This window comes from Lepidochelys olivacea, assembly GCF_965140295.1.
Source record: "Lepidochelys olivacea isolate rLepOli2 genome assembly, chromosome: 2".
Classification (NCBI taxonomy): domain Eukaryota; kingdom Metazoa; phylum Chordata; order Testudines; family Cheloniidae; genus Lepidochelys; species Lepidochelys olivacea.
The window spans coordinates 140,813,733-141,908,362 of record NC_140412.1 but is presented as its reverse complement, the minus strand read 5'-3'; the positions used below and the strand labels follow the sequence as shown (position 1 = coordinate 141,908,362).

The following is a 1,094,630-nucleotide window of genomic DNA, read 5'->3' as shown; positions in this document are numbered from 1 at the left end:
GACACTCGGATACTATGGGGATGTTCATTGCATAAAACCTAGAAACAAAAGTGGAATACTTTTAAAAAAAAAAAATCAGTATTTTCCAGCTGCTAATCAGGATTAAAAAAAAATGTAGTCCCACTTCTGAGGCCATCAAGACCTATACATCTTTGGAGTCTGTGGGCCAGCAGCCACAAAGGCTGTTTTTATGCTGGATGTAGATCTAGGGAAACAGTTTATGACAGAGAAACTCACAGCAATGAGTGAAAGGGCCTGTACTCTCCATGCTCCACTTTCAAGTAACTGCAGTGCATTCACAGGTCTTCCCTTGCTTATCTTTATTGTGCTAAGGTAATGACTAGAAGATGTAATTTGGATCACTGCTGTTTGTTCATTTCTAGGGGTCCTGACGATGTGATTGGTTAAGCTCTTGCAGAGCTGTTTCTAGGGTCAGGAATATAATTTCATTTGATTGCTGGATTTGCTACAGGTGGCCACATTTAGTCCTAATTCAACTCTACAGGGAGCCCAGATATGTTTGATTTTGTCTTCAGAGTTAGAATGAGAGCCCATTGGGGCATAGAGTATAAAACTGGGAGTGTTAGCAGTTACTAGATTGAATCATAATTTAATTATAGGAGCAAGTTAGATTTTACCTTACTGTTATATTAGGTTTCCTTTGATTTTTTCTCTGAAAGTCAGAAAACAGGCCTGTGACACTACGTTATAACAGCACAAGAATTTCTTGATGTAGAAACACTATGGCCTTATATTATCGCTGTTATAGCTTCACAATGGTTAATACTTCTTGACTTTTATCAAACATAAGAAGCAATTTCTCAGTGATAGATCATCTCCAAGTAGTGAATCAAGTTCACTAGAAGGCTGGCAAGTGAACAGACATTCTGTATAGCTTTTTTTTTGTACTATGAAAAAATGGAAATACAAGAACACTAAAAATTGAAATGAGAATGTAGGTTTCAGAGTAACAGCCGTGTTACTCTGTATTCACAAAAAGAAAAGGAGTACTTGTGGCACCTTAAAGACTAACCAATTTATTTGAGCATGAGCTTTCGTGAGCTACAGCTCACTTCATCGGATGCATACCGTGGATACTGCAGCAGACTTTATATATACACAGAGATCATGAGACAATACCTCCTTCCACCCCACTGTCCTGCTGGTAATAGCTTATCTAAAGTGATCATCAACTTAAAGTCACCATTAAAGTCTTTACAAATGCTTTGGCCACTGCGTCTGAGGTAAAAAATACTGTGTTTAGATAAGAAGCTAATAATAACAGACCATATGCTTCCAGAGGTTGGTTGCTAAGAAGTGTAACTATGCATTTACATAATCTGCATCCAATTCAATGCAAAAGCTGAAACCTTCAATTTGGTATGCTGCTGAACTAATTTACAATACAAAAAACACTCCCACATGAAAGAACAACATAGTAGTAGGAGGAGCCCTTCCTCATGAAGTAGGGGCTCAGCAACCTCTTCAGCACTGTCCCCTTTTCTCCTGGATCCCATAGAAGTATCAGTGCTGCTACAGGTTTTTACAGGAATGGGGACTGATGGGCAGCATGGCCTAGTGGTGGAATACTAGACTGGGATGCAAGAGACCCAAGTTATATTTTCAGCTTACTCACTGATCTGCTATGTGACCTTGAGTCATCTCACCTCTCTGTTGCTCTGTTTCCCCTCTTACTCTGAGTCTTACTAGACAGGAAAGTTCTCCAGGGCAGGGACTGCATCTTAAGCAGTGCCTCACTCAAAGGTATTGATTTTGGTTGGTGCCTCTAGGCTGTACTGTAACAAATAAAAAACAGGACGGAGTGGTCAGGGATGGAGCCATGGGAATGCACATCATACATTGCCCCCAAGCCCACTCACCCAGAAGAGCTTATTAAGGGAAAATAACAGTCTAGGCTGCATTGTATTTTCTGAAGATACCGCCTCTGTGGCAGGGGATTCCCCTTTAAGCACAGAGCTGCAACGGAGTAATAGGAACTCTACACTGATGAATCCCACAATGGCCATGAGGCTTGAGGTGGGTTCTGCAGCCTATTCTGCTGGAGGACAAGCCCACTCCACCCAATGGAATGATGTGATGGAATCTTCATGAGGCGCTCACAAACACTTCCTGCGCTTAAGTCCCCTTCTGCAGGCTTTTCCTAGGGGAGCAGTCTGGCCTACAAATACTAACTTGGCATCACAAACTCACACAGAATTGTGTATATTCCTATGGTCTAAGCACACATGAACATCTGCAAATGGTGGTAGAGGTGGAGTGAGTTTCAGATCAAACTGCAAGAGGCTTAGAGAAGTTTTCTGCAAACTTTAAGGTGCACTTGTCTCTCACTACAGTTTCTGTAAATGTATGGTATTGCAATGCTTTTTGTCTTTTCCCAGGAAAGTATCCATCCCTCAGTAGGTGCTTTTAGACAAATGTATTGCTTATTATAGTGAAAACAGTGCCAAGACATCAATCTTGAAACTTGCCATCTCGTAACAAACCAGAGGTGCTGAACTGGTGCCCTCAAAGATTTGTACCTTGACAGAAAACTAGATGTGGTGATAGTAACTGACATCAGCTCAGAAAGCTATAGTTGCTGAGTCAGTAATTCTCAGAGGCTTGTGCCTTCCCATCAACCCAGCCTGCTGAAGTATGAATGAGTGACTTGACATTATCTCAGCAAGCCAGACATGCTGAGACAATGATATCAGACCAGCAAACTAGAGGTCCTGAATCAGAAATTCCACAAAGGCTCAGCCGTAGCATCCAAAGGCTGCTAAGTTAATGACCTCACAGTGGCCTGTCCCTTTTAACATCAGACCTGCAAGCTAGAGGTGCTGAGCATGTGATGTCACAAAGCTCTTTGCCTTGACATTATCTCAGCAAGCTAGTGATCCTGAGCCAAAGACTTCATAAGGGTCTAAGACAAAAGGTCGAGTTGGGGAGGAGGAGAAATCTAAGAATATGGGCAAGTGAGTAAATTTGTGAGGAGCCAGAGACTATATGAAACAGATTTTGGGTGTGGAAGTTTGAGGAGAGAGAGGGAGGGAGATAATGTATGATTTTCAGTGAAAGGCAAGAGAGAACATTGATATGAAAAGAGTGCAGCTATCAGCAATAAGGAAGGGTAATTATATTTTCTTTAAATTCCATTTTAACTGACAACTTACTACATCCAAGCTCACTAGATTTTGCATAACGGTATAATTTATGTATTTAATGCCTTCCATTTTAGAAGGATCATCCATTTGAACTAGCATTCACTTGTACTTTTTTGTGGTTGTGATGGAGTTGAGACCACTCTGCACCTTGCAGGTTCAAATAATGAGTTCAGATCTGTTGTATTAAGTTACATGGAATAAATGTGCTAAAGGTGTTAATATAACCCAGTCACTGTCCAACATTAAACAGTGTTTCAGGTTGGTATACAGAGTCCTCAGCTTGTTTATTACTTTAGCAAAATCATTAAAAATTCAGTTGAGCTTTTATTAAAGATACAGCAAAGGAAAAAACAGTTAAAACTTTTGCAATATAAACCATTAAATAATTGCTTTTGTTTTTATCAATATCCTTTGTTCCTTTTCCCTCTAACTGAAGAGGGTTTTAGAAGGAACTATCTACCCCTTATTTGACAGACTTAGTATTAAAGATGGTAATAACTGTCCTGTTGGGAAAAGAAGTTAGCTGAGATGGGCTGATGTTGTTAAAGTCAGTTTTAGAAGGAAAAGCCCCCTTGTTTGAGAGATGGTATCAGAGATAACTGTCATCCCAGGTGCTATTTGGGGTTCAGCTGGAACCAGTAGAGGTGGTGATGTCATCTGGGCCCCTCTTGCTTGCCCGGTTGTTACCTGGGGTTTTGCTCAACCCAAAGCTCTTGGTAACTTTACTCTTTGCAAGGCAGTGTCAGGAAATAAATAAATCAAGACACAGCCCATCCAGCTGATAGATAGTTAACCCTTCTGCCATGTGGAGCTGGCAGAAATCAGGGCCAGGTTAAATATCTAGGGTTTCCTTTTCAACAATACAACATAGAACCTGCTCAAGTCCCCACCCAGTAACCTGGGAAAATTACACACAACCCCATGGGTGCCTCTGAGAGGCAATACTTCCCCTCTCTCTAGCACAGCGTATGAGTGTAGAAAAGAAACTTTTAATGAAAGGACGGAAGTCACTCGATATTAAGTAGGGAAAATGCCACAAGCAGGAGTCATAAATATAAAACTGTGAACATGACACCCACTCCACTTCTGCCTCATGTTCTTGAGTTCTACAACCCAAAGTTCCTTTACTGTGCCCCCCTCTGCTTCCTCACCATACCCCACCCACAGTGGTTGTCCTTGGTCAGTGAGGACCCAGGTTTCAGAAATGCATCTATGTGAGTTCACCACCAACCTGGGGAAGAAGACACCTGGCTTGCTCTGCCATCTGAGCACTTGCTCTGGCAGGCTGCCTCACCAGCCGCTGTTCCTCTCTGCTGGCTGCCCTGCCAGCCGCTGCTCCTCACTGCCTGGCCTCCCTGCCAGCCGCTGCTCCTCACTGCCTCCCGACTGCTCACCTCTTTCATCAGGTGACTGCTTGCCGCTTTCACCGGTTGCTCCTGCCATCTGCCTGTCAGTCACCTCCTGCTGCCATCTGCCTCTCTGCTGTGACTTCTGTAGGTCAGCCTCTTAGTGAATTTTAGCTCTGAGCAGACTGGGCAGAAACACTGCCCCACCACAAATGAGTTCAGCTCTCATTGAGTATTTAACATAACAAAAAGGCCCCTAATGAAGCCGGTTTAGCTCTATCTTTGAACAGTGGGGAGGAACAGGCTAAACCAGACCAGGAACTCTTAGAGAGAGTCCACACCTCCTAGCTTGGACATCTGTCCCCACCCCTCTTACTTTCACAAGGGTCTGGAATTTGAGCCCCTGGCTTAACAAGGTCCTTTCAGCTGAAGGTGACCCCATCATTTGGGACAGGTTAAGCACAATTCTGCTCCCCTTTATTCCTACAATAAAGACAACAACAGCATTTCACTACCCCTGCATTCAGTACTAAAGACTAACAGATTTATCTGGGCATAAGCTTTCGTAGGTAAAAAACCTACTTCTTCAGATGCATCTGAAGAAGCTTATGCCAAAATAAATCGGTTAGTTTTTAAGGGCCACTGGACTCCTCATTGTTTTTGTGGATACAAACTAACACGGCTACCTCTCTGATATGCAGTACTAAAGTGATTTTAACCCAACACCAGTCAAAGTTGATCACTTTAAGCAACACCGCTCTATCTGCTGGACATCTAAGCAGAGCAGATATGTTCATGTAAATACAGTTTGCTCCTGACATCTCTCCCTCCCCCCCCCAGCTAGCGATCAGGGACGAGTTCATTCAGACCCTGCTTACAGATAATTGATGCAAACAGGCAAACACAAGTGCTTTCACTAAAAGCTTCTACTTGATTTAGTCTCTAGGACTTACACATCTCCACAACAGGTTAGTAGAGCACCCCAAATTAACCCCAGATTAATATTTACCCAAGGTCTTGAGGGAGTCTCAAGTGGATATCTATAGACTTCCAATAACCAGCCTTCCATCTGTAAGGGAACTTGAGAGGTGTCCAGAAATGTCTGAAGTGTCCCAAGGGTTCAAATGTCCATCAAGCTCAGACTTCTTCTCCTTTTTATACCCAATCTGTTAGCATTACATGGCTTGTTCATAAAAACAAAAAACAAAGAAACCCCAAAACCAGCTGAGCAGAAGCTAAGCATGGATTTTTCCAGCCTGTTAGGGAATTTTCCATCAGTTAGCCAAATGTATGTCACATAGCAACAGTTAAAGTATTGCCAGAATTGCCATTTTGCAAAACTCTTGTTGAAGTCAACAGTAGTCTTGTCAACCTCAGCAGGTTTAGGGGCCTTCTGTTCTTTCAGAGAGAGAACTCTTCTTTGCTTCAAAGGGAGTTTTGCCTGTTAAAAAAAACCTGGTCTGCTGGTGTAGCTCATTGAAAATATCCGTTTAAAACCAATGGGTCTGACTTTCAGAAATGCTAAGCACCTGCAGCTCCCATTGATTTTAACTGATGTTGAGATTCATATGCCATAGAGTTGGGTGCAGTAATTTGTCTGAAAAATTATGCACAAGTAGTCTTTTCTAAAAATATATGGATGAAGCTGGTGTTGAACTTTTCCCAAGTCCAACACCTTTCCCTGTTTTATCCACCTTAGATGTAGTCCGCAGTGTACTAAAAAGTACTTTCTGCTGGGTAAGCCTTAGCACTTCAGGGCTCTGGTAAATGATTTAAGATGTTTGTTAACTTTATTCCATACTTTATCAATCACAAAGTTCAGATCTTTGCTCTATGCATTATTTATTTATTTGTCCAAAGAACATTATGTAGTAGACAGCAATAAATTATATATTTTGGAAGCCTTACATTTAGTCCCAGCAGAAGCTTTGTCTAGCATAATCTCATATTTTTTGAAGTTCAGAACTTGTTTCAGCATGTAGCTCAGTGGCAAATATTGCTGGTATTTTTCCTCTTTTTTACAATGCTGTTTTACTTTAGAAAGAGAAATAACTGCTGTAAAGAGAAAATTCCTTTTTAATCCACTTCTGAACGCCAGATTTCCTAGTATAATTGTTTTTCTATTAGTAAGTAGTGAAGTCCAGTTTCTTCTAGTGTTATCCTTGTTTTTCCCCTGAATGCTTTGTTAGAAGCTGAAGATACTTAGAAGAGGATAGTGGATTGAGGAGCTGGGATCCATTTTTCAAAAAAAAAAAAAAAAATTTCTCACCAAAAAATGCAGTTTTGGACAACCTGAAACTATTCATGAATTTGCCAATATTTTTTTCTGGCTAAAACTAAGGGGACTTTGGGATGCCATTCATAAAAGGCAGAGGAGGAGACAACCCCTGTCTCACAACTTGTAGCCCAGGTATCCCACATAATCTGGGGGAATTGAACCTAGCTCTCCCTTCTGCTGATACGGAACAGGGGTTTGAATTTGGGTTTCCCACTTTTCAGAAGAAAACCCTAACCTATGGGGTATTTTGGTGTAGGTTCTCCGTCTCTCCTGCTGAATCTGTTCCACTGTGTCTAAATAATTAATGTTCATGAGATCAGGGATATGAACTTGGATCTCATGTGAGTGCCCTAACCTCCAAGCTATAGACACATTCTCATTCTTTCCTTTGGACCCAATGACTATTCAAATATTTTATAAACAATGTAACTAATTCAACAGGAAAGCCTGAGAGAACTCTACCCTTGCACTATTCTATAGATCAGTGGTTAGGGCATGCTCCTGCAACATGGGATAGCCAAGTGCAAATCATTGCTCCACATCAAGAATAGCAATTGAACTTGTCACCCCATCGGCCAGGTAAGTGCCCTACCCACTGGCCTAAAGGTTATGAGGGAGCACCACCACCACTTCTTTCCTCTTTCCCCATGCCATTTGTGAACCTAGCCCTTCATTTCCTTTGATTTTATTTTAAAAAGTGCCCAGAAAGAAAATGACACATTCCATTTGACCCAAAACAAAAGCCTTTTTTTAGAACATAAAACCAGCCATACTGGGTCAGACCAAAGGTCCACCTAGCCCAGTATCCTGTCTTCTGACAGTGGCCAATTCCAGGTGCCCCAGAGGGAATGAACAGAACAGGTAAACATCAAGTGATCCATCCCCTATCACCCATTCCCAGCTTCTGGCAAACAGAGGCTAGGGACACCATCCCTCCACATCTTGGCTAATAGCCATTGCTGGACCTATGAACTTATCTAGTTCATGAACCTCCATGAACTTATCTAGTTCTTTTTGAACCCTGTTATAGTCTTGGCCTTCACAACATCCTCTGGCATCCTTTTGATTTGCCAAAACATTTTGGAAGTTTTAGTTTGGGTCAAATCTTTTAATTAATTGTTGATATTTATTCATTTGGAACTGCCAGCAAAACAAAATCATTTATTCACGCAGCTCTAATACAGTTGTTTAGAATTTCATGAAAGCTGAATACGGGATAGGGCTAACACATTCTTCTCTGTGAATTCACACCTCTCTCTATTCATATTTCTCCTCTAATGGTGGTTGTAACATGAAGGAATCTTGATCCTTTTTAAGGTCTGGAAATCAATAAGCTCTCTGTAGGGAAATACAGCTTCCCGAAAGGGGTGGAAGGGTTTGGTCTATTTACAGTTATTCATTTGCTTTGCAGTATCATGTCAGTTTTGAAACTATGGTTTCTGAAGGAGCTAAAATATATATATATTGTAATGCTGAAAGAGTGTTCATCTTTATTATATTTATTTTCTTCTAGAGAAAGATTGGATTCTGTTCCTGTGCACCAAAATCCAGTTTGTTTATTTTGACTGAACCAGGTTCATTTGAAAATCTTTTAGATTAGTTTTTATTTTAATTCTAGTAATACAATTCTTATATCCTCTTTACTGAAGCTTATTTGTATAATCCTGATCAAGTTTTCTATTCTTTAACATTTACCGCAATGTACTGAGGGTTCTTGTTAGGGGGCTTATTCCTTCACCCACTTACTTCCCTGGTCCTTCTCGCATGAAGAGAGAGCAACAATACCCGAAGTCCAAAGGTGCAAACAATTCGATGTTTATTGGGGTGAACTTCCAGCAAGCATGATTCCAGTTTCCTTCCTTAGTGTCCTCCTTCCCAGCTCCGACACCACAGAGCCTTACACCTGTGTCCCTGTTCCCATTCCTGCCCTTAGCAAAACATGATTCCAATTTCCCCACTCCCATTCCCTGTTCCCATTTCCCCCTTTAGCAAAACATGATTCCAATTTTCTTACCCCCATTCCCATTTCCCCTCCCCACACACCCCCCACTTCCTGATTGACTGCAGACTACATAATAAAACTTCAGTTCCGCTTAGCTATACCTTAACCAATCATTTTCCTGAAATTTAATTAACCAATCCTAACATATTGTAACATGACTATGTAACCAATTATATCCCACCACCTTAATTAGTTTACCCCCAGGAAAATTAATTTTACAGCAGACAGAAACAATCACAGAACCAGACAGAGATTATACAGACAAACAATGGCAAAGTGACAGGTTTCAGAGTAGCAGCTGTGTAGTCTGTATTCGCAAAAAGAAAAGTGGGAACTATAATGACAAAACAGTACAGAAGTGAGGATTTCACATCCCAGCTATTGATAAGTGAGTTCTTGCCAGACAGGATGCTATCAAACTAAGTTTCCTTTTACATTTTCTAGGCACTTCCCTTTCTCTGGGGGCGATAGGAATACAGGACAGGATTGTATTCCTAACAGCCCAATAGCACCTTATTTCAATGTGACTAGTTTGGAATGTGAGGATGTGACCATTCACTTCCCAGTTTATGGCTGCCTCTGTTGCTTAGCTAAAGGCCTTAGCCAAAGAACAGGGCCTCAGACTGCCACAGTAAGAGAACGCCCTTACACTGGCAGACAGTGGTTTTGATTCTTTTACATCTCTATAACTAGCCAAGTGATAAGAATACACCTAAATTCTTGAAATACAGGCCTTTGCAGACAGGCCTGAATATCTATATCCTAACAGTTCTCTTTACCTCTAGCTTTTTTACTTGTAATTTTTTTTTAAAAAATTCTTTATTCTTATCCTCTCATTTTAGTGCCCTGTAACAGAGCTTCTAATCAGGCTGTCCTCTTTATATTGTTTGCCTTAATATCTCTTCAACTACTCAGTCTTACTGATTTCCTTCCAACTCTCTATGTTCAGAATATTTTAATATTGTGAGACCAAAGAGATGTTGGTTGTTAATACTATTTTTAAAATAGGGTGTTTTTTGTGGAAGGAGGGTACCCTGAGCCAAATAAGGCAACATTTTGCTTTCAGTTAAACCTGAATAAGCCTTTTAGGATGAGATTACATGGTTACTTTTGGCGCACTTGCCTAAGGTACCTCAAAGAGATGATAGAGGCATAAGTTAAAGTAGCCTCTGTTCACATTACTCCTTTGACACAGGAAGTGGCAGCTATCTTTAGTGACAAAAGTTGTGGATATTTGATCTTATGCTAAGAAAAAAACCTCAGAATGCCTTAGAATCATAGACTATCAGGGTTGGAAGGGACCTCAGGAGGTCATTAGTCCAACCCCCTGCTCAAAGCAGGACCAATCCCCAATTTTTGCCCCAGATCCCTAAATGGCCCCCTCAAGGATTGAACTCACAACCCTGGGTTTAGTAGGCCAATGCTCAAACCACTGAGCTATCCCTACCCCCTTCAAAAAGAAAATATTCAATAGTCTTATTTAAGCCAATTTAAAAACTGATGTAAATTTCTATGTAGCACCAGCACAGTGAATATAGCTTGGAATCTATCTAGAAAAGCTATATACATATTTATAGCATTCATAACAAGAGCAAAAATGGCCAACATTTTCATTTCATACCTGGAACCATTATTCAGTTTCTGTATTATTCAGTTTCTCATTTCACACTTTTTTCCCCATTCAGAATCCTCCATAATGTAGACCACTGTCACTGACTAGTGGGGAACACCACATAATTACATTGGTTCCTCATTTAACTAGTAAAATAAAAGGAAATGTTATTTTTTGTCTATGGCTGCAATGGTGTGTTCCACAATATATTCTGACTATAGTGGACCAGATTCTGCCAACAGGGTATTAGTGGACTACTAGTAATAATGCCTAGCTTTCATATAGCTGTTTTAATCCATTGATTTTAAAGCACTTCGCATTATTCTCATTTTACAGGTGGGAATATTGTGGCACAGAGAGATGGAGTGATTTTCCCAATGTCATCCAGCGGCACAGCTGAGAATACAGTCTAGGTGTTCTAAGAGTCCAGTGGCCCACCTGCTGGGCCATACTGTCTCTCAACTTGAGATAGAGTAGTAGAATTTGGCCCAATTTTATACATATTCCTCTTCATGGAAGAACCTTTATGTATTGGTCTCTATCCTTCATACAAGCTCAATTGTATTTTTAATGTGAATTTTATATGTATCCACCCTTAATTTGGTAGGTCTTTAATGAATGTTAGCTATAAGATACCCTGGTACATTTATTTTAAATACACTATTGTTCAAAATTGCACAAAAACAGAATTTAAAAGATATCACAATGATTAAAAAAGGCATGCAACATTGAGAGAGACTGGACCTGTATCAGTGTGTCTTAGGCTGTCTGAAGTACCATCTTATTTGACCTCATGCAGGGGAATGTATTTTCAATTGTCCTCACTGGGATAGTTTGGATTGAAGTCTCTATTGAATGTATAAAGCCAGGGCAATCAGCTATTGAACATAGTGACAATGAGCACTCCCAGTGCAGAGGAATGCCTAATTAGATTAGCTTTACTAATCAGATTTCAAAGGTAAAGAGATACAATAAGTGAATATTCATATATTAAAGGAAAAGAGCCAAAGAATAGCAGTACACCCGAGATGATGTATGTTGAAATATCAAGTGGGAACAGGTATGGCTAGGCCAAGGTATCAACACACACACCAAGGTATACGCCTCTGAAAATTGGTGTTTACACATGTTTAATACAGACTTGTTAGAATTCAGTACAGAGGTGAAAGTAAGGCATTACTGGTACGCCCTACGGCCCGGTACAGATTGGCTGCCTCTACCAGCCCCTACTGCTGACGCGGCAGCGCTTTAAGGTCACTGCTCCTTTTGCGCCCCCCCGTTGGCGGCCCTGTGAGTCCCTACTGGCAGGGCCGCCAACAGGGGTGTGTGCAAAAAGGGGCAGCGATGTTAAAGTGCTGCCGTGGCAGAAAGACCCTGCTTAAAGCGCTGCCACGGCAGCGCTTTAACGTCCCTGCCCTTTTTGCACCCCCCACCCCAGCTGCCAAGAGGGTGGGGGAGGGGCAAAAGGAGCAGCTACCAGCCGGAGCCCCGGGACCTTTAAATTGCTGCTGGAGCCCTGGGTGGTGCGGGCGGGCTGGCTGAGGGATGCTACCCCCAACCCCGCCTCTTCTGCCTGAGGCCCCACTCCTTCTGGGGGGGAAGCTGCCCCCCCATACTGGTAAGAGACACATTTTACTTTCACCCCTGATTCAGTAGCAAACTTCTTTGAAGATTCCATCTTCACTGAGCTTGTTGCTGCCCAGAGTATAAAGGCTGAGCAAGACTTTCTGTGCTGTTCCTCCTTTGACCTGCTGGGGCTGCTATGGTGCTGGGCATGAGAACAGAAAGCAAGGTGCCTCTTCTCTGCAATCAGTGCTTTGCCTTCTGATGCCCAGACCTCATGGAGAAGCAGGAGGAAATAGCCAGACTAAGGCAAAGGGATTAGAAGGAGACAAGGGGATGACACCTGAAGCAATAAGAGCACAAGTGTGTCTCACATGGCTAGTCTCAGAGTATTACAGCCTACTATTATTGCTACCGCTTACTCCAACATGAGCTAATGGAGTATATGCACGTATTTAAAGGTTACAACCCTGCCAGTGTCCTACACAGGGATATGATTCCACATGATGGAATTTGCTTATTCAGTGTGCTTTAAAAATAAACAGTTCATTGTAATGCATTTTTCTATGTTACAAAAATTAAGTTGCAAAGTCAAGCACTTAGAAGTGAAACCTCCTGTCTCATGATGCAAGAGCTGGAAGGTATATAGTGAATGAGGCAGGAGAATGCAGGAACAGAAAGGACAATCTCATGATTAAGGCAGGTGAGTGTTGAATGAAGAATGTCTGCCAAAGAGTTCCTATATGAGGCTAGTCAAGTCAATAAAGCCAAACTTTTTACAGATGGTCATAAATTGGGTGTTCCTCATTTTCTGGGTGCCTGACTTGAAGCCCTGGGTTAGATTTGCAGAAGTGCTGAGCTCTCATAGCTGCATCTGAAGTCAGTGTGAGCTGTGCTTGCACAGTGTTAAGTGCCATATAATGCTAAAGTATTCTGGAAATCAGGTCCAGTTGAGTACCCGAAATTAGTACAGACTGTGCCTCAGTTCCCCATCTGTAACGTGGAGATAAAACCCCTGTAAGATGGGTGGGATATTATGAAAATAAATTATATTTGTGAATCACTCAGGCACTCTAGTGATGACCACCACAGAAGAGTCCATGAGGAAATTCATAATTTGAGTAGAGCAGGGTTTGAATGGAGTGCTTGAGCTTGCTTCTGTTAATAAGGTTTGTTATATATAGTCATTTGTCGGGTTCCATTGTTTAAGCTAATCATGGTGTCCAGAAAGTTGATGCTGGTGTGGGAGTGTTCTAGAGACCCCTAGTGGTCACCTGCCACCCCACATTGGAACCACACAGGGGATCAAACAATTACAATCCATGTTTGATGGAGACCACATCCTGAAAGAAATCTCTCCAGAACCCCCTCTTCTGGCCTTCAAATAACCCCCGACCTCACTAAGCTCATCATCAGAAGCAAGCTCCCCACAGACCAGGCCCTACGAACTCAAAGCGGCACCAGATCCTGCCAGAACAGCAGATATGAACGTGCAGACGTATCACTAATGCTACAGTGATAAACAGGCCCCACAACAACTTTTCAAGATCCATGGGTCCTATACATGCCTATGACAACATGTGGCATACTTCATCCAGTGCACTAAATGCCCCGCAAACTATGTAGGTAAAACCAGACAATCACTGCTCTCTCAAATGAAATCACCACAGAACAATGATAAAAGACAAACACCTGTCACACACGGATGAACACTTTTCATAAATCAGTCACTCCATAGCTGATCTTTCAATATTTGTCAAGGTAAACCTGCACAAAATCTTCAAAAGACGAGCCTAGGACTTGAAATTCATAACTCTGCTAGACACCAAAAGCCAGGGACTTAAAAGGAACTGGTGTTATAGTTCATTAGTACAATTTGTAACACACTACGCTGCCTGCTACATTTAATTGCCCTCTTCAAACCCTTTATGTATAACAATCTAACCCCCAGGTGCCCACTTCATTTTAAATGACTGTCTCCAAGATGTGTTATCCCTTCTGCTAAAACAATCTATCCCCACTTGAATGTAGCTCAGACACTGTTTCCTTCCCCAGACCTGAAGAAGAGCTCAGTGTAGCTCTTCAGCTTTTACTTTCCACAAACAGAAGTTGGTCAGATAAAACACCAACCTTATCCTTTATATCCTGGGACCAACAGAGCTACAACAACACTGCAAACATGTAATTAAAGACTGCCATAATATACACACTGAAGGGAGCAGAATTAAGGTTGCACAAGCAACTTTAATTATGGCATTTCCTAATTTTTGAGTGCTTGATTTTGCCACCTTAATGTTCTTTCAACATAGTTTTTGTGTGTTTTATATATAAACAATAAACATAGCATGTTGTATTGAGATCCTGGTACTAAATTGCATTTATCATTCACCATTGACTACCTCAACAGCCTTTTATCATTAATTCATGTTGATATGTCCACTCTAAACTCTTGAGCAGTTTGAAATAGTTGCCATATTTTTTCAAAGAAAACCTACCAGAGAAATGTTTCTTTCTCCCCTATATATGGAGTTTAACACAGAGGTACACAAGCCAGAGGCCTTGACCAGGAAATACAGTCCTGGACCAGTGATAGATTAAAGGTCTATAGGTCTGCAAATGGGAACATTACACCATTAGGAGGCTAGGAAACTTCTTTTCTAATTGGCACTGATTTTCCAGCCCTGACATATCATAAGGTATCAGATCTTTAAAATTATTACGAGTCATTTTTACTGGCTCTTGCCTCTGTCCTGTATCAATTGTTTAAATTGTTCACTTATTAGGACTTTATTTCCTTGACTCTATGTTTAATGTGATCATCTGTTTCAAAGGGAATTTAACTGGTTTTTACTATTTAGTCCTATAAAAATTGGAATAACTAGTGGGTCCTAATTTACACGGATTTTCTTCATACTAAATCCAGGGTAACTTAACTGAAGTGATTTAAAGTTACACCACTAGAAAATTAGTGGGAGGAAAATCATGGCAGCTGTAAATTGGGAGCTGTCTAATTACCAGCAGTCTATCTGACAGCAGTATAAAAGAACAAGTACTTTGGTGAACTAAGTGTTTCTTGGAGAACTTCTTAAAACTAATAGAAGTTTGATTTTTGTAAAAAAAAAAATTTTTTTTAACTAAGCTACTTCCATGGTCTTCCATACCAGGCGTTCTCAATCTTTTTCCTTCTGAGCCCTCCCACCCCACTCCCAACACATGCTATAAAAACTCCTCGGCCCACCTGTGTCACAATAATGGGTTTTCTGCATAGCAAAGCCAGGGCCAGTGTTAGGGGGTAGCAACAGGGCAATTGCCTGGGGCCTTATGCCACAGGGGCCCCCACAAAGCTACATTGCTCAGGCTTTGGCTTCAGACTCGGGTGGTGGGGCTCAAGGCGTGGATTTCAACACCATGGGGCAGGGCTTCGGCTTTCTACCCTGGGCCCCAGTGAGTCTAATGCTGGCCCTGCTTGGCAGCCCCCCTGAAACCTGCTTCCAGCCCCCGGGGGCCTCTGACCCCTGGTTGAGAACTACTGTTCTATGTGAGAAAGTCGCACCAGTTTAACTAAAGGTATAGTTTAAAATCAATTTAGATAAGACAGTAAAAGGCAGGTAAACTGCTAAGCTAACCATTGTGTGGATATTTATTTTGTCTGAGAATATATTTATTTCAGTTTAGCACAAGTCAAGCAACAACGTGTTTAAAGTAAACAAAAATAAACCACTCAAACTGAAATAAGACTGTTCACACTGGGTTTTACACCAGTTTAAGTAAATTGGTTTAAAAATAAGGCCCTACTTAACTTGCGATATTGCGGATTCCTCAATATTAGGCTTCCACTGCAGTTTCAACGGTGGGAGCCCCCACTCTCAGCCACGGGCAGCTGCTGTCAGCCCCTGGCTCCTGCTCTCAGTCCTGGCCTGCCAACAGCAGGAGCCCCTGCTCTCAGCCCCGGGCCCCCACTCTCAGCCTGAGGCAGCTGACAGTGGAAAATCGCGGGAAAGTAATAATGGACTTTATTACCACAAATAAGGTCCATTATAACTTTTCCACAATTTTCCTGGCATGTTAAGTTGCACATGTTAAGTTAAAACAGTGCAACTTTCTCATGTAAACAAGACCTTAATCAGGCATACACTGTCCACTTGAGACAAATATATCATACATCACCAGTGTATCATGTAACAGTGATTCAGTCTCAGGGTGATGAAATCTTCAAGGATTCATCATTTTAAAAGGTATCTCCAAAGTGTTTAAAGAAAGCATTTGAAGGGAGAAGATGAGAGGACATTCCATGTGAAGGGGAAACATGGAACATTGGCACAAACAGATAGTGAAAGGAGGCTTGAGGGGTGTATATCCAGCAGGTGAGAGCACTGATGTCAGCAGGGGCATAGTGGTTCAGGACTCTGAAGCTGTATTCAAAAAGCCTGAATTTTGTGAGGAAACCAATAGAGCAATTCTGAGCAGGAACGATGTGGTCATTGTTAATGTGGTGGAAGAGAAAGATAAAAATAGGCAGCTGACACAGAAGTTATAGACTGAAGTGGAAGGAAGAGGAAATGCGGTGCTTGAATGTCACAGGCAGAGAGGAGCACCTATCACACGAATGATCATCCCCATTCCACTCAGTGTTGATAAGGAGAATTGCCAGGACCTGAAGAAAAATAGCGGAGCTGCCCCCAACCCCAGTGTCAGGAAGGATAGAGAAAAAATATATTAGGAGAGTGAAAGACAATAAAACTTGTTTTCTAACAAGGATGGAGCTTTCCCCTTTAGGCAAGTATCTTTGCAGTATCCTGGCAACCAGCATAAAAGATTCTGAGTTGTAGGTTGAGGTGGTAAAATAATTTAAACTTTGATTTATTTTTTTAAGGAATAATGGACAATATTTTTTGGGAAAAAATCCTGGAAAATGTCCCATTTTTCAACCAGCTCCAGTCATGGGGACCATGAGCAAAATTACCAAAAAAAAAAGGTAAGGCATATAAGATCATTTGATCCTTTTACCAACATATGCTGGAAGAGGGAAGGGGGAAGACAAATCTGGTAATAAATAGAAGTCAGGAAAAGGAAAAAGGCATAAATGAGAAATAAGAGAATCTAGGGTCTAAGATTACCTTAGCGGTAGCTGTAGGAGACCATTACTTGGCTGACTGCAGACTAATTGCATTTCTTCAGTCATTGTGAAAATGGATACAGATGGGATGCGAGAGTTACGAAATATCCTGCTGTTAAAGAGTGAAATAAAGCAAATGTTATGTGATACACTATTACCTATGTTGAGGTTGAAGAGAAGTCTGAGATCACATGCACAAAATATTCTTTTCAGCTTAAGTAGCTCTTCTAATTAGTTTTTACTGATGTTTTATTTTCCCATCAGAACAAAAATGTGGGGTAGGTCATTGTGGAGGAAGGAGAGCTCCGCCAGTCATCTAGATTTTGTGTGTGTGTGTAAGTTTCTGCTTCTGGGATTTAGTTGAAGTGACTTAACACTTCCTAACCTGAAAAAGAAATTAGTTATTTGAAAGTTTGTTAAAGCTTTTAACTTCAGTGGTTTGGTAAGTGTTTTGCATTTAATTTCTCTGCTGTTGTGTCAGAAGTTCTCATTGTGACACCTTAGAATGCACAGTGCACATTTTACAGGATCAATTAGAAATGGAACTAGGTGAGAAAGAATCATTGGCTAGTTTCAAAGTCAGCAAATGCAAATGGTCTGAATGCATTCCCTGAGGAAAAAGTCCAAAGTGACTCTTGGCTGTCCTAGTCTCATAGTGACAGTGTATCTGGTTGTTACAGAAGAGACTGGGAATCAGAGCTTCTGAATTTTATTCCTGACTCCCACAGTTCCATTATGTGGTTCTAGTCAAGTCATGTAGGGCCCAGTCCAGTCTTGTTCAGTGCAATGGGAGAAAATATGATGCAGAAAGTCTCTTTCCACATTGTAGAAACACAGCAGGATCTCTACTGAGTGCTCAGGATAGGACAAGATAGCTCAAATCTGCCAGAGAACTATTTGCATGCCAGCTGTTTCTTCGTCACCTCCCATCAGGGATTGTGGATTACCATTTAGAGGTTGTGGCCAGAGTTCCAACTGGGTAGTATATAGGTTGCTGATTGCAGTATGTACTACCAAAGGGGGGGGCGCATGTTTCTTCTTTTCAGAGTAAGATGCACCTAGCAGTGCATTCCTCCCAGCACGATGAGTTGTATACCTGAGGTGATCCTGTCAGAACATGATTTCTAATTTAACCCCTCTGTACCTCAGTTTAACTATATTTAGCATGGGTGCATTCATATTTACCTACCTCTCAGGAATATTGAGAGAGAAAACTAGTTAATGTTTATTAAATGGTTTGATATCCTGGGATTTAAAAAAAAAAGATAAATGTTCTTAGACTTTTCTATAACAGCTCCATGTAATTCTGAAGACCCACATTCTCTTGTATTGGGAGTTAAATTTAGCAATATTGAGATTTGAGATATTCCTTAAAGCTGGACTGGTTACTTGCAATAAAATACCAAGGAGCATATTTCTGAGCCTATGAACTGAAGTCATTCAACCCCTCTTTTCATTCCTTTTATCTTTCTGGTTCTAAACTACTGCAAGCCACACTAATTGGATAAGTCATAGGGCAATACCCCTCATCAGAGAATGGAGAATCTTAAAAAGAGTAGAGACCTTTGAAGAAATGTATTGATGAAAAGAATCCTGAGAAACATTGAAATGAGACAAGGAGAATCAGGTAATTGAAAGCTGTTAGAAACACATCCTGGAAACAAAGGAGCAGGAGGGAAAGGAAGACAGAAATCAGCAATACTAGCATCAAGACCATCTAAGAGAAAGGAGAGGCAAGTTAGAAGAAGAGGCAAGAGTCAACAGTCTGTGTGGTTATGAATCAACAGTGTGCCCTTGTTGCCAAGAAGGCTAATGGCATTTTGAGCTGTATAAGTAGGAGCATTGCCAGCAGATCGAGGGACATGATCATTCCACTCTATTCAGCATTGGTGAGGCCTCATCTGGAGTACTGCATCCAGTTTTGGGCCCCACACTACAAGAAGGATGTGGAAAAATTGGAAAGCATCCAGTGGAGGGCAACAAAAATTATTAGGGGGCTGGAGCACATGATTTATGAGGAGAGGCTGAGGGAACTGGGATTATTTAGTCTGCAGAAGAGAAGAATGATAGCTGCTTTCAAAGATCTGAAAGGGGGTTCCAAAGAGGATGGATCTAGGCTGTTCTCAGTGGTAGCAGATGAGAGAACAAGGAGTAATGGTCTCAAGTTACAATGGGGGAGGTTTAGGTTGGATATTAGGAAAAAAATTTTCACTAGGAGGGTGGTGAAGCACTGCAAAGGGTTACCTAGGGAGGTGGTGGAATCTCCTTCCTTAGAGGTTTTTAAGGTCAGGCTTGACAAAGCCCTGGCTGGGATGATTTAGTTGGGGATTGGTCCTGCTTTGAGCAGGGGGTTGGACTAGATGATCTCCTGAGGTCCCTTCCAACCCTGATATTCTGTGGTTCTAAGAGTTATGCCTGAAATTTCAGAAATCTGAAAAAGAAGCTGACGTACTGAACTGATAACAACCCATCTCTCTCTGATTTATAGACACCAAGACTTTTCAAAAGGGGAGACTTTTGAAGGCTTTCCTATAGATCTATATCTACTAGGAAAGTCTGGAAATCAATTAGTTCTGTGAAAGACAGCTATTAAAAAAAACACCTTATTTAATTCAAGTACTTGTAAAGACTCGGGAGGATTTTGCACACAGATGTCCTGGAATGGGGACCCAAGAAGCAATTACTTGATGTCACACCCAAGAGGATGGTCATCCACATCTATGAAGCAAGTACTTGAGCAGATGTGACAGACAAAACTGATGCTGAGATGACCTGACCACCTGCTGACAAAAGGAGATCACAGCCTAAGTGGATGATCAGTGGAATCCTTAGTGCTCAGGATGCCATGAGAGATAAGACCTATCAATGACCTCCCAGCTGAGCCTAAAGCAAACCAAGAATAGAAGCCTAACACCTTAAGTAGACTAAATAAAAATATTCCCTCACAATCCCACTAAAAAAAAAAAGTGTGTCAGATGAGGAGAATAAAAAGGAGTAGTCTTTTAGTGAGGAAAATTTATAACCAGTGTAGCTGAAATTTGACAATCCTTTTATAGAGCGAAGAGAAGTGCTTTATAGAATTTGAGACAGTGAATGCAGAATGAGAGAGAGATGTAGCCTTATTACTTAGTAATTTGTCATTTATTTTAATGGTGTTTGCTATCTTAGTCTACGTGTCGTACAATTTACCTTTCACCATGTTAAATTGCCTATATTATTTTATTGTAACTTTGCTGCACTCACTGCAACAATGTTGTGCTGTATTGATATACATGTTCAGCTTCTGTGTTCTTAGTTAACTGTGCTTTTCAGTTCAGACATCCACTTTAGCCCTTACTTTCCACACAGACCAACAAGTTAGTGACTAGATGCTCTGGATTAGTGAGGGGTTTCCCTGAAAGAGTGCCAGGGACTCCTCACCTCTCATGACCGGTCTTTGAGTCTGGCAGTCCTACTGATCACTTCTCTGACTTTGAGTCCTCTGACTGGCAGGAAGAAGCTGTCTCTCCGTTTAGGCTGACCTGGGAAAGGAGCAAAGGGCCATTCAGACCTTCCTCTTGCTGCAGCAGGGTTTTCCTTCCATAGCCTGGAAGCTAGGGGTTAGGGCAACCACTTGGTCTTTTTTCTCACAATATGTTCGCATTTAATTGCTGTTGCTTTGTTGTTCTTTTGGTAAGCCTGACTTCAGTATTGGGAAAACAGATTGAAACTATAATAAAGAACAAAACTGTCAGACACATAGGTGAACATAATTTGTTGGGGGAAGAATCAACATGGTTTATATAAAGACAAATCATGCCTCACCAATCTACTAGAATTCTTTGAGGGGGGTCAAGCATGTGGACAAGGGGGATCCAATGGATATAGTGTACTTAGATTTTCAGAAAGCCTTTGACAAGGTCCCTTACCAAAGGCTCTTAAGCAAAGTAAGCTGTCATGGGATAAGAGGGAAGGTCCTCTCATGGATCAGTAACGGATTAAAAGATAGAAAACAAAGGGTAAGAATTAATGGTTAGTTTTCAGAATGGAGAGAGGTAAATAGTGGTGTCCCCCAGGGTCTGTACAGGGACCAGTCCTATTCAACATATTCATAAATTATCTGGAAAAAGGGGTAAACAGTGAGGTGGCAAAATTTGCAGATGATACAAAAGTATTCAAGATAGTTAAGTCCCAAGCTGACTGTGAAGAGTTACAAAGAGATCTCACAAAACTGGGTGACTGAGCAACCAAATGGCAGATGAAATTCAATGTTATAAATGCAAAGTAATGCACATTGGAAAACAGTCCCAACTATACATATAAAATGATGGGGTCTAAATTAGCTGTTACCACTCAAGAAAGAATTTGGAGTCTTTGTAGATAGTTCTCTGAAAACATACACTCCAAGTGCAGCGGCAGTCAAAAAAGTGAACAGAATGCTGGGAATCATTAAGAAAGGGATAGATAATAAGACAGAAAATTTCATATTGCCTCTATATAAATCCATGGTATGTCCACATCTTGACTACTGCATGCAGATGTGGTCGCCCCATCTCAAAAAAGATATATTGGACTTAGAAAAGGTTCAGAAAATGGCAACAAAAATGATTAGAGGTATGGAACTGCTGCCTATGAGGAGAGATTAATAAGACTGGGACTTTTCAGCTTGGAAAAAAAGACAACTAGGGGATATGATAGAGGTCTATAAAATCATGACTCATGTGGAGAAAGTAAATAAGGAAGTGTTATTTACTCCTTCTCATAACACAAGAACCAGGGGTCACCCAATGAAATTAATAGGCAGCAGGTTTAAAACAAACAAAAGGAAGTATTTTTTCACATAATGTACAGTCAACCTGTGGAACTTGTTGCCAGATGTTGTGAAGGCCAAAACTATACCAGAGTTCAAAAAAGAACTAGATAAATTCATGGAGGATAGGTCCATCAATGGCTATTAGCCAGGATTGTCAGGGATGGTTTCTCTAGCCTCTGTGTGCCAGAAACTGGGACTGGGTGATAGGGGATGGATCACTTGATGATTACATGTTCTAGTCGCTTCCTCTGGGACACCTGGCACTGGCCACTGTCAGAAGACAGGATACTGGGCTTCATGGACCTTTGGTCTGACCCAGTATGGCCATTCTTATGTTCATTTGGGTCAAGCCAGAATTGCATTTAGGTTTTCAGTATGTGTCAGTAAGTGAAAATTGCAATGTTGGGGACTGATTTAGTCTTTGCAGAGAGTTAAATTTATGTGGCTATTTGGGCTGGGACAAATAAGGGGGTGCATATACCTCCCATAACTGTGGGATTCAATGTGTAGCTGAGATTGAGAGACTCACTGGCAGAGAGACTACTTGCAAGTTTATCGGAGTGACAGCTCTATTCCTCTTTACAGCAGCTAGGGGTGTGAGGCTTGTGGACCAAGGCCTGTTTCCAAGCCTGCCTGGGCTTAACAGTTTCTGGTTGGGTAGCCATTTTACCTTCATGTCTGCTGCTCAAGACAAAGGGTAAGGTCAGGCTAAGCAGCTACAGCCACCCTTTGCTGCCATTCAGCCCCTACTTTTGTTTGATTGTATTTAATACAGTTACAGCCTTTGTGCTATCAATTAGTCCTAGCTTGTATGGTGTCTTTTTAGGGGATCCCCTTGACAGTTGATTATTTAGGGTTTATTATTATTATTTAGATGTTTGATTTTCTTCTCTAAAGTCCACAGTGATTACACAGAATCATAACACGCATGGGACTTCAGAAAGAACATAGGCCATTTGACTTTTTATACACAGTATAACAGTATTCTGAGGTTTAATTAAATCCATGTTTAACTTTTGTGTGAAAATTTAAATGGATCTGTTGTGCTTGAATTGCTTTGCTAGATAATAAACAATTTGTATAACACATTTCATTTCAGAAGATTCTAGACAGCAGTCACATCACCTGCTTAATAGATGCTTGAATATTCCATCCTTGTCTTTGCACCTCTCAAGATGTTTGATTTTCTTGCTTTCATGACATTTGCTGGCTTCTCTCACAAAGTAAATTCTGAACCTGTTCTTTTTCCAGTAGTAGGAAAAAGCCAACACAGCTAATGGGACATGTCATAGTTCAGGGCAACTGCACCTGTATTTCCCCTCAGTGGCCCAGCAAGGGCACCCACTCTCAGACTTCCAGCGCTCTAGCTGCTGCCTCTCCTCTGTGGAGATGCATGTCTCTCTCCCTTGTGACAGGGGAATTTTCCAGGCTGCACAGTTTTCTGCCTTCACTAGGTTATCTCCAGCAGAGACAGGCTGCCAGCAGAGCCTGCTTGCTTTCTCTTTAGAGGCAGACAGCTAACAGGTGTAATTTCTACAGTTATAAGATACCACACAGCACTTCCTAGACAAGCCTACTTTATTAAGGTAAAGGGCATTAGAGACAACATATTAAAACAGTAACAGAACTGTAAGGCGGTCATGGCTCTCTCTCTGTCCATCAGGGTGGGAGACCACACCCCTTCACTACAATACTTCCCACGAGCTTCAGTTCAGGGGAAAATCAGCTCACAGTTAGTGTCCCAGGTCTGCAGTCAGGCCGAGCAGCAATAACTTTATAGGTCCAGGGCCCTCATCAGGGTGGGGCGACACACAGTTAATGGCTCTAGCCAGTGGTCTGGGGGAGCTTCAACGAGTCTCTCTTCCCCGGGCCCTCAATCAGGGCGGTGCAGTAATCCAGTAGGGGCTCTGACCTACAGTCAGTTAGCAATGTTCCCTCTAAATTTTAACAGGCCATGTGCACAGCTTAGAGGAAACAGTGTCAGTTAGGTAGTGCAGTAGAGTCTATTCACCCAGTCCCTCAATCAGGGCAGGGCAGTAATCAGTTCAAGTATGGGGCTCTGGCCAGTGATGAGCTGCCAAAATCTGAAGAACCGGTTCCTTCACTTGCTCCGGTTCTTCGGCGGCAATGAGGGACCTGCCGCTGAAGTGCTGCCGAAGACCCGGAGCGAGTGAAGGGCCCGATGCCGAAGTGCGGAGCCTCCCCAGCTGGGAGCTCAGGCGGGCCGGACAGGAAGGGCCTGCGGGCCAGATGTGGCCCGTGGGCTGGAGTTTGCCTAACCCTTTAACAACCAGTTCTAAACCGGCTTCTAAATTTAACAACTGGTTCACACAAACTGGTGCGAACTGGCTCCAGCTCACCACTGGCTCTGACCTGCCGTCAGGCAGAGCAACAGTGCAGTCTAGGGGAGATTAGCTCTCTCATGAGAGAATCAGCAAACCATCTGGTGCCCTAGTTCTGATCACAAAGTGGGGAGGCTGCCACCCCTGATGGTGTGGAGGCAGGAGTAGGGGGACGCAGGCTCTCCTGCTCCACTGCATCCCAGCCCACGGCCCTAACAGTGGCGGAGTGGTCCACCACTAGGTCAGTGGGGAAATCCGACTGCAACACACTGGCTGGCCTACAATCAGTCACACAGTCAAACTCTATTCAGCTTCCCTGGGCTCCTTCCTACCCTCCCAGTCTCAGGATACCTGGGTTCCAGGGTTGTCGTCGGTCTCGCTCAGGTAAATGGCAAGTGGCAGCCCCAACCGCTCCTCTGTGTCTGGAAGCTCTGACAGTCCTTCTGGGTCTCTGGCATGAGAGCAGCCTCCATCAGGTCCAGGCTCCAGCAGCATGGGAGAGACATCCCGCTCTTCTGGCAGCTCTGCCCCAGCTGAGCTAGAGGGCTGGCCTTTTATAGTTCCTGTTCCTGTACTGGCCCCGCCCCCCTGCTTCTGATGGGGTAGCCGTGGGTATCCCAGTTCTGCCCATCAGGGGGTGGTCATGGCTCGCTCCCCATCCGTCAGGGCGGGAGACCACACCCCCTCAGTACAAGAACCTACACACAGGCTAATAAACTTAACAGAATTAATCCCAACCCCAACATGGATTCTGTCAAGAGCAGTAGAATCCCAAGGGGGATTCCTCATGAGTTACAAGTCATCACAGCTTCAGCTCAGAACAAACACCCAGTCTTATGACATCTCAGTAGGCCAAGTCCTTCCAATCCTTTCCAAAGGATTGGGGGCTCTGTGGACCAGGGGTTTGCTGGATCAGGAAGAAGGCCATTAGCCAGTTTAAAACCAGGATATTTATCCAGAAATGCTTTCTTTGTCTGTTGGTCCCTGGAGAATCCAGTTTGACCTGATATATGCATAGCTATTCAGGAGGCTGGCTTCCAAGGCCTGGTAAAAGAGGAAGTACATTGAGATCCCTCTCCCTACTACAGAAGGTACATACAATGCCACAATAACACATAGACAGTTCCATTTTTAATACTATGAAGTGCAAAGATATTAACCCTAATTCAATACAGTTTAATTCTGTAAGATTCATTCAGGATAGTATAGAATATTGTCATTCTGTCACAGTTACATTAGATATAATAAAAATGAATAATGGATATAAAGCCATCATGCTTCAAGGCATTAGCGCCAGGACTGGAAAGCCACTTCTCTTTTCCATTCTGGTACTTTCAAAACTATGTCCTCCAGGTGATGACCAGCCTTTAGAGAACAAAAAGGTGACTGGTAACATTGATCCTGAAGGAACCAAAACCCATCCCAACTGGCCCTGTAAACATAACAAACTGTAAACATTACAAAATGTTAATGGAAGTAATGCAGGTATTTTACCATTTTTAGCCTCAGCTCCTTCCTTATGAACTGCAAAAGTAGCCTGAAGGAAGGAGGCTATAGTAGCTGCATTCCTGGGATGCTAAAAAGTATCAGTATTGTGGCTTTTGGCAGCACAGGTTTGTTATGTACAAATACAGTGCTACCCCCGTCTTTGATTGTAGGACATTCTGATGCTGAGAGCAACCCCATTCTGCTGGGAGGGCAGGAGCGGCACCCCAGAGATAGAAATGGAAGACATCAAAAGACTTTGGAGGACCTCCTTGTTGGCATAGACAGAAGGAGTCGGAAGCAGTTGCACTTTCTTAGGGCAAGGGAGGATCAGGCTAGGGTAGATCAGGATGGGGGATTCCTGCAAAGGAAGAAAGAGCACAGGCAATGGCAGTGTTCCCATAGGGAACAGGAAAATGCATATAGGGAACAGGATCATGCACTCATGCAGTACCTAGTCCACCTGGTGGTGGAACACTTTCACAGCTTGCTGCTGTGGCTGCTGCTCCTCTCCATGAACAGGTACCACCCCCTTGTCCTCCTCCAGCTGCTACCAATGCTGCTGCTGAGGCAGTGAATCCCAGCTCCCCTACTGCCAGAGAGGAGCAGACTTGACACCTGACACCATATCCATCATAGTCAGCTGCAAGCCCTCTCAGGGGAACCCTCTCAGAACATTCAGGAGGGGAATGATGAGCTCAATCCATTCCTTGTACCCCAGCCTGTATTCATCCCTAAAACTCCACGCAGGATATGGCCATGTTTGTCCCCCCGTACAATATTCTGTGGCTGTTCCCCTTTGAGAGGAAGGGGAAGGGTGAGGAGACATGCCTACAGAAAGTAACATTTGCCCACTTCTGAGGGAATTTAGCCTTTTTTGGTTTGTTTGTTCCTGTTACAAAGCATTTTAGCTCTATGTTTGATGTATGTATGTAAATACACGTTCCTGTCCACTTCACTTGTGTGTGCATCTTGTTTTCCAAGTATTATCAATATAATGTTTCACAGAGATATGGGATGAGGTACCAAGATTCACAACCCATGACTTTGAGTGGGTCAACAAACATGTTGACAAAGGTGGTCCAATGTATATAGTGTAGTTTCAGAAAGCCATTGATAAGGTCCCTCACCAAAGGCTCTTAAGCAAAGTAAGCTGTCATGGGATAAGAGGGAAGGTCTTCTCAATGATCAGTAACTTGTTAAAAGATAGGAAACAAAGGGGAGAAAAAATGTTCAGTTTTCAAAACGGAGATAGGTAAATAGAGGTGTCCCAGGGATCTGTACTGGGACTACTTATGTTCAACTTATTCATAAATTATCTGGAAAAAGGGGTAAATGGTGAGGTGGCAAAATTTGCAGATGATAAAAAAATTACTCAAGATGGTTAAGTACAAAGCTGACTGTGAAGAGTTACAAAGAGATCTCACAAAACTGGGTGACTGGGCAACAAAATGACAGATGAAATTCAATGCTGATAAATGCAAAGGAATGCGCATTGGAAAACATAATCCCAACTATACATATAAAATGATGGGGTCTAAATTAGCTGTTGCTACTCAAGAAAGAGACCTTGGAGTCATTGTGGATAGTTCTCTGAAAACATCCACTATATGTGCAACAGTCAAAACAGCTAATAGAATATTAGGAACTGTCAAGGTTCCTTCCCCACTCTGAACTCTAGAGTACAGATGTGGGGACCTGCATGAAAGACCCCCTAACCTTATTCTTACCAGCTTACGTTAAAAACTTCCCCAAGGTACAAACTTTGCCTTGTCCTTGAACAGTATGCTGCAACCACCAAGCTTTTAAAACAAAGAACAGAGAAAGAGACCACTTGGAGATGTCTTCCCCCAAAATATCCCCCCCCAAGCCCTACACCCCCTTTCCTGGGGAAGGCTTGATAAAAATCCTCACCAATTTGTACAGGTGAACACAGACCCAAACCCTTGAAACTTAAGAACAATGAAAAATCAATCAGGTTCTTAAAAGAAGAATTTTAATTAAAGAAAAGGTAAAAGAATCACCTCTGTAAAATCAGGATGGTAAATACCTTACAGGGTAATCAGATTCAAAACATAGAGAATCCCTCTAGCCAAAACCTTAAGTTACAAAAAGACACAAAAACAGGAATATGCATTCCCTCCAGCACAGCTTATTTTACAAGCCATTAAACAAAAGAAAATATAACACATTTTCTAGCTAGATTACTTACTAACTTTACAGGAGTTGTAAGGCTTGCGTTCCTGATCTGATCTTGGCAAAAGCATCACACAGACAGACAGACCCGTTTGTTCCCCCACCCCCTCCAGATTTGAAAGTATCTTGTCCCCTCATTGGTCATTTTGGGTCAGGTGCCAGTGAGGTTACCTTAGCTTCTTAACCCTTTACAGGTGAAAGGGTTTTGCCTCTGGCCAGGAGAGATTTTATAGCACTGTATACAGAAAGGTGGTTACCCTTCCCTTTATATTTATGACGGGAACTATTAGGAAAAGGATAGATAATAAAACAGAAAATATCATAATGCCACTATATAAATCCATGGTACACTCATATCTTGAATATTGCATGCATTTCTTGTTGCCCCATCTCAGAAAAGATATATTAGCAGCATTGGAAAAGGTACAGAGAAGGGCAACAAAAATTAAGAGTGTGGAACAGCTTCCATATGAGAAGAGATTTAAAAGACTGCGATTTTTCATCTTGAAAAGAGATGACTAAGGATGGAACACGATAGTAGTCTATACAATCATAACTGGTGTGGAGAAAGTGAATAAGGACATTTTATTTACTCCTTCACATAATTTGAGAACTAGGGGTCACCCTATGAAATTCATAGGCAGCAGGTTTAAAGGAAACAAAAGGAAGTATTTCTTCACACAACGCACAGTCAACCTGTGGAACTCATTGCCAAAGGATGTTGTGAAAGCCAAAACTTTAACAGGGTTTAAAAAAGAAATAGATAAGCTCATGGAGGATAGGTGCATCAATGGCTATTAGCTAAGATGGTCAGGGATGCAACCCCATGCTCTGAGTGTCTCTAAACCTCCAACTGCCAGAAGCTGGGAATGGATGACAGGAGATTGGTCACTTGATGACTGCCTTTTTTGTTCATTCCCTCTGAAGCACCTGGCATTGGCCACTGTCAGAAGAGAGGATACAAGGCTAGATGGACCATTGGTCTGCCCCTGGATGGCCATTCTTATGTTATGATTTCTCTGAAAGTTCAGTGCCATGAAAATGCAAACAATTCCATCACTCCTTTAACCCCTTTCCCCCACCTGTGAGAAAGTGCTAAAAGCCTAGAGTTGACCTAGTAATCTGGTCACTGAGGTGCTAGCTCTTACCACCACTGGAGTGGACTTACTTGGGAGATGGGTGCTTAATGGCTTAATTAGGCAGGAGACTGACAAGCTAAGAAGAGCAATCAATCCATCAGCTGGGACCAGTTAAAGGAGAGGAAGGAAGTGCAAGGGAGGAAGGGTTCTGGCAGGGGTCAGGAGATATAGGATCTCAGGATGAGATCTTTCCCTCTTGCTCCCTGGAGAGTGGGCTAAGGGGGAAATTTATGTCCACTTGTACGTTGCTGTACAAGGCTGTACAGGTGGAGGGGATCTCATAAACAGCACACTGGTGCTTATAAACCTGGAATGCATCCAGCCTGTTTGCATTGGTCCAAAGGGCAGAGAAAGTAGTCTTGTCACACTTCTCCCCACCATGAATTTGCTAATTTTTTTTAAAAGTAGGGGCATTCTTGACAATGAAGTAAACTATTGCTGTCCAAAGCACCACAGTGAAAAACAGAGGAGAATTTAACTGACATGTCTTTATATCTTTACTAGAAATAAGTGAAAATACAGACAAATAGAACAAAAATGAAAGAATATTAAAGGTATCTGACACTGAGCAGTGCTTTTATGACCCCCACTCCTTCATCCCACCCAACCACTACCACTGGCAAGCATGGGAACGCTCATGCCATGAGAATGATCATGCAGAGCACTGGATAAATGCTGTGAGCAATGCTGCCAGAAAACATTGGGAGGAAGGAATGTGTGAATTCCCTCAGAAAACCTTACAGAACTTTTTTTAAAAGTTACTTTAATGAACTGCTTAGGTGCTCCCTATAAACCAACCCAAAACTGTGCAGGTAACATAAAAAGAACATTACAGTGTGTTATCACTGGCCTAAGCACAAAACCACGGCCAAATGCATTAACCTTGAGGATCCTCCCCCCATCTAATGCCCTCAGTTAGCACATTAATGTCAGGTGCAGGAGATCAGAACCCATGGAGGAATCTCACAACAGAACTGTGTGGCAATGCTCCAGTGAGCTTTTCAAGCAGCACCATAGTATCACTTGGCACAGTTGCAAGTCATATTCTGGCTGCCTGCTGTTCTACAATGTCTGAGCAAACAGCATCATGAATTTCCTTGGTCCTAGAGGAACCAGGAGCAGTGTGCACATGGGTTGGGTCAGGCTGCCCATAGAGATCGCTGATCTGTCCTGAGTCCATTTGCTGTGGAAGTATTCCCCTTTGGCCTCACATACATTGTGCAAGTCACAGCACTCCATGATAATCTGATTTGCATTGGCCTCACTGGCATCCACATGTTTCCAGGGGCACTGCCAATGGTCTTTCAACTGGCCCAAAGCAAACTCCATTCTGCAGCTACTCAGTTTGTAATTGAATTCCTTTTTTCTTGGGTCAGGAATGTCAGGGTATGGCTTCATGAGTCATGGAAGAAGCAGGTAATCAGGGTCCCCCACAATAAATGTCATCATTGAAACTGTTGTTTCACCACACTGTTTCTGGGGAATAAAGTCCCTTCCTCCCTCTTGCAGTACAACCCTGATCTCCTGAGCATCCTGGTGTCATAGAACTTTCCAGTGTGTCCAACATTTGTGTTCCTGAACCGACACGTGTGGTCCACTAAACCATGGCAAACCAGTGAATATTAACCTGTGCAATTCACATATTCACTGGCCATTTTTGGTGGGTAATAAACAGAGATGTGTGTGCTATCAATGGCCTCCAGACAATTTGGAAACCTCATCCCTTGAAATACCACTATAATTTCAGGGATTTGGGTAATGGCAGCCACCCATGGGTAGATCACAGTATCGGTAAGCTTGGCAAACCTGTAGAACCATCACCCCGAGAGTTGACTTTCAGGCTCTTAGGCAGGATGAGGCATTCCAGCAAATGGAAAGATCGGTAGCTTTCAGGCGTTGCCACTTTCCAAAGGGTGATAGCTACGGTCTTCTGTACTGGTATGGATTCTTGAAAACAAGTGGTCTGGCACTAGAAGGTTGGTGCAAGCTGCTCATACAACTGGATGAAGGTCTGCTTCCATAGTCTGAAGTTGTGCAGCCACTGGTTGTCGTCCCAGATTTTCCACCACACCACGCTGGTTCTCTGGGACCAGAACTGTCAGTCCACTCATGGGCATACTGTTGCAATCTGGCATTCAACAGATCTGTTCCATGGGACCCAAGTAGATTTTCATTCCCCACCCCCCAGGGTCAGCTGTTTTAGCTATCTGAAATCTGTCTGGACCAATTCAGTCCAATATCCAGCACTACACCATATGAACAGATGTCCTGTGAGCAATAGCAGGAACAGAGTGACATCATCATTAACTTGCTAAATTGCAGAAGGAAGAGATGACAGGGAGCTGCCATTGTCAAATGCATATAGTTCCAGCAACGTACAGCAAGACAGTTCCGAGAGTGTCTTCTGTGATGCACAACACTTTGGGACACCACCCCTGAAATATTGGTGCTAATGTCATGTATTGAAAATGGGTAGAGTGGAGGAGGGTATACGGCTGTGCACAGCATATACCCATGCACAGCACATCATATGTGGGGTATGGGGTACATGCTCCAGCAGTACATGGACATGGAACTGTGTATACTCGTGTACTGGTCTACTGTGTAGATATAACCTTTAGAGGTATTGTGTACTGAAGCACTGAACAGATATAATAATTACAGTGGGAAACCCCTCTTCAAATCCTTTCCCTCAGGCAGAGAGGGGAATTGAAGCAGGGGCCTCCCACACCCTCGGTGAGGGTGGGTTAAAGGTCACAAGGGAGGCCTTCTTCCCCCAAGATATTTTGTGTGGAGCTGCGCATGTTCAAAGTACACCTACCAGATCAGGCTCCACTGGTAAGATAGGTGTCGCTCTACCTGTCTTCACCTGGTTTAAGGATTGCATTGGGGCTTAGGAGTGAAATGGTATCCCGACACTGGCCTGAGGCAGCACTGCGCATGTCCAGAGGCAGAAGCATAGGCAACAAGGGAATTTTTATAGCAAAAATGTAGACATCAAGTGAGATTAGGCGGCAGTCAAGCAGAAGTTTTGTGGATTGCAGTGGTGCTTAATACTGGGACTTAGGTGCCTAAATAGGGTTTAGGCACCTATGTCCCTTTGTACCTCAGTTCCCAATCTGTGAAATTAAGGTACTTCCCTACCTTCCAGGGTGTTGTGAGGATAAATACATTAATGTCATAAGGCACTCATACCACAATAACAAGGGCCATGTAAATATCTAAGATAGACTAGTAGACCAATATTGTAAATTAACTACAATGTTTGCAATATTGCATGTTAGCTTTAATACTTTAAATTGCATTTAACTTCCAGCCATTGTTGGTAAATGTCAGGTTGCCCAGGTGGCAACTTGGAGAGCTACTCAAGCTATAATGTGCCTCAACCCTGTGCTGGAAAAACCAAAGGATGACAGGGAGTAAGTGTAGTTTATGTACCCATTCAGCTCTTGGCTTCTCTGTTGAGACTGTTAACGAGGATGTCAATTAATGGTAATTGGGGGTTTTCTCCATCCATACATCTTTAAAAGATTACTTCCAAAGGGTGTATTGAGTTATATGACATCACATATATAGGTAGGGTGACCAGATGTCCCAATTTTATAGGGACAGTCCCGATTTTTGGGTCTTTTTCTTATATAGGCGCCTATGACCCCCCACCCCCTGTCCCAATTTTTCACATTTGTTGTCTGGTCACCCTATATATCTCACCTTCATGCATAAACAAGGCCAGAGATTCAGTGCTGTTAAACTCTGGCAGGAATTCCAATAAGTTTTCCCCCTTCCACAGACCATGGAACTGTTTTAAATGCCATACAGTGTGTTGCTTTTGGAGTGCTCTAAATCTTCTGAGATTTGTAGCATCCCTTCCTTCAGGCTTTGGTGCAGCTTATATAATATATTAGAGCTTCCAGCCACCATTTTCTTTGAAGGACAAACAGGAGAAGAAATTGATCTTTTGCCCTACAAGGTAGCTATTAAAATTATAGATTAGAGCCAAAAGGCCCAGTCCTGCACCCATTACAGTAATTGGGAGTTTTTTCATTGACTTTAATGGGATAAGGAGAAGGCTAATAGACTCAGTTTTTGAACTATAATGCATGAAATATGTTATAGGGAAACAGGATCATTGTTTTTTAGGAGGTTCTGGTCATGCTGGTTGCTTATATCACACCTGAAGTCCTAATCCTATATTTGTAAAAATCACATTTGGTTGCTGAGGCAATGAATGCAATGTCATGAACAAAGGATTAGGACTTAAAGTGAGAGCTAAGCAGCAGGTGCAGAAAAACTCTGAGAAACAAGATGCCAATTTCACACAAATATCCTTGGTATAGGAGAATGAAAGAATAGCACAAACAAAAACCCAACATTGTTTCTAAGCTGAATGTTTGTCTCAAGGATCTGCATTACCATAGCTGCATCAAAGTTAGGTACCTAAAAACAATTTAACCTTAAAATAACAGTCATCCTGTAGGTCTTCCGCTTTTTCACAATATTGCAGTAGTTTGTAACTATTGCAATAAGAAAAAGTGAGGAGCTCTAAATAAAAGCTATGCATTTGCCTATGTTATTACAAAATATACAGAAAAATCCTATATTGCACATACAGAACACACAGAGCTGGTAAGTGATCAAGTATCAGAGGGGCAAGTGTGTTAGCCTGTATCCCCAAAAACAACGAGGAGTCCAGTGGCACCTTAAAGACTAACAGATTTATTTGGGCACAAGCTTTCATGGGTAAAAAACCCACTACTTCAGATGCATGGAGTGAAAATTGCAGTTACAAGCATAAATATACTAACACATGAAGAGAAGGGAGTTACCTTACAAGTAGAGAACCAGTGTTGACAAGGCCAATTCAATCAGGGTGGATGTGGTCCACTTCCAATAATTGAGGAGGAGGTGTCAATACCCAGAGAGGGAAAATTGCTTTTGTAGTGAGCCAGCCACTCCCAGTCCCTGTTCAAGCCCAAATTAATGGTGTTAAATTTGCAAATGAATTGTAGCTCTGCAGTTTCTCTTTGAAGTCTGTTTTTTAAGTTTTTTTGTTGCAGGATGGCTGCTTTTAAATCTGTTATTGAATGTCCAGAGAGATTGATGTGTTCTCTTATTGGCTTTTGTATGTTACCATTCCTGATGTCTGATTTGTGTCCATTTATTCTTTTACGTAGAAACTGTCCAGTCTGGCCAATGTACATGGCAGAGGGGCATTGCTGGCACATGATGGCATATATCACATCAGTAGATGTGCAGGTGAACGAGCCCCTGATGGTGTGGCTGATGTGGTTGGGTCCTATGATGGTGTTGCTGGAGTAGATATGGGGACAGAGTTTAAGCAACGGGGTTTGTTATAGGGATTGGTTCCTCAGTTAGTGTTTCTGTGGTGTGGTGTGTAGTTGCTGGTGAATATTTGCTTCAGGTTGGGAGGCTGTCTGTAAGCGAGGACTGGCCTGCCTCCCAAGGTCTGTGAGAGTGAGGGATTGTTTTCAAGGATAGGTTGTAGATCGTTGATGATGTGCTGGAGAGGTTTTAGCTGGAGGCTGTACGCGATGGCCAGTGGTGTTCTGTTATTTTCCTTGTTGGGCCTGTCCTGTAGTAGGTGACTTCTGGGTACCTGTCTCACTCTGCCAATCCGTTTCCTCACTTCCCCAGGTGGGTATTGTAGTTTTAAGAATGCTTCATAAAGATCTTGTCGGTGTTTGTCTTTGTCTGAGGGATTGGAGTAAATATGGTTGTATTTTAGGGGCTTGGCTGTAGACAATGGATCATGTGATGTGTCCTGGATGGAAGCTGGAGGCATGTAGGTAAAAATAGTGGTCAGTAGGTTCTGGTATAGGGTGGTGTTTATGTGACCATCACTTATTTGCACTGTAGTGTCCAGGAAGTGGATCTCTTGTGTGGACTGCTCCAGGCTGAGGTTAGTGGTGGGGTGGAAACACTATCCTGGCCACCATGGATGTAGAAGCTCTTTACCCCAATATTCCACATGGGGATGGACTACAAGCTGTCAGGAACAGTATCCCTGATGAGACCACGGCACACCTGGTGGCTGAGCTTTGTGACTTTGTCCTGACCCACAACCATTTCAGATTTGTTGACAACTTATACCTTCAAGTCAGTGGCACTGCTATGGGTACCCGCATGGCCTCACAGTATGCCAACATTTTTATAGCTGACTTAGAACAACGCTTCCTCAGCTCTTGTCCCCAAGCGCCCCTCCTCTACTTGTGCTACATTGATGACATTTTCATCATATGGACCCATGGGAAGGAGGCCCTTGAAGAATTCCACCTGGATTTCAACAATTTCTACCCCACCATCAACCTCAGCCTGGACCAGTCCACACAAAAGATCCACTTCCTGAACACTACAGTGCAAATAAGTGATGGTCACTTAAACACCACCCTATACCGGAAACCTACTGACCGTTATTCTTACTACATGCCTCCAGATTCCATCCAGGACACATCACATGATCCATTGTCTACAGCCAAGGACAGGCCCAACAAGGAAAATAACAGAACACCACTGGCCATCACGTACAGCCCCCAGCTAAAACCTCTCCAGCACATCATCAACGATCTACAACCTATCCTGGAAAACAATTCCTCACTCTCACAGAAGTTGGGAGGCAGGCCAGCCCTTGCTTACAGACAGCCCCCCTTCAACCTGAAGCAAATACTCACCAGCAACTACACATCACACCACAGAAACACAAATCAGTGTAATACCTGACTGCCGTTCTGATGGACAGCATAAATGCTCAGACGTGCAGCCCTTTTTATAGGCTCAGTGGCACGAACCAAGTGGTCTGAGCTGGTTCTAACTGTCTCCTAAGAGTCCGTTGCTCTTTTCCCACCACTAGTAGAGTCCGAGTTGTCATTATGGCACAACACCATCTTGAATCATGGACTCCATTGATTTCTGTTCCATAATTAACTCATTTTATACTAGTCATTACAGCAAACACATTAATTCAAACAAAAACACTAACATTAACATCATTAAATATACACTTAGGGGAAAACTTCCCAAACAGCAAGACCCAACTAGCAGCAGCTATTTGTATTAATTAACTAACAAACATCAAGACCTATTGGAGAGCTGCAGTAGTCTGGACTAGCCTCCAGAAATGCATGCTGGGAAGAATGTTCCTGGCAACCCTGGATTGGCAGTTAATAGGGTTCTAGTAATGTACGTTGTTCAGTGGTATGGTAGCTGGTGTGGCATGTTTCTTTGAAATTATTGTTGCTCTAATATGGAGATGTGGATGGTAAACTGGTAAGTAGCTGAGTTGATAGCTCTCTGATATCTTTCACTTTGCTCCATTTGCAAGACCTGGCCACTGTGATACTCCCCAGGGTTGTGAGGCACCTCCCCACCATCTGCCCTTAGTGTGAAATAGTCTTGTCTGTGCCTGCTGTGGATCAGCTCCCTGAAACCAACAGCCCCTGGTAGTCCAACAACTGTCTTCCAGGCCTCCACAGACCTTGCTCTCACTGTACAGATTAGTGATAGGCACACACTGATCCCTGAATCCTTGGAGTATTCTCTTCAATGCTCACTGAACACTCATAGAATTTCCAGGCTCTCCATTCCCAAAGGAACAGTATACACCAGCTTGTAAGAGTGAACTCAGGACCAGCACTTTGCTTCATACCACAGCACTGAGATATACTTATAGGGAGAACAAGAATAAGTTTATTATCAAAGAACAGAGATTCAAGTGACAGTGAGTAAGAATATTGGAAACAAATGGTTACACATAAAACAAAATAATAAGATGCTTCCTAGAGACTAAACTCATATGTTCATCTCCTGTCTAAAGAAGTTTATCACACCCAAAATTCTCTTCAGTGTTTTCAACCAAGCTTGGCTGAGATCCCTTTTTCATGAAGCAAAATCGCTTTCCTTTTACTTCCTCAGTGAAAGATGCCCTGGTGTCTTCTCTGTCCCCCCAAACATGCTCAAGCAAACTTTTGACCTGTACCATCAGATCTTGTCTGACAGGAAACCTGTTTTTCACATTTGGTGGTGGCCAGCCCTCCCCCCAAGACGCAGACTTTAAGAACATATTTTCTATATATATAAATAACTCTTTACACAGTATCTGTACAGACATTTCATAATAATACTGATGACCAGCACGACACTGACTTTCATGTGAGACCTCATGTGTCATCTTTGTTGAACTAGAATGTATGTGTCAGACACAAGAGATCCCTGTAAGCTCTCTGCATCCCCTTTCCAGTTGGCATTAAGAGGTCTTTAGGTCATAGCCACTCTTCACAGATTCGATATCCTCAGTGATAATAGGATTTATAGTGTGCTTAATACACTGAGGCACAAACTCCAGGTGTATTTCTAGTGGTGTGGACTAGCTTGTCACGGATGGATTACCAGAAATGGTGCATTTGTTTTCACTGTGGCCTAAATCCATGACTAACTTGAAGTTTTTGAAATAAGCCATGTTTGACTTATCTGAGAGTGGAAAAACAATGTAAAAGTATTCTTCAAACATAAAACAACCTTTTGCATACTTAAATAACTCAAAACTGCCAAAGAGAATTTTATGAAACTTCTACTCCCTTACCACACACAAAACCTCTCTTCAGGATAAGAGAGCTGAAAAAATTCAGCCCAGGGATTTTTTTTCAGAGTTATAAACACATTACCATGGGGAATTAGAATGAAAATGCTTCCACAATCATTACAATATTGTTTTTACTTTGCTACTATTATTTTAGGCATTTTGGTTATTAGAGTTCAATGTTAATTTGGTATAACAGGAAAAAAAATCTTTAGAAACAAATTACTTTGCAATTATAAATAATTGCCAAACATATTAATGTGAATTACAAAATTTTAATTAGTGAAATCTGGTGCAGTTCAAATGTTGTTTACATATGTTGTAAACTACTGTTCCAGGCACATGAAGAAATCCAGATAAAATATAGACAAACATCTTTTTATTTTATTTTTGTTGCTGGATGTTACACCCAGTATGTGGATCGCCCTAACTTATTCATGTTAAAATGATCTCATTTTAGAATTGCCAACAGCCGTTTCAGATGTACCTTTTCAAGATTTGAAAAAGTGGATTTCAGGCTTTTTTTGGAGGTAGAGGAAGCTGAAAGTTAAACATAAGACACTAACTTAAGCTCATTCAACAGTGATGTTAGCCTTGCCAAAAGCAAAAACCTGTTATATTGCTGTGAGATTACATGTTGGAATCTCTAAATTATTCCTAGTAACAATAAATGGTGAGAGAGAGAGAGAGAGAGGGTTAATTCAATGACTTGCTGTAAACATGTAGCACTGAGACATATTGTGGAATTATAGCGATGATAAATTTCAGAGTAGCAGCCGTGTTAGTCTGTATTCGCAAAAAGAAAAGGAGTACTTGTGGCACCTAAGAGACTAACCAATTTATATGAGCATAAGTTTTCGTGAGCTACAGCTCACTTCATTGGATGCATCCGATGAAGTGAGCTGTAGCTCACGAAAGCTTATGCACAAATAAATTAGTTAGTCTCTAAGGTGCCACAAGTCCTCCTTTTCTTTTAGAGATGATAAAGACTACTACTCTGTTTTCTTTAACTTCGATATAATATATACTGTTCACTTCCTATTTTTAGTCTGCTTGGAGGTACTGGGCTTTTCAAGCTTCTAACAGAATAGTCTAGCTGTAGGCAATTTATTAAATGGTGATACTATTAACTATGCAAGGGTGATGTGGTAATTCATTGGTTCAGTGATTTGAAAATGGAAAGTGCTATCTAAGCAGTGGTGGAAGTATTAATTTAAAAGCCAAACTATTAACTGTCTTACATTTTAGGGTTACTTTCTGCATACTGTAGGTCTATATACCGTAATGTGACAGTAAAGTGATGGGATTCCTCTTATGAGTAAAGGCTACATACCTTGTTGCATGTTTAGCAATGTTTGTCAGACTTGTAACTCTTGCTTTTGTTTTCTCCAGATAACATTATCAGGTTGTTTCTGCTTCTGCCGTTCTCTACAAGATGAGCTTAAGCTTTACATTTATACGTGTTTTCATATATGATGGACATGGGGGACAGAACTTCAGTTTGTGTAAACTGTCAAAGCTCCATTGAAGATAATGGAGCTACAATAATTTATACCAGCTGAAAATGTTGCCACAGTTACTGGGCTAGCTATTCTGCTGTTCCTTCTCAGGGTCTCTTTGAGTGCACCCCCACAGGTGTGAGGCCTTGGCCTTTACCTCTCCTTGGGTGAAATTCTGCAATTCATCCATTCTCAGACCAGAACCTAGGTTATAGCCTCCTGGCTCCCAACTGTGACTGAGTCAACAGGTCCAACCCCTGCCAGGTTTCTCTTTGGGAGCCTGTGACAGCATACATTTGCAGTGAGACAGAAACAGCATGTTTTATTTTGCCCAGAAGATATAAGGTGCTTAGAGAAGTAGATTTAAAACAAGAAGAGACCTATACCTATATTCCCTTACCTAAACTTAGCCTCTCTGTCCATAGATCACATGTGTTCGGCTTATTCTACTCTCTACATGGCTAGCAGCCTGGTCTCTTTGTCTCAGTCAGACTGTCAGTTTTTTCCTGACATCCTTGCCAGCCTCTCTTAGCTCACTCAACCCCCCTGTCCTTTTCTAGGGTCTTTTATGTTTTTCACCTCCTTTTATCCCAGACTTAGCCTTTGGGAAGTTATCCCATTCTAGCCTGGATGGAATCAGCGATTGTTATCTTAACTTCTCTGAAGTTGGGTGTGTGAGGTTGACATATCTCTGTTACTGTTTTACCTTTCCTGCTAGGTTCTGAACAGCCCTTTTACAGCCTCCTTTGATTTAACCCTATGTATTCATTCAGGCCACAGTACAAAATTGAAGAGCAAACCAGAATCACATGATATTAATAAAAGATAAGAAAGACTGTGATGGGGTGTATTCCCCACACTGATTCTGAGAGGGTAAATTAGGCCAGATAGGTCTAATTAACTAATTAAGCAGCAAGTAGGGGAGAGAAGTAGGCTACAAGGTGTTACCTATCAGCTCTGTGTTCTCAGGGAACCAGGGCGCAGTACCCAGCCTAACTGACTCACAAAAGACCTTCCCCTTCCGCCCCAGCCTCTGCTTGAACCAAAGCCGATCAGAAGAAAGACTTACAAAGAGAAATGAAAAGGCAGTGGAAGACACATCTAAACCCCTCCAGACAGGGCTGACCAGTTTAAGGAAAATTCCCTAGCCTCATTTGCACCAAAGATAGGACAGGGAGACAACCCCATTAGCATACAGAATGGAGAACAGAGATTCCAAAGCAAGAACTGCACAGAACTCTGGGACCAGGAAAGCACTGCATGATGGGGGATCTCTGCTCCAGATGTTAATGGATCCACACCTGCACAAACCCAGTTCAGTATTTATTAGACCAATTCTAGTAATAAATCCTTTATTGGTATCCAAAATACTGAAGCTGCCTAATTCCATTATGAGCTCCCTCTAAGGAACACCACCCATAGCCAGAAATGATCAGTTCCTATTGTCTAGCCTGAACAAAAAAAAACCTATAGTATACTCCCTTGAGTCATCAGTTAACCCATAAACAAATCTAGTGTTCTCCCTTGAACCATTGTTCTTTCCCTACAAAAACCCCGACCAATGCTTAAGAAAGCGTAATGATGCCTGGATCCAACATCTGCACCAGTTCCATTGGGACTTCATCTTCTCCTAACTGATCATGCTGGGGGCTTTGCCTGTCTCAAGCACTCCAGACCGTCAGCTCCCACCACCACCACCTGGGAGCCCTGATCGATTCAAGCTTCACAGAGTGGTGAGAACCCATCTCTTTCGGTATAGCCTTCTGACCCTGACTTGTGTGATCAGTTATAGTTTTCTAAACCTGACTTTTAAAATCAAATTTAAGTTAGATTTAATATTATAACTGTTTTGTTTGTTCGGTTCCCCTATGGTTATTACCTGGCAACAAATAACTTTCATGGTTAAGCTGGTTGCTTCTCTCTCTCTCTCTCTCTCTCTCTCCCTCCCCCTTGTGCGTGTTTTTGGCTTCCTCATTTGCTCTGCAGCAACGCTCCTCGTACCTAAGCTAAAGACCCCTGAAGTGCCCAAAAATCCTGTGGGGTTTGCTCATCAAGTGGGTTACTACCAGAACAATTATAATGTGAAAGTGGGGATAGGGACATGCTGAACCTGAAGCATATGAGGGTGACAGCTTGGAAATGCTGCTCAACCCAGCCTGCTGAGTCCAGGGACATATAAGGGATCAGCTTCAGAGCACTAATTAACCTGGTCCTTTCAGATGCGCGCTATTAATGTGTGTCTGTGTGTCCTTGCCTGATTCTAGGGCTGGAAGAACCCAACCCAGGGGAACCTAGGTTCTGCAGGACAGCTCCATTGGGAGGGAACTTGTAGAAGTAGAGCTCTATATGAGAACACAAGTGACACAAGCAATACATTGATAGAATTACAGAACACGTCCCTCTCCTCAGAAGAGTAACCCTAATAAATGAGCATACCCCAAAGTAATAGGCAAATCTGCTAGCAAAAGGAAGCAACTAATCAGAAGCAGCTGGGCAGGATCAGGAGGGGCCTATATAAAGCCCAGAAGCCATGAACAGCAAAAAGGGAGTTGTTGTCCTTCTTCTTCTGTAGGAAGAAGCTCAGGGAAATAGCAGCAAGGACTAAGATGGTACAGGCCTTGGCTATATGTTATAGGGTCTTGGGGCTGGAACCAAGTGGAGAAGAAAGGTCTGGGTTCCCCTACCAGCCATTGGGTAGTGGCACAGGGTGTTGGAGATATCAGCTGGACTGCTAGTTTGGAAGGGCTGTGATTTCCCTGGATTGGGAGGAACTGAGTGACCTGGCTGGAGGGCTAAGCCACAAACCAGAAGCTGTTGCTCTGGGAGTGAGAGAGGCTGAAGACTGAGAGAAGAAGATGGGTAGAGAGACTGTTGAGGAGGATGCAGAGCCTGGCAGAGCATATCCCCAGGAGGAGGTACCATGAGTGATGTTGGAAGCCTGTCACACAGACACTTTTGCGGTTTGTCACAGATGTGCCACAGGGTTTCTATCTAAACTTTAAAGAGTATTGTGATCAAGACACTTTCATTTTTTCACATATATTCATTTTGTTCCCTGAAAGGTCACCCCCATCTTTACCTAATGTAACACCAAATAAACAATTTAACTTATTTTTATATCCAAATTTGTCACAGTTTGGGGTGTGCATGGACACCACTTGCAGTTTTACCTCAATCTCTTCCTTTTGCCATGACACTACATCAGTATTTTAATGTTTGGCAGTGTCAGTAGTTTATTTCCTCATTTATATGTTTGAGATAACCTCAGTTCCAGATTTCGGGCCTGCAGCAAATACATTTATGTGAAGTTAGATTATAGAGACACAGTAGAGCTCTTTATTGAGGCTGGATTCAGTTTTTTTTTTTTAAGTAAGGATTTAATCTCTTTCCTTTGTAGGAAGAATTCAGGATATCTACTGAAGTAGCAAACTCATAAACCTCCTGTAAAGACCAGCCACTTCAACGGTAAAAATTCTCTCTCCCAGTGTGGATTACATACTTTAATTCAGGCAGTAGGGGTTTATGCTTTTCAGTCCAGAGGTCAGGTGTTCAATCATTATAGAAAGCAACTCTTCCAGGAGCATGAAGGCAGTAGACTCAAAACATCCTTTGTACACCAGTCTCAAGAAGGAAGCTATCTAATAGTGTGGATTTTATATCTTTTGGATCCCAAGAACCTTGTCCTGGATGTTTGAGTCCAGAATTAAAACACCCCATTTTTATAACCATCAGCTCCACTTAGTCATCAGCATGGTTTGAACCTGAAAGCATGAACTTCTATTGCATGAGCAAATCTGAATGAAAGTTAAGTGTCTAGACACATTTGAAAACCCCACCAGGCACTTTAAGTGCCTAATCCTTTAAAAATTTGGACCTAAATCTTCTAGCTACACTCAGGCCATGTCTATGCAGAGAGTTAGTGGCAAACTGGATGTAAATCTGCAGCACTCTTGCCTGCTGCCCAGTAGATGTCCATGTGGACAGGCTACCAGGCACTAAAAGTTTCACAGTGCAATGTATCAAGCAACAGTAGGTTAAAGCACACAATAGAATTCTTAGTGTATGTTAGCAGGGTCCACATGGACAGTTAGTATGTGGTATGCGAAAGAGATGTGTGTTTGTACACCCAGCTTGCCACCCACTAACATTCCATATAGAGAAGCCCTCAGTAGCAGACTCATAAACTTTTTATATCAACAAGCCACTAGAGGGGGACAACTAACCACATTCTCCTAGTGTGGGTTACACAAGCACATAGATTAAGCATATTCACCCACCAAGGCACTGTCTGTCTAAAGCTGATGCCTCCTACAGTAGGGACCTGGGTTCTATTTCCAGTCCTAAGTAGAAGTAGAAGGGAGATCCGGAAGCATAATTATGTAGTGAGGAAAAAAATTGGTGACTATAAATTCTGCACCCATCTATTGCCCTGACATGGCATCCTGGGAGATATGCTGCCTGCCAGGGGCCTGTATTTGAGACATTATGGAGGGATTGTTGAGGATCATCCAGCCCTCTGACTACTACCTCATCCAGCCCTCATACTATACTCATCCATGTGGGCACTAATGATACTGCAAAGTATGACCCTCAGCAGATCAGAAGTGACTAAAGGGCTCTGGGAGTAAGGGTGAAGGAGTTGGGAGTGCAGGTGGTGGTCTCTTTGATCTTTCTGGTCAAGGGTAGGGGCCCAGGCAGAGACAGATGCTTCCTGGAGGTGAATACCTGGCTGCAAAGATGGTGTCACATTTTGGGTGGAGGGGAGCATGGGCTGTTATAGCAGGGTTAAGGGAGAGACAAGACAGAACTGGGGAGGGGAAATCAAATCAGTATCTTTGATGTCTGTATACTAATGCGAGAAGTGTGGGGAACAAGCAGGAAGAACTCAGAATGCTAGTAAATAAACACAACTATGACATAGTTGGTTGGCATCACAGAGACCTGGTGGGATAATACACACGAATGGAATATTGGTATAGAAGGGTACAGCTTGCTCAGGAAGGACAGGCGGGAAAAAGGGAGGCGGTGTTGCCTTATATATTAAAAATGTATACACTTGGACTGAGGTTGAGATGGAAATAGGAGACAGACTTGTTGAAAGTCTCTGGGTAAGAATAAAAGGGGTAAAAACCAAGGATGATGGCTACTGCAGACCACCTAACCAGGAAGAAAAGGTGGCCGAGTCTTTTTTTAAACAACTAACAAAACCATCCAAAGCACAGGACTTGGTGGTGATGGGGGACTTCAACTACTCAGACATCTGTTGGGAAAATAACACAGCAGGGCACAGATTATCCAATAAATTCTTGGAATGTATTGGAGATAATTATTTATTTCAGAAGGTGAAGAAAGCTACTAGGGGAGAGGCTGTTCTAGATTTGGTTTTGACAAATAGGGAGGAGCTGGTTGAGAGTTTGAAAGTGGAAGGCAGCTTGCGTGAAAGTGGTCATGAAATGGTGGAGTTCGTGATTCTAAGGAATGGTAGGAGGAAGAAGAGCAAAATAAAGACAATGGATTTCAAGAATGCAGATTTTACAAACTCAGGAAGTTGGAAGGTAAGATCCCTTAGATGAAGGACTACTGCTGAAGATTCTCTGAGGGTGGGCCTTTTGCTTGTTGGTTCATTATTGCTGATCCTTCCACCCCCAAATTAATGCTATGTTCCCTCTCCCCTTAATAAAAGTTTTCTTTGTGTTGGACACAGACTCGGTGCTTGCAAGTAGTGAAATATAAGAATGGTCTAACCCAAATGGCCAACGGTCCGTCTGGCCCAGTATCCTGTTGTGATGGGTTCCCTGGGGTACAATCTGGAACTGGCATACCGCTGAGCCCTCTGGCTTACCAACCTGGACTCTCTCTCACACTGTAATTTTGTGACAAGCTGCACACCCCTTCAGGTACTGCATTTACACAGACATCCACAGGCAGGGACACACCCAGCATGAATGCTTCTCATGAATCAACAGAGAGGCTCCAGCCAATTTCCCCCAGGTCCTCAGCCTAGGACCCTAGAGCTCTACTGTCTTGCCCTGGTCCTGAAGCCTGACCAGCGTAAGTTTATTACCCAGTCTGCCCCTCCCTCAATGTGGAGAAGACATGCACCAGCTTTTGCATACGTAGCCAAGATTTCCCCAGCACTTCAAGCAAAACACACTGTTTTAGGTAAAATATAAAACAGATTTATTAACTACAGAAAGATAGATTTTAAGTGGTTATAAGTGGTAGGCATAAAAGGACAGAGATGGTCACCAAAGAAAATAAAAATAAGCACCCAATCTATATTCTATAAACTAAACAGGATTTGAATCAAGCACCATTCGCACCCCACTGGATGTTACAGTCCTTAATGCAAAGATTTCCCTCCTAAAGTCTGGGCCAGTCTCCTCAGATGATCTTCGTCTTCTTGGCATCCTAGTTGTTTCCAGCCTAGGTGGAGGAGGAGAAAGGTCTCCCTCATACTGCAACTGTTCCTTATTTTATACCTTGGCCCATGTGCCTGGAAGACGCCCAGGCATGTCCTGATGGGCTTTGCTGAGTCACAGTGAATGATCAGTTCCCATTGTGTGGTGCTTGCACAGTTGAATCACACAGTTGATTAATGGGTGGTCAGCACCCACCTGGATAGGGATCCTTTTGCATGCCACTAGCAAATTTTCAGAATATTTCAGCAACAACCATACAGCACAATCTCATAACTTTATACACACTAATGATATACATATTTGGACAGAACAAAGAGTTTCAGCGGATCATGACCTTTCATATGATACCTTACATAGCATGCTTTGTATGAAATATCACAATCATATATGAATGATGAATGGGGGTTATAGGGTGTCATTGTGAGGTACAGTGTGTCTTCCGACACTGGGCAATGCCAGGAGCTTCAGAGGGAATGAACAGAGTAGGCAATCATCGAGTGATCCATACCCTGTCATCCATTCCCAGCTTCTGGCAAACAGAGGCTAGGGACACACACGGGTTGCATCCCTGAACATCCTGGCTAATAGTCATTGATGAACCTATTCTCCTTGAAATTATCTAGTTCTTTTTTGAACCCCATTGTAGTTTTGGCCTTCACAACATCCCCTGGAAATGAGTTCCACAGGTTGACTGTGCATAGTATGAAGAAGTACTTCCTTTTGTTTGTTGTAAACCTGCTGCCTATCAATTTCATTAGGTGACCCCTAGTTCTTGTGTTATTTACGTCTTCACATAACATTTCTTTATTCATTTTCTCCACTGCAGTCATGATTTTATAGACCTCTATCGTATTCCCTCTTAGTCATCTCTTTTCCAAGCTGAAACCTACCAGACTTTTTAATCTCTCCACAGAGGGAAGCTGTTCCACACCCTAATATTTTTTGTTGCCCTCCTCTGTAACTTTTCCAGTTGCAATATATCTTTTTTGAGATGGGGCGACCTGATTTGCACACGCTATTCAAGATGTGGATTTACCATGGATTTATATAGTGGCATTATAATATCTTCTATCATATTATCTATCCCTTTTGTAATGGTTTCTAACAGTCTGGTAGCATTTTTTTCACTGCTGCTGCACACTGATCAGATGTTTTCAGAGAACTAACCACAATCCAGCCAAGATCTTTCTTGAGTGGTAACAGTTAATTTAGACCTCATCATTTTGTATGTATAGTTGAGATTATGTTTTCCAAAGTTTATTACTTTGCATTTATCAGCGTTGAATTTTATCTGCCATTTTGTTGCCCAGTCACCCAGTTTTGTGAGATCCCTTTGTAATTCTTTGCAGTCTGATTTGGCCTTCACTATCTTGAATAATTTTGTATCATCTGCAAACTTTGCTACCTCAGTATTTACCCCTTTTTCCAGATCACTTATGCATGTGTTGAACAGCACTGGTCCCAGTACGGATCTCTGGGAGACACCACTATTTATCTCTCTCCATTCCTGTTATCAGGGGAGATATTTAATTTTCTCAACTTTCTGGGTGGGAGCTCAAGATGGAAAAAGGAAGCCCCAGATATTGAACCCAACCCTTGTTGCAGACAACAACACCTGGCAGAAGATCATACTCGTCTATGCTAGTACATGCCAGTATTTACAGAGATGAGGAAATGAAGGTTGGCTTCAGTTTTTCACTTAAAGCAGGGATTCAACCTTAGTGTTTTGCATGCAAAGCAATAATCTTCTCCAAACTTAAAGCACATAATCATGGTTAAAAACAAAATTTCTATGGATTTTCCACTAAATCTGTTATAGATTCTGCATTAAAATTCATTTTAAAACGGGACCTTTGTGATATTCTAGGGTGCAATCCAGACCGGTGAAGAGTTGTCGCCTGATACCCTGTAACTCTTACATGCCTTAAAAACTTTGCTACTCTAGATCTCTGCCTGGGATGCTCGCAGTCAGCAACAGGCATGCGCTCTATGTATTGAGCAGCCCTAGTCCAACACTTTGGATAATGGAGCTGCCTGCAATACCACAAACTTTCACTTGTCTCCACCAGCCTTGCGGTGGTGAGGTGACTCTGAACTCTTCCCATCCCTGAAAACATTTGATCCGAAATGTCTAGCCCTGTTCTGCAACTGTCCTGGAACATTAAGGTTTGTTGCTCCTTTGAAGAGTCAATATCCAACAGTTTATTATTTTTCCTGGTTTAGATTAAAAATAAAACAAGTTTATTTAATTCTAAAGAGAGAGGTTTTAAGTGACTGCAAGTAGAAGGATTAAAGTCAGTAATGGTTATAAGAGAAATAAAGATAAAATGACTGAAACTTGGTTCAAAGTAAAACCTTCACCCCCATGTTTCCATCAAGATGGCTGACTGAACTCGGGTCAGGATCTAGCCCCCAAAGTTAAGGGCTGATACCTTTGTCATCTTAGGTGAAAGTTAGATAACTTTGGATTCTGTACTCCTCTCTTTTATAGTCCATTGAATCGTTGAAATGGATTCTTCTGAGGGATAACTCCAGATAAAAGTCTGTTAGCTGCTGTGAGGTAGGCAACATGGAGTCTGTCTTGAAGGAAGTATCCTGCTGCTACTTCTCCCACTGGGGTTGTCTGCTAAAATGCAAATTGTTTAGTCCCTGCCCCCTTTGGTGTAACTGAGTGAACATTAAATATGTGATTGTCAATCTCCACCCCGCCATGATAGCATGAGGTTTGCCTCCACCCTTGTTAGCATGATGGGTCTGTTAATATGATCCGTAAGTAGGTTCTCATTGTCTTTCAAAGTACTTTGGAAGTAACTCCCAGGTGGAGAGTGGGGTAACTCCTGCTTGGCTGGCAAACACATTTTAAGAATTATGGACATAAATTGAAATCATAATGTGGCATCAGCTACATGCACCTACCTTACACAATGATAGTAATAACCAGTGAGTTGAGCTTTTCATTGATGCGTTGCATGACACTAATCAGATACATTTCATGACCTTAAAGAATTGGGGTTCACTAGAACTGGTTAACTCAGCTGTAAATCATTACCAGATAACAGGATGCCCCTTGCACTCTGACCTTGGCTGTTCTTAATGTCACAATGTCTTAATGTCACTTTTAAGAAATGTTTCTGTCTAACCTTTTCTCATAACCCTTTAGTAACAAAACATCCTTTTTAAAAATCAGTCTCACTTTCCATACAGTGAAAAGTCATTGCCAGCATTCCTTGAATGTATATTTAAAGAAATGTGGTCGTAATTTAAGCAAAGTTATTAAATATTGTTTTTCTGATCATAGTGCTGTCATCTCTCAGAGTTTCTTTTTCCAAGTCATGTGAGTTTGGCCGGGACTGCAGCCAGTCTTGCAATGATGCAAAAAGACCCAGCTCTCATGTGAATTTTAGATCTACCTGGGGGAAAACACCCTGTGATTGGCTGCCTGCCTGACTACGCCACCTTGTGGGAAGAGCAACCAATCAGAGCTTCTGCAGGAAATAGGCAGAGTTCATTCTCTCTCCTCTCAGGAGATCAAGCCATTCTCATAGGAAGGAGGAGAGACCAGCAAGACCAGCTGCTCAGAATGGCTCCCTATCCTCCTCTCCGCTCAACCCTTCCTGTGAGGAATGAAGACAGGACATCCCCTCTCCTTCCATGCAATTCTCTGCCTTGGAAAGGGATGAAGAGCCACTGGAACTGTGGGAGGAGCTGAGATAAAGCTGGGGTGGCAGGGGACGAACTGATGGGGGTGCAAAATTAATTGCTGGGCAGATGTGGGGGGTCCAGCAATGGGGCAAAATCAACTCAGTAAAATTCTCTCTCTCACACACACACACAGAGTGGGGGGTTGGTGTGGAGGGAGGAGTTCATATACCAAAAAGTCCTAAAGGACAATATAATCCTTTTTTGAAAAAAGCGTGTGATTTGGGGGCCAATCTCATGATCTTGGGGGGCCTGATTCATGGTTTTTTTGAACCTTTGGGGTTGGCAATAATGCTATCACATTCACAATTTTGCCACCATTTCCCATACCTTACAAAAGGACTAAAAGTACCCAATGGTATGGAAGCCATGTATGTTCTTGATAAAGATAAGGTAATAGCTTCCTCAAGGGGAATGTACCCTAGTAAAGATGGCTGCTGCTTCCAATATTTCAAAAGTGACTGAAGTACAGGTTTTCCTCAGGAAAGATGGCTCCAGTTTCACTGTTTTGCTGTCAATTCTCTCAACAACAAAACCTGCCAATAAGCAATATTTGCCATCACAATTTTAATAAATCACCAAAATGTGAAACAAGTGTGTTTTGTTGTGCGTTGCACCATAACTGATTGACTGTAATGGTTCTTCACAATACAGACACCCAAATATGTAAACCAGCACTGTGGTGCCATGCATATGACAAATCCAAGTACTCAGGGACACTGAGGAACATATTTTTAAATTGTCTCTATTTTAATGCAAGGAACCTAGGTAATAAACAAGAGGAATTGGAGATGCTTATGTACAAGAAGAAATATGATATGGTCAGTAGTAATGGAACTTGGTGTGATGGATCTAGTGACTGAAACATTAAAATTGATGGTTACAACTTGTTCCATCGGGATAGAATGGAAAGAAGCGGAGGTACTTTATACAAGACACCATAAAGGATATAGAATCAGGACCTCAGATTAAACTTCTAATTAGTAAAACTAAAGATGGGGTATTGGTGGACATCTGTTACAGCTAAATCTCAATAGACAACAGGATAAACTGCTGTTTAAGCATAAGCCTATAATGTACAGGAAGAAAAACTGTTATCATGGATGACTTCAACCTGGGGGACATTTACTGGACATCTCATGCAGCAAATAACTTTACTTCCTTATAGTTGCTAACCATAACAGATGATGATTTCTTAACACAAAGTCCAGCACCCAAGATTTACCATATGCAAATAGAATATGGCACTAACCAGTAATAACTAATATTTGAAATTTTGAAAGGGCCAATTGGCTAAAGCTTAAAGCAATTATTGGCATAATTGGGAACATAAATTTAAAGTGGGAATTGTTCAAGGGTACCCTACTGGATGTCTAAAAACCCCATGATTCCACAGACACAAAAAAAGTTATGCTGGACAAAGCACCATTCTGGTTAAAAAGTGTGCTCTCTCTCTCACACACAGAGGATGGAAACATGGGGAAGTAAATGGCCATAAATATGAGTTACAAATTAAGAAATGTAGATGACTGATAAAGGTAGCCACAAGAATCAATGAAATATCAATGGCCAGTAGGGTTAAAGACAACAAGGCATTTTAAAAACATTCAGAACAAGAAAAACCCTACGTCAGGTATAGATAGGTATGTTGTTAGATGCAGATGGTAAAACTGTAAATAGTGATATAGAAAAGGCAAAAAGGTTTGATATTTCTGTTTTGTATTTGGAATGAAGCAGGAGGATGTATCCATCCCCTACGATGTTGTGGATGGTACAGAAAGTCTACCATCTGTAAAAAAAGGAGGATGTGAGGCAGCATCTGCTAAACTCAGACATTGTCAAACAACCCCAGATAATGTACACCCAAAAGTTATAAAGGAATTAGCTGAGGAGCTCTCTGACCTACTCATGTTCATCTCTGACAAATCTTGGAAAACTGGGGAAATTCCAAAGGATTAGAGGACTGACAATGTAATTCCAATATTGTATTAAATACTCCATTGGTTCCTTCTAAATTTTTTTGGGTGTGGTTGTCCCTGTGCTTCTGGCTGCTCGTCCCTCCCTCCCCCCTGCAAAGTGCCCTTTGTGGGGTGTAGGAGAAAGAGGGAATGCTGCTGCTAAAATAACTGTCCTCTTGCATATGCAAAGGGGAGAAACATGTGAAATGCTCAGGGAAATTAGAGAGGCTATTAAAATAAAAAACTCAATAATAATGGGGGATTTCAACTATCCCCATATTGACTGGGTACATATCATGTCAGGAAGGGATGCAGAGATAAAGTTTCTTGACACCTTAAATGACTGCTTCTTGGAGCAGCTAGTCCTGGAACCCACCAGAGGAGAGGCAGTTCTTGATTTAGTCCTAAATGGACCACTTGGTAATAGTGACCATAATATAATGAAATTTAACATCCCTGTGGTGGGGAAAACGCCACAGCAGCCCAACACTGTAGCATTTAATTTCCGAAAGGGGAACTACACAAAAACGAGGAAGTTAGTTAAACAGAAATTAAAAGGTACAGCACCAAAAGTAAAATCCCTGCAAGCTGCATGGAAACTTTTAAAAGACACCCTACTAGAGGCTCAACTCAAATGTATAGTTTAAAAAGATCTCTCTGTTCCTCCACTGTCTCCTTGTTCCCAGGTGACAGCACTTTTAAAATGTGTTTTAAACAAAATGTTGCTATTACTACGGGACAGCTTAGGGTGAAATAGCGAGGTTTGCGTTTGGACACAAACAGGACAGGTACGATCGATATTATCCTGCATACATTAGTGCAGTGGGTTGGGCAATATGTTTGACGTGTTGTGGGACTGTAGTGTGGGGCACATTGGAGTCAGCAAAATCAACAGATGCCTCGGGGCCTTAGGCTCCAATGGACTTAGGCAGCAGCTGAGTGGTATGTCCTCAGGTGAGAATGTCAGTGGCACCTAAGTTCTACGCTTAGGCACCTAAAGAGGCAGTTAGGCACCGAACTATCTTTGTCAATCTGGTCCTTAGTCTCTCTGTGCTTCAGTTTCCCAGGTGTCAGATGGGAATAATAGTGCTTTCTTACCTCACAGGGGTGTTGTAAGGATAAATACCTTAAAGACTGTGAGGTGCTCAGACACTATGGTAATGGTGGCTGTATGTGTACCAAAGGCAGCTAGAGCCTATGTCTGAAAATTAAGACTTATAAGCTTTGAATGAAAAGGAGATGTCTTCAAAATCTGTTCCTGAGTACATAGCTGGCCGAACTCTATATCCAGCCTGGTGCATTTTCAGGTGTGTTAAGACACTCATTTAGCATTCAGTCAGCACCACGTTAGGGTTCAAGTTGTCCTGGCACATCTAAAAGATGAGCAGGGAAATAAAAATCTGATAGAGCTTGCAGAAGTGAATGCTGTAGCAGGAGTGATTCATCTTTGTTCTCAGTAACATTTCCGTAATCATGTTCATAGATTTTGTATTCTTTTTAAACTTGCCCTGCCAAGGCTCAGTTCCTATGAATGTTTAATGACTCCTTAGAAAAAAAAGAGGAGCATCATTCAGTAATTTTTAATATCAAAATGTGTGTGTATCAAAATGTGTATCTTACAAATACTTTACATTATTGGATGTTTCTAATGTAATCTGAAAGTCTCATTGTATTAGTGTTTTCCTATTATGCCATATTAGCATCGTTCCCAGTTAATATACGCATCTCTAATGCATTGCCAGATTCCCTGTGCAGCAGTGCCTTTTATTTCACACTAATGAATTTCCTTTTGCATAATACAGTAAGAAAGACTACTTATGCAAAATGCTTCAAGAAATGAATATCAGAGCTGTTACTAGAGTGGTTTTTTTTTAACGTAGGCAAATTTCTTTCCTCAGGCATCTATAGTAATATTAAAGCTAAAGGTGCAAACACTGTGTCACTCCACGCATCCACCCCTTCATTACCATTATCGTTCTTTTTAATTGTATTTTACTAGAAGTTTTAAAATATTAAATGTAAAATATTCTTTACTGCATTTGTTTAAATATTTGACTTGAACAATTGAGGTTTGTTTTAGGGTCCCCTGTGTCTCAATATTTCTAGTCTATACACTCAAGTGTTAGGAGATTATAACTTTATGTATTTCAAAAAATGTCTTGTGTTAAGATCAACAGGAGTTGACTGTTATGAAAACCTGAAACACTCTTTGATGGTTACCTAACAGAGAGACTGTTATGAGCATTTTTCTCATCTTTTGTTTTGATTTGCAATTAAGTCATGGTGGTTACTGTGACAAGTTCGGTCACAGAGACCCCCTTGGGACTAAAAAGAAAAGGAGTACTTGTGGCACCTTTTCTTTTTGTGAATACAGACTAACACGGCTGTTACTCTGAAACCCCTTGGGACTGTCACCTGATGTGCTGAGACTACCTCTGAGCCCATTTTCTCTGCCAGTTTGGGCCTCCAGAACCCTGCCTTGTTGAGCCAGACATGCAAGCCCTGCTGCAACACAGACACAGGGTCTGAACCATGCCCCCAAGGCTGCAGACTTAACTGAAAACAGCTTAAGAAGTGTTCCTGTCTCCAGCACCCAGACACCCAGCTCCCAATGGGATCCAAACCCCAAATAAATCCATTTTACTCTGTATAAAGCTTATACAGGGCAAACTCATAAATTGTCCGCCCTCTATAATACTGATATAGAAATATGCACAGCTGTTTGCTCCCCCAGATATTAATCACTTACTCTGTCTAAACAAAAGTGATTTTATTAAGTATAAAAAGTAGGATTTAAGTGGTTTCACGTAATAACAGACAGAACAAAGTAAATTACCAAGCAAAATAAAACAAAACACCCAAGTCTAAGCCTAATACATTGAGAAACTGAATACAGGTAAATCTCACCCTCAGAGATGTTCCAATAAGCTTCTTTCACAGACTAGATTGTTTCCTAGTCTGGGCCTGATCCTCTCCCCTGGTACAGACCTTGTTAGTTCCAGCAGGCATCTTAGGTGAAAAGCAGGGGATTCCACATGACTGGGACCCTCTTTGTTCTGTTCCACCCCCTTTAATAGCTTTGGCACAAGGCGGGAATCCTTTGTCTCTCTCTGGGTTCCCACCCCTCCTTCTAAATGGAAAAGCACCAGGTTAAAGATGGATCCCAGTTCAGGTGATATGATCATATGTCCTGTGAGACTTCATTACCCACTCGCTGGCACACAGGAAGTCTTACAAGAAAACAGAGCCATTTACAACCAATTGTCCTGGGTAATGGGAGCCATCAAGATTCCAAACCACCATTAAAGGCCCAATATTTGCTTAATTACAGTAGGACCTCAGAGTTATATTTTATATTCCTAGTTTCAGATACAAGAATGATACATTCATACAAATAGGATGACCACTCTCAGTAGATTATAAGCTTTGTAATGATACCTTACAAGAGACCTTTCGCATAAAGCATATTCCAGTTGCATCATATCCACACTTTAAAACTTATTTTTATAAAAATATGCAGTGCAATGTCACAGTTACTTTGAATCAAAATTAGAACAAAGACTCTACTGGGCAATCTAGATTATAGTCATGACAGTACCAAGCACTGAAATGTTTTTCTTTATGTTACTGCAGAGATCTAATTATTAGGTGCAATATGTACTCTTTCTTTAAAAAGAATAGGAGTACTTGTGGCACCTTAGAGATGAACAAATTTATTTGAGCATAAGCTTTTGTGAGCTACAGCTCACTTCATCGGATGCATTCATTTTTTGTGAATACAGACTAACACAGCTGCTACTCTGAAATCTTTCTTTAAAACTGCTTTCAGAAGCCAGACAGGAGGGGCTGGAGAATTTCTCGACTAAAGCTCTACAGTGAAGCATAGGGAGAAACAGAGCAGGTTTAAGGATAATACTGTTTTCCTTATGATGAGGAAGCTCCTTGTTCAGTCTGACAGGAAAGGAACTCCATCTGTGACTTTCCCATTGACACATTCAAACATCACATACAAAAATAATGTTAATAGATGGCCTATTTATGGAAACATTTGTCGCCAAAGTATCTCCAGTTTGTTGAAGAAGCAAAACTTGTATTCATTTAAATTTAAGTTACATGAAAATGCATATGCACTATATAAGTATTGTGTAACTGCTGGATAGCACACTTTGGAGCCAGTAATTGAGCTCACTAACCCTTATATTCAAGTATTTATTCATTTTCCTCCCTTCCACATCATCATGTTTCTGTTGCACAGGAACCCAGAAGTTGCCACATTATATGAAAAATATGTCACTTCAAGTCTGAAATCCTGCCTCTGGCTGTGGCCATGACCTGCTTTATTAGAGGAAGACAGAAAAAAAATCCTGTAATGCTTTTAGCCAATTATGAAATGCTCTATCTGGGAGGAAAATCCAGCCTGACCCTTGCACAGATCAGTTTATACCCTGAAGCATGACATATACCCATTCATCTAACAGGAGATCCCAGCTGGGCCAAAACAACATCTTAGAGTCCCATTACTGGTAAAGGAAACCTCCAGTGTAATATATGCGAGAACTTTAGGACAGCTGCAGTGTAACATATTCACTAATTAAGTAATGTTAATTAACCAGTTAACCATATCATATTTCTAATTCTTCATAATTTTTTATCTATTTATAGATTTTAATGATAAAAATAAAGTGTATAGATAAGAAATTAAAGTTTGCTTTTTGTTTGGAAAGGAATCCTCTTCTGGGATCCCTGCTTTGACACCCGTAGCTGTGGCGCCTTGACAAGACTTCCCCAGGGGTTGAGAACGGCCATGGGAAACTTTCCACAGCTCTCTGTCTTCCCTTCTGCTCATGCTGCACAGCTTCTTTGCGAAGTCCTCTTTGAAAAATTGCTCCACGTTCATTAGGCCTTTTCAGAACATCCTTGAACAGCAGCGCCAAGCCATCCACTCTCTCACTGCAGCTGAGGGTTGGGAAAAGACATTTAACGCTTTGACTGAAGCGCAGTACTCCCCGAATAGCTAGTTACGAGGTTCTTATCAGCAGCTTTGGGGTGGGGTTCGGTAGGAACTTGGTATATGCAGAAGAATCCATTCTCCCTTACCAATTACAGCACCTATTTTGTACGGTGTCAGTAAGTGCTTCCTTTAAAGCCCATTGTTCTTGAGTCTTGAGGGGTTCAAACAAATCCACATTTCCTGCAATCTTAACACCTACAGCCAAATTCTAAACTAGTATAAGTGGCTCAATCCAACAGAGTTCAATAGAGCTGCACAAGTTTGCTTCAGCAGAGAATTTGACTCTTACACTTACACGGGGCCAGAATGAGTCTCCTTGTCCTACCAAAGAGAGAAGTGCACATGGAGATGTCCATTCGTTGAATGCCCCCTATAACAGTCAGGCAGAATGGCAGCCTCTGCTCCTTCCATACTTCCCTGAAGGCCTGCATGCCTCAAAGGAGACAAGGATGGCTCAGGAAGAAAGGCATTGCCATAGCTCTAATTCCCTTATGTACTGGCCAGTGCATGGAGGTGTGTATGGTGAGCTCCACCCCATAAGGGCTGTATCACAGTAAAGGGCACACAATCTGCACCCAAAAATTATGGGAGAAGTCACTTTTCGTCCCTAAAGCAGAATGACATAGTGCTTTCCCTGTGGCAGTGTATCACCACATCACCCCTGCTGTGATCACTAATGCTATTTAACTGGGTAGATTACTAGAGGTGTTGCAATGCCTGGCTTTTAGGTGCCCCATTGGAATCCTCAGTCCCAAGTTAAGTGCCTAGGTTCCCTATGCCATGCATGAGGAGAGTTAGGCACCTAAGAATGGGATTCACTAAAGCCAGTAAGATCTCTTCCTATCCCACTGTCAGTTGTCTCCCAGAGTGGTGAGAACATTCCCTTTATGGCACACACATACTTAGACATAATGGGCAAGCAAATGCCAGAAGGAAGATTCAGCCCTTAAACAGGACACAACTCTGCTGTAGTTAGTGAAGTTGTGCCCACAGACACCAGTGCTGAAAACAGCTCAGAATTTAACCCTTAACATTGAAATTCCCTGCTTTTAACTGGACAGTTCCACAGCTCTACAGATTTTTAAGCATAGAGGGGCATTTCAAGTGGTCTGTATTCTAATTTCAAATTCCGTGGTAAATGACAATTGTGATCTATAGCTCCCAGCTGGTTACTTTTGAACAGAAGTATAGTGCTAAGTAAAGCAAATCTTTCATTCACAATTTTGAAGTGGGAAGACGAAAAGTCTCTCTGCATGTTTTGAAATGATAAATGAAACTGCATTTCTCCTGACTGATCTTTCATATCTGCTGAAGGCTATGTATCTTTTCCCCTGATTTTCTTCAAAAACCATTTTAAGAAGTGCCAGTAATAGGTGGTTTGTTTAGATAAATCTTAACACCCAAAGTCTATATAAATGTACTCCTTATGCCCAACTGATCTGAATAAAAACTTGTTTATAGCAAGCCAACTCAAGAGCTTTTTTGCATGTTCACCAAGGCAACAGGCAATCACTAATGCTGGTCACTCTGCTAGGTAACTGAAGAAAATGCATACTTTTGACAAGTAGGAAAGCACAAGATTTTTTCTCCTTTTGAAGTTATTATTAATAAAAATGTGTATCACAATAGCATCCAGAAGCTCAAGTGCGGATTGAGTCTCCATTGTGCTAGACACTGTAGTAAGCAGAACAGCCTCTTCCGTAGAGGGCAAATCTGAGACCCCACTCAGGCAAAGATTTATGCATGTGTTAACCTCAAGCACATTCATAGGTATTTGCAGGATTGGGCCTAACATAGGGCAGGAAGCAACGGTGGGTATGACAATCAGTAGGAAGGCGTGGAGGAGGGGAGAACAAGGGAAACAGCAATAGGAGCATATGTTAACATGAACCAGCCATGTACAAGGGGGTGAGGTTCTTTAAATGGAAAAATATAAGATATGAGATCTAAATGGATACTAAAAGCTGTATTAATGCTATGAGTTCTTGCAGGCATCTTTAGAAAAGCCTGCCCTACACGTCAATGTAATTCATGTTTACTTTTACTGGGATCCTGTCAGCTATCTTAAGTTAAGAAGAGGTTTGTTGAACATTGCTCATTTAGGAGACCTCTAAGGCCTGGTCTACACTTAAAATTTAGGCTGACATGGCTACTGTGCTCAGGGTTGTGAAAAATCCACACCCCTGAGTGACGTAACTCTACCAACCTAACTCCTGGTGTAGACACAGCATGCTTTTGTCAACCTAGCTACCATCACTGTAGGCTGTGTCTACACTATGGGGTTATGTAGGTATAGCTCTAGCACTGAAGCTATGCTGCTATAGTCCCTGTTGTGTAGTGTGACAAAGTTCCTCCTCCACCTTGGTGGGTCTTGCACTTATTGGCGGATTTGCTCGCCTTGAGCTTCACAGCAGCCCTCAGTTTGGCCGTTTTCGTGAACCCACAGTCCAGGCCAACTCCTCCTGTGTCTGACCAGGAGTTGGGAGGATTTTGGGGGACCCCGGGCCCACCCTCTACTCCGGGTTCCAGCCCAGGGCCCTGTGGAATGCAGCTGGCCAGAGTGTCTCCTGGAACAGCTGTGCGACAGCTACAACTCCCTGGGCTACTTCCCCATGGCCTCCTCCCAACACCTTCTTTATCCGCACCACAGGACCTTCCTCCTGGTGTCTGATAATGCTTGTACTCCTCAGTCCTCCAACAGTCCGCGTTCTCACTCTCAGCTCCTAGCGCCCCTTGCTCCCAGATCCTTACACGCGCACCACAAACTGAAGTGAGCTCCTTTTTAACCCAGGTGCCCTGATTAGCCTGCCTTAATTGATTCTAGCAGCTTCTTGATTGGCTGCAGGTGTTCTAATCAGCCTGTCTTAATTGTCTCCAGAAGGTTCCTAATTGTTCTGGAACCTTCCCTGTTGGGAAACGGAACGTCTTTTGCTTGCTCCTCAGCTATCTGCTTTCTATTCTTTCCTAAAGCCCCCGGCCCGGATTTTTTTTACTTTTTGCACCTGCCTTAGTCCCCCCCGACCGGGCCAAACGCTTTTTTTGTTTTTTTTTATTCTTTGTGTTTTTTTTTCCCGTCTACGTGCTTCGGCCCTTAGTTTGCCAGCACCCGCCCCCCCCCCACGCCTGCTTTCGGGCGCAGCTATTTGCCTCAGCTGAGCCCCCGGAGGAGGGGGGGGGAAGATTGCCGATTTTGCTGTCCGGAGGGGGGAGTAGAAACCCCCAGACCCAGCCGTTTTGAAAGCAGCTCGGACTTTACAACATTCTTAGCATGCCAGAAGCCTTGGAACACAGCCAACACAGCCGGAGAAGAAGATTTCAGAAGACAGGAGAAATAATCCAGGAGAGCTATAAATCTTCGTGAAGGGGGCCGTAAAACTGAGTAATTTTCTGAATTATACTCTCGTGGGGGGGAGTTTGACTGTGGTTTACTTGCGTTTGTGGCGGCACAGGGGGTGTGGTGTGGAGACCCCCCCCCCCGATCCATCGGTGCCGCTAACTCCCCACCCTTACTACAACTGTCATGGCCCCCCCGCCGTCCGTCCCTGCTGGCAATCTGCCATCTCCCTTCGGATCCAGCTGTTTGCTTTGAACTTTGCCTTCCGGACCGGACATAACAACTGACCACCCAAGACTCTTTGGACAAATGTGTGTGGGTCTGCACCCCCCCCCCCGGATTGCTTATCCCACAGCTTGCCCCTATTACTGGACCCCGATTTTGTTTTCCCCCCCCTCCCAGTCCAACCCCCTCGGCATCCCCCCCCTCCCCGCCTGTAGCCTAGCGGGGAGGAGTGGTTTTTTTCCTGTCCCCCTCCCCCCTTCTCCTTCCGGTGTCTCCCTGTCTCTCCCTGCTCACAATGGCGGGGAATGAGAGGGGTGAGGCCGCTTCAACAAAATTAGTTGTCCCTCCCCCACCACCACCCCGCCCGACCCCCAAGTTCCCCCCCCACCACTATTGTCAAGATACTTGCTACCCCCCCCGCTGGGGCACCGGCAGCAGGAGGCACTGGGGTGATCGCTGCTGCACCCACCACCCCCCCAGATTCTAGGAAACCCCCCCCCCCCCGGTTGGCCGGAAGGGCCAGGGTGGGATGAAAGGAAAAGGCCCCGCTAAAACCACTGAGCCCTCCATGGCAGGGGCTGCCCCCACCGCTGTGGCCTCGTCATCAACCGTGGCGCCCCTCCCTGCATTTCCCTCCACCAGCTCTGTGATTGTTCCTCCCCCGGCCCCCAGGACGTATGCCCGGGTGGTGACGGGCTCCCCCCTGCCTGCCGCCTCGTCATCTCGCCCCCCCCCGCCTCCGCCACCATCACCAGCGGCCGGGGCCCTTTCCCCACCTTGACCAGGAGGCACAGCGTCCGTTGCCTCCTGGTACCCACCTCGCCCCACGTGGAGACATACGTGCAGGCATTGGCGAAGGTGGTAGGACCCACGGCTATTGTGGTGGCCTCCAAGATGTATGGGAAGGTTGTTTTTTTCTTAGCTTCGGAGGCTGCCGCCCAGGAGGCGGTGGAGAAGGGCCTGACGGTGGGGGGGTGTTTGTCCCCCTAGAACCGTTAGAAGACCTGGGCGTTCGCCTCGGCCTCACCTCTGTTCCTCCCTTCTTACCCAATGCTGCCCTGTTACCCGCTCTCTCCACCCTGGGGAAACTTGTCTCTGTCATCAGCCCTCTCCCGTTGGGCTGCAAGGACCCCACCCTCCGTCACGTTTTTTCGTTCCGCCGGCAAGTGCAGCTTCTACCGCCAGCAGGGGCGCGTGACGAAGAGGCTAAGACCACCATGGAGCCAGTGCCTAGCATTATTGGGAGCCCCCTCCCTTACCCCTTAACCCTTGACTCTGCTCAGGAGGCACTTTCCTTTAGCTGCTTGCCTCCTGAACCCCAGAGCCTTACCCCTGCCCCTGCCCCCACCCCGTCCCTGCCCAAGTCCCCTCCTCCTGCAATGCTAATGCCGCCCCTGGGGTTATTTCCTTCCCGCCTTTCGCAGATTCCCCCCAGGGAGCAGTCTTTGCACTTTCTAGTCGCGACCCATTAGGAGTTGCAATTTTTTCCCTGCCATCCCCCTCCACTCCAAGGCGTGAAATGAATTTAATAACCCCAGCCTGTCAGACGCCCCGTTGGTGGTCCGCACCCTGTCTACCCGCCTTAGCGGACCACGAGGCTGTATTAAGAGCCCCACCAGGGAATACCCTGGAAATTGTAACCCCACCCCTCCATGAGCTGCAGCATGCACTACGGAAGTTCCTAGAACACACCCGTGGCGCCCGCAATAGGGTACAGCTGGCTCTTCAGCTATGGAGGGACTTTGACCAAATCCTCCAGGCCACAAGGGCCCTTATACAGGAGGGCAGGGGGCAAGGAAGGTGTGGTGCTGCGGCCTACGAGCGAGCCCGTGGCTTCCGACACGATCTACTCATCCACGGGATGGGTCACGGGTTGCTGTGCAACCCGCCGGGGGCCCTGAACACCCCTGCCAACAAGAAACCCCGCCCCCCAGCCCTCTGCATGACGCCTCTTATTATTGCGACCCTGAATACCAGGGGCTGTAGGATGGCTCTCCGCAGGTCCCAGGTGCTCTCTTACCTTCGGGAAGGGGGGTACTCTGTAGTTTTCCTGCAGGAGACCCATACGGACCCGACCGCCAAGGACAGGTGGCGGCTGGAGTGGGGGGACGGGGCATACTTTAGCCACTTCACGACTTGGCAAGCTGGAGTGGCGACCCTGTTCTCCCCCAATCTACGGCCTGAGGTGCTAGGGGTCACTAAGGCCGTGCCGGGCCACCTGCTGCACCTTCGAGTCCGTATGGAGGGGCTCGTGGTCAATCTTGTTAACATCTATGCCCCGCAAATCAGCTCAAGGTGGCCACAATTCTATCAGCGGGTGTCCGACTTTCTCAGCACCCTAGATTTGCACGAGTGCCTGGTCCTGGGAGGGGACTTTAACACCACCCTCGAGGAACGGGACCGCTCAGGGGCCGAGCCGAACCAGGCCGCCATGAATATTCTCTGAGGGATAGTTGAACATCACTCCCTAGTGGACGTCTGGCGTGACCATCACCCAGATGACACTTCCACGTTCACTTTTGTCCGGGTGGAGGCCCATCGGTCACACCACTCTCGGTTGGACCATATTTACTTATCCCGTTTCCATCTTTCACAGGCCCACTCCTCCGCCATTCAGCCGGCCCCATTCTCCGACCATCACTTAGTCACCGTAACTGTCTCCCTCCATTCAGAGAGACCGGGGCCGGCCTATTGGCACTTTAACAACAGCCTGTTGGAGGACGAGAGCTTCGTGATGTCCTTCCGGGAGTTTTGGCTGGCCTGGAGAGAGCAGTGGCATGCCTTTCCCTCGGTGCGGCCATGGTGGGATCTCGGGAAGGTGCGCGCCAAGCTCTTCTGCCGTGACTACACTCGGGGCACCAGCCGACGGCGAAATGCGGCGATAGAGCAGTTGGAACGGGAGGTCTTAGAAATGGAGAGGCACCTGGCCACCAACCCCGAGGACCTGTCCCTCTGCGGAGCGTGCCGGGAGAAGCGGGAGGAGCTCCGGGCCCTCGAGGACCACCGGGCCCGAGGTGCCTTCGTTCGGTCCCGCATCTGCCTCCTTCGGGAGATGGACCGCAGCTCCCGCTTCTTCTATGCCCTGGAGAAAACGAGGGGGGCCAAGAAACACGTCACCTGCCTTCTTGCGGAAGACGGCACCCCCCTCACGGATCCGGAGGAGATGTGTGGGAGGGCCCGTGACTTCTACACAAGCCTTTTCTCCCCGGATCCGACCGATCCTGGCGCTTGCAGGGTGCTCTGGGAGGAACTCCCCACAGTCAGCGTGGGCGACCGAGACCAACTAGAGTTGCCTCTCACCCTGGCCGAGTTCTCGGAAGCCCTCCGTCGCATGCCCACCAATAAATCTCCGGGCATGGACGGGCTGACCGTGGAGTTTTACCGCGCGTTCTGGGACATCCTCGGCCCAGACCTAGTGACCGTCTGGACTGAATCCTTGCAGAGCGGGGTCCTCCCTCTGTCGTGCAGGCGAGTGGTGCTCGCCTTGCTGCCGAAGAAGGGGGACCTCCGCGATTTACGAAACTGGCGTCCCGTCTCACTCCTTAGCACGGATTACAAAATCGTAGAGAAAGCAATCTTGCTGCGGCTAGGGTCTGTGATGGCGGACGTGATCCACCCAGACCAGACCTATACTGTCCCGGGTCGCAGCATTTTTGACAACCTATTTCTAGTCCGAGACCTTTTGGAACTCGGGCGGAGAGATGGTCTGTCGTTCGCCCTCCTGTCTCTTGATCAGGAGAAGGCGTTCGATAGAGTAGACCATGGGTACCTCCTGAGCACTCTGCAGGCGTTTGGATTCGGACCTCAGTTTGTGAGTTTTCTCCGGGTGCTGTATGCCTCCGCGGAGTGTTTGGTTAGGCTCAACTGGACCCTGACTGAACCGGTCAGCTTCGGACGAGGAGTGCGGCAGGGGTGCCCCCTCTCGGGCCAGTTGTATGCTCTGGTGATCGAGCCTTTCCTCTGTCTCCTCCGCAGGAGGATGACAGGGTTGGTGCTGCGGGAGCCGGAGCTGCGGCTGGTCCTGTTGGCGTACGCTGATGACGTACACCTCGTGGTCCAGGACATGGGCGACTTGGCGCGAGCGGAGGCATGCCAGGCCATCTATTCGGCAGCCTCCTCTGCCTGAGTCAACTGGGTCAAGAGCTCTGGCTTGGTGGTGAGGAACTGGCGGCAGGTAAGCTCCCTCCCATCCACACTTCAGACCATCCGGTGGAGTGCGGGTCCACTGCTCTATCTCGGCGTTTACCTTTCCGCCACGCACCCTTCCCCACCGGAGAACTGGCAAAATTTAGAGGGAGGGGTGATAGAGCGGATCCGGAGATGGACGAGGCTACTCCGATGTCTCTCCCTCCGAGGGAGAGCACTGGTGCTTAACCAACTTGTCCTGTCCACGCTCTGGTACCGGCTCAACACCCTGGCCCCGGCCCCGGGTTTCCTGACCCACCTCCGGAGATTGATTCTAGAGTTCTTCTGGTCAGGAATGCACTGGGCTCCTGTTGGAGTTCTTCATCTACCCCTGAAGGAAGGAGGGCAGGGCCTGAAGTGTCTGTACACTCAAGTCCGCGTTTTCCGCCTCCAGGCCCTGCAGAGGCTCTTTTATAGTGCAGGCAGTTCGGCGTGGAGCATACTGGTGCACACCTTCCTGCGCCGCTTCCAAGGGCTCCGATACGACCGGCAGCTCTTTTATCTTTGTCCGAGGGGTTTTCCATGAGACCTCTCCGGGCTGCCGATCTTCTACCAGGACCTCCTCCGGACCTGGAAACTGTTTCTAATGACCAGGTCCATGGCGGCCACCGTGGGAGCAGATCTCCTCACGGAGCCCCTGCTACACAACCCCCAGCTCCGTGTGCAGGTGGTGGAGTCCCGCTCGGTGCGCCAGAGGTTGGTCCTGGCGGAAGCCACGAGGGTCGGAGACCTCCTGGACTATGACCGGAGAGACTGGCTGGATCCCCTGACGCTCGCTCGACGCATGGGGCTCTCCAGCCCCCGTACCCCCCGGCGCGTACTTCAGGAGGTGAAGGCCGCCTTAACCCCCGCTGCTCGGGCTTATGTCAAGCGAGCCTTGCGCAAGGGCGCACCCCGCCCATCCTCTACCCCAGGCCCGCCGGACCTTTCCATTGGGCCCCTACCCCGTAGATCCCAACAAACCCCTCATCCTTTCACTGCAAGCCGGCTGCATGAACTGCAGCCGGTCAGTTTTCAAATTGCACCACGGAAATATTTATACACACTCACGCTTCACACCCTTCACGCCCACACCCTGGTGTCCCGCCCTGATACAAAGTGGCGGGACCTCCTGCCACCTTTGGAGGGTGAGCAACCTCGATGGGCCAGCCTGTATTCCACCTTGGTCCCGAGGCCTGTCGGGGACATCAGTTGGCAGCTCCTTCATGGAGCTGTGAGCACGGGCGTGTTTCTGACAGTTTACCCCCATCCCGAATACTTGCCCTTTTTGTAATGTGAGGGAAACCCTGGTGCACGTATATTTAGAGTGTGCCAGATTGCAGCCCCTTTTCCGGCTCCTCACAAATATTCTATTGCACTTCTGGGTTCATTTCTCCCCTCACCTTTTTATCTATACACTTCCCATCCGTGGCCCCACAAAGTCACGGGATCTTCTGGTCAACCTCCTCCTAGCCTTGGCTAAAACAGCCATTTATAAAACCAGAGAGAGGAGGTTGGCCCATGAAACGTCCTGCGATTGTAGGGCCTTTTTCCGATCCTCAGTACATTCACGTATCCGGGCAGAGTTCCTCTGGGCGGCATCCACCAACTCCCTTGATGCCTTCGAGGAGCGGTGGGCGCTGTCTGGGGTTCTCTGCTCGGTGATCCCGTCTGGTTCCCTCCGTCTGACCCTTTGATTGAGGGGAAGAGCTAGAGACGCCAGCCCCAGCCGTTGCCGCTGTGGATACCATCATTACTGTCATCCAGGAGGGGTCCTATAATACATGGGTGTTTACCCCCCCCATCCCTAAACCGCCCACCCCGCAGCCGTGCCCATCTTGCCGGGCACTCTCAGGAGAGGGATAATCGGTGACACTGGGCGCGGCCCTAGGTAACTTGAGGGGGTGGAATACCACGAGTGTCGAGGAAGTCCCCCCGCTCTGGGCCCAGGCTAGCCTGAATACTTCTCCCTCCTGAAAGCTGCTGTGTTATACCTTCTGTTTGCGTTGTTTTGTTGCATAGTTGTTTTGTTTCCTTTGGTAATTTTTGTATGTGTTACCAATAAACTTCTTTTCTGTTTCAAAAAAAAAAAAAAAAAACCTTCCCTGTTACCTTACCCAGGGAAAAGGGACCTACTTAACCTGGGGCTAATATATCTGCCTTCTATTACTCTCCTGTAGCCATCTGGCCCAACCCTGTCACAGTAGACATGGTCTAGGTTTCCCCTCTAAGTCAGCAGTGAAGCAGAGTGCCTCAGCAAGGTGCTGGGGGCTCTGTACTGCAAGAGGGGCCATCATTCATATGATAGCTGGTTGACAAATTTCAAATTTGAGATTCTGAAGAAACTTTTCATTAAAATTTCAACTACAAATGTGGAACTACATTGTCCAGTTCAGATACAATGTAAAAGCAAGGTCTTGATTACTTGTCATCGAAAACCCCAGAGCTCTGTTTGCAAAACCAGGTATGTATAGTTATGATATGCTGGTGAAATTGCATTTGGCCTAATTATATTCCACTGGTACTTACATTGAATACAATAATAGTCTTAATTTCCTTACCTAAATTTTTGTTGTGCTGTGATGCATTTTAAAAAGTGTCTGCATTCCACCTCCTAGGTGACTGCATTCACTGATGAGTGAAGTGGTCTCTGTATCTAGCTCATACATTAGTTCGCAAAATGCTTTGTAACAAGAAGTCCTCTATAAGTGGTAGTAATTGTAGTGCTGATTACTGCTATTTATTATTTGAAGTAGTGAAGCTCATCATAACAGCACATCTCTCTGATATATATATATTTATTTATTTATAAATAAAAAACACATTCTAAAATAAAACATTTAATGAACACATTTCTTCCCCTGTGGAGAGGATAAGACAACAAACACATGACAGATTTAGTCATGTTGCTTAGTACATTACTTAGAAGGCATTCAGATACTATGTTGATGAGTGCAGCATAAGAACCTATGTAGAATCAAAACATCATTCGATGCTGACTTTGGTAATATTTTTTTCCAAGAAATTAAGTCTTTGGGCAGCTGGGTGCTGTTGCTTAATGAATACCAGGAATGTGATAGAGTAAGGTTTCCTTATCCGAATACTGTGAATAAGCCTTGCTGACGGTACAAATAAAACCCCATCAGAGGCTACCATATTAAACAGGGGGTTTCATCCTTCCTGTAGTTTACACCTTCTGTACTTCTGTTCCTAACTCTGCATATATTTCTTTACACTTTTGTGTATCAGAGCTCAGATGACTGGAGGCCAAAATCTGGTATGGTCTTCTCCATCTTTTCATGATAAATCTTTCATTGTTCCATCAAAACAGGCTTATTACTCTGGAAAGCAAATACCAGAATAGCTTACAGGAGCTTACACTAGTTTAGCCTTGATACTATTCTTTCTTGTGTTCTGCTTTCCAAAACACAAAGCAAAGTTATAAAAAATTGAAATGTAGAACCTTTATGGAATCTCAGCCAGTATTGTGCTGACTTTATTTCCAGTTTCTACTGCCTACTGTAGTTCCTGAAGGCATTTAATCAGAGTGTGGGATTTGGTGGAAGAAGCAGGAGATGGGAGATGCTTAGGTTACCAAAGTCAAAACATCTTTCAAAAAACCTCAAAATACAGAAGAAAGTACTCTTGCTCCCTCACCCCACTTAAAAAAACAAAAAACCCCAATCCCCGCACCTATCTTCCTGTAGTGCTGTAATCTTAAAATAAACTGAACATTAGACTTAGTTGGCTGACAAGATCGGACAACTAAAAAGATCATCAGTTGTAGAACATACTTTAAAATCTATGTGCAAAATCAATATAATTATTGCTGCATGATCAGTGCCACAGATTATTCCAAACCAAGAGGGTTAGGTTTTATTCTAAATATAATGTTTAGACTTCACTGGATGTCTTTGTTTTATGGTCCCATTTGTAAACATGCAATCAACATATTTATCAGGATACGTTAAACCTAACACCTGCATAATTCATGTGACATAACCTCTTTTGAGATACTACCACTGATTTCATCCAGACTATATTCAGAGATGGGCAGTTCTAGTATGGCTGGAGTTGATGAGTGGCTTATTTTATCTCCCTCTGTTTAGAAGTTCACTGAAAAAGTGTTGATGAATAGCAGAGCTGCAGGCAAGAGCCATAAAGAATGTGCTACATAAAAGGACAAAGCAGAAGCAGTTTTATGAAATGTGAAGTTTGCAGGCTGGCATTGGCAACTACATATAATTTTCAAAAATGGTTTTTACCATCTGATATTGCACAACTTGAATTGCTGGCTGAAACTTGGGATTTCTCATTAAACAAACCTGAACTGTTCTCACAAGACATTTTGGCTTTGAAGAACTGGCATTTGCTGATGAAATCCTATTTCATCTGAACATTTCCAACCAGCTCTACTTGCATTTTCCCTTCGTAACAAAACTATTCTTAGAAAAACTAGGATTTTTCAGTTTGATCCTCAAAGACATGCCCATACTTCTGAAGAGGGAATCTGTTTTCATCAGCTGTGCAATTTAAATGGATTATTTGTGTATATTCCTCTTTAGCTGAAAATCTACACCATCTGAGTGTATTACATGAAGGACTCTCTAAACTAGAACTCTGAGACTTTTCTGTGGTTTCAAGGTAGAGGGGGACACCTTTCACCTACTTGTGTTACAGGTAAGCATTTTAAATAGGCATTTAGGTAGGCATTTTTATCTCGGCAGTGTCTGCCATGAAGATGAACATGGTATAGATACCTAGACAAAGAGACCCCCTTCCAAGTAGTATTTTTATGAGAAGGTGCAGTAGCCTATTGATTATCTCAGCAGGGAAAGATGCATGTGGGCCCCCAACAAACTTCAAAGATCAGTTTGTGGGAGAAATGACAGCTCCCTCTGAATCCATCCCATCTTCTGTATTTGGTTCTACTCAGCTATATAATCCCCAGTCAAAGCTGCAAAATTCTATCTTTATATTTAGAAATGTAGCCTGCCTTTTTCTCAAGACAAGTATAGACTGCCAATAGCATAGCTTGATTTCCCCTGACATGCAAAGGCTAACACTTTAAACTACATTCAGCTTATATGTTGAAGACAAGAAGTGAATTATTCTCTTTTGCAGCCATATTTCCCCCTCAACCCCTGCCCTTTTTTACTTTGTTTGAAGTTTCAGAACAGTTTTACATCTCCACATTTGCACTGGGGACCCTAACCACATGGCCATTCTTATCTAGAAAAGAACAGATGAAAACCGACTGGATGGAGTGTATTTCAGTGATTTGGAAATTTCTGTTTTTCTGCTTCATGATTGACAGTGTCTTCCCCCTTAGATTTTCAATCAGTTGGTAGAGCAGGTATTGTGGTGGTATTCTGAGTTTTGATCTTTTTTTTAAAATGGAAACTGCTGTTAGTGAAATCAATATAATCAAATTTTAATGCCTTTTGAAAATGGAAAAATAGCCCTGTATCATCTTTTCCTTTGGGCACTGAACTTTAGTCTGAGGCAACTGAATTTGTTTTTTGCACCTTCAGTCTCTGTCTGCTTACAAAGATGAGATACTGAAAATCAGTATGCCAGATCCTCAGCAGATGTAAACTGGTATGTCTCCATCCAAGTCACTGGAGCTGCACCAGTGTACCCCAGCTGAGAATCTGATCCAATGAATTTGATAGGTTCAGTCTTGAAATTCTTAAAATTAATTATAGTTAATTTGTTTAGATTTTTGGGGCCATTTTTAAATTCAGCGAAGCCATTATGACTGTTAATTGGTCCAAGTAATCGTTTTAAAGTTTGAACTTATATAAAAAGAAATATAAAAGAGGTACGGTGAACTGAATGATTCAGGAGTAATGAGATATGAAGCTTTCATCATTAGGAAACTAGTTCATAGGTAGCTGGTAAGGAATAGAAATAATTTTAGTCCAATGACTCTGGCCTACAAAATATAAAATGGTGATCTCAATACAATTCCTAATGCATTGGTGCTGACATCACAATTGATACTACTTGGCATCTTTATTAGCGCTCTGAGTTGAGGGGCTGAGCACTGAGTGGGTCTGGAATCTAATAAACAATTCTCTTTCTGCTAGAAATAGGCCTTCCAGCGCAGGCCTGAGGTATGATAGCTGGTAGTGTATGGAATAAACAAAGAATTCAGTCTCGGTTTACCCAACTGGAAACTGGGAGTAGTAACTTAGATATGGGCTTTCCACAGTGGATTTAATTTAGAAACTGAAGAGGTAAGAGTTAACTCAGTATATGCAGAAGGGCTGCACTGGAGGACACTCATTTTCTTGGGTTTTATAGACTAGCCTGCCTAGGATTAGACACAAGATATATCATTGCAAATAAATAAACATGGGCGCTACTACAACACTAATGAATGTGAAGAAAGAGATGTGGCTTCCTTGGAAGAGCAGCTTGAGAGTGATTGCCAAAGCATTTTGGTTCCTGAAGCTAGTTGACTCCTGTTTCAATTTCTATCATTCTTTGAAAGCCTTTATTATTGTTGTTTAAAGAAAGTATTAAACCATTTGTTAGGAAAAATGCACATGGATGCCTTATAATTCTTTACTATGGAAAAGTAATGACAATACTTAACTCACAGGGTATTGTGAGCTTTCTCTATTTAATGCTTTAAGATTTGAGGCAAAGAGTTCTGTATGCGTGATATAGGGCCAATTAACTATCCTGAGTTTCCAGTAGCTTCCACATGAACTAAATTCATTTACAAGAAAAGACTGAATTGCTCCTCCAGCTAACAGCAGGTATGACTTTATAGTGAGAAACTCTTAGATCCTGAAAGAGCTTTTTGTGTGAATAGTTTGATACTCCTAGGACTAGATTCAAAACAGGGACTTAGGTCGCTTAAATCCAACATTTAGGTGACACTGGCATTCACAAAATCACTGCTCAGCTGCCACCTAATCATCCAGGTGCTTAACATTCTACTGGTAAAGTCCCTAGGTATCTAAATTTCTGTCTCTGGGCATGTACACAACTACCTCAGTCCTGACAATGCAGAGCTATTTGCTGCTTAACTCATGCCTAAATTCCAGCAAGGTTAACAAACTAGGCATTTATCCACTTATCTTTTCCTGTGGAGCCCAGACCTGAAGATGTGTTCAGAGGCTGCGTAAGAGCAGGGCCAGATTAAGAATTCTTGGGGCTCTCTAAAGCCACCCCCCAACCATCCTGTCCCGGTTAAAACAAATATTTTTCCTGATGTGATTAAAAACATGCCCTGTAAAGAATTAACAGAATAAGGGAACAACACACATGCCATAGCCAATGATTAAGAATTGTGTTTAGCTAGCAATTAGTATTCACAACTAATGGGTTTCCACAGAAGGACTGCCTGCTTGATGCTGCATGTAAATTTAGACACTAGATACCTTAGCAATGCCATGCAAGCACCAATAGAGAGAGAGAGAGGAAAAAAAAAAACACAAGTTCGCTAGAGAGGAGCGGAAACAGAGTAATTTGGTTTTGAGTACAGATTGCTGCTGAAGCCAAGTGTAGTGGAATAGATATAACTGTATTCACTTTTGTGGAACTAATAATCACCTAAAATGACTACCCAACTTTGCTCAGACTTCCTCTTCCCAGTTCTTCTCCAAAACAATGTACAGAAAAACAAAAATAGCCATTGGTATCCAAAGAGTTACCCCTGGAAGCCTGATATACACTATTCTGTTCTCTGATATTTCATATAAATATAATATTTCATACCAACGCTTTGTTCTCAACAGTCCAAGTTATAATTAGGCTTATTCTTCAGATTAATTACTACAATATTAATTTTTGATACACCTAACAGGAAAAAAGTAGTTGTAGAGATAAAGCAATTTATTCTAAACACAGCTACAAAATACAGTAACAAATCTACACTATAGTTAATGTATAATCGCCATATTTGGGGTCGGGAAGGAATTTTCCTCCAGGGCAGATTGGCAGAGGCCCTGGGGGTTTTTCGCCTTCCTCTGTAGCGTGGGGCATGGGTCACTTGCTGGAGGATTCTCTGCACCTTAAAGGCTTTAAACCATCAGTAACTCAGACATAGGTAAGAGGTTTATTGCAGGAGTCGGTGGGTGAGACTCTGTGGCCTGCATTGTGCAGGAGGTCAGACTAGATGACCATAATGGTCCCTTCTGACCTTAATAGCTATGAATCTATGAGTAATGTGTCTGTTAGATGAAAAAAACATATCTTTGCTTTAGGCATTTTTCTGAATTTAAAAGCAATACAAAAAATGTATACCTATTTTATGCAGCTGTTTCCCCCCTAGCTTTAAGGAAACTAAAATCAGTGATCAGGTCATAAAAGTTCATTTCTTGGGCCAACTGATTCTACTGCTATGAGGAACAAAGCATTTAAGGGGCTTTGCTGCACTATGAATCTCAGTTCATTTTTTTATCCTAGCCAGCTTTGAAAATAACCACTCTCCTTCACAGTTAGTCATTGGTGGTGTGAGAAAAATTAATACAGCAATATCAACATGAGAAAATGTGGACTGGAAACAACTTTGCCATAGCATCTGAAGCAGGCCATATGGTGACTTACTGGCCTCATTTTGTGCAAATAACCTGAAACTGGAAGAGTTTGTGAGGAAAGTCTTGAGTGTAAATTCTGTTGCACATCTGTGAACTTCATTAACATGATAGAATATCAGGGTTGGAAAGGACCTCAGGAGGTCATTTAGTCCAACCCCCTGCTCAAAGCAGGGCCAATCCACAATTTCTGCCCCAGATCCCTAAATGGACCCCTCAAGGATTGAACTCACAACCCTGGGTTTAGCAGGCTAATGCTCAAACCACTGAGCTATCCCTGCCTTGCTGGCCAGTGTACCCCCTTTTTAAACAGGACTCCAGGTGTTCAAACAACACATTGTAACCATCCAGTCGGTGATATAGGCAAGCTGTAAGCTTGTCAGTTATGACAAAAAATGTTTCAATACAAAATTGATGGCTTCCTACAGAGTACTTACCTTGTCAGACATCCTCAAACTGTTTTCTTTTATGAGGACGAAAACTCATGTTGATAGCATTGAGAAATAGTGCTGCACATTTTCTTTCCACTGAATTAAAAATCCTCAAATTGGTCATGCATCACCACAACAAAAGTTTCCAGTGAGCTCATTTAATTAACAACAGTACTTAGCTCTATGTCCATTTTCTGTAGCTGGAGACTGGTCAATTTGAACTGCTGAAGCTCAATGTTCCAAAAATATGCCATCAAAGCTGTCTCTAATTGTTCCATTTTCTTCTGAAGAGAAGCTACATTTAAGTGTCAGAATCCTGATGTGTAACTTTTGACATACCTTCCCAAGCTTGTCGAATACTGCTATAGTTTTGATACAATGCCTTTGTAGAATTGGCAGAACTACATCATTGCGTATCTGACAGATTTTTGAGAGTCAGTCTCTGGTTAGTGTCAGTATTTACTTTGTGGAAAATAGTTTTCCACTGATATGCTGATGCAGAACAGAAAGACTAGCGTGACTGCATAAACCTCCCAAAATTGCACCTGAGCAACTGTCAACATTGCTGACTCCAACTAAATTTAGGGAATGTACAGCACAGGGCACATACTATATTAGTGGGAATTTCTGTGAAGAGATGGGGCTGCAGACCATTGTAATGACCAGCCATATAACTAATATCACACAATTGTCCCCTGGAGTTTGACACATCCAAACCTAGGTTATTTAACATAGCCAGCACAGCTTTAGCCATTTTTGCACGTGTCTGGTTCTCAAGTGTCTGAAACCAAATGAAATTCTCAGGTATTTGCCCCTCTGAACTGAGAAATCAGAAGATTATGAGCTGGTCTACATGTGCTACATCAGGCATTGAAACAATTATAGAGAAATACGTAGCTTGCTGTAATTCTCCTATTACAGTATTTTAATTTTTTTCACATTCATTTAATGAATACATCACATATAGGTGAATACAGGTAGCGGGCTTACCTTTCACTTCTATCTGAACTTAGCCAGGTGGTCAGCCAGAAATGGATCAAACTGTGATATTAACCCCAAAATCTCCAAATAATTTCCATTGCTTTCAGATGCTAATACTTCATCCTAGCCATGGATGCCAAGCCCAAGAGCACTTAAAAAAAACTTTACAACTGCCCCCATATGCTGAAGAACTTCTCTCCAGTACTCACATTCTGAATTAAATGGGTGTGCCAGATCTGAGTAAGCCCTACCAGATGATATTTTTGTATGCATTATCCAAACCAGCATGCAATTTCATAATTCTGTACTCTTCTCATGCTCAGGGGGCACTCAGGATGTTTCTAATCTCTGTGTGCTTCTGTAAAAGCATTCAGTCCAGTGGAGAAAAGCTAACTAGCAAACCGAAATGGAACCACATTGCTGGGAAGTAAAATTAAAAAGGTTGTAGAGGAGTTTTTAAACTAAATGCTGGGGGAAAGCGACAGGTGTGGAGGAGCACATGGTTTAGACAAAGACATCCCTTAGGGGATGATTTATTAACAGGGATTTTCTATATCCTAGTATCTTGATAAAGAACAGGTAGAAATTGAAGAGCAACAGTCAAATGAAAGAGTCCCATTCAATGACATCACATAATGTCAGACAGCTGAAAAGTGAAAAATTTTATAAGTGCTTGTATATAAATGCTAGAAGTCTAAATACCAAGATGGGTGAACTTGAGGGCCTGGTATTAAATGAGGCTATTCATAGACTCATAGGACAGGAAGGGACCTCAAGAGGGTCATCTAGTCCAGTCCTCTGCACTCCTGGCAGGATTAAGTACTATCTAGACCATTCTTGACAGGCGTTTATCTAACCTGCTCTTAATCTCCAATGATAGAGATTCCACAACCTCCTTAGGCAATTTATTCCAGTGCTTAACCACCCTTACAGTTAGAAAATTTTTCCTAATGTCCAACCTAAACAGCCCTTGCTGCAATTAAAGCTCATTACTTCTTGTTAAGAACAATTTTTCTCCCTCCTCCTTGTAACAACCTTTTATGTACTTGAAAACTGTGATCATGTCCCTTTTCAGTCTTCTGTTTTTCAGATGAAACAAACCCACTTTTTCAATATTCCCTCATTAGTCATGTTTTCTAGACTTTTAATCATTTTTGTTCCTCTTCTCTGGACTCTGTCCAATTTCTCCACATCCTTCCTGAAATGTGGTGCCAGAACTGGACACTATACTCCAGTTGAGGCCTAATCAGTGTGGAGTTGAGCGGAAGAACTACTTCTTTCTCATGTCTTGCTTACAATACTCCTGCTAATACATCCCAGAATGATGTTTTTTTGCTTTTTTTGCAACAGCGTTACACTGTTGACTCATATTTAGCTTGTGATCCACTATGACCCCCAGATCCCTTTCCGCAGTACTCCTTCCCAGGCAGTCATTTCCCATTTTGTACGTGTGCAACTGATTGTTCCTTTCTAAATGGACTACTTTGCATTTGTCCTTATTGAATTTCATCCTATTTACTTCAGACCATTTCTCCAGTTTGTCCAGATCATTTTGAATTCTAATCCTATCCTCCAATGCACTTCAACCCCACCCAGGTATCATCTGCAAACTTTATAAGTGTACTCTGTATGCCATTATCTAAATCATTGATGAAGATATTGAGCAGAACAGAACCCAAAATTGATCCCTGCAGGACTCCACTCATTATACCATTCCAGTATGACTCTGAACCACTGATAACTACTCTCTGGGAATGGTTTTCCACCCTGTTCTGCACCCATCATCTGGTTTGCATTTCCCTAGTTTGTTTATGAGAAGGTCATGCAAGAAAGTATCAAAAGCTTTACTAAAGTCAAGATATACCACGTCTACCGCTTCCCCCCTATCCACAGGACTTGTTACCCTGTCAAAGAAAGCTATCAGGTTGGTTTGGCACAATTTGTTCTTGACAAATCCACGCTGACTGTTACTTATCACCTTATTATCTTCTAGACATTTGCAAATTGATTGCTTAATTATTGGCACCATTGTCTTTCTGGGTACAGAAGCTAAGCTGACTAGTTTGTAATTCACTGGGTTGTCCTTATATCCCTTTTTATAGAATGGCACTATATTTGTCCTTTCCCAGTCTTATGGAATCTCTCCCATCTTCCATGACTTTTCAAAGATAATCGCTAATGGCTCAGATATCTCCTCAGTGAGCTCCTTGAGTATTCTAGGATGCATTTCATCAGGTCCTGATGACTTGAAGACATCTAACTTGTCTAAGTAATTTTTAACTTGTTCTTTTCCTATTTTGGCCTCTGATCCTACCTCATTTTCACTGACATTCAATATGTGACACATTCAATCACCACCAAACTTCTTGGTGAAAACTGAAACAAATATCATTAAGCACCTCTGCCATTTCCACATTTTCTGTTATTATTCCCCCCTCCCCCCGCATTGAGTAACTGGCCTACCCTGTACTTGGTCTTCCTCTTGCTTCTAATGTATTTGTAAAATGTTTTCTTGTTACCCTGTATGTCTCTAGCTAGTTTGCTCTCATTTTGTGCCTTGGCCTTTCTAATTTTATCCCTACATACTTGTGTTATTTGTTTACTTTCATATTGGTATTATAGGCATCACAGAAACTTGGTGGAATGATGATAATCAATGGGAGATGGTAATACCACAATACAAAATATATAGGAATGACAAAGTAGGTCAGTCTGGTGGGAAAGTGCCACTATACGTGAAAGAAAGCATAGAGTCAAATATAGTAAAAATCTTAAATGAATGAAACTGTACCATAGAATCTCTATGGATAGTAATTCCATGCATGAATAAGAATATAGCAGTAGGAACATACTACTGACCATGTGTCCATGATGGTAATGAGATTCTGAAATGCTCAGGGAGATTAGAGAGGCTATAAAAATAGGAAACTGAATAATAATGGGGGATTTCAACTATCCCCTTATTGACTGGGTACATGTCACCACAGGACAGGATGCAGAGATAAAGTGTCTTGACACCATAAATGACTGCTTCTTGGAGCAGCTTGTCCTGGAACCCACAAGGGGAGAGGCAATTCTTGAGTTAGTCCTAAATGGAGCACAGGATCTGGTCCAAGAGGTTATAGCAGAATTGCTTCGTAATAGAGACCATAATATAAATTAAATTTTTACATTCTTGTGTGGGGGAAAACCACCAAAGAAGTCCACCACAGTAGCATTTAACTTCGGAAAGGGCAACTAAACAAAAATAAGAGTGCTAGTTAAACAGAAATTAAAAGGATGAGTCACAAAAGTGAAATACCTGCAAGCTGCGTGGAAACTTTTTAATAACATGATAATAGAGGCTCAAACTAAATGTATACCCCCAAATTAAAAAACATATTAAGAGGACAAAAAAAGTGTTATCGTGGCGAAACAACAAAGTAAAAAGTGGTTAGAGGCAAAAAGGCTTCCTTTAAAAACTGGAAGTTAAATCTTAATGAGGAAAATAGAAAGGAGCATAAACTCTGGCAAGTCAAGTGTAAAAGTATAATTAGGCAGGCTAAAAACAAATTTGAAGAGCAACTAGCCAAAGACTCAAAAACTAACAGTAATTTTTTTAAAGTACATCAGAAGCAGGAAGCCTGCCACACAATCAGTGTGGCCACTGGACAATCGAGATGCTAAAGGAGCACTCAAGGACAGAGAATTCATTGCAGAGAAGCTAAATGAATTATTTGCATCAGTCTTCACTGCGGAGGATGTGAGGGAGTTTCCCACACCTGAGCCATTCTTTTTAGGTGACAAATCTGAGGAACTTCCAGATTGAGATCTCAATAGAGAAAGTTTTGGAACAAAGTAATAAATCACTATGACAGATGCTATTCACCCAAGAGTTCTCAAGGTGAAATTGCAGAACTACTAACTATGTAACCTATCATTTAAATAAGCTTCTGTACCAGATGGCTGGAGGATAGCTAATGTGACATCAATTTTTAAAAGGTTCCAGAGGCGATCCTGGCAATTACAGGTCAGTAAGCCTAATTTCAGTACCAGGCTAACTGGTGGAAACTATAGTAAAGAACAGAATTATCAAACACAGATGAACATGATTTTCATGGCGTTTGTAAAGGGAAATCATGCCTCACCAATCTACTAGAATACTTTGAGAGGGGTCAACAAACGTGGACAAGAGTGATCAAGTGGATATAGTGTACTTGGACTTTCAGAAAACCTTTGACAAGGTCCTTCACCAAAGACTCTTAAGCAAAGTAAGCAGTCATGGGATAAGAGGGAAGGTCTTCTCATGGATCAGTAATTGGTTAAACACAAAACAAAGGGTAGGAATAAATGGTTAGATTTCAGAATGGAGAGAGGTAATAGTTGTGTTCCCCAGGGATCTGTACTAGGACCAGTGCTGTTCAACATATTGAGGAATGATTGGGAAAAAGGGGTAAACACTGATGTAACAAAATTTGCTAATCATATAAAATTACTCAAGATAGTTAAGTCCAAAGTTGATTTCAAAGAGTTACAATAGGATCTCACAAAATTGGATGACTCATCTGCTACTTTGTTCCCCAAATTCAATGTTGATAAATGCACATTGGAAAACATAATCCCAACTGCACATACAAAATGCAAGGGTCTAAATTAGCTGTTACCACTCAAGAAAGATCTTGGAGTCATGGATAGTTCTCTAAAAACATCTCCATGTGCAGTATCAGTCAAAAAAGCTAACAATGTTAGGAACCATTAGGAAAGGGATACATAAGACAGAAAAAAACAATGTTTCTATAGAAATCCATGGTAAGACCACACCTTGAATATTGTGTGCAGTTCTGGTCACCCCATCTCAAATATATTAGAATTGGAGAAGGCACAGAGAAGGGCAACAGAAATGATTAAGGGTATGGAACAACTTCTGTATGAAGAGAGATTAAAAAGACTGGGACTTTTCATCTTGAAAAAGAGACGACTAAAGAGGGGATACATTAGAGGTCTATAAAATCTTGACTGCTGTGGAGAAAGAGAATTAGGAAATGTTATTTACTCCTTCACATAACACAAGAACTAAGGGTCACCTAGTAGCTCCTTCTAGGTTGTATTTCCCTAGTTTGTTTATGAGAAGGTCATGCAAGACAGTATCAAAAGCCTTACTAAAATCAAGATATACCACATCTACCGCTTCCCCCCATCTAAACCATGAGGTTTAGTTTATTGCCCGTGACCTGGCCATGACTTTGACTAAAAATACCCGTGACTAAATCTTAGCCTTAGTGATTATCGTCAAAAAATCATGGAAAACAAGAGAGATTACAGAGGACTGGAAAATGGCAAATATGCCAATCTATGAAAAGGGAAATAAGGACAACCTGCGGAATTACAGACCAGTCATCTTATTTCAGTACCTGGAAAGTTAATGGAGCAAATAATTGAGCAATCAATTTGGAAACACCTAGAAGATAATAAGGTGATAAGTAACAGCCAGCATGGATTTATCAATAACAAATCATGTCAAACCAATCTAATAGCTTTCTTTGATTCGGTAACAAGACTTGTAGATATGGGGGAAGTGGTAGATGTACTATATCTGGATTTTAGTAAGGCTTCTGATATTGTCTTGCATGACCTTCCCATAAACAAACTAGGAAAATACAACCTAGATGGAGCTACTAGAAGGTGGGTGCATAATTGGTTGGAAAACTGTTCCTGCAGAGTAGTTATTAGTGGTTCACAATCAAGCTGGAAGGACATAATGAATGGAGTCTCCCAGGGATTAGTTCTGGGTCTGATTCAGTTCAATATGTTCATTGATGATTTAGATCAGAGGTTCTCAAACTGTGGTCCATGGACCACCAGTGGTCTGCGAGCTCCATTCAGGTGGTCTGCGGATAGTTCCCTCTAAGATGTGCACCTGGGCGGCCGCACACAAGAGAATGAAGGGACACCCACCTAATTAGTGGAGCCACACAGGCATGGCTCCACTAATTAGGTGCCTGGACCCCAAAGAAGACTCACATGTAAGGTGAGGTGGTGGCCTTGTGGGGAATAGGGGCTAGTGGGAGGGGGCAGTGGAATGAGAAGAGGGGGTGATGGGAATTTGACACATGCAGGGCTGCAGTGGCCAGAGAAAGAGGCGACTTTCCCCAGCTCCAGGGCTGCGGCTGCCGGGGAGAGATGGCCCTTCTTCCCAGCCTAAGCTCGGGGGCTGCTGTGGTGGGGGAGAGAGGGCACATCCATCGCATTAGAAAGGTAAGACTACTGATATTAAAATATGAGTTGTGGGCTTTTATTTGTAGAACAAAAAAAGTTAATTATTATTAAGGTTTTTTTATATAGTGCTTTTATCCAAAGCACTTTATAATAGTTAGCTAATGGCACAAACAACATTTGGAAAGATCATTAAGTGGTCCGCTGAGAACCTCATCAATTTTCAAGTGGTTTTGAGAACCACTGATTCAGATAATGGCATAGAGAGTACACTTACAAAGTTCATGGAAGATACCAAGCTGGGCGGGGTTGCAAGTGCTGTGCAGGATAGGATTAAAATTTAAAATGATCTAGAAATCATGACCTATGAAGAAAGACTGAAAAAATTGGGTTTGTTTAGTCTGGAAAAGAGAAGACTGAGGGGGACATAACAGTTTTCAAGTACATAAAAGTTGTTACAAGGAGGCGGGAGAAAAATTGTTCTTCTTTACCTCTGAGGATAGGACAAGAAGCAATGGGCTTAAATTGCAGTCTCCTAACTGTCAGGGTGGTTAAGCACTGGGTAAATTGCCTAGGGAGGGTGTGGAATCTCCATCACTGGAGACTTTTAAGAGCCGGTTAGATGAACACCTGTCAGGGATGGTCTAGATAATACTTAGTCCTGCCATGAATGTAGGGGACTGGACTAGAAGACCTCTCAAGGTCCCTTCCAGTCCTACAATTATATGATTCTATTCTGGGGTTGGTGTCTCTGCTGTTGAAGCTGTTCCATCTGTATTAAACACTGTACTATTCACTGGGACAGAGAGTGAGAATGATTCTGTAGCAAAGTGGTTAGCACACTCATTTGGAAGATGCACGTTTCCATGCTTGTTCCAGTGACTATTTTATACAAAGTAGAACAGCTTCAACAAAAGAGATGGAGAATAACCTACCCTGGAATATTTCATAGCCAAGTAATTAGGGCACTTAGTTAGGAGATGGGAGACCTAGGTTCAAATCCCTGCTATGAATCAGACAAAAGAGGGATTTGAACCCAGGTCTTTGCATCCTGGGTGGGTGCCCTAACTATTGGGCTCAATATTGTAAGGGGCTTTGGCACTACCTCCTCCTCCCAGACCCATAAATAGACATTTTAGCGTCCAGAGTGAGCAAGTATATTTGCTCCCCCTACCAGAGGTGATGCACGGGGTGGGGGGACATTCTGGGTCATGTGTCCCCCGCAGACTTTTTGGCTGCACCCTCCCAGCCCAGACAGGCTTGGTGGCCCACTGAGGTGAGTCAGGGGGTGGAGGCACTCCCTCCTTGAACCCCACCATGTGGGACTGGCCCCACTGAGCCCCGCCGCATGGGGCTGGCCCAAGCCACGTGCTGTTGCTGGCCTGCATCACCCCTATGGCTTTGCACCCTGGACAGCTGCCCCACTCTCCCTGCCCTGGTTATGGAACTGTTGTTCTTGAGAAAGGGCTGACCTGGCTTAGGTGCCTAAATCCAGGAGAGGGCTCCAGGTTATGAATCCCAAGTGAAGATAGTCACCTCCCTCCAGTCCAGAGTTAGGCACCTAAATCCCTTGGAGGGGCAGGGCTTAGGCCATTTCTTACAGCCATTTCCTTATGTGGCTCCACGCTCAGAATGCTGGCTTCTGTGGATCCCTTTTCTAGGTGCCTAACTCTCCCCACAACTCTGGGTTGTTGTGAATACCACTAGGCATCAGGGCACCTAAAAGTTAAGTGCTGCAATGCTCAACATTGCAATGCCTAAGTCCCCTTTGTGAATCTAGCACCCATTGTAGAGGATAACAGACAGAATCAATGGTTTAAGATTTATCTACAGCACTTACTGCTTTCAGACTCCAGCAGTCAGCACAGCTGCTCTGATTCCCTTGCTTAAGATGAGACAAGGTTATTGGCACCCTACCGAGCCTGTCTGCACTGTAAAGGATAAAATGTTAGTTGGCTGGAGTAGCTCCTGGCAGCTACAGGTTTTGCAATTGACAAAAGGACCATTGCTGCCAAAAAGATTGCTTTCTATATTCTGGCCAATGCCTGGGAGTATATATAGACATTCTTGCCTTTTGTGCTGTACGTAAAAATGGTGACTTTAATAACCTGGAGAAAATCACAAACAACCTTGATTTAGGGAGATCTTGTTTTAAACTAATTACATTTCAAAATGACTCAAACGGTCTGTTTCCTTTTTACCCCCAGCTGCCCTGCCTTTGATATAGAATTTAAAGGTTCTTAGTATCTGCTGCTGCTGGTGGCAGGATAAAGCATTCTGCCCTATAGCAAAATCCTATAATGAGAATCTAGTGGCTTGCTGGGCTTTCTGCTTAGAGGGATATTTTCTATGTTTCTTCTTCAAAGAATTAAACCCTTCTCCCATTTGAAGTGTTGAGATTGGTATAACTCACTAATCATCCCAGCTGTAAAGGATTGTGACAAATGGACTCAAGTCACCAGTCTTAAAAAACATTATGTTCAAGGACTTCAGGTAAGAGGGCTTTGAAAACGTAATTTTACAAAGGGAGACGTTCATATTCAGTTTTGTAGGCCTATCTACTCCTGTACTTTCAAGAGATTTCAATATGAAAATTCCTTTCAAAAAAGTGAATCCTCCCTACAGAGTAAATACCCCCGTGGCTCTAATTAAGTGCTTAATTCCTGATCCCACAAGTTATAATGTGTGGGCAGTGTCTGCATGGCACAGATGCCCCCTGTTATAACTTGCAGGATTGACACTTTCTTGAGCTTCCTCTTGGGAGAAAGTTCTGATCACATGCACAGGGTCAAATTGACTGGCAGATCTGGGGTTGGGAAGGAATCTTCCCTTGGGTCAGATTAGAAGGGACTTCGGGTCGGTTTTTTGTTTATTTGTTTTTGCCTTCCTCTCCAGCAGGGGCATAGATCATCTCCTGGGATCATCTGGGCATGTCTCACTGAATCAATTTCCTGCCATTTCAGGGGCCTCAGACACTGGTGGCATCTTGGACTCTCCTGTTCTCTGCGTGTGGCACATTTTTGTCTGGAGAGCTGAAATGCATTAGTGTAACTAAAGTCATTGGGCTCAGTATAGGGGTACCTGGGTGAAACGCACTCGCCTGCACTATGCAGGAGGTCAGAGTAGATGATCCAGTGGTTCCTTCTGGCCTTGAACTCTATGAAATCTATGAAACCCCTAGTACATAACTGCCTGCTCATAACCAGTACATAGCTACCTGCTCAGTTTTGCTGAGTCATTACAGCATTTAGGTGGCAGTTATGGACCAGATTCTGACACCCTTATTCATTCTACCTTATTCTATGAACACTGCCCTAGAAATCAATGGGAGTAACTCCTGGAGTAAGATACTGCTCAGTGGGAGTAAGGATGTCAGAATCTGGCCATAATTTACTAGCAGCTACATTGATGACAACAGTTTTATTTATCAAGCATTCATACCTAAAGATCTCAGAGTATCTAAAATGTAATAAAAATGAGCCCAAGACTTAAAAAAAGAAACGTGTCAAAATAACCAGACCAGATCCTAGAGCATTAAAAAAAATCCCCTCAACCCACCAGTCCTCAAACACCCTTCATCATAACTGCCCTGTATACAAAGCATGGCTTGCCTAGGGAGTTTGCTTGCTAATGTCTTCTCTTTCCCCAACCCCTTCTCCCAGACCTTCAGCTGTATAAGGGATGTAGAGGGGAGGTATCTGGCATTCTCATTCCTGACACATGAAACTCTTAGCTCCTTTACAGAACTAGCTCCTGGGTATGACAAAACTGTCCCATGGTTCACCACAGGGCAGAGGTGAAAGTAAGCCGGTACGGTCCAGTATGGCATACCGGCAAGAGCCAGTGTGCCGTGCCGGACCGGACCAGCTTCCCCAGGCTGGCGCTTTAAAGGGCTCCAGGCTCCCACCCGAGGCCGGAGCCCCGGGCCCTTTAAAGCGTTGCCTGAGCCCCACTGCTGGAGCCCCTTGGGTAGCGGCAGCAGGGCTCCATCCACACTTTAAAGGGCCCGGGGCTCCGGCCGTGGCGGGGAGCCCCGGGCCCTTTAAAGCGCCACTTGTGCCCCGCTACTGGAGCCCTGGGGTAGCGGCAGCAGGGCTCCGGTGGTGATTTAAAGGGCTCGGAGCTCCGCTTTGGTAGCAGCGGCCAGAGCCCGGGGCCCTTTAAATCGCCCCTGAGCCCCAGGGCTCCCAGCTGCCTCTGTAGCTGGTAGCTCTGGGGTGATTTAAAGGCAGCCGGAGCCCTGGGGCCTTTAAATCTTGATTTAAAGGGCCTTGGTATTTAAAGGCCCCACCTCTTCCAGTTGAGGCCACGCCCCCTGCGCAGGAGTACCGGTAAGTCCTTTAAGTTACTTTCACCCCTGCCACAGGAAGAGCTCCTTTGTGATGCACCATAGGTAGCTCATTAGCTCAAATCTGTCACTGTATGAGGCTTGGGGCGAAGAGGATTTGTAGCTGGGTGTGACATCTAATACTCAAACAAAACAAAAAAACCCAAACCACATAGGAAATAAATTCACAAAACACTGTTGTGATACAGTTAAAACTGCTACACATGTAACAAGACTGACACAAGCACAAAAGACAAAGTGTTAAACCACCTATTATTTCATTACCCTGTACTCCTGCACCCCAAAAGCACACATTTTCCTATGCCCACCCAAACTATATCCCATGCACAACCACCTTAATTCTGGCCCTCTGGGGATGCCAGTCTTCCAGCACACCTTTATAGAATCATAGAATATCAGAGTTGGAAGGGACCTCAGGAGGTCATCTTGTCCAACCCCCTGCTCAAAACAGGACCAATCCTCAATTTTTGCCCCAGATCCCTAAATGGCCTCCTCAAGGATTGAACTCACAACCCTGGGTTTAGCAAGCTAATGCACAAACCACTGAGCTATTCCTCCCATAAATTACCTTTACCGAATTACCTCCTCCCAACCCTCCAAACTACTACAGCAAACATCTATACTGAACCGCGTTATGAGGTAGAAGGGTGATGAAGGAGGTCTGAAGAAGGGAAGGGCTTGGGAAGGAGAAGGGGTTGTCCACTGTGTCTGGAGGGAGTAGATTGGTAAAGGGATAATGGAAAGCTGACTACAGGGGTAGAGTTAAGAGTGTGGTGTGCAGTCGATGGTGTCTGATAGCTTTGGTAATGGTAACATGAGATTTAGGGGTAGAGGAGTGGAGGTTATGCCCTGTTCAGTGACTTAACTTTTCTTTACTTTTGTGGGAGATGTATTGTGTGAAGCAATACTAACTGCTTCATACAGATTTTTTTTGTGTATTTTAGACAATACAGATAGCAACACCTATAGTTAAAGTTGCCAAACACTTTCCACTATAAGACCGTGGTTTCAGTTGCTTATAACTTTGCCAAACGTTGTTAATTTGGGCAGAATATTTTTCATGCTGGGTATCAACGTCAGACTGAATTTGTCTGGGAAAGTTTCAGAAAAAAATGCTGCAGCTTTTTCTGAGATCAAATACATTGCTTCATCCATACTAATGGATTGGTTGTTCAATTTCTTTTAACAGCTTGAAGCACCCCCATGCTTTGGACCAAGCATTTTAAATTTGGCAAGGATCCCTGGTGTCAGGGATGTGCCTGTTGCTGTTCTGAGGGGAAACTGTCCAAATTTGGCCAAGTTATGAGCCTTTAAAATATCTCTGTTCACACATGCTCAGCAGATGCTTGTTAGGGTTTAGCTGCTGAATTCTCCAAAGATTTTGTCGGTTCTGAGCATGTTCCATCCACTCACAGCTCCAATGTGCTTACTGGACTGCACATGCACCATTCCCATTGAGCAAATGAGCACACATCATGCTGGATTTGAGCTGGACTTTCCCTGTAATTGCTGCTCAGCCTCCGGGCACTGCAGTTCCAGGCTCCAGAACTGAGAGCAGGCAGACTTTCTCCTGTGCTCTCCATGGTCCCTCTGCTGGTGTTCAGGAGTGAGGAAACTGGAAAAAGAGGAAGCAGAATGATTTAGAATGCAGAGGACTGTGGGAAGAGTGGGTTGCAGGAGCAAGAGGGGAGAATGAGGACAGTAGCTTCAAGTGAGGGATGGGGGAGCAGTGGGAGACAGGAATTGGGTGTTAGAGGCGGGGGAAGGAAAGAGGAGCAGTCTGGGGAGAGGATAAGTGCAGATGGGAGCAAGGAAAGATAGGAGCAGAGTGTGATCTCTCACTGATGAGCAGAGCTGTGTCAAGATAAATCCTTTTTATGAACAGAAACTATGTACAGAAATGAGGTAAACTTCCTACTGCTCTGTGTAGCTGCAGCCTGTGACTACCCTGTCCTGCTTTGTTTCTGTCCCTGCAGGAAGTGTGTCCCAGGAACCCAAAGTCTGCATGAAGAGTGTACAAGACAATTGGCATCTCTACACTTCCTGGAAGGTTTACTCTCTAGCACACAGATGGGGAAGGGGCAGGAACTGGGTAGTTGGAAAGAAGAGTAGGATGGAGTGAGGCTTGTTGGGTAGGAAAAAACACAGTCAGAAGGGCCTCTCTCTGCTAGAGAATACTCCTCTCCAGAACCTGGAGTTGAACCCAGAGTCATAAGTCTCTACATTCCTCTACTGCCAGCAAATAGCTGTGGAACCCACAGGCAACATATTCCCTTCTATTGCCAGCTTCACAGTCAGTCTACTATTGCTACCAGGTAGTGTGCACAAGTGGTAGAAGTGCTGCTTATGGCCCAGGCTGGAATCAGTATAGTTCCATATAATGCAATTTCAATTGTTTCAGTTTTTTTTTTAAAATAGTACTTACATGAAAAATCCTACATTAAGTTTGCAAAGTCAAGCACACAAAAGTTAGGAAATACCAGAATTAAGGTTTTATGTGCAGCCTGAACTCATCCCCCTTGTGTGTATGCATTATGCTACAATCTTTAATTAAATTACAGTATATGATTGCACAGGCAACCTTAATTCTGGAATTTCCTAAGTTTGGAATTCTTGATTTTGCAACCATAATATTTTTTTAATGTAGGGTGGTTTGGGGCTTGATCCTGCTCCCATTGGAATTAATAGCACAGCACCATTAACATCAAAGGATCAGGCCAAAAAACCCTGTGTGATGCTATGTAACTGCATGTCTTCCATATCTTACATAAGATTGGCCATACTGGTCAGTCTAATGCTCCATCTAGCCCAGTATCCTGTTTTCTGACGGATGCTTCAGAGGGAATGAACAGAAATGAGCAATTAGTGAGCGATCCAACCCCTGTCATCAAGTCTCAGCTTGTGGCAGTCAGAGGTTTAGGGACATATGGAGCATGGGGTTGCATCCCTGACCATCTTGTCTAATAGCCATTGATGGACCTATACTCCATTAATTTATCTAATTCTTGGGCTTCATGACATCCCCTGGCAATGAGGTTCCGCAGGTTGACTGTATGTTGTCAGAAGAAGGATTTCCTATTGTTTGTTTTAAACCTGCTACTTATTTTCCCTTCTCCATTGTTCACTACTCACTCTTATAGACTACAGTTGAAGTGTAAGCTGTCTGAGGCAATGACCATCTCTATGGTATTTGCTTGCAGGGTGACTAGCATACTTCAGGCACTGTATAAGTGACAAGAGCCAAGACTTTGTGCATGAGCATGATACCTAGCACAATGGGGATCCACTCCTGAATTGGGGTGTTTGAGTACTACTGTAATATAAATATTAAATAATGATCTTAAAGTTACAAGTGATCTTATGCTTTCATAGAAGTGAAGGTACCAGATATAAATAGTTAAGAGACATATGGTTGCCAATGTCCCTTTTGAGCAGGCAATCACGTCCTTTGTTATTTGTGATTCTTTGGGGAAGAGGAAAAGACTGCAAGTCTCCAACTCTGACAATTCTTTTCTGCAGTGCAAGTGAATAAAGGGGCACAGAGGAAGAGAATAAACAAACAGCAAGGAAAAGGGAAAATCTGGGCAACTTCTTTTGCTGTGGTATGGTACCTAGTGCTGCATCTTTGGATTCTCCAGATATTTTTAACTTCCAGGATACCTCTGAGGAAAAATCACAGCCAGCTATTTAGAGTTTGTTGCAAAAAAGCAAGTTCTTCTCATTAGAAATATGCTTTCAGCAGTCCATCTATTGTTCATTTATTAGTTAATTCCATTCAGATGCAGTGTTGGGGAAATGTTTTGTTTAAAGTACACCTTTCCCCCCTCTCAGCAATGCTGTTTAATGTGCTCAACAAAGGTATCATAGAGCTCCAATAATTTCCCCTCAAGGTGTAATGCAAAACTGTGGGGACACCTTTTGTAGCTGGAAAGAGTTCCTTAGGAAACCCTTTCACAATAAACAGAACAAAGCTCTGCGATACAATGGACAGGGCTAGTGTGGCCATGATATCAACTGACAGAACAGCTAGCCCAAGCTGGCTAAATCTGGCCCAGAGGGAGATTTAACCAACATTTTTTTTTTACCAGTTTTGGAAAACTTGATAAATTAAAAATGTTTAAGATTTCATTTTTTATGAAGACTCATTTTTGAATGTCTCTCATATTTGTTGGGTTTACTGCACACTTCTGCCTACCGGATGATATGTTGATAATGTAAGAGTTATGTACCTTTTCCCAAGGCTATTTGAGCCAGTGGGACAACTCAGCAGCAAAAAAAATACAGTACAGGGAGTCCTTGGACTTACGACACAATTCGTTCCTCAGAATTGTGTTGTAAGTTGAAACTTCTTTTCCCATAGGAATCAATGGTATGAAGGGGAGATTGGTTCCTGAACCAAGGCTTGATACACAATTTTCACCACAATAACACAGATTTTTGTACTAAATGTATTTACTGTACACTGTATTTTGTAAACAGCATTCAAACAAACATATAAACTCACATATGCTGCTCAGAATGCTGACAACACAGGCTCAGAAAGCCAGGGCAAATGGCACATACTGTTCAAGCTTTCCGATTGGCTGAGCCCAGGGCTGGGAGCCAATCAAAACCAAGTGGCAAGAAGCTACCCTTCTGCCCTATCCGGCAACAAGCTACCCTGCTGCTTCAAAGCCAATCAGAAGCGACCCCTTCCAGCTCCATACCAGTGTAACACAACCAGGAAGGGATTTCAAGAAAACTTTATGCAAGTTGAGCATCATAAGGACGAAACAAGCATTGTAGGGGCAAAACGGGCAGTCAATAGAAAAGCGTCATAAGTGGTGTCCGACGTAAGTCGGGTGTCGTAAATCCGAGGACTCCCTGTACAGACAGTAAGGTCTCGTCAACTGGAGAAAATCTTTAAATCTTTATCAACACAAAACAAACAAAGGAAAAAAGAATAACACCTAAAGACTTCTCCAAACCAGTTGCAGTCCTCAGAGAGTCAAGACTAAGTATAAAGCCATACTTCACACCTACCATTGTCCTCATTCTGACTCTCCAGCATGCAGTCTTTCTTGTAGCCAGCCCTTCCCCATACCACCTTTACAGTGGCAGGAGAAAGGAAAACTGGAGTTAGCTCCTTATGTACCAAAGAGCAAGTAGTGCCCCGTCACTAGCTAACAGAAGGGAACATTCCTAGTGTGCAAAGAAAATGTCCTCATTATTTTGTCCACTAATTACGCCTAGCTCTCAACATATCAATTTTGGTTCACTAATTTCTGGCCAATATTTTCTTGTTTACCAGCCATGATCTTAACACAGTTCTTGAGTCATATCAGTAGACCTTTTTGTTTGAACGAATTCAGTCTTTTTGTCTCTGTTTCATACCTTTTCCCATCAACATTTATTATATGTTTTTGTAACATTTTATAAACTTTCACAAACTTTTTACAGATGAGTTATTACAACACACCTTACATGAGGGATCTCTTCCAATTAGTCTGGTTTAACATCCTCCTTGTGAGAGTGTAAGTGGTATATGGTTCTGTAATATTTACACACTGCAATGGAGCTTCCCTCAAAACAAAGCACAAATAAAACTTAGGTTATTGCCTTGCTTGGAGACTTCCATTGACTACAGAACATTACTTGCCCTTGGGCTTTCTTACTGAAAGAGTAACAATAAATGCTGTTTACACTTGGAAGAAAATGGGATGAATTTGGGCCGCTGAATTTTAGGTGAGTGCAAGACATACAGTAGGAAATCTCTCACATACAATAAAAAATAAAAAGTGGGGAGGGATATCTGACTGAAAGTGAGAGTTCAGGGATGGAGAGTATCCTGCTGTCTGGAGTGGCTCATGACTATGAGTTCCAACCCCAAGACAGACTGTTAAAAAGCAGGGCAGACACCCCAAACTGGTGGTATGTTCTATAATTAGATTTCACCAACCCGGTAACAAGTGTGAACTCCCAAAGCACTATATCAATCTTACCATGAAGTCACAGACAGTCATCTCGCACATTCCAGTCTACCTTGCCACCCAGGCAAGATGGATTATGTGATAGTTGGTCACTTACAGTTGGGCCAAAAGAAATCTGATGAGGTTCAACAAGGACAGGTGCAGAGTTCTGCACTTAGGATGGAAGAATCCAATGCACCACTACAGACTAGGGACCGAATGGCTCGGCAGCAGTTCTGCAGAAAAGGACCTAGGGCTTACAATGGACGAAAAGTTAGATATGAGTCAACAGTGTACCCTTGTTGCCAAGAAGGCCAATGGCATTTTGGGATGTATACGTAGGGGCATTGCCAGCAGATCGAGGGACGTGATCGTTCCCCTCTATTCGACATTTGTGAGGCCTCATCTGGAGTACTGTGTCCAGTTTTGGGCCCCACACTACAAGAAGGATGTGGAAAAATTGGAAAGAGTCCAGCGGAGGGCAACAAAAATGATTAGGGGACTGGAACACATGACTTATGAGGAGAGGCTGAGGGAACTGGGGATGTTTAGTCTTCAGAAGAGAAGAATGAGGGGGGGGGGATTTGATAGCTGCTTTCAACTACCTGAAAGGGCATTCCAAAGAGGATGGCTCTAGACTGTTCTCAATGGTAGCAGATGACAGAACAAGGAGTAAGTCTCAAGTTGCAGTGGCGGAGATTTAGGTTGGATATTAGGAAAAACTTTTTCACTAGGAGGGTGGTGAAACACGGGAATGCGTTACCTAGGGAGGTGGTGGAATCTCCTTCCCTAGAAGTTTTTAAGGTCGGGCTTGACAAAGCCCTGGCTGGGATGATTTAGTCGGGGACTAGTCCTGATTTGAGCAGGAGGTTGGACTAGATGACCTCCTGAGGTCCCTTCCAACCCTGATATTCTATGATTCTATGATTCTGCAGCAAAAGTCACACCAAAATTCAGGTTACTCCCAGTCTAGAGGGACCAGTCACTTACCCCAGGTTAATTAGTACCTTAGATCTCACACCAAAGATAATGCCGGTAGCCAATCCTATAGTAAACAAGGGTTTATTAACTAGGGAAAAGAAATGAGAGAGTTATTTACAGGTTAAAGAAGGCAAACAGATTTACACAAACGAGTTCAGTCTATGGTTCCAAAAGGTGACAGAGTTGTAGTAATCTGCCATCATTGAATGTCTTTTAGGGCTAACCCAGGTTGATCCTGGGGATTTCTGTTTCTTAGCTCTGGCCCTATGAAAGTTTTAACAACAAAAGAGGGATGAAAAATGTTCTTGTCAGCTATATTTACTTCCTTCTTCCAGAATTCAAGCTAATGAGATGAGCCCTTTTGCACATAGCCTCTTCATGGGTGTACAGGGCAATTAGCAAAATCTTTGTATTGTGGTGTCCCACAATGCCCCATTTAGTTTTCATAATAGTTTAGTCCTTCCTAATGGACAAGAGGTAATTCCTTTCATAGCTATTTAGGATTTTGCACTAGGTAAATAGTGTAAACATTTAAGTATTATCTTATAGCAGTGGTTCCCAAATTTGTTCCGCCGCTTGTGCAGGGAAAACCCCTGGCGGGCTAGGCCGGTTTGTTTACCTGCCACGTCCGCAGGTTTGGCTGATTGCAGCTCCCAGTGGCCATGGTCTGCTGCTCCAAGCCAATGGGAGCTGCTGGAAGCGGTGGCCAATACGTCCCTTGGCCCGCGCTGCGTCCAGCAGCTTCCATTGGCCTGGAGCAGCGAACCACAGCCACTGGGAGCAGTGATTGGCTGAACCTGCCGACGCAGCAGGTAAACAAACCGACCTGGCCTGTTAGGGGCTTTCCCTGTAAAATGGCGGAACAACTTTGGGAACCACTGCCTTATAGTATGGGATACCGACATTATAAGTAGAATTAATACTAGTGGGGTCCCGCAGTGATCGGTTCTGGGTCCGGTTCTGTTCAATATCTTTATCAATGATTTAGATAATGGCATAGAGAGTACACTTATAAAGTTTGCGGATGATACCAAGCTGGGCGGGGTTGTAAGTGCTGTGCAGGATAGGATTAAAATTCAAAATGATCTGGACAAACCGGAGAAATGTCTGAAGTAAATAGGATGAAATTCAATAAGGACAAATGCAAAGTACTCCACTTAGGAAGGAACAATCAGTTGCACACATACAAAATGGGAAATGACTGGCTAGGAAGGAGTACTACAGAAAGGGATCTGGGGGTCATAGTGGATCACAAGCTAAATATGAGTCAACAGTGTAACGCTGTTTGAAAAAAAGCAAACATCATTCTGGGATGTATTACCAGGAGTGTTGTAAGCAAGACATGAGAAGTAGTTCTTCTGCTCTACTCCATGCTGATTAGGCCTCAGCTGGAGTATAGTGTCGAGTTCTGGGTGCCACATTTCAGGAAAGATGTGGAGAAATTGGAGAGAGTCCAGAGAAGAGCAACAAAAATGATTAAAGGTCTGGAAAACGTGACCCATGAGGTAAGATTGAAAAAAATGGGTTTGTTTAGTCTGGAGAAGAGAAGCCTGAGAGGGGACTTGATAACGGTTTTCAAGTACATAATAGGTTGTTACAAGGAGGAGGGAGAAAAATTGTGCTTCTTAACCTCTGAGGATAGGCCAAGAAGCAATGGGCTTAAATTTCAGCTTAGGTTGGACATTAGGAAAAACTTTCTAACTGTCAGAATGGTTAAGCACTGGAATAAATTGCCTAGGGAGGTTGTGGAATCTCCATCATTGGGGATTTTTAAGAGCAGGTTGGACAAACACCTGTCAGGGATGGTCTAGATCAGTGGTTCCCAAAGTTGTTCCGCCGCTTGTGCAGGGAAAACCCCTGGTGGGCCGGGCCGGTTTGTTTACCTGCTGTGTCCACAGGTTTGGCCGATCGCAGCTCCCAGTGGCTGCGGTTCGCTGCTCCAAGCCAATGGGAGCTGCTGGAAGCGGCGCGGGCTGAGGGACATACTGGCTGCCGCTTCCAGCAGCTCACATTGGCCTGGAGCAGCGAACCAGGGCCACTGGGAGCCGCGATCGGCCGAACCTGTGGACGCGACAGGCAAACAAACAGGCCCGGCCCGCCAGGAGCTTTCCCTGCACAAGCAGCAGAACAAGTTTGGGAAACACTGCTCTAGATAATATTTAGTCCTGCCTTGAGTGCAGGGGACTGGACTAGATGACCTCTAGAGGTCCCTTCCAGTTCTATGATTCTATGTAGCAATGTACAAGCATTTCATAAAGTCTAAACACATTGTTATAAGTCCAATACCCATTTTAGCCATACTAACACACAAGTGACCTGGACTTGTTTAAAGTAATGATTTTTTCAGTGCTCGACTGAGGCCTGAAGTCTTGGCAAGAGGTGGAACCTGGACTGCCAGTGTCACAGAGAGGTAGATTTAGGAATACAGGTGATAACTGAACACATGGAAATGGCTGAGATCTCCCAGAAATAGAGGCCAGAGGAAGAAGAGAAAAAGATTTCAGGACAGTCTCACCCAAACCTTTACAAATATTCACCAGTATGCAATGCAAACTCTGAGTCTTTGATCCAGCAAGTAGACAACAAAGCTGTGTGCATGCATGTATGGAGACACAATACTGTATGCTCAGTGCAATTATTTCACTTTCATTCATCTGAATTACTCCATCAATCACAGTCAACAGTTCCTTGTCAATTTTAGGCTCTGATTCAGGAAAGCACTTAGTCACATTCTGATCTGAGTAGGGGCGCGTTCCTGAAAAGGGGCCTTAGATTACAGTGTACCTCCCTTTCACAAGTGAAATATTTAGGTAATTTCATACAACACTACCTGCAAAGCATGTTCAGTAAAAAAAGCATTCAATATTATTGTTTATCATTTTACAATAGCAGCTAGCAGCCCCAACCAAGATCAGGGCCACACTATGCAAGGCACTACCCATAGTCGGAGACAATCCCTACCCTGAAAAGTTTGCAACCTAAGTAGACAAGGTAGACAAAGGGTGGAAGAAAGGAAGTATTATCCCCATTTTACAGGTGGGGAACCAAGAAAGCTGTGGTAGAGCTAAGAATTGAAATGCCATTCTCCTGTGTCCTAGGCTATGTCTACATTTAAGACACTACACTACAGCTGCACTGCTGTAGCACTTCAGTGTAGACATTAACTGCAGTGACAAGAGAGGTTCTTCCATTGCTGTAGTTAATCCACTTCCCTGAGAGGCAGTAGCTAGGTCGATGGAGGAATTCGTCTACCAGCCTAGCACTCTCTACACTGGGGGTTAGGTCGGCATAGCTCTGGCTCTCAGGGACGTGGATTTTTCACACCCTGAGGGATGTAGCTATGCCAATGTAAGTTTTAGTGTAGACCAGCCCCTAGCTCAGTGCCTTAAACACAGGACTGTCTTTTCTCTATTTTGTAAGGTTTTTTTTCTTTGTGCTTTGGAATTTTCAGAAAGTCAAACTCTTCAGCCTTCAAGAGAAATCAGAGAGATTCATAATGCTGTAGATGAAATGTCCTTGGACTCTACCCCTTGCTGCTCAACAAGCAGAGCAGCTCCCACAGATTATTTCAGAAACAATTGCAGACAAGTTATGGTGACAGTTGTATTTTATTTCCTGCCTTTATGAGTGTCTATATATTGCATGAAGCAGGGGCGCAACTCAGTGGCATATTACTAAAACCATAATTCATGATAGGACTTTATAACTGCAGTGCTTGATTTGTTTATAAGGAAAAACCCCATATCCTCAACTAACAAATAAGAAATCAGTGGATCCAAAGCTCTGGCTTACACTATATGAACAAAAGAAGAAACATCATTAGCTCCTGAGACAGGTTATTTTGGGGGGGGGGGTCAAGCTTATATGAAAAGTTATATAGTGTTGTTCAGAGTTTTTCGAGGAAAGTGGGTGAATATTGATGTCATCCATGAAATGACATACATTGTTTAGTCATATGGGAATTCTGGTAATTAAGGTCCCTACTTCAGCACACCAGGCTGAATCACGCTCCATCACAATCCAAAATGTGACCAGAAGGTTGCCATTGACGGGTAGTTTATAAAAAACAAAAATTGTACCACTCCACACAGCTAAAGAACAGCATCAATGGAGATCCTGATATGTAAAGTAACATTAAAAATAGGACCTTACTCTAACTGTCTATAGAACTGTATCATCACACATATATTTAAATGTTACAGAAGCCTCTACGTAGTTTAGGGTGGGAATATGAGTGTTTCTTCTTTCAAATGGTATAAGTCAGGGGAGTCAAACATATGGCTTACAGGCCATATCAGACCATTTGGTGTATTTATGCGGCATCCCTTGGACACATGCAGAATGGGCAGAATCTAAGCTTCCATTTAAAAGCAAAAAAGTGCCTAGCTCTCTTGATTGGAAAGAAAATCTTCCTATTTAATTGCCAATCTTTTTAGCAAATGGAACAGAAAAGGGGGTATCCCATCGGGGGGTGGGAATTGCTGCAGGAAAATGAATACAAGGAGAAAGGAAGATGGGAACGGAACGAAACTGAAGGGCAGAAAGAGTAGGTGAGCTGAAGTTGAGCATGTTTTCTCAGTAGGGTGACCATATTTACCACAGTAAAATCAGGACACCGTGTGGGGCTGGCCTGAGGTGCCTGGCATCACCGCTCACCTGAGGCCCCCCAACTTCCATGAGGCTGTCCCAAGCCACCTGGCATTGTGCGCACCTGAGCCCCGCACCACCTAGGACTGGGTTTGACTGCCCAAGCCCCATGCTGCATAGAACTGGGGCTGGAGCTGTCCACCTGAGCCTCATGTTGCCCTGGGCTAACTGTCCAAGCCCCATGCTGCCCAGGACATGGCTTGGGCCTGACAGCCTGAGCCCTGAACCACCCAAGGCCTGCACTGCCCAGGGCTCACAGCCTGAGCCTCGTCACCCAGCACCTCATGTCACCACTGGCCCCCCCAAATGTTCCTCTGCACCCCACTAAGGGAGCGCAACTCACTTTTTTGGCAAAAACTGGATATTTGTTCCATTTGCTCTTGCCAATTGATCAAATCAACTTGCAACTGGCAAGAGCAAACGGGACAAATGCCCATTTTTGCCAAAAAAGTCAGCACAGCCAGAACAGGGCTTAAAAAAGGGGACTGTCCTGGGCAAAATGGGTTGTATAGTCACCCTATTTATCAGTGAATGATAATGAAACTATTGAACAAATAATAATGTAAAGTTTAGCTACTCAGAAAGGCCATATTCTACTCTTGTTCTTTATTCAGATGTTCCCTTGACACCAGAGGGAGATCCCCTGTGGACTGTGGGGAAGAATGGAGTCCTAAATTCATATGCTGACCCACTCACCATAGTTAAAACTAGAATGCAGTACTCTCAGCTAGCTGGGGCTGACTCTGCAGTACACAGTTCCCACTTCTAGTTCTGGAGGGGACAAAGATATTGGTTCTTAAGCCTGCAATTTAAAGACTTACTAAATAATATACGTACCATAAGGAAATGAAAATATACAACTAGAAAAGTAGATTGCACCATATGACTACATTATTTGATTTTGTCTTCTAAGACAGACTTTTTGGGTTTCAGAATTAATATTTAACATCCAGCTCCCCTCCGAATTTGTACACTGAAGGACATACCTCATTAGGATTATTTATAGGAAAGGTAGAACTGGTTGTACTGTATGTTTAACTGACACATTTCAGACTGAGATATCTGTTATGATCCTCCTGGCTGGGACACCAAATTCCTTTATCATTCCTATGCACTTTTTATTATTGTTGTTGTTACAATGCCTGACAGTAGCAGGACTTTACAATCAGAAATGTTTTATTTGCATTATATGGGCTGCCCTGCTCTTAATACAACAAGAAAGTTGTAATAATTTCCCGTTACAAACACAGCCATAAGAATGGCCATACTGGGTCAGACCAAAGATCTATCTAGCCCAGTATCCTGTCTTCCAACAGTGGCCAATGCCAGGTGCCCCAGAGGGAATGAACAGTGCAGGTAACCATCAAGTGATCTATTCCCTGTTGCTCATTACTAGCTTCTGGCAAAACCAAGGCTAGGGACACCGTCCCTGCCACCCTAGCTAATAGCTATTGATGATCCTATCCTCTATGAACTTATCTAGTTCTTTTTTGAACACTGTTATACTTTTGGTCTTCACAACGTCCTCTAGCAAGGAGTTCCACAGGTTGATACTGCATCATGTGAAAAAATACTTCTTCTTTGAGTGCTTACTCATATCGATTCCAATTAGGTGTGCACGTGCCACATGCATGGCCGTCAGAAAGTTTTACTTTATCATCAACCGGCAGGTTGGCTGTGGAGCCCCTTTGAGTGGCGCCTTCATGGTGCTTGATATATACCCCAGCCAACCCGGCGCCTCCTCAGTTCCTTCTTACTGCCCGTGACAGGCCATTGGAACTGTGGAGTCTTGCTTTGCTTGCTCTCCGTTCTCCCTAGCATTATAGTTAATAGTTAATTGTTGTTAGTTATAGTTTGGTTTTTACTTAGTTTTTGTTGGGTTGGGGGGCTTTCCCCTCTTCCCCGATTCTTCTTCTCAGGCTCATGCCCAAAGCTCCGGGATTCAAGCCCTGCAGTTCCTACTCTAAGCCCATGCCAATGGCTGACCTCCATGACTCTTGCCTGAAGTGTCTGTGGGAAGCTCATCAAGCTGAGAAGTGCGAGATCTGTAAAGGGTTTCGACCTCGGACTAAAAAGGAGCGGGGCTTTTGTTTAAAGCAGCTCCTCATGGAGGTGGCGCTTAGCTCTCAGCCTCCTGCATTGCGCCAAGATCTGGCACCAAGCGCCTCGGTGTGCAGCGCCGCGACATTTACACCCACGGCACCAATTTACTTATTTACACCCACGACACCAATGCTCCCCGGCACTGCAACCAGCGACATCGGCCTGGCATCGCTCCCATTCTCCTGGGCAGAAGCGGCACCGGAAGCCAGAAAAGGGCGGCTTGCCTTTCCGGAGACCGGCTTCCCTGGAGCTGCCTGTGGAGACGTGTCCCGGAGGGGAGCATCCAGGGGTAAAGGCTACAGCCCTGGCACCGTTGAATCTGGCCCCGAGAGGGGAGCTGTTGAGTCCAGTACTGCTGGACTCCCCAACCCGCAGTGTGGTAGAAGTCCAGCTATTGTCTATGCTGGACACCTTTGCAGGTGTGAGGGACCTTATTGTCATGACGCCATCAACATCCCCTCAGCGGCACGCCTCTGCGCATGGCACCATCTCAGGGCAAGCCGGCCCTGATTCACCCATCTGCACCGTCAGCACTGTCGGTTGAGCTATAGCACTGATCCCAGTCTCGGCACTGTTCCCGCTCCCACTGCCACTCGGAGTCCCGCCGCCACCCGGAATCCCGGCATCACTCTCCTTCACGGCACTCGTCGTACTCGCGGCACTGGTCGTACTCGTGGCTCCACTCTGGCTCCCATCACCGATCCTGATCGTGGCACCGCTCTGTCCACCGGTCATTGTCGCGGAGCAGATCCTGGACTCAATGCTGTTCTTGATGCTGTTCAGTGTCTCTGCCCCGCTCCAGGTCCAGACGCCATTCCAGTTCCCAGTACCAGTCCAGGTCCTGACGCCACTCCCCAGCTTTGTGGCACCATTCCTTGTCACCTCGACATGAACTGGCGCAGATCTGCTTGGCACCGCCATGGCCCTCATGCTCCGTTTCTCGCTTTTCTGGATCGGAAGCGGGGTCATGATTTTCAGACCGTCGCCATTCGGACCATAGCCACCTGGCATCAGGGACAGGGTCTTCTCAGGGGCAGGGACCCACTCATTGGCCATTTGGATGCCATGGGCATACCACCAGGCCCAAGGTGCTCCGTCTAGGGCTTCCCCATCAGAGCCACGAGTGCCAGAGGCTACTGCCAGTCAACCTGCCCCAGGGGACATGGAGTCGGTGGTGGCTACTCTCCCCACTACAGGATCTCCTCTGACCCAGATTCCTGGACCATGGAAGCCCCATCAAGGGTGGCCCTGACTCTTATTAGGACCATCCAAAATAATGCCACGACAATCTGGCAGACCCTGTGTCCATTTCCCTCATGGCCAAGGGAGTGGAGTGGAAATACTTTGTCCTCTTGGAGGGGTATGATTATCTGTTCACCCACCCTGTTTGCCCAGTTCGCTCGTGGTTGCAGCCATGAATGAAAAGGAACGGCATGGCCAGCAGGCCCCAGTGCCCAAGTCAAAGGATGCCAAGAACCTTGATTTGTTTGGACACAAAGTATATTCTACAGGGGGGCTTCAACTCAGGATTGCTAATCAGCAAGCGCTCCTGAGTCGTTACAATTTTAACTCCTGGAACTCCATGCTGAAGTTTAAGGAGCTGGTACCTCCTGAGTCCAGGGAGGAGTTTGGGGCTTTGGTTAATGAGGGCAAAACAGTGACACAGACCTCTTTGCAGGCCTTGCTGGACGCTGCGGACTTGGCTGCACGTAGTTTGTCCTCAGGGATTGCGATGAGGCATACCTCCTGGCTGCAAGCCTCCGGCCTGCCCCTGGAGCTTCAGCAGGCACTGCAGGACCTCCCTTTCAACGGAGAGGGCCTGTTTTTGGAAAAGACTGACTCAAGGCTGCACAGCCTTAAAGACTAGAGGGCAACAATGAAGTCCCTGGGGATGCACACACCAGCTACCCAGCAGAAGCCATTCAAGTCTCAGCAGCCACAGCAGTGCTCGTATTCTCCTCGGCTGAGGCAGGATTTCTGTAGGCGGTGGGGGCATAGTGGCAGGAGGAAGCCCTCCAACCCCCAGTCAGGATGAGGCCAGGGCCCAACCAAGCCATCGTTGGGCTCAAAACGGGCCTTTTGAAGGGACGCCCGAGGACAGTGTACTAGACCTCATTCAGAATCCTACCCCACCTTCCTTGAATTGTTTATCCCATTTCCACCATGCTTGGTCTCAGATAACCACGGACTGCTGGGTCCCCTGCATGGTGGAAGCAGGATACTCTCTCCAATTTTCTTCCTCCCCACCCTCTCACCCTCCTTCCCCGTCCCTTTTCAGGGACCCTTCTCATGAGCAACTCCTTATTCAGAAGGTTCAGGCACTCCTCACTGTGGGGACAACTGAGGAGGTTCTGAGGGAATTAAGGGGCACGGGGTTTTACTCCTGATATTTCCTAATCCCTAAGGCAAACGGGGGGGATTCGGCCCATTCTGGACCTGTGCAGACTCAGCAAGTTCATGGTAAAGTTGAAGTTCCACATGGTCTCCTTGGGCACCATTATACCTTCCCTGGATCCTGGAGACTGGTATGCCGCCCTCGACATGAAGGACACATATTTCCACATAGCAATTCATCCAGCTCACAGACGCTTCCTCCATTTTGCGGTCAACCGTGAACACTACCAGTTCATGGCCCTTCCCTTTGGACTTTCCATGGCCCCCAGGGTGTTCACCAAATGTATGTCGGTCCTGGTGGCCTTCCTTCGTCGACGACAGGTGCAAGTATACCCTTACCTTGACGACTGGCTAATCCAGGGTTGCACCAGAGAACAGGTGCAGTCCCACCTCCGCCTAGTCAGGGACACATTTCTTCAGCTGAGCCTCCTCCTCAACGTAGAAAAATTGACCCTAGAATCGACCCAGAGAATAGAATTCTTCAGGGTGGTTCTGGACTCCATTAAGGCATGAGCCCTCCTGCTGGATGCTCATTTCCAAGCTATCGTGGGCCTCATCTGGAGCCTACAGAACTTCCCAACCTCATCGGCAAGAAGTTGCCTGAGTCTTCTCAGCCACATGGCTTCCTGTACATATGGGACCAGGCACACCAGGCTCTGACTCCGCCTGTTCCAAGCCTGGGTCGCTTCGGTCTATTGCACCAGTCGCAACAGTCTGAACTTGGTGGTCACCATCCTGGAGTGGGTCTTTGTCTCCCTCCAGTGGTGGCTAGATCCCGGGTGGTGTGTGAAGGAGTCCCTTTTCACAGTCCGCAGCCCTCCTTGTCCCTGGTCATGGATGTGTCAGCCCTGGGATGGGGTGCCCACCTCGGAGACCTGTGGCCTCCATCCACACTCTCCCTTCATATCAATGACCAGGAGCTGATGGCAGTGTGCCTTGCCTGTCAGGTCTTCCAGGAATGGCTACAGGGTCATTGTGTGGTGGTCCTCATGGACAACACCATGGCCATGTTCTACATCAACAAGCGGGGGGGGGTGGGGGGAGGCTCCTCTCCCCTCTGTCAGGAGGCTGTTTGACTGTGGGAATTCTGAATAGCCCACTCCATTCACTCAGTGGCATCCTTTCTCCCCGGGGTCCAGAACATGCTGGCAGACCCTCAGCAGGTCCTTCCGCTCCCATGAGTGGTCTCTCCGACCGGATGTCATCCACCCCATCTTCCAAAAGTGGGGGTTTCCCCCAGTCCACCTGTTTGCCTCCCACTGCAACCAGAAATGCCCGGCATTCTGCTCCTTCCAAGATCGCTGCCCGGGCTTCCTCGCAGATGGGTTTCTGCTTCCATGGATGGGTCACCTGTTTTACGCTTTCCCTCCGTTTCCCCTTGTGCACAAGGTCCTGCTCAAGATACACAGGGACAGGGCATGGGTGATTCTGGTGGGTCCGGCGTGGCCCAGGCAGCATTGGTACACCATGCTGTTGGAACTGTCTGTGGACACTCCAGTCCCGTTGCCTCTTCTTCCCAACCTGCTCACTCAGGATCAAGGTCCCCTCTGCCATCCCAACCTGCAGTCTCTCCACCTCACGGCATGGATGCTGCATGGCTGAACCCTTCAGAGCTTTTGTATTCGGAATCCGTACAACAAGTACTGATGGGAAGCAGGAAGCCCTCCACTCAAGCCATGTATCTGGCGAAATGGAAGCGGTTTTCATGTTGGTGCGACAGGTGCCACACACCCCCTCTCCAGACACTCTCATTTTGGAGTACCTCCTGGACCTGAAGCAGCATGGCCTGGCAACGTCCTCTGTGAGGGTTCACCTCGCAGCCATCTCAGCCTTTCACCTGGGTGTGTCTGGCCGCTCTGTCTTCTCCAATCCGATGGTTGGTCGGTTTCTCAAGGGCTTAGACTGCCTCTACCCTCAAGTCCAGCAGCCAATCCCCACATGGGACCTTAACCTGATCCTTTCAAGACTCATGGGGCCCCCGTTCGAGTCACTGGCCACATGCTCCCTCCTTTCTCTCTCTCGTGGAAGACAGCTTTCCTTGTCACTATCATGTCGGCGAGGCGTGTCTCCAAGCTAAGGGCCCTTACCTCAGAACTGCCTTATACGGTCTTCCATAAGGATAAGATGCAACTTCGACCTCACCCAGCCTTTCTTCCAAAGGTGGTGTCAGCCTTTCATACCAGCCAGGACATTTTCCTGCCAGTTTTTTATCCAAAACTGCACGCCGGTCCTTGGGAACAGCGGCTGCACTCCCTTGATGTCTGTAGGGCCCTTGCTTTCTACATTGAGGACACAAAGCTATTTAGGAAGTCGACCCAGCTTTTTGTTGCAGTGGCAGCCCGGATGAAAGGCCTCCTGGTCTGCTCTCAGCGGATCTCTTCATGGATCACATCCTCCATCCGCGTTTGCTATGAGCTGGCCTGTGTACTGACCCCGGCCCTTACCGCTCACTCCACGAGGGCCCAGGCCTCATCTGCGGCATTTCTGGCCCAGGTGCCGATCCAGGAGATCTGTAGAGCAGTGACTTGGTCCTCAGTGCATACTTTCGCCCGCACTACACCATCGTCCAGCACACCAGAGATGACGCGGCATTTGGTATAGTGGTACTGCAGTCCATGTTACTTCACTCTGACCCCACCACCTAGGTAAAGCTTGGGAGTCACCTAATTGGAATCAATATGAGCAAGCACTTGAAGAAAAAATGGTTACTCACCTTTTTAACTGTTGTTCTTTGAAATGTGTTGCTCATATCCATTCCAAACCCGCCCCCCATTTCCCCTTTGTTGGAGTAGCTGGCAAGAAGGAACTGAGGAGGCACCGGGTTGGCTGGGGTATATATCGAGTGCCATGAGGGTGCCACTCCAGGGGGCTCCACAGCCGACCTGACGGGTGTTGCTAGGGTAAAACTTTCCGATGGCCGTGCACGCGGTGCACCCACACCTATTTGGAATGGATATGAGCAACACTTCTTGAAGAACAACAGTTACAAAGCTGAGTAACCGTTTTTTCCTTTTGTGTGTTTTAAACCTGCTGCCTATTAATTTCATTTGGTGACCCTTAGTTCCTGTGTTATAAGAGTAAATAATATTTCCTTATTTACTTTCTCCATACCAATCATGATTTTATGTACCTCTATCATATCCCCCCTTAGTTGTCTCTTTTCCAAGCTGAAAAGTCCCAGTATTATTAATCTCCCCTCATACTGAAGCCGTGCCATACCCTTAATTATTTTTGTTGCCCTTTTCTGAACCTTTTCCAATTCCAATATATCTTTTTTGAGATGGAGCAACCACATCTGCATGCAGTATTCAAGATGTGGGTGTACCATGGATTTATACAGGGGCAATATAATATTTTCTGTCTTATTATCTATCCCTTTCCTAAAGATTCCCAACATTCTGTGCGCTTTTTTGACTGCCACTGCACGTTGAGCGGATGTTTTCAGCAAACTATCCACAATGACTCCAAGATCTCTTTCTTGAGTGGTAACAGCTAATTTAGACCCCATCATGCAGGTATTATGATACTGCCAAGTGATTGCTTACGTGTGGCTGTGTGGTATCAGTTCTTTCCACCACAGAGATTAACTTTCATTGGCACAGAGTATTTTTTCCTATTCTGCAACTCATTCACACTTTTATGGCCAAATCCATAGTTCATGTAAATCAGCATAGCTCCACTGAAGTCAGAGCTATGCTCATTTACACCAGCTGAGGTTCTGGCCCCTACTGTCCTTTATGATAAACACATGTGTTTCTTGTAAATTGCATTGTTACAAACTGTTAGCAGACTCCTACCACACTGTAATATAATTTTCTTCCATTCCAGACTTCTTGAGAAGACTTTTCTTTTTTTCCCACCCTTCTGTCTAATCTAGTCTATCTGGCTATTCACGTTACACCCATCAAGATGGCTTCATGGCTTCTCCTTTCCTTAAGTTTCACTGTGAGTGTTAGCTTTGAATAAACCCCAAATCTCAAAATGAAACTCTGCCAAAACTAAAATTTCACCTGGTGTGGTGTCTACACCACATGCATACAGAAAACGTCTAATGATTTTGATTCAAAACCATAAATTGACCCAGTCTCTCTCAACATTGTGTTCAGGTTCTCCTGGAAGGTTTGTGAGACCTTACTGAATCTTTCAATGAATGTATGCCGAGTTTCAAGTTTGTAACACAACCCAAATCACACAAGTTTCCTATGGTTCCTGGTTTCCTTGGGAACAACTGTAATTTAAATACATGGGCATCATGTCACCCACACAGAACACATCCTTCTTTCTCACATTGTTTATGCAAGTGATTGCTGATAGTACTATCTAAGCCAAACATGACTGGAGGAGGATCTGAAATTTCTCCTTGACCATTACAAAATTGGTTGTTGTTTTGTTTTCTAAGTTTAACTAATGCTAGAACAGTTTTGAGGAACTGATGTAACCTAGTGCTAGAAGAACATGGTTGAGGATTAGAAAGTGAAATATGATCAGGAGAATTCTTGGATGGTAAGTGCAATTGGAAGATTAAAGGCCTAATTTTCAAAACTCTGCACTTGTACTTCCATGCAGAAAAATGAACATCTAATTTGCATGTGCAATTGTAGTATCTATCAATGTATTTATACAACTACGTGAACATGAGAGTTAGTGAGAAAACTATATACACTTTTTTGCTTGGAATTAGGTATATGGACTTTTGAAAATCAGATCCACAGTGTTGGTCAAGGTACATGTGTAGCCTTTCAGTTTTTTAAAAAGTATTTCTTTGTATTCAAGAAAATGATAAAAGCACTTTTCAGCTGTAGTAGGAAGAGAGCCTGAGACATAAGCCCTTATATCAGAGACCTGGTATGAGGCAGGACCTACTTACAGAATTTAGCAAGAACAGGGCTGATACTGCAGAAATACACATTCCTAAGAAATGCTAGTCACAGAGTACTCACACAAACACATCCCAATATCAAGTGGTACCAGAACATCCTGATAACAAGGATGGTACAAAAACATTCCCCAAGGATAAGAGGAACACACTGAACCCTCCTAAAAGATAAGGTCAAGATGACAGTATGTAATAGAGATGTTTTGACTGAATCAACATGTATAAGATGATGCGTGATAACTAGTGACTTCGGGGAGCAGTAACTATTTCAGAGGGGCAGTACTAACTTGTTTGTATCGGGGTATAAAGATGTATCTAGGAGGAAATATCTTTGTCTGGCCTAGGGAGGAACAGAAAATCCCACTGTTCACTGAGCTGGTCCATTGTTACAGGCATATATGTACTAGTGGTCTGGTAGAGTCTGCAGGATATTAGTACTGTGCTTCATTGATAATAAACCTGGCTGGGTGCCTTCATCCCTTAATTGATCTTGTAGTCATTGGGTGGTTCGCTTGAGGTCTGCCATGCCAGCTGTCTCCGCAGGGCTGGGGCAGCACACAGAGGGAACACACACACACAGCCAAACATCTATCAACATCTAACCACAGGCAAGAACAGCAAAAACCTTAGATGTGAAACCCAAATTATCTAGAGCTCTTTTACTAATTTATGAACCCCACCAATAGCAATTAAGTTAGGCAATTGATGAAAAGGGGCACAGTGTAATATATCTGCATTTAAATACCGTGTGCTGCCTTCATAAAGATATTGATCTAACCAATCTGCTACAGGCTGCCACACAAGCCTATCAATGTAAACAGTTACTTCACCTCTGCCATTAAATTACTTTCTAATTGAGTTATGCCCGATTACACCATTTTGAGACAAAATTACATTAAACAGAGAGTTTAAAAAATTATTCATTTTAACTTGATGACCAAAATACCACATATTGCATGTTTATATTGAAGATGAGCAAGGATTATGTACATCAGCAAATTGATATTAAACATACAAATTTAGGGCCTGATCATACAATGTGATGAGTAGCACTGAGGAATCTATCCAGCAAAACACTTAAGCATATGCTTCACTTTAAGTAGCCTCTTTGACTTCAGTTCCTCTGACTACTCAATTTACATTCCTTTTTTTTACTGATACTATATATTGGATACTTCTGTTCCCAACCTTTATTTTCCTTTGTAATTGTGATCCTGCCTTGAACTTCTCCATATTTTCCAACATAAAACAAGTATACATTCCTTCTTGTATGTCTTCTGGGTTAAACCCCCCTATCTTTTGTCTTATGTATGTGAGCAGTCCAGACATGGAATACACTGTCACCTACATAGCAGTGGGAAGTCCATACAGCCTAATCAGCATCATGGTTTTTTCTACAGCAGAAGCCTCATCTGAGACAAAACACTCAATGGCAAGAGATAACAGACCCAGGTTATTAACCTAGGAACCAAAAGAACAAGACTATATCATCACTGTGTAGGCTTGGGAGGTAGTGTGGAAATTCACAATATATAACTGACATGTTAAAGTATCAACCACCACATTATCTCATTTATCAGCTTTATTTCCTCTTACTTACACTGAAATAAATCAGGAATAATTCCACTGAACTCAGTGAAGTTACAGTGTCATAGAATCATAGAAGATTAGGTTGGAAGAGACCTCAGGAGGTCATTTAGTCCAACCCCCTGCTCAAAGCAGGACCAACCCCAACTAAATCATCCCAGCCAGGGCTTTGTCAAGCCGGGCCTTAAAAACCTCTAAGGCTAGAGATTCCACCACCTCCCTAGGTAACCCATTCCAGTGCTTCACCACCCTCCTAGAGAAACAGCTTTTCCTAATATCCAGCTAGACCTCCCGCACTGCAACTTGAAACCGTTGCTTCTTGTACTGTCATCTGCCACCACTGAGAACAGCCAAGCTCCATCCTCTTTGGAATCCCCCTTCAGGTAGTTGAAGGCTGCTATCAAAGTCCCTCTCACTCTTCTCTTCTGCAGATTAAATAACCCCAGTCCCCTCAGCCTCTCCTCATAAATCATGTGCCCCAACCCCCTAATAATTTTCGTTGCCCTCTGCTGGACTCTCTCCAATTTGTCCACGTCCTTCCTGTGGTGGGGGGCCCAAAACTGGACTCAGTACTCCAGATGTGGCCTCATCAGTACTGAATAGAGGGGAATAATCACTTCCCTCAATCTGCTGGCAACACTCCTACTAATGCAGACCAATATGCTGTTAGCCTTCTTGGCAACAAGGGCACGCTATTGACTCATATCCAACTTCTCCTCCACTGTAATCCCCAGGTCCTTTTCTGTAGAACTGCTGCTTAGCCAGTTGGTCCCCAGCCTGTAGCAGTGCATGGGATTCTACCGTCCTAAGTGCAGACTTTGTACTTGCCCTTGCTGAACCTCATCAGATTTCTTTTAGCCCAATCCTCCAATTTGTCTGGACCCTATCCCTACCCTCCTGAGTATCTACCTCTCCCCACATCTTAGTGTCATCGCGAACTTGCTGAGGGTGCAATCCATCCCATCATCCAGATCATTAAAGAAGATATTGAACAAAACCGGCCCCAGGACAGACTCCTGGGGCTCTCTGCTTGATAACGGCTGCCAACTAGACATAAAGCCATTGATCACTACCCTTTGAGCCCTTGTAAATACTTGTAAATGAGGAGAGAACAGAGGCCCACTCACTTACGCTGAGGTAAAAATAATGTAAACTGCAGTGGAATTACTCTTGATTCACAGCAATAAGAGGAAGATCATACCTTGGTGTTTAATGTGAAAATAAGAACTCCTTAGTTTTTTAAGGGGCAAAACAATTCAGTGTTGCCAACTGACATGGTTTTATTGTGGCTCTCATGATATTTGGGTTTTTGTTGTGGTTTAAGTCTCAGCTTCGAAGTCATGATTTAATGAAAATCAGCTTTCATTGAAAAAAGTTTTTAAAATCTCATGATTTTTGAATACTGACAGTTGACAACACTGTATTCCTTTTCTGCTTGATTTCCTGTGGAGTTAATAGCAGAAATGGTTAATCATGTAAATATACCATCTTGAAATCTAAAGAAGCAGGAAAGGAAAGTCAACTTGTGCTTTTACTTCCAAACTTCTCCTAACAGATTGAACTCCTTCATATTTGCTACATTTTACATAGAGAGCTGTTTCTAACTTTCCATTCTATTTTTATGTGAATTTCACAACTCGTGTTCTAAATGTCTGCCCTAATATAAACTTTCCCCCTAAGATGTTTTTTTAACAAGCAACTACACAGTGTGGAATGTTAGGTCATGACCAGGGACTATGTTTCTCCTCTGGATATCACTACGCATAAATCATCCTGTGGCTGCAAATGTACAATAATGGGAAAGGATTCATTCACTACAGGTTGAGTGTCACTGTGCTGGATAGTAACTTAATGAGGAATGCTTGCAAATTCATCACTGAACCTACCCCAGGACTGCAACAACAGGTCATTGAATTGCCATTTATAGTGCAGCTTACTGTCATTTATTCTACTCAGGCTGATGAGTGACCTTGGAATTTTTGCTCATCAGACCCTTGAAATCACATTAATTGCTTAGTCTCTGGCACGGAGAGAGGTCCAGCTACATGCTCTGCCTGTTAATACCCAAAGTTGCATTATCATTGGCTATGGTGAGCATGACGTACGTTCTAATTTTCTAGGAATGTCCCAGTTTGTCAGGGACAGGCTCTGGACAGCTTTGTTGAGTCCCACTTTCAGTGGGAGAACTCTTGATCCAATGGGTTTCAATCTTTGTGGTGGGGAGGCTTATGGGCACCCCATTTGGAGTGCAAATGATTGGCAGCCCATACTTCAGCACTCTTGCTGCTCTATATCCTTTCTTCTGTCCCCTTTCCCTCCCTTTTGGTCTGTTCTCCCTTTTTTCTTCTTGCTTTTTCTTCTGTGTTTTTTCTCTCTCTACATTTAAAATTGTCGGTTGCTCTTATTTCCTGGTGAGTCCATTCTTTCCTCCATTTTCCTGGCAATTCCTGTAGTATCTTTTGTGATGGGGAAGGGACAGGACTTTGGATTCCTTATTGAAGCCAACTGGCAACCACAGATATTAGTTCTCCCTGAATTTCTACTTTGCAGACTGAGGAACAGAGCATGTGCTATTCAGCAGCAGCACACAGACTGGATGAAGCAATTGTAAAACAGATTGTTCAGTGAGGACTACATTACAGCTTCATCAGTCCATTTCCCCACCAGTAAGGTCTACAACCACCCCAAATTTATGGCACCAAGCTGCACAGTATGGTCAGTAGGAATTTCATGGTGAGAATGGTGGTGGAACTCAGAACCTCCAACTCCAAAAGGAGAGGGACCTACCACTGGGCTAAAAGAGAATTATCTGTGGCAGTTAGCATTATAGACCTATAAGAACAGTTGTGTACAAACACCATTTGCATGCAGTGCATTGCATATCATTCTAGTTAGGCAAAGCTTGTCCTCAAGCATCTTGTGTTCACCTCACACTTCTGATACCAAAGTAATAGTCTGTGGTCACCCACAACTTCAGCTACTTAGAACTTCACCACAACAGCTGGGATAAACCCAAATCCTCTGTCTCCAATAGCACAAGCTTCTGCCATTTGAGCATAAGGAGAATAACCTTTAGATCAATGGCGGTAGAAATCTTACTGCCTGTCACAGAGCCATTCTGATTCTATCCAATAGAGGGCAGCAATGCACATTCATCCTAGACAGTTCATCAATGCATTTTTAATTCCATGCAGATATTCCTTTTCTTCTAGACAAGGGTATATGTATATTTGCTTCTTTTCTTCATATATGTAAAATAGTATCTATATGTATTTTTGAATTTTAAAAGTATTGATTCCCCCAGATACCAGTGGGAAAATCATTAAGAAAGGAACATTGGAGATTGGAATAGTATTGTTGTAAATTCATGTTTGTCCTTAGAGCAAATATTTTACCTCAAGTTAGTAAAAAATGTAGGAATTACCACCACCAGCAGCACTCATTTGTAATGTTACTTTTTGGGTTTAGCGGTACAGTAAATGATCTTAACAGCTGGATATTTACCACCTGATATATGGTCCTAATATTGTATTTTAGCCACAATTCAAGTACTAATAAGAGGAAAAGAACATGATCAACAGCCACATTAGCTATATCTTCGCATCTTGGAAATAATATATTGCTAAAGCATGTTCTAGTGAATGGCTTCCTGAGTAATATATCTGCAGTGCATTGGCCACATACTGTTAGTATTGCAGAAAGCATTTAGGCTTTCCTAATCCAGTTTGTTTTTCTGGGATCACAGAAAAATCACTCCTCACTAGCAAACAGACCAGAAATCACAGGCCACTTTTTTAACAGCAAATATGCAGATTGTCATCCAGGACAGCTGCTTAACGACAATGTCATTAACTTATTGTCAGGCTGAAAGAAATTTCCCCATACACAATCTGTTTTGGGATCACAGAACAGTGACACCTTACTAGAAAACAGACCTGACACTGTATTCCTTTTTCAACAGCAAATATGTTGATCATCATCCAGGAAGACTGCTTAATGATAATGTCAATAACTTACAGCCTGACTAAATAGTTTCTTTATCCAGCAATCTGTTGCTCCATATGTCCAAATCTTCCAGCACTGAGGAGTCTCGAGGGAAAGGGATATTTTTTGTGCTATCACTTGCTCTCCACACCTGGAGCTATGACTCTTCATACCAGGATTCTTGAACAGATGCCCTAAAACTCAGTTCCCCATAGACAACATCAGAATAAAGCTGTATAGCAGGATTATTCATCTACTCTATCTGACAGTGGAATTGTATTAATATGAAGTCTTCCAAATTTCAAAAGTGTCCCCTCATGCCACTTCATATCCAGATAAATATGGTCTGTTTGCAGTCCACAGCTAGCCATGACAAAAACTACTTGAAAATTTCTAAAGATAAAGCTGTTGCAACAGTGTCAATAAATGCAAGATGTAGCGTCCTGGTTTATCCTATGACAGTGAGTTCTTTGCCATCAAATCCAGTTAAATCTCTGACAAAGATAGAGTGAAAGGCATTTAGACACAACAGTTGTTAGAATGCTACCAGATCATTTGTCTTTGTCAAAAGACTGCATGAGATTCTAGTCATGCAACTGCTAGTCAAGTCAATGGGACATGGATAGTTAAAGTCTTACATGCTGTTACGAAGTTGAAGAGTTTATTGTTAACCCAGATGTCTGGTTATTTGGTAAGAGGTCTAAACTTGGCCAATTAAACTAGAGCAAAACAGCCATACCTAACAAAAATGCATAAATCAACAAACCTGACATTTCCTATTCTTCCAGGAAAACACACTTTATCCTAAACTACATCCAAGACCTATATTAGCTTAATCTGGCACATGGGCCACTGATCATGTACTCCTGACTAGAGCTGCTCTCCAGTCCTGTAAGATGCATAGTACAGCTAGACCCCGATGCTCATGCATTGTCCCTTTGCAGTCAAAGGGGCTGTATGTGGGCCCAGGGGTCTGCCTGTATGGAACATTTTGCAGGGGCTGGGGCTTATATCAGAAACATTAATGAAAAGGAAATTATAAAGCTTTCATAAAGTGAGAACAGTAAAAGAAAACACCTTATAAAAGTCAGCCAAAGATATTTCAGGTCAATTTTTTTTTAAACTTTTCAGTGAAAACTGCATTATTTAAACTTCACTGTAGACCACAACTTCTGACACTTAAATGACTTCATATATCTCTCCCTTGCCCTTGGCAAATATACTCTTTGATTTTTTGATTCCCTTTATTATTTTTCCTCTCTTCTCTTGTGGAAGATGAAGAAAACAAAAAGGCAGAAAGTGCTACTCTTAGCCTGCAACATTTACAAAAGGATTTCAACTATTTAGAATGAAAAGATTTTAAAAAAATGTCAAAAGACACCTTTGTCCAAAAGAAAAAAACTAGATTAAAGGAGTATAAATGTTGAGATTCCCTCCGAGACCTTTCCCACTTGGCTTATCCAGAACACCTTGTCCAGTTCCAGGAGAACACTTTATCCAGTTCTCTAGAATACAAAATACTCAGTTCAACTCTGGATTTCATCACCCAGGTTCCTTTATTTGGCATACAGCAAAGCTACTCTGAGTTGATCAGACTCAAGTGTAGGATGTGGGTATATGGTGTACCAGACATCCAGAGTTACACAGACAACCTCTTCCTTTATATACATTTACACATTACCTTGCATTTGCTATGCATTAAGTCACATTTTGGGATTGGCTTGGTTACGTTGCAGGAACCAGTCCCTGTACAGCATACTCTGCCCATGTGCTGTTCACGTGGAGCCTGATCTTTACCTTCTAGGTTTATTTTGTCCATAGTCCCTAGCCTCAGGGAGTTGCTGCTTATTTTAGTGAACACAGACATCCTGACTCCACCATACTATTTGTCAGTCCCCTATTTACAACTTAACCTTCCCAATTATGCCCACCAAGAAATGAGGCAAGTTACTTATGTCAAGCCAAGCATATCATAAGCTACTTGTGTGGTGGTCTGATCACTCAGTGCTTAAGATGCTTGCAAGATCTGTGCTTTCTTCTGTTTGTGTCTGGTTCCAATTGACTGTGCATAAACAAAAGCTTCACCGTGCCCTGCCCAGACTCTTTGTCTGGAAATCTCAGCCTGTAAAGGCACAGTCCCCAATTCTGCACCTTCCCTTCTAAACAATAACCCTTAAAACACCAACCTTAATAATACACAATTACAAACACTTATAACCACTCTAATAACTAAACTACCTAATGATGTCCCATTGGTCTTTGAAGTACACTGTGCTGTTGTTTGGACCTGTCAGGAGGCGGCGCAACCACTTGTTCCGGTTGCCCATGGGATTGGGCCTGGCTCACTGCTCTGGGCTTTGCAACCTGGTGCACAAGTTGCAGCACAACTCAGGTTTGGCTCGGCTACCCCTCTGTCACTGTGATGGCGGGGGGCTGGGTCAAATTTGAGTGAGTGGTGCTGTGACTTGGTGCACGGGTCATCATGATGGAGGGGTGGCTGGGCCAAACCTGTGAGCGGTGTTGCCAGCCTGAGCACCAGATCGCAACACCTGAAGTGGGGAGCTCAGCCCTATCGGATGGGAGCCACTGCAGAGGGATGATTGCAGGGTGAGCTCACTCTGCAACCTCGCTGTACCTTCCACACCCCCAGAGCAGAACCTGACAGCCCTCCCAGGGCCTCCCATCTCCTGAGGGCAGTACCTGACAGCCCCCACATTGATTAAATGGATAGGATGAAATAACACAACATTCTTGAAAAATAAAACAGAAAATTATAAAAAATAAAAAGAATTTCATGTTGCTCTAACAATAAGGGCTGGGAATATGTGGTCCCAGACACCCTGTGCCAATAGCCTTATTCCTTTTTGCAGGGTCTCATACTGAGCTTTAGCTCTGGCAATCACAGTCCACATTTCATCTGAGCCTGGACAGTTTTTTAAGACAAAACTAACTGATGTGTACAATATCTAGCTCCAGACTTTGTTCCACTGCACTTTTGTGAAATGCTCTAGCGAGTGTGTCTGCAACCACCAAATCTCTCCCTGTCTCTGTAAACAAGGGTTTTTTTTCTTGTAGCTGAAAAAATAATCTCTGTATTCTGGGTGTGGTCAGGGCATCAAAACAGTGTGGGTGAGTGTTACATGTCTTCAAACTTGTGCTCTGTTTTTCTGGAACCTGCCAGAACTCTGCTGATGCATCCAGTGTAGAAAAATATCTGGCATCTCTTAAAAAAATGTCTCCCCTCGAAAGTAATGGAAAAATGTTCCATGTTTGCATATTTAAGATTTTGGATTTATTCGTAAGTGAACAGTTCCATCTTTTTTTTTCCTACAGTGACCAGTGTAACCATGCACATTCCTGAAGAAAAGTGTAGATCAAAGAAGAGTGTGGTGGAGGCACAAGAAACAGCTCCTGCTGAGTTTAGTTCCTTAAGTCTAGATGCTCCAGGACTGTGGACCCACTTGAGCAGTAGCCTGAGGGACTTCCTTGTACTGCATGGGCCACAGCAAGTCAAAAAACTTCATGTTCCCCAAACACAATGAAAATAGAAGTTTCCATCCAACACATTACTGGGGTGAAATCCCCGATGGTGACAAAGTGGAGAGGCCATGGCTTATGTACTCAAAAACCCAGAATGCTGCATACTGTTTTTGTTGCAAACTCTTCCAGTCTAATGTTCCAGCCACATTCTATAGGAACAAAGGACTGGAAAAATCTGGCTAGAAATCTGGCATGCCATGAGAAGGCAGCAAATCACCAGAGAGCATTCCATAGGTGGAAAGAGCTTGAAATGAGACTAAGGTTAAAGGCCACCATAGATGATCAGCATCAAGAGAAGATTGCATCAGAGTCTCTTTACTGGCAAACTGTTCTGAAAAGGCTCATTGCCACTGTGAGAATGTTTGCTACCCAAAACCTAGCACTGCGTGGCACTTCAGATCAGCTGTATGTGCCAAACAATGGAAACTTCCTTAAAATTGTGGAGCTGATGGCTGAGTTTGATGCTGTACTCCAGGAGAATCTAAGAAGAGTCACCACCCAAGAAATGTACACATACCACTACCTTGCAAAAAACAATTCCAAATGAGATCATACAGATACTGGCAACAAAAGTCAAACAGAAGATTGTGGCAGATCTGAAGTCAGCAAGATATTACTCTGTTATTCGGGACTGCACTCTTGACATCAGCCATACAGAACAAATGACTTTAATGGTGCATTTTGTAACAACAACAGAACCTAGTGAAAATGTCCCTGCAATGGTGACTGTCAGAGAGCATTTTCTAGAATTTACTGACATTGATGATACTACAGGAGCTGGTATGACAAATGTGCTTCTTAAAAAGCTGGAAGATACGGGAATTGCAATAGCTGACATGAGAGGTCAGGGTTACGATATTAGTGCCAACATGAGAGAAAAGAACAGAGTGCAGACACGGATCCGAGAGTTAAACCCTTGAGCTTTTTTTGTCCTATGCAATTCTCATTCATTGAACTTGATGGTCAGTGATGCAGCATCAGCTTCTAGTAAGGCTGCTGAATTTTTAAATGTAATTCAAAGCATCTATGTATTTTTCTCTGCATCAACTATTCAATGGCAAATTTTGGAGCAACATCTGGGAACATCCTCTCTGACACTGAAACCCCTGAGTGCCACATGATGGGAAAGTCGAGTGGAGGTGATAAAGCCTATCAAACACCAAAATGGGAAGATAGATGATGCCATAGTTGCCAAGGTGGAGGATAAGGCTATGACAGGAACTGTTCATGGGAGAACAGTGGCAGAAGGAAATGGAATCAGACACATACATAACTTCAGATTTCTGTGTGGCTTAGTGTTATGGCATGACATATTGTTTGAAATAAATGTTGTACGCAAGAGACTCCAAGGTGTTGACCTTGATATACCTGGAGCAATGGAACAACTGGACAAAGCAAAGTCTTACTGGTCAGATGAGGGATTTCAAAACATTCTGAAGAATGCACAGAAGTTGGCAGAGGAACTTCACACTGAAGCTATTTTCCCACCCATTCAAGAATACAAGAGTCACCGAAGACGACATTTTGATTATGAGGCACAGTGATTGCGAGTGATTTAGGTGATGAACTGAAAGCCCTTTCAAGATACATTTCAGCTGGATCAACTCCAAAGGCTGTTCTGGAATATATGTGCACAAATAAGATGACCACCCTCTTTCCCAGTGCTTTTGTTGCTATGCACATACTTCTAACACTTTCTGTAACAGTTGCCAGTGGAGAATGCAGCTTCTCCAAGATGAAGTTAATAAAAACACATCTATGCTCCACAATGACACAGGAGAAGCTGGTCGGCCTTCCAACCATCTCAATAGAGCATGAGCTGGCCCAGACTGTGGACCTTCAGCACAAGCAGTACAAATCCTTGCAACCAAGAAGGCACGGAAAGCACCACTTTGATTATTTAAACAGATAAAAATGCCAGTGTTTACTATGCAGACAAGAAAAGTTACATTTGCTGTTCAGGCATTTGAAAGTTAAGTGTTACTTAAAATTTTTGAACAAGGCATTTTAAGGTGTTAGTTCTCCTTTATTGGGGTAGGTAGCAGAGCAGTACCAAGAGAGGAGTAGAACGGGAAGAAGGCAGAATTGAGACCTTTCAAAGTTTTGGCCCAAGGAAGGGGGCATGGGGGCATCATTTGACCTCCCCGCCTCAGGTGCCAAAATGTTGTGGGCCGGCACTGCTCTCTGGCCTCGTCTGGTGAGAACATCTCTCAGGTTCAGGATGAAGAGGGTCCCAGGAGACCATGGGGTGAAGCTTTCTCCAATAGCCTCTGTCTGTTCTTCTTCATTTTCATACCAATGACCTTTTTGTTAAGGGCCCAAGAAGGGAGTGATGGGAGGAATAGTACATCCCGTTATTATTTTGTCCAGCAATTAGACCTAGTTTTTGACACACCACTTATAGTTTACTAATTTCTGGACTTACATTTTTTGTTTATGAAACATGATTTTAACACAGTCTTTGAGTTGTATTGTTAAGTCTTTTTGTTTAGACAAATTTAGGGGGTTTTGGTTTGCTTTTTTTGCACCTGTTTGTAACTTTTTAAAATTAAAAATAAGTTCTTATTTTTTATGGTTAATTATTAATCGGGCAAAAAGTTATAGATCCAATTGTTACAACAGAGCACCCTCTTCATGAGAGCAAAGGTTTGATGTCCTTTTAACCCAATAATGGGTATTCTTTTCCCAGGTGCTATTACAAATTGTATCTTTTCCAATTTGTTATTCAGTCATATATTTAGTTCACATATGACTTTATTTGGGATAATCACTACTGTAAGCCTTGAGTTTTACTCGTTTACTCTCCAATATCTGTGGCTTTTTTTTTTTTTTTTAGTGCTAATAACAGTATTTCTGGCAATACAATGGCTCATGCACCAATGTCCAACTTAAAATCAATGAATTTCCCATTTGCTTTCAGATTGATAGTCCAATCATCTGCTGCAATGTTGTCCATTGTTCCTAGGAAGAAAGGTAAAGTCACCATCTTTCTCTATGCTGTGCATAGAGCATAATTGAGTACATCACTTTGCAAGAGGTTCCAAGCTCCAACAGCTTAGAGAAAGCATATTTTGTGTCAATTATCCTCCACAAATGCAACAGCCTCTTGACACTTTCCCTCACTGAAACTCATCTACAAACTACAGAAGTCTCATAATGTTGCATTCCTCTTTGAGGTGAATGCTCCCAGAGTAAATCTTATTTCTTTGAAAAGATACAGCAGCTGGAGGAGATGTGCTGTCAGATGTGGGGTCCTTGCCTTAGGGGGGAAAAAATCAGTGACTGACAATATCTTTTCCAGTCCTACTGGTGAAGTGACTTCACTTCTTAAAAAATAAAACTTTGACACAGTGATTTATCTATCCTGATAGTGTTGCATGTCTTCAGGTAGTCAGGGATTCTGTGAGCAATTCGAATTCATCTTTCCTCCCCCCCTTACCCCTGTTTCTGACCTTTGGAAAAGATTTTCTTATTCTGACACATGAATGCAACCAGTTTGTGACTGTGCATTGTTGTTTATGTATCCACGTATACTTACAACTTTGCATCAAGATGGGAAACCCCAGACTTTGATGTCTGAGTTAACATAAGTGATAAGGATTATTGCTATTTTCTCTTTAATTCTAGCCATAGATTCCAAGGCCAAGAAGGGACTGTTGTGATCCTGTAATCATTCTTGTGGCGCTCCTCTTTACCCTCTCCAATTTATCAAGTTGCTTCATGAATTGTGGACACCAGAACTGGACACCAATAGTTATATCAGTGCCAAATACAGAGATGAAATAACCTCTTTACTCCTACTCAAGATTCCCCTGTTAATGCATCCAAATATTGGATTTGCCATTTTGGCCAAAGTGTTGCATTAGGAGCTCAACTTCAGCCGATTATCCACCATGATATCCAAATCTTTTTCAGAGTGACTGCTTCCCAGGATAAAGTCCCTCACCCTGTAAGTATGGCTACATTCATTGTTCCTAGAGGTATACATTTATATTATGACATATTAAAACATATATTCTTTGCTTGCACTCAGTTTACCAAGCGATCCAGATTGCTCTCTATCAGTGACCTATCCTCTTCATTATTTACCACTCCCCCAAGTTTTGCATCATCTGCAAGCTTGTAAACAGTGATGATTTGGTTTTTCCCCAGGTCATTGGTAAAAAATATTAAATAGCACAGGGCCAAGGACTGATGCCTGTGGGACTCCATTAGAAACTCACCCATTCAATGATAATTCCCCATTTACAGTTATATTTTGAGACCTAGCAGTTAACCAGCTTTTAATCTGTTTATTGTGTGTCTGGTTCATTTTTTATCATTCTAGTTTTTTAATCAAAATGTCATGCAGTACCAAGTCAAACACCTTCCTGAAGTCTAAGTATATAACAACAACACTATTACCTTCAGTGGCCAAACCAGGTTGCATAGTCTCTAGTAGTTAGTATATTTCTAAGATAAGTGCCTCTCCTCTCCTCTTGAAGGAGATTTTTTTGAAAACCTTCAGATCCTGCTTTAAGAGAGCCTTGAAGAAGATTTAAACATGTTTTGCTTCTCTTTTCCCCCTCCTCTCCATTGCTCTATCACCTAACACAGATTCTGTAGCATTGCCAGGAGCTATTCCTGGCACTGAAACTGTAATTTAAAAGGATATGAGTGAAAACTCACCTACCATATTACTGCCACAGGAGGTCACAGCTCGAAGAAGTGTTTTGCTGCAACTTCAGTTTAAGGGAGACTTTAATTGTTACTGACATTTCTGGGAGACCCGTACTTCCACTGCTCCCTGCCCTTGACATATTGATACCAGTATTGTTTCCATCAAGCTTTTGCACAGAATTAGAGACAGAAGCTTCAGAAAGGCGTTTATTCTGCCAGGGAGTTACAGGTGTAGCAAACACATCCATAGAAGCACAATACTTGTAACACTTCAGGTATTTTATATTATAAGCCCTTATTCCCTCACCAGCCGGCATCCAGGAATCCTCAACAATCTGAAGCACTTTTATATAAGTTTATAACTGTGTCTAGCTAGAGCAGAAAGCCACCCCACAGATCTTCATAGCCTTATGTAATGCACCTCTCTTAGGTTTAGATAAAGTGTTGAACGCAGAGGTGGGATCAAGTGCCCCCACCCCCGATTAGCCCGCAGGGAGGAGGGAGAAGGGCTCTGTCCTCCAGCTGCGCCCACCCCCCGGCACATTCAGCCCCTGTCCCTGGCAGCTGGGACTCTGATGGGGAGTTTCTCATGGCGGCAGCTCTGGGTGGCTGCTCTGTGCAGCACAGCAGCTGCCTCGAGAGCCTGGTTGGGGCTGCAGCGGTGGCCCCCTCCCTGACCCAGCTGCTGGAGACAGTGGCCAAGAGAGCCAAAGCCCCCTTTCTCCATCCCCTTGGCATGTTTCCAGCTTGCTCAGCCCCTCTCCCCGGCAGCTGGGTAGAGGAGACACGTGTCCTCTCCATTAGATTGTGCCCCCCCAGTATGCGGAGACATGAATCTTCTATGGTTGCATGTGTAACACCCCTACTTTGGGTCATCTAAGGAGAGGGCACTCGGGTGCCTCAGCAAGAAAAGCACCGTTTTCTCCCATTTAAAGTAAAACAACAATAACCCCTTTAACTGGTAGCTGTATCTGCTGTATAAATATATAAGTGGCCCAGCTCCTGGAGAGGGAAGCAGCACTTATCTAATGTGTAATATTCTTCTTTGATAGGGTAACAAGCCTTGTGGATAGGGAAGAAGCAGTAGATATGATATAGCTCAATTTTAGTAAGGCTTTTGGTACTGTCTCATGTGACCTTCTCATAAGCAAACTGGAGAAATATAGCTTAGATGAACCTAGTATAAGGTGGGAAAACCATACTCAGAGAATAGTTATTAGTGGCTCAAAGTCAAACAGGAAGAGCTTGTCAAGTGGCGTCCTGCGGGGATCTTGTTCTAGTCAATATCTTCAAAAATGATTTGGATAATGGCATAGAGAATACACTTATAAAGTTTGCAGATGATACCAAGCTGGGACAGGTTGCAAGAGCTTTGAAGGATTAGAATTCAAAATGATCTTGAGAAACTGGAGAAATGGTCTGAAATGAATAGGATGAAATTCAATAAGGACAAATGCAAAATACTACACTTAGGAAGGAATAATCAGTTGCACAAATACAAAATGGGAAATCACTGCCTTGGAAGAAGTACTGCAGAGAAGGCTCTGGGGGTCATAGTGGATCACAAATGAAATATGAGTCAACAATATAATACTGTTGCAAAAAAAATGAACATCATTGTGGGATGTATTAGCAGGAGTGTTGTAAGCAGGAAACGAGAAGTAATTCTTCCACTCTACTCAGCACTTATAAGGCCTCACCTGGAGTATTGTGTCCAGTTCTGGACATTGCACTTTGGGAAAGATATGGACAAACTGGAGAAAGTCCAGAAGAGAGCAACAAAAATTATTAAAAGTCTAGAAAACATGATTTACAGTATGAGGAAAGACTGAAAAAACTGGGTTTGCTTAGTTTGGAGAAGAGAAGGCTGAGTGGGGACATGATAACTGTCTTCAAGTACATAAAAGGTTCTTATAAGAGGAGGATGATAAATTGTTCTCCTTAATCACTGAGGACAGGACAAGAAGTATTGGGCTGAAGTTGCTGCAAAGGAATTGAAGTTAGACATTAGGTAACACTTCCAAACTGTAAGGCTAGTTAAGCATTACAGCAAATTACCTAGGGAAGTTGTGGAATCTCTGTCACTGGAAGATTTTAAGACCAGATTTGACAAACACCTGTCGGGGTGGTGCCGGCTGCCGGTCTGCGCGCACATTGGAAAAAAAATTGCCGGTCCCCCACATCAGATAGTATTATCTAGACCAGTGCTTCTCAAGCTAAGTCCTGCTTCAGTGCAGGGGTCTGGACCCGATGATCTATCCAGGTACCTTCTAGTCCTACACTTCTACGATTCTGTGGGGGCATCCTGAAGACAATGCAGCAATTGTCCTGGAGAAAAATAGCCATTTAAAAAAGAAACAGACACATCCTTAAGGTGTGCAGGCACGGAGCGCCTCTGCTGGCTCTTGTGCACACCTTGGGTAGCTTGCTTGCCCACAGAGAAGCGGGGCAACAATTGCAGCGTGGCCACTCACAGGGAAAGGCACTGGAGTGGCCTGAAGTGCCAGCCCAACTCCAGCCACTGTCTCTCAGTCTCGTATTCTACCCCCTGTTGTTGCTGCACCTACTGCAGCCTCCTCTTCACGCTTAGCCCAGTTTTCTACATTGTATGTTTTGAACGTGGGGCAGCGGACAAGGGACAGCCAATGAGGGGCTGAAAGTGCCTGATTAGAACTTAAAACAGAGGCTGGAGACTGGCTGAGTTTCATGGAAACAGAGTTGATCAGGAAACTGCTGATGCAGGAGAGACAATCTAAAACAATCAACACTCCCATCAGGAAAGCAGCTCAAGCTTTCTTCACCACACGCTCAAAGCTTTTCCACCTCCTGCAGCTTTATGTTTAAAGCTTTGAGCAGCAGAGAGGGGAATTTGGGGGCATCATCAAAAGCTTTCCCCAGAAAGCATGCCAAGTGTTAAATGGAGGAGAGCTGAGGTAGACCTGCCAAATGTCACATGCTGTGTGACACTCCCAAATTCCCCTTTAATGTCTTCCACAGATAGCTGAGGGGGGAGTGAAACATCAAAGGGGAATTGAGCGGGCCTTTTACATTGAAGAGCTGGGAGAGGGAGATAGCTGCTTCTCCCCACACTGCTCATAGGCAGGATATGCCTCCTCCTTTATTGCCCAGAAGGGAGCCCAAGCCCCCGCTTGAAAGCCTCACACCCAGCTGGTGAGGGAGCCCCAAAGTGCCCTGACCCCTTACTGCCCTGGAATCCCCCATTGCTCATGACCCCACTCACCAGGCCCAGGATTTATCCTTACCTGGGGGTTGATGGCCTTTCCCTTTCCAACTTCTCTTTCGGGAGGACATCAAGGGGGCTACTGCTTCCCATTCCAAAGGAGGGGAGTCTTTGAGGGAACTGCCTCTGCCCTTCTCCCTCCTACTGGGCTGGCCCAGGGCTCCCGCACTGTGCTGTTTGACCTCTGGGCCTGGCCTTTTTTAGGGTTGCGAACTTTCTTCTTGCTCAAAAGCAAACACCCTTGCCCCGCACCCTCCAAAGCCCCTCTTCTGAGGCCCCACCAATGCCCCACTCCTTCTCTGAGGCCCCAGCCCTGCTCACTCCATCCCCCACCACCACTCACTCTCCCTCACTCATTCATTTTCACAGGGCTGACTCAGGGGGCTGGGGTGCAGGAGGGGATGAAGGGGCTGGCTGGGCTTGCAGGCTCATTCATGAATATCTGTGATATATGTGTTGTATCTGTAATTTTGGATTCATCTATTATTGGAGCTCTAAAGAGGGCTTTTTCAATACATCACTTCTGCAAACACGCTCACAAATATTTGTTTGAGCTAGTTTTTGTGGTGCTGTGTCTTTCTGTGAGAGTTCATGCCACAGTCATCCACACCATTATCACCTCCAGGCTAGGCTATGACAATATGCTCTATTTAGGAAGTCTGTCTGGTAGCTGCAGGTGGTATAGAAGTTAATTATCCTGTGGTAAATGCGTGAATCTGTTGTACTTCGTGGGAATTGCCCATTTTATACAATACATCTGACGCTCAGTTTATCTCAGGTAGATTACCACAAAATAAATTTAACACTAACCTAAGGCCTTGTATATGACCTTAGACTCCAGGATTTCAGTTAACTGCTAAAGATATATTTGTACTATTTGTGTAATCACTTTTATAGCAAAAGTAATCTGTTTTACATTATTTAGGTATTTCTTTTTCCTGTTAATCATCTTGCAATGCTGTTATGTTGCATTAACATTTCATCTGTATACACAAAACATTTTATAGACTAACCAATTTATTTGAGCATAAGCTTTCGTGAGCTACAGCTCACTTCATCGCATGCATACTGTGGAAAATACAGAAGATGTATAAGAACATCTTCTGTATTTTCCCACGGAGTATGCAGCCGATGAAGTGAGCTGTAGCTCACGAAAGCTTATGCTCAAATAAATGGGTTAGTCTCTCAGGTGCCACAAGTACTCCTTTTCTTTTTGCGAATACAGACTAACATGGCTGTTACTCTGAAAAAAACATTTTATGGGGCCAGTAAACCTGGATGTAAGAGCTGGATACACATTTACTCAAAGGTCCAGGCTGCTAACTAAAGCCTCATAAAAGAGAAACAGTTAATAAAGGACTCCTGTAAAATGGCACAACAAAGGAGGTAATGGGTTCTCAGCATGTGTTAAAGTGTTGGTGATTTCAATTTCAGAGTAACAGCTGTGTTAATCTGTATTCGCAAAAAGAAAAGGAGTACTTGTGGCACCTTAGAGACTAACCAATTTATTTGAGCATATAAATTGGTTAGTCTCTAAGGTGCCACCAGTACTCCTTTTCTTTTTGGTGATTTCAATAAAATTCTTCAACTGTATGACTGGAAAATTCAAAACAAAACACATTGCTTTGAATCGACCTTCTTGAAACTAAATGAAATTTTTCATTTCAACATAAAATATCATTTCATTTAGGTTTTTGGAAACCAAAACCTTTTGTTTCCACCCCCTCTTTACGGTAAAAAAGATGGGGGAAACTAAGGTAGTGTGTGGAAAAACCCATTTGTAGCACCTTTTCAAACTGTTTTGCCAATTTTTACCAGTGACTCCTAAGCCCACACAGAACCGTCACGATGGCTGTGGGAATACTTTTGGTGCAAAGTTGAATGAGTATTCGTATGCCAATGCATGGTTCCCTTTTCAAGAACATTTTCCATCTGAACAAAAAGAACAGGAGGACTTGTGGCACCTTAGAGACTAACAAATGTATTTGAGCATAAGCTTTCGTGAGCTACAGTTCACTTCATTGGAGTGCTGATGAAAAGACCATAAAAGGGGGTCATAGATACCACAGAAGTGAATTCACAATTTTTATTACAAACAAATGTTCACAAATGCTTTTCTGCAGTATTCACCCAGCTCTTCTGCTGAGCAGTGCAAGAGGTTTTAGATGTAGTTGGCATCCTCAGACAGGCTGACAGAGCCATTTCTGTTTCTCTGGCTGAGTCACAGGTTTGGAAAATATTCTACAAGCACAATGGGAGATTCTAGCCTTGACTCAATCTATGGAGTTATTTTTAAAATGAGTGGCTTCCAAAATTGTTTCAGGGTAGAATAAAAATGAAGGCTATAATAGAACTAATGACATTGGTGGATTCCTGTGCCTTGCATTATTTTTGCTGTTTGCAGGATTCAGAAAATTAGTTCACATTTGTGTTGCAATTTGCAAGCGTGAATTAGTTTTTAAAAAGGGAAGATACTGGAAATAAAAAAACCAACAAAATGAAATAAATTGGCAATTGGAATTCAGCTGTGGTTGAATCGGTCTAGTTGTTGGGACTTCCATTTAAACTGTCAGTAATATCAGGAACATTAAGATTTATGATCAGATTAATCTCTGTGCTCTTGGAATACAGAGGATATGTAAAAAAGTGGCATAACTGTCTGGTTATGATTACTTGGATTGATGGAGCATATTGGTGAATCTGGCCCTTAAAATGTAGCAGGTATTATTTATACCCAGTGGCAGCTGGTACCCAAAATATGCAGTTGGAGGTGAGAGGGCTAGTAATTAGACACCCACCCAACACACACATTCATTCATTGGGAGTGAGGGATAGCTCAGTGGTTTGAGCATTGACCTGCTAAATCCAGGGTTCTGAGCTCAATCCTTGAGGGGGCCATTTAGGGATCTGAGGCAAAAATTGGGGATTGGGCCTGCTTTGAGCAGGGGGTTGGACCTCCTGAGGTCCCTTCCAACCCTGGTATTCTATGATTCTTGATCTGGTAAATAAAATCAACACATCACTCTGCGGTTCTCCCTCCAGTCAACACATTCTGCCTCCCAACAGCTCCTCTGCTGTCACTCCCAGCACTGCTCCCCAGCTCTCCAGAAACGATCAAGCAACCCTTATCTGCACTGCTTCCTGCTATCCCTCCTACAACCTTGGTCACAGATTCTCCCCCCAGTCTTCCTATTACCCTATCCCTTGCCACATCATGGGCACACCCATATTGACACCTTTCTTTCCAGCTCACCAGCCCTACCAACTGCCTCCTTGAAATCAGACAGACTACATTCTTGCTCCCTCTGCCTGGGCTTTCTTTTGTGTGGGCACCTCATTCAGAGGTAGGGGTAGTGCTCTGCTTTGAAACTGCACCTGTGCTTGCTATGACCCTCTGGCTTCTCTGACGGAGCCCTGCAGAGGACTGGAAAAGCAGTTTGGGGTGCCTGGATTTCAGCTTCTCACAGTTAAATTTGTGTTATTGCTTTTATGTTAGATTAACATGTCATCTGCACACGCAGTGCATTTTATGGAGTTAATAAAGCTTAGTGCAGTTAATACTCCACCACAGGACAAATAAAGAGTCCTAAAGTAGCATCACAGAGGCACTATATTATCATGTACAGTAGCAAGGAACATTGTTTTCTGGTAAATTAGTTTGTTAGAAACCCTATAATTGTTCCCTCTTCTCTCTCCCATTTATCACAATTTCAGTCTTTGATGTAGTTTTGAATATAATTAGTAGTGGATATTCAGGCAGTAAATTACGTGTGTGTGTGTAAAATCTGTATTGCATTGATAATTATTTCAAAATCTGAGTAATATAAGCCTGGGGTCTGATCCCTTCTTCATTTGCCCATGTGACTCCAATAGACTTCAGTGTCCAACACTATGATTGGACCCAGGCACTTACCTCATGCAGGGGCCTAACCCTATGGCTTCATTACCTTTTCTAAAGAGCCCCCTCCACTATGAAACACTCCTGCAGGGTAGTGACAGCTGGGGGGAGCCCTAGTGACATTGCTTCCACAGCGTCACACTATTCGGGCGTTGGGCGGGGCCCTGAAGGTTGATTGGCTGCGCAGGGTTTTTGCATTGTGCAAAAGGCCCTGACTGTGGCAGATCTCTAGGGCGGGGGTGGAATTGTGAGTTGTGGTAGATCCAATGCTCTGCTTGTCCTGGGGAGGAGAGCAAGCCTGTGAGATGATCTAGGGAAATGCAGTGAAGGTGACCACAGAGGTTTCACTCCACCTGCTTCTACCATTGCAGGTAGAAACTGGCCCCTAGCTCAGAAAGGCTTTTTAAAAAGAATTGGGGAGAAAAGTGCTCTCATTGACACGTATTGTGTGTACAGTAGTTGAGTTAATTCTAAGGCGAAGGGGCATCTAGCGAGTGAAAGCTATTCCTGTGGAACTGATAAAAGAACTGTGAAGAAGGCTAAACAAAATTTCATGCATAACCCAAAGCAAAGGGCCATCCTCCACTTTCAGCTACACTGGTTTAAATCCAGAGTAACGCCACTGACTGCACTACAGTCCAGGAGCATGTGGAGGGTTTGGAGTGAAGCCCTACATGGGATAATGTAACTAGACTGAACTTAATATCTTGCCAGTTCAGGATTTTTAATTAAAAATGTTGTAAATGAGCAAGTGAAACTGAAGTTATGTCTACACTTGCACACATACTGGGGTAGCTGACCACGCACATGCTTGCACATGTATCCCATACCTGTGCCAAGCACCCACATATGCTGTGCCGGACATGGGTATATGCTTGTACACAAGTCTACCTGCAGCCACTCTGCCCCTTTTTGGTACGCAACATTAGCACTACGATTTTGGGCGTGGGGAGGGTATCCCAGGAGACACTCAAGAACCCGCCTTGCTGTGTGGTGTTGGTGCTGGCCACCATCTCCATACGTTTGCTGATGGCAGTTCCCACTCACCTCTCCCTTCTGTCAAACCGGGTGGAAGACATGGGAAAAGTGAATGATGATCTAGTTCTGCTACTGCTCCCTCTTGTGGGATGAATGCTTATGCAATGCCGTAGGCAATCAATGAGATACTGAAGGGAATCAGGGCAGAACTTTCTGACATGCTGAAGGCAGCTGACTGAGAAGGTAACTACAGTTCACTCTGGTCACATGGGACACAGATGGTGATGGCCAGTATTGCCATGGTATGCCACTGCTGGTCCAGGAAAACCAGCGCAGTGTGGAGGGATCACATCACTTTGGAAACCTAGGATGATGAGCAGTGGCTTCAGAACTTCCAAATGAGGAAACAGACCTTCATGGAGCTGTGCAAGGAGCTTGCACCAATCCTCCAGCTCCAGAGCACTCAATTTAGCAAATCCATACCAGTGCAGAGTGGGTTGCTATTGCCCTGTGGAAGCTGGGAACACCTGTGTAGTGGGTTAGCAGCAGTCCCTCCCCCTCTGGGTCAGTGGGAGGCCACTCTGCCTCACTACATCGCTGGGCCTTGCCCACAGTCAGGGAATTAGCAGGGCATGGCACAGACGAAGGCTCTACCTGTAATCTAAGCAGAGTTGCAAATAGAGTCACTGGGCCCAGGCCCTCAACTGGGATGGGGCAACAAATAGTTTAAAGCCCTGGCCTATAGTCAGGGCAGGGCTGCCACAGTCCATGGCCCGGGCAGGGCTGCAAACAGTTTCAAGGCTCTGGCCTACAGGCGGGGCAGAGCAGCCCAGAGGTCGGGTGACCTAGCTCCAGTGGATGGCTGACAAACATAGGCCTCTTGACCTGGAGATGGAATCCAGCCGCAACACCAGGGCCGGTGTAACCACTCGGTGAACTAGGCGGCCGCCTAGGGTGCCAAGATTTGGGGGCACCAAAAAGAGGTGCCCCCCAATTTTTTTTTTGCACTATTGCTTAGGGGCAGGTACCTGTCAGTCTCCAGCGCTCGGGCTGCACCAGGGCCAGCAGCCGCTTTACCTCAGAGTCTCCCTCGCTTGCCCGGGGGCCACTCCTCCTCTCAGGCTCCCCGGCCACTGCCACCACGGCCGCCTGGGAGGACGTGGGCGGGGGCGCCGCTGCGGAGGAGACGATGCAAGGAGCTGAGCTCGGCTGGGGCCCCGCACCTGCTGGCTGAGAGCAGCAGGAACTGGGCACCGCTCAGGGGGAGCCGGGCGGCCCGAGCTCAGGGCACCTATGCTCCCCGCCTGCCCCTGCTGCTGCGGAGGCTGCTGCTGCCCTGGGCTTGGGCCACCCAGCGCCCCCCGCCCGAGTCCTCCTGGGTGGCCGCGGCAGCAGCAGCCAGGGACCCTGAGAGGAGGAGTGGCCCCCGGGCAAGCGGGGGAGACTCCAAGGGAAGAGGCTGCTGGCCCTGGCGTGGCCCGAGCTCTGGACACTGACAGGTACCTGCCCCATCCCGGCACCGCCTGCCCCCCAAGCCAGTGAGTGTTACCTGCCCCACCAGCTTCAGTGCCCTGCCCCATACTGTCAGCCACCCCAAGCTCACTGTGACACCAGCACCCCTTAGCAAAGGGCCCCCTGATCTTCAAGTTGCAGTGGGGGAGGTTTAGATTGGACATTAGGAAAAACTTTCACTAAGAGGGTGGTGAAACACTGGAATGCGTTACCTAGGGAGGTGGTAGAATCTCCTTCCTTAGAGGTTTTTTAAGGTCAGGCTTGACAAAGCCCTGGCTGGGATGATTTAACTGGGAATTGGTCCTGCTTTGAGCAGGGGGTTGGACTAGATGCCCTTCTGGGGTCCCTTCCAACCCTGATATTCTATGATTCTATGATTCACAAACAGCTGTCACCGCAGGCCTGACAAACTCACTGCACCCCACAGGTGTCTTACAGGGCACTTACCTACAAAGAGGAATGTGGAAGGGATCTACACTAGGCTGGTAACTTGTCAAGAGTGAGAATCTTTGTGAGATGTGTGCATGGGTAATATTGATGGAATAATGTATTTACCTTAATAGTCTGCTTTTCAGACTTGGAGTAGAAATTAGTCACCGGGGATAATGGCCCTTTGGGGCAAAGGAGATTTGCCACCCTGTCTAACCTGGCTGGTGATGCAATGCCAGGCTCAATTGTTTAGCTTTGCACAATAGTAAGACTTTGAATGGGACACCATCAGAGGCAATGACAAACAGTTGAAACGCCTTAAAGGTAAAAAAGAAACATTTACAACAGCTGTTACCCGTTCTGACAGGCTGTTTATAATGCTAAGTTTACTAGTTTTCAGAGGTTGTCAAGGGGAGGGAAGGGGGAGGGGGGATGCAAGGTGGAAGTTTTGCCTAGGGCGCAAAATATCATTGCACCGGCCCTGTGTAACACACTGACTGGGTCACCAGCAGCAATGCAGCCAGACTAGGGTTGATTGCCCTTGGGCCACTTCCTACCTTCCCCTCAGGGCGTACCTGGATCTGTGGGGGGGTCCTCTGGTTCGTCAGGGTAGAAGGCCAGCGGCAGTCACAGCAACTCCTCCGTGGCTTGGTCAGTGGGTGGCTCCAGCAGCTCAGGCCAGTCCTTAGCTCCGCAGCGGTCCACAGCAGTCTGCCATCATGGGAGCAGGCAGGAGGCATCTGTCTCCTTCGGCACCTGCTGCTCAAGTGAGGTCCATGGCCTGCCCTTTATACTTCCTGTTCCTCCCCGTGACTTCTGGTTGGAGGGGCAAGCATGGCCTGGCCCTGCCCAGTTGGGTTCAGAGAGTGGCCCCTCCCCCTCTGGCCATGCTGCCTCACTACAACCTGAAACTGTCTGTTATTGCAAACCACTTCAGGATTCGGAAGTCTGCTGTGGGTGTGGTGGCTATTCAGGTTTACGAGGCAATTAATCCTGTCATCTACCTACAGGTGGTTGCCATAAGCAAAATACCAGAAATTATAGCTGGATTTCAGAGGATCTGTTTTCCACTGTGCTGCAGCCATTGATGGCACCCACACTCCAAAACTTTGCCCCCCAAAAGGAGTGAGTGAGTATGTGAACCGAAAAGATTAGTCTTCACTTGTTCTTCCAGGCTTAGTGGACCACAGAGGCATGTTCATGAACACCAGCGTTGGGACCATAGCCTGACACCAGTGACCCAGGAGAAAAGGGAATCATTTACAAACTGAATAGCTGCAGAATGGCCGCATAGTGCTCACTTGGGTGGCTGAAGGCTCGTTAGCACTGCTAGCCCATGTGGCCAATGTTGTTTGTATAATCATTGGCTCCTTGCCCTCCACAATGTTTGTGAGGATAGGGGAGTACTTTGGTACAGAGTGGGCACAGGACAGGACTGGGACAGTACAGACAGCTGGATCCACCCATACGCACACTGGTCCTGGTTCCCACATCCTCGAATAGCAAGGAGGCAGAGGGTTACATCTGCCCTTGCTGTGGGACACCTGCACACCCTGTGCAGCTGCAGGAGAAGCACAAAAGAGAACATTGGCACATGCTTGTGTGCCAGCATAACTTTGTGAGGGTTGTGTTCCCCTGTAGCCAAAGCTCATTAGCCATTCATTTCTATAACTATTGCCACATTTCTGAAAATTGTGGTAGGGCACCTTCACTGGGTTAACACTTTTTATTGCCATCATTGTGCAATGCTTTTGTGTGAAAATTGACACCTGTTTACAAGACTGTACTATGGTGAGCACTCAATCAGTTTAAAAGGTCTTCTCTTTTCACTGTTGACTGACAGTGGTGATAACAGCACTTATTGGCTATTATGCATGACTATACCCAAGGCTGAAACTGATAAAGGTTTGGTGGGGGTAAAGGAGGAGGGGAACATTTAATCACTGTTCCGTGTCTGTTGCCTTTCCTGTTCTGTAATTTTTGTTTCCTTGTTCTGTATATGAACCAAGCCATAAGGACGAATATTTACCCATTTTCTGTGTTGTGACTTCTGCTGCTATTAAAACTACCAGTGTTTTCTGAGTGCATTCCATTTTCACCACCTGTCTGGTGTATTCTTTTGAATTTGGGTATTTAGGGATCATGTGGGGGTTGGAAGTGGGTGTGGGAGGGACAGAGAAATCTTTGCAGTGTGATGGCACTAGAGAGTTACATAATTCAAAGTCATGTGCTCCAAACAGCTGAAAAAAACTGAAAAAAATGTTCCATTCATCATAATCAGGACAGATGGTGTGATGCTGTATGGAATATGTGGAATACATTGTGATATTATTAATACCAATATTATAAAATAGCAATGAATCGTGCTAGATATGCCGTGTGAGGTATCAGCGAAAATGTTATAATTTTCCAATTATGTTAATCTTGTTTGTATCACCTTTGTATTGTGAGTTATAGCTCTGTAGGGTATATCTGCATTTCCAGACTTGTGCTGTGTTTCTGGGTGATACCCCCAGACAGACAGGCATCAGCACTGCCTAGCCTGTTCGATGGCCCATCTAGGGTCAGCACCTGTACAATGAACCCATTGAAAGGAGCCAGGAGATACACCTTATGAGTCAGCAAGGCATATAGGGGGCATGCCAGTGGACAGAGAACTCTAAGGCTTTTCCATGCCATGTGCTGTGAAGCTTCTGTTTGGGACACAGGAAGTACAAGCCACATGGCAAAAGGAATGTAAAGGGCAGCTGCATCATCTCCATTTTGTCTTCAATCCTGCTTCCTACCTCTGCAGTAACTTCTCTACAATCTGAAGCACCAAACAAAGGACTGAATGACCCTTCCACACTGTGGATGTGTTCCAGAGTGACTTTCAACCCAGCAAACTCACCAATGCTGCTAAGAATCTGATATATGGACTTTGGAGTCTTATGTATGTATCTGAGTGCTTTACCATTTAACAACTCTCTTTTTGTTCTTTTCCTCTCTTTTATAATAAACCTTTAGTTTTAGACACTAAAGGATTGGCTGGCAACATGGTATTTTGGGTAAGAGCCAAACTAATATTGATCTGGTAACATGGCTGGCCTTTGGGGTCAGAAGAACATTTTATATAGTGCGCAGAGTTTTTAAGAAGAAAAGGAGTACTTGTGGCACCTTAGAGACTAACCAATTAGCAGTTTCTCGCTGGAGTCTGGATTTGAAGTTTGAAGATTTGAAGTAACTTCTTACTTTACTGGACCTATGTGCTGATTGGCAGCCAGAGAACTGCAATAAAGGGGGCTCTGTGGTTTCTTTTTTCAGCTTCTTGATAACCAGTGTGAGGGACCAGGAGCACAGTTTGTGACTGGTTGGTGAGTCTAACTTCAGTGTGAGCCACCATTTGTGGAAGAATCTGCTCTCCTTTTTGCAGCCTTCCCTGACCTTGGCATTTTCAGTGAGGGCTACCCCAGGCACCCCACATCACAGACGGTCCATACACAAAGCCCAGGAAACTATAACATTTATTAAAAGTGGTACACTGAACATAGAAGTAAATTTTCTTAAAAGGAAGTGCATATGAAAAGACGAGTCTGACTCCTTAAGCAGCATGCAAACCTCATTGTCTCTGAACCCATCTCCTTGCCCTTCCTCTCCCCCTGACAAGGGAGGAACGGCTGGGGAAAATTGTTTTGGGGGGACAGCTGGGAATGTCTCCTGCACAGGGTTTGGTAGGTAGACACATACTGGACTTCAGGGACAGCCTTGGGCTCATCACACCTCTCCTGCATGCTCAAGAGAGTTTCCCTGCAACGGCTTTCGGGTGCTGGTGCAGGGCGTCCCAGGAGACCTACCAGCCCCTCCCAGTCACTCAAAGGCATTGGGTTCTCCACCTCAGCAGCACCTGGGTAGCAGCTGAAGGAGGAGGAGGAGCAGAAAGTGGGGGTGGTGCCAGTTCCCAAAAAGGAGCAGCAGCCATATCAAAAGGTGGGCCCTGAATTTGTTCAGTTGTGTGAATCACTGCATCAGTGATGCTTCCATTCCCTGTGTTGTGCATCCTGGTCCAGAAACCGGTTCATCCATGCCTGCTCCTTAGGATGAGCCCAGTGCTCCCAGACCCTCAGGAACTCAAACTGCTCCTGGTTCCTCCTGTCCATGCCAATGAACAGTTCCTCCAGAGTCCTTCTTCATCTGCCTCTGTTGGGGTGCTGCTCCTGCCCCACTGGCAGAATGATTTCCCTCTTAGGAGCCAAAGGCCCTGCCAGTTCAAACACAAGGGTCCGTTAAAAGAAGTTAAGAAATCCCGCACCCCACAGCATAACTTTGCTGAGGAAGGCCACAATTGTGATACTTTTTAGCATTCCAGAAATGTGACTGTTGGACAATCCTTGGTTCTCAGACAACTTTTGCAGCTCCTGGAGAAGGAGCAGAGGCTACTAATGGCAAGATACTTGTTGTAATTTTTTTTATAAATTATAAAGCTTCCAGTATCTCCAGGGGGCAGAAGGGTGGGTTCCATATTTTCCAGGAGCTATGTTACCAGTTTTCAATTTCTTCTTTAAAGGCTGTCCACCATTTGGAGAACATAGTGATTTTCAAGGTACCAGAATGGAAAAAAGAAGTGGCTTTCCGGTTCTGTGGAGGAGATCCAGCAAGTTGTGCCAGAAAGATGTTTCTGCTAATGGTCACCTCTCTACGTATTGCTGAACGGAGGGATTTGGTCAGCTATGAAGGTGGGCCAAGGACATTTGTGCTGCAGTTGAACCTCAAGAACCTGCTGTGATTTGTACTACACCATCAGAAATTTAGTGAAATATGCTTACAAGACTGGGAGGGAATTTGACTGGAAATTGACTATATTCTAAGACAGCAGATGGGTTTGTTTGGAAGGCAAGAAGCCACCCCTCAGTCCCTCTGGCATCGCCAGATAATCCGGACCCATTGTCCAGGGAACAGCGGTGAAAGGGATGGGATGGGGAAAGAAAGCCACACTGCAACTTTATTTTGTTCCCTGAAGTTTCTTATCAACACCCCAACCCCTCACCTCTCCACTGCAAAGGGACACTGTGTTGTATTTGCACACCTACTGGAATGAATCTTTCACCCATCCCTGCTTTGGCAGCATGGCTCAATGCGAGGAAAGGCCAGACACCAGGGACTGGAGATTTTTTAATCTTCCAAGGGAGAAGGGACTGCTGTGAAGTTCCTTGGACAATCAAAGGGTTCCCTTTCCCTTCCCAGAGCTAAGTGACCCTGCCTCTAACATCCCCAGCTATTCCACATGGCTCTCATTTTACAGGGACAGTAAGACCAGGGTTGGGTGGGGGGAAAGCACAGACACTGTGTAATCTTCCAAGGAACAAGAGAACTGTAAATTTAGACAAGCTGTCTACAACTGTTCTATACCCAAGCAGGCCCTTTCCAAAGCCACTCCCACTCTCTTCCCTGGTCGGCATGCTCTGGGACTATCGCTGGCAGTGTGCTGGCTGAAAAATGCACAGATACAGGTGCCTGATAGTTCATCAATAGTCTCTTTTGTAGCTTTTGCCAAATGCGTATTTGAGGTTCATGGGAATGCAATAAAATCACTGATTTACAGCTGTATTTTGCTTGGGGATCATTTCAGGGCAGAGTGAAGTGGGGGCTGGACTTAAAATCAGGCATGTAATGCTGAAGCAACAGGGAATATTGGCAGGGAGGGTGGAGGTCCATTCAAATTTACCAGACTCTGGTTCCTGCTGTGGCTCTGGTCGGCCTTGGTTTTATCGGGGGTCTTGCTCAATGAGGTCCGCTGGGCAGAGGTGAAAAATGACATACTCCTTGTCCTCTGGGTCTTCCGGGGCTTCCTCTCGGGTCCCTGTTGCCTCCTTGCCTTGGCCCTCAATGGCATCCTGTCGGACAATCAGGCCAGCGGGGTGGAGGAGAAGGTCGCATGCCACTTCAGGCTCCATACTGGTATCACTTGGAGTGCATCTGGTCCAGCTCATCATGAAATGGGTGTGTATGAGGGGCCCTCCCAGAGCCACTGGTTGAGTCTTTTGCCCTCTGTTTCAGGAGCCTTTGGTGCTTCATCTGTTCTCAGCACTGGGCCGGAGTCCAATGAATGCCCACTTGCTCCAGCCTCCGTGAAATTTCCCAATATGGGTGAGTGTTCCTGCTGCTCTTGGAGAAGCCGTGGAGGACCGTGTACTCTCACCACATGTTAATCAGCACCCACATGTGGTTGGCAGGCCAGCCCGCTGCTCTCGGAACAGGATCTGTGTTCATATGTACTGATCAAAAATTTTCTGATATGGTCAGTGCAGCTCGCTATTGCCCATGACGACAGGGGGACAAGGATCTCTATAGATTTGGGTAAGGCAGGAAAGGGTTCAATGAATTGTGAGAATGGGGCTGGAAAATTGCTGAACCTCAGGACCTGGTACATGCTCCTTGGCCCTCTCCACACAGCACACTGGACAGGTACAAGGCTATACCACACCCGAGGTGTATACTTGCCCACGCTCCTCAGGTGTGCTAGCCTACACACTCTATATTTGCTGTCTGACATGTACTTCCAGGGGTTAGATGTGGGCGGGGGGAGGGAGGGAGGAGATGGTTATGGCATAACCATGCACATAGACACCTGCAGAGGTGCTAGTGTAGATACACCCTGAGAGATCTTACTGTCAGATACGAATTCAGAGCTGTGACTTCTGACAGCCCATCTGGCTGCCTTGATCTTTAGAAATTCTAGAGGAATCATGCCAATTACTATCTGGGAGCAGAACTAATGCGTTTCATCACTTAAAGCCTGATCCTGTAATTTTGCTCACGAGAGCGAGCGTTTGCAGGATCAGCTTCTATGTCCTGTCTCAGTCCCTTTAGAATCCTAATGATGTAGGTTAAACAAGGAATTTCCTCTAAAACTTGTACATAAAATCTTTGCCTCTCAGGTTCCATACAGAAAACAGGAATAATAACACTCATTTTCTGATCCAAAGCATTTTCAAATCGAAGGAAATAGTTGAGTTTAATCTTTGCAAATTTATAGAATTCTAGGAAGTCATTTGGTTCCCTGAATAGTGGAGATCATTAATACCCCAGGATGGTCTTAGTTTCAATTTGTGACTTCATTAACAAACCTATAGATAAAATTACAGTTATAAGGGTATACACATGACCTTCAATTACTAATGTCCTAAATGGAGCTCAAAGCTGACTTTGAAGTTCACTCCCAATGTATTATACAGATGATAATGCAAGATCATTCAATGGTCTAGTGCCCTAAGAAAGACCCATGTCATCTATTTTAGTTACACAAAGTCAGCTCAGTTAAAGGTGGAGTTTTAGCCTTAGCTCTGAATTTTTTGCTCTTCTCATTTCAAAACCAAATCTTTAGTGTTAGGGGGCTTATTCCTTCACCCACTTACTTCCCTGGTCCTTCTCGCATGAACAGAGAGCAACAATACCCGAAGTCCAAAGGTGCAAACAATTCAATGTTTATTGGGGTGAACTTCCAGCAAGCATGATTCCAGTTTCCTTCCTTAGTGTCCCCCTTCCCAGCTCTGACACCACAGAGCCTTACACCTGTGTCCCCGTTCCCATTCCTGCTCTTAGCCAAACATGATTCCAATTTCCTTACCCCTATTCCCTGTTCCCATTTCCCCCTTTAGCCAAACATGATTCCAATTTCTTTACCCCAATTCTCTGTTCCCATTTCCCCCACCCACCCACACACCCACCCACTCACTTCCTGATTGACTGCAGACTATATAGTAAAACTTGAGTTCTGCTTACTATACCTTAACCCATCATTTTCCTGAAATTTAACTAACCAAGCCTAACATATTGTAACACGATTATGTAACCAATTATATCCCACCACCTTAATTAGTTTACACCCAGCAAAATGAATTATACAGCAGACAGGAACAATCACAGAACCAGACAGAGATTAAACAGACAAACAATAGCAAAGTGGGAACTATAATGACAAAACAATACAGAAGTGAGGATTTCACATCCCAGTATTGATAAGTGAGTTCTTGCCAGACAGGATGCTATCAAACTAAGTTTCCTTTTAAATTTTCTAGGCACTTCCCTTTCTCTGGAGGCGATAGGCACTATCAGGACAGGATTGTATTCCTAACAGCCCAATAGCACCTTCTTTCAATGTAACTAGGTTGGAATGTAAGGATGTGACCGGTCGCTTCCCAGCTTATAGCTGCCTCTGCTGCTTAGCCAGAGGCCTTAGCCTAAGAACAGGGCCTCCGACTGTCACAGTAAGAGAAGGACCTTACACCGGCAGACAGTGATTTTGATTCTTTCTTTTATACCTCTATAACTAGCCAAGTGATAAGAATACACCTAAATTCTTCGAGTACAAGCCTTTACCGACTGAATATCTATATCCTAAAACTTAGGGTTATTTCAACCCAGTTTCTTCCTTCATTTAAAAAATAAAAAAAGCTGATTTTCACCAAGAGAGACAGATGAATGTTTAGCAGTTCGAAACCAGCTGCTGTACTGAGGCATGAGGGTGAGGTGCTATAAAATCCCAATGAAATTTTTATTGAAAATAATTAGTGCAGCCAAGAAGAACCTGCGATACAAAACTAGATGCTTTACAGATTTGGGTTTTTTCTGTTGTTGTCACCAACAATAAACAAAGTTCCAGGTCCAAATTTTAGCCCTGATCTTTCAGAAGCTTATACATAGGCTAAAGATTTAGTTCAGTGAGACTACTCACATTACATTTGAGCTGTAAAATGCTGGTATTAAAGAAAGCTGATTTTCAGCCAGAATGTGAAAATAAATAGCTGAAAAATATTAAGTTTTAAATTTTATTTTACTTTTTAATATGGCCAAGGTGTTTTATAGCCAGAAATAATAGCCAATGTGTATCAGTGTCTCTGTTTATATATATATATATATAGCTCCCTATATAATAAAATCCTTCCTTCCTGAGGTAAACTGTCATTTGCCACATTTCAGACAAGAGCGACATTTTATGGCTGAATTATAAATCCCTGAAATAGGGAATTATAATGGAAAAGCTGACAGACCCTTAACTGTAGCTGAGTGAATGGCACTGCAATAATATAGAGAGAGAGTGAGAACGCCTCATGGGCCAAACTAGGTAAGATGGCACCATATCAAATAATACACGGTGCGTTACTGAAGCAAAATCTAGTCTTTTCAAAGTGAAAGTAACTTTCCAGCCTGTGGTCAGAAGATCAAGATTTCCAGAATTTCTGGTGGGAATTGATTGCACCGGAAGCATATTTGCTATTGTCAGTACAATATACTTCAGTTGTCAAAGAAAGTATTATTTGGTTATTCTGAAAGCTATAAAAGTGTCAATAGAGAAATGATAAGCTGCGTTACTGGCCAATCTTTATATTAGAAATAAACAAACAAAAAATCATCTCCCCTTTCCCCTCTGGCTGAGGCATGTCATATTTAGGGCCCTACCAAATTCATGGTCCATTTTGATCTATTTCACAGCCAGAGGGTTTTAAAATTGGACAATTTCACGTTTTCAGATGTTTACATCTGAAATTTCAGTGTTATAACCCCGAAGGGACCCTGGAGGTCCCGACCCAAAAGGTACCTGGAGGTGGTCTGATCCCCTTCTTCCCAAGAATTTCCATGCTAGAGAAGGACAAGTCCTGTCCCTCCTCAGCCCAGCAGAGAGTTGAAGCTAGGAGCCCCCCAGCTGGGGAGCTTCCAACAGGAGGATGAGATCAGACTTCATGGGGAAAGGCTTATTTCACAATCTGTGACATGTTTTTCATGGCCGTGAAATTGGTGGGACCAAGTCATATTGGTCAATTCTGGATTGAATTTTGTGAGCACTGTCATCTCTCACAGAAGTCAATAAGAGTTGTGAGCATGCTCTGCAGCCCTCAGGATTGGATCCTAAACCCGGAGTGTCAGACAGTAGCGTTGAGAGTTTAGAGGCTAAAATCAGAGGCATTATTTGGATTCTGGGGAGTGGATGGTGCTGGAATATGCTGGAACAACTTTTCAGAAAGAAAAGATTTAATGGACTGGTCCATTAATAATACTCAGTGATATTTGGACGAAAAAGAACTGTAAAGTAAAAGGTGCTTTCTTTACCTTAAGATAGGGAAGTGTTATCCATATTTTACAGCTGGAGAAACGGATGCAGAGAGAGATTAGGATTCCTGGTCATACAAGCAGTTATGCACATGAGTAGCTTTATGCATGTGAGTAGTCTCATTGAGTTCTGGTGCTACTCACGTGTGGTCAAGTTACTCATGCATAAGGAATCTGCAGAATCAAATCTAAATGTTTTGGCTAAGGTCACAGAGCAAATCAATGGCAGGCTTCTAGCTTCCCAGCCCTCCCTGTAAGCACCAGGTGGCAGATAGAAGTTCAGCAAGGCTGATATGCTAGTTACATAGTAATTTGTATCCTCAATCATTGTGTAATATTTTTGAAGCCCATGAAAAGTAAAAATAGATTGGAAGAATAGTTCTTTTAAAAATACAACTATTTTTTGTAATCTCAGCCTCTCCTTAGCCAGGTAATTCGATCTTTGCTTATTTTGCCACTATCCCTTTGGGGACTAAATAGATTTCCCTGCCTTTGAAACACTTTGAAAATTAAAATTTGCTTGTTAGAACTAGGAACTGTTAACCTTGATATTGGCCCTTTAAAAATTAAGCTGTAGTGGGCTTTTTAAAATTGGAATATCTTAAGTGAGCATCCAAAATCTCCTAAAAGTGAAATTAACTACTGCTCTAAGAACTTCCATGTCAATTTTTAGCCTCATGGAAATGAAATAGTTTTAGCTAGGATTTCCTCTCAAAATGGAAAGGCAGAAAGGACATTGCTGTAGTGTGGTAATTCAGAGTCTGTGTATATCTATCAAGTTTCCTACCATCATCTGTCAACTAATTAAAATAATGTTGTCAAAGCATTGCTGTAGAATTAAATTAACACTCAAGTGAAATGACACAGCATTTTAGATTCCCTATTTACAGATTATCCTGCTCCTCTCTTGCTGGCCTCAGATGACTATTGTAATATGCCTTCTGCTGCCCCATTGAAATTATTATCTGTTAAGACACCTTTGAGGTTTAAGAGAGGATTAATTTTTTCCCACTTCTCTGCTTAGCCACCTCTCTCTCTCTGGTTCCTTGTCAGGTAAAATTTATTTTATTCCGTGCTCAAAATAAGGGGCACACTGTTAACAATGAAGGTAATTAACCACTGGAACAAAGTGCCTGGGAACATAGTGGATTCTCCTCCAAGTGCAGTTTTTAAATCAAGACTGGATATGCAATAGCTCAAACAGAAGTTGTGGGCTTGACACAGAAATTGCTGGGGTGAGGTATAGAACCCCTATGGCCTGTGTTGTGCAGGAGGTCAGACATAATGCGCACCTTCTGGCTATAAAAATCTAGGAATACATAGGCTTTGCCTTTTCAAAGTGACATACAACCATTAGCTAATTAATCCTCACACCAGCCCTGCGCCATAGGTGGTATTATTCACATTTTACAGGGAAACCAAGAAAGAAAGGTTAAGAGGCCACAGAACATACCAGTGGCAGAATTAGAACCCAGGACTGTCTGGTACCAAGTCCCAAGCTCGTGACATTAAATCCATGGTAGCACTATTTTGGGATTAAAGGACAAGGATCTCAGGGCTTTGGGTTCAGTTTCTGGCTCCACTACACTCTTTCCTTTATGACCATCAACAAGTTGCTAAGAGCCAGATTTCTGAAAAAGATCAGTGTCCCAATTTTCAAGTGAAGCTGTTGCATTTTTGGCTGATGAACTCATCTGAAGACCTGACCATGAGAGCCACAATGGGAGCTGTTGTGCACATCGGAAAATCTGGCCCTAATTACCAGTTTTGAACACTTGAAAACTCTGACCCTACGCTTCACTGTGCTTCAGTCAGATAGAACCTCTTCTGTTGAGAGAGGATTGCCAAAGGAATGCTGATCAGCATTCTTAGCTTGACCTGGCTATTAAATCTGGGCTTACTGTTGGCCAGATTAGGGTGGTCCATGTTCTTCTTTGGACAACCCTCAGGTATTCTTGGGCTCCCCTCCCCTTCAGATATCTGCTGTTACTCACCAAATATATTACAGTTTGGGAGTGCAGAACATGAGGACAGTTTTGGCAATATTATGTAGTTCCTCAGGTCTATACAAGTTACATCAGCCAGGAGGTGCAGAAGTTCAGTCATCCACAGAAAGAGCCTGAGCATTGTGTATGCAAATTAGCCTGCAGATGGTAGAATGCTTTCTTACTTCTCCAACTTCACCTCTAGTAGGAACCAAAGAGCTTTTGTTCCCAGGCCTTTCTAGGCTCGCGGTTTACATCTACATCAATCAGATGTAAATCAATAAACCGTAGGGCATGCTCCTGAAAGGTGCCACATTGTTTTTGAACAGTTTAGTGAGCAAGCTGTAGCCTTTTGGTACAGCTCAGAAGAAGAAAAGAAGCAGAATCAGTTATTTTCATGCATGATTTATTTTCACAGGCAGTTGTTAGAGGACAAAAATACTAAAAAACATGGAGTTCTCAACAAGAGATGCATTGCTATGGGCAGCAAGGCCTTATTATTTCTCAAGTTAAAAATATATATTGAGTTCAGATTAATTATTTTCGCTGACTTTCTCGTAACGCGTGTCTGGCATCAAAAGCTGCTCTGCTGCACTCACATCTCTTTTCAACAAGAGGAAACAGGTCTTTAATATGCAAATCTAGGCGGCAAAGTTGGGATGACTTTACTTTGCATGTCCTCGAAAGAATCAAAGGCTTTTATGAGAAATTCAAGGTTACCCACTTAAGTTCCTAAAGATCAAAAATAGGCTACTTAACCCCTTACCAGAGATAACTGGAAGGATTGTTTCCTTCCATAAGATACCTTCTCTTTCAAACATTCTAAGGGCAATGAACAGTCGCCAAACTGGAGAGGCTGTATGTGTAGGTCTGAGCCAAAATTACAATAAATGACATAGCATCACCGACAGTCTCCCCTTTTATCTAGGCTATAGCCTGAATAATTAATTCAAATACCAATTCACTTCCAATCCCTGATCTGGTTTAAAGTGTGGATTGTAACCTGTCAAGCCTGACTTGGGTCCTTGAGTCCTGCTTACCGCCGAATCTACTTCTCTCTTTCTGAGCTAGTTCAGTGTCAGCTGTGTGTGAACAGGTCCTTGGTGTGCGAGCGATTAGTCCCCTGGTTTAATGTTCTCAGCCAGGGGACCTCAGCTGAGGATTGCAGTTTATGCTTTCCTTTGACCTTCAGAACATGCTGAAAGACTCCTTTGTTCTCCTGTGCTTTTCCCAGGAGCAAGGGATGAGCAAGTGCATCGAGTGGTGAAAGAGTTTTGTTTCAGGAGGGATCTGGAAGGGCTTAGTTTATGGGATGCAAGTCCTAAATTACTTTCATATTTTATAGTAACTATTCATATGACCAGCCTTGTAGATGGGTTAACTTTTACAAATGGATATAACTACGTGAAAGTATTGAACAGAGATGTTGCTGTGAGTGTTCCATACCCCACTGGGTTTAGTTGTATACTTTTAAATGACTAATGCACACCCAGCCACTGGATTCCTCCCCCACCCCCAAGGGTTGGAACAGCTAACATGTAATTTAACAACTAACATTTTATTTTTAGATGTCCATCTGTAATAAATTGACAGAGAGATAGACAACCAGTTCCCCAACCCTAAGGTCTTCTTGGCAGCTTTTAAGGCCGGTGGAGCTTCTTTTATAATGTAACATTGGTGATCCAACCCGCATAAAGATTTTTCACCCTATCCAGTAGTCCTCAGGAAACTTCTTCTATGTCATTGTGTGGGGTCTCCTTCTAATGTCAAACTCATTTTTATTTATAAGTGTATCCATCATCAAAGTCTCTTCCACACGTAGTGTAAGAGATGCCTTTTTAGATCAAAAGTCAAATTAAGAACAACGCTCCCCTAATCCAATATACTACCCAGCCAGGCTCCCTAGCCCTCAGAAAAATCCTATGCAAAGAGATGGGTCTTGCCTGGTGCTAGAAAGGTTCCACTAACTCAGGCTTTGATGGATCAGGACAGGGAGTGAATTCCAGAACCAAGGTTTCCCCAGTAAAAATGGCCTCACTCTGGCTCCTTAACATTTACATCTGAGCACTGCTGGTGTCAATACCTCCGTTGACTTCATGGTGAACTCGGGTGTCTGTGTGTCTGTGTATGTGAGAGAGTCTCTTAAGTAACTAAGACCCAAGGTGTGTTGAGCTTTATAGAGGAGACTTACTGCCTTGATCTTTTTTTTCCCTGGAAGCAATAGGAAGCCAGTGTACACAGTACCTGATTATTGTTGTAATGCATAAATGTCTCCAAAGAATTAATAGAAATTACAATTAAATATTTACTGCAATTAACACAGTCCATATTTTACTATTATTTCCCGTCAACATTAAGGAAATTAAATAAGCAAATGACACAAATAAATTACAAACTACATTAATGAACCATCTTAGTTTCTATGGAGAATGGCACATATATCAGTCTAAACATGAAACTTAGAAGAAAGACAGTGATTGAACTAAAAAATTATTACAGTCCCCATTACAAAAACATCAGTTGGTCCAATCAGTGACAACTCTGGTGGGACCCTTTAATAACTAGCCTTTTCATCTTTATGTTTAGAAAACTGATGCCAAGTAGAAGGGACATATTAATATAGGTGACGAACCCAGTATAAATCACAATTGGGTTACATACAAGGATTTCACTTCCTCCCGGAGATCCCATTAGCTGAAATGGGATAGTAAATCACTCTTCATGACCAGGGCCTCTCCGTTATGCCCCACTGTGTCCACCACCCTCATTACAGAATGGACGTGTGCCATGCTTTGCCTTTGTCTTTGCTCTGCTTATGAACATCTTCAAGGTCCCTTTTGTCTGAATCAGAGGATGTGTTGTAAATATTTTTGTCTTCCAGCAACAGAAGCATAAAGTGAAGTTGAGAGACTTTGTCACACTGCCACAGTTGTGAATGAGGCAACACTCTATCATTCAAATAGTGGTAACCTTCAAGTCACTTACAAGTTCACCGCAGATATGGTATGGAGTAATGGTTAGCTTCTCTCCTTCTGGACAGTCTCCAATACTTCACTCTGTATCTAGGTATATGGGTTATGTTCTCCATGTTTCTTTGCTGAGAGTCCAGGCTGGAGTAATCACCAGTGCTGTAGTGTGCTCCTGCCATAAACAGTAAGACCAATGGCTCCAATACATGCAGCAGACCCCCCGGCACTGCGTCCAAAAACTGATGGCATGAGATTCTCACAGACCTGTGCGAGCGGGCTTTAAATAACCTTTCCATCCTTCTGATTCAGGGCTGCAGTGGATTCCCTTACCCCCACCCCCCCCTGTAATGTAGACAGCCCCGGGGGTCTAAGTTACAGCATCGTCCACATGCTGCCCGATGGGCTACATACAGCATTGCCTGCAATCTCTGCAGCACACCATGCTACAAACTGTCCCTGACACACACCCCATCCCAGAAACACCCCTGGCTTGCCCCAGGGCTTCTGATTTCAGCTTTTTGGTTGTCTGTGGCAGCCATACACTGGGGGAATGAGTCCCTGTTGGGAACTGCAGCTTTTAGAAGCCCTATGTAACACTCCAGCCCTTTTAAGGTGTAAAAGGTCTGGAGCAGGTTTGAGGATCTCCCCCATGGTGTGCTGCAACACCTGCCACCCCTGCAGGGTGTACATCTCCATGTGCCACACCCTCACACCCATACCCTGTGTGCCCAGACTCCCAAACTCTACCACTTCTGTTGCCACGAGATTCCCCGCACCAATGGAAGTGGTGATGGCCTTGGCCCTTAATGTGAGACTGACGTGGAGCTTCAGTAGTGTAGAGGGTCTTGTCTGGTCCTTCTGAACTCAGGTGCATTTCACCAGCAGAACACTTGGCTGGATCCCATGAAGGATTGCGTTTCTGCATCCCCTCTCTTTCTGGGGTGACTTCATTCCTGGACAGAGTATATGAAACCTAACATGGCATTATGAAACTAAAGCCCCAAATTTGATCAACCTGACTAGCTTTATAATCTAGTGACATATATCATTTAGGCATTAAATTCCCCTCAAATTCACTGCTTTCTGACTAATTTCCCCAGCTTCTCAAGCTCACCAGACACTACAGATGTACACTTTGTAGTGTTAGTGTCAGCCTGTTAAGTGATACTGGAACAAAATTAAGGAACTAATGCCCCTAACAAACTCATCTGTTGTATGCTGGCATGACAATAATAAACACATGGTGGCTGAATTGGGGGTGGGGAGGTGGAGAAATAATCTGCAGTGGTTGGTTACCTTTAACAGCCAGATTTTGCTGGTGGTTAACATACAGTGGTATCTGACATACGAGTTTCCTTCTATTACGTTGGTCTTTCACATACCACTCATTGTGTGGTGACTGCTGGGTACATTTTTGCTTTTCATGGCAAACCCTGCAGCAGTAGAATGATGCTATAGTACCGTGTGTTCTGAGGTGTCTTCATTTACTTAGGTGCCCCCGGTGAGCGAAAAATTTTGTTTGCCAATTGAGATGAAACTACCAATGAAACAATGGACATTAGCTGGAAGGGGGTTTTTATTAAGTAAAAGGTGCTTGCCATGGGCCCCTTAGGGCCTTATACAATAGAAGGCCTTCTCAGTGCTTCAGTATCAACTGCTGTCAGATGACAGTGATTTATTTCTGGGGTGTGTAGAGATCAGCAGCTTGGGTAATCTTCTGCCTGCTCTGTCTTGGAAGTGACGTGGTCAGTGTTTGAGGTTTCATGTTTCATGTGTGTCTCCAAAACCTCTCCCAAGCTGTCTGGGAATGAACGTTCTTATTAAAATAATTCCTTTAATTGGTTTTTATGAATTACAGCGGACCAGTGAACCATTACTTACACGGCTTTGTTAGAACTGTTATAGTTCTTCGCATAATTGCCTATCTGGCAACAAAAGGAAGTTCACAGCCGGAAACCTCTCATCTGACTATAACGATTAGCTGGCTGCAAATACTCTTACATCTAAGCGAAGTCCTTAAGTAGTGAGATAAAGTTACAGAAAGGTTGGAGCTACGTGGTGGTTGTGAAAGTAATCTAGTCATGGAGGTGGAGACATGATGAAGATATTAGTCTTTTTGCGTTAGTGACTGGAGCTAATAGATTCTTTTAGGCTCTGCCATCCAGGACTGAAGGAAAGTGAGACCTCTTGAAGTCCAGCTAATGTAGCCAGTTGGAGCTGTTTCTGATGATCTATATATACTATAAATATCACACACTGTAAAGCTTGAGTTTGGTTTATCAAAGCTGTATTGGGGTTTGAGGCTTTGTCCTACACCACAACCAACTGAGGGCATTTCAGCAGTTACAAAATATTTTTTACATCCCCAAAGCTGTAAGGTAAGGTTATATAGTTTGGGTTGTGGCCATACACATTATTACTCTCTGACTACTGTACCCTTTAAGAACATAAAAACACCTTTCAGAGGATTTTTTTAGCCCGAAGATGCCCCCAAAATATCTATTGCAATATTGAACCTGAGTTTTTTAAACTCCAAATTTAATCCAGGCCCCAAAAATCAGTCAGTCGGTATATATTTAGAATTGTGCACTATCCAGCTCTATAACATTTGTAGCACGATAGTGATAATAAGCCTAACTGCGCTGCTTCATTATGAGGCAATAATTATAAGGGACAAACTGCTTGGCCCTTTGCCACTTTATTACTTTAAGAAATGCTTATTGCCATCTAAAACAGCTCAGTTGTTTCATGGGTACAGATCCCAGGACTAAGCAAGTTTGATACTAAGAAGCATTATTAATTATTATTATTATTATTATTACTATTTTTTGCTTCGACAGCTAGAGAAAAGTACACTTTCCTTGTGTCAGAGAGTAGGCTCTTGATGACTTCAGTATACAGCAAGCATTCTTTGTCTATATTAATTCCTGATCCACAGTCTGTTGCAGTCAATAGTCCTCTTTCTGCTGACTTCAGTGGGCTTTGCATCACACGTTAGATGAAGGCTATGTATTTTGCAAGTGGCTATTGTATGAATTCTCCTGGGAGAGGGCCTCTCTCTCCTTCTAGTATCTTTGGCTCAAAGGAGAAGAAAACCATTTGAGATTATGTTCAATACAATAAGATTCCATTGGAATCACATTGTAAAATAACTCTTAATCATGATATTTTGCTAGATTATTTTGCATATAAGTGAAGGCAATTACTTATTGGATCACAGCTTGGATCATCTGGCTTGGGAGATTTAAGCATTGTTGTGGTAGTCAGATCTTTCAAATGATGGTGATCAAGGACTAAGGCCCTGGACTGACAATTTGCCTTTGTTAGAGCTGTAGCCATGTGCTGACCTGGTACAGAGGCTCCATTGTTCAGGTTGTTGACTTGAAGGGCTGAATGTGGAAGTTCTGACTGATGAGGTGGGTACTCCATTGTAAATGCAAGTTTTCTTCCCCCTGTCATACCTGAATCAGTGTCTGGCACTTTAGCTTAAAGGTTTGTTCCCATCATATTCCTCCAATTAAATATTCAGTGAAGTGACATGCTAGCAATACTTGATGTTTGAACTGAGCAAAATGGTCCCACTGAATATTTTCCTTCTGTGGTAATTATGCACCACATCTCTGCTTACACTGCTAATTTAGGTATTAGAGGCTTTGTAGTTCTGTTCTGTTTTTTTTTTTAACTTTCTTTTTGTTTTTCTTTTCTGCACAGTTAACAGCCCTCTCTTTCCTCCCCACACAATACAAGGACTAGCAGAATAATGAAGACCTCTTTCTCCCAAGACCAGCAACTGTGGACTGAGTAACTGGCAGAGAGCAGGAGCAGTGTCTCAAATGCAAGTATAGCAGTCTGCAGCAGATAGAGCACGTACAGTCTATAATTTACCAACGTATCTAAGAAGTTGGCTTCTGTTGTTTAGCTTAACTGACTCCACTTTCAGGGTAAATGATAAAGTATCTTCAAAAGATTGACACAACCAGTTCTAAGGAGATTATTAGTCATTAGCTGGCGTATGTGTTCGACAGCTGCAGACTCCATGGCTCAACATTGTTAAAACAAAGTTTCCCCTTTAGTTACCTGGGTTTGGTCTACAAAAAAGACGGGGGGCAAGTCATGCAGTTTATGCTTATTTTTTTTAGTACCCAGTGGCTCTATACATGATTCCTCCAGCTCGTCAACTATAGCTGCAGATGAATGAATGAACCCTTTCCAAGTTGGCTGCTGATAAGCACTGGGAACCATAACCAGTGGTGAAATGAGCACTGATGACACAGCTTCCAAAATAGGCCCCATCCTCCCAGATATGCTGTTTTCACACACTCTGCTAGCATCCCTACCAATAAACCTTAGGGTGGGATATGAAAACTGTCATGGCTGAAAACAACCAAAACTTGCCTTTCCGTTGTTTTTGAGCTTAGAGGTGAAAAGGCATTGATGTGTAACAGCTGAAAATGAATAAAGCCTAGGGTCATGTAAGTGGGGCAAACTAGAAAGCAACTTAATTAATCATAATTTTTCACTTTTGCATTTAAACACACTGCACTATGAACAGCAGTTCTCCACCATACAGTAGGATTTATTAATAGAAAATATGTCAATACGAGTTAGTCTTTGTACATGTTAGCAACATGTACAGTGAAACACATTTTTGGTCAATCTATAATTTTATATTTCTTTCATATTATTTGACACCAGTGTTTATTTTATCTTTTGGGCTTAAATACATTATTTGTTGAAATGTATTTCTGTGTTAATATAGTATTTTAAATCATAGTTCATCCTTTAAATATTGAATCCATATTCAATTTCTTCCCCCCCCCCAAATCAGTATTGCTCATGGTAGTGCTATTTTGTTAGTATTGAGATAGGTTAACCATTCCTTCCAGACCATAAACAACATTTTAATAAAACATTTAGATTTATATAGATCTACACAGCTAATCAAGATTCTAATAAGAAGCTTGTTTAAAAAAGTCCAACATTTTACAGTACATCAAATGCAGTTTATACATTTTTGGAACATTTCTCGCTCTCTGTGTTTTGTGGTCTGTTACAAGGCTGAAGGGAGCAGCAGTAGGTGGTCATATTTTCCCCAATATTAAAAAGAGAAAATTTTACATCTCCTGCCTGGCCTGGGAGATGGCACTGGATTGCCAGGGCTGGAAAGAAGCCAGGAAATTCGGCACCTTCCCAAGACTCAATACAGCAAGAAAGAAAGTCACTATTCTGAGTACTTGCCACTGGAGAAGAATGGAATAAAGGGGGTGAGGGGAGGAACATAGACAGAAAGAGTTTCATGCCACTTTGTGCCTTTAATCCAATATCTCTCACTTGACAAATGGTCAGCATTTCGATTAGCCTCATGGTTAAGAGATCCTAGAGGAGACAACATGGGCATTTTACTAGCTCAAAGAATCTGTATAAACAAAACTTACAACTTTCTGCATTATGCAGACTCCAAGCTCCCTTAGGCCTATGTGCATGCCTGTAACAGGAGAAATGCATGAATCTGATGGGCATAGTCAATCAGGGTGAACTTCAAGTTGTGAGTGATGTTGCTTTTTTTTTTTTAATTTTCTTTATACTGAAAATGTGCTTTGTTCAGAAGAGTGCTGCAAATGTCACTTATCTTTTTAACATCCACTTAATAAAGAAAATATAAACAGCCTGTGTCCAAAATTATGAATCATATTTGTAGCTACCTCAATATACATTTGGCCTACGGTGCCCCTCCCTCCTTTTTTTTCCATGCAATTTTTCCTGTTTACTACAAAGAAGAGCTAAGGTTGCTTATCATACACTGGGAAGATTTGTCAGAAAGATTCAACTACAGTACTAGATTACTGATAAACCATGTCTACATCACAACACTTGCCCCAGTGACCTGTACTATTTTTGCTCTGTAATACAGATAAGGATTTGAGAAAGTTTTTCCTGCCTCTGGGGTATAATTCAGGCAATGCTGAGACTATTACAATGAGTAATCACAGAAATGTTTGTATCCCTAAACCAAACTATGTGCTGAAGCTTCACTAATTTACAAACGTTTCATTTGTATTGGATCTAGTTGTGTCAAGACTGTGCATTGCAGTTAGTTGAATGATATGAATACTGTATATTGTGGATTCAAATTTTTTTTACTTCCAAGCTGTAGATGAATGAAGATAAAAGTATCTCCGTTCATTGCTCCACATTTTGGGGGAAAAAAATAATAAAAAAAGCTCATTCTAGCTCTTATCAATTCCATTTTTTATCTGAGTTTTTAAATGTACAGAAATGGTCAATGTTTTTTATATCTAATGAATATTTTTGCTATGATTAAAAGAAAAATGTCTGTGCCAGTATCTCAGTGCTGGGTCCTTGTCCAGATTTAAGAACCAACCGTGCTAGCCTGTTGTGCTTTGATGTTCTCTCTCCCTCAGGAGCATGAAGAGATTACACTGCTTCTGCCTGTAGCACTTGCTAGTGGGTGGTCCTAGGATGGCAATACAGACTAGGCTGAGATTTTTCTTCATGGTAACAATATTGAGGGATGGGCTCTTGAAGGGAATGGCATCTAAGAATGAAGGAATGGGTTAAAACCCTATAACTCCACTTGGAACTGTCCTAATATTTTGACTCACTATCAATAGTGGATGAGGAAAAATACATACTGGAGTTTCCACTGTAAAAAAATTTAAGCTTGAACAAGGAGAACAGCAGATGAAAATAACTCTTATACCACACACGCACACAGAATATTATGCATACATGGACACACACAAGCAAGAATGTGTATTTTTATGATAGGTGCTTGGAAATAGACATTCTTAGCAAATATGGATGACAGATCAATTGTAATTTATTTTCTTTTAACACTGTATCATCATAAAGAAAACTGGTATAAATGAAAAATCTATTTCAAATATCTACATCTAAAATTTTAGGCAGTGAAAAAGCACTTTGTTGACAAGGAGAGTGGAATGATGAATGTTAATTGTCAGAAACTGCTGAATGCCTTTTTTTTTTAGTTGCCACAAACAAATTCACATATCAGAACGAACAATACTGCTAAATATTCCTTTTTGTTGTTGTTGTTAAAACGCACTGGGGAAAAGAAAACAAAAAAACTGGAAATTCATACATCTTTCAAAATTTTGAAATTGAAGCAATATTTAGAACCATAGATGAAGAAACACTGTGGCATTGGTGTAATATACACAATGCACTTGGTTTTTTTTTGTCTGTAATGTACATCAAATACTTTACAACAATGCATTAACAAAAGGCAAGAAACATCTTGCTGTACAGAGGAAACCCCAAATGCAACTTGAAGCCTAGATTCACAATGAATAAGGAGATCAAACAAAGTGTGAGAAGCTGTTCCCCATAAAGTATGTAAACTGCTTAGTGTCTTGTGCTTAACTCTTGACCCACATCCACTGTCATATTCACCCTCCTTCCTTCAGCCACATTCAGTGTACAGCACCATTGTTTTAGACTCTATAGGCCAACAGTAAAGTTGTCCCACACTGTAATATATATATATATATATATATCTTTATCATTCTAATGACTTCCATGTTTAACTTTCATTTCTTTTAGCCTTCTAAAATATCTTAAATTTCCCACACTGGTTATCAGGGCCTTCCTATGGAACAGGCTTTAACAAACTAAATTTGCAGGGAAAAAAATGTCTTGTGGTATGCATGCACATGCACAGTTCCTGGAGCATTTGTGTCTTGCCCAAGCCTCAAACCCAGGAATCTGGAGAAGCTGGGTAGTGGCTTGTTTCATAGTTAAGTTCACTATAGGGACGAGCAGCTGAATAGAAGTCGACGTAGTTGCCAGTGGATTTTAGTCCCAGATGCATGTTGTATTCGCTTGCAGGTGGGCGATGATGCACTTGATCCTCAAAGAAGGACTCATCATAGTTTCTTGTCGAATTCTGAAACGGCTGATACGGTTCATAATCTTTTCTACTGGGCTCCTGTGGAACTGGCTGTGTTGAAACCTAGAAAGATGATAACACCCACAGCTTGTTAGGTGTGAGTAACACTGGAAAACAAGCGAGCACAAGGGGTGCACATCCAACAGTTCCAGCTCATTGCAACTTGTCAGGCTGGAGTAAGAGTGCTGCCAGTAATGCTTTATACTCATAATTATTACTGCTGCTAACAGATGCTGCTTTGCTTAAAAAGAGGTAGTTAAACAGCAAAGGGGATAAAATTTAGGATTAGGCTGCGTGAACTAGTGGTAGGTTTGAGCCATAATCCTGGAAGATTGGCGCCAAACAATGTAGCTTGCAGCCACGTCTACTACAAACCCTGATGTGTTCAGTCCCTTCCCGTATCTTACTCAGATGTCCGTATACTTGGACATCATCACAGGACTCAAATGTCTAATAAAGACATCGAATTAAACAAAGTTTTCTTTGGGGAAACCTTTGGCCCATGCATTTTTTAAGACAGAAGTAAGATGACTCAGACCAAAATTTCTAAACCTGGGTGACTAAAGGTTAGTATCAAGGCACCTAAATAATAAAAGTGGTTGGATTTTCACAGATGCTGACACTCAGCAGTTCCCACTGGGGGCTTGGCTACACTTGCACGTTATACCGCAATAAAGCCTCCCAGAGCGCTCTACCTTACTCCCCGTCCACACTGGCAAGGCACTTAGAGCGCTCTAACTCCCTGGCTGGAGTGCTCCACCTCCAGGAGAGGATTAACGGCTGTTGTGTATTGGGTGAGACGCTGCAGCTCCAGAGTAAACGAGGAGTTATGTTACAGCGCTCTGATTGACCTCTGGAAACGTCCCATAATCCCATTAACTGAAATGGCCTCTCTTGTCTTTGTTGTGAACTCGGGAGGAATACGGAAGTGGCCCTTTCAAAGCTTAGTTTCAGAGCGCCAGCTGCTTATCTGGTCTGAGAAAAAACCAAACAGCTAATGTTTGCTTTGAGTGAGTGAGAGAGAGGCGGGGGAAGGAGGGGGGTCTGAACTTACAAGACAGCGTGCTGACACACTCTCAGCACTCTCTCTCCCCCCACAAACACACAACACACTCCACCCCACCCTCTCCCCATTTGAAAAGCATGTTGCAGCCACTTGAATGCTGGGATAGCTGCCCATAATGCACCGCTCCCAGTGCAGCTGCAAGTGCTGCAAATGTGGCCATGCCAGTGTGCTTTCAGCTCTCAGTGTGGACAGACTGGAGCGCTTTCCCTAGTGTGCTCTCCGAAGGCTGGTTTAACCCAAAGCGCTCTACAGCTGCAAGTGTAGCCAAGCCCTGAGTTTAGTGGGATTTATGGGTGCTCTGCACTCTTACAAATTGCTTTACTTAAATTCCTAAATATGGATTGAGGACCCTAATTTGAGGCACGCATATGTGAAAGTTTTGGGCTTAATGCCTTAAAATATATCCCTTTCCTATCTTTAAATTGAGCTATTCCCTAATCTCTTTATTCCCTAACATTTAAATATTACGTCAGTCTTGCATTGCTGTTATAGTTCTTTGATAGCCTTGTATCTTGTGCATCTATGACGGGACACATTTCCCATCATAGATACACAAGATCCAAGGCTCTCAAAGAACGCTCTTCCTAATCAATCACATAGACTAAGTCAAACTATTTCAATTATTTGTTTTTGCACAGCCAAGCCTCAAAGTTTCGATAGGGGAAATTTAAAACAGAAGATGAATTTTATAAACCGGTGCCAAGTATCTTCATGATCAGATGTTTTTCTAAAAAAATATGCTCTAGTTCAAGCACAGCCACTGGAGTCGAAGCAGGAATTCATTCAGGGAAGTTATATTTCCAGTGTTAGTTAGCTCAGACCAGATGATCACAATAGTCCCTTCTGGCCTTAGAGTCTATGAATCTGAACTCCCTTCTTTTTGCTTTGCAGCCTCTATGTAACTACAACCAACTTTCCACCACTGCATCCCTTTAAACATCTGTCCCTTTCCAAACGCTAGAGACCACAGCTCACTTTCTGATGAGGGACATGTGTAGCTTAAGCTTGTGTTAGTGCTGTTCCCAGGCCTGCCAGCACCTTTCTTTCCTCTAAGGAGTCCCTTGATTGGCTCCAGTAAACGAGAGAGAGAGAGAGAAGCAAAAAATCCCCTATTAATCTAGATCCCCCACAGTGCTGCACCTGATCCTAGGTTGTGAATATTTTTGGAAATTTTAAACACCATTTAAAAAACCAAGAACCTTTAAATCTTATTGAATGTACTCTCATCCCACAGGAGACATTCTGGTATGTTTTTAACATGCTGTATGTACAGTAGAGGCTAATTTATGATGTGTGGGTACACTGGGGAGGAGGGAAAAGACACAGTCATGCTTTCCCCTGTGCAGCTGGACAGAAGGCAGCTGTAATTTGGTGACTAGTGCTCTGGGACAGCTGGCAGGGAAACTGGCCAGTGCTGACTGCAGTGTTCTCAGTCCCAGCATTGGCGTGGCATGTGGCCAGGGCCTCACGAGGCCATGGCTGCACCGCAGTCCTGACAGAAGTACAGGATACATCTGCAGAAGAAGTGTAGTAACTGCCTCCCCTAACCATGCTCCCTCGCTTGCTCTCCCACTGCACAGGCATAATGCCTCTGGAGACTCTTCCTCATCTAGAGCCTCCCACGGCAGCTCTAGCTCACAGAGCCATCACAGAACTCCACATGTAAATCCTGCTTTCTCCCTTCGCTCTAGCCGAGCCCACTACACGCCACCTAGTATGACCTGACCTCACATGCTGCTGCATGGGGAGATCTGCACGGCTATTGTGTCAGCAGCATGGCCAACACCATGTCCCTGGATGTCTCGCTATTTAAAAGCAGGGGAAGCAGTGCAGCCGCACGTGGACCCCTGCGCAGAGTGCCGGTGTCACCCATCAGCTACCACTGAAGTTAATGTGAGAGGAGCATGCTCAGCACGTTACAGGAGGTGCTCAGCACCTCACAGGATTGGGCTCAGTATTATTACAACAGCCATGGTTTCAGTACACCTGGATTCCAGGGGGTTGGACACATTGTTTCTGCCCAAATGTTCAAACCTGGGATGCCTTGGAGTAGAGATTTGGATACACAGCTATCCCAACCCAATGGAATACAATCGCTAAAAAAGCAGCTACAGACCTGAGACGATGTCTTATTCACCAAAAGACACATTTTTTGGGGGGAATATACTGGCCTCACATAGGCTAATTGTAATGGGCATCATAAATGCTGACTGCTGTTGGAAACGAAACTCCTTGGGTGCTACATGAGCTCACGTATTTTGGAAATGCCCCGTATCAAGAATTTCTAATCTGAGGTGAGTCAAAGGACCAATTTGATAGTGGATGCTAATAGGAGCCCTCCCCCTGATGTTTCGATCTTGGATATATTCCTGATGCCTGGAGATTACCTGATAACAAGGCGGCATGGTTTCAGTGTGCAGCTTTGGGTGTTAAAAAATGAATCCTGCAAACATGGAAAAGTTGATTCCCGCCAAACACTGATGCCTGGCTCACTGATATGGCTGATCACACAGCTAACAAATGACTAACAGTTGTGTGTTCTCTGCACCTCTGAGAGTAGGCCTATTTAGATGTCTAAATATTAGGGCTGGTCACAAAATGTTCATCAAAATCACATTTTGACAGAAAATTGGGTTTTGAATTAAACATTTTTTTTCTGCAAAAAGTGCTGCTTTCCCCAGAAAATTTACATTTACACTTTTCATCAAGATACCAAACACCTGGAAACTGAAAAGCTTTTGGTTTTCAAACTACAATTCCCACTAGAAATTGTGGGGGCACTTCTGAATCACAATGTTAGGTTCTCAGCCAAAATTTTCTGCAGAAAAGACTAAATATGGATTTATGAACCTGACAAGTTTGCACCAAGTTCAAAATTTTTTGCCTTAAACTTGCTGTCTCATTTCCCATTCTGGAAAATGGATATAACACTTACATACTTCATAGGGCTATTGCAAAAATTAACTAGTGCTTGAGCACTTTGAGATCTCGGAATGAAAGGTGCTATTTAAGTGCAACATAGCCTTGTATATAATACAATTGACAAACAAACAATTCCACAATAATCTGAAAGCACTCTATTGATGGGGGTTCAGGAAATGCTCTTTTGTATCATTCCCCCAACTCCATATACATCCATATTCTGGAAGTTCATTTTTATTTTAAAAAAGGATATTAACTTGCCAATTATGGTACCAGTTAAATACAGACTGCTCTACTTTTTCATGAGCTGTTAAATGCACACTGTGGTTTCAATGGACAGACTGTTTTAAAGGATTTCTACTTAGGGTGTGGGTCTATGCTTGTGTATGTGTACCATTATCTTCTGGATGGAATGCCAGACTTTGCATGTATGTGTACACACATGCACAAATTCCCTCTTTCAAAAAAACATTGTGGGAATTGATGTTTGTGGAAAATGTCCAACTGACAAACATGGAAGCTAGTGGCCTCTATTAACACAGGTATAACACAAACAGCTCACACTAAGGATGAAAGGGTAGATCAGTCTCTAGGCCCATTCAGTACTTGGCATCTCTGCTGAAACTTTTAAACAAGGAGAGCCAGGTACAGTAACTCCTTGCTTAATGTTGTAGTTATGTTCCTGAAAAATGCTACTTTAAGCAAAATGATGTTAAGTGAATCCAATTTCCCCATAAGAATTAATGTAAATAGGGGTGGGTTAGGTTCCAGGAAAATATATATATATATATACACACACACAGTATAAGTTTTAAACAAACAGTTTAACACTGTACGCAGCAATGATGATTGTGAAGCTTGGTAAAGTCAGAGGGTGGAAGAGGGTGGGATATTTCCCAGGCGATGCCTTGCTGCTAAATGATGAACTAGCACTCGGCTGAGCCCTCCAGGGTTAACATGTTGTTGTTAATGTAGCCTCACACTCTACAAGGCAGCACGAATGGAGGGAGGAGACACAGCATGGCAGAGAGAGACAGATACACACACTGTGTGTGTGTGAGAGAGAGAGAGAGACGCACATTGCCCCTTTAAGTACGCTGACCCCACTCTAAGTACACTGCCTTTTTAAGTAGATTAGCAAGTTGAGACAGCAGCTGCTGCCAGCAAGCTCCCTGACCCCTGTCGTGGTTCAGAAGGGGGGAGGAGGACACCCTGACATCAGCACCCCTTTCCCCCCTCCCTCCCCCGCACAGCAAGCAGGAGGCTCCCAGGAGCAGCTCCAAGGCAGAGGGCAGGAGCAGCACATGGCAGTGGGGGGAGGGACAGCTGAACTGCCCGGCAATTGATAACCTGCTGGGCGGCTGCCGCACAGGGAACTTAGGGGAGCAGGGAGCTGATGGGGGACTGCCGGCCCACCCTGGTTCCAAGCCCCCACCAGCTGGCTCCAAGAGGCTGCTCTTCCGGCAAGCAGTGGACAAAGCAGGCGGCTGCCAAACAACGTTATAAGGCAGCATTGCGCAACTTTAAATGAGCATGTTCCCTAATAGATCAGCAACGTAACAATGAAACAACATTAACCAGGATGACGTTTAGTAAGGAGTTACTGTAGTGTCAATGACAGCGCTGTTTTTTGGGGTGCAGATATCTGACCGCTTGGAAGTGGATGCACACCACCAAATTCATGGAACATAAGATATCAAAAAAAACATGAGGTTCCCACTACTGGATGAGCTAGTGGAATTACTTAGGCAGAATCCTGTGTTTTTGTAGTCTGTGCCAGTGATTCTCAAAGCCGGTCCGCTGCTTGTTCAGGGAAAGCCCCTGCCGGGCCGGGCTGGTTTGTTTACTTGCCGCTTCTGCAGGTTCGGCCGATCGCGGCTCCCACTGGCTGCGGTTTGCTGCTCCAGGCCCATGGGGGTTGCGGGAAGTGGCGCGGGCCAAGGGATGTGCTGGCCGCCCTTCCCGCAGCCCCCATTGGCCTGGAGCGGTGAAGCACGGACAGTGGAAGCCACGATCGGCCGAACCTGCGGACGTGGCAGGTAAACAAACCGGCCTGGCCCTCCAGGGGCTTTCCCTGCACAAGCGGCGAACCGGCTTTGAGAAGCGCTGGTCTATGCTACATATACACATGTAGTGTGGTCTCTGTACTGTATGCCATTATAAACTGCTCCACATTTTGGAAACTTGGGTCCAAATTCCCTGCTGGTGCAGAAGAGCACAGCACTTTTGAAGTCAATGGAATTGCTACCACTTGCGAAAGCACAGAATGTAGCTCTCCCTGTCCGCACTTCACTATTATTTTAATGGTTTTGATTGTTCTAACAGGCAAAACAGTGAATACATTTTCACTTTTTGTATAGAAACTAGTGTTTTACTGTACTCACATACCTGGTTGTGTTTGATATCTTCAGCAGGTGCACCGTAAGAATTCCTGTACAAAGTTGAGATTCCAGCATTTTGAGCTAAAGACAGAAGCAAAGGAGAAAAATATTACCAGACATGTCTCTCTGCAGGATTCTTCCATCAACACTTTATTTTTTGCAGTGATTTTGCTGTTATTACACTACATATATTAACATAATACTGGTTAAGATTTGTCCCAAGTAAAAAACATTCATTCTGGAATGAATATATATGTACATAAGAACTAAGAATTGGCATCTTTTAAAGGCATATTGAGAGAATGATAGCTTTTTGTTTTTTAATTAAGAGGGACTATTTAATTTAATTTTTAATTTTTAATTAATTTGGGACTATTTCCTTCTCTCTGCTGGTTAGATTAACTGTGCTGATTAAAAGTAACAAAGAAGGCAACTGAATTGTATCTTTGAAAGCACCAGCATGTACCTAATCTTTATGAAGTGTGGCTGTTATATGAATAAAGCTTTCAATTGCGAATTATCACATAAATGCCAGACTTTCCTTTTCTTCCCTTACCACCAAATAATCTAATTCTTCACTTTGCTGTGTACATATAAATCACTTATTAATGTTAGTGGGTGGAAGTCATACTGAAATTGTGGATTTCACACATAAGTCAATAAGAAAATAATTTGGTAAGCAAATAGCAATAAACCATAAACCTCAGGCTAAATACATTGTGTTATATCATTTATACATTTAACAGATGCATCTATAAATACTGGGACTAAAAAACCCAGCACTTTTGTTCCTTGGATCAGGCACTTAGGATGATGATGGACAAATGCACGAATTAGCTGCACTGCAATGCTGCTTTTGTTATAAGGTGAAACCATTTTGGGGGAAAGAGATTTAAATAGCTCAAAAAATGAACTGCCAAAAGGCCGATACCTGGTGAAAATGAAACGATCTGGATGATCAGGCCTCAGCCTGTGAACTAATATGACTCTTCCCCCAGATGTCTCATGGTTAAGCTCTTTGAGTGAACTGAGTTATGAGCCTGAAAGTGTTGAGATGAAGCAGTAATTCTAGGGACAAGGAAAATATCACATCTGGCCTTTAGAGGTGCTTTAGGAGGGATATCAGTTTTTCTTCCTTTCCAATAACGTTTCGAGCCATGGGTGTCTCAAATGGGGCTGATTCTGCCCCTGCATTTTCCCTTGCCACCTATCTGAGATACATAGTGCAGATGTGCTTGGAAAAAACTTGCGCACTTTGGATATTTGCAAGAATGCAAAGTAAACGATTTGTGCAGTTGCTGCAGGTCACTCATAGAGAGCATGAATATAGAACAGTTACTTACCCTACAGTAACTGTGGTGCGTCAAGATGTTGTACAGCTTACAAGAACATAAGACCGGCCATACTGGGTAAGACCAAAGGTCCATCTAGCCCAGAATCCTGTCTTCCAACAGTAGCCAATGACAGATGTCCCAGAGGGAATGAACAGAACAGGTAATCATCAACCATCCCCTGTCGCCCATTCCCACCTTCTGGCAAACAGAGGCTAGGGACACTATCCCTGTTGTAATCAGTGTGGTTCCTTCTGTAGGTGCACATGTACCTAATGCACACAAGACTATAGTTTTTCTGAATAGCGGAACATGTGCCTCTGTCTCCTTATGCTCCTGTACAAGGGCAGAGTGTGAGTGGCTGCAACCCTCCTTCAGTTCCCTTGCAATTCAAAGCCCAGGTTAGCTGAGGAGTCTGAAGAGCAGGGATGGAGGGCAGGTCATGGGATCCACTGACTATAACATCTCAAAGAACCAGAATTTCTGCAGGGTGAGTAACCGTTCTCTTTCTTTGAGCATGTGTCAGTGTGGATCTGGTGACTGGCAAGCAGTATCCCCTCTGGACAGGTGAATGAGGCAGGCCAGTCAATCAGTCAAATAATGAGTAAAGCACTGCTTTCCTGATCTTGGCCTAAGACCTGGCTGCCACGGCCAGGGTGCAATGTTTGACAAAAGTCAGTAGGTTGCTTTGCAAGTCTCAGGTCCTGTCACATTCCTGAGTCAGGCTGGAGATGCTGCTTGTGCCCTGGTGTAGTGTGTGGAGCACATGGGTTGTACACCGGCTACCTGGGCACAGGTGGAGCAACACCGTGTGATCCGCTGGTGAGAAAGTTTGGCCTTTCGATGAGCCGAGTATAATCACAAAGAGGCGAAGCAATGGTCTAAAGGGTTTCGTCTTGTCCAGGCAATAGAGCAAGGCTCTGGAAACATCCAAGAAACCTAGCTGCTTCTTCCCTGGTGTTGAGTATGGCCAATAGGTTGACCAGTAAGGCCTGGCAACTTTCCACTCTGAGTTGTAAAGAGCAGTAATAGTAAGATTTTTCTCCCAGACACATTGAGCCTTTTTGGGTCACTGTCCTCACTTCCCCACCCCCTTAGAGGTACACTTGTTTGATTCAGACTTTTACTGCACTGCTCAAACATCTAAGTAGTCTGGGTTGTGGTGAGCATGGAAGTACTCAAATCCAGATTGAGAGACCTGGTATCTTTTCTCTACCTGTTTTGCAGTTGTAGTTATAATGGCTGGTGTCTGCCACCAGGCTCTAGCCCAGTGGTGGGCAACCTGCAGCTTGAGACACTTTGTTTACATTGACTATCCACAGGCATCCACAGCTCCCAGCTGCTGCGGTTCACCATTCTGGACTGACAATTGTGAGAATGTCGAACTTATGGAATTCCTCTGATGTGACCGAAGTCTTTAGCTCCAGAGTTTCAGCTATTCTCATAAGCAGCTCTTAGACTTGAAGACATCCAGGCTGGTATGGGTGACAAGGAGATCACCTTGTCAGGTGACAAAGATGACAGGTCCTTTGGTGGTGTTTTTGCTCTGCTTCTACTGTCTGGGCACAAGAGCAGATGTGAAGACCGACCTATTCCTTTTCCTCAAATGTGGTGGAGAGTAGATTCTAAAGGCCTGTAAGGACGGACTCCCAATAAGCTCAATAGGGCCACAGAGGCATGCCTTTAGGGTGTTTGGTATTGACCAGAGCAATGCCATTTCTGCTGAACAGATCTTTCAGTAACAGATCTCAGAGGAGCAGGTTCTCTGTTTGAAGGTGTTGAGAATGTATGTCCCAGTGACATGTGTGGATGATGCTGAAGTATATGATGCTTTCAGTACTAAGGTTTGCACTGGTACGGGTAGGTGTCTCGGTACTGATGATGGTCCCCAGAGTGTTGTCATTGTCTGTAGATATCGACACCGAGGGATGTGTCACCAGAGAAGGCTTCCTCTGTGCCACAGGCTGCTCCTTATTACCAGAACTCAAAGCCACGTGGGTCTCGGTGGCTGTATCCCTGAGGCTTTATCTGGTCTGTCTTTATGGGAGGACACTGAGCTCCACCTGGAGTCTCTGCCTTTGAGATCAGAGCAGCCCCTCTTGGTGCTGAGCTTTGGTACTGTAGGTGTTAGCAATGGCTTTGCTGCCAATAGTCCCTGAGGAACCAGTGCTGTGCAAATGCCAGGTCTTTCCTCATGGACATCTTCTCTGCTCTGGTCTTTGGAGTCACTTGCCTGCTAGACAGTGAGCTGAAGGAAGCTGACTTGTCCATTACCCAGATCCAGATGCCTGTTTTCTCAGGATCTCAAGAGACCTTCACAGATTGCTCCAGAGGAAGCTTTAACTGCGTGTGTCACAATTTACATTTTATAATGGAGAATGAAAGGCACACTGAACATTTACTTGGTATGTAGGGCTCTCCTAAATAGAAGAGGCACCTGCTGTGTTCATCCATCAATGGAATTGTCCATCACAGGACAGACACAGCTTGAAGCCCACAGATTTCAAATCCACCAAATTGAGAAGTCTTGTACAGGAGGAGTGTCTGGAGGACCTGTGCACAGGGTCTGATATAAATACTCAGCCCAGATAGATTGGTATCATTCATGGTGATTGTTTGTCACAGAATCAGAAAAGTTATGACGATTTTACGAAGAGTTTGAAGAAATTTAGCCAAAGCTAAACTAGTGGGTCAGAAGTTTGCCAGGTTCCATTTCACTGCAGGAGTGGTAAAATAGAACAGAGGGTCATGGTTTTAATGCCCTCATACAGCAGCATGAGGAGCTAGATAATGCATACACGGCCTCAACGGACACTGCTGTTCGCTAACAAACAAACATCATGTGCTTGAGGTACATGGAAACCACCCAGACACATAGCAGAAGAATTCAAAGCCACGTGGGTCTCGGTGGCTGTATCCCTGAGCCTTTATCTGGTCTGTCTTTATGGGAGGACACTGAGCTCCACCTGGAGTCTCTGCCTTTGAGATCAGAGCAGCCCTTCTTGGTGCTGAGCTTTGGAATTTGTATAAACATTATTATGCAAATCACAAATTCACATTGTAAAATATAAGCAAAACATAAACTGTACAGAGTCCTTTATTTAACCTATTAAAGGAAAAATGGCATACAAAGAGTTTGGGAATGCCAAGAGTTCCCAAAGCAGAAACCTGGGCTAGTTTAGGGGAGAAGATGAGAGAACTTAATCTCTTGAATCAATTAAGAAGTTCACTATTCGTGGATGAACAGTTGACTATTGATGTCAAAAGCTAAAGAGGATGAGGACAAGTGAAAAGGAGAGAGAGGGATGAATCAATCCACATTTTGTGGTTAGGGCCCATCCCTTGCTGAGAGATTGTATACATATTAAGACATGTAAAATTATCAGGGGGCGGGAGAGGGAGGATGAAGAAGGAAGTGATTTTAAGAAATGGGGGAAGAGGAAGGATAGAAAGAAGCATGGTGGTCAGACAGAGTGAGGCAGCAAATGTGACTATGGGAATTGGAGCTGCCACATTACACCCCAGAGGTGGCTGCATTTAGGTGATGGATGAATTAATATTTCAGCGTGTATTTTCTGTAGTAACAATAGGTAAGTACAAGTGACGATTGCAGATGCTGATGTTACCATATCCATTTATATAAAGTAAAACTGGGAAGTTTTTAAGGGCCACTATGATACAGTTTGTGAAGAACTCTGTGGTCCCCTGGTGTGAAGGATGCTATATAAATCTAAACTACCTGTATTATTTTATAAGATGCCAAGGATTATATTGGTGAAAAGTTAGCAGACAAATAATTCTCCTCAGCAGCATTCTGTGAAGAACACACTGATAACCTTAAGACCAGCTTTGAAAAGGATATAGCTAGATATTTATGTGATAAAGATATCACTGACCTAAGTCTTCCCATATATCTTAGTTCACTTACTTGATTCATGGTTTAAGATTAACATTCAAGTTTCATGTTCCAAAAACTGCTGACTCTGGACACATTTATAGTACTTTGAAACAAGAAGTCACTAACCCAATGCTCTCATAAACATAGTCTGATAGTCAGCAAGAAAGGGAAGGATAAATCAGTTATAGCCAGTCATCTGCCCCTTGTACTGCATGTTCTGCTTCTTCCGTTACATTCAGCAGAGCTCCTCTTTTAAAACATAGTTCAGAGCAGTAAAGTTGAAGATTTGCATGTTATACAAATACCAGCCGGGGGGCGGGGATGGTCTCCTGCCTTCTTATCACTCCCAGCTTCCTGCATGATGGAAGACGTGACACTGGCGTATGGTATGTACATACCTTTGTATGATGGTTTCTTTAAGAAAAGCAAGGGGTAAAAGTTCCTTTAGCAATGGCTGGAGAAAGATATTTCAGATGCACTCCCTCCTGTTTGTGTTCAGAATGCATTTTCAGGGCACCTGGAATGTGTGCAGGCCATTAGATGAGTAAGCCTGAACACTGGCATCGAAGGGAAATGGACATTCTTTAAAGTAAACCTGGAAAATGTTGATCCAAAAGATGCTTCTGCTCCTGGAGTGGTTGATATAGGACACAGACGGTGATGCTTAATGTCAGTTCAACAGGAGAAGCCACGAAGTACAAGAAAAATGATTTTCAGAGCACAAATCCCATGAAAGCATATCAAAACCTTGTTTTCCCTGATCAGGAGGGGAATGGCTGAGAGTCAAGCTATGGCATTTATTTATGGTAGTCACACATTTTTAAAGATCATAATAGGTTTGTTTCCTTTTTAAGTTGTTTCTTATTATTTTTACAGTCCTCAAAAATAGGCTAGTTGTGTGATGATCTGTAAATGTAGCAAGGTGTTATAAAAGCAGAGAGAGCAAAGGAGAATGGTCATACGGTTCCTCCTTTTCTCTTAGTTGGCCTCAGGAAATCAATGGTATTTCAGAGCTGCTTAATTCATTAATAAGGATCTTAACACTTTTTACTCAGTTGTTTATTTCATAGCTTTTTCACTCTTTTCTGCAGGCTTCACAGACTTCCCCACATATTCCCTTAATGACAGGAGGCCAACAGTACTATTTAAAAAAAACCCAAACCCTATCAGGTAGCAACCAACAGTTCACAAGACATTGTCTGGGACTGTAACCTGGGAATGGCTTTGTAAAATCTGGGACAGTTGTGGATAAATGGGCATATGGATATATTGGTAGATATGCATGCTACATAAGACAGTGGGAAAATTGCCTACATATCTTGCACTGAGCATTTTTCATTGTGCCACAGAATAAGAGGAAATCTATGCATCACAACTCCAACTTGGAAAAATATTTCTCTAAACCCCACATGCTCCTTTACAACCCATCCATGTACTGACTACAGTTCAGTGATGGATATGCAAAGTATGTACTGCAGGCAGTGAGGGAATCCTTACCCCTTGTTACAGGATGTAAACCCAGGCAAATAGGAGAACAGCCCAGTACAACAGAATATCTCACAACAAAAAACAAAAAGATTGATTTTATTTTTATTGAAATATTCTTATCCAGTTCACCTGGTTTCCTTTACATGGTTGTTGTCGCTTCTTATTTCTCTATCACAACTGACAAATACTTTGTAAAGGTGATCTGTACATTTGTTACAGTCAACACATACTAGTAGAGTTATTGACTCTATTTAATTATTTATAGGCTTTGCCTTCCTCAAATCGCTCTTCATTTGATGTCAGACCAACTGTAAAGGGTTGAGATTTGGCAACCTGAAAGAGAGAATGTGATTCATGAACTCCTGTTTCAAATACACAATGCATGTACAGTACTAGGAACTACAGTAGATCTTTTAAATTTGACGTTGTTACTCATCTCTCACAAAGGGGTGAGTAGCTGGATAGTAGGCTCGGTGGCTTGAAGTTTGATGCAAACACTTTATTACACAGAACCCCATGAAAAAGCAGTTACAATGGGTGAGGGAGACATGGGGACTTAGGCACAACAGGGAGTGTAACTCAAAATGGAACAAAGGGGTTGGGGCAGTGCCAATCTCCATTCCTTAAAAAACAGCAAACAAGGGGGAATGAGTGAAGTAAAGAAAGAAAAAGAGAGGCCAGAGATACTGCAGTAAAGAGAAAAAAGAGAGAAGGGTGGGGAGATGAAATGGAAGAGAAATGAACATGGATTTTAAAAAGAGGCAAAAAGAAACAAGGTAAAAGATGTGTCATAAACTGTCAGAAAATGCCCTCCCCTGTGATCATTCTTACTTACTATGCTTGCCTGAACTTTCAGATACCTTAAAAAGGAAATGGTATCCTTTGCCCTTCCCTACTGCCAAACTGGATCCTGACAAGCCCTCTTCATGGATGTACCCAAGGTCCTGACAAAGTGTAACAATAGCTGAACACAGACCTGTCCTCCACAATCATGTCAGTAATGACCTTTACAATGACACTGTTTGGGTGACAGGAAAAAGTGAATGGCAGCAATGTCACGTCAGGGTAGGGTAGACCAACTCTATTCAGTGTGATTACAAGTCATTCGCAAACATCCCGAATACCGAAAACTAATGTCAAATACAGTACCTTAGATGAATGAATGGCTTTCTCTTTGCTGCTTCCCCATGCAATGGCCTGCTGAATTGTCTCCTAAGGCCAGAGGCAGACGTTAGGACTCCCAGGCTCTCAATAGTGTGCAAAATCTATTTGGTTGTTGTCCCATTTCTTATATCACTTCTTAGATTTCATGTTAATTCATCTTCTTGCATGTTGCTCCTCCATGTAAACTCAGATGATAATCTGCAGGGTTTTGGGTACCAAGTATTGTACAGCACAGGAAACTGATCTTGAATGCAAACTTCTGGATACAGATTGTAGCATGGGAAGTTTGGTATTGAATCAGCATGCTGATGGTGTCCCAAGCAACATTAAGAACCTGGCAGAGAATCCGGTCTTGGAATCCTCCAAGATCTTTACAGATGTAATAGTGGGGGAAAATATCCAGGCATCATGACATCGCTACAGGTCCATGTTGTAATAGGATTAGATGTTACAAAGTACAGGGCCACTCCTGATTGTTATAAGGAGTTGTACTAATAAGATTCCTTTTACTTTCAATCTTATATCTATGAGGTACTCAGACATCACAGAAGTTGATCTCTTTCACTATTACAGTAAACTCAGCCAAGCCTAGAAAATGTGTCTACTACAGTCAATTTATATATGTGATGTGTAAGCACCATCTCACCTGTCATGGTGTCTTTCCTGGAAGTGTGTTCTCCTTTATTACCATGGTAAGCGACATTTGTTCCAGTTGATTCGTAGTCTGTTTTCCTTTCTTTTAGACTGATCATTTCCCGAGGTGAGGCAGGGGCACTTGCTAGATAGTAAAAACAAATAATTTTTCTCCCCTCAGACCACTGCAAGCACATCTGGGGTAAACAATTTAGTAATATTTACATTTGTTAATATATAGGAATTAAACTGTGTGAAGTGTGTAGGCAGAATTGGATTTGGAAAGGGGTTAGAGGTGCTGCTATTTCAAATATATGACAAATGTATTAAAGGCAATTATTAAAAACTGCATTTCTGTCTGAGCATTTTGTTCCTTCTCCATTTACATGTAACAACTAAGATGATCACAATGGAATGACATAAGCAGCAATTTTATTTTTCTTCATCCTTTCCATTTCTTTAATTTGTACATTTGACAACAATTTTGCATCGTCAGGTTCACTTCCCCAGGTATCATCAGTTTCTCCTTTGTGGAAAAGACTTTTATAATGATTAACAGGGAGCAGAAAAACCCTTATAAGAGGGACTCTTTGTTTCATTACTTGAAAATAAACAGGAACCATGTAACTGTTATGAGGAAAAAAAAGGCATTAGTACGGAAAATGTAACTTTAACTAAAAAAACAAGATATGTACAAATCTTCAGATAAGTGCTCAATGCTTGAAAGTAACTCCAATAATTCTGACTCTAGTATTATGGGTGTGATTATCTCTATATACAGCAATGATCATTAAAAAGTGAGCCTCTACCAAAAGTACTGTACCAAATAATCATCATAATTAATTCCTATTCCAGGTGATGGAAAAACAATGGGATTTCGTATAGCAATTCTTTTTAATTCTTATAGTCTGTCTTTCTGACTATACTGGAATAACATAATTTAGTTATCTAAAGTATCTAAACTAGCAAATGTTGAGGGTGGACAATGTATTTAACTGCATTGCTGGCTGCACCTATCTAAAGCACTACTCACTGTAGTATTTAGATGACAAATACGTTAGTAAAGGTTTATGATAAAGTGTTCATAAAATAGAGATATGTTGGATATTAGGGCAACAATTAGGACTTATTAATGTATTTCTTAAACTTTTATTTCCCCCAAACCAGTTTAAGAATAGAGGGGGTTTTTTTTCTTCCATTGAGACCCCTATTACCAATTCTGGGGTCTTTCTCCCAAAGATAAGAAAAGTTTGATTAAATATTTCTGGGGGATAATGTATTTTCTCAGCCTTTGACAAAAGTTAACCCAATAACAAATGAACGCCTCGACACAGTCTCCTAAGGTACTCTGGGTGCTGCAGGGCTCTGCAATTCCCAGTACTTTATAGATTCCCCAAGTCTGTCTATCTGTCAAAGTTTTCTTGCACGAAGAATAATTTTTGGTGGGGTTTTCCAATTGTTATTAGGCATTTACATTTCTACATGCAACCAAATCCAACGGGTTCTGAGGATTTTTAGTTTCATTTATTCAAAAGCACTAAGAATCTTTTAAGAGGAGGGAACACAAATAAAGAGGGATTCCCAGCCACGGAGCAATGGTAAGAGGAGGGTTTTCTTTTAATAGCTTGGGTAATGGCAAGTTTGTTTTAATGACTGTTTAAAAATCAGGCCCTTTTTAGGGAAAAATAATGTCACATAGTTCTTTCTCTTTCACTCTCTGTCTGGAAATCCAAAAGAATATCCCTCCAGGAAAAATAAAACTGCCCCATGTTTGGAAATGGTGTCACAAATGTATTTCATCTTGGAGAGCTCCACTTTTATGTGTGATCAAATCTAACCAGAAATCAAGGGTTTCTTGGCCAGCAAGGGACGTGCAAGGTTAAATCTTTATTAAAAAGGATGTCAGCAATATTATCCCTAGATGCTACCAGCAAGAAAGCTTTTGTATTATCACGGTGGACTTGGCAAGGTCTCTAGTGGTAAATCTGTTTTTGATTGCTGGTAAACTCATGGCAAAACGATTGCTACTGCAGTCTATGTTTACTCCAGCTGGGAGCGAATGACCATCACACACAAGGAAGGCTGGGGGGAGGTGAATAGTGTCCTGCTGTTATACCTGTTAACATGATTTTCCTGAGGCCCTTCTCGCTGTTTCACAATTTTAAACACAGCAAAACCCACAGGTTGCATTAACCAATTCCCCAAACAGAAAAAAGAAGCCTCTAACTCGAGGTGCTGTGCTAACAACTACAGTGCAACTCCTTACTGAATACTTTCTGCATTATGCCAACATCTTCCCTTTTCACTCTGTATTTTACCCCAAGTATCATGGGAATCTCACTGAATATTGCTTGGGAGACCAGAATTTTGACCCAAGCTGTGTAAAGTCAATAAAATAAGTGTGAGGGTCTCCTTGAGAAATTCCAACACACGTTAAACATCCTGTTTTGTGGGGGAGGGCCAGAGAGACAGGGACAGAATTAAGCTCTGGTTCCAAATTTTAATGAATCAAGGGATTTTATACCTACATATTTCAAATCTGGGAACAAGGGTGATGGAGGATCATTGTCCATGTTGATACTAAACTTCCCATTAAGCTCTGTCAAGGTTCCTCCCCCACTCTGAACTCTAGGGTACAGATGTGGGGACCTGCATGAAAAACCTCCTAAGCTTATCTTTACCAGCTTAGGTCAAAACTTCCCCAAGGTACAAAATATTACACCCGTTATCCTTGGACTGGCCGCTACCACCACCAAACTAATACTGGTTACTGGGGAAGAGCTGTTTGGACGCGTCCTTCCCCCCAAAATACTTCCCAAAACCTTGCACCCCACTTCCTGGACAAGGTTTGGTAAAAAGCCTCACCAATTTGCCTAGGTGACTACAGACCCAGACCCTTGGATCTTAAGAACAATGAACAATCCTCCCAACACTTGCACCCCCCCTTTCCTGGGAAATGTTGGATAAAAAGCCTCACCAATTTGCATAGGTGACCACAGACCCAAACCCTTGGATCTGAGAACAATGAAAAAGCATTCAGTGTTTTACAAGAAGACTTTTAATAAAAAATAGAAGTAAATAGAAATAAAGAAATCCCCCCTGTAAAATCAGGATGGTAGATACCTTACAGGGTAATTAGATTCAAAAACATAGAGAACCCCTCTAGGCAAAACCTTAAGTTACAAAAAAGATACACAGACAGAAATAGTTATTCTATTCAGCACAATTCTTTTCTCAGCCATTTAAAGAAATCATAATCTAACACATACCTAGCTAGATTACTTACTAAAAGTTCTAAGGCTCCATTCCTGGTCTATCCCTGGCAGAAACCAGCATACAGACAGACACAGACCCTTTGTTTCTCTCCCTCCTCCCAGCTTTTGAAAGTATCTTGTCTCCTCATTGGTCATATTGGTCAGGTGCCAGCGAGGTTACCTTTAGCTTCTTAACCCTTTACAGGTGAGAGGAGCTTTCCCCTGGCCAGGAGGGATTTCAAAGGGGTTTACCCTTCCCTTTATATTTATGACACGCCCCCCAAATCTCAGCTAGGGTGAAACACTGGCTGGGATTTCTTCCTGGAGCTCTAGGAAAACAGAGTTAATAAGACACATGCATCTCTAAATATACTACCAAGTACATAAAGACTAACAATATTTTCCACATCTCAAGGACGATTTTAACCAGTTGATTCTGGGAAACTTTCACAGGAGAGTGCATCAGCCACTTTGTTAGAAGCTCCTGAGATGTGTTGGATGTCGAAATCAAAATCTTGGAGAGCTAAACTCCACCGAAGAAGTTTTTTGTTAGTTTCTTTGACGGTGTGAAGCCACTTTAGTGCAGCATGGTCGGTTTGCAGGTGGAAACGCCGTCCCCAAACATATGGGCGTAGCTTTTCCAGAGCGTAGACAATGGCATAACATTCTTTTTCAGTGACTGACCAGTTGCTTTCCCTCTCAGACAGTTTTTTTGCTGAGAAACACTACAGGGTGGAATTCTTGATCAGGTCCTTTCTGCATTAAAACTGCTCCCACACCACGCTCGGATGCATCTGTGGTTACTAGGAACGGTTTGTCAAAGTCTGGGGCCCTTAGTACAGGGTCAGACATGAGTGTCGCTTTAAGCTTGTTAAAGGTCTTCTGACACTTTCCGGTCCACTGAACAGCATTTGGCTGTTTCTTTTTGGTTAGGTCTGTCAGTGGGGCAGCGATTTGGCTGTAGTGCGGTACAAATCGTCTGTAATAACCGGCCAAGCCTAAGAAGGATTGAACCTGTTTCTTTGACTTTGGGACAGGCCACTTTTGGATAGCATCCACTTTGGCCTGTAGGGGGCTGATAGTTCCTTGACCCACCTGGTGTCCAAGGTAAGTCACTCTGTTTAGGCCTATTTGACACTTCTTAGCCTTAACAGTTAGTCCTGCCCCCCTTATGCGCTCAAGGACTTTTTGTAGATGTTCCAGATGGTCTGCCCAGGAATCCGAAAATATGGCCACATCGTCAAGGTAGGTGACTGCATATTCTCCTAATCCCGCTAGGAGACCATCTACAAGTCTTTGGAAAGTGGCGGGTGCATTTCGCAGCCCGAAAGGGAGTACATTAAATTCATACAGCCCGAGATATGTGATGAAGGCTGACCTTTCCTTGGCAGATTCATCTAGCGGTACCTGCCAGTACCCCTTGGTTAAGTCCAAGGTGGAGATGAACTGGGCCCGTCCCAGTTTCTCTAATAGTTCATCTGTGCGTGGCATTGGATAGTTGTCTGGGCGAGTTACAGCATTTAGCTTACGGTAGTCCACGCAAAAACGTATTTCCCCATCTGGTTTGGGAACTAGAACCACTGGAGATGCCCATGCACTTTCAGAGGGGCGGATTACACCCATCTGTAACATATCCTGGATCTCCCGTTCTATAGCAGTTTTAGCTTGAGGAGACACCCGGTAAGGGTGGACCCTAATTGGGTGAGCATTACCTGTGTCAATGGAGTGGTATGCCCGTTCAGTCAGTCCTGGGGTGGCTGAGAACGTTGGCGCGTAGCTAGTGCACAGCTCCTGGATCTGCTGTCGCTGCATACGCCCAAGGGTCATGGAGAGGTTCACCTCTTCCACACCACCAGCACATTTCCCTTCGTAGTAGACACCTTTGGGCCACTCAGCGTCGTCTCCTCCCTGGGCTGTAAACTGACAAACCTTTAATTCTCTGGAATAAAAGGGCTTTAGAGAATTAATATGGTACACCTTAGGCTTTCGGTTGGAGGTGGGGAATGCTATGAGATAATTAACAGCTCCCAGGCGCTCCTGGACCATGAATGGCCCTTCCCACGATGCTTCCATTTTATGGGCCTGGAGCGCCTTTAAGACCATGACCTGGTCCCCTACTTTGAAGGAACGCTCTCTGGCATGTTTATCATACCAGGCTTTTTGCTCTTTTTGAGCATCCTGTAAGTTTTCTTTAGCAAGGGCTAAAGAGGTTCGGAGGGTGTTTTGTAGGTTGGTTACAAAGTCCAGAATATTAGTTCCTGGAGAAGGTGTAAATCCCTCCCATTGCTGCTTCACCAACTGCAATGGCCCCTTAACCTCACGGCCATATACAAGTTCAAATGGGGAAAACCCTAAACTGTAGGCAAAGAGCAACTGCTGCAATACTAGGTCCCAATCATTGGAGTGCTCATTTACGAATTTACGTATCATGGCCCCCAAAGTTCCATTAAACTTCTCCACCATGCCATTTGTTTGATGATGGTAAGGAGTGGCAACCAAGTGATTTACCCCATGAGCTTCCCAAAGGTTTTTCATAGTTCCTGCCAGGAAATTAGTCCCTGCATCTGTGAGGATGTCGGAGGGCCAACCTACCCTGGCAAAAATGTCTGCTAGTGCCTGGCACACACTTTTAGCCCTGGTGTTGCTTAGAGCTACTGCTTCCGGCCATTGGGTGGCAAAATCCACGAAAGTCAGTATGTACTGCTTTCCTCTGGGTGTCTTTTTCGGAAAAGGACCCAGAATATCCACAGCTACTCGCTGAAATGGAACTTCAATGATGGGGAGTGGCTGGAGAGGGGCTTTGACCTGGTCTTGGGGTTTTCCCACTCTTTGGCACACCTCACAAGACTGGACATAGGTAGAAACATCCTTGCCCATTCCCTCCCAGTGGAATGATCCCCCCAAACGGTCTTTGGTCCTGTTCACCCCAGCATGGCCACTAGGGTGATCATGGGCTAAGCTCAAGAGCTTGGCCCGGTATTTAGTTGGAACTACCAACTGTCTCTGAGGATGCCAGTCTTCCTGGTGTCCACCAGAAAGAGTTTCCTTGTATAAAAGTCCTCTTTCTACAACAAACCTGGATCGATTAGAAGAGCTGAGAGGTGGTGGGTTGCTCCGTGCCGCCGTCCAAGCTCTCTGGAGGCTTTCATCTGCTTCCTGTTCGGTCTGGAACTGTTCCCTTGATGCTGGGGACATCAGTTCCTCATTGGATTGTGGACCTAGGCTTGGTCCCTCTGGAAGCGATATAGGGGATGGAGCTGTTTCTGTTGACTGTGAACCGCTCTCCGCTGGTGCACTATGTTGGGATTCAGGCTCCGGCTGAGCCTCTTGTGTAGGGTTATCGGCTGCTGCCAGTTCAGGTTCGGTGGGGCCCTCTGGTGTTGAGGTTGCAAGTACTGGATTCAATGCTGGCACGGGGTCTGGTGTTGGTTGTTTGGCTGGTTCCGGTTCTGGGACTGGTTCCGTCTGGGTCTCTGGGACTGGATCCACTACTGCTGTTGTAGACATTGGCCTGGGGTCCGGGTCCATCACCTCTGACTGGATCCTGATAGAAGTTTCCGGAACAGAGCTAGGCCTCACGGCTTGTTTAGCCTGGCTGCGGGTGACCATTCCCACCCTCTTGGCCTGCTTCACATGATTGGCCAAGTCTTCCCACAACAGCATGGGGATGGGATAATCATCATAGACTGCAAAAGTCCACATTCCTGACCAGCCCTTGTACTGGACAGGCAACTTGGCTGTAGGCAAATTGAAAGAGTTGGACTTGAAGGGTTGAATCGTCACTTGGATCTCTGGGTTGATTAAATTGGGGTCCACTAAGGAAGCATGGATAGCTGACACTTGTGCTCCGGTGTCCCTCCACGCGGTGACCTTCTTCACGCCCACACTCACAGTTTCCCTCCGCTCCAAGGGTATCTGGGAGGTATCTGGGCCTGTGGACCTCTGGTGTGATTCCGGTGCAATGAACTGTAATCTGTTGGGGTTCTTGGGGCAGTTGGCCTTTACATGCCCCAGCTCGTTACACTTAAAACATCGTCCAGCTGACGGGTCACTGGGGTGAGGAGGGTTGCTGGAGAACGGGGTGGTGGGACGATAAGGGGTCTGGAGGGTTCTTTGGGAGGTAGGTGGGGCTTTGGGCGGCCCCCGGTAATAGGATGTGGTCTGGGGTGGTCCCTTCTGGTCTCCGCTCCAACTGCGACTAGTTTTCTTCTTCTCTGCCACCTCCACCCATCTGGCTCCAATCTCTCCTGCCTCAATTACAGTTTTGGGTTTCCCATCTAGGATGTATCTTTCTATTTCCTCAGGAACACCCTCTAAGAATTGTTCCATTTGCATTAGGAAGGGCAAATTTACTGGAGATTCAACACTTGCTCCTGATATCCAGGCATCCCAATGTTTCACAATGTGGTAGGCATGTCGGGTAAATGACATGTCTGGTTTCCACCTTAGGGCTCTGAACCTCCGACGAGACTGCTCGGGTGTTATCCCCATTCTGACTCTCGCCTTGGATTTAAACAGTTCATACTTGTTCATGTGTTCTTTAGGCATTTCAGCTGCCACCTCAGCTAAGGGTCCACTGAGCTGCGGCCTCAGCTCTACCATGTATTGGTCAGTAGAGATGTTGTACCCAAGGCAGGCCCTTTCGAAGTTTTCGAGGAAGGCCTCAGTATCATCGCCTGCCTTGTAGGTGGGGAACTTTCTGGGATGGGAAGTGGTACTTGGAGAAGGATTACTAGGGTTTGTTGGGATATTCTGCTGAGCCTTTATCTTCTCCATCTCCTCCACATACTTCCTCTCTTTTTCCTTCTCCTCCAGTTCTTTGTCCCTCGCTTCCATAGCTCTCCTGTGAGCAGCCGCTTGGTGTTGTTCTGCCTCCCTTTCTTGTTCCTTCTTCAGCCGCATGAGTTCTATCTGTCTTTCATGTTCCCTTTGTCTTTCCTCAGCCTGAAATTTGGCTAATTCGAGCTGTAGTCGAGCCGCGGATTTTGCCATTCTAACCTCTCTGTTTTTACTAACTTTACACCCGAAGTTTAGAAATAAACAAACAAAACCTGGCTGTAAAATTTTGCTGTGCTGGAATAGAATACCTATTCTCTGATAGTGATTGTCAGCCTACAGAAAAAGACAATTCCCTTGTCTCTGCTCTGGGCCCAAATTAAAGTAAAAAACCTCCAACTACTTGGAAACCTGCTTACCCAGCCCAAAGAAAAAAAAATTCCTTTTCAAACCTGTGCTCCTTGTAAAACAAAAAAAATCAAAATCCTAAAAAAAAAAACCCTGCCACTTTTGTCTCCAGGCAAATGGGTAGAGCACACCCCCCCTATTTACTTTTAGGAAGAAAAGAAAAAAAAAACTCTGGGTTGGAAGACTGTGAATTTCCCTGCAGGAGTTAAGTACCCTGCCTCCAGGCAAAGAAAACCTGCAATTCACAAGATAATCCCCTTTTGTCTCTGCTTGGCCACAAAGCAGAGAAAAAACAATCTGCTTTCAGTTTCAACTGCTTTCTGGACTTCCTTTCCAAAGGGGGGGGAAAAATTCTTTTTAAAATCAGTATTTCTAGTTCAAAAAATCTCAACTGGATCTCAAAATGATTTCAGGTTAATCCCACCACTGTGCCACCATGTCAAGGTTCCTCCCCCACTCTGAACTCTAGGGTACAGATGTGGGGACCTGCATGAAAAAACCTCCTAAGCTTATCTTTACCAGCTTAGGTCAAAACTTCCCCAAGGTACAAAATATTACACCCGTTATCCTTGGACTGGCCGCTACCACCACCAAACTAATACTGGTTACTGGGGAAGAGCTGTTTGGACGCGTCCTTCCCCCCAAAATACTTCCCAAAACCTTGCACCCCACTTCCTGGACAAGGTTTGGTAAAAAGCCTCACCAATTTGCCTAGGTGACTACAGACCCAGACCCTTGGATCTTAAGAACAATGAACAATCCTCCCAACACTTGCACCCCCCCTTTCCTGGGAAATGTTGGATAAAAAGCCTCACCAATTTGCATAGGTGACCACAGACCCGAACCCTTGGATCTGAGAACAATGAAAAAGCATTCAGTGTTTTACAAGAAGACTTTTAATAAAAAATAGAAGTAAATAGAAATAAAGAAATCCCCCCTGTAAAATCAGGATGGTAGATATCTTACAGGGTAATTAGATTCAAAAACATAGAGAACCCCTCTAGGCAAAACCTTAAGTTACAAAAAAGATACACAGACAGAAATAGTTATTCTATTCAGCACAATTCTTTTCTCAGCCATTTAAAGAAATCATAATCTAACACATACCTAGCTAGATTACTTACTAAAAGTTCTAAGGCTCCATTCCTGGTCTATCCCTGGCAGAAACCAGCATACAGACAGACACAGACCCTTTGTTTCTCTCCCTCCTCCCAGCTTTTGAAAGTATCTTGTCTCCTCATTGGTCATATTGGTCAGGTGCCAGCGAGGTTACCTTTAGCTTCTTAACCCTTTACAGGTGAGAGGAGCTTTCCCCTGGCCAGGAGGGTTTTCAAAGGGGTTTACCCTTCCCTTTATATTTATGACAAGCTCTAATGTTACAACAAACAAACACCCCATTTTAAAGTCTTATAGTTAAATTTTCAAAAAGCTCATTTAAGCATCAAAAGAACTGAGGAGATTTTCAAAAGCTCAGTCCCTTGAATGATGAGTTCTTTTGAAAACTGTCCAGAAGTGTCACAAAGGGACATGAACTCTTGAAAATCAAGCTGTTATATGGGTGCTTACATGGGACCTGAGTGCATCTGAAAAAATGACCCCCAAAGTGCACGCGGAACAATTCAATAATTGCCCCGATTTGTTATGTAATTTGGGGCCCCAAAAACTATTTTTTCCCCAGGCATACACATATGCAAGTTCCACGGAAATAAATGGAGGTTCTGTGTGTGTATATTTCAGGCAGAATGGCTCAGTAATGATCTACTCTAGATTAGTAAACATGGGCAAAACATTGGAGAGAGAGCAAAATGCGAGGATAGCGTTTGAGCAGTGAATGCCTAGTGAATGCACTCACTTATAAAAACAATTTTCTCCAAGTATTGGTATTTATTTTTTCCATTTTGTATCAGTATCAGAGGAGGTACTAGCGTGTCTTCTCATGACACAAACTTGAATAGATGGACAGAAAGGCAAAAGCTTTGGCTCTCAAAAAATCAATACACACCAGAGAGAACCCTGGCTTCTGTTTCTCAGCATATGGGATGAGACTTGGAAGTGGTGTCTGCCTAGAGTTTAGTTGGAAAGTTTCAAAATAGTGATGACAAAAATTAATGGGAAATGTCAATGAAAAATGGAAATACGGGCTTCACTGAAGTAAATGACAAAGTTCCCATTGATTTGAATAGGGCCAGGATTTCATTTCAAGAGTTTATCAGAAAATATTATAGATTTAGACTGAAAATAATTGGACCAATTCAAGTGCGCTACCCCAGCTCTTATCAAAGAAATGAAGTAAAGAAAGACTAATGAGAGATAAAGTATTATATAACATTGGGGTATTGGCTGGACCCCTTAATGTTCACTTAGAGACTTCCCAGCACTAAAAGTTTTCTACTGCTTAGGAAACAAAGTGGATACTTACGGCTGTTAACGTGACAATGCTAAAACAAGAATTAAGATTAAAAGTGAGTTTCAGTTAAGATTTTTATGTAGGGCACAAGTATAACCTTTACATTTGTTGTTTAGTATGTTATTTGAACTTCACTCCTTTAAACATCTGGTTTAATGAAGGCAAAGCACATCAAATAAATTTCCTTTCCTCATATTTAGAAAAGGTGGTTGGTATATTTTTAGTGTGGTATTGTAATAACAATGAATAATAGCACTTTCATGTCCTCCTTACCACGACAAAAAGTGGACATTTATAATTATTGCGTGCTTTATTTTTGAAACTGTTCTGTTCATTACTTAAATCACAAGGACAGAAATTTGTTCTCTGGTCTCATATCTGTTCTTTTCCTGTTAAGCGGGTATTGTTTTACTCGAGTTTAACCTTTAAAGGATATGTTAATACATAGTAATTTTTTAGAAAGAACACTGATGTTTGATAATGGTTCATCTTATTACACTGTAATATTTCTATAGTTTACAAAAAGTTCTGTAAAAACTCATGCATAAACCTTAATCTTTGGTCATTTCCTCCAGGAGTCCTAATTTACACTGCATTTTTCTTGTTAGGATTAAGGTAACAATTTTGCATCAATTTGGAATTTTGATTAAATTTTCTCCCCCGATTGGGACCCCTGGATTTAAGAACTAATGTTAAGCAGTTGGCTGTGCTTATGTATCCATTAAAACTGAGGATTGCTCTTAAAGCGATTGTCAGCTAACTATCTAGCATGGTTTTAGGACTCTGACACCACCAAAAAGACCCAATCAGAATCAGAATATGGTTTTGGACAACATGTGTCCTCGGCCAGAATCTAAGAGGACAACATACAAAACATAGCTCCAAAGGGGTGCTAAGACATTGCTAAGACATCAAAACACTAATGGTCATGTTAAGCATGCAGCTTTTTGTACACTGTCCAAATGATAAAACATAACTGTCTGTCCATTCCCTAGAGGAACTATATCTATTCACCCTGTGTGAGCAACAGCTCTCCACCATCAAATCCACAAGTGGACTCCTGCAGAGTTTTTACTGGAAGCATTCATGAAATTGTCTGTTGACGATGGACTGACTTTATGGTACTGACTTTTGGTGGGGGTGGAGGGATGGGGCAAGGTAGAGTCCTATATATTAGACAAAGTTAGATTCCCTCCTTGAACTGAACAAACAACAGAAAGCAGGAGATACTTGGAGTCAGATGTTCACTGAAGCTCAGGGCCAGATTTTTCAAGCACTCAGCACTCACAATGACGGTCAGATTTTCAAAAGGGCACCCATCTAGGTGCCTGTATGAAGAGCAGATTTTTGAAAGTGCTTAGTACTCAGCCACGACTATGGGGATACTTGTGGCCAGACTTTCAAAATAGCTCAGCACGTTGCCCTTGTAGATTAAGACTGGACTCTTAGATAATTAACAAACATAAAAAAACCAATCACTTTTGCACTAGGGTGTAAGTAGTTTAGCCAGACACATCTTACTGCTGATATCCCAGTAACTGTGGAACAACTTGTATATGAGGAGTGATTAATAAGATTGGGACTGTTCATCTGAGCAAAGAGATGACTAAGGTAGGGACATGATAGAGGCCTATAAAATCATGAATGCTATGGAGAAAATGAATAAGGAAATGTTATTTACCCCTTCACATAACACAGGGTCACCCAATGAAATTAATAGGCAGCAGGTTTAAAATAAAGATAAGGAAGTACTTCTTCACACAATGCACAATCAACCTGTGGAACTCATTGCCAGGGGATGTTGTGAAGGCCAAAAGTATAACTGGGCTCAGAAAAGAATTAGATAACTTGATCAGGGGCTATATGCAACCCCACACTCTGGGTGTTCCTAAACCTCTGACTGCCAGAAGCTGGGACTTGACAAATTGCCAAAGCCCCACTTGACAAATTGCCCTGCTCTGTTCATTCCCTTTGAAGCATCTGACACCAGCCACTGTTGGAAAAACAGGTTACTGGGCTAGATGGACCATTGTTCTGACTCAGTATGGCCATTCTTATGCTCTTAATGACAGAGCTTTAACAGAGCAAGCAGTAAAATGCAAAGTGAGAGGCTGATAGGATTTTACTATGTTTATTTTAAAAGACTTTATTTTTATTGAGGATTACTTTCATTTAAAGTAATTAAATATTTTAACTTGGAATAAGTGGAGGAAAAAGAAGCCTGAATTCTCCATGTGAAAACTGAATCGATTCCTCTATGTAAGACAGAAATAATTCTACAGTGGATGAAATAGCAGTTAATTACAGTTTATATGTTCATGGCATTGATATTAGATGTAGAGTTGCAGTCAATCCTTCTGCAAATACATCCATAATGAGATGCCCAGCTGACGAACATTGGTGTAGATTCATTGACTGGAGTGGAGTTCTGAGGATTTACACGAAGCTGAAGTTCTGGCTAACAGTATAAAACATACATAACAAATGAATTTGTGGTTTCTATGACTAGTAAAGAAAATTACTTGGAAGCATCTGAGATGGGGAACTTCCCAATGCTAACAGTAGGCACAATGGCCCTGGGAATTTTCACTTTCCCAATCAGATAATCTTAACTGGCCAGTGGACAAGGAAAATAGTGAATGGACATTCACAGTAAAAGGCTACACTGGATAGTCTGTCTGCTTTACATTTCTACAAGGCATTCACACACATAAAAAATATTCCTGTATACAAAGATACACTGATCAGAATGAAAAAATGTTTCCCACATGCTCCCATCACGGTTAATAATGCATCTAGATGCTACTGACTGGCACTTAACAATGGAAAGATGACATTACTAGATTACTTCTCTGTTTACTTCAGCCCTGGAAGCATGGTCTTACCTGAGCGATTATTAGGAGACATGCGCACTGGAGAGATGGAGGGCGTGCGTGATGAAGAGTATGGTCTTTGCCGATCCCTCTCTATTGTTGAAGATGAGGCTACAAAGTGATACTGTGACCATCCATCCTGCATGAGGACAACATCAAACATTGGGACAGGATTCAGTGAAAAAGATGCATATGTACAATACTTTATTTTATGTAAACAATACTTTTATTTTATTTAATCACTAATTATGATGAATACTCAGTTACAGTAATTACATATCAACTCACAATGGTCACTCTTGTTCTCCAGTGCTAGGCTGCTTTACTCTGCCCATTTACAGCATGCCAAGTATGCTCAACACTGCAAAATTTGAGATGGTGCTCAGGGTCTGTCTACACAACGGGGTAATGTTCTCTATGGGGGCAAGGGGAAGTGTGATTTCTAAAGTGCTCTGATGTGTTGCACATTAATTGGTCTGTGGAGACCCTGCTGGTGCACTCTAAAAGTTCCCTAACATAATGTTGTTAAATCACACTAGGGAATTATTAGTTTGCACCAATTAATGCACAACTTGTTAGTGCATTTTATAATTTGCACCCTCTATAGTGCACATTATCCCACTGTACTGCATGTATTCCAGACAACCCCCCAGATACTACAATGTATCCCACAAAATACCTACAACAGGCACAAAGACACAATCCCTTTTAGGGCTGTGCAAAAATTATGCAGAATTTGAATACAGTTTTAGGCATTTTCATTCTGCCCTTTTCCACACCACTACTTTTCCTGAAATGTCATAAAAATGATAAGCCAGCTGTGAAAATATGCAAAATAATGATATTTTGTCTGATTTACAGTGCAAATATTTTTTCCTTGAAAACAATGCTGTTACAAAGGAACGTTTTAATGTTGCAAGCAAATGTTAAATGGATAGATGATGAGAATTCAAGCCTTTTGAATTTTGTTATAAATATTTCACACACCCTCTAGTCTAGTTAATACACTGAGACTGCTCAGCTGTTTGTTCATAACTGGGAAACTAAAGTAGGTTCTTTACAGTGTTTTATTATAATATAATGCCCATTTCCCCCAGCACTGTTTTCTCCAGAGTGCACAGAAAAAGTTGCCCTCTGTATTTGAAATTGAAATGTATAATGATATGAACATTTCTAAGTTAGCTGCTGCTCAAGTTCATATTACTGAAATTGACTTTATTTGTGCAGGAATCAAACACTGGAGAGCCTAAAGCTGTTTTATGGTCTAACATAACATAACATAACATAACATAACATAAATACTAAATAGTAACATTTTTTCTTAAGTAATTAAACTAGCATGAAAGCATAATGAGAGCTAAAATGGCTATTAGTAGCTCTTGTATTGGACTCCACTATATTATTTCAGATGCCACAAAATATTTACTGATGAAATATGTTTATCATCTGTAAAGCTTGTGCCAAAACTGTAATGTAATTTTACGAACTTGGGCACAAAATCTACTTGCCACTCTTATGATAACACTTTACTTAGCACTTAAAAAATGCTTTCCAGGGACCTGATCCAATGCCCATTGACCTCAATGAATATTGGGTAAAGTCCCAAGTGAGGAGGCAAAAAGAATTTTGCAAGGCAGATATAAGTGTGATTAAAATATATATAGTATAAAACATTGTTAAAAATTGGCTCCAGTTTCCCTCTTAGTTTGGCTATTTTGCTATATGAAAAGTAATTGCCATCACCAGTACTTTCAGAACACTCTGCTGAGGAAAAGTGGTGCTGCTTTTCTTTTTTAAACAGCAAAAGCACAGAAGACGCTTGCTTATTAGATTTCTATCTATACATAATATTGATAACTTGAAATAGACACACTCAACGTACAATTAAAAACACTGAATGCACATCTCTTCCCTCTATGTTGTTTGCATAGTGCATTGGTAGGTGGCTGTGTGTCAACTGTGAAGTTACGACACACATTTAAAAGGAAAATTAAAAGAGTGAAATTTGGGACATAGCTTTTGAAGATGGGTTCATTATTTTCTTTGGAGTGGCTAGCTACAGAGCATTTGTCCATATAGGAAAGTGATGTTTGTGCTTCTTCACAGGATCTATATGACCCCAGGCAGTGAAGGGTCATATAGAAAATGTCAGGAGAAAAACGGACAGTCAATAAAGAATCGTAAGAATTACTAGGAAATGCCAGTTAATCCTTATTACCAATGATAAGGAAGCATTTTCTAAATCCAATCAATCATCTCCAGCAAGCAGGTGACTTAGAAGCTTTTATAAATCTATGGTACGCCCACATCTTGAATACTGTGTCCAGTTGTGGCCGCCCAATCTCAAAGCAGATATATTGGAAAAGGTTCAGAAAAGGGCAATAAAAATGATTAGGGGTATGGAACAGCTGCCATCTGAGGAGAGATTAATAAGACTGGGACTTTTCAGCTTGGAAAAGAGACAATTAAGGGGGGATATGCTAGAGGTCTATAAAATCATGGCTGGTGTGGAGAAAGTAAATAAGGAAGTGTTATTTAATCCTTCTCATAACACAAGCACTAGGGGTCACCAAATGAAATTAATAGGCGGCTGGTTTAAAACAAACAAAAGGAAGTATTTTTTCACATAACTCACAGTCAACCTCTGGAACTCCTTCCAAAACTATAACAGGTTCAAAAAAAGAACTAGATAAATTCATGGAGGATAGATCCATTAATGGCTATTAGCCAGGATGGACAGAAGCTGTGAATGGGCGACAGGGGATGGATCACTTGATGATTACCTGTTCTGTTCATTCCCTGTGGAGCACCTGGCATTGGCCATTGTTGGAAGACAGGATACTGGGTTAGATGGACCTGTGGTCTGACCCAGTTTGGCCGTTCTTATGTTCTTGTAAGATGTGCCCTTAAGCTCTAGAGCAATGATGATGTTAAAGACCGATATTATTTTCAAGTGCACAACTACTGTTTTTTCTTAATGTTAAACCAAATTGGAAACGATCAGAGACTGCTTAAAGCACATGGAGACATAAAACAAGAGCTAAGAGTTCAAAGTCTTTGAAATGTCATAATGAATAGTTTAATTCCCTTTATCTTACCTATTTATCCCCACCCACAGTTCAGGATCTTACACAGTAGCCTTAGAAAACATTATAAATAAAGTTTTACCATGTACACATCTTCGATAATATTAACTTACATAACTTACATAACTGCTATGAGAATAACACACTTATCACTTGGAAATCTTTCATCCCAGTGAGAAGCACTGATCCCCTCTTCCCTCTTTCCATCCTCTTGAGATTAGCAGTTCTCATGGGAATGGCAGCAGAGATGTCACTTTTCTAATTATTTTATTTTAAAGTGACAGATCTGCTAGCCCAAGCAGAGGAGACATGCAGGCAGAAGGAGGGAGCAGGCCACCCTCTGGGGAGATCTGATGTCAAAGGAGGGAAATGACCATCCAGCATTCTCCACCTATACAACGAGGTGACATTGACACTACAGTTGACTTGCAGGGGGACCTGCAAGTCAACCACGTCATGAACCGCCTCATGAAGAGCAAAGAGGAGCATCAAAGGGATGAGGCAAGCTTTCAAGATTTTCAGCCTTCCCTACAGTTAGAGTGAGCACACAAATGGCGGTGCATGCAGTCCTTGTTGGGACCTCCTTATCTCCATCTCAACGAGGGATATGGTGGAAGGATCCTTAATCAAACTATGCACAGCTTCAAAAAGTTGGTGCTCCATAAGACAGGTTTTATGATAAGGAGTGTTCCCCTCCCCCCCCAGGTTTTACTAGGATGGGTGTTTTTTTTTTTAGTTTTTTAAATCCCTGTCCACACTGGACATTGAAACTGTGCCAGAACCATGCTGGCTACAAGCCTGCTGGAAAATGACTAGTAAATACAGTTCTAATCCTTGTGGAGATGAACTTTCAAATACCAACAGCAGGAGGGTGTTTTTGTTTTTTGGTTTTTTTTAGCTCAGGGAAATTCTACACGACCATGGCTTTTAACCTTCTCTTTTCGCTCTCACATTCACCAACATAGACAGAGAAGAGCATTATTTTCACTATAAAATGGAGACAATGAATATTAAAAAAAATGAAGATATTAATAGTTCTTCAAACCTTTTAAAATCCATTTAATCCCATTTAAAAATCAATTAATGACACTAGAGGCTTTAGGATCTTAAATGTTCTGTGCCAGCTAAAAATGGCACGTTTTGTTTCATGTTCATCCTGTATCATGGTATCTCTCTTAAGTATCTACAGCTAGGGTTGAAGTTGCTCTCAGCTGAGCAGGGAAAAAGGGCAGCTTTCTGCTTGCCTACTGCATTACATACCTGAATCCTTCTAGCATTCTAATGGAAAGTGAACGTTAGCTCCCTCCTGTACAGCACCACAAACTCCATAGCAGTGACATCTGGTGCCAGTTGGGTGAAGTTCCTTTGGCACTTCAGAGAACACCAAAAGTTTCTTCACCACAGGCATTACAGTGGTTCTCAGCAGAGAAGAGGTTACATCTAGTTGTAGTTGGACTGCCAGTAGATATGAAGCTTGGTTGTATAGGATTTATTCCCCTCGATCCCCCATTTAATGTTTTTCTCTCTGCTGAGAGCAGCTTCACCTACAGGTGCTTCAGAGAGTAGAATTTGAGACTCACAGTACAATTTCAGCTGACAGTGGAACTTTTAGAATCTCCAGAATTGCAAGGCCCCAAATGCTTTTAATTCCAATTTGATTAATATAAATGTACAGATAGACAGAAGTGAAAAATCTTAGAGCTCTGGGGAGACTGATGTGATTGATAGGGGGAAGACTGGTCTCGGGGCTAACGCAAATAAATGGGAGTCAAGAGATCCCACTCTAGGCTCTGCCATGGACTCTGGGCAACCTTGGACAAGTCACCCTCTGTGCACCTCTCAGTTAAAGACACTGGGCTCAGTTCTCTCACTTAAACTGGTTTACACAGTGCAAATCCATTGCTCAATGGAGCTACTGTTGATTTACAGGTTTCAGAGTAACAGCCGTGTTAGTCTGTATTCGCAAAAAGAAAAGGAGTACTTGTGGCACCTTAGAGACTAACCAATTTATTTGAGCATGAGCTTTCGTGAGCTACAGCTCACTTCATCGGATGCATCCGATGAAGTGAGCTGTAGCTCACGAAAGCTCATGCTCAAATAAATTGGTTAGTCTCTAAGGTGCCACAAGTACTCCTTTTCTTTTTGTTGATTTACACTGAGGTGAGTGAGAACAGAATGAGGGACTAGAACACCTTCTGTCACAAAGGGTGTTGTTAATCATAATTCATGCATGTTTGTAAAGCACATTAAAATCTTCAGCTATAAAGGTGCTAAAAGTATGTGCAAAGATTTAACAGAGTATGGGCTAGATACTCATCCAGTGTAAAATAGCACAACTCTACTGAATGACTGCAGTGGAGCTATGAGGATTTATACCAAATGAGGATCTATCCTATGTGACTGTTGTCCTATATCTACATACGTTAGAGCCTTTGTTAACAAAACTGGTCCATTCTTTAGTCCATCTGAAAATGAAAATAAAAGTTTTGCCATTTCAATATCAGAGCAAAAAGATAATAAGGAGCCTCTTATACCAGCCTGCCTCCCCCATCCTCCCAACTCCTTTATTCAAAACCAAGCTACTATCACACTTGGTTTTATTGGAGTGCTTAAATTTTTGGCACAGTGAAACAAAAAAGTTATCCCAATCATTAATATAAGTATAAATATTATTATGAGCTCAGATTGCTTTTGATTAGCCAGATTCCGGTAGATTCCACTGTCACTGGATGGTAATTTTCAAACAGTGCTTTCTGACAGATTTTTTGCATGTGTCTGACAGGCTGCCATAATACCTCAAAAGCTGAATACTTTTAATAAAATCAATCCTTAGCTTTCATCTGCTCCAACAAAAGAAATTTCTTTCCATTTTTAAGGTGAACACTTTCTAACAAATTCATTAAAACTATTCCCATCAACAATTCCAGAAGTTATTAGTGTTAAATATTTCAACTAATTTTTAAGAGCCAAAAGGGAATAAATTGAATTTAATGCAGAAATAAATACCACCTGACATGCTGGTTGCTTTCATTATTTTGTTTCAGCTCTAGTGCCTATAATGACATTTAATTAAATTGATTCGGATACTTAAAGGTACAGTATATAGGGATCTCCTAAAGAGAACAAGTACTATCTTCAAAAGCAAAGTCTGTGTGCAAGTGCATTTCAGAAACCAATCTGCCATCAGCCTGATCTACTAAAGGAAAAATAGGACAAAAGATTTGACAAACTGGAAAGAAAATCAGTATAATACTGTTATAGAGGGGAATGCCATTGTTAACTGCCAACCGTTAGTTAACAGGTAGCAACTGTACACCTAAAGAAATCACAAATAACCAAAGTAGGGTAATGTCATATTAGCCCTCAGCAGCTCTTCAGAGGTTTCACATTTTGCATTATATTTTGATTATGCCTATAATGACTATCTATTTTTCCTAAGTAATATGAAGGCAGTAGAAGAAGGCATGTATTTGTTGCAGCTAGATCAACATTGGCATATATCCAGTTATATGTTGTCAGGAATCCGGCAGTGAGTAACTTTTAAGTGGAGAGCTATGCATAACAGTTGTGGAGAAAAAGAGAACAAGACTTTAGAACTAATCATTTTTCATAGGCTTCATACTTGTGCCAGTATGTCATGTCCCTGCTCAGCTCTGAGTCATTATGAGATTCAATCATTCTCCTCTGATCCACAGCAAGTTATTATTTTGTCTGGTGGTAGGTGGATTCATGTTCTATGAGTAACATTAAAAGACCTGTTGCAACTTCTTTAGTTCTTGTTACCTTTCAAAGATATGTCTTGGTCAGGGAGAGGGTATATAAACCCTGCTACTTCAGCCTGAGCTGGGCCCCCTCCCACACCTGACTCGATCCTGATTGTAGTATGCACTGTACAAACATAGTGAAAGATAGTCCCTGCCTGCCCGAAGAGCTTACAATCTAAATCAACAAGACAAAGTGAAAGAAGGGAGAGAGAGAAAATGATTTTCCCAAGGAAAAAGAGCAGACCAGTGGTGGAGCTGAATAGAACCTGTAGGCCTTGCTGGAGTCCTAGGCATAACTAACAGTATGAACCGAAGGCTGTCAGCAAGAGTGGGCCTGTTCTTGGCAATATGGCAACACACTAGGTATTAGCCAACCAAGTCAGCATATTCCTGACCTGAGGGGATGGCACAGAAGCACCCACATCTCTCAAGTAACTACATAAACAAATACCCCAAGAGAAGGTACAAGAACACACTGACCTCTCAGAAGATAAGGATAGAATGACAAGATAATGGATGAGGTTGTTTTGTTTGAACTAGCAGGTAGGAGATATAAGGATGGTAACTAACAACATATGGAATGTAAAACGTAACTTGTTTGTATCAATGTATAAAAGGAGAAGTCATAGGAGGGGCAGCTTTGTACTGGCTGAGAGGACAGCGTCATGTTATGTTGATCAAGCTGGTACCGTGTCGTGGGCACACATGTGTTAGTGTACCTGTAACTCCTATGGGGCAAAAGTACCATGCTTAGTCAACAGTGAACCTGACTAAACCTTTCACCACAGAACGGAGCCTGTGGTCTTTCTGTGTGAGTAACATCAAGCTCTGCTGAATCAACACGCCGTGCTCTCTGCTAGTGCCGCTACCATCGCCGCTCCAAGAACAGGGGCACCAGCAGCATTAACGACACTACAGCCCTAGCAACACTTAGCAACATTAACAACAGCCCCAAGTTCAGTCCGTAGCCCAACCTACTAGACCACACTGCTGCTATTGGAATCAGTGAGCAGCAAAATCTGAACAACATGGTTTTAGAACTCAGTTTAGTTTGTTTGTACAGAAGTTAAAGATCCTGCTCGAGTTCAGTCTCAAGTACTGTCTCTTAACCTTCCCTGTTGTGATTTCAATGTCAAATTGCCGTTCACCTCCCAAAGCAAAGTATCATTATAAAACTACTATCCTCTAACAACATCCTCCCACAAATGACATCACACCACTGGGCAAAGCTGACTGGCTTTTGTTTTGAGAATATTCTTATAATACTTCTGTAAAATTTACACATGGAAACATACCTCTGAGAATCCCATAATGTCTCAGCAAACTCTATTCTAAGTGACTTAGTCAAAATAAAACTGAAGTGTAGTTATTTCAGCTGATCAGAAGGCAGAGATGCTGCATATTTACTGGCAGAAAACTACCATTTTTGCAAGTTGTGCCATTCCCTGGCTCTGATTAGTTTTAAGCTTCATACTAGTATAATCACTTCATAGTTGTTTCTTAATAACCCTGCAGTGTAAAAATCCCTGCCCTATGACTAGTTGATAATCATTAGCCAATCAGGTGACAGTGATTTGCATAAAAGTGTAGGGTTTTCAATAACTGCTATGAATATGCAGATCCTCAACTCTTATTGAGGCCTGTACTCTGATTACTGCCTTCAGAATTACCAAAGTGTTTGTCAGAAAGAAAGACACCAACTCCTGTGGTGTCCCGGTACAGAAGAGAAGAAGTAATGACAAAAAACATCATACTATGAAATTACTGAGAGAGAAACTATTTACAAAATATATATTTTAAAACTTTCTAACTTTCTATTTCCTCCTTCAGGCCCAGTACTGTTCTGCCTGGAGTCAACAGGAGTTTTTCCATTCAACAAAGCAGGATTGGAACCTTCTTCTCGTTCCTCTTCCTTGCCTACGAGCCAGCATTTTGCTATTGTCATCTTATTAATTGTAAATATGACGTTTCCTGTAATGATATAATATGGTAAAATACCAGGGTAACCATCGATGAGAGAACTACACCCAGCAAGCTGATGTTAGAAATAGAAAGTGATCGGCTATATGATACCGTAACAAAGAAAGGTACTAGCAAGTGCATTGTGTTGACTGAGCTGACTTGGGAACTCAGTAGGAAATTGCTCTCAGTTGTTGGTGTTGCATCTTTTTCATGCTGAAGCTTTGCTGTCAGGCTAAGTGGAACTTTCCTGACTGGTGTGCGCTAGTGTGACATTGTCTAAATTAAAGGATAAAGCTGATGTGAATGAAGTCAAGTCTCATCAGACTGATACAATTCTGGGCATCGTTTCACTTGCAGTTTGTTGACCTGACACTAATAAGACCCAACAGATATTAGAACTGAATCAGATTATCTACATATATTCACATATGAAAGCGAAGCATTCAACATGACGGTAGCATAAACTGCCTACAACACTGTGGTGAGAAACGTGCACATGTATCTAGCAGAGTTTCTGACTGGGATCTTAGAAGTAATATAGTCTAAAATATTTAGCAATAACGACATTTATCATTAGGATCTAATATCTAGAAACATTAAATGTAGTAAGTGCATTCCTCAGTGGTTCTCAACACTGATGGTCCACAAAGCATTTATGGGCAGTACAGTGCTCAGTCTGATTCTCCTCCTTGTTTCCAGCTGCCAAATTGATTCACAGAAGCAAAAAAAAATATATTGAAATACTTTCCTCTTATGATTTTTCCATGTAAACACTTGAGGTAGTGGACGCATGGATGTTATATACTAATGAATGGGAGGGGAGATGCCAAGAGGCAACCTTCCTATTATACTGTGGTTCAGTGGAATTGTGTAAAAGTTTGAGACACCCATGCTATCTGTTATAAACACAGGTAGTAGTAAACATCATGCAGAAAAATATCAATTTATCAGAACCTGTCACATGTATGTTTACATATATTGCAGACAATGCAGTTTGTGTAAAGATAATGTCCTCAGCATAATGCAACATGTCAGATGGAAATTGTGATTCCCTGCATACCTTAGTTAAAGAATGTACCATTTTAAAAATGAAAATTTGTGCATATATAAATATGTACCATAGATAGATAGATTTATACATACAAAAAGCAAAAATGCATAGGCCCTGCTAGAGTACTTGCAGTTATTTTGGATTGAACCTTTGGGATTTTTGCTTTGAGAGATCAATTTAATTTAATTAATAATTAATTTGATTAATTTCCTAAATTCAGCCCTTTCCAAAACATCCCTTATTTAAAAAAAAAAAAGAAAAAGAAAACCCCAAATCATTTTTGATAAGCTGGTCATATTAAAACAATGAAGCCATTCTTAAACATCTTACATTTAGAAGGCAAAGTCCTAGGGTCCAGGAAGGATGGACATTTATTGATCTGTTTGTATTGTCTCAACAGAAACACAGAATTAGTAGAGCATCCTTAAGCTCCTTATATTGACCTGTTATATGACATACTCCGAAGAAAGCTACTTTAATGATTAACAGATAAATGGCTTTGTACTTTCAAATGTTTGGGGCTAAATGAGAGACAATTATAAAAGATACATAGAGGACTTTTATTCCCAGGATTTTGTCTTTTAATATCAAAATGAGAACTCAAGATTTGTTATTGAAAAGAGCAGTAGAAAGCATCCAGAAAGATTTGGAATGCTCCCAATTTGGACACTTGCAGTTCATTTTTTGGGTTAACTACCTTGGGCCAGATACTGCATTACGTTCTGTCAGTATAAAACTGGAGAAACTGACTTCAGAGCACAGAGGGGAATACCTGCAGCACTGCCAACCCCAAGTGTCCAAAAATCATGTCACTCCCGCAAAATAATCAGATTTAAAAATGAATACATGTGGATTTTTTTTCTTTGCCTTCTTGTTTTTGAGACTTTAGGATTCATGTTCTCCAGCTTTTCTTTGCAATCATGAGGGCTGGAAACATACTTTTTAAAAAAATGAAAGCTGAGATTTCCACTTAATATCATCATTACTCCAGGAACTGGGGTTTCAGAAAAACACTAAATATATCAAAATGTGTTCATTCATTGCAAGAATTTTTAACACTGTATGTGTAAGAGCATGATTGTAGTAGTCAGAGCAAAAAGAAAAGAATGTATTTCCTGTTACTTACAACAAAAATGTTCTGGGCCACACCTGTGACAGCCCCAGACAGATTATGCCAGCGTGGGATAGAAGTGCAAAAACTTTCCACCCGTCCTCCTTTCACACACCTGTAACTGGGGAGCACAGACACTGCCCCCCCCCAGCATGCCTACCCAAAGCGTTGGGATGACGGTGGTGTGCTCTCTTAATCTCCCACAGTGTACCAATCAGCATAGCTGGCAGAGTTGTGGGGAGTGAGCAGTGCACTCTGTCAATGGGTGGCTGAGCCTGCTGCTGCATTTCTGCATTTCTCTAAAGCCCGATAAGGAGTTCTCTATAAGTCAGTCAGAATTCTGCCCGGGCTCCCACTTCGATGGTGCCATCTCTCTGACCTTGAGGGCTATGTTTTAAAGGTACAATCTAACTCAAACATGCCTGAAAAGGAATGTATACACTATGTACAAAAATATTTTCATTCTACACTCTGACTATACACAACTGACTCCATCTTGTGGTTGTTATTCGGCCAAACATTCCCACTGTGAAGTTAAAGAAACAAATAACGTTTATAAATGTGCGGTTTCTACACATCAAATTTCAGTCTCTTTAAGAATCTGGTAATGCAAATTTATATTAAGGAAGGAAGGGAGAAAAAGATTCCTAGGTCATACAATCATTTACTATAGCAAAACTGGCACTGAATAAGGATTAATAAGCACTAGGAAGCCTATTTCTCTGATAAAGTGACATCTTCAAAATCAGTAGTTTATTTCTTTCATTTCTCATATAGGATTTAGTGCTCCCAGCCTCTATCTTCAATACTCTGAAAGCAAGGTCCATTAATTCTCAGAATATCAACATGCCATACCTAAAGAATTGTTAATGCATTTTCTGTGTCTCACTTTTGACATTATTATTGCAAAGCCTCAGATTCTACGCCCTGTTGAGATAGTTAGCCAAGTTTTTTCTTTCAATGTACCTCAAATGATTTTGGCCAGTTTTCTTTCTTTCAAACACTCTTTTACCAATGTCATCAGTCATATGAAACAGAAGTAACCACTGTGGGCATTATTTTAAATATGAGCTCCCAAGGTCACTTGTGAAGGACACACAACCAGTCTCTGATGTATCAATAAATCCATCTAAGTGAAAAACTGCTCGATAACTGTGCTCAACTGCCTTATATGCTGTGGCAGAGGAAGGTTTCAGGAAGTCAGTCAGGCATCACTTTACCTATCCGTAATTAATTATTGGTTTCCTGTTGTGTGAGTGTGATGATGACAAGACCTAATCTAATGAATAAAACAGTTGTAAGAAAAGGCAACAATGTGTGATGCAAAGCATGAAGGACAAAACGTCAGACATAATAGGGTCCATTATTCATTTTGCTGATGTTATATACAGCTAAATAATAAACCTTTCAAAACACTGCAATAAAATAATATATGCATTTTTCAAAGTACTGTAGTACTGTTTCATATGCCTCTCATAAAGGAACAATGGCTATAATCTACTGTTCTAAAAGGCATGGCAGTATTTGGCCCTTGGGCTAGCATCTTTGCCTTCCAGGTTTTTTCCTGCATAAAATGTGTTAGCTAGAATTTAAATGTTTAATGAGCAGAGATTATTTTGACTAACATCTAATGCAGACAATAGGCACTTATATGCAAAAAACTCCATCGACAAAGTTATTTGATTTTTAGTGACATTTTTATTCCAGATACAAAACTTAAATATCTTTTAACATGGATATGCAATAGTCAAAGTGGGAAATGTAATCCCTAACTCTTGGCTACAGAAGTCAGGTGTGGAACATGTGTTGTTCTACTCCAAACTCCAGGTGAGTAGATTAACTCAACCCTAAGGTACTTGCTCAGCTCAGAACCCAAGGAACACCTCTCTCATTTTACCTGCAACGCCAACAGTCTTCTACTCCATCTCTGGACATAAAAGGTGATAAAATCAAAAACATGACAAATATTATTTAATTGAGGAGCTGAAAAAACAAACCAACCCCAATCTTCTGCCATCACCTATTCCCCAATGGTGAGGAACACATTAGGAATGGTTACAGTGACTGTGATCAAAAACCATTAGGGTTTTGTGCTGCTTGGAGAATAGTGTTCCAGTTGAAAAATATAATGATATGTTAATTTATATGTAGAGGCACCAAAGAATCCTGTGATCCAAACAAGCCTTCTTAAAAATTAGTATGTATGCTCACGCTACACTAGGTTTCGGTTCCAATAAAATTTTGCAAGAATATAGACTCTTTCCGTTTAGAAAGCTGAAGGACTGTTATTAAATTATGTGCCCATAAACACGCACACCTCTGAACACATACTTTAGCACACACACGAACATTATTAGAGAACACTCTAAATGAAGAGCAAGATATAGTCTGTTAATAAAATATCTTTGTGAGTTTCCAAGTCATCCAACAAAATGTCCACCCTGTTAACTCACACTTACAGAAACTGTTGTATAAAATCTTCAGAACTTGTTTATAGAGGAGGTACAACTACTTTCTTTAAAAATACCTGGACTATCAATAAAAGGACTGAAATGTACACAGAATGTAGAGACTTGGGTATGATCATTTTTCCTCATTTTTAGCTGGAAAAGGGAGAAAAATACAGACCAAGGAAAAGCTGAGTGTTTTCACTCACATTTCCCACAGTCAGGTGCAGTGGCAAAATCCATTCCTCTGAATGTGAACCATATCATCTGATAGATGAACTAGGAAAAACAGACCTGAGTGCAGCTGCTAGTTCTCTTTCCCAGTGTCCTCCCATGACAGCCATCTTTAAACTACATCTGTATTCTGGTACCAGTCCCTAAATCTCTATTTCAATATGGTGAACATGGTAACTAATAAAAAGTACTTCCACAACAATTTCTCCATCAGCAGTTATTAGATCATGCTGGACACCAAAGAGTTGAAACTAGGTTATCAACATACAAGCTTAACATTTAGTCAATCAGACTGCTTGGGTTGAATTTACATTTTCTAGTTGCATGAAGCAAGCATTTTTTTCCCCTAAAGGGCAGAGATGAACTAGATATTACTGCAGCAACATACAGAAACATCAACAAAGAACGCCCAAGATAATACATGGCAACAGTACAGCAATACTTCTTAATTTTCTTCTAGAAAGAGAACAAGGTTTTAGTGCCAAATTGATAGCTATAATTTGATATATCCATCTTCTCTGTGTCATTTAAATGTTACATCACCCAAAAAGTCCTGTCGACTTTGTTTAATTTCAAAGATAGCAGTAGGGACCACAGAAAACAGTTTAAGATTACTGTAAAGTCATGAGTTTCTACTGTCATCCTAACTGATTCAACTTCCTTACTGGGATCCCCAAGAATCTCCTTGTCACAGATGTGCTTTCCCCTTTGCCTACATTATAGGATGCAAGCATCAAGACTAAACTGTAATTAAGAATGAGCTCTAGTTCTGTACTTTAAAGATTATATACCTTTAACAAATGATTATTATTAGAGATATATGAACTGATCTGAATAAAATAGCAACCAACACTAAGAACTGCCCACACTTAAATAAAATTTAACTATTTTCCATCTTGAAATTAGTCAGGTTAACAGTTTTTAGAAGGTATTTTTCATTCAATGACAGCATTTCCTGGATTTGGTTATTTTAATCTTTACTGTAAAATAGTGATGTGCCTATCTTTACATCAGTGTTTACCTTAGCACTGGTAAACAGACTTTTGGATGCTTTTCTGGATCATCTGGATTTTTTGAGGTTTGTTTGTTTGTGATTTATTTTTGTTGGAGACACTTCCAGAACTCAGATTACATTTAAAAGGAGTAAAAAAAATTAGGAAGACCAAAAAGACATCTGTATTTAATTTTTGAAGTTGCACACACTACATTCAAGGATTAAAACTTTATCTGACTCCCAGGAACTTTATATCTGAATAAAAAAGTACTGCAGTCATGACCGTACATATATATGGAAGCCCTTCAGATTCAAGACACCTGTCTGCATCTTTAGTCTTGAGCGAACTTCGGAACTTATAATTAAATAACTCACTTCAAAAGGAAGGCTGTCAGTCAAAGATACTGCCTCGGGGAGGAGGGAGCATATTTAAAATTTAACTTGTCAATCTTCAGTGAGAGTGCAAAAGACCCTACTGTGTGCAAAAATGAAGCATTTAATGGAAAAGTTTTTTCAAAATTATGAGCTAAAAGTTAGACTCCTACTTCTATAGTTAGCATCTAAGGAAGAGACCTGGATTTCAAAAGTGATCCCCCAACATTTTGCATAAAAGACAACTGGAGCTTGCTTCTACAGTTACTGTTTTATCATATGACTATGATGACAACAACACATAAATTAAATATGGCTGCTAGACAACTGTACAGAGAATTTAATGGAAAAGTAAACTCCTGAAATGTGGTTTGTTGTTGACTCCACAGTTATCTCTTGAGTTTAGCAGTTTCTGGATGGGAACTACCTCACCTTCTACAAATTCTTTCCTCTGTATCTCTGATAAATAATGTAGAGATTCTTCTTCTCAACCAGCAGGCTGGTTACAATACCAAATATTAAAGGAATGTACTAGTACCTTTAAGCCCCTGGTGCTAAAAGCAATGGTCATAGCTACAGTTCTGGAGGCTTACTGCAACTCAAGCTCAAACCTCTGGAGGTTTACTCATTAATACAAACACATACATTTAAGGCTGAAAGTTATATTTTGAATAGAAATTTAAATAAAAACTATATATATATATAGAGAGAGAGAGAGAGTCAAACTGAACCATCACAACTGCATTTTATGGCTACAGCTAAGTTAACAGGAAACAAAACATGATGACACTGAGGGTCAGATTCTGAGCTGAACCTATCTAACTTCACTGAAATTATTCCAGGGCTACACCAATGTAAATTAGACCATAATCTGGGATTGACTCTTGACTTCAACACAGAATTAATTTTAGAACATTACAAAATATTTAGAAGACAGCTATAAGACTCAAATTGCTTTCAAATGGAACATACACATTTTCAAAAAAAATAAGAATGACTAAAATAATGGTAGGGGACACTATACATTTAATGGCCTCTAAAACGAATGGCATCAATGGAATTAAATGACATCAAATGCAAAATGATACAAATAAACTGAAATTTTTATCACATACAGCCTGTTATGAGACTACTTAGAAACAACAACCTTTCAGAAACATATCTCCAGCAAATCTACATGGAAACACAGGGTCAGAGTCTCCCATTCCATCATTTGTTGTCAGTGCTATCATTTTGGTTTGGCAGGGTTTTATATCCTCTTTGAACAGATATAAATGATGACATAGGTGCAAGGCAGTGGAGTATTGGGGCAATATATGATACCTTTTTGTAATTCATCTAGTGCTCGGTTTTAGCCCATCATGAGAACTATTTATTTATATTCTAGGAATTGTACAGTATTTAATAGATTGTTTCAACCTGGTAATAGTTACTTTAAGCCATGTTAAATGACAAAAAAAGTGATAATAAAATAATGGCAGTCCTTTCTCTTTCTAATATTGTTAGTAAAAGTAAAAGGGATTAAGAAGGACTGGTAGGAACGTTATTTGAAATGACAGACAATAGGAATTGTTAAAAGCAGAGCCTATAAGTTTATTCCATTGATTGCATGACTGAAATGAAATTCTTTTGTATTAAAAAAAGCAAAACTGCTATGTCCTGTGTGACTAACAAACACATCTGTAAGTGCTTGCTGTGTCTATACCACAACACTTGTTCACAGGTTTGCTTGTGTGATGTCTACTGAAGATGTAGCAGTTATTGTTTTCTCTTGCAATAACTCCACACAGTAACATTTTAGCAGGGAAAGGAACGATGTCAGGGTAAATCAAAAGAAAGGAGCAGTTAAGGGAATGGAATTTTGATATCTAAATCTGAATAGTGTCCTTATAAGAAAATGATTAGTTATGCTACATCAGACTGAGTCTCATTGCTGTTAATTATGTCTGTATGAAATCTACTTGTCCTGTTCCTGTTAACACAGGATATTTACATATTATCAAGAACTTTGTTGATACTTTGAACACACTCATTTTATCGACAGAATAGATTAACTTGATTCATTTTGTTCCCATAATGAAATGTAATGATTTTTTTTTTTTAAAAAGTGTGCTTGGATCACAAAAGAAGTGCTTGACAAAAAGTATTTCATTTGCTAACTGAAATACAATATTTAGCAATAAGTGCATTTCCGATCGAAAGGTGTAAATAATCAACAGAAACGTATATGAATGATGGATAGCTTTAAAGGGAGCTAACTGGACCGAGCTTATTTCTCCCTCTCTCCAATGTGCAATGTTCATACAGGACTTTGGTCATATGACAGTGCCACTGAAATTCATGGGACTACTTGCGTAAGTAAAGTGAGCAGGATTTGGCCTACAGTTCATAAGGTACAATAAATTAAAATGTATCATACATATTTTTTTAATTCTGTAATAGTAATGTATTATAGATTTAAATGTGTTCTCCATAGCTCTTCTGGGAGCAAATCTTAGTATGCATTAAACATCACAATTCAAGACTGGTCAGATGACAGCCAGAATACCTGGGTTTGGGAATAGATTCTGGTTTCTTGGCTCTGCGAGAGAGTACGCTGAGCGTGCCATGACCCAGAATGATGGGTAGGTGAAAATCCTCTGTCCTCAGCCACTCTGAAGCCTGGGGCCGCCCGCTGCCATAAATCAATCAATCAATTATTTAATCAGGTAGCTGCATTTTCACAGTGATATAGAAATGGGCTCTAGATAATGTCTTCTCTATAAAGTTATTGCAGTTTTAATTAAATTATAGACAGATATAGGTTACCTTATACCAGTTCATTTTAAAAGCCTGACATTCACCTCAGTGAAAATGCTTTCCCCCAGCCCACTGATGCTCCAGCTATAGGCCCGATCCAGCAAAATGCATGTATATGCTCATGAATAATTTTAAGCATCTATGTAGTCCTATCAAACAGTACTTTTGATGGGAATATTTATGTGCTGGTTGGGGCTTAAGTCTTTAATGTGGTGCTTAAGTGATACAAAGGCCCTGGCACTGGAGAGAATTTCATCTAAAGAGAATACATCTCTCAAGGACATAGGCGTTATCATTTGGATTTTCTTCCAATTAGGCCATAGCCAATGTTCCAGTGTACATCACGGCGTAATGCATTTAATATGTCAAAAGGGCAATAGATTTATTTTACTTGGAAAAGAACGTCAGATTTTAAAACCAGTTGCCAGGAATTTTGCAGCATATCTCTGGCAATATTCAAAGAACTTTTAGCAGTTTACAGCTGCATTATTCTGAAAGTCACATGAAAAGAGACTCCTCTTTTAGATCCTGCCTGGCTTAACTGTTTGATTAGGCTTCAGGCAATTTTTTAAGTCTTGTTCAGCCAATGACAGACAAGGCCAATCTTCAGAGTGTCTATTTAGGCTTCATTAAATGTCTGTCACAATATTCTCCCTATTGTGTGATAGCACAGTATGTGGTGAAGGACAACTGCCTTCAAGTAACCTCTTTGCTTTCAAATGGATATGATGTCTGTAATTTTATTGTTAAATTGAGTGATAGGGACAAACATTGGTATTATCCTGTGCAACACAGAAATCCACAATAATGAATGAAAAACTGTAATTTCTAAGACTTTATTGTGATTTCCCACTTATATCCTGAAAGACATATTACATATGAATAAAAAAGATACAGTGTAAAGACACTGTGCTGGAGCCTAAATGATTGGGTAAAATGATGCAATTCATAGAAAATATTCTCTTCATGACAGTTTCTCCAGTTCTTTAGTATCATAAACACTTAATGCAACTTGAAGCTTGTTTTTAGCAAGTAAATTATGGTTCAGGTTGGATTATTTAGTTTCTTTCTACATGTACTTTTTGTCTAAAGATTTGAGATAATTTTTATTTGCTAACTTCATGAAAATTCTCAAGCTGCTCTTATTTAAGAGTAGTTGGTTATTTGCTTGAAAACTGAAGATGAAGAAAAAAATCTGAGCCGCAACAAATGAGAATTTGCTCCTTCCCGGATGTAGCTATATTTTCAAAGGTATCCCCTAATTTTTCGATGCCCACCTTGACACACTTAATGCCTTGGTTTTCAGAAGTGCCAAGCAACTGTGTCCAGTAATTTCAATCAACTGAAGTTGTGAGCACTCAGCACTTCTAAAAATCAGGCCTTAGGTGACTCAGGTGGAGCACCGAAAAATGGAAGCAACCAAAATTAGTAGCCATTTTTGAAAATGTAGGCCTTACTACATAGAACAGAGAACAATGGAAATGCCTAAACTTCTGAGTCATTTTTGGAGACATGTTTTCTTCACTGATGGTCAACTACAGTGAGAATTTAATTAATCTTTAATTAATAAAAATGTGATCCCTGAAAACATCTTTTCTATGGGATTAACTAGTGCTGTCCTCATCTTTAAATATACTTTTCAGTCTGGGGTTCAATCTGAGTCACTCACTCCGCTGGGTTACTGAGGCTTTGTTTCCTTTCCCATGGCACACTGTCTTGGTGCAAGTTCTTTTTCAGGTGGTTTTCCCAAGGAGGAAATGAAAGGGTTATGGGTGGGAGGATCAGAAGAGAATTAATCTTTCTGGTAGAAACTGGAGTCCTACAGAAAGTTCTTTAGGAAAGAGAGCACAATTTAAATCTTTCTGCATCACACCCCCTTTCCCTTGTTGTGCTGACAGTTGATGGCTTGCTCTGCCCCCTATTTTCTAAGAAAGTATCAAATTCAGAGACAACAGGAGAAGCTGAGAATCAGGCAACCGGAGCAAAACAGCCCAGTAGTAGCTTTTTGTAGAACAGTAGCAGTTGCCCGTTGATGTTAGGGAGAATAGAACTCTCACACAGGGCATCGAGGAAGGGAACCCTTTCACCCCAAGACTAAGATCATCATTTCATCTTGGTTTTGATGGCTTTCTCTTTTTTGAATTGTAACAGCTGGAGAGAATTTTGGATAAAATGTTCTTGTCAGGCTTCGTTAAGATAGTGCTGGAGAGTGAAGTCCTACAAGTGTATCAGGGGAGGCAACAGTGGATCCCAACCATGTGTCTGAACTCTGACTTGAAATTGACTCTTCGTATCCTTTCCATTCTGGGCTGTCCTGGTAAGCCTGCTAACCATTCTGCTGTGTCCCTTTAAAGTTACCATACAGCTGCTGTTGAGCGGAGAAGCCAGCACAGTGGTTAGAATCAGTCAGTGTAGTGCACAAACTGTTACAGACTCTGCTAGTGCTGTGCACAAGCTAGTGTACGGTGTGCGCACCTGGTTTTATTTCCCACAGCACGATACCCCATCCACAGAGATGCCAAATAGTGACAGTCGTGTATGCAAGAGGTTTTTTTAGCCTGAGACCACTAATTAACTTCCCACAGAAAATCAAACCACTGCCAGGTAGTGACAAGTTTGAAATCTAGCCCAGGTCAACAGAGAACCATCTCCCATCTTGAACTGAGAGGCTCAATTTCTCTCTACCCACCCTCTGAGCCAACCAGGTTTGCTATCTTAGCATTCTGTTTAAACAACCAAAGGCTATTTGAGAAGAAAATCCAGACAATTCCATGCAAGGTGAAGCTCTTCCTATATTAGCACTAATAAGTACGTATTATGGGCCTGATCCAACAAAAGACATTCCCAGCTTTCCAGATATTAAATGCCCTTCAAAAATCCTCAGATGCCAGCTCCGCTACAGACTGGCCTAATCCACAGTAAAGGCCAGAAAGAAAAAATCCTGCCTTGAGGCCTGATCCAATGGCGCATTAAACTCAATATATGTTTTCCATTGATGTCAATGTGCGCTGAATCAGGCCCTTGTGAAGAAGCTCATGGGAAGGAGAGCTCATACAAACAAGGTGCTAGCTGTCTGAGCTCCATTGCACTCACTGGGGATACACAGTCCATGGGCTAGATCAGTGGTTCTCAAAGCCGGTCCACCGCTTGTTCAGGGAAAGCCCCTGGTGGGCTGGGCCGGTTTGTTTACCTGCTGTGTCCGCAGGTTCACTGGCCGCGGTTCGCCACTCCAGGCCCATGGGGGCTGCAGGAAGGGCGGCCAGCACATCCCTCGGCCCGCACCGTTTGCCGCAGTCCCATTGGCCTGGAGTGGTGAATCGCAGCCATTGGGAGCCGTGATCGGCCGAACCTGCAGACGCGGCAGGTAAACAAACTGTCCCGGCCCACCAGGGGCTTTCCCTGAACAAGCGGCGGACCGGCTTTGAGAACCACTGGGCTAGATTACCTTTTCTGCAAAGCCCCAAGAAATGACATGAACAGGTTAAAGTCTGGGTCTGTGTATGCATGAACGTCCTTGCCTTCTCTCACAGAAGTGCTCTTTCCCCCTGTCTCCGTTGTGGCTTATTTTACCCCTAAATAATTTTCTTTGTCCCATCCATTCCTTCTCATGGAATGTTTTTACTTCTGTACCTATTAGTACTATAGCCTTGGTTAAAACCAAAGTGCTTGCTTCAGCCCTGTTGGAGGCTGCAGTCTACATCCCCACACATATGTTAGAAGAAGATGTGCTACGGAGGAGGCAAGTGACAATATCAGGCTTCCACTAGCTGGAAGGAGCTTCAGTTTACAGCCAGGAGTCTAGAAGCCTCACTGGTAGAGGCTGCCTGAGAGAGACACTGGATCAGTACATCTCCTGCATGCCCTTGCTGTGCACCTTCCTGAGCCAGCCCTACACACTTCTTGGGTAGCACTGGCTGGCTCCTGGCCCCCCAACAGAGTGGAAGTTATGGGCAGCTTGTAACATTATGCTCCCCACTGCTGGCTGGACTTTCTGTCACTGGGCACTTGCAGTTTGGGTTCTGCCACAGGTAGTGAATAAAGCCCATCGTGCTAAGCAGAACTACAAAAATGTAATAAGCTTTCACGTTTTTTCCCAACATGAACAAATCTGTGGGCCAAATATATTGGCTACTTTTATACCAACAACAGTGACAAATCAATATTCTGGTTACTTCAGTAATGCAAATGATAATACATCTATTCATGTTATTCTTTCCCCTGTTTAGTATAGTGTCAACAAGTGCTGCTCTAAAACTATATCAAACTTTGGACGTACTGTCCCTCAAGCAGCAAGACAAATACTGCTGCAGTTCCTTAAAGTTAATGTTAGGCTTGTAACTGGCCCAAGTCATAAAACAGAATCATGCTTCTATTCCAGCCTCTCTTATATGCTAGTGATTACTTGAGCATAATGAGATAGATATTTTTAGGGCATACTAATGAATTTCAGACACCTGCACAATTGGATTTAGCTGCAGTGTGGGAAAAATTCCTGCCAGTGTGTGAAAGCACAAAGTGCTGACCATATTGCACAGCCAGCTGAAGCTGTATTCATTCATTACTGCCAATACAGATGCTTTAGTGGGAGAAAGTAATTGCATTGACTATTTAAACCCATATTGCATGACAAATATTATTGCTTATGTAATAGAGATCTTAGGAACGCTCTTGTTTTATATAACTTTTTTTTTAAATATTGTGAAAGAACGGAAGTGCCATAGGCAGCAAGCCCAAGATTCAGCTAAGTATTCAATGTACTAATGTGAAGGAAGCAAAGGAAGTAGCTCCTTTCGCAAAGTGTTTTTCTTGATTCATTCTATATAAAAATCATTCCTTATATTGTGTACTAACTTTATAAACATTAAAAAATACATCCCCATCTGTTTATGTACAGTAACATTTTTAGTTAAGTTAATGCTTAGAAGCATTTGGTTAAAAGAAATGATATTTGCTGTACTAAATTATTATACAATGTTTGGTAGCAGGTTGTAGAGACATAAGAAGACTAAAGAGTTATTTTGTTCAATTAGCTCAGTGCTTGGGAAAGGTATTAGATTAACTGCCTGGGAGACTGACCTCCATTTTACTCTGCCAGGGTTAGCTCATGAAGGGATTAACAAAATGAATCCTGCAAAATAGTTCAAAGGTTAAGAAACTAGCCAGCCCCTGCAAGCACGACAAACTTTACCCCCAAAGGGGCATCTCTCCACACCATGCAGAGAATCGCTTCATTCCCAGCACATCCCAGATGTGCTGTTTTCTCAGAGGAACCCTACCCTCGCTGCTGTTCACTCCCACCTCTCAAACTAGGCCTATTTGCCAACCTTCCTCAAACAGGAGCTCAGGTGTACAAAACAATAAAATTTCAAACCCAAGACTCAACGTGAGCAGACTGAGGCAAAGATTTCACACTACTCGACTCTTTTCAGCTACACAATACAGCACAAGCAATGGCACTGTGAGCATCTTCAGAGTCCACCATTAATATGCCTCACCCTTGACTGGGAGTGGAATTAAATGCTTGGTCTCTTTGCTTAGACTACAAAGAAAGGTGCCAATTAGAGGCAACCGCGGTGGTAATTTTTGGGATGTGAAATTGTGAGTACTAGGAAGCGGTCTGAGATTGCCACTGAATATACGTGTACACACATACACACACCACATTTACACGCACACTTGAATGTGTGTCCATTCACAAGCATTGTGTGATAGGAGCTTGCTGTACCATCACCTATCATTTATACATGTAAGAAGTTTATTTTTAAATAGTTAATTTTAAACGTGTTGTTCATAGTAATAGTACTATAATTTACACAAAAGAGGAGGCTGGCAGCCTTATGAGAATGATAATGGGAGCCACTGCTTTCACCTCTAGATTGCCTCTGAATCAAGCTCGTGTTGCTAGTGCATGAAAGCTGCCAATTTGATGGACGTGAAATAAACAGGTCTCTATCCAGTTCCAGGGGTACCAATGTCCATATCATAAAAGCATCACTACTGAAGGAACCGGCATTGGTGGGCTCAGCAGAGAGGCCAGGAATTGAATGAGGTGGGACTCTCACACTCACCCCGATGGTTGTCTCTCCAGGATAGGATTGAGATGCACTGATAGGAAAGGCTGAGGAGAGGCAGCTTGCACCACTGCTGACCATGCTGTACAGGTTCTGTGAACAGAGGACTTCACTCTCCAGGACTGTCAACTCCAGCACTTTTAATAAGAACTAAAATTTATTTTTAAAAAAAACTCCCCCAAACAATAACAACCAAAAAAATACGTGCTTTATGGGCCATTTCTATTTAAGGAGTTAAAATTAGACACGGGAACTTCAAAAAACAGCAGATCTGAACCTCCTAAACTTTGGGCGGTTGGGATTCAGACTTCAAAGTTTGAGCCCATTAACAGATCAAATAAAGTATTTTGGTCCCAGGTTCCTTCAGCCCCCAAAGTGGGTAACTGTACTGAAGATCTAAAATCTGAAGAAAATCTTACCTTCTTGTAGAGACTTCTCAGGTCTCTGTACTGCCACATGCTATTTAGGACCTGAGATGCTGCTTTCACCACTTTTGGTGAGTGCCTATTACATTAAAAAAAAGAGAGAGAGAGAGAGAGAGACTGTTAAATCCCAGGCTCAATTAATGATGATTTGTGAGTCAATTACAAAGGATTGAAACTCTCAAGTGGAATTCTGCTATTCACCAGTTTTATCTGTATACTCTAAGAGCTTTACATTCAAGTAGTTTGGATAGTAACATTTTATTGACTGACAAACACACTCTTCATGTCCATATTACTAAGTGTCAGAAGAGGAACAAAACCAATATACACTTGTGCTGTACAGTGAATGAGAAGCAAGGGTTCACATTGGGAACATGAGAACAAGAGAATTCTGTCAAGATGGAGAGTAACTGCTGAACTGGCTAACTGATAGTGTGGGCAGTGGGGAAGGTAGAGAGAGAGAAAGCTGCAGAGGGCAAAACTTGGACAAATTGTTTCTAGAGAGATGGCTTGGCTGCAGCCCTGTGGGCAGTGTCATGAAAGACAAGAGTACAGGGCTTTGGTTTCTTTCTCCTGGGCTGGTAGACTTTAAGCACTTCAAGGAACAGATGAGTGAGTACTTACTGCACCAGTGCCTTCTACTAGATGGTCAGAGGAAACAGAGGAACTAGCCAGGTGATGAGCACTGTTTTAAGATGGGAGGGGGTTGGGGGCAGGACACAGAAATATAATAGATCATAAATACACAGAATGATCAATGCTTTGTGACTAAATAAAATTCATCTGGAACCCAAATTTGAACTTATGTTCTGAAACACTGACAACAGTAACCTATTAATGACTGCACTCTAAACCTATATAAAAAGACAAAAATAACTTCACATGGACTCCTCCTTCTGGAGTCTTTCCCCAGGAGATCTGAATAATTATTTCAGAGAATTAGAGCCAAATGTTCCCTTTTGTTTAGGCAGTACAAGAGAGAGCAGATGTCTTAAACCCAATGAGATGGGCCAGGGAGGACAACATAGGATAAATATGTGACTATGCAGAAAGTCCACATCTTGTGACTAACCTCATCCCCTCAGCAAACATAAAGCAGCAGAGCTCCAAGAGAAAATTACAAGGGATTAGAGCCTGCCTGAAGAAGTTGGGGAACAGTCACACTTGTGCTTGGTGTTTCCCTGTGAAAAGGGCACAACTGGTGGCAAAAAAGAAGCACATGGTGCTGGTGTTCATAGAATCATAGAATATCAGGGTTGGAAGGGACCGCAGGAGGTCATCTAGTCCAACCCCCTGCTCAAAGCAGGACCAATCTCCAATTAAATCATCCCAGCCAGGGCTTTGTCAAGCCTGACCTTAAAAATTTCTAAGGAAGGAGAGTCTACCACCTCCCTAGGTAACGCATTCCAGTGTTTCACCACTCTCCTAGTGAAAAAGTTTTTCCTAATATCCAACCTAAACCTCCCCCACTGCAACTTGAGACCATTACTCCTTGTTCTGTCTTCTGCTACCACTGAGAACAGCCTAGAGCCATCCTCTTTGGAACCCCCTTTCAGGTAGTTGAAAGCAGCTATCAAATCCCCCCTCATTCTTCTCTTCTGCAGACTAAACAATCCCAGTTCCCTCAGCTTCTCCTCATAAGTCATGTGTTCCAGTCCCCTAACCACTTTTATTGCCCTCCACTGGATGCTTTCCAATTTTTCCACATCCTTCTTGTAGTGTGGGGCCCAAAACTGGACACAGTACTCCAGATGAGGCCTCACCAATGTCGAATAGAGGGGAACGATCACATCCCTCGATCTGCTGGCAATACCCCTACTTATACAGCCCAAAATGCCATTGGCCTTCTTGGCAACAAGGGCACACTGCTGACTCATATCCAGCTCGTCCACTGTAACCCCTAGGTCCTTTTCCGCAGAACTGCTGCCTAGCCATTCGGTCCCTAGTCTGTAGCTGTGCATTGGGTTCTTCCGTCCTAAGTGCAGGACCCTGCACTTATCCTTATTGAACCTCATCAGATTTCTTTTGGCCCAATCCTCCAATTTGTCTAGGTCCCTCTGTATCCTATCCCTGCCCTCCAGCATATCTACCACTCCTCCCAGTTTAGTGTCATCCGCAAATTTGCTGAGAGTGCAATCCACACCATCCTCCAGATCATTTATGAAGATATTGAACAAAACCGTCCCCAGGACCGACCCCTGGGGCACTCCACTTGACAGCATGTATTACTCCACTTGTTGGCAGCATGTATTACTCATCTGGTTCCAGTGTGGGTAGTGGTAACTGAGAAGGGTCACAATTGCATTGCCAGCAGAGCTGGTAAGATAATGTTAATCACATAATTTATTCAGTTGTTTTCCACAATATTTTCCTAGTAAATTATTTGTTGATTCTGCCCATCTCTATTATTCATCCTGCAAATAGAACTGGGTGATTAGTTCATGAGTTGATAGGGATTTGATGAACACTTTCACACATCATTGTTTTCATTATTTACCCATCTTTAGCTGCTAGTGGGGTACGGGGAGTAGGGAATGACCAGTGTGGTAACAGTGCCAATCATGCTGTTAATACCAAGGGGAGGCCAAGAGCAGTGAGATCCACTGAATTTGGCCAATCTGATCCCATGGATGCCAATTCTGCTACACAACTGTAGAGAAGAGAGGACTAGGGCTGTGGGCTCTTTACAGAGATTAGAGCAGATAGTCCTTGTACTACTGTGATTGTGTCCTACCCCTGTGCAGGAAGCATGGGATGAGAGGAAAAGGGAAGGACCTTCATGTCCTCTTCTTCAGTTGTGGACCCACAAAGGAGCCAGGTGCACTCTGGCTCCATATTTGGAGGACCACATGCTGCATACAATGTAAGATGCATTAATATTTAAGTTCTGTATTGAAGTACACTGACTATGGCAAAAATTCCCCATCAGTCCAGTATAGTGCAATTTTGTGGGTTCCAGTTCTTTGAAGAGCATCTGGATGAAGGGAATAGAATAGTGTAACAGATGACAAATTGAAATCTATCCATTAAAATCTCTATAAATCCTATTATAGGTAGTGTTGTTTTAGTTGTGTTGGCCCCAGGATATTGAAGAGACAAGGTGGATGAGATATCTTTTATTGGACCAAGTACTGTCTCCAGACCTGAAGAAAAGCTCTGTGTAAGTCTGAAAGCTTGTCTCTCTCACCAGCAGAAGTTGGTCCAATAAAATATATTACCTCATCTACCATGTCTCTATAAATTCTATTGTAACAACTTTTAGGGTTAAAGAGTTTTTGACTTGCCTTCTCATGAAACAGAGTTTTTGATCCACTGGATTAAAGCTTTAGTGACTTCTGTTGGAAGCAGACACAGTGCATATTGATTTTTTTAATATGACGGTGATTATACTAGAAGCAACAATAAATGGTTCTTCTGAGGCTAGTAACAGTTGGTCTTGTTAACAGATTTCATACTTTATAATTTAACACAATGTTGCATTCTGTTAAACTGTGCAACTTCACTAATTTAAGTAACAGGTTGGCAAGATAGTCTTTCTACAATTATTATTTGAAATAATGGAACCTCCATGAAAAAAATGAAAAAGATAGAAGGAATGGGAAAAAAGTCTCATGTCTCTGAAAGATGAGTATAAACTCCTGTTTTAGGTGAGGAGCTGGTATCATGTGCTGATAGATTTTCTTGTTCTACCACTACAAAATCAATAAAAATAATCATATCTAGCTCTTATACAATGCTTTTCATCAGTAGGTCTAAAAACACTTTATAGAGGGCACTGCAATTATTATTTGGGCATTCTGAAAACATATATTAGCAGACATGTCCTAGACTATTAGAAATATATGGCTTTCAAAAGGTTAGGTTCACTGGATTTGCAGTTAGGGGTTATATTTGGCTCACCATATGCTGTAAGGCTGACATTTTCAAGACCCTAACAGGAGACCCAAATCCCATTTAAATCAATGGGAGTTGGGTGGCTAATTCTCTTAGGCTCTTTTGAAAACTCCAGCCCCAATGTCACTAGATAATAATGATCTCTGTTGGAGGAGTATACAGGTGGACAAATACACAGTTTCTGTAGATTTTCTTAAGTTTTATTAATGTAGAAGGATAAACTTGGAGTCAAATTCCCCGGTGGTGTCAGTGGGCACATTCTACTGAAGAAAAATGGAGATGCACCTGCTTATGCCAGCAGTTAATTTGATCTAGTAACAACAATTAATTTGGTTTAATATGTAATTTATTTATAATCAAAATTGTAATATGTTTTATTCTTAAGGTGAGTCAGCAGTACAAGGGCAGTTCCCACAACTGGAATCACCACAATTGGTAATGCTGCTACTCTTCTCAATTCCTGACAGAGTTATAATAATGAAAGTGTACTGGGTGAGAAGCATGAAAGGAGAGAGAATAATAATAGAAGAAAAGGGAATAAGATTGAATTGTGTCAGCTATGCATTAATTGCCTAGCCCAGCACACTGCTCCAGTACCAGGTTGAGTGGGTGGATTCCTCTTTCAGGCTGAAGATTGGCTGTGAGGAGCCACATTAGAGCCACGAGGCTGCAGCTGCCTCTGTGCTGATAACATATCCCCCTTCTGAAAGAAGGATCTATGCATTAGAGTGAAATCTTCCATTTTTCAAACTGACATGGTCCCACAGAAGGCAAAGCAACCATACCTCTGGAAGTTTGATGTATATTGTTTGTAACCAAGCTATTCTAGGCAACCACTCCCAGCAAAAGGAGAGAATCCAATGATCGCTTTGTCAACAGTGTGCACTGACTCAGAAAAAAAAAGATGCATTCATAGCTGTTGCTAAGAGCATCATAGTTAGGTGTGAGTCTTCTCCTACATGTATCGGTGCCATTTAATGTAGCAGACAGAAGGCCTGATACTTCTTAACAAACTAGGGAGTGGGAACAGGGGTGAGGAAGTGGAAAGAGCTGTGGCCCCATCCCCCACTTGCCAGCCAAAATAACTGTTGTATGGTGGGGAGTAAGCTGCAGCATGCACAGTGGTGAAGTTACTTACTTCTGGCATTCCCAAAGCAAGTGGGAGTAGGAGAAGAATAGTACTTTTGTGAGGCATAAATCCTTTCACAGTGTCCTCCTGGTTATTCCCATGGCACATCGCCCATTACACAGGGGCCTAATGTCTCAGGCTATCGCCTGATGGTGATAAAATGTTTCATGCCAGTCATTATTATAAATAATTATTATTCATGATGCTGCACATTGCCAGTGAAAGCAGGCCAAAAAATGAGCCCTGGCAGGGACTTTGATACTGGGTTACTTGTTTCCTGTCTCCCTTCCAACATCTGACACGGTTACTAACACAAGTGATTTATGATTAAACTTAATAATGAAGCTAATGATTTCACCAGACAAGACAAACCTATTTAGTACTAATTACACCTATTAAAGATGTTACAAAAGGTGTGAGGTGATTTGCAAAACATACTTGTCTCCTTTACTCTTGGAAATGCCAACCAGCTTCTCAATGCCTCCTGCATCCCGTAAGGCCTTGGCATTCTCCATGTTTTTAGTGATGACTTCATGCAGAGTGCAGCAAATGGCAGTAACAGTGTCATCCGACATGGCCTTGCTTGCTGAGCTGTTGCTGTTGTTACCTCCTGGAAGTCGGTGGACCAGGTCCCGCATGGCATACTTGCCTTTTTGGAAAGAAAATGAAGGGAGATTGTTGAGGAACTTTAAAGGAAGAATGATGGGGGAGATTCAGGGAAAATACACAAGGCAGTGTTAGTGCCATTTTCATAATTTCAGGTCTATAATTTGCTGTCAGTATCATCTTGTCATTAGCCGTATTTATACAAACATATGTTTAAGCAGCATTTTGCCCATTAGGACCTCTACTAATAGTCCCTGGTAATATCAGTGAGAGCTTCAGGGTGTGAGTTATATCCTGTCTTTGTGCAAAGGAGACAGGTACAGTAAAGCTAAGTACGTATGAAAGTGTAAATCAAAGATTTGAGAGCCCAGCAGAAGCTGGCCAGACCATATCTTCCTTACCCCATTATAGCAACACCATTTAAGTGAGCCCAAGGCAAACTGGCTGGGATGATGCATCACTACTAATAAAATCATCACTGTATAGCAGTTGATAGGGATAGTATAAAGGTACTGAAGCCATCCAAATTGGCGTTCTTTGTGAATGAGTAGCAGGCTTCACTATACATTAACTGGGTGTAATGATGTTATTGTACTTTATAATATGCTTTAAAAAGCTATTGTTATTTCTATGTAGTTTGAGTTGTATGAATATTAGTGCTTCGGAGGTGAGGTTTCTCTGCACTGTGTTGCAGTCTGATCTAGCAAAGGATTATCTTACTCAACATTTATAACTTAAATCTTCTATCAAACTGAGCAGTGCATTTTTGTAGAGGAGTTTGTATGTTAGACACAAGGAAGACATAGTCATTGTGATTCTCCATTATAATTTTTTTCTTATTTAAATACATATAGAAATCTTTTAAAAGTTGCTTGTATGAATGTAGTGAGTGGGAAAGATACCACGCCAGCAGTCCTGGAGAAGGACATTTTACATCTAACTACTGGACAAGTACAACACAGGCAGCAGAACTTCCCCACACTGCCACATCAAACCGCCTTAGCCCTGTTCTGGAGGGATCACTAGTGTGGGTGCAAGTTTAATATAGCCGCTCGTCTAAGATGAAGACAGGCTGAACAGTGAAGAGACTAGGGCCCACATACAACTCTCAGTGAAGTCAGTGAACACATTCCCATCAACTTCAGTGGCGCTGGATCAGGATCTTGGGTGAAATAATCAGCTCAACACCATCACTCACTCTCAAGATGGGAATGACCTGATTGTCAGGACAAGTAACTGGAAGTAATCCATATTACTTTCTGGCCTGAAATGTAATGAGAGATCTTCTCAATCAGATATTACAAGCCCTGATAAGATGGCATATAGTAAGTGCTTGTTAAAAAGCTTACTCCTGAAGTTACAAACAAAACTCTTGGTGTCTGAATCTGAAAGGCAAAAGAAGCAGAAGACTAGCCCTTTTGAGTGTCCTTATGTCAGATTTTCCATCATAAATTGTTATTTTTTTACAATGCTATCTGCAATGGTGAATATCTATCCAATCATTTGGAACAATGCATTAATAATACAATACACACCAAAATGCATGTACTGTCACAGTAAAATCATTGTATACCAAATTAATTTTGTGACAATGTCAGATCCAGAAACTGACACAACAAAGTTCCTTGTAATGGAAGCATAACACACTAAAATGTGTGCAATTGTTTTATTATCAATGTGTTGCAATTTAGAATTTAACATTTGACTTCAAATGTTTTTGTTTCTAATATTTCATCATTGTAATACGCATTATATTTTTCATTTAAATGTCAGATGCAGTACATAAGTGGTCATATGAATTCTGTGCAATTCTTTTTCCCATATATTCCTATAATAGTATCTGCCAAAGAAAAGCCATATAGAGGCAAATATTAATATGTAGTTCTAGCCAGTAATAAGTGTTTCAATAACAAAAACATTTATTAATTCATTTATGCCTTTTAACACAAGCCAATTAATAGTTGCATATCTGCTATAGTCACTTGAATATTACAGTCATAGAATATGGTAGATCATGCTTGCCTGTCAAAGTAGATTTGTAAAAGGCTGTTTATTTATGCCATTTGTTTCAGTCGTCACTCCTCTAATACTACCATTGATCAGGATCATAGAATCACAAAAATGGATGAATTAGATTAGGTAGAGGTTCTCTCTCTTCCTTTCCCTGTACCAACCACCCAGGGCATGACAAAGCTCCTTTTTTTACCTATAGCAACTGCTCAACCTAAACAAGAGAGGGATATTTATGCTCCCCTTTCTTTCAGATCATGGATTTCAGCTCCTTTTTGGCACTGTGTGTTAAAGCTGCCCTCTCTTTGGCAGCTAGTGACCACAGTCCTTAATTCTGAGTATGAAAATATACCGTGACTGCTCCTGAGCAAGTTTTTCTATGGAATTGGCCAGGAATACAAGGATCACTGCACCACAAGAGAACATAAATGTATGTATATATAGGTTTCGTTGGATGCCTGCATATCAGAATGGTACCATGGTTACGCAGCAGAAAACAAATATAAATACAATCAAGTTGATACTACGACTTATAATTAATCATGAACATTTCAGATATGAGACTGGATCCAGAACAATATCCAGTTCACTAGTTAGCAGTTCTGGTACTTCTATTCTGCACATAGTTGATAAAATAAGCAAGAGAGGTTCAAATCAGTATCAGACATACAGAATCGATCAGTGAGCGGAAAATTACAGAACTGGGAGGTGAGGAACAGTATAGAGTTATACATCAGATGTGGTACAGCATCCCTGCCTTCTGACTGGCTGAGATAGTTCATTTTCAGTATAATTATGCATAATTCAGGAAATATTTAATTCACGTCCAACTCTTGAGTTTGCGTGGCTTCATAGCACAATGATACCATGGATCAAATTCAGCCCTTGAATATGTGTATGCAGTTTCCATCAGCATCAATGGGAATTGCATGCATTTTAATGTAGAATTTGGCTCTGTTTCATTTCACTTTTTAAATAAGGCTATTTCAGTCAGCTATATGAATAAAATAATTTTTACATGCTAGTTGGACAGGCCAAACCTGGTTTAAATATTAAAGAATTGATTCATTTTGTAAAGTAACATTATTTTGAACCAGCAACTCACGTCGGAAGAACAACAGTCCAGATTTCGTAAAACAGAAAATTATTGAATTCCTCGTTTGAGAGGTCCTAGTGTTAACAAGCATGGCTGTTACAAGTCATACTGTAACACAATGTTCCCTACATTTTTATTGTTCAGATAATTTATTAGCTATTTTAAAAGAAGATACGGGAGAAGAACAAATATATCTATGTATAAAAATTACTAGTGTGAATTAATCCAAATTAATTAATTTAGATCACATGAGCTGGTTGTGAAAAAACTGTAATGAAGAGGCAACAATCCTGTACATGTCTCTGAGATACAAAATGGGTCAGGGAACACCTCTCATCTACAATAACCAGCTTACATTTATATTACATTTGTATCTCCACGGCTTCTAAAGTGCTTTACAAACAAAATGGTTTTGCACCGAATCTCTCCCCAACACTACTGCAATATTAAGACTTCAATATTAAGACAGTAAAAAAGGAGGTAAATTATATTATGCAAAAGTGAAGCTCCTTATTGCCACAGTCACTGGATTGCGATGCACACATTTAGTGTTTTCTATTTTTGTTTTTCTTGTTAATGAATATGTTACTATGGTTTATAGACTGAATTCTCCTTCAGTTACACCAGTTTTACCTCCAATGACTTCAATTATGCTACTGATGATTTACAGTGATGTAAGTGAGAGGAGAATCAGATTCTTTATCACTGGATATATTTTTAATTCTGCTTTTATTTACACTGACACAAATCTCAAATAATGCCACTGATGCTTATGATGTTACTCCAGATTTACACTGTAATAAATGACAGCAAATTTTGATCCTTAACTTTTGCAGTTCTTGACTTTTGAATTTTAATTGTGGAACATTTGCACTGACATTTTTTTTTCCAATATTGTGAGTCTTTCCTGAAAGCAGATAGAAATGTATCATGAAACACCTGACTTCAGGTGTCAGCAATGTTTTATCTAGCACTACCAGCAGGAAGACTGGGGAAGTGGCAGATACAATATGTAACTCTGGGGAAGTCTCACTGAGCTTAAGCAGGGCGAGGAGAAGAGGGCACTGAGGATATGATCATTTGTGTGAGAAAGATACTAAAAATAAATATCATTGTTAATTCCAGCAGGGTTTGTACAGAACCACTTTGATCTACAAATAAATTGATTTTTTTCTAACATTAAATGTTGTAAGACCCACAACTGATTTGATACATTTTAAGAGGATTTACATAATTTGATTGAATATGGCAGTCAGCATGACAACAAAAAAACCCTTTTTTATTTGCCAAAGTTTATTCATAAAGGAAAAGAGGGAGAAATTAAATAGACATAACTTTGGGGCAGAATCATAACAAAGCAGCTGTTTCTAGGGCAGGATTTTCCTGGCACTACAAATTATGAAGTTACTCTTCCAAGGTAAGATTTCCATCACCAAAGTGATTTCATTTTATGTCTAAGGTAGGTTCAGTCTAGCATTTGTACAATGCAGTTCTGTCTTTGCAATAATAAAACTTGCTGTATTTTCCAGTAAAAGTTACAAAAAGACAGCTACATTCCAGATTAGGATTTACAGTACTTTCCAAGACAGGGTCTCTCTAATGCTTTAGCCTTCTGCCTTCTCTAAATCAGGATTCCCCCCCCCCAAAGGTGACACTAATTTATAGTTATCCTGAGACAGAACTTGCCTTCAGAGTAAAATAATACTGCAGAGAAAATCTATTCCTCCAGTAGATTTAATATGAAGAAAATGATCACAAATTAGCTTTTACCTACGGAAATATTGCCCTACAGCTTCCAAGAGACAATTTCTCTGCTGTTATAACTCCACTGACCTTAATTTGGTCCAGAGCTACTTGTTTGTGAGGCATGGAAGACCCATCTCTGAAAAATGACCCTGCCACAATGGTATTGCTATCAAATGTCAGTGGTGGGATTCCTGCTTTGGGGCAACAAGGAGGGCAAAATTAACTCACTGAAAATATCGGAGTCCTCAAAGAGATATCTATTTTACTCTAGGTATAAGGCTAAGTAATTAGAAAACTACGAATCCTGCCTAGGAGGTAGATCTTACTCTGATGGAAGCAATATATTAGCATTATGTCTCTCAAAGCTATGCGGGCATCCTTGTCCTGCAGGGAGATAATAATATTGGTGGCAAAGCTGCTTCGGTATATTATTGCGATGCTAAAAGAAAATCCTACCCTGGAGCCAGTATATATTCTGGTATTAGAAATATGTGAATTTTTCCCTCTAGGCTGCTTCTACCTCTTGGTCCTACACTGGGGATATTTGTATGTATTTCTCATTATCCCTGCCAGTAAGATCATTCCACAGCAACATTTCACAGCCTGCCTGGGAAGAATACTGTTGGGAGAGTTTTTATTATTATTTTTAATAATAATTTAGGAAATATGCTAAAACAATCTATTTAATTCAAAGAAGTGACTTTTGATCTCAAATGTCAGCATAATAAACGGATGGTCTCGTAAACTGTAATTTTTACCCTCACAGTTTTTCCATTATAGTATAATTGTCACAGAATTACCACAGAAAACATTTGGTAAGTAGGTCATTATATTTAATTTCTGTTTCTGGATATTATTTTTATTTATTATTTGTATCGCTATAGTGGTGCCAATCAGGCCTTCATTGTGCTAGGTACTGTAGACACATGCAAAAACAGACCCTATTCCCAAGAGTTAACAATCTCAACATACAATGAGAGAAAACAGTTGGATGCAACAAACTGATCAGGGAGGAAAAGGAAACAGGGAAATGATTATGTTTAGTGTAGCAAACAGCAGTCTCTGTTCACAAACTGCTTAGCTAATATTTTGTAGGCATCACAGCAGAGGTGAGTCCCGTGTGATTTAAAAGAGAATAATAGTGGCTTTGCAAATTTTTTTAAGGACATCTTCACATGCAAAGAGGGCACTATGGAAGTAAGCACCAAACATTTCTAAAGGAAAACTGAATTTATAGGTGAGATCATTTGGCAGAGCAGATCTTAAAGGAAGAATGCAAAATGTAGTATGCCATATAGATTAATGAATGGACTTAAGGGGGCAAGACTGTATTTCTCAAAGGACGAATGAAAAAGGCTGCAGTAATGAAGAAGGGCACGTATGCGTGAATTTTAATAGTTAATGGTGAATGGCTTTTAATAGTTGATAACTATATTATATTATAAGGCTAAATTATTAACATGCCTTTTCAAACTTAATGACAATTTAACAATGGTTTTGGTCTCTCAGTTATAATAAAGGGTAGTGTAGATGGCTTGTGTCTAGGCAGCATCATGACTGACTTTCATTTTGTTAATTGCAAACCTGCACCAAGCCCCTTAAAGATATTATAAGAAAGTGTAAAAGCATTACCAGCATGTCTCTAGCTGCTCATTAAAAGAAATGTAGCTGACTATAAAACCATTTCTAATTCACATAGTATATTGTCCTTGCATATGCTATAAGTATCTTGTGCACAAATATTTGTTTGATCCCTAGCATCTTAGAGCACATGCAAATTAAACACACTTCTCTATCCAACATTAGCAAAATACAGCATTACAGTTGTCCCTGACAAAGTAATGAGCACAGTTTAATAATTTCCCAGAGAGATTGTTTAAGTGAATCCATTCAAACTGAGTGATGGGTGAACTTCAGAAAGGTCAGTCACTCAGTTTGGTTTGAGTAAGTTCCCCAAAGTTTGTGGGTCAGAATCAATGATGTGCCCTGGCTGCTTCATTCCAGCTGAACCTGCCAATTAAAATGGCTTTGCAGTTGCTTTGAGCCAGGAGTACTGCAGAATATGGCTCTGCTGTATGTTTATCTGAAGCTTATTTGAAACTTTTTGAACTAAGGAGGTTAATGGGAAGACAGAAAGACAGACACAAGCTTTTTGCACTTAAAAAACAGAAGCGCCATCTTTAATGTGTCAGAAATTTATGAGACTCAATAAAGAGCCAGGGAGAGGTCTGGGTTTCTCTTTTTCCCTCAGAAGTTAGATGAGCAGGATCACTTGCCTTTAAAGATGCTTTTCCAGCACTTACTTCTGATGGCAATCAGAAAGGGTTTCAAGATATGAGAATGGTATTCAGCATGATCCATAGGAGAGAAGGAACAATGCTTTCACTGATACTATTGTACATTATGTACCATTCACTGATTTGTACCTTTTGATCATAATAAATGCAGTCGTATGTGGTACAGTCGGTAGAGCCACCTAGGGAGTACAAACAGACATCTTTGCTAGTTTCGGGAAAATGTGTCTCAAGCTTTCACAGAGTGATTAAAGTGGGTGAAAAGTTCATATCTGTGCAAGGAATATCAATTGAGAGTTGTTTGTCAGGGAATTGAGGGTATAATGGAGTAGCCAACCTACAGGCTTTTAATTTTTCTAAAAAAAGATTAAAGACACTAGTTATACAGGTGTATTGTACTGAAAGGAGATGTGGCATGAGGGCAGCATTAAGAACTGCAAAGGGAACAACCGTAACAAAGAGAACAGGGCTTAATAGGAGTTGATATGATGGGACCACGTAGAAGGGGGTCAAAGACAGATGAGCAAAAAGCATTTTAATGGTTGCACCCCAACATGCCATGTAAGGGTATCTATGTAAACAAAGACTTTGAGCAAACTGCCATTACCCTCTGATCCTACTGAGAGTTACCAAAAGAAACTACAGCATTTGCTCAAGAAACTCCCTGAAAAAGCACAAGATCAAATCCGCACAGACACACCCCTGGAACTCCGACCTGGGATATTCTATCTACTACCCAAGATTCATAAACCTGGAAATCCTGGGCGCCCCATCATCTCAGGCATTGGCACTCTGACAGCAGGATTGTCTGGCTATGTAGACTCCCTCCTCAGGCCCTACGCTACCAGCACTCCCAGCTACCTTTGAGACACCACTGACTTCCTGAGGAAACTACAATCCATCGGTGATCTTCCTGATAACACCATCCTGGCCACTATGGATGTAGAAGCCCTCTACACAAACATTCCACACAAAGATGGACTGCAAGCCGTCAGGAACAGTATCCCCGATAATGTCACGGCTAACCTGGTGGCTGAACTTTGTGACTTTGTCCTTACCCATAACTATTTTACATTTGGGGACAATGTATACCTTCAGATCAGTGGCACTGCTATGGGTACCTGCATGGCCCCACAGTATGCCAACATTTTTATGGCTGACTTAGAACAACGCTTCTCAGCTCTCGTCCCCTAACACCGCTACTTTACTTGCGCTATATTGATGACATCTTCATCATCTGGACCCATGGAAAAGAAGCCCTTGAGGAATTCCACCATGATTTCAACAATTTCCATCCCACCATTAACCTCAGCCTGGTCCAGTCCACACAAGAGATCCACTTCCTGGACACTACAGTGCTAATAAACGATGGTCACATAAACACCACCCTATACCGGAAACCTACTGACCGCTATTCCTACCTACATGCCTCCAGCTTTCACCCTGACCACACCACACGATCCATCGTCTACAGCCAAGCTCTGCGATACAACCGCATTTGCTCCAACCCCTCAGACAGAGACAAACACCTACAAGATCTCTATCAAGCATTCTTACAACTACAATACCCACCTGCGGAAGTGAAGAAACAGATTGATAGAGCCAGAAGAGTTCCCAGAAGTCACCTACTACAGGACAGGCCTAACAAAGAAAATAACAGAATGCCACTAGCCGTCACCTTCAGCCCTCAACTAAAACCCCTCCAACGCATTATTAAGGATCTACAACCTATCCTGAAGGATGACCCAACACTCTCACAAATCTTGGGAGACAGGCCACTCCTTGCCTACAGACAGCCCCCCAACCTGAAGCAAATACTCACCAGCAACCACATACCACACAACAGAACCACTAACCCAGGAACCTATCCTTGCAACAAAGCCCGTTGCCAACTGTGCCCACATATCTATTCAGGGGACACCATCACAGGGCCTAATAACATCAGCCACACTATCAGAGGCTCGTTCACCTGAACATCCACCAATGTGATATATGCCATCATGTGCCAGCAATGCCCCTCTGCCATGTACCTTGGTCAAACTGGACAGTCTCTACGTAAAAGAATAAATGGACACAAATCAGATGTCAAGAATTATAACATTCATAAACCAGTTGGAGAACACTTCAATCTCTCTGGTCACGCGATTACAGACATGAAAGTTGCTATATTACAACAAAAAAACTTCAAATCCAGACTCCAGCAAGAAACTGTTGAATTGGAATTCATTTGCAAATTGGATACAATTAACTTAGGCTTGAATAGAGACTGGGAGTGGCTAAGTCATTATGCAAGGTGACCTATTTCCCCTCGTTTTTTCCTACCCCCCCCCCGACATTCTTGTTAAACCCTGGATTTGTGCTGGAAATGGCCCACCTTGATTATCATACACATTGTAAGGAGAGTGTTCACTTTAGATAAGCTATTACCAGCAGGAGAGTGGGTTTGTGTGTGTGTGGGGTGGTGGTGAGAAAACCTGGATTTGTGCTAGAAATGGCCCAACTTGATTATCATACACATTGTAAGGAGAGTGATCACTTTAGATAAGCTATTACCAGCAGGAGAGTGGGGTGGGAGGAGGTATTTTTTCATGCTTTGTGTGTATATAAAAAGATCTTCTACACTTTCCACAGTATGCATCCAATGAAGTGAGCTGTAGCTCACAAAAGCTTATGCTCAAATAAATTGGTTAGTCTCTAAGGTACCACAAGTACTCCTTTTCTTTTTGTGAATACAGACTAACACGGCTGTTACTCTGAAACCTGCTTCCTCATAGGGTCCATAATCCTCTATATCTGCTTTACTCTGTTGCATATCTCCCCACCACCTGCCTTTTACAGCTCCCCTACTCCCAACTAAAGTCCTCCTATTCAAGTTTCCTGCCTACCTCCAGCCAATCATTCACCCTCCTCCTCACTCACCCTGTGATGTTACTCCCTTGGCCATCTCCATTAACTGACTGATGTCTGTCCTCCAACTCTCTCTCTCTCTTTCTCCCTTGCTTCTCAGCTAATGAGTTTTCATGTTCCCTTGCACTCTCCTGTTTACCTGATGTCTGCATGGACTTCCCTATAACCTGTCTCCTACTCTCTCCTCACACTTACTTGACCTATGTTCAGCCTACCTCTCAGTTGACCTGAAATCCCCTTCTTACCTCATTCACGTCTGTCCAGTCCCTCCACATCCACCTGTCTGTTAGCACGTGTACTGTGATAATCCCTAGTCCAGTACTGAATTCAAGGAGAGTTTTGCCTAAGTAAGGACTGCAGACCCTAGAACTGAAATTTCTTAAACATTTGTTTTCCTAAAATGTATTGCCCTTGTACTGCAGTATTCTCTTGCTTTGTATCTCTAACGTCCATTCTAGGAGTTTACATCATCCATTTTTAATGCCAACAGCCATAGCAGGATTGCAACGTTTAGGCTACTTATTGGTGAGTGGCTGACAGTAGCAGTCCAAAGAGCCTTCAGGGCGGGCTATCTGGGAATGGAGATGGTCTTTCCACCCCACAATGGTTGGGGGAATGGTAAATATGCTAATTCCTACCAGAGAAGGATAACCTAGCTGTCATGATCTGATGAACGCCGGTCCATGAGGAGTTCCGGTCTTTCTCAGAGCAAGAGCGGGTAGAATAACCAGCGCAGGTAGCTTGTGGCAACACAGCTGGTCTCAGTAGGCATGTGAACTTTGTTCATTCAACAAGTGCTACCAATAGAAGGAAATGGGGAGCTGCAAGGCAAACTCAGAGGTGTTCTCCTTCACAGCTATTGAGACTTCTTAACCATGGAAATATGTTGATTTCATAGGACTATTCAGTATAGTTACAGCCTTTTCTGCCATTTTGAACAAAATCATGTCATAATTTGAACGTATCCCTGATGATGCGGTCTTTCATCATGCTTTCATATAAACTAACAGCAGTATAAGCTACAAAAAGGGGTACTTTCCTGGGCCAGTGGTTGGTAGTTGTAGACCTTTGCAATGATACCTCATAATGCATATGTACCATGAATTAATGACCTATGAATGCACAAACTGCTGTGTCTCATTGCTCAAATGAGGAGTCATGTGTAAATATATTTTTGCATATGATTAAGCCCAGGCAGTTTAATGCAGCAGCATGAAACACATGATATGTAAATAATATCCATTTTATAGCTATCACTGAAATAGAGATAAAACACATAAACTGACAATTAAGATTTGCTGTTTCATTTACTCTGCTATGTTTGCATTTATAGTGTAGGCCAGTGCCAGTCCTCAAATCCTCCCAGTGGGTCAATAATGTCACTGAAGACGATGTTCAGAAAAGAAAACTTTTCTATTGTATTTTTTATTTCAAATTTCTTAGAAATAATAAAACTGTCATACAACTTTATACAATTCTTCGCCTGTTAGAGAGTTTTTAGTGTTTGCCAGACACCTGGCAACACTTCAGTTCTGTCAGTTTGTTGATGTTTGGTCTCAGTTGAAACCGTCAGGATTGCAACAATGTGGGCATCAGATAGTCTTGTTCGGTCTTTTGACTTATTTATTTTCATTGTGGAAAAACGTGACACCGCCTCCATGGCTGACTCTGCCTGGCAACTAATGATGCTGCTTCCATGGCTGACTCTGCCCAGCAACTAGTGATGGTATCTCTGTCCCTCTCCCGCAGCCAATGGGAGCTGCGGGGGGCCGTGCCTGCAGCCGACATTGCCAGTGGCCTGTCTGCCTGCGTCTCTCCTCCGCGGGCTGCAGTGGGGAGGTTCTCCGGCTGCAGATGGCCCGCGGGCCTGGACTTTGAGACCCCTGGTGTAGGCAATACACTGAATTGACTGCATCAAGACAGCTCCAGGAAATGGGAACCAAGGCACAGAGACAGAAACCCAGCTGTAGATTTTACTTTTAGTATCTCAGAGTTGGTAGATGTCTGTTATGAAGTCCTGCCATTCCTTTGGTATGATGTTAGCTAGAGAATGACACTTGAAAAAGGAAGGACCAACACCAAGGGAGTCAACTGCTCTAGACTTTGTTTAAACTAGACCTTATTGAGGTTTAATTGTGTGTGGTTTTACAGGGTTCTTTGAAAATAGTTCCCCTAATAATGAGAGAATGGGAACTCCTTTTTCCTTAACCCTGTCAGTTTAAATATATATTTTCCATTCTCCTTACAAACATGGATTGAAAAACTTAAGGGAAGGAGTTGTTAGCTAACCTTTTTATTTATGTAAATAGTGTGTATGTACATGCAATTACTTAGCTCTTTCCTGGCTCGCCAACACATTTCTTCCTTTCTTTCAAGTTGTATGGTTATCTTTCTTTGCATCTTCCTATTAGCCCAGGGTAAAAGGTTTTTGCACAGGGAAGTGATTCTTCAGTTTAATCACTGCAGGCTCAACAGTGTGTACTTTTATTTTTTGCAGGTTAAATTTTGGGAATCTTATGCATTTAATTATTTTTGTGATTAATTTATTAATATTTGTAAAGTGCTTTGATAATGAAAAGAACTATAAACGCTAAGTATTATTTTAGGGTTTTTTTTCTTTTTTTGCACCCTTTAAAACGAGATAGGAAACTGTCTGTTGAAGACAGTTCAAAAATAGACCATAATGAAGCAATAAAAATGTTATTTATTAGTGGGAGAACTGCCATAGGCTTAGAGATATATTGATTTCAGTGGGTAGGACCCATAAAGACCTAGTTTTTCTGCTACACTTTGCTTTGGAACTGTAGTCCAATAAATGCAAGATTCCGGCAGGAGAGTGGGTGTAGCTGTGTTGCTTTCCAAACAGACATCAGTTTGCATCTGATGTATTGACGGTCTGTGAAGCTGTCAGTATTTTCTTATTTGTACTTTATATTTATCCTTTTCTTCTTCATTTGTGCTTCGACATTATATAGCACACTACTACTAGTTTCAGAGTAACAGCCGTGTTAGTCTGTATTCACAAAAAGAAAAGGAGTACTTGTGGCACCTTAGAGACTAACCAATTTATTTGAGCATGAGCTTTCGTGAGCTACAGCTCACTTCATCGGATGCATCCGATGAAGTGAGCTGTAGCTCACGAAAGCTCATGCTCAAATAAATTGCTGGTCTCTAAGGTGCCACAAGTACTCCTTTTCTTTTTACTACTAGTTTATGAACTGAGTGGGTCAAATTCCGAATCTAGTGTAAGCAGTAAACACTGCTACAGTCAATGAAGTTGCACTGGCTTTCACCAGGTTTGAATTTGGCCCCATATTGTGGTCTGAGAGACTGATTATTTTGAATGCACCTGCACCCATCCAGTGTAACGTAATGATAAGAGATAAAGCAATTCTTCTGCTGTTTAGAAATATACACAAAAATGCTTCCAATCTGAAGATTAAAAAAATATCAAAATGCAAGTCTCATGATCAATTTCCTTAATAAAAACTGATTTAAAAATCACTGTGAATAGATGAAAATGAGTTAGCTGATAAAAGCAAATTCCATTACAGGAATAGTGTGTTCTAAAACCAATCCTCCTAAGAATGATAAAACTCTTAACGGCCATGTTACAGTGATCATACATTTCTTAATTAGTCACAATGGAAATTGTGCATGGAGCAGTTAGCATGATTAATCTATCTATGGTAGCAAAATAACAGTGCACAGAGTACATATCCCAGTTTTATATTGTTTTACTGTGATATATAAATTAAAATAATTTACATTTTAATATGAAGAATCCCTGGGTTAGGTTATGAGGCCCAGGGAAAACCTGAAGTAACAATTTTAAGTTTGGGAGAAGGAGAGAATAGAGAAAATAGGGACGAAAGAATAGAAGAAAAACACAAAAGAAAAAAATGTCAACTCATCTTAGTGATTTCTTATCTTTACGCATGATCTGACAATTGACAGATATTTATAAAGCAAATGTTTCTGTTCTTCCTTTTTTCTTCAACTTAGAAACCAAAAGTTAGCAAAGATTCTTAAATACACATACCCCTCTGCTCAACTGCTCTCCACTACCATGCCTGAAATAAGGGCATGGGAAGGTCAGAGTGCCATTTTACGTTTATTAGAAAAGGGGCCTCTCACACTGACAGCTTGGGAGATTGAGAGGTATGTACATATCCTCTATTCTACAGATTCATCCTCTAGTCTCTCAGCTACTTTTTAAGGTGCCTATCAATGTGGCCCCTAATCGCCATGAAGTATGGGTATTAGTACCCCACCCTGCAGAGGTTGTTGTGTGGCTTAATTCATTAATGTTTGTAAAGGGTTTTGAGATCCTTGGATGGAAAGTGGTAGGAGAAGGACAAATTATCACTACAGCTGTCCCTGTCAGCGAATCTGACCCCAACTTCAACACACTTACCCTATCCCTTATCCACTGCAGTTTGTGGGGCCTTGGGGCTGATAATTTCCAGGTACCTATGTTAAAAGGCAAATCAGTAGCTGTATCTTGAGAGGACATTGTATGGTGTTGAAATGGACACTGTGCTCCTACTGGTAGGGCAGAAAACTGTGTGATGAAGTTACGGATATTTAAATGGTTTAAATACCTGTATGGTCTATGGCCTGAGAGGATCCTCACCCTGGTGTATGAAGGGCAGCTTCCGCTCTCCTAAGTGGTTTCTCAGTTCAGTGGTGGCTGATGATGGGGGAGAACCCATGAGAGACAGACCCCAGGACCTTATATTGGAACATGGAGCTATTTATGGCAGTTCTACTGCAGTCTCCTCAGGGGACTGGAGTCCAAGAGATCAAAAAGTCCTACTGGTTTATAAGCTGTGACACAACCTGCCTTTTCAGAGTACCATCTCTGCACCTTCAGGCTGGCAGGTGGCCACGTCTTCGCTTTGATAGCCCCAAGAGAAACACTTCCTCTGAGCATCTGTCTAAGCCCATTCCCTCACAATCTATAGTAAGTTATTGCTCTTTTAAACTGAGGGTTTGATGCTTTCCTACTTGGGAGTAGCCTTCATAGGGATTGAATTTCCATGAGTAGGGACTCACAGAATTCACTTTGAGTACTTCTGTGGGAATGGCGTTGGCCCCCATGGAAGAGAACAGTAATTCCACCCCCTAAATCTGTGGATCCTCTGAGATCAACATGGCTCTAGGAAATCTCCAGAGGCAGGCATCCACATGTAGGTCCCCTGCTGGCTAAACCCCCAAATTCTTATCTCCTCTAATCTATGGCTTCTCCTGGATTACCCTCTCCAGAGGTGCACCATAATATGTAGGAGAAAGTAGCAAAAAATTGCAGGAACCAGCTTTAGCTTCCCTCATAGGTTTTTGGGGAAAGAATCTGGCAGAAACCAGCCAGCCTGCTTGTTCCCAAAGGCCTAATCAAAATAACCAAAGTCCCCAGAGATTAACTTCTGTGGAGTCAGTCAGCAAACATAATACGGAGTCAGCAGCTCACCCCCGCCCCCAGATGTTTGCCCCAAACCCAGATGGCTGAGTGTAAACCCCGTTCTGTGCACATGTGCAGAGAGTAACATGGGGGCTCAGAACTGAAGAGCTAAAAAACTATTTCTTATGAAGAGCTTAAATAACAGAAAATAGAAAAATACAGCAGAGAAAATAAATGCTTACAATGAAATGGAGCAGGCAGGAGGTCTGCTACAACACAGACCTCCTAACCACAGGAGATTTGCAGGACGACATACCCCCAGGTAAGTGATTTTCCTGACAGACTGCTCCATTGCAAGTGATAAATTAAATTTGTAGAAAAAAACATTTCCTCTGTGAGAGCAGTTCTTTAGCAGTGTCACCTTCAAAGACGTGTATACTGAATACACGGATATGAATTTACTCACTCATGCTAACCAAATATGTTTGCTTCTTGCTAATTAAAGTTAGTACCCTGATTATTTGCTAGAATAACCCTGAGTTATTGAAATAATCATAAAGCCTATAAAACATGCCATTTTTACAATATCCTTTAAAAATCCTTTAAAAATTAGGGGGTTATATAGTTTTCTTCCTAAATTAAGAAGACCCTGTGCTTAAGGTAATTTCCTTTCTTTATTCAGAATATTAGATCTACCAAATGTGCATGTGGGCTCTGTCATACTGCATACTATATTTCTAATACCATGAACTATGGTTCATGGAGCTGGATTGTTGCCTTCTGCTGTAAAACTTGCAGCAGCGGACTAAGAAAGAAGAAAAGCTCCCTGAGGACTGCCTTGTGGACTTTCCATTGGAGGTGAGAACTCAGGGTTTGTCCCTCAGTAAATAAACCACAAGGACCATTACACAATTGGAGGTGTCTCCCAGAATCCAGATCTATCCATGCTAGTGGAAGTATGATACCAATGGCATTGTGCTGCCAAGGACAACCCCTGACTGTAGCTGCTCCTAGGACCTCTTTTAGAGTGGGACCATTGCTAAGCAAGGGGTAGGTAAACAGATAAGACAGGCCCAGGCTGTATTATCTTTTTCATGTAAGCTCTGTGGGGTCAAATGGGGGACTCTTTTTTAACAAGGGGGCTGCCTGTACCCTGTGTGCCCAGTTTCTGGCTTTTCCCGGGACAAGGATCCTAAATCTGTGGAGTGCTCTCTGCTGGGTCCTGGAGTAGGAGGCATGCTGCTGTTGAGGGGAAGGAGATCCATGAGGGAGAGAGAGTCTTTCACACAGGCTGCAGGGGGAACAATCTGGCTCATGGCTATTTAGTGCTTCCAGCAGCAAAAACAAAATTAAAAACTCAGAACAAAATGCCACGAAGTAATTTGAATATGGAAACCAAGAATGTAGAATCTTGTCAAATAAGTATACTAACTAGAATGTCAGATATTTAAAACATCCAACAAACGTCAGGTCTGATCCTGATCTCATCGAGTTCAAATGGAGGAGAAGCAGGCCCAAAGGCTGCTCATTAATTACTATCTCTGCAAGCATTAGTCTCCTTTGCATGGGGGTAGTTAAAGATTCGGCTCCTTTAGTTGAGATGTTTCTGTTGCAAGAGTTAGTTTCCTGCAGATTTAACACAATTCCAAAATATCAATCCTTCCCTAGATAGGAAAAAAAATCATAAGCCTGATTCAAGGCAAAGCAGCTGGAGTGCATTGGTGAATTAAGCCCAATATGCTACCCCATGACAGTGATCTTGCATTTGATGATGATGTGAATACTGCACTTATATGGTGTTTTTAATCCTAATGGAACTCAAAACACTTTACAAGCTTTATTGAGGGTTTAATCCTGCAAGGTTTTTGAGTCCCCTCTGTTCCCTTTCATTTCATCAGCAGTGAGTGGGCTCAACAGTTCACAGGAGGTACTCAGTACCATGCTGGCTTTTGTTGTACAAACTAAGCACCTGATTCTGCTAAATGTTGAAACCCCTCAACTACCTTTGAAATCACTGTGCATCTTGCAGAAGACACCAAACTTCTCACAGGACAGGGTCCTATAGACTTTGGTCCTGACTCTTCACCCTACTACCTCAGTTTTACACCAATGTAACACAAATGATCTCAAATTTGACATAAAATTGGTGCTGGGGAGAGATGAATCAGACACATCATCCTGAAGTCGTTACTCCATGCACTGATTTCAATGGAGGTTTTGCCTAAGGAAAGACTGCAGGATCATGCCTTAGAGGTCATATTCTATCTCTGCTCCATTCAAAAATTTCCTATTCATGCAAAGATTGGCAGTAGAATGTGGAGTTGGAAAAATACTGGATATTGCTTTACTCATCACAGAAGCATTGCCAATTTTGATTTGAAATGTAGCGATTGTCTGACAGTGCATGGCAACACTATGCAGCCTTTGAAATTAACTTGTTGTCTAATATCCATACGATAAGGACAAAATTAATGTATAGTTATGTTGCAAAATAGGAAGTAATCCTTCTGCTATACTTGGCACTTGTGAGCTTTCAGCTGGATTATTGGGTCCAGTTTTGGGCATCACATTTCAGGAAAGATGTGAACAAACTGGGGAGAGTCCAGAGGAGACAAACAGAAATGATAGAAAACATGATTTATGAGGAAATATTGAAAGATTGAAAGAAGTGGGCATGTTTAGTCTATAGAAAAGAAGGCAACGGGGAAATGGTAACAGTCTTCAAATATGTAAAAGGTTGTCATAAAGAGGATGATGCTCAATCGTTCTCCATGTCCACTGAGGGTAGGACAAGAATAGGCTTAGTTTACAGCAATGGAGATTTAGGTTGGATATGAGGAAAAACTTTCTAACTATATGCATAGTTAAGTACTGGAACAGGTTACCTAGGGAGGTTGTGAAATCCCCATCACTGGAGGTTTTTAAGAATATATTAGATAAACGCGAGTTGGAGATGGTGTAGGTAGACTTAGTCCTGTGTTGGTGTGAGGGGATGGGCAGGATGACCCTGTGAGGTCCCTTTTAGCCCTACATTTCTGTGATTCAATACTGGACAAACTACACTGAGCAGGTTCCTTTTTCAACCATTATTAATACAAAGCACACAACTATTAATTATAGTTGGGGCTAAGCTGATGTTTCTCATTGTCACCAGACTTATTGGAATCTACACACTTATTTTTTAAAATGTTTGAAGCAAAATATCCTGCATACATATTTATTTCAAATATTCCTCTTGGAATCCGTCCTACTTTTGAGCTATGAAATCGTCTTCTGAAAACAAATTAATGTAAATGTGTCATTTATGTAATCTAGTCCTCTTTGTCCTGAAAATATTTTTTTCTCTCTCTGAGAGATTATGAGCGAAATTCTGCTCTCCTTATGACTTTTGGAAGAATTAGGCACTATATTTGTGAATGCACTGAAAATTTATATTTTAATCAATTTCAAAGTAAATTCTACAATGACATCTAATAAAAAATAACATAGCGTAAAGTTACATATAAATATGTGTGGACTGAATAAAATATAATACATAGTATATATCACAAGTATTCCCTATTTCACCTACTTCCCTACTGTCAAAAAGGGCTATTACTGTTATACAAATATAGATTTACATATCTTTTTGTGTGTGTGCTTATTAACATCAAGATGTAATTTTAAGAGCTCAATCCTCCTTCTTACACAGGCAAAATTCCCATTGATTCAGGAGCAGGTACCTTGATTTCAGTGGCAGTTTTGCCTGTGTAAAGACTGCTGAGTTAACCTCTTAGTAATGTGAATATCTGAAGAACCACCTTTTCTGGTGTTACATGTTTGCATGTAAGGATTAACATATAAACAAGCACAGAACAGATCTGCAAAAAGAAAAGGAGGACTTGTGGCACCTTTGAGACTAACCAATTTATCTGAGCATGAGCTTTCGTGAGCTGTAGCTGTAGCTCACGAAAGCTCATGCTCAAATAAATTGGTTAGTCTCTAAGGTGCCACAAGTCCTCCTTTTCTTTTTGCGAATACAGACTAACACGGCTGTTACTCTGAGAACAGATCTGTTTATTTTTGCATCTCAAATTTGTTGATGCAACTTGACTATAAAGCTGTAGGCCTCTTTAAAAACCTACATTTCTCCTTAAAAGCATCTGCTAATTTAGGAATTAAAATTAACCAAAGCTATTAGCTGTCACTTAGGCCTACACTTAAATTTATTTTCTTTACCATGGACTTCACACTATTTTTAGATCACTTTTGTAAATTGGGAAACAACCATGCCTGTTGGGGTGGGCTCAGGAGCAAACACACTACCAGAGTGGCTCCAATGATTCTATGAATTTCATTCTATGAATTTCTATGAGTGGCTCCAGTGATTTCCTATCATGGTGTGATCATATGTTCTTACAGCTGTGCAACTTGCAAATCTGAACCCCTGGAGAGCAGTCCATATGGAACCAACATGTAATGAGCTTAAGACCACAGATCATAAAATCTGAATGTCAGTAGGGTTCCCTTATTTGGTTTTAGGAGCTCTTACTTTGTTACCTATTGGCAGATTCTCACTCTATGTATGTTGAAGTGTGACAATGAACTACAGTAAAATAAACATGGAATGTTTGCATAGACTCCAGTTAAGGGATGATAGCATCCTGATAGGAGGCCAGGAATTCCTAGCCAACAATTGGCTAGGTGTCTTTGACCAAATCACCTCTGCACCTCAGTTTCTCCATTTGTAAAATGGGAACAATCATTACAGCTTACCTGTACTTCACAGGGATAATATAAGAATCAAACAGTTACTGCTTGTATAGCACTCTGAACACATAAACTGCTACATAAATGTAATTTATTATTTTATTTCATATCCCAGAACTTTCCTGTCTCTTTTCAGTGTTTGTAATGCCACATATCTTTCCATTTTCCAAAGTCTAATATAATAAAGTAGTATAGTTTTTTGTCCAAGGACAAATATATGTAGTTATGCTACTCCTCTTGATATCTCAGTGATGCTGTCATCTAATAATAAACTGCAAAGTTCATCTGAGTCACACAGCTGGAAGATGACACAAATGGGCAAACTAGAAAAGGCACCTTTCTGTTGCCTGATTGACCAAATTTGTTGTTGTATTCACTGATGTCAGAAGACTATTGACATTATATGCACAGAAATACCATTCACTAACATTAGCCTCTAAGTAAAGAAGTTCACTGAAAACCAAAGCTGTCTATAAATAAGAACCAAGTACCATATAAACAACAACAGTCAAACAATTAACCATTTCTTCCTTTATGTAAAGTCACTTGCTGTGCTCAGGCAAACTTTTTAAAGAATCTGTACTTTTACCAAAACATGATTAAATTGTCATGTACATTTTCGGTATTGCTTTTGCTATCAATTCATAGACAGATGTGTGCCCCTAACCTTTTTAGGGTCAAGAGTTTTTCCCTTAGTGATTCAGTGCTGCTACAGTCTATGGTTGGGAAGACTACACAATTTTATAAAAACTTTTATAAACACAATTTTATCAAACTAGTTTTGGTGTCACTTGTATAGTAGTAATTTGTAATTAATATTATAGGGGTGGGAAGGAGGGGTATGCAATTAGTCAGTTCACCTGAACTTTAAAATGAGGGTTACCAACTAACCCACCAGACTGGATTAGTTTTTAAAGAAAAACAAGGGATGCAGTGTTGTCTAGTAAGGCATGAGACTGGGAATCGGGATTCCTGTACTTTGCTTTTGACTCTGCCATTGATTTGCTGTATGACCTTGAGTAAGTAAGTCACCTACCTGCTCTAGACTTTCCTTACCTGACTGTACAATGGATATAATACAATTCACCTCACACTGGTGTTGTGCACGTAACCCAGGGGTGGGCAAACTTTTTGGCCCAAGGGCCACATCTGAGAATAGAAATTGTATGGCGGGCCATGAATACTCACCCAATTGGGGTGGGGATGTGGGAGGGGGTGAGGGCTCTGATTGGGGATGTGGGCTCCGGAGTTGGGCCAGAAATGAGGAGTTCAAGGTGCGGGAGGGGGCTCCGGGCTGGGCTGCAGGGCCAGGGGTGTGGACTCATGGTGTAGAAGGGTGTTCTGGGCTGGGACTGAGGGGCTCAAAGGGCAGGAGGGGGATCAGGGCTGGGGCAGGGGGTTGGGGCACGGAGGGAGGCTCAGGGGTAAAGGCTCTGGGCGGCACTTACCTCAAGTGGCTCCCAGAAGCAGTGGCATATCCCTTCTCTGTCTCCTACGTGGAGGAGTGGCCAGGTGGCTCTGCACATTGCCCTGTCTGCAGGCACTGCCCCTGCAGCTCCCACTGGCCATAGTTCCCAGCCAATGGGAGCTGTAGGGGTGGCGCTTGGGGTGGGGGCAGTGTGCAAAGCAGAGCCCCCTGGCTGCCCCTATGCATAGGAGCTGGAGAGGGGACATGCCGCTGCTTCCGGGAGCCACCTGGAGCGGCCCCTGACTGGAGCACCGGAGGTGGGCCATGCTGCAGCTTCCAGGAGCTGTGCGGAGTGGCTCCCGACCCTGCGCCCCAACTGGAGCACCGGAGCAGGGCAAGCCCCAGATCCCGCTCCCCAGCGAGAGCTTGAAGGCCGGATTAAAACAGCCAGTGGGTAGGATCCCGTCCACGGGCCATAGTTTGCCCTCCCCTGACTTAACCTCTTCATCCCTGATTGTATTTCTGAATAGTCAGGGGTGTGTGTGTGTGTGTGTGAAATGAGTGACAGCCTGGAAAGTTTCTTTTGGGGGGTGGAGGCCATTAAATGGATAGGACCAGCTGTTGGAAGGTCTCCAGACAGTTGGCAAGGAATGAAAGTGCTGCAGTATTGCCAACCTCAAAGATTCAAAAGTCATGAGACTGACTGAAAACTCACAATATTTAAAAAAATGCTGGGGAGTTTTTATTTTCCTTCTGGAAAGCCTTTAGGGTTCCTTGCTTCACATTTGCATGCTTTTCTCTGCAACCATGAGAGCTAGAATAGTACTTTTTATTAAATGAAAGCCAAGATTCTCATACAGTCTCCTGCTTTCAGCAGCTGAGGCTTACAGAAAAACACCAACTACTGCGAGACTTGTGATAAAATCGTGAGAACTGACATTAGGTCTCAGATGTGTGCAGGGAAGGAGAAGCAGCAGGAAGGAAGTGAAAAAGCAGGTGAGTAGAGGAACCAAAGGAGAAGGAGGAGTGAGGCAGAGGTGGAGGAAGGAGGGGGAAAAATGGAGCCAGATATGGGGGTTGGTGGGAGGGGCATCAGAGCAGTAGGGGACAGGCAGGGAAAGCTGTGGGCAGAAACTGAGTGGCAGCTGGGACAACATAACCCATTCCTCTCCTGTAACTGTGGAGGACAAGGAACTCTATAACCACTCCATAGTTGGAAGACCATTTAAGAGCCGCAGCTGCGCTGGCTGGAGGATTAATTATATCTTGGACAACACACAGGAGGAATTGGACCATACAAGCCAGCAAGATTTGGGAGAAGGGACTGAGGGTAATGGGGAAAGAGGAGGAGGAGGAAATGTGAACATGGAGGCAGGTTCTGTAGAGTTAGTAACATAACAGTCACCAGACCCAGTTATATCACTCTCCTCCTTCCCCTTCCCTACCTCTGACATCTACACCCCAGCATTAATCATTCATGCCCTTTTCACCCATCTTTCTCTTCCCTCCCACTAATTCACTTTTCCTCAGCACTCCTATCCACTCCTTCACAGGCTTCTGAGGCAGTAGGGTGGGATGGCCAAACACAATGAGGCTTTTGCCCTTGGGAATTGGGGCGGTGGCTGATGGCCTCTCCTTTCAGGCATACGGAAAGAGGAGTTGAAAGTGCAAGCATCTTATCCCTCCCACTCCACAAGAAGAGGAATGCTCTTCCTCATTTGTCACTGTCCCCAGGAGAGAGGGCTGGTGATTCAGAGAGACAACCTAGGCTGCCAAGTATGCTACAGGTATCCCATCACCAGCAGCAATATGTGTCTGTTAGTTAATGGGTCCTTCTCCCACCAGCCTCACTACAGGAGTGCACAGAAGATACATGGAGGAGCCAGTGCTGGCAGCTGCGGCTCCTATGATGGCATCATTTCATAAGAGGCTCACTCAGGATGCTTTCTCCTTCCTCCCTCTCCCTCATCAAATCTAAGCCAGGGATTTACCTATCCTGACCGGGACAGAGGCCAGGATAAATTATGTAATATTGTGAAGTTATGTGAGCCAGTGCCATGAAACGTTATGCTGATCAGATGTTATTATCAAGGAAATTGAGGATGCAGCAGAAGAATGGGAAGGCAGTTAAAGGAATCTGGGAGAATCTTTTGCTGAGTGCAGAAGCAAAGTTTTAGGCTCCTCTAATGACTGGAGTGGACCAAAGGTCTGAGTACCTAGTTTAAAGAGCCATCTCAGCTGTCCTTCCTTCCCAATGAGTGAACGGCAGGCTAAACGAGATGACTGACTGCATAAACCACAGAAGGACAGAGGGTGGGATATTCAATTCTTCAACCATCTGCCCGGAGTAAGATAAGAGTTAAGATCTTGGATAATGAAGCGGCTGATGAATGGTTATAACTCAACCACTAGATCAAAGCACATTAACAAACCGTTAATGCACGTCAGCATGGTTAATAACACCAAGTGGACAGTTAGTCCGCAGCAGGCTAGTGCAGGGTAGATTCACACACCATTACTGAGAACTAATTGTTCATGTAGACAAACCATTCATTTTCTTATTCCTGTATTTTTACTAAAGATTTTCTTCTTTCAAGATTTGTATTGAGTGTTTCTCATGTCTACATCAATTTGCCTCTGTATTTTTGTTTCTTTGCAATATAGCCCAGCAATCTTGCCTGACATCATGAATAGATTAGATTTTTTTTATCCATTTTCCACACCTAGTAATGTTGTTTGTTATCTTATCTTGCCTAGATTAAAACCAGAATAGTATTCAAATGTTTATATATCTTTCTAGCTTACTTATACAGTGTCAACAAAATTACCCAATTTAAAAACAGACAGGAATAGATCACATGTATCCACATTATAACTGGTATAGCAAGAATGATCATGTTATCCAAGCTTTTACCATTTTAATAAGTACTACCACTAATGCCTTGCATTCTATAGCAGTGGTTCTGAAAGCCAGTCCGCCGCTTGTTCAGGGAAAGCCCCTGGCGTGCCAGACCAGTTTGTTTACCTGCTGCTTCCGCAGGTTCGGCCAATCGGGGCTCCCACTAGCCGCGGTTTGCCGCTCCAGGCCAATGGGGGCTGTGGGAAGCGCGCGGGCCAAAGGATGTGCTGGCCACCCTTCCCGCAGCCCCCATTGGCCTTGAGCGGCGAACCGCGGCCAGTTGGAGCCACGATCGGCCGAACCTGCGGATGCAGCAGGTAAACAAACCAGTCCGGTGTGCCAGAGGCTTTCCCTGAACAAGCAGCAGATCGGTTTTGAGAACCACTGTTCTATAGCACCTTTCAGCTGATGATCTCAAGGTACTTGCCATACAACAGTTAATTAAACCCTACAACATTGTGGGTGAGTATGATTATCCATATTTTACAGCTGAGGAAACTGAGGCCCGAGAGGTGAAGTGGCTTCCTCAAAACCACACACTGAAGATGAGCCAGGAAAAAAACTTGGGAGGAATTAAGGAAACCTGGGTGAGCAAATTAACCTTTTGAATTTCTCACATTACAAATGTCTTTTATGGCTCTTTTGAGTTAAACAAAGTATTTCTTTGCCTTTTTCATGGTTTATTTTGTCTTCTTTCTCATACATTTATCCTTTGTGAATGACTGTTCTTTCTTTACTAACAAGTAAAAAAGCAAATCTCTCTTTCTAGAATGCTTATCTTATTGATATAACCTGGTTAATAGTTACTGATTCCTTGAGTTGTAAAATAAATTTTAGAAGAGGCAATTCTTGATTTGCTCTAAGAATGTGGAAAGGGCTACAACTAAGTTAATCTCCAGTTCCTAATCAATTTTGTCTCCACTGAAGTTTGAACTAAGGCACTGTTCTTTTCTCTTTCTTTTTTTTTAATATTTTTTTCTTGGCTTTGAAGTTTCTGTAAGATGAGGATAGCTTATCGGAGTAGTCCCAGAGAATGAAGGATGCTTAAATAGGGCTACAAGTGAATGAGAGGAATTTCAATCTCCCTAGGAAGAGTCTGAGCTCTTCACTATAAGGCAAATGCATATTCAGTCCCAAAGCACAAGAATGGATTTAACTACACTGGGTAATGCACTAAAATCCATCCATGGAACACTCATCTCAAAGGCTTTGCTCAGGGCTTTGTATCTTGGATTGTTAGTGGCTCGCAAAAGAGAGCAAGAGATGCCCTTTTTTCTGGTGCCTGATTTAGACATTGCAGTATAATACTGCATAATAGATGATAACACCTTTAACTTCTGAAGATTTAATACCTATGGAGGACTTACACACATTGACTTGCAAACCTATTTGATCTCATTATGCTGGGACTGTGACTTTTGAACATTCGTAACTTAAAACAGTTGTGCTTGTCTAAAAAGTGTAGCCTCTGTTTTGTTGCTCTACTTTTGTATCATAAAAATTATATAACAACCTGCATAGTCATTATCGGGACTAGGGGTTTTTGCAGCATTGCAAGTAATGGTTTACACTGTCACAGTGCATCTACGCTAGGTTTTGCCCTACTTGAGTTATAACGATGTAAAAAAACGATGTAAGGTTTGTGCCTGGTGCAGAAGCAGCAACACAGCCTTGAAGTCCTGTCGACATAGTGCTGTCTACACAGTGCATTTTTCACATCCCTGAGCAACACAGTTATACCGACATAGATCTGTAGTGTACACCTGGCCTTATGCTTAGATGCTTTGATAATATGCTTCGTTGAAGGCGGCCCCATTGTGGTACTGTGGCAGGGCAGGGTATAAACCCCTTGGCTGCAAAGGGGTGGCTCCTCCCCTGTTTCCCGGCAGAGCAGCTGGGTGCAGGGGCTCAGACACTCAGCAAGGAGCTCAGCTGCAGACCCTAACGAGAGCAGGCTCAGGGGAATCAGCTGAACCAAGTGGAGCCAGCTGGGCTGGTGCCTGGGCAGAGACATAAGCCCAGGGAAAGGCTCACTGAGGAGGCTTGCTGGGGAGAAGACAGGGGCCTGCAGCTCTGTCTCTACTGACTGCAGGAAGCCTCAGGGGCCAGAAGACTCAGGGAAGAGTCAGTGTAGGGATTGGTGTTGCGGGAATTGGGGCTGCACTAAGCACTGTAACTAAAGAGACAAGGGTTAAACACCTGGAAGAGGTGTTGGGACCCTTTCTTTGACCAGCCTAAGCACAGGGATGAGAGGGCGGGAACCTCTGCGGACCCGCTGACAGGCACAAACGCATTTCAAGACAGAAGGACTCTGAAGGGGCATTGCAGAAACAGCTCATCTCATCTCCTCCAGCATGCTATCAATCTGGCAGAAGTATTTCTCTCTTTATTAACAATAAAATGACAATGTCAACTTGACACTGGCAATTTCCGCTCCCACTGAAATAAACACATAATTCCCCTCAACTTAAATGGGAGTAGAATCTGGCTCTTATAAAGTAACATTATCCAAAAAGACTTTAAAAAATGCAAGATGCCAGGTATCTCCTATACAGTACTGAGTATCTTCAACTTCTGACTTCACTTGACAGCTTCAGATGCGTTGTAGTTTCTGAATTTCAACCATCCGCCCTTAACTTCTAGACATATCCAGGTGTCTACTGTACTATCTTTGCTCTTATAATGTGTCCATCCTCAGAATACCTAAGTTAAGTGCCACTTTAAACTATTAAACTAATATTCTTTTTGTTTTTAATTGCTAAATTGGTAGTTCTATATTGCTCTTAATCCCATAAACTCTCTCTTAAGGATTTTATCAGCTCACTTGATGGTGTGTTTGAGACTGAGAATAGAAAATTCTATCAATTTCTAAAAATGTTTAATGAATATAACAGTTGAAGAATTTGTTCCCATTTAACATGCACAAAGAATTAGAAGTAACATTTGAAAAGCACCTAAATGTCTTAGGCCACTTGTTCTCACACTTTTGTACTGGTGACCCCTTTCACATAGTAAGCCTCTGAGTGCAACCCCCCTTATGAATTAAAAAACACATTTTTATTATAAATGCCAGATGCAAAGCGGGGTTTAGGGTGGAGGCTGACAGCTTGTGACACCCCATGTAATAACCTTGCGACCCCCTGAGGGGTCCCGACCCCCAGTTTGAAAACCCCTGTCTTAGGCACTTTGTAGTCTCCTAGGTACCTAAGTCATTTTTGAAAATGGGAATTCAGCTCCTAAATCACCTACGTACGTTTGAAAATGTTATTGTTGTGAGGCAGAGAGGCCTACCTCTGAGGCTGACTGGGAGGAACCACTCCCCACTGTGCTGTTACACTCCATATTCTTTATGGAAATATGCTTATGATATGGATATGGCATAACTGAGATATATTTTGAGCAAGATGGTTCACGTAAGAGATCATTGGAAAGGTTATGATTTAATGAATGTGATTTGTGTGCCTGTATCATTTCTGTATCTGAAGTTAGGAATACTGGCCATGTATCTGTATTTCAAATGTGCTTCTTTGGGTGTCACCACCAACTAGCCCTTCAGATACTACAATGAAAAGCCAGATGGTGCTGATGGCCCATCAGCAAAGACAATGGACTGTGAAGGAGCTTAGTCTTCCTGTGGATGCATCAGACAGCCTGCGAGTAATAGCTGTTACAACCCAGCAGAGACATGGGTCTGAGGGCTAGTCTACACTGACAATGCTAACACGCTGCCACAGCAGTGTTTTAATGTGCCTTGTGTGGTCGTGGCATGGTGCACTCTAAAAAAATCACCTCAACGAGGGGCACTGTTTACACTGGTGCGTTACAGCGCTGCAACTTGCTGCACTCAGGGGTGTGTTTTTTCACACCCCTGAGCGAGAAAGTTGCAGTGCAGTAAATTGCCAGTGTAGACATGTCCTGAGTCACCTGGTACTGGACCCCATGCCTTGGAATGCCACTGTTTTTCCACTGGAAGACAAAGGGTTCCCGCCATACACAAAATCTATATAAGGCAGGGGAGTGACATCATCGTGGTTCTCCTCTGCCTCTCCGTCCAAAGAGAAACTGGGAAACACATGAGAAGAACTGAACCTAGGGCAGAAGAGTTGAGCCCAGACTGGAAGGGCGTCTAGCCTGTGAGTAATAGTACCTGAAGTTTCAGACTGCAGGCCAATGCAGATGGCTTTGCAGAATCTCTGTAATCTGCCTGAAACAACTTTTAAGGTGAGAAATTACTATTTGTAGCCATTCTTTAGTGAATCAAGCTTAGTTTGCGTGTTTTGTTTTATTTGCTTAGTAATCTGCTTTGTTCTGTTTGCTATCCCTTTACCACTTAAAATCTGCCTTTTATAGTTAATAAATTTGTTTTGTTTATTTTTAAACTCAGTTTGTGCAATTTCTAATGGGGGGAGGGGCAAGGAGGCATGCATATCTCTCTTCACATTGAGGAAGAGGGCAAATTTTTGAGTTTGCATTGTGCAGAGCTTTCTATACCGTGCAAGACAGTATTTTGGGTTTATTCCCCAAAAGGGGTGTGCACATGAGTGCTGGGTGAATGCTCTCACACAGAGCTGACTTCAGTCTGTGTCTACAACTGGGTGTGGCCCTATCTATGTGTGTATGTGCTGCAAGAGGCCGGAAAGCCTAATTCGGCAAAACAGGGAGGGGAATCCAGGCAGGTGGAGCAAGAGGAGCTCAGTGAAACCCCAGCATACCAGGTGGCATCCCAAAAGGAGGGTCCAACCCATCACACTAACCTCCTGGTGAGTGGAGCCAGGCCAGCTCCACCCTCTACGCTGGAAGCAGAGGGGAGGGACGGAAAGTATAATAGGCAGGGCCTCCAGCTCAGTTGGGTGGATGCCAGAGAAAGAGGCAGATGCCCCTCCCTTTCTGCTGAACCTTGGACCAGGGACCAAGCTGTGCAGCACCCAACCCGTGGGGCAGACCAACGCTAGAGAGGAGCCACTGGGATTGCTGTCCGCAGGCACAGAGTATCCTGAGGGACAGAGGAGCCATTAACAATGGAGATCTATGACCACGCTGGGGTAGAAAGTGGCTCAGGGAAACTAGACATTAGTCCAGTTGTATAACTAATGGTTGAGTCAGCCTGTTGCAGTGGGTTCCCCACTGACCAACTGGCAGGGTCACTTGCTACTGCTAGGGCTCTGGGCTGGTGGAGTAGAGTGGTCCCAGGTCCCCCTATCTCTTGCTGCTGACCCCACCCCTGGGAGGGGGAGGCAGCCTACCCACCTGAGGCCAGAAGGCCTATGTTTGTTTACTGTCTGCACAAGCCAGGAAGCTGGGTTGAAGGCTGCTAACTGCTCTGCCTGCTCAGAGGGCTAGAGCCGGACTGTGGTTGCTGTGTGCCCAAGCGAGAGAGCTTGCGTGACAGACTGCTCATTACCTGATCCTGTCCCCGGGGGACATGGCCCTAGATCATTAACTGATACTATACCTTGCTAACCCCCTCCCAATTGACTATGGATAACTAGCTGGCATAGGGAGGCAGAGTGGCCTCCCTCCAAGGCTGACAAGGAGAAACCACTCAAAACCAATACAGTTACCGTACATCTTTAAGTGGTAGAAACAAACTGTATTTCCCCTTTTCCTTTACTCATGCTTGCCCCAGTGGTTCAAAGTAGAGCTCTTCTTAATGTTTTAACTTGTGTATCCAAGAGAAACTGTTGCTAGGATTGACATCTGTATTTGAGACCTGACCCTTGTACCCTAATAATGTTGCTTAATCATTGTGAGCAAAACTTCCATTATGTTCCATGTGAGCAGTATTAATCACACAATTACCAGTTTTTCCTTTACTGTGAGTAATGATGCGGCATTCCATGTACTTTTAAAATTAATGAGGTTTTCTGCATTGATATATACTTTTGGGGAGGGATAGCTCAGTGGTTTGAGCATTGGCCTGCTAAACCCAGGGTTGATGAGTTCAATCCTTGAGGGGGCCACTTAGGGGTCTGGGGTAAAAACTGGGGATTGGTCCTGCTTTGAGCAGGGGGTTGGACTAGATGACCTCCTGAGGTCCCTTCCAACCCTGAGATTCTATGATTTATCTATTCCTCAGAAACAACAAAAATTGGGTAGATTTATACAGGTTAAATTTGGAAAACTGCTCATCAATTTAATACTGGAGCATTTTTGCAATTTGGAGAAATGTATGGTGCACAGAGTACCAATTTAAAGAACAACTACAATAAAGGAGAAAAAGTGAAGGAAAATGCCTTCATGCATGAGGCACCTTATACATATTTATTATTATTTATTATTATATACCCCTACTGTGAAGCAATCATCTTCTTGGCGAATAGTCTCAGTTGTTTCTTTTTCTTGTGTATTTCTGTTTACAGAACTGAATGATACATCTTATCAGAGTAATAAGCTATTATTCTAGCCATGCTCATTGATATTAATTTAATATTAGGTACACCTATTACAACAAAGGAAGCTGAAATTAATACTGACGGTTTAAAAAGAGTCCCTAAGGTGAAGGAAAGCTGATTGTTTGAAAAGCAGACATTCCAGAACATCTCTTCCTTTAAATATTGCAAGTACAATGACTGTTACTAAAAAGCCAGTAGTTACCAGATAGTACCTGAGATACTGGCATTATATCCTGCTCTGCTACTAGAAACAGGTGGGTAATTGTTGAATTTTTAATGGCAACCACATGGAGGCCTTGATTCTGCAAGAGGAACCATCTGAGTGAACCCCTGAACTCTTACACATCCCCAGTGAAGTCACAGGGCCTGAAAGCACATTGAAACCTGTCCTAAAATAACATAATATATGGGATCAAATTCTGTTCTCTGTTACAAATGCATATTGAGGCCTTCTCTACAGACACAGAAACTACACTGGTGCAATTAAAATTGGTGTAGAAACAAATTTAATTGTGCTGCTGCAAACCCGTTTGCACACACTTATCTCAGTTTAAATTTACCAATGCAAAGTACACTGACATAAACCTGATTTAAATTGGTCTGTGTCCACACAGCATTTTGAATTGGTTTAACTAAATCAGTGTAAAACACACACTTTTAGTTAAACCTGTGGCACTTTGTGTATACACCAAGCACAGTGCAGTTGAGAGCAAAACTTTGCCCATTATTTTGTTACTCTGTGACTACACCTAGCACCTACACAGAAGCAGCTGGAAGGGACAATGGCTTTCCGCTTCAGGCAGCCCCGTTACTGACAGCTTCTTCATAATTAGGATTCACTGCTGAAGTAAGTAATTATTAAGCTTTACTGAGTATGTCTACACTTTATGCCAGTAAGTGTCTACAATAAAGGGGGAGATCCTGCTTCTCTTTATTTCCAGAGAGTGAGGCCCCAAATACCTGTTCCAGTATGTACAGAATCCTCAAAATGGAACCTTTGCTGGTGGTCTTGTGTTCAGTTTGTCTAAAATTCAGGTTTGGAATATGGAAGGGATCTCCCCCAAAACATTGGAGGCTTTTAAGACCAGCTTAGACAAATATCTATTGGGGATGATCTACGTTTACTTAATTTCTCTTCAGCACAGAGGGGATGGGCTAAATGACTGCCTGAGGTCCTTTCCAGCCCTACATTTCTATTATTCTATGGTTAGCTTCCTTTATTTCTTTTACAGAAAGAGTCAGTCTTCAGTGAATAAGTCCAAAATGTATTGTATTCTTGTGGCCAAACTGATCTTTAAGATTACACTATGTATATGTTATTTCTACAAAGAGAGTATGAATTTCAAAAGTACTGCATACAAATACTTCCTTAGATTGCATGGATACATGTCTGAATTTAGAGAAATTATTATTAAAATAACACTATATAGTCAATATATTTAAGATTGTAAGCTCTGTGGGTCAGGGACTGTGACTTCTTTTATTTTTTTACAGCATCTAACATTTTGTGGCCACTACTATAAGCAAATACATAATAAAATAATAGTAATATAATAATAATAATTAATAACAAATAAATAGTACTCTAAAGCCATATCAGTGACTTCAGATTATTATAGTTTAATAGGGACTGTGGGAAGCTTTCAGGTTGATTCTGAGGCTTCTGTGTTTTTCCACAGGAGGAAAGCCAGATTTCTTTATTTTTGTTTAATTGAGCCCATAGAGATGTTAAGTGTTAAAATCATTATCTTACGTATAACACTCTATATGCAGATATGATAACATGGTCCATGGTAAAACTGATTGTTTCCTTAGTGAGCTCAGATCATTATTTCAGTCCTGTAGTTTGACATTTTGTATCTTTACATACTCCAAAAGTTTGACCATATGAAAAATCCAGGGATTTTTTTTAAAACTGAGAAATAACAAATGTGTAGTATGTTAAAAAAAGATTTGTAAAACAGAGGAATGAGCTTTTCTATTGTGACAGCCTATTCAGATTAGCATACAAAAGGTTGATTTTACTGGACTGACACAGTCAGAAGGCAAATTTTGCAGGAAAAAATAAAAAGCTAAGCGTCATGTCAGGGAGTGGTGCAGCTGGTTGGGGGGGCAGGAGCGGGAGGAAGGCCTCATGCACATCTTTGTAACACCTCTACCCTGATTTTAATTCTGTCCTCTCTTCTGTTGAGGGCATGTGGCACTACAAGAGTCACTAAATCCCTGTGGTGGTAACAACTCGACTCTTTACATCACTTCAGCTGGAGGAAGAACAGGTTCTGAGGCACTTTTTATGGGGGGGAAGTAGTGGGGAGGATGGGCTAAAAATCTTGATTTGGGGCTCTTCCAATTTCAGTTATTGGGAACTGTGGTTGGGGATTGGGGGCTTTATGCCCTCATTGACAGTGGAAGCCTAAAACCATTGCATTAATGTTGTGTGTCAAGGTCTTGCCCCATTGAAGATGGGCTAATTCCGCTCTCAAAATTGTTGTTGAGTGGGGGAGAAATCAATGGCCCCAAAAGTTTCACCTCCCCTTCTTTGTTGAACTCAATACTGAAGCTATTCACCCAGGGTGAATTCAGTTTGTAGATTTATAGTCCCTTCAATTCCTCCCGCCTCCTCCGCAGGGCTGACTAATAGAGTCCCCCATTACATTAAGATATTAGAGGTTGTACTAAACATGATCAATGCCTCTCCTGACATCTTTGGCATGTGACATTAAACATCTGTATTTGAGGTGGAAATACCATCTCCGAATTGGCAGCAGCTCCTGCAACCACGGAAACAATTTGGGTACAGCCCTGAAATATATATCAATTTTAAATATTGCCTTGTTGAGAATGCTAGCGAAATCTATTTGTCCATCACCAAAGTGTCTGAGTACCAAGAAAGTCTCACCGACTGGATTTTGCAGGTGAGACTGCTTGGATTGATATCCAACAGAACTTTCCCTAATTAAGAACAAAAAGCTAAAACATAACTTCATGTTTCTAATCAGTCCAGGAATAAGGTTTGGAGAGCTCCTGTACACCTGATCTAAATCTATGTTGTGCGCGCCTAAGTGTAAGAAGAAAATGTGTAAACTCTCCATCCACATTCTATTATTCTTTCTTTCTGGCCCAACACAGATAGCTCAGTAAAATTTTAACTGGTGTGTTTTGACACTTGCAGTTGAAAGGGTATTTGAGGCATTAGTGACTTTCCAGGTAACAACAGCTTGTAACACTAAAAATAATTATAAATTATAGAAAATTATGTTCTCCCTAGGAAGGGTCTGAATTAACTTTTGCAAGTAAGCAGTTCAAATTACTTCCTGAAGAAGGTTTTCCCCCACCCTCTATAATAATGATACAATGTCTCTGCTCCCCACAATGAATGTGGCTGATATGAGCTCAGATCTCTCCAAAACTATGACCTACTGCAAGGTCAGTAACAGTCTGCCCAAATACATTACCATGTTTAGCCAGGCTAAAAGAAGAAATTTGCTGTTTTTAAAAAAATTGTTTGGGGAGACTTTTTTGCAGCACTGGAAGGATGATGCTTTGCACTTCTATAGCACCTTTCATTCAAGGTTCTCAACAGTAAGTCTAAACTTAACAGGATCCCTATAATGTAGGTAAAGAGTATACAGAACAGAATTAATTTGATCCAACTTAGAAATAAACCCACTTCTTTGATGGAATTTGGCAGCTGTTAACAGTTTACATAATCCTCTGTAACAGTCCGGGCCAGGAAGATAAATAAATGAGTAGGAATTTACTCAGGACACTAAATCCCTCTTACAAAAAATCTCAAGTGTGGTATTGGTGCTCATGATGCACTTTTCTGTGAAAACTCTCTGCTCTTTGCCAAATTCAGCTACGCCGTTCAAACTTCATTATGCTTGGAAAATAGGGTCTTTTGTGATCGAAAACATTTATCTGATGATCCATGAGATTCTTCCATAACGTAATTACTAATGTACTTTACTCCAGAACCTCATATGTAGGGTCACATCCTACTATTATATGGGATTCCTGTCCAGAGGCTTGGAAATGTGAGTTTCCACCCACCTAGTTTCCTCCCAATTTTCCCGTTTGTGGGAGATGTGAAAGGGTGTTTCACATCCCTCCACCCCAAAACAGCTGAAAACTGGCAGAGAGTGCTGGGGCAATGGCTATTTTGAATTGGAATCCTGAAGGTGTCCCAAGAAATGCATTACCTCAACTCACCAGAGGTGGAAGGTGCCTCTGCACAATTTCCTTGACCCCCAGCACCCACGTGATGACCTGATTCAAGTGGTGGCAGAGGTGAAAGTAAGCCGGTACAGTCCGGTACGGCATACCGGCAAGAGCCAGTATGCCATGTTGGCCTGGACCAGCTTCCCCAGGCTGGCGCTTTAAAGGGACCCGGGCTCTCTGCAGCAGCCGGAGCCCTGGGCCCTTTAAAGCGCCACCCAAGTCCCGCTGCCGGAGCCCCTCGGGTAGCGAGCCCCTGCGTGCAGAACTTATAGTACATATCTGATGTACAGAGTATAGCATTTTAGATGATTATTGTCTGGATAATCTGTCATAGAATCATTTCAGATGATCCACAGGGACTCTGTATTTCTAGCAGAAACAGACATATGCTTCAGACAAGATTATATCACTGTCAGGAATACCATCATTACAGTGTCAGGGAATTTCTGATTGGGAAGCAGGATCTATAGTGAGTAAAATGAGACATCTTGATCTAACAAATATATTTAACTGTTAGCTTACATATATTTCTTAGACTATGACTCTACTCTAAAAGGAAGCAATGAAAGTAGCACTCTGTTACTCCACAGATCTGTATGTGTATTCAATCATCTCTGCTGACTTGAATGACAACAATATTGTTTTTACCACTTTTTACTCTTGTTGTCCTGCAGAGACTATAGGACTAAGTGTGTATGAGCCGGCTTTTGCTCTTTCTTGTGTATTTTCAATAGAATAATTGAATAAGTTCCACACTTTGCAGTGGATTAGTACAAGAATAAAAGATGGCCTAATTTGGCATGGAAAACTTTTACAATTGGTGATGAGGCATAAGAAGCAAAGAACTCAGCTTGACCTTCATGGCCCAGATGGATGTGCCATGCCTGCAGTTCCAAAAATCCCAATCCTTTTACTTGCAAACTGGGCATATACTGTAGGATAAAGAAACAGCTGAGATAGTAAATGTTGAACCTTATTGTAACATTTTTATAGTGTTACTTTTCACAGAAGAGATGCACTTAGGGTGTAGATTTTTAAGCTCTGTACAACAACTAGGTCTGCACATCAGAAATGTGTTTGAGATAGGTCGGACAGAATTAAGTAAAAGCTGAACTGCCATCAACAAAATGAATGATGAAACCTTATGAGTTAAGAGCTAGAAGCTTCCTGACAGCATTTTCACCCACTGACATTTGGCCATACTGTAGGTCTAGATTTAACAGTTCCCCTTTAAATAATTTCCTTGGCAATTATTTAACATTTCAACTTGTATGATTTATTTGATCTTTTCTCAATTCTTGTCTTATATCAATAAGTCATCATTTGAATCTAGGCACTTCTGACTTTGATATAAAAGTATCATAAATCTCTATAAAACATAATTTTGTGTTTACCCTCTAAATATTGTTGAATTAGTATCTTTCTCTTTCTCAATATTATCAATATTGATGAGATCACAGAAAATAAGGGAAAAGTACTTATTTTCATCCATGATTCTTTCATGCCTCTTTAAATCAGTTTTTTTTTGTCTTTTATATCAGCCTTCTTGTCTTTTCCAGGCTTCTCTGCACTGTGCTATTTATTTTGTGCACCTCAATTATTAAACATAGTAAATGAAACGCAATAAGAATTGATTTAAACAGTAAGCTGCAGTGTATAATCTATCCTCAACTTTCTACAAATACCCACAGATGAGGAGAATGACTAACGTTTTCTGGCATGTGCACTGTGAATTTATATCAATTTAACATTCCAGAGATTGAGCTACTTACAAGCTATTCATTACATTCTGTAGAATGTAAACTTTCATTGAAAAAAAGAAATTTCTATTCCTTATGGCTGCAAAGGGAACCTTCCAACTGTGAATCAGTGTAGCACTGTGAAACAACAACTCTTCAGAGTTGTTAACTGCCCATATTTATCTCAACGCAACGTTAAGTCTCAGTTTCAAACCCAATGATGAAACTTAAAGGTCTGAATTGAAAATAATTTAGGTACACAACTGCACATACTTTGTGCATGACTCAGAAATATGCGTGCAACCTGGTGACAAGTTTTAAAAAGTGTAGAAATAGCAAGTCATAAAAATGCCCACCATCATTTCCCCCCACTTAGTGATGCTGAATGGAAAAGTAACATCAGTGACTAAAAGTTTAGTTACAGAAGGGTGATAAATGACCCTTGGTGTTTGTACATATCTCCTATTGACATAAGTGGGAAATGAGCAGTGGACAAGAGTAATGCAATACATGGCCGTGATTTTATAGCTTCAGGTCAGGAATAATAATCAAAATTTGGCCCTCTCCACACAGTGGGTTTGATCATCCTGCTTCAGGACTAGATACAAAGCCCACTGAAGTCAATGAGAGTCTTTCTGTTAATGTCAACATCTTTGAATATGCCCTTTAGTGTTTCTGTGTCTCATTTGCTTCAACATCAATAGTACTGTATCTGTTATTACGGACTAAGTGCTTGGTATTAGAGTCTAGTCCTACCCCAACCTCTGGTTTCACTTTACAACTGATGTCACTAGATCACAGCACTTACTTGATTAATTAAATATTCTATGGGGGTGCATGTGTGTCATAGCCTAGGAATATGATATTAGGAAAAACTTTCCAGCTTTAAGGGTAGTTAAGCTCTGGAATAGACTTCCAAGGGAGGTTGTGGAATCCCCATCGCTGGAGGTTTTAAGAACATGTTAGACAAACATCTGTCAGGGATGGTCTAGCTTTACTTGGTTCTGCCTCCTGGATTTGGTGACTTGTCAAAGTCCCTTCCAGCCCTACATTTCTATGATTCTTTATTATGAATAATTCATCAATATTTCACAGGTGTTTACACTACCATACTATTACAATGGCTCTAAGCTGTTACAGTACCAGTGATGTTTTAAATTGCAAGAGGAGACTGAATTATGCTAATTATAAAACATTTCTATTAGAAATTGTGGATAAAGTAAATTTCTCTTTTTTTTCCTCTTAGGATACAGTTAAACCTATACATTATAGCATCACAAGATTTCTTTCTGAAAATGAATGAGATTTGAATGTGATTTTATATTTAACTCCTCTAGTAAAGAACTGTTCCATGTAAAACTAGCCAATTTAGAATAATACCAAAAAAACCAGCCAATTTGTAAGACTAGTCCCCATTTACACTCTGAATTCAACAAATATCTTTTCTGGTGCCACTAACCACTGTCACAAACTCTTACAACTTCTCTGGCATCAGCTAATAGGCCACAACTTTACTAATTAACAGATATAAACATTAACTTGCATCAAAATGTATAGCCAGAGACTTCACTGCATTGCATCTTGTGTCCAGTTGGGCCCATCTCACTTTAAAATGATCTAGGAAAGAATTACTCAGGACAATATTTGTGCAAACACAGCAATCATTTTCTTAAATTCAAATGAGGTAGAATTCCAAGTATATATTACTAAAAGACCAGTTTTCCTACAAGAACTGTTCACAGTGCACAACTATTGAAACAAGTTGAAAAAAGTATTTTTCCTATAAATGAAATGTTACAGCTTGACAATAACATTGATCCTTTAAAAAACCTGTTTCATTGATAAATTTCAACAAAGTAGGTTGGATAATTAAAAGAATTATACATATGACCAAGATATGAATCGTTGCAGGTAAGGCCCTTGCCCTGCAAACGTTTATATCACATGTATAGTCCCATCATTGGGACCACTGCATGAATAAGGGTTTGCTGGATCACATTTTGGTTTGGGTCTTTAGTTCCTTTTCTTTTTTGTCAAGATGACATTGTATTGTAGATGTTTAATTTTATGCAGGAAACATAGTGCTTCTGCGTAACAAATATTTTTAAATAACTGATGCTGAAAGGAGGAAGGTAAGCAGAAGCCAACAAGGCATGCAGGCTTCAAAACTAAACAATATTACAACAACAACAATCATAAAAGGATGTATTCCTTCAAACAGCCTGTGTAGTCAGCCTGTGCAGTGGAACAAGATGTCACAGAGTTAAATATTTGGGCTGGATTTAAAAAGAAGCTGAATAACATTATCACCAATAACAACATTTTTATTGTTATTCATGCTAAAGAAGGATAATTGTCTGTCATGGTTCTGGGTAAGCTAATCTCTGCTGCTATAAAAATATATTTTTAACGTAAATGTATATATGATTTAAACCTGTCTATATCTCTATGTACTTTTTCTTATGGAAAGCACCTATGACATTATGGGAAATATTGAAATACGATTATTATTAATAATAATAATAATAAATAATTATAGGCAGGGAGGCCTTTTCCCCTACACATACAGCATTGCTCAATTGTCTAGAGCAATTTTTATTTTTGCCTTCCTCTGAAGTAATAGGTTTCCAGACTAGATGATGGACAGTTGCTGTGATTTTCATAAGGCAAATCCTATGTTCTTATACACAGTTACATTTTAACAAAAACAAGAAGGAAAATTAGATCTCTTAGTAGCCAGCTTCTCTGCTCGGTGGTGACAGGCTTTAGTTTTAGAATGTCTTTTTAGTCTAATAGAAATAAAGATAGGTATACATATAGTTTTGCCACTAAAAAGTCAACATCTATCAAGATCTACCAACCACAATGTGGTACTTGAGATATTGTATTTATCTGCTGTTCTAAAAGCAAAAATGAGAAGTACCAGATTATATAAAAATGCTGATATTAAGTCATAGCAAGCATATATTAGAGAGAGACAGATCTTAAATAAAATGTTTAAAGGCTCAATCATTCTCTGAAAATTTAAAAACCACCATCATTCTTCCATGTTATGCATGGTATTCACCCTTTTGTACACAGAGTTGCTGGGATATTTGAATTGACAAATAGATGTTTTTGCAGAATAGTAAAGGTGACTTTTCAAAGTGACTTATCAGCTTAGATGCAGAATCTGTATTACCACAGTGGTACACGGTACATACAACACAGTACTGTGTACTTTATGTAAAATTTGAAATTCTTGTTTATATTACATTTTATATTTTTCAGAGTTGAGCCTAAGCCACAAGCTTCAGATCTAGACTTTGAATCTCCAGCCCCAAAATCTGAAGGCTGTCAATCCAGGGTTTTGTTTCAGTCCAGTATAGAGATAAGGGGCATCTTTATCTCGGTATTACACTGTAACACCATTCTGGGTCAGTACTGACTCACTGAGACTGAGGAATAAATACATGCTACTACTTTTTGCCGACACAGGAATGCATCAGCACCACTTCATGAAGCACTTGGGGGGAGGCATAGCTCAGTGGTTTGAGCATTGGCCTGCTAAACCCAGGGTTGTGAGTTCAATCCTTGAGGGGGGGCCATTTGGGATCTGGGGCATAAATTGGGTATTGGTCCTGCTTTGAGCAGGGGGTTGAACTGGATGACCTCCTGAGGTCCCTTCCAACCCTGATATTCTGTGATTTCCTAGGAAGTTGCCTATCAAAGTACTAAACTGACCATGTCCAAACAGCATACTTTATGAGAAAGAGGAAAGATGGTCTTAGAGTTAAGGCACTACACTAGGACTCAGAAGATCCAAGTTTTGGTCCCAGCGATGCTGCAGACATCGTATGTGACCTTGACCAAGAAACTTGGACCAAACATTTTCAAAAATGGCCCTATATTTTGTGTCCCCAACGCAACATACATTGGGCCTCATATTCAAAACTGCTGAGCACCCAAACATGAGCTGACTTCATTTGGAACTGCGGATGTTCAGTGTCTCTGAAAATCAGAACAAAGATGTCATAGTTGGTATTCAGAAACTGATGCACACAAAATAGCAACCACTTTTGAAAATATGGACCTTTATCTTTCTGTCCCTCAAGTCCACATCTGTAAAATGGAGTTAATTCCACGCCTGTACTTAGCAAAGGTGCTGAAAGGATAACTTCATTAAGCTTTATGCTTAAGCTTTCAGATTGTATGATGATGAGCAGCACCAAAAAACCCAATCAACAAACAAACAAATAAATAAATAAATAACAAATACAAGATGTATAGATCACAGCCAAAAGTGCTACAGGCATTATCTTAATAACTTTCCTGTCATATTGGCAAATTTACATTTCTCAAGTAGTGTAATATTCCTACCATGCCTCTAGGAAAAATATGATTCAACTCACTAACTAACTAATTGCAATTTCCCAGAATCACTCTGATTTTCCATAAATATCTTAACTTCAAGCATCCATCCTGTTTGGTTTATAAAATCCTTTCCTTAGGTAATAATTTTCAATTGCCTTTTTTTCTTTTGTATACAGAGTTTCATTTGTTTGTGCAAGATTTTGCTCCAAGAATTCTGGAAACCATTCAAACGCGAAGCTGATGCAAGTAGTGTCTTATTAGCCATATTTTATAAATATGTTTGCATTTGGAATTTCTCATTTAAAAACAACACCATTTACACATACGAAATGTTATTGTTTTAAGTGGAGTTTTCAGATTTGGAAAAGAAACAAACATTTAAATTAAAAATGAAAAAATAGAAAATGCAACAAGAGAAGTGGGCTAGCAAATGAACCGATGTTAACTGCTGTTAAGGAGGGAGGCCACTCCTTCCTAAAATTATATGTAAAGGCATGGTTTTTTTGTGATGACAGTCATCTATGGAGAAGAACAGAAAGAACTGCCCAGAATATTGTAGGGAACAATTCTACACTAATGGACTACAGCAGTGGTTGCCAATGGACTGTGAATTAACAGGGCTCTACAAAACTCTTTGTGGTGGTCCATGGAGTAAAGTAGTTTGACAATCCAGTCTTTAAAGAGATATTAGTGATTATGAGGTGGGTCCATGGGAGAAAGATCTCTCTATTACAAAATGGTCTGCTAGCTGCTCAGATTAGATGGACTAATACATTTTTCCAGCTCTAATTTCTTTTTTTAGAAAATTATTGGAAGTCAATAAACAGTGAATAAACAAGAAAGAGTAGTCAGTAACTTACATGCTGCAAGCAGAGGACCCAATGAATTATCCAAAGCCAACTTTCACATCAATTTGTTCAAGAACAACATAAGGGTGAAACTACACCAGCAGCGTGGTCTAGTAGAGCGGGCAGTAAGCTGAATGTCAGGAGATTTGGGTTGTATCCCTGACTCTGCCGTAAACTAGCTGTGACAATGGGCAAGTCATTTCAGTGCTATTTTCCCTCCCACCCTTTGTTGTGTTTAGACTGTAAGCTCTTTCGGGGCAGAGACTTTCTCATACCATATGCCTGTATAGCACCTAGTGTGATGAGGCCACAGTCTTGGTTAGTGCCTCATAGTATTGTAATACAAGTAATAGAAGGGACATAGGTCAAAGCATCTCTTGTATGATTATGTGATTAAAAGTGGAGGGGAGGTAAGGAGAAGCAGCCTATACGCTCCAATATTTGGGGGAGTGTAATTAAGAATTAATGAATCAGCAAAAATAAATAAAAAATAACTCTTAATCTACACAGGAAGTAAGAGAATTGTGATAATTTAGTTCCAGTATGGATATTTCGACCGCTATTCTGTTGTGCATAGATGGAACATCTAGATAAAAATGTCATGTCTTGTAAGGTCTAAATGTACAATGTTCGGGTGAATTTAAGTTAAAAACAAAAATTTGACTGTCACCCAATTGGAGATTTAAGACCATATTTTAGGTGAGTGAGTTACCCTCCTTAGCTGCACATGAACTCATGAATTAAGGCACGTTTGAAAGTACCCCTCTGTCCAATGAATTCCTGGAACTCTCCATGAATTCCTTGTGTTGAGGCTTCTGTATTGTAATCCCCTGTATAAGGTGTACTAAATAATCATGGGATCTGAAGTAGTAGCCCTTGCCTGGATCCTCCATCTGGAAGATGGAAGTGCTACAGTGATAACTGCTACGAATGGTACTTAGCATAGGGATGATGGAAAATTAATGTTACTTTGATTTTATTCACTCACTGTGGCAGTTCCTAAGTGTTTGTGATACAAATGACATTGCTTTCAGCCTAAAAAAAATTACAGTGCAATTGAATCACTAAACAATATTTTGGTAATGTGTTGTCAGATGAATTAAAAAACGATTCGTACAATATAGCACTGAGCTATCACACACAAATTTGAATATGATACGTTAAAAGAAAGAGGTCAAGAAATTCTGTTCAAAACACAAGGAGAGCATTGTTTTCACCTTCTTCATCCAGCTATAAAATGTAAAAAACATAAAGAAAATATGTAGATTGTTTAGAAAGAACATACCTATTAGCTCCTTATTTCTGACATCTAAGGCCATGTTTCGTAAAGCTGTAGCAACTGCACATACCACCCGATCATTGTCTATTCGAAGTAGCTCCACCAGGATCGGCAGGCCTTTTTCTTTGCGGACGGCAGCACGGATATACACTGACCACTGTAAAGAGATATTGGATGAGGGAGATTGAAAAAGAGATTGGGGAATGCTGTCAAGAAAAGGAGGGGTGTGTGGTTATGAAGATTGCTATCTTGAGGAGTAAAGGAAGAGAGCTAGGAGTAATGGCTGTAGAATCTAAAGACAAGAAGAAATTATTATATCTATGATGCTAGACAACCACTTGACCTGGAAACCCATATTTATTTTTTACTGGTGACAGAAAAATTTAATGATTTAAACTTTAAATTTAATGATTTAAACTTTTAATCCTTGTACACTTGGTTACCGCTTTACTGTCTGAGTTGCAGGCCATTTGCTTGGCATCAGTATCCCCTGGCCAAACTTGAACAAGGATTGTTTGTTCCTAATGCCATTTAATGATACAAAATTTGTTTAGGAAGTTAGCATGCTTCCTGGCTGTCAACTTGACGAATGTTAGACCCAAACCCAAGAAGGAACTTCATTATTTCGTTCAAGACAGGCAATTTGCTCAGGAGAGGAAGTGAGGAGGGAGTTATACTACTGCTTTTACTGTTAAAACACATCGGCCCAATCCTGCAGTGCCTGTGTGTGCAAAATTCCCACTGATTTCAATGTGTTGAGTTATGTACATGTAGGGACCACAGGATCAGGCTTGTTATTAGAAATATGACTCAACCATGAAGGATCTAAGATTTTGGTCTGAGCCCATCTAGTTCACAAGATGCTGAAAGTTACATTATTTTACCCGACTTATAGTATCAATGAGCCAATTAATTCGATTTTATGAGCACCAGACATAGTCTCGGAAGGTGAACAGTTTTATAAAAAGCTTGACATGCCCAGGCCCCTAGCAACAAAACAGAATGTGATGACAGAGTGCATGAAGCAGAATGATATCAGTGAGAGACAATCTCAGGAAAAAGCTATTTGGCTTTGACGGAACAAGTCACATTTTTCTATGTGAACTGGTTGTGTAGGATATTTGAGGGGTGTGAATCTGCTGTCTGCCAACATGCAGTGCTTTAAGTCCTAATGGCTCTCTGACTGTGTGCCTAATTCTAGAGTGATAAAAACTGCATTTAAGATATATACTGATGAAATAAGTGAGATCAGACGCTTTCCCTTACATATATTTGGTTACATGATTGTTAAAGTTCTTAATCCAAGTGTTGAGAACACCTGCTGAGCAGTCACAACTACTACTGAAATCATCTGAATCCAGTGGAGGCTGCAGATGCTTAGAACCTCTCAGGTTTTAGCTTTTTTAGTTTAACAGTGAGAGGTAATTCTGGGGTTTGTTCTTTGAGGACACTGTTCTACTCCATATCAATTTAGTTATCCATGAAAATAATGCACTTTATGCAAATATCAATGTGTGACTTCAGGGTGCAAGTCACACAGGCAGCAGTGTATGGTGAAAAAGTTAAGAACTGGAGTGCACTGTGAGAAGGAATTCAAGATGAAAAAGCTCACAGAGATTTTTTTTTTCTGTTTTATAAATAGCTTCCAAATTTCCTTAGTCCTTTCCATGCTGCTCCTTCTGGTTATCCATTATAGTGTCACTGCTCCATTAATCAATCAAATCAATGGAAAGTTAGGGTATAGTGTAACAAGTAGTAGTTGAAGATAAAGCAGTAATAGAAATATTAAGGAATACAAATTAGGCAAAAATGCAATCCAATGCTTTTGCTTGGGTTTTGGAATAACAAACCTGTTCTACAGATGGCAGTATATATACTGTAGCTAATGTACAGTATAGAGGGTTGCTCACGGGTGGCGGGTGAACCGCTGGCTCTGGGAAGCTAGCCTTCAGCCTCACCCCTTCCACACCTCCCTCCCACCTAGAGCCCCCCTACTGTGCCGCTGGCTTCTGCCCCAGGCTAGAGCCCCAGCCTCCCTCCTCCAGCCCCAAAGTGCTGGGAGGCCAGGCAGCGTGGCCCCAGCCCTGGAGCACCAGGAGGCAGGGAAACGTGGCCTCAGGCCTCCTTCCCCTGGCCCGGAGCACCAGGAGGCTGGGCAGCGCTGCTCCAGCCTTCCCAGCCCCGGAGTGCCGAGAGGCCTGGCAGCACAGCCCCATGACCCCCGGCCCCAGAGCGCTGGGAGGTCAAGCAGTGCAGATCCAGTGACAGCCCGAGCTGGGATCATGGCACAGGGGAAGAGCTGCCCACAGAGTGGGAATCAGGAGTGTGACTGTGGGCAGAATGTGGGCGGGGCCACACCTGGCTGTTTGGGGAGGCTCAGCCTCCCCCAGTATATGATACCCGCTGCCCATGGGGTTGCTGAATACTTCTGTCCCTTTGACAGAATAAAAAAAAGTTGTATCTCTGTCTTTCTCCTGAATCACACCAGTTGCCTCTAGTGCATATTGTGGGGTAAACATATGTGCTTGATTTCACAGTGCATTGACTTCATTGGAGTTGCAGAGATGTAACCAAAGGCAAAAGCTGATGTATTTGTTTAATATGCTTTGAGTAGCCCCAAATCCTCCATGTTTGGCTAACCAGGAGATTGTGATTTTTCCCTTTGAGATGAGGAACTAGCTACTCTTATCCACAATTTCCTTGCCTATAAGCTAGACTACTGCAGCACACTTGACCTATGGCTGCCTTTATAAACTATGCGACAGCTTCATCAGGCACAACACACAGCTGCCCACTTTCCAGGCAAGAAAAATTGCAAAGCACATTGCATCTGTATTCTGTGCTCTCCATTGACTCTCCATTCAGTTTCACATTCACTTCAAGGTCCTGGTCCTAATATTTAAAGCAATTAATGGGCTAGGGTCTATCTAAATGATTATCTCTATCTCCTCTTCCCACTGAAACATCTAGGCTCTATATGGATGTTGTTGCTGCAAGAGCCCGGGGGGAACTCCTGGGAGGTGGGGGCAGGGCTTCTTGATGGAAAGCCCTCAGCTATGGAACTCTTTATACCAGTGGAGATTAGAATGCACCCCAGTGTTGCCATTTTCAGGTCACGCTACAAGCCATACCTTTTTGCACACACCAATAACAATTGTGGTGGAATTGCTCAAAAATGTTTGTCATGAAACCACAGCTAAATAAAGGGAAGACAAATTCCATTAAATAAAAGTGGTTTAAACAGAAGAGGGCTTGATAGGAGTGTCCTTCGTGGATGGATTCATGATTGGTTTAAAGTCTGCATATGGCACCTAGATATTACAGTGCCAGGCACATTTTACATGCCGTCATCTTATGTGACACAGACATAATTAAAGTATTAATAGATAGGTAAGTATATAAACATTCAAGGATTTCACTGTTACAATTTTCTGAACCCACATTTATTCTAGAGTCTGTCATATGGGGGGAAACAGGGGAAAGGGAAAGAAAACACCATATACAGAATGTTAGTCTATGACTTGCCTTCCTAATAACTCTATAACCTCATCCCCCATGAACCCAGCCCAGGGACTTGCCACATGCTTCCCAAGATACACATACAAGGGAACCATCATATCTGGCCATGGCATTCTTACTGAAGGACTATCAGGATTCATAGAAACTATTCTCAAACCACTTACCACACAGAGGGCCTGCTTCCTCCAGGACACAACTGACTTCCTCCACAAATGCATCAACATTAACAACCTCCCTCAGAACACCATTTTTGCCACCAGGAATGTCACCACCCTATACACCAACATCCCTCACAATGACAGCATCCCTAACTGCCTTAAATATCTATAAGACAATGGACAACCCTCAAATCTCCACCCCAAACACATCACCAAACTCATCATTTCATTCTCACTCATAACAAATTTACGTTCAACAACAAATACTTTATCCAAGCCATGGGAACAGACATGGGTATTAGGATGGTTCCCCAATATGCCAACCACCTTGAAGAAAAAATTCTGGAAAATTGCACCACAAAACCAGTGATATATCTGAGATACATCAATGATACTGTCATCCTCTGAACATACGACTTAAACTCCCACAAAGTTTTCCACCACAACTTCCACATCCCCAACCTGTCCATTAAACTCTCTCTGGAACACTCCCACACTAGCATCAACTTCCTGGACACCACAACCAGCTTCAACAGTGGAACCCTTCAGACAACTATATATAAGAAACCCATGGATCACCACACCTACCTTCATAACTTCAATAACCGCCACAAGAAATCTGTTATCTATAGCCACACACTCAGATACCACAGAACATGCTGCAAGGATATACACCTTAACACTCACAAAACTGCCTTTGTCAAACAAGGACACTTCACCAGAGAAGTAGATTGCATCATGGAACTGGCCACCCAAATACCCCAAGAGAATTGCTTCAATACAGAAATAAAACCTCTTCTGCCTGCACACCCACAGTTGTCATCTCCCATCCCGCACTGGGACCCATATGAGGAATCATCAAACTACTACAAACCATTTTCTATGCGGACCCTGTCCTGAAAGAAATCTTTCATGAACCCCACCTCTTCGAGCCTTCAAACAATCCCCCAACCTCTCCAAGCTCATCATCAGAAGTAAGCTCCCCACAGACCAGGGCACACCAACTCAAAGCAGCACCAGACTATGCCAGAATAACAGATGCAAAGCCTGCAGACATATCTCCACTGCTACAATGATCAACACCCTCCACAACACACCTGTAAAGACCCATGGGTCCTACATATACCTATCACAACGTGTGGTGTTCCTCATCCAGTGCACTAAATGCCCCATTAGCCCCTATGTGGGTGAAACCAGACAATCACTATGCTCTCAAATGAACTCACACATGAAAATGATAAAAAAACCAAAACACCCTATCACCTCTGGGTGAACACTTTTCATAAAGCTATCACTCTATATCTGACCTATCAGTCCTCATCCTTATAAGAAAGCTGCACAACACCATTAAAAGATGAGGCTGGGAGCTTAAATTCATAACTTTGTTAGACACTAAAAATCATGGTTTTAATAAAGACCCTGGATTTATGGCTTATTACAACAATCTGTAATCCACTAACCCCCGCCTCCCCGCTTTTTGTCCTATGACTACAGGGGTGTTAATGGGCAACTTCAACTTGAATGATCCCTTTAGAATATGTGCTAATCACTTTTGCTAAACTATTTGTTCGATCCTGTGTTTACCCGTAACACTCTCAATACTTTTCCAACACCTGAAGAAAAGTTCAGTGTAGCTTGAAAGCTTGTCTCTCTCCCCAACAGAAATTGGCCCAATAAAACCTATTACGTCACCCACCTTGTCTAATGAATAACAACATTCAGTTAAGCTGGGCAAAGGCTTCAGACTTAGTTGCAGCCAAAGCAATAATGGTTAAAATATCTTTTTTAGTCAGGCAGATGGAATAAGGGGTTCTGGTCATCACTGAACACTGCAATGTAATGTATCTGAAATGCAAATTTACCAGGCCAGTGTGGCTTTTCTGCAATGAAGCAATGTTGGCTCTCAGATAAGAGAAAATAAACAAGGGCTGGTAGGATTCGAGCTATATCTTATTTTATTCGTTCCTTCCTCTGTTCTGGTCTCTAGAACCACGTTGGGGGATAATACTTAATGAACATCCATATGAACTGAGAAATCAAAACTCAATCTCAAGGATCAGTAACTTTCAATTAAAAATATGTCCTAGAAAAATAACCTCTTTCCTAAAATCAGAGCAACATTTTGTTTTAAAAGAGTATTAAATATGAGATATTGTGAATACCCCAAATTCACACTTCTAAATTTACTTCTTTAATAGCCAGGTATTTACCTGTCAAATTAGTGCACTGTCAGTTGCAGCTGTAAGAAGAAAAAATGATAGCTCCTTGCCGCTTACAAAACTCCCAGCTCTGTGTTTCCTATGCATCTCCCAGGGGATGTATCCAATGTGTCTGCTACTATTAAGAGGTGACTGTCAGAGTGAGAGTGCAAGTTAGCAGGGAGACTATTTTGAGACTGTGGTGAGACTGTTTGGTTGAGGTGAAAACAGAGGCTGCTCAAAACAGTCTGCCACCCTAGGCAAAACTGCAGTGTGCCACCCCCCTCCAGACCCCTTCGGCGCTCACAGCAGACCCCCAGCGCCTCCCCTGCTGCTTCCGCCGCCACCACCCCACCCCTAACCCTTGTGCAGCCAGGTCAAAAGCTGATGGGTCAGACCCCAGCCTGGGGCTGCAGAGGCCATTGCGTCCCGATGAGAGACCCCACAGGATGAGAACGGACACCTAGAAAGGATGAGTTGGGCCAGGCCAGGAGGAAAGTTCCTCCAGCCTCTGTCCTAGGCTGTGCAAGTGGCCAAGACCAGCTCCCTGGGCAGGTGATCCCCCAGCAGGGGTCCCCTTTCCCAATGGCCCTTTCCGGGTAGGTTGGGACTCACAAGGGGAGTGAGACCCAGCTCAGCACCCCTGGACTACAGCGGCTCTTTCTCCGGGAGTCACAGCCACTCAGCTCAACCACAGTGGGACCCAGGCACCAGCAGGTGGCAGCTCTCAGCCCACTGGGCCCCAGTTATTGGGAAGCGAAGACTCTGATTTACACAAAACCACCCAGACTGGGAGTGCTGATGCCCCAGCAAAGGGACCAACAGGCACCATCCCACTAGATAGAGAGGGGGTCTCCACAACTCAGCCCTGAAACCCTGGCCCCAGCCAGCCCCCCAGCACGTGGTGGCAGTGTCTCCAAAGCCTGGATGTGGCAGAGTTGGAATTGGTGGTTGCAGCAGGAGCCGGGCATGCAGCAGCAGGTCTGGGGTGGGTGTTTACTTGGAGTTGGTGGGTTGCTGCGTTTGTGGCCCAAACCCCAGCAGTGCTCACGGTGCTGCCAGGAGCAGTCCCGAGCCGCTCTGCGCCTGAACCACAGCTGCGATCTTACTGTGCCAGGGTGGGGAGCCGTGGGGGTGCTTCCCCAGCAGGGGGCTTCCTCCTGCTCCTCAGAACCCTGGCTGGTGGCTAACCCCTGACCCCGGCAGCACCGCCAGCCTCTTCCCCCTCTGCAGCCACCCATAGATGGAACTGGAGTAAATCTAAACTCCCAGAAATCTGCCTCGGCTGCCTATAACTGGAGCAGCCTGTGGGTAAGAGTTCACGCCAGCACATTGCACATCCAGGGACACTGCTTGCCTCAGTAAGGACACTGTGCTCGGGTCTCTTACTTTGAATAAGGATTACCTCATTTTTTTACAAAAAAGTGTATGTTAAGTAATGACAGTGGGGATGTACAATCATGGTATCAATTACCCATTGTATTGTGAACACCTCTACAAAACGTACCATACTATAGTGATTGTAAACAAAAGTGGTTCTCAGCATTTCCAAGTGTCTTTGGAAATTGTCAGCATTTCTTTTAGGAGACCTAAAGTTGCACTAGCTTCTTGCTTATCATTTAGAAGAAATAGGGACATTTGAGAAACAAATTGGAGACACACTTTTTAACTCCACTGAAAGCAAAGACATTGAACTAGGAGCTTGCTGGAGCAACAGAGTATGAAAAATAACATTTCCCTCCTCAACAGGGCTGTTTGGCATGTATGTCTTTTCTGCAGCTAAGGCACCCATTAATTAGCATAGCATAAATAATCCAGGTAAAACACTTTTTTTAAAGCAACAGTTTTGCTCTATGTTCATTTTTCCTGAGTTAACTACCTCTGCAGCACTGCAGGATAACTCGTCCTGCTTTAGGGAAGTTGACAGACTTATTTTTGTGATGTAGCCACTATCATTACATCCATGTTTATAAATCATATGCCTTAGGGTGGAAACCTGGGGTTGTCTATTAATTGTATGAGCAATCTCTGGAGACCTAAACATGAAGCTGCATTTTGAAAGCAGTGAAAAATATATGTCTCTCTTTACTTAAACTGCCAATTAGGATATAGTGTCTGCAAGCAATGATGATGTGGTGTGTATATTTCAGGAATAGTGAAATTGAGATGCTCCAAACTGCTTTTTTATTCTCTCCCAGACTTGAGAAATTGAATCACTCTTGCATGTACTGACAATTCTTTTAGTTTGCCTAAAGCCATTACGAAACATGCCTGCATTTCCACATTGCTGGTCAATAGCTAGTATGAGTGTAAAGAAGTATAGAAGATATGAACAGAAAAATATGGAAGGAGACAAATGGTTTATTGTCTCTTTGTAAATGAGAAGCTCTGCCAAAATACTTAATCATCCAATTACTTTATAAATCAGTTGTAATATCAATGATCAAATAATTGCTCAGCTTGTAAAGAGAAAGGACTCCTGTGGGAACAGTATAAGCTTTGGGGAGAGCTAGAATAAAAAAATCCATTTCTGTTGCATCAGATGGCAGCTAAATTTTCAAAGACATGCATGGGAGTCACAATTTGTGCAGCAATACTCTTACAGATAATGGAATTTGTGGGGCATGACTACTATACATCACTCCAAAGATGTGCAGTACATCTCTACTTCCACTTTTATTCATAGTTTCCATTTTTATTTTAGTCACATAACTAAGATGAAAAATACAGAAATTTGGAAAATAATTCCTTAGTTTGGCACAGTCATTGCTATTTCCAGTGCTTTACGCCTCATGGAATTAAGATCAAATTAGGCAGAAACTCAGTGTAAAAGTGATACCCTAAGATGAAAATTATTTCTTTTTAAAAAATTTAGAAAGATTAAATTACTGTCCTCCTTTTAACATTTTTGGTGTTTTTCTATATTCTTCTGGTAAGCACAAAGTAAGGAAGATTTTTCCCCCCACAATGAAATTATGCATTCAGCACAAAATGGAAAATTTTGGAATGCCAAAGACTAAACAAAGCTGATGTTTTTAATGGATACCTCCCTACCCCCCAACCTATATCAGGGTTCTCTGGTACACACCCACACACCCACACACACAGACACAACTAAATTCGTATACTCATCAATTTCAATTGGAGTTTGTATCCTAAGTATAATGTATATTTCATCCCCCAAAGGATCTGTGAACTCTCTGAAGAGTAAGGGGAAGATCTGAGATGTAAGCTACCACAGAGGTAATCAAAGCCACATTGGGGCAGGGAGTGAAACTGTAGGCTGTGGGACTAGTAATCCACACTGCTCCATAGGGAACATCATTTAAAAGGTAATGCGAACAATCCAAAAGTAGAAAAAGAAAGGGTTTTATTCACTACAAATAAAGAGAATAGTCTGTTCTTAAAATCTCAGGTCTGTTTTTTAACCCATGTATCTCCATTGGTGCACCCGTGCAATCACTTTGATTGACCTAAATCAGGGTTCGCCAAACTTTTCAATCTACTGAACACTTCATAAGAGAGACAGTGAGCCTCTCATGGACACTCCACTCCTTAGCATTTAACCCTATCTCCCCAGTCCTTAGCTCTCACACTATTTCATTTTGTGGGCAACTAGAAAAGGTTCCACATGCCAGTAGTGGGTCTGTGGACTACAGTATGAGACCAACTGCTCTAGAGAAAATTCTTTACTGGTTGCTTTCCCCTTATCCCATGACCTCCATTAGGTTTAAATAGAAGGTAGTAATCTGACAAGGTGAAGTAAAAAAGAAATTTTCTTAAATATTTGAGAAAACTATACTGTCTGTGCTGAAGGAACTGAATTTGGAAGCCTGGTGCCCATTTTTCTTTGCTACTGTCACTCCTACAGCACAAACACATTGTTTGGATTCACAACCTAATTTCTTTCCTTGAGAGATACCTTAATCCCCACCAAATACTGGATCTTTTAAGACCTACAAGGTTTTGAGGATAAGCCTTCAAATCTTATGAGAAGCAAACATACTGTGTGTAATAAAGAGTCAGTCTGTAAATGGGTTCATCTCAGACTACTGTTCTCCCACTCCTCAGGATGATGCCCATGATGCCTTTATGGGATGGCAGTGCTATGTACTAGTTGTGACAGTGGAAGACATCCTCCTTCCTTGAATAATATTGACTACTCTCCCACAAAGCTCATAATTTTCTATATTTATTAGTGTATATATCTGCCTGGGACAAATTTCCATCCCGTTAAGAATTCCTGACAGATCTTGACTTGACTGTTTATAGAGCTTTTGATTCTTTAAAAGTGTGGGGGTTTTATCAGTTTGGGTTGGCACTGATTTAAATAGTTGATATATTATAAAATGTCTTCTCATTTGTATAGTATGTGGCTTTATCACATGAATGTTTTGGAGACTTAGGCAGACAGACAGACTTTCTACTTGAACTAATAACTTTCCTGTTGGAATAAAAAGTCTGATGTAACTTCAAAGGGTGTGTGTGTGTGTGTGTGTGTGTGTGTGTAAACAATCAGACACACTTGAAAGCTTGTCTCTTTCACCAATAGATGTTGGTCCAATAAATTATATGACTTCACCTACCTTGTCTTTCTATACAATTGGAGTAATCAGAAAAGTTTGGCAGGGAACCTTCAATGTCTCCTGGCCTAATAATGGTAGAAGATTGATAATCCAGATGAATGATGCTTTAGACAAGAAGTATTCAATAATAATGAATAATTTTGATTGTGTGTTTGGACAGGAGGGTTCTGGAAACATTTTGGCCTGCTATCCTTAGAGATAACTGCTCTGACCTCTTGACTGAACTTATCTCTTTTATGTCTTCAATTTCTTTGTCAAATGATTTGCTTAATAGGTCTCTCACTCCTATAAAGAGATTTCTTCAGAATGGGATTAGAAGAAGAAAGGCAGATATTTGCCTAAGGAATAAAGCCAGATATCTCATGCTGGCTATCTCAAGAGATCAGACTGTGACCTGGAAAACTAATTCTATTTGTACAGTACCTGCTAGTTATCAGAGGCAGGTACCTACTTATAAACACTGACTTGTGTAATCAAGAGAACACTATGCTACCCATCTATGCTGAGTGATCAAGCAGGGGAAATGGAAAGAGAGGGCTTGAGAAGAACTGGCGGAGGAATGATAGCTTCCTACCCTAAGAGGCTTGTAAAGAACTAAGACAAAAGCAGAGTGACACTGGGTGAAATGAAAGAGGATATAAAAACAATGGAGACCCAAGAGAAAGATTCTAAAGGCAGCCACAGGAAGCAGTACACAGGAAAGGGGCATAATTCCATGTGCAGATTATCTGCATGAGGCACATACATTTAATTTCTAAAATGCAACTGATTTTAAGGGACATTTTTGAAGCATGAACAGAAAGTATTTTAGCTTTAAGATGCTTCAAGCTATACAGGCAGTCAAGAGAGAATTGTTGGGACACAAAGGGAAATGAAAGAGGATTGAAGTAGCTATGGCAGCTATTTTGCTACAGATAATTATGTTATCAAAGGAAATGTCCTATATAAGGTGTATCACTGTTCAAAAACAAAACAAAGAAATATAAATTAAGAAAAAAAGTGGTTTCTTTAAGGGCCTAACAAAAGCAAGGAAATCCCTAGCCAAAGATACCACACTTCATCTTTAACTCTGTAACACAGAGAAGATTACAGCTGAGGTGGTCCTTTATTTGGAGACTTCAGAAATGCCACCCACCAGTTTAATGGATGGGAGACTTGGATTGGATCCACAAGGTGCTAGAGAGCTTTAGAATGAAATGTGGAGTGTAGGCGGGGTACTCTGCTGCCTGTTGGCCAGCCAGAGAGAGAGGAGCTGACTGGCTCCTTGCTCCTCACAATAATTAATTTAAACCCTTTCCTGCGGTTTCTTGTACCTCTTGCCCCATTTTAGTTGAGCCCACCCTCTCTCCTCATAGTTATATAGTATAGGAACTGTGTTTTTAGGATGCTATAGGTCTGATCAATCACCTGTTTTTGGCGTCAAGAAGGAATTTTTCCCATTGGGGCCAAATTGGCTAAGGCCTGGTAGGTTTTTTTACCTTCTGCACAGTGTCACAGAGACACAGTTAGGTTAAACAGGTATAGGCTACAGAAATTAAATATTAGGAATTGTGTGAATGTTTACTTCATCATAACTTGCAGTCAGTGTCCAGTGCAGATAAAAGGCCAAAGTGCCAGAAATAAGAGACCTGGGATTTCACTGTGGACCTCAGGCCTACGGGGAAAAGGGAAACCTGAAGTCTTTGCAGACCAAGGTCCCTCTTTGGTACAGTAACTCCTCACTTAACATCATCCTGGTTTGTCCATCATCCATAATTATTGCATAATATGCAAACTAGATACCATTAACTTGGGTTTGAATAGAGACTGGGAGTGGCTGGGTCATTACACATATTGAATCTATTTCCCCATGTTAAGTATCCTCACACCTCCTGTCAACTGTCTAAATGGGCCATCTTGATTATCACTACAAAAGTTTTTTTTTCCTGCTGATAATAGCTCATCTTAATTAATTAACCTCTCACTCCGCCTTTTCATGTTCTCTGTATGTATATATATATCTTCTTACTGTATGTTCCATTGTATGCATCCGATGAAGTGGGCTGTAGCCCATGAAAGCTTATGCTCAAATAAATGTGTTAGTCTCTAAGGTGCCACAAGTACTCCTGTTATTTTTACTTAGAGTGCGGTCAGCATACTTAAAAGGGCAATGCGCATCTCTCTCTCTCTCTCTCTCTGTCTCACACACACACACTGTGAGTGTCTCTGTCTCTCTCTCACACACACACGGTGTGTGTCTCTGTCTCACACACACACATGCACCCTCCCACCTCTGGCCAGGCACTTTGGAAAATGGAGGGAGTGGTGCACTCCAGTGGGATAGCATGGGTTCATCATCACGTTCATTTTCCACAGGGAATGTTTGCAGCCACTGCCATGTGTCTATTGTGTCTCCTCCCTCCATTCGTGCTGCCTTGTAGAGTGTGAGGCTACATTAACAACGTGTTAACATTTGAGGGCTCAGCCGAGTGCTAGTTCATCATTTAGCAGTAAGGCATCCCCTGGGAAATATTCCACCCTCTGACTCCACCACCTCAACCAAGCTTCACAATCATCATTGCTGTGTACAGTATTAAACTGTTTGTTTAAAACTTATACTCTGTGTGTGTGTGTGTGTGTGTGTATATATATATATATATATATATATATGTATATGTGTGTGTATTTTTTATATATATATATATAAAAATGTCTTTTGTCTGGCTAAAAAAAATTCCCTGGAACCTAACCCCCGCATTTACATTAATTCTTAGGGGGAGATTGGATTCACTTAACATCGTTTCACTTAAAGTAGCATTTTTCAGGAACACAACTACAATGTTAAGTGAGGAGTTATTATACCTTCTGTCCCCTTCACAGTGGGGAGGATGAGAGGATTCAGCAGAGCAAGCAGAATCCTAGGGATAGGCAGTGGAGAGTTTACTCTGAGTGATGGGCTATATGATAAGAGCCATGTAAACCCTGCACTGGATCCACTTAAATGCCTGGTATGGGGAGATGGGGCAGGTAGCACTTATCTTCAATGTTAAGTTTCATAAAACTGCAGCCTGCTGCTTAAAATCCATCCCTGTGTTGCAACAGGTAAAATTACTGACAAGACCTTTTAATGATTTACAAACATGAGCAGAAAGTCCCCTGAACACCCTGGTTTAGAAAAGGTAAGAACACGCTGACATTATGGTCATGTTGTTCCCCAAAACAGTCCTATTCAAATTAAAAAATAAAGGTCATGTTAACTAATAATTTAGGATGATTCACGCATTCCAAACTATAGTATTAAAATGTGAAGAAAATTGGTAAAAAATAAGGATTATGTTTTGCTAGTGTAATGTTGATGAAATGTTTCATGATTTACAGTAACAGAATAGAAAATGTAAAACAATTTATGAACGTTTGAGTAAAAGTATAACTGGATATGCATCATAACACTGATTGGCAGAAAGCTAATGAATATGTAATATGGAAAGGTATAAACAAACAAGTGAACAAGGGCCCAGGTTGGAGAATATCAGACTAGAGACTGAGAGGAGAGCTTCCCAGTACCCTGGAACTCAGTAATTTGGGCTCCGACCTGTTCTGTCTATCTGTTTATTCTGTCATAAATACAGACTCAGAAATTATAAGTGATCATGATTCTGTCTGAAAAATTATAAGTAAAGACAAAGATTGATTAAGCCTAAACTAGGTGAACTCATGACTCAGTTTCCCACTTCACAGTTGAATCATTAAAAAGTCTTGTCGGTAATTTTGCCTTTTGCATTTTGAAGTGGTTTATGCAGTTTAGCGCCTAGGTATTTAGTTGTTTCCCAACACCTGTTTCTGTTGTGATTCACTTGCATGTCCTGATCAAGTTAACATCTGCAATATGATTCTTAGGTATCAAGTTGATTCTTAGGTGCCAAAATATCTTACATAGAATAGACAGATACACAATGGCCCAAATTCAGCTGTCAGAAACATGTATACAAATTCACAGTCAAGTCACCTATGTACCTGAGGGCCAGAATTTGGCTTCCAATGGACTTAGATTAGACTTTGGTAAATGTGGGAGTTTTAAACATTATTTTTTATTACACTTTGATTAGATCATAAGAACATAAGAACAGCCACACTGGGTCAGACCAAAGGTCCATCTAGCCCAGAATCCTGTCTTCCGACAGTGGACAATCCCAGGTGCCCCAGAGGGAATGAACAGGTAATCATCAAGTGATCCATTCCCTGTTGCTCATTCCCAGCTTCCTGAGAAAAAAATCCTATATATAAAGCCAGCTGATGCTGGCCAAGACCATAAGGAACCTGACATTTTATTATTTTTACCAGGAAGAAAAAGATGCTGCCATCAGACTCACAGAAAAATCCTGTATAAAAACATGATATAATTATAAAAAGAACTGGGACTGGGGGTTTCCTTTTACAGGACTCAGCCTTCAGGGTATAAAAAAATATTAGGGGCAGGGCTGTGGAATGCACTTTAGGCTAATGCATATACCAGAGTGATGTAGAAACAAGAGATTATTATTAAGCAGGAAAAATCTGAGTTCTAAGAATTCAATTTGAAATGTGAAAACACCTCATATACACACCTTCTTGCTTCTTGCATAGGAAAATGAATACCTGTGCCCTTACAATCTTGGTAAAGACCAAACAATAATGAGTGCCCAAAGGAAACTCGAATAAATCCTGAACTTGGTTGTCATGCCAAGATGATGTTATTTCCACATTCTTTGTAAAGGACCCACGGAAGACACTGAGATGCCAATCCAGTGGAGAACCTCTGTGCGAGAGCTGAAGGAATTGGTGAGTATAGAACCCAAATAGCAAAAGCTGCATGACTGCTTTGACAGTTTCATTATTCAAAGAGATTGGAGTCATGGTGGACCCAATCCTACATTTTTCAGCTTTGTCTTTGACCACAAAACATGGAGGCCAACCTTAGCAGACATATATGCACATATGAAAGGGAAAATATATGCCCTAGAATGGAAGACTATTGCCCTATGTATTTCAAAATAGATTTCAGCTTGGCTATAATCACCAGAGCTATAGAGCGAGTCTCATACTTTGTATTTGAGATTTTCAAAGGAGACTAGGGGATTTGGGCACATATCAGCCATTAATATCAATGGAAGATAAGTATCTAAATCCCCCCCGACAGTTTTATCTTTTAAAAATTATTCTAGGTTTTCTCTTATCTCTCCACTCTCCCTTCATGGGATTTTGGAACATCTGGCCTGTTTTAAAGGCCTTACCTTCTCTGTCACAGTACAGGATTAGACAATTGCACAAATGGAGAAAGGAAAAGAGTGAATCAGTTCTTGAAAAATAATGCATGTGTATGAATTAGACTATAAACTTTCATATGTGTTTGTACAATTGAGACCCTGATGCTCTCTGAGGACCTTTGGGCACCATTATAATACAAATGGCAATAACAGTGACAGCAGCATTTGGTTTTAGCGCAGCTGACTTTCCTCTTTTTTGTTTCTTTCAATTTACTTTAGACTAACTCTGACCAACAAATCTCATGATAAGATCATTTCCCACTCCATCCCTCCTTGTGCCTAATTACAATTTCTCATAGGAAATTGCACAAAAAATGGGAACCTTCCATAGGAAGAACCTCTTCTTTTAAGAGTTTGGTTCCTGTTATGTCAGTAGTTTTATCTTCAGAGAACTTCAGCAGCAGAAAAGAAAGGTCAAGAGGCAGAAACTTCAGTGCTGATGTAATCCCCAAGGAGTGTTATTCCCCTCACAGGTATGACTAGTATGAGATGCCAAATTAAATATACTCATTTTGCCTTCTATGTGTCATTCATAATGGAATAAGTGAATCTGTAGAAAAGTGGAGCAGTAAGAGAGCAAGCAAGTTCTCCCTGAGATCTCAGCTGGTATAATGGTGAAGTTCAAAACAGTTCTTCCAAGATACCATTTTCAATGGAACTCACCAAGTCCTCTCTTTTTATTGCACACACCCACTCCCTAAGTACTAGATGAATAAAACCAAATGTATGTTACCTCTGTGTCAGCCCCATATAGGCTGATGTGGAAGGCCATAATGAGGACTGGTCATCAGGTCCAGTGCCACAGCTCTTCCAACTAGTATGGTAGGTCTGTGGCTATGTAGCAGCCCCGTCACCAGCTTTAGGTTGGAGGAGTGGATTTTATTTCCTGTATCCATTGGCAGTTCACCTCATTATTGTCACTCTATGGGTGCAGTGGATGACCATTCAGGATCAGGTCAAAGGGCAGACATTTTGTTACACATTTCACTAGATAGCTGAGTGTGATGGTCAATGGCATGTTATAAGGCTGGTGGAACAGAGCAATTAAAAGCCATATACCTCTGCAGAGCTATGGGGTGTTCTAATTCAACTCCCAGCACAGTTCTGTTCAGCAAAAAGCTGTTTTTGGTGCCAGGACTCAATTCTCAAAGTGGGTGCATAAATTAGATTGGCACTTACACACCTAAAATAGGCATTTGAGCACCTAAATACTGAACTGGGTATCCTCAAAGCACCCAAGTTTGAATATTGTGCTCCCCAACTTCTGTGTGCAACCTGAGAGGTCTTAATTAATATAAGGGCAGGGTTGTACTAATGGAGCAATGTGAGGTGGTCCAGACTCTCATCCCATCAGATCAAGTTATCACCAAGAAAATGCATGCCACAGAAATTGGTAAAAAATTCAGGCCAGGATGCCATCACAAATGTTTATCCATTTATTTAAAATTTAAATATATGTTCCAGATCTGGTGGTAAAATTATTAATCAGATTATTCCAAATATTTAGAGACCAAAAAATTTGATGTTTTGGTTAGACATACCCAAAAGTGGAGGCACAAATAATATGTTCGCATTGGTAAGATAGTCTGAATTCAGAATTTCCTTGCCTTGTTTTTACTCTTAACCATAATGTTATTTTAATGTTTTGTGTCTTTATTGATTTTTTAAGGGAAAAAAATGGATGCTAGGGTTCTTGTCTTTGTGTCACTTCATTATATCTTGCTATGTTCTCTCAGTTTCTCATAACCAGAGTGCAGTCAACCAGTTTCTGCTCTGACATTGCAAAGTGGTCTCAATCAGTTGTCACCGGTGAGATTTTTTATTCATTTTCCATGACATTAACTGTATAGATTTGTGGTGTCGCTGCTTTTATTCTTTTGGATATTGGGTTTTCAGTAGTAATTTTTCATATTTAACTAGATTAATGTCTAATGAATCAATTATAAATGCTATGTGCTGGGATTTCTTAGGAAATAGGATTATTGACAAGAAATAAAACAAACATGAAATTCTGCAGTTTAAATTTGACTCCTTTTTCCAGATAGTTTTCTGAAATGTGTGGCTTTTCTCCCCGCCTCAGAGTTGCACTTATATCTATAATACCTTTGTTGTTATCCATGTGAGCTTCTTAGAGTTTAAAAAGTTTAGTAGTCCATACCTTCCAGCTTCCTGCAGCCAAGTTCTGCAGTGCACCTGCTGCTCCTTCCAGTGTGTCTGGATTTGAGCACTCAGAGAGAAGTGTGAGGTAGGGTTTGACTATTGAAGGGTGCCACAGCATCTGGATTCCTTTTGGTGGTTCTGCACAGTCTGGAAGAGGTCCTACTCCATCCCACTGTTGGAAAGCAGAAACCAAATGTCACAAAGGATGCCAATATCAAAGACAACAATACTCAACATTTTTTATATAGGCCCATGGCCAAAAACCACCACCATCACCTTTAACATACTGTTTGAGATCCTTGATGGAGGCAAATTCCCCTCCCAGTACTCTTTATAAAATAGCTTTTTGATTGTATTTGACCTCACCATTAGTGAAAATCTAAGAGTGTTCTACCTAACTAGCATAATGAGAGCAATTAGCTTTCAATGCATAATTTAATTTTTTCAGGGGAGTGCATATCTATTGGGACATACATGTATCAACAGATCTTAATAGGTACCTTAACAATTTGCATTTTCTTTTTATATTTGACTTGTTCCTTTGTGCTCTTTCTTTCCAGTGGGAATCACACTCAAAAAATAAATTACATGGGGGCATATGCTCGCCACCATTTATAGGCCAGGAGGGTAAGGTGGCTACGGAATAGCTTTCACACAGCTACCACACAGCTACTTCTAGCCTCTTTGTGGCACTTAAGCTGCTACTCAGCTCTGAGGGCAGCTACTCTGAGGGCTTCAAACAGCTCCCGATTTCTTTTATAAATCTACCCATCACAAAAACTTTCTTCACCAATGTAGAATTCTGCCTCCAAAATTACCGCATCCTGATGCCCAGTGTGGGCAGCATACAGTATCTGATCTAAGAACAGATCTCACAAGCCAAAATGGGAGCCTTAGTCCAATGGAAAGAGGAGATCTCCTCTTTCCGGTCTGACTTACAGGATTCACACCTAGAAGGTCCTAAGATATGTGAATTAAAAGTCAAAACACTTTTATGTACAGAAATGCTATTTTAGGTAATTTTAAAAGAATTTTGAAATGCAATACTTATATGTTTCTCTCAATGTGCATTGTACAGGCAGAGGAGTACAAAAAAGAGAATCTCAATAACACTTTAAAACATTTTCTAAAACATTTATAATACATTTTTTTCTGAAACATATGTGGCATATACAGAATGCATGTGTCTGGATGTGTGAGTGATGATTTGTTTAAGCTGAAACAAAGAGAAACGAGCCACTGGCAGGCAGAAACAACCCTCCTTCATCATCACTGCCTCTGGTGGATACAGAGAATCAGTCTGCCCTGATCCCACTCATCCAATGGTAGCAGAAAGCAATTGGAACAGGCTCTGACCTCACACCCTGATCAACCCATTTCCTCCCCTGGGGGGAAAGAAGGAGAGGAAAGCAGCAGCAGCTCTAGATCCCTCTTACCCATAGGGGCATGGCATGCATGGCTCCATCACTCAGTGGCCCAGCAATTACACATCCTGGTTAGCAGGTGAACATTGGTCCAGATCCTCAGCTGATGTAAATTGATATGGATCTATTGACTTAAATGGAGCTATGCCAATTTACACCCGCTGACCATTATGTTTTGCAAATGAAAAAAGAACAAACACAAATGCAAAGTTAGCTGGTCTTTCAATAATGCACATAAAGAGTTATGTGAGAGCAGCTGCTAGGATATATAACTCAAAGCATCGGACAAAAAAAGACAACATATAATCAATGGAAAAGCCGTCTCTACTGGAGGCACTATCAAATGCCCAGAAACAGTAGCAAAATCACCTTAAAGGGGTTGAAGCTAAACCCTGCTGAATGCAGCCACTATGAAAGGGAGCACGATGTGCTTGTGACATCAGCTTGTTAAAATTCTGCTTTCAAACTGAAGAAAAGGTTGGTTGACTTCCCTGCTGGTGAGAGAATTCAATCCCCCTCTTTGGACACAATAATCAGCCCTTCCAGGGATTGCTTCATGAAGGCTCATAAAAATTCTTATAAAAATCTACTTTTTTCCCCTCTGGGAATGCAATAAACTGCCTGAAGTCTCAGGTATTTTGAAAGAAAAAAGGGTAGGAAATTCCTCTTATGAGGGGCCCAATTCTGTCCTCGCACTAGTTTTTACACTGGTGTAAATACATTTGCTTTAATGGAGTTACTCCTGATTTACTGTGGTACAAATATAATCCAAATTCAGGTTAAGGTCTTCACCCCTTCCCTCCCAATCCTATTTCAAATTACACACATTGAACACTGTGCTATCGAATTTATATACTGGGTTTTTATTATATTTCTCAGCAACAAAATATAATGTAGCAAATATGTTAGCTTTGGTGTACACACGGTTTTTGTACTGGTATAAATGTTGATCATGGATACCATTTTTTACTGAAATAGGATATCTGTGCAATTCCTAGCGTGGACCCAGTTATATCACCATAGAGATGCTTATATCAGTATAATTTATTCCCCCATAGTTATAAACAGGTATATGCATGTTTATACGGTATGACTGTGTCCACACTAGGAAGGTTGTACCTCTTTAACTGCATTGGTATAGTTTTCTGCGGACAAATCCTTCCTTAATACAGTCTTGCCAAATGGCGATTCCTCCTTGTTTGGTGATGGTTATGAGAATGCATTCTTTTTTTTTGTAAAGGAAAACCAAATGAATAGATCTCCTGATTTTTCACCCCTGCTCTCTGCTAGCACACGGCACATACTTTATCATTCACTAAGAGGGGAAATGAGTGTGGGAGACCTTTATTACAATATCATGAGAACTTCACTAAAGGAGAGGTGGGTAAATGAAGAGTTTTACATTCCTAATTTACCACTGGTGAGCTTATGAGTTAAAATTCTTTAGGAGAATTGTTTGAGCTCACCAGCAACATACTACTAAAACCACAGCAGGCCAGATTCTTATGACTTGTCTACATGGTCAGATAATGTGCTGTACATAGGGTGTGATTTCTAAAATGCACTGATGTGGATGCACATTAATGGATCCGTGTAGTCCCTACTTGTGGGCTTTCACATAGTGCAGTTTGTTGTCTGGCTTTCAAGATATTCCAGCTAGAATGTTTATTATTAAGTATCATGGGATGAATTATTCTTATTTTATACACTAGATGGCATTTAATATTTGTAAAGGTTTTTATTTAAGCTTTCCCTTGCTCTATTACCACATTTAGCGAAGGATGGTTCTCCTCCCCCCACTCTTTTTCTTATATTTAGAATTACAAAAAGTGCCCATACACCGTCTCTGAGCAACCTGCCAGTTCTTAAAAATTACAAACAAAATACATTGTTCAATCATCTCACCCCATCTACTAAAGAGCAGCTTATTCTCAAACAGGAATTAATTCACGGCAGTCCTATAGCCTGTTATACAGGAGGTCAGACTAGATAATCATGGTGGTACTTTCTAGCATTATAATCTATGAATCAAAAGCTAACACCCTTGCACATCAGCCTATACCTCAATATCTCAACTCTTCATAGGTAGGTGAAACAAATGGCCCCTGCACCATCCTCTGAAAGTCAAAAAATCTGGACTATTTCAAACACTTCTGTAGTTCTGATTGATTGATATGACTTTTGTTGGCCAGCTGCTTGTAGGGTCTTGAGCTTCATGAGTTTAAGAGAGATTTCCTTTAAGTTAAGCAAGAATTTTGTGCATTGTTGCTTTTCCTTCCATCTCAGAAGTAACTCAAAGGCCTGCTAAGATTAGGACATTCATGACTAACGAACAGCAGGCACAATGCCCTCTGCTGAGGTAAGGAGAGTCACAAACGAATATTAATATCCTTAATGGCAGATCTTTAAGGTAATGCATCCGTTTATTTGAATCTTTCATACTGAGCTCAGACTAATGACTCAACCCAGTAATAGTCTGCATGTATTTATCTACCTGTGTATATACCTGGGACTCATCACCATAGCATCTGACTGCTGTCAGCAACATTACACACTGGCAGGACCACATGAATGGGCACAGCCCTCTCTGATAAGTTGGACTGCTGATGCATCATCATACAGAGAACTTGACAGTGCTGGCCCATTCCACAAGTCCTCCAAATATTTTTTCCTTTGGGAAACCCTATCCACACTGTCTTAGGAATGCTGTTTAAATATGGTTTTATTGGCTTCCTTAGCCAGCAAAGATGAAGCGTTTGTTTTCTTGAAGTAGTAGCTAACCTCCCTAGAGTAGTGGAATTTACAACCTATCCACCTAGCATGTGAAAGCATGAAGTGTCAGGCTATTGGTAATGGTATTTAACTTGAAATGCTGTTGTTATAGCTCAAGGCTCCTGACAGAGGGTAAAATAGAAGGTCAGTCTCATTTCAAAAGTGCCACTTGTAATCAAAATAAAGATTCCGGGACAGATTCTGATGTCATACTGGTAATCATAAATAATCGTGAAACAGGAGTAAGAAAAGTTTAAAACCAGTGTAAATGAGATCAAAATCTGGTACATCTTTCCTTAGTAAGGAACGGAAAAGATAAATGAAGCCGTGCCAAATTCTCGTGTGTGTGATTGGTGGTATAACAAGTGTAAGTAGAGTATAATGTGTATTATTAGCAGCTATCTTGTTTTTACCATTATTTTTCTTAATCACTTCTTGTCATATTTATTTTGTTCCCTCTAGACCTGGAAGAATGAATAGGGTGGCTATAGAGATCATGCTACTGTAAGTGGCATAATTATCACAATCAGGGATATTTGGTTCCATCTGAAAAGTGACAAGATGTGATGTGGAGAAGTTAATGGCTACAGTGCAGTGGTCTGATGTTGAAGTCTCTATGGTTCTGTAGTTTGATGGGTGTTAACTGAGTAGCAGGTGACCATAAATAAGGACCACAGAGGGGAATGTAAGAAAGAATTGTGGAGGAAAGAATAATAGCAATGCTTGGTGATGCAAGCAGAAGTTAATCTCACTTATCTTTATTGCAGTTTTTATTAAATTAAAGTTTTGTTTTTAATTTTTCAAAAAATGATACCAAGAGTTTGGCTGGCTGTGTTGTTGTGAATCTTCAGCAGATTTGATTTTGCTGGGTATTGGGATTCTGCGGCAGACTGTAAACTGGATCTTACTCCAGCTTTGGTAAAGTTTTGGTAAAGATTTAAGGGAAATTAGGACTGAGCCCAGTGCTGGTTCTTTTTATCAAAGTAGAGGTAGTGATTCTGAATTAAGCTGACAGCTGTTTGCAGAAACTTCTGTAAGTAAGAAGTTGAACTGAAATGTGTCTTTGTTTTGCTCATTTTTTAAAAAAAGATAAAGCAACTCTAATTTTGTATGATCTCTAGGTTGAGAATAAGCTGCAACTGGTATAAACAACTGATGGTATTAATGAATAACAATACCCAATCAGTTTTTAAAAGCACCATAAAAAGAAAGGCATATTTTATGTTATAGTTTTCAAAGCTGTTCTTTTCCTTACGAAGTTTTACATACTCCTACTGAGATCAAATATATCTACTAAATTAGTCAAAATTGTTTTTAATCACAAGAGAGGAAAAGTAAATGCCCCAAAATTATCCATGTCTTTAATTTTTTAAAAACACATAAAGCTATGAATTCAGCCTCATCCATAATTGAAACTGATTTTTTTGGACTATTGCCAATTTCCAGTATTTCTGTTATCAACTGTGAATTTTAGCACTGTTTGAACATAGCAGTTATTTTTATAAAATTGCCTTTAGCTTTTATCCTTCCTCAACAAGTATATATTTAAATGTGAATCACAATCATGCGGAAAAGAGGGAAAGGAAACCATCATGTTAGTGGAGAATTAAATCACTAAGGCCTTTTATAAGATCCAAGTAATTAATTGGAGCCTGAAGAGACATAATGTGGGTTTGGATTCAAGAATTTTTCAGAAAGGAATGAACATTCTCATGTGAACAGTCCATTAGAAACAATCTACCGTTCATGCCAACTCTGTCTGATGAGAAGATAAGGTTGCTGAGTAATTACTATATTTATATTGTGCTCTATTGTTTGATGCTATTTTCTTTCAGGTTTCACAGGTTATAAAATACTGTGGATTCAAGGGATTAGGGCCTGAATGCACAAAAGGAGTTATGGGGTATAATGCTCAGAATCACAATTCCCAACTTTTAGACACCTAGAAAATCACTGGGATTCACAAGAATGAGTTAGGCACCCAAGTTCCTGTACAATGAGTGGGGAGAGACAGGCAGCTTAGACCATGATTCATAAATGCCAGCATACTGGGCAAGGAGCCATCAATGAGAGGAGTGTGTGTTGTCTCTCCCTTAAAGAGTAATTTGGACTGAGAGAGCAAGAGTGCACAAGTATGCGAATAAGTCTATAGCCTGGCGGTTATAAACTCACATCCCACATGGGATATGGGAAACCCAGGATCCAAACCCACTGCACCAATTAATCTTTAATTATTTATCCAGAGTGTAACAGCTTTAACAGGACAGATTGAGGGAGCCCCACATATGAATATCCCTTAGTCCCAATGGTTAGAGCACTCACTCACTCAAAAGTTATGAGGGAGATTGTCCTCCTTCTCCTTTGCTCCCTCCCCAAGCTGTTCTGTGTAAACTTGCCTGAGTACATCAACAGCTAGGATTATCTACAGAACCCCATATTATAAAATAGTTAGGAGCTTAAAAGCTTTATTGATACATTCAGAGAGACGAAGTAGCTCAGAACAGGAACACCTGGGAAGTACATGTTCTAGTATAAAGGACAGAGCATTACTGTAGTTGGAGGCTGGATTATTGCAATTGAAAACAGATGAAAAAAGGCATAGTAAAAAAAAAATCAAACCATGCAGAAAAAAGTTTAAACAGATTATTGTAATTGAATTATATATATAAAAATGGAACTATTGTGTATGCTGGGTGAGGGTGTAGGGCTGAGGGGACAAATTAGAGAATTCTTCTGTGGCACTGTGGAGAATGTGCATAAAGTAGGATATGAATGAGGCTGGGCACATCCAGAAGTCTAAGTTTCACCTCACTTCAAAACTACTTGCTTACAAAATCAGACATAAAAAATACACTATTACTGAAAAATCGCTTACTCTCTCATTTTTACCATCTTTTTATAAAATAAACCAATTGGATGTAAATATTATAGTTACATTTCAGTGTATAGTATATAGAGCAGTATAAAGAAGTCATTGTCTGTATGAAATTTTAGTTTGAACTGACTTCGTTAGTGCTTTTTATGTAGCCTGTTGTAAACCTAGGCAACTATCTAGATGAGTTGATGTACCCCCTGGAAAACCTCAGATGGTTAGTGTAGGAGGGTGTATGGAAGGAAATTTACCAGGCTGATTAACACTCTTGTTTATAGTTCTCTATCACATCTGCTGTCATCCACTAACATTCTATTTAAATCAATGACATGTTAAGACATGTTTGGTACAGTCAACAGCGGTCAAGGGGATTATGGAATGGTATTAATGAGTGCTGAATGAGGCTCACTCTGTCCTCCCTACTCTTGCTTTGCCAGAAGGATGGAACGACACATGAGATTCTGAGAATAGGTATTTAATGCCAGGGTAAGGAGTGTTGTCAAGGTTAAAAGCAGAAAAAAGTTGTGACACATTATTAGAAATATTAAATACCAATCTATCTAAGGTATTTCAGGGTGCCTATCGCCTAAGTGTCTATCTAAGTGCTGAAGCAAGTATAATCTATTCTCTCACTGTATAACAGTCTAGTGAGTATAATTTTATTTTTATAAAAAGGATATTAAACACTTCAGTTTGATGGACAAGAGCAGTTCTGCAGAGGCCTTCGCCCTGCTGTGTGTTGATAATGAATGATTATAGAAATAGAAAAAGTATATCTGAGGGCAAGCAGAATAATATAGGTATTAAGGGATCCAGCCAAAAGAGTTAGATTAACTCTATGCGCCTGAAGAAAAAAAGAAGATTTAGAGGGAACAGCTATGGTATAAAGAATTCTGAAAAGAATGTAATGGTAATCAATGCTGCAACATTGTTTGTGCTAGTGTGAAATGCAGGAACAAGATGATACAATCTTAACATAGGAGAAAATGTTCATAGAATTTTATTTATTGTTTAGAGATTCATCAATAAATGGAATAGGCAAAGATAGCAACACAAATAAACAGGTTTACAAATTAGGTACACTGTGAGACACACATACCCAAACACTATTATTGTGCTCTAATATTATCCTTTCCAAGACATATCTGTCACCATATTTAAATTCACTAAAGGGTTAGGAGGGTAAAGGTAAGTATCAAAGGTCTTGTTCTACACACTAAATGAAACATTCATCAATTCATGTGAGGAGATCATTAGTTCACCCATAGGCTTCTCTAAAGCTTTGCTCAAGTGTTGAAGAATTCTATTATCATGAAATTTACAAATCACTCTTCCCCGGGATGGAAAAAAAGGTTGCCCAGGACATCACATGGGAATCAATTTGTAAAAACTGACGTAAAGCCATGGTTGCGATTTAGCAGGAGGCACTCTCCTTTTTGACTCAGTAATGACCAATATCCCAGCATGGTGACAGTGACCAGTGTCAGTGGAACTATGATTCAGAAAAAGTGATACAATATAAAACTGCGGTCCTGACTGCTTAGTATTTTCACAAGAATAGCAGTGTTAGACCTTCTATCCCATCCATATTCTAATCCATGTAATTTATTTTCCTAAACCTTTCTGCATACTGTTGAAGGTACAAAATGGAGTCTACATCTCAACAGAGGATGATACGAATGCTGTATTTATATTTATACAGCAGGCCAAAACCTCAGCTATTCTAAATTGGCAGATCTTCACGGCAATCAATGTTTTCTAAATGCATTAAAATCAACGTAGCTTCACCAATTTACAACACCCGAGGATCTGTTTCTGTCTGTAAAGTATTTGAGATTGGTGTGGATTGCACTCTCAGCAAATTTGTGGATGATACTAAACTGGGAGGAGTGGTAGATACACTGGAGGGGAGGGATAGGATACAGAAGGACCTAGACAAATTGGAGGATTGGGCCAAAAGAAATCTGATGAGGTTCAATAAGGATAAGTGCAGGGTCCTGCACTTAGGACGGAAGAACCCAATGCACAGCTACAGACTAGGGACCGAATGGCTAGGCAGCAGTTCTGCGGAAAAGGACCTAGGGGTGACAGTGGACGAGAAGCTGGATATGAGTCAGCAGTGTGCCCTTGTTGCCAAGAAGGCCAATGGCATTTTGGGATGTATAAGTAGGGGCATAGCGAGCAGATCGAGGGACGTGATCGTTCCCCTCTATTCGACATTGGTGAGGCCTCATTTGGAGTACTGTGTCCAGTTTTGGGCCCCACACTTCAAGAAGGATGTGGATAAATTGGAGAGAGTCCAGCGAAGGGCAACAAAAATGATTAGGGGTCTGGAACACATGAGTTATGAGGAGAGGCTGAGGGAACTGGGATTGTTTAGCCTGCAGAAGAGAAGAATGAGGGGGGATTTGATAGCTGCTTTCAACTACCTGAAAGGGGGTTCCAAAGAGGATGGCTCTAGACTGTTCTCAATGGTAGCAGATGACAGAACGAGGAGTAATGGTCTCAAGTTGCAGTGGGGGAGGTTTAGATTGGATATTAGGAAAAACTTTTTCACTAAGAGGGTGGTGAAACACTGGAATGCGTTACCTAGGGAGGTGGTAGAATCTCCTTCCTTAGAGGTTTTTAAGGTCAGGCTTGACAAAGCCCTGGCTGGGATGATTTAACTGGGAATTGGTCCTGCTTTGAGCAGGGGGTTGGACTAGATGACCTTCTGGGGTCCCTTCCAACCCTGATATTCTATGATTCTATGATTCTATATATGATAAATACAGAAAAAAAATAATAGACTTCTGGGGGGTCTGTATGAATGAAGGGTCAGTCACGAATTCCTAGTTTAGGAGTTGAACGTTGCATTCTAATTCAATATATATGTAACTTCTCCCTAGCTTGCAGTCAGTTCTTTGATCTGACTTATAATGTTGCCTTGATATAACCTAGTCTGTCGTGAAAACTATGTAGGCTACGGGGTGCTGTGAATTAGGTAGGATGTGTCATGAAAAAAAAATCAAAACACATAGTTGCAGTTTACAGTTATTCCTTTATTTCTTAACTTAAAAATGACACTGATTAGAAATGCACTTTTATAGAACATGTGTCAAATTCACTGGTGACGTGAGTGGGCACAAGTACATTGAGGTTGATGGGGTTGTACCCCTCTGTGATCCCATTAATTCAGGAAGTACATAGGTGTTACAAATCTGTATGACATATGTATAACAAAAGTCCTACTGAAAAAACACTGACATGCTTTCTAATGAACGTATGTACAAAAGAGATAGTGAATCACACTGTGTGTGGGATTTCCAAAATTGCTAAGGTGATTTAGGAATACAAATCCTATACATTTTCACTCAGACTTGTGTTCCTAAGTCACTTAGGTGGTTTTGAAATTCCCACCACATATCTTCTGAGATATGCAATCTCCTAATGACATATTTAATCATATCCCAAATAGTAATCAATGCAGCAGACTATAATATTTCTTTAGGAGCTGCTCCAGGCTATTGTGTCAATGATTCACAAGGCATGGGTCAGTTGAAGTTTTTTGAACCATGCCTTTTAATGCAGGTCATGCACAGAACGTCTTTGGGCCTCTAAGCATTTTTAATGTGTTCTGAAGTATCCTTAAAGAACCTTGTGTCTTGTGAGTTTTCTAGTGAGATCTCTGCAGATCTAGTGTTCAAGCTGAACCACATGGAGTCCCTTGAAATTAAAATTAATAAAATTTCAGTTAGGGTCTGTGACAGGGTGCACCTTCAGCTACCAAGAAGCACTGCCTAACCTGTTTTTGTGGTGTCTCAGGCACAAACACACATAGTCTGTTTCTTTCCCACCAAATGTACCTTTAATCCTCTGTTTTCAATAAGGAAAAGACAGAGGAAAGGTACCCAGCAGGAGGTTCTTCACACAGATTTTCTCCTTCACCCAGTTCACTCTGAGTGCCCTCTTTACTTCCTGTTCCTCCCAATTATATATCCTCCCTGTTATGTAGCCAGCTGTCTCATTAGCCCAACTATTGCCACCTAATGTCAGTAATCCTCACCAGCAACAGGTTGATTTATTCCAATTACGCCTGCAGCCTTCTCTGTGCCGCAGCAACCTCACATACCTCCACCCTTATTTCAATTGAGACCTTTCCTTGCCTCCATGGGAGGTCCTCTTCAGCCTCCAAGTCCTATCCTTTTTATGGATTTGGGGTACTACTAGAGCTTCCTGGCCCCTTTCAGACTGGCCTTCCATGGGCTATCAGTGAGGGTCTCCTGCCTTCTATTCACAAACGTACACTCAGAGGGTGGGAATTTCTCCCACAGTTCCATCTCAGCCCACAGGTCATCACAGCAATCACATTCCATGGCCCTCTCCTCTAGCTTCTTTTGCTCCTGGCTTGTATCTACTTGAGTAAGTTGTCCTTTCAGAGCCTCAATATCGTGATACCTCTCATCCCCTGACTTCTCTTGCCATAGGCTTGAGACTATTTGGGTTCACCCGCCAAGGTCTCATTATCAGGACTCTTGTCTCACTCCTCAGTAGGTCTTTCTTCCAAGCTTTGCCCATGGCTTTCTCCTCCGGTGAGTCAGAGGACCTTCTGCCCTCCTTCTCCACTAGATGTTTTTGATCTATCACTCCTGGATCTGTTGCCTCCTTCTCAAGTATTTCTTCCTCACTCCAAGATCTCGATTCTCTCTGCAGTTGTTGTGATATGTCTAGGGTTATTAAACAGTGCCCCTGGAGAGTTACCCGGAGAACCTTCCATCAAGATTTCTTTACGTGGACCTCATCATTGGGGTCTCTCTCTGTGTCCTCTGCTCTTTTTACATAAGGGAAATAAGAGTCTAATCAGTTCCTATTATCACTGCATAGGGCAACGACTTTACCACATCCACTCTCTGACACTTAAACTTTCCTTCTATTTCCAACTGCCACAGAGTAAGTCTTCTTTTCCCCATGTACACAGTGGATTGCTATCATCACCCCCTTCTGTTGCCACTGCAATCTAACCGATGTACTCTGTATGAGGCAGCATGCGGCTGTCAAATCTACCATGCCCTTTGTGGTTCTCCAGCCTACTTTGATGGGAAATGTCTTTATCCCAGGCCCACATTTTACACCAGTGCACCCACAGAACTCCACAAACCCATAGTCCATGTATGGTCAGTCTTCGTTTTTGTATATCCTTTGCAGCCACATTGGTAACAAACCACTGAGTTAGTGCTAGGGGCACTCTTGTTTGCTTCTTGTATTTCCTTTCCGGGCTTCGATTAATGGTATTCCTCAACAGTCTTTCCCCCCCTCCCTTGATGTAGGGGGATGGAGCTCTTTTCATGGAAGAGCTGCTTCCACATACTCCTCTGTTAATTTTACAGTGTCCTCTAGCAATTCTGGCTGATGGCTTTGAACCCAAACTCTTGCAGCCTTGGGGAGGCTTTGTGTAAACTGCTCAAGAATAATTGAGTATTATGGTCCCTGTGTCCTGCTTATCTGGCTTCAACCACAGATTGGCCCAGCCCAGATAATTTTTGCACAAAATCATAGGGATGATCCTGCAGTTCCATCTGGCAGCTCTAAATTTGTGACACTATTTCTTCATTGACAGGCCCATCCTGTCCAGAATAGCAGCCTTCAGCATGGCATAGTCTTTGGCGTGGTACTCATAAGCCACCTGAGCCTCGCCGGTCAGGTAAGGGGCAAGTCATAGTGCCGAAGTACCCGTGTCCCATCCAGCACGGATAGCTACCCACTCAGAAGTTAACAAAAAGGCACCAGGATCATCCCTGGGGCCTTCTTACATAGCCTCAGGCCCACTGTCCAATTTCCAGTTCCCTCATAGGAACTCACCAACCAGTGCAGTGCAGGAGCTGCTGCTGTAACTGAGACTGCTCTTGGATAAAGCCCTGCAATGCTCATTCCTGCTCTACCTGCCAACCCAGAAGCATTTGCCTCTCTGCCTGCTGGGTCGTCTCTATCTCTTTTTGTTGTTCCGCTACCAGTGCAGCATCTCCTCCGTTATGTCTGGATCTTCCAGCTCTCACACAGGTCACCTCTCAAGCCACCGTCTCTCGACTGAGAGAGTTACAATCCCAGGGCATGTCACAGGGCACCTCTTCAGTTACCCAGTGAGCAGCAATGCCTAGCCTGTTTTTGTGGTCTCTCAGTCACACCTTTAATCCTGTTTCTAAACAGGACAGGACATAGCACAGGTGCACAGAAGGAGGCCATTCACACAGCTTCGCTATTCCAGTCAGCTCCCCCTTGGAGCTCCCCCTTTACTTCCTGTTCCTCCCAATTATATATCCTCCCCGTTATCGACTCAATTGCCTCAGTAGCTCAACAATTGCCAACCAGTGTCAGTAACCCCCACCAGCAACAGGATGATTGATTCCAATTAAACCTACGGTCTTCTCTGTGCTGCAGCAAACTCAGTGATCAGGGAGCTACTGCCAGCACTGTGTCACAGGATCTGACAAGGATTCAGAGTTTTTCTTCTTTTAAAATAATGAAAATTAAAGGAAACTAAATGCGCGAACCCTTGTTAAAATGATAAAGGGTTTGTGTAAACCTTCTAGAGCCAGAAACTTCAGAATTAAGGCTTTTCATTTCATCCTTAATTACCGTGTTTAGATAGTTCAGGAATCTTAGCAGTGCAAGTGCAATAAGACTTCACCTACTATAACGACACTGTCAAAGATTAGGAACAAGGATGATGGGTTCATTCTAGGTGGAATCTGAGGCAGCTATAAAACGTATATGACATAAGGCAACTATTTTGCCTTCGTCATTTTGTAACGCTTTCTTTCATTATATTGTAGCATATAAAATCCCTGACAAAAGTCAATACAAAATAAAAGCTGTTTGACTATTGGAATATTTAATTACATCAGCATGGGTGAAATTAGAATCTTACCAGTAGTTTAACTTTGTTTTTAATATGTTTTTCAAGGCTTGTATTTTACTCCAAACTTGACTCATTAAACAACAGCAATTTAGACTGTTAATATCCCTGTGTTATTTCCCATTAATACAATTTACCTTTATATTCGCAAGTATATTTTCTATACCTCTAGATCATTTACTTGTATAACCTCAGGTATAGTCAATGGTGTACTGTTCTACAAAGATCCTTTTGAAACATAAATAAATGGTTGTACGGGAAAACAATTCTGAAGAGAAGTGGAAAAAGTTCCCTTCTGCCATCACTAAAAACTTAACATTCCACTACCCAATAGTAACACTAAGCAATAGTAATATTACAAAGGCCTTCATGGTGTTCTGCCATCCCTTCTCAGACTTAGGCTATCAGGGTTGGAAGGGACCTCAGGAGATCATCTAGTCCAACCCCCTGCTCAAAGCAGGACCAATCCCTAATTTTTGCCCCAGATCCCTAAGGGGCAATCCCCTCAAGGATTGAACTCACAACCCTGGGTTTAGCAAGCTAATGCTCAAACCTTGAGTTGTAATCTACTTCTCAGTGAAATACAGTAAAGAACAAAAGTAGGAGATAACAAATACATTTAAAATGTAACTTAGCTAAAAAATAAAATGGAGCAACTTAAATATTTGGGCAAGTTGAATTACTTGAGTTAAATTTCACAGTCTACAGATGTTTGCTAGCTACACTGAAATATGATCTGGAGAATCTTTTCCATTTGTTCCCCTTCTTAGTCACAATACTTTTTGGTTTTCTCTCAACATCTAGAGGTAATCTTTCAGCAGACAGTGCAAGTATGTCAATGCTCAACTACTTCCAATAGCTAAATCTTCATTGTGACATATTTGGAACTGACCTGTGGTAATTTATGAATATACTGAATTAACTCAACAGGAGTTTGTCTCGAAAAAACAGGCAGGAAGGAAACAAACAGCTCAAGATAAGCCTCCGCTGAGCAAACACATGAGAGTTGCTAAGCTACAATGCCAGAACCATTGTCTCTGCAGACTCTGGTTCCATCTTCCTCTGAGCCTGAAGGATGGGTTTTGATCAGAAGAGAGAAAGCCTGGGAACACAGCAGAACAAGGGAACTATAGCATGGTTTAAAAGGGACTCTCTTTCTACAGAGGGGTGGTAGTTGTTGTGGGGAACCAGACTGAGACTCAGCACCTCCCTGAAGGTATCTGAAGAAGTTAGCAATGCCCAGGTTACCACCTGAAGATGGTATGTCTTTAGATAAGATAGACATGTGTGTATGCTGTTTGTTGTTTTAAAATCCCTTTTCTCTAAAAGCTTTGTCTTTACAAATAAAATACACACGACTTTTGTATTAAGAAGGCTGTGTGATCACTGTACATAATTGGTCACAGACTCCTGAAGGGAAGAACTACAGGTGCCCAAACTTGGTTGGACCTGCAGGATAAGAACAGTTGATACATGGTGTACTGTGGCCAGGCGCTGGGCTAGGAGTGGGAGAATTGTATGATTCCATCCCAGGATAGGTGAAGGGAAAAGACTTGACACCTGGTGGGGAGCACTCAGAGAGTCCATAAAGTGGACAGAAAGGCAGTTACCCTTGTAATCGTGACACTTATGGACAATGCTGACCATTTATTCCTGAATCATAACTCATTTTAGCTCACATAAATACAGATGGAATACTATAATCAAATGGACAAATTCTCTCTTAAGAAAAGCCTTGTACACTCAGAGACAATACTATAAACTTATGGAGTCAATCCTCGCCCTCAGCTAAACGTTTTAGGGTTGGGAATGGCAGAAAACGATGTGTTCTGCCTGCCTCTCCAGTCCCTGCTGTCCGCTTCAGCAACTCTTTCAACATCCCACTATGTGAAAACAGAAGCAATTATACAATCATTGGAAGCTGTTTGGTAGTACTATGACAGGTACTGTACTGTTTTATTTAGCCAATTCCGTTTAGCCAAACGCAGCTAGATCTTGGAGGAACTGTTTTGTGATAGTTGTGCTGCAGTCCTTTGTGGGATAAATGAATGTCTCTGACTAGAATGTTTTCTTCAGTGCAGAACTACAGCCAACCGGACATCCAAGCAAATAAACACATATGGGCCTGATTTTAATTGGCACTGTGGCCCCTTTACACAAGCAATGCAAAGGGGCCATAAAGTGAGCATAAATTATGTTTGTATTTTAGGAGTTTTCACCCTTAATTATAAATGGCTTACCATTAATTACCAAGCAATTTATAATTATTAAGGTGATCCTGCTACACATTTTTTATCACATGCTCACAAACACGATATATTAACTCTGCCTATCTCACTGATAGGCACTTACTCTCATTGCTGAAAGTAACTTCCATTACCTGATCTTGGGATTTCTTTTTCTTCTTCTTCTTGCCCCAACAACCTGAACTCTCTGTATCTTTGCCATTAGCATCACCACACAGTAACCCATCGAGTTCATCTGTTCCCATCTGCTGTCCCTGAGACGTTTCTGCAGCGAGCCTGTATGAGAGGTTCCTCAAAATGCATACACAGTTTTCAACGGTCTAAAAAGGAGGAGAAAAAGAGAAAAAGGCTAAAAAACCTCTCCTTTTTTAGGTGTGTATATTGAATGGAGGAACGTAATCCATCTTTGCACATATATTTGTACAAAGATATTCTTTTCTGTTTGTTTCTAAGCACTCCCTAGACAATCACTGTTTGAAAGGTTTAGAAAACTTGGCAGGATCATAAAGCCTCTTTTTAGTGAGGAATAGAGCTCTGGATAATGTTTTTAAACGACTTTGTTACTGTGGTTCTGAATTTCATGCTGAATTCAACACGAGAGAGTAGCAGAGGCAAAAATATGGCAAACAAGATCCACACAAGCACAGAACGCACACTGATTACAGCCCCACCTAGTAAAAAGAAAAATGATGCTATTATTTCTCACAGCATTTATTTCTTGTGTCAATTCTATACGAAGCAGGAGTGAGAAAACCTTAAGTGGTTCTGAGTTTTTGTTTGCAAGAGTACCCATAATTTAATATGCTCATAAATGATCTACCCCACTGGAAGTGTGCAAAGTTTTTCCTGCTTCCATTCAAGTTGAAAATACCTTAGGAATAGCCCCCCTCTCTTGGTATTTTGGCCTTTCTGTGTATGATCCTAGTTGGAACCTGGAAGTGGAGTGGGGCCCATTATAGAAAAAAATGATGGGGAAAATTTAACAGAACTTCAAATCTCAAAAACGAATTTGATTTGGACTTTGGTTGAAGGCTAGTTCTTATTTTCTCTAATTTGGTTTGCCAATGTCTAGTCAGAAAAATATGTCCTTCATTTCTTGGGGGACTGAAAACATGGTTAACCTGCTTACCTTTCAAAGGAAAACTGAAATGCTCTTTAAATAAATCAGTACATACAAAATCCTAAATCTTGGCTCCACCTCCGTGGAGGTGTACATGGGGGGTGGTATAAACAGTGTAAGTAGGGATACAATTAGTACTACTAGCAGCTACTTTGTGCCATTATTGAACGGCAGACTATAACCAGTACTTTTCTTAATCAGTTCTTTGCAGAGGATGCATACCAATTGAGTAGCATGGGGCCCAGTTCCATGGGGGTTTGTTACGCACTGTCATACATGGAGGTTTGGGGGCAGGAGTGGGGCTGAAGTTATGCAGTCCCCTGGACCTTCCTTTACTAAGAGGTAGGCTCTAGAACTGCAGAATTTACTGTCATCCTTTGGCTGGTAATATAGGATTCAGAATGGCTCTACTACTGCTTAGTGGCCTTTGGAAGGAAGGACTCCACTTCAATTGCTCTGGTGGATATATTATTTATTATTAAAACGGCACTATACAGGTACTGCACAGCTGCTGGTTTTCTCGATGCTAGTGGATGGGCTTCTTCACTAATCACTTCCATAAAAACGTTTACTAATGGTAAATTGATTGTAGATTACCACAAGCATGCATACAAGATAGCATGGAGCATAGATTCTTTCACAGATTCCATATTTCTCTACTGAATCTATAGGAAAAGTCCACGCACTTTGCTCAGATTAGCAATCTGAAAATCCAAAAGGTACACCTACAAGCACTTCACAGCATGCAGGAACTGTGAAATGTACTTGAAACTAATGTTAGATACAACTGGCATTTCTGTGTTAGTGCTTGCAACCACTGTCTTGAAATGTGAAATAATCAATAACATGTCACAGAATTTAAAACACTTCCCTTCCCCGTAATACTGATTTCACAATCACAAATTTTTTAATTGGCAATTATTTGGAGTTCTTTTAATTATTAAGTAGAACTATTAAGTAGTACCTTTCATCTCTGAAGAATTGTATTAATCTCCTAGTTACTGTGCATATATATAGGGCTGTCAAGCAATTAAAAAATTAATCGTGATTAATCATGCTGTTAAACAATAATACAATACCATTTATTTAAATACTTTTGGATGTTTTCTACATTTTCAAATATATTGATTTAAGTTACAACACAGAAGACAAAGTGTACAGTGCTCACTTTATATTGATTTTTGATTACAAATATTTGCACTGTAAAAAACAAAAAATAGTATTTTTCAGTTCCCCCATTATAAGTACTGTAGTGCAATCTCTTTATCATGAAAGTTGAACTTACAAATGTAGAATTATGTACAAAAAACCCTGCATTCAGAAATAAAACAATGTAAACTTTGGAGCCTAGAAGTCCACTCAGTCCTACTTCTTGTTCAGCCGATCGCTCAGACAAACAAATTTGTTTACATTTGCAGGAGATAATGCTGCCCACTTCTTGTTTACAGTGTCACCTGAAAATGAGAAGAGGTGTTCACACGGCACTGTTGTAGCCAGCATCGCAAGATATTTACATGCCAGATGCGCTAAAGATTCCTATGTCCCTCCATGCTTCAACCACCATTCCAGAGGATATGTATCCATGCTGATGATGGATTCTGCTCAATAACAATCCAAAGCAGTGTGGATCAATACAAGTTCATTTTCATCATCTGCATCAGATGCTACCAGCAGAAGGCTGACTTTCTTTTTTGGTGGTTCAGGTTCTGTTGTTTCTGAATCAGAGCGTTGCTCTTTTAAGACTTCTGAAAGCATTCTCCATACCTCATACCTCTCAGATTTTGGAAGGAAGATTCTTAAACCTTGGGTCAAGTGCTGTATCTATCTTTAGAAATTTCACATTGGTACCTTCTTTGCCTTTTGTCAAATCTGCAGTGAAAGTGTTCTTAAAATGAACAACATGTGCTGGGTCATCAACTGAGATTGCTATAATATGAAATATATGGCAGAATGGGGGTAAAACAGAGCAGGAGATGTACAATTCTCCCACAATGAATTCAGTAACAAATTTAATTAACGCATTATTTTTCTAATGAGCGTCGTTAGCATGGAAGCATGTCCTCTGGAATGGTGGCTGAAGCATGAAGGGGCGTATGAATGTTTAGCATATCTGGCATGTAAATACCTTGCAATACTGGCTACAAAAGTGTCATGCAAAAGCCTGTTCTCACTTTCAGGTAACATTGTAATTAAGAAGCGGGCAGCATTATCTCCTATAAATGTAAACAAACTTGTTTGTCTGAGCAATTGGCTGAGCAAGAAGTAGGACTGAGCAGACTTGTAGGCTCTAAAGTTTTACACTGTTTTGTTTTTGAGTGCAGTTATATAACAAAAACAAAAACTACATTTGTAAGTTGCACTTTCATGATAAAGAGATTATAGTACAGTACTTGTATGAGGTGAATTGAAAATACTATTTCTTTTGTTCATCATTTTTACAGTGCAAACATTTGTAATAAAAATAGTAATATAATGTGAGCACTATACACTTTGTATTCTGTGTTGTAATTGAAATCAATATATTTGAAAATGTAGAAAAATATCCAAAAATATTTAATAAATTGCAATTGGTATTCTATTGTTTAACAAAAAAAGAACAGGAGTACTTGTGGCACCTTAGAGACTAACCAATTTATTTGAGCATAAGCTTTCGTGAGCTACAGCTCACTTCATCGGATGCATTGTTTAACGGTGAGATTAAAACTGTGATTAATCACAATTAATTTTTTTGATTTAATTGCTTGAGTTAACTGCAATTAATCGACAGCCCTAGTATTTTGGTGCCAGCCTACAGTGGCTGGTATTAAAAAAAAATACCATTCACAAATATTTATCACATAGGTGTATCCACAGTTCCACTTTCTATTTAGAATATGAAGTAAAATTGGTAACTGTGTAGTATCTGTTTGCAAATGTTGATTTGTAATGGCAACCACTGTACTTCCTCACAGTCCACCTCATAAAAACCACTGCATAGCTGTTAGGGTAGCTCATAAACAGATGGCACAGCACCTCAGAGATAAATTTGCAGAGCTGCGTGTGGAAGTTTTCACAGAGCTTCATGCATTGGTGCCTTTCTCAAGCCAAAGTTTCATTTATTTTTTCCTAATAATTTAAAAAAAGAGGAGAAAGAGAGAGAGAGAGAGAGAGAGAGAAAGAGAACACACTATACAGTACATATACAAATATAATTCCAGAGCAGTCATATACAGTATATGGAAACACTGCTCAATAGAAAGAAAGTCAAAGAGATTAAGGGCCAAATTCTGCCCGGCTCATGTACCCAGTGCAATCCCCATATATATTTTTAAATCTCCTTTTTTATTCCTTGCTTTTCCACTTCTACAAAGACAAAGATGACAAACCTTGCTATCAATTTCACTGCTCCCAAGAGCAGACTGAATCACGTATAACAATGCATCAGTAAGTCCATCACACTCCCTCATTCTTCTGCGGGCCTCCTCTCCAGCAGAGCTGACATTCCTACAAGACAACAGTAAGGAGAGTCAATGTTTTCCCAACTTTGTCATTCGATTTCTGTAGCAAAATATTCTCATCATTAACACTCATTTAAAAGAGGTTTTTTTCCTCTTGTACTTCCTATATCATTGTTTCAGATGAGCAAGTAATGAGAATGGTTGTGAACGAGGTAAGGAAACATAACATAGAGGGGAACAAATTAGAAACAGTTGGTCATCTTAGATGATTTTAGAGCTGGAAGGATGCCAATCTTAGGTACATTCTGGACCATTCCTGGACTGAAAGAATCTAAGGCTACTAGAATTTGTGGAGGGATTGTTCCTTTCTCTTAGGAGTGAGATTTTATTTTATTTTTTTCAGGAAAACGTTTTCAACCTCCTCCTCAACCCTACACCCTTTTTTTCAAACTTTGAAAAGTGTAGAGGGTTTTCAAAAGTGTAAAGAAATCTGTTGGGGTTGGAAAGAGCATCTTCAATAGTGTGGGCTCTTCACCCTCCTGAATAGTGTAACCTAGAATAAAAATATTATCAAAGCGCAATGTGAAACAGTTGGTATTCCTCAGAAATGGTAATCTGTTGCTTTCATCCACTCATTTTATTTTTCATTTTGCACAAGTGTTTGCTTCTCTCTGTCTCTCATTTTCAGAGAACAATACTGCATCAATCTTGTTCACTAAAAATTGTTCTACATAGAGATATTTAAAACCAACTCATTATAATATTTTTTTGTTTATTTTGTGCTTTTGCCTGAAGGCTTCTGAACCCATTTTACACAAAGATAACTAAAACTACTCAATGGCACTATGGCTTAATACTCAAACAAATATTATTATTAATATATGTGTGTGTATACAAAATACATACTTGACAACATCAGCTGACAAAAATCACATTCAGATTTCCACAAATGTGTGTAAGCGATCACAGAATAATAGAAATACACGGCTGTAAGGGACCTTGACAGTTCACCTCATCCATCCCCCCACATTGAGGCAGGAGCAAGTAAACCTAGACCATCCCGACAAATATTTTGTCTAGCCTGTTCTTAAAAAACTCCAGCGACGGATATTCTACAACATCCCTAGGTAAGCTATTCCAGTACTTAACTACCCTTATAGTTAGGAAGTTTTTCCTAATATCTAACCTAAAACTCCCTTGCTAAAGATTAGGCCAGTACTTCTTGTGCTACCTTCAGTGGACATGGAGAACAGTTGATCACTGTCCTCTTTATAATAGCCCTTAACATATTTGAAAACTTATTAGGTTCCTACTCAGTCTTCTTTTCTCAAGGCTAAATATGGCCACTTTTTTTAACCTTTCCTCATAGGTCAGGTTTTCTAAACCTTTTATAATTTTTGTTGCTTTCCTCTGGGCTGTCTCCAATTTGTCCACATTTTTCTAATGCGTGATGCGCAAAACTTGACACAGTACTCCACCTGAGGCCTCACCAGTGCCAAGTAGAGTGGAACAATTACCTCCTGTGTCTCACAGTTGACACTTCTGTTTAATGCACCCAGAATGGGATTTTCTTTTTTTTTTTTAACTGCATCATATTGCGATGGTGCAGAGCCTTTCAGCTCTTCTTGCTTGGTGTGGGCAAGGGTCCCAATGTTGTGGTGGTTTATGACAACTCCTTTTTCACTACTCCCCATAACCACTGCCTGCACCAAGGGAGAGGAGATGGAAAATCCTACACGATCCCTATGTACTTTCATTCTGTATTAGAAATGGAGAGCGAGTTGCTTGCTCTTCTCCTTGTGTAAAGCTGTAAAGTGCTCTCTCCCTCCAAACCCTTTTCAATCCACTTTATCTTCCATCCTATTATAAAACAGGGGAAGAGGAGACAAAACTTCCAGAGAGGAGAGAATGGATTTAAATAGGAGAGATTGAGAGGATGGGAGAGACTGAGGAATAGATCCCCGTTATCATCTTTCCCAGCTTTGCCCATTCTTTCATCCTCTCTCTCTTCTGAAAGTCAGTTCGGCCCTCCTACAGCACCAATTCATTCTCTCATTGAAACATTAAATCTGTACCCATTGATAATCCCTCCAAAACAGCCTTGTAATTAATTGTGCTCCCCAACAAGCATAACTTCCCATTTATATGCACCCCATACAGTCCCAATCGATTCTGCTGTCACAGTGACAAGAAGCCACATTTAACTTGATAGCATACATAGCTCCTCCCCATTTAATACATTCATGATGCCAATGAATAGTCACTGGGCCAGGGAAAGAGTGAAAGAATGACTCAAAAGGCTGGGGAAGACCCAAATTCAAGTGTGCTCCAATGACTATTTAATCTATAAAGAATGGAACAGCTTCAACAGTAAAGACTGAGAGAGCCTATGCTACCATATCACAATGGCTAAGACACCCTACTAATATGAGAGACCCGTGTTAAAATCCCTTCTCTACATCAGGAAGAAGGTAGAATTGAACCTGTGTCTCCTACACCCCAGGAGAACACCCTCGCCAGTGGGTTATAAGGGAGGCCCTTATTTGCCCCATTTTTGTGACTCTATTTCTTTGCTTTTCTAAAAATCACTGAACTCAAAATTAAATTTCAGGTCAGTTCAAAACAAAACTTTTTGTTTCGATCCAACACAAACGTGTATTTTTTACTTTTTTTGATTTGCTAAAATATTTTGAAAAATTGAATGTTCAGTATGACCTGAATTTTTTTTCCTGACTTTTTGGAATCGCCAGTGAACCCAAAAATCCATTAATTGCCCTACTCTGTCCATAATCCCCTAACATCTCTGTGACAGCTTTAGTAATGGCATACGTGTATAATGGGTAAGAGGGTTCTGACCTAATATTAGGTGTAACACCATTACATGCCTTCTTTCTCCTGCGCCTTAATACATCCACGAACAGTTGCAAACAGTATTTGGAATGTTTTTGTATAACTTCTTAAACAAGGCTATTGGGCAGCAAACCCCACTTTGTTGCTGCTACATATAGTTCAATGCAAGGTTTCCAGCAAAAACATACATTTGTGTACTTCAGTACACACAATCAAACACATTGCCCTCTGATCTTCTCATAGAGATGATTTCTAATTCTCTCTAGTGTGGCCTCAGAATACAGGCATGTCATGTGGACTCTCCAGAGCCTGAGGAGAATGGGGCAGCCCCTCAGTTCCCTTCCAAACACTCCAGAAGCTCCTCAGCAAAACAACAGTTGGAAGACCGTTACAGTCAACAGCAATTCTAGTCCCTAAGCTAAGAGCTGACTGCCTCCTTGGTTTCTAACAAGATAGGGAATCTGTAGCCTGTATCCAGTGTTATAGGTATTGGACTGCAGCCCGTGCAGCAGATGTATCTCTTGGCCCTTCATGGAATGGCTGCTGAGCCTACAGAGTTATCTCAATCTCCTGTTATTTATCACCTTTCCTCCCTAAGCTCCAATTGGCTCAGCAATCAGATGGGGAATGTGTGGAACCTGCAATACTGCTTGCCCTCATTGGAAACCCTCTGCCAGATTCAGAAACAGCTACTGAACATGTCCAGTAACTACCACACCCTTCCTCTAGATATCTCTGGGCCCCTCTATCTAAGTTGTCCTTCCTTACTCTCTGCGGAGGGGCAGACACAAAAAGAATTCAACTAAAATACATCCTCCTCACGGTTTCTTCCCCTTTCTTGGGCTCAAAAAAGATAAATAATTGCTGCAGTATCAGCAGGTCAGTTACACTAGGAAAAGTGACAGTAGGAAAATATTTATATATTTTAATGTTTCATTTTTTAAATTTATTTAGATTTAAACTAATTAAAAAGATGCCTATCCAAGCCTAGCACATCAATAATAATGCAGTAAAATCCCAGCAGCATTAAAGTAATCATCTTAATAGGAACTCAGTCAGCCACCTAAAAAGCCTCATTTTTCACTCCTTTATTTTTGTGGGAAGCATGTCAGCCATCTCCAAAAACCCTACTCAGACAGATGTCTTTTGTAACATGCCTGGAACATCACCAAACTTGGACCATTTTGGACCAAATGGGGCAAAATAACAAGCAGTTTCTTCACGCCAGGAAGTGCTTAGACCAGCTACTGAGCTGAAACAGTTTCAATTTACCAGACCAGGGCGGCTCCATCAGTCCAGGCAAATGAGGCACAGCCTAACCAAAGAATTCAGAAGCTAATTCTCAATCCCCAAAGCCACATTTTATATATGTGGAAGTATGCATATATATATTATTAGGATAGTTAAGCATATATATATTAAAAAGTTAACATAACTAAGAACACAAGAAGAGCTTGTAATCTGTCAGGTTATTCACTCTCTCCTCTCCATAAGTGTAAACATAATGCCAGAATGTAATGCTGCTGGAGGTGAGGCTCAAACTGGGGTCTACGTAATGGAGCCTCATGAAGCTATCTTGTTACCATGGCAATTCACCACAACCAGGAGCCACTTTATGAGGGCCATGGAAACCATGGCTTGGTGAGGCTGCTGCAGCAGTTAAGGATGGCTCTGACAATGGAGCTGCAGGGGCCTTTCTCCCACCACTGATACAGTGAAGTTGGAGGGGGCTCCCTGCACAGCCAAGCAGCCCAAGAAGACAAAGGGCACTAGGTGTGTTGAACGCTGCAGTTGTTGTGGCCTGGTGCATACAGACTCCTGGCCAGGACTGCAATGAGGAGGACAAGCCCTGGCCACGGGGGAGACCATCCCGTTGCTGAACAGTTCTTGCCTGGAGACGGCTCCCATATTGCTGGCTGGCGACAGTGAGTGAGGGAGTGGGGTCATGATAGTGGAGCAGTGTCCTGCATGGCCAGTGACACTGGATCCCTGCAGGCACAAGATGTGGGGAAGGCTGCAGTCTTGGAGGGGCAGAGCAGAAACCCCCATCCAGGACGGCAAGTAAGAGGATATCCACTTTGTAAATGATCCCTAATGCCTCTGCCTAGGGCTGGGGAATTTGCAAATGCTCCCTCCCTGCCTTATGCTTGGGAGGAATCACTCTGTGGGTCCCAGCATGCTAGTACCCTCCCCTGGCAGGGGTAGCCAGTGGCAGTGAGTGAGGACTCAGTTACTGGGTTCAGGATGAGCTGGGAGAGCAGGAGCAAAGGGTGCTGGAGCTGGCAAGTCAGGTGAGTGCAGAGTGGGCCCAGGGGTAGTGGGGAGAAATCCCCCAAAATGTCCTGGGGAATGGGACCCCAGACTGATCCCCCACTCTGGGAGCAGGGGAGGCTCAGCCCAATCCAGTCCCCAGTGTGCCCTAGGGAAGTGCCCACTTGATCTCACCATTAAAAATGTATGACTTATTTTCAGTCTGAGTTTGTCTAGCTTCAACTTCCAGCCACTGGATCGTGTTATGCCTTTCACTGGGGGACTGAAAAGCCCATTGTTAAATATTTGTTCCCCATGTAAGTACTTAAAGACTGTAATCAAGTCATCACTTAACTTTTTTTTTGTTAAGCTAAATTAATTAAGCTCCTTGAGTCTGTCACTATTTTTTCTAATCCTTTAATTATTTTTGTGGCTCTTCTCTGAACGCTCTCCAATTTATCAATACCCTCCATTTAATTTTTGACTCCAGAACTGGATACAAGATTCCAGCACAAGTGCCAAAACAGAGGTCAAATAATCTCTCTAATCCTACTCATGATTCCCCTGTTTATGCACCCCAGGATTGCATTTGCTCTTTTGGTCACAGAGTCACAATGGGAGCTCATGTTCAGCTAATTAACCACCCCACACCATGAAATCTTTTTTCAGAGGCACTGCTCCCCCATTCTGTAAGTGTGGCCTATACTCTTTATTCCCAGATGTATACATTTACATTTAGCCGTATTAAAACACATATTGTTTGCTTGTGCTCAGTTTACCAAGTAATCTAGATCACTCTGAATCAGTGAACTATCCTCTTCATTATTTACCACTTCCCCAATTTTTTGGTCACTTGCAAACTTTACCAGTGATGATTTTATGTCTTCTTCCATGTCACTGATAAATTTGTTAAACAGCATAGGGCAAAGAACCAGGGCCTGCTGAAACCCATTGTAAACAGACCCACTCCATGACAATTCCCCATTTATGTAAGGTTATTTGAGGACCACCAACCAGGCCCAGAGGTTACCTCACAAGCCTAGCAAAGCAAACAATCATTGCTTGTTGTAGCAGAGAAAAACCACTTCTAACTTCAAGTTCAAATACAAGGAACAGGTCTATGTCAGCATAGGTACAGAATGCCACACTAACCCCAGAGATCTGTTGAGGATAAAATAGGCCAATGAATTGGCTACATGCACACAAACAAAGGCAAAGACTTAAGTCTCAGTACACTCTTTTTATAGCCAAGATGACACCCTATCTTTTATCAACACCTCCTTCTCTGATTCGTTATTTGATAAAAATTAATAATAATAATAATTACCATATATGAAATTCCACATTACACACTAGATTATGTGCCTTGTGAGAGATCAATTAAAAATTAATAACTCACTGGTCAACAATATCATGATGAAATGTTGTGGCAGAATACACCCCTGTATTCACACCCTACACGCTATTGTAATAATCTTTGTACAACGTATGCCTTGTAAGGTATCATTTGAAAACTTATAATTTGCTGGTCAGTATTGTCCTGATAAAATATGTGTGGCAACATTGTACGTGAAGTTATAAGTTTTCCCTGTAGGATGTCGTTAAACCTCACAGCCCTGCCAAGGCAAAAGTCAGGTCTGTCCTAAACAAAGCAAGGAATGTGTGATTGCCTTAATTTTTATTTAAGCAGTAAAGTGAGTCATCAAGTAGGGAGGAAAAACAAAGAAAGTTCAAACAGGTGAAAAAAAGCAGCAGGGAATATCCTTCCATATAGACTCTGGCTCCTGGGTGTCAGCTGGAAATGTTTTTCAAGACAGGGACTGAAACTATAAAAAGGAGGGACAAACATCCTAAGGTATGCTTTTCCTGCCCACCTCATTCTCTGCACCTGAGAAGACAAAACGAAATTGCCATTGGACTTTTGGGGAGGGGTCCTCACCTGATTGTTCGGTCACTAATCTGCTGGAGCTTATGGTAGGAAACTTTGCTTTGCAAATAAGGCAGTTTTTAAGTAAATGCTAGCAAGTGTTTTATCTTTATTTTACTTGTAACCATTTCTGACTTTTAATTCACACTCACTTAAAACTGTTTATTAACTACAAAGAGATAGATGTTATCAAATCTACTGTATTTAAATTGAAGTGTTTGGGTAACTACTTAAAGTAATAAGCTGATTGGTATATTATTCCCTTAAAGGAATAATGAACTTTGTACTGTCCAGGAGAGGGCTGGGAAGTATAGGACATGTAGTTCTGTGGGAAGATCCAGGGCCGAAGTTGTGTTTGGGTCACCCTGCAGTATAACCAAGGCTGATGGGAGCCAGGATGTAGGTGGCAGGCTGCAGTTACACACAGACACGCAGGATGTGGCTTGCATACTGAGCGGCCCAGGTGGGAGCTACCGTAGCAAGGCATCATGAAGCATCCAACGTTGAAGGGCAGGGGTGACACAGCCCCCCTCCCACTAGTCTGGATTGTGCCCCAGTATGTCACAAATGTATGTAGCAACATTATATGTAAAGTCACAAAATCCCCCTGTATGATGTTATGAGCACATGTTCAAAACCACACAGCCCTGACTAGACAAAAGTTATTAAACAGATCTATCGTAAACAAAGGAATGTGTGTTAAACTCAATTTACATATAAGTAGTAAACAGGGTCCTCAAGACAGCAGCAAGAAGAGCTGACAGGCAATAAAGGAAATTTTCATTTCAGCAAACCCAGATTAGAAGAAAGGATATGGAGCTCCTTCACTGCCATACTCTGTGTAGCCTTCTTTACTGCTTGAGTAAACTTTGCTTTGAGGGGTAACTCTCAGATGAATCCACTTCAAAGGTTAACTGGACTACAAAAGAAAGGAACAGAAAACCCCAAGTGTGCTCTCTCTCTCTCTCTCTTGTTTACCGAAGACAACAAACGAACCAGCCCTTTGACTTAAGAATTTGGTCAGCCCTGTTGCTGGGAATAGGTGGTAAGGATTTTATCTTGAACGAAGTGTAGCTTGTTAAGTTTTAGCTACTAGGAAGTACCCATGTCTGACTTGAATATTTTATATTTCTAGTATCAGAGGGGTAGCCGTGTTAGTCTGGATCTGTAAAAGCAGCAAAGAGTCCTGTGGCACCTTATAGACTAACAGACATATTGTAGCATAAGCTTTCGTAGGTGAACACCCACTTTGTGGGATGCATCTGACGAAGTGGGTGTTCACCCACTAAAGCTTATGCTCCAATATGTCTGTTAGTCTATAAGGTGCCACAGGACTCTTTGCCGCTTTTATATTTCTAGTCACTTAAAATCTATCTCTTTGTAGTTAAATATACTATTTTTACTCTAAACTAATCCAGTGTTGTGTTTAAACTGAACTGTTTGGTAACTCCACTTAAATTAGCAAACTATTGAATATTGACCTTTTATGGGGCAATGGATCTTTAATAACTGAACTAATGAGGAGAGGGCTGGGCAGTGCAGAACTCTCATTTTTGGGGAAATTTGCGACTGTGAGTGTGGGAACTACAGGTTGGGAACTACAACAGCAAAGCATGGTGAGGAACTAGGACCAGCCTTAGGGGTCAGCGAGGGAGGCTACTGCCCAGGGCGCTGCACTTGGTGGGGAGGCGCCGCGTGCAGCTCAGAGTTGTGCTGTGTGGTATCTCTCACCTATCCTGCTGAGAGCCAGCTGGGCTTCTGGAGGCAGCCAGGCAGGTGAGCGGCAGAGTTTGGAGAGGGTGGACTGATGATCTGAGCTTCAGAGGGGGCAGCTGAAAGACTAGCCAGATAACTCTCTGGAACAGGGGTTTCCCCCTCACTCCTGCCCCCTCTCTCCTGCCGTGGAGCCGCTCCTGGCCAAACTGCTCAGGACTGGGAGCCTGCCTCCTGTCTACTGCGCAAAGAGTGGGGGGCTGATGTCAGGGTGTCCCTCTGCCTATGTACCCGTCTCCACTAAATGGGGTAGGGAGACAGGGAGGAGCCTGTCTGTGCTGCTGCCTCTGGGTAAGGAGTGGGTGCTGCAGGTGGCTGTTGCTGTCTGAACAAGTGTTGAAACTGGTGAGTGCTCTGCTTAAAGAGACAACACACTGAGACACACAGGCACACACACACTCCCCCAAAACACACACACAAACCTCCCAACACACTCTCTCTCTCTCTTTCTCTCTCCCTCTTCTCACACACACTTGGATTCATAGAATCATAGAAAATCAGGGTTGGAAGGGACCTCAGCAGGTCATCTAGTCCAACCCCTTGCTCAAAGCAGGAACAATCCCCAATTAAATCATCCCAGCCAGGGCTTTGTCAAGCCTGACCTTAAAAACTTCTAAGGGAGGAGATTCCACCACCTCCCTAGGTAACGCATTCCAGTGTTTCACCATCCTCCTACTGAAAAAGTTTTTCCTAAGAGCCAACCTAAATCTCCCCCACTGCAACTTGAGACCATTACTCCTTGTTCTGTCATCTGCTACCACCGAGAACAGTCTAGAGCCATCCTCTTTGGATGTTGATGTTCAGGTAGTTGAAAGCAGCTATCAAATCCCCCCTCACTCTTCTCTTCCGTAGACTAAACATTCCCAGTTCCCTCAGCCTCTCCTCATAAGTCGTGTGTTCCAGTCCCCTAATCATTTTTGTTGCCCTCCGCTGAACTCTTTCCAATTTTTCCACATCCTCCTTGTAGTGTGGGGCCCAAAACTGGACACAATACTCCAGATGAGGCCTCACCAGTGTCGAATAGAGGGGAACGATCACGTCCCTCGATCTGCTGGCAATGCCCCTACTTATACATCCCAAAATGCTATTGGCCTTCTTGGCATTCTTGTTTTACTTCTTAGTACTTCTTGTCAAATGCGCAATGCACATATATCTCTGTAATTTTATTCTTTCAAAGTTCATTACTGATTACAATGCTGTTTTTTTAGTTTTTTGACTGGTCTATGCATTTCATAATTTTATTTCTCTTACACTTAAATTTAATTATTTAAATAGTGAATTCTAAAATACCTAACCTGCCCTGGCTGGAGTAATTATCATTGTTACTTTTATTACCATATTTTTCTTTGTCGTTCATTATTTAAATTGGCACAATCAAATAATAGTACCTTTCTCAAAAGTAAATTTAGCTTGTACTCACCTTAGCAGTGCCAGTTTAAAACAAACTAAGCTACAGACATAATATTAGACACTATGCACATGAAAGTTGCTTATTTTCAAATTGCATATTTAGTTATATCTGTAAAATAACTTAAAATTAATATAAAAATAAATGTGGCTTCAAGTCAGATACTAATAGTAATGGTGGAGTCAAATGTTAGTGAGTTACATCCATGATTGTGATCGGAAAACGTAAATGCCAAAATAATTAGAAAAATAAATTCTTGTTCTTAATAAAAGAGAGAGAACCCCTTAATTGCATATGTTAAAATTAAATAAATATGTTTTGGTGGAGTGAAAAACAATTGACTAAAATAAAGTAGATAATGGCAGTAACACACAGTGTGTCTGTTAGAGAAAGTAAGCAGATTTTATATATTTTCAGTTATCTCTACCAAACTTGTGTTTCTGATATCTGTGTTAAAGCTCCAGAACTGATACCAGAAGGCTTGGGATTGGGAATATCTTGCTGTATTGCCTCCTGATTGTTCTAAGTTTACTTATACTTAAAATATGGCTTTAATAGGTGTCTGTATATATTTTTCTTTCTTTATATAGAATTAGATACAGTGCTCCTGGCAGCTAATTTCTAAGTTGTTGTTTGCAAAAAATACCCTTGAGTTTTCAGATGTCTAAGTAGCCCCTGGAATCACAGTTAAAGTTGCTCTTCCCTCCCCCCAAATTTGAAATGGCACTCCTGGTGAGCCAGGAGTGGCCAGAGGTCTACAGTATGGCTGGGGGCTCCAGCAACAGCCCCTGTGCGACAGCGTGGAACCCACCTTGAGCCACAGGCAGAGCACCAGGCATGGACAAACTGCAGCAACAGCACAGAAGTAAGGGTGGCACAGTATATGGTGTATTGCCACCCCTACTTCTGCACTGCTGCTGGCAGTGGTGTTGCCTTCAGAGCTGGGCACCCAGCACCCAGCCAGCAGCCACAAATCTCCGGCCACCCAACCAGTGCTTAATTTGTGCTGGGGCTGAACCTTGGCACCTCCTTCCATAGAAATTAAGCAATGGGGGGAGGTATCAGGGCCTAGAGGTCATGGGGGGGCAGGGTAGGGCAATGGGTGGCTGTGGGGGTCAGGGGCACAAAATACAAGTTCACCCAGGGTGTCATTTCCCCTAAGGCCAGCCCTGTGAGGAACCCAAGGATATGGGGCAGGAGGTGACATAACCTCTCACTGGTCTGGATTGCATCCCAGGAATGTGAAATCTGGACCTGATGATTTAAAAAATGTCCGATTTTAGTGGCTTCTGTTTAACAGCCTCCATAGATACAAGTGGAATGGAAAGAAAATCATCATCACCATATGATGAGACTGCATTATCTGTTTTTTCCCGAAATATAGAAAAGAAATATTTATTGAACATCTCTGCCTTTTCTGCATTATTATCGATAATTCTACCTTTCTAATAATGGACCAATACAGTGGCCAGGATTTTTTGTTCCGAATATATTTTAAAAGCTCCATCTTATTGTCCTTCACTGTGCTGGACATAGATTTCTCCTTGCATCCCTTGGCTTCCTTATCAATTATCTACAATTCCTAACTTCTGATTTATACTCACTACTATCAAATTCCCCTTTCTTTTATCTGTTATATATATATTTACAGCTGCCTTCACTTTCCCTCTAAACCAGGCTGTTTTTTAACTAGTTCAACCTTCTTCCTCAGCTGTGGGATTGTGGCTTTTTGGACATCTAGTAAGGTGTTCTTAAATGATTCCCAATTATCATTCACATTTTTCTGATTAAATACTTCCTCCCAGCTGATTTGACTTATAATTGTTTTCAGCTTTGTGAAATTGGCTCTATTAAAGCACCAAGTATATATTCTACTGGTCTGAACTTTAATCTATTTGCACATTATAAATGTGAACATGTCATGGTCACTTGCACCCAAGATACCATACAGTTTTAGTTCTGTGATCTGTTCCTCTTTATTTGTTAGGAAAAGGTCTATTATAGCTGCAACACTTTTAAAGTTAGAAATTGTCATCTATAAAGTTTAGAAATTCCAAGAATATTTTAGTACTAGTAGCATGAGACTGCCAGCCTATGTCACTCAAATTGAAGTCCCCCCGATCATGCAGGATTTTCTCCCTACTACTATTGTGGGTACTTGTGTAAGGAAGCAGTGTTCCTATTCTGTAGTGTGATCTGGAGGTCTATATAGCTAACACCAGCTAGTAACCCTTCTTTTGCTTTATCTGTCAGGACATTGATCCATAATCATACAAGATCATTTTCCTCTGAGTTATCAGTGACTCAGAAACAGGTAATGCCGTTTTTGATGTAGAATGCCACTCCCTCTCCCCTTTTGACCACTCAAACTTTCCTAAATACGTTATAACCATTGAGTTTTAACATTCTAAAGAACAGCATAATCCTCTATAGCAGTGTTTCCCAAACTTGGGACGTTGCTTCTTCAGGGAAAGCCCCTGGTGGGCCGGGCTGGTTTGTTTACCTGCCGCGTCCACAGGTTTGGCCGATCGCGGCTCCCACTGGCCATGGTTCACCGCTGCAGGCCAATGGGGGCTGCGGGAAGCGGCGCAGGCCGAGGGACATACTGGCCACTGCTTCCCACAGCTCCCATTGGCATGGAGCGGCGAACCACGGCCAGTGGGAGCCGCGATCGGCGGAACCTGCGGATGCGGCAGGTAAACAAACCAGCCCGGCCCACCAGGGGCTTTCCCTGAACAAGCGGCATCCCAAGTTTAGGAAACACTGCTCTATAGTAATGCTGTAAGCAAAGAAGAACAGCAGTTTCACGCGCATAGCCAGCAAGCACTCTGAGGACCATCAGTGGACCAACAGTTGATGACAGTGTGACAGCTATTGATTTAAGGTGTTTGTATAATACCCTTGAATTCGACATTGAGTTCCAATTGCTTAACTCTAGGTAGCCAGTGCAGCCTGTATATATACAGTAAACAGGGTACATGTAGCTTTCATTACTAAATATTTTAGAGCAATACAATAATATATTCTGGTCATTATCTATATACTTTTTGGTTCATTTGAGGTTTCCATGGCAGTGACGCCTAAGACAACTGATAAAAATAAAAGTTCTGCAACACCCTACAAACTTAAATAATACAAACAAAAGGTGTGTGTGGTGGAGAGACATAACACAGAGACTCAACTTCACTACTAGTTAGTAATGAAAGAAACATATTTATCTAAAACAATACTATTTATGACTTCTCATTGTTAGATTTTAGTGCCTATAAAATCAGTCTGTTTTAGTAACACCAGTTAATAAAATGAAACCTAATTATCTCAAATACGTGTAGTACCTCACATAATTCTTGGCTGCAATTTTGAGTGAGTAGAGTGATAGCTGAATGCTTTCTTGGTCACTTTAAGTTGATAGGAAAATGCAACATATTGTATGACTGCACTAAATTCACTAAAAGAAGGAGTTTTACAAAAAAGAAGCCTTCCTATTATGCGTTCACAGTATCAAGGACATCATCATTCCCTTTTGTTATTTTTTCTTCTCAGTTTTTCAGGCTAGTAATAGTCTGCCAAATATTGCTGATGTTTCTAGCAATCACTACTAAGGATATCAACATATTTAATCAGAGCCTTTGGGCCAAATTGTCTGCTGGTGTAAACTGGCTATTGAAATCAATGGATGAAGGCCAATTTACATCACCAGCAAATTTGGTCCCATAGCTTTAGTACTTAACCATTAATCTTACTTTCAATGCATATTGTAATTAAATAAACGCCACCCAGTTAAATATGGCTAAAGTTCTTGGATCTTGATCTTTCCATCAAATGCCCTCACAACGTAATTTGGTTTTTATTATTCAGCCATACTTTTCATTGTCAAAGCAATTAACCTACCAAGTCAAGCACTCAACAGGTGGTTTTTATTACAGTGCTTCTCCATGTCCAATCTTTAGGCTAAATAAGCTACTCTTAATGACTGGGCTGTGTGATCTGCAAGTCAATTGAATGCCAACCTTCCACCTACTTCCTGACCCATTTAAACAGGCCTTGAAGGGAGAATTGGTGGACAGAACCGAACACCCACTACTGTATGTAATTAATCCCATACAAGAAATCTTTCCCGTCTTTAAAACAAAACATATCTTTGTGGCAATAAACGCTTTCTGCAGAAAGTATATTGTATCTGAAAGAAAAAATGCTTCTGAAAAGGCAACACATACTATCTTCCCATTTCAAAGGAAAACCTTTCTCTTCTTAATACACAGAACTAAAAACAGCATGTTCACGAGCACCATTTTATACTGTGGTGGCAGCAGTGGTGTTTTTTTGTTTTGTTTTTTTAAAAACACTTCCCTATCAAACCCCTGGCTTGACACTTCGTTCTCTGGCATGTAATGTCTTGCTGTATCAAAGTCACCTCACTTATGAATGTAATGCCATGCTCAGTAGTTGCTCTGCACATCTCTGAGAGCACATTACCTTTAACCCAGTGCCTGCAGGAAGTGAGTTCACTTGTCTACAGTGCTCATTAATGGTGTTAACAAGGGCCATCCCTAGCTATTCTGGGGCTCTACGCAGCCCCCTCACAGGAGTGTGTGTGTGGGGCCCCAGACCTCCACAGTGGCAGGGGGGGGGGAGAGGCTGGCTTGGGGAGCAGGGGAGAACCTCCCCCCAGCACGCATTGGCGGCACGGCTGAGGCCTGTTTGCTGCTTCCCGTCGCTGGTGAGTGCAGGCCTGGTCCCGCTTCAGTCCTCAGGGGAGTGGGGGTGGGGCTGGGGCGGAGCAGGGGCAGGAAGGGGCAGAGGCTTTGGGGAAGGGGTGGAGTGGGGGCGGGGTTGGGGAGGAGCAGGGGCAGGGGCCATGAGGAAGAGGTGGGACAGGGGCTGGAGCAGCACACAGCTGGGCAGGTCACAAGGAAATTTGGTGCCCCAAATTTCCTGGTGCCCTACCCAGCTGTGTACTTTGCATACGGATAGGGACGGCCCTGGTGTTAACAGTGGGAGATGAGTTAACATGTCACCTCTCGTACCAAGGGAGAAGTTCCTGGGGATCAGATCAGGAAGGTTGGGAGTTAGGGTTGCCAACTTTCTATTGCACAAAACCGAGCACCCTTGCCCCCCCCTGCACCATGTTTTGTCCAAGGCCCTGCCCTCTGCTCACTCCATCTCCCCCTCCCTCTATTGCTCACTCTCCTTCCCACCATCACTCTCTCGCTCATTTTTACCAGGCTTGGGCACAAGAGGGGGTGCTGTCTCTGAATGGGGGTGCAGGCTGCAGGGTGGGCCCAGAAATGAGGCGTTTAGGGTGCAGGAGGGGGCTCTGGGCTCAGGCAAGAGGTTGGGGTACAGGCCCTGAGGTATGGCTGGGGAGGAGGGGTGTGCGTTGTAGGAGGGGGCTCTGGGCTGGCAGATGGTACCAAGGGTTTCAGAGTGTGGGAAGGGGCTCTGGGCTGAGGCAGGGGATTGCAGTGTGGGAGGGGGTACAGGCTGTGGACTGGGGTGCCGGTTCTGGGGTGGGGCCAGAAATGAGGGGTACAGGGTGTGGGAGCGGGCTCCGGGCTGGGGTGCGGCAGAGGGTGCGGGCTCTGGGAGGGAGTTTGGGTGTGGGAGGGGGCTCCAGAATGGGGCAGGGGCTTGGGGTGCAGGCTCTGGGTGGTGCTTACCACGGCGGCTCCCTGGAAACAGTGACATGTCCCTTGGCTCCTACACATAGGGATGGCCAGACGGTTCTGCGCGGTGTGCGTTGCCTCTGTGTGCAGGTGCCGCCCCCGCAGTTCCCATTCCCTGCAGTTTCTGGCCAATAGGGCTGCAGAGCTGGTGCATGGGGTGGGGGTAGCGTGTCGAGCCACCCTGGCTGCCCCTACACCTAGGAGCTGGAGGGACATGTTGTCGCTTATGGGAGCCATACACAGCCAAGTAGGGAGCCCACCAGTCCACCACCTGGACTTTTAACAGCCTAGTCAGCAGTGCTGACTGGAGCCACCAGGGTCCCTTTTCAACTGGACATTCCGGCCAAAAACTGGACACCTGGCAACCCTATTGGGAGTGGAATGCTTTTGGGATTCAAGGAAAGAAGGCGGGGGGAGAGTTGGAAAGATGAACAGATTAAAGAGGAGGGAGAGAAGTGCACTCAGAGAGAAAAGCATAAGACAGACTGTAAAGAGAATAGGAAATGGGAAAGAAAGGAGGAACAGGAGGTTCAGGAGACTGACTCCATCCCTAAGAGAAAGGAACACAACATAGGAGGGAAAGGAGTAGGGCTGAGGGAAATATTAAATAATCCATTTTTCCTGTGACTAGTTGGAGTCAAAAATATATTTTCAGAAGTATTTATGAGTGGAACCATTTGCTGTTTTCCTCGGTGAACACAGCTTTTCTTAGCCAAACTAGTAAAACTCTACACTTTCAGTAAGGCCAATCCCATGTGTTCAAAAGTCATGAGTCCCTAAAAATCAGGAGAGTGGCTTAAAAAGCCAGGAGATTTTAAATAAAAATAAATAATGGTTCTCTTTATTTGTCTACTCGTCTTTAAATGCACTTGGGTCACATCTTCATGCTTTTCTCTAGCCATAAGTGATAGAAGCTTTCATTTAAAAAAACAAAGTAAGCTTAGATTCTCACAAAATCAGTGTGCTTCACCAGCTGGAACTTTGAGAAAAACACCAAATATTGAAAGACTCACAATAAAATGGCAGGAGAGCTGGCAACACTGCATTTCTGAATTCCTATGATTTTTCCCCCCAGTTGGAAATGGGAAAAAAGCACATTTTGAGAGTATATTTTAAACATAAGGCTAGAAACACACACACACACACACTTTTGTCATAAATATAAAGGGAAGGGTAAACATCTTTAAAATCCCTCCTGGCCAGAGGAAAAAATCCTCTCACCTGTAAAGGGTTAAGAAGCTAGGATAACCTCGCTGGCACCTGACCAAAATGACCAATGAGGAGACAAGATACTTTCAAAAACTGGGAGGAGGGAAAAACAAAGGGTCTGTCTGTGTGATGCTTTTGCTGGGGACAGAACAGAAATGGAGTCTTAGAATTTAGTAAGTAATCTAGCTAGATATGCGTTAGATTATGATTTCTTTAAATGGCTGAGAAATTAAACTGTGCTGAATAGAATGGATATTCCTGTCTGTGTGTCTTTTTGTAACTTAAGGTTTTGCCTAGAGGGATTCTCTATGTTTGGAATCTGATTACCCTGTAAAGTATTTACCATCCTGATTTTACAGAGGTGATTCTTTTTTACTTTTTACTTCTGTTAAAATTCTTCTTTTCAAGAACTGAATGCTTTTTTTCATTGTTCTTAAGATCCAAGGGGTCTTGGTCTGGGTCTGTGGTCACCTATGCAAATTGATGAGGACTTTTATCAAACCTTCCCCAGGAAGTGGGGTGCAAGGGTTGGGAGGATTTTGGGGGGAAAGACGTTTCCAAACAACGCTTTCCTAATAAATAAACCCAGATAAACGTTTGGTGGTGGCAGTGGAAGTCCAAGGGCAAAGGGTAAAATAGTTTGTACCTTTGGGAAGTTTTAACCTAAGCTGGTAAAAGTAAGCTTAGGAGGTTTTCATGCAGGTCCCCACATCTGTACCGTAGAGTTCAGAGTGGGGAAGGAACCTTGACAACACTTCATCCAGTTTTATCAGAGTTCCCTAATGCGTCATTAAGTACACGCATTGTGGTAGAATTTCTTTTATTATTCTGAACTATTCCTAAAAGATTGGTGTCACGCTCAGGACTGAATATCATCAGTGATGATAATTCCACAACTCTTGGCAGTTTGTCCCATTATTTAACTCTTTTTTAGCTAGAAATTTTCCTAATATTTAATTTAATGTTCCCAGAATGAATTTCCTTTGACATCCCTGCTCCTAATCTGTCCCTACATATTTCCTGTGTCTCTACAGTACTTAGAGTAGTTCTGCCACAGCCAGAATTCCTGGTTTCCAATATGAGAATCTTCTTTGAAAATGTGTCACAGGCCTTTGCTGAAATACTCTGTCTGCTGTTTTCCCCAGTTGGTTGATCATGCATAATTTGTTTTTGATTAATCCCAGGCTACCTAATATTTACTCGATTATTTTCTTCTAGATGCTTACAAATAGGTTCGATTAGATGCTCTTAATTGCCTTCCTCTACTGTTGGTGCTTGATTAATTGTTCTAGCAGTTTCTCAGGTATTAAAATTCAGTTTATACTTGTTCATAATTTCCAGGGTCTCCTTTTCTTCCCTACTTTAAAGATGAATCCTATATTTCCCACTAGCCAGTCCCATGGGAATTCATCTGTCTTCCATGATTTCCACCAACATAAACTATTCAGAAGGAAGAAAAATAATTCCCTTTTCATTTTTCATGGCTGGTACATGTCTCCTTTAGAAGAGGTTTGTACTTCACCTGCATTTATAGGAATGATAGAAAAGGAACTGGCAGAATGCTTTAATTTGTTCAGGGATAAATTGAGAAGAAAGGGACACTATTCTATTTGACAGAGAATATAATTCAGTAGACATGTAAAATATTGTGAAAATGGATAGGGACTTCTATGCAGCTGAGACCTTACTGAGCAATAAACTGAACTTCACCTTTGAATTTCATTTCCCAACAGTGCCAAATAATTTTCAGTTTTGTAAGAAAACAAATGTCTCTGCTTGGGCCAAAATTTTAGAAACTACAATAGGTGAGAAAAAATAATCTTCTCCTTCCTCGCCTGAAACTATTGAATAGGAATTTTGTTCTCTTCACTTTATGCATGAAAATTTTGCAGCACTCACTGATGTACTTGACCTTGTTTTAGCTTATGAGCAAATAGTACTAACAAATGACAATAAAAAGTCTTGGTTTTGACAGCTCTCTCCCCTTGGCTTACTCCTAACGTGGTTCATGTAAATTTCAAGAATACACTTACGCTTCTCTCTACACTGTCAGAAATATTTGGAATGCCTGGTTTGATTACAATAAAAGCAGGACTCCAGAACTTAACATTGGATCAAAACTCATTTTCATCCAGGGTCCAACTTTTACCCTGAACTGTGTAATGCTAGCAGACATGTCCTAGCTACAGAAGATACATTTGTCTCTAGACTAATATGAAATGACCAGCGCATCAACTAAAATTAACAGTTAAAAATAAATATCTGACACGGTACATTTTCTGAAAAAAAAAAGCACTGTTCATTTATTTGAAAATAAAAACCTACTCTTGTCACTGAAAAATCCTTCCTTAGTTGGGCCCTTTTTTCCTTTGCCCAATCTTCGGACCCTCTTTGAGTTAGAAAAGATTTCAGAAAAACAAAATTGTGGCTCACACTTTGTTCAATGATGTATTTTGTTTTCTCATAGGGCTAGTTTGTGACCCCCTTACTCACTCTGCAAAGCATTTACTCTCCCAAATAGTTCTATTAGCATCACTGGGATGACTCCAGAGAGTCACTGCTCACCAATTTAATAAGGGGTTCACAATCTGGCCCCCAGGGGGCTCTTGGAAGTTTCCTCTGGAAGAATGCTGCTTTGATAACTGCTGTGTAAACCTCCAGAGGCAGAAAACTAAATTATCTTAAGGTCATGTTTGTCTGGATCTGTAATTTGTCTGCCACTAGTGGGTTTTGGATCCCAATATATCTGACTTGTCTAGGTGATGTCTTAATTGCTACTTAAAAACAGAAAATACTAAAGAAAACAGAATAAATATAAATGTTGATATTGAAATAAGTATTTTTAAAACTATATTTTCCGGTTAATTTTTAAGCATGTACCTTTCTAGCACGGCAGTATCTGATTATACCTACAGGTCATTTGGATTAAGAGCTACCCATACTTTCGCAAAGCACGATTCAGGGTTTTAGTCACACAAATTTAGTTGAAGACAATGGGAGTCATGCAATTCAAAATACTGTGCCATGCTCTGGCCATTCTTTCTTTAGGCCTGCATTTTCATAGAATCATAGAATATCAGGGTTGGAAGGGACCTCAGGAGGTCATCTAGTCCAACCCCCTGCTCAAAGCAGGACCAATCCCCGACTAAATCATCCCAGCCAGGGCTTTGTCAAGCCTGACCTTAAAAACTTCTGGGGAAGGAGATTCCACCACCTCCCTAGGTAACACATTCCAGTGTTTCACCACCCCCATAGTGAAAAAGTTTTTCCTAATATCCAACCTAAATCTCCCCCACTGCAACTTGAGACCATTACTCCTTGTTCTGTCATCTGCTACCACTGAGAACAGTCTAGAGCCATCCTCTTTGGAACCCCCTTTCAGGTAGTTGAAAGCAGCTATCAAATCCCCCCTCATTCTTCTCTTCTGAAGACTAAACATCCCCAGTTCCCTCAGCCTCTCCTCATAAGTCATGTGTTCCAGTCCCCTAATCATTTTTGTTGCCCTCTGCTGGACTCTTTCCAATTTTTCCACATTCTTCTTGTAGTGTGGGGTTTTTCTTACTTCAGAAGCAGAGAGAGGCAGTTTGGATTTTTGGCATTGAGAAGGCAGCTTTTGGGCATGAAGGAGGGGACACGTTGACTTTTCCCTCACCCTAGTGGACAAATGTGGAGGCAGCTTGACTTTTGAGGGGGAGGAAGATTTGAACTACTGGATACCACCATGATATATATGACAGCAAAAAGCTTCTCCTACTATCATCAGTCCTAATAGCTGGCATTGCATCCAATAGTGATCTAATAAACACATTAGTTAAATGGTTCTGCTGAAATAGTTGATAATGTTGACATTTGAATGCTTATCACTAGGTTGGAGAGACTGCACCCCCCACAAAATTACTACTGAGACAGGTTGCTTCCATAATCATTAAAACACCACTGTATTAGTTTATGTTTAGTTTTCGGACCAGAAACAAAATACAAAATCATTTTTGTGAAATGAAAACTTTAATGATAGCACATAGTTCTGCAGAGGTAAACGCTGCTGTTGCCAGCTCATAGAAAACACAGGGCCCCCATTAGGCTTCACAATAACTTTGCGTTCTCCACATAATCAAGCACTTAATCAGGCACTTAAACTCAGTCAATCTATCTGCATGTGTCTCAAAGTAAGACATAGTTAAAAGCATTATTATTAATGCTTTTCTCTTCATTCCTTACAAATCAAATCACTGAGCAATAGATATTTGATTTTCAACACACAGTGACAAGGTTTATTGCATTAATTTTACATTAAAATTTAAAGGCAACCACCAAAAACTGTGTGGGAGTGTACACACACACACATAGAGCTGCCAGGTGTTTGGTTTTCAACCGGAACACACGGTAGAAAAGGGACCCTGGTGACTCCAGTCAGCACTATTGACTGACCCATTAAAAGTCTGGTTGGCGGTGCAGTGGAGCTAAGGCAGGCTCCCTGCCTGCTGTGGCTCCGCATGCTGCTTGGCTCATGGAAGCAGTGGCATGTCCCCTCTCCGGCTCTTAAGCGTAGGGGCAGCCAGGGAGCTCTGCGCACTGCCCCTACCCCAAGCACTGGCTCTGCAGCTCCCACTGGCAAGGAACAACAGCCAATGGAGGCTGCAGGGGCAGCGCCTCCAGACAGGACAGTGTCAAGAGTCGCCTGTCCATGGCTCCACGTAGAAGTCAGAAGGGGGACACGCTGCTGCTTCCGGGAGCTGCTTGAGGTAAGAGCTACTGGGACCCTGCACCCCTGACCCCCCCTTCCACTCCCCAACCCCTGCCCCAGCCCTGATCCCCCTCCTGCACTCCAAACCCCTCGGTTCCAGCCTGGAGCATCCTCCTGCATCCCAAACCCCTCATCCCCAGCCCCACCCCAGAGCCCACACCCCCAGCCAGAGCCATTATCCCCCGCACCTCAACCCCCTGCTCCAGCCCAGAGCCCCCTCCTTCACCCTGAACCCCCCATTTCTGGCCCCACCCAGGAACCCGCACGCCCACCCTGAGCCCGTACCCCCCATCCAGACCCCAACCCCCTGACTCAGCCTGGAGCCTTCTTCCATACTCTGAATCCCTTGGATCCACCCCCCAGCCCGGATCCCCCTCCTGCACCCCAAACCCCTCATCCTTGGCCCCATCCCAGAGCCCGCACCTGCAGCTGGAACCCTCACCTACTCCCGCACCCCAACCCCCTGTCCCAGCCCAGTGAAAATGAGTGAGTGAGTGAGGGTGGGGAGAGCAAGCACCAGAGGAAGGGGGGATGGAGTGAGCAGAGGGCAGGTCCTCAGAGAAGGGGCGGGGTAGGAGTGGGGCCTCGGAGGAGGGGTGGGGTAGGGGCGTTCAGTTTTGTGCGAGTAGAAAGTTGGCAACCCTAAAAACACACTGCATACACTCACACACAGTTTAAAACCATATGAAACAGATAAAGTCCCAACAAACAAATGCGCCTTTATCCACAACAAAACCGTTCAAAAATCCTTATTCAAAGAACTAATGCATTCTTACTCTTTCAGAACCTCTAACTAAAAATATGGGACCTATGGTGTCTTTTAAATCTAGAGCTGTCCTGGTGGGATAAAGTGGGGGAGAAGCAGGGGAAAGAGCTGAGTACATGTGTTATCACTCAAGTGGCAGTCACAGGCCTTATGCCTGACCAATACTGAAGGAGCAGAAGAATGCTTTCAGGGGTATGTAGTGTGCGTGCACACTTCGGAGTGGTTCCTATTACTCTTTTTTGGAGATATTACACACTCTCCCAGTTCTAGGCTTGGACCACCAGTTATTATGCATGCAGGGTGTGACTTTTATCCCTGCCCTCTTTAATATGTGCAGTGTCTGAAGGCATACTATTACTTTCCCATAACTTGCTCTCAAAGAGCTTAAGCAATGGGATCCTCGCTTTCCCCTGTGCAGGTGCACAAAGAGGAGGCAGGTGTAAAGACTCCCTTGCCTCCTTCTTCCATTAATGGCACACCTGTGCTGGGGCAGCCATAATCAAACCTGGCCCCAATTTCACAGTCAAAGCAGAAGTTTTGCTTATATAAATACAGCAAAGGCCCTTGAACAGTTGGGCTAACGTGCTGTGATCTATAGATCTTTGGGGGGTGGGAGGGTAGAAACAACCGACAAATATACCACATGACAGCAAATCCAGTCTACATGTCTGCATGTGATGAAGACAATGATCATTGAGGAAAAGTCTATTATTGGAGGAAAAAAGATTATTACTTCCAAGAATTCAGCTATCCTTGACCACCGCTGAAACATGTCAAAAATGATTCCAAGTTGTGGATCCTATCAGCCTGTGAGGGACAGACAGGACTTTGCCTGATTCTCAAGATGCTTTACCTGACTTAGAAAGCCATTCCTCTCTCGTATCTGAGCTTCAACCATCGGCCGTACAACCACTCTGCAGTCTCAGCCACACAAGAAAGCAGTGTCAACATGGAGTCCTGCTCCAAAGAGATAGTAAAACAGCAACGGAAATCCTACCTCAGATTACATCACCTTGTCAGTTCTCAAAATGGCTTCATATGCGTATTGCAAGATGGTGAGGTAATCCATATGGGAATGTTCTTCAGGCCAATAAGTAATTGGTCATCATCACTTCTTGAAACCAGCCAATAAGAAGTGAATGGAACATCTCTAGAGCAACCTTGTCTACCCCACCTTGCCCACACTACTGGATCAATAATTCGTTGTGATCAAAGCTGCTGGCAGTGTAATGTTGCTGACCAAAAAAACCCCTGTAACATTTTGGCTTCAGTTGCATTTAAGATAGACCTTTACTCACTACCACATTTCTTTTGGGTTAAAAGGGTTATCAGCATGATACTGAAAAGAGCTTGCTGAAGCCATATTCAAAGTGCAAGAGACAGCAGAAGGAAGATGTGTCTTAATGATCCAGAACCAATGTGATCAGTGTGCAATGGAGACCACACAAAATTTTCCCTGAATTTTGCAGTATGTCATCTCCTCCTGCATGGGTCACTACCATCTCATGCTCAATATCCAATAACTGGTTGTCAGCCCTTACTCCCAAGCGTTCTCTATTACCTCCATAACACAAGTCAGCTGATAGCACCACCCATTCTCTTTGCTCCCTAGCTCTGTAACCCAGGAGTGATATTTAACTTCGCCCCTCCTTTTCTTCTCTCACAATGAGATCATGGCTTTCCCCACCGACAGCACAAAAATCTGTACCTTCCTGTCTATTCCAATGCCTAAGCAATGCTCAAAACCATATTTCTTTATCATTTTGACCACATAACACACAAAATGGTTCTCCATTAAAAAACACATCAAATTCAAACATCTCATCCTTGCCTTTAAGACCCTACATCATGCAGACCCTGCCTGCATAGCAGACTTTGCCTCCTTTCCGTTCCCCATGCCCTTTCCACTATATCTATTATGCCTGCCTTCTCTTGGTAGCCCTTTCCCTTCCATCCCACAAAAATACCTTTTGCCATGCAAAAACACTTGCCTCAGTCAAATCTCCAATAAAAACTCACTCCTGCTGCTTCACCTTCATTACCACCTTCACGTGGTAAAGGAGGACAGGTTACAAAAAAATAAAAGTTAATGTGTAACTGAGTAATCTTTCTGAGTAATCATATTGTCTTGTTATTGTCATCCTTTTTCTTTCTAGCCCTTTCCCATCTTTGGCTGTTTATCATCCTCAGTTGCAGTACTATGTAGCATTTAGATGCCCTTTGGGGCAAGGTCCACATCATACTTGTTGTGAGACACATAGTACATTTTTGGATAATCAAAAAACAACAAAGAACAACCACCATCACCCTACCCCCAAAACAAACAAAGAAAACCTATTAACTATAAAAGGTAAAGAGAAGAGGAATTTAGGATCTCAAATGCTAAGATAAAGCTGAGAACTAGTGGTGGTAGTTTTATTTTGCTTACTGAATAGGTGGATCTTATAAAGCGACACTCCATCAAAATGACAGCTGCATAAATTGAGTACCTCATGTTCCAGTCCTTGTGCTTGAAGTATCCTTTTATTCAGAAAGGAGTGGCCCCAGAAGGCTAACGTGATCATAACTAATAAAGTATCTGTCTGGTTTGTGTTGGCTTATGTTTATGGGACTTGCCCTGCAAAAGGTGGCATTAGTCTATAGATTATTAAGGATGATTAAAATCGGCCATATTGCCTCCACTTTATTTAATTTAATCAATCACATTTTTAACATGTCTGTTATGTTGGCTCTATTTACTAGCTTCCAGAAAAAGGTGACCACAGTACAGTAAATGAGAAACATTCTTTGAATCTACTTAGAAAAAGAAGCCCTAGCCTTTCTCTAGCACCATTTTATAAAATGACTGATGGATTTAAAACATGGGAGCACTTTTGTATTTCTGTGCAAGCTATTTCGGAGACAGTCCATTATACCAAGGATATATGGCTTCATGGTATTTTACCATGCCAAGATTCAGAGGCCTATTAACACTAAATCTCTTGCCATGCTAATCATTGACTTCATTACAGCTCTGCTGTAATTAAACAGTGCTTTCTGTGTAAAGGTTGAGTATTCTAAGTGTTCTAAAACCCACATGCTTACTTGGATTGTGGGTTTGCGATAGGATTAGTGATACAAATTTTGGGTCATTTGAGGAATGAAATCAGAAGATAGAACGCTCTACCCCTGCCTGCAAAAGAGCATTTCAAAAAATCAACTGGTTCTTCTGTTTTTTTGCACACATCTGATGCTCACACTGGGGCCCCCAACTGTTCTCAGTCATTCAACCCTGATCCCAGCTAGTGCATGGCACCTCTGTCCCTTTGGGGAAGCAAGATTGAAAAAAAAATTGTTGATCTTAGAGTTTAGATCTCTAGAACAGCCAAAACACAGAAACCAAAGAAATTGAAATGTGCATGTGCAACAAGACAAGAGCAAAAGGGATTCCAGGTAGCTTATTGTCACAGTAGCTGGGTGGTTCATGGGGACATGCTGTGGTCACTGAACCTGACTAGGGCACTATGGAGTTTGTACCCTACCCTTGGCAGAAAACTGAGAATGAGCTGTAGGCATGTTTCTACTACCTGCCTCTGTTAAGAGAATTTTATACTTTTGGGAAATGTGCCCTGCTAATTTGTAAAGCTAATTTAGAAGGGGTTATAACTATTCTTTGGAAGAGAGTAAATTACACATGCTCTGCACAGATATGTGAGAATGATTTCTGGATATTATGCTTTTTTTCCACCTGGGGGATTATAAAAGAAGAGCATTAGCATTGATTAATCAGTTAGTAATGATTAACTACAGGGAAGATGAGAAAGACAAGGTAGGTTTGGTAATATATTTTATTGGATCAACTTCTGTTGGTGGAAAGGACAAACTTTTGAACTTCACAGAGCTCTTCCTCAGGTCTGGAGAGAGTAACCAGAGTACCCCAGCTAAATATAAGGCAGGACAGATCATTAAGCATAAGGGGTACATATGTTGTAGGAGACCACTTAAAATTAAATGGGAACTTAAAGGCAGGTTGCACTGTGTGTTACAAATTGTTCTAATGAGTCATAAAACCAGTTAAGTGCATGGTTTTTAGGTTCCATCAGAATTATGAATTTAAGTTCCTAGGCTAGTCTTTTGACAGTGTTTGTGCAGGCTTCCTTTCAGGATGAGTACTGAGAGGTCAGATATGGAATGATCACTTTGTGAAAAATGTCCACACATGGCTTATATGGTGTTTTTGACTTCTATCATTTTTCTGAGTGAGTTTATTTGAGAAAGTAGTGATTGTCTGGTTTCACCCATGTAGTTATTGCTGGGACATTTGATGCAGTGGATGAGGTCACCACATGTTGTGATAGGCACGTGTAGGATCCATGGATCTACAAGGGTGTGTTGTGGAGGATGTTGATGATTGTATTAGTGGAGACATGTCTGCAGGTTTTGCATCAGTTGTTTTGGAAGGGAGTTGGTGTGGGGAGCTTACTTCTGATGATGATTTTGGTGAGGTTGAGGGTTGTCTGAAGGCCAGAACTAGGGGGTCATGAAAGATTTCTTGTAGGATGTGGTTTCCCATCAAATATGGGTTGTAATTGTTTAATGATACTCTGTATGGGTTCTAGTGTGTGTGTGTGTGTGGGGGGGGGGATTAGATGACAACAAGGGGTGTGAAGTCAGTGGGTTTTTTTTTTCTGTATTGAAGCATGTTTTCCAGAGTATTTGGGTGGCCCATTCCATGAGGTGATCTACTTCTCTCATTGAGTGTCCTTATTTAGTGAAGGTGTCTTTAAGTGTGTTTAGGTGTGCAGCCCAGACTTTTTCTTCAGAGGAAATTCTGTGGTATTTGAGTGCCTTGCTGTGGGTAACAGATTTCTTGGTGTGCCTGGAGTGGCTCCTGGATCTGTGGAGGTAAATGTGGTGATCTGTGGCTTTCTTGGGCATACTTGTCTGAGGGTTCCAATGCTGAATCTGATCAAGGTGTCCAGGAAGTTGATGCTGATGTAGGGGTGTTCTAGAGAGAGTTTGATGGATTGGGTGGTGGTTGTTGAAGTTGTGGAAATTTGTGAGAAAGTTTAGTTCATCTGTCCAGAGGATGAAAATAACATTGATGTGTCTCAGGTACATTATTGGTTTTATGGTGCATTTTTCCAGAATTTTTCCAAGTGGCCCACAAAGAGACTGGTATATTGGTGTGCCACGTGTAGCCAGACATGGCCCCCCACTATTTACTTTTTCAAGTGCAGTCTGTACTGTTTCCTGTTATGCTGTTACAAAACAACAAACAGTGATGGAAGCTCCCCATGATGTTAAATGCTTGCTTAAAGCTGCATTGCTCTATATTACCAATTGTATTCTTGCTTATGAATATGTAATCAATTAATGTAAGAAATGAGTGAGATCGTGTGAGTGACAGCCAATGGCAAACAAAGAAGCAAACATTGCCTTTTATGGAACCATGTTATTATCTTGGTGGAGATATAAAACTCGAGATGGGAGGCCAGGACGGTTACCAACAAGGAAATGTAACAGCACTCTAAACTCGGGACTGGATCAGAAGCAGTAGAGCCCTCCCGCAGAGCTGAAGGGACTCCAGGGACTCTCGTTGTCCCGCGTTCGATCTCTGGGCAGCTGTCACCCGGCCAGCCTCAGCCACCAAAATTGAAACTAACATCCGCGCCTGCAGACTGCCAGCATGAATGTGCTGTGTGTGTGACTATAATTGCGCAAATAAGGGAAACAATAAATCAACTCTCAGTACTGCTCTAGTTCACCCTTTGTTTGTGGTTATTTCTTGGTTGGTTCCAAGAACGGGTAACACCACACTACTATATGTCTGATCCCAAAGTTTGGACAAATTATTGTTAAATGTAAAGTTGATGTAGGTGAGGATGAAATGGATGAGTTTGGTAATGTGTTTGGGGTGGATTTCCAAGTGTTAGTCATTATCTTATAGGCATGTGAGGCACACAGGCAGCAATAATGTCATGGCAAACCTGGTGGCTGAACTTTGTGACTTTGTCCTCACCCATAACTATTTCACATTTGGGGACAATGTATACCTTCAAATCAGCGGCACTGCTATGGGTACCCACATGGTCCCACAGTATGCCAACATTTTTATGGCTGACTTAGAACAACGCTTTCTCAGCTCTCGTCCCCTAATGCCCCTTCTCTTCTTGCGCTATATTGATGACATCTTCATCATCTGGACCCATGGAAAAGAAGCCCTTGAGGAATTCCACCATGATTTCAACAATTTCCATCCCACCATCAACCTCAGTCTGGACCAGTCCACACAAGAGATCCACTTCCTGGACACTACGGTGCTAATAAGCAATGGTCACATAAACACCACCCTATACCGGAAACCTACTCACTGCTATTCCTACCTACACGCCTCCAGCTTTCACCCAGACCACACCACATGATCCATTGTCTACAGCCAACCTCTACGATACAACCGCATTTGCTCCAACCCCTCAGACAGAGACAAACACCTACAGGATCTCTATCAAGCATTCTTACAACTACAATACCCACCTGCTGAAGTGAAGAAACAGATTGAAAGAGCCAGAAGAGTACCTAGAAGTCACCTACTATAGGACAGGACCAACAAAGAAAGTAACAGAACGCCACAAGCCGTCACATTCAGCCCTCAACTAAAACCTCACCAACACATTATCAAGGATCTACAACCTATCCTGAAGGACGACCCATCACTCTCACAAATCTTGGGAGACAGGCCACTCCTTGCCTACAGACAGCCCCCCAACCTGAAGCAAATACTCACCAGCAACCACATACCACACAACAGAACCACCAACCCAGGAACCTATCCTTGCAACAAAACCCGTTGCCAACTGTGCCCACATATCTATTCAGGGGACACCATCACAGGGCCTAATAACATCAGCCACACTATCAGAGGCTCGTTCACATGCACATCTACCAATGTGATATATGCCATCATGTGCCAGCAATGCCCCTCTGCCATGTACATTGGGCAAACTGGACAGTCTCTACGTAAAAGAATAAATGGACACAAATCAGATGTCAAGAATTATAACATTCATAAACTGGTCGGAGAACACTTCAATCTCTCTGGTCCCTCGATTTCTGATCTAAAAGTGGCAATTCTTCAACAAAAAAACTTCAAAAACAGACTCCAATGAGAGACTGCTGAATTGGAATTAATTTGAAAATTGGGTACAATTAACTTAGGCTTGAATAGAGACTGGGAGTGGTTGAGTCATATACAAAGTAAAACTATTTCCCCTTGTTTATTTCCACCCCACCCCCCGCACTGTTCCTCAGATGATCTTGTTAAGTCCTGGAAATGTGCTGGAAATTGCCCACCTTGATTATCACTTCAAAAGCTTTTCTCCCCCCACCCCACTCTCCTGCTGGTAATAGCTCATCTTAAGTGATCACTCTCCTTACAATGTGTATGGTAAACATCCATTTTTGCATGGTCTGTGTGTATATAAATCTCCTCACTGTATTTTCCACTTTATGCATCCGATGAAGTGAGCTGTAGCTCATGAAAGCTTATGCTCAGATAAATTGGTTAGTCTCTAAGGTGCCACAAGTACTCCTTTTCTTTTTGCGAATCCTGTCATGGTGAGGCATATTGGTGTACAGGGAAATGACATCCAAAGTGGCGGGGATGGGTGTTCTGGGAGATGTTGCTAAAGTCACAGAGTTTCTGGAGGAAGTCAGCAGCATCTTGGAGGAAACTGGCCCTTTGTGTGGAGAGTGGTTTGAGGATGGTTTCTATGAGACCCAATATTCCTTCAGTAAGAGTACTGTGGCCAGATATCATGGGTCTACCTGGATTCTCTTGTTTGTGTATTTTGGGAAGCATGTAAAAGGTCCATGTGGTGGGTGCATGGAGGGTGAGATTGTAGAAATTTTCTTGTATTTATTGGGGGAAGGATTTGATGATGGTATTCTTAAATTCCTGTGTGGTGTGGGGTTTTCTTTGAGTTCTTTATAGTAGGTGGTGTCAGAGAGTTGTTGATTAGCCTCCTTGACGTAGTCATCTCAACTAAGGACTACTATGGTGACCTCTTTGTCTACTGGTTTGATCCTCATCTAGTGGCTGGATTTCGGAGGCTGCATAACTATCCTCTTAGCAATGGAGAGATTGTGGTAGATGTAATGTTTGCTGAGGTTTCACAGTCAACCTTCTTCTGAAGCAATCGATGTGTGGTTTCATCCATTGGGGGGTGTCCAGTCAGAGGATTCTTCTTTTTCATGACTGTTAGTGGGGATGTGGTAGTTGGAGAAGGTGTCATCTTTGTTGTGAAAGAATTCCTCAAGGTGGAGTTGGTGGAAGGTACTTGTGCTTTCCCACATGTTAGTTTGATATTAGGTTCTGTGGTAGGGCAGATGTTCAGACCCTTGTAAAATACAGATACTTCAGTTCTGTTGATGGTTAGTCTTAATAGGTTGATCAAGTTGAGGTGTCATTTAGTGTTCACATGATTGGGTCTTGGTATTATGGTTTTCCCAGCAGGAAAGATGAAAAACATTTAGGATAATGTAATCATATTTCCTAAACAATGGAACTCAGGCTGCTTAAAGTCAGGGATTTCATGATACCCAGCCCCCTAACATGAGGTGATCATATATTTTAGATTGTTATAACCTTTTTGGTGCAGAGATAGGGAATATGGGAGGTGGAGAGTGTCAGAGCAGTGAGTGGGAAAGTGGTGTGTGTGAGAGCAGTGCTGGGGTATAGGAGTTAGAGAGTTTGGGGAGGGGAATTACAGAGTGGAGGGGTTTGAGGGAAGGGGGAATTTGGGGCACCAGGATAAATGGGGATAGGTGGTAGGGGAGGAGAGATGTGTTGAGGGGCTCAGTCCAGGAAAGCTGCACCAGAGGAATCATTTCAGAAAAATTCAGCGGGGGAAAGTTGTGTCAGCATTCCAGCCTTCACCCTCCTGCTGAGGTCATGGCTGCTCATGGGGGCCAGTCCCATCCTGGAGGAGGGTTGGGAGATAGTGGGCTGGTCCTATCTCAGGGAGCAGGGGGGCAGAGGGGTGTCGACCAACAGCCAACCTAGGGGGCAAAAGCTAAGAGGTCTAGGGAGCTGCAGCTGCTACCTGTGCAACTGCTGGGGAGAAGGGATGGTGCTGGCAATGCTGTGCTGACAAACCCTTGGTCCAGCTTGCCTCACACCAGCCCCCACAGATCTAGGGGAGACAGTACAGCACCATCAGGCAAGCAGCTATGAAAAGATGGAGGGGGACAGCAAACCAGGTGGGGGGCAACTGCTCTCTCTGCCCCATAGCAAATGATGCCCCTGGGGTGGGGATTGGGGGAGTGGGAGGGGAGGGATGGGAAATGGTAATGGGACACATGGGGATGGGTGGCAGGGGGAGAGAAGGGCAGTTAGGGGTGAGGAGCTGTCAACTCCACATTCTCCTTCCCTATGTGTTCACCAGCATTGGGGAGGGAAGCTGCCCCTCTAAGGTATTGAACTGTGTTAGGATTGGGGAGCCCTGCCCCTTTAGGTGGCTCCATTGACAGTCCCCATGACAAAATGATAGCCTTGTGCTCCTCTCCAGAAATAAGTTAGTGCTGAAACTAAGCATACTTGATCTCTCAAGGTACACATGCAACTCTTGTAATTTCACAGTAAGCTCTGAAAATTGTTCAAGCTAAGCCCTCCACCAGCCAATACAGTTTCACCTAACAGAGAGACTAGTGCATGCAGATAAACACTGAAATTTAAATCTGTGGAGCATGACACAAACAACAGCACATTCTCTTACAACCTCCTCATTTCTACTCATTATGGCACCGTCCTTACTGAACCCCTCCCAGGGGCTATTGCCAGCTCCAGGGGGCAGAGTTTTGTATTTCCTGGTTTTCAGAGGTTTAAGTTTAGCTACTCTCCACATTCTGGACGGCCACTTGACACCAATGGGTAACCTTAACTCTGTGTAAATTAAGTTTTTGGGCATTTAAGAGGAATTAATATTAGAAATCCATTAAATAACCTCTAGGGTGAAAAACAACACGTCCATATGTACTGCACAATATATTGGATATATTTCTTTAATTGAAATTTCTGATATTTATATCCCGGTATAGACATATAGTGAAATCCTAGCCCTAGTGAAGTCAATGGGCGTTTTGCCATTGACTTCAGCAGAGCCAGGACTTCACCCATAATATCAGCCCAGAAAAAGGATGGCATACCATACACAAAAGCATTGTTTTGTATTGAATTATTCCATGCCTGATAAAATATTCTTTGATTACAGCATAACCATAATATGCACAGGTTATAAATGCAGTAAGATAATATATGTATTTTTGTTAACTGAGTTCCAAGTAGTTATAATCTTCACATTTAAGTAAGCACATTTTATTTAGAGACTATAATAAGAGAGACATCAATAAGAAAGCAGTTGAGGATAATGAAAAGCTAATGTCTTTTTATATAACAAGGTTGCTGGATTCTTGTCAAGAATATTTAGTTGTTTAATGTTTATAAACCAGGAGCATCTTGTGTACTTGTATTTGCTATTTGCAGTAGATTCTTACAGTAAACTTGCAATAAGATTCACTATGCAAAGAGTAGAAAGTGCTTAAAAACCCACAGAAACAAGTATTTTCAGGTTTCATAATTATAATCCAAAAATTAATTTAAACAGCAATGCTGAGATGGGGCAACAGTTCATTTAAACAGCATAAGTGATTGATGTCCCAGATGATTCATGCAGCTTGTCATACTTTAACCTTGTTTTGGAAATCTACCCGGTTGACTGAAAGATGGATGACACAGCTGAAAGAAATTGCAGTGCTGGAGATGTTCACTGCTACTATCAATAATAAGAGAGAACAATCTGACCATAACTAGAATACATTTTGGAGCTACTTTAAGTATGTGATTCTAAACTCTATCATTTAGTCCACTGGAGATGAGCTGTCACCTTTACACTGAAATATGTAGCGAATAGATTTAGAAAAAAAATTATTACTCAGGGTTTTTGTTTACTATGTGTCAAAACATATGGTAATGTTCCATGTGTTCCTCCCATTGCCTGCAGGTAACAGTGTTACAAAATAATTAATTACAAATCCACTAAATTTTAGGGCTTTTCCTACCTTCACCAACCTCCAACGCTTCAAAGACCAAAGAAATTTTACACCTCTTAGAAGGCATTTTGCAATTTGATTTTAGTTGTTTTGAGGATTGGGTGGGGTGAATTACCTTAAATAAACTATTCTTCTTTATAAAACCATGGGAATATGGTGAGGCTGGATAAGGGAAAGTTCTGCAGCACAGTGTTTGCAGGGAATGGTAGGCATGTCCAGTGAGTGAGGGAATTAGGAGAATGCACTAGTCACAAGTGTTGCTGGGTGTGGGTCTCAGCAGATCACAGCTGCTTTTTAAAGTCTGGCACTCCAACTCCAAACTGGATGGAAGTGGTGACAAGAGAGGAAGATGATTCTAGGTTCATTTACAAGGACTTTGCACCAGGGATCCTGGTAATGAAAAGCAGTTACTTTCAGTTTGTGATGGTCAGTAACTTTTTCCAATTTTACTCAGACTTTATATAGATAGATAATCTTGATGCCAACAGTTACAAACAACAGCCATTGAGTATAACTTTAAGATTACTTTCTGTACCACCATCATAAACACATATTTGAAAAAATGTTATCTAACTGAAGGAAAGAAGTTCTCCAATTTCCATAATGTTGTTTCTTCTATGTCTTTCTGATCTATTCTTTTAATCCTTTAGTAATTTTGCATTTTACACTATGCTGTATCATTCACATTCATCATAAATCAGTTAGCTGTGAATTGACTAAATGTACATGGACAATACTGCCTGTGAATTTTACATGCAATCAAAACACACGTGTTGCTCGTAAGATGGACAGAAAGGATAGCATATATATTTCACACAATTTATTATGCCCCACCATAAACAAACTGAAAGCTTATGTTACAGATTTGGAATCTATATATATAGAAAATCAGTCAGTAGACTTTTCCAAAGAATAGCCACCACTATTGGGTACTATATTTAAAGGACTGCTTAACACTTTTTTGTCCCTGCTGAAGACCTGAGGATCCTGTATTAAACCCTCCTCAAGGCCTCACATCATTACACTGTCCTTTTGGCAAGAAAGGATAGAAATGGATTCCATTTGGAGCTTGTCAACCATACTCCTTAATCAGCTAGAGATCTCTGCTGGGTGACACAAGGCAACCCCTTCCCTTCCAAGGGGCTGAGCACAATGGAACATGTAATTAGTGAAGGAATTTAATTTAAGCAGAAGATAGCTTTGGTGTGCCTAGTAACTAAAGAATAATGGACCGTCAGCACACTTAGGTGTACCTTTCTAAAGCATTTTGAGTTGATCCACTGTGACAGTACTATTAAGATCAATAGGAGCCACAGGACTAAAACCCAATGCATCTTTTTGATAAACGTTTCTCTTAGCAGTCAACCAGCAAAGGATTTATGTGAAAAGAAATGAGTAGATCTCTGTGTGATACTATGTCTAAAAGGCATTTATAATCTGATAATTAAATAACATTTCAATACTATGTGTTCAGATTGTCTGGCAAGAGTTCCAAGCCATGGTGATTATTTAATGCACTGGAGTGCGGTGTGAAGTCTATTTAAGTACCTTTTCTAAGGAGATGTCATATGTCCAAACTAAGAGCAGTGCATTCTGATTTAAAATCTCACCACTTTAAAACATCATTTACAAGTTTTCTTCACATACTTTTTTCATCATTTAAAATTAACCTCTACAAAAATTAAGATACCAAATGTACTTCATTAACCTACTCTATTGTAATTAAAAGACATGTTCAAAATACCAATGTTTCTCTATTTTGCTGACTTTTTGAAAGCAATTATATTTACAACCGCCAATCAATCATTACCCAATATTGTATTTACTATTCTTTAGGGGCCTCCAACTACTTTGTAATAGGCCATTCAAAACTAAGATACTATTATGCTCACCTTTATGTGGAGGAGAATGGGACTTCAGACTCAACAGAAAAATATTGTTTGTTTGTTTTTTTCCTTTCACTATACTGTCCTATGACATCAGAACTACTGACATTGGCCAAATGTTCATCTTAGGGCTCTTAGTTCCACCCTCAGCCTTGAACATAGTCATTCATAATGGGATGCAGACACAAGCACACGGATGTCAATGCAGTCACATTAAGCTGGCTTTGCTCTTCTCTGTTGGAAAGGGGGAGATGGGAAGCTCCTCTTCTTAACCAAAAGTGGTCAAGCGCAGGATTCTGCTAGAGTCAGTTTTATTGCCTTGCTTATTCAACATTTACATGAGGCTCCTGGGAGAGACTGTAAAACACTTTGGACTACCATGACTCCAATACACTCCTGGCCACCTTTTTTGCCACATAAGGGAATAATTCACATCCTTCTGTAGGACATGAACTTTACAGAGTACTTGGTACACAGGCAGTCCATCAGCAAAGGGTGTTCTTTTGATAAGTGGGAAATGAGTGGTGAATGGCTCAACACACACTGTGCCTTTCAGGTGTGTCATCCCAAAAGCTGCTGTCTGCATATACAAGGACAAACTCTGGATGTTCAAATGTCAGCATGAGAATAATCAGTCTCCATCACCTAAAAAATTTGCAAGTATTATCACTTGCCCCATAACCTCAGCCATGCGGAACGCAATGCCATCCACAGCCTCAGAAACAACTCTGACATCATAATCAAAAAGGCTGACAAAGGAGGTGCTGTTGTCGTCATGAATAGGTCGGAATATGAACAAGAGGCTGCTCGGCAGCTCTCCAACACGAGTTTCTACAAGCCATTACCCTCTGATCCCACTGAGAGTTACCAAAAGCAACTACAGCATTTGCTCAAGAAACTTCCTGAAAAAGCACAAGATCAAATCCGCACAGACACACCCCTGGAACCCCGACCTGGGATATTCTATGTACTACCCAAGATCCATAAACCTGGAAATCCTGGGCGCCCCATCATCTCAGGCATTGGCACCCTGACAGCAGGATTGTCTGGCTATGTAGACTCCCTCCTCAGGCCCTACGCTACCAGCACTCCCAGCTACCTTCGAGACACCACTGACTTCCTGAGGAAACTACAATCCATCGGTGATCTTCCTGATAACACCATCCTGGCCACTATGGATGTAGAAGCCCTCTACACCAACATTCCACACAAAGATGGACTACAAGCCGTCAAGAACACTATCCCCGATAATGTCACGGCTAACCTGGTGGCTGAACTTTGTGACTTTGTCCTTACCCATAACTACTTCACATTTGGGGACAATGTATACCTTCAGATCAGCGGCACTGCTATGAGTACCCGCATGGCCCCACAGTATGCCAACATTTTTATGGCTGATTTAGAACAACGCTTCCTCAGCTCTCGTCCCCTAAAGCCCCTACTCTACTTGCGCTATATTGATGACATCTTCATCATCTGGACCCATGGAAAAGAAGCCCTTGAGGAATTCCACCATGATTTCAACAATTTCCATCCCACCACCAACCTCAGCCTGGTCCAGTCCACACAAGAGATCCACTTCCTGGACACTACAGTGCTAATAAACAATGGTCACATAAACACCACCCTATACCGGAAACCTACTGACCGCTATTCCTACCTGCATGCCTCCAGCTTTCACCCTGACCACACCACACGATCCATCGTCTACAGCCAAGCTCTGCGATACAACCACATTTGCTCCAACCCCTCAGACAGAGACAAACACCTACAAGATCTCTGTCAAGCTTTCTTACAACTACAATACCCACCTGCAGAAGTAAAGAAACAGATTGATAGAGCCAGAAGAGTTCCCAGAAGTTACCTACTACAGGACAGGCCTAACAAAGAAAATAACAGAACGCCACTAGCCGTCACCTTCAGCCCCCAACTAAAACCCCTCCAACGCATTATTAAGGATCTACAACCTATCCTAAAGGATGACCCAACACTCTCACAAATCTTGGGAGACAGGCCAGTCCTTGCCTACAGACAGCCCCCCAACCTGAAGCAAATACTCACCAACAACCACATACCACACAACAGAACCACTAACCCAGGAACTTATCCTTGCAACAAAGCCCGTTGCCAACTGTGCCCACATATCTATTCAGGGGACACCATCACAGGGCCTAATAACATCAGCTACACTATCAGAGGCTCGTTCACCTGCACATCCACCAATGTGATATATGCCATCATGTGCCAGCAATGCCCCTCTGCCATGTACATTGGTCAAACTGGACAGTCTCTACGTAAAAGAATAAATGGACACAAATCAGATGTCAAGAATTGTAACATTCATAAACCAGTCGGAGAACACTTCAATCTCTCTGGTCACGCGATCACAGACATGAAGGTCGCTATCTTAAAACAAAAAAACTTCAAATCCAGACTCCAGCGAGAAACTGCTGAATTGGAATTCATTTGCAAATTGGATACTATTAATTTAGGCTTAAATAGAGACTTGGAGTGGCTAAGTCATTATGCAAGGTAGCCTGTTTCCTCTTGTTTTTTCCTACCCCCCCCCCCCAGATGTTCTGGTTTAACTTGGATTTTAACTTGAAGAGTGGTCAGTTTGGATGAGCTATTACCAGCAGGAGAGTGAGTTTCTGTGTGTATGGGGGTGGGGGGATGTGAGAACCTGGATTTATGCAGGAAATAGCCCAGCTTGATTGTCATGCACATTGTGTAAAGAGTTGTCACTTTGGATGGGCTATCACCAGCAGGAGAGTGAATTTGTGTGGGGGGGTGGAGGGTGAGAAAACCTGGATTTGTGCTGGAAATCACTTTAGATAAGCTATTACCAGCAGGACAGTGGGGTGGGAATAGGTATTGTTTCATATTCTCTGTGTATATATAAAGCCTGCTGCAGTTTCCACGATATGCATCTGAGGAAGTGAGCTGTAGCTCACGAAAGCTTATGCTCTAATAAATTGGTTAGTCTCTAAGGTGCCACAAGTCCTCCTTTTCTTTTTGCGAATACAGACTAACACGGCTGCTACTCTGAAACAAGAATAAACTTGTTTCTTTGTGTAACTGTTACTCAGATAATACTCTCCTCTGCCCGATTCATAATGAACCACCGTATTATCCCAGGGAAGTAGCTTATGAACAAAGGAAATCAAGAGCAAATAGTATTTAAGTTGTATTACATGGCAGATATCAAAGGGCTCCTTGATAAGAGTGGGAATCTGTCATTATATTTAGTAAACAAACACCTAAGTTCTGGCTCCTTCCCATTTATTCTCCTGTATTGACTTCTGTGACAGCAGAGTGTGCTCAGTACCTTGCAGTATCTAGCCCAAAGATCTGGCAAACCTGCGCGAGGTAGCATCACCAAAAGTTGCCTGTGTTGCAATGGCAAAATAGTCTGAGCTCCATCATTTGCAAAAATATATAGGTAGCTTTACTACGGCATTAAAGCAAATCCCTCAAAAGAAAACAAAACATATATGAGCACTACAGTACTTTCACTTATTTGAAACTACCTTGTTTGCTATCAGGATCATTTGCTACATCAACGAGGCTAGACCTTACAGAATGAGTGACCAAATAACATACTCAGCTGGCAGCAAAACATAATGATGTGGCTTTCACTATGCAGAACTAACATTTGTTTACATAAATTAGCCCCCAATTAGCAATTACACTGTTTGCTTGAAATAAGGTCAAGCAAAATGTAACCCTGGCAGGAGCAATTCTCCATGCATTATAGTCTAGACAGCACTATTACAGAGAATTATGAAGGGTAATTAATCAGTTAATGCTTTCCGTGTGCCTCTCGGTAGATCCATATTTCTGGAATAAAATGTTTGTGCTTACAGAGCTACTTTCCAGTTTCTTCAAGGAAATGCAATTAGTTGCTGGCATTTGTTAACTCCAGATTCAATGCACAAACTGTTAGTTTAGTGATTGTTAGCAAAAATTTATGACGTATTTAACTTTAGATGACAATATTAAAGCATTCTATATGCCTATGTCCTTTTAGGTGGCGTTAGAAAAAATTAAACTGAATTTAAGAAGGAAAAATAGAGAGAGAGGGAGAAGAGAGAGGAAATAACCTGAAAATTGATTACTGAACATTTTTAAACTTAAAACAATGTAAGAACTAGGCCCACTGGAAATATGCATGGAATTTTGCCAAACTGTGTGGATTTTCCCTTAGGTTCTGTGAAAACTTATAGAAAACTCCCAGGGAAGTCAACAAAAGCAAATTTACTCAAAACAGAATAACTTATTCAGTACATTATTTGTATAGTTTTAAAAAACATATATGGTTCATTTTACTCAGCTATGTCTTTTAAAAGACAATTGAATCCCACCAGCTTGAGACCTATTGCTACTCTCTACTTTTACCCAAGAAGTCTTGAGTTCTCTCAGCTTCTAGAAATCTTCTCAATTTCCCTCCCTCCAAGAATCCTGGTGAAGGCAAACAAACAAACAAACAAAACCAACCTTAAACAAATCCTTAAAAAACCACCCTTAAAATCCAGTAGTTGGAAGATCATTCCATTATTTGACTTTTTTAAAAACACAGAATCATAGAAGATTACGGTTGGAAAAGACATCAGGAGGTCATCTAGTCCAACCCCCTGCTCAAAGCAGGACCAACACCAACTAAATCATCCCAGCCAGGGCTTTGTCAAGCCTTAAAAGGCTTAAAAACCTCTAAGGATGGAGATTCCACCACCTCCCTAGGTAACCCATTCCAGTGCTTCACCACCCTCCTAGTGAAATAGTGTTTCCTAATATCCAACCTAAACCTCCCCCACTGCAACTTGAGACCATTACTCCTCGTTCTGTCATCTGCTACCATTGAGAACAGCCGAGCTCCATCCTCTTTGGAACCCCACTTCAGGTAGTTGAAGGCTGCTGGAACATATGGAACATTTTTCACAGTAATTCCAACCATACCACTCAGAATAAAGTACACTAGATGGAAGTGTCTACTAAAATGATCAGTAACTGAAATAGTTAGTAGGGTAGATAGGTTTCAAATTTAACAGCCCAATTTGATGAATTAAGGTAGTTTCACTCAGATTTTCTTTTTTCAGACTGAGAAAGACACTGCTTCTGGTTTGAATGTAACCAACTGAATATGAACAAATGCAATGGAGTGAGTCCATATGCTCCCCTCCAATGTGAGGTATGGAAGGAAGAGTATAATGGAGTTTAAAACCCCTGCAAGGACAAAAGGGGCGAAAATGGGTGAAGTGCTGTCGTCAGGATCCACGATTCCCCTGTGGGGAATGTATCCTTCCATTACAGAATCAGTACTTTGTAGCTTGGAGGCAGGTTGGACCTGCTAGGGTACCTGCTGTTGATCATCGTCAGCAATGGATACCTCTACTGTAAAAATGCTTGTGAGCAGGATCTTGTCTATAATCTGTAGGGGGATAAAGAACCAGTCTCAAGCACCTTATAAAACTGAACTATGGTTTCAGATGTAATAGGGCCCTGGGTTCTGGAAGCAGATCTCTCTCCTGTACCAAAAATAAAATAAATATATAAAGGCAGACCTAGCTCTATCACTACTGATGTATCATAAAAACAATGATTTTTCCCCTATATTATTTGGAAACTAATGAGTAAGTATTCCGTTATTTTGGGATACAAAATTTTAAGTGCAACTGAAGGCACAATTTTTGTCAAACATATCCAGGTTTAAAGATCTATCCTGGCATGTCATTCAGTCAGAGGTGAAAGTAAGCTGGTATGCCCCGGTATGGCGTACCGGTAAGAGCCAGTGCGCCGTACCAGGACCAGCTTTCCCAGACTGCAATTTAAAGCCCTGGGGTAGTTGCGGCGGGGATTTAAAGGGCCCCGGAGCTCCAGCCGCTGCTACCCCCCAGGGCCCTTTAAATCCCCGCCTGAGCCCTGCTGCCCTAGCCCTGGGGTAGCGGCGGGGCTCTGGTGGGGATTTAAAGGGCCCTGGAGCTCCAGCCCCTACTCCCCTCCTGGAACTCTTTAAATCCCTGCCTGAGCTCTGCTGCCGAAGCCCTGGGGTAGCAGCGGCAGGGCTCCGGGGTGGATTTAAAGGGCTGGAGTGGTAGCAGCGGCTGGAGACCCGGGGCCCTCTAAATCTCCGATGGAGCCCGGCCGCCGCTACCCGAGGGCTCAGGCAGCAGGGCTCAGGTGGGGATTTAAAGGGCTCGGTGCTCCGGCAGCCACTACCACAGCGGAGCCCCAGGTCCTTTAAAGTTCTGCGAGAGCCCAGAGCTCCGGGGTAGCAGCAGCAGCTGGAGCCCTGGGCCCTTTAAATCACTGCAGCTGGTAGCTCGGGGGTGATTTAAAGGGCCCTGGGCTCCCAGCCGCCACTATCACACCTGGAGCCCTGGCCCTTTAAATCAAAATTTAAAGGGCCCGGGGATTTAAGGCCCTGCTTCTTCTGGTTTAGGCCATGCCCCCTGCTCAGGACTCCGGCGAACCGGTAAGTCCTCTAACTTACTTTCATCCCTGCATTCAGTTGAAAACGATAAAAAAATGGCCATATTTAGGAGATATGCTACCACAACGCAGGCTAATTGCCACATTCTAACAACTATTAATAAATATAATTCAGAATTACTTATTTATTCACATTTTTCCACGGTTGCTTTTAAGATGAAAAAACATGTCTAGGTAGGGTCACGTCTAATAACCAAATAAAGTAGGAATTAATCAAATACATGTGATCAGTCTAGGTTTAGAGTGACCGTCCTTTCAGTTTCTTGCTAAATCATTTGAATTCAGGTTTCAGAGTAGCAGCCGTGTTAGTCTGTATTCACAAAAAGAAAAGGAGTACTTGTGGCACCTTAGAGATTAACGAATTTATTTGAGCATAAGCTTTCGTGAGCTACAGCTCACTTCATCGGATGCATTCAGTGGAAAATACAGTGGGGAGATTTATATACCTAGAGAACATGAAACAATGGGTGTTACCATACACACTGTAACGAAAGTGAGCACTTAAGGTGAGCTATTACCAGCAGGAGAGCCGGGTGGCAAAAATCTTTTGTAGTGATAATCAAGGTGGGCCATTTCCAGCAGTTGACAAGAACGTCTGAGAAACAGCGGGGGATAGGGGTGGGGGAATAAACATGGGGAAATAGTTTTACTTTGTGTAATGACCCATCCCCTCCCAGTCTTTATTCAAGCCTAAGTTAATTGTATCCAGTTTGCAAATTAATTCCAATTCAGCAGTCTCTCATTGGAGTCTGTTTTTGAAGTTTTTTTGTTGAAGAATTGCAACTTTTACATCTGTAATCGAGTGATCAAAGAGATTGAAGAGTTCTCCAACTGGTTTTTGAATGTTATAATTCTTGACCTCTGATTTGTGTCCATTTATGAACTACAATACCCATCTGCTGAAGTGAAGAAACAGCTTGATAGAGCCAGAAGAGTACCCAGAAGTCACCTACTCCAGGACAGGACCAACAAAGAAAATAGAATGCGACTAGCCATCACCTTCAGCCTCCAACTAAAACCTCTCCAGCGCATCATCAAGGATCTACAACCTATCCTGAAGAACAACCCATCACTCTCACAGATCTTGGGAGACAGGCCAGTCCTTGCTTACTGACAGCCCCCCAACCTGAAGCAAATACTCACCAGCAACCACACACCACACAACAGAACCACCAACCCAGGAACCTATCCTTGCAACAAAGCCCGTTGCCAACTGTGTCCACATATCTATTCAGGGGACACCATCATAGGGCCTAATCACATCAGCCACACTATCAGAGGCTCGTTCACCTGCACATCTACCAATGTGATGTATACCATCATGTGCCAGCAATGCTCCTCTGCCATGTACATTGGGCAAACTGGACACTCTCTAGGTAAAAGAATAAATGGACACAAATCAGAAGTCAAGAATTATAACATTCAAAAACCAGTCGGAGAACACTTCAATCTCTTTGTTCACTCGATTACAGATGTAAAAGATGCAATTCTTCAACAAAAAAACTTCAAAAACAGACTCCAATGAGAGACTGCTGAATTGGAATTAATTTGCAAACTGGATACAATTAACTTAGGCTTGAATAAAGACTGGGAGGGGATGGGTCATTACACAAAGTAAAACTATTTCCCCATCTTTATTCCCCCACCCCTACCCCCCCACTGTTTCTCAGACGTTCTTGTCAACTGCTGGAAATGGCCCACCTTGATTATCACAATAAAAGGTCCCCCCCCCCCCCGCTCTCCTGCTGGTAATAGCTCACCTTAAGTGATCACTCTCGTTACAGTGTGTATGGTTTCATGTTCTCTATGTATATAAATCTCCCCACTGTATTTTCCACCGAATGCATCCGATGAAGTGAGCTGCAGCTCATGAAAGCTTATGCTCAAATAAATTTGTTAGTCTCTAAGGTGCCACTAGTACTCCTTTTCTTCATTTGAATTCAGTAATTCTATATAACAGGATTTGCTAATGTAAGTCTGATATGAATTATTTGCATAAAATGAACGTGATAGGTGCAGTATAGATTCAACATTTACTTGAATTAAAGAAGAATTTTATTTTTTAAAATAGTTTTCTTATTTTTATTTCTTAAGGAACTCACCTAAAGACACTATGAAAATATTGCACACAGTGTTATGCCTATCTCTTTTGGAATATTTTCCAAGTATTGCTTTTTGAACATAAAAAACATATACAAAGATGGATGGATGGTGAAAAAAATGACCATATTTTTGTCCTTCAGGAGAAGCTGTTGATGATGTAGTAGAATAACTATAATAAATGGGTCTCTGGCAAAAGGAAATGAGCTGTGAAAATAGCAAAACCACTCTGTGACGAACATTTCAGAAATGCTTTATCACAGAAATCTTAGGTAAGTAATGTGTGATCCTAACTAAACAGTATTATTCCACATATATTCATATGCTGTATAAAGTATGTGTGGATGTCAATTAAAATACTGCATTAATTTTTCAAAATAACGGTGTGTGTAGTCATTAAGAAGGAATCCTTCCAGACAGCAGTATAGCATTTGACAATGAAGTGCAGTGTTAGTCTAGGAAACACCCTTTTTGACTTTGGTGAATACGTATTTAAAGAGGGGAGTCTTTTACTGTGCCTGTCAAATTCAGGAACAACTTCTTACAACTGCTGCTGTAACAGCCCAAGAAAATCTTTCTCACAATATTCTATCTGCTATTGCAGTGGGACTTTTCAAAACGGTTTTCATTGAACTTTCTTTTCCAAGTAAGGACAAGGCAAAAGAAATGGTAAATATGGGATTTCCGTCGGTTTCAAATGACCAGTATTATAGGCCTACCTTGTATGAAATCACCTAACTGCACTTGAGGCCTGTATAGCTCGCAAACAAATATCAGAAGCACAAATAGTTGACTTTGCGGTACAGAGTGAATAAAACTTTCCTCCTCTGTAGGACAGGAAATTTCTACTCGTCAGATGTAAGAAGCAGGCTTGTTAGCTGCATCTTAAATATTTTATTATTGGCAACAAACGTATAAGGTTGTTGGAGGCTGGGTTTTTAGTGGAGGGAAGGGACCACCATCAACCTGCTCCACTTTTGAACCATTTCAGTTTTTGTATGCTGGAGCATTATTATGATGTGTCAAGAGAAGCATTAGAATTGGATGGAACTACCTCAAATTGAATTAGTGACAGGTGTCAGGACTTTTATTTTAGCCAGTATGTAGGTCTCAGTTTACCTCAAGTTTGTTTTCCATCCAATCCCAAAATGTGTGTGTGTGGAAGGGGGAAGGGAAAATCAATTGCTTGTGGATCTCCACAGATAGCAGCCTCCAATTCCCTTTCTCAAAAGGGGGTTATTTTTACTAGATTGTCATCCCTCCTTTGAAGTTATTAGACTTCTAAATTCAGACTTTAACACCGATGGGAATGTAAGCCTGAATGCTGTAGGGCAAAGAATCAAAAAGATGAGATCCAGAAATGATTTGCTGCATTCCATTCTTAAATTCAGGTCACACGAACACTTTAAATGGATTTGTATGCTAAGCAGGCTTGGCAGTCCGCATGCTGATTCCTGGCATCCCAGGAAAGCAATATTTTTTATTTAATTTTTTTAAAATTAGAGTGCTCATGGGAAAACACCAAACAAACAAAGTCAACGAATCTTAAAGCAAGATTAATAGAGACTGCATGGCTCCTGGGGTTGATAAAAGGATAACTGTAGAATCTTATCCCTCTAGGTCATTGATTTGAATAAAGTTCAGGTTCCGAGTGACTGAACCCCCGATTCAGAAAGATACTTAGGCATCTGCCTATCTCTAAGCACATGAGTAGTGCCATTATCTTCAATAGGACTGTTCACATGCTTAAAGTTAGGTACATGCTTAAGTACCTTGCTGAAACAGGGCCAGAATGTTTTTTCTCTCTGACGATGATTGGCCTATGTGAAATGATTTGGTGGGCTCAGTCCACTTCCCAGGAGACAGGTATCCAAATTCAAAACCCACTAACATAATTTAGCAATAACTGGCATCTCTGTTGACAGTCTGACCAGCTATTCTCATCTCAAGGGGAGGGTTTCTCAGGTCAGGGGTGAGGCATACTGCAGGGATAACGTGGAAGGATTAGGCAGCTGTTTCCTGTACTTTACACCTTTCCTACAATCTCCAGAGCTACTTGTGTGGCTCCTTTTACAGGCACTAGGCATTACTAACAATTTTTGAACAGGCAGAAAAGTAGGATTATAATACAGGAAGTCAGAGAGAGCACCAAGGAGGCTCACACTTTCAAGAGTTAATGAAAATCCTACAACATATGTGGCTAAATTCAAACAGCAAATCAGCCTTGCACGATTTTATTTGCCACTCACCCTGGGGAAGTATTTTCATTTTGATGGGCAAGTGAAACATCATTTTCCCCTTATTATTATAAGTCAATATGACTGGGGCTAGTGAATTGCCACAAAGTTTGCTATCAATTACTATCTTCTACATCTTACTAACTTGGCTTTCCACAAGGTCTTCAAAAGGGAGAGAGAATCTCCTCAACACTCTGTGGAACAACAGAGCCACTCTGTGCCTTCAACTGCAGCCTGCTGTAGCTTCTGCAGTCCTTGCATTCCCTTTGCACAGGAGTTCCTAGCTGAGGGATTGAAGCAGTTGTGTAATCATTGACTCTTTTTCCACCTCAGCACCAAAGCTCCTCCTGAGTGGCGGTGTGAACACAGATCCCATATAGCACCATGCTGCAGTACACATGAGAAGTGAATGGAGAACAAAGAGCTAAACTGGTGATGCTGCCATTGAGGCATTCAATCTGTGAAATTTACCCTTAAAAAGGTAGGATCAACATCTGTTATGTCCAGTTGTGTTTAGAATCATTCCAGTTCATCAGGCCACTGAGATCTAGAAAGTGCCAAATTATAGGATGAACTAAAAATGAACATACTAGGTGCAGACTTGTCACCTTAGTGAAAATGTGTTTGCAAAATCTTTGCATTTTTAAAAAATGAATACAATGTTTAAATAGAAAACAAAATAAACCCTAAATCTGTATTCCCCAAATATTTTATTTTTACGGAAAATTTAGTGTAAGTACTATTTAAACCTGTGGTAGAGTGAAATGTAAATTAACACAATACAATTAGGGCTGTCAAGTGATTAAAAAAATTAATCATGATTAATCTCGCGATTAAAAAAATCAATCGTGATTAATCGTGCTGTTAAACAATAATAGAATACCATTTATATAAATATTTTGGATGTTTTCCACATTTTCAAATATGTTAATTTCAGTTACAACACAGAATACAAAGTGTACAGTGCTCACTTTATATTTATTTTTTATTATAAATATTTGCACTGTAAAATAAAAAATAGTATTTTTCAGTTCACTTAATACAAGTACTGTAGTGCAATCCCTTTATCATGTAAGTTGAATTTACAAATGTAGAGTTATGTACAAAAAATAACTGCATTCAGAAATAAAATAATATAAAACTTTGGAGCCTAGAAGTCCACTCAGTCCTACTTCTTGTTCAGCCAATCACTCAGACAAACAAATTTGTTTACATTTGCAGGAGATAATGCTACTACTTCTTGTTTACAATGTCACATGAAAGTGGGAAAGTGGCAGGGCTGTAGCCGGCATTGCAAGATATTTACATGTGAGATGTGCTAAAGATTCATATGTCCCCTCATGCTTAAACCATGGTTCCAGAGGACATACGTCCATGCTGATGATGGGTTCGACTTGATAACAATCCAAAGCAGTGCAGAGCGATGCATGTTCATTTTCATTATCTGAGTCAGATGACACCAGCAGAAGGTTAATTTTCTTTTTGGGTGGTTCGGGTTCTGTAGTTTCTGCATCAGAGTGTTGCTCTTTTAAGACTTCTGAAAGCATTCTCCATACTTCATACCTCTCAGATTTTGGAAGGGAGATTCTTAAACCTTGGGTCGAGTGCTGTATCTATCTTTAGAAATTTCACATTGGTACCTTCTTTGCCTTTTGTCAAATCTGCAGTGAAAGTGTTCTTAAAATGAACAACATGTGCTGGGTCATCAACTGAGATTGCTATAACATGAAATATATGGCAGAATGGGGGTAAAACAGAGCAGGAGAGGTACAATTCTCCCACAATGAATTCAGTAACAAATTTAATTAATGCATTTTTTTTTAATGAGCATCGTCAGCATGGAAGCATGTCCTCTGGAATGGTGGCTGAAGCATGAAGGGGCGTATGAATGTTTAGCATATCTGGCATGTAAATACTTTGCAATACTGGCTACAAAAGTGCCATGCAAAAGCCTGTTCTCACTTTCAGGTAACATTGTAATTAAGAAGCAGGCAGCATTATCTCCCACAAATGTAAACAAACTTGTTTGTCTGAGCAATTGGCTGAACAAGAAGTAGGACTGAGCAGACTTGTAGGCTCTAAAGTTTTACACTGTTTTGTTTTTGAGTGCAATTATGTAACAAACAAAAAATCTACATGCGTAAGTTGCACTTACAAATTGAGGTGAATTGAAAAATTCTATTTCTTTTATCATTTTTAGAGTGCAAATATTTGTAATAAAAATAATATAAAGTAAGCACTGTGTCTTTTGTATTCTGTGTTGTAATTGAAATCAATATATTTGAAAATGTATAAAAATATCCAAAATATTTAATAAATTTTAATGGGTATTCCATCGTTTAACAGTGCAATTAAAATTGTGATTAATCACAAATTAATTTTTTAAATCATGATTAATTTTTTTTTAGTGAATCGTGTGAGTTAACTGCAATTAATCAACAGCCCTAAATACAACGATGCATTTTTAAGGAAAACACTTAACTTTCATATCAGGTACTATTTAACCCAAAGCATCTGACCTGAAATGAATTGAACCTGTCAGAAATCTGAGAAGCTACTCAGCCATTCAAACGAGATTGGAGAAGTTCAGCACATCCCTAATATAAATTGGGCCTACATAAAATTTGCATTTTTGGTATGAAAGAGATGCATGCGTTGCTTATTTCAGAAAACTTCAGGCATAAAGAAAATATACTGAGGTCTATTCTAGCTTTTGATGCTTGGAGAAATTTATGTGTGTAATTCCCAGTTATGTTAAAATGGCACATCGTAGGCAGGAACAGACTTCTGTGTTATTGGTTTACGAGAGACAAGGTGGCTTAGGTAATATCTTTTATTGGACTAATTTCGCTTGGTTAGAGAGAGAAGCTTTCGAGGCACACAGAGTTCTTGTTAGGTCACTGTGACCAACATGGCTACAACTACACTTCATTACTGGTTTATGAACAGTTATAATATTATGATTAAATATGTTATAAAATTTGCAACCACTGAGTGTCTTAAAGAGTATTAATCCTGACAGATTTGGAAAACACTTTCCCTTGATCATATACATTTTTTACAATAAAGCACAAAAATCTACATTAAAATAGAAGAAAAACTAAAATGTTCCTGAAACTCCACCCCAATTCTCTGATTTGTGTCTAGGAGGTTCTGTAGCTGATATAGGATCATGTTGATTTCAATGAGCTTTGGAACAGGCCTTCACCAGTTCCTCTGCCACGTGAGTAACAACTGAAGCCACAGGGACCATTCTGTAAGTGCTCACCAAGATGAATAAGTGCTGCACAATCCAAACTTTACAATATTTTATCACCCTGTTATTAGATCCTATACTGCAACATGTGTTTACAACCTTTGTAATAAATCACATTGAGAGAAAGTACTGGAAGCTGCTGTGTTTCAAATGTCACTCTAATTGCTTCCTTCTTTTAAAGGAAAAAAATGGCTTTGGGCAACAAAAGAAACTAAGAGTCTAATCCTTTGAAAACCTTTGTTCACACAAGTTGGCCCACTGAAGTACATGGGATTTCCCAGGTGACTAAACAACTCACACAATGGTTTTCAGGTTGAGGCCCTCAGAACTCCATTCTACTCTTGTATATATGGGTGTATATCCTATTATAGAAAATGGCAGTTGCATCTGGGGGCCAATTTTGGTATGGTCCATCTCCTGTAATCACTCATGCTGATGTAAACATGGAGCACTTTTAGGGCTTGTCTACACTACCGCTTAAGTTGATGTAACTTACGTTGCTCAGAGATATGAGCGACATAAGTTACATTGACTCCCCAAGCGACATAAGTTACATCGACTTAAAACGCTGTCTACAACACGCTATGTCAGCAGAAGCGCATCACCCACTGACATGGCTTCCGCCTCTCGTTGAGATTGAGTAATTACAGTGACGGGAGAGCGCTCCCCCATCAACATAGTGCGTCTTCCCCAAACGCACTACACTGGCACAGCTACAGCCGATGCAGCTGTGCTGATGTAGCACGGTAGTAAAGACAAGCCCCTACTGAATGCAAGAACATTTGTCTAAGTATTGGAAGGCAGAAATTTTCTAGAACAAATAAAGTTTTACTTTTTGTGCCAAATAATTTAAAAGGAATTCTATACTGGCAGAAGGTGTATTTATAAAGATTTCTGGCTGAGATTTTGACAGTGATTTTGGTGGCCTGGGACAGAATCTGAAACTGAGGCCACCCCTTCTTTCAAAAAATTACTACTGAGAGGACACTGGGGGAGGGGGTGGATTGGAGAGCGAGCTCACCTCCCATTTACCCTGCTGGGGCTGGGCCCAGCTCCCCGCTCTGGTTTGAGTGAATGCCGCTGTGACCTTGTGTGTCAGATCACAATGCCACTCAATTTGGGAGCCCTCTAAAACAATGGACCGAGGGCAAAGTACTGCTTTTGTCCCCCATTCTGGTTATGCATGAACTTCCAGTGTTAATCTTTTAGTTTAAAGTAAGGTTTGTAAGGGAAACACTGAGAGACATTTAAATTACAGTGCACTATTGTGACTGGCAATGTTCATATGAACAGAATGTGCCTTGTCTAGATCTCATATAAATGTGTTCAGCATGAGTACATAAAATGAGAGGAATTGTTCCCATAAGAAAAAAATGGGATGCTTACATTTTTGACACATCTATACATTTAATTTTGTTGGTACTTTTCCCTTGTGTACCTTCTGAATAAAATTCTCATAATATTAATCAGAGGACTTTAATGTATTCAAATTAGCCTTTTTTCTCCTCAATTACCACATTAGATTTTATTTCAGCTACATTTCTGTATTATCACAGAATTTACACAAGAACTACACCTTTTATATCAAGCATAGATTTGCATCTTAAACTTTATGTTCAACTGTGATAGAATCATTGTGATTGATCAGTTTATGAAATGATTTGGGAATTTTTCCTAGACTGGATCTTTCTTCTGGCTTCCTCTGAAGATAAATTCTGTCCTGCATATGTGACACTGATTCTCTCTCTGTTGCCTGTCTCTTCTGGGATGCATCACGGGAACCCAGTATCCACCCCAGTGGATGGAATTACAGAAAAAGGACCTGTTGAGGAGGAGTGTTCTATCCTGGCAAGCTTTCTGTTGACAAGCTGTTAGTAAAGACTACTGGTGTCCATAAGTGAGGGTTTCTCTTTCTGGTTTGTGGTATGGGTAACTAAATAGATTGTGATTAATGTTTTTTTATGTGAATCTGGGAATATGTGTAGGCATTCATATTTTTTTTAAAAAAATGTTGAACATTTGATATAGTACCAATTAAAGCAACATGGCCCCAAATTTCAAATGTAGGTAATCTAAAATGAGACACCCAAATCCATAAGAACAGCCATACGCGGTCGGACCAAAGATCCATCTAGCCCAGTTACCTGTCTTCTGACAGTGGACTGTGCCAGATTCTTCAAAGGGAATGATCAGAACAGGGCCATCATCAACTGATCCATCCCCTGTTGCCCAGTCCCAGCATCTGACAGTCAGAGGCTTAGAGACACACAGAGCATGGGGTTGCACCCCTGACCATCTTGGCTAATAGCCCTTGATGGACCTATCATCCATGAATTTATTTAATTCTTTTTTGAACCCTGTTATAGTTTTGGCCTTCACAACATCCCCTGGCAACGAGTTCCACAGGTTGACTGTGCAATGTTTGAAAAATTACTTCCTTTTTGTTTGTTTTAAATACATTGGGCGACCCTGGTTCTTGTGTTATGTGATGGGGTAAATAACACTTCCTTATTCAATTTCTCCACACCATTCATGATTTTATAGACCTCTATCATAACCCCTTTCATCACCTCCTTTCCAAGAGGGTCAATCCCAATCTGATATATCCAGATTTAGGCAACAAAATTTTTTTTAAGAAAGTTAACTTATCTTCAGAGCTGCTGAGTCAATGGGATTTTGCAGATATTCAACACCTCTGAAAAGCAGGGCATTTTATTTAGATACTTTGCCATACTTAACGTGCTTAACTTTAGGCACTTGCATATGAGAGTTTGGACACTTGTATTTTATAAAACTGAAATTTCTCCCTATGGTCCTTCCTAATAACTATCACCGCAACAATCTTACCCGATTAATGCCTTACTAGTGACATTAAATATTGGGGAAACTTCAGGTTTGATACTTCAGAAAGAAGCACCATTATGTTAAATAAAAGCAGCTTTTTAAAAATGTGGCAATATGAAAATTATAAAGAACTTTTCAGCTAATATATTTAAAAGTAGCGTGACCATACATCCACTTTTGGCTAGGATAGTCCCCTTTTTAAGCCCTATTCCGAGCATCCCAATTTTTTTGGCGAAACTGGGCATTTGTTCCGTTTGCTCTTACCAACTGATGATCAGATGGCAAGAGCAAATGGGACAAATGCCCAGTTTTTCCAAAAATCTGGGGCATGCCCCCCTAGTGGGGTGTTCCGGGGGGGAAAGTAAAGAAGCACCACTTGTCCCACATGGCAGGGCTCAGGTGAGCAGTGATGCCAGGCAGCTCAGGCCAGCCCCACGCATGGGAGGAGGGAGGTACTAAGGCCAGCCCCACTCATGGAAGTGGGCTCAGGTGAGCTGCTTGGGCCAGCCCCATTTGTGGGGAGGAGAGCTTGGGTGAGCAGGTCAGGCCATCTCTGCATAGACTGGGGGCTTGGGCAAGCAGCTCAGGTCAGCTCTGCGAGGAGGGGACTCAGGCAAGCCCTGTGCAGTGTCCCATTTTCCCTTTGGGAAATATGGTCACCCTATTTAAAAGTTAACTTAAAAATAATGTGTACATTTACTGCTCCTTTATGATGTATAAATGTGGCTCCAAGCTTCAAGGTGGTTTTATCCCTCAGTTTGATGAAGAACATTGGTAAGATCCCAGGAAAAACTGGATAAGAACAGGGTAAAACTTGAACTGTGACTTGCCTAGCCTCAGACTGAAGAGAGGTCTTACATATTGTGTTAGTCTCATTTGCCCAATGAGCGTAAAACTAATTTAACATGGGAGTTTACAAACTTTGCTTGGTTGTGGCCAAACGGGGTTCTAATACAATTTAAGCTTTTTAAAAACTCAGTGGTTACACCAGGATAGAGAGGTCCTTAAAGTATGTAAAATTCAACGTGACCTTCCCCGTCAAAATGAGGAAAGTTAGGGCCTGATAGTTATAACATTATTAATGAAAAATTAATAAAATGAAGCTACCTTTACACATAATAAATGAGCAATAAGACATAAGCAAAATATTGTTGCTTCAAAGTTGACCTCAAATAACACAGGTTTCAGAGTAACAGCCGTGTTAGTCTGTATTCGCAAAAAGAAAAGGAGGACTTGTGGCACCTTAGAGACTAACCAATTTATTAGAGCATAAGCTTTCGTGAGCTACAGCTCACTTCCTCAGATGCATATCGTGGAAACTGCAAAGGTGAAGGTACTAAAATGAGGGTTTTTTAGCTATCCTACTGACAGTAGAAATTTCGGCTTAAGAGAGTGACAGATTACAGGCTAATAAATTCATCTACATTGTACAATAGATCAGATCCGCCTACTCATTATTCCGTTGAGTTTCAAAATGACATAAATAAATGCAAACGCAGAAAAAAACTGAGGGACATGTCAAAAGATCATGAAAAAAGAGAAAATCCATACAATGTGCCTTATTATGAACATTGGCTGTGACATCAGGAGTGAAAATAGATACCAATTTTACATAGCAAAACTAGTCCAACCCTAAATATTGTGGCAGTTCTTGTAAGTAGCAATTTCCATGACAAACCAAGTATGGGGAGTATATTCCTCACAAGCTATGGAAACACGAAAAATCCCTGCATTGATAAAGTTTTAGTATTTTCTGCATGAAAATTAAAAGATCACACACATATTGACATTTATCCTTGAATACCACTTATCTGGAAATACTGACTTGGCTCTAAGATAAACCCTTTCTCATATTTATATACAATAAAAGGTTTGTTTCTGAAAAGTGACTTTCCCCCTTGAATCCATTATATAAAGTATGAGGGATGGGGAAATCAAACATTCTCAACAGTACCTCAAGTTCGCTAGCACAATTTGAGTTCGCAACAAGGAATTCCCTGTGTTTTTCACTGACAAGCAAATTTGCTAAATATGATTATAGACTGTAACTGTAGCATTAGCAGTAAAGCTGCTGATGTGACTAATGTCTGGATTTAAATTACTTAAGCAGCTAACGGTTGTGGCAGTCTCTCAAGCCACACAGCAGGCCAGCCTAGCCCATGGGCAAGTTACCACTGCAGCAGACTAAAGAGAAGAAATCCTTGGAGGGGATTTGCAGAGCTGCCCATGTAAATGAATATTCTGACTCTGTACTCTGCAGCTCTTTAATCTGGCTCCTTCTTGCTCTCTTGTCTGTTGGATCCACACAACCCATGGCAGTGACTGGAGTAAACCCCCTCTCCCTTCTACCAACTCCTGGTAGAGAGACAGATGATTCACAGCTGATCCAAGAACCTGGGCAGAAGTCCTGGTCCTACTGAAGTCAATGGGAGTTTTTCCCATTGGCCCATTTTGCCCCAGCTCTGAAGCGTACATTGAGAGCCCAAAAACCTTTGGACTGTGGACCCTTTGACATCCTTCCCTCACAGACAGAATATCAATTACCCTGAGAAGAACCTTCCATGTTCTAGTACAGGGGTGGCCAACCTGTGGCTCCGGAGCCACATGCAGCTCTTCAGAAGTTAATATGCGGCTCCTTGTTTAGGCACCGACTCTGGGTCTGGAGCTACAGGCGCCAACTTTCCAATGTGCCGGGGGTGCTCACTGCTCAACCCCTGATTCTGCCACAGGCCCGGTCCCCACTCCACTCCACCCCTTCCCGCCCCCTCCCCTGAGCCTGCCATGTCCTCACTCCTTCCCCTCCCCTCCAAACCCTCCTGAATGCCACAAAACAGCTGATCGGGAGGTGTGGGGAGGGAGGGGGCTGTGGGGCTGCTGGTGGGCAGGAGGCGCTGGGAGTGGGTGGCGGGAGAGCTGATAGGGGGCTGCTGACATATTACTGTGGTTCTTTGGGAATGCACATTGGTAAATTCTGGCTCCTTCTCAGGCTGGCCACCCCTGCTCTTGTAAATCAAGTAAAGCACTGAACTTGCTCACAAAGTCCAACATCATCCCCATGAGAGTAATTGCAACATATTGTCATTGTGCTGAAGAGAAACTTTGACTCTTTCTTTGCAAATGGGACAGTCATAGATGACCAGTAGAAAAGGCTACTTTCACTCCATGTAGATAGCTGGCTCCATTTTATACAGTCACACAAGCTTGCAGAGCTTGTGCTTGTCAGCAAACTTGGGAACACTTTTTCAGCTAAACAGGTATTCTTAAACCATGATCAGAGACTCAACAGTTGTCTTTCTTTTATGGGTCATATATGATCAAGGGCCCATGCAATCTGCAGCAAAGAAGACCTGTGGCAAACCCCTGGTTTCTGTGGCACTCTGGTGTGGCAGACTACAAAGTCTATACCCCCTTCATTTACATTAAAAACTGAAATTTCTTTGGGAGAGAAATATGAAGATGAATAGTACAATTGTTGTTATTTATTTTATGCTGTCCTCATATTTTTCATTGTCAGTCTGCAGCAGATTTTCATATTGAAATTCTATACTGCATCATGGAAGTTCCTGAAGGTAGAAAGCAATTGGAGCGTCTGACATTGGAGGAAGATTATTATTTTGGGATATTCACATTTGCTGAATGTTTCAGCTGCAATCACCTTCAGTGAAACAGTTAAGAATATGGACATTTAAACTCTCACCATTATACTGTACAGTTAATAGCTCATTGAGAGCTATTTCTTTAGGCCATCTGTAAATCCAGCCAGAAACCACTGGATCAGTTTATGTTTAGCTCACTTTTTTCAAACGTTCCTTTCTTTGCTAATGTGCAGGCTAGAGCCTTTTTATTTTATTTTATTTTACTTTATTTTATTTTTTGATTGAAAGATTAGATTCTGAAAGACATTACTGGGGCAATTTTGACAGCCACAGAATATATAGGGACCTATATATGATAAGTACCTGAACTACTATCTCCTCTTAAGTTTTAAGTCCTTGATTAAGTTTGTAAAGAAACTGATGCTTTAATACCGTGTACATTTTCAGGAAAGAAACCTCTATGTATGATAGAAAATCAAATGATACATAAAAGAAAGAAGGGTATACAGCAACATAAGCATCTACAAAGTGTAACCAGTACTGTTAATTAGAACCGTTAAAAAGTCTTGCAACACAACCACATGAAATTGTTAATTTTGTTCTCAGTCATGAATGAAAACTTGACAAGTTTCATGTGAAACAATTTTGGCACCAAAAGCCTTTTCTCAAAACACAAACTGAAAAATGTTGTGGTCTCTGGATAAATGTGATTTTTTTCAAGATTGCAGATGTTTTTAGATTTGTTTTGGTTTTGTAAATAAACAACCACGATAGTTACATATATGACAACGTGACATGTTAAAGTCACATATTAGGGCTTTAAGGTTCAAATGACCCATTATGAGCCATACACAACATCTGAAAGTTAACAAAACTCATAGTTTTCATTTGGATGTTCATCTTCTCTAAAATGGATTCAAATGAACCAGAAATGATAAAACAAAGATCCTGGATTTTAAAAACATGTGAACAGAAATCATCAGTCTTAGTTGAAACACACAAGAACTGAAACTGGCTACATTTCACAGAGCTACATGTGCTAAGTTCCTGGCACCGTACTGGAGAGACAAGTTAATCGGGAGTTACCATTTAATATGTCATATGCGATACCTCAAAATGTTATGAAAGATGAATATTTATATTGGAATGAGGAATAATGGGTGCTATTTTGTTCTTCCAGCTTTTAATGTTCTAAATAATTTCAAAATACCCAAGTTATATGAAACTAATAGCACTAGTGTGGTTACAAAATTACTGGCTTTTTTCATGTCACAAAAACGTAAGCACTACACTTAATAAACAGCTCTCCACTCAGCAAGACATAAACTCAACAACTCAAAATAAGGCTTGATTCTGCAGCCCTCATTCACATGAATAGACACACTGGCTTCAACTGGACTACACCTGTGAGAGAGAGCGTTGTCGGAGTAAGCCCATGCAACTTTAGAATACAAAGCAAAGATCTAGCGATGATACTATAAGTCATTGTAGGGTAACCATCAGCAGAATGTCCAGGCAGCTGCTGCACTACAGCTTCTCTCACATCTCTCTTTATTTAAACCTCCCAACTCCAAAAATATCATATAAGCAAGTAAACACTGAAGCTATAGCTTTAAAAAAGCATTAAACTTTGCATATCTCAGCCTGTTTGTGCTCAAAGGTCCATCAGTATTATACATTTGGAAACATTCAAACGCACATTTTAAAGAAGAAAACGGATTCAGAAAATATTTTTCTAAGATATATCCGTGAAAATCGTATGTGCTTCATATCTACCGGTGCTAGCTGCCAACACTGCTCCCTCACAAGAGAATTAAAAGAGTCCTAGTTAAGGAAAAGAAGCAAAACTGAAGATGAGAGGGCAGAAGAGGAAGTCTTGTCTCTAATAAGAAAGTGGAAGTCTCAAAGAAAAAGATAATGTGCTTTCCATAAGGGTACATATTTGAAACCAAATGGATATGCATAAACAGGCTCAACCTGGAAGCGATTATATCACCTTGCCTTAAATATTATCTGCCTTTCTTTGTGAGACCCACAGGTTATCACAAATGTGCACCAGAGGGTACATGCATCTAGTCATAAATAAGAAAAAGTAATCATAACGTTTAACGTTGAGTGGGAGCACTTAAAATACAGTATAACAAATTGTTTAAACTAGGCATTGGATGCGGTATGCTGTCAGGTCCTCGAAGGCTCAAAGCATTGTAGACTTTTTCTCAAAGACATTATGCTGCTTCTCTCATTCTACAATCTCACAAAACACAGAGACAGAGAGATTAATGGAAAGCAGGAAATGGGCAGCCCTTTCATAGATAAACTTACAAGGTACAGATGATTTTATTTTTAAAATATACATATATTTTTAAATGCCCAATAGGACCCTATCACCTAAGACACAAAAATAGCTCAGAGGACATCATTCCAAGATACATTAAGTGGTTAGTGGGACATTTCTGCCCTTCACATTACATGATGCTCAACGTTCCTCAGTGTGACAGGTTTACAACAGCAACTTGTGAAAGGTAAAATGGAAATTTCTTGCTGGTCTGAAGCATAAAGAGTTTAATGCCCTCTGAATGTTCTGTGCCTCTAGATTAATATCTGCACAGTTTATCTGAGAAGGCGGTATTCATAGATTCACAGATATTAAGGTCAGAAGGGACCATTATGATCATCTAGTCTGACTTCCTGCACAATGCAGGCCACAAAATCTCACCCACCCACTCCTGCGATAATCCTCTCACCTATGTCTGAGCTATTGAAGTCCTCAAATCATGGTTTAAAGACTTCAAGAAGCAGAGAATCCTCCAGCAAGTGACCCGTGCCCCATGCTACAGAGGAAGGCGAAAAACCTCCAGGGCTTCTTCCAATCTGCCCTGGAGGAAAATTCCTTCCCGACTCCAAATATGGCGATCAGCTGAACCCTGAGAATATGGGCAAGATTCACCAGCCAGATACCCAGGAAAGAATTCTCTGTAGTAACTCAGATCCCACCCCATCTAACATCCCATCACAGGCCACTGGGCATATTTACCATGAAGAGTTAAAGATCAATTAATTGCCAAAATCATGTTATCCCATCATACCATCTCCTCCATAAACTTATCAAGTTTAATCTTAAAGCCAGATAGGTCTTTTGCCCCCACAGCTTCCCTTGGAAGGCTATTCCAAAACTTCACTCCTCTGATGGTTAGAAACCTTTGTCTAATTTCAAGTCTAAACTTCCCGATGACCAGTTTGTATCCATTTATTCTTGTGTCCACATTGGTACTAAGCTTAAATTATTCCTCTCCCTCTCCGGTATTTATCCCTCTGATATATTTATAGAGAGCAATCACATCTCCCCTCAACCTTCTTTTGGTTAGGCTAAACAAGCCAAGCTCCTTGTGTCTCCTTTCATAAGACAGGTTTTCCATTCCTCAGATCATCCTAGTAGCCCTTCTCTGTACCTGTTCCAGTTTGAATTCATCCTTCTTAAACATGGGAGACCAGAACTGCACACAGTATTCCAGGTGAGGTCTCACCAGTGCCTTGTATAACGGTACTAAAACCTCCTTATCCTACTGGAAATACCTCGCCCGATGGACCCCAAGACCGCATTAGCTTTTTTCACAGCCATATTACATTGGCAGCTCATAGTCATCCTGTGGTCAACCAATATTCCAAGCTCCTTCTCCTCCTCCGTTACTTCTCATTGATGCGTCCCCAGCTTACAACTAAAATTCTTGTTATTAATCTCTAAATGCATGACCTTACACTTCTCACTATTAAATTTCATCCTATTACTATTACTCCAGTTTACAAGGCCATCCAGATCTTCCTGTATGATATCCTGGTCTCTCTCTAAATTGGCAACACCTCCCAGCTTTGTATCATCCACAAACTTTATTAGCACACTCCCACTTTTTGTGCCGAGGTCAGTAATAAAAAGATTAAATAAGATTGGTCCCAAAACTGATCCCTGAGGAACTCCACTGGTAACCTCCCTCCAGCCTGACAGTTCACCTTTCAGTATGACCCGCTGTAGTCTCCCTGTTAACCAATTCCTTATCCACCTTTCAATTTTCATATTGATCCCCATCTTTTCCAATTTAACTAATAATTCCCCATGTGGCACAGTATCAAACGCCTTACTGAAATCTAGGTAAATTAGATCCACTGCGTTTCCTTTGTCTAAAAAATCTGTTACTTTCTCAAAGAAGGAGATCAGGTTGGTTTGGCACGATCTACCTTTTGTAAAACCATGTTGTATTTTGTCCCATTTACCATTGACCTCAATGTCCTTAACTACTTTCTCCTTCAAAGTTTTTTCCAAGACCTTGCATACTACAGATGTCAAACTAACAGGCCTGTAGTTACCTGGATCACTTTTTGTTCCTTTCTTAAAAACAGGAACCATGCTAGTAATTCTCCAATCACACATTACAACCCCTGAGTTTACAGATTCATTAAAAATTCTTGCTAATGGGCTTGCAATTTCATATGCCAGCTCCTTTAATATTCTCGGATGAAGATTATCTGGTCCCCCTGATTTAGTCCCATTAAACTGTTCGAGTTTTGCTTCTACCTCAGATATGGTAATATCTACCTCCATAGCCTCATTCCCATTTGTCATGCTACCATTATCCCTAAGATCCTCATTAGCCTTATTAAAGACTGAGGCAAAGTATTTGTTTAGATATTGGGCCATGCCTAGATTATCCTTAACCTCCACTCCACCCTCAGTGTTTAGCGGTCCCACTTCTTCTTTCTTTGTTTTCTTCTTATTTATATGGCTATAGAATCTTTTACTGTTGGTTTTAATTCCCTTTGCAAGGTCCAAATCTACTTGACTTTTAGTCTGTCTCACTTTATCCCTACATGTTCTGACCTCAATAAGGTAGCTTTCCTTGCTGATCCCTCCCATCTTCCACTACCTGTATGTTTTCTGCTTTTTCTTAATCACCTCTCTGAGATGCTTGCTCATCCAGCTTGGTCTACAACTCCTGCCTGTGAATTTTTTCCCCTTTCTTGGGATGCAGGCTTCCGATAGCTTCTGCAGCTTTGAGTTAAAGTAATCCCAGGCCTCCTCTGCCTTTAGATCCATAAATTCTTCAGTCCAATCCACTTCCCTAACGAATTTCCTTAATTTTTGAAAGTCAGCCCTTTTGAAATCAAAAACCCAAGTTGCAGATTTATTTTTGTTTATCCTTCCGTTCAGTTTGAACTGAATTAGCTCATGATCACTTGAACCAAGATTGTCCCCTACAACCATTTCTTCTATGAGGTCCTCACTACTCACCAATACCAAATCTAAAATGGCATCCCCTCTAGTCGGTTCAGCAACTACTTGATGAAGGAATCCATCAGCTATTGCATCTAGGAAAATCTGAGCCCTATTATTATTACTAGCACTTGTCCTCCGGTCTATATCTGGGAAGTTAAAGTCTCCCATGATCACACAATTCCCATTAGTATTTACTTAATTAAAAACATTAAAGAGGGCTCTATCCATATCCAAATTAGATCCCGGTGGTCTGTAGCACACCCCAAGCACTATTACATGGGAGGCTCTAGTAGTTTTCTTCCCCAAGTGATTTTTGCCCAGACGGAATCTGTCTTATCCATGCCATCGCTTCTTATTTCTTTACATTCTACCTCATCATTGATATACAATATTACTCCACCACCTTTACCTTTATTTCTGTATTTCCTAAACAGCACATACCCTTCAATACCTGAAGTCCAGTCATGACTACTACTCCACCATGTTTCTGTTATCCCTATAATATCTGGTTTCACTTCCTGCACCAGTAGCTCTAGTTCCTCCATTTTGTTACCTCGGCTCCTCGCATTGGTGTCCAAACATCTTAATTTTTGCTGATTGGCTTCGTTCACATTCTTTACCCGATTGGGCACAGACATTCTACCACCAGTATCACCTATTAGACTGGTATCTACACTACCTTTTCTCCTTATGTCCATTCTCCTACCCACGGCTGTATCCTTTCTTACTTCGTTTTCTTCCGTCTCAATGCTAAAATCCAGCATGGAGATTATCTGGACATCTCCCAACCATCTCCCCCAAATTCCTCGTTTAAAGCTCCTTAATCAGTTTTGCCAGCCTCCATCCTAGAATTCTATTTCCTTCCTTACTCAGATGAAGTCCATCCCAAGAGAACTGTCCTCTGTCCATGAATGCCTCCCCGTGGCCATACATCCCGAAGCCCTCCTTATAGCACCACTGCCTAAGCCATCTGTTGATAGTCATAATCTTGTCACACCTTTGTTGCCCTTCTCTAGGAACAGGCAGAATCCTACTAAAGATCACCTAAGCCTCAATTTCCTTAAGCGTCTTCCCCAGCCTAGCATAGTCTCCCTTGATATGTTCCAGCGAGAATCTACCGGTATCATTTGTTCCCACATGAAGGATAATTAGGGGATTATTTCCTGCTCCCTTTAGGATCCTTTTCAACCTCAGGGCTACATCCTGTATCTTAGCACTTGGAAGACAGCACACCCTTCTATTCTCTGGATCAGCTCTGGTTACAGAGCTCTGTGAATTTGTCTGCACTTACATATCCCACTAACTCAGGGGTGGACAAACTACGGTCCATGGGCTATAACCAGCCCATCAGGGCTTTGTATCCAGCCCGCGGGATTTGCCAGCACCATGGCGCCGAGGGGCTAAATCAGGGTTCCTGCCTGCCCTGGCCCCGTACCGCTCACGGAAGCAGCCGGCACCACATCCCTGCAGCCCCTGAGGGAGGGGGGGCAGAGGGCTCCGTGCACTGCCCTCTCCTGCAGGCACCGCCCCCCACTGCTCCCATTGGCCAGGAATGGGGAACCGCAGCCAAAGGGAGCTTCGGGGGAGGTGCGAGGGCAGCGTGTGGAGCCCTCTGCCCCCCCCACTCTCCCAGGGGCCACGGGGACGTGGTGCAGGCTGCTTCCGGGAGCAGTGTAGGGCCAGGGCAGGCAGGGAGCCTGCCTTAGCCCAACTACGTGCCACTGCCACCCCGGAGACACTCAAGGTAAGCGACGCCGGGCCGGAGCCCACACCCTGAACCCCTTCTGCACCCTGCACCCCAACCCCCTGTCCTGAGCCCTCTGCCACACCCTTTCTTCACCCCCAACCTGAGCCTCCTGCTGTAACCGGACCAGGGGGATGAGGTAGATGAGGCTTTCTTCCGGCAGCTCACGGAAGCTACTAGATCGCATGCCCTGATTCTCATGGGTGACTTTAATTTTCCTGATATCTGCTGGGAGAGCAATACAGTGGTGCATAGACAATCCAGGAAGTTTTTGGAAAGCGTAGGGGACAATTTCCTGGCGCAAGTGCTAGAGGAGCCAACTGGGGGGGGCGCTTTTCTTGACCTGCTGCTCACAAACCGGGTAGAGTTAGTGGGGGAAGCAAAAGTGGATGGGAATCTGGGAGGCAGTGACCATGAGTTGGTTGAGTTCAGGATCCTGACGCAGGGAAGAAAGGTAAGCAGCAGGATACGGACCCTGGACTTCAGGAAAGCAGACTTCGACTCCCTCAGGGAACGGATGGCCAGGATCCCCTGGGGGACTAATTTGAAGGGGAAAGGAGTCCAGGAGAGCTGGCTGTATTTCAAGGAATGCCTGTTGAGGTTACAGGGACAAACCATCCCAATGAGTCGAAAGAATAGTAAATATGGCAGGCGACCAGCTTGGCTTAATGGTGAAATCCTAGCGGATCTTAAACATAAAAAAGAAGCTTACAAGAAGTGGAAGGTTGGACATATGACCAGGGAAGAGTATAAAAATATTGCTCGGGCATGTAGGAATGAAATCAGGAGGGCCAAATCGCACCTGGAGCTGCAGCTAGCGAGAGATGTCAAGAGTAACAAGAAGGGTTTTTTCAGGTATGTTGGCAACAAGAAGAAAGCCAAGGAAAGTGTGGGCCCCTTACTGAATGAGGGAGGCAACCTAGTGACAGAGGATGTGGAAAAAGCTAATGTACTCAATGCTTTTTTTGCCTCTGTTTTCACTAACAAGGTCAGCTCCCAGACTGCTGCGCTGGGCATCACAAAATGGGGAAGAGATGGTCAGCCCTCTGTGGAGATAGAGGTGGTTAGGGACTATTTAGAAAAGCTGGACGTGCACAAGTCCATGGGGCCGGACGAGTTGCATCCGAGAGTGCTGAAGGAATTGGCGGCTGTGATTGCAGAGCCATTGGCCATTATCTTTGAATAAACTGGGAGGAGTGGTAGATACGCTGGAGGGGAGGGATAGGATACAGAAGAACCTAGACAAATTGGAGGATTGGGCCAAAAGAAATCTGATGAGGTTCAATAAGGATAAGTGCAGGGTCCTGCACTTAGGATGGAAGAATCCAATGCACCGCTACAGACTAGGGACCGAATGGCTAGGCACCAGTTCTGCGAAAAAGGACCTAGGGGTGACAGTGGACGAGAAGCTGGATATGAGTCAGCAGTGTGCCCTTGTTGCCAAGAAGGCCAATGGCATTTTGGGATGTATAAGTAGGGGCATAGCGAGCAGATCGAGGGACGTGATCGTTCCCCTCTATTCGACATTGGTGAGGCCTCATCTGGAGTACTGTGTCCAGTTTTGGGCCCCACACTACAAGAAGGATGTGGATAAATTGGAGAGAGTCCAGCAAAGGGCAACAAAAATGATTAGGGGTCTAGAACACATGACTTATGAGGAGAGGCTGAGGGAGCTGGGATTGTTTAGCCTGCGGAAGAGAAGAATGAGGGGGGATTTGATAGCTGCTTTCAACTACCTGAAAGGGGGTTCCAAAGAGGATGGCTCTAGACTGTTCTCAATGGTAGCAGATGACAGAACGAGGAGTAATGGTCTCAAGTTGCAGTGGGGGAGGTTTAGATTGGATATTAGGAAAAACTTTTTCACTAAGAGGGTGGTGAAACACTGGAATGCGTTACCTAGGGAGGTGGTAGAATCTCCTTCCTTGGAGGTTTTTAAGGTCAGGCTTGACAAAGCCCTGGCTGGCATGATTTAACTGGGAATTGGTCCTGCTTCGAGCAGGGGGTTGGACTAGATGACCTTCAGGGGTCCCTTCCAACCCTGATATTCTATGATTCTAACCACCCATCCTGCACCCCAACCCCCTGCCCTGAGCCCCCTCATATACCCTGCACCCCTCCTGTGCCCCAACCCCTTGCTCTGAGCACCTTCCTGCACACCGCACCCCCTCCCACACCAAGCACTCCCTCCTGCACCCCAACACCCTGCCCCAGCCCTACAGTCATGGCCCTGCATGCAATTTCCCAACCCAGATGTGGCCCTTGGGCCAAAAAGTTTGCCCACCCCTGCACTAACTGATAAAAAGTGAAGCAGGAAAAGGTGAATTTAGAGAGGGAACAAAGAGCAGAGATACCATCAAGGCTGCTACTAGAATAGAAGCAGATACATCACAACTGGTACCCACAATCACTCCAACTCTTTCCAGATAACGTGGCAGGGATATCATGGGTACTTCTTTCACAGTAGTAGGAAATCACACATTTCCATGAGATTCTACTCTCTAGTGCCTCGAAACATGAACACAAGTCCAAGATATATCATCAAACTCCTTTCAAAATCAGAAGAGTGCAAATACCTAACATACTTAAGGCATTCCAAAATACCTCCTGTCAAGATTCCTTCCCCACTCTGAACTTTAGGGTAGAGATGTGGGGACCTGCATGAAAACATCATAAGCTTATTTTTACCAGCTTAGGTTAAAACTTCCCCAAGGTACAAACTATTTTACCTTTTGCCCTTCGACTTTCGCTGCCACCACCAAACATCTAATCGGTATTATTAGGAAAGGGTCCATTTGGAAACTTCTTCCCCCCAAAAAATCCTCCCAAATGTTACCCCCCCTTTCTGGGGAAGGTTTAATAAAAATCCTCACCAATTTGCATAGGTGAACACAGACCCAAACCTTTGGATCTTAAGAACAATGAAAAAGCAATCAGTTTCTTAAAAGAAGAATTTCAATAGAAGAAAAAGTAAAAAGAATCACCTCTGTAAAATCAGGATGGTAAATACCTTACAGGGCAATTAGAATCAGAACATAGAGAATCCTCTAGGCAAAACCTAAAGTTACAAAAAGACAGAAAAACAGGAATATCCCTTCCCTCCAGCACAGCTTATTTTCTCAGCCATTTAAAGAAATCATAATCTAACGCATCTCTAGCTAGATCACTTACTAAGTTCTAAGACTCCATTCCTGTTCTGTCCCTGGCAAAAGCATCACACAGACAGAGAGAGAGAGGCTTTGTTTCTCGCTCCGCCCAGCTTTTGAAAGTATCTTGTCTCCTCATTGGTCATTTTGGTCAGGTGCCAGTGAGGTTATCCTAGCTTCTTAACCCTTTACAGGTGAAAGGGTTTTTCCTCTGGCCAGGAGGGATTTTGAAGGTTTTACCCTTCCCTTTTTATTATGACACCTCACGTAGCCATTACATGCTGCAGTTTTAAGTTCAATATCAGCAGACATTTATGAAGTATTACCAGTTGTTCTTGTAATAGCATCATAACATTAGTCAAGCAAACACTGTATTATTTTTCCACAGAACTTCTGATGCTATTTCCAAGGATGAGATAACTCACCGGAAACCAACCAAGCAACTCACCTCATCGATCATGACAGATAGGTAATGGAGCAACTAGCAAAACACCCCACTTAATTGCAAGTCTAACCATATACCAACATTTGGAGCTACACGGACAGTTACAATTACAATAATACCAATAATACATAGTATTTATATAGCACATTATTTCTGCAGAGTGATTCACAAACATTAACTAACTAATCTTCAGAATAACTCTGTGAGGTAGATAAATATTATCTCAATTATACAGAGAGGGAGAAATTGATACACAGAGGTTGTGGAACCTGCCCAAAGTAAACAAGTCAGTGCAAGAAACAACACTAGAACTCAGGAGTTTCTGACTTAATCCCTTGATATAAATTTGTCATGGAAGAAACAGTTCGTGATCTTGCTACCCTTTTCCCTACATCAACTTCACAAATTAACAACAGATATTCAAGGGTTGAAGATACCTGTTATGGAACAGTTTGTGTATTTCGGTTCCATAATATTAAATGGGCTGGTTTATTTTTACACATCTTTTTTCATCACTCTTTCTTGCATAAAAAACCCCAGCTGCTTTATACAATCACATTACATTTAATGGCATTTGGAACCCAGAAGGCATCCAAATATTCCTTTCTGTAAGCGTCTGTGTTACTTTGTACACTAATTAAGTTGGAGTGATAATGAGAACATATTGACACCATTTAAGCAACTGGGGAATGAGACAATCTACAAGTAGTAGAAAAACATCTGCAACATGCTCTGGTGCAGGGGATCGGTTAAAACTATTTAAAAAAATGTGTACAGATTGCTCTTGAATGGCTTAAAGCTTCTCTATGGAATTCATTTCAAGATTTAAGGACTACCATATGAAAAGTCATCTTCCCTGCTGAAATGCAAACCAAGTTTAAAATATTTGGGATGTTGGGAATGAAAATTCAAGATAAAAATAGAATGATTCAGCTGACTGACCTTAGGCACCCAGTGGCATTGCGCAGCACCTGTGATGAATGGAGCTGTATTTTGTGATCATCCTGGAGGGGCGAGTTGTCCCATCCCGAGTGAGGGATGATCACTGCATTAGTCAACACTGCAAGGGCATCCTGGATGATTGGCATTTTCAGTGCATCACACGAGGATAGATTCCAGAGAACTCCTACAAAAAACAAATGTTTAATAATTAGTACTTCCAGTGACAACAGAGAGCAATTCTTGTTTTGAAATTACTTTTCATGGCACTGCTATTCTTAATCAAACTGCATGCCAAAGAAAGTCTGCATAGTGTCTGAAGGATCAGTGATAACTAAACATTGCCCCACTAAGAAGTTACCTTTCAAATTTCCTTTAAAAATAAACTCTCTCCACAGCAATCCTGAAGTTTCTGAGGGTTAAGGCTGACAAATGGTCAGTGTGTTTGTGATTTAGCTACTATTTTTTATTAAAAAGTAAATCAAATAAATAATAGAGAACAAGTTTGTGCTACAGATTGGACTGCCATCCACAGGCAATTACATAGAGGGAACTAACTCCTTTTTGGATCTCCATTGTAGCTTGAATGGAGTGGTGCGGTGACACCTTAAAGACTAACAGATTTATTTGGGCATAAGTTTTCATGGGTAAAAAACCCACTTCTTCAGATGCATGGAGTGAAAATTACAGATACAAGCATAAATATATATTGTCACATGAAGAGAAGGGAGTTACCTTATGAGTGGAGAACCAATATTGAAGACCAGTTTAGTCAGGGTGGATGTAGTCCACTCCCAGTAATTGATGAGGAGGTGTCAAAACTAGGAGAGGGGAAATTGCTTTTCTAGTGAGCCAGCCACTCCCAGGCACTATTCAAGCCCAAATTGATGGGGTTACTGGGAGTGGCTGGCTCACTACAAAAGCAATTTTCCCTCTATTGGTATTGACACCTCATCATCAATTATTGGGAGTGGACCACATCCACCCTGACTAAATTGGCCTTCAACATTGGTTCCCCACTTGTAAGGTAACTCCCTTTTCTTCATGTGCCTGTATCTGTAATTTTCACTCCATGCATCTGAAGAAGTGGGTTTTTTACCCACGAAAGCTTATGCCCAAATAAATCGGTTCATCTTTAAGGTGCCACCGGACACCTCATTCTTTTTGTGGATACAGACCAACACGGCTACCCCTCTGATACTTGAATGGAGTGGCAAGACTATACTCTATCTACAAATATACCAAAGGTGCTCCTTTGACAACTCACATGAAGTGTAACAGCCATGCAAAATTCTGTTCACCCAGAACAAATCATTTTTACAGGCTAGTCAATTATCTTTTTTCCTCCGTTGTCATTATGGTACAGGGCATAGAAGTAGATTTTGTCCCTCAGCTGGTAAACGTTCATGACAGTTTTGCAAGGATGGAATATATAATTAGTTTTATTAATATATGTATGGCCTACATATTCATATATGTAGAGAGATAGCTAGACCTGTGTCAGTTACTTAACAAAATATAAAAGCATTACAAATCTTATCCACAGGTAACAAGGCTAGAGGTACAAACACTCACTAGATAATTTCTTAGAAAGAGATACCTTGTGCTAAGATTAAAAAATTACAAAAAGCAAATGAAAAATTACAATAAAATGAAAATTTCTTGGAATAGCCATAAAGATTACATCAAAAGAAAGACTACTACTCTCATATTTTGGTATTTAAAGATAGACTATCAAAAGCAAACCATATCATTTGAGTTACTTAAATATAAAAATAAAGGAAGTAGACAAAACAGTTATAAATAAAATGGAAAAAAACCCTACAGTTTGTAAAGAAATGGTTCATGCTAAATCTTTTTTGCAGTATTCTGAGATCTGAAAGCGACCTCCAGTAAATATGAATCAATAGCTACAGGATTAATTTTTTTAGTTTTATTTATGTGCTTAATTTTCCTGTAGATATTTCATACATAAAATTGCATATTTTTTGTACATACTGATTAATGTAAGTCATTTGGGTAACTATTTCAATAACAAATGACCTGACTGAAATATTCCATATATAATAAGCAGGTAACTAACTCATTGTCAGCATGAGAGCCAGAAAAATGAAAATGTGAAACATGAATATTATTTTTCTGTCATCTAAAAATAACTTCTTTCTTTGAACATCCCTTTGATTTTTTTTAAACAGCAAATGAAATACTGTATTTCTTTCAGAGAATATGCACCTGCACAGTTACTGAACTCCATTTTTCCATGGCCTCTGCTTATGAAGATTTTATCAGCACGTTTTCATTATACACAAAGTTTCTAATTCTCCACTGCCCGGCACCTTGTATAGTTATTAACATCTCTGCAAAGTGAGTATAAACTAATACCAAAGCATCACAGTCACTTCTGACAGTCACTTGCCACTCTGAACAGGTGTAAGTAATATCCACAGTGCATAGCAGTGGGGAAAGAGGCCCATAATTGATTCAATGCCCAATTAAGTCAATGGGAGTATATCCACTGACTCTTTCTAAAGAGGCACATAGGAAGCAGAAACCTGGGCCTCAATCCTGCAGAGCACTTAACCATGTGCATAATCCCATAAGAAACATAAGAATGACCATACTGGGTCAGACCAATGTTCGACCTAGCCCAGTATCCCGTATCCTGACAGTGGTCTATGCCAGGTGCTTCAGAGGGAATGAACAGAACAGGGTAATCTCCTGTTCCCCATTCCCAACTTCTGGTCAAACAGAGGCCAGGGACACTTCACAGCATGGGGTTGCATCCCTGCCCATCCTGGCTGATAGCCATTGGTGGACCTATCCTCCAAGAACTTAGCTAGTTCTTTTTTGAACCCTGTTATAATCTTGGCCTTCACAACATCCCCATTGATTTTTCCCCCTTACTCCATGTTAATATTTCCTTATTCTCTTATCTTCTAGCACATTCTTGCTGGTTAAAAGTAAGGTCAGATAAATATCACCACAAAATGCTATATACAATGTAGTTGTAGCCATGTCGGTCCCAGGATATTAGAGAGACAGGATGGCTAAGGTAATATCTTTTATTGGACCAACTTCTGTTGCTGAAGAAGAGCTCTGTGTAGCTCAAAAAGTTGTCTCTCTCGCATGCAGAATTTGGTCCAATAGAAGATATTACCTCACCCACAACAACATGCTGACATTTACTAATGACTGAGACAGTCATTAGTGATATTCTTTACGCTCCTTTGCCTTATTTATATATACACTAGACATTTCACATAAGAACTTTCTCTCCATAAAGGGGTACTACTGATGTCTGCTGGAATCTCCACCGAGCTCCATACTCACCAGAGAGACAAAACTTCACTCATGCAGGCGTCTGGTTTTAACTCCACCATAACATTAATCCCTAGGGTACCACCAGACCAGATCTGACTGTCCTAAGTCCTTCTGTCAGGGAGGTACTCTCACCTCTCTTACATTCAGGGTGGAGTCAAATAAGCCACATTGCCCCAGTGAGTCAGCAGCAGTGAACATGCTGCTCCTTGCAGAGTTCCAGCACCTGTTAACAGAAGGAGCAATAGGAGAATCCTGGCATATTGTGACAATGCTTCAAATCTAAATTTAAGGCTTTAAAAGGTAGAGATCATGTCACTGAAACATTTTTCTTCCCAATCACAAGTGGAGGAGCCCCCTCTTCTCATCCAGTTGCAGCAGTGGGAGGAGGGCATCCCTGGATACCCTTCCCCACTCAAGGACTGGTGGCACCAGCAAAAGCTGGGGAAAGAGAGCTTGGGAGCACTTCCCCAGGAGGCGCAGTACCAGCATGGGGAGGAAGAAAAGCCCTTTCCTTGGCTGAACAGAAGGCAGAAAAAAGATCCTCATGGAATTTTATCTCAGGCACCTCCTGCTGTGTGCCAAGCCTCTCTCCTACTTGGCTGACATGTATCTAAGCACACCTCACAGCCTAGTTAGCTGTGAATCCTGAACCCACATGGCTAAAGCAAAGAGTCCACCACTGAGAGCTTTTGCAGACTGCATCAAAGCAGCCTGCCTTGAAAGCTTTGACACAGTTGGTTTCCTTGCACAATAGATGTGTGTGGAACAGCCTAACAGCAAGGCCAAGCAGAACTGGATCCAACTGCCATCTCTGAACTGTCTACCCAACTGCCTGAATACCATTATCTGTCCCCAGGAGGGCAGGGAATTGGCCTTTGCAACTCACCCAATGTTCATGTATAACTGGGTCTACCCTGTCAAACATGGGTTGATTTTCCAATGGAAATAACAACTCCTGACTGTAACTGGAAAGTTTTGCTATCTATAGATGGCCTTGCAGAGAGAGAAGGGGAGCAGGAATTAACTAGATGTATTCTGAATATCACTCCTTCCTCAGTCATTTCCTTTCATTGCATCCTGTCTATCCATTTGCGTACAGCCTATATATATTGTAAGATGTTCAAGGCAGAGACCTTGGCTCCCTCTTTTTTGTAAACTATTTAATATTGTAAATCTATTTTATCCTACCCTAGGCTTGCCAAGGGGCATGTCTACATTGGGATTTTAACACATTAGTTAATATGTTAAAAATACACCTTCTTTCCAATGTAGACATAGCTCTGGCATAGATAAAAGCAGTTGTTTAAAACACGCTAATTGGTCATAGTCAACCCTTTCTTAGCATGACCATATCACAAGTTTTTAAATCCAACTGTTTTTCATCTTTAATAGGTGCTAAATGGTGATTAACAATGTGTTAATTAAAATGTATTTGGCCTGGTCCACACACAGGTTTTGTACCAGTATAACTATGTCAGTAAGGGGTGTGATTTTTTTACCGAAGGAGTTATATTTGTACAGTTCTGAGTGTGTATGCACATATACCAGTATGGTGCATATTAACGGTATAGCTTAATCCCCCACTTCCTGTTTGGGGATAACTATATCAGTATAAGGCACCTTTACACCTGTATAGCTGTATCCCCACCAGGGGAGTCATTCCACTTTAAATACATCAGCACAGGTAATGTGGTACAAAGTTGGTGTGTAACCAAGGGCTTAGGTAACGTATTTTCTATCTACACGCAGTTTCCTAGTGTAGACAAAGCCAGTGAGATGCCGCTGCTGGAGCAGGGGAAGAAAGTCGTTGGAAAGGCAGAAGCAGCTCAACTCCACTCTAGGATTTGGCCAGTCTTCCATTGCCTCATATGTTACCTGTTATCCACTCTTCCTCCTCAGCCCAGGTCTCTGCTGTCTTTTCGGTGACATCACATCTTCTTTTAGCTGCCACAATGTGCCCCACCCCTCTTCTCAGCACTGTACACAGTACTTGAAGGGTACTATCCTGGGGTAACTTTTTAGCTGATTAATCCTTCCTCCCCTTTCACAGGAAGAGAAAAAGTTCAGGTCAGTCAGCTTCCCAAAGCCTGTGTGCCTCCTTGGCTCCAGCACAGCAAATCCTGATCCCCAGATGAACGCACTGTATGTACTTTATATTTAACATTGCTTTTGGGCAATGGGACAGCCTTCACTGAGGAGGGTTTTAAATTAGATTTGATGGAGGCAGGAGTCAAAAGCCCACAGGTAAGTCAAAAACGTGGGAGAAGGGTCAGAACCTGAGGGGAGCATGGGCTGTTATAGCAAGGATAAGCGAGAGACAAGAGAGAACATAGATGGGAAATCAAATTAGTATCTTAGATGTCTGTATACTAATGCAAGAAGTATGAGGAATAAGCAGGAAGAACTAGTTAATAAACACAACTATGACATAGTTGGCATAACAGAGATTTGATGGGATAATACACATGACTGCAATATGAGTATAGAAGTGTACAGCTTGCTCAGGAAGGACAGACAGCGAAAAATCGGAGAGGGTGTCACCTTATATATCAAAGATGTATACACTTGGACTGAGGTTGAGATGGAAATAGGAGACAGACTTGTTGAAAGGTCTCTGGGTAAGGATAAAAGGGGTAAAAAACAAGGGTGATGTTATGGTAGGGGGTCTATTGCAGACCACCTAACCAGGAAGAAGAGGTGGATGAGGCTTTTTTTAAATAACTAACAAAATCATCCAAAGCACAGAACTTGGTGGTGATGGGAGACTTCAACTACCCTGACATCTGTTGGGAAAATAACACAGCAGGGCACAGATTATCCAACAAGTTCTTGGCATATACAGTATTGGAGACAACTTTTTATTTCAGAAAGTGGAGAAAGCTACTAGGAGAGAGGCTGTTCTAGATTTGATTTTGACAAATAGGGAGGAACTGGTTGAGAATTTGAAGTGGAAGGCAGCTTGGGTAAAAGTGATCATGAAGTGATAGAGTTCATGATTCTAAGGAATGGTAGGAGGGAAAACAGCACAATAAAGACAATGGATTTATAAATGAAGACAAACTTTAGCAAACTCAGGGAGTTGGTAGGTAAAATTCTGACGGAAGCAAGTCTAGGGGAAAAACAGTTAAAATTAGGCAATTTTTCAAGAAGACATTTTAAGGGCACAAGAGCAAACTACCCCACAGAGTAGGAAAGATATAAAGTATGGCAAGAAACCACCTTGGCTTAACTAGATCTTCAATGATCTGAAACTCAAGAAAGGGTGCTACAAAAACTATGTCAAATTATGAAGGATGAATATAAATAAACAACACAAGCACGGAGGGATAAAATCAGAAAGGCCAAGGCACAAACGAGATCAAACTAGCTAGAGACATAAAGGATAAAAAGAAAGCATCCTATAAATACATTAGAAGCAAGAAGATGACCAAGGACATAACATCCCGTTATTCAAGGAGTGGGCAAAAACAATAACAGAAAATGTGGAAATGGCAGAAATGCTAAATGCCATTTTTGTTTCAGTTTTTACCAAAAAGTTTAATGGCAATTGGACAGCTAACATAGTGAATGCCAGGGAAATTGATGTAGAATCTGAGGCTAAAATAGGGAAAAAACAAGGTAAAAATTACTTAGACAAGTTAGATGTCTTCAAGTCACCAGGGCCTGATGATATCCATCCTAGAATAGACAAAGAGCCGACTGAGGAGATAGCTGAGCCATTATCTTCAAAAAGTCATGGAAGATAGGAGAGATTCTAGAGGACTGGAAAAGGGCAAATATAGTGCCAATCTATTGAATAAGGACAACCCAGGGAATTATAGACCAGTCAGCTTAACTTCAGTACCCAGAAAGATAATGGAGCAAATAATTAAGCAATCAATTTGCAAACACCTAGAAAATAATCAGGTGATAAGTAACACCATGGATTTGTCAAGAAAAAATAATGTTAAACCAACCTAATGGTTTTCTTTGACTGAGTAACAAGTCTTTTGGATGGGGCGAAGTGGTAGATGTGGTATAGCTTGACTTTGGTAAGGCTTTTGATACTGTCTCATATGACCTTCTCATAAACAGACTAGGGAAATACAACCTAGATGGAGCTACTATAAGGTGGGTGCAAAACTGGTTGGAAAATCATTCCCAAGGAGTAGTTATCAGTGGTTCACAGTCAAGTTGGAAGGGCATATTGAATAGGGTCCCACAGGTATGCTTCTGGGTCTAGTTCTGCTCAATATCTTCATCAATGATTTAGATAGTGGCACAGACAGTACACAGATAAAGTTTACAGATGATACCAAGGTCGGAGGGGATGCAAGTGCTTTGGAGGATAGGATTAAAATTCAAAATGATCTGGGCAAACTGGAGACATGGTATGAAGTAAACAGGATGAAATTCAATACGGACAAATGCAAAGCTTTCCACTTAGGAATGAACAATCAGTTCCACACATACAAAATAGGAAATGACTGCCTAGGAAGGAGTAATGTGGAAAAGGATCTGGGGCTCATAGTGGATCACAAGCTAAATATGAGCCAACGGCATAATACTATTACAAAAAAAGCAAGCATCATTCTGGGATGTATTAGCAGGAGTGTTGTAAGCAAGACACTAGAAATAATTCTTCTGCTCAACTCCATGCTGATATGACCTCAACTGGAGTATTGTGTCCAGTGCTAGGCACCACATTTCAGGAAAGATGTGGAGAAATTGGAGAAAGTCCAGAGGATAGCAACAAAATTAATTAAAGGTCAAGAAAACATGACCTATGAGGAAAGATTAAATAATTGGGTTTGTTTAGTCTGGAGAAGAGAGGGGACATGATAACAATTTTCAAGTACATAAAAGGATGTTACGAGGAGGAGGGAGAAAAAATTTTCTCGTTAACCTCTGAGGATAGGAAAAGAAACAATGGGCTTAAATTGCAGCAAGGAAGGTTTAGGTTGGAAATTAGGAAAAAACTTCCTAACCATCAGAGTGATTAAGCACTGGAATAAATTGCTTAGGTAGGTTGTGGAAACTCCATCATTGGAGATTTTTAAGAGCAGGTGAGACAAACACCTGTCAGGGATGGTCTAGATAATACTTAGTCCTGCCATCATGCTGGGGACTGGACTAGATGACCTCTAGATGTCCCTTCCAGTCCTATGATTCTATGATATGTTCATGAGACATGCTACAGTTATTTTTGAAAAACAAATTTCTATTAAATATAGCAGCCATTTCAAGTCCATTTCCCTCTATCTGAATATGCAAAACCGAATAATAAAATATTCATGGGATAAATCCTTAACTCCTTGCACTATTTTACTTAGTCTTTACTCCTGAAAAAATGCTGAGTTTTGTTCTAGAATCATAGACTCATACAACTGGAAGGGACCTCAATCTTTCATCATAGGTCATGTTTTCTAGACCTTTAATCATTTTTGTTGCTCTCCTCTGGACTGTCTCCAATTTTTCCACATCTTTCCTGAAATATGACACCCAGAACTGGACACAACAGTACGGAGTAGAGCCATAACAGCATGGAGTAGAGTGGAAGAATTACTTCTCGTGTCTTGCTTACAACACTCCTGCTAATAGATCCCAGAATGATGTTTGCTTTTTTTGAAAGTGTTACACAGTTGACTCATATTTAGCTTGTGATCCACTATGACTCCCAGATCCCTTTCTGCAGTGCTCCTTCCTATGCAGTCATTTCCCATTTTGTATGTGTGCAACTGATTGTTCTTTCTGTAAGATCTGAGGAAGACCTTCAGCGTTTTCCATATGTAAATTGCAGGGAGCAATGAGATTTACATTTTGGCACCTTTAATTTTAAAAAAAGGATAAAAGCAATCAGTACTAATACAGAACTTTGGTATACTTTCCTCTTTAACACTTTATAAATTAGAAGGTTGAAGACAGGATTTAAAAATAGAGATGAGGCTGCTGTGAATTATTTTACTGCTCAGCAGAAAGAGCTTTCATTCACCAAGGCAAGCTTTTCAACCCAACTCAAATGAATTTAAGTTATTTCAAAGAGTATTGCATAATCTAATTCAAAGGAGCAGAGCAAGATATTTTTAAATTTTGAAGAGGCTAAATTTAATCAAGCTATCTGGGCAAAGAAAAAACTGAATACTTGATTGGTTTGAAACTCAAATTCATCTTTGATCATTAGACTCTTCATTGTAGCTTTGGTCAGTGTCTGAGATACTCCAGTTCTGATAGTCATACAGATACCGACCTGATGTACCAAATGCTACCCTCGGATACCACATCAATTAAAAACCAGGTGTCACACATACATCCAAGAGCAGAATGTAGATCTAATTTGAATCCGTGTCCAGAATAGGGAAAGGAGTGTTAAAGTATACATAAAAAGAAAAGGAGGACTTGTGGCACCTTAGAGACTAACCAATTTATTAGAGCATAAGCTTTCGTGAGCTACAGCTCACTTCCTCAGATGCATATCGTGGAAACTGCAGCAGGCTTTATATATACACAGAGAATATGAAACAATACCTATTCCCACCCCACTTGTTTCATATTCTCTGTGTATATATAAAGCCTGCTGCAGTTTCCACGATATGCATCTGAGGAAGTGAGCTGTAGCTCACGAAAGCTTATGCTCTAATAAATTGGTTAGTCTCTAAGGTGCCACAAGTCCTCCTTTTCTTTTTGCGAATACAGACTAACACGGCTGCTACTCTAAAGTATACATAAGTTTCCCACTTAGCATACAAGATTTGAGGGGATGCAGGCTCCAAACTGACTGCACACATATAAGCCACACATGAACATGATCAGTTATTAAATGTCTTCTGACTGTACCCTTTTTTTTAGCATTAAGACCCATAATGAATATAAAATATCTATAGTATTGCAAAGTAAAGGATGCAAATTTGGGGTGGTGTTCCCTTTGCAATCAATGTTTGCATAATGGATTGCAAATTAATTTGGAGATGTCTGGGAAACTGGTGGGGTTGTGGGGGAGGCAGCCAAGCAAATTGCTGACGCCTCCTTGTTGCGGATGTTCAGTGCAGGTACTCCATAGGGAAGGCAGCCAGTGAACAGATAAATGGCCTGGTAAAGGACTTAAAAGGAGGTCTGAATAAAGGAACAGAATGGAGGAGGGGGTTGGGGACTCTTCTGACTGGTACAGCAGGGAGCCAACACCCCCCCCCACACACACACGTTCTCATAGCCCTCCTGAACCCTTTTACGAGGGTGGTGGATAGTAAGGTCCAAGCCATGGGTCGGCTGGGGGATCTGGATGGAAACAAAGGGGGGGCTGGTAGAAGCCCCGGAGAATTGATTTGAATAAGCATGGATTAAACAAAGGGGGGGGCTGGTGGAAGCCCCAGAGAATTGATTTGAATAAGCATGGATTTGCATGCACTGTACACTTTATCTGTCAGGTAGTCCCAGACATCTATATAATAAAGTTGCGGCCTGATTAAAACCTATAACAAGTGTCTCCTGTCTTGCTTGTGGTGTACCCAGACAATGGGAGCCTCGAACACAGAGAAGTTTTGCATTGCAAATTTAAGGTTCTAACAGCAACATTAACCCACTTGTACTGCAAATACTGTATATTAACTCAGGTCCTCACCCCACAAAGCTTTACTCATGTGAGTAATCTATAGTCAAAAGGAGTTTGAGGTATTATCATTTGTAGCCTTAATATTTAACTAACAAACTCTTTAGTTATTTGGGTCTTTGTTGGGTTTTTATGGTTGGGGTTATAGTTAGCCAAAACAAAACAACAACAAAAACTAAAGACAAAATCACTGGTGTGGCAGTGCAGAACTTTACACAGTTTTTACAGCTCTATAATGTGTAAGCTATACTACTCTAGATACACAATAGAACTGACTTCTGTGCTAATATAACAGAAAATCTAACTGCCTATTTTTCATACGTGCCAAAATTAGTCAAAATTTTTGTTTGGCTGTTGGGATTTTTTTTCCTCAAAGCATAAACTACAACTATTCATCAGTGAGGATTAGCAACAAATAAAGTTTGAACTTTTAAATTCAGTGATTTTTTATTTTTATGCTAAAAATTCTGGGGAGATATATTTGTGTCTGATTACCAAACAGACTGAACCTAACTCCTTCTTCTTCGTACAAGTCGCAAAGTGCTCAGAAGGAACGTTTTTAAGAAAGTTCTGTGCAAGTGGGGGTTATAAGTCAAGTTGCAACCTGGACTATAGAATTCACTGTTGAAGATGCGGGCTTCCTGGGTGAATACATCTACATAAACATTCACTTTTTTAATGTTAGGATCCAGATTTGATTTGTACTGATTTGCAACAAAAACATTTTCACTACCGAGTTCAGATATGTGAAAGCCTAACACTCTTTATCTCAGCTATGCTTTCCCTAGTCTAAAGCAGTAACTAGTGTTTTGGTTTTTAGAAAACAAAATGGTTTATTTTAATATTGCTTGAATGTGTTGCTAGAAACTTAATTTCAAACCTTTTGCTAGAAAGTTTAGCTGGACCAAATTCAGATCTTGTGTAACTCTAGTGACTGAAGTAGTGATGAACCTACTTACACAAGACCTGCATTTGGCCCACCATTATTTCTTCTTGTTTGCTGAATACCTTGAAAATATATATATATATATAACTATGGAGTGGGAGGAGATGTCAACCAGGTCTGCCAGGTAGTTGTTGGATTTAACATTAGACATTGGGGAGATTAATGCAAGAGGAGAAATAAGTTATGATGAAAAACAAAGAGTATTTCTGCTGATATCCTCTTTTCCCTGACAATGATGAAGTTAAGTCTGTCCTATATTGTATTTATTTTGCACAGAGAAAGAGCAAACTCTTCTAAGTGAAAGGAAAGCAGGAGAGTGATCTCACCATTCAAATTCTCCTTGAGAAAGAAAATAATTCACTCTATTCAAAATAAAGACTTTGGCCCCAATATGCTACTTAAGAGCCAGTGAAAACACCATTCCCATAATAAGAGGCTTATTAGAAAACACTTCACAAATGAAGTCTAACGGATGTTGCACATATAACAGAGAAGATTTTCAAAATGTTTACACATGTCTATTTGTCTAAGGATATTGTATACCACCTCTTACCAACATATCCATCCACTTATACAGGAGCAGTTATTCAGCAACAGGCTCCAACCCAGAAAGCATAATTTGGCACTCACAATTTACTGCAGTTGTGGATTAAAGCATTTAGACATCTCATTACTTGATTACAACAACTAATTAGAAAGTTAGACATCTAAATAACAGGTTTCAGAGTAGCAGCCGTGCTGGTCTGTATTCGTAAAAAGAAAAAGAGTACTAGTGGCACCTTAGAGACTAACAAATTTATTTGAGCATAAGCTTTCCTGAGCTACAGCTCACTTCATCGGATGCATTGGCTCACACTCAATTGAATGCCAGGTTGATGCTCTTGTAAAAAACAGACCTTTACCTACTAACCAAATCTTAAAATTGAAATGTATGTCAATTCATAATTTTATGTGCAGCAGTGATGTTTCTATAATATATTTTGTAACAAGGTCTGCCATTCACAGCTCTGGATTTAGTCCTGCTTGAAACCTGCCCTAAGCACAATTTTGACAAAAGTTCAAAACCTTTAAATAAAAATGTATCCATTTAGTGGCATATTATGACTAGATTACGGGTTCATTTAAAATACCCATCTGCTCTTTTCTTGCCATTGGAGACAAATTATTTTCAGTGAATTAAGTACACAAGACCGATTTTACTGACTTTTGAAAACAAAAACATAATTATCCCCAATTTGTACATAGGCTTCAAAGGCACTTCAATTTCACACGTATGGCTCGTCTGTGTCCTGGAAACAACAGAACACAGAAGAAGAGGGAAACCCTGAGGCTAGGTGGTAGAATTGTGGCAAATGTGACACCATTCCATGTGACTTCCCAAGTCTGCTACTCAGAGCAATGTAAGTTCATGTGCCTCACTGAGTTAATACACGTAGGCTGCCAGGGGGTGATCTCTGCTTATAACATGGCTGCCAATTGCAGGGGACTCTGATGGAGAAGGTTGCTTGTCCATCATCTCAGCAGAAAAAAGGAATATTAAAATCACAGCTGAGTAAAGAGGGGTAGAAGGTCTCAAAAAGGCTAAAAGAATGTGAATTCATGGGATCCAGTCTCAAACAGTGTGGCTGGATCAGGCACAGGTAAGAAAGGATAAAACAAAAGGTCAGTCACACTGACAACTGGCCTTAAATTACATCAGGGCTTTTGGAGTGGAGCTAAGAATGTGAAGAAAGCAGAAGATTTAAAAAGCATCAGTTTTAGGATCTTTCTGTAGCTGACTGAGGACAGCCGAAGGTGAATCAGCTATGGAATCATTATGAAAAAGAGTTACTCCTCATCAGCCCAACAAATTACATCTGTGGATAAAGACAGTTATTTCTCTCAATTCCAGAACCAAAATAGAAACTACATATCTAGAGAGCGGCAAGGCATCCCTAAAGGAGGGGAAGGTATTATGATTGGAATGCAAATTGGTAATAGGATTTGAAGAAAATGATTCAGTAAAAGTGACAATCTTGTTTACTTAAATGCTGTGTGACAGACAACATCACCCTTGAAGTAAAATTACACAATTTGGTAAATTACTTCTCTATTTACCATTATACATGCACTATATATGTAATACATATTGAATGGATTTAGAGTTTTTTGGAGGAGATTACTGACCTGAAAGTCACAGACTGGAAATCTGACTGCACTGGACAGTAATACCAGGGTTTTAGAACACTAGCTACTTATACAGAGCCATCTCCATAGTGTCTTTGGGTATGACTACACTGGAATGTATGCCCAGGGTTTAAAGTGAGACCTAATTCCTCTTCCATCTTCACACAAATCATACTAACTCAGGGCTCAGACCCAGGATGTCGGAACCCAGGGTTCAAACCCTACTGCTTTTCAATGTAGATATAGCCCCACTGGGACATGTGCTCTGGGAGGCTGCCAAAAGTAACCCACAATCCTACAGGCCTACTTACTTTGCCCTCTGGACAGACAAGTTTTTGCACACCACACCACAAACAAAGGGCTAAAGCGGTCGCATTTTGGGAGGGTGCTAGGAAGCTTGGGACATGGGTGGTGGGGCTTGCACCCACATAATGCACTGCAGATGCTGGAGCCCCGTGTTGGGACCCAAGGTTCAACAATTCATAACCTGGGGTTACAAATCCATGTAGAAAATCAAACCCAGCATCTGCTAACTCAAGTTCTGCTAACCCTGGTCCTACATTGCAGTGTAGACATACCCTGGGAGAACATCGACTCAGCAATTAAATACTGGCCTGGGTCAGCTGATTCAGGCTCACGGGGCTTGGACTGCAGGGCTGTGAAACTGCTGTGTAGACATTTGGACAGGGGCTGGAGCCTGAGCTCCGGGTCCCCATGAGGGAGGAGGGTCCCATAGGCTGGGGTCCAGCCGAGTACAAACATCTACAGAGCAATTTTTAGCCTGGCAGCCTGAGCCCTGAAAGCCTGAGTCAGTAGACCCGGGCCAGCTGTGGCCATGCGGTGGGGCTTTTCTTCCAGTGTAGACATACCATTAGAATCTCCCAAGTATTTAAAAATGGAAACAAAGAGTAACAATCTCTCTCCCCCTTCCCGGACTGTAGGGGAAATAGCTTGATTAGTTTACAAGGGTTTTGTTTTGTTTTGTTAGTGCTTGAAAAGGTGGATGTATTATGTGTCTCTGAAGAAGCTATTGGGGACAATTAACTCCTTTTCTTGGACTTACTTTTGAAAGCTGGCTACATTTCTTGAAGCAGTTATACTGCTGTCTACAGATGAATACAGACTCTAAAATTCAGGTAAGACGTTTAAAAAAACAGGTTGTAAAAACTGACATTGTTTCTTTTATGTTGATATATGGATATTTTTAGGTACAGTACATCCACTGGATATTGAAAAAGGTACTCATCTGATTAGTTTTTACTGGTGCAAATGGATACTTACAGCAGTTCCTTCAAAATAAATATTATGTGATGGATATACCTGAAGATTCAGAGGAAAGCTGAAGGTATTTGATTACTGGGCTGAAACAGGTACTGTAAATTATGACATGCAGTCTTATGCATGGTTATGTGCCTTCCATTCTTGCTCAAATACTATTTCAATGAGATTTAAGGTTGCTTAGCACTTTGAAGGAAATCTTAACTGCCCCACAGGAGTAGGTCACTGGGAAAGGGGCGGATGAAAAATAATATGGATGACAGTATTTCAAGCAATGGGAGATAAAATCAAATTATTATCTAACCTTCAACCATTAAGAAAGCTGCTGAGCAGGAAGAAAGAAGACAGTGGAGAAAATATGGTATGTAAAAGCTTGATCCTGCACAAATGGCCCTAATCTAGCAAAGCATGTAAGCATGTATTTAACCATAAGCATATTAGTCGTCCCAATGCTATGTTAAAGGATTGCCTCTAAAGTAAATTAAGCAGCCGCAGAAGATGTAGTCATTTTTTAATAATTAGAAATAGGAAAACAGTATTTCCCATTATTAACAATTTAAAGAGCCAATGAAGACAGATTAGTTAAAGCTAACATCTTCCAAATCTTATATTTAATTTAAATTTTTTTATCATTTAGACATGCAAGCATGTATCACTGATTCAGTGAGTATAATAAAAAAATGCCTTGAACCTTATCCCACAAAACACTTAATAAAAAATATCCACAGGCGCTATTACATTGAAATTATTTGCTCCAACTTGTAGCTTTCATAGGCACAATATCCAGCAATGTGCTAGAGTTTTGCATAGCTTTATTATTTCATTTTGCTTTTCATTTTGCAAATTTCACAGGAAAAGAACATTTAGTAATAATTCACAAACAAAACCAAAATGCTCTAGGTATTTCTCAGCCAAAAACATGTGGTATTATGTATAGTTTTAGGATTGTAATGAAGAGAAAAATTGTAAGAATACAGTCAACAGGTATTTTAAACTTTATTTTAGAAAATGGGCTGTGAGTAGGTTAAATAAAGTCAGTGGGAAGTACTTGAGGACACCCCCCTCACTCACTCTCCAAGTCACATTTTCAAAAGGGTCTAGGGCTATAAATAGATGTTATTTTGAAATGAGTAGTGTATATCACAATAAAATTTCACATCTGTGTTTACACACTCCAGTAACTGAGCTAATGTCAAGGGCACTTTTGCAGAAAATTATTAAATTGATGAACTCCTTGAAAATCCTAAATCCTAAATGCTCATCCCTTAACCACAATTCTGTGTTAAATGTGACTTCTTATCTGTGAGAATTCTGTGCTAAATATAACCTTCTTAATTTTTTATCTTGCATTACATTATATTAAAAAGTCCATTAAGAAAGTGACACAACAGATAAAGCAGAAAGATACTATTAAATCTTTCCATAATTTTGATTGCAGAAATACCCACCATGAGAAGTGTTGTTTTTAATATTTTTTTCTTAATATTAATATTGTTTTTACTAATTGCAAGATTTGCAGCATTATATATAATGCTAATATAGGAATGACATTTTCAGGAACTCTCTATACAAAAGAAAGGAATCATATTCATTTTGGAGATAATTAGCAAAAACAAATGGAAAAATTTGAACTTTGCTTCTAAATAGATTTTAAATAGTCATCCGTTGTTTTGTTTTTTATTTGTTTTGTTTTGGTCAGAAATCTAGTTATGAAGCATAACTTTGCACAGGAGGAGTTACAAAGATATCCAGAGTCCCAAAATTTACCATTGGTATAATATCAGCTGACTTCTAAATTTTTTCAAGTATTTCATTAAAATTCATGCTAATTATATGAGAATAACAACCTCTCCAGTGTTCCCAATTTTTTCAGTCCCCTCTCTTTGACAGTGGCTGGATTGCTCTCTATGAATACAGTACAGGAATCAGTTCTTAGTGAGACTTCCAGATTCTGGATAGTGACTGAGATACAGTCTTTCAACATATTATGAGAAATGAAGATGTATCTTTCATTGACAGGTTTGGAAAGTCTGAAAAATAGCTACAATTTATCCGGACTAGAAAACCATGGTGAACTAAAAAGAAAAGAAAAACAAAGGTCTCAGTCTTGCAATCATATAGACACATGCTTAATTTTAAGCATGCAAATAGTCCCATTGAAGTTAATGGGACCACTCACAAGTCTGAAGGTACAAAAATAATATAGAAGCCAAAAACAAACCAACAAAGCTCAACAGCAACATTTACGAATTAAAGGGCAGCTTTTCAAAGGCATAAATGACAGTTAGGTCCCCAACTCCTGTTGGCCTTCAGTGGGAGTTGAACACTTAACAGCTATTGTAGCTTTGAAAATCTGCCCGGAAAATCTTCAATGATTAGTTATTTTGGAGGCAGTACTCAATGTAAAAGAACTCAGAATTTTCAACTTAAATAAATGAATAAATAAATATATCCAACAATCCTGGTTACATAAGAAGGCCCCTCTCCTCCATCTTTAATTTTTAATTAGCATTATCAGCTATACAAGAATTTTATCTCAGCCGTAAAACACTTGACTTTTAGAATAAAATCAAATGCTGTTCTTCACCAGTTAATGGTAACTGAAATTACATGTAACGTTAGGGACTTTCATGGGCTTAAATTCTTGATATACAATTTATTTCCTTTGATAAAACTTAGTATTTAAAATCAGTGTTAGGACAATAGAGAGGTGACCAAAATAGTGCTTCTTTGAAGGTTATTATTATTCCACTACAAGATTGGTTGAGAAGTTTTGTAGGAAAGGGGTACATGTCTTTGTAGCCAAAGACAGCAAAGGAGGAGGAATTTTTTTTTAAAAAAGTTTTAAACAGAAATATAACTGATTCTAATCAATATCTAAAACCTTCTTTAAATAACAGTAATATAAAACTTTAGAAAATATAAACAAAACACAGAATCTCAGGGTGAAATGTCCTTATCTTCAGGAGGAAATATGGAATGTTTTATTATAGTCCAAAGCAGCCAAAGGCATTTCTGCTCATCATAGTAATTATTTATAACTAAAGCCATATTTTTCGATTATTTGAGTAGACATACCTCTAACATTCCAAAGACAGATACAGGTCATATTAGATGGGGAATCTTCTTGGATTTTGATGATACACAACAATTTTTATTAGTGCAAATCTGAAAACTAAAGTTCACTTGCATGGACCAAATTAATTTATTACAGAACTCAATCGATCTATATTTCTAAGCACATTCCCTCCACGTTTGTTTTTTTCCTACTTTTTTTTTCATTTTTGCTCTAGTCTCCCTAATTAGTACAGTAAGATTGTCTCACTTGTTTAAAGCCTAAAAGCGTATGTGATACATCTGTAGTTTTCTTTTTGTTCCTCATTCAGGACCTGGTTTATCAGTTATACCAATTTAATACCTTTTTGATTCTGTTTGAATTACTTTTTCAGTACAACTTTATGGAAAACCTAGGTATATATTTCTATAATAACGATTTATGACATCTGGTACATGCACTAAATCCACTGATTTGATAACTTTCTCAAAAAGCAATTAAGTTTGTCTTTAAATCAAATTTAAATTAAAACATGAATTACCAACTAATTTCCCCCTTCTACATCTTTAGTGGTAAAATTCATAGTTTTCCCTACCCTTTTATATTTTCAGTAGACAAAAGCTATGCCTTAGCCATTTGCATTTTAATATTGTCCTAAAATAGACTGCTCAGTGCAGTAAGAAATTATTTGCCATTTTATTTTTTATAGTTACATCACTCTACAATCATCCACTTGCTAAAATCACTTCTCAGCCAGACCAGATACATAGTGTTTGATATACAAGTGCCACTGTCATGTAGGGCTACTGTTTGAAAGGCATGTTTACTAATTCAGCTAGTTTGTTGCTCATGAAGCCGTATCTGAGATTCCACTCAGGATGGCTTTTGTTCTTTGAAGAGAAATGAAAAACAGTATAAAAACTTTTGCCTGAGGTGGGGAAAACAATCTGATCAACAATCAGAAACATCTGTTGAAACAAAAAGCATGTGTTGGTTGAGTCCAGCAGTAGTTGATCAGTTCTACCCCCTCCAATAGGAGTCAGTGGGGATTCCTGTGTTATCTTTGTTAACGCTGGTTAGTACCATTTTTGTGCTAACCATGCAGCAAACAGAGCAAATTCTAAAATATAATTATGAGAGTGTTCATAATTAACTCATAACTCAAAGAGAGTCAAAGTGGAGCTGCAAATCATTTATGCATTGTCACCCCTAATGAGTGAAAAAACATTGTTTATTTCACCATCCACAGCCTGTATGCTAATTTTATACCATATTCTCTTCTCTGTATTCATTTTTATTAGGGGATTTTGAATTTCCAATTATTTCAGACTTCTTATTAAAAATGTTTTTATGCTTCACTTTACCAGCAGCTACTGGCTAGAGTTGTGGCACGTGACTAGAGTGAGGAGACCGCTAATGAAGTATGTTCCATCCAGATTATACAAAACTCTCTTGTGAAGGGAACTACAATATAACAGTGCATTGCAATTCAGAGTCTCCTTGACTCCCTGAGGGATATCAAAGACTCATCCCTCATTGCAGGCTCTGCAGGCAATTATGTTTTTTCACTACTGCCTTTCACTCTATATACACATGCATATTATAGGCCTGATTCATTGGTACGCTTCAAGTCCCTTTATGCTGGCTCCATTAGTAAAGTCAGTTGCGCTAGCCACCGGAATATCTCTGGCATAGGGGGATGAGAGGCAAAGAGTTGGTGTAATGGCTCTATGCCACTCATCCCCCAGAGCTTCAGACATGGGGGCCTGGTTGGAGAGTTGCTTATATGACAGACTGAGAATATTCTGCTATATCTTGAATGAACTTTACTGAATCAGGTTGAACCCTCTTGAATTAGATTTAATATTGTTGCGGTTCATTGTCTTAAAAATGCAGCTGTGTATGTGTTATTCTCTTACTGCATGTATATAACTTCTTGTAGGAGAGTGACTAATGTACTAAGGGCTTTTCGGAACACTATGTTTGAAGTGGGTTTCCTAAGAAGTACCTGGGGGTAAGGGGAATGTAAATAACCCACTTCGAATCCACCCCTTTGAAGTTATGCCCTGGGGAAGAAAACCCATTGTCTACTAATTACCCACACCTGGAAACTCTAGATCAAGAGATGCACGAGACATGCTATGGGTCTGCTTGCTCTGAGCTGAAGCCTGATGAACTTGTGACCACAAAAAAACCCTCTTTGGGTGAGGTGCTGAAGGATGGCTCCTGCTACAGCTCAGGTCAGAATTGGGGTGATGTCTGGTAAACTTATTAGCATGAGTGTAGATTCCTTTATTGTTTTTAATGTTTTCTCTATAATGCCATTAACTTAAGAATGAAATAGGCTTGTGTGCGGTATCAATAACCATTGGCAGTCACACTGTTAACCATCTCCGAAGAGAACCAAAGCAGGTGTGCTTGGGCAGCTTGTCTCTGCTGCAGATAACACAGTGAAGGCAGGGAACTGTGGAGCCTGGAAATATCCCAGTCAGAAGGGAGTAAAAGGTGGATCTATACTCAAAAAGGCAATAGGTGGAGGCTCGAGAGAAAATGCTTTTGCTGGACCACTGAGGGGAAATACAGGTGAAGTTGCCCTAAACTGTGACAGCTTGCTTCAACTATTTCTGGCTGCCTGCATAGATCCTTGGCAACACAGGTGGACAACAGTATGGTAGGGAAGCCTTGAGGATGCTCTAATTTACACTGAGGTTTAAACTGGCTCCCAGCTACCTAAAATAGAGGAGATGTAAAGCTGGAGGAAAGCCACATTTGCCCACACAACCCTGGCTCCTGTGTCAATTAGAGGTGGGAATGGAGAGGGATTCAGAGGAAACAGAATTTTGGTTCTAAAGAGATTAAATCTGAGACAACAGCTAGACATGCAAGAGGAGAAGCAAGGAGATGGGCAACTATAGATTATAGACAAATGGGAAGAAGTCTTAGGTAGAAAGGCAGATTCAGAAATCATCAGGGAAGAGGTGGCTGCTGAAGCAATGGGAACAAATAAGGCTACTGAGGGAGCATAGACAGAAAAGAGAGAGTGTCAAGAACAGAATCCTGTTGCTTTGCCAATGGACAGGGAAAGGAAGGAGAAGTTGTTAAATGAAATGCTGGAGGAATTAGCAATAAGGCAAAAGAACAACCAGGAGAGCACAAAGTGGAAAAAGCCACATGAAGCTGAAAAGAAGAGAAATGGTTAACATTGTCTAGAGACAGCAGCCAGATCAAGAAGGTTACAAATAGAGAAATGTCTCCTTGATTTGGCTAGTTGGTCATTAGTGATCTCAGTGAAGATAGTTTTGGGGGAGTGAAACTGGACTGGAGGGAATCAGGGATCTAGTGAGAAAACTAAGGTAGGAAACTAAGACAGTGAGAGTAAAGATATCTGCAGAGTTCTGGCAAGAAAGGGGAGATAGGAGATAGTATGAGAGGTAAGTTGTTATCAAGGTTAAAAAAAACTCAACGTAGCAAAAACACGGGCATTCTTAGGGGAAGAGGGAAATGATCTAGAGTGGAGAGATTGGTTAAAGATAAGGGAAAAGAGACAGAATATGCAGAAGGAGCCAAAGACACAGGAGGGAGGAAGGTCTGGTTCTGAATGGAGGGAAATATTCTCTTGGACCGATCATAGAATTGTGAGAGGTGGCTGCACCTCTACATCCAGAGCTCTCATCTTTAGAGTTAGACAAGGCTCAACATCTAAGCAAAATCATTGGAAGAGATTTTGGGACAATACAGACTCAGCAGCAATTCTCAGACAACACTGAGATCATCTCCTTTATGTCCAGTACTGACAGCACCATCACCCAGCTCTCCCAGTGCCTGGAGGAACAGAAGTTGGCTGAAACTAAATTTCTGTTAGACAGAAGCGACAGTGGTAGGGAAAGGGAAACATTTTAGAGGAAGAGCCAACACCAGAACTTCTTCTATCCAAGGCGCCTGTTCTGACTTAAGAAAGTGTGCAGCTTGTGTGTCCTTCTGGACTCCACACTAGTATTCAGAGAGTTTCAGCTGCTGAAAATACCTCTAGACTGGAGGATACACTCTTTGCAGTGCTCACAGATGAGGATCCAACAAATGTGATCCACACTTTTGTCACCTCCAGGCTTGTCTACCACAGCACACGATACCTGGAAATGAAAGTAATCCCTTAAGAAGCTCCACTTTGTTTAGGATGGTGCAATCTGCCTACTCAACAACAGAAAGAATTATGAAAATATCACCCCAGTCTCCAGGATCAAATTCAAGGTTCAAGATCCTCAATGTGCTGAGGCTGAGCTACCTCATTCCAGCATCAAGATCTATAATAACAAATGTACTCACCACATATAATGAAACCATAGCATTAGGATGAAGCTTGTGAAAAGAGGGCACAGAGATTTCCCAACTGCCAAACTATAGTAAATAAGGTTGCCAATTCTCTACTCACACAAATCCAAACACCCTTGCCCTGCCTATTCTCTGAGGCCCTGTCACTTCTCTGGAGCCCCGCCCCTTCTCTGAGGTACTGGCCCCTGTTCACTCCAATCCCCCCTCCCTCTGTTGCTTACTCTCCCCAGCCTCACTCACTCGCTCATTTTCACCGGGCTGGCTCAGAGGGTTAGGGTGCAGGAGGGGATGCAGGATCTGGGGTGGGGCCAGGGATGATGTGTTTGGGATGCAGGAGGGGGCTCTAGGCTGGGGGGTGGAGCTGAGGGGTTTGGAGTATGGGAAGGGGCTCCAGGCTGAGGCAGTGGGTTGGGGTATGGGAGGGGTGTGGGCTCTGGGCTGGGGGTGCAGGTTCTGGGGTGGAGCCAGAAATGAGGGGTCCAGGGTGTGGGAGGGGGCTCCAGACTGGGGTAGGGGGTTGGGGTGCGGGTGTGTGTGAGGGCTCCGCCTGGGGGTGCAGGCTCTGGGGTGGGGCTGTGGATCAGAGGTTTGGGGTGCAGGAGGATGCTCCAGGCTAGGACTGAGGGGTTTGGAGGGTGGGAGGGGGATCAGGACTAGGGCCGAAGGCTGGGGCATGGGAGGGGATGCAGGGTCCAGGCAGCGCTTACCTTAGGCAGCTCCCGGAAGCAGTGGCATGTCCTCTTTCTGGCACCTATGCGGAGACTCAACCTGGCGGCTCTGCGCACTGCACCATCTGCAGGCGCTGCCACTGCAGCTCCCATTGGCTGCAGTTCTCACCCAATGGGAGCTGTGGAGGGTGCTTGGGGTGGGGGCAGCACGCAGAGCCCCCTGGCTGCCCTATACCTAGAAGCTGGAGGGAGAACATGCCACTACTTCTGGGAGCCGTACAGAGCCATGGCAGGCAGGGAGCCTTCCTTAGCCCTGCTGTGCTGCTGACTGGACTTTTAACAGCCCGGTCAGCAGTGCTGACCAGAGCCACCAGGGTCCATTTTGACCGGGCATTCTGGTAAAAAAACAGACACCTGACAATCTTGATAGTAGTGGAAGTCCCTTCTGCAAGAGCTGAGAAGGATCTAAACATCTTTTTGACCTAGCTTTTTCAAACACTTAAAAATAAAATAAAATAAAATAAAATAAAATAAAATAAAAGCCCATCCCTCTAACACTTGTACTCGTGGAAGGTTGAAAGAACTAAAGTAAACTTCTTTACTTTATGGGATAAGTGTGGTATAGAAAGACAGATAAACAGAGTGAAAGGCAATTGGAAGTCACAAAAGAGGACTTCCTACAGGGCATTTAACTTTTCTTAAAGTGAGATTTGGAGCCTGTTTAGAGGTGCTTTTCATACTGTGACAGGGTCAGGCCAGATGGCTATAGGAGAGTAATAGAAGGTAGATATATTAGCCCCAGGCTAAGTAGGTCCCTTTCTCCTGGGTTCCAGGAACAATCCGGAACAATCAGGAACCTTCTGGAGACAATTAAGACAGGCTGATTAAAACACCTACAGCCAATCAAGAAGCTGCTAGAATCAATTAAGGCAGGCTAATCAGGGCACCTGGGTTTTAAAAAGGAGCTCACTTCAGTTTGTGGTGTGCGTGTGAGGAGCTGGGAGCAAGAGGCACTAGGAGCTGAGTGAGAACGTGGACTGTTGGAGGACTGAGGAGTACAAACATTATCAGACACCAGGAGGAAGGTCCTATGGTGAGGATAAAGAAGGTTTTGGGAGGAGGCCATGGGGAAGTAGCCCAGGGAGTTGTAGCTGTCGCACAGCTGTTCCAGGAGGCACTCTGGCCAGCTGCATTCCACAGGGCCCTGGGCTGGAACCTGGAGTAGAGGGTGGGCCTGGGTTCCCCCCAAATCCTCCCAACTCCTGGTCAGATACAGGAGGAGTTGGCCTGGACTGTGGGTTCACGAAAACGGCCAAACTGAGGGCTGCCGTGAAGCTCCAAGGTGAGCAAATCTGCCAATAAGCGCAAGACCCACCAAGGTAGAGCAGGAACTTTGTTACAATACCGAAGGTGTGTTTTCCTTTAACCATTTTTCCTATACTTTTCTATGTTCTTTATTTTACCAAATAAATTGCTTTTAAATAAGCAAAATGGAGGTGCAGACAGTTACATTTGGAATAACCACTCTTGTGAGGAAAGAAATAAGCTGATCTGTGACTGTAGGGAGGCTGAATCAGGAGTAGGGTAATGGCGAAAGTGACGAGACAAGGGAAAATCGTGTTATTGTTCCCCTGCAGTGGCAATGGACTGACCAAGAGCTAGTATGGGAATAAGCAGGGCCGGATTTCCACTTAGGCACAGTAGGCACGTGCCTGGGGTACCAGAGTTCTAGGGGCACCTAAAAATTCAAAGTTTGCCGCTCCTGGGTCCTGGCAGGGAGCGGGGCAGGCTGCGGGGGAGATGACCCCACACAGCCCTGCTGGAATGCTACTGCCTGCAGGGAAGGCGAAGCAGCCCCCTGTGGCGGGGGAAGAGCTCTGCAGTCCAACGCAGGGGGCTCTGCAGGGCAAGTGAGTCTTGAGGGAGCCAGACCTGGGCAGACCCTGTTCCTGCTCCAACCTGGCTGGTAGAGCCACTTCTGAGGGGCCAGAGTGATCCCCGACCAGCCCTGGGTGTGCTGCCAGTGCACTCAGCCAGGCAGACATAGTCGCCTCCCAGCGGGGCCGGAGAGTGTGGTCAGGGGGCAGGGCGCGAGAGAGTGGGTCTCTGGGAGGTTTGTGTGGGGGCTCTGGGCAGTGAGGGGGTGGGGAAGGTCTCTTTGTGTTGGGGTGGAGGTCTGTATGGGGCACTGGGCAGTTGTGTGTGGTGTTTCTGTCTGGCAGCGCGCCACACAGAAAGTTAAAAGTGGTGGGGTACCCTGGCCAACCGTGGCGGTTTGGCACTCTGAGCCGCCGCGGACGGTGGGGATACCCTGCAGATCCGGCTGCCACGGGCGGCGGGGATCTGAGCCACCGTGAGTGGTGTGGGACTGCAAGCTCCTGGCCGGTGCAGGCGGCAGGTGGCCCCCGGAGCTCCAGGCGCCATGCGTGATGGGGAGCCCTGCAGCTCCCAGACACCTTGGGCAGCGGGGCCCACTGCAGCTCCCAGCTGCTGCGGGTGGCGGGGCTCCCAGAGCTCCAAGCCGTGGGCAGCAGGGGACCCTACCTGCTACCTATTTGATTGCTTTAATTACATGTATTTTTGTTATTGTATTGAATAAATATTTAAATTATCATTTATATTTGGTTTTGTTTCATTTTTCACAGATAACATGAATGTCAGCTGTAGGCAGGGGGACGCTTGGGGCACGCAAAGTGTAAATCTGGCCCTGGGCATAAGAAGAGTAGAATGGCAGACAGGAGCTGGGTCTTGCTACAACTGTGCAAATCCTATCATGCTTTGTGAGCTGAGAATAAAATTTTATTTCTTATAGAAATCATCTGCAAATTAAGGAACTTTAAAAAGGAATGAGATAAAAGTTTGAATTGAGAAAAATATACTGAAAAGACAATTCCTCTCATTCAATAGCTTGCATATTACCAGGGATTATAACAACTAGTTAAATCTTCTGTGAGACTGATAATCTTCATAGATGAATGCAAATCACAGTGAAAAATTAAACTGGGTGAGACTCTCAAGAACATTAACATATGCAGCATATGAATTTGAAGAATATGTGCATAAGATTATTACAGGCAAAATGATAATACAATGACTCCAATAGGATTTAAATAAAATACTGGTCATCTTTTCACAATAATCATTTTAAGGAAAGAAAATTATCCAGTATACAGCTTCATTTAGGCAATGGATAAATATATTCTACTGTAAACAGATTTTACAGTGTAAACTCTCCAGCTGTTTTATAGGCATGCGTGTATTTGCAGAATATAAATATAAGCCAAAGGCTAGAGTTTAAAATTCTCTTATTTTGCAAAAGGCCTGCTAACCCCTACTCTACAAAAATTCCAAAAGCTAGAAAGAGTCTTTCTGTTCTTGTCTGCTCACATGGCTTCTCAAATGTATTCATGTTTATTCCCTTACTAGTTCCAAACAAGTATCATGTATGCAGTTTAAAATTAGTTATACAGTGACTTGTATGTAGATATTTACATTTTTTTTACTCCAATTCCTCCTGCCTTATTTACAGTGCCATAGAGTCCAGGAGCAGTCCCCTTATGTTCAATATTGCTTGCTTAAACATAAATCAAAAGATTTTAAGAGCTAATTTGTTGGGATTAACATGAACAGAGATGTTAACACTGTAGCACCTTGTTAGTTACAAAGAAGAACAATTTTAAATCCTTTCTCAACATGAATTTGGATTGGGTGCACTGCTCACAAAGGGTGAAGCCACAATTCAGTGCTACAGGACATTCCAAATGCTTCCTTCTACTATAAATATAATTGTAGAAAGACTGATCCAGTGGCTGGGGCCCTTGCCTGGGCTGTGGAAGACCTATGTTCAAGTCCCTGCTCTGCGAAAGACTTCTTGTGTGACCCTTGAGAGGTCAGTTAGTCTCTTAGGCCCAAATCCACAAAGGTGTCGTGCTACCTAAGTCCCAGTTTTGGCTCTGCTGTGATCAATAAAACTGGCAAACCTTTCAGGTGCCTACACTCACTTGGTGCCCAAGCTTCAGCTTCCGGGCGTGCACACTGTTGCCTCCCTCTAGGCATCTGAATCCCCATCTCCCACCTAAGCCACAGAGCAATTCAGAAGCCAGGGAAGAAGATGGGGGTTCAGCTGCCTCACTTGTGCTCAGGGCCTGATTCGGTAGGCAAGCTCAGAGATCCCCGACTGGATTGGGTCCCTTTCAAGACCTGGGCAGAGGAGGAGGTGATGATGTCCGCTTCATAACCTTTAGTGCAGTGTTTACAGCACTTGCCTGGGATGTGAGAGGCGCAGGCTCAGTTCCCCCTTTCTCTGCCAGAGGGGGAGAAAGGATTTGAACAGGGGTCACCCAGGGCCACAACCACTTGGCTATGAGATATTCTGATTCAGAACTCCCTCTGGCTCTCCTGTTGAAGCTGTTCCACTGTGGATAAATAGTGAAAGAGTCATTAGAGCAGGAGGACTGGACCCAGAGTCTTCCGCCGCCTAGCTGAGTGCACTAACTACTGGAGTACAGAGTCATTCCCTTTCCCACGCTCACACACTCTCTCTCCATCTAGGACAATGACTAAGTATTTAACCATAGTGAAACAGCCACTGGGTCAGAGAGACAGACAGAATGACTATGTAGCCTGGTGGTCAGGGCATCCCCTTGGGAGTGGGAGACCCAGGGTCCAGTGCCCCTACTCCAGTCACTCCATGCACCTGTCTCTCCCCACATATTGTACAGGGAGCCTAGGCACTTTAGTTAGGCTTTGTCGATTGCAGTCTTGTTCCTGTGATTTTCTAGGCACCTAAAAGTTAGGTCTCGTCTTCATGTACTTTGCTACAGTGGCATAGCTGCACCAGTGCAGCTGCACCATTGTCGCGCTTCAGTGAAGATAGGAGAGCTTCTCCCATGGGTATAGATAATCCACCTCTCCCACTGGCAGTAGCTATGTTGATGAGAGAAGCTGTCCCGTTGACATAGCTCTGTCTACATGGGGAATTCGGTCATTGTAACTATGTCACTCAGTGCTGTGGATTTTTCACACCGCTGAGCAATGTAGTCAGACCAACATAGGGCCGTAGTGTAGACTTGGCCTTAGGCACTATGATGCTCAGTGTTACAACGCCTCAATCCTTTTGTGGATCTGGGTGTCTGTGTTCCAATTCTCTATGTGTGAAATGGGGACAGGGATACTTCCCTACCTCCCAGGGATGTTGTGATGATAAATACATTAAATACTGAGGCACTGCGATACTGTGGTAATGGGGGCCAGGTATAGGACTATGATGGAGCCAATAATACCCTCTAAAATGAATGAAAATAGATTTTCTGTATCATGGATGGATAACGAACATTATATATAGTCAGACCCATTACATAATTCTCTATTATGTATATTGTTGATACATACAACACATTCACTCACTAGCCAAAGGAGGATCTGCTGAGGTAGTATCTCCCATTCACCCCATGCAAGGAGGTGACTGCAACTAATAGAAGCTTCCTCTCCCCAGCACCTACCACCAGCTTAGGTTTAGTACCAAAGGAATATTCTTTCTTCCACCACTACAGGAGGAGGCTATTGAGAGAGTTATTTCCTCCTTTCCAGAAAGGACAGAAGGGAAGAAATCTGACTGGGGCCAGCTCCCACGCTACAGGGTCCTTACAGAGAGCAAGCGGGGGCCCTGATGAAGACGCCCAATACCAGTCTGGCTACTGAAGGATTCAAGCTCTGAGGCACCGTGAACATCATTTCTTAGGATAGGAGCTCAGTAGAGCACTAGCACTACCAGTAATTCATTATCAAACCTAAAGCGTCTCCCATACAGAGAGGAACAGAAACACAGCCATGGGCCACATATAGTCGGTGGGCTATATAATCAGTAAAAAACGCAACAAAATCCTGAGCTACAAATGGCTTTGATTCCATTCAACAGCTTCACTCTGCCCAGCTCTACTCATTTCTCTCCTTTTATACATGCTTAGTCCTCTTTCAGACTGCGATCCTCCCTCTTAGCTACAGCTTTCATTGCAGCTACTGGTGACAACTATTAGAGGTCAGAGTTTGACACCTGTCATTAGCAATCACATAGTTTCAAGATAACCAGTCTGAGGGCACGTTAGCTTAATTATTTTCTTTCACTGATAGTGCGTGAGAATTCCGTGATATATTGTTTAATGGATGGAATATACAGGGTAGCTTATTCTCTTAAAAATCGAATAATAACGCTCTGTAGTGGGGTGGTCATCCTGCTATAGCCCTGAAGGGGTTAAAACAGCCCTGGGAGAAGGTTGCCTTGGGGAGCCAATAGTAAACACAGCCCTGGAGAGGACTGGGAAAAGCTGAGTGAGTAGCTTATCACAGGTGTGGCCAGCTCAATCAGGGACCAGCTGGCCCTTATAAGAGGGCTGTGAGCCAGAAGCAGAAAGAGGAGTCTCACTCTATCCCTGGAGTGGGAAGGGCTAGCTGCCAGGGACCCAGACCCAGGGACCCAGACCCGTGCTGGGGAAGGGCAAAGGGAGCTGGGGAGCTCCAGCCTGGTAAACCCCAGGCTGCAGGCCTTGGTAAAGGCCCAGAAAGGTACTGGGGATGCAGAGGGGCAGCCTGGGAATAGGCGGAGGCAGCTGGTCCTCACCCCTTGTCAATGATGAGTGGCCATTGCACTCCAGTCTGCCCCAGTGAGCGAGGGTTAGATGACGACTGGCACTTGCCACTGAGGCAAGGTGGGTTCAGAGGGTTGGGTTTTCCCCAGGGAGGAGAGACCCAGAGTGTGGGGGGTACTGTTGGGGCAGAACCCCAGGGTAAAGGGCACCGGGGTCCAGGAGGGACACCGGCCTGCAGAGGGTGCTCCGAAGGCTGGAAAGAGCTAATTCCCACATGACCAGCAGGAGATGCTGCACCAGTGAGTTGTCATATCGCTACACAATATCTTTAGTAATACAGCAACAGATACAATGGAAACTTGCATTATAGCTGCTGAAGGAGTTCATTAGCACTTTGCTACTCATTTGCTCAGAGTAAGCAGGCCGAGTGCTCCCTAAAGTCAGGAGTCAGACAGCACAACCAAGAGCAGAACAAATATGTTGAAACTAAAGTAATAGTTTCTCTTTATTAGGTTTATCAGTAATTCTGTCACTCAGCAGGATGCACCATCAGAGCTCCATGTAGCACAGCATCTTCTTGACAAGAAGAATCTAAGAAATCATGGATAACAGGTATGAGATGAAAGGTGTGATAATTAAGAAACAAAATTAAATACAAAAATCTACACTTAAAATACATCATGGAGCTGATTAATGCACCCTCGAGCAAGGAAATTCTGAGTCTACACATGGCTGATGTTATCAATGGTCTTAAATGGTGGATGATCTTCTGAAAAAGTGGGGAGGGGTGTGTGTGTAGATAGATCCTGGGATCACTAAATACTAGAATTTTTATCATATCCATTAGTAAAAAAAAGTTTCAATGGAGATATGGATGCTGTAAAAAACGAAAGAGATCTTAAGATTTTTGATTTGTAACATGACATTAATTTTCACATCACTCACACTTTAATAGCCAAGTGAAGGGTCAAATTACAGAGGATTTAAAAATCTTCATATGGTTTTTTGTTTAACATATATTCTTTCACATATTTGCAAGCACCTCTTCTTGCAGGGGGAGCTGATGTAACATAACAAAGCTTTATGAAAAGTGAACTCTGCTCATGTACAGTCATCACTGAGAGAGGGCCCCACTCTATAGAAAGGGAAGTTTGTGATATACTGCAAATAGGAGCGAAAAAATAAGTAATGTTCATGTGTAACCAGCACTCAGACAACTGATTATGCCTCATTGCCACTTCTCATTTCTGCTGGACAAAAACAACCTGAGGAAAAGAAGCTTTATATCTCATTTTCATGCTACCTATCTCGGCCCACTGAAACACTGTGTACAGCATATTTCAAGTATCCTTTCAGTTGTGTACTTTTCACCCTAGCACCAAAACACACATAAAAATCCCTAAAAAGAAGTAACTGCTCTTAATATTTAGTTTAAATTAGGGTGGCTTTAGCCAAAAATATTTAAAACACGAAGAATTTAATAGTGAGGGATTTTTTGTTCTTTTGCTGTGTAGCTCAAAAACCAGTACTCACACTGAACTAAAAACAAAGCAACTCCAGAAACAATTGCAGACCAGATTTTACTTTGTCATCCTATGAAATAATCTCTTTACCAAACTCTGCTCTCTGTACTTACAGTATACGCTGTTCAGTATGCCATTTTCACAGTGAAAGAAAACACTACCCATATCCTCAACATACTTCCCCCACATATATTTCTATGTAACTCCTTGGGGTTTAGAGAGCATGGCCCCCTTAAATCTTTTTCCTGTGGGGAGGGGGAACAGTGAGAGAAAGGAGGGAAACTTGGGGTGTGGCTCTGAAGCCCCGGGAGAGAAGGGCTGCAGCCGGGAGGCCCTGGACAAAGTGAAGGGGAGAGAACCTGTCTGAAGCTTGGGAAGGACAGGGCGGCTGATCGGGGACACCCCAGGACAGGAGCCAGGAGGAGCACTGTGCCAGGGAGGAATCGCCTAAGAAGGACAGGCCGGAGCTGGACCCAGTATCACTGCTGCCCAGAGCTGCATGGGGCGGTGAGTACTGGGGCTTGTGACTCTGCATTGGGAATAAAGAGGGAGGCTGCTAGCTTAAGTGGGGAGGTTGTTGCTCTGTGTAGCTTTGCAGAGAGTGGAAGAAGGGAGCACCGGAGGGGTTGGTTGGGGAAAGTTCACTGGTGCGGAAGACGAGCAGGAGCACCCAAGACTCACCATTGAACTGGAACTTTGCTCAGGACTCCTGAACTCTGTGTGAAGACACATTGCTCGGTGTCAGCCCTTTCAGACTGTGCTACCATTGAGCCTGTGCGGCCTTGGTTTCGATGCAACCCTGTTCTACTGCTCCCCCTACATTTCCTCTTGTTGCTTTTCTCCTCTCATCCCTCGGCAAATAAATATCTCCCTTTGTTATATCCATTGTACTTTTCCTGGGGGTGGGTGTGTTCACTCTGGGGGGTTTGGCACAGGTGCCCCTGGGGTGCAAGGAATTTTTCCTGCGCGCGCCGTCTTTTGGCCAGCACTGCCTGCAGGGCCGGTGTAACCACTAGGCGATATAGGCGGCCGCCAAGATTTGGGGGCACCAAAAAGTGGTGCCCCAAATTTTTTTTTACACTATTGCTGGAAAACGAATGAATAAAGAAAAGAGAAACGTCGTTGAAATTGCATTTTAACTTGTCATTCTCTTGTACATTCTAGCTATAGCCTACGCCAGCTCTGCGGTGCGGGCACAAGCGTACTGCTTCACTATGGTACAAAGCGGCAATGATGTCATTCTTCTCGTCGCACGCAGCCATTACCCGTTCTGACAGGCTGTTTTATCATGCTACGTTTACTAGTTTTTGGAACTTGTCGACTGAGGCTAACTATTTTTGTTGAGTTGTTTCAGATCAAAGACTCTGGCAATTGCTGCTGCATCATTTCGCTAATACTTTGTGTCAATTGTGTGTGTATGTTTAGTATTTGAGTGTATATGTTTATCATGTGCGAATATCCGTGTGTAGGTTGTTGAAATCTGTTATATTGATATTGTCAGTTGTTGCTGTATGACGGAGTATCCGCCATTCTAATTTTATAAATTTTATTAACAATAATTGGATATTCTAAAGGTAGAATAAAATGTAGTACATTTTGATATGAAGGAAGGAAGTATACATGACTAAAAAGAGTATTTTCGATTACAATCAACATTGCTTAATTTTAAGGAAAAGTCATCTTGATCTCTTAATCATTGTGCAGTATTCATTTTTGAAAGTTTATAATAAGCGATGCTCCCCGGGGAGGGGTGGAGGGGCGCAAGGTGGAAGTTTTGCCTAGGGCGCAAAATATCCTTGCACCGGCCCTGGCAGCCTACAGGAGCAGACTCCATCTTGGCCACGAGGGCGCTAAAGTTACATCTATAAGAAGCAAAGAAGAGTCAAGCAGGCTTTGCACTACTTAGGATATGGTGCAGCATAACTCCACTCTGAAGAATTACAAGGTAAAAGGGGGAACGCATACCCAATGATGGAGTTGCTAGCACCAAGAATAACCTGCGTATAGAATGCAATCACATCAACACAGTTCTCCACTAGTGGGGGGACAAAAACAGTGAACCAGCTCAGGAAATCACTGCTGCTTCAGTAAGTGTCAGTTAAATATTGATTGGAGTCAGTCAATATTTCGCTTGTCCAAGAACCTGAAAGTAGGGAAGATAGTGATAAAGCAAAAGGTAATTTATGGAGCATCTGATACACATCACTGTGCTGCACAAATAGTACTGAGCTAGGACCTAGTTAGCACTTGATATTCATGAAAAAAATACATAGAATCAAACCTGTGACCAGTTCTCTGATTTCCAAATCTGTAGTCTTGCGGAGCAAGCGTACTAATGCTGGGATACCACCACAGTTTTTCAGAGAAATTTTGTTATCATCATTTGCTTTCCCATACACCAAGTTTCTCAAAGCTCCACAGGCACTACGGTGGACTTCTGTCATTCGATGATCCAACAGGTCCACCAGTAACTGTATTCCTCCTTGTCTTCTTATCTGAAACAGCCAAAAGTGACAACCAAGGTATTAGGGAACGAGCAGGTGCAGTGCACACATTATTCAGTTTAATAGATAGTGGTGCTCAAATTAAGAGTATGCATAGCACTTGCTTGTGGTCCAAGAACAGCTGCAAGTTGATATGGTGCTGGCTCCTTCCCTCTGATAACATTGAAAGCAAAGCTCGTTCCAGTGAAGATTCTGGACAACTGTTAAAGCAACTAAAACAATGAGGAGCCAAAACAGTTGTCTCAACAAGGGACTTCTGCATTGGTCCAGTAAGCCTAATTTCATTACCAGGCAAATTGGTTGAAACTATAGTAAAGAACAGAATTGTCAGAAACAAAGCTGAACAGAACATGTTGCAGAAGAGTCAACACGGCTTTTGTAAAGAGAAATTGTGCCTCACCAATCTATTAGAATCCTTTGATGGGGTCAATAAACATGAGGGCAAGGGTGATATAGTATGCCTGAACTTTCAGACAGCCTTTGACAAGATTCCACACCAAAGGCTCTTAAGCAAAGTAACCAGTCATGGGATAAGATGGAAGGTCCTCTCACTGATCAGTAACTGATTAAAAGATATAAAACCATTTCAACATATTCATAACTGATCTGGAGAAAATGGTAAACAGTGAGGAGGCAAAGTTTGCAGATGATGCAAAATTACTCAAGATAATTAAGTCCAAAGCTGACTACAAAGAGTTACAAGGGATTTCACTAAACTGGGTGGCTGGGCAACAAAATGGCAGATGAAATTCAATGTTGATAAACGCAAAGTAATTCACATTGGAAAACATAATCACAACTATACATACAAAATGATGGGGACTAAATTAGCTGTTACCATTCTAGAAACAGATCTTGACGTCATTATCGATAGTTCTCTAAAAACATCTGATCATTGTACAAGCGGCTGTCAAAAAAGCTAACAGAGTGTCTGTATCCATTAGGAAAGGGATAATTAATAAGACAGAAAATATCATAATGCCACTATATAAATCCATGATATGCCTACACCTAGAATACTGAATGCAGGTCTGGTCATCCCAGCTCAAAAAAAAAAAAATAGAATTGGAAAAAGTACAAAAAAGGGCAATAAAAATGATTAGGGGTCTGGAATAGTTTCCATATCTGGAGAAGTTAAAAAGATTGGAACTAAGCAGGGATATGATAGAGGTTTATAAAATCATGAATGGTGTGGAGAAAGTGACTAAAAGGAAATGTTATTTACTCCTTCACATAACGCACGAACCAAGGGCCACTCAATGAAATTAATAAATAGCAGGTTTAAAACAAACATGGGGAGCACTTTTTCATATAACTCAGTCAACATCTGGAATTTATTTCCAGGAGATGTTGTAAAGGCCAAAAGTATAATTTGGTTCAAAAAATAATGAAATAAGTTCACGAAGGATACGTCTATCAATGGCTATTAGCCAAGATGGTCAGAGGTGCAACCCCATGATCTGTGTGTCCCTAAACCTCTGACTGCCAGAAGCTGTGAGTGGGTGACAGAGGCTGGATCACTAAGTAATTGTCTTGTTCTGTTCATTCCCTCTGAATCATTTGGCACTGACCACTGTTGGAAGACAGGATACTGGGCTAATAGACCACTGGTCCATACATTCTTATGTAGTAAATTATAATTATTTGTTAAAGTATGAATAATGTTGTGTGTGTTCATACATTTAGTCAATTTATCTGAAACCAAGAATGCAAGACACTTTCATTCCTTTTAAAATATGTACCTTTTTCAGTGTCAAAATTTGAGCATTAAAAATTATATGCTAGTGAAATAAGAGTCATCACTTTTCTGCTCCCTATGTACTATGGCACATCATCACATCATTGTTTTAGGATATGAATCATATAATACAAAGTGCCTCAATAGAGAGATGCAGGTACATCGTGTTAATTTTTTTTTTTTTGCAGTTTACAGAAGAGAACACTCTCGTCCATATAATATTCACATTACAAAGAATAAAGTATTTAAATTAATAACACTTTAATGTATGCAGCACTGTGGTAACAAAGCCTAGGTACAGAAGGCAGATAGTAATTATTTGAAGATAGCCTATATTTTTCCCAGAGTATTAATTGCCATTCAGTGTTCCCTACATGGTGTTCACCTGTCTAGGCATTCTGTAGACTATCTATAAAGCACATTGGTCAGTGGTAAAACCAGAGGTTGACTATGGTTGTGAATGGATAATGGTACATAACATCAGACTCATGTCAGGAGTTCATTCATCTCTCTGTCACTCTGTGCTTGTGTGCAACCTGGAGGAACACTGATGCCTTTCAGTTCAGAAAACAGAAAAACAGATAAAGAATATGTTCTGCAGTATATCTGACTGATCCAAAACTCAACTACTGCAAATATGATCATTTGCAATGAAAGGTATTTGCCACTTTCTAAATCAGATACTTTTACTGAGGAGAAATATTCACTCTTGAATCCATCACCAACCCTTTGAATCAAACATGTCAGCTTTTTCTAATAAATCATATTTTCAAACCTGATGTGTTGCATGAGGAACAGCTACATCACCCACTTGACTCAATATGCAACATTTACTGAAATAGACTAAGAACTGAACTTAATATATCAAGCACTAAACTTGATACATCAGTTCAGTAAAAGGTACATGAAGTACTGAGATGTGATTTGATAAAAGATAATGAGAGAAAACATTTGGATTAATAGAAAATATACCCAGTGTATCACTCGTTTTGCTATGATGTGTGACATCAGTAACAATGGAATGAAAAACAGAGATCATAGGGCTGGATCAGAGGGTTTTAAAATAAAATATGTGCAAAATGATTTTTGATAAGTACTTCAATGATTGCTTAGAAAAAGATTGAAATAGTGATGGGAACAAAAAGGAATTTCAAGCAAGTACACCTAGAATAAACATTTTTCATGTACGTGACAGGTTTCAGAGTAACAGCCGTGTTAGTCTGTATTCGCAAAAAGAAAAGGAGTACTTGTGGCACCTTAGAGACTAACCAATTTATTTGAGCATGAGCTTTCGTGAGCTACAGCTCACTTCATCGGATGCATACTGTGGAAACTGCAGAAGACATTATATACACAGAGACCATGAAACAATACCTCCTCCCACCCCACTCTCCTGCTGGTAACAGCTTATATTAAACACCTTCTGCAGTTTCCACGGTATGCATCCGATGAAGTGAGCTGTAGCTCACGAAAGCTCATGCTCAGATAAATTGGTTAGTCTCTAAGGGGCCACAAGTCCTCCTTTTCTTTTCATGTATGTGATATAACTCATCTGATGACCTCAAAGGGGGCTCTGTCACAGCACCTGTGATCTCTGTCCCAGTCTGTGCACGGACATTATTTCCAAGTGAACCTCTCCCAGAGTGGGACCCTGTGGTTCACCCTGCTCTAGATTGGATCATCAGGATACACCCCACTATTCTCCCCCCCACACACACACACACTTTTTACCAACTGGACTGTCACAGTTGCAGGGAGAATGGTGCCTTAGACCCCATTCCCCCTTGGCAATCCTTCTCGAGCGCACGGCTTAGGTGATAGGTTTTGCTACCTTCACCTCCCTCTGGGTGGAACCTGCAGTTGCACCACTCTTAGACTGGATCCCTAGGTGGCAAGCCCCCCCTGTTTCCAACCATGATAACTCATCAGGCCCGAATGGACTGGGTACCTGCAAGCAACTTCCCTCTGGGAATCTCTGACCAGTGGCTGATTACAGGGATACGAAACAGATTATTCAAAACAAACGTACTGTACATTCACCCAAAGATATATAGCAATCAGATAAAAGTGAACAATATAGCATGATAGCCACAACAATAATAATTAATAATAATACCACCTAGCTCTTATATTGTGTTTTTCCATCAGCAGGGCTTAAGGTGCATTACAAAGTAGGTCATTATCCCTATTTTACAGATGAGTAAACACAAGCCTAAATGCCTTGGAACTTACCTAAACCTTAACATTCCCTCGCATGTTTTGGTAAGTTCTACTTAGGTCAGGTACCTCCACCTCTGGGCTGGGAGAGAGAAACTCTCCCACTGCAGATGCTGTTGTCAGTAACTCTACATCTGTGTCTCCCATCAGCAACTTCCCTGGAGCAGCTGTTGACAACTCACCCACCCGCAACTTTTTTTGTGTGTCATTTTGATCTCTAAGCTTGTTGCCTCAGCAAAGCGGCTGAGTCACTTGTATAGGAGCCTGAAAATCACCTCTTCACAGCTCAGCTGTTGACTTTTGAGGGTTTGCCATCCTGTTCCTTACCTGGACTATTGTGTTGCCTCCTTACTTTTTTACCCAACAGCTCACTATTAAACTGTAGCAGTAAATTCCCACCTTCCAATAGCCCAATATAGCTATGCATTGACTATCTTAACAGGTATGTCACATAATCATAAAATTAGTATAGATGAACATCCCCAGTCTCTATAAACATTAGTTAATTAAGACTCATAACCCTCTTATGCGGTATAACGAAGGATTATTATCTCCTGTTTACAGTTAGAGAAACTGAGGCACAGGAAACTAAAATAATTTGCTCGTGGTCCTAGAAGGAGTTTCAGACATAGCTCAGAGAAGTCAGACATCCTGAGTTCCAGAGGCAAATACTCAGCTGTTGTAAACTGTTATAGCTTCACTGACTTCAATAGATCTTTGGCCTAAGGTACCTTGATAGACAGATACATGATGATTTGCATAAGCTAAGGTTCAGAACCTACTCTATATGGACATAAAAACTGACAAGGGTTTGCGCTGTGCCTCTCTTCAGGTGAGATGATGAGATAATTGTTAGGTGCAATACTTACTAATACACAAGTGGCTGCTTTTTTACTTCATTCACAAGGCAAAAGGAGCATGTATGCAGACAGGCTGTTTGCTCACCACCACAAATGATTAGTGTAGCACTGGATCACCTAAAACTCAGGGGCCAAACTCTGCACTCTTTTACACAAATCCATTGCAGAATAACCCACTGGAATGACCTATATTATATCAAAAACATAAACCATACCTGCTACTTAAGGAGGTGGTCTTGGAATAATTTTCACTTTGGCCAGGCAACATGGTTGCTTGCCCCTATGGTTTTTCCCTTTCTACAACAACAACTGTTGGTTTCTTGCCCCAGCGGTACTCAAATTACAGTAGCAATAATTGATATATTGATGTTCACCTATATCCACAACTCTGTGTGTATATATGATGGTGCCACTGAACTACACCTGAATGCATTCACATGTAATGACTAAACAACTTCTACATTGTGTCACTATTTTCCTAACAGTGAGCTCCCTATTGTCACATAACAGGAGACTTTTGGAAAGGTAATATATCAGTTTCCATGGCTGTTTCATCTGTATCATTGATTGGTGAACTAGCTTCAGTGATGAACAAATCATGGTCAGCTCTCAGTGTGTTTCTTCTAAGAAATTTATCAGTGTCAATGGCTTACTCTATCACTAGGTAAATTAAGTATATATGCGGTCAACATGCAACATATCCATTGACATTATAAAAAGAAGAAGTGTCAGAGCCAATGTGGATACTCTTGATATAGCTGTATGACATTAAGTTCGTGACTTTTTTGACAGTTTATTTTTCTGGTACAGTAGATTACCAATCAGATTTATCAGGGGATGTATTTTTTTTCAGAATGACCACGTATTCATTTCAGTATAATATTTCTCAAAAGATAACTTGTATAGTTCAATATTTATAACATGCATTCTATGCCTACATTTTTAATTTAGTGACACCTCCAGTCTCAGGTTGTGCTTATTGAAAGGAGGGGACATTTTGTGTGAATTAATTGGGTTTATGGATTAGCCAACTAAGAATGGGTTCTAATGTATGTGTTTAAATTAAAAGAGCATTCTGGGGATTTTGGATGGAAAGATAAAGCACATTTTTTCTAACTACCCTAATATCACCTCCAGTGCTGAGCTTTTGTGTTCTAATCGTAAATATGTGGTGCATATAAAAATAATACCTTATAATGCATGTGCAACTGATTTTCAAGATACTAGTACTCTTGTTACCCAGACTTAGGAGGATGAAACACCTCCTTACTATAACTGACAAAATACACTTACATCTGTGTATATACTAATGCTGAGAACTCCAGGTTCAAATTGAGAATAATTATGGCTGGAGACAGTGCAGGATCCAAAAAGGGGGGAAGGTAGAGATCTCCTGCTGCCATCCCGGGGGCAGCTGTGGGTCCCTTGTGCAATTTAGAACATTGTTAGTGATACTCTAATTATGCAGGATCATAATGATCCCCTGAGGGACTGTTCTGCCAATCCAGGATCACTGGTGCATGAAGTGCTCTGGCCTACATCCCATAAACTGAGGGGCTATAACCAGGTGGCATAGGACAGCCGTGCTAGCTTTATGCTAGCTGGATATTCCCCTATGCAAGGGGAATCATCAACTGTCTGTGTAAGCCAGAATGGTACAAAAAAAGATGGAGAGGGGCCAAGGTTTTAATCCAAGATAGTAAAACTTTCAGCCCCATTGGGCCCAAGTCTCACTGCTGTGCAATAGATCAGAATTCAGGTCCCAAGGTTTCAGGATCAAGTTGTAGTACTGAGAGGGGTTCTCCCACCAGGATAGGTAATTCACCTCCCAGAAAGGTAGTAGCTAGGTTGATGGAAGAATTCTTCTGTCAATCTGTCACTGTCTATACCAGGGTTCAGTCACTATATGTCTCTCAGGGGTATGGATTTTTATGCTGATGTAAATTCCCAGTGTGCACCAAGCTTGAGAGAGTGTACTCAGTCCCCGGTGTCAGGAAGCCAGCTGCAGCAGAATCAGTCTCTTAGCAACACACAGGACACAGCTGATGCTGGCAGGGGCTGCCTGATTGACTGCACTTACTGATTGGTGGAGGGGTGGAACTAAGCTACTACTTGTCCCAGAAGCAACCAGAGCTTGCTGGCTGCGTAGTGTGTTCCAAGTACATTAGATCCTGCTTCCTGCTCATGCCCAGCGTGCTCTTGTGCCCGTTGCAGTTCCTGAACTTCTCCATACTTGATACCCCTAGCTCCAATCCCCAGCTCGGCTTCCTGACCATGTGTCTACCTTAGCCACTGGCTCTGGCATTCAGCTCCTGATCCCTGGCTCTGACCTTCAGCTCTGCTCTCACCTACACTGCCGGGTGTCCCAGGGCCCTGATTCTTGACTCCGGCTCTGCCCCACTCTAAACTCCAGGCCTCGCCAACCCCATGGTTATGACCATTAGGATCTACTGCTCACACCCCATTTGTGATCCTGACAGCCAGAAAGGAAGAAGATCTTCCTTCTGCAAAATCCTCAGTGATACTTGAATTGGCCAAATAAGGAATTATATTTTGAAGAATCCCAGAGGATCTTCCCCAAAACACATTAAGTTCCCTTTCAGGGACAATACTATCAGCCATACAATCTGTCTCTATCTGGATTAATATATTTTGATTTCTTCTTCTTACTCCATGTTCTACTTGCTAGACAAATTCTATATCTAGCTTTATTGAGATTATGCTGATTAAAAATACTCTCGATGCTTTGAGAAGGAAAACAGATACAAGCATATGAGGTGCACTAATTAAATTTCAGAATGAGACCACCAACACAGTAAGCTAAACAAGAAAATATATTTTTAAAAGTTGAGAAAAACACCAGACATCAGAATCTGCCCTGTATAAGTGTCACTATGTCAAACTTAACCATATGTGTTTCAGCAAAACTCCCCAAGATGATGAAACCTATGCAAGCAAAGAAATCACTTTATATAGTAGAATCTCAGAGTTACAAACACCAGAGTTACAAACTGACCAGTCAACAATACATCTCATTTGGAACCACGAGTACACAATCAGGTAGCAAAAGAGACCAAAAAAAACCCCCAGACCAAAAACCGTAATAGTTTACACGTAAGCTATTAAAAAAATAAAGGGAAAGCATCATTTTTTTTCTGCATAGTAAAGTTTCAAAGCTGTATTAAGCCAGTGTTCAGATGTAAACTTTTGAAAGAACCAAAATGTTTTGTTCAGAGTTACGAACAACCTCCATTCCCAAGGTGTTTGTAACTGTGAGGTTCTACTGTACTGTGAGCAGTAAACAAATTAAATTAGGGCTGTCAATTAATCACAGTTAATGCCTGTCATTAACTGAACACAAAATTAATGCGTTAATTTTTTTAACATGCTAATCACATATGTCTGGGCAGGGAGGAAGGCATCAGAGGCTGGGGGCTGAAGCCCCAGCCTGGAGCTCCAGAGGGGTGTGTGTGTGGGGTGGGTTTCAAAGCCTCAGGAGGGCTGGAGTCCTGCGTTCTCCAGGAGGGCTGAAGCCTGGATCCCCAAGGCCCAAGTGGGACTGAAGCCTGGAGCGCTGAAGCCCCAAACCCCACACTCCAAGAGGGGCTGAAGCCCAGAGTCCCGAGCAGGGCTGAAGCTCATTGCCCCCAGCTGGGCTGAAGCCCAGAGCTCAGTGTTCTGAGTGGGGATGAAGGGGGGTGGGGAGGGGTCACAATTTTTTCTAGTTGTGGGGTCACCATTTTTTTAAAGTCCAAATGGGGTCGCCAGCACAAAATTTTGAGAAACACTGCTATAGAGAATAGGGGTCCGGTGAGCTCAGTCATCCTTTGCACCAGCCTCTCCTCCCGTGTCACATGCTGAGTCTCTGAGGTAAAATCCACCCTCCCTTGCAAACAACGGCTCACTCAGATGAAGGGAGTTATTTAAAAATAATAATAAACAAATAAATAATAACAATAGTAATAATAATAATTCTACATGTGTAAGTTCAACTTTCATGATAAAGAGATTGCACTACAGTACTTGTATGCGGTGAATAGAAAAATACAATTTCTTTTGTTTCTCTTTTTTAAGTGCAAATATTTGTAATCAAAAATAATAATATAAACTGAGCACTGTACACTTTGTATTCTGCATTGTGATTGAAATCAATATATATGAAAATATAGAAAACACTCAAAATATTTAAATAAGTAGTATTCTATTATTGTTTAACAGTGTAATTAAGACCGATTAATTGCAATTTTTTTAATCTAATGTTTAATTGTGATTAATTTTTTTAATCACTTGACAGCCCTAAATTAAATTCATCTTCCTTGGCCGTCTCATTTTTACATTACTGCCTATGAAAAACACCAGCCAAAGCTTTTATTCATCCTAACACAGTCTGAGAATGAATTATAGCCAGGTACAAGTGAGAAAACAACATGCAGCCTGCATTATCTATTAATGCTCATGACACTGTCACTGAGTAGGCAACAAGGTCATGCTGTCCCTATTTGCTCTCTGCTTAGAAACCTAATAACAGGGCTTGAAAGTTCCCCTTGCTCACTCATCCCATGTAAGTAAAAAGGCTTGTCCTAGTGTGGCAAGGGAACCTATACTATCCATTGCAGCAGAATTTAAGGTTTCATTTATAATAAAATAAGTATGTAGCCCTTAGGCTTGTGAAGACAGACTTCTGTGCAAATGTGAACTAAATATAAACTAATGCATTTTAATCATGTTGAGTCTGCAGAGGGCCAGCTGCAATGCCTCAGTGGCTGGTCATTGCTTTGGCAAGCAGCAGTAGTCAAACTAACAAGGGCCTGGTCAGTTTCACTATTGCTATTAGGAACCCTGTGAGCTCCACTGAGTACAGACATGAACACCACTCCTCCTCCCCTTGCAGAAGCAGCCAAGAGGAGATGTAGAGTAGCAGAAACTGTCTCCAAGCTCAGTAGCTAGCTAGCTCTGTGGGAATGAGAGCATAGCAAAGGGTCTCTCTTTTTCCATCAACATTCTTCTTAATTCTAATAAACAAAAGAGCTCTTTGTACCAGAGGAAATGGAAGAAATCTAACAGAAGTTGAGCCTTTTGTTAAGCCAAATACCATCAACCATAAATGTAAGCATAATAAATTTAACATGCTGCATCACTCAGCAATTACTCTGTCACACTTCTATTACTAACAAACCATTTTTCAGCATATCAAAATACAATAACATTCCAATATGTGTGAATTATTTAATGTTACTGTGCTGCATATATGAGAGAGACAAAGTAAGATCATATCTTTTAGTGAATCAACTTCTGTTGGTGCAAGAGACAAGCTTTCAAGCTACACACAGTGCTTGTCTCTTGCACCAACAGAAGTTGGTCCACTAAAAGATATTACCTCACCCACCCTGTCTCTCCAATATGCTGGGACCAACCTAGCTACAACTACACTGCATGTATAACACAGATAAAGAATCAATGACTGGGAGCACATTAAATGTAATGAATGTTGAATAAAATCAAAATTATGATGACAATTCTATTTAAGTTCAATGCTTGAAATTTTCAGTAATAATTGGTTGTGATGTTCTTAGAAGCTGGAAAATAGCACTCAATTTTGTAACAATAGATTGTTGATTTAATACAAAAACTTAATATTAAAGTTATGTTCCACAGTTTCAGAGAAACAGAAGCTAGAGGTGAATGGAATCAAATGTCAGAAGCTATTCAAACACTGATAGCCTTAATTGATTTGATCTCTTCAGAGCTGCTTTCAAAGGCGATATCATCACAAAGGTACAGAAGAAGCAACATCTATAAAGGCTTTGCAGTGCACTGTCAGAGTTACTGGGCTAACCATACCTTTGACCCTTCCTGGTCTCTTTGAGTGCAACCCCTCTCACACTGCAGGCCCCAGGTGCTAAATGTGATTACCTCAGCAGGCTCCAGTTATGTTCAGTACCCACAGTTCATAGATTCATAGATTATAAGGCCAGAAGTGACACTGTGATCATCAAGTCTGACTTCCTTTATAACACAGGCCATGGCGCTTCTTTATTGGAACGACAGCATATTATTTAGAAAAACATCCAATCTTGATTTCAAATGATGGAGAATTCACCACAACCCTTGGTAAGTTGTTCCAATGGTTAATTACCCACTCTTTCAGGACCTGTTGCCTCTGTTCCACCTCAGTATGTTCTCCCTGGGAATTGTTCACTCTCTAGTCCACCCCATTTCTCTCTCTCTCCACACAATCCTTTTTACCATTAAGCATCCCTTTGAACTTTAGGCTCCCAACGTTGGCAAAGCAGTTGTGTAACTTCGGGCTGGAGCTTAGAAGTAGGCCATTGTCTTGTAATTGCTCCGCGAGTGTTTGTTAGGAGGTTGTTTATCTAGAGCCATTTCTCCTTGCTTTTCCGACAGCCCCCAATTAAACTAGACCAATACATTTGTCACCTCTGGCCCCTTTGTGGCCTCCCCACTCTGTGTCTGAGGCCTCCAGCCATTACCTTTCTTGGGGTTGGGGGGGAACTCACATTCCCCTCCCTCCAGACCAGATTTAGGCTACAATTCCTTCTGACCTTCACTGTGATTGCCAAGTTCTGTTACCTCCTAGGGGCTATAACAGGGTTTATCAGCCAGCCATTACATTACTTATTATTAAATAAAGCCATGCATGTATTTAGAACAAAATCATTACAGAGAAAACACATCTTGAAAACAATAAATAGCTTATATGCCTATCTAAGCTTACCAGGTGTCACCCACCTTCACATGGAGACCCTGATAGGTTTCAAAGTTCTTCAAACCCTTCCAGCAGTGTCATGCACTCTTGGTGAAAGTCTCCTGTCAGTTCTTGGATCGAGTAAGGATGACCCATCCCCATTCCCCCCAGTAGCAAACTGCACATTTTATACAATTCTTGGTTCTTTGCTGGGCCTTTGGAACCTGGTCAAACCCAGTAGGTATATGCAATGGTGCTTCTGCCACCTTTGTGTTTACTGTTAGAGAGCTTATTCCTTCACTCTCCCACTTCCCTGGTCCTTCTCGCATGAACAGAGAGGAACAATACCCGAAGTCCGAAGGTACAAACAATTCAATGTTTATTGGGGTGAACTTCTAGCAAGCTTAAATCCAAGTTCCTTTTTCCTTATTTTCGAATCCCAACTTACTTCTTGTTTGCCCCTAATTTATATAGTAATATTCTTAGCTATACCTTAACCAATCATTCTACTGAAATTTAACTAACCAAGCCTAACATACTGTAACATGATTAGCTAACCAATGATATCCCATCACCTTAATTAGTTTACACCCAGCAAAATTAATTATACAGGAGACAGAAACAATCACAGAACCAGACAGAGACCATGCAAATAAACAATAGCAAAGTGGGAACTATAATGACAAAACAATACAGAAGTGAGGATTTCACAACTACATCTATAAAGACATAAGGGTTTTCCAGCTGTGTCTAGTGATAAGTGAGTTCTTACCAGACAGAAAACTATCAACCTAAATTTCCTTTTACATCTTCTAGGCTCTTCCCTTTCTCTGCAAGTGATAGATCGGATCACCTTCCTAACAGCCCCATATTGACTAGTTTGGAATGTGAGGATGTGACCGGTCGCTTCCCAGCTTATGGCTGCCTCTGCTGCTTAGTCAAAGGCATTGGCCTAAGAACAGGGCCTCAGACTGTCACAGTGAGAGAAGGCCCTTACACAGATTCCTTCTTGTATACCTCTATTACTAGCTAAATGATAAACATATACCTACATTCTTAGAGTATAGGCCTTTACAGATAGGCCTGAATATCTATATCCTAACATTTACCTGTCTAGACATCTGCGGTAATTACCCCTAGTGGTGCTAGTTCTCGATAGTTCATTCATGCTTAAGTGACTTCTCCGTCAGCACTGCATTGCGTATCTTATTAACCTCTTCACACCCAGACAGTAACAATACAAGTGAGACAGGAAAACTGAGTCACACATATCCTTTCATAATAATAAATCAGAAGTTTCCCAGTGCTCCGCAACATTCATACAGGCAAGTCTAATAACACATCATAACTATACAGTAACTTTACTTCACTGGCCAGGTCACATACAGTATTTATTACATTATTTACAGATCAGTATTCTTAAATTTTTCAACAGCAGCTCCATGTCAGCTACATTAATGACTTAAATTACTTATATTTTAAATTATTTGCATTATTAAAATCATTTTACTCTAAAAGGGAACAAAACCATCATGCTTGCTAGGGTATACTTCTAAAAATCAACAACTTTGTCAACTAGTTTCAGAAGTCTTTCCATTGAAGTCTGATTGCTACGACTGTACTAGAAAATGAGAAAACAATCCCCCTGCCCCCCCAAAAAAACCCAATATCAAAATATTAGTAGAGATAGCCTATTTCCGCTGACACTTTTGATATTAACGTAAATGTATCAGGCTCAAACTGGAATCCCATAAAGGGAGAGGAAATTCACTTCTCACAGCTATATATTCCAAAATGTCTACAAAACAGCAGGCAGACAGTGTAATGTCCTTAAACCAACAATGCATGGGAGATCTATTGAAGACAAATTTACCTGAAACATTATGGCTTAATTTAGCTTGATCATCACAGTAATTTGCTGCAAGTTTCAAAAAGTGCTGATCAATTTTAGCTCAAAATAGAGTGGAATGTTATACTAATTGCTAAATCAGAGGTTTAATCTAGGTCCCACTTAAAAGCAGATTTGTAAAACTATCATTAAGAACTTGTTAGATCAGGCACAAGAGTAACATTCAAAGCAGTGAACAGGGATAATTTAAATAAAATCAGATGCTGCTACATATACAATATTCCACTGGGGGTAAATCTAGCTTGTACCTGGCATACTGAACTCCATACTATGAACAATCACATTTTTTTATGGCTATATACAATGGCAGCCAGCTGCCCAATGAGCTCAAGAGCCAAGTTGAACATAAGCATGCAAAAATTTGGTAGTGGGTTTCATGCACTCAGGATCCACACACAAAGGGATCCTTCCTTCTGGGTGTGGATATCCCACCCCATGCATGCCAAGAGGCAGTCAACCACCTGTGCAGCATGCTTCTTCCCCATCCCTACAAAGGGACTTCCATAGGTCCAGAAGCTACTTGCCAAATGGGTACAGGGAATGGACTCACATCACTTCCACGAATCACACTTTGACTCTACCAGTTAATTAATCCAATTGGGGTTTAATTGTCTTTTGTGTACTGACCTCATCCCCTCTCTGTAGAGCAGAAGCCCCCTTAAAGGTGAACAGCCTAGGTTCAGTCACAGTATGGGGAACCCCTTATAACTTTCTTTAAGAGAGCCATACTGCTAGAGAGCAGGAGAGGGCAGGAGGTTATTAAAGCCACTTCAGAGGCATATGGCTTCTGCAGGATAGGCTATTGGATTCCCTGACTTACAAGTGGCTATGGAGGGATCAGTGGTTTCTACAGCCAGAATCCTTGTTTCTTCCATAGGGAGGCTAACCCAGCTCACTGATTGAGTCATTTCTTTTTCATCCTCCCTACAGCTTTTGTCATGTGAGGGTACAGAGGAAGAATCCTATACCCATAGAATGTAATCCTTAAGGTAATGTGCATAAGAACATATTAGACATCACACTTTTTCTGTTTTCCATTCTTGCTCCAGGGAGAAAGTATTTGTTGTTCTGAATCAAGGCATCATCATTATAGAGGAAAGACAACTCATTATAGATCAAAGAACTATTCCATTTACAGCAAAACGACTTACCTTAATGTTCTCAAATTCACAATATTATGGGATCCCCATATGAAGATCCTTTCCTAAATAAAATGTTGACTAACTATAATGGGACAGTGTAAATAACACCCATAATTATTATATACACGGGGGTCATATTTTTTTGGCCAAAACTGCCTATCATATAAATGATATGGTTTTATGGTTTTTTTTAAAAAAATCCATTTATAAAAGCTTCTTTTAACAAAAAATATGAATTATGAAATATAAATAGATGTGGATCAGTATCTCTTGTCTAACCAAAACTCTTGTCTTTTGAATCATTAGGAATATAAACTATATTTGATGGCCACACAAATCAGAAAATGCATTCACAAATCAAGGCCATTACAAGGTGTTATAACTGACTAGCTTAAATGTGTGGTTAGAAATACTGTCCTTTTATTCTGAATAAGGGATTGAAATTCCACCACTATATAAATAAGGTGAATGGGTCTCTGCTCCTCACAGCTCCCCTACTGTACCTTCCATTCTCTTCCACATCCATCCTTGTGCCTTCAACTCCCCTGCTTCCATTCCTATATCTCTGCTCCCCACTTGTGCCCTTCACTGCCTTCCTCCCCTTTTGCCACCCACTTTCAATACTTCTCCCCTTGCACATCTGCTCCTTCCCACTCCGTTATCCTTCTGCTTCCCCATATATTAATGAAAATGGAGTCCCAATGTGTTCCTTTCACTTGCCCATACACCATCCTGATGCATTTGCCATGTTACCATTGGGAACAGTTGTGTATCAGCACCATGAAAATCGATACACTCAGAACAAATGCTAAAAGAACTCTAGAAATGCTCTTGTTTCTACATGTTCCAAAGCAGAGAGGTTGGTGCACTCATGTTTGACTCCCATCAATTGTTTAAATTCCAAACGTGTAAAGATTTAATCACTTAAGTCTCATGTTCCATATGTCCCCTTCGACTTCCAGCCATTGGATCATGTGATACCTTTCTTTGCTAGATTGAAGAGCTGTTATCAAATATTTGTTGCCTAGGTAGGTATTTATAGACTGTAATCAAGTCATCTCTTACCCTTCTTTTTGTTAAGCTAAATAGATTGAGCTCTTTGAACATATAACTACAAGGCCTGTTTTCTAATGTTTCAATTGTTCTTATGGCTCTTCTCTGAACCCTCTCAAATTTATTGGCATCCTTGAATTCTGGACACCAGAGTTGGACACAGTATTCCAACAGTGGTCATACCAGTGCCAAATACAGCGGTAAAATAGCCCCTTTTTTCCTACTGAAGATTCCCCTTCTTACTCATCCCAGGATCACATTAGCCCTTTCGTCCACAGCACTGCACTGGAAGCTTACATCCAGTTGATTATCCACCACAACTCCCAAATCTTTTTCAGAGTCATTGCCTCCCTAGACAGTGTCCCCTGTCCTGTAAGTATGGATCAATTCTTTGTTCCTAGATGTATACGTTTCAAATTAGTCACACTAAAATGCACATTGTTTACTTCCACCCTGTTTACCAAGTGATCCAGATCACTCTGTATTAGTGACCTGCCCTCGTCATTATTTACCACTTCCTCAATTTCTGTGTCATCTGCAACCTTTATCAGTGATGATTTTATGTTTTCTTCCAGGTCATTGAAAAAATGTTAAATAGCATAGGGTCAAGAACCAATTCCTCTGGAACCCCACTAGAAATTGACCCTCTAGGTGATGATTCCCTGTTTACAATTACATTTTGAGGCCTATCAGTTAGTCCGCTTTTACCCTACACACTTACGGTGTTTCTTAAAATCATCCTTAGCAATTTGTCCAAGTTTCTACTTTTTCTAAGATTCCTTTTTGGTTTTCAGGTCACTAAGGAGCTCCTCATGCAGCCAGGCTGGCCTCTTACTTTTCTGCCTGTCTTTCCTTCACATTGGAATAGTTTGCTGTTGTGCCTTTAATATTGTCTCTTTGAGAAATTGCCAGCTCTCCTGAGCTCCCTTTTCCCTTAGATTTTCCTCCCAGGGACCCTACTTCCCAGTTCTCTGAGTTTGTTAAAGTCTGCTTTTTAAAAAATCCATTGTGCTTATTCTGATGCTCCTACTCCCCCCTTTCCTTATAATCATGAAGCTGATCATTTCACGATCACTTTCACCTGGGTTGCCTTCCACCTTCGGATTTGCAACTAATTCTTCCCTGTTGGTCAGAATCAAATTTAATCTCTATATCTTTAATAAAACTGAATGAATTTTAAAACATCGAAATTAACTGCCACCACTTTTGCTTTTCATTCGCTTTTTCCACAATTCTCGCATTAGGCTGTGAAAATAAACGAGCCAGTATCACTTTGTTTCTTGTCATTTTCACATTTTGGTTCACATGAACCTGCACAGTGTTCCAGTGTTAAGGTTACAACTTTGACCCTTTAGACTCTCTGACTCCTACACCTACATTATAGTTTTTAATGTTCTGCACTACTCCTACATTTCAGAGCTAGTTTTCTAAAACATTTGAAGCTGAACGAAAGAGAAATAATAATTACACTAGATAAAATAGCCTGCAGCAAAATTCAACTCCCATTCAGCACCTCAGTAGCAGAATCCTTTTAATCCTGTGTTGAAACATCCAAGTTAATCAATTAATATCCCATTTGAAATTAATTTAGGTGGTACATGTTAATTTGCAGGTTTTATGTTTATAGGCATAAAAGTAAAAGACAAAAAACATTCTGTCCTTATCCTTGGTAAAAATGCACACATTTAAACAAATGGAAGGGTTTGATTTAAGAGATAAAAATGATCTATGCATTATTTATTAGCATTGTCAAAAGACATTTCTTTCACTATTTGGCAACTGTTGGTTGTCTTCCTTATCCAAAATCACCATAGCATCAATAGGAGGAAAAATGGAAAGGTAACATGCCACCAACTGTTGTTCTTTGAGTAAACGCCTCTGCAGATCCACACTTGTGGGATGTGCCCCAACACTGCAGTCCTCAAAACTATGTAGAAAAGCAGTCCTCTTTGGGCCCATACAAACATCCCCTCATGGAACTGGAAATCAGATAGGCGGCTATCAAAGAGAGAGAGAGAGATTCCTAAATACTCTTCCATTAATTTGAAAACTCTCCGAAGATCTCCGAAGAAACAGGAAAGAAGGGCAGAAAGTATGGATCTGTTGAGTCTCTACATCCAAGGAACTGCAGTGTGTTAAATAAACCTCTTTTCGCCTTCAAGAATTAATACTGCAGATTCTGCAGGTGGGAGGTAAATAAGCAGTACTCTCACCCCCTGAAAATAAAATAATATAAGGAGGTCTGAGGAGGACTAATTACGTTGAAGAACTGCCCTCCCACAACAAAGATCTGGGTGACATGACAAATTAAGGACCTACTGTCATTGAAACTTTTTTAGATCCTGCAGAATGAGCTCTCGAGCTACTGAGGAAACTAGCTACCTGATTGCAAGTATGCAATCTGGGGGTAGGGATAGCTCAGTGGTTTGAGCATTGCCCCTCTCCTAGACCCAGGGTTGTGCGTTCAATCCTTGAGAGGGCCATTTAAGGATCTGGGTCAAAAATTGGGGATTGGTCCTGCTTTGAGCAAGGGGTTGGACTAGATGACCTCCTAAGGTCCCTTCCAACCCTGATATTCTATGACATATCTTGACTGGGGTGTTGTGTTGAATCTGACTTTAGATTTCTCAATAACAAAACAAAATAAGCAATAACATGCTATGTTTCAGAGGGCTCTGAGGACAAATGCTGTCTTCCAAAATGATCACCCTCTCAAGGGATTGGTGAGTCACTATAACAACTTTGTATTATTAATAGAGTGGCTTCTAATCACTTTTTTCCATTTTTGACTGGTGGTCACCATGATGTTCAGATAATCTGTGACTGATGTAGCAAGGATGGAAGACATGTAGAGCACTGAAGGTAGAAGATGGAGGTATAGAGCATTGGAGGTGCCTCAAATGCAGCACAACAAAGTTTTTAAAGCCCGGTATCATAACTCTGCAGGAGATGAAGAACAGTTTCTTCACATCAACTATAGCATCCACAAAGTCCCAATCTCTGGAATAGCTCTAGGAGGCAGACAATCTGACTAATCCCGGTTGTTTCCATAAAATGAGAGCCAAGCATTTCTAGTTGTGAAGTATTCTGAAATTACTTGGATCCAGGCTGAGCCATCTGACTCTGTGAGTGTGGAATCAATTATTGAGTGTGACAAATACAAAGTCTTCTCTTCCTGAAAAAAGAAAAGGAGTACTTGTGGCACCTTAGAGAAACTCTTCCTGAGTTTCAGCTTGTCAGGCTTTGGAGGAACTGGGGGCAATACATCAGTTAGCACCTGTGGGGTTAGAGCCATGTCCTTCCTGTTTAGTGAAACCTAGCTAGGAGAGATTATTGCTGATGACTCCCTGGGGGTTGGCAAGCTGCCTGTTTCTTTGAAGAAGCATTAGACCATTGGCTGAGGAATTCAATTCTTGACTTAAATGGAATTATGCTGATTTACACCTGTGACGCCGGCAGACCAGGTGCCAGCTCATGCCAAGGCCCCTAGGAATCACTGAACACTGACAAATGCACAGCAAGAAACCAGTCTGGCTCATCTGTGCATTAGTATTGTTAAAATAGATATTAGATTTATACAGATGAGTTTAGTGTATAGACTTTATGAAATGCTTCTGAGTTGCTGCATGCGTTAATCTCACTTATAATATTTGTATCCCTTGTTATAAAGTAATATTTAAGTATTTGCTCTGTAACTATAAATGTGTTTGCTATGAAACTGGAAACCAGGTGCTGTCTTTCGTATGTGATCTGATGTAGGAGAGAAGCATCACCAAGTGTGAAATACACCTCTAGCCCAATATAATGCGGTCCGATATAACACGAATTCGGATATAACGCGATAAAGCAGTGCTCTGGGGAGTGGGGCTGCTTTACCTCGTTATATCTGAATTCGTGTTACCGCAAGCAATTCCTCTGCATCCCCCCCTCCCTTACTTGCTGCGGCCTCCCCTGCCCCAGCACACCTCCGCTCTGCCTCGTCCCCTGAGTGCGCTGCAGCTCTGCTTCTCCCCCTCCTAGGCTTGCTGCGCCAGTCAGCTCATTGGTGCGGCAAGCCTGAGAGGGGGGAGAAGCGGAGCTGCAGCACGCTTATGGGAGAAGGCGAAGGTGGAGCCAAGGTGAGCTGGGGCGGGGGGGCCGCAGCAAGTAAGGGGGGGTGCAGAGGAACCACTCCCCGCCCCAGCTCACCTCCACTCTGCCCCTGCCTCCTCCCCTGAGCGCACTGCCGCTGCTCTGCTTCTCCCTCCCTCCCAGGTTTGTCTCACCAATCAGCTGTTCGGTGCGGAAAGCCTGGACGGAAGGGAGGGAGGGAGAAGCAGAGCGGCAACAGCATGCTCAGGGGAGGAGGTGGAGCGGAGGTGAGCGGGGGGTGGGGAGCGGTTCCTCTCCCTACCCTGATATAACGTGGTCTCACCTGTAAAGCGGTAAGATTTTTTGGTTTCCGAGGACTGCGTTGCGTTATACTGGGGTAGAGGTGTACTAGAGGTGTCATCTCCTGCCCGACTAAAGAAGCCCCCATAGACACCAGAGAAACTACTGTGGAACATCAGTGAACAAAAGAGTTTGTTGATTGTTTTCCCCACACCCATGAAGAGGAGAGGTGCACAAATGCTCGTCCCATCACAGCTTGAACTCTGGGGGAAGGAAATAAAAATCCCAGTCAAGAAGCAATTGTTATGGCTATGCTGTTTGGAATTTGGAGAGGGCAATATTTCTCAGCATAAGCAAGGGATCCCCAAGCTGCTTAGCTGTTTAGCTTGAGTTAGCCTAAAGGACATATAGAGCTTGCTTCTATTACCTTTTGGAACCTAAGACTGTGATTCACTTGTGTGTTACCTACTTTAGCCTTGTAAATAACTCTTGTTTCCTTTTCTTTGTTAATAAATCTCTACTTAGTTAATTATAGGATTGGCTACAAGTGTTGTCTTTGGTGTGTGATCTGATGTGCAATTGACCTGGACTAAATGACTGTTCCTTTGGGACTGGGAGTAACCTGAATATTGTTGTGATTTTTGGTGTAAGGGACCATCTATCAAAAAGGCTGGTGTGTCTGGGTGGCAAGATAGACCAGAGTGCCCAAGGGGACTATCTGTGACTCCATGTTAAGGCTGTTATAGTGCTTGAGAAATTCACACTTGGTACTTGGTGGTTGAAATCTAATTATAGAACACACAACCAATTTGGTGTTTGTGGTTTGGTTTGTAACAGTCTACTTTGATGTTGACACCCATGTTCATGAGCCACTCCAGAAAGCTTGATAAAACCAGTTATCTGGCCCAGAAAATCTCCTTAACTATTGACTTGTCTCATATTTCCCATTTTTGGAAAAGATTACTGAATAGATTGTGACAAAACAACTCCAGCAGTATCAAGGGTCCTTGGATTTCTTTGACTACAGTCAGTTTGGTTTTGGCATAATACAGAAACTGAACTGGTCATGAAGTTGATGATCTTCTCCTACTGATGGATTAGCATAAAAGCGTTGATGCTGATTTTTATAAATCTATTCACTGTCCTCAATACCAATGACCCTGTGTTATTGCTGACACACTGCAAACCCTAGGTATGGTCAATAGGGTTGCTTGTTGTTCCATTCCTTTCTTTCTTACAGTCCCCAGAGGATAGTATTGTGCAGTTGTTTATGGCTCCAAGGGCTCTCACATGTAGAGTTCTCACAAAGTTAATCATAAAATCATAGAATATCAGGGTCGGAAGGGACCTCAGGAGGTCATCTAGTCCAACCCCCTGCTCAAAGCAGGACCAATCCCCAACTAAATCATCCCAGCCAGGGCTTTGTCAAGCCTGACCTTAAAAACTTCTAAGGAAGGAGATTCCACCACCTCCCTAGGTAACCCATTCCAGTGTTTCACCACCCTCCTAGTGAAATAGTTTTGCCTAATATCCAACCTAAACCTCCCCCACTGCAACTCGAGACCATTACTCCTCATTCTGTCATCTGCTACCACTGAGAACAGTCTAAATCCATCCTCTTTGGAACCCCCTTTCAGGTAGTTGAAAGCAGGTATCAAATCCCCCCTCATTCTTCTCTTCCGCAGACTAAACAATCTCAGTTCCCTCAGCCTCTCCTCATAACTCATGTGTTCCAGTCCCCTAATAATTTTTGTTGCCCTCTGCTGGACATTTTCCAATTTTTCCACATCCTTCTTGTAGTGTGGGGCCCAAAACTGGACACAGTACTCCAGATAAGTCCTCACCAATGTGGAATAGAGGGGAACGATCACATCCCTCAATCTGCTGGCAATGCCCCTACTTATACATCCCAAAATGCCATTGGCCTTCTTGGCAACAAGGGCACACTGTCGACTCATATTCAGCTTCTCATCCACTGTAACCCCTAGGTTCTTTTCTGCAGAACTGCTGCCTAGCCATTCGGTCCCTAGTCTGTAGTGGTGCATGGGATTTTTCCGTTGTCTTCCCTTTCATTCAATATGCATGTGGGGCAGTTCCAGGGGTTAATGATGTAGTACGGATTGCTACCACTGGTTTGTACAGGGGTTCTCATCTGTTGCAGCCCCTCTCATCAACCAGTTCAAAACAGCAGCCCGAGAATGCCTTTCAGACTCAAAAAGCTGGCCTTTGTAGGGAGCCTGTTTTATACAGCCCAGATTTCATCAAATAATTTCTCCAGATTGATGAAGTTGGGTTGGGGACTGTCTTGTCCCCGGTGGTCATGGCAAGGAACATCCCATCCTCTACCTAAGCCACAAATTGTCCCCCAAGAGAGAAGGTCTACTCCATAATAGAAAAAGAGGGCTTAGCCATGAATTGGGCCATGGAGGCACTCAGATATTCCCTTCTCTGTAATGAGTTCACCCTAGTGACATGCCATGACCTTTATTGTGGCTCGATGCCAGGAAAGACTACAGCCCCAGACTCATGGAGTGGTCCCTATCTCTCCAGCCATTTTCCAAAAATGATTTGTTTTCCAAATCAGAAGCTGAGATTCAAAAGCGGCAGTAGGAAGTGACCCAGGGAGGGCAACGCAGAGGGCAAATTCAGGGGCCAGACACTATTAACCATCCTAGGACCCTGGGTTGGAGTCTGGGCTCCCCTGGGCTCCCCTACCCCTGCCCCTACTACAGGAAGGACCCAAACCAACTGTCCACCTCACCACACATCTGAATAAAGGACTAGGAGTGCAAGACCTACCCACTGGGATGTGGCACCAGGGGGTGCTAGTCACTAGGCCACCTAACCCACCAAGGTCCCCATTACAGGGGCCTAACAAGAGCCTGTGGACACAGCTGGCCTCACCCCTCTACACCTGCAGCAGTTTTGAGTAGTGGAGAGGGCACTTAAAAGGAAGAGACACAGATTAGTTAGGGGCTGACCAAAAAGGAGAGCAGAGTTCTGCTTCTTCCTCAACAAGGGAAGCCAGGTTACAGCCAAGAGTCTGTTATCTGGATGAGCCTTCTGGTGGATGGGACAACTGGGACTAGGAAGGCTAACAAAAAGGACTGACTGCACGGAGAAAAGCCCTGAGTAGACAGGTGAAGTCCAGCCAACAAGTCCTCAGATCCTGGTTTTGAGTTCACTGTTTTCCTTTTATTTTGGAATCTAATACCCCGGGCAGTCTGGGACTCAAGTTTGTCATAGCTGGAGGGCTATGGCACCAGACCTCTGAGGAATGGTATCTGACCACAAGGGACCTGCAGTTGCGTGAGTTGTGTCCTGATGGGCCACAAGGTGGTGCTGCATAGGCAAACTAGTTACAAGGGAATAACAGAAAGAAGTGGCAGAAATGTCATGAGAATCCCAAACTGACGGATTTTGCGTGCTGTCAGTTTTTAAAGTTCACTATTTGCATCTCTTGTTGCAGTCTCAGATGCTTCTCGATGTCTGAGTACTGTAGGTAACACTTTTAAAGAATGCTTCTTATCACTTGTATGGGGAAAGAAGATGGTGTACTTTTCTTTAGGACCTTGCTTTGGCTAGCCATATATCTTCAATATAGAATCACAGAATCATAGAAGATTAGAGTTGGAAGAGACTTCAGGAGGTCATCTAGTCCAATCCCCAGCTCAAAGCAGGATCAACCCCAACTAAATCATCCCAGCCAAGGCTTTGTCAAGCTGGGTCTTAAAAACCTCTAAGGATGGAGATTCTACCACCTTCCAAGGTAACCCGTTCCAGTGCTTCACCACCCTCCTAGTGAAATGGTTTTGCCTAATATCCAACCTAGACTTCCTCCACTGCAACTTGAGACCATTACTCCTTGTTCTGTCATCTGCTACCACTGAGAACAGCTGAGCTTCATCCTCTTTGGAACCCCCCTTCAGGCAGTTGACAGCTACTATCAAAGCCCCCCTCACTCCTCTTTTCTGCAGACTAAATAATCCCAGTTCACTCAGTCTCTCCTCATAAGTATTGTGCTCCAGCCCCCTAATAATTTTCGTTTCCTTCTGCTGGATTCTTTCCAATTTGTAGTGGGGGGCCCAAAACTGGAAGCAATACTCCAGATGTGGCCTCACCAGTGCCGAATAGAGGGGAATAATCACTTCCCTCGATCTGCTGGCAATGCTCCTACTAATGCAGCCCAATAAGCCATTAGCCTTCTTGGCAACAAGGGCACACTCTTGACTCATATCTAGCTTTTCATCCACTGTAATCCCCAGGTCCTTTTCTGCAGAACTGCCGCTTAGCCAGTCGGTCCCCAGCTTGTAACGGTGCATGGGATTCTTCCGTCCTAAGTGCATGACTCTGCACTTGTCCTTGTTGAACCTCATCAGATTTCTTTTGGCCCAATCCTCCAATTTGTCTAGGTCACTCTGGACCCTATCTGTACCCTCCAGAGTATCTACCTCTCCCGCCCCAGCTTAGTGTCATCCACGAACTTGCTGAGGGTGCAGTCCAGCCCATCATCCAGATCATTAATGAAGATGTTAAACAAAACCGGTCCCAGGACCGACCCCACTTGATACTGGCTGCCAACAAGACATCGAGCTGTTGATCACTACCTGTTGAGCCCGACGATCTAGCCAGCTTTCTATCCACCTTATAGTCCATTCATCCAATCCATATGTTTTATGAGGTTACAGATTCAAAACAATGGTTTTGCCATTGTTTCAAGCGGAGAGCACTTTACACTTGTGCTTTGCCATTTGCAATGGCAGTTCCCTGTGAAGTTTATGGTGTTCATTCTGACTGATGATATAATTCGTTTCTTATGTGAGCTATTTCTCCATCCATTTTATGTAGTTCCTATACAAGTTTTAGCTCTCTAACTTTTCAAGCACTGGCATATACATGATGAAACAAATATATTGTCAAAATTTAACTAAATGAGGTGTACTATATTCCCATATTTTTCTTAGTACATATCTGTCATGTCTATTGTATTCCTAGAATGTGTCTAACCTGGTAGGCTATGAGATACCTGATCTTGAAAATATCACTAGTTCACTCGTCAAGCAGTCCTTTTTTTCACTCTGGTCCATGACTTAATAAAATATAGCATATCCCAGACTTCAGAAAATGGATAATTTTCTATCTTTTTTTTCTTACCCTTTTCCATTTATTCCCAATATATTATGAGCGTTATTCTGCTCATAGTTGTACCAATGTAAGCAGATGACTTCCACGGTATTGCTGTTGACCTACACTTAGTGGTGCTGGAACTAGGAGTGCTGCTGCACCTCTGGCTTGAAGTAGAAATAACAAAAAACCAAATACGTGGTTTCCATCACCAGCACCCACACCATACATTTTTTTCCAGCACCCATGCTTACACTGGTATAACTTAGATCAGAATTTGGCTCAAGAGTTTTCTGGCAGTCATACTATAGTTACTGAATGGATAAGTACGCACTTCCATTCTAAATTCCTATGTTCAATGGCTTATCGCTCTTCAAAATATGACTGGGCCTTCTGCTCCAACCACTATATCTATCTAATTAAGCAGCAGTCATTTATTTGTATTTTTGTATCCCGAAAATCTTTTAAATATAGTTTGGTGACCATCTGATTTCCTTTTCCGATGCATACAGCTTCCTTTAAATGTCTTATTGTGACTAGTCCTTTTGTAATTATTCTGGTTATGCTGTACCTCATTTAAATCCTTTTGCTCCATATCTGTCCTGCTACATATCTCTTTGCTACATATCTGAGCATCAAACTACAGATATTGAACTATGTGCTTTATTTCCGTATACCAGGTACAAAAAGTGACAATGTGTTGTTTAAAGATCAAAATATTAATGAAAGAAAATCTGCTTTACCATAGAAAAATAATCCTTACCATTCAGGCATCAGCCTATAAATCACACACAAGCAATTGGCAAAAGAACTTTGAATAGAAATTCCCTGGAATTGATGCTATCCAATACACCATTACACCAGTTCAAAAAATTTGCCCCTTTCAAAATGTAAAACTATCAAATGACTTTTACACTGAAATCAAAATGATACTCTGTTATCACTGCATATTATTTTTTCTTCTATATTACCAAAGAAGTACAGCTATTATAAATATAGTAGCACAATTTACCTAGGATTAAGAAGCAAGATCAGGGCTCTCACCCTCCAGACCAACAGAGAGATTTTCATGAAGCTATTCAGTGTTCTAGCTGCATCTGGTGTACACTATAGGAAGTTGCATGAAAACATTCATCTTGGGCTAATAATATGGATTAATGCTCTGCCTCTCATCGTGTGTAAAATGCTATTACCACATGTTCATATTTGAATTTGCAACCAAACTGAATCCATCACATAAACTCCTCTTTTCCATGTGTTCATGTTCTGGGATAAATTATGGCTGCTTCAGTTCTGATGCACTTGGGAAGGAGGAGACAAGCACAAACAGATCCTCATATCCCAGTGCTTCTGTGCACATTGGGCTGAGGGTGCAAGTGTTGAACAAGCTGGAGGGTTGCCAGTAACCCCCAATACCCTTGGAGGCATCACACTGGCTCCTGCCTCATGCAGGCATAATATCCCCAGCCACAGTACACAAACTCCGTTCTGTTAATACGGGCCTTTTACTCCGGCTCTCAGGCCCAGATCACAAAGGGACTTGGGCACCTAACCCCCTACTTTAGGTGTCTAAGTCCAAAATTTAAGCATCATTGAGCTCATCCAAACCTGTGCTCAGATGTCATAGTCTAACTGTGACAATCAGCGTCCAAACAGCCCAAGGGAATAGCAGGGGGGCTGAACCTCAAAGAATAAGAAGTTGAAGCAACTGATTGTATATAATATTGTGCTACAAATATATGTTGAGTAAGGTTTTTTTTAAAACCTTGTAATGATCTGAACTTGATGGTCATTATTAGCTATGTATACTGACTATGTTTATGAATGTATATAGGTGTGCATAGAGAAAATTGTAAGTTGTAACTGTGGTGCAACAGGGCAATGAAACAATGAAACAGGGAGGGGACTGCCTCCTAAGTCAGGTGCTGACACAAAACTGGACTCAAGTAATGATCCCTTGTGCTACCCAGAATAAAGACAAGATTGGATCATTACAGTTAATGGGAAGACAGTGAGACATCCCAGCTATCAAGGCAAGAGGGAATTTCCCCTGCTCTGAATAATCACGAGTCACCAGTCTGAAGAGAGTGGAAAAAAGCCTTTTAAAAAGGAGGGTTGAAACTGAAGTTTTCATCCAGAAACTGAGGGACGGCCACTAGGCAAGAAGCTGCCTGTGAAAACTGGATTACCCTGTAGCTAGGGGGTATGCTGGGAAACTGTTCAAAGGCAATAAGTAACTAGCATTAGAAAAGGGGTTTTATCTAATATGGAAGCGTAGAGCCTGAGGTTGCGTCTGTATATTTATTTTCTCTGTAACTTGCATGTTAGCTTTCCCTTGCTATTTCTTCTTTGAATCTGTGGTTTTTCTATTAAATAACATTTTTGTTTATTTTTACCAACTACGTGGTCCCCTAAACGCACACTAACCCTGCTGCTTAACCCTGTATGCACCCAAAATCTCTCGACGTCTAAATTTTCAGTGTTGAGGTCCCCTAGGTGCCTATGTTTTTCTGCTGGTCATTCACACAGTTCTTTACTCTAGCCATCCGGATGCCTACCCCATGCTTAAGCCCCAAGCAGGATTCTCAAACCAGGTAAAGATGGGTGTTTCCCTGCCTATCTCACTGGTGGAGCCCAATCCAGCAGGGGAGCTCTGAGCAGGCCCCATACAAAATCTGGCCAGTGGTTGGTCGTACCACCTCTTCTATAAAGAATAACTGGAGCCATGGGACTGAACGTTGGGTCTCCCACCTCCCACTCTCTCTCTCTGAGGCCCAATGACTCCTTATATAAAGGAAGCTATGTGATATGCATCTTGTAAGATTATTAAAGTTCAGTCATATTATCTATTGGCACCTGATGATGGACTTAAACTAGTGATTACTGAGCTAGTGCTTAGTAAAGTGCTGTTGTGATGTAGAAGCTGTCGATTTAGGACACACTACACTGCACTTTATGACATTTATTAATACTAAATGGTAAGAAATGTAAAGGTCACACATGAAATACTTTGTTATCCTAAAAAAACAAAACAAAACCAAAAAAACCCTACAACAAACAAAACCCAAATGTCATATAATTATACTGCACAAACGAATTCACAAAGCTGAAGAGAGAAAAACACTTCACCAGTTAAGAAACATTGCTGAATAACGTGCTCCAAGGTGGTCTGTGGTCACAGATTTAATTCTTTGGCAGCAGATGTGGGTTTTGGTTTGCTTGTTTTTGAGGGTTTTGTTTTTTTTTTGCTTTACAAAAATACATAAGTACATAAAATAAATATTTTCAGTTAACTATGTTCATAAAAATTATCAGCAAAGTGCTTAGATTGATGTAATTTGATATATATCACTCAATAACTCAGGTGAACTCTATGTGCATTTGCAGCAAGCCAGAACCATTATGATGCTCTAAGATCACTGTTAGCTTAAAGCTAAAGTATGGCCATTGCTTTCTCATCTGTTTTATTTAGATGATAAATAATAAGGTGAAAAAGTACTCCCCAACAGAGAGAGGGATATATTGAGAAATTGACTTTCAGGGTGAAGGAAAAGTTACTCACCTTGTGGAGCAACTGGAGTTTTTCAAGATGGCGGTCCCTATGTGGGTTCCACTTCAGGTTGGCATGTACCTTTGATTGGAGATTTTCAGTAGCAGTACCCATTCAGCCTGTTCATTCACCCTACGCGTCTTTGTATCCTATATACGCGTCTATCCTATACCAAGGATACATAGAGCTGCCTGGGTGAACTGCCCTCAGTTCCTTCTCTACTGTGACACTCTCGAGAGACAAGGTTCTGAAGTAGAGTGGAAGGAGGGCAGGTAGTTAATCAGCCACAGGGATGCACAGTTCAAAGAACTCTAGTTATTGCCCAAGGGGGAATAACCTCTTCTTCTTCTTTAAGTAGTATCCCAATAGGTGCTCCACTTCACGTGACTCCTGAGCAGTATCTGTTGATGGAGGTGGGAACCTCAGAGTCATCATCCTCAGAGTCAGAGTTTGGTTCTATACAAATAGAAGGTCAGTGTCCTTCTCACATCCAAAGAATGTAAGGCGGCTTCTTCTTTGGTCTGGCGTGGTTTCAGAAAGAAAAACAGGAGGTGAATAACCTGGTTAATATGGAATTCAAAAGAAAGATCAGGTAGAAATCTAGAACATGGTCATAATGAAACACTGTTCATGAAGTCACCATCCTCATCACTCACTCTCTTGTGATGGTAAGGTCTGCTATCAGAACCCCCTTTTCTCTGACCCTTCAGGCAGAAGTGATGGCCACCAGGAAGGACATCTTCATATGCAGGTGGTGTAGCGAACAGGTAGCCAGAGGTTCAAAAGAGCTTAAGCTTATCAAAAGGAAGGTACCCTGCAGCAGGGGTTCTCAACCTTTTTCTTTCTGAGCCCTCCTCCCGTCCCCCCAAAAATGCTATAAAAACTCCACAGCCCACCTGTGCCACAACAACTGGTTTTCTGCATATAAAAGCCAGGGCCAGTGTTAAGCGGTAGCAAGCAGGACAATTGCCTGGGGCCCCACGCCACAGGTTGCTCCACAAAGTTAAGTTGCACAGGCTTCTGCTTCAGCCCTGGGAAAAGGGTCCCAGGGCCCTGGGCTTCAGCCCTGCATGACAGGGCTTAGGCTTTCTGCCCTGGGCACCAGCAAGTCTAACATTGGTCCTGCTTGGTGGACCTCCTGAAATCTGCTCATGGCCCCCCAGGGATCCCTGGATCCCTGGTTGAGAACCACTGCTCTACAGTATTTTGGATCTTTGAAGGAAAGCCAGACAGTTGTAGCCAAGATGATTTCCACATAATGACAGCAGTAGAGATGGTGTCTGCTTCCATGTTTGCTACATCTATGGAAGCATATAGAGAGGTTCTTGCCAAGAGCTAAGCCTCACCGATGATATCTTTGAACTGCTCTTGATATTCTATTGGGAGATGATCCACAAAACTGCTAAATTTATCATAATTAATATGGTTGTATTTTTCAACCACACCTTGGTAATTAGCAATTTGGAATTTCAGAATCACTGATGACTAGCTCTTGTGTACAAGTAGGTTGAGGCGCTTTTGGTCTTTGACAAAGGGTTTTGATTTCATCTGATGTTGTCTCCCATGCCCATCAACAGTTTCCTTAACCAAAGAATTTAGTGTAGGGTAGGAGAGTAGAAATTCTCATTTTTTATCTGATACATAATATTTTTGTCCACCTGTGTTAAAAGCAGGTGGTGCAGTGGCCAGTTTGCACCAGATGATTTTGGCAGGATCCAGGATGACTCTGAGGATGATGTATGTAAAATGTCCAAAGGCTGATGCTGGGACTCCAGTACCTCTTCTAGTGAAATCTGTAATTATCCAGCAATATGTTTAATCAGCTCCTGAAACAGGTCAAAGTTATCAGTGAGAGAAGGTGAAGGTGGCATAATGGCTTCATCTGGTAAGGATAATGAAATATTAGTTTGTAGTGTCACCACTCTGTCCGCTCTAGCTTCTTGGTCTTCAAAAGACAACTGCTGAGGCTGGGGAGGAGGAAGTAATGAGATGGTGGAGTGTCTCCCTTGATGATCCCCATGGGAGGAAATGGTTGGCTTTGAGAATTGTTGCTGGTAGACAGCCCACGGATCCCAATATGGCCACTGAGGTAGACCATAAGGCAAGGTGATCATGCCAGTAAGGAGAGAGATGAGATTGTCTATCCCTTATGATTTCCCTCTCAGGATAGAAAGATGGGGAATGTAGAATAGTGAGGGGATTACGGTATGGATATCTGGGAGACTGAGGAATCATCCTCAACATAGTCCAAAGGTGGAGAGGACACCTGAAGGCAAATGCAACTGCTGCTCCAGTGTGATCAGTATCGGAAAGCTAGGAGATACCCATGAAAGATATGGTCTCGGTGACCCAGTAGACTTTGGTACCGACAATCATTTGGTACCCATTGGTAAAGGGAATTCCTGCTCATATGATATGACCAACTTTCTAGAACACCTAAATTCTTGCAGTATTGGGTATAAATGAGCTGAAATTGGTTGAGGCTTCACAGGAATTGGTGTTGGTAATGAGAGAACTCCCTGCTTCGTTGGTCTCTTCTTGGAAGATGGAGAAGGTACGAAGGCACTGATAGTTGAGACACAGGCCTGACAGATGATTCCAGTATTGAAGATGTAGATGGCTTCTGTTGTATGGCTGCCACTGTCTGGGATATTCATTCAGATACTGGCACTAAGAAGACTGAAGATGGTGCAGGTTTCTGTGCAATAGAGTGTTTGGCATCTCTGCTAGATCTATCATACTTCAATGGTATCTGGGTCACTTTTGTTCCCAAGATATGACAGGTACCATGGTGTTTTGAAGACCTGGAAGTCATCTAAGAGCTCCTGGTACCAGAGAAGTTTGGAACGTCCACAGAATTTTCCTTGGGACTGGCAGTCTCTGGAGCACGTGGTCTCTGAGATGACCTGGCTCTTTTCAATTAAGGTTCACTACTAGGTAGAACGTCTTTTCTTAGGAGTCTTCTGTGACCCTGGGAGCCTCTCAATGCCAACTGGCAAAGGGCATAGCATACCATAACTCACATCCGGCCTGATACACTCATTGCCCCAACACACTGTTATCATAATCTGCATCTAAAAGGTATAGGGTAAAGTATCATATGCAAATTGGCAATATGCTAGTCCTGAAAATCATCATGTGATGTAACTATGGGGTGTGTACACAGAATTACAGATGTGTGCTGGAAATATGTTCTTAAAATGTGTTTGGCAGGTAGCTCATAAAGCTCAGCCTGTCTTAGATAAAGGAATATGTTTTTTCTTGTATGATCAGCTTGATCAGAGAGGACAATGAAAAGTACATTTACATATAAGGTAAACAAACCCATCAATGATCATGATGGGGGATAGAGTATGCACCCCCATGGGCATGGGCGGGGGAGGCGAAGGGGGTATCACATGGAAAGCCCCTGCAAAATAATTACCAGATTAAATAAAGTAAACTAAACTACCTAAAATGAAAAGAGTAACTGTGATAAATGAAGGGGGGGGGGTAGCTTCCGTTTATGGACGCCCAGCCAGCCAGTAGCTATAAAATCCCTCTTAGTTGCTGTTCTATTATTGCTCTACCTGTAAAGGGTTAAAAATTGTCATTGCTATGCATAGGTAAAAGGAAGTGAGTGGGCACCTGGCCAAAAGAGCCAATGGGAAGGTTAGAACTTTTTTAAATTGAGAAAAGATTTACCCTTTTGTCTGTCTGTTGTTGTTTTCCCGGGGAGCTTGGGCCAGGTATGAAAAAATCATCATACCTAGAAATTACTAATTTAAAACCCCAGATATGTAAGTAGATCAGGAAATGTCTAGGAAGACTCGATTAGGTTTATCCCTTTTATTTCTTTATGGCTTGTGGATTCCTCTGTGCTAACCCCAATTGTTTTTGTTTTGCTTGTAACCTTTAAGCTGGACCTCAAGAAAGCTATTCTTGGTGCTTAATCCTTGTAGTTGCTCTTTTAAAATCTAGCAATAGCCTGAGTTCCCAGTTGTATTTTCTTTCTTTTTTTAAAATAAAATTTACCTTTTTTAAGAACAGAATTGGATTTTTGTGTCTTAAGAAGTTTGTGCACATGTTGTTTAATTAGATGGTGGCAACAGCTGATTTCCTTTTTTTTCTTTCTCAGTTCTTCCCCGGGGGTCGGGGTGTGTGTGTATGTGTGTGTGTGTGTGTGTGTGTGTGTGTGTGTGTGTGAAAGGGCTTGAGGGTACCCCACAGGAAGGAATTCCCAAGTGCACCTTCCTGGGCTCTCAAAGGGGTTCTGCACTTAGGTGGTGGCAGCATCTACCAATCCAAGGTCAGAGAAAAGTTGTGACCTTGGAAAAAATACAAGCTTGGAGTGGCAAGTATGAATTTTGAGAGTCCTTGTGGGCCCCCACTTTCTGCACCGAAAGTGCCAGAGTGGGGAATTAGCCTTGACATGGTGTCAGAGCAGTGGGATCATTCTGAACCAGAGGTACAGACCTCAGGATTTTAAAAGGACACATTTTTCCTTTTGGCAAGTAATGCTAAGCATAATGCAGGCGCACTTGATGCTCTCTCAGGCTGGGTGCAGCTGAGACGGGGCTGAGGGTGGCTGAGAAGGAACTGACAGAAGTTCACTTGCGCAGTTCTTTACAACTGTGGTACAGGGCACAAAGAAGACTAGTGCACAGCTACTGAAAATCACTGATCAAAAGCCCCTATGTGCATGCACATCTGAAGTGGAGCACCTGTAGGGGAATACTACTCAAAGGAGTATTAGTTCATTTGCTTAGATGTGCATTTGCAATACATGTACACTGTTTAAGTTGGAAGAGGAACAGGAGTAATAAAGTTCACATTGCACAAAAGTGCATCCAAAGTGGACAGATTAGACATTTCAAACTATCCTGTAGTCATTAAGGTGCTGTGAAATGTATTCTTTTGCACACCTATAGAGACAGCAGGGTTTGACCTGGAGTGCAAAGAAGCTTAGGAAAACATACCATTTGCTATCCATTTTTCTAAGCTTTGAAACCAAACTTGAGTCCTTGACTGCCAGGGTAAACAAAGTAGAAGGATACAGAGAGAGAAAATAGAGTTCTATAAACATGATGAAATGGAGCTGACTAAACAAAAAGTAATAACCAGGAACAGCAGAGGAACGAAATTACTATTAATCAAATCTATTTCTATTGAGAGGAGAGATGACAGAGAACGAGGAGTGCAACTGAAATATCAGAGTTATCAGGGACCTGATCACAGAAAAAGGGCTTTGATGCTATAAACTTAATGGAAAATATAGGCCTTAGTCCTCAGACACACTAAGTTTATGGCTCAACTGAGGACAGCATGAGAGATAGGTGGCTCTAAGTCACCTTTCTGCTCCCTGAGTTTTGCTCTAAGTTATGCTGACTGCACCAGTTCCATACAAAACACTGAACCACTACTGAGTGATCAGCTCTGGGCTGCCCCATACCCTCCTCTAACATACACTAAGGGTGAGAGGGGAAGAGCAGATGATATAGAGCTACCTACATTGGCGCTATACCACCTGATGATTCACCTGTGAGTGTTCAGCTGTTCTTCCTCCAACCGTCACCCCACTCTGTTTGAGCAGCACTGGCTGTAACCTGTGTCAGGAGGAATCCACAGCTGCCTCTTTAGGGCAGTTTTCTGACTTCAGGAATGCAAAATGGCTTGACCCAGGGCTGAATACTGAGCCCACAATCATAAAAGTATCAAATGACTTATTTCTGAAGATCCTTTTATGTGTATAGTGCATATTTAGGGCACACTTCTGCTCTCATAGAAGTCAATCGCAAAACCCAAAGGAGAAGGATTTGGCACTTTTTGAGTATCTAGAAATTTCACAGGAGCACTAACAGTGGAAGCAAAGCAGGCCAATAATTATTATGAAAGAAAAAGCTACTTACCGCTGTCCTATAAAAAGATGTAATGCCATGGAGGTAGAGCTGAGTGAGCACTCTACAATATGTTCTATGAATATTTGTTCAAATTTTTAAATCCATTTGCTTTGGCCATTTTCACACCCTTTTCCACACTCGAGGTATTGTCGAGAAGTTCAGTTGAGTTGTACATGCACAACAACTTGTGGGAAATGAATTTGAAATCTGCATAAGCAAATCAGTGTGCTGGAAATGCCTGAAAGCTCACTGAACCAGAGAACTGAAATAACATTATTATCTATTATTATGGTAGCATCTAGTGGTCCCACAAGGGTTCAAGACTCTATTGTGCTAGGTACTTTATTATAAGAGACAGTCCCTGTCTGAAATAGTTTATAATCTGTACAGACAAAGTCTAGGTGACAAGAAGTATTATCATCACCCTCATTCTAACAGGGGGAATGAAGGCCCAGCAAGACTGTGACTTTCCCAAGGTGGTCTCTGGCAGAGCTGGGAAGTGAACCCAAATTCCTGAGGATGAGGCTAATGCCTTAACCACAAGACAACATTTTTCATCCTAAATGCTGAGGAAGTATATACTTTCACTCTGCCAGTCATCGTGAGAAGGGTAATCTCGACATATAAATATTCTTTGAACATGCTCCCCATCTGTGTCTTCTTATGTGCGTTTGTAGTGAGCCAGAGGGAGAGAGAGAGATGCTTTCCCCCCCTTGCAGCAATAATTGAATAGCACTCCGAAGCGAGTATTCCGGTAGCATCTGGAATGTCAGAGGTTCAGTTAATTGGAAATTACTGTTATTGTGGCCATTCGGTCTTTGTTTACTTTTTGTGTATTAGATCACTGTGCACCCAATCTCATGAAACAATCACAGGTTAATTTTGTATACAACATCTGCACAAAGGAAGCAATATATGCCACATAAAATACTGTAATTCCTTTGGGCCAAAATGCCATCATTCGAACAGGTCTATGTGTTTAAAAGATAAAATATTTCAGAGAAAGCAATACTAAAGGAAGTGAAGTTCTTCAAAGTAAAGGAGAAAAATCCACAACATAATGTGATAAGAACTATATAAAAAAAGCCAGATGACACACCTCAGCTGTGAGGGACAAATCAAGCCCCACTGTAGTTCTGCTGCTCTTGGGGACTGCATAGGAAGTGGACCCTTGTTCAGCACAGATATCTGCTCTTGGTAGCTAATGCACAGAACAGGCTGGAGCATGGAGGAGCTGCTTCCATGGATAATCCCATCCCCTAACCACATGTCACCCCAGGGCCTGGCCCAGCTATGCAGACTGGGTGCTGGGTTATGATTTTGGCCTAAGTGAAATTTTACACTACTTTCTCACTAGTATAAATATGAACACTGTTTTCTTCACAAGGAAAAATCTGTACAATTGACACATTGCAGCATGCTTTGGGTAACCACTGATTTGAGTTTGGTGTATACATCTGCTAATTTTAAATGTGGAAGTTGCTAGCGTTCTTTTAATGTAAAAGATGTACAACTGTGAATGCAAAAGGTGCTAGCCATTGTCTCTTTGGTTGAATAATCTAGTTTCAGAATGATGAACTCAGTCAATTTGCAAGGGAAACACATAAAAGGTAAGGGAAAAGAAGGAGAAATAATCTAACCTCAAGGGATTCAGTAAATGATACAAAATCCCAGAAATAACATTTTATGAATTAAGGGGCAACAATCAAAACTCTACACTGCAAAATAAATCAGCATCAATTCACTGATTTCTTAGGGCATTCACTAGAGAAAAATAAGAACTAGAAAATGTAAACTCTGTAAATCTGCAAACCCAGTAATGAGATTTCTTAACACACTGATTGCAAAACTGCTGTTTAGTGAAGGGTCGCATGCTCCACTGCCTTGCAAGATTCAGTCATTTATACCAGTACAATGTGAATGCAAATTGGATGTAGAAAGCTATCCAGTCAGAAAGGCATCGTTTTACACCGAGTTTGCACAGGTGCACATGACTACACAAGGTACAAAGCAGTGGGAAATCAGGCCCAAACTGCTAAGAGTGCAGTTATCCAAATCTAGGCAAACATAAGCATGCACATACTGGGGCAGATTTTGTAAGTTAGGGGTATGTAATGTGCATGCATGCAGATAAATCCCAGTGAAGAATTGAGACAAGACTGACACTGCATACACAGGGCCTTGATTATCATTGAGATTTTACATGTACAAGTGTCAGTTAGTTTTAAGTTATGGTTACCACACAAACACGAACTTGGCCTCACTGTATATACAAAATCTTTATTTTAGAATATTTAATTTTTTAGTTACTAAAATGCACTCATCACTAAGATATCTGAATACCTATGAAATTTTTAAAAACTACACATCTAGAGTTCTTGGAAATTAAGGAACGGAATCATGCAAGAGCAATATCATCTCCTCCAATCGGAGTTAGCAAGCAGTCACCAAACCGCTATGGTTAATGGAATCTACGATTGATGACAGAACTAAAAGTATCCACATGCACTGTTTGTCCATCACCCAGCTAAACTAATCCTGTGTTCTATTCAGGCCAGAAACCTGAAACACACAGAGAAAGAGAGGTCGAGAGAGAGAGATTGAGAGATCATGGAAATCTTCGGACTCCAGGTAGCACCTAAATTGCCCCATCACAATGTTTTCACTCTATTCTCTCCCTATGTCGATCAGCTATTTGCTCCAAACCCTCCCACTCCCTCATGGTCTCCCACCCTTTCTCTTCCTTTGTCTTTCCATTTAGCTAATCCCCTCCTAACATAATCCCATTGAAAGGATTTAAATAACTAAACAGAAAAATCACAAAACTAACATGATGTTTGCAGCTATCACCTAGTTCACTCTGTCCTTATGTTCTTTCCATTTCCCCTAATATTTTGTTTGTTTATTTACATTGTCTTATTTTGTTTGTACAGTGCCCTAGCACCAAAGGGGCCCATTCTAAATTGTTCCCTTAGGCACTTCCGTAATAAACATGATAAATAATAATATTTTCTGAATCATTTTATTAAATTATTATCATTTTATTAAATAATTCATAACTGCCAATGTCAACAAAATGCTTCTTAAACATGGGCCTAAAATTCATTCATTTGAGAGATGCTAGCACTGTTTCCCCCTTTATACGGGCATGAAGAAACTCAAATCAACAATACTGATGGCAAACTCAGATTCATAGAATCATAGAATATCAGGGTTGGAAGGGACCACAGGAGGTCATCTAGTCCAACCTCTTGCTCAGTATTCAGTATTTCTTCACTGATTGTACAAACCATGAAGGGAGTGGGTCCAACTCACGGTGGGCTGCCCAAGGGTATAGGTCTGTCACAGTGAAACTGATTAGTGAGGTCTGAATCAAATTGATTTTGTCTGTGATGCAGACATAAAACTCTTCACGTCAAGAAATACTGTAGTCAGCTCCGATTCCAAAAGGAGGCAGACTGGATTCACTGAGCTGAGACCTATTGATTTCAAAAGTTGCTATCCTTATTCTTAAAGGGAGAATCAAATCCCAGAAAACAGTAACTATGTGAACTGCAGTAAAAAGGAGTGCGTGGGAGAAGAGAAACAGAAATAGGGAATGAATGATCTTGGATAAAAGAGAGACAAGGTGGGTGAGGTAATATTTTTTATTGGACCAAATTCTGTTGGTGAGAGAGACAAACTTTCGAGCTCACACAGAGCTCTTCTTCAGAGCTGTGTAAACTCAAAAGCTTCTCTCTCTCACCAATAGAAGTTATGGCTGCAACATATGGCTGCAACAACACTGCATATAATCTTGGATAAGACATTTTCAAGAAAAAACAACAAAGATTAACCTTGATGACATAGACCAGTGGTTCTCAATCTGTAGTCCGCTGACCCCTGGGGGTCTGAAGACTGTATCTAAGGGGTCCGTGAAAGGTTGTCATTACCATATAACACTGGTTTTTAACCTGTGGTCCATGGACCCTAGGGGTCCACAGACTATGTCTAAGATTTCCAAAGAGGTCAAACACCTCTATTTGAAATTTTTCAGGGATCTGCAAATGAAAAAAGGTTGAAAACCATTGACATAGACTATAGGTAGTCTTAGCTGAATATAAATTTTTTTAAAATAATGTAGACAGATAATATTGATGTCTATTTTATTTTTTTTCCGATTTTTTCACTTTTAAATGTTCACAGTTGTTTAAAGCAGGTTTTTTTTTCAATAGTTATCTTTTTAATTTTTCATGATTGTAGGAAATTACGGGGTTGTGTCAGACAATAATTAATTTAATGTAGGCATTGAGATTTTAAAAGGTAAAGCTTTATAACCATTAAACACAAATTTGTCAACACCACATATAAAAATACAAATAAAACAAATAAAAATAAACAAAGTAAATATACTTAAATAAAACCCTAATAGGTTCTTAAGCAGCATTTTTCTTACTTTGCCTATCTGTACATTTTGATTATTACTGATGGAATTTTTTTTTAATCAGTCTCTGTGTGTTCAATGACATTCATAGAATATCAGGGTTGGAAGGGACCTCAGGAGGTCATCTAGTTCAACCCCCTGCTCAAAGGAGGACCAAGCCCCAATTTTTACCCCACATCCCTAAATGGCCCCCTCAAGGATTGAACTCACAACCCTGGATTTAGCAGGGCAATGCTCAAACCACTGAGCTATCCCTCCCCCAAAGAGATATGATGTTTACCAATAAAAATCTAATCCTTCCAATCATAACTATGGGTTACACTGTTCGATATGATATAAAGGGCACAGTGTTCACTTTAAATTATTATTTTTTATTATAAATATTTGCACTGTAAAAAGGATAAACATAAGAAATAGTATTTTTCAATTCACCTCACACAAGTACCAAAGTGCAATCTCTTTATCGTGAAAGTGTAACTTACAAATGTAGATTTTTTTCTTACATAACTGCACTCAAAAACAAAACAATCTGAAACTTTAGCACCTACAGGTTCACTCAGTCCTACTTCTTGTTCAGCCAATCACTAAGACAAACAAGTTTGTTTACATTTACGGGAGATACTGCTGCTTGCTTCTTATTTACAATGTCACCTGAAAATGAGAACAGGCATTCACATGGAACTTTTGTAGCTGTCATTACAATATATATTTACATGCCAGATATGCTAAATATTCGTATGCCTCTTCATGCTTCAGCCACCATTCCAGAGGACATGCTTCTATGCTGACGATGGTCGTTAAAAAAATAATGCATTAATTAAATTTTGACTGAACTCCTTGGAGGAGAATTGTATGTATCCTCATCTGTTTTACCCGCATTCTACCATATATTTCATACTATAGCAGTCTCAGATGATGACCCAGCACATGTTCTTTTTAAGAACACTGTCACAGTCGATTTGACAAAACCAAAGAAGGTACCAATGTGAGATTTCTAAAAATAGCTACAGCACTCGACCCAAGGTTTAAGAATCTGAAGTGCCTTCCAAAATCTGAGGGGGGCGAGGTGTGGAGCATGTTTTCAGAGATCTTAAAAGAGCAACACTCTGATGCGGAAACTACAGAAACTGAACCACCAAAAAAGAAAATCAGCCTTCTGCTGGTGGCATCTGACTCAGATGATGAAAATGAACATGTGTCGGTCCTCTTTGTTTTGTATCGTTCTCGAGCAGAACCCGTCATCAGCATGGATGCATGACCTCTGGCAGAGTGGTTGAAGCATGAAAGGACATATGAATCTTTAGCACATCTGGCACGTAAATATCTTGCAATGCCGGCTACAACAGTGCCATGCAAATGCCTGTTCTCACTTTCGGTTGACGTAAACAAGAAGCAGGCAGCATCTCCTGCAAATTGTAACCAAATTTGTTTGTCTGAGCAATTGGCTGAACAAGAAGTGGGACTGAATGGACTTGTAGGCTCTAAAAGTTGACACTGTTTTATTTTTGAATGCAGTTATTTTTTGTACATAATTCTACAATTGTAAGTTCAACTTTCAGGATAAAGAGATTGCACTATAGTACTTGTATTAGGTGAATTGAAAAATACTATTGCTTTTCTTTTTTACAGTGCTAATATTTGAAATTAAAATAAATATAACATGAGCACTGTACACTTTGTATTCCATATTGTAACTGAAATCAATATATTTGAAAATGTAGAAAACATCCAAAAATATTTAAATAAATGGTATTTGATTATTGTTTTATAGCCCTAAAATTAAATTCAAGGAAATTTCAAAACAAAAGTTGATTCTAATTGAAAAACTGAAATGTTTTGTTTGAATAATGAAAATGTTTTAATTTTTTTCTGATTATTTTTGTTAAATGAACAATTTGGTGAAATTGACATGAATTTTCTTAATGTTTTGGTGTTGCCAAATCTGCATTATTTTTAAAAAAAAAGTCTGTTGAAAAATGTCTCCCAGCTCTAGCTGTGAGTGTCCCCACTATACAGGTCTGCCTGCAAAACTGTGTCCTCACTGTTTCTGCACTTGGTGTGTGTGCCTGAGGATATACCCCATGGTTCTGTATGCTGAAATATCCTAGGATTCTTGCCCAGTCAATTGTGTCAATTAGTGGGAGAACTCGTCTGCCTAAGCCCTGATCTACACTAGGAGTTGAGGTTGAATTTAGCAGCATTAAAATCGATTTAACCCTGCACCCGTCCACACGGCAAAGCCCTTTTTTTGACTTAAAGGGCTCTTAAACTCAATTTCTTTACTCCATCCCCGACAAGGGGATGAGCATTGAAATTGGCCTTGCAGGGTCGAATTTCGGGTAGTGTGGACGCAATTAGACGGTATTGGCCTCAGGGAGCTATCCCAGAATGCTCCATTGTGACCGCTCTGGACAGCACTCTCAACTCAGATGCACTGGCCAGGTAGACAGGAAAAGGCCCGTGATCTTTTGAATCTCATTTCCTGTTTGGCCAGCGTGGCAAGCTGCAGGTGACCATGCAGAGCTCATCAGCAGAGGTGACCATGATGGAGTCCCAGAATCGCAAAAGAGCTCCAGCATGGACCGAACAGGAGGTACGGGATCTGATCGCTGTATGGGGAGAGGAATCCGTGCTATCAGAACTCCGTTCCAGTTTTCGAAATGCCAAAACATTTGTCAAAATCTCCCAGGGCATGAAGGACAGAGGCCATAACAGGGACCCGAAGCAGTGCCGCGTGAAACTTAAGGAGCTGAGGCAAGCCTACCAGAAAACCAGAGAGGCAAACAGCCACTCTGGGTCACAGCCCCAAACATGCTGCTTCTATGATGAGCTACATGCCATTTTAGGGGGTTCAGCCACCACTACCCCAACCGTGTGCTTTGACTCCTTCAATGGAGATGGAGGCAACAAGGAAGCAGGTTTTGGGGACGAGGAAGATGATGACGATGATGTTGTAGATAGCTCACAGCAAGCAAGCGGAGAAACTGATTTTCCCGACAGCCAGGAACTGTTTCTCACCCTGGACCTGGAGCCGGTATCCCCCACACCCATCCAAGGCTGCCTCCCAGACCCACCAGGTGGAGAAGGGACCTCTGGTGAGTGTACCTTTTTAAATAGTATACATGGTTTAAAAGCAAGCATGTTTAATGATTAATTTGTCCTGGCATTCGCAGCCAGTACAGCTACTGGAAAAGTATGTTAATGTGTCTGGGGATGGAGCAGAAATCCTCCAGGGACATCTCCATAAAGCTCTCCTGGATGTACTCCCAAAGCCTTTGCAAAAGTTTCTGGGGAGGGCAGCTTTATTCCGTCCACTATGGTGGGACACTTTATCACGCCAGGCCAGCAGCACATAGTCGGGAATCATTGCAGAAAAAAGCATTGCAGCGTATGTTTGCTGGCGTTCAAACATCATCTGTTCTTTATCTTTCTGTGTTATCCTCAGGAGAGTGATATCATTCATGGTCACCTAGTTGAAATAGGGTGCTTTTTTTAAGGAGACATTCAGAGGTGCCCATTCCTGCTGGGCTGTTTGCCTGTGGCTGAACAGAAATTTTCCCCACTGTTAGCCACGGGGAGGCGGGAAGAGTTAGCCACGTGGTGGGGGGAGGCAAAATGCGACCTTGGAACGAAAGCACATGTGCTATGTATGTAATGTTAACAGCAAGGTTTACCATGAAAGAGTGTACCCATTGTTCTATAACATGTGTCTTTTTAAATACCACTGTCCCTTTTTTTTTCTCCACCAGCTGCATGTGTTTCAAGGATCACAGGATCTTCTCCTTCCCAGAGGCTAGCGAAGATTAGAAGGCGAAAAAAATGCACTTGCAATGAAATGTTTTCTGACCTCATGCTGTCCTCCCACACTGACAGAGCACAGATGAATGTGTGGAGGCAGACAATGTCAGAGTGCAGGAAAGCACAAAATGACCGGGAGGAGAGGTGGTGGGCTGAAGAGAGTAAGTGGTGGGCTGAAGGAAGGGCTGAAGCTGATAGATGGCAGCAGCGTGATGAGAGGAGGCAGGATTCAATGCTGACGCTGCTGGAGGATCAAACTAATATGATCCAGCGTATGGTTGAGCTGCAGGAAAGACAGCTGGAGCACAGACTGCCGCTACAGTCCCTGTGTAAACAACCGTCCTCCTCCCCAAGTTCCATAGCCTCCTCACCCAGACACCCAAGAACGCGGTGTGGGGGCCTCCAGCCACGCAGTCATTCCACCCCAGAGGATTGCCCAAGCAACAGAAGGCTGGCATTCAAGAAGTTTTAAAGTTTTAAAGTGCTGTGTGGCCTTGTCCTTCCCTCCTCCACCATCCCACCCAGTGCTTCCCTCCTCTACCACCCTTCTTGGGCTACCTTGGCAGTTATCCCCCTATTTGTGTGATGAATGAATAAAGAATGCATGAATGTGAAGCAACAATGACTTTATTGCCTCTGTAAGCGGTGATCGAAGGGGGGAGGAGAGGGTGATTAGCTTTCAGGGAAGTAGAGTGAACCAAGGGGCGGGGGATTTCATCAAAGAGAAACAAACAGAACTTTCACACCGTAGCCTGGCCAGTCATGAAACTGGTTTTCAAAGCTTCTCTGATGAGCACCGCGCCCTCCTGTGCTCTTCTAACCACCCTGGTGTCGGGCTGTGCGTAACCAGCGGCCAGGCGATTTGCCTCAACCTCCCACCCTGCCATAAACATCTCCCCCTCACAGATATTGTGGCGTGCACAGCAACCAGTAGTATCAATGGGAATATTAGTTTCGCTGAGGTCTAACCGAGTCAGTAAACTGTGCCAGCACACTTTTAAATGTCCAAAGGCACATTCTACCACCATTCTGTGCTTGCTCAACCTGTAGTTGAAGAGATCCTAACTACTGTCCAGGCTGCCTGTGTACGGCTTCATGAGCCATGGCATTAAGGGGTAGGCTGGGTCCCCAAGGATAACTATAGGCATTTCAACGTCCTCAATGGTTATTTTCTGGTTTGGGAAGAAAGTCCCTTCCTGCAGCTTTTGAAACAGACCAGAGTTCCTGAAGATGCGAGCGTCATGTCCTTTTCCCGGCCATCCCACGCTGATGTTGGTGAAACGTCCCTTGTGATCCACCAGTGCTTGCAGCACTATTGAAAAGTACCCCTTGCGGTTTATGTACTCGCCGGCTTGGTGCTCCGGTGCCAAGATAGGGATATGGGTTCCGTCTATGGCCCCACCACAGTTAGGGAATTCCATTGCAGCAAAGCCATCCACTATGACCTGCACATTTTCCAGGGTCCCTACCCTTGATATCAGCAGATCTTTGATTGCGTTGGCTACTTGCATCACAGCAGCCCCCACAGTAGATTTGTCCACTCCAAATTGATTCCCGACTGACCGGTAGCTCTGGCGTTGCAAGCTTTCACAGGGCTATTGCCACTTGCTTCTCAACTGTGAGGGCTGCTCTCATCTTGGTATTCTGGTGCTTCAGGGCAGGGGAAAGCAAGTCACAAAGTTCCATGAAAGTGCCCTTACGCTTGCAAAAGTTTTGCAGCCACTGGGAATCGTCCCAGACCTGCAACACTATGAGGTCCCACCAGTCTGTGCTTGTTTCCCAGGCCCAGAATCGGTGTTCCACAGCATGAACCTGCCCCATTAGAACCATGATGCCCACATTGCCAGGGCCCATGCTTTGAGAGAAGTCTGTGTCCATGTCCTCATGACTCTCGTCACCGCACTGACGTCGCCTACTCGCCTGGTTTCGCTTTGCCAGGTTCTGATGCTGGATAACGCGCGTGGTGTTTAATGTGCTCCTAATTGCGAAAGTGATCTGAGTGGGCTCCATGCTTGCCGTGGTATGGCGTCTGCATGGAAAAAAGGCGCGGAATGACTGTCTGCCGTTGCTCTGATGGAGGGAGGGGCGACTGACAACATGGCTTATAGGGTTGGCTTACAGGGAATTAAAATCAACAAAGGGGGTGGCTTTACATCAAGGAGAAACAAAAACAACTGTCACACAGAATGACCCCCTCAAGGATTGAACTCAAAACCCTAGGTTTAGCAGGCTAATGCTCAACCCACTGAGCTATCCCTTCCCCTCATATTCCAGGCAGGACTGAATCTTCATTAAACTTTTCAAGGTGCCCCTGACAGACCTCACTGAAACAATTGCCGGCTGTTGATTTCACGGAGGGAGGGAGGGGGGAGCAAATGAATACAAAACAAATCTGGTCTATTTCTTGTTTTGATCCACTCCATCTATCTTTTACATCTTTGGCTGGCAGCAGACAGTGCAGTAAGTCTGCTAGCCATCCTCATCTCCTGGCTGCTCGCCAGAAGACGGTGCAATACGACTGCCGGAAGGACTAAAGAGAATGACCTGGTCAAGTCACTCCTATTTTAGTCCCTGCACCCATGTCTGCCCAGGCGCTCCTGACTGATCATACTGAGGTGGCCAGGAGCACCTCGGACATGATGACGATGGTTATCAGGCCTATTGCACAGTCTGCTGCCAAAAGGCAATGAGCTGCTGCTGTGTAGCAATGCAGTACCACGTCTGCCAGCACCCAGGAGATGTACGGTGACAGTGAACTGAGCTGGCTCCATGCTTGCCGTGGTATGGCGTCTGCACAGGTAACTCAGGAAAAAAGGCGTGATATGATTGTCTGCCGTTGCTTTCACGGGGGTGGGGGGGACTGATGACATGTACCCAGAACCACCTGTAACAATGTTTTTGCCCCATTAGGCATTGGGATCTCAACCCAGAATTCCAATGGGCAACGGAGACTGCGGGAACTGTGGGATAACTACCCACAGTGCAACGCTCCGGAAGTTGACACTAGCCTCAGTACTGAGGAAGCACTCCGCCGAGTTAATGCACTGAATGCACTTAGAGCATTTTGTGAGGGGACACACACAATTGACTATATAAAAACGATTTCTAAAAAACCGACTTCTATACGTTCGACCTAATTTCGTAGTGTAGACATACCTTAAGACTGTCAGCACTCAAGTGGTTTAGATTGTGTCCACACTGCAAAGTGGGCAGGTTTCAGCCCTACTTAAAGAGGATTCTGGATTCTGACCCAGACTCCCAGCTGAGCAAGCTAGTCTAGACCTAAAGCACCTTCAAACTCAGGTCAGAGGTTTTTCTGTAAGGATAGTAGGAGGGACTAAGGCTCAAATCTGGGTAAGAGCCTGGGTTTGCTATGCATTGTACATATACCCTTAGAAATGAAGAAGTTAATGAAATATAGTCAGTGCACACTACAAGACAGAGAAAAAACATAGACAATGTTCTGAAGTAATTTTAAAGGACAGATAAAAGAAAGCTGCAGGAAAACCTCTAAATAAAGATTTAAGGCAAAATCATTAATTTGGGGAATAATGGGATGTGGGGAAATAAATGCATCCAACATATATTCATGCTCTCTTTATTCAGTATTGCATTGTCATAAAATAAAATCAGTACTGCTGCTTTATTTCTAAGATAGTGTGCTGTAAGAGAGCAAATACATATGCCCTCCTAGATAAAAAGGAGGTTGTTAGCTCCAGCAGTATTTATTAAGGACAGAAGGAAAGGCAATAAGAAGGTGAGTTCAATAGTCACTACCCCTTTATTTCACATCCTTGCACAAATGCTGGTATGAAATCTACAAGCACTAAGTGTTACAGTTGTTATAGCTTTGATAGCTGAAATTAATTTCCCAGCTTACAGAAAGGAGTCACTGGAGCCAAAACCCTCAGTGACCTGTTATACCTTTGCAGCTGATGGCCGGTTGCCATTTTCCATCAGAGCAAAATGGTGTTGGTGTGTGAAACTGCACAGTTCAATCCCTTTATATGGTGACCTCATACAAAGGAGTTAGATGTCTTTAAAGCAAGAGAAATTGCTTTAGAAGAATGAATCCTGTGTTTCATAGAAAGTGCTCTTTTAAAAAAAAGTTCTCTGCTGACTACTTTAAAATGCTCCTCTCTTTCTACCTCTCCTGCTTCTTCTCTCTGGTGGTCTAGGACCGGCTCCTCTCTGTCTCTACACACAAATGCACCACTGTTGGTGAGAGCCTTCTCCTCAGCAGCAATTGCCATCTGGAAGAGTCTTCCTGTGTCTTTCCGCCTCATCAACTCTCCATTTGTTTTCAAATCTCAGCTGAAAACATATCTTTTCTCCCTTGCCTTTGCCTCTTAATTGCGCTCTCCACAGCCACTATTTATCAATGAACATCTATAATTGTCTCATTTAACTCTCTGAAGTATTCTGGGATGCAGATTCTATTAGAGATGCAGTTGTATTTTTTCTGTATGTTCTGTCCTCACCAATCCAGGTGAGACTTCACACTGGGGGTTGATCACCACCCACTAGGAGAGAAAATCCATCTGTCAGTCACAGTCACATAAACGAGGCTCCCCCAGTTCTCCTCTGGTGATTCTGAGAGAATCTAAAGAGTTAGGACAGGAGCAGAGGACTAGAAGAAGCACCACTGACCGAAGAGTTAATGAACTCTTTATATGACCCATTGTCAGCCATAGTTAAAGAGACTCAGCTATTAGAGGAGAGACGTATCAGAGGGGTAACTGTGTTAGTCTCCTCCTTGTTCTATTAGAGGAGAGAGGCACCTATGCAAAAGTGCAATTTGAGGGAACCTTTGGGTAAAAGCTGCATCTTCAGAAATGGAAACATTCAACTAATCATGCTTTAAAAAACACCCCAAGCCTTGATTTTAATTTTTTAAAATGTTGCAAAGAAGAGAAATGAAAACAGTAACACCATTTTCTTCTATATAAAATTCACAATTATTTATCTCACTCCAATATTTATATACCCTTATGAAAGTTGGAAGGGAAAAAATGAAAACCCTACCCTAAAAATACAAAAGCAATAGACATGAGTGCTCTGTGAATGCACAAATGGCTTTTGACACCTATGCAACCCCCTGAGGCTTCCTCCCATGAAACAGTAATCCTCTTTGCAGAATGTCCTTTTAGTGGACAGGACAAGGGCATCTGCAGATACCTCTGGATAAGATAATAGTTACCAGGTTAAAGAGGCACGTATTCAAAGCTTAAGCCTTTTTCTTGTTCTTGACAAAAAGAACGATAAGGACTTTGGATTCATGAAAAAATACAGTTTTATTTAAAGGGACTCTATCAACTTAAAATTACACTTTTGTATGAAAGCCATTTTTATTTACTATGGTTACAAGTAAAACCCAAGGTTACTGTAACTGAAAAAGATTAGAGAAAAATATTTTATTTTTTCCCAGTTTTGTTTACTGTATTCATTTGACATTTCTAATATAGCCAGTTCAATGTTTTCTTCTGCACAGTCAATACATTTCTCCTGTTTTTTTGTGTTTTTTCACACAGCAACCGGGGAGAGAAATTTCTTTGTATAAAAGAGGAAACCATAATTGTAAAACCACAAATATTGGCTGGAGTCTTAAGAACAAGCGTAGTACCTGCAATTATTATTTTTTTAACTGACTAGTTTTTAAGTGGACACTGTCTTTCTAGAATAAAACATAAAGGGCCCTTATCCCACAAGCAGCTGGAATTAACTTGATGCATGTCAGTAGTCTCATTGAACTCACACATGGCCGGGGACCAAAGATCTTATAACCATCTAAAGTACAAAGCAGACATTGTGAAGGGGTGGTTGGGCTAGGATGAATGATTATTAATAAAACCGTCTCTTTTAGATGGAAAATATGGTATAAATTATACTCCAATCCAGATGCTATCTAAATTTAAATGGTCATAACAAGTTTTTGAATGAGTACCCTAAAGCATCTTTCTTGTAACTGCAGTGTGGCAGCAGGTTGTATAGCACCACAGGCTTAGCAAACTCTGCAAGAGAGATTCTGTGCATTTTCCAGTCTTGTTTCACTCTGGCTCTGAAGATGACACCAAGAGCTGAAACATTATTTCATAGATAGATTTTAAGGTCAAAGGGGCCATTATGATCATCTAAGTCTGGCCTCCTGCATAGCACAGGCCATAGAATTACATCCACTCATTCTTTGGATTCATTTTTTTGTTTTAGATATGCCCATACAATGCTCTGGGGACATACACATTAAAAATAATAACAAACCTTACAAATGAATCAGTAAGCCTTTATGGATTCACCTTCTCCATGTAGTCTACCAGGAGTCATAAATATCACCTCCTTCATTCATATTTTCCCTAACCCACTCCTTTCTCAAAATCCCCAAACACCATCTGGGCCATGTTCTTGCTACTGCAACACAAGCCGTTTGTACCTCTTTAAACCTATTTATTTAATAAAGTAGAGTAGTAATTTTCTCCTTTCCAATGGATTTGGATTTGTGTTGAATTTGGATTTCTTGCATTATATTTGGGGATCCAAAGACTTAAACCATTAATTCCAAAGATGTTGCAAGTTGTAGAGTGAAAATCATTTTCTGGGTGTGCCTGGCTGTGCCCTTCCCTCTCCTGTACACTCCACTGAAACCTTTCCATTTCCTTGTAACTGTACAGAACCATGCAGCTAATCTTATTGATGAGCGAGTCTAATGTTAATCCTGGCTAATTCAACAGGCAAGACATTTAGACAAGGAAAACAAGTTCTATAATCATTTGAAAAATACAAATGCATTATATCTGGAGAGGATGAATGAGTCCAATTCTGTTCGCAGGTACCCTTGTTTAGGTCCAGATTCAGCAAGCTACTTATATGCACACCTAAAGCCCGGTCTACACTAGAAAATTAGGTTGGAATAACTACATTATGCAGGGCTGTGAAAAATCCACACCCCAGAGTGGCAAAGTTAGCAGACCTAAGTCCACATGTAGACAGCACTAGGTTGCTGCAAGAATTCTTCAGTTGACCTATCTACAGCCTCTTGGGGAGGAGGATTACCAATGCTGATGGCTGCAACACTACAACTGTGCCACTGTAGTGTTGTAAATGTAGACATACCCTAACTGTAAGCACATGATTAATCCCAAATAAGTGAGTGGGACTACTCATTATCTTATAGATAGGCACATGATTAGGAAACTTGCGAAATTGGAGCCTGAGATCTGAAGTAATATATAGTTTTATTTATAGCACTTTGAGTTCCTTCAACAGAAACAGATTGACAGAGCCAGAAGAAAAGGAGTACTTGTGGCACCTTAGAGACTAACCAATTTATTTGAGCATAAGCTTTTGTGAGCTACAGCTCACTTCATCAGACGCATACTGTGGAAAGTGTAGAAGATCTTTTTATACACACAAAGCATGAAAAAATATGAACCAGAAGAGTACCCAGAAGTTACCTACTACAGGACAGGCCCAACAAAGAAAATAACAGAATGCCACTAGCTATCACCTTCAGCCCCCAACTAAAACCTCTCCAACGCACCATCAAGGATGTACAACCTATCCTGCAGGATGACCCATCACTCTCACAGATCTTGGGAGACAGGCCAGTCCTTGCTTACTGACAGCCCCCCAACCTGAAGCAAATACTCACCAGCAACCACACACCACACAACAAAACCACTAACCCAGGAACCTATCCTTGCAACAAAGCCCGTTGCCAACTGTGTCCACATATCTATTCAGGGAACACCATCATAGTGCCTAATCACATCAGCCACACTATCAGAGGCTCGTTCACCTGCACATCTACCAATGTGATATATGCCATCATGTGCCAGAAATGCCCCTCTACCATGTACATTGGTCAAACTGGACAGTCTCTATGTAAAAGAATAAATGGACACAAATCAGATGTCAAGAATTATAATATTAAAAAACCAGTCGGAGAACACTTCAATCTCTTTGGACACTCGATTACAGACCTAAAAGGGGCAATTAACTTAGGCTTGAATAAAGACTGGGAGTGGATGGGTCATTACACAAAGTAAAACTATTCCCCCCACCCCCCACTGTTCCTCACACGTTCTTGTCAACTGCTGGAAATGACCCACCTTGATTAATTTGACTACAAAAGTTTCCCTCCCACCCCACTCTCTTGCTGGTAATAGCTCACCTTACCTGATCATTCTTGTTACAGTGTGCCTGGTAACACCCATTGTTTCATGTCCTCTGTGTATATAAATCTCCCCACTGTATTTTCCACTGCATGCATCCAATGAAGTGAGCTGTAGCTCACAAAAGCTTATGCTCAAATAAATTTGTTAGTCTCTAAGGTGCCACAAGTGCTCTTTTTCTTTTTGAGTTCCTTCCGGTGATCTATAAAACCCTGATTCAGCAAAGTATTTAAGCACATACTTAATTCTAAGCATCAGAGTAATCCCATCCCCATTTGGGCAAAGTCTTGAGCCTAAAGCACACACATAGCTTGTGCTTAGGTGCTTTGTTGAATCAGGACCTTGCAGGATATGTCCACACTGCATCTGGGAACAAGTCTCTCAACCCAGACAGCCATAGAATCATAGAAGATTAGGCTTGGAAGAGACCTCAGGAGGTCATCTAGTCCAACCCCCTGCTCAAAGCAGGACCAACACCAATAAATCATCCCAGCCAGGGCTCTGTCAAGCCAGGCCTTAAAAACCTCTAAGGATGGAGATTCCACCACCTCCCTAGGTAACCCATTCCAGTGCTTCACCACCCTCCTAGTGAAAAAGTTTTTCCTAATATCCAACCTAAACCTCCCCCACTGCAACTTGAGACCATTACTCCATGTTCTATCATCTGGTACCACTGAGAACAGTCTAGATCCATCCTCTTTGGAACCCCCTTTCAGGTAGTTGACAGCAGCTATCAAATCCCCCCTCATTCTTCTCTTCTGCAGAGTAAACAATCCCAGTCCCCTCAGCCTCTCCTCATAAGTCATGAGCCCCAGCCCCCTAATCAATTTTGTTGCCCTCCGCTGGACTCTCTCCAATTTGTCCACAGCTTTTCTGTAGTGGGGTGCCCAAAACTGGACGCCATACTCCAGATGTGGCCTCACCAGTGGCGAATAGAGGGTATAATCACTTCCCTCGATCTGCTGGCAATGCTTCTACTAATGCAGCCCAATATGCTGTTAGCCTTCTTGGCAACAAGGGCACACTGATGATTCATATCCAGCTTCTCGTCCACTGTATTCCCCAGGTCCTTTTCTGCAGAACTGCTGCTTAGCCAGTCGGTCCCCAGCCTGTAGCGGTGCATGGGATTCTTCTGTCCTAAGTGCAGGACTCTGCACTTGTTCTTGTTGAACCTCATCAGATTTCTTTTGGCCCAATCCTCCAATTTGTCTAGGTCACTCTGGACCCTATCCCTACTCTCCAGCATATCCCATCATCCAGATCATTAATAAAGATGTTGAACAAAACTGGCCCCAGGACCAACCGTTGGGCACTCCACTTAATACCGGCTGCCAACAAGACATCGAGCCGTTGATCACTACCCATTGAGACCAACAATCTAGCCAGCTTTCTATCCACCTTATAGTCCATTCATCCAATCATACTTTTTAAACTTGCTGGCAAGAATACTGTGTGGGAGACCGTATCAAAAGCTTTGCTAAAGTCAAGATATATCACATCCACCACTTTCCCCATATTCACAGAGCCAGTTATCTCATCATAGAAGGCAATCAGTTTGGTCAGGCATGACTTGCCCCGCTGAATCCATGTGGACTGTTCCTGATCACCTTCTTCTCTTCCAAGTGCTTCAAAATGGTTTCCTTGAGGACCTTCTCCATAAGGCTGACCGGTCTGTAGTTCCTCAGGTTCTCCTTCTTCCCCTTTTAAAAGATGGGCACTATAGCTGCACTAAATATGGGCACCAGTGCACTAAAAACAGCAGCGTGAACAGCGGGGCTTGGGCTGGAGTTCAGGTTCTCAAGCGTAGGGATTCAGGTAGGGTTGACAGCCTGAGCTGCAGCCTAAGTGAGTCTAGGAGTCTAGGAGTCCACACTGTTATTTTTAGTGTGCTAGCTTGAGCCCTGTTAGCATGAGTCTGTCTAGCCAGGTTGGGAGGCTCTCTCCCAGCTGCACTGCAGACGTGCCCATAAAGCACATTTCATTCAAGGGAATCAGAGTGCTATAAATAAGAGTTTTCCGGTTCTTATACATATGATCATTAATAAGGAGCTTGCTCACTTTGCGTCCTTTAGGTTAAAAACTCTTCATAAAGCAAAAGAAAAGGAGACAGATTCCACTGTTTGTTAGCAAGATCTATAGCACCACCAGCAGCAGTTTGAAAGCATATTCTCATGAGCACTGTTTTTAAAAAATGATTTGTCTTGCCCTCAAATGCATCTTGCTTGTTGCAGAGGTAGAAATCTATCAAGGGCCTCGGGAAGAACCAATAAAGGGAAAAACACGTCACCATCACCAGCAAAATCTCTTATTTTATTTGTTATCCTTTTTTGGCAGCAAAATATAAGAGTGGTGCTGAGCACTGTGGTACTTTATACTTTATCAGTACACACAAAATATACAAAGAACATCAAGCTCATTACTCTGAAAGCTTAAACTATAGTCAAAGATTGATGTCCTAATCAGACAGGTCAGACCTACAACAGCCTATCTCTTAAGGGATTTTCCATACACAGTTGGCAACAAAACAAACAACTTTCTTCCCTTCAGTTGGACAGCTGCCCAAGGGCTCCCCATCCATGGCTAACAGGAGGAAGCAGTGGTTGTACAATGAATAAATTGCTATAATCATGTAACTGTCTTTCTGGGAAACCTGAAGAGATGAATCAAGACTGAGCAGCGGCGATGGAATGAGAGAAAAGGGTAAGAAGGGTGTGGGAGGGGGTACATCTAGGCTTATAGCAGTTATGACCTCTTTTGAGACAGAGAAAAATATTTTATTTTAACTCTCCTATAATTTATGTTTGAATCTCAAAAAATCACGGAACAGTTCCTTGGACCAATGCAATCTTTTTAGGCTGTTCTGAAAAAGCTTTCCCATCTGGGAATTCCATATGTATGGAGGAATCCCAGGGTGGAGTACAGCTCATATAGGGGGCTCTTCCGTTGAGCATGGTGGAGGGAGGAGTGTTTGGAGTGTACTGCACTGGGATAATTTTAGAGCACCTCTGTGGCTGTTTTAAATTTCCGGCAGGAGTGAGCTGGCTACCAGTAGCTACTGAGATCAAGGGAGCACAGAGGTCTCTCTCCCCCACCAATGCCAAGTGCGGGCCAGCAAGGGCTGAGGATCTGGGACTATGGTTTTTGTGAAGTTTTAGATAGAAATTGTACTGAGCCATCTGCTTTTTATTTTTTATTTTTGTTAGAATTATTTCCTAAAAATTGGGTGAAATAATGAAATAATAAGTTTGGTTTTTGCAGGCTAAAAATCTTGGGCCAAATCTTGAAGTTCTTGTTTGGGCAAATCTCTGATTCAACTCAATGGAATTACTCCTGATTTACACTAGTATAAATGAAAACAGAGTTTGGGCTCAGAACCCTTTTTATTGCCCCATGTTTTGTGTTCTTGTTTCTATTTGGAATGTAGCACACGTTACACATTTATTTATGTATTTCAGCTTTTTCTTTTATTTAGGTCCCAATCTTGTTTCTATTTAAATCAAAAGCAAAATTCCTATGACTTCTATGGAAGCCAGATCATGCCATTACTTGCTTATTGGACACCTAGGCTGCCACAACATTTGAATACCTCACATTCAATTTAAAATAATCAAATCCAAACAAATGAATCATCCAAGGGGCTGATTCAATAAAATTTTATGTAACTCACCTTCTGTAATGGTAGTGATTATTTAAAAGCTTGAATATACAGGTTATATGCATATATACATGATTTCTCTTGACGTTCTTTTTCAAATTATACAAAATTTCTGGTGGTAATTAGTAGACAAAGCCATTTTAAAAGAAAATCTCAAAGTGTCTTACCTCTGCTTTTATTTTATTGTCTCCAAAACAGAGATGCTGCAAGTAGGCTGCAGCGTTGGACTGTACTGAAGGGAACTGATGCTGTAACATCTGTATAACTTCAGGAAGTTCTGGATCTCTCCATCCAAACTCTCTGTACACAAAGAAACAAGAGTATCCTCAGCAAAGAACCTGACAACAGTGAATACATGTATTAAATGTGGCAATGATTCACCCACCAATACAGTTAGAAATGTATAGATAAAACCCTGTTTTTTTGGGTTTTTTTTTTGTTATTTTCAATGCCAGAAAGAATATGAACATAGAACTTCCCCCCTTTTTACTTCTACCATTCTAACACAACTTTATAGAATTGTAGGTTTAATCTGAATTATTTATTCTCTCATCAAAGGCCCTTCTAAATTTTAAATCCAATGCACTACAGGAAACTCTCATAAAGATGAAATGAAGAAAGAAAACTAATTATACACACATGTGCACACATGCGTACTTAATTAAAATTGGAAATGTTAGGCTTAAATATTACTGACTGCAGAAAAGATTCATTTAATTACTATAATCATTATGTGACAAAATTGATATCTAATACAGAAAACAACCATGTACTGTGTCTTTTGTTCACTGTATCCAGGTACAATGTAAATTAAAAAGCAAAACTAATGCACCAAAATCACACAGCTGATATCTTTTACATCTTTGCAAATATATGCCTAATTGAAACTAACTCTGCAAATGTCTCTCAAATGTACAGTCTTGATCCTGTGAGGTGCTGAGCATCCTTAGAGCCAAATGAAGATGGGATTTGAGGATTTCAGATCATCTCAGCACATGTTCAGCATCTTGCAGAACTGGGCTCTAAAGGAATACTTCAAATCAGGTACAACTTTGTCTCTGTACTCAAGGGAATAGTGCCCAGGAAAACTGCCCTGATTTTGTGTCTCAGGAGTCAGATGTATGTGCAGCATCTCCGAATGAAATGAAGAAATCTCACATGCCTTTAATTCTTAGGGCTGATTTTTTCCCTCATATAAACACCCACATTTTCCACTGACTTTAGCAGGATTTGTGCATGTGAAATCTGACAGTAGAACATGGCTTTCAAGCTGAAATTCACACAATACTGGCACAGAGCCTGAGTAAAATGGGCTTAGTGTGAGGGAATGGTGCAAAGGTTGAGGAAAACCATATCTGCCCTCTGATCAGGACACAGCGTGTAGAGAAGTTGCATAAGCCCTTTGTTGTAGCCACTCCAGCCACTGAGGCTTGGGATTACTGGACACCCATTATCTGGAACCACTGCTCCTCACTTGGTTTGCTGCCAAACAGTCCATCTGCCCTGACCTACGAGGACCAGTGCCCAGTTCTACCTTGTATAAAGGATTCAGAGACACATACCATTCACTTCCTTCTTCCTAAATCATAGTGACTCTGCTGAACTGAGACCTACCATACCATGTTGGGTGAATTCGCTCAGTTTGAGTAAAACTTTCAGTATACCTGCAGTCTGTCTTTAGCAAAATCAGACAGCTCACACTTACAGTACAAGTTCCCCAAAATGAACTGAAGTAATAACAATGCATGCTGCAAAACAAGATTGATCCTGCAAGAACAAGTAGTCTTTGTTGAAATTCTAGCATCACCTATTTGTCTTTTCTTTTATCTCTCTACTATTCCATTGTACATACCATTTTCTGTCAGTCAGCCCGAGAAGTATCATTGTACGTCGCATCCTTACAAAGATCCAGGATGATAAATATATGACACAAAATAAATATATTCAGAATTCTGTGCTTTATCAGTTCAGACTAAATAAGCTGTGTTTGATGTAAGTGATAAATTTTACATGAACTGTTTATTACAGAGAAAACATAAGGACACAACAACAAATCATATGGTGGCTGTTCCAGGGTGGATTTAGACTGTGAGGAACTATCCAAGACCTTAGAGACTAACACATTTATTTGGGGATAAGCTTTAGTGGGCTAAAACCCACTTCATCAGATGCATGGAGTGGAAATATCTGATGAAGTGGGTGTTAGCCCAAGAAAGTTTATGCCCAAATAAATTTGTTAGTCTCTAAGGTGCCACAAGTACTCCTTGTTGTTTTTGCTGATACAGACTAACACGTCTACCACTCTGAAGCCTATCCAAGACCTTGTGTGCTCCTATGACACTGACAGGCCGAGTGACAGGGAATGCTAGAGTCTTAGGACAATTCACTTGTATGTAAAAAGAAAAGGAGTATTTGTGGCACCTTAGAGACTAACAAATTTATTTGAGCATAAGCTTTCGTGAGCGACAGCTCACGTCATTGGATGCACACAGTGGAAAATATAGCGGGGAGCTATATTTCCACTGTATGCATCCGATGAAGTGAACTGTAGCTCACAAAAGCTTATGCTCTAATAAATTAGTTAGTCTCTAAGGTGCCACAAGTACTCCTTTTCTTTTTATGGATACAGACTAACAGGGCTGCTACTCTGTCACTTGTATGTGAATATCAAAGCAGTGTTAGTGTGGGTTCAAACTAAGTTTTCAGAGTAACAGCCGTGTTAGTCTGTCTTTGCAAAAAGAAAAGGAGTACTTGTGGCACCTTAGAGACTAACCAATTTATTTGACCATAAGCTTTCGTGAGCTACAGCTCACTTCATCGGATGCATTCAGTGGAAAATGCAGTGAGGATGTTTTATACACACAGACAATGAAAAAATGGGTGTTTATCACTTCAAAAGGTTTTTCTCTCCCCCCACCCCACTCTCCTGCTGGTAATAGCTTATCTAAAGTGAAAAGAAAAGGAGTACTTGTGGCACCTTAGAGACTAACCAATTTATTTGAGCATGAGCTTTCGTGAGCTACAGCTCACTTCATCAGATGCATACCGTGGAAACTGCAGTAGACATTATATACACACAGAGACCATGAAACAATACCCCCTCCCACCCCACTGTCCTGCTGGTAATGGGTAATGGGAGAGAAAAACCTTTTGAAGTGATAAACACTCATTTTTTCATTGTCTGTGTGTATAAAACATCCTCACTGCATTTTCCACTGAATGCATCCGATGAAGTGAGCTGTAGCTCATGAAAGCTTATGCTCAAATAAATTGGTTAGTCTCTAAGGTGCCACAAGTACTCCTTTTCTTGGTTCAGACTAAGTCACTCGTATGATAATAGCGATCAAAGGAGCTGTTGATTGTGTTGTTTTTGTCTATCTCCTGTAGTTTGCTATTACATTACTTCTATGTTATGTATACCCTGTAATTAAATAATCCCTGATCCAAGGTGTGTTAATGTAAGATCTTAGGGGTTAAAGCTTCATGGAAACTAAAGAAGGATTGTTGTTTGCTCTTACTTTTCCTTTTACATTGTGTATACCCCTGTGACTAAACTCATCAAACATGAATGGAACCTAGGAAATGCTAATGAATGACTTAATGGCTGTAACAAGAAATGCTAGTTTCAAAGCAAGGGTTCATGGAGGAGTAAAGACACTTATCAGATTGCTTTCTGTGTGGAAAAAGCTATACATATGGATTCATGGAATGAACCAGCATTTCTGGACTGTTTGGATTCTAACAGGCTGGAATAACTAAACAAGAAGGCAGATATCCCCAGAATTATTCTGTGTAACCCTGAAATACTTTTGTAGACTGGCAGATTATTACATCTCTGCTATCATTTGGATTTACAAACTTTGATTGACCTGTTAATGTATTTTACCTCCTTTGATGTCTCATTTATTTTTCTTAGCTAATAAATCTTTAGATAGTTTACTAGAGAATTGGCTACCAGTGTTGTTTCTGGTGTAAGATCCCGAGTACCAATTGATCTGGGGTAAGTGACTGCTCCCTTGGGATTCGGAGTAACCTGATGTAGTATGATTTTTGGTTTATATAATTTTTTATCACAAAAGTTCCGGTTGTCGGGAACACAAGCTTGGTGAAATCTAATTATAGAATATACCACCAGTGTGGGATGTCTGCCCTATTTTCTGAAAGTCTGACCTGAGATTGGCACTCAGAATTTTGAGACACTCCAGACAGCATAACAACTCCATAGCAAGTCTGATTTAAATTCTGCAGTTCTCCAAACCAGCAAAGTGGAGATTCTGTGGCAGCTTGAGAAAGGGTTCAAAACTGATGGTTTTTTATTGAATTAAATATGAACATGAATAGCACAATCACTACAATATAACCGCTGATTTAATTTTTTATTAAATTCAATTTATTTTTTGCTGCCTCTAAATTTTTAATGTTCAATGTGTTGCAGTGTTTGTATTGAAAATGCATAAGTGTATTATAGAACTATCAGGGGAAAGCTGGAAGTTTTGGCAGTTCTTCAAGGGACAACTGGGACTTCAGGCAGCTGAAAAGTTGTTGGAAGCAGTTTGGGTTTGTGAGATAGCACAGCAGCAGCCCACACGCTCAGGGTCTACTGATCATCGTATTTGGGGTTGGGAAGGAATTTTTGCCCAGGTCAGATTGGCTGAGACCCTGGAGAGGTTTCACCTTCTTCTGCAGCATGGGGCCCAGGCCACTTGCAGATTTAAACTAGTGTAAACAGTGATTTTCTGTAACTTGAAGTTTTTAACCCATGATTTGAGGACTTCAGTAACTCAGTCGGAGGCTAGGGGGGTCTATTTCAGGAGTGGGTGGGTGATGTTCTGTGGCCTGCATAGGGTTAGCAATGTGCAGGAGATCAGACTATGTGCAGATGATCATGATGGTCCCTTCTGACCTTAACATCTATGAGTCTATTAAATGATCAGCAGTGAAAGGGTTAACAATGCTGCCCTTCAAATATACAACATAACATTTCAAAGTTGACACAAGAGCATGTTTCATGAGCATGTAACCAAAATCACTTTTCATCTCCTTTTGCCCCTGTAGGAGCCCCAGTTTCTTTGTTATTAGGGCAGGAAGAATAAACTGTTATTATCCTGATTATATGAATCAAGGACAGTGGAACTGTACTTGGCCTTTTGTTATGATGGAGGGACTCACCATCAACTAAGCAGCACTTGCTAGGCAAGGGTCATGGGTTCCACAACCCAGTGCATAGAGAGAGGTTGGGGACAGGTATTAATATCTGGTGGTATGGGCCTCTGGTAAGGGCCTTATATGCTAATTGCACCTTCTCCTCTCTCCACTGTGGAATATCAGAGCTAGTTTTGATTCTACTAGGAGTCTACTTGCAGGCTGCTGAGTTGAATTCACTTTGGGCCAATGGTGCACTAGCACTGATGCTCCCCTTCTACAAGCTGAAATCACTGAAGAGCTAAAATTACTGAGAGTTGAAATCACTGAGTGTTGTGTTAAGTAGTGGGGGGAGGGGGCTGAAGATATATTGTGGAGCGGCTCGCAGGACGGCTGGCGGGGCAGAGCAGAGCGATTCGTGGGACAGCTGGTGGAGCACAGTGGAGCCCCACGGAGAGGTGGGGCAGTTGGCTTCAGACCAGGTAAGGTGCCCATTAACCCCCCCATTTCCACCCAGGTTGGGAGGTAAAACTCTGCAGATAAACTTTCGAACTCTGGGACTGCACTGACCAGGGACAGAGACTTTGGGGTTGTTGGACTTTTGGGACTTTGGGTTGCTGGACTCAAGAACCAAAAGGAAAGCACACGGCCCAATTTGCTTGGGGTGGGTTTTTGCTCATGGGTTGTATTATGAATCCTGTTGGTGGTGTTTCCCCAACATAATGCCACCTTATCTCTCTCTGTTATTAAAGGCTTTTTCCAGTAGTTGACAATGACCCACCTTGATTATCACTACAAAAGGTTTTTTTTCTCTCCTGCTGGCAATAGCTCATCTTACCTGATCACTCTCGTTACAGTGTGTATGGTAACACCCATTGTTTCATGTTCTCTGTGTATATAAAATCTCCCCACTGTATTTTCCACTGCATGCATCCGATGAAGTGAGCTGTAGCTCTCGAAAGCTTATGCTCAAATAAATGTGTTAGTCTCTAAGGTGCCACAAGTAGTCCTTTTCTTGTTATAGTGTTGTCATTCTCTGGAAAACATTACTACATTTTGATGTCCCAGTGCAAAATTGAGGTGATCTCAAATGGGTCACTGATTTGTTTTAATATCAACAAGATTCTTATGTTGTACAATCAAATTCCTCACATCATTACACAAGCCATTAAAAATTGAAGAAAACTTTGATCTTTGTAATCATATCAGTTAGGAAATGCACATTTTCTTTATTTAAACTACTGCCAGGCGACACCATTGATTATTATGATACAAGCCTACCTACTATAGCAAATTAAAGTCATGTGAATGTGAACAGACAAGAGAAGGATTAATTAGAGAGTGAATTCTCATTACACTTCAATGTGAGTTGGTACTTGACTTCCTTAAATGGCTTTAAAATTCTCAGTCACAGTTTTTACATAGACTGCAGCAGCACAGGTGATGCCCAAGATCATAGGTGAGAACACGGGTAGCTCATGGTACCTTCAGCACGTCTTCTTTTCTTCATTTATGCCAACTGCTCCTTGACTGCAGCTGAGACCTAGGTCAATATGTTGTTCTACTGTATAGCTGATACTCAAAGTTTTTTGCTAATGGGAACTTTCCTTTCCCCCTCCCTAAAAACGGCTTAAATTTTTTTTCAACAATATCCCAAAGTAATGACTAAAGTATATTGTACTATATACTGATGAGATCTATATACATTTGAGATCTGCTGTAGCAATATATAACAAAACTAGAAGATGCTGGCCATTTCTGCAAGAGAAATCCAGCCTTTTCCCTTCGAGTTCTGTGCAAGAATTGAACACACTGCAAGTAGGTAAAAAAGCGTCTTTCATAAAATGTTAGAGAGGTGTCTTCACACAACAGTGAGAGGGTTGAAGCCATTCAAATTAAGAAGAAAAAATGCTTCAGCTCTTTATTAAAATTATTTTATTCTGGAAAATCTCATAACACTATTTAAGATTTATCCACTGAAGACAGTCCTGGAAAGTTAATAGAAAAGACAAAAAATATTTTTTTCTGCAGAATAAGTCATGACAAGTACCAACAACTCCTGGTTTTCTCATGAACCATTTGAAAAATTGTAAGGGAATAGGAAAATATGTAAATCTAACCTTTACTATATGTATCTAACACTAAAACCACCAATATTTTGAGTAAAATAACACAGTGTATGCACATGTCATATTCCAAGTATTCAGAAATATAGTTAAAAATAAAATAACAGGTTGTGATTATTTTGCATGAGAACTTTATATTGACACCAAGCAAAATATTGTAAATGGAATTATAAAGTAATCTTTTGTACAGAATCCTAGTTTAAATAAAGAATGGCAGTACTGCAGGCTATATTATATCAGAAACCTACAAAGTCTTCAGTCCACAAATTTTGGAGAAGAACAACTTCTTGAAATATGAAGCTTCAGCAGAGGAAAGACTACGGTATTATTATTACCAAAATACAGGGGGCCCAACTCTTCCAGGTTATCACTAGAATGGACGGAACAATTCATAACAAATTCTTTGATGAATTTAGGCTCTTTTTTTAGCTTGTGGAATTTGCTATTTGAAATTATGACAATTTTTTGTACTTTTTAAACTGTATGTTTGATTTCTAACCGTTTCCTGTGTGCATTTCATATTCATTATTTCATCTGGGCTGGATAACTGCAGCTGATAAGTCACATGGCATTATTTCTATTTCCCAATTGGGCAGATGAAGTAAACATTTACTTCCAAAGTTAATACTCAAGATTCAGGTTCTATCATCCATGTGCTAATAAAATGTGATCACCCATATGTCTGCAAAATTAGCACAAAGGGGAATGAGCATGGCAAAAGTGACTTTACTTAAAAATTCTACTGGCTCATCACTGCCATTGTTCTATCCAGCTCTGCTGACAAACGTTTGTATGGCAACAGACTAGAGCGTGGGAAAATTCACTTGAGCCATGGTTTCTGAAAATAAAATAAAAAGAGCACCAATATATACAAGATGACCTGTGTTTAACAGAACAGACTTTCTTTTAAGATAGGAATGCTGTAATTAACTGACAAATCATACTTCTGATATAATAAAAAATGATATTTTTAAAGATAGGAAGACAAATTTGGGTGAAATTTTCTTGCACTGAACACAGAGACATGCCATAAAATCACAAGTGGGAAAATGACCCAGAAGCTGACCACCCCTAATCTGGCCTAATCTTAAACATTATGGTAAAGTCACTGCAGTTTGCTTCTGACAGGAGCCATAAACAGGCATTAAGGAATGTGGTCTCTGTGTTCTGTGCTGGTCCACATATTTATTTCCCTGACCCTCAGTGCTGTATTCTGTATACAGCTTGTATGTAAATTATTCCTTCTCATAGTAAAAAGGGAATGTATGAGGTGGCTGAGCTAGAGGTTAGCTTCAACCAGTATACAGGCAGAAATGAATGCAACGTTTGCAGTGGGTTGTGTGTTTGCTCATTTGGCTGTATTGATGTATTGGGGTGTGTGGCGCAATCACTTCAGATTTTTGGTAGTTTCTTGATTTTGGCCCACATTAGCCAAACATATTTTCCTGCTGCTGCGAAGTCTGGTATAGTTTCTGACACCAATATTGCTGAATGAAATGGAAAGGACAATTCAAGATCAGAGGATACAAAATCAAAAGGAGCCCATTGAACAAGAATCCTCATATGAGGATACCATATTACTTAAGACCCCATGATCATTCAAAGAGGAATATAAAGGAGTAAAAGGTGAGGCTATGGTTACTCTTCTTTCTGAATTGCACAAGTAACTCCAAGCTTTACTGCTGTGTGCCACATTCTGCATGTCATTAAAAAAGAAAGCAAATAGGGCTGGATCCCTTCCCCAAATCCAAGATGTTTTGGCTACCCCACTCTTCCTGCAAATACTGGGTACAGTTCAGCAGATTCTCTGAGGAAAGGCAACAGTGGTGGAGGTCAGGAAGCTCTAATCTCTTTCAATCAAAAACCCATGTACATTAAATGTGAGAGTGTCTTTTGTGTCACTTACTGTGAGGTGCTTGTGGACAATGTCTGTTTCACCTAAGAACAGGTATAGGTGAGTTCCTAGACTCCTCATCTGGGCTATCACCACTGTTAATACCTCATGAATATCCTGGGGGCAGAAGATAGGCTGAAGAGTGACATTTTGTATTGACAGTGATGATCTCCGTAGGCCAACTGAAGAAACTACCAATGACAGGGGCTAATCGGAATATGCAGATAAGCTTTTTGTAAGTTCAAAGATGTTAAAATGTCTCAGGGATAGTGGAAGATAGAGTTTCCATCCTGAATTTTGTCATCATAAATGGGTTCGGTCTATTTATATCTGAGATGTAGTTCTGATCTGTTCCTGTCTTTGAAAAACATGGAACAGAGCTCTGAGCATCTTTCATCATGAGGGACAGGCTCTACTATCCCTAGCTCTTGAGGTGTAGGGTCTCCATCAGAATGGCTTGATGTTTCTCATTCTCTCTTGGGACTGAAAAGAGAATGAAGAAGGCACTCTAAAGAGTATTCATGTGGCACTGTTCTCCCTCAACATAACTACTCTGAAGTCAGTTTGGAACCAAAAGTTTGAAAAGTGTGATATCCTTCCTATATCTGGCCCAAGTGTAGTTATGCTGATTGACTGGAAAGAGGGGTCGGGTATGTTCCATGATTTGAGGCTTCCCTATGTGGTCCAAATCTCAGTCTTAACCCTGAATTAAGAGGGGAACCTTCTCTGGTATCTTTGCTGTATACAGGAACAAAAGGAGATTATATCATTATATGAAGGCCTGTACTCCTTCTTGGACTTTGCTGGGTGGGAAGCAAACACTTTGACATGCCTGTTTTATCAGCTATCATCTTATCAACTTTTCCTTGAACAAGAATATCCCCTGACAATTCTGAGGCACAGAAGGTGGCTTTGGCTAGTTTTCCGCACCTAGTCACTGAACATGCCGGTATAGTTCTTGCTGTCAGATAGGTGGAGTCTCAGAATCATTCCTCCAAGAACATAACAAATATTTTCTTTAGTATTGACTTGAATTTGTTGTTGGCGGGAGGCAGATTACTCAGGGGCTTTATAGAGGTGGAGTTGTCACTTAAGATAGGTTTCACCATGTTCACATACAAAGGATCAGAATTTTAAAAGTGTGACCATTGAGGATATTTCATGTAGGTACCCAAATGAGAGCTGAACTCTTTTAGAAATCTGTTCCACAATATTTAATTAATCCTGTTAAACAGAATCTCATTTGTGTGACCTTAATCACATTGGACAGAAAGTTTAAAAACTGAACTTAGGACTTATTATTAATTATAAACAACAAGTGCTTTCACCGATACTGTAAGATTCACAGTGCTATGTTTTACATGTGGGTACATTAAGGATGTGCATGTACCACATTTTAACTTACAAGGTTCTACAGTCTCCTCTGCTCTGTTTTGCAATTACATGAGGTAGCATGGCTTCAGTTCTAGTGACTGTTACTAATACCCACAATGTAATGGTGTTCAACACCTAAGAGTTCTACAATATTATAAATGTATTGTAGGCTCCAGTGAATAATACACAACAATCCCATCCACTGTACAATTTAGCGTATAAACCAGGTTTCAGAAACCACTTTGGCAAGAATTATGAACTACTGTATTCTGAAAATGCAGACAGTTGGGACTTCTAATCCAAATGTATTTGACCCTAGAGACTAACAAATTTATTTGAGCATAACCTTTCGTGAGCTACAGCTCACTTAATCAGATACATGATGAAGTGAGCTGTAGCTCACGAAAGCTTATGCTGAAATAAATTTGTTAGTCTCTAAGGTGCTACAAGTACTCCTTTTCTTTTTGCGAATACAGACTAACACGGCTGCTACTCTGAAACCTGTCATATCTGACTCTATCATCTAAAATTATATGTATGTTATGGAATATGTAAGTGAAGGTGACTGATGGTGTAAATGACCAATTCAATATGAATACTTTACTTATTTTACAGGATTTTGTATAGGGAAAAAATAAGAGAAAGTAAATTAGGACGTGTTAGTTACTCCTCATAACACAAGAACTAAATGAAATTAATAGGCAGCAGGTTTAAAACAAACAAAAGGAAGTATTTTTTTTACACAACGCACAGTCAACCCATGGAACTCCTTGACAGAGGATGTTGTGAAGGTCAAGACTATAACAGGGTTCAAAAAAGAACCAGATATGTTCATGGAGGATAGGTCCATCAACAGCTATTAGCCAGGATGGGCAGGGATGTTGTACATAGCCTCTGTTTGCAGGAAGCTGGGAATGGGCGACAGGGAACGGATCACTTGATGATTACGTGTTCTGTTCATTCCCTCTGGGGCACCTGGCATTACCCACTGTCGGAAGACAGTATACTGGGCTAAATGGACCTTTGGTCTGACCCACTATGGCCATTCTTCTGTAAGGGACCAGGATGTAGGCAGTATGGCCTAGCAGTCATAGCTGGACTGGTGAGGCCTCATCTGGAGTACTGTGTCCAGTTTTGAGCCCCACACTACAAGAAGGATGTGGATAAATTGGAAAGAGACCAGCGAAGGGCAACAAAAATGATTAGGGGTCTGGAACACATGACTTATGAGGAGAGGCTGAGGGAACTGGGATTGTTTAGTCTGCAGAAGAGAAGAATGAGGGGGGATTTGATAGCTGCTTTCAACTACCTGAGAGGTGGTTCCAGAGAGGATGGTTCTAGACTATTCTCAGTGGTAGAAGAGGTCAGGACAAGGAGTAATGGTCTCAAGTTGCAGTGGGGGAGGTTTAGGTTGGATATTAGGAAAAACTTTTTCACTAGGAGGGTGGTGAAACACTGGAATGCGTTGCCTAGGGAGGTGGTGGAATCTCCTTCCTTAGAAGTTTTTAAGGTCAGGCTTGACAAAGCCTGGCTGGGATGATTTAATTGGGGATTGGTCCTGCTTTTGAGCAGGGGGTTGGACTAGATGACCTCCTGAGGTCCCTTCCAACCCTGATATTCTATGATTCTATGGAGTCCACACATCAGGGATGGTAGTCAGTGAGCAGGGGTCAGAGGAATTGTAATAGCTGGGTTAAGTAAGCAAGAGTCAGGGTCAAAGTCAGGCCAGGGTCAGAGATCAGAGATCACAGACAGAACCAAGCTTGAGTCAGAAGACAACAATCAGGGTCAGAGCCAGGCTGGGATTGGAGGCCGGGGATCAAGAAAGGTCTGGAGTCATAGCAGGCCCAAAGTCTGCGGTGTTATCCAAACAACTTCCAGGGGCACCCTCCAGGGTTAAATAGGGTGGTTGGCCAATCAGAGGGTCCACAGAGTACTGTCACTCTGGCTCCCTTGTGCAGTATTTCCTGAGGTGCCTATTCTCTACAGTCCTCCCTGGCTGCAGCTCTGCATTGCTTCATAGTGGCACTGATGAAACATTAGCATCCCAAGCTTTGCAAAGCAGGTTCTAATCCCTGCATCCTTACACTTCGTCCAAGTAATGTCAGAGTAAGAACCTTTAGTATTTAACCCATAAGAATATTTGGAAAAAAAATCAATAGATAACTTTTAATGAAATAAAAGATAATCTTAAACTGATTGACTGTCACTCCCTAAAATACGTCTCTCAATGTAGATGACCAAATATATTAAGACCAGGAGTTTCAACACTGCATTTTTAGAATGCCTTATTATTCTTGATACAGTTGGTCGTAAGGGCTGATTTACATGCCATATTGTACAGTGGGAAGAATTGTTTGTGTATTATTGGTGGGGCCTACACTAAGTTTCAAAATAATGCATGAGTTCAGAGGTTCAATAACTTTAATACAATGGGAGTTTTGCATGAAGAAGGCCCTCAAGATTTGAATTGATATTCTTCCTACATTGATCAGATTTGAGACAAAGTTTAAATCTCTCTAATTACATTTCACATTTAAACATAAATTGATATTATGTGTGAGAATTAGGTTTTTCTGTGGGTAGATGAATTCAAGTTTTGTGATACCCTGTTCCCTACTGATTGGACCCTAGCAGCATAGTGACCACTATTTTAAATAGGTATATTAAGTATGGATCAGTATTTTTGAGGGGAGGGTAAAATCTTTTAAAAAAATATATGTAAGATGAACAAAAGACTGAAAGCTCAGTTCAGCAGACATAACCTGTATTTTTTGCTGTCTACTGTTCCATTGGTTATCAGTTATTCATTATTCACAGTTTTATGCAGAGATACCTATTTGGGAAAAAACAACACAATCACCCAACAGCTACAAATATATGAGCACTGATCGCAAAGGTGCTAGATCATATAGTAATTAAAAAAAAAAACATATGTCTCTCCAGTTGGTGTAATAGGGACACATCTCAAATACCAGTTTTACACCAAATTTGAGAAGCAGGTGTGATAGCTGCATATAATATACATCCATTGGTCACAGTAAATTTCTAGGGAATTTGAATTCCTATTTCTCAGTTACATTATTAGAGCAGAACATTCACATCTGATCAAGCAGTTGGCATAGACAAGCATTGACACCCACAGTTATTCCAGTCCCAGCAACATTCCCTACGGGGAGTGTTGTAGAGATGCCTCCTGTAGACAACCATATGTTTATCAAAGAGTGGAACAACACAAAGTATATACCATAGGAAGAGAAAACACTTCTCATTATCTTTAGATACCAACATTAGGGCCGTAGCCAGGGAAGGACAAGCAGGGCCGTCACGCAGGGAACAAAGCTATGGGGGCAAAAAAATAGGGCACCATGGGGGAGCACCTGGAGTCACATGCTCCCTCCCCCCGCATTTATTTCTGCCTTCCATTTAACAGAGGTTTTCAAGCCGTGGTGTGTGCCTACGGTGACCAGATGTCCTCATTTTATAGAGACAGTCCTGATATTTGGGGCTTTTTCTTATATAGACATGTGTTACCCCCCATTCCATGCCCTGATTTTTCACACTTGCTATCTGGTCACCCTAGATGCACCGCATAGTTTGAAAACCGTCGCCTCCTACCTGGAGCCAGCAGATCAGAAGCTGGTGGGTGCCACCCAGCCAGCTCAGGCCCTGGCTCTCTGCACTGTGGGAGCCGGAATGCTGGCTGGCTGCTTTCTTGAACCATGTTTGACAGGTGTATTTATTACATTGCATCACCTTTCTTGCATCATGTCTGATAGGAAAGTTGTAGGAATTTGTTTCTGGTGCATGGGAACAGAAATAACACATGTAGCTCGGGTTCAAACAACATACACACAAAAACAAGAACTAATCGAAGTTGAATGAAGATCAAAGAATGGATTTCCTCCAATGTTATGAAAGATATCGCATGGGAGATATTTACTGTGATTAAAAATACTTTGAGGGGAAAATACCAGCAATATGGGGATCCCTGTGTAAGGACTTTACCTCAGTAAATTCAAAAGGACATCAGAAAGGTGCAAAATTAGCCTAGATAAAAAAACCAACCAACCAACCAACCAAATAGAAAATATACTGATGGAAACAGCCTAATAGATCTTTTCCCTCCCTTACTTCTCTTATGGCACTGTAAATCAAATTTAACATTATTTTATATTCAATTTTATTAGAACTGATTCTGAAATATTTCTTTACAAAAATTTCCTTCTTCAAATACACACACACACTAGTTATTCTAGGTTGCTAATGAATTCTGAGGTAGTTGTCACTAATTAAGAGGAGATACATTATTGCTATCTGCTTTGAAAATGAAAAAAAAACATAAGATTGGGTAGAGTATGAAAACAGATATAAGAAATAAAATGTAAAGGGAGTCAACCACTGTAGGTCCTACTGACCTTCACCGTCAGCGTATGTCAAGATCCACTCATTTCTCGTGGGAAACGAAAAACACGGAGCCAGAGCATTAGGGTGACCAGACAACAAGTGTGAAAAATCGGGACTGGAGGTTGAAGGTAATAGGCGCCTATATAAGAAAAAGCCCCAAATATCGGGACTGTCCCTATAACATAGGGACATCTGGTCATCCTACATAGCATCCCCCTGCTTTTAGTCAAATCTGGCCAAATTAAGAATGGAAGCAGGAAGAGAGACAAACAGGCATCATTCTTGCCTTACAAGCCTGTGGATATCCTTTTGATATGAATACCACATTAAACGGGGCTCTGAACATGTTGGGGAGACTTCGTTATCTGCTACATTCATGGCAACTCTAATGGGAATTAAAAATGGCAGCTTCACATTAACAGGTGCTGCACTTCTACCTCATTTAATTAGAGAAGGCAGTGTAACCCATGTGCCTAATAGGGAGATATCTCTTTAAGAGACCCACTGGGGGGGAGGTAGGAGTGAGTTGTGTCTCGGTCATTGTTGCTAGGCTGATTAAGCACTCCACATCCACAAGCTTCTGGAATTGGGTGTGGTAGTTTGGGGTCTGCTCCAGTAGGTTCCCTGTTGCTGGGGTCAGACTCCATGAGGGCAAGCAGCCAGGGCAGCTGCTTTGCAGAAGGCCAGGTGCCCGGTGTGCGCTGGGAGAAGCTGAGCCCAGTGGGGAGCAGGAATCAGGCTGTTGGCCCTAACTCTGAAGCATTTTGCATCAGGTTAGCCGTGGTGTTAACCCTCTGACAGGGAAGCCTGGGCAATGCTAATTATAGCAAGGGGAAATCGGGAGGGAAAAAGAGCTTCTATTTTAATTGCGTGCTTTGAGCATTCGAGTTACATTGTCTCAACTATTCTGAATCACCAGTTTTTCTTTAAATGGAGTAATGGGGAAAGAGTCATCTCTATTGTGTTGTTCTCAGTTTTGTATTTTCTTGTATTTTTCTTAGACACATGGAAAGCATTACACACATTACCTTTATGAAAGGTAGTATGCCTCCAGTATAACTGAGAAATACGTACAAGTTTATTGTTCCCGAAAAGCTCAGAATTCAATCTTGGATGCCTATATGTAAGCCTAAAGGGACTATAAGGAAGAGAAAAGAGACATTTTGCATTTTATTAAACCCTGTAAATGCACAGTAACTCCACCAAGTCAATGGAGTTAACTATGACCAGATTAGAAAAGTGTGTGTGTGAGAGAGAGAGAGACTATGTTAAGACAGATTCGATATATATAGTATCATACAATCATACTAAATGCACAAAACATGCCAAATCTGCAAATCTGTGATCTCAGAACTTTTCACCATGTGTTTATTCCCTAGCAATGAGGTTCTTAACACTTTCAGAGAAGTAGGTGTTTCTGCATAATTTGCTTACCAAATGGCTTGGAAACATTTAAAAAAATATTTAAGGTAACTAAATTTTGGTCACAAACTTTTCTTTGTTACTGATATCCTGACTGATTACAGGCACAATTTTTAGTCTGACCTCTGGGGAAAAAAAGAATTGTATTCATAGTAGAAAGAGGAGTACAAATGGGAGGAAACATTTATATCATTGACTAATGAGATGGTAATCAGATAATATTTTGTGTGTGGAAATAGCTCAGTGAGGCACATGAATGGGCACCTGGCAGAGATTGGTAGAGGTGGAATTGGCAACACAATTAATAATTTTCAATTGAGTTAGGTGCTTACATTGCACATAAAAATATGCTGCTACCTGCTACCACATGCAATTATTTACTTAGCTAGATTTACAGATCAGCCACAATTGGGCCTCCCTTATTGCGTTAACAATTAGACAGAAACAAATAATTGTGGGTCAGTTTTTCTAGCTAGGCTCACAATGGGCCATTTAAAGTACTTGGATACCTGAGTTGTGGGCACAACCAATAATTAAATTATCTATTTGTATAACTTATGCCTGATATTATGGATACAAAAAAAAAGTCATGCTTTGAAAACCCATGGATTGCACCTTAGTGTATGCTTTAATATTTGAAAATGTAGTTTATTTGGTTGATCTCCATGATATTTCAAATTTAATGTTGCTGAATCTACAAACATGTACCAGATATTTCTTTTGAACATCTGAAAAAGGAAGACAGTAAGAACATATTTTACTTGATGTTGCTGCTCTTTATTTTAGACATCCTCACATTTAACTCCTCCATGCCTGGACAACCCCAATCTCTGATAGCTTGAGCTATTATAACTATTCACTAATGTTTGCATGACTTCATAATTAATTATTACTTTTGCACATATTTTACTATCAAGTATTCACAGCACTTAAAATCTCAATCTTATACAGTGCTGAGCACACTTGCCTAATCCTGGAAAACACATACTGTACTTTGTGCTTAACTTTAAGGATGAGTGGTCCCATTGACTTTAATGAGACTACTCCTGTGTAAAGATAAGTGCATGCTTAAGTACCTTGCTGAATTATATCTGAATGCTGAGTACCTTACAGAGTAGAACCGTATATATCTCCAAGGTGTAGATCAGTCTTGTGTAGTAGTGGCAAACTTCCTTCTTTCATTGTAGAAAATGCAGTTCTGCCCTTCTATCTATCAAATGATCTCCAATTAGAGATCCTCTTCCCTGTCTGCATTTACTGTAGTACTTAGATTCAAATTCTAAAATAAGAAATCATAAGATATGGACTGAAGGAGAAGGAAGGCAGGTATCACTTCTACATTATGAAAAATTACCCATAAATGAGCCTAGTATGGGTTCCTAAACAATCCTTCTCTTAAGTGGAAAAGATTTATTAAGGTGTTGCATCTTAATGCAAGTTTCCGAGAGACAATCATAATAAACTCCAATTTATCATTTTAGATTATTGCATTCCTTTACAGCACAATTAATTTTTTGGGGGACGACGACGGGGGAGAGATATTCATGGTTGCACTGAAATTTCCATGAATATATTTTTAACTGAAATATGTTTATACAGCTATTTGAAATATCAGAGGGGTAGCCGTGTTAGTTTGGTTCTGTAAAAGCGGCAAAGAGACCTGTGGCACCTTATAGACTAACAGACATATTGGAGCATAAGCTTTTGTGGGTGAACATTCACCCATGAAAGCTTATGCTCCAATACGCCTGTTAGTCTATAAGGTGCTACAGGACTCTTTGCCGCTATTTGAAATACATCTTCTATACTACCAATATTAACCACCCCGTTGCTCATAACTGTCTTTTTAACAATCTAGGAATACCAACTCAAATGTTCGTCTCAAAAGTGCATTACATTTTTTCTCCCCCTCCCCTTTCAAAGTTCACCATTACGTAGGCACTTAGAGTAGTTTACCATTATGTAGGCATAGCGTCTGATACAGGAATTGATTTAAAAAGAATTTGAGGATAGTATAATTAATGCCAATCAACTCGGGTTTATGGAAATAGATCTTGTCAAACTATCTTTTTTGATGAGATTACAAGTTTGGTTGATAAATGTAACAGTGCTGATGTAATATACTTAGACTTCTGTAAGGCATTTGACTTGGTACCGCGTGGTATTTTGATTAAAAACTAGAAAAGATAGAAAGATAATATTTAATCCATTTAAATGTGTGCCAAGTTGGCTAACTGATGTGTTTCAAAATGTAAACAGGGAATCATCATCAAACAGGTTTCTAGTTGGGTCCTGCAAAGATCAGTTCTTGGCCTTACACTATTTAACATTTTTATTAATGACCTAGAAGAAAACATAAAATCATCACTGATGAAGTTTGCAGATAAAAAAAAATCGGGAGGGGGTAAATAATGAAGAAGACAGGTCACTGATACAAAGTGATCTAGATTGTTTGGTAATCTGGGCACAAGCAAATATTATGTGTTTTAATATGGCTAAATGTAAATTTACACATCAATAAAGAAAGAATATAGGCCTTACTTAGAGGATGGGGGACTCTATCCACCAGGACCCACAAATATTTTTCACAGTCTCAGCTTCCCAGGATAATCAGTTGAACATGACATCCCAGTGTGATACTGTGGCCCTGCACTTAGGACAGAAGAATCCCATGCACCACTACAGGCTGGGGATCGACTGGCTAAACAGCAGTTCTGCAGAAAAGGACCTGGGGATTACAGTGGATGAGAGGCCAGATATGAGTCAACAGTGTGCCCTTGTTGCCAAGAAGGCTAACCGAATATTGGGCTGCATTAGTAGGAGCATTGCCCGCAGATCGAGGGAAGTGATTATTCCCCTCTATTCGGCACTGGTGAGGCCACATCTGGAGTATTGTGTCCAGTTTTGGGCCCCCCACTACAGAAAGGATGTGGACAAATTGGAGAGAGTCCAGCAGAGGGCAACGAAAATGATCAGGGGGCTGGGGCACATGACTTAGGAGGAGAGGCTGAGGGAACTGGGCTTGTTTAGTCTGCAGAAGAGAGGAGTGAGGGGGGACTTGATAGCAGTCTTCAACTACCTGAATGGGGGGTTTCAAAGAGGATGGAGCTTGGCTGTTCTCAGTGATGGCATATGATGGAACAAGAGCAATGGTCTCAAGTTGCAATGGGGGAGGTCTAGGTTGGATATTAGGAAACATTATTTCACTAGGAGGCTGGTGGAATGGGATGGGTTACCTAAGGAGGTGGTGGAATCTCCATCCTTAGAGGTTTTTAAGGCCTGGCTTGTCAAAGCCCTGGCTGGAATGATTTAGTTGGTGTTGATCCTGCTTTAAGCAGGGGGCTGGACTAGATGACTTCCTGAGGTCTCTTCCAACCCTAATTTTCTATGATTCTGTGAAAGGGCTAATGTGATTCTTGAATAAATAAACAGAGGAATCTTGACTAGGATTAGAGAGGTTATTTTACCTCTGTATTAGGCATTGGTGAAACTTTTGCTGGAATACAGTGTCTAGTTTTGGTGTCCACAATTCAAGAAGGATGTTGACAAATTTTAGAGGGTTCAGAGAAGAGCCGCTAGAATGATTAAAGGATTAGAAAACATGCCTTATAGTTATAGACTCAAGTAGCTCAATCTGTTTGTCCTAACAAAGAGACATTTAAGGGATGACTTGATTACAGTTCATAGGGAACAAATATTTAATAACAAACTCTTCAATCTAGCAGAGAAAGGTATGACATGATCCAATGGCTGGAAGTTAAAGCTAGAAAAATTCAGACTGGAATTAAGGCAGAGTGGATAAAAATCAATCATTTAAAAAAAATTAAACTGATTTTTTAAATAGTTTTTTTCCTCAAAAAGCATTTTATCTCATCATGGAATAGGGATTATAAATTCTAATTCTATAGTATGAGACAATATATTCATGTAATGTTTAAGAAAAGTTTTGTAGATGAGTTCCAATAGTTCATGGATTAGGGACCCAATCTTATGAGGTTCCAGGGGCTTCTGTATTTAGTTTTGCAGTTCTCAAACTGTGGATTTGTGTCTGCAGAGATCAGTGGTGGCTCTACCAATTTTGCTGCCCCAAGCAGTCGCCGCCGAATTGTCGCAGTCCCCAGAACAGCGGGCGAGCTGCTGCCGAATTGCCGCCATGGGACATGGACTGCTGCCCCATTTCAGTGCCGCCCCAAGCACCTGCTTGGAAAGCTGGTGCATGGAGCCGGTCCTGCCAGAGATAACATGCTTAACAGCAAAAATGTTTTAAATAAATAATATATAGAGGTGAGAAGTAACAGACTTCAACCCTATTGTCCCTCTGCAAATTTCTGTACACAGAGTCAATCCCTTTACTCTCTCTAAAGTGCAAAGTTTCAAAAAGTTCAATGAATAGAAGAAATTGTTGGGGCTGGAATAGATCTGGACAAGGAGAAGAAGTCATGTACCTTTCCTGGCCATCCAACGTTGATGTTGATGAAACATCCCTAGTGATCCACCAGTGCTTGCAGCATGACTGAAAAGTACCCCTTGCGGTTTATGTACTTGCCGGCTTGGTGCTCCGGTGCCAAGATAGGGATATGGGTTCCGTCTATGGCCCCACCACAGTTAGGGAATCCCATTGCAGCAAATCCATCCACTATGACCTGCACATTTCCCAGGGTCCCTACCCTTGATATCAGCAGATCTTTGATTGCATTAGTTACTTGCATCACAGCAGCCCCCACAGTAGATTTGCCCACTCTAAATTGATTCCTGACTGACTGGTAGCTGTCTGGCTTTGCAGGCTTCCACCAGGCTATTGCCACTCGCTTCTCAACTGTGAGGGCTGCTCTCATCTTGGTATTCTGGTGCTTCAGGGCAGGGGAAAACAAGTCACAAAGTTCCATGAAAGTGCCCTTACGCATGCAAAAGTTTTGCAGCCACTGGGAATCGTCCCAGACCCACAACACTGTGCGGTCCCACCAGTCTGTGCTTCTTTCCCAAGCCCAGAATTGGCATTCCACGGCATGAACCTGCCCCATTAGCACCATGATGCCCACATTGCCAGGGCCTGTGCTTTGAGACAAGTCTGTGTCCATGTCCTCATCACTCTCGTCACCGCGCTGATGTTGCCTACTCGCCTGGTTTCGCTTTGCCAGGTTTTGGTGCTGCATATACTGCTGGATAATTCGTGTGGTGTTTAATGTGCTCCTAATTGCCAAAGTGATCTGAGTGGGCTCCATGCTTGCCGTGGTATGGCATCTGCACCGAAAAAAGGCGCGGAACAATTCTCTGCCGTTGCTCTGACGGAGGGAGGGGCGACTGACGACATGGCTTACAGGGTATTAAAATCAACAAAGGGGGTGGCTTTGCGAGAAACAGAATGTCCCCCTCAAGGATAGAACTCAAAAATCTCAAGGATAGAACTCAAAACTGAGTTCAGCAGGCCGGTGATTTCACGGAGGGAGGGAGGAGAAAATGAATACAAAATGAATCTGGTCTATTTCTTGTTTTGATCCACTTTATCTATCTTTATACATCTTGCTGGCAGCAGACTGTGCAGTACGACCGCTAGCCATCATCATCTCCTGGGTGCTCGGCAGAAGACGGTGTAGTGTGACTGCTGGCCATCGTCTTCTGCTGGCTGCAGATTAAAACGTAGGACTGAATCGCCATGAAACAAAACTTAAAAGGGAAATGACTTGCCTGAATCACTCCCATGTTTACCCAGGCACCCCTGACCTCATCGAGGTCAGTTAAAAGAGCACCCTGGACTACGTCGATGACGGCTACCAGTCATACTGCACTGTCTGCTGCCAAAAGGCAATAAACTGCTGCTGTTTAGCAATGCAGTACCACGTCTACCAGCACCCAGGAGACATACTGTGACAGTTAGCTGAGTGGGCTCCATGCTTGCCGTGGTATGGAGTCTGCACAGGTAACTCAAGAAAAAAGGCGCAAAACGATTGTCTGCTCTTGATTTCACGGAGGGAAGGGGGGCCTAACGATATGTACCCAGAACCACCCATGACAATGTTTTAGCCCCATCAGGCACTGGGATTTCTACCCAGAATTCAAATGGCCGGCGGAGACTGCGGGAACTGTGGGATAGCTACCCACAGTGCAATGCTCCAGAAGTCGATGGTTGCCTTGGTACTGTGGACACACTCCGCTGACTGCATGCACTTAGAGCATTTGTGTGGGGACACACACAATCAACTGTATAAAAACGCTTTCTATAAAACGGACTTCTATAAATTCGACCTAATTTCGTAGTGTAGACATACCCTAACAGATTTATTTGAGCATAAGCTTTTGTGGGTAAAAAACCCACTTCTTCAGATGCAGAAGTGGGTTTTTTAAGTGATTTTTTTTTACCCATGAAAGTTTATGCCCAAATAAATCTGTTAGTCTTTAAGGTGCCACCAGAGTCCTCATTGTTTTTGTAAAAAATTATAGTGTGTACCTTCTAAAAATGAAACCTACATCTGAGTTGTGAAGAATATCTATTAAGATTATAACAACCAACAAGTATGCACTTTTATGTAGAAATCCATGATTAAATCAAGTCTTCCTGACTAGTGATTTAAATCAAATCCACCCTGAATTAAGGTATACATTTTTAACAGAGACCAATTAAGAGCAATTTACCAACTGGTGGATTCTCCACTATGAAGTAATTTTAAATCAAGATAGGAAGCTTTTCTAAAATACATGCTCTAGGAATTATTTTGGGGTTCTATGGCCTGTGTTATGCAGGAGGTCAGACTGCATTATTACAATGGTCCCCTCTGGCCTTGGAATCTATGAAGGTCCAATAACCACAGGCTGTTAAAAAATGCTCCTTGACATTTATTAAAAAATAACTCACAGTGACAAATCAAAGCCTGTGACATGCTATTATTTCCTGTCAGAGCAGTTACATTCATTCCAAGGAGCTAGTAACTTTGATCTGCTCTGCTGAAAAAATGTAGAGGATACCTTAGCATGCTCTAACTTAGGAAGATCAATAGCTTCTACTAAATGATTGTCTATTGAGATTTCCCCTCCACCACCTAGTACCCTAAATAAAAAGAAAGTCTTCTATTATTTCTTTTGCGCCTAGAAAGTTCTATATTCTTGAACCAATAAGGATATTTCATGGAAATGAAACAACCACATATGCATTAATTTCATGCTTGCATCACTGAAAAGGAATTTGAATTGAAATGCTGTTTACTAACAGAATTAATCAAATATTAGCATAATTCTGAGTCCACTAAAATAGACTCCGGTCTATCCTCTTCTGATCCTATTATCAATGATTCTGTAGACTACACCTAGTCAGTACATGCATATTGTTTGAAAGGAGGTTGACTCAGAGCAGCCAGAAGCCATCACAGAATGATTAATGGGAGTATAATTCTGAGTTAACTTTTACCAGCAAACAATCCTGATTTGGGACCTACAACCGCAAGGTGCTGAGTGCTCTCATAACCAACTGGGAGCAGTACTCACCATCTTGAAAGAGGGGAAAAGAATCCTGTGGGACAACATCCTTAGCTTGTCCAGTGTGTGTGGTTTTGTTTTCCCAGAAAGATTTATATTATTCTTTCATCACAAGACCTATGTCAAACTCAAATAGTCTTGTTAAATAGTTGTTTTATTTGATTTTATCTCCAGTCCATCCTCTTCCTTCTGTGGGTACTTTGCATGTGAACAATAGCAGGACTGCTTTCGAAAAGGTGAGAGAGATGTCAGGTGAGCTGTCTATTCACAAGTCTTTAGCTGTTTAATTTATCATCCTTCTGTGTCCAACTGGGTATCGTTTTTTCTGACCTCCTCCACTCTAACCACACTAGGGTCTTACAGGAACACAATATACTGCAGCTCTGATAATATGCCAACTAAGCCTTTCTCCTGAGACTCATGGCCCCCAAGCTGAAAACCCATAACTGGTACAACCACAAATAACTGGGTGCAATACAGGAATTACTAGTGATATTTTGTGGCCTGTGCTATGCAGGACGTCAGAACAGATGATCACAATGGTCCATTCTAGCATGAAAATCTATGAATTGATAGGTTTGTATAAACAAAATTGCAAAGTGCTCTGAAATCCTAGGATCTATTTTCTACCTATTTAACTGCACTGACTTCAATGAGTGACCCCTGATTTATGCCTCTGTAAGTGAGAGCAGAATCAGGCATCTTAGATGAAAGGTGGTATGAAAATGCCGAAGTACAATTATTTACAATACTTAAAAAAAATCTGTTTCATCACCACTTTAAGTGGATGAGAAGTCAGAAAGTTAGAAAGAAAAAGACATTTATGGTGCAGCTGGATTGTGCCCCCCTCATAACCCAAAGCTAAAACATAAATCTTGTTCCATGAGACAAATATAGGTGTCTGAGCCTGATCCAGATGTTCACTATAACAATAAAACAAAGTACAGACAGAGGAGACAATCCAGCATTAGCCTACCCTTCTTAATACTAACAATTCAAATCACGTTAATCTGTGAGAAAAAACAGAGCAGACAGAACACAGCCAGAAAAAAAAACAAAAAGGACATCTAAATTTCCCTAAATAGGGCCTGATTTTGAGAGAAAGAGTGAACAAGCTCAATTCCCAAAAGAAATTCAAGGTCCTCAGCACCTCTTAGGTTTTGGCCTTTAACAAAATAGCCTTTGTATAAACCACAGTGTTTCTGAACCAAAATGGTTTCATTAAGACTGAAAAATGTATGGAATTGATTCTCTTCTCATTTAACACCAGCCTTACTGTTCTGTAAATCCATTTGCTTTAATGGAGTTACTCCTGGTTCACAAAGGTATAAGTGAGAGAACCAAGCTCTATGGTCCAGATTTTTAAAAGGACATAGGAGTTGTGGGGCTCAGTGTTGCAACACCTGATTGAGTCACAAGCCTAAATCCCATCTACTGTCAATGAGATTTAGGCTCCTAATTGAGTTAGGTGTTGCAACCCTGAGTAGGGTTGGCAACTTTCTATTCACAGAAAACCGAACATGCTTGCTCTGCTCCCTTCCCCACCCCTCCTCCGAGGCCCTGCCCCCGCTCACTCTATCACCCCTCCTGTCGCTCGCTCTCCCTACCCTCTTTCACTCATTTTCACCAGGCTGGCTCAGGGGGGGTGGGGTGCAGGAGGGTGTGAGGGCTCCAGCTGGGGGCGTGCAGGTTCTGGGGTGGGGCTTGGGATGACGGGTTTGGAGTGCAGGAGGGGGCTCCAGGCTGGAGCTGAGGGGTTTGGAGTATGGGAGGGGGCTCCGGGCTTAGGCAGGGAGTTGGGGTATGGGAGGAGTACTGTCTTTGGGCTGGGGTTGCGGGTTCCGTGGTGGAGCCAGAATTGAGGGGGTTCAGGAGGGGGCTCCGGCCTGGGGCAGAGGGTTTGGATGCATGGGGGTTAGGGCTTCGGCTGGGGATGCAAGCTCTGGGGTGGGGCAAGGGATGAGGGATTTGGGGTGTAGAAGGGTGCTCCGGGCTGGGACTGAGGGGTTTGGAGGGCAGGAAGGGGTCAGGGATCCAGGCTCTGGGCGGTACTTACCTCAAGCAGTTCCCAGAAGCAACAGCATTTCCCCCCCTCCAGCTCCTACCTGGAGACGCAGCCAGGTGGTTCTGCGCACTACCCCATCTGCAGTCACCGCCCCCCCCAGCTCCCATTGGCCATGGTTCCTGCGTGCTGAGTCCCCTGGCTCACCCTATGCATAGGAGCCAGAGGGGGGACATGCCATTGCTTCTGGGAGCCGTGCGGACCCATGGCAGGCAGGGAGCCTGCCTTAGCCCCAATGCGCTGCCGACCGGACTTTTCACAGCCCAATCAGCAATGCTGACCGGAGCCACCAGGGTCCATTTTCGACTGGGCACTGCATGAATACCTGTAATAATCTGGCCCTATATCTTTACAGAAGGTTTCTCTTAAAGGTAATTTTCGAGGAGGAAATTCCATAAGATATGGGGGAAGAGCAGGGAAGTAATCAAAACCAATTTTTTTTCCATCCATATGAACCAAAGTTTGGTCTGAATGTCATTTTTGTATCCTGCAGATTACTGTCGTCCAAAAAAGCCAAGGGAGTGCAACACTCATAACTGTGGGATTTTCAAACGTCTAAATATAACTACAACACAAACCATGACCTGTACGGAGACAAACAGTCCTGTAAAAACTGCATATATACTGTAGATAGTAAGGCCTGCAGGGAAAAAAATGGATCTGTATAAAGGATTTGAAGGGATTAGTCCTAATTGCTCAATGTTATCTCGTTCTTTAGTGCTCACAGTAGCAGCTGCATTATCAGCGGAGTTAGTTAACATGCCAGTCATTCTTATCATTAAGAATAAGTGTGAGGAAAAAGAAAAGAAAAAAGGTGCATGAATAATACTTGTATAAAAGAGCCGCAATAGGAGCTACTCCTTCTGCCCTTCACACCCAGATGACTGAATATTGTTATTATCTAAATAACTCTTTCTTTTGGATCTTCTAGTGTCTCTTGTCTTTGTATAGCTTGCTGACAGACACTAAGCTCTCCAGAGCTGAGACTCTCTTGATGTTTAAATAATAAGTAAATATTAAATTAAATAAACAAATAAAAGGTCACTCAAAACCTAGTCCAATCAAACAGGTCTTGACATATGCCCTGGAGCAACCTAAACATGGGCTCTGGAGGATCGTGTGTGAAGGCCATCCAAGTTCCCAATACTGAATAATTTTTTATTTTACATTATCCCCATTTTCTGTTTCTCAGCCATGTTCCTTTCCCATCACTTAGGACAGCAGATGCAATCGTCTTGTTCATTACAGTTTGTTTGTGCTTAATACTATAATGTTCTTCAACTGATCTGTTGCATCAAAGTGAATTTATATTACTATGAAACAGCATTTTTTAGTATTGCCTTTATTTCATTTTTCACTAAGTAGAACACAATGGCCTCTTGCCTGCTAATTTAATGTGTTGCAGCTTATGAAAACAAGAAAAGTGCTGTAGTGCAAAAATATACTCATTGGGGCTGGACATATAGTTGACACTTGGGAAGTAGACAGTCCACAAGGTCAACAGACATATGGTCAAATGGCTGATGGGTTTTCAACCTGGAGAGCTGACAGCAGGATAAATATCCACTGGCTTAGAGTCCTGAGTCAGTACAGTTCTTTTCCTTTCTCACTCCCACACTACCTTTAAGTACTACTACTGCTTTTCACTTATCTAGCACCCTTCTTCCAAGAATTTCCAAGTGCTTTAAACATACCAGCTAATCCTCACCTGTCAGACAGAGGATGACTATTGTTTTCCTGAAGTTACAGATGAGTAAATGCTGAAACAGAGTGGTTATGTGGCTTGAAGAAGGTGTCAAGGTTCCTCCCCCACTCTGAACTCTAGGGTACAGATGTGGGGACCTGCATGAAAAACCTCCTAAGCTTATCTTTACCAGCTTAGGTCAAAACTTCCCCAAGGTACAAAATATTACACCCGTTATCCTTGGACTGGCCGCTACCACCACCAAACTAATACTGGTTACTGGGGAAGAGCTGTTTGGACGCGTCCTTCCCCCCAAAATACTTCCCAAAACCTTGCACCCCACTTCCTGGACAAGGTTTGGTAAAAAGCCTCACCAATTTGCCTAGGTGACTACAGACCCAGACCCTTGGATCTTAAGAACAATGAACAATCCTCCCAACACTTGCACCCCCTCTTTCCTGGGAAATGTTGGATAAAAAGCCTCACCAATTTGCATAGGTGACCACAGACCCAAACCCTTGGATCTGAGAACAATGAAAAAGCATTCAGTGTTTTACAAGAAGACTTTTAATAAAAAATAGAAGTAAATAGAAATAAAGAAATCCCCCCTGTAAAATCAGGATGGTAGATATCTTACAGGGTAATTAGATTCAAAAACATAGAGAACCCCTCTAGGCAAAACCTTGTTTCCTGTTCTGTCCCTGGCCAAGACGACTACAGACAGACACAGACCCTTTGTTTCTCTCCCTCCTCCCAGCTTTTGAAAGTATCTTGTCTCCTCATTGGTCATTTTGGTCAGGTGCCAGCGAGGTTACCTTTAGCTTCTTAACCCTTTACAGGTGAGAGGAGCTTTCCCCTGGCCAGGAGGGATTTCAAAGGGGTTTACCCTTCCCTTTATATTTATGACAGAAGGTTACACAGAAAAGGAGTGGCGTAGGTGCAAGTGGAACATATAAATCCTTGCCCCTAATCCCTTGCTCTCAATCACTAGTTACACTTGCTCCTGTTAATTACAGCAGATGGCTTCCTGGCTAGCATAGCTAGAGAGAGCTGGACTGCACCTCAGTATTAACACACTGCACCACAAATTCCACAAGCAAAAGGTGATCATGCCTTGGGTTGGTTTTCACCCTTTCTACCTTTCCTAACCCTAAAAATGTTCACATTATAGGTAAAAAGAAAAGTTAAATTGTACTCTCCCATCCAGTGGTGGTGATTTGAACTGATGTCTGGTTTCCAATCAGCTGTTTAAACTGGGCCAGGTTCCACCACTATACAATAACACAAACAATTTAATTACCTATTTGAGAAAACCAAATCAGGAAACATAAAATCAGATTCTTGGGTTTGCAAGAGGAAGAAAAAATAGAAAAAGTGGCTGCTAATAATCCTGAGTATTTAACATGATGGATAACTTTGCTGCTGTAAATGGGTGTTCAAACACTGATACCAAAGATAGGAGGAGAATGATGATAGATCTAATGGATTGATATGATTAAGAAAAAGTACTCACAGTGGCCCAGCTGACCAAGGAGATGTGTGAATCTGGTATTTTTGGATTTGTAACAAACACAGGCTAATTGGAGAGACTTTCTCACTCTGAAAATACAATGCACAGTCCAAACATGGAACAACTGCTTTTCTATGTGATGAAACTCAGAGTTTGCTTCAGTAGCTAAGCAGTATATTTTAGAGGACATCAAAGCAGCAGAGAATTTGCTGTGAAAAACTGAAAGAAAGGAGAGTGGAGGAATTTCAGAACCGGCTTCTAAAAATGGTAACAATTAGAAATAAATAAATTTACTTATGAAATGCTACTTAAATTGTTAAATTGGGAAAAAATAAATACTGAAGCTAGGCCCAAACCGAAAATTAAAGTCACTAATCACCCCAAGTTTAAGAGTGTTTAGGTACAGGCTTAAACTCAACAGGAGGAGTTGCTCAGCAATGAATAGTAGCAGCCCAGTTATGGGGACTGGTTAGAGGCCCATTTAAAAATTTGGCCCAGAATGTATGTTATAATACTTAGTATCATTATTAAGATGAAATATAACAAATTCTATTTATGCATAAATCTCTTGGGAATTAGAAAAGGAAAGATATTTTTCCTCTCTGCTGCTATAGTGTAGGGCTGCAATTAGAAGACTGCTATTTTGATCTTTATTAACAGCACAAATTTAAAATCCATGGAAATGAACATGATAGACACTTTTAAGAGGTATTTTCTAGCTGATCTATTTGAAGATTTTCATGGGGCTAATAAGCACACTGCATGAAATGAACATGTTATGGACTCAGTGTAGGTACCCTTATATTTAGAAATCAAACAGAGACATGCAGCCTTTGTTTTGACATCCAGAGATCAGAATCATGTAAAAAATAATTAACTTCCAGAGGCTTTAGAAACTATAGTAGTGGAATAAGCTGGGAGGGAGGATGGAATGTATACTTACATCTATCAAAGTTGTCAGTTTGTGTAAATATAGTTTAGAAATAGGAGACAAGGAGATATAAGTGGTATACTGGAGAAAAACGGTATTAATTCCTCTATGTAATACATTATATATCGATATTCAAAAACATTCAGCGCTGGGCTAACTATGCTCCTGTTGACTTCAATGACAGAAGAGTTAGGCCAACACTGGGCATTTTGTACAGTATTGTATCATCTGCGTAAAAACATACACTGAGAATCATAATTCTTCATTTTCCTCGCAAAGCCACTTTTCTCAGGCATCAGGTTATCTTCTTTTTACAATGTCCCCAATAAACATTTTAAAAGGAAGTGTTAATCCCTCACAGTCCTAAAATGTGCCTTCAGCATGCACAACTGCTTGCACTGATTCCGTTGACCTATAAATCTTAGGTTTATATATCACAATGGTGCCAGTGACTGCCCCATACTGCAAAGACAGCATTCTGATCAATGCTAAAGACAAACAAGCCATTCATACTATTTAGACATTTATGGGAACCTTGTTGTTTTGTTTTATAAATTTGGGTATCTAAGGATCTTTGCTTTGTTTCTCTCAGACCCGCTGTGACATATGCAATTCATACAGCATGCACATTTTTGTCCACACAAATCTATTTACTTTCAACTGACATAGCCACTTTACAAACCGATATTGTCCTCAAAACAGCATGTAATCTGAAAGTTGGATTCCTTAGCCTTTGGTATAGCAGTAAAGCTCTGTTGCCAAAATAGCTCTCACTACCAGATGGTTTCCAGTTCCACTACTGGGGCGGGGGCGGGGGACGGGGCAGGCGGGAGCATTTATTGGGACTGAATGGCTGTTGACAACTGGTCATCTCCTCCCCTCCCTTGAGATGCACCCAGTACAAGTTCTGAGGACCAGATCTGTATTGTGAAGCACATAGTAGTACTTCCCCACAACAGTTCAGCTCCTCTCTGTCCTTGCTGACAACCAAGCAGCTGTCAAGTGAGAAGTGGAAGTGTCCTCTGGTTCCTTCTCAGCATCCATCAGTGCAAACAGATAAAATACAGGCACTGACCCAAAGGGAAGTGGAATGGAGTAGAGCACATCTTTGGCTGTTCACAAGCCTGGCTGGAAGGAAGCCAGATGGGGATGCCCGGAAAGGACCTATTGGAGGAATGGGGGGGAAAAAAGTTGGCAGGAAAACTGATGCAGAAAAATACTGTGGGAAAATAACACAGGCAGTCATAGAAGGAAAGAAAAGTGTATAGGAAAAAGAAATGAAACACATGACACACACAGAAATTTGATGCCAAAATGTTACAGTATATTTTTCATAAATGTATGATTTTATATTTTCAGTTATGTTTGGGCATGTGAATGTGTACAACCTGGGGAACAGTCAAGATACAAAATCAAATTTGAATTCTAACACCACAAAGATCAGACATCTTCAGGTCCATGGTTCTGGTTCAGGTCCATCTCTATGTACAATAGGGAACAGGGACTTGAGAAGATGTGGTTGTCTATGGCAGGGAAGCCCAGTGTCCCTGTGTATGTGGAAGGGGATAACTAGAAATGGTTAGATTTTTATCAACATTGATAGTGGCCTCATAAATTTGTATGTACAACTGATGGGAAATATATGGGCACGCTTGAGGCATTTGTCGCTATTAACACAGCATAACTTTCCAGCGTTATTAGGAATTCCAGATAACAGGTAAACTATGCAATTGAATAAACTATGCAGTTGGTTCTGAAATGTCTTGCACTCCTCTAACATGTAGGAAATCACAGGTATTTCACATTTTTTTAGTGGGAGAGAAACTCCTACATGTCCCATTTAAATGTTCTTTGTTCTGCATCAGAAATATTTCTCCTTCTAAATCAGGTCTAAGTTTTGGTACGTCTGAAAATAAGAGGTGGGCACACTTTGCATCTCCCTTCCACAGCTCTCCACGCTTGGGTATGAACATGGGTGTTGCCTGACAGCAAACTGTGCTGTAACTCAGGATTCTATCTTGATTAGCTCTGGCTCACTTCCAGTTCTTGACTTCTGCCTTAGCCTATTATACCACTTCACTGGAGTCTCTTCCACCCATAGCAAATTCAAGGAATGCTGTGCTCACAGATGGCTTATTGGCTTGTAAATAATTTCTATATATGATTTTATGTGCACAAATGATTACATTAAATTGTATCAGAAAACAAATATTAATTTACATTAAAGAAATAGCATTCTAAGGCTCTTTTCTGATTCCAGTGCATGCTTGGAAAGGATGGGAATGAAATGTGAGGCTTTCTGGAAAAAAACCCAAACAAACAGAACAACATAACTTTGAATGTGTTGGTAAGCAAATTGCTGCAGGCTTTCAGTCTAGCATACCCAAGTCCAGAGAGAAACTTGGAAACATGAATTAATTCGGCATTATTAGTTTCTCAAGCCTCAAACATAATCATTTATATCATGCAATGGAGATGTTATCAGTCGTGTATGTAAAATATGAAGAAACATCCTAATAATTTTTGTCTGTATCTCATGTTCATCTTCTCCTCTTGCCTTGAAAATATATTAAACACACCAAAAAATCATCTTCCAGCAGAAGGGAAACAATGAAGTAAAAATATGGAAGGCAAGGTAATGTTTGCTAGACATAAGATCTGAAATAGTTTATACTTATTATTTATTTTATGGTGAGTTTCATGTTTTGTGATGAGCATAAAAACATGAAGTATCTGATGATTTTAAATGTATATGACAGCCACATACCTGAAAGTATACCTTTATATATACTAAATTAGGGATATAATTTTGAACATGTTCTTCTATGGGAGTGTCTAATTGGTGAGCTATTGTACATTTAACTCTCTTGTACAACACGTGTCTTAAATGGAAATAAAGTTAAATGAGTTAATTAGCCACTCGTGGCCATTTTAATTACAGGATACACAATCAGAGACAGATGCTGGCAAAATACTCATTATAGGGGTACTCAGAATATACTTGCAGTTGGCTGTGCAATATAGTAATCTCCGAAGCCTTTGTATAACTGATTACATCTATTTTTTTTACCTTCCGTGAGTAAATAGCAAAACTAATTAACTGCACACTATTAAGCTAATGCACATTTATCTACAACAATTCAATTCTGACTGTGAAATAATCATTCTAGTCTATAATTACACTCCATCTTAATTAGCATAATTTCCACAGCACATACTTTAATAAGAAGCTGACATGAGGGTTTGTTTTAAATGCCAAGGATATTCTAGGGGGAGAAAAAGGCTACTCGAGCACAAAGGGAGACAAATATGGTTGTATCACACACCTTTTGTATTACTTCAAAAGGATAAATAAAAGGGATTAAGCAAATGTTTAGAACAAGTATCTGAACATGCATTTACAGAAGATCAACAAAACTGCTAAGGACTTGACATGTCCCTCAGCTGCCTTATTGACCTTGAAGGAAGCAAAGGCAATTCCATATTCAGTACCTTTCATAGCTCTCTTGTCATTGTGTGGCTCATCACGCACTGAGGTTAACATTAGTAATTACCTATTACCTACATTATGTTGGCAATGGCCTTTCTCCCAGAGTCCTCTATTTAGTTTCCTGTGGGCATTGGCAGTGCAAGCTTCCTCTACACTTCTCTGTCAGTGGGCTTCAAAGTTGACTCAGAGAGAATGGATCTAATTTTCCTCCCACTTGCACTAGTGTAAATCAGGAGTAACTCCAGAGAAGTCAGCAGATGTACAGTAGGGAGAATAAAGCCCAGTACTCCATGGTAAGAAAGTAATTCAGTCTCCAAGCCCATTTAAGACTTTGGTCTTTGGTGAGACTTCCAAGAAGGGTGCAATTAGCAGCAACTGTGGGATGGTTTTATCATGTGGAAAATTTATCCATGGGGACCTGGCCTGAGAATACCAAATTCATTTTATCCATGGAACAGTAGTCAGATGATAATAGTCAGTCACTCATGCCCAGGACTGGACATGAACCAATAACCTTGAAGTCTCTGCATCCCATTGTCAATCCTCTGAATCATCCAGTTCTCCTTCTAGTTTTGATTCTCTCACACTGGGTGTTGGTACATTTCAAATATATGCCCTTCAGCTGTGGAATTTAATCTCTATCAGTATACAAAAAACTAAGTCTGTCTGTCTCAGCATTTAAAAACTAAAATGAAGAAATGTTTGCTGGCTGATGCATTTAACAGTTCCTACATCCTGATCATTTTAAATGGATTGTTTTACAAAATGTTTTGTGACTATTTTGTGAGGGATACGGAATAAGTGTATGCTGCTGGTGTAGTTTCACAATTCTACTGTTAATAAAATATACAAACATTTTCACCTGTGGATGGAACATTATTTATTACAGGAGATGATGACACGTATTGGGTAAAATTTTCAAAAGCGACTAAGTGACTTTGAAGCAAAGGTCCCATTCTCAAAACCATGTGTAGCCATTTTAAAAACATCACAAACGAAAAACTAATTTGAGAGAAAATCAAGTCAAAGAGAATTCCGCAGACAACTTTAACCTTTCTCGCCGTAGTAAAAAGCAGGATACTGAAGCAACAAAGAGAAGTGTCATAACAACTTCCTACAAAAATTAGGTCTCCCTTCCTAGTACCAGGAAGGAGGACAAGAAGCACTAGATGTAGTTTTAATCTTAATATCTGTGACTTCCCGGCAGATAAAATTGTACAATGCAGGTAATTCTGTATACATTCCCGTGTACTCTGGGAGCTGCCGTCTGCCATCCCCCTTTCCTATCCTGGTCCCAGCTGTCCCGCTGCTGGGCCCTCCTGCCCCTCATATGAGGATTAAGAGGAACTTTAAAGGAGGGGGGCTTGACTCCTTGCCATACCCATCATAGTAGCCCCGAACCCTCTTTAGTCCGCTACTTTAAAGAATGCCTCCTTTCAATCCTTCACCAATCCATTTTATCTGATCATCATATTCATTCCCTATAGAGTACCTGCACTAGACATCCACCATGAACCTACATAAAGAGTTACAACATTATAGCCTAACTCCCACTTTCCTACCCCACTGGACCCCTAACCCATTGTGGGGAAGATGAAAAAACCACCTCACCTTGGTCAGTCTGTAGTGAGGGAAAACTTCCCAACTCCCTTAGAAAGGGGCGACTAGCATAATGCCCAGAGTGGATGATGCTAAGGAGATATTAAAAAAAAAGACAGCCTTTTTTCCTCAGACATATGAATGCCTATTAGCCATTCACCACCAACTCATAGACTTTAAAGTCAAAAGGGACTATCATGATTATCTAGTCTGACCTCCTGCACATTGCAGGCCATAGAACTTCACCCACCTCCTCCTGTAAAAGACCCCTAACCTCGGGTGGGTTACTGAAGTCCTCATATCATGGTTTAAAGACGTCAAGTTACAGAGACTCCACCATTCAAACTAGTTTAAACTTGCAAGTAACCTGTGCCCCATGCTGTGGAGGAAGACAAAAAATCCTAACTGCTTATTAGTCACTAGACTCATTAATATCTACCTGCTAATCATTCATTTTCCTTACTACCACTTCCATATTCCCTAGTACCGTAGCTAGGTGAGAAGTCTTATGTTCCATGGAAGTGCTGCTAGGCTAGACAGCGATTTCCTTCAGGGACAAGAAAGTAATTTGCATAAGGGATGACATTTTCAATTGTCAAAATGTTAATTAATAATATGGGGTTTATAGTTCTAGAAGGTTTACTTTGCAATAGTCTTACATGTCATATCAAAACAAACTTTGACACATCATATGATACATTATGTCCCATTATGACACATGACAATAAAAGCAAACGTTCAAAATGTTTATTCATCTCCGTAAATTTCATTAGTTGCAATTTATGCTTAAGAGCTTTACAATACATTTTGTCAATGCGTACTATACGCTGCACACATTTTTCATGAGTAATAGGCATACTTGAATTTATACTGACAGTAAAACACAAGTTCACTGGAATTGTTTGGGACACCATATTGTCTCATTAAATCAGGAAAGAAAGCACTCAATTAATCGCTTAAAACACAGTGTAATGAGGTATGCTGGCCCTTTAAGAGTAGAGGGGGCCAGAAGGTCCTGTTATAGGAAGAGGGAAAGAACATAGGCCCCAAAAAATGGCCTTTTACTGGACAGGAGGAAGAGGTCCTGGGGAACTAGTAGTTGGATGGGGGGGAAAAAACAGAACACTGTCCCTTTAAGGTGCAGGGACCAGAAGCCCTATAGTGCAGCATGGGGCAGGGCTCCACTCTCTTCTAGCCAATCACAAGGCACTCTCTGGAGGAAGACAATATATAGACTCCCTTTTCCCTCAAAATAGGGGAGGTGCCAATAGGAAAAGGAAGCTAGAGCCAGAAGGGTGAGCTCCAGTTAAAAATGACTAGGAGATGTGACCTTGTGAAGAACAGATGCTGGCAAGGGAAGAGCCAGAGGTAAGTGTGAACTCTTGGGTTGCAATGCTGAACTTTATTTTTGAGACATTAAGGACTATGTGAGACTATTTGTGATAATTAACCGATCCCCAAGTGGAAGGTGGTTCTACTCATAAGAGGTTCATAAGGGGCCCTGAAAAGGGAGAACAGAGGGAGAGTGCTGAAGGCATAAATGTCAGCCCCGTTACATGCATTCAACACTTAAAAGGTGAGCTATGAAATAGTTAATAGTATGGATACTGGAAATTTAACCAAGAACACTAGGACAAAGTTGACAGGACCTGGGCTTTTATGGTCTCATCCGAATGACATTCTTCTCCTTTCCCCCCCACTAAACTGCATGTGTCACAATGTTTTCTGCCAGGATTCTAGCTTCCAGTTCAATGGTGCTCAGGTATTGCTAATCAAATGCTTAGACCACTCAGTCATCACTTTTGGAAAAATAACATAGTGACCATTAACTAGAGCTATGAAATGATGGAACAGAATGACTAGAAATTCTCCCACTCCCCATCCCCCGCCATCAAAACAAACAGATAAACCCAACAAACACATATTCACCTTAAAGATGAAAAGAAACAAAGTAAAAGGAAGTAATTTTACTAGCAGTTAGAAGCCATATCACACAGAGGCTGCTTTATCACTTTGGCAGTGGTGTAAATGTTTATCCCACCAGGTTAAGCTTTAAAACTCAAATTCATAACTTCTGCCTTCACATTGCCAGTACTTTACTGTTTCCATATTTTCATCTAGTAATTTAACAACAAGCAATACAAGGCTCCTTGTGATCCTAAGCTATTAGACTGTTAGTGAGATTGGTTTTCATCCAGTTGAGATATAAAAGGTTAGTCAGTACTCTTAAAGCTGCCGAATTGCAGCATCAGTTCATGATGCTGCTGGGAAGCAGCATGATGGAAGCTCTGGAAGCTCTAATTCTTCACTTCCTGTATTATCAGTGAGCTCTCTATACCAAATACAGTATAGTCTCTCTCCTCATGTATTTTCTTTCAGTAAAAGAAATAAGGCCCAAATATTGCTCAAGCTAGGTTTACACAGGCAAAGTGCATACAGTTACATGAAGGGAAGTTTCTACTATGCATCATTTTAGAAGTATACAGGAATTCCCTTGTTCCCTTAGGTGGAGCCAGGAAAATGCCATAAAAATCATGGCTTGCAATTATTAATTTCCTCCAGGTAATATATTTCTTATGATTACAGGAAACATTTTCCCCACCCCCCACTTCACCAGGAATTTTACTGGCACACGACACTAAGTCTCTATATCTAAGGGTACCTGCATTTTATGCAACTCTTAAGTAGGCACATTTCCTCCCTGGGTGCTGTGGTTGTCCTGAATTGTGGGGAGGAAGCTTCTACAGCTCTTTCCAGGGTGCGGCTGACTCAACTGACCAGAAGGTTCTGCTGTTCTGTGTTGGGCTTTCCGTGTCCACAAGGCACGAGAAATGCAGCTTCATTTCATCTGCCTACTATTCTTACTCTACCCTGTGTTTAGAAATCATCTTGCTATGATGCCTTTAAAAAATGTTTGCCAAAATTACCTCTAGAACTGGTTCAAAAGTTAGTAAAAACAAAATTTCGATAAAGAAGGGGGGAGAAAGATGAAATATTTTCAGACTCAATTCAGCTACAGTACAGCAGTAACAGAATATTTTTATACTTACAACAGGAATAACTGTGTTCTCTCGAATATCACCTTATGATTACTGTTGGAAAATGCTGACTTTAAGTAGTGATCCTATGCACTAAAAATACATCCAAACCATAGATCCTTAAAAATGCCACATTTTAAATACTTCCCATCTCCCTGATGGACATCTAATTACCTATAATCTTCCAGGTAAAACTGGAATCGCTGGAGGACAATTCCTGACACATCAGCTGTATCCCTTAATCATTGAAGCAATGATGGTCAATAATAATCAACGTTTTTAAGAGGTTCAGTATAACCCAAATAGTCAAATGACCCCAATCTGACACTAGCAGATCATCACTCATGACCCCAAAGAGAGCAATTCCAGCTCCAAAGGATGATCATAATCCAGACTGAAGCCTCCCCAGGACACACATTTGGAATGGAATGGCCACTGCTTTCAAATCGCCTTCCCCCACATGGGGAGACTGAATAGCAATTAGAAGGCACTCAAACATGAACATATAATTTATTGAGGAAGAGGTATGTCTGATGGTTAGCAACCTCTTTTTGCAAAGCATCTTAAATACTTGTCAATAATGGCTTCAGAGTCACACCACTTGATTTAAGCAATCAGGACAGACAAAGGTTTGAACTACAGATAGCAAGCTGCAAGGAACCCAGAAAACCATGGATATCCTAATCAGAAATCAGGTCAAACCCAGCCAGGAAGCAATCTGTTGGGACTCCATAGCTTTTGTAATCAAAAACCCTCAAGAGACCAACCTTGAGAAAATTTATTTTAATCTAAAAGGATGTCAGCATCTCATTACAGCAGTCACTAGGTGGGAATACTAATGGGCCAAGGAAGAAACAAACTGTACGCTGTCCAAAAGTGTTCAGGTAGACAATTATTTGTGGTGTCTATGAATGAGGTAAGTCATACCACTGGGCCTCTGTCATAGCTCTTTGTACACCTACGTAAAATCCTTCTTCTACAAAACAAACAAAAACAAAACATGGGTACTTGAGGTGTCAAGGTGTCAAGAGCTAGGCTGCTCTTTTGACATTTCATAAAACTTGTCAGAGAGCTGCTTGGAATGGGAGATCAGGTGTGTCTCACAATAAGTAACAAGATCAAAAATTTCTGTAGGATTTATGAGTATAAGGCCATGAAAAAATAGGGTCTGACATTTAATACAGATGTGGAATAATGCCAGCACTGAAATAGATGCAATGACTGTAGAAGCACCCAACAGGAGAAGCCTGAGGCCTGGTCTATTCTTAAATGGGTTTGCTGGTTTAGCTATATCAGCAACCCCCTGCAGTGGAGATGCAGTTTATGCTCGGAAGGGTTATTTTGCTGGTGTAACTTAAACCAGTTCCCCAAACAGAATAAGGAATTTTGCCAGAATAACTGCATCTACACTAGGGATGTGGCTGGCATAACAATGTCAGTTAGGGATATGATTTTTTTCACACTCCTAACCGACACAACTGGCAAAACTTTGAAGTGTAGGCCAAGCCTGGGTAACCAAAATACACACACTACATCCAAAGACAAGCAAGCTCTTCCACTGCTTCCAGGAAGGTACATACCAGCTCATTTGGCACTGAAATCTGTATGTTGATTTGCCCCTACTCATATTAGCGGAGGAGGGGGGACAGTGAGGATGGGATGTTTGGTCAGACTTAGTGGAAGGGTGCACAAACTCCTGGATTGGGGTGGAAGAGAGATGGACCAGGCCCCTCTACCTACATCTGGGCATAAAGGAATGTGCATGGAGGAGGGGATTTTCTTTGCTTTCACTGGTTGTGTTGGGGTAGATAAAGGAGATCATTGGCTATCATGAGCCCCTTCCCCCTAAAATTTAAAATCTGCTTGGGTTTGCAAGAGCTATCTTGCCTTTGTGATTGTAGGTTTAAGCCTGTACACTCAAATCCCAGAGAAGAAAAATCCATGAGGATTCCAATAGCAGCATCAGTACAATGTATGATGGACATGGAGCTCGAATCAAATCCTTTTATGAATACTTTATGTGACTTAGTTATTGAGATGGAATGTATAATTAAATTGGGTTACTGGGTTGTTTATTATACACCTATATTGCTTTAATTCAATGGGGGTTTTTGCAAGGAAGAAGACAAGAACTCCTAGGTAAGAATATCCCAGCACGCAATTTGCTTGGAGGATCCTATGTTCTGTCTCCAATGAAATTGCAAGACTCGTCTGCCATGCTGTGAGCTAAGAGGTCAAAGGACTACAAACAGTTAAAAATGGACTTGTTTCGGTGAGGGGGGGGGAGATGATGAAAAGAGTGAGCAGGATTTGAAGAGACCCCACTGAAGCAGAGAGAGTGAACTGGTTTCTGAGTTAAGAGACCAGATAGCCACCCAGACCTTAGAGGTCCTAGGGCCTCTGTAGGAAGCTTAGACCTACCAGGGTCCCCATGTGGAATATGGACAGACACCTGGTAAATGAGACAGTTGTATAGTCTATTTATTATTTTAAGATTTTTTTCCTCTGAAATGCTTTGGTTCTAAATAAATAATACTTTCCATTAAGAAGGCTGTCTGGTCCTGGATACCACTGTTATAGCTCCTGGAGAGTAGGGCATGGCAGGGCCAAACCTAGTCAGACCCGCTGAGGTAACCAGGGGACTGCAGCCCAAGGCCCAGTCTGAGAGTGGGAGAATCAACGTGGTTCCACCCCAGGGAGAGGTGATAGCTCAAGGCCTGAGAGGGGTGCCTTAGAAGAGACCAGGAGAGTTAGAGGGGCATTTTAGTCCAGTAACCGTGATGCAAGGAACTCAGCTAATTCTCCTGAATTGATCATTAGGAGCTGTCCCTCATGAAATACTATATTATAGTAAGCTATTTACAACATATTCACCCCTGTAAGTAATTTCTTCTGTTTCTTATCACTATGTTTTACAATATATGTGTATCTTTCACAGATCTAAAAAACGTAAGTAACACCCAATTTTATTCTTTCCATCTAAAAACTTGCCTTAACTGTCCACACTGGCAATTATCAATGCTATATTTTGTGTGAATGGAGAATATCGAAAAAAAATGTGTCCTATCTCTTGGCAGACATAATGCAGGAAAAACATAACTATAATGAATCAAAATATACTATCATCTGATTTCAAGAACTCTGTAATACATGCATAAAAAAGCATTTATTTTTCAAACTGGCCTCTAACAGCCCTGGATTTGACACTGATATATTTAACCCTTCCTCTCTGTTGTGCTTTGAAGTTATCTGCAAAAAGTTTAATATCCCCAGAAGTTATTTATTTTTAATTAATGTATTTGCAAGCTAGATGACATGTCAGAACCACCCTACAGGTAGAAGAGCTGGGGAAGGCAGCTATCTTCTGGGATGACACTTTGTTGTCCAAAGACATTTCTGTTTGTACAGGCTAGTTCAGGACGAGAAAGGCCTCTTCATTAGATGTGAAAACTACAAAGTGCACAGAATAACAGCATTTTTTACATTTAAAAAAAAATAATAGACTTAAACACTGACTACAGTTAAAATATCAGTGTAATAGCAGAATTAACTGATACTATCACGACAGAAAGCATTTGTATCCTTTCACACATATTCTAAAAATGTTCTGGTTAGATTTCTGGAACAGGGATGTGCCTTTTTACACAAAGTTATTAACTGATTGGAAGACTGCTTCTGAACCAACAAGGCATTTTTGGAAGGATACCACCATGTTGAATTTGCATTGTTGATTACCCCTGATCAGAATATTCTGATATTGGAATCATTCATTACCTACTGCATATAACCTGCACTTTTTTGAGAACTACCTTGTACCACTATCGGTGATATGCATTGCCAGATGGCACAGTTTGATTATTGAGACCTAGTTTCTTGTTCTCTGTGATGGATGCTTGGTGGGAGAAATTACTTCACACCACTTAACCGCTCTGTCCTATTAAAGGGTGGTCCTGGCATGTAACCAACAAGCCAAGAGGAGGACAGGAGAGTTCACTGAGAAACATCAGGGCTCCATCTGGGAAATAGCAGGCCATCCTCTCACTCAAGAGAAAACCAAATTTTTAGGGCTGGGATCTTGGGTTCCCATTTACAAATATTACTTATTTCCCTGCATAATGTTCTAAGGTGTTCATTTATGTATAGGCATGGCAGAGCCAATTTTTATCATTTTCACAAATAATACAGATATTTACTTTTAAACATTTTTCTATTTTTATTGTTTTAAATGTTCATAGTTGCAGGAAATTATGGGGGAATTAGAGGGGGGTCAGACAATAACTATTTAATGACAGTAGAGACTGAGATTCAAAAAGTTAAAATTTTATAACTTTAAACACAAACTGTCAACATCACATACCAAAATATACACAGAAAATATCCTTAAATCTCAAGCAGCACTTTTCATACTTTGCCAATCTGTATATTTCCATTATCATCAATGAATATATTTTTTCATCATTTTGTGTGTGTATGGCAAAATTAATGTTTACCAACACTTACCAATAAAAATCAAATCCTTCCAAGGCTATTTACATAAAAGCGGGCATGGCTTCTTTTTTCCCAAAGCCCCTTTCTTTCCTTATTCTGCCTAGATCCTAATTATGAACACTCTGAACCTTTTTCTTAAGTACAAGTTAAACTAAGGATATTCTATCCATTTATCTATCCATATTAATCAAGGACCATAAAAAACATACACTAATGCACATGTGCAGTGACATTTCAAAATACAGTATATAATGACTTTTTATGAATAAGCACAGTATATATTACAACAAAAGTCCTACAGTTTATCAAGGATTGAAAAATTGATCAGACACCTATTAATCAGAGGATAAGAAAGATGAGGGTGGTGGGCACCAGTGAGGTCTGGTGTAATGTGCTGATCAGAAACCCAGCACAGCTTACTGACAACTACTGTGAAAGGTAGGTGTGTATATGGGCATGTGTGCACCCAGACACATGCTGGGATTCCAATCAGGTTGTTGTCCCTGGAAACCAACGTGGAGGTCTTATCCATCATATCAATCTTTGGTTAGTAGATATCTAATGAGATATAGAGACCCAAAATCCTGCGAGTGATCTGCTGACAGAAGTTCTGAGCAAAGAGATTCTCCTTGTCACACCCATTTTATATTGGTTTAATGCCAGTCTCTTCAATGGAGAAATGATGTTGTGTGACAAGACAATAGCGCCCATAGACCTTACAAGATTAGATCTCTCATTCTCCTTTCGACATGCACTTACACAGTAGAAATCACAAATGTCAATGATAATTAAAAACTCTTGTAAGGTGAGAAAATACATCCCTAAATGTTTCCAATGCCCAGATATATGTAAACCAAGCAGGATCAAACACATCTAATTTTAATGACATTAAAATGAAATCCAAGCTAATTCGTTTCACTGATTTCCTTTTCACAGGAGTACAAGAAAACATTACAGGATAGCTTAGAAGTTCTTTTAATACGTTTTCAGTATGCACACAATTTTATCTATAGTTTAATCTTCATAATTAATGTATAACCAGTCACCTACAGCATGATGAAATATTGTATTTCTATTTAGCATGTTTTCAGTTTGGACACATTTCTTAATGGATCTATATAAACTTCAAGTACAATTGCTTGGTCTTATAATACAATGCTGCTTCCCCTCCAGTTGGTGCCATGGAAATTTGAGACCAGTATGTCACACTAGTCTGCGGTGGGATAGTTGTGATTATTTTTAGCTAAACAAGAAGGGCATGCATTTTAACTGCCAGAGCTAGACAATTTTGAACTCATGCAGTTTGAGTGCACTGCCATTATGTTAGCAAACTGCACTACTGAGCAGTCTCAACTTTATTAGATTCTTAAAGCCTAATTGTTTCAGGTTGTTATGACATAGCACATTTCAGCTCCTACTGTGAGTGATGTTGATTGCAACCCACAAAAACCAAAAAACTAAAACCAAAATACCAACAACCACCCCCTCCTGTATCTTCCCACATAGTAGGTTTCTGTGTGAGTCTGAGAGCTAATAGGTTTTTTTTTTTGTTGCTTTAGTGTGAAAACATTAAAACTTATCTCTAATACAAACACAGCATGAGTGAATATTACAATTTTCTAGTAGGTTTTTTGTAGTGTTTTCATTTTACTAATGTTAACTGAAGCATTAGTGGGTTTTATGTAACTAGGCTACAGTGATTGTGCAGATTTATCGATTACAATTTGAAGCAACGGGCACATGTAGCACCGAGTCCTCTCATTTAGCTCTCTCTGTTGCTGGGAGTAGAGGAACTGCATCTACTGCAACAGGATCCAAGATTTCTTAGGCCTCAATTCAGGAAAACATTCAAGCAAGTACTTAAGTCAATACATATTCAGAAAAGCACCAAAGCACATGCTTTATTGATATTGGGAATAGGAATTATTTTCTGAATTTGGGCCTTAGCCAGATTCTTAGTAATTTACATTGCTCATCGCTGGTCTCAGGCAACTAGAGAAGTGGAAAAAGCTTGCAGGAAGAAATTAAAACAACTGATCATCAGGCTACTGGCTGGGACAGATTCATATGACTCAGACAACAAACAAAGATTGTTTCCACACAGGATAACACTGATGCAAATTTAGGGCAAAAGGCATTTGAGCTATTTAAACTTATTCCACACTTAATGCAGCATTCACAATACCTTAGTTTGGTCTACCACTTTTTAGACTTGCCAGTCACACAGAAAGAACCTAAAAACTCTATTTTTAGGAGAACTGCTGGTATTGTAAGCCTTCCTCTCCTCACAAGGAAGACCAAGGCCAAAGGACACACCACTTTGACATTTACTGAGTCAGGATTGAGACTTAAATCAATTCACTTGACAGATACATCTATGATTAATGATATTTAAATGTTATGTATTCTTTGTTCTTCCAGCAATCTACTGCCTAATTATTAGAGTTGTATGAAATACTTGTAATGAAACTCAAAACCAAGTGAAACCTATCTAGTTTGGGGCTACATTATAAATTTGAGACTCATCACAGATTCCTTTAAAAGTGGGCTGAGGTTTGGGAATTTGGTTCCAGATTTGACGAAATCTGGGTTGATCTGTGGTTTGGCAATGCAGCCATATGAAAATCAGATTCTGGTTTCAGCGAAATTGTGCTGGATTTGTTTGAACCCAAAGCCTGAAGTGGAATTCAAGGGATGTGAAACCAGAGAGTGGAAAGTTAAGAAAGTGTTTACACAAGATGCTGTGAATCAAAACTACAGAGCTCTAAATATTAATACACTTTTGTTGTTTATTCATGTAAACACACTAAATAGTTTTGAGGATGGATTTAAAGGCATGATGGGTTGGATTCTGAGAAGTTCTGAGCGCTCACGGGTTCATTCTCTTCAAAAGCAATTGTGGGTGCTCAGCATCGGATCAGGCCCAATGTACATACTATTACAGCCCATTTCCTCCTTAACAAGGAGCAGATTCACAACAGTATATGAAATGGGCATTATATATATGCATCAGAAGAAGAATACAACCAAGAGCGTACAAATAAAGGTAACCATTTAATTATTCCTTGGAGCTAAATGGTGAAAAGAAAAATAAAGAAGATGAGTTTCAGGGGTGCTGAACTCTCAAAACACAACAGGAGCTTTGGGTGCTCAGCACCTCTGAAATTTAGGCCTCAAATATTTATTTAACTATATAAGTTCACTTCTTTCTGTTTCCTGGAGAGAAAGTGGCAGAGAGAGAACTACACTGATCTAGAGAGAACTAAAATATGGCAAATATTTATTTTCCAATTATACATTTTATTACTCAATTTTTGTTACTTAAGTAAATGAGAAACTTTATAAACTCATTTTTAAGAAAAAAAAGGCTTATGTAATCTACTTCTCTATTACTTTCAGATTCTGCAATTTGCTTCTTTAATGAAGAGTACAAATTTGATTTAGATAAACACAGTTGTTTACATCCTTTTGTGAAATGTTTCTCAGATGAACTGTAAAACAGCTATTAGTTCTGGATACCCAAAGGAATAGTAAAATTCTTGCTAACATGAACATATGCAGAAATTTCTAATGAGATCTTTAGCTGTTTGATTTTATCAGGTATTCGTCTACACAGAATTACATACATTAGAGATGGAAAATGCTATTAGAGGATCCAGTCCATCTCCAACCTAGTGCAATATAATCCGAAAGAATATTTTATAATATGTTATCTTATCTTTAAGCTTCTCAAGCAATAGGATTTCTACCACTTTCCCTGGAAATCTAATGCATCTCAAATGTCATATTCAGCTTAATATTTCCTTTTCATGATTTTATCCCATCATTCCTAACTATTTCTTTGCACGACACTAAATTTCTTTCCATACTTAGGGTTTGTACCCATGAATATCTGCCCAGAACTAAAGGCAATATATAGCTGTGGATTCAAAGGAAAGGTATAGAGAAAGGGCTGGATTCATGAAGAAACTTAGGCATGGTGACACTGAACATCACCACACCAACATTTTAGGCATCTGGAAAATCACTGTGTCACAAAGCCTGAGTTAGTGCCTGGGCTCCCCCTACATATTCCCATTCTCACCGCCGTGCATTCCAATCTGGTTGCTTCCTTCTCTTCCTTGCTGCCTGGGAAGCACTGAAAGCACAAGCGAGATAGTACTTCTGCTCTCCGTTCCTGTGCCTCTGGCAACTGACAGCAGCAATTCCTGGTAAAGTCCTGCTCAGCCCCAGGGTGGTGCATATCCAGTCATTGTATGTGGATAGGTGCATGTGTAGTCCAGTAGGTATGTCAGAGCTGTGCAAGGCTAGAGCATGCTCAGTGCAGAGGGAAACTTTGGAAAAATTAGCTGCTACATTCTAACAAGTATATGCAAGCTGAGATTTTTCAGGGGCTTATAAATTGACTTATAACAATTTGGGGCAGATTTTCACAGGATGGCTAAATGATGCTCTGACATCAGGGCAACCACTCCCCTCCACTGTAGATCCCTGATCCAAAGTATCAAAGTATCCAAAGTATCCAAAGGCTGCTACAGTTTCTCAGCTAAAGGGTTGTATTTTTTAACATGGACAAAACTATACATCCCTGCCTCAATCTAATTCTTAGAAATGGCTGACCTGTTTTAGCAGAAATCTTTGATAATAAATAATCATTTAAAAGAAATCAATCTGAGGTAGACTCTGGGCATAGAAAATTTCAGAGAGAAAGGTTAAAGTCTGGAAAAGTTTACAAGATCTTACAGTGGAAAGTGTTGGGAACTTTACGTATAGTATAAATCAGGGATCGTCAACCTTTGGCATGTGACCCATCAGGGAAATCGGCTGGCGGGCTGGGACAGTTTGTTTACCTGCAGCGTGTGCAGGTTTGGCCGATCGCAGCTCCCACTGGCCGCGCGCGGTTCGCCATTCCAGGCAAATACTTGATTTAGTGGGTGTTGGTCCTGCTTTGAGCAGGGGATTGGACTAGATGACCTCCTGAAGTCTCTTCCAACCCTAATATTCTATGATTATTCTATGATTAGACAGGATTGGGACTGTAGACTAAAATACTTTATCTGCCTCAAAGAGTTTATTTAAGACAATATACAACAAATGCATTTAACAAACTACATGGGAGAGTTAACTGGTAGAAGATTACATAAAATGGCAAGTACATAGTTGCATGATTTCTTATTTAATTAGAACATGGTGGCTTGCTTTTTTAAAATCTCTATATCCATTTGTTCCCTCCTGCTAGTTTCTAGGGGTTCTTTTGCCCCTTAAAATCCTCTGCACATTTCCCCATGCTTAATTGCTTTAGCCTTTTTAAAAAATAGTTTTAGCTAATTTATAAAGTCTTCACAGCTGCTTATCATAAAAGATAGAAAACAGTGTAATCAAAACAATAACAAATGAGCATGAATAAGAGTTTTAGCCCTCACAACAGAGTCCCCTTTTCCTTGATCTTATGGTGAAGTCCTAATGCTGTGTTTGGGACTTCATAGTGTGTTACCACAGCAAAGATCACTCTTTTATGAATATCACATTATAACTTTAATACAGAGTCAAAAAGTGAGACGATGGATAGCAAGGTACACTGCACACTTTTAGATTAAGTAAATGGAGAATGGAAAAATAAGCGACAAGTAAGTGCTGTTTTAAGTCTTCTGTGCTGGAAAGTTTTCTGTAATGTACCATATATTTCAAAGTGTCTCCTGGATAATATTGCTGCATCACAAAAAATGTTCAGAAGCATATATGCTTTACGTGAAATTCATTTTGACACATGGCAGCTTTGAAAATGTAGTTCACATATCCTGAATACAAGAAAATGGAGTATTTTAGAAAGAAATTTAAATGTTTCTTTCCTGATGATGGATTGCAAAATAGATGGGTGAAAGGGACAAAAACTATCTTGGTTTCTTTAAAGTGACATGGAATTTCAGTTTGTGACCAACTGATAATTTTAAACACATTGCTGAGATTTTCAAAGCTATATAGGGGATTAAGACTACCCTTAATTGCACAACTACCCTTAATTGTAGTGTGTGAGTTGTATCATTAATTTCCCTAGTTGGCTTTGAAATTCCAAATGGGAAATTTTATTTCCAGAAATTGCGATGATTTTAAATACATTATGTAAATATATTATTCTGTAAAACCAGCCACATTTACACGGTCTTCTTTTGCCACCCAGCTTCCAAATGCATCTTCAAGTGCAGAAGGCAGGAGCCTGAAAGGATTCTAAAAATGAATATTGGCCAATCTAGGCTTGTAGTAAACTCCCAAGGTTACAGCTTTTTTCTGACCTGGGATGGGTAGATGCTGCCACCACCCAAGTGCAAAAAAATCCCTTTGAGAACCTAGGAAGGCGCACTTGAGAATTCCTTCCCATGGGGTACCCTCAAGACCTTTCACCCCCTATCTGGGGAAGAGCTGAGAAAGAAAACAAAAGAAATCAGCTGTTGCCACCAGCTAATTAAACAACATGTGCACAAACATCTTAGGACACAAAAATCCAATCCTGTTCTTAAAAAAGGTATATATTATTAAAAACAAAAAGAAAGGAAATACATTTGGAACTTAGGCTTTTTGCCAGATTTAAAAAAAAAAAACAATTGCAAAAAATAAGCATCAAGATAGCTCTCTTGAGGTCCAGCTTAAAGGTTACAAGCAAAACAAAAGCACCCGGGGTTAGCACAGAGGAGTCCACAAGCCTTAAAGAAATAAAAGAGAAACCTAATCGCATCTTACTAGACATTTCCTGATCTACTTACATATCTGGGGTTTCAAATGAGTAGTTTCTAGGTATGATCTGATGATTTTTCATACCTGGCTCAAAGCTTTTTAGAGCATAGTTCCAGCCCTGTCCCTGCTCTACAGAAGAACACAGACAAAGGGAAAGTTTTTTTCCTAATTTTAAAAAGTTCTAGCCTTCCCATTGGCTCTTTTGGTCAGGTGCCCACTCACTTCCTTTTACCTATGGGATTTTTAACCCTTTACAGGTAAAGCAAGTAGAGAACAGCTACTGAAAGGGATGTTATAGCTAACTGGCTGGCTGGGTGTCCATAAAAGGGAGCTACCCCCCACTTCATTTATCACAATGCCAGATACATCAAACCACAATATGTGGTCAGTATAACTGGAGGTGTCAGGTGTGCCATGATACCACTGGGAGTTCAGTGAAATGAACATCAGTAGAGTGCCATTCACAGACAGAGCAGAAGACCAGGCATGAAGCTGTGAAAACATTTAATCAAGCACATAGTCCTTGTTGATCCTTTCCTGGTCCTCAAAGATACAAATCAATCATTCCAACAGACAAACTGGCTCTCAAGTTATTTATACAGGCGTAGCACAGAATTATTCCTCTACAAATGCCCTTCACCACAAAAAGAAATGAGACCCCTTGCAAGCTGTGCCTCTTAACTGTGCCGACAGGAGTTTCACTGATAGAACACTGAATCAAAAGACTGTAGTCTCATTTCCGAACTTTGAGACCAAGAACAGAAGAGAGTCCAAAATCAGGTTAATTTTATGGCTACATTCCAGCAAGGACTGCTAGATACAAAAGCTTTGCTAACAACAAAAATCCATGTCACATGAGAACTACTGTCCTCAAAAACTCATTCCCCAAAATAAATACATGTCTCTCGAGATGCTTGTCTGACAGAATAAGGAGCCTTAAGGGAGTAATGAAGAAAGCTATTAACTGGGGTATGCCCCTGTCTGGCTCCAACCAGGCTAGCAAGGTTTACACCCTTCCCAGGCCTAAGCCTAGGATGAAAGGGGCTGCTAAACCATTAAAGGACACCGGACCTAGAAAAGGAAATGGGAGGAGTTTCAACACGTCCGCAGTGGCTGGAGATGAGTATTGACAGAGAGACACACAAGGAAACTGCAGAAAGCCGGCTGTCGCCCTCAACCCAGAGATGGAGGTAACAGCACTGACTGGAACTTACCAAAGTTTTCAAGGAAAGATTAAAGTTCAGGTAAGGGGAAATACACACATAGGCCTTTATTGTTTTAACCCTTTGATTTGTATGCACGCTATGTACCTTTGCATGAATCAATCACACTTTCTTTTGAAGAAGCAGTTTTTAGTCAAAAAGAAAAGGAGTACTTGTGGCACCTTAGAGACTAACCAATTTATTTGAACGAAAGCTCATGCTCAAATAAATTGGTTAGTCTCTAAGGTGCCACAAGTACTCCTTTTCTTTTTGCGAATACAGACTAACACGGCTGTTACTCTGAAACCTGTCAGTTTTTAGTCACTTTCTTCAGCCGCTATCACAGGCTCCCAAAGGAAAAGGCCTTACAGAGCCTGTCAGGTTAAGACAATTTGTAAACATGGGGTTTAGGGATCCTGTCTAAGAGCGTTAGGGCCTCATGGTTTGACCCAGAGATGGATGAAGGTAGTGAAACCTGTCCACAAAGGGGTACACTAGAGGGCGAATAAAAGAGGCGTAAAGCGCGCTCACCCTGCAACCTTGACTCCTCTTAACAGTGGGACAGGCATTTTCACTGATGAGGAACATATGTGAATATCAATGCAAGCAAGAAAGGCAAAATATTTATTTTTTAAAAAAATACAGTGCATTTCTATAGCATATTTTATTCAAGGATCTGAAAACACTTTACAAACATTAGCTAATTAGACGCATAAAAAAAGTAACATTTCATTTCACCCACTTTTGTAATGCAGCCACCTCCAGATTGGAAAATGGCAATTGTCTAATGGAGCCTGAAAACACTACATAAAAATGTAGGTCAGGAAGTAAAGAACATGATATCAAATTGAAAATGCAGGGGGAATTCAGAGAGGCAGAGTGTGATAACCTATGTTGGATTCCAGCCTAAACCCTGAGGCCAGTGCCCCTACTCTTAACAAAAAGTGCCGTGGAACCTTTAATGACCATGAGCAGTCAGGACCAGGGGTTTTATCTCGTCTGACAAGCAGGCCCCTAGCACTTTGCTAGGCATTAGTTCAGTAGCTGACTCATAAGGAAGAGTCACTGTCATCTCTTGCATCAACAATACCATTCCTTGAAGACCCGGAATTAGAGCGCTCACCTGGCATGACCTTGAATGACTTGTAAGTTCTGAGAGCACAAGGTGGTATGGAAAGAGAGCCACGCCATGAATCAAAAGAGAGAGAGTTACATTAGGTCTCTCTTTTTACACCCGCCTTCATTTTCTAATCAACACTTGAAGGGAGAACAGAGAAGCATGAGAGAGTGATCATTGTTTGTAATTAATGAGCAGGCTTATTGAATTGCTACCAAACGGAAATGTGTCAAATGTCTACAAATGAATATGCTGAAATAGACAAAGATTCAGAGATTAAAAAAATATGTTCCAAAAATATGGCTTAAAAAAAAAAAGTGTGTAACAGCCACAAAACAATTCAGATAAACACGGAGGGCTAGCAACTGGTGATGTTATTATCCCTTTGGGTACTTGATGATTTGTGAGATCCCTGGACAACTTAATATTCAGAATGTCACTTGTTCATGCTCAGCAGTTTTATGGCCAAAAATGATATTGCCAGCCATATGAGACAACTTCATCACCTGAGCTTGAGAGACCCTCTTACACTGTGTGTCACACTGGCTCCAGCTAGTGACTCTGCATACAATGAAGTTGGATGATTAATATTCATTAGTCAGAAATCCTTTGTGTGTGTGTAAATCCTAAATAGAGATGGACTGAACTGATTTGGTTATCTATGAACCTGTGGATATTGCTGCCTACAGCCAAGTATTTTGATTACTTTTCCCCTTCCATAATGCTGCTTCTTATTGAAGTCATATCTGTACATCTTATATAAACCAAATACACATTTCCAAGATACATTCCGCATGTACACTAATCTCAGACTTCTGATTTTTCTTTTGTCATAACACCCTTGCTGTATAGTTAAAAAAAAAACAACACACCACCAACCTTGTTCCATTAGTCCTTGAGCTAACAAACTGAGCAATCAGTATCTGAGAGATAAAGCCATACAAATATTTAATGGATATTTGTGGGCTATTAGCACAGAACTTGGTCAAGTTTCTCAAATACATCAGCCTCAATGAAATTAGGTTTCAAGGAAGGTGGTTAGGATCACTAAGCCCTGCCCTCAAAATGATATATCTCTGACGCTCTGTGGTTGACCCATATAACCCATGCCACTCTGCAACACCGGATGTTGAGTTAGCACCCACTTTTCAAACGTTATGAGGGCTCTCTCTAGTTTCAGCAGCTTTTGTTATCTGTTTATTCTTTGACAAGAATTATGCTTGGCCCTTTCCATTGTTTTTAACTATGCTAGTCAAGAAATCCCATATTTATAGCTCCGATTCCAGTAACCTAACATGGAATTGTTACATTGCAGATTTATTTCACCCTGAATAATCATAATATGCACAAATCCAAAGGAAAAATCACATTCTGATCACCACTGTATGAAATTCCCCTTGTTTCCGTCCTATGGAGCCAGGCTGGTATGGTCTGTTTTGTAACTGTGGCAAATGTGGAGAACAGCCAGTGCTCCCAATCCTCTTGACTAGAGCTGTGCAAATCACTGAAATTTCACTTCTCTGGCAGTTCAGAAAAATCAAAATAAAACATTTATTTAGGGTCAGCCCAACAACAATTTCTTCAAAAATATTCTGTGAATCAGAAAAGCTAAATAATTTTTTTTCATGTCAAATTAAACACTTTGCTCGACTTGAAATGACACGTTTAGTTTTCAGGCAATTTTAACCTTTAAAAAAAAAGCAAAGGAAATTTGGAAACAAAGGGCTAGATTGAAAAGTGGACTTAGACACCATTCACAAAACCAAAGATGAAGAGGAGATTGGGGTATCCAAAAACCACTCCATACAAATAAACAGTGGTTATGGCACTGAGCTGGGATGTGGAGGACTCAAGTTCAAATCCTTTCTCTGGGATAGGGAGAAAAAGGAAACACTTCCTCCATTTTATAAATGGCAGCTAAGCCCCCTTGGGAATCTACTTAAATAAATTAAAACATTTAATTTTTCCAAATGAACTATTTTGATAGTTAAAAAGAAAGTTTGTTTTTGTTCTTTTGGGTTTTTTTATAAAATTGTTCACTGAAATCAACACAAATTCACAAAATTTTGGGTCGACCAAATATGCATTCTTCAGTTAAAACACATTTTGTCCAAAAAAAATTCACCCAGCTCTACTATTAACCACTCCAGGAAAAATGTCAGCCAAGAGATATGAAACTTTGCCCAGAATAATGCTGGAGAGAATCATGGATCTATCCGATGAAGTGAGCTGTAGCTCACGAAAGCTCATGCTCAAATAAATTTGTTAGTCTCTAAGGTGCCACAAGTACTCCTTTTCTTTTTATGGATCTATAGTATTTTTTATGATTATTTTGGGATTTTCCACCTAAAGTGTCAAATCCAGAGAGGGCAACATTTTCCACATAAATATCCATGCCCGACTTGAAGAGTATATGGCTTCTGTGTAGCTAGTGGGATGTTAGCCAAATGAATGTTAGCAGCACCTACTAGTGTGTCAAAATATTAATCCAGGTTTAGTCCAAATCTGGGAGGGAGGTGGAATGTGTTTCCCAATCTGACTGGTTGGGAGAGTGGAGATTTATTATTTAGGAAGTTATGAAATCCATTGATAGAAACACTGGAGAGTTAGTTTGGTTAAGAGTTTGGTCATTCTCTCTATAAGAGTGAAATGTTTTCTGACAGCCTGTGTGAGTTAGACAGTGTAGTCTGAGCACCCAATGACCAAACATTCTTGAGATAATGAAGGGAACCACTGAGTTAACCTGGTTTCTAATTTAATTAGAGTTAAGGTGTTTGCTCTTGTTGATAAAGCAAATGAAGCTTCCCTTTGCTACCAAGACAATTTACTTATTGTTATATTAATGGATCTTTTCCCCCCGACTTGTTTTTTTTTAAAATTGCAGCCTTTATGCCATTTTTTTCCCTCTAGAATTGTCTGTCCATTAGACACAATCACAGCAAAATGTCCCAGGATTGGTCACAGCTCCTTAGCAGACTATCTTCAAAATTTTGAGCTAAGTATAGATTAACTATACGATGAAAAATCTAACCCATATTGCAAAACAGGTCTGGACCTGTTTTATTTTCATATTTCTATGTTGATGATGCTTATATAATGCATATAACCTTAAATTTAAAATCATTTCATGGATGACGTACCTATGAGATTGTAAATATAGACATATTCTTCTACTGAAAACAATCCATTCAAATAGACCTGGACACTACAGAGACATGTTTTTGTCCTTTGAATGCAATTTTTTTTTAAACGAAATTACCTTCAGAAAGAATTATAACAAGAAAAAAACACATGAAGAGTATTGTAGTATGTGTATTTAACTCTATCTTTTAGAATTTAATTAAAGTAATGTATTGTTGTTCTGTATTTTCACTCATTTTCTTTGCAACCTGTAAATATGATTAATTATTTTTTATTTATTTCATGTTAACAGCATTACCAGCCGCTATGTTTTAGGACAGGCTTTTGACAGGCTGATGAACATGCTAAAAAGGCAAAGCGGTGAGACACTATAGGGAGCATATATACGAAGAGATAATATCCTAGACATTAGTAGACATCAGGTATAACCTCAGATGCACCAGAGGCATAATTATCTTATTATCATCTCTGATTCTGGATGTTTGCTGAGTAGTCTGCTGAAAGTTTTAATAGGTAAAAGAAACACAAGAAGGCACAGCTGTCAGATGAACAGATACAGGTGAGATGAACAGCTCACATATTTTAAGCTTTGGAATGAATTATTCAACTAGATCACTACTTTATTCAATTAGTTTTCTTCTCTGTAGAAGTCAAAAAGTTAACAGGTATTGCAATCAAGATTCCACACCTCTAACTTCATACCATACTTTAAAATCTAACATTAAACAAGGGTACAACTAAATGTCAGTCACCAGCACAGCACTATGGAATGATATATGAGTGTATGTGCTGTATAATTTCTTGCATTACCCAACAGAAGGAAAACTGATTAGAAAATTACACATGAACTGTGGAAGCATCTGTGGATGTTAAACAGAAGCTACTGAAGTTAGACATTTTTAAATCAGCATGCCCAGAAAGTTGCATTAAAGAGTTTTAAAATAGCTGGCCAAGGAGCTCACTTGTCTGTTACTGTTGAGGTTTGGTAAGTCTTGGAATACTGGAGAAGTTCCAGAAGACTAGAAGAAAGCTAATATTGTTCCAATATTTAAAGAGTCAATGGGATGACCTGGGTAATGGAGCAGCTGATACAGGACTTGATTAATAATGAATTAAAGGAGGGACATATTATTAAAGTCAATCAACATACGTTTATGAAAAAAAATCTTGTCAACCAAACTTGCAATCATAAAAAAAATATCAAGGTTGGTTGATACAGGTAACAGGATGTTGATAAACTGGAGAGGGTTCAGAGAAGGCCATGAGAATGACTGAAGGATTAGAAAACATGCTTTATAGTTACAGACTCAAGAAGCTCAATCTATTTAGTTTCATGAAGCAAAGGTTATAGGGTGACTTGATCACAGTCTGTAGGCAACTATATGAGGAACAAATATTTGATAATAGGCTCTTCAATCTAGTAGACAAAGACAGAGGCTCGTTCACCTGCACATCTACCAATGTGATAGATGCCATCATGTGCCAGCAATGCCCCTCTGCCATGTACATTGGTCAAACTGGACAGTCTCTATGTAAAAGAATAAATGGACACAAATCAGATGTCAAGAATTATAACATTCATAAACCAGTTGGAGAACACTTTAATCTCTCTGGTCACTCTATTTCAGACCTAAAGGTCGCAATATTATAACAAAAAGACTTCAACAACAGACTCCAACGAGAGACTGCTGAATTGGAATTAATTTGCAAACTGGATACAATTAACTTAGGCTTGAATAGAGACTGGAAGTGGATGGGTCATTACACAAAGTAAAACTATTTCCCCATGTTTATTCCCCCTCCCACCCACCACTGCTCCTCGGAAGTTCCTGTTAACTGCTGGAAATGGCCCACCTTGATTATCACTACAAAAGGTTTTCTCCCCCCGCTCTCCTGCTGGTAATAGCTCATCTTAAGTGATCACTCTCCTTACAGTGTGTATGATAACACCCATTTTTTCATGTTCTGTGTGTATATAAATCTCCTCACTGTCTTTTCCACTGAATGCATCTGATGAAGTGAGCTGCAGCTAACGAAAGCTTATGCTCAAATAAATTGGTTAGTCTCTAAGGTGCCACTAGTACTCCTTTTCTTTTTCCTATTTTTAAGAAAGGGACAAAACGTGATCTGGGTAATTATAGGCCTGTTAGTTTGACATCTGTAGTATGCAAGGTCTTGGAAAAAATTTTGAAGGAGAAAGTAGTTAAGGACATTGAGGTCAATGGTAATTGGGACAAAATACAACGTGGTTTTACAAAAGGTAGATCTTGTCAAACCAACCTGATTTCCTTCTTTGAGAAAGTAACAGATTTTTTAGATAAAGGAAACACAGTGGATCTAATTTAACTCGATTTCAGTAAGGCATTTGATATGGTTCCACATGGGGAATTATTAGCTAAATTGGAAAAGATGGGGATCAACATGAAAATTGAAAGGTGGATAAGGAACTGGTTAAAGGGGAGACTACAATGGGTCACACTGAAAGGTGAACTGTCAGGCTGGAAGGAGGTTACCAGTGGAGTTCCTCAGGGATCGGTTTTGGGACCAGTCTTATTTAATCTTTTTATTACTGACCTCGGCACAAAAAGCGGGAATGTGCTAATAAAGTCTGTGGATGACACAAAGCTGGGAGGTATTGCCAATACAGAGAAGGACCGGGATACCATACAGGAAGATCTGGATGACCATGTAAACTGGAGTAATAGTAATAGGATGAAATTGAATCGTGAAAAGTGCAAGGTCATGCATTTAGGGATTAATAACAAGAATTTTCGTTATAAGCTGGGGATGCATCACTTGGAAGTAACAGAGGAGGAGAAGGACCTTGGAGTATTGGTTGATCACAGGATGTTGAAGAGCCGGCAATGTGATATGGCTGTGAAAAAAGCTAATGCCGTCTTGAGATGCATCAGGCGAGGTATTTCCAGTAGAGATAAGGAGGTGTTAGTACCGTTATACAAGGCGCTGGTGGGACCTCATCTGGAATATTGTGCACAGTTCTGGTCTCCCGTGTTTAAGAAGGATGCATTCAAACTGGAACAGGTACAGAGAAGGGCTACTAGGATGATCTGAGGAATGGAAAACCTATCTTATGAAAGGAGACTCAAAGAGCATGGCTTGTTTAGCCTAACCAAAAGAAGGCTGAGGGGAGATATGATTGCTCTCTATAAATATATCAGAGGAATAAATACCAGGCAGGGAGAGGAATTATTTAAGCTCAGTACCAATGTGGACACAAGAACAAATGGATATAAACTGGCCATTAGGAAGTTTAGACTTGAAATTAGAGAAAGGTTTCTAACCATCAGAGGAGTGAAGTTCTGGAACAGCCTCCCAAGGGAAGCAGTGGGGGCAAAAGACATATCTGGCTTCAAGACTAAGCTTGATAAGTTTATGGAGGGGATGGTATGATGGGATAGCCTAATTTTGGTAATTAATTGATCTTTGACTATTAGTGTTAAATATACCCAGTGGCCTGTGATGGGATGTTAGATGGGGTGGGATCTGAGTTACTACAGAGAATTCTTTCCTGGGTGTCTCACTGGTAAGCCTTGCCCACATGCTCAGGGTTTAGCTGATCGCCATATTTGAGGTCGGGAAGGAATTTTCCTCCAGGGCAGATTGGCAGAGGCCTGGGCGGGGTTTTCGCCTTCCTCTGCAGCGTGGGGCACTGGTCACTTGCTGGAGGATTCTCTGCACCTTGAAGTCTTTAAACCACAATTTGAGGACTTCAGTAGCTCAGACATAGGTTAGGGGTTTGTTACAGGAGTGGGTGGGTGAGATTCTGTGGCCTGCATTGTGCAGGAGGTCAAACTAGACTATCATAATGGTCCCTTCTGACCTTAAACTCTATGATTCTATGACTTCTGTGGAGTTATTCCCAATTTACACTCACAAGTGAGAGAAGAATCAAGGCCCATATACATAATCTACAAAATTGCATGCCATGTAATCAGTCGTGCAACTACTTATAGTCTAACATGTATAGTTCTAATACTTTCTGACTGCCAGATACAATGTTGTTGGGTTTTTTTTCTCTGCGGAATTGGGCAAACCAATTATGTAACACAACGATTACTGGTAAAATGGACTAACAGAGAGAGAACTGCCAACTTTAAAAAAAATTGATTAAATAAATTAAAAAATGTCTAATAGCACACTCTTTGAATGGTATGTCCTTTTAAAAAAAATTGGATTCTATTATCTCTTTGAAAGTCAATGGGAGTTGAGCGCCAAACATTATTTTTTGATTTTGAAAATATCCCCCTTTAATCTTGGACACCATCAAGCTGTTCGGGAGCAAAACTGGACCAGTCATAAAAAAAGTATATTCTGGTGGGCAGAGTCTTCCAGAGTCTCAGAACCAGAGCTGAAACTTTTAAAGCCACCTGAATTATTTGGCTAGGCATCCACACATTTTAGGTGGCTCTGAAAATCTCAGATCAGGGTTTTAAAAAAAGGAAGTCTGATAGCTTCTGGGAGGAGGGTGAGGCTGTGCATGTACATGCTTTTCTCTATTTGGCCAACTTATCAGAAGCCTTACCTACAACATAAAATGTATAACTAATTTGTATAGTGGAAAATGTCACTTACATAATATAAATTGGTCATAAAATAACAGGAAAAAAAAACCTATGCTCATAATTCACATTGTCATTTTATCCTTGCTATAGTGCCATTTACCATCTGCACCATTCACTCAAGTTTTCCTTCTAGCCTGTCTTCAACTATGTAACATTATGAAAAGCTAGCCAATTCTTTGTAATCCAGAATGCAACTCCACACAAGTGGCTTTTTAGTTAATCCAAAGACTGCGGGGACAGATTCTGGTACCAGTTGCACAGACTTCCCTGAGGTTACCATGGATTCATACCAGTGTAACTGAAGTCATACTTTGGCCATCCAGCTCTAGTCTGTGACACGCTTTCAGGCAGAACTGCGCTCCTGAATAACAATGTTTACTCTGTAACAACTGGTAACTTTCCATTCCAGGTCCCAGAAAACTGCATGGTTTTAACAGAGATTCCTTTCCTTCAGCCTCTCTTATCTCCTTTTTGTCCCCTTTTCCATGGCTCACTGTAACACTCTCTCCCTACTCACTAACACTGACCCTCAAATATTTGGAGGGGGGTTATAAACTTCCCTTATTTCTGACCCACTAGTCCGATGCTATCTGTATGTTCTCAATGATCTTTTCGAAATAGCTCTTTTCCTCTTCCACATCTGTGTACAAACATCTTCTTCCTCTCATACCCTTATTATTTTAGAATGAGCTGGCATTACCTCATCGCCAGCTGTCCATGATAGACCATTAGTAGAAAATATCAGTTAAATTTTGTTCTTTTGCTTCAGCCTACTGTATTGTTCTGTAAACTTTATATATATACACACATACATACATTTATTTATTTATTTAACCCTATATTTATATATTATAGGATTCAATCCTGACTCCTCTTTTTTCTATATACAGCACGTGCAGATAGTGAGCAATATCGTTCTAATGTTCAGGACCGTAAAATGAAGATACTCAAGGGAAAAGAAATACCTGAAGCATTTCATACTAGCGGGAAATTTTAGAAATGATTCATTTAAAAAATACTTTTCAAAGGAAGGCTTGCCTCTGGCTTTCATCTCTATATCATGAAAGGGGAAGATCTGCCACATATTCTGCATTTCAAAGCAGAACCCCAGACATAGTGGCATTAGAGACAAGAATTGAAACTTTATGATAATGTGGCTATGGACAGTGATTGCCCAATGGCATCTTCAGAATGTCTGGACTGAAGTTCAGGAGGAATTATCCTTTAAACAAGGCACCAGCAAAAATGCTGTATAGTTTTCTTTATAGTATTCTAATAGGGCTGTCGAGCGATTAAAAAAATTAATTGCAATTAATCGCGCTGTTGAACAATAATAGAATATCATTTATTTAAATATCTTTGGATGTTTTCTACATTTTCAGATATATTGATTTCAATTAAAAACAGAATATGTGTACAGTGCTCACTTTATATTTATTTTATTGCAAATATTTGCACTATAAAAAACAAAAGAAATAGTATTTTTAAATTCATCTAATACAAGTACTGTAGTGCACTTCTTTGTCATGAAAGTTGAACTTACAAATGTAGAATTATGTACAAAAAAACCCCTGCATTCAAAAATAAAATAATGTAAAACTTTAGAGCCTACAAGTCCACTCAGTCCCACTTCAGCCAATCGCACAGACAAACAAGTTGGGTTCCAATTTGCAGGAGATAATGCTGCCTGCTTCTTGTTTACAATGTCACCTGAAAGTGAGAACAGGCGTTCGCATGGCATGGTTTTAGCTGGTGTCACAAGATATTTACATGCCAGATGTGCTAACGATTCATATGTCCCCTCATGCTTCCACCCCCCTGATGACGGATTCTGCTTGATAACGATTCAAAGCAGTGCAGACCGACGCATGTTCATTTTCATCATCTGAGCCAGATGCCACCAGCAGAAGGCTGATTTTCTGTTTTGATGGTTCGGGTTCTGTAGTTTCCATATCTGAGTGCTGCTCTTTTAAGACTTCTAAAAGCATGCTCCACACCTCATCCCTCTCAGATTTTGGACAGCACTTCAGATTCTTAAACCTTGGGTCGAATGCTGTAGTTATTTTTAGAAATCTCACATTGGTACCTTTTTTGCATTTTGTCAAATCTGCTGTGAAAGTGTTCTTAAAACGAACATGTGCTGAGTCATCATCTGAGACTGCTATAACGTGAAATATATGGTAGAACATGGGTAAAACAGAACAGGAGACACACAATTCTCCCCCAAGGACTTCAGTCACAAATTTAATTAACACATTTTTTCTGAACGAGCATCACCAGCATGGAAGCATGTCCTCCGGAATGGTGGCTGAAGCATGAAGGGTCATACGAATGTTTAGCATATCTAGCACATAAATACCTTGCAAGGCCGGCTCCAAAAGTGTCATGCGGAAGCCTGTTCTCACTTTCAGGTGACATTGTAAATAAGAAGCAGACAGCAGTACCTCCCATAAATGTAAACAAACTTGTTTCTCTTAGCGATTGGCTGAAAAAAAGTAGGACTGAGTGGACTTGTAGGCTCTGAAGTTTTACGTTATTTTGTTTTTGAGTGCAGTTATGTAACCAAAAAAAATCTACATTTTAAATTACACTTTCACGATAAAGAGATTGCACTACAGTACTTGCATGAGGTGACTTGAAAAATACCTTTTCTTTTGTTTATCATTTTTACAGTGCAATAATTTGTAATAAAAATAATAATATAAAGTGAGCAGTATACACTTTGTGTTCTGTGTTGTAGTAGAAATCAATATATTTTAAAATGTAGAAAAACATCCAAAATATTTAATAAACATCAGTTGGTATTCTATTGTTTAACAGAATTACATTTATAATTATATGCAATTAATCACGATAATTTTTTTATCATGATTAATTTTTTTGACTTAACTGCGATTAATCAACAGCCCTATTTTCTAACAATATGGGTGAAATCCTGGCCCCAGTGAAGTCAATGACAACACCCATATTGACTTCAATAAGGCCAAGATTTCACCCTACATATTTATAATCTTTTTCTAACAAGTTTTAATACCATTTCTTATTTGTTCCATCTCTCACTCAAACAGATTGTTCTTCCTCTGTTTTTAATGAAAATTAAGCCCACTCAGTTCACTTTTGTTTTCTGTTCTATGCACCATCATTATCAAGGTTGACAGTAGAAATGAACACAGATCTGGAATTTAGTTTTTAGTTAAATGCTGCTGGTGTAGGTCCCAAAACATTTCTGTAAGACCTAGAAAAAAGGGAAGTTAATTATTTTAATTTTAGAAACAACCCACAAGACAGCATTGGATCTCTTCATATTTTGAGAACTCTAAATACATTCCTCACCCATAATAACTAAAGTCAGGTCATTTTATCTGTCCCGGACGTGACAGTGTTTTTAAATAATTTAGGAAATAAAAGCTCTCCAATCTCTAGAAGTGATAACAGGGCCTAAGAAAACATGCAGTACACCACAGATGTGTGTGAAATATCAAAAACATTCACTACTTTTTGTTCATGCACCAAACCTTTGTTCTTTATGCTGCTGCCCATAACCAGCACGTCGTTCCCTTTACTGTGCTGTGATTTTAATAAAAAAAAAATTCATTTCAGAGGTTCAAAATTCTGAAACATAAAAGCAGAGAGTTCCTTTATTGTGCTTTACCACTGAGACATATACATCATTTAAAAAACATTTTTGCCAAGTAAAATACTAAAATCCCCTTAAGATTAAAGGAGATGCATTACTTTATGTAAAAGTATATTTTGGGGATGCATTTTCTGAGCACAAGAAACAATATGATTTCACCTTCAAATTTTAGGACATTCATTTCCCTCATATAATAAAAATGACACTGCAAGGTTAATGATGTGAAACCTTGCAGACAAAATGAAGCTATTACAATCTCTTTGCTGACAGGCCCACAGCAAAATGATATGGAAAGATGTATAGTGAAGTCTAGAAGGAAATGCAGTTTATGATGTATTTTTACCAGGAGAATCTCAACTTTGCACATATAGCGGTTTACTATAGAGCAGGTATAAGCAACTGGTCTTATTCAATTTATACAGAAGAAACAAAGATTGAGAAGTCCTTAAGATCATATCTTCAAACTTTTTTTTTTTTTTTTGCATGTAGGCACACATACTGAAAAGTTCTTAAAGTAAATACGAAGTTTATTGTGAAGCTTTAAATCAACATGAAGTGTATCTTACTCTTTTTCTTGGTTCTTAACCTATTTATCATTGTGGGCCACATATGCAGTTCTCTATATGTTACGTGGGCCGCATCCACACTATATCTATCTCTAGATATATACTACTTGTATGGCCCTGAGGATGTCACATGGGAGACAGCTGTGTGCTGACTGGGCCACAATATGAGATAATGATGTGCTGCCATTATTTTAACAATGGGCTTCCATCAATATACAGTAACTCCTCACTTAACATCGTCCCGGTTAATGTTGTTTCGTTGTTACATTGCTGATCTATTAAACAACATACTTGTTTAAAGTTGTCCACTACTTGTGGGATTCTCTGGCTTGGAACCAGGGTGGGCCAGTAGCCCCCTTATCAGCTCCCCTCCACCCTCCCCAGCATGTTCTGCCCACCGGCCGGCCCTGCGGATCAGCACCTCCCCCACTCCCTCCCTGTGCCTCCCACCTGCCGCAATCAGCTGTTTTGCGGCATTCAGGAGACTGGGAGGGAGCGGGGAGGAGCGAGGATGTGGTGTGCTCAGGGGCAGAGGTGGAGCGGGGAAGGGAAGAGATGGGGTAGGGGTGGGCCTTGAGGGAAGGAGTATAGTGTGGGTGGGCCCGGGGCAGAGCTAGGAGGTTGAGCACCCCCTGGCACGTTGGAAAGTCGGCCTGTGCAGCCATGCATGTGCTGTCCAGAGGAGGGAGTGGTGCACTCCAGCGGGATAGCATCAGTTCATTATCACATTCAGTTTCCACAGGGAAGTGTTTGCAGCTGCTGCCGTGCGTCTATTGTGTCTCCTCCCTCCTGCCTTCGTCGGTGCTGCCTTGTAGAGCGTGAGGCTACATTAACAACAGCGTGTTAACCCTTGAGGGCTCAGCCAAGTGCTGGTTCATCATTTGGCAGCAAGGCATCCCCTGGGAAATATCCCACCTGATAGCAACTTGGTTGCTTTAGGAGAAGCTCAGGGAGCTCATGAGCAGGTCCCCAGACAATCCTCTGATTATAACTTTTTAAAAACTTATACTATATATGCATATAATGTCTTTTGTCTGGCAAAAAAAATTCCCTGGAACCTAAGCTCCCCTATTTACATTAATTCTTATGGGAAAATTGGATTCGCTTAACATCGTTTTGCTTAAAGTTGCATTTTTCAAGAACGTAACTACAACGCCAAGCAAGGAGTTACTGTATCTCCCTTTAATCTGTGTACCAATATAAGTTGTACCCATGTGCAATTTAGGAGTTATACAGAAGAAACAGAAATATAATTTCAAACTTCTCTTTCAAGCACCTCATTGATCTAGTAAGACCTGTAAAAGTCACTTTAAAACACAAAAGCAAATGTAGCATCCTATTTAATTGAGATTCAGCATGGTTGAACTTGAGCCCCTTCTGGTTAATGGGTCTTCATGTATTCTCTTAACTGCTTTATACTGAACCACTGCCAACTTGCACTGCTTTTTGCCTGTTCTCTGTATTTTGTTATATGCTTGAAATATCCACAATTATTTTGTAAGTATCATTCTTATGACAAGTACAATTCCAATAAATGTAGTCATCATTGCAATGTCTGCCTGAGTTACCACAGATCATTAGTGTCCAAGATTATCCAAAGACAGCACCAAAATATCTGGAAATCTTTATTTTCTGGGTTAATTAATTCCTGACAGGAAAAGGAAAAGAAGAGACAGAGAAGAAAGGTGGGAAATTGGATAATCTGTAACAGTAGCTGGTGACTCTTGGGTCATGGGAAATGGAAACATATATCTCCTTGAACAACTCAGAAGAAATCACACTAATAGCTGGTAAACATCAAAAGTAGTAGGTCCACCCATGAAAATAATAGCCCTGCATTTTCCTGCTATTGGAACAATTATTATAAATTAATATATTTATTCCTGAATCCTGTTCTAGATCGAACACAGTTCATAGCTTCTCCAGCCCCCATATCTTCCTTTTGCATATGTGTTGTACATGACTACTTGGATAAATCAACAGTGAAATTATTTTTGGCTTCTCATATGCAGAACAAAGGGATTAGATTTTCTTGTAATCATGGAACAGGTAACACAGAGACTAGATACAGATAAGGAAGGAATGAAGATCCAGCATCCTCTTAGAACCCTGCTGAGTTGGAAAGAGAACCCAAGACCATTTTAATAATCTTGGGGTTCATTAAATAACAAACCAGTGAATGAGAAAGGAATACAATTTTAATAAAACAAACTGAAGAGCTTCTGTAGTGAGCTGCTGCACACAGCCATGCAGTGTTCCCAACGCCTGCCTCCACAGCACAGCTCCAAACTTACACACTCGCAACACTCTCCCTTGTGAGGGGGCATCTCCAAATCACAATCTTTCATAAACGTATCTCTACATCTTCCCTCCTAATGCAAATCTGAAAACCAATTAACTCGTGTATATATATATATATACACACCTGTGTGTGTATATATATATGTGTGTGTGTGTGTACACACACAAAAATTAACAATTATCTAATAATACATACATTACATTCTTGACCCATCCAGTACATTTCCATAATCCCAATGTGTCAACTATCTAGAGAGGAGAGGTTACCAGCACATCACTCTCGAGTGAGTCTTTACCACTCACTTGCCTCAAATACCCCTTCTCTAGACAGGTTAGCAAGTCTCTCTGAGCCTTTCAGAATGTTTAATCTCCCATTCTGATCTTCTCAGTATCAGCCTTTCATTAGAATCTGAGTGGTTCTCTTGTTCCTTGACAGTTTCTCCTTTGTGCATTGATTATAAAGGATCAGTCAGATGTGTAATGCCAGAGTCCATCTCAGCTGTCAATGGAACTTTCTGGGATTACTCATAGATCCCTTTGATTATGTCAAAATGTGTCCCCCATGACTCTCTGGACTACATAGGACCCTGGATGCAGCTATTCTTTAATGGTACCTCTTTGGCTCCAAGTATTAGAGGTGTGATTCCTCAGACACACTCTCCCATGGGTTAAGAGATGGGAGATCACAGGCCCTTTTGTCAAAATAATATTTCTGCTTCCATTTCTGATTTTCTTTCATCTTCCACATGGTTGCATTGTTAGGAGATTTCAGGAGGTTATCAGTAATTGGTAAATTAGATCTGATCCTTCTTCCCATTAACAGTTTAGCTGGAGAAAAGCCATTGTCCAGAGGTATACTTTGGAAAACCAATAAAGCTTTATACAAAACACCTCACTGTCGAAAGTCTTTTTCGTACAGTTCTTTACTTTCCGTATCAACCTCGCCACAAGTCTATTTGATTGCATATAATTTGGATTTGATGTTCTGTGATGAAAATCCCAATCTATGGCAAATTGCCTAAAATCTGGACCGTAAAACTGCGGCCCATTATCACTAAAGACTTCATGTGGAATTCCATGTCTGGAGAAGATTCCTTTCATGCTGGCTATCACTGACTTACTATCAGTACTGAGCAGTGTGCAAACTTCTGAATACAGAGACTAAATCTGTGACTATTAAATAATCTTTTGATTGCCAGGTAAATGAGTCAGTGCCTTTGTGGAACTAGATGAGGTCTCAGTGGCTCTGCCTGTTGGCATGGCTTGCATCTGTCTCTAAAGTGTTCACTGGTTTCTTCGGAGCCACTGCTCTGAAAAGTGTATCTGCAGTGAACATGAATTTACTGGGCATGTAATTCAAAAACAAATCACACTTTTTCAGCTTTATCACCATTCTTTGAATCCTTAAGGTACGGTCATTTTAGTGGTTTGCTAAATAAAGCTAGCAGGAACTTGTGATCCATTTCAACTTCCACTGTCTGTCCATAAATACACTGATTGAATCTTTCACAGGCAAACAATGTTCCTAAAAGCTCCTTTTCGATCTGTGCATATATGGTTTCTGCCTCAGTCAGTGATTTGGATGCATATGCCCTGGTTGACAACAATCCTCATGGTTCTGTAAAATCACTGCACCTAACCCAGACTGTGAAGCATCTGCTGAAATTTTAATAGGCCTTTCCGGTGCACAGAATTTCAACATTGGCTCTGCTATCCATTGTTGTTTTAACCCGTCACATGATTCCTCCTGTTCTGCACCCCAGTACCATCCATTTTTATTCTCTAGGAGTTTTCTCAAAGCCGTTGCTTTGGTAGATAGATTAGGTATGTATTTTCCAAGATACTTACCTTTCCTAGGAACTGTTGGACATCTTTCTTTGATTGAGGACATGGCATCATTTCAACAGCTGAAAATCTTCCTCTTATCAGGTTTTACACCTCCATTGGAAATAATGTCCCCAACAAAAGTCAGTTCTATTATCTCTAAAACACTTTTCTCCCTATTTAGTTTGAGATTTGCTGACCTGCTTGCAGCCAGGACTCCCAGAAGTCTATGATCATGCTCCTCTTTCAATGAGCCCTAGGTAATGATGTCATCCATTTAGGTGTCAACACCATTAATAAGTTCATAGATAATATATATGGTTTTGTGGTACATTTCTGGTGCTGAAACTATGCCAAAGGGTAAGCGTCAAAATCTGTATCTTCCAAATGGGGTGTTAAATGTGCATCGCTTTGAGCTATCTTCAGTTAACTTTAGCTGCCAAAAGCCTGAGGATGCATCTATTTTACTGAAATATTGAGCATTTGCAAACTGAGCCATAATCTTATCTCTGGTTGAAATATTCTCTTTTTACAGTTTTGTTGAGGTCTCTGGGATCTAAGCATATGTGAATACTTTTCTCCACGATGACTAAGGCGCTCACCCATTCTTTTGGCTCATTTTTTTCTATTACTTGCATTGTTTCCATCCTTGGAGTTTATCACAGAGTGCAATTGGCAAATTTCTATGTGGATTGATAACTGGAGGGACCTGCTTGTTTCTCCGGATTGTATGTTCGCCCTGCAAGCAACCCACCCCATGAACACATCATGATATTCCCAAAAGAGTGCTTCATAGCCAGGTTCAGTACGATCTTGTATTGAGAGCAACCATTTTACCAGATTGAATTTCTCACATGCAGCCAGCCCTAAAATTGGTGTCACCCTCTTTGGCACTACAGTGAACTGTACATGGTGTTTTTATGGTTCATGCTAGCAACGCACCACCCCTTCATTTGTTCCAGAATAACCAGTTACTTTTCTTTTTGTTGGTCCCACTTTTGGTCTTATTTTCAGCCTCTCATAATCTTGTTCAGACAGAATATTAACCTGAGCTCCTGTTACCAGTTTCAGTGGAATAATTGTTCCATTCACTCTCATAGGCAATATCCACTCTCTCTCATCAGGCATGCTAGATCCCAGTACATCTATGAAAAACTCCTCAACCAGATTATCTTTAAATGAATACACTGACTTTTCTGCATTTGGGATGTGCAGCATTTTGCAAAAAGATTATTTTCCCCCAGATTTCTCACAGTTTCCCAAAGGCAACACACTGTTTGTTGTGATCCATACCTTCCACATGACCATGTCTACCCAGTCTGCCCCCTAGCAGTGGTTTTCATAGCAAGTGGTTCCATTCTTTCATTTGACCTGTTCTGGCTATATTCTTTAGTATTTAGTACATAGATAGCTCCTTATGGTGAATTCAGCTCTTTGGCTTGTGCTTTCAATGTTTCTGCTGCCATGCATATTTGGAGAGTTTTTTTTCTAAAGTTAAATCTCCTTCATGGAGCATTCTCTCTCTTAACACATAGTCTTTAATGCCACACATGATTCTCTCTGACCAGAGACTCTGTCAGCTCGTCAATTCACAAGTTTTATTGAGTCTCCTTAATTCTATGACATATTGCGTGATGGTGTCATCAGTTTTTTGCATGCATATAAAAAAAAGTCTCTCCCAAATGTTTCATTCCTTTTTGGCATACAATCTTCCTCAGATTTAGTCAGTAGTATATTTAACTTCATACTTTCACCTTCTTCAAACTTCAAGTTGTTATAAATTTCCAAAGCTTCCTCACCAACAACATGCAAAAAGATAGATGATTTCACCTGATCATTTTTCTCCTGTGCCCCTATGGCTGCTAAATACAATTCAAATCTCGCTCTGAATTTCCTCCCCTCCCTGCCCCACTTCTCTGCAACATTACCTGAGAATTGCAGACAGGAAGGATGTTGCCACACATCCATTTTTGACTCCCCCCAGCCCTTCTTGAGCTAGTCAAGCAACTATGGTGCTCACCAAATACATGCAAAAGCCACTGTGCCTGGTGATCCACATGCTTCTCTGGTGCCTCCCTTTGTCTCTGCTTTCAGTTGCAAACACAGGCATTAATTTAAAAATGACTGCAGTTTCCTTCTCATTCAGCACTTCTGACACCATGTAAGGATCTTGGGACTCATTAAATAACAAATCAGTGAATGAGAAAGGAATAAAAATTTAATAAAACAAACTGGAGAGCTTCTGTGGTGAGCTGCTGCACATAGCCATGTGGTGTTCCCTGCACCTGCCGCCAGGGCACATCTCCAAATTTCCACACTCGCAACACTGTCCCTTATGAGAGAGCATCTTCAGATAACAATTTTTCATACACAGATCTCTACAACCATCCTGTTACATTCTAAGAAAAACAATTTTGAAGCCTTTTCTGAAGGATGCTGGCAGAACAGCAAAGTAAAAGCACTTGAACAATTATTTCAAAAGCAGGACTTAACACTTACCCAACTTTACATTAGTGAAGAAGAGTACCTTAGTTCATTCTGTGGGAGAATCGTACACTTCACTGTGCTGGGACATTCTACAATAGAAATGCTGATCTCTTCCAGTGTATGCTCTGATTACTACAATGATGACAGAGAGAGGCTTTTGGATATCACGTTCTATAAATATCAAAGTCAGTATGCAGAGACGTACACTGGCAGGACACCAGCAATTACAAAAAAAAACCCAATGAATTAGGGTGGCACCAGGATTGTAATGACACTTTGCAAGCAAAGAGACAAACCACAAGATGACATGCAAAGTGTGCAAGATTTCATTCACAGTCATGTGGGTGAGAGATTTATTGTTAATGAGAGAACACCACAAATTCTACAAGTAAACAACTGATAAATAATTGAAAATATACATAGAAATGGAATAAGCCCTCCAAATAATTCCTGTTTCATTTATCTTACCAAATATTTAATGTGATTTTGATTTGGAATGCAGAATTAGCAAATCAAACCTAGAGAGGCAACCCAACCTTTGGTAGGAGTTGAAGATGCTTGGAACCTTGCAAGATCTTACCCATTTTTATTATTATTACACAGTTATATAAGTCAAATCTTGACTATGACACTCAATTAGCATAAACCTGGCCTAAGCTGGGTTGTCTAGCCAGGCTAAGTGAGTGCACAGGATTAATCAGAACCACAAGTGCAGGATCTCTGGCAACAGTTGCTAATCTGATCTATGGTAGCCTACCAATGCCCATCAGCCCCGAAACAGAAATCCTGCAAGTAACTGGAGGCAGAGAGCTCAGCACAAGCCCTCCTCAAACTCCTCCTCCAATCCCTCCACACAAGCACTATATTTTGGGAAGCTCCAAGTTTCCCCATTGTCTGTCAATACTCTCTCCCATGCCTAGCCATTTCAAATGAGCCTATGTTAGTCCACTCATGTGGAATGGGGGGAAGAGAGAGAGAGAAAGGAGCAAATCAAAATGCATCTAATAACAACCACCACCACCATCAACTCAACCTACTGCAGTAACATCTATCAAACAAACCAATTAAATCTTTATCTATCATTTAATATAATGGAAATAAAATCACTGTCACAGGATTAATGTCTACCATTAAGAAAATACACTTTTCAGCTTCACCTCAATCTCCCCCCCCCTCATATATATGCCATAGCTTTGCAAGGCCATTTAGGTAGCAGCAGGAGGCTACTGGTCACAGGGTAAATGACACATTCCATTGACTCCTCTTAAGCACATTGGAAGTACAGTGAAAGTATCAAAGAAGACTTTTCATCATTTTGCAATTTACAGGGGTTTGACATATAAAAAAAGGCATTTGCAAAGTACCATGAGATTCATACTAGCATGCAGTAATGTTTTCAACTAAAAGCCCCCCTTCCCTTCTTTCCCCCCTCACCCGCAAAATACAAGAATATTTTTAAGATTGCAAAATCAAGTTCTCAAATGTTACAAAACGCCAGAACTAAAGTTGCCTGTGCAACGTTAATTTGATCCCCGTGGGTATGCAGTATGACAAAGTCTTTAATTACAGGATGAAATGCTATTTTCCCCCCACAGGACTGCTGCCTCATCCAGTGCACAGAATGGACAGTGCTCACTAGATGAGCAGCCATTCAGTATTTTTTCTCCTTGTTGTTCAATGTGTTGGTCCATGCCTTATTAACTGCACGGTATTCAAGTCTTACTCTGAAACAGAATTATCAGTTTCTCCATGGGCTTTTCTGTGGCACTCATCACTATAGCAGCTGAGTGATTTACAGATATTAATGAATGTATCTTCACAATTTCACTGTGAGATGAGGGGGTGTTTCTGTCTTTATTTTACAGATGGGGAACTGAGACACACACAGACACAGACAAAATAATCCACTCATTTTGCGTGTCCAGTCTGAGATGCTGTGCGGGGAGACGGTCTCCCTAGACCATGTCCCATAGTGATCAGAGCACTGGTGAGCCATACCACCCAGTGGTCAAGTCTGGGGAGCTGGTGGTAGCACCTGGGGGTTCAAGTCTGAGGGTCTGGCAGTAGTACTTGGGGGTTCAAGTCTGGGGGGCTGGTGGTAGCACCTGGGGGGTTGGTGGTAGCACTTGGGAGTTCGAGTTTCGGGAGCAGGTGGCAGTAGGGGTACCTGGGCCTATACACTCCATCAGGTTCCAACCTAGGGCCCCGGGGCAGGCAGTTCAGGTATGCGACCTGGGCTAGTGTATCATCCAGCCTACTTCCTGGGTCACTTCTTACCACGACTGCCTCTCTAGAGGCATGGTGAAAGCCTGGCTTACAGCCTGCAAAGTGCCTGCCCCCCAAAGGGGTTCAGGAGGTTCCTTTCCCAACTCACAAGCAGATACTCTGTTGTCTTTTTTTGCAGTGACTTGAGGCTCTGAGCTGAGGTGTGCTTCAGGGCGGTGTCAGGCTCCTCGTGGATTCCTACAAGAGCTACCAATGCAAGTCTGCTCCCTTGCACTGACCGCCCTGGCTGAGCTGTGCTATGCTGCACCCTTTTAAGCTCCACCTCCATTGCAAGCACGCCCAGCAGTGTTGCTAGCTTAGCGATTCTGTGGCTAGATTTAGCAACTTTTTGATTTCCCTAATAAGGAAATAAGTGTCAAAGCGACCAGCAACAAATCTAGTGACTGTCACTGCCGATTATAGTGACATTCAGAGAAAGAAGTCACCACTTTGTTGGCAGTAGCCCTCAGCCCTGAGCCAGGGGTGGGAGATGGTGGTGTCCAGACTCAAGATAGCAGACCTGCCAAGCTAGGGGAGGCCTGAGCAGTGGCAGCTAGAGAAGTCAATCTGCAGGCACGCCGGGACAGGAGTTGCCGCATGCTCCGGAGGATGAACAGCTCAGTGCTCCCCTTGTCAGGCCTGGAAAGGGGACAATCAGGTGGGGCGGGAGGAGGCTGGAATGGGGTGGCTTGGCCAGATGCACGTGCAGTGGAGCCAGAACCAAGAAGATGGCGTCTCAGCCAGTGTTGCTGACTCCACATAGCAGGAAGTCATCAGAAAAACCCTGAAAAGTCACTAGATGTTGCTATGTAACCTACATGAGGGAACATTTCAGACAGATGCAGTAAGAAGTGTCCATTTCACATGAAGGGAATGTCTCTCCCCTCAGTGAACGAGGAGCACCCAGGGCAATATCCATGTCCAAGTAAGGAAGTCTCTCCCCCATAGCGGGGGCGGGAGCAAGGGCAGGGCAGGGTAGGGTCCATGTGAGGGTGGGGTGGGGAAGGGTCTTTGAGGGATTATCCATGGGAAGGGGGCAAGGCCGCAATCACTGGAATGCTGTGTTACCTGCGAGGTGCCAGTTCTCCCAAGGCTTAGGAGGCAGCACTCAGAGCTGCTCCTTAACCCCTTGTTCCCCAGTGTGGGGTTTGTGTACACCACATCACAGATGCCCAGAACCTGATTTTTCAGAGTATTTAAGATTATAGAACATTTCAGATGTTCAGAGCACAGCTCCCACTGGCAGCATTTCCATCTGTGAATGAACAGGACTTCTGCAAATCACACAGACCACAGGGTCTTATGCTGGGCACCCAGAAAATGAAGAACACAAAATTAGTAACTACCTGTGAAAAGTTTGGTTTAAGGGCCTTGCCCAGCCTTGCATAGGAACTCTGTGGCAGAGAAAGAGATAGAATCCAAATCTTTAGGGCAGCATTCAAGTGCAGACACCCAGCATGAAAGACTGCAGCCCAAATGGTTACAATCTGGCAAAGCTGTATGCAACTGAAAATAGGGTCTTATAATGAGCAACATGAGGCAGACTTAGTAATAGGCAACACTATCCACTCACCTATAATACATTCACACTGCCCATCCAAGAATGGCCATCCCCCTCTCCTAAACTTGCGTCCTCAGATCAAGGGCATCAGAAGTCTGTTAGATTATATCTTTGCTCACAAACATATGTAATAAAATGGGACCAACAGACAGCAAAGAGAGTGTTTGGAGTCTGTGGGTGTGACCCTAAAAGCCCCTCAATGCCCACTGGCAGAGCAACTCCTATCAGGGCCTGACAAACTCATGACACAACACACTGCTGTCACGGTATTTGTCTATAAACAATGTCATGAGAGATATCAAGTGAAGGACAGTGACACACTGGTCATTAAGATCATTGTGAAATGTTTGAGAAGTGGCATGCCAAGTCTTCATTAATTTAAGGTTTTGCGTGCCAGTAATAAATTTTACATTTATAGCCCCCCCCCCCCCCCCGATGGAACCCGAGACTGGCAGCGGGCTGAGCGGTGCCAGTGGCCGGGACCCCAGCTAGCATGGGCCGGCGGCCGGAAACCCAGACCGGAAGCAAGGGTGGCAGATGGAATCCTGGGCCGGAATCCCGGGCCGGCAGTGGGCTAAGTGGGGCCAGCAGCCAGGACCCCGGCGAGCAGGGGCTGGCGGACGGAACCCCAGACCAGCAGCGGGCTGAACGGTCTGGGGTTCCGTCTGCCGCCTGCGCTGCCCGTTTGGGGTTCTAGCCGCCAGCCCCACTCATCCCGCTGCCGACCTGGATGGACGGAACCCTGGGCCGGCCACGGGCTCAGCAGGGCCAGCAGCTGGGACCCTGGCTGGCAGCAGAGTGCCACTAAAAATCAGCTCACGTGCCACCTTTGGCACGCGTGCCACAAGTTGCCAACCCCTGTATTAACACTATGTGAGGAATTATGGATACTTTCTGATATTATGCTTTAAAGTCTGTAACCAAACAAAAGGAGAAAAAGGTTTTCTTCCAGAGAAGAGAAAATATAGTTATCTCCCTGTCTCTAATGTAAATTGAGTGTGGTGATGCCAGAGACAATGAGCAGTTCATTTGTATCACAAGTAAACAGGAGGAGCAAATTAACATGAGGATGTGAAATCAGCCTGGAAAGACACTGGAACCTGAACCCCAGAGATTCATCCTGCCTCTGTGACAAAGGCAATAAACTTTGGGGAATATAAGGAGAACCAAAAAGACATTTGGTGATCCATCATAGAGGAAACAAGGAGGTCTGCGTTCCAGGAGGGCGACCAAAGCCTGAGCCCACCTAAGCCCCACCAAGGGCTTCAGCTCCAGGTGGAGGCCTGGAACCTGAGTCCTGCCACCCAGGGCTGAAGCCCTTGGGCTTTGGCTTCAGTCCCAGGCTGTGGGGCTTGGGTAGTGGATTCACCCCCAGGCCCTAGCAAGTCTAATGCCAGCTCTAGCAACCCCATTAGAACAGGGTCGCAACCCACTTTGGAGTCCCAACCCACAGTTTGAGAACCCCTGATTTAGAGCATACTCTACTAGGTGAACCTCACAAATTTTTCTCTCCCTCCCCCATGCCTCCCGCTCCCAGTTGTCTAAAGATTGTGCATATGCACTAATGGTGTTGAATACTCTATGCAAACGTAATTATCCCTTCCCCACCCTCTCAAAGCTCTACGCAGCACACACCTGTCCGCGGTGACACATATGGTGTCTGGTGTGTGGTATCTAAGTATTGCTGATACAACATACTGTACAATTTTTGATGCAACAAGATGAGATTGAATGAAGTGTCAGTCAGCCAATCTCCTTACTTTTCTTTGTTTCGGTTATAATCTCAGCATTATATAATCATTTGTTTTGTCTGGTTATACCATTGTATTGTTTTGGAACATGAAGCCAGAAGAATTGTTAAATAAAATGGCTTTGCACCAATGGAAGTAATGCAAGAAACACAACTGCAGGTCTGAGATTTTAAAAAATTAACATATGCATATACGCATTCAGCTGGAATGTTCTCAGAAAAAATATAAGAAAGCAACCCTATGATTTCATACTAGGGCTTCATGGCAAGGATGTGTTATTTTAACAAGTACCTGCCAGAGCTAAGAACCAAGCAGGTTTAATGCACTCAAATTGTCCACCTAAGATTAACGATAATGGTGATAATGATTTACATTATACTATAGGGACAAGTGTAATTATACGATGACTATAGAATAAAAAAATGACAACATGGTATTTGGTTCACATTTGTTTAAATTTTCATACTCAGTTTTGTCTCTCTTTTTTCATTTCAATTGCCTTGAGAAGAAGAGGGGAAATGACTGACACAGTGCCACTTAGAAACAAGCTGTAACAATGCTCACAGACCCTTTGGGATCAAAGAAGGAACCCCTCTTGGGACAAAATTTCCTGGCTCTCTTTAAACAAACACATTCATGAAGGCTAGAAAAAGAGAAAACTAGCAGCAGGGGGTTAACAGCTGCTCCCTTCCCACTCTCTTGATTATGGGAGAAGAGAAGGCAGCTGTAGTCACCCCAGCACCCACTTAGGGAGAGTAGGTTGATTTTGTTTTCCTAATAAAATGGGCTCTCCTCATATAAGAGATACAGGAGAAAGGCTTCCTGGGCTGGGTGATTTATTCCTGGAGCAATTCTTTTAGGCTTGTTCTCTGTTTTCAGTTGACTAAAATCAGGAATAGCATCTGGCAAAGGTTCTCAGAACATATAGACTTTCTTTTTTTCTTTTAAAAGTTTGAAAAATTTGCAGTTGCTATACATTGCTTAAATAACCAACCTTTGAAAGGGATGTTTTTGAAACCCACGAGTCTGGTGACTCACAGTTTGTTCCAGGACATTTTGGCCGTCTATAAAAACATAGCATACGTAACTGCTCTGTAAGATATAAAGGGACTACTCAGTGCAACAAAAATAAGTGTACTCACAGGACTGCAGGTTGGGAACTTGCTGCTTTATTTCTATTTAACTGCATCACATCAGAGTAGGTGCATACAGGGCTGGCTTTACCATAAGGCGAACTAAGGCGGCCGCCTCAGGTGCCAGATTGTGGGGTGGTGCCACTAGGACCCAGAATGTAGAAAATTGTGTCTGCTGCTGGTGCATATATATTCTCTCTGCTCTAGATGCACAGAGATGGTGGACTGCTGTGCTGGAGGAAGGAGGGTACAAGAGACATAACAGGCAGGCAGGAGAAAAGGTGAGAGGGAATAACAGAAAGCAGCAGGAGCTGCAGGGAGAAATTGGAGGAGGAGCCTCATATGTACCTCTCTAGCACCCCCAGGAGCCTGGACTGATTAACACCAGCTTCTCAGGGAGCTTCCTGTTTCCTGGTGCTTCCCTGAACCCACTTGAGGAGAATAGGCAGTCAACTGAAGTAGTAGGAGCCAGTTCAGCCCTTAAGACACTGATATCTTCCCTCACTCATGCCTTGCTACCAGCCTGCTTACTTGTCCCATTCAACTGAGTGTTGAGAACCACTATAGCTGGCACAGAACAGCAGTCATGAGTGAAAGAAGAAAACGGCCCTCTGGGGCAGCATTCAGCAAAAGAAAGAAAGCAAAGGAAGCTTTTCTATCTAAGCAGGAAGGAGCTCCCCTGAGATACAGACACAAATGTTCACGGTGAGCCTTCCAGCCCCAGTGAGGATGTGAGTGGTGAGGAGATGCCTGATCTTCCAGTTAGAGTGCAGGTGACCTGGCAGCTACTGCAGCATCCATATCTTCATCTCAAATTGATGTAACCATGCACATTCCTGAAGAAAAGTGTAGATCAGAGAAGAGTGTGGCAGAGGCACAAGAAACAGCTCCTGCTGAGTTTAGTTCCTTAAGTCTAGATGATCCAGGACTGTGGACCCACTTGAGCAGTAGCCTGAGGGACTTCCTTGTTCTGCATGGGCCACAGCAAGTGAAAAACTTCATGTTCCCCAACGATAATGAAAACAGAAGTTTCCATCCAACACATTACTGGCGTGAAATCCCCAAAGGTGACAAAGTGGAGAGGCCATGGCTTATGTACTCAAAAACCCAGAATGCCGCACACTGTTTTTGTTTCAAACTCTTCCAGTCTAATGTTCCAGCCACTTTGGGTTCTACAGAAACAAAGGACTGGAAAAATCTGGCTCAATATCTGGCATGCCATGAGAAGGCAGCAAATCACCAGAAAGCATTCCATAAGTGGAAAGAGCTTGAGATGAGACTAAGTTTAAAGGCCACCATAGATGATCAGCATCAAGAGAAGATTGCATCGGAGTCTCTTTACTGGCAAAATGTTCTGAAAAGGCTCATTGCCATTGTGGGAATGCTTGCTACCCAAAACCTAGCACTGCGTGGCACTTCAGATCAGCTGTATGTGCCAAACAATGGAAACTTCCTTAAAATTGTGGAGCTGACGGCTGAGTTTGATGCTGTACTTCAGGAGCATCTAAGAAGAGTCACCATCCAAGAAATGTACACACACCACTACCTTGGAAAAACAATTCCAAATGAGATCATACAATTACTGGCAACAAAAGCCAAACAGAAGATTGTGGCAGATCTGAAGTCAGCAAGATATTACTCTGTTATTCGAGACTGCACTCTTGACATCAGTATTAGGGAACAATTTTTCTCTGCATCAGCTCATCGATGGCAAATTTTGAAGAAACATCTGGGAACATCCTGTCTGACACTGAAACCACTGAGTGCCACACAATGGGAAAGTTGAGTGGAGGTGATAAAGCCTATCAAACACCAAATTGGGAAGATAGATGATGCCATAGTTGCCATTATGGAGATAATGCTATGAAAGGAACTGTTCATGGGAGAACAGTGGCAGAGGGAAATGGAATCACCAGAAATGTACATAACTTCAAATTTCTGTGCGGCTTAGTGTTGTGGCATGACATACTGTTTGAAATAAATGTTGTAAGCAAGAGACTCCAAGGTGTTGACCTTGATATATCTGGAGCAATGGAACAACTGGACAAAGCAAAGTCATACCTACAGTCTTATCGGTCAGATGAGGGATTTCAATATGTTCTGAGGAGTGCTCGGAAGTTGGCAGAGGAACTTCACGCTGAAGCTAATTTCCCACCCATTCAAGAACACAAGAGTCACCGAAGAGGAAGACATTTTGATTACGAGGCATGGGATAATCCCATAAGAGACCCCAAACAACAATTCAAAGTTGAGTTCTTTAACCAGGTGTTAGATTGTGCAATACAGTCAGTTGAAGAACGTTTCATGCAGCTCAAGGAACACAGCAGTATATTTGGGATGTTGTATGATATTCCAAAACTCCTCACTATACCTGAAGAAGACCTACACCAGCAATGCAGGGCACTAGAGACAGTGCTGACAAATGATGACATGCGCGATATTGATGCGAGTGATTTAGGTGATGAACTGAAAGCCCTTTCAAGATACATTTCAGCAGGATCAACTCCAAAGGCTATTCTGGAATATATGTGCACAAATAAGATGACCACCCTCTTTCCAAATGCTTTTGTTGCTATGCACATACTTCTAACACTTCCTGTAACAGCTGCCAGTGGAAAACGCAGCTTCTCCAAGCTGAAGTTAATAAAAACATATCTACGCTCCACAATGACACAGGAGAGGCTGGTCAGCCTTGCAACCATCTCAATAGAGCATGAGGTGGACCTTCAGGAAGCAGTTCAAATCTTTGCAACCAAGAAGGCACGGAAAGCACCACTTTGAATATTTAAACAGATAAAAATGCCAGTGTTTACTATGCAGACAAGAAAAGTTACATTTGCTGTTCAGGCATTTGAAAGTTAAGTGTTACTTAAAAATTTTGAATAAGGCATTTTAAGTTGTTAGTTCTCCTTTATTGCGGTAGGTAGCAGAGCAGGACCATGAGAGGAGTAGAACAGGAAGAAGACAGAATTGAGACCTTACAAAGTTTTAACCCAAGCGAGGGGCCATGGGGGCATCATTTGAGCTCCCCGCCAAAATGTTGTGGGCCAGCCCTGTGTGCATATAAAACTCTTACTGGCTAAACAGGCAATAAGAGAGAGGTAGAATATGGCTCCAACCCATAATACTCTGGGGAACCTCGCTAACCCTATCATGATCATATTACTACATCAGGTTTCCTCATACAGCTCTGCTAATACAGTCCAACATACACATTCTATCTTTTCTTGTCACCAGCATTATTGACCTTATCTAAACAGGATTCTTTTCCGCATATTTCCCTGTTGCTACAACAACACTGCATACCTTTTTCTATAATCAGTTTAACTTACTCTGTGGTAGCAACAATGGAAACACCAATTTAAACAAGATGCCAACAGTCTTTGGTGTTTCAATCACAGCATTTAGACTTGCCCGAAACAAGGTTACACACCATTGTGGTAAAAAATTAAAAAGATCATTTTTTGGAGCTTTTGTTTTGTTTTCAATCTATGTGTGAAAAACTTTCAGTTACGCTCACCTGAACAAAAATAAGAAATATCCCAGGGTAAAATTTTAGCTTTAAAAACTGTGACTATAAATTCATAAAGATAAGGAAACATAAGAAAAGCTAATAAAAACATCACACTATAATATTCCCTCTGTAGTGTTTGTCAGTGTTGCCTGAAGTAGAATTCAAACAAATGGGCCAAAAAAAAGAAGCAGAATTCAAACCAGGAGACAAAATTGCATGCCCTATTCACTCAGATAATCACCAAAGGCAATATTATGTCATTAAAGTAGGGAGGATTCTCTCCATATCAACCTCTAATTTCTTTCCTGAACACACACAGTATTTTATTTTGTTATTTCAGGTGTCATAGATTTTGTTTTGAAGGATGGGGAAGAACAGAAGTATGCCAATATTCGTTTTGTAAGGTATGATCAGAGAACTATAAAGATGAATTGTACTGTTTTTTTTTATTTTGAATAAGGGTGGGCAAACCACTTCAGTTAACAAAAGAACCAACGTCATCCATGACTCAGCCTCAAACCAAACCTGAATCTTTTATGAGATTTGGGAAAGGTCAGTTCCAGGGACAGCAACAACTGGGGTGAGAAAATAACTTTCAGGCCATAAACCTCCTGCTGAATGTCTCATGACAATCTGTAGTTTTGCAATTACATTTTTTTCTGCTCCTCTGTAAAAGACCCCCACACTCTCCATATATAGATAATTATGAAATGGACTATATACAGAGCATTTTGTGCATTTGACAGCAAAATAAACAGATGAAGCATGTATCAGCAGTGTTAGGATATAGATATTCAGGCCTGTCTGTAAAGGCCTACACTCTAAGAATTTAGGTGTATTCTTATCACTTGGCTAATTATAGAGGTATAAAAGAAAGAATCAAAATCACTATCTGCTGGTGTAAGGGCCTTCTCTTACTGTGACAGTCTGAGGCCCTGTTCTTAGGCTAAGGCCTTTGGCTAAGCAGCAGAGGCAGCCATAAACTGGGAAGCGAACAGTCACATCCTCACATTCCAAACTAGTCACATTGAAATAAGGTGCTATTGGGCTGTTAGGCACTATCAGGACAGGATTGTATTCCTATCACCTCCAGAGAAAGGGAAGTGCCTAGAAAATGTAAAAGGAAACTTAGTTTGATAGCATCCTGTCTGGCAAGAACTCACTTATCAATAGCTGGGATGTGAAATCCTCACTTCTGTATTGTTTTGTCATTATAGTTCCCACTTTGCTATTGTTTGTCTGTATAATCTCTGTCTGGTTCTGTGATTGTTCCTATCTGCTGTATAATTAATTTTGCTGGGTGTAAACTAATTAAGGTGGTGGGATATAATTGGTTACATAATCATGTTACAATATGTTAGGATTGGTTAGTTAAATTTCAGGAAAATGATTGGTTAAGGTATAGCTAAGCAGAACTCAAGTTTTACTATATAATCTGTAGTCAATGAGGAAGTGGGTGGGAATGGGGGTGGGCATGGGCATGGGTGTGGGGGAGATGGGAACAGGGAATGGGGGTGTAAGCAGTGTCAGGATGAGCTCCACCCTGACATCTGGTGGTGAGGTGTGGCAAGTTGTGGAAAAGAACTTCAGGGGCCGATCTCATTTGCATAGGCACACCCACCACGCCTAGAATGAGACAATAGCTGCCCAAATGGTCACTTTGGCTGCTGTGGGATCCCCAGTGTCTCTGTTATTGGGGCAGGAAGAATAAATTGTTATTACCCTGATTATGGGAACTGTACGTGGCCTTTTGTTATGATGGAGGGATTCAGCATCAACTAAGTAGCACTCGCTAGGCAAGGGTCATGGGTTCCAAAACTGTGTGAATGGAGAGAGGCTGGGGACAAGTATTAATACTTGGTGGCATGGGCCCCTTGGTGAGGGCCTTACATGCTGATTGCACTTCCTCCTCTCTCCACTGTGGAATATCAGAGCTAATTTTGATTTCATTAGAAGTCTAGTTATAGGCTGCTGAGCTCACTTTGGGCTGACAGTGCACCAGCACTGGGGCTCCCCTACTATAAGCTGAATTCACCTAAGAGCTGAAATCACTGAGTGTTGTGTTAAGTAGTGGGGGAGCCTGAAGATATATTGTGGAGCAGTTTGCGGGATGGCTGGTGAAGCAGTTCGACGCGGAGCAGTGTGTGGATGGCAGGAGCTGCTTTTGGGCCGTGGAGCTGAGTGAAGGAGTTCGTGGGGCGGCTAGCGGAGCGGAGCGGAGCGGAGCGCAGCTGAGCGAAGGAGTTCGTGGGTCGGCTGGTGGAGTGGAGTGCAGCTGAGCGAAGGAGTTCGTGGGGCGGCTGGTGGAGCGGAGCGCAGCTGAGCGAAGGAGTTTGTGGGGCGGCTGGTGGAGTGGAGCGCTGCTATGGAGCTATGGGGCGGTCAGCTTCAGATCACGTAAGGTGCCTCTTACCCCCGTCCCATTTCCACCCAGGTTGGGAGGTAAAGCTCCGCAGATAAACTTTCGAACTCCGGGGCTGCCCTGACCAGGGACAGAGACTTTTGGGGCATTGGACTTTTTGGGACTTTGGGTGATTTGGGGTTGCTGGACTCAAGAACTAAAGGGAAAAGGGCATGCCCCAATTTGCCTGGGGTGGGTTTTTTTTTTTGCTCATGGGTTGTGTTATGAATCCTGTTGGTGGTGTTTCCCCAACATAATGCCACATTGTTTCTCTCTGTTATTAAAAGACTTTTGCTACACTCAGACTATGTGCTTGCAAGAGGGGAAGTATTGTCTCTTGGAGGCGCCCAGCGGGGGTAGTATATATTTGTCCCAGGTCACTGGGTGGGGGCTCGAGCTGGTTTGCATTGTGTTATTGGAATGAAACCCCTAGATATTGAACCCGGCCCTTGTTGCTGCCAACTCTGACGGGCAGAAGGGTTACAGGGGTAAGAAAATTGGAATCACGTTTTGCTAAAGGGGGAAATGGGAATAGGGAATGGGAGTAAGGAAGTTGGAATCATGTTTGGCTAAGGGTAGGAATGGGAACAGGGACACAGGTGTAAGGCTCTGTGGTGTCAGAGCTGGGAAGGAGGATACTAAGGAAGGAAACTGGAATCATGCTTGCTGGAAGTTCACCCCAATAAACATCGAATTGTTTGCACCTTTGGACTTCGGGTATTGTTGCTCTCTGTTCATGCGAGAAGGACCAGGGAAGTAAGTGGGTGAAGGAATAAGCCCCCTAACAAGCTGTACTAATTGTATGCATGTTTTGTATATATAGTGTTGAACCATTTTCCTATGGAAGTATGATTTTTTTTTTTAGTTGACTTGTCCCTTTAAGTCTAACTCTTCTTACTTTTACAACACAGGACCTGAGCCTGCTACTACTGTCTAGAACTTCTTGGGCATTTCAGGGGAATCACTAACAGTGAAATCTCAAAAATGTAAAATATAAAGAGGACCAAGCAAGCCTAGAACCATCACTTTATGATAGTAATGCCACTTGCTCCCCTTCTCTAAGAGAGTGGTTTAGGGGATATAGTGCCTCATTCCCCTGAAGAGTGCTGCCCGTAGGAGGAGGGAACATTACAGAGCATCTCCAGGAAAAAAAGCTCTGGACTCTCATCCTGCCTCTGAAATTTGCTGCACTTGGCAGAGGGAAAAGAGAAGCCATCATAAGCATGAAAGGTTGACCAATTTTCAAAAGGCAAAAGCAGGACACATGCAGAAGCCCCGCTCCCACCATGGCCTCACTTCTGCTCCTCCTCTTCCCCAAGGCCACGCCCCTGCTTTTCCTTTTCCCCAAGGCCCTACCTTCTGCCCCTTTCCCCCACCCCTCAAGGCCCCATCCCTAGGTAGACCGGAAGCTGGAGGTGGGCTGTGGTAAGAGCCACTCAGGGAGCCTGGGCCATTGTGGGGATTGCCAGATGATCCACCTGCCCTGGTCAGTTGAATGGGGGCCCAAGAGCAGCTCCAGGGCTATACCCCACCCCTTGGGAAGAGCCTGGCACTGCCCCTCAGACTTGGGCAGACGTGGAGTGGTGTTGCAGGGAATCGGGGACAAATGCTATCCCGAAGTGTTTCATCCTGGGATTTGAACTCTGTATTTCAGAGCTGTCCCTCCCAATTCCGGACAGGTGGTCACCCTAGCCACAGGCATGATAGCTCCTCTCAGCACTGAACTTTCAGTCATCACCCATACGATAACATTATTTTTAAATTTTGGAATCCTCACAGCATCACTTACAAGAGGCTCTTAAAGCACTTCACTAACATCAATGAGCATCATTGATCTCTATAAGGCATTGTACTCAATTTACAGATGAGAAAACTGAGTAATATTGATTAGTGACTTGTCCAAAGTCATCCAGGAAGTATGTGGCAGAACCAAGAATAGAACTCAGGTCTCATCAAACCAGGCCTGTGCCCCAAACATAAGGAACATAATTCCTCCCTTATTAGAAAATTTAACTTTCCAATTCACTGGCTATGGTGCCTTTCGCTAGAACCAAATTCACTTTTAAAGGAAGATATAAACATGTAAAACAGAAATGACAAATCTGATAGTATATAATGTACTACAAATAATATTTTACAACTGATTGTCCATCTACAGGACAGTGAAGAAAAGCTGAAGAGAAACTCAAACTGTATTAGTAGGGCACCATTTTTTAACAGTAATCTTGTACTGCAGACAAGGTACACAAGTTCCACCTTAATTGATTACCATTAAATGCTGAGTGCCATAAATGTGCCAGGTTGACAGCTGAAAAGAGTGCTATCACAGGTAACCTAAATTGCTTTAGATGGGGTAATGAAACGGAAATGACATTACAGCTATCACTATAGTGCAGTATAATGTTAACATACTCATTTCAAACACAACCTTCCTACATCAGCTGCATATTTGTGGAGCAACATAAGAAAACCTAAAAGCAGATTCTCAATCACTGTCATGCTCACAAGCAGTCTGCAAGCACAGCCATCTTATACAAGGTTCACTGAGAATGAACATATTGTCAGTTTGGCTGCAGTACTTGGTATTAAATGACAGTGACATCCATCAAGGAGGGACTACATGTTTTCGTCAGGTAGTACCTTGGATTATGCTCAGAGAGGCTTCCTTTCAAGGTCGAATTATTTTAAAGAACCTTTAAACCACAGCATTGATAAAGTAGCTGATAACCCTTTTGTCTATTATAGTACTTCTAAAATAAATGTCTTCTGTAAAAATGGCTGCCAAGGCCATATATTTTATGTTGAGTGGTTGCCATTAAAAAGTGAATGTTTCCCAACAACATTCATATCCATCAGTGTAGCTATTTTTTTTTTCTGAGTCTAAAGGGAAACTGGTACCTCAACATAGGACAGTAACTAACATGTAAGGATTTTTTAATACAAAAAAAATTTACAGATTTTAAAAAATTCTATAAAAATGTTAAAAGTTCCATATACGAAATCATAGAATCATAGAATATCAGGGTTGGAAGGGACCTCAGGAGGTCATCTAGTCCAACCTCCTGCTCAAAGCAGGACCAATACCCAACTAAATGTAAATGTAATAAAAATGAAAACAAAAATCAGATTCTTAATATGCCTTGTCTAAATACGCAAGAGAAAGGTGAAATCTTTATATCTTAAAGATACAAATATCACAACTTTTCTGAATAAATGCTAGCTTATTCAAATGTTATCACTGAAGAAACATGTCTGTGACTATATACAAGAATATATGCACACTGAAGGCCCAGATCTGAGCACTCCAGCCCTAATTCAGCAAAGCACTTAAATCCATATTTAACTTTAAGCACATGTGTATTCTCACTGTGCTCAGCACTTTGAAGGATGGAAACCTAAATCTTTAGGGTATTCTTTAAACTACCCCATCGGTTACAATAATATTCAAAAAGAAACAGAAAAAATTACAGTAGTCTAGGACTCTGACCTAAAATAATCATGTAAACAAGACTTTAAGGAGTTCTATAGAAGAAGATATATTACAATTTTATTCTGATCACTTGGGGGATTCAATTTTATATTGTAACATTATTTTTACTAAAATGGTGGATTAAAGAAAAGTATTTTACATCCTCTAGGATTTCTCATAGTTTTGATAAAAATAAAATCACAGCTTTTGACTTTATTTGAACACATTCTGACATCAACCAATCTAAGTTTGGTATACATTTTTACTGCAGATTTCAGTATGCCTGATGAAATTCAGTAAATACAGTATGCTTTACAATTGTAGGCACACACACAAACCCTTTATTCAGACTATTTTTAGAAAATTTCCCTTCTCCTTCATTATCAAGTCTATAGCCAAAGAAGGTACTTAGTTGAAATATGATAAGGTTTATATGCTTTCAATGGTGGATCAAATTTAGTTTTAGAAAGTGAAAAAAATCACCTGATTCTGATACTCTCTCAAATTTGCTACTACTGCCTGCACCTCTAATAACCTAATGATTCTGCTTTGAAGAGGACTCTTCCAAATGTGTTTGTTTGTTTTCTTAAACTAAAAAGAGCATTTTCTTTAAATACAGTAGTTCAAAAAGATTTAATGCCACTATAGATACACTACAACTTGAAACCTAGTCAAGTTCAAAAAGTGTAATGAAAATTGTTTCAGAAACTACATCTGCCTTTGAGCCTCCTTGCCAAATTTTTGTGGATTTTGCAATCACATTTTCCTAACTGAAATATTTTCCTTCCCTTGTAGTTCTGTCAAAGCCACATAAAATGACAGGGCAAACAGATTATAGAAGAAACAGTGAAACTGACTATACAAAATGTTCGGTTAAATATATTAAGTAAAGACACTGAAAAAGTAGATCATCACCTTTTTCCCCATTCACTACTTTTAATTATGTGTGTTATTTGTAAGATAACAGACAAAACTTTTTTCAAGCAGAAGTGTGAGTTTGAAGCTGATTGTGTCCCTCTGAGTTTAGATTTCATGTTTTTACATTGTACACTCATAGCTAAAAGATTCCCACTTTTAAAAATAGTCTCTAATTTAGAAACTCAGGAGGATAACCATGTGTTGGGAGCCCAGGCAGAGCTATGTGCTGCAGTGCACAGAGGGGAAATAGATGTTGTGTTTCAGCTTCAAAACTTGTACTCCCCCCTGTCCCCATGTCACAGAACCACACATTGATTCTTCTGCATATGGGCCCACCCCAATGGGGAGGAGAAAGGGGAGACAGAATTTACCCTCTAGTGTATGTAGAGCCCTCATGTCAATAGCATCTGGATGCCCTACCATTAAATATTGACAATAACACCCACTGGAGTAAGAAAACTTCACTGCTTTCCTGTGCAAAGGCCATGCCACTGTCAGGAATCAGGATCTGCAGCAGAGCTAGTCTCCAGGCAGACTCATTAGTACACCTGGCCTGCAGCAGACCATCTAATTAGCCATGCCACCTGACTGGCTGCAGAGGCCAGCAGGATGGCTCCTAAGTCAGCAGCAGCAATAGCTTTCAGTCAGCAATAGCAGCTCAGCACTCAGATCCATCACTGTGCCTGCTCCTGCACTAACCTGTTCCTGCTGCTCCATCCTTGCACCCAGCCTTTCCTCTCTTCTGCCTCTGCCCTCAACTCCCCCTGCCCCTTGCCTGACACCCTGCTTGCTCCAGTTTCTGCCCTCCAGCTTGCCCCTGGGCTCTGGCTCCTGATGACTGATTCTGCCCACTTTGGCTATTCAAAGATCTGTTTCCAGGAACTTTTGGTGGTCTGCCTATGTAGAGTCCTGTGTCCTTTGTGACTGGACCAAGACCCTGTTCAAGATCGCTCGGTCTCCCTCAGCCCTTATGCACGCCACCTCAGCCTTGGGCCATCATTTCATGGACTTTATTGTGGAATTACTACCTTCCAATAGCCACATTACCATTCTGGTGGTGGTTGACTACTTAAGCAAGATGGCATACTTTGTACCATGTCAAGTGTTTCCCTCTGCTCAGGAGACAGCCCACCTGTTTGTGAGCAACATATTTCATCTCCACATGTTGCCTACAGTCGAGGTGTCTGACTGAGAATCCCAGTTTATTTCCTGCTTCTGGCAAGAATTTCTATGTCTTCTCAGTATCAAGACCCTAACCTCCACAGGCAATCACCCCAACACCAACGGTAGGCAAAGTGGGTCCATCAGATCCTTGAACAGAACAAATGCTGCTTCCTAAACTATCATCAAGATGATTGGCTGTCCCTCATCCCTCATGCCGAGTTTGCGTATAATACCAAACTCATAACCCACATCCTAGAACTCCAGAGGCAGTCAGAAGTCATCAAGGCTACCTAGAAACGGTATGCCAAACGATTCCGCCAGCCAACACCTGGCTTCAGGATAGGGGACAAAGTCTGGGTTGTCCATTTAGAATTTATGATTGACTTGCCCCTCCATGAAGCTGGACCATAAGTACCTGCGGCCTTTGCAGATCATAAAACAGATTAACCCAGTTACTTTCGAGTTACAGCTTCCAGATTTCCTCAAGTTTCACCCTATCTTCTATGTCTCTCTTCTAAAATCATAAGTCAAGAATCTCTTCCCACTCCATGCTGCTCCCCCTTCTCTGCCTAGAACCATTCAGGTCCAAGAAGAATATACGGTTTGGCAGATTTTAGACTCTTGTTGGGTCTGAGGAAAACTACAATATCTAACTGACTGGACTGGGCACGGCCCAGATGAAAATTCATGGGAACCTGCAAATCACACCCATTCCCTGGATCTCCTGTGCGCCTTCCACCACTCTTACCCTAAGAAGCCAAGTCCCTAAGATGGTGTCCTAAAGGGGTTCGGGGTTGGTGTCAGGAAATAGGGCCTGCAGCAGAGCTAGTCTCCAGGCAGCCTCATCAACACAGCTAGCCTGCAGCAGGCTGCCTGATTTGCCACGCCACCTGACTGGCTGTAGAGGCCAGCAGGCTGGCTCCTAAGTCAACAGCAGCAATAGCTTTGCTGGCTTCTGACCACTTAGACCCACCACTCTGCCTGCTCCTGCACTAACCTGTTCCTGCTGCTCCTGCCTTGCACCCAGCCTTTCCTCTGTTCTGCCTGTACCCTGAATGCACCCCCCCTTGCCTGACACCTTGCTTGCTCCCGTTTCTGCCCTCCAGCTTGCCCCTTGGCTCTGGTATCCAGTTCCTGCCTTCTGGTTTGACCCTTGGCTCCTGAGAACTGACTTACAGCTCAGACCATAGCCACATAGCCTCACACCCACTCTGGACCACTAAGCTAGACGACCCTTGTCCCTGGGGGCTGACAGTTACTCAAACACAATGAGCCATCTCTAGAAAATATGTCTTATATTTCTTCCTGAAACCCACCAAAGTCTGGCTTCTACAAACTGCCAAGGGGCATGTGAGTTCCACAGGACAACACTTTTGACCTAATATAGTTAAAAGGGTCTTAAATCTAGCTTTCATGGTATTGCAACATTAAATACCTCCTTCAAAATACAAGCAAAGACAAAAGAGATTTGCAGAAAGAACCGATGGTTAACTTTCGACTGGAAACTTCCGGCTCTCTTCTTGCAAATCAGTATGAAGAAAAAGAACTAATGTTAGAAAAGTGTTGCAAGTCTGACTGTCATCTAACTATGGCATAATAGATCCAAATACTCACTACCAAATCCATGAGAATCAGTTCATATTTCATTTGTGTTAACATTCCTTCATATACCTTATAAACACTGATGCAAAGCTTGTAGGCTGAGAGTTTCGAAGGAGCCTAAGGGAGGCACCCTGATCTCATGGAAATAGCTGAAACAATCAGTTAAAATAGATTCATGCATTTGTGCAGATTCCATCTTCTATTTATACTTTGTTTATTAACTATGAAATGTACAGAACTATGTAATAAGAAATGTACATATACATTCCTCCCCTGCAGGACATAACTCCATATACATTATTATTTTACTAATGTATAGAGCACCAATCTCTATAAATGTTGCATATTATATAGGGTATGCTATATGTTGTTCATAGCATGTATTTTAGCTCATATAGAAATATTTTTGATTAACTATGTGAGCTTATTAAGTGAATGAAATGGGGAAAAGCACATCAAAATAGAATGTATAGCTCTCCTAAAATTCATGAACCTTAACAAATGGTCAGTTTGTGAGACCTTCCGCGATACAAATAATACAATACAATAATAATACAAATAATGTCAATACAAAATAATACTTCAGTCCAGTCTACATAAGAAAGATTTTGTATGATGCTCTTTGACTGTTACATTATGTCACTGCTGTCACGAGGTGACATTTTTCAACAGGACAGCTACTGCTGGAAGGAAGGCTAGAAACGTCTATTTTAATTAATAACTTTAAATTTCAAATGCATTTCACAGTTCAGACAAACATTCAGAATGTTGCACTGTCTCTTAAATTTGTCTAATGCTATTAGCAAATCCATGTGTTTAATACAAATGGAGCTAGAGAGAGAACCAGTAGTTGACAACAATATTTTGTTGCAGCTACCATAAAACGTTCTAAGATATGGGATGGAGAAGGTGTTGGAGAAATGAGATGTGAATGCTGTTAGAAGGGCAATACAGCAGTTGCTGGGTCTTGAACTGAACACTATAGGCAGATGGGCCCAGTAGGTTACTGCCTGGCTGCTGGAAACCAGAGATGCTATATGCAGAGAGACTGTAGCTCAGCATTCAAAGAGGAGTTCAACTGTAGGAACATTACAGTTTGTTAGGGTTTATTTGAGGGTGGGAGGTAGACCAGGGAGGTTGTTATAACTTTAAGAGCTCAGTGCTCTTAAAAATATGACATTTATGGCTGTGGCATCACAGCAGTGAAATACATGATTCATCCAGTCAGAGTCTTTACAGTGGCAAAACCTTCCAGCCAGGCTGCGCAGATTACTGCTGATCAGAAGACAAGAGCTAGTCTGGTATCAATACAATTGAGTGGAGGGGAGGGAGAGAAACAGAAATCGTAGATACCAAGGGAGGGGAGATGACAGCAGAAATGGTGAAGGAGAAGAGGATAGCAGCAGTAAATGTTGTTGGGTGGGGAGAAGAAGTCCAAGAAGGACACAAAATCATCACTCCCATCCACATATTATGCTGAATAGGAATTATGGGACTATATCCATTCTGAATTTTTGACAGCAAATGGTTTATGTTGTTACTGTTATGTTATGTTTATGTTGTTATTTGATAATTCTTTGACAGAAAACACAGACTTTTTAATTCACAGGTGCATATAAAACGTTTCACAGTAGCAAAAGCTCAGATCTTCTGTTGTGTGAGTTCTCCATGTGGTGCAGGTGAAGTGGGAAGACAAAGCTGACTTTAAGGCTCATTTGAATTCCCCTACCCCCAGGGTTGCTAAGGCTTGGTTTGCCTCCAAATGTAATTTGGAGGAGGCTTATGGCTGCTTTTAATTCTGCTGACTTGTAAAGGCTCCCCAGAGACCATTATGGTTGCCAAGGATAGCTGGAATGCAGCACTTCTCAAAAATCAGGCCACTTAAATGTAGGTGCCTACATATGGATTTAGGAGCCCAAATTTAACCACTCGGGCTTGAGAATGCTAGCCACTTAGCCAAAGTAAAAATGTGATCAAGTGTGAGCATTTCTTAAGCAAAACATTTAATTTTTGTGTTCCAAGAATATTTTTATTTTCATAACTTGGAACGGTTAACTGCTCTTGCATCTATTATGCATTTAAGGAGAAATTGTGTCCAACTTGATCAGACCTATTCACTGAATTTTCAAAAGCTAAGAATGCATTCAGTGCATAAACTCAGAAATATACATGAAACAATTTTACGTTTTCTTAAATCTTCCATTTTGGAACTTTTTTAAAATGGCTTCATTTAAAAAAATATATTTTGATTACCATGAACCGTATTTACTGATGTTTAAAGTTAGCACAACTCCACTGGTCTCACTGCACCCCAATAAATACCACCAATAAATCTGACATCATGGGAGAGAGAACCCAACAGAAGAGAAATTCTTTTTCCAATATATGAGAAGGGCTTGCAATATTCTGTGGCCCGTTGCATGCATATTAGTAACCCCAAAAGCTTGTCAACGCAATTTGAAAAGTTTTTGACTAAACAGATAAACCCCAAATTCATTCAAGTTAGGATTAGCCAAAATGCACGATTCAAATACGTCATACTGCATATAGACCAAGACCTATCACATAATTTCTTTCATAAGAATACTAGAGAACAAAAGACAGTATGGTGTGTGAGCTATAGCAGGGGTGGCCAACCTGTGGCTCCGGAGCCGCATGCGGTTCTTCAGAGGCCAATATGAGGCTCCTTGCATAGCTGCTGACTCCGGGGCTAGAGCTACAGATGCTAACTTTCCAGTGTACCAGGGGTGCTCACTGCTCAACCTCATGCTCTGCCCCAGGCCCTGCCCCTACCCCATCCTTCCCCACGGCCCTTGCCCCTTCCCCCAAGCCTGCCATGCCCTCACATCTCGCCTCTCCCCCCCAGAGTCTCCTGTGCATGCGAAACAGCTGATTGCGGCAGGCAGGAGGCGCTGACTGGCGGGGCTGCCGGCGGACAGGAAGCACTGGGGGCTAGAGGGTGGGAGCTGATGGGGGGCTGCTGACGTATTACTGTGGCTCTTCGGCACTGTACATTGGTAAATTCTGGCTCCTTCTCAGGCTCAGGTTGGGCACCCCTGAGCTACAGGGACTACTGAACTTATTCACATAAAGTATATGCCACGCACTGGCTTTTTAGCTGTGCTAGGTTATTTATAATATCTCCTGTCACTGCTAATTTATGATGTCGCATATTTTATACTATACTATGAGTTCGCAATGACATGAGTCAGCATGAGTGATGAATCACAACTAAAAAGTCACTATTTTTCCAATATATCTGAAGTGTTAAATTTGTTTTAAATTTAGTGATACAATATAAACAAGATAGTTCTCCACTTGTTGAAGCACTAGAAATTCATAAACATTGAAGTGGTTGCTGGTATTTTCTTTAAAGAAGGACACATACATGTATTTTATGAGCCACAGTCGACCACTGTAGGAAGAAATTTAGGGCATCGATGTGAAGTTATGAAAGCAGCTTAATATCATGCAAGCTGGACCCTTGGGGCAAAGATGAAACTATAGCACCAGCATCTGGAAGCTACTATGCTTCCATTATTAAAACAAACAAAGAAACAAAGAAACCAAAAACACACATGAAAACACTACCAGCTACCTAAAAAGAAAAGGAGTACTTGTGGCACCTTAGAGACTAACCAATTTATTTGAGCATAAGCTTTCGTGAGCTACAGCTCACTTCATCAGATGCATACTGTGGAAACTGAAGAAGACATTATATACACAGAGACCATGAAACAATACCTCCTCCCACCCCACTCTCCTGCTGGTAATAGCTTATCTAAAGCGATCACTCTCCTTACAATAAAAAGAAAAGGAGTACTTGTGGCACCTTAGAGACTAACCAATTTATTTGAGCATAAGCTTTCGTGAAGTACTCCTTTTCTTTTTGCGAATACAGACTAACACGGCTGTTACTCTCCTTACAATGTGTATGATAATCAAGTTGGGCCATTTCCAGCACAAATCCAGGTTTTCTCACCCTCCGCCCCCCTCCTCCCGCCCCCACACAAACTCACTCTCTGGCTGGTAATAGCCCATCCAAAGTGACCACTCTCTTTACAATGTGTATGATAATCAAGGTGAGCCATTTCCAGCACAAATCCAGGTTTTCTCACCACCCCATCCCCCCCAAAACACACACACACAAACTCACTCTCCTGCTGGTAATAGCTTATCCAAAGTGACCACTCTCCCTACAATGTGCGTGATAATCAAGATGGGCCATTTCAAGCTCAAATCCAGGTCTTCTCACCCCCCCACCCCCATACACACACAAACTCACTCTCCTGCTGGTAATAGCTCATCCAAACTGACCACTCTCCTTACAATGTGTATGATAATCAAGGTGGGCCATTTCCAGCATAAATCCAAGTTTAACCAGAACATGGGGGGGGGGGTGTCGGAAAAAACAAGGGGAAATAGGCTACCTTGCACAATGACTTAGCCACTCCCAGTCTCTATTTAAGCCTAAATTAATAGTATCCAATTTGCAAATGAATTCCAATTCAGCAGTTTCTCGCTGGAGTCTGGATTTGAAGTTTTTTTGTTGTAAGATAGCGACCTTCATGTCTTTAATCGCGTGACCAGAGAGATTGACGTGTTCTCCGACTGGTTTATGAATGTTATAATTCTTGACATCTGATTTGTGTCCATTTATTCTTTTACGTAGAGACTGTCCAGTTTGAACAATGTACATGGCAGAGGGGCATTGCTGGCACATGATGGCATATATCACATTGGTGGATGTGCAGGTGAACGAGCCTCTGATAGTGTGGCTGATGTTATTAGGCCCTGTGATGGTGTCCCCTGAATAGATATGTGGGCACAGTTGGCAACGGGCTTTGTTGCAAGGATAGGTTCCTGGGTTAGTGGTTCTGTTGTGTGGTATGTGGTTGTTGGTGAGTATTTGCTTCAGGTTGGGGGGCTGTCTGTAGGCAAGGACTGGCCTGTCTCCCAAGATTTGTGAGAGTGTTGGGTCATCCTTCAGGATAGGTTGCTACAACCTATGCCATCATGTGCCAGCAATGCCCCTTTGTGTGTGTGTGGGGGTGAGAAGACCTGGATTTGTGCTGGAAATGGCCCACCTTGATTATCGTGCACATTGTGGGGAGAGTGATCGCTTTGGATGGGCTGTTACCAGCAGGAGAGTGAGTCTGTGTGTGTATGGAGGTGGGGGGGTGAGAAAACCTGGATTTGTGCTGGAAATGGCCCACCTTGATTTTCATACACTTTGTAAGGAGAGTGGTCACTTTGGATAAGCTATTACCAGCAGGAGAGTGAGTTTGTGTGTGTGGTTTTTGGAAAAATAGGGGAGAGGGAGTGAGAAAACCTGGATTTGTGCTGGAAATGGCCCACCTTGATTATCATACACATTGTAAAGAGAAAAGGAGTACTTGGGGCACCTTAGAGACTAACCAATTTATTTGAGCATACGCTTTCGTGAGCTACAGCTCACTTCATCGGATGCATACTTTGGAAACTGCAGAAGACATTATATGCACAGAGACCATGAAACAATACCTCCTCCCACCCACTCTCCTGCTGGTAATAGCTTATCTAAAGTGATCACTCTCCTTACCTACCTACATGCCTCCAGCTTTCACCCTGACCACACCACATGATCCATCGTCTACAGCCAAGCTCTGCGATACAACCGCATTTGCTCCACCCCTCAGACAGAGACAAACACCTACAAGATCTCTATCAAGCACATAAACACCACCCTATACCGGAAACCTACTGACCGCTATTCCTACCTACATGCCTCCAGCTTTCACCCTGACCACACCACACGATCCATCGTCTACAGCCAAGCTCTGCAATACAATCGCATTTGCTCCAACCCCTCAGACAGAGACAAACACCTACAAGATCTCTATCAAGCATTCTTACAACTACAATACCCACTTGCGGAAGTGAAGAAACAGATTGATAGAGCCAGAAGAGTTCCCAGAAGTCACCTACTACAGGACAGGCCTAAGAAAGAAAATAACAGAACGCCACTAGCCGTCACCTTCAGCCCCCAACTAATACCCCTTCAACGCATTATTAAGGATCTACAACCTATCCTGAAGGATGACCAACACTCTCACAAATCTTGGGAGACAGGCCAGTCGTTGCCTACAGACAGCCCCCCAACCTGAAGCAAATACTCACCAACAACCACATACCACACAACAGAACCACTAACCCAGGAACTTATCCTTGCAACAAAGCCCGTTGCCAACTGTGCCCACATATCTATTCAGGGGACATCATCACAGGGCCTAATAACATCAGCTACACTATCAGAGGCTTGTTCACCTGCACATCCACCAATGTGATATATGCCATCATGTGCCAGCAGTGCCCCTCTGCCATGTACATTAGTCAAACTGGACAGTCTCTACGTAAAAGAATGGGGGGGGTGAGAAAACCTGGATTTGTGCTGGAAATGGCCCACCTTGATTATCATACACATTGTAAAGAGAGTGGTCACTTTGGATGGGCTATTACCAGCAGGAGAGTGAGTTTGTGTGTGGGGGGGGGGGACGGAGGGTGAGAAAATCTGAATTTGTGCTGGAAATGGCCCAACTTGATTATCATACACATTGTAAGGAGAGTGATCACTTTAGATAAGCTATTACCAACAGGAGAGTGGGGTGGGAGGATGTATTGTTTCATGGTCTCTGTGTATATAATGTCTTCTGCAGTTTCCACAGTATGCATCCGATGAAGTGAGCTGTAGCTCACGAAAGCTTATGCTCAAATAAATTGGTTAGTCTCTAAGGTGCCACAAGTACTCCTTTTCTTTTTGCGAATACAGACTAACACGGCTGTTACTCTGATACCAGCTACCTAGTTAAACATGTGACCTTTTTAAAAATAAAACTAACATGCTATTCGATTTAGACATAGATTCTTTCAAATATGTATGTTCCATCTTCTGTAACTTAAAACATTAAAGTTTTTATGAATGTGCTAGTGAAGTTGCTGTTGTAGACAAAATATTGAGTAAAACAGAACAGCCTTTTATTTCTACCCTTGGTATTTCTTTTCGTGACTATCTAGAACTTTCAATCAAATGTTTACAGAAAGTTGTTTTATTTCTTCCTGAAGGAAGTTGCTAGCCAGCTCCCTGTCAAATGCCACTCTACAAGCTTGTCTAATTTTCCATAGTTTAGGATCACAGTGGTAAGAAATGAATTTGTAGCAGAGATTTATACTAGCAACGAAGGAGAAAAGAGTGTTAATACCTTGTTTTAGAAGCAGTTTGAAATTTATGGATAGGCTTTCAGTTGAAATCTTTTTCTCATTGAGTTTTCATCATTTCACTGGTTTTCATTTCCCACACCATGACACATTGACAATGATAATAATGAATACTAGGTTTGATTGTCAGAGGTGCTGAGCACCTACAGCTCCCACTGACTTCATCAAGAGTCATGTGTGGTCTCAGCTCTTCTGAAAATCAGGCTCACTGTTAATGTTCCATGGTACCAGCTATGGCAAGAAGATGCATTGGCCCAAATGAAGAGGGAATTAAGCTTTAAAAGTAAAATATCCAACACAATATTGCATTCATTTTGAGTTATAAATATAGAATTAAGTCGCTGCAGGTACCTGTTGCAAGGAACAAGATTCATCATGTCGTGGTAAAATATTATTTCTATGGAAGGTCATTTCTAATCAGACACAAACCAGTATCCCTGTTTAACATCACTGGGCATGACCAGAAATTCCAGTGAGAGTGAGAGTAGTTTCTCAGATTTGCTGGAAAACATTCTTTTACCAACAAGCCATAGACAACACCATTAAATAAGGTTGCTTTACTTTTCTATTAATCGTGAAATGTCAGAGTGAAAACTGTGGCCTCTGTAACAGAACCATAACATCTTTCTGACTGATAACTGTAAGCACTCAAAACTGGTGATATTTACAGCTGTTTCACCCTGAATATTGCTCTGCAATGTTGTTACATTTGCAAAATGTCAGCTGTGGAGTCTACACTGAAATTAAATGCTTTCAAAACCATACAAAGAACTGATTAGTAATACAATATATTGTTAGAGCACTTTCGTTAAGCCCTGCCCACATTAGGGCCAGAACTCTGCTAGTTTAAATGTAATTGTTGCTAGCAGGTTCCTAGCACAGATTCCCTTACTAGTGTGAACAGGGATGTTTATTTCTTATAAATGCATCAATGTCCCCTACGCTGCCAACTCTCATGATTTTCTCATGAGTCTCAGGATAATTATTGCTTTCTTTAAATTATTGTTTTCTTTCTTTGCGCTGATTTCAGCCTTCATTCTTAAAGAAAAAGTAAGTTTTTAGCTCTTGTGGCTGTGGGAAAAAGCTTCAAAACATGACCCCAGTGCACACTAAAGGCTCAGAAAAGGAAAAGGCAAATAAAAAGAATAAATCTATTATTTTTACATAATCTCGTTATTTTAAAGCCAATCTCATGATTTTGTGTGATCCTGACTTGTGGTTTATGAGCATTTGAGGTTGGCAATATTGTGTCCCTTTTGGCTGAAGAAGGCTGAACATAAACTGAGTTGGATGTGTTTACTAGACAGCAAAGTAACGTCATTCTAGTGTCCCACTACCACCCAGAATGTCAGCAAAGGGCCAATAATGCTTGAATCTGGATTTTCACATAGTGGTGACATTTAGCCTGGGTGGAACATTAAATCAAGTCTATTTTAAAGAAAGTTTATTTGACAGCTCCCTTTACCAACCAGGTGTTTTTGATTGTTTGATTTAAATGAATCAATGAATTCAATTATGACAATCAGGGTCTAGACACCCTAAGGGGAGAACAGAAGATGTAACCCCCCAAAATAAGCAATTGAACCAACTGATTACATACTATGTCACTATATATAAAATACATGAAGGTCTTTTATAAAAGCTTGTAATGTTCTGAACTTGATGGTCATTATGAGGTATGTATACAAACCACAGTTATGAATGTATGTATTTGTGTATATAGAAAACTGTGATCATAAACTTCAGCTCCACTTCACAGCAAGGTGGTGAACAGTAAGGCAAGAAGCGGCTCCTCACAAGCCAGTTGTTTGCATGAAACCAACTTCAAGTACTCACCTATTTTCCAGCCCAAAAAAGAGACCACGGTAGACCATTATAGTTAACAGGAAGACATTGAGACATCCGGACTAGAATTTCTCCACTCTGAATAATCATGAGTAAGGCTACGTTTTAGTAATGGGTTCTTTTTGTAAAAGTCATGGGCAGGTCATGGGCAGTAAACAAAAAATCATGGCCTGTGACCTGTCCATGACTTATACTATATACCCCTGTCTAAATCTTGGGGGGTGGCAGCCCGGGGGTGCAGCAGATGCTGGGGGGCAGCAAGGGGCCAGCACGGGTGCTGGGAGGGCAGTGGCATGTGTCCCGGAACCCTTGTTGGCTGGCAGGCTCCCTATCCGGCTTCTGACTTCTTCTCAGAAGCAGCAACAGCCCCCTCCCTCTGCTCCTAGGTGGAGGCATGGCCAAGAAGCTCTGCACGCTGCCTCTGTCCCGAGTGCCTGCTCTGCAGCTCCCATTAGCTGGGAACGGCAGCCAATGGAGCTGTGTGGGCGGCGCCTGCAGGTAGAGGCAGAATGCAGAGCCCCCTGGCCACGTCTCCACCTAGGAGCTGAGGGAAGGGGATGTTGCTGCTTTCAGGGAGCTCCCGCAAGGTAAGCACTGCCCAGAGCCCTCACTACCTCCTGTGCCCCAACCCCCAGCCCTGAGCCCCCTCCCACACCAAACTCCTCCTGCTGCTAAGGGTGGGGAGTGCAGTGGCTGGAGACTGTCCCAGCAGCGGCTGATGCTGCTGGCCTGGGGGCTGCCTGAGCTGCTCAGGCATCTCCTAGGCCAGCTGCACTGGCTGCTGCAGAAATCACGGAGGTCCTAGAAAGTTACGGAATTCATGACTTCCGTGACAAACTCGAAGCCTTAACCATGAGTCACCATGCAAAAAGAAGAAAAAAGAAAAAAAAAGCTTTTAAAAAGGAGCTTTGAAATTGAGATTTTCATCCAAAAACTGAGGGACAACCTCTAGACAGGAAGCTATCTGTGAGCGATGAATTCTCCCAGTAGCTAGGAGGTATGCTGAGAAACTGCTCAAAGGCAATAGCTAACTTGTATTAGAAAAGGGATTTTATCTAATATGGAAGTTTAAAGCCTGAGGTTGTGTTTATGTTTATTTTCTGTGTAATTTGTACATGTTTGCTTTCCTCTACTATGTATTCTCTGAATCTGTGGTTTTTCTAAACTTTTTATTTGTTTTTATCCCAAGCAGGTCTCTACTGTGCAAACTGTGTGGAGTGTGTGTGCCAAAGTGAATTAATAACTGGGAGGGACTGATTTCACGCCTTCAGGGGTAATGCACCAAAGGGGAATGATCCAAGTGTGTGGTAGTTAAGAAGTGAGGGAGGACAGACTGAGGAGATTCAAACCTGGAAGGGCTGCTGGTGTCACCCTGCAAGGAGTAACTAGGTTGGTGAAAGCCAGGGTGAGACCTTATGCTTATGGGCTGGCTATTCATGTCAGGGAAGTTACAGTGCAGATAGTGACAGAACCCCTTATTGGTCTGGGCGATCCCCAGAACATCATATGAATAAAGATTTTTTTGAACATTTAATAAAAGACTTTTAAAGGTCAGTCTAAAATTGAGAAACTAGGAATAAACAGGACTCTCAGACAGGTCTTACAGCAAAAGATAACAAACTATGGCAGATTTTCTAGAGAAGGTGACTGAAACAGTGTATGCATGAATTCAGAGGACACATTTCTGCAGACAGATGGGACTGTGGGCTGATAGTGAAATAAGATATGGTTCAAATGGAAAGTGGATAAAGCATGGCCTTTCCTATTTCCAGAATTTCTTATGATTAGGGCTTGAAGTGAATTTCAAAAAGGCTGAGTTAAATGTCCTGGAAATATTTCAGTGATAATACAAATGCTAGTCGCTCCTTTATTAAGGCAGTACTTTCAGTACTGATTCAAACTGTGATGGGGGAAGGGGCAGGGGATATATCTAATAATAAAATGCTGCACCTACTGCTTCTTCCTTTTCAACTATCTGCCTCCAGCACTTTTCACAGCTAAAAGTCTGACAAGTGTAAATACGGCTGCAGAAGCTCTTTAAAACGGACTTACATAAAGTGATGCGTAAGCAATTCCTCCTTCCCCAAGAGAGCAAATTTATACATGCCATTATGAACGCATATTGAGAGGTGCCAGAAATACCTTTTTCTGCCCGCGTCTGCTTTAGGATTAGCAATACTTAGACACAGTAAGAAGAAAATGGCAAACATTACTCCATCTTTGTAAGACACTTCAAAATACAAAAAGGGGGGAAAAATGGTTTCCTGGCATTTAATTATCCATAAGAAGGAAGCTGCGCTGTATTCTAATGTACTACATAATGTATTTAACAGACTACTATGCTAGGTGGCTATATGATGATTAGTTCAGGTTACTAGTAGATTCTGCTCTTCTCATCAGAAACTTGCAACAATCATTTTCCCCTCACAACTGCACTTATCAATTAACATGCATTATATTCCATGGACAACTTATGTCACTATGAATTCCCAAACGTATTCAGATTTTTATGTTAATCAAATTGAAAGGGAAAATTAAATAACTGAACTACAAAGCATTGATCCTAGTTGGATCAGTCTTGTAATGTTGGTGGCACCTAGTAGCCTCATATACTGACTACAAGGGATTTAATCAGCGAACAATTCTTCCGGATGAGTGTTCTTTAAATGCTGATATTTAATTATTTTTACAGATGATTCATTTGGGTCAAGAGTTAAATATTGTTTACAAATGATATCTTCTCATGTTTACACCTACAAACTAATGTAATAGTAACATCTGGGTACCCACATGACATAACACTGGTGTAAGAAAATGATGAAATGAATTATTACTCACACTGGTCTATATGGTTGGCTAATATATGAAAAAAAGTTGCAGGAATTACTCTATGACTACATTTGCAACTACATGATTTCTGTATGTTATGTCACATCCCCACTGACAGATAAGGTTTATCTTACAACATGCATTCACATTTCATTCTTTTTGATTAGTATATTTCTTATTTATCATAAATATTAAGAGGTGGAAAAGGTAAAACTGAAAATAATCACAGAATATTCAAATATAGGGCTAGAAGGAACCTTAAGAGGTCATCTAGTCCATCCCTCTGTGCTGAGGCAGGACACAGTATATTTAGAGCAGCATTTCCCAAATGCAGCCACACCATGGCTGCATGCAGCCACCAGGAGCTCTTCTTGCAGCTGCAGCCTCCTGGGTGGTTACTGGTATGTGTGGGGAGGGCACAGGGGCAAAGCAGTGGCCCCTCTCTGGAGACACAAAAGCTGGAGGAGAAGGCAGCCAGTGAGTTCCCCACTTTCCCAGGAGCGGTGGGGTTGGGTTTCAGCCCTGGGAGGCTTTGGGCTCCATTCCCTGAGCTCCCCACCCTTCCCATCACCTCTGGCCCCTGCTGCCTTCTCTAGTGCCCCATTGGCCCTGGCACCTGTTGCCTCCGTACCCACCTCCCCATCCAGGGATCAATTTGTCCACAGGATTGCCAGGGCTGAGTAAGTCTGCTGTGAAAAGTGATAGTTGTGTGTTTGTTAAGGTCACTTTTCACAGCAGATTTAGTAGCTATCAAGTCTTTTAAAAAAGCAATCAAAAAAAGCAAAAGAAACCATAAGAAAAAAGACAAGAATGTGCAAAGCACCTTATTTGTGTTTCTATTCTGTTTTGGTCCAGTAAAGAATAGAGACAACTGTACATTATTTTTATTATCAAGTCTGCAAAAAACAAATCCTACATAAATTATAATGATTTGGACATGTATATGTGCATATTTATTTGTTTTTTCTAAAGCTAATTAAGTATTTTAGGAAAAATTGTTCCTGGCCAATAGGAACTGCGGGGTCGGCGCTCGGGGTGGGGTGGGGTCAGCTTGCAGACCTGCCTAGCCACACCTCCGCCTAGGAGCAACTGAGACAGATGGCTGCTTGCTGGGAGCCGCCCAAGTTGAGCACCCCAAATTGAGCACCCCGGATCCAGCACCCCAAACCCCCTCCCATGCCCCAACTCTCTGACCTGAGCCCCCTCCCACACCCAAAGTCCCTCTCAGAGCCCGTGCCCCACACTCCCTCCTGCGCCCCAGCTCTAAGCTTCCTCCTGGACCCAAACTCCCTCCCTCTTAGTTAAACGGCATTTTTCACTTACCAGCACCTCCATTTCCCCAGCATGCCAGATAAAAAATCTTTTACTGTAGTTGGAAAGTTTTTCATAATATGTGACCAAAATCTCCCTTCCTGCAGATTAAGCCCATTACATCTTGTTTTACCTTTAATGGATATGGAGAACAACTAATTATGGCTGTAACATAGTTGAAAACTGTTATCAGGACCCCCATGTCTTCTTTCCTCAAGACTAAACATGCCCAGTTTTTTTTACCCATTCCTCATAGGTCAGATTTTCTACACTTTTTTTAGCAGTTTTGTTGCTCTCCTCTAGAGTCTCTCCAGATTTTCCACATCTTTCCTGAAGAATGGCACCTAAAACTGCACACAACACTCCAGGTGAGGCCTCACCTGTGCCAAGTAGAGTGAAACAATTATGTCCCATGTTTACAGAAAACACTCCTGTTAATATAACCCAGAAGGGTATTAGCCATTTTTTTGCAATTTCACCACATTGTTGGCTCATATTCAATTTGTGATTTACTATTACCCCCAGATCCTTTACAGCAGTACTACCGCCAAACCAGTCATTCTACTTTTTGTAGTTGTGTACTTGATTTCCCCCCCCCTAAGAATAGTACTTTGCACTTGTCTTTACTGACTTTTATCTTGTTCGTTTCAGACCAATTCTCTGATTTATCAAGGTCACTTTGAATTCTAATCCTGTCCTTTGAAGTGCTTGTGACCCTTCCCAGCTGGTGTCATCTACTAATTTTAGAAGCACATTCTCTCACACTGTCCAAGTCATTAATGGGAATATTGACTCGTACCTGACCCACGACAGACCCCTGAGGGACCCCACTAGATACGTCCTCCAAGTTTCACAGCAAACCACTGATAACTAATCAGAGTAAGGTCTTTCCATCGGTTGTGCACTCATCACATCTAGACCCACATTTCCCTAGTTTGCTTATGAGAATGTCATGTTCTTGTGTGTCAAAAGTCTTACTAAACTCAAGGTATACCACGTCTATAGCTTCTCCCCCTCCACTAGGACAGTAATGCTGTCAAAGGAAAATTACAGGTTGGTTTGGCATGATTTGTTCTTGACCAATCCATGCTGGCTATTACTTATCACTCTATTATCCTCTAGGTGCTTACGCATTGATTGCTTAATAATTTCCTCCAGTACCGTTCCAGGTATCGAAGTTAGGCTGCCTGACTGATAATTCCTTGGTTTTCTTTGTTCCCCTTTTTAAAGACAAGTTCTATGTTTGCAGCTCCAGTCCTCTGGGACTTAACCCGTTCTTCATGAGTTTAACATAAACTATGTTCATGGTTCCAAGATTGCTTAAGTTCCTTTAGTACCCAGGATGAATTTTGTCTAGTTTTGTCAAATTGAATATATTTAACTTTTCAAAATATCCTTTAATCTGTCCCCCACCCCCATTCTGGCTTGTGTTACTTCCCCCTTGTTAATATTAATTGTGTTGAGCATCTGGTCACAATTAACCTTTGTAGTGAAGATGGAAGCAAAATAGGCATAAAACATTTCAGCTTTTTTGGTGTCATCCTTTATTAGCTCTCTTCCCTTTCTAAGTAGAGGACCTAAACTTTCCTTCATCTTGCTCTTGCTCCTAATGTATTTATAGAACTTCTTCTTATTGCCTTTTATATCCCTTGCTAGGTGTAATTCATTTTGTGTCAGAATGCAAAAATCCCACCCCTGCCTCCTTGCAAGATGGAAACAAAACTCTAAACCATCTTATTATTAAATCATTACATTCTTACTGTATTTTCCTGAAAGGGGCAAGAGGCCAGGGGCTGGGTATGAAGTCCTCAAATGCCACAGAGCCCAGGATACCCATATGGAGAGCCTACCCTTTTTGTTGTTCTTGGCTTCTTTTCCTTCTGGGAGTATAGATAGCTCAAAAGCCATGCTGCCTTGACTTCCATCACTGCAGGCAGGCCTGGTGTAAAGCCTGATTGCTTCAAAGGGATTTGAATCAGGACTTTTAAAAGGAAAAGAAACCATGGAGTAGGAGGAGATGCTGCTCCCGCTCAGATTTCAACCTGGAAATTCATGGGGTCCTATGAAAAGCATGCCACATATAATAAGCTACTCTAATCCTACCCACATACCCACTTAAAGCCTGTGGAGCGCAGTCCCACTCTGTTGTATAAAATTAAAAAAAATCTGAATGGCCTTATTAAAAAAATAATTCTAATTAAAAGCACAACCAAACAAAGTCTAAATATTCACTTGTGTTTTTACTGAAAACCCATCTTTCTGAAGCTAAATCATATAAATGTTCTTTTTTCAGAACCATGAGCATAATAAGCAGTCTAAAAGGAAAAATGTTTTATTAATTAACATGACTCCTGCTATTCATTGATGTGGATCCTATAAGCCACCTTTGAACAGAATTCCGATTGATGTCAGTAGAATTTCTAGGATCAAACCTTGAGTTTGGGAAACATTTAGAGAAAGAATTATAGCACTCTATTTTTAACTTAATTTGTTGCCACCGTATTTCTATAAAGCCTGTCTGTCAGTGGTATTTTAGGGGGGCATTTTCAAAATAAAATCCTAAATAAACAGATTTCAAAATCAGACCACTTATGAAAACCATATCTGTGGCACTTCTGAGGTTCAATGGTAAAAACTGTGAAATGTCTGTGTCAGATGTAAATATAAAAGGTATGCTTCTGCTTCTCTACACTTGGGGACCTAAGCTCAATGTCTCCAGATTTATAGGTATTGTATTGTAGAGTGTCAGAAGCTCATGGTGGGAATGAGGTCTAAGTCCATAAAGGAGTTTAAAAGCCACATTTCTTGTATATTATCTTTTTGCTGGCAGAAAGCCAATGCAGAGGCAGCACATAAAGTCAAAAGATAGAATGTAAGACACATGTAGGCAGAACCTTTTTATCCATAATTGACAATAACTGTGATACTGGCTTCCTTATGAGCGGCAAGCTCAAGGGCTTGTGGGTTTTTCTTAAATCCTTTTAAAAATATAACATTCTTAAGTTGGTAAAATCCTGACTTGACTATGCCAAACCTCAACATGCCTCGGCAGCATACCACATTAGTCCATCAAAGCACCATACCATCCAAACTGGGGTGCCCATGGAAACACACTTTCCATCCTTCCTACCTGAACAAACCTGTTTTGCTAGAAATCATCAAGTTATGCATTTCAGCAACACTTAATACGCACTTTAGCTCTTCAGTACGCCATATGGATTGAGAAACATAGCCCAGCTTGTTTTGAATAGCGACAATTACTGCAGCCATGTCATTCAAATTCTCCGTATCTATTCTCCAAAGGCACATATGGATAACAAAAAGCATCACATCAAAACAAATGGCTGAGTGTAGATGATCAAATGTAAAATCAAAAAATCATGACGTGTGTGGAGAAAGTAAATAAGGAAGTGTTATTTACTCCTTCTCATAACACAAGAACTAGGGGTGACCAAATGAAATTAACAGGTAGCAGGTTTAAAATGAACAAAATGAAGTATTTCTTCACACAGCACAGTCTACCCGTGGAACTCTTTGCCAGAGGATGTCATGAAAGTCAAGACTATAACAGAGTTCAAAAAAGAACTAGATAAATTCATGGAGGATAGGTCTATCAATGGCTATTAGCCAGGATGGGCAGAGACAGTGTCCCTAGCCTCTGTTTTCTAGAAGCTGGGAATGAGCAACAGGTGATAGATCACTTGATGATCACCTGTTCTGTTCATTCCCTCTGAGACAACTGGCATTGGCCACTGTTGGAGGACAGGATACTGGGCTAGATGAACCTTTGGTCCGACCCAGTATGACTGTTCTTATGTTCTTATGATCAATGAGGATTCATCTAATATTGATGACAGATCGTTCTACTCAATATGATCTAAATCTGTATAAATACACTGATGGTATAAAAACATTATTTTCAAGATGACTCAAGTAGGATGCAATAATTAATTGTACTGCATAAAGCACACAGAAGTAAAAACAAAACCAACAACAAGACTACCTGTAGCCAGACAGTCAGCCCCCCCCCCCCCCCTCAGACCAGCATTACTGGAAACACAGGAGGAAGCAGGAACAGGGCACTTAACATATATTCCAGCACAGCCTTTGAAGCTGTGAAAGCACAGGTGTGCTGCTACAATGTGCCTCTGGGAACAGATACAAGGATTAAGCTCACAGCAGGCAGAGGCCCTGTGACAGACATGGCTCTTAGCCCCAACTAAATAGCGTGATGCACACACACCAACATCCTAGTTGGGAAAATATTTACCCTGATAAAAGAAATGTCCAGTAGTCGACACTTATTGTTTCTCTCCTTTGCAAGTGTAAACTACTCTTGCGAAAGCTGGCGTCACCCCGACAGACCAGCCTCAATTTGGCATAAGAAAGGAGAAAGAGAATAAAGGAGTACAGAGGTATAAGTAGGGGACCTACAGCACCATGATTTTTGAGTGCTTTTCACTATCTATCTGCTGGTCAGATAAGTGACAGCCTCCCAAGGCTTCTGCAGCTAAGAGGGTCCCTACGCCTTGTCCCTTATTCGTCTTTCCGCGGAATTGAGTGACCGATCCTGGCTTGGCACTGCTGGAATCGAGAGATGCAAGGAGGGTAAGAAGCACCCACACCTGATCTCCTATCTTTAGTGTACACATATTTTGAAATAGAGCTCTATACTTTGTTTTCTTTCTTTGGGATTGTGGCTTCAGTTTTGTAACTTGTTTGTGTGTGTAACATCTCTACATTTAAATACGTAGGCACTAGCAATTTTGTAACCACATGATTAGAATCTAGCTTAATAAATTTTTGGTAACCATTTATGCATAAGCCTGACTTGTTTTCTCTGGTTTACTGTAAAGCAGCCAACACAATTAAAGAACCTCAGCCGTTTTGGCTCTAAAGCCTGGCCATTAGGTGAGAGTACTAAGAGCCTAGCGTTGAGTTGTGCCGCCTCCACGGGGCAAACTCTTGGGGCACCTGTCAGTCAATCCTGGCTGCCCGCTGCGAAGGAGCTCTGAGCTCTAGCAGTTAAAGTCACGGGTGTGGAGAGGCTCTTAGTGCTGCCATTGGGGCACCTGTCAGTCAGTATTGACTGCCCGCTGCGAAGGAGCTCTGAGCTCTAGCAGTTAAAGTCACGGGTGGTTAGGACCTTGGGGCATCCGTCAGCCTAGCCCGGGCTGCCCGCCGCGAAGGGACAGTGCGTCCTAGCGGTTAAAGTCACGGATGGTATAAACGGGCATAGCTGGCACCTCACCAAACATCCTTGGCCGTCGGCTAACACTACCTCATTATTCAGGATTGACCATGATGGTCTCAGAGCTGGACTTCTCTAAATCTGATCTTAGAAATTACTACTACTGAAATGTCACTCGTACTTTTTCCATGACATTGAATAGCAACGTCAAGTTAGAGACCTATAATTTCCCCAGTACATCTTGGTTGAAAAATGTCTCTTAACAGAGATGTTGCCACTTCTTCCTTTAAAAATACTGCAACATGGATTTCTTGAAACAACTCAACTACACTGAATATGAGTCTGATCTTCTGTAAGAGCTCAATTTCTACTGATTTTGTTGGAGTCCTTCACCTCCTTGCAGAATTGTCCCAGTATACAAATGATCACATCCTAAAATGTCAAAAGAATGGGGTTTTTTTTGGGCAAGGACCCTAAGTACAAGTAGTGACGTACAACCCAGCAGCTTTACTGGATAAGTACCATCAAAATTGTTCAGCATACTCTCCAAACCCAAGAGTTCATAACACCATGATCTGGCAAAAGCCTTTTTGTCTGCCTACTGAATTTAGTTTGCCAAGTATCCCCATTCATTGTCCTTAAAACAGAATATTTCAATGATTTATCCAGTGCCTATTGCCACAGCACAAAGAGAGAATGCGGAGGACTGTCTGCCCAGATGAATTAGACTGCCCTGAACACTGAGAAAGCAGCTGGATTATTTCTCGTGGAAATTACTGGCCCTGCAAAAATGAACAAATTTTGTAGAAGTGAGCGACCTGGAAAATGATTCTGAAGGACAAGGGGTTTTTTTTGGACCACACAAGTCAATCTTCAGCCTCCACTATGACCCTGACTCTTCAGTTCTCTAATACCAAGGCCAAACTATTGTGATATCTGAATCACCAGGACAGGAAAATAACAGAACGGTGCCAAATTATTAATGGCAGTGGTCAGTAAGGTGTACTTAACTTCCACCGCTCTGTTATTTCACAACAAATGAGAGCTTTTCAAAGGTCATATGGCCACACTGCAGCTAATCTCACAGAATGCACTGGACATTTAATGAGTTTTACTTTTTATTAGTGTCATTTGTGGTTTATAGATCCAAAATCCTTCAGGTTTTGTCACAAGTCAGTGTAACATTCTCAAGTGTGGGGTGTGCATTGTGATGCTTACATTACCAAATAAAAACATTTTTACCAGTTATATTTGCAGGAGTACCATGTCAGAGAATGCTAAAGAGAAACTGTTGGTGAAATAAATTGAGCTATTACATGGACTTTGGTTTGGTGATTTTAGATGGTGAGGTAGCAGTAAGTGTCACGGTGGTGTTAAACTTCTGGAGTTTCAGCATAAGAAATATGGGAGGACTACTGACAGAGTTAAGCAGATGCTGAGAGCATCACAGCACTTAGTGAGATGCTAAGATTTTAAGACTAGAACAGGCCTCATGAAAACCGCTTTGCAGAGTGCGACGCATGGCCAGAAAGGGTTAAACATCCTGCAAAAATAAATAACCCTCAAAAGACATGTGGAGGGATAATGTTTGTGTAGTTACATATGTATGAGTAGGGTCGACAATGTAATCAACTGTCCCTGTCTATGATGTATTCTGATAATTCAGAGGTCAAAAGAACAGCCTAGCATTTAAATGATTTGTAAACACAGGATATCTCTATATTCATCTCTCTTTGAAATGTATAGCAAATAATCTGTGAATGGTGGAGGAACAAGCAAATTGCCTTGTGTTAATTCTATAGCTAAGTACTGGTGATGGACCTCCTTCAAAGTCATGCTAATTACCTTTTGAACTCCAACTTGTCAAAAAGGACATGAAATTGAATAAAAGATCCTTGGGTCCTGATTCTATTATCTCAGAACCGCTTAGGCTTCATCAGGGGAAGTTTGAGTCACAAGACTGAGGTCCCAGTTATGCTGGTACACCCTGAATATGAGATTTGGACACTGAACTATAACCTATGAACTATTTCTGAAAGAACTCTTTGCAACTACAAAGCTTACCATCTATGCTATGAATCTGAACCTCAATGAATTGAACTCTATGTCTGTATGTATATTGATCTTTCAACCATACTCTCTCTCTATTGTTTTTAATCAATTTTAGTTTAGTTAATAAGAATTGGCTGTGGCATGTATTTGGGTAAGATCTGGAATATTCAATAACCTGGGAGGTAATGTGTCCGATACTTTGGGATTGGTAGAACCTTTTCTTTTATATGAGGAAATAAGATTTACAGACATTTTCATCATATTTGATGTAGATACCTGGGGTCTGAGGCAGGATCGCTTTAAAGGAACTGTGTTGTTTGGACTTCTGAGTAACCAGTAAGGTAATAAAGAAGCTGTTTTGTGCTGGTTTGGCGAGTCTAAGTATTGGAATATCCACCAGCTTTTTGGATTGTATGCCCTATTCTTTGCAGTTCACCTTAATTGACTGACCACAGCTGGCTCCCCACTAGGACCCCGGTCACACAGAGATATGCCTATGTCTGCTTATCAGCTCATCCTCAGTTATTTCCTACACAGCAATTTGATTTTAAAATAAAGATCTTTGATATCTTAATTGCAGTAGCAGGCCAATGTGATAAATCTGCTAAGGGTGAATCTGTTGCTACTCTGTTATCTCCTGACTGGAGGGGAAGGCTCCTTGGGAGCTGGGAGGGTTTGAAACCTGAGGTGAGAGCAATGAAGACTGCTGCTTAGGGCAGCTGAACTGGATTTCCAGAGCTACCTGTGTGTGACAGGGTGTATCTTGGTGTCAGAATAACAAGACCCATGTACAAAGTGTATATAAAAACTTGTACATGTTGCAAAAAAACCCACATCAGACCAGACCTGGTTCTGTGACATCAATTTCCCTCCAACAACAGAAATCAACCTGCTGAAAGGCCATGGAAACTGGCCACCCCCGGCCAAAGCGCAACAATATGTAACTTGTTCCCTCACTGAAGTGTCAGAAAGTGCCCACACAAAGAAGATAAAAATAATCTTAGTTTGGAGTGATATGAGTGGAAAAAAGTAAAAAAAAAAAAAGGAAATTTAAAATTTATGAAATAATCATTAAAATATATTAATTCATTTTCATGTTTGCACACCAATATTCAGCCCAGAGTGATTTTTTGCCAATTCCTTAAGTACTAAGGCTTTAAGAGACAAGCACAGACAGACCCATAATTACAACATTAGTAATGTAGACCTGACATCGTAATAATTATCTTTCAGCAGGGTTTCAAAAAACCATATCTTTAATCTTATTAAAATATTTGCCAAAATAAATATATATAACAAAGATTTAATCAAAATGGATTCTGAGTGGATGCACAGATTTTCATTTTTACTTTCTTGATAAATTCTATAGAGATTCTAAAATGTATGTTTATTTCATTAAGAAAATTTAATTGAGGTTTTATAGGTTAATTCACTGATGGAATGCAATGCCAAAATTAAAAAAAAAAAAAAAGCCGATCCACTCTGTAGAAAAAGAAAAGATAAAGCGTGTTTGTTACCCTTTAAGAAGTGCATGTCCATCCCCTTCTCTTTACCATCAGTTGATTATATTAGAAAAAAGTGGGAGTCAATTAAAACCTTGATATTTGGTATAACTGTTGTTTCATCTCAATATAATCTGTACATAAGGAAAATGTCAAAACATACACTGGGTCCGACAAATATAAATCTTAGAGTTATTTACTTTGTTATTTTTCTTTATCACAGGTATAACCTTTTCTTTCTTGTTTTTCCAATAATATAAAAACCAACCTAAATGTATCTTTGTGCCTCTCATAGCAAGGTGTTATGCTCACTCAGCTTTCTGAGGCTTTTTTATCTTTTAAAAGTATATCAAATACTTGAGGGAGAGAGTGCACTAGGACACAGGGTTTCCCCCACCGAGGCAGGTCTCTCTCAGATAACCAATTAGAACAAGTATTTATACCTTTACTACAGACAATAATAAGCAACAACTGCATATTGTTTATACATACTCCTTTATGATCTCTTATTTTTCATACGATTTCTCTTATAGTCTGCATTCTAGTCTTACCTAATACAAGGTCACAACAGCGTCTTTCACAGTTGTTTTCCACTCGCTTCGCACTATCCCCGCTTCTACAAATCTCGCATTATTAAAGCTAGAGTTAGCCTGATTCCTGCTCATTTCAGAGGTCTGCATCCAAATTCCCTTTATCTACTTCCACATTGGCATACAAATCCAAAAGGTCTTTTCAACCTGCAGAAAAAGAAATCTTTTTTTCTAAAACTGTATAGCTTCAGAAATTAACTCTACTGGTTTGTGTTAAACCTGAGCCTTCTCTATAATAATATGTTTTCTCAAGAAATGGCTGTATTAACCTGAATTGCATCTACTCTCTTGTTAAATCCTTCACTTTTGCTAGATAATCATCTATTAACTTCACATTTTCCCCAAACCTCCCTTTTTCTTGGAAATCCCCTTAAATCTAGCTTTAAATAATTTTAAAGCAGTCTGTTGAGGTCTGAAGCTCCATAATAGCTTTCTTACTACTTTGTATTGACGCTCAAAAAGCAGCTGGCATTGAATCCCATGCTGATTGATTTTTCTCATGAGTCCATTTATAGCAACACTGAGATGGAAAAGACTTATTAGGACATTGACTGCCCTGCCCTGCAATACTAGCCCAATACTCCACTTTATCTTAGCTGAAAAGTCCAGCAAATATTAGGGCAAACATGCAAGGATACAAAAAGTTCAGAACAGAGTCCAAAACTCTCCCTTCACCGTTAGGGGCATGTAAATAAAAGGCCTGATTTTCAAAAGCGCTGAGCACTCAAGCAAAAGTTAAAGCTCCATACCCTCTTGAAGTGGCATTGCCCCAGAGCAGCATGCTCTGTGAGTGGGTGGGGAAGAATGGAGAATGAAGACACTTCTTTAGTACCAGGAGACATCCTGTCCCCACACTCCAAAATCAGCCCTTCAGCCAGCAGTCATGCTACCTCATTAACACCACAATCCGGGATCCACCATCACCCATAAGCCCAATACCCATAAAGCATCCAATAGTTTCTCACCTCAGCTGCATGCAGCTGTGGGACGTGGGTGATTGCGAGATAATTCTTGAACCAGGTTTTGTGTCACAGATCAAAAAAGGCTGAGAACTGATGTAGTAGACTCTTGTGTCCCCCAGGCAAATCCCCTGTTCTCTTTATCTGAGTTATCCGAGCTGTCAAACGGAGACAATGAAACTGACCAAAGGATAATCTAAAAGTAGAGGGTTTAAGATCCCTGCATCTAGAAGTAGCTTGATTAATAGGTATTATCTCCAGTTTACGTATTTGGAAAGATTAAGTCATTGTTTGGGTAAAGAGGGAAGCAGACTGGGAGCGGAAGAGGAGAATAATGTGTGGTTTAGACATTGTTAAATCACCATCTCTCATCTACATTGGGGATTTTTGCACCAATATAGTGACACCAATTTACAAACAGCTTTTCCCAGTGAATTCTACCCCAGTTGGAATCAGAGGTGAGCTAAGTTTTACAGCATTGTAGCATGTCTACACTAAAGATTCGAGCTGGTGTGACTGCATCAGTGCAAAAACTCCAGTGTGGGCAGGGCTCGAGTCTCAATTTCCCCATTTCACAATTTGACAGAATGAAACTGACCTACTTCAAAATACAAGCATGTATGTAAAATGCACTGATTTAAACTTTGTCCAAGCCATTGAAGTCAACAGAGTTTTATGGGGAATAAGTGAAGGATTTAGCCAAAAATATTCATGAGAACCATCAAACAATTGTCTTTTTTGGAGAATACAGTGAAATCTCACAATACGCCTTCCCCCCAATAATTTACCCATAAAACCAGTCTCTCCCTAATTCTGAAATATATCCTCAGTTTTCTAAAGCCTCATCCATACTTAAAAGGGGTGCCAGAACAGCTATGTCAGTTAGGCTGTGATTTTTTTTTTATACAGACCTACCTATGCCAGGAAAAGCCAAGCGTAGAATATAGTTATACCGATAAACAATAAATCCCAAATATTTTTCCTAAGTAGATCCTGTAAACTTAGAACTAACTTAGTAGCTGTATCTGACCAAATTCATTATAATTATTTAATTAAACCAGGGGATATTCTGATGCAAGGCGGCTGTAAAATTCTGTTCCACTGAAGTGGACAAAAACTGACACCATTGACCATTTTCTCCCCCAAGATTACTCAGAGTGAACTATTCTGAGATTTTGCAGAGTGGACCATCAAAGCCTTCCCACTATAGTCTCTTCTTTTTAAAAAAATCACAACACTATACTTTATGTTTTGATTGTGGCATATTTTCTAGAGATCCTTAAATTTTAAAAAAATCAGTGAAAAAGGACAACTTTTTCATGTATATTTTCCCCATTTTTGACCAGTTCTAATGTTTTCTTCTAGCACACTTTCTTTCCAGTGCTGGCCTGCACCAATCTGATAAGATCATGCCCTCTGAATTGTTGAAAAATTGCATGCTTATACAGCAATAGAGTAGGCCCTTTGGCAAAGCTTATCTTACTTGCTCTGCATTTTAACCTGGCTCCAAAAGTATGTTTTAACAGGATCCTGTACTTCATCAAAACTCAAGTAATGCATGACCTTGGCCTGTACAAGATCTGGACCTGTGTTACACAGAACTACACTTAGATACTGATAACAAATGTTCCCTGGTTAGTCTACGGAGGTGAACTTCTTTATAAACTGATGTCTTACATGGCCCATCCTCGGCTTTTAGTATAACATATTGACCAGGAAAACTAAATTGGCATGCTGCTAGAAAGAAAAACCGTTTCAACAGTGTTCTAACTACAACATTTTCAGAGCTAGAGTAGAGACTGAGCAACATGGATGAACATAAACAGGAGTGTGAAATTTCCTTCTGGCCCCTCAAAATGTTTTCAAAAACATTTTTCCCTAGAATGCTGGAAGGCTGAGCATGAGTCTGTGTCATGTACTGAATTTAAATTCATCGGACCTGTGGCTGGTATGATTTGAGTATAAGGCAGAAAATATTTTGGTCAGATTCTTTGCCCTGACTTCCTGCTTAGCACAGAAAAAAAGCAGGAAGAAACTTGCCCTGAAAAGGAAAGTCAAGGATTCCTGCATTTGCCAGCAACTCTCACACTCTCAGCCGTGTTAGTCTGTATCCGCAAAAAGAATAGGAGTACTTGTGGCACTTTATTTGAGTATAAACTTTCGTGAGCTACAGCTCACTTCCGATGAAGTGAGCTGTAGCTCATGAAAGCTTATGCTCAAATAAATTTGTTAGTCTCTAAGGTGCTACAAGTCCTCCTTTTCTTTGTGCCTCATTTGTTATTTGCAGTGTTGTGGTAGTCATGTTGGGCCCAGAATATTAGAGAGACAAGGGGGGTGAGGTAATATATTTTACTGGATCAATTTCTGTTGATGAAAGAGAGAAACTTTTGAGCTTCAGAAGAGCTGTGTGTGGCTTGAAACTTGTCCCTTCCACCAACAGAAGTTGTTCCAATAAAAGATATTAACTCACCCACCTTATCTCACACATTTGTTAAGCATTTATGAAACAGGGTGCATAATAACTTCTCTCCACAACAGAGTAAACTACTTAGCAAAGGTGAGGAATATCTCATGTGAGAACTGCTTTAGGTGTGTAATTTTATTCGTCTCTTTAAAAAGGAAATATGTCCTTAATGGTTTTATTTTAAATAAACTTGTCAATGAATTCAGTGAACAGATTCCTTCAATCATCTCTTTCTGAGCTACAAACACTCAAGAAAGAAGAAAATCTTCAGCAATAATGTACAACATACTTTTAGCTTATTCAGCTCTTGAACTACTGAGTAAACAGACATTTCAGCAAGGGCTAGCCTGTGGGCTTGTGCACTGCAGCATTACTGTCAACAAATTAGCCAAAACCTCCTGTGTCTGCTGCTGAAACACCAGTCTACAAGCTTTTTAAACTCTACCATCTCCTGTATGAAAGAAGTTTCAACATTGTATATCAGTTCATGCTGAGATGAACAAGAGACCCTTGTTCAGTGAAGAAATTATATTAGTTATACAAACTAATGGTGCAGTGTTGACATTCAAGTTGGCAACATTCTAAGTACAAGAGAATTTAGTTATATGCTGCACTACCTTGGGCAATAGGAAGTAGTCACCAATGTAAAGAAATGTCTGTAATAAGCAGAATTGAATGTGTCTGCTTGATAAGAACCAAATGCAATTTAAATGTAGAGTAATCCAAGAACTAATTTTTTTGTTTCTCTGCATAAAAATTTCACTTGAAAGTTTTATTGTTTTCTAAATGTGAGGGTCTTGATCAAAATCTTAAAACACAAATGATTGTATCATGTGACCATAATGACTTGCAATATAATGTCATTAAAAATATGTCCTACCCACTTTGGGTCAAATTCTGCCCTAGAATCTACAGCTCCTATTGATTCCCACATTTGTATGCATTTGCATGCACAGTTGACCACAGAAACAGACCATTCAACAGGTGGTTTAACGGACAGGGAGTAAATTTAAAGTGATAACAGAATTTTTTTTTTTCCACAAAGCACACATTTAGCCTGTGGAATGTATTGTCCCAGCTATATAAGAAGAAAGACAGGATACAATGGGCAGGGTTTCATTAAGCTGCAACTTTATTCACTTAACAAAAACAGAGGTGTGGGGGTTGTCTCCCCTCTGTACCAGACTTCAGGAGCCCCAACCCCTGCTTTTCCCAGCTTCCTCAGGAGATACCTTCCCCTAAATCCACTTCCAACTCATGTTTATTAGAGAAACCTATTCTTTCTGTAACAAGTACCTGCACACCTGCCACAAGGAGGCACCAGCAACTAGCTTGACTGCCCGGGGCTGATCCAGGGTGGATGAGAGAGAGAGAGAGAGAGAGTTCCTTCTGGAATGCAGTATATAAATACCTCCTGTCTGCCCAGTGCACAGGGTGGGTCAATGCTCCACCTCATCCAGCCACTTCCTGTTCCCACATTGACTCCAGTCACTGAAGACCCTTTTTTCCCTTCTTTCACAATCCAAATGCAGTGGGGACACTTAAATGGCACTTCTTCCACGACATTCAGTGGCAGTGAATATATTGCCTTAAGAAAACACAGAGGTGAAGAATTTGGCGGGACAGGATTTAAAAAAAAAGAATTACACAGTCAGCATAATAATAAGAACTTCTATAATTCGGATCAACTTTTAGAAGAATTTTAGAAAGGGTATAAACTGTTATGCTTCAGGGCATGACCCAATTTCTAATGGAGTTATAGAATAACCTGCCTCCAGGGAAAGTTTCTTCCTAAGTGCCAGCTGCAGGTGTATTTTGCACCTTTCTCCAAAGCATCTAATACTACTGATCCCTGTCAGAATCAAGATATTGGGTTAGATGGATCACGGGTCTGAGCTGATAGGCCTGTTCCTAGGTCCCTAACCTGACTGTTTTTGTTCCTATGCACACACTGTCTTATTTGAACTTTAGGATAACTACTTAAATGTAAAAAGAAAAGGAGGACTTGTGGCACCTTAGAGACTAACCAATTTATCGGAGCATAAGCTTTCGTGAGCTACAGCTCACTTCATCGGATGCATACTGTGGAAAATACAGAAGATGTTTTTATACACACAGACCATGAAAAAAATGGGTGTTTATCACTACAAAAGGTTTTCTCTCCCCCCACCCCACTCTCCTGCTGGTAATAGTGAGCTGTAGCTCACGAAAGCTTATGCTCAAATAAATTGGTTAGTCTCTAAGGTGCCAAAAATACTCCTTTTCTTTTTGCGAATACAGACTAACACGGCTGATACTTAAATGTAGAAACCAAAAACGGGGGGGTAGGGGGGCGTAAATTTTAAGGGCAAAGTAAACTCATATGAAGCTGAGAATAAAAACAAAACAAAACAAAAATTAACCAGGTCATCTGATAAAAAGCAAAAGTAAAGCCATAGATTTACACACAAACTGATTTAGCTACATGGAACACCTTATTGTGACAGTATGTGTTTTATTTCTCTTTTGTAAAAGGATTGTCCTAAAAATTATAGATGTTTCTAGATTTTATTCCCCAATGCTATCTAAAAGCAATACATCATCTACAGTTTAGAGATTGTCTTTTATGCAGCCCATCTTTTTTTCCCTGAAATTATTCCTAATGATTCTTCTCTCTGGGTTTTGTTGTTCTTACAGTCTCATATTAAAAGTCCACAGAGAAAAAAATGGAGAGCATATTCTTGGTACACCATGCCTATTGTAACTTTAAAAAAAACACTATCTGAAGCTACTAATATTTTCATATTAGACTCAAAGATTGCTGTCAGCATATCGTATTTTAGGTTTGTCTACATTTCTTATCAAGGTTTAATTTTAAAGTATCTTTCAAGACATTTTATCTTGCCATTTAGCATGTTCAGAAGCTAATACTGGTTGAAAAAAAGTTATATTTTCAACAAAAATACAGTATTAAAATACGTAATTCATTTATGCACATTGCTAGTACCTAAATATATGTTTAAAAATCAGCAGCAAGCCTTTAGCATATGCTTGTGCAATTCTGATATAAATGAGATTTGTTATCCACATTTGTTGTCCAGAAAGCTTCCTTCTCAAGTGGCAAATTATGTTTTTGTGGTTTTTTTAACTGTAAGCAATGCACACAAGAAATCACTTTTCACTACATAGGTTACAATGTATTGCACCTATACTTGATTATTTTTCTAGAAATCATGAACCTTAAGGATTTAGCTATCAAAATTAGATTTGCTACACAATTATCTCAACAATCTTTCAGTGGTTACAAAAATTATACATTCTTTAGTGAATCAACATTTTTCCCAGTAAACAAATTGCACAACCTATACATCTCCAAAAGAGGCAGATATGCAATTTAGACATAGCCCAGGATACTATATACTAGAGTATATGCTTAACAGAAATTATTTCCACAGAAGCCACTAAAATCATATGATATATATGCTACTGTGAAATGCAGAAACCCTGATTCATGTACAAATATAAATGCTTCTGGCTTCTTTACGCCCCAAAAAGCAACATATTTCTCATTTTTTATATTTTTTTCAATAAAAATTTACTTTATCTGTGCAATGATTTAAAAAAAAATACTTGTAATAATGTTACAATACTCAGGAAATATCTATAGAAAACTCAAGATAAAAGAAAAAATAAGTAGATATTTTGCTTAGGAAGATTTGTGCAATGAGCTTGGGGAGAAAGGCATCTGCCCTTCCAGCCAAATGGCATTCTCAGGTGGCTATGCAGCTCTCATTTAAGGCAACTGGAGCTAAACATGTACCCAAGATCAGAGTTTAGTCCTAAGAGTTGTCTTAATATTTCCATTTTAGTTTTTCAGTTGAACAGCTTACTTATAGTATGGGTATAAAACTGTATCTAGAGAAAACAAACCAAGCTCAGCAAAGAACACGAGATCAGAATTTTGCACAGATAAAGAGAGCTGCTTGCCCATGCCTGTAATTGATTTTTGCATGCATGTATTGATCCAAATCATAACCACATGGTGCTTCACAGTTGAGCTGTAGGCATAACTTTCAACCTGCCAAGGCCCAAATGTGTGAATTACACTCAAAATGAGAACAAGATACAAAAATGAGGATAGAAAGGATGTTTCTTTAGCCTGTACGTTTCCTAAATCTGCAGTTTCAAGAACACATGCTTATATTATTTATAATAAGAAACAATGAAATCACTATGAGGGTGATGTCCATTTGGGTCTAAATGAATTGCATACCTCATCAATAAATACAATTTAAAATTATATTCACGGGCTGGGGAATCTTTTTGTTCATTCTCATCTTGTTTGTCAGATATCCCAGATGCAGACTCTTGTGATAAGATGTCATATAAGGGAAGATAGTCCACGTAAGGTAAGAAGAATATTTTTGTTGAGACAACTCATACTTTGACTGGCTTCCTGTTTAGGTTATGACTGACAGACACAGCAGCTGCAAAAGCCCTCACACAGAGCAGGTAGCCAGGAAGATCACTGACAAGTCAGGCTCTAAAAGTGACAAATACCCAGTCAGTACCTCAGACAGAGCTAGTCCTGCTAACACACTGAACAAGTCGTCACTAGAGATATCAACTCCTGTATCAACAGCTTGTGCAGAGATTGAATAATTCAACTATTTCTAAAAAAGTATGCTCTGATAGGCTATGTCCACACCTCAACTGATAGTAATATTTTAACATGTTAACTAATTTGATTATTAATTCTAGGGTGTACAGGACACAAACACTGGTTGTGTTTAACCCCAGGCAACAGAGTTCTATAAAATTAGCAAAAACATGTATGTCCTGGAGCAAATATTTGTGTTAGTGTCTATATTAGAATGTACAATAGTGTACATTCATGTGTGTTAATAATAGAATCATACAATATAGGGCTGGAAGGGACCTTGAGAGCTCATCTAGTCCAATCTCCTGTGCTGAGGCAGGACCAAGTACACCTAGATCATCCTTCCCTTGGAAACCTATTCCAGTGTTTAACTATCTTTATAGTTAGATTTTTTTCTCTAATATCTATCCTAAATCTCCCTTGCTGCAGATTAAGTTCATTAATTCTTGTTCTACTTTCAGTGGAGTGGGAGAACAATTGATCATCATCCTCTTTGTAACAGACATTAATATATTTGGAGTCTGTTGGCAGGTCCCCCCATTCAGTCTTCTCTTCTCACTCTGTCTTTTCCTTTTTCTTCTTATGTCCAGCTGTTTTGGGGTTTTTTAGCCTTTCCTCGTATATGTTTTCTAAACCATTTTTTGTTATTGTTGCTCTCCTCTGGACTCTCCAACTTTCCCCCATCTGCGAGCATGGTGCCCAAAACCAGACACAGTACTCTAGCTGAGGCCTCACCAGTGCCGAGTAGAGCAGGACAATTATCTCACATCTGACATCAACACTCCCTTTAACACACCCTAAAACGATATTAACTTGTTTCGCAACTGCATCACATTATTGACTCATATTCAAGTTGTGATCTACTATAATCTCCCAGAACTTTTCTGCAGAATTACTGCTTAGCCAGTTATACCCTATTTTGTAGTTGTGCATTTGATTTTCTTCCTTTCTAAGTGCGTGCTTTGCACTTATCTTTATTGATTTTCAACTTGTTGATTTCAGACCAATTCACCAATTTGTCAAAGTTGTTTTGAATTCTAATCCTGTCCGCCAAAGTGCTAGCAACCCCGCTTAGCTTGGTATCATCCACTATTTTTTAAAACATAGTTTACACTCCACTGACTGAGAAATTAATGAAAATATTGAATAATACAGGACCTAGGCCAGACCCCTGTGGGACTCCACTAGATATGTTCTCCTAGTTTGACAGTGAAATATTGATAACTACTCTGAGTACAGGTTTCACCAGTTTTGCATCTACTTTACATAGTTTCATCTAGACCACATTTCCTTAGTTCGCTGATGAGAATGTCATGTTCCCCCAATAAAAGGAAGGTACTAAGTTTGCCCTTCTCCAGTCTTTTTTAAAGACTATGATAAAAATTCAAATGTAGGCATACACTCAGCTGCTGATATGCCTTGGTGCTGGGTGCTCAATCCCCAAGGAACAGACAAGATTAAAAAGAAACAAAACAAAAATCTTTTAAAATCTTTTGAGATAATTATTTCAAAGTGTAAAAAATAATGAAAATGTTCACAGTATTAAAATATGCTGATTACAATCAGTCCAGTTTGATTATTTCTTCATGATCAGAAAGATATGCTGAATAATGGACTAACCCGACTTCAGAAAATGATGACATCATTGCAGAAATCTGCATGTACTCACTTCTCCTTTTTTTTTTGTAAACAAAACTAATTTTAAAAAGTGAGTTTTTAAAATGTCCTTTAAATTTTAAGTCGCAGGCACATAAACAGCAAAAACTGTAATTTCTGATTTTGACTCATTTCTACCAGATACTTTTTAAAGATAAAGAGTGTTTTATCTTTGGAGATTAAAATTAGATTTTTTAATGAACTGTTTAACTAGAAGGATTCAGTGTTAATTAAATTGTTTCATTTAAAAGAGTTCAGCTTCGTCAAAACCGTGGCTTTCAGACAAGGATCCACAGCAAAAAGGATTTTAGCTCTTTTTACACTTGTTTAAGTATGATTTTGGAAGCAAGGGACAGTTTCAAAAAGACCTGTTTCATATATTTAGAATACCTTAAATACTATAAAAAAGAAGCGTACAATGCACTCACTCTTTTTCTCAAGATTTCATTCTGCTCCATTGGAGGCCTCATGATTCATCCACCTGGGAACTGCATTATTACCTCCACTATGATCCTACCTTTATCCCTCAAGTACATTTTGAAAATGTTGTAGAACAAATGGTACCCCATTGCAAAAATGTCAGGGAGTTTACTTAAACACACAATATCATAATAGCTGTAGTTCTCTACTGCTTTTCTATCTCACAAATATTTGATCATGAGGAACATTATTGCTGGAGAAGTGGGGTACATATAGACTTTTACCAGCGGTTTAAAAAATGCTTTAACTCAACTGGCTATAGAAAAAATTGAAAACATACCAGATAAAGAAAGTGATGTTGAAATTAACCCACACAGCAGATTTATGGCAATTTTTAAAATTACTAGCTTGAAGTTTTGTTTCTACAGTTTTCTTTTTTTCAGTATTGTCTGTACAGGGTGATCTCCCTTCCCTTCTCAGATTTTTGTCAATGTGGGAATTCCAAGCTTGGCAGGGAAGTGGAGGAGAGAATTTCAGAGCTGTGTTGATTCTACACCTTCCCATTTCCAGTGTCCCACTCTCCTTCCTTGCAAGCTTTTAACCTCTGCTTTCACTCCTACTCTCATTGTTACCTCTGTATCCCCTACCCATCTCTGTATCTCCTTTGGTCCCCTTTTACTCCCGTTTCTTCCCAAGAACAGGGCTCATACCCACCTCTACCCTCTTCATCTCTGTATTCTCCTTTTGTACTTCACTCTAGTAATGGGGGTGTGTGTGTGTGTCTGTATGAGTGTGTGTTTGTGGGTCCTGCAATCCCCAGTGTTTGCTCCTTCTGCATTCCACCTGGTAGCACCTGCTACATACACAGCCTGGCTCTGTCCTCTCCCTCCTCTAGCAATTTCTATTTTTTAGTCAGACAAAGTGCTAGAGTGCCAGGCTTATTTGTGGACAGCAGGAAAGGAGGAGTGCAGGCACCAGGCCTTGCAGCGAAAAGGTCCAAGTGCTGTGAACAGTGGAGGTGGAGAGGGATGGTTACTACACTGCCTTCTATGAAGAGTTGAGCAGAGAAGGTGCAAGGGGCTTCTTTCTCCTCCCTCACTAGGAGGAGAACCCCTCAAAGATGATTCTGTTGATGAGTACAAAGGGTTCGTCTGGGCCCTCCTTACTGGGATGTCTAGGAGGCTGACTCTGGTAAATGCCCAGTCGCCCAGCAGCCCAGGCCAGGCCTCCTGCTTTCTTAGAGAGGCATATTGTGCTAAGGACTATTTCCTTTTAGTGACATAAAATAATAAAAGTCAGTACTTCTATAACAATTTTCACCTACAGATCTCAGAGTGTTTCATAAAGGAAGCTGTCCCCAATTTACAGATGCGGAAAGTGCTGCTCAGGAAAGGGCTCTGGAGAAAACATAATACAGACATTGGGCTATATGAGCTTTCCCAAATATTCCTCGTTGCACTGGAGAGAGGGTAACTCGTAATGCAAACCTTTTCCCGGGTCCCCCGCTGACTTGCCTGCTCCTTCCACTGTCCCACCCAGTCCCCTCCCTTTTCCTCAGCATAAACCTCAGTCCCATGAAGAAGCTGCCACATTGTCTGTATTCAAAAAAAGGTTGGTGTCTTGGAGGCTGAGCCCTCCTTTCATGCTCGGTGATAGCAAGGCAAAAATGCACAAGAGTCTCAGAGGATTATTCTGCGTCCATATATTTTACATTTTCTTGGGCTAAAAAAAAGATTTGTCATAACCTAACCACAACAGTAACAAAAAGAAAATGCAATTATTTGTAACCAGGAAACTTTCCTGTCAATTCCACATGTAAAATATTCATGCAGTGGAAACAGTTAATGTAGCTCAGGACTTCAGTCAGCTCCTTGAAATTGTCCTCACCACCTTCCTTTTCCCCTATCAGTCAATGCCAAAACTCTGAATGCCCTAAAGATATTGTTTAAAATCGTATCACCAAAAAATGTACCTGTTAATGGGAGCTTATCCAATGTTAATTGTAGATACTTTTATAAAAGCATTAATCCAATCCCAACTCAAATCTATAATCAATCAGCTTCCTTATAGGAATTATCATTTAGTCACCACGCCCACGAATTTACTTCAAATGATTTGGATATTGAAGGTTTGAGACACTTTGAAATTAAGTTTCATTACTTTGTTTTGAAAAGCTGCTAACTGCCCAGAGCATCATTATAGTTGTAGAAGTCATTGCATTAACAGCAAATCTACAGGAGAAGGAACCCTTGTGGGATTTCAGTTGTGCGTAGTGTCTTCACCACTAATTCAAGAGAAAATCTATCAATATCTGAATTAATGACGACCATCAGTCTTGAAGACCATTACATACAAAACGGAATCAGTTTCAGTCTGTTTCTTTACAAATTTGCTCTTAGTGTTTGAAGGAACAAAACAAGAAGGTGACATAAACTAAATTATTGAAATCACATGCTGAAAGAGTAATTATGATGTGAAAAACATTTCTCTCTTTGCAGAATAGTAGATATTAAAAGGCAGTATTTTAAGTAAGCCTCATTCTAGAGATGATGACCCCTAGATAGACCAGATACTATAATGTTATCATTTTGTGGCATGTATGATTGCACTGTATTTTATCTAATGTAGCAATTCTGCCTACTCAGATTTTGATGTCTCTCTTTAAACCATTATTGAAACTAGAAGGACAAACTGAAATATGGATGAATTATCAATAAGTGTGAACTCCACCCACGCTTACGTCATTTCATGTTTGACTTGACTTGGAAAAAAGGATTTCTATTTTTTTTAAGCTAGAACTAAGAAAAATGAAAGACTTTTATTAAGTGCTCCAAATAAAAACAAGAAAGATACAATGCCACAGTCTAGAATATTGTTTAATTTCATATGAATGTGCTAATTCTGAAAAGCTTGATTTGATGTTAACCTATTAACTGCCTGCTTTGGACCATGCAATTTCAAATATTTTTTTAAATACTCTAAAACCCAGAAACTCTAAATTTTGATAAGTAAAAGGTATCTGGGGCCAGTGACAAATGTTGAAAACATTTTAGATGAAATCTCTTGAGTTGGTGCAGCTATTAACATTTTCCCAAAACAAATCAACAATTACATTCCCAAACTCCTTAAAAGATTGAACAGTCTCTTTTAGAGATCTTTAAATGATCTGGGGGTTGTTGAGAACCCAAGAAGCATGACTTAAACCCCCCATCTTCTATCAATCATAGAAACCAGAGCATTTTTTTATACGGTGATTGTCTGGAACACTTAGAAAATAATGTAATTCTTTCAATGTAGTTTAGGTAGTTTTCTTGAAACCAAACACTAGCATACTTAAACTTTTCAGATATTTCATTTTGAATGAAAGTGGCTTTCTATAATTGAAATTATTGGGCTAAAATTGGGCTTTAACCTTGAGGAGAGTTGTTTTGGAGTATAAAAAAGGCACTTTAACCTTTAGAAAAAAAATCAAAATACTTACCTTTGTTTAAAGCCAATCTCACTTCTTGCCACAGCTTAGTTGGTGAGAGACTTTTTTAATTATTTTAACTGAATTGCTAGACTTTAGCTCCTTTAGCATTTTACTAATAAATGATTTCAGAGGCTTCCTGTGTTCCCTGCAAAACAACCATCTTCTTGACTGAGGTGTAATTTGAATTACTTGAATTGGGGAATAGTTATTCATACAGTAATGGATTTTTCTGAATCTTTTTTGGTAAAGTCTAACAAAATTCAAAACAGAATGACATGTCATGCTTGGTCTTCTGTATTAAACAGATATCAGCCTTATCATTTTGGTTTATGGACAGTGAAGTAGATCTGCATCTGGATCCAAAATAATTTTTGACAAAACTAATGTTTCACACTTTGTAGAACTGGTTTTCTGTTGAAATGTATGTGAACACAGACTATCAGAAATCATGTCTTCTTGATTCTTCAGTATGATTCAAGCTAATACATCATAGGTGTGTATGTGTGTGTGTGTGTGTGTGTGTGTGTGTGTGTGTGTGTGTGAGAGAGAGAGAGAGAGAGAGAGAGAGAGAGAGAGAGAGAGAGAAAACTGAAAGAACCTACCCTTTGTTACCTTCAGCCATGTAGAGGCCCAAATCTACAAAACCTTATTAACATAAATAATCCTACACATTTCACTGGGATTAGTCATATGAGAAAGGGTTTGAAGGATAAGGCATTTAACAACAATAACCTAAAACAAGTTTCTTCTACTAAGATTGCTCTTTTAAAAAATAGGTTCAAGCCTAATCAAATATGTGTCAAAACACCCTAACTTTGATATGCCAATTTATGGTTGTAATTACTTATACTAAACTTCTTGATGAAAATTATGTAATGTATCTAATAACTTTGCTATAATAGAGCACATGCAAACAAAGCCTTAAAAAAGGAAATTGACATTTGTATAATTAAGTATTGATGTTACAGAACAGTGACTTCAGTAAAGTCCACTAAAATTCTCTCTATATTTAAAATAATATGTTAAATATTCTTAAATTGATTGTTGAATTTGGAGAATGAGGGGTGGGTGGATGGTCAGAAAACATGTATGTTTCTGTAATTACATGTGTGTGCTTATGCATGTGGAGTAAAGTGTCTTGGCTGAATTTTCAACCTTAAGATCACTGTCTGAAGTATATAGATTTCATAGTCATCATGAGTAGACATCTCTGTGGCCACACTGTCACTACAGTCTGAAGGTAAAATCTTGGCTTTACTGAAGAAAATAAGAGTCACTGACTTCAATGGGGCCAAGATGTCACCCCAGTTCTTCAGATTTCCAATAAAAAAAAAATACTTCAACTGATTATAGCAATTACTTCATTTCAATGCCCCTATAGTTTTGGTGCTGAAAATTCTGCTACCAAACCATGCCGTAGATTCATCATCTTGTCATATCAGACGAAAATAAAAAATCAGGTCACTTAATATAAATTTTCAACTGTCTACCAAAAGCTCACATTCCCTGGTGTGTAATTTGTCACAAGAAGATGATCAATACAATTTATTATCAACAGCAGTTCATTACAATGACAGACAAATGAGCAATTCGTACAGTACCTAATGCTGCTCATGCTTCCAGTCTCTGATCCAAGCTTACATCTCTCCAGTTGGCTGGCTACAATCTGGCGTTCAGCCTCAAGTTCTCGAGTCAGTCTCTCAAACTGCAGCTCCTGAAACAAAACAAACATTCACTCAATGATCTTTGCAAGAATCAGAAAGAATTTCAGTGCATGTGTCAAATTATAGCATTTGAAATAAGTGTTACTATGACACTTCTATGAAAAGCTTTCCCCCTCTCTTTTTAACATATTCACAGTCCAAATGTATATGATAACACCTGCTGGTTCACTCATAATTCTGATCATGTGCATTATAAATGGAGTTAGTTTATTTAGGGTGAAATTTTCAAATGAGCCTAAGTGACAGACTCATGTCAAAATTCCCTCCTTAGTGCATATGTTTTTCTTAATGGTGGTGTAATAGGTTTTCACTAAGCTGACACAAGGATGCTAAAACAAAAGGAGCAATTTTTTACATTTATTAAGACAGCTAAGGGATCTGTAGAGCGTAATACATGGTGATGAAATCTTTTGTACTCAGCTAAATATTCATCATGCAACATAACGTAGTATAGACTGGAAAAATAAACTATAAGATAGATGTAAGTATGTTTTTATTGGCCACATATACTTTAATTTCAGCATCTTGGTGTTCTGTTGGAAGTCAATTCTTGTGATTTCAGAGCAGCCCCTTGTTAAAATCCTGCCAGTAACTGATGGTAGGGTTGGGGTAATTTCCCTGATTCTCTGGATATTACCAAACTAGAGATATTACCAAACTGACTTAGCCATAGAGTTCATAAAATATTTCTGATTTTTTTTAAAATGCAGCAGATTGCATCAAATGTAAGCCCCCCCCCCCAGACATCCAGCTCCCGCAGAGCACCCCAATAAAAAAAACACATTACAAGGTGACAGATTTCAGAGTAACAGCCGTGTTAGTCTGTATTCGCAAAAAGAAAAGGAGTACTTGTGGCACCTTAGAGACTAACCAATTTATTTGAGCATGAGCTTTCGTGAGACAGTGGGGTGGGAGGAGGTATTGTTTCATGATCTCTGTGTGTATATAATGTCTGCTGCAGTTTCCACGGTATGCATCCGATGAAGTGAGCTGTAGCTCACGAAAGCTTATGCTCAAATAAATTGGTTAGTCTCTAAGGTGCCACAAGTACTCCTTTTCTTATTACAAGGTGAGTATACAATAAACACCCACTACAAGATTTTCAGTTCTCCATGGGCTGTCCGAACATGTAGAGTACTCAGTATATTTTTCAAGAACAAAGACTATTTCAGCAAAGTGCACTTACGATAAGTTTGTCAAGTTATGCTGCCTTTTGTCCTTGATTATGGTTATGAGAAAGCTAGTGTAGGTGGCTGGCCCTTTAATGGGAGGTAGGCCCAGCCTCACCTGTGACAGATCAACTCTTTCCCAGCTAAGACTGATCATCCGAGGTTCAGGCGATTATAAAAGCCAGCAAGTGGCTCAGTGGAGTACAGAGTTGCCAGAAAAGCACTGGATTGTGGGGGAAGAAGAGAGACACAGGCTGAGGCAGAAAATGTTGTGGGAATCCCTTGTTAAAATACTGGCAACACATCACTGGTGAATCTGTGTGTTCTCATGTACACAGTCTCTCTCTCTCACTCACACACACAAAAGCAGAAACAAACAAATGCAACACTATCACACAACAAGTAGTTTGTGTGATGACTATTCAGTCGCTTGCACTGCATTTACCACTGTAGTATCCCACCACATTACACTTAATATACAAAACAAAACAATAACATGTTTGAGCCACCCTTCTGGCTGACTCAATAAAAACACTGCACCATTATGCACACAGAGGTCCCCCTCTCTCTGTCTTTCATAATGGTAACTAATTGATAAACCGACTAATTAAAAGCCTGGTTAAACAGAATCACTTTTTAATCAAACCCTGAAGATTGCCATGTTCTGTTATAGCAATCAGTTACACTGATTTCTAAAATGGAAGAGCCCTAACCCAATGCTTAGTATAGATCTAGACTCCTATTCTGGGAAAATATGAACTTTTAGCACTGAAAATAAGAGTCCCTAAATTCAATCCTGAGCTTCCCCAATCAACAGGGTCTAGCTGTATAGATCACTGAACTCCTGTGGGGAAAGATCCCCTCCCCTGCATTGCTGTCCAGTAACCCCCTTTGGCTGGTTAATGGAGTGGTGTATGATGGACTACAGAAACACACTTGCCTCCAGTCTTTATAAAAAAAACAAAAAGTGCAGAACTGAGCATTTGAAAGTGAGAAGGAAATGACAGAAGATTCAGGAAGTTTCATCCTTCCTTCATGTTGCCTAGCCCCCAACCCCAGGAACCAAAAGCAATCTGAGTGAGATTACATTTCTCTAATCTCAGATATGGTTCACTTCCGTTTCCAAGGTGATGAAATGATGAGGCTAGTTCTTATTTTATCCAATTCAGTCTGGTCACCTGCCCTTATATTTCGTAATATTGGCACAGAATAATGTAAGCCCTGCATATAAAATGAGGCAGGATCTCAGCACAAGGTGAGAGTGGCAGGATGCATACCAAGTGTCCTTCAGATAGTCACTGACATTTGACGGAGGCCATTTTAAGTATTTGGCACTCAATTATTATTCCACTTAAGATTTGCCTGAATATGAATACCACCAAAATAGCCAGATTGTGTAAGGAGTGAAACCAAACTGATCATCTGTTGCATCACTACCCATATAATATGTGTTTAAATTCCATAAGTAATTGTGTATGAACACCATAACAATGACCAATGACAACAAAAGTTACTTTGGTTCTACTACTTAGGTGCCATGCTTCACCCCAGAGGTTGCTGCATCTTAGTGACAGATGAAGTATTTTTAAAGTAGTATATGCAATTTTTAAAACATCTTCGGTCTTTAGTAGAGTTATGCTAGGGGTGAATTACAATACTTATTAGACAGTCTAAAAATTGAAATTAACTTCATGCTTATAGAATTCCCACTAAAGTCAATGAGATATGCATGTGCATATCTGAGGACAGAATTTAGTCCCATGTTACTGGGCTGTTTATTTTAAACGTGGAGGGGTTATTGTGTTTGTGTGTATTTAGATTTTTCTCTGACTTTATTAAGTCAGATTTTTATAGTTGCTTACTTTATATACAATATTTATTTATTTGCTTACCTAGTAGAATAAATTATCCAAGAAGCTGAAAAGATTGTTGATCAACTTTGCAAGAACTATGTCACAAGACCTGAGCAATATATTATTCTTACTGCAGAGTTAGATTTAATACATATTTTATTTAAATGTTTGGGAAAATAAAATCATAATAACATAACACAGAACTTTTTTCTACTTCCTACTGCGCTTGCATAGTGGGTGAGAGCACTTCAAATAATGAGATACTTTGAATTCATAAAATAAAAAAACTTACCATTATATAATACAGAAAGTTCATTTTTTCCAAATAAAAATTAAATTACACAATAATTATTGTGTAGTAACTAGGATACGTATTCAGACAAACGTATATACCTTTGAAGATGAGGAGCTTTGTTCTGAAACTTGACACCTTAGAGGGAAGTTGGCCAGTAATTGAATTTGGTTTGGCTTATTACTCAAGGCTCATTCTCACCTGCCCAGTGAGAGAAATGCACAGATAGCCTTATGCCTTTTCAGAGAAAGTATAAGAAGCAACGAAGACTCAGGACACCAGTATTTTGCCTGCCAACAATCTCCCTCCTCCATCCCTTTCCCAGCCCTACCAGTAAGGTTCCACAGCCAGCAAGCGTGGATTAAGAGATCACTTGGTATTAATCCATCAGAATTGCAGGGCTGCAAATGTATGTTCAAACTCATGCAAAACTTGATAAACAGTTTTTAAAAAGACAGGATTTGCCCTTTCTACCTATCCTTCACCACATAACTGCTACACATGCCTCCCTTCTACACTGGAACTCGGTGCTTTTACACACTTGCCATCTTATAGCACCTCCAGCCTTCAGCACTACCTGCTGGTCAGGAGGCCTTTTTATAGCTCTGACTCAGACCAGCGCTGTATCTCTTCACCTTCCTGCAAAAGCAGGTAAAAGCAACAAGGGGATCATGACAAAAGAGATTGCTTATTTCAAGGAAATGGATGTCTGATGCCATTGACACTTCCTCTTGCTGGGCTCAGCCCTATCTACACTATAGTCATTTACTACTATTTCTATTGCTGTTATTCCACCATGCTCCGGGGACACCCATCACTACTCCAGGGAAAAGACTACTCCAGCTCCACCCATTCTCAGGACTCAACAAGGTTACAGCCCCAAAATATATCCAATAGACCTGCCCTGGCTGGATGACACTGCAAGCCCTGTGCTGGTACATCTCATCCCCTCAGGATATTCAGAAAATCACAGATGTAGAAGGCCGGTGTTGCTGCATTCCTCTGCTATGCAACCATCAAATGCAAAAAAGATGCCTCAGGCAAGACAATTTCATTTGAATTCATATATATGACAGTAGAAATCAGCGCCAAAGATAACACAGACTTTATGCCCATTACAGACCACCACAGACTAATGGATTAATAAATGGAGCTCACTGATACTTTGTCAGCAATGGTGGTGACTTGTCATCTGGGGAGATTTCAGCATGCATACTGACAAGGTCGCAGATGCAAAAGGCCAAAAACTCATCTCCTCATTTGCCTGCCTAGGAATTTCACAGGTTAATTCTGGTCCAACCCACACAACTGGTCACAACTTGGACCTAATTTTCAGCCTAGATATTAAGATAGTGGACATCACAACCCAGCCACTGCCCTGGACAGACCATTACATCATTAGGGCAGCGGTCAGAGACCTTCCATCACTCAGGCAACAAGAAAGACCAATGACCCTGATTTGACCATACAGATTCATGGACTCAAGGAGAGACGAAAGCACGCTAAAGGACAACAATGTCTCATCCACAGGATGGGGAGTTGAGGACCAGGTGAATCATTCTATACTGTCAGCCTTTGATATGCTAGCCCCCAAATTGCCTCTTCCTCCCCATTAACCCACAGATCTCCTTGGTTTTCTGACACACTGACGGATGAAGAGAGAAGGGCAGAAACTCAAGCACTAATGGTGGAAAACATAGGCTGATTGAGACAGGATGAAACAATGAATTCTTCAACACCTATGCTATACTACAGTCCAAGAGAACCTTTCTATCAGCTCCCACTGAGAATGCCAAATCCTTCTCCAAGGAGCTAACCAGGCTGGTAAACCGATAAATTAATCTGGAATGCCTTTAACCTGCATTGGAATTCTTCATCACACTTGGTGGACAACTATCATCCTACTTCACTGAAAAGATCCAAGAAGCCTTCTCAAACAGCATGGATCTATTCCACTAATATCCACCAGCCAACAGGCCATCTGTATTCCCAGAGTTCAGTACATTCATTCATCAAGAAATTTTAGACACCCCAAAGGTGTCTTGACCAAAGACTTATTAATCCGATCCGTACTCCTTCTGGCTTGTGAAAGAGAGTCATGAAGAACTGGTGCTACTCCTACTGAAATTGCCAATGCCTCATTCAGAGAAGGAATTTTCCCTTCTTCTTTTAAAAATGCAGTACTCTGATTAACACTGAAGAAACCCACACTGGGTACATCAGTCCTAGCCAACTATTACCCTTTATCAAACATCCCATTTCTGAGCAAGCTCATAGAGAAGCTAGCAAAAAGCCAACTACAAGTTCATGTAACTGAAACTAACACTGTAAGCCTGGTTCCATCTGGATTCAGACCAGGAAATGGAACCAAAACCATTCTAGTGGCAGTGATTGATGATTTCTTCCTGTCAACTGGACATCCAGTCTCATCCTGCTGGACCTCTCTGCAGCAATAATATTGTTGACCCTGAGATTCTGCTCTTTTTGTCTGAAAGAGGAGGCAGGTTCAAGGTAATGCACTAAAATGATTTGAGTCCTTCCTGGAAGGACATACCCAGCAAGTAGATCCCTCAGTTGTGGAGTTCCACACAATCAATTCTCTATACAGTCCTTTTCAACAGCTACATGCAAACACTAGATGAACTGGTCAGACAACATGGACTCAAGTGCCAACAATATGCAGATGATACAGAGCTCTACCTATCCTTCACCACATATGGTCGCAGAACTACTATCAATATGGACCATTGCTGGGATGAAATCAGCTCATGGATGAAGAACAGCTGACTGAAGCGAAACCTGAACCCTAGCAAGACAGAGGTGATGCTGGTGGGCAGATGAAAATATTCTGAAGAGCTTGTAGCCACAGTGCAGACTCTGTTGGCTGAAGAGACATACCCTTGGTATGGTATAGTCAATTCAAATGACCATACAAATGGTCCATTCAATCTGTAGTTTAGGAGTAGTCTTGGATTCCTCGCTGACACTGAGCTCTCACATAGCAGTATCCACAAGTAATGCTTTCTACCATGTCTGCTTAGCTAGCAAACTCTGTCCCCATCCTGAGGGATGAAGACATGGCCGCAGTTTTTCATGCCTTTGACACCTCTCCTCTCAGCTGGATTACAGCAATGTAATATACCTGAGCATGAGGCCATCAGCACTTAGGATATGCCAGTTAGTACAGAATGCTGCAACACATCTCCTCAGAAACACAGGCTACTGTGAGCATATCAAACCTGTCCTCCACTCTCTCCACTAGCTTCCCATAAAATAACAAATCAAGTTCCAGGTCTCGGTCTTTATCTTAACACCACTCCATGGTCTTGGACTAGAGTGTCTAAAAGATCACCAGAAGATCAACAACTCTGCTCCTCTGGCACAATGGAACTCTCAACAATAACTCTCAGCTCCCCGATCTGTGTTGGAGACAGATTTTTCTTCTGGTGCAGTCTGAGACTGTGGAATAAACTACCGCAGGAACAAAGATACATCACATACCTCACTTTCTGCTCCAAGAGCAAAGTGCATTTTAGACCTCCCACTTCTAGTATAAACACATAGCAACATGTACATTTTTTTTTAAAAAAGACACACTGCCAAAATAAGACACTGCTACACATGGGTCTCTTTCTCTGGGGAAGAGAATAAAAGAACAAACAACATGTGACAGATGTGTGGCTTAATGCACTACTGGAAGGTGCTCAGATACTACAGTGATGAATGTGTGAAAACCCATACAAATTAGAACCGATAGAATATAATAGCCTCCTAAGTCCTATTCTGTCCATACAATTACATGCCCAGTACATAAAAATCAGTCTTGTATGTATTTTATTGTGATATTTTGGCATCCAACTTTCTATAAACTAAAAAGTGACTCCCATGTATTTGATATTCCTTTTCTTTCCTTTCCAGGCACTTTTTCTTTTCTCCTACTGTCACTGTTTATGTATCTTTTCCCCCCTCTCTCTCTCTGGGTTTGTTTTTTGTGTAAAGTTTGATGTTTGCAGGTTTACTACTTCTTGGTTTTCCCAGTTTCTTTTCCCAATAACACCATTCTTTTATAACTCTTCTGTCTTCAGAACATTTTCCTCTTATGATTCTGCTTTTCAGATTGTACCCAATGTACAGGGTACCCCATGTTCCTAGTCTACACCTTCCCCTGGCAAATAAAGAAATAATGAAAGAGCTGCTTAGGGAATAGCTGGGATGGGCAAGTAGCAGTAATTTTACTGTTAGTCTGCCCTAAGGCTGCCATTTCTCATCTCCCCTGGTGACTTCCATCAGCTGCTAATCAGAGATAGTAGAGATGGGGAGGTTTTTCCACACACTTCCTTCTCCAGAACCAGACCTGGCAGTTCATTGAATACATGACTGATTGAGGAGGCATTGCATGCAAGGGTTGCATGTCCCTTTGGAAACAAAACAAAAAGGTGAGGTGAGAACAGAATGAGACCACCATCCCTCAATGTACCAATAAGAATATGCAGGAGGGCTTGAAAGGTCTTTAGTATTGTTATGTAAGAAATTATAGTGGCTAATATTTGAGTAAATCCATATAGTTTTATATCCCTTATCTATATTTCAGCTATATGACATAGAGATAGGAGCCATAGAAATTAGAAATAATATTGATGTGTACATCTGATAAAAAACAGCTACTGAACCTGGCTCAAGCATTTGTCATAATATTTATGTAGTCTTCTCACTGGTCCATTCCCTACTGGTTCATCACAACAACCTTATGATAATGTTAATGGGAATCTAATGAGGCATGCCTCATCAGAAGTAAAAACAGAAACAATGGTTATGCAAGTTTATGTACATACATGCCATTAGTAAGACAACTGCACAAGGACGACATCTCTGCACATCAGTGTAGAACAGACTGCAATGTCAAAATGATGCCGATGGAAGCATAGGGACATGCCAGTGCGGTGCTGAAATGACCATTCTGACAGCCCAAAGCATTGAGCAACAGGAAGTGTATGAGGTCAACACACAGAAAAATGTAGATTGTGATGCAGCACTCCAATGATGTCAGAAAGGAAGGGGCTTTTTACTGTAACTTTATGTGCAAGTCTGCTGGAGACTGAAGTAATTTGTGTTTTAAAGTGATGTTGCCTGTCTCACTCTCTCTCTCTGGTAAGAGGTGTTGATGAGTTGAATTTATCCTTTATATTTTCTTCCTTTCTTTTTGTTTCTCAGTAACCATTTATAGCAGGTTATCATATGGCAACTAAGTTCCTGTATTTGCATTTTTGGTATAAAACCTCAATTTCTCCTACATTCTGCAGCAAAGATTGGCAAAACTGTATATTTTCGTAAGCCTTGAGCATTACTAAGATTTGAATCCAACTCTTATGTAGGACAGAATGATGAGGAGGGAAGCCACTCACCCATGAGCTGGCAGCTAGAGTATGGGAACAAATCCTCTATACAGTGAAAAGTATACTGTGCTTAGCATGATAAACCAGCAGCTACATCCCCTTCTATAGGGGTGTATAATGCACAAAAGGGCAAGTTTTTAAAAGTGAGCAGAGACTTGGTATATATTTGGTGCAATGTATCTGAGTCCTCATCCAAACTATGGAAGTGACATTTTCAGCAGCCACTGCCATGGGAAAATTCCTAGAAGCAGGAATGCAGCACTGCTGCAGTGCAGCACTCATTCAACTCAATAGATTTTGGGCTGCACCAAAATGAGTGTCCCTCTCACCCCTAAAATGGGCTCTCCTAACACACGTTTGTGCATCCCTATGCAGCTGGTTCAGTTGTCTGTTTATTCACCTATCAAAATGGGTACAAACATGTGTGTTAGGTTTACAAGATTTACAGACACAGAACAGAAATACTGACCAACCCGAAGAAAAGAAAAAGGATGAGGGAAACCCGAAATTGACGGTAGGTATCATTCTCTAATATTAAAAGGGTTAGAAAGACAGAAGATAAAAAACAGCTAAAAACAAACTAAAAATTCTAGTTCAGATCAACAGAAACCTCTACTTGCTGTAAGACTGGTGATGAACTGGCATGCTCTGTCCCTTACTACCCATTAAGCACACAGATCTGGCTATATAAAGTTTGGTTTGTTTCCTATTTCTGTCTCCTGGTAGAGGGTCATGTTGCCCACTGTCTGTATTGATAAATTTGAATGTTGGAAAAACAAGGTCAAAAGGAATAGGGCTTAACTGGAGTCACCATAATTGTATGTAAGATGTACAGACATTAAAATATGCCTTGGAAATACCTTGTTGACAACTTCTCTCTCTCTGCCCTTTTAATTATCAGGTGGCAATAACCCTTAAGCATATTCTGTACCTTAGCTTCCTCTTGAAGCAGAAATCAATATGGGACCCAACACTGACTGAACCCACAAAAAAGCTTGAAAATCCCCAGTGAGACTGACCCAGCCTTGTGGAAAGGATTCTCCCGCATCCCAGGATTCTTCCCGCAGCTCCCATTGGCTGGGAACAGCAAACCACGGCCACTGGGAGCTGCGGGGGGCTGTGCCATGCCTGAGAACAGTCAACATCAGCAAAATGTCTCATGGCCTGCAATCAGATTACCCTGATGGGCTGTATGCGGCCCGCGGGCCACAGGTTGCCCACCACTGCTCTAGTGAGACATCCAGTAAGCACATTTTAACTGATGCTATGTGCATGCCTTTCTTTATAAGTTCAAGCAAACTGGCCTAAGAGAGATTTGAAACATAACTTTAAGCAATTGCTTTTGATATTTTAAACTTGTCCCTTCTGGACCAATCCCTTCCAGTAGCAGGGACCACACTCTTAAAAGTGCTGTAAAGACAAGTCCATACCTTCTCCTTGGAGAATTACTGGGAAGAGTGATAAATGTGTTAGATACTAGCAAACTGATGATCATAAGTAGGTATCACATTATTATAATATTATTGTTATATTATTATCTTGGTGATTTGCATAGTTCCTTGGTGTAATGGCTAAGCCTTAATCACAGTCGATGATGACTGCTTGCAGGACTGTATTGGTGTGTTCAGCACATGGATAGAATGTTGATTATGTCTACACCTGAACAGTGAACTGTTGAAAGTATTATGATGTGGTTCGGGGTAAGTTAATAAATTGTTGATTGTATACTATCTTATTAGATTCCATTTGAATATTGGCTCATCGAATTGGCAAATCTAGTTTGTTAGATTTCAGCTTTAAAATCTAACTGGCACCTCAGCAACTTCACAAAATTTACTCCCCCACCCCATGCTTACATGAACCTGCTTACTCAGGTCTCAATTTTCTTAACACTTGTTTAACTTGTAGGACCGATTATTTTAAATTGCAGAAATGTTTATTCTTTAGTGTGTTCTGTAAAAGACCAAGTGAATTATGAACAAAGATCATAAAAGCCAGCAGGTGTGAACAATCTAGGGAATTAAGTTCACCCTGCAGAGGTTTCCTGGATTTTACTGTATTCTCCAGAATGTAAGAGCCAATTTATAAAAGCTTTAACTTGTGGCTGTAAACGGACCATTCACAAAGTAACTCAAAGTACAGCTATTCACTTGATCCTGCAGACACAGAAAAACAACCCCACTAAAACAAGTACAGACATCCCTGGTAAGATTAATAGGGAAAGGCTGATTAATAATATACAAGAAATAGGTCTCCTGAGTTCAAATACTTCAAGGATAACAGAACTCTAGTACAGATGTACTGGGTTAACCTAGTAACTGGGATAAATTTTCCTCTAATTAGTGTCACATTATAAAGACATATTATACATATCCAATTACCGTATATCATGTATAATACTATGAGTCACAGCTCTACAAGCTCTGAATGAAGGGATTTCTTATAGCTTATAACCTCCTCATCCTATCATCCTAGAAAGCCAAGATGACACACAGCACTCAACAATGCATATTCTCTCTGCTAGAAACAGCAAATCTTGAAAATGATTAACTTTCCAAGAAACAGGAAACTGCATTGTATATAAGCAGCTATGATGGTCCATTCTACGTATAGAATCAGAGCAGAATTATTTGAAGATCCTGAACATGCCAAAACCACCACCAGCAATGCCAATCAACATATGGATTCCAAACTGGATGTTGATCAGCAGCTTCAAAGTCAGGTTACAGAGCATACCTTTCCTTCCGTCATACTACTCCCTCCATTTCCTCCTTCTGGGACACCATTGTTTGATTCTTGCCTTATAGTATTCTACTCCTCTTTCATTCAAGCATTTCATTCTTACGCTTCACAGGTAAGAATGGGGCAAAAATGGCTGTATTTTTCCACTCCCAAGTCTCATTTGCCATGCCCACAACCTCAGTATTTCTCCACCAGTTTGCCTTCATTGTCAGTACCTCCCATGTATTGTAGACATGCCATGTATGCCTTTCCCAGTGAAATTGAAAAGGGGAAAGTTCAATACTGGTAAAATATTTTTCACACCACAGCTAATCAGACTCTGGAATTAATTGTGATAGGATGTCACAGAGGCCAAGACTTTCGCAGTGTGCAAAGAATAACTTTTATATGGATAGCAAAAATATCCAGGGTTACAGTAGTAAATGCTAACAGAAATTTTGGAAGGGATTAGGAGAATTTTCCCACATCTTCCTGCTGTGGGGTTTCTTGCACCTTCTTAGATATGGATTTAAATCCAGAGCAACTACATTGACATTAGTGAAGCTAAGAGCAGATTTTGGCCCACTATGTCATTTATATTTATTAAAACTGGATAAAAGAGTTATTTCTTCTACTCAGTGTCAGACTACTTTTAAACAAAAATCCTTGTCCTATCTTAAAAAAAAATTAACGATTTAGGTTAAATTCTCTCCTCAGTGAGTGCTGGTAGGCCCAGGTAAAACCGAGAGCAGAATCTGATTCAGTATCATATGCCTCTTTCCTTCCATGCACACTGTTCCATTGCCCCATTATCAACTTCTCTTACCCTCCAGGCACACACGCTACATCTTCCCACATACTGACTGCTCCCCGATCCATATTGTCTGTCTACCATCACTCCCACCAGAGCCATATGAAGCTTTCTCTCTGACCTTTTTAACTATCCTGATATCTCCATTTTTGCAGTCCTTCATCCTTCTGTCTTTTTTCTCCTCTTTTAATTTTAATCTTGTGCTTTTTTAGCTCATTTCTTTATTCTTTCTTTGGCCTCTATTATTCTTAAGCTTTTTCCTCTTCTCACCCCTCCTTACTTGTTTTGCCTGCCTGCTTCCCCATTCTCCTTTGGCAGATAGCTTTTCTTCCATCATGACTGTGTGCTGCTGTCCTCCTTCTATTCCTACACTGTGACTGCTCAACTCCTCAGAGCAGTGGAGTGAAAGCTCTGTCAGGATAGTGTTAGAACTTCAGAGAGCTTGCTAATTTCACACCTTTCCTCTCACGACTTTTTAAAAAGCAATGGGGAAGGAGTACATAAAATTAACAAGTTTTCTAAGGCACTAGAATGACCATACATCAGAGCTTGTTATTTTTGCTTTGTTGTCATGCTCCATGTGGGAGCAAAGCAGCATGGGGAGCTGTGGGGTGGCTCAAAGCAGTTGGGGGGAAATGAACAAACTCTGACACTTTAGCATTACAGTGCTCCTGAGCTTTTTAATTTCATCTTATGGTTCCACTCAACTGGTCATATAAAGATTTATTGAGTCAAGAGCTCAATATTAATTCAAGAGAAGAAGAAAGTGGCAAAAGAAAAATAAAACCCATGCAGAGATAAGTCCATTTATGTTGACAATTTTGGGGTTGAATTTGATGTACATAACCAGAAAGAGATGTTAATAAACCATTACTTCTAAGACCTTAACCACAAAGAAAATTAGTAAAATGAGAATTAAAATGTAGTTAAGGTTAGTCAAATGACACCTGATACAATAGGTCTGTTCCCTTCTCAGTGCTTAGTAATTATCCTAAATGCTTTCTTAAGTGATTTTTTTACTACTACTACTTATGTGTGGTAGCACTGCAGAACTAAAACAATTATTGGAAGGGGAGCTCAATTCATTTCTTGTTTCACAAATAATACACCTTACTGGTTGTATATGCAAAATATGAAAGACAGCATACATAATGGTAAATTTCATTTCCACTGTCAGTAGATGTTTCTTTCTTTTCTCTTTTTTTTAAAGGCACCCAATTGCATGTAGCCTAGCACCTTTCCTGTTATGTTTTCCCCCTCTCTCTTTTTTAATAATTTGAACCAGTATCATGGAAAATTTTACTGCTTTTCTGCTTATTTGCAACATTCAGCATGACACTTATTAAATGCACTTGACATACTTATTTCATCCTAATATTGTATTTATTTGAAAGGACTTTGCTTTTAAATGTAGATGAAGGAAGATTTGAGCATGAACATATCATGATTTCTATCAGATATTATTTTGATCATTCAAATAATTTATATGCTTTCTAGTATTCTTAAATAGTAAAGCAAAACTGAATTTGCAAGCAGCATCAGGTAAAATGTGTTCAATTCTGCAGTGCACATTATAGGAATTTCCTACAGGTTTCCTATCAAGTTTGGTTCAGTATCAGTTCACTGTAATAACTCAATAAATGATTTTGAATTATTCTCTCTGTATTTTATGATAGCTGTTATTAAAATATAAAGAGAGTAAGGACAAGTGAAATCAAAACCACAGATTCTGCAGATTTTGGAAATTCTCCATAGATCTCTATTATTCCCAATTAGGAAAAAAAGCAAATAATAATAAAAATGAGTTAGTTTTCAAAAGCATCGTTATGATTTTATTCTCATTATTTCAGTAAAAATAGCTTTCCTTAGGAATAAAAAGTCGTATTTCTTTATTTTTTTCGTTGTATTTCTTTTCACAAGTCAGAAACCAGGAAATATCATATAGCATTTTCCTATACCTTAATAGATTCTTCTTACTACAGATTTTTAGATTTATGGACTAGCTCCTGCTTCCTCTGAAGTCAATGAAAATTTTGCTATTGATTCCAGCTCAAGAAGATTTAGAGTTAGCTTCTCAGGATAAAATATTAATATTAAATTGAATGGGTACATGTACTTCCTGTTCCTGGTAAGTACTAAAAAAGGAAAAGGAATGGTTTTACTCTAAAAAAAATAAAATCATAGGATACTATACAGTTAAATATACTAGGCTAAATTTATGGCTGTGGCTCTAAAAGATTACACAGGTGTATTGTACACCTGCTCTACTCTGAAATTGCCATCCCGCACAAAAATAAAGGCTGCTGTTCATATAATATAGAGCAGAGGTTCTCAGACTGTAACCAAAGACCACTAATCCCCTGCGGACACTTTCTGGCAGGCCAGAGAGAGCTGGTTGGCCATATGCTGCTGGACCTCTGCCTTATTGCCAGCTTGTAAATCACATTAAAAAGCAACTAAAATGCTTTAAATACTTCCCTAATCTCCCATTTCAATGTAAGCAAGTGCTGTGGCTACCACATGGTTGTTAAACAACTGGAAATGGAAGGAAAAATGTCCATGAGACTAGCCATCTTTTAAAGTGTCATCCCCCAAAGGCTGAGAACTCTGGATTGCTGGTCAATTCCCCAAGCACTAACGGGTAAATACGGACACCAGTGGTACAACACCTCAGGAACAATCCATTTAGGAAATAAAAGACCTGATGGGAATGTTTTTTTTTTCCTTATTTTTGATACAAATATGCAGAGATAGTATAAATAATTAAATTTGATCAGCTACTGGGATCAAGCCATTTCACCAAGATTGTATTGGATGTAATCTGAAAGTCAAAGAAACAAATATATATGGGCTAAATTATATCTTCCCCCAGTGTGAGTACACTAGCAAACTGCAGGGATTCAGGGAACCCTTTTTGACCACAGAGTACCCACTGTGTTGCCAACTCTCATGATTTAATTTCAAGTCTTCCAAAATTTAGTATATTTTCATAAAGCCCCAGCTCCTGGAGGCAAGTGATTACTTGAGAATCATTGCTTTTTTTAAAGAAACCCATTCTTTCTAATCCTCATAGTTGCAAATAAAAGCTTGAAAATGTGACCCAAGTTTGTTCTAAAGGCTCAGAAATTAGAATGTTAAAACAAATAAACCCAGACTACACCCATTTTTTAAAAACCTTATGATTTTTCAACCACTGATGATTTTTCTAGCCTTAGTCATGATTTTTGAGCACATGTGCTTGCCAATACAACACATAGGTAGACAAAATCTGGATCCCAGTTCTTCTGAATGAAGGAATGCAGGGTGTTTTTAAGTTGGCATCTGGCCCAACCATTTGTACTGGAATGGCTGTGCTGGGGGAAGCAATAGATACAACGGTCACACAAGAGTTCATAAGGGTTGCTTCCCAGGACACTCTTCTTCAAAGGCATAACGCCCCAGCAACCTCTGCTACGACGGGGTGCCTCCTCTTGCGCAGCTCAGCCTCGTCACAAGACACACAGTTGAAACCCTATGATTATATAAAACCAAAACCAGAATAAGTCCAGGGCAAATTCAAAGGAATGCACTGGGGCCAAATAACAGAAGTCACTCAGCTGACAAACAACAAGAAATTATAAACTACTAAGCAATATCCTAACAATACCAGGAATGAGTTTAGAACATGGAACAGAATGAAAAATGAATCCATTTGAAAGAGTAGCAGTGTAGAATAAATATTTACTAAATGTATGTTTGAGGAAAACTATTTTGGAATATGCCATGCACATATCTGGAATTGTAAGCAACTTTCTAGTTGGCAAGGCTCAGGTATGAAGTTACTGTAATAGCAGCAAACAAGTGCTTATGGCCAGATGAGCATTTGCACTGAACACACAAAATGTATCAAAATGATCTTTGTGAACCATGGCTTTCATGTCATTTGTTGGTAAGAGAGTAGATTCTCTATTAATCCCTCTACCTTACGCAACTGCCCTGTTTCACTTCTCTAGTTTCTCTCCTCTCCAGATCTCGTCTCCTCCCCATTTTCAGATGTCCCTCCTCTCGCAGTGCAAGCTTTGTAAGATGTAAGCTCTGTGCATGCTGCACCTGGCAGATAATGAATGGCTCACACTCTCTATCAGAAACTGTAATGGGGATGGCCAGGCCTAGTGGTCAGAGTCAGTAGTCTAGGGTGGGATTGGCACAAGGCTGGAGCAGGGCAAAGGCAAGCTAAGGCTTTGGCAGTCTGTTGTCACTGTCAGGCAGGAGTGAGTTCCAAGCCTTGGGGGTGACATTGAGCAGACTGAGCATCTGTGCCTACTGGGAGGCTTATATACCCGGTCTGGGAGTCACAAGGCCAGTTCCTGGCTTGTGGATTGGCTGGAGCTCAGCCTAGGAGTGACTCATCACAATACACTCTCCCCCTCCAACGCTGCTGCCTCTGTTACCAAAGCAGGAAACCGCTCATGTCATAAATATAAAGGGAAGGGTAAACCCCTTTGAAATCCCTCCTGGCCAGGGGAAAGCTCCTCTCACCTGTAAAGGGTTAAGAAGCTAAAGGTAACCTCGCTGGCACCTGACCAAAATGACCAATGAGGAGACAAGATACTTTCAAAAGCTGGGAGGAGGGAGAGGAACAAAGGGTCTGTCTGTAGTCGTCTTGGCCGGGGACAGAACAGGAATGGAGTCTTAGAACTTTTAGTAAGTAATCTAGCTAGGTATGTGTTAGATTATGATTTCTTTAAATGGCTGAGAAAAGAATTGTGCTGAATAGAATAACTATTTCTGTCTGTGTATCATTTTTGTAACTTAAGGTTTTGCCTAGAGGGGTTCTCTATGTTTTTGAATCTAATTACCCTGTAAGATATATACCATCCTGATTTTACAGGGGGGATTTCTTTATTTCTATTTACTTCTATTTTTTATTAAAAGTCTTCTTGTAAAACACTGAATGCTTTTTCATTGTTCTCAGATCCAAGGGTTTGGGTCTATAGTCACCTAGGCAAATTGGTGAGGCTTTTTACCAAACCTTGTCCAGGAAGTGGGGTGCAGGGTTTTGGGAAGTATTTTGGGGGGAAGGACGCGTCCAAACAGCTCTTCCCCAGTAACCAGTATTAGTTTGGTGGTGGTAGCGGCCTGTCCAAGGGGTAATATTTTGTACCTTGGGGAAGTTTTGACCTAAGCTGGTAAAGATAAGCTTAGGAGGTTTTTCATGCAGGTCCCCACATCTGTACCCTAGAGTTCAGAGTGGGGGAGGAACCTTGACAGCTCACAACTGGTTAATCAGGGAAGACAGGCAAGTAGCGTTGCAGCAGGGAGGGGAAAGAACTTATGCCCTGCAAGCTGAACCAAACATAGCCAGAATCTCCCAGACAGGGAAATCTATAAGGGAGTAGGACTGAGAGTAAAGCTGACTGCCCCCTGAAAAGGTGGTGGGGAGTGGGGCCTAAGGCCACTGCTACTCAGCACTTCAGGCTCCCTCCTTGCCTCACATGAGCCATTGCTGCTGAGATGGGAGAAGGAGGCGAGGTAAAGTTTAAAGTGACTCTTCTTTCAAACCTTTAGGTAACCAAGAGGTTGAAAGAGTTAATGGGAGTCAGCCTCTGCTCTGTCCAGAAAGCAGCTAGCTAGCTCACTCAGAGCTTTTCAAGTGTGCAAGATTCTCCAGGCCAGTAAAATACATGTTCCCCATGACTCTGCAGTGTGCATGTCATCCTTGATCCCTCCCTAATTACAGAGAAGTAGAACTGTGCAAAATGTATTAATAAAACCCCAAACCATGTGAAAGTCACCTAGCTGTGTGTTTCAATACTAACTCAAAAAAACTCGCTCCATGTATATTGAAGACTTAATTGAGATTTGTGACCTCTTAAGAAAATCTGGACCAATTTATGGTTTTTGTGTCAAAGCCATGCAACATTTACAGATTTGGATGGTCAAACCTGAAGCCAGGTGAAATATGATGATTTTGAATGAGTTTTGAGGCTTTTTTGAAATCTAATATGCAGAGAAAAAAAGAAAATATTCTCCCCAATTCTACTGAAGTGAAATTGTTAAGGTTTTCACAGGTCTAATTAAAAGCCTCTGTTTTCAGGTGGATGCAAATACTCATGGAATTTCCATTCCATCATTTCTGAATTATCAAAATGTGGTGAGAAAAGTTCATGCTCTAAAAATAGCAAACTTTTTGCCCTTGACTAACACAAAAATTATCTGAATCTAGAATTTCATTCTAGGTATGTACAAGGCCTCAACGAGGCAAGCTTACTTTGGTAATGCTGATCTAAACACACAAGTCTGCAAATGTGGTACAACACCTCAACTGTCACATTCAGGCCTTAGTCCCGTGCAAGATGTTTGCCTAGAATCCTGCGCCCGTTCACTATCAGTGTGGGGGAGGTTACCAGAGAGATCTATGAATATCACCCCAGATCTAGGAAATTGTCTTTGTATTCATATTGTTCCTCTGTTCCTAGATTCCCACCCGCCCCAAAACTGCTCTTGACCTCAAGCCCCAAGGAGATCCCTCTGACAATCTTATTTTAGATATCTTCCAGGATTTCCATAACACCTGTAGAGAGTGGCAGGTGGTTGCTCTCCCACTTCTGTGGGGAGGATAGAAAAGATTTTCTTGAAGTTTCAGGTTCTGTAGAAACTTTACTTTCAAGTGACCTGCAGAAACTTGGTACTATGTGATCCCCTGGGAATGGATCATGGAGAGTCCAGCTTCTGTAACCCATAAAATACTGTGACGGGGCAAGGCCAGATGGCTATAGAAAAGTAGTGGGAGATAGATATATTAGCTCCAGGCTAAACAAATCCCTGGTACCACGATAAGTGAAATAGCAGCTGCTCCAGGTCAATTAAGACACCTGGGGCCAATTAAGAACTTTCCAGAACGCAGGGAGAATGCTAGGTTGATTGGGACACCTGAAGCCAATCAGGAGCTGGCTGAAACTAGTTAAAAGCCTCCCAGTTAGTCAGGTGGGTGTGCATGTCAGGAGCTGTGGGAGGAAGTTTTGCTGTTGGAGAGGATGAGTAGGCCACACCATACCAGGCACAAGGAAGGAGGCCCTGAGGTAAGGGTGAAGTGGAGCTTGAGGAAGTGAGGGCTGCTGTCGGGGAAGTAGCCCAGGGAATTGTACATGTCACGTTTCTAAAAGGCCAGCTATCATAGCTGATATTATTAGGGTCCCTGGGCTGGAGCCCAGAGTAGAGGGTGGACCTGGGCTTCCCCCCCCCCCAACCTTTGCCCCCTGATTAATCACTGAGACTGGGAGACAACAGAGACTGTGCAAGGAAGGATAACTTCTCCTCATCTCCCTCACTGGCTAATGATGAAAATGGCTCAGTAGACTGTGACCCTTGTCTCTAGAGAGAGAAGGGTTACATGGAGGGTCACAGTGAGCCTCTGAGGCTAGCGAAATCCGCCAGGAAACATGGGACCCATGGAGGCAGGGACAGAGCTTTGTCACAATATGTACAATACAGGGTTTATTCATTTCTACTTAGGATCTTCTTTCTACTCAAGCAAATATTCTGTCCCAAGCAAAACACTCTAAATCTGTCCTATCTACCTAAAAAAAGTAACATCACTGGTCCAGGGAGTATCGCTGCTAGGGTACCCGGTCCCTTCAGTTTCAAATGCCCTGAATCATGGAGCTATCCAACCTAGAATATACAGAACCTACATCGTTGGCAATTCTAAACCCTAAAACCAGAAGAAAGGACACTGGGCTTGCTGGGTCTCAGCATCCTGTACATTTCAGATTTTGCAGCCCCAGAACAGGCAAAATGTGAAATGAATCTGATCAATATACAGAATATTCAAATATGTGATTCAATGTACCTCTCATTATTATAGAAACAAATATTAGATTTAAAATAAAAAACCTTAAAACAGAATAGTTGAGGTTTTAAATATGTTGGAGTCAAGAAATGAAAGTTCTGATTTGCAGCCAGAATTCACCTCTATGGCAGCTTTACTGTTCCCAGGTTATGCAGCCATGGAGGTTTCTAACTGTTTTGAGGGGTTGCTTGCCATTCGGCAGTGGATGTGTAATGCTGATTTTGGTATTACATGGCTGACCAAGCCTGTATAATTCCCTGAGGCAGACTCAACGGCATTCAGGCTTATAGAAATGATGTCATGGGATGCACTGAGTATACCCACTGCATCCACTTCACATCCTAAGGCAAGGAACAAAATCAGTCAGTCAAAGAAATTGTTAAAGGGGTTGTGTGACCCCAAAAAAACCCATCTCTCTGGCACAGGTCCATGTTAGAGCTTAGTGAGAGAGAGAATACAGCCTCCCCTCCTGTAAACCCACACATGAATGCAGAGGCATAGAAGCTGGGAAGGAAGCTTCACAGTAGTGATTGGGGTGTTCTTCACAACAACAGTGGAACATGAGATGACCACACCCCTCTCCATATGTAACATCAGGGCCAGAAAAGAAACCCTGCTCTCCTCATCAGGCTCTTTTTCTCTCTCAGGAAAGAGCCGTTTTGCAGCAGAGCACGATGATATTGCTTACGGCTGGTCTACACTGAAAACTTATATCAGCATAGCTACCCCTCTCAGCGATATGAAAAATCCACACTCCTGAGAAATGTCACTATGCTGATGTCGCCCCCTAGGGTAGACAGTGCTAGGTCAAGGGAGGACCTATGTGGTTACAGTTGAAAAATGCTAACTTTTTAAATAGCAACTAGTGTCTCTAAATTCGTTAATAACAAACACTAGCACACACACACACGTCTGTTAAAAATGTGGGGGGAGAGACACTTTTAGCCGCTTAGGAAGAAGCAAAATTTACACTTTGAAAAATATGACTCTGTTCACAGAATAATGAGGCCTTATAATAGATATTGGATCTTATTCACTGAAATTTTGCTGTTTGATTCAGATGTTAATTTCATGCTGCATTAAATAAACAACAGATAAAAAAATATTTTCTTTAAATGCTTGCATCAGCTTCAAAGTTGCAGTTTGATACATTTTTGAATTAACTTCACAAAGCACTGAATTTAAATTTGCAAGCTGTGATGATTCAGAATTTTAAAAAGTTCCTGTGGTGGGAATGAAAAGAGGATGGTGTAATGTTGATAAAAGACATGGAATAATCCATTCTTATTTGCATACTAACAACAAGGCTTTTTGATTGCAGGATAGCTGGATTCACTACTTGTTTCATTTAAGTTGAACTATTTTAAGCATAAATGGACGTCAGGAATAGTGACCAATACATTCACTCCCATAACTATTTTCCTTTGAAATCTAACAACAGTGTTTACCCTTAAAAACTTAACAGGTTTGCCAGAGATAACTAAATAATTCTCCTCAGTGTTTACAGTATTCACTATACTTGTAGGGTATACTAGGATACTGAAGGCATTGAGGGCAAGTTATTTAGTTAACTAATGTAACTGGTAAGATTTAAGGGTAACCAATGAAAGTGGGTTGTTAGCTTTCTTCTTTTTTGGCTGTGTGCACATGAACTGGCCACTCTCATTTCCTAGCAACAAGAATTATCTGCCAGATGCCATCAACATACAGCATAATGGAATTCACCACATTGTAGACAAGATCAAATCTTAATAAAATAAGATTGTAGGGTGAGGGGTGATTTAAGCCTAAAAGATTTAAACCTAAATCTAAAAGATGTCTCAGTTGTAGATTTTCTGCATTATACAATATGCTCGCCCAAGCAGGTGGACCATCTAGTAATATTAGAGCAGCCTTCAGCAAAATACCATTCTGTAAGAGAGCTTGCTACAATATGACAGTAAGGTAAACTCAGAGTGGATTTAAGTACATGAATTCATGTGCAGAGAATAACCCTAACATCTGCCTGTGTTTTTCCAATATTTTGTTGATGTTGTTTTAGTCTGGCCACATTATCCACTTGTCCCCTGAAACTATGTTTTGTAATTTCAATCAGCTGCAGTTACACCTGCCGAAAAGAGCAGAGCTCATCAGAAACAGTTGCCTCTACTGCTGAGCAATACCAGCAAGCTGTTCATGAATCCAGCAGATGTTTCTGCATGTTGGACCACATGGATTTTTCAAAACCATTTTTGCTTTTCTTCTAAATGGCAAAAGAAACTCATTTGCACTAGATATATTGTGCTCACCTGGCCAATGACCCAAAGCATGAACTAGAGTCTGCATGAGACACATGACTGAAATACTAGTGTACTGAGTCACCAGGAGAGCTAGTTAAAAATTTTTCAAACCTTTTTCATTTTTCCAAATTTCACTCTGAATTATTTTCAAAAATTGGATATTTTGATTTTGAATCGATCCAAAATCATACGATGGAAACTGAACAGGAATACAAACAAACAAAATACAGAATAACTAGCAGGCTATTCTATAATTTTTTTATTGTTCATATATATATATATATATATACACACACAAGTGTGTGTTACATTTCCAGTGTAAATAAAAAAAAAACATTTTTGCGGGAGGCGGGATTTTTTGCAAATTATTTTAACAGTTTAGAAAATGTCCAATTCTGATTTCCATTTGATTTTATGAATGTTATTTGTATCTGTAGCAGGCAGTGCAGATTAGAACTTTTATTTTGTCGTAGAAAACAAACTATGAATGAGAAGCTACACCAGGGCCATCAGCCTTCAAATAGCTCTATCTTGCTGGGACAATAAGGGCTGCTGGCTGAGCCACTGACTTTTAAAGACCCTCTGCCTGCAATCCCATTCAATGGCTGGAAAATACCAGCATAAGAAGAGAAGCAAGAAAAGATGCAAACTGTAGCACAGATTTGAAAGGGGGCAGACCATTGCCTGAAGACAACTCAGCAAGGAGAAGTGGAGGCAGGAGTGTCCTAGCCTACTTGAAAGACACTGACCAAAACCCCAAAGACCCTCAGGGAGGATGAGGAAATGGCGGGGAGGAGGGGAATTGCATTCAGGTGTTTGTTGTTTTTCCATAGATCTGTAACTCTCATGTGCTAACACTTAAGTGTGTGTATGTTTAAGAAATTTCTTTGGAAAGCTTCTGTGTTCCTTAACTGTTCTGTGGTCCCCAAAGAGTTAAACTATCCATTGGTGTGTGCACATGGGTTGAGCTATCGGGGCGGGGGGAGCTTGCATAAACTATTGGGGAAGCGTGGGGAGAGCAGTTGCACTGCAGGGTCCCTCGTCCCAAGGAGGAGTGCCAATCAGGGAGTCAGCACCCTGGGAGTGTCTGAGAGGCCAGAATCAGAGACAGTGTCTGGACTCTGCTCAGTCCTAGAGGGTTAAGAGTACATGGGATTTGAAGGTTCGGTCCGGCTGTAAATAGCCGGGTGATTGTTATTCAAAAAGAAGCCAGATTTTGATTCTGCTTGAAAAATGCTGACTAGCTCTCATCACAGGGTTAGAAGCATACTTCTATCCTTAAAAATAAACAAAAAACTACATTCAGTCTGTAAGCACTCAGAAGCAAGAAAAGGATCCCTACTAAATTCAGGTGGAAGTAGATGCAAATTGTATGAATATTTCTTTATAGTTAACTGAAGACCCAACAAACTACTAGAGATAGGAGCATATTTACAACAGCCTAGTATCCCATATGTGCCAATTCAACAACTAAAAAGGAACTCATTTAAAATTTAGTTAAGGAACAAAGTCTACCCTCATACATGCTCATGCAGCTCTTTATGGGAGCCATAGAATGTCATTCCACAAACAAAAGCAGATGAGAAAATGGCACCACCTCCCCAAATCACAGCAGCCTACAAGAACTGCTAGAGGATGATGGGTTGGCAGACATGTGTACTCTACTCTTTGGCAAGGAACAAAACAAGAAAGAAATGTCTACAGAAAATGAACCAGGAATGGCATTGCCTGATCCATCATGATATTTGGCTATCCCAGAAGGGGCAAAATTGATATACAACAAAAATGGTGGGATAAAAATGGCAAAGTCATACAGAAACTGGGTTTCTTTCATAAGTCTATCCAAGTCACTGGTGAGAGACTATATAAGGTCATATACCCATACCTCAGCACAGTTTAGAAAGGAGTGTGAATTGCAGGGACTGGATAATGCTATGGATGGGTTGGGACGTCTCTCTGGTCACTGCAGCCCAAGCACATAAAAGTAGAAGTGTGCCACCTTCTGTCCTAATGCTTGGCTTTATTTATTTAGATTCAAACCAAATATCATCCATTCAGAGCTGAGTGCCCTGGACATACGTTTAAAAACACAATGAAGACAAATTCCAGACAAAGCAGTGGCAGCACTTTTCCCCCCACACCCAAATCACAGCTCCCACTATCAGTCAGCAGACCCAGTACCGAATTGAGACTTCCCCCGCCCCCACATTTACCTCAAAGAGAAACTGTACCTCCCACTGCCTCAGCTTTGCTCCAACACCCATTCATAAACGGAGACTATGTAAATAGGTGAATGGCTATACAATCTCAGTATATTTCAGATGGTTGCACTGATGAAAGGCAGGTCTGTGCCGGTACGATTGCACATGGGAGACACATTCCCGCTGGGGAACAATGTCGTTGCCAGTAATGAGTCATGGTCATGCCACAGCCTGTCCCTATCAATACAGTCTCTGTAAAGAAGATGCGGGCTGTATGGACCAAAAATGTCTTATGCCACAGGAACACAACAACATTACACCCATGCTCAGCATGGCATACAAGTATCCACATTGTGTTCGCATTGGCCAATAGCTTACATGATGTTTCCCAGGGCAAGGAGGAGGCTAAATGATCACTAGACAATGTGTTGTGTCATGTGTATCTGAGACTCTCCATGTATGACACCAACGATTAAGAGCCTACTATGCTTGGAAGATTCTACTAATGATCACAGCTATCATTATATACCATGGACCACTACCACTCATGCTCATGTACCACACACCCTAATTCATATTCTATGACTTTACTGCCTGAAAATGGGATACAGGCAGAATCCCTGCCAAAGATGCTCCATCTGCTTCCCCATCATGTCAACCATCTGCAGGCTTTCAATCATATCTCTAAGGGTAAAGTTTTGGTGGATTGACATCATAGAAATGTAGGTCTGGAAAGGACCATGATAGGTCATCTAGTCCAGTCCCCTGTACTCAGGCAGGATTAAGTATTATCTAGACCATCCCTGACAGGTGTTTGTCTAACTTGTTCTTAAAAATCTCTAGTGACAGAGATTTCACAACCTCCGTAAGTAAACTGTTCCAGTGTTTAACTACCTTTCCTTTAGGAAGAGTCTCCTAATGTCGAACCTAAATCTCTCTTGTTGCAATTTAATCCCATTACTTCTTGTCCTCTTCTCAGTGATTAAGGAGAACAATTTATCACCCTCTTCTTTATAACAACCTTCAACTCACTTGAAGATTTTTATCATGTTCCCCTCAGTCTTCTCTTCTCCAGACTGAAAAAAAAAAACAGTTTTTTCAATCTTTCCTTGTTGATCATGTTTTCTAGATCTTTAATAATTTTTGTTGCTCTTCTCTGGACTTTCTCCAAGTTGTCCACATTTTTGCCAAAGCATGGTGCCCAGAACTGGACACAGTACTCCACGGTACTTCTCTCTACTCCAGGCCTCATCAGCATGGAGTAGAGAGAAAGACATCCCAGAATGATGTTCACTTATTTTGCAACAATATTACATTGTGAACTCATATTTAGTTTGTGATCCATTATAACCCCAGATCCTCTTCTCCAGTACTGCTTCCTAGGCAGTCATTTCCCATTTTGTATTTGTCAATTGATTAGTTCTTCCTAAATGTAGTACTTTGACTTTGTCCTTATTAAATTCCATCCTATTTAATTCAGGCCATTTCCCCAGTTTGTCAAGATGATTTTGAATTCTAATCCTGTCCTCCAAAAAGCTTGTAACCCCTCCCAGCTTCGTATCATCCGCACATGTATTCTCTACACCATTACCGAAATCATTTATGCAGATGTAAGCAGAGTTTGAATGAGCTCTCCCCTGACATCTAGTGATGAGCTGTGGAAGAGGTCTTCAGGAGCTGATCTCGAACGCATGGGCACACCCATGCTGCCTAGGTGCTCAGCATGGTGCGATTGCTTGCCCAAATGATCACTTTTGGCTGGTGTTGGACCCCAGTCTCCTTGCTATTGGGGCAGGAGTAATGACGGGTTGTTATCCTTGCTGTGTGAATCAAAGGCAGCAGGGCTGTGCTTGGCACACCCTGATTGACGGTCTCACCCTCAACTAAAAGGCACTCGCTAGGCAGGGGATATGGGTTCCAAAGCCCAGTGAGTTGAGAGAGGGTGGGGACAGGTACTGTCTAAGGGCCCCAGACACCATTACACTGTGTAATAACAGAGCTGATTAAGTCTCAACAGAGGCTTGCTACACATCACAGAGCTGAAATCCCTGATACCTAGGTCAAAGCATTAGACCTGCTTTGGGACAGTATCTCTGATGCAATAGACTGCTCAGTGGGCACTAGCAGTAAGCCCCCCCCCCACTACCAGCTGAAATTACTGAGAGCTGTATTAAGTGGTGGGACCTGAAGACATCCTGGCGATAAAGTGGCTGGCGGAGGCAGTGTGATGATTGGGCAGCAGGGCGGCCAGGGGAGAGGTGTGGCAATCGTCCGGCTGGCGGAGTGGTGTGGTGATTGATTGGCAGGGTGGCTGGCGGATAGGAGCGGAGCGCTGATTGGCCGGCAGGGTATCCAGAAAAGAGGAGTGGAGCCCCAATCAACTGGCAGGGTGGCCGGCAGAGAGGAGCGGTGAGTGTGTGCCCTGGCAGCGGAATGAGCAAGCTGCCTTCTTACCCCCGCTGCCATTCAGGGTGGGAGGTGAATTCTGAAGATGCACCTGTGAACTCTGGGTCTACACTGACCCTGGACAACAACTGTGAGTGGGGTGCAGAGAAGGGACGGGCACGTAAAAGAGACTTTTGGTTGCTCAACTGAAGAACCTGAGGGAAAAAGAACACTGCCCAACTTACTTGGGGGTGGGTCTTTTGCTCATGGTTTATGTTTATGAACCCTGTTTGTCGTGTTTTCCCAATTTAATGCCAGGTTACTTCCCTCCTTTTATCAAAAGTTTCTTTGCTACACTCAGACTCTGTGCTTGCAAAAGGGGAATTATTGCCTCTTAGAGGCGACCAGAGTGTGTGTGTAATTGTCCCAGGTCATGGGGTGGGGACTCAAGCTCAACCATGGGGTGTTGTAGTGTTGAAAAGAAACCCCTAGATACTGAACCTGGCGCTTGTTGCTGCCAACTCTGACTGGCAGAAGGGTTACACAGATATTGAATAGAACTGGAAATGGGACAGATCCCTGTGGGACCCCACTTGATATATTCTTCCAGCTTGACTGTGAACCATTGATAACTACTCTGAGTATTGTTTTCCAACTAGTAGTGTTATAGTAGGTTAATCTAGTCTACATTTCCCTAGTTTGTTTATGAGCAGGTCATGTGAGACAGTATCAAATTAAACTCGAGATATATCACATCTACTGCTTCCCCGCAATTCACAAGGCTTGTTGCCTTGTCATAGAAGGATATTAGGGTGGTTTGACATGACTTGTACTTGACAAATCCCTGATGACTGTTACTTATCACTAAGGCTACAAATATGTTACGGATGTCATGGAATTGGTGACTTCCATTGACCTCTGTGACATTTTCTGCCCTGGGGCTGGAGCTCCTAGCCAGCCCCGCCCACACAGCTCCTTGCTCCTGCCCTGGCAGGGGGACCCTGCAGCTGCCCAGCTGCCACTGAGAGGGAAGACTGCAGCTACTCAGCCATGGCGGATGGACTCACTGCAGCTGTCTGGCCACGACAGGCAGCAGGGGGACTCCCCACGGCAGGCAGCCTAGGGACCCTTCAGCTCCCAGCTGCCCCAGGGGCAAGGGGACCCCACAGCAGCCCAGCCACACGGGCAGGGGGACCCAAGCAGCAGTGGTGCTGAACCTCCCTAACCGTCTTGTCAGGGATATTTTTAGTGAAAGTCAGGGACAGGTCACGGGCTTCTGTAAATTTTTGTTTATTGCCTGTGACCTGTCCCTGGCTTTTACTAAAAATATCCATGACAAAGTTTAGCCTTACTTATCACCTTATTATCTTCTAGGTGCTTACAAATTGATTTGTTTAATTATTTGCTCCATTATCTTTCCAGATACCAAAGTTAAGCTGACTGATCTCTAATTCCCTAGGTTGTCCTTCGCTCCCTTTTATAAATAGGTACTATATTTGCTCTTTTCCAATTGTCTGGGATCTCTCCTGTCCTCCATGAGTTCTCAAAGATAATTGCTAATGGGTCAGAGATCTCTTCAGCCAGTTCCTTAAGTATTCTAGGATGTATTTTGTCAGGCCCTGCCAGCTTGAAGATATCTAACTTGTCTAAGTAATTCTTTACTTGTTCTCTCTGTATTTTAATCTCAGATCGTATTCCACTGACTATGCTATGTTAATTGTCCAATCACTGCTAACCTTTTTGGTGAAAACTGTAACAAAAAAGGCACTTAACACTGTGGACATTGCTGAGTTTTCTGTTATTGTCTTTCCCTCCTCATTGACTAATGGACCTACCCTGTCCTTGGTCTTCCTCTTGATTATACTATATTTATAGAATGTTTTCTTGTTACCCTTTACGTCTCTACCTAGTTTAATCTTGTTTTGTGCTGTGGCATTTCTATTTTTGTCCCTCCAGAATTGTGTTGGTGTTTTTTTTATATTAATCCTTTGTAATTTGACCTAGTTTCCACTTTTTGTAGGACTCTTTTTTGAGTTTCAGGTTGTTGAAGATCTCCTGGTTAAGCCAGAGAGGTCTCTTACCATGCTGTCTATCTTTCCTATGCCTTGGGATAGTTTTATCTTGTGCCCTTAATAATATCTCTTTAAAAAATGGCCAGCTCTCCTGAACTCTCTTCCCTTAGACTTGTTTCCTACAGGATCTTACCTACTAATTCTCTGAGTGTGCTAAAGGCTGCCTTCTTGAAGTTCATTGTCTTTATTCTTCTGTTTTCCATCCTACCAGTCCAATCATGAACTCTCATCATTTCATGAGCACTTTCATGCAATCTGCCTTTCACCTTCCAATTCCCATCCAGTTTCTCACTATTTGTCAGAATCAAGTCAAGAATAGCCTTTCCCCTAGTCACTTTCTCCACCTTCTACAATAAAAAGTTGTCTCAAATACAGTCCAAGAACTTGATGGCTAGTCTATGCCTTGCTGTATTATTTTCACAAAATATATCTAGTTAACTGACATCTAATCCCCAACCACCCCCAAGTTCTGTGCTTTAGATGGGTTTGTTAGTTGTTTAAAAAAAGCTTCATTTGTCTATTCTTCCTGGTTAGGTGGTCTGTAGTAGACCTCTACCATGACATTACCCTTGTTTTTTTACCCCTTTTATCCTTACCCAGAGACCTTCAACAGGTCTGTCTTCCACTTCTATCTCAATCTCAGTGGAAGTACATATATCTTTGATACACAAGATCTATATACCATCTCCCTTTTCCCCTCCCTGTCCTTCCTGAATAAGCCATACTCTTCTATGCCAATATTCCAGTATGTGAATCTCTGTGATGCCAGTTATGTCATAATTGTGATTATTCATTAGCATGCCTTGTTCTTCCTGTTCATTCCCCATACTTCTTGCATTAATATACAGACATCTAAGATGTTAAAGAGATTTCTCCTCTTTATTCTCTTGTCTCTCCTCTGTGCCTGCTATGATTGCCCATGCTCTGCCCAGATTCTGACCCTTTACCCAGGTATCCATGTTTTGGACTTGTGGGCTTTTTTCTCCTGCCCCCTGTTGAACCTAGTTTAAAGCCCGCCTTGCTATGTTGCCAGTTTATTCCAAAGATACTATTCCCCTTCCTTGATAGGGGGATCCTACCTCTTCTCAGCAATCCTTCTCAGAACAGCATTCCATGGTTTAGGAAGCCGAAGCCTTCTCGGGCCCCTACTTTTGACTGAAAGGATCAATAAGAACACCACCTGAACCCCCAGGTCCTTCACTCTCACTCCCAGAGTCACTGTAGTCACTTCTGATCTGCTCAGGATCAGACGCTGCAGTATCATTAGTTCCCACATGGATGAGCAGCATGGGCTGGTAGTCAAAGGGCCAAATGACCCTCGCCAATCTTTCCATAATGTCTTGGAAGGACACCTCCCAGGATGCTATGTCCTTGGAAGGGAGTCACCGACCACCACCACCCTTCATTTCCTCTTCGGAGTGGTGGCCATGATCCTCCCCCTCTTGTAACATTGCTTCTTCTCCTCGTCCTCTGGGAGAGATTCCTCATCACTCATTGCCAAGGCAGCACACTGTGGGGTTTTTTGTCTCTCTGGTGGTGGCTTGGGAACAGGGTTGGAGCAATGCCTGCTGCCTGAAGTAACCAAAAGTCAGCTGGAGCTGTGTTGGCACTGGTAATGCAACCTTTTTGAACCAGAATAAAATCAGAATTTCTCCCTCCTTCAAACTCCCCTTTTTGCTGCCCCCTGTTTCCTAACTCCCCTTGGTCTCTTAGCATCTGAGTGTTAAGCTCTTCTCTCTTAGGTCAGCCCTGCCCCCTCGTTAACACACAGGGGAAGGGTGATCACAAGGATGATCAAGGACAAGAGGCTAGAGCCTTGCTAGTGCACACTCAGCTAGCAGCTGAGCAGAACAAAAGCATTTGCACTACCAGCCAGCTCCTTGCTTGCATTTTAGCTCAGGTGACACAGTAATGTAATATAGGAAGAAAGGAGAAGCAGCAGAATACAGACTCTGGACTTCAGAAAAGCAGACTTTGACTCCCTCAGGGAACTGATGAGCAGGATCCCCTGGGAGAATAACATGGGGGGGGAAAGGAGTCCAGGAGAGCTGGCTGTATTTTAAAGAATCCTTATTGAGGTTGCAGGAACAAACCATCCCAATGTGTAGAAAGAATAGTAAATATGGCAGGCGACCAACTTGGCTTAACAGTGAAATCCTTGCTGATCTTAAACACAAAAAAGAAGCTTACAAGGAGTGGAAGATTGGAAAAATGACCAGGAAGGAGTATAAAAATATTGCTCAAGGCATGCAGGAGTGAAATCAGGAAGGCCAAATCACACCTGGAGGTGCAGCTAGCAAGAGATGTTAAGAGTAACAAGAAGGGTTTCTTCAGGTATGTTAGCAACAAGAAAAAGGTCAAGGAAAGTGTGGGCCCCTTACTGAATGGCGGAGGCAACCTAGTGACAGAGGATCTGGAGAAAGCTAATGTACTCAGTGCTTTTTTTTGCCTCTGTCTTCACGAACAAGGTCAGCTCCCAGACTGCTGCATTGGGCAGCACAAGATGGGGAGGAGGTGACCAGTCCTCTGTGGAGAAAGAAGTGGTTCAGGACTATTTAGAAAAGCTGGACAAGCACAAGTCCATGAGGCCAGATGCACTGCATCCAAGGGTGCAAAAGGAGTTGGCGGATGTGATTGCAAAGCCATTGGCCATTATCTTTGAAAACTCATGGCGATCGGGGGAGGTCCCAGATGACTGAAAAAAGGCTAATGTAGTGCCCAGCTGGAAAAAAGGGAAGAAGGAGGATCCAGGGAACTACAGGCCAGTCAGCCTCACCTCAGTCCCTGGAAAAATCATGGAGCAGGTCCTCAAGGAATCAATTTTGAAGCACTTCTAGGAGAGGGAAGTGATCAGGAACAGTCAGCATGGATTCACCAAGGGCAAGTCATTCCTGACTAACCCAGTTACCTTCTATGATGAGATAACTGGCTCTGTGGATGAGGGGAAAGCGGTGGACGTGTTGTTCCTTGACTTTAACAAAGCTTTTGACACTGTCTCCCACAGTATTCTTGCCAGCAAGTTAAAGAAGTATGGGCTGGATGAATGGACTATAAGGTGGATAGAAAGTTGGCTAGATTGTCGGGCTCAACGGGTAGTGATCAATGGCTCCATGTCTAATTGGCATCTGGTATTAAGTGGAGTGCCCCAAGGTTCAGTCCTGGGGCCAGTTTTGTTCAATATCTTCATTAATGATCTCGAGGATGGCATGGATTGCACCCGCAGCAAGTTTGCAGATGACACTAAACTGGGGGGAGTGATAGATATGCTGAGGGTAGGGATAGAGGGACCTAGACAAATCAGAGGATTGGGCCAAAAGAAATCTGATGAGGTTCAACAAGGACAAGTGCAGAGTCCTGCACTTAGGACGGAAGAATCCCATGTATCGCTACAGACTAGGGATCAAGTGGTTAGGTAGCAGTTCTGCAGAAAAGGACCTAGGAGTTACAGTGGATGAGAAACTGGATATGAGTCAACAGTGTGCCCTTGTTGCCAAGAAGACTAATGGCATTTTGGGCTGTATAAGTAGGAGCATTGCCAGCAGATCGACGGGCGTGATCATTCCCCTCTATTCGGCATTGGTGAGGCCTCATCTGGAGTACTGTGTCCAGTTTTGGGCCCCACACTACAAGAAGGATGTGGAAAAATTGGAAAGAGTCCAGAGGCGGGCAACAAAAATTTATGAGGCGAGGCTGAGGGAATTGGGATTATTTTGTCTGCAGAAGAGAAGAATGAGCGGGGATTTGATAGCTGCTTTCAACTACCTGAAAGGGGGTTCCAAAGAGGATGGATCTAGACTGTTCTCAGTGGTAGCAGATGACAGAACAAGGACTAATGTTGCAGTGGGGGAGGTTTAGGTTGGATATTAGGAAATACTATTTCACTAGCAGGGTGGTGAAGCACTGGAATGGGTTACCTAGGGAGGTGGTGGAATCTCCTTCCTTAGAGGTTTTTAAGGCCCGGCTTGACAAACCCCTGTCTGGGATGATTTAGTTGGGGATTGGTCCTGCTTCAAGCAGGGGATTGGACTAGATGACCTCCTGAGGTTTCTTCCAACCCTAATATTCTATGATTTTGAGTTATGTGTACCATTGCTGCTCTGTTGCATTTTTATCATGTGCACACTGGTCATCCCCTATGTGTCATGTGACAACATGTATATAGGCAATAGTGGGAATGAAGTATATATTTTATTTAATATTAAATATTTAATATTTTTCATATATAAAGAATATTGCACAACCAAAAAAAAAACATACTCTGTCCTAAGACTGAACCTCTTGGGCCTATTTCTTAATATGATCATCATCGGGGCTTTGCCCAGGAGATGGAGTAAATAGGGCATGTCTGAAAAGGCAAAGTCTCATCAATGGAGGGAGGAATTTACCGCTCAAAAATAACTGGTCTCTAGGGCTATGCAGCAAAGGAAGATGCAGACCTTCTGTAAGCCAGACAGCACAGAACTTAATTTCACCCAAGTTGGGAGTGGCTATATTGTGGTTTGCATAGCCCTGAAATATTACTTGTGCCCTACCCAATTCCTGTTATTGACAGAGGATGACAAAAGCTAATCAAGAGCAGATTTTTATTTCTAGTAAACTCAGAGAAGCATTTTTTATTTTTCTCTCACCGAAAATAAAAGTACAAGCAAGCCAATACAGTTACTGATCCTTACTTATTTCTATAAACATATTTTGTGTGTTTAATTGGCCTAAAGAATGCCTGTCACCAGAGCAGCTAGACACTTACAAAGTTTTTAAAAAATAAATAAAACTGCTCACCAAGGGTAACAACTCTAAATAATTACTGCTGCTGCCGCAACAAGAAATATCAGCAGTCATAGCATCAAGGATTTAAAAAAAATAAACTACCAAAAGCTAAACCAAACACACACATTTTGCAATATGCCTGAAGCCTGTGGAAAAGTAGATGCTGGAGTACCACCAAGAGGAGCTCTTTCCTCTTCTAGAGAATGCGTTTCCGGAGAAAGGTCTCCTAATGGTCCTGGAGTAACAAAATGATTAAGCAAGTGGCCCCCAGCCAATTTTAATTGTTGTGACTTGACAGGGTGAATAGTTACCTCATAGCTAAGTGCATTTCTTTAAAGGGTTTAAAAAACATTGCCCACATCTGGAATTTGCTTCTAAAAGTTAAAAGGAAGCCAATCCAGAAACTTCAGCACAGCTGTTATCTAAGGGTATGTCTTCACTACCCGCTGGATCGGCAGGCAACAATCGATCCAGCGGGGATTGATTTATTGTGTCTAGTCTAGATGCAATAAATCGACCCCCGAGCACTCTCCCATCGAGTCCTTTACTCCAGCGCCGCAAGAGGCGCAGGCAGAGTCGATGGGGGAGCGGCAGCAGTCGACTCACCACGGTGGAGACACCACGGTAAGTCGATCTAAGTACGTCGACTTCAGCTATGTTGTTCACTGAAGTTGCTGAAGTTGCATAACTTAGATCGATCTTCCCCCAAGTGTAGACCAGGGCAAAGTACTCTCTCTCTCTCTCTCTCTCTCTCTCTCAAAAGATGCTGGAGCTTCTGACCTATATTCTAAAGTAACCTTAAATACAGTGCACTACTGCTGTGCATTAACACAGCCCGGGCAGATAAATGGATACATTATATCTTTCACCTAAACTACAAGGTAAAATCCATTCTACTGCTATGGAACCCAAGTAAAGCATGTACTAAACACAGTTAAATGCACAAATCCTCTTGGAGTTTTCCACTGGGTTTCAATTCAAAACACGTGAAGATTTTGCCTCACTCACATCCTTCTTTTCTCAGGTTTCAGAGTAACAGCTGTGTTAGTCTGTATTCACAAAAAGAAAAGGAGTACTTGTGGCACCTTAGAGACTAACCAATTTATTTGAGCATAAGCTTTCGTGAGCTACAGCTCACTTCATCGGATGCATACTGTGGAAAGTATAGAAGATCTTTTTATACACACAAAGCATGAAAAATGGGTGTTTACCACTACAAAAGGTTTTCTCTCCCCCCACCCCACTCTCCTGCTGGTAATAGCTTATCTAAAGTGATCACTCTCCTTACAACATGTATGATAATCAAGATGGGCCATTTCCAGCACAAATCCAGGGTATAACAAGAACATCTGGGGGGGAGGGTGGTAGGAAAAAACAAGGGGAAATAGGTTACCTTGCACAATGACTTAGCCACTCCCAGTCTCTATTCAAGCCGAAGTTAATTGTATCCAATTTGCAAATGAATTCCAATTCAACAGTCTCTCGCTGGAGTCTGGTTTTGAAGTTTTTTTGTTGTAAAATAGCGACTTTCATGTCTGTAATCGCGTGACCAGAGAGATTGAAGTGTTCTCCGACTGGTTTATGAATGTTATAATTCTTGACATCTGATTTGTGTCCATTTATTCTTTTACATAGAGATTGTCCAGTTTGACCAATATACATGGCAGAGGGGCATTGCTGGCACATGATGGCATATATCACATTGGTGGATGTGCAGGTGAACGAGCCTCTGATAGTGTGGCTGATGTTATTAAGCCCTGTGATGGTGTCCCCTGAATAGATATGTGGGCACAGTTGGCAACGGGCTTTGTTGCAAGGATAAGTTCCTGGGTTAGTGGTTCTGTTGTGTGGTACGTGGTTGCTGGTGAGTATTTGCTTCAGGTTGAGGGGCTGTCTGTAGGCAAGGACTGGCCTGTCTCCCAAGATTTGTGAGAGTGTTGGGTCAGCCTTTTGGATAGGTTGTAGATCCTTAATAATGCGTTGGAGGGGTTTTAGTTGGGGGCTGAAGGTGACGGCTAGTGGCGTTCTGTTATTTTCTTTGTTGGTCCTGTCCTGTAGTAGGTGACTTCTAGGTACTCTTCTGGCTCTATCAATCTGTTTCTTCACTTCCGCAGGTGGGTATTGTAGTTGTAAGAATGCTTGATAGAGATCTTTTAGATGTTTGTCTCTTTCTGAGGGGTTGGAGCAAATGCGGTTGTATTGCAGAGCTTGGCTGTAGACAATGGATCATGTGGTGTGGTCAGGGTGAAAGCTGGAGGCATGTAGGTAGGAATAGCGGTCAGTAGGTTTCCAGTATAGGGTGGTGTTTATGTGACCATCGTTTATTAGCACTGTGGTGTCCAGGAAATGGATCTCTTGTGTGGACTGGACCAGGCTGAGGTTGATGGTGGGATGGAAATTGTTGAAATCATGGTGGAATTCCTCAAGGGCTTCTTTTCCATGGGTCCAGATGATGAAGATGTCATCAATATAGCGCAAGTAGAGTAGAGGCGTTAGGGGATGAGAGCTGAGAAGCGTTGTTCTAAATCAGCCATAAAAATGTTGGCATACTGTGGGGCCATGCGGGTACCCATAGCAGTGCCGCTGATTTGAAGGTATACATTGTCCCCAAATGTGAAATAGTTATGGGTAAGGACAAAGTCACAAAGTTCAGCCACCAGGTTAGCCGTGACATTATCGGGGATAGTGTTCTTGACGGCTTGTAGTCCATCTTTGTGTGGAATGTTGGTGTAGAGGGCTTCTACATCCATAGTGGCCAGAATGGTGTTATCAGGAAGATCACCGATGGATTGTAGTTTCCTCAGGAAGTCAGTGGTGTCTCGAAGGTAGCTGGGAGTGCTGGTAGCGTAGGGCCTGAGGAGGGAGTCTGCATAGCCAGACAATCCTGCTGTCAGGGTGCCAATGCCTGAGATGATGGGGCGCCCAGGATTTCCAGGTTTATGGATCTTGGGTAGTACATAGAATATCCCAGGTCGGGGTTCCAGGGGCGTGTCTGTGCGGATTTGACCTTGTGCTTTTTCAGGCAGTTTCTTGAGCAAATGCTGTAGTTTCTTTTGGTAAATCTCAGTGGGATCAGAGGGTAATGGCTTGTAGAAAGTGGTGTTGGAGAGCTGCCGAGCAGCCTCTTGTTCATATTCCGAACTATTCATGATGACAACAGCACCTCCTTTGTCAGCCTTTTTGATTATGATGTCAGAGTTGTTTCTGAGGCTGTGGATGGCGTTGTGTTCTGCACGGCTGAGGTTGTGGGGCAAGTGCTGCTGCTGTTCCACAATTTCAGCCCGTGCATGTCAGCGGAAGCACTCTATGTAGAAGTCCAGTCTGCTTGACCTTCAGGAGGAGTCCACCTAGAATCCTTCTTTTTGTAGTGTTGGTAGGGAGGTCTCTGTGGATTAGTATGTTGTTCAGAGGTGTTTTGGAAATATTCCTTGAGTCGGAGACGTCGAAAATAGGATTCTAGGTCACCACAGAACTGTATCATGTTCGTGGGGGTGGAGGGCCAGAAGGAGAGGCCCCAAGATAGGACAGCTGCTTCTGCTGGGCTAAGAGTATAGTTGGATAGGTTAACAATATTGCTGGGTGGGTTGAGGGAACCATTGCCCCTTGTGGCCCTTTGTGGCATGCAGTAGTTTAGAAAGTTTAGTGTCCTTTTTCTTTTGTAGAGAAGCAAAGTGTGTGTTGTAAATGGCTTGTCTACTTTTAGTAAAGAGTGGGTCTGTGTGTGTGTGGGGGGGGGAAACCTGGATTTGTGCTGGAAATGGCCCAACTTGATTATCATACACATTGTAAGGAGAGTGATCACTTTAGATAAGCTATTATCAGCAGGAGAGTGGGGTCGGGGGAGAGAAAACCTTTTGTAGTGGTAAACACCCATTTTTTCATGCTTTGTGTGTATAAAAAGATCTTCTATACTTTCCACAGTATGCATCCGATGAAGTGAGCTGTAGCTCACGAAAGCTTATGCTCAAATAAATTGGTTAGTCTCTAAGGTGCCACAAGTACTCCTTTTCTTCTTTCAGTCTCAGACTCTTCAGATACTTTCAGTCTAAACTCACTTTCTTTCCACTACCCACTAAAATTAGAAAGCCCCTTCTGAACTAGAAGGATCCCCAGAACCTGTATCTTATTTACGTCAGAGTACCTGTGAGGTCATCTTTTTTTAGTTCTAGCTAGAACTCCATGGGTCAAATTCATACACCATTGACTTACATGGATTTAAATCAGAGATTAATTTGATCCTTGTGACATCCCCCAAGGTACAATCTGAACTGTTGAACTGCTGTGTCCCTTTAACTCTCCACCACAGGGTGAATTTTACACTGCATTGCTAGTGACAAGCAGCCTCTCCAGATCTGCTCACACACCACCATTAGCAGGTAAAGTCATTCTAGCAAAGTTACAAGAATGTTCTCCCAGCCACTCATGAACTAGATACAGGGTAACATCTGCAAATTCCCCAGTACCAGTCTTGCACCCCAGAAATGTGTGTCTTACACTGCTGAGGACCTGCACGAGCAGTGTAAGCTCATTAGAAGTCTGTCATTCCACCAAAGGGAATGATTACGCACCAGCTTTTGTTAACCTGAGTAGAGATTCCCCAAACACGACAACCAAAATACATTGATTTAGATAAAACAATAAAACAAGTATATTAACTAGAGAAAGATGGATTTTAAATTATTATGAAGTGATAAATGCATAAACGTCAGAACTGGTTACAAAACAAATAAAAGATAAAAACTGCAATCTAATTACCAAGCTAAATAAGACTTTAAAGCAAAAAGGTGCCTCTCATCCCAAAACTTTCAGCAGTCCATACTAACTGGAAAGCCTTGTGGTTAGGACCACTCCCCCCTGCTTAGTTATGGTTCTTTTTCTTTCAAACAATCTTGCTGCTGTGAGTAGATATGGGGGAGGAAAAGTTTCTTGAGGCATTTACCCTCTTCTAATAGTCTAACTCTCTGTGCTGGAAAAGTCTTTGCTGGGTTATGGTGGTCAGGCAGTTCCATGGTGTATGTGAGCTGCCACCCATCTTTCAGGTGAATTGCAAATTTCTTGTTTACAGGTGAATCCCCGATTAAGCAGTTAACGGTTTCTCAACACCTGTGCTCAGTCCTTTTGTATGTTTGTATGTTTTTGAGGAGCTAACGTGTTGGCATTCCCCAGAACCATAAAACATTTTAGTAACATTATACAGTAAAATCTCATAGTTTCACATGTAGTGTTGTTACACACAGCATAACAGTACAATGATGTTCAGCAGATTATGAGTTTTCAAATGATACCTCACAATGCATACTGTGTACAAAATATATCTTAGCCATATAAAAGTGATGAACATGGGGGTACAGGATGTTAACTGTAATTTCTTGGATTGACATTTACCAGATTTTACTAGCAATATATACCAGAAAGAAGAAATTTATTTTGTGCTGCACAGATTATTTTATTATAGTTTGTCATATAACATTTTTTTAGCAATTTCAGATATACAGTAAAAAACATTTGCTTGTTAGGAATGCTGTTCTGTACAGTGGCATTCTTCAAAGACATGCAAGTTGTGTAATGAAGGCCAAGGTGAATGTTAAATAAGCATAACATTTTTATAATCATTCAAGTTAAAATTAGTGTCTAAGCTCAGAGCTCATTTCAACATAATTGTTTCCAGTATGTGCGCTTGAATGTGTCTGAGCGTGTACATCAACACAAATGAGGAGAAAATTCTTATCTGACAACACGCCAAATTTAAGATGATATATTAAAAATAGTACACTGATAATTTATGGTGAAATATCTATATCTTGTTAAATAATAACACAGGGAACATGTACAGCTGTTCCAAAGTTGAAGACACAAAGATAAAAAATAAAAAGAATTACTGCAACCATGCAACAAAAATTTTAAAATAGCTTCTGAAAAAGTAATGTTTTTTCAGCACATCAATAAAACATACATCACAGAATAATAAGGTTAGAAGGGACTATAAGCGCCATCTAGTCTAAACCCCTGCCAAGATGCAGGATTTGTTGTGTCTAAGCCATCCAAGACAGACTGCTATCCAGCCTTGAAAACCACCACTGAAGGATCTTCCACAACTTCCCTAGACAGTCTGTTCCATTGTCCTACTTTTCTTTCAGTTAGGAAGTTTTTCCTGAGATTTAATCTAAACCTGCTATGCTGTAGTTTGTACTATTGCCTCTTGTCCTGCCCTCTGTGGCAAGAGAGAACAACTTTTTCTCTATCTCTTTTACGGCAGCCTTTCAAAGTACTTGAAGACCACTCTCACACCCCCTCACACCCCCACACTTTAACCTCCTCTTTTCCAAACTAAACATACCCAGTTCCTTCAACCTTTGCTTGCATTCCAACCCTTTGATCATCTTTGTCACTTGCCTCTGGATCCTTTCCAGTTTCTCCACATCCTTTCTGTACAGTAGTGACCAAAACTGGACAGAGTATTCCATCTGAGGCCTAATCAGCGCCGAGTAGAGCAGTACTATCACCTCCCATGACTTGCATGCAATGCCTCTGTTAATGCAACCTAAAATTGCATTTATTTTCTTTGCAAAAGCATCACAATGCTGTTTCATGTTGAGATCCACCACAACCCCCAGATCCTTCTCATCAGTGCTGCTGCCAATCCAGTTACTCCCCCATTCTGTATTTGTGCATTTGATTTTTCTTCCCTAAGTGTAGCACCTTACAATTTATCCTTGTTGAATTTCATTTTGTTTTCTATAGCCCAGTTCTCCAATTTATTGAGATACCTCTGAATTTTAGCTCTATTCTCCAAAGTGTTGGCAACCCCCCAGCTTTCTGTCATCTGCATATTTGATCAGTATGCTCCCTAGTTCTACATCAAGGTAATTAATTATGATGTTAAACAACGCCAGATCCAGAACAAATCTCTGTGGAACCCCACTCGAGACCTTTCTCCAATCTGACAACATTCCATTAATACAGTAAAAGCCCCCACAACTTCTTTTTGGGTCAGAACTTCTATAATTACAACATCGTGAAATTTCAGATTTAAATAGCTGAAATCATGAAATTTATGATTTTTAAAATCCTATGACCATGAAATTAACCAAAATGGACTGTGAATTTGGTAGGGCCCTACTAACTGGTCTTTCCACGGGAACTTGCCAACTATTTTGCTGAATCACTTGAAATCTGATTTTATGAAGTCCAGTGTCCTTGTTTTGCTGTTCTCATGTCCTGCTTCCCATAGGATCTTGAATTCTATCATATAGATATATGTGTAAATGGGAGATTGGAGAGATGTTCTGATTTGCCTGTAAAAGTAGACATGAGGAAGTATCACACACTAAACTCCTATGAGGTAAAGTGAAGGGGAAATCTGTATTCCATTATCTTCTTGGTGTAGATAATTCCCAACCTCTGCAACTAAAATTGCATTTCATTTAATATTTCAGTGGTGAATACACAGCATCTCTCACAGTAGCTCTATTAATTCTGATTAACATTAGCAGTGTTGCTGCACCAGAGCATAAAGGCTTAAAATGAATTGAAGCAGAAGAAATTCATGAAGAAGGAAAGTATGATTAATGTAGAGGTTACTCAATAAATAATCATGCGCGGTATTAGTCTCGTTATATGAACAATTATATTCAAATGAAACCACTATATTTTTTAAAATGTCATTCATATGTTTATTCAGTGAATAATTTAGAGAACAACCTATTCATCTAGTGCTAGAACAATCAGATGATTGTAGAAACAATTAATTTTGTGCGTCTCTGTGTGTGTTAAAATAAAGGTGGGGGGACAACTTATCAACTCCAACATCTAACGCTCTACAATATATTCTAGCACATCTTTTCAACGTGATGTCAAATACCATGACTGTTTAAGAAGAAATAAATTTGGCCAGGTTGTTGTTATAGAATCAGTTAAATGTTTTACTATTTATTTATGAAAGCTCAAGCGCTTGCCTAGTTTACCTGCAAGCAATTCTTTTTTCTTTTAATCATATCAGTCTGACTTGAATGATTTTGAGTGCAATATATGTAGCTATAACTGGTAGTGTTTCACCTCCTCTGTAGAACATGGCAGTACTTGGTTTACTTTTTTCCAAAATTTGCAATGATTTAAAACAGTTGAATTATTTAGTTCTGGATGGAAACAGTCTCCTTTCAGGTTTCAGAGTAGCAGCCGTGTTAGTCTGTATTCGCAAAAAGAAAAGGAGGACTTGTGGCACCTTAGAGACTAACAAATTTATTTGAGCATAAGCTTTCGTGAGCTACAGCTCAACAAGAAGTATCCCTGTTTCAGCAGAGGCCTAATAAAGCCTATGAATTCTTGAAGCTCAGATAGGCTCTTTCTGCAGTTATGGATGAACCAGAATACAAATCAAGATGGAATTATTCATCAGATTCTCAAATGGCACGAATCAGTATAGCTCCATTGAACTCAGTAGAACTACACCACTTTTCATCATTTGAGAATCTGTCCCTAGATTTTATTGCATCTCATACACAGAGTTGGAAAACAAAGAGAATAACAACATCAGAACCAACTCACCCAAGAGAGCCCTTTTGGCTGAGCAGACACAAGTTCTCTCTAGTGGCCATGGAATTCCATAGTAGTTCTATCAGCCTTGCCCTCCCCACCTGATGGCCTGGGGACTGAGCTCATAGGAGCAATGTTGGTGGACTTGGAAGGCAAGTTCTTCTCTATACGGCTGTCATAAACATACAGTGTTATAAACATACGGTGTCTAGGGTAGCCTAGAATTCCTCCTTACCTGTAAGGGGTTAAGAAGCTCAAATAGCCTCGTTGGCACCTGACCAACAGGACCAATGGGGAAAGAAGATACTTTCAAATCTTGGGAGGGGGGAAGATTTTGTATGTGCTCTTTGTTTTGTGTGGTGATTCTCTCTAGGGACTGAGAGGGGCCAGACAGAAATCCATCTTCTCCAACCCATCCCACTCCAAGTCTCCAATATTGCAACCAGTATAGGTAAGCCAGGCAAGGCGGATTAGTTTATCTTTTGTTTGTCTTGTGAATTTTCCCTGTGCTAAGAGGGAGGTTTATTCCTGTTTTCTGTAACTTTTAAGGTTTTGCCCAGAGAGGGATCCTCTGTGTTTTGAATCTCAATACCCTGTAAAGTATTTTCCATCCTGATTTTACAGAGATGATTTTTACCTTTTTTTTTAAAATAAAATCCTTCTTTTAAGAACCTGACTGATTTTTCCATTGTTCCAAGACCCAGGGGTTTGGGTCTTTGATCATTTTGTAACCAATTGGTTAGGATATTATTCTCAAGCCTCCCCAGGGAGTGTAAGGGCTTGGGAGATTGGTGGGGGAACAGGAACTCCAAGTGGTCCTTTTCCCTGGTTCTTTGTTAAATCACTTGGTGGTGGCAGCGTTACTTAAACCCAAGGTACAAGGGAGAATCTGTGCCTGGGGAGTTTTTAACCTAAGCTCCTAGAAACAAGCTTATGGAGTCTTTCATGTGGGTCCCCACATCTGTACCCTAGAGTTCAGAGTGGGGAGGGAACCCTGACAGGCTGAATGTCAGTCAGGTGGGAAATGATTTTTAAAGGATCATGGTCCAAGGTTACTAGGTTCTCCTCAGTTGATGGTTTTTAATGTCAGAGAGTGAGAGAGAGAGAGATTGCCATTTGGATGGCTAGACAGTGCTCACTGGGGAAAAAGGAAACTCCACAGCTACACCCGCGCCACATAGAGGACAATTTTCTCCCAGTGAGAACACTGACTATCATGGAGAAGCAAGGTTATGTAAGCATACACCTTCGTCAGGTAACTTTGGTTGTTAAGTTCTGTAACTTGCCCATTCAAAGGGAGGTCCAAAGCCAGTCCATGAACATTGGTAAGAGCCAAAAAAAAAAAAAACCCCTCCCCCACCTCACTAGCTGCAGAATCAGGAGTTATTTAGCAAAGTAGTCATGAAGGAAGGGAAATAATTTGCCAAAGATCTTGAGAGAACACTCCATCTAAGAGCACTTCACTATCTCCAGTAGAGATAGAGTTTTAGAGGCTTTGTTTTTAAATCGCTTGCAGCGGGCAGACATTTCTGTTATCAGTTTGCCATAGGGCCAACATATGATGCCTTCAGCCGTTCATATAGCCTGGAAGATGAAGAGCATGGAGGGTTCATGCTGGATTGAGGGTATTACTAAGGCGAAGCATAAAAAATAATGAGAAAAAGAGCAGTATGTAATGTAATCATATTTATGTTGTTTATATGCATTTTTATGTTGTTTTGCAGATATTACTAAAAACAACAGTCATTCTGATATCCTTCACCCACGTGTAACATTTTCAAACAAGCACCTTTGTGCATTCTTTCATGCTGCCCTCATGCTTGGGAGATACTCCCCAGAAACATTCACAAAGCTACCTCATTTTATCCACCTTCAAATCCCTCCTTAAAACTCTCTTTTGCCATGACTTCTACAAAAAAATTGACAACAGGTATCCTTTTGTAAAGAGCATACTCCCTATCATGGGGTGAGAAAACTTTTTGGCCCAAGGGCCACAGCCGGGTGGGGAAATTGCATATTGGGCCATGAATGTAGGGCTGGGGCAAGGGGTGCGTGAGAGAGTGCAGAGTGTGAGAGGGGGTGCGGTATGCAGTAAGGGGCTCAGGGCAAGCGGTTCGGGCACAGGAGGGGTGCAGGGTGTACGAGGGGGCTCAAGGCCGGGAGTTGGGGTGCAGGAGGGGTACAGCACGGGGCTCAGGGGCAGGAGTTAGGGGTGCAGGAGGGGTTCAGGGTGCAGGCTCCAGCCTGGCACCGCTTACCCTGAGAGGCTCCAGGGTGACAATGGCATGCAGCAGGGCTAAATCAGGATCCCTGCCTGCCCTGGCCCTGCACCACTCCCGGAAGCAGACGGCACCATGTCCCTACAGCCCCTGAGGAGGTGAGGCAGAGGGCTCCATGCACTGCCCTCGCCTGCGGATACCTCTCCCAAAGCTCCTATTGGCCGCAGTTCCCCGTTCCTGGCCAATGGGAGCTGCCAGGGGTGGTGCCTGCAGGCAAGGGCAGCGTGCGGAGCCCTCTGCCCCCCCACTCTCCCAGTGGCTGTAGGGACGTGGTGCCGGCCACTTTCAGGAGTGGCACGGGGCCAGGGCACGCAGGGAGCCTGCCTTAGCCTTGCAGTGCCATGGGGGTGGCAATCCCGTGTGCTGGATCCAAAGCCCTGATGGGTCAGATCCAGCCCCCGGGATGTCGTTTGCCCACCCCTGCCCTATCATGTTGAGCAGTACTGTCTTATTGTTTCTTTGTATACCACCATCTGTCTATGTCCATATATTGTCTCTTGTCTTATACTTAGTTGTAAGCTTCTTGGGGCAGCAGCTGTCTTTTGTCTCTGTTTTTGTACAGTGCCTGGCACAATGGGGTCCTGGTTCATGGCTAGGGCTCCTAAGCACTATGGTAATACAAATAAATCATTATCATCAATGATGGATCAACATCAACATAATCAGACTTCACTTTTTGAGTTGTCTGAGTGACTTCCCTCTCACCTTTGCTTTGGGTATGATTCATCCTTATGAAAGAAGTGGCAGCACTCACAGGGGATGCCTTTCCTGCCACTAGCTGAAGACAAAATTATTTGGGTGAGGCTTTGGGCCTTTCTCCCTGTCAGTAGAAGCAGGCTATGTGAGCCTCTTCATAGTCAGAAAGAGCAGCCCATAACCCCCAGGCTAAAACCTTTCTCTCTTCTCAGCAGAATTAGTGATAAACACCAGCAACCCCCACCTCCTTTGCACTTTCATATGCTCTAGCACACAACAGAAGCTGGGGAGTATCATTTTACAGGAGGTACAAGGAGACCAGAAGCCTGAAGTTTCACAAGAACGATATCAGTGGGGTAGATCAATATGAGAAGACACTGGCAGGAGATGTGAGGGCTACTTTAACCAAGCAGGTCTGTAGTATTATGTCCATTTGCAAATGAGTATGTTGAGGTACAGAAAGGTTGTTACTCTAGATCACAAAGTAAGTAAATACAGAACAAGGGGTATAATTCCCACAAACAATTTGAGGAATCAGGATAACAACTACTCCTTGCTCCCTCCGTACAAGCAGGCTATTCAGTTAAAATACAGCTACTCTGCATGCTAGACTGTGTTGTGTACCACTTGCTCATCTCAGCTATTGCTGCTGCCTGTTGAACAAGATATGGGTGTGCACTGGAGCTGAAACAGCAGTGTGCAAATGCCAAAACAGACATATTCCATGTCCTAGACAGAAACCGCATACCCCAGAAATTCTGCATTTAGTATTTACTCCAACCCCAGATTGCAACTGCCCTTATGCAGTACTTGTGTGGTCTGACAAGGAGGGTTGTAATCAATATGTATTTCTTGATTCCACAAACACATTTCCCACAGAACCCACTGCTTGCTCCAGAATTGTACATCAGAATCTAAGCTTTCATTTAAACAAATGTTTCTGGCCCTCATAACTCCAAAGAAAACCTTCCAAATGTAAGCCAAGTGAATGCAGTGATATCTGCCAGAGTCAGAGAGAGAAAGAAACAATAGCCCAAACTACCTGATGCCTCTGAAAGGGCTGTTAACATTTAAATTGTTATTAGGTTACAAAGTTATCTATTTCTCTGCTGATCAGTTTAGCAGAAGCACTCTATGCTTATTCCCCAGTTTCAAAAGACTTTGCATACCTTCCCAGCTGCCAAAGGCCCCAGTTGTCAAAACCTTCACACTTCCTTCAATAAATTCAACACAAAATTTTGTTTTGTCCCATAATACACTCCCTGTGTACACATATACAGATCTGAATTCATACCTGGTGTAACTCCCTGGAAATCAGTGAAGTAATACAAGGAATAAATTTGGTCCATTATGTCTCCTGTGTGTAGCTGCTTGAATAAATACACATATGCATGCAAAGAACCATGAAGCACCTCTATTCATCAATGCATTTAAAACCTATCAGCAACTTTCAGCCTCTTGAAGTATTTATTTTCCAGTTTCATTAGGATTGCACACACAGCCTCTGACACAGGACCACATGAGTGACCTTACTTCATTGAACAATTTTTTGTCTCGAGTCACAAAATCAGAAATGTAAAACAAGTTTAACTATTGAAATCACTTCATGTTTTGTTTTGTCACAGTGTATTTCACACGTCTCCCCCAAAACTGCCTACTGTTCTTCAGAAAACTAACAAATGTTATTTTTAATTAGAATTTGTGAATTTCATTTCAGAAACCACCATTAATAAATTATGCTTCATTTATTAATTCAATGAAATAATCCTTGGTGACAGGCATATTTTAAATATATTACAAATTTACATTCTGCAACATATAATTGAAACTATACACTCAGCAAATGATTGATAACTGATGTATATCATATAAGGTCTTAACTATTCTCATTAAAATTAGGCTAATGTCTTCTTTGTGGGTACAATAAAACTGATTAGTAGATCTAAAAGAATATTTTAGCAAGGTTTAGATTGACCGGGGTAATGCTTTTAAAACACGGGACCCAGTAAAGCATTTAATTATGACAGCTAAGCTCTTCTCAGATAAAAAGATTTTCCAATCATAATACAATTAATACAACTTTATGTATGTTTAAGAATGAGAAAATCTGAATTAAGATATCTTTCACACCACATACTCTGGAATACATTTTTAAAAACACTTAGCAGAGGATTAAAGCAACTAAGCTATACTGATCTAGGAAATATTTGTCTTTGAGTTTAGCCAACAAATAACCCTACATTTAACAGTTATTTTTATATCAAAAGATGATGCCCTTAAAGACGATATGTTTTATTTGCTGTAGACATTGTTATAGAGAATACACGTATTAATGTAATCTGACAAAGACATTCTACTTGTAAATACTATTAATTCTGTGGTAATACAATCCTGCACTGTATTCAGGCAGAAGTAATTTGACAGCAATTCACTACAAGACACATCAAACTGTACCTTATCTTTTTGCTACATAAATCACCCTAACTGTAGACAGTTTATCATGTTTATTCTAATTACTTTTTAGAAATTTCGTTTGAATTCATCCATCAATGATATGCCATTAAATAACATGTTACTGTCAAAAAAGAACAGCAATCAGTTTCAGAATAAAACTTGAAAGGCTGGTACGATTTTTAGACAAACTGAGCTGCTGGGATCAATTCATTTATTTAATTTGCTGAACAGTCACTCATATTCCCCAATGACTTCTGCCAGTAGCAGAGAAATCCATGAGGTCATAATCATGCATTATTGTCACTAATCTTCTATAAGTGATTTCTAATCAGTTAAATCATTTGAGTAAAAATGTACCTGCAAAGCTAATAGCTTACAGGCTTTGTTTAATTATATAAAATTCACATGTCATTCTCATCTGTATAATTTGGAATCAGGGAAACATATAAATTACTATGATACACTACAAAGCATTCATTCACAGAGAACTAAGGTTTTCCAGGGTAAAAGTGGAAAGCAACAGGTGCGTAGCTCAAAATATCCAATTATGAAAAGACATTTTGCACTGCAAAGATCATTCAGTTAATTTTTCTGATCTCTCTGTGGAGTTATTGATTTCCTTAGGACATAGCTTTAGACTGATTGAAACGAACAAAACCACAAACATCAAATAAACTGTTATTGTTTGAGTTAGGGCAAGAAAATATTCTAGGAACTAAGACACCTTTACTAAAAAGTAACATTACTTACTTGTCTTTATCCAATGTAAAATGTTCAGGGTTTCTTTTTTCTATTTTTATTTCTAAAATTACTGTAAGTTGTTGAAAAAACTATGAGGTAATCACCAGCTAGTTAAACAGTATTCCAACTGTGATGGACTTAGCTAGATAGAAGTGTTATTCGTTCTTAACAAACATTCTTGAATTATTACGATTTTCAAACATTGTTTTGTAGTGAATGACAAAAAGATTATATAACTAGATTAAAGCTATTCACAACTGTCTCATAGATTTTAAGGCCAGAAGGGACCATCATGATCATCTAGTCTGTTCTCATGCACACCATATTGTCCTTTAGCAAAACTTGTAGTTTTTTTCAAAACACATTCTAGCAATCTAAGTTTCAGGAAAATAGTTTTCTAAACTTTCATCACAATTTTACAAAAGAACTGATTTAGCTTTAACTTTTTACCTTTGTTGTACAATTCGTAATTTAACTCTCCTTAATCTCTTCCAAAAAAAGCAGTCTAGGCAAACAAGACTAATCAACAAAGCTGAAGAGAGAGTTTTCCCTCCTTTCCAAAGCAGTAGTTCAGGCAGAACTAGTCAATTCCGCCCCCCGCCCCCCGCCCCTTATCACTTAAAAAAGAAACTTAAAAGATTTTAAATGGAGAATGCTGTTTACCATCCTGAACACTCAGAAAACCAAAAAACAGCACTGCCTTCTTTTGGTTTCATCATTCTAGCATTTACAGTAAAATGAAACAGAAAATGATATTCATTAGAGCTACCACAAGCCCAGTGGTTGCAGTCTTAAAACAGAAAAGAATGGAGTTCAGTCAGGCACAAAGGTCTCCATGGCAACAGTGAATTTAGACCCCCATTGGCATTATTTATGCAACATTTCATCACAAAAGGACCCTCCCACTAGCCTAGCTGGCATATTCTACAGTTTTCCAATCTCTCTTCCTTTTTCCTTTAATTCGTATCTGGCCCTTAAGCTATTTGTATCTCAACATAAATATCCCACAGTGTTGTGAAATAAATTCAACCTGTCTTTCAGCTTTGTTGTGCTATATTTCAAAGACAGCAAGTGCATTTTAAAAACCTGTAGAGTTTACATTTAAAAACCTTTCTACTTTTATATCAAAGATCCATAGTTTACCAAAAAAAATAAATTTTGACTGTTTAAATACAGTATTTTGTGCTTGTATTTCATTAAATTCTTCCTAAATATGTGACTAGACATTGAAAAACAGTTTAGAAAAAGCAGTATTGGCAAAAGTGCAAAGCAGATGCCACGTTATTAAACTACTGGCCTGTTCCCATTTCCCAATGATAATTTTTCATCTGTTTGCGCCGTATAGAAATCTAATTTAACATTTATGTATTTTTATTTTGCTTTTTGCAGCTATGAGAAGGGTCATATATTTGATTTACATTCACATTATAGTGGAAGTTAACAGAAAATGAAAATGCATAATAAAACAACTTTCTATGCTATCGCAACTCAAACAAGTCTTTTTGTGAATTTATTATCATTTCCCTTTTTACCTTAATACCTAGTTTTACTGTATGACTTTAATAGACTGTTTAAAATAAAAACTTTTATAATTTTTGCTCTGACAAACTTAGATAGAGGTAAATGTAAAAAGTGAGTGTAAGAGATAAAAGCAGATTAAGGGTTAAGGCCTTCTTTCCTTCTGTATTTAAAACTCTAGGGTCCCAACTTTGCAAATGTTTATGTACCCAAGTAACTTTATGCATGTGAGTAGTTCCATTAACTCAATGAAATTACTTATGTGCATTAATGTTTGTTGGGTTCAACAATGTTTTTGGCTCCCCAATAAGAAAAATATAATATCAATGATGGATAACTTCATATTAAATCATTCTAGCCATGGATATTCCTGTAAATAGCTGACTTACTGTATTTTTTCTGTGCTGAAAACCTTTAGTTACACATGTAATTCCACTAAAATCAATAAGAGTAATATGTAAATAATAATTTGTGCATAAATAAAGGATTGATTCTGCAAATCCTAATTAATTAACAAATAGATCATCTGAATATTCAGAGGAAAATACTTTTTGGCTACTTTTTTAATGTAAGCAAAATGCTTTTTGGGAAATCTTTGTCTCTCTCCCCTTCCCTCCCCAGAGAATGAGGAAGATAAATAGATACAGAGAGGGCCGGCTCCAGGAACCAGCGAACCAAGCAGGTGCCTGAGGCGGCAGGACGTTGGGCTCTGGGGCGGCAATCAGCCCTCGGCGGCGTCAGTGGTGGGAATTCGGAGGCCGCCCCGTCACTCCGCCTCCATGTTCGGCGGACAGGATTTCACCTCCCCGTTCTGCAGCAAGGCTTTTTTTCCCCCCGCTTGGGGCAGCAAAAACACTGCAGCCGGCCCTGGATACAGACGTTACACATATACACATGTAGGGTATCTCTACACTACAGAGCTGGGGATGTGATTCCCACCTTGTGTAGACACACTCACACTGGATCTCATCCAGTTAGTGCGTTAATATTTGTAGTGTAGCTGTGGTAGCACACGGAGCAGCAAGCGGTGAGTGAGTGGCATGGGCTAGCCATGCCAAGCATGGAGGCACGACGTTCAGGTGGGTTTGTACTTGGGGTGTATAGCCTATATAAAGGAGAAATCAGGTTCTGGCCTACGTTGGTGTAAGTGTAGAGGAATATGGGAAACGAGGTTGCTATTGTGAGAAAAGTTTGACATAAGCTGGAGACAGGAAAATGTGAACATTTAAGTTAGCAAGTACATGACCCAAGGTTATACTGTGGCTATCCTTCGGTTATAACTGTTTTTTAATTAGTGTTTTTAAGAATTGTGAATATTTTATTAAAATGCTATCTATATTGATAGTATGGGAAGGACATTAGTATAGATGTTAAGCTCAGCAATGTGCAATGTGAAGAACCAATAAGGTGTCAGAAATGTGATTATGGTAGGTTCAAGGTTAATTAGTATTATAAAAGATTATAAAAGAAGTAGTTTTGTTAAAACTGGGGGAGATCCAATTAATATCAAAAGGATATGTTAAGTTCCAAGATTATAAGGCTGCACTTCACTCTGTTATCAGTAGATTGATTGCCCATATTTCATCTTTGAGGATAAGTATAATTGTAGTATTGTGTAAGCAGTAACTGGATGCCTGTTTCCTTAACTGCTAATTTTTCTTTTGAATAACGTTTAGTTTTATTATTCAACTTGTTCCCTAGTGATCCTCTACTAAATAATTTTTCCGTAGCTGACCGAGAAGCTCGAACCTGAAAACTAATTTGGGATTTATGGCACCTTTAGCTGTAACAACTTAATATTAATTGGGAACATTCCACCATAAAAGTAACAAAAGATTACAGGTGGCTAGCCCATGCCTCCCTTCCAACTGCCCATGCTATTGTGGCTACACTATTTTTAGTACGCTAGCTCGATGAGCACTAACATGAGTATGCCTGCACAAACTGGGAATCACACCCCTGTCTCATCATGTAAATTTAGCCTTAAAGTGGGCCAGCTCTTTAGCTAGTGTAAATCAGTGCAGATCTATTGACTTTATGGATCTGTCCCAAATAGATGTATGTATTCGAATATGATTTTATCATTCTTGTGAGAGCTAGGGATGGGCACTTCTTATTTGTTTTATAAATCAAAATAAAATAAAATTATTATATCCATTTTAATTCACGAATTAATGTGTTTATGCACTGGAGAGGAATTAACATTCGTCTACACTAATACGAGCTGGCTCTCAATATTAACACCAAATGACTAAAGTAATACTGAAAAGAATACTGACCTTTTGTTACATTTTAGTACATTAAAAAAACCAAACTTTATATTCAATCCAGACCAAAAGAAAACAAGACTTTATGCATACCAAAGTACAGTTGTCCCTTTTTTGAAGAGCAATGATCAAAGATCTAACATCCTATACTTCTGTTTATCATTAGTGATTGGAAGTTGTAACATTTTAAACAGAAATTATAGCAGGTTGCTCTCTAAATGTCATAGTGAAGCTAGAGGACAGTTTTGCTAGCTTTTACAGGATACACTGTGTGCATGTCATAAGGAGGGAGCGAGATTTCAGTGTCTGAACAGAATGGGCTGACTCAGCTTTTAATCGCCAGACTTCATTCATCCATACTCCCTATGGTAGAGGTAAGTGCAGTAATAATGATCACCTAATAGGGGAAGAAAGAAAGCTGGAAGCAAAAAAAAACCCCACATAAGCACTTTCGGAAAGTCAGCTGGTTTTAGTATAAAAAACTGCTTTTGTGTATCTGCTATGAGCAGTGCCAGTGATACAAAAAGGCCACAATCAACGTATTGTCCCAGCAAAATGATCGCAATGAAAATATAATTAGTAATAGAAGTTTTAAGATTTCAGTGTCTGTTTCACGACACTGGGGAGGGGACGAGTGCTTTATAAGATTTTTTCTTTTATGAATTAAGTTACATATTTACTACTTTCCCTATAGTTTTGCCAAGCCACTGGCTTGTTTCAAAGAAAACAATAGCAGATTTTACCTTTATTTTCCTTTCCTGTTTAGGAGGTACTGAAGATTATTATTTCTGATAAATAAAAGGCCATGAAATGGCAGTCTAATGAGCAAAATGTACTCCACATGAAATAGTGTCTCCAAAGGATAATTAAGTACACATTACTCAAAATATCTTATTTCACTGAGATATTGTGACTGACCCTCCAGTTAGTATTTCAATACACTAATAGATGCCTTTGTCTCAGAAAGGTTCAACATCAATACATAAAAATACAGTTCCTGTGTTTTTATGTATATTAAAGCAGCGTCCAAAGTTTACGAGATGTATATAGTCCCCACATGTAAAAGTATATTAACTGAGAAATTAAATTTAATGTGTTTATTGAATACAAATGAACAATATACTCCAGTTAGTGAGATAAATGCAAAATCATATAAAATAAGGACTCATATGATTGTATTAAAATATTTTGTTTGTTACATAATCTTGAACCTTTTTCAGTTAAATAAGTGCTATTTGTAGCTATTTAATGGAAGTTAGGCAAGACTATTCCAAACTAAATTCCAGAGTAACAGCCGTGTTAGTCTGTATTCGCAAAAAGAAAAGGAGGACTTGTGGCACCTTAGAGACTAACCAATTTATTTGAGCATAAGCTTTCGTGAGCTACAGCTCACTTCATCAGATGCATACTGTGGAAAGTGTAGAAGATCTTTTTATATACACACAAAGCATGAAAAAATACCTCCCCCCACCCCACTCTCCTGCTGGTAATAGCTTATTTAAAGTGACCACTCTCCTTACAATGTGTATGATAATCAAGGTGGGCCATTTCCAGCACAAATCCAGGGTTGAACAAGAATGTCTGGGGGGGGAGGGGTAATGAATGAAAAAAGTAGGAAACTCTGTTTTTTCCCAAATGTTTTAGTGTTGAGGTATGTTCTGTTGCTCTGATACAGAGAGGTTCTTAAGCACTTAAAGTTGAACTCATGTTTAAGTGCTTTGCTGCATTGGGACCTGCTTCATATTGAGGAAGGCAAGCTATAAGAAAATAAACAGGAGGAGGCAGGAGTGTGCTTTGTAACATACTTTGGATCTTGGCTTCCCTGCACTTCTCATTCAAACAAAACTCCAGTTAAATGAAAGTTTTAGTTGAGAAGGGAGTGCAGAGTGCAGGTGTAACAAGGAATATCAGGACTAATTATGTACAATTACTCTCCTTCCTGTGCTTCAGTTTAATTCTTTACTGACCCACAGCCCAGATTTCCATCTTTTCAGGGAGACTCAAAAAGCATTATACACAGTTCTTTGGTCTGTGCTATACAGGAGGTCAGGATAGATGCTCACAATGGTCCTTTCTGGCCTTGGAATCTATGAAATGCAGGGTCAAGCTATTTTAAACCCTGAATGATACATACAACAGCTATTAGATAACTATTATTGTCTTCAGTGTATTCTTCCTGTACTGACTGTTTACATAGTGACGTTTTTTCTTACATCTGGATCTCAATTTTGGGTTTTCAGTTTAACATTCACAATCTTTTGTTTTAAAAAAGCATGACAGAAACACACACACTTTCCACAGGCAGTGTGTTTTTTACTTTCTTTTTTCAGAATTTGAATAAAAAATGTCATGTGTCAAACTCCATATCCAGTGCCACCCACCAATTTAATGGATGGGAAACTTGACTGGATCTGCAAGATGCCAGACAGCTTTAGGATAAAAGGGGGAGTTTATATAGAGATAGGCCCATCCTCCCCCAGGCATTTGCTGCCCACTGGCTGGCCAGACAGATGTGAGCCAATTAGCTCTTATTTCCCACAGTAATTTATTTAAACCCTGGGGCGGAGTTTCTCAGGCCTCTTGCCACATTTTCACTTGAACACTCTCCCTACAGTTTAGTATAGGAAATGTGTTGTTAGATTACTGTGACTGGACTCGGACTGATTACTTGTTTAAGGGTCAGGAAGGAATTTTTTTTGCCATCAGGACAAATTGTCTGTGGCCTAGCGTTTTGTTGTTGTTGTTGGTTTTTTTTGGGGGGGTGGGAGGGGGCTCTATGGTGCTGTGAGGAAGGCACAGTTAAGTTAAACAGTTATAGGAATTAAGGGGTTAGTGTTAGGAATTTATGAATATTAGTTTGTCTCAATTTACAGCCAGTGTCCAGGCAGATAAAAGGCCAAAGAGTCAGTGACGAGAAAAGTAGAGACATGGGATTTTGCTGGTGGACCTCAGGTCAATGGGAAAAAAGGAGACCTGAAGTCCTTGTAGACCAGGATCCCTCTTTGGTACCTTCTGTCCCCATTGGAGGAGAAGGTGAGAGGATTGAGTTGAGCAAACTGAATCCTAGAGTAGGCAGTGGAGAGTCTACCCTGAGTTATGAGCTATATGATAGAAGCAATGTAAACCCTGCAGTGGACCCAAATATGTCTGATATGGAGAGATGGGCAGACAGCACCCCACTCCAATGTTAAATTTTAATAAGCTGCAGCCTGTCACTTAAAATCCATGCCTGTATCTGTCCTCCTTTACTTGTGTGTACTGATCAATGACTTCAGCCTTTTCAGTAAACAGAAATGTCTGGACTGTAAACCCTTTGAGTTAGCAGCACTAAGTCCAGTGCTAATGGGTGACGTGTTCTCTTCAGCTTGTCTGGTCAGTCAATGGAACTTAGGCACATGATGAATTCATGTGGTGAACAGAGATGAGGAAAGCAGACTTTGACTCCCTCAGGGAACGGATGGCCAGGATCCCCTGGGGGACTACATGAAGGGGAAAGGAGTCCAGGAGAGCTGGCTGTATTTCAAGGAATCCCTGTTGAGGTTACAGGGACAAACCATCCCGATGAGTCGAAAGAATAGTAAATATGTGTCATAAATATAAAGGGAAGGGTAAACCCCTTTGAAATCCCTCCTGGCCAGGGGAAAGCTCCTCTCACCTGTAAAGGCTTAAGAAGCTAAAGGTAACCTTGCTGGCACCTGACCAAAATGACCAATGAGGAGACAAGATACTTTCAAAAGCTGGGAGGAGGGAGAGAAACAAAGGGGCTGTGTCTGTCTATATGCTGGTCTTTACCGGGGATAGACCAGGAATGGAGTCTTAGAACTTTTAGTAAGTAATCTAGCTAGGTATGTGTTAGATTATGATTTCTTTAAATGGCTGAGAAAAGAATTGTGCTGAATAGAATAACTATTTCTGTCTGTGTATCTTTTTTTTAACTTAAGGTTTTGCCTAGAGGGGTTCTCTATGTTTTTGAATCTAATTACCCTGTAAGATATCCACCACCCTAATTTTACAGGGGGGGTTTCTTTATTTCTATTTACTTCTATTTTTTATTAAAAGTCTTCTTGTAAAAAACTGAATGCTTTTTCATTGTTCTCAGATCTAAGGGTTTGGGTCTGTGGTCACCTATGCAAATTGGTGAGGCTTTTTATCCAACATTTCCCAGGAAAAGGGGGGTGCAAGTGTTGGGAGGATTGTTCATTGTTCTTAAGATCCAAGGGTCTGGGTCTGTAGTCACCTAGGCAAATTGGTGAGGCTTTTTACCAAACCTTGTCCAGGAAGTGGGGTGCAAGGTTTTGGGAAGTATTTTGGGGGGAAGGACGCGTCCAAACAGCTCTTCCCCAGTAACCAGTATTAGTTTGGTGGTGGTAGCGGCCAGTCCAAGGACAACGGGTGGAATATTTTGTACCTTGGGGAAGTTTTGACCTAAGCTGGTAAAGATAAGCTTAGGAGGTTTTTCGTGCAGGTCCCCACATCTGTACCCTAGAGTTCAGAGTGGGGGAGGAACCTTGACAATATGGCAGGCGACCAGCTTGGCTTAATGATGAAATCCTAGCGGATCTTAAACATAAAAAAGAAGCTTACAAGAAGTGGAAGGTTGGACATATGACCAGGGAAGAGTATAAAAATATTGCTCGGGCATGTAGGAATGATATCAGGAGGGCCAAATCGCACCTGGAGCTGCAGCTAGCCAGAGATGTCAAGAGTAACAAGAAGGGTTTCTTCAGGTATGTTGGCAACAAGAAGAAAGCCAAGGAAAGTGTGGGCCCCTTACTGAATGAGGGAGGCAACCTAGTGACAGAGGATGTGGAAAAAGCTAATGTACTCAATGCTTTTTTTGCCTCTGTCTTCACGAACAAGGTCAGCTCCCAGACTGCTGCGCTGGGCATCACAAAATGGGTAAGAGATGGCCAGCCCTCTGTGGAGCTAGAGGTGGTTAGGGACTATTTAGAAAAGCTGGACATGCACAAGTCCATGGGACCGGACGAGTTGCATCCGAGAGTGCTGAAGGAATTGGCGGCTGTGATTGCAGAGCCATTGGCCATTATCTTTGAAAACTCGTGGCGAACGGGGGAAGTCCCGGATGACTGGAAAAAGGCTAATGTAGTGCCAATCTTTAAAAAAGGGAAGGAGGAGGATCCTGGGAACTACAGGCCAGTCAGCCTCACCTCAGTCCCTGGAAAAATCATGGAGCAGGTCCTCAAAGAATCAATCCTGAAGCACTTGCATGAGAGGACAGTGATCAGGAACAGCCAGCATGGATTCACCAAGGGAAGGTCATGCCTGACTAATCTAATCGCCTTTTATGATGAGATTACTGGTTCTGTGGATGAAGGGAAAGCAGTGGATGTATTGTTTCTTGACTTTAGCAAAGCTTTTGACACGGTCTCCCACAGTATTCTTGTCAGCAAGTTAAGGAAGTATGGGCTGGATGAATGCACTATAAGGTGGGTAGAAAGCTGGCTAGATTGTCGGGCTCAACGGGTAGTGATCAATGGCTCCATGTTTAGTTGGCAGCCGGTGTCAAGTGGAGTGCCCCAGGGTCCTGGGGCCGGTTTTGTTCAATATCTTCATAAATGATCTGGAGGATGGTGTAGATTGCACTCTCAGCAAATTTGCGGATGATACTAAACTGGGAGGAGTGGTAGATACGCTGGAGGGGAGGGATAGGATACAGAAGGACCTAGACAAATTGGAGGACTGGGCCAAAAGAAATCTGATGAGGTTCAATAAGGATAAGTGCAGGGTCCTGCACTTAGGACGGAAGAATCCAATGCACCGCTACAGACTAGGGGCCGAATGGCTATGCAGCAGTTCTGCGGAAAAGGACCTAGGGGTGACAGTGGATGAGAAGCTGAATATGAGTCAGCAGTGTGCCCTTGTTGCCAAGAAGGTCAGTGGCATTTTGGGATGTATAAGTAGGGGCATAGCGAGCAGATCGAGGGACGTGATTGTTCCCCTCTATTCAACATTGGTGAGGCCTCATCTGGAGCACTGTGTCCACTTTTGGGCCCCACACTTCAAGAAGGATGTGGATAAATTGGAAAGAGTCCAGCGAAGGGCAACAAAAATGATTAGGGGACTGGAACACATGAGTTATGAGGAGAGGCTGAGGGAGCTGGGATTGTTTAGCCTGCAGAAGAGAAGAATGAGGGGGGATTTGATAGCTGCTTTCAACTACCTGAAAGGGGGTTCCAAAGAGGATGGCTCTAGACTGTTCTCAATGGTAGCAGATGACAGAACGAGGAGTAATGGTCTCAAGTTGCAGTGGGGGAGGTTTAGATTGGATATTAGGAAAAACTTTTTCACTAAGAGGGTGGTGAAACACTGGAATGCGTTACCTAGGGAGGTGGTAGAATCTCCTTCCTTAGAGGTTTTTAAGGTCAGGCTTGACAAAGCCCTGGCTGGGATGATTTAACTGGGAATTGGTCCTGCTTCGAGCAGGGGGTTGGACTAGATGACCTTCTGGGGTCCCTTCCAACCCTGATATTCTATGATTCTATGAGAACTCACATGCGTACAGTTCAGCACTTGCTTAAGTGCTTTGATGGTGGCTTCTTTACTGACTTCAAGGAGCTACTGAGCCAGCTTAGTAACTACTAGTACCCCTTTCTGGGCACTTATAGCTGTGCCCCTGCTCTGCAGTTTGTGCAGAGGCAGACACAAAGATGTTTGCAAAATAATCCTGCTTTTTCATTGCTTCTCTCCATTTCCTTTGACCTAATGTCCCCTCCCCCACAACATACATAAACCCACCGTCAACACAACTGCAATATAAAATCAGGTGTATTGTATCCGTTCAAGCCTTTGTCACAATTCCCATTCTCTTATATTTACCCAAGTTTTAATCTAAAGATTTGAAAAACAATTTACTTTTGTGTTTAACACTGTGCAAGTCCATTCTATAAGCTCTGTATATATCTTGCAATAATTTCGCATCCAGGACAAACTCAGTTCAGTTGAAATCCTATAAATAGGGAATTTAGTTCCCTGATAATAAAGATGTTTTTCAATGTCTGAATAACTAGTCATCTGTGGCTTTTCTTTCAGTGAACTTTGTATGTCACTGTCTTTGGGTTTAATCACTTAAACAGTAATAAGGAAAAGCATATAAATTAACCAGTCTGAATCTCCTAACAATTTCTGGCTGCTAAAAGGGCTGTCAATACACTTTGCAAACACTCCCCAGTTCTAGTTAGCTTTATAAATAATATCTGAAAGTTTTAAAATCAAAATAAGCACATCCTTGGCAGGTTCTACGGTGGGAAGTGCCTGCCATGGCTCAGTGTTCTTGGGCATAAAGTAAAAGAGTGGATATGTATAATAAAACCATTAGGCTGAGATTTTCAAAAATGCTCAGCACTGGTCTCTCACTCTGCTGCTATTGAAGACAAGAGTAAAACTCTCTCACTTCAGTGGGTGTGGAATGAGACCAAGACTGAATGATTTTCAAATTCCCATTCATAAATGCGAACTAGTTTACAGGGAATTATATACAGTGGGTAACTGTGGTTTTGTCTCAGTTCTCAGACCAAGAAATCTATTTGGTAGAGTTCATCAGAAAACGTTAACAAAATTTTCAAACATGTATTGATCATTTGCCAGATTTTTAGCCAGCTGTATTACTTGGTGATTTCTACTTTATTCTTACTCTTAACCTATGTACAACCTTTCACAACAGATGAAAAGTGCTAGGACCTGTGAGCTCTAAAGAAGAAAAAATGCACTCTATGTTCTCATACATCACCTCTCCCCTCAGAATCCTTTTTTCCAAAACCTATCCTGTGTTTATCATGATAGCCAAGCACTTTCTTCCAATTGCCTTGTGTGCCTCCATTTATCGTTTTAAATGTGTTTTATATGAAACAAATTATGACAATTTTGCTTTGAGATACAGATAGATATGCTAATCTGTTCATTTACAATGCACTCTAGATTTCTCCTTACTGCCTCCAGCCAACTTCACTTTCAGAACTGGTACTCCGGAGGCAAACGTATCTTGCCAGTGATTGACAGGAGGTGAGTTCTCCAGAGCACCACACAGCAGTTGTCAGACCAACAGAAGTGACCAGAAGGGGCATATCACAGTGAAAATGGGAAGCTGTCGGCATGATGAAACAGGAAGACATACTACAGATGAGTGAATTAGGAGTGTGCAAGGTGTGACAATCCTGCTAAATGCACGGCAGCTGAAACCTCTGTATGACATATACAGTGTAATCTTTGCTTGGTAAGTAAACTGCTCACTAATTTCCAGCCACTGCACTATCATACTACCCCAGTAGTGCAGGTTAGTAATTTTCATTTTTATCCTGCATTGCAAAGCGTTAATTCAGGGTTATAGTTTTGACCCAGACCTCGACTTTCTTGTGATTCTTGGGTTCCATCCCTTTCATATTTTCACTGCTTTACTCTATGTTCCCTTGCCAGTTTATGCCCACCCCTAGTTTGTTAACTCTTGCTTAGCAACACCCACTTTTCCTCCCAGTTTTGAGCTCTCACTTTGCTGACCTTAGTGATCTTATGTGAGAGAATGGAGGAGGGGCTGCAGACCTGCTTACTTCCCCTCTGCCACCGCTGCCGCTTTGCAAGTGTTTTGGGCATTATATTTTATTAGAAGAGCTTTCTGACTGAACTGGTAGCCCATTTCTTAGCACAGTTATTATGCCGTCTCTTCTGGGACTTCTGCATTTTGCTCAGATGTTGACTCACAATAATTTCAGGAAATTTTGCACTTGCAATACAATTCCATACTCAGTGTCATACTGGCTGGTCTTCTGAACATCTTATTCAAGAGCCCTTACATATGGCCAAGGGTCATCATTCAGTGGAGTGGGATCAGGGCCAGATTTTCTCCCCTTGCTTTGGAGCCTTTGCACCACATAGGCAGTGCAAAATGGTAGAATCTGGCCCTAACTGGTCAGCTGAGAATGCCCCTGGTGTGGAAATTCTGTAGTAAAAGTGCAAGTGTAACACTGATAGACCCCAGTCGTCGGCGGGTAGTATTGAGCCACGGACCTCTGGAGCTTAGTGCATGAGCCTCTACCTCATGAGCTAAAAGCCAACTGCTTGTTAGCTAAAGCCATAGAGCAGACTCATTCTCTCTCTCCCCGTGATCTCAGTGCCACTGGAAGGGACAGAACACCACACACAGAAGGTATGTGGGTTACACAAGCTCCTGTGCCAACTGCCATCCATGCCTTGGTGTTAGGCATGTGTCAAGGTTAGGCTGAGCACTCCTGTACTTCATTAATTCTCAACTGGCACATGGGTCCTTGGAGATCATAGCCATTTAGCATAAATTAAAGCTGCTCCTAGGCTGCTCTGACCCCTGGGCTAGGACAGCTGGAGAACAAAGTAACCATAATAGGCTCCCTGAATATCCTTGTGCTGAGTAGATCTTGATGCAGGAGAGAATCTGGGCTAATCAGTCTCATGTCAATGGTGATTATGCCTCTCATCAAGTCGTTGCGGTACAGTCCCTTGGCCGACCCATTAGAGGGTTGCTGCACTGACCCCAACTGCCCTTCCACACCCAAACAAAATAAAACAAAACAAAAACCTATCTTCCTGGTTGCAAATCCACAGAGCCATTTGATTGTGGCAGATGGTCACCTCTTCAACATGGTTTTGAAAAACAAACCCACTCAGATCACAAACACTCCTATTGCCATAGATCAAGTGGGAATCAGTTCAGCAGACAAAATGTTTTTTGATAAACAACCAGACAGGCAAGAATGTCTCTGACATTTTCAGAAGAACTTAAGAGCATCCAACTCCCATTAGGCCCACTTGACTAACCTAGCCTTTATTCAGGATTAAAGTAGGAAAATCTCCCTTAAACCTGAGAAAATTTGTAATACAGGAAGAGCAAAATAGGCAACCCAATTATCCCAGTCAGTTTTACAGAGCATGGATTTTTCAAGTTGTAACTAAACTGATCTGAGACGCTTTCAGTATGGGAGTGAAAGACAGTCCTTTAGTCCTTGTAACCCATGATTTTTCTGCAGGATCTGTATGAGCTAGGCTACTAAGGACCTGATCTTGCTGTCTTCTCTCAGACAAACTCCCATTGACAAACATACAGGGGGATGGGGGTGGTGGAGGGATGATTTCTCAAATCACCACACAGAGTGTTTATTCTCCCTGCACTCTGTCAAACTGTACTTCATGGTAGCACCTCCATGCCTCCTCAAAGCAAGCGTGGGGGGAGGCTGCAGGTAGATCTACATGTAGGCATATCCACCACCTGTTTTCTCACAGACAGACAGTACAGTATATACATAAGCTTCTGCAGTCCTAAAGCAGTGAATCTCACCTCTCATCTTCCTGCAGCACTGTTTCTGGGGCGTAAGCAGAGGGCAAGGGTGGAGATTGGACAGCTAGCTTGATTCATTATTAAAGGCAACTAAAGGATGGTGCAGTATTACCTTTTCCACTCTGGCTGATGGAAAATCACCTCTGGAAAGGGGTCTCAGGAGCAATCACTTCCATGAGTGCCCCCAGTGGAGTTGGGTTATGAGGTAACGAGGAAGCAAATGTGTGACTGAATACATCTCTAATTAGTATTTTGTTGATATTTTTTTTATCTCCAAAAGACAAGAACACTGGAGTAATGTATTACTTTTTCAGGGATAACTGCAGCTGCTATTAGGGCTGACAAGGACCATCCATTGCTGATCTAAGTGACAGAGTAATTTTCTCAGAATTAATTTGCTTCTTTTTGCCAGGCACTTCACTATTAATGTCATGATTAATTATAAATCTGTGTTGCAAAGACACAGAATTCCATGTCAATGTTCCTTGTAATTCCTGTATGCATAAAATAAAACCAGCAATTTTTTTTACATACTTAAGAGCACATTTCTATAATCCTAAAGCCTCACAAAAAAAAAAAAAGTTTTCCTGCAAGAGTTTTCTAGGAGTAACATGCTGGTCCTGAAAACAGTTGCATGCTATATGTATGGAGTACATACAAAAGGGTTATACGTATGTGGTAGAATTATGTACTTGAAGTGTATTTGGCAAGCAGTGTGTAAGCCACACCTATTCCAGTCAAAGGAGTGTGAGTTTACCTGTTTGAATGTCTCCAATGTAAATTAGGCAAGGTGTGACCAAAGAGAGAGAGAAGCATATTTATATAAAAGGTAAACAAAGTCATCAAGATAACAAGGGGGGGAGGTACCAGCATGAAGTCTACAATCACATAGTGTGTTGTCCCTCCAGGAGAAAAGGAATTTCATCTGAGAATACATTTCTATAAAGACAGGGAATCTGAACCTCAAATGACACACAATTGAATCAACTGATTATATACAATATTAGTGTACTGTGAGAGTATATAGAGTGGGGAATAGAGTGAGTATAGAGTGTAGTATAGAGTGAGTATATAGAGTGAGGAAGTCTTTTATGGAAGTCTGTGACACTGGTGATTAATACCACTGTGAATTATATACACTAACACTATATGAGGAATTATGGATACTCACTGATATTGTGCTATAAAGTCTGTGACCAAAGGGAGGAAAAGGTTTTCTCCCAGACAGGAGAGAAGGAGGCTACCTACCTGTCTCTAAAGTAAATTAAGTAGTGTTGAATCAAAACAATGGAAGCTCCCTTTGCATATGAATCAGCAGGGGGATGGGAAGTCCACTGGAAGGGAAGAACACCAGGAAGCCTTCCTGACTTTTGAAACAGACACAATGAACTTTGGGGTGATAGAAGTGCAGGAGGGCAAAAAGAAGTTTGAGTTGTCCATCCCTTGGGGGATTCATGGGGCTAGAGCTCTTGAAATCACAAAATGTTAGAAACTTCAGCTGTGGAGGCTGAAGTCTCTGGGAACTGAGTATAGGTGAGAAACCTGCTTAGGCAAATATTGTAAATTGCTGAAGTGAAGTTTTATTCTTAGAAGCATATTTTACTTTTGTTTGGTTATAACCATTTCTGTCCTTACTCCTTTTACCTTGTATCACTTAAACTGTGATTTTAAGTTTAATAAACTTGTTTTACTTTTACTATAAACCAGTTTAATGTTGTGACTGAAATAAGAATGTTTGTCAAACATCATTTAAATGAATGAGGTTTTGTCAGAAGCTGGAATGGGTGACAGGGGATGGATCACTCGATTTCCTGTTTTGTTCATTCCCTCTGTGGCACCTGGCACTGGCCACGGTTGGAAGACAGGATACTGGGCTAGATGGAACTTTGGTCTGACCCAGTATGGCCGTTCTTATGAGCTGCAGTGTATTAACTTAAAGAAAAGGAGTACTTGTGGCACCTTAGAGACTAACCAATTTATTTGAGCATGAGCTTTCGTGAACTACAGCTCACTTCATCGGATGCATACCGTGGAAACTGCAGCACACATTATATACACACAGAGATCATGAAACAATACCTCCTCCCACCCCACTGTCCTGCTGGTAATAGCTTATCTAAAGTGATCATCAAGTTGGGTCATTTCCAGCACAAATCCAGGTTTTCTCACCCCCCCCACCCCCATACACACACAAACTCACTCTCCTGCTGGTAATAGCTCATCCAAAGTGACCACTCTCCCTACAATGTGCATGGTAATCAAGGTGGGCCATTTCCTGCACAAATCCAGCATTTCCTGCACAAATCCAGGCTTTCTCACCCCCCCCCCCTTTTCCCGGGGACACACACACACACACAAACTCACTCTCCTGCTGGCAATAGCTCATCCAAACTGACCACTCTCCAAGTTTAAATCCAAGTTTAACCAGAACGTCTGGGGAGGGGGGGTAGGAAAAAACAAGGGGAAATAGGCTACCTTGCATAATGACTTAGCCACTCCCAGTCTCTATTTAAGCCTAAATTAATAGTATCCAATTTGCAAATGAATTCCAATTCAGCAGTTTCTCGCTGGAGTCTGGATTTGAAGTTTTTTTGTTTTAAGATAGCGACCTTCATGTCTGTGATTGTGTGACCAGAGAGATTGAAGTGTTCTCCAACTGGTTTATGAATGTTATAATTCTTGACATCTGATTTGTGTCCATTTATTCTTTTACGTAGAGACTGTCCAGTTTGACCAACGTACATGGCAGAGGGGCATTGCTGGCACATGATGGCATATATCACATTGGTGGATGTGCAGGTGAACAAGCCTCTGATCGTGTGGCTGATGTTATTAGGCCCTGTGATGGTGTCCCCTGAATAGATATGTGGGCACAGTTGGCAACGGGCTTTGTTTCAAGGATAAGTTCCTGGGTTAGTGGTTCTGTTGTGTGGTATGTGGTATGCTGACAGCTTGTGCCACACGCTCTCAAAGAAACTACGGAATCACCTGATCAACATCCTCTACAGCAAACAGGGAAAGATTAAGAATGAGCTCTCAAAAATGGATACTCTCATAAAAAAACAACCTTCCACACAGACTTCCTCATGGCTGGATTTTACTAATACTAGACAAGCCATTTACAACGCACACTTTGCTTCTCTACAAAAGAAAAAGGACACTAAACTTTCTAAACTACTACATGCTACAAGGGGCCACAGCAATAGTTCCCTCAACCCACCTAGCAATATTGTTAACCTATCCAACTATACTCTCAGCCCAGCAGAAGCAGCTGTCCTATCTCGGGGCCTCTCCTTCTGCCCCTCCACCCCCACGAACATGATACAGTTCTGTGGTGACCTAGAATCCTATTTTCGACGTCTCCGACTCAAGGAATATTTCCAAAATACCTCTGAACGACATACTAATCCACAGAGGCCTCCCTACCAACACTACAAAAAGAAGGATTCTAGGTGGACTCCTCCTGAAGGTCGAAACAGCAGACTGGACTTCTACATAGAGTGCTTCCGCCGACGTGCACGGGCTGAAATTGTGGAAAAGCAGCATCACTTGCCCCATAACCTCAGCCATGCGGAGTGCAATGCCATCCACATCCTCAGAAACAACTCTGACATCATAATCAAAAAGGCTGACAAAGGAGGTGCTGTTGTCATCATGAATAGGTCGGAATATGAACAAGAGGCTGCTCGGCAGCTCTCCAACACCACTTTCTACAAGCCATTACCCTCTGATCCCACTGAGATTTACCAAAAGAAACTACAGCATTTGCTCAAGAAACTGCCTGAAAAAGCACAAGGTCAAATCCGCACAGACACGCCCCTGGAACCCCGACCTGGGATATTCTATGTACTACCCAAGATCCATAAACCTGGAAATCCTGGGCGCCCCATCATCTCAGGCATTGGCACCCTGACAGCAGGATTGTCTGGCTATGCAGACTCCCTCCTCAGGCCCTACGCTACCAGCACTCCCAGCTACCTTCGAGACACCACTGACTTCCTGAGGAAACTACAATCCATCGGTGATCTTCCTGATAACACCATTCTGGCCACTATGGATGTAGAAGCCCTCTACACCAACATTCCACACAAAGATGGACTACAAGCCGTCAAGAACACTATCCCCGATAATGTCACGGCTAACCTGGTGGCTGAACTTTGTGACTTTGTCCTCACCCAGAACTATTTTACATTTGGGGACAATGTATACCTTCAGATCAGCGGCACTGCTATGGGTACCCGCATGGCCCCACAGTATGCCAACATTTTTATGGCTGATTTAGAACAACGCTTCCTCAGCTCTCGTCCCCTAACGCCCCTACTCTACTTGCGCTATATTGATGACATCTTCATCATCTGGACCCATGGAAAAGAAGCCCTTGAGGAATTCCACCATGATTTCAACAACTTCCATCCCACCATCAACCTCAGCCTGGTCCAGTCCACACAAGAGATCCACTTCCTGGACACTACAGTGCTAATAAACAATGGTCACATAAACACTACCCTATACTGGAAACCTACTGACCGCTATTCCTACCTACATGCCTCCAGCTTTCACCCTGACCACACCACATGATCCATCGTCTACAGCCAAGCTCTGTGATACAACTGCATTTGCTCCAACCCCTCAGACAGAGACAAACACCTACAAGATCTCTGTCAAGCTTTCTTACAACTACAATACCCACCTGCGGAAGTGAAGAAACAGATTGATAGAGCCAGAAGAGTTCCCAGAAGTCACCTACTACAGGACAGGCCTAACAAAGAAAATAACAGAACACCACTAGCCATCACCTTCAGCCCCCAACTAAAACCCCTCCAATGCATTATTAAGGATCTACAACCTATACTGAAGGATGACCCATCACTCTCACAAATCTTGGGAGACAGGCCAGTCCTTGCCTACAGACAGGACTGTTTACCTTGATTATCATGCACATTGTAGGGAGAGTGGTCACTTTGGATAAGCTATTACCAGCAGGAGAGTGAGTTTGTGTGTGTGGTTTTTGGAGGGGGCTGAGGGGGTGAGAGAACCTGGATTTGTGCAGGAAATGGCCCACCTTGATTATCATACACATTGTGAAGAGAGTTGTCACTTTGGATAGGCTATTACCAGCAGGAGAGTGAGTTTGTGTGGGGGGAGGGGGGGCGGAGAGTGAGAAAACCTGGATTTGTGCTGGAAATGACCCAACTTGATGATCACTTTAGATAAGCTATTACCAGCAGGACAGTGGGGTGGGAGGAGGTATTGTTTCATGATCTCTGTGTGTATATAATGTGTGCTGCAGTTTCCACGGTATGCATCCGATGAAGTGAGCTGTAGCTCACGAAAGCTCATGCTCAAATAAATTGGTTAGTCTCTAATGTGCCACAAGTACTCCTTTTCTTTTTGCAAATACAGACTAACACGGCTGTTACTCTGAAACCTGTATTAACTTAATAACTTCTGTGAGTGTTCCAGAAGAGGGATGGACACTACAGCGGCAGAATGTTTGGGGGAAGTTCAGGACTTGTGTGTGTGTGGGGGGGGGGTGTTGGGGTCAGTCTGCAAACAGTAAATGGGTGGTGGAAGGTAGGATGTGACCTGCATGCTTATATAAGAACACAAGAATGGTCATACTGGGTAGGACCAAAGGTCTGTCTAGCATAGCATCCTGTCTTCCGACAGTGGCCAGTGCCAGGTGCCCCAGAGGGATTGAACAGAACAGGTAATCATCAATTGATCCATCCCCTGTTGCCCATTTCCAGCTTCTAGCAAACAGAGACTAGGGACACTATCCCTGCCCATCCTGCCTAATAGCCATTGATGGACCTATCCTTCGTGAATTTATCTAGTTATTTTTTGAACCCCGTTATAGTCTTGGCCTCCACAATATCCTCTGGCAACAAGTTCCACAGGTTGACTGTGTGTTGTGTGAAGATATAATTCCTTTTGTTTGTTTAAAATCTGCTGCCTATAAAATATGCTGGCTTTTGGTATGTGGGCTGAGAGTCATAGCATTTAAGGCACCCGGAGTTACAGGGAAGGCAGTGACAGAACCCCTTACTGGCCTGGGTGGAACCCCAAAATGTCACAGCCCACTTGTGTCTGCAGTCCCCAGTTTCAGAACTACTCTCTCTGGACTGCTAATATTTTGACAAAAATTCGGAAAATGGCTGGAAACTCAAGTGAAAAGATAAAACTGTGGCCATGATGCTCAAGGAGGAAATGAAAAGGACTTGCAAATTCAGAGATGAATCCTGAGTTTCAAATCCAAATCATTGCTAGTTGAGTGGGATAAATATAGAAGGGCAAAGCTCCAGCAGTTTTTTTCTTTATAGGCTCTAGAAGTGACTCCTCCCAGTTTATTTTGAGGCCTGTGATGGCAAAGAGAGAGCATATCTGTGTGATCGACTGTCAACGCTTCTCTGGATGATGTTTTGACTAGCCAATCATCTAAATAAGTGCAGAGAAAGATCTTCTGTCTCCTGATATGTGCAGCACCTATGGATAGGTACTTTGTAAGGACCCCCGGGAATGGCACAAAGTACAGAAGGAAGGATGTTGTATTGATAGTGATTCTTCTCCACTGTAAGATGTAGGTATTTTCAATGGTATGGCCTTAAGGAGCTCTTTAAAACAAAGCTGCAAAACAGTCCTCAAAGAAAGGGTAGGGATTATGGATGCTAGAGACAACATATGGAATTGAAACTTCCTGATAAATGAGTTTAGTTTCCTGAGGATGCAATCCTGTCTTTTTTTTTTTTTGAATAAGTATCACTTGAATAAAAACTTTTCCTCCTATATTCATGTGGAACTCCCTCTATAGCCCCTGTTCTTAGAAAGGAGAGAACCTCTGATTCTCATGGGATGAATCCCTGAAAAGGACAGGAATAGGTGGAATTGGAAGGAAGATGGGTTTTAAATTGGATGGCATAGCTACTTATAACAATCTCTAGAATCCAACTGTCCAAAGTTATAGTTTGTCAGTTGTGTTAGAATTAGCACAAGGGGTCTCCAAAGCGTGTAGGGGAGGCACTGGTTATGACTGGGTTGTGTCTATCCATCCCCATGGTAAAACTTGAGACTGTGATGGAGGCCCAGAGGAAGACACGACAGAAGATTTATCTGTACTCTGGGGCTTAAAAGGCTTCTTTCTCAGCTGTTGCTACTGCTGTTGCTGTGGAGGTGTTGATAATTTCTTCTCTGATAGAGAGAAGATGAGAAGGAGGATGAAGGGTACTGTCTTCTTAAAAGTTGGAACACTCCTAAAGATCTGACCATGGATTTAATAGTCTTCATCCTCTCTAGAATCTTGTCCATCTTGGAACTAAAAACCCCATCCCCTGTGAATAGGAGATCTAAAAGTGATGGAGTTCTGGGTGGAGACAGGAGTGGAGATATCCTTATTTCTTCCATCCTTCTTTTGTCTGGGGGAGGACTGTCCGTATGGATAGGGGCTGTAATTGGACCCAATAACCTAAGAGATAAAGATGGATCCAAGTGGTGAATCTGTGCCATCACTATTATTGGTTGAGGCATTGCCACAGTGCTGACAGGCTGATCTGAGTTAGTTGGATCCTTCTTTTTAGCCTAGAACTCAGGTCTTTATCTTAACTGTAGAATCCAGTAATTTAGGATTTGAAGCTCCTGGATCTAGGGGATGTGTCTTGGGACTGGCCACAATCTTTTCTGAACTCCAGTTCCTTACATGCCATTCAATTAGATGGATCTGGGAGCTCTCTCTCTCATGAATTGGCTCTAGACAAAGAAGCCAGCAACAATGAGGACTCTCCATTTTTAGATTTTGGATCCTTTCTTAGATCCACAGAGCTCTTAGAACTTGGCACTGAAGTAGACAATTTTTGTATTATTTGAAATAAAGGAAATGTTCAATTGTTTTCTTTGATGTTAAGGTACTTTCCAAAAGATAAAGCCATGTGTGAAGAAAATATAGATTTCTGCAATGGCACAAGTGAAGATGCAATTTCTGCAAAGATTCAATAAAAACTGAAAAAGAAATCTAGGGGAAACTGGACAATACAGCTGCATATGCTGCTGACAATGCTTTGATAAACTACAGAATGAATCATTCCTCCTTCACCATTATGAAAGCTACTCAGGGCAGCTGTCTGTAACCCATCATCAGGTGTCATTTATTGTACAATATGTACAAGCATCCATGCAAACTTCTCATCTATGGTGCTGAAGGTTTATAACAGTCAAATGTTTTAGTGGGTTTTCAGTCTTAGTAAAGAGATCAATGATAAAGGGAATGTTGTGATTCTTCAGAATAATCATTCAGTAGCTTCCTGTATCATATTCCAATCTGAGAAGCTGTCACTTCTTCCAGCCAAACTGATTTTTGAATAAATGGAAGACTGTTGAGTCTGACTTTGTGTCATAAGGCAAAGAAGAAACACCCTTTTATGTGAAAATTCATCTCGGACCAGGAATAAGGGCTTGCTGATAACAACAGCTTTTTTCTTCCAGAGTGTAAAATGATTGGCTTGCCTAGTTATATAAGCCTAGTAACCACATCAATCAAAAGTGCTTGAAAGTGAAGCCACCCACATTACTGAAGAGTATGATGAGATACTGAAGATGAGAAGAAGTATGAAGTTGTGGCTGAAAATAGGGTTTTTATATTTCAAGTTAATCACAATATGAAGAAGCCAAGAGCTCTAGACCAAAAAGAGCCTGTCAGAAGGAACTGAGGTCTATGAAAGGAATCAACTATATTTGGCAACATACTTCATCTGAGGTCTGATAATTCAAATTCTTGTCACAGTCCTTGAATTAAGAAAATCAATCAGACTTGAAGTTGTGGTGGTACCAGTAAAGGCAGCCAAAGTTTAGCTTAACAGGGAGGACCTGTACAATCAATTCTGCCTGTTGTGTGATGTTTTACCAATGCTGCTGAAACTGGACATTAATCAAACAGACGTAAAATGGATTGAGTTGTTCAGGAAGTATGGGAATCCAAACCTTCTGAATGTGTGTCTTGTCCATATTAGTACACAATGTTCCTGTGGAGAGAATATTTCCTACATGATGCAGCTGAAGACTGATGAGAGGATGAGGGTGGAGAAGAACTCTTTAGGAGAGCAAAATTTTATTTTAAACTGAACTACAAAATGGGCGGGTTGACTTCTATAATTTTGTAACAAAAAGCAATTCCTTAAAATAAGTCTTCAAAAAGGGTCCAAAAGTATTTCTTTAAGAACACAAGATAGTTTAGGGCTTCTCCTTCACAGTTTAAATGGTCTGTGCCTCTTGAAAATGGCATTTTTCTTTTAATGTTAGAAATGTGTTATTAATCCCTGGCCACGCATACAATGGTTTTCATATTTCTGATATTTATTTTGATACAAATATCTTTTGAGGGTTTGATGTTGAGTAAGTTAATCAAAAGTTTAACTCTATGCACCTCCATACAGTTTACATTATTTTCAGTGCTGTCAACCAGTTATTAACAAACTTTAAAGTTAAATTAAACTGAATATTTTGTAACTTGAATAATTCAGTCTTGTTCTTATGTCTTCTGTTTGAGAATCTGTAAACCAAGAATAGGAAAATGACACAAAGTGGTAGACAGCTGAATAGATTCTTCAGGGCAAAGTAGGGGAGGTGACAAGAGCAGAAAGGTAAATGGGAGCCAGATTGTGCAGGGCCTTGAAGACAAATACATGGTATTTGTGTATGATGTAGAGGGCAAGAGGAAGCCAGTGAAATTATTCAAAGTGGGGCTGCAAAGAACATAGTTTCAATGATGATCATTTTGTCCAGACTGAAGGAGATGTGGTGAGATGAATGTCACAGAGAAGGCTGCAATATCCGAGCTAAGAGAGAACCTGAATGTAGTTATTTGTGGTGAAAATGGATGGATTTTGAAGATGATGTTGAGTAGAACAGTCAAGACTTACTGACATCAGTCAGTCCTCTTGGGGCTGCAACTGTTCTTTTTCCAAACACACTACAATACCCATTTTTTCCCCCTCAGGCTTTTAGTGTGGTAGTAAGCTGAGATACAGCACATAAACAAAAGGGGCCATCTTTATTAGTGTGTAATTATTAGTTAAGGTTATGTGAGTCTATTATATAGGATGCATAATTTTTTTATTGGTTGTTTTTAATCATTGTGAAAGGTTCCAGTGAAATTGATGGGTGAGTGTTACAAATCAAAATAAACCAACACAATCAGTTTGGGGGAAGAAAAAGCAAGAGCCCAAGAAGTCAAAGTGAAACCAAGGAAGCTCAGCTCAGGAAGGACAGCAGAGTTGCTGCCTCTGATAGAAAAAAGAGGGAGGCAGTCATTAATGACTGTGTTTTCAAATGCTTGTGGGTGGCATGAAGATCATATGCCTATCCTGATATACAAATATTTACTATAGAGAGCAGTGATATCAAGTATTAAAGTAGCTAAAACAATTTCAGAGCTATTTTAGGTGGAACCACTGTTGATTGACTGTTACAGAGTTTGAAAAATCCATCATTTCAAATTTAACTATGAATACACTGATTTGATTTTTAATTTTTTTAAAATACACAGCACACATGTGTCTCATAAATCCTGTTTTGTGTCAGGGATGCTGGCATTTCCTAAACCAGGAAAATGGTAGGCGCACAGAACTGAATGTTTAATATACATAGTCTAAAAGGTGATTTGCATGACTTTTTAAAAACTGATTCTGCCAAAAAAGCAGGCAAAATGTCATGCACCATAAGAAAAAGCAGTTATTCTTTAACTAATGACGAATAGATTAACTAACTTCAAAAGTAAAGCTTTTGCTAACATATTGCTTCAGTCAGCCATGCATTCATTCTAATAACCTACTTACCAATGCTATGAAATGGATACCAAAAAATACCAAAAAATAATCATCTGGAGCCTTCATTGATTTGTTACACAGGTTTCTTTTCAGTCGGTATCCGTATATGCTTTCAATGAGACATGAAGCGTTTGAACAATGCATTTCCCTTTGACTGCCTAATTGAAATCTGTGCAATGCCTGGGAGGGAACAATGGCTTAGGAAGCGTCAAGAAACAAAGCCGATTCTTTCCATAGGTTCAAGAGAGCACTAAAAAGGAGCAGTGCCTGTGAAGCTGGTGAGCACACCACCACCCAGAGAGCTGCGGCCTGCCAGGTAAGTGCGTATTCAGCCCCTAACCAGATAGTAAGTATGCTGCAACTGACAGCACAATCTAGCTATACAGAACACTTATAAAGTGCAGCTATTCTCATTTTATAGATGGGGAAAGAATCAGAAAGTTGCAGAGGGACGGATTTTCAGAGGTCTTTATGAGCCTAAAGATGCAGATAGGCACTTAAAAATCCCACTAAGTGCCTAAGTAAACTGGGCTCTTAAATCTTATTTCAACTGATGAGATTAGGCACCTTATCTGCTTGGGCACTTTTGAAAATCACACTAGTTTCCAATCTGCATCTACAGGCGCCTAAAGACCTTTGAAAATCTGGCCCAGAGTGACTTGCCCTGGGTCTCAAAGCAAGTCTGGCACAGTGGGGACTAGAGTCTATAGTCTCCTGACTTCCAGTTCCATTCTATAACACCCCCAGACTACACACTGCCTTCCATGGACTAGGGGGACAATCTTCTTTTTTTAGAGCAGCAACATGTGCTTGGCAGCATGCCATGAACTATCCTGCCCTACAGAATCATTCTTGTTCTGTATCGAGAGCTGGCGCTGCTCCACCATCCTTCCCCTATCCCCAAGCCTCTTGTATATCTCAGATAAGAGGAACAGGAGGAGGAGGAGGAGGAGGAGAAGGATTTTGCCCTATATACATCCTCACATGCAAAATACCTATTTATGATGGCTTTATGTGACATACTCAGGAAGAATGTTCTGTTCATAATTTGGCTTGTGCTGTACTTGCAGCCTTAAACCTGGTTTTGAGTTTTAAACACAAAATATACAGGCAAAGCTTTGAACAAGTGGTATTTCTATCATTTGGCTATCCCTCAATACGAGGATGATTTCTGCCGGGGGGGGGGGGGGGGAGGGAGAATCACTAATGAGAAATACAATGGCCAAAGAGTCCAGTTCCTGCTCTACAGGTTTTTCCACATATGTGATAGGTGCTTGCTTGGAAAGCACACAAAGTATGTGTACAACATACTTACAATTACAGTATTTTGAGCATATATAGTTTACAGACTACATAGGTGGAAACTGTGTAATGACCACCATATAGCTGGTGAGGGTTTTTTTTTTTTAAAAAAAACTTTTATAATGACAATTGTTACTATAACTGAAGACTTAGAGTTACATTGTATGATCCTATGTAAGACCTCAAATTAACCTGCATTAAAAATGTGCCCCAGAGGAATGAAGGGAATGGGGGATATTTCCTAGGTTGTAGCTATTTCTGTAAAAAATCCAAGCCCATTAATGAGTCCCTGCTCCCACCTCCAGTTTGTGTGACCTTATAAAAATAAGGGGCCAAATTCTTTCCTGACTCATGCCTTATGAAATCTCATTGAAATCATTAGTGTTGCACAGACATAAATCAGGGTGCCCTTTTCTGCTGAGGAAAAGAGTCTGCCAATTAGGTATGTTTACTGAATGGTCTACCTGTTTTGGAGAACGACCTAATCAGGAGAACTACCAGCAGAGTTACTGTGCAGTGCATGGAGAAGGTAAATAGGTTTTCTCTCAACTATGAGAAAAGTTGTAAGTATTGGGACTGTCATTTATATGACAGATCATGCTGTCACGCTATAAAAGATATCATAAGGGATGTTTCCTTGTATTTCTTGAGCATTATTTCATAAGACTTTTTTTTCTTAATGAATAGGAAGGACATGCCCATTCCACATCTATAAATAAAAGAAAACAAGAACATGGTTTTTTAGGGCTGTCAATTAATTTCAGTTAATGCATGTGATTAACGCAAAACAAATTCACTCGATTAAAAAGTAGTCATTAATAATCACCATTTTAATCACACTGTTAAACAATAACAGAATACCAATTTAAATTTATTATAAATATTTTTGGATGTTTTTCTACATTTTCACTGATAAACAAAAGAAATACTATTTGTCTATTCACCTCATACAAGTCCACTCAGTCCTACTTCTTGTTCAGCCAATCACGAAGACAAACAAGTTTGTTTACATTTATGAGAGACAATGCTACCCGCTTATTTACGATGTCACCTGAAAGGGAGAACTGGCGTTTGCATGGTACTGTCGTAGCTGGCATTGCAAGGTATTTATGTGGCAGGTGTGCTAAACATTCATATGCCCCTTCGTGCTTCGACTTGTAGACTCTAAAGTTTGACATTGTTTTATTTTTGAGGGCAGTTATGTAAAAAAAAAATCTACATTTGTAAGTTACACTTTCATGATAAAGAGATTGCACTACAGTACTTGTATGAGACGCATTGAAAAATACTATTTCTTTTATCTTTTTACAGTGCAAATATTTGTAATAAAAATAATATAAAGTGAACACTGTACACTTTGAATTCTTTGTTGTAACTGAAATAAGTATTTTTGAAAATGTAGAAAAAACAAATATTTGTAAATTTAAATTGGTATTTTATTATTAATAGTGTGATTAAACTTCAAATAATTGTGACTATTTTTTAATCTCATGATTAATTGCAATTATTTTGTAAATTGCTTGACAACCCTATTTTTTGATTCCATGGGGCAATATTGGGCTGTCTTACTCATTATCAGTAATTTCTGAATGAAAGAAATCCTTACTCTTTGTGTAGGTAAACAATATGCCTTTCCACATGATGAGGTACATTTTTTAAAGCTGCTGATAGGTCTCATCTGCCTCAAAATACCATATGTTTAGAGAGAGACAAGGTGGGTGAGGGTAACATCTTTTATTGGGCCAACTTCCATTGGGGAAAGAGACAAATTGCAAGCTAAACAGAGCTCTTCTTCAGCACCTGAAGAAGAGCTCTGTGTAGTTCGAAAGCCTAACTTTCTCCACTTTGTCTCTAATATCCTGGGACCCATATGGCTACAACAACACTGTAAACATATGTTTAGAGAGAACTATTATGAAATAGAGCTCAGTAAAAGACATTTACAACAATAATTATTAAAATAAGAGCTGAAGGGAGGGTTTGGGGAAGAGCTACCTTCTCTCTGTGAAGAGACGTGTTTGTGCAGAACAAAACAGGCCAGCTTTTAAAGACTCTACACTTTTCAAACAGACAGATTTAAATAAAGGTGAAGATTATAATTGATGAATGTATCCACATTTCTGCTTCTAAAAATTCAAAGAATAAATAATGATAAATGAGAAGAATAAAGCATCAGAAGCCTAAGGATTTCCTCACTTGCAAGAAAACATTGCTGCTGGTTGTTTAGCAGTGGGGTACTGGAAGAAAGCCAGTGTGGAAATTAATTCACAATGCTCTATAAGCCTGGAGCAAATTTTTGATCCCATGAGAATGTGATGGGAAAGCAATCAATAACAAGGCATAGGATCAAGACAGGCTACCCCATTGGTTCTCAATCTATGAGATGGTAGGGTGACTCCACAGGGTCACTAGTAGATGCCTGAGGAGGTGTGCCTATTCCCACTCCCTATCAATGGCCTTTCACTGAACAGGATTTGTTCAGACGCTTGCAAACAACAGTTTTTCTCAGATATCAGGATTATCCCATTAACCCCTGCAATGATTCTCTCACAATCCCCTTTTTGGATTCATCAACTCCTTTGAAACACTGTGGGAACTGGTGCAAAGGACTCTGGATGCAGTTGAGGAAGACAGAGTGTGAATGGCTCAGTGGGAAGCTATGGTACAAAAAGGGTGAGGTGTTCTCCTGGGTTCTCCTATTGTGGCAGTCTGTACTAGCAGAGAACCGAAAAAAGAAGTTTGAAGACTGAGTTGGCATTTGAACTTGAACATAGAACCGTTTGTAGAAAACATCTGTTTGCTTTGTTTTTCCCCAAGATTTTCTATAATCTACAATTTTACTGCTGTTTTCTTTATTTTGTATTTCCAAATTCTTCCCCCAACTTGTATGACTTTCACTTTTTCCATTTTCTTTCAGACAGTTTCACTCCAATTCTTTGCTTGCATCCTGATGCAACAGCAATTGAGGTTCTTCCACCTCTGCACCTAAAGTTTAAATTAATTCACAAGGAACATCCAGAAATCCTAGAGTTATCATACACATCTTCTAATTTCTAATCAAGGTAAGAAGCTCATAAACCCACTTGAGTTCTAATGAGCTTTAGAGCTCCACATTTATTGCTGCATTTAGGATTTCACATTAAATAAAGATGCCCTGAGCGCCAAATAACAGCTTAATTAATGAGAAGTTTCCATGGCAAGTGTGGTTCAAGGAATCTGTGTTCCTGGCCCAGACAGTTGTCAACTGCTGCTGTATTACTGGTGATAGAATGCTCATACATTTTCATCCCTTTTTCCATAACACAGGTGCATTCTGTCTTATGTAAAGTGAATGTTCCTTTGGCCCAGTAACATAAAGCCAAATCCTGCTCCCTATACACATATTAAGCATGCACAGTCCCATTGTTTACAACAGGTATAGTTAGGTGAATAAGACGAGCAGAATTTAGCTTGTCATTTTTAGTAGTGTTTTTAGTTGACATTACTGCTCCAGCCATTGTGTATCTGCAGAGTTCAATAGTTAAATGCCACTTTCTAGCAACAGTTATACATCTCCAAAATCAGTTTTATTCAAATAATTAAAAGTAGAATTGTATCAGTGAGAGGGAAATTGGAATGCAATTACAAAATGTCAGCTTATCAGAATAAAGGCACTAGTATGTAATTAAAGTAGCAGGCTCTGTTTTCAACTTCATTAAACACTATTATAATAAAATTATTATAAGGCCGCACATTTATTATTTTTAAATGCTGGGAAAAGAATAGTATTTTGAGGTTGTGACACATGCCACTGTTTTTCACACTGCCTGTTTGTGAAATGCTAAAAAATACTTCTGACTCACTTAATTTTGAAAAGAACGTTAAATTGCAGCTGTAGTATAATCAACATCCTTCAAGTTCATGTCTGTGACCAATTGAAACTGTGGTTTAACTATTTATGTTAAACAATCTGTTCCATCTTGTATTTAGCTGTGATGCTGAATTAGTTTCCCAAACCTAAAGAAGAGCTCTGTGTGAGCTTGAAAGCTTGTTTCTCTTGCCAACAGAAGTTGATCCAATAAAAGATATTACCTTAACCTCCAAGTGTGGCATTTTGGAAAAAAACTAAAACCCAACATGTGAAAATCCAATAATCAATAGTAAGTACATACTGGATAAGAAAAACAAGACCCCTTTTCTCATAGAAAATGCTGTGCTTTCTCTACTGACATCACAAGCAGGCATTTGAGCTCAATCCTGATGCTTTGTGGATGAGGGTCGAGGGACACAGCAGGACTATCAACATATCTGTTTAGCAGGGTGCTTTCTTACTCATGATCCAATAAAGTGAAGTTAGCAGAGGGAATCAGGTGCTGAAGGTGGTGGGCTGGAAAGAATATTGTGCCCAGCTTACAGCACAAGGCTCTGAGAGCTGGCTGTGAGAAGTAGTATTTCCTGGAAAATGTCAGAAGCATTTTTTCTGCCATAGACCAGCTCAAATGACTGCTCATATTCTTCTTTTAAAAAGTGCAACTCCTAAACGCATTTGAGACAGCCATTACTCCTGGTGCTGTTAGAAGTATGTGAAAATCCACAGTATAGCTGCTAAACCCATCATTCACAATTCACCAAATTTTATTTAAACACTCTTGCAAAGACCTTGCCCTTTCTCTGCTCCCCCAATGCCAAATTTTCCTCTTACTTAGCTATGCTCATTACAGCATCAAGCAGGGAGGTTTGTCACAATGCTGAACATTATGCATACCTTTCTGTCTCTGTGAGCTGGTGATTAAAACTAGGCTTTTGGCTTGCCACACTGTTCACATACATACATACAGAGAGAGAGAGAAATACAGTATTTAATTCAGCTCTGCGATTTTTTTTAAATGAACTTTACTAAGGTAAGACATAAGAATTAACTAAATCTTTTGTTACACAATATCTTCGTAGTCAAAGAACATAAAAATAACATGGCATTGCTTGTAGTGTTAACCCTTCATTTGTAATGCAGCTCTGTTACTGTGGGAAGAATCAGGTATTAAGACATTTCTTTTGATACCTCAAAAAAGTGCTTATGAACTTTCAGCCAGAATCTGGCATCCAAGTGCTCATCTCTCTCACTAAAGTTAAAAGAAGTGATAAGGCATCTTTTAAGCTCCCCTGATTAAGTTCCTTACTGTGACTCTAGACGTTAAAGAATTTTAATTAGTGGTAAGCCATCATCAAAAGGATTCCATATTAAGTTTGGATTCTCACAAAAAGTGGGGATGTTTATAGGAAATGTATATGAAACTATTATATTTGGCGAGAAATCGTGATAGCTGACTCCCACATATGACACTTGAAGACATCAGGAGAGTAATCCCCTAGGTAGTATTTCATGCACTGACTTTCAATTCCTTCCTAGACAAGATGTGCAGAGGTGTTTGAAGATGAGCAACAATGAAATTTAAAGTAAAAACAACGTTCAAACAACAAAAAAGGCTCTAGACTGGCCAGTTACTATTTAACTTGCACTGGGTTCCCCATTATTATTTGAGTTTCATTCTAGTATCATATTTCACCGTGAGAAGGCTATTTTCCTTATAAAGCTGTGGAAAAAAATTGGAAAGCCAAGAAGTACTTTACTTTATGCAATTACAAAGTTGCTGTGCTGTGCAGCTGTGATTTCCCCTATGAAGCTCCTGTACATTTACTCTTAGTGCCACCTATAGGTAGTCCAAGATTATGCTAAAATGCTAATGTGATTGGACAGTAAAATTTTGAAAAATAAATAAGTAATTTAAAAAAAACATAATTTATAATGATCACTGCTAACATTTTAATTTTTCCACATATTAATATTGTTTTCTGCAGATATATTTACATATAGCATATGTCATCCATATATTTAACACCTGTAAAATCTCTACATCTTCTCCTGATCCACCTGACTTTCATTCAAGACTTCAACCCGTTCTCATACCTTTCTGTATTTAAATCACCCTTTAAATTATTTCCATTCTTAATACTCATTGAATCTTCAAAATTTAATACAGTTTGAAAGTAACAATCAGAGCAGAAAGTCAGGATATCAGGTAGCCTGAAATAGATATCAAACTGCTTGAAGTACTGAAGAGTGATTTCTGGCAGTGATAGAGGCAAGCTGGGATATGATAGTGAAAATATTATTTGGCCAATAGTTTTACTAAATTGAATATTACTGCCTTTAAAATCAGTTTAGGAAAGACAATATTCAGAGTGAAAACCAAAAGGGTGAGGGAAATGAAAAACAAATATTTTACGGACCAGCTGAGTAAAAGGGGCACAAAGATCGACAAATTCTAAAATGAAATACAGTATTTATTGCACATACACAGACATCTGTGTGCATGCACACACATTTTGTGCTAGCCTAACTTTTGAATGCTGAAGGAGATGGAAGAGTTCCTTTAACCTTTACTACATAGTACATGTTTCCCATTAGCCAAAAAGGTGATGGGGGCAGCAATCACCTTTGAAAAAGATTTCAAAAAAAAAAAATAGATAAAACATCATTTGTGAACTTGAATTAGTTAGGTCATGCCTACAAACCACAAAAGAGTCTGAGGTTCACAAAAACCCGAAATCCATGAGGTATTTCCAAATTTCATTTATGGATAAAATTGGTTTTGGTTTCCCAAGTGTACCTGTAATATCTTTCACAGATTTATAACAAATCCTTGCCATCAATTGACTTGAAAAATAATGAACATTTCTTCTGGGTTGTAACCTTTAGAAACCATCTTATTATAAAAAAATGAGTTTTGGGAAAGCCCTGTTTCTTGTCACTTTGCATAAGCCTAAATATGATAATTTATGCTTATGTACCATAACATTCAGTTATTGGGAACACCTCTACATTCCCATTAAAAATTAAAACATCCTTCTAACCTGAAGTTATGCATTTCGGAGAAGAAAAAGAAGGAGTAAATATTTATGGTAGCGCCTGAAGGCCCTGATTGGGATTGGGATCTCATTGTACTGGGCATTATACAAAAACAAAAGAGACAATCCCTGTCCTGAAGCCTTTAGAATCTAAAGAAATTAAGTTTCTAAAACCATATAATTTGCACAAGGAAGATTATTTCTTAGAAGAATAACGCTTCACAGCATTTGCTTTTACTAATCTGATTGACAAAATAATGAACATAATATATAGGATGAAGAAGTACAGGCTCCTTCAGATAAACTAATCTGAGCCACTTTTAAATGATCATATTATTGGATGAATGAAGAATGAATGTCAAAGAATGAATGATAAAAATACTTTGTAGGTATAGTAGCAATTTAGTTTGCATACTTCTAAGCATTCTCATCTCCTGGATCACAGATTTAGGTGGAAAAGAAAAATCATTATGCTATATAAAGAAAGATGAAATTGATAGATATTCACCAATCACCACTTCTTGATAATTCTTCATTTACTAAAATCTGGGGGCAGTTTAATCTGGCAGCCACTTTGGTCAACTTTACCTTATGGTCCAAACCAGGTTTTTTTGTGGAAGCTATATCTCACGCCCATACATTTTAAGAATCTACTTGATGACATTATCATTGTTGAGCATTTTGAAATGTAAACATTTCATCCCACTCTCTCATTCAAACTACAGTTGAGTGTCCTAATAGGAGTAATACCAGTTACTTTTGAAGTATATCTAATTGCCACCTCTGTCTGCAGCCTCCTCTTTAGGTTAAACTTAGCCTGGGCAATTGTACCTTCTAATCACTAATCACTCCGTTTACTTTACTGTCTCCAGCTACCCCCAAACCTGTCACTCCAGAACACCACAAAATATTAAGTATCAGGGGGTAGCCATGTTAGTCTGTAAATAAATCTGGTCATCTTTAAGGTGCCAACGGACTCCTTGTTGTTTTCACAAAATATTAGTGTCTAGTTTTCAGTAAAAATAATTGAAATTAAGTGAAAGTGGTTTCACTGTCACCTGGCTTCCAGTCAGGAAGTGGGTGATAATAAATGCTCATATTTCAAAATGCTCAACAATGACAATGTGTCATTAGGGAGTTCCTTTGAATTTAAGGTCTTGAGGTTCAGAATCCACAAAAAAAAAATGTGGCAAATGGACAACACAATTGTGGTGGGTCCCGCACTTTTCCTTGGTGTGGTGGGTCAGGGTCTTGCCCCTACCCCTATTTTTGGGCTCTGCTAGTGCCCTGGAAGGGAAGAGAAGGCGAGTGAGGAAGGGTCCCAGGTCCACCCCTTACTCAGGTTCCAGCACCTTCAACTTTACAGGCTCCTTACCCTCTTTCCCCTTGGGCAGGGTTTCTCTCTGTCTTCGGTACTGGGGGAGTCCCTCTGCTCTGCTTGGGCAGGGTCTCGCTTCCCCTGGTACTCTGATTCTCTGTTCAACACCACTATGCTGCTAAATTACAGTCAACTCTCCTTCCCTCCTCCTATCTGACTGAAGCAGAGGTTTTTACTAGGTCTGGGGCAGGGCCTTACTTGGCTCCAGGTGCTCTAATTAACCTGTAGTAACCTCTCCTTAGTCCACAGGGAATAAGGCTCTGATCATCCTGGGGCTTATGCCCGCCCATTTCCCAGCATCCAATCAGATCACTCTCCTGCTGCCCTCTGGCCCTCAATGCTTCTATATCTTGGGAAATTTCCCAACATCTGGAAATTTTAACAGCCCTGCAGTTTCCCAATTTGCTCTGCAATTTCCCAAGGTGAAACATTTTACTCAAAAATTCCCAGATGTTGGGAAATTTCCCAGGATACAGAAGCACTGGCAAGCACCAAAAATTTCCCAAACTGGTAAAAAATTCCCAGAGTCTAGGAATTTTTCACCAGATTTGGGAAATTTTTAGCGCTAGGTTGGGAAAAGTTGGCATCACAATATAGAAGCACTGCTGGCCCTGCTGTATCACAAACACACACACAACCCCCCCCCCACAAACATACCAATTTATGGACACTAAGACAAGATACTGCAAAAAACTTGCATTTGGCAACTGAACTAATTCTAAAGCAGTGAGTTGGCAGAAGGATAAGCCGCACCCGAGACTCCAGAAACAAAACAAAGGCCCCAGTCCTGCAGACAGGAATACAATTTAATTTGACTTCAGTCAGACTATTCACCTGAGTAAATTTAAGAATGTGCAAATGAATTTGCAGTATCAGGGCCTAATGGTGTAATAGTTAAATTCATGTTAACATTTCTTTTCTTTAAAAAATGATATATCCAACAGTAACTCATGATCTATTTCAAAGACTCATATGTGGGGATTGGTAGAGATGCTATTTAAGAAATGATAAAGGTAAGATATTTTCTTCCGTCTCTCATAATTGCATAGCCACTAATCCTCAGTGTGGAAACAGCTAGTGATAAAGAATGGGATAACACACAGGAGGAAAAGTATCAAGTGATATTAAGATAAATAGACACTGCCTTCACAAAAAAAAAAAACTTAGGGTAATGCCACAGTGTGAAACAGTCTCCTTCTGCATATCACATCTGCAGAAGACTGTAAATCTATTCATCCACTTGAGCAGGTGGCCACTGTGCCAATCTCATCTGTAGGAGCCTGAGTTCTATCTATGCAGGACGCAGCCATAACCCTGGTTTAAATATGCCTTGATTTCATACATTTCTGTAGACATAAGATCTGACATACTATCTTTAATCTACCATCTGATCACGGCTTTTGAAGTCTTCATTGCTTTGTATCTAAAATGGAATATTACAAAGTGGGCTGAAATATTTCTGTACTTATCTACTCTTTAAGCACACTTTGAAATCCTGCCTACATTGTTAGTGGTTTTTTTTAAAAAACAGTTTTTCTACAAGCATTTAGGAAGGGGCTAGGGGGAAGAAATGGAAGTCCTAGGCCAAAGTTACAAAAGTCCTATTTCAAAGTAACAGCCGTGTTAGTCTGTATTCGCAAAAAGAAAAGGAGTACTTGTGGCACCTTAGAGACTAACCAATTTATCTGAGCATAAGCTTTCGTGAGCTACAGCTCACTTCATCGGATGCATAAGTCCTATTGACTTTAATAGGAATTGCAAGTGCTCATTACATCTCAGGATTTCCCACAATGGGTGCTAGTGAAATCCTTAGCACCAATATACTCTCATAAAAAAAAATAGAGAAAAATAGAGATAAAAAATTCACATGGATTTATGGCACTATCAAGAACAACATTATGGACTAAAAAGATAGCGGGGTTAAGTGGCAGCATTGAAAGGGAACTATAGGGTTTCAAAATTGTACCTTAATGTCAATAATAGGGCATTTTATTTTATTTTATTTCATTTCATTTTACACAAAGTTTATTTTTCAATGTTCCTGCTGTCAAGAATCAGCCAATAATATTGAGGCAAGCAAATCTGCATACATACATGAGATCAAGATATTTAGATTACAGAAATGAAGATTAAGAAATGATTTAGCACCATCTACAAGTATACATGTCAGGCAGAGCTTGAGTCCTGCTGGAACACTCCAGAATGCAATTCAAGCTTTTTTGTTTGTTTGTTTGTTTGTATGTTTTGTTTTTTAAGGACTCAGTCACTGACATGGGGAGAAGATTTCTAACAGTAAAGGGCTCTTTGATCTAGCAGATACAGATATATCAAGATCCAATGTCTGGAAGCTGAAGCTAGACAAATTCCGACTCAAAATAAGGTGCAGTTTTAACAATAAGGTGAATTAACCATTTGAACAATTTACCAAGGGTTTTAGTGCATTCTCCATCCCTTGAAGTCTTTAAATCCAGGCTGGATGTCTTTCTAAAAGATATGTTCTAGCTCAGCTAGAAATCATGGGCTTGGTGCAGGAATTACTGGTTGAAATTTGATAGCCTGTGTTATGTGGGATGTCACACTAGATACTCATAATGATCCCTTTGGCCTTAATTTCTATTAAATCAAGACCTGGTTGGATGACACTGCAGGACTGTGGCTGAGACTGTTATGTCCAGCAATTGTGCAGTTAGTGAGGTGGGATTGGACAAGTGGCCAGATGTACTTTTTTCCTTCCAACTCTAAATACAAGTTGTATCTCACCCTGAAGATGATCAGATTGAGTGTGCTCACCTGGTGTGAGAGTTCTGGGAGGGAGATAGGACAGGGTAAATGCTGATGTACATATTACCGGATTCAACACGGAGACTTTTATCTGGGAGGATTAAAAGCCTCACTATAGCAATACTGGAATTGCTGAGTCAGAGTATACTGTACTTATGTGTTCTATAGACAAAAATGCTCTTTGTAAATATTTCTCTTAATCATCTTCAGCAGGGATGATTTCGAAATATCCAAGTAAGGATGAAGTCTATCAAAGGCACACAAATCATTCAAACCTTTCCATCATCTGTGTGCCAGACTTTCAGCCTCCACAGGCAAATCAGTGAAGATATGTCTCTCCTCCCCCATGTTGGTTATCCCTGCAAAGTCATTTTACTTGGGCTTTGTGCAGAAATCAGAATTTCACTCATAATATAGTTAGGTATTTGTAATGAAAACAGTAGACTTCTCATGAACATATATAATCAGTTTCTATACTTACAGGAGCCATATAGATTTGATAAAGAAAGATATAGCAAAACCAGGATACATAGGATTCCAGTATTATATCAAAGAAAAGTTATTCTTGCATTAATGTACTCTTTAATAATATAGTCACTTATAAATACCTTTGATATCCTATTACTGTACTACCAATAGGTGTCATGCTCCATACTCATTCTCTGCCAGGTCCCTGTTTTATATGTACTTGGGGATTCAGATTATCTAATTAGCCAATAACAGAAACAAGAAAAGGTTTACATATTGCTCCTTTTGATTGCTCAACTACACATATTTTAAAGCAATTGCTTGTTACCCAGTGATGCAAACTGATTATCTGAGTTAAAGCCCTTAATTAAATTGCCATTCTTCAAATTCAGAGCCAAATATAAAATGTGACATTAAGTAATTAAAACAAATTATTGTCCACCTGATATTTTAGATTTAATAGATTTCCATAGTCATTTAAAAACTATATGAAAATACAGTACAACAAACACAGTGATTGACATTAAACAATATGTTCAAACAGTTACACAGGAATGGTATTTGAAATACCAGAATTTTACCATATATTTAGAATGGGAAATATCAGTGTGGTAATTAATGAAAAATGATTACTTTAATAGCTTCTAATGTGGTGTATCAATTTATAAATTATAACATTACTTCATTGGTAATATGGAGTATTTGGATTATTAACTAAAATTAGGTGTATTGCAAGCAGTGGCAACTGGTGGGCAAAATAAATGATGAAACTGTGGCTAGCTCCCACCATTCCCTGAAAAACTACTTCTGACTTTCTTCTCCACAACACATACATAAACAAAATAATTTCTAAGCAATCAAAACAAGCTGAAAATACCCATGTTTCAAGATAATTTCTATATAACCCCATTTAAACTTTTGAAAAAAAATACCTTTCTTTATAAAGTTTGTCATGTGTAACTGCTCAGAGATTGTTTTTTTTCCATTGATAGTTTAAAGTTAGCCTGACATGCAATGTTTTTCAGCCTGACTTTTAAATAGTGGTGGGGTTTTTTTCATGTTTTTGAAAATTGGTCTGAAAATCTGTTTCTCTCGACTGATGAGTGACTTGATATAAAAACTTCTGAATCATTTTTATAACTAATCCTCAATGCACAGAGGACTAATTCTACTAAAGTAGAGTTATGAAGGTCCTGAGTCTTCTCTCATTTACACCTCTGCAAATCATGAGACACTGTATTAAAGTCAAGTGATTTAAAAAGATGTAAAAACAATGAGAGATCAAAATCAAGTCCTATGACTTTATAAAAACATAGGGCACATGGAAATTACATGATTTCCAGGTTAGATTAGGTTAGCAAAACTTAACTTCTAGGATGATTAATTATACTTCCATACATTCAGGGTGCAAGTTCTCAACACCCCACAAAATCAGACTAGAGCCTTAACAAAAGTTACGAGCTCCATTAACGCAGCTGTCTACACCACAGCTCTAACTCTGATGATGAAATGCAGGTCTCACTAAAGTGGCAAGCCAAATGTATTCAGTTATTTGAATTACACGACAGCATGAATAAAATACACCCACATACACACACTTCAATAAAAATGAAGGCAATTCTCAGACAAAACATCCATAAAGAGTTAAAGTTAAGAATATGTGGCCTTTTAAAATAGCCTTAACAAGAATATCATAATTACAAAATATCACAAACCTACTGGTAAGTGCAAGCAAGTCACGGAATGTTCAGGTAGGGTTACAATACCTGAAACTTAACACAGCATCTTGAAACCTACCCATCCTTCACCTACAGGTTGGCGATCTTTACCTTTTGCTACCATAACTTAAGTCTATCCTGTTTAATGCCCTTTCTTAATATACTGTAATTCCCATTCTATCCCTTTAACCTATACTGTGTGATTTATGAGCGAGATCTCAGTCTATAGTATTGTGGAATTTGTTTTGTGGACCTTGGGCCCGATTCAAAGCCAAAAGACTCCTACTGATTTGAATGATCTTTGGATTTGGCTCTAAATTACAACAAACCTTGCTCTGTTGCCAGATAAAGGGAGAAGGCTTCAATTTGTTTCTGGGATCATCCCAATTCAGATGGACAGTTAGATTTGCTGAGTATTAAAAAGTCTCCTGAAATAACATTTGGGGCCTACACAATGTCATCAGAAGAGCACAGCTTTCCAGCCTCTGAAACACATAAGCATCAGGTGGGTACAAAGTAATGTTTAATTTAATTATATACTACAGAAATAAATCTTGCACCAGCCGGAAAATGATTAAGCAAACACTTGCTCTGAATTATATACACATTAAAAGAGTGTGTTTAAGAACAGTGCTATTTCCATTAGATAAAAATAAATCTTTCCACAAATATGTAACTTGACGGAACTGTAACTTCCTCAGTTTGTTAATATTAAGAGTATCTTTCCTCCAACTTTACACTCCTGATATAAGTAAGCAAACACATACAAGCTGATCCATCTTAGGTATTTATATGGCCATGATTACCATAGTGTCTGGGTGCCTCACAATCTTTAATGTATTTATCTTCACAAGACTACAGTGAGGTAGGAAAGTACTATTATTCCCATTTGACAGCTGGGGAACTCAAACACACAGAGTAAATTAGACTTTTGAGGTATTTAGGTGCCTAAATACCTTTACAAATTGGCCTTAAGTGACTTGCCCAAGGTTGCACAAGAAGCCTGTGGCAGAGCAGGGACTTGACGTATCCTTCCTCTTCAACACCCTATCCCTAGTGCACAATTACATCTATTAGCATAGCATTCTGTACTAAGTAGAAGTCCAAAATTCTACACTCAGCTTTTGGAGATTTTGAATGGAATGTAGAAGATTTTGCTGAAGCCAGAGAATCGTGTTCTTCCAAAATGTATTTCTTCTCCTGAATATTCTCTTTTCCTCAGGTGAAATTCATCCCTCTGTGCCACTGAAGTCCGACTAAGTCCTCAAAATAGTCCCTTCCTTGCTATGTCAGCATCTCACCCTCTGAATACATTGTACTGTATCACTAATCACTCCATTTCCTGACTCCAGGTATCTCCATACTTGTCACAATGAATATGGAGAAGAGCTGAACTGACCTAATTCATAAATTAGGGTTTTGTTTTTTTACAGCTTGTGGCAAAATGGCACTAGACATTTCTTTATTATTTCTAAAGACAAAGAATACTAACTAGTATTTTAGTAACATCATGAGATAGTAAATCAGACACAACCCCACCCCCAAAACAAGCAAAAAACCATATAAACCAACAAAAGTTATTAAAATCTGGGATACATTCAACTTCTACTCCACTCGCGGTTTGGATTATGGGATTATAAATCAGGACGCAGAATACATCCATCTATGTGTATCTTGTAAGGGAAGAATTACTACTACTAAAATCGTATAAATAGAGGACTAAATTATTGAGTTGGAAACTACAGCTACTTACTAAAGAGTAAGAAAATGAGGTAAATTTCCTACGGTGAAGTGAAGATTATGAAAATATTACAATCTTTTGATTATAGTAAAACTACTCAGAACAGAGCATGAAAAAATGAACAAACATTATTAATGAGAATACCCTGTCCATTTTTCTCCTGGGAGTCTGTCTATAAGAAATCCAAGGAACAAGATACAGTAATGCAAACTAGGTCAGGGCTTCTTAGAAAGGCTGATGATCTGTTAAAAAGTAAGAAGTACTATTTCAACAAAATATTTTTTACTAATCCTCTCAGCAAAATTATCTATTCATCACAGCACAGGAGTGAAATATTTCAAAATTATCATGGAAAGTGTAGAGGGGAAGTATTGTCAATAAAAACTTGTGGAGGTCAGTTGTCCAGTATCTGATTTTTCAGTATCCAGTACAGACAAGGAACACATAAATGATAAAGATTACATAATGTTAAGATTTAAAGGATGGGCACACATCTTTGAAATAAAAGACCTATTTTAATTCACAGTTTAAATTTCACTTTCAGTTACATTTCATCTAAATTAAAGTTAATTGTGGTTACATAACTAAAACATAAAAACTGGCAGGATTCTCTCCAGGCCAAACAAATGTCGTTTCTTGTAACAGAAGCTGTTATGTGTCTTGTTGTGTGAAGAGAAATGCATCTTAAACAACAGATGAATTTGCAAAAGGAAAGTAGTGTGGGGAAACAGGGAGAATCAGGCATGATCAGGAAAAGAAAGGGTGCATGTTCCACACACAGAGATCTACTTGAAATGCATTTCAAGTAGGTCAAAAACCTAAGTTATTAAAAGCTCTGAACCGGAATAAATTAGTGAGGAATAGTCCAGAAGACTTTAATCTGCCCCCAAAAAGCCCTGTGGGGGAAATAGGTTAATGATGTGTGTTAGGGAGCTTATTCCTTCACCCACTTACTTCCCTGGTCCTTCTTGCATGAACAGAGAGCAACAATACCCGAAGTCCAAAGGTGCAAACAATGCGATGTTTATTGGGGTGAACTTCCAGCAAGCATGATTCCAGTTTCCTTCCTTAGTACCCCCCTTCCCAGCTCTGACACCACAGAGGCTTACCTGTGTCCCTGTTCCCATTTCCCCCTTTAGCTAAACATGATTCCAATTTCCCCACCCCCATTTCCTGTTCCCATTTCCCACCCACTTCCTGATTGACTGCAGACTACATAGTAAAACTTGAGTTCTGCTTACTATACCTTAACCAATAATTTTCCTGAAATTTAACTAACCAATCCTAACATATTGTAATATGATTATGTAACCAATTATATCCCACCACCTTAATTAGGTTTACACCCAGCAAAATGAATTATACAGCAGACAGGAACAATCACAGAACCAGACAGAGATTATACAGACAAACAAAAGCAAAGTGGGAACTATAATGACAAAACAATACAGCAGTGAGGATTTCACATCCCAGCTATTGATAAGTGAGTTCTTGCCAGACAGGATGCTATCAAACTAAGTTTCCTTTTACATCTTCTAGGCATTTCCCATTCTCTGGAGGCGATAGGCACTATCAGGACAGGATTGTATTCCTAACAGCCCAATAGCACCTTCTTTCAATGTGACTAGGTTGGAATGTGAGGATGTGACCGGTCGCTTCCCAGCTTATGGCTGCCTCTGTTGCGTAGCCAAAGGCCTTAGCCTAAGAACAGGGCCTCAGACTGTCACAGTAAGAGAAGGACCTTACACCAGCAGACAGTGATTTTGATTCTTTCTTTTATACCTCAATAACTAGCCAAGTGATAAGAATACACCTAAATTTTTAGAGTATAGGCCTTTACAGACAGGCCTGAATATCTATATCCTAACAATGTGTACTGCTGAAAACAGCCACCTGAGCCTCGGAAAACACCCATATCTCCTTTCAAGGGTATGATGGGATACATGGCTTCATGCTGTGCAGAAGCTGTCTAACTGCAACTCTCATCTACATCCAACTGATGCTGGTGATTGGGTGGAGAATGTGGATTTTTTGCCCCGGCCAGAGTGGATTTACACTTACAAGGCTTACTCCGCTTACTGGCCAACATGCAGGCTTATTACATTTAAGAAGATTTCCCTGTGATCTGAACAATATGCTTGGAAGGTTAATATCGGTGAGAATTTGGCATAAGTGTACAGTACGTAGACTTCCTAGGTGGTCATGTTTTCAGAGACTAGACACAACCATGTGTTTTAGCCATGTGTGCTTAAAAGACACCATCAGGTACTTTAGGTCTAAGGTGCCTTTAAAAAACAAAATGTTTAATACAGGGACAAAGTATGGGACTAATAAGGCTGCAGTTCAGATTAAAAGCACAAGGACATTCTAAAAAGTGGAGACAGGCCAAGCCAGTACTATATAGAATGACTGCAAAGAATGCCAGCACCAATTAAGTGGATCACTCTGTGAAAACTATTAGATAATTATCCAGATAAGGTCAAGACTCACATTCTCCTCAAGTGCTTTGATAACTGTTTATTATAGGAGCGCATTTCAAGTTGCATTAGGCTGACAGTGTACTGAATCCATTTTCAGCACAGATACAATGTAACAATCTATAGGTTAATTTAGGGGACTGGGAGTCAGAACTCCAAGGTTCTATTCTATGATTTTCCTCACTAAGGAATCTGCTTGTTCCATATGGTGTCGGTGGGTGGGAAGGCACATATGGAGCTTTCTCCCTTCCCTCCCTTCTTGTGCAGCCCTCATAAGGGCAGGGAGGGACAGGCAGGAGATGTGCCACGTTTTTGTACCCTTCCTCCCTTGCCTCCCTCGCCCCCATGCACACTGGCCAGGTGAGCTGGCTGGCTATGTGGAAAAGGGGAACATAGGGTCTGGGTAGACAGCCTCTGGGTGTGAGAGAGCTTTGGGAGACGTAATTTCCTGAGGCCAAATGCCACCTGTAGCTACCTTGGGGCTCCATCCAGTATCACAAAATCTGCCTAAATGTCATAATCCAGCCTAGTGTGTTCAAGTCATCTAACTGTACCTCAGTTTCTCTAGCTGAACTTGATTTAATTACCTGTCTACCTCAGAGAGGTCTTGTGACAATTATTTGTAAAGTGCTTAGTGATCATCAGATGAAAACTGCTAAATGCTGTCATTGCAAAATATGTTTTAAATGTCTAAATATTATTCCTTAGTCATTGAGCTCATATGTGTGTGTATTTGCAAAGCTCCAGCTAAAATATATCTTAATATATAGATATATCTAGCTTTCCATAACTTTGGATTACGCCAAGAATAATTCTGTAGTCAATTATCTACATTAATGTGGAGTGCTGCCTTTGGTGTTTTTTTAAAAAAATGTGTTTACACTAGTAAAAGTGTTGCAGACCATATTCATTCCATATGAATAAGAGTTCACATTTATTTCCAGTGCAAGTTCAGGGAGACTGCATATTATGAAATTTTTATAACAAAGTCTCACTGTAAATTGTAATATTCTTAAAGGCCAAGATTTTCAACAGTGGGTATCCAAAGCTATGTTCCTAATTCCATATTTAAACATTTAAATAATTAACCTTATTTTTTAAACTGCTGAATACCCAACACTTTCCACTGACCTCAATGAGAGTTGCCCAGCACTTTTGAAAATCAGTTCACCTACTGAGGTGACTATATTTGGATTTAGGAACCTAATTTTAGCCTCCCAATATTTGGAAATTTGGCAAGTATGATTTTAAATCAAAGTGAGTTGCAGGGGTTCTTCACCTCTCAGGATCAAGGTCTAGTTAAGAACTTCTTACAACTGGAAGTATAGAAACTACAACCACACTAACAAAGAAAGTTGTATAACAGCAGGTATAAGAGATAAGGAGTTCTATGCTCATGCTGCACTTCTAGATGTAGTTATCAGTGCATTATGCACACTCTCACCCTAACTCAATGTTGTATGGTCTTTTATCAAGAATTCACATAAAAGGTGTCTGCATACATAGCAGCAGTTTTGCTGTTACTGCACAAAATCTTTTGATTACACCATCCTGTCTCTTGAACAAAATTGTGTTATCCCAAGACAGCATACTATTTCATAGCACTTCTTTAGCGTTCTCACAGTAATTCCTTTGACACAAGGAAATCACCACATACAATTCCCCCCACCTCCCTCCCCAAGTACCATAATAGGTGAACACATGAAAGGGCTGACAACGTTGCTTTGTTGGCCAGTATTCTGTTCCTTAAGGGAATTTATGTCAGAATTTGAACTTTAGTTCGCAATGTGCTTTTTATTATTTTGTTCATATGTTCAGAGTCCTTGCTGCCCAAAAATGTGGTGATCATAAATAACAGAGAAGTTATGAGGCAAATCTTCATCCCACTGCCCAACTCAAGTAACTAGGATAGCTGGACAACCCTGGTGGACAGGGTAGCTTCTGCAGCCCTTCCACCAGCATTCAGTGGAGTAAGAGGAATTTGGGGGGGAGGATGGAGAAGATGGCAGAAGGGTTGAACCAAAGGGCCCACCTTATGATGAATCCTCCAGTCTTTTGCTACCAAACACACTCTGCACATAGATGCACAAAGAGTTTTGTTCCACACTGATCAGTGATATGCAAACCCTGCATACCCTCCTAAAATTCTTCATATAGTAGAAACACACTGGTTTCACAGTTAAAGAGCCTTCTACATGCACAAAAGAGAGGGCAGAGCCTCTCTCAAGATTAAAGATTAACCTGCAGATCCTTTTACTGTCATCTTATTCAAACACCATAGAGCTCTTTTGAAGATGGTACCTGAAAATAAACATGGAGAAACTGACCCAGCCCTGAGAACAATTTGATAAATAATGTACAAAGTACGCAGTGGCAACCACAATGTGGTCTTTTCCAGACAAACTCTTTTCTCATTTACATTGACATATAAATTTGGCATAACCTCACTGACTTCAGAGACGTTACTCTAGATTTACAACGATAGAAGAAAGCATAAATCAGTTCAGTATGTCATCACAATGGATTCCATGGAAATGGGGGCATAAAGCTCTCAGCAGACACACTGAAATACAGTATAACATTTGCTGGGTTTAACTGTTGAAGGAAAAAAAGAGAGAGACTTGATTGGGGTTCAGTCTGCAGTAGTGATTTCCAGCACTTTCTTAATCAGAGAAAATTAAAGTCTAGCTTGCAAGGCTAGAAGATATTCATGAAACACTGAAATACAGCAAAGCGCCATTTTGTTAGATGGCAGGCTTCCATTATGCGATTGTTTATCTATGTATCAATACAGGAAGAAGCCAAGGTTTTCAATACATACATTTAGGGTGAATGGAGCATGAAGAAGGGTGACTGGATTCATAAATATCAAGTAATGACCTTCTTCCTGAAAGCTGAAGTCACCACTTCATACTAAACGTTAAGGTTTTTGGAATGTATTTCTCTCTTTATATTCTGCCTGTTGATTGATGGTTATAATGTGATTTAATAAAACTATAACCTTGACCAAGTGCACAACAAGGGTAGGTACTAATTTAACAACTGAGATTCTGAGGGAACCATTTTCATTCATGATTTAAAAAAAGAAAATAAAAACAATGAATTATGTCAGTCATGAATGGTGCAGTTAGGAACCTACCAGGCAACTTCTGTGTGGACTCTTATTCAATGAATATTCTGAAAAACTCTTCAGTACTGAATGAGAGGGTGAGGCAGGAAAGAGAGTGAGGGCTGTTGCTTATGAAATCCATAGGTGTTTATTTTATATGCTTTCTGGAACTAACTATAAAAATACATTTTAACATTACCAAAATGTAATTTAAAAAACCTACAATAACACTAAACCCAGATAATAGTTACACTCTTTTTGATTACTGCCTCCCCATTAGTTAAACGATTTGAATGACCAAGTATAGCGCTCTCCTACTCACTTCCAAATCCTTTGAAAAAGAGTGAAGAGGATGTAAGCATTATGCATAGCTTGAGCAATATGGAGCTAGCTTGTGATGCAATGAAATGCAGTAATCCATCTTTCTTTTTTTCAGACACGTCTCTCATTTGTATCTTGCTACCTCATTCTAAAGCATAAATCTGCCTTACTACAAACCTCTGTTACAAAGGTACTAGATTTTGACTTCCTTCCATCTCTTTATAGCTAAGAAAGCATCTTGGTATAATATGCAAATTTCTCCTCTCATTGCATCAACCGCATAGAAAAGTTACACATACTTATGTGAAGGTTGTATGTTAAGGAGTCTTCCAATTCACATACCATAAAATAGTCAAAGTAACAATCAGCATTAAATATGAAACTGACTACAATTGTGAAACTGAATTATTTTTGAGTTCTTGCAGTGCAGAGAGGCTAAATCGTGGTCCCATTCAAGTCAACTGGAGTATTGCCATGACAGCAAAAATGAATGGAAGATTATGTTAACTGGTACAATCATAATAAATATCAAGAGTATTTCTCATTCTGACAACAAAATATAAGCTTCTCTCCAATTAAAGTTGGTTCTAACAAAATTGCCAAAACCATTAAACAAAACAACAACAAACTCAATCAAGCTATGCCAGGGATTGTCAAATTTTACTTCTTCTTGAGTATAAATAGAGATATCATCCTGTGGTTCACCTCTCCTTCCAGTCATGATTTTGAGGAACACCTCTCCCATTCATGATCATTCACATGAAGACTATTAGGAATGTTTTTATTTATTTTAGCCTATTTTAGGAATTTAGCATCTAGAAGCTAGGAGAGCTAGTAATATGTGAATAGTCTGCACTCTGCAGATGATAGTTTGAGACATGAATGCCAGTCTGTGCTTCAACTACAAACCTTTGTGCTGCCTTCTGTATCCTCCAACGAAAATACTTCTGCTTTCCATTCATCTGAAATTGCTCACAGTGGTGTGCAAGAGGCTTAGGGACCACCAAGATGTATTTCAAATGTGTGAATGCAACACATCAATATGTGCTTCACAGAAGGCAAAAATAGACAGTGATCAAAGAGAAAGAGGCTTTAGATCATTCTCATAATTTTTGACATTGTTTGAACCGTTATCAAAACTTGACTAAAACAAGGATTCTTTAAAAAGTTTTGGTTTTGTCTCAAGTGAATGTGCAAGTGACTTCAACAAGAGCTCTTTACACGTCTAAGAGAAGAATCTGATCCTTTGGTTTATGTTGAATAGTTAGGGCCAAAGTCTGTTTTTGAATGCATGCATATTGTTCTTAATGATTTCAGTGAGAGTATCTGAAGACAGAGTTTGTCCCTTAAAGAGTGATCATTATTTATTTAATTACATTTCCAAATGCTCCTCATTCTAGCCTATTCGGCCCAAATTTTCAAAAATGTACATTGATTGTGGGTGACTCATTTTGGGGTACCTCATTCAAGACACATTGGAGCTGGATTCCTCAAACATCGGTAGCTTCAGTTGGCTTCAGCTGGAGTTGTTGGTACTCATAACAGGTTGCAGATTTCTCAAATTGGGAACTCCAGAACTGGGGCACACAAAATCAGTGGCTACTTTTGAAAATGTGGGCCTAAATTTGCACTCACCACTTTACAGACACAGTTATCTCTCGCACAAATGAGTGTTAGTCTCTAAGGTGCCACAAGTACTCCTTTTCTTTTTGCGAATACAGAATAACACGGCTGTTACTCTGAAACCTTTTAAAACTTAGTGGCTATTTTACAGTAAATATGTGTGATACACTTGACCAAGGGTGTACTACAATGTAATTCTATAGGAAATGTATATTTTAAGTCTGTTATTAATTATTGTGTCATTGTGCTATTCAATAAACTTGGGAACAGCAGAATGTTTAAACTTTTAAAACAATTGTTTTTATCTTAGTTATTTTAGAAGATTACTGTTCAGAATAAACCTATATTTTCCTTTCAGGGCCTTCAGTCCTTACACAGACTAAATTCCCTATGTAAGTCACTAAATAGGAATTTTGCCTCATTAATGACTGCAGGGCAGAGTCATAAATGTTATATTGTGCACCTGACATTTGTGCAGAAGTCCTAAGTAATTAGAAAAAGGAGATCTGCTTAAAAAACGATGGCACAATGTGTTCCAGAGTTAACGGAATGGTGAAAAGAAGGCACCAATTTACAGGATTTTATAGTTAGTTATTTTGGCTTCAGATGCAAAGAAGGAACTCTCACTGGCTACAACAGTAGTTGCACATGTATATCAGAGGTTAGAATTAGCCAATGAGTAATCGTATAGTATTAGCCAAATCCCGACCTATTGGGGACAAAAGGAGTGAAACGCTGGCCCCACTGAAGTCAATGGGAGTTTTGCCACTGACTTCAGTGGGATTAGGATACAGCCCCAAGAGTTATTAAAAATGTCTAGAATATAAATATAGAAAAACAGGCTGAAATAAGTCAATACTTTTGACAAAATATACTGCAATTTTGGGCAGTTTCTAATTTGCATGCAAATTTAATGACATTTTCATTTTCAGTTACCTGGAACTTTTAGTTTCAGGAAAAAATATTGTGTTTAAGTAGGCATGTGTAGATTAACAAATCCTCTTAAATATCACATTTTTGTTAGCTATACTGTGCTGAACTTAAAAAGTGCCAGTAATGTTAATGTTAATATTGTCAGTTCCAGCGGTACTTGCATTTTAAGTGTAGGGAATATTGCTCAAACTGGCAATATGTCTAAAACCAGAGTGAACTATTTAAGTGTGCCCCTATGTAAAGAGTTGTCACTTTGGATGGGCTATCACCAGCAGGAGAGTGAATTTGTGTGGGGGGGTGGAGGGTGAGAAAACCTGGATTTGTGCTGGAAATGGCCCACCTGATGATCACTTTAGATAAGCTATTACCAGCAGGACAGTGGGGTGGGAGGAGGTATTGTTTCATATTCTCTGTGTATATATAAAGCCTGCTGCAGTTTCCACGATATGCATCTGAGGAAGTGAGCTGTAGCTCACGAAAGCTTATGCTCTAATAAATTGGTTAGTCTCTAAGGTGCCACAAGTACTCCTTTTCTTTTTGCGAATACAGACTAACACGGCTGTTACTCTGAAACCTGTGTAGACTGTTGAACTGCATATTGATGCAGAAAAATATACAACAGAGAAGTAGTCCTTGGAAAATAATTACTAAAAAAAGTAAATGAGTGAGTGAATAATTATGTGTGAGTGAGTAATGACTCCCTATTGAACAGATTCTACACAGGTATAAACCTTGTCATCCTAACTAAATTATAAGAGTAATTTGAGGCTTACTCCTTGAAAAAGTGTCATGAAAATGGCTCCCTTGTTACAACTGTATCAAATCAGAAATATGACAATCCTTATCCTTTGATGGATATTTTCATCTAAATAGTTGCCAGCTGAAATTAACAACAGCTCAATTTACTTCTGAAAAATGTTCAATGTCAGGCAGACTTTAAAGAGTAGAAAAAATTAAAGAATGTATGGTTTACGTTTCTTTAATGAACTAAAGAAAGCAGGATGGGTGTTAGATCACATTTGCTATCACCTATGGAAAAACAATAAGAATTGTAGGACACATTCACTCTTACATTTAAAGCCACACTCAGCTGCAGACCTATAGGTTGATACTACCTTCCCCCCAACATTTTTTTATGATTTCAAGTGGGATTTCTGATGTCATTTAGATAGAGTGTGGCTGCTGCAATTTGACAGTTCATATGTATAAAAGGTACATCAGCTAGCTTTGTTTCTCTCTGAACAACATTTCCAATGTCAAAGGGGAAGCAAAAAGTTTGAATTCAGATAAAGTCATTTTTTATTCACAAAGAATATGGCTTAGTCAGTGTAACTGCTGACCACAAATGGTTTCTTTTACACATGACGAGTGCGTGAATTAGGCCATATTGTCACAGGTAACACAATTTTGTAATTGTCTTTAAAGTAAAGCATGTTATAATATTTAGAAAAGGCAAAATTGTTTATGGGGTGCTGGAAGACTTTTGTCAAAAGTTCTCTCTTCATAGAAATGCACACAGAGGAGAGGAAAAAAGCATCCTCCAGGTTAGTTTTCTTCTCTCTAATTGAAGAGAGAAACTAAATGAAAATCACGAAGTTCAGAGAATGCCTTTTTTGTTTCACTTTAGATGATCCACTCCACAGTAGGAAAGTTTCATTAATAGCTGGATCTATAGCTGGATCAATCAAAGAAAGTGAAAACAACCTGGCTAATAGGATTTGAAAGGCTGATAGGATCATGTCAAGCTAGAAACAGGGCACAAATACCAAGTACTACTTTACTAAAATGCCCCCTGTTGCAGATTTACTTAGCTTTTTTTTATCGTCTTAAAAATCCATACTGTATTTTGTAGTAACAACATTTCTGTCATTGTGGTTAACTGCTGTGAACAATACAGAAGAGTAACCACAAAAACCTGCTGATTTCATGAAAGTTTAATTGCAAAAGTAATTGCAAGTCCTCACCTAACAGTAACTTGTACTGATCCTTTCATGCATAAAATTAGAAAGTTAATCCTGAATTGTTGTAATACCTATTAGTTACCTATAAATTAAATCCAGGAATGAAAAATAACGAATGTGAAAATCATTATAGTTTAATGGAACCTTTTCCTCAATCAGGATTGTGAAAAATGTATTTAGTATAAGCTGTTATGGTAGGGTAGTATAACACCTATCCATTCAGTTTTCTGAACTGGCAGGAAAGCAGGTTTTTTCATACAAGGGCTTGATTTTGCCATCCTTACTCATGATAAGCATTACCTTCCTCCTTGAGTTTTTACACTGAAATCCATAGCTTTACTCCTGGGGTAAACTATTACTCAGAAATTGTGGCATAAATGGGCTCCAAATTAGCATTTTGATTTCCTTTTATTAATTTTGGCATTCAAAGCAAGCATTTGTTTTAGTTCAACAATATTCTATTGGCACTTTATATAAACATCGTTGAACCCAAAATATAGCTTTTAACAAGTTTACTCCTTAGCAATGCATTTCAAAAAGTGTGATTATTTTCACAAACTATATATTAGTTAATTACATAAAAAGTGCATTATCTTAACAGATCCAAATCAATATTTTGTACTTAGTTACCTTTTGGTCCACTAAATAGTTGTTCTTTCAAAAGCTTTAGTCTTTTTTCCAGGAAAAAAAAAAGACTAATTCCTGGAATTTTTGTTTAGTGTATGGAAAATATAACATTTTATTAAACTTGTTCTTCTTCATGTGACTGCCTCCCTACCATATGTTTCCCTTGCTTGTAGCATCAGGTCTGCACTTAGATTCCATGCCCTTTTGGGCAGGAACCATATCTTAATTTGTTCTGTAAAATACCATCCACACTTCCATGCTATAAAAACGATAATATTGTATAATCTTCAGCAGAAATTTTCCATCCAAAACGTTCACAATTATCTTTAAGGTGATTTAATTATTGGAAAAAGCAGAACTATCATCAATGAAGATCAACTTTGTTAGAGTCCTTCTAATAAATCCTTTTACAAAATAAAGTTCTATTCTATATTAGTTCTGTGGAGCCCAGCAAGTTTCTAAAATAACAATAAGCAACAATTAAGAAATACATAAATTTAGGATGAAGTTCAATCCTAAAATGCTTTTGTTCATGGTTCTCTTTGAAGTCTATGGAAGTTATGCGCAAACTTTAAAAGGCATAATTGTGTCTTTAAATTAGGTTTAGTTAGATCTTACAATGCTCCAGAGTTTACACTTTGATGGAAAAGCATTGGCCATTTTGCAGATAATGTTCTCAAAGCAAATGAAATGCACACACATAACTATTTTCTTTCTCCAGATATTTATTCCAAATATATATGCTCCTCCACTACTTGGGGGGAGGAATAGCTCAGTGGGTTGAGCATTGGCCTGCTAAACCCAGGGTTGTGAGCTCAATCCTTGAGGGGGCCATTTAGGGATTTGGGGCAAAAATTGGGGATTGGTCCTGCTTTGAGCAGGGGGTTGGACTAGATGACCTCCTGAGGTCCCTTCCAATCCTGATATTCTATGAAATAAAATGTGAAATATTTTAATTTATAGTGCACTGGGTCACACCATACACTAAATTTACAGCTTTCTTGAAACTTAGAGTATATTGCATCCAAATTAGCGAACATCTGTTTGATTTTCAAGAGTTCAATACAACCCTAGTCACTGAAAATTGAGAAAGCAGGTCAATTATAAGAAGTTTCTCTAAGGTTTATTTTAACGATCAAATAAATTCCAGGATCTACACATATTTGAGGTTTTTATTAAAATTCCTTTGTTAATTTTGGAATTTTCCACCAAACCTTTAGAAAGGATGCCCACTAATAAATGCATATAAAGCAAACAAGTTTTACTTGTGCCATGTGACCACTGGCAAGATCACCTTTAATTTCACAAACTATATTGAATCTAGCCTCATTAAAAACTGGGTGAGAGGTCAAAAAGAAAAACCAAACTGCAAGAAGTTGTGCTTGTGACTCAGGAGATGGCATTCTTGCCATGGTGTTAGGGAACATGGTGCTACTGGATTGGTGTATTTTGGATGAGGTAAAAATAAGAGGATCACTAATAACTTTCATCAGAAATTAACCTCAGCACTATTTGCAAGAGCTGTAGTGTGAAACCTGGAGTCCTGGCCAGATTTCAGCTTGGGTAATTCCATTCTGTTCACCTAAAATGGCCCTTCTGTTTCATTCCCCTTCATTAAAAGTGGTATGTAATGCTGCTCATGTAAAACGGCCAAAGATGCTATCTACGTTTATGAATTTTCTATACAAAAGACTTACAATTCAGTGTTGTGTTACATGTTGCTTTTTCTGTCTAAGTACTTATATAAGCTCAGTTACCTTGTGATCTGATCTCTTCACAGACATTAGATAAGGAAGTATTTCCTCCATCTTGTAGATGGGACAACAGAGGCACAGAGAAATTAAGTCCACACAGGAAGACTGTGGCAGAGCCAGGAACAACACCCAGATCTACAGTGTCAGTCCAGTGTATTAACCATGAGCCCTTCCTTCCTCTCCATCAAACAAAACAAAATGGAGGTAGTTTCAACACGTTGTATGACATATGTTTAAGATTGCTAAAATGAGTTAAGCATGTTAATTTCTGGAAATATGGTACAGATATTCTTCTAAAAAGAAAAGGTAAATAATACCTCATAAACTGATGGGTTAAATACAGTGATCACAACTGTGAGAAAGAGTAAAACTCAAGTACATCAGGACACAAAGCATCAAAAAAGTAATGCAATTGTGGCAGGGTATGAATAAACTTCATCACTCATGTGAGGAACCCTCTTGACCAGCAGTACCTTGCTTGCTTCTTGAACCTGAAAAGCTATCCATCATCTTTGCTAAAAGGTGACAGGAGATACAAAAATATATATTTTATTATAATATAGACCATAAGTTGCTACCCAGAAAACCAGCTCCCGTGTCTAGATTAATGGGAAAATACACACTCATTTCTCTTGATCCTAACTTGTTCTTGTTGGTCCTTGGAAGTAGAACTCCTGAAGGGTATGAAGTGATAGAGACAGAGTTCCTCTTTCTCCAGCTTGTTTGGGTGTGAGGGAAACCAGCAGAGTCTGGTTTATGACTAGTTAGATAGGTGACCTTAATTCCTTCAGGTCCAGTTCAGCAAAGCACATAAGCATGAGCTTAACTTCAAGCACATGCTTACATTTTGTTGTCTTTATTGGTATTTAAGCACATGCTTAAGTGCTTTGAGAAACAGAGTTGTTCTCTGAATTGGTGTCTCGGTCAGCAATGGACCCAGTTCGACTGCCACTGCAGTCACTAGGATCCAAAAGGACCTGACAAGAGAGTTAGGAAGGCCTGTTTTGAGAGATTCATGGTGTACAAAAATCAGAGGAATAAGTCATGTACTGCAGAGGTTATGAATGTGTACACCATGCAATTTTGACCGTAGTCACTGTGAACAGTATGAAGTGGAATATGGCTTGTGATTCCAGTTGAGGATATTTTGAATCATAGAAGGGAGGAAAATAATGTGCCTCAGAAAAGCATTTTCTTTCACCCAACCTACTGTGTTTGTGAAGTCCACTATGTCACCTGGGCTGACTACAGACTCCTGGTATAGGTGCCTCATTAATCATTGCTGGACCTGGATTTTAAACAATGGGCATGCCATGAAAGAAACTGACCACATCCTTGTCAAAAATTGCTCCATAGTGAAATCTTACTCGGTCTTTTTCAACACACAGACTGTCAAAGATTATGTATGGACCCACTCAGATGACAGGGAGATCAAATGGAGTACTATACGTAATGCTATATCACAAGCCACCAATGAAACAATTGGCTTCAGATGGTCACCCAAAGTACCCCTTGATACATTAGCAAAAAACGCAGAAGCACACAAGCAGAGAGATGCCCAAGAACATAAATGGTTGAAAGCCATTTTACAGGCCATGGCAAAACATTACCATGAGATCTACATCAGTACGCTGATTGATGAAGCAGAGGACAGTCTAGTGTACAACAATCTATATTTGGCCTGCAGAGCTATCGCATGCCTGGTTGGCAGCCATAAACAACCTTCTCACATTCCCATCAGATGTCATCAATGGACTAGGTCCTGGACAGATGGAAAACACACTATGAGAATGTGCTGAACCACACACATTCTGATGGCTGTCCAGGGCGATGTGACTGGAAAACCATGTGGCTGCAGACCTAGGGACAAACACTGACCCTCTGTCATGTCATTCAAGGTAGGACAAAAGTTATGGAAAGGACGAGCTGTTGGAATGGAGGGTATTCCAAATTACAAGCTGCTCAAAGGTGCCCTGGAACCTGCGAGCATTGGCCTACATCAACTGTGATGAAAAGTGTCAGCATCAGGTAGAACACCAGCAGAATGGAAAAATAGTATCATAGAGTTTCAGTACAAGGTAAAGGATCTCACACTGAGTTTGGCAACAACAGGCTGACCTTATTGCTATTGGTCCTTTGCTTCTGTGCTTGATAGGATGCAGCCACTCCTTAACAGACATAATTATCCACACAAATCAGATTTCGCTGCTGGGTGGCTGACAATGGATACTATCCTTCCCCTCCAGCTTCTGGCTGAGCGGCATCGAGACTTAAACTGCCTGCTTAGTGTGGTATACACTGACATCAAAGCAGCTTTTCATAGGTTGAGCCTTTGGCTCACACTGAAAGGAGTCAGACTGGCAGAGACCTTGGGGGTTTTCACCTTCCTCTGCAGCATGTGGGTGTGTGTCACTTATTACGATCATCTGGGTATATCTCATTTAATCGTTTCCATGACATTGCAGGGGCCTTGAGCACTGGCGCATCTCAGTCCCTCCTATTCTCTAGTCTTGTCTCCTGTGGGTCTCATTTCCATTACTGGATTAAGTGTATGGGTGCTGGGCAGCGTTGGTGACCTATGATATGGTGCAGGAGGCGACAACTTCCACTAATCTCCTAAACTAGCCTTTTTGGTACTGTTTTTAAATAGTGAAAAATAACCTTCAGAAATTAATTTAACTAATTAAATTATTTATTGAAAAAAGATAATGGTGCCTTGCTCTTGACAGTATCTCCTTAATGCCAATGTGAAAAATCATATTTGTCTGAGGAAAAGTGTACTTTCAATAGTTACAGGTAACAGCTATGATTACTCTGATTGAAGGAAATTCATGAAACAATACTCTACTTTTTAAGGTGCTTACTTTGTGGAATGAAGCTAACTTCTGTTTAGCTTCAACATTCAAGATTATTTTCTTTTATACTATGTTTTGAAAGATGTATATATATATAAGGGTTTATTACTGTCATATGTACTTTGTATAGAATATTTTATACGTGTGCCAGAGACTGGGAAGTGCGTGGTCAGGCCTAGCAGTTGTAGCAGGAATCATGCCTAGTGGTTAGAGCAGGAGACAACAGCCAGGAATAGGAGCCCAGGATCGGAGCTGAAGTCAGATTCCAGAGCGAGGAATCAGAGCTGAGGGACAGATCTTGGTTACCTGGAGTGAACCTAGGGTGACCAGATAGAAAGGGTTAAAAATAGGGAAACGGTTAAACATAGGGACCAATTGCTATATTTGGAGTAAGGAAGGAATCTTCCCCCAGGTCAGATTAGCAGAGACCCTGCAGGGGTTTCGACTTCCTCTGCCGCATGGGGAAAGGGTCACTTGCGGTTTAAACTAGTGTAAATGGTGAATTTTCAGAGGTCCCTCACCAAAGGCTCTTAAGCAAAGTAAGCAGTCATAGGATAAGAGGGAAGGTTCTCTCATGGATTGGTAACTGGTTAAAAGATAGGAAACAAAAGGTAGGAAAAAATTATCAGTTTTCAGAATGGAGAGAGTAAATAGCGGTGTTTCCCAGAAGTCAAAACTGGGACCAGTGCTGTTCAACATATTCCTAAATAATTTGGAAAAAGGGGTAAACAGTGAGGTAGCAAAATTTGCAGATGATACAAAATAATTCAGGATAGTTAAGTCCAAACCAGACTGTAAAGAGTTACAAAGGGATCTCACAAAACTAGGTGACTGAAGCACAAAACAGGAGATGAAACTCAGTGTTAATAAATGCAAAGTAATGCACAAGAGGCTATGAATCAAAGTCAGGCCATGTATTAAAGCAGATGCTTACAAGTTCACTGCTTGGTGCATGAACTTGGTAAAGTTGTTGCTAGTATTGCTAAAATATAGGTGTTCTAAGAAGTACTAGGTGCTAGATACTTATGTTAATATATTCCATAAGGCTAGCTCCAATCTAGTACCAGATCAGATGGTTTGACAGTACAATGAATAGGGATGTTTTGTCTGAGATATAAGGAACAAGGTGAGGTGATGAACAAATGTCATGAAATATGTATGGTAGTATGTAAGTTCTTTATCCCAGTTGTTTGTCTGTCTATAAATGTTGGGGTACCTCACCTTAACCCCTTGTGTGGCTGATGGGACAGCAGAAACTCCTGCTGCTGACTAATCTGCTCCTTGCCACAGGACACTCATGTGTTAATGTACTTGTGCAAGTTGTGCGAGTCATTAGGACTACGCCTTGAGGGCAGTATACCTGGCCGAGTGCCTTTGTCACCGAACTGTAACTGTGGTCTTTCTCTATGAGTAACCTCAACGTCTGCTGAATTAGTGCACTCTCTGTGAGTGCTGATAACATCGGAGCTCCAAGGTCAGAAGCACTGAGCAGCTGTAACAGCTTAGCAGGCTTGACAGCATTCCAGCCTTTTACATATATAATTACGAATTTTAAATATATTGCAAATAGTAGATTGTAAATCTAGAAACCATCTGGTCAAGGAACCAAACAAACCAATCACAGTGTCACATGTCTCCTTAGTTCAAGAAGACAAACGATACAAAATCCTTAGTTCAAGAAGACAAACCATACAAAACATTCACTTTTTAGGAAGAGCCTGATTGTGAACGGAAGGTAGGGTGTGCTATCAGAGTAATACAGCTAAGAAAACCCAAACAAAGAATCCTAGAATTATTCAAACTGAAATAAATTTTATCATTAACCTAAAATCTTTATTCAGAAAGCCTCTAAGAAAACATGTGTAGTTGCAAGTGTTTTCAACCTTTTGTTTATTTCTTAAATGTTGAAATCAGAAACACCTTTGTGAAATGCATTCTTGCAAACATGTTAGCTAAATGCAAAGTATCCAATATAATGGTTATGTAAATAATTAAATGCTTTATGTACACATAGAGTCTGGTCATTTGATGCTATAACTGGTTACTAATATAAGAAGCCATTTGAGTGTAGCAATATTTATATTGATTAGGAAATTAGTTATCTGGTAATGCTTAAGCAGCCTCTCACCACGGTCACGAAGACAAGAAGAACCTCTTCAGGGACTGGTAAAAAGAAATGACAATATCATCTTTGATGATTACTTAAGCTTAACGATGCTCTTTAAGAATTTAATTTAAAAAAACAATTTTGAGAGCTGACTTTTAGAAACAGAACATGACATGAGTGTTTGGACTCATTTGAAACTAAATTTCAACTCCTATTAAACCCTGATGGACCTAAAGAGATACCTCAGAAATTAACTGAATAAAAAGAAAGCTAAAACTAACTTTAAAAGTTATCTTACGCTTTCAGGCAGAAGAAAAGCAATTAAAGAAATTAAACAGACTGAATATTCAGGAGCTGAAGGTGTCACCTAAGCCAACCCTGAAGGCATGAAGCCAATGAAAGACTGACAGCAATCAACTCTGAATCTAAAGGAGCCTGAAATAGGTATGTTTTCTTAATTTCATGGAAAGAGGAAGGAAAATAGCATCCAAAAACTCTGAAGTGAGCACACCCACACATACACACCCTCTACAACCCTGCTTAGACAGCAAGCACTTGACAACTCATCCTGTCCAGCTCTGTAAACAAGCTGCCACGAACATACAAGAAGAGTTATTTGTATTGTTTTGTTTAACATTTTTCTTTTTTGCTTTCTTTAATAAAATAGCTACAGTTAATAATTGCAATTATCTTGGTTGGTCTTAATTATGGTGTTACCTACAGCGTGTAAAAGAACTCTGTGACTAAAGTGGGAGCCACATTCCTGAGTTGGCAGTAAAAGAAACAAATAGTAAGACCTCACCTCTCATTTCTTGTTTCACAAAGCTAAATATTTTCAGTAATTTTTTAAATAAAATTGCTTGGCATTCATCAATTAAAATTACCCCTGTGTATGCCACACATATATGCATAACCATGTTACAATTTAAGATTCTAAATAGGGTACCAGTTGAGAATTCAGCTGTCTTTATGGAAATCATCTCACCCTCCTCCCTTGGTGCAGTAATGATCCAGTACAGTCATATCGTCAGCCCCCTGACAAGTTTGAGAGTAGGTTCTAAGTGGGTAAGGAAGCAAGCACTTAGAAATTGTTGTGAGATGAGAAGTAGAGGAGGCTGGAGCAGGCAGATTCATCAGAAGAGGAAGCTACAATGTAAGCAACTAGATGGCCTGTTTTATCTGAGGCTGAGGCAGCAGGCATTTAACAAGGCTTTCAAAGGCACTAGAGAGCAAGAGTTAATGTATAAGGTAATGTATCAAAAAATAAGATGCAGTATAACAAACCCCACTTTGGTATTGTGAAGTTTTTGTGCACTGTACTAAAACAGTGGTCAAGTAAGTTTGTCAGATAAGAATTGATGCATTTATACAGAGAATTACAGAAATAAAAATAGAGACAGAACTGAATATCTTAAATTTTAAAAATAGACTAAGTATTTATTTTGAGGGAGAATTCCTGAATGGTCCATCCAGCTCATTAAGAAGTATAACTGCATTATTTGATAATGATGTATACAACTTCCGTTGACTTTACTGGGAGCTTCACACATGTTTCTTAAATGTCAACAACCTAACAGAAAGAAAGAGATGAACTAGAGTGGGTGTTTTACAATACCAGCAAGTGAAAATCAAATCTAATTTGCCACTTCTACCAAATTTTTCAAGAAACTAGAAAAATACCAGAGCAATATTATGGAAATTTTTACCACCAATATCTCATAATACTTCAAATTTAAACTGATTTGCTCATCCTTAGCAAGCAATCAGAGTGTCACATGGTGATTTAGATAAACTCAAATCCATTTGAAGAATAACTGGATAGTTTCCACATATTTCATGCACAGCATACCCCCAAAGTAAACCTGACTTATACTTTGTAGCTTCAGTAATTGAAATAGATGTTGAAATGTCTTCAAGATTTTCAAATTGCTAATGCGTCTTCACAATGGTGACATGAACCCATTTGTTTTTTACACCTGAGGGTACCAAGTCTGTGCTCTGATTCATCTCACTAGCAGAAATCTACAGGATAGATACCCTTATAGCGGTGCATCCTATCTGGCAATTTATAATTCTAAGTAAGTTAAGCCAAAGTCCCCCTGGTGGGAAATCTACAGCAAATTTGCCTTGAGACTACAACACACAATATACAGAATACAAACATCCACAGTTCTGACATATGTAATCACTAACTACATCTACAGTACAGCACATTTCTAAAAGAACCAGAGGATTCCACAATATGCACTCACTCTGTTCATAAATGACTTACGTCCAGCATTAGATAAAATAGTATAAATACACTGTGTTACAGGAAAAACAACCGTGCACCATCCTCTCCAGCGCTCTATCGTGCTCAACTAATATTAACCAGCAACTTTTTCTTCTATATGCTGCTGTGGTTGTTCAAGGAGACAATGGGTTCTGGGATGAATAAAGACAGATGGAAGCACCAGGGAAAAGAGAAAATAAAGAAGATTAGATATAGTTTACACAAATTAGATTGTCCGGAGGCAAATAACCATGATTTAAGGAATATTAGCATTAGAAGCATAGATCTGTTAAACAATTTTGCCATTTATATCTGTTAAAACTAACAGTAATCACAAGGTAGTTTAAGTTGAAATCAGGTTTCTAAATAAGAAAATCCTTAGGTTTCACTTGGGTTTGAATATTTATAACTCCCTCTAATCCTGCAGTGATGAAGCACATCATGTTGTTATATTATGGTAGTGCTTAGAGGCCTCATTCAGGGTCAGGCCCCCACTGTGCTAATTGAAATACAATATGTACAAGAGATGATCCCTGCCCTCAAGATCTTATAATCTAAATAGACAAGGCATATGGGAGGAGGAAGGGGTGAAGAAGAAGGGAAGGAGTGGAAGATGCAACATATTAGGAGAGCTACCAGAATGATGGATGGCAAACATCATATTAATTCCACTATTTGTTTCCCCCAGAGACCAGGCCAGTAGAGGATGGTGATGGTAAATGTATTCGATAGATTTTCTTTGGATTTCTACTTAGGAACTAATATATATATATAGCCCTAACTTTATTAAATTACCATCAGTTCCCCCCCAATCTCAAAATAAACAAAAGCACATATGCTCAGTAAGGATTATACCTATGTGAACTTTAAACCAGCCATTTTTAACTTAACCCTTTTTTTAAAAAGTGCTAATTTCTTTTGAAGATGGAAAAATATGCTTTCCCCATTTCATGACTCAGCAACAGCTGAAGTGATTTTGCTCAAACTTTCTATAAAAATTCACACTCAGGCACAAACCAAACATGAAAGATGTCAGCACCAGAGGTAAATGTTTCAGAGAGTTATGAATACATGAAAATGCAGGTGCGGAGAACAGTTTATAATGGGGAAAAATGCAACCTTAGCTACAGCAGCTGCTCCTATCACAACCAATAAATTTTCCAGATATTAAAATATTTGACCCTAATTCACCAAATTAAAACATTTATGTGGTCACACGATCCTTATATCCATTAATCAAGTTCTCACAGTTTCTAGAAAGGGTTCCCCACTCTTTCACTGTCTCTTTGTGGGTTTTATTTGATTAAAGCCCCAGAATATCAATGAAAATTTTGAAATGCCCACGGCAAATTGGTGTCCCCACATTTCTGCAGCCTGAAACTTTCCCACCTAGTGTATTACACTGATAGTGTGAGCAGATGGTATGCTTTATTCCATTCCAGTTGTACTCCTTTCTGGCCAGGATAGCATAGAAAAGTACTTGCTGTCCTCTCTCATTCCACTTTCCTATCTTATTTGAGCTTCCCCAGAGCCATTCTTAAAAAGAAGATCTCTTAAAGTCTTTGAAACACACTGAAGATATACCTAGTTAGAGAAATGCTGTGTTCATTTATGAAAAACCCAGCTTCATTCCTATCTGAGAAAGACACAACCCTGTATGAATTACTCACCTGCTGAAAGAATCAAAGGTGCCTGATTTCATATCTATTTGATCTAAATTTTATATTCCCTTTAACCAGTTGTTCTATACTATTTTCATATTGGTTCACTGTCAGACTTAGAAAATTTGATATGGGGATTTTCCTCAGACTTCAGTCTTGGAAGATTATTTAGTTTGCAAATGTTTTGAAGAGGAAAAGTGCTACCTAGATGCTCTGAGTAATAATTATTATAAGAGTAGAATCTTCATTTGGGACATCCTGGTTGATAGCCTTTGATCCCAATGATCAGAATGATTCCTTTTGATCTCAATTAGTATGAATGAGGCTGTCCAGGGAGTGGCAGGGCTGATGTGACCCCATTCACATTATTGGACAGGCTATGGAGTTTAGACTAGACACTATCTATTCAGGTTTATGGACTGAGCCTGCTTAGTATCAGGAGCAGGTAACATGCCAGCCCAGTGAGTGTATTCAGTGTGGAAGCTAGCAGACAGTGTTAAAGCATTTAATACATTTTAATACATTTTGGGGCATGTACAAAGAAGGGACTGTAAACTGTTAGAGAAGCAAATGCAAAAGCAGCATCAGATTCATTCATACACAGAGAAAAAGAGCTACTAACTCATGTCAAAATGACCCATCTACTTGAATTGCCATTTTATTAAGCTGCAATTACTGCCATTAATGTAAATATCTTGCATCTTGAATGTTTTTCCTGGGAGACATTCTTTTTTAGGGTTTGCCTTTAAATGTCTCCCAACAAAGTGGAGTTCGATATTTTAATTTCTCTTAAACTTGGGAAATAACCTTCATATGCTAACAGCTGTTCTTCTCAAATGTCAGAATGATCTCACTCAACCAAAAAAGAAGAGGGCAGTAACATGAACTGATCCCCAGTTGAGATAAACAGGTAAGTATTAGGGATATTGTAAGCTTTTTCTCTTCCTCCCCAGCACTTGACTTCACTCAGAAGAAACTGTAAATCTATACATCTGATGCTAGCGAGATCTGAGGATTATGCTATATTGTAGGAAAGGCAAGTATATCCTTCAGTTATTTGATACAATTGTCTCTCTCTTGAATGTATATAACCAATTTTACAGGACATTCAGTTACAAATGAACCATTCCACTATTGATGCATAAAGAACTGGACCCCTCAAAATATAAGAAGAATCAATTTACACAGCTTTCTACTTGAAACACATGCAGGGGAAGGAAATGAAGGGAGATGGAGCCAGGATGCATGGGGAGAAGTGGGACTGTCTGGGTAAGCATACTCTAGGAGCTCAGTGAGAGGAGCAGGAAAACTGAGATTGGCACTCAATGAGGCAGGGTCTGTGGGGAACAGTATGTAATCATGGAATTAGAGAGCGTATCATAATGCATATGCACAAGTGGGACAAACCTTAATTCTGGCGTTTCCTGAAATTTTGAATGATTGACTTTGCAAACTTAGTGTTATTTTAACATAGTTCTTTTTCTGTTTTATATTTATATTACAAAACTTACACACACACACCCCCCCGAAACATCACTTATAATACCTTTGAAACTTGAAAAAGTTCTATCTATGACTATAGCATTTCCTGTTCTTAAACCAGCTTTCTAAACAGCATCTTTGTCTACCTCCCACTCCACAGTTCTTTACCTTAGGCATTTATCTCTGATGGGGAATCCCATTAAGTTATTTTGAAAAGGTAAGAATACTGCATCCACTAAATTTCCCTTAACTTTCATAGCAGTAATATCATCAAAGAACTCCAACAATTTAGATCCGCATGAGCCTTCTCTCCCTGAATCCAGGCTGGCTATCCTTTATAAAACTCTTCTCTTCCGACTGTTCTTTTACCACATCCTTTAAGTGAGGTTCGAAAGTTGCCCCTACAACAGAGCTAAACTTACTGGCCAACTGTTTTTTAAATTTGTTTTTAAAAGATGGGGAATAATTCTTGCCACTGCTCAATCCTCAGGCATCACTATAAAATCTAGTTAACATTTTAAAATGTCTGGAAAAGTTCAACATTTTAATGTTAGCATGTTTGTGCTTTTCAGAGCAGATGTCTTGTCTATTTTGCATGCATGTAATTAAGGTTACATTTAGTGTCCCTGTAGTTCCATGGTAGCTGACCCGAGTGTACACAGGGTCTCTGACCCTCCTGTGGGTACCATGCTGTTGCGGGTACTAGGCTGACCAACACTCCCACAGTGTGTCTGTGCCACATGTGCTTATGAAAATTAGTCAAGATTATCCATCTTCTATGTCTGTATTTGGAAGGTGCTGAAATATCAGCAGCCATGAGGAATGAGAGTATTCATACCTCTTCCCTGCAACTGTCTATGGACAGAAAAATAAATCAGAAAATTATTCAAAACCACCAATGCTTGCCAGCCAACCTTCTAACCTCAAGAAGTGCAGTGCTGAGGATAAAGCTGCCCCTTCACTTATTGCCACATGGAGGGACCAGCAAAGCACCAGCGAGCCAAAGATGTGCACGGAGTGTAGCAGAGGTGGGAGCATTGGCCAGCCTGGCAACAGCAGGAGTTTTGACCTCTCAGTCAGCTCAGGGATCATATAAGGAAATTTCATCATAGATGCAGGTTGGCCTGCTGCCAAGGAACTACTACAATTTTAGTTACTTTCTTAAATTATGTAACTATTTCTTTTGTGCACACCTTTTAGCTCTTCAGCTGTCAAACTGACACTCAATTCCAGTAATTCTGTATTTCTCCTCCATGAAGAAATGAATCGTTTAACAGCTCTTCCTTTACCCTCAACAGAAGTTCACTCTTCTTTATTTATATTTAAGTGGTCAGTGATTTTCTTTCATTCTCTTTTTTTGTATATATTCAGAAAACTTCATTTTTACTGCAGATGTTTTCTTCAGTTTACTGTTCATTATTTCTTTTGGTTTCTCTATCTCCCTTCTTATTCTCATTGTTATAACTCTAATGATAATAATTAGCTCATATATAATTTTCTCTTTCCTCATTTTTTGGACTTTTTATTGCCATCAATATTTCTCTTACTCTACTAAGTAGCATTGATTTCTGTTCCCCTTTCAGGTTCTTTATTTTACTGGAATGATTTTTGATTATGGACTCATCAACTGTATCTTAAATACTTCCTACTTTCCACTATGGATTTCTCATGCATTACTGAATTCCAACCAATTTTTTTTACCTCATTTCCCATTCCTTCGGAGCTGCATGCTTTCCCAAAGTCAAATATGTTTGTGTTACTGTGTTTTCTACAGAACCCATTCAGCAGTTATGCCTGTGATATTGATCACTAGATTCCAGGTGCTCTCCCATCTGAGCCCTATTTATCATACCTGGTTCATTTCCAGTCATTTGGTTCAAGATAGCCTTTGACCTTGCCTGCTCAGCATTTTTTATTTGAAACTGAAATTGCTTTGGTGGCTAGGTTATGCAGTCACAGCGTCTGCTCCCTATTCTGAGGGGGACTTTCCCCGTAGAAGCAATCATGTAAAGCTGCTTCTGGCCTTCTGTGGCCTCCCAAGTCTGCTCACTTCCTAGGGGCAAAGTCTGAGACTCTGCCAATTTTGATTAGCATGCTCAGTGCATTCACTAATGTCCTAATGCAATGGGACGAGCTATTTCCTGGCTGAGTGGCATAGCTGCACACTCAAACTGAGTGACTTTGGTTGGGGGGAGGAGAAATACCATTCAGAATAGGAAACAGCTTATGTGACTGCACAGAGTAGCATAGTCCTGGAAACAATTTCAGTTTGGATACTGCCTTTACAAAATTGTCACCCAGTGGAAGGAGTCTGCCCAGCTGATTGCTCTGTAGGGTTTAAGACTGGAGTCCCTCTTTTGATCAAGGAGTCTCCCATAATGGTAACTGGCTTCCCACTTCCAGATGGATGCTAGCCCAAAGAAGCCCTCTTCCTTGCACAAACACCCACCCCTCTGAAGGATCAGGAAGTCAGCTTGTACATTTACACAGCAGCTGAGAAAGTAATTCCCAGTGTGGAACCATCTTGGTCTCTGCCACTATTCATTTTTCTTTTATGTACCCCCTTTTCTCTTCTCCCTCCCCCCACATTTTATTCCCAATATTGTTGCTTCTCTTCCTCTTTTCTTTCATCATTCTATATGTTTTGTTCTCACCCTACTTGCCTGTGCCCTCCTCTCCTCTGCTATTCTACCATTCTTTTCTCCTATGTATCTCTCTGACCCTTCTCTGTGCCCTCTCCCCATTTTTCTCCTTCTCGCTTTTTCGGTCTGCTCCTGGTTTTGCCCTCATTCACCCATACTCAGTGTTTCATTCTATTCTATTTGATATAGGTTCTTATACTCTGCTCATCACATGTCTGTGACAATGTTCCTCAGGGCATCTTGTCCTGACTCTGTGGAGGTTCCACAACAACATCCTCACACAATTTGTTCACAGCGCACACTTGTGCTGGCTTCCCATCGCAGCACCAACCAGACTTGCTGTTACTAAATGAGAGACTCTTACTATGCTGTTGCCCCCATGGGACTACATTTGTGAATATGCTGAGCAAGATTTCACCCTTTGTGTCTAAACAACTTTCCTCTGTGTCATTATCCAGCCTTCGTCATCCTATCCTGTGCTCAGATGCAAACATATTTTATGCTGACAATCCACTGTTGGAAACCACCACTTCTTTTTGTGTTCTTGATTCCCATCAGATTCCTAATCATCTTTACAGTAATGATGTGTCCTAGTGACATTTTTATTGGGGTATGAAGTACTTTTTTTTAATGAGAATCATAGTGATCAAAGGGGGTATAGGTATAGCTTGATTTCATTAAATCAACTTGTGCTCATGGTCATGGCTTGACTATGACACTATACTACCATCTTTTGATAATATTCCATGAAGAACTATCAAAAACAATTATCTACAGTTCTTCCAAATTCTTTTTTAAATATATAGTTTAGTAGGTACAATTGTAAGTTGACAAAATAAAGTGTTTTATGATAGGATTTCAATAATAAAACTAGATGAGTCTGTTCTGGGTAAACTAGTTTAAAATTATAAGCATTAACACTCCATTGAGATAAGTAGGAGACATTTTTGATACTATTCCATTTCTTCCTGACTGGAGAGCAAATAAGACAGCATGGATTGATTTATAGTACTTGCCAACTTGTCAGAACCCTAATATGGGACAGAAACACAAAATAATGGATACAAGAAAAATAAATAGTACATTAAGTGTATTGTGATATGTGATTAATTTCATTCAGGCAAATAGTTTTCTTTAACCAGTTTCCTTATTCTGTTTTTTGGAGGTTAATAGTTTACAAACAAACGGTTACACTATGTTTATATTACAAAACAAGAGGCAAATTTGAGTCTACAAGAAAGACTGTCTCATTAAAAGCCTCACACAGCACCCCCACTTTCAATAGCAGGAGGATCAATCCTTAAAGTAGAAGCTGTAAAAAATATCTTACAGCTTAAAGCCAATCTCCGTAGCCAGAGGCCTAGATATTAAATTCCCCCCCTGTTTTTTTTTTCTCTTTAATGGGTCATTTTAAGTAAATACTGTAAAAAAATACAACAAAATGTGAAGGGGAAAAAATCACACAATTGCTTCATTGCTGATTTCTATTTGGGATTTCTGTTTGTCATTTGATTAGAGAGCGATACAGAAGACCTGCACTAGAGGAAGGAAGTCAACTAATTTTTTTAAAGACATTACTAAATTGTGTTTTGTGGGGTTGGATATTTTTATGAAGCTGAAGGAGCTTTTCGTGTAAAAAAAAATGTCAGAAGTTAAAATATTTTTCCTGTTCCTTTACATTAAGTGACTTATCAATGCCTCTTGCAATATACTTCAATAAAAATGAACCTGTTCCTAAAGTACCCAGTGTGTCTATCTTTCAAAACAAAAATATATTTTTTTTCTCTTGCTTTATTTTACAGGCATATTCTGATGTGGTGGAATCCCTACAGCTGTTTGTGAATTTGTATGTAAGAAATGCAAAATCCCTGCGTAGTACACAGAACAAAACATAGTGCTATTTGCTTTGGACTAAATAGTTACACAACATTCTGCTCAGCTGCAGCCAGGATCTCTAGCTCAAGTTATAAAAAGAAGAAGAAAAAAGAAAATCTCACAATATACTTGTTTTATTTTAAGTTTTGAAAAGATATTTAAATTACCATTTTTATGCTCTGCCTCAGGCCTCCCAGAACCTTCAAACACTTTTATCCAGTGCAGTGGGTACATCCTACACAAATAGTAAACTACTTGCTTCCTCATGGTAGACTAGTATCCCTTATTTGGGATGCTGTGCCTGAACTTTCCTGAGAGACTTTGGGGCCTTCTCTGCCAGGGAACAAACTTTTAATTCCCTGCTGAAAACTCTAAACATTACATTTATAACCCACTCATCTCCCAGAGACCAAAATCCCAAAAGGAAAGCTACTCACCATCCTGTGCTTGCACAGTTAAGGGAGATAGGCAGTTTCTACTAGCAAGTAACTTCTGAAAGCTAACTAAAGCAAATTAACTCCTACTAAAGTGCTAACTTGTGCCACGTATATCCAGTTGTTATTATTATTATTTAATATTTATACTGTGGTAGATCTCAGAAGGCTCAGTCAATGTAAGGGACTTATTATCCCAGGGGCTGTGTAAACCTATGTACTGAACATTAGAAATCGCAAAGCTACCAATACGATATTAGTTTTTCTAAATTACACAGATTGGAGAACATATTGTTGAATACTGCCACTTTTAGGCTACATTTACACTTGCGCGTGTACACGGTTGCTTGTCCATGTACTGCTAAAGCGTGTACCCTGTAACCACACCGAGTGCCCACATATGCTGGGCTGGGCACAGATATATGGTATACTGAGGCATATACCCTCATCCACACTACCCCTTTTCGGTATGTGGTGTTACTGCTAACATTTCAGAGGCAGTATCCCAGAAACCTATGTATCACAGAAGACACTCCATGAACCACCTCGCTGCATGTTGCTGAAACTGTACGCTGCCTTCATGCTTTTGACGATAGCATCTCTTCCTTCTGCTGCAATGTATTGGTGACATGGAGCAAGTCCATGATGACGTCATTCTGCTCCTGCTCGCTGGGCAAATGCTCATGCGGTGCAGTACTGGATACTGTATAGAATCAGTCCAGAGATATTTCAGAAGGCAAAGACAACTAACCCAGAGGGGGAATGAAAATCTGTGTCCCGTGGAAAAGATGTGTTCAGCATTAGGATTGTAACGTTATAACTATGGGTGGTCAGCCATTTTTAGTCCTGGAGAAGCAGAATGCTGTGCTGGGACATCGCCTTGGAAACCTTGAATGACAACTGGTGGCTGCAGAACTTCTGAATGAGGAAGCAAATCTTCATTGAGTTGTGCAAGGAGCTTGCACCAATCTTCCAGCACCAGACCACGCATTTTTGGAAATCCATACTCACACAGAAGTGGGTGGCTATTGTCCTTTGGAATCTGGCAGCACCTGACAGCCACTGGGCAACTGCAAAGCAGCTGGGGTTGAGAAATCAGCTGTCGGGACCATGGTTGTATAGGTTTGCCATGCTATCAATACTGAGATCCACCAATGCTTGGTTGCCATAACCCAAGTCCCTGAAAATATGATGGGATTTCAGAGGATAGGTTTTCCAACTTGCGCATGGGCCATCGATGGAACACACATTCTTATACTTTGCCCACCGACAGGGATAAGTGAATACATAAACTGCAGACGTTACTATTCACTGATTCTCTGAGACTTAGTGAACAACAGAGGTTGGTTTATGAACATGAATGTTTGACATGCAGGAAAGGTCCATGAAATCAGGATGCTCAGGAAGTTGGAGGGAAGAAAGTACTTTATTCCTCTGAAGCAATGTGACCATTTATAGTTTTTCTATGCAAACATTTCTTTGGGGGGAAAAGAGCATACCCACTCCTTCCGCGGCTCATGAAGCCTTACCCCAACACTGCCAATCCAAGAAAAAGAGAAATTCAGCTACAGACTGAGAAACTGCAGAATGCTGGTGAAGTGTGCTTTCGGGCTTCTGAAAGCCCATTGGCAAGCAGAAGGAGACTCCTTCTGAGGTTGGGGGTTCCATGACTACCACTCCCAAGAGAAGGAGGCGGGTGGTGGTGGTCGGGGACTCTCTCCTCCGGGGGACTGAGTCATCTATCTGCCGCCCTGACTGGGAAAACAGAGAAGTCTGCTGCTTGCCAGGGGCTAAGATTCGCGATGTGATGGAGAGACTGCCGAGACTCATCAAGCCCTCGGATCACTACCCCTTTCTGCTTCTCCATGTGGGCACCCATGATACTGCCAAGAATGACCTTGAGCGGATCACTGCGGACTATGTGGCTCTGGGAAGAAGGATAAAAGAGTTTGAGGCACAAGTGGTGTTGTCATCCATCCTCCCTGTGGAAGGAAAAGGCCGGAGTGGGGACCATCGAATCATGGAAGTCAATGACTGGCTACGCAGGTGGTGTCGGAGAGAAGGCTTTGGATTCTTTGACCATGGGATGGTGTTCCATGAAGGAGGAGTGCTGGGCAGAGACGGGCTCCACCTAACGAAGAGAGGGAAGAGCATCTTTGCGAGCAGGCTGGCTAACCTAGTGAGGAGGGCTTTAAACTAGGTTCACCGGGGGAAGGAGACCAAAGCCCTGAGGTAAGTGGGAAAGCGGGATACCGGGAGGGAGCACAGGCAGGAACGTCTGTGAGGGGAGGGCTCCTACCTCATACTGAGAATGAGGGGCAATCAGCAGGTTATCTCAAGTGCCTATATACAAATGCACAAAGCCTTGGAAACAAGCAGGGAGAACTGGAGGTCCTGGTGATGTCAAGGAATTATGACGTGATTGGAATAACAGAGACTTGGTGGGATAACTCACATGACTGGAGTGCTGTCATGGATGGTTATAAACTGTTCAGGAAGGACAGGCAGGGCAGAAAAGGTGGGGGAGTAGCACTGTATGTAAGGGAGCAGTATGACTGCTCAGAGCTCCGGTATGAAACTGCAGAAAAACCTGAGTGTCTCTGGATTAAGTTTAGAAGTGTGAGCAACAAGAGTGATGTAGTGGTGGGAGTCTGCTATAGACCACCGGACCAGGGGGATGAGGTGGATGAGGCTTTCTTCCGACAACTTGCAGAAGCTACTGGATCACACGCCCTGGTTCTCATGGGCGACTTTAATCTTCCTGATATCTGCTGGGAGAGCACTACAGCGGTGCATAGACAATCCAGGAAGTTTTTGGAAAATGTAGGGGACAATTTCTTGGTGCAAGTGCTAGAGGAGCCAACTGGGGGGGGAGCTTTTCTTGACCTGCTGCTCACAAACTGGGCAGAATTAGTGGGGGAAGCAAAAGTGGATGGGAATCTGGGAGGCAGTGACCATGATTTGGTTGAGTTCAGGATCCTGACACAGGGAAGAAAGGTAAGCAGCAGAATACGGACCCTGGACTTCAGGAAAGCAGACTTCGACTACCTCAGGGAACTGATGGGTAGGATCCCCTGGGGGAATAACATGAAGGGGAAAGGAGTCCAGGAGAGCTGGCTGTATTTCAAGGAATCCCTATTGAGGTTACAGGGACAAACCATCCCTATGTGTCGAAAGAATAGTAAATATGGCAGGCGACCAGCTTGGCTTAACGGTGAAATCCTTGCAGATCTTAAACATAAAAAAGAAGCTTACAAGAAGTGGAAGATTGGACAAATGACCAGGGAAGAGTATAAAAATATTGCTCGAGCATGTAGGAATGATATCAGGAGGGCCAAATCGCACCTGGAGCTGCAGCTAGCAAGAGATGTTAAGAGTAACAAGAAGGGTTTCTTCAGGTATGTTGGCAACAAGAAGAAAGCCGAGGAAAGTGTGGGCCCCTTACTGAATGAGGGAGGCGACCTAGTGACAGAGGATGTGGAAAAATCTAACGTACTCAATGCTTTTTTTGCCTCTGTCTTCACGAACAAGGTCAGCTCCCAGACTGCTGCGCTGGGCATCACAGCATGGGGAGTAGGTGGCCAGCCCTGTGTGGAGAAAGAGGTGGTTAGGGACTATTTAGAAAAGCTGGATGTGCACAAGTCCTTGGGGCCGGGCGCGTTGCATCCGAGAGTGCTAAAGGAATTGGCGGCTGTGATTGCAGAGCCATTGGCCATTATCTTTGAAAACTCATGGCGAACGGGGGAAGTCCCAGATGACTGGAAAAAGGCTAATGTAGTGCCAATCTTTAAAAAAGGGAAGAAGGAGGATCCTGGGAACTACAGGCCAGTCAGCCTCACCTCAGTCCCCGGAAAAATCATGGAGCAGGTCCTCAAGGAATCAATCCTGAAGCACTTACACGAGAGAAAAGTGATCAGGAACAGTCAGCATGGATTCACCAAGGGAAAGTCATGCCTGACTAATCTAATCGCCTTCTATGATGACATTACTGGTTCTATAGATGAAGGGAAAGCAGTGGATGTATTGTTTCTCAACTTTAGCAAAGCTTTTGACACTGTCTCCCACAGTATTCTTGTCAGCAAGTTAAAGAAGTATGGGCTGGAAGAATGCACTAGAAGGTGGGTAGAAAGTTGGCTAGATTGCCGGGCTCAATAGGTAGTGATCAATGGCTCCATGTCTAGTTGGCAGCCGGTAACAAGTGGAGTGCCCCAAGGGTCGGCCCTGGGGCCGGTTTTGTTCAATATCTTCATAAATGATCTGGAGGATGGTGTGGATTGCACTCTCAGCAAATTTGCGGATGATACTGAACTAGGAGGAGTGGTAGATACACTGGAGGGCAGGGATAGGATACAGAGGGACCTAGACAAATTGGAGGATTGGGCCAAAAGAAATCTGATGAGGTTCAACAAGGATAAGTGCAGGGTCCTGCACTTAGGACGGAAGAATCCCATGCACCGCTGCAGACTAGGGACCGAATGGCTAGGCAGCAGTTCTGCGGAAAAGGACCTAGGGGTGACAGTGGACGAGAAGCTGGATATGAGTCAACAGTGTGCCCTGGTTGCCAAGAAGGCCAATGGCATTTTGGGATGTATAAGTAGGGGCATAGCCAGCAGATCGAGGGACGTGATCGTTCCCCTCTATTCAACATTGGTGAGGCCTCATCTGGAGTACTGTGTCCAGTTTTGGGCCCCGCACTACAAGAAGGATGTGGATAAATTGGAAGGAGTCCAGCAAAGGGCAACAAAAATGATTAGGGGTCTGGAACACATGACTTATGAGGAGAGGCTGAGGGAACTGGGATTGTTTAGACTGCAGAAGAGAAGAATGAGGGGGGATTTGATAGCTGCTTTCAACTACCTGAGAGGTGGTTCCAAAGAGGATGGTTCTAGACTATTCTCAGTGGTAGAAGAGGACAGGACAATGAGTAATGGTCTCAAGTTGCAGTGGGGGAGGTTTAGGTTGGATATTAGGAAAAACTTTTTCACTAGTAGGGTGGTGAAACACTGGAATGCGTTACCTAGGAAGGTGGGTAGAATCTCCTTCCTTAGATGTTTTTAAGGTCAGGCTTGACAAAGCCCTGGCTGGGATGATTTAATTGGGGATTGGACCTGCTTTGAGCAGGGGGTTGGACTAGATGACCTCCTGAGGTCCCTTCCAACCCTGATATTCTATGATTCTAAGCCTCTAGACTCATCCACGTGCCAACGTGACCAACATGGTTTGGATTATAATGATGTGCTGTGCTTTGTATAGTCTAGGTGAGGCTAAAGAGGAATACTCCCACAGCAAGTGGGAACACAATCAAATTGCTTTCCAAAGCCTTGGTGGGATCTGGTTGCCAGTAGACCTGCACACTGCTCCTGGTTCCCATGAGTCCAAAGAGAGTCATAATGTTATGTACTTGCACATCATGGCACACTGGGGAGCCAGAACATGACCTGGGAGTGCGCTGAGGGACACCATTCTGATGATATGATGCTGTCTGAACAGCTCAATGGAGCGCTCCTTCACACTTATTTTCAGAGATACCTCAGGGGGTTTCATTCACCTGAACCCAAAATTAATATGCTAACTGAAAGCAGACAATTGGGGGAACACCAGCACAGTTAACACCTGTGGCCTTGCTTTTTTGTGGAGCAAGTGATAATGCACAGTAATAAGAAAAGTATTGCTCCATGATGGTATGTTAATTGTACAGTTTCGGGTTGGTTTACAGGGAGCACATTCAGCATTGTTAAAGTAATTTAAATAAAATGTTCTGTAAGGTTTTGGGAGGGAATTCACACATTCCTTCCTCACAATATGTTGCTCACAGTACTTATCTGGTGCTCTGCATGATTATTCCCATGGTGTGTGTGCTCCCATGGTTGCCAGTAGTAACAGTGGTGGGGGGGATGAAGGAGTGGGGGTCATAAAAACACTGCTCAGTGTCAGATAACTTCAGTGTTGTTTTACTTTTGCTTTATTTGCCTGTACTGTCACTGGATTATTAACAAAGATATAGACATTTCAATTAAATTCTCCTGTTTTTCACTGTGGTGCTTTGGACAGCAACAGTTATTCACAGTTACTTCATTTTCAAGAATCCTTTCTTTTAAAAATTAGGAAATTCATGGGTGGGGGGAAGGGATTAGGGATGAAATTGTTTGCATTTCCATGGCACCAGACTCTTCATAAGTCACAGTCATGTGCTGCAAATTATACTATCCCATCCCAAACCTGTCAGAAGTATCACATTGATCATATTTGGAAAATAAGGTGCACATGTAAGTCAGGTTACCAGTGTGTTTTATTTACTTACATATATTGAACACAGAGCTAAAATGGTTTGTAGCAGGAATAAATGAACCAACCAAATGAAAAGAAATTCCCAGAGAAGTGGGCAAATATGTAATGTCTGTGAAACACCTCCTCACTCTTCCCGTTCCCCTGACAAATGAGGTAACAACTGCAGATTATGGTGCAGGGAACAAATAGGGATGTCTTTTGTGTGGGGTTTGGGGGCTAAGCACAGGCTGGGTGGGCCTCATGATCTCCCTCCTCCATGCTCTGGGAGCTTCCCCTGAAAGAGGTTTTATGTGCTAACAGAGTATGTTGTGCCGGGCATCCAGCATGCTCCTCCGCAGCAGAGGGGATGGAGGGATTCACCCTCTCAGCAACAGCCTGGGCAGCAGCTGGAGAATAAGAAGATGGTGCCTGTTCTAGAACGGGAGCTGCAGACAGCCTGGAAAGCATTCCACCACCAGTTAGACTATGGACTGCATGAGTGTATGAGCCTGTTCCCTCTGTGCACGGTCCCTATGTGCTCTCTCCATTTGCAGGAATGCCTCACCCTCATCCATTTAGAATTCAAAATGGTGTTGACAAACTGGAGAAATGTTCTGAAATAAATAGGATGCAATGCAATAAGGACAAATGGAAAGAACTACACTTAGGAAGGAATAATCAATTGCACAAATACAAAATGAGATATGACTGCCTAGGAAGAAGTAGCGCAGAAAGGGATCTGGAGGTCATAGTGGATCACAAATGAAATATGAGTCAACAGTGTAATACTGTTACAAAAAAAGTTAAAATAATTCTGGGATGTATTAGCATGAGTGTTGCAAGCAAGATAAGAAAAGTCATTATTCCACTGTCTTCAGTGTTGATAAGGCTTTAGAGCTGAATTAATGTGTACAGTTTTGGATGTGAGGGGTTCCCTGGGGTGCAACCTGGAACTGAGGTACCACTAAGCCCTCCGGTTTACCAACTGAGGCTCACTCTCACTCTGTGATGCTGTGACAAGCTTCAAACCTCTCCAGACACAGCACTTACAGAGACATCCACAGGCAGGGACACACCCAGCTGAATTGCATGAATGCTTCTCATAATCCAACAACAGAGAGGTACCAGCCAATTTCCCACAGCTCCCCAGCCTTAGACCCCAGAGCCGTACCATCCTGCCTTGATCAGAAGCCTGACCAGTGTAAGTTTATAACCCAGTCTGCCCCTCCCTCAATGTGGAGACGACATGCACCAGCTTTTGTTCCTGAGCTGAGGTTTCCCAAGCACTTCAAGCAAAATACATTGTTTCAGGTAAACTATAAAACAGATTTATTAACTACAGAAAGATAGATTTTAAGTGGTTATAAGAGGTAAGCATAAAAAGATAGAGATGGTCACCAAATAAAATAAAAATAAGCACCCAATCTATATTCTATAAACTAAACAGGATTTGAATCAAGCACCATTCTCACCCCACTGGATGTTATAGTCCTTAATGCACAGATTTCCCTCCTGAAGTCTGGACTAGTCTCCTCAGATGATCTTTGTCTTCTTGGTGTCCCAGCTGTTTTCAGCATAGGTGGTAGCGGAGAAAAGCCTACTCAGGCTGCAACTGTCCTTTATTTTATATCCTTAGCCCATGTGCCTGGCAGACATTGGCCCAGGCATGTCCTGATGGGCTTTGCTGAGGCACAGTGAACGATCAGTTCCCATTGTGTGGTGCTTGCACAGTTGAGTCACACAGTTGATTAATGGGTGGTCAGCACCCACCTGGATAGGGATCCTTCGCGTGCCACTAGCAACTTTAACAGCATATTTCAGTAACAACCATACAGCACAAACTCATAACTTTATATACACTAATGATATACATATTTGGACAGAACAATGGGTTTCAGTAGACCATGACCTTTCATATGATACCTTACATAGCATGCTTTGTATGAAATATCACAAAATGCATATGGCGTCACAGGGTGTCATTTAGGGGTACAGAGTGCAACACTGGACACCACACTTTGGGAAAGATGTGGCCAAATTGGAGGAAGTCCAAAGGAGAGCACCATAAACAATTAAAGGTCTAGAAAACATGATCTACAAGGAGAGATTGAAAAACAATGGGTTTGTTTAGTTTGGACAAGAGAAGACAGAGGGTATGTGATAACAGTCTAGAAGTACGTAAAAACTTGTTACAAAGAGGAGAGTGATGAATTTTTCTCCTTTACCACTCAGAACAGGACAATAGACTTAAATTGGACCAAGGGAGATTTAGATTAAACATTAGGAAAAAATTCTGAAGCGTAAGCGTGGTTAAGCACCGGACTCAGGGAGTCTCCATCCCTGGAGGTTTTTAATGGATTAGGTTAGACATACACCTGTCAGTGGTGGTCTAGGTAGTAATTAGTCCTGCTTCAGTGCAGGGAACTGGACTAGATGACCTATCAAGGTCCCTTTCAGTCCTATACTTCTATGATTTCTATGATCCTGCCTCAGAGCCCAATCCTCCCTTGTTCAAAGAAAGTCCAGCTGCTCTTGAATCCTCCTTTCAATGCGAACAAGCAGGTCCTCCTCCATCCTTCACTGTCTTCCTTTGCTATCTCTGGGGTGCTGCTCTTGCCCGCCCAGTGGAATGGTTTCCCTGTTGGCAATGGAATGTTCTGCCAAGACAAAGACAAGGCTACCATTATATTTAATTTCTCCTGTGAAAGGAGCCTAAGAAATCCCCTCACATAACATAAATGTGCTGCTGAAGGCCACAATACTGATAAATTTTGGCATCCCAGGAATGGACTACTTTTGTAGGGGAGGAAGCCAAGGGTAAAAGTGGAAAGAGACCTTTATTACTTATATTAAAATCTAATGTGTGAAGTGCATCAAGGAGCCAGTTGGGGGTGGATTTCAATTCCTTCAGGAGCAACGTTACCAGTCACCTTTTCTTTTTTAAAGGCTGGCCATAACTTGGAGAACATAGCAGTTTTGAAAGAACTGGAATGGAAAAATAGTTTTCCAGTCCTGTGGAGGACACCGAGCCACCTGTCCCAGACAGATGTTTTTGCTAATGGTGACTCATCTACATATTGGTTAAGAAGAGGCATTTGGTGAGCTACGAAGATGGGCCAAGCACATTTGCCTTGCTGTTAAACCTGAAGAACCAGCTTGAATTTCTTCTACACCAGAAGATTGCTGAAATATGCTTATAGGACTGGGTGGCAAGTCAAGAGGAATTTGACTGTATTGTAAACTAGCAGATGGCATTCCCATTGGAAGAGGAACAGAGAACCACAAAAAATGTTCACCCACCCCTTCAGGCTACCTGCATTGCTGGAAAGTCCGGTCCCTGTGTCCAGCAAACAGCATTGAAAGGGACAGGGAAACAGAGTGACTCCAGAAGTGTATTTTCTTCCCTGATCTTCTGGATTAACACTGCAAGCCAATCACATTTACATTGTTAAGGGACACGGCACTGTTTGTTGAACTGCCTAGTATATGTTTCACCGACCCTTGCTTCTCCTGGCTTGTGCAGAGTGACTCAGCATAGGGAGAGACCAGACAGTAGGGACAGGGAATAGTAATGAACATTTGAAATGGTTACATGGAGACCTCAGATTCCAGTTCCTGCTGAGGCTTGGGGTCCTCCTCAGATGACTCTTCAGAGTGGTCTTCCTCAACCAGGTCCTCTGGGAGGAGATGCAGAGTAACATGCTCCTCTTTCTTCAGGTCTGCTAGGGATTCCTCCAGGTCTTCCTCCAAGGTCCTTGCTGCCTTCTTGCACTGGCCTCATTGGCATCCCACCATATGATGAGGACGGTGGCATCAAGGAGGAGTTTGTGACTGAATTCAAGCTTAGTATTCATCGCCCTCGGGAGCATCCAGTCCAGCTCATGAAAGCAAGTACCTGTGCCAGGTTCTCTCCCAGATTGACTGAGTCCTTCACTCTCTGATACTGAGGTACTTCATACAATCCAGGCACTGGGATGGAGTCCGGTGAACGCCTGCCTCCTCCAGCCTCTGTGAAATCCCTCAGTAAAGTTAAATGTTTCTCCCAGTGTGGGCAAAGTGGTGGAGGACAGTGTACGCTGCCCACACATTGGTGTGCACCTAGGTGTGCCTCAGAGATCAGGCAGGAGCTCTTGGACCATGCTCCGTGATCGCCGATGCTAATCAATAGCATTCACAGTTCAGTGCAGGGTAGCTAATACTGCTGACAACTTAGGGTCTGGGACCTTTATACCTCTGGGTAAGGATCAGGCAGCAAAGGGAATTGTGGGAATAGCCCAGGAGGACTGTTGAAAGCCATGACCTCATAAATGCCCCTTGTCCCCCGTCCACACTGCAGTGCAGAACAGGTACAGAGCAATGCCACAACCGGGGCACATTCATGCCCACACCCCTGGTGCATGCGAGGCTTTACACTCTAGACTGTCCTTCAGGAACATGTTTTGGGGATTCATATGTGGACAGTAGGTGGTTATGGCACAACGCTGCACACTTAGTCGTGTACACTCTCAAAATCCTCAGTAAAACCGCAAGACATTTTTTAGGACCTGATCCTGTGATTCATAATATGAAACATATTTTTTCAGTGAGTATTCTGACTCAAACAGGAGTGCTGGGCTCCTCATAAATATATTGCATATTTATCATAAATACAAACTCTGTACAACATGCCAGGCATCGGGTATAGCACAATACCCCATAGTTACTCCTAACCTTCAGGAGTGTAGGGTAAGTGGTCCCTAAACCCCCTCCTCTCAGATGCAACAAAGTACCCCCTGATGAGATAAAAAACTCAACTGCTCTGGGAAACAGAGGAAGAGCCACTCTATTCTGCATAATCTCTTCTGTCCTGAGCAGATTTCCACGTGGAAATCCACCTGGGAGTTACTGTTGTTTAGCCCAGCCACCTCCTCCCCTGAGGGGAGTTGGCTATATTTCCCACAGAGGGACTCCTATTAAACCATGTTATTACAAGGAAGGTGGGAGCCCATGGATAATTGCAGAGGCCCTGTGAATGTCTCAAGAACAATCTTTTTATTCTAGATTTTTCTAAGGTGCCTCTCACCACCTAAAATATCTGACATTTCCTCAGGTTTGGGGGAAAGCACACCCTTGGCAGAACAACTCCATGAATAAATATTCAGTGACATGTAGCTCACAGCAGTGTACAAAACAGACTTCTGTATTTCCTATTCAGACTGCTGATACTCATTTCACCAGGAAGCATACCTCTTCCAAAAATATATATAATACATATTATATGTATCTAGAATCACTTCCCATCACTACTTTCTGCAATTTCATAACTGAAAACCCATCAGTAAGATTTAAGTACATCTTTTTAACATTTACGACCTTTTCCAAAGTGATCATTAAAAATATATATATTGCATATTTAAGGCCAGGCATTCCATAATATAAACACTTTTACAGAAAAAAATGTAAAAATGAATTATTTTATGTGCTATATTATACTCTTTATGGAGTAAAACCTATCAAAGGGTGAAAGAGGACACAGAACAGGACCAATGGGTTTAATGCATTTTGAACTCTTGAGGATGGCAATACTGGGTTAGGATAAGGAACTGTTCCCAGGAACATGGAGCCTGGTTAGACTCATTACAGTTTTCCTGGTCTAAAGAGTGAGGGAATCTCTTGGAAACAGAGGGAATTGATAGGAACTTGGTAAACCATTTGAATCAAGGAGACAAGCAGGCCCGAAAAAAAAAGGATGATTTGATTGAAATATACAGTCATCATAATTTATTACTTCAGATAACATAACATCTTCCATCTGAAAAAAGAAAAGGAGTACTTGTGGCACCTTAGAGACTAACCAATTAAGGTGCCACAAGTACTCCTTTTCTTTTTGCGAATACAGACTAACACGGCTGTTACTCTGAAATCTTCCATCTGAGAATCTCAAAGCAATGCACAAATCTTATTTAAACAATGATGAACCCACAGTGATAGGTAATACTTTTTAAAAGACTTGTTTTAAATGGAGAAACTGAGGCACAGAGTGATTAAGTGATCTGTTCAACACCACACAGCAAGACATTAGCAGTAATAGGAGTAACACACAGGAGTCCTATTTCTCAGTCCCCTGTTCTAATAGTAATCCATATCTGTTCCCATACAAAAATACAGACAACCATCTAAACATAAAAAATAGAATATCCATCCTCCATTTTGTCAGTATTCAAAATGTTTAATACAACCTTCAAATGTATATTTTGTTTAGGCTTCCTTTGTTTAAAACAAAAATGTGTAACTAATACATTGCATTTTAAAGTAGATGCTTTTTCCTAAGACTACCAGTCTGCAGTTATACGTAAAGTTATAAGTAAAGTAGGAGTTGTTTTGTGTAGTTGTGGTCCTCATAAATAAATAAATGAATAATAAAAAACATAGCCTCAGTAATAATAAGAACACTGGAGGCCAAGCTTTCCTTTTTTCTCATCAGCTTGAGTTTTCTCTTTTTTCTATGCTGTGAACATAATTTTAAGCAGCACTATTTAACATGCTAATTTCAAGTATAGTATCTGATAATTGCTTAAGATGACATTCAATCAGGCATCCACAGTCTATAGGCATTTGTGAGAAAAATTCCCCAATAGCAGGGTAGGCTGTTTTCCCAGATCAGTATGTTCCAAAGAAAGGATCACATGAAGACAAAATAACCTCTCAGATGACAGGTCTTCAGAAGCCCTGAGAAATCCTTGGTCTAATACAGCTGCTGGAAGCTTTTTTTTTTTTTTTTTGAAGAGGAGGTACCCATCACTAGTAGCCCTGGAAGGAATTTCACAGGCTATAAGACAAGCCACTCTAATTACCATTTTTGCAGTTAGGGTCATGAGAATGATGTCCTATGCCAACATAGGTTAGTCATCCAGAAAAGATTTCAAACAGGACCACCTACCTGGTCTCCCTGACAGTCAGCCAAGAAAAAACAGCAAACAGGCCCAACAGGAGAAAGGGTCACTAGTCTTCTATGACGAGCCTCAGATCTGGACCCATCCAGCAGTGGTCAAAAGTCATTCCTATCTAATGGTTCTTTAGTGGTTTATTTGAATGGAATCAGTTTTGGTCAAGTTACTTAGTCATGTCACCTTGAGCAACTAGCCATGACTCATTTCCATTTTCACCTGATCACCACCAGTAGTTATGGACCTTCCCAGTTGGGCTTTGGACCAGGATGTGGCAGGGAGACAGCACTAATGAGCAATTGTACCTCAGTGAGGACAAGGTAAAAAACATCCTTATATCTAATACCATTAGATCTGCAGTTGGCTGAAGCTGTAAACTAACCCTCTTCCATCAAGGGCATTTGCCATCTCCATCAACATAATATAATGCACAGTCTCAGGAATCTACTGGACTCATCACTGCTCCTAGACAGACAGGGACCTTCTGACCTCCTGAAGCACTCTAGAAACAGTGCCCTCCAAATCAGGAGTAGATACTAATGAGAGTGAGCAAATATTGTAGAATCTGCAATACTTTATACTGCAAGGTATTTATACTATCTGTATAAGTAACAGTTTGAGAGATTTTTTGGTAAACACTTCTGCTGTGGAACAAGAATTTAACAAGCCAAATCTTTACGATGACATTTGTGGGGCAAAAGCCTAATTAAATAAGATGAACAAGTAGACAAACCCAAATTTCTGACTGTAAGAAGAGATTTCTAACACTTGTGTGCCTAGCAGGGCTGGATTTCCAACTAGTCACAGTAGGCATGTGGTTGGGGTGCTGGTGTTCTAGGGGCGCCTTACCTCTCTAAAGCTAGGTGCAACACGAAGGTCAGCTGTAGGCGGGGGTGGTGGTGGAGCGCTGAAGATGCTGTGCTTAGGGATGCGTAAAGTATACATCTGGCCCTGGTGCCTAGCTGCTCCAAAGAATACATTAATGAAGGATACTTAGGGAAAAAAAATTAAGAAGGCTATACAACCCACATCAAAACAGCATACAGAGTATAGTATGCTAACAGAACAAAAAGGTAGATGTGGATTATGCTCAGAAATCTTGTTTTTAATCTTCAATTGTAATTTGTTTGTCATGCTAAGTGCTGTAACTAAGGATTATACTTCCTATGGTAATTTTTTCTTTCCAATAAATATATATTGTGTTTGACAGACTAATTAGCATTATACAGATTTAGCATTATGGTTGTAAGTATACACATATAACAAAAAAGACAGCTGAACCGCATACATTGATGCTTATGTGCTAAAATTTCAGTAGGGTAAAAACTGTACCGTAGCATGACTTCTATTCAATTAGTTTAATGTGAAATCTACTATTTTCTAACACAACTTTATCTGAGAATGAGTGTAACTTGATGCACTTCACTAAAAAAATAGCTCTTTTACATTGTTTTCATAGTAGCAAGTAAGCCAGTTTAGAAGATTTAATTAAACCATGCCTTTTCATCTATCCATATGTTTAGTCAGTATAAGCCATTTAGATAACTGGCATGTACCTATGGGCCAAATTCTGCCACCAGATATGAAATGTATATCTGTTTATTTGTTGCCATTTAGATGAATGTGCAGTCTAAAATCAGCACATCCATAAAAATAAGTACATGATGATTTTTTTTTCTGTTGAGAAAACACAAGTAGATTGAGATCCTCTATGTTCCCTAGGTGCAATACGCCAAATTCTACTTTCAGTTACACTGGTGTTCTCCCACTTAAGTCATTGGAATTTCCACACTGCCAACAATGGGAAAGAGTTAGTCAGAAAACAGGAGGCCCAAATCCAAATGGCAAGTGACTCCATCCAGAAATACAAATTGACATTTCAAAATCATAAGTACAAAGTGCGATTGTACTTTGAAAAGTATGTGAAAGAGCACCTTTTTAGGATTTGATTCTGTCACCCATAAGTTAAGTACAATAGCCATTAACTATTTTCAGAGTAAAGTACTGCTCAGTGTGAGTCAGAGTAACAAAGTTGTGCTCCTACCCAGAACTTCTCCCTGCATGTATGTACAACTAAGAAAGAACAGGAGTCTAATACTTCCTTGAGCATCTATCCTATCTCAGGTTCTTATATTGCACTATTACTGACTAATTATATTCATGACATGACATGCATCTGAAAGTTATACAGTACCCTAAATAGCATAATTATTTAAAGCTGCCATCAGATAGTAGAGTATCCACTAACAGTGGTGGTGTATTGTTGCATCTTCCTTTACTTATTTATTTAAAGAAATTGAAATCAAATATAATTGAAACAATCCAATACTATCAAAACACCTTAAAATACACACTAATAAAATACTCACAATAGGACATTTCTAGGATGGAGGTCAAGATAGATTAACTGAACATACCTAACACATATATGAGTATTCTGTCTCTTACTGCACATCTTTCAAGAATAACTGTGTTTAAATCTCAAATGGCCAATTGTTCTCAAAGCATTTCTTGTTACAGTGGCCTATTCAGCCACTTTCTTTTCACTCTCAGTGACTGGATGGTGATATTACTTTGCACAAGAGTATTGTCAGTAGCATTCTTTGTATCCTCAGAACATCCTTGGTTTCTCAACATCTCTTCCTCCAGTAGGCCTGACCACCTGGGTGTCTGAAAGGAGAAGGCCCTTACATGCACTGTGTCTCACATCAAAGTCCTTCTGCACTTCCATGGTCTTTTTCTCACTATCAGATGTCTGACTAGTGCTTTCTGTTATGATTTCTTTAACATTGTCATTTGTATTACGGAGGTATCTAGAGGCCCTAATCAGCAATCCCCTCTGTGATAAATACTGGTCACACACGCAACAGAAAGATGGTCCCTGAACCATACTTTCTGACATTCTAAATATATAATGAGGGAGAACTGGTTGATACAAAAGACGTGGAGCACAAGGGAACAGTGACTTAATTATGCTGAGAATAATATCTAGTTACTTCTCATAATTTATGGTCTGTTTCTACATCAACCAATTTCTGCCCCTAATTATAGGCAATGATTGCCAACAAGTAAACACAATTACTTACATTTCTTTTTCAGTCCGAGTGTATTTCAATTGGTTTTTAGTCAATATTTTGGAAGCATATACCATCTGCAACCATCTTGCAGGACAGCTCCCAGTACATGAGAACAACATCTAATGAGATCTTAGGCTTTTTAATCAACCTTAAATTTAGTACTAGTGCTTTCTGCCACAATATTTTTAGTTTACAGAAGCTTTTCTCATGCCACTCATTCCAGAGACATCTTGTGTTTTTCTTCAAGCACCTTTCTGAGTGGAACATTTAATTGTTACCAGATAGAGGTGAATTTGCTTAGTTAGGATATGGGTATGATTGTCTATAAGGCCTCCTCATCTTAAAGTTTTCCTATTTTTAATATTGGCTGCATCTTTCTTGGTCCTGGTCAGACTTCTGTCACTCAGTATTTGTCCTACATAACTAATCTAATTTGTCCCATTCCAGCATCAATTTCTGTTTAATTCCAAGTTCTCTTCTTTGGTATTTTGCAGTTTCCATTCTACTGATGGCAGATTACAATAAATATCAGCAAATTATCAAAAAACTGGAATTTGGGGCACCTTACATGATGAAGTCACTACAAGGGAAAGTTGCTTAAATATGTATCTACCAAAAGGTGAATTGAAGGCACAGAGCCAGGCACATTCATTATTGTATTAGGCCTGCCAAAACCCTTGGATCACATCCAAAACTGATAGTATACTTGCATTGTGAAATCTAGACATGTCAACATTCTTTGACAGCCTTATTCAAATCCTTTGGACATATACAAATTGCTTGATAGATTTTATTGGCGTGATCATTCTGGTAACCCAGTTGGTTGGTATCTGCATTTTCTCCATATAAAATATCTATTGTTATACTCTAATCAAGTTCAGCTCTTTAATTTATTTTCAAATGTTAACAGAATCTTATGTGATGCATGTATTTTGGCAGCACATTAGTATCAACATACCAACATAAACAATGACGTCTTTTATGTATTCCAGTCTGTTAAATACCTCATTAAATTCTCTGAAATTTTCTTTTGCATCCTGTTCTGTGGACAAGCTATATACCTATTTGATCTTCTGCATTTGAGTTGAGGACTTGATTAAAGGTTCTTTGAGATTAGAAATGAAATATAAAGCTGGTCAAAGAAGTAAATTCTAAGACTTCAAATATCTATTTTAAAACCAAATACTGAGGATTATTCCACAGAAAATCCTATCATTTAATTAAAAAATTTGATTTAAAAAAAACTCTTTATTGGAAACTAATTTATATTTTTCTCTATGGCACATTTTACACAGAGGCAAAATCATCCATGTGAAATACAGAGTAAGACCTGCTCATTGACTATATACAGAAATATTGACTACCCCTACTGTACAATGGCCACATTGAATTTTACAGTGTGCCCTTGCTATAAACACACTTCAGAATAATGAACTTTCAGCTATAATGAACCCTGTCCCTGGATCACACTTGCAGCCCCATGGCTATGATAGGGTTTGACAGCTTCTCCAGCCCCACAGCTGGAGGAGCTGTCAGCCTCCCTCCCGCCACTCCCGTGGCAGGGTTCTTTAATTGTAACAAATCCCTGTCTATAACAAACAAATGGCTTGGATCCTGATGGGTTCACTATAGGGAGTGTATACAGTATCTAAAAATGTGGCCTAAATTAAAACCTTCCCTAAATGGGACTGGAATATACATTACTACTTTAAAGGAAATATTAATGAGTAATTCAATGAAGTTTATTTTAGGGTGATCGATTAATCTGAGGGGGGCCTCTATGTGCTACTACGTAACTGATAAAAGAAAAATAATAATAATAAATTCCCATACTGATCCACAGAACAAATACAGAACAGGTAACTGTAGTGCATACTTCATCACAATGTCTTACCAGTATGTCTCAACACTGATTGGGCAGGGCCATTTAGTGGTGAAAGAGTAGATCCTTCTCAACTAATATTCAATCCAAAGAATTTCTCTGCTGAGACCATCAGTAAGAGTGCCAATATGATGGTGGTTTTAGACACATAGATCTGGCACCTGTGTTCCACCTCCGTAATACAATATTTAGGTTTTACCAATATGGACACTGTCCCACTACCAATTCCCAAGGCTATTTGCTTTCCTATAAACATTTATTAGTATAAACCAGTGGTTCCCAAACTTGTTCCGCCGCTTATGCAAGGAAAGCCCCTTGCGGGCTGGGCCGGTTTGTTTACCTGCCGCGCCTGCAGGTTCGGCCAATCGCGGCTCCACTGGCTGCAGTTCGCTGCTCCAGCCCAATGGGAGCTTCTGGAAGCGGCGGCCAGTACGTCCCTCAGCCTGTGCCACTTCCAGCAGCTCCCATTGGCCTGGAGCAGCGAACCACAGCCACTGGGAGCCACAATCGGCCGAACCTGCGGATGCGGCAGGTAAACAAACCAGCCCAGCCCGGCAGGGGGCCCTCCTCAGACGTTCTTGTTAAACCCTGGATTTGTGCTGGAAATGGCCCACCTTGATTATCATACACATTGTAAGGAGAGTGATCACTTTAGATAAGCTATTACCAGCAGGAGAGTGGGGTGTGGGGGGAAAGAAAACCTTTTGTAGTGGTAAATATCCATTTTTCATGGTTTGTGTGTATAAAAATATCTTCTGTACTTTCCACAGTATGCATCCGATGAAGTGAGCTGTAGCTCACGAAAGCTTATGCTCAAATAAATTGGTTAGTCTCTAAGGTGCCACAAGTACTCCTTTTCTTTTTGCGAATACAGACTAACACGGCTGTTACTCTGAAACCTATATATTTTTAATGACTCCCCATTTATAATTACATTTGAGACCTCTCAGATAGGTAGTTTTTAATCCAGGCGATGTTGATTTTATATCACCCAAGTTTCTTAATCAAAATGTTATGTGGTACCAAGTCAATGTCTTATAGAGGTCCATTACAGCAACATTATGACCTTTATCAACCAAATTTGTGATCTTATAAAAAAGGATATCAAGTTAGTTTGAAGGATCGATTTTCTACAAACCCATGTTTATTGTCATTAATTATATTACCCTCCTTTAATTCTTTATTAATTGGCTTCCCATATGAGCTGTTCCATTATTTTGTCCATGATTGATGTCAGGCTGACAGACTTTTAATTACTCAGGTCCTCCATTTATCCCTTTAAAGTATTGGCACAATACTAGCTTTCTTCCAGTCCTCTGAAACTTCCCCATTATTCCAAGATTTATTGAATAAGAACACAAGAAAGGTCATACTGGGTCAGACTAATGGTCCATCCAGCCTATCTTTCAACAATGGCCAAAGCCAGCTGCCTCAGAGGGAATGAATAGAACAGGTAATCATCAAGTGATTCCTCCCCCATAGCCCATTGCCAGCACCTGGCAAACAGAGGCCAGGGACACTTCAGAACATGGTTTTGCATCCCTGCTCATCCCGGCTAATAGCCTTTGATAGATCTATCCTCCACAAACATATCTAGTTCTTTTTTGAACCCCGTTATAGTCTTGGCCTTCTCAACATCCTCTGGCAAAGAGTTCCACAGGTTGACTTTGCGTTGTGTGAAGAAATACTTCCTTTTGTTTGTATTAAGCCTGCTGCCTATTAATTTCACTGGGTGACCCCTAGTTCTTGTGTTATGTGAAGCAGTAAATAACACTTCCTTATTTACTTTCTCCACACCAGTCATGATTTTATCTATCATATGCTGCCCTGGAAATGAGCGATAAGGAATCACCCACAAAGGAGGAGGAGAAGCCATGTACCCCCAAGGCTGGGAGAGTCACAATCACCACTCCCAGGAGGAAACGTAGGATAGTGGTGGTTGAAGACTCTCTTCTGAGGGGGATGGAGACACCCATCTGTTGCCCTGACATGGCATCCCTGGAGGGATGCTGCCTTCCGGGGGCCCATATCCAAGACGTTATGGAGGGATTGACGAGGATCATCCTCTGACTACTACCCCATGCTACTCATCCATGTGGTCACTAATGATACTGTGAGGTATGACCCTCAGCAGATCAGAAGTGACTACAGGGCTCTGGGAGCACGGGTGAAGGAGTTGGAAGCACAGGTAGTGTTCTCTTCGATCCTTCTGGTCAAGGTTAGGGGCCCAGACAGAGACAGATGCATCCTGGAGGTGAATGCCTGGATGCGAAGACGGTGTTGCCAGGAGGGCTTCACCTTTCTTGACCATGGAATGCTGTTCCAGGAAGAAGGACTGCTAAGCAGAGATGGGGTCCACCTATCGAGGAAGGGGAAGAGCATATTTGGATACAGACTGGCTAACCTAGTAAGGAGGGTTTTCAACTAAGTTTGAAGGGGGCAGGTGACCAAAGCCCACAGGTAAGTCAAGAACATGGAGACCTGGGAGAAGGTTTGGAATTTGGGAGGAACATGGATTGTTGTAGCAGGGATATAGGAGAGAAAAGACAGAACTGGAGGGGAAATCAAATCAGTATTTTAGATGTCTGTATACTAATGCAAGAAGTATGGGGAATAGGCAGGAAGAACTCTTTAATAAACACAACTATGACATAGTTGGCATCATAGACACCTTGTGGGATAATACACATGACTGGAATATTGGTATAGAAGGGTACAGCTTATTCAGGAACGACCAGCAGGGATGAAAGGGAGGAGGTGTTGCTTCATATAGAAACTGTATGCACTTGGACTGAGATTGAGATGGAAATAGGAGACAGACTTGTTGAAAGTCTCTTGGAAAGGATAAAACGGGTAAAAATAAGGGTGATGTCATGGTAGGAGTCTACTACAGACCACCTAACCAGGAAGAAGAGCAAACTATCCCACTTTGTAGAAAAGATAGGAAGTATGGTAAGAGACCACCTTGGCTTAACCAGGAGATCTTCAATGATCTAAAAATAAAAAAGAGAGTCCTACAAAAAGTGGAAACTCGGTCAAATTACAAAGGATGGATATAAATAAATAACACAAGTATGTAGGCAGAAAATTAGAAAGGGCAAGGCACAAAATGAGCTCAAACTAGCTAAAGACATAAAGGGTAACAAGAAAATATTCTACAAATACATTAGAAGCAAGAGGAAGACCAAGGACAGGGTAGGCCCATTACTCCTTAAGGGGGGAAAATAATAACTTAATGACTTTTTTGTTTCAGTTTTCACCAAGAAGGTTGGTGGTGATTGGACGTCTAAAGTACTGAATGCCAGTGAAAATGAGGTATGATCGGAAGAGGCTAAAATAGGGAAAGAACAGGTTAAAAATTTCTTGGACAAATTAGATGTCTTGAAGTCACCAGGGCCTGATGAAATGCATCCTAGAATAGTCAAAGAGCTGACTGAGGAGACATCTGAGCCATTAGCGATTATCTTTAAGAAGTCATGGAAGATGGGAGAGATTCCAGAAGACTGGAAAAGGGAAAATATAGAGCCCATCTATAAAAAGGGACATGGGTTCCAAAACTCTGTGAATTGAGAGAGGCTGGGACAAGTATTAATACTTGGTGGCATGGGCCCCTTGGTGAGGGCCTTCCATGCTAATTGCACCTCCTCCTCCTCTCTCCACTGTGGAATATCAGAGCTAATTTTGATTCCATTAGGAGTCTAGTTACAGGCTGCTGAGCTGAATTCACTTTGGGCTAATGGTGCACCAGCACTGAGGCTCCCCTACTACAAGCTGAATTCACCTAAGAGCTAAACTGACTAAGAGCTGAAATCACTGAGCGTTGTGTTAAGTAGTGCGGGAACCTGAAGATCTATTGTGGAGCAGTTTGCGGGATGGCTGGAGCGCCTTGTGGACAGGCTGGTGGAGCAGTTCATAGGATGGTGGGAGCTGCTGGTGGGACGCGGAGCAGAGCCGAGTGAAGCAGTTTGTGGGGCAGCTGGCGGAGCGGAGCGAAGCTATGGAGCTATGGAGCTGTGGGGCGGTCAGCTTCAGATTATGTAAGGTGTCCCTTACCTGTCTCTCTCTCTCCCCCCCATTATGCTATTTAGGGTACTGTATAACTTTCAGATGCATGGCATGTCATGAATATAATTAGTAATAGTGCAATATAAGAACCTGAGATAGGATAGATGCTCAAGGAAGTATTAGACTCCTGTTCTTTCTTAGTTGTACATACATGCAGGGAGAAGTTCTGGGTAGGAGCACAACTTTGTTACTCTGACTCACACTGAGCAGGAGGGAGAAAAATCGTTTATCTTAACCTCTGAGGATAGGACAAGAAGCAATGGGCTTAAATTGCAGCAAGGGAGATTTAGGTTGGACAATAGGGAAAACTTCCTAACTGTCAGGGTGATTAAGCACTGGAATAAATTTCCTAGGGAGGTTGTGGAATCTCCATTATTGGGGATTTTTAAGAGCAGGTTAGACAAACACTTGTCAGGAATGATCTAGATAATTAGTCCTCCCACAAGTGCAGGGGACTGGATTAGATGGCCTCTCAAGGTCCCTTCCAGTTCTATAATTATATGACTATGATTTCCCCCCTTAGTCATCTCTTTTCCAAGCTGAAAAGTCCAAGTCTCATTAATCTCTCCTCATATGGAAGCTGTTCCATATCCATAATAATTTTTGTTGCCCTTTTCTGTACCTTTTCCAATTTCAATATATCTTTTTTGAGATGGGGTGACCAGATCTGCATGCAGTATTCAAGATGTGGGCATACCATGGATTTATATAGAGGCAATATGATTGTGATTCCCAATAGTCTGTTAGCTTTTTTAGACTGCCACTACAAATTGAGTGAATGTTTTCAGAGAATTATCCACAATGTCTTCAAGATCTCTTTCTTGAGTGGTAACTGCTAATTTTGACCCCATCATTTTATATGTACAGTTGAGATGATGTTTTCCAATGTGCATTACTTTGCATTTATTAACACTGAGTATCAATCCCATTTTGTGCTTCAGTCACTTAGTTTTGTGAGATCCCTTTGTAACTCTTTGCAGTCTGGTTTGGACTTAACTATCCTGAATTATTTTGTATCATCTGCAAATTTTGCTACCTCACTGTTTACCCCTTTTTCCAAATTATTTATGAATATGTTGAACAGCACTGGTCCCAGTATAGACCTCTGGGGAACACCGCTATTTACTCTCTCCATTCTGAAAACCGATAATTTGTTCCTACCCTTTGTTTCCTATCTTTTAACCAGTTAACAATCCATGAGAGGACCTTCCCTCTTATCCCATCACAGCTTACTTTGCTTAAGAGAGTTTGGTGAGGGACCTTGTCAAAGGCTTTCTGAAATCTAAGTATACTATATCCACTGGATCACCTCGTTGACCCCCTCAAAGCATTCTAGGAGATTGGTGAGACATGATTTGCCTTTAGAAAAAACATGTTGACTCTTTCTCAACAAATCATGTTCATCTTATGTGAGTGATAATTCTGTTCTTTACTATCATTTCAACCAATTTGCCCAGTACTGAAGTTAGGCTTACTGGCCTTGTATTTGCTGGGATCACTTCTGGAGCCCTTTTAAAAAAAATGGCGTCACATTAGCTATCCTCCAGTCATCTGGTACAGAAGATGTTTTAAATGACAAGTTACATAACACAGTTAAGGAGTACTTGTGGCACCTTAGAGACTAACAAATTTATCTGAGCATAAGCTTTTGTGAGCTACAGCTCACTTTCGATGAAATGAGCTGTAGCTCACGAAAGCTTATGCGCAAATAAATGTGTTAGTCTCTAAGGTGCCAAACGTACTCCTTTTCTTTTTGCGGATACAGACTAACATGGCTGCTACTCTGAAACATACCACAGTTAGTAGTTCTGCAATTTCACCTTTGAGTTCCTTCAGAACTCTTGGGTGAATACCATCTGGTCCTGCTGACTTATTGCTGTTTAATTTATCAATTTGTTCCAAAACCTCCTCTAATGACACCTCAGTCTATGACAGTTCCTCAGATCTGTCACCTAAAAAGAATGGTTCACGTTTGGGAATCTCCCTCAAACCCTCAGCCATGAAGACTGATGCAAAGAATTCATTCAGTTTCTCTGCAATGGCTTTATGCTTCTTGAATGCTTCTTTAACATACCAATTGTCCAGTGGCCCCACTGGTTGTTTAGCAGGTTTCCTGCTTTTGCTGGCCTTAAAAAAATTGCTATTACTTTTTGAGTCTTTGGCTACTTGTTCTTCAAATTCTTTTTCGGCCTTCCTAATTATATTTTTACACTTCATTTGCCAGAGTTTATGCTCCTTTCTCAATAGGATTTAACGTCCGCTTTTTAAAGGATGCCTTTTTGCCTCTCACTGCTTCTTTTACTTTATTGTTTTACCACGGTGGCATTTTTTGGTCCTCTTCCTATTTTTTTTTTAATTTGGGGTCTACATTTAAATTGAGCTTCTATTATGATGTCTTTAAAAAGTTTCCATGCAGCTTGCAAGGATTTCATTTTTGGCACGTACCTTCTAATTTCTGTATAACTAGCTTCCTAATTTTCATGTAATTCCCCTTTCTAAAATAAAATGCTACTGTGGTGGGCTGTTTTAGTGTCCCCCTTGACCCCCACACACATGTTTTGGTCACTATTTCAAAGTAGTTCAGCTATATTCACCTCTTGAACCAGATTCTGTGCTCTACTTAGGACTAAATGAAGAATTGCCTCTCCTCTTATGGGTTCCAGGACTAGCTGCTCCAAGAAGCAATCATTTAAGATGTCAAGAAAATTTATCCTTCATTCCATCCTGAGGTGACATATACCCAGTCAATATGGGGATAACTGAAATCCCGCATTATTATTGAGTTTTTTATTTTATAAAATATCAACATTAGTGGTACAGTGAACTCCTCAGTTAGTTCCTTTAAAACTCTTGGAAGGAAGTTATTCAGACATGCTGATTTTAAAATATCTGACTTTTGCAGTGGCTGTTTACATATTTCTGAGTTATTTTTGGAATGGAAAATATTTCATCATCATCATATGATATGACTATATTATTTGGCTCCCCTCCCCAATATAAAACAGAAATATTTATGGAACACCTCTGCCAGTTCTGTATTATTATTGATAATTCTACTATTTCTATCTAGTAATGGGCTAATGTCATTGTTAGGATAACTTTTGTTCCTTAAATACTTTAAAAACTCCTTTTTTTTGTCCTTCACTCTGCTAGCTTTGTGTGGCCTTTTGCTTCCCTTATCAATTTTCTACAATTCTTAGCTTCTAATTTATATTCATTACTATACATTACACCTTGTATTTATATATTTATATCTACTTTCACTTCCCCATTAAGCTAGGATGGGTTTTTTTCCCCCTTCAAATCAACATAGTCTTCTTTCTTGATTGTGGATTTTTGGGTGTTTAGTAGAAGACAGTATTGTTAAACAGTTCCCGCTTAACATTCATATTTTGAATAGTAGTAGGATATATGTTGCAACTCATTATATAAATGTGGGGAAGATGTCTAGTGCAGGTACTCCATAGAGAAGGTATACAGTTACCAGATAAATGGCTTGGAGAAGGACTTAAAAAGGAGGTGTTCATTAAAGTAACGAAACAGAGGAGGGTAGGGTTTGAGGCTCCTATGAATGGTATGGCCGGGAGCCAACCACCCTTTCTTATAGCCCACTTTAACCCTCCTAAGAGGAGGGGTGGATGGTAAGGTCCCAGCAATCGATTGGATTGAGGACCTGGATGGAAAAAGAGCGGGAGCTGGTGGAAGCCTCCTAGGTAATTGCTGAATGAACATGGGGTTACCTGCACTGTACACTTTTATCTACCAGGTAGTCCCCGACATCTAATAATAAAGTTGCAGCCTGATTAAAACCTTATCAAATGTCTCCTGTCCTTCTCCCGGTATAGCCAGACAATAATGCCTACGTCCCTGAAAAGGGACAATAAATACCAAAACCAGAAAAAGGTCTTGGGAAATGGGAAATTGACTAAAATGTCAATATGGAAAATGAATTTTGGGAAAGGAAATTCTCCAGCCTCCTGAGCTTATTCACATTGGCTGCATTCCTCCAGATGCCAGACACCTACCCTTACGAGCAGAATCCTATGGAATCCAGTTAAAAACATAAAAGCTGATCTAAGATATCAGAGGGTTTTGTGGCCAAGCTGCACATTTTGGAACAGATTGCGCATGTTTTGGACACTATTGCAATAAAAAAATTAGTAAGAGGAGATATATGGAAAATGTTTAATGCAAATAAAATGTTCCTGTTGAGAAACATAGTCCAGTTAAAAATATCCTATATTACAGCAATAATGGGGAACTAATTGTACGCTCTCTCTCAACTGTTCTTCCTTGTATTATGAGTAAAATGCAGCAGCACTATTGCACTTTACCTCTATGCTAAGAGAACAAATTACTTAAGATGCTCTAACACAAGCATCTTCAATTTGGCAGTGAAGTATCACAGTTCTGCTGTATTTTATTTTCAGCTGAGTGGGAAATATTGTTCTTTCAACTGAATGGTCATGGAATTAATGTCCTCAAATTTGTAACTTTATAGATGATACATTGCAAAAATCTCCCACGAACATGTCTGGTTTTGAAAACAGGGGTTTAATGTACAGCTAAGTAATTGTACTTTTAATTCAGTGAAATCCTGTTTTTTCAAAGGTTGGAGATTTAGAAATCACAGGGACTAGGATTACGGATAAACAATAAATGTTCTGCATTGCCGTGAAAGAATGTAACTAACCTTCCTTCCCCAGGAGTTTTGTTAAACTGGAGGTCAATTACATTGGATTATGCAATAGTAATAACAATACTTAGCATTTATATAGCACTTTTTTATCTGCAAAGCACCTTACAAACAGCTAATTAATCTATACAAAAAAAATAACAGTCAAGCAAAATAAATTGAGTATGGGTTAGTAGTATCAGGAAGGTCAGAAAGTTAATATAACGCCATCCTCTCTGCAGTCATTGCTAAGGAGTGTTATTAGCCACACTGGAAAACAAATGAGTTACTTTAGAGATACTGTGAACAGGGTTACAAAATGTACTAAGAAACAATGGTGAAAAATAAATTATCTGTAAACTGTGTTCTAAGACTAAACAACCTGAACATATTTTGCTAGCAGAAGCACAAGTTTTGGGGGTTTTTTTGTTGATAACTAAATTATGTGCAGCTGTCACACTGTCCTATTAAACAGAGATAACTGAAATGTTAGAAAACAAATGTCAGACATGGATGTCAGCATACATGTAGGTATCTGATGTTTGTGTAGTAAATTGTAAAAAAGAATGCATTAGAGACAAAATTATGGAAATCCTTTAAATGTGCATCTATAGTAATGAATACTGTGACTGAATGTAATGGTGTAATTCAATAAAAAGGTTCCCCAGCATTATATAGCTCGCAATGCTGAAAACAATGCATCATATAAAGGAAAAGAGAAAGAAGTGGACCATTATGATGTTGGAAACAAAACAAAAAGATTAAAACCTGATCATTTGTATCCTTGGCCGAGAAAAAATAATAGGTTATTTTATTAAATTAAGCAGTTAAGGAACAATTTTTGTTTTGTTTTCAAATCTACAATAAATAGTAATTTTGCTATACTACTGGTGGGGTTTAACCATCCTATACCCATCCTGGAGGCCTTACTCAGGCAAATACTCAGTGACTATCATAAACCCCCTCCTGCCAGGCAACAGAGATAAGGAAGTGAGAGCCTCAATGATTAAGGGTAGTAGAGGCACCTACTATAGACATGGAGCAAAGTGTCTCATGTTAGACAATAGCAGCAACCACAAACAGCGTCTTGCACTTGTATAGCAACTTTCAGCCAAGGATATCAAAGTTTTTTTAATGAGGATGAGTAAATATCACCACTTTTACAGATACAGAAATTGTTGTTCAGTAACAACTGGAGCAACTTGGGCTTGTTCGAAGTCACAATCTGAGTAAATGGCAGCCTCAGGTCTCATTACTCTGAGTTATGTTTCAAAATGACACTCAAGACCCACTGAATATGAGCTTTACCACTGCAAACTGGAGCATGAACTCTTATATTTACTTAACATAGTCAGTCATGAAGGGAAACCCATATATGCCCAAGTTCAAATTCCTGTTCCTCTTTGTCATTCACACTCATGCTACCAAAAATGCAAGTGGAACCTATGATATCCTCATATCTATTTTCCAAACAGATTACTAATGTGGGGTTCTGGTTGATTGGGAGCTATGGCTGTGCATCTGGGATCCCACATAAAAAGGTGCTCTGGGAAGGTGTAAGGGAGGAGCATGTTTCAGAAGCACAATTACCATCTTTGGTGAGCAAAGCCTCTTCTCTGTGGACAGGGAAGCATGGGGCACCATATTTGTTCTCCAACAACATTAAATTGCATGCATTTTATGAGTATTTGAAAGGTTATTCATTTTCTATTACTTCTAGATTTTATCCATATACTTATCTGGCTGTGCCTATGTCTCACAAGTGAAAACATTTGAAAAATAGAATGCATTGCATTCCTTAAAAAGCAATTAATGTGCAATTTCAAATAGCATTGTTTGGATGTAATAGCTAAACTACAATACTAGAATCAGTCAGATTACTGTTATTCAGTAGTTATTGAAAGCATACAAATTAAAACTACATTTAACATGTAAAACAAGATTTAAACAGTAAATCTTAAAAAGCTAATTACTGTAATTGTATTAATGCAAATAAGGTACCAAGTTTATGATAGTTATGATTAATTACTGTACAAAGTACCTTCTTACAGCCCAGATGAGGAGGGAACTAAAGCCACTATAACCTGGAGATATTTACATTGAGAGCAGACACAGAAGCAGCCTCAGAAGATATTACAGCATTGTGGAAGGACAGGGAAGATAGTAACACCTGGAACAACCTCTTCCCTCCAAAGCCTCCTTCACTTACAACCCAAATAGCCAGATATTTTGAGGTCACTGTGACTTTTGAATGTCATTCTATGTATGTATCTATGTCAGTCTCTCTCTCTATATATATAAATATATGATATACACACAAAGTATATATTGCACACACAAACCTAAGAATATTATTAAGATTTCAAAGTCAAGTATTCATAATTTAGGAAATGCCAGAATTAAGGTTGAATGTGAAATCTTAATCCAGTTCCCTGGGGCACATGCGTTATAATATATTCTTTAATTATATGATCATATACTAATTTTTTTGCCTTAATTGTGGCATTTCCTGATTTATGAAAGCTTCACTTTGCAACCTTATGTTCTTTTAACATATTTTTGAGTGTGTAAATTCCTAGGCTTTTATAAAAACAAGCATGCAAGCAAGCAAACAAACAAAAATAAGAAGTTGCATCATAGAATCATAGAATATCAGGGTTGGAAGGGACCCCAGAAGGTCATCTAGTCCAACCCCCTGCTCGAAGCAGGACCAATTCCCAGTTAAATCATCCCAGCCAGGGCTTTGTCAAGCCTGACCTTAAAAACCTCTAAGGAAGGAGATTCTACCACCTCCCTAGGTAACGCATTCCAGTGTTTCACCACCCTCTTAGTGAAAAAGTTTTTCCTAATATCCAATCTAAACCTCCCCCACTGCAACTTGAGACCATTACTCCTCGTTCTGTCATCTGCTACCATTGAGAACAGTCTAGAGCCATCCTCTTTGGAACCCCCTTTCAGGTAGTTGAAAGCAGCTATCAAATCCCCCCTCATTCTTCTCTTCTGCAGGCTAAACAATCCCAGCTCCCTCAGCCTCTCCTCATAACTCATGTGTTCCAGTCCCCTAATCATTTTTGTTGCCCTTCGCTGGACTCTCTCCAATTTATCCACATCCTTCTTGAAGTGTGGGGCCCAAAACTGGACACAGTACTCCAGATGAGGCCTCACCAATGTCGAATAGAGGGGAACGATCACGTCCCTCGATCTGCTCGCTATGCCCCTACTTATACAGCCCAAAATGCCATTGGCCTTCTTGGCAACAAGGGCACACTGCTGACTCATATCCAGCTTCTCGTCCACTGTCACCCCTAGGTCCTTTTCCGCAGAACTGCTGCCTAGCCATTCGGTCCCTAGTCTGTAGCTGTGCATTGGGTTCTTCCGTCCTAAGTGCAGGACCCTGCACTTATCCTTATTGAACCTCATCAGATTTCTTTTGGCCCAATCCTCCAATTTGTCTAGGTCCTTCTGTATCCTATCCCTCCCCTCCAGCGTATCTACCACTCCTCCCAGTTTAGTATCATCCGCAAATTTGCTGAGAGTGCAATCCACACCATCCTCCAGATCATTTATGAAGATATTGAACAAAACCGGCCCCAGGACCGACTCTTGAGGTACTCCACTTGATACCGGCTGCCAACTAGACATGGAGCCATTGATCACTACCCGTTGAGCCTGACAATCTAGCCAGCTTTCTACCCACCTTATAGTGCATTCATCCAGCCCATACTTCCTTAACTTGCTGACAAGAATACTGTGGGAGACCGTGTCAAAAGCTTTGCTAAAGTCAAGAAACATCATGCGACATCATATTGACACACATGATTTATCAGCAGGGTTGGAACCTTTAAATCTACCACACAGACCTCTGCAACTTCAGCTAACTGATAGGATGAGAAAAGGAGTACTTGTGGCACCTTAGAGACAAACCAATTTATTTGAGCATAAGCTTTCGTGAGCTACAGCTCACTTCATCGGATGCATACTGTGGAAAGTATAGAAGATCTTTTTATACACACAAAGCATGAGAAAATATACCTCCCCCCACCCCACTCTCCTGCTGCTAATAGCTTATCTAAAGTGATCACTCTCCTTACAATGTGTATGATAATCAAGGTGGGCCATTTCCAGCACAAATCCAGGATTTAACATGAACGTCTGGGGGGGGGGTAGGAAATAACAAGGGGAAATAGGTTACCTTGCATAATGACTTAGCCACTCCCAGTCTCTATTCAAGCCTAAGTTAATTGTATCCAATTTGCAAATGATTTCCAATTCAGCAGTCTCTCGCTGGAGTCTGGATTTGAAGTTTTTTTTGTTGTAATATCGCAACTTTCATATCTGTAATCGCGTGACCAGAGAGATTGAAGTGTTCTCCAATTGCTTTATGAATGTTATAATTCTTGACATCTGATTTGTGTCCGTTTATTCTTTTACGTAGAGACTGTCCAGTTTGACCAATGTACATGGCAGAGGGGCATTGCTGGCACATGATGGCATATATCACATTGGTGGATGTGCAGGTGAACGAGCCTCTGATAGTGTGGCTGATGTTATTAGGCCCTGTGATGGTGTCCCCTGAATAGATATTTGGGCACAGTTGGCAACGGGCTTTGTTGCAAGGATAGGTTCCTGGGTTAGTGGTTCTGTTGTGTGGTATGTGGTTGGTGATGAGTATTTGCTTTAGGTTGGGGGGCTGTCTGTAGGCAAGGACTGGCCTGTCCTCCAAGATTTGTGAGAGTGTTGGGTCATCCTTCAGGATAGGTTGTAGATCCTTAATAATGCGTTGGAGTGGTTTTAGTAGGGGGCTGAAGGTGACGGCTAGTGGTGTTCTGTTATTTTCTTTGTTAGGCCTGTCCTGTAGTAGGTGACTTCTGGGAACTCTTCTGGCTCTATCAATCTGTTTCTTCACTTCCGCAGGTGGGTATTGTGGTTGTAAGAATGCTTGACACAGATCTTGTAAGTACCACCCCTCAGACAGAGAGGTTGGAGCAAATGCGGTTGTATCGCAGAGCTTGGCTGTAGATGATGGATCGTGTGGTGTGGTCAGGGTGAAAGCTGGAGGCATGTAGGTAGGAATAGCGGTCAGTAGGTTTCCAGTATAGGGTGGTGTTTATGTGACCATTGTTTATTAGCACTGTAGCGTCCAGGAAGTGGATCTCTTGTGTGGACTGGACCAGGCTGAGGTTGATGGTGGGATGGAAATTGTTGAAATCATGGTGGAATTCCTCAAGGGCTTCTTTTCCATGGGTCCAGATGATGAAGATGTCATCAATATAGCGCAAGTAGAGTAGGGGCGTTAGGGGACGAGAGCTGAGGAAGCGTTGTTCTAAGTCAGCCATAAAAATGTTGGCATACTGTGGGGCCATGCGGGTACCCATAGCAGTGCCGCTGATCTGAAGGTATACATTGTCCCCAAATGTAAAATAGTTATGGGTAAGGACAAAATCACAAAGTTCAGCCACCAGGTTAGACGTGACATTATCGGGGATAGTGTTCTTGACGGCTTGTAGTCCATCTTTGTGTGGAATGTTGGTGTAGAGGGCTTCTACATCCATAGTGGCCAGGATGGTGTTATCAGGAAGATCACCGATGGATTGTAGTTTCCTCAGGAAGTCAGTGGTGTCTCGAAGGTAGCTGGGAGTGCTGGTAGCGTAGGGCCTGAGGAGGGAGTCTACATAGCCAGACAATCCTGCTGTCAAGGTGCCAATGCCTGAGATGATGGGGCGTCCAGGATTTCCAGGATTATGGATCTTGGGTAGTAGATAGAATATTCCAGGTCAGGGTTCCAGGGGCGTGTCTGTGCGGATTTGATCTTGTGCTTTTTCAGGCAGTTTCTTGAGCAAATGCTGTAGTTTCTTTTGGTAACTCTCAGTGGGATCAGAGGGTAATGGCTTTCCACAGTATGCATCCAATGAAGTGAGCTGTAGCTCATGAAAGCTCATGCTTAAATAAATTAGTAAGTCACTAAGGTGCCACAAGTACTCCATTTCTTTTTGCGAATACAGACTAACACGGCTGTTACTCTGAAACCTCATAGGATGAGGTTATCATCTTCTGTGTGCACCAGCACTAGAGTGGAATGAGGCACACACTTTGCCAGTGGGTTTCACAAATATTGGCTGACATCAGAGGAATAAGGAGACACTGGAGTCTTGAATTCTATTCCAGGTTCTAGAAAGGAGCATGCCCTAATAGGCACAGGCACTTCAGCACCCTTTCCCACCAAGCTTTACCCCTTCTGCCCTATCTCCTCCAACATGACCATGTTCCATTCTTGTCTTTTCCCCATCCTTGGAGCCTCGTCCCAATCCCATTCTCCTCACCCCCATTCTCCACTCCTCATGCTTCTCATCACAGTTGCTAATGTCCTTGCCCAGCCAGTCCCAGTTCTTCTCCCCATTGCTTGGCTCCTCATCAGACCTATCTTCCCTCTCCCCGCCTCTCCTTCTTCTTGCCACACTGGTTCCCAGTCCCAGACTCCTTGCCCAACCATTCACAGTCTCCCTCAATCTCAAATCCCCAGTTATCCTTCCCACACCCAGCCTCCACTACCAATCTCCTCCTTATCTCCCTTTCTCCTCATCCCAGTGTACTCCCCTTCTTTCATCATAGGTCTGGCTCTTGTCCCCTCTGCATCTGAACCAGGCAGCTTCCTTCTCCATGCTGCCTGAGTATCAGCAGAGGGAGCAGTGAGAGCTCAGGAGACATAGTCTCCATGCTTTCAGTTCTGGTGGTTGAACCAGAAGCACTGGGCTATAGCATGCTCAGCATAGATGGAATCTTTGGGGAATTTAGCTGTGATGCTCTAGCAAGTCTCTGAGCATATGTGTGTTGTTAGATGTTGATTGATGTTTGGCTGTATGTGTGTTCCCTCTGTGTGCCTCCTCAGCCCTGTACAGACAGCTGGAACAGCAGACCTCAAATGAACCATCCAATGACCACAAGATCTGCTAAGGAATGAAGGCACCCGGCCAGGTTTATTGTCGACAAAGCACAGTACTAGTATCCCGCAGATTCTACTGGACCACTAATACATGTATGCCTGTAACAATGGACCAGCTCAGTGAAAAAAATGACTTTCCGTTCCTCCCTAGGCCAAACAAAGAAACTCTGAGATACCACTTTATACCCAGATACAAACAAACAAGTCCCTCTGACATAGTTACTGTAATTACTGCCCCCTGACATGTATAGTTATCACTCATTACATTGTACATGTTGATTTGATCAAAACATCTCTATTATATACTGTCATCCTGACCTTATCTTTAGGAGGGGTCAGTGTGTTCCTGTTATCCTTGGGGTGAGGAATGTTTTTGTACCATCCTTGATATCAGGATGTTTTGGTATCAAAAAAAAAAAGTCAGATTTTTTTCTTTGAACATATGCAAAACAATGTATTATTCTCCAACCTCTTTCTCAGAAATAGTAACAAAATTTTGGCTGAAATTTTCCAAAAACATTCACCCCGAGGTGAACACACGGCATATAAAATTTCAGCCCAAATGGTTAAAGTGTGTCAAAGTTATAAGTAAAGCTACAATTTAGTCATGGAGTCATGGCGGCAGTCATGGATTCTGTGACTTTACCAGACCTCCGTGACGTCTTCCGCTTCAACTGTCAATGTTGTGACACAGATGTTGTAATGCACTATAGGCCATATGGGCCTAGTATAAATGCTGTATGCTTCACATGAGTACATGAGTTGCATGTTGTCAACTGAAACGAGGATTTCAGGTTATGAATGGTCAAGGATTGTCTGTGCAAAACAACTTTGTCATGTCCATAAGAGGAAATGGAATGTCTTGGATTATGGTGGCCTGCCAGGAACTGTTTTCTTGGAGTTATGGATGAAAGGCTTAGCAAACAGACAAAGAGCTGATGACATGATGGACTGGTCTATAAAAAGGTTGCCTGATATATCTGAAATTGGAGTCAGACACTGACCCAGAGCCATGAAAAAGAAGAGCTATGTAAAGTAGGGCTCCCCACGCCTTGTGACCAGACTGAATTTCGACTGGCCGTTGGGACTTCCTTCTGATCTTCAGACTCTGCTGTAGTATGAAAGGAGTGTGAATGTGGAGTGAGTGGGGGTTATATTGTAATCAATAAAACTATTTAGAATATTATAAACCAACACTGCATCCGATATCTGCCTGCTCCCGCATCCCGTAGGGGGACTTCCATCAGAGCCTAACATCAGCAGCTGAAGCAGGGGCTGGAGGTAGGACTGTGCACCCTTGCCTTGCTGCAACAGCTTGCTGCAAGTTGGATAGCTGGAATCAGGACCCTGCAGTCCCTGCCCTGCAGCCAGCTCCAGAGTAGGGGCTGTGCACCCCCGTGGCTGCACCCCCTGCTGTGCCCCAGCCCTGTGGCTTCTGCCAGGTGCTGCAGCCGGGGCCATGCACCCCAGCTCAGCGGCCGTGCACCATCTGCCCCACAGTGTCCCAGGACCATGCGCCGCCAGCTGCACATCCCCCGCTGTGCCTCAGCCCCGTGGCTTCTGCCTGGGGCCGTGCTGCAGCTGGGGCCATGTGCCTGAGCCCCACAGCTTCCTCCAGGGCCTGTAGCTGGAGCCGCGTGCCCCTGCCTGGCAGCTGCAGCCGGTGCTGTGCAGCCCAGCCCCATTGCAAGAGCTGCAGCGGGGCAGTGCGCCCCTGCCCCATGGCATTCCTGGGCTGTGCAGTCCCTCCTGGCTGCAGCTAAGGCTTGGGGGGGCTGTAGCTGGGGCCATGCACCCTAGTCCCACAGCGATGGCCATCTCTGGAGCAGGGGCTGTGTGCCCCTGTGGCTGCGCCTCCTGCTGCCGCCGCTGGAGCTGAGGGTCTTGGCCTGTCAGTCACCCCCCACCCATGGAACTCCATTCCTCCCCCAATTTAGCCCTGCTCCTGGTTATTTTTAGTAAAGTCAGGGATAGGTCACAGGCTCCGTGAAGTTTTGTTTATTGCACATGACCTGTCCGTGACTTTTATTAAAAATACCTGTGACAAAATCTTAGCCTTAGTTATAAGCAACTGAAAACAGGGTCTTATAATAGGAAGTGTTGGTCAACTTTAAAAGCAGGCAGTCCTGCCAGCCCTACCTATAACATTTTGAACACAGAAAGTTGTCAAAGTAAAGAATAGATGAATGGACCACCAGTGTTTAACAATTTGGAAGTCATTAAAAGTAGAATTCATATTACAAAATATGTAACACAAGTTTCTCATATGCATGACTGTAAAAGCACATTGCATGTGCCCCTGGAGCCCAAGAATGGTCTGAAGTTATAAACAGAATGATAAAGAACGTTTAAAATTTATGCAGTGTTGTTATATGCCAACAGTCATTCCACTGGTTTGACAATAGTATAACAAACTACTCAGCATAGGTCTTAAAAAAAAATGTTCTTTCCAGGTGGTGATGGTGATTGTTTTCAGCCTTCTTCTCCTTCCTCAGTTGCTCTTTTCGCCCTGATTCTAATGTCATTGTGTAACTTTATACATTCCAACAGCAGCCTGTCTCCATTCATGACTGTGTGGATTGCAGTACTCATCAATGCTTCCTCCATGTTGCCTGACTACATTTTAAAAATAGCACTGGATTTTCAGAAACAAGAAGGATGATGGGGTGAAACAATGATCCCAATTACAGAATTCCATTGCTTTCCAGTACAAATCCCAGAATGCGGCACACAGAAAAATTGGGAAAACATATGGCACACAGCAGAATGGTGGAATGTACTATAGGATGCTTGACCAGAATGCTGAGCACTTATTCTAAAGCATCACTGTTCTGTGAGGCCACAAAGATATGAGGCAACTTTAACTTGATCACAGCATAACAAAGCAGTTCATACAAACTGATAGCACAACTGTTGTTGCATATCACTGGACATGGATACACAAACAAGCACCATGTTAAAGCATAGATATGTTCTAAATTCCCAATTGGAACAGTATTCCAGCGACAGTTCAGCTATGAAGAAACCTCAAGTATGTGTATTTTACACACCCATCCTCAATTTATATTTTGTGTATTTGCAAAGGTAGTCTGATTTTGTGGTCAGAAACCTACTTATATTGCAAGTGAAAAGGATGATAGTAGATATGGCACTGGACTGATAAATACATACATATGCTAACTCTGCACTGTGAAATAACCTTGGTAGCTGACAGATATGTGCTGTGAAAGAAGTTAAAGCTTAATCTTATTTTTAATTCTGAAACCTCTTTTTCTTGAAATGTTGTCATATATGCACATCTAAATATTGTTGCTGTACTCAAATACAGAGAGAGATTTTTTCAAACTCATGTGCACTTCATTACAGGAAGCTATATGCTCCAAAAGTTTAACAGTTATGAGAATGGATGACAACAACATAGAAACAGTGAGCAGTTGCATAAAGCTGATAGAAAGGAGCCCCAGGAGTTCTGTAGACTGTGATATGACAGTATGCCACTCTTAATGTGAGCAAAGACAACTGAAGTAAATAGTGATCTGCAGGATGAGACCTTGCCACTGACTCTGAATGTTTAAAATGTAAAGAAGCTAAGATTAATAAGGCATAGAGAAAAGAAATCCAGTCAAAACTCTTCACCATCCTAAACTATGATTATCTGGAAGAAAGACAAGGATATCCTGCACGTTCGCAAGCTTCTCCATAAACAGTACTTTTGTATTAGCATGAAGGTGTGCTTTCATAAAAATTAAATTGCAATAGACTGATCAGCTCTCTCTTCCTCCTCCTTTCCCTTAAAGCTACCAGTAGTTCTAGCTTCCCTGACTCTTTTACTCTGTAGAGAGGAAAAGAGAGGTCCTCTCGGTGATTTCAACATCTCCCATGATTTAAAATACCACTTCTCTGCAGTTCATTTCCAGATCTAATTTTTTAGAGAGGTCCTTTCATGGATTTGCCATCTGTCAGGATCTATGGAAGATCAGTGCCAGTGACTCAGGCATGGGTGCTCCGGCTTGATGATCAGCAGTTCCACAATCAATAACCAGGTGTCAGAGCCAAAAGTCAGAGCCCGAATAAGAGAAGAAACAGGAGCTGAAGCCAAAGATCAGCACTGAGTCAAAAGCCACATATGTAGCTTAAGGTCAGAGCTGGAGCAGAGTAAGAAACCAGGGTGATAGGGTTCAGGGATCAGAACGAGGATGACAGCAGGAGCTGGGAACAGGGCAGGGTCCAAGTCAGCCCAATCAGAGCCTCCAGAGCTCCTCCAATCGGGTTCCTGTGAGTTGTACATGTAGTGAAACATACGTCTTTGGGTTTCCAATTTTCCAGTCACTAGTAGTGCCGTCGGTGGTGTGGATGCTGCTGTGGCCCAAAAGCCCCAGGTTCAGGACCTGCGGACCCTCATACTGTCTCAAACTCAGTCTTTCCAAAATGAAATATCTTTCTTGCTGACCCTTCTCTCCCACCTCCCTGCTCTAGTACTATGTCCAATCCCTTTGACAGTGTGAAGCTTTCAAGGCCCCACACTGTCTTGCTACTGTCTACATCTCATTTCCACCTACACTCCCTCTTGTTCCTTATGATCCTCCCAGTACACTCAACTTACCAATAGTTTCTCTCACTCTTTACACTCTTCAATTCTTGTACATTCCCTAATGCATGGAACTTCTTCTTCCACCTGACCACTCTCTTCCATCATATTCTTCTATAAAATCCAGTCCTTCAAGAAATACTTCTTTTTCCTCCTCAGATATGATTGCTTCTCATTTTCCCTTACTTAAATTACTAATGTGTGTTCTTTTGTGTTGGTCTTGTCTATCTTAGATTTCAAGGGCGGGGGTGGGGGGGAGAGGAGATACTATTTTTTACTGTTTGTAAAGTGTTTTGTAATTTACAGTGCTATTTAAATGATTATTATTCAAAAGCAGATATATTCTTACCTGATATGGTTCAACATGACTAAACAATGTGAAAGAAAGGGCTACTATGATTTTTAATTAGTACAAAGAAAAACATAGCTAATACAATATGGAATTAGTTGTTATTGTGAAAATTGACCTATGAATTAAACATATTAAAAGCTTATAATATTAATTCTTAGCCAACAATAGCCTCCTGCTTAATACAATGAGCTCTTGTAACTATGGAATTGATGAGTCAAGGGTTAAAAAAATGACCTCCTTCCTGAATAGAAGTTATCATACTGCATCAGCTTCCTCGGATATTGAAGTTACAAAAGATTATTGATGCTAGTTTCCCTAAAGCTATTCAACTGAAATGATCAAGGTCAACTCTGTGGAAATACAGACTACAAAAGTTTGGATAAGATCATAACCATCTCCAGTTTGAGGGAGGGCACCACTTGGAGAAAAAGTGATAAAGAAAACATTAGTAATTTTCAAGTGAGACATGTTGAATGGCACCATTTCTTTATTAGTTGGCTCTGTTAAAATTGGCTAGCTTCAGCTAACATGGCATCCTAGTGATCTACTTTGATAACTCTTTATGCTATGAACTGTGATATCTGACACAAACTAATACAAAGGGCATTATTGATGGGAAATCATTAGAAGCTATAGTCCCAATTCAGCAAAATATTTAAGTACATACTTAAGTCCATTCAGCTAGCACATGTGCCCATCTTTGAGTGTGCATTTAATGCTAAACTTATATTTTGAGTATGAAAGCAAATGTCAGGTTAAACAGCTAAATGAAGAACAGAGAGAATGTGACTCGTCTAGAATTGTGTGAACTTTTTATTCAGATAAATCTTTTAGTGGACCAGTTAATTTTGAGCCAGATCGCTGACTTCCACTATGTAAGCAAACGGCAGGAAGTTGAGAGAAAATGCTATCCGTCTATCAAAATGGAGTTATGATAATTACATTTCTCCAACCTCAACAGCAATGTACAAGGGTTATTCAATTATCAGTACTCTTTCCTGTCTTCTGATACAGCATATATATGCAAAAAGAAAAGGAGTACTTGTGGCACCTTAGAGACTAACACATTAATTTGAGCATAAGCTTTCGTGAGCTACAGCTCATAGCTCACGAAAGCTTATGCTCAAATAAATGTGTTAGTCTCTAAGGTGCCACAAGTACTCCTTTTCTTTTTGCGAATACAGACTAACATGGCTGCTACTCTGAAACCAGCATATATATGGCAACACATCTAGAAAATCAGCTACTGGGCATATTTTTGCAAGCACAGATTTTCCACCATGTATGATGAAATATGCTAAATAATATAAAAAGCAGGTATGTTTAATAGATTTCTACCTATATTCCAAGACAAAAAAGAATTAGGTTACACTATCAGAATACAGGTAATCTTCAAAATACTCTGGAGCACAATTTTAAATGTATCTTCTAAAACAACTCAAAGCTGTATTTGTAATACATACATCTTTGTATATACTTGTATATACTTCAATTTTTGTACACTTAATTGTGAATATGTTTCTTATATGTTATTAGTGCTTCCATTGGGTTAGAAATATAAAGGTAGAACATCCTAAATGGATAAAATAGTGAACACAAAAAAGGAAGGAAAATGTATGCGGTCTATTAGAAACTTTGCAGTAACATGCATTTTAAATCTTTATTACTGTGTGCCAACTGCTCAGATTTTATACTGATGTGTTCTAACAACATGACTGTGATCCATGCTTCCATTTACAAGCCTTCCTTCTATATTGTGACTAATTATAAACATTCCCCAAGGGAAACTTTCCTATGGAAACAGAAATTCAGAGGATGCCAGCCATCCACAAAAGCATGTTACTGAACTCAATTGACCCATCATGAAAAGGGTTAATTTTTTATCAGCAGCAATCTGATTATCACCAGGTGAACAAATTATCACTATCTAGAGTGTAAAATGGACAAGCTGTCCTCTCACAGAACTATTTTAGAACAGCTTGCTGGCCCTCTGTGCAGGTAAATGCCATACCTGTTGTCACCCCTTCCCTGCCAGCCCCTCCTCACCTCTCTGTTACTTTGTAAGTCACTACTAGTCCATCTGTACCTTACAGCTGATGAATCATCTTGTATCTTAATGCATTATTGCCTAATGTACATTATGCATAGTGGACAAAATACAAACACTTTAAAACATTTTAAAACAGGACAGATTGCTTGGGCTCTGATTAGTTACTGCTCATACCACCAGAGGAAGGTTTATATGTATACAAACATACACATACACACATTGTTCAGCCAAAGCTCAGTTTACCACAGCATGCTTCTACATAGCCTGTCTGTCCCTCTAGGCATTTCTCTCCTTCTGAGAGAGATTAACAGCTTGGGGAACCAGCCAGCACTTACTGATCACTTACTAAGGAATAGTTAGGAAGAAGCAGTTGGTGAAATAATCTCTCTGGTCAAAAGAGCCCCTACAACAAGGATTGAGAAAAATGAAACATTCCTTAATCTCAGCAGGGGCTGATAATGAAGGGCTAATGAAGCTAAGACTCACCTATTAAAACTCTTCTCCCTTATTGAGGCTGGTGAGGCCTTAGCTGGAATATTGTGTCCTATTCTAGGTGCCAAGACAAGAACAAATTGGAAAGAATCCAGAGGAGAGCAATAGAATTGATAAAAGTTTTAGAAAACCTGACCTATGAGGAAAGATTTGACAAACTGGGCATATTTAGTTTTGTGAAAAGAAAACTGACAGGGAGCTTGATAACAGTTTTATTATGTTAAGGCTGCTATAAAGAAGGCAGTGAGTAATTATTCTCCATATCCACTGAATGTAGGACAAGAAGTAATGGCCTTTATCTGAAGCAATGGAGATTTAGGTTAGATATGTGGAAAAACTGTAAGGACAATTAAGTTCTGGAAGAGATTCATAGATTCATAGATATTTAGGTCAGAAGGGACCATTATGATCATCTAGTCTGACCTCCTGCACAATGCAGAGGTTGCTAAAGAGGCCATGAAATCCCAATCATTGGAGGTTTTGAAGAACAGGTTGGACAAACACCTGGCAGGGATGGTCTATGTTTACTTGGTCCTGCCTCAGTGCAGGGGGCTGGACAAGATGTCCTCTCAAGGTCCCTTTCAACCCTACATTTCTAGGATTCTCAGATAGAAATGGTACATAATGGACCAATGCAGCTTATAAGGCAAGGAGGAATGTTCACCATTTAAAACAACCCACAGCATTTTCTCTAACTTTTCATGGCCATTGGCAGAAGTTTGTGGAACACTGTCTGTCAAACACAAGCTTAGTTCCAGTAAGTGGATGGTTCTCTGAAAACATCCACTCAGTGTGCAGCTGCAGTCAAAAAAGTGAACGGAATGATAAGCGTCACATTTAGCAGTTAACTGGTTAAACTTTTACATCCCTAATCCCTATAAGTATTCCTTTTGCTATCACATCCAGTCTTGGAGACATTTTTTCCCCAATCAATTTTCCTTTTCTGTGTTTGTGTACAAAAAGTCTGCCAGTAACTGAGACACTGCAGATGTTTCTTATTCTAACTACAGTATAGAGTAATCCTGTAATAATTAGTAATTGGAAGATATAGATTTTCTAATGGCGACCATCTCTACTGATTGGTGGCTAGGATCCTATCAAGAATTGGGAAGCAAGTCCTCTGAAAAACTCTTAGGTAAGACAACAGATCCGGGACATTTCATAGTTAATGTATAGGACTTTGAACTAAATAATCAATTTCTTCTGAGTGATTATTCTATCAATCATTTCTTTCTCTCCTAAAGTTGGCATTTCAGTTCCATCTAGAGAGTCATCTACTAGTTCCTTCTCATCTGCATATTGAGAGCAGAACAATTTTTTGAAAAACGTAATTAAAGGAAGGAGGGTTTTTTTAAACAAACTTGTGATCTTGAGATATTTGCCTCCCAGTTTGATTTGACATATTGCTTTGAACTGAGCTGAAAAGCTAGGATTTTCTCATTTTTTAAGCATTTCTTTGTTAACTTGATCTGTCAGTCTACTTCATCACTCACAATACTGTTCATTTTCTCTCCTGAATGTGTTATCATTCTTGGATGTCATCTAGTCTGGGTATCTTTATGAAGTTAACAAAAAACTCTCATTCTCACCTTCTTCTCTGCGCCCGTTTTCCCAATAATCATTCCTCATAGAATAGCTTTTGTATCGTCTCACAATATCCCACTTGTGGCTTCCATTTTACCTTATGTAGAATGTGACATTTAAATCTGTCAATAAATAATATTTCATATAAACTAGAAATACTGACAAGAGTCAACTATAAAAAATAATGTAACTTTAAAGACGGAGTCAGAACTTGACCCAATCTACCAACTTTTACAACAAAAAATTGAGTGGGCGAACCAGGACTCAATCACCTTGACCCTTTAGGCAAACTAATATCCAGGAAAGATAAAAGGGATATTGGAAATAGGTTTTGAGAAAGGAAATTGAGGGAAATACATCCGGAGCTGAAAAATAATAGACAATCTACAGTAAAATAGCCAATGTACACAGAATACATTCTATCCCATCTGATGAAACGTTACGTTATTGAGATACTGATGTAACCTCGACCAGCAGGCTTGATAGGATAATGAATTCTGTCAAACAACCTGAACATTAAAAATGGTTCTGGACTATCAAAAAAACCAGCGGAAAGGAACCCTGAAGCGGCAAACAAGAGAGATGGGTCTCTAGCAGGCTGTCCAAAGAACAAGGTCAGAGAGAAGAAGTCACTTCTCTTAGATATATGGTATCTTTTTTTGTTTACAAACTAAATCTGACCTCCTCCTATCTACCTAAGCTTTTCAAAATCTCAAAGTAAGTATGCAGTTCTTACCATTTCTTCTGGTTTAATGTGATCTCTCTAGTCTTAAAAATCTTGTTTTCACTTACACCACTTGAGTCTTAGACTGAGAATTTTATACAGATCATCCCAGACAGCAAAACAATCTTCAGCCTCTAAGAAGAACAACAGGTGGGTTAGGCTGTAGACACCTTTCCACCTGTTCCTCTTCTTAGAGGCTGAAGATCTAGATTTTCCAACATATTGCTATGAATTCAACCAATTTCTAAAACATTGCAAGTGAAGGAGGGTGTCTTTTTTAAGAATACTGTGTGAAGTGTTTTCTCCTTCATCCTGCTAACAGAGAGAATATCTTAGGTTTTTCTTGAAAGCCAAGATCATGTAACAATTTCCCAAATGTCAAGCAAATGTAGATACTTTATATGTTTGAAAATTTTGGCTTTTGAATCCACTCTTACTGCTGTCTTTAATATCAGTGTATAAAAGGCAGAGGGTACTGTGCATGTGTCATTAAACACAAATATTAATACAGAGATCTCAAAATTGGTTTACTTCAGTTTATCAGTTTATGATTCATGCAGTCCATAGGGATGGTGTGTTGCATGTTTTACTTACCCAAATACAATGAAAGTCTCATTCTCCTTCTGAATCAGGTTTCACAGATGATAATTTTTACTGTATAGTGCCCCTTAGGATATTTGCAGGACTTTTTCATTCCCACCTGTTTTTTCAGGGCACAATTTGAGTGATAATTGGGTTTTCTTTTATTGATTATTGGCTGGCAAATAATGAAGCCAATCTTGTTATGCTTTGCTCTGTGTTTGGGCCTTTTCCATTAATAACTGTTTTACTGGCATTTTAAAATCATGCAGTAGCACAAATAAATGTAAATCATGTTTTGGCATAGAGAAATAATACCTATGGTCAATCCCACACACAGCTACTTATTTCTTAAATATGATTTGTATAAAATGTGCATATTGTTCTTTCTCAGTACATGTAAAAATATTAGAAAAGACCAAAAACAAGGCCCTACAAAAGCCTGCCTAGAACGTTTTAGAAACAACTAAAACATTCCTCTTGTAGTGAATTCTGAATAACAATGGATTCAGACCAGCCATGGATATATATACACTATTGCTGTAATTCTGAGTTACCTCATTGGTGTTGTGCAACAGTATTGTCAAGAATGAACAAATATAGTAGAACCTCTATATATTTTAATGTGTACAATAAAATAATGACAGGTTTCAGAGTAGAAGGCGTGTTAGTCTGTATCTGCAAAAAGAACAGGAGTACTCGTGGCACCTTAGAGACTAACAAATTTATTAGAGCATAAGCTTTCGTGGGCTACAGCCCACTTCATTGGATGCATAGAATGGAACATATATATGTACACACACACACACATACAGATAAGTTGGAAGTTACCATACAAACTGTGAGAGGCTAATTAATTAAGATGAGCTATTATCAGCAGGAGAAAAAAAACTTTTGTAGTGAAAATCAAGATGGCCCGTTTAGACAGTTGACAAGAAGGTGTGAGGATACTTAACTTAAGGAAATAGATTCAATATGTGTAATGACCCAGCCACTCCCAGTCTCTATTCAAACCCAGGCTAATAGTATCTAGTTTGCATATTAATTCAAGCTCAGTAGTTTCTCGTTGGAGTCTGTTTTTGAAGCTTTTCTGTTGCAAAATTGCCACCCTTAAATCTTTTACTGAGTGGCCAGAGAGGTTGAAGTGTTCTCCTACCGGTTTTTGAATGTTATGATTTCTGATGTCAGATTTGGGTCCATTTATTCTTTTGCGTAGAGACTGTCCGGTTTCGCCAATGTACATGGCAGAGGGGCATTGCTGGCACATGGTGGCATATATCACATTGGTAGATGTGCAGGTGAATGAGCCTCTGATGGCATGGCTAATGAGATTAGGTCCTATGATGGTGTCACTTGAATAAATATGTGGACAGTTGCATCGGGCTTCATTGCAAGGATAGGTTTCTGGGTTAATGTTTTTGTTGTGTGGTGTATGGTTGCTGGTGAGTATCTGTTTCAGGTTGGGGGACTGTCTGTAAGTGAGGACTGGTCTGTCTCCCAAGATCTGTGAGAGTGGGGGATCATTTTGTAGGATAGGTTGTAAATCTTTGATGATGCGCTGGAGAGGTTTTAGCTGGGGGCTGAAGGTGACAGCTAGTGGCATTCTGTTATTTTCTTTGTTGGGCCTGTCCTGTAGTAGGTGACTTCTGGGTACTCTTCTGGCACTGTCAATCTGTTTTTTCACTTCCGCAGGTAGGTATTGGCATCTTCCCACTTCTATTTAAATATTTAATAGCATAGTGCTGAAGTTAAGCTTATATTATGAAAAGTTTATTATTTAAAAACCAAAAAAAAAAAAAAAGAAAAAACCCCAACCACTAAGTTTTTAAGTAGTGATCATGTGATTATCACCACTAAATCAAGTTTTTGGAATATTTCATTCCCTCTCCCCGAAATCTGCCACTGTCTTTTAAGACTATATGCTCTTCGAGCAGAGACTGCCTGCCACTGTGTTTGGAAAATGCCTAGCATTTTTAAATGCTACTGCAGTCTAAATTAATAAATAAGTAAAAGAAGGACATATACTTATTAGCAAAAACAATGAGGAGTCCTTGTGGCACCTTAGAGACTAACACATTTATTTGGGTATAAGCTTTCATGGGCTAAAACCCACTTCATCAGATGCATGGAGTGAAAAATACAGTAAGCAGTATATATATTACAGCACATGAAAAGATGGGAGTTGCCTTACCAATGGGGCGTCAGTGCTAACGAGAACAATTCAATTAAGGTGGAAGCGGCCTATTCTCAACAGTTGACAAGAAGGGGTGAATATCAAGAGAGGGAAAGTGGCTTTCACAGATCCAGACTAACACGGCTACCCCTCTGATAAGAGAGGGAAAATTACTTTTGTAGTGCTAATGAGGCCAATGCAATCAAGGTGGACGTTGCCCATTTCCAACAGTTGACAAGAAGGTGTGTGTATCAACAGAGGGAAAATTACTTTTTGTAGTGACCCTGCCACACCCAGTCTTTATTCAGGCCTAATTTAATGGTTTCCAGTTTGCAAATTAATTCCAGTTCTGCAGTTTCTCGTTGGAGTCCGTTTTTGAAGTTTTTTTGTTGAAGAATTGCCTCTTTTAAGTCTGTTATTGAGTGTCCAGGGAGATTGAAGTGCCCTCCTACTAGTTTTTGAATGTTACAATTCTTGATGTCCGATTTGTGTCCATTTATTTTTTTGTGTAGAGACTGTACAGTTTGGCCAATATACATGGCAGAGGGGCATTGCTGGCACATAATGACATATATCACATTGGTAGATGTGCACGTGAACGAGCCCCTGATGGTGTGGCTGATGTGGTTACATCCTATGATGGTGTCCCTGGAATACATATACAGAGTTGGCAACTGGATTTGTTGCAGGGATTGGTTCCTGGGTTAGTGTTTTCGTTGTGTAGTGTGTAGTTGCTGATGAGTATTTGCGTCAGGTTGGGGGTCTGGAGAAACTGCAGAACTGGAATTAATTTGCAAACTAGACACTATCAAATTAGTCCCAAATAAAGACTGGGAGTGGCTCTGTCACTATAAAAAGTAAGTTTCCCTCTGCTGATGCTCACACTTCCTTGTCGACTGTTGGAAATGGGCAACGTCCACCTTGATTGCATTGGCCTCGTTAGCACTACTAAAGTAACTGTCCCTCTCTTGATATTCACCCCTTCTTGTCAACTGTTGAGGATAAGCCACTTTCACCTTAATTGAATTGTCCTCATTAGCACTGACCTGCCCACTTGGTAAGGCAACTCCCATCTTTTCATGTGCTGTAAAATATATACACTGCTTACTGTATTTTTCACTCCATGCATCTGATGAAGTGGGTTTTAGCCTATGAAAGCTTATGCCCAAATAAATTTGTTAGTCTCTAAGATGCCACAAGGACTCCTTGTTGTTTTTGCTGATACAGACTAACACAGCTACCACTCTGAAACCTGTCAATATACTTATTAGTATATTATGAAGTATTGTATAGTCAGAATCGGTACAAACTTACAATTGTCAAAATAAATGAAAATATAGTTTGTGATACCGTATCTGCAAAACTGGGATAGAATGGAGTTCTGTGAGTTATTTATAAGCTGCACATTGCTTTTCCTTTCCTTTATCTCCATTGCAAGATGAACTTACTGTAAATAAATTACACTAGGATGCACTCATTTTTCTCCCCAAAAGGAATAACCCTTTCCTGGAGTCCAAATAATCATGTCTACTTCTTATTAAGTACAACATCCATGGAGAACTTAATATCACTCACGGAGATTTAAAAAATGTACTTCTTTTACATAAATGTCTTAATCACCCTTAGTAAGAGGCATAAGCACTAATCCCCAGGAAGCATAAAACAAATAATCTCAAGTTTGAACATCAACAAATCATATGATTAAAATTCTATAAAGCTTTCTTAATAGAAAAAAAATCAGTTATTATCCTGATCCTCTCCCTTTACCCCCCTAAAAACTGATCTCTCAAAGGATGCATCTTCACTAGGAAAAATGGTGTGTTCTTAACTCAAGTTAGCTAACATGAGGTAAATGCCTAATGAAGACAAGGCACTTTGTGGATTCCATACTAGTTTATCAGGCTGAGTTAAAGACTATGGGGATTTACCTTAACCTACTAACTCATGTGAAAACTAAAATTTGCTTTGTCTTCATTAGGATTTTACCTCATGACAATTAACTCAAGAAGACATCTTTTTTTCCTAGTGAGGACAAGGCCAAAAAAACATTTTCTGACTAACCTTAAATTTTACACCCAGAAATATTTCTCAAGATACAGAGGTAACATGAACATTTTCAGATAGAATGGAATTTGTTTTCCCTCAGAAATTGGGTCACAATCTTATATACAGTGTTACTAACATGGCTTTGTAAATTTGGAAATCCAAATAAAATTGAATGAATGTAGACGCTAAATAAACTCTTTGGAAAAGCACTGGGATAAAAAAAAGAAGAAAGCAAACTACAGGGGAAAATGTTACAGTATATATCAGGAGTGGGCAAAATTTTTGTCTCGAGGGCCATATCGGGGTGCAAATCTACATGGAGGGCAGGTAGGGAAGTCTGTGCCTCCCCAAACAGCCTGGCCCCTGCCTCCATCTGCCCCCTCCCCACCCCCGTCAAAACCCCTGACCCATCCAACCCCCCCGCTCCTTGTCCCCTGACCGCCCCCTAGAATCATAGAATAACAGAGTTGGAAGGGACCTCTGGAAGCCATCTAGTCCAACCCCCTGCCCAAAGCAGGACCAATCCCAACTAAATCATCCCAGCCAGGGCTTTGTCAAGCCTGACCTTAAAAACTTCTAAGGAAGGAGATTCCACCACCTCCCTAGGTAATGCATTCCAGTGTTTCACCACCCTCCTAGTGAAAAAGTTTTTCCTAATATCCAACCTAAATCTCCCCCACTGCAACCTGAGACCATTACTCCTTGTCCTGTCATCTGCTATCACTGAGAATAGTCTAGATCCCTCCTGGGACCCGCCGCCCCTAACCGCCCACCGGGACTCCACCCCCTATCTAACCCCCAATGTCCCCTGTCCCCTGACTGCCCCCCCCAAGCCTCTTCCCCATCCAACCGCCCCCTGTGCTCTGACTGCCCCCACGGGATCCCCTGCCCCTTATCCAACCCCCTGGCCCCCTTACCATGCTGCTCAGAGCAGCATGTCTGGCCGCTGCGCTGCCCAGCCAGAGCCAGACACGCTGCCGTGCTGCCCAGCATGAGCAGGCAGCCCCGCCACCCAGAGTGCTGCCTGTGCGGTGGTGTGGCTGTGGAGGAGGGGGGACAGTGGGGGAGGGGCCGGAGCCTAGCCTCCTGGCCAGAAGCTCAGGGGCCAGGCAGGATGGTCCCATGGGCCGGATGTGACCCGCAGGCCGTAGTTTGCCCACCTCTGGTGTATATGATTCAATTCCCAGAATCAGTAACAAGTGCAGCAATGAATGCAAGAAAAAACATTTCCACTGTAAGAAAACAAGGATTCTATTATACCCAACTCATGTACAAAAAACTATATTTTTAAAGAGACGAAAGAAATACAAAGGAAGAACCAGTAAGCTAAAACTTGCTATATGTGAATGAAGCTTGTTAACAAATGCAGCTTGTTAACAAAATGTTTCCGTCTATGATATATTGTACATCACTACATTATTACTGGGGGACAAATACACCATACCATTTTAGCTGTAATTAGAAACTTGGCAATCGAAGTTTATCATTGCAGTGTCCCCATTCTCTACGCTATGTACATGCACATTTGCTAATTATATTTAATTACCATAAAACCATGGATGTAGTAACTTCCTTTTAACAGCAGTAAAATCAACACTCCCTCAACCCCAACATCATGGAAACTGATTGTAATGCTACAGATAAGCTATTGAACCCCAAACAACAAATGTGAGGTATCATCATTACTTCCATTCTATTCAGGCTTTTAAACTATGGATGAATCCATGGTATCTTAAACTTAACTCATATGACTACCATCTGTCATATGTAGTTCTTTCTTTTTCCCTAAGGGAAAATTGTGCATGAGATTTTAAAACAAAATATTTAGGTATGATATATGATGGCAAGGTTGAAGAAGTGTACCTTGCAACTGGAAAGCAGAGAGGTTTGCAGTGGTGGTGGTTCTATGCATACTCAGGAGTTTTTACCAACTCTAAATGCAGAAGGGAGAGCCACTTAAATTCTGCTGGGGATCTGCGGCTTCCCCACTGGCCAATGGCCCCAGCACTCTCCAGACAGTGGTGGTGGTGGTAGTGGAAAGAAAAGGGGTTTTAATCCTAAAAGAAAGAGTCCTGTGGGATTGAGGATGTACAATGCAGGATAGAAGCTGTCTTCCCCTGTCCCACATATTCCCACACCACACCTCCAAATCATTGTGAAGCCTTTGTGAAGAGACTTTCATGGGATTAGGGACAGGTGGTGGGAGACAATGCTACGGAGATAGGCTTCCCCTTTTCACTCTATCCCCCACCCCAATGAAATCCCCATTTCTTATCTTAGATACATTGAGTTTGTATCCCCTCTGCCCACAGAGGCAGAGGAAACAATTCAGCCTTAAACATAATTCTTAAAACATAAACAATTGGCATCAATAGCATTGAAACAGTAATTAGGGTTGACAGGAATCTGGTTTTCAACCGGAACACCTGGTTTAAAAGAGACCCTGGCAGCTCCGGTCAGCACCACTGACTGGGCTGTTAAAAGTCAGGTCGGTGGTGCAGTGGGACTAAGGCAGCCTCTCTGCCTGCCCTGGCTCTGTGCAGGTCCTGGAAGCAGCGGCATGTCCCCCCTCCAACTTCCATGTATAGGGGCAGCCAGGGGGCTCCACACGCTGCAGCCGCCCCAAGTGCTGGCTCTGCAGCACCCATTGGCCAGGACCCACGGTCATTGGGCACTTCGGGGGCCGTGCCTGCAGACAGGGAAGCATGCAGAGCCACCTGGCCACACCTCTGCGTAGGAGCCGGAGAGGGGACATGCCACTGCTTCCGTCTGGAGCCTGCAGCCCTAACCCCCTCCCATACCCCAACCTCCTGCCCCATCCCGGAGCCCCCTCCCGCACTCTGAATTCTTCATTTCTGGCCCCACCCCAGAGCCTGCACCCTCAGCCGGAGCCCTCACCCCCTACTACACCCTAGCCCCGAGCTACCCTGGTGAAAATGAGTGAGTGAGGGAGTGGGGAGAGCAAGCGACAGAGGGAGGGGGAATGCAGTGAGTGGGGGGTCGGGTCTTGGATAAGGGGAGGAGCATCAGAGGAGGGGCAGGGAAGGGGCAGGGCAAGAGTGTTCGGTTTTGTGAGAGTAGAAAGTTGGTAACCCTAACAGAAGTATATCTTAGAGAAGTAACAGTATCAGCTTATGATATTCTATGAATTGCTATATGAAAATTTCTTACATGCTTGCTTTACTTATGATTGGTGGAATAAGAAGAGCCACTAGTATATAATAAATAGTTAGCTCAAACATACATTAAAATAACATGTTACAGAAGATCAAATTATGTTTGGTTATTTTATACTCCTCTATGAAGTAATTTAGCTTATCTCCAGCAGATGTTTTCATCAAATTCTGCTGGTTTTGTTTAGCTGTATTATTGGTCTAACTTCAACATATATATCCAGGGAGCTACTTTGACAATATAAACTGGAATCCAGACATCAGTACTGTCAAAAATCACAATATTTCCACAGTTCTGCAGCTACATCATAAGTTTGTGATTTTAATATTTAATGTGCTTGTATGTGTGTTAACTAGAAAAATCAGTATAAAATATAATTCTACAACAAATCAGTATTTGTAAAAGTCAGTGGTGTTTCTGCAGTGTTTTGATTTCCTCCATCAGACAGTGGGTCTACAACAGAGTGGGAGACTGGAATTGGAACAGGAGACAGCACGTATCCTATAAGTAACATTCTGCATGGCTAATGGGCTCAGAGAAGTGGAACTTGGTGTGAGTTTTGAAGATTATGTTTTTTGTGAACATGCCTGCAGCTACACAATGAATACAACATCTGAAATAATCAATATTAACTTGAACCAGGATTTTCAAAACTTGATGCCTTAATTTAGGCTTGTAAATCCATTTTTAGGCACCTAAGCAGTCAGCCTGGATTTTAAAGAGTTGAACACCTCCTGCTATCATTGATTTCGATTGCAGTTCAGGGTTCAATACCTATACAAATTATACCATTTATTTCAATATTTAGATACCCATCTTTAGACAGTGAAGTTTGAAAATTTTGGCTTCTCCTTCAGCTTATAAAATGAATGTTTTCAGTTACATTTTTATTTAATTTTGATTTTACTTATTTAGTCAAAACTCAGCCACTAGAGATGGACAAAATTATATTTTAGAGATAAGAAATATCCATAGGTGATCATTGAGTATCTGGGCATGGAAAGTATTTCTGATTACTATAGCTACTGAATCTGCTTTCCTGCTATTAAGGTACATGGGAAAAATCTTGCAAATAAAAAAAAGACCTCTTTCATACTTAGAATAGGTAATCAAGTTTTTGGTATACCCAAAAGTCTTTTAATGGAATTCTGTGGTATAATTAATTTAACCAGAAAGAGCTAGGTGTATGTAAATAATGTAACTGGCTTCCTGTGACAATGGCTGGGTATCTGTGATAATTTGCAAAAAGAAAAGGAGGACTTGTGGCACCTTAGAGACTAACCAATTTATTAGAGCATAAGCTTTGTCTAAACAAACTTACCAATTCTCGTTGATATTATGAAATTATTATGAAATGTTACAATGAAAACTGCTACATTATGCACTCTTAGTATGTATCTTCACCAATCTGCAAAATCCATTGTGAATATGCAGCCTTTTGCCTTCCGTCTTTCCTGTTTATCTCCATGTGGGACTGAAATTCCAAAAGCTGGTGGCAAAAGGGTAATAAAAGAGGGTCAAATACTGAAAAGTAATTGCTCTAGGTAATAAGATAGCTCCTACCCAGGAGAACTGCTTTGTCATGGAAGAAGTCACCTTGTCAGTGAAGTCACCTGGCAAAGGTTTCTGGTCACCTGCGGAAGCCGGCAAGGGAATCACCTAACAGAGGAAACTGGAAGGTTCTAAAATGGGAGGAGCCGATCTGTTGGGATCCTTAGCTATTTTCTCCAGCTGAAGAGGAGAGAGAAGCAACCCGACATGTGCAGGCCTGCCTGAGCTCAGATGGTCCCCCAGGGACTCACAAGGGAAGGGTGCGATAGTGAGGGGTATTGCAGTTAGGATGTTGATTGTTTTCTAAATTATCTGTACTCTCGTACTTTATACAAACTGTTTTGTAAAAACAGTTGCATTCGACTCTGGGAAAAGTGTTCGTGGGTGTGTTATATACTTCATCAGTACCACCTGCTTCCTGAGAGAGAAAGCTCACATCTTTCAGTGGGATTTTGGCACATGGTATGTTTAAGTGACTGGGGTATCTTGTGGGGCAGCACAGGTCCTGGAACCTTCAGGGAGGTAGGTTGTGGAACTCCATTTCTGTGGAACGGTAGCAGACTGAAGGTCTTTTCCCAGGAGAAGAAGAATCTCAGAATGATGAGACAGATAACTGTTTGTAAACTGGATGACAATCTCCATGTCATTCCCTTATTAGTACAAGTAATTCTAGAAATGATTCCTATAGCAGGTAGTCTGTAAAATATTAAAATGAGGACTACACTTATTTCTGTTGGACAACAACATACCCAATATTGTTAGAAAGTTGTAATGCTACAAATGTCTCACCATGAGATTTTGTACCCTAATCTTAAAATTTCCACCAATAATAAAGACATCAGCTTTTATCTTCTGAAAAGTCACATAACTAACAGCTAGGCATTTCTGTAGCAAAAATGATTACACAAAGGCAGAATAGCACTTTGGAGCATTCTCTGGCTTGGAAGAGATAGGGAACTGGCTCGCAAGAGGTATTTGTACAAATATACAGTATCTGCAAATGTAAAAGATCCTAAAATAAACTTTTCTACCCAAGAACAAAAGGAGTACTTGTGGCACCTTAGAGACTAACCAATTTATTTGAGCATAAGCTTTAAATAAATAAATTAGTTAGTCTCTAAGGTGCCACAAATACTCCTTTTCTTTTTGCGAATACAGACTAACACGGCTGTTACTCTGAAACTTTTCTACCCAAGAACTTCAGTGTGTAATCCCTAGAGGGATTTGGTTCCATTAGAAAGACTGAAAGTCTATGACAAGTATAATCCTGTTCCCACATACTTCCAACCATTTGAAAGGAAGTTAGATCATCAAGCCCAGATCAGCACTCTGCAATCTCACAACCTAACAATTACCAATCAACATGAATAAATTTCAAAATACAATTGAAAAACTATTTGCCATCATTTCTGGCTTCAGAGATGATCAGAATGAGAACAGTTTCCTCTGTCTTTTTAACAGCACAATGCATGAAAGTACAGAACAGAAGAGAAATGATTTCATAGATATTTAGGTCAGAAGGGACCATTATGATCATCTAGTTTGACCTCCTGCACAACGCAGGCCACAGAATTTCACCCAGAACAGAAGAGAAATGATTTCTCCAAACTATGAGAGTTTTTAGATGAATGAGTTACTAAATTAAGAGGAAATTGTACAGTTGAAACATAATTCATGTCTGTACTAAAATCTACTCACTCTGCCTTACTCCTATAGTATGGATAGAAGTAATTCTAAAAGATAGAAGATTCTGTCTGGAAAGGTTATGAAAGCAGTGAGGGTTGCAAGGTGATAGACAAAAGCTGGAGAATGACAGAAAACAATGAGAGAGAATTAGGTGTGTCATCTATGCAAACTGGTCCTGCACATGCCCTTTGCCCTATTCAAATAACTTTGGGCCAAATCCTGAGACTCTGGGCCATCTTTTCCCCTCAGGAAAAATTCCACTGCAATCAATGGGTAAATACCAGGATTTGGGCTTACATCTATAGCATAGAACACACAGCATTTGTTTTGCCAGTCCAGAAAAAAAAACAACAACAACAACAACCCAAGGTGGGTTTTTGGTCTGCCCTTCAAAGATACAATCATCTCACATGCACAATTAAAGATTGTGGCACATGGATTACCAACCAAACAAATCACATAAACTCTAGCTTTTACCATGTTCCACCTTCTCTTGACCTCCAACTACTTTACATCAAGTATTTCTTGATATCAAGTCAGAATTTGCTTCTATCAAAGTTCTGCCATTGACTTGGGAGATAGGAGCATGTCCACAGATTATCAGCTTTTTATTAGGGCTGTCAATTAATCACAGTTAACTCACGTGATTAACTCAAAAAAAGTAATTGTGATTAAAAAAAGTAATCATGATTAATCACAGTTTTAGTCGTACTGTTAAACAATAGAATACCAAATGAAATTTATTAAATAATGTCCTCTGGAACGGTGGTTGAAGCATGAAGGGGCATATGAATCTTTAGTGCATCTGGCATGCAAATATCTTGCAATGCTGGATACAACAGTGCCATGCAAACGCCTGTTCTCACTTTCAGGTGACATTGTAAACAAAAAGCGGGCAGCATTATCTCCTACAAACGTAAACAAACTTGCTTGTCTGAGCGATTAGCTGAACAAGAAGTAGGACCGAGTGGACTTGCAGGCTATAAAGTTTTACATTGTTTTATTTTTTAATGCATTTTTTGTACATAATTCTACATTTGTAAGTTCAACTTTCATGATAAAGAGATTGCACTACAGTATTTGTATTAGGTAAATTGTTTTTTACAGTGCAAATATTTGTAATAAAAATAAATATAAAGCGAGCACTGTACACTTTGTATTTTGTGCTGTAATTGAAATCAGTATATATGATAATGTAGAAAATATCCAAAACTATTTAAATGTTATTCTTTAAATAATTGCTATTATTTAACCGCTTGAAAGCCCTACTTTTTATTCATCAACAATTATAGCACCATATAAATAACAGGAATAAATGATGGACAAAAACAACAGATACTTTAGATATTTCCTAAATGGTTCTTACTTGCATAGGCTAGTATTTAGGCAGGTAATCACATTCAACTCAAGAATTATTCAGTGGCAGCATCAGACCTTTTGTGTGAAATGTATAGGTCATGATGTAACATAATTGGTAACAGAAAACTATAAAATATTCTGCCCCAGTTCAATTCAGTGTGAGTGATATTAATAGGGAAAATTATAGATTTGAGATTAGTACAGCTCTATTTATTCTTAAATTAAATTCCATTACAGAATCACATGATCAGCTCCCAAATAAATAGCTACATTCTATAGCCTCGGATTATTAAAATAAACATGCTGCGCTTTACTAGACTTTGTATTTAGAGTGCTTCTGAACACAGACTAACCATTACTGATTATTGCAATTTCTTTTAAACCCTGCTAATTTACAGCTTCTCCTCCTCCATCAGTTCCCCCCACTCCCCATATATCTACAGCTTTAATTACAGCAGTAAATGCCCATAGTGAAGACAGCAGCATCTGCCTATGGTTATTTCAAAGTTTATGCATACCAATGTTGTAAACATAAAAGGAGCATAGCCTAATAACCTAATGATTCTACATTTTAAAAGCATAGGGGTTTAATACACAAGTACTATATTCTCCCTTCAGAGATTTTAAATGCCACAAGGCGGCAAAGCTGAGTCCTTTCACTGAGTCTAAGTATATTTTACATACTTCTGATATAAAATTAAAAAAAAACCAAACCCCTACAAATCAAATACTTTTCTAAGTATTCATTTTTATACCCACAATCAATTGTGGGCACATTTTGGATTGCAAAAATTGAGAGAGGCCACCCAGTTTAAAATTTACCCATAAAGGTACCTCAAAAATTGCCTCAAAATTGCATAGATTATTATATATTTTGCAATGGAATATTTGAGACATTTATTGGTTACTGAATATTTTAAAAATAATGTTACCATTGGTTTCCCAGTTCTAAGTGTGTATTAATGAGGTCCTAATGTACACAGAAAAGTCACACAGGCCCAGAACACTATTAAAATGAGACAGTAATCCCACATTTCTAACAAAGATGGTATTTCATACCCATTTTGCTGCTGTTCATACAAGTGGAATGATATAGGCCACATTTTTATTTCACTTAAGTGGGTGTGAATCCAGAGTAACTCCATGCAATTTGCAGCTCTTAAGGTTTGTGGCGGTATCCCAAAGAGGGAATAGAACCACCCCTCTCTCTCTCTCTCTCTCTGACATAGTTCATTTTCCTTGAAAAGGGGATTATCTGTCTCCAAGTTTTCAGAATGTTCTTAAATTCCACACATATGTCAATGGAAAAGAGGGGTTTGCCTCATCTTCTGACTCAAAAAGAAATGATGATTAAAATGACAAAAAAAGGAAAACAAAGGACAGAAAAAAAGAAGAATAGTTAAGACTCCAATACCTTTTTTTAAAATGTTGGTTTTAAAAATCTGCTTTTGTGCACTATATTGACTGACAGTGTTATAGAGTGAGATTGTGGCCCCATTCAAGTCAATGGCAAAACTCTTGTTAAATTTCACTGGGGCCAAATTCCATGCCTAGTGCATAAATGAACTCTAATACAGTGTTTCCCATTCTTCTCTGGTTGTCTACTCATTATCTGAAATAAAAAATTGTTTGCAATTTCCTTACACTTACTACAAAAGTAAGAATAAAAAAAGGTAACTATTGCAATGATAAAGCTGTATATAATTTATTTGTGTGTGTTGTTTCATGGTGTTGACAAATAACACTTGACCTTGAAGGATAAGGGCAGGGGAAAAATTTGTTTACTTTAGATTGTAAGAACATTTTTAATACCCAATTGCCTTTTGTGAACCCCACTGGGATCGCAACCCAACCGCTGAGAAACACTGTTATAGTACAATTATCCTAGACGTCACATAAATATTCTCTTTGTGGTTCTAGTGGTTTTCACGGATCATAATAAAAAAGAAAACAGGTGGAGGCTCAGTATCAGAAGAAAAAAATGATTTTTCAGCCATACAAGGTTAAAATAAAATTTAAAAAAAGAAAGAAAAAAGAAAAAGTATTCACAATACCGAAGGACCTGATTTTAAAAGGATGTGTTAAAGATTGAGATAGATAATAGTACCTGTTGCGCTGTGAAGTTTCAATAAGCAAACAAGCTTGTGTCTATACAATTAGCCAGTTTTTCTTATGAGATCTCTTGTACTTTCTACTTCCAGACAAACAAATGGAAATACTAAAAGGACTTAAATGATATGCTAGAACTTCCACATCCAAGCCAGTTCAGTCCCCCAAAACTGCAAAACATGAAAAATAAAGTGTATATACACCTATATACATATATTTTCTCCAGTTCTGAACCTCAAAAATCATTGACTTCAGTCCTTGTTTCATCCAAACCAGTGCACCCATCCCCAATCTGTACTTGGACAAAAACAAGCACATCAGCAGTTTGCGGAGGAGAACTGTGTACTTTTATTGCTGGTCTCAATCATCAAACAGAGGAGGGGTTTAAGGGGTGCAGCTGGAAAATTAGGCAATGATTGACAACAGCTTGCAGAGAAGCTCTAAGAAACTGGTAAGAAATAGCTGCGCTGCCAAAGGCTTTCCCAGGTAGGTAGCTTAATCCAACTCTGACCATAAAAAAGCAAGTTTTTCTTTTACTGCGGTCTCAATTATTCCCTCTATAGTAGAAGTTATTTATGCAATGCTGTGTATCTCATAATTCAGAAAGATTTGTGAATACATTACACAGTGAAATTAACAACCAAAACCTATGTGACTGATCACATTTATTCATTTCACACGATAAATTTGATACAGTTTTCACTCAGAAATAGTGCACATCCCTTATCAAAGCTGAAGTTGTCTTCTAAATCAGATACATCTTCCAATAAATACATAACAATTAAATCAGGTACATTGCCTGTTAAATGAGATGCATCATATGTTGAAACAAATATACCTCCTACTAAATTGTGCTAAACCAGAAATATTACATATGCACCACTTATTGTGCTTCATATGATAAAGATGAGGTAAGATTTACTGAAATGAATATGACAAGTATTACACAATAGGGCAGCCACACAAACTGAGACACATAAAATACTAACAAATGTCAACTTTGTGAAGGAAGGATGACCTTGTTAAGACACTTGACTTTAAGACGAGATCTATCACTGCTTTCTTTGGTAACCTTAGGCAAGTTACATAAACTCTGTCTCTCAGTTCCCCATGTGTAAAATCGGAATATTTCTTTTTCCCCTTCTGTCTCCTTTGTTTCAGAGCAGGGACTGTTTCTATGTGTATGTAAGACAGGTAGCACAATGATGCTTTACCTTGGTTGGTAAAGGTTGGTAAAGGTGCTACCGTAATATAAATAAAAAATTGGTTACTAACCTGTTCAGTAACTGTTGTTCTTCCAAAAAATGTTGCACATACCCATTCCACTCTTGGTGTCTGTACGCCCAGCCATCTGTGGACCTTGGTGGTACCAGTTGGGCGGTTCAAGCAACTGCTACTGCTGCACACCATTGTGTGCAGGTATAAAAAACAGAGCCACTCTTGGCCTCCTTTAGTTCCTTTTTGACAGAACTCTGATGTGTAGGGGCAAGCAGGCGGGTCATGGAATGGACACCTGCAAAACATCTCGAGGAAGAACAGCTACTGAACAAGTTAATAATCATTTTTTCATGTTCAGGTGATTGTAAATATGCATTCCGCTCTTGGTGATCATAGGCTGTGAACACAGGATGAGGGATGGGAGTCTATTTAAACAAAGATTGGAGAACAGCTCATCAAATTAGCATCATCTCTGCAATCCTGAGAAACAACATAATGGGAGGCAGATGTAATGGGGGGTCTACTACAGACCACCTAACCAGGAAGAAGAGGGGGGATGAGGCTTTTTTTTAAACAACTAACAAAATCATCCAAAGCACAGGACTTGATGGTGATGGTAGACTTCAACTACCCAGACATCTATTGGGAAAATAATACAGTCAGGCACAAATTATCCAATATCTTGGAATGTATTGGAGACAATTGTTTTTATTTCAGAAGGTGGAGAAAGCTACTGGGGAGAGGCTGTTCTAGATTTGATTTTGACAAATAGGGAGGAACTGGTTGAGAATTTGAAAGTGGAAGCTTGTGTGAAAGTGATCATGAAATGATAAAGGTTCATGATTCTAAAGAATGCTAGGAGGGAGAATAGCAAAATAAAGACAATGGATTTCAAGAAGGCAGACTTTAGCAAACTCAGGGAGTTGAGAGGTAAGATCCTATGGGAGGCAAGTCTAACAGGAAAAATAACTGAAGACAGTTGGCAGTTTTTCAAAGAGACATTATTAAGGGCACAAGAGCAAACTAGCCCACTGCATAGGAAATACAGGAAGTATGGCAAGAGATCACCCCGGCTTGACCAGGCGATCATCAATTATCTAAAAATCAAAAAAGAATCCTACCAAAAAAAAAAATGGAAACGAGATCAAATTACAAAGAATGAATATAAACAAATAACACAAGTATGTAGGGACAAAATTAGTAAGGCCAAGGCACAAAATGAAATCAAACTAGCTAGAGACATAAAGAGTAACAAGAAAACATTCTACAAATACATTATAAGCAAGAGGAAGACCAAGGACAGGATAGGCCTGTTACTCAACAAGGGGGGGAAAACAATAACAGAAAACGTGGAAATGGCATCAGTGCTTAATGACTTCTTCATTTCATTTTTCACCAAGAAGGCTGGTGGTGATTGGACATCAAACATAGTGAATGCCAGTGAAAATGAGGTAGGATCAGAGGCTAAAATAAGGAAAGAACAAGTTAAAAATTACCTAGACAAGTTAGATGTCAAGTCACCAGGGCCTAATAAAATGCATCCTAGAATGCTCAAGGAGCTGACTGAGGAGATATCTGAACCATTAGGATTATCTTTTTAAAGTAATGGAAGACAGGAGAGATTCCAGAAGACTGGAAAAAGGCAAATACAGTGCCAATCTATAAAAAAGGGGAAATAAGGACAACCCGGGAAATTCCATACCCCGAAAGATAATGGAGCAAATAATTAAGCAATCAATTTGCAAACATCTAGAAGATTAAAGGTGATAAGCAACAGCATGGATTTGTCAAGAACAAATCATGTCAAACCAATCTGATAGCTTTCTTTGACAGGGTAACAAGCCTTGTGGATATGGGGGAAGCGGTAGACATGGTATATCTTGATTTTAGTAAAGTTTTTTGATACTGTCCAGCATTATCTTCTCATAAATAAACTGGAGAAATGCAACCTAGATGGAGCTACTATAATGTGGGTGCAAAACAGATTGAAAAACCGTTCCCAGAGAAAGGATCATCAGTTGCACACATACAAAATGGGAAATGACTGCTTAGGAAGGAATATTGCAGAAAGGGATCTGGTGGTCATAGTGGACCACAAGCTAAATATGAGTCAACAGGGTAATGCTGTTGCAAAAAAAAGCAAACATCATTCTGGGATGTATTAGTAGGAGTGTTGTAAGCAAGACACAAGAAGTAATTCTTACGCTCTACTCTGCTCTGATTAGGCCTCAACTGGAGTATTGTGTCCAGTTCCGGGTGCCACATTTCAGGAGAGATGTGGACAAATTGGTGAGAGTCCAGAGAAAAGCAACAAAAAATTATTAAATGTCTAGAAAACATGACCTATGATGGAAGACTGGAAAAATTGGGTTTGTTTACTCGGGAAATGAAAAGACTGAGAGGGAACATGATAACAGTTTCCAAGTATGTAAAAGGTTGTTACAAGGGTGGGGGGGGGACATTGTTCTTCTTAACCTCTGAGGATAGGACAAGAAGCAATGGGCTTAAATTGCAGCAAAGGAGGTTTAGGTTGGACATTAGGAAAAACTTCCTAACTGTCAGGGTGGTTAAGCACTGGAAAAAATTGCCTAGGGAGGTTGTGGAATCTCCATCATTGGAGATTTTTAAGAGCAGGTTAGACAAACACCTGTCAGGGGTGGTCTAGATAATACTTAGTCCTGCCATGAGTGCAGGGGACTGGACTAGATGACCTCTAGAGGTCTCTTCCAGTCCAATGATTCTATGATGATATACAGAATATGAAATCAATACAGACTGCACAATATATGAAATCTTTCAACATATTCCATGTGGGGTTTCTGTGTTTTCTGTTTAGTTTTTCCTGAAATCTGGTGATTTTCCAAACTATTTCAGTCTATATTTTCCTCCCAATTACAAATTTCATATTTTTAAAAAAAGATGTTCACTCTCAATAAAGGGAAAGCTGCATGCTGTAAAACTGCATTTTTCAACGCCTGTCTCATCCACAAGTTTAAGGACAGAATCGAAAAGAAAATGTGATTTTTTTCCCCCCAAACAGCATAGTTATTTTCAGTGCCAGTGAAAATGCTAGTTATATGTGCTGCTGTTATATTTTATCTGTAAATAGGGCCAAACTATGGCCACTGCAGTGCTGGTGCACAGGAGGGAAAAGAATGCATATGGAACTCTTTCTGTGCCCAGTGCGCCTTACCATTTGTATGACTGCACATTGTATATGACTTTAATATTGAATTTTCAACTAGAAACTGTTCCACACAGATGGGGAGGAGAGGGGAGGGAATGTTAGGAGGAGCTCAAAAATCAGAAGACAGACCAAAAAGCATGATATATTATTATTTCTTAGGGTGAGTCATTTTGGGGGGGTTCTTACTCACAACTTCTTTTTTAAAAAATTCTGGCACTTGTAAGTACTGAGCAAGGTATACCTCTTAATATTCTGGAGGTGTTAATGCCTTAAAAGGCATAAAGCTTCAAAGGGACCACTGATTTTGTGTACCTACCTGCTTCTCTACTCTACCATGGCATTATTTCTTTATAGCCCATAGTCTACTTGGCAGGATTAAAAAAAAAAAAAATAAGAGCACAGGTAAGTGCCTAATTTGCACATGCAATTACTGCAATTGTACATGCAAATTGTGCAATTGCAGATGCTTCTAACTGGCTATTTACTTGGACAATTATCTAGTTTGCATACGCAAACTACTACAGACCGTTACTGTCACCAGGGGTTGGAACCAGGTTCCAATCAATCGATCAGGCTTTGCCAACTGCATTTTCTTAGGTGCTTTAGTGAAGCTCAAACAAACAAGTCTGGCAAGTTGTGTCATGTTTTGGTACCTTATATGTCTCAACCCTTCATCTAGGACCTGGTTTCATGTGTGAAAGTCTGAGTAATTTAAAATGACATTCTGCTTTTTTTTTCTGTTTGGTGTTCTGTAATGTAATTTAAATGAAAATCCAGGATTATAACTGGAATGCAGGGTATTAGTTACCAAGTATTTGTAACTTAACTTTCATATGTTTAGAAAATGCTGAATAGTTGTTGTTACTTTTGCTGTATTGTAGTTTAAATAACTTACCAAAACAATTGAAACTGGTGTGATTATATTGCATTATTCTGACAAATAAAATTTACAGAATTTTTATTTTTTTGGTGCAGAATTTTTAATCTTTGGCACAGAATCCCCACAGGAGTAAAGATCATATTACGTGAACATAAGAATGGCCATACTGGGACAGACCAATGGTCCATCTAGCCCAGCATTGTTGTGTCCTCCAACAGTGGCCAGTGCCAGATGCTTCAAAGGGAACGAACAGAGTAGGGCAATTATCGAGCGATCCATCCCCTGTCATCCAGTCCCAGCTTCTGGCAGTCAGAGGTTAAGGAACACCCAGGACTGTATTCATGACCATTTTGGCTAATAGCCATTCGATGGATTTATCCTCCAAAAACATATCTATTTTTTCTTTTTTTAACCCAGTTATACTTTTGGCCTTCACAACATCCCCTGCCAGTAGGTTCCAAAGGTTGACAACGTGTTGTGTGAAGTACTTCTTTTTGTTTGTTTTAAGCGTGCTCCCTATTAATTTCATTGGGTAACCCCAGTGTTCATATTATGTGAAACGGTAAACAATAATAAATTATGAACATCTATACCAGAATTTCCCCAAGTGTGTGTATGGAAGGTGGGGGCATCACAAAGAACCAGTTGGGGGAGTGCAGGATATGTATAAATTAAGATGACAGAGTGGCAGAAAGGTATGATTGGTGAATGCCCTTCAGGAAAACTAAACCTTTCAAAAATAAAATAAAATAAAATAAAATAAATCAGAGGAAGGATGGTCAAGTGGTTTGAGTACTAGCCTGCATTGTGGGAGACTTGGGTTCAATCCTTGCACAGACCCAGGCCCTATGACCCAAGGAAAGTCACTTGGTTTCTTTGTGCCTCAGTTCCCCATCTCTAAAATGGGGTGATAGAGACTTTCCTGCCTCACATGGGAGTTGTGAGGATAAATTCATTAACGATAGTGAAGTGCTCAGTTACTACTTCAGTTACTCACGAAAGCTTATGCTCAAATAAATTGGTTAGTCTCTAAGGTGCTACAAGTACTCCTTTTCTTTTTGCGAATACAGACTAACACGGCTGTTACTCTGAAATCAGTTACTATGGACATCGGGGCCACATAAGTATCTAAGATACATAGAAAAGTATGGGAAACACTTATCTAGCCTGTGTATACTTCATAGGTCATTGCATTGAGATGTATAATGCTCTTAATTAGAATAAACATCCAAAGCAAGGATGTAAACATCTAACAAAATATGAGGTATACCCTGAGATTAGCTGAACCAAAATAAAGATTTAGATGGTGTAAATTACTTGTTATTTGCAATTTAGTATGATCGTTTGCATTTTCAGAAAGGAAGTCAATTAAGTAGAAAAATCGCATTATACCTCCCTTGTGAATTTTATGCAATTAGTCTAAGGGGGTGGGGACAGATGCAGAGACAGAATCTTAGAGAATTAATCAAGAATGAGTCTTTGGCAAATATTTAGCACCTACTCAATATCATTAACTTAGGCTTGAATAAAATAGTAAATAGTAAAATAGTAGAACTATTTCCCCATGTTTATTTCCCCCCTCCACCCCCCACTGTTCCTCAGATGTTCTTGTCAACTGCTGGAAATGGCCCACCTTGATTATCACTGCAAAAGGTCCCCCCCCCCCCAATAGCTCACCTTAAGTGATCACTCTCCTTACAGTGTGTATGGTAACACCCATTGTTTCATGTTCTCTGTGTATATAAATCTCCCCACTGTATTTTCCACTGAATGCATCCGATGAAGTGAGCTGTAGCTCACGAAAGTTTATGCTCAAATAAATTTGTTAGTCTCTAAGGTGCCACAAGTACTCCTTTTCTTTTTGTGAATACAGACTAACATGGCTGCTATTCTAAAAACTACTCAGTATCAGTTACCCACAGAGCTAACAGAAGCTGTAAATTTAGAGTTGCAAATTGAATCATAAATCAGATAAGGATAAACACTATCTTACATTAATAATGTAACTTGAATACTGAATAAGTGGTAATATGATATAGTCCTCTCTATATCATGCTATGGATATTTTCTCAAAGTTGTTTTAGGTGCAACAATCTTTCCAGCTTTACCCCTTATTCCAGGGTAATCAGTTTTCTGCTGCAGAACACTGGGCTCAATCCAACTCAGCCAAAACCTCCACTAGGTTCTGTCAGGGTTCCCTCCCCACTCTGAACTCTAAGGTACAGATGTGGGGACCTGCATGAAAGACCCCCTAAGCTTATTTCTATCAGCTTAGTTTAAAACTTCCCCAAGGCACAAATTCTTTGCCCTTGAAGGGTACGCTGCCACCACCGAGTGATTTAACAAAGAATCAGGGAAAGGACCACTTGGATTTCTGATTCCCCCAAAATATTCCCCCAAACCCTTACACCCCCAGAGAGGCTTGAGAATAATATCCTAACCAATTGGTTACAAAGTGATTACAGAACCAAACCCGTGGGTCTTAGGACAATAGAGAGATAAGTCAGGTTCTTAAAAGAAGGATTTTATTTAAAAAAAAAGATAAAAAATCACCTCTGTAAAATCAGGATGGAAAATAATTTTACAGGGTAACAAAAGATTCAAAAACACAGAGGATTTCCCTCTGGGCCAAACTTTAAAGTTACAAAAAGAAAGCCAGGAATACACCTTACTCTCAGCACAGAGAAAATCACAAGCCAAAACAAAAATAAGCTAACTCATTCCCTTGCTAGTACTTACTAATTCTAATGGAGTTGGATTGCTTGCTTCCTTGATCTGTGTCCGGCAAGCACACACACGAGACAGAACAAAACCTTCTGCCCCCGCCCTGATTTCAAAGTATCTTGTCCCCTTATTGGTCCTTTTGGTCCGGTGCCAGCCAGGTTACCTGAGCTTCTTAACCCTTTACAGGTAAAAGGATATTGTGCGTTTTGCCAGGAGGGATTTTATAGTACTGTATACAGGAAGGTTGTTACCCTTCCCTTTATATTTATGACAGCTTCTGTTGTAGTTTTTTGGTGCACAAGGAATTAAAACTGGATCACTGCAGGCATCAAGACTGTAATATGTTGAAAACTTCAATGGAAGTAAGACAGCTGAGGATACATAGTACCTCTGAAAATCAGGCACCAAAAGAAGCATGTCCTTAATTACTGTACAACTAGTGTATTGAAATGAGGTAAAGATTAGGTTTTCCATCTTTTGTATTCACATCTTTCGTTCTTTGACTCTCTCTTGGAAACTTGACATTTGTTTCTTCTTTGTTGTTTTCCTTTATCTGAAATACGTCATTTAAACTGGAAGCATGTGATTTGCTCATCTGGATGGGTAACAATATGACAAGCCAGATTCTAAATTGCACTACCACAGGACAGGAAGCAAAGATGACTTTACATTCCCCTTATGGCTCCTAATCCATGGAGCCCCATGGGGTCCAGATCAATTACCAGTGCAACTTAGAGCAGCATTCAGATTGTACTAAGTTGCACTTAAGTACAATGGCCCCAATGGGCTCGGGTCACACTTCTTTCACTCAACCTCCATCACTATCCTGGGAGCTGGGGCAGCATACAGTACATGATTCCATGCCACTTGGGAATTCCTTCACATCAGGAATCCCCAGGTAGCTAGTCTGCCAGCTTTCTGGTTGTTTGGGGTCACTGGAGTGATGCAAAGCAACCAGATAGGGAAAGAGTTAATCAACCCCACCATAAGTTTTAACAACTGAAACAGAGTGACTCTCTCAACATTTATTGACTCTCAAAAAAGAAAATTAATTCTTTATTGTGTTTCTTTCTGGGAGATTTTAGTTTTACCAGCTAACCACACAGGGTCTTAGACATGGAACACTATCTATAGTTGCCCCATAAAAGAGAACCAGTGGTAAACAATGAGTTGTAATCACACAACATATTAGTAACCTACACCATTCAGCCATTTTGCAGTCTTTAGGAAGATAGGTAAATAGCAACAACTCTAATGGGATTGTTGTTCGTACAGGTAAAAATCCATCATTTCTGTCACACTGTCCATTTGGTGAGAGATTATTATACAAACACAGCAGCATCCAGAAAAGAAGATTCAAAAGTGACATCCATACTAGCATGACAGTATTCTAACAAGATCGTTATTTAAATTGTAGCTTTGACAGCAAGTTAAATATTAGTTTAATTGTAAATTATACTCTATATTGAATTTTCTAGCACAAGGAGTAAACGTTTGCTACTGAGTGATGGTTTAATTTATTTTTAACAAGGATTTAAAAGATTTTTACCGTGATTGTAACTGAAAACAAAATGAATGAGTCTGATAGAAAAAAGGGCTCCTTTACAGATAGACATTCAAACCCAGCTACGAATGTCAGTTCCTGGGCTAACTGCACCTCCAACTCCTGCTGGTCTCAGAGTGAAACTGTATTAAGGTCTCCAGTTGTTACCTCTCTTGGGATGAAACCATGCAATTCTCCCACTCTCAGACTGGGCCTTCGGCTGCAGTCCCAACTGTATTAACTGTGATTACCGCAGCAGATCTGACTTATCTCAAAGCACCTACAAGTCTGTACCCCGCTTGAAGCAATGACAGTGGTAACCAGTGACTGGATACTTTGCCTGAAGAAAGCTAATTATTCATTTAGAATCGAAGCATTCAAGAAAAAACAGATCTTAAAAACCGTAAGCCAGTCTACATGCTTCCCTGTTTTCCCTACAGCTTAACATTCCCTGGATCTGGAAAGACTTCATTTCTTTTACATTCCTCTGCAGAGCTTCTCTCTGTGTCTACCTTTCTCCCTGAAAGCCCCTGACAATTGACCACCCCCCCTTTTCTTGAGAAGGGCTGTTTAGCATTCTCTTGTTCTCTTCGCTGCCAGAATTTGCAGAACAGCAGTGTTGCCTCATTGGAGACTAGCTATAGGGTGCTCAAAACTAATATTTTCTGCCATTGTCTTGTAGCTGTCCCCTCCATGTGTTTGTTCAAAGGTTACTTATCTGGATCCAGTGTGTTGCTTCCCTTCTTGTTTTCCCACAACCCCAATTAAGCTAGAACAACATATTCATAAAGAAGATTCAAATGACCCCCGTTAGTTGTGCGCTAATTTTACCTCACTGACCAGATTCATAAAATTATTATACCTCAGTATTCTTAGATTATTATTCTATAGCAGTTCCATGGTCATCAAACCGTACAAACTATGGGATTTTTTTTTTGAAGAACTAAAAAAGTTCATATGTGCTTTTAAAAAACGCCTAGAAATTGTTTAATAAGCTTAAGACAAAGATTTTTCAAAAACATGAGCATTAAGGTAATCTCCTGCATTCATATTTAGATACCTACATTAGCAGCCTGAGTTTTAACAGTATTGAGACCTCTTGAAGCCAATAATAAGTGGTGGGTGCTCAACACCACTGGTTTCAGGAATGCTTAGAACTACTGAAAATCAAACCACTTATTTCAGTGCCTAAATATTAATTTAGGAACCTATCATTAGGCTTCCATTTTTTAAAATATTGCCTTAAGGTTGTAATTAAATACAAATTTCAACAGTTTCTGCTATTACTGCTAAAAATCATAATGCAACATTCTTACACTCTCAAAATATTTTAGAGTATCAGACTTACCATATATTGAGTACCAATCTCCTTTTTCTCTCTCAACACAACCTTGCCACTGATATGAGAGCCTTCTCCTTTATACTTCTTGGCTTTGTCGTAACTCTGCCATTATCTCTGGATCAGTTTTAAAATTTCAGGTCTTTTGCCTACACCTCAATTTCTCTCACCCTCTAATATTTTTTTCTTTTTACTTCATAACTGTAACATTTTGGGATAAAGTCTGCATGAAATTTACCAACTGAAGTATTCAAGGAAGAATTTACAGGAATGGGAATTAGCCTTCCCTTGAAGAACTTGTATTAATGTATTCCTTTCCTTAGGCAGTATTGCCAGAGCCCCTGTCATCATGATTCAGAGGGTGGGACTGGGGTAATAGGAAGTAATTCTTTAGAATTCTCACCTAACCAAGGAGTTCATGTAGACATAAAGATCATAAGAAATAAAATAAATAACACTGAGAAATCAATAATATCAGCAGTGCTTCTGTCACCCCCTCCCATTTTTCCCCTTACTCCGAGTAAATTTCGACAAGCAATTATTGTAATTTAAGCTATATTTTACTCTTCCTTCTAAATATGTAGATTTGGCAAAATAAGGATTCCCCATGTACATGCTCTATTCTATAGTAAAAGAAAAGGCTAGGCTAGACTTACTTGGACCTAAAAACAACTAATTGCTTCATAACGTTAGCTGAGTTTGTATAGTGCTATCCTGTATCAGTGTTTATAGTCAGGAAAAATTATTATTTATGATAATAAATATATACTAATAGTTAACTACTAAGAGTGTCTTTTAAAACAATGGTAGTTTTGCCACACTGGTCTAGTCACAGGAATTGAATTGATATAACAAAATACGTTTCTAATTCTATATAAATTTGTGCAACTCAAATTGATTTAATAGTATCGGCCACTCAATCTGATTGAAAAGTGCTAACACAGTGGGGTTGCACCGATTTAACTCACTAGATTTAGAAACTGATTTAGTTTAATCAAGGAAATTTCTGCCTATGGCCCAGCTGCCCACAGCCATGTTGCTGCACACAGCTCCACTACGATTTCATTGGCACTTTGGTGGTGGTGCAAGGGGCTGGTCTTACACATCTGTCTGCAGGTTTTGGGCCCAAGTGGAGACTGTAGGATCAGGTCTAATTATTGTAATTTAATTACGTGGTCGTGGAAAGTTAGGAAAATATATATCCCTATATATACTCTGCTTGACTTCAATAAAGCTAAGAAATGCCTGTAAATAAATTAAAATGTTTCTTAAAAACTGTTATTTTGGGAGTATATATAAAATAGACCAAATGCGGAGTGTATATACTACTAAACATAAATAGCTAAACTCTGAGTTCAGGGCTCTGTTGTGCTATTGTGACACAGTCTCAAGGGGCACTTGACGAAGAATTCAGCTTCAGTGAGGCAGAATTCTTCTTGGAATTCCCCAGTGTGCTTGGGGGAGGAGGGCCCATGGTTACATCCTTTCATGGGTGAAGCATATTCCCAAACACCTAAGGCCAGTGCAAAGAAGGTGGTGGGTAAGTGTGGATCACATTTCCTCAACTTTCAGAGTAACAGCCGTGTTAGTCTGTATTTGCAAAAAGAAAAGGAGTACTTGTGGCACCTTAGAGACGAACCAATTTATTTGAGCATAAGCTTATTTCTATTTCCTCAACTGTCACCAGCTCTCACCATTTTATACCAAGTCTCACAATAGTTTTTTTTTTCTTTAAGTCCCACCTCCATGAGCCAAGTGATTACATAAGAATCTCTTCTTTCGGTTACATAAAGGTTCTAGCCTTCATGGTTGCGGAGAAAAGCTTGAAAATGTGAACCCTAAAGGTTCAAAAACCAGAAGGCAAATAAGAAGAATCCAAAGTTCATTTTAAAAATCTTAATATTTTAAGCCAATCTCATGATTTTTGGAGACCTGCCTCCTGATTTTGGAATGCCTGGTGTTGGCAATACTGCCTCCTCGCTGACATCTTTGGGGTGATGTGCCTCTGCAGGGATACATGGAGGCAACAGCCCCTGCCATGCTCTGTATGCAGGCACTGCAATTGTTGTCCTTGAGCCAGGCACACAAAGGGAGAGGGCTCCTTGCTCATTCTCCCCACCGCTGAGTGAACTTGTCACAATCTGGCCCTTACACAATTTCCAACCAAGCCACTCTTATATATAAAAATATCAAATGTTTCTATTGGTGCCATTTAAAGTGTCATTTTTCCTCTTTCCCTTCATTTAAGCAAAAAGAAAATTGTAATTCAAATTTCCATTTTCTTAATACAGCACTCTACCTTGATGTAGTATAACAGCAGCAGCTCAGTGTTTCTCAACATGAGAGATGATTTTGGCAAATTAAACTATCCCCAGATATAAATTGCCGCTGCAAATATATTGACTATTTCTAATTTATACAATCCCATTGTGTGAGCCCTGGGGGAAAGTGCACAGAACCCTGAAAAGTCCAGAAGAGTTTTCTTGTATAAAGTTTCTTGTATTGGACACCTATTTAAATGTGAAAATATAATCATTTAGTAGTTTGAAATACTTTTCAATGCTCCATGCCCTCCGTGGATACAAAGATGTATAGCTATATAGTTGCCAGTGTGAAAAAGTCAGCAACTGGAGAGATGTATGCTATATTTCTATACCTCAAACAGAGGAAAGGCAGTGCTCACTAGGGAACATAGTAAGCCACCAATATATTTTTGTGCCATTCTATGCTTCCTTATCATGTTTGGCTTGTAACAAACAGACAAGAATGTGCTGCTCTGCATGCTAAGCAATGTGTCTACTGTTAGAGGACTATCAGCTATCTTCAAAGTAGCTTCCTAAGTGGTGGAGTTAAGTATAGCATTAAGCATTGATGAAAGAACTGAAACATCTGCCTGTACTTTACAGCTCAAAGAACATGTTCTGCTACAACTGAATATCTACTTTAAGACTATAGAAATGGCACCGACAGTTTCTCCTGCTGAGATAAGAAATCTGGATGTAACTAAACTTCAATTTTTGTTGGCAGGTAAGACTTACTCTACAGTCTACTAGTGCCGGGAATCAAGCAGAAGAACTTTTTCTATACTGAAGCGTTTTCTTCATCTGATGACAAAGTATCAGTTCTAGGAACTGAAAGCCTTCACTGTATTCAGTTGTGACAGCTAGGAGGAATGCATTTTAAAACAAAGCGCTGACAGGCTTACTTCGACCATACATAAACACATCAGACAAGAATAGAAAATCTGACAAAAATCAAATCTGGAAAATATTTTTTGACTTCCTCATCTCCGCTGCATCCTGCTAAAAAGCAGAGATTATATATTTAAATGATGCTTACTGAAGTGGATCTTGCCTTATTACTAAATTGGCTTGCTTCACTGTTACAAAGTAGACATGGTGTAAATAAATGAAAACAATCATTCTTAACAAGGTCAGGCTTGACAAAGCCCTGGCTGGGATGATTTAATTGGGGATTGGTCCTGCTTTGAGCAGGGGGTTGGACTAGATGACCTCCTGAGGTCCCTTCCAACCCTGATATTCTATGATTCTACAAGATAATGAAAAGATTTGGATGACAGATATTGCTGCTATTACTGCTCTATCCTTTCATTGTTCTCAAAAGGCCATCAGGGAAAATATTGACAGGAAAAAGCACAATTTTCTGGATTCAGAAAATAGCCACTCAGGCCAAAAAAGGATTAAAAAGGCAAACAAGTTGAATGTAATTAATTGTTCGTTAAACACTTTACTACCAGTAATCAAGGATTACAGATACTTTTCATTACCTATCCCACAGACAAACCAAGACTTTTACAAAACTAAAATCTAGAATAGCATTTAGCAGCAGCCTATGAACCATCCTTCAAACCTGGAGGCCCCAATGAATATAAGGGCCCCACTATGCTAGCTGCAGTACATACACAGATTAAGAGATAGTCCCTGCCCAAACAGACAAAAGAAAGTGGGAGAAACTAAATATCCCTATATGAACATACTATTAGCAGGCCCACTTTTGTTTTATAAAAGACACTTCACCATCCATATGATAATCCCTGAGACCAGATTCACTTGTAGATCATGAGAGCCATGTAAAGTACTGCAAAAGTTTATTTAATTAATTTTTTACAGTTACATGCAGCACAGTCCTATAATGTATACAATTTCACTTTTCTTTATTTAAGCAATGAAGTGAGTAAGGGTGCCAAAAACTAGGCCTTCAATGTTTTGAACTATCATCCCTCCAGGCAGTTCCAGTATGACCTCTATTTATGGAGGCTGCTTTGCTATGACAGAATGCTGTGCATATTGCATGTTATGGGACAATCCTTGTGCAAGCACTAAGAAGAGAATATACTACTATAACTTTAACTAGCCTCTTACTATATCTGGTAAGAGAAAAAAACAAATACCCAGGCCTATGCTTTAAACCTACCGAGACATATCTGTGGGTGAATGACCTCAGAGGCTGCTGAATGTTCATGCATTTTGCCCATTCTTAGTCCTGCTATACAGAATACTATAAGCTTACAAAACGCAGCACTGGACCTTAAGTGATTTCTGCCACAGTTTAGGACTCGTGGGGTTAAATGAAATAGGATTGCTGATACCTCATAAACCATTAGATTTGCCAAACTGTCTCAAGATCTACCCTTTTACATCCAAACGTCCACATTTGAAGATCTGGATGTGGATTGCTATGGGTAATGTTTCCAGATCAATACTAGTCAAACACATGGTCTACTGTTCTACCAATAACTAAGGAGTAGATTTAAGAACAAATAGACCGAGACACTTTGGTCTTCATTCAAACAACAAAAAAGGGTTTCTTCAGTTACTCTACATCCTGAATTTACAAAGAATATTATCCTACCTAGGACTAACATTATTTGAAGCACATTTTTGTTTGCTTTAAAACACCAGAGATACAACAGATAATATTTCAGATTGGTCCTCAATTGCCTTTTTGGGAATTCTGCCAACACAAATGTAAGAGATGTGTAAATTGTAATTCTGCACTGTTTGAAATATAGGGAACGGTAAGAAATCAAATACTTGTCACAGAGACTCCTGTCAATCCTTCAGTCAAATAAAGTCTTGTCATTTCCAGAGATCCAAAATGCAAATCTCATGATTCAAACAATCCCTACGTGTGTAACTCTAATGATATTAATTTTCCAGTTTTACTTTTTATTTTAATACTTTGGACAGCAAATGCATTTATTTTAGTGCATGGGGGGCAGGAATGTTCATGGAATGATAATCAAGGTATTAATAATTTGGTAAGCTAAATTTTCTTAAGGCCTAATTTACCCTGGTGGAGGCACATGGAGTGCGCGTAGCTACAAGCTGCAGTGAAAGGCTCTGGAAGGCGGGAGATAATGGGGAATGGCTCTGGCGGCAGAGAGCTGCCACAGCCTTTCCCTGCAGTGGGGGAATGTTCTAGCAGTGGGATGCTATACTGCTAAAAAGGGCAGTGTAGACAGAGGAGGGACTGCTTGGGCATGTAGAGAATGTACCCTAGAGCAGGGGTTCTCACTACACATTTTTTGTGGCCTCAGAGTGATGATGGGTTTTCTCTTGCTTTGGTGGCAGCTCTTACAATTTTTTTCTAAAATACTTAATTACTTTAGGAAAAGCAATATACATGTCCAAATCACTGTAATTTTTATATGTAGGGTATATTTTGTTGCAAACTCAATAATAAAAATAATGTACAACTCTCTCTAGTCTGAGAAACTGACTAAGCTCATAAAAACTGAAAAGTCCTGTTTCTCTTGTAGGCCCTGGATGATGCCAGTGATTGTCATTCTGAATGTATTAATTACTTCAGTGCTGTCAAATATCGTTAGCCGAGGTTTCTGAAGCTCCAGGTTCAAAGAAGCAAGCTTTCATAAAAACTCTTTCCAAAAGAGCAAACAACCCCGTACTTCTGGATCTTGTAGCTTTTGGGACAGTTCCAGCATAACTATGTGTAAGCCCCAAGGATATTACCTAGATTCCTGGGGCTCTGAGTGGTAGTAGCTCAGGAAGAGACACACTGTCCCTGGCAGGGAGGGGGAGACAGACTCTCAGTCTGCTTGGCATCCAGTAGGGAGTGAGATGCCCCTTCCCAGAAAGCTCAGGAAAGGGGAGAAGCCATTTTGGAGCAGTCTGGAGCCAGCCAGGGAATGGACAGGATTGGCTGTGTGGGGAGCTGGTGAGTCCCAGGCCTGCATGCAGGGTTCCCCCTGAGAACTAGCCTCTGAGGACCTGATAGCAGATCCCTCAGCTTGAGCCTTTCCCTCTCCAAGGTGACTCTCAGTTTGTAGAGCTTTGGTGGGGAAACTTCCCCCAGCCAGGCCGAGTTCGCCCTCCAGCCCCTAGGTGACATCAGTCACCACATGACCAGCTCTGCTCTGGTTGCTAGTCAGGGGCTGCTGCTGGCTTTGAGTGTGTCTGAGTGCTGGGGTGGGAGCCTAAAGTTTGGATTTTAGTATAGTTTTGTAATCTGCACCTTGAACCCTGCACCCGTTTGTGGTGAGGAGAAATCCTGGCACCAGAAGCGGCCTGACTCCTGCCTGAAGTGGACGCCTGCCAGCTGTGGTCGTCAGCCCTCTGCAGAGACTGAGGACTCCAGAGCCACCTCTGAACCTGATGATCATTTTATGCAGGTTGTGCATGCACCTGTAAGGTCTGAGGCCTTTTTCTACAGTAAGCAGCCAGCAGCCAGATTAGGACAGCAGCAGCCATGAACTAAGAAACAGAAAGGCACATCCTCACATTCCCTCTAAATTACATTCAACGTAATATCAGACTATAAAGAAAGTGCTCCTGTCCTAAGAGTACCCACCATCACCAGATAAAGAAACAGATCCTAAGATGTTTAAAGAAAACTTTGTTTGATAGCAGTCTATCTGGCAAGAAACCATTTATCAACAGTTGTGATTACAAAACATATATACTTCTCATGTTTTGCCTTAATGGTCCCCACTTCTCTGCTGTTTAGCTATATAGTCTCTGTCTGATTCTTTAATTGTTTCTGTCTGTTGCATAACTAATTTGCAAGATTTAAAACAACTAAGGTGGCGGGATATGATTGGTTAAAGAATTGTTTTGTGATGATCTAGGATTGGTGAAAAATACTGTTTTGTAGTACTTTAGTTTAAAATGATTGGTTAAGGTATATCTAAGCAGTACTCAAGTTTAACTATATACACTGGGGTCCCAAAGGAAGTTCTTTGGAACCTGACTCCAGGACACAGCCCCCAGATGATCTAATCTTGACTGGCCATCAAGAAAAGTTCATCTGCCTTATTGGGAGTGGTGTGTTTAGTATATGTATTCTGTTTTGGTAGCTGTTAATAAATAGAGGTTAAGGATATTACTATCTAAGCCCTGGTCTACACTATGAGTTTAGGTCAGATTTAGCAGCGTTAGATCAGTTTAGCCCTGCACCCGTCCACACTACGAAGCCCTTTTTTCCAACTTTAAGGGCTCTTAAAACCGGTTTCTGTACTCCTCCCCCATGAGTGGATTAGTGCTGAAATCACCCTTCTGGGTCCAATTTGGGATAGTGTGGACACAATTTGATAGTATTGGCCTCTGGGAGCTATCCCAGAGTGCTCCATTATGACCGCTCTGGATAGCACTCTCAACTCAGATGCACTGGCCAGGTAGACAGGAAAAGCCCTGCAAATTTTTGAATTTCATTTCCTGTTTGGCCAGCGTTGCGAGCTGATCAGCACAGTTCACCATGAAGAGCTCATCAGCAGAGGTGACCATGCAGTCCCAGAATTGCAAAAGAGCTCCAGCATGGACCGAATGGGAAGTACGGGATCTGATCACTGTATGGGGAGACAAATCCGTGCTATCAGAACTCTGTTCGAAAAGACGAAATGCCAAAATATTTGAAAAAAATCTCCAAGGGCATAAAGGACAGAGGCTAGAACAGGGACCTGCAGCAGTGCCGCGTGAAACTTAAGGAGCTCAGGCAAGCCTACCAAAGAACCAGAGAGGCAAATGGCTGCTCCGGGTCAGAGCCCCAGACATGCCGCTTCTATGATGAGCTGCATGCCATTCTAGGGGGTGTCCCTATAACTACCCCAGCCCTGTGCATGAACTCCGTCAATGGACTCTCACGCAACAGGGATGTGGATTTTGGGGACAAGGAAGATGAGGAGGAGGAAGAGGTTGAAGCGCAGCAAGCAAGCGGAGAAACCATTTTCCCCGACTGCCAGAAAGTGTTTTTCACCCTGGATCTAGTACCCTCCCAACCCACCAAAGGCGGGGTCCCAGAGCTAGAAGGTGGAGAAGGGACCTCTGGTGAGTGTACCTTTGTAAATATAATACACAGTTTAAAAGCAAGCGTGTTTAATGATTAATTTTCCCTAAAGACTTGGGATGCCAGTACAGCTACTGGAAAACTCTGTTAACATGTATGGAGATGGAGTGGAAATCCTCCAGGGACATCTCAATGAAGCTCTCCTGGATGTACTCCCAAAGCCTTTGAAAAGGATTCAAAAACATAGAGAATGCTGGGGATGGCAGCCTTATTCCATCCTCCATGGGAGGACACTTTACCACAGCAGGCCAGCAGCACGTAGTCAGGAATCATTGCATAACAAAGCATGGCACCATATGGTCCCTGTGTTTGCTGGCATTCAAGCAACATCCGTTCTTTATCTCTCTGTGTTATCCTCAGGCGAGTGAGATCATTCATGGTCACCTGGTTGAAATAGGGGAATTTTATTAAGGAGACATTCAGAGGTGCCCGTTCCTGCTGGGCTGTTTGCCTGTAGCTGAACAGAAATCATCCCCACTGTTAGCCATGCGGTGGGGGGGGGAGGGGTGAAGTGATCATCCCAAAGAATTGGGTGTGTGTGGGGGGGGGTTGTTGGGTTTGTGCTGCATGTTAACCCCAAAACCCCGAGCCCCTCCTTTTAAATGGCCAACCCATTTTAAAGGGCCAACCTGTCATAAATATAAAGGGAAGGGTAAACCCCTTTGAAATCCCTCCTGGCCAGGGGAAAGCTCCTCTCACCTGTAAAGGGTTAAGAAGCTAAAGGTAACCTCGCTGGCACCTGACCAAAATGACCAATGAGGAGACAAGATACTTTCAAAAGCTGGGAGGAGGGAGAGAAACAAAGGGTCTGTGTGTCTGTCTTATGCTGGTTTTCTGCCGGGGATAGACCAGGAATGGAGTCTTAGAACTTTTAGTAAGTAATCTAGCTAGGTATGTGTTAGATTATGATTTCTTTAAATGGCTGAGAAAAGAATTGTGCTGAATAGAATAACTATTTTTGTCTGTGTATCTTTTTTGTAACTTAAGGTTTTGCCTAGAGGGGTTCTGTATGTTTTTGAATCTAATTACCCTGTAAGATATCTACCATCCTGATTTTACAGGGGGGATTTCTTTATTTCTATTTACTTCTATTTTTATTAAAAGTCTTCTTGTAAGAAAACTGAATGCTTTTTCATTGTTCTCAGATCCAAGGGTTTGGGTCTGTGGTCACCTATGCAAATTGGTGAGGCTTTTTATCCAACATTTCCCAGGAAAGGGGGGGTGCAAGTGTTGGAAGGATTGTTCATTGTTCTTAAGATCCAAGGGTCTGGGTCTGTAGTCACCTAGGCAAATTGGTGAGGCTTTTTACCAAACCTTGTCCAGGAAGTGGGGTGCAAGGTTTTGGGAAGTATTTTGGGGGGAAAGATGCGTCCAAACAGCTCTTCCCCAGTAACCAGTATTAGTTTGGTGGTGGTAGCGACCAATCCAAGGACAACGGGTGGAATATTTTGTACCTTGGGGAAGTTTTGACCTAAGCTGGTAAAGATAAGCTTAGGAGGTTTTTCATGCAGGTCCCCACATCTGTACCCTAGAGTTCAGAGTGGGGGAGGAACCTTGACACAACCCAATGGGTGCTTGGTATGTGAAATGAGGATGCTGCTGTTTGAAACCATTCCCACATGTTAGGAAGGTTAAAGAAGCCAAAAGACTGTGGCTTACCATGTCTGCCTGCAAGCCAAATTCTGTTGCCCACCAGCCCTGCATGTGTGATCTCTCACACCATACCGGCAGGCCATCGATATAAGAGGCAAAATGCAACCTTGTAAAGAAAGCACACATGTTATGTAATGTTAACAGCTTGGTTCACTGTGAAAGAGTCTACCCATTGCTCTCTAAAATGTGTCTTTTTAAAGACTAATCTCCCTTTTTTACCTCCCGCAGCTGCAAATGTTTCATCACTTCACGTATCATCTCCGTCCCAGAGGCTATCAAAGAGTAGAAGCCAAAAAAAATGCACTCGCGATGAAATGTTCTCTGAGCTCATGCAGGCCTCCCATGCTGAAAGAGCCCAGCACAATGCATTGAGGGATACAAAGTCAGAGTCCAGGAAAGCACAAAATGAACGCAAGGACAGGAGGGACAAGTGAGAGGATAGGAGGGATGAGAGAGAGGAGAGGTGGCATCAGCGTGATGAGAGAAGGCAGGATGCAATGCTGAGGCTTCTGGAGGATCAAACTGATATGCTCTCGCGTATGATTGAGGTGCAGGTAAGGCAGCAGGAGCACAGACCGGTGTTGCAGCCCCTGTGTAACCAACCGCCCTCGTCCCCAGGTTCCATAGCCTCCTCACCCAGATGCCCAAGAACGCGGAGGGGGGGCCTCCGAGCACCCAACCACTCCACCTCAGAGGACTGCCCAAGCAACAGAAAGCTGGCACTCAATAAGTTTTGAAGTGCAATGTGGCCTTGTCCTTCCGTCCTCCCCTCCTCCACCACCCCACCCGGTACTTCCCTCCTTCCCCACCCCTCCCAGCTACCTTGGCAGTTATCCCCCCATTTGTGTGATGAATTAATAAAGAATGCATGAATTTGAAACAACAACGAATTTATTGCCTCTGCAAGCGGTGATCAAAGGATGGAGGGGAGGGCAGTTGGCTTAGAGGGAAGTAGAGTGAACCAAGGGGGCAGGTTTTTGTCAAGGAGAAACAAACAGAACTTTCACACCATAGCCTGGCCAGTCATGAAACTGGTTTTCAAAGCGCCCTGCTGTGCTCTTCTAACTGCCCTGGTGTCTGGCTGCATGTAATCAGCGGCCAGGCGATTTGCCTCAACCTCCCACCTTGCCATAAACGTTAGTTGTTAGCTGCTAGCTGTCATTGTCTCCTGGGTGCTCACGGTGCTGCTGGCTGGGAGAGCAGCCGGAGGCAGAATGGCCCCCTCAAGAATTGAGCTCACAACTCTGGGTTTAGCAAGTCAGTGCTCAAACCACTGAGCTATAACTCTGCCAATATTACAGGCAGGACTGAATCTACATTAGACAAAACTTAAAGAAGAGAATGACCCGAGTCACTCCCATTTATGTCCAGGCGCCCCTGAGAGACCTCACCAAGGTCTGCCAGGAGCACCCATGTCTGCCCAGGCGCCCCTGACAGACTTCACCAAGATCTTCCAGGAGCACCCATGTCTGCCCAGGTGCTCCACTGACCTCACCGAGGCCGGCCAAGAGCACCCAGGAGACGACGAAGACAGCTACCAGTCGTAATGCACCATCTGCTGCCACAAGGCAATGAGCTGCTGCTGTGTAGCAATGCAGTCCCACATCTGCCAGCATCCAGGAGATGTACGCTCACGGTGAGCTGAGCAGGCTCCATGCTTGCCATGGCATGGCATCTGCACGGGTAACCCAGGAAAAAAGGCGCCAAACGATTGTCTGCTGTTGCTTTCATGGAGGGAGGGTGGCCTGACAAAATGTACCCAGAACCACCCGCGACAATGTTTTTTGCCCCATCAGGCATTGGGATCTCAACCCAGAATTCCAATGGGCAACAGAGACTGCGGGAACTGTGGGATAGCTACCCACAGTGCAACGCTCCGGAAGTCACCGCTAGCCTCAGTACTGTGGACACTCTCGGCCGACTTAATGGTCTTAAGTGGGGACACACACAATCGACTGTATAAAATCGCTTTCTAAAAAATCAACTTCTATAAATTTGACCTAATTTCGTAGTGTAAACATACCCTTAGGCTCATTGACTGATAAAAGGACCACAGAAGATTATGGCCCAAGCCCCAGGAATTGGATAAGGTGCCTTCACCCAGAGCCCTAGGAACTGGGAAAGAATGGTGATGTCTACATTAACTGGGTTATGCCTTGAGCCGATGGAAGGGTAAAGATGGGGTGCCTTAGAGCGTGCGGGTAACACACCATTTATTAAGTTATCTAGTCAGGGAAATTTTTTGGGAAACACCTTACTTCCTGAACTGTGTCCTTAAACCAGGGGGTAAGGGTTTGGGGATTTTCTTACCTGCTGCCTATTAAATCTGCAGAGGGATTTGCCACCTTATCTCACTTGTGAGTCTCTTGGGCTGTACTGAACCCAGTCAGCCAGAATGTTAACTGCTGCACAGAAGATATCATGGTCACAGGTCATAAAGGGCCCTTACAAAAGTATGCGTGCCAACAGGACACTAATATGATATTGACTGTATTAGATCACATGACTGGGGAAATTCATGGGTATTCAGCATGGGCACCAATGACACTGAGAATAGTGTTTTATGCTGTTATGTTACATTTATCTCCTGTTTAATATAATTACCATGTTAAATATATTGTATGTGTTTGTGTTATTTCATGGAAGTTTCCAACTGTCTGGCAAGTAGGTGGAGGTTACCCTGTGATTAGAATTTTCCTCCCAAGCTGTGCTGATTACTTTGCCAGGAAAAAGCAATGGGGGTGGAAGCACCACCAACTAAATTCAAATGGAAAGAAAAAGAAGTTACACCCTGCTGAGTGGGTGGCGGGATCCAGAAGAACCCAGGCCTGTCCATCAAAACCTGTAAGGAAATTGGTTCTAAAGGAAGTAACTGGGTGGATAGGGGTGTTACATGTGTGCAAACTCTCAACGACTTTACAGTAAGACAGTGGACCAGGTTGTAATTCAGCAATTCCTTGTGTGTCTCACAGCCTGTTTCTCACAGAGTTGCAAATCTCCCTTTATTGACACTGCTGGCATTAACAGCATTGATGCACTTTTTCACTGTGAATTCAACCTCATCCATACTTTTCATTGAAGCCTTACTGGCAAGTACTTCTTGGTGGGCAAAACAGTGAAACAAACAAAAAAAATTTCTTAGTGCAGCTTTTTTGGAAGCTGTTTAGCTCCCTTACTCGTGCATCTTGCATAGCCGCTGCCCCATCAGCTGTCAGCTTTGAAAAATCTGTGCAGCCTAAGGCAGCACTTCTTCATTCTCACCTGAACCAATTCAAAAATGTGTTTGTTGGTTGGCCTATCAGTGAGGTTCACTGGACATAAAACACCTTCAAAAAAAAAAAAAACAATGGTGATCACAGTCAAAAAAACTTACACATACAATGTCCTTGGGATTCTTCATGACATCTGTCATAAATATAAAGGGAAGGGTAAACCCCTTTGAAATCCCTTCTGGCCAGGGGAAAGCTCCTCTCACCTGTAAAGGGTTAAGAAGCTAAAGGTAACCTCGCTGGCACCTGACCAAAATGACCAATGAGGAGACAAGATACTTTCAAAAGCTGGGAGGAGGGAGAGAAACAAAGGGTCTGTGTCTGTCTGTAGTCTTCTTGGCCGGGGATAGACCAGGAATGGAGTCTTAGAACTTTTAGTAAGTAATCTAGCTAGGTATGTGTTAGATTATGATTTCTTTAAATGGCTGAGAAAAGAATTGTGCTGTATAGAATAACTATTTCTGTCTGTGTATCTTTTTTGTAACTTAAGGTTTTGCCTAGAGGGGTTCTCTATGTTTTTGAATCTAATTACCCTGTAAGATATCTACCATCCTGATTTTACAGGGGGGATTTCTTTATTTCTATTTACTTCTATTTTTTATTAAAAGTCTTCTTGTAAAAAACTGAATGCTTTTTCATTGTTCTCAGATCCAAGGGTTTGGGTCTGTGGTCACCTATGCAAATTGGTGAGGCTTTTTATCCAACATTTCCCAGGAAAGGGGGGGTGCAAGTGTTGGGAGGATTGTTCATTGTTCTTAAGATCCAAGGGTCTGGGTCTGTAGTCACCTAGGCAAATTGGTGAGGCTTTTTACCAAACCTTGTCCAGGAAATGGGGTGCAAGGTTTTGGGAAGTATTTTGGGGGGAAGGACGCATCCAAACAGCTCTTCCCCAGTAACCAGTATTAGTTTGGTGGTGGTAGCGGCCAGTCCAAGGACAACGGGTGTAATATTTTGTACCTTGGGGAAGTTTTGACCTAAGCTGGTAAAGATAAGCTTAGAAGGTTTTTTCATGCAGGTCCCCACATCTGTACCCTAGAGTTCAGAGTGGGGGAGGAACCTTGACAACATCAAGGCTCTCATCCAAGCACAGGCTGTAGAAAGGGCTCCCTGAGACTTTTTCAGCTATTTCCCTTTTGTTGAAAATTTGCCAGATCGCTTGTGCTCCTCTGCAACATGGCATTGCTCAGTGGTATCTCTCTGGTTGTATGGCCAGAACAATTTTCTTCATGAGTTCTCTGAATGGTTTCCTTGCTTTCCCCAAAAGAAGTGCAACTTTAGAAGTAGCCACCCGTAACTGATCATCTTTATTCATAGACTTTAAGGTCAGAAGGGACCGTTATGATCATCTAGTCTGACCTCCTGCACAAACACAGGCCACAGAATCTCACCACAGAATACCCACTCCTGCAATAAACCTCTCACCTATGTCTGAGCTATTGAAGTCCTCAAATCATGGTTTAAAGACTTAAAGGTGCAGAGAATCCTCCAGCAGGTGACCCGTACCCCATGCTGCAGAGGAAGGCAAAAACCCCCCAGGGCCTCTTCCAATCTGCCCTGGAGGAAAATTCCTTCCTGACCTCAAATATGGCGATCAGCTGAACCCTGAGCATGTGGGCAAGATTCACCAGCCAGATACCCAGGAAAGAATTCTCTGTAGTAACTCAGATCCCATCCCATCTAACATCCCCTCACAGGCCATTGGGCCTATTTACCACAAATAGTCAAAGATCAATTAATTGCCAAAATCATGTTATCCCATCATACCATCTCCTCCATAAACTTATCAAGCTTAATCTTGAAACCAGATAGGTTTTTTGCCCCCACTGCATCCCTTGGAAGGCTTTTCCAGAACTTCACTCCTCTGATGGTTAGAAACCTTCGTCTAATTTCAAGTCTAAACTTCCCGATGGCCAGTTTATATCCATTTGTTCTTGTGTCCACATTGGTACTGAGCTTAAATATTTCCTCTCCCTCCCTGGTATGTATCCCTCTGATATATTTATTGAGAGCAATCATATCTCCCCTCAGCCTTCTTTTGGTTAGGCTAAACAAGCCAAGCTCCTTGAGTCTCCTTTCATAAGACAGGTGTTCCATTCCTCGGATCATCCTAGTAGCCCTTCTCTGTACCTGTTCCTGATTCAAAAAAATCTCTGAGCTGTTGCTGTTGTCTATCGAGCTCAGTTTTTGCATCATTTAACAGCTTGCGACTCTGAAACTCCCCTTGGTAATTCTGTTCATCATCTGCTGCATGAGTGCTATAGTGTCACTACATTGCATAAATTTTAATTTGATGAATTTCTTTCTTACAAACTGCGCACACTGCAATTTTCTTAGAAACGGAAACTGATGGCTTCAGAAACACAAGAAAGTGCATTTTCCACTGATCCTGAAATGTTAGTTTTTCTTCCTTCCATGTTCTGCTTTTCTTAGGAGCAAGTGGCTCCTCTGGGATCGTCTCTGTATCACGTTCATGGTCATCTTCTGGCACTAATTTTTTGAAAAACTTTCTGATATCCATGCATGTTTTTAACTCTTTCACCTTCTGCCACAACCAATCTCAACCCACCCAAACACCACACTGTGATCTTGCCGACGATGTTGGCCAATAGCCACTTACAGTGCTACAGTAGCTTGAGATGTAAACACAGCGATTAGCCAATGAATACACTTTTGACTTGAAAGAAAACCACACCTATTTGGTCCAGCTCTGCCTGCACTGTACTGTAATATTTAGAAGGGAATGACTGCACATTATGATGTATGGTGTTTACAAGGCAACTTTTATACTTACTATCTCAGCGACTGTTGGGGAGCTTTGGAGGCTGTCATGGCGACAAAAAAATCTGCTGGTGTCCGCCTTTGAGAAATGCCACCCTAGGGTTCACATATTTATTTTACTTGCCTAAGCAATACCTCATTGTCTACATTACTATTAATAATTGTGCTAGAGGGATGTACAGTATATGTATTCTACAAACCACCGTAAGTACAAATGTAGCCTAAAGCTGTCAATCCCTCAATCAAATAAAGTTTTGCAATTTCCAGAAATCCGAAGTACAGATCTCATGATTCAATCAATTCCTACATGTGTAAATGTCATTGTTTTAATTATCCAGTTTTTTTTTTCAGTTTAATCCCTCAGATAGCAAACACATTTATTTTACTGTGTGGGCAGAGAAGGGGACGGAGTGTTTGTGAAATGATAATCAAGGTATTAATTACCTGGTAATTTTACTTTTCTTCAAGAGACTGTCAGTGCCTAACTAGCTTAGTCCAGTATTTAGGTTTTAAAAAAGTTTCACAAAACCAATGGTAAAGAGGATTTTTTATTAAAAAAATTAAAACACTTTTTAAAAATAATTATCACCTGGAGCATTGTGGACACAAATAAACCACTGGGATAGCATATGAGAATTGAAAAGTGAAACCAAATTGAAATTAACTTAATTAAAGTGAAATGTATCTGTTTCCTTTCACTGTCCAAGCTCGGTGACTGGTAAAAGTCCATTCAGTTTTAAAAATTCATTACGTTTTAATATTCTAAGACACAAAAAATCCCATGTCCATCTGTGAGAATGCACATTTACTGCATTATAGAGTTAACCAGGGACGATTTCTAGACTCTGAATTTGTTGTTAGCTGTGAGGACAGTTGTCTTGTACTGCCTAAGTAAGCCTAAATGCTGTTGTTTTTGATATCTAATAACCACCTCTGTTCACGGCTATTTCTGCAATAACCATTATGTACATATTGTAACTCAAGGAGATTAAAGTGCCTTCTCTTCAGAAAAGAGACTGTCAAAGTATCATCTGGGGATTCTGTGATATTGTCTGATTTTCAAGGGTGCTGGGTAGAGCAGGGCGAAAATTTTCAGATGGAAGCTTTTTTCAGCAAAAAAAATCTAGATTTGGTAACACCAAAACAGTTTGTGAATTCGTGTCAATTTTACCAAATTGTTTCAGTCAGAAAAAAACAAACAAACAAAAAATTGTATTTAACAGATGATCAAAAATGTTTCAAAATGGCCAAAATTGAAACAAAACAAAAAAAACGAAATAATTTTGGGTCAAGTGAAACATTTGTTTTGTTGAAAGGAAACACTTACTTTACCTCAAAATATTTGGGGTAGGAGCAGGGGCACAATTCTTAGCGAACTGAAAAATCTGTTATTTGCCCAGCAATAGAGCTGGGTACCTGCAGCTTCCATTGGCTTCAGTCGGCAGGAGTTGCTCAGCATTTCTGAAAATAAGGCCATTTGTGTCTCAATGATTTTCAGATCAAATCTGGAGCAGATCCAATGAGGACATTTTCCTTTTTACACACTTTTCAGAACAGAACCACATTTAAAGATAGTTTATGGTTACTACTGCTGCTGTTGACACTCTTTCCTCCCCCTAAAATTGAAGTAACCCCTGGTTCAGTGTACAGCTTTATGAATAATTGGAATCTGTGAAACTACAATAAAGGATCAAACCCTTCAGTTAACATATTTTTTCAGTGTCAATTTTTTTTCCAGAGTCTGTTTGTGCAGTTGTTCAGGCCACAGTTAAATTCTGCCATTGCATGAAAACAGAGGCATTATCATGGTAGGTCCAAATTCAGTTATATTGCCTCTGTTAACTTGCATAATGGTGAGTTGAATTAGTCAAAATTATCTTAGTTACAATAAATATTATAATGACATCTAATGAAGAATAACTCAGATTGTGTGTGTGTGACTTCGTTATATCTAATGTACAGTTGTATTTTCCTCCTGTGGTCTACTGTTTAGAACAGGGTTCATGATGTCAGCTCTTGAGGTGTTTCAAAATCCTTGTTTGTTCATGGGGATGCCCTGAACAGCAAAAGGCTTGCAGTGCCTCCTCGGAGTTGGGGAGTTGGTCAATGCCCTCAATTTCCACTGAAATGAGTGAGTGTCAATGGCACTCAGCATCTCTCTAGATTGGGTGCTATATAGATGCAAATTATTATTCAAATAAAAGGGTAACACTAGGGATGTAAATACTGTTTAAAAAGTTTGCTGTTTAAACAATTAAAAATATTTAGTTTAAATGGTTAACCAATTAAAGGGCCAACCCGCCAGTGCAGCTGGGGCCTCTTGGCACGGCTGGGGCTGCTCCGGCCGGGCAGCACTGCTCTGGCTGCTCCAATCGGGAGGCATGCCTGGGGCACTCTGGCGGCTGGGGCCGGCCCAGAAACTAACAGTTAAGGTGGGTTAACTGGTAAGACTAATGAGTATGCTCCCTGCTCTCCTGACAAGATCCTACCAAGAAATCTGTGGGGCTAAACTCTTTTGCTTCTGATTTGGACCTCGTGGCAGGAGGTACACTTCTTGCTGAGTCAAACTGATATACAGGGGTTCCCTGGCCTAGGTCCAATGGTGGCCTCATGTTCTTTTCCATTAGATGCTTCCTAAGGTGAAATTCCTGCTCTTCTTGGGTACAACTGGGGAATGAATGACAGATACTGCACCTTGCCCCAGTGTGGGCTTCCCCAATGCAGTACACACAGCATTTCTGGTTGTTACTGACCTAGAAGGATTGTGAGCAGGAAGCACAAATATTGAATCCCACAGTTCTCAGGATAGTCCAGTACCCAAATGGAACACCAGGGGTGGGGATGCTCCTCCAGTCAGGGAGACTAATATTAAAATACTAAAGCTAACAGAGAAAACTTTAAAACTCTAGACTACAAAAACAATTTACAGATACCTACATGTATTTTCCACAGATGAAGAAGAAAGCCAAAAGTTACAACACTGGAGATTCCAACCCAGACCATGCAGCTGTGAGAAGGAACTGGACACCCACCCTTTATCTTCTCAGTTGGTTGCACAAGGTGAGCCAGGGCACATATGCAGACCAACTGATACTGATTACAAAATTATCCAGTTCTGGGTGCATGGAGTGCATTGGTGCCCACAGGGAAATTCATGAACAGACCAGCATTTGAAGAAGTGTCTCATGTTTGCAGCAGAGGCAACAGTAACTCACTGGCTTTCACCTGGAAAACCTTTTCATTGTGCAAATTCCCAGTGTAAAAAAAAAAAAGGTAAAAATAAAACCATCACATGCTCACTTTAGGTAAAATAAAGGTAGCAAATATTAATGCCCTTAATAGATTACTTGCAATATATAAAACTGCTATGTAAGTTTGATGCCCTTCTTAAAAAACAAAAAAGAAGAAACTTCCAGAAAAAGAGAACCTAATTTAAAAACCCCCAAAATGTTATAAAATGCAATGACATTTGTAAGTATTGGAAACTGAAATGTTTACATTTGAAAATTTGAATTCTAAAATATCTTCATACTCTCATTAAATATAGGATTAGTGTTAAATTAACTTTATCATTATTTGCATCTCAATCTACAAAGCTAACCTTTCTTTTTCCTTAGAATTGAAATCTAGGTTGATGTATATGAGGATATGGGGAAAGCAGTAAACGTGATATAACTTGACTTTAGCAAAGCTTTTGATATGGTCGCCCACAGTATTCTTGTCAGCAAGTTAAAGATGTACGGGTTGGATGAATGAACTATACGGTGTATAGAAAGCTGGCTAGATCATCGGGTAGTGATTAGGGCTTTCAAGTGATTAAAAAAATTAATCATGATTAATCACATGATTAAAATTAATCATGATTAATTGCACAATTAATTGCACTGTTAATAACAGAATACAATTTCTTTAAATATTTTTGGATGTTTTCTACATTTTCAAATATATTGATTTCAATTACAACACAGAATACAAAAAGTCTACAGTGCTCACTTTATTTTTTATTAAGAGTATTTGCACTTAAAAAAACAAAATAAATAATATTTTTCAATTCACCTAATACAACTACTGTAGTGCAATCTCTATCATGAAAGTTGAACTTACAAATGTAGAAATATGTACAAAAATACCTGCATTCAAAAATAAAAAAATGTAAAATTTTAGAGCATGCAAGTCCCCTCAGTCCTACTTCTTGTTCAACCAATCACTCAGACAAAAAAGTTTGTTTACATTTGCAGGAGATAATGCTGCCCACTTCTTGTTTTCAATGTCACCTGAAAGTGAGAATAGGCTTTCTCATGCCTCTGTTGTAGCCGGCATCACAAGACATTTATATGCCAGATGCGCTAAAGATTTATTTGATCCTTCATGCTTCAGCCACCATTCCAGGGGACATATGTCCATGCTGATGACAGGTTCTGCTTGATAACAAGCCACCAGCAGGAGGTTGATTTTCTTTTTTGGTGGTTTGGGTTCTGTAGTTTCCGCATCAGAGTGTTGCTCTTTTAAGACTGCTGAAGGCATATTCCACATCTCGTCCCTCTAAGATTTGGGAAGGCACTTTAGTTTCTTAAATCTTGGGTTGAGTGCTGTAGCTATCTTTAGAAATCTCACATTGGTACCTTCTTTGTGTTTTGTCAAATCTACAGTGAAAGCATTCTTAAAATGAACAACAGGTGCTGGGTCATCATCCGAGACTGCTATAATATGAAATATATGGCAGAATGTGGGTAAAACAGCAGAGGCATATAATTCTCCCTCAAGGAGTTCAGTTACAAATGTAATTAATGCATTCTTTTTTTAACGAGTTTTATCAGCATGGAAACATGTCCTCTGGAATGGTGGCCAGAGCATGAAGGGACATTCGAATGTTTAGCATATCTGGCACATAATACTTTGCAATGCTGGCTACAAAAGTGCCAAGCAAATGCCTGTTCCCACTTTATGGTGACATTGCAAATAAGAAGGGGGCAGCATTATCTCCTGTAAATGTAAACAAACTTGTTTGTCTTAGTGATTGGCTGAATAAGAAATAGGACTGAGTGGACTTGTAGGCTCTGAAGTTTTACATTGTTTTGTTTTTGAGTGCAGTTATGTAACAAAACAATCTATGTTTGTAAGTTGCACTTTCATGACAAAGAGATTGCACTACAGTACTTGTATGAGGTGAATGGAAAAATACGATTTCTTTTGTTTATCATTTTTACAGTGCAAATATTTGTAATGGATAATATACACTTTGATTTAAATTACAACACAGAATACAATATATATGAAAATGTAGAAAAAGATCCCAAATATTTAATACATTTCAATTGGTATTCTATTATGTAACAGTGTGATTAAAACTGCAATTAATGCAATTAATTTTTTGAGTTAATCGCGTGAGTTAAGACCGATGAATTGACAACCCTAGTAGAGATCAATGCCTTGATGTTTAGTTGGCAGAGTGCCCCAGGGATTGGTCTTGGGGCCGGTTTTGTTCAACATCTTCATTAATGATCTGGATGATGGGACAGACTGCACCCTCAGCAACTTCACGGATGACCCTAAACTGAGGGGAGAGGTAGATATGTTGGAGGATAGAGATAGGGTCCAGAGTTACCTAGACAAATTGGAGGATTGGGCCAAAAGAAATCTGATGAGGTTCAACAAGGGCAAGTAGAGACTCCTGCACTTAGGAAGGAAGAATCACATGCATGCACTGCTACAGGCTGGGGAACGACTGGCTAAGCGGCAGTTCTGAAGAAAAGAACCTGGGGATTACAGTGGATGAAAAGCTGGATATGAGTCAGCAGTGTGCCCTTGTTGCCAAGAAGGCTAATGGCATATTGGGCTGCATTAGTAGAAGCGTTGCCAGCAGATCAAGGGAAATAGTTATTCCCCTCCATTTGGCACTGATGAGGCCACACCTGGAGTATTGCATGCAGTTTTGGATCCCTCACTACAGAAAAGATGTGGACAAACTGGAGAGAGTCCAGCGGAGAGCAATGGAAATGATTAGGGGGCTGGGGCACATGACTTATGAGGAGAGGCTGAGGGAACTGGGGTTATTTAGTCTGCAGAAGAGAAGAGTGAGGGGGATTTGATAGCAGTTTTCAACTACTTGAAGGGGGGTTCCAAAGAGGGTGGAGCTAGGTTGTTCTCAGTGGTGGCAGATGACAGAACAAGGAGCAATGGTCTCAAGTTGCAGTGGGGGAAGTCTGGGGTGGATATTAGGAAACACTATTTCACTAGGATGGTGAAGTACTGAAATGGGTTACCTAGGGAGGTGGTGGAATCTCCATCCTTAGAAGTTTTTAAGGCCCTGTTTGACAAAGCCCTGGTTGGGCTGATTTAGTTGGGGTTGGTCCTGCTTTAAGCAGGGGGTTGGACTAGATGATCTCCTGAGGTCTCTTCTAACCCTAATGTTCTATGATTCTATGACTTTGGGTCCAATCCTGCAAACACTGAAGCATGTGATTGACTTGACTAACGTGAGTAATCCCATTTAATAATTAACTGAGAATGTGTAAGATTTTCTTTTTAAGAATTAACATGATCTACTTTCTTCGTGTATCTGGGGAAGAAACATGTTGAGGGAAGACAGATTTTTCAGCCTATTCTTTACGATTTTATTTTCCTACAAAATATTACCTACAAAGCTTGGAACCTACTATATAGTGTAATATTATAAGTATTCTCAGTATTCTACAGGATATCCACCAAAAACCAGTTATGTTTTGGGAACTATATTAGAAAAATCAAGCATTTCCTGCTACTTATGGAGAGAAGCTGTTATTGGCATATGGACATATTATCAAAGTCATAATCAGAAATAGAGGCCAAACACCCCATGGTTTAATTGGCCACATATACAGTACATGCACAAATATTCATCTGCATGTACATGGTGTGTGGATGCAAGTTAGGATGAAATAATGTGTGTGTCTGAGCAAAAGAATCTCACCACACCCCAAGCTCAAAACAACATATACTCCAACTGGGGGAGGGTCCTAAACTTATCCACCATCTCCTTTCTTAGGATTTTCCTTTATTCCCAATTTAAAACCTTAGCCTCAGCTTTGTCCTGATCAGACTATTTCAGGGGTCTTTTACCTTACTCCCGGGGGAATTATGTGCCACTGCACATGCGCAGAATTCATGTCCTCTGCAGATATCTTTGTTTCCCTGCAGAAAAATGACTTTATGACAGGGAAGCAAAGGAAAGCTGCAAGAGACGTCATGCACCACTCCCTAGCAGCGCAGGTACATCATTTCAGGCACCCAGAGCAGTTGGCGGAGAGGTAAATCACTGCAGGGCTGGGGACATCCCAGCCAGTGGCTCCTACACTGAGCCAGGATCAGCTGCCTGGAGCCAGGATCAACTGGGCTGGAGGCAGGGGCGGACAAGACTTCCTCTTCCCCTGCAAGGAGTGGCTGGGGCTGTGTCAGACCCATGCCCAGAAACCTCCCCTAGCTGCAGGAAGCTCAGCATCCTCCCCTGCTTCCTGGCTCCATTGCTCCTCAGCTGTGGGGGGAGGGGTCACTGTACAGGTAGCTGCTCCCTCATCCACCCAACCCATCCCTCATCCACCCCGTGCATCTGGGCCTCCCATACTCAGACACCCTTGCCAAGCCTCACCTGGTACATCCAGAACCTCCCTAGCCCTCCATATCTGAACCCCACCCCACTGACCCTCAACCCCTGCATCTGGACCCCCCTGTGCCCAGACCACTGAACTCCCTGCACTTAAACTCCCACCCTGATGCCCCAGTCTCTGCACCACCCTAAGCCCCCACATCCAGATCCCCACACCACTGACCACAACTGGCTGCACCCAACCCCCCACCCCACCAAGCCACACTCCCCCCGCACCCAGACCCCTCTGCGGAGCCCCAACCACCTTCACCAGGAAGTCCCTGCAGAGTCCCATTGCCCCTGCACCTGGAACCGCCCCCAAAGAGCCTCTGTGCATCCAGATCCCTCCACAACCAGACCCCGCACTGAACTGCCTGAATCCAGATTGTCCCACAGAATCCTCTCACCCCACACCTGCATCCATGCACACTGAGCCCCTTCACACTTGGATCGTGCCTGGTTGAGGCTGCAGAGGGGCAGGGCCCCAGGGTGTTTCTGGGGCAGGCCCAGGCCTTGTGCTCTGTCAGGGTCAGGTGCAGCCTCACCGCTGAGTCCATGTCCCGGTGGTGGGAGGGCTCAGTGTGATCTCCCACCTCCGTGCAGCTAGTGGCCCATGCTCCCCACTGCCAAGCTGGAGCCTCTGCTTTTATTAATTGACAAATAAATCTTGCAGAATTTTAAAATATTGTGCCAGAATTTTAAATTTTTTGGTGCAGAATGCCCTCAGGACTATTACCTGCAAGGCTTACCTACTCTTGCTTTAGAGAATCTTCAACTTTTATCCTTCTAAATTGGAACTTGTGATTTACATCTGGTCTGGTTGTCAGATCAATTGGCAGAATAGCCCTGCATCTCTAGACAGGTTCCTAGAATCTGACATCCCAACAGACACCTTGGTTCCAAAGTAGTGACTAGAGTTTCTTCTCTTCAGCCAGTCTCCCTGGAGTATTTCATTTTCATGAGCAAAAAGTAAACACACACACACAATCATAGCATTACATTTCCCTGTGAGATTCTGTGACATCTGATCAAGAGGATTCATCTCTGCTTCTCCTTCCACAAATCAATGATCTGTGTACATCTTGTACAGATTTGGCTCCGTTGCTATACATCATCTACCCCTTACCACGCTCTCAAGAAGACCCTGAAAACAAACATGATACTCCTTACAGTCCTTCACTGGAGATTGTCATCTCAATTAAGAAGCTGGGTTGTTAGGACCATAATGGAAGATCCCATTTTCCCAGGGAGGGGACTTATCTAATGTTTTTCCCTGAGCTCTGGAGAGGATTGAAAAACCTAGAGAACAGTAACAGGAAATAGTCAACTGAAAGTTAGCCTAGTGCACAATCATTCTTCCAGCTTGTTCCTGAAAAGAGTTGAGTGCCCTCAACTCCCAGTGAAGGCAATAGGTGTTAAAGGCACTCAGCACCTGCAATCTCATGTCCTTAACCATGCTGCTACTGCTGTCATTAGCTTTATAAACACTTGGAAGTTGATGTTATACAAGAAAAGCTGTGTTATCCGGCACTTTACAAATCAGAAAGCTCTATAAACTGGCATTTTGGGAGGGGATGTGGGAGGGGGTGTTGGCTCTGGGAGGGAGTTTGGGTGTGGGAGGGGGCTTCTCTGGACATGTTGCCACTTTCGGGGAGCCAACCGAGGTGAGTGCTGCCCAGATCCAGCACCCCAAAACCCCTCCCACACCCCAATCCCCTGCCCCAATCCCCCTCCCACACCCAAACTCCCTCCCAGAGCCAACACCCTACACCCCCTCTCGCACCTCAGCCCTGACCCCCACTCCCCCGCACCCAAACTTTCTCCCTCTTAGTTAACTGGAATTTTTGATTTACCAGCTCCCCCCATTTCCCCAATATGCCAGAAAACAAAGCTTTTACTGTACTTGGGAGAATGCAACAGCATAGGTAACCTCCTCCGAGGCTATATTTCATACTTCTGCTTTTAAACAGCAATTGGCACATGAAGATAAAGAACATGAAGGTCCACATATGCTGGACAGTTACCTGAGTTTACCATTATAATTAAAGTCAGAGTGTTCTCATTGTCTAGTTTTATTGAAATTACATACTAGTTTAGCTATTTCAAGTCTGGGAGATACCAATCTTCCCCCTTACCGTGACTGCTGGCATACTTAAATAAATAGTGATGACTTTCTCCATTTAAGGGTTTAGGACAATTGCCTTGCAGATTCACTGTGGGCTAAGTCTCTCAACCCATCATCCCAGGAACTGGGGTCCAAGACAAAGTGGGGAGATCCAAAATCTCTACAAATTAGTTCTGAATCTTTAATGGAGAGGCTCCAATGCTCAGAGTTTTTAATCTTTGGTATGCACAAGAAGTTCCCAGTTCCAAAACTGCTATTTGACGGGTTCTTCTCACCAGACATTCATGTTATGAGAGTGACCAACTCAAGAATATTGTACCATTTTTTCATTCACTAGCTGACAGTTCTCTGATTCTAAACTTGTCAAATACTACCATGTACAATACAAAATAAAAATGCATTAAAAAGTTAAAAACTAAATGAATGTATCACAAGAATTTTTAATTCATTATCTACTGCAGTAGACAGTAAACCAACTGGCTCAATTCATAAGCCAAACAGTAATTTCATGCAATCTTTTGGCAAAAGCCTACTTGAAAACGTATAAAAACACAATTCTTCCCAAATTGTAATTATTGGCTTAAAAGGATATCCCCCTCTCCCTCCCATACCCGGTGCAGGAAATTTTGATTTGCCTTATTTGGTACCATACAATGAAATGAAATTTCTAGATAACTTTATGCTGTACAAACTAATGTCAGAAACCATGGTACAGATCTTTAAGATAATTACTGAAGCCTTGCTTCTCACCAGAAGACAGCCCTTCAGAATGAAATCTCAGTTTAGCAGAGCATAAAGCAGGCAAAATTTCTGAGAAAACTCATAATCACTCAGCAGGAATTCTGTGAAAAATGGTGTTTTCCCTCCACACCCAAAAATGTTTATTTGCATCCTGTAGCGAGGACTGCAGTTGCTCAAGAGTTTCAGTTTATCCAGCTGTGCAACAGTAGTCCGCTTTCCACTATTGAGCACAAATGCCTTGAAATTCACACCATAAGAATTCTGCAAACTGAGTCAATAAACCCGAAACTCAGAAAACCTATAGCAAGACTAGAGGCCTCACCACTTCCCTGCAGCATGAGCGTGTTCTTAATCCAACACCTTAATAAGGCAAGTCTTCCAGGTATTCCCCAGATTTAGATTCCAGCGTAATTACCTATATTTTATATATATAAAAATAATATCAAGTCAAAGTTAAAGCAGTTTCAATTTCAATAATAATAGTTGATTTTCTTTATCTTGTTCAATAGTCCTCTGAAGTGTCACAGAATTCCTATGTTTACTCATTTGTTGTGTACTCTTTAGCACCCCTTATTGACCAGGGAAGGTTCCCACAATAACCTATTTCTGGCATGCCTTCCTGGTTTGCTGGCAGACATCTTGAGAATTAGGGTTACCAAGGGAAAGAAGAGAATAGAAAGAATTGTGTCAGGTAAATAATTACATTGAGCATTTACATCACATTTGTAAAATGAACAAACCTATATTTAAATAAAGAGCTATATAATTAAATGGGTTACAAAAACGAACCACTTTCTGGATATGAATAAATAGACTTTTATTTAAGAGTTTGTCTCTTGTTAGCCCAGAAGGTGTTAATGGCTACCCTCAAGTGCATCTTTGATCTATAGATCAGTCACAGACCTGGTTAAAAGTGAATGGGTGTACCAACAACCTTTCATTCAGCCTAAATGAAACAAGAAATTAAATGTCCCTTTATGTAGTGACAGCTGAAACAACAAGTTGAAATTATATGAATTGCTAAAACAAGGCACTGGATGGCAGGGACAAACAGGAGGTAAACTACATAAGCTGAGGTGTTTCTATTGGTGCCAATTGTAAACACTACTACTATTGTCACTGGGCAACTGATTGGTTGTGTGTGACCTCTGTGTGTGTGAGAGGCAGAAGGCCAGAAGAAAGCCAGACAAGCAGTGGTGAGTGTGGGCCTGAGGGGAAGCACAGAACTCACTGGAAAGGCAGACTGGGATTTCTGAGAAAGGAAACGGCCTACTGTTACCTGTTCCTACTGTGGCCAGGGAAAGAGGATTTTGTGTCCATTCTTTGTAAATAAACAGGAATGTATCAAAGAAATACCTGATTCACATAATCAATATCTCCAAACCGAATCAGCCTAGACAGGCCCCAAATATTGGCTAGTCACTCGGCCCCAATAAGGGCAACAATAGATAGACTCTTAATAAAAGTGCTTTCATTCACATATTTTGTTTTTTATTATTCTCTCTCTCTCTCGCTCACACACACACACACACACCCGCAGACAGATGAAGCCTTATATTTACTTTTTTTTTTATAAATAAACTGCGGATGCTTAATGAGTCATGTCATCAGATTTTAAAGATTCAGCTGTTATTAGAGAAATGGCTCAAAATGTTAAATGCATTGATGAGTCATTTCTTTAGCTTAGCTTTCCAGCATTTAAGTATACATTACTGTAGCACATGCTATCATTACACTTATATATTTTAGTCTCTTATACTGAAAATGGCAAAGTGAATTTAGCACGCCTAAAAATATAGCATTAATAGCACTGTTGGCTTGAAAGTGACAAGCAGGTAAGTAACAAACTTGTCTGCAATTCTTCTAGTGCTTTTCAATCCTTATCATCTCAGCAAGTCCAGTCCAATTCCCAAGTAGAGTCAGTCATTTATGTAGAATCATATAAGACTGTGAAGTAGTTTTATTACATACACAGAAAGGGTCTGGGATGAGACTACCAAACAATTTAATTTACCAATTAACCCATAATTTGAACCCATGGCTCTAATTCTCTGGCAAGATAGGGCAGCTCACTGGATGATTTAGATGCCTGGGTTAAAATTCTAAGTAATTTCTCAGCTCTGCTGACTCGAAGATGCCCACAGGATTCAGTGGGGAAACCATAGAATAGAATCTCAGGGCTGGAAGGGACCTCAGGAGGTCATCTAGTCCAACCCCCTGCTCAAAGCAGGACCAATCCCCAATTTTTGCCTTGGATACCTAAATGGCCCCCTCAAGGATTGAACTCACAACCCTGGGTTTAGCAGACCAATGCTCAAACCACTGAGCCTTCCCTCCCCCACCAACTTGAATCCTCGAGTTGCACAGTGCTGTAATACTAGCACTAATACTGATCCCCCCCCCCCCCGCACTGGTCACAAGTGCAAATCTGGGGAAAAAAGGAACGTGGCTGAGGCTTCCTTGTGCCCTGGCAATACCGACACTTATATACCAAACTGCTCTAGTTTATGGCAGGTACCACCCCAACACCAGAACAGCAAGCCTGCTACCACCTATTGTAGTAATCCACAGTGCCGCCACACGGCTGGATATGATTATCGTATCATATGTAACACCTAAACACCTCATATCATCCTAAGTGGTTTCACGCACAAATTGGGCTTTGTGAAAGAAAAATCAGAAAAGTCAAAATCAAAATGTAATATTTCTACTTAGTGCACATTGAACAGCTAAATGGTGTTTTGAACTCAGATAAATTAGAGCAAGCTACTGACAAGATGCCATTTTTTTCAAGACATGGATTAATTAATTTTTTTAACTATTAAGATATAGAAAATAATTAACTGCTCTTTTATATTATATTATACAAACTAACAAAAAATGAAAATCTTGCAAGTTTACATGCTGATTTAATATTAAGAATCAACCGTATTTATAGTATCAGATATAGTAGCCCTGAAGTGCTCTGTCAACAGAAGCATCAAATAATGATCTAAACTGACAAGGAAGTGAACAAAGCTGGATGTAAGGGCAGAAATGGAAGCTGATATAAACAAAGTATATAAACTTAGCTGTCCTGTGGAAGGAAAGAGTCTGTGAATAGTGCCTGTTCTAGCATCTCAAGCACAGTTGCACTTCAATGAATAACTATAAACTAAAAATTTAAGAGGATATTACCAGTAAACACCTTCCTGCTGAAATAAACGGAGGGGTGAAAAGAATTGCATGCTCACTGATGTAAGTACAGCATATATGTCACTTATTTTAAAATATATAGAAATTTATATCAAAATTCTTTTAAGACTATAAAATATATAAGTGTATGTATTGGTGTCAGACAAAATATATTTTTCAGTATTTATCATTCTGTCTTGTTTTTCCACACTGTTATGGGTTTGATTTTAATTCAATAACAAGAGATGTCAAGTAGCTAGGCTTAATCAACTTTACTAATCCAAGAATGTTAGTCAAAGATTAATACAGCATAATGCAAAAAGAAAGAACAACATGTTACCACTGATATGGGAGATATTAGGGTAGGTGGCCAACTGACTCAAAATCTGAGCTGCACTCTGCCTCTTATATATACTAGAGTCGAGAATTTCACCATCTCTTTGCATTACTTCTTATTTATTATCTTTTTGACATGTTTTGAAGACTTTTTTGCTAGTCTTGCACAGACCCTACAGTAAAGAGGACAAAGTTTGTAACCAGTTTATTGTTGTTGTTTTGACCATAGTGTACTTCAGAGGTCAGCAAAACCTTAGACACATCCTTCACCAGTTGTAGCTTGGTACAGATGGCATGTTAGTGACGCATCAACAAAAAAGTGTTTGTCTTGTTCTTGTGGTCTGCAATGCGTCTACACCTAACACTGAGGTTACAACACTTCACATCTCCCCTTGGTTAAGAAGCTTAGCGTAGCTAAAAAGGATTCTGGAAAAAGCTACACATAAATAAAATTCATTGTTATATAAAAATGTGATAGTACATATGTCATAAATATAAAGGGAAGGGTAAACCCCTTTGAAATCCCTCCTGGCCAGGGGAAAGCTCCTCTCACCTGTAAAGGGTTAAGAAGCTAAAGGTAACCTCGCTGGCACCTGACCAAAATGACCAATGAGGAGACAAGATACTTTCAAAAGCTGGGAGGAGGGAGAGAAACAAGGGGTCTGTGTCTGTCTGTATGCTGCTTTTGCAGGGGATAGACCAGGAATGGAATCTTAAAACTTTAGTAAGTAATCTAGCTAGGTACGTGTTAGATTATGATTTCTTTAAATGGCTGCGAAAAGAATTGTGCTGAATAGAATAACTATTTCTGTCTGTGTATCTTTTTTGTAACTTAAGGTTTTGCCTAGAGGGGTTCTCTATGTTTTGAATCTAATTACCCTGTAAGGTATCTACCATCCTGATTTTACAGAGGTGATTTCTTTACGTCTATTTACTTCTATTTCTATTAAAAGTCTTCTTGTAAGAAAACTGAATGTTTTTTCATTGTTCTCAGATCCAAGGGTTTGGGTCTGTGGTCACCTACGCAAATTGGTGAGGCTTTTTATCCAACATTTCCCAGGAAAGGGGGGTGCAAGTGTTGGGAGGATTGTTCATTGTTCTTAAGATCCAAGGGTCTGGGTCTGTAGTCACCTAGGCAAATTGGTGAGGCTTTTTACCAAACCTTGTCCAGGAAGTGGGGTGCAAGGTTTTGGGAAGTATTTTGGGGGGAAAGACGTTTCCAAACAGCTCTTCCCCAGTTACCAGTATTTGTTTGGTGGTGGTAGCGGCCAATCCAAGGACGACGGGTGGAATATTTTGTACCTTGGGGAAGTTTTGACCTAAGCTGGTAAAGATAAGCTTAGGAGGTTTTTCATGCAGGTCCCCACATCTGTACCCTAGCGTTCAGAGTGGGGAAGGAACCTTGACAATATATAATATTGTATAAAACTATAATTTGTACAGACTCTCTCTTATCTGGCTCCATACATATTTGCAAGAATGAAGGTCTGCAGTAGCAAAGCACAGGGGAATATCTGAAGGCTGGCGGGTTTAGTGTATTTCTTAAGCCTTGTTGCATTTTCCTGCTATACACAGAGCAAGAGCCAGACAGAAGTTATGGCACCTAACTACAGTTTTAGAGTTATACCAATCAACCAGAATAGAAAGAATTTGAAATATAATGTACTACACTTATTCCTTATTAGCTATTTTCTTACTCTGGTTACATAATATTTCCATTTTTTTAATCACATATAGCTATAACAAACAAATCTATGATTTAATTAATACATTATGAGAGCTGAATGCATCTATTCTCTATTAATTAGCAAAAAGCAATTTACCTTCCTGGTAAATAATTCTGTTTGTGAGAGCAGTTTTCCTCCAATATATATTTGTTTACTAAAGTCAGTTTCATACACTTTGATAAAGTCCATTCCTTATCTGATACCTGTCCCTGTCCCTCCAGCATTTAGCAAGCTATGCAACTAAAATTTTGCAGAGTGGTTTTCTCAATTTTGCCTGTGGCTTGGCTGCAAACACCAGGGGCCTTCACTTAGTTCAGTCCACACCACTGACAGTTTTTGTTGAAAAATGAAAGCATGTAACGATTTAAATACAGACTGAAGGACGGTGTAGCTCAAGAAACTGGTGATAGCATCTGGAAAGCCTGTTTCAGATTTAAGTTACACTGGTGCGAGTCAGGAGTAATTCCAGTTAAGTCAGTGGAGTCATATTTCTGTCAAACCACAGTAAGATCAGAATCAGGCATAGAGCTTCTAGGCAGCTTGACCAAACCTAATCTAGGTTGGTAGTAATAACCACCAAATAGCTCTTCCACATGGGTTAAGTTAACCGAGTTGGAGAGGTCAGTCCAGTTCTTAGTCCACAACACAAAAACAGCCATATCTGGCACTATTTGGTGACTGCATTGATGGACTCAGATCAAGTTTTTAAAAATGCAGGTGATTGACAAACGCTTCTGTTGTGATCTACCTAAGCCACTGTTGAACTATCACCCATATGACCAATAATTGGTGGATAGCAAATCATCCAGGCAATTGTATCATGCAATAGTCCAGAGGGCAAGTAAGCATGATCAGGAGATCATATATCCTGCAATTCACATTGCATTCCTTATAGCCTCTGCAATATTAAATATTGCTTTTCCTTACCCAAAAATCTTGGTGAAAACATTATAGATTCATTAGATAAACAATGGGGGCAATGGAAAACTGAAGGACAGAAGACTAAAACCAGAAAGTTATTGGTGATATTAAAGAGATGGTATGCCTGGAAAATGGGAAGATAGGCCTTTTACAAGTCTGCAGTGTAGGCCTTTTACAAGTCTGCAGTGAGGTGGAGGGGAAAGGGAAGCAGAAGTAGCAACTGGAAGGTCAGAGATGAAATTTTAGTAATATGGCTCACATTTTGAAACAGGGGAAGTAAATTGCAAGCAGAAATTTGCTGTACCCCAGCTACAAAAAGATAAGGATGAGAACAGACTAGTGGAAATGAAAATTACTTCTTGAAAGTACCAAATTAGTAGCAAGGACAGATTTTCCACATGTAAGTTGAGCCACAACACGAATAACACCTGAACAGCAATTTTCTGCCTGTGGTACAGAGCAAAATGTCCTTGCACAGCATGTAAGAAAGCTATAGAAAGGGAACAAATCTAAACCTAAGAATGAACAACTCAAATGGTACAATTGTAGATGAAAATAGGAGAAATTTTCAAAGTGAACATGACCATTATGTTATTTGCTATTTAAATCAAAGAGAAACCAGAAAGCAAAAAAAGCCAGAGAGATTTAATATTACAGTTAATTTTATAAAAGTAAGAGAATTAAGTGAGGGCTAATAAAACAGTGAGAGGGAACATGTACGAAGAGGAAATGGAAACATTATGGCGGTTCCAGTTGTGGCTCTATAGCTGAGTTTTGCACTAAAAGAAGGGATTTTACCTCTTTGTTATGAATGAGAAATACAGTGTATCCTACCCCAAATTACAGCACAAACTGAGTACAGAATGATGTCTCAACATTTACAAGTGAACCCATTAATTACTTTAGAAACTAAAATGAAGTAAAAAGCAGACACTAAGAATTTTAGCACCTGGTTGACACCTCTACTTTGACACTTAAAAATTTCCTATATTAGTTAAAATTCACTGAACTCTTGTGCTTAGGCTCTTTTTTTTCTTTTAAGGATTAGTAGTCATTTTTTGCCATTATTCTTCACATTTGAAAGTTCCTGGTCAGCAGAAGCTAAAGAATAATGTTCTACTACCAGAAATTTCAAGAAGAAATGTCTTCTTTTCACCATAAAGGGACAAAAAAAAAAGTGTTTTTTAAACCAGTTTAATCTAATCTGCAACCAGAAATATATGTTTGGATTAATTTTAAGTTTGACTCAATTTTCTGCATTTATAACCCTTGGTTTGGGGATAATTATAAACATCCTTGTAATGTATTTTATCCAGTTCGTATGTACTCTCACTCTTACCTTCATTTTAAGATTATTTTTTTCTTGGAATTATATATAGAAATTAATTATCTATAGAAAAAATAAAATAGGCTGTAAATAATTCAGGAATAGGGAGGAACGATGTAGGATGCACAAGCATGTATAAAAATGATCAAAGATATGAAAAAAACACAGGCAGGGAATCCAACACTATCAAGACAGGAAAGTTTCCAGAATGATCTTCAGGCAGTGCAAAAAATGGTAAGATAATCAAAAATAGGGAATGAAATGAAAACTGCACACCAAATGCTGGTAAAGACAAATAACGTTAAGTATCTTATGCTGCATATGTAAAATAAGATGTCATCAAGGGAGTTAGTAGGTTTTCTAGGATATGGAGAAGACTCTAAATTCCCAGAGCAGAGAGATATTGCAGAGAATATAAAATTAATTGTTTGTTTTAGTGTTCATAATAAAGGTGATTTATTTTCTTCAATATTACTTTTTCCTCCCATGGAAAATGAATGTTATTTCTAACACCAATTGATATGACAGAATTTAATATATTTTCTGAGCAAGGAAAAATAAATATTGAGGCAGCGCAGTCTAAATCAAGAACAGGAGAAAATAAATCAGAGTTGATGAAGTCTGGTACCCACGTTAGTAGATCTTTCCAGTATTAAAGAGAAGGGTGGCTGGAGAAGAGTGCTAAGATGGAAGATGGTAAGTGGTAGCAGTTTGGAGCGTCATTCCTCTCTTATACAATTTACTGGGGGGTACGAGGGTTAAATGCACCTAGTATGAATTTCTCACTGGTGATGATGTGGCTATAAGAAGTTATTCTGATTTGGAAAATGTATAAAGGGAACATTAGAGAGACAAGGTGAGTGAGGGAATATATCTTATTGGAACAACTTCTGTTGGTGACAGACAAGCTTTTGAGCTACACAAAGCTCTTCTTCAGGTCAAGGAACATTTGTCCTACCAAAGACATATATTTCATCCTGAAGTCTCAAAAGGTCAACAAAGGTACTGGTTCCGCGGAAAATACATCCCAAATCACAAGAATGAACCTCCAAAAACCCCCTGATTAAATATATGGACCTAATAAATTAACTGATCTCAATACTGGATTGACTCATTAAAACTGAGCTTCAAGACTACAGAATGTGGCAGTGAAAGCCACACAACTTGGCTGAATATGAATATTTTTAAGATAGTCAATTTTATTTTGCAAACGGTAGTCTAACTGGGTATTTTGTTTGAACAAGGTACCTAAGCAATCTTAGAATGTGGATCTAGAACATATTCCACCATATTGGCTTAAAGGAATTTGATTTTGTAAAAATGAATTGAATGTATCTATAAAGATATGAGTATGAGTAATTTCAGAGAGTGGCAATAGTGATAGTCTGAAGGTGTGTGGGTGCAAGGAACAACAAAGGAGCGACAAAAAGAAGGCACAAAATTTAATGTCTCAAAATGCCAGTACAGCACTGCTAACATAAATGGATTCATCTCTAGTCTTTATTTACGTCTTTTCTTGTATAATAGTCGTAATATAACTTTAAATTAGAAGTAGGCTAAAATTCAGTTTCAACCTAATTTTAGCTGAAGTTCTTTTATTTGGCTTTGACTAAATATTTTTTTAAATACTTATTTTAAATCAAGTATTGTATTTAGCAAAGGCACTTGCTACATTCCTCCCTCTCCTTATGGTCATTTTGTTGGAGATCTAATATGACTGTAAGGGAGGTATTCCCTTTTGGTACCTTCATGTAGCCCAGGTCATTTCTGCAAGCCTCTACCTCAATTCATTCCGATAGCATTCCCTTTCTTAACATTACCACTACCCTTTCCCAGTGATGTAACTACATCCTCTTACTGACAACCACTGCTGTTCATCTCTTTGGTGTGAGCAGTGGTATGTACGTAGGGAATCCCTGTGTAGACTACTTGTTTCATTCTCCACTCTTGTAATTTTAAAACTAACATTTATCAAAGTGCATAAGCACTGTGGTTTCTCCAAGAGAAGAGCTACACAAGGCCAGCCCAATTTGGTCCATAATGCTAGTATTCTGTATCACAAGACATATAGCATATGTGCCAATTTATTCCTCTCTCCTCTGAGACAGATGATCATATTTCAGCGAACCCTGCAAGTAAGGGTTATTATATGTGTTACATGTAATAGAAAGTGCTTATGGTGTGTGAAATGTAAACTATGGGTGAGTCTGTTTCCTGTTACAATGTATTCATATCTAAAAATCAATACACTTATTTGAAAAAAGAAGGAGGAAAGAGGAAGGAGAATCTCTAGCTGACATATTTTAAAAATATATTGGAAACAGGGGAGTTATGTAATGAAGGAACAGAAGATAATGGAATACTATACAGAGAGGTGGTAAGAGAGAGCCTAGAAAAGTATTTATTGATTAAATACAATTCACATAAATCTGAATCACACAAACTTTTAAAGGAAATAATAGCTGTGATGTGAGAGAGCAGGCAAACTATGGATTTATCATAATTTAATCTAATTAGAAACATAGCTTCCAAAGGTCACAGATTTGTTTTGAGGAAAAAGCTTAAGACTTTAATAGTAATTCTTGGCTTCCATTCTAAGGCTTCTACAATGATTGTTGTTATATATTTTATATGTCTTCAGATTAAGAGTGGAAATCTTTCTGGAAGATATGCTTTGGTCGAACTTAAGTTATTGTGTTCAATACAAGCATAATTGGGTGAAATTCTGTGGCCTGTGTTATACAAGAGGTCAGACAATTATTTAATGGTCGATCTGGCCTTAACATCCATGAATGTGTAATAATGTGGATTGATAAATGTATCACTTTGATTCTGAAATCTTAAAATGCTATACAAAGGAGGGTAAATATTTTACTACCTTCAAACATGGGGGGACTGAGGCAGTGTGACACTTGCCCAAACCAAAATCACATAGCAGGTCAGTGGAAGAGCCAAGAATAGAAACCAGGCCTCCCTACTCCCAGTGCAGTGCCCTACCCACTGCCACATTTTCATAACCATGTGCTCATTATGTAGTAACACGGTCTAATTTACATCCAGTCTAGTTTACATTTTAAATGATCTATTTAATCTGTATTTTAATTATAACTTGTTTCTTATGATGCTTTATTATTACCCTACATTAGACCTGCCATTATGTCCTAAGGCTAGGAAATTATACAAGATACTATACACGGTTTTCTTCCCCTAAATATCTGACTTCCTTCAAAATATTTTAGTAATTCTTTAAAGGGAAAATACAATCAACCAAAGTTTCTTTAATCAAAAAATTATATTTTTATTTGGAAAATATTTTAAAATTTCTATTTAAACACTCAGCAAGAAGTGTATCAGAAAAGCCTCGCCAATGTTATGCAACTTAATATTTGCAGAAGTTTTCCTCCACATTCTCTTTTCTAGTGGGAGTGGCTTCTGGCATTGCAAGAGAGTCAGGCTGGGCCACCTGAAAATGTGAGGTAGCCACATATATATGCAAAAAGAAAAGGAGTACTTGTGGCACCTTAGAGACTAACCAATTTATTTGAGCATAAGCTTTCGTGAGCTACAGCTCACTTCATCGGATGCATACCGTGGAAACTGCAGCAGACTTTATATATACACAGAGAATATGAAACAATACCTCCTCCCACCCCACTCTCCTGCTGGTAATAGCTTATCTAAAGTGATCATCAGGTGGGCCATTTCCAGCACAAATCCAGGTTTTCTCACCCTCCACCCCCCCACACAAATTCACTCTCCTGCTGGTGATAGCCCATCCAAAGTGACAACTCTTTACACAATGTGCATGACAATCAAGTTGGGCCATTTCCTGCACAAATCCAGGTTTTCTCACATCCCCCCTACCCCCATACACACACAAACTCACTCTCCTGCTGGTAATAGCTCATCCAAACTGACCACTCTCCAAGTTTAAATCCAAGTTAAACCAGAACATCTGGCCCCCCCCCCCCAGATGTTCTGGTTTAACTTGGATTTAAACTTGGAGAGTGGTCAGTTTGGATGAGCTATTACCAGCAGGAGAGTGGGGTGGGAGGAGGTATTGTTTCATATTCTCTGTGTATATATAAAGTCTGCTGCAGTTTCCACGGTATGCATCCGATGAAGTGAGCTGTAGCTCACGAAAGCTTATGCTCAAATAAATTGGTTAGTCTCTAAGGTGCCACAAGTACTCCTTTTCTTTTTGCAAATACAGACTAACACGGCTGTTACTCTGAAACCTGTCACATATATATGGAGACTTCCATGCTGGGAGTCAGCTTCTCCAAGGTTCTCTCCTGATTGCCTCTCCCCCTGGTATTACGACTTCTTCTGTAGCCATTGTTACTCCCACCCTGTAACACCATGTACACATTAACCCGCCTTCAAGGCATCTAGAAAGCACAGAACGTGCCAATTCTGCATACACTGGTAGTAATTCCAGAGCAGAAATTTGCCACGTCTCCTACTTATATCCACCGCATGATCACTCCTGAAAGCATAGATATTGATGTCTCATGTTTGCCTGGGGGGGGAGATTTAGCATATTTTGGGAAATTTGTGGTTAAGGGAAGCAGACATGTAGGAGTCATGGCTGACTTTGGCATTTTATTTTCTTTATTTTGCAATTCCTATAAAACATCTTGCTGCTAACCCTTCTCTCCCCTGCACCCCACCCACTCCAGTCTCATATCCAATAAAAAAACTGAGTTTTAGCCACCATTTTATCCAGTGATGACAAATGTGGTGATTTCACCATGAGTCTCATATTTGGTGTGTGTTTTTTTTCTTAAAGAATGAGCTCAGGTCTTGTGATTCCATGTCAATCCCTGTTTTCACTTTAAAAAAAGTATTCTTGCACTCACGTTTCCTGAGAAAAGTTTGAAAATATGAACCCAGAAAGTAAATTAAAAACCTCCCACCTATTATTGTTTAACCTCTTATGACTTTTGAATAGTCGGATCTACTACTAATAGAGTAACTATGTGTTCCAAATGGTCCATGAAACACTTTTTCTATTAATAGATGGTCTCTGCTATAAAGTAGCTGGAGAACCCTGGATATCCAATTTATTGTTTTCTTTTCAAGAATTGAAATGTGATTTGAAATTAAGAAGTGACAATACCAGACCAATATTCAGCACAAGATCAAAGCCATGTGAGCACACAGGCTCAGAAGCAATTAATATGAAGAGCCATTAACTGGCATTTTTTAAAATCTATATTAAACTGAGGATGCCCAAAAGAGGTTAACCATTTCCCCAAGCAATGATGAAGCACCTTTGATTGTGTGAAAGTATATACAGTAGAACCTCAGAGTTATGAACATCTCAGGAATGGAGGTTGTTCATAACTCTGAAAAAAAACTTTATGGTTCTTTCAAAACCTTACAACTGAACATGGACTTAATACATCTCTGCAATTTTACTATGCAGAAGAAAAATGCTGCTTTTAACCATCTTAATTGGAATGAAACAAGCACAGAAATAGTTTTCTTACCTAGTCAAATCTTTTTTTTTTCCTTTTATATTTTAGTAGTTTATATTTAACACAGTACTGTACTGTATTTGCTTTTTTTAAATTTATGCCTCTGCTTCTTGACTGCGTACTTCCGGTTCCAAATGAGGTGTGTGGTTGACCTATTAGTTCGTAATTCTGGTGTTCGTAATTCTGAGGTTCTGCTGTAGCATCATGTTAATGTAGAGCTGGAAAGGACCTTGAGAAATCATCAAGTCCAGTCCCCTCCACTGCGGCAGGACCAAGTAACCCTACAATATGCCTGACAGGTGTTTGTTTTAAAAAAAAAAAACCTCCAATGATGGGGAATCTACAGCTACCCTTGGAAGTCTATTAACTATCCTTACAGTTACAAAGTTTCTCCCAATATCTAACCTAACTCTCTGGTACTGCAGATTAAGCCCATTACTTCTTGTCCCACCTTCAGTGGACATGAAGAACAACTGATCACCCTCCTCTTTATAAAAGAGCCCTTAACATATTTGAAAACTTATCAGATCACCCTTGCCCCCCCAGTCTTCTTTTCTCAAGACCAGAATCATAGAATGATAGAAGATTAGAGTTGGAAGAGACCTCAGGAGGTCATCTAGTCCAACCCCCTGCTCAAAGCAGGACCAACCCCAACTAAATCATCCCAGCCAGGGCTTTGTCAAACAGGGCCTTAAAAACCTCTAAGGATGGAGATTCCATCACCTCCCATTCCAGTGCTTCACCACCCTCCTATTGAAATAGTTTTTCCTAATATCCAGCCTAGACCTCCTTCACTGAACTTGAGACCATTGCTCCTTGTTCTGTCATCTGCCACCTCTGAAAACAGCCTAGCTCCATGCTCTTTGGAACCCCCCCCCCCTTTAGGTAGTTGAAGGCTTCTAGCAAATCCCCCCCTCACTCTTCTCTTCTGCAGACTAAATAAACCCAGTTCTCTCAGCCTTTCCTCAGCCCCTAATAATTTCTGTTGACCTCCACAGGACTCTCTCCAATTTGTCCACATCCTTTCTGTAGTGGGGGCCCCAAAACAGGACACAATACTCCAGATGTGGCCTCACCAGTGCTGAATAGAGGGGAATATTTACTTCCCTCGATCTGCCGGCAATGCTCCTACTAATGCAGCCCAATATTCTGTTAGCCTTCTTGGCAACAAGGGCATACTGTTGACTCATATCCAGCTTCCCATCCACTGTAATTCCCAGGTCCATTTCTTCAGAACTGTCGCTTAGCCAGTCGCTCCTCAGCCTGTAAGCAGCTCATGGGATTCTTCTGTCCTAAGGGCAGGACTCTGCACTTGTCCTTGTTGAACTTCATCAGATTTATTTTGGCCCAATCCTCCAACTTGTGTAGGTCACTCTGGACCCTATCCCTACCCTCCAGCATATCTACCTCCTCTCCCTCCCCCAGTTTAGTGTCATCTACGAACTTGCTGAGGGTGTAATCCATCCCATCATTCAGTTCATTAATGAAATATTGAAAAAAAACAGCCCCAGGACCGACCCTAGGGGCACTCCGCTTGATACTGGCTGCCAGCTAGAGAGTGAACTGTTGATCACTACCCGTTGAGCACGACAATCTAGCCAGCTTTCTATCCATCGTATAGTCCATTCATCCAATCCATACTTTTTTTAACTTGCTGGCAAGCATACTGTAGGAGACCGTATCAAAAGCTTTGCTAAAGGCAAGGTATATCATGTCCACCAATTTCTCCATATCCACAGAACCAGTTATCTCATCATAGAAGGCAATCAAGTTGGTTAGGCATGACTTGCCCTTGGTGAATCCATGTTGACTGTGCCTGATCACCTTTCTCTCCTCCAAGTGCTTCAAAATGGATTCCTTCCTGCACCATGATTTTTCAAGGGACTGAGGTGAGACTGACCGTCCTGTAGTTCCTCAAATTCTCCTTCTTCCCCTTTATAAAGATAGGTACTATAGTTGCCTTTTTCCAATTGTCTGGGACCTCCCCCGATCGCTAGGAGTTTTCAAAGATAATGGCCAATGGTTCTGCAGTCACATCAGCCAACTCCCTGAGCACCCTCGGATGCATTTCATCTGGCCCCATAGACTTGTGCATGTCCAGCTTTTCTAAATAGTCCTTAACCTGTTCTTTCACCACAGAGGGCTGACCACCTCCTCCCCATACTGTGCTGCTCCGTGCAGTAGTCTGGAAGCTGATCTTGTCTGTGAAGACCAAGGCAAAAAAACATTGAGTACTTCAACTTTTTGCCTCCCCCATTCAGTAAGGGTCCTGCACTTTCCCTGAGCTTCTACTTGTTGCTAACATACCTGTAGAAACCCTTCTTGTTACCCTCCACATACCTTCCTAGCTGCAACTCCAATTGTACTTTGGCTTTCCTGATTACACCCGGGCATGCTCAAGTGATATTTTTATACTCCTCCCTAGTCATCTGTCCAAGTTTCCACTTCTTGGAACCTTCCTTTTTGTGTTTAAGCTCACCAAAGATTTCTCTGTTATGGCTGTTATGTTATGTTATGTTCTCTGTTATGGTCACCTGCCATATTTGCTATTCTTTCTGCACATTGGGATGGTTTGTTCTTGCACCCTCAATAAGGTTTCTTTAAAATACAGCCAGCTCTCCTGGACTCCTTTCCCCCACATATTAGCCTCCCAGGGGATCCTGCCCATCAGTTCCCTGAGTCAAAGTCTGCTTTACTGAAGTCCAAGGTCCATATTCTGCTGCTCTCCTTTCTTCCTTTTGTCAGGATCCTGAACTCGACCATCTCATGATCACTGCTGCGGAGGCTACCACCCACTTCTACTTCCCCTACCAATTCTTCCCTGTTTGTGAGCAGCAGGTCAAGAGGATCATGGCCCCTAGTTGGTTCCTCCAGCACTTGTCCCCAGCACTCTCCAAAATCTTCTGGGATTGGTCTGTGCACTGCTGTATTGTTCTCCCAGCAGATGTCAGGATGATTGAAGTCCCCCATGAGAACCAGGGCCTGTGATATGAAGACTTCTGTTAGTGGTCCAAAAAAGCCTCGTCTACCTCATCCTCCTGGTCTGGTGGTCTATAGAAGACACCCACCACAACATCACCTTTGTTGATCTCCCCTCAAAGACTCTCAACAGGCTTTTCTCCAGTTTCATACTGGAGCTCTGAGCAATCATACCACTCTTTAACATAAAGTGCAACTCCTCCACTTTTTCTCCCCTGCTTGTCCTTCCCGAACAGTTTATACCCATCCATGGCAGTGCTCCAATCATGTGATTTTTCCCACCAAGTCTCTGTTATTCCAATCACATGATAGTTCCTTGACCATGGCAGGACTTCCAATTCTTCCTGCTTGTTTCCCAGGGTTTTTTTTTTTAATCTTTCCTCATATATCAAATATTCTAAAAATTTTATAATTTTTAATTCTCTCCTATGGATTCTCTCTAATTTACTCACTTCTTTCCTAAAGTCTGACACCCAAACCTGGACACAGTTCTCCAGTTGAGGCGTCATCAGTGCTGAGCAAAGCAGGAGAGTTACCTCCCATCTCCCACCCACAACACTCCTGAATGATATAGCCTTTTTCACACCAGCATCACACTGTTGACTCATACTCAATTTGTGACCGACTATAACCCTCATATCCTTTTCAGCATTTCCACCAGATAGGCAATTATTCCCCATTTTGTAGTTATGCATTTGATTTTTCTTTCCTAAGTGAAGTACTTTGCATTTGTCTTTCTTGAATTTCATCTTGTTGAATTCAGACCAATTCTCCAATTTTTCAAGGTCATTTTGAATTTTAATCCTGTCCTCCAAAGTACTTGCAATCTCTTTCAGCTCGGGGTCATCCACAGATTTTATAAACAAATTCTTCATTTCATTATCCAAGTCTGAATGAAAATATTGGCTAGTACCAGACCAAGGACTGACTCCTGCAGTACCATATCACATATGCCCTCCCAGTGTGACAGTGAACCATAACTACCCTTTGAGTACAGTCTTTCAATGAGTTGTACAACCACCTTATAGTAATTTCTAAACCACATTTCTTTAGTTTGCTTATGAGAATGTCATGTGGCACTGTGTCACAAGCCTTACTAAAAATCAAGATACATCACATCTACTGCTTCCCTCCTAATCCACTAGGTCAGTACTTCTGTCAAAGAGGGAAATTAGGTTGCCTTGGCATAATTTGTTCTTGACAAATCCATGCTGGCTATTTCTTATAATCTTATTATCCTCCAGGCATTTATAAAGTGATTGATTAATAATTTGTCCCAGTATCTTTCCAGGTATCAAAGTTAGGCTGACTGTCTATAATTCTCCAGGTCCTCTTTGTTCTCCTTTTACAGATACATCTGTTTTCCCTTCTACAGTCTTCTGGCACCTCACCTGCCATCCTGTTATTTTCACAGATAATTGCTAATGGATCTGAGATTGCTTCAGCTAGTTCTTTAACTATGCTAGGATGAATTTCATCAGGCCCTGATGACTTGAAAACATTTAAATATTCTTTAACCTGCTCTTTTCCTATTTTGTGTCTCATTCCTTCCTCCTTGTTGTTAATATTAAAATGTGTTGACCATCTGGTCACTATTTGCCATTTTAGTGAAGACTAAAGAAAAATAGGTATTAAACACCTCAGTTTTCTTGATGTCATCAGTTATAAGCTCTCCTTCCCTGCTAAGAGGATCTGTACTTTCCTTTGTCTTTCTTTTGCCCCTAATACATCTAAAAAAACCTCTTCTTATTGTCTTTTATGTCCCTTGCTAAGTGCAACTCATTTTGTGTCTTTCCCTTCCTGATTTTGTTCCTACATGCTTGTGCTATTCTTTTGTACTCCTCTGTAGCAATTCGGCCATGTTTCCACATTCTGTAGGATTCCTTTTTGATTTTCAGGTCGTTAAAGAGCTCCAGATGGAACCGTATTGACCTCTTACTATTCTTTCTATCTTTCCTTTGCATCATGATAATTTGCAGTTGTGCCTTCAATATTGTCTTCCAGCTCTCCTGAACTCCTTTTTTCCCTTTGATTTTCTTCCCATGGGATCTCACCTACCAGTTACCTTACCTGTATTTCAGTATTGAAAAGAACTGAGGGAACAACAATATTTACTGCACAGTGTTATAAAGCATTATATGGATCTCCACTTATATATTGTCAATGAGGCCCCTTGCCATTTACTGCTGACACGGGAACAAATTCATGCTGAAAAGTAGCGTGTAATCACATTAATGTTATTTCCACCACAAAGATTGTCCCTAGCAGGGAACAGAGTAACTTGTGCACGACATGAAACAGCCTGGTCAGGGATCATTCGCAAACACACAGGCTATGCCCCCAGACGCTGCCCCAAACTGTCCCCTCTACAGCTGGAAATTATACATATTTTGAGGCAATTGAGAGCAGGGAACCAAAGTTGTACTCCATATCTCCTTGTAGCCATTCATTTTCATTTATGTTCCCAGGTGCAGTCCAACACCCGAGTGTGACCCATTACATCTGTTCAGGCAAAACATCCCTGGAAAAATCCTCAATACATCAATTTACATATAATAGCTAGTAATTAAAATGATGAAATTACTTTAAAAAACCCAACATCCAAGCCTTTGTTTTGTGTTTATACTTTATCATAAAGACACAACATGAAAAGCACACAGATATAGATTCTGAGTTCATTATTGCTGTGTTAAATATGAAACTTTTATGTTTGGAATATTAAACAATCTGCTGTTATTAGACCAGATAATCTCATTGGTAAAACTGAGGCAGCATGTGGATTATTGGAAGCCCCATAATAGTAATGAAAAAATATTACTATGCACTAAACTCATATTTTAAAAGTTTTATTAAAATCAGTTTATACTGTTCATGTTACTTCAAATTATGTTTTGGAAGCTTGTTCATAGTGAGTCTATAGGCAGAAACAATTATCTCTGTGCTGTGCTCACGTACATTTTCCCAGCTACGGGTAGGCTGGTACGATAAGTGTGAGATCATGCATAAAAGAAATTGTACATGTGTACCTCAGAGCTAAGTCAGTTTTAAATTCAAAATGTAGAATTCCCAATCACCCATTTGTCATATAAGAAATTAAAATAGAAAATGTAAGTCTTTTTATCTTTAAATCTCCATATATCCTTCCTCCAATTTTCTGACCAAAGTTTATGTTCATCAGGTCTGTCCTTCCCCCCAAATCAGCTGTACCTACAACAGTCGCTATGATACCATTATCCCTGTGGTTCTGCCTGCTTCAGTCATCCAGAGAAACAGCTTCAGATATCAGTTTCACAGAGTATATTAAGTGAGCATAGAAGTAAATGAAAAGTTTCTGCAGCTGAGCCAAGACATTTTTTAAAAAGTTAGGTGGAATAATTGTATATGCAATGACCAACCTGGAGGAAATAAAATATATTTTATTAAATTTGGCCAAGGACAATCTGATTTTAAAAGTGGTTGTCCTGTTTTTAATTTGTTTGTTTTTATTCCTCTGCATAATTAGCCATGTGCATGCTTCCAAATCTTCAAGTAAGGCCAGACTTCTGAGCAGAGCCAGAGGATAAATTAACCCAAAGTGTTGGCTAGACAGACAAATCACATGCTTTTTTCTACTAGGAGATGGGAAGCCATTTATCTTGAATGCCAGGTTAAATGAGCTCATAAATCAGGGATATTAGAGATTGAGAACACTTATTACGTCACCTAGTCCATCTCCCTGCCAGTTCATTACCACACAAAATACACCCAGAATTTGTAAATGCAGTTTCAACAGTTTAATTAGACCATGTTTTAGTTGTCTGGACTGTTAGTCAATATGGCTTTTCCTGTTTTGTGAGGACATCAAGCTTAGTACTGTAATGTGTGCCTGGTAGAATCAAACAGTATTGTGTGTAGAGGAAATAAGCCAGAGTGCATTTTTCTTACAAATATGGGTCATTCCAAAACCAAAAGCCTTTACCAATAAAACACAGATCACTTTTAAGTCACGTGACGCACATGTACTGTGAACCACTCTCACTTTCTGGTCAATTTTTAAGCCCAATACACTAAATCACAATCTACTCTGAAAAAGTTAGGTTGTAAAAGAAGTTATTCATTTCACATATCATCCTAGATAATGAGAGTGTCCAGATAATGCCGTTATACTGCATGAAAACCCTCATACACATCAAACACATAGGGCAACCGTGAATCTCTTTAAAAGTTAATGTAGCACACCAGAGAACATTTTAATTTTTAAGCTATATAAACTACCAATTGTACAACAGTTGTAAAAACAAAGTATTAAAGAAGTATAGGACAACGGACTATTTCAATTAAAAATACAATATAACTTCTAAGAATCCTTAAAGAAGCTGTCAGTGTTATCTGAATAATTTTGCATTTTAAAAAGTATAATTGATGTTTTTATTGCACATGCATCTTCTAACATAACACAACAGGCACACAGAGTTAAAATCCAAACTCCACCACGTCTTTAACTTAGATAAAAACAAAATGTAAATTTCAATTTAAACTTCTTCCCTAGATTGGGCTTGTTTTGTTCCTAGGGTTTCTCCTTTCAGTATTACTCTGTTCTTGCCCCTATTTCCCTCTGAATCACTGAGCAGCTCAAACTCTTCATATACTCCTGGGCCAAAGCTAGTCTGGTGAGTCAGCAGAAACAAGTCTCTCTCTCTCTCTCTCTGCCTCTGCAGGATGGTAGAACCAGATATCCTGTCAGAGTACCCTTTTCTGTGAAGCTGAATGTCACATTAAAATTTGTCAAGGGTCCAAAATACCAAAACTAGATATTAAAGTGTTCCCCCCCCCCTTTTTTTTTTTTGGTGTAGCAGGTGCTACTAATGATCAAAACCATAAGCAGTTTTCAAACTCAGGTGTTTTCAAGAACTGCAGTTATGGCCATCTCCTATGTTGGAGGCAGAGGGGTTGAAAAGCAAAATATCAATGGTACGGCAGTCTTACATAAGTGAATTTTTCGGACAAAACTTCCTTTAGCCATACAGATATACTGAATAATTCTCAGTGTATTACAGTAGAATAAGGAGATATATTCAAAATACTTGGTTTTCATTAGCTGTGTAGGAACCTCAAAATATACAGAAGACTGAATTGCTTATATAAACACATCTGAACCTGTGTCTCATCAGAATCAGAGCGGAATTTAATGAGATTTTTGTTTTTCCAAGCTTTCTAGTACTTCCTTTTTTGTTTTAGCCAAGTAGACAATACCAGAAGAAAAACCTCTTGATATATTTTGGAAATTCTGCTTCTGGTCTCAACCGTTTTCATGTCATGCTGGAAACAAGTGAATGTAAACAAATAACAGAATATTTTCAAACAAACAAGATAGGGTTCCCTTCAATCCTTACACAAAGCTTTGGAATGAAAGTTACTTTCTTCACAGTGGTTCATATGTCCCTAACTCTTACACTCTGTACTGAAGAAACCTCCATGTAGAATAAAAGGAAAGGAAAGGATGTTCTACTTATAGCAGTCTAATTTAAGATCACCATACAATATACCAGGCAGAACCACAAAAAAAAACAAAAAAAACAAAAACCAACAACAAATGTCTCCCCAAACCAATGACCACAAAATACTGTTAGGAAACTAAATTGAGGTATTTTTAAAACAAGAAATATTTCTGCTCCTTCGTGGCATCAGTAATAAGCCTCACAAGCATGTGCGATATAATATGTAATCAAAAGCCACTATACTTGTGTACCTGTTCCTTAACTGAAGCTAGAATAGCAGAGGTTGTCTCTGTTTCAGAACCATCCCCATTGGATGTATTCAGCACAGGGCTAAGGGAACTTGTCTTGTCAGAAGATGAGGGCTGGTCTGGCACAGGCATAGCTCCTATGATTCAAAAAAGAAAGAAAAATGTTTTGATATTACAAGTCGCATGTGTGTCAGGAATCAAATACGTACAATAGTAATCACCCTAATTTCAGAAAAAAATAAATATTTTGTGTTCAGCAGAGCTAATTTGCTTCTGTTAGATAATGTGAAAGTCCTTCATTTACTGTTCTTTAAAACACAAAGATTATTTAACATTTATCTTAAAAGCATTCTTTTAATCCTTATATAAGAATTCTTGTAATCCAGTTTGCCTCCATATCATTCACCACATTGCATCTGGAGCTAATTCAAACTATGTACAGTTGTGGCATTTGTATAGTATTCTAGGGGCTATGTCCAATACAAAATTACAATATCGCGGGAGTGATGAATCACGGGAGTGATGCAAGCAGAGGACCAACAGATGAGAGAAATACAGAATTTCTCGACTTCTTGAATTATGTGCACATTTACTATGTACCTATTCGTAGTCTAGTATTTTGCTTAACTTCAACAAATCTAGCAGTGTTTTTGCTGAAGTTTTATCAGCAATATTATTGTAAAACCCTAATAAAAGTTATTCTGCACCCTCCCTTTTTTTGTTTGGAGTGAGAGAAGTGAGAAAGCCAATGGTTAGAAGTGAAGTCTCTTTCTACTTTTTTGTTCTATAAAGCTAGGGATAAGAGGCAAGAGGGAAGCCATGATTTTGGAGGCTGAGCCATAGTACGAAGGGACATAAAGTGTATAGTCCCCAGGTGTATCATATAAACGGTGCAGTTGCTGTAAGAGTCAGTGGGGCTCTAGAGGAAGTGCTCCTGCTACCTTAGTTTTTCCTGTGTCACTCCCCTAGAAATTAGCTTCCACATATTTATGAAGGAAACCTTTCATTTACAGGTTTCAGAGTAGCAGCCGTGTTAGTCTGTATTCGCAAAAAGAAAAGGAGGACTAGTGGCACCTTAGAGACTAGCACTCCTTTTCTTTCATTTACAGTTCTCGTGAAGCTGACCACTTAAATCAGCCTTTGTTATATGAGTCCTCTTATATGAGACCTAAAGGTCTGGGGAGCTTGAGTCCACAATAAAAAGTAAATGCACATCAGAGCTACCTAGCACCAACTAAGTGCAATACACTTCAATAGCAGTGATTGAGGAAGTTTGGGATTAAAATGCCCCAAATTGTCTAGGCACAGAGTGAATGTGCCAGAACACACCGCTAGCCAAAGTAAAGCCCTGAAGTGACATTTTATAACTGTTTAATTTTTCTCATTCTGTGCAACAAATATAGGTTTTTACAGTAACAAGTTACATGTTTTACAAAATAACTTCAGCAACTCAGCAATGTAATTGGCAGGAATTTATTTAAAAATATTATACTGTCTACAAAACCACATATTACATGTGTGCGCACACATACGCCATGACCCATCTTGTAATCTTGACTAATTATTTTAAACTAAATTATTAGTCACTTAATAGGAAGCAAGATCATTTTCTTTTCTGATGTTGCAGTTGTTCACTTTAGGTGGGCTAGTGGCTCACATTGTGGAATTCTATTCCAACCTGAGAGATGCAGTTTTGGATGTAATTTCAAGACTTTGGAGCACAAGATTCCCTACCACTTCCATTTCTCTCCTCTCTTCCCCTTCTTTTGTCTTTTCCTCTCCCTTGCTGCTATTTAGTTGGTGTTGGTCCTGTTCTACTAACTCATCCTCGCTTGCGTCTTTCTCACTCAGTCCCCAATAATACATTTTAAAAAATATATATTTTTTAAAAATCTTTTAGAAAGTGCAACTAACCTAACACTTCCCACTATGATCACTATGCTTGTGTGCTATATCCATTTTGTAGCACCCTGCATGAAACCTGGAAGGAGTAAAACAAATTGCAAGATGGAAGTGTTTGGAGAAGGCACCAGGAAGCCAATCTGTGTGGACATGGCTGGAATGCTTGCTGCAGTTGCATCTTTTAAATGTCCAGTTTAGTTTTCAACACATGGAGTCGTCTCCTGTTATTACCCAGCGTGGGATACATGAACACATCTTTTCTGTATTTAGATTGCAAACTGTTAGGGGCAGGTATTATCTGTTACTGTGCATTTAACATGCTGTGTTACTACTATTACTAAATGCTAATATTTGCTGTTAATAAACAACCATACAAATCAATATAATTTCTATCATTCCCTCACATACCAACCCACTTAAACGTGCACTGCTGTCTTTATCCAGGGCAACGTGCCCAACATTTATGTCCCCCATTGACAGAACACAGAACAGCAATGCCGGTTTCTCAAACACAAGGCTAAAACATCATAGGCAGCTCTATGCTAAGAAAGGAGGCTAGAATTACAACAGAGTAAAGTGCACATTTGAGACTTTCTGGTATCTCTCTCCATTATTGCAGAGCTCTTTCTGCAAAGATTTCAAATATTTCCAATAATTCTTTTCAACAAGAGACAGATATTAAAAGTCTCAGTAATTAATCTACTTTCCCAACTTATTCTTTAAATCTAGTAAAATATGAAGAATGTGGATTATAAAGTATAAAGAGATCGTCATTAGCTATTACAAGCCATTTTTGTGCTTTTCATGTGCAGGCATCTATTTACTTTCAGAATCAGGTCTCTGATTATTGTTTAGACTTAACTGAAGTTTTTACTTGTGAAAAACAGGAAATATATTTAGGAGTTGCATGCAAGGCCTTCAAACACATTTTGTGTTAAGACAAAAAGAAATGGGGTGAAATCCTGACCCCACTGAAATCAATGGCAAAACTTCCATTGACTTCAATACAGCCAGGATTTCAGCTTGTGTTGAAAAGAGCATTTGAACACTGTGGTGATATTGTAAACAATACTGAACCAGTGTGTTTGCAATTTTTTCTTATGAGGAGCACTCTGTGAAAATTAAGGAAGGTTAATTTTGCCATTCTAAAAGCTATATTAAGCTTCAGATCAAAAGATAATCATATTTCTAATTTCACTATTCTAAATTTGTCAAGCATGATTAAGATGGAATTAGATGACAAAAATCTGATTCATTATTTACTTATTTTATTTTGTGTTTAGAAATGAGGATAATTTGAAATAAGATTATATAATTTAACCTTTTTATAACATTACAGGAAGATACAGCCACAGTTTTTAAATAGCCAGAAAAAGAGCTTAGCCAGTTTTACAGGCTAAGGCTTTCATCATGCAAATTTTATGCTTGTGATTCCAATTGGACTACTCATTATGTATAAATGTAAGCATATGCATAAGTCTTGGTGGGTTTAGGGCCTTAATCTGTACATCCTATTCAATATGCAAATTATAAAATGGACTTTTAAAATATCTATGTACCAAGGTGAGGGCTACAGTTGGCTTGTTTAGTGAACATTAAAAGCCATTAAAATCTGGTCATGATAAGATTATCAGCTCACCCACTGATCCAAAATCAGAGAGTATCTTTTTCAGACCAGTTTTCCAATTCAAAGTACTCAAAAAGTAATAGTGACTTTCTCCCAACTATAAATTCTGTGGTGAATCACAGTTGCTTATTTGTATTAAGGAACATGCTACCCCTTTGTGAACATGCCATGTAACAGGGAAAAAAAAGAATTAAGAGAGAAAGTAGGGGTACATTAGTTCACACTTCCCTACTGTTTTAGGGTACCTGCCCAAAGACTGAGGGAGACTACATGTATCAGTGTTTCCCTAAAAGTCTATGGAGAAAGCAAGGTCTAGTGGGATAACCAACTGCAGCAGGGCGGTCACCCTGCTCTGGTTAGGAAGGGGTTAAAAGCAGCCAAGGGAGGCTGCTTAGGTAGTCAGCCACAGGTGTGGTTGCACCCAATTAGAGACCCAGAGTGTGGGGGCACTGCTATGGGGCAGCACCCTAAAGTAAGCAGCACCAGGGTCCAGGAGGGATGCGGTGCCTCAGGTGCTATAAGTGGTGGAGATCTGGAGAAAGCAGGCACCGGTAGGAAGACACCAGCCAGCAGGAGGCACGCCGAGGCTGGAACTGAGCTAACTCCCAGATGACCTGCAGGAGGCGCCACAGCGGTGAGTGCCTGCCGTGATACACCAACAGTCTAGGAGCCAAGAGCTTCACAGTTCTGTTTTCAGCTCTTCCAGTGACTTGTCCCTTCATTTCTCTGTCCCCGTTCCTCCCACCTGCCACCTATTTCTAAAATAAGAATACTAATCATTCCCCCCTCTCCCCAGGGTACCAAACTCTCCTACCTGTTGCTGGATCTGGAGAACGGAGAACAGATGCAGCAGGGAGGGAACTGTGACTGAAGAGATTACATATAGGGACCCAACACTCTGTGGAACTAATTTGAATGAGGCCCACGGAAGCTTGTATTGCTCATGTGCTTGCTTCAGATACTGTCTGACATCTATGTACTGCAATCACTTCCTGGTAGCAGCAGCTGGTACTGCACCCTGCCAACTTTCTAATTGCACAAATCCAAATACCCTTGCCACGCCTGTCTCTGAGGCCCTGTCCCCACTCACTCCAGTCCCCCTCCCTCTGTCGCTCGCGCTCCCACACCCTCACTCACTTTCACTGGGCTGGGACAGAGGGTGCGGGAGTGGGTGAGGGCTCCAGCTAGGGGAGAGGTCTCCGGAGTGGGGCCAGAAATGAAGAGTTCAGGGCAGTGCTTACCTCAGACGGCTACTGGTCAGTGGTGCAGTGCAGCTAAGGCAGGCTCCCTGAAGTGGCTGGCATGTCTGACCCTGAGGTGGAGACACGGCCACGCAGCTCTGTGTGGTGTGCACCGCCTGCGCCCACCTGCACCTTCCTCGCAGCTCCCATTGGCCAGGGTTTCCAGCCAATGGGAGCTGTGGAGCTAGTGCTCGGGGCAGAGACAGCACACGTAGCCCGCTGCCCACCCATGTGCATAGGAGCTGGACGTGCCGGCCACTTCCGGGAGCTGCGTGGGGCCAGGGCAGCCAGGGAGCCTGCCTTAGCCTTGCTGTGCTGCCGACTGGACTTTTCGCGGCAGCAGTGCTGACCGGAGCCGTCAGGGTCCCCTTTCGACCAGGTGTTCCAGTCAAAAACCGGACGCCTGGCAACCCTAACTGTTGTAATGCAGCCACACTAAAAATACTTCTTAGGTACACGGGGACTGGCAGCTGGGACATTGATAGGGCTTAGCCCCATCAACCCATAATAGCCACTCATAGTTATGGTCAAAAAAGTGATGACTGAACAAGAAGATCCTGTTTTAAAGATGCATGCTCTGTGTATTCAAAGCCACTATAGTTTGACACGCTAGCAACAGCTATATTCGAGACTGCCCAAGTGTTTCAATTCTAAACTCATTTTTGGGGTTGCTTGTAAGTTTCTGAATCTTTTGCCTTTCAGGCTGTGATTTTCCAGGCCTTGTGTCTGCCTCGGGGTGAATTTTTTCTTTTTGGAGGTCTGAGCAATGCTATTTTTATTATGCATAGTTTAGTGTGCACCTTAGTCACTGCTTTAACTGGAAAACTTTATGTAAAGGGGGCAGTAGTATGCATTAAATGGTGCATGTCAAAAGTAGACATGAAAGCTGCAGTGAATAGCAACTAGTAAGCAGCACTGTTGCACTTTTCCCAGGATTTTTTTTAACATGCTCCAAAATTTGATAAGCAAAGATGCGTGTTGCCCCTTTTTTCTGCAGAAACATCAGGAGAGCTTTATAATAAAGTACTTTTGACATTAAAAAAATACTGTATATGCACCACCCTGCTGAATTAAGCAAAGAGAAACCAGTTCTCATCAGGTCATTGAAAGTCACTGTTAGGATATAGATATTCAGGCCTGTCTGTAAAGGCCTATACTCTAAGAATTTAGGTGTATTCTTATCACTTGGCTAGTGATAGAGGTATAAAAGAAAGAATCAAAATCACTGTCTGCTGGTGTAAGGGCCTTCTCTTACTGTGACAGTCTGAGGCCCTGTTCTTAGGCTAAGGCCTTTGGCTAAGCAGCAGAGGCAGCCATAAGCTGGGAAGCGAACGGTCACATCCTCACATTCCAAACTAGTCACATTGAAATAAGGTGCTATTGGGCTGTTAGGCACTATCAGGACAGGATTGTATTCCTATCACCTCCAGAGAAAGGGAAGTGCCTAGAAAATGTAAAAGGAAACTTAGTTTGATAGCATCCTGTCTGGCAAGAACTCACTTATCAATAGCTGGGATGTGAAATCCTCACTTCTGTATTGTTTTGTCATTATAGTTCCCACTTTGCTGTTGTTTGTCTGTATAATCTCTGTCTGGTTCTGTGATTGTTCCTGTCTGCTGTATAATTAATTTTTCTGGGTGTAAACTAATTGAGGTGGTGGGATATAATTGGTTACATAATCATGTTACAATATGTTAGGATTGGTTAGTTAAATTTCAGGAAAATGATTGGTTAAGGTATAGCTAAGCAGAACTCAAGTTTTACTATATAATCTGTAGTCAATGAGGAAGTGACGGGGTGTGGGTGGGGGTGGGCATGTGGGTGTGTGAGATGGGAACAGGGAATGGGGGTAAGAAAATTGGAATCATGTTTTGCTAAAGGGGGAAATGGGAACAGGGAATGGGAGTAAGGAAGTTGGAATCATGCTTGGCTAAGGGCAGGAATCGGAACAGGGACACAGGTGTAAGGCTCTGTGGTGTCAGAGCTGGGAAGGAGGATACTAAGGAAGGAAACTGGAATCATGCTTCCTGGAAGTTCACCCCAATAAACATCGAATTGTTTGCACCTTTGGACTTCGGGTATTGTTGCTCTCTGTTCATGTGAGAAGGACCAGGGAAGTAAGTGGGTGAAGGAATAAGCCCCCTAACAGTCACCCCTCCTAAGAGTTTTCTCTGACACATTTCGGCCTTACAAGCACATTTATTTAAGCATAAAAAAGTTGCAAAATACTGCATTTAAATTTTCACTTTAATGCTATCAAATCCACAACACTCGATAGCGCTTGTGCACGTTTAACTAAACTTTCAAAGACGAAGACACTTGATTCTCACATTGTAAAGCTCTTGATGGAAATACTGTTATTGTCCCATAGTAATCTAAGGGGAGAATGTGAATTTTACTTATCACAAGCACTATACAAATACATATGCTGCAAACACATTTCAGGCCTATTGTCTATTGGGATGATGGTATACTGAGAACAAAAATTATACATGGATATATATAGTTAACAGAAATCTCTCAACAGCAAACATCTGTGATGAAAATTAGGTCTCTATTTCAAACTCAGTGAATACAAACCATAGGGTTACCACCTGTCTAATCACACAAACCCAAACACCCTTCCCCATACAATGCCCCACCCCCTCCTGAGACCACACCTGTGCCCCACCCTTTCTCCAAGGCCCCGCCCCCACTCACTCCATCCCCCCTCCCTCCAACGCTCGCCCTCCCCCACCCTCACTCACTTTCGCAAGGCTGAGGCAAGGGATAGGTTGCAGGAGGGGTGCAGGTTCTGGGCTGGGGGTGGGGCCGAGGGGTTCGGAGTGTGGGAGGGGGCTGCAAGCTGAGCCAGGGACAAGGGGTTGGGGTGTGGGATGGGGTGAAGGGTGTGGGCTCTGGACAGCATTTACCTCCACGGGCTCCCAGAAGCGATAGGCATGTCTAGCTCCTAGGCTCAGGGGTGGCCAAGTGGCTCTGTGCGCTGCCCCTGCCTTCATGCACCACCCCTACAGCTCACATTGACCCCAGTTCCTGGCCAATGGGAGCGGCAGAGTCAGCATTCAGGGTGGGGCGCAGGGGAAGCCCACAGAGACCTCCCTGTCTGCTCCTGTGCCTATGAGCCAGACATGTCAGCTGCTTCTAGGACCCACATGGATCCAGGGCAGGCAGGGAGCCTGCCTTAGCCCTGTTGCGCCGCCGACCGAACTTTAGGCCTATTAAAATCTCCCGGATTGCTTTTAATAGTCACCGGGAGATTGAGGCCAATTCTGGTAGACTCCCAGCCAATCCAGGAGGGTTGGCAACCCTAAGAAACCGTATTATGGATAGGATCTCAGTCTTAGATGTCAGAATGCAGTCAGTTTCAGTTCTTGCTCAAACTCAGAATGGTGATGATATTAGCATGTTAATTTATATACAAGTTAATTTATATACTTAGAAAAAACCTAAACACAGAGCAAAACTCAGACCAAGACAGTATCAGACATATAAAATAAGCATATCCCACTGAGAAAGGCAGCCCATCGCAGAAAAAGCAGAATACACAGGAATTATATTTCACTTAGACTATCACCAAGTTAAAAATATTCCACTGTGATTTACTTGAAAATTAGATGAACCCCCCCAAATCAGGATACCATGTGACAAGCAATTTGAAATCTTGGCAGGACCAGTGATCAGAAAATTAATTCCCAGGCACTTGGGAACATATCAGGTAGCTAGACATACAAACAAATAATTTATGCCCACAATTAATATCAACTACAAGTTTTATACCCAATATTAGCGGCTAAATTTAGGCCTTTTAAAAATTTAGCTCCAAGACATGCATTATGTTCAATTCCTTTACAGGCAAAAACCCAAGCTAAATTTGCTATTAAAATGGAAAAAGCTTAAGGAATGTAAAGAAAATGCATTTTTTTTAATGCTGAAACAGTAGGGATTCCTTGTATCCTTTGCTCAGTTGTCATTATGTAAGCTTTCTGAGAAAACTCAGTAAACCATCTTAGGTCAAGGAGTATCTGCTGTACTCAAATCACGGCTCACAATTTTTTTTTAAAGCAAATGTGAACTGAACTGTATAACACTACATGAAGAAATTGGAGGCTATACGATTCCAGACAGATGGTTTGATGGGTGGATAAAATAAAATCCATCTTAAATAAAAGCAAATTCAATTACATATGCCAAGCACTGCAGATTGTAACACAGAAATCAAGATACAAAAAAAGATCCTTTTCAAATTAGACATGGATTATAGAACTGAAAAATATTTCCCAACACCACAGGGTGAGTTCTACAGTTGTGACTGTCCCTTTATAAGGAGATGGGTCCAGGCCCACCTGTAACACCTCTTTCTAGGTGAAAAAAAAATCACAGTCACATGACAGGCAGGTCATGTGGCTAGACTAGTCCTTCAAGGTTGCAGGGGGGGGGCGGGGAGATAAGACAGAAAAGTCTGTGGTGAGGCAAAAGGGAGACACTCACAGGAGGGGCAAGATTGAGAGCTAAGCCAACAGGGTAGACTGAATAGCATCTGAAGTTCGAAAAGAAGACAGAGCCTCAGGAAGGAAGGATTGTGCCCAGCTTGAGACTGGGAAGGAAAACACTTGTGTTTGTTTTGGATTGGAATACCCTGGCCAGTGCAGACTTGTTTTGCCTCTGACTTGGATGGAGGGTCAAGTCACTGCAGTATCCAAACCAGGCTAAAAGTTTGGGAGCAGATCCAACCTGAATGGGGGGAAATGAAGCAATGGCAGCCCAAAGCCAGACTGGGCAGGTGGCACTTCTTTTCAATGTCAATTAGGTCTGTCATCGCACAAGTTCAGATGTCTACGGCGCCTCCCCTCAACAACCTCTCTTTAATGAAAGGGATACTGTCAATTAAAGTTTGACATGAAAAGTAGATCATGTGAAATCTTGTATAAAGACCAAAACCAAAGGAATGTTGCCATATACATGTTATGTAAATTGCAGTTGAGTTGTTCTTCAACAAAAATATTTCATGCAGTGTTTGGAACAGAATCACAACACAGAGAATCTTTACGTGAAACAGACCATCAGGAAAAATTAGGCGGCCTTACATTTAGATTTTCAAGCTGAGAAATGCAAAAAATATATATTAATAATGAAAAAAATGACATCTTTTCAACATTTCTCAAACCAGCCACAGCAGCAGAAAACAATATGGCACACTAAAAACTAACAGAGCATTTAATCTAAAGTAAGATAGAGGGATAAACTGTGCTCAAATTCAGGGGTACTGATTTTATTCCTCAGCAGAACAGAGAACAAGAGCACTTCCCAAGCCCGGTACTCATATTTCTTAAACTCTGTGCACCATCTAGATTCAGAACTAGGGTGACCGGTGCTTTATAAATAAATGCTTTAGCCAGATAGACATGCTATGTAAAGATCAAATTATTTCATTTATAATAACCTTAGGGGATATTAACATAAATGTAGAAGTGTGCTGTTCAATACGGGCCTTGATTCTCCACTGCCTTGTACCTTGTATGTGCTGTTCACATGAGTGCAAAGTGATTATAACACACTTGTCAGTGCAAATGTATGGAGAATTCCAATTTGTTAGTGTTTTGCATCCATTTTGTACAGGTGTAAATGACTGTACAAGATGATAGGCAGTGAAGAATTGACCCCATGATTTTTAAGCTGACAATGTCCCTTTAAATTGAGGTAAAGCAACTGAATTCATTCAGTTCTTTGTAGTTTTTCACTAAAATGCTATTTCTGCTGTGAGCATCTTCAACTGTGAATGCAAATGTCACAGGCAATAACTTGACTCGCCAGTCACCACTATGTGAACAGCATTTTGAATAGCTAACAGTTCTTACTGGTAATTCATTCTTTAAGATGAAACGTGGAATCATAGTAAAAGTTTTGGCTTTCTTGATGATTTATACATCATAAATATGTTTTCTATACATATATTTTAGGTGAGTAATAAGCACTAATAAATGCAAAGTTATAGCATCAAAGGAATAAGTATAGATAACTAATGTTACAATAAATATGCATAGTACATAATGTATGTGTACATATCTATATGTACACACTTCCTTTGGGTGGAAGGAGGTCATTACAGGGAATCAGTCAGCAGACCTTGCTGTTTTTAAACATATAGCATTTTTCATGACTGGGTAAATCTTTTTTCAGTACTTTCAGGGTAGCAGCAGCCTCTGTTAATTATAGGCAGTCTGTTTCATGCAGGGGAGCTGTGTTTAAATTTACAGGACACAATGTAACCTATTTAAACTTGTAACAGTGTTTCCAAACTAAAAAATAACAGCATTGAAAGTGTGAACTCAAACTCTCACCTTGTTCATATCACTGAGATGTGTCAAAGTTTAGTTAAGATTACACAAATTGTCATTAAAATATAACAAGAGACAGTTTTTTTTAAACTGGGATACTATGCCAATGTAAGTTAAGGATGATATAACTTTGTAGTATAGACGTGGCCTGGGAAAGGAATTCTCAGCATCACAGCAAAATGCAAGGTGTTTAGCATAAGTAGGGTAGCACATATTGTAAGGAACCATTCAAGGTAGACTAACCTGTTAACACCTCAGCAGTCATAGGACAGAAAGAGGAAGTTAGTGGGTTACAGAGTTATTAATGTAAGCTCCCAGGCTCATCTTTCGAAAGTATTGTGCAGGTTTCCTTTCAGGATGAGGATGGATAGCTATTGCAACACTTTCAAAATACAAGCCTGGGATCTTAAATACATTATTCTACTAGACACCAAAAATCATGAACTAAACAGAGACACGGTATTTATGGCTTATTACAATGATTAGTTGAAAATTAAATGTATGTACTGAAAGCTTTCCGTAGCCTGGTTACTGGGGACATTTAGCACATATTTCTGGGCTGAACATGATTTTCATTTGCACTTTGCAAGTCATCTTTATGTTATTGCCAACTCTATTTTATCACAAGTCTGAAAATATTTGGGGTTTCTTAAAGCTCCAGCTCCTAGAGATATGTGATTAAGCAAGACTCACTTTTCACTTAAGCAAAAACTATTTTTACCACCTCATGGCTCCAGAGACGACCTGGGAAATGTGAACTCTAAAGGCTCAAATAAGCAGAGGTGAATAAAAAGACCTTTTTTTTAAATTTCATGTTTTTTAAGTCAATTATTTTGGGAAGCTTCACTCCTGACCCTTTTAACACCTGGGGCTTGTCTACACTAGCAAGATTACAGTGGCACAGCTGTACTGATACAGCTGTGCCGCTATAGGATTGTTTGAGTGGCCACTCTGTGCCGATGGGAGAGAGCTCTCTGGCACTTCTGTTGGTGTAACTTATATCACTCAGGGGGAGGGGGGCTTCACACTCCTGAGTGTCATATGTTATACTGACATAAGTGGTGGTGTAGACAAGTTCTTAGTGTTGACAACACTCCCTTTAAGCAAGGAGATAACTGTGTCTGTCTGTCATGTTTGGAATGGCCTTAAAACATGTCAGTTTGGTGTTTTCTTTTCCCTCTTTGGAGCAAGCCATCCTCTCTCTGAATAAATTTCAGAGTAACAGCCATGTTAGTCTGTATTTGCAAAAAGAAAAGGAGTACTTGTGGCACCTTAGAGACTAACCAATTTATTTGAGCATAAGATTTCATGAGCTACAGCATCCGATGAAGTGAGCTGTAGCTCACGAAAGCTTATACTCAAATAAATTGGTTAGTCTCTAAGGTGCCACAAGTACTCCTTTTCTTTCTCTGAATAAAGTGCCCTGTTGTGGAATTCATGTCTGTGAGCTTTGAGGTTTTGAATGTCCCAGAAGGCTGCAGCTGTTGATGGATCAGGTGTTTAGGTCTGAGTGAAAGAATGGGAAAGTAACTGAACAGCACGCTAATAAAGAGAAGTGATTTTTACTGATCGGAGATTTACAAAGCTTCTTATGAATTGATCGGATTGTGATAAATTAAACATGAATATGACCCAAAGACGGGGCGAATGTCAATGGAAATAAAAAAGTCATTAGTGGCCTCACCCTTCAACATTTTATTAATCTGAATAAGAACTACTCACGTCATTACTAACACAGTCATCAGACTTGAAAGAGGTAGCCCTTCCCCAAATAAGCAGTGCAGTTCCATTCATTTGAATAGATTTACTCACAAGAGTATGAACTACTTCATGGGCAAGAGTTGCAGGACGGGGCCTATGGTCCTTTGGTTGATACGACAGAGTTAAAAGAAAAAGTTAACAACAGATAAATCCTGCCTTCCTTGCTTTGAGTGCTTTTTTGAAACTCAGTCAGGGCACTAGGACTTTTGAGTGCACAAGGAATGCAGAATCAAACCCAAACAACCAAGAACATACATCAAGAGCTAACTGCTTTGAATTATCTACCCAACTGTCATAATATATTAAAGAACATAGTCACAACAGACAGCCACATACTGGTCTGCAACATGCTCCTACTTCATGATATTTGAAACTGCCCATTTAACTTAGGAGAATTTGCCCTCAGCAGTGATTTCTAGCGTGCACCATTTGAGAGTAACAAGTTCCTGAGGTCCCTTACGAATGTATTTCACAACTGGAGGCAGCAGCATGATCGCAAAATTTAAGCAATTGAAAATATGCACTCTTGCCAACGTTTTTACAAATCCCAGCATGAAAATTCCCAATTGGTTTGATTTCTGTTTATTGGTCTAATAAAAAGCAAGTCAAACTGTTGCGTGCGTAGAACCCATGAGGCACACATTGTTCGCTGGTGTTGCTGAGGAACTAAGTTGCTGAGGAACTAAAAAAAATCACTAATAATGCCAACATTCTAAAGCTTATGCAGAATAAAATACTCCTTCACAAAATCTTTTCCTCAACATCTGCAAACCATCAACTGTCATAAAAGCAGAGGCTGACAACAAAATATGGGATGTTCCTTTCATTTCTCTTTTGTCCTTAGAGATCAGTTTACTTAATATGAGCTACTTGTGAATCTATGAATAAGGATTTCTTTGGAAAATCCTCAGATGGCAATTGGTGCAAGAGATGGGCACCGTTTAATGATATTAATACCTCAGTGTGTGTATACCAAAGAACTGAGATTAAACAGATGCAAAAGCACAGCCCAATTTAAGCCCTGAGTAAGTAAATCACTAACATTTTAATTCTAGATACATTGTTTATTATTTTTACTGCTGGTTAAGTGGCATGAATGGATTATTCTGACCTTTCTGAAGATCTCATATGGATCTGATACATGTATTGGGACACAGAATACTGTTATTTGCATATTCTCAGGAGCAAGCTACTTGCTCACCAATTCCACGTGGCTACTTAGCAGAGTAAGGACTACTTCACATACTGTATTCTACAGGTCTTATTCAACCCGACTGGCTGTTACAAAGGAGCTATGTTAGAGTGAAAAGTGGATAGTTCCCAACCCAAGGAGACATGCTCTGTATGCCATATTCCCAGTTTTGTATGCAGTGTTGTGGTAGCCATGTTGTTCCCAGGATATTAGAGAGACAAGGTGAGTGAGGAAATATCTTTTATTGGACTAACTTCTGGAGGAGAGAGAGAAGCTTTCAGGTGAAGAAAGCTCTGTGTATTTTTGTATATTTGTAATATTCCCAACCTGGCAGTTGGGCAGCCAAATGGGGCTCCAGCAGTCAGGACTGGTTTAAGCCATTTTGGTATCCTAGTCACTGCACAACACAAGGACTTCTGTGGCTCCACCCCTGCAACTATAACCCTGCACTCTGAGTCTCCCCCAGCCTTTGCAATGGAGATGGCCAAGGGCATCAGCATGGGGCCCCTTTATTCCCTCCCCAAGAGTGGTAGCAGGGGTTCCTTCCCTTTGGGAGCACCAGGGCCATGTCCCTCATCCTTTGAGGTAGCGGTCAAAACAGGGTGGTTCCTCAATATTTCAACCTTATCTGCTAGGGTTGGTGTGCTGGCCCCATTTCACTCTCCTCCTGCAATATACAAAATCAACTGGTAGGCACCCCACGGTGATGGATCTTGGCATTAACAGCTCATTGAGCTACATGGGACAGTTTAAAGCTTTCAGAACTATTGTTTTAGGCTGTCTGCAGACTCAGGCAGATATTGCTGCTTTGGTTACACTCTGTTCACATTTTCCAGATTTCATTCTCAACTCTAAGGGCTAGAAACATACTTTAAAAAAAAGAAAGCTAAGATTCTGACATAATCACAAGAGGTCAGGAGCTGAGAACTTAGGTATGCACATAGAGTGCCTGTGTCTTAATCAGGAACTGCCCACTGTCAGCTTTCTTCCAGAGGAGCACTAACTTCACTTAAACTATTTACTCTCGCTGAAGCCCAAGCTCCAACAGCTGACTTTTTGTGGCTTTGTTGATATCATAACTGCTGAAAATTATACTGAAGTCATTGTAGGACATATATACTATAAGGTTCTGAAGTTAAGGCAGTGTCTGAAGCATCTTCATTGCTGCTTTATTAAGTGATCACTTGGTGAGAGAGGAAGTGGCATTGATAAGACACAAGCGCTTCCATGTGCAGAGCTCCCAGTGACTTCAGCAGTAGTTCTGCCCATGGAAGGATTGCAGAATTGAGCCCTATGGACTAGATAAACAGATTTCTAAAATTAACCGAGATGCAGGAGCAGTAGAGAAGGTGTTCTGGAAATCAAATCACTACAGACCTTGTATTATAAATGACTTACACACTAGCATTCAATATTTGGAAAATATATTTTGCTATATTTTGGGAGTAGGAAAGATAAAGCTTAGTTATACTTATCTTTGCCCATTTACTATTCCAAAGGAAAATACCCCACAGACCAATAACTTGCTTATGGAAGGAAAAGAAAGAGGAACTATATTTAATGCGTATAATTGTGCAGAAACTGTAACCATTTTAATGGCTTCAACCATCCCTCACCTTATCAGGCTGAAAAGAGACCAATTTAGAGTATTGTCTTTAACTGGTCCGTGTTGAGTACATTCTTATATTATATTCCCTAGTTAATTATAAGCCTTGCTAGTGATGTATTCTCAGGTACTTTTTTATCCTTTTAGTTCAGTTTAACTAGATGGGGTTTGAATGGGAGAACTATCTGGGACAAAAGAACAAGCCTGAAACTTCATACAGCCCCTCAAAACCAGTCTTCTTAGAAGTTCATTTGAAGATCTCCCTCCTCTCTCTGCCACCATTCCTGGCAGATGGCAATTTTCATCCTCTATTCTCTCTGCCCCTGAAACATTCTGGCTTTCAGGTTCACCCACCCACATGCACTTTTAGAGAATAATGTCAAGACTCAGATAAATTTGTGCTTGGTGTGGTACATTTAGTTTGAATGTATGCACACTAATTTATCTTGTGTGTACAACACCCAGAGTGTCCATAAGATTTTGTTTTCCCACACATTATGTTATCAGGTATGCATGAGATCACACTGTGTGCCAGAGTGCACTACAATGCAAAAGTAAAGACGCATGTTCTCAGATGGGCATAGCAATTTCTCTACAGGAGTGTCACGGAGGGCAAAAGAAATTGTAGGCTAGAGAGAGTTACAATCTGTGAGGCAGAGAATGCAGGAAGACCTCATCTGAATACTTAAACACTGCTGATGGGGAACGAAGAACGTCTTTGTGGCACTCTGTACCTCTAAGTAGCATCCTGAAATCCCCATACTCACCACTGTCATATAGTTATGATTTGTAGAAAGTTTGTATTGTGAGGTGCCATTATAAAAATCTTGATCTGTTGAACATTAATATCCTATTGGATTATATGTACTACCATTGTATGGGAAGTTATGAAGCATTGCTAAATGTGTTACTGAAATATGTTGTGAGATTGGGAGACGCCCACAGCCAACCTTTCAATTGCAACAAAGGACCAGCCAGACTTGCTGATGGCCCATTCAAGAGAATCCACTCTCCCAATGGCCATCCCAGAGACTTCTCAGAGAGACCACATATGCAATGGAGACCGCTTGACCAATGGGGACTACCTGGTCCCCATATCACAGCAAAGATCTTTCCAACCAGCTGGAAGAGAGTACAAAAGAGGGGAAGTGACATCATCACTTGTCCTCTTCCCCCTCCCCACCTCCATCTCAACTCCTGGAAGAGAGCTTTGGTTTTTTTTAATGCTTGACTATTGTTTTCTCCAGTGTCCCTTCCGTCATATTAGCTTAACCTTTGCATCTTTTCTGTTTGCTACTTCACACCTTGGCTATTTTCCCAATCTTCAATAGAGTTACTCCAGAACTTACCCCAGTGCAACTGTGAAAAAAAATCTGCCCTACAATGTGCAACATATAATCAATTGCAAGTTCAGGCATACTGGGCCAAGTTTACCTTCAGTTGAATAAGTTCAAAACCCTATATCTCCATTGACATTAGCGGGGATGCACCAGCATGAAAGAGGATTTTGGACAATTCCTACATATACTTTGAAGCTAAATATGAATAAGATTTACATTACAACTTGATGTGTAGAATTTCCATTGTCCTTGGTGTCTTTGTTAATTGATAATCAAGCCCACTACACAGCACCAATCTCAACCTTTTATAAAATAAAGAATAAAGAACATGAACATAAAAAGGCAAAGGCTGAAAGATAAATAAACTAAGAAATTTTTCAGGCTACTCTTTCTCCAATAAGTTGTTGGCTATAATCACTTCTGACTTCTTCTGCTTAGAAACAAAGCAGATTCAGAAATAACAAATAATGACAAAAAAGTTGAAAACATCTTTAGATGTTTAAGTCTATGCACCATAAAAAAAAAACCCCAAAACCAAACAAACCAAGGAGTCCTTGTGGCACCATCCGGGGCTCGTTCACCTGCACATCTACCAATGTGATATATGCCATCATGTGCCAGCAATGCCCCTCTGCCATGTACATTGCCCAAACCAGACAGTCTCTACGCAAAAGAATAAATGGACACAAATCTGACATCAGGAATCATAACATTCAAAAACCAGTCGAAGAACACTTCAATCTCTCTGGTCACTCAAATACAGACCTCAAAGTGGCAATTCTTCAACAAAAAAACTTCAAAAACACACTCCAACTTGAAGCTACAGAACTGGAATTAATTTGCAAACTAGATATCATCAGATTAGGCCTGAATAAAGACTGGGAGTGATTGGGTCAAAAACCTAAACTTAATTTCCCCAATACTAATTTTTCCCTACTGTTACTCACACCTTCTTGTCAACTGCTGTAATGGGCCACTCTCTTACCACTTCAAAAGTTATTTGTCTTCCCTTGGTATCCTGCTGTTAATTGATTTATCTCGTTAGACTGACCTCACACTTGGTAAAGCAACCCACATCCTTTCATATATTTATACCTGCTCATGTATTTATACCTGCTCATGTATCTTTTACTTCATACATTTGATGAGGTGGATTCTAGCCCACAAAAGCTTATGCCCAAATCAATTTGTTAGTCTCTAAGGAGCCACAAGGACTCCTTGTTTTTGTTTTTTGCTGCTACAGACTGACACAGCTACCACTGAAACCTGTCACTATGCACCATGTGTTTTTATTTGAGTGTTATATATATATATATAATAGGTATGTATATTTTTTGTGTGATAAGACGTTAAGTAAAGTTAGAACAGTGATTATGGTCTGAGCATGATAGAGTGCACATTGTACAAATGGCTTGATTTACAAGGTAGAATTGCAAACTGGCAATTTTGGTTTCAGAGTAGCAGCCATTTTAGTCCGTATCCGCAAAAAGAAAAGGAGTACTTGTGGCACCTTAGAGACTAACACATTTATCTGAGCATAAGCTTTCGTGAGCTACAGCTGACCTCATCGGATGCATTTAGTGGAAAATACAGTGGAGAGATTTATATACACAGAGAACATGAAACAATGGGTGTTACCATACACACTGTAAGGAGAGTGATCAGGTAAGGTGAGCTATCACCAGCAGGAGAGCGGGGGCGGAGGGGGGAGAGGAACCTTTTGTAGTGGTAATCAAGGTGGGCCATTTCCAGCAGTTGGCAAGAAAATCTGAGGAACAGTGTGTGTAGGGGGGAATAAACATGGGGAAATAGTTTTACTTTGTGTAATGACCCATCCACTCCCAGTCTTTATTCAAGCCTAAGTTAATTGTATCCAGTTTGCAAATTAATTCCAATTCAGCAGTCTCTCGTTGGAGTCTGTTTTTGAAGTTTTTTTGTTGAAGAATTGCCACTTTTAGGTTTGTAATCGAGTGACCAAGCGTTCTCCGACTGGTTTTTGAACATTATAATTATTGATGTCTGGTTTGTGTCCATTTATTCTTTTACATAGAAACTGTCCACTTTAGCCAATGTACATGGCAGAGGGGCATTGCTGGAAAATGATGGCATATATCACACTGGTAGATGTGCAGGTGAACGAGCCTCTGATAGTGTGGCTGATGTTATTATGCCCTATGATGGTGTCCCCTGAATAGATATATGGACCCAGTTGGCACCGGGACAATTTTGGGAAAATCCTTATATTTTCTATGTGTCGTAATGTGATGCGCAAAACTCAGAAAGGAACACATATTTAATAAACTATGCCAAATTCGGTTGCCAGCTTTCTAAATCGCACAAAAACAAATTCCTTGCCCTGCTCCCTGCCCCCCCCCCGAGGCCCTGCAACTGCCCTAGCCCTTCTCTGCACCCCCCCTTCCCTCCGTCACTCGCTCTCCCCCAACTTCACTCACTTTCACCAGATTGGGGCAGGAGGTTGGGGTGTGGGAGGGGGTGCGGGCTCCAGCTGGAGGCGTGGGCTCTGGTGTAGGGCCAGGGATGGGGGGTTTGGGGTGCAGGAGGGGGCTCAGGTTTGGGGCAGGGGGTTGGGGTGCAGGCTCCGGCTGGGAGGTGCTTACCTCAGGCAGTTCCCGGAAGAAGCTGGCATGTCTGGCTCCTAGGCAGAGGGGCCAATGGGCTCTGTGAATTGCCCATGCCCGCAGGTGCCGCCCCCGCAGCTCCCATTGGCCGCGGTTCCTGGCCAATGGCAGCTGCAAACCTGTCACCAGTGCTCCGGACAGGGCATTGTGCAGAGCTCCAGCGGCTACCCATGCCTAGAAGTTGGACATGCCAGCCGCTTCTGGGAGCTGCGCAGAGCCAGGGCAGGCAGGGAACATGCCTTAGCCCCACTGTGCCATCAACCAGACTTTTAATGGCGCAGTCAGCAGTGCTGTCTGGAGCTGGCAGGGTCCCTTTTCAACTAAGTGTTCTGGTCAAAAGCCGGATATCTGGCAACCCTAATTCCGAATTCATATATTTCACAAATGAAAAACTGTTTGACAAGTTTAACAGTTTTCTCCCTCACTCTCTTTTTTAATTATAGGTGGCGCTCATAATGATGCCTATGCTTAAGGTTGCCCAACACTTCCCATTATAAGACCCTGTTTTCAACTGCTGATCATCTTTCCAAACATTAACCTTTGGACTGAAATATTCCACGTTGGGTGTCTGCCTCAGGATAATTTTTTTTAAATTAATCTAAAACAGTTAAGCTATTTCTGAGGATTAGATTAGGGGAAAACACATTGTTTTGCTCACGTTAAGACAATTCTTACAACAGCTGAGAAGATCTAGCACCTCCACATCCAAACTCTGACACAAAATCCTGTAGTGTGGCATTGGGCTCAGGGGTGTACTTTTTGCTGTTCTGATTAAAAGATACCCAAATTTGGCCAAATTATAAGCTTTTGAAAAAATTTAGTTCCCAGATTCTCACAAGAGATTTGTTAGAGTTTGGCAGGTAAATTCTCCGAAGATTCTGTCCGCATTCAGTATGTTCTAGCCGCTCAAGCTTGTGTGTGTCACTGGACTGCACATGAGCCATCACCACAGAGCATGCTCCAACCTAGGGGCTGAAGAGGACTTTCCCTGCAGTTGCTACTCCCAGCTGCAGCAGGCCACTGTGATGTCAGGCACAGGAACTTAGAGCAAAGAGACGGTCTGTCCTGTGCACTGGCACCAAGGCTGCCTGACACAAATACAGAAGGGACATATGTACAAGGGGGCCAAATCAAGGTTGCACAGGCAACTTTAATTCTGGCATTTCCTAACTTCTGAGTCCCTGATTTTGCAAACTTAAGTTCTTTTAATGTAATTTTTGTGCGATATTGTCAGGAGTAAGGCCCTGCAGCTGCACCTGCACAGTACCTGACACCTTAATGCATCAGCTATGCTGACTAATAGATTGCCCTGCCTGATTGGTTGAAGAAACTAGCAGGCCAGTTCTTAACCTCAGCAGCAGCTCACTGGTTGCTCAATGACCACACCCACAGACTCTCTGCCTCCCTGTGCTTGTCTCTCACCAAGCCTGGCTCCTGCTTTGCTCCTTCACAGTTCCAGCCCAGATTCCGCCCTGCACCCAGCCTTGTTCCCATCCTGTCCCAGCCTTGCTCTTGCCTGTGAACCAGCCTGGCTGCTGCCTTTCCAGACTCCTGGTAACCCAATTCTAACCCTTGGTTCTGATTCCTGACTCCAACGCTGTCTTGAACCTGTAGCTCTGGCATTTGGACTCTAACTCCAGCTCTGACCTGCTTCCTGGTTTTGGCCCGGTCTTGACCCTGGCTCTGGCATTCAGACTCTGAGCACTAAATCTGACTCCTGCTCCGACCACTAAGCCTGACTGTCTATGACCCAGTCTCCTGACAGACATCAGGACACCCTTTTTGGACCATGTACATAAATGTCCCACTGAATCATAGAATATCAGGGTTGGAAGGGACCTCAGGAGATCATCCAGTCCAACCCCCTGCTCAAAGCAGGACCAATCCCCAAGTTTTGCCCCAGATCCCAAATGGCCCCCTCAAGGATTGAATTCACAACCCTGGGTTTAGCAGGCCAATGCTCAAACCACTGAGCTATTCTCCCCCCCCCGCACCTATCACATACCATCCATCACAACAGTTTTGTATTATGTACTTTTAGAAAATAATTTCAGTGTTCATTTACACTTCTGATATTTCTCTGTTAATTCACTAGAAATCAGGTCAGAAGTTCTTGTTTGATTTAAATTGTACAGTAAATATACAGACATAATATCAATTCAGATAAATTGAGCCTTGTCTTGTGCCTGATGTATTGCAGTGCACAAAACTTCACACTTTGCAAGTCCTCTGTCTTGCAACAGGAGGCTGTTAGCTCAGGTATTTCAGCAATACACCAATATCACAGAATCACATAACGAGTCAGGCAATCTCTAAGACAGCTAGGAAGGAACCAAATCCTTCTGATAATATATAGCAAAATAAACAACATACACTTCACCAGGAAACCTAACAGGACCTAGTGCAGACTGTGGAGCACAGAAGCATTATTATTATTTGTATTACCGTAGCACTCAGAGGCCTCTACTGAGATTGAGGCCCCATTGTCCTAGGCACTGTACAAACTCATAGTAAGAGGCAGTCCCTGCCCTAAGGAGTTTACAACCTAGATAGAGAAGACAAAGGATGAAAGGGAAAAACAGAGGAACAGAAAGGTGAAGTGACTTGCCCAAAGTATGGGCAAGGACACAACAGGTCAGTGACAGAGCTAGGGATAGAATCTAGGTCTCATGACTTCTACTCTAGTGCTCTAATCCAGTAGACCACAGCGCTCCAGTGCTTCCAGTAAGAATCTTACCCAAATAAATAGTCCATCTACACTATCTGAAGCTAAAAGGCAGTCTTCAAATTCAGCCCCAGGTGCAGCATGAGAGTAATCCAGTCTTTGTACTTTGTTAGTAAAAGACATTAAAAATGATATCATGTCTTGTAGAACTGTTTCTTCCACAGCTTATCAGTTTCCCATCCACGTTCATCATTCCTCAGTGGTGGAATAAGACTGATAATGACATTTAATGTAAATATGGTTGATCACAAATCTTTGAGATGCATGAACAAATAGAATGATGTATATCTTGGGGAGAGGGAGATTTGCATGGCTTCATTTTTAAGTGCTAAAACAGAAATGCAGGCTGGCCCACTTCTTTCGCATATAGTAAACTTCCTTATGCCTATGAAGATTAGGAGTAATTTGCCCATGTACTCATCCAGTTCATACATTAGTGTAATTACCTTCTGCCTAACTAACCCCTTCTGTCATTTCAGTTGAATATAGTAATATTTTTCATTTTCTGTCCTGAACTGTTACATGCAATGCTGCCGTGAAATGTTAAACAGATGCTGCATACTACCCAGAGATGGCTGCCCATCAGTGGCAGGTGAGGCGATTACTTCTTTAGATATTTCAGAGTCTTCCAGAACAATGCTATATAAATGTAAGGTGACGATGATGTGAGACTTAGGCTAGGTACTGAACTTGAGCTTTCAGGCACTAACTCAGATAGGGTAGAACAGGTAACATTAATGAGATTTCAGCCTGATTATGGAAACAGCAAATGCTTAATGTATTATTCAAAAGCATTTTTTAGGAGTCAGTTGACAGTGACCTTAGAACCTTTTGGTACTGGCAGAAGTCTGCAGACTTTTAACATGCAAATCAAATATTCTGTTGATTATTCAAAGAAGGCATTTGCTATTGTTCCTAAAAAACAGGTGAAATTTATATTTTTCACACCTATCGGTTAAAATACATATGGGACTCCCAGAGTGTGACTGGTGTGATCTTGTAGATTTTCTATAATATTTTCTCTAGTAGGAGCAGGAGCAAAATAGCTCACTTTATAGAGATAATAAATAGTTGAACGATCTTCTCTGAAGCGGTTTCTATAAAAACCTCACACCTGGCCAATCCTGGAAATGGTCAGTAAATGACATTGGGAGAAGGGAAGAGGAGCAGACCCAATCCTCAGAAACTGACAATCCTTGAGGGAGGACCACCTAGCTGTACCTAATTAAGAAATAGGAAATAGAAGAAGAAACAAGCCCATGCAGGGTCTTCCAGAAATGGCTTGGGGACTGAGCCTTCTTCTGTGCAAGTCAGGAGGAACTCTTGGGCTCCTAACCTTGGGTCAGCAAGAAAAGTTACTTCTTAGATAGAATGAACTGGAATATGGTAGAATTTAAGTATCCCCTGGAATAAAGGGGGTTATTCTCCACTTTATCCTTGGAGAACTGCTTGCAGAGCTTTGTTATTGGTCTGTTTTCACCTGAGTGCATGGAACTATGCTGTTTTTGTTCTGTCAGTCAAGATTACATGAACTGGTACTGTTCCCATTTAAGTAAATGAAAAAAATCCCACCTACACAATAAGAGCAGGGTTAAGAGCTGGGGTCTGGATTTTTATTTCCACTTGCTACCACAGACCATACTGAATTCTTCCATGAGAAATGAGAGGATACATTATATTTACTGCTGTTGCAATGTAAAACAGGCTATGAATATTCCTGGACTATGGCAATGCCTGAAGGTGGGAACACCATTCATTTTCATTTATCTTTGTTAGAGAAGCATGAACATGCATAGACCCTTCTTCACTCTTTGTGTAGTGGGGGATGGGAGCAGCCAATCAAGACTCTACTTGGTTTATCTTTCATACATTCTCCCAGTATTACAAAATCACTGGTATTTAAAAACAACAAACATCAAATAGAAAACAAAAAAAAATAAAATCCTCAAGGAAATGCCACACATTTTTGTGGAAAAGCCATGCAGATATCTGTATTGCAAATTGTAACTCATCTCTGCTGACTGAACAGTTTCTACAGTGTTTCTGAACTTGTATCCTGGGGAGACAGTAGCTCCCTGTTTAAATACATCATCTCATGAAGCGCAAATGTTGCGCACACATGAGCTGACATGTCTCCTCATTGATTAAAAGACTGGATCAGGGAACTTGTCTTATTGAAGGTGTTACTTACCTCCCGTCTGAACTGAGCTCTTAGTATCCTGGCAAATCCTGTTGTCCAAGATGAGCTCTCTTATGAAAACCTTGGGGCCTGCCACCAGACCAGAGTGTTGAATTCTGGAAGCAGAAGGAGATACTGAAACTCCTGTGTAACTATCAGATAGCAAGGAGTAAATATATGCCCTTTGGGATAAAGTAACATATCCAGAAGAGGAGACAACTGCTCTGAGAGTTATTTGCCCTCCAACAGTTAAGGTTATATATGCAGTCTTGGGTCATGCTAGACTCAATTTCTGATTTCCAACCAGCTGCTGTTAAGGTTTGTTCCAAACAACTGAACGGAGGCGGGGATTTGCACCAGCTACTAACTGCCCCCAAAGAAGTGTTTCAGTAGCCAGGATTAGCTAGGGTATATAAGAACCTTGGCCAAGTGCTTGTGTCCATGACCTTGAAGGCGATGGCACAAGAGCCATGTAAAGACTCTTTTTGACGGGGGAATACTCCTATGGCTGCATTAATTGCTTTTAAGGGTGCTTTGCACTGCCAGAGTGACACAAAGCCAGCTCAGATACGGGCCCTGATACAACACTGTATTATCCATTCCAGATTTAGGAAACCAGAAGAGTGAATGACTAGGCAGTGGTTGTACGAAATCTGCTGCATATTATACCAAACAATGGTGCCACTGTTACCTTGTCATCCCCACCTATTGTGTTTTATCATAGGACTAAACTCCTACAGGTGCACACGCATTTATCTTTATTTATATATCTATATCTATATCTATATATTTATATTTAAAATGTAACTGTAAATGAGGAATCATCAAATGTGTGTGTGTGTTTATAGTGGGGTCCCACATTTCGGGGAGGGATAGCTCAGTGGTTTGAGCATTGGCCTGCTAAACCCAGGGTTGCGAGTTCAATCCTTGAGGGGGCCATTTAGGGATCTGGGGCAAAAATTGGGGATTGGTCCTGCTTTGAGCAGAGGGTTGGACTAGATGACCTCCTGAGGTCCCTTCCAACCTTGATATTCTACGATTCTATGATCTGTTGTGGGCATCACAACTTGGGGAATAGATGGCCAGCCTTCTGTGGAGAAAGAGGTGGTTAGGGACTATTTAGAAAATCTGGACGTGCACAAGTCCATGGGGCCGGATGAGTTGCATCTGAGAGTGCTAAAGGAATTGGCGGCTGTGATTGCAGAGCCATTGGCCATTATCTTTGAAAACTCGTGGCGAAGGGGGGAAGTCCCGGATGACTGGAAAAAGGCTAATATAGTGCCAATCTTTAAAAAAGGGAAGAAGGAGGATCCTGGGAACTACAGGCCAGTCAGCCTCACCTCAGTCCCCGGAAAAATCATGGAGCAGGTCCTCAAAGAATCAATCCTGAAGCACTTACATGAGAGGAAAATGATCAGGAACAGTCAGCATGGATTCACCAAGGGAAGGTCATGCCTGACTAATCTAATCGCCTTCTATGATGAGATTACTGGTTTTGTGGATGAAGGGAAAGCAGTGGATGTATTGTTTCTTGACTTTAGCAAAGCTTTTGACATGGTCTCCCACAGTATTCTTGTCAGCAAGTTAAAGAAGTATGGGCTGGATGAATGCACTATAAGGTGGGTAGAAAGTTGGCTAGATTGTCGGGCTCAACGGGTAGTGATCAATGGCTCCATGTCTAGTTGCCAGCCAGTGTCAAGTGGAGTGCCCCAGGGGTCGGTCCTGGGGCCAGTTTTGTTCAATATCTTCATAAATGATCTGGAGGATGGTGTGGATTGCACTCTCAGCAAATTTGCGGATGATACTAAACTGGGAGGAGTGGTAGATACGCTGGAGAGCAGGGATAGGATACAGAGGGACCTAGACAAATTGGAGGATTGGGCCAAAAGAAATCTGATGAGGTTCAATAAGGATAAGTGCAGGGTCCTGCACTTAGGACGGAAGAACCCAATGCACCGCTACAGACTAGGGACCGAATGGCTAGACAGCAGTTCTGCGGAAAAGGACCTAGGGGTTACAGTGGACGAGAAGCTGGATATGAGTCAGCAGTGTGCCCTTGTTGCCAAGAAGGTCAGTGGCATTTTGGGATGTATAAGTAGGGGCATAGCGAGCAGATCGAGGGACGTGATCGTCCCCCTCTATTCGACATTGGTGAGGCCTCATCTGGAGTACTGTGTCCAGTTTTGGGCCCCACACTACAAGAAGGATGTGGATAAATTGGAGAGAGTCCAGCAAAGGGCAACAAAAATGATTAGGGGTCTGGAACACATGACTTATGAGGAGAGGCTGAGGGAACTGGGATTCTTTAGTTTGCAGAAGAGAACAATGAGCGGGGATTTGATAGCTGCTTTCAACTACCTGAGAGGTGGTTCCAGAGAGGATGATTCTAGACTATTCTCAGTGGTAGAAGAGGACAGGACAAGGAGTAATGGTCTCAAGATGTAGTGAGGGAGGTCTAGGTTGGATATTAGGAAACACTATTTCACTAGGGCGATGGTGAAACACTGGAATGTGTTACCTAGGGAGGTGGTAGAATCTCCTTCCTTAGAAGTTTTTAAGGTCAGGCTTGACAAAGCCCTGGCTGGGATGATTTAATTGGGGATTGGTCCTGCTTTGAGCAGGGGGTTGGACTAGATGACCTGCTTAGGTCCCTTCCAACCCTGATATTCTATTCTATGATTCTATTATTATATGGGTGCATTGTGTGTAGTACAATGGGATACTGGTCTCTAACTGGGGCCTCTTGGCACTACTGCAGTACAAGTAAATCACAGAGTAATGAAAGACAGTTCATACAATTAATTTATCACTGGTCAAAAGCCTGCAATTCTAACTCTGCTATTTAATGATGACACAAATACTCTGCAATCATGGTCAATGTTCCCTTTAATTTTTTCCATCCATGTGCAGAATGAATTTTGTTCTGTGCACCAAATTATCGAGGTAATGTGCAGATGTGCACCACCAGCAGAAACAAAATACCTAGATATAATGTATATTTTTAAAAAGTTACCATAGGGATAATTACTCCAGTCGGGACAGGTTAGGCATTTTAGAACTCACTACTCGAAGAATTAAATTTAAGTTAAGAGAGAAAAAAAATTATGAAATTTATAGACCAGCAAAAAAACTCATATAACAGTACTTTGAAAGAATAAAATTACAGAGAATGTATGTGTATTTCAGGAAGTGTCAAGAATTAACAACAACAATACAAGTATGTGTTGGGAGGTGAGTGTGAAAGATTGTGTGTATGTGAGACAAAGACATGTGTTGCCCCTTTAAGTATGTTCACAGCCTGGCAGAACTCCCCAGTGGACTGCAGCTGCCCTGGGGTATCCTTCAGGTAATCAATATTGTTAACTTTTACACTATATGGAGCTTTTCTTTAAAGCCCCAGTGTGTTACATACGGGCACAGGAGGATGATATTGAGGAAGAACTGTGTATATACAGCATCCCCTTGAGTTCTGGGAGAAGTGGAGCGGCTTCCTCCCATCCTGAGTTACAGTCAGGAGACTAAAACTTAAAAGTATCTGTATGCACAAAGTTTGGAGTCCTGGCTGACAGTTCTGACATGGAGCTGTGTGCTGATAGAAAAGTCAGGACATTGAACCAGTCCCGGGCAACATGGATCCAGGGTGGGAGAACACATCTCCCAGACTGCATTCCTCACTGGAAGGGACCCTTTTTTTTTCTTATTTTACAGAGGACACAGCCCTCTCTCTCCACCAGAGGCAGCTCTGTGGAGTTTACTGTCATTCTAATAAGAAAAGGAGGACTTGTGGCACCTTAGAGACTAACCAATTTATTTGAGCATAAGTTTTCGTGAGCTACAGTTCACTTCATCGGATGAAAGCTTATGCTCAAATAAATTGGTTAGTCTCTAAGGTGCCACAAGTACTCCTTTTCTTTTTGCGTATACAGACTAACACGGCTGTTACTCTGAAACCTTTCATTCTAATGTTTACACATCAGTTTACAGTGTTATGACTCTATAGTCACAATGGAAAAAGACAGAAAATTAGGGATAGTTTTAATTAAAGAGCAGAATTTCAGATGATGGCAAAATGCAGCCCAAATGATGGAGCTTCACTAAAATCCTGAGCGCTGCTCTTTCTTTTCAGCCCTGTGGTTTGCTGCTGTATGTTGCCCTTGAAAGCTGATTGGCACTCAAGGCAGACACAGCAGCAGCAGTCACCAGCAAGCTCCCATTGTCTCACTTCTGAGCCCTGTCGCATTTTCCCCCACCCAGCTCTGCACAGATGGGGTACAGGGGTGGAGAGAGGGTGACACCCTGACATCAGCACCACCACCCCCCTGCACAGGAAGCAGGAGGCTCCCGGGAGCTGCTCCAAGGCAAAGAGCAGGAGCAGCACAGAAGTGGGCAGAGAGACACCTGAACTGCACGGCACTTGATAGCTTGCTGGGCAGCTGCCTGGCCACACAGCTTAGAGGGAACTTAGGTCATGGTACTTCTATTGTGCTTGTTAACAGCATGGGAATTCAAACACCAAATGTAAAAAAAAAATCTGTCATATTTGGATTTATGATGCATCATTTAATCATTTTCTAATGGGAGTTAGGAGATGTAGTTTCTACCCTCAAATGCCACTTTTCTGCTATATATCTCATATATGTTATTTTTCCTGTATGGGGGCTCAGTTTCCTCAACCATAAAATTAAGATGATACTGACCCTCTTTGAAAAGGGTTTTCAATCTGTGGGTGAAAAAATGCTTATCATAACAGGAGAAAATTACATCCATTATTTTATTTTATTTTATTTAGATTTTTTCAGTTTTAATAATCCACAATTTTATTCATAGCATGGGTTGGCAATTTTAGAACACGTTTAAAGTGGAAAGATGGACCAAAACAAAATCCCAGAGAAGAATGTCTGAAATCCAGATTGATTTTTTGCAGCTTGGACACATTTCTAGTCCTCCAAAGCTTTTATACCTTTGAGCTGCATTGGGGAGGAGAGGAAGAATGCCACCTGAGGAGCAGAACCTGGAAATATTAAATGTTTGAAACCAGAAATCCTCCTGGGAACTGGGTGAAGCACACTGAGAGGTACACCCTTTCTACGTTTTAGTCAACAATTGTAGGCAAGCACTAATTCTAGCACTGCCATTCCAATACACCGGGATACAAGGTAATGACCCTGATTTCACCACTCTAGATGCTCTTTCCTTCCTACCTCTGTGTTCTCAATTGCCAATAACAAATATTATAGCTTGACTTTGCACGGATGTGCTGGAGAAGGTCTCCTTCCAGCCTCTCCTTCCCTACACAATTTGTAAATGACCCTTGTGGATCTTTTGTAGCATTTCTTTTCAGAGGCTCATTGGTATTACAACCTTGCTGCCCTGGAAAATAACCCCATCTAGCAGAGTAAATGGACATCTGCAGTTCTAATAGAGAGCAACTGCTTATTTCTTCAAACCAGCCTTTAATTATCACTTATTTAAGGATCCCCAATGATTCATCTTTCTCTGTTTCCCCTCTTACTTGTTGCAGTTCTTTGTTAGCTATGGGCAATCAATCTACATAGGCTTTCATCTCTATCTCTGAGGTCTTCTTTAGTATCATAATGAGAGTCACCGCTCTGGAAAATGCATCCGCAATAAACATGAATTTACCAAGTATGTGGGTTACAACCAAATCATACTTCTGCATCTTTATCATTATTCTTTGAAACCTTATAGTACAGTCATTTTGCAGTTTGCCAGATAATGCTATCACGGGCTTGTGGTCCGTTTCAACATCCATTACCTGTCCGTAAGTAAATTGATTGAATCGCTCATAGTCAAACAATATCCTAAAAGCTTGTTCTCAACATGTGGGTATTTGGTTTCTGCATCAATGATTTGGATACCAACCATCATCATGTTTCTGTAAAATCACTGCACCTAAATCCAGATTGTGAAGCATCCACTGAAATTTTTACAGACCTGCCTGGTGCGTAACATTCAGCACTGGCTTTTGTATCAGTTATTGTTTCAAACCTTCCAATAAGGCCACCTGTTATGCACCATCATTATATTTATGTTCTAGGAGTTTCCTCAAAGCCACTACTTTTGTAGATAAATTAGGTATACATTTTCCAAGATAATTAACCATCCCCAGGAACCATTGGACATCTTTCTTTCACTGGGGATGTGGCATCATTCCAATGGCTGAAACCTTCCTCTTAACAGATTTTACATTTTTGCTGGAAATAACATCACCCACAAAAGTCAGTTCTCTAACCCCTAAAACACATTTAGTTTCAATTTGCACCTGTAGTGGCAAAGACTTTCTGAAATCTACAGGCATGATCTCTTTAGCTGAGCCACAGATGATGATGTCATTCGCTGAGGTGTCAACACCACCAATACATTGATAGATCATAGCTGCTATATTATGGTACAATTCTGGTGCTGAAGCTATGCAGAAGGGTTGGCATAAGAATCTGTATCTTCCAAATGGGATATTAAATGTGCACAGTTTTGACCTTTCTTCAGTTAATTTTAGTTGCCAGGATCCTGAGGAAGCATCCAATTTACTGAAATATTGAGCATTTGCAAACTGACAAACATAATCTCTTCCTTGATTGGCAGTTTGAAATGTTCTCTTTTTATAGCATAGTTGAGGTCTCTCAGATCTAAGATATGCATAGCTGGCTGTTATTTTTCTCCACAGCGATTAGGGAGCTGACCCATTCCATTGGCTACTCCATTTTTTGTATTCCGTCCACTGCTTCCATCCTTGTTAGCCCAGCCTTGAGTTTAATCACAGAGTGCAAATCGCACCTTTCTCCATCGATGGATAACTGGAGCTACCAGCTTGTTTATCTGGATTACATATTCATCCTGCAAGCAACCCAATCCTTGAAACAGATCATGATATTCCCAAATGGGTGCCTCATCACCAGATTCAGTCTGATATTGCAGCGAGAGCACCCATTTTACCAGAGCGAGTTTTTCTACAGGTGGGCAGACTTAAAACTGGTGTCACCTCTCTTGGTACTACAATGAACAGGATGGTGCTTTTATATTTCATACTTGCAGCACACCTCCCTTTCACTGGTATGTTTACTCCAGAATAACCAGTTACTTGTAGTTTTTTGGTCCCAGTTTTGGTCTTATTTTCAGTCTCTCATAATCTTGTTCAGACAGAATATTAACCTGCGCTCCTGTGTCTGGTTTGAGTAGAATAATTGTTTCATTCACTTTCATCAGCAGTACCCCGTCCCTCTCATCAGCTTTGCTTGATCCCAACATGTCTAAGTAAAACTCCTCAACAGGTTGTCTTCATTGTATGCCCTTGACTTTTCTGGCATTTGGGATATGCAGCATTTTGCACAATGATTTTTTCCCCACATTTGTGAAAGAGCTTCTCAAAGGCAAAACATTTGTTTGGGGTTTTGCGGAGATCCACATTTTACACATAACCATCTGTACCCAGTCTACTCTCCTGAAGGTGTTTTTCATAGTGGTTGGTTCCACTTTTTGATTTGACCCTTTCTAGCTATATTCTTTTTTGTTTAGTACCATTTCCAATGAATTCAGCTCTTTGGCTTGTGCTTTCACAGTTTCTGCTGCCCTGAGCTTTTCTAAAGTTTCATGGAGCAGTCTCTCTCAGCATATTGCCTTTAATAACACAAATTATTCTATTTCTGACCAGAGATTCTGTCACTCACCAAAGTCATGGGTCTTACTGAGTCTTCTTAATTCTATGACATACTGTTCTATGCTATCAGTATTTTGCATGCATGTAAAAGAATTGGTGTCTCTGAAAGGTCTCAATCCTTTTTGTTTCTCAAATTGGATCAGTATTTTACTTAACTTCAATCTGTAACCATCTTCAAACTTAAAGTTGGTATAAATATCCAATGCTTACTCCCCCAAAACATGCAAGAAGATTGATGGTTACACTTTATCATTTTTCTCCTCTGCCCCTATGGTCGCTAAATACAATTAAAATCTGTCAGAATTTTTTCTAGTTCTCTGCAACACAGATAATTGCAGACTGGATGGAGGTTGCAACACATCCACGTTTGGCTTTCTTCCCTTCTTAAGCTTGTCAAACTACTATCATGATAATAAAATACATAACAAAGCCTTTGGTCTTTGTTTGCTGCTCCGCATGCTCCCTTTTCTTACATGTTTAGTTTCAAGCACAGGAAGTAACCTCAGAATTACTGCAGACGGTCTCTCATTTGGCACTTCTGCCACTATGTCATAATGACCTTTGGGTTCAGTAAACAAACCAGTGAATGAGAAAGGAATAAAAAACAAGCGAGCTGCTGTGGTGAACTGCTGTACACAGATAAACTTTGTTCTCAAACCCTCTGCTTCCAGGGCATCTCTCAAAATTCATGTATTCATCATACTATCCCCTATGAGGGAGCCTCTCTAATTTATAATCCTTCACATACATATTGTATGCTTTTCCAGGCAAGAAATGCCATTAGTACAGCTTAGTCTGTTTGCTACAAAGAACAAAGCACATCTGTGACACTATGTATAATAAGTATATGAATAAAACTATTTATCAGAAAATAACCATTTAGAGGGAGATTCTTTTTCAAAACTGACTAACGGAATGTGGTGTTTAGATGTTGCTTGTAATTATTAGAATTGGGAGCACTGGCTGTTGGGAGTCAGAAAGGACAGGAAACAGGAAGGAGGGGGGAGGAGTTGAAGAGGCTGAGGGAGAGCTACTTAGGGTGCAGCAGCAGCTTGGAAAAGAGGTTTCCACTTTAAAAAATAAAGTGCTGTTGAAGTTTGTTAGTACCTTGCCTGGTTACTATAATAGGGAATGAGGACATAAGTCCCTAGTCTTTCACAGATTTTTTCATAGATTCCAAGGCCAGAAGGAACTATTGTGACCATCTAGTCTTACCTCCTGTATAGGACAGGCCACAAAACTTCTGCAAAATAATTCCTAGAGCATGTCTTTTAAAAAACATCCAATCTTGATTTTAAAAATTGCCAGGGATGGAGAATATTCCACAGCCCATGGTAAATCATTCCAATGGTTAATTACTCTCAATATTAACAATTTACATCTTATTTCCAGTTTGAATTTGTCTAGCTTCAAATTCTAGCCATTGGATTGTGTTATACCTTTCTCTGCTAGACTGAAGAGCCCAATATCAAATATTTGTTCCCTGCATAGATACTTATAGAATTTAATCAATTCATCCCTTAACCTTCTCTTTGTTAAGCTCAATACAATAGATTGAGCTCCTTGCATCTATCACTATATAAGACATGGTTTTCTAATCCTTTAATCATTCTCATGGCTCTTCTTTTAACCCTCTCCAAATTTATCAACATCCTTCTTGAATTGTAGTCACCAGAACTGGACATAGGAGTCCAGCAGCACTTGCACCAGTGCCAAATACAGAGGTAAAATAACCTCTCTACTCCTAACTCAAGACTCTCCTGTTTATGCATCCCAGGATTGTATTAGCTCTTTTGATCACAGTGTCACACTGGGAACTCATGTTCAGCTGATTATCCACTGTGATCCCCAAATCTTTTTCAGCGTCATTGCTTCCCAGGATAGAGTCCCTCATTCTGTGACTATGGCCTACATTCTTTGTCCACAGAAGTATACATTTACATTTAGTACTATTAAAACTCATATCATGTGCTTGCACCCAATTTATCAAGCAAACCGGATCACTCTGAATCAGTGATCTGCCCTCTTCATTATTTACAACTCCCCCATTTTTGTGTCATCTGCAGACTTTATCAGTGATGCTTTTATGTTTTCTTCCAGCTCATGGATAAAAATGGTAAATAGCGTGGGGCCAACATCAATCCTGGTGGGACTACACAAGAATACACCCGCTCTACATTTTGAAACCTATCAGTTAGCAAATTTTTAATCCATTTAATGTGTGCCATGTTATTTTTATATCATTCTATTTTTTTAGTCAAAATGTTGTGTGGTACTAAGTCAAATGCCTGACAGAAGTCTAAGTATATTATGTCAACACAATTACCTTTATCAACCAAACTTGTAATCTCATAAAAGAAATATATGAAGTTAGAGAATAAATCTTGTCAAACTATAAACCCATATTTATTTGCATTAATTGCATTACCCTCCCTTAGTTTTGTTTATTAATTCAATCATGTATCAGTTGCTCCATTATCTTGCCTGGGATGTCAGGCTGAGAGACTTATATATACCTGGGTCATCCAATTTACTCTTTTTAAAAATTGGCATAACATTAGCTTTCTTTCAGTCTTATGAAACTTCCTAGTGCTCCAAGCCTTATTGAGAATCAGTACTGATGGTCCTGAGAGCTCCTTGGCCAAATCTTTTAAAACTCTTGAATCCAAGTTATCTGGACCTGCTGATTGACAAATGTCTAACTTCTATTTAATAGCTTTCAGGGATATTAATGGAATGGAAAGAATGTTATCATCACAATATGATGAGACTGTATCATCTGTTTTTCCCCCAAAAAGAGAATAGAGATATTTATTGAAGACTTCTGCCTTTTCTGCATTATTATTGATAATTCTACCACATCCATCTAGTAAAGGACCAATAGCATTGTCAGGATTCTTTTTAGGAAGGATTCTTTTTGTTCCTAATATATTTTCTTCTTGTTCTTAATTTATTTGGATTTGTTCTTCTAAAGCCTTTAGACACTTGAAAATCTCCACGTTGTTGATTCCTGAATTGTTCCCAGGCTTTTTCTGTTCTTTGCACAGAGTAAAGAAGTGTTTGTGTATGGAAGGATTTTATAAAATAAATTATTTTCTGCATAAGCATAAATATCTACCAATATAATCCAAAAAATAATTATGCACTGTACTTGGAAGTGAAAAGTAGGACATCAAAATAATCCTCCTGAATGCAGCGTCAATTATTTTTTTAACAAGGAAATCACTCAAAAATGAAATTAATTTCATTTATTCTTTACTTATTTCTTTCTGGGAAAAATGTAAGCACCCTGCATCAAGTGATCACTGAACACTGTTTCAGCATAATTGTAGTCTAGTCTCAATAATCTGGATAAATTAATATGTGATTTACAAACATCATTAGGTTTGTCTGCAGGTACGGAAGTGAGTATGTATTAAAGATACAAGCATACCACAAAATAGATAATACCACAGAATGGATTAATTTTACATGGACGTACAGGCCACTAGCCAGATTAAAGTTAAAACCACACACTGGGTACCCCAGAAAAAGATGTTTCTTATGGCCTATAATTTATTTTTAGTCTTAATATCAAAGTCTTCACAACCAGAACAAACCAAATTAAAGGCAGGCTAATGGAGAAGACCACAAAGCTGTTCTCTATCAAGATTTTTTCTGAGCTTTCATATTCTCTCCTAAATTCTCACACTGCTTTTTTCATGATAATTGTAGTTGAATTCAGATATTACTCCAGATCTGGACACCTGGCACATGGATATGAATCCCAACCTTAATACCAACATAAGAAGGCACCTTGGTAAGATTCAGAACATTGGTCTGTACCGTAAGCACCACAGGAGATGGAAGTGGTATACAAATTAAATGTTAATTTAATTTTAAAAATAATAACAGAGGCTAATGAGAGGGAGGATTCTCCCACTAGTTTTACAGAAGCAATAAAGATGAATATTTCCTCTCTTATACCAGGTGTTTAACCCCTCCAACTGTAATAAACCATCCTAACCAGCCCATAATTATATTTTTAAATGGTGCCAAATTAAATTTTAAACAAGTTTAAAGTAATTTTATATATGGATAACAAAGCTAGCATAACACTCCAGTATCACCAAGAAAGCAGAGGATTACTAGACTTTTAAAACACAATTAGAACATTTGTCACACGGAATACAGGAAGTCTTAATTGATAGCTGGCTACAAAAATGATGATTGACCTGATCAGTAATAAACATCTGATTGGCCATACAGAAGAACCAGGGCCAGATTAAGGCATAAACTAACTAGGATATATCTTAGGGCCTCACAATATGAGGGACCTCTAAAAAAGAAAAAACTGACTCCATTTCAAATGTTATCACAATCGGTTGATAAATAAAGCAGATATGAGAAAAAGGAGATTATCTCTAAATACAGACATTTTCATTCAAATATGACAAAAATATACAAATCTAGCTACACAAATACCCTTATCCTACCGTTACCCTTCACTAATTGTTCATTATTGACAGGCGGGAGGCCAGGGCGAGAAAAAAATGATAATTCCACTTGTAAAATTAGTATTTCTATGAGTAAGGCTGCTATCAGTCTCCTAAGGCAGCCTTTTGTTGGCCAGCTGCTACTAGTAAAATTCTAACCGTGCCTTCATAATTTATTTAAATAAATAATCTCACCGCTGATAAAGTTGGGAAAAATGTGAGGTTGGCGACATGAAGCAATCCTGGCAAGCTCATACCTGTATAGGACTCATCCTAGGAGTAAAGTCATGTATAGCATCCCCCTGGGCTGGTAAGAGCCGGAAGGTGGCCATCTTTTGTTTATGGTCCACCCGCTCAGTCGTATAGTGCCTTCACGCCTGTTTTTCTTCGTTTTCTCGAGTATTAGTGTGTTCTTTCTTCTTTTGATCTGTATATATGTACAGTTGTGTATTTTAGTGTGCACGCTGCTGCTTTCTGCTTCATGCGCTATCCATGCTTTGCATGATTGAGTTTTCAGGTGATCAATTTATGGACTTGGGTCAAGTGGATTTTGAGGAGGATAAATTTGTGTTGGTTTACCTCCGTCAATCTCGGGAACCTTCACAGTAAATATCAGAGAGTGCTGACGAAAGGATAAATAGAGGGTTTTGAAAGAAGTGAATGAAAATATACATACATACCAAAATATTCTGAGTACTTGGTGAGCAAGTTATTTCAAACTATGTGCTTACATGATTTATAGGTTTTTAAAGACTATAATATTCATTATATTTGCTTGAATATAGGCTAGTTTTTCTCAATTCTTCTATGCCTGTCTAGAGATTACCAGTCTTTTCTGGTGAATTCTTTCTCTCTCTCTTTCATGCATCTAGCATCTAGCTTGTTGTCACTCTGTGTGTCCGAGGTGTTTACTCGAGATTAATTAGTAGTCCTGGGGGAAACAGAGGCTAGAGAAGCGAACGTGAAGAGAGATGTCTGCCTAGAAAATGCTGCAAGAAACTATCTGCTCTAAGCACTCTGTGCATCAAAAGTGACAAACTCTGTAGCTTATCATTTCAGGACATCATCAATGACTTTTCTCTCCAAAACTCATGAAAGAAAATGTTTTAAAATTCAGTGTTAAAATTAATGTGATGTGCAAACAGACATACTGCAGGTTGTACTGTTTCCATTAAGTAAGCTGGTCTGTGTAACTGTAACTGCTTTTTTGTTGCTGTAGATATAATATTTTCATATCTACTAATTAAAAAATCATACACGAAACTATGTTAATTTGAAACTATTCTATAATGGAAACAGGCGTATTCCAAGACGTGTTTTAGTTAGATTATTCTTCCATTTTTATAACTTCAATTTGTATACATGCAAATATAAAGCTTTTCTGTTTCAATATTCAATGTCCTTTCTGTGAAAATAATATTCTTTTTTTTTATGGTATGGGGCCTCTTACGCTTGACATAGTTTAGGGCCTCAGAATGTCATAATCTGGCCCTGAGAAGAACACCCACTTATACAAGTCAGCAAAGAAAAACACTATAAGATTAGGAAGCCTATAAGATAAAGCAAAATATATCATATCTGTGTACCTGAGAAGCCAACCCTTTATTCCCCCAGGGCTCAACTCACCCAATCTTTTTAGGATGTAGAATACAAGCAAAAATAATCATATAACCTTCAAAGTGACTGAGAATTTTTCTAACCAAGGGATGGTGACAAAGCAAAACAAAATCCACAGACTTAGCTAAAGAGGAAGCTTCATTTCTGCCACATATAAAACCAGATTTCCTTCTGTCACCTCAGTACTCAAGAGTGATAAGCACTGAATATAATTTTCCAAGAACAACAGTATGTCAAACAAAAATTTTCAGAATTCACAGATATTATATTACACCAAAAGTTTGTTATGCAAAGAAGAAAGCTCTTTCTACCACATGCTGTATGATGATGCAGTCTATTTTGCATTAAATAGAAGGAACAATTAATACAGTGCTTTAGTGGTAGGAATTATGTTAGTTTTAACCCATGAATTACTTTTATTAGATATTATTAAACCTTAAAAAGAATCAGAAACAAACCTTATTACTTTTAATCACCTTGACAATATATCTATATATCTATATGGAATGGACTGCCAGTGATAAACCAAGTAGGAAAAGATGGATAAGTCAAAAACTTTAGATTGTCTTGATCCTGGATAAAGTTGTGACCATTCTCTTTAGCACTATAACCTATTTCAGGACAGTGAGCAAACACTAATAATTTCTCTGCAAGTAAAACTATACATCTCAGTCTTTCTTTACCTATGTGGCAAAGAATAACATGAATGCATGTTTTAGCAACATTCAATAGAGAGTCAAACAATTTGATTAACATTAAGCTGCACAATTTACAAATATAATTTAAACAAAACAAGAAAACCTGAACACCTATTTATGCCTTACAGAACTTTTGGCAAACTAAGAAACACTGAGCTTGGCACTTTCATTCATTAAATTATGATTATTTACCAAATTAGTGTTGAACTATATTGTTGCCCCTTTTTGACCCAAGCAGCAAGTAAAAGTTTGGGGCCCTGGTGATATTCCAGTTAGGAGGAGAAGTTGGTGACAGATATTTCTTTGATGGAATCCTGTTTATTTACAAGGAATGTACAAAGTCCTGTGTGTCTGAGTACGGAAGGAATCAACTAGCAGGAAACCATTGTTTTCCTCAGAGCACCAAGACCACTTTTTTCAGCCTGCACCCTGAACCAAAAACCTCTCCATGTTTTTTCCAAGGTCAAACACCATGCTTTGAGCTGCTCTTTCAGGCTGCCTGTGTTTCTCTCTGATCATGTGTTGTTTTCTACAATGTTAATTTCATTAAAATTAATCTTTCCCTCCTTTCCGTGGAGACATGAAGAATATTTTAACCAAATCAGTACATTTTGGGGACTGGATTAATTCTAGGGTCTGCTATAGGTTCTATTAGTGCAGCAGACTGAATTTGGTGATGAATCCTGCTCAAGTGCCATCTCTGGAACATTGCACATACTCTAAGAACAGAATGGTGGAAAATCTACCCAAAGGCTCCAGAAGTGGCTGGCACCGTACTCTAAATGGTCAGTCTGAGCCACATAAAGGGCATTGACAAGGCATGCATTAATTGAATGCATCCTTTAAGCAGCCTCCACCAGCAGGATTCCTATGGAAGGCAGCGGTGCAGGCAACACCTGTCCTCTCCCACAGGGTGAATGATCCCACTGGCACAGCAGCTTACAATAGTGCAGGGGCGTAACTGCTCCCCTTATGCCAGTGGGTGTAAATCAAACCCTCCTGTGTGACAAAATAATGGTCCAACTCTGTTTCTGAATACTTTTAATATTCACATGCAGCTCCCATGAGACTTGCATACAAATCTGAAATCAAAATGTGGCCTACATTTGTTTTTTTTTTATAATAAAATCATATTTCAGTATGAAAAAACATTGTTATGTTTGTGCTTGTTGATGTTATTCCTTTATTTAAATATTATTTTTAAAAACTATTTGGCTTTATTCTTGATAGAAGAGTGGATTATCTAAGATATTATAGGTAATTTAAAGACATCAAAAGAATTTTAAAACATTACTCTCCTTGGAAGCCTTTGAACTAAGACACAAAACAAGAAAACCTGAAGAAGACCCTGATTCAATATTTTCTATATGAGTTAAAAATATTTATTTACATATTTAAGCACATTTAACGTATATGAAAGGTATTAGAAAGGCCACCTTGCAGCCCTTTCTATATATAGCTACTTCTCCACCTGGCTAGCCAGTGCTCCCTATACCTAACATGAAGAAAGAGACCATACTCCACAGGTGAGAGAACAGGTTGTCTGTGTCCACTGAATCTTTGTCCTCTTGGTTGAGACTGCTAACAAAGGTTCAGTTAGAACTAACAGTCTGATGCAAACACCTGTCCACCCAGAACTGGACTAAGACTACCTACAAATTTCACACACAATTCAACATCTATCACATGATGACATTCAGTCTGATTTGAACTACTGAGCAAGAAGTGAAAGACTGTACTCCGTTAGCAGTCCTTTGAACCATTCAATCCCCTATAAAATCCTTTTTCCTCTCACAGATCAACCTTGACACATGGGACTGAACAAAAAATCTCAGTACAAGAAGAAAAATCCTTTATCTAAGAGAGATAGTGGCTGCCGTGCCTTATCCAGATAGGGTATTGATACCCTACATGAACCATCTAGTTTGGGACTGAATTTCAGTATCTTGGTAGCTTGAAATGGTTAAAGAGAATAAAAGTAGATACCAAAGATTCTGGTGAGTAAATGAAGTGGAGGCTTCTTGTAAAGATACATTTGAGACAGGATATATTTTTGCTATACTTATATACTCTGTAATAAAAAGTCGAATTTAATTTTACAGTATGTTTCTCTAAAATGTAATATTCAGCTCAGATACTACGGTACTGGGTGACCTTGTATAGTAACCTAGACAGACAGTTTTGTTACTGCTGTTTTGCATACCGCTTGTTTGTCGGCATGCCAAATAATCATTATTTTGCCTGACTTCCTCACTCTATAACCTAAAACCTCTTCAGACAGTTTGGTTAGTCTGGACTCCATGTAACTGTAGACAGACTTTCAGAGGAAAGTTCACACAGAAACTACCAGAGTGGAAAAGACCAATGGTTCATCAGATTATCTCATAGCCTGCAAATGAATACAGCTCGTATTCACTGGTATTCAGTCCTTGTAACTGCAGATGCTGGGCCAAATCTTCTGCTGGTATAAATTGGCGCAGCACAACTGACAATTTGGCCAAATATTCCTATTTTAATTTTAAAATAATTCTACACTTGCTGGTGACAATGTAGGACAAAAAATTATGAATTTTCAAAATTTCAAAGAAATATGAGAAAGTAAAAGTGCTTTGTTATTTTTACATGAAGATTTGTGAATATGTTACTGTGATAGAGGCTTTCCATGGCCAGTCAGCCTCGTAGCTAGACCGTTGATTGGGGGGAGGGGTTCCCAAATCACTTTCCATGGGCTACTTCCTACTCAATCACCAAAGTCTAAAGAGAGAGCTAGAAAATATGCAGGACATATTTGAGACTGAACTGCAGCCTAGGTACTTCTGCAAAAAAAAAAACAAAATATTTTTATTCTTTAATCTTGCTGGTTTCTTGAAATATTTCCTCTCAAACTTTTGCAGCTGTTATTTATGTTTCTCTGTCTACTCCATTCAGTTTTCCTGGCAAATTTGTATTTGGTGTTGGGTGGGATTGACAAAAGTGCTTATGTGATTTAGAGCAGAATTCCCATTGAACGTGAATATTTCTTCTATTCCTAAGGCAGTTAGGAGCTTTTCAAAATTTCACCCATTGCCTAGTGCATTGTGTATGTAATCTTAATTCTCCTAATTTGTTCTTGGCTAGCATTTATCCAGCATTTATCAGGACTTTCATTTAGTCCTGGCTGGCTTTTACATGTTCTTTTATCTGTTCTTTGGCCCAGATCCTCAAAGGTTTTTAGGCACCTTACTGTGATTGGATCAATCAGAGTTAGGCCTCTAAATACTCTTGAAGATCTGGGCCCTTGACTTTAATATAGTATGGCCGACCTTCTGCCCTCTTTAACCTCTGAAAAATAATGGTGATTTGCCATCTTCAAAAATATTTGAGTTGCACTACTACAGTAATAGAATTTGCTACCAAATCTCCAAACAGCCCTGTGAATCCTCTTTCTGGGTTCCAGAGCTTTCTGGCACAACACTTCTGAAAACAAAACAAATTTAGAAAGCAAGGAAGCAAAGAAACTGAATCACAAATTAAAAAATAAAAGTAATTCTTACCCCCAAATTATGGACCTCAGGTCCTTCACATCATGTTTTCACAGTATGCATCCGATGAAGTGAGCTGTAGCTCACGAAAGCTTATGCTCAAATAAATTGGTTAGTCTCTAAGGTGCCACAAGTACTCTTTCATCATGCCCTATGTTTTACTCAATGACAGCCAATACTCTCCACGTCATTTTGTAGTGTGCATCATAACAGTTATTTAAAAAGTGAACTCTTCTTTCCAAATCTCAGCATAAATAGAAAACTCACAGGAAAAGATAACTGTGAAGGAGCAGAGAAACTGCTGCCTCACACAGCAGGGGTGAAAGAAAACCTGTGAGTTCAGCTATCCCCGACCCACTATACCTGCAGCCAATGTCGGGCCTGAAGGGGGGGAGAAAAGAAGGGAGCCTGGCTCAGTCAGGTGCTGACTGGCAAGAAGGCAGGAACTCACTATTTGCCTATCTGAAGGGACGGAGCAGCAACCTGCCAGACGACGCAGCCACTGGAGGCAAGTAAGCCTTCCCCTTGCCAAGAGGAGCCCGCAGATAAGACCCAACTGCGGGGTAAACTAGTATAGTAAACAGTCCATACGTTCAGAATATGTATTATAATCAAATCACGCAAGCCAAAACATATATTCTGCTTTAGCAACTAGCAACCATCTGTAACATGGATGACAGAGAATTATGCAGCCATGCTGCATGAAGCTATAACAATTGCAAAAAGGTGATTTCTAAATGAAATCTGTACAAATTATATTTGTACCCAACCCAAAAAATATGTCTGCAACATTCAAATTAGTTCATTTGGTTGTTAATGCTATAAATGAACCTTTTGTAACCTTATTTATAACTCCCCGGTTTAATGCACTCATAACTCTTTTCGGAATTCAGAGTAGCAGCCGTGTTAGTCTGTATTTGCAAAAAGAAAAGGAGTAATAAATTGGTTAGTCTCTAAGGTGCCACTAGTACTCTTTTTCTTTTCAGAATATTCACTTTTTGAATGGAATATTCTGTGATTGTGATTGAGTTAGGTATAGGGAATAGACACTTTTCCTGTTTTCAACAATTCTAGCCACAATTTTTTTGGCAAGGTGACTTCAAAATGGAGAAGTTATAACTTGGAATGCACGGTCCTTAATGAGGAGTAGAGCCTTAGCTAAATTTGATTTAATAAATTTGTCCACTTGAAAACTGTTTTCTGCAAGTGCAGTAGTTGAACATTTCAGTAAGTTATGAACAAGTGAAAACAAATGGTCAGAATGTATTATATAATGCAATCTTAACTACAGTAGTTGCTACCACTATTATATTTAAGGCTCAGTTATGTTCTTAGATACACGAGTATGCAATTCCATCTTGAAAAAAGCATGAGCAAGAACAGCATCTGATTTTATAAGTATGAAAAAATATACACCCGACAGTTAACAAACTAACAGGCCAGTGCTATTTTACAATCTTTACACGTGATTCCTAAAGAAGCAAATTTAATGATATTTTAGTATTTAAAATACTGGAGAAAGGTTCTATGTTCATCCCGTGGTAAACATGTTAAATCTCTTTATTGTACATATAGTACTAAAAAATAATACTGGAATTTGTAATAATTTAATTATTTGTAATAAGGTCAGCTACCATATGTTCTAAGCTTCAGCTCGGATATTTCTAGTAATTCACATAAGGACTAAATGCTGAAAAAATTAGTATTAACTGATTTAATAAACAAACAATATTTCTTTTCTTAAAAAAAAAAAACAACAAAAAACCCACGATAGGAGCAACAGATACAACCTTCCAGAGGATGTATTCTCATTTCAAATGGAATAAGACAAATACTTAACTTCATTTTTCACTAAATGAGTAACTTCAAATCTCGTTATCATTACAGTCCAGCAAAGCCAATGGACATCCTATTATTTCTCATAATTTCTTATTTCTATGCAAATTCTCAAATAATCAGATAATTGGAATATATGATTTGGTTCATTTATGTACAAGATGTTCCATTTCAAACTAAAAGTTCAAAATTTTCTGAATTAAGTTGGTTAGAATAAATTTGTATTTTAGATTTTTACCCAACAGTATATGGTATTTAGCACAATAAATATTTCAAGAACTTGAAATCTACACTATGCTGTTTAGATAACAATCATTTTCACAGAATATGTAACGTATCGTTTTTGTTGAAGGATAAGAATCCTAGGTAAATTTTGTGGAAAAGACCAAAATAAATATTATTATGACATGAAAATGTGATGTAGAGCACTTCCTTTGTAACAAACACTGAGGATTAAAGATATTACAAGTAAATTATATACAGTGTATGTTTAAAAAGCAAACAGACTGCTTCAAAATTATCTTCTGTACATAACTTAAATAGGGAACCTGATCTCTGTTGCATGAAAGTAAATGACCTCATTCTCCTATGTCTTTCTTGCAGGCATTTTGGATCATATTGCATTTATGTCAGTGTGCACATCCTACAAAAGGGACAAGCAAAAATTTGAATTGCTCATACTTCCCTTTCTCCTTTGTAGTTAGACTTTTTTCCCCCTCAAACTTACATACATATTGTAATAGGTCAGCTAACCAGCCCAAACAGTGCCGGCTAAGAAAAAGAACAGGATACATACAGAACTGAAATGAGGCCCTAAAAATCTCATTTTATTCCATTTAATCCATTTTATTCTCCAAAGGAACACAAAATATATTGACCATTGTTCTGCTTCGGGATGCTATGTGCAGCTGCAAACAGAAGCCTTTGGAGGTCAGCACCCTGGTCACTTAGATCACCCAGGACACCGGGTGTTGTTGGGGTAGGAGGAAGTTAGGTAGCTTTATTGAGTTTGGAAGAGTAGAAGGGATCACTTACACTATAAGGAGCTTAAGGCACTAAGGAGATAATTAGCGCAACAGCTGGAGAACCCAGGGAGAAATGAAGCAGTATGAAAGGCTAACCCAGGGAGCAGGAAGGGGTCCCCTTCCACCGGTTAGTATACTGTGCTGTACCTGGAGCTTATGGAAGAAACAATAATGAACACACTTGGTGAAGTGGATAGTGGACCATTTGTGCTGTATAACTCTCCAGGAGGGCTTCTCAGCCTCAGTTTGTGGGAGATGAAGGGGGAGCCTATTCATAGTCATATATTGTACTCTTGATCCAAATGCACATCTACAAAAAAGCTTTCCAGAGGTGTAATCTAAACAATAGGTCATTTTATATCAAGCCTGGTGAAGTCAATGGAATTATTGGAATATAGTATTGGAACAACAATTAAGTCCACATTTTCATTTATAAGGCCACAGTAATTATAGGGACAGGAGGTGGAGGAGCAGGAAGAGAGTGGCAGGAGAAGTGTCAAATGGACGTAGTGCATAATTTTTGAAGCACTGGTGTAATACAGCACCTGCAAGAAGAAACACCAAGTAAAGAGACATCTGCATTTTGCACCAGCTGAAATTTCCAAATGGTCTTTGGGTGTAGCCCTAAGTAGATCGAATTGTAATAATCCAGTCTGGATATTATGAACCATGATGGCAAGGGGTGCTACCTACAAAGCAACGTAAGTGCCTAAATTCCAGAGTTAGGCACCTATGTCCCTGTGCACCATGCCATTGTGATCCATGAAACTCCCACTTGGCTGCCACCTACCCCTGAAAGTGCCTAGTTTTCCTCTATTGAAGTTCCCTATGCACCTAAATTTGATCCCTCAGGAATGTGCACTGCTGCCCCACTCCAGGCAACTGAATGTCTGTTTCCCACCTGAGGCCCAGAGTGGTTCACAAATTGAGGAAAGATAGGCTTTTGGCCACCTAAGTCATGTGTAGGGCCTGATCCAGTAGGCATGCTCACAGACCACCTACTGGATTGAGTCCCATTCAAAATCTGGCTGGAGAAAGAGGAGGAGGTGGTGGTCATGGCCACCTTATAAGCTTTAGAACATTTACATAACATAAGAATGGCCCTACTGGGTCAGTCCAAAGGTCCACCTAGTCCAGTATCCTGTCTTCTGACAGTGACCAGTGCCAGGTGCCCCAGAGGGAATGAACAGAACAGACAACCATCAAGTGATCCATCCCCTGTTGCTCATTTCCAGCTTCTGGCAAACAGCAGCTAGGGACACCATTCCTGTCCATCCTGGCTAATAGCTATTGATGGAACTATCCTCCATGAATTTATCTAGTTCTTTTTTGAACGCTTTTATGGTCTTGGCCTTCACAACATCCTCTGGCAAGGAGTTCCACAGGTTGACTGTGCGTTGTGTGAAGAGGGAGACCCCTCTTCACATTTCCTTCTGAAGTGGGAGACCCCTCTCTGCCAGAACAGGAGAAGGGATTTGAACTGAGTCATTCTCTCTCTCTGACCGCTCTCTCTAATCCACTGTGGATAAATACTTAAATAGTCATTGGGGGTGTGTATGTGAGTTAATGACTCCGTAGTCCAGTAATGAGGGCACTCACATGGAAGGTAGGAGACCCAGGGTCCAGTTCAGTCCCTCTGCGGAAATCACTCTTTATTTTTTTATCCACAGTGGAACAGCTTCAACAGGAAAGATTGAAGGATCCCCACACCAAAATATCCCAAAGCCCTGTGGTTAGAGCACTCTCCTGAGCAGTGGGCAATCCCTGTTCAGATTATTTCTCCCCCTCTGGCAGAGTGCAGGGGATTTGAAGTTGGGTCTCCCACATCCCAGCAAAGTGCTCTAACCACTGAGCTAAAACTTACGGGTAAGTGCCACATCCTAATCTGGCCATTTTGTATGGAGCAAGACTAGTGCCAACTTATTCCTGCAACAAGTGTCTTAGGCACTTAAATCACCTGACTCCAGACAGTGGGTTTCCACTCATGAATTGCAAGCTGACATAGAGACCTATTTCCATGAAAGAAGTGGAATATAGCATATACCCCTTTCATCAGCATCTCCCAATGGATAGCTTAGTGCCTAGTGTGCTGGCTTTTGTGGATCACCTACTAAGGCATTTATTTCTCCCCATTCATTGTCAGCCTAGCCTAACTTGGCTTTGTGGATCACTGTATTGCTCCTGTCATTTTTCTAGGCACCTAAAACTTGAGTGCTGTGATGCTGAGTGTTTCAATGTTTAAGTCCCTTTGTGGATCCCACAAAGTAAAGGATCCCTCTTAGGGCAGGTCAACACTACAGGGCTAAGCTGACCTAAGTTACACAACTCCAGTTACGTGAATAACGTAGCTGGAGTCGACATATCTTAGGTTGATTTACTGCGGTGTCTACACCGCACTGGGTCGACAGGAGAAACCCTGCTGTTGACTTACCATATGCTTTTCATTCCAGTGGAGTACCAGAGTTGACGGGAGACTGATCGATCCCCCGGTAAGTGGCAACAAGCCCTTAGAAAGAAAAGGGTGTAACCTCTTTGCCAAGTGCATCTGAACAAATTTGCTATTGGCCACTGCTACTATCTGGACATCGAGAGGCAACTGAGGACCCAACAAAACTCCTAACTCCCAGCTGGAAACTAGAGTAACAAAGGTAGGTAAATCCCACCTGAGTGGAGGGGTCAGATATTACCTCTTTCTTCCCAGCCATATGATATATTCATAATTTGAATAACTGAATAACACCAAAATATTAGAAATTGGTCTATTGTACCAGCACAATTCCTGAATTGGACATCTATAAAATAGAATGTAAATCCCTTCATCCACTGTAAATCAATACCGCTGATGCTAATATAAACTGCAGTTATGTTTTACTATATTAATATTTGCTGATAAGACTACTATGGTCTGGTCTTTTCTTTGTGGACTTGAAAGCTCAAAAGTAAAAGATACTGGAGCCCCAGGAGGTTAATTAGCTTAAACTGACTTGACATTTAATTATTCTACTTTGTAATTTACTTAAGTAAACCTAGTTGTAAAATTATGATGGTTGATTTAAAAAAAAATCTTGGTAGAAAATTACAATGCATACTATCACATTTCCAATAAAAATGTACCTAGTATATGTATTGTCACCCCTTGGCCGACTTGTAGTAGATGTCAGGCTCTTCCAGATCAGCTTCCCCTAGTAGGAAAAATCACCAGTCTGGGTATATTTTTAGACTAACTGTTTCGTTTATACACGTACACTGGCGCTGGAATAGAGGTGATCATAAATGGCAAGTAGACAAATCCCCTCTGTCAGGGATCTTAGCTAAAACACCTAATTCCCAAGGAGTAATTCCACTTTAAGGATTTGAGTCTAATATGAGAGATTAAGGCACATAGCAAATAACCTAGCTACTTCCTGCAGTTCCCCCAAAAGAAACCTGCAGCCACAAAACTAACATCCAAAACTAAAAACTTACCCCTAAGCTAAGAATAAGAACTTATAAGGCTATTTGTAACAGTGCTCTACGGTGACTCCTGCCATAAGCGTATGTGTTCAGTATATTGCATACACACTGGTGTCCAAAGAATGCATAACAGTTACATATGGAAGAGTGCCTGGAACAGCATACAGAATCCAACTGCAATAGAACTGGTGGTAGAATTGGGGGGAGGAGGAGGGGCATGTTGCCTTTATTCACCTCCATTTAATCTTTGTCACTTAGAGCCTTTTAAGTGCTGGGCAAAACTGAGAGGTGTAGAGAACCATCTATTAGCACTTAAATAAATGGAAATGAAGGGTGCTTTACACCTCACAGGAGTCCTGGTATCAGTGAAAAGAAAAAGAGTACTTGTGGCACCTTAGAGACTAACCAATTTATTAGAGCATAAGCTTTCGTGAGCTTATGCTCAAATAAATTGGTTAGTCTCTAAGGTGCCACAAGTACTCCTTTTCTTTTTGCGAATACAGACTAACACGGCTGTTACTCTGAAACCTGTCATTATGCAAGGCACTGCATTTAGCCGTATGGAGTGGAAATCTATCAACTGCATGAAAAAACTTGTCTGTGTATATATAAAGTCTGCTGCAGTTTCCACGATAAATGCATCTGATGAAGTGAGCTGTAGCTCACGAAAGCTTATGCTCTAATAAATTGGTTAGTCTCTAAGGTGCCACAAGTACTCCTTTTCTTTTTGCGAATACAGACTAACACGGCTGTTACTCTGAAACCTGGTATCAGTGATTAATCAATGAGAGAAGGAAATACGTCAAAGGAAATGTCAGCAAACCAATGAGTGGAAGGTACCAGGAAACAATGCAGCTCGTTTTTGGACCCAAAAATTACACAGATCAATCACTTGGGCTTCTGCTTATGCAATGGCCATGTCTACACATGCTCATTAGTAGCAAGATGCATCACAAAACAAGAACAAAGATTTATTTATGTTGCTCTGTCACCTCAGTGTACTCTATGTTAGTGATGATAGCTGATGTTGAGTTAAAATTTTATTCCCATTTACACTGATTTCAGTGGAGTCACTCCAGATTGTCTACAGTGTAACTGAAAGCAGAAAATGGAGCTTTGATTTCAAACCCCGAATCCAAAACCCATCACTAGATTTTTGGTGCAGGGTCAAATCTAAACTTGAAAGTGGTCTGCTCTCTGGATCTCTTTCAGAAGCAGCCAAATCCTATACTTGGATTTTTTTAAATTCATCAAACAGTTCTGATATGGTATAGTATGCAAAACATATTTATCTCTTAGTTTGACATAATATTGCTTTAATTTTTTCAATCTGCACAGGCAGGATAATCAGATGAATGTGTGCTGAGATGTTCAAAAATGGACAGGTTGGATAGAGCCATCATAAGAAAACATAGCACAAGATACTCATTTTGGCCTTTCCCCCATCGTATATTTATAGGACATAACAATAATTAAATTGGACAGCTGCCTGTATTTTATCTCTATATATTGCTGTTAAGTGACATTATTTGTCATTTAACAGCAATATATGTGAAGAGTACAAGAGCAAACAGCAGCATATTTGTGGAGAGTACAAGAACAAACAAAGAGCCAAATAGAGATAATTTCTATCCACAATATAGCATACACAGAAGTTTAGTATGCTTATGTAATACTATATGAGGCAGAATAGAGCCCCTTCACATACAAGTAGCACCAGTGTTTATTTTTACTCCTATTTTAACCTCTTCTTTTTCGACAGTAGAACCTCAGAGTTACGAACATTTTGGAGTTATGAACAACATTCGTTCCTGAGGTGTTCATAACTCTGAGGTTCTACTGTATAAGAATGCTTTTTTATTTGGTGAATTCCATCATAGTCGAACAAAGGTTAGGAAAACTATCTTTCTGGAAGGCAATCTTTTGCCTATGTCACATAACTGTATCAAACTAATTGATTTTTATAAATCAAGTTACAGATTTTTTCAAGAGAGGAAAATGACCATCAGAATTGTAGTTACTTCATTATTTAACCAATCCCTGTGGTAAAAGAAGAAACAGGAACACCAACTGGAACATATATGTGAATGGAGGATCCTTCCTTGTTTTAATTGCTTCTACAAAGTTTTATTAACTTACATCACAATTACTCTGAAAATTTAGTTATCTTAGAATAGCAATTGTTGAAAAACCTCAGGCATATACTGTCGCTATCATCTTTTCAGCAGAATGAAAAACTATCATCCATATAAATATGATTTCAGCAGGGTCCAATAGGAAGCATACCATGGCCAGTGCATTGAATGTTCAGGATATTACTCATGCTGGGCATGGCTTTTTATTTTTATTCTTTTGCATTCTTTTGCCCCCTGGAATGTATTCTATTTCTTCCTTACCAGAATCCATGGTTACATCCACCAGGACAACAATAATACCTCACTAACAGCAAAATATTCTATTATGGCACATAGTAAAATGCTTCTCTTCTGCTTCATTTTTCTCACTCCCAAAACAAACTTCTCATTGCCAGGTTACATTTTGGACAAGGAAATGCCTGCCATCCTGTTCAACGGTATCAGTAAATCAGAAAAAGAGCCCTGTGTAGCTTGAAAGCTTGTCTCTCTCTCACCCACAGAAGTTGGTCCAATAAAAGATATTATCTCACCCACTTCGTGACAGTAAATTAGGGATAAGTTACAGGACTACATACTTTTGCAGACATATTTAGAGTATGTTGTTGTGTATTACTTCTCCCTTCCAGGCTTTTGTTAATCAAATGTAGCATTGAGAGCCTTCCTGTAGTTTATTTAGATCATGTGTTAGAAGTTCAGTTAGCTCTATCATTTTATGTAAATAGATACTTCTTTGAAAGAGCTAGTTTTAAAAATGTGATCTTGTGCTGCTATTGCCTCAGTTTATCATTAGCCAAACTTTACTTTTAAAAAAAAAAATTAACATGTGAGTAGGATTTTGTCAGTATAAAAAGTTATTTTTCCATACAATGTAAAAAGTTAGCACAATTGATATATATTTGTCATTTCATTGTCTTTTTTTGTACACAATGCAGGAAGAACCTATTACACACTCACATTTTTGTCAAACACTAACCATTGCAACCTATCTCTCTCCCCACCTAGAGCAGACACCAATTTGTTGTAAACAGACCCTATTATGGAATTGCACATGCTTCTAAGTTTCCTGGGCCTGGGCAGTGACTGGTAACTGATCCTAGTTCTGGGTCGCTCATGCACACTCCCAGATCTGACACCCTTTTTTGGGCAGCAGGACCCTGAGTACAGCTGGCTGTGGGAGCTCTGGCTTCTAGTTAAACCCCTCAGGGATAACATGGCAGTAAAGCAAGGAACCCAGGCTTAGTAAGTGAATTTCTTAGCTACAAATGTGTTGCTCTTAACAAAGCACTGAAGAGTTGCAGGTCTTAGGAAAACAATAAAATCCTGAACACAGGCTGCTCTGTCTGATCTCACCCTATCTGTTGGTCTTGGTTCTCGTCAACATGCTTAAGCCCTACTAGTAGAAACACCATCGTTCCATGAGGGAAGAGTCATTCAACACTGATGGCTTTTGATGGCTCACTCTTATTCTTATTCCCTTAAGGGGTGTCTAACACCCTATCATGAGAAGAATGGACCTTGTCAGGATTAGACTGATTTCTAACACCATCTGGGGTTCTCAATCCAACATGAAGGTTACAGTGCAAAGTGGAGGTTACAATGAAGGTTACAATCACTAGATGGTGTTCACAAAACTACATGGAGTTCCCCAATTTGACCCAGGCATACCCTCAATGTGTTACACTAAGCATAAAAAGAAACTTAATATTTGACCCAAAAAAATAAAAGTATCCAATAATGCAATAAATTGTGTGTCCTTTCCTTTCATGTGTATAGTTCAAATGATTACAGGATCTGACAGATGGGGACTGGCTAAAATGATTAACTAGAGTGGTTGGCTCTGCCTGGGTGCAAAAATGGCACTGGTTCTCATTCTATGCAAGGTTGTAATGAAAGAATGTCAATCATTATGCATCCTTAACTTTCTTCTGTTTCTTACTCTTGCCTGGAATTTTCAAACATTCTGTCCCAGGACTTTCCTGCTGCAGTCTGCTAGTGACAAGAGCATTATAGAGTAAATACTTTTTCTAGTCACATAGCAGATTTAATAAACTTAACCATGGCTGAAATATACTTTTTTAAACAATTCTGCAATTTAAGGGCTTAAGTGGGATTTAAATACAGCTGAGATCCTCTGGATGGTAGTAAATTTCATTCAGAAATGGATTGAAAAATGAGGAATGAGAGAGAAATTCTAAAGAAAAAAATGAATACAGTATATACACACTGTATACAGGGATCACCTAGGATTTGAGGGGTTCTTCTGTCCCTAATACATAGCACAGGATCGTCTTTAAATAGCAAAACAGATTTATTTGTTTTTAAATGATACTGGAGGACTGAGATGGAGAATGTGTGTTTCAAATACCAAAAATCAAGGTTCATAAACTTGACTGAGGTTTGAGAATCTCTCGGATTCTTTTGTGGGTTTGTAAAACTAGAACTCCTCAAAGTTTATCCAGACCTGGTGCCTAGGAAATATTGTATAATCACTCAGATTATACAATCACTCAGTTACTCATACACCTTCTCAGCCCTCCTATATTAGGTCAGTTTCTACTCCTCAAGCCATATTAGATGTATGTTAGCTATTTGCTGTAAAACTAAGGAATGGACTTTTTAATCTCTCTTGCGTAGATATGAGTTAAGGAATGGAAATTGCCTCAACAAGGAAATGTTAGGGATATTCTGTACATTATAAGTGAATAATTTGTGATTTCAACCAATTTCTTATATACACTAGGCATACATATTTTAAAACATATTTTAGTATTCCATTAATATTAACAAATTCGCATAAATACAAAGTGTGTTTTAGTCTCAGCATCCTGTTTGTTTTTCCACTCTGCTCCATCTCCCACTCTATTTCTAATCTCCGCTTCTGTTTGTTTCACTGTTTCTATAGAACAGAATGCAAACACAGCAATAACTAAACCCATGTTTTTCAAGTAGATTCAAAGTGGGACAAGCATGTTCACCCATCCCTTCCAGGCACTTTGATACAACACTACTTTACAAGTTTGAGTCCAATCCTGCAAAACTTACTCAAATGAGAAATGGACATGGACACAAACAGTGAAGTCTAAGTGTTCATAAACCATTGGAGTACATGCAACAAATGAACAAAGGGAGAAGTATTCACAAGGCATGAAATACCTAACCAATCCATGGAAGAAGCTAGGAAAATCAAGTATACCTTGTGATGGCTGACCACTTACTTGGATGATTGGGAAATAGATCCCTTACATACAACATTAGACATCTCTATCATTGAATGCAGCAAAATTCAATTTGCTCAGCATGGAATTCTAAAGACTTAGGATAATGGATCTCACTTTTCCTGTCAGGATCTCACAGTGTTTGCAGCATCAAACAGAATTTGAACATATTGTTTCTTCTCTGCATCACAGCCTATCTAATGGTAAAGCAGAAACAACCTATCACTATTGCCAAGAAACTATTAGAGGCATATGGGGATAACAGAGGCTCACAGAAAGTGGTACTGGACTGGAGAAATACACCAACAGAAGACATGGGCAGCAGCCTAATACAGCATCTCATGTCCTGCCACACACAGACCCGACTGCCCACAGCAAATTAAATTCTGAAGCCAGCAGAAGTGGAAAAAGTGATCGAATGAATTAAAGTAGCTGAATGTCCTTGCATCGCACTGGTGTAATTCATAAAGTTATGTATGTAAAAGAAGCCGACAATGGTTGAGAACTTAAAAATTGGCTGGTAATAGATCACAAATCCCAGTGTTGATTGAACCTGGTGGTATTCTAAACATAAAGAGCTCTCAGTCATGTTTATTGCTGTTTCTATCACTTTATATGGACTCAACAGACATTCTAGGCTGCAGGGTGATACTAGAAAATCTAGTAGCACATAAAGCTCCTGAGGGCAAAAAGCAGGAGAAAGAAGGTACTCAGAATGGAACTACATGAATGTGGAAGAGCAGTGAAATTGTCTGTCCATTTCAAAGACTATACAGCTGATTGAAATGGTTTAGCTTTCTTTATAGGAAGAGTGTGCTCTACACATGAGGCAGCTGTATATATGTAAATAGTTAGTTGCTAGATGAGGTATCAGCAGATGGTGCTCAAGAACATGTAACATAGTGTACTGTTCATTGCAAATGGCTTCCTCTTTGCATGCTCTTCATATGAAGCTCCTAAAGAGCAAAAGAGTCACTGACCAGCAAAACCTTTGAATAGACAAGCATTGCAAGCCTGCCCTAAACCTCACTATAAACACTTCCTGGGAACTCCTAAGAGGTGGTCTTTATTGGTACAGAGATGCCAAGCATTTCTTGGAATTCCAGCAAAGATGGACAACCCTCTAGTGACGCAGATCTGCCTAACCTCCAGCCATCTTTTGGCTACAACTCAGCCTTTTAGCTCTGTCCTGGGCTTACTGTTCTCCCTGTTATTAATTATTACCTCCTGCCAGTTTCTGGGAGCCACTCTCTTCCAGATTCCAGTCGCTCAGAATTGTCCCTTCTGTGGCCAGCCCCTCAGCATCTCAGTACTATTTCCTTTTTAACTGCCTCCCCTATGCACATCTCATTTTAGAGAAGATGTCAAATGTAATGAATGTGCTAAGCATCTGGCTATGGAATCAGCCTACCCACTAGTGGCATCTACATCAGCTACTGCCTATTTTGGAGATAAGAAATGAGTACGTTACATAGAACATCAGCTCCTCACATACTCCCTTGTAGGGTTAAGATCTTGGAAAGAGGGTAGAAAGGCTGAGAAGATTCTGTTGAGGGAGAAAAGAAGAGAGCCAGGGAGAAAGAGGGCACAAGGAATGAGATAGAGGGGAGCTGAGAACTGCAAGAAAAAAAATGAAATGGGGGGAAAAAAATGAGTAGATGACTTCTGAAGATGGAGGCAGAAGAAAGAGATGGCTATTTGATTAAATTAACATCCCAACCAAGCAAAATCCACCCAATCACCTCAATACCCCGACACGGTAACAGACCTCAATCCTCCACGAAACTCCCTCTCAATTTGAGCATACAACCACCTACACTGCGCATGTCCAATTCTATTCAAATGCACAACCCTAACTGTGACCTCACATTTCTCGCAGTAAGACCACATGAAATACAGGGCTCGGAAGGGTTAGACTTTTATCAGTAAACACCGATTTCACTATATACACACAAACTCATGACAAAATGTTTCCATTGATAATAATCAACATTTATAGCCAGGTGAAGTAAAACAAATGCTGTTTGAGAACTTATTAGAGCTCCATTCAAGGATATTTACTTTGTATATTTTGACGTGATTTTAACAACTTGCATTTAGCAGTTATAAAAGCTTTAACTTCTTGACTCTCAACGTCTACTGTAATTAAAAAATTGTCTGACTCTTCTCATAATTTCCTGCAACTGTGAAAATTTATACATAAAATTGAAGAATGGTTTAAAATAATCATTGATATTATCCATTGAATTATAAGAAATAAAAATCAAATGTTGCCAAGGTAATTATAGAGTTTTAAAATGCAAGCATAGCTGTCAATAAGATCTCAATCTTGCTGAGATCAGAGTTGAATTTGTGCATTATAGTGTGATTTAGAGGAACTGGAGCACTGGGAAGGATTATTGAAGAGGACATGAAGGAAACAGGATTGAAGGAAGGGGCATGGGCAAATGGGGATATGGGGGCAGGCATAGGGGTTGCAAAGAGTAGAGAGAGACATTTTACTGGGCATGTGAAGAGCAAAGGCAGTAGAGATGTACTCGCACTTCCTTGTCTTCTCCAGTTGACAGACCTGTTCTGACTTGTCAGTGAATCCCTGATGTGAAAAGCAGAGCAGGTAAATTGAACCGGGCTTCTCCTACACAGCCCAGAAGGTCTCTATCTCCCCACATGCCAGGCAGACCACTCCCCTTGGCTAAAAGACTGCTCCTCGGTTTAGGTTTACATGGAACTGGATGGATCTCCTCCACACACCCCTAGGGGAGCATGCCCCACACTTTGGGGACCTCTGTTAAGGACCACGAAGAAGAAGAGCCCTGCTGCAGATGACAACATCAAGATTCAACTTTGTGGATACAGCACAATTCCATGATTCTGGGAAGGCAAGCAAGCATCAGTGCTTCCCCACGCCCTTCTTCTCCTGTGGTCCGCCCCCCCTGCCAACTACCTACTGCTTCTTACAGACCACACAGACTCTCTCCGGACCTTTCCTATATGCCAGGAAGCTCACAGTGCAGACACTTTGTCTTCTTCTATGGCAAAAAGAAAATTTCCATGACAAAATCATCATAACTGTGTTTAGACTTCCCCATGCCGCTCTCTTCCCAAATCCACATACTTAATCCTGCATAAAACACCCACCTGGAGTAAAATGAGCAACTTAAAATTTGCAAGTTATCATGCTGTTACATAACAGGAACTAAAAAAAAAGGAGAAAAAAAAGTCTCACAGGGAAAGCATAAAAAAGGAATGATTTCAAACTGCAGTCTATTAAAGCTGTATATAGTATGAACTTCAGATAGAAAATTCAAGTTTGTCCGGCTATTGAACATGTACAAGATTGGTAATAGTCTTTGTGAAGTTTTAATATTAGTGTCAGGAATTTAAACCCTGCTTTAGGCATACAACTCAGTGCATCCTTAGCTCTGGAACTGCATGAGTGTGTATTTTAACTAAAAGTTGTTATCTGGTAGTCCAGGTGCTCTGTTCAACGGGATGATGTTTGTGTGATAAATGGAGAAATAGCAGCGCTGCAAAAAGACAGTTTATTAGTATCTGTCGTGAATGTAAAACTGATTGTGTTATTATGGGGGGTATTTAAGGAAAATGTGATCCAAACATAGTAATATATCACATGTCCTAATACAGTATCACATTTAGAAACATACTACATTGTGTCTGGACTATGGTTAAATGTCTCATATAGCTGAACTACAGCAGAAAGCATCTCTTGACCAGTACTACATATATAAAGCTTATCATATCAAGATATTCATTTACTGCTTTTGAAGGAGACTTCTGAGTACTGTTTTCACCATCTGGGAATTTTTGCTCTGTGTGCAAAAATGATCTGCCTCCTATTCAGTGTGATATCTTCTGACTTTTTTGGTAAAAATAACACATCACACAGTGCCCCTCCATGAGCACTATCTATAGGTTTGGGAGTCTGCTGAGTTCCTTTGTGGTCATTGCTAATGAGATCCCAGAATGTCTAAAGCAGACCTCTGTTCTTTGGGACGAAGTTTCAACAGTAAAATGCATATGTGAAAGGAGGTTCCGCTTAGAGTTACATGAATAAAAAAAAATGTAAAATGTGCATTTTTTAAAAAAAAGTTACATGAGAACCCTAGCCTGTGCTTTTTAAAATACAGGCAAAACTCACTGAAGTCAATGGAAATCTTCTTTATGTATTGATTGCAAGATGAAAATGCTCCTTGACTCTTCTATTAATGAGCAGAAATGTGTTTTCTCCTCACCTGCAACTGACCAATAAATTATAGCATTTTCTCATTCATGCCTTGATTACCTCAAGGACTGATCTCTGCAATATGCTGTACCTGGAGTTAACCTTAAAAAACACTTGGAAGCTTTGGCTAGTACAGAATGTGGCTGTCTGATATTCTGAGTGGGCAGTCAGAACATAGCATATCACAGGTGTGCTCTGCAGCTTACGCTGGCTGCCAGTACATTTTCTGGGTGAACTGTAAGGTGCTGGACAATGTTTTATGCTGCCCTAAATGCTTCAGGTACATTACCTTAAAAATACTCTCTCCCCTCCTCTAATCACACCACAGGGAATGTGTGAATGGTCCCAAACATAATGTTTGATGATGTTAGAGGGAGGACATTCTTGGAAGCAGTTACATGCCTCTGGAACATTTTCTCACCAGAAATAAATGTAAGACCAAACTTGACTATAATTGAAACAAATTACAAGACTTCTCTCTTTGCCCAGTCTTCCTACTTACTGCAGACTATGAAATCTTGGGTCTGGGCTGACTGACGAGATACTCTTCATTCCCTTCCCTTTAAAGATGTGGGTTGCAAGAGAACATGCTCTATTTTCTCTTTTATTTGAGAATGTTAAATAAACATTCATACCATTCAGTCCAGTTCATACCATTTTAAAGTGCACCCAGATAATCTGGTGATGGTTACCTCACAAATACCTCCAAATATCACCATCTTCATAAATAAATAATGCATCTTGCGAAATGGTCTTTTTTCCACCCAGCATTTATAAACTTGCATGATCATAAACAGAAAACTGTTACAAGTGTGGTAGTATCCTGAAGATTACTTTGGTTTAAGTACCATATTGCCTCAGGGAAGGACAACATGCAAATGTTTTTATAGGCTTACAGACAAACAGCAAAACAAAGGCAAAATTGGTGTGTATGTGCTAATTTAACCGTGTGTCTTGTCTTGAAAATCTTTATGAATGATTGAAGACTATACAACAGTTACTTGTGAATTTTGTTAAGGAGGAAACAAGCATCAGGAACAAATCATCAGTGGCAATGCAGAACATATCAGTTAAGTTGGCTAGATTGTCGGGCTCAACGGGTAGTGATCAATGGCTCCATGTCTAGTTGGCAGCTGGTATCAAGTGGAGTTTTCCAAGGGTCGGTCCTGGGGCCGGTTTTGTTCAATATCTTCATTAATGATCTGGAGGATGGTGTAGATTGCACTCTCAGCAAATTTGCGGATGACACTAAACTGGGAGCAGAGGTAGATATGCTGGAGGGGAGGGATAGGATACAGAAGGACCTAGACAAATTGGAGGATTGGGCCAAAAGAAATCTGATGAGGTTCAATAAGGATAAGTGCAGGGTCCTGCACTTAGGACGGAAGAACCCAATGCACCGCTACAGACTAGGGGCCGAATGGCTATGCAGCAGTTCTGCGGAAAAGGACCTAGGGGTTACAGTGGACGAGAAGCTGGATATGAGTCAGCAGTGTGCCCTTGTTGCCAAGAAGGCCAATGGCATTTTGGGATGTATAAGTAGGGGCATAGCGAGCAGATCGAGGGACGTGATCGTTCCCCTCTATTCAACATTAGTGAGGCCTCATCTGGAGTACTTTTTCCAGTTTTGGGCCCCACACTACAAGAAGTATGTGGATAAATTGGAGAGAGTCCAGTGAAGGGCAACAAAAATGATTAGGGGACTGGAACACATGAGTTATCAGGAGAGGCTGAGGGAGCTGGGATTGTTTAGCCTGCAGAAGAGAAGAATGAGGGGGGATTTGATAGCTGCTTTCAACTACCTGAAAGGGGGTTCCAAAGAGGATGGCTCTAGACTGTTCTCAATGGTAGCAGATGACAGAACGAGGAGTAATGGTCTCAAGTTGCAGTGGGGGAGGTTTAGTTTGGATATTAGGAAAAACTTTTTCACTAAGAGGGTGGTGAAACACTGGAATGCGTTACCTAGGGAGGTGGTAGAATCTCCTTCCTTAGAGGTTTTTAAGGTCAGGCTTGACAAAGCCCTGGCTGGGATGATTTAACTGGGAATTGGTCCTGCTTCGAGCAGGGGGTTGGACTAGATGACCTTCAGGGGTCCCTTCCAACCCTGATATTCTATGATTCTATGAGATTAATATCACACAGCAAACCTTACCGAGTCTCTGCTGGTCTGGTAAACCATGTTATCTATTTTTTATCAATCATAGTTGCTTCTAGGCAAGGCCCAACCATGCTACAGACTAGGTACCCTGTACACCATAGGTGCCAACTCTGTGGGCGCTCCAGTGCTCACGCACCCACTGAAAAAAATAGGGGGTGTTCGGCACCCACAAGCAATAGTGTTTTGGGTTTTTTTGAAATGTGATAAATGGCATTAAAGATGTCCATTGGAAGTTCCTTTGCCTTAAACCAACATTTTACAATGGCACCAGTAGGTGGCAGGAATTATTAGACTAGTATACCGCGATGCACAGTTAGGTGATGGATGTGAGTAGGGCCAGGTTGAAAAATGGATAAATAACAGTTTCATCCAGAAAGCTACAGTGAAACATAATGTCTTTAAACTCGGATGTGAGTGAAGACAGCTTGTAGGTGAGTGCAATGATTTTAATATACTGTAAGTGATTATAATGTAATTATGCGGTTAATTATGATTTTAATAATGATTAAATTGTTAAGATACCAATCAGAGACATATTCAATAACTAGAATATGAAATAAGTGTATAAAAATGCTGAAAATAGCACCCCCCCACCCCACTTCTTCAAAAGCACCTACCAGCAAAAACAAAAGTCAGCACCTGTGCTGTACGCCAGTTTAGATCCTCTCTCTATTGGCAAAAATAACCATCGTAACATCTTGGTGCCAAGATATCACAGGGATGGGCACACTGCAAACACCTAGGTGAGGTGAACTAGCTAAAGCTTTCCTGCAGGAAGTTTGTTAGAATTTGTAACGATCTTGGGGTTCATTAAATAACAAACCAGTGATTGAGAAAGGAATAAAACTTTAATAAAACAAACTGGAGAGCATCTCTGGTGAATTGCTGCACACAGCCACATGGTGTTCCCAACCCCCACCTCCAGAGCACATCTCCAAATTCCCACACTCACAACACAGTCCCTTATGAGGGAACATCTCCAAATCACAATTTTTCATAAGCATCTCTCTACAGAAATGTGCTCCCCTTCCCTAGTTATTACAAGCAGGGCCTTAAGATAGGAAAGCCGTCAGACAACGCTAGAAAGATAATTACGTTTTCCTAATAAAATTTATCAGACTTTGAAGTTAGCTTGATTGAAGTCCATTATTTTTACCATGAGGGATGCCAGTTCTATGGAAATAATGCAATAAAAACCACAGGGCCCTTCAAATGTACTTAGTAATTCACACTAATTGTGAAATATTTTCATACAAGATTATACAAAACAGAATCTGTTCCCGCTAATCAGATCTCTGACCTCAGTGATAACAGTGACCGTACCCAGCTGTTGTATGTTGCCTCCAGTAGAGAATGAAACTGTGGTATGGGAGGTGCAGACCTTTACATGTAAGTGTCCTTTCATGCCCTCCAAAGGCAAAGGGAGAGGATATCTGCCCTTGTAAGGATCTGTTGTTCTAATGCATTAATAACCTGACCACAAAATAAATAGAGCATTTTTAGTCATTTATGTAACAAAGTATAGTATCTATAGCATGTATACTATCAATATCCCCAATCTGAAAAAGCCACACCTTAATCCCTCCCCAACCTCTGTTTTCAAAAATGCCTCCTTTCTCAATGTTGTATGCAGTATTCTGGCCATGCTGGTTCCGGGATATTAGCGATATTAGAGAGATAGAGTGGGTGAGGTAATATCTTTTATTGGACCAATTTCTGTGGTGAGAGAGACAAGCGTTCAAGCTTGCACACAGCTCTTCTTCAGGTCTGGGAAATGTACTCAGTGTCACAGCTAAATACAAAATTGAACAGATTGTTTAGCCTAAGTAGTTAACATACATTTGAGGAGACCATTCAAGATGAAATGGCCCTTTAATATCACTCCAGTCATGTGATGGAAGGGAAGAGAGAGAAAGAGAGAAAAAAAGGCAGCTTGGGGGTATGGAGGAGGGGTGTTAGGGGATTACAGATTGTTGTAATAAATCATAAATCCAGTGTCTCTTGTCAGTCCATAATTTTTAGTGTCTAGCTGTGACAAACTGAGAATGTTCTAAATGTTTTCTCTGAATACTGTGTGTGCGCGCCTCAGTTTCCCCTATGTGTTACTCAAGTATCTAGGTAGCGGGATAAGGGTGTGTGATTGTTGCAAAGACCCCTAAAGAGCAGGTGTAACTGCTGACTGGCTGCCTGGGCATGGAGGATGGCCAACAGTGTATTCTGGCAACTGATAGCCAGGGCCCATCCTTTACAAGGAGCCAGATGAAGGTGTTAGAGAACAAAGAGAGAGGTGGAGGCCAGGTGATCTATTTGCCCGGGAAATAGACAAAAGGATGGAGACAAGACAGCTAGGCCTGACAGAGACTGGGCTGCTGGAAGTGAGTCAGTCTTCTGGTTTGGGACCCCCCAGGGCTCTGGATTTCTCACACACACACCCCACCCCACCCCAAGATGGACTATGCTGTAACTTCCTGCTTTCTGTGCTAACAAGATCTGTTCTACACTGTGTTCCCGATGACTGATAAACCCTTCTCTTTTACACGCTGGCTAAGCGTCACTGCTGACTGCGAACTTGGGGTGTGTGGTCACTTTGGAGGGCATGAAATGCTTCCACAGGTGTGCCGTTCAGCTAGACTCCCTGTGGGGAGCTCACAGCATGAACAGGTGTGCTGACTGCTCCAAGGTCAGACCCAGGAGGCGCTGAAGCCAAGGAGGCTTGCCCTGGTGAGTGGTGCCCTGACACACTGCACTAGAGTCCTTCTGACTTCATTCAGAGCAGTTCCAAAGCACCAAGACACTAGCATAGTTATGAATTTAAGTTCTCAGACTTGTCTTTTGAAGGCGTTGTGCAGATTTCCTTTGAGGATGAGGACTAAGAAGTCAGATACAAGTGATCGCTTTGTGAAAAGAGTTCATCCACAGGTGATACAGTGTTTTTGTCTTTTATCATTTTCCTGTGTGAGTTCATTCAAGAGTGTAGTCTGTCTGGTTTCACTCATATAGGTGTGACTGGGGCATTTAGTGCACTGGATGAGGTACACCACACGTTGTGAGATGCATGTGTAGGACCCACGGATCTTGAAAGGTGTGCTGTGTAGGATGTTCATAATTGTAGCAGTGGAGATATGTCTGCAGGTTTTGCATCTATTGTTTTGTCAGGGTCTGGTGCTGCTTTGAGTTGGTGAGTCCCGATCTGTGGGAAGCTTGCTGCTGCTGATGAACTTGGAAAGGCCGGGGGATTGTTTGAAGGCCAGAAGAGGGGGTTGGGGAAAGATTTCTCTCCGGATGTGGTCCCATTCGACTATGGGTTGTATTAGTTTAAATGATACCCTGTGTTGTTTCCAGTGTAGGGTGGTAGGTGAATACTAGGGGGTGTGCAGTCAGGGGTGGGGGAAGGGGTCTATTTCCATACTGAAGCAGGTTCTCTTGGTGTACATGGGTGCTTGTTCTACGATGTGATCTACAGGCAGTCCTCGACTTTATGACGTTCAAGTTACGATGAAAGGCACTTATGATGTTTATAAATTGTCATCATGTTTCAACATTATGACGTCAGTTTCGACTTTACAGTGCTTGATCTGGCATTGTTCCTATGGGAAACTTGAGTTACAATGTTTTTGACTTAAGATGTGATTTTCAGGAACCAATTATATCATAAGTCTGAGGACTGCCTGCATTTCTCTGGTGGAGCATCCTTCTTTAGTGAAGGCAGTTTTAAGTGTGGTAAGGTGTATATCCTGGACTTTCTCCTCAGAGCATATTCTGTAGTATCTGAGTGTCTGGCCGTAGCTAACCGATTCCTTGGTGCATTTGAGGCGGTTACTGGATCTGTCAAAGGAGGTGTGGTGATCTGTGAGTTTCTTGTATATAGTTGTCTGTAGGGTTCCATTGCTGAAGCTGATCATGGTGTGCAGTAAGTTGATGCTGGTGTGGGAGCATTCTAGAGAGAGTTTAATGGATGGGTGGTGGTTGTTAAAGGTATGGTAGAAATCTCTGAGGGAGTTTAGGTCATCTGTCCAGAGGATGAAAATAACATCAATGTATCTCAGGTATATCATTGATTTTGTGGTGCATTTGTCCAGCAATTCTTCTTCAAGATGACCCATGAAGAGATTGGCATACTGGGGTGTCATCCTAATAGCCAGGGCAGTTCCCATGGTTTGGACAAAGTGTTTGTAGTTGCATGTAAAATTGTTATGGGTGAGGATGACATGGATGATTTTGGTGATGTGTTTGGTGTGATATCTGAGGCCTTGTCTATACTAAAGGGAAAAGTCGATCCTCCTGTCATAAATATAAAGGGAAGGGTAAACCCCTTTGAAATCCCTCCTGGCCAGGGGAAAGCTCCTCTCACCTGTAAAGGGTTAAGAAGCTAAAGGTAACCTCGCTGGCACCTGACCAAAATGACCAATGAGGAGACAAGATACTTTCAAAAGCTGGGAGGAGGGAGAGAAACAAAGGGGCTGCGTCTGTCTGTAGTCGTCTTGGCCAGGGACAGAACAGGAATGGAGTCTTAGAACTTTTAGTAAGTAATCTAGCTAGGTATGTGTTAGATTATGATTTCTTTAAATGGCTGAGAAAAGAATTGTGCTGAATAGAATAACTATTTCTGTCTGTGTATCTGTTTTGTAACTTAAGGTTTTGCCTAGAGGGGTTCTCTATGTTTTTGAATCTAATTACCCTGTAAGATATCTACCATCCTGATTTTACAGGGGGGATTTCTTTATTTCTATTTACTTCTATTTTTTATTAAAAGTCTTCTTGTAAAACACTGAATGCTTTTTCATTGTTCTCAGATCCAAGGGTTTGGGTCTGTGGTCACCTATGCAAATTGGTGAGGCTTTTTATCCAACATTTCCCAGGAAAGGGGGGGTGCAAGTGTTGGGAGGATTGTTCATTGTTCTTAAGATCCAAGGGTCTGGGTCTGTAGTCACCTAGGCAAATTGGTGAGGCTTTTCACCAAACCTTGTCCAGGAAGTGGGGTGCAAGGTTTTGGGAAGTATTTTGGGGGGAAGGACACGTCCAAACAGCTCTTCCCCAGTAACCAGTATTAGTTTGGTGGTGGTAGCGGCCAGTCCAAGGATAACGGGTGTAATATTTTGTACCTTGGGGAAGTTTTGACCTAAGCTGGTAAAGATAAGCTTAGGAGGTTTTTCATGCAGGTCCCCACATCTGTACCCTAGAGTTCAGAGTGGGGGAGGAACCTTGACACCTCCAATAAGTGTAGACAAGCCCTGAGTGTTGTCCATTGTCTTGTAGATATTTGAGGCAGGCAATGATGCTGTCACAGTGAGGGATGTTGATGTATATGGAAGTGACATCCATGGTGGCAAAGATAGTGTACTGAGAGAGGTTGTTAGTCTTGTTGTGTTTCTGGAGGAAGTCAGTTGTGTTATGGAGGAAGCTGGCCCTTTCTATGGTGAGTGGTTTGAGGATGGCTTGTATGTGTCCTGATATTCCTTCAGCAAGAGTGCCACGGCCAGATATGATGGATCTGCCTGGATTCCATTGGGTGTGTATCTTGGGAGGCATATGGAAGGTCCCTCATGTGGTGTTGTGGGGAATGAGGTTGTTGAATTTCTCTTTGAGTTGTTTGGGGAAGGATCGTGGACTGAATAGACACACTAGATTTATGGCTTATTACAACAACCCCCTACCCTCAAACTGCCTTTTTTTTCCCCTCTCCCTTCCTTTCTACTGTATGACTGGAGGGGTGTTAACAGGCCACTTTCCCTTGAATGGTCCTTGAAATGTGTGTTAACTACTTAGGCTAAACAGTCTGTTCTATCTTGTATTTAGCTGTGAGACTCTGAGGCCAAATCTGTACTACAGACCTATATCAGTATAACTAAGTTGCTCAGGGATGTAAAATATCCAAACTCCTGAGAGACGTAGTTATACCAACCTAACGCTCAGGATGTAGACATAGCTACCGCCTCTTAGGGAGATGGATTAACTTTGCAGATAGGAGAGCTTCTTCTGTCGGTGTAGTAATGTCTTCACTAAAGTGCTACAACGGCAGAGGTGCACCAGTGCAGCTGTGCTGCCATAGTGCTGTATATGAAGACAAGCCCTAAGTACCTTTCCCAGACCTGAAGAAGAGCTCTATGTAAGTTCAAAAGCTTGTCTCTGTCACCAACAGAAAGTGGTCTAATAAAAGAAAACCTCACCGACCTTGTCTCTTTAATGTCTCAATGGCATTTATTTAGCAGTGGGATGCTATTATGTTGTTAGAACATTCTATTTTACTGAGCTAGCCTTTGAAAGCAAATAAATTAGCAGTGATGCACAGTGTAATTTTTATAAGGGTGCTTCTGTCTATTTTGTCCATTAGAATATATGGCTTTTAAAAATACTTATTAAAGGTTGCTCTTAAAAAGCTAAAAGGGAAGGAGAACAAAATGGGTTGGGGGTGAAAATAACCAGAACTGGATGCACCAACCAAAGCAGGGCAAGAGTTTAATCCTAATGAACCAGAAGAGAGAAGGTGGAGAGAAGAGATGCTATCTTTGCCCAAAAAAGGGTCACTTATCATAGGATTGTCTGAACAAAAAAATCACTAGATGCCAGATTCTGCCCAAAAGGGGACGACACAGACCACAACCTCCACAGTGAATAATACAGATGGGAGGCATAAAACATCTCTCCCTCTGAGAGGCTATAATGCGAATAGTGTCAAATTCGCTCCATAAACTACAGTGCATGTGTTGGGCTATATCTTAACTATGCAGGGTAACCTAAATCCACAATAGAAAGGAGAAGAACAAGACAGTGTGAAAATATCTGGGAGATTGCATAACTTGCCAACTGCTAACATACTTATGAAACTCAAAGCGAAGAAGCAAATTAGTTACAGTTGCTATTTCAATGGCCACAATATTTTAAAAATCCCAAAATGACTTAGGAGTGGTGAATGTTTTTACCTGATTGTGTCCTAATCTGGCAGCTAGAAGAGGTAATGAATACACTCCTGAGGAGCACGGTGCAGATCCTACTACAAGTGATGTCACCCACGGTAGAATCTGCCAAGCCAGCTATATTATTCTTGTAGAAAATTTTGTCCATGCATTCTCCCTTTCTTTTTTTGCCTTTGTTTGGGTCACAAGATTGCTATTTGGCCATTCCACTACCTAAAGACAGACACTTTGCATTATATTATCAATATGGCAGCATAAAGCTTTGCTATTATAGACCCTCCCCACACAGACATTCACACACTCATTAAGAGGCTCAGAGCCATCCTTTCTGATTCCTTATCCAGAGTCCCATCTGACTCTGGTTCAGTCATATTAGAAAATGAATAAACCAACCAGCTTCCCTGTTGCCTGCTTGGAAAGTTATTCTTTGCCTCGACCGCTTATTCTGTATAACCTCACAAATATGCAAAAACAACACATTGAGCTCAATGGGAGTTGCATCTGATACACCAGTGCTGAATATGGTCCATAATGGGAGAACAGGTAGTTCACAGTCTGAGAGGAGTGACTCGAGCAGGCAAAAAGCAGTCAGGGAGGAGAGGCCTTAGGGGGATGCAGAAGTGTAGGGTTAGGTCAGAATGAGATTTTGCCTGTCTGCAAACACCAGGATAAACTACCCTGTACTCATCCAGTCCAACACGAATCATTCCAGATGGGATATTGTAGGTTCTCACCCATTCATTGAGCAGAAACATTAAATCAGCTTCTTTAAAAAATTTCCCCACTTCTGAAAGTAACACTGACTTACGGCTTAGCTACAACTTGAGAGTCAGAGTGCATTAAAGGAGCTCTGGGCGCACTAGCTCACTCCCCGTCCACACTGGCAAGGCACGTAGAGCCCTCTGACTCCGCGGCTACAGCGCTGCTGGTACGCCACCTCGGCGAGTGGAATAGTGTTTGCTGCGCCCCCGCTGGAGCACCACAGCACCAGTGTGGACGCCCTGATCCTATAGTGCGCTCTGATCGGCCTCCAGAAGTGTCCCACAATGCCTGTGCTAGCCACTCTGGTCATCACTTTTTGAACTCTACTGCCCTGCCCTCAGGTGACCAATTGTCAGACCAGCCCTTTAAATTCTCTGGGAATTTTGAAATCCCCTTCCTGTTTGCTCAGCCAGGCGTGGAGTGCTATCAGCGAATCCTTCCAGGTGATCATGCCTTCACGCGCCAGGAGAGCCCCAGTATGTGGAGCAATGGCGAGGTGCTGGACCTCATCAGTGTTTGGGAGGAGGAAGCTGTCCAATCCCAACTGCACTCCAGCCATAAGAATTACGATACCTTTGGGCAGATATCAAGGAATATGATGGAAAGGGGCCATGACCGGGATGCACTGCAGTGCAGGATTAAAGTGAAGGAGCTGCGGAATGCCTACCACAAAGCCTGCGAGGCAAACTGCTCCTCCAGTGCTGCCCCTGTGACCTGCCGTTTCTACAAAGAGCTGGATGCGATACTTGGGGGTGATGGCACCTCCATTCTGAGTACCACCATCAACACTTCAGAGCCGAGTTCAACAAGGCAGGAAGAGGAGGAGGAAAGCGGGAGCAAGGGTGCTGAGGCAGAGGAAGACACCCCAGAATCCCTAGATGCATGCATCCAGGAGCTGTTCTCAAGCCAGGAGGAAGGTAACCAGTCGCGGTGGCTGGTGCTTGGGGAAGGACAAACACGAGTGGAGGTTCCTGGTAAGCAGCTTTTATTCTGGGAAGGAAGTTAGTTGGCGCGGGCTCTTGGGGTGAGGAGGGTTAGGGCTGCATGCATGCCTAGATGCGGAATAGGGCATTGATGTGCTCTCTCACATCGCGGTAATCAGCCTCAGTGATCTCTTTAAAGGTCTAATCCAGAACTTAGGCAATGCGCTTGCGCAGGTTTCTTGAGAGAGCCACTGTGTCCCAGTAAAGCTAACTTGTCCATGCCACTGTGGTGTGGGGGGTGGGGGGACCACTGCTGCACACAGGCAAGCTGCATATGGGCCAGGGCAGAAGCTGCATTGCAGTAGAAGACCCTCCCTTGCTTCCCAGGTCACCCTCAGCAGCAAGATATTTTCCAGGACAAAATCCTATGGAAGATTTGGGGACAGTGTTCAGTATAGGGGCTCCCTGCCCCTGTTGGCTCTCCCCAATGCACAGAAACCCAGAGGACAGTACAGCTGTGAAACAATCAGTCACGCTTGACCGTGTGCTTACCATTTTGGGGCTCCCGTGGGTTATGTGTGCTCGCTTTGGACGGGCAAATTATGCTATCGTGTAGACTGTGCTTGCCCTTAAGTACAGGCGAATCATTGCTCTGTCTGGTGTGAACAATGCTGCCTCTGTTAGTGTTGCATTTTTCCTTTACAGATGCAACCTTGAGATCTCAGCTATCCATGTTATCACCGGCCGAAAGACTCCAAAGAATCAGAAAGGGGCCAAGTAGAAGCAAGGAAGACATGTTGCATAAAGTAATGCAGCATTCAAGTAATGAAATCAAAAAGTGCAGGAGTGGTGGGACAGTGAAAGGAGGATCCGCCAGCAGAATGAGGAGCACCGGCACAAAAGCGCAGTGCTCTGGCAGCAAAGCACGGATCGGCTGATAAGCATAATGGAGCGCCAAGCAGATTCTATCCAGGCGCTTATAGCCATGTAGGCAGAGCACTACTGCGCCCATCCCCCCCTGCAACCTTGTCCCAAAACTCTTTCCCTTGTGCCCCCATGACACTTCCAACCCACTTTCCCCAGCATCCGGGTTCTTACCGCCACCAGCTGCTTCCAACACCTGTAGCTTCACCACCCAGCCCTGAAAACTATGACCCTTACCCACTGCACTCAACCCCCATCACCATGCAGTATAGCCATTCTGAAGTGCAGCACTTATTGCACAGCACTCCAGACAGGACATACGCAAATCTGTGATTGTACCATTCCCCACCCCACCCCTTTGCCCTTTCTGTTTCCCAAGCAGTTGTGTTTCTTTTCAATAAATGCATTTTGTTTTCAATAAATGGATTTTTTGGCTTTGAAAACATTCTTTATTATTGCAAAAAGTAAAAGATACCTTAGCCCAGGAAAGAAACAGGCACTGCAAGTCAGTGTATCGTATGTAGCAAACACAGATTTCTACTAACATTGGAACCACTGCACTTCACTCCTGTTCAGGGCACCAGACATTACTGATGGCTTTCAGCCTCAAATTGCTCCTTCAAGCCATCCCTAATCCTTGCAGCTCCGAGCTGGGCCCCTCTAATAGCCCTGCTCTCTGGCTATTCAAATTCAGCCTCCAGGTGTTGAACCTCCAAGTTCCATGCCTGAGTGAATTGTTCACCCTTCACAAATGTTATGGAGGGTACAGCATGCGGATATAACCACGGGGATGCTGTCATTGGCCATGTCCAGCTTCCCATACAGAGAGCACCAGGGGCCCTTTAAAAGGCCAAAAGCACACTCCACATTCATTCTGCACCAGCTCAGCCTGTTGTTGAACTGCTCCTTGCTGCTGTCTAGGCTCTCTGTGTAGGGTTTCATGAGCCAGGCATTAAAGGGTAAGCAGGGTCTCCAAGGATCACAGTGGGTGTTTCGACTTCCCCTACGGTGATCTTCTGGTCTGGGAAAAAAGTTGAAAGCTTGCAGCTTTCTGAAGAGGCCAGTGTTCTGAAAGATGTGTGCATCGTGCACCTTCCTGGGCCAGCCTGTGTTAATGTCAATGAAATGCCCACGGTGATCCACAAGTGCCTGGAGAACCATAGAGAAATACTCCTTCTGATTAACGGACTCAGAGGCTAGGTGGGCTGGTGCCAGAACTGGAATATGTGTGCCATCTATCACCCCTCCGCAGTTAGGGAAACCCATTTGTGCAAAACCATCCACAATGTCATGCACGTTACCCAGAGTCACAGTTCTTCTGAGCAGGATGCGATTAATGGCGCTGCATCAACACGATTTCAACGGTCGACTTTCCCACTCCAAACTGGTTAGCAACCAATTGGTAGCTGTCTGGAGTTGCCACTTCCAGATTGCAATAGCCACCCGCTTCTCCACTGTCAGGGCAGCTCTCGGTCTTGTGTCCTTGCGCCGCAGGGCTGGGACGAGCTTCTCACACAGTCCCATGAAAGTGGCTTTTCTCATCCAAAAGTTCTGCAGCCACTGCTTGTCATCCCAGACTTGCATGACAATGTGATCCCACCACTCAGTACTTGTTTCCCAAGCCCAAAAGCAGCGTTCCACGGTGGTGAGCATGTCCGTGAATACCACAAGCAGTCTTGTGTCATATACGTTATTCGCTTCAATATCGTCATCGGAGTCCTCACTGTCAGTTTGGATCTTAAGGAGTAACTTGACTGCCAAACGTGATGTGCTGGTGAGACTCATCAGCATATTCCTCAGCAGTTTGGGCTCCATTCCCGCTGACCGAAAGGGAAGACAGAGCACGCAGTACAAAAACCGTTGAAAGATGGCACCAAATGAAGATGGAAGCACAGGGATTGCTGGGATGTGAACCAATGCATCACGGGGCGTTGGGACGGGACCCAGAATGCTCCGCACCCCCCGCCCCTTCCCACAAGCCACAGCGCCAGAATGGGAAGAGGTGCTCTGCGGGATAGCTGCCCATAATGCACCGCTCCCGATGCTTCTGCAAGTGCTGCAAATGTCGCCATGCCAGTGCGCTTGCAGCGGTCAGGGTGGACAGACTGCAGCGCTTTCCCTACTGCGCTTTCCGAAGGCGCGTTTAACTCAAAGCGCTCTACATCTGCAAGTGTAGCCATGCCCTTAGCGAAAGATCCAAAGTCATTCCTGAAACTAGTTCTCCCACAGACCAGCACATATAGCTCTACCACCCTAGGTATTCAGGATCAGAGAATGAGAATGCCATCTCTTTATTACATTAGAAAGTAAACTAGTAACTAGTACTTTCATGTTGGTGTCACAGTTATGACTATATAAAGCTGGAAGACCCTTTCCACTCTAAGTTCCATTTTTTATGTACACACACACACACACACCCCTTTCTTTCAAGCATATCATTATTCAGAAAAAACAAAGTCATGAGAAGTGTATTACCTTTATTTATATTTTACAATAGGGTCTTTGAACAAATGCTGGAAAAATGAAGTGGGCCTTGTGATTGTTTTTCTAGAAAAACAAATCCCTCAAGAGGGTATCCATGAAGGATTAGTTACTATACAGTATCCATGGTGATGCATGGCACTCATAATATTCTTAATTAAATGTGAAGACAATAACACTAGATTCATCTCCAGGGATGAATAGATGCAAAAAAAAAAAGAAGAAGAAGAAGAAGAAGAAAAAGAAAGATTACTTCTATTAGGAACAACTTGTGTTACTGATACTCTACCAAGAAAATACCAAATATTGACTGTACTTTGGTCTCAGAGCATATGTGCAGTGTTGTTAATGTGCACTCTGACTTTTACACACTATTGTTGCATGTACAAAGATTGTGCAATCTAACTTTCCTAATTTGATTATATCGTATCATATTCAAGTAATTATACATCCAATATGTTGCAAATTGCAATTAAACAAATTACATGAAATTATTACACATGTTTAAAATAATTTGCAATACGACGTGATTACACTATGTGCAAAAATAAATGGTGTTGAAAATTGCTTTAAAAACCTAAAGATCATACACAAACAAACACAGAAAGATCAGGCAAACTGGGACTACATCCTAATGATGAACTATTGCATTAGGTTTCAGATTATGAGTAGGTACATTTTCTTTTGGGGCTTGTTTCAAAAGCATGCTTTTCACTTTGTGCATTTTAAAAATGGCTCTATTTTATTACAGGGAAAACTAGATAACTATCAAAGGAAATCAAAGGAAAACTGCTGCCAGGGTTTCAATAAATGTTTTAAGGAGTTCCTCAAGAAAAAAGAGGGTGACAGGTGGTCGACAGCTATTTCCCCTCCAGCTTCTAAATGAGCAATAAACTAAAACTGTTCACCTCCATCTCTCACTTAATGTAGGCACCGTCAAAGCAATGATTTCTTTGCTCAAGTGAAGAGCCCCTTAAGCATGCCCTACATTTTCAAAGCAGTGAGTGAGGTTTTAGCTGTGCAACTCCCATTGACTTTAAAGCAAGTTGCCTGGCAAAAAGACCATGCAATACTATGAAAATTGAGAGGATAATTTCTTCAGTTGAAATGGTTTTATTTAAGAAGCTATGTTTTTGAAACTTAAATGTGTAGTCCGAATCTCAAAACAATGCCGAAAAACACTGCAGTGTTATGACTGTTGTGTTAAACCTATATTTTATGTATGTCTCAAGAATTCTAATGTATCTAGACACTGTGTTGCAAATACAGTAAATTGCATATATTTAAAAGAGGATTGCTTATTTTCACTTGCCTAGTCCATTGTTCAGTGTGTTACATAACATTAATCTTATAACAAAACTGACTTTGGGACTCAGAATATGCTTTTGAAGTTTGTCTGTTTAATGCATTACAGTCGCTTTCACACAGACACGGAAGCATGCGGCCTGCCTACCCAGTTTTAGTACTTGTAACATTCAGGCTGAGCCTCCTTCACATTAATGGAGTGCTTCTACATTAGGGTTTGCATCAGTCTAAATTTATTTGATGTAGACAGGGCCCAAGAATGCTGTAGATAACATACAGAAGTCAGAACTCAGGATTCAGCTGGTAAAGAAAACAAACTGGTTTCCAGATATGCTTGTGATGGGGTGTTTACCCCCACACATCCTGGGAAAGAGTTAATAAGGGCCCGATAAGCAAATGTACCTACCTATTTGCACCTGGAGGGTGGTCCAAGCCTAGTTAGAAATAAAACCCAGTGGAGAGCAGGGTGAACCTGTCTGGGGAAGGAGACCTGGAGGAGAAGAGGTGGGAAGTGACCTATCTCTGGGATGCAGCAGGAATAGAAGGCTCAAAAAGAGGAAGGGGAAAAAGCCAGGCACTAGGGGTGAGCTGTAAGCCTGCATGAGATGGGGGCTCTGATGAGTGGGAGCCTGTCTGAACCTTTGAGTAAGGGGAGGAGTGCATCAGCCCCTAGACTGTAGGGTTCACTGAGGCACTACAGGGACAATCTAGAGCATCAGAGGTAGGTCTAGAATGAGGTGACTGCCAGCTGAACCTAACTGTGCTGAAGGGTTCAGTTTTGTATACATTTTTGTATATTTTGACTTTGATAAAGGACTGTGTGGTTCTGGAAGGAGCAGAACTCTGTAAAGTGGTCTGGCTGGAGGACCAGAAGATGTGTATGGCCAAAGTGGGCCAAAGGGCAGTGGCTGAACTGAGGCAAAGGTGCACTAATGCTACATCTGCCAGGAGGGGACATGTTGGGATGGCAACTTTGCCACCATGTTCTATGTGAAAATACAGACATAAGATTTAAGAATAAATACCGTGTGCAATTTCAGAGGCCTGCAGCCTTCCTCAAGTGAGTGGTATCATTGAAGTCAAAGGGACTATTTGTATGAATAGGGCACCATGATCAGGCTATTCATATATTCAATGACAAAAACCCTACATTAATGTGGAATTAACGTTGTTTGGTGGTAGGTTGCCCCCCTGGCAGAACAATGAGTTGAGCAAAACTCAAACTTCTGAAAATCAGGAAATGCTGCGTTCAAATACCTCCATTGTCAGTTCCAAACCTTTGCACTGTGTGTCTTTGGAAACAACATATTAATCTGCCCCAAGATCAGGCAGTAGCCACTTGTCACAACCTTCCACCCACCCCTAAGGCAAATAAAATACAGATTTTTCTCAACAACCAATCCAAGCTTTGCCTGCTATCAGTCCTCATTACCCAACCTCTCTTCCTTGCCCTGTGTCCCCCCACTGCCCCCGCAAAGTCCTCTGTCTCCAACATGTTCTTAAACACCATTCAGAATTTGGATTCTTCAAAAACTTAATGAGCATTAAACCTTGGGTAAAATTGATCGATTGAGATCATTTTGACCCACATTACAGTAATAGTTTGATCTCTAGATTTGTGCAAAAAAAACCCAACCAAACAAAACAAAACAAACAAAAAAAAAAAACCCAGAAACAAAACCACACCTACCCACCCAGAAATATTTTGAAAAAAATTCTTCCCCTACTCCCAGGTTATATCTCCAGAACTACTAGCTCAAATGACCCCAAATTAGGAACGCTAACCCTACTCTGCATTCCCACGAGGCATAGCAACCCCAAACCCCTCTCTCCCATCCCCTAATACTCTTTCCTTCCCAGGAAGAATTCATGTCTAGTTTTTTCGTACCGAATACTTTGATTACAGTCTATCTGAAAATAAAATTGCCACCTATGACTCACAAATTATAGCAACCTCCACCCACAGTTTCAAATCTTTGTCATCTTAGGCAGGGGCCTGTAATTCTTTTATCCTTGGATCTGTTAATGGAAGGGTGTGTTTGGCGACAAAGTTATTGAAAGGAGGCTGTAGGAGGGAAACAAACAGGAAATGAAACAATGGCAAAGATAAGGTGTAATTATTGTGGTACTGGGGGGACTGTGCCTTTAAGGGCTGTGTCTTACAGACAGAGTTTGGGCAGGGCACCTTGAAGCTCTTATTGTTATGTACAGCCAGTTGGAAATGACACAGAATAAAACAAAGCTCTTGGAAGCACCTAAAGCATTGATTAATCACTGAACACCATAGAGAATGCCAAGGGTCCTAGGGGAAACGATGGGGAAGCTATTATTTGCGGGGGGGAGGAACCTAGTCTGGCCAACCAAGCTGACAAGGTTTATTCTTCCCTGACAGGAGTCTGGGATCAAAGGGATATTAAAACCTTAAAGATCCTGGCCTGGGGAAGAAGGAAGAGTTTAGTGGACTGTCAGCAACTGCCCAGGGGAGACACTGAAAAGACACACCAAAGGAGGGAAAGAATGTGGCAGAGCAGCCTGCTTCGTTCAGGCCATGCGTGGAAGTTAATGGGATAAATGGAACTCATGAAAGCACTCATGGTAAGATGACAGTGTCGTGAAGACCCATGCATACCAGCCTTTTTTGTTTTCGCCCTTTGCTTTCAGTATGAGGTACCTTTGGGTGAATAAATACTGGTTTGTTTGGAAGAAGCTGTTCTTGATTCACTTTAATTAGCTACTGTCACGGGCTCTCCAAGGAAAAGGGCTTACAGTTGCCCAATGCATTTGGGTCCATTGGGAAAAAAGGGGGCTGCAGCCAAGAGATCCAGTCTAGGAACAGCAAGATGCCATGGTTCCACCCAAACACGGGTGAAGGTAGCAAAACCTGGGACTAAGCGGTGTCGAAAGCGCAACTCATTCTGTAATCACGAAAGTAACTCACTGGATTTGGTGGTTTGCAGAGGGTTTTGTGTGAACCAGTTTCACAAGTTTTTAGTTCAAACAAATCTAAATTCTCACAGATGGAATGCTCTGAAAAATGCCAAATGTTGCCTGGTTTCAAGTTAGATAGACATGGTTCCGCTGAGAGCCATTAATCTCTCCCTGGAAGACAAACTGTGGCTCAGATGCACTTACAAATCAGCCAAACGTGCTCAAAACTCGCTTGAGGTTTGTAAAAGAAAATGAAATCAGTCACGTTTTTCCTGCTCTTGAGGTGTAGCACATTAATAAAGCTGTGCTAATCTTAAAATTTTACTTGATAAGTATCAAAGAGTAAACCCAGTATCCATGCAATATGTGATTACAAATTCCTAACCACACCCCACTAGAAAAAAGTCAGCCTCTAAATACTGGGATCTGAACATTTGACGATGCAATGAAGATCCTTATATGACTAGGGCAACAAAACATAGAGGGGATTACAATCCTCTGAGCCTTCCATTCCCCTGACCTAATTTCGAAGTAAATATTAGGGGGGAAATAATTCTTTATCATGTGAATTTAGTGTTCCTAAAAGGTATTTTGACATATTTATGGCATAAAAACAGAATTTAGATTAAAATTAAGGCGCAGCTCACCCCAACCTATTCTAAGCTACACACTTACTGCTGAAATCCAGCCCTCACACTTCATTACTGAGCCTTACCAGGAAACCTCCCCTGTCTAAAGTGATAGCTTACAAATCTAACATAATGCTCACTATACCACAACTATCAACCTGGACTGGATTTGAACTGGTGGTCTTTCAGATTTGGTTCAAATCCAGCCAAGGCTGGGAGCTAATAAAGTTTGCTACCATATGAGGGATGTTCAATAGCCTGTTTGGAATAACTATTTTGTTTAGATCCTAGTGGACAGGAATCCACATAACAAAAATATGCCATTAACAAGCTCAGCAGGCAGGCCAAGATTTGGATGGTCATGGAAAGTAAACCATTTCCTCATCCTTAGAAATAATTCCCCCCCAACACCTTCGCCCACATCCACACCCACACCCATGCCCATGCCAGGTTTGAGACATATTGCCAGGGCAGCATAAGGAACACCACGCTTGCTGTGCTTGATTTCTGAACAAATAGAGATCATTCTCTAGGGCATACTGTCAATCTGGCACCTCTCAGAAACAGTAAATTCACATAGAAAAATAATTTTAAAACTAAGTAAGGCAGAAGCTCTGGTTTAACCTCCCAGTCCTTCACAAATATCTGTGGGCTTGTTTAATAGAGATTGTAGGCAGCATGAAGGATACTTAACAACACACTAACTTTAGGATAGAGTGTCTGCTGAGTTTTCAGCTTGAAACTCTATATTTCCTTTCCACTTGTGCTTTTATATTGCCATCACTTGGAAGGTGTCATGATTCTGAAGGACAGCTCTCCTCCCTCCTGTGAGAGCAATGAAATCCTGGAGGACACTGTATACCATCCTCCTTAGAAGCAAGTATCTCTGGTAGCTTTAGAACAGTGGTTCTAGAACCTATTTGCCATTGTGGGCCACATCCACACAATAGATATACTACCTGCATGGCCCTAAGGATGTCACATGGGTGTAGTTGTGTATTGATAGGGCCGTGGGTTGAGAACTACAGCTTTAGAAGCATTTTGTAATTGCAAAGGAAGCTTGAAGAGATTGAAATGTGGCTGCGAGGATTTATTTCTATGAAGGGATGGACGCTTTTGCCAATTCTCATTATTTCTATGTGAGCCTCACGCTACAGCCCAACTCCTGAATGTTTACATGAGAATCTGAGCTTTCATTGGAGGGATATGGGAAGGCTCTAGTATTTTCGGTTGTGGAGAAAATACTGAAAATGTGAACCCTAAAGGCTTGCACCAGAAGGCAAATGTAAAGAAACAAATTATTTTCAATCTCATGATTTTTGAATGTTTGAAGTTGGCGATATCAAGTCAATCTAAGACAGTGTCCACAAACTGTGTGTGGTGGGCATTAAACTATGTGGTTGCCAAGATGTTGGTTTCCATCGGTAAGATCTACATGAAATATAATTCCCTCCTAATATGACACAATTAAGTAATGAGAAGGTGAAGAAGGGGGCAACCACCAGGGAGATGGTCTGTCACTGGGCTTGCTGCAGGGAGTTGGACAAAGAGGGAATGAAAGGTTGTAGAGATCTGTACCTTCTAGCTATGCTTTTAAATTACATCCATGTATGTTAAAGCTTCTAAGTTACCTACATACAGTATTCCTGTGGGTGACTGTTTTTACCATGTAAATTATTCTGTTCTAAGACTCAAATGTTTTCCAGGTATATAAGACCAAATTCAGTTGATCCTAAATTCAGGGAAGCACCTTGGTAGTAGTGGAAATGTTAGGTTTCAGAGGATACTACGTCTACACAGAAAAGAAAACCCCCCAGCTAGTCCTTGCGAACCAACTTGGGCTCGGGCTGTGGGGCAGTTTCATTGCAGTGTAGACTTCCAGGCTCAGGCTGGAGCCTGACCTCTGGGACCCTCCCACTCCACATGTCCTAGAGGCTGGGCTCCAGCCTGAACCTAGGAATCTACACAGCAGTGAAACTGCCCCGCAGCCTGAGTCGGCTGGCATGGACCAGCCATGGGTTTTTAACCCTATGTCTACACTGCAGTGTAAGCCCAGGCTCAAGCCTAACGCCCCTTGTGTCTACATTGCAATTGCCCAGACCCAGGATCCCAGGCCCCTGCAGGGCAGGAGAGTCTGAGCTTGAGTTAAGCCAGGACCCAGTGTCCAATCTCTGTTGCTCTGCAGCGTAGACGCAGCCCCGCTTGACTCAGGTCCTGGGATTCAGCCAGAAGTATCTCACAATTCCACTGCACATCTTCCTTAGGCCTCTCTTTCCCAATAATCTGAAATCCACTCTATTGAAAGCCAATCTGCTTTTGAAAATGGCAGCAGCTGAGGTCAGAGTTAACCCATTCTCTTCTGATCACCGATCTGGAAGCAATACTATCAGAGAGCCTCCTGGGTTTGCAATGGAGAGAGAACAGATCAAGCCTTTTGCAAATCAAGCTGCTTCCTGGTAACATGCAGGGCAGGCCATATTTTTTTCCCACAAAGCACCACAGTCCAAGGGCTAGAGTGGCCACATTTTGGGGAAGAGGTTGGGACACTAGGGACTCTGGGATATGGTTACTTTGATTTGGGTCTGTGCACTGCAGTGTGGATGCCAGAGCCCTAGGTTCGAGCATGGTTTAGAAAAGTCTTTTTCTAAAGGGTTTTGCTGAAACCAGTGCCCTTGGGGTCAAAATAGAATTGGCTAATAAGTTATATACTTGGGGCTGTAAACAGAACTAAATCCCATTGAAGGGATTTTTTCCCCCAACAGAGTCCCAAAAGATTCAGTGCTAGAACATACTTATTTAATTTTAAAAATAAATGAGTTTACAAAAGGGAAAGCTGCATGATTTCAAAAGTTACATATGACACAAAGGGTCAGATTTCAAAATGTAGTCCTTGTGCATGCAACCACTTGAGCATACGCATTTTCAGACAGAATCAGCATAATCAGAGCCCTGCCTCAATGACTTAAAGCCACAGTAACTCCAATTATTTTAAATTAGTTACTCCAGATTTACACTGCTGTAACAGAAATTATTATACTCGGGGCTGCAAATACTTTTGTGCACACAAATCAACCACAACTCATTTCTGTGCAATGTTTATTGTGTGTGTGTTTCAACTTGTAAGTGATAGTACAGAAACCCTGGGAAAGCAGATGATCCTGCTCACACAAATGGAAGCTAGATTGAGGTTCCTTTGAAAATAATGCTTAGTTTCCAATGATTACATTTACAGACCACAAGAAAACTTAAAGAGTTGAATGCACCAGATACACAGAATATACTAACAGTAAATGTAAAAATCAACAGTCCATATAGAATCAAAATGAAAGATACTACACTAATGTCATCTAATGAGGAAAGATTTCTTAAAATTTGTTTAGTAATGTGAAAGGTGAATGTGGAGAGACAAAGTCTTTTGCTTTTGTTTTTTATTTTGTTTACAATTCTCCAGGAATGTATCACTGTTTATTACAAAAGATTGCAAATATGTGAAAACCGGCACAGAAAATTAACTTCAGTTTTCTGGGTAAATAACAGGGTTAATATTGGGGGACTGGAGGACTGAAAAAAAGCAACAAATAGAGAAAATTAAGAGCATTAAAAGTAAAAGCAGTTTCATGCTATGGTTTATTTAATTAACTGTACATGAATAGAACATATAGCATGCACGAGCATGCATGTGTCTATCTTCTACCACATTAGCTTACTTTAACAGACAGCCTCACATTTACACTTAATTTATTATTAACAAATATCTACTTTCCCAACAACTACAATTTTCATATACTTGAGTGGTCCAAAATTCATGTGAAAAATTGGTAAAAATAGCATTTATAAAACCCAGGAATTTTTCTGTAAAAATTGGCAAAAACTGAAAATGAAGGGCTTTGTAGACAGAGTATTGAAACAGGCATTGCCACAGTGGATCAGACCAGTGTTTCACCTAGTGCAGTATTTTGTCTTTTACAGTGGCCAGTACTAGTTGTTTCAGAGGAAGGTGCAAAAAAACTCTTCAATAAGCAGTTATGGAATAACCTGCCCCAGAGGGAAGTTACCTCCAAAAGTTAGAAGTTGGATTTTGGGGGTGTTTTATCAGTTTGATAATAGCACATACAATAAGTTAATTTTATAAACATAATATACCTATTAAATTCTATACCACAAAATAGAGTGCGTGTGTGTGTGAGACACACACACACACACACACACACACACTTAAAATATCTCAAAGTTCATCCCAAAGCCATCAGCTGAACACTGCTAGTATAACATTTACACAGGAACGTGAAATAGCCATATGCACTGAACAAAAAGTTGCACACAGACATGAATATTAGAATCTGTTTTACTGAGGTTGAAAGGTGATGCATATTGGCCAAACCACCATTTTTTCCCACTTGCCCCACAGCAAAATGTCATGAAAGCTTTTAACTTTAATGGTCTGGCAAAAAACAAACAAACAAAAAACAAAACAAAAAAACCCTTTAATTTTAATCTAATCTGATGGACAGTTCCTCTGAAAATTCATCACCCTTCATATGATGCATTTCATTGTCCTCATTTGATATGACCAGAAGTCCTGGGGCAGGGCTTGAACACCACTTTGTGTCAGAGATAGATATGACTGAATAAAGTTAGTTTTGAAGACACTAGGATTTCACCAGAGATGAATTTGGCCCATCATTTTCAATTAATGTTTTACTTACCAGTAAAGCTGCTTAAAACTTCTGCAGAAACAGGACAAATCTCCATTGTACTAAATTGCAGTGCAGGCAACTCATTTATCTCAGCAAGTCCTCAGACTAATTGCTATGTAACTTTACCAAGCTTATTCACTAACATATTCAAAACTCATGCCTTGGGTATATGTAACGTGGCTTTAGTTATGGATCATAACTTGGATGAAAAATTCCAGAGTATGTTTAATTTACATAAGCAATTCATATCACATGAATTATGGCATAATAGTGACCAAAATCAATCAGACTTAAAATACATTATTTTAAGCTCACCTTCACAAAAGTGGTACCACAGATTCGGTTAAATCAATGCCATTTTTCTTTTAAGATTTAAAATTGATTTGATAATCATAAAAAAGTTCATTATAAAATTATTGCTAACTACTGCCCTTGCCATTGAAAAGCACAAAACAATTTACCATAAAAGAGAATTTTTTTTTGCTGAGGTTCACTGCTTAAAAAGTTATTTTCTATAATAAATGGCTTTTCTCAGCATAATTCTGAGAACTAATCAGATGAACTTCAAGAAAATATCAAACCATTGCCTCAAGTAATGTTCTGAAAATTAAAGTTACATTGCATTAAATTCAAAAAGTGGATTACAATTTTTAATGAATGCTATTTTTTTGCATATTAAAAAGAACATTTTTCCATTTACTATAAAATATGATTTTCAATTACATCAATTTTACTGACTCACAAATCTTTTATGTGATAAACAGGTTTGGTTTTAATGCTCATTACAATGCAGGCCTATCATCTAGAAGACAAGTAGTATGCATACATATTTCACAGATGGCTAAAAATCAGCAAACACCTGGATTGTGCTAGTTAAATGGTTTGATTTTTCTCCTCAATTCATTTTCATCTGAATATAATGCTCTGCGATAAACTCAGTCAAAAATTTCAATATTAAAACACAGATTTTATTAGCTGAAAACTCACTACATGAGCTAAATATGCCCTCATAAAACTCAACCTTTTGAAGCAAAAATGTAGCTTCTTTAATTTATTTTTGCATCTTAGAGTGGCAGCTTTTAAGAAAAAGTCACTAATACACTTTAGCAATCCACGAAAAACCTTCCTTTTGGAATGAGAATGCAACCTGGGTAAAACATAGTGTGAAGAGGTTTGTGTATTGGTGAAAAAAATTGCAGCAGAGTCAGAATGAGACATGTCATGAGGAGTGGGGGGGAAAGAGAGGGAGTGAGTGTGCCGTGAGAGGCACGGTTTGCTTTCAGTGAAATTTTATTAAGTTTTAAAGCCTGTTAATCTACCAACATACACAGAAAATAATTTTGGAAAACCTAAAAGAATCAAAAAGATGTAAAGTGACTTAGACATACTGTGCCCACTGCCACCTTTATGTGAGTATTTGTCTGGCTAGCTGGAAGAAAAGGGGCGTTTTACCCAGGGTTACCAGGTGTCAGGTTTTCAGCTGGAACACCTGGTTGAAGAGGGCAGTGCTGACCAGGTCGTTAAAAGTCCAGTTCAGGGCACAGGCAGGATCCCTACCCAGCTCCGTGTAACGCCTGGGAAGCTGCTGGCATCTTCCTCTGGCTCCTAGGCGGGATGAGCATGGGGGCTTTGCGTGCTGCTCCCACCCGCAGTGCCAGCTCAGCAGCTCCCATTGGCCTGAAACTGCGGCCAATGGGAGCTGAGGAGGTGGTGTCTGCAGGTACAGGCAGCACGCAGAGCCTCTGCTTAGAAGCCAGAGGGAGACGCCGGCAGGTTCCTGGGTGCCGCCTGAGGTAAACACCGCCCAGAACTGGGGTTATAGGGTCAAAGGGAGAGGGGCAGTACATGCGGTGATGGGGGTACCAGATGGTGGTGGGGGCATGGGGTAGGAGGCATGGGGGGAAGGGGCACCAGGTGGTGGGGGCATGGGGTGAGGGCCCCAGTTGTGGGACGAGGGCACCAGTTGGGTAGAGGGATTTAGGGGTGGGGGCAACAGTTGGGAGAAAGGCACTGGACACAAAGGTGTACAGACTCTAAAACATGAAGTATTTCCTGATCTGGTCAATTGGTAGATTGTATCCTAGCTGCATTTGTTGGAATGTTTTTACTGCTCTGTTAAAGAGATCATACAATATGCACACCATTGTCCATCCAGTTTTACTATATGAATAGAATTCTTATCTTCAGGAGATGATTAAACCACGATGTACCTGGAGGAATTTAATGGATTTAAACTGTAGTATCTTAGCTACCAGAACCGATAATATCTGCCTATGAATAGCCATAATGCCTGCGTGTAAGTGTCAGGGAAAAGGAAACAATACATTCTGTGATGCAGATGGCAGATGTAATTTATGGTTTTTAAGGACTGTTTTACATTAATGGAAAATCAATACAGTCACATATTCAGCAAATTTATACCAACGTTTGAGTGCGGAGTGAAGTTTATTAAGGGGAAAATTGAAGGGTTTGGGGGTTTTGTTGTTGTTTTGCCATTTATGCTATAATAATAAGTATTTTGCTGTGAGAACTAAGAGATATTTTATGGGATTTTTATTTTCTGTGAAAACTTGGAATAATCTATTACGTAAGAAAAACAAAGCACTTCTATGTTCACATACTATATTTGTTTGTATTAGAAAATTTTATTTTGCAGAACATTAAGGGCTCGAATATGGCACCTAACAGTCCATGCATCACCAGGGGAAAGGGAAGAGGCCAAGTGTTGCTCTTAGAGGCATCTCATTATTGTAAGGAATAAGGCTCCAGAGATTCAGGGTGGAGTGCATTGGCTAGCAGAGCTTACTATGTGCTAGAAAAAGTGTAGCCAGCTTCCCCACATTGAAGCTGCATCAATGTGCCCTATCCACACAGATTCTTTCTGTTGTCATCCCTCCTACCCTCCTTAACACAACTCCTAGAATTATGTCTGCCACCTTGTACAAATGAGAAGGGGAGAGTAAGGCCTACCTGTTCCCTCTTCTCTCTCTAGTGTATCCATGCAGGACTACCATGGAAACTATTCTCAAAGTGGCAACAGCTGTATAAAAATCACGTAATGGTGACCTGCAAAGAAAAATCATTCATTTTCATTTTGTCCTTCGTTACGTATAAAGGTAGCCTCAAATTATGTTTTTAAACCATAGACTTTTCTAATTATCTTTTATAATTGATTGAAACATCAGGTCTTTGCTTCTCCATCTTGCCTAATGAAGTTATACAAGTTCTTTGGAGAATATGAAAATGAGGCTACACTACCTGTAACCTGAGCTGAAGCTCCTCCTCCCACTATATATAGGGAATAACATGCTGAGTGTTAGATACACAGGGAAAGAACCTGAACTCAGTTTGAGTGAGGAAGAATTGCAGCTCAGTGTACAGCCTCATATGGCACCACTCTTCAGTCCTCCAAAGACCATGCCAAGGTCCTCCAGGAAAGAGAGGGACATGAGGTCTTGATATTTATGATTCTGTAATCTAAGGAACAGCAATAAAAACAATCCAGTAACTCTGTTTACATAATAGAACAAAATAAAATGTTCAGGAATACATGAAAATGATACGTAAGGAACTGAGGAAATACTTGCTTTTCACTTAGATTTGTCTAGCTTTTACTCATTTTGCAGTTCTTCCCCCTTGTTCTTGTATTTCAGGAGAATATTACCTCTCAGCATCTTCTTTCTCCATAGCTAAATCCACTACAGCCCTTTTAGGGCTCTAAGCAACCAACTTCTCAGAAAAGTGTCTCGATTACAAATTACTTCTGGTTCACTAAAACTCCACCAAAAGATCCAAGAACTTGCCACCACTTATGACCTTCCAACAGGAAGGGATAGCTCAGTGGATTGAGCATTGGTCTGCTAAACCCAGGGTTGTGAGTTCAATCCTTGAGGGGGCCATTTAGGGATCTGGAGCGAAAATTGGGGTTTGGTCCTGCTTTGAGCAGGGGGTTGGACTAGATGACCTCCTGAGGTCCCTTCCAACTCTGATATTCTGTGTGATCCTGAACACCATTAATTATTAATATATAATGCCTTGGGACTGGCTGCAAATTAATTTTGCAAAGTTACCTTACTGCTAGAGATCTTTTATTAGGTTAGACAAGTAAATAAACAAACAGTAAGTTAAACAATTTCAGCTTTGAAAGCTGAACAAGCATGAATTAAAAAATACAGGTATGAAGTCAGCAATACTGTTGGAGTACATATGTGAGTTATTTTTATTTAGGTATAAATTACAATAGGCTTACTAAATATAGCAGCATCTTTGTTGAATTCATCGTATTCTAAGAAAGGAAACCACGTGGTGAAATATTGCCTCTTTTGTTATGTTTTACAATGATGAGCTTCCCCACTGTGAAGATAAAACACCCACTCATGCTCCCACACTGGTAACATTACATCAACAACCATTGTAACCCAGGACTAACTCAACTGAATTCCACGGAGTCACACTGGTGTAAAATCAATGTGAGAGGCAAATGAAGCTCTTTGTTGCCTCCAAATAAAGGATCTACTTAGTCAGTGATGGCCAGATTATTAAAGGTATTTAGGTGCCTCAAGATGCAGATAGGCACCTCATGGTATTTTCAAAAGTTCCTAGACACTTAACTCCATAAATTTTGAATGGGTTTTGAAAACTGCACTAAATGCCTATCTGCATCTTTAGTCACCTAAATACCTTTTAAAATCTGGCCCTGAGGCTCTGTTTGAGTGCCAATAGGACACACACATTTGTATTAGACAGGGTTGTACACACTTACCACGAGAAAAAGAGGGAATAGTTAAAAGGAAAGTAGCTGACTAATCTTATAAAACAAAAGAAGTCAGACTAGAACATGTATAGCAATGATGTATCCCTGTAACCCTCTTTCCTGATGAAAATACACAAACTTATCAAGATTCACAATATCCAAACATAGCCCCAACTATCTGGAGATATCTAGAGATATAGGACATGAACTTATAAGCTCTATATCTCCAAGTCCTGGAAGGTCTAGAATACCCACAACTCCCACTGACTTTAATAGGGGCCAAGAGACTTCAGCACTTCAAAGAAACAGACATAAGACATGGATAATTTATGGATAGTCCAGTACACCAAGTATGTGTCCTAACTAATCTATGGTTTTAAATCTCAGAGATACTAAATCTAAAGTACTAAAGTTAATGCAATAAAACTATCCCCACTCTAACCGTCAAATATCTTTCTGCTTTAGCTATAATTTAGGATAGTATATTTTCCATACATTTTCAGCTAAAGTGTGTCCAACTTTTTACAACAGATCATAATTAATTGATAAGAGTTTGCATAGTTAGATGTCAACAGGGATATTTTAAAATTAAGCAAGTGGTAACTTAGGTAATATCACAGGAAATGTTTTTGTCTTTTTACAGCTAACATATTTTCCTATAATTCTAGATGTTGTCTTCATGTCTAATCAAGGAAGTTGGTTCAACTGTGTCCAGCCATGTATAGGTCTCTCCTCTGGTTTCTGTGCCTTGTTATGGCAGGACAGCTTGCATGCCTTAAAGATCCCCAGAGTCTGTGTCGACAGGGGCTTTATGCTCCATCAAGGACTGAGTGTAGGGGAGGGAGCAGACAAAACAGACACCCCGATCCTCCAGGTTGGGGATTAGGCACAGAGCTAACAACCCTGTCCCCTAAAAAATAAAATGTTATGAAAACAGCAGCAGAGAAATTGACCATTACTGTGTGTTATTTGCTTTCAGAAGTCAATGACCTGTACGACTGCCAGTGGCAAAAGCCGAAAGGAAGCCACTGGAATGAAGACTGAAGTGCTCAACACCAAGACAAAAAACAAACTTGGTTTTTGGAATGTACAGATAATGTACGAAACAGGGATGTTAGCTCAGCTCAACGCAGAGATGAGATGCTACAGCATCGGTGTGCGTAATAGTGTAAGAATATTGTACCTCCAAGTACAAAGTCTAAGCACTCATTACAGAACTTTGAAATGACTGTGTACCCCATTTTGCCACATACCATGATCCTTCCCTTATCAACTTTCTGATGGATCTGCCTATCTCCTTCCCAGCAATGTCTCTAGGTCTTTCCTCATCCCATCTACCCCTTTCTTGCTGCCTAATTGCCACATCATCTGTTGTTTGTCCAGAAGACACCTGCTTCCTTGGGTGGGCAAGCAACTCCTCTATGTTGTACTCCAATGGCTAGCAATTCCTGGGGCTGCCACAACAACTGTGGAGTCAGCAGGCAACTGGATGGGGATGTAACTTCAAGGATGCTGCAGGCTCTTTTTCTGTGACCCTCCAATCACCAGCCAGAGCGCTCTGCAGTGAGTGCCAAGATTTAGTGGTGTTCACTTTCCCTTGCTGTTCCTCTGCTCTTCCCTCTGATATATTCCAGTGCCTCCTTCCCCACCCCCTCCACACACATCGGCTCTCTTCTCCTGCAGGCCCATTTGCCAGGGGACAGCCACATCCCTTGGAACTTTCCAGCAGTAGAAGTTCCAGCAGGGATCCCTGTACTCCCAAAATGTACAGAGGCTGCTGGGCACAGAGGAGAATTGTACATTCAGAAAACCTTCAGAGTCCCCAAACTTCAGCAGGGACACAAGCACTGAGAGAAGAGAAGAATGTGCAAACATAACTCCATGTATGTTCTCCTGTATGCATTAACACTTTCCTGGGTTGCGCATGCATGTAAATGATGGCCTAAAGGAGTAGGTTGCCCTCTATTATTATACAATAGTATTTTCCTTTGGTTTATTGTTTTGTAAAACTGAAGATTAACTTCCTGCAAAAATAAAATTAGTGAGATTTTAATGTCAGTTTTTCTTTAGGCCAACTCAGTGAGTTGGTTCATGCTCTTTAAAGCTCTAAATGATTGGGGACTACTATATAAGAAACAGTGACTCTCCTATCTAGAGTGCAAAACATTAAAACTCAACATTTTCACTCAAGTGATACCAGTACTATTGTATCTTCTTGATACAAAATGATACTGCTTTCACTGCAGGTATAAATGAGTGGTGAATGTTGAAGTTTTAAAGATGCTCACTGTTATGTGCCAGCTTGACATTTACAATCAACTTTTGTCTCTTCTGCTGTTGATTCTTGGAGTTGAATTTACCATTTTAGAATCCAGATCTCTGGGGCCCGCTCCCTCTGACAGCTGTTAGAGCCCTCATTTCACAAGTCTCAGGGCAAAGTAACAGCTTTCCTTACTTGTTCAGGCCTTTGGTTGAGGCAATGTACGTGATCTGATTCAGTATGTGTCATTTAAAAAGACCTTTCAGCCTCCCCGTACCCTGCCCTGGTTTGTATGTTTTAACTAGTGTGAGATGCTCTGGTGCCATGTAGAAACTTAGAAATAATTTTTTTAATGCTGCTATTTAGCAGCAGCAGAGATTATTTTTGTCTTCACTGTCTCACAAGTTAATGGTAGAGTGTACAATTTTTATATTATACATAACAATAAACAAAATAAAGTACCTCTAAAATTGTCCAGCTACTTTGGAAGGGTTAGTTCTGATGGATACAAATAAGGAAGCATCTGAAATAATTCAGAGCCCTACATCTATAGTGCAAGCATGGTAATACTGCCCTAATTTTTTTAAAAAATACTATGTATAAATATTGTATACATTTTTTGGATAAATGTGTACAGATGTATATGAACACGGATAGGTCATGATCCTGTAAACATCTAGGCACATATAGAACTATACTCTTCACGTTTGTAAATTGAGGAAGATACAGTACTTACCTTCCTTTGTAAAGTGCGTTGAAATGTACTGCTGCCACACCCCAATGGCCTCCCTCCCTCAGGGGGTCCCCTGGGGAGGCAGATCAGCATTGACTGTTGCTAATGCTGTTGCAGGCATTGCAACGCATTCTGGGAAGGGCTAAAGGTGTGAGTGAAAGGTTCCTTTGCAGGTTGCAAAAGGCCGAAGAGGGAGGGAGAGAGAAGAAAATGGCTCCAGCTAGGCCCGAAGATAAGACGTTGACTCCAGCCCAAGGCCACAGCACACAACCGACTCTCGGCTGCCTGCCGAGAAAGACAGCAGCCTGAATTCCACCCCGACTAGCCGTGAGAAAGGAATATTCAGCTGAACAGAACTACAGGGGCTGCGAAAACCAGTGAGACAGCGAAGACCAGCGAGTGGGTAAACAACCATCTTGTGTCCCTGAAACCGGTGTGTTTTGGGAAAGCTGAGGAAGCCATGGAAAGCTGTTTTGGACTGGTACAAAGAGCATGGGGAACAGAGGTCCCTGGATGAAATGCCCCCAGAAGAACCCAGGACCTAAAAACCCTCCTGAGAGCTGAAGCAAGTTGGAGATCAATAGTGGACCCTGGACGACCTGTGCACAGGACAGAACTCCCATCCACCCCTACCCCCCTTCTTTGTACATTACACCCGGGCCTGGCCAGCCTCAGGTAGTGCGTGTATGAGTATGAAAGTGGGTTAAGGCCTGGGGCACTAATGCTTTCTTCCTTCCTCTGAGTGACATGGGGAACCCGCAGCACTCTCCGCTGTTATTTTACTTTATTTTATTAATAAAGCTTTAAACTCCGTTACTTGGTGTGCTCTGTCATCTCCTCCCCTAATGATCCTGTGGCCTCAGCCTGATCACCTGACACCTCAGGCAGATTGGTAATATAAATCTGTCACACTGCTGAAAAGAATTAAATATTATAATTATTAATCCTATTAGAAATTCCATTGACTTAAATTCAGTAAGTAAAGCTATGCACACGGTTATGTATTCAGAGGATCAGCCAACATTAAATGAAAAATTATATGCATTTTGATCCACATTTACAAAGGTATTTAGATGCCTAAATATATAGATAGCATGGGGAGGGCCGTATGTATCCTCTTCACCCCCACAGGGTTACAGTGGATGGTGCTATGCAATCAGATGACCGCCCCCAACTCTCAGGCCTTTCTAGCAGCCACAGGTGTATATTTGTGTGGATCAATATCCTTACCTACAGTTATAATACAAAACATTTTCAGTGCAGGATTCATGTAATAGAATATTAGATCAAGAAGAAATGAAGAGGTGATATGCACAATTCAATGGAAACTTCCAAATATGAATAATAGATTTAATTTTACTGTATAAACTGAATGTATGAATGAGAACTGTAGTGAAGATACTGAGTAGAAAGAATACCACTGTAAATGTTCTATTTGTATAAAAATACAAGTAATTTTCTATTCATCTATGTACTGTAAGGCAGATTTTATTTCAAGCAAGGAAGAGGAATACAAAAAGGAAAACTATCTCCTTTACTGGGAAAATTCTGATGAAAGAGAGAGTTTACTGTGCCTTCATGCTTAACACCCAATATTCAGAGAACTCTGAATCAGCAGGTCACCATAACTCTGGATTGTTAATGTTATTTTTCAATAAATCTTGGAACACTGAAGAAGTTTCAGGGGAGTGGAAGAAAGCTAATGTTGTGCCAATATTTAAAAAGGGAAAAAGGGATTATTCCAGTAATTATAGGCCTATCCATATGACTTAAATCCTGGGCAAAACAACTGAATGGTTAATATGGGGATTTGGTTAATAGAATTAAGGGAGGATAATATAATTAATGTCAATCAATATGGAGGCTAATAGATCTTGTAAAGCAACCTGGATATCTTTTTTTTATGTGAATACAAGTTTGGTTGATAAAAATAATAGCACTGATGCCATAAACTTAGACTTCTGTAAGAAAGACAGTGACGTAATATCTTTTATTGAACCAACTACTGTTGGTGAGAGATACCAGCTTTCTGTGTAAGCTCAAAAGCTTGTCTCTCTCACCAAGAGAAGTTGGTCCAATAAAAGATATTACCTCACCCACCTTGTGTCTCTAATATCCTGGGACCGACACAGTTACAACAACACTGCATAGACTTCTGTCAGGCATTTGAATTAGTAGTGCACAACATTTTGCTTAAGAAACTAGAATGATGAAAAAATTGATATGGCACACATTAAATGGACTAAAAACTGGCTAACTGATAGAACTCAAAATGCAATAGTAAATAGAGAATCATCATCAAATGAGTGTATTTCTTGTAGGCTCCCACAGTGATTGGTTTTTGGCCTTACACTATTTAACAATTTTATTATCAATGGCCTGGAAGAAAACATAAAATCATTACTGATAAAGTTTGATGGTATTAGGAAATGGTAAATAACGAAAAGGACAGGTCACTGATACAAAGTGAACTGGATCACTTGGTAAGATGGGCAAGTAAACAATATGATTTTCATATGGCCAAATGTGAACATACATATCTAGAAACAAAGAATGAAGGCCATCCTTACAGCATAGGAGACTCTATCCTGGGAAGCACTGACTCTGAATATGGTTTGGGGGATAATGATGGATAATGAGCTCAACATGAGCTCCCAGTGTGATGCTGCAGCCCAAAGGGGTAATTAGATCATTGCATGTATAAACAGGGGAATCTTGAATAGGAGTACACAGGTTATATTATCTCTATATTTGGCACTGGAGCAACTGTTACTGGAATACTGTGACCAGTCTGATGTCTGAAATTCATGAAAGATGTTGAAAAACTGGAGATGGTACAGAGAAGAGCTGTGAGAATGGTTATAGGATTAGAAAACATGCCTTAGTGATAGACTCAAGGAAGTCTGCCTATTCAGCTTATCAAAGAAAAAGATTACGGGGTGACTTGATTACAGTACCTATATAGAGAACGCAAATTTGATAACAGAGGGTTCTTCAATCTAGCAGACTAAGGTATAACAAGATACTACAGCTGGAAATTGAAGCTAGTCAAATTCAGACTGGAAATAAGGTGTAAAATTTTAATGGTGAGTGTAATTAACCAAAATTTTTAAATCATGATTGGACCTCCCCTCCGCTCCCCAAGGGAGATGTTCTAGTTCAAGCACAAATTAATGCAGGGAAGTCCTATGGCCTGTGTTATGCAGGATGACCACAATGGTCCATTCTGGCTATATAATCCATGGATCCATGAATAACACCTGACACAGTCTCCTCTCCTCCTATTGTGTTAGGTAATATTGAGAGTATAGAGCCAATTTGGCTTCAGTATTCATGGAGTTTCACTAAGAACTCTTCTTAACTGTACATAGCAGAGAGAATCACTACACCCAAAACTCTAAAACAGAGAATGCCATGAAGCTAAGCGAGGTGAAGTGGCCCCTTAACACCCTTGTAGTCATAGGACAAAAAAGTGGGTTAGAGGGTTACAGATTGTTGTAATAAGCCATAAATACAGTGTCTTTAAATCATGATCTTAATAAAAGAAAAGGAGTACTTTTGGCACCTTAGAGACTAACAAATTTATTTGAGCATAAGCTTTCGTGAGCTACAGCTCACTTCATCAGATGCATTCAGTGGAAAATACAGTCTTAATAAAGACACTGGATTTATGACTTATTACAACAATCTGTAACCCACTAGCCTGCCCCCCCCCACCTTTTGTCCTATGCCTCCAAGGGTGTTAACAGACCGTTTTACCTTGAATAATCCCTTAGAATATGTGCTAACTATTTATGCTAAGATATCTGTTTGATCTTGTATTTAGCTGTGAAACTCTCAGTACATTTCCCAGACTTGAAGAAGAGCTCTGTGTAGCTTGAAAGCCTGTCTCTTTCACTAACAGAAGTTGGTTGAATAAAATATTTTCCTCGCTCACCTTCTCTTGTCAATATCCGAGGCTAAAACAACACTGCATACACGAGGACAAGCACTCAGCCAATGAAACACCAAATCAGAATTATTCACAAACTTCAAATTGAACTTTCATTAGCTGTTCTGTTTTTACTTTTAATTATTTGTATGGCAGTTGCAATTGAAAACAAATCCATTTTGGGGAGCCTTGTGTGGAAAGAGAATCTATCATTTTGGCCTGGTGAGAGACAATGTCCTACAGTAAACTACAACATAACATATATGAGCATAGTCAAGACCCCTAATATTTGTCAGCAAGATGGACCTAAATTCTCAGGCAAGGTCCCTGGATTGTGCAGTAACCTGGTGAAACAAATTGGAAATTTTGTGTCAGCTTCATTTAGATATTTTAAATGGAGGATTTAATGAATTAAATATGCAAATGATACAGGCAGTACAGTAACTTTGTATATAAAATTCAATTTGTTTTATGCTGTTTCCACATTTTCAGTGTGCATTGTAGGTATTGTAAGTATGAAGCCAAAAGTTTCGGTAGTGGACAGATGAGACTGGTGGTATCCAAAAGGGTAAGAGAGGAGATTTTAGATACTGAAATAAATGGGATATTTTTGCTAAAATGATTTAAACTGAATTAGTTAATGCTGACATTAAAATTGTCATGTTTTGGTTTCAGATTTACCATGTATTTCAGAGTGGTAGCCGTGTTAGTCTGTAGCAGCAAAAAAAATGAGGAATACTTGTGGCATCTTCGAGACTAACAAATTTATTTGAGCATACATATTTCAGATTACCACCATAACAGTTGAACTGTAGCACTGTAGTGTAGATGCTTCTTTTAGGGTATGTCTACACTATGAAATTAGGTCGAATTTATAGAAGTCTTTTTTTTAGAAATCATTTTTAAATAGTCGATTGTGTGTGTCCCCACACAAAATGCTCTAAGTACATTAAGTGCATTAACTCGGCGGAGTGCTTCCACAGTACCGAGGCTAGCATCGACTTCCGGAGCGCTGCACTGTGGGTAGCTATCCCACAGTTCCTGCAGTCTCTGCTGCCCATTGAAATTCTGGGTTGAGATCCCAATGCCTGATGGGGCAAAAAATATTGTCACGGGTGATTCTGGGTACATGTCATCAGGCCCTCTCTCCCTCCCTCCATGAAAGCAATGGCAGACAATCGTTCCGCGCCTTTTTTCTGTGCAGACGCCATACCACAGCAAGCATGGAGCCTGCTCAGATCACTTTGGCAATTTGGAGCACATTAAACACCACACGCATTATCCAGCAGTATATGTAGCACCAGAACCTGGCAAAGTGAAACCGGGCGAGTAGGCGACATCAACATAGTGACGAGAGTGATGAGGACATAGACACAGACTTCTCTCAAAGCATGGGCCCTGACAATGCAGGCATCATGGTGCTAATGGGGCAGGTTCATGCTGTGAAACGCTGATTCTGGGCCCGGGAAACAAGCAGAGACTGGTGGGACCGCATAGTGTTGCAGGTCTGGGACGATTCCCAGTGGCTGTGAAAATTTCACATGCATAAGGGCACTTTCATGGAAATTTGTGACTTGCTTTCCCCTGCCCTGAAGCACATGAATACCAAGATGAGAGCAGCCCTCACAGTTGAGAAGCGAGTGGCAATAGCCCTGTGGAATCTTGCAACACCAGACAGCTACCAGTCAGTTGGGAATCAATTTGGAGTGGGCAAATCTACTGTGGGGGCTGCTGTGATGCAAGTAGCCAACGCAATCAAAGATCTGCTGATATCAAGGGTAGTGACCCTGGGAAATGTGCAGGTCATAGTGGATGGCTTTGCTGCAATGGGATTCCCTAACTGTGGTGGGGCCATAGACGGAACCCATATCCCTATCCTGGCACCGGAGCACCAAGCTGGCGAGTACATAAACTGCAAGGGGTACTTTTCAATAGTGCTGCAAGCTCTGGTGGATCACAAGGGACGCTTCACCAACATCAACGTGGGATGGCCGGGGAAGGTACATGATGCTCGCATCTTCAGGAACTCTGGTCTGTTTCAAAAGCTGCAGGAAGGGACTTTATTCCCAGACCAGAAAATAACCGTTAGGGACGTTGAAATGCCTATAGTTATCCTTGGAGACCCAGCCTACCCCTTAATGCCATGGCTCATGAAGCCGTACACAGGCAGTCTGGACAGTAGTCAGGAGCTGTTCAACTACAGGCTGAGCAAGTGCAGAATGGTGGTAGAATGTGCATTTGGACATTTAAAGGCGCGCTGGCGCAGTTTACTGACTCGGTTAGACCCCAGCGAAACCAATATTCCCACTGTTATTACTGCTTGCTGTGCGCTCCACAATATCTGTGAGAGTAAGGGGGAGACGTTTATCACGGGGTGGGAAGTTGAGGCAAATCGCCTGGCCTCTGGTTACGCGCAGCCCGACACCAGGGTGGTTAGAAGAGCACAGGAGGGCGTGGTACGCATCAGAGAAGCTTTGAAAACCAGTTTCATGACTGGCCAGGCTACAGTGTGAAAGTTCTGTTTGTTTCTCCTTGATGAAACCCCCCGCCCCTTGGTTCACTCTACTTCCCTGTAAGCTAACCACCCTCCCCTCCCCCCTTTGATCACCGCTTACAGAGGCAATAAAGTCATTGTTGCTTCACATTCATGCATTCTTTATTCATTCATCACACAAATAGGGGGATAACTGCTGTACAGGGGCTGTAGCGGTGGTTGGTGCTCCTGCTGCCTTTCCTGCAGCTCAACCATACGCTGGAGCACATTAGTTTGATCCTCCAGCAGCCTCAGCATTGAATCCTGCCTCCTCTCATCACACTGCTGCCACCAATCAGCTTCAGCCCTCTCTTCAGCCCGCCGCCTCTCCTCCCGGTCATTTTGTGCTTTCCTGCACTCTGACATTGTCTGCCTCCATGCATTTGTCTGTGCTCTGTCAGTGTGGGAGGACAGCATGAGCTCAGGAAATATTTCATCATGAGTGCATTTTTTTCACCTTCTAATCTTCACTAGCCTCTGGGAAGGAGAAGATCCTGTGATCCTTGAAACACATGCAGCTGGTGGAGAAAAAAAAAGGGACAGTGGTATTTAAAAAGACACATTTTATAGAACAATGGGTACACTCTTTCATGGTAAACCTTGCTGTTAACATTACATACACAGCACATGTGCTTTCATTCCAAGGTCGCATTTTGCCTCCCCCCACCACGTGGCTAGCCCCTCACCCCTCCCTGTGGCTAACAGCGGGGAACATTTCTGTTCAGCCACAGGCAAACAGCCCAGCAGGAATGGGAACCTCTGCATGTCCCCTTAAGAAAAGCACCCTATTTCAACTAGGTGACCATGAATGATATCACTCTCCTGAGAATAACAAAGAGAGATAAAGAACGGATGTTGTTTGAATGCCAACAAACATACACTGCAATGCTTTTTTCTACAATGATTCCCGAGTACGTGCTACTGGCCTGGTGTGGCAAAGTGTCCTACCATGGTGGACAGAATAAGGCTGCCCTCCCCAGAAACCTTTTGCAAAGGCTTTGGGAGTACATCCAGGAGAGCCGCAAATGCCAGGGCAAATTAATCATTAAACATGCTTGCTTTTAAACTATGGATACTATTTTAAAAGGTACACTCACCAGAGGTCCCTTCTCCGCCTGGCGGGTCCGGGAGGCAGCCTTGGGTGGGTTCGGGGGGTACTGTCTCCAGGTCCAGGGTGAGAAACAGTTCCTGGCTGTCAGGAAAACCAGTTTCTCGGCTTGCTTGCTGTGAGCTATCTACAACTTCATCATCATCATCATCTTCCTCGTCCCCAAAACCTGCTTCTGCGTTGCCTCTATCTCCATTGAAGGAGTCAAACAACACGGCTTGGGTAGTGGTGGCTGAACCCCCTACAATTGCATGCAGCTCATCATAGAAGTGGCATGTTTGGGGCTCTGACCCGGAGCGGCCGTTTGCCTCTCTGGTTTTCTGGTAGGCTTGCCTCAGCTCCTTAAGTTTCACACAGCACTGCTTTGTGTCCCTGTTATGGCATTTGTCCTTCATGCCCTGGGAGATTTTGACAAATGTTTTGGCATTTCGAAAACTGAAACAGAGTTCTGATAGCACGGATTCCTCTCCTCATACAGCAATCAGATCCCGTACCTCCCGTTTGGTCCATGCTGGAGCTCTTTTGCGATTCTGGGACTCCATCATGGTCACCTCTGCTGATGAGCTCTGCATGGTCACCTCTGCTGATGAGCTCTGCATGGTCATCTCTGCTGATGAGCTCTGGCCAGCGTGGCAAGCTGCAGATGACCATGCAAACAGGAAATTGAAATTCAAAAGTTTGCGGGTCTTTTCCTGTCTACCTGGCCAGTGCATCTGAGTTTAGAGTGCTGTCCAGAGCGGTCACAATGGAGCACTCTGGGATAGCTCCCAGAGGCCAATACCATCTAATTGCATCCACACTACCCCAAATTTGACCCGGCAAGGCCAATTTAAGCGCTAATCCCCTTGTCGGGGGTGGAGTAAGGAAATCGATTTTAAGAGCCCTTTAAGTTGAAAAAAAGTGCTTCATTGTGTGGATGGGTGCAGGGTTAAATCGATTTAATGCTGCTAAATTCGACCTCAACTCCTAGTGTAGACCAGGGCTTAGAGCAATGAAAGGGGTTCTTCAGTCGCTGCAGGAACTCCACCTCCCCTACTGGTGGAACCTAGGCTGGCAGAAACATTCTTCCTTCAACCTAGCTGCATCTACACGAGGGGTTAGGTTGGCCTAGCTATGGCACTCAGGGGTATGAATTCTAACTTTTAAGTGTAGGCTAAGCCTTAGGCTAGCTACACACTCAGGCAGATATCACTGCAGCAGTCAGAAATAGATTGTGTTTTCAAGGTTATTCTCAGAACCATGAGGGCTGTTTTAAAATCAAAGCTTAGATGGAGCAGAGCTTTGTGTAAGGTATATGGTTTCTGCTACTGGAGAATCGCAGAGAATTCAAGGCCACACATATGGTAAATAGTCTATTTGCTTGTCATTAAAATAAATTCAGTTCTGGAGAAAGCTTATGCTCGAGTGTGTCCTTGTCTTCCACAAAATGTGAGATTGTTTATGCTGGCAGCATTTGATCTTTTATGAGGAGGGGCTGATGATTCAGTGTTTCAGGTATCCATTGATTCAGAATACATTCTTTAGAAGTGGAAATAAAACCATAATTTGAGCAGTGGTGTGAACTAACAATCCACTTTGCAGATTTTGACAGCTGTTTAATGAAGCTAATGCCCAGGAAGCAAAGCACTGCAACTCAAAGATGCAAATTTGGCAAAATGTTAAATATGTATTCAGTTGTGCCACATGATCTCCAAATATCTGGATATCCAGGGGCAATACCACACTGTAGATCAGAAAAGGGGCACCTGAGAGAATGTTTATTGTTTTTTTAAGCACAGACAATAAGTAAAACTGTCTGCATGGTGTTAGACAACATCATGATAAAATAAAATTTCTATAAACTACTACTAACTATGTTTTATAGCTATAGAATCATGGCTAGATCTGAAGGCATGGTTCCAAACTGGAGCCCTTATGTTAACATGGTCAATCAAGCCCATCGAGTCCAGAAATGCCTCAGTCCTTATTAGCCAGTAAATATAAACTATAAGAAAGAATGCCTAGATATCTCTGTGGATGTTGTTAATCCTTTAGTTTTACCAAAGCACAACTAGGTAGTTGAAATCCCTTATGACCAATACACTGACCTTTTATAAGCTCCTTATCTGCAAAAACACTCCTTCCCTGCATCTCACTCTGTCCAGGAGGCTGGCAGCAACATCCAAGAATCAGTTTCTGTGCTTATTCTGTTCTTTACCTCAAACCAAACTCTCTCTGCTGTTTCAGCCATGACATTATTCATTTCATATTGACACAAGCAACATTTTTCCTTGATACACATTTAAAAAAAAAAGAAATAGGTCATTGTTTTCAAAAGTAGCCTCTGGTTTTGGGTCCCCAGTTTGAAGATACCTTGTACCTGATTTTCAGATATCCCAAGCACCCATAACTTTACGTAAAGTGGGAGCTACAGATATTCAGCATGTTGGAAAATCAGGACCACAGTGTCTCAAATACCCAAAAACATACACATTCAGAATTAAAGGCCACTTTTGAAAATATTAGCTCGAGAATGACTTGCCTTATTTAAATGTTAGGTAAAAACATTAGACAGTGGTTAGTCATCTAGTGTGCTGTGACTGCCATTTATTACACTGCTCATAACTAGAGCTGGATTACATTTTTCAGAGGAATCGTTTTTGCAATGAAAAAAGCAGCTTTGGTTGACTCTCTAAACTATTTGTGAATTTGACAGGAATTCAACAATTAATTTTATAGCTAGATAAAAATATTTCAGGCTACATTCAAAAATACCCAAAGGAGGAGTCCACCTTACGACTTTTATCCCAGTAGTTATTGAACTTGCTGGAGATGTGGGAGAGCCAAGTTTGAGTTATCACTTTGGAATGGGTATTTGAACCTAGGTTTCCGCCCTTCCATGTGAGTGCCCTAACCCCCAGACCACAGCGCATTCTGGGGTGGGTCTCTCTCCACCTCTCCTGTGGCAGGTGTACCACTTTGTATAAAATACCTGAATAGTCACTGGGACAGAGAGCGAGCGAGCAAGAAAGCAATACTATAGCCCAGTATTTAGAGCACTCACCTGGTAGAAGGGGAAACCCAACTTCAACATAGACTATGAGTGACTTGGGGCAGGAATTGTCTCTTTGTGCTCAACACTCTACAGACATCTAACAATGGGGCCCAGGTGCTAGCACAATAAATTATCTTCACTTTTAATAACTAAGACATTTATAATAGATCACATCTTTCTATAGCAGGGGTTCTCAAACTGGGGGTCTTGAACAGTGCAAGGAAGTATATTCCTGAGGTACAAGGCTGGGAGCTGGGGGGGGGGATTTGGCTGGTGCCTTTCTCTGTGTGATTCATGAGTGGCTCTGGGAGCATTCATGCAATCTAGCTGTGTGTGGGGCTCCACATGCGGTTGTACTGAATGATAATGGCTCCTGGAGGGGTTTGCTGCTTTTCACTAGCAAGGCATTGTGAGAGTCAGCCCAGGCTGGAGAGTTAAGGGGGCACAGTGATCCAACAGTCCCAGGCTGCACCCTGGGGATTCCATCACAATTTATATCTGGACAAATTATTTATGCCATGGTCATTTTCCCTTCCTACTCAGCGGGTATGGCAAATTAATTTTGGTCAGGCAAAGCAGGGGAGAAATTTTCCCACTGATTTTTGGGCACTGCTACAATGGACAGAGTTACCTCAGGTTTTGCATAGGGTCCCAGATATTCCCAAACTAGTCTTCTTTAGTATGCACCCCAAGTAGCCCAGTTGTGTTCTCGGGACCTGTAGTGAAGTTGGTTAGGAAAGAATCCTCCTCCTACATTAGATTCTTCCTGAAGTTTCAGTAACTCCTCCCTCTCCCCCTACCCCACCATTATGCTTCCTCTCTGTGTGGGAAAGCAGTTTGTGGGCTGCCCAATATTTAAAGGAGCCATTCCAGAATAACTTATACGTAAGTGTGAGAAAAATTTGGCCCAACATTCTCTGAATGACTGATAGAAATCACTGCTTCAGGAGAATGAAGGCAGTGTTCTACCCTCAGATACATATCTATAGTCCCATACTTAGCTGACAGGTGAACATGCAGATTTGAAGGAAGAATGTGGCCTTTTTGATTAAAAATTAAATAAAGTGGATATGAGGTGGACTGAAAATAGCATCAGAAATAGGGGAGGTTAAAAAATGTCAAAAACTAGTATTTTCATTAACAGTGATGAGAAATGAGGGGATGCAGAGAACATAATGGAAGAAATAAGACCCTTATACAGAAGAATATGATAGGATTTTATAATTATAGCTGTGACCTGAAATTATGTGCTTTGGCTCTTCTAGCATAAAAGCAAGATTTAGTAGTAACCAATATCCTCAATAAATTACCCGTGGCCCCACTGCTCTCTCTAACTGAGAAGTAAACTCCCTTCTTCCTTTCACTTCTACGCTCCTTGTCAGCTGAGTGGAGTAAGAATGGTCTAGCCTAGTTGAAGTGGGCATCAGGCCTAGTGGTCTGAGCAGGCATCAGTAGTCAGGAGCCAAAGCCAAAGGTCAAACTAGATGGCAGAAACTGGAGCAAGCCAGATGTCAGGCAAGGGCAGGGGGCGGGTTCAGGGCAGCGACAGATCAGAGGAAAGGCTGGGTGCAAGGCAGGAGCAGCAGGAACAAGATAACTAGGACCCTACCAAATTCACAGTCCATTTTGGTCAATTTCATGGTCATAGGATTTAAAAAATTGTAAATTTCATAATTTCAGCTATTTAAATCTGAAATTTCATGGTGCTGTAACTTCAGGGGTCCTGACCCAAAAGGGGATAATATGGGGGTCGCAGTATTGCCACCTTTACTTCTGCACCGCTGCTGGTGGTGGCACTGCCTTCAGAGCTGGATGGCTGGAGAGTGGCAGCTAAAGGCCAGGAGCCCAGCTCTGAAGGGAGCACCACAGCCAGCAGCAGCAGAGAAGTAAGGATGGCATGGTATGGTATTGCCACCCTTACTTCTTTACTGCTGTCTTCAGAACTGGGTGCCTGGCCAGCAGCCGCCACTCTCCAGCCGCCCAGCTATGAAGGCAGCACAGAAGTAAGGGTGGCAATACCATGAAGCTCCTAAAATAACCTTTTAAACCATCCTCTTCTCCCCGTGGCTTTCCATTTGGGTTGGGACCCCCAGTTTGAGAAATGCTGGTCTCCTCCATGAAATCTGGTCTTTTGTAGACTTTTTACGCTATAATATACAGATTTCATGGGGGAGACCAAATTTCACGGTCTGTGATGCCTTTTTTACGACTGTGAATTTGGTAGGGTCCTAAACATAGCACAGGAATAGGCACAGTGGTGGGCATCAGCATTAAAAACCAATGAGTTGCTGCTGGTGCTGCTGGCTTAAGAGCCAGACTGCTGGCCTCTGCAGCCAGCCAGGTGGTGTGGATAACCAGGCAGCCCGCTGCAGGCCAGCTGTACTGATGAGGCTGCCTGGAGACTAGCTCTGCTGCAGCTCCTGATTCCTGACATTCCTTGAACAGACAATGCAGAATTTCTGCTTTGATTTTTTGTCACATGTAACTCCTCATGATCTCCTTCTAACTGGCTTCTGCCCACTGCACACCACTGAAACTACTCTTTCTGAAAATGCTTCCGAATGACCTCTTTCTGACCAAGCCTGGAAATCTGTACCCCATCCTTTGATCACTGTAGCCTTCAATGCTGGTTTGATCACTCCCTCTTCCATGTCACACTCTCTTCTCTTGGTTCTTCCTTCGTTTGACTGTCCCTACAGTGCTGGGACAACAACAAAAATGAAATTTCTCTTTCCATTGGAGCATACTTTTGTATTATGGTAACTGGCCAAACCGTGATGCAATGAAATGTGAATTTCCTATCCTTGTAATGTAATCTTTCAATAAGCAGTTGTTACCCCAATAAGATACAGTAGAATCTCAGAGTTACGAACACCTTGGTAACGGAGGTCGTTTGTAACTCTGAAATACATGGGAGGTGGGTGAATCCCTGGCTCAGGGAGGCTAGCCCCAAAGGCTGGCCCACCTCTTCCACCTGAGGCCCCGCCCCTCCTGCCCCCTTCTCTCTCAAGACCAGATCCCTCTCCCCACAACTGACAGCCTCCCACCCGAGCTCCAGAGCACCGGGCGGTCAGTGCACCGCCCCACCCTGAGCCAGAGTGGCGGGTGGCACACAGACCCCATTCCCCGCAGCCCTGGAGCGCTGGGCAGTGCGGTCCCAGTGCTGCCCCCCCAGCACTGGGTAGCCCCAGCTACCCCAAGTCCCAGCCACCCTAATCCCAGCCAGCCAGCTTCCCTTCCAGAAAAGGACGGAGCAGCCTGACTGGACTGGGGTTAACTAGCAGCAGCAGGGGGCCTCCAGATGGAGCATGGGCGGGGCAACGCAGGGTTGTTTAGGGAGGCACAGCCTTCCCCGGCCTATTAGATGCACCTCCCAGGCTGAAATATTTGTAACTCAGACTAACCATAAGGTTTTGTTCAATCAAAAGTTTACAAATGAACATTGACTTAATACAACTTTGAAACTTTACTATGCAGAAAAAAATGCTACTTTTCCTTTTTTTTTAATAGTTCACATTTAACACAGTACTGCACTGTATTTGTTTTGTTTTTTGTCTCTGCTGATGCCTGATTGCGTATTTCCAGTTCCAAATGAAGTGAACGGTTGACTAGTCAGTTCGTAACTCTGGTGTTCTGTTGTAAATGCTGCCTTTTTCATTTTCACAATTATCCGACTCAATTTCATTTATGGTCCTAAAGGTCTACATTTAAAAAATTAGTTCTGCAACTATTGAGTGAAAATCCTTTCAAAAGCCTGAGGTATTGTCAGATTAACTTTTGTTAGCTTACAGATTTGGTTAACAAACATGGACACCAGAAAGACTTGAACTGATGGAGAGAAATATGTAGGTATAGGAAGTGCTGTTAGCAGCAAGGGGAAATTCCTTTAGAAAGCTGCTATACCAGTCTCAATTTGCAAATGTAAAGTTTCTAAAGTGCCATGAAAGAGAGGTTTGGGGACATTTTTAACAGATATCTCTAAGAAGATAGCAAGTAACCAGAATTGAACAGAACACTGAAAAGTAATTTAAAATCCCTACCTAGCCCCATAAAATTCAGGAGATAGAGTTAGAAATGGCAATATTGCAATCTCGTTGCTGTCACACTCAGATCAGAAAATGATATGAAAGGCTATTAAACAGAATAAAAGGATAGTTTATCTGGGCATGTTTTCTGAAATGCCTCACAATAAACAAAAGCAGTTTCCTAAAAAAGAAATATTGACAGAGGCTCTACATCAGCTATACAAAACCTTCTGAAATTAACTGTAATTGTAGTGGATAAAAGTTGCTTTCTATGAATTATAATGAGGCAAACATCCTTATGCTAAGAAAGTATGGTAGGAATGAACGGTACAAAGTAGGACAGCTTGGGGTCCTTTTCTAGATCTACACTTTTGAAACATGATCAAATGGATGAAAGTCTTAAGGATATGTAACACGCTTCTCAGTGCAAATACTTAAAAAAGTTAGATTTTCCCAACCATCCAGTGATTACTTAATTCCTTGCCACCAAAACACTGCTTTAAAAATAATTTAATACATTAATTTCATCCATTTGTTCTGTCACTCTGCATTTTTAATGCACTCAGATGTATTAAATCTGAGCATTTCCAATTAAGATTTGAGAGTCGTTTTTAATTAAGAGCTGTATTTTTTAAAATAAAATATGAGAGTACAATGCATTTCAGGGTACAAATTTGACATTTACCTTTAAAATGTTAGCATCTCAAAAGGACAAGCTGTCTAGTGAATGGCCAATATGTACACAAAACACATGCAATAAATTAAAAGGGTAAACACACCAATTTATTTTTTTGTGAAGATAACGTGTGATGGGTTCCCTCCAGGATGCCACTTGGAACTGGGGTACCAATAAGCCTGTCTGACCCACCAGCCTGGGCTCCCTTTCACACTGAAGTGCTGTGATAAACTGCAAAGCTCTCCAAGCTTGCTTCTTCACCAGTATACACACAGATAGGGAAACACCCAGCTGCAGCTTCACACAGATGCTGAGATCATCTCTGCATTGGAAAGCTCAGCTAAGACACCTCCCAGTTCATATGGCATGTACCCCCCTTTGGAGGGTAAACCCAAAATTATACCCTCTTGTACTGCATAGGGAACCACACAGCATAAGGTCATAAAATTTGCCCCCTCCCTCAATGTGGAGAGAGATATGCAACAGCTTTCTGCCCCCAGTTAGGATTTCCACACAGTGGTTTTTAGAGAAAACAAAAACAAGTTTATTAACTACAAAAGATAGATTTTAAGTTATTATAAATGATAGCAAACAGATCAAAGCAGATTACTTTTGTAAATAAACAAACCCACAAACTGATCTTAACACACTAGATAGGTAGGATATGAATTACCAAATTCTCACCCTGAGAGATAAACAGGCTGGCAGATTCTTAAGGCACAAGCTGTCTTAGCTTTCCCAGGTTTTCATACACAGGCTAAAAATCCCTCTAGCCTAGAAGCATCACTTCCCACAGTTCAGTCTTTACTGCTCAGGTATGTTGTTGTAGGGAGAGTGAAGTACCATCATGATGTCATTCTCCCCCTTTTATATTTTCTTCCCATTTGCTGGAAAGCTCTTTTGCTGTGGTCTGGGTTAAACAGTTCCCATTGTGTAGTGCAATCTCTGAGACTTTTCTATTGTACACAGTTCCTGAGGTAATCCTCGTGCTTGTGTGAATTTCCTCAATAAGCCATTAACATTGTTTGGTGTTTTTAGTGTCATACCTGAAAGGCTGCTTGTAGATGTTCTCAACTTCACAACATGTTTCAGTAACACATACGTAGCCAAACTTCATAACTCCACATACAACGGTAGCACATACAATCCAACAAGACATTACTGTCTAGCAGATCAAGACTTTTAGAATGATACTTCACAAGGCATACTTTGTGCAAAACCTATCCTAATTACATAGCAGTGGTGAATACTGAGCTGCCAGAGTGTTGCACCATGAAGTTGCATTTCTTTAGCAAAGAGTAAGATTCCGGCTGCTCTTGTGTCGTGTGCAATAGAGAAAGACAACAAGCATCTCACCTCTGCCTCTTGCAGTCCTACACAGAGGCTGGCAAGAATTCTAAGGGGCACTGAAGTACTTGCTTTCTCCTAGCAGCCCAATAGCTGTTAGATACCTGAAAGGGGCAGGGAGGGGCTACGGTGATGTTGCACAGAGGCCTGTCTCCGTGATGGTAGTTTTGATTTTCCTGGGTGGAAGCGGGGAGGGAGGGAGGGAGCAGAGAGAGAATGGTGTTAAGAAGTAACAAACAAAATATAAAATTGTTTATAAAATAAGCAAAAGTTGCAGACAATAAGGCTGATGTAAACTGGCTGCCACACTGCTACTGGCTCCCCCAACACAGCTGCACACTGACAGTGGGTGTATTACTGTGTAACTTAGGACCTTTCTTCTGGGAGCATGCTGCAGAGAGAGTGTCTGCTCCTTGGTTCTATCCCCTACACCTTCCACAACAGCATCAATTATAAAATTGCACTATTTGCATAGGTGGGCTACTAGTGGTCACATGGCGTGGAGTAGAGTAGAGCTGCTGCCTACCCACATCCCTTCTCCCCATCTAAATGGCATTTTATCCATGCAGTGAACTCACATGTGCTCCCTTATTCACAATGAAACAGAAGGAATCACCAGATCCTGTTGGTTTAAGTTGCTGTACATTTTAAAGTATATGGACACGTAGGTTTAAGTGTGACAACACATTGTCCTGGAGACATAGAATACCACCTCCTCTAGAGGGGGTTTCCAGTGAACAGTGAGTTCCTGTAAAAATAAAATAAAAATAAATAAGAAAATGACACCCCTTTCTGCAGGACAGGTACTACTGTAAGGCTAATGGACTGTACAATACACATTTCCTCCCTGTCCCAACTATATACATGCATATTCTATTAACAACTAATCACTTTAGGCCCAATACTGCTGGATCATCTCCTGTGAGGTGGATGAGAATTATGAAAGCAGTCTTCTAATCACTAGATAAAAGCTGTCACAGGCAATGGAGGGTGGGGGGGAACGAAATCAAATGAAACTGAATTGTTGAACAACTGACAATGGCATTCTGCTGAATAATACTTCAGGAGGACACCATTAGAGAGAATAATTTAGTTATGACCAGTCAGTGAGCATGCAAAAATGGCACTGTTTTATTCAAGAGGTCTGCTGTGAATTAACAGAGTTTTATCTGTTTATTTTAGTCACAACAATTACCTTTTACTCCTCTTAGCACAGCAGAGCCAGTATACCTATGGGAGAATGAGCTGGATTCTATGGTGGCTCTCACATTGGGACTGGAATTATAAACTAAATTCTACATTCTAACATTGCTTACAACTGGAGACAAGGGAGTTGCACAGCTGTAAACGAGGACAAGATTTTGCCCACAGGACTTATTAGTGGTGAAGATTCACCAACCAGAAATAACACAGCTTCACCTTCTGATCCCAGGCTGAGTTTGAAGAGCTTAGAATTAGAAAAAAAAATTCTTGTGCACTGAGCAAATGTGAGCTTGAGTGAGAGACACCACAAACATGGAAGCCCAGGATGCCATTTGCACAATGTTCAAAGTAGATCTGCTCTTTAAGTTGAATAAAAACATATTGCACCTGGCCAGTCTTGAGAGATTTGCTCTTTAATTGTTAAGCAGAGTGGAAAAGAGATTCACCTAGCCCAAAAAGAACTTGGTGTATCATTTTCCTTATGGTTAAATTTAACAATACAGAAACCTTCAGGTGACGCTACAGTAAATGCAGTCAATCAGAACGAAATTCCTGAATTTTAGACAATAGAGACAATTTAGCTAAGCATACAAATAGAAAAGTAGATACAAACAGTACCGTCTCCTTCAAAAGCTGCCTATTACAGCTCCTGTACTCCTAGGCCCTATATAGATACTGCTTTAGTTTATTTGCTAGTAGCAGCAAAGGATAAATTCTCTATGTATGTACAAAGGCTATCTGCACCAGTGAAGCTCTTCACCTGCAGCTGCACTGGCAAGTAGTATTTCCCAACATGAGGTGCGGGCTCTCTTCAGCAATGCCAGAATATTCCTACAGGGCACAGGGCAGAGAAGAGAAGCATTAAGAATGATACAGATCTGGTGTCATACAGCCTTCTCCATCCTCTGCTTCACTCTGCCTATGGCCCCTCTTGACTCCTGTCCTTACTTCCACCAAAGATACTACTTGGAATAAACACAGGCAATATTACTACTGCTACTACTGATAAAACCACTTGTTGCATCTTAAAACAGCATAGTCACTAGAGGGAAACTACAGTGACTGGTTACAACAATTATCCTTGACAAGGCTATATGAAAGTCATTTATTCAACCCAAGACTGACGTAATCATTTTGAGGAAAAATAGGAACCCTTGATAAATTACTTTTTATGACTAAATTATGCCACAGTCATCTAACTTCTTTCTAATGTTGTCTCAGCAGTCACAGATTGATGGTGGTTTTCATGTCCAAGCCTCCCTATTCCACAGGATAAACATTTCCAACCTCCTCCGATCTGTCACCTTTCTCCTTTTTGATGACCCTCTTCATAATCCTTAAATACTTTTTTTTTGTTTTTTCTCCGTGGGCAGGACACAGTAGCATTGGGGCTCTCACATCTTTTGTCATTTTCTTCCAATTGAAATGACTGTCATTATCAAACTTTAAATAAATATTTAATCATTCAGGAATTACCTATGTGCAATAAACCTCACGTGATTCCACATATTGCCTTGACAGGTTGCAATTTTTAATATAAATGTTACATTCTTTTTATTTTGATTTTTTGTAAATGTTAAAACCTGCATTTGAAACTGGAAGGAAAGTGTTAAGACTCAGCTGGGTCCCTTCAAGCCCTCATTAATTATTCTGGGCTATAATTAGTCTCTCTATATACATGAGTGTATTGTGGTACAGTTAGGCTAGCAATCTCAAACAAAACGGTGCAGACACCTTAGGCTATGTCTACACTATGGCCCTTACAGCAACACAGCTGTATGGATGCAGCTGCACCACTGTAAGGTCTTCTGTGTAGCCGCTCTATGCCGAGGGGAGAGAGCTCTGCCGCCAGCACAATGAAACCACTCCCAACAAGTGGTGGTAACTATGTCAGCGGGAGACACTCTCCTACTGACATTGCACTGTCTACACCGACGCTTTTGTGGATGAAATTTATGTTGGTCAGGGGTGTGTTTTTTCACATGTCTGACCAACAAAAGTGCTAGTGTAGACAAAGCCTTAGACTCAAAGAACAAGCAGAGAGAGAGAGATATCTTTAATAACAGCAAGTGATATCATTCTGTCTGAACCCAGCATCAGCAGAAGCTGGTCCATAGGAAAGAAATTTGAAAGAGCCTTTCTGGGGTTAATGACCTGTTACCTCATTAAGATTACTTCCAGAGTGGAGATAACAGCCCCATAGGAGGAGAGACGGGGGGGAAATACCAGAAGCCCTGCCATTCAACCTTCTTTCTGTTCCTCTCTCAGCTTCTAAATCAGAGATAGGCAAACTCCAGCCCATGGGCTGCATCCGGCCCATCAGGCTTTGGATCCGGCCCGTGGGATTGCCACCCCCGTGCGCCATGGGCCCTGCACTGCTCCCGGAAGCAGCCCGCACCACGTACCTGCAGCCCCTGGGGAAGTGGGGGTGGTCAGAAGGCCCCGCATGCTCCCCTCACCTGGGGGTACCTCCTCCTGCAGTTCCCATTGGCCAGGAACGGGGAACTGTGACCAATGGGAGCTTTGGGGGAGTTACCCACAGGTGAGGGCAGCAAGCAGAGCCCTCTGTCCCCCCCCCCCCCAGGGGCTGCAGGGACGTGGTGCCAGCTGCTTTCGGGAGCGGTGCAGGGCCAGGGCAGGCAGGAAGCCTGCCTTAGTCCTGCTGTGCACCGCTGCCACTCCAGAGCTGCTCCAGGTAAGTGATGCCGGGCCGGAGCCTGCACCCCAAACCCCTCCTGCACCCCACACCCCAACTCCCTGCCCTGAGCCCCCTGCTGCACCTTGCACCCCTCCTTCACCCCAACCCCCTGCCCTGAGCCCCCTCCCACACTCTGCACCCCCTGCCTGGAGGCCCCTGCTGGACCCCTCCTGCATCCCAACCCCCTGCCCTGAGACTCCTGCTGTACCCCGCACCCCTCCCTGCACCCCAACCCGCTGCCCTGAGCCCCCTCGTACATCCTGCACCCCTCCTACACCCCAACCCCTTGCCCTGAGCCCCTTCCAGCACACCGCACCCCCTCCCACACCCCAGCCTCCTGCCCCAGCCCTACATTCATGGCCCTGCATGCAAGTTTCCCACTCAGATGTGTCCCTCGGGCCAAAAAGTTTGCCCACCCCTGTTCTATATGCTATGATGTCCAAAAGACAAGGGGCTATGATAGCTCCTTACATTAGCTTTCTGCTGTATTACCAAAACCTATGACCTCGTTTGTGGTTATTGTTTTCTGAAAAAGCCACTTTCATCTTGCATGATTGCAATTTTGCTATTCTTGGTACATAGTAAATACATGTTGTATACTCCTGCACTATTTAAGGACAACTTGAAATCCAGTCAGTTTAAAAAAATAGTTAAAAGTAGTTTCAGGTTCTGCACCTGACTCTGACTGCACAATGCAATTATTATTTTACAGCATTTTTCCAGATTTAAAAATATTTTTTCCTACCTGTTGCGGTAGAGGATCCCTATGAACAACAGAGGGGGAAATTATGTGTATACACAGAGAGGCAATGATACTGACTCTACCAAAAGTGGTATGACACACGCAAGTGCATAGAACAATAGATAAATACTTTTCTTAGCACTGTCTGAAAATGTAGCCCTAAGTTATGGAAACTAAAAGTCAATAACTAGCACCACAACTCTGGTTAAAGATATATAAATAACTTTGGACAAAACTCTCATTAAATACATTTTGGAAGAGGAATATTGCAAACAAGTGTTTAGAATAAATTAAATAAAATTACAAGTGGTAGCACAATTTTTGAATAGTTAAATCCCAAATCTTAACAGAAAAATTCCATTTTGAGGTTTTTGTTTCTCCTAAAGGCTTTTTACCAGGGCTATGATTGGTGAGCAGTTACTCACGTCACACTTCAAATATACAGTCAGTGATGACTAGTAGGCAGCCTTTTCTGGTTGTGCTTAGCCGGCGGGCCTACGCATCCACCTCAGTTCAACAATATTTCTGATTCTGGCATTGGAGACTGGGTGGGATAACTTATTTGCTAGCACTAATTTATGTTTGCCTTCAATTCTTCTTTGCTGGATACAGATCTCTGGCCCTGATCCTGTAAATAGGTCTGGGTAGGCAAATTCTTATGCTTGCATGAAATCATTGTGGTTCCACATGGATAGAGGTGTCTGTCCTGTGAGTAGATCTCTGTAGGCAGACATTTGTGTGTTGTATTTGTTAGGGTGTATAAAATGTGATTTGTAGTTATTTTTACAGGCATCAAAGAACTCTTCACCAGACTATACTACAGACATATCTTTCAGGAAAAGCTGCCATTCTCAGAGTAAGGGAAAGGTATTACAGGGAGGGAAGGGATTTAGGCGGGAAAAGATGGTCTTGTGCCTCGAATTTAAGATTGGGAGTCCTGAGGGAAAACCTCTTAATGTTTCTAAATTGCCCCCAGGGCTTATAGTGGCTGGGACCCTGCTCAATCTCTGCTTGAAGGTGTAGGGAGGGTCAAATTTCAAGTGCTCTAAAGCAGCCCTTGTAGCTGAAATAGAATCAATATTAATAACCCTGTGGACACATGAAGTCCCTAAATGCCTACATTTCTGCCAATGAAGTCTCCACAGCACCTAAGTCCTGACGCCCAGTGACTAGCTCATGCCTAAGTGCTGGTGGGTTCCTCAAACTAGGCATTCCCCCAATCTATCGTGTAATTTCAGAATTCTAAAGACAAATAATATCTCCTTTATGAAGTTTTCTCATATATATATATATATACACACACACACAGAGCTACTCCTCTTTCTTTATGTAAGTGTATCCCATGCTGACATAAAGCTGGCATAGATGCCTCTTTGCTACCTACTCTTCAGACCAGACAGTGTGACTGAAGCATGCTGTACTCTACTGACCTTTGAGCTAGCATAAAAGCTATTAAGGGGCTGTTACTGCTGGTGCAAGTTAGAGAAGCTCTGAGGTCACAAAATATTTAGCTTATTTCTGCTATGATTACATTATTTTTCACTGTACAGATGAACACAGCACTGGATCTTCATAGATGATTTCCATCCTCAGATGCTGACTTCCTCACCCTGCTGCCTGGTCCAGTTTATCAGGCTTGTACTCTCAGCTCCCCAGTTCTATGCTTCCCTTCCTCTTCAGCTCTCTCTCCTCTGCCCTATTACATAGGTTTGGAAAGTTTTCCATATAAATATGTTTAAACGTGTCTATTGCAGCAGCTCCCAGAGGACCACATTAGGATTGGACACCCACTGTGCTAGGTGCTGTGCTAAATCTCAGAGCAAGAGACAGAACCTGTACCAAGGACTTTCTAATTTAAGAATCTATCAACGTAGATAAATAGTCACTTGGGCAGGGACATTCCCACACAGAAGCTTTGTTAACTTTGACAATAAACTTAGTTTGCCCTCCCCCACAAATTTCCCTATCAGCAAAGGTGCAGATACCATTGAAGACTGAGCACAGAAAATTCTTGGTATTCTAAGCACTATGTTATCCAGCCCTGCTCAGAGCAGATCTACATGATATGAGACTTCAAATGCTGGTGATTACTGCACCGATCTACGTTAGCTCTCTCACACCACTGCTGCCATTAGTGGAGTGAACCAGTGGTAGCAAAGGTAGAGAAATTCTAACAAGTTTTCTAGTGTAGATAAGGTTTGGGGTTAAGGTTGCTCAAGTGCATATCTTATCAATGCAAGCGGTAATAAATAAAACGATTTTGGTGAGATTAACATCCACACAAACCTAAAATCACATCTCTCACAGACAATATATCATGATATGAAAATGCACCCATAGAGTTCTTTCCTCCAAAACAGATTCCTCTTTCACTTCCACCATACTACAAATATCGAATTCCTCCAGTGCAGATCTTTAACTCCAATCACAGCTTTCTCAAGTAGCAATAACAAATAGCAGACTTTTAGAGTAAGACCATTGAAAGCCAGGCCATATATGCTGCCTAAATATGGACTAAGGTCTGGTTTACACTTGAAAGCTTTGCCAGCATAGCTAGAAGTGTGAAAAAATCATCCCCATAGCTATATTGGCAAAAGCCCAAGTGTAGATGCCATTATGCTGACAAAAACATCCCTTTGACAGCATAGCTTATTTTCTTCAGGCAGCTGGAATAAGTTACAGCAGGAGCAGAACTCTTGACAGTAGGAGCTAAGCTACCCACTAAGAGGTTTGCAAATATAGCTGTATCAGTATAGATGTACCAATACACACATTCTAGTGTAGACGTAGCATTATAAACCCTACATTTAAAGATCCATTTCTGAAAATCTTGGCTGTCTGGAAAAGCTACATCTGTAGAGCCATCTTGCTGTCCCTTATGATTTAAATCTTGATAGTAAGGATATCCACCTATCAATTCAAAAATTTCTATGAAACTGTCTCTTCTACCTGTTGCTAGAAGAGCAATAACTTCAATAAGCTTCCATGGCAATGAAAAGCTTGGGCAACAAATTTTTCACAAAAAGTTTTTGTGCCATACATTGCTGATTCCTGCTAAAGTTAAATAGAGCCCTTTCCTAGATATTTGTATTCCAGGGAAAAAACTTGTTAGACCCAACATATTTTATTTTATATACTATACTCATAAGCTGTGTTCCCTGGAAGCTGCGTGGTTGGGAGGCTGCCCAGAAGAGATTCAAGTGCCGCACAGCTGATTAGCAGAGCCACATGCATCCAGCTGGCAGCGTGTGTTCAGGCTCCCCCCACCTCCCCTCTGCTTTGCAGCCACGTTTCTCCTGCAGCTGCTCCCGGGACCTCCTGCTGGCTGTGTAGAGCCGGGGTCGGGAAGGAGGGTGCTGTTGTCAGGGTGTCCCCCTTCTCCACCCCTGTACCCCATCTCCATGGAGCAGGGTAGAGGGGACAGGGTCAGGACACACAGCAGCTGAGGTCTGAACAAGCCTTCGGGTGAGTGAGTGCCTTAAAGACACAGAACACGGTCTCTCAGAGACTTCCCCAGCAGCTAGTACACACAATCTCTCTCTCTCTCTCTCTCTCACACACACACACACACAGTCACTCTGTCTCTTCCTCCTGCCCATGTACCCCATCTCCACAGAGGGGAGGGGAGACATGGTTCAGGAGGAGGAGAGCTTTCAGTGAGTGCCTGAAAGCGACAGTGGATGGATGTCTCTCAGAAACTTCCCCAGCAGCCAGCACACACACAGTCTGTGCGTCACACCCCCACACCCACCCACACACACACACACTCTGTCTGTGTCACACACCTCCCAACACTGTTGTTGTTGTTGTTAGTTCTTGGTACTTCCAGCAACGTGCATATATTCCCTGCAATATTATTCTTTCAAAGTGTGTTATTGTAGTTTTTTGACTGGTCTATGCATTTCATAATTTTTATTTCTCTCTTACGCCTAAATTTAATTCTTTGAGTAGTGAATTCTAAAATGCCTAACCTGTCCTGGCTGGAGTAATTATCCCTACTGGTAACTTTTATATACATTATATCTAGGTATTATGTTTCTCCTGGTGGTGCACATTCGTACATTATGCTGGTGCACATAACAAAATTTATTCCGCACATGGATGAAAAAAATTAGAGGGAACATTCCTCATAAGGCATGATTATCTCCACTTCAACTCTATGTGAATCAGCTCTAAGATTTGGTTTGGGTTTTCTGAAAGAAGCATGCCTCAAAACCAGTTCAACTTGGATATTCTGTATGGATACAGAAGGACCTAGACCAATTGGAAGATTGGGCCAAAAGGAATCTGATGAGGTTCAATAAGGATAAGTGCAGGGTCCTGCACTTAGGACGGAAGAACCCAATGCACAGCTACAGACTAGGGACTGAATGGCTAGGCAGCAGTTCTGCGGAAAAGGACCTAGGGGTGACAGTGGACGAGAAGCTGGATATGAGTCAGCAGTGTGCCCTTGTTGCCAAGAAGGCCAATGGCATTTTGGGATGTATAAGTAGGGGCATAGCGAGCAGATCGAGGGACGTGATCGTTCCCCTCTATTCGACATTGGTGAGGCCTCATCTGGAGTACTGTGTCCAGTTTTGGGCCCCACACTTCAAGAAGGATGTGGATAAATTGGAGAGAGTCCAGCGAAGGGCAACAAAAATGATTAGGGGACTGGAACACATGAGTTATGAGGAGAGGCTGAGGGAGCTGGGATTGTTTAGCCTGCAGAAGAGAAGAATGAGGGGGGATTTGATAGCTGCTTTCAACTACCTGAAAGGGGGTTCCAAAGAGGATGGCTCTAGACTGTTCTCAATGGTAGCAGATGACAGAACGAGGAGTAATGGTCTCAAGTTGCAGTGGGGGAGGTTTAGATTGGATATTAGGAAAAACTTTTTCACTAAGAGGGTGGTGAAACACTGGAATGCGTTACCTAGGGAGGTGGTAGAATCTCCTTCCTTAGAGGTTTTTAAGGTCAGGCTTGACAAAGCCCTGGCTGGGATTATTTAACTGGGAATTGGTCCTGCTTTGAGCAGGGGGTTGGACTAGATGACCTTCTGGGGTCCCTTCCAACCCTGATATTCTATGATTCTATGATTCTATGAACTTAATTTTTGAATTGGCACAAAGTTTCATTTAGATACATTTTACAGTGGCAGAGATTAAATTATAGTATAATAGAGAAATATTAACTGACCATTTATCCTCTGTGTTAGTGTCAGACTTCACTCTGGGAAAAAATAGATTCTAAATAGAGAGAAAGTCATGCCACTACATTTCTATAATACCGCACGGTAAAAATTAAGTTTTGAGAAACTCATTTGTATTCAGTTACAGTTTAGGGCAGTGGTGGGCAACCTGCAGCCTGCGGACCACACACGGCCCATCAGGGTAATTCATTGGCAGGCCGATAGACAGTTTGTTTACATTTCCACGGCAGCCAGCAGCTCCCAGTGGCCGCGGTTCGCCATTCCCAGACAATGGGAGCTGCGGGAAGCGGCACAGGGACACATTTGTTATAGGCTACTAACATTTGTGGCATAATTCGGCACAAATGTGTGGGGAGAGTCCACACTCACCTTCATAAATATGTAAAGAACCTCAAGTCAATGGCAATCAATTAACTATGTATACATATCTAGTGAAGACAAGCTCTCAGTATGCACAGAGCAGGAGGACACAACTACCCCTTGAAGGTGTTAGGGACAATCTTTGAGGATTCCTAGGGGAAGGGAGTATGAAAGGTCAGGATTCTGCTTTCCTTCAACCTCAGGGAAAGGCTGTAGGCCACACTAACTCCAAGAACATCCAGGGAGATGAGGAAGATGTAGCATGGATGAGGCTTAAGTGTCAGGCAATGTAAAGAAAATCTTCAAAAGCTAAGGTTTTAGATATGATAAGATGTTTTAACCTGGAGTTGACTGCCATTTAAGTCAAGGTAGCTGACACATTTATAGAAAGTTGTGTGGATGCTCTCTAGACATGTACTCTGCAACGGATGTGCTGGGAGTGTCCACTTTAGACTTTACATATGTGTTAGCTATCTCCAGTTAAATGGCAAACCAATTAACTCAAAATAATGTCTATTGTTATGACATGGCATGCTGGTATTTTGGGTGTCCCTTGCTGAGGATTGTACAGTCATGTACTCCATCTCAGTGACTTCCCCTCTGAGGAAACTGAACCAAACTAGGCAGCTGCCTGGAGGAGTTTTCTGTGATAACTCCCAACAAACGTTCAGAGTCTGCTCAGTGAAGCATTCTCTAAGCTGTCATGGAATAAGAGGGAAGGTCCTCTAATGGATTGGTAATTGGTTAAAAGTAAGTAAACAAAGGGTAGGAATAAATGGACAATTTTTAGAATGGATAGAGGTAAATTGTGGTGTCCCCTAGGGGACTGCACTGGGACCAATTAGGGTTACCAGGTGTCCATTTTTTTTTACCAGAACACCTGGTCGAAAAGGGACCCTGGCAGCTCCTGTCAGCACCACTGACTGGGCCATTAAAAGTCTGGTTGGTGGCGCAGCAGGACTAAGGCAGGCTCCCTGCCTGCCATGGCTCCGTGCGGCTCCCGGAAGCAGTGGCATGTCCCCCTCTGGTTCCTATGCATAGGGGCATCCAGGGGGCTCCGCACGCTGCCCCTGCTGCAAGCTCCGGTTCTGCAGCTCCCATTGACAGGGAACCACAGCCAATGGGAGCTGAAGGGGTGGCACCTATGGACGGGGCAGCATGCAGGGCTGCCTGGCCATGACGTCACGTAGGAGCCAGAGGAGGGACATGCCAGTACTTCTGGTAAGCACTTCTTGGAGCCTGCATCCCTGACCCCTTCCTGTGCCCCAACCTCCTTCCCCAGCCCTGATCCCCCTCTCACTCTCCAAATCCTTTGGTCCCAGCCTAGAGCACCCTCCTACATCCCAAACCCCTCATCCCGAGTCCCATCCCAGAGCCTGCTCCCCCAGCCAGAGCCCTCAACCCCCATGCTGCAGCCTCCTGCCCCAGCCCTGGTTCCCCTCCCACCGTTTGAACCCCTCGGTCCCAGCCTGAAGCCTCCTCCTACATCCCAAACCCCTCATCCCCAGTCCCACCCCAGTCCTGCACCCCCCATCCCTCATTCCCGCCCTCATTACAGAGCCCACACGCCCAGCCCAGAACCCATACCTCCTCCCAACCCCCACCTCCCCTGCCTCAACCCAGAGCCCCCTCCCATACTCTGAACCCATTGGCTCCACCCCCCCAGCCCGGAGCCCCCTTCTGCACCCCAAACCCCTCATCCCTGTCCCCACCCTAGAGCCTGCACCCCCAGCCAGAGCCCTCACCCCCCTCCCGCATCCCAACCCACTGCCTCATCCCGAAACCCCATCCCACAACCTGAACTCCTCATTTCTGGCTCCACCCCAGAGCCTGCACCCCCAACCAGAGCCCTCAACCTCACCCCCTCCCACACCCCAACCCCCTGAGCCAGCCCAGTGAAATTGAGTGAGTGAGTGTGTGTGGGGGGGGGAGAGTGAGTGACAGAGGGAGGAAGGATGGAGTGAATGGGGGTGAAGCCGGGCTGAGACCTCAGAGGAGGGGCGGGGCAGGGAGCCGGGCAAGTGTGTTCGGTTTTGTGCATGTAGAAAGTTGGAAACCCTAGAACAACTCCTATTGAACATATTCATAAATTATCTGGAAAAAGGGGTAAAAAGTGAGCAAAATTTGCAGATGATACAAAACTACTCAAGATAGTTAAGTCCAAAGCAGACTGTGAAAAGCTAACAAAAGGATTTCACAAAGCGAGGTGACTGGCCAACAAAATGGCAGATGAAATTCAATGTTGATGAATGCAACGTAATGCATATTGGAAAACATAATCCCAGCTATACATATAAAATAACGGGGTCTAAATTAGCTATTATCACTCAACAAAAAATCTGGGAGTCATTGGGGATAGTTCTCTGAAAATATCCACTCAATGTGCCATGGCAGTTCATAAAGCGAACAGAATGTTGGGAATCATTAAGAAAGGGATAGATAGTAAGACAGAAAATATCATATTGCCTCTATAAATCCATGCTATGCCCACACTTTGAATACTGCGTGCAGATGTGGTCGCCCTATCTCAAAAAAAATATATTGCAATTGGAAAAGGTTCGGAAAAGGGCAAAAAAAAATATTAAGGCTATGGAACAGCTTCCATATGAGGAGAGATTACTAAGACTGGGATTTTTCAGCTTGGAAAATAGACAACTAAGGGGGGATATGAGTGGTGTGGAGAAAGTAAATAAGGAAGTGTTATTTAATCCTTCTCATAGCACAAGAACTAGGGAACATCAAATGAAATTAATAGGCAGCAGGTTTAAAACAAGCAAAGGGAAGTATTTTTTCACACAGTGCATAGTCAACCTGTGGAACTCCTTGCCAGACGATGTTGTGAAAGCCACGATTATAACAGGATTCAAAAAAGAACTAGATAAATCCATGGAGGATAGGTCCATCAATGGCCATTATCCAGGATGGGCAGAAATGGTGTCCCTAGTGTCTGTTTGTCAGAAGCTGGGAATGGGCAACAGGGGATGGATCACTTGATAATTACCTGTTCATTCCCTCTGGGGCTCCTGACATTGGCCACTGTCGGAAGTCAGGATACTGGGCTAACTGGACTTTTGGTCTGACCCAGTCTGGCCCCTCTTATGTTCTTATTACTTCAACAGCTCCCAACAGCATGTTTTGTGGCTGACAACAAAAAAACCATGAGCCCCACCCCAACGTATTTACAAACTAATTGTATCTCAACACGCTCAATAGGCAGGAAGAACAGGAGCAACACCAGCAACATATTGCAGTTGTGCATGGATTAGTGGTGATGTCAGCCAACCATAACTGCCACAGATGGATGATGTTGCTCAGGCATCAAGTGAGGTGGGTACGTAGGGGTATAGTACCTCTTTCAGTGTGCTGTGTTCTCCAGAGAAGTACTATAAAAACAAATAAATAAAAGCAAAGTTTCTAATTATTATGGTTGCAAATAATGTTTGAAAAATGTGCACCAAATGTAACTAATACAGAGATCTGTCTGAATTTGCAGAGATCTTGAAACAACAAATTTGATAGGTGAAGTACTCTTTTCATTTCAATGGAGTATAAACTTAGATGCCAGGGATGTAACTTTAGACGTGAAACATTGTTAACTCTTTCATTGTTCATGGAAGCATGTACAAAAGTAATATTGTGAAAATCTACTCAATCGACTCTGAATGACTCTCACTTTGAATCATGAGGTGGTAGCACTTGGGAGATACCACCACTATCTTTTCCCCCAATCATGAGGGAACTAACCTCAAGGAACTCAACGGTACATCTGAGCTCCAGGGAGGGGATGTCAGGCTTAAGTACCCAGCAGAGTTCAGGAAGCATGCACACTCATATTTTGACCATCTGCACAATCACATTTGAGAACAGTGGCTCATTCTAGTGTTTCCAGCGGGCACAGCTTATTTTCTAGCAGAAAGGGAAATGGAGGGACTCCCATTGACTTCAAAGAGCTCTCCATCATGCCTGTAATTTTGCTACAGTTGATTATTCTAGAAAATTATTCTGACTAACCAATTTTGTTAACTGAAGAGTTTAAAAAAAATCCACTGATGCTCAGTTATTTTCATGACATAGACTGTGGTTGGTTAAAGTTAGACTACATAGTACAGGAAATTTTTCTGAACCTGATTAAATCAAACTATTAAAATGTACAAAATAATGTATAAAGTAACCAAAGTCTTTAAAGTGTTATCTTTGTAAGACAAATGAGAGTGTACTGCTCTTATTCCTTCCCAATATTGAAATCATAATACCAACGTGTTTAGATACATTTTTATCACATATGTGCAACATGGTAATCAGAGGAGTTATTTAAGAAACAAATCATATCAATGGTCATATCTCTCCATGGAAGAATCCATTTCCATTGGGTCATCCAGATGAATCTTAGATTGGAGACTCCATAATTGGAAATCAGTAAAATTGCTTAACAACATGGAGTTTTTCATGTGCTGTTGTGAAACAAACTCCTCTAATGAAACTCCATGAAGGTTTTAAAGGCTAAAGGTTTAAAATATGATTAAAGGTTTAAAATGTATACTATATAAATGGCAACATGGGGTTCAACTTTAATTTCCTTTAAGTGCCATCAGATCAGTTTGCTCAGTTCACAAGTTAAAAAAGATGGCTTTTCCAACTGCCACCAAGACTCACTGTCTCCTCTTTCATGGGTATGCTTATACTAGAAATGCTACAGCAGCACAGCTGCAGCTGCACTGCTGTAGCTCTGTAGTGTAAACACTACAGCTACAGAGGGCATTTTATGTCACTGTATTACATCCACATCTCCAAGAGTCAGTAGCTAGATTGATGGAAGAACTTTTCTATCAACATAGCAGTGTCTACACCAGAATTTAGGTCGGCTTAATCACATCACATGAGCAATGTAATTAAACTGACAATTCTACAGTGTAGATTAGACCAGGGATCAGCAATCTTTGGCACACGGCCAGGGTGGGAAGGGCGAATCGCGGCCACTGAGAGCTGCAGGCAACTATGCAAATGTAAACAAACTGTCTCGCAGCCTGCCAGCAGATTACCCTAATGGGCCGTATGCGACCCGTGGGCTGCAGGTTGCCCACCACTGTCCTATTTAGTCATTCAGTCCACCCACTTTTCCAAAGCTGGATTGTTACCTATATTGTACAGATATTACTGTCTCTTTGTTTTCAATCAGCCTGTCTGACAAGCAACTCTTAGTAAGTGACAATCTCTCAAACATTTTACGTGTTAATATTTTGGACGTATAGACTGACTTTTGTATGAAGTACACCATTCTCTGTACAAGGTAATTTTTCTTTTCATTCCATTGAATAATTAAAATTGTAGCATTGTGTAGTTAAAGTATATATAATTATTCATATTGCATCCATTGGAAAAATTGAACAATTTGGCACAAATGAAATTCACCCGCCCCCACCCCCCCATGATGCCCACAAGAGAATAGGTTAAATATGCTTTCACCATGGGTATACAACTCAAGGACCAACAGCTGTCAGGAAAGAGTAAATTCCAGAGCCATAGCCCTCCATGAACACCCTGACACCTGTTCATGAAGTACAATGCTGAAGACAGATTCCAGTAGAATGCAATTGCTCTGATTGGGCATAAAGAGATAGGCAATTTTATTGGACAGTCAGTTCCCAGGCCATTCAGTACTAGACTGGATCAATATTTTTAAAATTCCAACATTCAAAACAAAACAGCAGAAAAAAATTTCTTCCTTATTTTTTAACCATCTAGAGAGCTGGTTAAAATTCTTCTCATTTCAAAATTTGGAATTACTGACATTTTGAAAAACGGAAAAATAGCAAAATATTTCACTTTTAAAAAACCAGCTCTATTTAGGAATTTTGGATTTTATAGAGCAGCACCTAGGTTTAAAACAAAAAAACAATTTAAACTTGAGTGTAGTTTTTAGCAGTGGAGAACAATCATGTGAAAAACATGAAAAAGCACTGCCACCCATTCAGTCTTTAATAGGAAGTATCTTTTGAAAACAATCAAAAGAAGAGATGTTGGAAAGAATGCTGTATGTGTACCATTAAATGCAAAAACCTGATGATATTGCATTTATAATATAAGGCCAAATCATTCCATAAGGAGGCTTTTATTTTATAGAGGTGTGGCAGAACACACTATTTTATTAGAGTTGGATGGAGAAACTCAATGGAACCAAATTCCATCAGACTGTGCAATTCTGTCAAAATAACTTTGCAAAATGGGTAAATTTTGCACCACTTTTGTTCTGGACGAAAACATTAGAACACTTTTTCTGGATACAGGAATAAAACTTTTCAATTTTTCATTTTACAATTTGAAATGACTAAAATACAAAACAAAAACATTCACAAGTCCATGCACACACAAAAATCAAAATCAAAATGAAAAAAAATTGATTTTGCTGAAACAAAACATTTGGAAGGGATTTTTGCTTCACAAACAATTTTGAAATTATTAGTTTTCTTTCCAATTCGAAACAAACCAAATTTTTAAATTTTGAAATCCTTTGTGAAAAAGGAACTCCCATCATTCACACAGCTTCAGTTCTTATACAGCCCCCGTCACTGAAGTAACTGAGATTTCACTCAGTTTCCTTCAGTTAGCTCTGTCAGGGAGGTCACATGTGCTCCACCTCACTCATGGAACTGAAAAGAGGTTCAGCCCCATGAAGTAGCAGATCACTTAAGATCTGCATGAATGTCAGAGGAGATGCTGGAGGCCAGGGTCATGCGCAAGGAGTCAGTGTCTCTCCATGCAGCCACAAGCACAGAAGTGTGGCTGCATAGACACCTCTGGGTAGCCATCACCCAGTAATTCCCCCACATAGGCCCAGTCTACACAAGATTTATTTTGCATAAATTTCTAGTGAAGCTCCACCAGCAATGGCAAGATCTCTAGGATAAGTAAGCTGCTACGGGAGTTCTAACCACCATGTGGTAGCAGCAGTGGGAAATAGGGACTTACAATTGAGGTCAATCTACAAAAAATGTTGATAAGGGGAAAATCCTATTCCTTTTAGCCCTCCCTTACACCAAAAATGAATAGCCTGAGTTAGTGCAGGGCCAGGGAGGATCTTGCACTGATAGGCAGAATCCTTCCTCTCCTACAGTTCACCAGGAGGTTGCAGTAATGTCTGCAGCACTTATGTTCTTCCTCCATGATGCAGGGCCAGGGGAGGACAGGACACTGGCCAACTGATCCACACAGTTACAAATCCAGTGGTTTATTTCTGGTTCTCCACCTTAACTCCCCTTCCCCATTCCTCACACTTTCCTGAGTGCAGTGAACTCCCATGGAGCTCAGTTCAGTGGCTTGTAGGTGGGACACATCTCTGTTCATGGTCCTAACATCCAACTCTTTCACATCCACACCACTTGGCACAAGTGAACTAAATGAATTGAAGTGTGGGGGATCCTGCTCACAGTGCCATCAGGTAGCCACAGGCTGGTATGTATCAGAACCTAACCCTGCTCCCTTTGAAGTAGATCGCAGAACTCCCATTGACTTCTGTGGTGCAAGCCTACGTCCTTAGTGAAGTTAGAGGAAATTATAGTATTATAATTCTGTAACATAGCATTTAACAGTTAAACCACACATACTTTTTAAACCTGCAGTTCATCACAGCCTAATTCGAAAGACTTAGCTTGCTCTGCTGTTGCAACCAATTAACAGACCTCCATGAACGAATACAATCTGAGGTAAATAAGGGTGAATGAGGTGGTATACTCAATATATACCGAGAAAAATATAGTGAGAATAATTAAAGTAATATATCTGTAGCGTTTTTTGTTACATATTTTTCCATAGTCTATTGGATAGTCCTTTCCTCAGAAATAACTTGTGAGGGAGGATTTGTTTTATGTCAGGATAAATCCTCTTTTTATGAGGTTAATTATTAGTTTTGAGTGAAACTGGAGATATGAGTTCTCAGCCTGGGCCGTGTCTATATTTGCTTTTGGACTGTGTCCATTATCACTGTGCAGATCTAGCAGCCTTCCTGATGCAATCACTGTGGAAATGACTACGGAAGACAGTCAGTGTCAACAGCCCTTCAGGCTGCTATCGCTCTGTGAATTGCTAGGAGAGAGTGACAGTCACAGCCCTGTGTGTTGCTATCACGCTCAGTAAATTGCTAGGAGAAAGTGACAGAAACAGTGACAACAGTCATCTGTGGCAAGATCATTGTGGAAATTACTAGTGGATAGAGTGAACTCTAGAGCTTGTTAATGTGCATTGCTTTCCTATGTTACACTGCATTCATGTTTTCGGCAATGAGGACATGAACATGTCGGGTTTTCATTTAATGAGTATTTATTGTAGTTCTCTTGTGTTCTATCCAGGTTTTTAAACCATGCCTCTCACCATGATGATGGAAGAGTTTCTTTAGTGATATATTGATTACTTCACAGTTACTGACCGAGAACGAAAAGGTATGATGTGAAGATAGGTGTAGCATACAATGACGATAGCCCTTTAAAACTTGTGAACTTTACCTAAGACAAATAGTTTTTTTTCCTATTAGCCGTATCTGTGGAACCAGGTATTACTTAATAAAGATGTCATCATCCGTGTGATGGGTTGGATCCCTTGGGAAGCCACCTCATGTGCTGAGATACCACTGAGTCTACCTGTTCTGCCAGCATGGGCCCCCTTTAACCTGTCTTGCTGAGCCAGGGTCTTAAAACCTCCTCAACACACACACACACACAGGGCCACACCCAGCTGCAGATCAGCGCATTTATTCTGGCAGCCTTCATGTGCTTACCGCCTGGCTGTGCAGTGGCAACCTTTACAAATCCTGTGTGATAAATGGCAACTGCCTGAGGTGCCTCTGTGCTTCGGGTAGCAGCATTTCCATGAGTTACCTGATGCCTGTTCCTACTCAGCACAGGGCATTTATTCCTCAGGTGCTCAGTGAAATCACAATGATAGCACCTTCTGGGTTCTTCTGCTTTCACAGGAGATTTGGGATGAGGACTGGAGCAGTGAACCGGGGGAGGTGAGAGTGTCCAGCCTCCTATCCACCCTCCTTCTTCCCAGGGGTAAAATGGGGACTTTGCTTCCCACCAAACTTTAACCCCTCTGCCTGTGATTTACTCCTAGAAGGTGCTTGGGATTGCTCGAATTTATCAGCATAAGCAGCAAGTGCATTGACCGTTTCCACCTTTTTATCTCATAGACACTGTTTTACATCATCACCAGACATATTCAGGAACTGTTCCTGAGCAACCAAATGACACATTTCTTCAAAGCTTGCAATACCTTTTCCCCTCACCCACTTACCCAGTAAATCTCTCATTTTGTTCACATAAACTATAGTACTTAATCCAGCCCCTCTCTTAAGGCTTCTAAATTTTACTCTATAAATTTCAGATGTAATCTGAAACGGTTTCAAAACCAAATCCTTAAATTTATGATAATTGGAAGCATCATTCATGGACACCTTATTGAACATGTCCAGAGCTCTCCCTGGCAATTTTGCAACCAAAGTGGTCATCTTTTGATCATCAGAAATCGCATGGAGCATACACAGTCTCTCAAAGGTGATGAAATATTCAGCAATATCACCAGACCCATTGTAATCTGGACACAACCGCTCCCACTTCTGGATTTTTAGAGAGGTGGAGCCCCGTGGTGGGGGGTTCTATCTCTTCCACTCCAATATGGCCAGTTCATGCTTCTGATGTTCCCTATCCCTGTCAGTCTCAAGTTGCCTCAGTTCCATGACTTGCTTCTGGGCCTCAATTTCTTAGTCTTTCAACTCCAAGGTTCTCTCGTGGGCTGCTTTCTGCTCATCAACTTACATTTGTTTTGGGGAAGGGGCTGGAATGGGGGCAAGGAAGGGGTGGGAAGAGGCGGGGCAGGGCCTCAGGGAAGGGGTGGAGTGGGGGAGGGGCCAGGAGCAGTCCTCATGTGGCCCTTGGGGTCATTTGAGTTTGAGACCCCTGGCCAACAGATCAGTTTGGTCAGCATTTATTGTATTTCTCATCCCCTCACTAAAGGTTCTTACTTTGGGCATGTCTTTGGGGTTTTGGCAAGGAAAGGGTGTAAGGAGACCTTGTATGTTACTGGCCCACCCCCTGTGGAGTTGCATTTCCTCTCCAGGGTTAAGACCATGTGAAGAATCCACCCCCTCTCCTGAGTTTCCTTTGTGTTTTCACCCCCATCACTCAGTGTCTGATGCTCAGCTATGGGGAGGTTTTTATCTGCCTGGGAAGTGGCTGTCTCTGCCCTTTCATCAGGAGGATCATTAGCATGTTCACAGACACCAAAATGCTTGGGGGAGACACAAATCTCCACGCCTTAAAGAGACAGAGTTAGTTTTCACAAGTACAGCAAGAAAAACATTTTGCGAAAGTGGGGCCTGGAGTGGGGTACTCTTGGTCACCCCTCTCTCTGTTCCCAAGAGGTCAGCTGTATGGCTGCTCCCCTCAGGGAGGTCAGATACGTAGCTTCCCCTTAAAACCTGAGCCACAGGTGAGGTGCCTGGGATTACAGATGCAGATCCAGCAAAGTTCTCCTGGGCAAACACTTCCCACATTCCTTCTTAACCTTTCTCTGGGCCCCCTGCCAGGGCACACATCCCTGTGCTCCCTGGAGGGCAATCTGTCCCCTGTCCAGCTATCGGCTCACAGTTACCAGCCATGACAGACCTTTCATTGGCAAGCCCTGTACCCTCCTCTGTCTTTGAATTGGACTGGCATCCAGATACAGAGCCCACTGCATAAGGAATTATGGATAACTATATTATGCATTACAGTCTGTGATCAAATATAGGGAGAAGCAAGTCTCTCCCAGACAGGAGGGAATGTCACAACTATCTATGTTTCTTCAATGAGTGTAAGCAAGGTGTGCCAAAGCCGATAAAGTCCAATGTGCATTCAGATCAGCAGCGGATAGGAAGACCACAGGAAGGAAAGAACAGCATGAGGTCATCCTTCCTCTTGAAAGAAGATCATTTAACTTTGAGAGAGAGAAGCAGAGACAAAAAGCCATTTTGGCATCCATCACTACACTGGCAAAAGAGGAAAGAATTCTTGCAAGCTGAGAAAGATAGGCGTGTGACTGGTCCCCTCCAGGGTGCCACCTGGAACTGGGGTACAGCTGAGCCCTCTGTTTTACCAGTCTGGGCTCTCTCTCACACTGTGAAGTTGTGACAAGCTGCAAAGCTCTCTAAGCTTGTGCTCACACCAACATCCACGGATAGGGGCCACACCCAGCTGTGTTCATGAATGCTCTGCCAGCCAGTGCATGAACCAACAATAGAAAGGCTCCCACCAAAATACCCTCAACTCCCCAGCCTTGGACCCCAGAGTTGTACCATCCTGCCCTGGTCAAAACTTGACCAGTATGAATTTATTGCCCACTCCACCGATCCCTCATTGTAAAAAGGAAAATGCACTAGCCCTTGTTAGCTGAACTGAGATTTTTTTTCCCCAATACTCCACTCACGGGTTAAGATAAAACATAAAACAGGTTTATTAACTACAGAAAGATAGATTTTAAGTAATTATAAGTGATAGCAAACAGATGAAAGTAGATTACTATAAGAAATAAAACAAAACCGCAATCTGAGCCTAATGTACTAGTTAGGATTTGAATCTAGCAGTGTCTCACCCAGTTAGATAGTACAAGCAACTTAGCTTTTGCACACATAGGCACGCTTCCTTCTTTCCTGCCTGAGACTGGCACTTCCCTCCTAGTTCAGGTGTTTTAGGTGTTGTGTTGTAGGGAGAATGAGGTCCCCCGTCATGATGTCACTTCTCCCTTTTATATCTTCTTTCAAGTTGCTGGAAAGCTCTTTTGCTGTGACCTGAGTCAAACAGTCCCCACTGTGAAGTGCTATCTCTGAGAGGTTTCTATTGTACACAGTTCCTGGGGCAATCCTTGTGCTTGTGTGTATTTCCTCAATAAGCCATTAACATGATTTGGCCTTTTTATTGTTGTACCTGAAAGGCTGCTTGTGGGTGTTCTGAACCTCACAACATGTTTCAGTAACACATACATAGCCAAACTTCATAACTTCATATAAAATGATAACACATACAATCCAACAAGATATTAATGTCTAGCAGATCAAGACTTTCAGAATGATACCTCACAAGGCATACATTTTACAAAACATATCATAATTATATGACAGTGATGAATATAGGGGTGCCAGGGTGTCACAGAGTCCATCAACCAAAGAGGGGATGAAGTTTCTGGGAACTAAACAAAGGTGAGAAGCCTTCTTAGGCAAAAGTCTTTCACTTAGCAAGACAAGGAAACACAGCATATTGTAGCCCTGTGGAAGGTCCTGACTGAGGGAAAGACAGCCATAGGGGAAGAAGAATGACTGGTGAGACAGGTCATCTCAAACAAAGCCTGTATCTTGCTAGTTTAAGTTTTAGACTTTTAGATGTGTGTTTTCACTTTTATTTGCTTGTAACAATGTCTAACTTAATTCCTTTTACTTGGCATCACTTAACATGTCCTATTGGTAATAAATTTGTTTTATTTTTACTATAAAACAATTCAGTCTTCTGTTTGCATGGAAGGGTATATTTATCACTATTAAGTTAATAAACTATAATATCCTTTTGTGTCTCTAAAGGCACAACGAATCTTATTATTTCTCTAAGTGTTCCCGGTGAAGGCTGGATATTTCATGGCACATGGTTTTGGGGAAATTCAGGACTAGGAGTGTATTGAGATCACCTTGCTATTTGTAACCAAGGCAGGTGGAAGTCAGAGCGGGGGTACAGATAGGCTGCTGGACCAGATCTGTATAGCACACAGACACCCAGGTGTGACCTGCATGCTTGTAGGCTGGCTTTGAGCACCCCAGGCTGGGAGGTAGAGCAGCAAAGCATTATGAGGCACTCAGAGTGACAGGGCAAGTGGTAACACAACCCTTCACTGGTGTGGACCACACCTCAAAGTGTAACAGTCAGAATTATTGGGGAATTACTTCTAAAATAACTTGAATTTAAGACAACTTCAAATCTCCCAAGCACTTAGTCCTTTGAGACATAGTGCATATGTAAATTTTAAAGTTAGATAACCATAGGAAAATCATAATCATGGCAAAAAGCATTCTTAATGATAGTCAAGGTTGAAAACCAAATATTCAGGCAATTTTAAGTGCAAGTGCCTCACCAGCCTTAACTTTGCACACTCACTCAAGAACAGTATCTTACTCTCCTTCAACATCTGGGTCACATTCACGTCCCCGTTGCAAAACCTCCCTTGTGTTCTTTGTCCTCTCACTCAATATATGCATATGAGCTCCAGAGATGGACTAAATACTGTCACCAATGCCAATCACTTATGGGCCGAAGCCTGCTTGCCTCCCAAATGCCTGCAAAAAACCTGTTTATTCTCCCAACCATCATTGTGATTATGGCCAAGAAAACTAGGAGAGAGGCATTTATCAGGAAAAATAATGGACAGTAAGGAGTACATATGCCTTCACAAAATGTTAAAAGAGTGAAATCTTGGTCCCACTGAAATCAACTGACTTTTGTCTTTGCTTTCAGTGGGAGATTTAATTTATGTTTGGTATGGTGATGAGGTCTGTAGCATTCAAGAGCCTGTCCCAACTCTCTCTGAAATCAATAGCAAAACTTCCATTGGTTTTAATGGTGCAGAATCTATCTCTAAGAGAAGAGTTGTTGGGGACAAAGTTATGGTTGTGGTGAGCACCCTAGCTGAGAATTCCCTGACTTTTTCCATGTTTAAATTCTTAACACTACCTGTGTATTAACATAATTGGCTTTCATTGTTTCCTGTGTATATTTCTGCTTGTTTTTTGTTGTTATTTTTAACAGTTTAACAAAATAAATAAAATAGAAAACATTGGACTTTGGTAAGTAGCTTTTTAGTAGTATTAAGGCTCCAATATTGCAGCACCTGAAGAAGATAAAAATTTGGTAAGCATTTTAAATGTATATACATTTTTATTAAACAGGACTTTTTCTATATAAAAGACAAAATATTTTCTGGAGGAAGAGAGAAACCCTGCAGAGTCTGGAAATGCACATTGAAAGCATAATCCAAACTATACATATCATAGAATATCAGGATTGGAAGGTACCTTAGGAGGTCATCTAGTCCAACCCCCTACTCAAATCAGGACCAATCCTCAATTTTTGCCCCAGATCCCTAAATGGCCCCCTCAAGGATTGAACTTGCAACCCTGGCTTTAACAGACCAATGCTCAAACCACTGAGCTATCCCTCCCCCACCTTAGACTAGGCAATCACATCACATAGCTGTATTTTTTCTGTAGGCTCACATACTCTTGAAAAGAAAAATACAACTTCCACCCTAATGACAGGCCAGCCAATATTTAAGCAATCATGGGTGCTGGAACTAGGGGTACGGCACCTCCCACCCTTTCCATCATACACAGTGTTTATAGTTTAGTTCAATTGTTCTCATCACCCCCGCTACATAAATTGTTCCAGCACCCCTGTAAGCAATGCTTTCTGACCCTCTGTGGGCTATACCATGTTTTCCAATGCTATTTCGTAAGAGGAGAGGAGAGGAGACAGATTTGGGAGGTGCTTATATGGATTAACAGTTTAGAACAAGAGTTTATGAGAGCTTATGTGGAGAAGAGTTTGGGACTGGTAAGGGGTAAGGGTCAGTCACAAGTTTGCAGTGGGTGTGAATGAAGACTTGAGAACTAGAGGATGTGCTCAACTCCTTGCAGGGGCCCAGATTCTTTTCATATCACCTGAGGAGTAGCTTTTCCAGAAGCAGAGTTCTGGTTCATGTTTGAGAGTGGAGGAGAAGATGGTTACCTCATCATCTCCCTCATTTTTCAACCCTCACATCCTGATCTCTATTCTTGCTTCCAGCATATGCAAAGTGTTTAGAGCACCACCATGATGACAGTCCGTTTAGTTAAAATCACATTGGAAATCCATGCATGTATGCTGCATGTTTTTTCCGGCTGGCAGCATTTCCTGGAGGTGAGGATGAGGGTCACCTATGTGAAGGGGGTGGGATGGGCTGCTGTCACCAGTGACTCTCTCCTCTAACAATTTTCACATTCATAGCAATACACAGGACTACTGTCACTTGCCTAACAATTTTTAGTCATAGCAACACAAAGGGCTATAATTGTGGCGGTCTCTCCTTGAAATGTCCCCCAGTTAGAGAGTCAGGATGGCTGTATAGTGCTAACACTTAGATTTTAAAAATCTATCTTCATTTAAATAAGTGTACCTTCTTCTATGCTTTAAATAGTCTTCTATTTAAAGCATAGAAGAAAAGGCTGATTTCTCAAACTTCTCAAACAGAATCTGGAAACCTCTATCAGACTTAATTGAAATAGCCAAATAATGCATTTTCAAGGTCCCCCCCCCAATAATGCCTCTTTTGTGTGCACCCTTAAGTGCCAAGACCAAGACCAGAAAGGTAGCAAGAAAGAATTTCTATCTATCTGAAATAGAGACATTCCAAAGTCATGAAGATGAAGGGAAGATGAGTGCAGACCTATGAAGGCAATATATTCAGAGAATTCCACTAACTAGTATTCTCATTCTATCAAGTCCCAGAGTAGAAGTATCATAGGGACAAGAAGGAGGTTGAGGAATAAGCTTATAGTAGCTTCTGTATTCATAATGGAAAGTTCACTAAAGGAAGGTTTAGAAGCTGCAAATTTTGGAATGAACTCTGAACCCTTCCATTATAGGGTTTGAGCTTGAGCTTCCTTATAGCAGGTTTCACAGCATTCACTATCCATTTAGATAACCATTATTAGGATTTAAAGAAAGAAGAGTTAACTGTATCCTCTACTGAGTATTGTGTGTATCCCCTAGGCAGCACCTTCATTTGCAAATATTTTCTGAAAACACCACACACACACACGCGCGCGCGATGACCTGGCACAGCCCTAGGTGCAATATGAGGACTTTCACTACAGGTTCCCTTGTCTCTTGGTGACTGGTGGTCCATTTTCCTCATCAAAACCAAAAGGACTTTAGAACACTCCCCACCCCCCGCCCTCCCCCCTCTCCTCCCACAGTACTTCAAAAGACCGACAAAGCACTTCTTATAGCTGTATGGCACTGTAATTGTAGATTCCTGTAAAATGGATGCAATCAGCGAGCTGCAATTATTACAATCAGCGTGCAGATTAGCAAATTGGTTTTAGAAGCAAGTAGCATTGCACAACATTCCTATAGTACTTTGTTACTAGCTGCAGACCACAAGTAATGGTGCATTAGGCACCTGGTATTTATCTTCAATTTCTATAATATTTTCCCAGAGAAATATATTTTCTTTAGCCACTAGTCTTTCAAAACAATCATGTTCTTTGTCACAATGGTAGCACTATGCTAAATGTCCATAGTTGTTGTTGTCACTTACATATTTTTGAAAAGTAGTCATTTACAAAATTAATAATGTATTAAAAATTAATTGTATTAACATTAATCATAAGTAATTACTTCAGTATGCATTTTCCTGTCTTCTGCTGCAGTGCCACTGATATTCAAGGTTAGTTAAACATTAGTTAATCAACACTGACAACATAATCACATTTGCTTCTGTTAAAATTGTCTTGCTATTCAAACTGATGTCATTCTGGGTGCTTTCTAATAAGCTAGAATGGAGCTATTTTACAGAGAGGTACACTTGGATGGTTCATTGGGGTGGCAGCAAATATGTTAACACATCAGTAATCTGCAGCCAACAATGCTAGCTGTGTAGATACTGTCGTTTACTGTGTTTGTATAATCTAAAATACATTTTGAGAGTTTTAATTCACTGAGCAGATTTTTACTTAGGTTAGTTATCTGTTGTAAACATCTGGTCACAATACATGTGCCCAAAATTACTTTGTTATTGCTAACACGTTTTTAAAAGGCATTTCAATTCAAAAGGAACAGATTTAACACAAGGGAAATCATATTTGTTTTTCCTTCTTGAAAATATTTCCAGTTACTCTGAAAATCCTCATTCTGACGTTTTAGGCCTCTTATTACATTCATACTCTTTGCCAATGGTTTGTTAATTGCAAATTATTTCTGTAGTGGACATCAGAATACTTGTAAGATTATTTGTGTTGCATGCATATATAATTGGCTATTAACAATAGTTTATCACAAGGAACACAGTTAGCAATACAATATAAAAATAAGTATGACACTGGGTAGTGGTGCAGTAAAAAAATAAAAAAAAAACCACAAAGAAGAGAGTTAACTAATCTAAACTCCATATTCCCCAAATGAGAAGTGCATAAATTCCATTCCCCTGTGTTTACCCTCTACTACACTACTGATGTTGGTGTAGGAGAAAGCAGTCATTTGAGACATATCCTTCACAATGTATTCAAGGATGTGCCAAAGTTAAAAGGAATACCTTTTACTAAAGTGCATGGTAGTAGTGTAATAATCCCACTATTTTGTTATAAGGATATCTGACACAAACCCCAGAGCCCAGCTGTGAAAACATACAATGTACTCTGTCATAAAGTTAAGTATCAAAAATTGCTTACATAGACACCTAATAATCCAATATGTGCCAAAATAAACTTCTTGTTTTTAATTAGTAATTTTCACCCTGTACTATTGTGTCACTAACCACATACTCAGGGACAAATCCCGACTAACTCCTGTATATCAATACATAGAAAAAGAGACACTCAAGTGAGAAAATTATTTCACTTTGTGCTGGCTTACCTAAAACCACAAAGCTCTCATTCCACAGGCTTCCGGGACCAAAATTCTGTGATATAGGGCCATGGTCACCTGCCTTATTTGCTTCACAGATTACTACTGATAATGTGTTTTCACATATGTTTGTGTGTAACTCAATGATCCTGCTGGGGCTTGTGGGTGATACTGTAATATAAATCCCTGCTACTCAGCTCCGTATTGGTTTGCCACCAAGTCAGAATACAAGTCCACACTGAATCTGCATTTGCAACATTAATTTGTACCAACTCCATCAGTAAAATAAACAGGTCCTGAATCTGGCCCTATGAATGCACTTTCCAATTATTTTTCAATAAGAAGATGACACCACATGCAGTTGACACCACATGCAGTCATTACTTTTTCAAATCATCACCCTATACCTTTGAACTGTACAGAAAAGGACATCAAAAATGTATGTCCAAATTACATAATACCTGGCACCTACACTGTGCCTTCAACCTGAAAACAGCATGATGCTCAAAAAAGCAGATTAATGACACTCTGTGAGGTAATGAAATATGATCATGGCCATTTTAGAGATGAGTAAAGTGGGACAAAGAAGTTGAATAACTTGACCACAGTCACTCAGCAAGTCCATGGCAGAAAGGGGAAGACAACTGTGTGCTAGTCATCTCCAATTATGTGCTTTAGCCACAATACCATCCTTCCTTCTATGAACTACGGTTTACAAACCAGGGCCTCATTTTTGCAGATCCCCTATTATCAGCTAGAACTGACCTATGACCATCAGCACTGATAAAGCACAAGACCTTCGCTAAGAATAATTAGCATAATTAAGTAGCAGGTGTTTGTTCTTGTGAAGGCCAGCCACTAGACGGCTCATGATCATACACATCAAGTCAGCATATTTTAATGGCCAGCGTGTGGTCAGTCAGAGCAGGAGATATCATCTGGTACCAAGACGAAGGTCAGAGCCAGAGATAAAGTGAAGGGTAAGGCATGGGAGAAGGGACCTGGAGTGAGGCAGAAAAGCAGGAACTAAGAACAGTCTGGGATAAGGAGGACAGGAACCAGGAGTGAGTAGGAAGGCAGAGCTCAGGAGTCAGGAGGGATCCACAATTGCAGCCAGCCAGGAATTCCTCTAGTTGCTCAGATAACTTCCTGTACTTCTTCCTGCTTTAAATAGAGCCACTGGGGATGCTAGATGCTTCCCTCAATCAGGAGCTTTGGGGGCAGGGCCTTCTGCAAGCTAGCACTTCACTGGTTCCCTTCTTTGCTTGCTCGGATGAGTTTCTGGGTGGCAATCATGACCAAAGTACTGCCTGGGGGACCCATGGACTTGGTTTCAAGGCCTATGATCCTTCACACATATTTCACTGGTACAGCGACTAGGGGACCATTGTCAGCCACTGGACATTTTTTAAAATGCCTGAGCTGTCCACACATTATATTACTAAAGAGCACACTATGTCCTTTAGGTTTAATTTTAAAAGGCACTTTATACTGGCTATTTAATACACAGAAATCTAAATAAATCTATTCTGAACATGTTCACTAGCATTCAGTTTTCTGTATGACAAAAAATACATGACTAGAAAAAGGCTTAGAAAGGAGATTGCTTTGTATGGCTTCTTTTATTAGAGGCAACATAATATCACAAAAGTCAACAAAGGACCATAAGAAAATGAAGACCATATTTTTACAACCACATTTTTCATCACTCCCTCAAAGCAATATCAAGAGGATAAATACAATACGTGGAAGATGCTGAAAGTTTCTAAAGAGGCTTGTAAGTGGGAGACAGGACAAGCATGTATTCTTTCATTTCTCAAAGGGGTAGTCTTTATTAGAAATAAAGTGGACAGTCAAATTTGACCTTATTTTATATTTTTTTACACCTTATTCTGCATACTTAACCCCTGAAATTCATTGGGATTATTGCTTGAGTAAGGAGTGCAGAACTAGCCCCATAGAAAGTATCTGAAATAAAAAGTCCTAAAATACACACATAGCAAAAAACTGCCATTATACATTATCTGTCTGTGAGCTAAACACTTATGCTACACTACAGTTTAAGTAGGTATAAGTTATGGCACTGAGGGGTTTGAATAAGCTACCCCCCTGAGTGACATACGTTACACTGACCTACGTGCTGGTGTGGAAAGCACTATGTCGGGAGAAGCCGCTGCTCGTTGGGGGTGGATTAGTTAAGCCAATAGGAGAGCTCTCTCCCACAACTTAGATCAGCTACACTAGAGAGCTGTGGTGCACAGCTGCATCCGTGCAGCTGGATTGCTGTAAACTCTCTAGTGTAGCCATAGCCCCAGTCCCAGCCTACCCCCAAATACTGTAACTGAATATTTTTAGTCAAACAAAATTTAAAATTAAAAAATTAGCTGTTTAAACCCAAGTGCAACTGAAACAAAGCATATTTTAATGCATTACACTGTGTTACGTGTCCTAGGCTCTAAGGCAATGGTCACCAAACTGTGGGGTGCACCTTCCCCAGGGGGGCACAGAGGAATGTCCAGGGGGCTGGGAGGGAGCACCACCAAGCCCCACTCTGCCCCCAACCCCAACCCCAGTCACTTGGACAATAAAAGTCCTGTTACTCGCGGTAACTGGCCTCTGCCACCTGGGGTGGGGGAGAGAAGAGCAGTAGCTGCTGCTGGAGCATGGAGGAACACTCAGAGACGGCTCCGGCAAGAGAAGTACCAGCGTCTCCCCCTGCCCATCCCCCCATTTCTGGAGTGTGGCTCCCCCTCCCGCATCCTGCCCCACTCACCCCCACATCCAATCCCTGGCTCCTGGGGGCGTGGGCTGGGTAAGGGGGGCATGATTGAACAAATTTGGGGACCACTGCTCTAAAGTAATATATGTGCTTTCACATTTGTTCTGAATCTTACATTTCTTTACTTCAGAGTACCATTTATCATCTTTTTGTGTCATGCTGTGAAGATATCTTACTAATTATGGTTTTAAAGACTTTATTTCAAGCTTGTACATGCATTTGTTGCAAATGCTGATATTAAATTTGAAAATCTTTTGATGTAATATCTTTTACAAAGATACTTATCTTGGAAAGAAACTCTACTTTATTATTAGAGGGTTCTTTGCAAAATAAAATAAAATAAAAAATAATAATAATAAAAATAGCCACCCACAGTAATACTGACATCAAATAGAATGAAAACCCAGTTTTCACGTAAACACTCTAGCTAAAAGGCAACTACTGTGGTTGTGATGGTTTCTACATCCTCAGAAACCAAAGTCCTAACCCACGGGATATGTCATGCAGTGACCATCATCCACCAACCAAACAATTAAAATATTGCATAAATGCAGAGATTCATTCTAAATAAAATAAAGACTGATTATTCTCCACAAGACTCTGCCATGGTAGAATTACTCCAAGATTAATATGTTGAGAAATATATTAAATATGTTTTTAACTTAAAACATTATAACTTTACTTCTTTATAGATTATATATAATTTTTATTTTTTAAACAACACTTATCTTCATCCTGCAATTTAGTGAGAGTAGATTGAGAGAACTGTTGCCTGAAAATTGTATCTGAAGAAAACAGCAAGTTAATTTTGTAATACATAAGACAAATGATGTATTGATGATCAGGTGGAAGCTTTGCAGATACCTTTGGAAGAGTGCTGATATTTCTGTATATGGCATGTTGTATATTTCTAGCAGAATGCCCCCATCAGCTCCAAGGAGGTTTTCAGGTTGCAAATTTATCTGCATAAAAAATGGCAAAAGTCTACCATGTGCTCTACCGGGGCTCACTCAGACTTGGGATATACTCAGTAATTTATGGGAGTTCTCAGCTGTCCCTAAAATGTTTCAGAGGAAAAAAACCCTTCTTCCCAATTGAGATCATGCTGGTTGGAGGAAGAAAACCGCAAAGGTGGGGGGAAAGCAGAAAGAAAAATCTTGCAAGTCCTGCCCCACATAGAGACTACAAAAAGAAACAGCTGATCTTTTCACTGGCGACAGACAAAGGGGAAAGGCCACAGCTGGTTTAGCAAAAGTGACGGTAAGGGAAACTTTCAATTTTATTTTATAGAAAGAAGACTCTGCCTCTCTCTCTCTAGGTTGGACAGAAATGTCTACAAGTTATGACTTCTGAACAGTGAATTCATTACACAAGAAAAGTGCCCTACCCCCACTTGACCCCTTCCCCCAAGACCCCACCCCGCCCTGCCTCTTCCTGGTCCAGGTTCTGCCCAACCCCTTCTCCCAAGCCCCCACCCTTGGCTCTCCCTTTCCCACCCCTGTTCTACCTCTTCCTACCCCTGCCTCTTCCTGTCCAGTTCCACTCCCTCCTCCGAGCGTGCCACATCCCCACTCCTCCACCTTCCTCCCAGTGCCTCCTGCACTCTGCAAAATAACTAATTGTAGTGGGCAGGAGGTGCTGCGAGGTAAGGGAAGGAGTTGAATGTCGGGGCCACCAGTGGACAGGAGGCACTGGGATGGGGAGGGGGGAAGCTGGCTGCTGGTGGATGAAAAGCACCCACTAATTTTTTTCCATGGGTACTCCAGGGCTGGAGCACCCTCGAAGTTGGTGCCTAAATCCTCATGTATTCCATGATTCCACAGCTGCAGATTTTGCTGTAGTATTCAGCCCTTGCTCCAGAATAGTGTTCCAGGATCTCAGATTTTGTAGTTAAAAGATGGTTTCTAGACCTTATGGTTACACTGACAACATAAAAAATGTTAACATGAGCTGCATATAGTTTTGTTCCCCCTGCCACTGGTTAAAGCAGAAGCTTTGATTGATCACATGCTTGATCGAATTAAATGTGATCACATATTACCCATAAGAGTGTAAACAAAGTGAAAAAGGAAACATTTAAAGCTCTGGATATACAACTGTATTTATATTTCTGGAACTCGGCAGCTGCATTTATTTCAATCATATACTGTACTTAAATAAATGCATATTTATTCAAATATAAGCCATTCTGGTATGCACACAATGCTGCCTGTTTATGTTTAATACTCTATATCTGAAGTTTCTTGAAACTATTTATTTTTAAATTCACAAAATCAGACTGAGTGCATTTATTCCAATATCCTCATCTCTCTATTATGCATTGCACTCAAAGCCCTGAGGGCACCTTGTCAAACATATAGTCACTGAAATATGCATGGAGGCATGTAGGTAAGTGTACGGTTGGGCATTTCACCTGTCCAACTATAATTGGTCAACTGACCAATCAAATATTGGTCAAATATTGCCAATGTCAACATTTTAAAACACCAATTTAGTAACAGTAACAAAAAAAATTAAGATTTTATGGTCTCCTGTAGCATCCATGCAAGGTTCATGCACTTGGCAACATTCAGGGCACGCCCGGAGTGTTGTGTAGGAGCAGTGCACACACGGCTCCTCTCAAGGGCATGAACCTTGGAATCTCACCCAGATGACATGAACCGTGGGAAGCCTCCCAGGACTGGGCTCAAGGCCCGAGAGCAAGGAATGCAGTAGATAGATATTGGTAAATAAGAATATTAAACAAACCAGTGTATTCCTTTTATCTGTTGGAGTATGTAATGCGCAGGGGGAGAGAAAGAATAAAAGAGAGGGTGGAAAGCTGACAGGAGACCAGACCGTTGGCAGACCAGCCTGCTTGCTTGCTTGCTTGCAGCCTTGTTCTGTCTTGTATTTGAACCGCAACAGTCTCCAGTAGGCTTGGTCTTATATAGATACTTATGCCTAACTACTAAAAACATGTTACTTGCCTGAGCTATTTTAACTCAGAAAAATGTGAACCAATAAAATGAAGTGTGAAAAAATCTAAAGAACAATTATTGGTACTTTTTTTTAGCAATGTTGGGTTAGCATTTAAGCAATTAAATGTTGGGTTAGCATTATTCAAGAATGAACAATAACAAAAAGAAAAAAATGAAATTAAACAGAAATAAAACAAAGGCAAAGCAACTATAAAAGAAAAAATCACTTTAAAATGCACTTATGCTATGTAGGCAGGAGGCCAACTCTTTCCAGCAGCTTAATGGCTGTTTATCCTTTTCTCTTTGTATTGGAGGAGGAGGTTTAATGACTATGAAACATCCCCTCCCTCCTCCATTCCCTTCTGAGTTAATTTCTGTATCTTTGTCTTGTCAGTTTAGTCTGTAAAAACTCTTCAGGGCAGTTACCATGTCTTAACTTGTTTAATGTGCTTTGTAGACAGCCATGTCTACAGATGGCCTGATATTCTAATAAAGATATACACATGGACAATATTTGTTCTAGAAGATTCCAGCCAGCTGAGGTTCTCAAATTTCAATTGGATTATTTTTCCCCCAACAGGTCACATGTAGTTAACTGAGTGACCAAGATATTCAAACAGGCCATGGACTACAGCAGGTTATTTTTGTTAAAATATCTGACAATATTTGACCATATTCAGATAATAGGTGGTCAACTGACATTTGATCAGTCAATCGACTGGCTTGCAAAGCCTAGTTCAGCATGCACTAATCCATATATATATATACACTGGATACTTGCTGCAGAATATTATAATCTGGAAACTGTCATTTAAGGTAGTTTGCTACCTGGAAGACTCAGCTTTTTAATATTGTGTGAAATTATTTGGGAGGTAAATGCCATTCTTTTGGGGACAAAAATTGGTCTGATCGGCCCACGCACTAACAAATTTGTTCTTACCACAAAGGTGACTTTATCCCTAAATTAACACAAACAAGCCCATTCCTCAAATTTCTGATGCTGGCTTCTACCTGTGCTCTCAGAGTACTCAGACTATGGAACTGTAATTGACTGCAATAGGAAACTTCATGCTTTCCCTTCCTACCTTCATTTCTAATAAAATATAAAGTTTAGCAATGAAACTGATCATGGATATTTCCAGTGGATCATCTGATGATCTAAATGCTCTCAGCAACCTGAAAGATGGGCATGTAATTGAAAACAACCATTCCAGGCCTTGTTATGGATCCCCTACAGAAGGTGGGTGTCTTCCAGCCACCATATGAAGAAATGATTGATGAAGAAACATTCCTTCAGATCTTCTGTTTCACTAGAATGAAACTCCTTGTTTTAATAGAACATAACCAGGTTCCTAAAATCAGAAATAAAACTATTATGATACCAATAATGTGAGAAGAAGCAAGCCCTTTATCAAAGAAGCATCTGGAATCCATTTAACGGAAATCACATCTTTTTTCTTCAAAACTCTCTTCTGTTTCCATGTCAAACAACCTTCCAAAATCCAGTAAAAAACCAATACATATATAAAAGTGTTTTCCTGATTGGCCATCAGTCCTATATGAATGGCCATTTGATGCAATTCTCTCACTATATTACATATCTGCTGGCTGAATTGAACTCTGCATACCACTAACTTAGTTAAGAGTCACTAAGAGTTTATTGTGGTTCACAAATTAAAGACATTAAATTCCAAGAAGAAAGCCCAACTACTGGTTGACACAACCTGGCCCCATTTAGCTCTCTAGGTTGACATCAATCTATTGTGATCCAGCCATGTGCTTTTAAGCCCCCTGTGCTGGAGCAGTGATTGATCACTGTTTCTATCTCAAGGTCCCTCAGGTGCATGCTGAGTTACAGATCCTGTGGCTGACCCCACTCCTTCAGCAGTGGAACCCTGCGGTCCGGCCACCTTATGCTCCAAAACCAATGCCACAGCCTTCCTGACCGCACAGTGGCTTAGACATGTTCACACAGACACCCAGAATCCATCTAGCTGTGGGAGCTCTAGTTTCTTAATTAACCCCATCAGGGACAACATGGCAATTAAGCAAGGAACACAGACTTAGCATTGGAATTTCTTAACCAGAAAAACCTTTTACTCTTAAAAAGTACAAGAGGGTTACAGTTATATGAAAAACAAACTCCTGAATGTATCCCCTCAGTCTGACATCACCACATCTGTGATTCCTAGATTTCATCTGAACCCCTAGGCCAGGTAACCATTCCTGCCTTCTTGCCATGGTCGTCTGTATGTGGTGATGGAATGGTTTCCTCTGCTCAGAGAGCATTCTTCTTTCAAAACATCCTTTTCTGCCCATGTTCTTCTGCTGGGGAATTTCCAGGTTCACGCTCCTCTTTCCCCCCACCCCTTAGGCTTCTAGGCAGGAGTCATTAAACATCAATGGGCCTTCTGGTAGTAAACCAATTGTTCCCCTATGGCACTCATTCAACTTTATTTCTCTTCCCAGACAGCCTTTCCACTAGGTGTCAAGTCCCTGCTACAAAACAAATGCTCAAAGCTTCACTTAAGGGTACATTCAAAAAGGAGGTTGAAATAAAATTGAATTCATAAGTTGGCACAGACTTATCCCCTAAACTGTCACAGTGATGATGAGAGCTTGCAATTGGAACAGGAAGATACATGTGTTCTTAGATTATTGTCACAGGTAACCCCCACAGCTGATGGCCAAAATGAGTGGAGAGGGATAGCTCAGTGGTTTGAGCATTGGTTTGCTAAACCCAGGCTTGTGAGTTCAATTCTTGAGGGGACCATTTAGGGATGTGGGGCAAAAATTGGGGATTGGTCCTGCTTTGAGCAGGGGGCTGGACTAGATGAGCTCCCTTCCAACACTCACATTCTGAGATAATTATTGATTGGATTCTGTTTAAGTCTGTCTTTTTACAATATGCAGCATTGTTGTAGCCATGAGCTGTTGTCTCTCTCACCAACAGAAGTTGGTCCAATAGAAGATATTACCTCACCCACCTACCCTCTCTTTTTACAGTATGCTCCACTACTTCAAGCATGGAATAGATATTTCTCCTCCGATCTTTGCACCATGAAGAATACAATTTGTCTTTTAAAATTCTTAAAGATGGGATCACTGCTTCAGTATCCAACAGATGAGAAACTGATGATTTCTGAAAAGGGAGAACAAAAAGCAACTTCTCCCATTGTCAGAGTTTGAAGGAAGATGAGAGGAAACTGTTTCAGACCAGTTTTCAGAGTAACAGCCGTGTTAGTCTGTATTCGCAAAAAGAAAAGGAGTACTTGTGGCACCTTAGAGACTAACCAATTTATTTGAGCATGAACTTTCGTGAGCTACAGCTCACTTCATCGGATGCATGCCGTGGAAACTGCAGCAGACTTTATTTATACACAGAGAATATGAAAAAATACCTCCTCCCACCCCACTGTCCTGCTGGTAATAGCTTATCTAAAGTGATCATCAGGTGGGCCATTCAGACCAGAATGAGAATAGAGAACTCTCCTCTACTCACTGTTCACTACAGTAAATACCCATTTGTCCATTGGAACGCTATTCTAGTGTCTCTTTGGAAAACGGAAGTTGTTTTCCTAATGACCCAGAGAGCCCTAGTGTCATGTCACAAGCAATCTATTTCATTTTTGAAAGCTGTATTAGAATTTCTCCTGTCTGAAGGAGGAAAGAACCTGGAAAATAACGTTTTTCCTTAAAACCTCAGTTAAGATATCTGGGATATAAACTTACAAGAAGTATATGGGGGAAAAATCTATTATATGGTATTTCTCATGGACACCACCTGGAAAGAGAAAAATAGGGTGACCTAGGGAAAAATCTCACAGAACAATAGAGAAAGAAGCCAAAACCATCACCATGAGACTCAAATGCCTGAACAGCATAGCACAAGGCTGAATAAATGGCAGAAACTGATGGATGCCCAGCCACCCAAAGGTTCAAGAAGATAAAAAAACATCTCCTAAAGCTTAGTCAAAGGAATCCTTTGAACAACCTCTCCTTCTTTAAAAAAATGTAACAGAGAATTATGCTGAAAGTTTTGCAGACCAGGGGTGTCATTAGAAGGTTTTTCTCAAAACTATTCTAATGACACATCTTTAGAAATACACAATTAGAAGTCTCTGGCACCACGTCCCTACTAAAGAGCACTAGCCACACAAGGGTCTGGAAACTGGTGTTAGCACCAGTGGGAATTTTTTCTTAAAATTTCCCCACTATGAAGACACTGCTTATGTGAAAGCAGTAGCTACTTGGCAATGTGAAATGGCGTTCTTGGTAATGCTTACTGGACAATGACCTATTAATATATATGTAAAGACCAAACATAGATTTCCATGATTGTTAGCAGGGAAGCTAATTGCAAAGGTTTATTTAATAACATGAATAAATACAAAACAAAAAACTCTTCTCTTTCAATTTTCTGATTGTTTTTACTTTGTGAGGCTTAATGGAGGACTTGACAAAACTTCCACTTTCTCCAAGTGAGAAAAGGAAGCATAATGCAATTCTCTTGTCCCTTTCTTGTGTCAGAAACTAGGAGCCAAATTCAGCCCTGATGTAAACAAATGCAATTCCACTGACATTGATGGAATTGTATCCACTTACACATGGGCTGAATTTGTCCCTATTTTTTCCCAAGGTTAGTAGTGGTCTGAATGGGAGATATCTTCAAGATTGCTCACATGGCAGGAGAAAATTTCTATTTAATAACACTGCTAACTCCAGAATACATTTTTTACATGTAGTGGAAGTAAATATATATATATCTTTAAGCAGCCATTTCACAAATTCATTTCTCCTCAAAGAAGCATTTTTATTTATTTATTTATTTATTTTGTAAGGAGAGGCCTGAACTACAATTAAATTTTCCTGAACTAAAATTGCTCAGCAATCACTCCCTCAAATGAGAAGTGTTGGCAAAAGTACAGCTCCTGTGTGTGTTGTTTTTGTTGTGTTTTTAGAGGGGGTTGGAGAGGAGGCCTGCTCCATGACTGAAGAGGTACTATCACAATATGAATACGTAATAATATCAGAATCCTCCATCTTTCCTGGGCTTAATGACATAAAAGATGAGTACTGAAACTGAAAAAAAAATAGACAATTCTGAAATATACCTTCCACTTCTGTGTTTCAACTTTTTCAGGAGGTAAGAATAATTAGCTGGAAATTACTGCATTTGTGGAGCGACTCGTAGTTGAGCCAACACTGTTCATTGAGAAGTGGTGCCTCTGTTTCTTTGTTACATTGAGTGGAAGAGTAAATCCATTGTTCAGAGCTGGAGAAACTGAGATTGCAGAAATTTGATTCTGGCCCTGACAATTACATTGGGGGGATTATGGGCTCTAAAATATTTAGAATAGAAGTTGTACTTTAGCATGGCCTCTGTTCAGACAATACATTTTCCAGATGGATAGCAAACTATGGAAGAAGAAAATATCAGCTAAACAGAATAATAATGCAACAGCAGACTGAGATGCTTGACTTGAATGTAATTACTATCTATATTCTGTCACGTTGGGGGCTGAGTTCTTATGTTGGATTGTTCATCACTGCTTTTAGTGTTGATAGGTCTGGGGAAAATGCCAGGCGAGCTAAAACATTAACAGCAAAACAACTTTGAAGGAAACCTGGCTCAGAATATAGTGTCACACAATTTACTTGTAACATGGCAGCAGAGAGCAAGCCACCAAGTTGACACATTTAGCACAATACAAACAAAAGAAGAGAAAAAAACCCAAAAGGATTGTAACTACTAGAAACAAAAGGAGACTTTTTAAAAAAAGACACGTTAAAAATTAAACTGAGCAACTCTAGCACAGAACATACCACCTGTATACTCCATACTAATGAAATTATTAAATTCATCATGATAAAAGTTCTGACTGTAAACTGTAAATGGCTCAGGAGAAAGAGAAACAGTTGCAGTCAGCAAAATGTTTTCTTCAAAGTTTAGCATTTATAGCAAGTAAAAAAATTAATATTCAAAAAGTAAATAGAAAAACTCATCTTGGGTTTCAATACCGTCCTGTAGCATTTGTCCTGTCTTCTCAAAAGCATCATCTCACCCCAACTACTTAAATAGCCATTCTTATAACCCTTCCCCTAAGCATTCAACCCTGCCACACCAAGTCTCAGAGCCTGAATTAAGTGACTTGGGATCATGCTATAGTGATAAAAACTACAGTGTTAGCCCAGAATTTGAGATCCCATCCAATAGTGCAAGCCCTGTGAGCCTAAATCAGTTGATCAGGCTATGAGGGTTGTTGAGACAAGTTAGTTGGGTTTTGTTTTTTTAGGTTTGGGTTTTTTTTTATTTGCTGTGTAGACATACCCCTTGGAATAATGCCACCCCCTACGTTGTGGTCCATGTTAGTTTCAACAGTATTGTTGAGGCCACTGTGGAGATGTGTGGCTGACAACTCATACTTGACAAATATAACTCCATCAAACCCTTTTATAATATTTCAGAAGTTGATCTTGTGGCCACTATGAACTTTGGTCAAAGCAAGTTACGCAGGCAAAAAGCTGCTGCAGTTGGCATGTTGCCAGTCCATGCTCGGTTCCTTTTATCAGCACTACACTTACTCATTAGGAATGCTTGGATCAATCACAGTGTGATGCACTATGGGTAGGTTTCCCAGTGTGCAACTGACCACAGTCCAGTGCATTTTCTTTTGGGAAATGTTGGCAATGCCTGGTGGGGCAGTAAAAGGTCATGCAGGGGCGGCTGGAAGCCAGGGGTCAAGTTATCATGATGCAATTTTCTCCATCCCATAATACTATCCATATCCCATAATTTTCACACCTTTTTTAAAAAAAAATCCTATAAAACAACTTTGCACTTCTCCCTGTCCACCATCTCTGAAATAATGAAGAAGCCTGCACAGCTCTGCAGTATTGTCACAAGCATTGCAAATACAGGAGGAATGATCTCCAGTAGCTGCAGGAAGAATCACTGCATTATGATTTCATGAAGGACAGATTGCTGTATGACATTGTGAAAATCAGTTCAAGGTTGTTGGTGGCATTCATGGAGCAGTTGTAGACAGTGGTGTCCTTCTTCTGGGCCCGAGAAACTAGTACTGACTGGTGGGATCACATCATAATGCAGTTTTGGGATAAAGATAAGTGTCTGCAGAACTTCTGAAGGCAACAGGCCACATTCCTGGGTCTGTGCACTGAGCTTACCCCAGCTTTTCAGTGCAGAGGTACCAGAGTAAGAGCTGCACTGACAATTGAGAAAGCGAGTGGTGACAATGTAACACCGACAGACCCCAGTAGTTATCGGGCGGGATCGAACCTGGGACCTCTGGAGCTTAATGCATGAGACTCTACTGCATGAGCTAAAAGGAAACTGCCTCTTAGCTAATTCTGTAGAACAGACTAGTTTAACTCTCCCAAAGTGGTCTTGGTTTCCACTAGTTGGGACAGACCACCACACCCAGGAGGTGGGTGGGTTACAATAGCACTGTGGAAGATAATACTGGATTGCTATCAGTGGGAAATCACTTTGGAGTTGGAAACTCCACAGTGGGGACCATTGTCACACAAGTTTGTAAGGCCATTAATTGTCTCCTGTTATGCAGGAGTGACTCTCAACTGTGACTCTCAACAAATTATAGGACATAGTGGATGGATAATCAACAAACTGTGGTGGGGTGATCTAGCATGCATACATCCTTCTTTTGGCCCCAGAACACCTTCCCATAGAGTACATCAACATAAAGGGTTTCTTTTCTATGATTATGTAAGCATTGGTGGATGACTAGGGATATCTGACTGACATTAATGTTGGCTGGTATGGGAAGGTGCAAGACACTCATATCTTTAAGAGCATAGAACAGTTCAAAAAGCTGTAGGCAGGGGCATTATTTCCCAACCAGCAGATTTTACTATTGATGATGGTGAAATGCCAATAGTGACCTTTGGGAGAGGAGGGACAGGCCAACCTTTCCCTTGCTCATGAAACCATACTCTGGTCACGTTGACAGCACCAAGGAAAGATTCAGCTACTGGTTCAGCAGGTGCACAATGACAGTTGAATGTGCTTTTGATAGACTGAAGGTATGCTGGTGTTGTTGAGTCACAAGACTGGATCTCAGTGAGAAAAATATCCCATTGGTTATAGCTGCCTGCATAATATCTCTGAGACAAAGGGCGAAAATGGCCATTGGGGTAAAGGGCAAAAGTAGAGCAGCTGTCTGCTGATTTGAACAGCCAGACACAAGAGCTATTAGAAGAAATTAGTGTGGAGCTATGTGGCTGAGGAAGCTTTGCAAGAGCACTTGAACAGTCAGCTCCAGTAATGTGATGTGGTGGATCGTGTTCTACCTGGGCCAGAGGGTTTGCAGTCTGTTAGGAAATGTTTGGTGCTTGGTGTACATTTATGAATATAAGTCTGTTAATGCACTTATTAATTTTGCAGTGCTTGCTGAACATTTATAATTATTACACTGTGTGTCACTGATCCTATGAGTTCTGTTGCCCTGTACAAAAACAAGTAATGGATGCTTTTAGTAGCACTAAGCATTCTACAGCATATGTTATGAAGTAATATCAATGAATTATTTATCAAAAAATATTTTATTACATGCCAAACCAGTGCAAAAAGCCAATGTGCAATTAAAAAATAAGTACAATAAAAAAACTTCTGAAATAAATTAATGGAACAGAAATTAACAAAGGGAAAGAACATTCATGTCCATTTCAGTTCATTTTGACTATATAAAGCAATTGTGGTTCTTACAGGCCAGTGTATCAGAATCTGTGGCTGTCCTTAATGTCCCTCACTGTAGAGTGGGAGGGATGCAGCTCCTGATGCCAAATGAAGTGTTGGGGGAGAGGTGTAGAGAGATGCTAAAATGGAGTTCTCGATTGACTTCAAAAGGAGGCAACCCCATGCTTCTTGAACCTGTAGGTCAACAAGAGTCTGCAGCATCTGAGTTTGCTGTGAGAGAAGCCCTATTATATCCTGATGCATGAAAACCTCCTAAGCTTACTTTTACCAGCTTAGGTTAAAACTTCCCCAAGGTACAAGTTATATTACCCTTTGCCCTTGGACTTCCACTGCCACCACCAAACATTTATCTGGGTTTATTTTTATTAGGAAAGAGTCGTTTGGAAATGTCTTTCCCCCCAAAATCCTCCCAACCCTTGCACCCCACTTCCTGGGGAAGGTTTGGTAAAAATCCTCACCAATTTGCATAGGTGACCACAGACCCAAACCCTTGGATCTTAGAACAATGAAAAAACATTCAGTTCTTGAAAAGAAACATTTTAATAGAAGAAACAGTAAAAAGAATCACCTCTGTAAAATCAGGATGGTAAATACCTTACAGGGTAATTAGATTCAAAACATAGAGAATCCCTCTAGGCAAAACCTTAAGTTAAAAAAAAGACACACAGACAGGAACATTCATTCTATTCAGCACAACTTAATTTATCAGCCATTTAAAGAAATCATAATCTAACACATACCTAGCTAGATTACTTACTAAGTTCTAAGACTCCATTCCTGTTCTGTCCCCGGCAAAAGCATCACACAGACAGACACAGACCCTTTGTTTTTCTCCCTCCTCCCAGCTTTTGAAAGTATCTTGTCTCCTCATTGGCCATTTTGGTCAGGTGCAGCGAGGTTACCTTTAGCTTCTTAACCCTTTACAGGTGAAAGGATTTTTCCTCTGGCCAGGAGTGATTTTAAAGGTGATTACCCTTCCCTTTATATTTATGACAGATGGAATACATCCAGAATTGGTGAAGATCCTGGACCTGAGGGCAAGAAGGTGGAGGGCAATCTTCTTCAGCAACATCCACTCTTCTGGCATAATACCAAAGGAGTGGAAGATACCTAAGATTATAGCCATTTTGAAGCCCTGAAAAGAAGTCATTGACCCAAAAAGCTACTGAAACATGTCCGTCCTGAGCTGTTGCTATAAACTGCAGGTGTGGCTCCTACATCAAAGGTTGCAGCCGATATTGGAGCAACCAGTTCCCAAAGAGCAGGCTGCATTCAGAACTGGTCACAGCTACTATGACCACATGTTGGCCTTAAACTACGCAGAGTCCAGTTACCAGCAAAAATTAACAACAGTGGCAGCATTGATTGACCTTTCTCCTACATATGATACTATATGGCACAAAGGTCTCCTGCTGAAGTTACCATTAGGTTTCCTATGCCAATCAAACATCAGACTCATTACTGAGATGCTGAGTAACAGAAGAGTCACTGTAAATCATGGTAAATATGCTAGCAAGTTGCAGAGCTTGAAAAACAGCTGTGGAAGACCTTCATTGTAGTTTGCTGACAAGCTGTGTCCTGTCTGCAAATGGTCTTACTTCCCCTATCCTCTTCTTCTTTCATATGGCATCTGAAAAGCAATGGGCTGGGATAATAATTGAATCAAAAGATTTTAAAAAAATTCTAATGCTTCTGTGGTGGATCCCCTTTGTATCACAACTGTAGGCGGCAGTTGTCCATTATGTGTCGCATGATTTCTACCTCATCACAATTTAGTGATTCTTTGATTTTCCATTTTTGCATTGTCCAAATACGGTAGTCCAAATGTGGTTGTTAAGTGCAGTACACTGCCTATGGGGAAGGCAGAATCCTGTGACTCTTCATCAGCTCCTCAATGACATAGTTTTTGCAACATCACAAGGGGCCCACAAATCAAGCCAGTGAGTGCTGGTATCCTTTCCATTGGCCCGTAGCACTAACATGAAGTTGAAATGGCAGTATTTTGTCTCTCTCTTCATTTTAAAAACCATTACTTTTCAGAGTTTAAAAAACCATAACTTGATAAAGTGCATTTTCAAAAAAATATTCAGAACCAACTGGAGACAGTTAGGACATAGTTAAACACATGATAAATTTTAACACTGGTTGTCTACTTTGTGAGAGTAAAAGTTAAGAATCAACTGTTATATCCACAAAACCAAACATGTTTTCCAGGGTTTTCAATTTGGACCATCTTAAAATGCACTATGCTCAGAAGTTGGCAATGCTATTTTAATTCTAAACAGAGGATTTTTATTGTTTTATTTTAATTTAATTTATTTATTTAGTGATTTAATTCTTTTGGGCACTTCTATCTATAAAAATGTACAGGCGAACATCCATCATGTAGAATGATGGCTTTTGCTATATAATAATGAATAAAGGACTTCCCATAGCATGCAGTAAGAGGAACACTGCCACACCTTCAGACATTTATGACCTGAAGACATTTATGGATCTCTGCAACTACTCAATAAGATGTTTATAGATGGTATGAGGACAATCCACCCCCAACAACCTGGTGCACTGAACAAATATGGCAGCTGAGAACTCATGGTGAGTACAAGCTCCAAATAAAAAAACAAGGTATGTAGTATTAAGATAACACAAAAACTCTTAACAGAGGATATTGCTACTATTAAGTCTTCACTAACAACTCCCAAAGAGAAATGGACAGGTTTCAAAAGACAATGAAGGATACTGAAGCAAAAGTAAGAAAGATATAGATGCGCGTGTGCCAATAAAGTATATGAACATTCTCAATCGAAACCCCAGGAATTCAGACAGAGAAGCAGGCAACATGACTGCAGAATTTACTTAAAATAATATTTGAGATAGAACCCTGTGCCCAAACCAGTTTTTTGAAATGTCTTATTCATTGTTTACCTTGTTTACCAATCCTTAGGCCCTGTGCTCTTGACAAAGAATCCATTCTCCAAGAAGCCAAGAAATTCACTTTTTAACAATCATCAAATCTTTACAGTGCTGAAACTATGGCAAGCAGACAACAATAGAATAAAAAAAATAATAATTGGTTAAGGTAGGCACCCAACATACAGTCCAGTTCCCAGCACGCTGACTGTCACTCATGAAGAAAAATAAAATCTTTAATCAAAACAAAAGCAATGGACAACTTTATGTTGGTCCAGTTGTACACGTCTTCTGAAAAATAACACTATTTGCTCTTGTTGATCATGTATGCTGGCTTGAATACATGCACATATATAAACATTAAGTACACATATTAAAAGGTTATATAGCCCAGATTAATCTGTACCTTTGTTATAATCCTGTTCACTTATGCTAAGTATGCCATCACACCTTGCTGAGGTAACCTTTGTCTTAAGGAGAAAGGAAAACTGTCAGTATCAGGACACAATTGTTTCTTCATAGCAACAGATATGGAGTTACCTTCACAAACCTATTTATCCTGGTACAGGCCCAGGAGGCATATTCTTAGTACCTAGAATGTATGTACTCTAAAGAAAGATAAGGGTGTTTCATGACCTGGAATGACCCATGACCATGAGTTCAGAACAATAGGTAAAGGGGTTCATCATAACAGAAACAAAGTAAAAACCCTAATCAGTTATATCTAGTTTCAAATGATGTATATGGAACCTTTCACTGGTAAACAAGTAGGGTACAAAAGGATGGCATTAGAGGTGTAACTTTGGGAAGCACATCTTCTGCCTAAGGTGAATGTAACATTGCTGCACAGGACTGCTCTTCAGAGATTGGTATCATACAGAACCTTTTTCCTGTACCATATTAATAAATCTGACTGACATTGGTTATTTGATCTCTTAAGTATATTTCATAAGGCACCAAAGTGTGGTCAAGCAATTGACTATAAAATTTATCAACACTTTCAAGGCCCAAGATAATAATCCCATCTACTAAATTCCAAACAAACAAACTATCCTTGCTAGGAAAAGTAAAGGGATCAAAGAACAGTTTATGCTTCTGTTCCTTGAATAATCAGTTTTTCAAACAAGGCTTAAATTCTTAGCTGTGATGAACCCTGTCAATATAAATCCCCAGAGGTATGAGAGCTTCACGTACTCCAAAATGAAGCTGTCTAATATGTAAATTGCATATAAAAATATGTTAAAAGAACACTAAGGTTGTAAAGTCAAACACTCAAAATTAAATGTTGCCCATGCCTCTTCTGCATATTCGTTAGGATAAAGTCTTTAATTACATGATCACATATTTTTTTCCACAGAACCCTTGCCTCATTCAGTGCACAGTATGGATGGTGCTCACTAAATAAGCAGCTATTCAATATTTTTATTTTCTCTTCCTTATTCAATGTGTGGTTCCATGCCTTATATACTGCACACCATTCAAACCCTGGTCTGATGACAGGATTACTCAGGTCATCCAAGGCTTTTCTATGGCACCTTACTTCCTCTTATTATCGGTCACTGTTGCACTGGCCATGCCACAATTTGGCCCTCAATTACCAAATTATTTATTTGTGACTGGGATCCAGTGGGGGCCAGCTGAGGTCACTCAATTAGGATGAACTTCTAAGAATGGGGCAGATAATCCCCAAAACTGACAGATATTTTCAATACTTAAATTTACCAATCCAGCATAAAACAGGTTCTTTATTATCTCACTGGTTGCCCAGAAGCCAACAACATAGTTCCTTTGAAGTAACCCAACCTCAGACCTCCATCCCGGTACCCAAGTCAAATATGAAGAAGATGTCTGAAAATTTTATTTCATCATATAAAACAAAAGGTTCTACCAATCCCAAAGGCTTGGACCCATTACCTCCCAGATTATTGAATACTACAGATCTTACCTGAACACACTTTTACAGCCAATTATTATTAACTAAACTAAAATTTATTTAAAAAGAAAAGGGAGAGAGAGTATGGTTAAAAGATCAGTATACATACAAGCATGAGTTTAATTCTTGAGGTTCAGATTCATAGCAGAGATCATGAGCTTTGTAGTTGCAAAGAGTTCCTTTAGAATTTAGTCCCTAGGTTATAGTTCAACGTCCAATATCACATTCAGGGAGTACCAGCTTTACTGGAATTACAATGTAGCAACTCAAACTTTCCCTGATGAAGCTTAAGCAGATCTGAGATAAGAAGGATTGGGACCCAAACATCTTTTATACAATTTAGGCCTTCTTTGACAATTCGGAGTCCCTCAGGGAACAATAGGCCCTCTTTTCCGAAGCATCGTTGTTAATTATTCACACAGGTTAACATAAGGCAATTTATTCATTAGGCAGTCTATCACTGGTACTTAATTACATGAATGAACATAAGGCAACTGCCTGTTTTTCCACCATTCACAGACGATTTTCTATACATTTCAAAGAGAGATGAATGCAGCGATACCCCATGTTTACAATTCATTTAAATACTGGGATGTTCTTTTGCTCTCCGAGTTATCAGAATGCTGCATAGACAGGTACTGTTGATTACACTGTTGACCACTTGCTATATATATGTTAATACACAAAAACAGAAACATTATCTTTCCATACGTCTTTAAGGGTTGAATTTGAGTTATTCATACTGCAAGATGTTTAAGCTTTTCTGGCCATGTGTCACATTATGCCCTGTGGGTGAAGTACACCTCTGTGAATGGGTCCAGCAGAAGGTCTATGTACCACTTGATTCCACTGCATTACTATTTATTGGGGCTTAAGAGCTGCATAGACCCTCTATTGGATATATACATTGGGGTATATTTCATGATAAATAATCATGCCTAGAAATTATTCCTTACATGTCATGCTTCAGGATCACTGTGGAAAATGTGCACAGCTACTAACTGCAGATTTGGTTCTTATTATCTGTGTTCCACCACAGACAAAATAGAAGACACGCTTTGACAGGGAGAAGAAAATTTTGCTTATTGTTTAATTTCTTTCTCCAAATGGCATGGTTAGATTCATTCAATACCTCTTTTTCAGGATATATATATAGTATTTAAATGAAGTACACTTCTGTCTTAGTCCTCTCTTACGTGTTCAAGTGGTCTTACTCTGTTAAATTGTGGTCCAGGATATACTGGATCACTGCTAGTTTTGGAAGAACACTAAAGGGCCTTGAGGTCAAAAGCGGGTGGACCTTCAATCTAGGGCAGCCATGATTGATAGTTCCAGATTGTCTCTGTACACAGGTCAGGCTTGACAAAGCCCTGGCTAGGATGATTTAGCAGGGGGTTGGTCCTGCTTTGAGCAGGGGGTTGGACTAGACCTCCTGAGGTCCCTTCCAACCCTGATATTCTATGATTCTATGATATGTATAGTTTGGATTATGCTTTCAATGTGCATTACTTTGCATTTATCAACATTAAATTTCATCTCCCATTTTGTTACCCAGTCACCCAGTTTTGAGAGATCCTTTTGTAGCTCTTCGCAGTTTGCCTGGGTCTTAACCATCTTTGGTAATTTTGTATTATCTGCAAATTTTGCCACCTCACTGTTTACCCCTTTTTCCAGATCATTTATGAATATGTTGAATAGGATAGTCCCAGAACAGACCTCTGGGGGGCACCACTATTTACCTCTCTCCATTTTGAGAACTGACCATTTATACACCTACCCTTTGTTTCCTATCTTTTAAACCAGTTACCAATCCATGAGAGCACCTTCCCTCTTATCCCGTGGCAGCTTACTTTGCATAAGAGCCTTTGGTGAGGACCTTGTCAAAGGCTTTCTGAAAATCTAAGTACACTATATTTACTGGATCCCCTTGGTTGACATGCTTGTTTACCCCTTCAAAGAATTCTAGTAGATTGGTGAGGCATGATTTCCCTTTACCAAAACCATGTTGACTCTTCCTCAACAAATTATGTTCATCTGGTGCAATAAGTTCATTCTCATCTTCTTGGCTGAGAATTCCATAATGGAGCTAACTGCCATGAGGACTTCCTATGAGAGCCACAAACATGTGGAAAACATTCTGACAATCGGGGGGAAAAACCTGCTTTTTTTCTGTCAGGACATCAGGGGACAAACTGAGGTCAGTGTTTCCTTGACATCATTCCCATGAGTCTCATGACTATGTCTAGTGGCTGTATAAAGAAGGAAGTGTTATTATGGTGGCTACCAAGCTACCTATAGTGGCTGAAGAAAGGTTACCACCGGCATTCTCCTTGAAAGAGGGTGCAGCCACCTCAGCTGTGTAGTCCCAGAGACATTAATAATGCCTATTGACCAGCAGATTCAGATCTTGTTTTCTAAACTGAATACAACCTTAGAATAGTTGATCATATATTATTGAAAACACTGACATATAAACATATACAGTGTTTAGGTGTTTTAAAAACTTGGTTTTCCCACAAAATCAGATCAGCCCAGAAATACTGTATGTCTGTTTCTTTATTCTTCTTAAATATCCATGAGCCTACAGATTCATTAACCCACTTTACCAGCCAGAGATTTGCTCTGATGATATGCTGTTCCCATTGTAGAGCATAACATGGAAAAATACCAACATACAAATCATGGCTAGATAAGCTGATCATCAGGTTTTGTAGCAAATAAACCTATGGATCATTGTGACATAGATACCACCATGGTTCAGATTAACCTTAATCTTTTGTCATGTACTTAGCCTCACTCTAGTCATTATTTTTTAACATAAATTTATGTTTGCCTTAATCCTGACTAAACCTGTGTTTCATTGAAATTATGTTGTGATATTTTGTGAGGATTTAATGGATAAAATGCACAGTGAATCACAGCCTACATGTTATAAATATATAATAGATGCTGTTAAATATTTTTATATTTTCTCTTTTTCAATTTTTGCTAAAACTAAAATTATCAGTAACCATGCATTTCTTTTCAACTTTTCAAAACCATTTGTATTTTGGTGTTAGGTTGGCATGTAAATATAGTATAGAATTAAAACTCTTGATTACTTTTAGTCTTCAATTTTTAATGAAAAGCTGCAAAAGCCTGCCAGATTTCTTTTCCTTGCAGCAACCATAAATGACAATGCAGAAGAAAGTGAGAAACCTCCTGCTGAGAAGATAGTCTGCAGACCTAATAGATTAAATGTGGGATTCCCACTGTACAACGTGAACCCTGCTGAAAGATATAACAGACAAGATGAGCTGTTTTGTTATTATATTGGCATTTTGAGCAATATCAATGAAGTATTGGTTATTCACATTAAAACCTAACTTAATAAAATATGTATGACTGTCAATCTTCAGAAAAAAAAAACATTTCATAGTCAATTCATGTTTGACTCTTGGTAAATTGGCTTTAGGAGGTGTTATCTGACCACATTACCAAAATTCATGTTATTTGTACACCCAAAATATTATACAAAAACCAGGACTTTTAAACCAGAGTATTTGACATTTATAGTTGTTGGCAGTATTCATGAAACTTACAAGAAAGTGTCTTCTTTGTGTATATAAAATAACCTACTAAAGCCTACTGTGCGGATAAAAATATTGCAGCAAAAAGCAAAAACATATTTTGAATAGTCTATCTAATGTAGGAGTAATGAATATGTTGGTGACTAGTGATTTCAGAGCATGGCTTTTTAACCAACTATTTGTTATTTTAACATATGACGTATTTTTTCCTTACTATTTATGGGCCATATCCTGATCTGAGGTATGTGTTGCATAAGATGTTTAGACTTTGTATTATTTTAAATAAAATTCACCCAGTTTACTTTTTTCATGTTACACTACACAAGTGTCATTTCACTGAGGTGGGAAGTATACACTATTCACTCATTTTATGGGCTCAGTTATGACCTGAGCTGAATACCTGTAAAGGAGACCAAGGTCCCTTCTTACCTTATGCGGGCTACGCACATTACCAGACTACATATTGAGGAGAGCTATTTTAGCTCTAAACATTTCAGATTTAGCGTACTTAATGAAAATATGATATCCCTTGGGTACCTTGGGCTCTATTTAGTTATATTCTTTGTAATGCACAGAGGCCTCAGTCAGACCTTTAAATAAATATATGAGAGACTGAATATCTAAAAATCTACATATGCTGGGTACACCAGAATCTCAGAAAGATGTTGTACATCAGCTTCTAAAGTTAGACATTTTTAAATCAGCAGGTCCAGATTGGTCCAGATAACTTGCATCCAAGAGTTTTAAAACTCTTTTAAAAAGAGTTTTAAAGGAGCTCACTGGACTGTTAATATTGATTTTCAGTAAGTGTTGGAACACTGGTGAAGTTCCAGAAGACTGGAAAAAAGCTCATGTTGTGTCAATATTTAAAAAGGGGTAAACAGGATGACCTGGTTATTACAGGCCTGTCGGTCTGGTACCAATTCAGGGTAATATAATGGAGAGATTGATACAAGATTTGATTAATAGAGAACAAAAGGAGAGCAATGTACTTCATGCTAATCAACATGGGTTTTTGGAAAATAGATCATTACAAATTGACTTGATATACATATTTTATGATACTAAACTTTCAGTTAATAAAGGTAAATGTCGATGTAATGTACTTAGAATTCAGTAGGCTGGTTGACTTGGTACTGCACAACATTCTGATTTAAAAAAATAACTAGAATGATAAAAAATTAACAAGGCACACGTTAAATGGATTTTAAGCTGTTTAAGTGACAGGTCTCAAAATGGAATTGTAAACTGGGAATCATCATCAAACAGCGACGTTTCTGTCGAATCCTGCAGGGATCAGTTTTTTGCCCTATGTTGTTTAACATTTTTTGACCTGGAAGAAAATATAAAATCATTGCTAATAAAATTTGTAGATGATCCAAAAGTTAGGGTGTTAGGATATAGACATTCAGGCCTGTCTGTAACGGCCTATACTCTAAGAATTTAGGTGTATTCTTATCACTTGGCTAATTATAGAGGTATAAAAGAAAGAATCAAAATCACTGTCTGACTGTATAAGGCCTTTTCCCACTGTGACAGTCTGAGGCCCTGTTCTTAGGCTAAGGCCTTTGGCTAAGAAGCAGAGGCAGCCATAAGCTGGGAAGTGACCGGTCACATCCTCACATTCCAACCTAGTCACATTGAAATAAGGTGCTATTGGGCTGTTAGGAATACAATCCTGTCCTGATCATGCCTATTACCTCCAGAGAAAGGGAAGTGCCTAGAAGATGTAAAAGGAAACTTAGCTTGATAGCATCCTGTCTGGCAAGAACTCACTTATCAATAGCTGGGATGTGAAATCCTCACTTCTGTTTTGTTTTGTCATTATAGTTCCCACTTTGCTATTGTTTGTCTGTATAATCTCTGTCTGGTTCTGTGATTGTTCCTGTCTGCTGTATAATTAATTTTGCTGGGTGTAAACCAATTAAGGTGGTGGGATATAATTGGTTAAATAATCATGTTACAATATGTTAGGATTGGTCAGTTAAATTTCAGTAAAATGATTGGTTAAGATACGGCTAAGCAGAACTCAAGTTTTACTATATAGTCTGCAGTCAATCAGGAAGTAGGGAGGAATGGGAAAAGGGAATGGGGGTGGGGAAACTGGAATCATGTTTTGCTAAGGGGGGGGAATGGGAACAGGGACACAGGCAAGGCTCTGTGGTGTCAGAGCTGGGAAGGGGGACACTAAGGAAGGAAATTGGAATCATTGCTTGCTGGAAGTTCACCCCGATAAACATCAAATTGTTTGCACTTTTAGACTTCAGGTATTGTTGCTCTCTGTTCATGCAAGAAGGACCAGGGAAGTGAGCGGGTGAAGGAATAAGCCCCCTAACATAGGGGAGTGATAAATTAGTGGAGAAGACACACACATATAGTGTGATCTGAATCACTTGGTAAACTGGGTGCAAATAAACAGTATGGATTTTCACATGGCCAAATGTCAATGTATAAATCTGGGAACAAAGAATGTAGGCCATACTAACAGGATGGGGCACTCTATGCTGGGAAGCAGTAACTCTGAAAAAGATTTTGAGGGTTATGATGGATAACCAGCTGAACATGAGCTCCCACTGTGACTTTGGGCAAAAGGGCTAATACAGTCCTTGGATGCATAAATTGAAGAATATAGAGTGGGAGTAGAGAGATCGTTTTACCTCTGTATTTGGCACTAGTGTGACTGCTGCTGGAGTACAGTATCTAGTTACATAGGCGCTGACTTCCCCCCATCCCGTGGGTGTTCGACCCCCCACCACCCCAGCCCCGCCCCTGCACCACCCTCACCCTGCCCCAATTCCACCCCCATGTCCCTGCCTCTTTACCACCTCCCCCACAAGCACGCTGCATCCCCACTCCTCCTTCTCCTTCCTGGAAAGTCCTAAGCACCGCCAAACAGCTGTTAGGCGGCAGGTGGGAAGCGCTGGGAAAGGGAGGAGCGGGGATGAGGCACACTTGGAGAGGAGGAGGTGTGGAGGGGGTGGGGGAAGGGGTATGCATATTAACATACTTCCTTTTACTAAAGATCAATTACTACTTAGTTTGTGAAAGGCCATAATGAAAATATTTGTTTGTGAATATCTTAGCAAATGAGTCTAAAACTTGTACTTTAAATGTATGTTAACTATTGATCTTTAAAAAGTCAGGAAATGTAGCTGTGAACATTTGAATCTCAAAAGCTGAATCTTTTGTATTTATGAACACCATACAGTTTAGCAATACAAATCAAGAGGCCTGACAAACTTAGCACCTATCCTACTGTAAAAATCAGAAAGCACAGCAGTTGTCAAAATGTCATTAAAAATAAAGCTAATTCCTCAAATACAAACAGTACAACAACGATTTTCAGAAGATTAGATTATATTTTTGAAATAACTGAACTATGACTTCATTTTCTTCCTCAAACGGAGATAAATATGACATTCTCTGAAAGGACATATTTTAATTTAACATTTCGTGACTAATTTTAACTGACTTTTTGAACAACAAGTATATACTAGATGTGAATGACAAATAATTGGATTTTACCTGTTAGTATTTTTTCCTAGGTTAGATACACTAATCTGGGATTGACAGAGTGCACTCTCTCTCTCTCTTTAAAGAGCGGAAGCCACTGTAGTAACAACAGAATTTTGGCATCTTCTGACAATCTGACTTTGCTACATCAACTCTCCATCTCCCAAATGAAGCTTCTATAGCAACTTAGACTATTATTAAAACAAGCACATAAAAAGCCATTGGGGCAACAATAAATACCAAATTCCTCACACATGCACCTGTAACTCCCACTCCAGTCAACAGGAGTGAAGCATGCATCTCTCACTCTCTACATTTTTTTAAAATACAAAACACATAGCATTTGACTAAATAGCAAAAATACTGTAAACCAACTGCAGGATCATCCCAGCCTAATGGATCTACAGATGTGGAAAGTTGAATTTTACCTATAATGGTTGATTCTGCATCTTAAGTACACCAATTTGAGATCTATGGGTTTTATATAGCTATCACTCTATATAGATGGGGAGGAGAACTTGTATGGAGTACATACCGACCAAGGGTCATGTCCACAGAGGTGGAAGTGTGGCAGTAGTGTTTGTGTTTTCTAACAGAATGCAGGTCACCATGATAAATACCATTTCCTGGAGCTTCTTTTGTTTTCTGTTGTTGTTTTTTAAAGTAGTTGATAAAACCTAGATTGAATGGAATTTGGTTAACGAGAGGTAGAATTAAGACAGTGTCTTTCATTGGCCCCTCTTCTGTTTTTTCTGAACCTTCTGGAGAGGATGATTTTTGATTCTTTCGCACTTGGAAAATTCTCAAAAATAGTATCTGCATTCTAAATCTGATGACTTTTCGAGCACTGTGATAGGTCAGCAAAGGGCAATAAATCTATCAATCTCCCATGGGTAGATCTGCTGTCACTCTTTTCCTATTATTCCATAGGTGCTGGAACTAGGAGTGCTGGGGAAGGGAGGGTTGCTGCATTTCCTGTCTTTAAGTGGTTTCCATTATATACAGGGTTTACAGTTTGGTTCAATGGCTCTCAGCACCCCCACTATAAAAACTGTTCCAGCACCCTTGTATTGCTCAGGAGGGATGTATGTTGCCAGAAGGGGAAGGCTGAGTCGAAGTTCAAAGAGGATTAGAGGAAGGAATGAGAGAGAGACAGTATGTCTAGGGGTCCTGGGAGAAACGTGAAGGTTGGAGAGAATGGGCAGGATGCTCTTTGGGTTGCTCCAGATACTAAACGAGCAGCAAAGCACTGACAATGCTCACCTACTAGTGTCCCACCTGGTACATCACCAGGGATTGGTACACTACACCACTCGAGCAGTCCCACAAGCGGGTGTCAGTTACACAGAGGTGAAACAGGCTGCTCTTTTCCCAGAAATGTTAATTTTCCCCACTTGAGGATCTGGCTTTTTATGGGGGGGAATAACAACCTTCAATAAAGCACTAATCAAGTAAACTGCTTTAAAAACAAACAAACAACTAGCTACCCAAAAGACATACCAGATCCTTCAGACAAATCACTTTTTCAATTAAAAAGCAGTAATTGCTGAAGCTTGGACTCTAATGACCAACTATTCAGTGTCTCTTTAGTGCCCATGGAATGAAAAACAAGATCAAGAGAAAGTAAGACAAAGGGCCTATTGGAATGCTCGAATATTGCACTCTTCCATTCAACAAGAGTGACTGGGAAGAACCTTCCATATGAAGCAAGGAGCTTGTCCATTTCTGCAAAATTTAATTGTTCATTTTCAAAAAAGAAAGCTAGCCTGTATGATAGTGGTGATAACCTTTCCACTATAAAATGGTGCAAGAATGACTTCCTGATTCTGCATGAAGACAACTGAATTTGTCTCAGCAGCTATGTATAGCTTTGTCAAACAGCAGCAAAATGCAAATAAGACCCTGTTTATTATCACTCACCCATAGCTATTGGGAGCCCTGGCAGGAACAGTGAAACTTGACACAAATCATGGCTATTTCATGCCTCTGTTGTTTAGCAAATCAATGAAGAGTGGAGAGGCAAACACTGTAGTTATACATGCATAAAAATGGTCCCAAAACAGTTGGGGCTAGCAGAGGGCTAAAGAAAAGAGCCCTTTTTCCTCCCCAAGCCTTGAAGTGGTCAGTAGGTTGCAGGAAGGATAATGAAGTTTGATTTGTCCCTCTCCTTCCACTCTTGCTTCTGCAGCAGCCAGGATGCTTTTGGTAAAGTAGAGGAGGACAATGGCCAGGAAGTTCTGGCATGAAAGAAATACAGAATGCCCCTCTCCCCTCCAGGACCTAGAAGGAAGTAGAATTTCTATTTTTTCCCTACCCCTGCTAGATGTCTATATGAAACACTCAATCCCCAAGCAAAGCTCAGAGACGGTCCTTCTCCCCTTTACTAGCAACTGGAATGCCAAGGGGGATGGGTTTCTCACCAAAGCATTGCCGCAGGGTACTTCTGATGACTCACCCCACATCTTTTTGCATTTTCCTCTAACTAATTTGGGTTTGTCATCCAGCTAATAGGTGTCTACAAACTACGCTGGCTATAGACACCCATGAGAATAAGCCACTCCCAGACACTGAACTTGAGTTGAGAGAAGAGTTATCATTAGGGCTGGTAGAAATTTTTCCATTAGAAATGTTTTTTTAATTGCGACTAACTGAAATTTTTCATAGAAAGTGTTTGTTTTTCATTGGAAGACCAAATGCGCAACAAAAGTATTTTAAGAACACTGGCACAGTGCCTCATGGGAGTTATAGTTCAGTTGTCTCGTGTCCCCATTATGCTTTACAGGCAAGGATCCCCAGTTAGACTACATCTCCCATGACATGCTGTCTTCCCTCTCCAAAAGGGGAGACTTTGCTGCCTCATGGGATACTTTGTCAAACCTGGGTGCCTGGCCTGTAGAGAATGGGAACTTGAGGCACTCAAATGACATCTTTGGTGAGGCATAGTGGCAGCATTTCCAAATAAAAATATTTTGATTTTGGAGCAAAATGTTTTCAGTATTCAAATATCCACTGAAAATTTAATTTTTTTCAGCAGAACTCCTTTCTCACCACTTCATTTTTTTGACCAGCTGCAGTCATGAGTAACTCAAACTGTATCATCCTATCCTCCACAGGAAATGATTTTCCTTTGGCTGTGCGGAGGTATAATCCTAGGAATGTTTAATCTAGAGTAGAATGTACAGATATAGGCATGTTCACACATGCAGATAAATGGAAATTTGCAAATATTGTAGTTACGTTGTTTAAAGATTAGTAGAGAATTGCATGCTAAACATTAAGTTCTATATGCCTAAAAGTATGGGTTCTTAGGGAAAAAATGCATCAAGAAAGATTTCATCACTTCTAGCAAGGTGCTGTTCTACTCTTTCCTGGATGCAGTATATGTGGTGAAATTCTGAAGTAAGTCTTGCTGACTGGATAGCGCCTCCAGATGATTATAGATTATGTAAGAATTATTCTTAGAAGTGATTCTGAAAATGGGGTTAGAGCTAAAGGTGTTCATCATTGTCCCTTTTCAAGTTGTCTATGCCCAGCATATCATTTCCCCTCCCATATTCCTTTTAACAAGCTATTGGAGATCTTGTCATGCATTTTATTTGTACCAGTCAAGATAGTCAGTGGCAGCAGTCAAGGAGTAGAGTTTTTCAAAGGGAAACGTCTCCTGAATGAATCTACTATGAATGAAACTCTTTTAGTCTATACCACTTCTCTTTTACATAAATGTCAACAGCAGATATCTTACAGCATACATTTAATGAAAAAGAAGAACTGTAGCAATGACCTAGACAGATATTAAACTAGCAGGTGTTTAGGATACATCTGTGAGACAGACAAAGCACCATTAATCTCAAAGAAAAATAATGCAATGTGATAATGTGACATCTGGCCACACACAATGAAGCGTAAACACTGTAAAACATTTATTCTTCTCCATTCACTAAATAAGCAATGAACCCATAAATTATATACATCAGTAAGGGGTTAGAAAATGATAATGAATATGTTTGAGACACTTGTAAGAAATTGCATTTTGTGTAAATTGTTGTAGAATTGTACTACCTTTGGGCCTGATTCTGCCAACATTTACTCCAAGTATTCCCACTGAGATAAATGGGACTCCTTGCATAGCACTGCTCAGTGTGAATTAGGGTGCGAAAATTGGAAATTATTACAGAAAATTCGACTAGTGTTGTTTTGAATCACATTGTTACATGCTTGTTCTCCTCCCTCCAGGTGTATTGTAATAAACTTCTTTTGTAAATTGGCCTACCTGTGTTTAATCCAATCAAAGCAAATTCTTCACAGATGTATCAATTTTGCCTCAACAGTCATACTTTTCATTTCAAGGTCCAGGTATCCTGACAAAAGTTACCTGAATGATGAACTATAGCGATGTCTGTCAGCCTGTATTTAGTCACAGTAAGTGGCCTTAGAAAATTAACACAGTCTTCTATATCATGGCTGGATTTGGCAATGCACCTATTCAGCTGAGAACCAAAACACAAGCCTCACAGCTTGCAAGCAGAACTCTCCCATATATAATAAAACAAGGACTCTGGCAGGCCCAGTCAGCAGGGACTCTTAAGTTTGTCTCTTCTGAAAGTCACATTTATCTACATCACGGCATTTCTGTTTTCAGGCAGGTTCTGTCTGCTCCTTTTCCAGACTGATGTCTTCTCAAACCCTCATGTGTGTCTGACTATCATTAAGAGGGAAGAAAGGAGTGCAAAGATAAACCATGCCTGTGAGGACAAAGAAGGAGCTGGAACCTAAAAGACTTCATCAATGACAAAGTTGTCTTTTCAGGAGGAAATTCAATGTAAAGTAATCTTGCAGGAGTTACCTCAGTTTCTCCTCAAGATTAAATAAAAAATTGAATTATTAAGTTTATTCTATTCTATTCTTTCCTTTCCTCCCAAAGAAGTCCTAGTTCAGACCTAGAGTCTCACAGTATTTAAAAGGATAGCTCATCACAGAAACTAATGAGAAAAATCCTTATCTTGAAAGCAGGGAACCTATGGGCACAATAATTCTTTTCTCATAGCACTCAGAGGGCATTATCTGTGCACAGACAAATAGAATTTGGCACCAAGATGCTTAGTATTCATTGTTTTGAAGCCAGAGATGGAGTCCTTTTTGGCTACAACCTGGTTAGGGGACAAATTCCACTTCCTCAACAGTTCTGCACACTCATTTGATGAGGCTGTTGTTAATTATATAATATTGAGTAAATAAATGGACATGTACATTGGAAGAGTATAGTATCATATACTGAAACTGTGAGCCTGGTATCTAACCTGAAAGACATTTCAATTGCATTTCATGGAATCTAATCTTCTTTACGGCTGCTTTCAGTAAATCTACTACTGCATCTCTGAATGCTGAACAAAGTGCTCTTCCATTGTTATGCATGAAGATATTGTGTTTCACTGATTCCCATAAAGGTATCTTGGTACACCAGGTGGAATGAATATTGTGACAGGGCTTTTAAAGCAAATAAAACACTGACACACAGACATAACCACCTTAAACTAGTTTTGTGAGTCAAGAATTGCATGAAGGGAAGCATTACAGTATTCCCAACAAATAAAATGCTTTGGCTTTGTTCTTAAGAGACATCCAAGATGAGCTACAGGGTCTCATAACAGTCAGTAAGCCAGGGCTTCTCCCATTAAAAGTCAAACTGAATGTTAACAGACTTTAGTAGGGAAAGCTGCAGGGTGCCAATTGTCAGCACTCAACTGAATCCTGCTCCCAATGACTTAAGTAGGAGCACCTGCAGGCCCTCATACATAATGCTATTTTACCACAGACTGCATTCAGTTTTCAAAGCAAAACGTACCCACCCCAACCCCTGCTCTCTCTCTCTCACACACACACCTGAGCTTACAAAACCATCTTTTTCATCATAAAAGTATTTTCATACCTCTTTCTCAGATATGTACCAAGGATCGGGATGATCACAATTCACTCTGGGCCTGATTTTTCAATCCTTACTCACACTGATTCCAATAAGGCTATTCAAAAAGTATGGTACTGTTCAATAAGTTGCAGAACTAGGCCAAATGTAAATTAAAAGAAAAAGATATATAGACAGTGCCACTATAATTAAAAAGAAGCTTGCTCTGTGGTTAGCCTTTAAAGAAATTACACACAAACATGTATGCGTGCACACACACAATGATATATTAAATCAAATCTGTATATATTCTGTAACACATGAATGAAAATGGTCTGAGTATCTGGCTGATCTTACCAGAAGACTTCTTCTAAATCTTGTCTACAGTCTACCCTGGGGTAGTTACAGTGATTCTTATATATACACAATGAGTTTTAGTTTGTACAGTGTGTTATGAGGTCCTTCAAAATAAATGTTCCGTATAAATGTGAGATATTACAAAAAGCATTGTGCTTGAAAGGAAACAGATAAATCTAGTGACAGAGGAAAATGGGAGAAAAAGAAATAAAAGTTATGATAAAATGATTAAAGCTGTGTAAAAGAATTCATAACATTTGCAAATGTATAAAAACTGCATGTTTATGATGGATTATCAAAAACCAACAGAAAATTGCCAGGTATGCACATATTTTTCTGCCAGGAAGAAAAGAAAACTTTTACAATGAGATTCCTTTCTGTCTGGTCAAAGGGTAGGCAAATCCAACTTGGGGCCTGAAGAATAGTTAATATTAAATTAATATGGGAGCACTATGCCAAGAATGCAGTATCACAATGCAAATAGTACACAGAGGGATTTTCCTGAAAGCACACAGAAGATTAAAAGATCAAGAACACTTTAAGAGCATGTTTGTAGTCAAATGGTAAGACTAAGCAATCGTACACAAAAAGAAACTCACAAAACTCAGAGCAAAATTCACTTTTAATTATATATAAACCACATCTCAGTGATCACTATCTCAATTATTATGAAATACAGAGGTTTCTGTATTTTTCAATGCATAAAATATAAGCAATGACTTTTGCTTTACTATTATCTAAATGCCAGATCGTGATCCCAATGAAATGAATGGCAAAAATTCCTTTGATTTTAGAGGGAGTAGGATTGGGTCCTAAGGCTAGGTCTATAATACAGATTTCCACCAGCATGGCTATAATGGTCAAGGATGTGAAGAAGTGTGATCTCTGACCGACATAGGTGTGATGGCAGAAGCCCCTAGTTTAGATGCAATTTTACTGGCAAAATTGTATTTTACCGGTATAGCTTGTTTCACTTGGGGATTGTGGAATAAGCTATACTGGTAAAACCATGAGCTTTGCCAGTATAAGCTGCATCCACACTAGAGCACGTTGCTTTGCTGGTGTAGTTTATGGAGTATACCAGTGAAGTGCTCGTAGCATAGACATGGCCTAAGTGTTTTGTCTAGCTGATTAGTTTAAGGCTTTTTAAAATTCTTTATGAGAAAAAGCTTCCAAGCATATCTATATAGTTCACATTTCACTGAAAACTCTGCACCCAATATCTATTTCTACTTTCTAGAGCTTTTGAGTGCTTTGCACCCAACAAATCTCAAACCCCACCAATAAATAAGAGGTACTGGATAAAACGCTTTAAATTAGGCCCTTCAGAATGGATGGAGGAGGAACTTAAAAAAAAAAAAGGGAGTATGGAATTTTACGCAAGTATTCAACACTAAAATGGGTCTCCAAAATTACATACTCTGCAAAATATGCTTTCCCAATAGCTTCAAATAGCCCTAAAACAGAAGACAGGCAATGTGTGAAAAGGTTCCATTATTTTTCTGTGAGTTTCATTCTTTAAGGACCTGCTTTTGAAATCTTTGCTCAGGAAAATTAAAACTGACTTCACAAAGTGAATTTCCCCAGAGTATGTCCCGAAGCTTGGCATTGGCACATTTGAAATCTGCACAGTCTGACTGAGATCTTTGACACTCAAATCTTATGTGCCTCCTAGGTGGGTGGGGAAACTTTCCCAGGCGAGCTACATAGTACTTCAATGGTCACCCAAGTTTATCCACTGCTCAGGGGGCACAAAGACTTTGCCTAACCCTCTTGAGAGACACATACAACTCTACAGAGGGCAGTAGGGCAAGGAAAAGTTCAACCTTTGCTAACTGACAAGTGGCTGGACAAAGATTTAAAGGAGCCACATGCCCAAAGACAAAGGTCATTGGTGGCAGCTCAAAACTCAAAAGACAGAAATTACCACCGGCCTAAGGAAGTTCCCCTTGCCAGAGTAAGTGGAGGGAGACTATAGTCATTGTCCACCACAACCTCTCCAAATCCATCAAGCTAACAATTTTCTCTTTTTCTAAACAGAAAAGATCATTGGATCATGTCAGCAACCTCTATAAACAGAGGACTAAATTCTGCTCTCAAGAAGAGTACCATGGTGTAACTGAGGGCATTATTCCATCCCTAGAGCCAACCGTGTTGCATATTCACATGCTCCAATGTAGGTACTCTCTATTTACAAAACAGAGATATAGAACAGATTTTGGCTCCTAGTATTTTATTTTTACACTTTGCTACAATAGCCTGCTTCTTCTTGGTGACAAAAAGTGGCTCAATATCCTTTCAAAAATACCCAGCAACATTTTTGCCTTACCATATCCTTCTAATTAACACACACAGTTGATATTTTAGCAACTGCATATATTATGTGTAAATATAAACACATTGCTCAGAGCTTCCTAATGAAACACAGTTCTCTCTTTTCGTGGCTGTCTTTCTAGAAGTAGCAAAATGGAAGCAAATTACCAAAATACCTGGAACAGAAGATCTGTGATGTAAAATATGTACAGTTTGGGAGAGTGGATGACTCAAGAGGTTGGTAGAAGAACATGAAGTTTTTAACCTCTAGATCACTAGGCTGAATCTGAACTAATATTGACAGAAACTGAAAAATTACTACATCATGATTGAATGGTGCTCTTATGACATGAGTCAGGGGTCTCAGCAAATACCATCCACATCCTAATTGACATTTTCAGAACAAAATCTAAAGACAGCATGCATAGTGACCAACCTAAATCTTCCTTTTTATAAGTGTCATTGCCATGCCAGGACTAAGGCACTTTGCACATGTGAGGAAACTTGAACTGCTGTTGTTTACTGCTGTTCTGATTTAGCAAAAAAACAGAGGACTTCAGTCTCCAGAGAAGGATGTATGGCACCTTTCATGAACACCGAGTTGAGTTGTTTTTATTTTTCAAGCTAATGATAAAGAAAAGAAAATACACTGACAGTAATGAATCTCTTTAGAATTCATGAGAGGCATAGGCCAATGACAGTAGCATGGTGTCTGACCGCCAGCAGCGGCAGACACATAAATAACTGTATCTGCACAGGAGATATACTATATTCCTAGGTTGTGAATACAAATATCACATTTCTAGGGTTGCTAAGAACTCTCTTCTGTATGGCTATACAAACAATTCTTATTTGTAAGCATAAGGACTTCAGCATTCCCAATATCAGTTATCCTTTATACTACTATTATCAGTTATCAGATGGCTATGTCATATTCTTTTCAAATATTTGGAGATAAGGGGTAGTGCTCAAAGGCTACACCATATTAATTTTTGTTTGTTGAGTTACACTAATTGACAATCAAATATCAGGTGACTAAGAAACGTTTATTTTCCCATATTTTCTCCATAGACAGCAGTACTAATAGAACTAGAGAGTATATGTCTTTCCCAGTGTCTAGGAAAGATTTCCTAGGTCAGGGAGGAAAGTCATTGAAGCTGACCGGTAAAACAGGTGCTGTTCATTCAGGATTAACATAAAAAGCAATTAAGCTCCTTTATGGAATAGAAAGCTGCAAAAATAGGATCCTCCACCCAAAATATAGGGCACATGAAAGACTGGAGTAGGAGCTGAGTCACGTAGGCCAAAGGATTTCTCAGAGGTCTGATGATAAAATGCAGATGCGGGGGGAATTGTTTGGATTAGAGCTGTCTGTCTGCATGTCAGAGGCAGAAACACCAAAAGAAACAGAGAAAGCAGCAGAAAGCCAGAGACCATCCCAGAAGAACTTGTACTATGACCCTGGGGAAAAGCTAAGGGAGAGAGCTTTTGGGGAGAAGTGCTTACTGAACAGAGGCTTGGAACTGTAAGCAGAAAAACTGTCTCCTGCTGTTCTATTTCTACTGTGTTCAGGGAAACAGGACTTTGTGTACATTATATTTAATATTAACAACAAAGCAGAAGGAACAAGTTAAAGAATATTTAGATAAGTTAGATGTATTAAGGTCAGTAGTCCCTGATTAAATGCACCCTAGGGTACTTAAGGAACTAGCTGAAAATAATATCAGAACGGTTAGTGATTATTTTTGAGAACTCATGGAGTACTGGTGAGGTCCCAGAGGACTGGAGAAGGGCAGACATAATATCTATCTTTAAAAGGGTGGGAAATGAAGACCTGGGGAAACTGACCGTCAGCCTAACTTTGGTAACTTGAAAGATATTGGAACAACAACAACAAAATCAATCTGTGAGCACTGTAGAAGATAATAGGGAATAGCCAGCATGGACTTGTCAAGAATAAATCATGCCAAACCAACAGCATTTCCTTCTTTGACAGGGTTACTGGCCTACTGAATAGAGGGAAAGCTGTAGGAGTCTTGATTTTAGTAAGGCTTTTGTCAGAGTCTCACATGAGTGTCTCATAAGCAAACTAGGAAAACACGGTCTAGATGAAATTACTGTAAGGTGGGAGCAAAACCATTGAAAGGAGTGTATTCAAAAAGTAGCTATCAGTTGTTTACTGACAAACTGGGATGACATATCTAGAGAGATCACACAGCAGTCTGTCCTGCTCCTGGTAATATTCAATATTTTCATTCATGATCTGTGTAATGGAGTGGGAAATATACTTATAAAATATGCAGATGACAGTAAGCTGGAAGGGGGTTGCCACCACTTCGAAACTCAGAATTACAATTCAAAATGACCTTGAAAAATTGAAGAATTGATCTGAAATCAACAAGATGAAATTCAATAAAAGACGTGCAAAGTACTACATTTAGGAAGGAAAAAATCAAATGCACAACTACAAAATGGGGAATAATTGGCTAGGTGGTAGAACTGCTGAAGGAGATCTGGGAGTTATAGTAGATCACAAATCAAATATGAGTCAACAACATGATGGAAGTTTGAAAAAGGCTCGTAGTATTCTGTGTTAACAGGAGTGTTGTGTGTAAAACATGGGAGGAAATTGTCTTTTCAGGCCTCTCCTGGAATTCTGTGTCCAATTCTGTGTGCCAAACTATGGAAGATATGGACAAATTGGATAGAGTCCAGCAGACAGCAACTCAAATGATAAAAGGCTTAGAAAACCTGATTTATGAGGAAAGGTTAAAAAAACTGGGCACCTTTAGTCCTGAGAAAAGAAAACTAAAGGGTGATGTGATAATAGTCTTCAAATATGTGAAGAGCTGTTATTAAAGAGGATGGTGATCAATTGTTTTCCACATCCACTGAATACAGGACAAGAAATAATGGGTGTAATCTGCAGCAATAGAAATTTAATTTAGATATTAGGAAAAACACTCTAAGTACAAGGCTAGTTAAGTTCTGGAATAGGCTTCTTGGAGGGGGAGACGGGTATGAGGGGGAAGATTTCACCCTCCCCTACCCCCATCACTGGAGGTTTTTAAAATCAGGTGAGGATTACCTGTCTGGGATTTGGTTTACTTGGTCCTGCCTCAGCACAGGAGGCTGGATTAGATGACCTCTCAAGGTCCCTTCTAGCCCTGCATACTTATGATTCTTTGTATATACGGGATTGCATCAAAGACCTGATTCCATAGTCAGTTTCTTCCCCGATGGAAACAACCAGTAGGACTGTGAATTTTGGGTAACCAGTGAGGTCAAAAAAAGGTAACATCACTTTTTCAGCTCTTTGCTGAAGCAGAAAATCCCACTTTCCCACATCAAGAGGATTTGTAGAATCATAGAAGTATAGGACTGGAAGGGTCTTCTAGAAGTCTTCTAGTTCAGTCCCCTGCACTCATGGCAGGACTAAGTACTATCTAGAACATCCCCGACAGGTGTTTGTCTAACCTGCTCTTAAAAAATCTCCAATGATGGAGATTCCACAACCCCCTACGCAATTTATTCCAGTGCTTAACAACCCTGACTCTTATGAAGTTTTTCCTAATATCCAACCTAAACCTTCCTCACTGCAATTTAAGCCCATTGCTTCTTGTCCTACCTTCAGAGGTTAAGGAGAACAATTTTTCTCCTTCCTCCTTGTAACAATCTTTTATGTACTTGAAAACTGGTATGTCCCCTCTCAGTTTTCTCTTCTCCAGACTAAGCAAACACAGTTTTTCCATCTTCCCTCATAGGTCATGTTTTCTAGACCTGTAATCATTTTTGTTGCTCTTCTCTGGACTCTCTCCAATTTGTGCACATCTTTCCTGAAATGTAGTGCCCAGAAATGGACACAATACTCCAGCTGCGGCCTAATCAGCTTGGAGTAGAGCGGAAAAATTACTTCTCGTGTCTTGCTTACAACAATCCTGCTAATACACTGGTTCTCAAACTTTTGTACTGGTGACTCCTTTCACATAGCTAGCCTCTGAGTGCGACCCCCCTTATAAATGAAAAACACTTTTTTATATATTTTAAACCATTATAAATGATGGATGCAAAGTGGGATTTGGTGTAGAGGCTGACAGTTCGTGATCCCCTATGTAATAACCTTGTGACCTCCTGAGGGGTCCCGCCCCCCAGTTTGAGAACCCCTGTGCGAATACATCCCAGAATGGTGTTTGCTTTTTTTGCAACAGCGTTACACTGTTGATTCATATTTAACTTGTGATCCACTATGACCCCGAGAACCCTTTCTGCAGCACTCCTTCCTAGGCAGTCATTTCCCATTTTGTAAGTGTGCAACTGATTGCTCCTTCCTAAGAGGAGTACTTTGCATTTGTCCTTACTGAATTTCATCCTATTCACTTCAGACCATTTCTCCAGTTTGTCCAGGTCATTTTGAATTTTAATCCTATCCTCCAAAGCACTTGCAACCCCTCCCAGCTTGGTATCGTCCACAAACATTATAAGTGTACCCTCTATGCCATTATCTAAATCATTGATGAAGATATTGAACAGAACTGGATCCAAAATTGATGTCTGTGGGACCCCACTAGTATGCCCTTCCAGGTTAATGGCGAACCACTTGTGACTACTCTCTGGGAATGGTTTTCCAATCAACTATACTCCCCCTCCCCCCATAGTAGCTCCATTTAGGTTGTATCAAAGAAAACTATTAGGTTGGTTTGACATGATTTGTTCTTGACAAATCCATGCTGACTGTTCCGTATTACCTTATTATCTTCTAGATGGTTGCAAATTGATTGCTTAATGATTTGTTCTGTTATCTTTCCAGATACTGAAGTTAAGATGACTGGTCTGTAATCCCCCAGATTGTTTTTATTCCCCTTTTTTATAGATGGACACTATATTTTCTCTTTTCCAGTCTTTTGGAATCTCTCCCATATCGCCTTAGTCAGCTCCTTTAGTGTTCAAGGACGTATTTCATCAGGCCCTAGCAACTTGAAGACATCTAACTTGTCTAGGTAATTTGTTACTTGTTCTTTACCTATTTTAGCCTCTAACAGACACCTAGTTATTCTTCCTAATTCTTTCACGTGAACACTCACAATAAGAGCATAACTTTAGTTCGTATCAGAGCAAATGGAATGGCTCCAGAATTACTCAAGGTTGACATCATTTCCAGAATTATACTCAGTGTACCAGAATATTCTGATTACTAAAACTGATGGGAAGAAAATTGGGATATCACTCAGTTATGCCATTGTAATTTATTAGTTTCAGTGGAGTGACAAATTTAATAATCATTCTTTCTGTAGCATTTCACCATACTGACCCTGAGATTCTGTTGTCTCACCTGAGGGAGGTGGCAGAGGTCCAAGGTAATACAGAACAGTGGCTCAAGTCTTTCCTGGAGGTAATTCACCCTAATTCAGCCTTTGAAACACCATCTCCACCGCAGGACTCCTCACTTGTGGAGTCCCACAAGGATTTCCAGTCCCTTTCAACATCTGTAAGCAGGCCTAGGTGAACAGGTCAGATGACATGGACTCAAGTGTCAGCAATATACAGATGACACATGGCTCCACCTGTCTTTTACCACATAGAACCTCCACGAAGATGGCCCAGTGCTTGAATGAGATCAGCTTGTGGATGAAGAACAGCTGGCTAAAGTTGAACCGAAGCAAGACAGAGGTGATGCTGGGGGGGGGGAGAGGAAATCATTTTGAACAGTTTACTGCCACAATGCAGTCTCCTTTGGTTCAAAGTTCGCACCCACTTTGGTCAATTTCATCCCATCCAGGGAGATTATGACCTAGGCTTAGTTATTCACATCTTCATCACTCTCAGCTGGATTACTGCAGTGTGATATACTTGGGCATGAAGCCTTCAGCACTTAGAAAACTCCATATAGTACAAAATGCTTTAGCATACTTCCTTTGCTATACAGTGTTAGGCTCTAGTTCCAGGTAGTCAGCCCTGGTTGTTGGAGCAGTGGTTGAAGCCAGATGTAGGATAGGGACCAGGAGAAGGGGAACAGCAAAACTGGGGTCAGGCCATGGGTCACAACCAAGGTCAGAGTCTGTAGGCAAGCCAAATCAATATTGTAGTTGGAGTCCAGATGCAGACCAAAGGTTGAAGCCGGTTTGGCATAGTCCAAGGGTCAGGGGGTCAGAAGGTGGCTACAGGGCTGGAGTGGGTCAATAAAATGGCTGAAGCAAGGTCAGAGTAGGACACAGATAAGGCTGGAACGAGGCTGTGGCAGAACAAGAACTGGATTAAGGGCAGGCTGAAAGCCTAGAGAGTCGAGACCGCAACAGGTTTCTTGGCCTGGAATTGCACAGACTATACCTGAGCCTGGGTATAGTCTGTGCAGCATGATTTTAAGTGCTGAGAAATGTTGCTGTGGCAATGCTGTCAAGGCTGCTAAGCGGTTACAGCTGCTTAGTGCTACTGTTCTTGGAGATCTGGTGTTATTAGCACAAGCAGAGAGCACAGCCTGCTAATTTAGCAGACTTCAGTATTGCTCATAAAGAAAGACAACAGAGTCTGTTCAGTGGTGAAGGTTTATTGTTAACGAATCACAGTACTTGCGCCCTGGCTCCATCGTTACAGGTACATTAACACATGTGTGCCCACAACAATGGCATCAGGCCGCTGCCCCCAGGCTGAACAAAAGGTGCCCCTCCTTTTATACACTGATACAAATTACGTATTACACTCTAGATGTGATTAGTTACCACCCTTATTCTTGAATCTGCTAGTTCTAACAAAACATCCTTATTCATTATCCTGTCATCCCGTCTCTATCTTATGAGGGGTCAATGTGTTCTTGTACCATCTCCTAGGAATGTACTTATGTTGTTATTTGAGGACTCTGGATGCTCCTATACCATCTTCTCAGATCAAGAATGTGTTTACTTGGTATTAGCTAATATTTGGTGCATTGCTGTTTTGCCAAGGCCAGGCCTATTCTGGTCCACAGCCTTTGGTTCACACTCTTAGTTATGCCTAGGGCTCCAGCAAGGCCTACACAGCATGCTAGAGTGCTGAGTCACTGTGGACTCTTTTAGAGGGCTGGCTTAGTTACCAATGATGCTGTTTAAAAAAAAATGTAGGTATGCTGTTTCCTCTCCTTTCTAAAAAAAAAAAACAAACAAACTTTTATTTGTCTATATTTCACAAGATAAATGATCCAAAAAGTTTACAACTGTGGTTTATGACAGCCTGAATTATAAAGCCAATTACACTCTGGGCACCTCTAACCTAGTATAACTTTTAGTGTTGCCTTCTAATTAAATTCATAATGACAGTTAATTTTAAAGTTATTGCATATCAAAAAGTGTCCTATTCGATGCCAACTCCTCCCTCACATCCATACAAAAACAAACAAACAAACAAAAAACACCTCAACACAAAATAAAACCCCAAAGACAGCTGGGAAAAGAACAATGAACACTACAATTTGCTTTGTGGTATTGTAGTCTTGAAGGAAATTTAATGTTCAAGCCTGAGTTCATGGGAGTGTTTTACCTGAATAATTATTGCAGGAACAGGCCCTCAGGGGTCTCTGTGTGTGTTTTTTGTTTTTAAAAGTGCAAAGTAGTGTCCTATAATCGACAATCATATCCTTGGATTTGGAAGGGATAGGGGAAAAAGAGGGAAGGAGGGAGGAAATTGACAGTTTTAACCATTAAGATGAGGACTAGTAATTTTCTTGGAGTCAGCTCACAACCTTCTTGATAATAGAAATATAGTTGGAAAGAAATGACCCACAAGTATTATATTAAAAATGAAAACCAAACTATACTTATGTCTCTCTAGTATATTGTGGAACATGGGTCACCAATTTGTGCATGAGGAAAACCACTAAAATGCAACAAAGGTAAATCATGGATTCATAGATTTTAAAGGCCAGAGGTTACTATAATCATCTAGTCTGACATCCTGTATAACACAGGCCACTGAACCTTACCCAATAATTTAAGCATAAATCTCATGACTTCTGTTTGAGTTATATCTTATCTTTTAAAAAGTTATCCAGTCTTGATTTAAATACAAACGACAGAGAATCACTACATTCCTGAGTAAGTTGTTTCAATGGTTAGTTTCCCACAGTTAAATTTATGCCTTATTTCTAATCTAAATCTGTTTAACTTCAGCTTTCAACCATTGGATATCATTATGCCTTTTTCTACTAGATTAAAAAAGCCCTCTCTTATCAGAAATCTCTTTTCCATGTAGGTACTTGCAAACTGATCAAGTTCCTTCTTGGCCTCATTTTGACTAAGCTTCTTTAGTCTCACTATCTAGGCATGTTTTCCAGATCTAGAAATATTTTTGTTCCTCTTTTCTAAACCCTTTCTATCTTGTCAACATCCTTTTTGACCCATGGATGCCAGAAATGGACATGATATTCCAGTAATGGTTTCATTTAGGGCTGTCAAGCAATTAAAAAAATTAATCATGATTAATTGTGTGATTAATCACACTGTTAAACAGTAATAGAATACCATTTATTTATATATTTTGGATGATTTCTACATTTTCAAATATATTGATTTCAATTACTACACAGAATACAAAGTGTACAGTGCTCACTTTATATTTATTTTTGATTACAAGTATTTGCCCTGTAAAAAAACAAAAGAAATAGTATTTTTCCATTCACCTAATACAAGTACTATAGTGAAATCTCTTTATCATGAAAGCCAAACTTACACATGTAGAATTATGCACAAAAAAACTGCATTCAAAATTAAAACAATGTAAAACATTAGAGCCTACAAGTCCACACAGTCCTACTTCTTGTTCAGCCAATCGCTCAGACAAACACATTTGTTTACGTTTGCAGGATGTAATGCTGCCCACTTCTTGTTTACAATGTCATCTGAAAGTGAGAACAGGCATTCACATGAAACTGTTGTAGCATTCACATAATGCTACAAGATATTTATGTGCCAGATGCGCTAAAGATTCATATGTCCCTTCATGCTTCAACCACAATCCCAGGGGACATGCGTCCATGCTGATGATGGGTTCTACTCGATAACAATCGAAAGCAGTGCGGACTGACATATTCTTTTTCATTATCTGAGTCAGATGCCAAAAACAGAAGGTTGATTTTTCTTTTTTGGTGGTTCGGGTTCTGTAGTTTCCGCATTGGAGTGTTGCTCTTTTAAGACTTCTGAAAGCATGCTCCACAATCTGTCCCTCTCAGATTTTGGAAGGCACTTCAGATTCTTAAGCCTTGGGTCAAATGCTGTAGCTATCTTTAGAAATCTCGCACTGGTACCTTCTTTGTGTTTTGTCAGATCTGCAGTGAAAGTGTTCTTAAAATGCACAACATGTGCTTGGTCATCATCTGAGACTACTATAACATTAAATCTATGGCAGAATGCAAATAAAACAGAGCAGGAGAAGACATAGAATTCTCCTCCAAGGAGTTCAGTCACAAATTTAACACATTTTTTTTAAGAAGTGTCATCAGCATGAAAGCATGTCCTCTGGAATGGTGACCGAAGCATGAAGGGGCATACGAATATTAAGCATATCTGGCACATAAATACCTTAAAATGCCAGCTACAAAAGTGCCATACAAATACCTGTTCTCACTTTCTGGTGACATTGTAACTAAGAAGCAGCATTACCTACCATAAATGTAAACAGACTTGTTTGTCTTAGTGATTGGCTGAACAAGAAGACTGAGTGGACTTGTAGGCTCTAAAGTTTTAGATTTTTTGGTTTGGAGTGCAGTTATCTAACAAAAAAATATATACATTTGTAAGTTGCACTTTCACTACAAAAAGATTGCACTACAGTACTTATATGAGGCGAATTGAAAAACACTTTCTTTTATCATTTTTACAGTGCAAATATTTGTAATAAAAATAATATACACTTTTATTTCAGTTACAACACAGAATACAATATATATGAAAATGTAGAAAGGCATCCAAAATATTTAATACATTTCAATTGATATTCTATTAACAGTGTGATTAAAACTGCGATTAATCATGATTACCCAAAAAATTAAATCGTGTGAGTTAACAGCGATTGACAGCCCTAGTTTCCTTACTGCTATATGCAGGGGCGATACCACCTCCCAGCTCCTACTGGATATTCCCTACCTCACCCCTTAGCTATACCCGGCACTGGGAGGTAATGTTCAACTGGTTCTCTCTCATAATGACCCTTAATCTTAAATTATCTGGTCCCGTAGATTTAGTTGTTGCTCTTTAATATCCTTCCTAGATTACATAATTCAGATGTGTATAACAATTCTCCATCTAGACTTAATATGTCATGATCATGGTCAGCCATTAGTACTCCATTTAATTTATAAAAAAATATCAAAGTATTTGGGAGAGAATAATAATCAAGTATAGGCCAAATCCTACTCTTTCTACTCATGTAAGTACTCCCACTGAAGACAATGAGACTATAAATTAAAGTAAAGCAAGCAGGACTTTGCCTTCTGTGTAATTTGTTCATTCAAACCAAGATACTAAAAACTCCTTTTTTGCTAATGAACAGCTCCCTTTTGCAAACCTGGTACACTTCCCGAGACATACATAAAATTATAATTAAGAGAATTCTAGCTTCGTGAAATTTGAAAAAGGAACATCAGCTAACTTCATGTTCAAATATTAAGGTGTTCCTTATGCATAGTGCTAAAAAAAAAAAAAAAACAGAAACAAAACAATTTCCTGGTGGAATTGTACCTGATTCAGGCACAATGCCAGCACCCTTGTTTATCTCACCACCCACACTACCGCAAGGCTGTGGCTGAAAGACGATGTCCCTATTGTAGAAATTATGATACAATTTTGACTATACTGACACTAACTGAACCATAATATTTTATAAGATATAACTTACTGTACATTGTATCACTGTTGTTACCAATGCTTTTTTGAAAAAATACAGTTCTTATTTATTTAAAACACAATAACACATTGAAAAGTAAATTAAAAGTTCATATTTTAAGAGCTTTTTCAGAGAGTTTCTATCCTGGTACCTGTCTTTATCACTGTGAAAATGTTCCATATTCTGCAAGTATAAAGCTGTTAAAAGTCTTCTGCAAAAATTATTAAATAAAGTTTTTATGCAAGTGAACAGCTTTTATTCTGATAAGAGAGAAGGATACAATCTTATGTCATATTAAAATGACAGAAGAGCACTGGCAATTTTGCAGACACTTGGTCATAGCTGTTATGTAAAATTTCTGGTAAAAGAAATCCAGTTTACAATATTTCAGTATGAATGTGTATGATATCAGAAACTTAGAAAGTAACTAATTTTCTCATATTCCTTCATGAATTTTAGAAATGCTGGCATACATTTAAATTAAAAAAACAAGTCAAAGAATGTATGACTTCTTCCACTGCATGTCATCTACAAAACACTAGATGTTACAAACAGTTTTTGGAACCTCATAAAAGAATAATCATTGGTAAAGCAGCTACACTCTAAACAGTTAGTGGTAACAGAATTCCAGACATGATAATTGGATCAGTAAACATTTTTTCCCTTGCATATCTGCATTAGTATAGGACTTAGGGGTTGTGCTCCTCCTAGATGAAACTGACAGCAAGTTAGCAGTTCCAATATTAAGCAAAGTTTTTTGGCACCCTCTAGAGGTTTTACTCCCACCTTCTCTCTCAACTCCCACATTGAAATAACTCAAAGAGAGAGCTATTAAAATTGGCACAATTATCATTAAAAACAAAAAGTTTGAAAAGGATAAACTTTTTAAAATTCCTACTTGAAGTCATTTGTGTAATCACTCCAATATTATAAACTAGGACAGAAAGGGTCATCCTGGATTGGAGCATCTGAGATGAAAAAAAAAAACATTTATAAGTAAAATTCTATTTTCTGTTCCCTTAGATCCAACAGTTCTGACTGATCAGATGTGACAAGTAATCTTATCATATAAAAAAAGAAAACATAGGAAAACTAAACATTCACTACTGCTGAAAAATACAGGAACACAGGATTTTGCATACTGGATCAGATCATTAGTCCACTAAGTCCCAGCTCATGCCTGTGGCAGAAGCCTTTGTCTAACAAATCACTTTATTTACAGGAAGGATAAAGAAAGCCAATCAAGCAAAAAAGCAAACAATGCACCTAGCCTATTGTGCAATATTGTATACGGTCAAATAAATAAATAAAATCAATCTTCTTGACTTCTAGTGACAGCCAGGCTATCCTTTGAAATGTGAGATTCTATTACTTTTATCCTACCTTACATATTACATACATATGTTATTAGTAGTCAAAATTATACGGCATCACCTGCCAAGCCAAAGAAGTGTCCACATTATTTGAAATGTCCACATATTTGAAAAAGAGCACAAGAAAGCTTAAGTACCTGCCATTACAAAACTGCTTCCCCCTTTAACTTTCCCTCTCTGTCAGACTAAGTAGGATGCTAGGGCTCAAGTAGAATATTTGTTGAGATGGGAAGACACACCATTTCTCCACATCCTGACAGAAAATTTTAATTAGCTCCAAGATCAGAGTCCTGAAGGACTAGTAGAGACTGCAATCATCTGCTATCCACTACCATTAATACACTGGACCAATATACTCCCTCCCTCCAAAACATTCATCCAAATCCTAACAATTCCCTAAAAAGCCTAAAGCAAAAGACTATAAACACTGATAATGAAAGACACTCAGTTGTAACAAAGAATTCCTGAAAACCTATGTTGCACTTGTGATTGGACATCAGAAATGCTTCTTCTCTGACATACAACTGCTAAAGTTTTGATCAGCAGAATTCTTCCAGACTGTAAGCCATCTAGTTAACTCAAATTATCCCCAACCAACCAGACACCAAAATACATCCTGCTGCAAATAGCTGGCATCCTATATCATTAACAAGATCAACCACATGTAGTAAGGACTTGCAGTATCCAAGATATCACAACAGGAATAGAAGGCTGTGACCACTCAAACCCATTTCAGAATTTTCCCCAATTGTGTGAAAAGAAATTACAATGATTTGAGATGTGCATGCCACTATGTGCATGATTGACTACTGCACCAATGGCAGTTGAAAGCAAGTGAAGAACACCTGGATCCATTGCCGACAAAGATAGTCAATGCCTACTTCAGAGAGAGAAATCTAACGATACCCTAATGAAATATGCACTAGTCAGACTGATATTCAAGAATCCATCACTGAATATCATCAGTTGAAAACTATAGGAAATTAGATTCTGGTCAAGACCAGTTGGCTCAAACTGAACCCAAGTAAGAACATAACGATGCAAGTCAGAAAGGGGAAATGCTTCAAGGAGATGGCCACCGTCCATCAAAGGTATATAGTGCCCATTGTCAATGTGGCGTGAAGCCTCAGGGGCCTATTTGATTCCTCAATAAGCTTGGATGACCAGGTAGCAGCAGTTCCCATAAATACCTTTTTTTCACTTCCAGATTGCTAGGAAACGTTTTCTGTTCCTCCTGGGCAAGAACTTGGCCACGGTGATCCCTGTATTTGTCACCTCCAGGCTGGATTAGTGTAACTCAGTGTATCTGAAACTGCACTTAGACGAGAGGAAAGTGATCAGGAACAGTCAGCATGGATTCACCAAGGGCAAGTCATGCCTGACTAATCTAAATGCCTTCTATGATGAGATAACTGACTCTGTGGATGAAGAGAAAGCAGTGGACGTGTTGTTCCTTGACTTTAGCAAAGCTTTTGACACGGTCTCCCACAGTATTCTTGCCAGCAAGTTAAAGAAGTATGGGCTGGATGAATGGATTATAAGGTGGATAGAAAGTTGGCTAGATTGTCGGGCTCAACGGGTAGTGATCAATGGCTCCATGTCTAGTTGGCAGCCGGTATCAAGTGGAGTGCCCAAGGGTCGGTCCTGGGGCCGGTTTTGTTCAATATCTTCATAAATGATCTGGAGGATGGAGTGGATTGCACCCTCAGCAAGTTTGCAGATGACACTAAACTGGGAGGAGAGGTAGATACGCTGGAGGGTAGGGATAGGATACAGAGGGACCTACACAAATTGGAGAATTGGGCCAAAAGAAATCTGATGAGGTTCAACAAGGACCAAGTGCAGAGTCCTGCACTTAGGACGGAAGAATCCCATGCACCGCTACAGACTAGGGACCGAATGGCTCGGCAGCAGTTCTGCAGAAAAGGACCTAGGGGTTATAGTGGACGAGAAGCTGGATATGAGTCAACAGTGTGCCCTTGTTGCCAAGAAGGCCAATGGTATTTTGGGATGTATAAGTAGGGGCATTGCCAGGAGATCGAGGGACGTGATCATTCCCCTCTATTCCACACTGGTGAGGCCTCATCTGGAGTACTGTGTCCAGTTTTGGGCCCCACACTACAAGAAGGATGTGGAAAAATTGGAAAGAGTTCAGCAGAGGGCAACAAAAATGATTAAGGGACTGGAACACATGACTTATGAGGAGAGGCTGAGGAAACTGGGATTGTTTAGTCTGCGGAAGAGAAGAATGAGGGGGGATTTGATAGCTGCTTTCAACTACCTGAAAGGGGATTCCAAAGAGGATGGATCTAGACTGTTCTCAGTAGTAGCTGATGACAGAACAAGGAGTAATTGTCTCAAGTTGCAGTGGGGGAGGTTTAGGTTGGATGTTAGGAAAAACTTTTTCACTAGAAGGGTGGTGAAACACTGGAATGCGTTACCTAGGGAAGTGGTGGAATCTCCTTCCTTAGAAGTTTTTAAGGTCAGGCTTGACAAAGCCCTGGCTGGGATGATTTAATTGGGGATTGGTCCTGCTTTGAGTAGGAGGTTGGACTAGACAACCTCCTGAGGTCCCTTCCAACCCTGATATTCTATGATTCTATGAAACTGAATTTAAGACTGTGCACTGCATGCAGCTTCTCCATGGCTCAGGCAACTGTGAGCATGCTCAAAACCTCCTGTGGCTCCCAGTTAGCTTTTGTTTTGATGCCAGTGTCCTAATTTTCAAAGCAATTAATGGATCAAGCCCCAGATACCTCAAAGACTAAATTCCATAAGCTACCATGACAACTGCACTCCCTGGGACAGTGCAGAGCACAAAGCATGTGAGAGCTGGGGACAGGGCATTCTTGATCAAGTGGATCTGGCTATGGAGCAAGCTTTCAGATGAGATCAGGCAAATCTAGTATCCGATTGTGATGGTTCTCAGGGTACTCGGGACAATAAAAGTCACCTTATAACCACCTGCCTCCAGCAAGAGGAAGGCTTGCTTGAGCTTAACTGGGTGTCAGCCCTTTTACACCGCTAGCTTGTTAGCTATCCAAGCACTCTCCTCCACAGTATGCCTTGCAGGTTAACAATAGGTGCACTCCAGTCCCTGATCCCCTTTGAAGCGTTCCCATTGTGTCTAGACCCCTATTCACTGAATACTCACAGTAATACTAGGTCTGCTGTCCCCAAGGGACCAGTGTACACACCAGCTTGAATGATTTAACGCTCAGTCATTTCCTTGTACAGTACCACAACACAGATATATTTATAGTGAAAACAAATATACATTTATCATCAAAGGGTCAAGATTCAAGACATAGTGAATAAGGATAATGAACACAACAGGGTTATGTATAAAAACAAAATCATAACATGTTTTCTAGAGACCAAACTAAACAGGCTAACCTTCTGTCTTAAAATAAGTCTCATCATCACTCCCATAACCACACTGCTCATCAATGATGGTGCCCCAACGACCAATCAACCAATTGTCTCCACCCCTGATGATTGCGTGGCAGTGTTTAAGTCTCAGCTAAGTCCATTCCTGTCCACTCTTTTATGTTGCCAATCCATCTCTTCTGTCTACCTCTTCTTCTCTTCCCCAGTACTGTCCCTTGGAGAATGGTCTTGGATAAGCCAAATGATCTTATTACATGGCCATACCACTTCAGCTTGTGCTTCTTTGCAGTCGTCAGGAGGTCTTCATATGACCCAGCGCATTGGGTGAGGATGTTGCAGACCTCTTCATTCCAAGTAGGAGATGGCCAGGATTTTATGGAAGTCTCTCATCTCTACTACCTGTATGTTCTGTTCAAGTTCTGCCGTAAGGGTCCATGTCTCACACACATACAGAAAAATATAGATGATCAGTGCGTGCAGCAGTTTCAGTTTGGATTCCAGAGATATGTTCTTATTCCTCCAAATTGGCTTTAGCTTTGCCACTGCTGCTGTTGTTTGTGCAGTTCTTGCCAGAATTTCTACCTTGGATCCTTCATCAGTGATGTTGCCCCCAAAATCCTTGAATTGTTTAGAATCATAGAATATCAGGGTTGGAAGGGACCTCAGGAGGTCATCTAGTCCAACCCCCTGCTCAAAGCAGGGCCGATCCCCAATTAAATCATCCCAGCCAGGGCTTTGTCAAGCCTGATCTTAAAAACTTCTAAGGAAGGAGATTCCACCACCTCCCTAGGTAACGCATTCCAGTGTTTCACCACCCTCCTAATGAAAAAGTTTTTCCTAATATTCAACCTAAATCTCCCCCACTGCAACTTGAGACAATTACTCCTTGTTCTGTCATCTGCTACCACTGAGAACAGTCTAGATCCATCCTCTTTGGAATCCCCTTTCAGGTAGTTGAAAGCAGCTATCAAATCCCCCCTCATTCTTCTCTTCCGCAGACTAAACAATCCCAGTTTCCTCAGCCTCTCCTCATAAGTCATGTGTTCCAGTCCCTTAATCATTTTTGTTGCCCTCTGCTGAACTCTTATCATTTATGAAGATATTGAACAAAACCGGCCCCAGGACCGACCCTTGGGGCACTCCACTTGATACCGGCTGCCAACTAGACATGGAGCCATTGATCACTACCCATTGAGCCCGACAATCTAGCCGGCTTTCTATCCACCTTATAGTCCATTCATCCAGCCCATACTTCTTTAACTTGCTGGCAAGAATACTGTGGGAGACAGTGTCAAAAGCTTTGCTAAAGTCAAGGAACAACATGTCCACTGCTTTCCCTTCATCCACAGAACCAGTTATCTCGTCATAGAAGGCAATTAGATTAGTCAGGCATGACTTGCCCTTGGTGAATCTATGCTGACTGTTCCTGATCACTTTCCTCTCCTCTAAGTGCTTCAGAATTGATTCCTTGAGGACCTGCTCCATGATTTTTCCAGGGACTCAGGTGAGGCTGACTGGCCTGTAGTTCCCAGGATCCTCCTTCTTCCATTTTTTAAAGATGGGCACTACATTAGCCTTTTTCCAGTCGTCCGGGACTTCCCCCGATCGCCATGAGTTTTCAAAGATAATGGCCAATGGCTCTGCAATCACATCCGTCAACTCCTTTAGCACTCTCGGATGCAACGCATCCGGCCCCATGGACTTGTGCACGTCCAGCTTTTCTAAATAGTCCCGAACCACTTCTTTCTCCACAGAGGGCTGGTCACCTCCTCCCCATGCTGTGCTGCCCAGTGCAGCAGTCTGGGAGCTGACCTTGTTCGTGAAGACAGAGGCAAAAAAAGCATTGAGTACATTAGCTTTTTCCACATCCTTGTCACCAGGTTGCCTCCCTCATTCAATAAGGGGCCCACACTTTCCTTGACTTTCTTCTTGTTGCTAACATACCTGAAGAAACCCTTCTTGTTACTCTTAACATCTCTTGCTAGCTGCAACTCCAGCTCTCTGTTTCACTGTCTCCAGCTATTGTCCACTGACAGTGATATGTGAACTGATCCTGTCACGTTTGTCTGTCATCAGCTTGGTTTTCTCTGCACTGATTTCCATGCCATATTTTGCTGAGGTTTCATCCAATCATTTCACAAGGTTGGCAAGTTCATCCTTCCTTCCTGCCAGTCTGTCAATGTCATCAGTGAACCAAAGAGTTGAGAGATTGTTCGCCCCGCAATTCTGACGGCGCATATGTGATCTTCTAGGGCATCCGTCATTATGAACTCCAAATAGATGTTGAACAGTATGGGTGAAAGAAGGCAGTGTTGCCTTACAATGCTTAATTGACATCCGGACAGACAGAGACAAGTGATTAAATATCCTTTGTCTGGCAGAAACCTGTTTGTCATCTCTGCCTTCATACAGACTCAAGGAATATATTTTCACTATACATATCACCTTATAGAGTATCTGTACATACATTCACAAAGATGTTAATGAGCAGTGTGACCTTGCTTTTAATTTAAAAGCTCACTATAGTCTTTGGTGAACCAGAATGCAGATACCATGATCAGGATATTCTTGTAAACCCCTTGCCAGTTGACAGTGAAGGGTTTATGCGTCACACTGACCATCTTTACGAAATTTTGCAAAAACTTCCTCTTTGAGAAAGCCTTTCCAACGTAAGTAATGCTCACAATATGAATACCCTTTCTAACCTCAAATTCCTATCAATTCCCTTTCTCCAAAAAGCCCATACCAAGCAGATATTTTACTTTTTTCAAAAAGGGAAAAGAGCCAGAGACTCCATGACCTGTCAGTCCACTATGACTTCACTATTGCTATTCACTATATGAGGAAAGTGCTTAGATAATGCGGTGATAAGTAACAGAATAAAATCTTAAAATGGAGAAGATAAACCATTGCCCTTGTGTGCAATCTTTTCTTTTCAAATAAGCATCTTTAGAGAGTTGTTACAAACCAGTTCCCGCAGCACAAACCAGTTTTTCTCAAATGTCTTAGAATTCTCCCACTCAGGCTTCAAAACTGAATATTGCATGGAAAAGTCAATAGTACCATTGAAGGTGAATACCCTTACAGCCACAAACAGGGGACAACCATCCAGGTTAATAGCTCTGGACCTATCAGCTGCCTGTAAGACTGTTAACCACAACGTATTGCCTGCCTACTTAGAGGACCTGGCCAAGGCTGATGGAGTAATTACAGGATGGCTTTATTCATTCCTTTCTAATAGATTTTAGAGGATACTGATTAGCAACTGGACTTCCTCTCTGTGACTGAAAGCTGAAGATCCCCCAAAGTATCCACCTGGTGCCCCCTACTATTAAATATGTCAGACCAGTAGGAGATATATCATAAGATGGTATGGGATCAATCATTACCACTGTGGTGATGAGGCACAGCTCTCGCTCTCTCACCAGGAGCAGACAGTGCCATACTCTAGCAAAAGCAGTGTCAGAAAGAAAAAAGTTCCTGGGTGAAAACACAAGTAATGAAGCCTAGGACAAAGCTCATGAGAGCAGGAGATAAAGTGATCAGAGTCAAGGTGCTCAACTATGGAACAATCTCCTGTAAAAGATAAGACTCAGACAAAGCCTATCCATCTTCAGAGCACACTGCAAAATCCATCTTTCTGCCATAGCTTTCCCATCACAGGAAAAGAAAGCAACTACTAACACTTATACGCCCACACACAAAATTAAGTCGGCAGAGCCTCATAGTACTTGGAAATGGCAATAGAAGCAAAGTCCATTATGATGTCATCTTTGAGCAATGCTATGCCAATCTAAATTAATGTATTTAGCACTTCAACACTATAGTGAAAGCTTCATTAATACTTAAAGTGCAGTTGGCTCCAGCTCAAGGTATAGTTGGTGTGAAAAGGGAAACTCTTGGAGGAACTTACAGAAAACATGATTTATCCCAATGCTGTGGATATCTGCCCACTAATCATCATATAGTGCATGCTCTTGGAGTCTTACTAAATTGATTCGTACTACTAGACTCCCAAGTGTGGTTTATAAATTTTCATTGTGGTGAGACTTCTAAAACCCTAGAGTGTGCAGCATTGAGACACAAAAGGAAGATAAACTGAACTCTAGTCAATAAACTAGGTGAATAATGGATAAAGCCCACCTTCCCATTTGATTTTGACAAATTATCTTTGCCGGGGGGAGGGGAGGAGAAAGTGAGAGGTATCCCATATTCATGGACTGCTCTCCAGATACCAACAAAGTTACATTTTCTTGGAATTATTGCTCTGCTCCCAGGAGATCTACAACGCACTTTTGGTTTTCTTAAATTGGGTCAAAAAAGAGACAAAGCAAAGAACTAGTTTTAGCCTGTTTTTTGTTCCATGCAGACTGAAAGGTAGAGAATCTTAGTTCTGAGAAATGTCCCAATCCTCCCCTGCGATGTGGAGACTGCTTAAAAATAATGAAAGTAAAAAGACAATCTGGCAGGAACAGAACAAAATGTAACTCCTGCCAGAGGCAAGTCAGGATTAGAACCTCCAGAGGGTGCCATTAATTTTCTCTCATCATTGATGCTAACTGTCAGTCACTGATGATTTTAACATGATCCTGGATCAGTGGATCAGAAAGTAAAGTCAGAGAGAAATGTTTACTGAGATTCTGTCAGCTTCATCATAATTTCACAATAGAGGTAACTTTTCTATCCCAAGGGCAGTATTTTACACTGCTATACATTGAAAAACAGACACCAACTTATTTTACTGTATTTTTTTCTATTTTTAATCAAGTTGTGCACACATTTTACCTGAAGAATTCTAAAAATGGGGTTCTAATGCTGCATTACCCATTTTATGTGGTTTTTTGAGCACAGGTTATGTGATCATGTCCAATAAGCCATTGCCTTCTTTTGTGAAAAGAAAAATATCTACGGTTACAAATTCTACTTCTATTGACTCTAATAGGAGCTTTGCCATTGATTTCAATGGGGGCAGGACTGGGACTGCAATTTCACTCTATCTGGAAGAAAAGGGGAGACAAATATAATTTATATTTACATATAGTGGTTTGAGGCTCTAAGAAAACTTGGCAGAAGAATTTATTTTGAACCAGCTATGTACTTATGAACAGTATAGAGATGAGAAATATGGACATACAATTGTAGAAAGCAAGAAGAAAAGATTTGGAGGAGATCTCAGATCTTTTATATAAGGTTTCACTTTATTTCCCTGTTCCAAAACAAACTTGGAAAGGCTGCATGATCAAGTGGCTAGGGTACTGGCTGGGATTCTGGAGACATGAATTCTATTCCCAGCTTTGCCACTAACCTGTGGCATGACCTTAGACCAGTCATTACACCTCCTTGTGCCTGTTTTCCCTCCCAACCTTGTCTACTTAGCTTTGTGATCTCTTCAGGATAAAAACATTTCTACATATATATCTGACGGGTTGGGTCAAAAAACCCACTTGGGACTGCCACCTGATGTGCTGGGACTACCTGTCAGTCCGTTTTCCCTGCCAGCTTGGGACTTCAGCACCTTGCCTGGTTGTGCCAGACATGCTAGCCTGCTAAAAACACAGACTCAGATCTGAACCACACCTCCCAAAAGCTGCAGGCTTAACTGAAATCAGCTTAAGAAGTGCTCCTATCTCCAACACCCAGATACCCAGTTCCCAATGGGATCCAACCCCCAAATAAATCTATTTTACTCTGTATAAAGCTTATACAGTGAAAACTCATAAATTGTTCACCCTCTATAACACTGATAGAGAGATATGCACAGCTGTTTGCTCCCCCAGGAATTAATTACTTGCTCTGGGTTGTGGATGGAAAAGTGCTTTTATTAAATATAAAAATAGGATTTAAGAGGTTCCAAGTAATAACAGACGGAACAAAGTAAATTACCAAGCAAAATAAAACAAAAACACCCAAGTCTAAACCTAATACAGTAGGAAACTAAATGCAGGTAAATCTCACCCTCAGAGAGGTTCCAATAAGCTTCTTTTACAGACTAGACTTCCTCCTAGTCCAGCAATCACTCACACCCCTGTAGTTACTGTCCTTTGTTCCAGTTTCTTTCAGGCATCTCTTTGGGGTGGACAGGCTATCTCTTGAGCCAGCTGAAGACAAAATGGAGGGGGTTCCAGGAGCTTATATAGTCTCTCTCTTGTGGGTGGAAACCCCTCTCTCTCGCAGTGTAGAATCACAGCTACAAGATGAAGTTTTGGAGTCATGTGGGCAAGTCACATGTCCATGCACGACTCAGTTCTCTACAGGCTGATGCCATTGCCCATATGTTAATGCTCCAATGAAAGCTCAGATGTGGACTGGTGTCTATCAAGGTCCATTGTTAGCCAAGTACTTCCAATTACCTGAATAACCCCTTCACACTATGTTGACCAAATCTGCCTTAGGTGCTTTCTACAGCAAACACTTTAAATACAAGCATAGAGCCAACACTCATAACTCCAGATGTAAAAACAATACATGCATATAAATAGGAGGAATACATGCAGTAGAACATGACCTTTGCAAAGTTATGTTACAGAGCATATCTAGCATAAAACATGTTCCAGTTATGTCATATTTACGCTCATAAGCAAATTTCTATAAAGCATTATGGGGTGCAATGTCACAATATATACAATCTTTATTGTAATAAACTTTTAAATGCAGTTTCATCCACAAAGAACATTGAAAAAGTTATTTAAAAAACCCACTAAAATGTTTCGAAGAGATTTTCTCATTAAAATGTTTTGCTTTACTTCAAAACCCAGCTCCCACAGAACTTCAGCTACATGAGAATCTCAGGTTTCATTTAAAAAATAAATTACTAACCCTCATAGTTGCAGAGAAAAAACTTGAACATGTACCCCAATATACCTTAGACACTCAGAAATCAGGCAACAAAGACAAAAATATTATTTCTTTGTAAAAATCTCATTATTTTTAAGCGAGTCTCATGATATTTTGGAGCCTGACAATGTTTGAATGTGTGAAGTTCAGCACTGGAGACCTTACAGCAGCACAGCTGTACCGATGCAGCTGTGCTACTGTAAGATCTCTCGTGTAGCCACTCTATGTTTACGGGAGAGAGCTCTCCCATCAACTTAAACAAACCACCTCCAATGAGTGGCAGTAGCTATGTTGGTAGGAGAAGCTCTTCCACTGACATAGTGCTGTGCATACCACCACTTATGCTACCGAAACTTGTCGCTCGGGGGGGGGTGGTGGTGGTGGTGGTTGTTTTTTCACACCCCTGAGTGACATACATTTTGCCAAAATAAGTGGTAGTGTAGATATGACCAAAGACAGTATGGCAAAATGGAAACAGCTGGTATATCAGATATCGGTGATGGTTAAAGGCAGAATGCCATCATAGATGGGCCAGTGATCTGATCCAGTGTAGCAAAACCTATATTCCTAAATGGAAACTACCTTCTGTGTTCTCATACTGCTCCTCCTGCCTCATTAATTCAATTACATCATAATCAAGTGTCTGCCACATCAAAATTATTTTCATACAAAGAATTGTACAAAAAAGACAGTATTTTTGAATTACTAAGTAGTGAATCACACAGGAATAGCAAAATAAATAAAAACTAAATAATGTTCATGACTGAAGGACTACTTGGGAAGTATGAGCCTCCCATTAAAATCAGTTGGAGTTTTGCTACCGATTTCAATGAGAGCAAGACCAGACTCAATATTGAGAAGAAATGTAATAACTATACATTCTGTGCCATAGATTTCCACGTTATTATAAGGACTATGTAATATACTGTAATATGCAGATGAACAATTTTAGCTTCTGGCGCCCATTAACATCCATCCACAAGTACAATGAATGTCATAATTCCAAAATGTTGTATATAAATTTGATGTGTTTTTTTCCATACAAGCTCTGAAAAGATATGGTCACTTTTTTTCTTTGAGGAGGCATATGTGACAAAAAGAATGTGGCAAGAGATGTTAAAAAAAAAAGGAACCTGGAAATATACCTTAGATCTTTGAGATTCAGTTATCAATAAAATTTGTAGAGGTTTGATATAAATATTATAAACCTCTTGAAAGTGAAAATGCTTCTGTCAACCTATTTGTTCACATCAGAACAAAAATGCCATAGAACTGATTAAAACATATGACATCTTACTATATACAGACAGATTTGGGACCTGATATTGAAATTCTCTCTCAGGCAAAAACCTCCATTGCTTCAGTGGCAGGTTTTCCTGATTAAGCAGTGTTCGACAGAACCCTAGGTTTTATATCAACATATTTGTAACCTCAGTTTTTGCTTTGGAAAACAGAAAACTTCATCAGATTAAGTTGACTAAGTTCCAAGGCAAAGGGAATAAAACAAATCATGGAGTAGTCAGTCTGGACTATAAACAGTACAAGAACAAACTTTTTTTGCACGTTACAATACAAGACCTTAGTAACCTTATATGATTCCTAATAGAATAGGGTGTTTTGTTTTGTTTTTTTTAAAGGTATGAGTTTAGAAACATACATTGTCAAGACATGTTTTTTAATTGGGACACTATTCAACATAAATCAGGAAGTTAAATGATTGAATTAGTATCCTTCTATGCCATTTACAACACTGCAACTGCCTACTCCCCACTCCAATGCCTCTTGTTCTGGTTTGCCATTTACAGCATCACAGTGTTCCATGGCTCTACTTTGGATAGCAATTATAAAGCAGTGATTGTAAAGCAGAGGATGTTCTGCTGTGTCTCTGGCTCCTTGACAAACTCTCTGGAAGTTCTATTGACAGCTTTGGAGTTGCCTGTCACATTGTTAGACCAGTGGTAGTCTGTTTGAGTGTTCCTGTCAACAGAGACATGTTCTAAGATTCCCTTTTAGGTCTGGAAAATTCATACACATTCCTGCACAAATCACTCCTTAAATGTTTGTGCAAGCACTAAACAGGTTAGTATCTACATGCCCATATTATACCTGTTCCCCAATAATGTCAATTTATGGATGTCATAAATATAAAGGGAAGGGTAAACCCCTTTAAAATCCCTCCTGGCCAGAGGAAAAATCCTCTCACCTGTAAAGGGTTAAGAAGCTAAAGGTAACCTCGCTGGCACCTGCCCAAAATGACCAATGAGGAGACAAGATACTTTCAAAAGCTGGGAGGAGGGAGAGAAACAAAGGGTCTGGCTGTCTGTATGCTGCTTTTGCCGCAGATAGACCAGGAATGGAGTCTTAGAACTTTAGTAAGTAATCTAGCTAGGTATGTGTTAGATTATGATTTCTTTAAATGGCTGAGAAAAGAACTGTACTGAATAGAATGACTATTCCTGTCTGTGTACCTTTTCGTAACTTAAGGTTTTGCCTAGAGGGATTCTCTATGTTTTGAATCTAATTACCCTGTAAGGTATCTACCATCCTGATTTTACAGAGGGGATTTCTTTACTTCTATTAAAAATCTTCTTGTAAGAAAACTGAATGCTTTTTCATTGTCCTCAGATCCAAGGGTTTGGGTCTGTGGTCACCTATGCAAATTGGTGAGGATTTTTACCAAACCTTTCCCAGGAAGTGGGGTGCAAGGTTGGGAGGATTTTGGGGGGAAAGACGTGTCCAAACTACGTTTCCCAGTAAACCCAGTTAGGGTTTGGTGGTGGCAGTGGAGATCCAGGAACAAAGGATAAAATTAATTTGTACCTTGGGGAAGTTTTAACCTAAGCTTGTGAAAGTAAGCTTAGGAGGTTTTCATGCAGGTCCCCACATCTGTACCCTAGAGTTCAGAGTGGGGGAGGAACCTTGACAATGGACCATACAGTTATAGTTTTTAGGTGATTAAAGAGCTAAGTCACATCTTCTCTGCCAAATACAACCTCACATATCCTAGCTTGTGAACAAATACTTTAAAAAAGCACACACAGAGAAAAATATTAATGACATGTATGGCATAGCACATACTTGTTTAACAAATCTATTTAATTTCTTCCAGGTTCTTCTGGCATCCATTGTTTTATTTAACAGAGTATTTGTTTTGGGGAAATGTAAAAGAATTATAAACAGAAGCTAAATTTGACTTCTTTATTTCAAAAGGTATTTTAGTGGCCAGCTAATTATAGATAAGTGTTGCAGTCCAGTAAGGGAAGTAATACAAGGGACAATTGGACAAGATAATCTGGAGGAAACAAAACCCCTCCGCCCATTTATTTAACCTCCCTTGAACCCTACATGTCCTCTGAACTAGCGGTATGGTGAGAAACTTGTAGAAGCTGGTTGCAGCTTCTCTATTTCTGCAGGTGACTCTCCCACTGTAGGGGGATCCCGACAGGAGACAAAATGGGTGATTTCCCTTTGTAGTACAAAACAGGCAGAAAATATGACCTTGTACATACATGTTATTGAACTGTTGAAAATGGAAGTCAGATGCAAATTATGGTGCATCTGTTTTGCATAACACTACCATGACATTAGTTTTAGGTATGTCTCATTATCATAACTAACATTTTACCATTATTTCAGGTATGTGAGCTTGATGAGTATAATATGTAAGAACAGGAGAAAAAACAAAAACATTTTTGCTTTTCTTTCATCACTGAAGGCTTGGATTGGGCCAGAACACAGCAATAGGGTGTCCTAGCATATCTCTGAAGTTGCTAACTTGTTCTCCAGATAAATCTCAGCTTTCTTTTTTTTAATTTTAAAAAACAACTACCACCACTTCCCCCACCCCAATTACAAAGGAGAAAACATGAAGGAGCCTAGTATAGTCCGGGAGCATATTCAAGTTATACTGAAGGACAAGGTTAAGAGGCCCAGAGAGTACACAATTGTAATGTGAGTGTGTAATCTACTATGACCAGTGTCGCATTCTGATAACTCACATGGGTGGAGTTTATTTTGTGGGCAGACCTTAGAAGATTACCACCACCACCTCCCTCAATTTAATGTTGTTGTCATTTAGCAAGTGCCTATTAATAGAGGGCTTTCCCTGACCCCCAGAACATACTGTATTCAGGTAGACAGTGTCTACATACTATGGCAAGTAGCATCTATAAATACTTAAGTTAAATACATATATACATACATTGAAAGATACAGTCCAAACTCAAGGTATGAGATGGAACTCAACTGAGCACACCCAGAAAACTTCCCAACAGCAACAGTCACAGTGTCAATGCACTCAAAGATTTAGATGGCTTCCCTACAACCAGTTAGCCTGGAACATCTCAGAGATTTAAGATGTTTGAGCATTCTGAGATTAGTTAAAACTTGTGAAGCATTTTGACTAATGTTAAGTGCTAAATATTACTATATGAGGAAGTATATGCTTCATCTCACCAGAAAGATATATTGTTAAAAACCATGTACAGTCCCTTATTTTATAAAGCTGTGCAAAATCCTGGTAAGCTGAGCTGAATCCATGTCACAAGATATTCTGAAAGTAAGCTGTCTTTTATTCTATACAAACCAAGAGAAGGTAAGCTTTCAGTCTGGGTAGTAAAAGTCAGATTCTATATTAAAATATTATTTACATATAAACTAGAAAGATTAAATACTAAATATTCAGCATGCACTCTAACCAAGAATTCACAAATCTCTCTAAACAGCATCGACGAGACCTCAGAGAATAGCAAATAGTCACCATGCTTAAGCGGAAAAAACAGAGCTGAGAAGCACAGTTAATGTGAGCTTAGGTTTCTGTGACCATATTTCATTTAAAAGTATGCACAGAGACTGGGCAGAGAAGGTAAATGAGCAAACCTCAATCTGTTTTGCCAGTAAGGGAGAGAAGCTGGCGCATAGGTACAGTTTTATAACTGCATTGGTAATGGGTGAGTCTGGCCATTCTGCCTTTGACTCTTCAAAAAGTGAAGTTGTTGCTGCCCAGAGCCAAAGAACACAGACTAGAGACCAGGAGAGTATACCTGCTCCTTTTGAAACAGAAAGAGGAGCATTATTTGTCTTTTGGAAGTTCACTGTAACAGTGACCATGCAGAATTAGCATCTGTAGCCATCCAGATAGTGCAGAGTGAGAGGTTAATGGACTTCTGTAACTTGAGCAGAAATGTACGCCTTCAAACTGTATTAGACAAAATTTAATACTACAAACAGTTATGTTAAACACGTATTTCCATGAATGTTTTAAACATATGTTAAAGACTTATATTTAACAGACGCATACATTAAATGCATGTTAAAATCATTTTATGGACTCTGTTTACTGTATGCCTCTGTTAAACATTAAATATTTCTTTGTATCATGATTATTTGTGTTTCAATCTGCAGCTAAAAATACCCCAATCTTTGATTTTTAACATTCGTTGACTTGACCTGTGTGGTTCAAATTAATATCTATCTGCCCATCTTTCTTTGAAGAGATTACAGTTACAGCCCATCAAGATCCTTGAGTGCATTGTACAATGCTGTACCTTGCTCTTATAAAGACAAAGAAGAGGTGCATGAAATCCAGGATATGTAAAACAAACTATCAGGAACTTCTGAGCACATCAGGAAAGGACCTTCTCAAACATGTGTACATGGTGACATGACCTCTAAAGTCTTAAAAGTACAGCCAGTTTTATCTGTAATATGTGGAGAATGGGCCAATGAATAGGATACTATGCATTAAAAAACAACAGAGTGTTTACATAGAAGAAGGCATTAGAAAGCCTAAGGCGCAATTCATCTAGTTCAGGCCTCATGAAGATGAATTAAGAAAAATATTCCCCCCATAGTGAGCCAAATATCATCCTCCTGATTCAGGTAGAAAGCTGAAAAAAGTTGGGGAAATGGATTCCGCAGCCTAGGTAGCAATATTGCCAACACCAAGTGTTCAAAATGCTGCACAATCTACCATGAGCTTGGTTTAAAAACCATGAGACTCTAAAGAGTAATAAATTGGGACAGGGGTTATTTGCTTTCTGGATTTTGAGCCTCTGGGATAATATGAAGGTGGTGTCATGTTTTCAAGCTTTTGTCCAAAACCAGCATTAGAAGCTTTTGTTTTTAAAAGCAGAAGCTGAAATACTGAAATAAGCACATGACTCAAGTAGCTAGAGTTTTAAGAGGAACACCAAGCGTGGTAAAAATCATGATAATATTGCACAAGTTGAAAAAGGTAAAGAACCCTGGTTAAATTGTTTGCCACAATGTAAACATTAAACATTTCATAACAAGAGAAGTTTACACATTTGGTTTATTAGATGCATTCTTCAGCGTACTCAGTCACACAAATACTTTAAAAAACTCACTGCACGGAAGGGCAATTTGTCACACACTGTCCCTCTTATGAGGTATGAAGGACCCTAGACACAGCAGAGCCTATTGATTCTGCTATGCTTGGGTGAGAAGGGTGAGGTTTGGGGAGCCCATACAGAGGTCCCACAGGCCTGTGGACTAGAGCACTTGGAGACCCACTCTGCTTTCCTAGAGGATTTCAGAAGGGTCAGTGGATTTGTAACTATCTGGCAGTACTCCCTTCTTTTGAGGCAAGAATCCTTAGGAGATACTGCAGCCTCAGCCTATAGAAGTGCCTTTGGAAAATTATTTGCCCTAAAAGGAACATATCCATAAACAATTGATTCCTTCAGTATTTTTAGTATACCAAATACTTTTGATAACATGTTGAGAATGTTAAGGTGGCAAAGTCAAGCATATAAAAAATCAGGCAGTACCAAAATGTTAAGATTGTTCATAAATCTTAACATTTCCTCTTGTACATGTTGCACTATAATAAAGTTTTAGCTATGCAGCCATACATTACTATTTCCACAGGACCCCTACTTCTTTTCAGGGCTCCGTTGAATCTAAGGCTGTAGAAAAGAAACAATATTTTATTACTTGAGAAATAGTGTATCATAATTTGCAAAAACAAACAAACAATAAAAAATAAACAGCTCTCTAAACAATTTGAAAACAAGGAAATTTCAACTTCTGGTGACAAACGACTAAGCATAAAATGTGTCCTATATCCTATCTCAGCTCTTCCCCCAAACAAACTATAGACTTGTTTTAAATAGTATCTTTATTCTTTTGTGTGTCTCAAACAATATATTTTAAGTTCTGACTGTCATATAAGCAAAAATAAATAAAGTATTGCTGCAGTACAATTCACCCAAAATAAAAGATGTATTACAGAAGGATTCATATGTCTCCATGTCATCAGCTTCATATTACTTTATTCCAACTATAAAACATACATTTGACTTTTAGTTACTACCTAATACCTGAATTAAACTCTCATATCCACAGAGTGCCTCAAAATTTTATTAGGGACCTAACAAGAGGCTTAGATGTATCTTATGACCCATTGATATCTTTTTCATGCCCCCCAAAACCCCAGAGGTTTTAACAGTAGCTTCTCATCCATATTTTGATAGAATATCTCCTCAAACGGTATGACCAAAAAGAAGATATAGCACGATCCTTAATTTAATCATATTCTACCACCTTTCATGGGTACTTGTGGATTTTGACTGAATCTCAAATTCATAAGACACAGCTGGATTTTATAGGAGAATGAGTATGAATTTGTGTGTTCTGTGTTTGAACACCTGCATCACTGAGAATCCTAATTCCCATTGACTTTCAATCAGATTTAGGTTCCTAAATCACTTAGGGACATATGTTCATAGCTATTTAGACGCGTAAAAATGTAGCTAAGCACTTCTGAAAATGCTACTAGGTGCCTTACTCCCATTGAAATCAATTAAAATTAGGCACCTAATCTGGATAATTGCTTTTGAAAATGCCACTAGGCTCCAGATCCCCAAAGATAACCCCCACTGAAATCAATGGAAATTTAGGTGTGTAAACACCTTTGAGGATCTGTGCCTTGAAGCCTATCTGCATCTTTACGTGCCTAAATTTCTGAGAAACTGATCAGATTTACCCATTATTCTCTTCCTCAAAACCCCACATGGTTCTCTTTTCCCCTTCAAAATCCAGTTCAAGCACCTCAATCTCTCCTTTAAGGACCTACACACTTCCACCTCTACATTACCTAAGGTCATATTCCCTCCTGTAACTTCTCTTGGATGCCAGCATCTTGTCTCCATCCTCCCACTGTTAGCTCCATGCAATTTTTCATGCCAAATACTACACGTTACTGCCCTCTTCCCACGTGCCAAGCAAACAAACAGGTAAGCAAAGAACCAAATCAGGGCAAAAGTAAGGGTTAGTCTAAAACATGACCAGATTTGATCTAGCCAGCCAAACGATCTGCAAAAAGGAGATGCCAATATCCATGTTCTGGGGGAGAAGGGAGTACTGTGAGAAGCAGAGTATTGTGGACTGGAAGGTGAACTTCAGCCTTTAGGACAACACACAATTATTAAAATGTTATACCTACACAGTCAATGTGTCAAAAAGGCAGAATTTTGTGGATGGGGATATGACTATATTATCTAAGCAATATCTGCTTATAAACCTTTCTATCATAGTTTATAAAAACCGATGAAAATACCAGATAATTAATGTAAAGACATTTAATTTTTTTTTAAACAAATGTGGATTTGTTTCGAGTTTAAGAACCTACTGCTACACAGTGATTTAGACTGCTGAACATTTCAGACAAGAATCACCAATATATGGATACTAAACACCTGAAGGCAGAGTTTCATTTTTCATGGACTTTGCATCCCATTTTCAGAACATTGCATATTGAAATGGAAATTGCACATATGGACAGGCAAATCTAAACTCAATGGCCCATTATATGAATGTCAAATTTGCTACATAGGTGGAATAATTATAACATTTATAGAGTATACACATTTTGTTTTCAATTTCTGTTTTTCTTAAAAATAGCTAGTTTCCCAAATTTTACAAATACTCTATTTGAAGAACATTTTCAGTGACATCATTTATCCTGTAGGTTAAATATCTGGAGCTCTGACTTGCATTTGATGCATACTCCATATCCTAACTCCCAAAATTCCCATTGGATGTTGTGTGTGCACACAGGATCTTACCAGTTGTTAGGCTCAGTAAGTGTTACGATGTGTGACTAAACTTTCGATGACAGTTTCAACAAGGTAATGGAAAGTAAGTAACTGGTATTATTGCTCAAATATTTTAGGAAGTGGTCAGTAAATTTAATTAAGAGAAAGAGACTTTATAAAAGATGTGTAACAAAATCAATTGTTCTAAGCCTTTATGCTGTTTAGCTGGAGTTTTCAAAGGAGCCTAAGGGGGTCAGTGCCCACGTCCCACTGAATTTCAATGGGTACCTAACTCTTTTAAGCTCCTTTGAAAATCTCAGTCTTAAAAAGGATATATTCTAATGCTATATAATGAAACAAACATATAATGGACTACTTGAAACACAAATTAATACAAGTTGTCGTTGCATCTATCACTAAACAAAATATTATAATTCTTATAATATAATAAAGAATGGATGCTTCTTCTCAGCAGCTTTGATGATCTCAACAAGACGTTTCTCTTTGGCCACAAGTAAATTGCTATAACTTGGATCTTTTGGAGGAGGAAAAGAAGAGATATGAATTTGAAAGTAGAAGAGGCTTTCCATTGAGGGCCTTCTCCCTTTCAGAAAGAAGCCACATGCTGATTTGCTCTTGAGAGCCCTGGAGTGGTTGAACCATCAGCAGCTTGTGATACTATCAGAGCCGGGTAGGGAGGGGAAGAAATATGCACCCTTCTTCTGCCAAATGTTTGGGAAGGTGAAAAGAAACCAATAGGTTATTATATGGTAAATTTATGCTGGTTATTGAAATTATAAACATCGATGTTTATAAATAAGTATTACATATATGGGTCATGTTATACCAAAAAAAAAAAAAAAGACACTAGAAGAATGCTCTTCTTCATAGTATTACAAAAACTAAGTGTAAGAACTTCCAAATTCCATATATTTTTCATTATGAAAAGATTATTTTTCAGAAACTACAGACTGCTCTGATAAATATGCCATGAACAAAGGGGATAGGATGATACAAGCTTTTCCATGTTCTGTTTGTGCTCAAATTACTGTTATGACCATAGCTGGGTTCCCTAAACAAAAACAGGCAGATCATTATTCATTAGGATGGACTGTCAGTGAATTTGCCAGAAACTGTTTATCTATGACATAGTTAATACTTTATATTAATATAAAAGCCATTATGTTGGCACTCAGACATATTTCAAAGTAGCAACTAGTATAATCAACTAGCCATTTATACTCAAATTTATTTTTTTACATATAGCCATGTTTATGTGGTTATCCAATCATATCAAAATAAATACAATATTGTGTTGAGAATTAGACTTCAAAAACTTAAAACTTCTCCACTGCTCTAGTGATCATTCTCGTCAATCTGCTTTCAATCCATTTATGCTCCATTCATACCACCAGATAAGTGGTTCTCATAGAAATGAACGAAGAGATTTCAAAACTCTATGTATATTGTGGAGTGCCTTTCAGATTTTTGAATGACATATCTGTGGGACTAAGTGAAAGTTTTCCTGGGTCTTGTAGTATAAGAGCAGGACAGAGAGACTCCTAACCACTAGCCCCAAAAAGAAGAGACCTGAATTGATTTAGGGGATATGGGACTCAAGATTGCCCCATTCAGAAGAACCGTGATTTTAGAAGTGAGTAGCATAAAGAATAGACATACACATAAGTCGCATTCTCCCTCCTGTGAAGACAACACTTCAGTAAAGAAGTAAGTTGGTGATGGAAGGATGTAGTGGCCTTCTTGGAAGCTCCTCCATCACCAAACAAGATTGAACTTTCCTTATTTGCCCCCACGCCACCCCACAAAAAAGTGGGTTTTGGTAGGAGGAATGAGTTTTGCAAAGGGGATGGGAGCTCTTATTTTAAATAAAATGGTGCATTTAAGAACCGTCCTATAATTCTGCTAAAAATCAAATCTGTATTACTATATTAAGAAGTAATGCACATTCAATAGGTATCATGATTAAATCAAAGTTTTTATGTAGTATAATTTGTTATTTTGTAATAAGTCTATTAGGCAAGCAGTTCACTGGCAAAGTAACTGTCCCAAACTTGTCAATTTTGGAAGACCTTATTTAGAAATCCAGACAATATATACATTTTGCAATATTCTGTGACAGAAATATAAAGCATTTAGTGAGCAGATACTATGTTATAAATTATGTTATTAATTCAGATGTAATCATCTTAAGAAGAGGAAACAGAAAAATCAGAACCCATGTTTTCTGAAATATGTAGAAACTCAACAAAAAATTGTCCCCGGACTACAGATTTTTAGCAGCATTTGCCTCTATCACTATTGAAATATACATACTTAAAATCCCAATAACGCTAACCTGAAATTTCTGTAACGGATATGCTGTAAAAATCATATTACGATGAACCATGAAGCAGAAAGGGTATATGAAATTTAGTGCAAAATTGAACACTCATGAGCTCTGCTAAATGTATTATCTGCTTCATTTACATGTCAATATACAGCCCTATTTTAATTTTTTTTCAACCCCTTAAAATAAACTGTTCCATGTCCCTATTAGTACTAAACAAAATATCCTTAAATTAGTTTTACACATGTATCTTAAGAAATAAACAAGTCACCTCTGCTGTTTAATAGCATCAAGTTAATTGCTGTGATTTGGGGCAAATTATTTAAAGAAGTAGTATGCAAACTTTTTTTTTAAAGCTCGTACTATTTTTATTCAGTGCAGCTGTGTCAAAGTTCCTTACATGAAGATGAAACTACCTTAGGTTAGATTTTTTTTAAAAGAAGTTGTAAGCTCATTATTCCCATTAAAGTGCTGTCTATTGCTTTTAATGTCAACTAAGGTATCTGAGAAACAAACATCAAGTACAGTAGCTGTACTGATTCCTTCCATAGACCGCTCTGTAAGTCCTCTACTTTGTAATCCACAGTAAGACATGCAACTCATATTCAGGAATAAATGGATTTCTTTACTACCTACCAGCAGCTTTAAAGGGTATTTCCTATGGCATGTGCAAAGAAGCATAATCCACTACTCCTTTTTCCAAAATCTGTCTTATATAACAGACTGCAAACACTGTCTCTGAAGATGCGATCGCACATTTCTATATTGCAGCATTCACCATATCATGCGCCTCAAATAGCACAGTTCTGGGCCACTGATCAAGTTCTGTTAATAAGGATTATCTAATAGACATTCTCTCTCCAGTTTGCCTATTTGGATGGGTATGCATGCAAAGCTCTGAAAAGATAAACTCATTTACACACTGAATAGGATAGCTGCACAAACTTTGCACAGCATTGGTCTTAAAGAACCATCTGAGGATTTATAAAATTGTGTAAGTTTTGCTTATTTATCACAGGCCTCCCAGTCTTTTGGGATTAAACTGCTAACATAAAAGGATTCATGCAAGCTCTAAAGCAATGTTGTGAGTCAAGGGCTAATAGGGAGAATATTCAGCAGCTTCCTCTGCCTAAACCTAACTCACTCTATAGTAAAACTACTATATTTACTGAGTAGTTTCAAGTGTGTTACTTGAATTAAAAAATTCAATAACCAATGTAGGTCACTAAAATTTTTCTTCCTCACAGACAACTGACCAAAATGAGATTTGGCAACTTTGCAGACTTCCATTTAAAGTAAAGACACTGTATGGAATGAGTATTTAGAAGACTTTTCTCCTTCAGTCTGTCTCACAGGCACATACAATAGGTTTACATACAGTTCTGCATGATTTTGTACAGTCCTTTATCTGTCAAATAACAATTAATTCTTTCTTGAAAATGGAAAATCCCTCTATTGTGTCTTGTAAGAACTTTAACTGAATGAATCTGCATACTGTATATACACATAATGCATGATGAAAGAACTGAAATCTAAAAAGTTTCTAATCTCTTCTCTTGCTGCTTTCAATAGACAAAAATCATATTAATGTTTCGAGGTGTATATAAATAACAACTGCAATAGCTGCAGTTCATAAAAGTTAATACCTGGCAATTTAATAAAACCTGTCCCTTTCTAATTATTTATAGTAAACAACTACAAGTTTCCTTGATGAAATTAATCGCTAAAATTAATCTTAAATTCATGAGCCAAAGCAAATCACGCCCTAACATCTAAAACATGTAATATAAAATGCACCAGAGTAATCAGACATCTCATTTTTGTTTCTCACGTTTTATACTCCCACCACACAGCCCTGTCAAGGGAAAAACTTAAAACGTGTTTTAAAATTATCCTTCGTTTGCCTTATTTCTCCAGGTGCCGTATCACTAGTACGGTGCTCCCGCACCTCCCCTATAGTTTCAGTGGAGGCTATGTTTGAAGCAATCGATGCAAGCACACTACACACCAGAATAAGGGTAAGGAAAAGGAAATGAAGAGAAATGCATCTTTCCTTTCAGCCATTAATTATAGATCAACCAACTATCACATTGCAGATCACACACCACCACCCCTTCGACCCGGATATTTCACAGACATTGGTTCCAAAGAAGAAAAGCCCATACTTATTGTCACTGTACATGTGCCCGAGAACCCGGCTGGCTGCACTGAAATCTCACGATTTGATGTCTCTAAATATAGACTGCACGGGTTTCCAATGTCGGGAAGAAGCAGAAGAAGAGGACATGGACGTATGACTAAGTATTTCAATTTCGTTCCCCAAGTAACAGAATAATGACAGGGACCACAACAGCCCAGGACTACGTGGAAGAGCAGGGTCTATTCCCCCTCCCCTGGTATATTTATGACTTCACTGCTGTAACGAGTATATCATTGCAGGACTTTAGAGAATCCAGTATTGCTGGTGCCCTACATAAGCAAGCGACTAACGTATAAGGGAAGGGGGGTGGGGGTTGGGGTGGAGGAGGCACAGGAAAAATAACACACTTTGTTACCTCTCCGCTGAAGGCACAAGCAATGTTTCCAGAGCCAGACACAGCTGCCTTCTAGAAAGGAGAGGGACCTTTGCAATGTGGGCACCAAAAGCCAACGCTTGCTAGCACCACCAGAAGCAGAGGAAATAACGCAAGAGCAGGAGAGGAGAAACCTGGCACCATTACGATCGCAATTGCACTCACCGAACGGCGTCGACCCTGCCTGCTTTTTCCCAGGCATACACAGCAAATAAAAGGCAAATCCTCAATCCGGTGGGGAAGGTGTGTGCGGCGCCCCCGGGCTTCAGTGCAAGGTCCTGACCTTGCCCAGCTGCAGCATCCTTCGCTTTGTGTTGTGGTACTGCCGTGGGACAACTGCCTGGTGGCGGCGGCGGCTGCGAGGGGAGCGGCTGGCTCCACATCCACCGCCTCTTCTAGGGAGGCAAAGTCTCTGGCTCAGTCTGTGGCGTCCTCCCCCCTCCTCCGGGGCTCTGCCAGGCTCAGCAGCCGCGTTCCGGGGCAGCGGCTGCTGCTTGGCACATCCGCCGCCGGCTGTGGCTGGAGACGATACAGTCACAGCTGCCGCTGCGCTCCCTTCTCCTCCCCTCTCCGGCAGGAGCGCGCGCCTGATGAGCCCGGCTGGGGCGGGCGGCTGCGCTCGCTCTCTCTGGCTCACTGAGACGCCGCCGCCGCCGCCGCCACCTGCGCCTGGCGAGGAGGGGGCGCGAGGCTCCTCCCGGGCTGCGTTCGAGCACCGCCTGGTCCCGGGCAGGCGCGCGCCGCGGGCTTGCGGGGAGTGACAGCGGCAGAGCCCAGGCTGTGCGCCGGAGCGGCCGCGGAGCTGGCCGGGGAAGAGGGGTTCCTTGGCCAGGCTTGCCTCAGCGCTGCTGCCGCCTTTTCCTTTGCCTCCTCTCACAGAAGCCGGGCCGTTTCCCTCCCCGCTCCACGCCCATCCCCACGCGGCAGGGCGCGCACGTTGCTTTGTTTGAAACGGGGCTTCACGAGCAAGGGAGAAGAAAGCCCAGCACCGCAGACCCACAGAAAGCCATGGGCAGCGGAGTGAGGCGGGGGCTTTTGAGTGGGCACGAGTCAATAGCGCAGGTGCGTGTGGGTGAGCAGGACACACCAGGCCAGGGAACAATGCGCTCGCAGGGGCACCCACGCTCAAGAACGGCTGCTGCACATGGGCCAGAGAAGGAGAAGTGGGAAATGCCCTTGAGTTACCCTCCGACGGGAGAGACTGGGGGAGAGCAGAGCCATGCGGCTGAGGTGTTCATGGGAGGCTAGGGCGTGGATGAGCTGGGCAGTCGCTGGTGCTGAGCAACCACCGCAGGCTGGCAACTACCTTCCCAGCGTTACCTGGGCTTGTTCAAACTTCAGGTCAACTAACCCCACCCATGGAGCAATTGCTTACGCCCCTGCTCCTGTCTCCCTCTCTTTCCTCCCCCCCTACTCTGAATCCCCCTCTGACTTGTCTTTAGATGGCAAATCCACTTAAACAATTTTCAGGAGTCTCGTTACAGACTGGCAAAGATGTTGAGGAAACACGACAGACATGTAAATTTAATCCCTTGCTATACGCAGAAACGTATACCCTTGCAACCATAACGCAGCCACCAGCCCCTTGGCGGTGTATTTCCTTGATCAAAGTTTTCTCCCTTGGAAAAGATGTTAATTTTCTTTCCTAGCTGTGACCAGAGCACAGCTATAACAATCAGCGAATCCATGTAGTCAGCTGAGCTGTCAGGGTGATGCGTACCTTTGCTAGCAATTCTTAGCTATACCAGGTCTAAAGAACCTGTATTCTAGTAAATGAAAACGACGTGTTTTTGAGCCTAGAAAGGAGTGGGGGGAGGAGGTTCGGGAGGGAAGGGGGAGAGGGATATGAAGGGAGGGGACGGGTTGTTTACTTTTTCTTTTTTTTTAATCGTTGAGACCTAAGTACATAATTTAATTTTAGAACAAAGTCATGTAATCGGCCTGTCAACAAATTGTAATTAGCAGGCACTTTCTTAGCAGATCTGAATTTCAAAAATATATTTTCATCCAGACTGAGCAGACTCAGTAATAACAATAATGATTGCCTCCAATATCAGATTTCAGAATGACTCACTGCTGCCACCTTTTGCCTGGTGATTTCCACAGTTTTCCAAAACAACACTAAATCAAACCTTCTTATCAGACATGAAGAGCTCTGTATAAACTGGAACTTTTGTCTCTCTCACCAACAGAAGTTGGTCCGCTAAAAGATGGTACCTCATGCACCTTGTCTCTCTAATACCAGGGGACCAACACAGCTACAACATCACTGCATACATTATTCTTCACTAACATTTTAGTAAAAGTTATTTCCAATATTAATTTTGTGGGGCAATCAGAGACTGTATTTTAGATCATTACTTTGTATTCATATTAACTCCCAATGCCAAAACCATGATAAATTCTTTATATTTGGGTGTGTATTTTTTAGGGCTGTCAAGTGATTAAAACATGATTAATTGCGTGATTAATCACACTTAATAATAATACCATTTATTTAAATATTTTGGATGTTTTCCACATTTTCAAAGAGATTTCAATTACCTCACAGAACACAGTGTACAGTGCTCACTTTGTTTATTTTTTATTACTAATATTTGCACTGTAAAAAAGAAACGAAAGAATTTGTATTTTTCAGTTCACCTAATACAAGTAATATGGTGCAATTCTTTATCATTAAAGTTGAACTTACAAATGTAGAATTATGTACAAAAATAACTGCACTCAAAAATAAAGCAGTGTAAAACTTTAGAGCCTACAAGTCCAGTCAGTCCTATTTCTTGGCTCAGACAATCCAGTTTATTTACATTTGCAGGAGATAATGCTGCCCACTTCTTGTTTACAATGTCACCTGAAAGTGAGAACAGTCATTCACATGGCTTTTTTGTAGCCAGCATCACAAGATATTTACATGCCAAATGCACTAAAGATTCATATGTCCCTTCATGCTTCAACCACCATTCCATGGGACACGTGTCCATGCTGATGATAGATTCTGCTCAATAACAATCCAAAGGAATGCAGACCGATGCATGTTCATTTTCATTGTCTGAGTCAGATGCCACCAGCAGAAGGTTGATTTTCTTTTTTGGTAGTTTGGGTTCTGTTGTTTCCACATCAGAGTGTTGCTCTTTTAAGACTTCTGAAAGCATGCTCCACATCTCATCCCTCTCAGATGTTGGAAGACACTTCAGATTCTTAAACCTTGGATCGAGTGCTGTAGCTATCTTTAGAAACCTCACATTGCTACCTTCTTTGCGTTTTGTCAGATCAGCAGTGAAAGTGTTCTTAAAACGAACAACATGTGCTGGGTCATCATCCGAAATTGCTATAACATGATATATATGGTAGATTGTGGGTATAACGGAGCAGGAGACATACAATTCTCTGCCAAGGAGTTCAGTCACAAATTTAATTAATGCATTATTTTTGTAATGAGCATCATCAGCATGGAAGCATGTCCTCTGGAATGGTGGCCGAAGCATGAGGGGCATACAAATATTAAGCATATCTGGCACGTAAATACCTTGCAATGCCAGCTATTCAAGTGCCATACAAACACCTGTTCTCACTTTCAGGAGACATTGTAAATAAAAGCGGCCAGCATTATCTCCCATAAATGTAAACAAACTTGTTTGTCATAGTGATTGGATGAACAAGAAGTAGGACTGAGTGGACTTGTAGGCTCTAAAGTTTTACGCTCTTTTGTTTTTGAGTGCAGTTATGTAACAAAAAAAAATCTACATTTGTAAGTTGCACTTTCACAATAAAGAGATTGCACTACAGTACTTATATGAGGTGAACTGAAAAATACTATTTCTTTTGTTTCTTTTTTACAGTGCAAATGTTTGTAATAAAAATAATAATAATATAAAGTGAGCACTGAACACTTTGTATTCTGTGTTGTAATTGAAATAAATATATTTTAAAATGTAGAAAACCATCCAAAATATTTAATAAATTTCAATTGGTATTCTATTGTTTAACAGTGCAATTAAAACTGTGATTAATCACGATTAATTTTTTTTGTCACGATTATTTTTTGAGTTAATTTCATGAGTTAACTGCGATTAATCGACAGCCCTAGTATTTTTGTTTTGCGTCCATATTCCCACTTCTGACTTGTTTTATTTCCCCTTTGGTATTTAATTAGCTAGTGAGGGATTTTGGGAATAATAAGTGTTTTCTTTCAATTTTAAGATTAAAAAGCAGAATTTAATATGCATTCTACCTTGACACTGCTTCATTTCTAAGTGGCTGTAGCCTCAGGAGGACATTTGCTTCTAAATGAAGAAAGAGAAGGCATCACACAAGAGAACCATTCAAAAGAAGATAATCTGGGTCAGAGGGATCCTCTAAAATAAGACGCCACAATAGCTAGTCCTTCTGCAGGACACTTTACAAATTAGAGCTTTATCTAACTCAATCGTCTAGATTCAAATCAAAGGACAACTCTTAACTAAGCAAAAGTTTTGTTTCTCCCCCTCCACCCAATAAGAGCTGTGTTGGAACTCATCTTTCAAGTCTAGGGCAGCTTTAGGGTGAGAGTTTCAAAGGTACCCAAATGATTTTAAGATTGTGCACCTAGGTCACTTAGGAACCTTAAAAATTCCACCTGTAATGCCTAGTATTAACCACAGTGATTAGTACCTTATTTTGGGCTAGGCTGTGGATTTACCACTATCCCTGAAAAAAAGGGAAAATATAAGAGTATTATCAGCTGCACTGGCAAATTCATTAGGGGATCTATGAGCATGCGCCTGCATGCAGAATCAAATCTCTACCCCACTCCTTGAACCTTCCCACTGGCAGTAGCCCAGTCAGAGGAGCATGGGGGCTCCTCTTACTCCCCTGCTTTAGGGCAGAATGCAAGCATCTAGGGCAAGCCACAAACTCGCCCTCTGATTCTTGCACCTTTCTGTTGAGAAAAATCTTTCTATGGGACAGATTGTGCCACTCTTACTCATATAATGTGATAAGTAGTTGCATTTTATTTATTGGGCTACTTGCAGACAAAAGATACTACTCAACATGAGCAAGGGTGACATAAACAAGGTAGTATTCTTAAGAATGGCAGCAGAATCAAGCAATATGTCAAAATTGCCACTCCCAGGGCAATCTACCTTGAAGGTCTTATCCCCTAGTTTGCATCTTCTTTCTGTAGTATATGTTCAACCAAACAAATTGGTTGAAACTATAGTAAAGAACAGAATTATCAGAAACTTAGATGAACATGATTTGTTGGGGAAGAGTCAACATGGTTTTTGTAAAGGGAAATCATGCCTCACCAATCTATTAGTATTCTTTGAGGGGGGTCAACAAGCATGTGGACAAGGGGGATCCAATGGATACAGTGTACTTAGATTTTCAGAAAGCCTTTGACAAGGTCCATCACGAAAGGCTCTTAAGCAAAGTAAGTTGTCATGGATAAGAGGGAAGGTCTTCTCAAGGATCAGTAACTTTTTAAAACAGGGGTGGGCAAAGTATGGCCCAGGGGCTGCATCTGGCCCTTGACACATTTAATCCAGCCCTCAAGCTCCTACCAGGGAGCAGGGTTGGGGGCTTGCTCTGTGCAGCTCCTGGAAGCAGCGGCATATCCCCGTCTGGTTCCTATGCGTACAGGCAGCCAGGGGGCTCTGCATGCTGCCCCCACTCCAAGTGCTGCCCCGACAGCTCCCATTGGCCAGCAAATGGCACCTTCAGATGGGGCAGCACGCAGCAGAGCTGCCTGGCCATGCCTCCACTTAGGAACCAGAGAGGGGACATGCTGCTGCTTCTGGGAGCTGCTTGAAGTAAGCACTGCACAGAGCCTGCACCCGACTCCCTTTTGTGTCCCAACCCCCAACCCCAGCCCTGATCCCCCTCCTGACCTCCAAACCCCTCAGTCCCACCCTTCTACACCCCAGAGCCTGCATCCCCAGCCAGAGCCCTCACCCCCCAACCCGCACCCTGCCCCAGGCCGAAGCCCCTTCCAACAGCCTGAACTCCTAATTTCTGGCCCCATCCCAGAGCCCACATCCCCAGTCGGAGCCCTCACTCCCTCCTGCACCCCAACCCCCAATTTCGTGAGCATTCATGGCCCACCATACAATTTCTATACCCAGATGTGGCCCTCGGGCCAAAACGTTTGTCCACCCCTGGGTTAAAATATAGGAAATAAGGCGTAGGAATAAATGGTCAGTTTTCAGAATGGAGGGAGGTAAATAGCGGTGTCCCCCAGGGGTCTGTACTAGAACCAGTAACTGTACAACATATTCATAAATGATCTGGAAAAAGGGGTCAACAGTGAGGTCAAAACGTTTGCAGATAACTATCTTGAGTAATTTTGCATTAAGTCCAAAGTAGACTGAGAAGACTTACAAAAGGATCTCACAAAACTGAGTGACTGAGCAACAAAATGACAGATGAAATTCATAAGACCGGCCATACTGGGTCCGACCAAAGGTCCATCTAGCCCAGTATCCTGTCTTCCAACAGTGGTCAATGCCAGTTGCCCCAGAGGGAATGAACAAAACAGGTAATCACGAAGTGATCCATTCCCTGTCACCCATTCCCAGCTTCTGGCAAACAGAGGCTAGGGACACTATCCCTGCCAATCCTGGCTAATAGCTGTTAGGATATAGATATTCAGGCCTGTCTACAAACGCCTATACTTTAAGAATTTAGGTGTATTCTTATCACTTGGCTAGTTATAGAGGTATAAAAGAAAGAATCAAAGTCACTGTCTGCCAGTGTAAGGGCCTTCTCTTACTGTGACAGTCTGAGGCCCTGTTCTTAGGCTAAGGCCTTTGGCTAAGCAGCAGAGGCAGCCACAAGCTGGGAAGCGACCGGTCACATCCTCACATTCCAAACTAATCACATTGAAATAAGGTGCTATTGGGCTGTTAGGAATACAATCCTGTCCTGATCATGCCTATCACCTCCAGAGAAAGGGAAGTGCCTAGAAGATGTAAAAGGAAACTTAGTTTGTTAGCATCCTGTCTGGCAAGAACTCACTTATCAATAGCTGGGATGTGAAATCCTCACTTCTGTATTGTTTTGTTATTATAGTTCCCACTTTGCTATTGTTTGTCTGTATAATCTCTGTCTGGTTCTGTGATTGTTTCTGTCTGCTGTATAATTAATTTTTCTGCGTGTAAACTAATTAAGGTGGTGGGATATAATTGGTTACATAATCATGTTACAATATGTTAGGATTGGTTAGTTAAATTTCAGGAAAATTATTGGTTAAGGTATAGCTAAGCAGAACTCAAGTTTTACTATATAGTCTGCAGTCAATCAGGAAGTGGGTGGGTGGGAAATGGGAACAGGGAATGGGGTGGGGAAATTGGAATCATGTTTGGCTAAGGGCAGGAATGGGAACAGGAACACAGGTGTAAGGCTCTGTGGTGTCAGAGCTGGGAAGGGGGACACTAAGGAAGGAAACTGGAATCATGCTTGCTGAAAGTTCACCCGAATAAACATTGATTTGTTTGCACCTTTGGACTTCGGGTATTGTTGCTCTCTGTTCATGTGAGAAGGATTAGGGAAGTAAGTTGGTGAAGGAATAAGCCCCCTAACAATAGCCATTGATGGACCTATCCTCCATTAAATTATCTAGTTCTTTTTTATTCAATGTTGATAAATGCAAAGTAATGCATGTTGGAAAACATAATCCCAACTATACACATAAAATGATGGGTTCTAAATTAGCTGTTAACACTCAAGAAGGAGATCTTGGAATCATTATAGATAGTTCTCTGGAAACATCCACTGAATGTGCAGCAACAATCAAAAAAGCAAACAGAATGTTGGGAATCTTTAGGAAAGAGATAATAAGACAGAAAATATCTATATAAATCCATGGTACGCCCACATCCTGAATACTCCATGCATATCTGGTTGCCCCATGTCAGAAAAGATATATTGGAATTGGAAAAGGTACAGAAAAGGGCAACAAAAATTATTAGGAGTATGGAACATCTTCCATAACTGTGCCCACATATCTATTCAGGGGACACCATCACAGGGCCTAATAACATCAGCCACACTATCAGAGGCTCGTTCACCTGCACATCTACCAATGTGATATATGCCATCATGTGCCAGCAATGCCCCTCTGCCATGTACATTGGTCAAACTGGACAGTCTCTACGTAAAAGAATAAATGGACACAAATCAGATGTCAAGAATTATAACATTCATAAACCAGTCGGAGAACACTTCAATCTCTCTGGTCACGCGATTACAGACATGAAAGTTGCGATATTACAACAGAAAAACTTCAAAACCAGACTCCAGCGAGAGACTGTTGAATTGGAATTCATTTGCAAATTGGATACAATTAACTTAGGCTTCAATAGAGACTGGGAGTGGCTAAGTCATTACACAAGGTAACCTATTTCCCCTTGTTTTTTCCTACCTACACCCCCCACTCCCCCGTTCCTCAGACGTTCTTGTTAAACCCTGGATTTGTGCTGGAAATGGCCCACCTTGATTATCATACATATTGTAAGGAGAGTGATCACTTTAGATAAGCTATTACCAGCAGGAGAGTGGGGTGGAGGGAGAGAAAACCTTTTGAAGTGGTAAACACCCATTTTTTCATGGTTTGTATGTATAAGAACATCTTCTGTATTTTCCACAGTATGCATCCAATGAAGTGAGCTGTAGCTCACGAAAGCTTATGCTCAAATAAATTGGTTAGTCTCTAAGGTGCCACAAGTACTCCTTTTCTTTTTGTGAATACAGATTAACACGGCTGTTACTCTGAAACCCATTAATATGACTGGGACTTTTCAGCTTGGAAAAGAGACAACTCAAGGGAGATATGAGAGAGGTCTATAAAATCATTACTGGTGTGAAGAACGTAAATAAGGAAGTGTTATTTACTCCTTCTCATAACTCAAGAACTAGGGAACACCAAATGAAATTAATAGGCAGCAGGTTTAAAACAAACAAAAGGAAATATTTCTTCAAACAACACACAGTCAATCTGTGGAACTCTTTGCCAGAGGATGTTGTGAAGGCCAAGACTATAACAGGGTTCAAAAAAACTGGGTAAGTTCATAGAGGATAGGTCCATCAACGGCTATTGGCCAGGATAGGCAGAAATGGTGTCCCTAGCCTCTGTTTGCCAGAAGTTGGGAATGAGTGACAGGGGATGAATAACTTGATGATTTACTGTTCTGTTCATTCCCTTTGAAGGACCAGGCATTGGCCACTGTTGGAAGACAGGATACTGGGCTAGATGGACCTTTGGTCTGATCCACTATGGCTATTCTTATCTTCTTATATAGACATTACACATTTTCCTCCCTTTTTCTGGTTGTGCTAGAGGAAAATAGTACAAAGTATTATTCAAAAAGATTTTATTTAACCACAAATTAATAATGAAGACATTATGAACAGAGGATTCAAGACTCTCAGATTAACCCAAAATGTACTGATTCTGTTTTGGTGTATATTCCAAATTCCCTTTTGTGGGAAATTTCCTTTTTTTTTTCCTTTCTTTTTTTTTTTTTTGGCCATTGACAATGGCAGCACGATTTGGTTGTTAATTTTTACCACTAATAATGTCTCCCAGGATTCTCAAAATCATCATTAAACATTTCCAGTAAGTACCAGAAACATTTCCAACAAACATGAGCAAATACGGCTTTTGACTTCTAGTTATTACTTCAGGTGTCTAGACTAATCCTATAAAGCCTGCCTCTATTGACTTCAGTGGGAGTTTAGTTTGTAGAACAATTGTGGAATTGGGTCCTCAAAGATCATATAAAAGCCAACTTTTCCAAGTTAGGTGCCAACAGTTAGATACCAAGTTCATATTTAGTCACCTACTTTTAAATGTCTGATTTTCAGAGGTGCTGAGCACATACAATTCCAGTTTACTTAAATGGACAATGTCAAGCTGAATGTTTAGCCATTGACAAATTTTAACTTTAGTTAAATTAGTAGATTCAATTTTAGTTGATTTTTCAGAGAGGTATTATTTTCCTGCATGAACTAATCAAGGCATCAAGGTCTATTATTTTTATTTTAATATTTTTAAGAGAAAGAAATAATTTATTGCTTATTCCCTTTTTCCAGTTCCTCTTTTTCAAAAATTTCTTTAGTGTGTCATTTAAACATTCCTTGTAGATCCAAAGGTTTCAATATTTTCTGAATGGCAAAATAATGAATTAAAGTATATCCTATACCAGAACTGTGCCACCTGTCTCACACCCAGGAACTTTATGGAAGTCAGATGTGTATACAAAGTAGGTGACAACTGGACTACTTCCTTCACTCAATAGCACCAATTTGTCAACACACCATGCAGAGTTTATAAAAGGATTGCAATGTAGGGACAGGTGGGATAATGCACCTGCTTCAGCTCTGTACTCACTTTCTTTTCTTCTACTATTTGAAAATGTCCACCAACACTGAGATCATTTTATAGAAAAGGCAGTTTAAGATTTTTTTCTCCATTCTTCTGCTAAAGAAGAATTGTGTCTAATATTCTTGAGAGATTTATGAAGCTAACCTTTATATTACTCAGGCATTATGCCACCTGGGAGAATATTCCATAAACGAATGGACTTCACTTAGTTTCCCCCAGTATGAAGGTTTATAATACTCAAATGAAAAACTGATCTTTCCAGAGAACTTTCTGTGAATCTTAAGAAAGTGGTGCCTAAGGCCCAGATCCACAGAAGCTCTTAGGCAATGCTGAGCATTTCAAAGTTTAACTTTTAGATGCCTAGAAAAATCACAGGAACAACATTTTGATCCACAAAGCCTGGGTTATATGCCTAGACTCCTTATAAAATGGATAGGCAGAGACAAGTGCTTGCAATGCAATCTACAAAAGCCATCATGCTGGGTGGGGAGGTGTCTTAACTAGCCAATGGAAGAGTCTGATTAGAGGGGCATGATCTAAGCCCCACCCCCTCACAGAGGGGGAGCCTAAGGCCTGGTCTACACTGCGGGGGGGGGGGGAGTGGCAGGGGAGCAGGGCTCGTTAAGTCAGTTTAAGTTACACAACTTCAGCTACGAAAATAGCGTAGCTGAAGCTGACATTCTTAGAGCTACTTACCGCGGTGTCTTCACTGTGGTAGGTCAATTGCTGTTGCTTCCCCGTCGACTCCGTGTATGCTTCTTGTTCCGGTGGAGTACCAGAGTCGATAGGAGAGTGCTCGGTGGTCGATTTATCGCGTCTTCACTAGATGCAATAAATCGACCCCCCACTGGATCGATCGCTCTGGAGGTCAGTGTAGACATGCCCTAAGTCTGGGCTGCAGGGAGGCATTTATCTCTATGTCTAATCCATAGCCAGGAACCCTTCTCCTGGAGTCATCCAAGGCATTTCTTACAGGAATGAGTTAGGTATCTGCCTTTCTCCACACCAAATAGCTGGAGGGGGAGGAGAAGCTCACCCTATAATCTTTAGCCCTGTGGTTAGAGGACTCACCTGGGACATGTCTAAGTCCCCTATGTGCTTGCGGGAAAGAAAGGATTTGAATAGGGGTATCCCAAACCTCTCAGTAGGGTACTCTAGCCATTGGTCTCTTGGGTATTCTGATGTATGGGCCCCCTCACTGTCTCCTGTTGAAGCTGTTCCACTTTGCATAACTAGTTAAAGAATTATTGGAGTAGGGGAATTGGACCCTGGGTCTTCCATATGGATGTACTCACCACCAGGATGTAGAATCATTTTCATCCTTGCTCTCTCTGTGGCCCAGTGACTTATTAACTATTTATACACAGTGGAACAAATTCAACAGGAGAGGCTGAGGAAGCCCCACATCAGAATATCTGTATCCACACCCCAGGTAAGTGCTCTAACCACTGGGCTAAGTTGTAAGATGGGCACCTCCTCTTCCAACCAGGGTATGAATGGAACCCAATACAGTAGATGGCCTCTACTTGGATTGGGCCTCACAGATGAGACAGATCCTTTTGTATCTATCTTCCCCTGGTTTTGTGGATTGCATTGGGGCTTAGGCAGGAGATAGGCATCTGGACACCTAGAGTGAGGCAACGATGTGAATGTTCAGAGGCAGAAACTTAGGCACCTAGCAAATTTCCACAGAACAAATTTACATGCTGAGTGAGTTTAGGCACCTGCAGGGTTAGGCAGCGCCTATGTGGGAGTTTTGTGGATTGCTGTGGTACCTTATACTGGGACTTAGGTGCTTAAGTATGCTGTTTAGGTGCCTTAGTACCTTTGTGGATCTGACCCTGTTTGCCTAGTGCAACAGAGATAGACCCGCAATCAAGATTTAGTGGAACCTATCCTGATCTCAGTTACACACATGCAAATCCACTGAAGGCAATGAAAATACATTACTATAATCTAAAGCAAAAATTTTTCCTATAATTTTTAAGATGCCATAAACAAATATCCTTGTTCAGTCCACAAAAAGGCTCAAGTCCAACTATCTTCCTCTCTGCAGTAGGGCAGAAAGTTAGCACAATCTCTTGAAGAATATATGTAGAAATACATAAAATAGTATGCCTATGGTCTGTTACTTGATATCATAACAAACCTTTTGCCTATAGAGTATAAGCTTTGGAGAAAAATTAGCATTAATTTAGAATTAGTGGATAGTTCTGAGAAGATTAACAACCAGATACAAAGTCCATTGACTATAATGGGTATTGGATCAGGTTCTAAATCAGGTGAAATTTTTATCTCGATAATTGGCTAAGAGCATTAGCTTATTCATTAATTTATCCTCTGTTCCTAATGTTGTACGGGGAGACTTTGGCAAAACAGTAAAGTGCTTGAAACCACTATGGCTTATTGCTAAAAGCAGCCAAGTCAGCAAGCTGAAAATTGGCCATTCAGCAGTCTCAGTTTAACCAAAGCAAGGGGGGGGGGGGTTGGGTGCCACAGAAAGGGCACTTGACCCTGCATCCTTCCTGATAAGAATTGTGTTGAAGTTGCTGATACATGCATCTTAGAAGAGCAGGATGTGCCCCAGGAATGTCTATTGGGGCCTCAAGGCTGCAAACTCTGGAAAAACCCACACCTGGTTAATTGATAATCAGAAGGAGCCTCTTGCTTGCCCATTGGAACTGCTTGCTTAACAAGTTTTCTTTAAGGGACATGCCATTCTATTACTAATGTATAAATAAGGGGGGGAAATTTGAGGTAGTGGGATTCTTCGGGACTGGACTCTCCCTCTGGATGCATCCTGTGTTCCCCACCAGCAGACAGGCTGCCGCTGTGCCACTCGATGGCCACACTCAGCTTTGGTAATTATCGAGGGTTGGGGGTGTTTTACTAACCTCTTGTGGACGTGTGTATAAGTGCTTGAGACTAAGTAAAGTTTAGCTTTAAGTGAAAGCACTCCTGTGTTGTCCTGTTTGTGCCAGCCATCTATTGGTCGGACGGCTGTGTCTCCCCTGATTTATTTCCTGATACCACCTCACACAGAGTAAACATTACCAAGAGCTTTGGGTTGAAAGAACTCTGGGTAACAATGTCTCTGCTTTTGCTTAGGAAGGTGCCTGTTACAATCAATCCTAGAAGCTTGCTTACATTTCATATTACACATCACTTACTTAGTGTTAGGAATAAAATGCTTGAAGATTGTGAAGTCATCTTTGTTACTAAGAGCCCAATACTACACTAAGTTATGCACAGCTCCCATTGAGTTCAATGAGGGTCATGTGGGTATAAATGAAGTCAAGACTGGGTGTTTCCATGGAGAAAAGATTGTTTTCTTCCTGATTACAGTCTCAAGTTGGTACTGAGGAAGACTTTGGCTGAAATTTAGACTATTTTGTGAACTATGAAAATCAACTAAGCTATATTAAAATGATATGTTTAGGGCAATAAATTAAAGCCTTGTTGCTGCTGTTTGTTTCCTTTTTCCAAATAAAAGTGGAATTGTTTAAACTTCATAACATCCAATAGAACAGACATATTTCGGACTGGAAGGAACGTTCCTCTGTTGGCATATGTAGCACTGTGTCTTATGAAAGCCAAAAAGGGAATGGACTTGGATGTCTATATGGGTCTGCTGAGTCAACTTTGATGTCGTCTTTCTGCTATTTGGCTCAGATGCAAATATTATCATTAAAGAAGCTAAGTTAACACTGGATGGTGTGCAACTAAAATTTTCTGCAATGCTGTTTTCTTACTATAGATTTTTATGACTTTGTAAAATGTTATGCAGTACTATGTGCACATTGACTTATTTATCAGCAGCATACACACAAATTCTTGGATGGATTTTTTTTAACCAGAGCTTCAACTCACAGCTGAGAAACTGAGTGGAGTTACAGCAGCTCAGTGGAGGTGCAGTTGCATTTGGATGAGGTCATGGGATGTTCGCATGAAAAGATTTTTCTGACAATTTTCTTTTAAAAGTATTATTTCCTGATCTATGGCATACCTGGTTTTAACTCAGTTTATTTATGTGTATTGAAGCAGAATGGTTAGGTTTGTTGTTGCACTTTTGTGCCCTATTTGATTGTCAATATGAAGATACAAATTTCATTTAATTTGTAAATCCTGTAGACTGTGTTTTGTATGAATCTGCAGGTTCACTTGAAGATCCAGAATCTACATGAACCCAAACACCGAACAAAACTCACATCCTCCGATGCCCCAGAAATGGCCATCATACCTTTTCATGCTTTCAGTGGGGAGGCCTACTGTTCTCTTGTGCATGTATGGTTCCCTTTCCTTTCTTTTTGGGCTTTTAAGGAGCATTTGGTGGCTGCTTCATCCCAGCAGGATGTTTGGGTAGGAAAAGGGGGTCTGTCCAATATAGGCTGATACCCTAGTCCACATGGAACATAATGAGATAGTGGGAGAGAGGCCCCTATCGCTAATGAATCAGTGGCACTGGTGCCCTTTAATCTCTAGCACTGTAGCTGGGGAACCAGGAGGGATCCTAGCAACAGCAACCTTGGGATCATGAGTCATCACTTCCCTAGAGTACCATTGTTAAGGAACTCCATGAATATCCTACCTACCAAGGGAGAATTGTGGAATGTCTGGTGCCATGAAGATTCTGCCCTTATTCCCTCAAAGCCTCCCTCCAAAGACCCTGACTGGACATGGGCATGACATGTCAACCATCCCTGTCAAAAACCTACAGTTAAGGGTATCCTAAAATCCCTCCTTTACCTGTAAGGGGTTAAGAAGCTCAAATAACCTGGTTGGCACCTGACCAGAAGGACCAATGGGGAAAGAAGATACTTTCAAATCTGCGGGGGTGGGGTGGGGAGGGTTTTTGTTTGTGCTCTCTGTGTGTTCCCTTTTGAGACAAAGAGAGAGACCAAACAGGTAATCCAGCTCCTACTGAAATGATACATCTAAAATTACAGAAATTGTAAGTAATAGCAAGGAAATGCTCAGATTATCTTTTGTTTTAGTGTGTGAGTTTTCCCTATGCTAAGAAGGATGTTTATTCCTGTTTTGTAACTTTGAAGTTGAACCGAGAGGAGAATCCTCTGTGTTTTACATTTTTTTTATTACCCTGTAAAATTACCTTCCATCCTGATTTTACAGAGGTGCTTCTTTTACTTTTTTTTTTAAATATAATAAAGTTCTTCTTTTAAGAACCTGATGGGTTTTTAGTGTGCTAAAAAACCAAGGGTCTGGTCTGTGTTCACCTTGTTAATCTATTTGGTTGGTATATTATTCTCAAGCCTCCCCAGGAAAGCGGATGAAAGGGTTTGGGGGGATATTTTAGGGGGGATAGGGTTCCAAGTGGCCCCTCCCTGTTTGTGTAAATCACTTGGTAGTGGCAATACCGTCCAAGTACAAGGAAAGGAATTTGTGCCTTGGGGAAGTTTTTAACCAAAGCTAGAGGGATATAAACTTGGGGGATCTTTCATGCAGGTCCCCACATCTGTACCCCAGAGTTCAAAATGGGGAGGGAACCGTGACAATCCCTATAAAAACTCTAGGGAAATTGCAGGAGGTCACCATACTCAACAAGATGGTGTCACAGCCCCCACAGACTCACTGAAGATACCTAAGGCAAAGTGGCAACAGTGTCCTAGAGCAGAGCAGATGAGTGAAGGAGAATCATTTAGGGGAGCCCATGGGGAAGGTTTTGGGGGGGGGAGAGAGAACTGTGTGAGCACTATCAGCTCAACTTTGAGACTCTGTTCTGAACCTGTGCTGAGGCCTTGAACCATAACACATCATAGAACTTTAACCCGCCTGGCTTTCCTCTGAGTTTTGCATTATATGCAACCCTTGTATAAAACCATTCATTAAAACCTGTCAAAATGTCCATGTCTTCTGTTGGATTTATGTGTGAAGCAATGTGGTCTAGTGGATAAAGAATAAAACTAATAGCTATAATCTCTTGAATTCTAATTTCAGGTTGGTCATAGTCTTGTTGTGTTGATTAGGTCAGTTTAACCTCATAGTTTTAATTTCCCTATCTGTAAAATGGGGACAATTATACTTTCCTTTAAAGTATGAGAACTAATTAGTTTGTTTTTGAATAATACTTTACAGATGTAAAGCACTATAAGTCCTAAATATTATTTTTCCTGTGTGAAAAATATCATTCATTTGGGAAGTCCATTTAGAGACAATAATTTGCATGACTTTATTTCTTGTCTGATTTGATATGTGTGAAGGCATCCATTTTCTGCTTACCCTACGTTCAGTTGAATATTTTAGTAGTTGATGGTATGTGCAATATACTTTGTGATGCGTGCCTAGAGCAAGCTATGTAAATCATCTTTCAGATTTTTCATAAAGTGAAAATTAAAAGAAAGAATTAAAGTGACTCCTTCAGTAGAAAAGATTATCCTAACACCTATTCAGGTGCTAATTAACTCTATCAGCAAGTCCATGGATGGTCAGATAAACAATTATAAATATAACATCGCTACAAATAGATGGTTTAACAGTCAACTTGTGCCTGCATATAAAGGATTATCATTTAAACAACATCTGCCATTAATTTCCTAAATTAGTTAATATTTTCAGCATGATTTTCTTTGAAGTTTTGTAAAATTGCAGTTGACCCCGTTAATCATGAACGGCTAGATTGAGAGTTTACTTTCAGTCAATAGTAAAAGGGAACACCTCTTTTGCTATCCCAAGGGCAGATCAGGGAGAGAATTGTGATTCAGGGTCACAGTTCTCTATCTGTCTTCCCACTTTACTCCAAGGAGAAAGTTGTTTTTTACTGGTTGTAGTGGGCCAATGACCCACTGGTGCAGCGCCTCCTGTTGGTCGTCCTGGAAATTAGCTCTTCAGCCTCCAGAGCACCCTCTTCAGGTCAGTGTCTCGCCTGCTGCTGGCCCCCCGTGTCCCTCCCAGACCCCGATGACCCTCTGCATCAGGGTTCTGCCCCCTGCAGTAACCCACAATCTGCATCTCCCCACCCAGGGGAACCCCCAATCCTCTGTCCCCACCTTGCCTCAGTGGCTACTGCCAGTTACCATCTAGCCCCCGCTAACGGGGGACACTGCAGTCTGTAAACCACTCATCATCGGCAAGGAGGGGTTGGACCAGCTGCCTCTGCCTTTTCCCAGGCTACCCCTCTGTAGCCCCAGTACCTTTCCTGGCCTTTATCAAGGCCTGCAGCTTTGGGGTTTTCCAGGCTAGAGCTCCCCCACTCCTCTGGCCTTTCCCCAGCCCTGCTCCACTCTAGGTACCCTGCTCAGCTCCCAGGCAGACAGGTCCCTCTCTCTCTCTGCAGCTAGAGAGAGACTCTTTTTTTGAGCTCCTGGCTCACAACCCTTTTATAGGGCCATCTGTGGCCTGATTGGGGTGTGGCCCCAGCTGTGGCTGCCTTCCCAATCAGCCTAGCCTTTTCTCTCAGCCCCAGCCCTCTCCAAGGGCTGGATTTAACCCTTTCCAAGCTGGAGTGGTGTGACTGCCCCGCTACGCTGGTCAATGCAAATCTCAGTTGACTTTCCTCACCATGCCTGGAATAGCCAATTTTCCACCTTTGTCTGTATAGTCCCCACCAACCTCTTATCCCTCTCTCACTGTGACCTATGATGCAATTAGGCAACCCAGAGGAATAAAAGAGTTCCATTGCATGGGTATATAGAGCAAACCATCTCATTGCCCAAAATGTTAGCATAGAGGTAAATTAGGTTAAACTCTAGTTAAAATTCATGACATTTACACAAGTATCAATAAAACAGTTTTTGCCTGGATAATTAAAACTCCTTGGCCATCACTGACCTTCTCTGATACATGGAAACTAAAAGAGCTGGCTAGCTAAGGTCTCAATCCTGCAAGCAGCTCAGTTCAGTCAGACCACTGTCCCTATCCACTGAGTTAAAATGGGCTCCACATGGGTGTCCCACCAACCTGGGCTCCCTCTCACCCTGTGATGCTGTGAAAAGCAGCAAACCTCTGGCAGATACTGCATTCACACAGACATCCACAGGCAGGGACACACCCAGATGAGTTACATGAATGTTTCTCCCAGCCAATCATGAACTAACAATAGAGAAGCTCCAGCCAATTCCCCCAGCTCCCCAACTTTGCTTCCCTGAGCTGTACCATCCTGCTTTGGTCAGAAGAACATTAATAATTTAGTCTGTTCCTCCCTCAGTGTGGAGAGGACATGCACCAGTTTTTTGTTCCTGAGCTTAGTTTGCCCAAGCACTTCAAACAAAGTACACTGTTTTAGGTAAAATATAAAACAGGTTTATTAACTACAGAAAAATGGACTAAGTAAGTCTAAGTGGTAGGCTTAAAGGATAGAGATGGTTACCAAAGAATATGAAAATAACATCACAATCTAAGTTCTATAAAGTAAATAGGATTTGAATCAAGCAGTGCCTCACCCTGATAGATAGTACAATCAGGTTAAAGATCTTCAGTACACAGGCTAGAATACTTCTCCAGCCTGGGACCAATAGTCTTTAGGATAGTTCTTGGGAGTGTGGTTTCCCTTTAATGGGCCATCAGCATGGCTGGCTCCGCTGTTGTTGCACCTGAAAGGCTGGTTGTGGGTGTTCCCAACCTCACAGTATATTTCAGTAACACTCATATAGAAAAACTTCAAATATCATGATAGCACATACAATACAACAGGATATTGATGTTCAAAAGATCAAGACTTTTAGAATGGTATATCACAAGGCATATAATCATAATTATATCACCATGCTGAATATGGGGGTTCCAGGGTGCTGCTTTGAGGTACAGAATGCCACAATGAGTATATATATGTAAACTGATACTGATTATGTTGCCTCTTCAGCATCTAGTTTAAAGAAAAAATATTAATGCTTCTTTATGGACTTATATCCTGTGCCACTACAGCACTAAAGGGATTAATGTATATGAAGACCTCAGCAGTTGGAAATCATAAATTCAAAACCTCGGTTCTGTGTAAGAAAGTAATCACAATTTATCATCACCAGTTTTGTCAGCAGTATGATGTCAACTCAGCTAAAAAGTACGATCTAGTATTAACTGTTCAAAGCATGTTTATCCCTATTAGTGTCAATTGAAATTCCTCATTGCAAGTATTCCTTAATACATTTAGAGCTGCAAAAGCATTTAGGATTAAGGTATAACACTACCAGAATGGTATTACACATCTTCAGATGCCTTTTCCTCTCTATGGTGCATATACATTAGTTAAATCTCCAAACATCTTTCCTGAAAGCCTTGTGATGTAATCATCGCATAAAGCTTGACCCCACAAGGGACGACATGGGGCTCTTCCTTGTGCTTTCTTTGTGCCAGCCTACTTGCTGGATCATACACTCCTGGTGCAGAAGACAGGGTTCCTACTGGCAGAGTAGCTATTGTCAAGGTCAACTGGGGCAAGCTGGATCTAAATTCTGCAGCAAGACACTCTGGCTTCTGCAGCACTCTGGTGAAGCTGAATGGAAATTTTGTAGCAGATTAAGATAAATACAAAAAGTGGTGCTTATATTGAATTAAATACGGAAATGAATGATACAATCAGTGCAGTGTCCCTTATGTTGTTTATTTTTATATACAATCCAATTTGCCAACAATTTTTCTATGTGATATAGATTTCTATATTGACAACACATCAGCTGCATTGTAGAAGTTGTTGCAGATTTTTTCAGACAGCTGTAAATTTTAAAAACAGGGTGAAGATTGTGTGGGACATTTTTTCACCCAGGAAAGTATAGGAGGTGACTTGGATTATTTTGCATTGCACAGGAGATCTGCTTGCTATTTCCCCCCCCCCCCATGTAGTCCTTGGATAGTATCGTCTCTATATCAGGAAGATAGTCATGTTGGGGTGAAATCAGGGTTTAAGGGCTGTGGCCTCCTTATGCTGGACATTCAAAATAGCTGCTAAGCTGCTCTTTTGTTGTCCAAAGTTACTTTACCCTTAGACCAAGAATGGTGTAACTACCCGTTTTGGGGCTGATACACTCCATCAACCTTTGGGGGCGGGGAGGAGGTGTGTTGCAGCCCTGTGGCTGAGTTTAAAGGGGTTCCCTGTGTCTCAGGGCGGTGCAGCCTGATACGTAGAATCAATAATAGCCCCTGCTGTCAGGGCGGTGTGGCCTGCTTGCCAGAGTCAGTACTACAGGTGTCAGGGTTCCTTCCTCACTCTGAACTCTAGGGTACAGATGTGGGGACCCACATGAAAGACCCCCTAAGCTTATTCTTACCAGTTTAGGTTAAAAACTTCCTCAAGGTACAAACTTTGCCTTGTCCTTGAACAGTATGTTGCCACCACCAAGTGTTTTAAACAAAGAACAGGGAAAGAGACCACTTGGAGATGTCTTCCCCCCAAAATATCTCCCCAAGCCCTACACACCCCCTTTCCTGGGGAAGCTTGAGGATAGCATCCTAACCAATTGGTTACAAAATCATCAAAGACCCAACCCCCTGGATCTTGGAACAATGGAAAAAAATCAGTCAGGTTCTTAAAAGAAGGATTTGATTTAAAAAAAAAGAAAGGTAAAAATCATCCCTGTAAAATCAGGATGGAAAATACTTTACAGGGTATTCAGATTCAAAAACACAGAGGATCCCCCTCTGGGTAAAACCTTAAAGTTACAGAAAACAGGAATAAACCTCCCTCTTAACACAGGGAAAATTCACATAAAACAAAAGATAACCTAATTCGTCTTGCCTGGCTTACCTATACTGGTTGCAATATTGGAGACTTGGATGAGGATGGGTTGGAGAAGATGGATTTCTGTCTGGCCTCTCTCAGTCCCAAGAGAGAACAACCACGTAAACGAAGAGCACAAAACAAAAGCCTTCCTTCCTCCAAGATTTGAAAGTATCTTGTCCCTTTATTGGTCCTTTGGGTCAGGTGCCAGCCAGATTAGCTGAGCTTCTTAACCCTTCACAGGTAACAGGATATTGCCTCTGGCCAGGAGGGATTTTATAGCACTGACCCTTTATATTTATGACAACAGGTGAGCTGGGACACCACCCTGGGGCGGATGGTAGCCAGGATAGGGGAACCCAGGCCTGCCCTCTCCACCAGAATCCAACCTAGGACCCTGTTGGTGACAGGTTTATTTGCCACCAGCTCTACTGGGGTCCAACCAAAACACAGGGAGCCTTCATCTGGTTCTGTCACCATTTCCCCGCAAAACCTCACTGTGTCACTTCCTACTCAAGTCTCTGGAGTCCTCCGTCTCTGAGGCTCTCTGGTCTCTCCACTCTCCGCAACGTCCCTGTCTGTGTGTCGGGGTCTATCTCTCTCCAGCTGGCCTCTGCATCTTGGAGTATAGGCAGGCCTATCTCAGGAGCTATCGACACACCTCCTTCCCCTCCCGCTGTCAGCCCCAACTGAGCTGTTCTGCTGCCTTTTATATCTTGGCTCCAGCTGAAGCATGCCCAGCAGAGCTTTGGGTGTGTATGGCTTCCTTGGCTAAAAGAGAAGAGTTAATCCCTGCTGTACCAGTGTGAGGCTGATACACCCCGTCATACTGCCTTTACATAGGGAGTCAAAAGTCATGGTACCATTGGTACACATATATGTATTGTACTCGAGTGGTCATGAAACTCACTATAGTTAAGGTTACAAAAAAGTTATAGTACCCTGTTGAGTCAAATATAGGATAGGTTGCTTAAAAAGGGTCATTTTCAGAATTTTTAGAAGTACAGATTGAATGCTACAGACCGGATCCCTTTCACAGAAAGCTGTCATTGATAAATGTGCTTTGGGCATGAAAAATGTTAATTTGCCTGATATTTAAAGTTTTCCACATCATGGTCTTTCACATGGGACATCATAGATTTTATTGTTGGTGATGTTAGAGCTCAAGAATGAAGGAGTTGAGGGGCAACAGACTTGATTCCCCATCCATTAATCCCTCTCAGGTTGTTATTTCCATTCATCTCCTTCTCAGTTTTCCCTGCCCTCCTCTGACTCATCTCTTTTTCTTTGTGATAATTTTTAATGTTACTTTTCAACACGTCAAAAAAAGAGATAGGGGCACTGAGGGAGAAAGAGAGGAGTGGGAGCCCTCAAGTGGGGGCAGACCTCTCCCTTCCCCCTATCTTTGCTTTTCTCTTTGTGGAGTAAAATGCTATTCAAGGTGAGTATGGACCTCAAAATCTGGCCCAATGTCTTTTCAATAAAACTACTCTATTTTTGTAAAATCCTGTAATTTATGTATTACCATACACCTGGCCTCCATTATTTTTAACTTTGTGAAAACATTTCATCTCCATCAACATGTCTGCATAATATAATGGTAACTGAATTTTGTGTACTGCTAGCTTTGATGCAAGAAGAAAACATCTTATTATTGCTGTCTATTTTCATATGCATCTCTACAAAATAGTTATTTTTAAAATATCTCAACTGTATGTAAATTAATTCATCAATGTAACACTATTTCTAAGCCTTCTGAGATCAATCAAGGAAGGAGAGACATTTTAAAAAATAAAAACTAAGGAACATAATTTAAAACAGATTTATTTCATCTTTAGCTTCAGTGAGCTCAAAACTCACTCATAAAAGGTTTACTGGCTGTCATGTATTTAGTGTTTCGAAGCTGATGTTGGAAATTCCAGTAAGGTCTTGGGATTGGTGAAGATTTGCAAACCTGCTTTTAAAAATATTTGTTTTAAAACTGCTTGATTAAAACATTTCATGCTGTGATACAATACAGCCGTAGCAAAGATTTTCTAAATTAAAAGTATACTTTTCATTTATTTTTTTTTCATATTTAATCCAGACATTGTCATAATTTCAGACCACTGAATTATATTACATTTTTGTACAATATGTGCCATAGTATGTATCCAAACCCAGGGCCAGATCTTGAAACTCCTGCAACTCCTTTCAAAGTCGCATAATATTGCAGCAGCAATTGCAGGCACTCAGCAGAAGCTCAGCTTCCACTAGTCTCAGAATCTGGCCCCTGTTGAGGGTTTAATCAGGGTAAATTGTGATCACTTTGCTGAGTCTAGCAATTTGAAAGTCTGTAAGATGATAAAAGCTCATTATAAATAAACTGTACAAGATATTTTAAAAAGTTATTTTTAGATTAAAGATGGCATTTCTGAACATACTACTAATGGTAGCTATCTTGCTAAAATAAGTGATGTTATGTGAAACATTGGGCTCTCTTACTACTGCCAGTCAGAGATTGTATAAGACTCTGCATCTCTATAGTATCCTGGTTTAATAATCATACTGACTTGACTTCAGTGGGCTTTGGATCAAGCCCGTGAAGAACTCATGCTGAACTTGCTCTGGTGACACAAATGGGCTTTGAAGCTTCTCTAAATGGAGAGCTTAGCATCTTTCTGGCATGGAGGGATCCCTTACTGGCATAGAGATCGCATAGGGTTGTGCCCTTGGGGGTCCATGATTAGAGAGTGTAAATTAGAGCCACCTTGGACATTCTATAAAGATATCACTGCTCCCAACTAACCCATTCTTGGTATATTTTTCTATTAATTTCAGTTAGAGATGTGTAAAATGTCCACTTGTTCAAGCTATGATATTGCTGTGTAGCCAGTGGTGTGGTATAGAACTCTAGTATATATGATTTATTTTTATTGTAAGTAAATTGGATCTCTCCATTTTTTATTGGAAACCTGACTGGTAAATTACAAGAACTTAATGAGGATTCATTTCATTTTGCTACTGTTGTCCTTTTAATGGTCTGAGTGATTGAAAGAGAAATAGTGTTAAAGGATATAGTCTTCATTAGTATAGACAAAGTTAAAGAGAATCAAATTATCTCTTTAAAGGGGTAATTATGTGTGCTTGAAGTGACGAGCATTCATCTGCACAATATGTAAATTTGGTCTTTCAACATATGCTTCAGCGTTTTGTGAACAGAACTAATAGTCAATTTATTACAGTGAACAAAAACCACAGCTCGAAAAATTGTTAAATGTAGTTAGATATGTAGGGGAAATTTCATCAAATCTTGGAAAGCAGTTTGTTTTCCTGAATAAAATTATACTATTGTATTACACGAAACATGATCTAGATCTTGAAAATATCAAATAGCATGCTCGGGAGTGCTTTGAAGGGTTCAGTAGTAGTACTAGTGGGTAACAGAGCATTGGTGCAATCAATTATATATGAGGCAATGGTTAGAGTAGGTGATTGGGAGTCAGGGCACCTGACTTCTGTTCCAGCCTCTGTCACTGATTCACCACATGACCTTGGATAGTTTATATAAATGCGTCTCCATTTTCTCATGTGTAAAGTAGGGATTAAAAGCACTGCAAATGTACAGAGTATTTCTTATTATTGATATGAAAATATTTGCAGGGTGATATAAGACTAAATGCAGTGGGCTTACTCCACAAAGATGGAAAGAAAAAACAGCAGCCCTCAATGGAAGGGAGATTGAGCATACTGTAGTTGTGATCCTGCTGTTTTTTCACTAGGACATTAAAGGTTCTCAGCTCTGCAAGTGGTGAGTAAACATTGGGAGTATAACCAGAATTTAAAGGAATGGGTTTGTTATAATGTATCCCCAAATTAGTGTCCTGCTCTCCTCTATTGGATAACATACTTTTCTCCTTTGGAGTAAGTGCCTTTAATTACTCTCTCTCAGCTTAGCATAGATAGTGGAATCTCTTCTGGTTTCCCAAGCAAAACTGCTACTTACTCACACCCCCTTCCGTCTCAACATGCTATCCGTGCTTTCCCATAACCATTATGTGTACTAGCCTGCTTCATTTTCCTCCCACTTGCTTCTATGTGTCCAACATCACTTGATAGCACTCCTAATTATAGCTGGGCAAACAACATATGTTTTGGTTTTCTGGAAGTTTTGAAAAATTGGAGAAAAAAATTCAGTTTGGGTCAAAGTGAATTGAAAAGTTGTGAAAGACATCGGTGAATTAAAAAATATTTTGGGTCAAAACAAACATTTGGGTATTTTTAAAGAGTTAGATTCACAAAATGCCCAGAGGAAGAGGTGGTGGTATTAATCTCCTGGCACTTCTTATAACTTTAAGCCCAGTGGTTAGGGCATTCTTTTGGGGTGTGGGAGGCTGTGATTCTCCCGAGGGATACCCAGCGTCTACATGAGGCATCTTGCTATCACCTGCCATTAGCATGAATGAGTCCTCTGTGTCTGCCTGGGGTCAGCTCACTGACAACACTGGCTATTGGCAACACAAGTCCAGGCCTCCTGTCAAGGTTCTTTCTCCACTCTGAACTCTAGGGTACAGATGTGGGGACCTGCACGAAAGATCCCCTAACCTTATTCTTACCAGCTTACGTTAAAAACTTCCCCAAGGTACAAACTTTGCCTTGTTCTTGAACAGTATGCTGCCACCACCAAGCGTTTTAAACAAAGAAGAGGGAAAGAGACCACTTGGAGACGTCTTTCCCCAAAATATCCCCTTGAAGCCCTACACCCCCTTTCCTGAGGAAGGCTTGATATAATCCGCACCAATTGGTACAGGTGAACACTGACCCAAACCCTTGGATCTTAAGAACAATGAAAAAGCAATCAGGTTCTTAAAAGAAGAATTTTAATTAAAGAAAAGGTAAAAGAATCACCTCTGTAAAATCAGGATGGTAAATACCTTACAAGGTAATCAGATTCAAAACATAGAGAATCCCTCTAGGGAAAACCTTAAGTTACAAAAAGACACAAAAACAGGAATACACATTCCCTCCAGCACAGCTTATTTTACAAGCCATTAAACACAAGAAAATCTAACGTTTTCTAGTTAGACTACTTACTAACTATACAGGAGTTGTAAGGCTTGCATTCCTGATCTGATCCCAGCAAAAACATCACACAGACAGACCAAACCCTTTGTTCCCCCCTCCCTCCTCCAGATTTGTCCCCTCATTGGCCATTTTGGGTCAGGTGCCAGCGAGGTTATTTTAGCTTCTTAACCCTTTACAGGTGAAAGGATTTTGCCTCTGGCCAGGAGGGATTTTATAGCACTGTATACAGAAAGGTGGTTACCCTTTCCTTTATATTTATGACACCTCCACAGGCCTCACTCTTTCTTTACAGGTTAGCAATGAGCATACACCAACCACTGGGTCCTCTGAGCACCTCCTGCAGTATCCAGCCCTGCTCCATTGAATTTACAGAATTCTGAGGCCCACTGTTCCCAAAGGAACAATACACAGTGGCTTACTAACAGGTTTCAGAATAGCAGCCGGGTTATTCTGTATCCACAAAAAGAACAGGAGTACTTGTGGCACCTTAGAGACTAACACATTTATTTGAGCATAAGCTTTCGTGGGCTACAGCTCACTTCATCAGATGCATGCAGTGGAAAATACAGTAGGACGATTTTATATACACAGAGAACATGAAACAATGGGTGTTACCATACACACTGTAATGAGAGTGATCAGTTAAGGTGAGCTATTACCAGCAGGAGAGAAAAAAAAAACCCTTTTGTAGTGATAATCAAGATGGGCCATTTCCAGCAGTTGACAAGAACAGGTGAGGAACAGTGCGTGGGGGGCGGGAGGAATAAACATGGTATATAGCACGCATGGTAACACCCATTGTTTCATGTTCTCTGTGTATATAAAATTGTCCTACTGTATTTTCCATTGCATGCATCCAGTGAAGTGGACTGTAGCCCACTAAAGCTTATGCTAAAATAAATTTGTTACTCTCCAAGGTGCCACAAGTATTCCTGTTCTTTTAATGGCTTACTAGTTCGCCTTAGAGTACAGCTTCTCATAACACACAGTACTTAAATTTGTTTATAGATAAAACAAGTATAAGTGTATTTAACAAAAAAAATAGAAATTCATATGACAGCAAGCAGGATTAATAAAAACAAATGGTTATATGTAAAACAAAATCATGACACGCTTTTTATGGCCAAAACTCAGCTAACGATTTACCTTCCTGTCTAAAGAAGTTTCTCTCAACCAAAGTTCTCGCTAGCAAAGCCAGGCTGAGATCCCTTTTTCATGAAGCTAACGGACAGTCAGTTTACTCCATCATTGAAGGTGCCTTTTTTCACTCCCAGATAGACCCGACCTTTGGTCTTCTCCTGAAAACAGCTCTCCCTTCTGCTGTTTATCTCTTCCTGTTCATTTTCTTTTTAAGTCCCCCCTCCTCCCAAGCTCTTTGTTAGAATTTGACTTAATATGCTAATAGAGTTCTATTGTAAGATACGCAATGGTTTGCTTGGAAGAAAAGTATCTCCCACCTCCTGTCTGGAGGTATTTGTCTCAAAGTACACTACCCCATTCTACTCCTGATCTCCCTTCCCAGCTGCGCATTTTCTCTCCCAGATCCTCCCCTGCTCCAGCACCCTGTCAGCTGCTGATGGTCTCCCCTGATGCCCTTGTGATGATCAGTCACACTGGTTGTGACTTCCAGGTAAGACTTCCAACACCCTCTTGGCTCCAGCTGTATCTCTGCCCCAAATAATTCCCATGTCCATCCTCAAAGACTCAGCTTCCCCCTTAGAAATTCAGCTGTCTTTTGTTCTCTTCCCCTCCCTCCCCCAGCATTTCCTCCCTTCCTAAGCAGATGTAGGAAACTTGTCCTTGTATTTAGGCTTTGCTTGTATCCTCATCATGGACTGAAATTAGCTACTTCCATTCCTCCATGCTGTTCTGCTGCTCTGGTCCTGGTCAACTTTCAGTTATTGGACCAGATAAGCATTTTGCCCATAGTCTATACTTAACTCTCCTTAATTTAATGGAAATAAGATATGTAATTAGAAAATGAACATATAAAAGATATAAATGTGGCCATTAGAAATAGTCCAAATTTAAAAAAAAAATCCAGAACAGAAATTTTACCACAGATATTACTTGAGAAATTCTGCTTGGTGTTTGTTTATATTCCCTGGCATTTGCACAACAATGGCTCAACTATTCAAGAAAACTGATCTATGACTGGCAGATACAGGAGCTCCTCTTTGTTATGCACATTTGCTGAACAGAGGAGGATCTGGGAATGGCATGACTGAGTATTATAAACATTACCATATGTTCGTCACATATTTTGAAGAGAGCAGAACTAAACATAATGAAGATCCTTGGATTGCTGCACAGTATGTTCTAATAAAAGAAATACAAAGAATGGATGTTTAATAATGAATAATGGAAATAGCCTCATTCACTACCATGCCCTAATATTTGTTTATGACATCCGCCACACACCGTCTGAAATCAGTCTACATGCCTGCTGGCCTTCAGAAGTTCCACTTGTCTCTAGAGCGGCAAAGTTGCTTCCCACTGTGTAGTGTTGGTTGGGAAATGTTTTTTTCTCTGCTGAAAATGTGGAGTTTCAGCAAAAAGTTGAAAATTGAAGTATTTTGGCCCTAAATTTAAATGTTTTGATTCTAACCGTTGCCATGGCACTTCATGAAAGTTTTGGTTTGGGTGCCTTATGCTCCCATTCTCCTCTCTGGGCTGGCCTCCCTGGTCTGACTATACCTCCTGTGATGCACTGCGGTCTTTTCTCTTGCTGCATCTTGGCAATCACATGGCTGTAGTGCATCATGGGAGATGAATCCTAGCAGGGAAGCCTAGCCTGAATAGGAACATGAGGCACCCCACATTACAACTTTCAAGAGGCAGCATAGCTGCATTTCTGAATCCAAATATTTTGGCTGAAAACCAAGGGTTGGTTGGTTGATTGATTTGTTTTGTTTTCAGACATTCAGTTTTTCAAAGAAAAACCAAAATTTTCCACAGAAAGAAGCATCTTCATGGAAAACTTTGTTTTGTCAAAACCCCATTTTTCTGTAATGACACCTCCAAAAAAAAAAAGCAATCAGAAAAGCATGGAACCCTCTTTCTATCATCCACTATCCTGGGTGTAAGAAAGGAAAAGTGCACAACACACTGAATTTGTAAATAGTCCAAAGTCCATAGTCTTTTACTGCCTACAAGTCTGGGAAGGTCTTGTATATATTTTGATGTTAAGTCCTGCAGAGGAGTTACTGGTGTCTCTTCCATCATATCATACTAAAGAGAACACTTTTACAAGAAATTTGCAGTGATTTTGCTCAGCACAGCATCCTGAAAGTGAATGTGCTAAGACATCTCTCTCAGCATCTATAAATAAAGGTTTTAATGAGAATTCTCATTTCTCAGCCTCCTACTAACAGAGAGAGACTCTGATGGCTGAAGTAGCCTCCAGGCCACTGCAGCCCCATCACTGGAATGACTCACAGCAGCAGTTGATGTTTTTGGAGTCAAGCCTTTACAGGGGACTCACACCTTTATCAGGTGAGATATGCTGTTGTATCCCTGGAGTAGTCTGTTTGTAAAATTATATTTTTAACATTTGTCCAGGACCACTTAGAGCAAAGGGTGAGTGTTCCATTTTTTGAATGTGGGTATAAGTCAATATAAATACATAAAATAGCAAATATAATCTTGACAAATATTTTTTGCAAGTTTGAAGTCTGTGGGCTCAATCTTCTCACCATACAGTGTGTGGAAGAGAGGCCTGATAGTGAGACCATTTCAGATGGGCAGCATAGAAGCAAGGAGAAATGGTTTCAGAATGCTCTCTCCTTCTCTGGTCCTGTGAAAGAAGCTTCTCTGCAGCTACACTGTTGGGTTCAGGCTCTGGAGATGGGAGGCATGATCCAAACCTCACTGATGTCAGTGGGTTTTGAATCAGGATCCTGGAGGGCTGGGCCAAAGGGATCATTGATTAGCCTTGCTCTGTCCCCCCCTGCAGACCCACAAGAGGATAAATTACCTAATGTGAGAACACTGATTCTTAAGAACAGCATTGTCTTATTTGGCGACTTCTTATACTGAATGTATCCCCCATCATGGGGTCTCAGGGCCAACCACTCGTGGGGACAGCCAAGGAGCCCGGCTCTTGGGGAATTATGAAATTTTAGGAGAAAGGTGAGCTGAGAGAGCTGAGTGGAGACACTGGGCACCACATGAATGGCTCTTGGACTCTGAGTGTCCTCATATTCACATGTTTCTTGGGATATCCACTGCTTTTGGAGGAGTAAATCTCATTCCAAATCCTCTTGCTTCACAATGGAAAAAATAAGAGGAAATTCAACATGTTGAAATGTGCAGGTTTTTCCTGTCTCATACCCTGGTTTGTCCCATATAGGGCCAGGTTCTCCTCTATATAACAAGGTCCTACAAAAAATAAAAATGAAATGCTGTCTTAGAGCAGACATGGAGGATTCATATCACCTCATTCACAATCAAATGGAAACAAACCCTTCACTCCAGGAAAAAAAAAACTTTGATAGTGATCAGTCCCTGAACAAGAGAAATCATCACCACCACGATAAGGAAAAGAAAATCTCAAATGCTAAATGGGTTTAATTCATGCTTTAATACTGGTTTAGCTCTGTTCTCGAAGAAATATCAATGAAACCCTTAGAATTATATGGACTAGATATTATTATATTTGTATTGAAACTAAACTGGGAACTATCAGCTGGTTGAAGAATGGGTTAGTTTTCAAGAAAACAATTGTTTTTTGTTGAATTTCAAAATTTCAGTAGAAAAGTTCATATTTCTAATTTCCAGATTTTCTACTAATTCTAGTATCTATCCTTTGTTGAGCTGAAATAAGTCTAATGCAACAAATCATACTTTTTTGGACATATTTGACTCCCAAAAGAATGGCTAATGTAGGAATTAGAAATAATTGTAATTGCAAATCAGAAAGACACATTAAAACCTATGTTGTAGGATTGCCAGAAACAAAGAGCAATAAATGTTGAATTCTTATAAATGCATAATTTATTAAGTGATAACTTATGTTTGTGGGTAGCATGGTATATGCATCATTAAATACTATCAGATTGGGCTGATGTCTAGGCAAAGCAGAGCAAGATGGGCACAACTTTCTTTTAATAGCTGAGGATATCAACCTAACACAATGTATGTAACTAGCATTTCTGTATCACTTTGACATCTCATCTATACAGCATGCTGATTCATTAGGATTACAAAGATTTAAAAATTAAAGATCTTAATGCCTGCTTCATCCATATATAGTATCATAATACACATGACTCAGGCCTTGTCTATACTGGCAAGTTTCTGCGCAGTAAAGCAGCTTTCTGGGGTATAACTCTTGAGGTGCACATACTGTCAAGCCACTTAGTGCATAGAAACTTTGCAGTTGCAGCACTGTAAAAAAAACTACCATGACGAGAGGCGTAGAGCTTTCCGCACCGGGGCTACAGTGCCGTGGTGCCAGTGTAGACACCCTGGTGAATTACAGCGCAGCGACTGGCCTCCAGGAGGTGTCCCACCATGCCTGTTCTTGCCTCTCTGGTCATCGGTTTGAACTCTACTGCCCTGCCCACAGGTGACCAACCATGAGCCCCAATCCTTAAATTCCTTGGGAATTTTGAAAGTCCCCTTCCTGTTTGCTCGGTGATGCGTGCAGTGCTCTCAGCGCATCTTTCCATGTGACCATGCCTGCTCAATGCGCCAGGCGAGTCGCCTCTTTGAGCAATGCTGAGCTGCTGGACCTGATCAGCATTTGGGGAGAGGAGGCTGTCCAGTCCCAGCTGTGCTCCAGCCATAGGAATTATGATACTTACAGACAGATTTCACGATGCATGACAGAAAGGGGCCATGACCGGGACACACTGCAGTGCAGAGTCAAAGTGAAGGAGCTGTGTAAGGCCTACCACAAGGTGCAGGAGGCAAACCGCTGCTCCGGTGCTGCGCCCACGAGCTGCCGGTTCTATAAATTGCTGGACGCGATACTCGGCAGTGACCTCATCTCCACTGAGAGGCCACTGTGGATACTTCAGTGGCTCACATGCCAGTCGAGAGTGGACTGAGCCAGGAAGAGGAAATCTTGGATGAGGATGTGGAGGGGGAGGGGAAACCCAGAGGTACAGGACAACATGGAGGTCAGAGATGCCTGCAGCCAGGAACTCTTCTCTACCCTGGAGGAGGCTAGCCAGTCACAGCTGTCAGAGCTTGGCGAAGGACAAACAGGAGAGGAGTCCCCCGATAAGTGGATTTGATTTTGGAAATCGCTGAAGTGAGTTGTTGGGGGCAGGAGGGTTGCAGAAAGCAGGCTTGTGTCTGTATGATGCACGTACCGCTGCATACCTAGTCTGAGCAGTGGATTAGGGTGCTGATTGACTTCCCCACTTCACGGGAATCTCCCTCAGAGATCTCCACGAAACTCTCATGGAGACACTGGGCAATCTGCTGCCAGAGGTTCTTTGGCAGAGCTGCATTTTTTTTGCCCCATTAAGAGTAACTTTCCTGTGCCACTCTGCCATCACTGGGGGTTGGAGGGGGGGCATTGCTGCACACAGGCAAGCCACATAAGGGCCAGGGCGGAAGCCACAGTCTTGGAGAAGACCCTCCCTTGATTTCCTGCTCACCCTCAGCAGCAAGATATCTTTCATAGTGAATACAGCCTGTGCAAAATGTGGGGACAGTAATGATTATAAGGCCTGACCCACAGAGCTGGCTCTCCCCAAGAGTCATGTGCCCAGTGTACAGTATGGTCCTGGAACACTGATTTTTCCTGCCCCTGTGGTTACTCACCATTTTGGGGGTCTTGTGGCTCATGTGTGCTTGCCTGGGGTCAGCCAATTAGTAACAGGTATGTGAATAGTGGCTGTGTTTTAAATCACTGAATCAGTGGTCTGTGTGTTACAAACTATACTGCTTCTGTAAATGTTGCATTTTGCCTTCACAGATATGACCTTGGGTGCCCAGCCTCCCTCTTTGTTATCTCCAGTTGAATGGCTGCACAGAAATAGAAAGCAGCCACGAAGAACTAAAGAGGACTTTCTGCATGATGTCCTGATGCACTCTGTGGCAGAAAAACAAGAATTGAAGGAGTGGTGGGACAGCAAGAAGAGGGACCAAAAGGAGAATGCAGTGCACCACAACAAAGCCACGGAGTGGCTCTTAAAAGTTATGGAGTGCCAAGCGGATATACTGCATGTGCTACTAGCACTACAAACCGAGCAGCTCTGTGCCCGCCTTCCCCTGCAGCCACTATCACAAAACTTTTCCCCATGCACCTCCCCAGACACAGCCAACACACACTTATCAACCTCCTGGCTCCAGTCTGTACCTGCTGCATCCCACTCCTGCCCTGTCACAGTCCAGCCCTGCAGACTCCCAGTACCTACTCCACTCAACACCCGTCCCTCTGCAGTTTAGGCCTGCTGAAGTACAGTACCCGCTACACTGTACTCTAAAGGACAAGGTTGCATATGATACCTGGACATACACAAATCTGTAGCTGTCCCGGAACCCCACCTCCTCCTGGGACCCTCTCTTCCCCCATCCCCCACAGTGCTGATGTGTTTTTTTTTTGTCTCTCTCCTCCAGTTTTTTTTTTAGTAAAAGAATTGTTTTGGTTTGAAAGCAATATTTATTCCATTAATTGAAAGCAAACAGACCCCTGCAAAGCAACAGTAAATTTTCTTAAACCATTGTGCATCATCTGTACCAATCACAATCACCTCCTAGCATTACAAGCATTGCACTCCCGAGCATAGAAAGAAATATTAGTGGATTTCAGCTTCAAATTGCTCCCTCAAGGCATTCATGATCCTGATGGCCCAGCGCTGCACCCCTCTAATAGCCCTAGTCTCTGTCTGTTCAAATTCAGCCTCAGAGGTCCAGCCCTGACTGAAGCTTTCAACCTTCCCTTCACAAATATTATGGAGCATACAGCATGCGGCTATGAGCATATGAATATTGTCATCGGCTAGGTTCAGCTTCCCATACAGACAGCGCCAGCGGGCCTTTAAACAGCTAAAAGCACATTCAACAGTCATTGTGCACTTGCTCAGCCTGGTTTTGAACCACTCCTTGCTGCTGTCAAGGTGCCCCGTGTATGGCTTCATAAGCTACGGCATTAAGGGGTAGGCAGGGTCTCCCACAATCTCAATGGGTATTTTGACTTTTTCTTCTGTGATCTTCTGGTCCAGGAAGAAAGTCCCTGCTTGCAGCTTCCTGAACAGGCTAGTGTTCCAAAAGATGCGTGCACGATGCACCTTTCCGTACCAGCCTGTGTTAATGTCCATGAAGCGCCCATGGTGATAGACAAGCGCCTGGAGAATCATAGACAAATACCCCTTCTGATTGGTGGCTAGGTGGTCTGGTGGTCTGGTGCCAGTATTGAAATATGCATGCCGGGCATCGCCCCTCCTCAGTTAGGGAAGCCCATTTCTGCAAAGCCATCCACAATGTCATGGACATTGCCCAGAGTCATGGTCTTTCGGAGCAGGATGTGATTAATGGCCCTGTATGCTTCCATCAGCACGAGTCCAGCAGTCGACTTTCGCACTCTGAACTGGTTAGCGACTGATTGGTAGCAGTCCGGACTAGCCAGCTTCCACAGTGCAATCACCATGCGCTTCTCCAATGGCAGAGCAGCTCACATTCTCATGTCCTTGCGCTGCAGGGCTCGGATGAGCTCATCACAAAGTTCCATGAATGTGCCTTTCCTCATCTGAAACTTCTGCAGCACAGCTTATCATCCCAGACGTGCATCATGATGTGATCCCGCCACTCAGTGCTTGTTTCCCGAGCCCAAAAGTGGTGTTCCACTTTGGTCAGCACCTCCGCGAATGCCACAAGTAATCTCGTGTCATAGCTACTACACGTGGTGAGATCAATGTTGCACTCCTCTTGCCTTTGTAGTTTAAGGAATAACTCCACTGCCACTCATGGTGTGTTAGTGAGAATGAGCAGCATATTGCTCAACAGTGCGGGATCCATTCCTGCAGACCGAAGAGGCAGAGTGTGCAGTACACAAACCATTGAAAGATGGTGCCAAATGCAAACAGAAGAACGGGGATTGCTGAGATGCAAAGCAATGCATCACGGGGCATTGGGACAGGACCCAGGATGTCCGGTGACCCTTCCCACAGCTCTTAGCAGCAGAAGAGGAAGAGATGCTCTTAGGGATAGCTGCCCAGAGTACACTGCTCCAAATACCTCTGCAAGTGCCGCAAGTGTGAACACTATTGCACAGGCAGCTGACAGTGTGAATACACAACAGTGGTTTCCCTTCAGTGCTCTCTGAGCAGTGCTGTACCTGCAGGTGATGTAACTCTGCCAAAGTAGACATACCCTCAACCAGCAAAGGCTGAAGACCTTTCCTGTCTCTTTCTGTTATAAAGCCTAAATTACTAACTTGGTGGTTAGTTGCATTAATTCTGTTTTGTAAACAATAGTACTAGTCAAATACATTGTCATTTTTCAAAACTGAAAATAATCTCTTACTGCTTGCTGCTGCTAATTAAGTCACCCCATGTGAAAAAGTTTATAGGTATGAATTATGCTGGCATTTTCACCTAAAAGCATTTCTTGTTGTTATTGTTTGGTGTGTATATATAATGGAAACATCAACTCATCACAACTATGATGCTGATTCAGTTTAGCAACTGAGAAATCTACATCTGATCAGTTGCTTCCACATTGAAAGCCCATGACATTTATAATTAATGTCAGGAAATTCAGAGGTGACTGAGACAACCTAATAGGGTGGTTCCACTCATGCTGGTAGAGTTAAATAGTTTCTGAGCGTTTACATTATAATTCCCAATTCACAAGGTGCAGTATCTCAGTCCATTTTAAATCGTAACCTGCTCTATCAATTACTAACTAGGGTCAAACGTATTTTCTATCATAATTTGATTTTACAAAACACAAAAAAGAAAAATCATAAGATCATACTGGCTCCCATGCAGAAAACTCTGTATTGTAGGTTTCAATTGCTGGCATTTTATCTCATCATATCAGTGGATGTGGGCATCAGAGATAGGACTTTCCTCCCCTTTCTACCAAATGTGACTGTCTGAAGGAGGAACACATCAGTCCCATTTGTCCTGACGTCCTTGGGAGAATTCTATGTGGCAGATGCATTTTTCTAGAAGCCTAGTGCTCTTGCATGACTTCTTTGGCCCCAACCCTCACAGTGGAAGACTTATTTCCATTAGATCGCTGTCAAATGTTGCTCCAGCCGACTCCCAATGGTGTGGACATTTTGTGTAAATGAACTCAGTGGAAGGGAGGGTAAGCTTTACCTGCAGCAGGGAAATCCCCACTCATTGCAGAGGAGGATGCTGCTATTGAAGGTTGCTTTCCCTGTAGCCACACCCACTTATCCATGAAGGCCTGACCCAGCAGAACATAGATGAAGTAGGGTGGAGCATTTTGTAAATCCCTTTGCCTCCACTTTGTCTAGTTTCCAACAGATTATGTTTGCCTCTCATTCATTAGTGCAGAGCATATTCTATACATATACTTGTACAGAGTTTCGGACTCTGTTTTAGTAGCTCTCAAAAACAAGATTTAATTTTAAATATTAATATGGAATGAAGTTAGTGCTAATATTAAAGGAAATATGCTAAAATGTTTTTGATACTTGTTCCTGAAAATTAGCTACTCAAAAGAGTTCCAATGGTTAATTTTCCTAACATTTATATGTGTAAAACCACAAACGCATAACACATTTGGGCAAGGTAAGAATAATCCTTGATAGACCATATGGTAGGGCCAGACACTGAAGAACAATAAAACCATTATCTTCTGGCCTTTAAGTTTCATATATTTTCATGTTAGTTCGTGATATGCCTTTTGGCAAAATTATAACTTCTGTTTGTGTGTCATAATTTTTATTACGGCTTTTTTGAAATTAAAAGTGTTTATGTTTCGCAGCTATTCAGAACAACATATCAAGTTAGCAGAGGAGTCCTATCTAATGTATATAGCAACAAAAAGTGAGTATCAATACCTCATACAGTGTGATATACAAAATCGAACATTAATAAAGCCTTTTGACAGCCTCCATCTGTTTTATCTTCACATTTCCCCCTATTTTGCAAAAAGAGGTTTCTAAATATTTCAGCATTTCCTCTAATTTATTTAGTCAGTCTTGTTTTGTATAGATCAGAAAATCTTAACATATGAGTCACTAGTCTTGTGACCAGAGCAGTTAGCAGCAGTTATCTGGTGGGGTCATGGGTGCTTCTTTTGAGGCTGTCCTGAAGCATAACAGATTCTGAGTTGTTGTTAGGAGCTGAATATGGGGTCAGGAAGGTGAGCGGACATGACTCAATGCAGAGTTTCAGAAGAAAAAAGACTGAGAAACCCTTGTATAGATCATGCAGTTATAAAGGGACCATTCGTCCTGGAAATAGGATGATTCATTTCACTAACAAAAATAAAATTCCTGTACAACTTTTCTTTGTAAATATAGACAACAGTGTCAGGTGACATATCCATCTCAGGAGTGAAAATCCAGGGATTATGTAACTTCTGTGCCAAAAAATTCTCTACGACAATATCCCTATGTGTCCCTAAAGTAACTTAGTCCAAAATTCTGAAAGTAAGGCAAAAAAATCTATATTTAGGCCATTAAATTAGGGTGTCTTGAGGTGTCTTCTTAACTTAAGGCATTCAGTTGTGAAAATGTTGACCCTGCGTCCTCAGACATTGTCACAGCAAGTACAAAGAAATTTTAGAATAATGCAGGGTAAAATCTTGGTCCTGTTAAAGTCAATGGCAAAACTTCCATTGTCTTCTATGGGGCGAGGATTTCACCCTTAGTCTTTCTTTTGGTATAATAAACTGATACAAATCACAGCCTATTTAATAATGAAAATATTTAGAGACATTTTAAATATAACTGCATGAATGATGCCACCATAGTATATCACTTTGATCACCTCTGACTACTAGGACTAAGAAATCACATGCAAATACCTGATCTGAGACCAGTTGGGGAAGGCAATATCTTTTATTGGACCAACTTCAGTTGGTGAGAGAGACAAGCTTTTGAGCTTACACAGAGCTCTTTATGTTTGAGACCAATACATCAGGTATTTGTGCACACAAATTAGGCACATGAGAATGTTGTGCACACAACTTTAAAAATCTGGTCCAACAGGCAGTGAAGAGCAACCCCCAAAAAGTAAAGCTTTCTAACTATATTTGATTGTGATACATAGAAATGTTTGGATCCCTATCTGGATCTTATAGATTTCTGGTACTTGTTGCTTCCTGTCAGGTCAGAAACATGAGAAGAACATTTCTTATTGTACAAAAACAATAAGGATTCTGGTGGCACCTTAAAGACTAACAGATTTATTTGAGCATAAGCTTTCATGGGTCAAAAACCCACTTCTTCATATTTCTTATTGTATGGCATTTCTGTTTCCAGTCCCAGATGGACATGGGAAGGCAAATGTCATTTAAAAATTAAAAAAAATAATGGGTGAAAAAGTATGGTTTGGAGTTTGTTTTACTTTGTGAGTGTTTATCTGATATGAAGCAAATTTCTCAATCCCTAATTAAAAGAGAGTTTTTCCTATCAGCTGAATTGTATATAGGTAGTATTTTTTTTACCATCATATGTATTTTGCCCCTACATATAAATATGATTTATAATGCATGTGTGCAAGAAGTATACTTATAGAGTTGCCAACTTTATGCTTGCACAAAACCGAACAGTCTTGCCCCGCCCCCTTCCCCAAGGCCTTGCCCCTTCCCCCCAAGGCCCGACCCCCACTCACACCATCTCCCCTCCCTCTGTTGCTCACTCTCCTCCATCCTCACTCACTTGCTCAGCTCATTTTCACTGGACTGGGGCTGGGGCAGGGGGTTGGGGTGTGGGAGGGATGAAGGTTCTGGCTGGGGGTGCAGGCTCTGGCGTGGTGCCAGAAATGAGGGATCCAGGGTGCGGGAGGGGGCCCTTGGCTGGGGTATGTGGTTGGGGTGCAGCGGGAAGGATGAGGGCACTGGCAGGGGGTATGGGCTCTGGTGTGGTGCCTGGGATGAGGGGTTTGGGGTGCAAGAGAGTCTCTGGGCTGGGGCCAAGGGGTTCAGAGTGTGGGAGGAGGTGTGGGCTTCAGGCTGTGCTTACCTCAGGTGGCTCCCGGAAGCAGCCAGCATGTCCCTGTGGCTCCTAGGTACAGGGGCTGCCAGGGGGCTCCATGCACTGTCCTCACCCGAAGGTGCCACCCCTGCAGCTCCCATTGGCTGTGGTTCCTGGCCAATGGGAGCTATGGAGCTGGCACTTGGGGCAGGGGCAACGCACAGAGCCTCCCTGGCCGCCCCTGTGCCTTGGGGCCATAGGGACATGCTGACCGCTTCCTGGAGCCAGGGCAGGCAGGGAGCCTGTCTTAGCCCCCCCTACTTCACCGACCAGACTTTTAACGGCCCAGTCAGTGGTGCTAACCGGAGCTGCTAGTGTCCCTTTTTGACCGGGCATTCCAGTTGAAAACCGGATGCCTGGCAACTCCATATAGTTAAGGTCCCTGTGTGAAATTTAACTTTTGTAATTTGTTACTTTTGTGCAAATGACATATCATCGTTAAATGTTTATTCTAGGGCATTTGAAGCAATCTTTGTAAACTTATAAAAACAGTTTTAAAAACCTTGCCTTGTATAAGTTAATTTTCACAAAAAAATTCTTTCCTATTTCTTAAAAAAACTAATCATATCTTTTTTCAAAAAAAAGATTATTTGCATATGTTTCCATCATTTTATGGGTAGCAATATAGTTGTATTTAGAGCTGCTTTGATCTGGGTCAAATATTCATTCTTAATGAAAGAGAAATCTAAATCTTCCAAAGAGACAAAAATCTCCCAGATTGTTACACAGGGCCCTATACTTTATGTATGATGTCTCGTTCCAGGAGAAGGTTTTCTTCCAGAATTTAACTTTTTTAATATCTTAGCTAGGATAAATTTATTTCTGAGACATTGGATATTATAGAATAAATTTAGTGGAGGTTTCCTTTGAGGGAACCAGATTGTTGTGAATCTACAGATAAACCTCTAAAAAATTCTTCAGAACTTAGCATGCTGCTTCTTCAAAGTATCAGAGCTAACTAAAGCCAATACTAGTACAAGGATCAATCTAGAAATTATCAATGGAGATCAAACAGGCTGGTAGTCTTTTCTTTTTCTTAATTCCTTCAGTCAAGAAATACTTTCCTAGTGCTTAAACCTAGAGAGGTTGTCCAACCAGCAACTTTGGAAATAACTTCAGCTACAATCCATGAGTTCTTGCCTGTTCAGGGACCACCTGTGCCTAAAAGGACGGCTTTTAATATTGCTTTAACTCCTGGGTTAATTGCACTGGGGACAATTTGACTCTACAAGTCAAACAAGAATGGTAAATAACATATAGAATTTCTGGATGCTCCACTGATATTTTGAACACCTATAATTTAAACTCCAAAACTGTGATAAAATACCCTAATCAAATTTTCTAAAGATAAGAGCTATCATCCCAGTTCTGCTAGAGAAATATTCACTGGAAACAACGTGAGATACTCCGCAGTTACATAAGAACATAAGAATGGCCATACTTGGTGAAACCAATTGTCCATCTAGCCTAGTACCCTGTCTTCTGACAGTGGTCAATGCCAGATGCTTAAAAGGGAACAAACAGGGCAATTATCAAGAGATCTATCCCCTGTAGTCCAGTCTCATCATCTGGCAGTCAGAGATTCGGGGACACCCAGAGCATGGGGACACATTCCTGACCATCTTGATAATACCCATTGATGAACCTATCCTTCATGGACTTATCTAATTATACTTTTTGGTTTTCACAACATCCCTTGGCAATAAGTTCCATAGGTCGACTCTGGGTTGTATGAAAAAGTGCTTCCTTGTGTTTGTTTTAAACCTGCCACCTATTAATTTCATTGGGTGACTTCTGACTCTTCTGTTATGTGTTATTCATTTTCTCCACACCATTCAAGATTTTAGAGACCTCCATCATATCGCCCCTTAGTGGTCTCTTTTCCAAACTCTACAGCCCCAGTCTTTTTAATTTCTTCTTGTATGAAAGATCATTTTGTTGCCCTTTTTTGTATCTTTTCCAATTCCAATATATCTTTTTTGAGATGTGGCGACCACATCTGCATGCAGTATTCAAGATGTGGTCATAGCATGGATTTATATAGAGGCATCTCAGAGAGGTGGTTAAGAAAAAGCAGAAAGCATACAGAGAGTGGAAGATGGGAGCGATCAGCAAGGAAAGCTACCTTATTGAGGTCAGAACATGTAGGGATAAAGTGAGAAGGCAAAAAGTCAAGTAGAGTTGGACCTTGCAAAGGGAATTAAAACCAATAGTAAAAGGTTCTATAGCCATATAAATAAGAAGAAAACAAAGAAAGGAGAAGTGGGACCGCTAAACACTGAGGATGGAGTGGAGGTTAAGGATAATCTAGGCCTGGCCCAATATCTAAACAAATACATTGCCTCAGTCTTTAATAAGGCTAATGAGGATCTTAGGGATAATGGTAGCATGACAAATGGGAATGAGGATATGGAGGTAGATATTACCATATCTGAGGTAGAAGCGAAACTCGAACAGCTTAGTGGGATTAAATCGTGGGGCTCAGATAATCTTCATCCAAGAATATTAAAGGAATTGGCACATGAAATTGCAAGCCCATTAGCAAGAATTTTTAATGAATCTGTAAACTCAGGGGTTGTACCGTATGATTGGAGAATTGCTAGCATAGTTCCTATTTTTAAGAAAGGGGGGAAAAAAGTGATCCGGGTAACTACAGGCCTGTTAGTTTGACATCTGTAGTATGCAAGGTCTTGGAAAAAAATTTGAAGGAGAAAGTAGTTAAGGACATTGAGGTCAATGGTAAATGGGACAAAATACAACATGGTTTTACAAAAGGTAGATCATGCCAAACCAACCTGATCTCCTTCTTTGAGAAAGTAACAGATTTTTTAGACAAAGGAAACGCAGTGGATCTAATTTACCTAGATTTCAGTAAGGCGTTTGATACTGTGCCACATGGGGAATTATTAGTTAAATTGGAAAAGATGGGGATCAATATGAAAATTGAAAGGTGGATAAGGAATTGGTTAACAGGGAGACTACAGCGGGTCATACTGAATGGTGAACTGTCAAGCTGAAGGGAGGTTACCAATGGAGTTCCTCAAGGATCAGTTTTGGGACCAATCTTATTTAATCTTTTTATTACTGACCTCGGCACAAAAAGTGGGAGTGTGCTAATAAATTTTGCAGATGATACAAAGCTGGGAGGTGTTGCTAATTTAGAGAGAGACCAGGATATCATACAGGAAGATCTGGATGGCCTTGTAAACTGGAATAATAGTAATAGGATGAAATTTAATAGTGAGAAGTGAAAGGTCATGTATTTAGGGATTAATAAGAATTTTAATTATAAGCTCGGGATGGATCAATGAGAAGTAACGGAGGAGGAGAAGGACCTTGGAATATTGGTTGATCACAGGATGACTATGAGCTGCCAATGTGATATGGCTGTGAAAAAAGCTAATGTGGTCTTGGGGTCCATCAGATGAGGTATTTCCAGTAGAGATAAGGAGGTTTTAGTACCGTTATACAAGGCACTGGTGAGACCTCACCTGGAATACTGTGTACAGTTCTGGTCTCCCATGTTTAGGAAGGATGAATTCAAACTGGAACAGGTACAGAGAAGGGCTACAAGGATGATCCGAGGAATGGAACACCTGTCTTATGAAAGGAGACTCAAGGAGCTTGGCTTGTTTAGCCTAACCAAAAGAAGGTTGAGGGGCGATATGATTGCTCTCTATAAATATATCAGAGGGATAAATACTACAGAGAGAGAAGATTTTTTTAAGCTTAGTACCAATATGGACATGAGAACAAATGGATATAAACTGGTCATCGGGAAGTTTTGACTTGAAATTAGATGAAGGTTTCTAACCATCAGAGGAGTGAAGTTTTGGAATAGCCTCCCAAGGGAAGCAGTGGGGGCAAAAGACATATCTGGCTTCAAGACTAAGCTTGATAAGTTTATGGAGGGGATGGTATGATGGGATAGCCTAATTTTGGTAATTAATTGATCTTTGACTATTAGTGTTAAATATGCCCAGTGGCCTGTGATGGGATGTTAGATGGGGTGGGATCTGATTTACTACAGAGAATTCTTTCCTGGGTATCTGGCTGGTGAATCTTGCCCATATTCTCAGGGTTCAGCTGATCGTCATATTTGGGGTCGGGAAGGAATTTTCCTCCAGGGCAGATTGGAAGAGACCTTGGGGGTTTTTCGCCTTCCTCTCTAGCATGGGGCACGGGTCACTTGCTGGAGGATTCTCTGCACCTTGAAGTCTTTAAACCATGATTTGAGGACTTCAATAGCTCAGACATAGGTGAGACGTTTATCGCAGGAGTGGGAGGGTGAGATTCTGTGGCCTGCATTGTGCAGGAGGTCAGACTAGATGATCATAATGGTCCCTTCTGATCTTAATATCTATGTATCTGTGTAATACGATATTTTCTATCTCATTATCTATCCCTCTTCTCATGGTTCCTAACATTCTGGTATCTTTTTCAACTGTCACTGATTATTGAGTGGATGTTTTCAGAGAACTATCCACGATGACTCCAAGATCTCTTTTTGAGTGGTAGCAGCTAATTTAGACCCCATCATTTTATATGTATAGTTGGGATTATGTTTTCCAACATGTGTGGCGGTTCAATACAAGACAGGACACGGCTTTAGGCAAGCAAGCAGGCTGGTCTGCTGACTGGATTGCCCCTGTCAGCTTTTCCACCCCTCTTTTATTTCTCTCCCCCCTGCGCATTACATACTCCGACCGCAAAAGGCATCAACAAAGGAAATAATATGACTTTGATTAATATTCTTATTTACCAGCCTCTATCTACTACAATCTTTATTCTCAGGCCTTGAGCCTAGGCCGAGGAATCTTCCCACGGTTGATGTCCTTATTTTGACTTCCCAGATGGTCCATGTTTCCATGGTCCATGTCCTTGGACAGAGCAGAGCAATGTGTGCATTGCTCCTACACAACAGTCAGGGTGTGCCCTGACTGTTTCCAGGTGCATGAACGCTACATGAACCCTTCAAACATGCACTACTTTTCATTTATCAACATTGAATTTAATCTGCCATTTTTGTTGCCCAATCACTCAGTTTTGTGAGATCCTTTTCTAAGTCTTCTCAGTCTGCTTTGGACTTAATTATCTTGAGTAATTTTGTATCAGCTGCAAACTCTGTGACTTCACTGTTCACCCCTTTTTCCAGATCACTTATGAATATGTTGAACAGTACTGATCCCAGTACCGATTCCTGGGGGTCACCAGTATTTACCTCTCCTCATTCTGAAAAGTAACCATTTATTCCTACCCTTTTATCCTGTTTTTTTTTACCAGTTACTGATCCATGAGAGGACCTTCCTTATAAGTTGATAAAGTATAACTTGTATCCTCTCCTCTTTACTAGGATATAGAGAAACCCTGTTAATAGATCCTTCCCTATGCAATGTCTTTGTCTAAAGTGTGTGCTCCTGTGTGCCTGTTGGCTTTTCCCCAGCCCTTAGTTTAAAAACTCCTCTATGAACTTCTTTAATTTAACATGTCGGCAATCTTGTTCCATTTTTGGTTTAGGTGGAGCCCATCCTTCCTATATAACAGGGGTGGTCAACCCATAGCTTGCAAGCTGCATGCAGCTCTTTTACAGTTACAGTATGGCTCACGGAGACCCCACTCTCCCATTCTCTGCCTACCAGACTGGGGGAGAAGGAGTTTAGAGTTTCTTCCCTGCAGCAAGTTGGTGGGGCTAGGGACTTCTGCCAGAGACAACTGGTGCCTGCTGAGAGTGGGTGGGGGCATATTTTAAAGGTTGGCCCCCTAACAGCTTCAGTCACACCCCCCCCAGGCACACACCCCCTTTTTACTGTCAGTGCCCCCCCATGTGTCCCCTCCACATATCACTTCTGGCTTCTGCCCAGCAGTGAGGGGGGGCTTGGGGCTTTAGCCCCACAGGGCGTGCCTGCCAGGGCTTGGGGCTTCAGCAGGAATGGGGCAGAAGTCCCAAGTTGGGCACGCACTTCCTGCAGGGCTGAAGCCCAGAGCCCCAGCAAGTTTGCCCTGTCTCTTGAATTTCTGAAGATTGTTGTATGCAGCTTGGAGGGTAAGTAAGTTTGACCACCCCTGATAGATAGGTTCTTCCTTTCCTAAAAGGTACCCCAGTTCCCAATAAACCTAAATCCCTCCCCCCAACACCATCATCTTATCTATGCATTGAGACCATACAGTTCTGCCTAACTGACCCTGCATGTTTCAGAGAATGCTACCATGGAGATCCTGGAGTTTAATCACCTACCTAGCAGCCTAAATTTGGCCTTCAGGACCTCTCTCCTACCTTTCCCTATGTCAGTTGTACCTACATGTACCATAACATGCTCTTCCCTAGCACTGTCCATAAATATACCTATATGTCTCAAAAGGTCCACAACCTTTGCACCTGGCAGGCCATTCACCGCGCAGTTCTCCCAGACATCACAAACTTAGCTATCTGTATTTATAATGATCGAATCCCCCATTACTCTTATCTGTCTCTTCCTAATAACTGATATGCCCTCCCCTGCAGAGGTATTCTCAGTGTAAGTAGTTACCATGCCATCATCTGGAAGAAGAGTCCCAACTATGGGATCAGATGTGCTTCATTCAGTGCAATAAACTGCATAGCCCCCACTCTGCTGCTGGACTTTTGCCTGCATTCTTTTTACCCCTGTAGCTCTTTTTTGTTTTTGTTTTTTGGGGGGAGGTGTTTATTGGCCTAAGTTTAGAGAATGTTAGGGGTATTTGGCTCTCATGCTCTCTTTCTGAACTCCCTCACAAAATTGCCCTGTTTGCTAGCACCTGACCCCCTTCATGGTCTAGCAAGGGCACCCACTCTAGGCTCCCAGCTCATCAGCTGTCAGTGCTCTTGGGTGAAAACTTGTGTCTCTCTCCCTCCCGATCAGGGTCTTTCCAGGCTGCACAGGTCCCTGCCTACACTGTGAGTTCCCCAGCAAGCCAGGACACCTAAACAGGCTCATGTCTTCTCTTTGCTTTCTACTCAGAAGCTATCAACTGCTGTAATTGCCAAAAGTTATAAGATACCACACAGCTCTTTCTGAGCAAACACATTTATTCTGAAGGTGAAAGCATTACAGAGAAAGCATATTAAAACAGTACATGCAGGCTAATAAGCTTACGAGAGATCACCCCAACTCCAACAAAAGCTTTGATAGTTGATCAGTCCTTCAGACTCCACACAGAGGTTTTTCTGTGATTACAAATTCATAACAGCTTTTCCTCAGAACAAGAACCACCAAGAAAAGTACATTCTTTCCTTTATACAGGTTGGGAATTTGATCTGCAGAGACCATGAATAGGTAATCAGCAGACAACGGTTCTCTCCTCACAGCCTAGCTTCACCTCTCCCCAGGTATTTCTTAGGAAACCCACTTAACTTTCTTTGTCCCAAAAATTCCTTCTTGTCTGGCATATTGTTTGTTTAAAATAGTCCTTTGAAGCTCATAACACTTCCCAAAGTTTACATCAGCTATGTCTCCCCTCTAGAGAAGTTGCAACCAATCCCACAATAATACATAAGCTTTGCATTTAATACAATGGACTCAAAAGATACTTTAATTCAATAAGGCCATTCAAGGTTATTGCAGGAAATTGCCCTATCTGTCTCCCTATCCACATTGCTTTCCCTGTAAACACTGTTTCAATACATTTTTGCATTTTGCACAAAAGAATGTTTCCATTATTTGAATCTGCTATGGCAGAGGATAGGGTAGTGTGGCCATGGCTGTGCCATGCTGCTGGGTGCCATTTTGAGCAGGTGAAGGGGTGGCTGGGGGTGGTGGATCAGGTTCAACAAGCAGGACAGATGAGGAAAGGAGAAAAGAAAATACGTAGCTAGGCAAGGGCCATCAATGATTTGGTATTAAAGACAGTTAGTAGTCAGGGGTGGTGGTGGTTAGGATGAGACAGAGACCAATTGCATAGCACAGCAGCTGCCATTTTGCAAACATGTACAGGGCGCCAAATGGACAGCATGGGCAGATGGAGGGAGGGAAGCAGAGGCTGAGGACTTGGAAAGTCTCGGAACTCACATCCTCTTTCAATAGCTTCTGCCATGGGGCACCTGAAACACAAGGTAGCACAGCAGTAAAATACAATAATAAATTGTAAAGATAGATACTTATAAGCCAAGGTTCCCTCTATAGGATCTGCCTCCTCAGTCCCACCCTGGGTTGCTGCCTGGGAATTGGTTGCTGCAGGGCAGGAATTGGTCTCATCTTCTCCTTGGCTGGCATCGGGGTCCTGAGTTCCAAAGACATCCCACCTTTCCAGGGAGATCTCATCACTGGCCTCCTTGTACTCATCCTCCGAGGAGTCTTGCTGATTGTCCTTGGGGGTTAAGGGCAGGGGAAGAGAGTTAGCAGCAGAGACCACAACCTTTTTGGGTTCAGTGGGAATGTAGTTGTGCAAAATCCTGTCCGGTTCCTCCAAAAATGGACAGTTTTCATGTCTTTTGCTGGATTTTTCCCCCCTCTTATCTTTTGTTTTAATATAAGTCCTCCTGAGCTGTTTGCTCTTTACCCAGAACTAGTCAACATCCTGGTTGTGGTCTCTCCAAGTTATCTGCTTAGCAGCATCCACAAAAAATATTTGTATTCCAGTGGCTGGACACAAGATTTTGCTGCACTGACACTTCTCTCCTGATGGTAATGAGACCAGGGTCTCAGCAGATCTCCCTGTGGCTGCTTGAGGCATAGTATAAGGCTTCTGGAGTAATATTGCAACAATTCCAATGTACTTGAATCCAGGAGCAAATGGACAAATTCTGGCTCTGTGTCAGGTTTTAAACGGGGGAGGGGACATCTGGTCAGCTTGACTCCAGAGCAAGGGAGGGCACACAGATAAACAGGAAGGTGAGTAACGGTCATCTGCAAAGCAGTGTGGCATAGCCATTGGAAGACAGCCAAAGCAATCCACAGCAGCTTTGTGTGCACACAAACAATACACCAAAAGAGGACTCCAGAGTTCTGCAATGAATGCAGAGTTAGTGATCTATAATTAAGGCTAAGATTTTGTCACAGATATTTTTAGTAAAAGTCACAGACAGGTCACGGGCAATACAGAAAAATTCACAGAAGCCTGTGACCTGTCTGACTTTTACTAAAACTATCTGTGACAAAATGGGGAGCTCAGTTTTGGTGTCCCCACACTGGGTGCCACAGCTGGGAGCTCCCAGGGGCCCCTTGCCTGCTGCAGCCGGGAGCTCCATGGTTTCCCCACCACCCACAGTGGCTGGGAGCTCTGGGGTTCCCTCGCTCTGAGGTTCCCCCACTGCCCATGGCACCTTGGAGCTCTGGGGGGATCCTTGCCGCATGCACTGGCTCAGAGCTCCCAGGAGTACTGTGCAGCTCCCAGCTGCTGTGGGTGGTAGGGGGACCCTGCAGCTCCCCGTGGCCATGAACTAAAGTCACAGAGGAATTCTCAGGAATTCACAGATTCCGTGACTTCTGCGACTTCAGTGAGAAAATCATAACCGTAGCTATAATGTATTGTGTAGTCTACACAAGCATTTTCAAACCAGATTAACTCTTAATCCCACTGAAACTCCCCTGTGTAGACAAATCTTTAGTGTTTGCAGCATCACCCAATTTGGAATCACTTATTAATTTAAGTAATGTGCTTTTTAGTCTCTCTCATAGATCATTAATATGGATTTAAATAGGCTTAGCTGCCATTGGGTCTCTTTTTTCAATGTTATGGAATTTAAATCTCCCGACGGTGGTCCTTCATTGGAGTTACATAGCACTGATATTTACTGATTAACAGAACAGCACCCATTATGAGAGATAATAGTTCCTTTTCAAATAGCTCTGCAAAATAGTTACAGTTTTTTATGTGAATGTATTTTAATAAGCATGTGGGAAGAGGGGCTTCCTTGATTTGTATTCTTGAATCTATTCATACAGATTGAAATGTAATTTAGATGTCAATGGGTGCACTCCTTTTTATTCCATTTTATTTCATGCCCGTGTTGAAGTAGCTTAATTACACTGATTTATACAAAGTTTTAATAACAGTTAATGTTCAGGTTTATCAGTGTACAATACTAATATCCCTCTGAATTGTCTGAAAGAATGAGCTGTAATCTCCTAGTTTAGCTCTCATGTTATCCAAGTGGTAGTTTATTAAAATATTCCTGTTATTTTTATCCTGGTGCTATTATACATAATGTTTGAAAATTAGTGGGGGGAAGGATTTAAATGAATAAAATTGGGTATAACCAATCCATGTGGCATCCTACTAGACAGCTCCTCCCTTCCCTATGGTTCATTGCTATTTATCCTTTGTTTATGGTCCTTCAGCCACTTTTCAGTTCATGTGACAATGCGTCTATCCAAGCCAATTTGAATGAATTTTTAATTACATTCTGACCACAAAGATTATGCAATTTAATCTCCTTAGGGTGCTGAGGTCTAGGATAAACAGAAGGTAAGGTGATACTTCAGTTCAAATGGAACAACATATTGATTTTCTGTATGAACTCCGGAACTGGATTCAGCAGTACTTTATCTAGAAAGAAATGTATGAATGACTCATTGATAGACAAGGATCCTGGTTAATTTAGCCTTCTGGCTGAAGTGAATGGTGAACGACACAAAGAACGAGACTTAATGAGATATCAAAATCTATATAATTGATATAGATATATATTAAACAAGAAAAATATCCAGCAATGGCTTAAACACTATGGGTTCACAAATTACTGGTAAAACGAGACTAAAATTACACTTTTTTAAAATGCTGCTACACAGGTGGTCTTCATTTGGATACTGCACTTAGAAAACATGCTGTGTAGATAAAGAGTTAATTTATTTTTCTTCTCATACTGTAACAAAGCTCCAACTGCTGAGTCCTGTATTCTGAGTGAACACAGACCGAGACCCTTCTTGCATCCTGTGAAAAGAAAACTTAACATTGTGTCTTTCTAACATTGCAGTGTAGATGTTTGAGCTGGACACTCCTTCCTCACAGGGTCCCAGAGCCCGAACCCAAATGTCCACACCACTATTAAACAGCCCTGTAGATCAAGCCCTTCAAGCCAGCTTTAGGTGTTTTATTGCAGTGTAGACCTTCCCTGAGCTTCTAAACCATTCCCTACATTTTAGCACATCTTTTATTTTTGCAGAAATCTACCATTTTATTATTGTACAGCAAGACTCTATGAATGAAAAGAAGGAAAAATTTGGATAGAACAAAACTTCTTCTTCAAAAGGAAAGACTAATTATAAAGACACAGAAAACAAAATGCAGATTGGGCTTGTCGAGATGGCAAATACAGACTTACATGAACTGCCTGCAACAAAAAGGTATTTGACTTCAAAATGTTTATAGAACTAAAACATATTATAAATTATATAAAGAAAGTTATTTCTGGGGTATAAAGTCTCTGCTGTAGTCGTAAATAAGTAGCCAATCTACTCTATTCATGAGAGAGTAGTGTGGCAGATATTATAGGCACATGCAATATCTTTGAGACTATAGTATCAATTTTCTAAATGTTATCTCTATCTCTGTGAGCCAGGGAATTTATTCTAATTCCATGGGGGAGGCTTACCAAGCTCCCACCAGGAACTAAAATCAGCAAGCGCTAATTACTGCAGTGCTGGGGAAGATGAACAACTCCAGAGGAATACCTCCCTCTGGCGTGACTACTGGGTCAGGCCTGGTTCCAGAGGCCTAGGAGACAAAGAAAGAGTTTGTGATATAAAGGGGCAGCCTGAATTCATTAAGAGGTCCCTCATTTTGATCCAGCAAACTGACATGAGATTGTAATCAAGAGGACAAACCCCTGCGGGAAGGGTTTGTTGCCGGCACCCAGTGCCGAGAGGCTGAACAACAGCTTGAGTGGTTCGTTACCCGGTGTGCTACACCCAATAATCACAACGGGGTGGAGAAGCAGAAAAGTTTATTTGCAGCTGCAAAAAGGTACAGGGAGAATAAAATCTCAAATCCTGCACAACAGAGCAGGAAGTTACACAGGCTTTTATACATCCTTTTTCCCAGCATACTTATCCAATAGCAAGCTGCTCCAAGTATCCATATAGCCAGCCAATCCAGTTCCCAGCTAGTTCCCTGATTCTCTGTATCATTTGTTAAACTATACATAAAGCTGCTTTATTCAGCATTGTTCTTCCATATCTCCCCTGTTTGGCCTTGCTTAGTTTCAGGCAGTCTGACTCTGCAACATACTGTTGCAGATTCTCAGCATAACTGCTGTGTGTGCCTCCAGGCGGGGGGGGGGGGGGGACAAGGACACTTGGGCCTAGCACGCAGAGCTGCTGCGAGTGCCTCCAGGCAGGAGGGGGGGGGGCAAGGACACCGGGGCCTAGTGCGAGGGGGCTTCATCGACACTTGTGGTCTTCCCTCCCCTCGAGTTACCTAGTGGCCATGCCCCAGTGTTCCCAACAACTCCCCCCTTTGAGAACACTCAACAGCCTTGGCTCTGAGTTTTCTCACTTGGGCTACTTATTTCTTTACAATATGACTTTGCATAAGCACTTTGTGATAGCCCTGAAGAGAATGACTTATTAACTTTTGCAAAAGGGCCCTGACACATGATACCACACAGCATAATACCAGTAATACAAGCAGTACAGGAAAGAGAAATTTCAATAGCAGGCTAAATAAACCACCAAGCCAAGACGACAAACCCCAGCCTGAAAACAAGGTTTGCAACCAATCGTTCTCTGGGGCAGTATAGGCAACCTGTGCTCCGGCTCGGGCATGGGCCTCAGCCTGTACCACCTTTTCATAGATCTCATAACTGCTATCATTTACATATACACAACATCGGGGCCCGATGAGGGCACAAACCCCTCCTTGGGATGCCAAGAGATAGTCCAAAGCCAGCCTGTTTTGGAGGGAAAACGTCCTGAGCTGCTGTACCTCTTTATTTAATGTTTTTACTGCTGACCCTAAATCACTAACCGAGTCCTCTAACTCTAAGACCACTTTCTCAAGTACCATCTGCAGCCTTACAGTATAGCGGCCTATGCATGCCAGGGCTGGCCCGGTAAACAGTGGCGCTATTCCCAGTACAGAGCACCCTACCAGCTTCTCGGTTGTGAGGGGATTCTTCATATTGCCCGCCAATGCCTTAGTCAGTCGCCGCAGGGTCTTTTCTCGTGACTCAACAGAGGTGTCTCGGGCATTTCTAATCTTTCCTTTGGGCAGTGTGGCAGTTATGGAAAGATGAGGAACTCCATGAGCTATATAACAGCTACCTGTCCAGTTGGCTGGCAGCACCTTGTAAGCCTTTCGGCCACATACAAAATAGTGACCCTGTAGGGCCCAATAAGGACTGTTTCTTAAGGGGATTCCTGGGATATTTAAGGCTGCTTTTCCAAACAGTTCATATGCCCCTAGGGGGGCATCCCATCCTCCTGATTGGGTACAAGTGGGGGCATTTCTAATTGTACCATTCAAATTACACTCGCCATAGGGACCACTACAAACCCACCATTGGCTTGCTACATTGGAGATATTAACTGGATGGCAAGTTACATTTCCAAACCCCTTTTTTGTGGTAAGATTATTTGTAAGTGTTTCCCTAAAAGGGGAGGAACCATTACACCCACACCGTTGGCCTCCCCTGTTGGTCTTTATCCAATACCCATCAGCCCACTGTGTAATAACACAGGAGCTCTTTCCCACAGGATGCCCATAGGGATCAGATTGGTTTCGGGTAAAACATAACACTCCCTCAGTGAGTACTGCAACTGAATACTCCTGGTCCTGATAGGTGGCTTGCTGTAAAGAGGTCTTGTTCCAGAACGGTGAGTCCGTTCTTTCCTGCTCTTTGGTGGTGGCTAATTTTGCTAGGGTCAAGGGCAGCATGTCAAGGGGCATTCCCGTTTTCAGGGATAGTGGAGTTGGAGCACATACCCAGCAATCAGTCTGGTTTGTTAAATTAGCAACATGGTGCGCAAGCAAAACAAAGGAGTTATGCTCCCGATATGCACAATTTGGAAATACCAATACAAAGAATAACAATGTTACCCAATTAATTATTACCAGAGTCTTCCCAACCCAGGGTCTCCAGTACCTGGGTGGGCCCATTTTAGCATTAAGGTGCCCGCTATTTGTGTCTTTTAAACAGTAGCTTTAGCCCGAGATCGTCACTAGATGAGGAGTCAGCAGGTTGGACGGTCCACTGTTCTGCTGACGAGGGGGCAGGTACTGCCTTCAGACGAGAGTGATGGATCCAGTTCTTGTGTCCCTCGATCTTTGCCGCTGTATGGGAGATCAGCAGGACGGTATAGGGTCCTTTCCACTTTTCCTGGAGAGGCTCGTCTTTCCAGGTGCGAACAAGCACAGAGTCACCGGGCTGTAAGGAGTGAACGGGAGAGTCCAAGGGGAGAGGCTGGGAATTCTTGGTATACCTGTGAAGAGACAAGAGAACAGCAGACAGGGAACACATATACTGTGACAAAAAAACATTACCCAACTCCCATTCCCCTGACAGAACCGGGGTGCCATTCATAGGCCATGCCCTTCCAAACATAATTTCAAAGGGACTGAGCCCTAATCTACCCTTTGGGAGAACGTGGATACGGAGTAGGACGAGGGGCAAAGCATCAGGCCATCGCAGTGAGGCTTCTTGGCACACTTTTGAGAGATGCCGTTTAAGGGTCTGATTGGTACGCTCCACTACACCACTGGCTTGCGGTCTCCAGGGCGTATGGAGTTTCCAGGGGATTTGTAAGGCATGTGAGATGCTTTGAATGATTTTTGACGTGAAGTGTGTCCCGTTGTCAGATTCCATCCACAGGGGGAGTCCAAAGCGAGGAATGAGCTCCTTAACAAACTTGAGGGCCACTGTCCTGGCAGTGCAGTTACGGCATGGGAAGGCTTCTGGCCATCCGCTGAACCGATCCACTATAACAAGGAGATATTTGAACCCTTGAGTCCGGGGAAACTCAGTAAAGTCTATTTGCCACACTTGTCCGGGGCCCGGAGTGGGTTCTAGGGCAGCTGGTGGCACAGGATGTCCCGGTCGGGGGTTATTCTTTTGGCAGACTAAGCAGTCCGCTTGTACCTGGGCAGCCAGGGGTCGGAGTCCGGAAGTGATAAAGTATTTTCCCATTAGCTGGATAAGTGCTTCCCTGCCAGCATGAGTGGTTTGATGTAGTTTCTGCAGCACTGGCCGGATTAGGCCCTTTGGTAAGAGGACCTTCCCTTCTGGGGAATGGAGCCATCCCTCCTTTTCCCGGAGACTGAGTTTGTCAGTTAGCTGTCTCTCCTCCCCAGAGTACTGAGGGGTTGGAAGCTCCCCTACTGATGGGATAAGGGCATGCATATGGGCGTTCTCAGTCTGAGGGGATGGCAGGGTGGCAGCATGCTTAGCCTCTCTAGCTGCCCGGGCGTTACCTCTGGCCACATCTTGATCCTCCCTTTGATGGGCTTTACAGAGTACCACCGCCACTTCCGAGGGGAGTTGTACAGCTTCTAGGAGCTGGAGGATTTGGGGCCCGTACTTGACTGGGGAGCCTTGGGCTGTCAGCATTCCCCTTTGCTTCCATAGGCCAGCATGAGCATGCAGCACACCAAAAGCATACTTTGAATCAGTAAAAATGTTGACCCGCTTTCCTTTTGACAGTTCAAGTGCACGGGTCAGGGCTATTAGTTCGGCAAGCTGGGCAGAGGTCCCAGCAGGCAAACCTTCAGCTTCCACAGTGTCATGGAGGGTCACAACAGCATAACCCGCCCTCCTTTGTCCATCTATTACAGTACTGCTACCATCAGTGTACCACTCATAATCTGCATTTGGGAGAGGTACATCCTTTAAATCTGGACGGCTGGAGTACTGGACATCTATGATCTCTAAACAGTCATGTTTCTGTTCCTCTGTTTCTGGCAAGAGAGTGGCTGGGTTAAGGGAGGGGCAAGGCTGTAGGGTGACTTCAGAGTTCTCTAACAGCTTAGCCTGGTACCGAGCAATCCGAGCCTGGGTGAGCCAAAGCCCTCCCTTTGCATCCAATAAGGCTCGGACCATATGGGGAGTATAGATTTGCATAACCCCTCCCAATGTTAGCTTCTCGGCTTCCTCAAGCAATAGGGCAGTAGCTGCGACCGCCCGTAAACATGCCGGCCAACCCTTTGCAACCTGATCCAATTGCTTAGAAAAATAAGCCACAGGACGCTTCCATGCTCCTAACAGCTGTGTAAGCACTCCTAGCGCCACCCCCCTTCGTTCATGTACATACAACTGAAACGGCTTAGAGAGATCCGGCAGGTCCAGAGCTGGGGCTTCCATCAATTTTCTTTTCAGGATTTTAAATGCCCTGTCAGCCTCTGGGGTCCAATAGAAGGGGTCATGATCTGCTCCTTTTACACAGTCGTACAGGGGTTTAGCCCACAGTCCAAACTCTGGGATCCATATCCTGCAAAAGCCTGCCATACCCAGAAATGCCCTGAGCCGCTTAAGGTTACTTGGGGTAGGAACTTGACAGATAGCTTCCTTTCTTTCGCTTGAAAGCTGACGCTCCCCTTGCCGTATGTGAAACCCGAGGTACCGTACCTCTGGGAGGGCAATTTGAGCCTTACTCCGTGCTACACGATATCCCCGGAGTCCAATAAAATTCAGGAGGCTCACGGTGGCTTTAAGACAGGGTTTTTGGCCCACAGTGACAATTAACAAATCATCTACATACTGCAGAAGGAGAGCCTCCTCATTATCCCACTCCTGTAGGTCCCTGGCCAGAGCCTGGCCAAAAAGGGTGGGAGAGTTTTTAAATCCCTGGGCCAACACTGTCCAGCAAAGTTGCTTTTTAACCCTTTTTCGGTCCTCCCACTCAAAGGAGAAGATCTCCTGTGATGGGGTGGCAACTGGGATGGTAAAGAAAGCATCTTTCAGATCAAGGACTGAAAAATGGGTATACTGTCCCCCTATAGAAGCCAATAAGGTGTACGGGTTAGGGACAAGAGGGTGCAGAGTCTTAACCCATTCATTGACTGCCCTTAGGTCCTGTACCAGCCGATACGTGCCATCAGGCTTCTGTACGGGTAGAATGGGAGTGTTCCAGGCTGACTGACATTCCCGGAGAATACCATACATTAGGAATCGATCTATAGTTTCCTGTAAACCTTCTCTGGCTTCCCTCTTGATTGGATACTGTTTTACTTGCACTGGGCCTTTCCCTGGTATGAGCTGAATAGTAATAGGGGTCTGGTGGGTGGCCTTTCCTGGAATCCCTGATGCCCACACGAGGGGGTACACCTGGTCTTCCCACGGGCTCCATTCTGGGGCTTGCATGGCTGAGGACTCAACTGCAAGGGTCATGATCCAGGCATTCTCAGGGGGTAAGGTAAGGGTTATTTCGTCCTCAGTAAAATGCAAGGTGGCACCGAGGCGACAAAGTAGATCCCGTCCCAGCAGAGGTGTTGGACACTCAGGGAGGTATACCAGCTTGTGGGATATAGTCCTGTCTCCCAAAGCACATTCCGCTGGGGCATACACTGGGCACTTGGTGTCCCTGCCTGTGGCTCCCACCACAGTAAGGGAATCTGCTACTGGCAACTGAAGAGGCTGATTTACGGCAGTTCGGGCCGCTCCAGAGTCCACTAAAAAATCTATTTCTGAGCTTCCCACCCGCATCTTTACTCGGGGTTCCGGGGGTAGGGTGGTCCGTCTCCCCTGACACCCCTATTCCTGCTCCACCATCGCCATCATAGGGGCACCCCCCTTTTCTTTCCTCTTTGGGCACTCATTTTTCCAGTGTCCCTCCTGTCGACACAGGGCACACTGGTTGCGACCCAGTCGTCTCTCCTGCAGGCCCGGACGGTCACGTCCACGGCCCCTTCCTCCCCGGCCACTACTCTTAGTGCCGGCCTGTACCGCTGTTACCATCTATCTCACTTGCTTTCTCTCCTTCTCTGTCTCTCTCAGACTATAAGCTCGGTTTGCAGTCTCTAAAATTTGTGCCATGGTCATACCCATTAAATCCTCCTTTTTCTGCAACTTTCTCTTAATATCAGGGGCTGCTCTGCTCGTAAAAATTCCCTTAATAATTGACTCAGTTGCCTGATCATCGGGGTCTGCATTAGTGTTCTGTCGAATGGTGTCCCGAATACGCTGTAGAAAGGCCCCTGGGCTTTCTTTTAAATCCTGCATTACTTCATATGGCTTTGCCCAATTATTATGTCGGACAGCTGAGTGACGGAGTCCATGCAAAAGCAACTCCTTATAGGAGGTAAGGCGGGTCATATCCCCATGATCATTTGGATCCCACCTGGGGTCTGCTCGGGGAACTTGTGCATCCGGGTCAGGGACATTAATACGATCCCGGTCGTACCGTCTCTGTGCCTCCTCCCTTGCCTTGGACACAACCTGTTGTCTTTCAACCTCAGACAATAGGGTTCGCAGGAGGATGTTACAATCATCCCAGTCCGGCTTGTGACTACTGAGGCACCCCTCAAAGACTGATATAAACCTGCTTGGGTTCGTTGAGAATTCCCCAGCCTGTGTTTTAAAAGCTGCTAAGTCTATTGGATTGAATGGCACATGGGTGTAAACTTGCATAGTTGTGGCAGGACGCCTGTCTGATCCAGACCGGGCGACTTTAGTTTCAGTGATTAAGGGGTATAGGCCAACCATTGGGGACTTACAAGGTGTGGGTGTAGGGGCCGAAGGGGACACCGGCTCTGCCATTACAGTGGGGGTGGGGGTCTGGGGACTAACATTAGCTGCTACCAAACCAGTTGGAGTCAGATTACAGCGCTGTAAAATATCTGGTTGAGTACATAAAGTCAGAAACAAATGCGCATACATATGTTCATTCCATTTCCTTGTTCTCTGACAGAACAGGAGTAACTGAAGGATCGTGTTGTAATTAATTGACCCTCCTGGTGGCCACCACTCCTGGTCCTCTAGTTGATATTGAGGCCAGTCAACTGTACAGAATCGTTTTAATTGGCTCTTAGTCATCGGATCCGCACCAAATACCTTCCAGTTTGCTAGAATGCACTCTAGGGGCGTACACCGTGCCCTAACCTCTGAGCTCTGTCCCTGTCCCATACCTACAGGGTAACTCTGGGCGTCCCCAGGTTCCAACAGAGCATATAATCCGGATTTTAAAAGGATCCTACCTTATCCAAGGGACCGGTTCTTCACCGCCGTCCTGCAGCTGCTGCTCCCCCACGTCTAAGGGACCGGTTCTTCACCGCCGTCCACAACAGCTTCTCCACTATATGAGTGCGTTGCACCGTTGTGCCCTCTGGGGGTCGATCAAATTGCGCCTCCTCCGAGGCCCCCGATGAACTCACCGGTGCGCGCTGGGCGTCGGTTCTCGCCGCAATCCTCGACCTCCAGGAGGGGTCCGGGCAAGGCTAAATTGCAGCCTCGAGCCCACCCAGGGACGCCAAAAGCTGTTGCCGGCACCCAGTGCCGAGAGGCTGAACAACAGCTTGAGTGGTTCGTTACCCGGTGTGCTACACCCAATAATCACAACGGGGTGGAGAAGCAGAAAAGTTTATTTGCAGCTGCAAAAAGGTACAGGGAGAATAAAATCTCAAATCCTGCACAACAGAGCAGGAAGTTACACAGGCTTTTATACATCCTTTTTCCCAGCATACTTATCCAATAGCAAGCTGCTCCAAGTATCCATATAGCCAGCCAATCCAGTTCCCAGCTAGTTCCCTGATTCTCTGTATCATTTGTTAAACTATACATAAAGCTGCTTTATTCAGCATTGTTCTTCCATATCTCCCCTGTTTGGCCTTGCTTAGTTTCAGGCAGTCTGACTCTGCAACATACTGTTGCAGATTCTCAGCATAACTGCTGTGTGTGCCTCCAGGCGGGGGGGGGGGGGGGGCAAGGACACTTGGGCCTAGCACGCAGAGCTGCTGCGAGTGCCTCCAGGCAGGAGGGGGGGGCAGGGACACCGGGGCCTAGTGCGAGGGGGCTTCATCGACACTTGTGGTCTTCCCTCCCCTCGAGTTACCTAGTGGCCATGCCCCAGTGTTCCCAGGTTCAAAGAAACAAGTGTCCTGACACCACTCTCTGACAAAAATACTGTACCATTTGAGTATTTTGCTGAAGATCTATATTATTGCTATATACTGAAAATGATTTTCAATCTACAATGCTTTGAAAGAACTTAATACATTTTGGGTACCTGTGTTTACAAATAGGCTTCTTTTAAGGCTATCGAGGTCATAGTCATTTGGAGCTATTCTTTAAATAGGAACTGATAAATATTCTAGGCAAACTTGTGATTTGCTGATTCAGAAGGGATTATCTGAGAGCTGTACTTTCACTCTGACAAGTCAAGTGTAAAAGTATAATTAGGCAGGCCAAAAAAATATTTTAAAAGGTGACTAGGAAAACCCGAAAACTAACAGCAAAAAATACTGTAAGTATATCAGAAGCAGGAAGCCTGCCAAACAATCAGTGAGGGCCACTGAATGATCGAGATGCTAAAGGGGCATTCAAGAAAGAGAAGACCATAAAGCCTCACCAGAAGGTCCACAAACAAGAAGAGGCAGAGAGGCAAAATGTATATTCGCTTGTGTCTTTAGACACCTCTCTTGCATTGTGCTCTGCTCTACAACTGCTCCACATTGATGTTTTGTTTCAGTATTGTTTTAATTAAAGATTTCTTTGTAGTTAAACAATAGATTGTTGTTTAATATATTGTTCCATAATTAAAAACAGTTTTATTATCATTTAAAGGTTTATTTATATGTTACACAAATAGATTGTTGTTTAATTAAAATCTTGAAAACTTAATTCATAGGGAGTTGACAATACATTTTACACAGGCAACCATTACGTTTTATATAATTCATAAGGTTTTACAAAGGTACCCAGGCAAAGACGTGAGGTAAAATGAGGACTGACATAATGTTGTACTTCTACCACACATAAACAACACTGAACTGCTCACAATCCATCCCACCACCCATCATTCCCTTCCATGGGTTTACAGCTTGATATACAACTGCACAGCTTCAGGCCTGAGACTCAAAACAAGAGCCATGAGCTTCCCTGACAATATACTGGATGCCTTGCTGGTAGCTCAAACCACTGAGCAGGTCTCTGCACCTCAGCATCCCACCCATAGTTAACATTTTCTCTCTTACTTTCATAAATATTATCCAAAATACATCTATAACCTTTGGTGCTTCTTTGGTGTTGCTTCCAATTTATTGTACAATCAGCACCCCCTTCCTTTCAAATGACCAAATGCACACTCTGCCATTCTGCAACTACTGAGGTAGAAGTTAAACCGTTCCTTCCTTCTGTTCAAGTGGCCTGGAAATGGATTCATTAATGAGGGAAGCAGAGGATAAGCCAAGTCACCCAGGATAATTGGAGCAATGTCCACACCATTAATGTCAATAGTGTTACTGGGGCAAACTGTCCTTTTTCCATTAAGGCAAATAGAACTGAGTTCTGAAAGATCCTAGCATCATGGCCTCTTCCAAATCATTGTGCCCTCATGCCCATAAACCTACCATGGTGGTTAACTAGTCCTTGGAACGCCATGGAGAAATACCCCCTTTCTGTTTCTAAACTTTGATCCCTGATCAGGGAGGGAAATAATAGCCACATGGGTCCCGTCAATTTCCCCTGTACAAGCTCAGGAACCCCATGGTGCAGTGCTATCAATCTCCTTAGCATTATCCAGCTTTATAACCCGATGTGACAGTGCCTTTTTCATGGCGTCACACACCTGCATGACAACCCCCCCCACAGTCAATCTCCCCATGCTGAATTGGTTTACCACAGACTGGTAGTATTTGAGTGTGGCCAGCTTCCAGCTAGTTGTGGTGACCCACTTGTCCTTGGACATGGGACACTGCATGTTGGTACACTGCTGCTGTAGCTCCAAGATTATTTCAGCACGTATGTCCAAAAAGGTTGCCTTCTCCATCCTGAAATTCTCTCACCATTGCCGGTCATCCCAGGTCTACAGAACTATCCTTTCCCACCAATCCATGCTGGCTTCCTAAGCCCAGAAATGGCACTGCAGAGTGTGAAGCAGCACCAGGAACTGGTTCTCTACTTTCAGTTGCTTGGTGTCCTCATCTTCTTCCTCATCCTACATCGTCTGGTGCTGAAGCTCCTGCTGCTGCTGGAGGAGTGGTTGCTGCCGCCACATCATCTGCTCAGCAAAGTCCAAGGGCAAATTCATCTGGTTTTGAGTGCTGAAATACAGCTGAAGCAGCCTTTGCATAGTCACAGATATCAGCCTACTGACATGAAGCATTGTTAGGTCCATGCTGACCAACAGTGATTCCAAAATGGTGGTAGCCCCCTCAGCAAGCAAGTATGGTTTGTTTTTTTTTTTTTTAATTTGAACTAGTCCATTTTTTGCTATGCATCCTGCAATGAACAGCAAGAAAAATCCCAGACTGCACATGGCTCAGCAGCGAAGTAAAGGATACCCTCCAAGAATGTCATGCCCTTCATAAGAAGCAAGCAGCCGTCATGTGTACACAATGATGCACATTGAAAAAGGAGGGCACACCATCCAGTGTGCATACCAGTAGTGCAGCTTGTGTATTGTACATTATGTGATGTGTGTCCAAAAGCTGCAGATTAAACTCCCTGTGTAGCCAAGCTGAGCTCTTAGATGAAATTCACCCCTGTGCAGCACACCCACATAAAGTTCTTCACACCACTTAATACCCATTTAAATCCTTAACATGGACCATCTGAAGCAGGGTGAATTTCATTCACTACTGAATACAGAATACCAACAAAACTAAAAAGGTTAGAAATACGGCCATGAAATACTAAAATGTGCTTTACTCTGAGAAATGCAAATAATGCAGCTGGAAGAAAATAATCTAAAGCAGATATTCAATAGAAGGGATCTACATGAAGAACACTATTTTCTAAATAACCTATCAATCACTTAAGCAAAAGTTTATAATGTTATGTGGCAGCAGAATAAAATGCAGTAGAATTCTAATTCTGCACTGATGACATAACCTCCAAAATTGCACACAGTTCCAGGCATCTCAAACTACAAAAATAGCAACAAATTGGTGTAAAACCAGAGAAGAGCAACAAAGATGGTTATTGGACTGGAGGAAATGATTTATGAGGAAGGATTAAAACAAATTAAACATATATAGCATGGCTCAATATAATGTGCCAGCGGAGAACTGGTGTAGTGGTGCTGTGCTCTGCCCTGCCCCTACCTTGACACACCACATATGCTGGGGTTGGAGCAGTTGTTGTAGGACCCAGCTGTGCCACCTTTGCACCAGCCAAGAGCTCCTTCAGTCCCCAAGGAAATTCTTTGTGGGGCACTTCAGCAAGATACTGGCTCCTTCGCACCACTCAGGCTGTGGGGAAAAAGAAGAAAAAAAAAAAGCCTGATCTGAAGAGAATCTTGCCCCAGGAATTCTTCTAGATAGTGAGCTGCCTTTGATACCATTGCTAAGAGGTCTGTGTAGTGCATCCATGGAACTTAGCAGGGGTAGATGGAGTCATGGTTCTGCTTACATTCTGATGAAAGCTTGTCTGCTCTGGTTAGTTGTTCACACTTCTGCAAAGTGTCTGCAAAGTTGGTGGAAAACACTTCCCAATCAGAATGCTAATTTTACACTCACATTGCACTACTGTTAGAGGCAAGAGAATCAAGATCCCTACACTTTAACAATGTGGGCCCAGTGCTGCTCCTAATGTGGCATATAATAAAACTTCCAATGAATGCCCTAAAACACCATATAAAAATAAAACAAAAGCTTAAAATGAGTTTAAAAAGAAGCCAACATGTTCCAAATTCTAGTGAATTTTTTTCTGTAGCTTCATAGTTTTTCATTTCTAATTCATCTCCTAAAAGCACACCTAAGTAATCCAAAATATCAAAGGTGAGCTTTTAGGAACTCTTCCAGGCATGTTGTTGTTTTGTTGTTGCTATATATAGTAGAATGACTTCTATTTTAAAATTTGTGACTATATTTAGAGGTCATGAACAGTGCCATATTAGCAGCACTGGAAAATGAAGTTCTATATTTATCCATAGAACATGTTCAGAATCTTCCCCATGCCAACTGTCAATGTTCCTCAATTCTATTCTTGGAGGATAATTTACCTGGATACAGTAAGCAGTTCAGTCACAGTGCCCAGAAAGTCCTGGTCCTTTTGTTGTAATTGCCAACATGGCAGTATCTGAGTAGGTGTTCTTTTGTGATGTGGACACTTGTACACCAGGAACTGGACTGCTCCCACCTATTCAGTTCATATAGGCCATGGAAGAAGCATCAGAAGGTGATGCCTTGGTGCAGTGCTCTCTCACTACTAGAGATCTTAAACATAAAAAAAGAAGCTTACAAGAAGTGGAAGGTTGGACTTATGACCAGGGAAGAGTATAAAAATATTGCTCGGGCATGTAGGAATGATATCAGGAGGGCCAAATCGCACCTGGAGCTGCAGTTAGCCAGAGATGTCAAGAGTAACAAGAAGGGTTTCTCCAGGTATGTTGGCAACAAGAAGAAAGCCAAGGAATGTGTGGGCCCCTTACTGAATGAGGGAGGCAACCTAGTGACAGAGGATGTGGAAAAAGCTAATGTACTCAATGCTTTTTTTGCCTCTGTTTTCACTAACAAGGTCAGCTCCCAGACTGCTGTGCTGGGCATCACAAAATGGGGAAGAGATGGCCAGCCCTCTGTGGAGATAGAGGTGGTTAGGGACTATTTAGAAAAGCTGGACGTGCACAAGTCCATGGGGCCGGACAAGTTGCATCCAAGAGTGCTGAAGGAATTGGCGGCTGTGATTGCAGAGCCATTGGCCATTATCTTTGAAAACTCGTGGCGAACCGGGGAAGTCCCGGACGACTGGAAAAAGGCTAATGTAGTGCCAATCTTTAAAAAAGGGAAGAAGGAGGATCCTGGGAACTACAGGCCAGTCAGCCTCACCTCAGTCCCTGGAAAAATCATGGAGCAGGTCCTCAAAGAATCAATCCTGAAGCACTTGCATGAGAGGAAAGTGATCAGGAACAGCCAGCATGGATTCACCAAGGGAAGGTCATGCCTGACTAATCTAATCGCCTTTTATGATGAGATTACTGGTTCTGTGGATGAAGGGAAAGCAGTGGATGTATTGTTTCTAGACTTTAGCAAAGCTTTTGACACGGTCTCCCACAGTATTCTTGTCAGCAAGATTAAGAAGTGTGGGCTGGATGAATGCACTATAAGGTGGGTAGAAAGCTGGCTAGATTGTCGGGCTCAACGGGTAGTGATCAATGGCTCCATGTCTAGTTGGCAGCCGGTATCAAGTGGAGTGCCCCAAGGGTCGGTCCTGGGGCCGGTTTTGTTCAATATCTTCATAAATGATCTGGAGGATGGTGTGGATTGCACTCTCAGCAAATCTGCGGATGATACTAAACTGGGAGGAGTGGTAGATACGCTGGAGGGGAGGGATAGGATACAGAAGGACCTAGACAAATTGGAGGATTGGGCCAAAAGAAATCTGATGAGGTTCAATAAGGATAAGTGCAGGGTCCTGCACTTAGGACGGAAGAACCCAATGCACAGCTACAGACTAGGGACCGAATGGCTAAGCAGCAGTTCTGCGGAAAAGGACCTAGGGGTGACAGTGGACGGGAAGCTGGATATGAGTCAGCAGTGTGCCCTTGTTGCCAAGAAGGCCAATGGCATTTTGGTATGTATAAGTAGGGGCATAGCAAGCAGATCGAGGGACGTGATCGTTCCCCTCTATTCGACATTGGTGAGGCCTCATCTGGAGTACTGTGTCCAGTTTTGGGCCCCACACTTCAAGAAGGATGTGGATAAATTGGAGAGAGTCCAGCGAAGGGCAACAAAAATGATTAGGGGACTGGAACACATGAGTTATGAGGAGAGGCTGAGGGAGCTGGGATTGTTTAGCCTGCAGAAGAGAAGAATGAGGGGGGATTTGATAGCTGCTTTCAACTACCTGAAAGGGGGTTCCAAAGAGGATGGCTCTAGACTGTTCTCAATGGTAGCAGATGACAGAACGAGGAGTAATGGTCTCAAGTTGCAGTGGGGGAGGTTTAGATTGGATATTAGGAAAAACTTTTTCACTAAGAGGGTGGTGAAACACTGGAATGCGTTACCTAGGGAGGTGGTAGAATCTCCTTCCTTAGAGGTTTTTAAGGTCAGGCTTGACAAAGCCCTGGCTGGGATGATTGAACTGGGAATTGGTCCTGCTTCGAGCAGGGGGTTGGACTAGATGACCTTCTGGGGTCCCTTCCAACCTGATATTCTATGATACTAGCAGTTAAACTTTATAAAATTGAAGGCATTTGGTAATGCATAATAGTCCCTGCCATCACTACTGAAGACCACAATTTCCTTCATCATTTTTACTGTCACTCAGAGACCCAGATTCTGGTAGATTTATTTTGTCAACAAGTAATTCCATTACTCCCTGAGGTCAAGATGAGTGAGAGTATCAGAATCTGGACCAGAGGGGTCTTTCCATAAAAGGTAAGATGATTGAATCAATTTTGTAGCCCAGCATCAATATGCATCTTCGTTTCAAAGAGCTGGCTCAGGAGCTTGCTGGACCAATAATGTTCATTTTCAGTATGTGTTAGAACACTGAGGAAGTTCTAGAAGATTGGAAGAAAGTCCAGTTGCACCAATGTTGCACCAATATTTAAAATGGAAAATTGGATGACCTCGATAATTATAAGCCTGTCAGTTTAACAGCGAGCCTGTGCAAGATAAAGGAGTGGCAAATACAGGACTTGATTAATAAAGAATCAAAGGAGGGTAATGTAAGACGTAAGTAATAAATTTATAAGTAAGTAATAAATATCAACTAGGGATTATGGAATATAGATCCTGTGAAACTAACTTCATATCTTTTTTTTCATGAGACTACAGGTTTGGTAATATACTAAGGGTATACATGCAAAAAAGAGACCCATGGCAGAGGGTCTCAGAGCCCAGGTCAACTGATTTGGTCTTGTGGGATTCAAGCTATGGGGCTAAAAATAGCAGAGTAGACATTCAGACTTCAGGCTCTGAATCCTGGTGATAGGGGTGGGTCACACAGCCTGGGCTCCAGCCTGAGTCCAAACATCTGCATTGCTATTTTCAGCCCCATCGCATGAGCCCTGTAAACCCAACTCAGATGACCCAGGCTCTGAAACTCACTGCAGCTGGCCTTTTTCTTTCTTTCTTTCTTTCTTTCTTTCTTTCTTTCTTTCTTTCTTTCTTTCTTTCTTTCTTTCTTTCTTTCTTTCTTTCAAAGTAGGCATATTCTTAGACTTCTGACTGGCATTCAACTTGATACTGCACAATATTTTGATTAAAAACTAGAAAACTATAAAAATGACACAGCACACATTAAATGGATTAGAAATGGATAGGTCTCAAAATGTAATTGTAAATAGGGAATATTAATTAAACTGCTGTGTTTCCAGTGGGGTCCCACAAGGATTGATTCTTGGCCCTGCATTATTTGAAATTTTTATCAATGACCTGAAAGACAACATAAAATCATCACTGATAAAGTTTGCAGCTGACACAAAAATTGGGAGAGTGGTGAATAATCAAGAGGAGAAGTCATTGATTCAGAGCAATCTGACTTGTTCGGTAAACTGGGCGCAAGCAAACAATGTGTCTTTTAATACAGCAAAATGTAAATGTATACAGCCAGGAACAAAGAATGTAGGCATGCTTGCAGGATGGGGAACACTATCCTGGGAAGCAGTGACTCTGAAAAAGATTTGAGGGCCATGGTGGATAATCCGCAGAACAAGAGTTCCGAGTGTGATGCTGCGACCAAAAGAGCTAATGTGTTCCTGGCATACATAAAGAGGGGAATCTTGAGTAGGAACAGAGAGTTTATTTTACCTCTGTATTTGCCACTGGTGCAACTGCTGCTGGACTGCTGTGTCCATTTCTGGTGCCCCCAATTCACGAATGATATTAATAAATTTGACATGCTTTAGAGAAGAGCAACAAAAATAATTAAAGAATTAGAAAGCTTGCCTTATTGTGATAGACTCAAAGAGCTCAATCTAGTTAGTTTAACAAAGATCAGGTTAAAGGGTGACTTGATTACAGTCTATACCAATGATACCCAAACTTTTATTGTCATGCCCCACCTTACCAGTAATGGAATCTGTTCGCACCTCCATTACTGCACAGTTGGCTCAGCTTGGGCTGAAGGTGGAGCTGAAGGCAGAACTGGGTATGGGGGAGGAGCTGGGGAGAGGGAATGACGTCAGAGTTGGGCTAGGGATGGAGCAGGGAGTGGAGATTTGCTGTGGCTGGGGCCGGAGCAGGGCTGGGGGCAGAGGGGAACTGGGTGGTGCACCCTCCCTTCCCCCCCCCCATGCGGGGGGCTGGCTCAGGCCTACGGTGACCAGATAGCAAGGGTGAAAAATCAAAACAGGGGGTGGGAGGTAGTAGGCACCTATATAAGACAAAGCCCCAAATATCGGAACTGTCCCTATAAAATTGGGATATGAGGTCATCCTACTCAGGCCCCACCACACATCCCCCCCTGCATGTTCCTCTGCACCCCCGTGGGAGGAAGCGCACCCCATAGTTTGGGGACCACTGGCTGTGAGTCTGTCATGGAAGTTACGGAAGCCATAGATTCCGTGACTTTCCAGGACCTCCGTGACTTCTGTAGCAGCAATGTGGCTGACCCTCGGACTGCCCAGGCAGCTTGCCCCGGGGGAATCTGGAGCAGCAGTGGTCCCGGATGCTGCCCCAGAGCAGCGGTTTCGAATCAGCTGCTGGGCCCAGGGCTGCCCCTTCCAGCAGATGCCGGGCTCTGGGTTGCATCCCCTTTCTCCAGAGCAGCTGTGGTGCCCTATGATGCCCACCTCCCCCTGGAGTAGCCTGTGACTGGTCCATGACTTTTACTAAAAACACCTGTGACTAAAACATAGCTTTATTTATAAGTACCTACATGGGGGAAAATGTTTAATAATGGGCTCTTCAGTCTATCTTAGAAAGTTACAACATGTTCCCATCGGCTGGAAGTGCAAGCTAGACAAATTCAGACTGGAAATAAGGCATACATTTTTAAACAGTGAGAGTAATTAACCACTGGAATAATTTACCAAGTGTTATGGTGGATTCTCCATCACTGACAATTGTTCAGTCAAAATTGGATGTTTTTTTCCCTAAAAGATATGGTCTAGGATTTATTTTAGAGAAGTTCCATGGCCTGAGCTATACAGGAGATCAGATTAGATGGTCACAATGGTCCCTTCTGGCCTCGGAATCTATGAATATTATGAAGACTAAATGTATCACTTTTATTGATCTGATGACAAAATCCTTGAATTACATATGTTGTGAGTCTCAAAAGCAATGTCTGAACCTGGAAATTTGTTAGGATTTAGTTATTTAATGACAACACTAACTTCCTGAAGTAAAATTCATTCATTAACTTATTCAAAAGCATGCTTTTTCGATAAAGAAGTTATTTTCTAAAGATATTTGCTTCTGTAGAATACCGCAAAGCCTAAACAAATTGTTTAAAAATGTTTAGTATAGATTGTTTGGGATCAAATCAGATATGAAATAATAGTACATTTTTTTTCTTTTGCGCAGGACTTTGCAGTTCCTTACTAAGGCAAATCTTTGAGAAAAGTCCACCAAAAAATCAGCAGTATTTTTGTCTGAGGACGGACTGCAGTGTCTGGACCATAGTTAGCATTTATTAAATAAGCAGACAATTTTAAAGATTTATTGCCTCATTGAAAAGAATTAAGCACATGTTAGGAACAGCTTGCTTTTTGGTACAGCACCATATATTAATCCCCATCTAACTCCATTTGTTTCTTTCCATATCTATCTCTCTGCATTGCTGATCCTGAATTCCAAAATCTTGGTTTTTCTCCATTTTTGGATGATAAATGTCTTGGCTATCTCCAAAGACCACAGAGCACTCATTTTATTCTCAGTTTGTGCATCCCACTGTACCTCCACATTCTTTAAGCTGTTCACTTTGACTCCAAAATAATTTGAACACCTTTGCTGTAAATAACTCAATAAACCATAACCAGTCTCACTAGCCAATGAAATTGTCACATGATCATATTTAACAAGTTAATGCTTGCAATATCCATCCTATTAAACCTATCATTAATGTTAGTTGATTTAGGTTATTCATAATTGTCTATTATGGAGGTTTTAAAGCTTCCTATGAAGCATTTCATATTGGCCATTGTTGGACTTTTGGGCAACCTGGATCCAATATAATATTCCTCTATTCTGATTCTTTAAATGGCAGGGGAAGCAAAGTAAGAAGAAAGTAAACTCTGTCTCTCCTATATAAGATCCTCCACAAAGCAACTGAGAAATGTTCATTAGAAAAGGATTCCAAACATCTATTCCCTTTCTAATATTACTTTGTACTGAAACTCAAATGTTCACTAACAATATAAAAATAAATCCCTGTCATATATTAATATGTAGACTGGCAAAGCGTAGGAATCATTTAAGTTTTTAAAAAGAAAGGATAACAATGACCTCTTTAGTACAGATATATGCATGTAAGTTAGCCCTTTTGCTGAAGCCTGCCATCAGGAATTACCCAGCTACCACTAAAGATCATAAGAATAAAGTTACTTTAGAGGTAAGCCAAAATAGCCACTAAACGCTTATGACACGTAAGAATCCCTTTCTATTGCAACAATCAAGACTCTTGTGTTTCCTATATTGTCACCTGAAGGATAAAAACTTTTCCCCCAGAAAATGAAACAAAGCATGTTACAGACAGATGGGATTTAGGCACTGTGACACGCCGCATCACATGTTGACATCTAACTGTTAGATGCCTAGGAAAATCACAGGAGCAGTACTGTGATCCACATTGCCTGGGGTAGGTGTCTATGCTGTCTGTACAATGAATGGGGAGAGATATGTGACTTAGAATGTAATCCACAAAAGCCAGCATTCAAGGCAAGGAGCTGCCTAAACTAGCCAACAGGACATGCTCATTTCAGGGGTGTATCTTGAAATCCGCCTCTCTCACAGAGATTGATACCTAACTCCAGGCTTACGGGAGTTGCCTAGGACTGCTTAGTGATCCATGAACTGTAGGGGAAGATAGCTGTTTGGCTGCTTGAGTTGAGTGCAAGGCCCAATCTGTGCTCAGAGGCAACCTGCTGGATTGGGCCCTGTATCAAATATGGCAATTTCCTGCCATAGCCCTGGGAGACGTTACTGAATTAAATTTAAATATCTTTGTGATCCATTGTATTAAATGAATGGCTTATATATTGTGCGCCAGAATTGTATATAGCCTCTCGGGGGGGAAATGTGACAGATGTGAGACCTGGGGGATCAAAGGACTATATTGAACAATATACTGTATGAGAATGGAGTTTTGAAACAAAAAAGTGTTCAGTGAATTTCCTGGAGAATATGTAGGGGAAGGTGAATGCAAATTCCCCACCTCTGCTTATGCAAAACCCAACCCTTTTCAGGCTGAGCTCCGAGGAATGAGAGATTGTTTGCCGATTACCCGTTACATGAGACCACAATCAAAGTCCTAAGCAGTTTAAAGGAAAGATGGAACTATTCATGCTTGTTTTGATTCTTAATCTGAGACTATTAGGAATTTGTGACCATGGGGAAAATTCAGTTGTGGGTTTTGAAGGATTGACACCTACCAGCACCTGAGGGTGGAGTTCAAGTGGCCTCTGGTAAACTTTTTAGCATGCATGCAGGGGCTTTTATTATTTTTAATATGTTCTCTCTATCATGCTTTCACCTCAAGAACAAATGTACTTGCTTAGAAAGAGCTATGTGGTAACTTATAACACCAGGCCACTATGGTGTTCATAACCTCTGGAGAAAAAGCAATGCACAGATGCTGGCCTATTTAGGCAGCCTGGTTTGCTGGGAATATCACAGTCTAAGCAGTGAACTGTGCAGCTTGAAAAAAACCCTGGTCATGAGGGAAAATGATATGGTTCTGTACCCAAGAGACATGAGGAATTTGGAACCTAGAGTGGGTGTCCTTGGTGGACCATGAGGGGGAATACAGGTGCAGTTGCCCTGAACGATGACATATATTTTCTTGGGTTCCTAAGAAGTTCATTCAGGCTGGAACTTCTTTGCTAAGGTTTTTATTATAAAGAATACAAACAAATGCAAATAATGCCAGACCAGTAGGTGCTGTGGTTTATAAATCCATATGATACCAAGCTTTAGGATCTCTCTTAATATCATTCAAGATCATTAAGCCAAGTGCCAACACAGATTCAATATAGTTCAGTGGTTTTAGACCTTTTTTCTTTTGTGGACCCCTAAATTTTTTTTGAATGAGATGCAGAACCCTTTGGAAATTCAACCTGTGGTTCTCAGACCGCTATCATAGAAATCTTAGACTGAAAACTGACTGAACAGAATTCAACTATAAATGTTGCACATTCGCAGCATGGCATTTATTGCAATGTGACAAAAGGCACGAAATGGTGGACTTCTATGTTAACAACATTTCCAGGTTTTGAACTGTAGGGGGGCAGTACTCTCATGTTTTTGATTGATCAGAAAAATTGAATATCTTTTCCGGGATCTGAAACTTTATTTTCATAGTCACCAGACTCCTTAGACATTGTCTACGGACCAGAGGTTGAAAACCACTGCTTCAGTTCAGATTATGACCACTCATGTCATGACATATGGAATCATAATGTACCATAAACTGGAGGCGGCATTTATGAATGAAAACTATAAACTAGAGACACAAACAAATGAACAGTCATCCACAAAGTGTGAGTTCCCCCTTTTACAACTGTCTCCACTTCTGATATACTTAGCTGGCTGCAGAGAGAGGCATATGCCACATAAGGGAGTGGCATAATAACAGTGCTCCCAGGACCTCCAGGAGCCTTTGTGAACTATAGTCACAGCTGTGACTTAATGATACAACCTGGTGCCTGATAGTGTAGCTTTAAAAACCTTCTATTTAATACAAATGCCAATGTTAGATGGGGCTCTATATCAGAGTTTCAATTAATTCCTCTTTCATTCGAGCACCTCCCTTGTCTTGGTACATTGCATGTTATGGTGTCTAATTTTAATTTAACACATTTCTCCAGAACAAAGTGTAGTGTAAATAAAGCTCCCATCAGAGAGACACATATTTACAAACAAATTAAATAATGTTTCCAAAGTACTTTGATGATGTGGAATGTTGTATCTATGCCACATATTATGAACTTGAAATAATTAAAAACAACTAACTAGTAGTTCTTGTTATATTGCTTCCCATTATGTGTGCTGACAGATCATCAAGAACCATGTTCGACCCCTCTTCACCAATGAGTGGCTTTCATTATTTAGCAAGAATCATGGTCATGTCTACATTTTCAATCAAGATAGGGTGCTCACAAATTCTACATTCTTTAAAATACTCACATTACAATATATGGCTATTGTATCTTACTTTCAGATCAACTGCCTGGAAGGCATATTTTTTTGTTATTAGCTTCATTTTTTATGTATTTATTAGTACTAATTTTAGATGCGTGTATAATAGTTCTGTAACCCTTCTGCCAGGCCAAGTTGATAGCAGCAAGGGCCGGGTTCAGTACACAGGGGTTCCCTCTCATTAAAGCAAATGCAAAACTGGCTCGAGCCCCCACCCAGTGACCTGGGAAAATCTTACACACCCCCTGGGCGCCTCAAGGAGGCAATACTTCCCCTCTCGCAAGCACAGAGTCTTGGTGTAGTAGAGAATCTTTAATAACATGAGGCAAACAACATCAGCATTAAATTGGGGAAACACCACAACTAGTGTTCATTAACCAAACCATGAACACTGACCCACCCCAGAAAAATTGGGCCACATCCTTTCCCTCAGACTCTTGAGTCCCAGAACCCAAACGTCTCTTGAGTCCAGCAATCCACAAATCACCCAAAGTCCAAAAAAAAGTCCAGCCCCGGAGTTCAAAAGTTCACCTGCAGAGTGTTACTCCCCAATCTGGCTAAAATGTGCCTGGGTGTGGGGGAAAGAGGTAAGGGGCACCTTACGTGTCCTGAAGCTGACTGCCCCACAGGGCTCTGCTCCGCTCCACCACAACCGGCTCCGCTCTGCACAACTCACCGTCTCACGACCGGCTCCGCTCAGCTCGCCGTCTCACGAACACACCGCTGTCTCACGACCGGCTCCGCTCAGCTCGCCGTCTCACGAACAAACCGCTGTCTCACGACCGGCTCCACTGCACACTAGATCTTCCGGCTCCCCACTACTTGACACAGTGCTCAGTGATTTCAGCTCTCAGTGATTTCAGCTCATAGTAGTGGTAGCCTTAGTGCTGGTGCACTATAAGGCTGAAGTGAATTCAGCACAGTACCTGTAACAAAACTCTTAATAGACCCAAAATTAGCTCTGACATTCCACAGTGGAGAGAGACAGAGGTGCAATTGGTGCTTCAGGCCCTCACAAAGGGGCCTACACCACCAGGCACTAATACCTGTCTCAAGTCTTTCTCAATTCACAGAGTTTTGGAACCCATGTCCCTTGCCTAGTGAGTGCTACTCAGTTGATGGTGAGTCCTCCATCATAACAAAAAGGCCAAGTACAGTTCCAAGCACAGTTCCCATAATCAGGGTACTAACAATTTATTCTTCCCACCCCAATAACAGAGACACTGGGGATACCACAGCAGCCAAAGTGACCATTTGGGCAGTTATGGCCTCATTCTAGGCGGGGTGGGTGTGCCTATGCAAATGAGATCAGCCCCTGAAGTTCTTTTCCACAACTTGCCACACCTCACCACCAGATGTCAGGGTGGAGCCCACCCTGTCTCTGCTTACAGTTCAAAGAGTTTTACAGGTTGTGATAGATCCCCAGGGTGCAGCTTGGACCTGTGGGACAACTGTGCCCCCTTATCTCTCCAGCCTGGGCTGTCTTTCATGATGCTTTGCTAGTGACAAGCAGAAAACCTCTCAAGGTTCTGTGATCACTCAGTCAACAACATGTAGGGACATACCCAGCTAAATTGCATGAATGCTCTCTGAGCCAGTCATGAAGCATACACAGGGAAACACCAGCAAACCCCCCACCCCAGTCTCCAGCCTTGTGCCCCTGAAATACACTGTTTTAAACTGTTCAAGACTCTCTTGAGCAATGCAAGCTCATTAATTAGTTCACCACTTTGTCAAAAGCTAGTGAACATTCACTAGCCTTGGTAATCTGAGCTGATTCCCCAAGCACTTTAGACAAACTCACTGGTAAGGATAAAACATTAAAATAAGTTTATTAACTACAGAATTATAGATTTCAAATGATTATAAGTGTAAGGCATAAAAGTCAGAGATAGTTACCTAAGAAATAAAAAGTAAACATGTATTCTAAATCCTAAACTTTATGAGATGCAGTAAGTTTAGAATCAACAGCATGTCTCACCCCACTGTGTGTTGCAGGCAGATTACAGTTGTTAATACACTGGCTGTATTTCCTTCTCAGCCTGGGACCAATCTCCCCAGTTTACTCTTTGTCTCTGCAGCATTCTTTTTTGCCTTCAAAGTAGGTGTGGGAGGAGAGAGGTGGTCTCATGGTGCCATTGTCTCTTATTTTATACTTTCCATTCATGTCCATGAAAAAAATACTGGCCCAGACATGTCCTGGTGGACTTAGCTGAGGCTTTTGTCTACATTAGAGCTTTTGTCTGCAAAATTTTGTTGGGCAGGGATGCAAAAAACCCACCCCTCTGACTGACAAAAGCGCCAGTGTGGACAGAGCTCTGTCAGTGGCATAGAGTGGCTACACAGGAGACCTTACAGTGGCTCAGCTGTAGCAGTATAGTTGTGCAGCTGTAAGGTCCTTAGTGTAAACATAACCGGAGTCACAGAGTTGAGCAATCCTCATTGTGTGGTGCTTGTGCAATTGTCTATTACTGAATTGTAAATCTCTTGTTTACAATTCCCCTGCTGGTCAATGGCTGGTGATGGTAGCTTAACATGCATCTGGTTATGGGTCATCTCCTCTGTTGCCACTGGCGAACTAACAGCGTGTGACTCTCAGACACAACATATTTAAATAGCAACCATGTAATAAAATTTCATAACTCCATATACAATGATGATACATATTTTGACAGAATAATGAGTTTCCACAGATCATGAGCTCACATATGATGAAATATCACAACCCTACACAAATGATGAATATAGACGTTACAGGGGACTGTTTTGAGGTACAGCATGTCACACAGGTTTACCAGTAACAAAGTTTATGGCTCTTTCTGCATGCATTCTGTACAGCACATCTAGATAATTTATCATCAACCAATCATGACTAGCTCTCAATGTCTAATTTTTTATATTTCTTGTGTTTTTTATGAAATCACAGCAATATACCTTATATATCTTGTGTGATAGTAAAATCATATAATGGAAATCTGACCACCCCCCGCCCCCAATCAATACACAGAATCTGAGTCCCTAGTTCTTTGTAAGTGCCACAATACGGAAAACTAATCAATTCTACATACCTGCTTTAAACAAACCTAACAAGTCTGCTAATTTAAATATACAGTGGAAACTAATAATATTCTATTATCTCTATTTCTATAGACTCAGTAAGTGTTCCAGGTAAGAATAATCTTTATTTTAGGTTTATTTAAATTGACAGCAGAGAGCAAAACATTTTTAAATGGTAGTTCTCTGGAAAAGTATTCCGAGTTTTATGATACAAATTATGGAAGATTTGAAAATGCCAACTGTGGTAAAATTATTCATGTAACAATTGTTTTACATTGACAGATCACTGAGGAGAAAAAACAACTTTAATGGACCTTGTCCAAAATGAAATTTTTATAATTCAGTAGTGGAACTCTCATATTGTTCATTACATTTAAATTGCAAAGTTATTGTATTCCCCACTGTCTCCACAGAAAACAGGATACAAATTCAGGAAGATGTGTGCATTAGAATGGGTTGGCTCATCCCCTTTGCTTCCAGAAATATAGGGACTCAATTCCAGAACTTCTTTCTGACACATGGAAGGGTGAAGGGTACTGTACAGTAGCCCCAGCCCTGAAGCTCCATCATGCTTTAGAGATGAGGAGACTGGAAAGGGAAGAAAGGGACCAATCTCTCTCCTCAGTACTGTCCTTTAATGATTCTGTGGACTTACAAGCAGAAATCTTCAAATGTCTGCCTTTGATAATAGTGCTTCTAATTAACTGTTGATAGAGAGCTGGTCTATTGCCATATCTAGATATTGTACCTTAATTCATAAGACATCTCTTCACTGAATAGATTGTCCCATATGATTCTCCACTGTTGTCAGTTTGTCAGAAAAAGCTCTCTGCTAACAAAAGAAGAAATTAAGTGACTATTTACAAAGCTTAATATTGAGTGTCTTTAGCATTTTCAGGCTAGATCTTCAAGTTTGTTAATAAAATAGTGATGATAAAAGGGCCTTATCATGTACTTTTATCATGCGGTCTGATTAGGTTGTATGATAAACCCTTAGTACGCTTGCCAACTAATAGATGTTTACTTTTGGGTCACATGTTATGGGCATCTGCCTTTAGAACTGAAGGTCCTAGATTCTATTCTCAGTGCAAATATGTTATCTGGCAATATTGTGTGTTTGTGCTTATGACTTTAATACAAGATCATTTTGGCATTGTTTCAGAAGGCAAATCTAGTTCATTTTTGAACTGTGT

At 41.2% G+C, this 1,094,630-nt stretch overlaps 1 protein-coding gene across 1 annotated transcript; it reads right to left on the bottom strand.

Moving 5' to 3' along the window:
* Positions 1–150,475: 150,475 nt before the first annotated feature.
* CTNND2 (catenin delta 2) lies at positions 150,476–1,018,399 on the bottom strand. Its single transcript, XM_084621097.1, has 17 exons — positions 1,017,973–1,018,399; positions 811,998–812,131; positions 576,702–576,814; positions 449,085–449,217; positions 394,102–394,315; positions 360,372–360,555; positions 292,671–292,788; positions 288,320–288,505; positions 271,978–272,151; positions 254,083–254,233; positions 210,567–210,777; positions 205,100–205,184; positions 198,359–198,484; positions 180,802–180,928; positions 167,085–167,216; positions 158,565–158,638; positions 150,476–152,251 (listed from the first exon to the last, which is right to left on the bottom strand). The coding sequence occupies exons 1-17, from the start codon at positions 1,018,007–1,018,009 to the stop codon at positions 151,991–151,993; spliced, it is 2,460 nt and encodes an 819-aa protein (XP_084477223.1). The 5' UTR covers positions 1,018,010–1,018,399; the 3' UTR covers positions 150,476–151,990.
* Positions 1,018,400–1,094,630: the final 76,231 nt, after the last annotated feature.

Coding starts and splice junctions, on each gene's coding strand:
- CTNND2 (XM_084621097.1), bottom strand. CDS start 1,018,009: ATGCCTGGGAAAAAGCAGGCAGGGTCGACGCCGTTCG. Junction 254,234..271,977: donor TGGCTGCAGGAAGCTGGAAG/GTATGGACTACT, acceptor ATCTCTTTACAG/TGGTCAGTGTATATCCGTGC. Junction 205,185..210,566: donor TCCAAGAGTAAAGGAGACAA/GTATGTTTTGCA, acceptor TTAATGTAATAG/GCACTCACCAAAAGTGGTGA.